Raw genomic sequence first — 1,153,433 nt, 5'->3', positions numbered from 1 at the left:
CCACCAGGCCGGCTAATTTTTTGTATTTTTAGTAGAGACGGGGTTTCACCGTGTTAGCCAGGATGGTCTCGATCTCCTGACCTTGTGATCCACCCGTCTCAGCCTCTCAAAGTGCTGGGATTACAGGCATGAGCCACCGTGCCCGGCCTGTCTAGTACTTCTTAAAGCTCAGTCCTTTCTTTGTATGCAGAGTAAAGCTAAATAGATTATCTGATAAATTCATTTGATGGTAAGATAGTTTCCACCTTTAATTTTTATTTTAATATGATAGGTGCTTTTGAAATTCAAAGGTGAACAAGACACTGATTGCAGCTCTACAGGATCTAGAACCAGCGTTACAAGGGATATAATAATAATAGTAAAAATCCAGGGTTAGGTTTATGATTAAGGGTAGAAAGTCAATGAAAAGGAAAGTGAAAAATAATCAGGAATTTAAACACTAAAATATTTTCATGTATCTAGATTATTCTCGATTCTCTGAAAGTCAGGCGATTCATCTGACATGAAATAAACTAATACTAGTTTTTCTGTGGTTCATGGAAAATACAAGGATGCCTCAAACAAAATATTCTTTCTCTAGAGTCAGAGAAATTTCATACATGGAATCACTGGGGTTTTTTGTTTTGTTTGAAACTAATAAAACAAACTCTGTCTCCCAGGCTGGAGTGCAATAGTGCAATTACAGCCCCATTCCAACTTCTGGGCTCAAATAATCTGCAGGCACACACCACCACGCCCGGCTACTTTTAAAATTTTTTGTAGAGATACGGGTCTCGCTATGTTACCCATGCTGGTCTCAAATTCCTGACCTCAAAAGCTCCTCCCACCTTGCTTTCCAAAATGCTGAGATAACAGTTGTGAGCTACCATACCTGGCCAGGAATCCTTTAATCACTCATAGCATGAACAAAGTCTTCCTTTAACTGAACGCCAATCTACAGCAATTTAAGCAGACTTTGTTTAGTTCTCTGAAGAATTAGAAAATTGCAACTTTTGTTTAAAGTTTTATATTATTAATATCTTAAGTGAGCAGTGGTCTTAAAATTGCAGATATAAGAGAACCAACTTTTACAATTCTGGATAAGCCTTCATCTGTTAAAAAGTAGCTTCAGATGTCACTAGAATATTAAAAAGCCCAATTTAAAAACTGCATAAAATGAAGTGGACCTTTTCCACACATGTAAACTAGAAAAAAAAAAAAAAAAAAAAGGAAGAGTTCGGTTGAAATTCCCAAGTCTGACCGTAGAATCCTCTAGGCAGCTCTTGGATGATCACTAGACCAGGTCTCAGCAATTCCCCTTTAAATTATCCATATAATTGGCTAAACCCACAGATGACTCCTAGAGGTGTAGGAATGCGTGTGAAGCATACATATTTGGTTTTAAAGCTAGGTCTAGAACATTCATGAACTCTATCTTATTTAAAATTTATTAGGAGTCATTCATTAAGATGACATATTTGAATTATTGAACTTATAAACCCGTCACCCAATACTAATGAATACGACCTTACAACTTCCCTTTGCCAAAATACAATTTATGGTTGTCTAAATTATATATCTAAAGGGCTTGATGGATCATTTCATTTCTAAAAATAATTTAAAAATAGATTTTAACAACCTAAAATCTATTTGTGTTGCTTAATATGAATAGCAATTCTGTAAATTGATTTAAGGACATTCTAAAGGTCTATTACTATGGTAACCAAATTCAGAAAACTAACCTCCTGAACACAGTTGTCACAGGATTAAGGCAGGTGGCTGACTAATCTTGACTAGTGCTTTTCTTTCTCATTTTCCCCTGGCTTCTCTGTCAGCTTCTTTGTTTGGTTCTCATAACATTATACATAAAGCAATTATGCAGGCTTTCTTACCCATACATAAGTGCCTAATTCACACAGCACTGTCTGTAGTCCATTCCCATGAGGTTTGCCCAGTGACAGGTCTTTTTTCCTCCTCCCATTATTATACACTGAAAGAAGTACTAAGTGGAAAATACCTCTATATGCAATGTGTTAAAGGCATTTCGCAATTACACCTACGGCACTTTAAGCTCCTCAAAATCTATGCATAATGTTCTTCAGTCAATCAATAACACTGGTTGGAAGACAAGGCAAAATTGTCATATATAATTTTTTTAATGGTCTAGGTTTGAGTAACCCTCATTTATGGCTATTTAAGAAAATATTTTTAATAAAAGGAAGTTTTGAGAGAGATGGCCATCTTTTAAACTTGCTTACATTTCCTAATATGTCAGATCCGTGTATTTATTTTTGCATAACCTTTGTGTTACCCTGACAGCAACATATAATCAACATCTAATTATATTACCTCTATACTTAATCTCCTTGCTTGTCTCTGACATCTTGAGAGGAGAGGCTATGATGTTCCTTTTTTTTTTTTTTTTTTTTGAGATGGAGTCATGCTCTGTTGCCAGGCTGGAGTGCAGTGGCGTGGTCTCGGCTCACTGCAACCTCTGCCTCCTGGGTTGAAGTGATTCTCCTGCCTCAGCCTCTCAAGTAGCTGGGATTACAGGCACGCGCCACCATGCCCGGCTAATTTTTGTATTTTTAGTAGAGATGGGGTTTCACCATGTTGGCCAGGCTGGTCTTGAACTCCTGACGTCGTGATCCGCTCACCTCAGCCTCCCGAAGTGCTGGGATTACAGGCGTGAGCCACTGCGCCCAGCCCCCTTTTTCATTCTTGTAGCAAGAGTGCAATTTTTGGTACATGTGTCAGATAAATATTTCTTACTGGTATGTTGAAGAGGTTCTATAAATAGACTGTACATTTATATTTCCTAAATAATGGGTCTAGTTGAGTCTACACCAGGACATTTGGTTCCTTAGAGGCAATAAGATTTGTGCTCCTAGGCTTTCACATCTGCCTATGAAGGAAAAACTGCTATGGGACTTGCTGTTCTATTGTGAACAACTAGAAAACTGAGCAAAATGCATGAAACAATTGTTGTCAGACATTGGACGACAGGCAGAGCATTTGTTTCCTTTCTCTTGTGATCCGCAAGAGAAAGGAAACAAATGAGACAACCACCCAGCTTTCTGCTTGGAGGCAAAGAGAAGGGACAGTGATATGGTTTGGCTATGTCTCCACTCAAATCTCAACTTGAACTGTATCTCCCAGAATTCCCACCTGTTGTGGGAGGGACCCAGGGGGAGGTAATTGAATCATGGGGGCCGGTCTTTCCCTTGCTATTGTCATTATAATGAATAAGCTTCATGAGATCTGACGGGTTTATTGGAGGTTTCTGCTTTTGCTTCTTCCTCATTCTTCTCTTGCCACTACCAGGTAACAAGTGCCTTTCACTTCCCACCATGATTCTGTGGCCTCCCCAGCCATGTGAACTGTAAGTCCAATTAAACCTCTTTTTCTTCCCAGTTTCAGGCATGTCTTTATCAGCAGCATGAAAACGAACTAATAAAGTAAATTGGTACCTGTAGAGTGGGGCATTGCTGAAAAGATACCTGAAAATGTGGAAGTGACTTTGGAACTGGGTAACAAGCAGAGGTTGGCACAGTTTGGAGGACTCAGAAGAAGACAGGAAAATGTGGGAAAGTCTGGAACTTCCTAGATACTTGTTGAATGGCTTTGACAAAATACTGATAGTGATATGAACAATAAGGTCCAGGCTGAGGTGGTCTCAGATGGAGATGAGGAACTTGTTGGGAACTGGAGCAAAGGTGACTCTTGTTATGTTTTAGCAAAGAGACTGGCAGCATTTTGCCCCTGCCCTAGAGATCTATGGAACTTTGAACTTCAGAGAGATGATTTAGGGTATCTGGCAGAAGAAATTTCTAAGCAGCAAAGCATTCAAAATGTGACTTGGGTGCTGTTGAAAACATTCTGTTTTAAAGGGGAAACAGCATAAAAGTTCAGAAAATGTGCAACCTGACAATGCAGTAGAAATCCATTTTCTGAGGAGAAATTCAAGCCTGCTGCAGAAATTTGCATAAGTAGCAAGGAGCCTAATGTTAATCCCCAAGACCATGGGGAAAATGTCTCCTGGTCATGACAGAGACCTTCACGGCAGCCCCTCCCATCCCAGGCCAGGAGGCCCAGGAGGAAAAAGTGGTTTCGTGGGCTGGGCCCAGGGTCCCCGTGTTGTGTGTAGCCTAGGGACTTGGTACCCTGTGTCCCAGCCACTGCAGCCATGGCTGAAAGGGGCCAATGTAGAGCTCGGGCTGTGGCTTCAGAGGGTGGAAGCCCTGGCTTTGGCAGCTTCCACATCGTGTTGAGCACTGGAAAAAGGCCCAACACCAACACTCTTTAAAGCAATAGAAAAAATAAATTCATCACTCAACAACATAAAATTCACAAAGCCTGGCATCTGAATTGGAAGACTGGCACAGAAACAGGAGATCAATCAATCATCAACAACAGACTAAAAATTGACAGAAATTATGAAATTAGCATACATGGTCTTTAAAATAGCTATTAAAATATTATAAATATGATCAGGGATTTAAAGAAAAATACATATGAAAGGAATGGGTAATATAAAAAGAACCAAACTGGAGGCCGGGCACGGTGGCTCACGCCTGTAATCCCAGCACTTTGGGAGGCTGAGGTGGGTGGATCACGAAGTCAGGAGATGAAGACCATCTTGGCTAACACAGAGAAACCCCGTCTCTACTAAAAAAAAAATACAAAAAATTAGCCGGGAGTGGTGGCGGGCACCTGTAGTCCCAGCTACTGGGGAGGCTGAGGCAGGAGAATGTCGTGAACCCGGGAGGCGGAGCTTGCAGTGAGCCAAGATCGCGCCACTACACTCCAGCCTGGGTGACAGAGCAAGACTCCATCTCAAAAAAAAAAAAGAACCAAACTGAGCTTCAAAAAAGAACCAAACTGAGCTTCAAAAAAGAAAAATACTACATTACTGCTATAAAAATTTCACAGATGATAGCAGATTAGAGGCTACAGGAGAAAAGATAACTAAATTTGGACAAATACCAAGCAAAATTATTCAAAATAAAGCACAGAGAGCAGAGACTAAAAGCAGGAGAACAAGAATCTCAGTGATGTATGGAACAATATCAAGTGGCCTAACATACGGGTAATCAGAGTTCCTGAATTTGTGAGGGGAAGGATGCACTGGATAAAATATTTGAAGAAATAATGGCCCAAAATTTAAGAGGAATGATAAACCTACAGATCCGAGAAACTCAATAAAGCCTAGGTGGGATAAACACAGAAAAGAACATACCAAGACACGTCATAATCATATTCCTCAAAGCCTGAGATAAAGAGAAAAGTCTTAAAAGTAGCCATAGGAAAAAAGATAGAAGCAGGGGAAGAAAGGTAATCAAACACAAACTTTTCTTCAGAAATTATGCAAGCCTTATGGCAATGTCTTATGAAAATTGAATGGTTCCTTTAAAGTGTTGAAAGAAAAAAGTTCTCAACCAAAAACTACATACTCAGCAAAAATATCTTTCAAAACTGGAAGTGAATCAGTGAGGTCAGGAGACAACCCACAGAATGGGAGAAAATATTTCCAAACTATTCATCTGACAAGGGATTAATATTCAGAATATACAAGGAATTCAAATATCTCAACAGCAAAAAACAAATAATCCAATTGAAAAATGAGCAAATAATCGGAATAGATATTTTTAAAAAGAAGACATACAAATGGCCAATAAGTATATGTAAATATGCTCAACCTCTCTAATCATCAGGGAAATGCAAATCAAATCACAATGAGGTATCATCTCACCCCAGTTAGAATGGCTGGTATCAAAAAGACAAAAAATAACAAATACAGGCAGAAATGCAGAGAAAAGGGAACTCTTCTATACTGTTGATGGGAATGTAAATTATTAGTACAGCCATTATGGAGAAAAGTATGGGGGTTTCTCAAAAAAAACTAAAAAAGAGTCACCATATGATCCAGCAATCTCACTACTGGATGTATATCCAAAGGATTAAATCAGTGTCTCAAAGAGATATCTGCACCCCCAAGTTTATGGCAGCACTGTTCACAATAGCCAAGATGTAGAATCAGCTTAAGTGTCCATCAACAGATTAATGGATCAAGAAAATGTGGTAGGGGCTGTGCACAGTGGTTCACACCTGTAATCCCAGCACTTTGGAAGCCTGAGGTGGGTGGATTGTTTGAGCACAGGAGTTTGAGACCAGCCTGGACAACATGGCAAACCCCGTTTCTACAAAAAATAGAAAAATTAGCCAGGCATGGTGGCACATGCCTGTAGTCCCAGCTACTAGGGAGGGTGAGGTGGGAGGATCACTTGAACCTGGGAGACCCAGGCTGCAGTGAACCACGAAGGTGCCGCTGTACTCCACCTGGGAAACAGAATGAGACCCAGTCTCAAAAATAAAAAATTATTGCTTGTAGGAGGCTATCCTTTCCACTGTAGAATGTTCAACAGCATTCCTGGTCTTTATAAACTAGATGCTAGTAGAGACTTCCTCAACCTCTGCCATTGTGACAACCAAAAATGTCTCCAGACATTGCCAAATGTCCCCTGGGTCCAAAATTGCCCCTATTTGAGAAACACTGATTAAAACACTTCAATTAAAAAAGTAAAAAAAGTCATATTGAATGAAAAGCAAGATCCAATTATATTGTATCTACAAAATCCCACTATAAAGACAAACACAGTTTAAAAGTAAAACGATGAAAAAATATACTATGCAACCACTAATCAGGAGGGTGACTTTGTTAGTATTAGACTAAGTAGACTTCAGGACAATAAATATTACCAGAGAGAAAAAAGAGACATTTTAAAATAATTCATAGCAATCCTAAGTATGTATGTACCTCCTAACAGATCCTCAAAATACAAGATGCAAAAATTGACAGAACTAAAAGAAATAGAAAGATCCACAAATACAGTTCAAGGCTACAGCAATCCTCTCTTAGTAACTGATAGAACAAATATGGAAAAAAAATCTATACGGAATAGAAGACTTAAACAATGCTATCAACCAACTTGATCTAATTGATTTTTATAAAACAGTACCCTCAACAACAGCAGAATACACAGGTTTTTAACACACACATGGAAAATTCACCAAGACGGTCCATAGCTAGGCCATAAAACAAAAATACCCATGGGGAAAAGAAATATGAGAACTTAGAAAATATGAAAATGAAGTGAAATAAAATGAATGAAAATGAAAATACAACATGTGGTGTGATGAAAATGGTTTCCTAAAATATATCTACATCCTAATTCCTGAAATTTGTGATATTATCTTATATGGCAATAAAAAGGACTTTATGGATATGATTAGGTTAAGGATCTTGAGATGGGAAGATTATCCTAGATAGCATGGCGGTCCCTAAATGCAATCATATGTATCCTCATGAGGGAGGCACAGGAAGATTTTATCACAGAGAGGTTTGAAAGCTATGTGAAGACAGAACAGAAAGAGAGATTAGAAGATGCTGGCCTAGAAGATTGCAGTGATGTGGCTACAAGCCAAGGAATGCTAGCAGCCACCAAATGCTGACAGAAGCAAGGAACAGATTCTCCCCGAGAGCCTCTGGATGGTGCCAGATCCTGTCAATACCTTGAGTCCATCCCAGAAATACTGATTTCAGACATCTGGCCTCCAGAACTGTGAGGAAATGTTTGTGTTGTTTTGAGCTAAGCCACCAAGTTTGTGGTAATTTGTTATAGCAGCCAGAAGAAACTAATACATAACATATCAAATTTGGAGGATGATGCTAAAACAGTGCTTAGAGGGGAATTTATATTGTTATATACTTATATGAAGTTTATTTTTAAAGGTAAAGGTTTATTCCTACATATACTTTGAAAAGACAAAGAATCTAAAATCAATGATCTAAGTTCTAAGAAGCTAGAAAAAGAAGAGCAAATTAAACTCAAAGTAAATAAAAGAAAGTTTAAACAATAGAGAAAATCAGTGAAACTGAAAACTGGTTCTTCAAAAAGATCGGAGGAATCAATAAATCTCTACTGGACTAATCCTTAAAAAGAAAAAGACACAAATTTCCTAGAGAAATGCAGAGGAGGAGACACTGCTACAGATGCTATGAATAATAAAGGGATAATAAAGAAATACTATAAATTATTTTTTCCAATAAATTCACCAACTTACATGAAATGGACAATTTCCTTGAAAGACACAATTTATCAAAATGGACTTAAGGACAAATGAAAAACCTGAATAACTATATGTCAATTAAGAAATTTATTCATACTTTTAAGATATTTTCACAATCAAAACTGCATTCCAGGTTGATGAAGTCATTGGCAAACTCTATCAAATATTTAAGGAAGGAAAAATACCAGTCCTACAAATACTCGGAAAATAGAAGAGATGGGTACACTTACCAGCTTATATTATGAAGTCAGTATCAACTATACACCAAAACCAGAAAAGAATACTATGTATCAATCTATATGCCAATATCTCTCATAAAAATAGGCACAAAAATGTTTTGCAAAATATTAGCACATTCAACCTAGAAATATATAAAAAAGATAATTCATCATAACCAAATTGAGATTTATCCCCCAAATGCAGTTAAACATTTGAAAATCAATTAATGTATTTTACCGTATTTACAGGATAGAGGATAAAAAGCATTTCATCATCTTAATAGATGCAGAAAAAGCAGCTGACAAAATTCAACACTGATTCATCATTAAAAACAAATGAAAAAACAAAACTATCAGCAAAGTAGGAAAAGAAGGAAACTTCCTCAACATGATAAATGGTATCTATAAAAAACTCTACAAATAATATCATACTTAGTGGTGAATGACTGAACTTGTTTGTTCTCACTGTTCCTCTATAGCATTAAGTAGGTCCTAGCAAATGCAATAAGATATGGAAAAGAATTAAAAGGCAAATAGATTGAAAAGGAATAACTAAAAATGTATTTTTAGTCAACATGATTGAGTACAGAGAAAATTCTAACGAATGATGAAAAAGTTAATAGAATTCATAAGCATATTTAGTAAAGTTATAGGATATAAGGTCCATATACAAAAACCAATTGCATTTTTATATTCTAGCAATGAACAATTGAAAAATAAAATTTAAAATGATTAGTTACAATAACACCCAAAAACATGAAATAACAATTAAATAAAATATGTCCAAGACCTATATGCTGAAAACTCTAAATATTTGCTGAGAAAACTTACAGACAACCTAAAAAAATGGAGAAATATACCATGTTCATAGATTGGAAGACTCAATATTATTAAGATGTAAATTCTCCTCAGATTGGTCTATAGATTGAATGTGATTCCAGTCAGCATTTTGTATAGGAATTGGCAAGCTGATTCTAAAATTTATAACCAAGTGCAGAGTACCTAGAATAGCCAAAACAGTTCTGAAAAAGAACAAACTTGGAAGACTTAAGCTGCCTGACTTCAAGACTTGATATAAATCTATAGTAATCAAGAGAGTATAGTATTGGCATAAGAATAAATACATAGCCAGGCATGGTGGCTCACGCCTGAAATCCCAGCACTTTGGGAGGCCGAGGTGGGCAGATCGCCTGAGGTCAGGAGTTCGAGGCCAGTCTGACCAACATGGAGAAACCCCGTCTCTACTAAAAATACAAAATTAGCTAGGTGTGGTGGCACATGCCTGTAATCCCAGCTACTTGGGAGGCTGAGGCAGGAGACTTGCTTGAACCTGGAGGGCGGAGGTTGCAGTGAGCCAAGATTATGCCATTGCACTGCAGCCTGGGCAACAAGAGTGAAACTCTGTCTCAAAAAAAAAAAAAAGAATAATTATATAGACCAATAGAATGGAAGAGAGAGTTGAGAAATATACCTACATTTACACGGTCAATTGACTTTTGTCAATAGCATGGTAAATCCTGGGGGAAAACAAATGGTGCTGGAACAATTGAATAGTCACATAAATAAACTTGGAATTTTACCTCCACTTATTCAAAAATTTACTTGAAATGGACCATGGTCTTAACATAAGTGCTAAAAAACTATACATCTCTGGATGTAAACATAGAAGAAAATCTTTGCAACCTTGGAGTAGGCAAAATTTCTTAGGACATAAAAAGTATTAACTATAAAAGAAAAAAATATTGATAAATTGAGCATAACAAAATTAAAATCTTCTCTTCAAAAGACACCACTAATAAAATGAAAAGCGAGACATATACTGAAAGAATATATCTGTAATACATAAATATGATAAAGAACTTGTATCCAGATATAAGGAATTCTTAAAATGTAATAATACTAATTAAAAATATAAAACTTTTTAACAGGCAAAAGACTTAAACACTTTCCAAAAGAACATATATGAATGGCTAACAAGTATAGGAAAAGTTGCTCACCATTATTAATCAGCAAAGAAATATAGGCTGGACATGGTAGTTCATGCCTCTAATCCCAGCACTTTGGGAGGCCGAGGCGGGTGGCTCATGAGGTCAAGAGATCAAGATCATCCTGGCCAACATGGTAAAACCCCATCTCTACTAAAGATAGAAAAATTAGCTAGGCCTGGTGGTGTGCAGCTGTAGTCTCAGCTACTCAGGAGGCTGAGGCAGGAGAATTGCTTGAACCTGGGAGGTAGAGGTTGCAGTGAGCCGAGATCGTACCACTGCACTCCAGCCTGGAGAGAGAGTGAGATGCTGTCTCAAAAAAAAAAAAAAAAAAAAAGGCAATACAAATTAAAACCACGAGGAGATTTCAGTACACATTTGTGAGAATCGATAAAATTTAGAAGACTGATAATAGCAAGTGTTGATAAGGATGTGGAGCAACTGGAACTCTCATATATTTCTGATATAATGTAAAATGGTAAAAACCACTTTGGAATACAGTTTGGCAACTTTTTATAAATTTAAATATACACCTGCCATATGACTCACCCACTTCACTCTTAAGTATTAGGTTGGTTGGTGCAAAAGTAATTGCAGTTTTTGCCATTTTTAAAACAGTAATGGCAAAAACTGCAATTACTTTTGCACCAATCTAATGTTTACCCAAGAGAAATGAAAATCTACACTTACATAAAACTTGTAGATAAATATTATTAGCAGCTTTATTCATAATTGTTCCAAATTGAAAACACTATTAGTATCTGTGGTCATCACTGAGTGTACCCTCCAGACATGTTTAGCAGACAGCCTGTAGCTATAGTCTCCTTCTGCCTCAGCTGCAGAGAGTAACCTCTGTAGAGATCATGTCCTTCTCAGGGCAGAAGAGAAAAAAGGAAATCTGTTATACTTGTATTTTTTAGCTCTTAAGTCTCTGAATATGACTAGATGGAATATAAATGACTGTGTAACAGTTGCAAGTCATTTAAGACATTTTTTTTCCTTGCAAGCTAGCTCATGGAAATTTTATAATTTACTCAAAGTTAAACCTCACATAATTGATAGAGGCCAATGATTAAAGCCCTTATTGATATTTCTTGGTGTTCTCCACATTTGTTGGACAGTTCTGTTCTCTTATCTCTATTTATGCAGCTCAAATAATAGTAGGGACTGTCTTTTGGATACAAAGCAGAGACAAAATAAATGTATTGCTGCTGGTTTTTGTTTTTTTTTAAGACGGAGTCTCACTCTCTCACCCAGGCTGGAGTGCAATGGCATGATCTTGGCTCACTGCAACCTCCGACTCCCTGGTTCAAGCTATTCTCCTGCCTCAGCCTCCCAAGTAGCTGGGATTATAGGCATGCACCACCACACACAGCTAATTTTTGTATTTTCAGTAGAGACGGGGTTTCACCATGTTGGCCAGGATGGTCTTGATCTTCTGACCTCGTGATCCACCCGCCTTGGTCTCCCAAAGTGCTGGGATTACAGGCGTGAGCCACCATGCCCGGTCATTGCTGCTCTTTAATAAGCGTTCATAGTGCCATATAATAAGCTTCTCCATGCAGACCCTGGGGAAAGCAGGTGTCTTTCAATCTCCATGTGTTCCTGGGCTCCTGGCCTCACAGCTCCTGTGGCTGTGTAGGGACAAACCAACAGGCTTCAAAGATTTCAGGCCAGGCAGGCAGGTTGGCAGTATCCCCTATCCGTGTACTGAGCATATGGCTGCCTCCAGGGGAGCAGCGTGGGGTGCAAGTGCCATCCTTTACACAACAAATGACATATACTGGCTATAGGAAGGCACAGGATTGCATTTGCCTTTCTAGTAGTGGTGTAGTCTTAAACTAGACATTTAAAACAGTGACTCTGGCTGGGCACGGTGGCTCACGTCTGTAATCTTAACACTTCAGATGGCTGAGGCAGGAGGACCATTTGAGTCCAGGAGCTTGAAACCAGCCTGGGCAACATAGTGAGACCCCATTTCTACAAAAATATTTTAAAAAGTAGCTAGGCATGGTGGCACATGCCTGTAGTCCTATCTACTCAGGAGGCTGAGGTAGGAGGATCACTTGAGCCTAGGAGGTAGAGGCTGCAGTGAGCCACTTCCCTCGAGGCTGGGTGACAGAGCGAGATCCCATCTCAAAACAAACAAAAAATAAAACAGCGACTCTGAGACTTTTAAAAAAATGTTTAATATTTATTTTAAGTTCTGGGGTATATGTGCAGAATGTGCAGATTTGTTATATAAGTAAACGTGTGCCACGGTGGTTTGCTGCACCTATCAACCCATCACTTAGGTATTAAGCCCAGCATGCATTAGCTATTTTTCCTAATGCTCTCCCTACCCACACCCCACGGACTTTCAGACTTTAATGTGCAAGAGAAACAACTAAACAGCTTGAAAAATGCGGGTTCCCTGGCTCCAGCCCCAGAGACTCTGAATTCCATAGATCTGGGCTGGAACCCAGGAATAAGCCCGCTAGAAACTTCTAATATTCATTATTTAGACTCATTGGCTACAGTTTTCTTGGCTAGACTAAAAGAACAGTAAAGTACCTTTGTGCTCCAAGAGTCTATGAACCAATGCTCTATTCTGCAGTACCTACACCAACTTCCTCAGCCCTTCCCCACTATCCGTTTACTTACGTGTCAGACTGTAAGCACAGGCTCAACATTCAAAGGGCATGGAAGAAAGTCTCCTTCTCTCCCCAGCACCCAGTCTCCCAGTTCTGCTCCCTGGTGGCATCTATTACAGGTTCTTACATACTTTTCCAAAGATACTCTATGCATTTACAAAAATAAGTACAGACATATATATATATATATATATATATATATATATATATATATATATTTTCTTCCCACAAATAACACATACAACGTTCTGCACCTAGCTTTTTATTTTTCTTTAGTTAGTATAGGTTGGAAATCGTTTTGTATTAGCACATAAAGATCATTCTCCTTTTTTAAGGAAGCTGGATAGTAAAGGCAGGCGGATTGCCTAAGCTCAGGAGTTTGAGACCGGCCTGGGCAACATGGTGAAACCCCATCTCTACTAAAAATCAAAAAAATTAGCGAGGCTGGTGGCGTGGGTCTGTAGTCTCAGCCACCTGGGAGGCTGAGGCACGAGAATCGCTTGAACCCGGGAGGCAGGAGGCGGGAGGCGGGAGGCAGGAGGCAGGAGGCGGAGTTTGCAGTGAGCCGAGATCCTGCCACTGCATTCCAGACTGGGCGACAGAGCAAGACTCAAAATGTTTTGATTTTTGTTAATCTGGCTGGTGGAAGATGCTACCCTACATATTTGATTTGCAGTTAAGTGAGCCTGAATATCTTTTCGTGTGCCAGGATAGAATTGCATTTATTTTCCTGTGAATTACGTCTTCATATCTGTTGAGATAGTCTTCTTATTTACTTATAAAAGATGGAGTTGACGCTGGCATCAACACACACACACACACACACACACACACACACACACACACAGACACACAACACACAAGTCCCTGTACATAACTTTATTAACCCAGATATGGAATCTTGGCTTAGTTACGTGCTGTGTGACCTTGGGCAAGTTACTTAACCTCTCTAGGCCACAATGTTCAAGTACCTGGGACAGGGTCTGGCTTACCAACATGGTACAGGACGGCACTTTTAAAACCAGGGACTCGACTTGGAAGTGCGAGTCAACAAGGTACAGGACACATTTCTCTCCGGGGAAATCTTGTGTGGGCGCCGCGGCCCGGTAGCAACCAAACGTCGGGAAGAGGCGCCGAAAGGATGCTGGGCCTGGCTCCTTAAAGCCCGGGTTTTCCCTTTTGAGAGCCAAATTGCTAGAAATAAAAATCTAGCAAAGAGGGGGCCACTTTCTGCGGCGAGATACGGCCTCTCGGCCGCTCCTCCAGCTCCCAGGCCGCCTCCCTACTCGACGGTGAGCAGCGCCGCGGCCCGTGCAGCCAGACGCGCGGGGTGCGGCGGGGCCCCGGGGGCCGGGGTGGGGGAGGCGGAGGGTGGGCCCCGCGGTCACGTGAGTCGGGCCAGCTGCTGCGGGGGGCGGCGGGCCCCAGCGCCGGGAGTCTGGGTAGGGGGAAGCGCCCGGCGGCCGCCTCCGCCACTGCAGCTGCAGCCCCCGAGGTCGCCGCAGTAATCCGGCCCCGGCAGCACCCGCACCCTCGGCGGCCGCAGCCTCAGCACCGCAGAGCGGAGAGTGGAGCCCGGAGCCCGCCGCCCCAGGTGAGCCGCGTCTGGGAGCGCAGGGCGTTTGCAGCGCTGCTTTCCCGGCGGTTTCACCCCACCCGCCATCGCCACCTCCTGCGCTTCATCTCCTCCCGCTGTCCCTCCGAACCCGCGGGTAGCGTTACCCCAGGCCGATTCCCGGTGCTGGCCCGGGCGGGCTGGGAGCCTGGGGGCGGTCAGAGGAGAGGTGGCCTCGGCCTGAAGCCGGGGTGACTCGGCTCGGGGACTGCGGGGGTGCAGTGGAGGGATGCCGGCCCCGGGCTCCCGCACCGCAGCCGGGTTCCCCGCGCTGCTCTTCCTGGGTTTCCTTTTCCTGGCAGCCAACCTGCTGCCCGCTGGGATGTGCCTGTGGGCCCCTGGCCTCGCCACCCTGGGGTCTGGGGCGAGCCGGACACCTTCCCCGAGGTGCCGTACCTGCTGCGCGGGCGGGCGCCGCGAACATGGCTGCCCGGAGACGCCCTCCGCCTTCGACCCGGCTCTGCCAGCGCGTCCAACTCGCCCGCGGCCGCTGCACCGTGTCCTGGAGCAGCCCTCCCCGCTAGGCCGACGCGCGCGGGCCGCCGCTGGGTTCTCCGCGGGCCGCGCGTGGGACTTGACACAACTTCCCTCGAGCCGCACCCGGGCGTTCTCCGCGGGGCGCCGGGCGGGGCTGCCGAGAGGCCGGCTTGGTCGGCCTCTGCCTCCTCGGCTCGCTCTTGAGGCGTCGAGTATTTGGCGACCTCACTCGCGAGGGCCGAGAGAAATGTGGTCTGCAAAGCAGGAGGGGCGCTTGAACTTTAGAGAATTGGCGAGAACTCGGATTTGGGAATAAAAATGTCCATGAAAACATCGAAGGAAACTGTTATCTGTTTTGACTCAAAGCTGACCTTGTAGGGTTCTGTTAAATAACGTGGCTTTTCTGGATTTTCTGTCTGATTCTAGCATTCAAGTGCCTTGACTTACGCTTGCGTCCGGCAGCCGGGTGGGGTGGGTGCGTGCGTGTGTGTGTGCGCGCGTGCGCGCGTGTTGTGTTCCCAGCCTGGTTAGAAGATGCATCAGTTGCAGAGGAAACCTATGCTAATTCAAAATGGCAGCATGAAAAATCAGGCCAGGCGGAAGCAGCACAGACCACAACCATCAGCTGCCCCCTGACTTAAGCCTCAGGGAGGGAATTAGTGTGAGTCAAGACTCATCCGGGTACGGAGTAGTGAGTGATTCTTGGAGCTGGCTAGATTTTAGGGTGCTGCAGGGTCCTGGGAGTTGTTAAGTGGGAAGTTTGGAGAGCTGTAATTATTTTTCCTAACTTATCAAAAGATGATACAAAACCTAGTTAAAACTCTACGGTTTTGGTCTGATTTTCTCCAGGCTCAACTAAAGTTGACTCTGTGGCTGCTGATGTCTTTTTGATGCACAACCTGGAGGTCGTTTGATACCTACAAGCTCTTAAAAGAGATGTGTGCACATTGTAAACATCATCCAAGAGCAGTGCACATAACAAATACCAGGTTCTTAGAGCAGGTTTCATTGGAAGAACTGATTTAGCGACACGAAGAAGCACCCAGGCATGAGGAAATGGGAAATTTTTGAAAGGTGACTCATTTTAGAATTTTTTTTTTTTAAACAGCCTTTCTTTCCCTTTTCACTTCCGTGCTGCCAGCCATCTTGTCTTTTGGGAAGGAGATACATGAGGAGGCAAATGCTTCAGGGATAATGGAATAGAGGAGGATGAGCTAAGGTCGGGGGGCAGAGGTGGAGGCAGTCTTAAGGAGCCTGCTGTCAACCCCCTTTTTACAGCAGGAAGGCTGAGGCCAGCGGGGCGAATGGACGCCAAGGTCATATATCTGGCTGTCAACTGGCAGTGAAGACCCAAATCCAGGTCTCATAACTCCCCAGGGTTCCACATGCTACCTTTTAGAGCCTGGGGGAGAAGAGCAAGTCTGTCATTATTAGGAAGTCAAACACTTCGAGCAATGGGAAACCAAACTGTAATATGAATTACAAAGTCTATAGGTGTTTAAAGTCAATGACAACACCTTAATTTCCTAATTCAAGACTTTTAACTTCTTAAGCTGTATCTACCTCATGTTCACATTTTCCAGTGGTGAAACTGTTTCTATAGTTAAGAACCAAAAACATTATTTTAGTAAAGTCTTTGAGGCAAGAAGTACATTTTTTGATTAAAAATTGAGTTGCTTGTGTTTGTGGAGAACCATTAGGCCAGTTTATTTTGAAAACGAACCAAAGTGGGCCATGCATTTCATTTTTTTCGACTGTTTCTAATTTTAAGTAAAAGTAAATAACAAGCCTATTTTAAACATAACTTTGAAGCAGTGAAGACAGGCTTTTCCTATGATTTACATTTGACTTTTCTGAGTCATGAGTCAGTGACCTTAGATCTACTAAAGCAGAGCTAGAAATTGTGCATGGGTTAGTGTGAAGAGGTGGTGAAGATGTGGAAAACGTTTCTTCTGGGCATCTGAACCTTCACAGCCAGTGATGTGCAGAGGGAGAAGGTGGCAGGAGGCAGGGAACAGGGAGAATGTCTTGAGGCAGTGGAGCAGATAGGAGCTAAATATGAATATATATATCGAAGTGAAGACAGATGCTGATGCGACATGTGCCATTTAGAAAACTAACTTGCAGCCGGGCGCGGTGGCTCACGCCTGTAATCCCAGCACTTTGGGAGGCCAAGGCGGGCGGATCACGAGGTCAGGAGATCGACACCATCCTGGCTAACACGGTGAAACCCCGTCTCTACTAAAAATACAAAAAATTAGCCGGGCATGGTGGCACGCGCCTGTAGTCCCAGCTACTTGGGAGGCTGAGGCAGGAGAATCGCTTGAACCCGGGAGGCAGAGGTTGCAGTGAGGCGAGATGGTGCCACTGCACTCCAGCCTGGGCGACAGAGCGAGACTCCGTCTCAAAAAATTAAAAAAATTAGAAAACTAACTTGTATTAGAGGATGAATGTGAAGATATGCCAAAGATATTTAAAATAGCAAGTTGTAAAAATACAGAAATGCATGCAATTTGTGTCTGTTGAAGAATAAGAATACAGATAAACAAAAGTTATTTTTTTTTAAATCCGTTTTCATTAGAGTCTAGATCTGTGCTGTTTCATCTGGTAGCCACCAGCCTCATGTGGCTATTGAGCACTTGAAATGCAGCTAGTTTGTATTGAGATATGCTGAGTGTCAAATATACACACGATTTCAAAAATTTAATATGAAGAAAGAATTTAAAATATCTCATTAATAATTTTATATTGATTTTATATTGAAGTAATATGTTGGATATATTGGGTAAAATATATTACTAAAAATAATTCCATGAGTTTCTCTTTACTTTTAAAAATGTGGCTACTAGAAAATATAAAATTGCAAATATAGCTCGCATCTGTCTTGCTCTCTCTCTCGAGACAGGGCCTCCCTCCATCACCCAGGCTAGAGTGCAGTGGCACGATCTCGGCTCACTGCAACCTCTGCCTCCAGGGTTCAAGCGATTCTCCTGCCTCAACCTCCTGAGTAGCTGGGATTACAGGCGTGCGCCACCACAGCCCGGCTAACTTTTGTATTTTTAGTAGAGACAGGGTTTCACCATATTGGTCGGGCTGGTCTCGAACTCCTGACCTCAGGTGATCTGCCCGCCTCGGCCTCCCAAAGTGCTGGGATTACAGGCATGAGCCACCACGCCCAGCCCTTGGATTATATTTCTAGTGGTTTTTAACAGGAACTGGAGGGTGGCTGAGCTCATAATGCTGTTTGTAGAACTGGGTATGTAAGGAGAAGTTAAAACAGAAACTGTAAAGGGGACAGGATGGACGGAGAAGGGACTACAAGAAGTGAGTGATCAGGGAAACTGTAAAGGGAGAGAAGGAGTATGTGGTGGGCTGGGACTGCTGAGTATGAGACTATGAAGCAGAATAAGCACACTACGTGATGATCCACGACATGGGGACAGTGGAGTGTCAGGGTCTATGGTGGTGGGACTTCAGCTGGGATGGAGAAATGGCATGGCTAACATAACTGCACAGTGCATTGGAAAGTAACTTCCTCATTCTGACACATCTGTGTTCCCATATCGAAATGAGATGAATACATCCCAGTACAGTGAGAGGGCCCTGGGCTGCAAGTTAGGGGACCTGGGACCTAGCTCTGGTCCCACCTCTAATTAGGAGTTTGGCCTTGAGCACACCACTTATCAGTCTCCTTCCTTTTATTTTTATTTTTATTTATTTATTTTTTGAGACAGAGCCTCACTCTGTCGCCCAGGCTGGAGTGTAGTGGCGTGATCTCAGCTCACTGCAACCTCTGTCCCCCGAGGTTCAAGTGATTTCTCCTGCTTTAGTCTCCTGAGTAGCTGGGATTATAGGTGCGCACCACCATGCCTGGCTAATTTTTATATTTTTTAGTAGAGATGGGGTTTCACCGTGTTGGTCAGGCTCGTCTCAAACTCCTGACCTCATGATCCACCTGCCTCAGTCTCCCAAGTGCTGGGATTACAGGTGTGAGCCACTGCGCCCAGCCCAGTCTCCTTCCTTTTAAGATGAGATGAACAAGAGCTGTCTACCAACTTCACTGGTTACGTTTAATCTGTTAGATTTGGCCAAATTACCCAAAGCTACTTTCCCCAGACAAGTCAAGACTAGATATTATCAAATTTTTAAATCTTTGTTCACCTTATATATTTAATTGGCTCCTTATTTTAATTTGTAATTCTTTTTTTTTTTTTTTTTTTTTTTTTTGAGACAGAGTCTAGCTCTGTCGCCCAGACTGGAGTACAGTGGTGCTATCTCGGCTCACTGCAACCTCTGCCCCAGGTTCAAGCGATTCTCCTGTCCCAACCTTCCGAGCAGCTGGGATTACAGGCGTCTGCCACCACGCCCAGCTAATTTTTGTATTTTTAGTAGAGGCGGGGTTTCACCATGTTGGCCAGGCTGGTCTCGAGCTCCTGACCTCAAGACCTCGGCTTCCCAAAGTGCTGGGATTACAGGTGTGAGCCACCATGCCTGGCCCTTTAATTTGTAATTCTCTAATTGTGAGTGAGAGAAATATTTTCTAGTAAATATTTTGGCTATTTATAATTCTTCTTTTAACTGGTGCTTATATATTTTGCATATTTTTCCTTTGGGGTGGTCATCTTTTTCTTATTGGTATGTAAGAGCTCTATATATATTAAGGGAAATTATCTCTTTTTCATGTATGATGCAGATGTATTTCCTAGTTTCTCATTAAAAAAATTTTGCCTCACAAGAAATTTTAAGTTATTTTATAATCGAGTCTATATTTTCCTTGTTGAATTGAGTTTATGTTTTTGCTTGCTAATGTAATTTTAAAAATTTATCCATATGATTTGTATTTTTGTAGTTTTAATTGTAAAAATTTAAAATTCTAAATTATAATAATTTATTTTGGCTTAGGAGTGAATTGGGGATCTCAACAGATTTCTTTTTTTTTTGGAGACAGTCTCACTCTGTCGCCCAGGCTGGAGTGCAGTGGTGCAATCTTGGCTCATTGCAACCTCTACCTCCTGGGTTCAAGCGATTCTTGTGCCTCAGCCTCCCGAGTAGCTTGGATCACAGGTGAGTGCCACCACGCCCGACTGATTTTTGTATTTTTAGTAGAGATAAGGTAATGCCATGCTGGCCAGGCCACTTTTGAACTCGTGGCCTCAAGGGATCGACCCACCTCAGACTTCCAAAGTGCTGGGATTACAGGCATGAGCCACTGCGCCTGGCCAATCTCAACAGATTTCATTCTTCCTTTCCCCATCCTGTTATAGTCAGTTATTCTGACAACACTTATTCATCTCAGTTTCAAATTCAGTCTTCATCATATGCTAATTTCCTACATTATATGGCTATATTTCAGGACTTTCTACTTCTGATTCTATCAGTAACAAACTATCTTAATACTGGAACTTTTTAATATAGTTTAATTCCATGCAAGTCTAGTATTTCCTCATTAATTTTCATTTCTGAAACTTGGCTAATCCCACATATCCTTTGCAGATGGACCTCAAGATCATTTTTTGTCAGATTTTCTCCAAAAGCCCTATTTATATGTTGATAGCTGTCATATTGACTCCACAGATTAATTTAGGGAGGGCTGACTTTTTTACATAACACTGAATCTTTCTAGCAAAGAACAGGAACATTCTCTGTTCTTTAAATCTTCTGCCATGTCACCATAAAGTCTTAAGAGTTTTCTTCATTGAGGATTTGTGCATCTCTCTCTCTAGTAAACTGACATAAAATGGCAGAATCCCTATAAAGAAAACTATAGAACTCTAATGATGAACTTAAAAAAAAAGCTCACACCAAAGAAGAGACACTTCTTGGGCCAGGTGTGATGGCTCACGCCTGTAATCCCAGCACTTTGGGAGGCCGAGGTGGGCGGATCATGAGGTCAGGAGTTCAAGACCAGCCTGGCCAACATGGTGAAACCACGTCTCTACTAAAAATACAAAAATTAGCTGGGCGTGGAGGTGCATGCCTGTAATCCCAGCTACTTGGGAGGCTGAGGCAGGAGAATTGCTTGAACCCGGGAGGTGGAGATTGTGGTGAGCCGAGATCACCATTGCATTCCAGCCTGGGCACAGGGCGAGACTCCGTCTCAAAGAAAAAAAAAAAAAAAAAAAGAGACACTTCTTGCCCTTGATTGAGAAGATAGAGTCAGGGCAGCCTGGTGTTTAAGAGCATTTTGGAGTCTGAATTTTCACTCCACTACTTATTAATTATACAACCCTGGGCAAAGTACTTCACCATTCCTTTTTTTTTTTTTTTTTGAGACAGGGTCTCACTCTGTTTTCCAGGCTGCAGTGCAGTGGCATAGTCATGGGTCACTGGAGCCTTGACCACCCAGGCTCAAGCAGTCCTCTCACCTCAGCCTTCTGAGTAGCTGGGACCACAAGTGTACACCACTACACCTGACTAATTTATTTTTATTTTTTTGTAGAGATAGGGTCTCCCTGGGTTGCCCAGAATGGTCTTAAACTCCTGGACCCAACTGATCCTGCTGCCTCAGCCTCCCAAACTACTGCGATTACAGGCATGGGCTATAGCACCTGGCCACTTCACCATTTGTAGCTTTCATTTTCTCAGCTGTAAAATGGACATAATACCTGTGTGATGGGTTATTGTGAGGATTAAGTGATTACACACACACATATATCTATATGTATGACTTAGCATGTTATTAAGCACATGGTGAATGCTTAATATTCTGACATACAATTTTAGATGTTATGATTGTGATTATTTTAGCTACCCCTGTCAAATGAATCTGTAAATTCAGTATAATTCCAATCACAGACCCAGAGGAACACTGGAAACACTTTGTCAATTTTTTAAAAGTTTGATTTGGGAAACAAACCAATGGAAGAGCCCATAAGTGTGGAAAAGAGTCAGTGGGGGTGAGCTAGAGTATTGCTTGCTTTATGTCAGAGTATATCAGCCACAGGCCTCCAAGACTTTGTGCCTAGCCTGTACTAGTGACAGGCGTGTCCTTTCCCGCCATTCTTTGCCTCCTTTCTACCCTCACTCCCATACCTACCCACAATCTGAGCCTTCTATGGAATGTTCTTCTCAACATCGCTTGGGCATGGTTATGAGGCTCTCATAGGTGGAAGGGATGGCAAAGACCACATACTCTCATTCATGAATTTTTTTGTGATAGGTGAGGTTCTTTATGTCCAAGAAGGTAAGAAGTGATGTATATGTTAGTCATATCTAGCTGTCCTCCCTTCCTCAGAAGCTCCCAGTGTCATCAGGGCCCTCACCCAATCTTGTATGGGGCTGAAGGGAACTGGGTGGAATGTCAGTTCACTCAGTCAGGCTAGTAGATAGAGAACCTGGGGCCTCCCAACTTGAACTTCACCTGAAGCTGGGAGAAGGAGCTTGAGATGGTTCATGATCTCTTCTGTTCTTAATGATTATGTATTTAACCTAAATCTCCAAGTGCTTGATTTACTCCCCTGTCAGCTAGGCATGTTTGAAAGCTCTCATAAACATTTCTGATCAATATCCTAAGTTGGGTTACTACCTTTCTCTCTTGGTTGTGTTCATAGACAGCTCTTCCAAATGATAAAAACCTTGAGATCTTAGCTCTGTTTTCCCTGCAGTTGAACATAGTGCTTGTAGGTGGTTAGGGGCTCAAAATATATGTTAGTAACTCATCTGACTTAAAAATTCTAACTAAAATTATGTAGTGATCAAAAGCTTTCCTGAGTATCTTTTTCACCTCTTTCTTAAGGTAAAGCTTTAGTGTATTTTTTTTTTTTTTATTGCACTTAGCAGTGCCCTAGTGACCTGGAAGAATTAATGAAATGTCTTAAAGTGTTCTTCTTAAGCACTGAAATGATCAGATTTTAGAAAATAATTAAAAGACCAATAAAGCAATATGAGCTTGCTGTAAAGAATTTTAAAACTATATAACTAGATGAAGTAAAATTTAAAGTTTCTATCTCCCTATCCCCATCTTTACTCTCACTCTCAACTCCCAGTTAGATATTAATCCTTCTAGGTCTTTTAAAATCTATCTATCCATCCATCTATGTGCCTATCTTTCTATCTACCTACCTATACTTATATTTACATAAATGTATATGCACGCATATATAGGTATATACATATACATAATCATGTATTCATATATGTGTATATATTCCTTTTTGATAATAAAATGTTTTAAATTTGATAATGATAAAACACAACAAGTAGCTCTAGAATTAATGGACATTATTAATGGACTTTTACAAAGTAGTTTTAAATTCCACTTTGCCAGACATAAAGTAACCCTTTGTTTTTGGACCAGCAAGATTTACATCTTACTACCTTATTTCTTCTTTAGAAAATGAATGTTTGGCTAATTTTTTAGTGATGGAGAGTTAAATGGCTAACGACCATTTTAAGGATGATTGGGAAATTTTTTTTTTAAATCCCAGTTTACAGAGTTAACAAAGTACATATCAAATCACATTAATGGGAAAATATCAGAATACACAATGCACTGTTTTGATGGGAGAGGAAGACAGATGGTGGGAATAGGAAGGTCATAATTCAAAGCAACCTTGCCAAATCAGTGGACACAATGGCAGCAATGTCAAAAATAAGAACAGAAGGAAATGAAAGGACCTGAGATGTGGCTTGCTCAGTACCTCCCTATTTCCCACAGAGAATGCTTTTGGCAGCTCACTACAGCCTGCCTATTTCAAACACATCCTTCATCCTTTATGTCCATCATCATTACATCCCTGTTCTTTATGATCAAGTTAAAGGAACAAACCTTTCTTGAATTTATCTCTATTCCTGACACTCTACATATATTATCTCATGTAATCCTCATAACTGTACACGGTTGACATGGCCCCATTTTACAGATAAGGAGCTTAGTAAGTAGAGGAGCATCACCTGGAATCTGGGTCTATCTGACTTTTTTAAAAAGCCGTAATATAACCTCTTAGAGTGATTATCCTGACTGCATAGGTCTAGCCTGTAGGGATAATCTTATGTAAATAGTTTTCTTCCTTTCTTTATATTTCTATGAAAGAAGGAAAATTGTTTTCCAACCTGCCATGTATAGGAAAACGTCTTTCTTACAGTGAACTTGATCTGACTATATTTTTCTAATTTGGCTAGCATGAGTGAAAATGAATCCTACGTAAGTTATCTGTTCCTTAATGCATTTAAAAAAAATGTATCCAAGAATGGATGCCATTCCATTAATCTCTCCTCTTTCCTTCACTTACAAAATCCCTAAAAGAGTTCTTACATGATAGATGTGCATGAAGACTGCATTTTTAAAAAGTAGGATCATATTTTGAATGCACAACGGGGTGGATAGAGAATCACTGGGTATGGAGGAGTTCTTGTAGGTGGTCCTTGAATTCAAGTGTGTCCCAACACTGAATGGGCACGGCGTAATGAGACATGTATCTACACTATTATTTTTCAACTGTGTAAGGATTCCATTGTCATTGCGTACCTACAGATTCATTAAAGGTGTTACTAAATTCATAACATATATTCATCACATATTTTCCCCAGCAAACTACAATGACTGTTATGTGGAAATGTTCATGAATTTTTTTTTCTTTTTCTTTTTGAGATGGAATCCCACTCTGTCACCTAGGCTGGAGTGCAGTGGCGTGATCTTAGCTCACTGCAACCCCTGCCTCCTGGGTTCAAGCGATTCTCCTGCCTCAGCCTCCTGAGTAGCTGGGATTACAGGCACGTGCCACCACGCCTGGCTAATTTTTGTATTTTTAGTAGAGACAGGGTTTCACCATGTTGGTCAGGCTGGTCTTGAACTCCTGACCTTGTGACCCGCCCGCCTCAGCCTCCCAAAGTGCTGGGATTACAGGCGTGAGCCACCACACCCGGCAGAAAATTTTTGACGTAAAAAAATTGGGAAACATCGTATAAAAATATTTTGCATTATAAATTCTGAAGTGACTTGAAGAATACTTTTGTAAAATGATTAGTTACCTATGAATAAATGTAGGTTTTGAAGCACAACATTCCATTGAACTCTATATTTCCCTAGTTACTAATCTGCCACATGAATCACGACAATAAATTAGACATTTTGCTTTAATTCATATTTCTCATTATGACTGTATCTTGCAAATGAGGCAAAATCAGATGTGGCCAAAAGGTAAAATTAGTTCATTTGCCATGGCTGAGCTATGGGGTTCTCCCAGAGTCTCCGCCCTATTGCAGGGCCATACTTTTTAGCTGCAATTAATTGGATAACAGATTATTTTCATGCAACTCTTTCTTTTCTTTTTTTAAAAAATATTTTCATTACATTCACAACACCATGCGATGTTGTGTATGGGGGGTTAATTCCATTTCTATATGAGGAAACTCTGGCTCAGAGTTAGAGAAGTCAGGATGGCTACTAGGGCCTGGTGTCTCTAAAGTGTGTCATCCTCTTGTACCTATACACATGGGGCTGCAGGGCTAGGAAGGCAGTATCAGTGAGTGCAATTACACAAAGGTGAGGAGAGGTGGCGCTTTCATTGGCCTCTGTGTCAGAGAGTGGAGGCGACAATAGGAAATACAGGCCCTGTTGAGAGGAGCCACTACCCAACTCCAGTCTTGCCATCATGCGGGAATGTGGATTTGGTGTTGCCAGATCTTTGAGTTTTTAGCAGAAGCCAAATATCTGAGTGTCTATAGGAAATCTCTGGATCTTAAAATATTAGCTGCTAATTCAGATTTCTAAAAACACAATCTAATGCAGCACTCTGGGCCAAACCAACCAAATCTGCAGTCTGTCACCCCTGTTCCACACCACGCTGCTGGGAAGTATGTCAGCTGCAGACTGGCACTGAAGACCACAGAGTTAACTGTCAGAAGTAGATATTGCCTTCGAAATTGGAGAAAGAGACTGTTAAACAGCTCTTAAAAGACTTGAAGTGACAATGAAGTAAATCTTCAAAAGGTGAAAGAGCATTTAGACACTTCAAGGAAAGTTTCTGAAGTCTGAACAGATAGACTTTGACAAAGGGACCGCTTTCATCACGTATCCTTCTCTTGTTCTCACAATAATTGAGTCCTTGCTGTGTCCCAAATGGTATTCTGAGCACTTTGTAAGTAGGTATAAGCATTATCTCATTTAAATCTCACTGCAACCCTGGGAAGAATGAACTACCTATCATTATCCCTTTTTTATAAAAGCTTGGAGAAGTGACAGGGCTGAGATTTGAACCCAGGTGGGCTTCAAAGCCTGCTTACTCACTTAATAGCCCATACAGTTATTCTTCCATTACATGGTTCCTCATTCAAGGTATTGAATATTAGGAGCTGGAATTCACTGGCTGTGGAGTCCCAAAGCTTTATGCTCTACTCTCATGAGCTTTCAATGAAACACTTAGTAAAATCTTTCTTTTGGGCAGAGCTTGATGAGTCTGAGCTAATTTATATAGATGACTTTCATCAGCTGGCATTTACATCCCAATTTTTAATTAGCTAATTCCTTTCCCAAACACTTCATTTATTCCTATTTCAATAGAAGGTTTAAAACAGAAAAAATCAATTTATAAATGAGTATCATTTGTCCTGTTTTCAGTTAAGCAGGAATGGCAATCATTTAAAAATGAATTTATTAACGAAGAGTATAATAATTTCTCCTTTGCTTTTCTGGAAGGTGGTAATTCACAGTCGTTGAATGTAAATGTATTCAGTCTGCTCAATAAAGCTGGTAGTGTGGAGAATAGGGAAGTCTAGCCGGACATTTGGGTTTCATTCTTTACGTAAGTAAAGGCAGTTGGTCATAGGTACTTGCAAGACGCTTGATAAACCGATAGCTTATATAGACAGTTATTTTCTTTCTCTTAGGCAGTCAAGGCTTTCTTTTCAATGGGTAAGGTAACTGATGAGGGATACTGTGTGCATCATTGAGATAAAGGTGCAGGGCAGTCTGGCAGTCATGCAGAAAAAACCCTTGCCTTGGCTCAGAGCATTCACGCCTTCAATAACTACTCACTGAACTTGAGGACAAAGACCTTTTCTCCCACACAGCTTCCTCCCTCCTCAGCTACACATTCTGTATGCGGTCTCCTAGTTACGGGAGTACAGTACTGCAGTCCCTCAAGCCTGAACTTGGGCCTCTTGCCACCAGTCAGAGGATGAATGCTGGTACATGCAGCTCCTTTGCAGTAAACTCCAGGGAAGCACTACTATCTTGTTCCCAAGAGGAAGTCATGAATCCTGAAAGAAGTTTGATAAGGAGGACAGTGGTGGTTAGAAACTAAGTTTAGGGATGCTTTATCATAGCCAATGGCACAGTAGCTAAAGCTGGATGGTCTCATATGGTAGCCTCTGGCCACATGTGGCTCTTTAATTTTCTAATTTTTACTTCTAATTGTGGTGAAACGCACATAGCATAAAATTTACCATCTTAACTATTTTTAACTGTAGAGTTCAGAAGTGTTAAGGACATCCATATTGTTGCACAACTGATCTCCAGAGCCTTTTCATCTTGCAAAACTGAAATCTGTACGCAGATTGTAAACAACTCATTCCCTTCTGCCCAGCCCTTGGCAACCACCATTCTACTTTCTATTTCTATGAGTTTTACTATTCTAGATGCCTTATGTAAGTTTTTTCGTGACTGGCTTATATCACTTAGCCTAATATTGGCTGTTTAACTTGAAATTAATTAAAAATTTGGTTCCTTCGTTGAACTAGCCACATTTCAAGTACCAGACAGCCCATCTGGCTGGTGGCTACTGTATTGGATGGTGCAGATAGAGACTATTTCTATCATCTCAGAAAATGCTCCTGGACAGCGTTGGTCTGAAGGAAAACTGGTGGCTCGCACTGAGAGCTGATTGGAGGGGGGACTAGGAGAAAAAGTAGCAGATATTTTTTTATACTCTGCCAACGTGCATAATCTGACTTCTTTTCTCTACCACAAAAATGTACCAGCTACATGATACCTTTACATTTACAACTTCCATCCTTATCCTAAACTCCAGTCTTTAATGTCTCCTCTCCTCCAATAGCATGCAACATTAAACTAATCAGTTGGAAAATAACAGAGAACCTAAATGTATAGTACAAACTACAGATGAATGCACTTTAAAATACTCTTAACAAGGACTTCTTAGGAAATGCCTGTCAGCCTACCCATCTATGGGAGTTAAATTAGAGTGTTTCATTAATTAGAAATGTCAGTGTATTGCTAACCTGGCAAGAATCCTAATGGGTATTTGCCACAAAGAAGCCTTATTCAGCAGACCTGCCCTTTTAGCCTGTTGCTTTTAAGTTTTTTCCTTAAGACTTAAAAGCAAGCATTTTCAGTAAGAAATGTTACATCTCAACATAGTACCTATAGACACTTATATGTGCATGTGTATGGACCTAAACTTAGAGTTTCTTGCATTAGTACTTACCCTTACTGTATGAGATGCATACATGCTTTCTAAAAATGCTTTTCTAAAAAAACTTGTTCCTATCCACTAAATTGATTTCATAAACCACAAAAAGGCCACAACATACAGTTAGGAAAACACTGTTTTGGATACACCCACATCCAGTTTCAGGCATATAGTGTAACACTGAAGCCCCACCCCCATTTCTGGGTCCCCACGGCTCAGAAAGCAGCTTCAGAATTATGCCTCAAAACAAGGAAGTTTTTTAAAAAGCCATCAATTATAGCTTTATTTCTGGACAAACTCTGTTTACTGATTTTAACACCAGTTTAAGTAGAATGTTGTTATGATGGAAAACCCCATCATCAAATGCTTATATTCTACTTTTCAAAGCTGAATATAAATAAGTTTTCTCATGTTCTAAGTTTTTGTATTCGTGTATGTGATTGAGAGTTAATTGAATTTTAGGTTCTTTTTTTTCTTTTTCTTTGTGAAGGAGAATATACATTTCATAACGTTGTATGAGGTTATAAAGGAAAAGGAGAAAAATCTTAAAGCCAGTTTCTTGTGTCATGCATGAATAATTTAACAGTTTTTAAGAATCATGTAGGGCTGAGCACGGTGGCTCATGCCTGTAATCCCAGCACTTTGCGAGGCCAAGGCAGACGGATCACGATGTCAGGAGTTTGAAACCAGCCTGGCCAACACGGTGAAACCCCGTCTCTACTAAAATACAAAAATTAGCTGGGCACGGTGGTATGCGCCTGTAATCCCAGCTACTCAGGAGGCTGAGGTAGGAGAATTGCTTGAACCCAGGAGGTGGAGGTTGCAGTAAGCCAAGATCATGCCACTGTACTCCAGCCTGGGCGACAGAGCAAGACTCCATCTCAAAAAAAGAAAGAAAGAAAGAAAGAAAGAAAGAATCATGCAAACAACTATTTTAAAATGCATGTTTTATGTAATATATAAATGATGTAACTTGTCAGATTTTTTTTCATTTTAGTGTGAATGTCTGGTATGTTACCCAATATTTTGACAAATAATAGGAAGAGAATTGAGTTCCTTTGAATCACTTTCCGAAGGGTTTCATCTCAGGTTCATGAGAGCTCTGGCTTCCAGACTGGCCAGTTTTTCTTTTCCCACGTGGACAACTGTAGGAGGCCAACTCACTATTTGTGTGAAACATAGTAATGAAACATTGTGTGCTCTCTGAGCAACTCTGAATTGGGCAGGTGTAAAAAAGGTAAAAGAAAGTATCAGAGAACAATGCCAAATAAAAAAATTTATCCTAGCTATAACTCATATAAGAATTTGCCACTTTTGAAATTTCAGATGTATTAGGTTATAGAAGCAGAACTAAAATTTTTCTTTAAAATAAAATTCCTAAATTGCTATTCTCTCCTGGGTTTACTTTAAAAATCATTTCTGGGATTATATCAGTAAAAATACTTATAGGAAAGTTGGAAATTAGAGGAAAAGATGAAAAAGCAAAGAATATTTCATTGCTGGGCTCCCACTGTTAATATTTTGAGTACATTTCCTGGGTATTTGGGCATAGTCTTTTTCTACCTATATTTTAAATAAGATAATTTATCTTGCCCCCTCAAATCATTTCTTCATGCAATTAAAAACTCTTCACAAACATATATTTAATGGGTTTATAGTATTCTACCCGATAGATGTAGCAGACATTTTCAGCCAGTTCTCTGATGCTGGACAAGTAACTTTCAGTTTTTTGCCTGTATGAATACCACTATGTGAACACTTATGCATACCCCTTGCCCATATTCCTGATCGTTTCCTTAGGATACGTACATATAAATGAAATTACTTATTCTATTTTCATCATTTCTGTCTGTGGTTTCCTTCCTATCACAGGCAACTTCTTTGATATTGTCTGTATGCAATTTTCAACCTAGAACCTGACTTAAAAGCCTTCAGTGCTTTACTGTGTGTTGTGAAATAGACACTAAAGTACTTGATGTGACCTTCAAGGCTCAATGTGGACCTGCCCATCATATACCTGCCTCTCCAGGCCTCTACCCTACTTTCCCTGTCCTCAGTTGCATCAGCTTTTTAATTTCTTGGCTCCGTTCCTTTTCTCCAGTTGCAGGGCCTTCAGGCCTGCATGTCCTCTCTCTGAAACATTCTCCCTCCATTCACCTGTCTTTTGTGGAATAGAAAGTGAGACCTCTGCTTAGAGGAGGTGGGTGGAGATTTGAAGAAAAGTGAAGGTGTCAAAAATTCATTTAGGAAATAGAGGAACTGGCCAGACAAGTACACAGAGGATCCCAGATAGTAATGAGGGCCACTCTCATGGTGTTTTCAGAGTTAGGATATGAGATTCGCACCAAGAGAAGTGTAATTGGCATCTACAGCTATGATCACCTTTAACTTACGTAATCTAAGTCAGCCTGGTGAGTTCTGTAGCTGCTTCCTAATGTTTGTTTTCTTCAGTCTTCCGGAAGTGTCCCACCTCCTCCTTGCTAATTCAGTTTATATGGATGATAGCACATTTTGTCCTTAGAATAAGAGGACTTCACAAACAAGAACTTCTGAGATCACTGGAAGCCTTAATATGAAAATCTTCATTTCTGGGTTTCTTTGCGACTCTGTATCACTGTCCCGTCCAGTGGAGTTTCTACTAACTACATGTGCCTATTTAAATGAAAATTAATTTAAGTTTTGAATAAAATGGAAAACTGTGCTCCTTCATCAGTCTAACCACACTTCAATAGCTGCCTGAGGCTAGTGGTCACCATATTGAATGGTGGACATACAACATTTCCATCATTGTAGAAAATTCTTTGGGAATTTTCTACAGAAATTTTTCTTTTCAGAAAAGTCATCTCTGAAGCTAGTCAGTGCACACATGGTGATTCAGGAAAAATTAATGGACTGTTAGCCTGGGCTAGTTTGCTCCTAGGTTTGATGCACAGTTTGCTGGTTCATCTAGCTTTTTAATTCTTAAAACAGACTTTGAAATTCTGCTCCCTGCTGGCATTCCCAGTCGTTCACAAAATTTAGTGGAAAAGCCAGCCTCCCTTGGCCCACATACCCCTGGGCTTCTGTTGCCTATATCCTCATCATGATCATGCGACCCAGATTATTTGCTGACTAAGCAGGTGCCTTGGCGGAATAATAGGTGCTTGCCCAAAACCCCATGGGTTTTATTTATATTCTATAGATAAATCTCATAAATGCAAAATTGGTGGATTTCTAGCATTTTTAAGGATCAAATAAAGTAAGGTTCTGCTCCTAGGCAAGACACTAGCTCTTTTGAAATGGCCCAGTGATGGAGAGAGAGGGAGCATATGAGATACTCGAGGCATCACACAAGAGAAATGCATCCTTTCCCCATCTTATCTTCCTCTGGGTCTGTTTCACTTTTATTTGTCTCCAGCAATTCCCCCGATGCCCAGATTCTAGTAGCACTCTATAAAGGCATTTGATTTCATAATTATTCTAGGTCTTTCTTGTGCATACACATTCTTTGTTTATCTCTCTCTACTCCTCCAGTCTGAAGATAAAGCCGTTTTTGTGAAAATGGGAAAGGTTAAGGGGAGAAAGAACTGGAGCCTCTTTATCTTTCTGGCTTTTCTTTCCCAGAGGGAAGGGGTGATATTTTACTGAGCTAGAAGGGAATTATTTTCAGAATTGTGGGGGCTCCCCCATTTCTCTGCACTCTGGGGAGGGGCCTGCCATAAACAATGGAGGGAAGAACTCTGAGTGTGCATGTAGAAATTAACCTGAAGTAGATTGGATATAGAAATAGCAATACAGTCCCATACAAAGAGGTTTCTAAACATAGAATATTGATGACTCTGCAATTTGGTAACTGCTCTAGTTAGGAATGAGGCAAGTAGATTTTGATTGGTTTGCTTAATAGAAAATTTTAGATATTGCTCTATTTTAACAGTCAAAACCCAAATAAAGTTTTTTTGTTTGTTTGTTTGTTTTTGAGACAGGGTCTCACTCTTTGCCCAGGCTGGAGTGCGGTGGCGTGATCTCGGCTCACTGCATCCTCAGCCTCTCCGGGCTCAAATGATCCTCCCTCCTCAGCCTCCCAAGTAGCTGGGACTACAGGTGCATGTCACCACACCCGGCTAGTTTTTGTATTTTTTGTAGAAACAGGGTCTCTCCATGTTGCCCAGGCTGGTCTCAAACTTCCAGGCTCAAGTGATCTGCCTGCCTTGGCCTCCCAAAGTGCTGGGATTACAGGCATGAGCCACCACACCCAGCCAGCAAATAAAGTATCCTATACTTATGCATCCTCCACAGTTTGCAAAATATGTTCTCAAGCATCATTTTATTTGATACTCTGATAAACCTGTGGGCTGGGGCAAAACATTTGCAAAAGGGAAACCTAGGCTCAGAGAGGTAAAGTGACTTAAGCAGGTCACACAACTAGTAGGTGGTGGAGCTGAGTTTTGAATCCCATTCTTGTGCTTTTCTGAAAAGATTGCTTTACTTCTCACTTATATTTCAGACTTGTAAAATAAAACACATGGAAGTTGGATAATTGATGACACAAATACAATAGTTGGTACACTAGATAATGTTTCTTGAGTGCCTGTAATGCCAGGGGTTGGGGAAAGGGCTACTATGGTTGGATGGCATCAGTCCTGCCTTCAGGGAGCTTTCTTTGAAACAGGTAAAGAAATATACAAGCAACATATGTACATTATTTTATAACAAAATGGATGTATTAGTACTTGTGGATGGTGAATAAATGAGACTCCTTTATAGAAGTCTTTATGAAAGAAAGGGTTTTGAATCAGATCCTGAAGGATATGTACAAAGACTAAGGGCAGGGCATTCAAGCCAGGTGCAGAGGCATGGGGGGAGAAAAGAGAGATATTAGAGAGTCAGCTTCAGTATGGTGGACTATTAATAAACAAGAAAAGAACCCTTGTTTATCACTCATTTAAAATCTACTCTGCATAAGACATAGTGTACAGCTGCGGTTACAGCGGTGTGCAAAAGGGAAAGGTCCTTGCTTTCATATTGCTTAGATTTTGCCGGGAGAGACTAAATATTGATTGTTGGTAATAAAATAATCAAACAAGTATTTCAGATTATGATAATTACTTTGAAGGAAAAGGACAGGATTCTATGAGAGTGTATAGTACAGCAACACAAATTAGAGTACTAGAGTGATATTTGAGCTGGTACATGAAAGAGGAGGAGTTAACCAGGCAGATAGTTTTGGTACAGGAAGCAGGGAAGGGAGTGGTGAGGACAAAGGATGGAGCATGTGCAGAGGTCTGGCAGGCACTGGAGGAGCTAGAAAAAGGCCTGTGTGCCGGCACTGTTCGAGTGGAGGGGTGAGTGGTAGAAGATGGGGCTGGGAAGGGGGAACAAACTTGATCATATTTTGGTCTTTATTCCAAGAGCCTTGGGAAACTGCTGAAGTATTTTAAGCAGGAATGGCGTGATCAAATCTTCCTTCTAAAAGGATCACTTTGGCTGCAATGCAGAGAATGTTTTGGAGTGGGGAGTGATAGAGGTTTTGGAGCAACCCCTCAGGAAGTTATTGTAGTGGTCCAGGCTGGAGATGGTGGTGGCTTGGTGCAGGGTGGTGGCAGTGGAGGTGGAGAGGAGTGGGAGGTTTCCATAGAGATTTAGGAGATGGAATGTACAGGACTTGGTGATATATTAGATAATGGAGAAGCAAATGGCAAGGATGGTTACCTTGGCTACCAAGATAAAGAACCTTGAAAAGGGAAGAAGATGAAATCAGCTTCGGATATCAGGCAGGCAGCTGGGTCTGTGGGTCAGAGGCTTAAGCTGAGAACCCAGCTGGAATTAAATGTGTAAGTCATCAGCATGTAACTGACAAGGGAAGCTCTGAGCATGGATGCATTTTCCCAGATAGAAAAGATCATTAAATGAGGAAAGAAGGATGAAGCAGTGAGGATGTGCACTGGCCAGGTAGAACAAGCCAGTCCAGGAGCAGCTGGGGAGGTGGACGGAAAACCAAAAGGTGTTTGAGTGTTATGTCATCGAGGTGGAGTAAAACTACTAAAAACAGCAAAGCAGGGTGTCTGTCAATTGATCTGTAGACCCATTTCCTCATCACACCCCAAATCTGTTATGTGGTGGCTATGCATTTCTGGATCTGAGGCATTTGTGTAGTTAGTATTAAGGTATGTTTATAATTTTATTACTGTGAACAGATTGCAGTGTGTGTATGTGTGGTGTGTGTTTGTGTCTTCTGCCTAGAACAATAACCTCCTTTCCTTTCTCCCACGTCACTGCACTTTTGGCTGCCGCTGTGGTTTGTTGCAAATCTGAGCTCATTTAATCCCACAGAGTATTAAACAATATCTGGTCTCGGTGGCTCTGTCATTCCACTGCAGGCATCCCACCTTCATTTGCCAGCTGGGATCTCTTAATGAGCTAGCTGTGCACGGTTCAATAGTAAAACCCTTTTAGCTGGTGAAATATGTTTGAAGAACTCACTGTTGGAGTGTTCCATGTGAGGCCTGCTTCCACTCTCGCTGGCATTCTCTTTTCAGGATGGCTGCAGCTCCTCCAAGTTACTGTTTTGTTGCCTTCCCTCCACGTGCTAAGGATGGCCTGGTGGTATTTGGGAAAAATTCAGCCCGGCCCAGAGATGAAGTGCAAGAGGTTGTGTATTTCTCGGCTGCTGATCACGAACCAGAGAGCAAGGTTGAGGTAAGCCGTGCATTGCAGTCTCGCGAGTCACACTCTCTTTTCTCTGTCTTTGCCGCCAGCACAACCCTAACTCCTTGCTTGGAAGCTTGCTCACAAGTCAGAGCTGTCATGTCAGTTCTGATTCCTGTTTCCATGCAGGTTTGCTCATAGCCTTGAAAACAAGGTCATGGGAGAGCTCTATGCTCACTGCTATGGCCATTGTTTTATAATTAAGTGAAATATGTACGTAGTTCTGAAATCAAATCTAAAAAACAAGATTTATTCACGGAAGTCTAACTTGTATCCTTGTCCCCTTTACTCCATGATCTTTTCCCCTATAGGTAATCACGTTTTGGAAGATCTTGGTTTATCCTTCCATTTGCAGAATTACACATACATATGTAACAAATCACACACACATGCGTATTCATCCTGGTCCCTTTCCTCCTTTCTTCGATTAACAGCAGCATGCCATATATACTTTTCTCTACTTTGCATTTTTTTCATTTTTATTTTTTTATTTTCTTCAATCGGCTTTCTCAGGTTGAATCTCTACTTTGTATTTTTCAACTCAAAACATATTCTGGAGATCACTCCCTACAGTACATGCAGGTCATAATTCCTCATTTAGAGCTGCATGGTGTTTCATTCTATGGATGTATCATAGTTAACCAGCCCCATATTGCTGCTGGACATTTGGGTTGTTTTCAGTCTATTGCTATTACAAACAGCAGTGAAGTGGATAACAGCCTTATGCATCTGTCATAGTGTCTGGTCTCAGTTTATATATTTTTATCATAATAAAACATTATCCATTAATTCTTATTTCAAATCTTTTAAAAATACTATTTTTGTCAGTATTTCTTTGGGATAGATGCCTAGAAATGAAATTGCTGGGTCACAAGGTAAATAAAAATGTAATTTTATTAAATATTATCAAATTTCCTTCCATAGGTGGTGTACTGTTTTGCATTCCCATCAGCACTGTATGACAATGCCCGTTTCTTCATATTCCCAGAATGTGTTGTCAAACTTTCACGATGGCTATTTTATGTTAATTATACTTTCTGCCATTTTACTAAATTCTTTTATTGGTTGTGTCAGCTTTTATCATTGCTTCTCTTGGGGTTTCCAGGTATATTGTTATATCACTTGCACATAGAGATTGTTTAGTTGTTGTTGTGTCTTTAATTGTTTTCTTGTTTGATTGCTTTGGCTTATAGCTCGGGTTTTATGTTAAGTAGTAGTGGAGATAGTGGGTGTCCTTGGCTCTGCACCTGACCTGAGTGGGGCTGTCTCTAGTGCTTCCCTATTAAGTAAGCTGCTGGTTTTGGGATTGAGATTTATATAGTTTTATGTGCCACTGCACCTGGCTTATGTTAAAAAGTATGCATCAGTCAGGTACAGTGACACATGCCTGTAGTCCCAGCTACCCTGGAGGCTGAGGTGAGAGGATCACATGAGCCCAGGAAGTTGAGACCAGCCTGGACAACATGGTGAGACCCCATCTCTTTAAAAAAAAAAAAAAAGTATACATGAATTTCTATTTTGAGTATTTCTAAAAACAACAACTCAGGAATAGATATTAAATTTTGTTAAGTATCTTTTCAGTAATTATGGAGATAATCACTTATTTATGTGATAAATTGAACCATCTTCGCATTCAGGGCATAACCTTCTTGGTTATGTTTTGTTTATAAGTGTATTTACCTGTGTGTGTTTCTGTGTGTGTGTGTGTTTAGATGGTAGTTTGTTAAAGGATGAAAAATCTGGAGAAAATAAATTAGGGCTAGTAAATGAAGAAGCTCTTTTCACTACATAACCTCTATTCTTTGGTGCTCTGTGCTTCACAAAATAAACTGATTTTTCTGATGATTGTGCTTGGTTTCAAATAGGCATTCATCAATTTATATTTTCTTTTTTTTTTCTTAAATTCTTCCATTACATCCAATGTGTATTTCATTTTCATATCTAAATCTTAAATCACTGGCTCTGTTTCAGTTCTTTAAAAGCAGTAATCAGCACCAAAGAGCAACAGAACTCTATGAGGGGCTGCTTACTTTACATGAATTTAACAAAGGCACTGAAATGAACAGGCAGGTGGGCAGGACTTCACATGGGCTGTCTGGATGGTCCGGTGGCAGACTGTCTCCTACTGGGCTTTCACCAGACCCACTTTCCTCTCTTACTGAGCCACTAACTTAATAAAAGCCCTTGCAACTTTAGTGGGACTTTCCTTTCGTATAGGTGAAGAGGAGTGCTAGGTTCCCTGGTGAGCATGTTAGGTTTTAAATGGGTATTCATCAATGAGTGAATGTCCATGTTATTTGGGTCCAAATGTTTCTCTCTTTTCCTGGAACAGAGTGGTCTCTGTGTGGATAAAGTTTGCTGATTTGAGTTGTTACTGACCTTCCCTGTCTGTCCTCCCTGAACGTTTCTATCTTTTTTTCCCAAAAGACATAAAAACTAAAATAATCTTTGATTTTTACGTGGGCAGATTTAAGTTCTCAAAGGTGGCTGCGCCAAATCCCATCCCACGTGCCCTTCTTCCAGGGTGAAGGGCACTCCTTCCACGAAGAGGGAAAGGTGAGTCTATGCCCTTCACTCTCACTGTGAATCTTTAAGGGCTTGTGATTGCTCTGACCAGTGGAGCATGGTGGAAGTGATGCTATGTGACTTCCAGGGCTGGGCCATAAAAGGATACAGCTTCTCTCTCTCTCTCTGTCTCTCTCTGTGTCTCTGGTTTCTCTCTCTCTCTCTCTCTCGTTCCTCTGTCTCTCAGATGATTCCAGGCCCCAGACACTGGAGTGGAGACACATTATCCCTGCTGTTTGCTGTTCAAATCCATGAGCATTAAAAAAGTTGTTTTACACCACTAAATTTTGGGGTAATTTGTCAAGTAGCCATACTAACTTCAAAAATCACACAAAGCCATTCATAAACATGTCTGAAATAAATATTTCAGAAAAATTTGTTTTCTTTTTTGGAGGATAGGCTACATAATTCTTACTTTACTCTCATGGTTACAATTATTTTAAGGACGAGGCTAGATTCCTTTTGCTAGTTAACCTATGGTATATGATTACTCAGATATATTTAGGTTAAATCCTATCCCCTTCCATACATAAGTATAGTGTGATATATACCATAATTAGCCTCTAAGGCAGCTCTGACCTCTCTTCTGAGTTCCATACCTGTGTTTTGAGCTGCCTCTTTGCGTTCCCACTTGCATATTCTGCAGGTGAAATAACCTCACAGGTAAGAAAGCAAATTCATTTCCCCCAGCTCATATATGTTGCTGTAACAACATATGCATTGTCGGCCATGTAGTTTATACTAGAAGCCCACGGGAAACGTCGACCCTCACTTCCCCCATCCCGAATGCACAGGGACAGCTGTCACTGAGTCCCGCTGCCCCCTCTCTTGTTTGTCCATCTCCTCCCCGCTGCCCCTGACTCGTTCAGACTGAGTCCATCTCTTTTCTGCTACAATCTTCTCATTTGTCCCTGGGTCTCTTTCTCCTGGGTTCTTCTCCCTACAGGGTTACCAGAATTTTCTTCCCAGAACATAGATAGCTCTATCACTCCCTTGCTGAAAAGTGTTTCGTTTTGTTTACAGGATGAGAGTCCAAGCTGATTTGTATGCCATTCAGAACTCTTCCCAACTGGCACCCTGCTCACTTTTCCTTTCTTTTATTCTCTTTCATTCTTTTCCATTTTAAATTGATAGACTATTTTTAGAGCAGTTTTATGTTTACAGAAAAATGAACAGAAGGCACAGAGAGTTCCCAAACAGCCCCTTACCCTGCCCTCTAGTTTCCCCTGCTAGTAACGTCTGGCATCAGTGTGGTACCTTCGCTACAACTGATGAGCCAATATTGACACAGTATATATATATATATATATATATATTTTTTTTTTGTTTGTTTGTTTGTTTTGTTTTGTTTTGTTTTGTTTTTTGAGACAGAGTCTAGCTTTGTCGCCCAGGCTAGAGTGCAGTTGCACAATCTCGGCTCACTGCAACCTCCAGCTCCCGGATTCAAGTGATGCTCTTGCTTCAGCCTCCCAAGTAGCTGGGATTACAGGTGCCCACCATCATGCCTGGCTAATTTTTGTATTTTTAGTAGAAACGGGGTTTCATCATGTTGGCCAGGCTGTCTTGAACTCCTGACCTCAAGTGATCCACCCGCCTCGGCCTCCCAAAGTGCTGGGAGTATGGATGTGAGCCACCGAGCCCGGCCTGATACAGTATTATTAACTAAAGTTCATAGTTTATACTCTGTGTTGGATATCCTGTGGGTATACCTGTATGTATAATGACAAGCCATTGTAGTATCATAGAGAATACTTTTACTACCCTAGCGGTTCTGTGCTCCACCTATTCACCCACCCACCCTAGACCCCAGAAATCACTGATCCTATTGTGTCCATACTTTTGCCTTTCCTAAAATGTCACATAGTTGGAATCATTCAGTGTGTAGCCTTTTCAGATTGGCTTTTTTAAACTTAGTAATGTGCATTTAAGGTTTCTTCCTGTCTTTTCCAAGCTTGATGACACATTTCTTTTTATCACTGAACAATATTCCATTTTCTGGATATACCAGGTTATTTATCCATTCACCCACTGAAGGACATCTTAGTTGATTCTAAAGTTTGGCAGTTATGAACATAGCTGCTATAAATATTTGTGTGCAGTCTTTTGTGTAGACATAAGTTTTTAACTCATTTGGCTAAAGACATTTTAAAATGTAATTTTTCATTTTGAATAGGTAATCATATATTTATGTGCTTCAAAGATTGAATGATATTTAAAAGGTTCACAGTAAGAAGTCTTCCTCCCTTGTCTCCATCCTGTATAACTCTTTTTATTAATTTCATGCATATCCTTCCAGTATTTTATGCAAATCCAAAAAAACTGAATATCAGGCCTTATTTTCTGTTTTTCTGTGTGAATGCAGCACATTATGTACACTACTATTAAACATGATTTTTTAATATATAACTTTGAACTTACAGAAAAGATCTGCACTTTCCTATTTTCACTTTAACATTTTCTAAAGATTTTTCTATAGAGATTGTCCTTATTTTTTTCTTACAGCTACATAGTAATCCATTGTGGAGATGTACCATAGTTCATTTAATTAGTGCTCTATTGGTAGATGCTTGGACTCCTTCCAGTGTTTTGCTAGTCCAGAAAGTGCAGCTGTGGAGAACCTTGTACATAAGTCATTTTGTGCATGTGTAGATATAGCCATTGGATGTACTTCCAAATGTAGCATCATTGGGTCATAGGGTAAAGCTTTTATAAGAATTGACCTTCGTAAGGGTTATACAATTTCCTGCTTACTTTTCTATTCTCACTGTTAGCTCTGCCCTCTCAGCTTGTACTCTAGGCCCCAGCTACACTGAACTGCTTGCCTTTTCTTGAACAAATAACACACTTGCATTTTTCTGTGCTTTTGCTCTTTCTGTCCTTTGCTGAGAAGATCCTTCTTGTCCCCTCCTCTCATCTACTTGGTAGACTCCTGTTTATCCTTCCAGGCCTCAACACCAATATCCACTCCTCCCTTTAGCCTGATACTCCTCTATGCATGTCAATTGAAATTTACAACCACCTGAAACTAGGAGGATGAGTTCTGGCCCAGGAGAGAGGGGTCCTAGGTTCGTGTTTTGCCTCTCCCTTTATAGTGTCTTGGGCCTTTGAGCCTCTCTGAAACTCAGTTTCTTTATTTGCCAGATAATACCCCCTCTGCCTGCATTACAGGCTTTAGTGAGACACACATGAGCTGATGCACGAAAGCACTTTGTAAAGCTTTAAGGAGAACATTGTGAAGAGGGATTTTTTTTTTTTTAAAGAATTGACTAATGTTGAGAATTGCTGTGACTCCGGGTCTCAGTTCCAAAACTATCTTTGGCACATCACATACTACTGAATCTGCTTTTCAAACTTACTCTTACCCCTTTAGTTCCCTTACAGTTACATCTGTCTCCATCTCCTATACTTGTACCAAGTACAGAATGATGGGTTATTTCCATATTTAGGTCTAGGAGCCACAATTACTATCATGTAACTTTTATACAAGCAACTATTAAAATACAGACTTTTTTAAACTATGAAGAGTAAGAACTTTTCATAAAAACCCATCTATTCCTCAGCCATTTCATGACATTTTATGTTATTTTATGTTATTTTATTTTATTTTATTTTATGTTTGAGACAGTCTCACTCTGTCACCCAGGCTGGAGTGCAGTGGCATGATCTCAGCTCACTGCAAACTCTGCCTCCTGGGTTCAAGCAATTCTCCTGCCTCAGCCTCCCAAGTAGCTGGGATTACAGGCATGTGCCACCATAGCCGGCTAATTTTCGTATTTTTGGTAGAGACAGAGTTTCATCATGTTGGCCAGGCTGGTCTCAAAACTCCTGAGCTCAAGTGATCCACCCACCTTGGCTTCCCAAAGTGTTGGGATTACAGGTGTGAGCCACCATGCCTGGCCCATTTCATGACATTTTAAACGTGTGTCCTGAGGTTTCCCTAGAAACCTCATACTTGAGTGTTGAGGTCCCAGGAAATCATTTTCTGAGAATATAACCCTCTATTATATAATTTATTATATAATAATTTAATTATATATAAACAATTATTTAATAATTATATAATTTAATTACATATACATAATCATATTATTTAATAATTATATGTAAATAATTATATTATTTAATAATTACAGTGTTTAATAATTATATGAAACTAATTATATACTAGGTGGTTATATTCTCAGAAAATGATTTCCTGGGACCTCAACACTCTCAAGTATGAGGTTTCTAGGGCAACCTCTGGACACATGCAAAAACCATGGAAAAAGTCGTGTGGACTCCTCATTCATCCACTCACCCACCTGCCAACTGATCCCCCTTTCCAGGTGGTTCTCCCTTCAACTTGTCCACTTAGCCACTCTCCATCTTCTTGTCCGTCAGTCCCATCCAGCCATCATCTCCATATGTCAAGTTCACTGTACTTAAGACTAGAAGAATAAGAAATAAGATCTTCCAGCACAGAGTTCCTCAGTTTCCAAAATTACACTGGATTTTTTCTTTCAGCTGCAGTTTGTGATTGGAACATCCCAATTTTATATTCTTCAGTATTTCCCTTGTGTATTCTGGGCTTTTAACAACATCTCTTTTGGTTGCAGAGTAGGATGGATAAATAGGTATCAATATTTATAATACCTATTGATAAATAGGTATCCTCTCTGAGGATGCATCAGAGAACTCATCTCAACTTTACCCCAAGTCCTGCCCTCCCTCTAGGTAGGCGTGTTGAGGAAGCAGAGGAATAACTTCCTGGATTATGGTGTGTGGATGTGTGTGTGTGTGTATGTGTGTGTGTGTACGCATGCATGCTCATGGATGGTACAGGTCCATTCTTACATGGTTGAACCTTCTATTTAGGAAAAAAAATGGATCCAACATTAGACTACTTTTCCAGAAAAACAGTGGATTTTGGCTAAGGTTTACATTACTTATACTTGGTGTCCAAGAGGCTAATTATGCCAGAATTTACGGAGACAGAATTCTTGATAACAAAGTTAGATTTGACACATAATATTTTTTAAAAGAGTCTTTCTTTGGTAATAAATATTGTCTCCATTATTTCCTTTCTTAAAGTCTTTATAATTTCCTCATTTTTTTTTTAAATTAGCTTAAATTTTTGTCTGTTTTCCACTACATGAAATACCGTATGGATTCACTGTCGTCAATGAGTTTATATAACTTTCATGATTTGGGTGAGGCTTTTGGTAGGTCATTTCCCCTTTCTTTATCATTGAAAATATTTACAAGAAGAATAGAAAATTACCAGTTAATGATGGCTGGTAGCATTGTTAGTAAAATTGTCCAGATGGAGGCTATATTTGTGATGTGTGGGGTGTGTGTATGTTGCAGGAGTCGGGGGAGCTGAATTTTAATTCTGAAAGTTATTTCTTACAATAGGAAAGTACAAGTCATTCTGGAATCAGAGAGAGCTGAGCAAAGCTCCATGACCACTGGACAGATTTCCTCCCTCCCTCCCTCCCTCCCTCCCTCCCTCCCTTCCTTCCTTCCTTCCTTCCCTCCCTCCTCCCTCCCTCCCCCCCCCCCACTTTCTTTCTTTCTTCCTTTCTTTTTTTGTTTTCTTCTAGTCAGCTCCAGAATCAGGAGTCCCCAGTCTTGTATGGAGTCAGAAGTGTCTCCCTCACTTCCAAGAGAACATGGCTTAGCAGAGGGCTTCCTTCCATAATGTCCCCTTTCCCAGATGCATTTCTGATCTCAGACCTTTGCATTGTTCCTCCCCAAAGATCTTATGCTTCAGTGAAATAAAAAACAGTTCTTCTAAAGTGTGGTTGAGGATGTTGCCCTCTGATCTCAGCACCTTCTTTTGTCTTTATTTAAACTTATATGAACCTTAAGAATACATTTCCTAAAACCAGTCAAATAGCAGGCAAGACACTGGGGTAAAAAAATAAAATAAAAACAAACGTGCAGGGCATGGTGGCACACACCTCTAGTCCCAGCTACTTGGGAGGCTAAGAGGGGAGGATCGCTTGAGCCCAGGTGTTGGGAGGACAGCCTAGGCAACATAGTAAGACTCCATCTCTAAAACAAACAAACAAAATACACACATACACACACACACATATATAATTTAAAATAAATAAAAAACCCTCAGTGATAATTATCAATGCTTCTTTAGAGCTACAAATTTTTAAAAGCTAAAAACATCTCTCCAAAGCATCCCATTTTCTTTGCCATCTTCTCCCACCGTAAGAAGTTTGGCTGACTCATCAACTTATCTCACAATGGTTTTTGCTGGTGGTGCCAGGGTTGTGTGCACCATCTTGAGTACAGTACGAAAGGCACAATGGTTGTGTTTCATTAATTGAAACGTCTATTGTGTGAGTGTCTCTGTTTCCCCTTTCATTGGGTCGTATCCAGAAATAGTGTGTGCTGGAATGTGGATGGGGTGAAGTGACGGCATGAAGCTGATCTTTCTTTTCATTTTCGACATAATCTCACAAAATAATGAAGGGCTTGCTCTGCGGAATTGTTTTTGTCTTTGGCTCTAGGGTCTTTTCGAGGCTCATGTTTTCTATCCTCCAACCTAACCTGGCAGGTGGTCCCTGGGAGAGTGGCAAGCTCAGGACAGGCGGATCCTTGGAAACCCCCTGATTAGCACTGGGCAGTGCTGACATTTAGAAGAATGCTTGCCCACACTCCAGCTCTGGGCATTCTTATATTGTTATGTGACTTGGGCACCCAGAAGTCACACTAGCTGACAGATATGTTTTATGAAAGGCTGGGTGGGAGTGGCCATGGGGCAGAAAGACCAATTGCTCATCTCTTTCCACAGTTCACTTTAATAACCAAAGGTGAGACCAGCACCGTCTCTGTAAAGATCCATCTTTTAAGTGGTGAACACTTTCCTTTTTTCTTTTTCTTTTCTAATAGAAATTAAGCTAGAAATTTTGACTTGGGGAACTAAATTGTTTTTGCCGCACTGAAAGAAGATGTCAGGTGCTTTTTGGATATTTGTACCTAGAGAAACCTCTTTTGCTTCCTCAAATCCCACTTCTCTGGCTCATTAATAATGTGGCAGTTGTAAAGGTGGGTGGATTTTATATTTAAAAGTGGCTGTGGAGTTCATGTTCTAGGTGGCTGACTTTACCAAGTTGAGCTAATTAAATTTTGTGTAAGTGATCCTGATTTTGTGAGATCTGCTCCCAAAGTGGGATTTTAAGTAGCCAGTCTATCTACATGAGACAAGTGTGTTTACCCCTCCGCAACCCCACCTGGTTGTGATTAGCCAGATTTAAAACACAATGGAGCAGGTGTGAATGGCTGTCATAGAGGAGCCCTTATGAGGCCCATGCTCTGTGGCCCACGACAAAGATGCAGCAAGGGGCATGTGTTCCAGGCTCAGGGCCTGTGAAGGGATCTGGCTGCCTGGCTTTCGGTCTGGTGCTTAGGAGGGCTGATTGGGCCCATCTGGCTACTTGGGGATCCCCTTCCTTCCTCACCATTCCGAGTTTGGCCTGAAAAACATCAAGTTGGCTGCATATATTTTGAACTCCTGCGAAGACCATCTGGTCTTTTTGATTCAATTGTCAACATTTTTTTAATCAGGCAATCCGTATTAAGCCCTTGTAGTTCTGTGCCTTAATGACATCATGGCAGCTTCCCCACATGGCACAGCAGGGACCTCTCTGGACCATAGAGACCCTTCACATGCCCCTTCCTCTCTTAAGCCCTTAGCTCTGTCTGGAGTACCTTGATGGCTGGCCCATTTTTTAAGGTCAACCCAGATTTCTCCCACGTGATACAGCCTCTAGCGGACCATGCGGATGTGTTTCCTCATTTCTTTGGACTTTTACCTTCTGTGCTCCCTTAGATCTTTGTAATTTCTCCAGCCATCCATTCAGCCACCGATCCAACAAAAGGCTTATTGATGCCTGATATATACCAGACTTGGGGTATGTCAGTGAACTAAATAACAAAGATATCCCCCTTCCCTCTTGGGGCTTACACTCTAGCTGGGGGAGATAGTATATATAAACAGTACATGTAATAAGTCCATCAGTTCTATAGTATTTCAGAAGGGGATAAATGGAATGGAACGGCAAAGAGGAAAAGCAGAGCCGGGCTGGGTGGATCAGAAGGGCAAAGCAGGAGGCAGTGGCACGATGCTTCAGGAATGAAGCAGGCAGGCCTTGGAGACACTGAAGCTGGCCTGGGCTCATAGGAATTTGTGTGCACGCCTTTGCCTTCCCCCCCCCAACCAAAAGGACAGGGCCTGGGCCTCCTCACTGATTTTCTGCTTGCAGCATTTAGCACAAAATGCTTTGCATGTAGTTGGTGTTCTGTAAATAATTGGGGAAATGGAAATGAGTGTGTAAAAATGAATTTGAAGACAAATAAACCATTTCCTAATTTTTACTTTTTTTCTGCCCTTTTAAAAACCTGTATAATAAATCTGTGCTTAAGAAGCTGAGATTCTTTTCCTATTTACTCGTTGTTTTCAAGACAAAAGTTGCCACTGGCACTCAGTGCGGACAGGGGTTTTGGAAAGTGTTGGTCAATGCCTGGACTACTTTTTGACATAGAGTGCAATGTAAAGATGTAAACGTCAACTCCATTTAGAAGAGCACAGAGGAGCAGAGTTTGATTACTGCTCTGGCCAGCTTCGTGCTCTACAAGAATCATTTTTTTTTTTTTAATAAATAACTTTTGGGAACTGCATAGGGGAAAAATCTTGAGTATATTTTATTGTCAGTTTGCCATGAAAAATTCAAGAGTCTCTTGAAAACCTCTGGATATAATTAGCTTTCAGTTTGCAAATATTTATCAAGTAAAATGACATTATCCCAGTGCAGAGCAACACCTTAACATGAATTGTGCAGACCCAAAGTCACCTGACCAGTGAGTGTGTGTGTCACACGGGTTTCAGCTCTTACCTGAGGTTTAGCGATTATGGGAAATCAATACAGAATAGCTTTGTGGGCTGCATTCAGTCAATATAGCTGGGTCTTGAGTTAAAAAAAGGAAGATCTAAGGCTGCTGTTGCTTTCAGCTGCCCGTTTAAAATGTAAATGACTCCTGCAGCTGATAAAATTCTCCCTTGAGAGCTCCAGAGCACTGTGTAACTTAGAGACTTGAATTCAATACAGCGTCCACCACACAAAGGGTGTGTCATAGGCTCGTAGAATGTCAGAGTCAGGAGGCCCCCATGGGGAAGCTAGTTGCAGGTTCCTCTGCCGTGGGTCACAACGTGGGGAGGGGAAAGGGAAGCACAGGAGGGCGAGACTCTGAGGGTTACCCACATCCTGGTCCCGGGCCTCTTCCTCCCTTTGCCTGGACATACTTTGACTGATTTTATTGTGCTTATGATTCTGTGTAAGAGTTCGTGTGAAGAAGGTGTTCTGAGGTTAAAAATACTTGGGAAGAAATAGTTTGACTCAAATTAGCTCCCTCATTTTCCAGGTAAAGCCACTGCAGCCTGGAGAAGGTAAGATGCACCACTAAGTTGTGTGTTCTGCAGTTCTGACAGCAGCTGGAGATGCACCTCCATGGGACCGTTTCCTTCTGTGTCCACCTTACTGTCTTAGTGTGAGGATCAAATGGGACAGGCAGGAAATCCCACAGTGTAATGCAGTAGTTAAATGCAAATGTTATTATCCTTTTCTGTTTTCTACCACTAGAGCAACCATGTAGGTTATCAAACTGTGTTCCAGGAAACCCAAAGGGTCCTTGCAGGGGGACTCAGCGTTCTGCTTTCTTTAGGCAAAGATCTTCCCTTTTACCTGCTTTCTATCTTAGGCTTCTAGGTGAAGTTTCTTTTGAAGGTAGGGCTCGTAAATAGCTGTGTTCAATATTGGTGAATGCTGGCAGCCGCCTGTGCCTGTTGAAATGGGCAGGCTTAGGATGTTCAGGATGATGATTGGCTGAATACCTGGTTCAAGATGATTGCCCTATTACGTGAGCACCAGGAATAGATTGGCATGAGCCACACAGACTGAAACTCACCATGGAGACTTTTGAGCTGCGTTGTGAAGACTTAAAAATCAGAGTATTCCCAAGGCCTTTTATTTTTTGGCTCTGTTTGTAACTAATATGATGGTTCAGTATAAGTACCCAGGCAGAAATGAGGTGGTACCTGACAGGTGATGGCGCTTTCTTTCCTGTGTTTGTTTTTCAGTGCACTTACATTTCAATCGACCAAGTTCCGAGGACCCATGCCATAATGATAAGCAGACCCGCCTGGCTCTGGGGAGCAGAAATGGGAGCCAATGAACATGGAGTGTGCATAGCCAATGAAGCCATCAACACCAGAGAGCCAGCTGCCGAGATAGAAGCCTTGCTGGGGATGGATCTGGTCAGGTACTGCACGGTGATTCTTTGAAACAACTTCCTAGAAAAGGTTGGAAATGGGGACAGGATTTATTTCTCCCTAAACCTTGCATTTTTTAACATAATCCTTCCAAAGATGATGTGTGCCTTTTGATAGAAACTTTAAGATGATGAGATAAATGAGTGGATTACAATGGAATATTACTTAACAATAAAAAAAAATCAAGTGGCTGGGCATGGTGGCTCATGCCTGTAATCCCAGCACTTTGGGAGGCCGAGGCAGGTGGATCACCTGAGGTCAGGAGTTCAAGACCAGCCTGGCCAACATGGTGAAACCCCGTCTCTACGAAAAATACAAAAATTAGCAGAACGTGGTGCTAGGCGCCTATAATCCCAGATACTCAGGAGGCTGAGACAGGAGAATTGCTGGAACCTGGAAGACGGAGGTTGCAGTGAGCCGAGATCATGTCATTGCACTCCAGCTGAGGCGACAACAACGAGTCTCCGTCAAAAACAAACAAACAAAAGAATCAAGTATAGAGACATACTAAAGCATAATGATCTTGAAAGATCATTATGATGATCTTTCTCTGAGAGAGAAGCCAGACACAAAAGGTCACATATTGTGATTCTATTTATATGAAATATACAGAATAGGCAAATCCATAGAGGCAGGAAGTTAGATTAGTGGTTGCCTGGGGTTTGGGTGTGGATGAGAGAATGGGGAGTGATTCCTAATGGGCATGAGCTTTCTTTTGCGGGTGTTGAAAATGTTCTAAACCTTAGATTGTGGTGATGGCTGCACAACTTTGTGAGTATACTAAAAACCACTGAACTGTATAGTTTAAATGGGTGGATTTTATAGTACTTGAAATATATAATATATATATATATAAATATGAAAAATCGTAAACTAGAAAAGAAAAATAGAACAGAGATCACTTCCCTCCTTTCCTCTCTATGTCTCAGTTGTTTTTTCTTCCTTTTTCCCCTCTCCCAGCCACTACACAGCAGAAGGAACCTGCTGTGCGAGCTGGATAGGGCAGGGATCTTTGTCTGTACACTGCTGTGTCATAAGCACTGGGAACTGTGTGCCTGGCCTGTAATGAGTGATCAATAACTGAATTTTGAATGAATGACTAAAGTAGAAGGTAGGCTGGAACAAAGCAACATTCTGAAATGCCTTTTTTTGTCCCTGAAATAGTGAAATGAAATAAAATCATGACGTAGTTGAAAGAAGATTAGGCTGGGAGCTGGAGTTCTTGGCTTTCAGTGTGGATGTACCAAGTTACATCACCTCTCTGGGCCACAGTTTCCTCATTTTTTCAACATGAGGTCTAGATTGGATGACTTCCGAAGAACTCCCAAAGCTAACATCCTAGAAAAAGGAATGGGGTTGGATTTTGGTTTTGTAGGGGGAAGTGGCACATTTAGACAGTGGTCTCGGGAACTCACTCCTCTGCCACCTGATGGAGAGGTCTGCGAGGGACACCCTTTTGGTAGCACAGTGACTTCCTGCCTTCCTTACCTTTCCTTACTGTTCCTCATTCTTGTAAACTCAGGAGGAGCAGCTTCCCTGAGCTGGGGAAAAGGCAGAAAAAGCCAGTTTTTAAAAACCAGTTATATATAGCTAGTTTCCTCTTGATTAGCAAAATGAAATGTATAGAATAACAAGAAGTTTTTTTTTTTTAGCTTATGTTTTGACAGCTCTCCAGTATTTTTTACTGTATTTGCAGTATGAGACTTATAGAACAGGCAAAATTACCATTTTAACAGTTGATTTCTAAGGGACAGTGGAAGAGGATTTTTTGCCTTTCTTCAGAGCACCTGATCTATCTTTTTAAGATTATCAACCAATAAAGCAACAGGAGTTTACTGAATATCTACTTTGTTCTAGACTCTGTGGGTACATGAAGCAGCTCAAAGCTTCAAAGGGATTTTAGTCTGGTTGCAGGAAGAAGAAAATTGAACAATGGAAATTTTAAGAATAATATAAGAAGATAGTAGGAGAGAGGTAACTCAAAGTTATCTGAGATTAGATGCCACGTGAATGGCACAGAATTCCAGGGTGTGGCCTTCAGCAAACACTGCGGGATGTTCACAGATTATCACAGACTGGTCATATTTGGGAATGCTTTGAGGGGCAGGTTCATTTGACCTGAAGCTACAAGGCTGAGGGAGGTAGACACAGAAGATATGTTTGTCACAGACTTGGCATTGTGGTAATTAGCAAGGTCAGGAGTAGATGACAGGGTGAGAGTTTAACCTTCACCATATAACGTTAACTCCATCTTGGGCTAGCCATGTCCAGCTATTGCAGTAAAAAGGGTGTGAAGAGCACTGGTAGATTCTTCAGGGTGGGGATGGAGTCACAGGCATCTGCACCTTAAGTGGATCTTTTGAGTTCATCTTTAAAGCAGCTATGATCAGTTCAGCCAAGCATAGCCAGATTTTGAAGGGTCATTTCATACCAACCAAATCCTAAAAGTAACTCATGCTCCTTACCCAGCATTCTCTCTCTCTCTCTCTCTTTTTTTTTTTAGACAAGTCTTGCTCTGTTTCCTAGGAGTGCAGTGGTATGATCTCGGCTGATTGCAACCTTCACCTCCCGGGTTCAAGCGATTCTCCTGCCTCAGCCTCCTGAGTAGATGGGATTACAGGTGTATGCCACCACACCCAGCTAATTTTTGTATTTTTAGTAGGGACAGGGTTTCACCATGTTGACCAGGCTGGTCTCGAACTTCTGACCTCAAGTGATCCACCTGCCTCAGCCTCTCAGAGTGCTGGGATTACAGGCGTGGACCACCACATCCCGCCCCAGATTTCCTTTTTAATGATTTAATTCTGGTATTAATTTTTAAGAAGCTCTAGATGATATTGATACTACAAGTCGAAAAACCACAGTTTGAGTGGCAAGTTCTAGAGTAGTGGTTCTCAAAGTATGGCTGGTGAACAAGCATTGCCTGGGAACTTGCTAGAAATGTAAATTATCGGTCCCTACTTCACACCCAGGGGCCAGCAACCTGTTTTAACAAGTTCTCCAGCTGGTGCTGATGCATGGTTACGGTGAGAACCGCTGCTCCACAGGAAACTTTCTATCAGTTGGTTGCATTCTCTTAATTTGGGGCTCAGTGCCTCCCTAGGTATTGCTGTGTGAGGAACTACTACTTTCTCTGACCTTGCTTGCACTCTGTGTCTAGTGCCAGTTCCTCCCTGGACAGCTCCTATGAGAGCAGGCTATATCCATTTCACATGCTCTTTCAAGGGCCTGCTAGACTGTGGTTGATTATTCAATGAATACAGTAGTTGCCCCTATACTTATCCTGGTACTTTGCACTTTCCAGCAGCATGTGAAATCCAACCTCAGTTCAAAGAGACATAAGGGAATGACAGTAGCAATGTAATAGGCACTGATTTTAAGATAAAGGTATAATTTGTGTATGTTTCCTAGAGGCTTGTGGGAATGTAAGCATTAGGCAATATTGTTTTTATAATGCGTTTTCAGTGACATTTATCTGAAAGCTAAGCTTCATCTGTTATTTTTGATTCACTGTTCTCTGACCACTAGTCCCTTTCTCCTGAGGAAGAGGCATATAAAAGACACGTACACATTTTTGCATGTTTCATGAAGTTGGTTCCAAGTAATGAGTAGCCAACAGAAGCTAACATAAAAGTGGGAATTTGGCCAGGTGCAGTGGCTCATGCCTGTAATCCCAGTGTCACACAATCCTTACGGTGTTGCTTTTCCAGCCGGAAACCTCTGTGGCTGGTGGCACCTTTGCCTGAGTTTTGGTCGGGCTGCTGGGCTTGTTCCACCACTTGGCCCTGCACACTGTACTCAGCTCACGCTACTGGCCTGGATCCCATGCCTTCCAAGCACAAGCCAGGCACAGAGAGGAAAGGGGTGTGTGAGCAAGCATGGGGTCCAGCCACTGCATACAGCCAGGTGTGCCAGCTGTGGCGGGATGGGCAGCTCTAGGCATTGGCACAGGCACTAGCTCTGTGCGAGGCTGCAGCTGGACCAGGCGTACTGCAAATGGCTTCCACTGCAGTCACCAAGAAACGTGGTGCCTGGAAGCTTGGAAATGCCAGGAACTGCAGAGCCCCAAAGAGAGTGTCACAGCCCTGGCTCAGGGAGCCCCTAGGTCTGGACTCCCCAAAGGGCTGCAGCTCTTCTCTCCTTTTTATCACCTGCAGTGTTGCGAATGGTGGGGGATGGGGGTGTGCTTCAGCACTGTTTGTGTTATAGCTCTTTCAGTCCCACCATTTGGTGGGTCCCAAGCTCTTGTCCCATGTTCAGGAAGAGTGAGGTACATGGACAGCTGGAGAGTGAGCAAGGTGGTGAGGAGCTTCATTGAGTGACAGAACAGCTCTCAGGAGACCCAAAGTGGGTAGCTCCATTCTGCAGGCAGGTCATCCTGACGAGTATCCAGCTCTCAGCAGAGAGGAGACCTGTAGTGGGTAGCTCCCTTCTGCAGGCAGGTCATCCCAACGAGTCAAGGAGGCCCAAACTTGGTAGCTCCTTCCTGCAGCTGGTAGTCCTAACGTCTGTGTGAGTCTGACCGAGTCTGGTGTTTTTATGGGCTCAGAAGGGAGGAAGTGTGTGCTGATCGGGTCATGGGCAAGCCTGGAAAAAGCACCATAAGTTCTCACTCTGGGCTGCGTACTCCACCCGGAACTAGCAGACCAGCCTCCGGGCTTCCGGCCATTCCTGGCTTGAAGGTGGGGTTTCACTGGGGACCTGCTCCTTTCCGCCCAGGAAACTGTCTGCCTCCTGCCATCAACATGCCATCCATGGTGTCCAGGTTTTTCATCTTGGGGGCCACTGGCAGGCCCACACTGAGCTGCCCTCAGCCCTCCCAGCCTCCCTCCTGTGCTCATTGATGCCCAAAGTCTGGAGAAGCCCGAGGTGGCAGGGGGCTGGTGTGTCAGCACCACCCTGAGCATGTGCACACCCAGCCAGGTTGCGATAGCACCTGGGCTCAGCCACAACTTTGCTCTGCACTGGAGCAGGTGCTGGGAGCTGGAAGAGGTCAGGGAGCAGGAAGCAGGTACTTCCCAGCCTGTAGGGGCAAGGGCTTCCTGGGCTCCTGAGAGTGCAGGGATGCCCAGGTCCAGAGCAGCTGCAGCTGTGCCTGGGAGCGTGGGGCTCCCACCCTGCCAACTTGGTAGGGGGTGGGGCTCCCACCAGCCTCGCAAAGCACGCAACCCAGGCCCTGCCTCCCTGTTGCAGCCAGCATCTTCACAGTGGCTCCTCCAGATGGGCCACCACTGCTATCACCACTTTAGGAGGCGAGTCATGAGGATCACTTGAGCCCAGGAGTTCAAGACCAGCCTGGGCAACATGGCAAAAGCCTGTTTCTACAAAACAAATGCAAAATGTAGCTGGTTGCACTGTTGCATGCTTGTAGTCCCAACTACTTGAGAGACTGAGGCGGGAAGATTGCTGAGTCCAGGAGGTCAGGGCTGCAGTGAACCATGATTGCACTACTGCACTCCAGCCTGGGTAACAGATCGAGACCCTGTCTGAAAGAAGGAAAAAAGGGCCTGATGTGATGGGTTATGCCCCATAATCTTAGCACTCTGGGAGGCCGAGGCAGGAGGATTGCTTGAGCCCAGGAGTTGAAGACCAGCCTGGGCAACATGGTAAAACTCTGTATCTACAAAATATACAAAATTAACCCAGTATGGTGGCCCACGCCTGTGCTCCCAGCTACTTGGGAGGCTGAGGTGGGAGGTTTGCTTGAACCCAGGTGGGGAGGTTGCAGTGAGCTGAGATCATGCCACTGCACTCCAGCCTGGGTCACAGAACAAGATCCTGTCTCAAAAAAAAAAAGAGCAAAGGAAAGAAAGGGGAAATTACTTTCTGGATGTTAGGGTGCCCTTTTTTTTCTTTTTTTAGACGGAGTCTTGCTCTGTCACCCAGGCTGGAGTGCAGTGGCACCATCTTGGCTCACTGCAACCTCCGCCTCCTGGGTTCATGCCATTCTCCTGCCTCAACCTTCCGAGTAGCTGGGACTACAGGCACCCGCCACCATGCCCGGCTAATTTTTTGTATTTTTAGTAGAGACAGGATTTCACCATGTTAGCCAGGATGGTCTTGATCTCGTGACCTTGTGATCCGCCTGCCTCAGCCTCCCAAAGTGCTAGGATTACAGGTGTGAGCCACCGCTCCTGGCCTAGGGTGCCACTTATAATCCAAGGTCTGTCAGACATGATAATGCCTCTGGGCCTCAACATGGATGAGAACTATGAAGCGTTTGGAACCTCTTTGTCAGAAGTATGCTGGTAAATGTTTAATAACCAGCCTGGTGGAGGGAAGGGGCAGCGCTGTTTGAGTGCTTTTTCAATTTCCATGGTGTAAATACTCCCACCGTGAGGGGTTTCAAGCTACCAACAGTTTCAGAACTGGCTCAAAAATCCCTAAAATTTAACCATCTGCTCTCCAAGCTGGTAGCAGCTGGCTACAGCAGATTGCTGCATTCTTTCAGTGTTTCTTGCCTCTTCTTCCCTTTGCATAACTACTTTATTCTTTTTTTTCCTGCACGCTGACTTTTGCTACTCCCATTTGTGTTTAACAATGGCACTAAAACCTAGTCAATTCCAGTATTTCAGAACATCTTATAATTCTGGACACATTCCATCAGACCTTCAGCATGTTAAAAATCACAAAAGTCCTTGGCAAAAGGCCAGTGTGAAAATTTGGAAAGGTCTGTAGTTTGTCTTTAGGTTGTTGGTGAATGTGAGGACTCAGGTGATTTAAAAGGAGGTTCAGTCACCATTTGTAGGCGGGAGGAACCTGTGTAATCAGAGTTACTATTTCCTGAACACTGTAGTAAGACATGCTTTGCACATATTATTTCATTTAACTCTCACAGTAACCCAATGAAGTAGGTCTCCTCCCTTTGAGAGGTGAGGACACTGGAGCTTAGGAGGGTTGAAGGAGTTGTCCAAGGCCCCAGAGCTAGAAGGTGGCTAAGCCAGGGATCCCAGGGCCTGCTAACCTCAGAGAGGCCACTCCTGTATGTAGTGGAGCACATTTTACTTCACCTGTCAATGACGCAGGAATTTCGGGACACTGAGAGATGGAGATAAGTCAAAAAGTTTCACACGCTCTTTCCCTGGATCACCTTCACATCCATCACCTGTGTTATCACTCGTCTTAGTCCATTTGGGCTGCTATAACAAACATACCATAGCCTAGGGGGTTTAAACTACACAAATGTATTTTTCACATTCCTAGAGACTGGGAAATCTGAGATCAAGGCACCGGCAGACCCAGTGTCTGGGGAGAGCCTGCTTGCTGGTTTGCAGACGGCCATCTTCCCCTGTATCCTCACATGGCAGAGAACAGAGAAAGAAGACACGTTCTGGTGTCTCTTCTTTTAAGGGCACTAATCCCATCATGGTGCCTCCACCCCTCATGACCTCTTCACCTCCCAAAGGCCCCTTGTACCATACCATCACACTGGGGATGAGGCTTAACATATGAATTTTTGGGGAAACCAGGGGGACAAGCAATCACTTCATAGCATTACCTTCCTGCTTCTAGCCCTCTGGCTGAAGGCTGGGAATTTCCAATTTCCAAAAGGTCCTGACCTCAGAAGGGCCTGGCAGACTGCTTGATTGTGGGGAGGAGGGAAGATTATTTGCACCTGAGTCCTATAAGAATACTAGGCCCACCTTTCTAAGGGGGCTGTGTTGCCTATTTTTATTACTTTTCCCAAGTCAGTGATTATATATCCATGGCAAATCTAGTTTTACCTGATTTGAGATAGAAAAGGACAGGGGTCTCCTAATCCATGGAGGCACAGATGTTGAAAAGATAAGCAGAGTTTCTAAACAAAGGGGCTTTAAGCAGGAGAAGTACAGGTGTGACCCATCTTTCTCAGTGAGATGTGTTAACTTTTCAGGAACGGGCAGGGTGAGCTTGACATACCTGTGAGAAGGTCATGGGCTCCCAAGGAAAGATTTTCCTATAAAACTAGGAATTGAATTCAGGAGCATCTAATTCCCAGGCCCAGAACAAGCTGGACAAAGCACACACTTTGGAAGAATTCGAACTGCCCAGAAGATAGATGTTACAGTGGGACTCTAACCTTGGCCCATTGAGTTTCTTCCCCTTCCCTGTCTTGGTCCTGCCCAGGCAGAGGGGTAGCAGCCAAAGTGAAATTAGGCATGGGGCCAGAGAGCACTGCTCTCTTCTGGAATCACATGAATCTGCCCCATGTAGGAGGTGAGACTGTTGGGAATGGCTTTAACATAGGCCTCTGGATGCCGTGTGACTTGCGGCCCCAGGTCTCTCTGGCATCTCTTCTGCACCCAGTGACATGGGATTCATCTGCATTTCTCAGTTGCAGAGGGCAAGGGTGTAACCCTGGTGTTATTCACAGCCCATGTACTATGGAGCAGTTGGCCCTGTCCTCATGGCATGGTAGGAAGACCAGGTGGGAATAATCAGGTGGGACAAAGGGGATCTCTGACCCACGGTCCTGGCACAAGGGATAGGAGGGTGAAATCAGAATTAGGTCTGTGGATAGTGCTGAGGTCCTGTTGCCAACTCTGCCAGAGGACATCAAAGTCAGCATGGGAGGGCAAGTGCAAGTGTAGGGCCTCAGTGTGGAATGCACACAGGCAGAACATCAGAAGAGTACACTGGAAATCAAAAAAGATAAGTCATAAGCTCCGAAGACAGGGCTGTTACAGCTGGCTGTGTATTCACATGCTCCTAGCACATGTTTGCACGGGCAAGTTGGGGCCCTGCAAAGGCCCTGGGAACAGGATTCTGCCTGGAATGTCTGTGTGAGGCATTGTGACCAGGGGGCTACCAGGGACCTGTGGAAGGGAGGAAGGAGGCCTTCGAGTGTGCACAACGTGGGGTTCTGAGAGGCACTCATAGCACCTTTGTTTGTTCCGGAGCCTCAAGATAAGATGAGTGCCTGCTTCTGTTCCTTCTCTTTGGAGAAGATGACATTGACCAAAGGAAAAGTCAGCTGAATTCAATCTTCTAGTGGGTTTATTCTTTTATCCCTCTCCTAAGGTTTTAGGGTTCAGCTTTGTAAATCACTGCCTTGTAACCGAGTCTTGCTACATAAGCTTAAAATGAGAAATGTCAGATGAATTGTCATGTAATTATTTGACCATAAACATAAGCCTGTTATAAAAATCAGCCTATAGATTAGTTGTATTAGCTTTTCTTCTCCCTGGCAGCACAGTGAAATATCCCTTTAGGAAGCATCAAATTAGATAAATTTGAATAGGTTTTACTTCTCAAGTTGAAAATTCACCAAGAACTGGCTTGTACCACCATTGTAGTAGCACCATTGCCCAGGTTCTAAGACTCCTGTGTTCCTGCCACCTGAATTATAATTTGAATGAACAGATGAATAAATGGACACTTCCTGAGTACATGGCATGTACCTTCCTCTTTCATAACAGCCAGAGAGGGAAGTAGTATTGTTTTCAATCTGCAGATGAGAAAAATCAAGGTTTGGAAAGGTCACATTACTTAAGATCTTAATGCCAGTGAGTAGCAAAGCCATAGCTAGAAGCTGGGTCCATTTATCTCTGAGTCATATGTTTCTCTGCCACAGTATTCTACCTCCAGAAATTTACTGACCACTTTCCTGGTCACAAGCACTAGCACTGCATATTTTCATGGATGTTATCTCATAAACCTACTCTTACAACAACTAAATGATGTGGGCATTCATTTTATAGATGACATAAAACTGAAGTTCAAAATATATAACCTGCCCAAGGTCACACAGAGGGCAGTACTGTGCAAGAGAAAATGAGGAAGAAGCAAAAGCGGGAACCCCTGATAAACCCATCAGATCTTGTGAGTCTTATTCACTATCACGAGAATAGCACAGGAAAGACCGGACCCCCTGATTCAGTTACCTCCTTTTGGGTCCCTCCCACAAGAAGTGAGAATTCTGGGAGATGTAATTTGAGATTTGGGTGGGGACATAGCCAAACCATATCAGTGCACTCTTTAAAGGGTTTATTAATTGGAAAGGCTAGGGGGAGATGGATGTCTCACTTCAAAGGGAATACATATTCTTTTGATGACTGAAGCTGTAAGCCATACCAATAGACGTAGGCTGATAGGCAGGAGGAGAAATATGTAGAAAAGGCTGATTATGTCCCAACCAGCTGCCCATTCCTAATAAGGTCTCTGAGACAGAGACAGGACAACGTCCTCTCTGGACACAGGATAATGTCTGGCATTTGAACACTTCTAATAAGTAAGCAAAATATCTGGTGTAGAATAATAGAGATCAAGGCCAGACTTGGCCTTGATTTCCTTTTGCCCAGGTTAGAGTCAGGAGGGAGTACCTGCCACAGAGAGGTGGTTTTGTAAGGGCTAGAGCTGAGGTGGCCAGCTCTGTGGGAGACACAGTCAGAAGAGGGGAAGACACACAGGTGCCTTCCAAGAGGGAGAAGACACTGGGTTCCTGACTCTCCTGTGTCGAAGGGAAATGACCAAACACAGAAAACACCCCTATGATTTTTTCTTTCTTTCTTTCTTTCTTTTTTTTTTTGAGACAGGGTCTCACTCTGATGCCCAGATTGGAGTGTGGTGGCATGATCATGGCTCACTGCAGCCTCAACCTGCTTGGCTTAAGCGATCGTACCACCTCAGCCTTCCAAGTAGCTGAGACTGCCAGTGTGTCCCGCCATGCCTGGCTAATTAAAAAAAATTTTTTTTGAGGAAGAGGTCTCGCTATGTTGCCTAGGCTGGTCTTGAACTCCTGAGCTCAAGCAATCCTGCCACTCCCAAAGTGCTAGGATTATAGGCATGAACCACTGCACCTGGCCACCCCATATGGTTTTTTAAGCAAACATGTGAGAAGTGTATTCTGAGATACAGTGCAGTTAATCAGTTTGCTTATTGTTCTGCAGACTTAACATGTTTACACATGTTGGCATGCTTCATAACTCGACCTTGCCCAGTCTTTGGTTACTCTAGTAACAATCCTGTGGTATGAAATGACCGAAGTATGGTTCTGGTTTCCTTCCTGCAGGCTTGGTTTAGAAAGAGGGGAAACAGCTAAAGAAGCCTTAGATGTCATTGTCTCCTTGTTGGAAGAACATGGACAAGGTGGGAATTACTATGAAGATGCAAACTCCTGCCACAGCTTCCAAAGTGCATATCTGATTGTGGATCGTGATGAAGCCTGGGTGCTCGAGACCATAGGGAAGTACTGGGCTGCCGAGAAAGTCACAGGTGAGCGGGTGTGGATGATGGAGAGTTCTGAGGACAGGGAAGGCCACAGAGATGGGGTGGCCTGCACGTACAGTGTCAGACCTGGAAGAAAGACGTGCCGTTGCAGGTCCTCTCTGTGTGGGACTGTCATGCTTTGGCATGCCTCTCATTTCTGGGAACTTCCAAGAAGAGAATCTGGAGTCTCCTGAACCTGGAGTGAAGCAGTCTCTTAACATTTCGTATTTTCTGTTTGCTTTCTGAGAAGAACCTGCTTTTGACTACCAGGAATTCCATGACTTAAACCATTACTCTATTAATTGGCCAAGAGAATGGTGACTCTTCTTATGTAATAGGTCAACAAGTCCCTTCACTGGACAGTAGCTCCTTGTCACCCCCAACCCTGTAGATCTTTGTGCTTGGCATGTTCCTCTAAAATAGGAGTTTAGATCTGTGTGAGGACCAGTATATGCCACTCTGGGATTTCTTTGTGAGTGAAGTTCATTTCTCTCACAGTGAGACAGTGTTTCTAGAAGAGCAGAGGACTAGATGATCCACCCAGAAGAATTTAGTGCCCATAAATTTGCTGCTCTGTGGCCCCTGCAGCATCTTGCTTCTAACACAGCCCTGGGGAAGTAAGTGTTAGGGGTGGGAGTGGTAGTTTTGTATCCCCACCTCAGCATCCTCATTTCTGGACAGGATGAGATCCCAGAATGGGTTAAAGGGCTTCGAAGCAAAGTAAGTAGTCCTAAGAGGGAATTTTGGCCCGAGCAGCTCCTTGGGACTGGGTGGTGACCATGTGATGTGTGCACTGCCATTCTTCCCTCCTGTGCTAATGGTGGAGTAGTAGGTCACGACACTTCTCTTTCGTTGAACCTATTCTTGGCCTATGTATTTTTCTTAACTAAATTTACCAGGAAGTCTCTTCCAAGTAATCCAAAATGATGTTGGGGATGAAACTTGTGTGCCATCCCTATCTTAGGGGTGAGTTGAACCAAATTTGACCTGAGTTAGAAGCGGAAGATCTACCACAGTAGACGGGAATCAAGCCTGTTTTCTGTGCACAAAGTTAGTCCAGTGATCAGGGCTTCTCTGGATGATGGGTACGTTGTACTCTATACAAAATTGCCCCAGTGAGGCAGTGAAATCTAGACTGTGGCTTCCTGGCCAAGCTGTATGAAGGCTGTGTCTGTCTGGAGGCGGGGGTGGCCTCTTTCTATCTCAAAAGGGTGTAGAATGGGCTAGTGGTGTCCGTCAGCAATCACGGAGAGTTTCTCCACCTCATATGCCCAGCATGTACCCACCTACCAGTGTGTGTGCCTACTTGCCCAGCTCTTACAGTAGTTCTAGAACTAAGACAGCCAGTGCAGCCCACCAGGTCTCCAACTCTCCTACAATGCAGGAACTTAAAACTCCTTGATAAAAAGCCCTCCTAAGATGAAGTCTTACTATTGAATGCTTCCATCAAGAGTGCTAGTAATCCATGCTTCAAAGCAGTCATATTGCTTTTAAGTTGAACCTAACACTTTTTGATCTATGACTGCGTTTCAAAAGCTGAGCGTCTCTTCAAAATGTAGCTTAAAAAATTACACAAAATGAATGCTTCCATTAGTTAACTAAATATTTAAATAAAAAAGAACCCCAGCCATTTCTTGGACTTATTGATTTCATGTCGTCTGATCCCAGCAGCAGTGTGATGGATTGCAGTAAGATTTAATGCACTCCGTCTCCCAAACGCTAACATTCTTAAAAGCAAATGTCTACTATAAATCTGCCCACTAGGAAACTAATATCTGTAGAGTTGCTTACAAGAGTATTTTTTTAAATAACTTAGTATGAATGATGTCAAAATCACTTGTTTAGGCCAAAACTGGTTTTTATTTTTAATTGTTTATAATTGTACTTTTATGGTCCTCTCTGAAAAGATAAATGACAAAGGACCAATGCCTACCAGCCAGGAATGCTTATTTCAGAAGTGTAAATCAGTGAAGCAAAACATACTGAAAGAACTTAGTCCAGCACTGATCCTGCCTCTAGGAACTGGTTTTCAGGCAATGATGGCTTTCCTGTAGCTTGTAGTTTATGTTCTTTATCTCACTTCATTCTCCAAGAATCCCTGGAAGCAGCAAATAGGAATGGCCCTTTTAAGCTAGCACTGATAACTTCCTAGTGTTTGTGCCCTAGACAGCATCTTGAAGGTGGAAGGCTGAGTTGTCCTGTGTGCATTTGCAGCTCAGGCTTCGAAGAAGACATAGCAAGCCAGCCAGCTGGTAGGAGAGTTTCTGGTCTAAGCCCTCATTCATCAAAGTGAAATGTACTCAGAATGCAGGCATTTCTAATTCTAGATTTATTTAGTCACACTTCTATTTTTATAAGAAAAAATTTCCCATAGATTTTTCAAACACATACACACATGCATGCACACACTTTATCTCACACACTCACAGACACGTGTGCACACACACACCCAGACATATGTATATTCATGAATATATTCAATTATTTTAAAACAATTTGTTGTCATTGCCACTATGATTTTCTAAATGTTGATACCTGAAAAAAAAGTTGAATGAAGTATTCGATTTGTATTTTTTAAAAAAACCATATAGATTTGGCCAAGGAGTAGGGGTGTAAAGTGTTTTTCCAGGTGAAAAGAAATCAGACCAGGGAGGGGGCTTTCTATAGATGCGATAGAGCATTGCTGTAGAGGAACAGCATCTCTATTATAGAGGACTCCCTTATGGATTGCTAAGTCTTGTTAGCTCAGTACCTCTTTCAAAGGACCTGTCCCTTTTTTTGTGTGTAACTAATGAATGCTTGGGGCTTATTTAGCCAAAATGAAGAGCCTTACATATTTCCTGTTGATTATGCTTTTAAGATGGGTTAAGTGACTGTTGCTCATTTAAAATGTGATAATGCCCAGTCAAGACTGGTCAGACCTTTTAGGAGGTCTCCTAGAAAGAGACTCAATGATTGTCTGTTTCTCTCTTCAAAAATTAAATGGATTCCTCCCTGTAGTTAAAGTCATTGTTTCAGGAAAAGGATTCCCTATACATTTCCATTTGTTGATTAAGTCTTTATAAGTATATTTTTAACTTATGGGGCTTTGCACTCTCTGCAGAGGGAGTGAGGTGCATTTGCAATCGGCTTTCGCTCACCACTAAGATGGATGCAGAGCATCCGGAACTCAGGAGTTATGCTCAGAGCCAAGGTTGGTGGACGGGAGAGGGCGAGTTCAATTTTTCCGAAGTCTTTTCTCCAGTTGAGGATCATCTAGACTGCGGTGCTGGCAAAGACAGCTTAGAAAAACAAGAAGGTGAGTTAGTCTCTCCCTCACGATTCTCCTTCTCATACCCTTTCTCTTGCAGCTGTTTCTGAGAACTCGTCTGAACTTAGAAGGGTAAACAAAAAGGAACACAGAATAGCCCTTGTATGTAAAGACCAACTTGTGCTAAAAGTCCCTGATGTGCAGGCAAGAAAACAACTTGTATTTATTTTTACATGGTGCTTCCTCATCCCTGGAGGTTTCCTTCTCCTACCCGTGTTATTCTCCTTTAATCTCTGATGTCATTGTGTTGCCTTTTGTAATACTTACTGCAGCCATCCTCATACATCAGTAATTATATATTTGACTCATCTTTCCCTGCCCCGCTAGCCTGCTGGGACTTGAGGGCAGAGGTGTTGTCTCTTACTCATCTTAGGGTCCCTTTTTGATGCCTGTATAGTTTTTTGTTCCATGGATACTTGATGAGTTGAATTGTTGCCACTCTGTCTGCCAACTAATTACTAACTTATTTTATTTATTTATTTATTTGTTTGTTTATTGAGACAGGGTGTCACTCTGTTGCACAGTCTCGGCTCACTGCAGCCTCCACCTCCTGAACTCAAGCGATCCTCCCTCAGCTGCACCCCTGCTGCCATCCCAATAGCTGGGACTACAAACATATGCCACCATTTATGGCTAATTTTTTTTTTTTGTAGAGACAGGGTCTCATTTTGTTGCCCAGGCTGGTCTGACACTCCTGGGCTCAAGAGATTTGCCTGCCTTGGCCTCCCAAAGTGCTGGGATTACAGGCCTAAGCCACCACACCCAGCCCCTAGTTATTAACTTAAATCAGAATCCATATTTAGGTATATGTGGCGACTAGATAGCTTCTTACTTTTGTGCCTATGTGGAAATCCTTCCAGAAAACCCACAACAGTCATTCTATATTTGTTGGTGATGCTTGTATTTTATAAGGCGAAGTTTTGGATCATTTAGAACAGGGGTCAGCAAACTATGACCTGTTGGCAGCTGCCTGTTTTAAAAACAAAATTTTATTGGACTGTAGCCACACCCATTTATTTATATATTGTTTGGGGCTGCTTTCTCACTATAATGGTAGAGTTGAGCAGGTGCAACAGGAAAGTTTCAATGGAAATTGTATGGCCCATAAATCTAAAATATTTACTGTCAGGCCAGGTGCATGCTTGTAATCACAGTACTTTGGGGAGGCTGAGGCAGAGGATCACTTGAGGCTAGGAGTTCAGTTTAAGACCAGCCTGGGTAACTTAGCAAGACCTCATCTCTCCAAAGAAATAAAATTAGCCAGATGTGGTGATGTGGGCCTATAGTTCCAGCTCTTCAGGGGGCTGAGGTGGGAAGATTTTTTAAGCCCAGGAGTTCAAGGCTGTGGTGAGGTATGATTGCACCACCTCACTCCAGCATGGGTGACAGAGTGAGACCCTGTCTCTTTTTAAAAAAAAACAAAAAAGAAGGAAAATGTTTCCTGACTCTTAATCTAGAACACTTTAGGACTTTTGCTATAGCACTTATGTAATATATTCTGGGTAGGAAGGTAAGAAAATACTCACTTTTAAACAGGAGCTTTTAAAAAAGTCAAAATTTTTTTAATTAAAAAAAAACTAGCTTGGTGAAAGATATTAAATAATGTTGCCAAAACATCAACTCTAAATCTGATAAAGCCTTTAGGTCTAGCTACTAATTTACAGGAAATACAGAGGATAGAGGAACAAATACGCTATTTAATATAATAATTGCCGAGACCAGCTTGGTTGGGGAGACCCTAACCCAGTGGCGCTAGAGGAATTAAAGACACACACACAGAAGTGTAGAGGTGTGGAGTGGGAAATCAGGGGTCTCACAGCCTTCAGAGATGAGAGCCTTGAACATAGATTTACCCATGTATTTACTGACAGCAAGCCAGTGATAAGCATTGTTTCTATAGGTTATAGACTAACTAAAAGTATTCCTTACGGGAAACAAAGGGATGGGCCGAAATAAAGGGATGGGTCTGGCTAGTTATCTGCAGCAGGAGCATGTCCTTAAGACACAGATTGCTCATGCTATTGTTTGTGGTTTAAGAACACCTTTAAGCGGTTTTCCACCCTGGGTGGGCCAGGTGTTCCTTGCCCTGATTCCGTTAAACCCACAACCTTCCAGCATGGGCATCATGGCCATCATGAACATGTCACAGTGCTGCAGAGATTTTGTTTATGGCCAGTTTTGGGGCCAGTTTATGGCCAGATTTCGGGGTCCCTGTTCCCAACAAATAATGCCATGAGGATGCCATCTGCAAAGCTTACACTGTGCGAAACTACAGGAAAGATGACTCTGACAACTAAGATGCAAGCTGAGTGGGTGCGGTGGTTCACGCCCGCAATCCCAGCACTTTGGGAGGCCCATGGAGAGTGGATCACTTGAGGCCAGGAGTTCAAGAGCAGCCTGGTCAACATGGTGAAACCCCATCTCTACCAAAAAAATACAAAAATTAGCTGGGCGTGGTGGTGCATGCCTGTAGTCCCAGCTACCAGGGAGGCTGAGGTGGGCGAATCACTTGAATCTGGGAGGCGGAGGATGCAGTGAGCCAAGATTGCGCCACTGCACTCCAGCCTGGGGGACAGAACGAGACTCCATCTCAAAAAAAAAAGATGCAAGGGGAAAAAACAAGAGGCAGAGACGTTTCCAATTCTCATTGGTTCCAATTCAAATCAATAGGCTCATTTATAAGACAATGAGGAAATCTGAACATTGGACAGTTGAAGCAAACAAGGATTTGTTGTTAATATTTCTAGGTATGACATGTAAGTAGAGATTTATAAAGAGGATGTGAATGTGCCAACAAACCTCTCCGTGTGATGCTTCAATTCCATCGTGGTGAACACAGACTGAAATAGTGTTTTAACAAATTATAACCCAGGGGAAGATGTAGAAATGGGATCTGATGTAATCAAGGATTTGTTTATCCATTTATCTGTGGTCACAGCCAACAGTCCTAATGGCTCTGGATATTCTAAATGCCTCTCTGTGCATATATTTCCCTCCGCAGAGAGGACATTCTCCAAATAGAGTATTGACTCTGACCAGCAAGAGTTTATGGGAGCGAGTTTGGTGGACTGTGCGTAGTAGATTGTATGTACTTTCTTGTGGATATCTATTGAGTTATTGTACTGGTTGAGGTACAGCTAAATGCTGTAACAAAGACACCCCAAATTAACGTAGCTTAAAGAAAATAGTAGGTTATTTCTCTCCCATGTTATAGTTCAGGTATATACGGCCAGTCCAGGGCTGGTTACTGTGACTCAACACAGGAATTCCATTTGTGGTCCGCTTGTTTGCATCTCCTAGTTGGCAGGAAGGGAGAAAATAAAAACAAAAGGCAAACATACCTTGTTTATAGATGTGATGAGGAATTGCACACATTGTTTCTGCTTACCTCCTGTTGATCAACATTTATCACATGGCCACACATGGTCACAAGGGAAGTGGGGAAATAGACTGTAGTTTGGTAGTTACAGTCCCAGATGTAATTTCAGAGTTTTTATTACTAAAAAGAGAATGCAGTGAATGGATTTTAGTTAGTGGCCCGCCACACCACAGTTTTGTGTTATAGCTACTCTTTTTTGTTTGTTTGTTTTTTGAGATGGAGTCTCACTCTGTCGCCCAGGCTGGAGTGCAGCGACGCGATCTCAGCTCACTGCAAACTCTGCCTCCCAGGTTCACGCCATTCTCCTGCCTCAGCTTCCCAAGTAGCTGGGACTACAGGCGCATGCCACCACCCCTGGCTTTTTTTTTTTGTATTTTTAGTAGAGACGGGGTTTCACCGTGTTATCCAGGATGGTCGCGATCTCCTGACCTCGTGATCCGCCCGCCTCGGCCTCCAAAGTGCTGGGGTTACAGGCGTGAGCCACCGCGCCCGGCCTATATCTACTCTTTCCATTTGTCTGTCTTTTGTGTTTTTGCAGAAAGCATCACGGTGCAGACTATGATGAACACCTTACGGGACAAAGCCAGCGGAGTGTGCATAGACTCTGAGTCTTTCCTCACCACAGCCAGTGGAGTGTCTGTCCTGCCACAGAATAGAAGCTTTCCATGCATTCACTACTTCACTGGAACCCCTGATCCTTCCAGGTTTGTCCGAGGCCTGGTCACGTAGGCAGAACATAAGTGCTTCCCTTGAAAGCTCATTCAGCAAGTGCATAGTAAGCGCCTGACCATGTCCTCCCCTTCGATAGCAAAGTCACGTTTTTCAGTCAGCCTCAGTGTGGGCAGTGTAGCACCAAGGGCTTTGATTAAGTGAATTCCTTGGTTTTAGTCACATAGTATTTATGACAGTCAGGGAATCTAGTAGTTCTTTTAAATTTATTAGGTTGGTGCAAAAGTAATTGTGGTGCTTACCATTACTTTTGCACCAACCTAATACCAAATATTTACTGAGTATATATCATGGGCCAAGCATTGTGTGGTACATGAGGGATACAGAAATGAACAAAACACAGCGAGACAGAGAGATGTGGGAATGCTCATGATTTATCAAAACAACCAGTTCCTGTGAGTTAGAGAATAAAACAGTTCGGAGGCAATACAGATTGAAGCAACTTCAAGTGTACTGGCCCCTTCTTTAAGACATTGTGTTTTAGGGGATTGCTTTCTGCCCATGTGCTTCAGCAAAAAGGCAGCATTACACAGGGATGAAGAACGCAGCCTCTAGAATGACCTGCCAGGATTTTGAATCCTACCTTTGCCACGTAGTAGCTGAATAAGTTATTTCACCTCTCTAAGCTTCAGTTTCTGTATTTGTACAATGGGGATAATATCAGCCCCTACCTTTACATGCTTGTTGGGAGGATTAAATGAGATAATCCAAGTCAATACATAGTAGATTTAACGATCATTTATGAAGACGATCTCTGATCTCCCAGGCAGACAGCAGCCCCTCTCCCCAGGAACATTCTGTCATGTATATCAGGAATCATATCATCAGTAGCTTAGAACCAGCCATCCAGTGGTTTCTAAATCTGTTCATTGCTAGAATCACTTGGAGGAGTTTTCAAAAAATACAGGTTCCTTGACTGAAACCTATCGTATCAGAATCTTTGAGGTGGACCTAGGAATCTGTCAGGTAAGTCTGATCCTCAGCCTAGAAGGCTCTAGAAGGCTGCCCATTCCAGTAGGTTCTCTGGTGTTTTTTGGGGTGTTCCATTGGCTGAACATCATTATCAGTGTCTGAAAGTCAGCTTTTAAAGTTTGAATCTGTTTCCAAGGTATTTGCTGGTATTAAATTTCATTCCTTTTGCAGCTGAAAATATTTATTCTCCTTTTACTGTTTCAGGAATATAAGACAGTGATTGCATCTAGCTAGGGACTGGTTCTTAGATGACTCAGAGGAAAAGTGAAGCACCTCTTGTGACACTTTGGCCTCATTTTTTAAACTACTGCCAATATCAATAGATGTTTCTAACCAGATCTGACTGCGGAACTCAGTATTAGCTGTTCTTGGTTTTTCATTCACTCGTTCATTCAACAAACGCTAAGCACCTACTGTGTACCAAATATTGTGTCTGTTGTGTACCATGGATGAAGTGTGTACAAGGAAAGTGGTGGCACAAATGAGATGATGAAGGGGAAAACTTCACAGAGGAAGGAGCTCTTGAGCACTGGGCGTTGTGAGAAGAGTAGGGGTTCTTTAGGTAAAAAGCAGGAACAACAGTCTGGGTGGAGAGGACGGCACATGCAAAGGCAGAGAGGCATGAAACCACATGACCACGGGCTAGAGCCGTGCATCCTCCTATAGGTGATGCTGGTCACTAGGTGACTATTGCTCCTCTACCCCCAGCCCCTCTGTGAAACAAGCCCACCACCCTCCCGTGGCACCCGTCAGCCTTTATCAGTGAGCCTCAACTGCTCTACGCCGCTCCTGGCAGCCTCTCAGGAGGCTCCTCCTGTTTGAATCCAGTTGCTATTCCCTTGATTTTCTCTCCCAGTTCTGAATCTTTGGCTCCATGGCCATACCTTCTACCCACTTTTTATCCCACCAGATTTGGGGCTCCGTCTTCCCTTTGTGTCTGGGCCTCCCTCCTCCTGGACTGTGACCTAGCTTGCTCCCCTAATGCTGGTGGCTCAGTAGCCCCTTGTGAGGATCCTACTGGATGACAGGGGTACATATGGACATTTGGAGTTCTATTTTCAAGTGTCTGGAATGCTCTGCGAAGTATTTGGGCATGGCTTTTTAGGGAACAGGACCCTTTCAAAGAGTGGGTTGAGCTGAACCAACTCCTATTGTCCCTGATGTCTCAGATACTGGCTCTCACTGTGCTCAGGAGACAGGGCCTTGTGAGCCCAGGACACCAACGTAAAGGAACTCCACTTCCTAGGCTGAAGGACATGGCCTAATCCAGTTATAAAAATGGCTGGGCCATAGCCTTCTGATAGTTAAAATGAAAAATTTTAAGTACTTTTAAAAGAAAATTATAAAAGGTTAAGTTAATTTAAAAGACTTTGTATTATAGAAGATTAAGACCCTTCTGGAAGACATTCATTGTTATCTTCCATGGTAAAAGAGCTGCATTTCCTACTGTCACTGTAGAACTGTCATAGGTTGTTATTCTTTCTATTCAACCTTTCAGTTGTTTCTCTGTAACTGGGCTTGCTCGACTTACTGTCTTTTGTCAGCAAGAAACATAATTACCTTTTCTTAGGTTTTTAGGCAAGAAAATTAGGGAGATTTTGGCTTTTGTTAATGCTAAAAATGTTAGAAATCGTTTCATAGTAGCAGACTTGGAAAAGAACAGCACTTTAGTCTTTATCCCTCCCAGTTAATGTTAAAACCAAAAAACGTGATCTTACTGCCGTTTGTTCTGCCTGCCTGAACACTTGTCTGTCCTTTTCTCACCATATTAATTATAGATCTTTTACTTGAAATAACTTGCACTCACATCATCTTTTCCCCTCCCTCCCTCCCTCCTCCTACTATGTGCTAGGTACTATGTAAGGTTGAGAGGTGGAAGGAAATGCTAAAGTCAGAGTTTGAATGCTTGAGGGAGATGCAGAAGTTCTTCCCTTAATTATATTGAGAAGGCAGATTCCATCACATCAACATGTGTGCCACAGTCATTCAAAGAGTGACACTGATTGGCTTTAGTATACTGGTTCTGACTTTTGGAAACCATTTCCTAGGAAGCCAGCACTTGTTAAAGCTTCATTGATGTGAAGAATTGGAGAGGGGAGGAGTAGCGAGGTACCTTAGCATTGTGAGAGAGTGTAAAATTCGGAGTCTTACAGTGTGCTGGAGCCACGGAAAGCTGATTGTGAAGAGAACCTCTCTTCCCAACTCCACATTTGGTGATGTCATTGGCCCCTTGAAATGGGCCACAGTGGGGGTATTTACACTACAGAAATTGGCAAATGCCATAAAACTGAGCTATTTTTTTTAGAGATATAGTTGTTAGACCAGTAAACCACTGAGAGGTCCCCACAGGCAGGAAAATACACAAATAAATACTCAAGATACAGGCCAGGTACGGCCGCTCACGCCTGTAATCCCAGCACTTTGGGAGGTCAAGGTGGGTGGATCGCTTGAGGTCAGGAGTTCCAGACCAGCCTGGCCAACATGGCGAAACCCTGTCTCTACTAAAAAAAATACAAAAATTAGCCAGGCGTGGTGGTGCATGCCTGTAATCCCAGCTACTCTGGAGGCTGAGGCAGGAGAATCACTTGAACCTGGGAGGCAAAGGTTGCAGTGAGCTGAGATTGAGCCACTGCACTCCAGCCTGCATGACAGAGTGAGACTCTGTCTCAAAAAATAAAATAAAATAAATAAGATACAGGATGGGTAAACCAGAAGGGGCAGAGAATGTAGAAGTTCTAGGAAAATAGGGTGTCTGAGCTACTTTAACTACTGGCAGGGTGCTGGAGAGATGCCAGAGACATTCCCCTCTACCCCACCTCCTTACTTGTGTGTCTCTGTGTCTTTTGTTTCCTCCTCTTCTCTCAGTGTACTAATCTTTTTTTTTTTTGAGATGGAATCTCACTCTGTTACCTAGGCTGGAGTGCAGTGGCGTGATCTCGGCTCACTGCAACCTCCACCTCCTGGGTTCCAACGATTCTCCTTCCTCAGCCTCCTGAGTAGTTGGGACTACAGGCACGTGCCACCACACCCGGCTAATTTTTTATTTTTAGTAGAGACGGGGTTTCACCATGTTGGCCAGGCTGGTCTCGAAGTCCTGACCTCAGATGATCTGCCTGCCTCCACCTCCCAAAGTGCTGGGCCAGTGTACTAATCTTGAGAAGTTAAATTGGCTTGGGCAAGATATTACCATCTAGATAATTCAAATGTCAGAAACAGCTTTTTGTTACTGGAGCAAACATTGTGAGCCTTGGTCAGCATGACTCATGCAGCCTTTGGAGCCACGTGGGGCACAGCCTGCACAGATAGACAGAGCCGAAGGCCCTAGGCAACATGGTGCCTACCCCTCCAATTCCCTTCTGAATTCTTCCAACACCAGCTGTCTCCTCTCTCTGTCCTACACGTCTGACTTTTCAAAACCTCCCAGAGCCGCTGAATCCAGCCCACCATCCTTAAGGCTGTTCAGTGCTTCAAAAGTACTGGCTCTCTTTCCCTTTAAAATGGAAACTCCCTTCATGGATTAGTTCTGCTCTCAGCCAGGTATGACTTTAAAAGTTTTTTTTTGTTTGTTTTAATTTTTGTGGGTACATAAAAGGTGTATATGTTTATGGGAGCCAGGTGTGACTTTGACTCTATGATTAAAGTGGCTCACAGTAAAGCTGGAATAAACATAGATGAACCACTCTGAGGGGCACCTGCGTTTTTGAGAGAAACTTGGTATTGCAGGTTTATTTGAGATTGGTTCAAATTTGAGCAGCTTCCTCTGAACAGGGATTTATGTATTGTTCTTTCTGTGCTAACTCTCCTCAGTAGATTTGCCAGGAACTCCAGGTCACAGGAGCAGCCTGGTTTGTTGCTTGGAGAGTTTCTGCATCTTCAGTAAGAGCAGAGCCATGTTTGAGGACAACACTGTTGGCTAGCCACTGATATTAAATTCTAAATTCTAAAGCACGAAAAGTATTTTATTTTTCTGCAGCAGTATAAGGTGTATGGAAAAACTAACAGAAGAATATAAGAGTGAGAGGTAGTGGGGAAAACTGACCTTGCATTTAGATCTGAATTTATGTCTAGATCTGCCACTTAGTAGGAATGTGATTTTGGACAAAGCACTTAGCTTCTGTGAGCCTCAGTCATCTCATATGTAAAATGGGACAGAAATGTTTGCCCTTCTTTGTTCACTGCTGTATCCCTAGTACCTAGAACAGCATCTGGTACTCAGCCAGGGCTCAACACATATTTGCTGAATGAATGAATGAATGAATGAATGAATGAATAAGAGTACCATGAGAATTGAATGCAGATGCTTTGAGAATTATGCTGTGCTATGAAATGTTAGAGATTTTCATGGTAATGTTGCTGTTCTTCCAAAATGAGAAAACAAATGATTGGAAAATAGTTTTTTTTGCATTGGCATGCTGCATCCCTCACAAGGCTTTAGAGGGAAAAATGGACAGATGAGGTAATGGTGTATCCAGTGGAGTATGTTTCTTGGCTCTGCCTCAAATTGTCACTCAAGGCTAAAATTCTGCAGATCTCTGCAATGGAGTTTGGATGCCCACGCTGTGCGTTGTGTCATGGGACTGTGTGCCTCAGCCCTTAGATTTGTCTTCATGAGAGCTGGATGCTGGGGGAGGCTTCCTTTAGTGTTGCTCATGGTCTCATTGATTTAACTGTCCCTCACAAGGTCCCTTTAAAGTAGCTCGGCCAGCTTTGAACCTCCTCATGAACTGGCTGCTGGGCTGTGCCTTGCCATTGGAAGCACTTTGTGCTTTTGGGCCCATCGTCTTGTATTCCTGTCACACCACACCACAGAAGTCTGAGTGACTGGGGCAAATTCCCAACCCAGGGTTTGGTGACTTTTCTGAAGGTTGGTCTGAGAGTCAGCCCTGAGGACAGAGGCAGAATCAGCCTTCTGGAACCTTCTCAGGTGTGTTCTGCATCCAAGCTATCCACGGGACACTCGGGGGCATCCCATGCATGTGATGAAATGGGCCTCATCCTGGTCAGGTGGGCTGGACACGGTTGGGTGTATCTGCTAATTGTAGGTAGTGGAGACAGTTGGGTGTGTCTGTTAATGGGCTTATGTTCATTCAAGTAGCATTTAAGAAGCTACCGTCTGTGGCTCACCTGTGGGAAAATGTCAGAGTATCTCCTTATCTATTTGGAATTCTAAATGTGATTTTCTGTAAAGATTGGTAAGAAATCAAAATGTTTGGGAACCACTGACTTATCCCCATTCCCCTTTTCTGGGTACATAGACACAAATGATGAAACCTGAATTATAGATAATTTCCACATCCTGGTTTAAACAAATATTAATATTAAATTATTATCAGCAATAATTTTTGTTAATATTTTATGTAATTATTATTTTTTAGATAACCTTATTTATTAGTTATATAACTTATTCAATCTCAAAAAAGCTTTTAACCACCTCAATACATTTAGGCTTTATATTTTTTATTAGTTGAGTATACTAAGCTTTGAAAAAATATTTGGAGAGCTTTGGCTGCTTTAGAATATTTTGGGAACCTCCTCATATTTATTATGTATTCTTTTTAAACTAAAATGGATAGATGAGAGGGACAAACTTATGGTATCTCTTCTCTTAGAAAAGCACCAGACACCCTCATTGATTAACCTCTCCATTCCAGTGAGCTTAGGGTGGGTTTAAAGTTACATCACATAGAGCATTCTGAGTTTTTACTATGCGTTTATCCTATATTGAATACAGAAGACCCTGACTGTGGTTAGCATGAGCTTACTGAAGCTGGCATCACAAGTTTACAAGCTTCATGACAGAAATAGAAATAAACGAGTTGTAGAAGCTAGAAGGGACTGTTGAGATCACTGTAGTCAGATGAGAGCCAGAGAGGGAAAACATGGACCCACAGTGGGTCAGACGCAAAGCGGGGACTCACACCCCCGTTCCAAGTCCCAGCCCAGTTCCCTGCCCTGCTCTGTGGGAGGTAGCTCCGCCCAGCGGTGCTGCCAGGCTGTCCTCTTCCCTCACTTCTTGGCATGGCTCTCCTAAGGGGTCCTGTGTCAGAAGAGTCCTGAGATGCGCAGTAAGGGAAGCACTGAGGTTTTAGAAGTGAAATGGCAGGTTTCCTGATGAAGATACTGCTCCCACTTGGGTTTGGAGTGGGCTTTGGAGTGGCATGGGGATTGAATGAAGTAGCATTGCATGGGGCCTGCTCAGTAGGCTCCGCCGGAGGGCATGGTCGCAGTTCCCTTGGCTGCCAGGTGTTGAACCTGCCCCAGTCCCACCGTGAAGCCTACCAGCCCAGGTGGGAGTCTTGGCTCTGCCCAGTTCTGCCCAGCGCAGAGCCCTGGAGCTGAGAAGATGTGAACCGAGCTGACTCTGGGCTGCTGGGTGGGAGCCCTGGACCTGTCTACCACTGAAGGGTCTCTGTGCCAGCGAAAGAGGCTGATGCTGCTGATGTGACGTGCGCTGACTTCCCAGGAAACCCCAAGTGCTGTTTGGCCCTGAAGGGTAGGACGCCTGTCTGTAGTGAGACAGTCCTGCTGTCAGAGCCCAGAGGTAGCCTGGAGACAGCTGGTTGTGGATGGCTAGGCGTGCTCTCTCCTCGCCCTCCTCCTCCCCACTGCTCCATTGCAGCGAGCCCTCCATCTGCAGCCCTTTTGCAGAATCAACTGACTCACCAGTTAAAGAATTCAATTTCATATAGTAAAAATTGGTTTAAACAGTTTTAGGTTTTGCAGTAATTCCTTTTTCATATTCAACAGCCATTCATTCAACACTCAGTAGAGGGGTAGAGCAATCATCTATTTTCAAGGGGCTGTAGGAAGTGGAAGTGTGTGTTCCTTCTGTGCAAGGGTAGCTCCCCTATGTCTTTGTGGGGGGGCTTCTTTTGATGATGGCTGGGGAGGGTAGGTTCTTGGCAGGGCTTGACTTTGAGCAGGTGGGCGCAGCCTGGCATGCCTTGTGCTTCCCAGTGGATCGGAGATGGGCCCAGTCTCCAATTATATTTGCGTCATCTATAGAGAACAGCAGAGTACCTGACACTAGTCCTCAACTAGTACCACTCAGTTCACCAGCTTGGGGTACGAAGGTCTCACTGCTTTTAATACTCAAATTAAATTAGTCTGGGCCCCAATTTTGCATATTGTGATCAGTGTCTTTCTTTTCTTACTGGAGACTCCTGTCCCATGGCAACATCAGGAAGCTAACCTAAGAGGGTACTTCTCATTACTGTTGTGTCTTTAGTAGTGCTCTTCAGACTGGGATATGTTATGAATCCGCAGGGATCTTGTTAACATTGCAGATTCTGATTCAGCAGGACAGGGTGGGGCCTGAGGTTCTGCAGCCGATACTGTTGCTGCAAGTCCGAGGACAAAATTGGGTAGCAAGGGTTATTGGCTCCCAGTCCTTTTCAGGTCATGGCATACCTGAAAATAGTTTTTCTTTGTCTGTTTGTTTGTTTTTGAGACAAAGTCTCGCTCAGTCACCCAGGCCGGAGTGCGATGGCATGATCTTGGCTCACTGCAACCTCTGCCTCCTGGGTTCCAGCGACTCTTCCACCTCAACCTCCTGAGTAGCTGGGATTATAGGAGCACTCCACCACATCCGGCTAATTTTTTTTTATTTTTAGTAGAAACGGGGTTTTACCATGTTGGCCAGGCTGGGCTCGAACTCCTGACCTCAAGTGATCCACCTGCCCCAGCCTCCCAAAATGCTGGGATTACAGGTGTGAGCCACCATACCTTGCCCATACCTGAAAATATTAATACCTGTGTGCCATACTGGCAAGGCTGCCCTGGCTTCCTCAAGCCCCAGATGCCCCAGGGCTGAGGGAATCAACATCCTAGCTCACCTCTAGCCCACTTGAGGTACCCAGGGTGGGCCACAGTGCACCTGTTGAGAGGAGAAAAAAATGTCCAAATCTGACAAATCTGACCTATACATATGGGGCACATATGGGGAGTTCCTTCTCTCCTGCTGTTATTGCAGGTGCTGCCCCATGGTACAGCTGAAAACAGGCACTCCTTGGGACGCAGAGGTGCCCATGCCTGCCAGGAGCAGCCCTCTGATCCAGCAGTGTTTCCTCTGGGTGTGGGGAGGGTAGGATAAGGCTCTCTCCCTGGCGTTACAGTTGGCCATAGTGGCCCCTTACCCTGTTGGCCTGGGATCCCAGGCCACAGCTGTTTATATGCGTGGCTCTTGTGTGTGTGTGTGGGGGTGTGGGTGGGTGGGTGGGGGGGTGATGTATCCTAGACTTGTACAAGTACACACACATGCAGTCATGTGCACAGCCATTTTCCCGAAGATAACATCCATCCTGCCGAGAGAACTGAATTGAAGAGAGCTGGGGGGCATTAGCTACCTGCTGTGCCCTGTGCCAGCTCTCTCACACAACCAGACTTCTGTGTGGTGTGCACCCTCCAAGGCCTCTTCTGTCGTCTTTCTTACTCTGTCCCCTCCTTGGGTCTGTCAGAGATATTCCATGGATTTTTCAATAAGGTAGAACCTCAGAAAAAAACTAAAAATAAACCCAAACCAAAAGGCCCTTCCTTTCCCGGAGGCTGCTTCTCAGACCACGGTATTAAAAAAAAAAAAAAAAAAGGCAAACCTCTCTCGCTCAGCTAGGTGGCTCCTTGCACCCTTTCTCAGAACACTGTTTGCCTCACTTTTTATTGCTAAAAGAGTCCTCTCAAATGGTTCTGAACAAAGGAAGTCTGTTTTGATGTCTCTTTGCTGTAAGTAGAGGAATTTGCAGCTTGTAAATGGCTGCAGTTTTGCTAAAATAGCGACTAAAACATGCAGTTATGTCTCTCTTGGCACTCACCCACCCACCCGTCACCCACACCCACCACCCACCATAAGTTGGCTTGGGAAATGTTTGCTGAATAAAAGGACAGTCTCTGGGTGTTCCCGGGTCCCAGCCTCTGCCTGGCTGAAGTGCCTCTCCTTCCTCTCCAGGTCCATATTCAAGCCTTTCATCTTCGTTGATGACGTAAAACTTGTCCCCAAAACACAGTCTCCCTGTTTTGGGGATGACGACCCTGCCAAAAAGGAGCCTCGGTTCCAGGAGAAACCAGACCGCCGGCATGAGCTGTACAAAGCCCACGAGTGGGCACGTGCCATCATCGAAAGTGACCAGGTGAGCTTGCATGAGGGCCACAGAGGCAGAGGCGGAGGCGGAGGCGGAGGCGGGCAGGCGAGGTCAGCGAGGAAGGAGGCAGGGAAGCAGATGTCAAGCTAGACCCTACCCCCACCCATCCAGTGTGACCAGGCTCCTCCCAGAGGCCAGGTTCCTGGGGCCTTTCCTAGAAGGCTGGTGTCCATTTTCCTGCCCAGGCTCTTGAAACCAAATAAGACAAAGCTTCTCCTTCTCATGTTATTTTGGAACTCAGCAGGCTGAGTATCTTTCTTACATTTACTGTTTACGTAGGAATAATAGGAATATGCAGTACGGTAGGGATAACTGTTATATATTGTGTAAAATTCTTTATTTACTTTTGGGGGTAAAAAGTTGTTATTTGCTGGCAACATTTTATTAAAGATACAATCATATGTTGTTTCAAAAAAGTTCTGGAGTTGGCTGGTGGTGCTGGTTGCACAACATTGTGAATGAGCTTAATGCACTGAACTATACATTTTAAAGTTTTTAAATGGTAAATCTTATGTTATAATACGTATGTTTTACCATAGTACAAACATAGTTTTAGAAAATATTCTCATATTCCTAGGGTTTTTTTTGTTTTTTTTTTTTGTATTTTTAGTAGAGACGGGGTTTCACCCTGTTGGCCAGGCTGGTCTTGAACTCCTGAGCTCAAGCAATCCACCTGCTTCTGCCTCCCAAAGTGCTGGGATTACAAGCATGAGCCACCGCGCCCAGACTCATATTCCTAGTTTTAAAAAAGAAGTCGTAATCCTTCAGAGTGCAGCTCTCCCCAATCCCACACCTTTGGTTAATAAAGTGATAAGTCATCAGTTCAAACAAGAAAACCACCCAAAGCACGTTCCACAGCACCCAGTGTGTCCACAGCAGCCACCCCGATGGACTTTATATAAAATTCAAGCCTGTATTTTGCTGAAGAGAGGAAGAAGGAACGTGCTTGTTAGACACTCATCAGTTTTCCCCAACTATTTATGTAACAACTTTTAATAGGTCCAAACTGGCCTGAAGGGCCCAAAAGGGGGACCTTTTGTGTAAATTGGTGCTGTGGACTGTGTGAGCCTCTTGCATTTGACATGGTGGACTATAGAAAAAGGATATCAAGAGAAAAATCCAAGCAATAAATCCAGATGAATTCAGAAAGCATCTCTGAGAAGGGCTGTCTCACTTTTCTGAGAGCTTGCCCTTCTCTTCCATAGAAGTGACCATTTGCCATGTAAAGGTTGCACAGTTATTTTACATCTCTCCTCCCTGCCAGCCTAAAAAGGCTGCCAGATAATCGGAAGCATGCATGCTGCCACTGCATTCAACTGTGTTTTCTCCAGGGCTGTCCACATTAGTTCCTGATAGTGCTTATGTTCTTGGTGGATGACCGTAAGCCCCAAGTAGATGAAAACTGTCGCTGTGTGGTGTATGGTGTTGTGGATATTTGGTTCATTAGGATGAAGAGGTAGAAAGGGCTGTGTGTTAAGATGAGACTGCTGAGGCTGGTGGGTTTTGAAATTTACAAATGACTCTCAGGTAGAGTCACATGACGCTGCATGAAGCAGTCGTGGGCGGGTGGTGAGAGCAGCTTCTCAGTTCTGGGACTCATGGGGCAAATGAAAGCTTTCACTGTCGTCTGCTATAAATGAGTGAGTCCCATGGAAGAAGTGAACTCACCATCTCAGAAAAAGTGTGAACAGGGGAGAGACATGGCACCTGTTTATTCATTGATCCATTTTTTTTTTTTTTCATTCAATGAACATTTTTTGAGAGTGCCCTCCCAGTCACTGGAGGGTAGAAATGAGCCCGGTTCCCATCCAAGGGGCCACAGCTGCAGAGGCAAGCCAGCACAAGGTGGGAGACAGCGCCCATGGCAGGGGGAACGGTGTGGCACTGTGCGGGGAAGAGGAAAGGCTTTTCAAGGAAGCTGAAGATGGGTGCATGTTGACCAAGCGCTGAGAAAGGGGACGGCCCTCCAGAGGGCAGGGCCACCTGTGCAGGGGCGAGAGAGCAGCAGAGGCTGGAGGGCTGCAGTGAATTCAGTCCAGCTGAGGAGTGGGGAGATGCAGGGGAAGTGGTCTCGGATGTCAGAAGGGCCTTCCCTCAGTGGCACTCTGGGGTCTGGGCTTTGTCCTGAAGGCAGCAGAAAGCTGTGCAGGTGTTCTAAGCCGGGCAGTGACATAATCATACTGGCATTCTAGAACAATCCCTGCGGCAGTCGTGTGTGAAACAGAGTGTGGGGAGGACAGGACCTTGAGCAGGAAGCCAGCTGGCCCCCTAGAGGGTTTCAGTGTCCGCTGCAATGTCCCCTGCTATTTTGCTGACACCTAAAGCAGTCGTGTCTTTCCTCAGGAGCAAGGTCGCAAGCTGAGGAGCACCATGCTGGAGCTGGAGAAGCAAGGCCTGGAAGCCATGGAAGAAATCCTGACCAGCTCCGAGCCACTGGACCCTGCGGAAGTGGGGGACCTTTTCTATGACTGTGTTGACACGGAGATTAAGTTCTTTAAGTGAAGTAAGCGTTCCCTTTCCACTTCTTATTTAAGACTTCCCACCTTACTAAATTACCAGCAAAACAAACCACTCTCCTGTTTGAGTAAAATGAGAAAGTTAATATGTGGCCTCCTTTTCTGAAGCCAGATCAAACTGTTACCTTGTGTTCCACCTTGAATCTCACAGCGTCCCCTTCTGCAATGTAGGTCTCCTTCCTGTGCAGTGTAACATGTATCCCGTTGCCTGTTGTTCGGTTGTGTGACTAATTGTGGATTTTAAGCTGCTATTATTGTATTTCAGTGGCATTGGACACATTAGCCTTTTACAAGAGGACTAGAGTTCATCAAGCCTTGAAAGGCAGGCTTCACAGTGCCGAGTTGGCGGGAAAAGCAAATCCTTTTGAAGTCTTAGTCTTTCCCTCAGTAGCGGTTTCTTTCAGGTTAACAAGAGGCATTTGTGCACACACACAGGGCTCTTGTCTGTGTTGTCAAGGGGACCCTCCCTGGCCTCCCGTGAGTGCATGCCTGTAGTGCACAGTGTCTCTACAGGTGTCTTCTGGGGGACAGAACCAATCGGAAGGAAGAAAGGGACCCCTCTCCAGTCCTGGCTCCTTCCTACATCCTGGGCTCCTGAAGAAGCTGTCTTCCCATTTTCCATGCACTGTGCTTATGTGTGGTGGACTGCAGAGCTGCTTCCACTTACAGGAGAGCTGATAATTTGTTAGCTGGAACCTATTCACTTCCGAGATTCAGACATAGCCATGCTGGTGGCCTTCTGAATCACTGCATGGATGTCCCAGGAGGCAGCTCACCCCACACAGCAGCACAGCCATCACAGGATTCCTTGTGTAGAAATGATTCCCAGTCTAGTTACCAACAGCTAGTCTAGGAGTAATTGAATGGCCCTATGGCACAGTTCCACCCACAGAGCGGTGAATCTCTCAGCCAACGAGGGAAAGAAAAGGAAGAACTCTTGACTATTTAGATTCTAGTTAAATATCTGGAATCCTAGCAGTCACTACATTATCTCAGCAGAGAGACTTTAATTAAACTGATTTGTTTCCAATGTCGGGTTCACTTAAAGGATTTGACTTACCACCAGAGCATAGAAAAGCATGCAAGGAAGACCAGATGGGCTTAGCATTGGGAAGACAGAGGGCAAGGAGGCGATAGATGGATATAGAAGCATTTCTCTGCAGGATACCAGTTCAGGCCCACCCTTCCTGCCAAGGCCATTACATCCCACAAACCCAAATACAAAGCAGCTGACTTTCCTGGATCTTCCCCCCACTCCTCACACCTCACATGTCCCAGGAGCTGCCTTCATTCAGGCGGGTAGCTGCACTGGGCATGGGGTGGTGGTGGGAGCTTACCGCCACCTATTCAAACTCTCAGCCACTCCTGAAATGGGCAGAGATGATGAACAGAAGTGTATGTAAATACAGCAGCTAGTGGGAGAGCACCAGTTGGGCCTAATCCTGCCTCATCATTCTTGGCAGGAATCTGCAAATGGAAACATTGTGAGTATCAGCAATCTGGGAAGTGACAGGGTTAATAACTCCTTCCCAGAAGCTGTATCATGAGATTTTGAGGGGACCCAGCCCCATTACATGGATGTGAACAGTGAGGATCAGAGGTTTTATCAGAAGACATTCTTTTTTTCTACCAACTCTCCAGAGCATGAGTATAGGAGTGCCATGAGCTTTTTGCTCAGCAGTTTTGTAAACTCTGTATATAAAATCATTAACCACACATTGTGGGCGATGGGAAGACGATTTCAGCTGACAGAGTTAATGGCAACCAATAATGGTGGCCTGTAGCTGCTAAGAGCTTCACGCAGGTTTGGCCTGGGCTTTCATTGTTGGTGAATTTAGAGTGTCCTTTTAGGTGGGGCGGCTATTCTAAAAGTGTCTTTCTATCACTGTTAAGGGGGGGGATAGTGAGGTTCGACGATGACGTAGGTAACTCTTCCCTCCCAAGTCCATGTTCCAAGTGGCTATGTAAAGCAAGATGATGCAGAAAGCTGCTCTAAAATTTCACTGAGTGATTTCACCTTCGCCTACTATGAAATGTCTCATCAGACCTGACATGTCTGAGATAACCAAGGTGATTCAGGATTTGATCAAAAGACATCTAGTAAGAATTAATTACACAGAAGCCTCCTTTCATTTCTATGGGCCAAACAAAGGCCATGGATAACCCTACCCGCTTTATGTCATTACCCATTGGGAAACACAATGGCTACTTCTGTTAGGGGACATTGACCTTGGTCAAGCATCTTAAAGAAGGCAACCGTAATTGAGAGCTGTCTTGGCTAATACTCTACACCACAATTGTGATGTCCTAGTCCTACCACTAGAGGGCATGGCACAGCCTGGCAAAAGTTAAAAGGGGCGTGGCAGCTCCCATCAGGTCTGGAGGTGGTCTATAAGCACAGTGGACAGTTGTGCATTGGGATGGGTGGAGAAAGACGAGAAGAGAGCAGAGAATCTGCTGATGTGGCCGCGCTTACTTTCAGTGACTTTATGTACTTATATTAACAGCTGGAAATAGGTTGTTGGGTTTTGAGCAGGCTGTTATAGTGAGGAATGTTCATTTTTAAATGTTCCTAACAGATTTTGCTTTGGAAAAATGCTTGTTACATGAATAATTTGTGGACCAGGGATTGCTTTTCTGAAGGCAGTATAGGGAACATGAATATTCAAGATGAAATACAAAAATTATGTTTAAGGGTCATAGTGTATAAGTAGCTTCCTAGGAAACCCTTTGTGTATCTTTTCAGACTGGGGTGGGGGCTGAGCATGCTTGTGCAGAAAGAAGCCATAGCCAGAAAGGACAGAATCTCTCCCCAACTCCCTTGCCCCATAACCAAACATAAGCTAGCTAGTCTTGTCTAATAGATGGGATTTACTATAGGTGAAGATAGCCCTCATATTCAAGGACAGAAGCTCTGGCAGGAGTAAATTAGCAAAGCAGAAATAGTACCCTTTCATTCTTGGAGGTGCTTTGAAATTTTTGGTAGAATAAAGATATAATCGAAATTATGGAGTTTCCTTAGTGCTCAATAATATAAGACCTGGTGTTATTAGAACGAGTCTTTCTTATAAACTAACAGAGCAGGTATATGCCTGTTAGATCTTAGCTGTGGGGTTCCTTTACTATTGGGTGAATCATTAGGTATAAAAAATAATCATCAACCAGGCAAATTACTTTGCTTCCTAGCTGATGTCATCCCACATTGGTACAGGTGTTATTCAGTACTGGGTGGTTCAGCAGGGAAGCCGGGTGGGACCAGTGTGTCTGTCATGAAACCACTAACTGCATTCCTGACTGAAGAGCCATCTGTCATTTATTGGGGAAGGTCTTCAGTTGAGCTCTCAGCCTTAGGAAGGAAGCACGTGGAGGAGGGACGGAGGAGGGACGGAGGAGGTTCCCCTGCTGGGCATGCTTCGTGGAGGGTCAGGAGCAGCAGGTCATGTGCACATGCCGTTGCAGCACAAGCTTATGCTTCCCGTAGCCGTGGCTTTTCATTCTGCACAGTCCCAGGTCCCAGCTCCCCTCTTATGGTTTCTGTCATAATGTGCTTTATCTGACTGACTCCAAATATCCCGAAATGTCACCTGCAGATTTCTCGTGGGAACCAATATGTACATGTTTGCAATTATGCTGTGAGAGTTTAAATGTGTTAGATGGAAAATGCTGTTGGCAGGGAATAATAATAAAAAAAAAAGAAAATCATTCTGTTTCCTGCGGTGAGAACTGGCCATGTAGTCTTAACGGTCTTTTGTACAAATATCTACAAAGCAGATAATATCCCTATCCAGTGCTTGCCCTTGGAATTGTCTCTAAATGCATCAAGCATACAATAAAAAAACCTGAAATTAACATCCAGTGGAGTGGCCTCTTCTGTTTTGTGTCTCGTGAATAAACGTGGGCCTCAGTCGCAATATAGAAAATGTATGAGAATGGATATATTTTTCTGGCTGGAATCTTTAGAAAACAGTCAGTTCAGCAGTTTCTTGGATCATGTAATGTTCTGTGGATAAATTCAGTCTTTAAATATAAAACCACAACGAAATATCACCTCACACCCGTCAGGATAGCTACTATTGAAAACAAAAACAACAACAACAACAACAACAACAAAAACCACAACCAGAAAATAACAAATGTGGGTGAGGATGTGGAGAAATTGGAACCCTTATGTACTGTTGGTGGGAATGTAAAACAGTGCATCCATTGTGGGAAACAGTATGGAGTTGCTCAAAAAATGAAAAATAGAACTGCTGTATAATCGGGCAATCCCACTTCTGGGTTATACACAAAAGAATTGAAAGTGGGGTCTGGAAGAGAGGTTGCACACCCATGTTCATAGTAGCACTATTCACAATGCTAAAATCTGGAAGCAACTCAAATATCCACAGATGGAAGAATGGAGAAACAAAATGTGTTCTATCCATACAATGGAATATTATTCATCCTTAAAAAGTGGAAGCAGATTCTGACATGCTACATGGATGAACCTTAAGGATGTTATGCTCTGTGAAATCAACCAGTCATGAATATTATATGGTTTCATTTCTATGAGGTACCTAGAGCAGTCAAAATCATACAGACGGAAATTAGAAGGGTGGTTGCTAGGGGCTGGAGGTGGGGGAGAAATTGGGAGTTACTGTTTAATGAGTATAGAGTTTCAGAAAGTTTCGCAAGATAAGTTATGGAGAGAGATGGTGGTGACGGTTGTACAACAATATGAATGTACGCAACACGAATGAATTAAGCACTAAACATGGTAAGGATGGTAGACTTTATGTGTATTTTACCATAGTTATTAGAATGGAAGTCTAGATCATCAGAGTGGCTGGTACTCTGTGCCAGACATCTTGATTCCAAGGCATCAGCAATGCCACAACAGGAGAGGATGCCACTTAGGGAAAAAGCCAGCTCTCTTCACTCCTGTGACCCAGAAATGCCAGCTTGCTTTCCATGACTCTCCACTGTGACAGGTAAAACGCAACTGAATGTCTTGCTCATGAAGATAGGACTTAGTCACCTGCAATGAATGACCTATTTCAAGGTCAGGGTAGATGACTGCTCTGTTTACATGATAAGGAGCTGCTAATTCTGAAATTGTATTCCCAGCTCTCTTTTCATAAACATTGTACCCTCCTGCAAAGCTCTGGGTGACAAAGCCTGTATTCTTTTGCCGGGGCTGCCGTCACAAAGTACCACAAACTGGGCAGCATAACCAGGAGAAATTTCCTGGTTCACAGTTCTGGAGCCCAGACGTCCCAGGAATAAGACATCTGCAGGGTTGGTTCCTTCTGAGGGCTGTGAGAAAGAATGTGTTTCATGTCTCTTGCCCACCTTCTGGTGGCTTGCTGGCAATCTTCAGCACTTTGGGACCCATAGAAGCAGCATCCTGATTATCTCTGCCTTCATCTTCATGTGGCGTTCTCCCTGTGTCTATGTCTGTGTCCAATTTCTTCATTTTATAAGGACACCAGTCATATCGCATCAGGGGCCCACCCTAATCCAGTATGACCTCATCTTAACTAACGATATCTGCAATGGGCCTATTTCTAAATAAGGTCACATTCTGAGGTACTGGGGGTTAGGACTTCAACCTATGGATTTTTGTGGGGACACAATTCGACCCATAACAGAATGGGTGGATGGAGGATGCTGAAGCCTCCCGGGGCACCGTCTGAGAATTTGGAACTTGCTTCTGGAGTCCACGGCCCTTCCCATTAACTTGCTCCCTCTCTAGGAACACGTCTCTCACACTTAACTCCATAAAAGGTGCTGACACTTCTAGCTACTTCACCACGGCCACACTCAATGTGACCTTTGAAGTTCATCATCCACTTTGTAGATTATCTTCGGCCCTTACTTTTTCTTCCCCATTCAGACTGGCCCTTTTGGCCATGAAAGAGCTAATCTGTACCTCCACCAATAAGAGAGCAATAAAATGGCCCCTTAACTAATTCTGATGCAAAGTGTGTAGTAACCAGCTTTGAAATTAGTTTCTAGATGAGATTTATTTCAGGAACATCTATGAATTTTAATGACTGCTCTCTCATTGTTATCCAGCAGCAGAGTTAGTGAAGTGTGGTCTGAGCAGCTCAGCAAATACTGAATGAAGTGCCTGGGATGCAGCCAGCAGAGCCCTGTTTGTGCCCAAGCATGGAATCAGCAAACTGGCTGCTCCCTGGGGTGCAGGGTGTGCATCACTGGCTCCGTTGTGATCCAAGGGTTGAGGGCTTGCCCATGTGTATTACATCATTGAATCTTCACCAATATACACTCGGGTACATTATATGTCCCCTTTTGACAAATGAGGAAGCTGAGGCACAGATTGTAAGAGGCAACTTGTAAGAGGCAAAATGGAGATTCAGATCCTGGTTTGCCTTCTAAGCACTAGCTCTGAGATAGCTTGCCTAGCAGATAAATCTCACCTCCCCTGAACCCTGTTCCCAAAGGTCCACCTTAAAACACTTCAGGGGTATTCAAGATGATTCTGTTCCTACAGGAGGCTTTTTTGAGGGGTTTGCTAAGTTGGGAGTGGGGACTAAGTGCACGTAGAGGGAAGGTTGTTCTATTTCAACACAATTTAGCAGAATTTATAAGCAATACACTGCCCATTCTGTGTTAATCAAACTGAATATAGTGTTATCTACTTTTTAAAAAATGCACCTGAGAAATTTTTTTTTCTTGTTTTTTCCAAATACCAATTAGGCTAATTAGCTCAAGAAAGAAAGGCCCTGTTTCTAACACAGTATGTTACAGCAAGCACTGTATCCATGTAAATATCTATTTTTTTTCTATCATTCTTAGAACTTCAACTTCTCCTGATCCTTAAAAATGTTTGGTTTAGATTGATACTGGTGACCACTGATGGCTTTTAACAAGGAAACGACTGGAAGCATTTCCACTTACTAAAGTTTATTAAGTACAAAGAAATGAATCTGCGGAAAGAGACATCAATAAATATAAAATACACGTGAAACATTGGAGGAGTCACAGACTGCAGTGTCAGTGAGAATATGTGACAATGGCGGGGACTGTGTGACTCAGATGTCTCTAAGTCTGAGTTTACAGTCAAGGGGTTAAACCTTTACAGCGCCCAAGGGACTCAGTGCACCAGCATGAGCTCGAAGGGTTGTGAATTCAGTGACAGGTCTCAAGGGGAGATGGGATGCCACATTCCTGAGATTTCTCCCTAATTGCCCTTTTTGTTTTCTGCTCCTTCCTCCCCTCTGTCCTTTTTTTTTTTTGAGTTAGGGTCTCGCTCTGTTGCCCAGGCTAGAGTGCAGTGGCGCCATCTCAGCTCACTGCAACCTCCACCTCCAGGGTTCAAGCAATTCTTGTGCCTGAACCTCCCAAATTGCTGGGATTACAGGTGTGAGCCACCACGCCTGGCTAATTTTTTGTATTTGAGTAGACAGGGTTTCACCATGTTGGCCAGGCTGGTCTTGAACTCCTAACCTCAAGTAATCCACCCACCTCAGCCTCCCATGCTGGGATTACATGCATGAGCCACTGCTCCTGGCCCGCTCTGTCCTTAAATAGTGTTATTTTAATTTCCATCCCAGCCATAGGAGACACGAATGTCTAAACACCTCATTAGGGCAGGCAGTCTACTCTGAAGGTGGAATTGCCTTTGTCTAGGGTCTTCTTAATCAGGATCATTAAAACTTTTATAATTATTTTACACAACTGTGAGGGCAGTGGAGTGGACACTGTTATAATAATAAATTCTGGCTTTTTGGAAATCTTCCAGAACCAATAAAACAAATTAGTTATGCCCAGAGCTGATGACCTGCAAAAACTTCTACTTATTTAGCTGTTACAGTTTGGGCTTGATTCATTCCCCTGGAGAAGGGAATTTGACCCTGGCTCACTTGCTTCCATCTGGAATGAGAAAGCACAGCACTGCTGCAGGACACCACCTGAGTCTTTACTCCAGACAACAGTGAGGCAGATGCAGTCATGTTTGCCCACACCCTCCTGACCGGCTGCCTTTCTGGATGGCTTGGTCTGGACACGATATACTTCAGGGGTGAATGTGTGCGTGGGTTGTTGCAAAGCAAATTTCTTTTTCGCTGGTTTCCCTCCCCTCCCTGCCTGATTTCCTTTAAAGGGCAGCTATTTTGAGCACAGCCCAGGGATCAGTCTGTTTCCTTCTATTTTTTCTCCTTCCTCTGTCACAGTCTTCCCCGACCAAAGATGGGGAACATCAGGGGTCAGGCAGCAAGAAAAACACACTTCCATTCCCTACAGGATCAAGAAGAGGGAGTGAAGAGCAGGACCAGCCCGGCCTGACCTTTTCCATATTCAGAGTGGCTGAGCTTGCACACATCTCCCCACAGACAGGTGCCCACCACAAGGGAATGAATGTGGAGTTGTCAGGCAAGGTTCTCCTTTAGCTCAGAAGGGAGCTAGGTTTTGCCTGACGGGTGGCTCCAAGGATCCTAAGATGGGGGCAGTGAGGCACTAGGTATTTGTGGCAGGTATTTCACACGATGTTTCGTTCTACACTTTTTCATGTCATATTTTCCATGGAAGTCCACACTCGAAGCAAGGGCAGAAGGGGAGACCTCTGAGATACAATTGGTAGTTTAGCATAATGATGAGTTGTGTATGTTTTTAATCTGTAGGGAAGAAATACCAAAATCTCATAAAGCTGGCTACTGGGATGGGACTGGGAACTTGGAGGGAACAGGAGGAAAGTGACAGAGACTTGGGCACTAGGGACACTGTAAACAGTAGGAGCATTGGCTACTTGGAGGATTATTCAGTTACAAAAGGGGCCCTGTGGTTGGCATCGGAGGGCCAAGCCCACTCTTGCCTTTACTTTGTGATATATTACATTAGGCAGCAAAAAAAAAAAATTCCCTGTACTGCAAAATGGAAGCGAGACATGGCATCTCGTTCCCCGGAGGCTGCGCGGCACTGTCTGGGTGTGGGGGACACACTACTTCCTCTGAGCTGCATCATTGATAAGGCATTATTTGGTTTGATTTTGCAGTTAGTGTGATGAGAATATGAAATTATGCCAATAAGAAGCCGTTGTGGATATTTATAACTTTGGGGCTACCTGCAAACTAAGGACTCTCTACAAACGGTTCAGAATCTAGGAAGGGCCAGCCTGCAAGCATATTCACAGTCATGGAGTGGGCACTAGGTGGAGGGACAGGGCTCTATCTGTGCTGACAGACAAATGCCAAGATGCAATGTAAAAAATGGAAAAATGAGGGGTGTTTTAAAAAATATTACTGAAATAAAAGTCAATTAAAATACTGCTTTAAAGCCCGTGCAAATCACGTATTTACAATAAATAAATTCTCAATTCCAAGCCTGTATGCCAACTGAATTACAGCTTGAGCATGGGGTGGGTGGGGTCTGACATGTTGTTCTGCAACCTGGAACCCCAGGACCTTCGCTTCATCTGTCTTCTCACCGAAGAGTCTTTAGAGATAACTGTGGAAACATAACAGAACATTACCAGGTGGAGTTAGAAGACTCTTGCACATGAAAGCCTTCCTCCTCCACCCCCCCAAACAGGCTGGGCCCCGAAGCTTCTCATTCATGCAACGCTGTCAAGTTTGGGGAGATGCCTATGCAAAGAGCTGATTTTTACCCAAGGGGCTGTGGGTGGAAACCAGATGAAATGGGATATGTAGTTGATGGTATGTGAGGACCTAATACTGTCTTATAAACATTTATAGAACCAATCATCAGCAATTCACTTGACAGGAAGCTCAGAGAAATAAAAAAAATGTGCTGGAGACCCCAAGTTAAGGCAGTGGAAAAGCAAGAAACAGATTTAGGCATTCAGACTTCCAGCCCAGGGCTCCCACCCCATGCACTGACCACTCTAGCCATAAAAAAGAGCAGTCCCTGGGGTATTGTTTGCAATGTCTAGAACCCAGTGATTTCTCTGATTGTTTTGTGTCTCACTGCAGTGAGAATGAATTAAGATGGTATCCAGTGAGATACAAAGATCTTCTTGACTGTGGAATGCCCAAAGGAGACTACAGTCCACTTTGACTAGACTTGCAGGCGGAGATCAAAACCACCAGACTCAGGTGATCTGGGTGCATGCCTGCCGTGAGGCTGGGGACCAGATCCTGCACAGTGTGTGACACGTTGGTAGTGAGGAGGATTCTTGTCCCTGGAGATTCTAACATGCCAGGAAAAGCAGTGAGGCATTATGGAAGAAGCACTGAACAAGAGGTCAGAAGGTCTGGGCATTGTGACATGGGCAAGTTCTTCAAATTCTAGAATGTTTTCTCTTTTATAAAAATGGCATTAAAGGTATCTCTCCAGCTTCCATCACAGGGTTATTAAAAGGATTAGATGATGTAACATATGCAAGCTAACTGAAAAATGTAAAGAGCCATACGAATATGAAGGAACATGATTATGATTATTACTATATTTTCCTGGTCACGGGAATAATATAATCATTGCAGAAAACTTGGAAATTGCATAAATGCCAAAAGAAGAAAGTACAAATCAGCCATAGTCTTCTAGAGTGAATGCCTATTAACATTTTTTCTCCATTTTTATTGTGGTAAAATATAAATAACATAAAATTTACACCAGTAACCTTTTTTTTTCTTTTCTTTTTATTTTTTTGAGACGGAGTTTCACTCTTGTTGCCCAGGCTGGAGTGCAATGGCGTGATCTCAGCTCACCGCAACCTCTGTCCACGGGTTCAAGCACTTCTCTTGCCTCAGCCTCCCGTGTAGCTGGGATTACAGATATGCGCCACCATGCCCGGCTAATTCTGTATTTTTAGTAGAGATGGGGTTTCTCCATGTTGGTCAGGCTGGTCTCGAACTCCCAACCTCAGGTGATCCGACTGCCTTGGCCTCCCAAAGTGCTGGGATTACAGGCATGAGCCACCGCGCCCAGCTGACTAGTAATCATTTTTAAGTGTATAGTTTAGGGGTATTAAATACATTCATAATGTTTTGCAACCAATCATCAGTACCCACTTTTGTTTAACTCTTTTCATCTTGTAAAACTGAGACTCTGTACCCATTAAACAATACCTCTCAATTTTCTTTTTCCCTCTAATCTCTGGCAAGCACCAGTCTACTTGCTGTCTCTACTACCGTAAGTACTTAGGTAAATGGAAGCATATATGGTGTCTGTCTTTTGTGAGTGGCTTATTTCACTTAGAATAATGTTCTCAAAGTTCATCCATGTTGAAGCATATTTTAGAACTTCCTACTTTTTAAGCTGGATAATATTCCACTGTACATGCGTGTATCACATTTCGTTTATCCATTCATCTATCTATGATACTTGAGTTGCTTCTACATTTTATTTTTCCAAGTTCAGGTCAGACAGGTAATGTGCCAAGGTTGTAACAAGGTTCAGAGAGTGGCACATCTCACACATGCACATGAATACTCAATCATCACGCTCATGAACTACAAAAGGATCAAGTTGCTTCTACATTTTAGCTATTGTAAATAATGCTGCTACGAACATGGGTGTACAAATATCTCTTCCAGGCTCTGCTTTAGATTCTTTTGGGTATATACCCAGAAGTGGAAGTGCCAGATCATATGGTAATTCTGTTTTTTTATATTTTGAGGAACTGCCATACTGTTTTCCACAGCAGCTGTACCATTTCACATTCTCACCAACAGTGCATAAGGGTTCCATTTTCTCCACATCTTTGCCACCACTTGTTATTTTGTTTTGTTTTGATAGCAGCCATCTTGATGTGTATGAGGTGGTATCTCATTGTAATTTTGATTTGTATTTCTCTAATGATTAGTGATGCTGAGCAACTTTTCCTATGCTCATTGGCCATTTGTTTATCTTCTTTAGAGAAACGTCTATTCAAGTCCATTGCTCATTTCTAAATTAGGTTGTTTTCTTGTTGAGTTTTATAAGTTCTCTATATATTATGGATATTAATCTCTTATCAGATACACGATATGAAAATACCTCCTCCCATTCTGTGGGTTGCCTTTTCTTTTTTATATTGTCTTTGATATGCAAATTTTAAAGATTTTCATGAAATCCAGTTTGCTTATTTTTTCTTCTGTTGCCTATGCCTTTAGTGTCATATCCAAGAAATCATTGCCAAACCCAGTGTCATGAAGGTTTTGCCCTGTGTTTTCTCCTAAGAGTTTTACAGTTTCGGGTCCTACATTTAGGTCTTCGATTCATTTTGAGTTAATTTTTGTACATGATATTAGAAGGGGTCCAACTTCATTCTTCTATGTGGGGATATCCAGTGTTCCTAGCATCATTTGTTGAAAATACTACCCTTTCCCTATTGAATGGTCTTGGCACCCTTGTTAAAATCATTTGACCATATATGCAAGGGTTTATTTCTTTGTATTCTATTTATTTATTGCTTTTTATTCTATCCCATTGGTCTATATGTCTGTCTTTATACCAGTACCACACTGTTTTGATTATTATAGTTTTGAAATAGGAAGTGTGAGTCCCCTAGATTTATTCTTCTTTTTCAAGATTGTTGTGGCTATCTCAAGGAGTTCCTTGAGATTCCATATGAATTTTAGGATTCTTCTTTTAGGATTCTGGGTTTTTCTATTTCTGAAGAAAATGTCATTGAGATTTTGGTAGGGTTTACACTGAATCTGTAGATTGCTTTGGGTAGTACTGACATCTTAACAATACTGTCTTCTAACCCACGAACATGGGATGTGTTTGCATTTATTTATGTCTTATTTAATTTATTTCAGCCATGTTTTATAGTTTTCATTATCCAAGTCTTTCACCTGCTTGGTTAACTGCTAAGTATTTCATTCTTTTCTATGCTATCATAAATGGAATTGTTTCTGTAATTTTCGTTACAGATTGCTCATTGTTAGTGTGTAGAAATACAACCGTATTTTTGTGTGTTGACTTTGTATCCTGCCACTTTGCTGAATTATTTCTAACAGCTTTTTTTTTGGTGGAATCTTTAGGATTTTCTACATATAACAACATATCATCTGCAAACAGAGATAATTTTACTTCTTGCTTTCCAATTTGGATGCCTTTTATTTCTTTTTCTTGCCCAACTGCTCTGGATAGACTTCCAGTACTATGTTGAATAGAAGCGATGAAAGCAGGCATCCTTGCCTTGTTCTGATCTTAAAGCAAAAGCTTTCAGTCTTTCACCATTGGGCATGTTCACTGTAGATTTTTCATATATGGCTTTTATTATGTTAAGGGAGTTTCCTTCTATTCCTAGTTTATTGAGAATTTTTTTTTTATCATGAAAAGGTGTTCAATTTTGTCAAATGCTTTTTCTGCATCAATTGAGATGATCATGTGTTTTTTTCCCTTCATCCTATTAATGCAATATATTGCATTAACTGATTTTTATATATTGAATAATCTTTGCCATGCAGGAATAAATCCTACTTGGTCATGGTATATAATCCTTTTAATATACTACTGGATTTGATTTGCTAGTATTTTGTTGAGAATTTCTGCATCAGTGTTTATAAGGGATATTGGTCTACAGTTTTCTTGTGTCTTTGTCTGGCTTTGGTATCAGGATAATGCTGGCCTCATAGAATAGATAAAAAGTGTTTCCTCCTCTTCAATTTTTTGGAAAGCTTTTAGAGGGATTGGGTTAGTTCTTTGAACGTTTGGCAGAATTCACCAGTGAAGCCATGAAGCCCAGAGCTCTTCTTTTTTGGGAGATATTTGATTAATGGTTAAATGTCCTTACTAGTTATAAGTCTATTCAGATTTTCTATTTTTTTTTTGTGGGTACATAGTAGGTGTATATATTTATGGGGTACATGAGATGTTTTGATACAGGTATACAATGAGTGATCATCACATCAAGGAAAATCAGGTATCCATCCCCTCAAGCATTTATCTTTGGGTTACAGACAATCCAGTTATACTCTTTGAGTTATTTTAAACTGCACAGTTAAATTATTATTGACTATAGTCACCCTGTTTTGCTATCAAATAGTAGGTCTTATTTATTCTAACTATTTTTTATACCAATTAACCATCCCCAACTCCACTCCCCCACTAGTTTGTAACCATCCTTCTACTCTCTATCTTCTTTTTCGTTTTTTTTTTTTGAGACAGGGTTTCACTCTGTCACCCAGGGTGTAGTGCAGTGGTGCAATCCATAGCTCACTGCAGCCTCAAACTCCTGGGCTCAAGCAATCTTCTCACCTCAGTCTCCCAAGTAGCTAGACTACAGCCACGCACCACCATATCTGGCTAATTTAAAAATTTTTTTGTAGAGACAGGGTTCGCCATGTTGTCTAGGCTGGCTCAGACTCCTGGCCTCAAGCAATTCTCCCACCTTAACCTCCCAAAGAGCTGTGATTACATGTGTGAGCCACCATGCCCAGCCAGATTTTCTATTTCATTGTGATTTAGTCTTGGTAGGTTTTGTGTTTTTAGAAATGTGTCCATTTCATCTAGGTTATCCAACTTTTTGGCATAAAAGTATTTATAATACTCTCTTATAATCCTTTTTATTTAAGTTGGATTAGTAGTAATGTATCCACTTTCATTTCTGATTTTAGCAGTTTGAGTCTTCTCTGTTTTTTCCTTAGTCTATCTAACTAAAGGTTTGTCAGTTTTGTTAATCTTTTCAATAACCAACTTTTGGTTTTATTGATTTTCTGTATTGTTTTTCTGTTCTCTATTTCATTGATCTCTGTTTTAATTTTCTTCATTTCCTTCCTTCTTGCTAGCTTTAGGTTTAGTTTGTTGTTCTTTTTCTAGCTCTTTACATTGTAAAATTAGGTTGCTGATTTGATAACTTTCTTGTTTTTTAATGTAACAATTTATAGCTATAAATCTCCCTCTTAGCACTGCTTTCAGTGTTCCATAAATTTTGGTATGTTGTATGTTCATTTCAATTAATCTCCAAGTGTTTTATAGTTTCCTTTCTGATTTATTCTTTGATCCATTGGTTGTTTAAGAGTGTAGTGTTTAATTTCTATAAATTTGTGAATTTTCCAGTTTTACTTCTGTTCTAGATTTATAATTTTATTCCACTGTGCTAGGAAAGATATTTTGTCTGATATCTATCTTTTTTTTTTTTTTTTTTTGAGATGGAGTTTCACTCTTGTTGCCCAGGCTAGAGTGCAATGGCACAGTCTTGGCTTACTGCAACCTCTGCCTCCTGGGTTCAAGTGATTCTCCCACCTCAGCCTCCCAAGTAGCTGGGACTACACGTGTCCACCACCACCATGGCTGGGTATTTTTTGTATTTTAGCAGAGATGGGTTTTCACCATGTTCCAGGCTGATCTGGAACTCCTGACCTCAGGTGATCCACCCACCTAGGCCTCTCAAAGTACCAGGATTACAGGCATGAGCCACCATGCCTGGCCTGATACCTATCTTTTAAAATCATTTAAGACACTTAATTTGTGGCCTAACAAATGGTCTCTCCTGGAAAATGTCTCATGTGCATTTAAGAAGAATGTATATACTGCTGTTGTTGGGTAGACTGTACTGTATATGTCTGTTATATACAGCTTTTTTGTGTTCTCTATTTCTTTCCTTATCTCCTGTCTGGTTGTTTCACCCATTATTAGGAGTAGGATATTTGATTCTTCAGCTATTATTATAGGTCTATTTCTCACTTTAATTCTGTCAGTTTTGCTTCATGCATTTTGATGGTCTGTTATTAGGTGAACTAATATCTGTAATTATTATGTCTTCTTGCTCTATTGAAACTTGTATTAACATATAATGTCCTTTTTGTTTCTTGTAAACTTTTTGATTTAATGTCTATTTTGCCTGATGTTAGTAGAGCCACCCCTGCTCTCTTTTGATCACAGTAGGAATATCTCTTTCCATCCTTTCACTTTCAACCTATTTGTCTTTATAGCTAAACTGAGTCTCTTGTAAACAGCATACTGTTGGATCAGATTTTTAAAAATCCATTCTGCCAATCTCTGTCTTTTGATTGGAAAGTTTAATCCACTTACATTTGAAGCAATTACTGACAAGGAGGGATTTACTCTGTCATTTTGCTACTTGTTTTCTATATAGCTTTTTTGTACCTCATACCCTTTCTTTTCTGTTTAGTTGACTTTTTTTGTAGTGAAATGTTTAAATTTGTTTCTCATTTCCTTTTGTATATATTCTATAGCTATTTTCTGTGTGGTTACCATGGTGTCTTAGTCTTTTCAGGCTGCTATAACAAAGCATCTTACACTGAGTAATTTATGAAAACAGCAGAAATTTATTTCTTAAATTTGTAGAGGCTGGGAAGTCCAAGATCAAGGCACCAACACATATGGTGTCTTGTGAGGGCTCGCTGTCTGCTAGATGGTGCCTTCAAACTGCATCTTCACATGGTGAAAGGGATGAACAAGCTCCCTTATGCCTATTTTATAAGGGCACTAATCTCATTCATGAGGGCTCTGCCCTCATGGTTTATCACCTCCCCAAAGGCCCAACTTTTTTAATACTGTCACATTAGGGATTAGGTTTTGGCATATGAATTTTGAGGGACACAAACATTCAGGCCATAGCCCATAGGAATTACACTTGACATCCTAAAGTTATAAGACTATAATTTGATTTTATAGTAGCTTAGATTCAATAACATACAAAATATCTGCTTTTTTACAGCTCCATCACCACTCCTTTTAGTTGTTGATGTGAACAAATTACATCTTTATATATTGTGTGCCCCAAAACATAAATTAATAATTCTTTTAAATACACTAGTCTCTTAAATTATGTATAACCCTAAATATATAGTTACAAACCAAAGTTACAATAACACTAGCTTTTAAACTAAAAAATTTAAAAATGTTTTGTCTTTTAAATCATGTAGAAAACAAGAAGTATAGTTACAAACTGTTGTTACAATAATATTAGATTTTATAATTGGCCATATAGTTACCTTTAGTGAGGTCATTGTTTCTTCCTACAGCTTCAAGTTACTGTTTCGTGTCCTTTCATTTGACCCTTTAGGACTCCCTTGGGTATTCTTGCAGGGCAGGTCTAGTGGTAACAAACTCCCTCAGCTTTTGTTTATCTGTGAATATCTTAATTTCTCCCTCACTTTTTAAGAATGGTTTTGCCAGGTAGAAAATTACGGCTTGACAGTTTTTTCTTTTAGCACTTGGAATATATGGGCTCACCACCTTCTGGCCTTCAAAGTTTGGATGATAAATTTACTGATAATCTTACTGAAGATCCCTGGTATGTGATGAGTCACTTCTCTCTTGCTGTTTTCAAGATTTTCTCTTTGCCTTTTGAAAATTTGATTATAGGGTTTCTTTGGTGTGGTTTTTTAGTTCATCTTACTTTACTGAGCATTTTGGATGTTTATATTCAAGCCTTTCATCAAATTTGGGGAGTTTTGAGCTATTATTTCTTCAGAGAGTCTTTTTTACCCTTTTTCTTTCCTTTCTCCTTCTAGAACTCCCACAATAAGCGTGTTAATCTGCTAGATGGTCTCCCACAGATCTCTTAGGCTTTGTTCACTTTTTATTTTTTTTCTTTCTGTTCTTCTGACTCAATAATTTCAGTTGTCCTATCTTCAAGTTTGTTGATTCTTTCATCTGCCTGCTCAAGTCTGCCTTTTATCCCCTCTAGTAAATTTTTCATTTCATTTGTTGTATTTTTCAGCTCCAGAAAATGTTTTTTTCCTCTTTATTGATACTTCCATTTTGTTCATACATCCTTTTCTTGACTTTCTCCACATTTTCCTTTAGTTCTTTGAGCATCTTTAAGACAGTTGTTTTAAAGTCTTTGTCTAGTAGATCTCCCATCAGGTCTTTTTTAAGAGCAGTCTCTATTGATTTGTTTTTTTTCTTCCTTTGAATGGGCCATACTCTCCTGTTTCTTTGTATGATGTGATTTTTGTTGTTGTTGAAAACTCTACATTTTAATCTAATAATGTGGTAACTCTAGATATCAATTCTCTCTCTCCCCCAGGGTTTGCTGGTTTTTCTTATTGTTTTTGTTCATTTTATTTTTTTGATTGTTGTAGGCTGTCTTTGTGCTAAGAATCAGCCTGAGGTGTAATCTTAAGGTCTTCTTGGTCTTTTCTGAGCCTGTGCCTTTCCCTGGGCATATGTGGTCACTTTCTAATTTTCATCATATATGTAGTAGCCTTTGAATGTTCATCTTTAATGTTTGGCTCCCAAATGGGGGAAAAAAAAGAGCAAGGACAGGAGGAACAAAATGGCCACCAGCCCTTGAAATCCCCAGGAGGCCACTTCAGCCAGAGGGAAAGGGATTTACAACAATAAGAGGAGGTGCAACAATGGCTGCCCATCTCTTTATTTGTACCTCTGTGATCAGAAGCAGCAATAAGCAATCAGAGAACAGATTCCCCAGTATCTGAAGGACAGGGTTTTTTTTTTGTGCCCACCTTGGCTCCTGCAAGCTGTGTGCAAGCTGCTCCAGGAACACATGCCCAGTTGCCTGCCATGGGGTGGGGGGTGGAGGATGAGTAGTTACTATTGTACTAAGAGCACAATTTACTGTCCAAGCTTTCCCATGGAAGTTTCAAGCCTTTAATGAACCCCAGAGTTCCAAAATACATGAGACAAATTACATCAGACAGATTCTGCCAATGCAATTGTTGTCCACAGATTCCTGGTGCTTTCTCCTCTGCCATCTTCTCAGAATTCTCTCTACCTGTTAACAATATTGTGTATATTCTTCCTGTCTTTTTTCCTATGTATATATACTTCTTCCTTAACTACAATCATACACACAGTTTTGAACCTGTGATCGTCTAAGAATCGTTACTGCAATTCTTGCATCAGCTGCGGTTAGAAAAGGGGGATACTTATCTGCTAGAGGATGTACTTTTTCCTCTGAGGAACTCATCCTAGCTTCCAGGAACCTAGCCTCTTCCTTCTCAGGTCACTTTCCTTGATGTTCCACACAGTTGCAGAATTGCCTGGTTTAACTGCAAGTGACTCTGTAGTCTGTCACATAGTATTCAGAAATGGGGAGACTATTGTTTGACTGAATACATGTTTTCAAAGAAACAAAGGGCTTTTAAAGATGAGACCCTGTCATGTGCAGGGAACTGTGTCCAGGTTAGGAAATACTTCTGTTCAAGATGCCCTGGGTGAGATTAAAGGTGTTTCTTCAAGGACTGTCTTATCACAAAAGCAGCTGTCTGGCTTGCCTTCTAGTTCTGTTCATTTCTTGTGGGCACTAGTACTTGAATTGTGACTAAATTTGACCAAAATCAATTATAACATTGGTGGGGGAAAAAAAAAACTCCCAAGTGTGCTAAAAGAAACCATGTATTCTACAGATGAGAGAGAATACTGAATTATGTTTTATACATGTTATTCAGTTTTTCTCACAGGCCATCATAACCAAGGAAGAATGGGAAGTGATTGGCATGATTGTTGCAGAATGTCAGAGTTGCTAAACTTGCTTCTATATGTAGTAGTGATTCCAGGGAAGCCCCCTTTTGTCACACTTCAGATTTTGAAATGGTGAGTGTTTCATTCTGGCTTGAAAAAAGGCCCACCAAATGGCTTTCCCTGAGGAAAAGGAGTGTGAGGAAAAATATAAAGCTGTTAAGGAGAAAGCATACCCTTACCATTTCTGTGCCCCCTGAGGAGGATTCCTGGTTTTACATTCAGAGACATGAGGCTTGTGTTACCTGAGAATTTCTGCCTTTGATGTCATCAGAGCTCTGCCCGACTGCCTCCGCTTGGAGCCAGGGACCAGGTGTACGGCCTGAAGGAAAAAAGAACAATCTCATTATCTATTGGCCCAGGGACCGGGTGTGCATGTTTCACAGAGAAACTTTCTCTAAATCAGCACTTAAAACAATGAAATCTTCAGGATCCTGGCCCTAGACTGTCTGTTTCCACCACTCCCATCTTCTATGTCAAAGATCATGGATGCAGAAGAGTCATGTCTAATACTCTGAGAAGAGAACAAATTATTAAGGCCCATCAAATAAATGCATGTTAGAACTTCTTTACCAAAATATACCATCTCCAGGGATGCTCATCCATTATCCACAATGTGCCCAGCAATACCAGGGCTGGCTAAAAAAGTAAAAGATGAGTAACTGCTGACAAATCAGGCCTCCCATCCATGAGGAACCAAATCATTCTCTCAAGTGTGTTGTGCTCAAGTATTACACAAGTTACATATGAATATATTCTTATAGTTAAGAATTCAAAAAATAAAGAAGATAATGGAAAAAAACCTCAAAGTTCCTCTTATCTTCTTGTTCCTCCCCCAATCCCAATTTTCTATCCCAGAGTCACCATGGCTAAAAGTTTGATGTTTATCTCTTCAATTTTTTTTCTTTTTGGTATTTCCATACATACATCTGTATATATACAGATACATGTTTTGGTTGGTCTACCCAAGCTTAAATCCCCATTCTCAGGTGTTCCAGAACTCTCCCTTCAATTGGTTATTCCGAATGGTGTTTCCTCTGTTGCACTGGTAGGACACCTATCTATTCTGTTTCTGTCATGAACTAGGCATTAAATAATCATGTCCCAAAGTCTCCAGAACAATCCAGATTGCTGTGCTATTTAAAAAGCAACAGAAAAGCATGAATGTTCATTATAGACTATTTATAATAGTGAACAATTAATGACCTGTGTTCAACACAGGTTTTTAGGTAACGTAGGGTTCAGTATTACATGATGGAGTACTAAGCACCTTTTTTTTATTATTTTATTTTTCATTTTATTTTATTTTTTAGACAAGGTCTCCCTCTGTCTCCCAGGCTGGAATGCAGTGATATGATCATGACTCACTGCAGCCTCAACCTTCTGGACTCAAGTGATCCTTCCACCTCAGCCTCCTGAGTAGCTGGGATCACAGGTGTGCATCACCACATTCAGCTAACTTTTAAAATTTTTTGTAGAGACAGGGTCTCACTATGTTCCCAGGCTGGTCTCAAACTCCCAGACTCGAGTGATCCTCCCGCCTTTGCCTCCCAAAATTCTGGGATTACAGGCATGAGCTACTGCACCCTGCAGGAAACTGAATATTTACAAAGACTCATTTTGGAGAAATGAATTTGTATAAATAGAATGATCTCAACTATTTTAAAAATTCATTGAGAAATACATAATAATATTCTGAAATGTTTCCTTCTAAGTGGTAGAATCACCATTAAAAAAAAAAACACGCTCTTTTTTGTTTGTTTGTTTTGAGACAGAGTCTTGCCACAGGCTGGAGTGCAGTGGTGCTATCTCAACTCACTGCAACCTCCGCCTCCCAGGTTCAAGCAATTCTGATTCCTCAGCCTCCTGAGTAGCTAGGACTACAGGTGCTTGCCACCATGCCTGGCTAATTTTTTTGATATTTTTAGTAGAGACAAGGTTTCGCCATGTTGGCCAGGCTTATCTCGAACTCCTGGGCTCAAGTGATCCTCCCACCTTGGCCTCCCAAAGTGCTGGGATTATAGGCATGAGCCACCATGCCTGGCCAAAAAACTCCCTTCAGAAATATTTTTTCAACTTTTCTACAACATATATAATATATAAGTCATTATAAAAACCTTTTAAGGTAAGGTACAATTTTTTAAATTGGACTGTCACGTAGAAAGTTCTCTAAAATTTATAACACATTAATCAAATGGGCACTGTAATTTTCATTAAAACTTTTTAATGAGTGCACTTGTTCTAGAATAAAGATATTTTAGAGCAAAATATATAGTAACTGCTAGATTTTTAGCTAGTTTATTAACTGAGCAAAAACTAAAAAAAAAAAAAAAAGAAGAAAACACTAATATACAGCCCCTTGTCTAATTCCATGTGAGAGGGTAGCCTTGGAAATGACTGTTCTTAGATTTAAGAAACTACTGTCCACTACAGAAAGACCTTCTAGGCCAGGGGTCTGCAATCTTGGCTTTATTGACATTTGGGCTGTATAATTCTCTATTGTGGGGGCGGTCCTGTGTGTTGCAGAATGTTTAATAGTATCCCCGGTCTCTACGCACTAGATGCCAGTCGCACACCCCAGCCCCCTGCTTATGGCCACTTGTAACAACCCAAAAATGACTCCAGACATTGCCAAATGTCTCCTGGGAGGCAAAATTTCCCCTGTTTGGGAACCACTAGGCGATAAAATAGGCTTCACCATAGGTTAGCAATTCCCACTGGTTTTCTTTCTTTTTTTTTTTTCTTTGAGACAGGGACTTGCTCTGGAACGCAGTGGCATGATCTCAGCTTACTGCAACCTCTGCCTCGCAGTCTGAAGCAATCCTGTCACCTCAGCCTCCCGAGTAGCTGGGACTACAGGTGCACACCACCACACCTGGCTACTTTTTTATATTTTTGGTAGTAAAAAATGGGGCTTCAAATAGAAAAATAGAAACATGAAACTAGAAACATGGGGTTTTGCCATGTTGGCCAGGATGGTCTCGAACTCCTGAGCTCAAGCGATCCGCCCACCTCAGCCTCCCAAAGTGCTGGGATTAGAGACATGAGCCACTGTACTCAGCCTAAAATTTTTTCAGAGAGAGGATCTCACTGTTGCGCAGGCTAGAGAGGATCTCACTGTTGCCCAGGCACAATCATAGCTCACTGCAGTCTCAAACTCCTGGGCTCAAATGATTCTCCTGCCTGAGCCTCCCCAGCAGCTGAGACTATAGGAGCACACCACCATGCCTGGCTAATTTTTAAAATTTTTCTGTAAAGACAGAGTCTTGCTATGTTGCCCTGGCTGCCAAAAGAAAGCCTTGCATCCATCAGTACTCACTCACCATTCCCTTCTTCCTCTTCTCTCTGGAAACCACTAATCTATTTTCTGTCTCTGTGGATTTGCCTCTTCTGGACATTCCATCTAAATGAAATTATACAACATGTGGCCTTTCGTTTCTGGATTCTTTCACTCACATAATATTTTCAAGGTTTGATATAGTTTGAATATGTGTCCCCACCAAATCTCATGTTGAACTGTAATCCCCAATTTAGAGATAGGGCCTGGTGTGAGGTGTCTGAGTCAAGGGGGCAGATCCCTTATGGCTTGATGCTGTCCTGGAGATAGTGAATTGTTGCAAGATCTGGTTAAGTGTGTGGCACCTCCTCCAAACACTCTCCCTCTTGCTCCGCTCCGTCACGTGACACAAGTGCTCCTTATTCGCCTTCCACCATGACTGGACGCTCCCTGAGCCTTCCCAAGAAGCAAATGCTGGCATTATGCTTCCTGTACAGCCCGCAGAACTGTGAGCCAATTAAACCTCTTTTCTTATAAATTACCCAGTTTCAAGTATTTCTTTATAACAATGTGAGAACAAACTAACACAAGGTTTATCCATGTTGTAGCAATGTATCAGTGCTTCCATCCTATTTCTTGTTGAATCATATTCCATCGTATGGCTACACCACATTTTGCTTCTGTGTTCATCAGTTATTTCCACCTTTTAGCTATTGTGAATAGTGCTGCTATGAATATTTGTGTACAAGTTCTTGTTTGAACACTAGTTTTAAATTCTTTTTAGCCTATACCCAAGAGTGGAATTGATGGGTCATAATGGTAATTATATGTTTCACTTATTGAGGAATCTAATGCATTTTAAAAACATTAGGAAAAAAAAACTAGGCTGTGTGCGGTGGTTCACCCACCCGACACTTTGGGTTGCCAATGTGGGCGGATCACTTGAGGTCAGGAGTTCGAGCCCAGCCTGGCCAACAGGATGAAACCCTGTCTGTACTGAAAATACAAAAATTAGCTGGGTGTGGTGGTGCATGCGCTACTTGGGAGGCTGAGGCAGGAGGATCGGTTGAACCCAGGAGGCAGAGGTTGCAGTGAGCCGAGATCACACCACTGTACTCCAGCCTAGGCAAACGAGTGAGACTGTCTCAAAAAAATGAAACAAAAAAGCAAAAAACAACAACAACAACAACAACAAAAAACAACACACACAAAACACAAAACTAAACAAAGCCATTCAATCAATGGAAGAAAATAGCAAACACCTGCAGAGTGGAGACAGTGATGATGGCTAGTGGAAGAGCTAAGCGTGTGTGCTCGTGTGTCGTGTGTGTGTGTGTGTGTGTCAGAAAGAGAGACAGCAAACAAGCAGGTGGGGGACAGAGGGCACATAGGAGACCACAGTGCATGAGAACACACTCATCTGATGGAATCAACACTGTCTCTCAGACCACGAAGAACTCGTCTTGGGGAGCCAGGTCAACAGTGAACAAGAAGAAAACTGGTAAGGAGAAATGTAATCAGACAGGCATACGCCACATCTGATTCACACTAATATAATTAAAAAGGTTCTGCACTAGGGCTCACAGGGATGACAGGAACATGCATATTTAATTTTGCTGGGAGGCTAGTGGAGTACTTCGTGTCCACCGATGCCACATCAATCTAAAACAGTATCTTAATTTTGAAATTGCACTTGCCCTTTCAAGTTGTACAATGTCAGTTCATTTAATAGGCTCTTTAAAAAACTGCTCTTTGTAAACATCAGGAGATTATTTTTGGTGCACAGACTGCCAGTTGCGCCCTCCTGGCAAGCTGTGTGCAGTGAGGGGGTGTAGCTTTTCTTCTCTTCTTGAGGATGCGAGTGAGCACCATGGGCATAAAATGCAGCTAGCTGTAGATTAGAACTGACTGAATCTGAAGGTTGAGGGACCCCACAGCACATTACTGAGAAAGACTGAAGAGCAGAAAGAGGTTTTTAGGAATCTGTTTTCTGGAATGGTTTAGGGCAGATCAGCAAAACATGACCAGCAGACCAAATCCAGCCCACACCTGTTTTTGTAAATAAAGCTTTATTGGAACACAGCCATGCCAGTTCATTTATGTATTATTTATGGCTGCTGATTGATTTAATAATCAGCAGAATTGAGTAGTTGTAATCGAGACCTGCATTACTTCAAATATGTATTCTCTGGTCCTTTACAGCAAATGTTTGCTGACCTCTGGTTTAGGGTATAGGTTACAATTAAAAGGCCTTCAGGGGCCAGGCGGGTGTAAGGGAAAGCTGTGGGGCTTATGGCATGAACGTGGCCAGTCAGCAAACCCTGCCTCAGGGGAAGGAAAGGAGCCTGAATGAGCCAGTAGCTGGGATTCTGTACATGTGCATTTTCCAAGGGCACAGTTATTTCAATACTGCCAATAAGTATACTGAATTAAATTAAGAAAAACAGTATACATTCTTGATTTACAACTTGGTGACAGTATAATAAAAGGAATTCCTTACTTCCCCCCTCAGCTTTCTGTCTAGGTCACCAAAGTCAAATCCCGTTTATTAAATGCTTGCATGGGCCTGGCTGTCTGGGAGGGACTGAGTTGACCCTGTTCATTGGCAGCTTAAAGCCTCCTGTCACACAGACAGACCTACTTCACGCACCCCGGCCGACATCATAGCCATGTCCTTCATTGTTCTATATTTCCATCTCCAAACTAATGGCCAGCAAATCAAGTTCTTGCCCTTGCCCCACCCTATCAGCCCCAGACCTGTATACCCTGCGCTCCACCTGCCACATGGCATCTCCCCCTTGTAGCCCTTCAGCCACCTCCCCTCACCATAAATGACAGGAATCCCATCACCTCCCCCTGAAACCTCCAGTTCCTTCTTGGTGTCACATCCTCCATCCAGCCCAAGGCAGGCACTCCTGGGACGCTGGCTCCTCCACTTTCCTTGATCCCATCTGCACCTGGTTCTCCAAACCCTGATCACTCTGAGGACCTCCTCCATCCATCCTCCCTTGCACAGACTCTTTTTTTTTGTTGTTTTTTTTTTAGATGGAATTTTGCTCTTGTCACCCAGGCTGGAGGGCAATGGCACGATCTCAGCTCACTGCAACCTCTGCCTCCCAGGTTCAAGCGATCCTCCTGCCTCAGCCTCCCGAGTAGCTGGGATTACAGGCGCCCGCCACCACACCCGGCTAACTTTGTATTTTTAGTAGAGACAGGGTTTCACCATGTTGACCAGGCTGGTCTCAAACTCCTGACCTCAGGTGATCCGCCTGCCTCGGCCTCCCAGCACAGACTCTTATAATAGCTGGCTAACAGGTTCCCTGACCCTGGTCTCTACTTCCTCTGATCAAGCCACTGGTTATCTGTCTCAACCTGCATCTCATCACGTCCATTCTCAGAGTTCACCACGGCCAAATGGAACTGGCCCTGGGTTCAGACAGGTGTGGGTTCAAAATTCCTGGCTCTGGCTTTAATCTGCTGTGAGGCTTTAGGCAAGTCACTTGGCCTTTTCCCTGCCTGGAAACTCTCTGCATTAAGGACAAATGATAAGGTATGCAAAGCACCCAGAACAGTGCCAGGCCTGAATATCCACAGCATCCACCGCGGGGTCCATGACGGCCCTGGAACTGTCGTTTAGTGTTTTCACTGACAGTTCTTCCCTGCTTACAGGTTCAGGCTCCAATGCCTTAGGCAGGACACAGACTGTTAGAAGGCACCCTTGTCTCCTTGTCTCCGTAGGTTCATGTGCAGGCAGCCCCGTGCAGCCTGGCTCCTTCCAGCCCACTCTGAGATCTGGCTGCCTGTTGATGAAGCGGGTCCCTTGGCTCTGCTTTCCTTGTCATGTGGAAAGTCCCGTGAGGCACACTCTGTGACTGTAGGGGGCCAGGCTCAGTTTCCTCAAGTGTGAGTCCCGCTGCCTGAGGGAGTAAAGGAGCCTAATTCTGGGTGCAGTATTAGGAGGCCTGCTGTTGGGGAACCTAAGCTGTGTCCTCCAATAAGAACACAAATACTTAGGTTTTTATCGAGCTGATTCCTGGGCATATTTCACAAGATGGGAAAAGGGGTGTTATATATGGACACACACTCCCAACCTTGCACCTCCGGCAGCCTCTATGGTCTTATCTAGCCAGGCACCTTGGGCTCTGATGTACCACGTGGGACAGATGGTTCCTACGTGCACCCAGCACAATCACACTCTCTCCTGGGTCTGTCCTGTCCTCAGCCTGGATGCCTTCCCAACCACGTGGAACTGTGACCCTCTCTTTCTGGCTTTCAGGCCCCCAGCATCCACCTGCACCCCCTTGGGACTCTAAACAATCACTGATTAAGACACTCTTATGGGGTCTAATTCTCATCTAAGGAGTGTGGTGGGTGCGTGGTGGAGGAGAGCTTGTTTCTTACACTTTGCAGCCTCTGGTGCCTACAGGGTGCCTGCTGTATGACAGGCGGTTCATGTGAGTGTGCTGAACTGAGCAGGGATGGGAGATGGACACAGCACCTGTCTTCCCCCATTGCTGGCCCTTCATGTTCTATTTAACCTTCAGTGGGTGGGATTTCCCTCCATCCTCCTTCATACTGATCCCTTTCTCTCTCTCTCAACTCAGAGCAGTTGGTATTTACATTTTATTAGAAAGGGCACACAGGGTTATATCTCTAAATGTACAGCCACACAGGCCAGCAGAGAGATGTCCCAGCGGACCCAGAGATGAACATCCACCTGAGCACAAGGCAGGCCTGTGTTCCCCCCACCTGAGCACAGGGCAGGCCCACTTTCCCCCGACCAGAGCACAGGGCAGGCCTGTGTTCCCCACACCTGAGCACAGGGCAGGCCCTCGCCCCCTCCACCTGAGCACAGGGCAGGCCCTCGCCCCCTCCACCTGAGCACAGGGCAGGCCTTCGCCCCCTCCATCTGAGCACAGGACAGGCCTGCGCCCCCTCCATCTGAGCACAGGGCAGGCCAGTGTTCCCCCCACCTGAGCACAGGGAAGGCCTGTGTTCGCCACACCTGAGCACAAGGCAGGCCCATGCCCCCTCCACCTGAGCACAGGGCAGGCCCTCGCCCCCTCCACCTGAGAACAGGGCAGGCCCGCGTTTCCCCCACCTGAGCACAGGGAAGGCCTGTGTTCGCCACACCTGAGCACAAGGCAGGCCCGTGCCCCCTCCACCTAAGCACAGGGCAGGCCCGTGCCCCCTCCACCTAAGCACAGGGCAGGCCCTCGCCCCCTCCACCTGAGCACAGGGCAGGCCCACGTCCCCTCCACCTGAGCACAGGGCAGGTCTGCGCCCCCTCCACCTGAGCACAGGGCAGGCCCTCGCCCCCTCCACCTGAGCACAGGGCAGGCCCACGCCCCCTCCATCTGAGCACAGGGCAGGCCTGTGTTCCCCCCACCTGAGCACAGGGAAGGCCTGTGTTCGCCACACCTGAGCACAAGGCAGGCCCGTGCCCCCCTCCACCTGAGCACAGGGCAGGTCCTCGCCCCCTCCACCTGAGCACAGGGCAGGTCCTCGCCCCCTCCACCTGAGCACAGGGCAGGCCCGCGTTTCCCCCACCTGAGCACAGGGCAGGCCCGTTGTTCCCCACACCTGAGCACAAGGCAGGCCCATGCCCCCTCCACCTGAGCACAAGGCAGGCCCGCATTCCCCCCACCTGAGCACAGGGCAGGCCCTCACCCCTTCCACCTGAGCACAGGGCAGGCCCGCGTCCCCTCCACCTGAGCACAGGGCAGGTCCGCGCCCCCTCCACCTGAACACAGGGCAGGCCTGCGCCCCCTCCACCTGAGCACAGGGCCCTGGGTTCCCTCCACCTAAGCACAGGGCAGGTCCACGCCCCCTCCACCTGAGCGCAGGGCAGGCCTGCATTTCCTCTGCTCTGCAGGAAGTTGAGTTCTGCAGAAAGGATTTCACTAAGGTCCCTCTGAAAGAAGACGGGCAAAGAGCCTGGCTCACGATTCCTGGTCTTAGGCTAACCCTGGACACTGATTTTCCATCTGGGTCCACAGAGGTCTGGAATGGGGGCTTACTTAGGGTGTGGGGTGGGAACGCATTTGACACTCACTCTATAATGCTGACTCTGGCTCCTGCCCAATCTGATTGGCCCAGTACCAGACAAGAATTGGCTCTTCCACCTCATCATCTCATTCTCTCTCTCTCTTTTTTTTTTTTTGTGGATACAGAGTCTCACTCTGTCACCAATGCTGGAGTGAAGTGGCACAATCATAGCTCACTGCAGCCTCCAACTCCTGGGCTCAAGCAATCCTCCCACCTCAGGCTCCCAAGAAGCTGGGACTACAGGTGTGCACTACCACACCTGGCTAATATTTTGTAGAAATGGAATCTTGCTATGTTGACAAGGCTGGCCTTAAACTCCTGGCCTCATGTAATCCTCCTGCCTCAGCCTCCCAAAGTGCTGGGGTTACAGGCATGGATCATGCCTGGCTCATCTCTCTACTCTTAAGGCTGAACAGTTAAGCTGGGTTAAATGTCCTGTCTTAAAGTCCGACCACACAATGAAATCAGGAGGAGGGGGGCCCTTACTGGGCTATTATTCTCAACCTTGGCTGTATGTTGGAATGACCTGGCAGCTTTTAAAAATCCTGACACCTTGGTATTCTGATTATGTGGTTTAGATGTAGCCTGGCCTTCAGGATTTGTAAAAGCTCCTTAGGTCATTCTAATATGTTGCCAAGGTTGAGAACCATTGACCTAAGGACATTCTCCATGTCACGATTTGCCAGAGTTCTGAATTACGGGTTTTCAGGTTCTTCCTCAGTGATTGATGCAAAACATCCTATTTTGCTGTTATCTGGGGTGGTTAGTTCCCTTATCAAAAGCCCCAGGGAGGAGAGGGATGAGTGGTAAGTCTAAGTATCCAAATCTGATGCCAAACAGTTACCCTTAGTGTTCTATAAAAATCTCTAAATGAACACTTAGGTATCAGGAGAAATCAATGTCCTGAAAGTTCCAGAACTATGCACAGCACTACATCCTTGCAGTGGTACAGTGAAATCATGACATCATCCTTTAGACAGTCTGTGACCAACTGATGCACAGTGGGCACCTAATTTTGAAGGGTCGGGAAATGCCAGGAGTCTTATCAAGGTGGTACTTACTTCTGGGGATCTTGCTGGGGTAAATCTTCTGGCATGGTTTATATTCATCCGGAGGGGGAAAGTCTTCCACAGAATGGAACGTGAATTTAGACTCAAAGTCATCTGCACACAAGCGAAATGGAAAGAGTTACTCAGGTTACTGTCATGATCCAAGTTTTGATCATTTCCAGGAGCACAGAGATTACTCTGACTGCATCCACCGTTTTCTGTTTGCCTGCTCAGTGCAAGGATTTTAAGAACAGGGCCATTCTCCCTAAGACATCCATTCACCTCTCAAGTTTTACTGGTTGGTTGGGATGGAGGGAAGCAGGGAGAGGGAAATCCAGTCACTCCCTGTCACCCACCTGAACTTACTTCAACCAATAACACCGTAAGGAAGCTGCTAAAGGGGTGGAAGTGGCATGGGGCTCTCCAGGGTCCAGAATCAGAGGTGGGGACCCTGGTGCCAACAAGGAACTGGCAAAGCCCCAGCAGCCTGAAGCACCTGAGAAGCTCCTGGGAGGGTTTTGAGGGGAGGGAGAGGTGGGCAGAATGACTAGGGAATGGAGGAGCATGGCCTGTGTCTAGGGTGGGACCTGAGCTCCACAAAGCAAACAGCTTCTGCTCTGGGATCTGCTGGCAGGAGGGGAGGGCTCCTGTGGCCCTTTCATGGGCTGAGCCCCTGCTTTGTGATCTGGGCCTCTGTCAGACACTAGCCCAGCACACAGAAGGGATCGAAAGATTCCACGGCTTCACATCTGACCCCAGGTGACTTTCCTTCCTACCTCCATACTTGTACTCAAAATGTCCCTCTACCTGGTGAGTCTTCTATGTATCTTTCTCCTTATCCATATCATTCTACTCTTTCAGGCTTATGCATTGATTTCTCCATAGACACACACACACACACACACACACACACACACACACACACACACACGCACACACACACACACACAGTTTAAATGCTGCTTTTCTTCCCTTTCTCTAATCTGAATTAGAAGGCTAGACAGTGGGCCTTGAAACTATGCAGAAAGCCTTGAAAGGAACCCTATTTAACAGAACCTATGGGCTGGTTGGTGCTGGAGTGAGCCCCTGTTCATGAAAGAAGCATGCACCCTGAGATGGCAGCACTGTGGCCAGCAAACTCTCTCTCCAGAGGTTGGGAGAATCACTTTCCTCCTGGCAGCCAAACCGGCAGAGGGTGCAACCCACTTACCAATGATGTGCAGGCTTCCATTTCGCAGTTGACCTCCAGGCTGCTGCGTCGGGGTCCAGGCTGTGGCCTGCTGGCTCTTGCTTGAAAGCTCTGTGGTAGGTGATCTCGCAGGGGGTGCTGGAGGTGGATTTAGCTTTCCCCCACCGGCCCCTTACAGAGAAGATGATGGTGTATTCAGAAACACGGATGGGAATGGTGGATGCTATAACCTTATGTGAGATATTAGGCATTTCCATCTTCCGATGTAATATGATATAGCGAGTAAAAGGGCAACCTCTGGAGTCAACCTGCTTGGCACCGAATTGCAGTTCTCCCATTGGGATAAGTAGCATAGCCTCTTTGTGTTTTAGTTTCCTCATCTGTAAGATGGGAGTAGTAATAGTACACCCACTTCCCAGGGTTACTGAGAAGATTCAATGAGTTGAATTTAAGTTGAGTGGCATGTAGTAAGTCCTCAATAAATGTTAGCTGCTGCAATAATATTAATGATGGTGATAACCTTCATCATCGGGTACAGCCCAAAGCAGGGGAATCACTGGAGAGTGGTAAGAACAGGAAGGGCTGTCTGTAGAAGAGGCCCAGAGGGAGGCTTGAAGAGGGAGCGGTCAGGGGCTTGTTCTGCCCCTGTGTCCCTGCTCACACTGGTTCTCCAGCACTGCAAATGCTTGTTTCTCTTTCCGGTCCACCTAAATCTTACGTGCCCACCAGGGCCTAACTTGAATCCAACCTACTTCCTCCAGCCTTCTCTGATCATGCCTGAGAGGCTCACTATCTCCTTTGCCAATACTTTCCTGTATGGTTCATCTGGCAACCCAAAATCTGCTATCCTGGCACATCAGTGCAGGGGTTCCACTGCTGCTTATTTCTTCAGTGGCACTGCAAACATCCCTTTGCTTCTTGAAATGATGACAATTACATTATTACTATCTGTGCTAAGATGTTCACAACTACTACCTCTGTCCTTTCCCCCCATGTTGGGCTAAAGTAGAAATTGCCCTTATTTTGAACATGGACAAACCAAGTTTCAAATCCAAAGATGCAAAGAAGAAGGCCACATATGAATCCCCATCCTGGCCTGGGGCTCACTACTCTGGAGGAGATGAAGGGGCCCCAGCTGCAGCAGGCATTCTCAGTCATCAGCCGCCATCCTCGTGTCTCATGTCCCTTCAGCATCTGCTCATCTTCCTTTCTTCCTCCCAACTGCCTTCCTCTCCCTTTCTGGTCTTCCCTTTCTGGGCACAACGATCTATGAGGAATTTACTTGCTCCCACATGCAGTAAAAGGACTGCAGCCCCTCTTCTGGGTGAACAGCTGCCCCACTTGTGGTAAGGAAATAATGCTGCTGGAGCTGAAGTTACATGCAAGCCCTTTATGCAGATTTCTCATTTCATATTCCTAATAATCCTATGTGAAAGGTGTTATTAGTAGGCCCATTTGTCAAATAAAAAAAATTCAGTATTAATAAAAAACAAACCCAAGTGGTGTGAGTTTCCACAGGAGTGGGTGAGGAACCCAGGATTTGAACTCATAGCCCTCTGAATCAAAAGCCTTGTTTTTGTTGGCCAGGCATGGTGGCTCACACCTGTAATACCAGCACCTTAGGAGGCTGAGGTGGGCTGATCACTTGAAGTCAGGAGTTCGAGACCAGCCTGGCCAACATGGTGAAACCCTGTCTCTACTAAAAATACAAAAATTAGCCAGGTGTGGTGGTGCACGCCTGTGACCCCAGCTACTCGGAAGGTTGAGGCACAAGAATCACTTGAACCTGGGAGGCGAAGGTTGCAGTGAGCTGAGATCCTGCCACTGCACTCCAGCCTAGATGGCAGAGTGAAACTGTGTCTCAAAAAAAAAAAAAAAAAAAAAGCTTTGTTTTTTTCATCACATCATAAATATTTGAAAATAACAAATATCAGAAGGGGCTTATCAGCCCAAATGCTGGCCCTCATGGTGACCAATCAATTGAAAAGAGAATGATTAAAACCTTACCTCTTGTAATCAAGAGGCTTAAAAATATCTTTGCTCTTTGCACCAGGAATTCCCTTTAAGACACCAATACTTTTAGAAAAATATCAAAAACGTGGATTAAAATTTCTACAAAAGTATTTCTTGTAATATTATCCATAATAACAAAAAATGGAATCAACTTAGATATCTAACATGAGGAATATGGAATATATTGTCATGCTTATAAAGACATTTTAATAATTTGATAAAATTGTTTTTAATATAATATTAAATTAAAAAAGAACACAAAACTGTATGTGAAAAATGGTATTAACCATGTAAACGTGTACATATATTCAGAAAAAAGAATTGAAGAAACCTATCCAAATGGCAGTTTTCATCTCTGGGTGATGTTATTATGGGTGATTGAATTACTTAATTTACTCAGAGACAGCAGCATCTGGCTCTGTCATCCAAGCTGGAGTACAATGGCACAATCATAGCTCACCACAGCCTTGAACACCTAGATTCAAACGATCTTCCTGCCTTAGCCTCCCAAGTAGCTGGGACTATAGCTGTCTGCCACCATGCCCAGCCAATTTTTTATTTTTATTTTCTGTAGAGATGGGGTTTTGCTGTGTTACCCAGGCTGGCCTAGAACTCCTGACCTCAAGCCATCTTCATGCATGGGCCTCCCAAAGCAGTGGGATTACTGGTGTGAGCCATCTGTACCTGGCCAATTTGAATTTCCTTCTATTAGCTCTGCAACAAGCTTGCGTTATTTTTAAGTCAAGAAAATACTTTTAAGAAGCTTTCTGCATCAAAAGATTTTCTAAAAGACAAAGGAATATGTGTGTTGGGGGTGTGCATGTGGATGTGTGTGTTATGAGTGTGCATATGTTTGAGTGTGTCTGCGTGTGTGGATGTGGGTGTGTCTGTGGACGTGTGGAGGTACTTTCCATTCACAGGGGCACTAAAACTGAATGAAGCCTCCTACTAGCGGGATCAAGGAAATCAGCCATGGGGCATGAACACTCAATTCAAATAACCTGTGCTGCATATGTGAAGGAATTATTTTTAATATTTGGCTCAAAATACAGGACCTCAGTTTTCCTGAGTCAGCTGGAGAACCTGCGAAAACTAAGGCAGAGTGGGAATCCAGTTTACTGAGGGCCGGCGAAGATTCTGGCTGGGAGCCAGATAGGAAAACGCGGGCAAATATAAAAGGAGGCCTGGTTCTGGAAACAAGCCACACTCACGCCCCCTCCACCTCAGGGAGGAGATTGGGAGTTGGAAGGATGGTAGTAAGAATAAATAATCCCTCTCAAGCTCACTGTTGCCCTGTTCCAAGCACCTCAAACCTAAGAACTCACTTAATCCTTAACAAGCAGCCCAGGAGGTAACAACTATTGCTATCTATCCCCATTTGACAGATGAATAGAAGGGAGAACAGAGAGGCCAAGTGGTTGCCCAGGGCCACAGAGCTAGTAAGGGCAGGGGATCAAGGCCGGGATCCCTTGCTTACATGCAGCATGATTTTGGGCAAGTCTCTCTGCCTCCCTCACCCCTGGTGTCCATCTCTGAAATGAATACCTCCAACAATAAAGTCCTGTGCAACGACAAGATTTTATTGCACTCCACCAGGGGCACTGGGCCAGGCAGCGCTCCTTACCTGGTCGGCCATGCCTCTTCTTCTGCAGGAACGGCTGGGAGCCCGGAGGGGCAGGCGGGGCGGGCAAGGCCTGCGCACTGGCCTTCTGCGGTGGGGCCTGGAAGCTGGAGGATTTAGGGGGTAGCGGGGGTGGAGTTTCACTGCTGCTATTAACTCCTGGCAAAGTGGGCGCGGGCAAAGAAGCCCTCGGGGAGCACGAAGCATAAGGGGGGAGCGGGGGCGGCGGGGCGGGAGGCTCCTGCACATCTTGCGCGGGGCTGGCGGGCTCCGCTTTGAGCCCCGGATACCCACGAGGTGGGAGCAGAGGGAGCGGGGGCGGGATGGGCGGGAGGTGCAAGGGAGCTAGCTGAGGCTTCACTGCCTTGTCACTAAGAACCGAGGCCGGGGGCAGCGGGGGTGGCGTTGGGGGAGGTGGCGGAGGTGGAGGTGGTGGCGCACAGGGGACGGGGGGTGCAACCACCGGGAGGTTCCCTTTGGTCAGTGGGCCGGGTGGGGACACAAGCGGAGTTTTGATGGGGGAGGAAGAGGGAAGGGGTGGAGGTAAGGGTGGAGGCGGAGGGGGCGGGGCAGGCACGTTGGGGCGAGGCGGGGCTGTCCTGGCAGCGCCATGCGCCTCGGAGGTATTGCCTAGCCTGGGAGAGGCAGGCGGGATAAGCGGGCCGCTGATGGTTTTGTTGGGAAGCCTGGGAGAGGGCGCGCGGGAGCCAGGGCCCTGCCCTGTCTTGCCACCTGGAAGTTTAAGAGATTCTGGGTTAGCTCGGCAATAAAGAAGGAGAAAGCCCCCGCAGGTAGGCGGCACTCAGGACACTCAAGCCTGCCCGCAGTGAGCTGCACTGTAGACCGCTTTTTCTGCACGTGTCCACTGAGAGGCCTCAGGTGCCACAGCTGTCACCCAGAAGGACCAACTGGACCAGATCCAAAGTCCTTGCCAGCATTAATGACAAGCCCAGGTCAGGCCTCCAGCCCTCCTATCCATGCCACCTGTGCTGTCATCTGCCTTGGGCCTCTAGTATCCCAGACAGGGCCAGGACTGCCCGGGTGTCTTTTGCCCTTCCTAATCAAGGCCACACTCACACTCATTCACTGACACCTGCTAGGTCCATCAGCCCTTATGCTCTAATTTGGACCCTCAGGTGTACCAACCAGCACTCCTGGCTAGGGAGGTTTTCTTCATTCCCAGCATTTTGTGAAATTTGACTTTCTTTGTTTCTGTGTTGAGAGCAGAAAATTCATGATTCCCTGAATACATAAGGTAAGACTGGAGGGAGACATTTGCCCTTGACAACCCAGGTCCAATGACCTTGAACCTCACAGTTCTATGACCTCTGGAAGTTCAAAACCTCCTTTCCCAAAGACTTATGCTAATTCCCAAGGGTTTTGGCTTTCTCACCCTATAGATCCTTCATTGCATCTGCCCCAGCTTGAAATTCAATTCCGCTTTTAAATTCAGCAACAACCATTGGCTCTTGATAAGCATTTGCGTTTGGTTTTCATGGAAGACTCAGGTGGAGCACGTCCCCAGGAGGGGCCTCTATACTCCGCACAGCCTTGCACCAATTTGCTACTTCTCACCCTTTTTTCGCTCTGCCTCTCTCTAATAAGAAAAAGTTCCTCTCGTTGTTTACTGCCTCAAAGTTCTGCAATTACTGCTTAGAGATGTCCTTGGAGTATCACTGTCTACTCAGGAGGCAGATTAAAATATTTCTTCCAGATTTAGTGCTCTTTTTATAAGAATTCTGGGGGGTGTTTTCCCCTATATTTTATAATCACCATGACAACTTGTGGACAACACTTGAAAAATGATGTTTTCTCACACCCACTACTTCCTGGGTGCTGCAGCATGGGACCTGCAGCTTTCATTTCAGATTAGAAACCCCAGCATCTGTTGGGGGTTCTGAGATTTGCAGTACTTGAGTCTCCTGTGTGTTTACCCCAATCAGGGGCTAAGCCATACACTTAAAGTACTGGATGTCAAAAGCCAGGCCAATCAAAGCACGGCCTAGCAGAGGTGACTCAGGTGAAGCTAAGTAGGCAAGACCTTGGTATCTGGCTTTCCAAATATGAGTCCCTCTGGCTATAATGTGACAGTCACCTAGACCATAATATTCCAACCACATTATGGAATGGCTGTTCTTAAGGTAGGGTGAGGATGGTATTAGCAGGTGTCAGCTCAGGGATTCCTGCCTAGAAGTTCTCAAACCTTTTTCCATATAATACAGAAAGATGACGAGGAGAACCTAGGCAGCTGCCTAAACAAGGCAGAGCCTACCTACATGCCCAGTGGCTGAATGAAATTGAAAGGGATAATAAAAGTTTACAAAACAGAGCAAAGCCTACCCTTAAATAGCCTATCCAAACCTTTTAAGTAACTGAGGACACCATGTCTCAGAGATTCAAAAACCCTTAAAGTGAGTCAGTTAAAAGTAGGGGATCCTGTGTTGATGAAGCCACCAACCAAATGAGAAATGTGGGCAAACTCATTTTTATCCTAACATGCACAGCAGAAACGAGGGTGGGCATGCCCCTCAGGGAGGAAGGTGAGACTGCAGGGGAGAAGGGCTGACAGTATAAGTGCAGGCAAGTGGAGGAGGCAGGCCTGGGCCGACAGAGAGCTCCGAGGGAGTTGAAGGAAGTAAGGGAGGAGGCTGTCCTTCACAATGGAAACCCGAGCCCTAGAAATCCAAAGAAAACAAAAAGGAGGCCAGGAGGTGGCGGGAAAGGCCAGATTGAGGGCATCAGGGATGCTGTGCCCATAGGAAAGGATTCAGCTTTTAGAACGTGCAGGTTTAGCAAAAGATGAAATATTTCTTCTTCCTCAAATCTGAATGTTTTCCAGAAGACCTTGGAAGTCTCATTACACATTCTATTCAACCCAGAAATAATGTTTACTCATCATATCTTATTGTAATTCTCACTCCCTTGGAGCTGTAAGCCGAGGCTGCATTATGACTCCAGGGTCCCTAGGCACTTTTGCCTTTGTGGGCCTCTTCTCCATTAAAAAAATATTTATATTCATGACTGCATTGGTACAAAGACAAATACATTCTTTGATCCTAAAAGGTCATATGTTTTCTTCTGATTTTAAAAGAAATTTAAATATTTTCATGGGTCCCTAAAAGTACCATGAGCCGATGACACTGTGCTGTGGTCCCTAATGAATGTCAGCCACCACACTACCATTCACACATGCAATTCAGCAAGTATTTACTGAGCACCCGCCATGCGCCAGGCATTTCTATGGCAATGAACAAAACATAGTCCCTGCCTTCACGGAGCTTAGCTTCACATGGATAAGACAGACAATAAACAGATAAACCAGTGAATACATGATATGTCAGGTGGTGCCGAGTAATACAAGAAAAGTAAATTGAGGAAAAGGAGATATGGAATGAAAGGATAGGACTAAACCTTTATATGGGATAATAAGTGAAGACCTCACGGACACTTTGATCAGCTGCCACCTGAGCAGAGACCTGCAGGAAGGGAGAGACTGAGCCACGTGGACACCTGCGGATGAGCCTTTCAGGCCAAGGGAGAGTCGGTGCAAGTGCCCAGTGGCAGCAACATGCTGGTGTGTGAGAGCAGCAACAAGGATAGTGTGAGTGGAGGGGATGGCATGAACCACCAAGAAAGGTAGGCCAGAAGATCAGAGAGGGAGCAAAGGCTCAAGTCCCTTCCTCTGATGAGAAGGGGGCTGCCGGGAAAGTGCTGGGAGCGGGGAGCCACGGCCTGCCTTGCCCTGACATGGTACCCAGTCCATGTGTTTATCTGGTGGCTTTCTCCTTGAGTTTCCATCCTGGAACAGGCATCATTAGTCACTTCCTTATGGACCTCCATCTCTAAAGAGATAAATTCTTGTCTTCCCCATTACAGTGACTCAAACGTCTGACACTTATGTCCCACTGGTGACAAGAAGACCAGTAGGACTCCTGTTGGCTATTTTTGGCTGCTTCCTATGAAAACCTGACTGGGGCCCATTTCTCCCATCTTCTATGAAGAGAAACTGGTGGAAGCCTTCTATTCCAAAGGATATTTGTTTGATAGCACTTGGGAATTTTGAAAAAGAAGAGGACACTGAAGAATATCCACTGTCTTTATTGAGGAAGACCTTGTGCTCTACCTTTCCTGCTAACCCCTCAGCAAAAATGAGGAAATGAACATGGCTCCTGAGAAGGTTCAAGTTGGATCTCAAAATACCCTAGAGTCTTTTTCTTTGCTGGACTTTTATTGGTGAGTGAGGCAGCATAAGCATCCCATAACATTAAACAGTCACAGAAGCCACTGAAAAAGTTAGAAAAGTCGCATGATGGAAGATCTGGTATGAGGAATGTTTGGGCCTTTGTATTTCCTCCTGTATTAATGGTATTCCTGGAGTTTATTCAGCTTGCTGGTTAAAGAGAACAAGAATAGGAAAAACAGGTTTTTTTTTCTCAGAGTAAATTTGTATTTGTTCAATTTTAATGCAATATTTTCAAAACATCTGATGCCCACTGAAACAAAAATCACTGAGGTAGACTGATTACAGACATGGCCTTCATTACCCACTTATGCTTGATTCCATAATCTTTGAAATATGATTTTACAGTTCCTCTCATCAAGAGGCGAAGTCTATTTCCCCATCCTTGTGACTTGTTTTGGCTAAGAGAATGTGGTAGGAAGTGATACTTCTTAGACTTCCAAGTTACATCCTAGTAATACTTCCAAGACTAAGCCTCAAGAGACTTTATTTATACTTCTGTCTTCTCTCTTGGAACCCTGCTGCTGGCATGAAAACAAGGCCCAGACAGCCTGCTGGATACTGAGAGACCACGTGATAGAGGTGAGTCAGGCCAGTGGTTATAGCTGAGGCTCCAGAGGTTGGAAAAATATGAGAAATATAAGATTAGCAAAGCTACCTACACAACCTGCAGTTCTTTATAGATGCAAGAGGGAGCCCAGCCAAGACTACTCTAAGCTGCTAACCCACAGAATTGTAGGCTAAAAAATGATTGCTTAAAGCTTTTAAGTTTTAGGGTGTTTTGTTACACAGCAGTACCTAACTGATATGATGACCGAATCATTACAACTCATGCATTGCTAATGCATCCACAGTGATGTCACTATGAAGTTCTATTACAATTTGGACCTTCTGTCTATATACACTTTGCAGTCTGGGCTACCGTCATGCCATCACTAAGTATTACACACTATTACAAGTCATTTTTAAGCTATTACAATGGAATAATTTAAACAGGATGATGAATTAAAAGATTTCTCAAGAACCATTTTGTACTTTGGAAGTTCCTAGTGCTTAAGGTCCCAAGAACATGATCTTCTACTCTATCATGCCCGTTCAGTAAAACCATGTTGCTTACTGGCATGTGTGGATTGCCCAGATGGTTCCACAAGTTAAGGAGATACAGACCACAAGGGAGCCAGAATGAATTCTTCCTTACCTGCTACATCCCGCTGGCCTGCTGGTCGCAATACAGGAAAGCCACCAGCAAACAGATCTCCCAGGGTGGGAGGTGTGCTCGCGCCTCGTGTGTTTGCAGAACCTCCTCCTTCTTTGTTGGTTCCTTTAGAACCTTTAGAGAGAAGACACAAATAGGCAAGGACTTGAGAGCAGAGCTGAGCAGCCAGGTCTCATTTCAGACCATGGTCTAACACTGGTCTACCACTGCCCTTGACAGCCTTCCCATTCTCCCACTTCCAATGTCATCCTTTCACTCAGCATCCTCCCCAAGCACCCTCTGCCTTGATACCCTGTAGACTCACATGCCCTGTCCACTCCAGTCCTACCAAAGAACTAACCATCTGTGCCCAGCTCCCCTGAAAAGTGACCAAAACAAAGGGACCTGAACACTGCCATTTTGTAGATGCTAACAGAGCAACTGGCAGCACCTTCGAATTAGAAAACCCAAATGTGGTAGGTGTAGAGCTGCTCTTATTTTCAACTTGGCTATGGAGGACTAGACAAAGAAAACCCACAGATTTAATTCAGTCAGTCATTTTAACTTCTTGTCCACAAAGCGCTGACCAGAACAGCAGGCAGGAGGTAAAGCCTGCCATAATTGTGCCCTGGCAGTTTCCTTCCTGTCTCTCCAGCCCTCAAGCCCCCAGCCCCTCGCACCTCTCTGCACCTTTTCATCTATGGAACGGAAAGATCATGAGCCCCTGAGGAAAGGTGTCACTAACTCCAGCCTTCCAGACATGTGTGATTACCAACTACAGAAAACGAGAAGATACTCAGCTTAGACAAGAATTCCTGGCAGAAAATATTTAACAACTTGAAGCTAATATGCACAGAGAAATTAGGGCACAGTGCCCACTGGTGGATGAAAGTGGCCAGATTATTCTGAGTATTAATATTGTACATTACTTACTCATGAGAATGATTAGGAAGTGAGTGTTTCAATGAAATTGATTTACCTGTTAATTAGGCTTAACCAATTCGATCATGGGTTTAACCAGAAACTAATTTTTAATGTACTCAATGTTGAAAATATTTCTCAATGTTGAAAATATTTCTTTAAAAATTTGTCTATCCTTGTGTGTTGACATTTATAATTACAGATAGGAGATATAATTCTATTTTTAGGACTATCTTTAAGAATTACCATCACGCACATCATAGCAAAACATAGGAAGACATAATAATACCTTACATTACAGGGTGAGTATCCCTTATCCAAAATGCTTGGGACCAAAGTATTTCAGATTTTTTTTAAATTTTGAAATATTTACGTATACATAATGCGATATCTTGGGGAATGGGACCCAAGTCTAAACATGAAATGTATTTGTTTCATATGTACCTTTACACATAGCCTGAAGTTAATAAAATATTAATTTCATGCAATATTTTAAAATAATTTTGTGCATAAAACAAAGCTTGCGTTCATGGAGCCATCAGAAAGCAAAGGTGTCACCGTCTCAGCCTCCCATGTGGACAATCTGTGGTTTGTCCATTACCATCATTCCTGACACTGAATTTCTATGCTACCAATAAGCAATCATTTTCCTACACTTCTTCACACATAAGTACTTAGCAGTTAAAAATATGGCATACCGTTAACACAGCAAAAAAATAATGTGTTCAAGGTAACTAAGCAACACAGTAGTATCACCAGAATACCCGGATCAGCTGTTAGACAACGGCAGCAACAAACAAAGGCAGGCTTTCAGTCTCCTGAGATGCTGTGTTTTGATTAAAGGTTACTGGACACTGGATCTCATTGTTTTAGGTGAGAAGAAACATCAGAAACCACTGAGAGACCAGGAAGTAGGTCCTCTAGAGTTGAGGCAGCATTCTGCTAGCTGGCTTTTAAAAATGTTTCCTCCAGAGTCATCTGCTTCATCAACAATGGTTTTTGTCTCAGAAGCCTCTCTCTGATTTTGTAAACTGACATCATTTCTTGTTCTGTTATGAATGTATGCTACTCTTGTCCTTCAGTAAACACATCATACATTTCCACCACGTCACCTGGAGGCACATTTTCTTCAGGGTTAACGTCATCTTCATCATCCACATGAGGCATCATGTCACATTCAAAAAGTTTCAGATTTGGGATTTTTGGATTAGGGATGCTCGATCTGTACTAAAGAGTTATGCATATATTATTTCAACTTTCAACAATCGACCAAGAAAAAAAAAAGGAGCCAGGTATTGTCTCCCCATTTCACAGATGACCAAACATCCTCAAAGAGGCTCCCCGATTTGTCTGGTTGCAGAACCAGAACTCAATGTGGGTCGTCTGACCTGAGCACAGGACTCAATTTACTCTGTCACATTCTAGAAGACAGCAAGCTTCAGTCATATCATCCTCTGAAACAGAATTCTTAATAAATCTTTCTCCTTGTGAAAAGTGAAACAAAAATTTTGCATTTTTTAAAAAGTGAGCCCTTCACTTTCTATCACTGAGTTTGAGGACCATGTTGACACAAGGTGAGTGATCTTTAAATGTTACCCTACAAAGAATACACAAAACGTGGTGTGTCCATACAATTAAATATTCAATGATAAAAGGAGTGAAGTACTGATACATGCTCCAACATCTATGAAGCTTGAAAACATTATGCTAAGTGAAGGAGGCCAGCCACAAAAGGCCATATATTGCATGATTCCATTCTTTGAAATAACAGAATAGGCAAATCCAGAGAGACAGAAAGTAGATTGGGTTGGCAAGGGCCGGGGACTAATGGGGAATGACTTACTAATGGGTATGAGATTTCCTTTAGGGGTGATGTAAATGTTGTGGAACTAGATAGAGGTGATTGTTGCAACAACATTGTGAATATAATAACTGGCACCGATTGAACACTTTAAAATGGTTAAAATGATGAATTTTATATTATGTGTATTTTATCATAATTTTTAAATAGGTGTCCCATTGCAGAGTTGTTCTTTTTAGCATATGAAAAGGATGGAAGTTATGCTCTAAACCATTTGCAGATTTGGAGGGAAAGCTCTGGTTCTCTCGCCCACTTGGCCTGTCCAATGAGCAGGTCTGAGATGGCTCCGTATGCATCCTGGGAAGCAGCTGTGGCCCCAGCCAGGGGTGTCTGGCTGTGCCTCACATGCCTGTCCTGTCTTTGGCTCACAGGAGGCCTGGCCGGGCTGCTCACTTACTCTCGATCTGCGGGGCACTGCGGTCGTTGATCTGCGTGACTTTGCGCAGGCGAGTTCCTTGCTGGATATCAGCCAACAGCGCGCTCCGGCCTTTCGGATCTGCCCTTCGCAAGCTGGAGGTGTCTGTGCTTACCTGTAAGGGAGTAAGAGGGATTTGACTATAATAGCATTTTCAGATAAGCAAAATGTCCTGTCTGCTGTCAGTTTCTCCTCTTGCAGTTCTCTGTCTTCCCCATCCCATTCCCAAGGCTGATCTCAGATTACCTATGGGAGAGACACTTTTGGGTCCTGCTCACACCTCTTTTCCTGGTGACCTAGAAGGGACTCTTTATTTTAGATGACCAAGTCCCAAATGCCTATCTTGTGCACAAGCTCCTGGAGGTCTTAGGGAGCCCTAAATCATAGCCCCTCTTTCCTCTCTCTTACACTCCCCACCCCAGGGCTTCTGTCCTTGAGTACCTGGCCCCTGCTCTCAGGTTTTGAATGATCATCCTGCTTGGTGCCCCAGGTCCCCTCCTGGACCAAATCCTTGACTGATTCCCCACTTGACGATGGGAGTTGTTCCTGTGCCCTGTCATCCCCTGGACTGTTCTCCTGAGCAGGACCGAAGTCTTGCTCAGTCCTTAGGTACTCACATCCTCCTTGCTATTGGGTCCTGGGTGGCTCATGCTGGGCCCATTGTGTCTCTTAAGGGAAGCAGATTCATGCTCTAGGAGCTGGCTTTGAATGGAGGATGGTGGTCTTCATGTGATCATGGAGCAGAGGGGAGAACTGGGGAGCTCAGGGGAAACTGGGACCCATAGAGGTCAGAAAGTTGTGGAGAAAGGGAATGCAGATTACAATGAATGTCTGGTGACTGTCTTCTGTGCCTGGGTGTGTTACATTAGTCCTCACAAGACCTTGTGCGTTTAAAGTGAGTTTGCCCTCATCTTACAGATGAGGAAACTGAGACTAAGAAATCTTCTGTTTGAGGCTGCAGGGCTGGGGTTCAAACCCAGATCAGCTGAATCCCAAAGGCCATGTGCTTTTCACTTTGCAACAATGACTACCAAGGATACATGCTCTTTTATTAGGATAAGTGTCTAATGGACTGCAAGACGCTTCATAAATATATTTGCAGGAAAAAGTTTTGTCCTATTTCTGCAAGTAGCCCTGAGATACAACTGCTTCACTTCAGCTGTAGCTTCAGCTGACATGGTGGAGGTTTCCATGGGTTATTAGAGCCAGGGAACATCAGAAAGAACATTAGGAGATTGGTGGCAAATAAAGGAGGGAAGGGGTTGCCCTGGAAGCCACAGCCAGGAGGATTCTCCACAGTTATAAGGTTCATACCAACCACGTGACCTTAGAAATGGCTGATCATTTCTCAAAGCAAGAAATACTTGTTAGCCCTACTGTACGGGGATACCATGTATCTTTGGGTTTCAGCTTAAATATCACCACTTCAGAGGCCTTTTCTGACCCCAAATCTAAATAAGGCCATTCACTGTTTTCTCTGAGGGTACCATATTCCTTTTTCCTCTGTCACATTTATCATAGGGTATAAGTTTATATTATCATTGTGGAAAATTTCCATTTGTGATTATGAGTTGACCCCAAGGACTCCACATCAGGAAAAAATATTCTGTCTGTTTTGTTCACAAAAATATCCCCGAAGAGTAGAATTGGATGTGGCTCAATAACTACTGTATGAACGAATGAATAAATGACTCGAGTGAGTGAGTGAATGAATGAACTAGACCCAGGGTATCAGAGCTGTCTTTGCTCTTAAGGGCATACGCATGCACCAGGCAGAGAGGCATACACTATAGCGAGTTAAGCCACTGTGCAATGCGCAGCACAGGACTGGGCAGCCATGCTGGTTCCCCAGAGAGGAAGGCCACCAAGAGGCCAGAAATGACCATGTTTTTCAGGCTGAGCAGGCTTCAACGAAGACATGAGACCTTAGGGGATCCCTGGAGTATAAATAGTATTTATAAATCCTTGCTATTGCCATTTTCTGTTTAAAAAAGGACAAACCAGGTTGGCTGACTAGAAACTCATGGGCTCTCTGGTGCCACAGACTAGAAGCAGAGGCAGTCGCGGTTTTGGCTAAAACGTGCTGAGTCCACATTTTCACTGGCAGACTCCACTGTGTGGGTTATGAACCTTATGCAGGTTTTGAAGGGCATAGGCTTCAAAGTCTGATTCTTGCTGCCTGGAAACAAGCTTTTGAACCCCTGAGAGGGACTTATGAATGATGGTCAACAAGAAAGTGGCGAGCAAGGAGCCTCAATCCTGATTCACTGGAGATATTATGTATGTATGTATTTATTTATTTTAGAAAGGCAGGGCATTTACCATACAATATGCTTTTAAAAACCCCATATAAACCATTAATATCATGAGTTCATTTTAAGCTGCAAAATTTTAAGATTTTTAAAGTTTCCTCTCATTTTATTTATAAATAATGAATGACAGAAATAAGGGACCAAAGAAATATCACAACTGTAGCTAAGAGGGTATGAAAATTTTTGTGTGAATTTGGCATTACAACTTCAGGTATGCATTATGGTCAGGGAATTTGGGAAAAAAGCGTGCTTTGTAATTTTCCTTCTAGGTATAAGAAGATAACCCACTGAATTATAATAATATTCACAGCCCAACTCAGAGGAGCCTTGGGGAAGGCAAGGGTGAGAATGGTGCATTCTTTTCTTTAAAAAAGCAACTGGAATGATGAGAAAACCCCATCCCTCACTAGCCCTTGGGGATTGGAGGGGAGGGTCGTCTCATCCAATTTAGACTGTTTATTACCAAAAGGTATCCCCCACTCCTTGACCTCGCCCAGGCCAGGCATTTCAGGTGAGGGCTGTGAAGAACGTTGCATGTCCTTAAAATGATGATTTTAACTTTGGACATGCCTCAATAAGTTCTTGACAATTCCACAGGGCAGATTTGTTAGTAAACATCTTCCAAGTCAGCAGGAGGACATGGCAAGTCACAGTGTGTTTACTTACACGGTGCAGTTCAACCTTGTGGGCTAAATTTAACATTCCCTCTCTGACTTCTCAGCTGTCTTCTGCTCCAGTGTTGGCCCTGATGAGCGCCCCGATGATCTCCCGCTAGAGGGCTCTCTCACCGGATCTTTTTTTTTTTTTTTTTTTTTTTTTTGAGATGGAGTCTCACTCCTGTCGCCCAGGTTGCAGTGCAGTGGCGGCGCGATCTCGGCTTACTGCAAGCTCCGCCTCCCAGGTTCACGCCATTCTCCTGCCTCAGCCTCCCGAGTTGCTGGGACTACAGGCGCCCGCCACCACGCCCGGCTAATTTTTTGTATTTTTTTTAGTAGAGACGGGGTTTTACGGTGTTAGCCAGGATGGTCTCGATCTCCTGACCTTGTGATCCGCCCGCCTCGGCCTCCCAAAGTGCTGGGATTACAGGCGTGAGCCACCGTGCCCGGCCTCACCTGATCTTAATATGGTGTTCGCCAATCCTCTCCTCTCCTGTGTGGCAGGAAGGAATTAACAATTTTGTGGCAAAAGCGACCACATACAGTATATTTAGACTTAATTGGTTTTGCACAAAAGGACATACCCATTTGCACACTGAAGGCCACTTTACACAAAACCAGTCATTTCTCCACTTCATCTGCAATATTTATTAACAATTCAACCATAATTTGCTGTCTTAAAAAACCTCCTGCCACCTCAAGAATTCTTGTTACTGTGGTTACAGGATGCAGAAACAGGAAAGAAAGGATTTTCAAATATTCACTGAACGTTTCATGTTGTGCAAATCCCGATCATGGGCAACGACACTAAAAAGACAGTCAAGGGAGAGAAAGCCATTCCTGGACACTTTTCCCACGGCAAAACTATGCACCAAAAACTAAAAACACAGAAAAAACAAAACAAAACAAAAAAGAAGCCAACAAAACATTACTTCCAAGTTCACTCGTTTTGTCTCATTAACATGGTGCTTGAGTAGTGACAATTTGTTGGGTTTCACATGAAGCTTTTGTTGACTCAGTTCTACAGCAAGCTTCAAAAAAGACGGCCCAGAATCCCCAAAAGATGAACCATCGTAGAATAGACGTTCACCTTAGCTCATCCCCTTGGTTATAAAGGATGCAGACCTGAAGTGTGCCTGTGAGATTAGAAATACAAAAATTGAACAATAGTCTTAACAAAGCCAAGGATGGAATAAAAAAAATATGGAGGGGCCTTTTCTCTCACCTTGATACATTATAAAAGCTTTCGCATGTCCATTTGTCATTCCAACAAATGAGTCAACTGCCTTACAGCATAGGCTGGGGAAGGGAGATGACAGTCCAGCCCAGATCAAAACTTTGACATACACATCTCCTGCTATTTGTCACCCTGTCACCATATGCCATCCTCACCTTTCCAATACTCGTAATTGTGAAAAATACTAATAAAAACCTTAGCTGGTCGATTCTAATCTAGCGGGTCATTTCTCTCAACAAGGGTCCAAACCCTATCGTTTTAATACAATTTCAGCCTTGCAGTCTCCTAAAAGTAGCTTCTCCAATGTGGCCATTGAACCTAAAATTAGTGCACAGGTTTCCAGGCATACAAGCCTGCTGATCACCCCAGCCCTCAGCCTACCCCTGTCTCCTAAAACTTGGGGGCAGACAGGCGTCAGCAGCCAGGGTGTTTGCAGTTCATTACCAAGTCTGAATCCCAAGGACAGCCAGAATGTCAATGTCTCCCTTCTACTGTTGCCATCTTTATGTAGGAGAACACAGAGAACCTGGAATCCAAAAGAGAGACATGAAATATTTGCTTAAAAAACTAACTTTCTCCTGTCAGGTCTGACACAGTGTTCCCTGCACCCCATATGTGCATAAGTCAAGTTGTTCTAGAATGAGGTACATTGAGATCTAACAGTTCCAAGTCTCATTTTTAGAAACCCAAATATCCAATTCCAATCCATGCTCAAAAAGAATGCACCTGCTAACCTTTTCTAAAGCCTGATTCTTTTTTTTTTTTTTTTTTTGGAGATGGGGTGTCACTCTGTTGCCCAGGCTTGAGTGCAGTGGCATGATCTTGGCTCACTGCCACCTCCCCCTCCTGGGTTCAAGCAATTCTTCTGCCTCAGCCTCTGGAGTAGCTGGGATTACAGGTGCACACCACCATGCCCAGCTAATTTTTGTATTGTTAGTGGAGATGGGGTTTCGCCACGTTGGCCAAGGTCTGATATCTTAAACAGTACAGTGTACAGAACTGTGACTGTTACCTGGAGCACAGAGCTGATTCACCCTGTGCCCCTTTGCTTCCTTGGAGGTAAAGCAAAATGAGGGGGTCTTTTGTTGGGGCTATGAGTCTGGTCCTGTTCTTTACACCCATAAAACAAGCATACCCATCAAGGTTATCTCATCCACTTTCATAACTTGGTTACTATCTGCAGCTGTCACATCTTTGCTTAGGGATGTAAAGGTCACCTCATACTCATCCCTTTTCCTTATTCTTAACAGCCAATCCATTGTAAACTCCTGTTGTTTTTCCTGATTTCTCAGAAATCTGTCACCTCTTCTCCATCGCTGCCATGATGCCTTAAACAGGCATTCATCACCTCTGGATTCCCTTACGTGGTTTTCATGTCTCCTTGCCCTCCCCACACAACAGACAGAGTAATCTTTATAAAAGATGTATCATTAATTGTGTCATTCTTTGCTGGATCCATTTGAATTGAATCCTGAGGATTCAAATCCCCTCACGTTGCATAAGGCCCTTAGTGACCAGCCCGGACTTTCCACTCCTTGAGCCTTCCATGCTGGTGCTCACCTCCAGACCTTGGCTTTAGCTGATCTCTGCTCTTTTTACACTTGTCTCTTGGCTGTCTCCCAAGAGGCCTCTTGATCCTGGAAGTCCAGATGAAGATCCCTATCTGTGTTCCTAGAGCAACATGCTTACCCTTAGCAGAGCATCTACTACCCAGATCATGTTATTCCACTCAAAATCTGCAATGGCTTTCCATCTCACCCAGTGGAAGAAAATCAGAGGCCTCATTAGTATTGCCTGCTGAGCTTGCCCAGATTTCCACGGGGTACCATGAGTTTATGTATAAATGCCAGCTTTTTCCTACCCAAACCAGTGTTATCAAGCAGTTCTACTGTGTGCCAATCCCTTCCTAACTACAAACTGCACATCTGGCAATATATTGTAGTACTAATTTTTAGCAACAATGAGAATTTTGATTCCAGTATTAATTCTAAGTCTCTTTAGTAGGGAATAATCAGAAAAATATAAGAATAAATGTTAAGGATGGAAAGAATAGAAAGAAACATGGAGAAAGAGAGATTTGGGACATGTGTAAATTGGGCAGATACAGATGGATTTCAGAGGCAGGGATTAGAGACTCAACTACCCCATAACTAGCAATTCAAAAGGACATTAAACATATAAATGGTGGATCAGACACTAGACAAAAGCATGTCTTTAAATGCATGTGATGGTTACTTTAACTGATAAAAGTAGTTCACAGAAACTGCTGGAAAGAAGGGGCTTGAAAAGATGGTAAATAGAAATCAGTAAAGCGAACCCCTTGAATAGTAATGTAACCCAATATTATTTAAGATTTGAGTGCTAACTCTGTGCTAGGCATGGTGTTAAGAGTGGGGATACAGGTGGGGCGCAGTGGCTCACGCCTGTAATCCCAGCACTTTGGGAGGCCAAGGCGGGCGGATCACCTGAGGTTGGGAGTTCGAGACCAGCCTGACCAACATGGAGAAACCCCATCTCTACTAAAAATACAAAATTAGCCAGGTGTGGTGGCACATGCCTGTAATCCCAGCTACTTGGGAGGCTGAGGCAGGAGAATCTCTTGAACCCAGGAGGCAGAGGTTGCAGTGAGCCAAAATTGCGCCATTGCACTCTAGTCTGGGCAACACGAGTGAAACTCCATCTCAAAAAATGAAAAAAAAAAAAAGAGTGGGGATGAAGTACGGGTAAGATTGCCAGGATGTTGTGCTTGGGGGGTGTATGTACATGTGTTGCATGTGTGCACATTCTCTGCATAATGATGTATCAGTCAGTAATGCACCACACATACGACGGTGGTCCTATAACAGTATAATACCATATTGTTACTGTACCTTTCCTATGTTTAGATATGGTTAGATACACAAATACTTACCACTGCGTTACAGTTGCCGACAGGATTCATTCAGTACAGTAACATGCCATACAGGTTTGTAGCCTAGAGCAACAGGCCATACCACATAACCTAGGTGTGCAGTAGGCTCTACCATCCAGGTTTGTGTGAGTGCACTTTAGGATGTTCACATGATGACAAAATCACCTAACAATGTAGACGCTTCAGAACATATACCCTTTGTTAATCGATGCATCACTGTATATATGTGTGTATATACACACATATGTACATATATTTAATATATTTGTGTGTGTGTGTGTGTGTGTATACATATACTTCTCATTATTTATACTCTAGACCCAGAGCCTCCTAGCTGGTCTCCAAAATTGGACTCTCATCTCTGTTTGAGACAGCCTTCAAATGATCGTTTTTAAAGTGCTAATTGACTCCTCTTCTCAAAATGCTTCAATGGCCCACTAGTCTCTACCGAATCAAGGAATTCAGCCATACTGTCCTAAGATATCTTTCCTTGGCCAGTTGGAGCCTCATTTCAGCTGCTCTGGGTTTATCCCCTGTCTCTTCTTTCCCACTTCCAAGCCTGTGCTCAGCCCACCTCCTCTTCTGGGGATGCCCCACACCCCCTCTGCCATATCTGCCAAACCTTTCATCTCCCCGTGAAGCTCTTGACACCAAATACAGTTTACTTTAGAAAATGTATTTTTTCAACTTTCTCAACTAAACTTTTCCTTGTGTGATCTGCTTTTCCACTGCCAAGGCACATCGTTTTTAATTCTCTACAGCACTGCTCATATCTTGCCCAGTATTATAGCTTCTACATATTGGTCTTGCTTCTTATTTTTGAGCGCAAAAACTAAGCCACTCCACTTTCTCTTACCAGTGAATCCAGCTTAAAACAACTGTGAGCAACCTATCAGTATTTTGTTGACATGAACTCTATAGAAACCTTAGTCCCTGGATCTTCGACTCTGCCTCCCCTGACATTTATCTGCTTCCACAAAGCACGCAGGTGTGGGAAGAGAAGCGGCTGTTTTTTGAGGTCACATTTCAGCCCTGATTCATCCTAATGTCTTCACCCTTTTTATCTTTTGGCCACTGTGTCCCTAGAGATGTGAATTCAATTCCGCACCATTCTCTCCTTTACAATGATGCCAATATTCTCAGGCTTTTAAGACTAAATTTTAAATTACGAGAAAATTTGATCTTCAAACTTAAGTTGGACCTAGAAAGAACAATCTCATGAACTCAAAAAAAAAAAAAAAAAAAAGCTGGGGTGGGGAGGGGGGGCGGGCGGGGGCAGAGCCAGGAGTCAAGGGCATGGCACCAGGAATAACTAATAAATAATACCTAGTTAGAACAGTGTGAGGTTTCATATCTTCTATTTCTTCTAGACAAAAAGTACTATCAAAAAGAAACACGCCCCCGCCTGGCAGATTAATTTGCAAACTAATGAAATAACATTACTGTTGTTATTTCCAACTCACAGTGCTGCTGGCCCTCAGTCTCTGTTAAGGGTTTCTCCCCATTCATCCAGGCTCGAAACCTCAAAGGTCCCTATGGCTCCTTGCTCTCCTTCTCATTTGAAATAACCAATCTTTTACAGAGTCCCGGCTCCTTCTCTCTACTTAGAGTGCACACAGCGGTGACTTTGGCGTTTGGGTAAGGGAATTAACAAGAGGGCTGCAACATGCAATGGGTGACAATGACAATACCAATAATAAAAAGAAATGGGAAGGTATTTGTATGTGCCAGGCACTGTCCCAACTGCTTTGCATGTATTAATTCATTTCAAAGGCCCTGAGCAATTCTATAATGTAGGTACTAGTTATGAGTATTATGTCCAGTCTACAGATGAGGCACAAGGGTGAAGCAGACCATCCACTGCTACCAAGTACAGAGCTGAGCGGTGAGTCCAGGCAAGTTTGGCTTTCTTCATCACAACACAGCCTTTTATACCCAGGAAATATAAGACAGGCCTGAAGCTGGGAGAGCAGAGAGGTCCCACTGCTCTCTGGCTTGAGGCCAGGCTAGATGTTGCCTCACAAGCAGTGTGAGAGCCAGAGCAGGAAGGAGTGGGCAGGAAAGGGGCATCAGAGAAGGAAAAGGGAGGGTGGGTAGAAACAGACAGTGAGTGGAGCGCCGAAGAAGGCTGGGGCCAAAGGAGCTAAGTGCTAGGCTTTTGCCAGAGCCAGAAAGGACGGCCAAGGCTGAATGACAGGCTCTGAGAAGAGCCTGATGAGTGCATTAAATGCCAGCAGCTACCTTGGCAGGGGGACTGAAAGCACTTAAAATGGAAAGTGCACAGAGTAACCCTATGCTGTGTGGCTGATACCCTCAACTGTAAATAAGCTGTACCTGAAACTCCCTTGTCAGGTAACAGAGAACCTCTTATGGACCAGCCCTGCTGGTCCACCTCTCTCTTGTGAGTGTTGGGCCTCTTCTCTCCTTGCTTATCTCCCTATTGGCTGCAGGGCAAAATGCAGGGTCTTTGGCATTTGGCCTCCCTTTGTTGGCTGTAAAATAATAGTGGTTATGAACATTGCTCACATATGAAAGGAGACAAAGGTAACAAAAATAACTAAGCAAGGGAAAATTCCAAAATTTCTAGAAAGTTCAAGATGTTTCCACAGTATTGTCTGTTATAGATGATAATGTAAGTGAATCTAGACTTCCTTTTCTTTTTTTTTGAGACAGAGTCTTGCTCTGTCGCGCAGGCTGGAGAGCAGTGGCGCGACTTTGGTTTACTGCAACCTCCACCTCGCAGGTTCAAGCAATTCTCCTGCCTCAGCCTCCCAAGTAGCTGGGATTACAGGCATGTGCCATCATGCCCGGCTAATTTTTGTATTTTTAGTAGAGACAGGGTTTCACCATGTTGGCCAGGCTGGTCTTGAACTCCTGACCTCAGATGATCCACCTGCCTCGGCCTCCCAAAGTGCTAGGATTACAGACGTGAGCCACCATGCCCAGCCTAGACTTCCTTGTCTTACAGTCAGTTTCTAGGACCTTTGCATGAGAAGTCCAACAGACGCCTCTGGGTCCAGACTTGGATTGAATCCTAGAGAAACAATGACTCACAGCTAGCCCAAGGACAGTCCTGAAAGGGTTGCATTGCTGGATCTAATGGAATTCTCATCCCTTCCAGAACCTTCTTCCAAATCTCTCTGGATTGGGCCCCTAGGTCACCAGACCGGGCTGCTGAGCATATGTGTTCTATAACTGTGTCATCCCTCGGCCTCACTCCAGTTCTAGGCCCTGTCAATGAAGAGTAGAGGCCTTTCCTTCCCTGTCTGCACCCAACAAGTCCTTCTTTGGTTTGCAGTGATCCTCCATACCCCTAGTGTCTCTGTGGTTCATGTTCTCAACATTCTTGGCTCTTCTCTGAGCCACTTCTTCCTGCTAGTTGGGGTGCCAAAAGCGTATTTACCCACTCGTTATTAAGAAGGTAGTGTGGTATAGTAGAAAGAGCTGAGTTCAGGGGTCAGTTCTTCAATTTACTATTCTGTTCTGGCTGTCTGCATTTCAGGAAGCATCTGGGTCCAGTCTGCCAGTGGCCAAGTGTGCTTGGTGGAGTAAGTCACCCCTAAAGACACCCGAGACAGCCCCTCTTTGCAGTTAAAAATGAGGGCTCCAGAGTCCCATCACCTCGGTTGGGATTCTGGGTCCACCATTTATTGGTCGCAAAACTTAGCCAGGTTACTTGACTTTTGAAGCCTCAATTTCCTCATCCATAAAATTTGGAAGAGAGTAATAACTACCACATAAGTTGTAGTGCAGATTAAAGGAGGTAATCCCTATAATGAGCTTAAAACAGGGCTTGGCACCTGGTAATTACTCAATAAATGTTAGCTATTAATATCAGTTCCCCCTAATAATTTTCAGCAGACTCCACCTTTTCCTGTTTTAAAGCTTGCATTCCCTGGAATAAAGCCAGAGATCCAATAAAAAGAAATCCCTGGAAGACAGCTGTGTAGCAGGCCTAGAAAATAGCCAGTTCAAATTAGAAAAGAATGGAACACATTCTGAGCAAGAGAACGTCTAAGAAGCTGGGCGATGCTGGGCATCAAGGGAAGAAAGAATATGTCTCCCTTTCCTCAACCACTACTAAAAATAGAGAATCTGAAATGTGGGAAAAAGAGAAAATTGTCCAAGAAAGACATTGATTCTGAGTAACTTAATAAGAGTAAGAAAGGAGTTATCATATCTTACCCTATTAAAACGTTGAGAGTATTTTGGTCACAAAGAGAGAGAAATGCAATCATACAATCCTATTTGTTTCCATACAGACAGTATTTGTACTTCATAATCCTAAAAGTATTGTCTCTCAGAGATTTTCAACTTTTAGAGACATTTGTAGAGACAAAGCAGGAAACACTTAATATGATTACACAACGGAACGCAAACGTTATCCTTAGCTATGAAGAACTGACAGAGTCCAGCAATATGTAGAAATAATAGTAAACTACCACTAGGTGGGGTTTATTCTGGGAATACAATATAATAAAATCTGGTTCAAAATCAATCAATAAAATCCACCATATTAATAGTCTAAAAAAGAAAAATCACATGATCACATCAATTGATACAGAAAAAGCATCTGACAAAATTCAACATCCATTCATGATAAAAACTCTCAGTAAACTAGGAATAAAAGGGTACTTCAACAACCTGATTTAAAAAAATAAACAAAACTATAGCTGACAATACACTTAGTGGTAAAAAATTTTCTCCCAAGATCAGGAACAAAGCAGGGACATTCACTCTCACCACTCTCACTGACCATCATAATGGAAATTCTAGCAAGCACAATAATATAAGACAAATAAATAAATGGCATAACAGATTGGGAACGAGGAAATAAAAATTGTACCTCTTCTCAGACAACATGATTTTCTATGTAGAAAACTCCTAGAACTGATAAATGAATTTAGTCAGGTCATAAGATACCAGGTCAGTACACAAAACTATATATTGTACCAGCAAAAAACTGGAAATCAAAAATTTAAAAATACCTTAAAATAGCTCCAAGTACAAAGGAAATACTTATGTATAAATCTAACAAAACACGCACAGCATATGGATTCTTAAAATCAAAAAATGCTAATGAAAGAAAGTAGACCTAAATAAATGAAGAGATATGCTATGTTCATGAACTGGATAACTCAACATAGGAAAGATGTCAGTTCTTCCCAGGTTGATCTGTAAATTCAATGCAATTCCAATCAAAATCCCAGTAAGATTTTAAAATAGATATAGACATGCTAACTCTAAAATTTATATGGAAAGGCAAAGAAACTAGAATCATCAAAATGATTTTGCAAAAGAAGAGTAAAGTTGGATAACTCACATTACCTGATTTTAGGACTTCCTGTAAACTACAGTAATCAAGATGGTATGGTCTGGTTATGATAGAGAAATAGAGATTTATGTTCATATGAAAACTTATGTATGAATGTTTAGATCAGCTTTATTCATAATTGCTCAAAACTGAAAACAACCAAAATGTACTTCAGGAGGTGAATAGATTAATAAGCTGAGGACTACTACCCAGCAATGGAATAATAGTGATAATAAAGGAAGAGCAGTGGCTGCCATGGATTATGGGTGGAAGGAAGGTGTGATTACAAATGGGTGGCACGATGGAGTTTTTAGGGGTGATAGAATTGCACTGTGTCCTGATGGTGGTGGTAGTTACATAAATCTATGCATGTGTTGCAATTTACAAAGTTGTTACCCTCCCCTGCAAAAGTCAGTCTTACTATATGTTAATTTCAAAATAAATAAATAAAAACAAACAAAATAAAAAATACAGTTGAGAAAAATTGGGACATGGAAGATAGAAAAGAGATGTAGCAAAAGGGAGAGGCACCACAACCTCATTTCACAAAACAGAGGGTGAAAGAATGCTGTCAAAAGCTGACCAAAAGCAACAGAGGCTTCAGTGTATTATTTAAAGTTACAAAGGTAACCACAAAAGGAAGTAAAAATAGTGCCATAAGGATAAAAAAAATAAGGAGGAAGGTGGGGAGGAAGAGAAGAGGGATGATTCAAGGAAGCTAAATCCTCATCACTCATAGTAGCAAGTCAACAGATGATGTCTCAGTGTGATAAATAAAGAAATAACAGTGTTGGCATATTATTTAGAGATTGCAACTTAAACTCAACACACTGCAATAAGCTTATTATCTCTCTTACACCCTGGCCAAAACAGTGAGCCCCATTAACAGACACAAACTACACTTGCAATGTTGCTCCTTTCACTGCCGACTCTTTGCATAGCTCATTTTTTAACCATGGACACAGAAAAATTTGATATGCCCACTGGGCCACTTGCTCAGTTCTAATTTCTTTTCATTTTCAGGACAGAGATGATAATATATCCCCAGGCCAACAAATGACCAGGCCTTTCCCAGCCCAAGTGACCATCCTTGCCGACTATCCCATGTCTTACTGACCTTTTATCATTTCCTGGCCCTACAGTATCTTTTATCATATGAGAAAGTTTAGACATCCGGAAACAACCAAGTCTGACATTTTCCCTAGGAAAAAGAAGGAGCATCTCCCCCAGCCTCATCTTGAACTCAAGTTGAGTTGTCTAATGGTCTAGTTTGTGTGTGTGTGAGGCCTTCACAGAATAAGGTAAGTGGGCCAGGAGGTGCTGCCAGCAAGGAAGCTAAATGGATGTGTTCTGGGAAGAAAATGCCCCCTGAATTATATGCCTCAGGGGACCCGTGGACACCATGGAGTGCCAGAGTGACCTCCCCTCCCATGTCAGCAACCACGCCAGGGCTTCCCACTACCGCATGGCTGAATTGCTGCAAAACACTTCCAGATAAATCTTCCCCAAATGCCATCAGTCCCTCTTCTGCGTAAGAATGGACAATGGCTCTGTCTGGCTCAAATATATCTTTTCCATGAAGTATGTTCTGAAAACTCTGGTGAATCTTTCTTCATTTACCTGACTTTCCCCAAATAACGATGACAACAACATCAGTGTCCTATGATTGCAAACATTTGCAGCTTATAAGTCTGTCCCTAGATATGATGGCATGTGAGTCTCCCAACAACCCTGAGGGGTAAATGTCAGTTCCTTCATTTTTCACCACATAAGCCCAGTGACCCTGCACGCCAGCCATTCAATCCGTACTTGTTTGACTTTCTTCTTCTATTAAGCACAACCATTCTGGTCTAAGTTCTCTACAAAAACAGACTCAGGCTGCTGCTCTTTAGAGGACAAATATCTATAATAAAGAAACAATAAACAAGCAATATATTAATAAATAAATAAATGGCAAATAGAAGGTAGTATAAACTACTATGCTAACAGGTCACAACAAAGAGAAAACAAAGGAAAGGAGGCAGGAAGGCAGGACTAAGACTGTGCAGTACCCCTGCCACCACCCCTTTGCCCTGTGTATTTAAGAAAAATCTCCCTTGTAAAGTTACATTTCTTTTCCTAGGAAAATATTTGTTATGTCCATATGTTCATGGACAAAAGGTCAAATATAAGCAAATATAGTAAATGAGTGCTTCCATACCATGATTTGCAAGTAAAGTATAAACTCTTCCATTCCCCCCAGAATCACCAAACTGAGGGTATTGCTCCCACTCAAACAAACATTCACTGAGAATCTCCCATGGGCAGGGACAGAGTAGGGGGAAATCCAGACACTTCCATATATTGCTTCCATGGTGAGGCTCAGGAATGAGCTGAAACACCTAGAATCTACTCCATCTACCTCTGGGCTTTGCTGGCATTTATGCGACATAGATAAGTCATTTAAGAATGAGCTTAGTGTGCAGCCCCAGGCCTGCATTTCCAACTGGCTGCTGAACATCTCCATGTAAATATCCCACTAGTACCTCAATCTTAACACATCCAAAACCAAACTCATAATCTCTGCCCCACCCCCACCGCTCCCCACCGTGCACAAACACACTCCTATGCACCTCTTACTCCTATTGTGATACAGAGCTCAATAATATCTTTCAAGTTAACCAGACTTAAAACCAACAATTCCCTGTATCAATAATTTGTCAATTTTACCACCTATCAACCATGCCTCCAAATGTATCTCTGATTCCTACCATCCTTTCTAGTTCTACTACAATTTCTTGTGTTCACTCTCTTTACTTCTCACTCATACCATTTGAACTATGGCTCCAATCTTAGCGATGGGAGTAGATCATCCTCCAGGGGTTATCTTAGTCTGTTTGTGTTGCTATAAAGGAATATCTGAGCCTGGGTAATTTATGAAGAAAAGAGAGGTTTATTTGACTTACAGTCCTGCAGGCTGTGCAAGAAGCATGGCGCAAGCATCTATTTCTGGTGGGGGCTTCAGGCTGATTCCATTTATGGTAGAAGGCAAAGTGGAGCCAGTGTGTCCAGATCACATGGTAAGAGAGGAAGGAAGAGAGACAGGGGGAGGCACCAGGTTCTTTTTAACAACCAGCTTTGGAGGGAACTAATACAGCAAGAACGAACTCATGGGGAGCTGTCCCCATGACCCAACCACCACCCATTAGGCCCCACCTCCAGCACTGGGGATCACATTTCACAATGAGGTTTGGGGAGACAAGTATCCAAACTATAGTAGGTGTATAGGTGGGAGTGGGAAGTTTGAGAGTCATGGATTTAAATGGTCTTCTAATGGGACTCTTGCTTTCAAAACTTTTCCTTACAAACTTTCATGTTGTTTCTCCAATTTAGTTCTCTAGATGCAGATCAGACATCCACAGACTTAAGTCAAAATTCACTAAGCACAGAGTTTAAGGCCTTCCAGAATCTGACCACGGTCCATGTTTCTACCCACCCACACACTATAGATGCCAACCACACATGCCTAGTTCTCCATTCCCTGTCCTGTCCACACAGTTGGTGTCTCAAGGCCAATTCTCAGGCATTCCCTCTACCTGACACAGCCTTCTCCAATTCTGTTTATTGAACTCACACTCAGCTTCCAAGGCCCAGCTATGAAGGCTCTCTCAGGGAGCCCTAAATTAATCTGAGTCAGAATTAATTATTCCCTTCTGTGCATTTCCACTCTTATAAACTTATGTAAAATGGCCATGCATTTTAACAGTTTAACCCAGACAAGCAGATATCAGCTGGGGTTTCCCAAGCCCTTGAGATCGAGAGGAAACTGGCTCAGACCTCCCGCTTGACGCCCTCAGGAAGTACAATGCCTGCCAAAGACTTCTGCAATTTCAGGGGAGCTTGTGTCTCAGGGTCACATTTGCTTCCAGGTTCCTACTTTCATATATCCTGTCTCTGCTGTATTCCTCATGCTCTCAGAAATGCAGCTCAGAACCTTCTGGGATAGTCCCCACACCCAAACAAAACAAAACAAAACAAAGAAACCCCAAAACACTCACATAAAGCATTCCTGATAAGCACAGTAGATGTTATTGAAATGTGGTAGAGAACAGAAAGGCTCTCCCTCCCAAGCATCATCAACACCCTCACACTGAGTACTGGGCATCCCTGGCCCTCAAATGGCCTTTGATCTTCCCAACATGGAATGTCACCTGGTCCAGTGCTCCTTTTGTCCCAAACCTCAAACCAGTGTTCTGGATCTTCTGTCTCAGCTCCCTGCTCAACCGTCTTCTCCCTCTGCCCAGCCTCTTATGCATGGAACGAATTCTTCCCCTTGTCTCATGTGGTGTGGTTTATCCATTCTTACTGCTACCTTGTTCCTGCCCTCAAGTTCCAGCCCTACCTCCATAGTTCATGAAGATGTTTCCCCAAAAACAGCTCCCTCCCTAAGAAGTGCCAACTGCAGACATCCTAGTTTCACATCTTAACATGTATCTGTCTTCTCCAAGTAAGTTCCTTGAGGCAGGAATTATGTCTCAATCAACCCTTCCAGTACTCAGCATAGTGTCTTATACATAATAAGCACTCTTAAAACTTCATTAAAATAAAATAGGTTCTTCAATGTGAAAAATACAGTGGGAGCTGAAAATAGAAATAAGTATTTTTGTCATGAGAATCACAGAAGGGGCCCACTGGTATACTTAAAGTGTGACTCATACAACATACCCTCCTTAATGACACTCTTTGTATATTAATAAAATGGGGCCACCTCAAACTCTCCCTGAAAAATACAGTAGCATCTGTTTAAGTGAATGCCAGCAATTCTAAAAAGGAGCAGAAATAAGTGGAAGGTCACGACAGCTGCAATGAATCAAAATAAAATGTAGGCTCTCATTGTTCTTAATCATCATCGAAAAGTCTTTATGACAACTATGATAGGCAGAGAATTTTGCTTAATGGAACAGACCAACTATCTGAGGAAGTACATTGTAACAGAATAAGGTGGGTGTATTTTTAGTTCACTTCTCTCAACTGTATTTTTGTCTTGCACCTCCTAAAATTAGGCCTGCTGATTGAGGCTATATGTAATGAGAGTGGTGTGGGCTGATGTAACCATTGCTCTGAACCTAAGATATATCTCTATACACTGTCCTTCTTTTGTGCTGATGGGTCTCTGCCTCCTTGATATTTCAGTGAAGTTAACCCACACGCTATGGAAGAGGCTACAGCCTTGTTGAGGGTGGGGTGAGGGGAGAAGCCATTTAAAGACCATGAAGCATCTGGAAGTCACAAGACTCTGAGAAATAGAATATCAATGTAGTTTAACAAACATCATCAACTGCCTTTGATGTGTCAGCTACTATTCTGATCTCTAGTATATTCCATTTCACTTTAAGAACCAAAAATACTTGTACTGGCAGAAAATATGGCTATGTAATATGAGAAAATATGGCTATGTAATATGAGTGTAAGACAATTACCATAAAAACTAATACATAAACATTTTAAAGAAATCACATTAAAATGCCAATAATCTCTGGTACTCAGTCTGTTCATTTTGAGTAACAATAGGTTCATGCTGCAACAACCATGAAAAGGAGGGTTTTAAAGATGATGAATCTTTGAAAAATACAGAATGTAAGTCTTGATGTGCACAGTGGGAGAGGCTGTGCATGTGTGGCAGCAGTGGGTGTACAGGAACTCTCTGTACTTTCTGCTCAGTTTTGCTGTGAACCTAAAACTGCTCTAAAAAAGTCCATTTAAAAATTAAATCACATATACACACAGAGATATATTCAATGTTTACATGGAATAGTTTAAAGAAAATCATACTATTAAAGCTCCACAGTCATCAACGTCCCTGGGAGAAGTCACTGGGTAGGAGGTGGGAGAATGTAGAAACCCCAGGTAACACCAATGACCAACAGCAGCTGGGCCATAGGAAGCAGAGCTCTGAAAAGTGTGTCTTCTCCTTGAATTGGTGGACACCTGCACTGAGCTTTCTGGTTTATTTTGTCAAAAAATAAATCAGACATCTTATAAACCAGAAAAAAAAAATCTGTAGAAGCCAAGTACTATGGAAAGGGTGTAGGAAAACTCTGCGGGAAAATCACTGTCTCAACTTTTTGTGGAATGAGTTGGGGCATAATCTACTAAAAATCAAGAAAAATAAATTCATCAATTTATATTTTCCAAAAGCATCAGGGACATGTTGCCATGATTCTTTTTAAGAGAAACGACTTAGTTTATCTTCTGAAATGCCAGATTATGGGGGAGCAAAGTTTAACTACCCTATGTCACAGGTTGGGGACAAGGTGAGGTGAGGGAGGTGGTTAGGGTGCAAGGTGAGGGAGGTGTGTGAGTTCCCAGCGAGGGCCCCAGCACTGTCTGCTCTGTGCTTCACGCTGGTAAGGAGGGCAGCCATTTTCACCCAATCCCTTAATCACCAAGGTCTCTTATCACTCAGTTCCCCCTCAGCCTACATTCTTTGCTACAATGAATATATATTACTTCATATTATCTCTTCATATGTCTTACCTGAGGGCAGAGACAAATAAGGCTCCACTGATTTGGGTCTCCCATAGCTTAGCATAGTGATTTGCGAAAAAATAGACATTAGAGTAACTTGTGCCTATTGACTGGTGGATTTTGAGATTTGCTAATAAAATATGACAAGAGTGAAAAAATATTTATTCCTTAAACTTTCCATGTTGCCCAGAAGGTTCTTACATGACATGCATTCTACCCCACCAACCTTCTGTCTAAGGGTATCATCCCATTTTCAGTGAAGAGCCATTGATCTGACAAGGTAAAATCAATATAAACAAATAAATAAGAATGACAATAAAATGCAAGTTCTGTTTTTAAAGAGATAGCTAGAAAGTTTTGTTTGGTTTTTCTTTTGAGACAGGGTCTCATTCTGTCACCTAGGCTAGTGTGCAGTGGCAAGATCACAGCTCACAGCAGGCTCAAGCAATCCCGGGCTCAAGCTGTCCTCCTGCTTTAGACTCCTGTGTATCTGAGACAACAGACACCACACCAACATGCTCGGCTAATTTTTTTATTTTTTTATTTTTTGTAGAGATGAGATCTCATTTTGTTGCTCATGCTATTCTCGAACTCCTGGGCTCAAGCAATCCTCCAGCCTTGGCCTCCCAAAGTGCTAGGATTGCAGGTGTGAGACACTGTGCCTGGCCTGAAGATTTTTACTTCTCAGAATTTTAAAGTAAGAAGGAAACTTAAAGTACTTATTAAATATGACCAATATTTAGGAGGAAATACCATAGTTTTTAAGGATAGATTAGGGAGATATACAATAGGGAACAGAATACAAAGGCATGAACAAAGGAAGAAGAAAAGATATGTAAAAAAAACCCCTAAATATATGAATAAAGGTGGGAGATATGTAGGGTGGGGTAGGTTTACAATGGAAAAGGACAGATTAGCAAAGTCTGTGAGGAAGATAGCTATGTGTATGTCTATAGTCCTATCTACATATATACATACATATCTAAGAAACACACAAAAGTCATGTTGAGAGACATAGGGTTGCCAGATAAAATACAGAATTCACAGTTAAATCTGAATTTCAGATAAACAACAAATAATTGATTTAGTGTGAGTTTGCTACACACTTACACTAAAACAATTATATGTCATTTAATTGAAATTCAAGTTTAACAGGGTGTCCTGTACTTTGATTTGCTCACTCTGGCAACAGAGACAAAATAATAAAGGGACAGTAGAGTGAGAAAAAATGGAGACAAAGAAAGGGCAGGAGTGAGATGATTTGTAAAAAGTGAGTTAACATTCACTTCTTGTGGTTTCTTTGGTACATGTTTGCAACTATCAGCCTACGCTAAGACCCCCTGAGGCTAACCCTGGGTCTGCTCGTCCACTCCAGCCATAACTGAGCCCCGTCACTCCAGCAAGAATCAATTAGAACAACAGTGGCCCCCAAAAGGGAGCCAACAGCTGCTGCATGGCATGTGAGAGGGACAATTCGCTTTGTGATTACTGAAAGACTGTCCTATAATGAATGCTGAGACCATCCAAGGTTGCAAGGAATTGACACAATTCTCCATATAAGCTTCTAGAAATAGCAGTTATCTGTCCATTGATTCTAAATGCATTGCTACTGCAGCACACTCAGCAATTTATGTCATTAGAAGCAAAGCCCTAAAAGGCTCCTTCTAATCAGAGATTCTGCATTTTTTTCTAAACAGTAGACAGAACAAGGCAAAACAAAGCAAGTACGACCAAAACAAAACAGCACAGACACTTGGGGGAAAGGATGTGCATCCACATCCATGTATGAGCACGGGGTGAAGATACAAGGTGCAGATTCTGTCCAGGAACGCTGAATTCTGCCTCAAGAAAAATACGTTTACCCCTAAAAGCCTTTCCTCAGGTTAATGGCAGCATCTCAGAAGATGGAAGCTGGGACTTCATAGAGCTGAGGGAGCCTCAGGTGGTTTCTGCACACGCTTGCTAAGAAAGACATCGTGCATTAGTTTGTTAGGGCTGACAACAAAGTACAAAGACTGAGTGGCTTAAACCGCAGACACTTATTTTCTCAGAGTCCTGGAGGTTAGAAGGTCAAGATCAAGGTGTTGGCTGGCTGGTTTTTTCTGAGAGCCTCTCCCCTTGGCTTGTAGATGGCTGTCTTTTCCCTGTGTCTTCACATGGGAAGTGAAGCACTAGCACTTCACTTTATCTTAATTACCTTTTCAAAGGCCCTCTCTCTAAATACATTCTGAGGCACTGGGGGTTAGGATTTCGACATTGGAATTTGGCCAGAGAAACATAATTCAGCCCACAAGAAGCTGAGTCTACGACCGAGTCACAGGCTGCGGAGCCAACACCCATCTCCCTCTACTGGGTGCCTCTGACATTTATCAAAGAAACGTGGTAATTGTGAACAAGCGACCTGGCCCAGGTCACTTCTGCTGCAGGGGAGTCTGTACACTTCAGTGGAAGGGATTTGTCATCTGTTAAACAGGACTCCTCAATTTGGCCCTGACCCATTTTCAGAGTGTGTCAAAGTCAAACAAGTGTTAAATGTAGTCCACCTGTTGGCATATAGTGCTATCCGTAATAAAACATTAATACTGATCATCAGTGGTGGATGCTAATAGTGCATATTAAAATGCCACACTCCATATTTTAGCTTTCAATTTCATCCTACTTGGGATTAAAGAATCGAGCCACAGCTGAAAATATTTTTGAGGGTCTTATAATAGCATTCTATAAATATAGAGAAAATTCTGGGAGAAGTGCATCTTTTGTGCAGCCTTTAAAATTCTTCTTACATTAATGCCACCAGCAGCAGGTGGCTAGGCTGTGTAACATGAGGCTTTGGTGTCACTGGTGAACCTATGGAAGGATGTGCTCTCCTCACTGAGTGCGTATTTCCTGAGCAGCTCCAAAGGCCGGGGGCCTCACTGATTCAAGCTGCTGATGCCAGGAAGGGCAAGGCAAGTGCAATCTCCTTCCTTAGGGAGTTTACCAGTGTGCAGTGAAGGCAGGTGATACATAAATCGTCCAAAGTGTAACGGTGTTTAAACTTCGTGAGATCCCTATCAGACATAAATGCTGCAATGAAATGCGAGCTTTTGTTTTATCGGTTCACATTAATTCCAAAGCCAGGAAAATGGTAGTAGAAGGAAAAAAAGCATCGCTATGCCCAACCACACCACCACCAGTGAACACCTGGATGTTCCTTATTCTCTACTAAGCTCTTTATATGTATTAATTCAATTAGTCTTCACATCAGCCATAATGAGATAGGTAGTATTTTAATAGAGAATGAAACTAGGGCACAGAAGATTTAAGTAATTTGCTCAACCAAGGCCGCAGAACTTCTGGGATGGCAACACAGGAAGTCTGGCTCAGGAATCTTAATCACCATGCTCTAAAAGAGCCTCTAAAAGAAGGGGCCACACCAGCCATGCAGGGCCCCTGTGTGAGAAACACTGTCAGAGAAGGCCATTGCTACTGGCCCTGTTGCTAGTCTCCTAATACTGACTGCCCTGGGGCTTTAGGGGATGCACTGTGGTGGAGGGGACAGAGGGCAGGGGATGGAGTCCTGTGGACTCTGAGCAAGCACTGGAGCTCACTGTGCCTGTTTCTTCCCCTATGAACCTGTCCCTGTGAGAAGCACAGCCCTAGCGGGTGCTGTGGGTCTCCCATGCACACCTGCTCAGCCTATTCCAGAGGATGACTTCATCTCCCCTCTGGGCTAGCTGCCTGTTGGACTCTACCAGGGGAACTCCTAGAGGAGAACGCACACCCCTGCAAGACAGATGGGGAAAGTGCCTGAGAGTCACAAGAGTTGGTGGAACGACTTGAGGCAGGCTCCACACAGTCTCTCCAGGATACAGCAGGGGTGCAGCCCCAGTTCCCCGTACACCCGTTACTGGTTTTCCTCCCTCTTCTATTTCACTTCCTCGCTCTCTTATCAGGGCATCCAGGAATCACCTCCCAAACAAACTACTTGCACCTAAAGCCTTGTCTCAGAATCTACTTTTAGGGGAGCCCAAAATTAGATCTTACCTGTCTCATGAAGGTGTTGAAAGATCCAGTGATATTCTATGGGGAGATGTTTTTTAATTTGTCACACTGCTGACAGCAAAATGTTAGAGGATTACTATTATGAGTAATAACAGGAAGGTATGATTATAATTGCTGTGGAAAAGTCTCCCTGTCAATAAGTGACTTTGGACACACACTCCTTCCTTTTTCTAAACTTGTCCTCCCAACCTGAAACTCAGCCATCACCACTGGGTCTATGTTAGAAATCCTGAGTTCAGGGTAGGGGGCAACTACATTTGGCAGCAAAGAGAACAAGAGGTTTCACAATATGCACCTGTTTCTTGGGGAAGACATACAAGAAGTTCCAGCAGGTTGGGTAGCCCTAGGGCTACTGCTCCAGGTGTCAAAGCAGTGAATCAGGGAACTGAGTGGTAAGATGATTCTTGTTGGTCTTGATTCTCTTGGTGTCTGGCTCTTGTTAAAGCAAGAATAATATGTCCTAATATAGCTGCCATATTTCAGTTCATTTCACCGAAGAACAAGGATGTACACGATTTTGTATTTTAAAGAGTTTTCCTATGAAATCTCATTTTGTTCCTTCTATCCTCCTTAGGAAGCTGATGTGGTGTGGTCATGGCACCCTCTACTTTTGGCCAGCCTCTCCCTGTTTTACACTTGAGAACCCAGCCTTTGAAGAACATGTTTAAAGCTTTAGGCTAGGCATCGTGGCTCATGCCTATGCTTTGGGAGGCCAAGGCAGGAGGATTGCTTGATGCCAGGAGTTTGAAACCAGCCTGGGCAACAAAGCAAGACCTGTCTCTACAAAATAAATAAAAAATAAATTAGCTAGGCATGGTGTTGTGTGCCTGTAGTCTCAGCTATTTGGGAGGCTGAGGCAGGAGGACTGCTTGAGTCCAGTAGCTGGAGGCTGCAGTGAGCCATGATTGTACCACTGTACTGCAGCCTGGGTAACAAAGCAAGACTCCCATCTCAAAAATTAAAAATTAAAAAATTAAAAAAATAAAAACAAGTAAAATTAAAATAAAAAGGTTTAGAGGAGCCTTTCTCTTCAGGCATTGTCTAGCAACACTTTAAATGAAACAAAAGCAACATGAAGCAAGAAAGAAAATCAATAGCACGCTCAAACCTCTCCCTATAGGACTGTCCCCACTGTGGGGCCTGAAGGGTGAAGGGCACAGAAATCCAAGGTTACCCAGAGGGCACTGATGAGGCAGATGTGAAAGAAGCTCAGCTCTCGGGGCACCCGTCCAGTCGGCCCAGCCTGCACCAGCATGCAGCCACGCAGCTGGTCTTGCCAATAGCCCTCACCATCTGTGCCAACAGCAGGAAGGAACGACATTGAACTTCATAAAGTCCACTGAGCCTTCCAGGTCCACTGCTTGACAATTGCTTTTATCTAAGCCAAACAGGCCAAGCCTGGCACTGTCAGTCATGGAAATTTTGTGTGCCTGGAACACAAAAGTATATTGTTACTTTGAATGTAAGTCAATGGTGAGGAGGGAGTGGTCTTGCATGACCCTGGCGAGGAGAAGCAGCCAGGGTTTTTCCCAGATGAGGGTCAGGATTTGATGATTCCATTGAAAAGATTTAGTCAAAAAAAGAAGAGGAGGTGGGCTAAAAAGTGACAACCCCAATAAGGTAAAGAGGAGCTGATGTGTGAACTTGCTTGTGGCCGAGCCAAGGAGAACATCGCAGACACCAGGAAGTGAGCTTCACATTCTGCTCTGCAGAGCCCTGGGGAAAGGGGGGTTCAATCTCCGTCCCCCACCTCCAGTCTCAGCACCCTCCTGAGGGCAGTCTCTCCTGGCACAGAAGCAGAAGGTGACATGGCGGGCAAGGTCGGGCCTGGCAAGAGCATAATATGACACAGGAGGGTTTGCTGTATTTCCAGAGAGGACAGTGCGAAACTCAGTGAGACTGAGCCCCATCCCGAGATGCCGGGGACTGGGGGAGAGGGGACTGCCACTGATATAACTGAACACTTAGTATGTTCCAGGATCTGTGCTGATGCTTTAAAGCATCATTGCAGTGAATTCCTTTACAACCCCATAAAGGTATTATTATTTCCATTTCACAGATGAGGAAAGTGAAGTCCAAAAGAATTGGCCCAGATATCAGAGATGACTAAACTCGGGAGCCAGGTCCACCTGACACACAGGCCTGTGGCCTTTTCTTTCTAGCTCAGGTATCCCTCCAACACATGGGGAAGGTGAGTGTGTGCCAGGTGGGGCATGGTGCTCTCTGGCCCCCTGGAATCATGTTTATTGGTGAGTCTCCATTGTCCCTCTTTCAATCCTCACTTTCTGTAGTGGTTCTCAATGGGGTGAATAGGGGTGGCATGTTCCCCTGTGTGAGTCTGAATCTCTGTGGTGGACTGTGAGGTCTAAAGAAGTCCCCGGGTACCCATGTTGTGACGTCTTGAGAATCACTGAAGGGGCGCTGCCCTGCCCTGTGTAACCACAAAGAACCAGACCTGCTGTGCTCCTCCAGCTCGGGAGAGGCCCTGGAGTTTGGCTCCAAAACCTTCTCTTCCATTCTCCTTCATATTCCTAATTCAAGGCTCCTAAACCTTCTCTTCCATTCTCCTTCAAACTCCTAATTCAAGGCTCCTAAACTTTCTCTTCCGTTTTTCCTTCATACTCCAAAGTCATGGCTCCTGAACTTTCTTCCATTATCCTTTATACTCCAAAGTCAATCTCTCTAATTTTACATCAACCATTGCTTTTGGTTTTTCCTTTTAGGAACTACCTATCAATAAAATTTTACTTTTTTAGAACAAAAACTAGAGGAAGTTATGGGGAACAAGCATGGTGCCTCTTCACGAAATGAAGTTTCACATTCATGGAAAAACATGCTCCTTTTAAATGTAACTATCTGAGCAAGCAAGTATTAGTAAACAGATATGGTTTCTGATGACCCAAAAGGCATATGAATGAGTCTTGAGATATTTTAAATTTCCAATTATTCTTTTATCCCTAAAGACATACCCTTCCCTCTGACAAAAAGCAATTCCCAAAAGCAACCCAGAAGAAAATACAAACGATTGCTCTGATGATGCTAAGTCCTTAAATAACTATTCCACCACGGTCTTAGATTTAATTTTCTAGAAAACTCCATCATCTGACATGTTTCTGTTCTAGAACATACACTGACCTACGCTAAGGTCTAGCACAACCAAAGACCTCTTTTCCCTTTGATTGTCTCTTAATAGTTCAGATGATGGTCTTTAACAAATATGTATATGTAAAGAAATACACACATGTGTATGCACACAAATTTTTTTTAAAGCCGCAACACACACTTTGTATGCTATCTCTATGACCAGAAGCTTTTCTCTTAGAGTTGGCTTTAAGGCTCCTTCCCCCTCACCACCTTCTGAAATTCTTCAACAATACAGTCACGAGAGGCATTTAGTCAGACTAGAGAACACTGAAGGTGAAAATTCTTCCATATCTGGTGTCCTTGGCATCAAGAAGAGTTGCCAACTGGGAACTTTTGATTTAATAATTGCCCCAATGTCCTCTGTGCTTTGTGGGAGAAAACACCAGCTAGTGATAGATGTCCTTGTACCAGGGCAGAGAACAGTAAATGCAACAGTTTCACAAAATATTGTTTGATATCTGGTGTTCCCATTTGGTCTGTGGTTTATTTACATAAAAAGTAGCAAGGAAGATTATGATGGCAAGTCCCACAGCTTCTCTGACATTCCTGTTGCTTGTATCCATTTCCACTCTTAGGAGAAAAGACCCAAACTATTGCATATGTCAACTCAACGATTAGGGCAGGAGAGCTTAAAAACAAAACAACACAATAAAACCTTAACGTTAATCCCTAGAAAAACAGGAGCCAGACTGGGCTAGGCTGGGGTCGAGATAAGGGGAATAAATCAGAGTGACATACAGAATTTCAAGCAGATGACTTATGAACTTTTTTTTTTTAATTAAAAAGCATATAATATTTGATCTCAAATGCCCACCTGAATTAGTGAAAGCATGCTACATAACTCCTTCCTTGGTTCTGCCAAATCACTTATATTTTGCACTAAATGTGAGGTTGTTGATGTCCACTAAAGTTTTTTTACTATGAAAAATTGTTAGCATACGTGATGTGAGTAGTACAATTGAGCCTCCAGGCATCATCATCCAACTTCAACAATTATCAACTCCAGCCCATCTTGTTGTGTCTTTCCACAACCCACGTTCCCCCTCCAAACCCCTGCTTATTAAAAACATATCCAACACTGTACGAAATCACCCACAAATATTTCAGTATATAGCTATAGAACAAAAGAGCTCTTAAAATATAACAAGCATATTATTAAATAAAATTAGCTGTAAAATTATCTACAGTTCCTTTATATAAACCAATATCCCATCAGTGTTCAAATTTCCCTGGGTAGTAGAGTTTTAAATGAATGTTTGGCTCAGGTAGAGAAAGACCAACCCACAGCACTAGAATCTCAGCATCCCAAAGCTGCCACGAGGCCCAAAGAACTTCTTTCTTTGCTTTGGAGAGGGGCTTGGGCTCAGGTGATCCAGAATTCTTGCATGAGTATCATGATTAAACCTTCTAGGGAAACGCATGTCTAGGGAAACGCATGTCCTTCCCTTCCCTCTTGGTCTGCTACTGGTGAAGCTGCTTGTGAAATGACGAACCCACGGCAGCTTAGAAAACAAAGTCCTCTCCAAATGTTTAAAATGTTTGAATGGAGCTGCCATCTCACTGGAGTAGATGCTCAGGATGCCCCCGGATCTTCGTGTATTTGTTGCTAGCTTTAGCAGTTACAGTCCTATAGCTGCACTCATGTGGGTCTAATCTGTGGCTGGTTCCAGGTACCTCCTGCTACACCCGTGGGCCCAAGTCCACTCAACTCAGGAAAAGAGGAGAGAAGACAAACCATTCCACTCCTAAGAATCATGCTGCAGGAGCAAGTACCGGCCCCATGGACTTGGAACCCCAGATGACCTAGAAATGGTAACATCTGCACATTGCTTGGAATTAAAACAATTCCCCAAAATGAAGGCCTCAGAAGCAGCCTCAGAGGCAAAAGTTTATCTCTGACCTTCACCTGACCTCTTGTCGCTCAGTCCCATTCTCCCCCAAGGCTAACCACAGAAACTAGAACCCCTCTTCACCAAGGAGGGTCATAGAAACCAGAGCCCCTTTTCCCCAAAGCCAGCCATAAACCTAAAAATATTACTCTAACTCCCCACCGCCTTCAGTGTAAAAACTGGCCATAAAGAAATTATCTGACCTGTTTTGTTTGATTGTAGGTCATAAGACCTCATTCCAGAGAGGGTCTTGTCCCACACCCAGAAGGAAGGAATGCAGCTCAGGGAGGCCGAAGGAGTCTAGACAGACACACCTTGCTGGGTGTCCCCTGTTCAGTCTATTAGCATCGGATCTATCCTCTTTGTCTAATCATATTTCCACACGGCTGTCAATACTCTGTTCAACCTAAACATAAAATAGATAATTTCCGCTACATCGTTGGGTCTTTATTCTAAAGACTCCCAGGTACACGTTAATAAAATTTATATGCCTTTTCTCCTGTTAATTGGCCTCTTTTCAGTGATTTTTAACAAACCTTCAGAGGGCAAAGGAGAAGCTTTCCCTTGGTCCCATACCACCTATTTTTGGGCTATTTTCAGACTGCTTGCCTGACTTCCCACTTGGATAACCCAGGTTCTCAATTTTGATGTTGGCTTCTAGTGTCTGACCTCCTGCCCTGTACTGACCACAAGGACTTTTGACCTGAACATGTCGGTCCAAGATCGGGTTATTTATCCAGTGGTTTTCCAGTCCCCAAAATGAAAGTAGGTACTATTTACTAAGGAGGCTCTTGGTAAGCAACAGCTGCTACTGCTATCTTATGGGGTCCTCACAATAACTCTATGCCTGCTATACTCCTGTTCAGGGCATTAAAGATGCATTGTGAGCAAAACAGACAAAAACAATCCCTCTATGAAGTTTCCATTCTAGGAGCAATGTACCCTAGGAAGTGGCAATTATTAGTCCCATTCACAAATGAGGAAACTGAGGCTTAGAGTTATTAATTTGCTTGACATCCTATGGCTAGGAAATGGCACAGCTGAAATTCTGCTTCCAAGGTGTATGACTCTAAAATCCACGTTTTGTTTTTAATACACCAGGCTGCACCATTACATGATCCCTACTGAAGCAGACAGCTTAGCACAATGAGTGCTGATTGGACAACTGTGGGACACAAACGTGTTTAAACATGTTTTTACACCCCGTGTTGTTTTTTGATTTTTGTTTTGAGACAGAGTTTTGCCCTTTCTTCCAGGCTGGAGTACAATGGGGTGTGATCTTGGCTCACTGCAACCTCTGCCTCCCAGGTTCAAGCGATTCTCCTGCCTCAGCCTCCCGAGTAGCTGGGATTACAGGCGCACGCCACCATGCCCAGTAAATTCTCGTATTTTTAGTAGAGACGGGGTTTCACCATATTGGCCAGGCTGGTGTTGAACTCCCGACCTCAGGTGATCCACCTGCCTGGGCCTCCCAAAGTGTTGGGATTACAGGCATGAGCCAACGTGCCTGGCCACCATTGTGTTTTAAATACTCTATGTGGTACAGGTGGCATCCTGCTTTAACCAACTTGAAAACACATTCAGACTCCTCTATTGTGAACAGACCTTATTAAAATGGAAATCTATTGCCAGCATGTACAAAGTGGGTACGCTGTGTTCCTTTCTGTGAATTTTTAAAAAATCTTCATGCAAAGCAAAAGGCACAGGGTCTATTCTCTTTGAAAAGAATGAGTTGGAATGAGAAAGGCTGTGCCAAAAGATACTTTATGGCTTTTAAAATAATACCCAAGTATTAAATTTTGCTGTCCCTATATTTGTTACTTCTGATATAACTGCATTTGCTTTATAAAATATTCTTACTAAAATTTAAACGCATTGAGGGTGTTCTTTTTTAATTTTATTTTTTCTTTAAAAAATAACTTTCATATCACAGCCAGGTCCAATGTTGATGGTGTTCTCATACAACACAATGCAGAATGTCGTTCTGGCTTTCAAGGCTTAGGCTCACGGCAAATGGAAAATCGTGGTTGGTTAGCTCATAGTGGGTTTGCCTGGTGAATTACAGTATCTGCACTAAACTCACTAGATCAGGAAGAAAGGCTAGGAACCAAGTGCCTACTATGTCCTTCAGACTGACCTAGGAACAGACTCTCTGTCTTCAGATCTCTCATTAGCTGCTTTGTGACCATTGGCCCCAAGATCCTCCCTCATCCCTCATCCGACTCTGGTCTGTTTAGGAGAGAGCTCACAACATTATCTAGGCACATCTAATGCCTGATATGCAGAGAAGCAAGCTTAGGGATGAAAGGTGACTAATTCAGAGGGCAAGAGGGCTCTTTAAAGATGAGACTTCAGGATCCCGTATTCGGGAAATACTTACTGAAGAGGCAACATATGGTACAAAGTTTTAGTCTAGGAATAAGAAGCCAATTCTATACTCATCTTTCTCACGACCAAGCAGTGACCAATGTCATGCCCTGGTTTCTCTGGATTCAGGTTCTAAACTCTTCAGAGGCAGAGACTTAGTAATGTTGTGTGGCCAAAGCTCAGTTAAATTTGCATGATAGCCTGATCAAGGTTAAGAACACAGTCTGCTGTCACTGAGCTCAAGGGGCAGCCACTGTCCCCACTATGTGCCCCGCAGTGCTAGCAGCAGAGACCCTATCCTTCTGAGCTCATCTGTCATTAGCTGTAAACGAAGACAAAACAAAACCGAGTTCCTTTGCACTGCATCTTCTTTTTTCATGCTGATTCTCTATCAGAATCTCTCTAAACCATGAGTTTTATTCCGAGGACAATGTGCAATATGTTTTGTTTTGTTTTGTTTTTTCCTATTAGAAGGGTGGAAGAACCAAAAAGCAAGTGGGGAAAACAATGGAACCACACAGAAGGAAAAAAAAAGGAAAGAAAACAGCAATCTCAGGAGGCAGCTTGGAGGAAATGTGGAAGCTCTGGCCAAGGTATGGGGAGCCGAATCCATTGACTTCCTGGCTTTTAGATTGAGAGAAGTAGAAGTAATCCTTGAGAAGATCTGCATCGAAGGGCTTTTGGTTTAGCGCTTCAGAGCACAGCCGGGAGCCGTTCGGCCAGAGTCCCAATAATAGCCCTGCCCAGTAAGTGACGTGCCCCCAGTGCCTGAGTTAGCTCATCCTTAAAATGAGAACAACAGTACCTACCTCAAAGGGTTACTGTGAAGAATAACTCAATTACTATGTGCTAGTCCACAGGCCAATGCAAAGGTCATAGTAAATGCTAGATAAGTGTTCATTGCCTAGTCATCAGTACCACTTACTGAACCCATTCACGCAGCTGGAGGCAGTGGGGCACACGGCAGTTAGGCTCAATGGCCAGAAAGGCAGGGGAGGAATCCAGCCTCTACCCATGACTGGCTGTGTGACACTGGGCACGTAAGTAAACTTTCTGTGCCTCAGTTCTCTCATCCTTAAAATGGCACTACCGGTCCCTACCTCACTGCATTGTTGTAAATATTTAGATAATTTAGACAATCCATGTTAAGTGCTTAACACAGTACTTGGGGCACAATAGCTATTTAGTAGATGCCTGTTATTATGAAGCATTATTGTTACAGGATCCAACTCAGCCAATGGGTAAGTGATAATTCATTCCTTTTTAAAAACCTTTTCTTCTAATTATAAAAGAAACAAATGTTCCATGTAGACATCTGAGGAGACGCAGACTCACACAAAAAAGAAAATAAAAATCACCCAACCCTTTTCCACCCCAGATACCCAGTGATGACACGTTTTCCATGTCCTTACAGCCTTTATGTGAGAGTGCATAGGCGAGCCTGTGCACACACAGTTTTGTTTTACGTAATTGGGACTACACTGTCTACATGTATCCTGTTTTTCTCACTTCATGTTACCTGTCCTTTTATCAAACACTCTAGGAAACGTGACTTCCTGGCTGCCAAGCCAGCCCTCCACTGCAGAGATGTGGCGTGTTGGTTTGGCAGCCAGGAAGTCACGTTGCAGAGTCCAGCACCACTAGATGTGGTGCTCAGCATGGGCCACCCCTCCTCACCCCACCTTATGACAGCTTTTCCTCCCTGGGCAGGGCTGGTTCTCTAACCACCAGCAACAACCTGACGTGGGTGGAGTTTTTTTTTCCCTTTTATGACAAGAAAGATTAAAGAAGGAAAGAACAGTTTGGGGAAAGAAGTAAGTGGCTCCAAAGATCCCAGCCTCCCAACGATGGTGACCTTCGCAAGCACAGCAGTGTACAGATGAAAAGACAAACCTGGTGAAGGGAGGAAACGTTCGCTGGCAGTTTTCTAGGAATCGCTAGTTACCCTGGAATCTTAAACTATTTCCAAGGCAAAGAGCCAGAAGATTTGGGTATAACAGAAAGCTCCAGTTAGGAATCATTGCTCCAGAGACAAACCCTAGGGTCACCCTTTGGCATTGTACCCCCTGTCACCTTCCTGCCGTAACCCTCAGCTCACACACCGCCTGCGAGCGGCTTCTGCTCCGGGCTCCTATGAAACTCAACAAAGGCCCTTAACAAGCGCTCGCATGCTTTTGTTGCCAAGTCCTGGGCATTATGAGTCTGTAATCGCTGCCTCCTGCACACCACTGCAAGCCCTCTCCTCTTTGTTCCTGCCACCCCTCCCACCTCGCAGCTGTGAAAAAAGAAACACATTTAAATACCATCCTGAATGGCCCTTTGGAAGTATGAGTGGCAGGTCCTGCCACACCTCTTTCTCTTCCAGACCAAGGCAACCTGCTGCCAACACTAGCTCATTTTTCACTAAAGCCATGTTCCTGCTCCTGGTGTTCACCACCAAAGAAGAGAGGGAAAATCAAGTTTTTAGAATTGCTTAAAGACAAAGGTGTCATTTTGCAAACTGTTAAGCAGCAACCAAATGTCAACTTAATACTATCCTAACAGCTTGGCCTGATGCAAATGCCTTATCCTTATTCCAGTGGCCACTATCAGTTCCTGGTAAGCGTCCCCAGTCCCTCATTAGTGACACTAATCGAAGTACCAGAGTGTCAGGGGAACCTAAGTGAGTGACAGTGTGTAAGAATTTTTAAGCCTTTCATTATTCCAAATGAACCAGCAGACATGCAAATTACCTTTTCCAGAATATGGTGTAATATGCAATTCTACTAAGCACCCTTCCACCTAGCGACCCTCTGCCTCTGCATTTTTTTTTAACAACAGCAAACACAAAATTCCAAAAAAAGCTCTCATGAGACTTCAGAGGGCACTCCATTTTCTCCATTTTCTTTCACAGATTGGCATGTTTTTCTATACTGCATGCACCCCAGCATGTTAAAGACGGTGGGAAAACCTCCCAATATATGTCACAGCTTATATTTCCTACTCGAAAGCCCACTTTGCCGAGGAATCATGCAATCCTTAGACTACAAGGAGAAAAATCATGCCACTGAATTTCCTGAAAGCAAAGACTCTGGCAAACAGGAACGAGGGAGGAAAACAGCTAGGGGTGCGATAAGCTTCTCACTATAATCTCCCTTCAGCATTCTATGAAACATCACTCCCGGAACGGGCAGGCAGAAATATACGGCACCTCAGTGTCTTCCTACTTAGAGCGTTGCTTTTCATGGTAAAAAGTGATTATCAAGCCAGTTTCCCCTTTGTATTTAAATAATAAGACATGGCCTGCCCTAGGTGAACTGTTTCTTCCTTAGGATATTGAAACTTGAATGGCAACATTAAATAATAATGGTATAAAAATCCACATTCTATTTTATAAATAAACACAAATGCTGTAGCCATAAACCCTACTGTCAGGCTTTGCCTGGGCAACCCAACTCCAAAGAATTTCTCAGCTGGTCAGTGACATGTAGGGAGAGTGCACCGCCCATGGTTAGGGACTGTGGCAAGAAAACCAAAATCACAGGCCCCCGAGGGGCTTCTTTGCTCATCTTGGAATCTACCAAGGGGTCAAAGTACAGTTGAAAGCAAAAGTTTGGTAAAATTCTGATGCATTTCAAATATCAAATCCATTCTATTTCCTTTAGATATATTTTTAGGTTACATCTTATAAGTAAAGCAACAGTAATAATTTAATTTTAAGTGGACCAACATACCATGTGGGCAATTTTGACATTGATATTGGATTTTATTTTTTATTTATTATTACTATTTTTTTGAGCCAGGCTGGAGTGCAGTGGTGTGATCTTGGCTCACTGCAACCTCCGCCTCTTGGGTTCAAGCCATTCTCCTGCCTCAGCCTCCTAAGTAGCTGGGATTACAGGTGCTCGCCACCATACCTGGCTAATTTTTGTATTTTTTAGTAGAGATGGGGTTTCACCATGTTGGCCAGGCTGGTCTTGAACTCCTGACCTCAAGTGATCCACCTGCCTTGGCCTCCCAAAGTGCTGGGATTACAGGCTTGAGCCACTGTGCCAGACAATATTGAATTTTAAAGAGATCAGACAAAGGAGCTCAAAAACTGGGGAACCAGAAGCAAGAAAAGAGGGAAAGGAGGTGAAGAGAGCCCGTCTGGCTTTGCTTTAAGCCTGCTCCACAGCTTCAGCAGGCTCCATCAGCCCTTTTCTCCGTTCCACGCTCTTGAAAAAAGAAAAGATGCTCATCAGCGATGGAGATGAGGAGGAGCAAGAAGGGGTGAGGGGAGAGGTAGAAGGCTGAAACTAAAAAACGTTTAGCCTAATTTCCCCCTAACCTACTCCCCAGGTCTTCCAGAGCCGTTGTGAAGTTTGCATTTCGTTACAGAGGATCAGACATATCACACAAAATGATCCCCATCTTACAAAGATTACATATAATAAAACCTGACATGCTGGTCTATGTGCACTGACAAAGGCTCTCTGCTTGACCAGAGAATCCTGACCTTGTAACCAAAATTTAATCAAGCTTCCAAAGCTTCTCCCAGGCCCATCTGTGCACTCCCTTGTAAAATCCAGTTTTGGCAAAACCCCCTGCTACGTCGGTTTAGCAAGAACGACCCCATCTCAATATCTGATCACCCTTGATATCCGATCAGGTGCCTTATCCTTCACCAACCCCCAGGGTATGTCCGATCACCCTGGCTTGTCTTCAGTAAGAATCTTGTTAGCTCCATTCAGCCAGAATCTCCTTTAGCCCTGATGTTTCTTTTTAGTATATTCACTGACCCCCACCCTGCTCCTGGGCTATACATTCCCTCTTGCCCATGTTGTATTCGGAGTTGAGCCCAATCTCTCTCCCCCACTGCAAAATCCTATCCACCTGTTGTGATGGTCCTAAACAAAGTCTTTCTTACCATGCTTTCTACCTTCAAATATACTTTTTTCTTTCACAACGTAGATGTTTAGAGTCCTGAACACTGCTTATAAAAAGTTTTAACTCCATTTCTTAACCCAATTTACATAAATAATTGTTCATTAATTCATGTATTCATTCATTCAGTGAGTTGAGTATGTATTTCGAGCCAGGCATGAGTGACACAAAACATCAAATATAGACCCCAGTCAAATTTTTAAAAAAGTTAAAAACTACTACCTGCTCTGAAGTGGGGGTTTGCAGATATAAAAGATATAAAAGCCAGTAATGTAGGAGGAAGGGACACCTGAGCTGGGATGACTGTGTAGAGCCTTTCCAGGCTCTCAATGGCTATGCAGAGGCCTTAAGTAGGAGACTCCAGGACAGGGGCACAGGAGGAGGTCTCAGAGACAGGCAGGGGCCAGACTATGCAGGATGGAGTGGGCCACAGCTCAACAGGGTCCAGGAAGTTCTGGAGAGGAGAAGCAGAGGATGCGTGCATGCAAGATCTCTGGCTACTGCAGTGGGTGGGTGGTGGGTAGTGGGAATGGGAGGCTGAATGAGCCCAGCTGACTGCGGGACAGGTATTGGCAAACTTCTCTTGGAAGGGGCCAGGCTGTAAATATTTTAGGTATGTGGGCCAAGAGGCAAAAATCTAGAATATAATGTATATACTTATATAACAAAAGAGAAAACAAACTTCCCCAAAATATTTATTGACAGAACTCAGAACATAGTAATAATAATTGAGTAAAATTTTTAAAATTCAAGCCTACTAGGGAGAAGAATGGAATTCTTTGAGGAATAACATTTTGCTTAATTGGTGTTCTGCTGCTGTAGCATAAAAACAGTCATAGACAAATTGCATGAGTGTGGCTGTGCTCCAATAACACTATTTATGGATTGAAACGTGAATTTCGTATACTTTTCATGTGTCATAAAATATTACTTTTCTTTTAATTTTTTCCAGCCATTTGAAAATGTAAAAACCAGTTTTAGCTGGAGGACGATAAAAAACAGGTGGTGAGCTGGCTGTGGCTCAGGGGTCCTGGTTTGCCAGCCTCTGTTGCAGAAGGCCCCACATTCTGCATGTGTCTGATTGCTTGCTCATGAGGTCATTCATTCTGGGCAGATTACCACAGGGCGACGCTCTGTGCGCCTCCTTGTATCCAGCAGAGGCTTGTGATAGGAGGTCATTCCATTACACGTGACAGTAAGTTTGATCCATTTTAAAGAGACACTTTCCCCTTTGCAGTAAGAAGCATCTGTGGGTGATACTTCTGACCCTGAGAACATCTTTTTCCCCCACAACCTTTCACTCAGTGGTTTTAGCTTTCATAGATGATTCTTGTCTGAATCAATCATGACATTGGAAGTTATAAATTAATTCAGATATGATTTTTTTCTCTTTTAACCTTTTAAATTGTCCAGTGCCACAAATAGAAAAGCACATAAAATAATTTTGTACAGTTTAACATATTTCTATAAAGTGATACTGTATGTCATCGCCACCTGTGTCAAGAATTAGAGTCTTGCCAGCACTCTAGAAGCACGCAGGGCCTTTCTGATCCTGAGTCCCCCACTCTCCTCCCAAAGGGTGCCATCTCCTGATTATCCCTTTCTTGCTTTTCCTCATAATTTTACCAGCTTGTCTTGCATTCCTAAACACTGTAGTTTATTTTTTTCTGTTTTGGAGCTTTACATACATGGGATCATACAGCATGTATTCTTTTGTCAGGTGGCTATTCCTCCACGTTGTTGCATGTATTGTTGATTCATTTTCACTGCTGTATAATACTTTATAGCATGACCATAACACACATTTTATCAATCCATTCTGCCATTGATGGACATAGGGGATTGTTTCCAGTTTTGTGCTATTCATGCTGCTACAAATATTCTTAACATGTCTTTTGGGTCATGCAGGCACATACTTCTCTTGGATATCTACCTAGGATGCGCATGTTTAACTGTGGTAGGCGCTGTCAAACGGTTTTCCAAAGGGTTTATATCAATTTACACTCCCACCAGCAGTGTATGAGAGTTTCCATCACTCCACATCCTTGCCAACATTTGTCATTTTCTTCTTTTTAATTCTGATATGATTTTAATGGCTGCTTCATATACCATTTAGAGGATATATAATAAATTATTGAATCTGCTGTCACAAAAAATGTGAGTTGTTTTTTGTTTCTTTCTTTTTGGTTATTATTACAAGTAATACTTTCATTCATCTCCTATAGCTATATATTTCTGTATATCTATGATTAGTTACTTAAATAAAAATTACTTGAAGTGAAGCCATGTCAAGAAAATTACTTGAAGTGAAACTAGGTCCATTTTTTACTGACAAATTGTATCTTAGGGCTTTTCACTAAGTTTTGCTCCCACCAAGACTTATAGGTGCCTAGTTCCTAATACTCCAGCCAACATTTAAAAAGTATCTCACTAGGCTGGGCGCAGTGGCTCACGCCTGTAATCCCAGCACTTTGGGAGGCTGAGGCGGGTGGATCACAAAGTCAGGAGATCAAGACCATCCTGGCTAACACAGTGAAACCCCGTCTCTACTAAAAATAGAGAAAATTAGCCGGGCGTGGTGGCGGGCACCTGTAGTTCCAGCTACTCGGGAGGCTGAGGCAGGAGAATGGCGTGAACCTGGGAGGAGGAGCTTGCAGTGAGCCGAGATAGTGCCACTGCACTCCAGCCTGGGTGAAAAAGCAAGACTCCGTCTCAATAACTAAATAACTAACTAACTAACTAACTAAATAAATAAAAATATCTCACTAAACTGATAGATAAAAATGGTTTCTCATTATTTTAATTTGTTCTTATTAAACTGTAGTGAGGTTAAAATATTTGCATTTCTTCAATCTAATCATATCCTGTGCCCATCTTTGTATTCATCATTTCCATAGTAATCTGTAAGAGCTCTTTATATGCTAAAGACGTTAATTATTTGCCTTTAATATGTATTGTAAGTATACATATTATTTTTCTACATAAATGTAGAAAATATGTTTTAAGAAAATATTAAAATTTACATGATTATTTTACTCCTAAATTGACCTGTTCTTCAGAAAGAGAGAGAGAGAGAGAAATGAAGGAGAGAATTCAAAAAATTTAACCAAATGTACAATTATTTTTATTATGCATTTAAGCATCTTTAAAGAAGAAATTCCCTAATAAAATATTAAATGTTATTGTCAACATTATCAAATTCTCTCTGATTTTTGCTATTTATTACATATATTAAGTAGTTGATTTCATTATGCACAAAATGTGTTTTTCGTTTGTTTGTTTGTTTTTTTGAGACGGAGTCTCACTCTATTGCCCAGGCTGGAGTGCAGTGGCGTGGTCTCGGCTCACCGCAAGCTCCGCCTCCTGGGTTCACACCATTCTTCTGCCTCAGCCTCCCGAGTAGCTGGGGCTACAGGCGCCCACCACCATGCCCAGCTAATTTTTTTGTATTTTTAGTAGAGACGGGGTTTCACCCTGTTAGCCAGGGTGGTCTCCATCTCCTGACCTTGTGATCCACCTGCCTCAGCCTCCCAAAGTGCTGGGATTACAGGTATGAGCCACCATGCTCGGCCAAAATGTGTGTTGTTTCTAATCCATCATTTTATATCTACTTTTCCATATCAGCATAGATGTAAGTTGTTTTTGTTTTTGTTTTTGTTTTGAGACAGAGTCTCACTCTGTCACCCAGGCTGGAGTGCAGTGGTGCGATGTTGGCTCACTGCAACCTCCACCTCCTGGGTTCAAGTAATTCTCCCTGCCACAGCCTCCTGAGTAGCTGGGATTACAGGCACCTGCCACCATGCTCGACTAATTTTTGTATTTTTTAGTAGAGATGGGGTTTCGCCATGTTAGCCAGGCTGGTCTTGAATTCCTGACCTCAGGTGATCTGCCCACCTCGGCCTCCCAAAGTGCTGGGATAACAGGTGTGAGCCACTGTGCCCCCGCCAGATGTAAGTTTTAATTACCACCACTGCATAATGCAATTTTTAATTAACAGTATGACATAACATATTTCATTTAGTTCTCGTAAGCCATTTAAGATCTATTTTTTCGCTAGAATAAATAGCATTGTTGGACATATCCTTGCATAAATTCTTTTTGGCATTTTTAGGGTTAAATTCTTAAATCAGTCTCAAAAATAAAACTACCTGATTACCAGGGGAAAACTATGATACATACACATTTACTGTTTTCTTACAGAGAACACTCCAGAAAGACCTGTTCAACTTTTACTGAGTCCTAGACATTTGTCTGTCACCAGCAATGTTTAAAAAGGATTATTTTCTCAAACCTCCAATAACATGGATTTTGTTCAGTTTATTTATTCTGGCTAAATTTATGGGTACGTCAGTGTTTGCAGTTATTCTAAGTTGCACTTCTTCAGTGCTTGCAAGATCCATATGATAGTTTCATGTGTGTTTACTTACAAACCATCACTTTGTGGCAATGACCTTGAATTTGACTTTGGGTCAAATTCAGCAGTGAAACTTCAATACTTATTCCTATTCTTTGTTTATATTGGTTAGAAAGCTCTCAAATGTAATTTATACTATGTGCTTTCTTTCTACTCTCTTGCAGGGCAAGAGCCAAGTTCCAGGCAGGTCTAAGCCCTTGGCACCTCAGATAGGGTCAGTGTCCAAACTAATGTCACGTGGGGTGACATCTCAGGCATACTCTCACCCTCACCACAGCCTGTGGTCATGCAGCAGGGGCCACAGGCTCTCCCTTCATAGCCAACACTCCTCAGGGCCATGTCATCTGCGCATCTGAGGGAGGGTTGCATCCGGTGGGGAGGATGGCAGGGAGGTTCTGTTCCTGGCTTCTGCTGACTTGGCTTACACCATCCCTAAGCAGCCCTGTCTGTGTGTGCCATACCGTCATCTCGTTCATTTTCCACGGAAAACAGAAGCTGCGGAGCGGATGCGAGACGCCCCTCACTGAAGTGGTGTGAGGAATGGAAAATGAGTGTGAGAAGTGCTCCTGGTTTTCTTTAGAGGAAAAGTTTGCCATAAGCAGTAAGCACTAGCATTTTTCTGAAACCGTGTGTGCGGTGGTGATTTTTGCCCCACAAGGGGACATCTGGCAATATATAGGGCCATTTTTTTACTGCCACAATTGGGGGGTGCTACTGGCATCTAGTGGGTAGAGGCCAGGGATGTTGCTAAACATCCTACAACGCATAGGACAGCCCAAACAACACAAATGATCTCACCCCAAATGTCAGTGGTGCCAAGGCTGAGAATCCCTGTTCCAAAACAAAATGACCACCCTCAGTGGCCCCCTTCTAGACACAAACCAAACTATGAAACCAAGAGAGAACATTCAGCAACACGAACTGAAATAGCCTTGATTCAGTCTTGTGTAGATAGGGAAACTTCATGTAAGGATTTTATATTTCGTTGTGGCATTTCCTATTACACTAGGGGACTGAAGCTCAATCTATCATTATCACCATCCAAATTCCACACTGGAACTTGACTTCACAAGGCCTCATTGGCTGTGCACTTTGGCATGGCCCATTGCGTGAGGTTTCCAGTGAGACAGAAAGTCACTCAGACTCGCGAGCCTGTACCAAGCAGCAGGAATGAGAAGAGAAATGAGGTAGACATCAGTAGACCAATGAGGTGGAGGTGGAAGCTGCCGAAGAATGGGGGAGAGAAATGGCTGAGCCAGGCTGGTTTGGAATCAGACTCTAAAGCTGCCAGATCCAGCTACCTAAGATGCCACCTGCCACAGGGAAGCTAGGCAGTGCTACTTCTGAACATTTAAAACCTTCTGCTCAAGTGTATTCAAGCAGTTTATGCTCCACAGTAAACCAATCAGAAAAAAAGGTCTTACCGGGGGTGCTGATGGTGGGGGAGGGGGAGGAGCCCCCAGAGGCGGGGGAGGTGGAGGCAGAGGAGGTGGGGGTGGCGGTGGCACTGGCATGTGTCACGGTGTTGATGTCTCCTGCTTATGAATGGTCCCAAGAGAGTGGCTTCTGCTCTGAAAAAGAGAAAAAGGATGGCTTTAAACTTGGATTTCTTTACTTACATGCAGGAAATGTGTATCTTGCAGACATGCATATTATAGTCAGCTTGATTCTTTCACTTGTTCATTCATTCACTCATTTGTTCATTCATTTATTCACAGAGTGCCCACTCTGAGGCAAGCCTTGTGCTAAGTGCTGGAGATTGACAAAAGCAGCCAGATTCTAGAGATAATAGGTGTTAAAACTGATAGAATTTAGCTATTTGTGTCTCAGTACAAATATAATATACATATATATGTATATATATATAGCAATCCTTCATTCCATAATAATTTTTCCAGATAACTGACTTCTACCTCTTTAGCATTAAATTTTTAGTTTTATCGTTTTCAATCATTCTGCATAAACTCCCATTTTCCTAAGCAGAGCAAACAGAATGAAATGTAACCTTTTCTGAATGTCACAGGCTCAACATGAACTCATGATGCCAGCCTCGAGCAAGGCTCAGGGCGCTAGTCACTTTCCTGCCTCTTTCTCTCCTGTCAGCTGTTACTTTCCCTGCTATTCCTGTGTCATCATTTCTACCCAGCCATCTGGATGAGGATGGGCCACTCCTCTCCTCTGCCTAGACTTTCTATCTGGTATTTGCTATGCAGGGTGCTTTTTGGCATGATTCTGCCAATATGATTCTGTTTCAAATAGTTAATATTATAGGAGATCTGATCTCTGGATAAATGTGTGGAGCCTGTATGTGTGCATGCATATGTGTGTATGTGGGCATGTGTCTTAGAACCCATAGCAAGGCACACTGCAAGGACTTAAAATCTGTATTAAAGAAAAACCCCATAGTTTACAAGAATTGGAAAAACCTATATGAGAACCTAAAAACAATCAAAGCAGAAACTGAAATAAACCTTACACTTGGGCAGGGGTGATTTTGTATTCCTGCTGTCCCTTTGGTTACTGGAGGACCAGAACAAGGCCTGCCCCTATGTTTTTTCATCTTTAAAATCCTGTGGCATTTATGTTTTTTCATGTTAACATTCTTGTCTCCACAGAGGCCAAAAGCATTTATGCAATGTGATGCTTTCTTGTTAGCATAGTCCACTGAATTTTGCTCACCTAATATGTTAGTTCTTTTTATCTTTTTATAAATGGCAATTATGTGACACACTGATCACACTTATTTCTACAAGAATCTTCTAAGGTCAGGGCTTCAACGCCCTAGCATCCCCATTTTTATAAATAAAGAAAAGGATGTTCAGAGACATTAACTCTTTTGCTCAAAGTCACCTATACTATAACCAGCAGACCTGGGATTGGAACCAAGGCTTAACAGGTTCTAAAGTCCAAGAATATCAGATTTATCATTTTAATGCCTTATAAGTATACAATTCAGTGGCGTTAAGTGCATTCACAATGCTGTGCAACCAGCATCACTATCCATTTCCAAAACTTGTTCATCATCCCAAACAGAAACTCTGTACCCATTAAACAATAACTCCCCACTGTCTCCTCCCCTCAGCCCCCAGTAACCTCTGTTCTACTTTCTGTCTCTATGAATTTGTCTAGTCTAGGTACCTCATATATGTGGAACCATACAATATTTGTCCGTTTGAGTCTGGCTTATTTCATTTAGCATAATGTTTTCAACCTTCATTCATGTTGTAGCATGGATCAGAAATTCATGCTGAATTATTCCATTGTACGTATACACCACATTTAGTTGAGCCATTCATCTATTGATGAGTGCCTGGGTTGCTTTCACCTTTGGGGTGTTGTGAGAAATGCTGCTATGAACATTGGTGTACAAATATCTCTTCAAGACCTTGCTTTTCATTCTTTTCAGCGTATATGCAAGAGTGGAATTGCTGGATCATATGGTACCATCTTTTTTCCCAGTAGGATTAATCTAAAATTATACAAAAATTGAAAATGGCGTAAAATATGTGTGTCAGTGCAACTTTTTTGGGGAAAGAGTCCATGATAGTTTTCCTAAGAGTTCCAAGGAGGTGCATAAGCTGATTGTTGTACACAACTACACTTTTCTTACAAAGTATTTCAGGCTCCTTGAAAGAAGGAGGCTGATCATCACTGTGTTACTGCCTCATTCCTTGATATTAAAACAAGAACAGAAAGACCAAAAAGGAAAATACTCATCAGAGTCCACAGCATAAAACCATAGTAGAATTGAGCAGAGATCTCATGGGGTAGTACGTGTTTCTTTCAGGTAACATCAGTGTTATTTTATTACCAAAACTAAACTAATGGTGCACTAAACTAATACACACAATGACATAGGGTTAGACACAGTTAGCATTTTACGGGCTGATGCTAAGGCAACTTGGATGCAGGCCCACAATTTAGTTGGAACAAGCACAAATTATCAGATATTTGTATTTTAACACTTTCTTTTACAGGAGGCACTGGGTCTATTTTTTATGATCTTTTATTCAGTGGCAAAAATATTTTTAGTCAAAAATTAATAGCAAAGATTAAAGAGTTGGTTGAAGTATTAACAGAACAAGAATACCTAGAGGTCTCATTATATAAGGATCTCATCTTTTAACTAAGACACATGACAAAAGACAGAAATGCTTCCCCTGGTGAAAAACTGGAAAAGGTGGGGAAGAATAACCTTTAAAAACGGAAATACCACTTACCTAAGGGTTTTGTCATTTACCTAAGGAAAAATAACTGTATAAAGAGACTTTAAGGAGAACTGCAGCAGAGCTATTCCTGTAATCCCTCAGCACATGGCTAGACTGCATCTCCCAGTCTCCCTTGCAGCTAGGTGTGACCACGAGACTGAGTTCTGGTCAATGCAATGAAGGTCGAAGTGATGTGCTATTATTTCTGGGCTGGTTCAGAAAGACCTTCTGCCCATGACTTTTCTCTTTCTCCACCCATTGACTGTAGCAAAGGTCCTATGTGTTGGCAGAGCCACAGGATGAAAGGAGGCCGGGTCCCTGACTCACCTGTAAGACTACCTGCCAAACACCTGATTAGACTTTACATATGTGAAAAATAAACTCCCATTGTGTTAAGCCATGAAGATTTTTGAGTTAATTTGTTTTATCCACTAATATTGAACCTATCCAATATAGGAACTAAATAAAATACAGTTGATTCTCACTATTCACTATAGTTATGTTTAGAAAGTTGTCATGAACACAGAGTGTGATGATTACTTTTATGTGTCAACTTAATTGGGCTAAGGGTGGCCCATCTGGCTGGTAGAACATCATTTCTGGGTGTATCTGTAAAGGTGTTTCCAAAACAGGTTAGCATTTGAATCTGTAGACTCAGTAAAGGTCTCCCTCACCATTGTGGGTGGGCGCCATCTAATCCGTTGAGGGCCCAGATAGAACAAGACAACCCATGGCCAACGGCACTATGAGTCATGTCTGAACAAATCTTATCAAACACTTATATTTTCTCCATAAGGCACATCACGGCCTTCTTGGGCTTAAGAATACTAGGCAGCGCTTCAGCACTTTGCTTGGGGCCATTTTAAACTGCAAAACCACCAACAATAAGTACAAAATTTGGAAAAAATGTGGCATTACACAGACTGCGAGAGGGGCACTTGTTTACAGGATGAGAGCTGAAACAAGAAGGCAGAGTGTCCTGTTATTTCAGCTCAGCTGGGAACATGCTCGTCAGTGTTTACGGTTTTTCACCACTTTTCACATGCCTGGGAATGACCACAAAAGCACCGTGAGTACTGATTTTGGAGTTACAAATACACTTTCGTGAGTACACGTAGGTGAATTTGCAAATGTAGAATCTGCAAGTAATAAGGATTGGCTCTATACCTTTTTGACTCTCCCACCCGGTAGGTGCTCAGCACTGCACAGAGGACTTCTAAGACATTTTATGTAATCCTCTCAACAACCGCGTGGTAGACGCTGGTATTTCCATGTAACAAATAACCCAACTTTGCCTCAGAGAAGTATGCAATTTCTACTAAATTTCAGAAAGATCATCAGAGCTGAGTTTAAAGCCCTGGTTTTTCTTATCTAAAACTTCATTTCTTTTTTTTTTTTTTTTTTGAGACAGAGTCTCGCTCTGTCACGCAGGCTGGAGTGCAGCGGCGTGATCTCGGCTCACTGCAACCTCCACCTCCTGGGTTCAAGCGATCCTCCCACCTCAGCCTCCCAAGTAGCTAGGACTACAGGCACACACTGCCACCCCTGGCTGATTTTTGTATTTTTAGTACAGATGGAGTTTTGCCATTAAAACCTCATTTCCACTGCACCACATTACTTTGTTAGCTTGATATGATTCAGGTCAAGTTATATCCCTGCTTCCATTTTGCAAAGATTTAAAAATATTTTTGAGACCATTAAGTGAAAGAAACCCCATAAAGGTGGCTGTAATTCTTCTGCTTGCCCCTCCCTCACCTGAGCGGCCTTGGTTTCCGTCTAGTTTTATCTTTAGGAACCTGGGAATGCTTAGGTGCCACCGAGATGCTGCCTCGCTGAAGTCACGGGAAAGGATTTTTCAAAATCCAGGATTAGAGGATAGTTTTATATGCAGTGTTTGATGGCTGTGAAAGGCTTTTTTTTTCCAGATACAATAATTAAGCAATTATCTAAAGAAGTATTTGTTAAAATCTGACAGTTGAGAATGCTGAGCTCCAGGAAATCAGGGGCTGCACCCAAGAGCTCTTCGAGGCTTTGTGTTCTCTCAACACCTTTAAAAATGTTGTTTTGCTCTGAAGTGTATTTAAAATGTTTAGGATTTAAAAGGCCAGATTCTCAAAGGCTTTTATACTTTCTCCCAATTCATGAACTATCTGAAAAACAGCATCGAAATACACATCCAAGCACCATTAGAGGGTGGTGAGGAAAACAGAACTAACACGCACTTCCACGGGTGGCCCGAATACAGCACCTGGTCTCAGAACCAGACGGCCCCAGGTTCCGCTTCCACCTTTCCCTTTTCCTGGCCGTGTGGCCTTGGTCAGGTCACTTTACCTTACTGGGCCTCCTTTTCTTCATTTGTAAATTAGGAGTGATAATGCTTAATTCTGTTTGTTTTCACTATTAAAACAAACACTGTATATGAAGACACAGTACATGTCCTGACACATACATGGAAGTGACACTTATCATCACCACTACAAATAACTATGTTAAAAGCAGGAGACAGTTCAGGCACGGTGGCTCACGCCTGTAATCCTAGCACTTTGGGAGGCCGAGGCAGGTGGATCACTTGAGGTCAGGAGTTCCAAACCAGCCTGGCCAACATGGTGAAACCCCGTCTCTACTAAAAATACAAAAAAATTAGCCAGGTGTGGTGGCAGGCTCCTGTAATCCCAGCTACTTGGGAGGCTGGCTGAGGTGGGAGAGTGGCTTGAACCTGGGAGGCGGAGGTTGCAGTGAGCCTAGATTGCGCCACTGCACCCCAGCCTGGGCAACAGAGCAAGACTCTGTCTCAAAAAAAAAGCAGGAGTCAGATAAATGCCCCAGGAGAGGTAGAGAGTGCTAAGGGATAGCATCATCCATTCAAACTTGAGGAGGAGGCGCAATAAAGAAACACTTGGTAGAAGTGATCTTATTTTTCACCAGGCAGAGAGGTGACTAGAGGAGTCTGTTCTAGTAAGCAGGAGCAGCAAATAATCAGAGATTTGGAAGTGGGAGAACACAAGCAGCCTGGGAGGCTCTGCATGTGTGGGGGAGAAGAGGAAAAGGCTGCCATGATGGAGGCTCTTCAATGACACTCAGCTATCCTGCAAGCATCTTCCTCCTTGGGCAGGGGTGCTCATCTGTCTTGTGGTTGCCCACCGTCTTTTGAACACTTACCCTATGCTGGAGGAATTTCCCACATTGTGAGTCCCACCTCCTCCAGCCAGAAGTAGGAACTCCTTCCCCAGCATCCCTTGCCAGTAGGGAGCAGGCTGGGACCACCCACTCAGAGGTGGGCTAAATAACAGGTGAAAGAGCGCAGGCGGAACACGGCTACAGGACATGGACCTGGGTCTGCAGTGGGAGCCCCTCTCAGCATGGGTTGGGTGATATTCCATGGGAATACGAGCCCAGTATTGGCCAGAACCCCCTACTTCCCTCTTCCAAAAGCCCCATATCTATCTAGATTTTTGCGCGAAGTTCAATTTTGAAATCTGGGTATGTAATTTAAAAAACATTTTTAAAAGCCAGTGGGCCACAGAGCACGTCTGCAGGTCGCACAGGACCTGCACTGCAACCTCTTTAGCGGGAGCTATTCCAGGGTGAGGTTACGGGCGCCCTACTTGATCCCTTTCTTTCCCTACAAGTTCAGCCTGTCTGTACTCATTCAGAAGTGATGTGGACTGGGCTTGCCTCTCTTTTAATAAAAAATTATATATGTCTGTGTTCCAACCACACTTTGTGAGTTATTTCAGAAAGAAAGAACTCATGGTAAGTAATTTTACACACTAGTTGCTCTCGTCAAACTCTTTTTTTTCTCCAAGAGTAGTCTGTGAGAGTACAGCTGTTCACACACAGGAAGTGTGCTTACGTTTTTAAATATAAGCAAGAAAGATTACTGCCACCGTCTGACAAAAGCATGTGGGCTGGGTGCAGTGGCTCATACCTGTAATCCCAGCACTTTGGGAGGCCGACATGGGTAGATAGCTTGAGCCCAGGAGTTCAAGATCAGCCTGGGCAACATGGCAAAATCCCATCTCTACAAAAAATACAAAAAAAATTAGCCAAGTGTGGTGGTGCACACCTGTAGTCCCAGCTACTCAGGAGGCTGAGGTGGGAAGATCACCTGAGCCTGGGGAAGTCAAGACTGCAGTAAGCTGTGATTGTACCACTACACTCCAGCCTGGGCGACAGAGTGAGACCCCACCTCAAAACAATAATAGTAAAATAACACACTTGACTAGGAATCTGCAAATAAGGTACTCTGTGCAATCCTAACTTTGTATGTTTTGACACTGTTCCTCTTTCAAAGAAACACATCCCTTGTTTCTTTGGCTATAAAATGGGGCAGAGGGAGGAGAATAATGATTTCTCACTTCTGAACGAATGAAGGCTAATAAACCCCATGACGCAATATATATCTCACATTATGATCTCAGTAGGGTCCTGCCACCTCTAAGCGTCCATCATTCATCTATTAAAGGTACCTTGTGGCCAGGAGATAGCAGCCCACAAGCCCGCGTGCAAACAAGAAACAAATAAAGGGGTTCTCAACATAAATGTAGTAAAGTTTCTAAGGCTATAAGTAAAATAATAAAAGAATTTTATTTTTAAACTTCTCTCCAGGTGATGATGAGAATGTTTTATGATGGTCACTTTCTGTTGTCACTTTCTTGTCATTTAATGAGCAAATTCTCTGTTCACATCTCTCTCCTTGGACTTCCAACCCATGAGACTGTCCTCTTTTTGGCCAAATGGAAGTTGCTACTCTCACTCTTCTCAATGATATAAAAAATCTGTAAATATTTAGCTTTTGTGGGGAGGTGGGGCATGTTGGCCTGAGTAAGCAGAGAAGCCAGGAACAGGATTGGGGGAAATCTGATGAAAAAATCACTGAGCATGTATTTGTGCTCTAGATAACAGTGAAGCAAATTAGCCCTGACACAGCCCTTACTATGTGTCAGGCACTGTTCTTAGAGTGTTTCATATATTAGCCCTTTTTTAAGCACCATGACACCCCAATGAGATAGATACCATTATTATCTCCATTCTCCAGATGAGGCAATTGAAGGATGGAGAGGTCAAGAAACTTGCCCAAGGTCACACAGTGTCATTAGTGGAGGAGTTGGTACTCAAACCCAGAGTGTCAGGCTCCAGAGGCCAGGCTCTTAAGCACCATACTAAGTAAGGTCACTTGTATACAAATGACTTTCACGGTTTTTGTGATAGCTGCATACCTCCTAAACTCATATTTATTTAACATTTACTATAAATCAAGTCATGCTTTCAGTCAAATAAGTTTATGTTGGAAAAGAAACTTTATTATCATCAATGGAAAACCAATACCGCTTGGTTTATAATAATGGAAAGTAATACTAAGAATAAATGGAAGGTAATAATAAGAATAAACACAGGATCTCAGGAAGAATAAACACTTGGAAGGTAATAAAAAGGAGGAAAGTAATAATAAGAATAAACACAGCCATTATTTTAAAATGTTTATATACTCTCTAAACTCATCTCCAGTTTCCCTAGCAATACCTAAACCAGGCTTTGGGGAACAGTGATCTAGGGTGGTATTTACCAAACTCCAGTGGAGGGTGAGTCACCGGAGATCTTGTTAAAATGCGGATTCTGATTCAGCTGATTCAGTAGGTCGGAGTTGGGGCCTGGGATTCTGCATTTCTAACAAGCTTCTGCGTAAGGCCGACACTGTGGATCTGGGGCCACACTGAGCAGCTCTCCAATGTGGAAGGCTGTAAGAAAGGCACCGTCTCCACACAGACCTACTGAAGCAGAATCTCTGAGAGCATCTTATCTACAGGGGAGTTTTATGCTCGCTAAAGTTTGAAGAACCCTGCTCTGGAACATCTAGGATGATGAAAGCATTCTGTCTCCCGTAGAGTCAGAAGTTGTGGCCTCTGCTGAAAAGGCTCATTTTCATGAAGATTCATTTAATTTCAGCAGGCTGGGTCCATGCAAATGCTACTGTACTTGGAATTGAATATGACATACAAAGTGAAAGGGAAACCATTGCTCTCACACAGGCGATATGAACGACTTCTGACACCTGAGAAACACCAGCCCAGACATCGGCTCCAGAAACTGAACTGGCTCAGCCCTAACTGGGTATTAAAGTTAATTATCTGCTGAAGTGCTGAAAGGATTAATGTGGGTTTATCTATGTGAATTCTAAAATGGAAACATACTTTAACCACATCTAATATGAAACCTACCATGTACACATACTAAGATGAGCTCATAAATTGGTTTTCTTTTATAGGACTCTTATTGAAATGCAAATTTGTTCCCAGATCATTCATTGAATTCACTCTAATTTTTGAACAGTATTTGGTGAAAGGAAAAAATGAAGATATTAATAATATTTATCACTGACTCAGGCATTTAAATTAGGGCTGAGTTCCATAAAAATTGTTATATGTGTGGTTCCCAAGGGTGAAAGGAGAAAATATTGATTTCCTGTCTTTCTTCTCTTTCATCCTTGAATTAATTAAGAACTGGATTTATTAAAAATACATGATATTAATCACACATTCACGAGTAAGCTGCATTTTATATAACAGTTATACTTCTAAAATAGGGTATCTCTAAGTTTTGGAAAATCAAGGTAAACCTTAAGCATAAAAAAGGAGCTTAATTTTTTTTTCCTTCAACTTTTATTTTAATTTCTGGGGTACACGTGCAGGGTGTGCAGGTTTGTTACATAGGAAAACACATACCATGGTGGTTTGCTGCACTGATCAACCCATCATCTAGGTATTAAGCCCAGCATGCATTAGCTAAAGGGAGTTTATTATTCAATGGAAACTTACAATTAATATCATAAAATAATGAGACATTTTACAAAATGAATGACCACCTCTTTAATTTATGTTATGATGCTAGATTTTATACAAATGGTGTTTTTTGCTTTCTTAAGGCTAAGGTGGTAACTTTTCACGTTGTACGTACTCCAAAAATGCTACTATTCCAAAAATCATTGAGGAAATAATGTGCAGATGGGAGGTAGTATTGGGTACAAGAAGAAACAAATCCTTTCTTTCCAGGTTTTGGGTGCGACTTTAGGTTAGTTTAAGTGCTTTAACCTTATTCCTACTGTTCCAGGATAAGCAGATTCTGACGCCCTGGCTCCCTCATCCAGTTTGAAGTTAGGCTAAAACCTCAAACAGCCTGCAGCAAGGAGCCTCCCTCATCTCAGCTACCAGGCAGATTCCTTCCTGAGGCAGCCAGCACATCACTGACAGCCAAGTCTCACAAATCGACTACAGGTGTCACCTATCAGCGTCCATGACATCACTCTCAGGTTTAACATGTACTCCTCTCTGGGCTACTTACTATGAAGTCAAACTCCACATCTCATCCTCCACTGTGTTCTGGGCCTCCTCCATTTTACCCACATCACACTGTTGACATTTTCTTATATCCTTTTTTTTCTTTTTTTTTTTTAAAAAATACATCTCTAAGTCTGCCCATGGTATTCAGGCTGCAGGTCAGGGCCTTCACCATCTGGAAAATACCTGTTAACCTGCAAAACTGTGTTCAGGTGCCAGCTTCTCTGCATTGGCTTTCTTCTCCCTTTGGGAGGGCTAACTGCCCCTATAGCACTTTGCACTTTGGTCACACTTCTACTATGGTACTGAGCACTCTGGCAATTTTCTTCTTCTTTTTCATTTTCGTTTTGTTTTGTTTGAGATGGAGTCTCGCTCTGTCACCCAGGCTAGAGTGCAGTGGCATGATCTCAGCTCACTGCAAGCTCTGCCCCACCAGGGCCAACCAATTCTCATGCCTCAGCATCCGTAATAGCTGGGATCACAGGGATGGGCCACCATGCCCGGACCTATTTTCCTTTTATATGTCTCTGTGTCTCCCTTCACTGGACCATGGGCTCCTCAAAGGTTCAAAGATAGGGACTATGTCTTTGGGATACTGGTATTGCCAAAGCCAAAAGTAATGCCGAATGCCAAATACCACTGCCTTGGTGTATTAGTCTGTTCTCGCGTTGCTATAAAGAAATACCTGAAACTGAGAAATTTATAAAGAAAAGAGGTTTAATTGGCTCACAGTTCTGCAGGCTGTGCAGGAAGCATAACGGCATCTGCTTCTGGGGAGGCCTCAGGGAACGTTTACTCATGGCAGAAGGCAAAGTGGGAACAGTGTCTTAAATGGCAGAAGCAGGACTGGGGTGGGGTGCCACACACTTTTAAACAATCAGATCTCGTGAGAACTCACTCAACATCACAAGAGCAACGATGAGGGGATGGCGCTAAACCAATAATGAGAAACCGCCCACGATCCAATCACCCGCCACCAGGCCCCACCTCCAACATTGGGGATTACAGTTCGACATGAGATTTGGGCAGGGATACAAATCCAAACCATATCAGTTGGTATCAAGATATTTTTGTATCAAGGCAATGGCATATAAACAAGGAATCAGGCTCCCGCAAAAGATGGAGACAAACCTTGTTAACAGAACATTGAGAAAGTTATATGTGAATCTAGAAATGAGATATCATCTTAATGATTATTAAAGAAAAATATTGCAAACTAGAAAAGGGAAGAGAACTGTCAAAGTTTCTGTCCAATGGTAGACCTCATTATCAGCGTGGGAATAAAATATATTCTGAATGTTGGGTTCTCCCAGGAGACGGAGGTTGCAGTGAGCCGAAATCATGCCACCGCACTCCAGCCTGGGTGACAGAGTGAGACTCCATCTAAAAAAAAAAAATGAATGTTGGGTTCTCAAAGCTTACAGTGCACACTAGAAAAGCCTTCTCTGGCATGACAAAAAGCAAGGCAATCAAAGAGAAATCATTTGATAGCTGGGAAAACTGGTCTCTAGTTCTGGCTTTAATTCCCATCTATTTGTTCAAGAAAAAGGTAGAATGTTTCTTCTTTCCTAAGTTGTATAAATATGAGGAGCAAAGGAGTACTGCTTTGAGATAAATAATAAAGAAATTTAAAATTGCATATGATCCTGTCCAAAAAACAAAGTTTTTCCAAATGTAATTTTTTAAAGTAAGGATATGGTGGCTTCTTGGAAATGGAAGTGGTCTTACTAAACGGCAGCAGAGAGGAGGCAGCTTGCTTTTAGATTTTTAGATTAAAAAACTCACTTTTCAAAATAAAGTTCAAGAAGGTCTTCCGGTTTTAAGATGGTAAAAATATCTGTTTCTTCCTTTTCTTGGAAATCGTCTCAAGATGATAAAGAAAAAGAAAATTTTCTTTGGTAAAACTATATCTCCGTAACTCTGCACTTTAATGAATGAGACAGGACGGTTCATTGCCCAGGATGATCTGACACGGGGTGTGGATATGCTGTAGAGGATACATTTGTGGCTGTAAGCCTCAGACAAAGCCTGCAGAGCCCTGCTCTCCAAAGTGGGAAACACTAGCTCCTTGGCGAAGAAAACCCATCAACTCTTGTTTAGAATAATGGAAAAGGGTGTGTAGGATGGCAGCAGAACTGATCTTAGACCCTAGACCCACCAGGGAGCAGAGAAGATGGCAAAGGCAAGGCATTTCTGTAGGGACATTCTAGGAATGAGGTAGGCCAAGAAGACAGTGAATCTCGGGCAGCCTCAAAGCTACCCACCTCTATCGGCTGGGGAAAGGAGGGTCCAAAATTATTTGCAGGCACAGATGCAAATGTGCATTTCAATGAGTCTTATAACACACATACTTCTCTCTCTCTGTGTCATAAGGAGTTCCTCCCTAAGCCAAAAAGAATTCTTGCTGGTCTAGAACTTGCCATGGTCATTTCCTCAAGTAAATCTGAAAATAGTTGGTCCAAGAAGAGTTGATCTCATTTTAAGATGAATAATGAAAAAGAGAACCAGTATAAGATCTATACCAAAAAAAAAAAAAAAAACTAAGAAAAAAGTAAGGAAAGGAATAGGAAAAGAACGATGATAAGTAAAGAACATTTATTAGAAAAAATACTCCTGTAAAGCAGATAAACACTGTGACAAGACAAACAATTATTAACTCAAAGGATTTAATGAAATAACCCTTTAAAACAAGGAATCAAAGAAAAGAGATAAGGACTCTGAGAATATCTAGCAAAATAATAGAGGATGAAAAATATCATGGCAGAAGTAAAAGAGAAAAATGAAGAACACACTAGAAGAAGCCCAAAGAAAACAGGTATTGTTGAAAACACACTGAGTACCATGGAGGATTGAGAAAAATGAGCAGAATGAAATGTAAATGGACAAAGAATTTGAAAGGATTAGAGAGAAACTGCTAGATATGGAAGACAAATGAAAAAGATAACTGGTTTTCCTGAGTAAAAGACATAAACAAATGGAAGAGCACAAATATTCAAACACATAATATGAAGCATATAATTTAAGAAAGCTTTTCAAAAGGAAGATTTAATTCTATACATTTAAAGGTACAAGGCAAGTCACAGTGGCTTATGCCTGTAATCCCCATACTTTGGGAGGCCAAGGCGAGAGAATCACTTGCACCAGGAGTTCATGAGCCTGGAAACATAGGGAGACCCTGTCTCTAGAGAAAAATTAAAAAATTAGCTGGGCATGGTGGCGTGTGCCTTGTCCCAGCTACTTGGGAGGCTGAGATGGGAGGATTGCTTGAGGCTAGAAGGTGGAGGCTGCAGTAAGCCGTGATCAAACCATAGCACTCCAGCCTGGGTGACAGAGTGAGATTCTGTCTCAAAAATAAATAAATAAATTTATTAATAAATAAAATAAAAGGTCTGTGATATCCAAAGGAAAATCATATACTTTTGGAGACATATTAGCCATGCCATCATATCCCAGAGAAACAATGTGTGACCTAAAAGTTTATATCCAGCCAAACTGTCATTGTAGTAAGAAGGCAAGTGGCAAATGTTTTTAAACATGCAAAATGTGTGTTTCTTGAATTTGTATTGAAGATACCACTGTAGGAAAAATGTCAGCTAATCAAGAGTTGAGGAGAGAAAGTGGGGACAAAGAAATGGCAGTAAGTATTGAATTAACTGCTGAATCAAGACTGAAACAGCTATGGAAATACGCTATCGGAAAGGAATGGAACTACTATTAATCATGGCAAAATGGAAAAATGTAACTTGCAAAAGTTATCAGGTAAAAAGGAAGATAAAGTGGGAGATATATGCATGTTGATTCCTTAGCTATTATACTCAAGCATAATACCTTTAAAGTTAATAAATCAAAATATCTTTAAAGAGAATAAATCATGTCTGTTTCTCACAGGAGTATAAGTCAGGTATATTGAAAGGTTTAGTTTTGGAAAAACTAAAAAAAAGTCATTATACCAACTAGAATTGAATGGTGGAAAGGAGGTTTGGAAAGGGATAGAGGGGAGGTGGGAAGAAGTGGATATTCAGTATCATTTCTGTTGGCGAATCAGTGGATACTCTCTAAATTAAAAGAAACAACAACAGAGAATTATTATCATTATAAAGGGGATTGCTAGAAGAACTAAAGATAGGACACATCTCCCAAATGAATTACATGGGCACAAAGTAAGGAAAAAAACAGATCATGTAAAAAAGCAAATTAAGCAATAAAAAATAGAAAACAGAACACATAACAAAAATAATAACAAACACATCTGCCATATCAATACACATAAATAGGCAGAGCTCACATATTAAAAGAAAAAGCCCTCAAACTGGACCAAATTCAACTATATACTGTGTAAAAGATACACACCTGATTTGAAACAGAGAAAATTAAAATCACCATAAAAACCATTAAACAAGGCAAAGAAAGATTCTTTATAATGGTAAAGGGAATAATATACAAAGTTTGAGTTAGCAGCCATGAATATCTATGTTCCAAATAGCAGTAACAAAATTAATAAAGCAAAGCTATAGGATATTATTCAAGGAAAGGAAGGCAAATCTATATTCGGATCAAGACTTTTATGGGTTCTCTCTCTGTCCTTATCATATTCAGTGGATCAAAAAAGTAAGGTTTTAAAATATATAAATAAAATAATTGCAAGGTAGGGGGAAATATATGACTATACATTCTAAATATAGAAGACACATATTAAAGTGTCCCTAAACTAGCCACAGAAGGGACTATATATTAGCTGTAAATAGTGCAAAGAAAATCTCAACAAATTCTAAAACGTAGAAACAGAACAGACAATATTTTCTGTTCACAATCCTATCAAATGACAAAAATACAAAGAAAACTTTAAAATTCTATCACTCAGAAACTTTTAAACTTTATTTAACAGATCTTGGAACAAAAAGATATGAAAACCAAACTTAATGTGTACTGAGAAAATAAGGATAATGAAAACATTGCATATCAGAACCTATGGAATGCAGGTAATGAAAAATTCAGAGCAAAAATCATAGCTGTAAGTAAATATATTTATAAAACAAGGAATAAAAAACTCTCAAGAAACATGAGTAACAATAATATGAACCTAAAGGAAGCAGAAGGGGAGGAATTAACATTTATTTGTGAATTTTTGAAACCAGATATTTAGGAATTAGGAAAAAGATAAATGTTTAAATGAATATATCTAAAAGCTTAGTCTCTGAAAAACAAAAAACAATAAAATAAGTAACCATCTTACCTTAACCAAATGAGGGGAGGGAGAAAGAGAAAGCACAGATAAATAAAACAATAGACATAAATAAACAAGAGACAGGGAAAATAATGATAGATAGAGAAGACATTAAAAGATTTTGCTGAAATCTAGGTAAAGAAATCTGAAAACTTGAATTGAAACAGACAACCATTATGAAGAGTTGAATATGAAAACATGAGTTAATCAAGTGACCAAGACAAGAGAGAACATCTAAACAGAAGAAATAGTGAAAGTTGTCAAAGATCCACCACCAAGAAGTGTGAAAGATAGATGGCTGAATTCTGCCCAACCTCTAAGAAGCAGTTAATTACCACTTAGCAGTCAGATCCAAACCTGAGAAAGAATAGAACAAATAAAAAAGAAAACTACTGACCAATCTCATTTATGAATATGGAGGAAGAAAATAATAAGCATAAATGAACAGAATTCAGCAACACACTAAAAATAATACACGCCAACCAAGTAGGGTTTAAATGCAAAGATGTTTTAATGCTAGAAAACCTACTGATATGACTCACTATAGCAGGGGCATAAAACAGGAAAATCATACAATCATCTCCATAGCTGCCTCTAAATATCTATAACATAACTCCAAATACATTATGGCAAATGGAGAAAGACTAAACAAATTCCAATTAAAGTCAGGAACAAGACAAGCATGTCCACTATTGTCACTACTAGTTATCATTATCGTAGAGCTAGTAGTCAATTCAATTAGATAAAAGAAAGAACTAAACTGTATAATAGTTGAAAAGAAGGAGGCTCAATTATCATGTTTTCCCCCCAAATAATATAGCAATATATATGGAAAACCTAAGAGACTCCACAGAAAAATTATTTTAATTTTAATTTATATAATTAAATTAAATAAGTATACATATTATATATAACATAATTTTAATTTATATAATTAAATCAAATAATTTAATTATTTTAATTATTTTTATTTTTTATTTTAATTTTTTTTTTGAGACGGAGTCTCACTCTGTCTCCCAGGTTGGAGTGCAGTGGTGTGATCTCAGCTCATTGCAACCTCCATCTCCCAGGTTCAAGCGATTCTCCTACTTCAGCCTCCCGAGTAGCTGGTACTACAGGCGTGTGCCACCACCCCAGTTAATTTTTGTATATTTAGTAGAGATGGGGTTTCACCATGTTGACCAGGCTGGTCTTGAACTCCTGACCTCAGGTGATCCACCCCACCTCGGCCTCCCAAAGTGCTGGGATTACAGGCTTGAGCCACTGCGCCTGGCCGGAAAATTATTTTAATTAATAAGATAATTTAAAAAGGTAGCTCTTCCAAACCAATAAACTCCAAAAAGTATCCCTGTATATAAACAATAACTGCCAGAAAGTATTGTGAAGAAATAATTGTGTTCACAATAGCAACTTTAAAAAAGTATAACTAAGCATAAACTTAACAAAATATGCAAAGACATGAAATAAAACTTCAAAATATTACTGAGAAACAGTGAAGAGGTGGAAAAACACACTTTAGTCTTGGGTAGGAAGACTAAATATCATACAAAAGTTGATTTTTCTCTGTATTAATGTATAAATTTAAGGTGATCATAATGAAAATACTAACTTGTTTGCTTTTTATAACTACTCAAGGTGATTTCAAAGTTTACATGGAAAAATAAAATCATTGGATAATAAACAAATAATAAAGCCATATTCATTAAAACCATTTGATATTGCTATATGGAGAATCAGTAATAGTAATAGACCTGAGAGCCTGGAAATTGACCTAGGTATTTTTGGAAATTTTCGTTATTACTTTAAAAAAAGAAAGACATTGGATATCAGTGGGGAAAAGATAAGTTATTCAACAAAAAGTATTGAGTAAATTGGGTAGTAATCTGGAAAAAAATTAAGTTAGCTAACAATGTAAGGATCTCATGCCTTACATTAAATTGCAAGGAATCAAATTTTTAATTTCTAAAAAAGGAAATTATAATCATACTAAAAATATGAGAGAATTTTAAAAATCTACAAGTCAGAAAGACCTTTCTAAAATGTATAGAAGAAAAGGTTTCTGCAAAGCAATAAATACATATCTATATACATAAAACCACATTAAATAAAGCCCAGTCATACTACAAATTGCAGGGAAATTACATTAAAATAAGTCATATTATAAACTGGGGGAAATTACAGTAAAATAAAAATTATAGTAAAATGGCTGTTTTATCTTCTCTATAAGGTGTTCCTACGATAAAAATCAATAACCTGATAGAAAATACACAAATAGGCCTAAACAGTTCACACATAAGGAAACATAAATGGCAATTAAACACATTCAAAGACCCTCAATGTTATTCCTAATGAGAAAATGCAAGTCAAAACCACAATCACATACCATTTTCACCTATCAAATTGGCAAAGATAAAAAGTTTGATATGTATGTGTTGGAGAGAGTGCAGGGAATCAGACAACTATTGGTAGGAATATAAATTTGTACAACTTCTGTGAAGGGTAATGGGAAAATGTAGCAACATTTAAAAATTCACATTGCAATTCTAGGAATTTATCTTACTGATCCTTCTCACGTGTGAGAAATAATTTGTACAGTGACAAAACTTCCAGCATTTGTTTTAATAGGAAAAGGCTGGAAATAGTGTATATACCTGTCAACTGAAAACTAATTATGAAATTATGGTTCATACATTATACTGACACACTAGCTAGCTGTCACAAAGAATATGGCAGCCCTATATGTATGAACCTGGAATGATCTCCACATTGTGTTATGTGAAAAAAGCAGGCAGCAGAAAATGTATATAGAATGAGTTTGCAGCTGGGCATGGCAGCTCACGCCTGTAATCCCAGCACTTTGGAAAGCAGGGGCAGGATTACTTGAGGCCTAACATTCAAAACCAGCCTGGGCAATAAAGCAGGTCCCTATCTCTACTAAAAAATAAAATAAAATAAAATAAAAATAAAAATTAGCTGGTGTACCTGTAGTCCCAGCTACTCAGGAGGCTGAGGCTTGAGCTCAGGAGATGGAGGCTGCAGTGAGCCATGATCAGGCAGGCCACTGCACTCCAGCTGGGCAACAGAGAGAGACTCTGTCTCTAAAAAAATGATGATGATGATGATGATGATAATAATAATAATAATAAAAGAACGAGTATGCCTTTTCTCTGGAAGAATGCATAACTAGTTGGTCTGAGGATAGAGTACAGGAAATATTTTACAGTGAACATCCTTTTTACACTTTTTGAAGTGTCACGTGCATTATTACTTATTCAAAAAATTAATAAGCAAAAGTTCAGGATTACCACCTCAGAGAAACACTTTATTTGGGACAACTGTGAAGAAGTATTTTTAAAAGTATTTTGAACTATCTGAATTAGGAGATCTCTTTACACCTCAAAGGCAAATACAAATAAAGAAAGAAAAAGATTAAAATGGTCTTGAAGATTTCGTCCAAATGAGCAGCTGCTGGAGCCCTCGAGAGTAGGACTCAGCACTGAGGGTGGGATTTGCTGTGCTGGCCTTGCACACAGACTTCCTGGGACAGCTGAAATCACCACCACAGCCATCCACAAGTTAGAGGCGACTGACCAGGTGCACTAGGAAAATAGGCAAGAGCAGAATAAAATAATTCTCCCCAAACCAGTCATAACCCCTACAGTTTAATTCTTCTGTTATCACACGGTTAACACACAACAAGGAATGGTTTTAAGACATGATGCTCTATTAGGCATGGATCATTTGTAAGTTGGTTCCAGCTGTAGCCGACCCTGTCATTTATTACCTGTGAGAACACAAGCATGCTGGTGAGAAGGTGCACATGTCTGAAATAACACGTGGGGGCTCTGTTCCCCTAGCCACAAAATACTGCATCCCTAGATCCTACGGACAGGTATCTTGGCTCATCTTTTTTAGACATATGTAATTCATACGGATACTGTCAAAATGAGTGCAGATCAAACACCATCCCTTAAAACTCACTGAGCATCCATGCATGCCAGGAAGGACAACAAAGGGCATAAACCCAGGCTACCATTTAGCCTTCCTTCTATGTCCGCAGGCAAATTTCTAACCTCAAGACATACACATTTGGGTGAAAACCAGAACAACAGCAACAAAGAGTAGAGCAAAAGCTTTTAAAATGTGGGGAAAGTGAATTTGAAACTCAGGAAAAATGGTTGCTTGCTTGTCTTGTCTTACTGTTTTTTTTTTCTTTTGTCTCCTCTGACTGTGTATTTCCAAATAGCCTGTCTTCAAGCTTGCTAAGCTTCTCTTTTTCTAGGTAGCTGTCTTACCTATTTCTGACGCTACTTTATTTTTTCTCTGAATCCCTGGAGAGAAGCATGACTGAAACAAAAATGTTTCATTGAAACGTTTAAACGAGTGTTAGAATAAACGGAAGCTTTAAGGGACATTGGAGACTTAAAATCAATTCCTGTTGTTAAAAGGAAGAAGAAAGTACACTTTTGGTTGTTTTCCTTGGTTCTACCATGTGAGGGGAAAATGTCCCCTCCTCTAATAGGGCGGTAATAACTTACATCAGCCACATAGGAAAGGGGCCAGTTTCATTTTTGACTACAACTTTATTCCCTGGGCAGTCATGGTTGGTGTTTCAATACTGATGTACATGGTTGGGAGGGTGCTCTGTTAAACAGCTCACTGAGAAAAACAATAGTTCACATGTACTGAGCATATTCCCTACACTAGCAATTCTGATTGTCACTTACATAACTATCTCTCATCCCCCAAAACAACTCTTCACAACGGATGTTATCATCCCCATTTCACAGATGAGGAAATGAAGGCTCAAAGACATAAGGTAATCACCCAAGATCAAATAGCTAGGATGTGACAAAATCAGATCCAACCCAAGTGAATTTGATCCCAAGCCTGTGTGCTTTCCACGACTCCCCCAGCCTTCGACAAGCACATCAGTCTCTGCACAGTCCATGCAATGCAGCAAATATGTACTGAGCTTCTTCTATCTGTTAGACACTAAGCTAGCCATGCAACGAAACTATAAACACGAGTAGCAGGTAATCAATAAATGTCTGATGGATAAATAAATCCATAGCTACATGGTTCCTGCCCACAAATGATAGCTTGTAACACTTACTGAAGGTTACTATGTGCCAGGCACTTTTGTAGAAGGCAGAAAAGGAAGGGAAAAAAAGAAGTAATAATAAAGCACAGGGTATACAAGAAAACACAAAATAAGTTCCAATATATGAGTAATCATAATAACTGTAAGCAGGTTATTAAATTCATTTTGGGAGGTGGAGGCGGACAGATCGCTTGCCTAGGAGTTCGAGACCAGCCTGGCCAACATGGCAAAACCCCATCTCTACTAAAAATACAAAAATTAGCTGGGTGTCATGGCACGCGCCTGTAGTCCCAGCTACCTGGGAGGCTAAGGCAGGAGAATCACCTGTGCCTGGGTGGTCGAGGCTGCAGTGAGCTGGGATAGCACCACTGGACTCCAGTCTGGGTGACAGAGTGAAACCCTGTCTCAAAAAAAAAAAAAAATTCTCTTACCAAAAAGGCCACATATTGTAAGATTTCGTTTATAGGAAATATCTATAGAAATAAAAAACAGATTAGTGGTTGTCAAGGATTGAGGGGAGGGAGATGAGAAGCGACTATTAACGGGTTTCTTCTTGGGGTGATGAAAATGTCTGGAATTAAATAATGGCAATGGTTGCACAACTGTGAAAATTCTAAAAACCACTGAAATTGTGTATTTTAAAAAGCTGAATCTTATGGTATGTGAATTATAGCTCAATAAAACTGATTTTTAAGAAAAAAACTGCTGTAGCATTATTCATATCAGGAAAAAAGAATCCAGGGCAAAAAATATGAATAGAAATATAAAATAGTTTGGAAGCATACATGAAAATTTACTTAATTGTGCCATAAGTTATGGACAAGTAAAGTGTCAGAAAGAAATGTCTGAGCCAGGCCTTCCATGACTGAAGCAGGGGCGGGTATGAGCAGAGTCCTGCCCTGTGTGAGTGTATGGGTGCTGTGGCTTGGGGGTTGTGGCAGGAAGCTCACAATGCTAGGCTGTCAAGAGCTGGGCTTTTGGACCTTATTTTGTAGGTTTTTAAAGAGAGGAAAGATGTTGTTAGACATCTGTGTTCTAAAAACAGCACCGTGGGACTATGTGTGGAAACTGAATTGTAGGGAGAGGAAGGAGCAAACAGGTATATCAATTTGGGGACCCACATGAGTAAGGATGGGTATTTATTTAAATCAGAATAATGGCAATGGGATAGAGCCAAGGAGGAAATCGGATTGGATGCCTGGGATGGGGAAGAAGAAAGAGCCTGGTGTGACCCCTTGGGTCCTTGGTGGTCAAGACAATGGAGTGTTAAACGAGACGGAGGAGAGAGTGGGAAGCGGTGGTCAATGAGCAGAGAGAACAGATTTTAATTCGAAACATTTTGAGTTTGAGGTGCTTTTGGCAAATGGAAATTCAGATCTGAAATTTAGAGAAGAAGCAAGGCTGACAATAGCGATTTAGGAATCTTCACACAGGCAGTTGGGTGCATTTCATTCTCTAACACTAATTCCATGAAGATCTAGAAGAGTACGACATTTAAAATTACTGAGTCACCTTCTGTAATTTCTAATTAAGTCAGACACATGGCTAATAATGGAAGTCAGTCAGGTGGCTGACACTGCTAGCTGCCTACTCAATAACCATTCCCTCTTCTTCCTCACAGCAGAAGCCCTAATTTGAGTGATGGGGTTGCAATTTACCCAGCTAAAAATATTTGATTTATCAGACTCTAATATATTTAGAACAACGCTGTGACACTGTTCTGGCCAGTGAGATGCAGGTGGAAGTCCTAGGGAGTGCATCACTTGCTGAATAAAAAGGTAAAACCTCACTAATAGAAGGACGTTAATTCCTTTATCTATTTGCACCTTCCTTGTCTTCTTGCCTAGACTGCAGATGGAAGCCTAGAGATACTGCAGCCATATCGTCATCATGAGGCAACCAGATTTAGGATGAAGTCCTATAGGCTAAGTGTGGTGAAGCAGGAAGATGGATGGATACTGGTCTCAGCTCCTGCACAGGCCCCAGACTGCCCTTCTTAGGAGTCTAATTCCACAAGACAAATAAACAAATCCATTTAAGCCAGATTCGGGTGTGTGCACTGGTTTGGTTTTGTTTACTTTGGCAGCTGCTACAATTCACATCTGGATATATATACGGGAGTGGGGAGCTTAAAAGACATGAGCACTATTATTTCAATAATAAAAAATGTTTAAAAAATAAAATATTTATGCTTTCTAGCACTGGATTTTTCTTTTTCCAAATAGGTAATAAAAATTTTCAGCTAAAGGGAAATTATGGACTGCTGGTATTAAGAAAATTCATAAATACATAATCATCTGTTAATGAGTACATGTGCACAATGACACCCTTTGGACTTTTCCTGGATGAGGTAAACTGATTTGGCTCATTTAAATGGCTTCAGCCAGAGCCAAAGTTCTTAAAGATGAGATTGTTCACTACCTGACTCTCATAAGAATTACAGTCTTTGGAAGGAAGGCTCTGGCTCTTCCAGGCACTCAGTAAGCATAGCTAAGAATACAGAATGTCCCTGAACCACAGCATTTTGGCCCTGCAAAGAGCTTTTACTGAGCTGTGTGGGATTATGTCTCCGGAACTGCAGTCAATAAAGTTCTAGGAAACACTTACTTTTGCCTTCTACCACAGCACTTCCATTGTCTTTATGGCAGGGATGATGTTGAAGACTTAGGTCTCTATGGCAACAGTGAGTGCATTGAAGACCTGCCAGGAGAAAGTTATCCCAGGTTTCAGGACCGGGAAAAGCTGTGTAACCGATCTGTTTTTATCTCATGGTCACTGTGGATCAGGTAACTATTTATGTTTTCTTTTTTGTTTTGGCTGCTGGGAAGCTCTGGCAAATTTTTACTCCCACCTCTGGAAACTATCCACAACTTATGATCTATTCTGGTTCTGTAAATTACCTCTGATTTTATCTCACTTTCTAACCCGTGTGTTCCCTTTACCTCAGTTTCATTATCTATTAATTTTATGTTGTTTGCTATCTATTTTTGTAAACTCCTTGAACACTTTATGGAACACGGAACATTTAAGGCAAACAATTTTTAAAAGCATCAGATCATCATCATCATCATCATCATCATAATAATGGCTAATTGACTGAACATTGCTATGAATGAGGCACTGTCCTAAGTACCAAATCTATCTTATGGCCGGGCAAGGCAGATCATGTCTGTAATCCCAGCACTTTGGGAGGCTGAGGCAGGAGGATCGCTTAAATCCAAGAGTTCGAGACCAGCCTGGGCAGTATAGTCAGATCCTGTCTCTACAAAATATAAAAAAAAAATTAGCCGGGCATGGTGGCATGTGCCTGTAGTTCCAATTCCTCAGGAGGCTGAGGTGGGAGGATCACTTGAGCGTGGGAGTTGGAGGCAGTAGTGAGCTGTGATCAAACCACTGCACTCCAGCTTGGGCAACAAAGCAAGACCCTATCAAAAAACAAAAAAAACAAAACAAAACAAAAAAAAGAATAAATCTATCTTATTAGCCTTAAACATGAGATAAATACTATTATTATCCTCATTTTGTAGATGAGAAAACCAAAACACAGAGAGGTTAAGTAATTTGTCCAAGATCATACAGCAAATAAATGATGCATGTAAGATTCATGCAAAATAGTCCAGGGATTCTGACTTACATAAGTTATACAAAAGAATAAATAATTTTTTAAAGAAGCAGAGGCTTTTTGATTTTATCGGCTGAGCCCTAAAGGAGATACCTATTGGAAATCTCATCCATACAGTTATGCCTGATGGAGCCATATTAACAAAAGGGAATTAGACAGTGAAAGTTAAAACAACAGATAAAATACAACAAATAATTGTCTTTTGATCTTGGAACATACTTCCAGATATTCATTCATTCATTCATTCACTCACACAATTACTGATTCCTCCACTTACACAGTCCTTTAATTCATTCAACAACCTTTAGGGAGTACCCCTCACTTGCCAGGCATGGGGCAGGTGCTGTGCTGGGAATGGAGATGAACACAATTCCTGCCTTCCAGGAGCTCAGGTGCAATAAGAGAGAGTCAGGTAGGTTGGGGACACCTTGGGATTATGAGCAGGCTGATAAAAGACCACAGCAGGGTGCAACATGATCATTCTAAGAGTAAGTCAGCCTTCGGCTTCTGTCTCCCCTTTGATAAAGGAGTATGAAGAATCAGCTCCCTATAGGGCTGCTGTAGTGATGTCCTACATATAAAGCTCTTAGCCTAGCCCCGGGCAGGGCTAGCCAGTCATTAGCTCTTAAGGAACAGTGGATGGCAACCTGGGCACCTTGCTCAGACACACACGTGCACTCACACAGACACACATCCTCAGAAACTCAAGCACTGAGACTGGCTACTGCCTCCTCCTAGCTAACCAAGAGCTGACTCTCACAGTCCATGCGCAGGCCTGGCACTCTCTCCTGGATGCCACCATCCTAGATGCGGTGTTAGCTGGAAAACACCACCCACATAGGATGAACATTCCTTCAAGATGCACTTGAAAATCTTCCTCCACAGTGCCTGGCCCACATAATGCCCGCTGGGCATTTTTGTCACATTTACTCTGCTTTAGTTTACCTCCTTGGCACTTGAACACCGCAGTTCACTACACAATTCCCCTGCTGCATAATGGTCGGGTTCCCTCTTGAACAGGTCTAAGGAAAGACGCAGCTAGAATTGCAAAAGGGGAGTTTCAAGTGCACTACTGGCTGAAGCCAGTGAGAAAACACGTGTGCTGCCCCTGCCCAGCATCGGCTGGGGAAAGGCATGCCTCTTCGGTTTTGTACAGTGGCTAAATAAAAAGCAATTAATCACTTTCTCACCAACCCTAACTCATATTTAATAGTTCCCCTCGAAGTTTGTTTTGTCATGCTGTCGGCAAAGTCAGTCAAACATTACGATTCTTTTCTAAATATTCCAGCAGCCAGATGGCAGAAGCACCACTGTGACAAGGCAAACTTGCCTAAAGATAACTTTGTGATGCAGAACCATGCTCGATGGCACTGGGCTGAGGGGACTCGCCCAGAGCTATTTCTAAATTGCTCCCCTTAACCCACGTTCTTTACACCAAAACTTCCTAAGACAAACATTCAACTCTGCAACTTGAAACTGGTGGTAAAACAAAGACGTTTCTACCTCTTTAAGTTCGGAATATTAGGCAGAAATATAAAATCACCAGAAGACCACACATCAGGACAAAGTTCTTAGGATTTCTCCGTAGATTTAAGGCTACTGTACCCTAATGTTTCAAATATTTCTGCACTAAAGTTCACATATATTAAATATTTATAACACATTTGCTAGAAAACACATTTCCTTCCTTTTGCTGAGTTATTTGTGTAGGTTTCTTTTTTAAAAAACTTCAACATTAATAAACATATTTATAAATTCTAGAATGTAAAAAAGTTGACTGCCACCCTGGTGAAAATTCTGTTTCCCTCTACTGTTAATCACATTTTGTTTTCTCGGATCTTTCCTAGGTTATATTCTTTATTCTTTGTGTATGTGTTGGAGCGACTGCAAACTCGCAACCTGTACTATATGGTTTTGGAACAATAAGTCTCCTAAAAAGAGCGTTGCCAGGCTAGACCAGCTGGCTTTCCCCTGTTCTTATAACTGTATGTTCTTAGACACACACACACACACACACACACACACACACACACACTTCCTCCATTCCTTCTGCTGCTGGGTAACTGCAGTCTGTGACACAATGTCACACTCACAATTACGTGAAAACAGAGACTCCTAAAAGGAACAAAAAGGGGGCAATGGCAGGAAGCCAGCCTACAAGTGTCTGTCATCCTGACCGCTCTGCCCCGATTCAGGTGGCCACAAATTGCCTGTTGAAGGTTGCCTGTCTAGAATTTGAAGTCTGTGTGCCCAGGCTGTTACCCTGAGTAAGTAATTTAACCTCTGTGACCTTTTATTTTCTCATCTGTAAAAAAGGCACAATAACAATATCTCTGTTAAAGAATTGCTGCGAATCACAGGAGGTGATGCACATAAAGGCATCTGCAGTGTATGTTTCATTTCCAGTTACTTCTTAACTTTCTTTTGCCCCTCCTCGCTACTTCTTTTCTGATTTGGTTTTTGTGGTTTTTAAATGTATCTTTGAAATGCATTAGCTGGAAAACTGCAGCAATCTGTGTGTTACCACAATGAGTGGACTTTAGCATCACATTTTTATTTACTTTTTCACTGAGGTAGAATTTACATAAGTGCACAAGTCTCAAGGGTATAACTTCAGTAATTCTTAGGTCAAGGTGAGACGCATTTCTAGCATCCCAGAAGCCTCCCTCATGTCCTGTCCACGTATTGACCTGGAGTTTATCTCCTTGCAAGGCCCAAAAACAACCTCTCCTCTGACCTTTTTCGTAATGACAAAGTTAAAAAAAATTAAAGGGAGGCAGGAGTCCCAGTGATAACTATTAATGCTGGCCACAAGAAGTGCACTCCCAGTCCTCCCTCTGAAGTGAGAAAAGATTCTGGAAAGGAGGAGGCGGAGGGGCACAAACCTTCTAAATCACACTGGTCATGCCAAACAAGGCGCTCATTTACAGCCAAGGACCCGAGGCACAGAGGCGAAAAGACAGCCTAACTTCCTGCTACAGAGTAACTTTCCTCCCCAATACAGCCAGTTACAAAGCGCCCTGAGTGTCAGGGATTGGCCACACTGTCCCAGGGCGCATGGAACCGCTCTCCTGGCCTTTCCCTGCAGAAACTTCTTTCCAGAGGGAGGCGCACACACGGTCCCCACGCCGCCCCGGCGCCCGCCACGGGCACACCCACGCGGCTGGCACGCCACCCTCCAAAGGCGCTGTTCCTGAGAGCCGGTGCCTGCCTGCCCACGGGGCCCGGGCCGCGCTCCTCCAGTCCAGGGCGGCCGGGTGCCCGCCGTCCCCGCCACCTTCAGAAAGCGCGTGTCAGGGGCTGGGGGAAATCTGCTCTGCCACCTACCTACCCACCACCTAATCCTCCAAAGGACCCTAAACCCATTTGTGGCCAAATGTACATTGCTGGAACACAGTCTGACTACTGACCCCAGGGGCTTGGAGATGAGCACGGGAGGGGCGTCCAGAGACCTGCGCTCTGTCCCCATGAGCTGTGTGACCTTGGACAAGTCACTTCACATCTCTGGAGTTGGCTTCCTCACTAGGGGGCTCCTTCTGTATTCCCCAAGCCACCTCCGGCTCTGCAATTTCCTAGCTCTCTTTTACTCCGCCCCAGCCCTTCCCGCGACAGCCCCCTCCCCAGCGAGACCCCAGCCTTTTGTTCCGGGGGCGAAGCGGAGAAGAGAGAGCGTCGCGAAGGACCAGGCCGAGGCGGCCTCGGTGCCAGGGGCTGCTCACCGGAGAGTCCAGTCCGGAGAAGTCACCAAGCAACCCCGTGGTGACCTCGCTCCCCACCCCGCGGTTTGTTTCCGCCCGGCCCGGCTCGGCCGGGGCGCGTGGCAGGGTGCGGGTGGGGGGCGTGAGCGCCGCGCGGCATATCGACAACCTCCTGGGCCCGGGGCTGCAGCCCGGCGGGGGTTCCCTGGCCCTCCCACGCGCTCAGGATTTCTGTCCCGGGCCGGGCCACTCTGCTCCGGGACCGACGAGGGCGGCCGCCGCTACACCGCCCGTTCATTCCACCCTCGGGCACCGACCCGCACCCGCGCGGGAAGCCGCTACCTGCAGGTGGCGGAGCCGGGGTCTGGACTGGACTCGAGCTCCGGCCGACGTCTCCGCCGCCGCCGCCTCTGGCTCCGGGCTCCGTCCCGCAGCGCCCGTGCTCCAAGCGGCGCCGCTACCGCCGAGCTGCGCTCGGTGCGCCGGGCTCGCTCCCCGGCCACCGGCTCTGGTGCTGCCGGGACGCGGAGGCGGGGCCGCCGCCCCCACCTGCTCGCAGGCTCCTGCCTGGGAGCCGCCGCCGCCCCGCGGCAGGGACACGGCCCCGGCGGGCGGGGTCGCTCTGGGACCCTGGAGGCGGGTCCCAAGTCGGCGGGCGCGCCTCCCGGGTACAGAGTCCCAAGTCTCAGCTGCGGAGAGACTGAGGCCTAAGGCTGGAATTCCCCAAATAGGAGCTGTTGCGCGGGCGACGCACGGCCCAGCACAGCTACTCTGGGGACACGCCACTCCTTGAATTTATTCCAAAATGTTGAGCCCTTACTAAGCTCCAGGTGGTGTCATAAGCGATGGGGACGAGAGAACAAGATTACCTCTTGCCCTCGTGGAGTTCACAGTCTAGAAAAGGAAAGCGACCAATGGGCGATTACAGCACAACCAAGAGGAGGCAGAGGCCTCCTGAGCCGGCTCCCAGAGGGGGCACCTGATCTAGACTTGGGGTGGGGAGTAGGTCAGGGAGGGCTTCTTGAGGAGCTGACGTCGACGAGAAAAACTGAAGACTGAGTGTGAATTAGCCAGGTGATGAGAGAATTATCCGGGTAGCCTGGGGAGGTAGATTGATGTCCCAGGTAGAGCAGAAGGGAGGAGAAAGCAGACTGAAAACTGAAATAGGGCCGGGCGCGGTGGCTCAAGCCTGGAATCCCAGGACTTTGGGAGGCTGAGGTGGGCGGATCACTTGAGGTCAGGAGTTACTAGCCTGGCCAACATGGTGAAGCCCTGTCTCTACCAAAAAATACAAAAGTTAGCCGGGTGTGGTGGCGCTCTCTAGTCCTAGCTACTCGGGAGGCTGAGGTGGAAGGATCGCTTGAACCCAGGAGGCAAAAGTTGCGATGAACCACTGCACTCCAGCCTGGGCGATAGAGTGAGACCCTGTCTCAAAAAACCAAACCAAACCAAACGAAGAAACAAACAAAAACAAACCTGAAATAAGCTTGAAGAACGGAAAACCTTGCTTCTGTCACATTTCTTGTTCGGGCCCTTGGAGGATGCAGAAAGTTTGTGTCCGAGGCTGAATGCATTGCTGTAGGTGCTGAGATCATTGGGTGAGGATTCTGTATTTCCCATGTCCTGGGCATTCCTGCTAGTGGAGGAGCTAAGCGGGTACTCGGGGACTGTTCACTCAGCCTCGGTGTTTGAGTATCTGCCGTGAGCCAGACACTCTGCAGGGCCTCAGGGCGAGGTGTCTAACTCTAAAGTTGCTGCTGGTCTGGAATAGAGGAGAAACCTGCGCTCAGCGCTGTGCTGAGTCTTGTGTGAAATGTTGGGGACCCAGGTGAGGGAGCAGTCAATGCCAGCAGGGAAGATCTCACACGTGGATTGCAGCCTGTATTCAGGTTCAAGTTCTGTAGTGGCTGCTGTCAAAGTATGTTCCCCAAGCAGCCCTTAGCTGATCTCTTAATTACTCATGTTTGTAGCTGGGCGATGTGTCGGCTTATGTTTATAGCAAGGATTAATAATACACTTTTGATGTCTTTCACTCCAGTGTCGTGAAGAACATGGTTTTCTCTTTTGATTTAGGTGAAGAAGGGTCTATGTGTAGTGAGTGGAAGCTGATGAGGCACTTGCTTTCCACCTGTTTGTCCTGAGTTCCTCTTGCCCTTTCCTCCTTTAGAATCATAATAGATGACCACAGGTATGGAACCTGAAGAACAGTTCTCCAACATAAAATTCATAAGCCCTCTTACATGGGTGATTGTTACTAAAACAAAAACAAAACAAAACCCAAAACCCCAAAACATGACCCAGCCACTCTCCTTCTCTGGACCTCCAGTGCTCAAGCTGACTAAATACATAACCACTACTATTCTAATTCAAAAAGGAAGAAAAGTCAAACTATTAGAGAAGACATTGCCATGGGCCTAGAGAGTTCCCATCAGATCTCCTGAGCAGCCCAAGCATGAGCCAGTTGGATGGAAAGCCTGTTATTTATCTCAAGAGATGCTGGATTGGATCAAAGAATTTGTTTTTTAAAATGCCTGGTTGTAGGGATGGGGAGGTGGTGAGTGAGGAATCAATTTGGACATTTGGGGCTGAAAGCTTCAAGAGGCATTTCATTCAGGTGCCCAGTGTTTTCTATCCATGTGAAGTAACAATACCATTAGCATCTTGTTCCTACGGACATTAGAGAGGGATTCATTTCCACCTAGCTCCACTAAAACAAATTGACTTCAAGAAGGCACTAGCTATTCCTGGTAGATGGTACTTGTTCAGTGGCAGACACTGTGAATTGTCTTCCCAATTATCAATCTATTCTCCACTTCTTCCTTAGTGACAGAACCCAGGATTATGATTGATCCAAGACGACCATGACAATCCCCTTCCTGATTTCCCGGTCTTTCTTACAGCTAAGGAAGTCATTGACCCAGTTCTAGCCAATGAGTTGAAAGAAGGGTCTGGTCGGGGAGCCTCTGAAAAATTTTTTCTGGTTCTGTCTTTCCTTTCCCCTCTTTTCTTTTTTCTTTCTTTTTTTTTTTTTAGACAGAGTTTTGCTCCTGTTGCCCAGGCTGGAGTACAATGGCACCATCTTGGCTCGCTGCAACCTCCGCCTACAGGGTTCAAGAGATTCTCCTGCCTCAGCCTCCTGAGTAGCTGGGATTACAGGCACCTGCCACCATGCCCAGGTAATTTTTGTATTTTTAGTAGAGGCGGGGTTTCACCATGTTGTCCAGGCTGGTCTTGAACTCCTGACCTCAGGTGATCTGCCCACCTTGGCTTCCCAAAGTGTTGGGATTATAGGCGTGAGCCACCGCGCCCAGCCCATTTCCCACCTTCTTTATGATTTGAATGCAAATGAAATGCCTAGTAATGCTACAACCAGACTGCAATCAAGAGCCAAAGACTGTGAGGCCAAAAGGTCAATATAATTGGGACAACACACTGGAAAATAGAGTCAGTGTGGTATCGCTGGGCACTTGAGCCAAAGTGTGCAACTGTCCACCTCTGGATGGACTATATCCTATGTGAGAAAAATAACCCATGTTTGTTTCAGCCTCTGAGAATTAGTTTTCTAATTTCACAGCCAAATGTATTCCTAACTTATACTATGACCTGGTAAAGAGCAAAAATCTCCTCTTTTCTTCTTATCACTCACCAAGTGTCTGCAATAGCTCACCTTTCACACCTTCCACTTGCAAACATATATTTATATCTGTTCTGTAACTTCTTGAGCTCTTCAGGAGAAAGGCACTACAGAAATATTAAGAGTTTTGTACACATGTGCTCACTTCAATCTCTCAAATATGTCCAGATCAGCTATTTTCTGGTGATACTGCACTGGTGCTAGGGGTGCAAAGATGAATTCACAGCCCTGCCCCCAGGGAGCCAACAGCTTAGTAGAGAACACAGCTTGTGAAGAGAATATTGCAATTTTGGGTAGGAGAGGAGCTTGTGCTGTAGAGAGAGCTGATACAGGAGAAGAAATGATGAACTATCTGTAGAAAAGGAGGGAGCCTGTGAGACCTGAGTTGGGCATCCATTAATGAATGGAGTTTCTCCTGTCAGAAAGTGGGGAAGGGAGGTCTTCCTTCCAAACCTGACCCACTCTGTTGCCCATCCCCCAACGCCCCCCACCCCCCGCCATCTAGTTGGACCACCCAGAAATTTTGTAAAGCTACTTTTCCCCCCATCAACCCTCCTTGAGGTTGAGCCTGTTGAATCTGTCCAATTTTGCCCATCTGTACCACCACCTGAGACTAGAGCCCATCATCACCTCTCTCCAGGACTTTCCCAGGAAACTGTTAGCTTTTCCCCTCTGTAATCATATGCCACTTCTCTCTTCTAAAGCATTCTCCCCAGTGTGGCCGGGGAGAGCATCTTGAAACCCAAAGCTGATCTTATCAATTCCCATTATCTGTAGTTCAATGAATTCTCATTGCTCTGATGATAAAACCAAGATCCCGAGCTTTGTCTGAAGGCCCTCATGACCTGGCCTGACCCACTCTCCAACGCACCTTTCTCAGTCCTCCCCTCCATCTATGTCCTCCAGCCATGTTGCCCTGCTTTCAGATCCTTCGACAGCAATATTCCTTCGCGTCACAGGCTTTTTGAATGTGCTCTTCCCTCTTTGTGAAGAAGACCCCAAGTGTCAATTCCTCTCCATCTTTCAGATCTCAACTAAACCTTGCCACAACTTATCTGAATCTCAGCTAGGTCACCCTCTTCTATAAGGTCTCAAAACCTCATGTACCTTTCTTTTGTGCATTTATTACAGTTGTAATGATGACAATATCTGTTTAATGATGTAACATTTGTCCTCCAGACTAGACTGTGGTATTCATGACCTCAGGAACCATCTCTGTCACCTTTGCATCCTTATCTCACAGCACAGAGACTAGCACATAGTAGGTACTCAATACACATTTGTTGAGTTCTGAAAGAAATGAATAAATTAGGGTTGGGGACTGGAGCTACATATCTGAGGGTTTGTAACATTTCTCAAAAAAAGTTTATATCAACTTTACTAAGGGATAATGTCATACAATAAAATGAGCTCCTTTTAAGTGAACAGTTTAATGAATGCTGACAAATGTTTACTCTGATATAACCACCACCTTTATCAAGGTATAGACTATTCCATCTCCAAGAAAGTTATCTTATCCCCCTTTGCAGTCAGTCCCTATGCCCAGCCCCATGCAACTGAAATGAGAGAGCTCCCTGACCCCCTTGTGGGATGTGAGGCAGGGGTGTGGCTCATTTGTTTGGCCACTGCATGCTCAAACCTCTTATGGGATGGGGAGCAGATGGGCAGGTGCAGGAGCCAGGGCAAGTGCTTTTGGGCTCTGGGCCCATAGTAGCATCTAGGGGTGGATGCCTGTGACTCCTAAAGCCCCAGTGGGCATATTACAGTGCTCTTTTAGCTCTGCTGTCTGCAGATGGCCTAAGTGTTAACCAGCTCAGTACCCTTTTGGTACCCAGGTTTTTGCCCAGCATCGAGGAAGAATCAGGTCACGTGGACAAATTGAGGGACAGTAAATGCGGGGTATTTTATTGCTGGATGGAAGTGGCTCTTGGTGGGATGGATGGAGCTGGAAAGGGAATGGAGTGTGAAGATGATCAACCATGGAGTTTGGCCGTCCTGCAGCTGATCTCCTCTCTGACTGTCCCCAGCTGAACTCCTCTCGATGGTCAGACCCTCCTCTTATCTCCTTTGCTGCTCTGCTCTGCCGCTCTTTTGCTCCTCTGCTCTTTTGCTCCTCTGCTCTTTTGCTCATGGAGCCTGGGGTTTGGGGTTTATATGGGTACAGGATAGAATGATGTGGCAGGCCAAAAGGCAACATTTGAGCACAAAACCAGGAATGTCTATTCCCATTTAGGGCCGCAGGTTTCCAGGCTTGAGGGTGGGGCCTTTGCTGGGGAACTGCCCTCTTTTATCCAGTACCTCCCTGCCTCCTGTCAGTATCACAACCACGGAGCTATTACTGTGGATTAGTTTTGTCTTTTCTGGAGCTTTGTGTACTAGAATCATACATGAAGAACTATTTTGTCCTGACTTCTTTCACTCAGCCTATGTGATTCACCCATGAGTTATGTGTTATATGTAGTTTATTCCTTTTTACTGCTGATTGGTATTTCATTGTATGGATATGCCAGTATTTGTTTAATCCATTTACCTTTTGGTGGACACTTGGTTTGTTTCTAGTTTTTTTTGATATTACAAATGAAGGTGCTTTGAATATTTGTGTACAAGTCCTTTTGCAGATAAATGCTTTTATTTCTCCATGGTAAATACTTAGGAATATAGTTTTAAGAATCATTAACATTTAAAACAAAGATAAAACCTTAGAACCACACTGAGATACTACTTCACACCCACTAAGATGGCCATAATTTTTGAAAGTGTTGGCGAGGATGTGGAGAAGTTGGAATCCTCATACATTACTGGGGAGAATATAAAATGGTACAGCTGCTGTGGAAAATAGTTTGGCAGTTCCTCAAAAAGTTAAACATAGAACTTCCACAGGACCCAGAAATTCCACTCCTAGGCATGTACCCAAAAGATTTGAACACAGGAATTTAAATAAAAACTTGTATATGAATGTTCATAGTAACACTACTCGTAATAGCCAAAAGATGAACACAATCCAAATTTCCATCAACAGGTGACTGGATAAACAAAATGGGATATATCCGTACAATGGAATATTATTCAGCAATGAAAAAAATGAAGTACTGATACATGCCACAGCACGGATGAACCTTGAAAATATGCTAACTGAAAGAAACAGACACAAAAGACCACATATTATGTAATTCTATGTATATGAAATATACAGAATAGGGAAATTCATAGAGACAGAAAGCAGATTGCTGGTTGCCAGGGAAAGAAAGATGGGGAGGGATTGCTTAATGGCTACAGGATTTCTATTGAGGGGGATAAAAATGTTCTGGAACCAGATAATGGCTATATTTGCACAAAGTTGTGAATGTATGCAATGCCACTGAACTGTACACTTAAACATGGTTTAAAGATGAAGTTTGAGACCAGGTGCTGTGGCTCATGTCTGTAATCCAAGCACTTGAGGAGACCAAAGAAGGAAGATTTCTTGAGGCCAGGGGTTCAAGACCAGCCTGGGCAACATATCGAGACCCATTCTCTAGAAAAGAAAATTAGCCAGGCATAGTGGCATGTGCCTGCAGTCCCAGCTACTCAGGAGGCTGAGGTGGAAGGATCGTTTGAATGGGGGCATTTGAGGCTGCAGTGAGCTATGACGGCACAGCTGTACTCCAGCTCGGGCAACAGAACAAGACTTCATCTTTCAAAAAATAATAGTTAGGCTGGGTATGGCGGCTCACGCCTGTTAATCCCAGCACTTTGGGAGGCCAAGGCAGCAGGATTGCTTGAGCCTGGGAGTTTGAGACCAGCCTGGACAATATAGTGAGATCTTGTCTCTACAAATTTTTTTTTTTTAATTAGCCAAGTGTGATACAAGTGTGTATAGCAGCATGCCTGTAGTCCCAAGTGCTTTGAAGGCTGAGGTGGGAGGATTGTTTGAGCCTGGAAAGTGGAGGTTGCAGTGAGCTGAGATCACACCACTGCACTCCAGCCTGGGTGACAGAGCAAGACCTTGTCTCAAAAATAAATACATAAATAAATTTTATGTTATGTATATTTTACCACAATAATTCTAAAAGATAAAGCCTTAGAGGGGTGTGAGAGGCTGGGGCAGTGTTTCCCACCCTCTGTAAAAGCTATTCCTTCATGCACTACAACTGAGGGTGGGCATGTCTGTCAGCTCAAATGTAGCCCTGAGCCTTCTGTGCAAGTCTCTGTGCAGAAAGGAAGCTCCATCTTGCCATGAGAAAAAGTTAAGAGGCATGGCACTCCATCACTTAACATCAGGCCAGGGCCGTGCAGATTCCTGGGTTGAGAAACTTGACTTCACAAGAACAGTACATAAAAGAGAGCAGGAAGTTCTATTCAAACACCCACACTGTGCCAAAAGGCAACCAGGGTGGCGATAGTTCAATATAGCTGTGGATGCATTTTAATCCCATCAGGCTGCCTCCAAAATTTCTCCTGCTCCAAAATGTGTTGCAAACACAAAAAGGCTGAGATCTACTTTCTTCATTTTTTGGAGTGAGAAGAGAGGATAGTCAAGGCGTGTGGAGAACACAGGGCTTTACTGAACAGGCAGAGAAAGAGGAAACAATCCACAGGGCAGGTGGGAGAGAGGGGCAAGAGAGAGAGGAAAGAGCCCGGGAGAGTGAGGACACAGAAACCAAGGGGAGAGAAGACATGGCTGGTAGTGTCAGGCTACACGGAAATCACATTCAGCGGCCAAAACACGTGACAAAGGGAAGTCATCAGTGACCTTGGTATTTGCAAGGTCAGTGCAGTAGGCCACGCAGAAGGCTGATCTTACTGGGCTGAGATATGGGAAGTACCTGAGGAAGTAGAGACCACACTTCGAGTGTATTTTTCAAAAACCTTGACCTAGAAGAGAAACAGAGAGACACGGCCATGTCTAGAAGAGGAGCAAGAATCTAGAGAAAGTCGAGACTCTAACATGTTGTAGGGTAAGAAAAAAAGATCCAAGAGAGAAAAAAGTTTCAAGATTTAGGAAAGCAAGAGAATTGTAAATGGAGCAAGGAATTCTCTGAAATTCCTTCTTAAACCTGTTCTTTGAGAAACTGAGAAGAGATTTGCTAAAGAATATTTTACAATATTTTTAAGACCTTTGATCCTTCTAAGTAAATAACATAAAGTAGTATAGAAAGCCTGGATCTTGGAGACAAAAGACATAGATCCAAGCTGGTTTGTCTATATCCACATTGCCAACTGGCTGTGTGATTTTCATCTTTCAGTAGTTTGTCAGATCCTTAAATCTTAGTTGTTTGAGGTGCAAGGCAGGTGCAGTCATTTCTGCTGTGCCTCAAAATCACTATCAGAATACCTAGAGGTGAATTCTATGAAATTCTTTAAAGTGCAAACACTGCATTTTACTATGAAGGGCCACAGAAATAAAAGAAACTACCTGTTTTACCGTATCGTATTTTTAATTAATCTGCACTCCAAAAACACCTACTGAAAAATAATTATTATTTAAAATAAGGACTGTAACTGCCAACTCTTCTCACCTTGCAACCTCCAGCCTGTTATTTTAGAGTACTTCCCTTTGTCTACACAAGGGCCACCTTTTTGCACACTGTGAATACAAAGGACTGTCACTGCAATGTAGGAACAAGGGGTGGTGCGCCTCCTGAGGCCACTCCCTACTTCTCTCCAAGCCTGTTGCACTGCTAAGATTGCTTTTCTTCACCAGTCTTCTCTTGTCTCTTCCTTGCCAATATGGTCCATTATTCACAAGGCAAACTCTGCTCTCAGCTTCGTGGTGGAAATGGCCATTTGGTTTACAGTAATTGACAGTTTTGTAAGGGCTTTCCCCTCCATTGTCATAACGATCATCATCACAAGTGGAGGCCTTAGTCACTCTATTTGAGATGATGAAATGGGGGCTTAGAAGTGAATGGGCTAACAGTCCCAGGGCTGGTGAGGAGCAGAGCTGTGAATGGAGGTGAATCCTACTGTCTTGCCACCATGCCGCAGGATGGTCATCTCACTGCCAGCACAGGGCTTGTTGCAAGGCACCTTTATTGAATGTGTGACTGGACAAATGACTCATGAACATTTCAGCTTAGTCGTGCCCCCTGCACCCTCCATCCTGGTAAGAGCTATCCTGTCCTAATGGAAGCTCTTTTTAGAGGATTCTGTCCTCTTTCTGGCTTGTTTGTGGTAATAGCACTGACACTCACTGATTCTCTCAAGTGAGGAACCTGGGTCATCCTAGTCTTCTCCTTGATTTCTACCACCACCGTCTGATCCATCACAAAACCATTGACCTTCTGCCTCCCAGACACCTTTCCCTGTTGGCCCCTGGAGCCACTGCTTTAGCTCAGGCCTGGTCTATTGCTGTCATCTGCAACATGATGTTATGGGCTCCAATGCTGTGTTCCCTCCTCCTAACTCTTCTCCACCCTGCAGCCATAATAATCTTTCTAAAGCAAAATTTTAATCATCTAACTCACCTGTTTAGAATTCCTCAACCACTCTCTTTTGAGCTTAAGATAAAGCCTAAGTAACTTAGTATCATCTACAAAGACCCCCAAGATTGGCTTCATCTCATCTTCTGACTCTGCCTCCCCACAACCACACTGTGCTGCTGCTGTCCTAGAGGGCTTGGAGCCCCTCACATTCACCTGACTCTGCCTTCCTCAAAGCCACTTCTTGTCCTGGTATACCTTTTCCCTCCTTATTTCCCGGTGAACATCTTATCCTTCAGTATCAACACTCACCTATTCTGAGAAAGCTTTCTGAACCCTCAAGGAAGACCAGGGCTCCATTTCTCAATATTTAACATCCTCATCCCCTTTGTTCTTAAGCACTTAGAGCATGACATTGTAACTGTCTATTTGTCTATATCCTTAAGGGCAGAAATGGTGCCATTGTCCCAGTACCACCAGCACTGAACAAAATAGGCTTCACATAATAAGTCAGCACTCAATAAATCTTGAATTGATGAATAAGTTAATGACAGAGTATCTAATCCTCTTTTTCTTGCCTGTCCAGGGAAAATTCTGCACCAGAAAGACTACAGCTTAGTGGTGATAAGTCAACAAAAGTGGATGCTTTACTTCTCTCCTGGTGAGAAAGGACTCTAGCTTCAACCTCATGGTGTGAAGTCACAGAGCCCTTTAGAACAGAATGATAGAATAAGAAAGCAAACAGTTTTTGAGCAATCCTGACTTGGCTCTCTTTGTAGCTTTGCTTTTTTTTTTTTTTTTAAATAGTGGGGCAAACTTCTGAACAATCATCACAGACATTTCAAATATGAAAACAAAAAGTAGTTCAAGGCCAAGTAGACATGCTTTAAAATTTTTTGCCATTTTGGGCTATCTGTGCTCATACTCCCTAAATAGAGTCACATTGTTTACAGGGATGATCAAGGATAGTTTGTTCTCAAAAGTCCTGGAGTTCTGCACATTAGGATAACACGACGTGGCATGTGACATGGTGATAAATTGCCACTTACTGGCAACGAGGAACAGTGATGACTTCTGTATCTAGTCAACCAGGTGACATAGCCGGGCCTTGGTCAGTCAATTCTCAAAAAAGAGAGACTCATCTTCCACCCACATCTAGAGGGTAACAAGTTCAAATACAAGATAGCCATGTTTCCCTGTCATTAAAGAGATTATTTCTTTTTATTTTTCAATGCTGGCATTTCTTGACCACAGAAAGGTTGAAGAAAGACATTGTGTCATGCAGAAAAAAAAGAATAGCATGCTTGTCTGATGGCATTGCCTACCAGTTTTCTATAGCTTAGTAAGAATAAAAGACTGGGTCTTGAAAACACTTGAGAAGAGATGATCATAAATCAAAGTACACCTTAATCAGCTTAACGTATTAATCCTTCTTCTTGGCTATTCAAGAGAAATAGTCAGGAAGCACTTAGTGAAAATAGGGGAAGGCATGAGCCTGGAAAAGCTTGCTGACGAATGAAACACGAGCCGGATTATTTTACCAAAGGGCACGTGATCCAACTCAGAAAAAAAAAATGCGTATAATTTTAGTGTGCAACTCCCATATATCTCCACACAGCCAAAATCTGCATTATAATATAGAAGATGTAAACGGGCAGGAAATATACTTGCAAGTTCCTTAAGGACCATAAAGAACTGCTCATTGTCTTGGAGAGGAAAGGAACTGGAGGGGTGGGGGTGCCAGAGGCGTTTGAACCAGAGCAACTCCATCTTGAATAGGAGCTGGTTAAAGTAAGGCTGAGACCTACTGGGCTGCATTCCCAGATAGTTAGGCATTCTAAGTCACAGGATGAGATAGGAGGTTGGCACAAGATACAGGCCATAAAGCTGGCCCAAACCCACCAAAACCAAGATGGCGACGAGAGTAAACTCTGGTTGTCCTCACTGCTACACTCCCACCAGTGCCATGACAGTTTACGAATGCCATGGCAACATCAGGAAATTACCCTATATGGTCTAAAAAGGGGAAGCATGAATAATCCACCCATTGTTTAGCATATAATCAAGAAATAACCATAAAAATGGGCAACCAGCAGCCCATGGGGCTGCTCTGTCTATGGAGTAGCCATTCTTTATTCCTTTACTTTCTTAATAAACTTGCTTTCACTTTACTCTGTGGACTTGCCCTAATTTCTTTCTTGCCTGAGACCCAAGAACCCTCTCTTGGGGTCTGGACTGGGACCGCTTTCTGGTAAGAGGGGGAAGCTACCATCTCAGAGTAATAATAATAATAGCTAATATTTATTAAACATTTTCTACCTGTGCTTACCAGTGCCTATAGGCACTGCTCTAAGCACTTTACTTGTGTCAATTCACTTCATTCTTACAATAACAATTAATCTTACTTTCTGGCCTCTGCTCTTAGCCACACTATCTCTGAGACCAGAACTTGGTGGGATCTTCCAGGTGTGGGCAAACAATTGCACTATGACAACTCCATTAACAAGCCCCCTTTCCTTCTTTTGATTTAAATAGAAAACAGAAAAAAGTTTTATTCAAGGTTCCTTTTATTTTGCTTTTAATGCTAAAGGAATATATTGTCCTTGGTTCCCTGTTGAGATAATTTGGAAAATACAGAAAATTACCAAGAATAAAATTACAAATCACTCACAATTCTTCTACAGCACAAATAACCACAGATAATACTTCAATGCATTTCTCTGAAACACATGAACACAGACCCATCTATATGACGTATGTATACACCCATGTTCTGCTTTTTTCACTTAACATCATATCATGAGCAAGTTTCCTTGTCATTACACAGTTCAGTGGAAAGAGTGAAGGGACCCAGGAAGCTGAAGGTTTGTTGTATGGTTCACTACTCCTTTGATGGTTCGACCTGGGAGCGACATTACTTTTGAGGGCACCTTGATTTCAAAATCTAGTGTTTATTTGTTGTTAGATTGAGGGCTAGCACCCACTTGTGAATGGAAAGTCTGCATCTGTAAAATAAAATGACATTTCACTAGAGGTCAAATCACAAGGAAGCAAAGAGGGGATGGGCACGCAGCTCAGTTATAGCAGAATTGAATTCGCCCTGCTCTTTCTCTTGACTGAGGGACAGCACTGAACCCCAGCTGAGCAGTGGAATGTAGGAGGAAGGCTTGATGTAGCTCTTGTTTTGCTCACCTCTGTTATCTACACTTTAAAGGCCCATTAACTGCCTTTCAGTTGCTATCTAAAGGAGACGGAAGCTTCTTAGGGCTCCTCAATCAACTCCTCTTTCAGAGAAAGAATGAAAGGGAACACCTGGGTACTTTGACACATATAAAATAACAGTGCATACATGCTGTCCTGTCTTTGTCAGCCCAGTAAAATGCTTTTTTGAGTAGCTGGATTTCCTAGTGACAAACTTACACAAGGAGTTTTCAAATAATACTTATCTTGGGAGAAATATTATGTTAGCTGTCTCTTTCCTTGATTCAGTTTGACAGATTCCTTCCCTCTACAATTTATCTCATTAATGCATTTTGCGTTAATTTTTTTTTTTTAATCAACAGTTAAACTAGATTTCTAAGGACCCAGGAATTTAGCAGTCTGGTGCTTGGTAAACCATTCCAGTGGATCTTTTGTTCTAAAGTCTTCAAATTGAATCAGTGAAACATGGACAGAAATACTATCTGTGTGTGTGTGTGTGTGTGTGTGTGTGGTACCTGCTGCCTTCCTAAGATAAAATGTCATTTCTTATAGGTGCTAAGATTGAGATAGATAGACCTTGAGCACAGAAACCTTGATTTCTAGAATTCACAGGACTAGTTGATAGAGTTATTGAATCGCAGATAAAGATAAGATTAATCCAGATCAATCTATTAATTTATTTCTTCTACTGTTTTATTTCTTTAATTCCAATGAAAGATGCCACTGAAGTAGTTTGGATAATTTAGTGAAGGAACGACAGGATTGTTTTCATTTTTCAAAAATGTATTTTTTATTTTTTATTTTTGAGACAGAGTCTCACTCTCACCCGGGCTGGAGTGCAGTGGTGAGATCACGGCTCACGACAGCCTTGACCTCTTGGGCTCGAGCAATCCTCCTACCTCAGCTTTCCGATTAGCTGGGACTACAGGCTCACCATGTCTGGCTAATTTAAAATATTTTTTTCATAGAGACAATATATTCCTTTAGTGGACTACATAGCCCGGGCTGGTCTCAAAACTCCGGGGTTCAAGCCATCCTCCAGCCTTGGCCTTCTAAATTATTGGGATTACAGGGATGAGCCACCATTTAAAAACTGATTTTTAAAATATCAAAGATAATGCACCTATTTTAACCATAGTGCTAAAATTCTTATATGAAAAACACAATTTCCTTGCTTCGGTTCCCCCTTCCTCTTCTGCTGAGGCAACTTTCATGCGCGTCCATGTGAAGAGACCACCAAACAGGCTTTGTGTGAGCAACATGGCTGGTTATTTCACCTGGGTGCAGGCGGGCTGAGTCTGAAAAAAGAGTCAGCAAAGGGTGGTAGATTATCATTAGTTCTTATAGGTTTTGGGATAGGCGGTGAAGTTGTTTTGCGGGCAGGGGTGGATCTCACAAAGTACATTCTCAAGGGTGGGGAGAATTACAAAGTACATTGATCAGTTAGGGTGGGGCAGAAACAAATCACAATGGTGGAATGTCATCAGTTAAGGGTATTTTTACTTCTTTTTGTGGATCTTCAGTTACTTCAGGCCATCTGGATGTATACGTGCAAGTCACAGGGGATGCAATGGCTTGGCTTGGGCTCAGAGGCCTGACATTCCTGCCTTCTTTTATTAATAAGAAAAATAAAACAAAATAGTGTTGAAGTGTTGGGGCGGCGAAAATTTTTGGGGGGTGGTATGGAGAGAGAATGGGCGATGTTTCTCAGGGCTGCTTCAAGCAGGATTAGGGGCAGCGTGGGAACCTAGAGTGGGAGAGATTAAGCTGAAGGGAGGTCTTGTGGTAAGGGGTGATATTGTGGGGATGTTAGAAGAAACATTTGTCATATAGAATGATTGGTGATGTTAGAAGAAACATTTGTCGTATGGAATGATTGGTGATGGCCTGCATACAGTTTTGGATGAAATGAGAAACTAAACGGAAGATACAAGGTCCGAATAAAAGAAGGAGAAAAATGGGTATTAAAGGACTAAGAATTGGGAGGACCCAGGACATCCAATTAGAGAGTGCCTAAGGGGGTTCAGCATAATTACTTGCTTGGTTGGCAAGTTTTTGGGCTCTATCCTTGAGTTTTTTTATGTTGTCATACACCAAGCCAGATTGATTTAGGTAAAAACAACACTCTTCACTTAAGAATATGCAGAGTCCTCCTTTTTCAGCAGTAAGTCAAGGCCTCGGCGGTTTTGGAGGACAACTGCAGCTAAAGAGTCAACTTGGGCCTGGAGGACTGATAAAGTTTGTGATATGTCTGTGTTGCTAGCAGAGAAGTCATTAGACAGGCTACAGAAGGTCGTAACAGAGGTTGAAATGCCTACTATTCCAGTACCGAGAGCAATAGTGGAGGCAGAAAGCCCTAAACCGACCATCAAGGGAATTAGTGGAACAACTCTTCTTTGTCGTGTCGGTGTCATGAGGGGAACAGGAAGCTCTTTGTTCCTATTTGCAAATTGTATTTTGGGGGTAAGGAAGACTAGTGTGCATGTGCCTGTCCAATTAGCAGGTAGACACATGTAGGTAGAGGATCCACAGAGGAAGAAAAGACCTTGTGCGAGGCAAAACTGGAGATGTAAAGTAAAAAGATGAGAAGGAGAGCTGAAAGGGGTATCTTGTACCTAGAGTCCTAGGGATCCAGCTAGGGCGGCAGCCGTCAGAGGTTGTAATGAGGACTGATTGGGGTAACTGCTTAGAGGGGGAGGTTCGATTTTCATGGTGTATGAGAAAACGTTGAGTATCTACGAGCAACCTTTCACTGTTATTTTCGGGGCTGGGTATAAGTAAACAAGAAGAGGGCCTGGGAGGAGAGTCTGATGAGCAAGGGGAAGGTAGCCAAGGATGGAGTGAAATACAGGGTAAGTGTCTTCCTAAGCAATAATTACTGCTAATGTTTTTAAGTTTGTCAGTATTGATAGAGGGCTTGTCTGTAACATGGAGCGGGAAGGCTCCAATTGTTTCAGTAATGTGTGTAGTTGGGCTTCGGAGATGAGGAGTACATGAACACTGAGAAGGTGAAAGATTACCTAAGGGAATTCCAATGGGTCTTTGCCGAGAAATACATAAAGGAGTGGCCACAGGAATAGTAGTTTGTGTTGTGAGAGGTCTGAATATGGGGGGAGTAGAGTTAATATAAGGAGAAAGGTTTTTTAAATAAGTGCAAAGGAGGGCGGCAGCTTGCTGATGTGAAATGTCTGGGGAAGTCTTGCTGGACCTGTCTAGAAAGTAAATGAGTTCTTCAGGAGGGTAAAGGTGAGGGCTGTTAAAGGAAGTTCAGAGGTATAGGGAGACGGGAGATGTTGCCCAGTCTGCCTGTAAGGCGGGGACAGCTGTGTAGGCACTGGAAGAAAGGGAAATGCAAAGCCAGCAGTTGTTCACTAAGGAGGGATTAGAAGTGGCTAGGAGAGAATGGGTAAGGTTGATAGTGTGGTGGAGATAGCTGGGGAGAGGTAGAGGGTGGCATAAGAATGGGAATGAGAATAAGAGTGAGTATAAAAGTAAAGAATAGAACTTCATCAGGGTGGAAGTATTGGAGGGTGCCTTGCCAGAAAGATCATCTATCCACTCTAAGAGGGAGTTAAGAGTGGCAGTTTGGGGATAGCACCAAGAGATATCAGCTGTGATGGCTTGAAGAAACAGTGTAAACTGGTGGTGTAAATAAGAGTAGGGCATTTATAAGTAGTTGAGAATGGAGAATAGGAGTACGACCAGACAGAAGATAGTAGGGATGACTAGTTTTTTAGGACTCGGCCTCAGTGGTGGGGGTGACTTCGTAAAGCCCTGTTGCAAAAAGTAGGGTAAGGACGAACAGACCTAATAGAATGAAGGGATGTATTAGGCTCATAAGGGTTATTACTGTTCTTCAGAAATAAGAGTGAGTTTAAGGGAAGTAGGGGAGAGTACTTGCGACTTCCAGGAGGAAGAGGAGGGATTAGGCTGGCTGTCCTATGGACACAGCTTTATTCTGGAACGGTGAACCTAGTGGGGAGGATCCTGCAGGCGGACGGCAGTCGGGGTACTATAGATGACGAAGTAGGGGAGAGTACTTGCGACTTCCAGGAGGAAGAGGAGGGATTAGGCTGGCTGTCCTATGGACACAGCTTTATTCTGGAACGGTGAACCTAGTGGGGAGGATCCTGCAGGCGGACGGCAGTCGGGGTACTATAGATGACGAAGTAGGGTCCGGTCCATCGAGGTTGTAGAGTTTGAGGGGTCAGATTCTTAACAAGAACTGATCGTCCAGCTAGGGTGTCTTCATATGGCTGGGGATCTGGAGTAGGCAAGAGAAAATTAGCAGCCTGTCTAGCCTGCTGGAGGACTGGAAGATAGTCGCCTAGAGGGCTGGTGTCTGGGACGAGGTTGGGGCCAAGCAAGAAAGTGCGTCCATATAAAAGTTCAAACGGACTGTACCCTGTAGCATCTCGAGGACAGGCTCTAATTCTGAGAAGAGCAAGAGGTAAAAGTACTGTCCAATCCTTTTTAAGTTGGAGACTGAGCTTGGTGAGGTGTACCTTTAAAAGACCATTAGTCTGTTCTACCTTTCCTGAAGATTGAGGATGATAGGGATATGAAGGTTCCACTAAATACCAAGAGCCTGAGAAACTGCTTGGGTGATTTGACTAGTAAAGGCTGGTCTGTTATCAGACTGTATAGAGGTGGGAAGGCTAAACTGAGGAATTATGTCTGACAGAAGGGAAGAAATGTCTGCGGTGGCCTTCTCAGACCCTGTAGGAAAGGCCTCTACCTATCTAGTGAAAGTGTCTACTTACACTAAGAGGTATTTTAGTTATCTGACTCAGGGCATGTTGAGTGAAGCTAATTTGCCAGTCCTGGGTGGGGGCAAATCTTCAAGCTTGATGTGTAGGGAAGGGAGGGGGCCTGAATAATCCCTGAGAAGTAGTAGAATAGCAGATGGAACACTGAGAAGTTATTTCCTTGAGGATAGATTTCCACGATGGAAAGGAAATGAGAAGTTCTAAGAGGCGGGCTAGTGGCTTGTATTATAGCATAGCCTGCCTTTGCTGGTGAGTGGCGATTAGGCCTGGTGGAACTGCCATCAATAAATCAAGCATGATCAGGGTGAGGAACAGGAAAGAAGGAAATATGGGGAAATGGGGTGAACATCAGGTGGATCAGAGAGATGCAGTCATGAGGGTCAGGTGTGGTATCTGGAATAATGTGGGAGGCTGGATTGAAGTCTGGGCTAGGAACAATGGTAATTGTGGGACTTAACGAAGAGTGAGTACAGCTGAAGGAGTCAGGGAGCAGAGAGTATATGTGTCAGGTGTGAGGAAGAAAATAGATTTTGGAAATTATGAGAGCTGTAGAGAGTGAGTTGAGCATAGTTTGTGATTTTTAGGGCCTCTAAAACTATTAAAGCAGTGGCAGCCACTGCCTGCAGACATGAGGGCTAGGCTAAAACAGTAAGGTCAAGTTGTTTGGACAGAAAGGTTACAGGGTGCGGTCCTGGCTCTTGTGTAAGAATTCTGACCGCACTAACCATGGCTAGGAAGGAAAGGAGCTGTTGTTTTGTAAGGGATTGAGGTTTGGGAGATTAATCAGACACGATCAGCAGGGAGAGCACGTGTGTTTTTATGATAATTATGCCGAGATAGGTAACAGATGAGGATGAAATTTGGGCTTGACTGAAGTAATGGGGGCTGTCTGTGAAGCCTTGCAGCAATACAGCCCAGGTAATTTGCTGAGCCTAATGGGTGTCAGGGTCAGTCTAAGTGAAAGCAAAGAGACGCTGGGACGAGGGGTGCAGGGGAATAGTGAAAAAAGCATCTTTAAGATCAAGAACGGAATAGTGAGTTGTGGAGGAAGGTATTGAGGACAAAAGAGTGTACGGGTTGGGCACCACAGGATGGATGGCGAAATAATTTTGTTGATAAGGCGCAGATCCTGAACTAATCTGTAAGACTTGTCCAGTTTTTGGACAGGTAAAATGGGGGAATTTTAAGGAGAGTTTATAGGTTTTAGAAGGCCATGCTGTAGCAGGCGAGTGATAACAGGCTTTAATCCTTTTAAAGCATGCTGTGGGATGGGATATTGGCGTTGAGCGGGGTAAGGGTGATTAGGTTTTAATGGGATGGTAACGGGCATGTGATCGGTTGCCAGGGAAGGAGTAGAGATGTCCCATACTTGTGGGTTAAGGTGGGGGGATACGAGAGGAAGACGCGAAGGAGGCTTTGGGTTGGGGAGAAGGGCAGCAATGAGATGTAGCTGTAGTCCAGGAATAGTCAGGGAAGCAGATAATTTGGTTAAAATATCTTGGCCTAATAAGGGAACTGGGCAGGTGGGGATAACTAAAAAGCAGTGCATAAAAGAGTGTTGTCCAAGTTGGCACCAGAGTGGGGGAGTTTTCAGGGGTTTAGAAGCCTGGCTGTCAATACTCACAACAGTTATGGAGGCAAGGGAAACAGGCCCTTGAAAAGTAGGCAACGTGGAGTGCGTAGTCCCCGTTTCGATTAAACAGGGGATGGACTTACCCTCCACTGTGAGAGTTACCCAAAGCTCGGTGTCCGTGATGGTCTATGGAGCTTCCAAGGCGATCGGGCAGCGTCAGTCTTCAGCTGCTAAGCTGAGAAGGAGTCAGAGAGCCTTGGGCCAGAGTTCCAGGGGCTCTGGGAGTGGCTGCCAGGTGAGTTGAACAGTCCGATTTCCAGTGGGATCCCGCACAGATGGGACACGGCTTAGGAGGAATCCTGGGCTGCAGGCATTTCTTGGCCTGGTGGTCAGATTTCTGGCACTTGTAGCAAGCTCCTGGGGGAGCAGGTTCTGGAGGAACGCCTGGCTGCTGTGGTTCAGGTGTTTGGAAGTGCTTGTGTGCTGGAGATGTGGCTGGGGTTTGTCTCACAGTGGAGGCAAGGAATTGCAACTTTTTTCTATTATTGTACACCTTGAAGGGGAGGTTAATTAAATCCTGTTGTGGGGTTTGAGGGTCAGAATTTAATTTTTGGAGTTTTATTTAATGTCGGGAGCAGATTGGGTAATAAAATGTATTTTGAGAATAAGACGGCCTTTTGACCTTTTAGGGTCTAGGGCTGTAAAGCGTCTCAAGGTTGCTGCCAAACAAGTCATGAACTGGGCTGGATTTTTATATTTGGTGAAAAAGAGCCTAAACGCTATCTGATTTGGGATAAAGAAAAAAGAGCATTAACTTTGACTATGCCTTTAGCTCCAGCCACCTTTTTAAGAATAAATTGCTGGGCAGGTGGGGGAGGGCTAGTCACGGAACGAAACTGTAAGCCAGACCCGGTGTGAGGAGGGGAGGTGATAGGATTATAGGGTGGAGGAGTGGAGGCTGAGGAAGAATTGGGACCTAGCTCGGCCTGGCAAGGAGGGGAGAGGTCAGATGGGTCTGTAGAAAAGGAAGATTAGAAAGACTCAGTGACGCTTGGGGTTGGGACTGAGGGGAAGGAAGATTTAGGACGAGTTGCACTGGGCACAGAGACTAGGAAGGGACTGATGTGTAAAAGAATGCCTGGACGTCAGGCACCTCAGACCGTTTGCCTATTTTACGACAAGAATTATTTAGATCTTGCAGGATGGAAAAATTCAAAGTGCCATTTTCTGGCTATTTGGAACTACTGTCGAGTTTGTATTGGGGTCAAGCGGCATTGCAGAAGAAAATAAGGCATTTAGGTTTTAGGTCAGGTGTGAGTTGAAGAGGTTTTAAGTTCTTGAGAACACAGGCTAAGGGAGAAGAAGGAGGAATGTAGGAAGGTTGCCCATAGTGAAGGAGGCAAACCCAGAGAAAAGAGAGCGTAGAGACATGGAGGGAAGGGGTTTGGGGGTTCTTACCCTCCAGAAAAGTGGGAAAGGGGTTGGGGCATGGACATAAGGGATTGAGGTGCAGAGATGCAAGGTTGGGGTACTTGCCCCTCCCCCAGAAAAGTGGGACTTGCTGCTAAGGGTGAAGGAGAAGGGGTTGGGGGGTTCTTGCCTCTGCCCCAGAAAATCAGAGAAAGGGTAGAGACATGGAGAGAAGTGGCTGGGGTACTTGCCCCTCCCCCAGAAAAGCGGGACTTGCCGCTAAGGGTGAAGGACCAAGGTAGGTGTCCCTGCGTGGTCTGACACCGCTGAAACGTGGGTGAATGATCAGAGAGGTGTCCCTGCAATGATTAAACACCAAGGGAAGGCTGCCTTCCCAGTCCGTGACTGGCGCTGGAGTTTTGGGTCCACAGATAAAATGTGTCTCCTTTGTCTCTACCAGAAAATGAAAGGAATTGAAATCAAGAGAAGGGAGAGATTGAAGTGTGGCGCCAAGATTGAAAGGAGAAAGAGGTTGAGGGATAGTGAGGGAGGTTGGAGAAGAGAGTAAAAAGAGGCCACTTACCGGATTTGGAATTGGTGAGATGTTTCTTGGGCTGGTCGGTCTGAGGACCTGAGGTCGTAGGTGGATCTTTCTCACAGAGCAAAGAGCAGGAGGACAGGGGATTGATCTCCCAAGGGAGGTCCCCCGATCCGAATCACGGCACCAAATTTAATGCGCGTCCATGTGAAGAGACCACCAAACAGGCTTTGTGTGAGCAACATGGCTGTTTATTTCACCTGGGTGCAGGCGGGCTGAGTCCGAAAAGAGAGTCAGCAAAGGGTGGTGGATTATCATTAGTTCTTATAGGTTTTGGGATAGGCGGTGAAGTTAAGAGCAATGTTTTGCGGGCAGGGGTGGATCTCACAAAGTACATTCTCAAGGGTGGGGAGAATTACAAAGTACATTGATCAGTTAGGGTGGGGCAGAAACAAATCACAATGGTGGAATGTCATCAGTTAAGGCTATTTTTACTTCTTTTGTGGATCTTCAGTTACTTCAGGCCATCTGGATATATACGTGCAAGTCACAGGGGATGCAATGGCTTGGCTTGGGCTCAGAGGCCTGACAGCAACCACTCTCTATTTTTCTTTTTTTTCTTTTGTTGTCTGCATCTATGTGTTTATAAATATGCATAAACTTCTATTTCTCAATCGTTTCTCAAACGTTTTAGACGTTATCATCTAACTTGTATCATGGTAAACGAAGATTTGCTTCTGTAATTGCTTAAATGTTTTTTTTTTTATTTTTGAGACAGGATCTTGCTCTATCACCCAGGTTGGAGTGCAGTGGTGTTATCATAGCTCACCGTAACCTTGAATTCCTGCACTCAAGCGATCCTCCCACTTCATCTTCCCAAGTAGTTAGGACACACGTGGGTGCACACCACGACAGCTATTTTTTTTTTTTTTTTTTTTTGAGACAGAGTCTCGCTCTGTTGCCCAGGCTGGAGAGCAGTGGTGTGATCTTGACTCACTGCAACCTCCGCCTCCCAGGTTCAAGCAATTCTCCTGCTTCAGCCTCCAGAGTAGCTGGGACTACAAGTGCACACCACCACACCCAGGTAATTTTTGTATTTTTAGTAAGATGGGGTTTCATCATATTGGTCAGGCTGGTCTTGAACTCCTGACCTCATGATCTGCCTGCCTCGGCCTCCCAAAGTGCTGGGATTACAGGTGTGAGCCACTGTGCCTGGCCAGCTGGCTAATTTTTTTAACTTTTTGTAGAGATGAGGTTTCACTATTTTGCTCAGGCTGGTCTCAAACTCCTGGGCTCAAGAGATCCTCCTGCCCTGGCCCCTCAAAGCATTGTGATTATAGGTGTGAGCCGCTGCTCCCTGGCTTATAATTGGTTCATTTATTTAAATTGGCTTAGTTTTATTTGGATCTATTGCTAAATTTTCTTCCACCCCTAGTTTTACAGTGTAAATTTCAAATAATCTATCCATTATTTTCTCCTACTCTAAACTGGGCTGGCTGCTCCCTAGGCCTGCTAAACAGCTGCCATCCTGGTGGAATGGGAAGTTTCCTTATCCCTCTGGCAGAACTTGTGACAGGGCGTGGCTCTCTTCTTTGGTGCCCCCCTGCTCAAACCCCTATGGGGAGCATGCAGACAGGCAGGTCATGGGAAGCATGGTCTCCAACTCCATGGCAGTGTCTAGGGTTGAGTGTTTACAACTCCTGAAGCCCCAGTGGGCATGTGTTAACAGTGTGCTCTTTCAGTTTTGCCGTCCACAGGCAGCTTGTGTTAATCAGCTCAATTAGACCCTCTGTCTTATTGCAAGGACAGAGGGCTTTCTGTGTCCTGGGTTCTTGCCCTAGTGTACTGGAAAGCCCACATGTGGGCTTGGAGGATGGGTACAAGGTTTTATTGACTTTTATTGTCCTTTACTGGTGGAAGTAGCTCTTGGTGAGATGGATGGGGAGGCTAAAAGGGGGATGGAGTGGGAAGGTGGTCTTCCCTGGAATCAGGCCGCCCAGAGCCCAGACTTTCCTCCAACCACCCCCCACTGAATTCCATGTCGCCTGCCATCGATGGCCTCCAAGTGTCTGCTGGTGCCTGTTGGTGTGCTCTTCTGCTCCTCTGCTCATCCAGCTGCTTGTGTCTATGCCTGTTACTGTCTTGAGTTTGTATAGACACAGGATGGGGGGCGTGGCAGGTCACAGTAGTCTTTGAAAATGCAACATTTGGGCACAAAAACTGGAGTGCCTGCTCTCACTTAGGTCAGTGGGCACAAGCCCGATGGTGGAGTCCTCGCTAGGGACCCTGCCCTTCTCTACCCAGCACTTCCCTGTCTCCCTCCCATATCACTGGGAATTCCTTCATCCTTCCTCCCATGTTGGCTCCACTGTTTCCTAAATTCCACATTCTCTTTTTTCTTAGTTTCTTCCCAAGAACATTTTTCAACAGTTGAGAATCTCTATAAACTTGATTATTCATTTTTCCAGGTATAGAACTCATGTTCCTGAGAATTTTTTTTTTTTTTTTTTTTTTTTTGAGACTGAGTCTCGCTCTGTCCCCCAGGCTGGTGTGCAGTGGTGCAATCTCAGCTCACTGCAAGCTCTGCCTCCCGGGTTCACGCCATTCTCTTGCCTCAGCCTCCCGAGTAGCTGGGACTACAGGTGCCCATCACCACGCCCGGCTAATTTTTTGTATTTTTAGTAGAGACAGGGTTTCACTGTGTTAGCCAGGATGGTCTTGATCTCCTAACCTTGTGATCCACCCGCCTCGGCCTCCCAAAGTGCTGGGATTACAGGTGTGAGCCACAGCACCTGGCCGTTCCTGAGAATTTTAACTGTGCTGTTCCACTATCTTCTAGTTCCCAGGGGTGCTGCTGAGAGTCCCTTGCCATCCTTAGCCCTGATCCACTGTTTGTGAACTTAGCCTGGATCTTCTCTTTGTGTCCAATAATCTGAAATCTTATAAGGATGGGCCTTGGTGGGATCCTTTCTCATTCATTATGCTTGATCCTTGGCAGTCCATCCATCTGGAAATATATTTTCCTTATATGAATTCTGAGTAATTTCCTCCTGTCCATTTTCTCTAGTCACTCTCCACAGACTTCCTGTTAACCAGAAATGGGACCCTGTAATAAAGACTGCTATTGCCTACCTAAATATATTTATATCCTCCCTTTCTTCCTTAGTAGGAAAACACTTATTAGTTGGCTGTGGTAAAGTACCCAGATAAAAGAATACATTTCCCAGACTCCTTTGCAGCTAGAGGGAACCAGATTACTGTTCTGGCCAATAAGACATCAGTGGAGGTATTGGTATAGGATTTCTTGGAAAATTGCTTTTGGCACTGACCTGGCCAGCTGTCCCTCTGTCCTGCCTGGCTTCCTCTTTCCTCATACTGGAATGCAGACAGGATGGCCAGAGCTCCAGCATCCTTTAGACTATGATGTGAATTTGAGGATAGAAGCCACATGCTGAAAAAGGCAGAATAAAAAGATAGAGGCAATCTCTCTGGAGCTGCCATATTAACCTTAGCTTGCCTATCTCCATTTAAGAGAGAATAAATCCTTGTGCATTTAAGCCACTATTATCTTTGGTTTTCTGTTGTATGTACCCAAACCTAAGCTTTCTGACACAGACCTCCTAGACTGATACTCTAATTTTAATATTGTTGGCTGAGCGCAGTGGCTTATTCCTGTAATCCCAGCACTTTGGGAGTTTGAGGCAGGAGGATCACTTGAGCCCAGGAAATTGAAAGCAGCCTGGGCAACATAGTGAGACCCTATCTCTACAAATAATAAAAAAAAATTAGCTGGGCGTGGTGGTACATGCCTGTAACCCCAGCTACTTGGGAGGCTGAGGTGAGAGGATTGCTGAAGCCTGGGAGGTTGAGACTGCAGTGAGACATGATTGTGCTACTGCACTCCAGCTTAGGTGACAGCAGGGTGAGACCCTGTCTCAAAAATAAAAATATTAATAGTTTTAACATTGTTTTCTCTGATTTGCTTTTTGGTGAACTTTCTTGGACTCTTACTTGACATTTTCTTCTTTGGTTTGGCTTTCAGTTTTATAATTTTCCAGGGTTCTTTGTTTTGTGATTGCTCTTATCTCATAGATACAATATCTTCTCTTACCACTGTTTTTTGTTTATGGAGAAGTTTTCTATTTCCAGCACTGTTTCTGGCCTCCAAGTTCCTTATTGTTATTTGCTTGTATCTCTGTTTTGCATGTTAGAAGCTTTCCCCAAATACCAGGTAATCTTTCATTGCCAATTATATTGAAAAAGCCCATTCTCCGGTTGGAAGCTCCATGTCCCTGCATGAGCCTTGTTGATTGGTAGGCTCCTAGCGGGGATCAGGAAGTTGACAGTCCTTTACTGGATAATCCCCTGATGTCAACATTTGAAGATGTTTTTCGCTAAGTCTATTGAGTTTTTCCAGAGAAGAATCTTCTAACCTCCCATGGGAGTATAGTCAACCTGATTGTGGAAATTCTGGGATCTGAGCAGGAGAGTGATACCTTACTGTTAAGTATGCAGATTTATAATCCTGCAATTTTCAGTCCCTCACTCTCTCCTCACCCCTCCATGGGGCCTGTTGTCCCAGTGCTAAAATTTCTCTGGTTGACTTCTTGGTTACTAAAAAACAAAAAGTAACAAAATTAGATATTGTTTACTGCACTCTCTTGACTTGGCTCTGAAAGTTAGTGAACAATGATTTAACATGAAATTTCTAGAATGCACTTGGTAGGTAGAATGTGAACAGGTTTTCTCTCCCCACCCAAAGATATAAATAAGCCATAAAATAAAGAAATTGGGACAAAGACCCATAGCAAAAGGCATGTGTGCCATCTCTCCATCTGCCATTGGCACATGCCAGATGGGCTGCAGGGAGTTGCCTTCTTTCTTCTTCCATATAACTATAGGCTCAGCAATTCCCTTGCTGCTTCCTTTGTGGGTTAAGAGAGAAGGATGGAGAAACCAAAGTTCTAGTTCTCACATTTCATGTGTGTAATGCTACTGATGTTTGCAATTGTAGTCAGCTTTCCATTATATTTGCCAATGAAAGTAGGTCATGGCATAGTGATACTCAGGTCACAGAAATGTGAACTGAGGAGAAATGACATGATGACAATAGTAAGAATAGCTGGCCAGGCATGGTGGTTCATGCCTGTAATCTTAGCACTTTGGGAGACCAAGACAGGAGGATCATTTAAGGCCAGGAGTTTGAGACCAGCCTGAGCAACTTAGTGAGACCTGTCTGTACAAAAAATAAAATAATTAGCTGGGTGTAATGGCTGTGTGCCTGTAGTCTTGGCTACTTGGGAGACTAGGGTGGGAGGATTACTTGAGCCCAGGAGTTCAAGGATGCAGTGAGCTATGATTGTGCCTGGGCAGCAGAGAGAGACCTTCTGTCTAAAAAAAAAAAAAAAAATACTAGCTAATTGCTTGATACTATATACACATTACTTATTTAATTAGTACAGCAATACTATGAAGTATACACTATTATAATTATCCCTGTTTGTCAAGTGACAAAAATGAGGTGCAAAGGGCTTAAGTAACTTGCTCAAAACCATACTGTGGACAGTGGAAGATCTGGGATTTAAAAAAAAGTCTGTCTACACTCGCTGCACAAAGGCTCTGTAATGTGTTTTATTCTCATTCATTTTGTTCTTTTTTAATCATGTGTCAGACATTAAAAATCTGTTGTATGTTTTTCTAGATTTCTTATCCATATGCTAATATTTATATTTTTGAAATTGGGATATAATTTTATCTTAGTTATGTTTTAAAGTAAAATAACGATGTTTTATAATAACTACCCAGAAATTCATTCATTTGTGAAATATCAATAGATCACCCTCTTTGTGCAGGGAACTGTGCTAGTCTCTGGGTAGGATAAACCCCATGGTATTCCTTCTCTCTTAGTCTTTAAATTTAGTAGTTTGCAGACACGCATTCTACCTGTTAAGGAATGAAACTATCAAGATACTAGCTTGAAATTTTTTAAAGTGGCTTAAAAGCATCTCTCATTAAAGAATTTTCAAACAAGCTGAAGACCCTATCTGACTGAGCCCATGTAATAGAGAGTCACATGTAGAATTAAATGTCAAAGCCTAAACTTTGGTCTCTGTCTTAATTTGCAGTACTGCCATGAACCTTGTTTTTCTCATGTAGAAAATAGGGATAATAAGATAATAGGAAAGCTAGCCTCTGTACAGTTACGATAAAGAAATGAGAGAATACACATGAATCATAAGTGAAATGCATTGCAGAACCATATCGTCTTGGTGTTAATTAGATAATTGAATTAGTGCAATGAGAAAATTCTAAGCAGTTGAGGAGGCAACAGCTAATTAACCAAACAAATAATCCACTTCTCCTTTTTTAAAAAAGCACAAGTACTTGCTTAGGATTGGAACTGCTGGGCTTCCATCTTGATAATATAGTTATGGTTGCTTGGTGGGGTATAGATTTGCAAATAATTCAAAAACCATGTAAGCTTGGGTGCTTTAGTAGGTTGAACTCAATTAATCCAAGAATCTTCTCTATTCCTTCCTCACCCATCCTCCAGCATCAAGTTTTACTTGGTTGAGGTAACTGTGGCAAGTAAAAATTTGCAAAGTTGCTAGACTGTTGCTGGGTTTTGAATTCACTGATGGGTAGGAGGATATGGCATGGAATCCAGTAAATAGTCAGGATTTCTCTTTATCTATCCTTTTAAGGAAACAGGGCAGGAGAAAAGATCTTTGGAGCAATCCAAAATCTTCAGGATTGGCTATTGGGCAGCACTCTGGTGATTTCAGCACAAATGAATCAGAGACATTATTGCAATTATCCATAAATTGCACTTAATTTAAAGCTTGATGAACAAAAATGATTATGTCAGGTTTTATATAACTCCGAAGACAAGACTGAGGGAGGGAAAAGCAAATAGAAGCACTAGTCAAGCTCAGAACATTAACTTATTGCCTTCTATCAAGGATTTTTCTCCTTGGAATTACTGGGGAGAAAAACTGGGAGAAAGAGAGAGGCAGAGGATGGAAATCTGTATTGTGTCCCTATATGAATTTGAAAAAGAAAATGTTCCCTAGAGACTGAGCTTCAAATGCTGCCCAATTTGACATTTATCAATTCTCCTGGGACATCTACTGCACTATCTGGGAATAAAAAGTGTATTCTAGAATACTTTTATGAACCCCTAAGATCACAAATACTTGCTGGCACCATGATGTGTAAGGAAACAATAAGTCAAGAAGTCTAACCTTCCTCTTTCTTCCTGGGTATCTCATTATCCTCCCTCTGAACACCTTAGCCAAGGCTCCCAGCTCTGACATCCATTTTTATTTTGCTACTGTTGCTGTTTGGCAGCCCTCAGAAGATGGAATCATGGTTCATTTTTGGTTTGAGTAATGACAGGTTTCGCCATTTCTCACCACACATTTCCAGGAGTTTTTAAAGAAATTGTAGCAGGTTAAATAACCATGGGCAGGCACCTTAAAGCACTTGTGTTGGCAGCTGCTCTTTTTCCAGCTTAGAAAGTGAACAGTTCTCTCTCTCCCCTTCACAAGAGCATTTGAGAATATCTTCTATATGGTCAGGTAATGTCAAATTTAAAAAAAAAATCCCTAGAAGAGGTGATGAGAGAGAATCCATCTTTGCTCTAAAATTGAAAGTTTTTCAGATTTAATAAACTTAAACACAAGGTAAAAATCTCATTAGTCCATAAAAAAATCTCTTCCTCTTCTCTTTAAGAAGGGATTGAGGTTGCCCAGGGAATGATCCCTAATCCTGGCCTAAGGAAGCCCCATCCCCACAAAGCAGGCTCTGCATCTGCCTCAAATTTCCACAATATCCTCAGAAAGAATTTTGAAAGCTCTCCCTGGGACTGTTTTACTGGGTGGGACTAGGGAAAACCATAGGTTTTGGAATCTTAAACCCTGAGTTCATGTCCTGGCTGCCACCTACCTGAGGTGGGATCTCAGGCAAGTAACTTAGCCATTGGGTAAGTTTCCTTTGTTCTTATCTGGATGTCTGGGCTTGATGACAGTACTAATACCCAGGTATTTCATAAAGCTGAGTGTGAAGCACAGTAACATTTACGAGGACACTTGCGTATAGCAGGTGCCCAATTAATTGTTGTTACCTCATTTAACTGCCCACTCAACATCTCCATGGGATGTTTCATAAGCATCTCAAACACAGCATGATCTAAAGGGAACTCTTAGTTCCCAAGTCCTACCCCCTTCCACCAGGCCCTCCCCAAAGTGATCCACCTTAGTCCTCTCCATCCTAGCAAATGGAGCTGCCAGCCCACCAGAATGATTTTGACTCCTCTTTCTCTTAACCCCTATAATGAATCAAAATCAAGCCCTGTTAGTTCTGTCTTCACAACTTACCGCTATCCCACCACTTTTTCTGCTGTTTACCACCCTGGTCTGAGCCACCATCTTCTTTTGCCTGGATTACTGCAATAGCCTCCCAACTGGTCTCTCTACCTCCACTTTTAACCTCTGTACAGTCCATTCTTTACACAGCTGCAAAGTGGTCTTTTTAAAAGGTAAATCAGATCAAGTCACCTGCCTGAGTAAAACCCTCCAATGCCTTCCAAACTTTCCTCCACAGCTCACAAGACCCTACACATTCCTGCCTCTCTGACTTCATGTCTTACTTCCTGGCTTATTATGCCCAACTCACTGCCGTACTTGAGGCTTGCTTGCATCTCAGGGCATTTGCACGTGCTGTTCCCAGCCTGGAACACTCTCTGTCAGATCTTTGTGTGGTTGGTTCATACTTATTATTCAGGACTCTGCTCAATTATTTCCTTCTCAAAGAAGTTTTTCTGACTTCCAATCTGTAGTCACTAGGGTCATTCTCTAGTTACTATCTGTAATTCTTTTTAATTTTTTCATGGTACTTATTATCTGAAATAATAATAATAAAAAAACCCAAACAACCAAATGCTCCTACTTCACTATCCAAAGGCTCAAATTTTAGCCAAAATAGGGCAAGCTGCCATCTGCCCTTCCCAGCAGTATGGTGGGATAGGAAGAACTGGGGCAGTAGAGTCAGATAGGCCTGGGTTTCATCTTGGTCTACCTTTTCCTTAATCTCTTTGAACTCAGTGCCCTAATCTATAAACAGAGATGCTAAGAGCTACTTCATAGGGCTGTCTGAGGAGCCAAGGAACTAGTATATTCAAAACAGCTCAATCCTTGATGCATGGAAGCTGCTTAATACATATTAGTTTCCCTTGACCTCATGATAATAATGGAGGCATCTGCTAGGAATGCTTTTGGCTGCAAGTAACAGAAAACAAAATAGACAGGCTTAAACTATTAGAGGTTAATTTTTCTCACATAACAAGTCCAGAGATGGGATGTTGCCTGCTGATTGAACAGCTCAACAACATTAGGGCTGATGTCTCTGCATTTCTCTTGATTGTTCCCTTTTGGTCACATGGTGATTACTATAGCTCTGGTATCACATTTGTGTTCCAGGAAGGAAGAATGAGGACAAGAGAAAAGTAAAGGTAAAAGGGCAAGGAGCCAGGACAAGCAGGCTTTTTCCTTCCCATCAAGAAAGCAGCCATTTCCTCTGAGGCTCTACCTGGCAGATTCTGCATACATCTCAGTGGCAGAACTGGGGCACATGCCATCCCTAGACCCATCACAGGTCGGGGGAATGAGATTGCTGTTCCAGGCAGAGATGCATTGCTTGGTATTCCCTGGAGAAAAATAAAGGTGGTGCATTGAGAGGAGGAATAGGGTGGTGGTAGGGGGAAATGAATACTGAGTAGATGATAAATGGTGTTTGTCACAAGGGTAGAGCCCATCTATATAATTCTGGTTAGAACAAAGGAAAACAGGAAACTTCCGCTTGGCACTGCAAGTTCCAAATGTTGATGGAGACGAGCAGAGTTTAGGAGATTTAAAAATTACTGATATATTTCCTAGAAATGGTCTTGCATACAAATCTGTCCTTCCTGCAATTGCTTGAATTAGATACATGGAAGTATTTAGGAGTCTCAATGTCAGGATCTGCTCAGGAAAATAATCCACATGAACATTAATGTACTATGTACTAAATCTAGGAAAAATTGAAATTAGCCTGTATTTATTTATTTTTAAAAATTGATTAATTAATTTTTTTTGAGACAGAGTCTCACTCTGTCACCGAGGCTGGAGTGCAGTGGTGTGATCTTGGCTCACTGCAACCTCCACCTCCTGGGTTCAAGTGATTCTTCTGCCTCAGCCTCCGAGGTAGCTGGGATTGCAGGTGCATGCAAACATGCCCAGCTAATTTTCATATTTTTAGTAGAGATGGTATTTCACCATGTTGGCCAGGCTGGTCTCGAACTCCTGACCTCAGGTGATCCACCCACTTTGGCCTCCCAAAGTACTGGGATTACAGTCATGAGCCACTGCGCCAGGCCAATTAGCCTGTATTTAAAAATTTACTTTCGGCCGGGTGCGGTGGCTCATGCCTGTAATTCTAGCACTTTGGGAGGCCGAGGCAGGTGGATCACGAGGTCAGGAGATCGAGACCATCCTGGCTAACATGGTGAAACCCCATCTCTACTAAAAATACAAAAAATTAGCTGGGCGTGGTGGTGGGCACCTGTAGTCCCAGCTTCTCGGAAGGCTGAGGCAGGAGAATGACATGAACCTGGGAGGTGGAGCTTGCAGTGAGCCAAGATCGTGCCACTGCACTCCAGCCTGGGTGACAGCGAGACTCTGTCTCAAACAACAAAAAAAAAATTTGCTTTCAAAAACTGTGTCTCTAACTCCAAGCACAGAACATGTTCATAGGCTGTGAAAAGAGGCTGTGATCCAATATTCCCAAATTGTCCTTGGCAAATGATACCATTGGCTGAATGAAGAATTCACGGAACTGTGAGCACTGGTAGGTTGTAAAGACCTCAGCAGGAGGGCTGGGTGTCAGGAACCGAAGGAGAAATCAGGCACTTAGAAGCACAATAAGATGACCAAATGATGGGCGTGAAGAAGGATCAAGGATAGTTTACTAAATAAGATGATAATCATGAGCATTCATGTTTAAGAAAGAAAAATTATACTTAAAGACTACATTTCAGTCTACAGTAATCCTGAGTATCTTTTGACAAAGAACCCGTATCAATATGGGAAGAGGCTGCTTAGGCATGCGTTTTGCAGCAATGGGAAGTAAATCCATTCACCTGCTTGTCCATTTCTTTGTTTATCCCCCCAAAAGTAAAAAAAAAGAAAAAAAAATTGTTGGAAACTGGAGGAGTTGGTGGGGGAGTGTGGCTGAAGCAGATCAATGGCTCCAAACCCAGAGATCTAAACTCAAGAGAAAAGAAGAAAAAAAAATACAACAAGGAGAGAAGGACTAAACAAAGACAAGCTGACATCTCCAAGTGCACCAACCAGTAGCTAAGGATGACTTCAAGTGAGCTCAAGTGTAAGACAGACTTGATATTCACCTTCTCAACCATGGCTCACTTAAAAAAAATACTCCCTACTATCCTGGTCATTGCAGGCTGCCATAACAGAATACTACAGATTGGGTGACTTAAACAACAAACATTTATTTTTTCACAATTCTGTGGGCTGGGAAGTCCTAGATCAGCTGATTCAGTGTCTGATGAGGGCCCTCTTCCAGGTTTGCAGATAGCTGTCTTCTGGCTGTATCCTCACAGGACCAAGAGACAAATCATCTCTCTTGGGTCTTTTCTTATAAGGGCACTAACTCCATTCATGGGTGCTCCACTCTCTTGACCTAATCATCTCCCAAAGGCCTAACTTCCTAATACCATCACATTGGGCATTAGGTTTCAACATATAAATTTGGGGAAGATAAAACATTCAGTCTGTAACACCTACTATTAGGAGCTTTCTTCTCTTTCAGCACTCTCCATCTTCACAGGGATCGCACATAAAGATGTTCAAAGAAATTTACATTCCCACCAGGAGCATGTGGGGGCTCCAGTTGTCTGCATTCTCTCCCACTGTTGGCACTGTCAATCTTCTTCATTGTAGCCATTCTGGTGGGTGAGTAGTGGTATCTCATTGTGATTTAACTTTCATTTCCCTGATGACTGATGGTTTTGAGCAACTCTCTTCATGCACACATTGACCATTTGGATATTGTCTTTTGTGAAGTGTCTGTTCAAGTCTTTTTTTTTTTTTTGAGACTGAGTCTCATTCTGTTGCCCAGGCTGGAGTGCAGTGGCACACTCTCAGCTCACTGCAACCTCCACTTCCACCTGAAGCAATTCTCCCTGCCTCAGCCTCCCGAGTAGCTGGGATTGCAGACATATGTCACCATGCCCAAGTAATTTTTGTATATTTAGTAGAGATGGAGTTTCACCATGTTGGCCAGGGTGGACTCGAACTCCTGACCTCAGGCGATCCATCCTCCTCGGCCTCTCAAAGTGCTGGGATTACAGACATAAGCCACCGTGCCCGGCCCCCTGTTCCAGTCTTTTGAACATTTAAAATTTTATTTTTATCTGTTAAAACAATTTAAAGGAGTCTTTCATACTATTTATTTATTAGATATGTGTATTGCAAATATCTTTTCTCCCAGTTCGGAGTGCAGTGGCATGATCTCGGTTCACTGCCACCTTCGCCTCCCAGGTTCAAGCAATTCTCCTGCGTTAGCCTCCTGAGTAACTGGGATTACAGACATGTGCCACCACCCCCGTCTAATTTTTTGTATTTTTAGTAGAGATGGGGTTTCACCATGTTGACCAGGCTGGTCTCAAACTCCTGACCTCAAGTGACCCACCCACCCCAGCCTCCCAGAGTGCTGGGGATTAGAGGCGTGAGCCACCGCACCCAGTCTTAACTCTCTTAATGGTGTCTTTTGATGGACAGAAGGTTCTTCATACTAAAAAAAGTTTATCAATTTTTTTCTTTTATGGTTAGCTCTTTTCATGGTCTGTTTAAGAAACTTTTGCTTACCCCAAGGTCATTGCTATGACCTTGCAATGACCATTGCAATGAAGGGTTTCTGTTCCTTCAAAATTCATGTTGAAACTTAATTCCCAATGCAACAGTATTAGTAAGTGTGGCCTTTTGGAGGCAATTGAGTCACGAGGACTCTGCCTTCATGAATGGGATTAGGTGTCCTTATAAAAGGACTTGACAGAGGGAGTTTGCACCTCTTGCCTTTCTGTCCCTCTGCCATGTGAGGATACAGCATTTATCTCCTCCATCCGATTCAGCAACAGGGCCCCAACTTGGGAGCAGAGACTAGGCCCTTACTTGACAATCAAAGCTACTGGTACATTGATCTTGGACTCTCAGCCTCTAAAACTGTGAGAAATAAATGTCAGTTCTTATAAATTACCCACTCCATGGCATTTTGTTATAGCAGCACAAACAGACTAAGATAGTGATAAAAATCTCTCTTCTATATTCTTTTAGAAGCCTGATTAGTTTTGTTTTCACACTTAGATCTATGATGTCTGAAAATAACTTTTTCTCATGTAATCATCACAACTTCTCTTTCTAGTAAAACCTGTCAAATGCTTTAAAATATTTTGAATCTTTTAATTCAAAGATGTACAGTGTCACTTTTTTTTTTTTTTTTTTTTTTGAGACGGAGTCTCGCTCTGTCACCAGGCTGGAGTGCAGTGGTACAATCTTGGCTCTCTGCAACTTCTGCCTTCAGGGTTCAAGTGATTCTCCTGCCTCAGCCTCCTGAGTAGCTGGGACTACAGGCATGCATCACCATGCTTGGCTACTTTTTGTATTTCTAGTAGAGACAGGGTTTCACCATATTGACCAGGCTGGTCTCAAACTCCTGACCTCGAGATCCACCTGCCTCGGCCTCCCAAAGTGCTAGGATTACAGGCGTGAGCCACTGCGCCTGGCCAGTGTCATTTTCAAGTTGAGATTTGAAGGGAGGCTATATGCTATTTATTTCATCTTGGCAGAGTTTCAGAAGTGCTCTAGGCAAGTTTCAAGGCTCTCACTAATGCACAGACAGCATCCTTCCTGCATTTCCACTCACAGTTTGAGGTCAGAACATGTTCACAGAAGCACCAGAAGCAGAGGGTAATGGAGATAAACAGCCAGTCATTATGCTCTTTGAAGCTCTGACCTTCCAATTTAAAGTAGTTTTAAAAGCCTTTCAATGTAGAAATACAATTGTCCTTAGGTTGCATTTTTTACCAAGGACTTCAAATAGCGCTTTTAAGCAAATCTCTCTGGGCTTCTTCAGCTTTTTGAGGCTCCAGAGGCCAGTGTAACCACAAGTGTGTTTTTTTCTGGCATATTGTGGAAGGTGTACTGCTCTGCCTCAGCTCACCCAGACCCTGTTGAGTGAGGCAGTGACCTTGCTGAGTGGGGCAGTGACCCTGCTGTCAAGTGGCCAGCAGCCATTGAATAAATGGGCAAAGAGGGCAAGGCTCCTCTTAATTTGGATTAAAACACATAGACATCTCTTATTCTGAGTAAGAATTACCACTTCTAGAAGTCCCTCTGCATCCCAAATCAGAGTGATACATTCCTCTACTATCGATTGCATGTCTGCTTCCTGGCAGGTACCTTCATGTACTTTGCTGCATTTAATCCTTGGTGCAAGCCCACAAGGTGGGTATCACTACTTCAGAGAGGTTAAGCAAGGTGCCCAAATTCATGTCCTAGCAATGGCAGATCTGGGGTGTGAATCCAGACCTAACTTTACACCAAATGTCCTCTGCACCTCTCACTTCTAGACAATTTCTTGAGCATGGCTCTTTTATGCTTCTATTGTGTGGATGCTTTTAAGTCTAGGGTCCGTTTTTCATGCCCTTGGGAAAACTGTGAACCCTGAACTTTTAAGGAGTCTGTGTTTTCTTGTGTGATTGTGTGCACAGAGGCCTTCCTTTTCCTCAGATTCAGATTTCCGAAAGGTTCCATGAATTGAAAAGTTTCAGAGTCACAGTGCTGGATGGTGATGAAGGAGAAACCCTGAGGTGGCCTTGCTCGCTGCCAGGCGTGGGCAGCCCACCTGGAGGTGGTGGGAACATTGGATGCAGCCTTGAGCTCTCAGTCTTTATCAGTGGGACACTCCTCCTGTTCCTGCTGTGTGGGGGCCCCGGAGGCTTCCCTGGGGCTCTGCTAACATCCCTCAACTTCAATAATACGCTTTCTTTTCTCTTGTGATTATAGGGAAGAATAATGATGCTCATAATAAATAATTAAGGGCCTTTGTAAATAAAACATAAAGTACAGAATGTTCTTCCAAGCTTTTTTCTGATTCTCTTCCCACGTGTTTCCTCTTATTGTGATACACGCATCCCACAACAGTGTGCAGTCTTCAGACTGGCTAGAAATTGTGTGCAGACATTATTGTAATTACAGAATCTCTGGGTAGCAAGAAACACATGCTACAGTTATTTAACAGGGAGCACCATGACAAGAACTGTAGTAAAGATTACTCCACTGAAGCTGGTATGGGTCAGAGGGAGAGGAAAAAGAAGGAGGGAGGGAGACAACATGAGGGGAAGATGTGAGCAAGCAGAAGGAGAAGGCATGAAGCACAATTGGGATTGCAGATTTTTTGCAAGTGAGAGGGTTTCCATAGGTGTATTGGGTGATCCAGGAGGGGACCTATCTAGGGGGAAGCCTCATAATTGTGTATCACCTGGCAGAAGGAAAAAGAGCTGGCATCTGTTATGCCAAGTTAGGCATGATGTTAAGTTTGCTCAAAGTTTGGTCCATGAACTAACAGCATTGGCATCACCTGGCAGCTTGTTTGAAATGCAGACACTCGGGCCCGACTCAGAAGTCCTAAATCATAATCTCCAAGTGATCCACATGTATATTCAAGTTTGAGACTCACTGAACCAGCAGACACCCAGACACCCACGCAGAGGGGCTGGTAATGGTGGTTACAGTGAGACATTAGTGGAAGAAGCCAGAAACCAAAATGATTGGACAGATGTTGTTGACAGGCAAATAAAGGTTTCTGTAGGGGGTGGAAATGGTTCCATCAAACTCTGGAGGTTTTATTAATCTATGTTTCCAGAATATCTTAAAGATTTTACCTCTGTAAAGGAGTTTATATTTAAGTCTTTAATCTACCTTGAGTTGATTTTCATGTATGGTGTGAAGAAGGAGTCCAGTTTCAATCTTCTGCCTATGGCTAGCCGGTTATCCCAGCATCATTTATTGAACAGGGAGTTCTTTCTCCATTGCTTGTTTTTGTCAGCTTTGTGGAAGATCAGATGGTTGTAGGCATGCAGCCTTATTTCTCAGCTTTCTGTTCTGTTATGTTGGTCCATGTGTCTGTTTTTGTACCAGGATCATGGTTTGGGGCCATGCCGTACATATCTATGGTGTATATGCACCTCATTTTCTTTTTTTTTTTTTTTTTTGAGACAGAATTTCACTCTTGTTGCCCAGTCTGGAGTGCAGTGGCATGATCTCAGCTCAGCTCAGGATCTCCGACTCCTGGGTTCAAGCGATTCTGCTGCTTCAGCCTCCCGAGTAGCTGGGATTACAGGCGCCCACCACCATGCCTGGCTAATTTTTTGTATTTTTAGTAGAGACGAGGTTTCACCATGTTGGCCAGGCTGGTCTCGAACTCCTGACCTCAGGTGATCCACCTGCCTTGGCCTCCCAAAGTTCTGGGATTACAGGCATGAGCCACTGTGCCCAGCCAGTACCGCGTTTTGTTTATCCAATCTACCATTGATGGGCATTTAGGTTGAGTCCATATCTTTGCTACTGTGAATCCTGCTGCAGTGACCATATGTGTGCATTTATCTTTATGGTAGAAATATTTATATTCCTTTGGGTAAATACCAGTAATGGGATTGCTGGGTCGAATGGTGGTTCTATTTTTAGCTCTTTGAGAAATCGCCACATTGCTTTCCACAGTGACTGAACTAATTTACATTCCCACCAACAGTGTATAAGCATTCCCTTTTCTCCGCAACCTCGCCAGCATCTGTTATTTTTTGACTCTTTAATAATAGTCATTCTAACTCGTGGTAGATGGTGTCTCATCGTGGTTTTGATTTACATTTCTCTGGTAATCAGTGATGTTGAGCTTTTTCTTCATATGTTTGTTGGCCACATGAATGTCTTTTTTCGAAAACTGTCTGTTCATGTCCTTTGCCCACTTTTTAATGGAGTTGTTTTTCTCTCTTGTAAATTTGTTTAAGTTCTTTATAGCTTTTGGATATTAGAACTTTGTCAGAAGCATAGTTTGCAAATATTTGATCCCATTCTGTAGGTTGTCTGTTTAATGTGTTGATAGTTTCTTTTGCTGTGCAGAAGCTCTCAAGTTTAATTAGATCTAATTTGTTAATTTGTACTTTTGTTGCAATTGCTTTCCGAGTCTTCACCGTGAAACTTTTGCCTGTTCCTATGTCTTGAACAGTATTACATAGGTTGTCTTCCAGGGTTTTTATAAATTTGGGTTTTACATTTAAGTCTTTAATATAGTTTGTTTTGTTTTGTTTTGTTTTTGAGACAGAGTCTTGCCCTGTTGCACAGGCTGGAGTGCAATGGCACAATCTCGGCTAACTGCGACCTCCCCACCCAGGATCAAGCAATTCTTCTGTCTCAGCCTCCCAAGTAGCTGGGATTATAGGTGCCCGCCAAAACTCTCAGCTAATTTTTTATATTTTTAGTAGAGATGGGGTTTTGCCATGTTGGCCAGGCTGGTCTCAAACTCCTGACCTCAGGTGATCTGCCCACCTGGGCCTACCAAAGTGCTGGGATTACAGGTGTGAGCCACCGCACCTGGCCTTTAACCTATCTTGAGTTGATTTTTGTGTATGGTGTAAGAAAGGGGTCCAGTTTCAATCTTCTGCATATGACTAGCCAGTTATCCCAGCACCATTTATTGAATAGGGAGTCCTTTCCCCATTGCTTGTTTTTGTCAGCTTTGTCTAAGATCAGATGGTTGTGGGTGTGCAGCCTTATTTCTGGGCTCTCTATTCTGTTCCATTGGTCTATGTGTCTATTTTTGTACCAGGATCATGCTGCTTTGGTTACTATAACCCTGTAGTATAGTTTGAAGTCAGGTAATGTGATGCTTCCAGCTTTGTTCTTTTGTTCTTCCAGCTTTTGTTCTGAGGATTGCCTTGGCCATTTGGGCTTTTTTTTGGTTCCACATGAATTTTAAAATAGTATTTTCTAGTTCTACAAAGGATGTTATTAGTAGTTTGATAGGGATAACACAATGAATCTGTAAATTGCTTTGGGCAGCATGGCCATTTTAATGATATTGATTCATCCTATCCATGAACATGAAATGCTTTTCCATTTGTTTGTGTCATCTCTGATTTCTCTGAAGAGTGTTTTGTAATTCTCATTGTAGAGATATTTCACCTCCCTGGTTTGCTGTATTCCTAGGTATTTTATTCTTTTTGTGGCAATTGTGAATGAGATTCCATTCCTGATTTGTCTCTCAGCTTGGCTTTTGTTGGTGTATAGGAATGCTAGCAATATTTTGTACATTAATTTTGTATCCTGAAACTTTGCTGAAGTTGTTTATCAGCTGACGGAGCTTTTGGGCTGAGATTATGAGGTTTTCTGGATATAGGATCATGTCATCTGCAAACAGAGATAGTTTGACTTCCTCTCTATTTGGATGCCCTTATTTCTTTCTCTTGCCTGATTGCTCTGGCCAGGACTTCCAATACTATGTCGGATAGGAGTGGTGAAAGAGGGCATCCTTGTCTTGTGCCAGTTTTAAGGGGAAGGCTTCTAGCTTTTGCCTGTTCAGTATGATGTTGGCTGTGGGTCTGTCATAGATGGCTCATATTATTTTGAGGTATATTCCTTCAATACTTAGTTTATTGAGGGTTTTTAACATGAAGGGATGTTGAATTTTATCAAAAGCCTTTTCTGCATCTATTGAGATAATCATGTGGTTTTTGTCTTTAGTTCTGTTTACGTGATGAATCACATTTATTGATTTGAGTATGTTGAACCAACCTTGCATCCCAGGGATGAAGCCTACTTGATTGTGGTGTATCAGCTTTTTGATGTGCTGCCGGATTCAGTTTGCAAGTATTTTGTTGAGCTTTGTCCCAGACACAAGAGATAGTATGGGAAAGTCGGGTATTCCAATGAGCTGGAGGTGAGGAGGAGAAGGGGTAGGTGACAAAGGCTGAATGTGCAGGGATATTGAGTGTATATGTAAGTTCAGAGTTCAGAGGTTATTGACTAGATCCATTTGGCCAGGGTGTGATTTCCTGTGTCAAAGGGGTCGGAGATCAAGTTGTGTATGTAAGATAGGTAGTAGAATGAGGTCAGGGTGTGAAAGCACTTTACTTCTGGATTGAAGAGTATGGACTCTGTTCAGTGTGAATTATGGATTACTTACACACATGATAAAAGCAAAGTTTAATGAGTCTAAAACATTAAGGTAGTACATCAAAGTGTGTAGGAATAGTATACAGGTTTAAATCCCAGTCCTGCCACTTATCGGCTGGGTGATCTTAGGCAAGTGATTTCAACTCTTTAGGCTTTAGGGCCCTCATCTGTGAAACAGCGACAACAACAGCACCTCCATCAGAGGCTGGTTGTAAGGAAAATAAAGTTTACATATATGATGTCTTAGAATTGTTCCTGGAGTTGTTAGTTCCAACAGTTATTATTATTGTATACCTGGTTTCAGAAAGTAGACTTAAGATGGGGAAAGTAGAAATAGGGTTAACAGTTTCCAAGTTTCAGAGAAAGTCAGATTAAGTTGGGAAGAGAGTGGAGGCAGTAATTGTTGGAACTTGCCTCAGTACAAAAACAGCTGATTTCATCCCTGTGTAAGCAGCTCTCCTGTTTACCAAGGGCACTAATAATAACCGGCCCTTGCATCTGTTCTTCATATCACCCTGCCACCCCTCCAGCTCACAGAGTGCTGTCCCACGCATATCTCCTCTTCCTCCTCCTTTTTCCCTGCTCCAGGCATGGGGTCAGGTCAAGCACACACTGAACAGGTGGGTGGTAGGGTAAGCAGGAAAGTATGTGTCCCCACTCCAGGGGTCAAAGGAAGTCTTGGCTCTGCCTGGGTCCCTGAGACTGCAGGCATTTCACTCACCTGCTGTGACCAGCTGTGTCAGTAGAGGAGAGTATCACGGGTTGGCATCAGCCCTCCCTGGCACTGACCTGCCCTGGAGGCTCGCCTGTATCCTACCTCCTACAGCTCTCACTCTTGAATTTATGGGGATTTAAAGGGATTGACAACTTTTCCAAAGTTGTTGGCTCTGGGACATTTAACTGGTGGCTTTATTAGTTTGAGGATAAGGCATGTAGCTCAAAAAATTTACCTCCTTCCTTCCCTCCATTGTACTAAGTAGAATGGGTTAACAAGCACCTCTTTTATTTTTATTTTTTATTTTTTAATTATTATTATACTTTAAGTTTTTGGGTACATGTGCACAACGTGCAGCCTTGTTACATATGTATACATGTGCCATGTTGGTGTGCTGCACCCATGAACTCGTCATTTAGCATTAGGTATATCTCCCAATGCTATCCCTCCCCCGCCACCCCACCCCACAACAGTCCCTGGTGTGTGATGTTCCCCTTCCTGTGTCCATGTGTTCTCATTGTTCAATTCCCACCTATGAGTGAAAACATGCGGAACAAGCACCTCTTTTAAAATGGGAATATCTCTTGAAAGTAAATGTTAAACTTAGAAATAACTTACCCTTTATTATGAATTACTATAACTGAGTAATTTCCTATCTGCCATCAACAACATTAAGGGAAGAGCAATATTGTTGGATGGGTGTGGATGCCAGAAAGAACAACAGGATGATTTTGTAGAGTAAGGAACTTACTGCAGGGTTAGGAGGAGAGTGGGGGGTCCTGAATGGAGCCAAGAAGTCAAAGGGCTTTAGGCAGAGGGGAAGAATGTTAAAGGGAAGGCAGCAGAAGGAGGGATATAGGTCACAAAGTGAAACGGAATGGTCCCAGTGGAAGTCTTCTTGACTATGGAACTAAGTCAATAGTGGATGGAAACAACTACCTGAACGTAATTGCAAATAATCTCCTGGGATACTTTAGGCATTTATGGCATAAACAGACAATGCTTTTTTGCAGAATAAACTCAAGGTATCTCACTGGAGACCCATAGCCCTCCCCAGCTGAGTGGAGCCAAACTTTATGCTTACCCTCCTTCACTTCCCTGAATGAGCTTTCTGCTCCAGTCAGAATGTTCTACCTCCACCCTGTGGGCAGACCCCCTTCCTGCGCTGGGAGTGCCCTATTCCTTCCTCTTTGCCCAGTTACACCTGCTCATACTTCAAGCCCAGCAAAAGTTCTGTCTCCCATAAAGTCATTCCTAATGCACGGCCACAGTGAACTTCCTTCCAATAATCTTGCTTATTATTGGAACTGGGTGGGTTTTTTTTGTTTTTTGTTTTTTGTTTTTTTTTTTTTGGCATTTGCTGCCTTATTCATTTACCATTTATTTTTTGAAAGAGAGTGACTTTTTACATTAAAAATTAATATATGCTCTGCTAATCACAGAAAATGTGGAAAATACAAAAAGCCAGAAAGCAGAAATTAAATCACTCAGGAACCATTAAAATTCTAGTATTCTTCCTTCCTGCTGTTTTTCTCTTTATACATTTCTTCTTCACTTAGTTAATATTATGGACATATATAAATTGTATGTTCTGATTTTTGTAAAAATAACATTCATTTTTAATAAAAAATGGTCATTTGAAAACACAGAAAAGTGGGAAAAAACCCTCAAATCTCCCAGATTTCCAATATCTAGAAATAATTGCTTCATACATTTTGATATATTTCTTCGTAGTCTTTTTCTCATATATTTTTACATGGTCAAGGTCATATTGTCAAGATCATGCTGCATGTATTTTAAATTCTAGTTAACCCAGAAGTATTAACAGATCCAGATGCTATGAAGAAAGATCTGGTGAAAGGTAATATTTGTCCCTGGATGGTTTACTAAATTTTCCAAAATTAAAGACTCTATGATCATTTAAAATAAGTTTTGAAGATGCAAAATATCATTATTCAAATTGCTCAGCCATAAAAATGTCCATTATGTTGTTCTGTGTAATTCTGCTTCTATAAAGGGAAAAAAAGACTTTTTGTTAAGTATTTCTTCTGGCATAGTGTTCCAATCAAGTGAAAACTTAGCCATTGTTAGCAAGTCCTGGAAGAACAGCAGTAGTTATTGTTTTAAATAGTCATCAAACAAGTCAAGACATTCCATCTGATTTGTTGGGTGGAGACTGGTTCAAGAAACACGTATCCTTATACCGAGAAAGGGAGAAAGGAATATGACTAGTTAATTAAAATGACACAAGGTCAAACTTTGTCCCGAGACCTCAGGATCTATCTGGAAATACATAATTCAAAGAGATTCCTGAAGTTGGGGTGCAAACTGAATAAGAAGAGACCTTATCCTTTTGAACTACAATTTTCCCTTTCTTGCTATACTAACTTTCATTAATCGTTGATTTGGTTAGAGTATCTTCAAATAATTTTTTTCCAAAAAATCTACAGTAGAGGTTTCTCATGAGTAGTTGAGCATCTATTCATTCAAAATATCTATTGAAGTCACCATATGGTGACTTTATCTTTACTCCTTCGACCTGAGAATACTTAAAGGGTGCAATACTACTTTTAGGCAATATATGCTCCACCTTAACATGGAATGTGGAAGCAAGAGGCCTCAAAATAACCCAATTATTTTTTGTTTTTGAGACAGGGTCTCACTCTGTCACCCAGGCTGGAGTGCAGTGGCACAATCATGGCTCACTGCAGCCTCAAACTCCCAGGCTTGGGTGATCCTCCCACCTCAGCCTTTTGAGTAGCTGGAACTACAGGCATGTGCCAAGCCTGGCTAATTTTTTGGTATTTTTTGTAGATATGGGATTTCGCCATGGCTTCCAGACTGATCTCAGACTCCTGGGCTCAAGCAATCTGCCCACCTTGGCCTCCCAAAGTGCTGGGATTATAGGCGCGAGCCACTGTGCCCAGCCCCAATTTTTTTATTTTATTTTATTAATATTATTTTTAATCCATGACAGTAAAAACAGAGACATAAAGGGATTGTATTAGTCAAGGTTTTTCAGAGAAACAGAATCTCTCTCTCTCTCTCTCTCTCTATATATATATATATATATACACATATACACTATATATAGTATATAATATATATGCTATACATATTATATACATATATATTTATATATATATATAAAAAAGTAGTATTGCACCCTTTAAGTATTCTCAGGTCGAAGGAGTAAAGATAAGGTCACCATATGATGACTTCAATAAATATTTTGAATGAATAGATGCTCAACTACTCAGAAGAGAAATCTCTACTGTAGATTTTTTGGAAAAAAAATTATTTGAAGATACTCTAACCAAATCAACGATTAATGAAAGTTAGTATAGCAAGAAAGGTATATATATATATATATATATATAATATATATCTACCTTATAATATATTATATATATAGTATATATAATATATATAGTATACTATATATATAGTATTAACAGATCCTGATGTTATGAAGAAAGATCTAGAGAAAAGTAACATTTGTCTCTGGATGGTTTACTAAATTTTCCCAATTTAAAGACTCTATGATCATTTAATATAAGTTTTGAAGATGCAAAATATCATTATTCAGAGAGAGAGAGAGAGATTATTATGATAGATTGGCTCCTGAGATAATGGAAGCTGTGAAGTCCCATAATCTGCCATCTACAAACTGGAGGCCCAAGAAAGCCAGTGGTGTCATTTGTAGTTTGAGTCAAAACCTGAAGGGATAAGGGTCAGGTGAGAAAATAGTATAAATCCTGGTTCAAGTCTGAAGGCCGGAGAACCACGAGCACCAACGTCTGGGAGCAGGAGAAGATGGATATCCCAGCTCGAGCAGACAGCGAAGTTACTTTTTGTCATACTCAGGCCCTCAATGGATGGGATGATGCCCACTTGTGTTGGTGAGGGAGATCTTATCTTCTTTACTCAGTCTAAAGATTAAAATGCCATTCTCTTGTGGAAACACCCTCACAGATACACCCATAAATGTTTACCAGCTATCTGGGCATCCCTAGCCCAGTCAAATGAACACACACAATTAACCATCCTGGAGATATTCTGCACCAGCCATTGTTGCTGTCTTCTGGGGCTGAGTTCAAGCTCCAAAGCATCCCTCTGGACAGATTTTGTCTTATTCAAACTTAAGGAGGACTAGAGCTAGACCCTGTTTCCCAACTGCCTCAGAAAGCTTTTTAGGCTTATGCCATGGTAAATGAATCCCTCTGTCAGGATTCAGGACTAATATTACTTTTAGTTGAGAGCCCTGGGTCACAATTTGTATGGATGTTTGCCTATTTGATTGGACTACACTTGTGGATTTCTTTGTCAGACTACATGGATTGGACTTTTTTTTTTTTTTTTTTTTTTGAGACAGGGTCTCATTCTGTTGCCCAGACTGGAGTGCAGTAACACTGTCTTTGCTCACTACAGCCTCAACCTCCCGGGCTCAAGTGATGTGCCCACCTCAGCCTCCAGATTAGCTGGGACTACAGGTATACAAAATAACATCTGGCTAATTTTTTTGTTTTTTTGTTTTTTTGTTTTTTTTTTTTGTAGAGATGGGGTCTTTTCATGTTGCCCAGGCTAGACTTGAACTCCTGAACTCAAGCCATCTGCCCACCTTAGCCTTCTAAAGTGCTGACATTACAGGCGTGTGTCGCTGAGCCCGGCTGGACATTGTAAAATATCAGCCCAATGAAGGGGCACAGATGCCAAATGAACACCCACATTTTTTTTTGCTACTGCAAAAGCTATAAAGTTACACTCCTAGGAGTTACCTGGTTTTACTGTGCTAGAAAAGGTTTTTCTGTTGAAGTAGAATTACATACCAGGAGAGGTTAAATGTAGGCAAAGATTAAATGCCCATTATCTACCGATTCAACAGTACAGTTTGGCTGGTCAAAAAAGCTGGAGGTAGGGACTGGGCTTGATGCCTGACTGTGGATAACAAGGACTAAATGAAGAGGTGGTTGTATAATAGTTACTGAACTGATTGAGGCTACTATCTACACTTGGTATGTTACTCTAGGTCTGCTATTGCCTCTTCTTCCTGATTCTTTAAGAAGTAGTTCAAGAGCACTTTGCTTTTGCTTAACATGACATGTAGTACCTCTTTATTATTCTGTTGCAGGGATATTTGAACTCACTAGAAATAGGGTCTTGATCCCTAGCACAATGGGAACAGCTCATTGAGATTCAAGTATTTTATTAAATTTATGACATCTTAATCATGGCTCCAACTAAGAAAGTGGCTTTTACTATCCTTCATGCTGACCAGACAATGCTATTCACAGTCAGCTGGGCCTTGAATCAGAAGAGAGTCAACAGCCCCACTTCCCAAATGTCTTTCTTGAAGGGTACTTGGGCAGCAGTCCAAAGAGCTACTTTACAACTGCCAAAGACACATTGCTAACCTTATAGCTATAAGCTACAAAGAAAGACCCCTAACGCTTAGTTTGCCTCTTTGGATACAGTGAATCACACACATACATTTTATCAAAGCACTTGTGATACTTCACTGGACAACCAGGCGGATTTAAACACCTCCCCCACCCCCACCCTCTAGTAAGAAGCCTTGGAAGCTGTCTAGGGTACAGTAACACAATCTCTGGCCTTAGGCCCCTTATCCCCTTCAGACCCTGAGAAGTTACATGTATTCATGACTGATTGCCTTGGTTCATTCCATCCTGCTGCAACAGAATACCTAAGACTGGGTAGTTTACAAAGGAAGGAAATGTATTGGCTTACAGTTGTGGAGGTTGGAAACTCCAAGATTGAGGGGCTGACATCTAGTGAGGGCCTTCATCACATAGAGGAAGGTGAGAGGGCAAGAGGGGTCGAGAGGTCAAGAGGTCGAGAGAGAGAAGAGAACTGAACTCTTTCTTTTGTAACAAGCCTACTCCTTCAATAACAAACCCACTTCCATGATAACAGCATTAATCCATCCATGAGGGCAGAGCCCTCATGGCCTAATAACCCCTCATTAGGCTTCAACTCCTAAAAATGTTGCATAAGGGTTAAGTTTCCAACACATGCTTTTTGGAGAACATATTTAAACCATAGTGCTGATCTCATAGATTATTGAAAATTTTTGGCAATGAGATTCTGTTAGTATTTTTCGATCTTTACATTTTTGCACTTTGAGACTTCCTTCCATTGCTGAATATTTCAACCCTGTTTCTGAGCTCTAACAGGGAGAGATTGTCTCACTAAAGAAAAAATGTGACACTCTAACCTAACAACCCACCTCACTCTCTCTGAACCAAAGACCTTTGAGGTGGGAAAATGCCAAGAAAACTCCCATGAAATGGAAATGGTACATCCAATTGCAGGCCAAATCTGGCCCTCAAGTCCTGAGCAAAATTCATGAGCAAGTGGCTGTTCACATCTGGTGGCTTATAGGAAGAATCCATTGAGTGTGTTAGGGCCCTTGTGTCTCTATACCTAACCACTTTCCTTCTTTTTTCATCCCCACCTTGACTCCAGTAGGTGGCTGGGAAGGTTAGCCTGGGTTGGGAACAACTTCATGGACATAAATTTGGATGATTTCTGCCCTGTGAAGTCATTTCATGGTAATTGCCACAAAGCAGGTGACTGGCATTTTTGTGTGTGTTGACTTTTCAATGCTTCTTACATGTTCTTCTATGATGGGGATGTGGTTGTGGCATTAGGCCTATGTAGCAGGTTCCCTCTTCTCTGTAGTAGACCCTCCTTGGTCTGTGAAGGTAGCCTGGTGGCCTTTGGTGGCAGAATGATGACTTCACGTCTGCACATAGCTTTTGCTGAGGGAAAAGGAGGGATGGTTTGGATCAACTCAGAGTTGTATTGGGTGTGGGTGGAGCTGAAGGTATCAATTACCTTTCTTCCATTCCATTCCAGATACAAGTAGGGAATAAAGAACAGCCTTCTTTGGGGGACTCAGGCAATGGCCTATTGTGTAAACTTAGTGTCACCCTTAACTTGAACCGGAGGCGGGGGATTTTATTAATATTCTGCTCTCTCAGACAATGGTACAGGAGTAGCTTTCATCTAGCAGTGGTGCAACTACTTCCCTTGGTTCCACACAACCATATTCCTATCTTCTGCCCAGATGATGCCACTGGCAACTTGATACAGAAAGTCACCTTAAACCAGACTCAGATTGGCACCATGTGACCCCAGGACTGATTTTTCTGCAAGGCAAGCAGGCCCTTCCTTGCTTTTTCCTTGGACCTAATACTGCCTGTTCCCTGGGAGTTATACGTGACCCTTGACAAGGACCCAAGCCCTGATAGCAGCAGCAACGTCTTAGCCTCTGGTGCCAATGGCAACAATTCTCTGAGGAAGACAAGGACACGGTTTTAGCCATTTTACCCAAGTTTTCCTCCCAAAGGCCTGATACAACATCTTCCAGTCACCCAAGGGAGATATTGCCAATAAGACAGTTAAGCCTCTTAATTTTAAGAGACTAGCTTTGACTCCAGAGTTTAGTTTTGTTACTTAAACACTAGCTCTGAATTATTTGCTGGTTAGCCAGTGTGTATATATATAGTGGTCACCACCTTCCATTGCTTCTAGATTAATATATTTGGCCCAAAGTCTGGCCTTATTTGTAGTACTGCAGGGCCAGTCAAATGGTTGCAAACTCCCTCAGGCTGATCCTTGGGATTTTTTCCCTCCTGGATTGACCTGGGATCCATGACCAAACACTCTGGGAGGCCCTACAGGCCTTCACAAAGAACTTTTACTTGTGTTTTCCCTGTTTATGAAACTGTCTCATTTGGTGATGTCAACAAATGCTGAAATCTCCACTGAAAATTTCATGTTTCTGCCCCGAATGGGCAGGCTTATGTTTCATGGGTCTCCAGGGTCACTGGGTGGATTGTTGGAGAGAGGCGAGCAGGGCTGTTTGTTGAATGACCCCAAGAGCTCAGGCTGACTGATAGTGGGAACACTGGGATGCTAACTCAGTTGCCCTTGGAACTGGTGACCCTTCTTCTACCAGCCTGAATCTAACTTCTCACAAGGTTGCCAGGCACTGAATGCCTGAGTTTGCAGATACTTCCCTGCAGGGGTGCCTGTGCGTTCAAACTGCTTGGTGCTTATGCCCCAATAGTTTATTCTTTACCTTCAAGGTTTTTCTCATATTTGCATTATAAGAAGATGAAGAAGCAGAGAGGCAGAGTTCCTCCTTTGGGCCATAAGTGTGCTGTGTGGTCCGCAATATTGCTTCTCTGCATGGGATGATGAGGGAATGTGTGGGGAGGGGCAGACTGATGCCCTTTCCGCTGGCCATGTAAGTGTCCCCCAAGAACCCCTGTTCCGTTGCCCGCACCACAGGATACTTGGTATTTGGCTTTGTCCACCTTGCCACAATATCCTTTCCTTTATTTCATGGTACCTTTATAGGCCTGATTTTTTTCCCTTCTACCCATCTTTAAACATTCTCTGCTTAAGTCCCAGAATTTAGCAGAGATGCTTTTTTTTTTTTAAAAAAACAGTGTCTTGCTCTGTTGCCCAGGCTGGAGTGCAGTGGTGCAGTCTCAGCTCACTGCAACCTCTGCCTCCTGGGTTCAATCGATTCTCATGTCTCAGCCTCCTGAGTAGCTGGGACTACAGGTGCATGTCACCACACCCAGCTTGCTTGCTTATTTATTTATTTGATGTAGAGATGGGGTTTCACCATGTTGGCCAGGCCGGTCAACTCCTGACTTCAAGTGATCCTCCCTCCTCGGTCTCCCAAAGTGCTGGGATTACAGGTGTGAGCCACTGCCCCCAGCCCATGTATTTTTTTATGTATATTTTTTCTGTCCTGAGGAGAGATCCCCTACCTTCACTGCCTGGTTCTCTACTGGAGTCCATGAAATACGTAATACTCCTGCCTCGAATCCTGATTCCTCCTGATCATCTCACAGCTTGAATGTCATGCCAGTGTTGGTCTTCCCTCCTTTTTCTGCTGTTTGTTTGTTCTTTTGGAATTGCAATCTTAAGTGCATTTACAGACAGTGCTGCAGTGGGGGAAATGTGAATGGCACTCTCATCAATACCAAAGGCACCCAGGAGAGACAGCTGCCTAGTTCCCATGGGGTTCCTGACCCTGTCTCTCTGGTTCTTTGAGCAGAGGAGAAACATCTTTCAGGTGGACTGGCTTTGCTGTTTTATGCTGTAAAGTATAAGAAGACAAATAAGTACTTTTCTAAATATAGCTTCACTGTTATTTTCTGTGACTGGAGAATCACATTCTGGAAATTTTTGGTTTTCCTTGTGTTACAAGTTTCCACCTTTTTCTGCATCTTCATAGGCATTTTAACTGGAAGTTAAGAGAGACTTTCTCAGGGACTGCCATCCTGACAGCTATGAAAAAGGAGATGTCCTGTTTCCAGCTCTTCATGTGCACGTTTGATTTGCCAGCTTATACTGGAAACTGTTCAAGGGAGGGGACCATTGCTTCGTTGAATCTCTTGCACAGAATAGGTGTGTAATATACATTGAGTGATTAATTAATTGGCTATTTATTGGCCATTTTTTTGTGATGGATTATGTTTTTCTAGAAGCTTTTCTAGTAAATCTGTAGCCTAGGTGCAGTGAAGAAAACATAAAGGCAGACTTTAGAACTGAGAGCGATCCCCTCTCAGTTCACCCTTCAGTCTTCAGATAAATTTTTACTATAATTAGCTGAACAATAAAAAAAATTCCTAGTGAAATCTGGCTTTTCCTGTTTGTTTCCTACATAAATCTTGACTCAAACATCACATTATTATAAGTTCCAGAGCAATGTCCTATTCCCCAGTCCCTGGAAATATTCATATAATAAATATCCCTAACTATTCAACTCTAGAATTTAGAAAAATCTTGTTCCAAAAGCACATGGAGTATCTGTGCTCCAGAGTGAAAGAATTATGACATGTCCATATTAATTCACTGTGACTCAACTGATTATCATGTAGGATTATGTTCTGTTTAGGCAGCTCATTTAAACTTGTTTAACTTTTAGAGAGCTAGCTTAACTTCTGTTCCTCAATCAGGAGTAGTTCTAAGTTCTATTTCAATGTTGGTTATTCCAGAGCTGTCAGAAAAATAGATGTTTTATGGTCTAAAAATAAATATAATAAGTTCCCTTCTTCAAAAATGGCAGAACAGATTTTATACAACTGTTCCACCAAATTTACTGCATGACACCGGGTTTGGAAAGTCTCTGCAACCAGAATAAAACCATGGAAACTTTGGGGTTGGAAAACAAGGGAAAGAATGGAAAGTACTTCATTTCCTTCCTTGTGCGAAGAAAGATAACATTAGCTCGGTGTGCTGGCCAAGAGGTGTGCAAATGTATACAGTGTTTCTGCAATCCACGTTGGACCACCACCACCATAAACAACAAAACCCCAAAACAAAAACAAAAAAAATCCCCCACAACCCTCAGGAATGCAAAGACAATTTGTTTGCAAAGTTTTCCTTGGCATTTCCCCAAATTTATCAAGAATGACCTCTATTAGTAGCCAGACTCTGTTACTTATTATCACCATTTAAATCATTAGACCAGTGTTTCCTAAAGAACATTCCAGGAATTACTAGCTCTTAAAGATAGATGTTACTGGCTGGGCACAGTGGCTCACACCTGTAATCCCAACATTTTGGGAGGTCACGGCGGGCAGATCATTTGAGGCCAGGAGTTGGAGAGCAGCCGGGCTAATATGGCAAAACCGTGTCTCTACTAAAATTACAAAAAGTAGCTGAGCATGGTGGCATGTGCCTGTGGTCCCAGCTACTCGGGAGGCTGAGGCGGGAGAATCACTTGAACCTGGGAGGTGGAGGTTGCAGTAAGCAGAGATTGCGCCGCTGCACTCCAGCCTGGGCAATAGAGCAAGACTCTATCACACACACACACACACACACACACAAAAGATAGATATTATTTAAAGAAAAGCTTTCAAGGTAAAAGAAGTTCAAGAAATACTGACTTAAACATGACTTTACAGGTTTATTGATTTCAGGACCCCCCCAATGTGCTGCTATGCAATGCAAATATCTAAAAGTGAGATATGCAATGTAGTCTGGGGACTCCATTTTCCAGCAATATAGTGAACCAGCATCTTAAAAAGAAAATCATCTTCACAAAACACCTCAGAAACTTTGGACAAAATACAGAATTGTATATACGTGCTTGAGCAAAATTAGAGGAATCTTCATGGGAAAAAACAAAGAAGAAAAAACTGGACCAGTAAGGTAGTTATGCTTCTGCCTGTCTAGTGGCAGGCAGGTTAAATAGGTCTAATCTCTCTGATTTGCAAGCCCACATTTTTCAAGAAGAGGGTTATAATAATAAACTCTATATGTGTAGTGCTTTTTAAATTTACAAAGTACTTATCACTAACGTTAGGAAAGTGGCAATCAGGACATAACTTTACCTGGAATGCAGATGTCCTGCCCCTGCTCCTTCACATGATGTTATTTATGTATGCAAAACACATAAATGTAAATGGCACAGGAGAAGAATAAACATCTACTGGTTTTGCCAGGCCAGCATTTGTTTCTTCTTCCTTCTGTTAAAACCTCCCAGTTTTGCTTTGGGGAGCTGTCCTTTTGAATATAGTGTTGTTGGAACGGTCAATCATAGTGCTGAGGGGCAGTCATAGGAGCCAAGTAGAACCTCTTACCATGGGTTTGAATCTTGGAAGCAGGATCTCAAAGTGGGGAAAGGCAACATCTTTAAGCTGTTGCATCCTTGATTCTTATGGGCACCTTGGTTCTTATCTTTTCTGAGGTTACTGCATTTCATTGGATTCTGTGATCCAACCCATATGCTTTCTTTAGTTTTATTTCCTCAACTTAGCCAGAGTTTGTTTCTGTTGCTTGCAACCAAAGATCTCTAACAGGTTAAAGTTATATCTATACAAATGTAGATGATGATGATTATTATATATTGGTGTGAGCCACTGAATTTTTTCCTATTTGTCTTACATTTTACAGAGTGATAGTATGTGAAAAACGTCTCACAGGGTCAGGATTAGGGTGAGTCAGGGTGGTGTCTAGGGTGCAAAACTGAAGGAGGTGTATACTCTCGGATTCTTGCAAGAGCAGAAGTGGTACTTAGGGTCAGTTTTTTCTTAAGGGCCTGAGAGAAGCACTTACCTCTGCATTAAAGTGAGCCAATCCTACAATGTATGCATTATAAGCAAGTAAAAGGTTTGGAAATCCCCCATGAAGTATCCTTACCTCCACTGCCTGTTCAGAGATTGCCCCTTGGAGAGGGAGGAGCAGATATTATTCCAAAGAGACTTTTGATATGAGGGTCTTCGGAATTTCTTTTTAAAGTTTCATATATTCATTGAGAATGGCTTTAAGGGGAGTGGGTCTCAACTCTGGCCACCCAGTAGAGTCATCCAAAGAAATCTTACAAAACATCCAAAGCTTTGGTCCCATCCTTCAGAAAATTGAATCCATGTGGTCTGGGGAGGACCCGGTGGATCATCTCCCCAGGTGATGATCTCACATGCAGATGGAGTTGAGAACCAGTGCTGTAAGTGTACTGCATCATCTACATTTCCTGGAAGCTCTGAACTAGGCCCATAGCAGAAGCCTGGAGCCATAGGGTCGGGGCAGCTGAAGAGTTACTTCCATATCATAGGATAGAATTAAAAATCTAATTCCTCTCTTGCCAGATGTATGACTTGAGTCAATTACTTAGATTCCTTTTCTGTACAGTAAGGATAATGATGTTATCAAAACTAACAGTATTGGCTGGGCATGGCGGCTCACGCCTATAATCCCAATACTTTGGGAGGCCAAGGTGGGAGGACAGCTTGAGGCCATGAGTTTGAGAGCAGCCTGGAAAACATAGTGAGACCCCATCTCTATAAAAAAGTTAGCCATGTGTGGTGGCACATGCCTGTAGTTCCAGCTACTTGGGAGGCTAATGTGGGAGGATCACTTGAGCCTGGAAGGTACAGGCTGCAGTGAGCTACTCCATTCTAGCCTGAGTGACAGAGCAAGGCCCTGCCTCAAAAAACAAAACAAAACAAAACAAAACCAAAAATCTTACAGAGACACTGTCCCAAAAAACAAACAAAAACCCCAAAAACCTACAGTATTGTTGTAGGGATTAAGTGAGGTGACATGTGCAAAGCACGTAGCGCAGTACCCAGCATGTTAAAAAATGCCAGCCTTCAGTGTCATCACAGGTACCCCTAGGATTAAGTTAGGCTAGGCACCCACTCCCTGACAAGACACAGAGGTTCTCATGCATTTCTGGCCACTTATGAAGTAGAGGGTGTTCCTTTAACCAGGTACCACTGAGATGTGCAGAACTCTGTGGCTGCAGACCCTGAGTGTCAGTGTGCATTGTTTCCTGATAGGTACGAAGGCTTTTCCTGGGGTAGCAGCCCCAAAAGCAGAGCACCTTCTGACCTGGGAGTCTGGCACAGTTCCAGCCACCCAGCTCTGTAGAGTTGAGGGAGAGAGGGCCAGTGGGGCTACTTATGCTTCTTTCTAGCTGCTCCCTGGGCTGTGGGGCAGCCTTCCTCCCTTGGTTTCACTTTCTTAATTTCAGTCTCTAAGGCTCAGCCTTGAAACTCCAAAGAATACTGAGGAAACTCTAACCCCTGTCGAAAATTTTGCACAGGGGAAGGGAGCTGAGGAAGTCACAGAAATTCATGGGGGTGCCAGGCCCACACATACCTGCCTGTGGGGCTGAGTGGATTGGCAATGACAATGCTGACAGCTGACATTTACTGAGTACGTGCTATGTTCCAGATGCTGCGTCTCCGTTTCTCAGGTGAAGAATCTAAGTTTCAGGGCCTCATCCAAAACCATACAGCTAATAAGCAGTAGAGTTGGGATCTAAGCCCAGGGAATTTTACTCTAGAACTCACAGTATTAACCACAGTGCTCCCTTGGCTTATATTTCTAAGGCACATGCTGTAACCACTTTTTTTTTGTTTTTGTTTTTGAGATGGGGTCTCCCTCTGACACCCAAGCTGGAGTGCAGTGGCGTGATCTTGGCTCACTGCAACCTCCGCCTCCCAGATTCAAGGGATTCTCCTGCCTCAGCCTCCCGAGTAGCTGGGATTACAGGCACGTGCCACCACGCCTGGATAATTTTTTGTATTTTTTAGTAGAGACGGGGTTTCCCTATGTTGCCCAGGCTGATCTGGAACTCCTGACCTCAGGTGATCCGCCCGCCTTGGCCTCCTAAAGTGCTAGGATTACAGGTGTGAGCCACCGTGCCCTGCCTATAAGCATTCTTTTTTAAGGAGGTGTGGTATATGGCACTACCCTGGATCTGTAGTCAGGATTTGAAGAGGGGAGAACAGACCAGTATAATTCTTCAGTGTTTGCTTGTGAAGAAGGCACCATGCATTGTGGTTGGTAGTGGTGACTGGAGAGAGAGATAGGAGGGGCACAGGCAGCAAGGTCCCTGCTTAAAGACAGTTATCTAGTTTGGAGAAACTTAGCTGGATAGTCAGTTTTTACATGCATTTGGCAAGCACTTATCATACACTGTAAAGAGGCAATATGTCTAGCTTGTTAGAGGGTGGGCTCTGGAGTCAGACTCCTGGCTTTGAACCCCAACTTCCCTGCCATTTTCAAATGACACTGGAGAAGTCGCAAAACCTATTTCTGTCTCAGATTCCTCCCCAGTAAAAGTGGGATATTAATAGTACCTCCTTTGGCTTGATATGAAAATTCAATGAGTTGATATATGCAGAACATCTTAGTACAGTGACTAGCTTAGAGTAAATCTTCAGTAATTGTAAACTGTGATTATACTATGTTTTTGGCACTGAAGCCACGTAATGGTGAGTAAGACAGTGCCTGACCTCAAGAAGCTCAGAGTCTAGTACTGGAGAGAGGTAAACAAATACTTGCAAAGTGTGTGGTGTGAGAGAGGTGTGACAGGTGGGTGGGAGCCTGCAGCAGGCACATCTGACCCATCCTAGGTGTGTATGGTGCAGAGAAGTTAGCCTAGGCTTTCTAGGGGTACTGATGTCTGGGCTGAGTCTTGCAGGGCAGGGAGCTAGTCAGGGGGAGCTGTAGTGATCCAGCTAGGGGCTGAGCAGAAGCTGAAAGTGAACAGCTCACATCTGTAGGGTTGCCAGATTTAGCAACGGAAAGTACAGGATGCCCTATTAAATATGAATTTCAGATAATGAACAACTTTTAAGAATAAGTATGTGTCATGCAATATTTTTAGTAAAAGTATGTCCCAAATATTGTATAACCACACACATTATTCATTGTTTATCTGAAATTCAAATTTCACTGGGCATCCTATGAAAAGTCTGGCAATTTTACCTTTCCACATTTAGGAAGGTGCAGTATGTTTCAGAGTAGCTGGAGTGATGCAGGGAGGAAAGGCAGAGTGGGCGGGATGGGGCTCAGAGGCATGCAGGAGGCAGTTTGTAAAAGACCTATGCTATGTTAAGGGATTTGGATTTTATCCTGAAATTAACAATGAGCCCCCGGAGAGCTTTAACCACAAGGACATGAAACCACGGAGACAGCAGTGTCAGGTACGATGAAATGAGTGTTAGTTTCTATGGTCGAATAGCAAATTACTCCAAATTTAGAGTCTTAAACAGTAAACATTTATTATCTCCTAGTTTCTGTGGCTCAGGAATTCAGAGGCAACTTAGCTGGGTGGTTCTGGCTGAGGTTTCTCATGAGGTCGTAGACAAGATGGTGACCAGAGTGGCAGTTATCTAAAGGATTCACTGGAGCTGGAGAATTTGCTTCTAGGGTGACTCACTCTGATGGTTGGGAAGGCACTGCTGGCTGTCAGCAGGAGAGCTCAGTTCCTTGTCACAGGGACCCACCACAGGACAACTTGAGCCTCCTCACAACATGACAACTGGCTTAGTGATCCGAGACAGCAAAGTGACCTTAACTTTGGAAGTCACATGCCACCTTGTCATTGCCATATATCCCAGTGATAACACAGCTCAGCCCCGCTCAATGCAGGAGGGTCCTACACAAGGACGTACACACAAGGAGGTGGGGATCATGGGGTTATCTTGGAGGCTGGTTTTCTGGGATGGGAGGCTTACATGGTGATGCCTGTGACCTTGGAGGTGGAGGAGAATGATGGGCGTACAGAGGAGTGAAGAAAGGCTGGGAGGAATAGAGATGTGGGAGAGGAGGGGAGGGAAAGAAAAAAAAAAACAGGAGGAAGGGGTGTTGGAGCAGAATGTAGTCTGTCCGCAGCAAAGGGCATCACCAAAGCCATTCTAGGAGGAATTAGATCCACCTCCTTCTCTCCTGGGCATGCTCCAAAGATGGTTGTGACCTCCAGAGAGGACCCCAAAAGAAAGCACAAAAACTAGACAGTGGGAGGGCACTACCCAAAAGCCCTATGTTTCTGAGCAAAATATTGAACGTTTCTATGGTGAAATAGGAAGTTAATATGCTTAGAAAGAAAAAAGTGGTAATGATTCAAGGAAATATAATCACACACAATTTCAGTTTTAATGGACATGGGAGGAGCCATAAAAGTAATCTATCTATCATCTATCAATTATCTATCTATCTATCTATCTATCTATATCAACTATCATCTATGTATCTACCCATCTATCAATCATCTATCATCTATCGATTACCTATCTATATCAACTATCATCAATATATCTATCATCTATCAATCATCTATTACCTATCAATTATCTATCTATATCACCTATCATCTATACATCTATCCATCTATCAACCGTCTAATTATCTATCATCTATCAATTATGTCTATATCAACTATCATCTATACATCTATCCATCAACCATCTAATTATCTATCATCTATTAATTATCTATCTATATCAACTGTCATCTATATATCTATCCATATATCAATCATCTATCTATTATCTATCAATTATCTGTCATCTATCATCTCTCATCTGTCATATCTATCATCTGTCTCTATCATCTATCTTCTATCTATCTACCTATCTATTTATCATCTATCTAATCTGTCATCTATTTTTTAAAGGGCCATAAACTTGTTAACATATATATATACACAGGCATTTTAACAAGTGTTTTCCTTGGAGAAGTGAGGATAGAAACTAACCCGTAGGAAGAGTGCCCTCTGCTGCTACTTATTCAAAATAGCTCCTCTGTCTGGCCATAACAAGGAAAACATCCTAAAAGGTTCTTTGCCTTCTGGCTGCTGTCTATAACAAAAAATTAATAACTAACATCTTTACCTCTTAAAATACCTTTAAGATTTCTTTTCTGTTTTGTAGACAGCCGTGTTGCTACATTTTTCATTTGGTTTTATTCTTTCCATGGTTAACTGTAAAGCAAACATAACTAAGAAACAGACATTGGATACGTATGCAGTACACAGAAAGCATTTCTTCCAAACTCTTAACTAAATAAAGTAAATCCTTTTCTAGGTGCACAAATCCATAGGTCAGAGGTCAAAATTACCCCACCAGGAATAGCTCATCACTGTAGGCTGGAGGAAATGGCTTTATTTACTCCAGAGCACCCAGGAAAATGTACTGACCTTTACAACCAGCTCTGCTTGCTATTCCAGGGGAAAGCAGGAAGGGAGGGGCGGAAGGACAGACCCATAAATGTTCTATGACAATTACTTGGCAGCACCGTTTCAAAGAAATAACGGAAGCCTTTACTTGGCATTCTGTACTAAGCAGTGCATGGAAATGGGTTGGTTCCAGCTCTGGACTGCCCACCCACACCTGGCCCCTCTGGGCATACTAAACACAGACAGGAGTGACACCACTACCCCAGGTGTTAGCCTGGAAACTTCCCTCCCTCCCATGCATCATCCTTGCTTTCATCTCTGTAGTTGACAGATTCTCTGGGTCTGTTGTGTGGACTTTGGGATCAGCTTCTGAGCCCTTGCCCTTCTCTGAAACATCACTTTTGGCTCACTCTTTAACTCAGGACTCTGCAGGGCCCCTGATTCTGAAATACTTGCAACTTCAGGGAGAAGACACTCCCTTGGCCAGCTTCATCCCAGCCTCTAGCTGAGGAAAGAGGATTGGACATGCTACATTTTTGGGCAAGGTATTTATCTTCTCCAAACCTGTTTCCTCATCTGTAAAATGCAAATGATAAAATAACTCACATCATCAAGCTTTTGTGAGAATTATAACTGATAAAGGATAAATGCCGATTATTATAACATAGCAATAAATGTCGATTATTATAAAATAGTAATAAAACAAGTATTATGGAATATTATTAAAGTTTTCTTTTTCTTTCTTTTTTTTTTTTTTGAAACAGAGTTTTGCTCTTGTTGCTCAGGCTGTAGTGCAATGGCACGATCTCGGCTCCCTGCAACTTCTGCCTCCCGGGTTCAAGCCATTCTCCTACCTCAGCCTCCCAAGTAGCTGGGATTACAGGCACCCGCCACCACGCACAGCTGATTTTTTGTATTTTTAGTAGAGATGGGGTTTCACCATGTTGGCCAGGCTGGTCTTCAGCTCCTGACCTCAGGTGATCTGCCCACCTCGGCCTCCCAAAGTGCTGGGATTACAGGCGTGAGCCACCGTGCCCGGCCCTGGTTAGAGGACAAATATTAATATATGGGTATCTAGTGGCTGCGACCAGGCCAGAAAGAGGAAGTTTAAAAAATCAAGGGAAGGAGTTTTGTCCATAAGTTAAGTTTAAAAATACATAACATTAAGTCTGGAGATAAATAGACCAAATACTAACAATGTTTATCTTTGGCTTTTTTGTTTTATTTTCAGCTTTAAGTTTTTATTTTTTGTGGATACATAAGGGGTGTATATATTTATGGGTTACATGAGATATTTTCATACAGGTATGCAATGTGTAATAATCAGATCAAGGTAAATAGGACATCCATCACCTAAAGTGTTTATCCTTTGTCTTACAAACAATTCAGTTATACTGTTTTATTTTAAAATGTAAAATTACATTATTTTTGACTATAGTCACCCTGTTGTGCTATCAAATATTAGGTCTTATTCATTATTACTGTTTTTTTTTTTTTTTTTTTTGAGATAGCCTCACTCTTGTCACCCAGGCTGGAATGCAATGGTGTGATCCCGGCTCACTGCAACCTCCATCTCCCGGGCTCAAGCGATTCTCCTCCCTTAGTATCCTGAGTAGCTGGGATGACAGGCACATGCCAGCATGCCCAGCTAATTTTTGTATTTTTAGTAGAGACAGGCGTTTCACCACGTTGGCCAGGCTGGTCTCAAACTCCTGGCTTCAAGTGATCCTCCTGCCTCAGCCTCCCAAAGTGCTGCGATTACAGGTGTGAGCCACCATACCTGGCACTATTTTTTATACCCATTAACCATGTCCACTTCCCCCTAATACCCAACTACCCTTCCCAGCCTGTGGTAACCACCATTCTACTCTCTGCCTCTGTGAGTTCAATTGTTTTAATTTTTAGCTCCCACAAAAAAATGAGAACATGCAAAGTTTTTCTTTCTGTGCTTGGCTTATTTCACTTAACATAATAAACTCCAATTCCACAACAATGGTTATCTTTGAGGGGGGAATTTATAGGTGATGACTTTTTTTTCTTCTCCTATTTTTCAAATTTTCTCTAATGAGTACTTTTTTAATACTTTTTAAATAAAAAATACGAAATTTTGTTGTTAAAAAGCCATCATTTGTTCTTTTCACTGACTAATACAATTAATACATGATTTTATTCTCAATCTAAAGCTTACAAGCCAGAGGTAAGGCTAAAACCCCTCATGGACACACACACAAACACGACTGCTGCCACACCAAACGCAGTCACTTCCCAGAGGTAGTCATGATATTAATTTTGTGCCGACCCTTCTAGATATTTTTCTATCCACTTATGTGTTACTGGCTCATTGATCAAGGACAATTTGTGACATGATTAAACACGCTTTATTTTTCTTCCCATCGTCTCTTCAGAAGTTGTGGTGGGGGGTAATCATCTCTTGCCACTAGATGAAAAATAGGGCCATTCTAGAGGCTCTCTGGTAAGTCATAGGTGATGGACACTTCCACATTTTCTTCCTTGTGAGACAAAGGGTCCATTTGGAAATTTTGAATATCCAATGTAAGGTACACAAGAAACCGTCCTATGGCAAAGGGGAAAAACCTGAGCCTAAATATGATCAAAACTATAGATCAGTGGTTTTCAACGTTGGTTGCATACTGGGATCATCTGAGGTAGTTTAAAAAATTCCTGTGTCTCAGTTCCCCCCCAGAGTCTCTGGTATAATTGCTCTTGGATTTGCCTGGGCTTCAGGGATATTTATTTATTTATTTATTTATTTATTTATTTATTTATTTATTTAATTTTTTTGAGACCCAGTCTCACTCTTGCCCAGGCTGGAGTACAGAGGCGTGATCCCAGCTCACTGCAACCTCTGCCTCCCGGGTTCAAGTGATTCTCCTGCCTCAGCTTCCTGAGTAGCTGGGACTACAGGCACCCACCAACACACCTGGCTAATTTTTGTGTTTTTAGTAGAGTTGGGGTTCCACCATGTTGGCCAGGCTGGTCTCGAACTCCTGACAGCAGGTGATCCGCCCGCCTCGGCCTCCCGACATGCTAGGATTACAGGTGTGAGCCACCGTGCCCAGCCGGCTTCAGGGTTTTCAAGAGCTCCTCAGATAATTATAGTGGGCTACCTTTGAGAATCACTGCTCTGGATTTAACATCCAATTTATAGAAAATACATGGGAAAGCATAGAAGAACAGCATGGAGTGCAATAAGCAATAGCCACACTGGGACACGCTATAGGACAAACACTCAGTTTCTTTATAAAAAGTTGTAAGAAAAAAAGATGAGGAGGAGAGAGGAACCTACCGGTTAAAAGTGACTTACAAGAAATTACTAATTGCAATGTGTGAAGAGGTCTTTTTGGATCTTCAGGTGAACAAAGAAAACATATGAGAAGTTTTACACATCAAACAGGAATATTTGAACATTCAGTAGATATTTGATGTTAAGGGATTGTTTTTAATTTTGAGGCTACAATAATGTGGGGTTTTTTTAATTTTTGTTTTTTAAACTTTTATTTTAGGCTCATGGGTACATGTGCAGGTTTGTTATACAGGTAAACTCGTGTTATGGGGGTTTGTTGTACAGACTGTTTTATCACCCAGGTACTAAGCCTAGTACCCAGTGGTAATTTTTTTCTGCTCCTCTCCCTCCTCCCTACCTGAGGCCTCGGGTAGGCCTCGGTGTCTGTTGTTGTTTTATTTTTAAAACAGTTTTTCTCTTTCAGAGACATGTTGAAATAACTGAATGAAATATCTCCAGATTATATATCTGGGATTTACGTGAAAAGAAGCCTATGAGAGGGAGGAGTGGGTGAGGGTGTAGATTAAAAAAAAATGATTGGCCGTGAGTTGATAATTGTTGGAGCTGGGCAATGGGTACGTAGGGAACTCGGTATTCTATTTCCTCTATTTTTGTATGCTTAAACGTTTCCAAAATAAGTTTTTCTGGAATGCTTAGTCCAAGATATTAATTAACAATTTAGTGCTTAAAGACAGAACATCTTTTTCCTGCTACAGAGTGCAGTTCTTGGCTGTCTGCTTTTGGGGAGACAGCTGTGACCATCTGTTCTGCTCCTTGCCCATCCCCACCGCCTCTCCCTTGCTGAGCGTTGCTTCCCAAGGCCAAGGCCAGAGGGCGGAGGAGACATGAGGGTATTAGACCATTAGACAGCTCTCATCTACTGGATGGCCTTGGGCTCCCACCCTGGCTGGTTTTACAGCTGGCTTTGGTCACTTTGCTTGTCTTATGCATCAATTCTGTTCTCACAAAAGACTTTTTTTTTTTTTTTTTTTTTTTTTTTAACAGAGTCTCGCTCTGTTGCCCAGGCTGGAGTGCAGTAACATGATCTCAGCTCACTGCAGCCTCTGCCTCCCAGGTTCAAGCAATTCTTCTGCCTCAGCCTCCTCAGTAGCTGGAATTACAGGCGCCTGCCACCATGCCTAGATAATTTTTTGTATTTTTAGTAGAGATGGGGTTCACCATGTTGGCCAGGCTGGTCTCGAACTCCTGACCTCAGGTGATCCGCCCGCCTTGGCCTCTCAAAATGCTGGGATTACAGGCATGAGCCACTGTGCGCAGCCCCAAAAGACATGTTGAGGTTCTAACCCCAGTACCTGTGAATGTGCCTTTATTTAGAGAAGAGGTCTTTGCAGATGTAATCAAGATGAGGTCAGACTGGGTGTGGTGGCTCACACCTGTAATCCCATCACTTTGGGAGGCTGAGGCGGGCAGATCATTTGAGGTAAGGAGTTTGAGACCAGCCAGACCAACATGGTGAAACCCCATCTCTACTAAAAATTCAAAAATTACCCCAGTGTGATGGTGTGAGCCTGTAATCCCGACTACTTGGGAGGCTGAGGCAGGAGAATCGCTTGAACCTGAGAGGCAGAGGTTGCGGTGAGCTGAGATGGTGCCACTGCACTCGAATGAGGTCATACTGGAATACGATGGGCCCTAAATCCGATGACTGGTATCCTTACAAGCAGAGAAATTTGAGAACACAGAGGAGACAACAGGTGAAATAAAGCCATGTGAAGACAGAGGCAGGGCTTGCATAAGCCAAGGAATGCCAAGGTTGGCAACCAAAGGAGTTAGAAGCAAGGAAAGATTATTCCCTAGAGACTTTAAATTCCCTAGAGAGCATGGCTCTGCTGACACCTTGATTTTGAACTTTGAGTCTGTAGAACTGTGAGACAAGTTTCTGTTGTTTTAAACCACCCAGTTTGTGGTACTTTCTTACAGTAGCCCTAAGAAACGAATAGACTCGATCCAGACCTTCCCAGCTCTAGGGATGTCTCTTCTGCTGCACACTGTGTTATTTGGTCCCCAGGAATGCCAGCTCCAACTGCAGCTCCCAGGAGCCCAAGCAACACATACTCCTGCAATTGGGGTCCCTCACCTTTGCCGCTGGGTCCACTTGGGCAGAACTTTGCATTCCTCTGCCCTTAGTGGTTCAAAGAGTTTGAGAGGGTACACTCTGGTACTAGAGAAAATCTGAAGCAATTCACCTAGTTGGATGAAAAGGGACTTACGTACCCTTGATTTATTAAAATTCATTGTTCTTTTATATACATTTCTCTTTAAAACTCTGAAATGAACATTTGTTCATGCAGTATGACATGATTGAATAATTTATATGACAAGCTTAATAAGGCTGACATTCAATGAACAGAAAAGTAATTTACCTTTTAGTAATCAGAAAAACTTTCAATCCATTTTTATCTTATTTTTAAGTGTCTGTTATTAAAGCTTGTGATTTTTATTAATGTAAATAAGCCAAAGGGTGATTGTTTTTGACACACGGCATTGTGCCATAGTGTAATGGGTAGTTTCCTTCTCAGTTAACCTTCAATACTCTGTACACACTATTCTGAAATACTGGCATCTTCGAGCCTGGCATCTTCGAGCAGGACGCTACATAAGGGAGGGTTAGCTGCATTGCAAGGGTCTTCCACATCCCAGATTTCAAGCATACTGCAACCAGGCCTGAAAAAACACAAATATATCCATATTAGAAATGTATTCCTGTCTAGAGAAAATAGATACATAACACACATCTAGATTTTCAGAGACAAATTTATTTAATGTTAAATATTTTAAAGCGTCATTTCAAAAAACATAATTTCAATGTTTAGAAATTTAAAAAATAGAATGAAATTAAGTATGTTGCCTTTTCACATCTCATTTAACCAAATGAAAGACATATCCTAATAATAAAGCTTCAATATACATTCATAAATACGTATTTAAAAGCTCACTTTCAAGATGAAACAAACATAAATATACTTTCCAAGTGCCATCACCATCTAAACATAAGGCCCATTTGTAGTAAAATAAGACAAATTAAAACCTAATCGAATTCCTGATGAATTTCACATTTTTTAGCACAAACTGCCTTGGATTAGCATGAAATCATCCAAGCAGGGACAGGAGACTCTTATGGCAATTTGTTTTCTTCAATGCTTTCCCATTTTGGGTGGCTCTATGACTGGGCTAAATGAGACACTCTCCTCCCTAGAGAGTAATCCTGCATGGCAGTCATTAAAGGGAAGGAGTCAGACAAAATTGATTTCTAATTTTTTAACATCTATATTGAAGTATAAGTTATACACAATAAAATTTCACCTATTTTATGTGTAAAGTTTGCCAGGTATGGGCAAATGTGTATAGATGTGTAAGCACTACCACAATCGTAATACAGAAAATTTCCATCACTCCCACAAGTTCCCTGTGCCCTTTTGCAATCTACCGCCTTCCCCAAACATGGCCTCAGGCAACTACTGTGTTTTCTGCACTATAGTTTTCTTTTTCTAGGATTTCATATAAATATATTATGTAGTCTTTTCATTTTTGGCTTCTTTACCATAGCATGTTTTTGATACTCATATCTGAGCTGTAGTTCCTACAACTTCTGTTGTGGTTCAGTAGTTCCTTCCTTTTTGTTGCTAAATAATATTTCATTGTATATAGAGAACACAATTTGCTTATCCATTTGCAAGTTAATGAACATTTGAGATGTTTTGAGTTTTTGGTGACCATGAACAATGCCACTATAAACATTCATGGACAAGGCTTTTTGTGGACATATGTTATCATTTATCTTAGGGAAACACCTAGGAGTGGAATTGCTGGGTTGCATGGTTATGTATGATTAAATGTGGATTTATCTTTATAAGCAAGTTCAAAACTGTTTTCCAGAGTAGATGCACCATTTTTCATTTCCACCAACAATGCATGAGAGTTTAAGTTGTATCAGTTTTTGTAATTTTAATAATTATAGTATGGTTATGGATGATTCAAAATATCTTCTTTGGTGGAATGTCTATTCAAATATTTTGCCAAATTTTGTGTTGTTTCTTATTGAGGTGTGAGAGTTCTTTGTATATTCTGGGTAAAAGTCTGCCAGATTTTTTTAGCAGATGTATTAAGGCATAACTGTTCAATAATTACTCAATAAGCTGTACATATTTAGTATCCACTTTGATACATATTAACATATGTATACACCTGTAAAACAGCAGCCACAATAAAAATCATGAACATATCCATTTCTCCCAAAAGTTTACTTCTGCCTGCTTGTAATCCTAATTATTGCATGCTTTCTTTTTTGTCTGGCTTCTTGTCCTCAGTAGAATTATTTTGAGATCCATCCATATTGATGTTCAATAGTTTGTTCATTTTTATTAGTGACTAGTATTTACATTGTTTGGATATTCTAGTAGTGTGTTTATACATTCATCTGTTGATAAATAAGTGGGTTGTTTCCAGTTTGGGGCTATTACAGAAAATAAGGTGCTATGAACATTTGTGTACAATTACTGGGATGGATATATGCTTTCTTTTATCTTAATAAATATAGTAGTTGTATGTTTAACTTTTTATAAAATTGCTAAACTGTCTTGCAGAGTGGTTGTACCATATTACTTTTGCACCACTGGTGTATGAGAGTTCTAAGTACTCCATAGTGTCAGCAACACTTGGCATGATCATTTTTTTTTTCAATTATAGCTATTTTATTGTTTAGCGATATCTCACTGTAATTTGCATTTGCATTTCACAAATCACTAGTAACATCAAGCATCTTTTTGTGTGATTATTTGCCATCTGTCCTTTTGTCTTTTTTTTTTTTTTTTTTCTTTTTTGAGACAAGGTCTTGCTCTGTCGCCGAGTGGAGTGCAATGGCACCATCTCGGCTCACTGCAACCTCCGTCTCCTGGGTTCAGGCGATTATCCTGCCTCAGCCTCCTGAGTAGCTGCGATTATATGCGCCCACCATCATGCCTGACTAACTTTTTGCATTTTTAGTAGAGGCGGGGTTTCGCCATGTTGGCCAGGCTGATCTTGAACTACTGACCTCAGGTGATCCACCCGCCTCAGCCTCCCAAAATCCTGAGATTACAGGTGTGAGCCACCCACTGTACCCAGCCTATTTTGTCCATTTCTAATTGGGTTGTTTTATTATTATTGGGTTTTGAGAGTTCTTTATACATCTAGAGAAAGTCCTTTATCAGACATAGGCTTTGAAAATATTTTCTCCCAGACTGGTTTATCTTTTAATTCCTCCTAACACTGTTTATAAAAAAGCAGAGGTTTACAGTTATGAAGTCCTATTTATCAATATGTTCTCCTGTGGATCATGATTATGTTACTGTATCTGAGAAATCTTAGCGTAATCCAAGGTTACAATAATTTTCTTCCATATTTTCTTCTAGAAATTTTATATTCTTGGATTCTTAGTAGCAAGTTACCTTCTACTCCTAGTTTGCTGAGGGTTTTTAATCAGTTATGGATACTGAATTGTGTCAAATACTTTTTCCTGAACGTACTGAGAGGATGATGCGCGATGATGCGGTCTTTCTTTTTCAGTTTGTTACTATGGTGAATTCACCTGATTGGTTTTCAAATAGTGAAACAACTTTGCATTCCTGGGATAAACTCCATTTGCACATTATGTATTGTCTTTAATATATTGCTGGATTCATTTGTTGCAATTTTACTTAAAAATTTCACATATGTGTTCATGATAAATTTTGATTGGTTGTTTCCTTTTACTGTAATGTTTCTCTCATGTTGGTATCAGGATAATGCTGACCTCACAGAACCAGTTGGGAAGTAATCCCTCCTTTTGAATTTTCTGGAATAGTTTGTAGAACTGGAATTATTTCCAGTGAAGATATCTGTCTTAAAGTTTTCTTTGTGACAATTCTTTTTACTACAAGTATAATTTTATTAATAGATATAAGGTCATTCATAATAAGGTAATAGATATAAGATTTTCTGTTTCTTAAGTGAGCTTTGGTTTTGGATCTTTCAAAGAACTTGTCCATTTTATCTATTTTGTCCTACTTAGTGCAGTAAAGTTGTTCCTAAAACTCCCTCATTATCCTTTTCATTTCTTCAGATTCCTGTAATGATAAAATCTTTCTTATTCCTGATATTAGTAATTTCTGTCTTCAATCTTTTAGTTTGGGTAGAAGTTAATCAATTTTATTAATCTTCTCAAGAATCGGTGTTTGGTTTTATTGACTTTTCCCTGTTTTGGGGGGAAATTCACACTGATTTTGATTATAATCTTTATGCTTTCTTTTCTTCTCCTTACTTTGGAGTTTACTTGTTCTTTTTTTCTAGTTGCTTAAGGTGAAGCTGAGTGACTGATATGAGGCCTTTCTTCTTTTTCTATTATAGGCATTCAACATAAAAACAAATCTCTCTACTGCTGTATCTGCATCCCAAATAGCGGGATGGTGTTCTTATTTTCCCTTAGGTCAAAATACATTGAAACTAACCCTCCTTTTGTTTCTTCTTGACCATGGATTATCTGAAAGTGTATTACTTAGTTTCTAAACATTTGAGGGAATTTCCATATAGAATTCTGTTACTGATTTCTAATTTAATTTCATTGTAGTCAGATATTGTACTTTACATGATCTAAAGTATTTTAAATGTGTCAATACTTGTTTTGTGGCCTAGAAAATGGTCTTTTTTGATAGTCTGCGTGTGCTTGAATGTCTATTTTGCTGTTCTAGGGTGGTGTGTACTATAAATGTCAATTAGGTCATATTGGCTGATGGCGTTAGTCTTCTGTATTCTTGCTAAATTTCTTTTTATTCTACAAATTATTTAGAGAAGGCTATTAAAATTTCTAACTATACTGTAGATTTGTCTATTTTTTCGTAAAGTTCTATCAGTCGTGCTTCATATATTTGAAGCTGTTATGTAAGTGCATAAATGTTCAGAGTTGCTACATCCTCTTGAAATATAGATCCCTTCTTCATTTAAAAATCCTTGTTTAACCTTGATAATATTCTTAGCATTCAAATGTACTTTGATGTTATTACAGCCACACCAGCTTTCACTGACTAGTAGTAGCATCACATGTCCTTTTCCTATCTGTTAACTTTTAACCTCTTTGTTTCTTTATATTTAAATACATTTCTTGAAAGTAGCCTATAGTAGGGTCTTGCTTTGCTATGCAATCTGACAATTCTTGCTTTTCATTTGTGGTGTTTAGAGCTATATTCATTTCCTATTGCTGCTATAACAGATTACCATAAACAGTTGCTTAAAGCAACATGTATTTATTCCCTTTCAAATTTTGGAGCTCATAAGTCTAAAATCACGGTATTGGCAGGGCTCCAATCCTTCAGGAGGCTCTAGAAGAAAATCCACTTCCTTGCCTTTTCCAGCCCTAGAAGCTGGCCTCCTTCTTTGGCTTGTGGCCTTATATCACTCCAACTTCTGCTTCTACCATCACATCGCCTTTTTGATCTCTTACTCTTTTGCCTCCTCCTTATAAAGACTTTGTGATTACATTTGTCCTACCTGGATAATAAGGATAATCTCCACATCTCATGAGCATTAACTTAATCACATTTGCAAATTTTCTTTTTCCATGTGAGTAACGTAATTCACAATTTCTGCGAATTAGGACACAGCCATCGTGGGCGGCTCATTATTCAGCCTACCACAAGTCCATTTACACTTAATGTGATAATTGATACGGTTAGATTTAAGTCTGTCATCTTGGTGTTTTCTCTTTGTTCCACCTGATCTTTGTCTCCCTTTTCCACTTCTTCTGCCTTATTTTGGATTGAGTGATTTTTATAATTCCATTTTAATCTTGTTTGTTGCCTTTTGGGTTCTGTCAATTTTTGCTTCATATGTTTTGATATTCTAAGTTCATATGCACTCAAATTATTGTATCTTTCTCCTGTACTGAACTATTGTGCCTTATAAAACATAGTCGTTTCTAGTAATATTCTTTGTCTTAACATCTATCTTATCTGATATTTATACATTTTTCACTTCAGCTTTCTAATGTTTACTCACATGCTATCTTTTCCATTCTTTTTCCTTCAGCCAATATACATATTTAAAATGCACCACTTGCAGGCAGCCCATAGATAGGTTTTGCTCTTGTATTCAGTTTGCCAATCTCCGCCTTTTGTTAGGAAGAATTTAGTCCTCTTTCACTTTGAAATTACTGATATGGTTTGATATAGGCTTGCTATTGTGCTCTTTTTAAAAAAAATTTTTTTATTTCAAGACATTTGGAGATCCACATTAAGTGAGAGATAATACAAGTAGCTCTTGTACAGTCTTTAGACAGTGTCCTCCGCCATGGTAACATCTTGAACATTTGTATAATATCACAGCCAGATAATTCACATTGATAGAATGGTGATAGCATTTCCATCACCACAGAGATCCCTTGTACAGCCACACATACTATACTCCCCCCACATTCCCACCCCACCCTAACCCCTCACAACCACAAATCATCCATATCTATAATTTTGTCATTTGAAGACAGTTATACAAATGGAATCATACAGTATGTAACCTTTGGGGATTGTCTTTTCTTCATTCAAACAATTCTCTGGAGATTCATGCAGGATCTTGAGTGTATCAATAGTTTGATTCTATTGCTGAGCAGTATTCCATGGTATGAATAGATCACTATTATTTAACCATTCACCTTGCGAAAAACATCTGGGTTGTTTCAGGTTTAGGCTATTACAAATAAAGCTACTATAGACATTTTTCTACAGAATTTTGTGTGAACACAACTTTTCACCTGTCTGCGAAAAAATGCCCAATACAATTGCTGGGTCTTAAGTTGGTTATATGTTTAGGTGTTTTCCCCTTTTATTTTTAGTTGGCAAGTAATACTTGTACATATTTAGGGAGTATAGAGTGATATTTCAATGCATAATTACAATGTGTAATAATCAAATCAGGGTAATTAGGATATCCATCACCTCAAATGTTTACCACCTGTTTGTGCTGAGAACATTCAGAATCCTCTGTTCTGGCTTTCTTGACATATACGATAAGTTACTGTTAACTAATATTCACTCTACAGTGCCAGAGAACACTAGAACTTATTCCTTCTATTTATCTGTAGTTTTGTATCTCTTAACTAACCTCTCCTTATCTTCTTCTCCTCCCTACCCTTCCCTCTCAGCCTCTAATTACCACAATTCTGCTCTACTTCTATGAGCTACTTCTTTGAGCTTCCACGAGTGACAACATGCACTATTCATCCTTCTGTGGCTGACTTATTTCACTTAATGTATCCAGGCTCATCCATGTCTAGGCTTGCCATTATGCTCTTTTTTTCCCCACTGTTTTATTTATTTTTTGAGTGGTTTTGATAGGGATGACAACAAGCATCTTTAACATATCATGATTTACTTACCATTTAAATTGGGTTATTTCTAGTAAATCATACATTTCCATTTACTCAATTTTTGTGCTATTGTCATGTATATTTAATTTCTGTCATAAAGTAAAAAATATAATGGTATCACCTTTGCCTTAAATAATGTCTTTTAAAGCTTTTCAGAGAAGAAAAATGTATAGTGATTAATATCCACATATTTACCATTTCCAGCGCATTTCAGTATTTCTTGTATATCTGAGTTACCATCTGGCATCATTTCTCATCAGCTGACAGAACTTCTTGTCCATCCTGAAGTATAAATCTGTTACCATCAAATTATCTTAGATTTTGTTGATCTGAAAAATGTATTTTTGGCCTCCATTTTAAAAAGATAATTTCATTAAATATAGAATTCTTGATTTTTCATCTTCAGCACTTTGAATTATCATTCCAGTGTCTGTTAATTTCCACTATTTATGTTGAGAAGTCAGATGTTTATATAGCATATCATTTTTTCTCTTATTTTCAAGATTTTCTCTTAATCTTTGATTTTACCGTTTTGACTATAATGTGCCTTGCTGTGGTTTTCTTTGGGCTTCACCCAGTTGGATTTGTTGAGCTTAGCAGATCTCTAAGTTAGCAGCTTTTATCAAACTTGAGAAATTTTTGGACAACATTTCTTCAATGTTGTCCATGAACATGGACAGAAAAGAACATTTCTCTGTCATGTTCTTTTTTTCATTACATCTAATACTAAAATTATGCATGTGTTGAACTACTTAATGTTATGTAGGTCTGTGACTTTGGTTATTTTTCAACCTTTTTGGTTCCTGTTCTTTTGATTAACTATTCTCTCTTGATCTATCTTCAAATTCACTGAATTTTCTGTTCAAATGTTCTGTTTACATCTCAAAATTGTTGAGCATATTTAAATAATTTTCATTTCATTTATTATACTTCTCAGCTCTAGAATTCCCATGGGGGCTGGAGTGTTTCTATTTCTGCTGAGATTCCATATCTCTTCACTCATGGATACCATGTTTTCTTTTAATTCGTTGAATATATTTTTCTTAAGCCTTTGAATGTATTTGTAATAGTGGCTTTGCAGTCTTTGGCTGCTAAATCCAACATCTGGACCTACTTGTATCGGTTTCTATTAACTTATTTTTTTCAGAGTGTTGGTCATACTTTCTCATTTTAGTTTGCATCTCTGAAACTTTTTGCACATTGTAAATGATATACTGAAGTGACTGTAGAACCTGTTTTGTTCTTCTGATTGCCAATGTTTCATTCTAGGAGACAATTAATGTGCCTGAATTTCCTGTCATGTGCAGCAGCTAATATCTCTGCTTACGAGTCTAAACAAAGGACTCAAAAGATCCATTACCCATCTTAGAATTTTATGATTTTTAGAGATTCAAAATTCAGAAATTAAAAAATTTTAATTAGGAAGTTTTTCTTATGTCATTTTGGTTTTTGTCACTTTCAAGTCTTACAAATCCAATATAATTCAGCTGTATAATACAGAATGCCAATATCTCACTTTGTTGTGAATTCAAATCCATATTTCAGATATCTAATAAAAATTTTCATAAATATTTCAAAAATTATGAAAAAAACTAAGTAGAAGATGTTAAATTGAAAAATCAGGATATTAAAATATACTATAATGTTTGGAATTAAATTCTACTTCATTGATAGTATAATTTTACTTCTCTAGATGAAATAATTTAAACTAAGATACTGGGATAATATTTTAATGAATTTAAATTAAAATTTCTTAAAGAATCAGGACTACTGTAATAAAGTGAAACATTCGTTGCTTAAAAATATACCATATCAGATAGCATAGGGTTAATACTCACTTAGTTCTCGCAACACACCATGCCTCTTCTAAAACACAATAATTCACATGTAACTCCAACAATTTATCTCTTACTTCTTTGGCAGATTTTCGACCATATGTAGAATAAACTATTTTTGTCTGGGCCCTTTAAATTTAAACAATAGTTTAAAAGATTTTAAAATGAATGATAATAGAATAGACTAAAAAAATCGTACTAGCAAATTGAAATCTCAGTACTCACTGGATGGAACACTGACATACATGACTCAAAACAGCATCAACTATCTTGGGGATGGCAGTTTCCACATTCCTACTTATATTTTGAATGTAATAAAACTTACAGCAATTTTAATTTTGCATATACTGCTCATTAGTATATAAAATAGTCTAAAGCTGTACTGGGAGCAGAGAACAGCTTAGGATATAAAATTTTCTTCTCATAATTCACAAAGTTTTCAGAGAATATATTCTGACAGAGACTGAATGTAGTGAAAACACATCTTTCAATGCTTAATTTCATCTAAAGAAGCTCTGACAAATACATGAATTGAAATTGAGTGTATCAAGTAGAACACTTAGACAATGGGCATCCAGGGTGTCAGAAGAGGTAGGAAAAGCACCTTCACAGAATCTTGAGAAATGGGGATGGTCACCAAAATATGGTACAATAGGTGATTTGACCGTAGTGGGAGTTCTTACAAAATCCTGACAAACTATCACTTATGCATTGGATGTTGCTTAGAATTTCAAGCATATGGGATGCTCAGTCACCACAGTGGTTTCCATGCCAGTTCACCACAGTAGAACAGAGAGAGCATCAGGTACATTTCTAAGGTGTCTGACTCCAAGCCCTGGCTCCTAGACAGCAGACCTAAAACTTTTAAATAATTTAAACATTTGCCTCTTAACAATAGGCCAAAAATCCACTTTTAAAAATGATTACCCTGAAAATTACTAGAATAACCAAAATAATTTTTTAAACCAGCCATTTAAGGAAAGCAAAACTTTTAGACATCAATGGAAACTAGAGTTCTCATAATCGGCTAGCAAAAATACTCTAAATTTTCATGAAAGCACGTAGTGTATAATAGCAACTTTCATGTACTTTTTCTACCTGTCACAAAAAGCTAGTCATTGGCCACCAGTAAGATCTAGAAATCATTTCTTAAATCAGAGTGGGGCTTGTGGTGTAGAGCAGGGGTTGGCAAACCACGGCTGCGAGTAAAATCCATCCTACCTACTCTTTCAACTACCTAGTAGTTTTACTGGAATACACACACACATCATAAATATGTGACACATTTGTCACTTTGGGAAAAACTGGCTTTTGCATTCTTCAGTTTTTAGAGGTCTGCTTGCTCCAGAGGCAACAGGTACGTATTGTCATTTCTGGATGGTTATTGTCAATTTTTTTTTTTAACTTCCAGCATGAAAATGAGGACGAGTTTGTGTGTGTCTATGCGTGTGTGTGTGTCTGTGTGTGTGTAAAAATTTCCCCAATTCCTAAGAATTGGGAGTCACCAAGTGAGTCTTGATGAAATACTCATCGGCCGCCAACCTCAAGTCTGCATCTTCGTAATGTGGATGATTCACAATGGGATGAAGTGTAGACAGCTTCACGCTTGCCATTGTAGGCATGGCACTGCGAAGACAGCATCTGAAAAAAAAAAAAGGCTCTCTTCTTCAATGAAATGTTTTAAAGAAAATCAGAAGTTAAACTTACCTCTAATATGTAAACCCGAATTAAGAAGGATGACGCCTATTTACAAGACCATGGACCTCACTCTTCTATTGACTCAGTAGTTATTCATTGTCTACTATAATAATAGCTGACTTTTGTTAAATGCTATCTTGGTGCTAGAAATTGTGCTCCATATTTTAACAAGAATTAAATAATTTTCACAATTCTAAGAGGTGGGTCCTCTGTTCTTACTTTGTAGAATCTACAAACCGAGCATGTGAGGGGTCTGGGTTGTACACATTAGAATCTAATGCCTGATGATCTGAGGTGGAACAATTTCATCCAGAAACCACCCCCCATCCCCCAGTTCTGTGGAAAAAAAGGTCTTCCAAGAAACAGGTCCCTGGTGCCAAAAAGGTTGCAGACTGCTGTTGTAGATGATGAAGAGACACAGCCAAGTTAAGTGACTTGCCCAAGACTGCACAGCTAGGAAGTTCCAGAGCCTGCCCTCTTAGCTGCTTCACTAAAGCTTCCTGCTATGCTAGAGCACCATGCTAACAGCAGGACTACAGACACACATGAAACAAAAAGAATGTAAAATGTCACATCTGTTCCAAGAATGTGAAATGCCAGGAGCTGAGAGACTGCTATGAAGGGCAAGTCTCATGGGACATTTTTTCCAATGACTTTTGTAGCTGGTGAACTGTGGTCCTGTGGATGTGCCATAAAAAAAGGAAAACATTGTTTTCTTCCCGCAGATCATCTTTAATTAAGTTCTCAGAGTTACCATTTGACTTGACACCATTTATACATGCCATGAAATCATTTCACTACTTGCTGCTAGTACTTTTTGGTGTAATGACATGTATAAACTTGGTCATAACTAGAGATACATCAAAATCTACTATCTGGCTTCCATTTCATCTCTTGAAGCACCAGAAGACCAAATGCTTACTTCCTGGTACTTTTGTATAAAAAACAATTACATAATTGTGAAGGTTATCATTTTTAATCAGCACAATAAAATCAGTAACAAAGACAAGACATATTCAGATCTACTGTAAAAAACTGTATGTTGGAGAGGAGGTGGAGCATGATGACCAAGTAGAAACCTCCACTGTTCATCCTCCCCTCAGGAACACCAAATTTGATAATGATCTACACAAAAAGCACCTTCATAAGAACCAAAAATCAGCTTAGGTACCAGCTTGGCCACAGTGGGGAGCAGCACCAAGCAGGCTCTTGTGGTCCCCGATTCCAGGCCTTGGCTCTTGGGTGGCATTTCTGGACCTGCCCTGGGCTGGAAGAGAGCCCACTGCCCTGAAGGGTGAGTCCCAGGCCTGGCAGCACTCACCACAAGCTGACTGAAGAGCCCCTGGGCCTTAAGTGAATGTTGGCAGTAGCCATGCAGTACCTCCCATGGGCCTGTGGTAGTGGTGGAAATGGAGAGAGACCCCTCTGCCTGGGGAAAGGGGAAGGAAGGGTGGGAAGGACTTTGGTGGTTTCAGCACCAGCTCAGCTGCAGTAGAATAGAGCATTAGGTAGATTTCTAAGGTGTCTCACTCCGGGCCCTGGCTCCTGGACAGCAGCATCTCTGGACCTGACTATGACCTGGGGAATCTTGCCACCCTGAAGGGAAGGTCACCAGCCTGGTTTGCTTTGCCACCTGCTGACTGTTGAGCCCTACACCTTGAGCAAACATAGGTGGTGGCCAGGCAGTAGTTACAATGAGCTTTGGGCAAGACCCAGTGCTGTGCTAGCTTCAGGTCTGACCCAACACATTCCCACTAGTGGTGGCCACAGAGATGCTTATGTCACCCCACCCCCAGCTCCAGGCAGCTTAGCACAGAGAAAGAGAGAGAGAGAGACTCCATACGGGAGAGAGTAGGGAAAGAGAACAAGAGTTTCTGCCTGCTAATCCTGAGAATTCTGGATTTTATCCAAGACCACCAAGGTAGTAACTCTAAGAGTCTGTAATAGCTTCAGCGTTACTGGGCATGGGATGTCTCCTAGTGCAGATACAGCTGCAGCAACCAGAAACTTAGATCACAACACCAAAGTCCCTTTGAATACCTGGAAAGCCTTTCCAACAAGGATGGGTACAAACAAGCCCAGACTGCAAAAACTATAATAAATACCTAACTCTCCAATGCCCAGACACTGACAAACATCCACAAGCATCAAGACCATTCAGGAAAACATGACCTCACCAAACAAAATAAATAAGGCACTAGAGGGCCAATCCTGGAGTGGCAGAGATAGGTGGCCTTTCAGACAGAGAATTCAAAATAGCTGTGCTGAGGAAACTCAAAGAAATTCAAGATAACACAGAGAAGGAATTGGTAATCCTATCAGATAAAGTTAACAAATACACTGAAATAATTAAAAAGAATCAAGCAGAAATTCTGGAGTGAAAAATGCAACTGTCATACTGAAGAATGTATCAGTCTCTTAATAGCAGAATTGATCAAGCAGAAGAAAGAATTAGTGAGCTTGAAGACAAGGAGTTAGACAGAGAGATAGCAGTAGGAAGTTTATTCAAAAGTATAACAGAATTTCTCAAAGCTAGAGAAAATATCAATATTCAAGAACAAGAAGGTTCTAGAACACCAAGCAGATTTAACCCAAAGGCTAACTCAAGTCATTTAATATCAAACTCCCAAAGGTCAAGGATAAAGAAAGGATCCTAAAAGCAGCAAGAGAAAAGAAACAAATAACATACAATGGAGATCTAATAGATCTGGCAGCAGACTTTTCAGTGAAAACCTTACAGGCCAGGAGAGCATGCCATGACATATTTAAAGTGAAGGCAAAAACCTTTTACCTGAGAGTAGTGTATCCAGAGAAAATGTCCTTCAAACCTAAAGGAGAAGACTTTCTCAGACAAACAAAACTGTGAAATTTGATCAACACCAGACCTATCCTACAAGAAATGCTAAAGGAATTTCTTCAATCTGAAATAAAAGGACATTAATGAGGAAGAAATAATCGGAAGGTACAAAACTCACTGGTAATAGCAAGTACACAGAGAAACACAGAATATTATAGCAGTGTCATTATGGTATATGAACTACTTATATATGACAGGTAGAAAGACAAAAAGATGAACCAATAAAAAATAACTACAATAACTTTTCAAGAGACAGAGAGTACAATAAGATATAAATAGAAACAACAAAAAGGTAAAAAGTGGGAAGATGAAGTTAAAGTTTAGAATTTTTATTAGCTTTCTTCCTTTGGCTTATTTGTTTGTTTATGCAATCAGTGTTGTCATCAGTTTAAAATAATGGGTTATAAGATATTATTTGCAAGCCTCATGGTAACCTCAAGTATAAAAACATACAATGGATATACAAAAAATAAAAAGCAATAAGTTAAAACACACCACCAGAGAAAATCACCTTCAATGAAAGAAAAAGAGGAAGGAAGAGAAGACCACAAAACAATGAGAAAACAAATAACGAAATGGCAGGGGTAAGTCTGTAACAATAATAACACTGAATGTAAATGGACTAAACTTTCCAATCAAAAGACAAAGAGTGGCTGAATAAGAAAACAAAACCCTAAGAATCTGTTACCTACAAGAAACACACTTTACTTGTAAAGGCAAATATAGACAGAAAACAAAGGGATGGAAAATTATATTCCATGCCGAGGGAAACCATAAAAGAGCAGGAATAGCCATACTTATATCAGACACAATAGATTACAAGACAAAAACGATAAAAAGAGACAAAGAAGGTCATTATAATAATGATAAAGGGGGTTAATTCAGCAAGGGTATATAACAATTGTAAATATATATACACCCAATACCGGAGCACACAGATACATAAAGCAAATATTATCAGAGCTAAAGAGAGAGACAGAGAGAGACAGATCCCAATACAATAATAGCCTGAGACTTCAACACCCCACCTTCAGCAGTGGACAGGTCATCTAGACAGAAAATCAACAAAGAAACACTGAACTTAATCTGCACTATAGATCAAAAGGACCTAATAGATACTTACAGAACATTTCACCCAACAGCTACAGAATACACATCCTTCTCCTCAGCACATGGATCATTCCTCAAGAATAGACCACAAAACAAGGACAGGCCACAAAACAAGTCTTAAAACATTTTTTAAAAATTGAAACAATATCATGTATCTTCTCTGACCACAATGGAAAAAAAAGAAATCAGTAGCAAAAGGAATTTTGGAAACCCTACAAACATAGAAATTAAAGAATATGCTCCTGAATGACCAGTGGGTTAATAAAGAAATTAAGAAGGAAATTGAAAATGTTCTGGAAACAAATGATAATAAAAACACAACATATCAAAACCTATGGGATACAGCGAAAGCAGTATTAAGAGGGAAGTCTATAGCTATAAGTGCCTACAACAAAAAAGAAGAAAAACGTCAAATTAACAACCCAATGATGCATCTTAAAAAACTAGAAAAGGGCAAACAAAACCCAAAGTTAGTAGGAGAAATGAAATAATAAAGATCAGAGCAGAAATAAGTGAAATTGCAATGAAGAAAACAATATAAAAGATCAACCGGTTTTCTGAAAAGATAAAATTAACAAACCTTTAGCCAGACTAAGAAAAAAAGACAGAAGGCCCAAATAAATAAAATCAGAGATAAAAAAAGGAGACATTACAACCATATCGCAGAAATTAAAGGATCATTAGAGACTACCATGAGCAACTGTATGCCAATAAATTGGAAAACCTAGGAATGGATAAATCCCTAGATACACAAAACCTACCAAGATTGAACTATATAGAAATCCAAAACCTGAACAGACCAATCACAGGTAATGAGATCAAATCTCTAATGAAAAGTCTCTCAGCAAAGAAAAGCCCAGGACCTGATGGCTTCACTGCTGAATTTTATCAAACATTTAAAGAGAACTAATATCAATCCCACTCTAACGATTCCATGAAATAGAGGAGGAGGGAATACTTCCAAACCCGTTGTATGAGACCAATATCACTTTAATGCCAAAACCGTACAAAGACCCATCAAAAGAAAACTACGGGCCAAAATCTCTGATTAATGTTAACGCAAAAATCCTCAACAAAATACTAGCAAACTGAATTCAATAAAATATTAAAAAGATTATTCATCATGACCAAATAGGATTTATCTCAGGGACACAAAGATGGTTCAACACAGCAAATCAACATGATATGTCATATCAACACAATGAAAGGGAATAAATCATATGATCATCTCATCTCTATGGATGCAGAAAAATCATTTCATAAAATTCAACATCCTTTCATGATAAAAAACCTTAAAAAAACTGGGTATAGAAGGAATATTAATGAACACAATAGAAACCATATACAGCAAACGCACAGCTAGTATCATACTGAGTGAGGAAACACTGAAAGCCTTTCTTCTAAGATCTGGGACATGACAAGGATGCTCACTTTTTACCACATTATTCAACATAGTACTGGAAATCCTAGCTAGAGAAATCAGACAAGAGAAAGAAATAAAGGGCATCCAAATTTGAAAGGAAGACGTCAAATTATCATTGTTTGCAGATGATACGATCTTATATTTAGAAAAACCTAAAGTCTCCACCAAAAAAAAAACTATTAGAACTGATAAATTCAGTAATGGTGTAGGACACAAAATCATACAAAAATCATTAACATTTCTATATGCCAACAGAGAACAATCTGAAAAAGAAAATTTAAAAAGTAATTCCATTTACAATAGCCACACATAAAATTAAATATCTAGAAATTAACCAAAGAAATGAAAGATCTCTAGAATGAAAGCTATACAAAACTGGAGAAAGAAATTGAAGAAGACACAAAAAATGGAAAGCTATTCTACGTTCAAGCATTGGAAGAATCAATATTGCTAAAATGTCCATATTATTCAAAGCAATCTACAGATTCAATGCAATTCCCATCAAACTACTAATGATATTCCTCACAGAAATAGAAAAAACAATCTTTAATTATATGAAAACACAAAAGACCTAGAATAGCCAAAGCTACCCTGAGCAAGAAGAACAAAACTGAAGGAATCACAATACCTGACTTCAATTATACTACAAAAGTACAGTAACCAAAACATCACAGTATTGCCATAAAAACAGACACACAGACCAGTGGAACAGAATGGAGAACCCAGAAAGAAATCCATACATCTACAGTAAACTCATTTTTCACAGCAGTCTCAAAAACATACATTGGGGAAAGGGCAATCTCTTCAATAAATGGTGCTGGGAAAACTGGATATCCCTATGTGGAAGAATGAATCTACACCCCTATCTCTTGCCATATACAAAACTCAAATCCAGATGGATTAAAGACTTAAATCTAAGACCTCAAACTCTGAAATTACTACAAGAAAACTTTGGGGAAATCCTCCAGGACTTTGGATTGGGCAAAGATTTCTCGAGTAAATACCTGGGAAGCACAGGCAACCAAAGCAAAAATGAACAAAAGGGATGACATCAAGTATAAAAACTTCTGCACAGTAAAGGAAACAATCAGCATGGAGTATGGGGTTCATGGAAATTCTCTCTACTGTCTTCACAATTTTTCTATAAATCTAAAACTATTCTATAAAGTAGAAGTCACAAAATAAAATCAAATATTCTACTTACAAATATAAAATATAACTTGAAAACTACTATTAGGTACTATGCTCACTATCTGGGTACAATATATCCATGTAACAAGCTTGTACATGTGCCCCCTGCATCTAAAATAAAAGTTGAACACTAAAAAACATGTCATTTGAGATCATATTTCCCTCAGAAGGAAATTTTCATCACAATTTACTTCTTGGGTCCTATAGCAATTTACTTATGTGTGACTGATATGATACATTTTGCTGGCATCTGCTTATGCTAGTGACATTACTAACACCATCCAAAAATGTTATACAATAAATAGTTTTAACAATAAGTTTAGAAAAAAATTCATAAATATTCAGAAACACAAATAATTATACCCCCTCTGAAAGTTAAAAAAGAGAGAAAAAGAAAAGCCTGACCAACATGGTGAAACCCCCTCTCCACAAAAAAAAAATACAAAAATTACCTGGGCATGGTGATGCACACCTGTAGTCCCAGCTGCTTGGCAGAGCTGAGATGAGATGATCGCTTGAGCCCAGGATGTCCAGGCAGCAGTGAGCAGAGATCATGCCACTGCACTCCAGCCTGGGTGACAGAGCAAGACTCTGTCAAAAGAAAGAAAGAAAAGAAAAGAGAAAAGAAAGGCAAGGCAAGGCAAGACAGAGAGAGAGAAGGAAGGAAGGCAGGAAGGAAGGGAGGGAGTGGGGGAGGAATTCCAAAAATAAATCTTTAGCTTACTGATTTTAAATTCTAATGATAAATTATAATTTATCAATTTAAACTTCGAGTTAGTTCACAAATATAAATATCTCCAAAACAAGTCCAAATACATATAAGAAATCTGTAAGAATAATATTTTTAAGAAAACATCTGTTTGGTTCATATCTCCTGTCTTAATCATAATGCTAAAGTTTAATGCATATTCATTTGAAAAATTAATGTTACAGTAAGTTGTTTAATAATTGAATACAGTATGTTTTAAAAATGATGATATAATTACCTTAGATAAGTGTTTGTAGCTAAAACACACGAAATATCACGAACAGTCTGTGAATAGAATCAAATCAATGAAACTTTTCTAAGGAATACTGCAATATTTAAAATGCTCTGATTCATTAATGTAAACACTCCGCCAAAGAAAGAAGTATTTTTTAATGTTTAAGGGAGTCCTCAGTAACAGGACGATCATACTATATATGCCTTCCTTTTCTCCTTCCAAGAAGTAACTTCACATCATTGAAAACTAAATGACCATCAGAAGTATCCTTGGGGTGAAAAATAAGCCACAATAGGACAAATAAAGACTGAGGGGTTTATAAGAAAGCAGCAAGGAAGGAGTGAAACTTGGCTGGCTGCAGGGATGAGAGAGGGAGAGAGACAGAGAGAGAGTTGTGTGTGTGTGTGTATGAAACTTGGCCGACTAGAGGGATTTGTGTGTGTGTGTGTGTGTGTGTGTATGAAACTTGGCTGGCTGCAGGGATTAGTGTGTGTGTGTGTGTGTGCGCGCACATTTGTGTATGTGTGTATGAAACTTGGCTAGCTGCAAGGATGTTTGTATGTGTGTGTGCGTGTGCATGTGTGTATGAAACTTGGTTCGCTGCAGGGATGTGTGTGTGTGTGTGTGTGTGTGTGTGTGTACGTACATGCCCCTGCTAGTGCACATGCATAGTTCAGGTTGTGGTGTGTTTGGAGACTAGTAATGTATTTATAAGTCTTGGATCTTAATTTTTTAAAATACAGCAGTTGTGGATCTAGCTATCAGTTTCTCCCACATTGGCTGACTCTCCACTGAATAGTTAATTCATGCATTGGCCCCTCTAAGTGGAGCCTTATAAGGATAACTCGACATTTTGCCTTGATGGAAAAGAAACAGGCCAGTAGAGAAAATCTTCATTCTAGGCCAGCATGGGCCGAAAGAATGCAGGGCAGTAAACCTGCTCACATTTTACTCATGTCTCCTGGTTTCCTTTATCCTGACCCTTTCCACGTGGTCCCCAGGGAACTGGATCAAGGGTGAAACAACAGAGATGTCGAGGGAGATGCCTTTCTCACTCTTAAATTATTCACATCTCTGTGTAAACAAAGGAGTGAGAAGTGTGGCAACTAAAACTACATAGAGAAGATATGCAATTTGACCGTAAATACAGAAAACTCCTTTCAACAAGAACACAACTGGTATGGTGGTAGGGAAATCGCATTATTGTTATCTGCTTAAAAGTATACAATAAATACATACTGGCTTAAGACTTGATAGCTTGTAAATAATATAAATAAAGATAGCTCAAGACTGCTAAAAAAAAAAAATAAACCCACTGTCTTTAACCATGCTTTTAGAATAACTCTACCCAGACCAACAAAACCTGCCAGTGGTATTTTAAGGATTGTTTCTTTTATTGAGATATTATTTTCTTCTGTCATGAAAACAGTGAACATGTAGAAAAATATTTTTTAATTAGCTATACAGAATTCTTGTACACAAGCCCACTCAAAATAGATCAAGACTTCACTGTGCTTTATATTTGAAAGATACTAATGTAGTTGTCACTGGACTTTTCTTTCATAGCACCTATAAAAATTTTAATTCTTTAGACATTTGTGTGATTATTTGCTTCATGTTTGCACCCCCACCCTCAATAATCCAGGACTGTAAGTTCCAAGACAGGAGTGGCTACGTTTTATTTGTCTGGGTGTACCTACAATGTTAATGTAGTCCTTGATACACAGTTGGTGACTGGTATATATCTTTTGAAAGAAAAAATAAGAATACCTTTTATCATGGCTTTTTATAAAAAGATCGATAAAGATCTAAATAAAAAGCAAACTTTTAGAGAGAGAAAGAGTTCATCCTAAAAATAACATGGAATTCTGAGCAATTTGCATTATTATAGTCCTTATATTGATGCCAAAAACAAATAATAATTTGTTTAAAAATACCTTTTTAAAGATAAAACATGTAATCACCATAACAACTGGAAGCAATAATGTCTTTGTGTATCTCAGCGGAGTCTGAAATATACCAAATTATTCAAAATAGTTACTTACGATTTTTACATTAAATTAGTAAACATCTATGTCAAACTAAGTGCCATGATAACATTCCTTAAAAGTAAAAGGTAAAATTTGTCATCAGCAGAATATATATTTATTGTCTTCCATGCCTTAATGAAATAATTAAAATTATAAAAAGTATTCCAAAAATTTAATGAAAAATTTATTATTTTAATAAAACTAGAATTGCTATATCTATTATGTTTTTCTTTTTTTATTTACATAATGCTAAGTTTTAAAATGTGTGTTTACCGATCCCTGGGTCCTACATTGTAACTTTCTGTACTACACAGCTCCATTATTTTCATTAGTGAAACTAGAGCTAAAAAGAAAGCTAACCAAAGTTAATGACTAAAACTATGAATAAGTACAGAAATAACATTGGCTAACTAATTCTGATGACCTGTTATTGTGATGATAAGGAGTAATTTACCAGGTAACTAAATTATACATTTCTTAAAAGCAAGAAACCAGTTCATTTTCCTCTTTGTCGTGCTATAGCAAACTGCCTCATGGATAACTATAGTCAATAATAGTTTTTGAATGAATGGATGATTGGTTGGATGGATAAGAGAAGAATGTAAAATTTTATTACTTACCACTAATTCAGAATTCATAATAATTACACAAGGAATAATCAATCCAGTAGCAACTTTGTTATGTTCCATGAAAAAAATTAAGCTACAAATAGAGGAAAGCCCTGGATTGAGAGTTCTAGAATCCATTAGAATCCATGTCCTGATCTTGGCTTGTGTGTGCTTTAGGCAAATCTCTTTAAGTTTTTCTTTATCTGCAAATGAAAGAACTATACGGCATGGTCTCTAAGAGCCCTTCCTGATCTTGTGTTCCATGATTCTACAAAGAGGCCAATTTTTTTTTCTTTTTTTTTTTTTTCGATAGAGTCTCACTCTGTCGCCCAGGCTGGAGGGCATTGGTGCGATCTCAGCTCACTGCATCTCCGCCTCCAGGGTTCAAGCAATTCTCCTGTCTCAGCCTCCTACTCAGGCTGGGACTACAGGTATGCACCAACATGCCTGGCTAATTTTTGTATTTTTAGTAGAGATGGGGTTACCACCATGTTGGCCAGGCTGGTCTCAAACTCCTGACCTCATGTGATCCACCCGCCTCGGCCTCCAAAAGTGCTGGGATTACAGGGATGAACCACCACACACAGCCTATGTTTTAAAGCTTTATAGCATGAACTTTTTAAAAAGAATAATACCTTGCATTTGTATAATTAAAAATGAATTTTTATATGTTCATTAAAACTCATCAGTAGCATACCTTTCTTGGTAACACCTTGTTAAAAATGTTATAATATTTGGGGTGTTAACTGTAATAAAACTGAATTTCTTAAAAACAGAAACAAGAATTTAGACTTTTTCCTGAATGGTCCCATACTTCCAAGTGGCCTAGATTATTAAAAGTAGTTGATTGGTAATAATAATTATTATGGGTCATATAGTATGTTAAACACTCTTCTCAGATTATCTCATTTAACCATCATCAATAACTCTGTAAAATATGAGACTATCTTTTTTTTATTTTACAGACAAAAAAACGAGGAAGGTGGATTAGCAAGTTACAGTAAAAAAAATAAAATAAGTTGACTGTTTCTGAGTAAAAATTTTGAGTTTCAGATTAAAAAAAACTAGAGCAAAAACTTATAGTAGTAGAGAAGGAAAAAAGAAACATTCATACCGCTTTTTCCATGAAGTCAAATTTGGGAGCACAGGTGTATATTAAAGTATCAAATTCTGTATACCTTAAGATTCTGGCCGCTATAAGATCACTCAGGCAAATCTGGGAGAAAATAAAGTAAAATGAATTAAAATTACACAAATGATTATAGCCTATAGCCAGTAATACTTTATTGATGTAAGAATAACAAAGTTTATAGAGCAGATAAATCCAATGTATTTAGACATCCCTCTAAGAAAACAAAAAACTACAGTGAACCAAATATACGACGTGCTGACTTCTCAAGATAACTGAAAATTAAGAGAAATATCATGAAAAATGAAAAGTAGAAAGAAGTCAGAAAAAAATAAAGAGAAGATGATAAAGAGTGAGCTAAAATCAATATCTGCTGAGAAGAAACCATCATGTAGTTAATTACATTTTATAATAAGACAATTTATCATGAAAAACTATTTTACTTAACCTCTTTCAACATACATTGTAGGTCATAAGCTTTCTGTGCATTGTCAATTTCACAAAGCCTCACAGACTGATTACAATATTTGGGTATTTCTTGATATTTTACAGACATATATTCAAACCACTGAATATGAGATCTGATCCTCATAAGAATTACAACAATTATACATACCACTTTGATCTTTGACTTAGCTATTTGATCTCCAAGGCTAAAAATAGATACCAACAACCAAATCCAATGCAGAACTTCTATTTTTCTACTGATTATTTACAACCTGCTCTTGGTGAGACAATTATTTTTCCACAGCATCCTCAGAAGGCCAGAAAAAGGAAAATATTTGGCAAGTAAACTCTTAATTCAAATTATTTGATAGGGACAGAAATTATCTTATAACAAGTTTGATGATTATAAGTGGTTTTCATTCAATTATTTTTCCTAATCTACCAGTACTCAAGGATAATTTAGAGTTGCAATTTATTTTTCTAATTTAGAGTAGGCCTGGTGACTAACAGTAATTTAACCAAACCACTATAATTTCAGGTCTTCCTCATAACTGTCACATAAAGGAAGTCACTCAGGACTACCAATGAAGTGTGTTTGTATTTTTTTTTTTTTTTTTTAAGATTTGTAGGGCAGACATGGTGGTTCACACCTATAATCCCCGCACTTTGGGAGGCCAAGGCAGGCGGATCACTTGAGGTCAGGAGTTTGAGACCAGGCTGGCCAACATGCTGGAATCCCATCTCTACTAATAATACAAAAATTAGCCAGGCGTGGTGGCACGTGCCTATAATCTCAGCTACTCAGGAAGCTGAGGCATGAGAATTGCTTGAACCCAGGAGGTGGAGGTTGCTGTGACCCGAGATTGGCCACTGCACTCCAGCCTGGGTGACAGAGTGAGACTGTGTTTCAAAAAAAATAATAATTTGTAAAGAGCTGGGGGTCAATGTGAAGTAAGTGTGAAGTAAGGCAAGAAACATAATCATGAACAAACTTAACAGACACATAAATAACTTAGAAGCTCTAAATAAACTTTATCATAACACATATACAATAAAGTTAAAAACAATAAAAAGGAAAGGAGAATGGGGAAGTGTGTCAGACATACCAGAGAACAGCAGCAACAAATAAACTAATAAACCACCATGCAAAGCTAGCAATAAATGGCAAACGCTTACATTTAGAAATTTTATTTAATATAAACACATATGTTATATTGCATAGAGATAGCATTTGACCTTTTAGAGAAGTAATACTATAACCCCTTGTCAAAGTACATAATTTCAGCATCAAACAGGGCCCTAATTGGATAGCATTAAATGAGGTAAATTTCAAAATTGATTATTGTATGATATACTCATGTATGCTTATTTCTAAACAGAAAGTGCTAGAAATAAAAAGTAGATTCATGCATTGTTTTCTATTCCCTAAACCAGTTAGTTAAGCAGGGACTTAGGCCTTGAAGAGGGCTACTCTTTAAGACATTAACAAACAGAAATACCACATGAGAGATAAATGCTCTGCATGTATTTCCTAGAAAATGAAAAGATCAAAATTTTTTAACATTCTCTTTTTATATAACGAGAAAGGCCTTAAAACATCAAATCATACATTGATTTTAGTCCATAGTTATAAATAAATAAAACAATACTGAGATTTTAAGAGCTCTGTATTTTCAAAGCTGAGGACAGCCTCCCATATGTTAATATCTGCAATAAATGGATAATTTATGATGTAAACAACTAATTATTTGTATTTTAACTGAAATATAAACAACTACTTAACAAACTTTTTAAAAGTTAGTTAAAATAAAAAATAAAGTTTTTTTTTTTTCCTAAAAGTCCAAGTCAGCCTTCACGAATATTCTTTCTTTTTAGTGGGTTGCAATGATCACTGAACTGCAAGACTTTATTATTGACTCTGCCAATAACTCATCTAGAGACCTTAAAGAAGGCACTTAACCTCTGTGAAATGAGATAAGAATAGATGGTTTCAAAGTTTTCATTCAACTACATGTTTATAAGAACTTTTATGTTTTAACTAAAAAGTACTTACGTGGTCTGAAACGCCTAAGATTTTAGATGTCAGAAATTTCAAAATGATTGTTCCACACCACCAGGCACTACCTTGAATTAGCTAGAAAATAAAATAGAAGTCCAGTATTTAAAACTACAAATCACCCAGTTAAAGTATTCAATTATATCTATAAATGACATAGAAAAATTTTAATTATGTGAGGTATAAACGGTGAGGTTTTTTAAAAAAGTTCCTTTAGAAAATCTTGTTTAAAAGCAAAGAATTAAAACTGATGACACTGGTATAAAATATATGGCAACACTAGAATTCTACATATCCTAAATCTTTTTTTTTTTTTGTCTTAAGGAGTGAAAAGGTTAATAGGCAAGAAAGAAAGAAGGAAGAAGAAAACAGCTCCCCGTACAGAGACAGAGGGAGGGGGGATTTGAACAAAGAGAAAACCCTGTGTGCGTCAGAAAAGTGGCTGCTCATACATATCCTAATCTGAAGGAAGTTTTAAAAGGTTACTTCTTTTTTATTTCTGTTAAGGGAGTGTTTATGGGTTTGTTTCCAAATATTATTTCTCAGCTGAAAATCCATTTTTCAAAACACTACCTTAAAAGTTCTTCTACCACTCCTGTGGAAATATATGCGCCTATCTTCAAGAAATAACAGTTTGAAATGTGAAAACTTAAGGTTTCCTTTAAGAAACAGGAATATGAACTAGAACTGGCAATGAGGCTTCTGTTTTGTTGTTGTTGTTGTTGTTTATTTTTTGACTAGCCTTGATTAAAAAGGGAACAATTGTGTACTTCTGGTTAGCCTGGGGAAAGTTAAGCAACCTAAATTCAAATCTCTGCATATATCAACCAACAAGTAGAACAATACAATCACATATATGGAAAAAAGGTAATAGCACAAACTTCAAATTACCTATGAATCGAAAAGGAAGCAACGAATCTATAGAGTTATACCTCAAGTCCCTGACCTAAGCCTTTGCAGAGAATGAGGGGAGACCCATGAAAGGATAAAGAAGAAAAGGAAAGGCAGGGGTCAAAATTGGAACTAAAATAACCCAAGAAAGAGACAAGTCTATCATATGTGTAAAAAGAGCCCTGGGAGATTGGTAAATGGGAGTACAGAGCAGGGCCTAACAGTGACTAGAGACAAAAACACTGATGTTAGAAAGGCATCATTTCTGGAAAGAAAGGAGGATAAAAAGGGGAGTGCAAGAAGGAAAAAGTATCCAGCAGGAAAAATGAGAACCCAAACCAAAAGACTATCCATCACTACTGCCATCAAGCACAAAAAAAGAAAAAAGTTATTCATTGGAAAAAAAATCACACTATGCTACATTTTCAGAAGAGGTTTGCACTTGGACTAGAAAACACAAAATAATTAATAGATGAAAAAATGCCTATATAAATATCCAAAGCTTCTTTAAGAAGATAACAAACATGAAAGTCAAATATTTCAGCTAATGAAATCCACACCACTGAACGATAAAATCTCACAAAGCAAAAGAAAATTATGCAGAATTAAAAGTTGAATTAAATATCCTCAAACGAGCATTCAGAAATATTAAAAAAGCAATTTAAACAAGAAATTCAAAAACCAAGAACAGAAATGGGGAAAAAATCAGAAAGAAATAAAGAGTTTATTAGACATAGAAAGGGAATGGAAGAAAAGGAGAATATTATCAGAAATAAAAACGAAATCACAAGATGATTAAAAGAAAAGAAACTCAAATAAGTTAATGAAGGAATTGAAGTAAAGGCACTAAAACAACGACGAAGAATGAAAATGATACCAGAGAAAGAAGTGAGAAGTATCAGAGAAAGTGGTAGAAATGGAAGAAAGGCACATAATTATAACTGGAGTGCCTGAAAAAGAAAACCACAGCAATGAATCAAAACTAGTGTTTAAATTATAATCCAAGAAAACTTTCCAGAAATAAAAGAAGACCTGAATCGGGATTTGGAAAGGATCCAGGGGGTACTGGAAAAAAATTAATCTGGTATGGTAAACTAACTCAAGACATCTTTCAGTAGAACTATGAAAAATGAAGAAAAATTTCTCAGAGCCTCCAGGCACAAAAGTCACATAATTTATAAGGGACAGAAGAATTTGGCTAGCATCAGACTTGCTAAAAGAAACATACAAACCAAAGCAGTGGGGTAGACGCATTTTTAAGAAACTTTAAAAAGTGAGAACCAAGGATTTTATATCTAGCCAATCTGTCATTCAAGTATAATTGTTATAAAAAAGGTTTCAAATATGCAATAATTGAGGAAATAATAGTAACCTTCTTAAATACAAAAAGTTTTAAAGAGAATCATATACAGAAACAAAGCAAATATAGTCAAATACACATAAAACTTACAACAAAGGTTTTCACATTATCTCACAAAGCAAAGACAGACTCAACTTATGCTACACAGGGAAGACAAATAAAAACAGATTCAGAAAGGTGAAAAATAGAATGATGGCATCAGCATGGGAGGCAAATACCATTTCCATATGGAGACTAAGGAAGACATTTAAAGCAAGCATAAGAAGCAAATTCATGGCCTCAAAAGCTTTATCAATAAAAATGAAAGAGCAAAAATAAATGAATTAAATCCTTGACTTAAAAATCTAAATAAAGAATCACGAAATAAAGTGGAAAAAGTACACAAAGGGAAATACTCATGAGAAGAATAGTCTATTATATCAACCCCTCTGTGTATCTGTTTTGCTGTTTTATATTTCTTCCCTATATTCTAGGATTCTTTCTTTCATTTCCTTTTTGTTTTCAGAAGTTTTTAAATTTTAAGTTCAGGGGTACATGTGCAGGATGTGCATGTTTGTTACAAAGGTAAACGTGTGTCATGGTGGTTTCCTGCACCTATCAACCCATTACCTAGGTATTAAGCCCAGCATGCATTAGCTATTTTTCCTGATGCTCTCCCTCCCCACACCCTCCCCTGACAAGCCCCAGTGTGTGTTGTTCCCCTCCCTGTGTCCATCTGTTCTCACTGTTCAGCTCCCACTTATAAGTGAGAGCATGTAGTGTTTGGTTTTCTGTTCCTGCATTAGTTTGCTGAGGATAATGGCTTCCAGCTCCATCCATGTCCCTGCCAAGGACATGATCTCATTTCTTTTATTACTGCATAATATTCCATGGTGTATATGTACCACATTTTCTTTATCCAGTCTATCATTCATGGGCATTTGGGTTGATTCCACACTATCAAAAAAGAGCTCATATAGCCAAGACAATCCTAAGCAAAAAGAACAAAGCTGGAGGCCTCAGGCTACCTGACTTCAAACTATATTACAAGGCTACAATAACCAAAACAGCATGGTCCTGGTACAAAAACAGGCACATAGACCAATGGAACAGAATAGAGAATTCAGAAATAAAACCACATATCTACAACCATCTGGTCTTCAACAAACCTGACAAAAGAACTTCAGTTAACCATTCTTTAAGGTTCTCTGCTAGCCACAAACTATCTTAATTTTCCTTGATTGGAGAATGTCTATTTCCCCTTCCTTCCTAAACGAAACATCCACTGGATATGTAATTCATCTTGACAAATGTTCTGCCACAACCTTCTGGCTTCCTTACTTTCACATGAGAAGTCTGCTACAATTTAAGTCAGTTTTGCCCTGTAGGTGATGTGTCATTTCTCCGTACCTGCTTTCAAGATTTTTTTCTTTTAGTTTTAAAAGTTAACTCATAATGTATCTTGGCATGGATTTCTCTGGGTTTGTCTTACTTGGGAATGGCTCAGGGTCTTCACTCTGCAGGTGTGTCTTTCACCAAATTTAGGATGTGTTTAGCAATTACTTCTTAAAATACTATTCAGCCCCACTCTCTTTTTCCATTCCTTCTGAAATTTTGATGATACAAATATTAGATCTTTTGTTACTACACCATAGGTCCCGGAGGCTCTGTCCTTTTTCCTGTGATTTTCTCTCAATTTAGATTGGGAGATTTCTATTGTTCTATCTTCAAGAGCACTGACTGCTTCCTCGGTAATATTCACTCCACTACCAAGTCCATTTACTGAATTTTAATTTCAGTTATTGTATTTTTCAGTTCTGTAATCACCAAATTGTTCTTTAAAAAAAAAGGACAATTATTTGGTGACATTTTATAGCCTTTTCATTTGCTTCCAGAGTATTTAAAACTGCTCATTGAAGTGTTTTTATGATGACTGCTTTAAAACCCTTGTCACATAATCCCCACATCCTATTCATCTCAGTGTTGACATCTGTTGACTGTTTTTTCTCATTCAAGTTGTTATTTTCTTCATTCTTGCTATGATGAGTGGTTTTTCTACTGTGTCCAGTACATTTTTTATATTATGTTAGAGACTGTGGATCCTATTTTAAATTTCTATTTCAGCAGACAGTCACTTTGTTTTTAGGTTTATCATGCAAGTCCTGGCCTACTTCTGTGTGCTATAGTTACAATGACAGTTTAGTTTTCAGAGTCTTTGCAGTGCTAGTGCTATTCTGGTCAGCTTGATTCATCTGGTGCCCTTGTGGTCCATCTCTGCCCCAAATCATGCTGCCGATGCAGGAAGAATGTACTTCCCATGTCCTGTTGCCATGAGGTGGAGGGTGAGAGACACCAGGATTGTGGGGTAGGAGGTCGGCAGAGAGCAGAGGGCTCTTTCCTGGGCTGCCTAGTCCAGGCAGGGCACCTGTTAGATCCCCGCTGCTGCTACCTGCATGGGCAGCCTCCCTGGAGGGAATAGTAGATACCAGACCCACAGCATGGAGAGTATTTCCCCGGACCCTCTTTCTGAGTGTCTTCTGCCACTGGATGGAGTTTCAGGAGATGGCAGCCTGTGGTGTTTTTCTGTGAGTTCTGAGGTACCTAACTAGTCTGCCTTTCTATAGCATTGGGCTGGGATTGGAGCTACAGTTATGAAATCATGATTTCATACACATACACACGTGTGCACATACGTGCAGTGAAAGGGCCTAGAAACAAGGACACACTGGTAGTAATGAGTGCACATACCACTCAGGTCTTGGTTTCCAAATACCATTCTCCTCTAAAAGGAACCAGGGCTCCTTGGAAAAAATGGCTGATTCCAAGGCTAGCACAAGGAAAATCAAGAAAAGCCTGGAGCATTATAAATTTATAAAGACATGTCAAAAAGACATCCAGCATAGGAACATTCAAAACGGCTAGGCCTGGAACTGATATTTGTGTATAACATACAGTTTTTCTCATATAGATAGACTATTCCAGTATCATTTAGTGAAAAGTGACCTGCAAGACAATCTTGCTGAAATTGCTTTGAATCTGAACATCAACTGGGGAGAACTGCATTACATGAACCTTCATACACATAAATGTGTTTTATTTTTCTATTTGTCTTAGAATTATTAAAATAAATTTTCATACAAATACTATATGTATTTTGTTAGATTCATTCAGATCCTATGCATTTTTCTTCCTAATACATAAGGCATATTTTTAAAAAATATGTTTTCTGTTTGTTGCCAAAGAATAGAAATGCAATTGATTTTTGAATATTAAACTTATATCTAGCCATGGTATTGAATTCTTCTAATTCCTAATAATTTGTCAATTATTTTATTCTTTCTAGGTAAATATTGATACTATAATAAATTTTCCTTCTGTTTCTTTCCTTTTCCTATTATTTAGTTTTCTTGAATTACTAGGCTAGTTTGGACTTTAATAAAACGTGAAAAAGCACATTATCTTTATCGTGATTTTAAACAGAACACTCTAAATACTTTATTATCGGTAAGACTAATGACTGCTGAAGAATTTTACGGGGTTGAGAAAACTGTTATTTCTACTGTGTTACATGTTTTCATTATACATGGGTGTTCAATTTTATCAATTTTATTTTCTGCATCTAATGGGATGATCATAAGATTTTTTCTCTTTTAATCTGTTAGTGTGATAACTTACATTTTTGGATTTTCCAGAAACATCTTTGGATTCCTAGAATAAGCCAGATTTATCACAAGTGGATTATCTTTATCACATATATGGCTGTTCTTGAGTTACTAATCTTTTATACTTTTGTGTGTAAGGAATGTTTTTAATCTAGGTGAAATTTTGAATCTATGCTCACAAGTAAGAATATCCTTTCTCAAACTATCCTTATCTGGCCTTAGTACTGAGCTTTAGATTATCTTGGAGGTTCCATCTCCCTTCTTGTAATGATTCTTATGCCTCATGGCACACACAAAGTTCCCCTTCGTAAATTTCATATGCGCTCAATTCGATAATTATCTTGCCACCAAAAACTGGAGTCTCCCATTAAACAGTGAATTTGCTTCTATTGATGTTAAACTCTAAAATGAATCACTTAGATCCAAAAATACCTTGTTCAGGTTGTGTGTAATAAATACTTACCTTTGCCAAAGATATACAGAGCTAAAAACAGAAAATAATACCTAGGGAGGCTTAAAAAACATGTAAGCTGAACATTTGGTTAAATCTCAACTTTTCTCTCCTTAGATTTTTTGTTTCTTTGATATTCTTGAATTTAAAACTTACTCAATTCATGTTCTTTCCAGTCTACTACTGAAAATATTGTTGAAAATGAAGACAGTAAATTTTCCTTTGAGTGCAGCCTTGGCAGAATTTTTTTGAAGTTTATGGACACCTTCTGTTTACTGTCATTTTTCAATAGTTTGCAAATGAAATTCTGACCTTCTTTTGAGTTGAGTTATTAAATTGCTCAATTTTTCTGAAGTGAAAGAATTATATATTACAAGTGTAATGTCGACATGTGAATTTCTACAAAGTCTGCATGCCTAAGGACAGGTGGCCTGGGTAAAGAGTCAAATTGGTAGAACCAATAAAGAATAACAAAAAGACAAAAAAAGCATCATGTCATTCATTCAACAACTTAGTGGACAAATCTTTCTGTATTTTCACCACCTAAAGGATGGGAGAATGCCTCCAACAAGGAGAAAATAGCAACTCCTTTCATTTTGTTCTCTTGTATTGTGGGTAGGAACCTACCTCCTCAACTTGTAACATTTCCAGATTTATCCTCTCAATATATAACATGAAAACATACAGTTCATTTCTTCTGTCACCCAGGGTGGAGTGCAGTGGGGTGATCATGGCTCACTGTAACCTTCCTGGGCTCAAGCAATCCTCCCACCTCAGCCTCCTGAGTAGTTGGGATCACAGGCTCATGCCACCATGCCCAACTAGTTTTTCTATTTTTTGTAGAGACAGGGTTTTGCCATGTTGCCCAGGCTGATCTCAAACTCCTGGGCTGAAGCCCTCTGTCCATGTTGGCCTCCCAAAGTGCTGTGATTACAGGCGTGAACCACTGTGTGTGGCCCAGGGTTTATTTTTTAATAGAAGTACATCACAGACCAGAGAAAAAGAATATCATCTGTCTCATATTAAGAGAATTTAAGAGTTGCACTACCTGCCTAATAACTTATATTACTAGGAAACCATGGAGGTAATACGGGCCATCCATCTGCATATTTGGGAAGAAGCCAAACAAAGATTAGGTAGTGGCTGAGTTCAAATTAGAAGGGGCTGGGAGACTGTAAGGAAAATGTTAAAAGGACAAAAGTAATAGAGTCTAAAGTTGGAAGCAGAAGGAAAGAGAGATAGACGATGGATAGATGCAGAGGAAAAAAAGGAGAAAGGTGGAAAGAAACTACAAACCTGAGTTATGTTGAAGGAAAGTTTAACTGAAACTTTATATATATATATATATTTCTTCCTCATTGAAACATGGTAATGTTTCACCCAAAGTAACTAAAATCAATCAGAATGAAACTTCAGCTTCTGTCCAAGTTTGTATAACAGAAACCACATTTACTTTCTCACCCTAAAAAACTAAAATACCAAGCCAAATAGATTATAGAGACAGCTATGAAGAATTATATGCCAACAAATTAGATAATTTATAAGAAATAAATTTCTAGAAACATACAACCTACCAAGAGTAAATTATGAAAACACAAAAAAACTCAACAGACCTGTAACTAATAAATCAGTAATAAAAATTTTCTCAACAAAAGAAAACCTCAAACCAGATGGCTTCACTGGAGAATTCTATGAAACATTTAAATAAGAATTCACACCAATCCTTCTCAAGCTCTTCCAAAAAACTGAAGAGAACACTTCTATACACATTTTATGAGGCCAGCATTACTCTGATACCAAATCCAGAAAAAGATACTACAAGAAAACTACAGGCCAGTATCTCTGATGAATATAGCAAAAACAAAACAAAACAAAACAAAACAAAACAAATATTTCTATTAAAAATGAGCAAAGGACTTGAATAAACATTTCCCCAAAGAATAAATACAAATGTCCAACAGGTATTTAAAATGATGTTCAACATCACTTATCATCAGGGAAATGCAAATCAAAACCACAATGAGATACCACCTCAAACCTGTTAGGATGGCCATTATAAAACAAAACAAACCAAAACTAAACCAGAAGTAACAAGTCTTGGCAAAAATGTAGAAAAATTGGAATGCTTATGTACTGTTGGTGGGAATATAAAATACTGCAGCCAAAGGGCACACCAGGTAGTCTACACAGCAGAGTTTGCTTCAGAGTGCAGCAATATTAGCCACAAACTAACCACTACTTTAATTCCAGCTAACAGATCTTAAAAGCAAGACCCGAAAAGATCAGCCTATGTTCAAGCAACTTAACTGCATCACAGAAAAAAGCTCAAGAGTATCTATAGGAATAAGAAAATATCCAGCAGCTAAGAAGGTAAAATTCACAAAGCCTGGCATCCAAGTAAACATTTCCAAGCATGTAAACACTCAAGAAAACATAACCTCTATATGAAGAGAAGAAACAATTAATTGAAACTGACACAGATGACAGAATTAGCAGGGGGAGGCACTGGGGCAGTTACTGTAACTGTATTACACATGGTGAAGAAGTGGTAACAGAGAGAGAACAAGTTAACTAGAGACAAAAAATACTTCAAAGATACAAAATGAACTTTTAGATATGAAAACTACAATGACTTAAATGAGAAATACACTGGATGTGATTAACAACAGGTTAGATACTGCAGAAAAACAACCAGTGAACTCCTGAAGACACAGCAATAGTAACTATCCAAAATTAAATAAAGAACAAAAATAAACATAGGCTCCATGAACCACTGAACATTTTCAAGCAACCCAATATGCATTTAATGAGAGTCCCTAAATGAAAGTGAGCTGGGGAGGCAGAAAAATATTTGAAGAAATAATAGCCAAAATTTTTCCAAATTTGATAAAAATTGTAAACCTAAAGATCTAATGATCTAGGATTCATTTCAATGAATCCTAAATACAAGAAACATGAAGAAAGCTATAGTAAGGCACATTATATAAACAAACTGCTCAAAATCAGTGGTAAACAGAAAATCTTATCTCTAGCTGGGAACAGCTAGAGAAGTAACATATTATTTACAGACGAAAGCATAGGGATGTCAACAGATTTCATAAGAAAAAAATGCAAACAAGACAAGTCAAGCAGCATCTTTTAAATTCTTTTCATTTTATTTTATTTTATTATTATTATACTTTAAGTTTTAGGGTACATGTGCACAATGTGCAGGTTAGTTACATATATATACATGTGCCATGCTGGTGTGCTGTACCCATTAACTCGTCATGTAGCATTAGGTATATCTCCCAATGCTATCCCTCCCCCCTCCCCCCACCCCACAACAGTCCCCAGAGTGTGATGTTCCCCTTCCTGTGTCCATGTGTTCTCATTGTTCAATTCCCACCTATGAGTGAGTACATGCAGTGTTTGGGTTTTTGTCCTTGCGATAGTTTATTGAGAATGATGATTTCCAATTTCATCCATGTCCCTACAAAGGATATGAACTCATAATTTTTTATGGCTGCATAGTATTTCATGGTGTATATGTGCCACATTTTCTTAATCCAGTCTATCATTGTTGGACATTTGGGTTGGTTCCAAGTCTTTGCTATTGTGAATAGTGCCGCAGTAAACATACGTGTGCATGTGTCTTTATAGCAGCATGATTTATAGTCCTTTGGGTATATACCCAGTAATAGGATGGCTGGGTCAAATGGTATTTCTAGTTCTAGATCTCTGAGGAATTGCCACACTGACTTCCACAATGGTTGAACTAGTTTACAGTCCCACCAACAGTGTAAAAGTGTTCCTATTTCTCCACATCCTCTCCAGCACCTGTTGTTTCCTGACTTTTTAATGATTGCCATTCTAACTGGTGTGAGATGGTATCTCATAAAGAAAATTGCTGTTAACCTGCAATTCTACACCCAGGAAACATACCTTTCAAAAATGAAGGCAAAATAAAGACTTCATGACCAGGTGATTTGCACTAAAAGAAATGTTAAAGGAGGTCTTACAGACAGCAGGAATACAGTAGGTCAATCTGGCTGTACACAAGTAAAGGGCACTGAAAATTGTAACTACGGGGTAAATATATAACATTTTAAAAGTTTTAAATATTTTTAAAAGGTAATTTACTGTTTAAATAAAAACAAAAATTTATTGAGATTTCTATATCATATGTTTAAGTAAAATGTATGACAATAACATGAAATAAATTTAAAAATGCACTTTATCAAAATATGTGGGATGCTGATAAAGCAGTACTTTGAGAAAAGTTTATAGCACTAAACACCTGTGTTTAAAAAAAAAAAAAAGAAACAAGAAAGGTCTCAAGTCAATGACTTTGCTTTATACCTTTTTAAAAAAAAACCTAGAAAAAAAGGAGATCAAAACCCAAAGTAAGCAGAAGAAATGAGGTAATAAAGATCGAGTAGAAATCAATGAAACAGAAAACAAAAACAATAGAGCAAATCAATGAAACCAAAAGTTGGTTCCTTGAGAAAATTAATAAAATTGATATACCTCTAACCAGACTGATCAGAAAAAAAAAAATAGAACACAAACATCTAATACCAGGAATGAAAGAGGAACTATCACTACAGATACTATAGATACATAAAGAAAGAAAATATTATGCCTTTGACATCATAAATAAAATTTTAAAATTCCTTGAAAGATACAACCAAAGTTCACTCAAGAGGAAATGGATAACACAAATAGCCTTATATCTTATTAATGAAATGGAACGAAGCTTTACTAACTTTTTATGTTTTTAAGGAAGCTATGTTTGGGACCTAAGCCAAAAACAAAATTGCAAGAACATAAAATTTCAGTTAGAGTGTCATATTCAGGCAAAATGCTAAAAATCTCATGTCTGAGAAAGAAAAGGCAGTTTTAAAAGTAATAATAACTAAAACATAAAAACAAAAGTTTTAGACAGTAAAACACATATACAGTCTAGCTGAAAGTATAATCTGTTATAATATGACATGTATAATATACATTTCCAGTTTTCCTTCTGGATATCACCAATACCATATGTATTAAATATTACCAAAGAGGAGGTACCCTATAAAACAGAATCACTTCGATTTTATAAACTCTGAGAACCTATCTTAATATTTGACTTACATAAATTAAAAATGTTACCATGTTCAGATAACTGATCTTCTGAAATTTGCTTGGTTTAATGTAACCCACAACATACATGGGAAATAATGACACTATCTGAAATAATATAAAAAAGCAAAAGTGAAAAAATATAGAAAACTAACACTTTACTATTCACAGGCAAAATAAATATAACAGGAGGGCTACAGTTCTAATAATGGTAAGCAAAGGAATTTGAACCAACCTTCCCACTAAGAACTAGAATGGCTAGGAAAAATATAAATATATAAATAAAAATATTTTAAAAATATGTATAAAAGCCACAGATTATTAACAAAGCAAATGAGGAATTTAAAAGATAGATGGCAATCTATACCAATGAGCATGACATTTTGGGCCACTTTTCTCCCAGAGGTATCTGCCAATTTCAACAGAGGCAGATACCTGCCAGCTGAGAGGCAGTTGGGAGACCAACAAGCTAGGCAGGCATTTCAGCAGATTCAGCAGTCAGAGTGCACCAAGAAGGGTGCTTTAGTTTGGAGTTTCAAAAGGCCATACTATAATAGTGAACCAGAAATCAAGCAGCCCTGAGAAAGACTGAAACCCATCTGCGGATCATCTCAATCTGATTGTATGAAGGTGGTTCAAGATTTATTAGTGCTTTTTACTCGCCTCTCCAATTTTTCATGTATAATGTCCAGCACCAAATCAAAAATAACCCAGCATACATGGAGATAAGACACTATCACTAACACAATAGAAATAGATCCACAAAAGATTTAGATCAGGGATTAGCACATTTGTTATATAAAAGGCCAGATAATAAATATGTTATGCTTTGTTGGTCACACACAGTCTCTTGTATATTCTTTTTCTATTTTTGTTCTATAACCCTTTAAATATATAAAAACTATTCTTAGCTTGGAGATCACTCAAACACTTATCTGGCATAATCAGATATGTCTTTAGTTTTGCTTCAAATGTTCAAGGAAGTAACTGATAGGATTGAAAATTCCAGAGCACAGAAGTCATAAAAAAAAAATTGGGCCAGGCATGGTGGCTCACGCCTATAATCCCAGCATTTTGGGAGGCCAAGATAGGAGGACTGCTTGAACCCAGGAGTTCAAGAGCAGCCTGAGCAAGATGGTGATACCTCATCTCTACAAAAAATTAAAAAATTAGCCAGGTGTGGTGGCGCAATGAACTAATTTTAACCTTAATCTATGAAAAACACAATTAAGAATAAAATTTTAAAGTACTCCCAGAAAATAACAAATAACATTGAATTATTCCTCTGTAAGCATGAAATGCACACATACAAACAAAACAATATACATTAGTAAAGAAAAATAAAAGCCTAGTATATATGCAGAGAATGGCTAGAAAATCATCACAGCAATATCAAACTTACCCAATAGCTGCTGCTTCTTTTTTTTTTTTTTTTAACTGAGTCTCGCTCTGTCACCTAGGCTGGAGTGCAGTGGTGCGATCTTGGTTTACTGCAACCTCCGCCTCCCCCTGGGTTCAAGCAATTCTCTGCCTCAGCCTCCCGAGTAGCTGAGATTACAGGCACCCGCCACCATGCCCGGCTAATTTTTTTGTATTTTTAGTAAAGACAGGGTTTCACCATCTTGGCCAGGCTGGTCTTGAACTCCTGACCTTGTGATCCACCCGCCTCAGCCTCCCAAAGTGCAAGAATTACAGGCGTGAGCCATTGAGCCTGACCCCAAAGAGCTCCTTAGTTTCATCAGTACCACTGGATTAATAAATTTGCTTGCAATGAAGTGATGCTCGTTAAAAATCTATTCTACTCTGTTGGCATGTGCAAATAATGAAAACCATAGAAAAATGTCCGTGTTATAACCTGAAAGGGGACAACTTTCATGAAGTAAAACAGAGGGAATACTTTAAACATGCAGCACCAATTGAGCTGGGGTTATAATTTCGTTCTTTGTAGGCTATTGGCAGCATGAGACTTCTTGGCAGAATTTCTCACTTCCAATATAGAATATTATTATTATCATCAGTATTTGTTATGCAGGCAGGAGCTCTGATGGAAAATCTTAGTATCATGAAATTTCATCAAAATTCTCCATTTACTCTCTGCTTCCCCAATTCAGTTTCTTGGTACTAGTTATGTAGCTGCTTTAGAAACAGGATATGGGCTCAGCTCACTTAAGAAATGATGAGCTTTATGATTAAAGCTCACAGAAATGGTGCCAGGAAAAATTCTGCTCCACAGACAAAACAGCCAACATTTAGCTGGATTAGCAGCAGAACGTCCTGCTGTGAAGAGTAGGATTGGCCCTTAGCATACTGTGTAGCTTGGCACCCAGAATGATTCCCAGGACAAAAGGAAAATCTATAGGTAGATATATACAGATATTATCTCAAACACCAAAAATAACATTTGTGAATAAAAATAATAGAAAAACTCTTTCACATGTTGAGCCTTAAAATCTGTCAAACTAATCAATACAGTAAAAGAATGTGGAATTATATTATTTCATAAAAATCATACCTTTAAGTAAACTTTATTCCCTATTTTGAAAATCTTTTAGGGCATAAATGTAACCATATTTAAAAATTTCTATGGAAACAACCAAGTACATCTTGCATTCAATTTAATTAATATATGCAAAGGAATATAAATCATTCTATTACAAAGATACATGCACCCATGTGTTCACTGCAGCACCATTCATAATAGCAAAGACATGGAATTAACCCAAATGCCTATCAGTGATAGACTGGATAAAGAAAAAGTGGTACATATACACCATGGAATATTACACAGCCATAAAAAGGAATGAGATCAGGTCCTTTGCAGGGACATGGATGGAGCTGGAGGCCATTATCCTCAGCAACAGGAACAGAAAACCAAACACCACATGTTCTCACTTATAAGTGGTTGCTGAACAATGAGAATACATGGACACAGGGAGGGGAACAACACACACTGGGGCCTGTCGGGGGATGGGGTGGGGAGAACATTAGGAAAAATAGCTAATGCATGCTGGGCTTAATACCTAGGTGATGGGTTGATAGGTGCAAAAACCACCATGGCATACATTTACCTACATAACAAAGCTGTACATCCTGCACATGTACCCCAGAACTTAAAATAAAAATAAAAATTAATTTAAAAAATCATCTTACCTGTGTAAAAAGTATAAACTGAGCAAATTGCCAGGGAAGCATAAAAGCAACATTGGAAAGACAGAGTGCAATGAAGGGCCTTCTATCATTGCTCGAGGTCCTTAATGGAGAGAAGTGATACCAATAAGTTTCACCCTAAAAATAGTCTGTCACTGAAAAGAAAGACTACTTGCAAAATGATAAAATCTAAATTATTCCATTACCTTTACTATAATGCAACAAAATATAGTTAACTTTTTAAAGTATACTAAAAAGAAATTGCAATATTTCATGGCTTGCATGAAGCAATCAAAATTAGAGTTTTAAAAATAACATTGTACCAAAAAAGAGCCTGCATCGCCAAGTCAATCCTAAGCCAAAAGAACAAAGCTGGAGGCATCACGCTACCTGACTTCAAACTATATACAAGGCTACAGTAACCAAAACAGCATGGTACTGGTACCAAAACAGAGATATAGATCAATGGAACAGAACAGAGCCCTCAGAAATAACGCCACATATCTACAACTATCTGATCTTTGACAAACCTGAGAAAAACAAGCAATGGGGAAAGGATTCCCTATTTAATAAATGGTGCTGGGAAAACTGGCTAGCCATATGTACAAAGCTGAAACTGGATCCCTTCCTTACATCTTATACAAAAAGTAATTCAAGATGGATTAAAGACTTGAACATTAGACCCAAAACCATAAAAACCCTAGAAGAAAACCTAGGCATTACCATTCAGGACACAGGCATGGGCAAGGACTTCATGTCCAAAACACCAAAAGCAATGGCAACAAAAGACAAAATTGACAAATGGGATCCAATTAAACTAAAGAGCTTCTGCACAGCAAAAGAAACTACCATCAGAGTGAACAGGCAACCTACAAAATGGGAGAAAATTTTCGCAACCTACTCATCTGACAAATGGCTAATATCCAGAATCTACAATGAACTCAAACAAATTTACAAGAAAAAAACAAACAACCCCATCAAAAAGTGGGCGAAGGATATTAACAGACACTTCTCAAAAGAAGACATTTATGCAGCCAAAAAACACATGAAAAAATGCTCACCATCACTGGCCATCAGAGAAATGCAAATCAAAACCACAATGAGATACCATCTCACACCAGTTAGAATGGCAATCATTAAAAAGTCAGGAAACAACAGGTGCTGGAGAGGATGTGGAGAAATAGGAACACTTTTACACTGTTGGTGGGACTGTAAACTAGTTCAACCATTGTGGAAGTCAGTGTGGCGATTCCTCAGGGATCTAGAACTAGAAATACCATTTGACCCAGCCATCCCATTACTGGGTATATACCCAAAGGACTATAAATCATGCTGCTATAAAGACACATGCACACGTATGTTTACTGCGGCACTATTCACAATAGCAAAGACTTGGAACCAACCCAAATGTCCAACAATGATAGACTGGATTAAGAAAATGTGGCACATATACACCATGGAATACTATGCAGCCATAAAAAATGATGAGTTCATGTCCTTTGTAGGGACATGGATGAAAATGGAAATCATCATTCTCAATAAACTGTCGCAAGGACAAAAAACCAAACACCACATGTTCTCACTCATAGATAGGAATTGAACAATGAGAACACATGGACACAGGAAGGGGAACATCACACTCTGGGGACTGTTGTGGGGTGGGGGGAGTGGGGAGGGATAGCATTAGGAGATATACCTAATGCTACATGACGAGTTAATGGGTGCAGCACACCAGCATGGCACATGTATATATATGTAACTAACCTGCACATTGTGCACATGTACCCTAAAACTTAAAAGTATAATAATAATAAAAAAATAAAAAATAAAAATGTTACTGTTACATGAAAAAAAATAACATTGTAATTTACCATTAAATATTCTAAATACAAAAGCTCGTTTTCCTCTACATCTGCATGACATTAGAAATTTAATACTCCAGCAAGGAGGTCACAAAATAGGACACGGCGCTGCCCCTGCACACCTCAACATGCTTCTCGTGTATGTGTAGCAACAACTTTTATATACCACCACTTTTCTGTTTCAAAAAACATTGAAGAGAAATGTAAGTGCTGACAAAGTAATAAGTTAACAACTATGGGAAAAATTAAAGGAAAAAGAATCTTAAAAAATTAAAAAATCATTCTAGAATTCAGCTGAAGCATGTGGAAGTTTAAATTGTCCATTCTGCATTACTGAGATGTATTGGGAACCAATACCTTTTACCACAGAGAATTATAGTAACTTTTGGATAAGAAAAAAGAAACACAAACATTTTACCTAAATAATAAAACTGTAACTGCTCCTTTTATAAATGCTGTATTGGATTTTGATGAATCTTTGTATAATCGTATATAAATTTTCAAAAACAAAATTCTAAATGTTCATATTGTTTATTGTTATCATAAAATACTCATTATGTACTTTGTAATCTTACATTTTTCAAACAAAAATTAGTTCTGACTAAAATACAGAGTATAGCACATGCACTCAATGATACAACCCTAAATGTTCTCATTAAGACATTTTATTCCATGAAAGCCCTGACTGACCAGACTGATATCACCTCAAAAAAATAAAAATAACCCACCTTCCTAGGAATTAAACTGAGAATGAATAGCAAGGGGTGATGAAGAATGGTCAGCTTCCATCACCTAATCTTTGAGAGAAGGCAAAGTGTAGAGCAAAGATACAGAAATCTGAATGAGGAGGAGGTTCCTAAATCCAAATTCAACCCCAGAATATACTTGTCAGGTTGGTAAGAAATCAGAAGTTAGCCTGCTCCATTCTCAAGGTTTGTGCCACTCCAGTACACTACTATTTACCACTCCTCAATTAGCTTTATCTGAGTGCCACAAATATTTGCATGGACGTGTGCAGTGTTCTGTGGTTAAAGAGATAAATATGGCATGGTCCCTGTTTCCAGTGGTATTTTTAAATACATATAATTGGCTGGGCACAGTGGCTCACGCCTGTAATCCCAGCACTTTGGGAGGCCGAAGCGGGCGGATCACTTGAAGTCAGGAGTTCAAGACCAGCCTGGACAACATGGCAAAACCCTGCCTCTACCAAAAATACAAAAACTAGCTGGGGGTGGTGGTGTGCACCTGTAATCCCAGCTACTTGGGAGGCTGAGGCAGGAGAATCGCTTGAACCCGGGAAGCAGAGGTTGCAGTGAGCCGATCATGCCACTGCACTCCAGCCTGGGTGACAGAGCAAGACTTCATCTCCAAAGAAAGAAAGAAAGAAAAATTTGTGTATGTGTGGATGATTCATAAATTTACTGTTTTAAAAAACAAGGAAGAAAAACAAATGATTTTTATATAAGGCAGAATCTGCCAGGGACTAGTAGGTGAAGAATGGGGTCCTCTGGGAGTTTGGAGGAGATAGTGATCATTATTTCATTCAGTGAGAGTTCCCATTAGTATTCTATCAAATCTATTTCTCTGATAAGGCTATTTATACTATTCTACCACATAAGGTTTTTTTGGTTCATTTCTCAGACCTCTTATATATCTAAAATGCTTATAAATGTAATCCCTACAAAAAAAGTGTATCCAAAAAAAAAGTTTGAAATGAAACTGGTTGTCCTGTTAGAAACATTGGTTGTTCAGAAATGCTTCATAAATATGTGAATATATGTATTCTTTATCCATCTAACTCCGCATTTCCCAAATTCGTTTGCACACAGAACACTTTTTTCATGGCACATTCATCAAAACCACAGGTTAGAAAACAATGTCAGAGTACCTAAACCTTGAAGAGAAAATGTAATTGTTTCTCAAAAACTTCTGAATCTTGGCAAACTATATACAAACACATATCTTTTGGTTTATTAAAATATAATGTAGTTATCTAAAACCTGTAGCCTACACTCTTAAATGGAGAGCAATTTTTACGTAGCAATTTTGAATTATTTTCTTAACTCTATACTCAATTTACTTTTAAAATAACTAAAAAATGGTCAATTTGGTAACTGCAACTTCATAGGTTGAAGTATATATATATAATATATATATTTACATATTTTTTTTTAGAGGGAGTCTCGCTCTGTTGCCCACGCTGGAGTGTAGTGGCACAAATCTTGGCTCACTGCAACCTCTGCCTCCCAGGTTCAAGCAATTCTCCTGCCTCAGCCTCCCAAGTAGCTGGGATTACAGATGCACACCACCATGCCTGGCTAACTTTTGTATTTTAGTAGAGACAAGGTTTCACCATGTTGGCCAGGCTGGTCTCGAACTCCTGACCTCAAGTGATCCGCCCACCTCAGCCTCCCAAAGTGCTGAACTGAAGCATATTTTAAGACACTTAAATTATAATTTATTTGCCTTTGTTTTATAAATCGAAGTTACCTGAGAATCAAAGTTAAAATATACATCTGAAGTACAAGGAATGGATAGGAAAAACTTTCACGGAGAGGTGGTGTCCACATCACACGGGTGACCTGAAATCAACAAAATGCCCACTTTACATCATGTTTACTACAACAAACATATTTAAAAACCAGGGGTGAGTTTGTTTTAGTAATTTCAATACTAGGCTCACTAGATCCCATTTCTGAGTGTCTGGCATAGCTTCTCAGTTTTTGAAGCTCTCTTAACGCATGAGGCCATTAAGTAGAGAGCAATTAACTACCATGTCCAGAAACCAGCAACAGATATATCAGACCGAGCAAAATGAAACCCAAGGGACAAACAAGATTGTACGTATAAGAGTTGTGAGAATTCTGGGACTGACCAACTAGATCCATAGTCCAGCCCTGCAGTATGATCCTGGCATATGATCCTGGCATCCCAGGCTTTGGGATATATGCATGCCGAGACAAACACCTAAACAAATGTCACCTAGGTCATTCGCAAGCACCATGAGAGTTTCTACGTAACAAGTATGAACGAATATAAATACACACTTTGAATAGCTAAGATTGCCTCAGATTTTGTAAAATGTACCTTTAAAAAGGTTAAGTATATATTTTAAAAACAACTAGAAGTATTTGGGAACTACAAATGTGATGCATGTAACGAAAGTATTAAATTTTCATGCAAACTTTAAAATTACTTCTAAGACATATGGGTCAGAGTATTAGAAAAATTTTCCATCAAAAATTCTGAAATTCTAGAAAGAATGTGAACTCTTATTACTTTGCAAGAGTCTTAAAAGTTCTTGCTCCTCTTCCAAGATACCAAAATTGTAAATGTTGGGAGAGGAATTATGATACATAAAAGAAAGTCAGCTTATACCAACAGTTGTCTGGCACACTCAAAGAAAAAGCTTTGTCTTTAAATCAGCACATTGTTGAATGTCAATGCATTTGTTTGCTTTAAAATAATATATATGGCTTTTATGTATAATTTTTATGATTCCTTTATCTAACTGATTTTTAAAAATTAACCCAACAGCAATGGATAAAAGTACTTCTACCCCGGCCGGGCGTGGTGGCTCACACCTGTAATCCCCAGTACTTTGGGAGGCCAAGGCGGGTGGATCACGAGGTCAGGAGTTCGAGACCAGCCTGGCCAACATGGTGAAACCCCATCTCTACTAAAAACACAAAAATTTAGCTGAGCATGGTGGCACATGCCTGTAATCCCAGCTACTCAGGAGGCTGAGGCAGGAGAACTGCTTGAACCCGGGAGGCAGAGGTTGCAGTGAGCCAAGATCACGCCACGGCACTCCAGCCTGGGCGGCAGAGCAAGACTCCATCTTGAAAAAAAAAATACTTCTACCCTATGAAACCTGTGTCATAACATATTAAATATTTTGCTCCCAAGAGCTAGGAGTCAGAATCTCTCTCTTTTTCATTGCCATATCCTCAGCATCTAACAGAGTATGGACATGGTATATACCAATATTTTGTTGAATGTATCCATCATATTTGAAATAAGCTTCTATGAGCTCTTTTTTAGGTGGACTATGTTTCATTGGGCTGAATTAGCAAGTTAATGTCTATTTTGAATTCAGCATTTTGCATTACTGAACAGACAGCATGATGTAACAGAAAGAAGTGAGGGAGCAGGTGGCAGTGTCTTAACTGTGTCCCTGCTGTCAGGCCTCAGGCCTCTTTCATTGTTGTTAAGGGGAGTGCAATGCATACAAAGTTTCAGTTAGGCAAGATAAATAAGTTCTAGAGATCTGCTATACAACATTGTGTTAACACTGTATTGTACACTTACAAATCTGTTAAGAGGGCAGATCTCATGTTACTTATTCTTACCACAATAAAAAAGTTGAATATATATGTTATACATATAAAATATATAAAAGTTTTTATAAAATATAATTATAATTTTATAATTAATAAAATATAAATTAATATATATGTGAGGTTTTAGAGGCAGACAGACATAGAATGGGAAATCCAGCTTCATCATGTAGTAAATGTGGAATGTGGATAAGTAACTTAATTTTCTCTAAATTTAAATTTCATAACTTGTATGGTGAGGCTACCACCACCCACAAAAAAAGTTTAGTGGGAATAAATCAGATAATGTGCATGACGTGATTCAACTCAACAAGTACAGTATTTCCTTTTCTCTACAGAATATATGTATATGTATATATTTACTAAAAATAAGGCAAGAGATTTCATGTTTGAAATTCTAGCTATTTAAACATTTTGATCAGCATGATTAAAATATCAACTTATAACACGAGGGTCTTTAAAATATTGTGAAGTCATAAGTAGTATACAATTATATATTGTTTCAATGAGTATATTTCTTTGTTCCTCTATAACCCCTTCTATTTCTTAAAAATTGCTTTCTAGAAAACAAACCTCTCCATGGTTGAAAAAGCAGCACAGTACTGTAATAAGACCTCCTAGTTGAGTCCCACTGTAAAAAATAATAACAGAGTATACAATCAAAATTCATGTAAAATAGTGAGTTTTTCACAAAATTACCTCAGAATTTTAAACCATAGTTTAAATCATATTTAAAACATAATAGTACTAAACCATACCCATGTGGTTGATGTTTAAATCCTGAATGTACAATCCTAAAAAGTGTACATATAAATTAATCTCAATTTTATAATTTATCATAGCTAAAATACTTTCTAAATAAAATACATAAGGTGTGAACATAAATTTTTTTTGAGATGGGGTCTTGCTCTGTCGCCCAGGATGGAGTGCAGTGGCGAAATCTCGACTCACTGCAACCTCCGCCTCCTGGGTTCCAAAGATTCTCCTGCCTCAGGTTCCCGAGGAGCTGGGATTACAGGCGTGTGCCACTATGCCCGGCTAATTTTTTTACTTTTAGTAGAGATGGGGATTCACCATGTTGGCCAAACTGGTCTCAAACTCCTGACCCCGTGATCCACTCACCTCGGCCTCCCAAAGTGCTGGGATTACAGGCGTGAGCCACCGCGCCCCACCGCATAAAGTAATTTTTAAGAAACAGGCTAGCACTTTAGAGTCTAGATCACATCCTTTGAATAACCTGAATAAAGGCAACTTTTTATTTTTGAAATTGGATTTAAGGGATTGAGAGATGAAGACAAGATTCAAACAGTTTCATGTAGCATTAACTTAGAACTGTCTAAACTACTGCAAATATTCTTTACTTGAGTCCCAGAGAAGCAATAATGCAGAATACAAAAATCAGATGAAAGATAAAAACCATTTCTTTTGTTGTTGTCTTTTTGTTTTTTTGTTTGTTTGAGAAGGAGTCTCGCTCTGTCACGCAGGCTGGAGTGCAGTGGAGCGATCTCGGCTCACTGCAACCTCTGCCTCCCCAGTTCAAGCCGATTCTTCTGCCTCAGCCTCCCGAGTAGCTGGGATTACAGGCGCCTGCCACCATGCCCGGCTAATTTTTTTTTTTGTATTTTTACTAGAGATGGGGTTTCACCATGTTAGCCAGGATGGTCTCGATCTCCTGACCTCATGATCCGCCCGCCTCGGCCTCCCAAAGTGCTTGGATTACAGGCGTGAGCCACTGTGCCTGGCCCAAAAACACAACTTTTTAAAAAAAAATAGAACATTTTTAAACCTGCCTAAACAATCTCAAAGCAATCCTTTTCCCTCAAAGTACTTTAATGAGCTTATATTTTTCTACACGGCATATAGAAAAGTGCATAAAATTTCTAGATTATAGAACTACTGTAAAGGGAACGTCCATGTAGTCACCATATAATTAACTGAAATAGAGAAATGATTATACTCAGTCTTCACTTGCCAGCCTCCAAGATAAGAATCAGCTACTGACCTGATTTTTGAGATTATCAACATAACTCTTTCTATACACATATCAAACTATGATTTACTTTAATCTGTTTTTAAACAACATACAAATGGAAGAATGCAGTATTTTTTTAAATTTTGTACCTGGATTCACTCATTCAAAATTATATTTGTAAGATTCAACCATGTTGTGTGTAGCTGCATAGTTCATTCATTCTCATTATTGTATACTGTTCCACCATGTTAATAAACCAAAATGTATTCATTTCTCTGTTAATGGATATTTGGGTTCTTTCCAGTTTGAAGCTATTGCAAATAATGCTACCATATTATTATATGTACTTCCTGGTACACATGTGCAATACTTTTTTGGGAATATATATGTTAAATCAGAATTGCTGAGTTATAAGGTATCTATACCTTCAACTTTACCAGATAATATACACTGTTTACCAAAATAGTTGTACCAATTTATATGTCCACCTGTGGTGGATGAAAGCTCCTTTATCAATCTATTAGATGTGAGTTGGTATTTCACTGTGGTTTGAATTTATATTTTCTTTATGACAAATGATGGTGGTCAACTTTACATATGTTTATTGACCATTTGGTATTCTTCTGGGAAATATCAGTTCATAAACATTTTGTCCATTTTTCTATCAAGTTGTCTTTCTTCTTTGTCTTTATCTTCCCACTCTAATATAAACTTCACAAGGACAGAGACTTCTCTTCTGTATTCCAAGCACCTAGAACAGTGCTCCTGGTCACAACAGGCTTTCAATAAATATTTATCAAATTAATGAATGGAATTTCTGGATAGTAGGTGGGGCATACACTTTGTAAATATCTTCACTCACTTTCAGGTTTTTTTAATCCTACAGTTCTTTTGAAGTAAAATTGACAAACTCATCAAATTTATCAGTTTCTCTTCATGGCTGGATTTTTGTATCTTGTTTATCATTTCTTATTCCAAGTGATTTTTCTATATTATATGCTGAACACTTTTATAAGTCTGTCTTTCATATTTAAGTGTTTAATCCAGCTTGGAGTATTATTTATATAGTTCCAAGTTCTCTTTGTTCCATATGATCTCCCAATCATTCCACGACTATTTTTTAAAATGCCTGTCCTTACCCACCAATCTGCAATACCCGCTCTTCCATATATCAAATGCCTTTAAATGTACATTTCTGCTTCTGGGCTGCACTCTATTTCGGTTATCTATTTGTCTATTCCTGTGCCAATATCACAGCATCTTTTTACATTAGCTTTATAATATAGCAACAGTTGATAGTGCAAATCCTCCTTTTTCAAGAATACCTTGACTGTATTTGGCCCTTTGCATTTCTGAGTAACTTTTAAATCAGCTCATCAAAGTCAACAAAAAATATGTTGGAATTTTGACTGGTAGAGCATTGAATTCACAAATCTTTTTAATATCAAGTCTTCAATCAATCAATGTGGAATATCTCTCCACTTAGATTTTCCTAGACATATCTCAGGAATGTTTTAATCATTTTCCCATAGCTGTCATATATATTTTTTGTTGGATTTATTCTGAGGAACGTCATGCTTTTAATGCTATTCTAAACAGCATCCTTTCAAAATTTCATTTTCTATTTGACCCTAAAGTATAAAATTTATAATTTTGAATTTTAATATTAACGTTTACATCTAGTAACATTGTATATTTTATTGCAAATATTGTGTCCATAAACTTGTAAAATTTTTCTAGATATACGATGTAATCTACTTTTAAGAACACATTTCTTTTTTTTCAAGTTTTCCAATCCTTACACTTATTACTAATTTTCTTTTTACGTACCATGCTGGATAGTATCCCTGGTACAACACTGACTATGTCACTAGTTTTCATTGATTCTATGCTAGTCTTTTTTATGCTGAAAACTTCCTAAAACAAAGAGTGTGTATATTTACTAATCTCTATATTGACATAAGCCCTATGAAAACTCAACAAATATTTGTTGAAAGAGTAAAGCTATTAATTTTAATTTTAATTTTAAATGTTTTACACGACAAGAATAACATTGTAAAGAAATCTGATGATTCAGCTAGGAATATGTTCCACTGAAAGAAACAGAAAACCTAACAAAAGTAGCTTACACAATATGGATGTTGTTTACTATATCATTCAACAAGAAAATGAAAGATAAGTACCTGTTGGCATTGGTTCAGCAGCAGAAGGATGGTAGGCCAGATATATCTGCTATTTTTATGGCCTTTCCCTTATGGTCACAAGATGACCACTACAGCTCTGGGCATGACATCCTAGTGTAATAAAAGCAGGAAGAAACAGAGAAGGGGCAGCTAAGTCTGTCCTTTGTGAGAAAGGCAGATACTTTCCTAGATGTAACCAAAACTGACTTCACTTTAGTTTTCATTGACAAAAACTCGCTGATTTGGCTATCTCAGGGAGCAATTAAGTGTGGGAGCAAAACACATGACCGTTGAAATTAATTTCAACTTATCACCTGAGACCGGTCTCACTGCTTCTTCATCGTGGTACTCTTATCAACATAGGCAGGCTAGTAAATGTAAGTGCCTGCCACATGTGATACAGTTTTTCCTACTGCTTTCTTAATTTCATCCTTAGAGAATACAATTAGAAATAAGCTGCTGTTACTGCTAACCAAAGATCTCCTCCAATGTTTTATTAATTTTACACATGAACTAGGAGATATTCCATTAAAGCCTTTGTTAGGAAATCTTAATTAGTCAAAAAAAATCCTTAAGGGATAAAAGGGATGCCTTTGAGATAGAATTTTAGTGACATCTCCAGTTGCTGGTTACATGATATTGGTTAAGCTTCTGAAAAAATCAAATAAATCCACAAACTTTCCTGATATGAATCTAATCTCGTTAATTTTCCTTTTCATTCAATCAAAAAATATCAGCCAGTCTGTATAAGCCCACTGAAAGGTCTCTTAATTCAGTAGTAGTTTTACCTCAGGTATGCTCCATACACGAAGAACAATCCCATCATTAGTCCATTTAAAATAAAGACTACACCAACATAAAAGCAAGCAGGATCTCCCAATCCTTTGAAAAGATACAGATAATCAGTGTTTAATGAATATATGACTCAAAAGCAATTGGGCATAATTATCTCAGTGCTTTGCAATCAAGAGCTTATGAATTTGCTGAAAGCATTTGCTTTCCAGATTGCCGCTGTGTTTAATTCTTTACCCTTATAAGAGTTTGTGTGTGTGTGTGTGTGTATGCAAACACATATATGTATGTGTGTATATATGTGTGTATGCAAACACATATATGTATGTGTGTATATATGTGTGTATATATACACACACACATATGTAAGCTCACCCTTAATGAGGTATTATATAGTTACACTTTATACTTTTTATAATTGCATTTGTATTTTCATCTAATGAATTACTATTATACTGTAATGATTTGTTGGGGATTCACATTTATTTAGGTGATGCTGCTAGTGTTCAGTGTCTGGAACTGTCTGTAGAACCACTTAATGAATACAAAAGAAAATCCATTGCATTATTTTTATCTTTTGCTAGGCTCTAGGAAGAGTTAAGATATGGTTTTGACTTCAGGGTACAGCTTTAGTCTATAGGAAATGATCCAGTCATTTGATCCATTATTATGTATAGCTAGAATCTTAGTATATTCCATATAGAAGATCGTGCATGTGTGTGGCAATATGTAATTTACAATCATCCCACATTTTTCTCAGAACAAGTTTATGATATTAGCTGATATAAAAATACTTTTCTTATGATTAAGAAAACAGAACATAGAATATTCAACTTGTCAAAGGTTATTTCACTTTAACTGGCTGCAGCCAAGGTCTGAAGGCTGGCCTTCTGATTCCCCCTGCCTCTCTGGTCACTCCTTTCAATCAGTTCCAGTAATTTCTCTTGTTTTATGTACCACTCTTTAATACTGGACCACCTTAGGCTCTGTCATATGCTCCCTTCATTTCTCCATCTGCACATTCTCCATAAAGAAATTCTTCCACATCCATGGCTCCAATGATCTATATACAGATGACTCCAACTCTACATTTAATCCAGAACTTTCTCCTTATTCTTATACCCAGATAGCCACTTGATGTCCCCACTCTGAGGTCTCTCGATACCTCAAATTCATGCATACACAATGAAACATAACAATACAAACCTGCTGCTGTTCAAATGTTTCCTACCATTCAAAGGAGCTCAGTTACTTAAGCTAGAAACCAAACTGTTTCACATGATTCTTCACTCACCTTCCCCTCTCTTACCAAACAATTACCAAGTCTTGTCCATTCTACTTCCAAAATCTCTCTCAAACCCACATTATCCACATTATCTTTCCTGCATATCCACATTATCTTTCCTGCAATCACTTGCTGAGAATATAATAGTCTCCTACCTGGCCTCCCTGAACCTATTTTTGTCCCTTTACTAATATTCTTTCCATACCATTGATTAAATAATGTTTTAAAATGAAACTCTTGTTAAAATTCTTCAATGGATAAAGTATAAAATCCTTCACCAGTGCACGCCTTTCATGATCTGATCCTTGCTTATATTCCCAGCACTATTTCACATCATTTTTCTTCTCCATCGCTTCCAGCAATTCTAGCCTTCTTTCAGTTCTCTCTTGCTTCAGGATATTTGAATATGTTATTCCCTATTCTTAAAATACTTATCCTCTTACTCCTAATGTCGGTAATCTTATTTTCTTATTTGTAGTATCCCTCACAGTTGTAACTGCTAACAGCCCCCTTACAGCATAAACTCTATGAGGGTAAGGCCCCATGTCTAGCTGGTTCATCTCTGTGTCCCAAGTGCCAAACACTAACTTATCACTTATTGGGAATGTAATTAATACCATATTTAGGTGATCATTTTCACCACTCAGACAGGGTCACACCTTCTAGCTGATTGAATCATTGCAAAGTATCTCATTTTATGAGGCATTTTCTCCAATCCTTTACATCGTACACAAAAAAGTATAATTGCCCCTCAAACATCCTCATCAATTCTATTTTTACTGAGGGAATCAGTAAAAAGCGTAAGGAAAAGAGATTTAGTTTATATTCCAAGAGTTGAATGTTGTTACAAACAAGTCTAAAAATTTATTCATAAAATATAATAAGTCATGTTGTTAAGAATTTGAAGAAATGCAGAAAAAACAACAGTGTTAGTGTTATAAAAAGAGATACATGTGGCTCTCAACAAGAGTCTCAAGGGACAGCACCATATTTGAATTAAAAAAGTGCTGAAATGCAAACATCTTAAATGGAAGTGACCACTATGTATCCTGGAAAGCTGTTGGATAACTCCAAAAGTGGTTCTTTGACAAAGAAACCAATGTAGAAGATAAATAGGAAGAGTTTTATTAATACTACTCATGGACTATGAGCATATATGAAAAAGTAATGTTTCTAAATCAATCTATTATTGCATATCCGATTTTTAAATATGTATGCATAACTAAATTTATACATTAGCTATTACAAATAGATATTTGACTGTTTAATCTATCCTCAAAATTTATATATTGAAGCTACCCCAAAAAACATCTTTCTGTATCTTCGCATTCTGAAATAGAAGACTAACTTATAGTCAAGATTGCCTTACAATGGGATATGTTAATACTCAAATTCCAAAATTTATACTCAAATTTGTAAGTACACAGCCTTCTCAGAAAACCACTTTAAAATGTAAAATACTCATTGAGGTGAGCCAGTTCTAATTTTTTTAAATCAACAACAGTATTTTACAATAATTCTTAAAAGTGAATCATAATATTATTAAATGTTTATGAATGTTTACAAATGACAGCATTTTTGGAAGAAACATGCCTTCACAGCTTTGAACTTCATTAAGAGGTTCTATTCTGGTGACATTCCAGCAGGTCTTAGTTTCTAGTCCAAATAAATTCATTATTCCCATGGATGTGTGATACCAGGAGGCTATGATTACGTTTAAAAAGATAAAAACAAAGAGATAATGGAGGAAAATATATTCTCTTTATAATAATAATCTTTCCAAAATACCATTTTGTGATGGTTGCCTTAGACATTATAAATTCTGACAAATTTATTTACATCATTTCACTTAGGAATCAGTCACTTCAAAATTATACATTATGCCTCTATATAGAAAAATATTATATATGTGATAACCAATTCTGTAATATAAATAATAGTAAGTCAATATAAAAGTATATAATTAAAATATGGTGATTAATAGAAAAATACAAAGATTTATAGAAACATTTCATAATTCACTTCATTTAGATCCTTGAATTTATTCCTTCATAAAATATATAAAATATATTATAAAAACTGGAACAGAATGGAATAATAGCACCTGTACTCATTACAATTTTAACCAAGCAGAAGATTTAATTGACCAATTGTTTCCAAACTGCAAGCTATTTTTAAAAGTTCAAAGACAAAGAAAAAATAACAACAGAAAAAAATTTCCAACAGAATGTTCATGTCTCAGAGGTTTTTTAAAAATAACACTATACATTCTGGGAAACTAATGTGAAATCACTGGGGGGAAAATGTCAAAAAATAAAGAGTTGAAAAGAGAAAGCAAGCACCTCTTAGAGCTAACCATTTTTAATATTTTGGTGATTAGTGCGGTGGCTCACGCCTGTAATCCCAGCACTTTGGGAGGCCAAGGCGGGCGGATCATGAGGTCAGGAGTTCGAGACCAGCCTGGCCAACATAGTGAAACCCCATCTCTACTAAAAATACAAAAATTAGCTGGGCGTGGTGGCAGGCGCCTGTGATGCCAGCTACTCAGGAGGTTGAGGCAGGAGAATCACTTGAAATCGGAAGGCAGAGGCTGGAAATCGGAAGGCAGAGGCTGCAGTGAGCCAAGATCACAGGACTGCACTCTGGCTGGGCGACAAGAGCGAAACTCCATCTCAAAAAAAAAAGTTGGTGATTATCTTTCCAGTCCTCCCCCTAGGCATTTAAAGCATGAAATTAGAGTTACTCAATACTACCTAATGAGATCATATTATCAATGTTAATGTAATATACATCACTAAACATCAGAAACATCTTTCCTCGTCTCAGAAGTGTAGTTTTATTATGCAGGTTGACATAGTAGGAAAAGCATAGCTTTGATGTCAGAATTGAACTCAAACTCTGACTCTACAAGTTATAGTTTCCATGGTCTCAAGTAATCCTTCAACGGCTGTCAATCACTTCACCTCTCAAATAAGTTTAATAACAACCATTCTACAAGAGAAGTGAGATAAGCGCTCACATATACAGTCGTATATGTCCTGTATGTCCTAAGTATAGTGCTGGCATATAGTATGCAGTGAATGCTTTTACCTTTTTAAAACATTCTGTTCTAAACTTACATTTTCATTTGTAAATGAGAAATTAATCCCCTGTGAAATTAATCTCGCAGGGGGAGCGAAGCGACGGTTGCCGGGAAGCGCGGGCCACTCCTCCCTCCCTCCCTCCCTCCCATTCTTCGTCCTCCCCTCGCGCGCCACCCGTTTTTCCTCTTTCTCCGTTAATAACGGCTGGGTGGCTGGGGGAGGAGGGAAGGTGGCTCCGGCGGAGTCTGGGCGGGCGCCTCCCACTCAGCCGCCAGTCGCCGTGGGAGCCGGAGGATGGCGGCGGTAGCAGCGGCCGCTGGAGAGGAGGCGGTGCGGCGGCCCGGGGCGCCAAGCGCGGCGGCAGAAAGCGGCAGCGGCCCGTCATGGCGCACCAGAGCCGAAACCAGCGGCAGTCGCACCGCCACCTGAGTCGCCCCTTCCTGCTGGAGCCAGCGAGGGGTGCCTGCAGCCGGGACACCTTCCTCTCCGCGTCTCCTCGTCTCCCGCGCCCGCGTCAGGCCGCCAGCCTTGCCCACCGCCCCGAGAAAAGCTCGCCGGGCGGCGGCCCTGGACGTGCGGGGGCCGCTCTGGGCCGGCCGCGGCGCCTCGGCCCTGCCCTCTAGCTCCCGCGTTCGCTTCTGCCCTCTTGGCTCTCGGGGCACAGCGCGCGGCCCGGTCCGGAGCAGGGCGGACATGAACGCCAAGCAGAGCGGCCTGGCCGCCGCTAACGGCGCACGCGCGCGTACTCAGCTCGGATCTACCTTCCAGTAGCAGCGGAGTGGCCAATGGGACCGGGACCAGGGCCGGGGGCTGGGGGCCGCCGCCGCGGGGAGGTTCCCGGCCCAGGTGCCCAGCGTTCACCAGCCCCGCGGCGCCGCGGCGGCCCCGCAGCTGTTTCCTCGGGGGGGCGTGGCGTCGGGGGCCCGCGGGGCGCAGTCCTCCTTCAGCATCCCGAACAGCAGCAGCGGCCCGTAGGACTCGCAGGACTCGGTGCACAGCAGCCCTGAGGATGGCGGCGGCGGCGGCCGGTACCCCCGGCGGGCCGCGCCTGGTGATCGGCTCCTTACCAGCTCACCTCTCACCGCGCATGTTTGGAGGTACGGACCCCTCTCCACGCGCCCGCGCTCGGTCCTCCCGCGGCTGCACGTGGGCCGTGGCCGCCGGCTATTTTTACCCTTCTTCTTTTCTCCTTCGGCCGGGGCGCGGGGGGCTGCTTCCCGGCCCAGCCCGCGCCGGTCTCCATCCTGGGAAGAAACCCGGCACGTAACACCTGCGGTGTCGCTGCCGCGTAGACACGTGGTTTTGTTTTTAAACATCGTGAGCACTCACACCTCAGCGGGTACTCAGTAGAGATAGTCTATTTTCCAGTGAGTTGACTGGAGCAAATGTTGTTTTACAGCAAACCCACGAAACAGCCCTTGTGGTTGTGGGTTTTAGTACCAGGAAGTCAGGAGGAGACGGTTCCTAAGTGTAGTTCTATCTGGGGACTCGAGTGGGGAACAATTTTTAAAAGCCAAAAGTCAAAGGGTCTCAAATGAACTCTGAGTTACCATCTTTGGACCGACTTTTAATATAAAGCTGTAATCCTTAAATCTGTGTCAGTAGTCCCACCTACTATGTCACTTTAATTGCATGAATGCGTTAATGAAAAGTTTGTTTTCAAACCTCACTGAACTGCTACTTAAGATCACAGTTAATGTGAGTCCTGCTTAATTTGGAAAGCATTTAAAAAATGGAAAAGTTTCTTAGGGAAGTAAAAATTTTGCAACTGCCTACAAGGTACAGTAATTGGCTAGGTTCTTTTGAAGAGCAGTGTTGACTAGAGTTAAGGAAAAGTCAGTTGTGAAAAATGGACATTTTTAATAGCAAAATGATGTGCTTTACTGTAGAAACAGGAGGAAGGGTGCATTATCCTGGGGAAAATGAATTCGTCTTCAGTTATGTTTTATGCTGCTCTACTTTATTGCAAAACGCTAATATTAAATGAATCAAGACCACCTCCTCTTCCCGCTTTATGAAAATAAATAGAAGTATAGAAGATAAGCATTCCCATTTCATCGCATTATGTATCTGATACTAGAAGAATTCGCAGCTGAGCACAGATGAGCAACGAAAACACCATCCCCTACATTTTTGTGCCTCTTTTACTTACACATTTGTAAACGTAGGAACTTTGAGTGGAGACTTAGTAAAGTGGAATACGTAGTAATTTATCTGTTGTGATGTTCTGTGCTATCAGCACACACGCCAGCATAAATTAAAAATAGGAATGTCATGTTTAGTTTTTCCCATCTTTTTAGTAACGCTTTGTACATTCAATATGGAACGACGCTTGACTTTTAATTAGCTACCTTGTTTTAAAGTAATTTTTGCTTCTTAAAAATATTCATCCCTCTTAAAATTGGGCCATTTTTAAAAGTCATTTGCTTTTGAGTAAAAGAACTCCACTGGTGTCTTTAAAGTGATTTGATCACAACTAACCCAGCAGTTGAAGTTGCTGTAGTCCACACTGAAGAATATAAAAGGCAGTTTCTGAGAATTGGTGATTAGTGCGAAAATGAAGGGCAAACTGGTTTTTAATATTTATCTTTATCTTTTTAAAGTGAAAATTTGCATTTAGCAGTTATCAAAAGATGAATATTTGTTTGCTAAAGAAGGGTCAATAGGAAAAGCCTTGTCAAGTTAATATTTATTTAATATGCTGGTTTTTAAAAAGTCATTTTCTAAGAGCTGATAATTCCCTTTGAGAAACATTATAGTTCTATGGGTTTATTTTGTTAAGTAAATGCATTCTATTCAGAGCAAGAGACAGTTGAGCCCCATGCTATTCCTAGTAAGTAAGTAAAAATACCTAGTTGCTTAAAGTTGGAGATAAAGCATTTATCTTTTTTCTTATCTAAGTTCTAGATTTGTGCACTCATTATAGTTCTTTTAGTGCTGTTGGGGTTGGGTGACCGGGGCCTAGTAGTACAGTGACACTTTCTGAGGAACTTATAGCAGCCTTTCTCACCCGGCTTTCTGGAGAGAATTGTGCCGTAGTGTGCAATGAATTTTAACTTTCAGCACCAGTGCATTTAGGACGGTTTTAGTTATGTGTCATTCTTGGAACAATTGAGAAAAGTCACTGAAATAATTTCCTGTGTTTGGTGATTCAGATGAGGAACCTCAGTTGAGAATTGCTGGAAAGGGATCAGAGAAATTACCTGTTCTTATTATATGACAGGATCAGATGAAAGTGCCACATCCTGAAATCTCTGTTGAGGCAGGGAGATGGAATACACTTATGTAAAAACCCATCTTAGTGGCATTGCCTTACTGAGATTTTTACCTATATTTTAGTGGACGGGTTATTAGGAAAACAATAGAAGCATGTTTCTCATCATCTTGAGATTTAGGGAGCTAGATGAAGAATCTTAAAAAAGTTAGACTTGACTGTAGTTCACATTTACTTAATTTTTTAGTATCTATGATAGCATTGTGTTTATTCAGTTACAAATTGTATAAATGGTTATATACAAATAACTCCATCTGAAAATTGATAAAAGGATTATTTCAGAATTAATGGAAAGTTCATATTGTTTTTTGTAAAACTGTTGTTTTAATTGTTGTTTATATTATTAACGTCTCCTAATAAGAAAATGTGGTACTAATAAGATTCAAAATTATTCTCTTGTGAGCTCTCATGTAATTTATAGAAAATGGAAAACAGTCCCCCCCTTTTATTTTTAACACTTAAGAGTCTAGCAAGTGGAATTGTTAGTAGTTCCCTCATAATGAATTGCCACATTGAACGAGGAAGTTTTCTGTGTTGGTTTTATGTTTTGCTGTCATTTGGACATCTATTTTGGCTATATACACTCATATTCTCTCTAGAGAACTGGAAGAAAAATGCCTAATCCAGATATTTCAGTGTGTAGAAATTTCCTAGAATTGAGTTGCCAGACATCAGAATGTGATTATGTTTAGGAGTTTTTAGGTGAAGTAAATCTTGTGCTTGTTATTCTTTCCAGAGTGGGGAGTGTTAAAGTGAACAGACGCTTTCTTGACTACTGCTAGTGTTGTCCATCACCTTTGTTTTAAAAAAGGTCTTAAGGGTATTTCCTAATATTTAAAAATCTTGATGGTATTTTAGGGTTTGTTTGGCTTTAATTTACGTCTACGTTTTTTTTTCCACTGTCAAGTAGCTGTTGTTCATAAGAGCATAATATGAGTGGTAAAATAGCCTTTAATGATGCAGCAAGGATGGGGTAGATGAATTGGGCTATAGAAATATACCAATACATGGAGATTATTTCCAGAGACATCGTGTGGACTTCTATAATGTATCCTTGAGTCCAGAAGTGAAAATGTAAAATGACTTAATCTAAGACAACCAGTGGTGCTGGGTTGCTTTTGGCCTCCTGATTTTCTTGAGCTTTTTAGGGTGTGGCTTGCTCATGAGTAGTTCAGTAGTCTGATTGTAATTCAGGTGCCTTGTTACTTGTGAAACATGTTTTCTTATATTGAAGGAGTGTGGGTTATCTCTTAAAACTGAATATGTTGAATAAGACCTGTATTTCTAGGACGATTTCTCTTAATTTTTAAGCAGATGTGAAGTTTTATGCTGTTAGGTGGTCTTCATCAATTAACCATTATGGAATTGGTCTCAGTTATCACTTCTTACCAATATCAAGTGCCAAAATGTTTGAATTTGGGATACTGTAATTAATCTACTTCCTATTCCTGAATGTTATTTTGTGCCATTGAAGGCTTTTATGGGGAGTGGCCAAAGAGGAATGTTTGCCTCTTTCTAAGAAAAATGAGCCTTCTAACCACAACCCCTGCCACTCCTGAAGTAATAAGAATTTTGGTGGTTATTGTTTCTCACTTGTAATTTCATACCTTCGTGTTACATGTTTTGCTGTGTGTAAGTGTGGCCTGTGTCATGGAAGTTTCTGCTTTGGGGAATTTTTGGAACTATTCTTGACTGCAAGGTGGGGAGGATTGGTGAGTTGCACAGGGCATCACCTGATCTGAGAGCAGGGTGACCTAAGAACCTGGTATTTTGATGCTTTGCTGGCTGGTGCAGTGCCTGAGGGAGTAAGAGCCCTGCTGTTGTAAGATAGTGTCTTACTCCCTCAGGCACATCTCCAGCAAGTCTCTTGCTCTCCTCCAATTTGATCGCTTTGCCTGGTGACCAGTAAGTAAGTTCTTCTGATTACCAAATATCATTAATGAGATATCAACTTTTAGACTATTTATTATTATTTGGGTTTTAAGGAGAATTGCCCTAATATTAAACTTATTACATGTACTAAGTATTATGTACAATTGGGTATACTGGCAAATGTGTTGAAAGAGAGTGTAGGAACTGCTTTATGTAGCAGATTACTTCCTAAGTTTTACCTTATGTAAATATTCTTAAGAACTATTGTTTATTTGAAATGTTAGTCTGTGTTTTAATTTTGCATATACATGACATTTATTTGTTTAGAAATTGGACAAAACATAGACGTTTTTGTGAACAAAGAGTTCAGAAATACCTTAGGTTCTGATTTTATTCATTTTCTTTTTTTTTAAATTTTATTCATGTTCTAAGCTGCTTGTTCACAAATAACTACAAATTTAGCTGTTCTAAGCAACACATTTATTACCTCGCAACTTCTATGGGTCAAGAGGCTGGGCACAACTTAGCTGTGTCCTCTGTAAGACTGCAGTCAAAGTGTTGGCCAGGGCTGGGTTGTTATCTAGAGACTCAACTGGGGAAAGGTCTGCCCCCAGACTTCCTTGGGTTATTGGCTGAATTTATTTCCTTGTGTCTGTTAGGTTCAGAGCAGATTGCTTCTTCAAAGTCAGCAAAGGAAGAGAGTCTATCAAAGGTGAACTGGTGCTATGTTCTTACATAATCGTGTACATGTAATCACATACAACCCATTGCCTTTGCTGTATTTCATTGATTAGAAGCAAGTCATAGGTCCAGTTCACGTGCAAGGGGAGGGAATTATACAAAGGTTTAAACGCCAGGAAGTGTAGGAATCAAGAATAGTCACATCAGTTCTGTCTGCCACATGGATTATAGACTTACATTGACAGCTGAACATGCAACTTTTTTTTTAAACTCAGTTTTTATTTACTTTTAAAAAGTTGTACTAATGCATATGGTAAGTATAGTATTAATAAACATGAATTGAGCCCCTTTTAGGGGCTGGGCATTGTAGATATTCAGGGTTCAAATGTGGGGCTTCTTCATGCACTGCTCAACTCTCCATTGAATTTGAGAGATGGATATGTGTGATCATTATACAGTGCAACAAATTCAGTAATAGAACTGTTAACAAAATGCTTCGTGAAGTATCTTTGTCTAGGCTAGTCAAAAAATGCTTCACAGAGGAGGATACATTTGAACTGTAGTTTGAAGGATTTAGAAGTTTTATGGAGAGAGGGCACTGTAGACTAAAGAAAAATCCACAAAAGCTTGGGTTTTGATAGGGCATACTGAAAAGTTAAATATGTCTGGACTGTAGGGTGCATAGAGGAATGATGAGAACCCGAAGCTAGAAAAATAGAAAGTGGAGCCAGTTGAAGGATTTTATAGTGCTGTAGGTTTGTTTTATCTAATGAAGTTTGAAAGCAGGGGGAGTATCATGATTAGGCCATTGGGCACAATTAACATTCGTAGTTTACATGGATGGCAACCTTCTCTAGTGGTGCAGACTTCAGGCTGTATGCAGCAACCCTGATCAGGATTCAGTTCTTAAGGAGGACAGTGTGATAGCAGGAGGATAAGTTAGGATTCTTTTAGAATGTAACTGATAGAAGATAACGTTGAAAGGATAGAAGATAACGTTGAAAAGATGGCATTGGTGAGGGAGAAGAAAAGTTAGATTTGATTGAGATTTCTAAGGTAGAACTGATAGAATTGAGAACCTGGGTACATAGTGATGTCTTTACCAGTATTAAAGATGAAAAGAACAAGTTTTAGGAAATGATAATGAGTTCCTTTTAGGCCTGTTAAATTTGAGTGGCTATCGGATTTCCATCTGGATAGAAGTATCCTTTAAGTGGCTGGAAACATGAGTCTCTAATTCGGGATATTACAAAAAACTGAGAAATCAATTTGCAGGATATAAATGATTCCAGAAAGTGGATAAGATTACAAAGGGATGAATATAGATTGACGAAGGACAAGGATGGAATCCAGAGGAGCAAGTATTTTAAGAGACAGGCAGAGGAAGAGGCCAGCAGTTAGAATTCAACCAGAGGGAAATGAAGTTTTTTAAAACCTTTTTTAAATTATAAAAATAATACCTGTTCACTAGAGAAAAACTAACATACAGAAAAGCAGTGGCTCACGCCTGTAATCCCAGCACTTTGGGAGGCCGAGGCGGGTGGATCATGAGGTCAGGAGATCTAGACCATCCTGGCTAACACGGTGAAACCCCATCTCTACTAAAAATACAAAAAAGTGGCCAGGCGTGGTGATGGGCGCCTGTAGTCCCAGCTACTCCAGAGGCTGAGGCAGGAGAATGGCATGAACCTGGGAGGCGGAGCTTGCAGTAAGCGGAGATCGCGCCACTGCACTCCAGCCTGACCCACAGAGTGAGACTCCGTCTCAAAAAAAAAAATCGCAAATCGCTTGTAATCTTACCACTAGAAATAACCAGAAAAAAGTGTTAATGTCTTTTATATATGTATTTGTTTTAGACACAAAATTTGGAACATTCATTTTTATATTGTTTTGATTTTAACCTTTCTGATGTTCTAATACAAAGTTTTAAAGCTACACATTTTCCTCCAAGAATTGCTTTACCTGAATCCCACTGATTTTGAAGGGTTCTTGTTAACATTCAGTGAAAAATGTATTTTAATTTCCCATATGATTTCTTCTTGATCCATGGGTTACATATTCTTTGATAACGTGCTCTTTCCATTTCCACCAGTTTCTAACATCACATTAAAATTTTTTATAACATGATTTTTAATTATTACCCAGTATTCCAAAAATCACTCAAATATTTAATGAGGACCCGCTTTTCCGGACACTATTCTGGGGATACTGCAGTGAAGAAATAAGATAAAAATCCCTGCTTCTAGGGGCCTTTTTATTCTATTTGGGAGAGATAGTAAACAAACAAGTAAAATACATAGTGTGTTAGGGCATTGAGTGTAATGGAAAAAAATGGAGTGCAAAGGCTGATAGAGATTCTGGGGTGGAGGCCTATCTATAGTTGCTATTTTAAATCGGGTTTTAAGGATGACCTCACTGACAAGGTGACAATTCAAGCAGAAAGTGAAGGAGCAAGTCATGAGGATCTCTGGGGGAAAAACATATTCAGGCACAGGGAGCAGTAACTGTAAAAGCCCTGAGTCATGAGTGTATCTGATATGTAGGTTTACTACAGCTGGAGTGCAGAGGGCTGTAGAAGATGAGAGCATAGTGGGGTGGCATGAGGTTGGGACAGAGTCATAAACTGCCTCATAACCACTGACCTGTGGTTTGCGGCTTTTGTTTTAAAGAGGGATGGGGAGACACTGGAGTATTTTTGTGCAGAGGATAGACATAATCTGACTTGGGTTTTAAAGTATTACTCTGGCTATTGTGTGAGGTGGCAAGAATCAGCAAGGAGGCAAAAATCCAGATGAAAGATAATAGTGGCTTGGACTAGGGTGGCAGTGCTGGAGGTGCTAAGCAGTGGCCAGATTCTGGATATCCCGTGTTTTGAAGATAGAGCCACCTGGATTAGATGTGGAGGTATGAGAGAAAATGGAGAGTCTAGGATTTATTTGGTTGTTCCTTATAGCTGAACATTTCGTTTGTTTGGTACAGTTATAATAAAATACTGTTGCCGTGAACACCTTGGTAAGCAAATTTTTACAGTTTTTTTTTTTTTGGATGGAGTCTCGCTCTGTCGCCCAGGCTAGAGTGCAGTAGTGCGATCTTGACTCACTGCAACCTCTGCCTCCCAGGTTCAAGCGATTCTTGTGCCTCAGCCTCCCAAGTAGCTGTGATTACAGGTGTGCACCACCATGCCTGGCTACTTTTTGTATTTTTAGTAGAGACTGGGTTTCGCCATGTTGGCCAGGCTAGTCTCAAACTCTTGGCCTCAAGTGATTCGCCCACCTCAGCCTCCCAAAGTGCTGGGATTACAGGCGTGAGTGCCCGGCCAGTTTTTAGAAATTTATCAGCAACATGGGATTGCCAGAAACAAAGATATGCTTTTCTTCAAGGCATTTGATCTTTATTGCCAAATTGCTCATTAGAAATGGAAACAGCTTCTAGCAAGGTATAATGTTTAGGACTATGTAAAATTTTTTAACCAATAAAAGCTTGTGAGGTTTTTGATATTTATGAGTGCAGATTGGTAGATATATTTCGAGTAATATCACCTGTCAGAGTCATTATTTCATTCAGGGCTCTTTTTTTTAGCAACGAAAAGATTTAGTGTGTCAGAAAATTATAGGTATATTCAGTCATTTGAATTTCATAAGTTCTGACCATGTGGAATATCCTAATTTTTGCTTGAATTGTGATTAGTGTGTAATAGTTCTTTAATTTACCTATTTATATATGAGCTGAGGAAAAAAAAAGAACAAAGAAGCCATATATACATAATGGGTTATTTATTATGTGTAATATGTTTCAGAGAGCCAGTGCTCAATTGAACAATAAATTTTTCTATTTTTGTTGGTTTTTAATTTTTTTCTACTGTTACCTCTATTCTGTTCTTTCTTATTTTGTAAAGTTAATTTTGTTCTTTCTCCTAGCTTCTTAGTTCTTTTATTTTTTATTTATCATTTTTTAATGATAAAAGCGTTTAAGGCTGTGTTTACTTGTCGTTACATGTAGTCACTTCCCATAGCTTTGGATACTTACCATTTTCATTGTCATTGAGTACACATTTTTTATCTTTTAAAAGTCAGTTCTATCGAGGAATAATCATGTTAACTGCATTTTGATATTTTCTTTTACTTGAAAGTTATTTTAAAGTGTGGCTTTATTGTGGTTATCCTTACTACTACCCTATCGTTACTTCTAGTGTTAATTTAGAAATATTGCACCGTGGCTCGGCACTGTGGCTCACGCCCGTAATCCCAGCACTTTGCGAGGCCGAGGTGGGTGGATCATCTGAGGTCAGGAGTTCGAGGCCAGCCTGGCCAACATGGTGAAACCCCATCTCTACTAAAAATACAAAAATCAGCCAGGCATGGTGGCAGGTGCCTGTAATCCCAGCTTATTAGGGGGTACTGAGACGGGAGAGTTGCTTGAACCCGGGAGGCAGAGGTTGCAGTGAGCCGAGATCGCACCACTGTACTCCAGCCTGGGTGACAGAGCAAGACCCCGTCTCAAAAAATATAAAAGTATTGCATCATGGTCAGAGAATCTGAAGTCTTTCGGTTGTAAAGGATAGAAGCATAACTCAAAATAGCATTAGGTGGAAACACTATATATTGTTTCAAATTATTGAAAAGGATCCTAGGGTAACTTAGAGAATTGAAGGAACAAATGCAGGAACCAAGTCCCCTGGAGCTGAAATTTAGACAGGGAGAGAGGGAGAGAGGGAGAGAGGGAGAGAGGGAGAGGGAGAGAGAGAGAGAGAGAGAGAGAGAGAGAGAGAGAGAGAGAGAGAGAGAGAGGGAGTCTTGTGAGAGAGAGAGAGAGAGAGAGAGAGTCTTTGTGTCTGTGTGTGTCTGGGATTACAGGTGTCAGCCACTGCCCCCAGGCCCCAGTATGGGCCTTCTTTAAGCTGGGGCCTTGAAACTCTCTGTACTTCCAACTACATGCAGTCTTACAGGCCTGAAAGGAGTACCTTTCTCTACCTCCAGCAGAAAGGACTCAGATTAGCTCAGTTTGAGTTCTGCGTCTGTCCATAAATTAATGAAAGCAGAGATGGGATGCACTTTATGTCCAGGCTGTATTCTGTTATTGTGGGGAAGAGTTTAAGTCTTCAAGTCATGTTTCTTGGGCTGACCTTAAGCAAGTTTCTTAGTTCCTCTGTACCCCCATTTTCTCATCTCTAGAATCAGGCCAGGTGCATTGGCTTGCACCTGTAACCCCAGCACTCTGGGAGGCCCAGGGGGGCGATTGCTTGAGCTCAGGAATTTGAGGTCAGCCTGGGCAACATGGTGAAACCCAGGTTCTAGCAAAAATACGAAAATTAGCCAGGTGTGGTGGTGCATGCTTGTAGTCCCAGCTACTCCAGAGGCTGAAGCAGGAGGATCACTTGAACCCAGGAGGCTGAGGTTGCGGTTAGCCAGGATTGCACCACTGCACTCCAGCCTGGGCGACGGAATGAGACTCTGTCTCAAAACAAAACAAAAACCTGCTTTTGTAGTATTATGAGGGTTAAAGTAGTCTACATACTTCATACCTTTATGCTTTTAACTATTGAAGGAACCTCTTCAATGAATGAAAAAATTAAAACATCCAAGATTTATGCCGCACTTCCAGTCTCACCCTCCTCAGAATGACCATGTGCTTTACTCTGATACCGTATTCCTTTCTCTTCCCAACTGATCAGACTTTGCAAAAACAATCCACTTTTCATTATTTTTATAATGTATCTTTCTTATATTTACAAAATTCTCCCCTGAATATTTGAATTGAGTTTTTCAGCACATTTACTATGCCAAACACATGGTAAAAACTTTGTAAATATTGAATGCTTCCCAAAATGTATTTGATAACTACATTATTATGTTTTAAGATGATTATTATCAGAATTATTGCTGTGTTTAAATTATGTAAAAAAAAATGTATTGCTCTAGAAGGAAGTGGTAGGCTATGTTTTTATTTGTATAATGTAAATATAGGTAAATTAATTTTTGAACCAAATAGGTATAATGTAGATTATACAAATGGAGACAGTTATAAAATTGCCTTAGAAGTAAAATTATACTGTGCTTATAGCTCTTTTATAACCATTTGAATGTGTTACAAAGTGTTATCAATGTGAGTGTGTTTTGTGGGCGGTTGGAGATGGTTGGAAGGATGGTTGATAATGTATGTCAGTGTTTTCATTAAGTGTGTGCTGCTGCTTCAGGGCAGAGGCTGAAAAACTGATTTTTTTTAGTTACATGATTTACTACATCTCAGGCAACCTGGATGACTTGGCATTTACTAAAGCAATTCACTGCTTTGCTGGTGCTTCAGCACCCTTCAGTCTGACAGCCCTGAAGTCTTGATTTGTAATTCTCCATATTTCCTGTCTATCATAGCACTTCTTCAAAAACAGCATATCTGGTCACCTTGAAATGTCAGTTCCTTAATAACTCCTTTTGTCCACTCTTCCTCCACCTTACCATACACAGAGTTCTTTGGAGGATTGCCATTAGTTTCTTTGAAACAGAATAACTAAAATTAAGAATATTTAATATTATTGGCCACTTTAAGTGTCTTTATAAATATTGAACTAATACAGTTACTTTCATATAGTAATTTATGTGTTAGGAAAGTTACTTCATAAGCACTATCTCTTTTGAGTCTATGTCATAAGAAGTCAGTGGTAGAGTAGATAATTTGTTCAGCTATTATCTGGAGATGAGACTCAGAAGTTAGATCAACCACTTGTAGTATTTTAAGTGTGAGTTATTCTGTATTTTAGTTGTGAAGTGTACAGAATCTAATTAGCTTTTAATATTTCAGAGTCCTTTTCACACTTCGCTGCTTTTCTTTTCCTGTACAATTTTGTGTTTTCTCTTTTGTCTTTTAAAAATTTGTTAGTTAAAAAAAACTGTTTAGTTTTACAACCCTCCCTCATTTGTATAAATCTCCTCTCAGATTATTCATATAATGAGTATTGCCTGAATTTCATTTTCTTGTTAAAGTCTCTTTTGAGACCCTCTGACCTACCCTGTTCTGAAATGATTATCCTATGAGATCCCTCTTTGTTCATCATCATCTTGGAAATTGTATTTGCCTGCCTCTCTCTTATGTTCAGTTTCCTGGTTCCTTGAATTTATGTGTCTTCTTTCTTGATGTTCTCCATTGTTTTTAGCTGATATAATCTCGTAGTTCCTACTGAGAAAGAATATGTGTAAGGTAAAATTTTTTTGAGGCTTCCATTCCTGAAAATATTTTATTTCTGCCCTCATTTTTGATTAGTACTTTGACTTGATATAGAATTCTAGGTTGAAGTTATTTTCCCTGAGAATTTAAAATGTGTTGCCTTGTTGCCTTCTGGCTTCTAGTGTTGCTGTTGAGCACATAGATGTCATTATGGTTTTTGATCCTTTGTATGAAAATTTCATTATTACATGCCTTGGGAGGGAACTGTTTTCATTCATTGTGCAGCATATTTGGTAGGCTCTTTGAGTCAGGTGCTTTCTGTGATTTTTTTTTTGCCATTTGTTTCTTTGATGATTTAGATGTTGTACACCTAGAGTAATCCTTTGCTTTTTCTTTTTTCTCTTCATTTTTTTTATGTCTTTGGTTTTTGTTCTTTTTTTCTTTTGAGGGATTTATTTATTTATTTAAACACAAGGTCTCGAGGCTCTGTCACCCAGGTTGGAGTGTAGTTGTGTGATCCTAGCTCACTGCAGCCTTGAACTCCTGGGCTCAAGTGATCCTCCTGCCTCAGCCTCTTGAGTAGTTGGGATTACAGGTGCATACCACCATGCCCAGATAGGGACTTTTAAAAATGTGATCTTATAACTCTTTTGTCAGTTTTTATTTGTTTCTGTAATTTTAATTTTTAACTTAATTTTTAATGTTTTTTAAAATTTCTGAGGTCTTTAAAAAATAATGTTTTTTTCATATATTCCATTTTTGTTTTGTGGGTATAATATCTTTTTCTAAGAATATTACTGATACATATTTACATGTGCATCTGTTTGTGTATAAGTGTATATATGTATGTGTATGTATATATATGTATGTATATGCTTTGTTCCCTTTCCTGATGACTCAGTTTCTTCCCACTTGCTTTTTCTGTTTGTTTGGCTTCATTCTTTTGTTAGATATTTTCTTTAAATGTTTGGTGATCTTTGGCTAACTCCTGATACTTTTAAAGTGGGGGGCACTAAAAAGCAAATTGGAAGCTCTCTGTGCATGTAGTGTCCTCTGTCTGGGTCATTTTCTTAGGAATATTACTGTCTTTTCTCTTGGGCTGGTCATATTTTCCAGAAATGGCTTTTCTTGCCTGGAAGACACAATCGTTTCTGCTAGTGGTCTAGGAGCAGAGTAAGAATAAGATTGAGAGTCTTAATACTCAAAGTGATACTTTCATTTAATCTCCGTATTTAGTATCAATACAGGACCTCTGCCTTCAGCTATTCCTGTTGTCTGCAAGTCTAGAAACTTTTCCCTCTCCTAATAACAAACTTGTAGTAGAGTGCCAGGGTTGGGGTTGCTTAGCTGCTGCAAGTCAGGGAGGACAACCGGGAGATCTCACAGCTTCTTACACAGACTGGCGATGAATCTTTCTCTTTTAGGCCTGCCTTCACCCCTGCTTCCAGGGATATCTTGTGCTTGCCAATTCTTGTGCCTGCTGTAAATCAGTTTGCTTCTCTGCTTTCCTAGTTCTGCAGTGAAAATTATTACTCATTAATTTTCTTTCCAGAGTCTAAAGGTACTGCTTTTTATTTAGTCTTCTTGATTTTTTTATAGGCGTATTCCCTTTAAAAATTACATTTTTATCATTTTAGTAGGATGTTTGGACTGAGCGGACACTAATGAATGTGTACAACTAGTTATCTTTACTTGGGAGTTTTCTTTTTTTAACTGCAGAAGAAATAAGAATTCACTCCTATAAAAATTTAGATGATGCCCCTGGGCGTGGTGGCTCACGCCTGTAATCCCAGCACTTTGGGAGGCCGAGGCGGGTGGATCACCTCAGCTCGGGAGTTTGAGACCAGCCGGACTAACATGGTGAAACCCTGTCTCTACAAAAATTAGCCGGGCGTAGTGATGCATGCCTGTAATTTCCAGCGACTCGGGAGGCTGAGGCAGGAGAATTGCTTGAACCCAGGAGGCGTAGGTTGCAGTGAGCTGAAATCGCACCATGGCACTCCAGCCTGGGCAACAAGAGCGAAACTATGTCTCAAAAAAAAAAAAAAAAAATTCAGATGATGCAAAAAAAGTGAAAGTCACTTTCAGTCCCCTGGTATGAACATGTTCAACTAGTCCTCTAAGGAATCTAATGGTTTTCAAGCTTTTTTTTTCTTTTTTTTTTTTTGAGATGGAGTCTCACTCTGTTGCCCAGGCTAGAGTGCAGTGGCACCATCTCGGCTTACTGCAACCTGTCTCCTGGGTTCAAGCAATTCTCCTGTCTCAGCCCCCCAAGTGGCTGAGCTTACAGGTGTGTACCACCGTGCTTGGCTAATTTTTGTATTTTTAGTAGAGACGGGGTTTTACCATGTTGGCCATGCTGGTCCCGAACTCCTGACCTCAGGTGATCTGCCTGCCTTGGCCTCCCAAAGTGCTGGAATAAAGGAACTGTGTATTAACGTGTTAACAATTCATAACTGCACTTTTTATGACATTTTGAAAATCTATGTATAGTTACAGAACAATGGGTTTTGTTAAACTGTATCACATTTATACTTGCAGAAATTATTTCATCATTATTAGTAGGAATTTTATTGGTTCAATAAAATTGGCAAAACTGAAAAAAATAGAAATTTATATCTTACAATTCTGGAGTCTAAGAATTCGGGAGTCCAAGAAAGTCCAAGATCAAGGCGCTAGCAGATTTAGTGTCTGGTGAAGACTGCTCTCCACTTCCAAGATGGTGCCTTGATGTTGCATCTTCTGAAGGAGAGGAACACTGTGTCCTCACATGGCAGATAGTAGGAGAGTAAGAGAGCTTTAGTCTCACTCATGAGGGAGGAGTCCTCATGGCCTACTCACTCACCTCTTGCAGGTCCCATCTCTTAATACTATCACATTGGCCATTAAGTTTCAACACCTGAATTTTGGAGGGGACACATTCAAACCATAGCAGTGCCCATTGGCATTTCTGGATTGCCAGCCTCTTTAACTCCAAGTCTGAGAAAATGAGGCACAAAGAGAGCCCATGGAACTCATAACCATGTTATTCTTTGGGTCTCAAGTCTGTCTTCTCTCTACTTTTCAGAGTCTTCTTATGTTTGATTTGTGTATAACTCAAAGGGTTTTCAGTTGTACTTCAAGGGAGTAATCAGGAAAAGTACATCCACTCCGTCTTCTCAATAGCAAACATTTGTATTACTTAAATATTTATATATTGTATAGGCAAGAGAGAAGGCAGTGCTGTGAGGGAAATGTATGGCACTAAAATGAATATGTTAGAAAAGAGGAAAAAAATCAATAAGCGTCCAGTTAGGAACCTAGGAAAAAAAGAGCAAAATAAACTGAAAGCCAGTAGAATCAAGGAAATAATAAAGAGTAGAAATCAATGAAATTGAAAATAGAAAAATAATAGAGAAAGCTGTATTAGTCTTTTTTACATTGCTATAAAGAAATACCGAGGACTGGGTAGTTTAGAAAGAAAAGAGGTTTATTTTTGCTCATGGTTCTGCAAACCGTACAAGAAGCATGCATGGTACCAGCATCTGCTTCTGGTGAAGACCTTAAGAAGCTTATAATCACGGTGGAAGGCGAAGGGGGAGCAAACAAGAGAGAGAAAGGTTCCAGTGGGGAGGGGGCAGGTCAAGACAGAGGGAGCAAGAGAGAGATGAGTGAGGTCCCAGATTCTCTTAACAATCAGATCTCACATAAACTTACAGAGGGAGAACTCCCTTATTACTGTGGGGCGGGAACCACGTCATTCATGAGAGTTCCACCCCCATGACCCAAACACCTCCCACTAGATCCCAGCTGCAACACTAGAGATCACTTTTCAACATGAGATTTGGAGGGAACAAATATCTAACTATATGAAAAGCCAAGGGAAAAAAGGAGCTGGTTCTTCAAAAAGGTCAATAAAGTTGACAAACCTCTAGCAAGACTGACAAAGAAAGAGAAGACACGAATTATCCATATCCATGTCAGTGAAACAGGGGCTATCACTGCAGACTCTGCATACATCAAAAAGATAATAAGGGAATACTGTAAACAACTGTACACACTTAAATTTGTCAATTTAGATGGAATATACCAATTCCTTGAAAAACTGAAACTATTGCCGTAAATAAAATCAATATAAAATAGATCATTTAAATATTTCTATAACTATTGAGAACTTGAATTCAAATGTAGAAATTCTTCAAAAAGAAATCCCTAGACCCAGGTATTTTCACTAGAGACTTCTGCTAGAAGTTTAAGAAATCATTAACATCAATTCTATACAATCTCTTCTGGAAAAGAGAAGAGGAAACACTTCCCAATTCTTTACCTCAAACTAGTATTACCTTGATACTAAAACCAACAAAGTACCAACAGTATCAAAACAAAGTAAACTTCAGACTAATATCCCTTGCGAATATAAACACAAAATTCCCAAACAAAATTGCAAAAATAGATTTCAATAATATATTAATTATATACCATGACCAAATGAGGTTTTCTTCCAGGGATGCAAGGCTGTTTCAATATTCAAATACATCATATTACACGTTAACAGGCAAAATAAGAAAAATCACATAATCATATAAATTGGTACAGAATAAAAAATTTGAAAGAATTCAATACCCATTCATGGTAAGAACTCTCAGAAAAAAAAAGAAATAAAAGGGAGATTTTCTCAACTGTGTAAAAATCACGTGCAAAGAACTTGTGGCTAACATTATGCTTAATGATTAAATACTGATGCTTTCTCCTAAGGCTGACAACAAGGCATGTATGTTCACATTCACCACTTATTAAACACAGTGCTAAAAGTTTTAGTGCAAAAGGCAAATAATGGAAATAAAAAGCATACAGATTAAAAAGTAAGAAATAAAACTGTCCCTATTTGCCCATGCCAGAACTATGTAAAAAATCCCAGCAAATCTAAAACAACAACAAAAAGATAACCACAACAAAACTCCTAGAACAAGTGAGTTCAGCAAAGTTGCGTGATAAAAGATAAACATAAAAAAAGTATTTTATGTGCTAATGATGGACACCAAAATTAAAATTATAATTCTATGACATGAAAAACTTAAATGTATATCTAGCAAAATACATATAAAACTTAGATGATCAAAACTATACAATGCTGATGAAAGGAATCAAAGGTGATCTAAATAAATGAAGAGATATACCATGTTCCTAAACTGGAAGATTCAGTAAAGATGTCAGTTCTTCCAAAATTGATTTACAAATTTAATGCAGTTCTTATCAAAGTCCCAACAAGATTTTTGTAGATATAGCATGTTGTAAAATATATATGAAAAGGCAAAAAAGAAAAAAAGAACCTAGCCAAACCAATTTTGGAAAAGAATAAAGTAGGAGGAATCAGGCTACTTGCTTCTAAGACTTACTACATAGATGCGTTAATTAAGACTACTGGCCAGACACAGTGGCTCACACCTGTAATCCCAGCACTTTGGGAGGCTGATGTGGGCGGATCACTTGAGGGCAGGTGTTCAAGACCACATTGGCCAACATGGTGAAACCCAATTTCTACTAAAAATAAAAAAGTAGCTGGGCGTGGTGGCATGTGCCTGTAATCCCAGCTACTCAGGTGGCTGAGGCATGAGAATTGTTTGAACCCAGGAGACAGAGGCTGCAGTGTGCTGAGATCATGCCACTGCACTCCAACCTGGGCAACAGAGTGAGACTCAGTCTAAACAACAACAACAACAAAAAAAACCTATATGGTATTGGCAGAGGGGTAGATGCATAAATCAGTGGAAGAGAACAGAGAACCCAGAAATAGACCCATACAAAATATGTCCAATTGACATATCTGGCAGAGGCACAAAAGCAATTCAGTGAAGGAAAGAAAGGAAAGATCCACTTTCAACAAATGGTGCTGGAGTAATGAACATCCATATGCAAACAAACAAACAAACAGAATCTTGACCTAAATTTCATTCAAAATGGATCAGTTAGATATAAAATGCAAAACTCTTAACCTTTACAAAAAATACAGGAGAAAATCTTTATCTCTAGGGCTAGGCAAAGAATCCTTAGACTTGACACCAAAAGTACAATCAATAGGAGAAAAATGGACATACTGGACTTCATAAAAATTTTAAAATTTTTCTATGCAAAAGACCCTGTTTAAGAGAATGAAAAGGCAAGCTACAGAGTGGGAAAATATATTTGCAAGCCATATATATGAAAAGTAATTAGCATCTATAATATATTAAGAACACCCTAAGATCCAAAATTCATAAAACAAACAATTCAAATAGAAATGGAGCAAAATACATAAAGACACGTTTCACATACGGACGGCAAATAAGCACAAAAAGGTGTACATCATCATTAGCCAACAGGGAAATGTAAATTAAAACCATAATGATATATCACTACATATGTGTAAGAATGAGTAACATAAAAGTGACAAACCAAATGCAGGTGAGGATACAGATAAACCTAATTTTGGTTGTGCTTAGGTTGTATCCATTGACTACTGAGTATGTAGCACAAGGAAATTTGCATAGTTTCATTCATTCAACAAATATGATATTGAATCAACTCCATATTCCAGGAAGTAGGCACCTGGGATACAGCTAGGAAATACATAATGGGCACGGGAAAACAGTAGAAAACAAGGTCATTCGCTGAGAGTGAAAGGGGGAGAGGAGGTTTGGGATAACTGGAGAGAGAAGATATGAAACAGGAGTCAAGGGGTTAGCAAAAGTAAGGCTCAAGAACTAAATCAGGATCTGTGGCCTATTTTTGTATCAGTAATGTGGAAAGGACAGTGTTTTCCCCCAGCTTTCCCCCAGCAGTTTAAGCTAAGAGAGTTTAAGACTTATAGGGGAGATAAGGAAGAGAGGGGTGGGTGGGTTTCATGCCTTTCTCTAAGTGGCTGCTGTTCTCCCGGGCTTTACCATGGAGGATGCTTTCTGAGCACTCTTGCTAATCTTTTGTCAGCACCTTATGAGCTCTGTGTAAAAATGTCTGTAAGCAATTGCAAATTCCCTTGCTAACCCACACTAGGCGTTTACCGACTGACTGGTGAACAATTTGAGCTGAGTTCTTTACCATTGTGTCTAGTGGCATGACCCGTATAATTAAATGCTTGTTTCTGTTCTCCTTGCACATGGTTTTTCTTTTTAATTTATTTTGGGTTATTTGATTGTCCTGTGACTTCAGCTACCTGACTGCTTCAGGAAAAGTTGTCAATTTGAAGACTGTCTGGCTTTTGTTGTTGTTGCTGCTGACATTGCTGGAAGGCCATGAGCAGTGTTCTTTTTGGCTTTCTACATCCAAGGGAAAGCTGACCCAACATGATTAAATCCAACTCTCCATTTTCTCCGTGTTTATACTTGGGAATCTGCTTATAGCTGGAGAAACACAATTCTGTTGGCTGGTTTTGTTCTCAGTTCAAGACCATCAACCTCAAATGAAGCCCTTGGTGCTGCCCAAGAAACTCACATTATATCCCTAGTCTATTCATTCTCCTAGACAAGAGGTCAGCAAGCTTTTCCTATAGAGAGCCAGACGATAAGTATTTTAGGCTTTGTGAGATAGTCTCTGTCTCATACTCTTTAATGTGTTTACATTTACCCCCAGGTTTGTATATGCATGTTTGGTTTGTTTATCTATTCATTCATGCATTTGTTTGGTATTTATCCTTTTTTCTGTTCTCTGAGTTTCTTGGATCTGGTTTGGTATCTGTCACTAATTTTGGAAAATTTTCAGTCATTTATTTTTCAAATGTTTATTCTTCCTCATCCTTTCCTCTCCCACTGGGATTCTAATTATGCATATATTAGAATATTTGATAGGGTGTCACAGCTCTTAGATGCTCTTATCGTTTCCTTCCTCCACTTATTTTTCTCTTTGCATTCCTATTGACCTATATTCATACTCACTGATTATTTCTTCTGCTGTGCTGTGTCTGCTGATGTGCCCATCTAAGGCATTTTTTACTTCTTGTTTTTATTTCCAACATTTCCCTTCGATTCTTATAGTGTCCAACTCTCTGCTAAAAATATCTATCTGATCTTGCGTATCATCTGTCTTTTCCATTTGGGTGTTTAAAATATTAATCATAGTTACTTAAATCTCCTGTCCAGTTGTTCCAGTATCTGTATCTTCTTTGGGTCTGGATGATGATTGCTCTGTCTCTTCGGACTGTGCTTTTTCTTACCTTTAGGTATGCCTCATAATTTTTGCTGAAAGTTAGACATGTTGTAGAAGACAGTAGACATAGAGGTCAGTATTTTTATGCTTGAAAATAAGAACATCTTTCTTACTGTTAGGTCTTTATTGTAGGTATTTGTGTTAATCTAGTTAGGGTGGGCTGGATTTGAAGTTTGTAATTGCTGTAGTTACCAAAGCTGGAGTTTGTTGCCGCTATGGACACTAGCGATTTCAAATTCCTCTAGTGGTACCCTGTTTTGAACTTGGTTTTGGGTTGTCCTTTGCGCTGCTCCCTAGAAAGAAAACGCCTTGCAAAACTCACTCAGTCACATTCCACTGTGATTTTTACCAAAGGCTTGTTAATGTAATGGGTGAAGAGTGGCAGGTTTTCTGATGTTCCAATTAAGCCTCAATCTTAGACAGGTACTGTGAATTTGGGACTTGGGGGCTGTACCCTTCATAAGTGTTCCCTTCTCAAGGAATATGATTGTTTTTTAACATTTAGGTTTTTTTTTCTTTTTTCCTGCCTGTTCTCTTTCACCAGCTTCACTGGATACCCACCAGTGTCCTCAGACAATGGGTTTGATACCGTTCTCCCTGAAGATCATGGCTTTCTTTTCCTTAGGAGAGATTTCACAACTTGGGTGTGAGCAGAGTCTGAGCAATGACTGCTTTTCCTGTCCCCTAGCCAGCACCATAGGGAAAGCTTTCTCTAAATGCTTCCCCAATCTTCCCTGACAGAGCCTGCTCGCCTTCACATTTCATGCCAGCTCACACTAAGCCTGTAGCAATTCATTAAAAATTTCTGGTTTAATCTTTGTACCAGCTTATACGGCATTCAAAAGCATCTATCTCAGTCAAGCAGTTCCTATTCCAGAATGCTCAGTTCCTGTTGCTTTCTGCAGGCACCTGTCCTTGAAATTTTGCGTTGGTTGTCCTCTGACCTCAGTTGTCTGAAGGGTTCAAAAAAGGTGTTATCTTGCAGTTTGTCCAGCTATTTTCCTTGTTGTAGGAATGAGAGTGTCATCATTCCAGCACTCTTCATCACCAAACTGACACCTGAAGCCTCCAGAAGCTAAATATATAAAGAATTAAGAGTTCTTTATATATTAGGTTTATTAGCCCTTTATCTGTGAGGTATATTACAAATATTTTCTCCTGACCGGGCATGGTGGCTCAAGCCTATAATCCCGGCACTTTGGGAGGCGGAGGCAGGGGGATCACTGGAGGCCAGGAGTTTGAGACCAGCCTGGCTAACATGGTGAAACCCTGTTTCTACTAAAAATACAAAAATTAGCCAGGCATGGTGGTACGCATCTGTAATCCCAGGTATTCGGAGGCTGAGGCTGGAGAATCGTGTGAACCTGGGAGGCGGAGGCTGCAGGGAGCCGAGATCACGCCACTGCACTTCAGCCTGGGCAATGAAGTGAGACTCTGTCTCAAAACAAACAAACAAAAAGAAACCAAACAAATATCTTCTCCCAGTGTATCAACTGTCTTTCGATTTTGTTTATTTATTTTCTTTTTTAAACTCTGCCTGGTTTTCCCTTTCCCATAGAAACCCCAATAAAAGCGATGGCCTAGGCTTTACCCTCAGTCCTGCTTCCGCCTGACCAAACTGTATCTCTCCTGTGGCTCTGTGTGATGTGACTTGTCCTCTTCTCCAAGGAAGTATTAGTCATAAATTCTTCTTTCAGCGGCACTGATCTATCTGTGTCATCACTCAGTCAACCGCATAAATTAAGACCTAGGCACAGAACAACTCTGTTTCTATTTCTATAAAATTCTAGAAAATGCAAACTAAACCATAATGACAGAGAATATTAGTGGTTTCCTAGGAATGGGATGTGGGCAGAGAGAGATGAAGGAAGGAGGCATTACCAAGGAGCACAGGGAAACTTCGGGATGAGGGATGTGCTCATTATCTTGACTGGTGATGGTTTTACAGGTGGGCCAAAACTAATCAAACTTTACACTTCATCTATATGACCAGCTATCATATGTCAATTATACCTCAATAAAGCTGTTTAAAAACATTTGGGGTATATCTACTGGAAAGTAAAACTTTTTAATTATAGACTCTATCATCACGTGCGTAGAAAAATCCAAAGGATTCTACAGACAAGCTACTAGAACCGCTGACTGCATCAAGATGCAGGTACAAAGTTAATATTCAAAATCAACTATATTTCTATACAAGAGCAACAAAAAATGGAAAAATAAAAAATTTTTAAATAATACCATTTATAATAAAAGAGTACTGGGGAAGACCGTACATTGAAAAATACAAAACATTGCTGAGACTAATTAAAAATAATCAACAAAATGGAGATCTATACCATGATCGTGGATTAGAAAACTCAGTATCATAGAGATGTCAGTTCTTCCCAAATGCATGTACAAGTCCAACATAATCCCAACCAAAATCCCAGCAGGTTTTTTTTTGAGAAATTAATAAGCTGACCCTAACATTTAGATAGAAATGCAATTTTAAAAAGGAAAAACAAAGTTGGAGAACTATCTACAGTCAAGATTTATTGTAAAGCTACAGTAATCAAGACTGTGGTACTGGCATAATTATAGATCAAGAGAATAATAGAGTCCAGAAACAGATTCACACATAGTGTGGTCAATCAATTTTCAACGAACGTACCGAGAAAATTAATTCAATGGGGGAAAAGACAGTTACCACAATGGAGCATTTTTTGGCATTCTGAAAATGTTTTGTAACTCAATTGTGGTGATGGATATATAGCTTCATACATTTGTCAAAACTCAGAGAATGGTACACTCAAAACTGGCACATTTTATTACATGTAAGTCATACCTCAAAAAAGCTGATTTGGTGACAAAGATTTATATATGTTGTTGATAGAAGAAAAAATCCAAATGCTTATTAAACATGGTAATATATTTATTCCCATAAATAATAAGGGAAGAACAAATTAAAACAAAAAAGCATATCACAGCCATCATAAGAGTAAAAATCACAGGGTCTGACAATTCAAAATCTAATAAGGATATGAGAAAATTCTAGACAGCAGTGTGAACTGCTACATTTGCTTCAGACAGCAATTTAGCAATATCTGGTAAAGCTGAAAAAGCACACACTCTGTAACAGCAATTCCACTTTTAGGTATATATCCTAGACAAAATATTGCACATATACAGAAGGAAACCATACGAAAGTGTACATTTTAGATTACATTGCTTGTAATTGAAAAATTGGAAATCATGTATTAAGGTGGGGAAATACATAAACTTTAGAATTCATAAAATGGTTAAAATTAAAGAAATATATATATACAGAAAGTTCAAAAATACAGTTTTGAAGAAAAAATCCTACAGTGATACATACAGTATGAGATCATTTATATGGACTTAAAGCACATAATAAAACAATCTGAAAACAGAGATTGGATGGATACACACACCAAATTTTAATAAAGGTATAAGTTGGACTAGAAGCAGAACAAAGGTGATTTTAACTGTATTTATAATATTTTAATTATTTTAAAATAGCTGATGCAAAAATGACAAAGATTAGCATTTATTTATTCTAGATGGTTGATCACACATATTTGAATATTATTTTCTAAGTCTGTAGTTTTAAGCATTTCAAAATCTAAAGAATAATTTTTAAAAGCTATAAAAATATGAATAAAGGACTAGAAATCAGTAACTTTTAATTAATAATCTGGATTCTGGGACAACTTTAAACTCAACAGTAGTATTTACCATGGTGTCAAATTTAGCATTTATCTTGAGTTCACAAACTTCAGTTCACTAATTTTGTCTCTGTTTTTCAAATTTCTAGCGTTTACAGACTACTGTAACAACCATACTCTTTTAGGCTAAGTGTTGGAAGATAGTAATAGATTTCTGGCTGAAAAAGAAGTCTTGCTTTACTAACGTAACTCCAAGATCACTATTCAAGCCCATCATGCTCACTGTCCCTTCACGCGGTCATCGTGCCCACCTACAAGTTCTCCAAAGCCAAAAGCCCATCCCCATTTAGAACCGTTTTGGCTCCCATGACTCTCTTTTCCATTTGGCTTGTCTATTACCCTGGCCATTATTTACACACTAAGGTTCATTCTTTGAGTTCATGCGAGAACAGTTTCTGGGGTCTTTAAATTTTAAGAGAAGAACTTATGATAGTCTGCTCACCTATAAGGATACACACAATTAATAAACCTGAAAGGTCCCCTCCCTTTCTTTTTTAACAAGATTGTGCTTACTATTTATATCTGATAAAAAGGATCACTCTACAAATATTATTTGTCTCAAATTATGACTCACCTCTGGATAAAGATGGAAGCGTTTTACTGTATTAATTACAAGAGGATATTCAGTAAGCCTGTCATTCATAATCATCCACAGTCCTTCCAAAAATGAAGATGCTTCAATATTGTTCTTGAAGTAGGAATAATAAAGTCCCTTTTTTTTAAAAAAGGCACATATTGTCAATGTAATTAAAACTTTAAAATATTTATTTTAATCAATTCTTTAGTACATTTTTTTCTGAAAAAAAGGTCAATAATAATAAGACTTCCTAATTACTCCTTGCTATGTTGCATTCTTGGACTTTAAAAAGCACGTATTTTCAGGTGATCACTGTACTATTCTTTCAAATTGTCTATAGGTTTTCAAACTAAAGAGTTGGAGGTATGGTCCAACGATTTAAAGAGTTTATCTAATATTGTCTTAAAGTGTGTAGACAGTACATGTTTAATTTTATCAAATCTGGGTTTTATCCCCCGCATTTGAGATGCTTGAAGGTTGACCTCTGATTAATTCTGTCATAAACAGGGATGCCTTCATGCCTCTGTACAACTTTGCATATAGAAAATTACTTCTTTTTTTCCCATGCTCTTAGGAAATAAAATATAATGACCATAAGCATCATGGGCAAGGAATCCAATGCTTCTAGCTTACTTCATAGCTCCATCTAATCCTCTGAACAAAGTGAAAGCTCAATGTCGATTGACTATTGTTGCTTACAAATGCTATGTACTAAAAAGCAGATTATTTTAGTGTCTTACACTTCAGCATGTAAAATGAAGTCTTCATTAGGATAGTAGAAGTGCTGTTGAGTTAAAATTCATGGATTAATCTCAAGGATCTAGAACTAGAAATACCATTTGACCCAGCCATCCCATTACTGGGTACATACCCAAAGGATTATAAATCATGCTGCTATAAAGACACATGTACACGTATGTTTATTGCATCACTAGTCACAGTAGCAAAGACTTGGAACCAACCCAAATGTCCATCAATGATAGACTGGATTAAGAAAATGTGGCACATATACACCATGGAATACTATGCAGCCATAAAAAAGGATGAGTTCATGTCCTTTGTAGGGACATGGATGAAGCTGGAAACCATCATTCTCAGTAAACTATCGCAAGGACAAAAAACCAAACACCGCATGTTCTCACTCATAGCTGGGAATTGAACAATGAGAACACTTGGACACAGGAAGGGGAACATCACACACCGGGGCCTGTCATGGGGTGGGGGGAGGGGGAAGGGATAGCATTAGGAGATATACCTAATGTAAATGACGAGTTAATGGATGCAGCACACCAACATGGCGCATGTATACATATGTAACAAACCTGCATGTTGTGCATATGTACCCTAGAACTTAAAAGTATAATTAAAAAAAAAATTCGTGGATTAACAACAGCATGTTGTGTCTTATTTTCCCATCAATTTCTTGTTTTCACTCCTAAAATCTAAAAGCAAAAAAGGGCCACATTGTTTAAAATGCACTCTCCCTAAAAAATGCTATATGCTATAAACATATCTGCCTCATCCAACACGAGTAACTACTAAATTAAAGGTTTGTTTTAGCTGGTGTCTGAAAGGCCATTACCTCATAGTTGATTGGCAAAATATGAATTCATAAAGAATTTTCCTTTCTGCTTAGGAGGATAACAAAGCAATACAACAATTAAAGGGTATCTAATATGCAAATGTCTATATGTAAGGAAATATTAAATATATAAATAAGTTACTAATAACAGCTATTGTTTTGTGTTAAGTATACTGCTATGTGTTGCCATTCATTATCTCCCTTCATTTTCCCTAAACCCCTCTAAGGTTGGCATTATTTCTGTTGAGCAGATGAGATTACTGAGAATCCGAGAGGTGACCTGACTAGCCATGATACAATAAAGCACAGAACTGCTATTAGAATCCAGCAATCTGTCACCAAAGTCCAGACTCTGCCACAGTTACACTCTTTATTTAATACTATTTTATATTCTGTCTTTGGAAATACCTTTAAAATGTTCAAATGTCATACATATGTTAATGTATCCAATGCTTTGAAACTTCATAGGGGCAATATAGGGATGAAAATTAAAAAGCAGTGACTGAGGGGCCTGGCATAGGCAAAATCATAGAGACAGAAAATAGAGCTGGGTGTGATTAGTGTTTAGTGGGTGGAGTTTCTGTTTGGGATAGCAAAAAAAGTTCTGGATGTGGACAGTGGTAATAGTTGCAAGACAATACGAATGTACTTAATGTCACTAAATTGTACGCTTAAATGATAAACGTATTGAAATTTTTATCTAAATTTTACCATAATTTAAACAAAAAGCAATGGCTAGAGTGAGGAGAGCCAGTTTCAATGCTTCACTAGGCCCCCGACCAGCTGCGAGCAGATCTGGAAGATGGACGGTTGTGGTGTCTTCTAAATGTAAAACTGCAATTTTGGCATTCGCTATCCCACTTACTCCCCACAATAATTATGTGAGATGTGTACGGCAGAGAACTCCATTTTAAAGATTAAGTATCGAAAAACAGAAAATTATTTAAAAATTATATATCAAAAGTTATCTCTTAAAAGAGATTATCTTGAAATCAAAAGAGAGCCAAATAATAATCATCATCAGTAAAAGACCCAGGTAAAACATGGGATCTCCCAACTGTAGCCAAAGAGAAAGCAATTTCTGATAACATCTCATTTCATTCCCCTTTATCACTTCTTCAGTGCTTTCTTTGTCCTCCTTCCTCAGCTATTATAATTCATCTTTATTATCTTAAAAAGAAGTCTGCATTAGGAAAGGGTGAGAGACAATGGAATAAGTAACAGAAAAATAATCTCAAACACTTTACTATTTAAATAATAAACCTAGGTTATAGCTTACAAAACAGTGCAGTTCACCAAAAGCTGGTTTCAATTCCTAATACATTTCTACCTCATAGTCTCACTATTCTTAAACCACGGATTAATTCGTTAGAAGAAGAAATCTAACCATTTCAGTGGGAGAAGTCATCTAAGTCATCTCTGGTTCCAAAGATGAGAGGTGAAATGACAATCATTTTCAAAAAGTGTTACTAAATGTAACCTAGAAGAAAAATGAAGTATCATATTACAGTGAGAACAAGTTTCAAAACCAACACTAAAATAAGCGATAAGCAAAGTAAGAAAGCCATGAAAAAGAAAATAATAAATTGTTATAATATTGTTTTTATAATTTGCTTACTAACTTGTATGTTTTTAGGCATTTATAATGCAGTATGGCACACACCTGAAATTCCTTAACTCAGTGGTTTTTAAACTTAATTGTTGCCCGGTGCGTTGGCTCATGCCTGTAATCGCAGCACTTTGGGAGCCCAAGGCGGGCAGATCACTTGAGGTGAGGAGTTCGAGACCAGCCTGGCCAACATGGTGAAACCCCCGTCTCTACTAAAAATACAAAAATTAGCCAGCCATGGTAGTGCATGTCTGTAATCCTGGCTGCTAGGGAGGTTGAGGCAGGAGAATTGCTTGAACCCAGGGGGCAGAGGTTGAAGTGAGCAGAGATCATGCCACTGCACTCCAGCCTGGGCGAAAGAGTGAGACTCTGTCTCAAAAAAAGAAAAGAAAAGAAAAAAAAAAACCCTAATTATATATCTAAAATTCTCGTGGCTTTTTTCACGCTCCCTTCCGTCCCAGGCCTCTAAATCAGAACAGAGGCAGGTTATTGTTTGTTTTTTAAGTTTCAAGTGATTCTAATGTACCGGCCTTGGGAAATACCTCCATAACTGTTGAAAAGGGTTCCGAATATAATTTTAAATAAAATTACTTTAGATCAAAGCAGACTTACAATAAGTATAATATCACATAAGGGATCAACTTTCAAGTGCCAAAGAATACAGGTGTGTACCTGAAGACCTTTTAGTAGTGAAACTCAACAGCTGTCGGCAGTGAAGAAAGGAGCATATGTGATAAACAAAATTAGCTGTGGTCAACAATTATGCTATAGCTAAGTTATGTAGTCAGTACTTTCCAGTGAAGTTGAAAATAAAGCAAAGTTCCATATATTAACCCTGTTTTCCACTAACTGTTCTTTACAGGTAGGTCATATGCCAGGGTACCAAAAACTGCAGGAATATTCCCTACCATTGCAGCCTCAGTTCTAATATCAAAATCTCCCTGCAGACTAAATGTCTAGAGCAGCACTGTGTCAACAGAACATAGGGGCAGATCTCATACCTCCCAAGGGTAGAAATCGCTGAGCACAGGTAAAAATAAAATATTCCAGAGGGAAATATTATTTTACAAATTTTTATAAACACTTTTGTAAAATAATGTACACAGGCTTGCACACTGAAAGGCTGAAAGCCATTTAATTCTGTATAACCACTGCAGAATCTTTGTCTTCTTTTTTACCTGATTTCCAATTGGCAGGTGTTACTAACATTTTATGACCAAAGTTTTTTTTTTTTTTTTTTTTTTGGGGGACGGAGTCTTGCTCTGTTACCCAGGCTGGAGTGCAGTGGCGCGATCTGGGCTCACTGCAGGCTCCGCCTCCCAGGTTCACGCCATTCTCCTGCCTCAGCCCCTGAGTAGCTGGGACTACAGATGCCCGCCACCACACCCAGCTAATTTTTTGTATTTTTAGTAGGGACAGGGTTTCACCGTGTTAGCCAGGATGGTCTCGATCTCCTAACCTTGTGATCCGCCCGCCTTGGCCTCCCAAAGTGCTGGGATTACAGGCGTGAGTCACCGCGCCTAGCCATCACCAAAGTTATTTCACTGGCTGGGTGTGGTGGCTCATACCGGTAATCCCAACACTTTGGGAGGCCGAGGCACGTGGATCATTTGAGGCCAGGAGTTTGACACCAGCCTGGCCAACATGGTGAAACCTCATCTCCACTAAAAATACAACAAATTGGCTGGGTGTGGTGGTGCACACCTGTAATTCCAGCTATTCAGAAGGCTGAGGCATGAGAATCACTTGAGCCTGGGAGGCAGTGAGTCAAGGTTGTGCCACTGCACTCCAGCCTGAGAGACAGAGCAAGACTGTCTCAAAAAAAAAGTTATTTCACTAACAACATATAATTACCATAAAATAAAGGAGGGTTTTAAATGAACTACACATGCAAAATACACTAGAAAAGCTAGATATTTAAAGAAACGTGTAGTGAATTATTTGGTAAAGCAAAACTATTTTAATTCACAAGTTACTATTCCCCTAATGCATCTATTTTGTAAATGCTGCTTCACATATGAGGTTTGTAAAAAAGCAAAGTATACGTATAAATTGGTGCACATAAAGATGTTCTACAAATATAGCCAGAAGTTATTGTTTTACTGTATGCAAAGAGTGATGGCAATTTTTAATTCAAATGTTTTTAAATATTTCAAACTGAAACTAAATCTTACCAATGTAAAATTGCCATAAAGACGGCTGGAATAAAGAAAAAAAGAAAAGTTATTAAAAGCTGCTTTATTATAAAATACCATTAAAACAAGTATTTCAAATGTATTATTTTACATGTCTAGAAAAGATAGCACACAAAGCAAGATGGCCAGCTAATCCTGTCTCTATGAACATAGGAAAAAATCCAGGACACAAAGCAAATTCTGAACAGAGCTTACCTGTCTGCAGCGGGGCTTGACAAGCAAAGGGAGAGACTTGAGAGAGTTTTTTTACTTCAGGTAATTGATAAGAGTGATGGAATTATAGAAGATTGTGACCTTTTTTTTTTAGTATTATTTTCTGTTCCTTTATATGAAATTTTTTAAAGAAGTAAATATATGCAGTATGCTTCAGCTAATTCTAACCAAGAGGAGCCACTCTAGATCAGTTTTTCTAGCATTCATCAGAAGATAAATGCAGGCAATCACTTCCTCAGCGGCACATCTAAAAGCCCCATTGTGCAACTCAACCCTTGATGAATTGCAAGCTCTTTGCAAGTGCCCAGACCTAGGAGCTACTAGATGGCCTAGGAAACTAATCTGGAGTCACCTGTGCCAGCGCCCCATGTATACGTAAGACTTCACCAGGGAGCTGGGAGACACTGCTCTGGGTATGGAGCTTTTACAGGAGCTGCAAATGCAGCCTGTGCCCCTGTTTGGTTGGGGAATTGCTTGTTTTCAAGGATACCATGGAGCTGGGGAGAGAAGAGTGGGGAATAGAACAAGTTAAAGCACCACAAACTTTGCTGTTCTTATAGAGGTTCAGCAGCTTTTCTTGAATTAACGCCCTTTAGATTGTTGTAAACCTTTGGTTAATTTCCAAAGTTTTGAAGAAAATGATTTTGATAATTTTCCAAGTATTTTCATTGTCGTCATGGAGGAGGGCATGTCCTTGGCTATTCCAGAAGTCCCACCTCCCTTCTGAGATCTTATAATGGTATTTCTTATGGTTATCCCAAATATACTTGGCAAGTCGTCTTATAAACCACCAATAATAGCCTCTTAAAAATTCAAAAATTACTCCACTTGGCTAACAAAATAAATGCAAATTAATTCAATAATTATTGAAGAAATTAAATTTTTAAAAATTAAAAAGTTGCAATGTTGAAATTCTCAACCAGGCTTATCCAGATCTTTTCCTATGTTACTAACTGTCCTGGGCTTATCTTAAATACTGCTCAGAAGATTTACTTGTTTTATACCAGGATAGGCAAAGTATGGCCCATGGTGTGTTTTTGGACTGTCTGCAAGCACGGTTGCTATAATTTTTAAAAGGTTGAAGAATTTAAAAGGTTCTAAAGATGCTCATTAACTGTTTATTAGGCTTCATTAATTTTAAAATATACAGAGACTATCCTATTCAACTTTATTTGTATCCTATTTCTAATTCTCCTAACAACTGTATACACTGGCAAAAACTCTTCAGATGATATATAAGGAAAAGGTCAAATATACTTCCAAATTCATCCAGCTTTCCAAAGATGCTCAGAATCTTTCTGTGTCTCTCACTCCCTCCCTTAACCCACATACCACATCTGAAAAAAAATGATATGGTGTAACGATGCCAGTATTCTAAATGCTTGAAGGGCTTATCACATGCCCTTTCCAAGCTGTGAAGAAGCATGTCCCCTGGACCCCGGCATCCTATCAGTCTCACCTCTGAAGGTGACAACAGCCTCATACTTCACTGCAACAAAGACCATTAGACGCCAGCACTCCCGACTTCTTTTATCTCCACTTTAACATTTCTCCATATAGTAATCCTCACTTTTCTACTCCCTGCCATCTCAGAAAAGGGATTCCCTCTCCTCTTTTCCACAGTTAGCTTCTCAAATTTGTGCCTTTAATTCTACCCCTCCCAAATATTCCAAGACTTGCTCCACTAATTATTTCCTCTCTTGGAATCTTAATCCCATCCTCTTCCCTTGATCCTTCCCCTCAGCCTTTAAAACTCCTAGACCTTAAAACACTCTCTGCGATCTGACAGCCCTTCAAACCAATATACTCCCCATCTCTCTCTCTCCCCTGGTTCAATGGCAAGATCTTTGGCCAACTTCCTTCTACTAAGTTCCCGTAAGTTTTTTTTTTAAATGACCAACAACCTTTTAGTTATCACAATTCTTTTGTGTCTTTCTGTAGCATTTGGGTAGATTCTTGGATCTCTTCCCCTGTCATCTTTCATCACACCAACTTTCCCAGTTCTATTTCTGTGACTACTCTGATTTTATCTGGTTTTTCCTTTTCCTCTCATCTCTTAAAACCAAAAGTTTTCCCCAAGTATCTGTCCTTTGCTGACTTTTTTCTCTTGGCAGTTTCACTCATTCTTAAAGTTTTGGTGCTCACGTCTACAGAGATAACTCCCATATCCTTCATTCCTGAACTTTCTCCCTTCCCAGGCTCCTCTTCTACCAGGCCACCCATCCAGTCCTGTCAAATATCTCCATCAGCTCTCACCTATCCTCTCCTCTCCATGTCTGCTGTGGCTACCCTCGTGAAGACTATTATTGCCTGGATTCTAGTGCTAGTTTTCCAATTATTCTTTCTGCTCCCTTTCTCAGTCTCTCTTACACACTGCTGCCAAGTTAATCTCTGAAGCTCACTTCTGATCATGTCACTCTATTTAAAAATCATTTGGTGTCAATATTGGGAATGTACTATATGCCACTAAACTGTTCACTTTAAAAGGATTAATTTTATGTTACGTGATTTCATCTCATTAAAAAAAATTTTTTTAAAGAAAAGAATTAACGCCTTCCTACAGATGGAGTTCAAATGACTTACACCTAACCTTGAATTAGACTCTCCAAGGCTGGTCTCAACCAACCTTCTCAACTTATTTCCTGCTACTTCTTTCTCATGCCCTTCATTTCAGCCTACTTGGCTTTCATGTTTTCTGCCTCCTATGACTTTGATCATGCTGTTCTATCAGCCTCTGACACTTATTGATCTCAGCTCCACATATCCAAATATAAGCCTTTTGTCACAATTTGAATCTCACCTTTTCCTAAAAGTCTTCCCTGATCTCATTTCCCATTTCCCATCCTAAAGCATTTGTTCACACTTCTGAACTCCCATAACACTCACGATAGTCACGCATTATTTCACCAAACCCTAGGGTTCCTTCAATGCACGAGATGTTGGTGCACTGGAGCTTGTGTTGGGGATGGCAGTACAGCTTGGTTTCCAGGACCACGTTGATTCTGGATGGGGGATGTGTTCACTGGCATAATTAGATATCTGATAAAATCCAAGTCTGAACCTCCATCATTCCTCAAGTACTGTTAACACTTCAAGTGTGGGGACACATTCTACTTTGACATCAACAGTCAACTTACAGTGAGAAAATTACAATAATTGACATTAAGAGACATTTATCTATGACAGTTTATATCAGCAGCCAGTCTGACTTAGGGCCAGGCTCAAAACTGATTCTATACCAACAGTAACAACATTTAAGCTCCCTCTTATGGTACAGAAAATGAAGCGAATGAGGGAAAGGGAATGGGGGGAAGAAAAACCCTTCAAGTGCATAAGTAAGGAAATCTCCCAATTGTAGGCACTGAAGCTCCACAGCAAGATGGAAGTCAATCGGGCAATATATATCTACTTTGGCCCTATTTCCATTATAAATGTTCTCAACTAATTTTTTTTTACTCCATTTTATTCTGCTTTCAGGTGCTGAGAAACATAATGTCTGTTCCCCAAGAGCCAGCTAATCATTTTTACTAAGTATGATAATTGGCTGCCCTGATTCAGATAACATATCCTTATTGTGACATACGGGTGACTATTGTCAGAAAACCCTGAAAATGTTTTAAAACAAGAACTAATGGGGCTTGGCGATTCTTGCCACGCTTTTCCAGAGCTCGGACCTTGCTATTATTTGCTACTAGGCACCCACAAACCCTTGCTTGTTAAACTGATCTCCTTCAAGACTCAAGAAGAGCGCCATGCGGCTCCCTCCTAGGGCTCTCCTGACCTTTCCTCACCAATGCCGAGAGTGGTCCTGCTGGAGAACCGACACGCCTGCAGTTCGTGCACCTTTTCCCGGAGCTGCACCAGGAAATTATGGATCAACTGGAAGCAGCCAAGAAGAAGGGTCTTGGCGATCACATCCAGCTATTTAGCCATCTCAGACTGCGGACCTCCGTGCGCCCCCTGGCAGGTTCCCTCCGCCTAGGGTCGAAAGCTGCAGAGGCAGCCCCAACTCTTCCACCTCTTCCTCCATCTCTGGCTCCCAGGCTTGGGAGGCCCCGCGCCACCGCTTCAACTGGCTGGGGTGGGAAGATTGAAACAGCTCTTGAGACTCTGCTTTTGCGCTTACTGCTCGTTTGCCCGACTATTTTCTCATAGTCCCTGTTCCAGTCAATTTCTGGCACAGCCCAGCTTGAAACTGCTCTTGAGCCTCCGATTTTGAGCTTACTCCTGGTTTGCCCGACTATTTTCTCATAGTCCGTGTTCCGGTCAGTTTCCGGCACAGCCCAGCTTGAAACAGCTCTTGAGCCTCCCCTTTTGAGCTTACTCCTCCTTTGCCTGACTCTTTTCTCATAGTCCCTGTTCTGGTCAATTTCCGGCACAGCCCGGCTTGAAATGGCTCTTGAGCCTACGCTTTTGAGCTTACTTCTCATTTGCCCGACTATTTTCTCATAGTTCCTGTTCCGGTCAATTTCCAGCGCAGCCCAGCTGAGTTGGGCGAGGTCTGGAAAGGCCTGACTCGCCTCTCGGCCTCAATGACTTGTACCCGCTGCTTTTGCAGACCTCCCGGTCTTCATGGCAACTGTGAAATGTGGGGTGGGGGCGTAGGGTTGAAGCCATTCGCGCGGGTAGTCCCTGCATGTCCCCTCATGTGCTCCCCAGTGCGCACAGCACCCCAGCCTCCGCGCTTCTGGAAGCAGCCCAGAAGGGTCTTGGCGATCACGTCCAGCTGTAAGCCATTTCGCGGTCTCAGATTGCGGACCTCCGAACGCCCCCTGGCAGGTTCCCTCCACCTAGGGTCGAAAGCTGCAAAGGCAGCCCCAACTCTTCCACCACCTCCTCCATCTCCGGCTCCTGGGCTTGGGAGGCCCCGCGCCACTGCTTCGACTGGCTGGGGCGGGAAGGTTGAAATGGCTCTTGAGACTCCACTTTTGAGCTTACTCCTCCTTTGCTCGACTATTTTCTCATAGTCCCTATTCCAATCAATTTCTGGTGCAGCCCAGCTTGAAATGGTTCTTGAGCCTCCCCTTTTGAGCTGACTCCTCGATTGCTCAACTATTTTCTCATAGTCCCTGTTCCGGTCAATTTCCGTCGCAGCCCAGCCCAGTCCGGCGAGGTCTGGAAAGGCCTGACTCGCCTCGCAGCCTGAATGACTTGTACCCACCGCCGATGCGGACCTCCCCGTCCTCTTGGCGACTGTGGGGTGGGGGGCATGCGGTTGAAGCCGTTCACGCGGGCAGTCCCTGCATGTCCCCCCACGTGCTCCCCAGTGCACGCAGCACCCCCGCCTCCACGCTTCCCTGAGCGTGCAGCCTTTGGTGAGGGCAGCCCCACGCACAGCCCCCCACACCCTCCCCAGCGCCTGCAGCCCCTGGTGCACGCAGTCCCCAAGCCCGCACGTGCAGCCCCCACCTTGCGCACAGCTCCACGTACAGCCCCTCACACGTTCCCAGCCCCAGTGGCGCAGAACCCGTCACTACTCGCTCTTCACGCGCTTCACTGGGCGTAGCCCCCACAGCGCGCAGCTCAATGCAGCCTCTCCGCGTGCTCCGCAGGGCCTTCAGCCTCTTCTTAACTTCTTTTGCCAGGCCCACACATACCTGCTTGTGGCCTGCGTGGATTGGCAATGACATTGGTGACAGCTGACATTTACTGAGTACGTGCTATGGTCCAGATGCTGCGTTTCCATTCTCCGATGAAGAGTCTTAAGTCTCAGGGCCTCATGCAAAACCATACAGCTATTAAGCAGTAGAGTTGGGATCTAAGCCCAGGGAATTTTACTCTAGAACTCGCAGTATTAACCACAGTGCTCTCTTGGCTTATATTTCTAAGGCACATGCTGTAACCACTTTTTTTTTTTTTTTTTTGAGATGGGGTCTCACTCTGACACCCAAGCTGGGGTGCAGTGGCGCGATCTCGGCTCACTGCAACCTTCGCCTCCCAGATTCAAGGGATTCTCCTGCCTCAGGCTCCTGAGTAGCTAGGATTACAGGCACATGCTACCATGCCCGTATAATTTTTTGTATTTTTAGTAGAGACGGGGTTTCGCCATGTTGCCCAGGCTGGTCTCAAACACCTGACCTCAGGTGATCCGCCCACCTCGGCCTCCCAAAGTGCTGGGATTACAGGTGTAAGCCGCCACGCCCTGCCTATAACCATTCTTTTTTTAGGGAGGTGTGGTATATGGTGCTACCCTGTATCTGTAGTCAGGATTTGAAGAAGGGAGAAGGTATTTGCTTGTGAAGAAGGCACCATGCATTGTGCTCTGTAGTGGTGACTGGAGAGAGAGCTGGGAGGGGCACAGGCAGCAAGGTCCCTACTTAAAGACAGTTATCTAGTTTGGAGAAACTTAGCTGGATAGTCAGTTCTTACATGCATTTGGCAAGCACTTATCATACACTGTAAAGAGGCAATATGTCTAGCTTGTTAGAGGGTGGGCTGTGGAGTCAGACTCCTGGCTTTGAACCCCAACTTCCCTGCCATTTTCAAATGACACTGGAGAAGTCGCAAAACCTATTTCTGTCTCAGATTCCTCCCCAGTAAAAGTGGGATATTAATTGTACCTCCTTTGGCTTGATATGAAAATTCAATGAGTTGATATATGCAGAACATCTTAGAACAGCGACTAGCTTAGAGTAAATCTTCAGTAATTGTAAACTGTGAATATACTATGTTTTTGGCACTGAAGACACGTCGTGGTAAGACAGTGCCTGACCTCAAGAAGCTCAGAGTCTAGTACTGGAGACAGGTGAACAAATACTTGCAAAGCGTGTGGTGTGAGCGAGGTGTGACAGGTGGGCGGGAGCCTGCACTAGGCACATCTGACCCATCCTAGGTGTGTATGGTGCAGAGAAGTTAACCTAGGCTTTCTAGGGGCACTGATGTCTGGGCCGAGTCTTGTAGGGCAGGGAGTTAGTCAAGGGGAGCTGTAGTGATCCAGCTGGGGCTGAGCAGGAGCTGAAAGTGAACAGCTCACATCTGTAGGGTTGCCAGATTTAGCAATGGAAAGTACAGGATGCCCTATTAAATGTGAATTTCAGATAAAATAATAACTTTTAAGAATATGTGTCATGCAATATTTTTAGTATAAGTATGTCCCAAATATTGTATAACCACACACATTATTCGTTGTTTATCTGAAATTCAAATTTCACTGGGCATCCTATGAAAAGTCTGTCAATTTTATCTGTCCGCACTTAGGAAGGTGCAGTATGTTTCAGAGTAGCTGGAGTGATGCAGAGAGGAAAGGCAGAGTGGGCCGGATGGGGCTGAGAGGCACACAGGAGGCAGTTTGTAAAAGACCTATGCTATGTTAAGGGATTTGGATTTTATCCTGAAATTAATGATGAGCCCTTGGAGAGCTTTAACCACAGGGATGTGAAACCACAGAGACAGCAGTGTCGGGCACGAAGAAATGAGTGTCACTTTCTATGGCCGAATAGCAAATTACTCCAAATTTAAAGTCTTAAACAGTAAACATTATCTCCCAGTTTCTGTGGCTCAGGAATTCAGAGGCAACTTAGCTGGGTGGTTCTGGCTGAGGTTTCTCATGAGATCGTACATAAGATGGTGACCAGAGTGGCAGTTATCTAAAGGATGTACTGAAGGTGGAGAATTTGTTTCTAGGGTGACTCACTCTGATGGTTGGGAAGGCACTGCTGGCTGTCAGCAGGAGAGCTCAGTTCCTTGCTACAGGACCCCCCATAGGACCACTTGAGCCTCCTCACAACATGACAGCTGGCTTAGTAATCCAAGACAGCAAAGTGACATTAACTTTGGAAGTCACATGCCACCTTGTCATTGCCATATATCCCAGTGCTAACACAGCTCAGCCCTGCTCAGTGCAGGAGGGTCCTACACAAGGACGTACACACAAGGAGGTTGGGATCATGGGGTTATCTTGGAGGCTGGTTTTCTGGGATGGGAGGCTTACATGGTGATGCCTGTGACCTTGGAGGTGGAGGAGAATGATGGGCGTACAGAGGAGTGAAGAAAGGCTGGGAGGAATAGAGATGTGGGAGAGGAGGTGAGGCAAAGAAAAAAGAAAGGAGGAAGGGGTGTTGGAGCAGATTGTAGTTGATCCACAGCAAAGAGCATCACCAAAGCCATTCCAGGAGGAACTAGATCCACCACTTCCTCTGCTGGGCATGCTCCAAAAATGGTTGTGGCCTCCAGAGAGGACTCCAAAAGAAAGCACAAAAACTAGACAGTGGGAGGGCATACCCAAAAGCCCTGAGTTTCTGAAAAAATATTGAAAGTTTCTATGGTGAAATAGGAAGTTAATGTGCTTAGGAAGAAGAAAGTGGTAATGATTCAAGGAAACATAATCACACACGGTTTTAGTTTTAATGGACATGGGAGGAGCCATAAAAGTAGTCTATCTATCATCAGTTACGTATCTAATGAACTGTCTATCTGGGATACCCTATCCTGTTTTAATCTGAGTGACTCTCTCTCAGCTGAGAGAGCTGGACAGACTCCATTTTAGCTTCTTCACTTGCAGTCCCCTTATCCCCCTCCCTTAAGGGAATAACTAGTGCAAGCTGACTCCAAGCACATCCAGGAATGCACTTACTGATAAGATATTGAGGCAAGCTGTACCAGCAGCTCCTGGGGACATGCTCAGTGGATGGTACCCAAGCCCCTGCATTTATCTCTTTGTGATAGTTTAAGCCCCAGCACCTGGAACTGTGTATTTTTCTGTAACTATCTCTGTAACCATTAATTTTTTTTAACTTTTTGCCTGTTCTGCTTCTGTAAAAATTGCTTCAGCTAGGCTCCCCCTGCCCTATTTAGACCACGGTATAAAAAGAAATCTATCCCCTTCTTCGGGGCTGAGAGAATTTTGAGCTCTAGCCATCTCTAGGTCACTGGCAATAAAAGAACTCCTGAATTAGTCTCAGAGTGTGGCATTTCTCTATAACTTGCTTGGTTACAACATTTGGAGGCCCCAGTGAGATCTGCCAGTGGGTGAAGACCGGACTCGCTCTGGGCTCCCCTGGACAGACGGTGGGCTTATAGAAGAGGCACCCCCTGAAGACGTTCCAGGGCCCTGTAGGCCACTGTCTTCTGGAGGGGAACGGATTGACTGCCGTTGTGCCCGGCCAAATTCAACTCCTGAGTCCTCAATCTCTGGTCCCAGGAAGGTAAGTCAGATCTGACTCTGTCCTTCTGGGAGGGAAATGGCCCTGACGAGGGTCCTCCCTCAGACTCTGTCCATATTCCAGGATGCTGGAGGACAGAGTCCTGGTTTCTGTCATGTTTCTCTGTTAAGCCTCTCTCTCTCTCTCTCTCTCTCTATACACATATATGTGTGTATATATATACATATGTATGTATATATACACATATGTGTGTATATAGAGAGACTTCTCTCTATATATGTGTGTATATAGAGAGACTTCTCTCTATATATGTGTGTATATAGAGAGACTTCTCTCTATATATGTGTGTATATAGAGAGACTTCTCTCTATATATGTGTGTATATAGAGAGACTTCTCTCTATATATGTGTGTATATAGAGAGACTTCTCTATATATATGTGTGTATATAGAGAGAGAGAGACTTAACAGAGAAGCATATATATATACATATATATGTGTGTATATATGTATGTGTGTGTGTATATATATATTCTCCTTCTCTTGTTCAGGTCTCTAGGAGACCTCCGTTTTAGAACGAGTATATATATATATATGTAAAAATTGTAATAAACTCTGTGTGAGTGAATGAGTGAATGTGGAGTTCAAGGGCTTGCGCTTGAATTTCCAGTTTGTAGCTCCACGTTGTAAGCTACGGAGTTCGAGTGGGCACTCACCTGCGGTTCCATGGGGACCTCATAAGGCTTAAGGCAGCATGGGGCATAGCTCGATCCAAGACGGGGGTTTATACCGGCCTGCCAATGCCAAGAAGAGCCTAAGTCCCCGCAAGGGGAGCAGCGAGGCGGGCCTCTGACTGATCCCATCACGGGACCCCCTCCCCTTGTCTGTCTATAAAAATTGTCATACTTGTTTATATACCCTAGTGTCTATTGTCCTGTTTGGTGTCTGTCTAAATTTTGTATGTCCGGTTGCCGATACTGCCCACGACAACTGGGCAAGGACTTCTTCAAGGTCCTCAGTACAGATTTGATATCTCAGGAGGTCAAATCTCTCATCAGTCGTTTGCACTGGCCATCCCAGTCCTGCCTTTTCTGTCAGACACAAATCAGGTGTTGTTATGGGGAGGGGTGTGGAAGACATTCACCCATTTGGGATTTCTGGCACAATAAAGATTGCTGGCATTTACATTGCCATACTCCACACCCCGATGACTGGACCATCTCCTCCTTAGACCAGTGGTGGATTCAAAATAGCCACCCTGCAGACCTCCTTGCTCACCTTTTCTGTCATACCATAACTTTTCCCGTGCCCTTAAATAAGGCACTGTGCAGAGAAACCTGTGCCTATACTGCTTTACTCCATCTGGACTCTTATTCTATCCCTCCGTGGCTACTCTCTTACCTTAGGAAAGATCCGAGTGGCCCCTTTCCTCCTCATCCCCATCCCTTACCCCGTACATCTCCTTTTCCTGTGTCACAGCAAGTCCAGCGCCTCCAAGACTTGGCTCTGCTCTCCGTCCTAAAACCCTTAAAAGAAAGGGCTGAGTTTGAACTTTCTGCCTTTGAGTCGTGGAGACACCACAGATATTTGGGCTGTAAGTCAAGAAGAGAGGGGGGGGTCCTTGAGGAGGCAGATCTTATGTGGCAAGAAGCATTAGCTATAGCTGTTTTCCTACTTCTTCTAGCTATAATACTTCTGTTCTTCCGATACTACAGCCTCCCAGGCTGTGAATATCTCTGTCCGTGCTGGGTTTAATATTTCTGCTGAAACCTTGTTAATTGCCTCCAGAATGGGAAACTCTTCTTCCCTGCCCCGTAGAGATTGGAGCCCTCTCCAATGTATGTTACAATGTACTTCTCTCTGGGCTTCTCAGAGGATTACGGAGTCCACCTTAAAAAAGGCAAACTCCAGACACTCTGTGAAGTAGATTGGCCACAATTTGGAACCGGGTGGCCCCCCAGAAGGGTCACTGAACCCCACAACTGTCCAGGCTGTGTGGCAGGTCGTTGCTGAAACTCCTGACACCCCAATCAGTTTCCCTACATTGATCAATGGCTAGAGTTGGTCCGGAGCCCTCCTCCATGGCTCCGCTCATGTGCCATTCATGACCCCACCTCCGAGGTCCTTTGAGCCAGACCGCACTTTTGCCCAAACCCTCAGCTCCCTCGGCTCCTCCTGTACTGCCTCCTTCTGAAGAAGAGGAAAGTTTTCTCTTCTTCAGAAGAGGACAGTTGTAGGTCCACTGTCCTACAACCCTCCTGCTTCCCCAGAATCTTCCCTTGTCTCCTCGACTACATCCCCTGTGGCCTCTCCGCCTATAGCCACCCGATTGCAGCCTCGGCCGGAGGCAGTGGCCCCCCTCCTCCTGTTGAGAAATGCCCAAATCCCTCTGGAGAGTGAGCGCGCTGCTCCATTTTTAGTTTATGTCCCCTTCTCTACTTCTGACCTGTATAATTGGAAGGCTCATAATCCCCCCTTCTCTGAAAAGCCCCAGGTCTTGACTTCACTGATGGAGTCCGTGCTCTGGACTCACTGGCCCACCAGGAATGACTGTCAGCAACTCCTTTTAACACTTTTCACCTCTGAAGAGAGGGACCGTATCCGAAGAGAGGCCAGAAAGTATTTCCTCACATCAGCCGGTAGACCAGAGGAGGAAGCCCAGGACCTCCTTGAGGAGGCTTTTCCCTCTACCTGGCCTGATTGGGATCCAAATTCCTCAGGTGGGAAGACAGCTTTGGATGATTTTCACCAGTATCTCCTTGCGGGTATCAAGGGAGCCACTGGAAAACCCATGAATCTGTCCAAGACAAATGAAGTTGTCCAGTGGCCTGATGAGTCACCAGGAGCGTTTCTAGAACGCCTCCCAGAGGCCCATCGGACTTACACCCCTTTTGACCCTGCGGCTCCCAAGAATAGCTGTGCTATTGATTTGGCATTTATGACTCAGGCAGCCCCTGATATTAAAAGAAAATTACAAAAGCTGGAAGGATTTGCTGGAATGAACACCAGCCAACTCTTAGAAATAGCCCAGAAAGTTTATGACAATCAAGAGTTTGAAAAGCAAGAACAGGCAGCCCAGGTAGCTGAAAGAGCTGCTGACAAAGCATCAAAAAGACAGGCAAAAATCTTAGTAGCCACCATCCATGGGGGGCAAGAAGAAAGGGCCCCCATCACAAAACACTGGCCAGGGGACCCCAGGTCCCCACCAGAAAGGCCAAAAAGGTGAGTGGGCTCCCCTACGAGGAAACCAGTGCATGTATTGCAAACAGATTGGACACTGGAAAAAGAAATGCCCATTAAAACCAGAAGAAAAAACAGAAAAGAAAAAGATCCTCATCCTCCCCACTGTGGAGGAATCTGATGATTGACGGGCCTGGGGCTCCCTCTCCCTTGGCCCCCAGGAGCCCATGGTGACCGTCACAGTTGGGGGCCAGCCTGTACACTTCCTAATTGACACCAGGGTGGAACAGTCAGTACTGCAAACACCCTTGGGCAGTGTCTCTAATAAAAAGGTGGCTGTGCAAGGGGCTACTGAAGCTATTCAGGAATATCCTGTCACCCACTCACGAGAGGTGAGTTTGGGACAGAAAAGAGTAACCCACTCATTTCTTGTGGTCCCAGAGTGCCCCTTCCCCCTCCTCGGACAAGACCTGCTTCATAAGCTGAAGGCATCCATCTCCTTCTCGGCCCAATAAGCTCACCTCACGTTAGGGGACCCAACACCCCCTACCGCCCAGCTCCTGCTAACCACCCCTCTGTTGGAGGAGTATCTCTTAGTTTCACCCTCACAACCACTGGAGAATAAAACCAATCCTCTCCTACTGGATTTACAGACCCTCTTTCCTCACGTCTGGGCCGAGTCAAACTGCCCAGGACTGGCAAAGCACCATCTGCCAGTAGTTGTAAAACTCCTGGCCACTGCCCTGCCAGTCCAGGTAAAACAATATCCTATGAGTCAGCAGGCTAGAGAGGGAATCAGTCCCCATATTCATTGACTATTACAAGCTGGTATACTCATACCATGTCAGTCCACCTGAAATACTCTATTTTTGCCAGTCCAGAAACCTGGAACAAATGATTACCAGCCAGTACAGGACTTGCGGGAAGTTAACAAGCAGACAGTCACCGTCCATCCAACTGTCCCTAACCCTTATACTTTACTCAGCCTGCTTCCACCAGAACATACAGTATACAGTGTCCTTGACTTAAAGGATGCTTTCTTTGCTATCCCTCTGGCCCCCAAAAGCCAACCTATCTTTGCTTTTGAATGGACAGATCCTGGCTCAGGAGACACCACCTAATTAACCTGGACTCAGTTACCCCAGGGTTTTAAAAATTCCCCCACCCTTTTTGAGGAAACCCTCCAACAAGATCTTATACCATTCCGAGCCAGTCACCCTAACTGCAGTCTCCTCCAGTACATGGACGACCTGTTATTGGCTACTGAAACTACTGACAGCTGCCTGCAACACACTAGGGACCTACTTTACCTCCTTCAGGAACTTGGGTATTGGGTCTCAGCCAAGAAGGCCTAGCTTTGTCTTCCCAGAGTTTCCTACTTAGGGTACGAGATAAACAAAGGAAAAAGGGCACTCACTAGTGCTCAAAAGGAAGCCATCCTGTGGATCCCCACTCCCACCACCAAGAGACAGGTATGTGAATTCCTGGGGGCCGTGGGATACTGTCGTTTATGGATATTGGGGTTTGCAGAAATTGCCAAGCCACTGTATTCCGCTACTGGAGGAAATGGCCCACTAGTTTGGACTGACAAAGAAGAACAGGCTTTTCAAAATTTAAAGATGGCATTAACTGAGGCCCCTGCTCTTGCCCTCCCAAATATCTCAAAACCATTTCACCTTTTTGTTCATGAGAGCCAGGGATTTGCTAAAGGGGTACTTACTCAGACTTTGGGACCATGGTGATGCCCAGTGGCCTATATATGTCTGAAAGACTGGACCCTGTGGCCTCTGGGTGGCCAAGTTGTCTATGAGCCGTAGGGGCAACAGCAAGCCTGGTCCAGGAGGCTGATAAACTTACTCTGGGCCAGAATTTAACCCTTACAGCTCCTCATGCCATAGAGACTTTGCTACGAAGTGCTTCTGGCAAATGGATGTTGCATGCTCGCATCCTACAATATCAGAGTTTACTGTTAGATCAGTCTTGTTTAACTTTCTCTCCCACAAGGTGTTTAAATCCAGCTACCTTGCTCCCTGATCCAGACCTTACCACACCTGTCCATGACTGCCAAGAACTGTTAGAGACTACAGAAACTGGCTGACCTGATCTCCAAGATATGCCTCTAAAGGAGGCGGATGCCACTGTGTTTACAGACAGTAGCAGCTTCCTTGAACAGGGAGTATGAAAGGCTGGTGCAGACGTTACTATGGAGACAGATATACTGCAGGCCCAGGCACTGCCGGCAGGTACCTTGGCACAGAAGGCTGAATTGGTCACCCTCACTCTCCGATGGGGTAAGGACAGATGTATTGACATCTACACTGACAGCAGGTATTCTTTTGCTACTGTACATGTACACGGAGCCATCTATCAAGAGCGAGGGCTACTCACCTCAGCAGGAAAGACTGTTAAAAACAAAGAAGAAATTTTGGCCCTGCTTGAAGCTGTTTGGCTTCTTCAGCAGGTGGCTGTAATTCACTGCAAGGGACATCAAAGAGAAGACTCAGCCGTTGTCTGTGGTAACCAAAGAACAGACTCTGCAGCTGGAGAGTCAGCTCGGCTCCCGGTCATGCCTTTGACCCTGCTGCCTGCTGTGTCCTTTCCTCAACCTGACTTACCAGACCACCCAGAATACTCCCCAGAGGAAGAAAAACAAGCTTTGCATCTTCAGGCCAGTAAAAATCAGGAAGGTTGGCAGATTCTTCCTGAGTCCAGAATCTTCATGCCCCAAACCCTCAGGAAAACTTTAATCAGTCGTCTGCATTCTACCACCCATTTGGGAGGAGTAAAACTGGCCCAGGTTCTAAGGAGCCATTTCAAGATCCCCCACCTTCAGGTCTTAACTAACCAAGCAGCTAGCTCTCCAGTGTACTGCTTGTGGTCAGGTAAATGCCAAACAAGGTCCCAAGCCCAGCCCAGGCCACCTCCTCCAGGAAGGCTTGCCAGGAGAAAGGTGGGAAGTTGACTTTACAGAAATGAAACCACAGCAGGCAGAGTATAAATACCTCCTAGTGCTAGTAGACACCTTTTCAGGATGGACTGAGGCATTTGCCACCAAAAACGAAACTGCCACCACGGCAGTTAGGCTTTTACTCAATGAAATCATCCCTCGACCTGGGCTGCCTGTTGCCATAGGGTCTGATAATGGACCAGCCTTCACCTCGTCCATAGCTCAGTTGGTTAGCAAGGCATTAAACATTCAATGGAAACTCCATTGTGCCTATCCTTCACCTCGTCCATAGCTCAGTTGGTTAGCAAGGCATTAAACATTCAATGGAAACTCCATTGTGCCTATCGACCCCAGAGCTCTGGACAGGTAGAACACATGAGCTGCACCCTAAAAAGTACTCTTACTAAGTTAATCCTAGAGACCGGTGAGAATTAGGTAAAGCTCCTTCCTTCAGCCCTTCTTAGAGTAAGATGCACCCCATATTGGGCTGGGGTTTCACCTTTTGAAATCATGTATGGAAGGGCTCCGCCTATCTTGCCTAAGCTAAGGGATACCCATTTAGCAGAAATCTCACAAGCTAATTTGTTACAGTACTTGCAGTCTCTCCAACAGGTACGAGTCATCATCCAGCCACTTGTCTGGGGAGCACACTCTAATCCAGCTCCTGACCAGAGTGAGCCCTGCCACTTTTTCCAGCCGGGTGACCTGGTGTATGTTAAAAAGTTCCAGAAAGAAGGACTCACTCCTGCCTTGAAAGGACCGCATACTGTCATCCTCACCATGCCAATGGCTCTAAAGGTGGATGGCATTCCTGCTTGGATTCATCACTCTCGCATCAAAAAGGCCAACAGAGCCCAGCAGGAAACTTGGGTCCCCAAGCCTGGGCCAGGCCCTTTAAAACTGTGCCTAAGTTGAGTGAAGCCATCAAATTAATTCTTTTTATTTACCTCTTTTGTTTGTTTCTGCCTATTATGCCTTCTGCTCCATCCTACTCTTTTCTCCTCACTTCTTTCACGACAGGACATGTGTTTGCAGAAACTACTTGGAAGGCAGGAACCTCAAAGGAAGTCTCTCTTGCAGTCGATTTATGTGCTTTGTTCCCAGAGCCTGTCTGTACCCACGAAGAACAATGCAACCTGCCGGTCATGGGAGTGGGAAATGTCAACCTTGCTGCAGGATGCGGACACACAGGAAGCCAGACTGGATGTGGGAGCTCTAGAGGTGCAGAAAAAGGACTCCAGAGCGTTGACTTTTACCTGTGTCCTGGAAATCACCCTGACTTTAGCTGTCGAGATTCTTACCAGTTTTTCTGCCCTCACTGGTCGTGTGTAACCCTAGCCATTTTCCCTAGAGGATCAACCCGGTCCTCAACCCTCTCCATAACTCGCACTTCCCATCCTAGACCGTGAACTATGGGAAATTGTAACCCTCTTACTATAACTGTCCGTAACCCTGGTTCAGCTCAATGGTACTATGGCATGTCATGGGGATTAAGACTTTGTATCTCAGGATTTGATGTTGGAACTATGTTCACCATTCAGAAAAAGGTCCTGGTCCCATGGAGCCCTCCTAAGCCAATCGGACCTTTAACTGATTTAGGTGACCCTATGTTCCAAAGACACCCAGACAGGGTCGATTTAACTGTCCCGCTGCCCCTCCTTGTTCCCAGATCTCAGTTACGACATCTCCAACCCAGCCTGATGTCCATTCTGGATGGGGTGCATCACCTCCTTAATCTCACCCAGACTAAATTAGCCCAGGATTGTTGGTTGTGCCTAAAGGCCAAACCCCCACGTTATGTTGGATTAGGAGTAGAAGCCATGATTAAAATTGACCCTGTTTCTTGTCGTATATGCCCCCATGCCCTTACACTAGGAGATGTGTCAGGGAACGCCTCCTGTCGAATTAGCACCAGGTATAACTTATCTGCTTCTCCCTTTCAGGCTACCTGTAATCAGTCTCTACTTACTTCCTTAAACACCTCAATCTCCTACCAGGCACCCAACAATACCTGGCTGGCCTACACTTCAGGCTCACTCATTGCATCAATGGGACTGAACCTGGACCTCTCCTGTGCATGTTAGTTCATATACTGCCCCAAGTTTATGTGTACAGCGGGTCAGAAGGGTGACTTCTCATCGCTCCCCCTGAATTACATTCCAGGTTTCGCAGAGCTGCCCCACTCTTCATACCCCTTCTGGCCAGCCTTAGCATAGCTGGATCAGCAGCCATTGGCACGGCTGCCCTGGTTCAGGGAGAAACTGGACTAATGTCCCTGTCTCAGCAAGTAGATGCTGATTTAAGCAATCTCCAGTCAGCCATAAATATGCTACATACCCAGGTAGAGTCTCTAGCTGAAGTAGTACTTCAAAACCCCCGAGGCCTAGATCTGCTATTTCTCTCCCAAGGAGGGTTATGCGCAGCTCTAGGAGAGAGTTGTTGTTTCTGTGCCAATCAGTCTGGGGTCATAAAGGATACTCTCCAAAAAGTTCGAGAAAATCTAGATAGACGCTAACAGGAATTGGAAAATAACACCCCTGGTAGCAAAACATGTTTAACTGGAATCTATGGCTAACTACTCTAATCACTGGATTGCCGGGACACCTTCTCCTCCTCTTGTTAGGTTTAGTCTTCGAGCGTTGTATATTAAATTGGTTTCTTAACTTTATAAAGCAGTGCATAGCTTCTGTCAAACTTACGTATCTTAAAACCCAATATAACTCCCTTGTTGTGACTGAAGAATCAATGATTTGATTACCCAAAACATGAGTGGGGAATGTGATACCCTACCCTGTTTTAACCTGCCCCAAGTTTACGTGTACAGCGGGTCAGAAGGGTGACTTCTGACCCTTCTGCTCAGAGTGACTCTCTCTCAGCTGAGAGAGCTGGACAGACTCCATTTTAGCTTCTTCACTTGCAGTCCCCTTATCCCCCTCCCTTAAGGGAATAACTAGTGCAAGCTGACTCCAAGCACATCCAGGAATGCACTTACTGATAAGATATTGAGGCAAGCTGTACCAGCAGCTCCTGGGGACATGCTCAGTGGATGGTACCCAAGCCCCTGCATTTATCTCTTTGTGATAGTTTAAGCCCCAGCACCTGGAACTGTGTATTTTTCTGTAACTATCTCTGTAACCATTAATTTTTTTTAACTTTTTGCCTGTTCTGCTTCTGTAAAAATTGCTTCAAGTAGGCTGCCCCTCCCCTATTTAGACCACGGTATAAAAAGAAATCTATCCCTTTCTTCGGGGCCAAGAGAATTTTGAGCTCTAGCCATCTCTCGGTCGCCGGCAATAAAAGGACTCCTGAATTAGCCTCAGAGTGTGGCGTTTCTCTATAACTCCCTCGGTTACAACATATCATCTATATATCTATCAATCATCTATCAATTACATATCTGTATCAACTATCATCAATATATCCATCTATCAATCATCTATTTATCAATTATCTATATCAACTGTCATCTATATATCTATCCCTCTATCAATCATCTAATTACCTATCATCTATCAATTATCTATATCAACTATCATCTATATATCCATCTATCAACCATCTATCATCAATTATCTATATCAACTATCATCTATGTATCTACCCATATATCAATAATCTACCTAATTATCATCTATCAATTATCTATCTATGTCAACTATCATCTATCATCTCTCATCATATCTATATATCATCTCTCTTCTATCTATCTATCTATTATCTATCTAATCTGTCATCTATTTTTTAAAGGGCCATAAACTTGTTAACATATATATATACACAGGCATTTTAAACAAGTGTTTTCCTTGGAGAAGTGAGGATAGAAACTAACCTGTAGGAAGAGTGCCCTCTGCTGCCACTTGTTCAAAATAGCTCTTCTGTCTGGCCATACCAAGGAAAATATCCTAAAAGGTTCTTTGCCTTCTGGCTGCTGTCTGTAACAAAAAATAAGTAGCATCTTTGCCTCTTAAAATATCTTTACGATTTCTTTTCTGTTTTGTAGACAGCCATGTTGCTACGTTTTTCCATTTGGTTTTATTCTTTCCATGGTAACTGTAAAGCAAACATAACTAAGAAACAGACGTTGGATACTTATGCAGTACACAGAAAGCATTTCTTCCAAACTCTTAACTAAATAAAGTAAATCCTTTTCTAGGTGCACAAATCCATAGGTGAGAGGTCAATATTACCCAACCAGGAATAGCTCATCATTGTGGGCAGGAGGAAATGGCTTTATTTACTCCAGAGCACCCAGGAAAAGGTGCTGAACTTTACAACCAGCTCTGCTTGCTATTCTAGGGGAAAGCAGGGAGGGGCGGAAGGACAGACCCATAAATGTTCTATGACAATTACTTGGCAGCACCATTTCACAGAAATAACGGAAGCCTTTACTTGGCATTCTGTACTAAGCAGTGCATGGAAATGGGTTGGTTCCAGCTCTGGACTGCCCACCCACACCTGGCCCCTCTGGGCATACTAAACACAGACAGGAGTGACACCACTACCCCAGGTGTTAGCCTGGAAACTTCCCTCCCTTTCATGCATCATCCTTGCTTTCATCTCTGTAGTTGACAGATTTTCTGGGTCTGTTGTGTGGATTCCAGGATCAGCTTCTGAGCCCTTGCCCTTCTCTGAAACATCACTTTTGGCTCACTCTTTAACTCAGGACTCTGCAGGGCTCCTGATTCTGCAATACTTGCAACTTCAGGGAAAAGACACTCCCTTGGCCAGCTTCATCCCAGCCTCTATCTGGGGAAAGAGGATTGGACATGCTACATTTTTGGGCAAGGTGTTTATTTTCTCCAAACCTGTTTCCTCATCTGTAAAATGGGAATGATAAAAGAACTCACATTATCAAGCTTTTGTGAGAATTACAACTAATAAAGGATAAATGTCGATTATTATAGTAATAAAATAAGTATTATGGAATATTATTGAAGTTTCTTTCTTTCTTTCTTTCTTTCTTTCTTTCTTTCTTTTTGAGACAGAGTTTCGCTCTTGTTGCTCAGGCTATAGTGCAATGGCGTGATCTCAGCTCCCTGCAGCCTTTGCCTCCTCGGTTCAAGCCATTCTCCTGCCTCAGCCTCCCAAGTAGCTGGGATTACAGGCACCCGCCACCACACACAGCTGATTTTTTGTATTTTTAGTAGAGATGGGGTTTCACCATGTTGGCCAGGCTGGTCTTGAACTCCTGACCTCAGGTGATCTGCCCGCCTCGGCCTCCCAAAGTGCTGGGATTACAGGCATGAGCCACTGCGCCCAGCCCTGGACAGAGGACAAATATTAATATATGGGTATCTAGTGCCTGCGACCAGGCCAGAGAGAGGAAGTTTAAAAAATCAAGGGTAGGAGTTTTGTCCCTAAGTTTAAAAATACAAAACATTAAGACTGGAGATAAATAGACCAAATACTAACAATGGTTATCTTTGGCTTTTTTGTTTTATTTTCAGCTTTAAGTTTTTCTTTTTATTTTTTGTGGATACATAATGGATGAATATATTTATGGGTTACATGAGATATTTTCATACAGGCATGCGACATGTAATAATCATATCAAGGTAAATAGGACATCCATCACCTAAAGTATTTATCCTTTGTCTTACAAACAATTCAATTATACCATTTTATTTTAAAATGTAAAATTAAATTATTTTTAACTATAGTCACCTTGTTGTGCTATCAAATGTTAGGTCTTATCATTATTTCTAACTTTTTTTTTTTTTTGAGACAGCCTCACCCTGTCACCCAGGCTGCAGTGCAGTGGCGTGATCTTGGCTCACTGCAACCTCCGCCTCCCAGGCTCAAGCATTTCTCCTGCCTTAGTATCCCAAGTAGCTGGGATGACAGGCACATGCCAGCATGCCCGGCTGATTTTTGTATTTTTAGTAGAGACAGGGGTTTCACCACGTTGGCCAGGCTGGTCTTGAACTCCTGGCTTGTAGTGATCCACCTGCCTCAGCCTCCCAAAGTGCTGGGATTACAGGTGTGAGCCACCACACCTGGCACTACTTTTTGTACCCATTAACCATGTCCACTTCCCCCCAATACCCAACTACCCTTCCCAGCTTATGGTAACCACCATTCTACTCTCTGTCTCTGTGAGTTCAATTGTTTTAATTTTTAGCTCCCACAAAAAAATGAGAACATGCAAAGTTTTTCTTTCTGTGCTTGGCTTATATCACTTACCATAATAAACTCCAATTCAACAACGATGCTTATCTTTGAGTGAGGAATTTATAGGTGATGACTTTTTTTTTCTTCTCCTATTTTTCAAATTTTCTGTAATGAGTACTTTTTAAATAGAAAATACGAAATTTTGTTGTTAAAAAGCCATCATTTGTTCTTTCTTTTCACTGACTAATACAATTAATACATGATTTTATTCTCAATCTGAAGCTTACAAGCCAGAGGTAAGGCTAAAACCCCTCATGGACACACACACAAACACGACTGCTGCCACACCAAACGCAGTCACTTCCCAGAGGTAGTCATGATATTAATTTTGTGCCGACCCTTCTAGATATTTTTCTATCCACTTATGTGTTACTGGCTCATTGATCAAGGACAATTTGTGACATGATTAAACACGCTTTATTTTTCTTCCCATCGTCTCTTCAGAAGTTGTGGTGGGGGGTAATCATCTCTTGCCACTAGATGAAAAACAGGGCCATTCTAGAGGCTCTCTGGTAAGTCATAGGTGATGGACACTTCCACATTTTCTTCCTTGTGAGACAAAGGGTCCATTTGGAAATTTTGAATATCCAATGTAAGGTACACAAGAAACCGTCCTATGGCAAAGGGGAAAAACCTGAGCCTAAATATGATCAAAACTATAGATCAGTGGTTTTCAACGTTGGTTGCATACTGGGATCATCTGAGGTAGTTTAAAAAATTCCTGTGTCTCAGTCCCCCCCCACCAAGTCTCTGGTATAATTGCTCTTGGATTTGCCAGGGCTTCAGGGATATTTATTTATTTATTTATTTATTTATTTATTTATTTATTTTATTTTTTTGAGACCCAGTCTCACTCTGTTGCCCAGGCTGGAGTACAGAGGCGTGATCCCAGCTCACTGCAACCTCTGCCTCCCGGGTTCAAGTGATTCTCCTGCCTCAGCCTCCTGAGTAGCTGGGACTACAAGCACCCACCAACACACCTGGCTAATTTTTGTGTTTTTAGTAGAGTTGGGGTTCCACCATGTTGGCCAGGCTGGTCTCGAACTCCTGACATCAGGTGATCCGCCTGCCTCGGCCTCCTGAAGTGCTGGGATTACAGGTGTGAGCCACCGTGCCCGGCCGGCTTCAGGGTTTTTAAGAGCTCCCCAGATAATTATAGTGAGCTACCTTTGAGAATCACTGCTCTGGATTTAACACCCAATTTGTAGAAAATACAGGAGAAAGGATAGAAGAACAGCATGGAGTGCAATAAGCAATAGCCACACTGGGACACGCTATAGGACAAACACTCAGTTTCTTTTTTTTTTTTTATTTTTGAGACGGAGTCTCACTCTGTAGCTATGGCTGGAGTGCAGTGGCGCGATCTGGGCTCACTGCAAGCTCCGCCTCCCGGATTCACTCCGTTCTCCTGCCTCAGCTTCCCGAGCAGCTGGGACTACAGGCGCGCGCCACCACGCCCGGCTAATTTTTTGCATTTTTGGTAGAGACAGGGTTTCACCGTGTTAGCCAGGATGGTCTCGATCTCCTGACCTCGTGATCCGCCTGCCTCAGCCTCCCAAAGTGCTGGGATTACAGGCGTGAGCCACCGCGCCCGGCAACGTTCAATTTCTTTAGAAAAAGTTGTAAGAAAAAAAGATGAGGAAGAGAGAGGAAACTACGGGTTAAAAGCAACTTACAAGAAATTACTAATTGCAATGTGTAAAGAGATCTTTTTGGATCTTCAGGTGAACAAAGAAAACATGTGAAAAGTTTTACACATCAAACAGGAATATGTGAACATTCAGTAGATATTTGCTATTAAGGGATTGTTTTTAATTTTGAGGCTACGATAATGTTGTGGGTTTTTTTTTAATTTTTTTTTTTTTAACTTTTAGGCTCATGGGTACATGTGCAGGTTTGTTATACAGGTAAACTCGTGTTATGGGGGTTTGTTGTACAGACTGTTTTATCACCCAGGTACTAAGCCTAGTACCCAATAGTTATTTTTTTCTGCTCCTCTCCCTCCTCCCTACCTGAGGCCTCGTGTAGGCCTCAGTGTCTGTTGTTGTTTTATTTTTAAAACAGTTTTTTTCTTTCAGAGGCATGTTGAAATAACTGAATGAAATATCTCCAGATTATATATCTGAGATTTACGTGAAAAGAAGCCTATGAGAGGGAGGAGTGGGTGAGGGTGTAGATTAAAAAAAAAGATTGGCCATGAGTTGATAATTGTTGAAGCTGGGCAATGGGTACATAGGGAACTCGTTATTCTATTTCCTCTATTTTTGTATGCTTAAACGTTTCCAAAATAAGAAGTTTTTTTAGAATGCTCAGTCCAAGATATTAATTAACAATTTAGTGCTTATTTAAAGATAGAACATCTTTTTCCCACTACAGAGTACAGTCCTTGGCTGTCTGCTTTTGGGGAGACAGGTGTGACCATCTGTTCTGCTCCTTGCCCATCCCCACCGCCTCTCCCTTGCTGAGCGTTGCTTCCCAAGACGAAGGCCAGAGGACAGAGGAGACATGAGGGTATTAGACCATTAGACAGCTCTCATCTACTGGGTAGCCTTGGGCTCCCACCCTGGCTGGTTTTACAGCTGGCTTTTCCTGGGTTTGGTCACTTTGCTTGTGTTATGGATCAATTCTGTTCTCCCAAAAGCCCTTTTTTTTTTTTTTTTTTTTGACAGAGTCTCACTCTGTTGCCCAGGCTGGAGTGCAGTAGCATGATCTCAGCTCACTGCAACCTCTGCCTCCCAGGTTCAAGTGATTCTTCTGCCTCAGCCTCCTGAGTAGCTGGAATTACAGGCACCCACCACCATGCCTGGATAATTTTTTGTATTTTTGGTAGAGACGGGGTTCACCATGTTGGCCAGGCTGGTCTCGAACTCCTGATGTCAGGTGATCCACCTGCCTTGGCCTCTCAAAATGCTGGGATTATAAGCGTGAGCCACTGCACGCAGCCCCAAAAGACATGTTGAGCTCCTAGCCCCAGTACCTGTGAATGTGCCTTTATTTAAAGAAGAGGTCTTTGCAGATGTAATCAAATTAAGATGAGTTCAGACTGGGTGTGGTGGCTCACACCTGTAATCCCATCACTTTGGGAGGCTGAGGCGGGCAGATCATTTGAGGTAAGGAGTTTGAAACCAGTCAGACCAACATGGTGAAACCCCATCTCTACTAAAAATTCAAAAATTACCCCAGTGTGATGGTGTGAGCCTGTAATCCCGGCTACTTGGGAGGCTGAGGCAGGAGAATCGCTTGAACCTGAGAGGCGGAGGTTGCGGTGAGCCGAGATGGTGCCACTGCACTCAAATGAGGTCATACTGGATGACAATGGGCCCTAAATCCGATGACTGGTATCCTTACAAGCAGAGAAATTTGAGAACACAGAGGAGACACAGGTGAATAAAGCCATGTGAAGACAGAGGCAGGGCTTGCATAAGCCAAGGAATGCCAAGGTTGGCAACCAAAGGAGTTAGAAGCAAGGAAAGATTATTCCCTAGAGACTTTAAATTCCCTAGAGAGCATGGCTCTGCTGACACCTTGATTTTGAACTTTGAGTCTGTAGAACTGTGAGACAAGTTTCTGTTGTTTTAAACCACCCAGTTTGTGGTACTTTCTTACAGTTGCCCTAAGAAACAAATAGACTCGATCCAGACCTTCCCAGCTCTGGGGATGTCTCTTCTGCTGCACACTGTGTTATTTGGTCCTCAGGGATGCCAGCTCCAACTGTGACTCCCAGGAGCCCAAGCAACACACACTCCGGCAATTGGGGTCCCTCACCTTTGCCTCTGGGTCCACTTGGGCAGGACTTGAGCGCCTCTCTCTCCCACATGCCTATCGCAGCCCAAGGGAAACCCTCACCCATCCCTGACTTCGCCCACGCAGAAAGAGGTGGCTTTGCTCAGTGCAGTAGCACTTTCTGGCTCCCACAGAAAGCACTTAGTTGGCCCCTTTCCTCTGTTTAGATTTCCTGGGCATGAGCCAGGAAAACCCCCCTTTTATATACCTGGTTTTCACTCTCTTTACACTTGAGTGTGAATAACAGAAATTTCCCTTCCCCTGGAAGTCTCCCCTCTCATCTCTCTGACCTTTTTTCTTTTTTTTTTGTTTGTTTTTTGTTTTTTTTGTTTGTTTGTTTTTGTTTTGAGATGGACTTTTGATCTTGTTGCCCAGGCTGGAGTGCAATGATGTGATCTCGGCTCACTGCAACCTCCGCCTCCCGGGTTCAAGCAATTCTCCTGTCTCAGCCTCCTGAGTAGCTGGGATTACAGGTGCCTGCCACCATGCCCAGCTAATTTTTTTAATTTTAGTAGAGACGGGGTTTCACTATGTTGCCCAGGCTGGCCTTGAACTCCTGACCTCAGGTGATCTGCCTGTCTCTGCCTCCCAAAGTGCTGGGATTACAAGCGTGAGCCACTGCACCAGGCCACTCTGATCTTTTCATATCCCAGGTCTATCTGAGGTGTGCGAGAGCCTAGGAATCGGTGCTGAGCATTTCCTTTGTAAATTATTCACACGGGGTTGCCTCATAATCACTCTAGTAACTAAATTACGTGTCCCTAGAACTCGGTTAATTGTTTTGTGGGTTGTTCTCCTTTTTTGGGTTGTAAATAACATCATATCATATATACTAAAACTAACTTTTAAATCCTACAGTATGTCCTAAAGATCCTTCAATGCTTCAATGACAGTACATATCATCTTCTCTTATTCTTTTTTTTTTTTTTTTTTTGCGGTGAGGTCTCACTCTGTTGCCCGGGCTGGAGTGCACTGGTGGGATCACAGCTCACTGTAGCCTCAAAACCCCGGGCTCAAGCGATTCTCTCACCTCAGCCTACCAAGTAGCTGGGACTACAGACGCACACCACTACACCCAACTAGTTTTTATTTTATTTTATTGTTTGTAGAGACAGGGTCTCACTGTCCTGGCCTCAAGCAGTCCTCCCACCTTGACCTCCCAAAGTGCTGCGATTGCAGGTGCGAGCCACTATGCCTGGCCCTGTTTTCACATTTTAAAATTCTGCCAAATGCTCTCTAACATGGGTACCTCACCTTATATTCTCTCCCATTGGTAACCTGTTAGAGTGTTCTTTTCCTCTAGTCTCACAACTCAAGGTGTTCTTCTACTTCTCAATGTAATGTTCCAAATTGTAGTGAACTCATATCAACTAACTCGCTAGAGTGCCTACTGATGAATTTCTTCACCTTGATATTATCAGCTGATACTCAGTAGTCATTGCCTCTTCATTTTAGTGCACCTTCCAGTATGGCAGAAATTGGAAAGCTTTACAACACATGAACAAACTATATTTTGATACTTTCCTGCAGGTAAGGTTCTGGATGCAAATTAGGTCCTGCCAATGAGATGCTTCATTGGAAACTGGAAGGTAGAAATGAGGTTGCAGCATTTTTCTCTTGCTCTCTTTACTGTTTTCTGATGTCAGATACAGCCAGAGGATGGAGTTCCTCACACATCCCCGAAGTGGTCTGGTGTCCAGTCTCTCCAGATTTGTGGGTGGTAAGGGGCGTTTGCTGTGGTGCCAGTGATTCCCAGATACCAGCTACTTGATCTTGGATCTTATTTGCACTAGCATTACCTTGGACGATGATCTCGGACTCAGTCATTCCAGGGGCAATCTCTTGATATTCAAGCTCCCTGGTTGGGACAGTTGTAATAGCTTCTCTGGTGAAACAGTTCTGCAGTGTTCTGGGCATAGTTCCTGGAAACCTAGCCTACAGCCTAGTTCTGCCAAGTTTATAAACATCCAATTCCCTGTATTAAATCCCATTCTGCATAAAATCCCTAGGGTTGTATATGCTTCCTGCAATTGAACCCTAACTGATACAGGCTTGCTATATGGCTTCTAATTTTACTTCTCAATTATAGGCAATGGCCCTGCTTAGCCATAATTGATGGCCTCGGCTCCCTTGTTGGTAGACCAGGAAGAGAAAGTCTTGGTATTCAGCAGAATGGATTTCCACAAAAAAGTATTTAGCTGAACCTCAGGTACTGGAACTAACAGATGAAAGAGACAATCTTGTGTTGTGAGTAAAGAGAACTCCAGGCTTAAATTCTGTATCCCATGTTCTGTTTGTGACTGTGTCCCTTACCAGCAAAATGACCTTCATTAAATCCCTTACTATGTCTGGGACTGAGTCTCCTTGACTTTAAAATAAGGGGTTCCAGGCTGGGCACAGTAGATCACACCTGCAATCTCAGTGTTTTGAAAGGCTGAAACAGGTGGATCGCTTGAGGTCAGGAGTTCGAAGCTACAGTGAGCTATGATCTCGCCACTGCACTCCAGCCTGGGAAACAGAGCAAGACTCTGTCTCTAAAAAATAAACTAAAATAAAATAAGGGATTTCAGATGACTTTTAAGGTCAATTTTAGCTCAAAGATTCTATGGTCCTATGAAATCATTATTACAAACCTAAGCATAAAATGGTTAAATGTTAAATAATGTCATGGTTCATTAAACCCTAAAACCCTGGCAAATGACAGGTCTGCTCCTCTTCCTCCTTGCTTTGCCAGTCCGTCTTGAGGCGTTAAGGTTTCTCCTGTTCTGTCTGCTTGCTTTTGTTCCATCTTCCATGAATAGTAAATTGACATAAAATTGCAGTTCCGGAGAAGTAGAGGTGTTGCTATGGAAACAGCCTTGATTCATTGATGTAAACATTAAGCTGTGGATGCTTATTCCTGAGGTGCTGGCAAAAAGAAAAAAACACAAAATAAATATTATAGTAAGAATGACATTTTGTTTTCAGAGAAGGTGGACCACACTCTAAAGGCTTGCTCTGAAGGTATATGTAGCACATTCTTACCAGGATTCAGATCTACCCCAGGTGTAATGATGCTCCCTGACTCACAGTGTCTGATGTGATGCAGGAAGACTGAAATGTGGTATTAGTCCGGTCCCCCTGCACTTGTATTACAAGGAAATCCCAGAACTCATCATGATGGACATAAAATAAAAATACCTCCGCTTTAGGCTGATTGGTTGTGGCTCAAAATTGTCCCCTTTTGGGGCTTAATGAAATTTCATTTTTTCCCTCCAAACTGAATATCTCATTTACTTTCAGAAAGAAAATTTCCTAATTTTGGCCCTTTCTTTTTTCTTTGGGTGGGAGTGTTTAAAACTGTTTGTTTTTTAAACAAACATTGTGCATTCCTATAATTAAAATCATTTTAAACACAAAAAAATAATGGCACTCTGACTAAATGGCATTTAGTAGCCAGCAGGACACCTTGGGCCAGGTTGGTTTTACTCTAGATTTCATTGTCATCCCACCCCACTTCTTCCTTCACCAACATGCAAGCTCTTTTCCTGCCATGACAGCCAGATAGGCAGAGGGGAGAGGCAGGTGCGGCCCTCATCATCAGTGGTTCTCAATTCCTTGATGTGAACAGGACAGCACAGGCATTAAGCTTGATCTAGCCTCTTTGCATTGTACAAAGTTAAACAGCTAAGCAAAGTAAAATACGAAGGCAATACCTGTGGAATGCATACCGCACGTTGGCGTGCTTGCCTCATTGCAATTTGCCTGCTTGTTTCTATTTTGTCGTTTCTTTAGAAGGCAGCAGATTTTTCTCTTGCGTTTCTGTATTCTTCAATTTCAACTTACTGAATTTCTTGATCTCAGCCACGTCAGGTTTGTCAGGCATAGAGGAAGTGGAGTGAGGCACGAGAGTAAATGGAATCTTGGCCTTTTCTATTTCCCTCTCTCCCTTCCCCTTCCTCTTCTCCTTCCCCTTTCCCTCCCCTTCCCTCCCTCCCTCCCTTCCTTCTTTCCTTCTTCCTCTCTCCTTCCCTCCCTCCCACCCTTCTTCCTTCCTTCCTTTTCCTTCCTTCCTCTCTCTCTTCTTTCTTTCTTTTGTTCCTTAGCTTTATTGAAGTATAATGTATATACAATAAAATCCACTCACTTTAAGAGTACTGTTTGGTGAATTTTGATGATTGTATGCAGTATTTAACCTCCACCAACATCAAGAAACAGAACGGTTTCATCATCCTAAAAAGAACCCTCTTGTCCCTTTGCAATTGATACCCTTCACCCTCATCCCTAGTCCCAGATAACCACATATCTGATTTCTGTCACTATGGTTTTACCTTTAGTAGAATTTCATGTAAATGGAATTACACAGTATGTAATCTTCGTGTTTCACTTCTTTCACTTAAAATTAATGTCTTTGATATTCATCCATATTGTATAAATGATTTCATTCTTTTTTCTTGCTATATGATATTCTGTAATATGGATACACCACAATTTGTTTATTCACTCACCAGTTGATAGAAATTTGGCTTGTTAGCAGTTTTTGGCTATTGTAAATAATGCTGCTACATACAAGTCTTTGTATGGGCATGTGTGTTGTTTCTCTTGAGTAACTACCTTGAAGTTGGATTGTTGGGTTGTATGGTAAGTGCATAAAGTTTCATAACTGTCTAAGAATCTGCCATGCTGTTTCCAAAGTGGCTGTACCAATTTGCATTCCCACCTGCAATGTATGAGGGTTCCAGTTGCTTCACAGCCTTGCCAACACTGCGTATGTTCTCCCAATTTCTGTACTAATTTCTTGGTGGACTAGCACCAATCTGTAGACCATACTTCATGCAGGACTACTCCAACCCATTCATAGGAATATGTCCACGGTCCTAAATATCATGGAATAAAGAACTAGGCATTCTGGTTATTGCTGACCAGAACAACATGTTCTAATGCAATACTCCCCCCAGCTCAAGAAAATAAATATAATACAAGTTTAGCTTTGTAGTGTTTTTATGGATTCTACTTCAATAAACACTGGGGTATACATCTGTTTGAAAAGCACTTTGAGTTTTCTTTCTTAAATAATAGAAAAGAAATGTAATATCTATTTTTAAAAAATGAATACAAATCTAGCTCTGACATACCTTGTGCCATTGATAGCATGTCCATTGGCATCGTTTCTGGCCTCTTTAGCAGTGCCTGGATTGAGCTTGGTTGAGCCAGCCTATAATGGGTAGACACACAGCCAGGCTCAGGAGCAGAGGCAGTGACACATGTATTGGATGGGGTGGATGGAGTCAAGGAGATGCATCTTAAGCTAGAGTAGGAAAAAAAGACCAAGTTGAACACTAATTAGGAGCCATGGAGAATGGAACATATTGCCGGAGGGAATAGCTGCAGCAACTTTTCTAACTCAGGTAAGTTTCTCAAAATTTGGTGATAGGAAGGAAGAAAAACCGTTGATCTGAGATGTCAGGATAGCCTGTTAGCTTTTCAATTTTCTGCCCCTTTAGAGACACACTTGAGTCACTGCACAGCCAGATGAATAAAGTGCCACACAATTATGTGTGTAGATTAAAATCTGGATGCAACAGCCCCAAGGGCAGGTTGACTCAGCTGCTTATTTGTGACTAGAGAGCACATTAGAATAGAATATTCAGAAATGCACAAAACACACTTATCTCTAATCACTTATAGATAGATGGTAGGTTGGATCTGAGTGGGGTTATTTTGCTGAATGGTACAGAAGAAGTTCTATTGAAAGATTAATTCTGCTGGGCGTGTTGGCTCACACCTGTAATGCTAGACTTGGGGAGGCCGAGGCGGGTGGATCACCTGAGGTCAGGAGTTTGAGACCAGCCTGGCCAACATGGTGAAACCCCATCTCTACTAAAAATACAAAAATTAGCCAGCAGGTGCCTGTAATCCCAGCTACTCGGGAGGCAGAGGCAGGAGAATCAGTTGATCCCAGGAGGCAGAGGTTGCAGTGAGCCGAGATCGCACCATTGCACTCCAATAGCGAGACTCTGTCTCCAAAAAAAAAAAAAAAAAAAAAAAGATTATTTCACTAAGGAGAAATTGCACTATACTCTGAATAAAAGTAGTCATAAGGTGTGGGAGATCCTGTTGAAATAACACTGCCACCTTGCTAGTGGGTTTTTTTCAGCAACATATTCTGGAATGGGATACAGTTATTGCAGACACATGAAGACCTGCATTAGAACAGGACACACATTTTTTCACAAAAAAATAAGTTTTGGGGAAGTTTATGTTGAAGAGTTATTTTGGATAAGACAGGGCTACAAAAAGTAAAGTATTATCATTTAGAATTTTGAAACTCTTCTCTTTTCCCCTTCGGTATAATTAGCTTTAAGTGCATTTACAGTGGCTACAATAATTAAAATATACTTATCTTTTTTGGGAGGCCGAGGCCGGTGGATCAGTTGAGGTCAGGAGTTTGAGACCAGCCTGACCAACATGGTGAAACCCCGCCTCTACTAAAAATACAAAAATTAGCCAGGTATGGTGGCAGATACTTGTAGTCCCAGCTACTCGGAAAGGGCTGAGGCAGGAGAATCGCTTGAACTCGGGAGGCAGAGGTTGCAGTCAGCCGAGATCGTGCCATTGCACTACAGCCTGGGCAACAGAGGGAGACACTGTCTCAAAAAAAAAAAAAAAGGACTTATCTTTAAGGCATAAAATACCAGTTAAAAATATCCAAGTTTATGAATAGGGAAGCAAAGCATTGTCAGATGCTTTATATAGTTTATATACATTAAAATTTATTGTATACTCATTGCATCAGCAAGTATGAGGTCTTCTCTAAAGGACTGATTTAAATGTAGTAAATCATTTAAGTATGAAAGTAATTAGTGGACATCTGGGTTACAGGGGCTGGGCTGCTAGGCAGAAAGATGCCTGACTCACCTCCCTGCTCCTCAACATGCATGCTTTCCAAAATGATTCATGAAAGCCTTTCATAGAATCGGCTGCCAATTGCAACTGCCCAGGCAGGAAACATATTAGTCAACTATCTGTCACATACCAGGAGAAGTGTTATTAGCTTGTGTCTAAGGGGCTCCTGTCCCAGGTTGAAGAAGAGGTTTCCATGTATCCCGAGACCCCAGAGATTTGGAGCCTTCGTTGTTGAGCGACTGTCGGTTATCTCTCCACTGCACAGGGACAGCTCTAGGAGGTAGCCCTGGTTGTTTCACCCCAAATTAATACCTGCCTCTCTGCTTCTGCTACAGGGCTGCAACGGACTGCAATGCACTGCAATGCACTTGGAGGAGGACGGGGCAGGAGCTCACTGCAGCCAGGAACAGGAAGGTAATACAGGTGCAAAACCAGGAAAGGTGTGGGGACTAGTTGTCGCCAGAGGTTTTAGTTTTTCTAGATGCTTTTTCTAACAGTCAATGAACTATAAACTGCTTCAAATTATTCTTGAAAAACCCTCTAACTGGCCCAACAATTAGGTACCAGGCCTTAGTAGATATAATAATTTAGTATCTTAATAGGTGGTTAGCCATTTGGGAGAAAATAATTTAGATCTTCATCCCATATCATACATCAATATAAATTCCAAACGAACTAAAGAATTAGATGTAAATGATTAAGCTATAAAATAAGGAAGAATAAGTAGCTGACTGGGTTTGGGATGGGGAAAGGACTTTTCAGGCATACAAATCAATACAATATTACAAAAGAAAAATTTGTAATAGATTTGGCTGCATAAAACATTTATTACATCCGTATATATATATTTTAAAACCACAACCAACAGAATAAAAATAAAGAATATAAAAATGAGTAAATATTTATAAATATTTGTAGAAGTGAGTTCATGGCCTTATTATAGAAAGATTCCCTTCCCTCAATTTAAATTTAAATTAACAAAGCCTAGGAAAACATAATTCATAAATTTAATATTTTATGAAAATAGCAAATAACATTAAGATGTCCACCCTCTCTAGGAACTAAAAAAATCTAAATGAAAACAAGATTGTTTCTTTTTAATTATCAAAGAGCAATGATATTTTTAGAACAATAATACACAAATATAACTAGATAAAGACCCTGTAGTTATTAGGTAGGGAAATTTGGCCATATTTCTTTAAATTTATTTTACTTTAGTAAATTTTTATCTAAATCCTAATGAACTAGTCAAACATTCAAGAATTTATATATAAAATATTCATTCATTAATTTATCAAAAGTTTGAAATGACCCAAACGCCCAACATAAGAGAAATCGTATATAAACTACAGCACAGACACATATAAAATAGTTTTTAACTATTTATTTTTAATTTAATTATTTAATTTTAAATTTCTGTTTTTAAATGTTAATAGTTATTTGAAATGATCATTAAATGATGTGAGCAATGTTCAGTGCACTTTGTGGAGCATCATAAATACTTTATTTCACAATGAAAAGAGTTCCTTATGTTTTTGATAATAAAATTAGAATGTAAAAGTAAAATTTAAAAAGTAATACAGAAAACTCAAAGGAAAAAGTAAAAATTAACCAAAACATCATCTCTAAGTGATAAAAGATGTTAAATTATTGAATAGTCTTTTGTATAGTTTTCTGTGCATATTTGTAGACACACAATCTCATGTACAAATTTACAAAGTATTATTTTTATGAACTAGAGCATACTTATCCTGAATTTAACTAATTTCCTTTCCTTCAAGATATTTATTTATATCTTTTAATGTGAAAATTATACATCCTCATCATCATTTGTAATGACTGCACAGTATTCTATTGTATATTTGTTCTAAAATTCAGTTAACTAGCTTTCCATTGATGGATATATTTAATAAGTAAACAGGACCAGGGCAATGCAGCTGGACAGAGAGCTCAGTTTTAAGAGAGAGAGTCTCTGTTCCCCTGCTAATCTCTTTTCTAAAGCTGCAAATGCAACGACAATCTTGTTTGTAGCTAATAAGCTCTAAGCACACAAGGACCAGGCACGCAAACATGTTCCATACCACCTGTGCAAGACATTGTCTGACCCCATCAACTGTAAGCTCCTGGCAACCCTTTAAGAAACAGGATTCAAGCTGCAAGGGTGAGGGGAGTCTTGATCCTTTGGGAAGCTGAGTTTTTCTGGTTCCAGTCCACCCATTCCAGGCAACCTGAGCACATAGTCATTGACTAAATAATCCTGCCCATCCCTCTCCCCAAGAACATTGTCCTGAAGACTCACTCAGAGGAAGATCACACCTCTAATAAAAACCTGCTTTTGGAAAAATTTAAAATGTTAGCTACTGAAAGGCACTCCTGGGGCTAGAGGGGGAGCTTGTCTTGTTTCTTCCTTTTCAATCTGGTGTTACTTTCCAATAAACTCATTGGTCTATTCCATGGGCTTGGCTCAGCCTTCCTTGCAAATTACTTCCTGCAAAATCCTACTTTGCGTATTCGAAGCTTATTCTTAACTCTTCCCTGTTGCGCTTCTGCTATGACAATCCTAATTCTTCCCAGTCCCTGCCCACAATTCCTACCTAACTAGGGAAAACGTGGCATAATGCAGAAACACACAAAGCAAACCACGTGAATATTTTCCAAAATGTTTTTCTTATGGCATCCACACTTAAGTTCACATCCTTCAAAAAATAAATTTGTAACATGTTTTTAAGCGATTGGTATTGTTAACACCAAGTATGAGATCCCATTTTCAGAGGTGTTTGAACCACAGCAACTCCATCTTGAATAAGGGCTGGGTAAAAATGATGCTGAGACCTACTGGGCTGTATTCCCAGATGGTTAAGACATTCTAAGTCACAGGATGACACAGGAGTTCGGCACAACATACAGGTCATAAAGAGCTTGCTGATGAAACAGGGTGCAGTAAAGAAGCCAGCTAAAACCCACCCAAACCAAGATGGCGACAAGAGTGATCTCTGGTCGTCCTCACTGCTACACTCCCACCAGTGCCATGACAGTTTACGAATGCCATGGCAACATCAGAAAGTTACCCTATATGGTCTGAAAAGGGGAGGCATGAATAATCCACCCCTTGTTTAGCATATCATCAAGAAATAACCATAAAAATGGGCAACCAGCAGCCCTTGGGGCTGCTCTGTCTGTGGAGTAGCCATTCTTTTATTGTTTTACTTTCCTAATAAACTGGCTTTCACTTTACTCTGTGGACTTGCCCTGACTTCTTTCTTGCGTGAGATCCAAGAATCCTCTCTTGGGATCTGGATTGAGACCCCTTTCCAGTAACACAGCTACACCCTGCTTTAAAAATTGTAATGGCGTCTCAAGGCCAACAGTGTAAGGGACTAAGCTCTTATCCTGTGTGGTATAAAAGACTTCATAATCTGACCCAGGTACCTCTCTTTCCTCGTTTTCCACCATCCCTTATTATGTTCGCTGTGGAAAACAGTTACGGTAACTAACTTGTCATCGTTTCCCTCAAATGGCTAATGGTATTTTATCACTCTGTGACTCAGCTCAGATTTCTGCTTTTCCCTAGGGCTTCTTAATGCTACTGGCTCATCAGAATCACCTGGTGACATTTTTAAAATGTTTACTTGTTTATATTTCAAAATTTTTAAAATTTTGAAATTGTTTTAGATTTACAAAAGAGTTGTAAAGATAGCACATAGAGTTCCTGTCTATTCTTCTTTAGCTTCCCCTAATGTTAACATTTTAACTTAACTGTGGTACATTTATCAAAACTAAGAAATCGGCATTGGCATTTTACTAACTAAACTATAGACTTCCTTTGGATTCTGCCAGTTTTTCCAACAATGTCCTTTGTTCAAAGATCCAAACTAGGAAATCATATTTGTATTTACTTGACATGTCTCCTTAGACTTCTTCAATCTGCGAAAAATTCTGTTTTTTTCCTTGTTTTTCAAGACCTTGGCACTTTGAAAGAGCATTATTCAGGTATTTTGTAGAATGTCCCTCAGGTATGTCTGATATTTTCTTATGATCAAGTTGAGGTCATGGATTTGGAGGAAGAATACCACAGAGGTATGTGCCCTTCTCCCTGCATCCTATCGGGGGCACGTGATATCACCAGGAGTTTTCACTGGTCATATTAACCTTGATCACTTGGTCAAGGTGGTTTCTGCCAGGTTTCTCTAGTGCAAAGTTAGGTTTTTCCCTTTCCATACGTATTAGTCAACAAATCACTAAGTTCAGCCCACACTCAACGGCAATGGAATGAAGTCTCACGTTTTGGAGGAAGAAGTGTCTATCTACAGAAATAACTGTGACATGTGTTAAAACTACCACAGTAACTGAAAATATCATGAACGAGATACTTTGAGGCTATGCAACTCTCTTGTTTTTCTTTAAAGTTTTGCCCACAAATTTTAATATTTAATATGTTAATTATTATACTGGTGTTCTAAAGATGATTTCTTTATTTCCCCCATTTCTTCTACATTCATTAATTGGAATTCCTTCTGTATTTTTACTACACAGTTCTATGGGTTTTGACAAACTCATATAGTCATGAACCCATCACCACAGTCAAGATGTAGAATATTTCCATTGTCCCTAAATGTTCCCTCAAGTCCCTTTGTAGCAACCTTATCTATTTGCTGTCTATATAGTCTTACTTTTTCAGAATATCATCTAAATGGAATCATATGTTACATAGCCTTTGAGTCTGGCTTCTTTCATTCAGCATAATGCATGAGAGTCATCCAAGTTGCTGCATATATCAATAGTTTGTTCATATTTAGCAAAGTAGTATTCCATGTATAGATACAGTTTTTTTTAAAAAAAACTATTCTCCAATGGATGCACATTTGGGTTGTTTCCAGTTTTTGGCAATAACACATAATGATACTATAAATATTCACAGGTGTGTTTTCATTTGAACATAAATTTCCTCTTTTTTGGACAAATAGCACTTGCTTAGGATTGCTGGGTATGAGAGTCATAATGGCCCCCCAAGATGTCTACATTTTAATTTTCTAATTGCCAAGACCCGTGAAGATGTTACCTTACATGGCAAAGGGGAATTGGGTTTGAGGATGGAATTAAGGTAGCTAATTAGCTGACCTTAAACTAGGGAGATTACCCTGGATTATTTGGTGGGCCCAATTTAATCACATGGGTCCTTCCTTAAAAGCACAGAAGTCCGAGGGATACAATGAGATGTTGCTAGGTTATATCATGAGTTAATTTTCTTACATTTCTGGAAGTCAGAATCCTAAAATCAAGGTGTTGGCAAGGCTCCATTCCTTCTTCAGGCTGCAGAGGAGAACCTGTTTTCTTGCTTTTTCCAGCTTCTACAGGTGCCCACATTCCTTGGGCTGTGGCCTCTTCCTCCATCATCAAAACGCATCATCACTCCAACCTCTGTTCCATAGCCATTGCCTTCCCTCTACCTGCCTCCATCATCCCATTGCCTTCTGTCTTCGACTCTAAGGTTCCCTGTGGTCACATTGAGCCCACCAAGATAATGCAGGATAATCTCATCTCAGGATCCTTAACTTATCTGCATAGTCCCTTTTACCACAGAAGATAATGTGTTCACAGGTTTCAGAGGTTACAACGTGGGCATTTTAGAGGGCCATTGTTCAGTCTAACACAACAGCATTAAAAAAAAAAAGTAAAAACCAAAAAAGCACAGACTATTAGGATAATCGTCTCATTCTGGTTTGCCTGAAACTTTTGAGTTTTTAGCATTGGAAGTCTTGCATCCCTCAGTCCTGGGCACAGTAATGGTTGCTCACCCTACCTGGTAGACACAATAAATGTTTAATAAAATGAACAAATAAACAGCAAATAGATCATGAACTTGCTAACCTAGAAAGAATCTTAGCATGTCATTTTGGATAGCACTTTCTGCTTTCACTAGGTAAATGTTAACATTACCAAAGATTCTCCACCAGTCATATCGATTCATTATCTGAGGCCTGAGGAATCCCAGAATAGGGAGAAGGGATTTCAGGTTATTTGGAGCAAAAAGGACATGCATTTCCCTTGTTCCTCTGGTGGCACAAATGTATTAGACCCAGGCAACTTCATCTTTGACATGAAAGGGAGTGGTTTGAGAATATAATTTTTTAAATATGAGACCTAAAACACATGTTTGAGGGTTGAAGAAAGTGAAAAAAGTACATAAGAGGAATGTAGGCTTCTGGCACAGCCTAGGGTTTCCTTTGAGGACGATAACCTTAGAAGTCTGGACCTCAGTTTCCTCATCTGTTATATGGGGTTAGGCCTGCCCATCCTTAACTCACAGAGTTGCCGAGAAGAACAAATGAGATCCCACATTAAAAGCACTCTGACAGGGGAGAGAGCCTGGAGTGAGATAATTTGCCTCTTTTTGCCTCAGTTTTCCAACCCATCAGTGACGTTTCATTCATTCAACAGATATTTATTGAGCATCTTCTATGTGCCAGCATTCATTTTGCACTAGAATACAGCAGTGAATAAAACACAAAATCCCTGTTCTTCCAACAGTTATATTCTGGGACTGGAGACAAATAAGTATATATTGGGATGATAAGTGCTAAGAATAAGAATTAAAAGAATAAACTGGGAAGAAAGACAGTCAATGGGAGAGTGTGTGTTTGTTTGTTTGTTTGGTTTGTTTTTTGTTTTTGAGACAGAGTCTTGCCCTGTTGATGAGGCTAGAGTGCAGTGGCACAATCCTGGCTCGCTGTAACCTCTACCTCCTAGGATCAAGAGATTCTCCTGCCTCAGCCTCCCAAGTAGCTGGGATTACAGGCATGTGCCACCATGCCTAGCCAATTTTTGTATTTTTAATAGAAATGTGATTTCATCACGTTGGCCAGGCTGGTCTCTAACTCCTGACCTCAAGTTATCTGCCTGCCTCAGCCTCCCAAAGTGCTGAGATTACAGGTGTGAGCCACTGTGCCAGGTTGGGAGAGTGTTATTTTAAAGAAGGTAGTCAGGGAAGGTGACATTTGAGTAGAGACTTCAGTGAAATGAGGGCAAGAACCATGAAGATGTCTGGGACAAGAGAGTTTCAGACAGAGGGAAGGGCAAAGTGTATGCAAAGCCCCTGTGGCAGGGAGTAGTTGTATTCAAGAAGCGGTAAGAAGGCCTGGGTCGCTGACGCACCAAGTGAAGAAGGATGCAGGTGACGAAATCAGAGAGGAAGACAGAGGTAGGGCAATGGTGATGGTTGCATAGGCTGTGGAAAGAAGGACTTTGAATTTTAACTCAGCCACATGAAAGTCTACCAGAAGATTCTGAGCAGAGGAGAAATATGATTTAACTTTCCTTTTAAAAGGATCGCTCCAGCTGATATCAGAAGATAGACATCAAGGACAAAGGCAGGAGCAAAGAGATAGTTGGGAGCCTCTTGCAGTAATGTTAGGGTGGAGGTGGTGGTGGTGAAAGTGGTTGCATTCCGGTTGTATTTTGGAGATACAGAGAACTTTCTGATTGATTGGATGTGGGCAGGGATGCCAGATAAAATAAAGCACCTGTTTTTTACTTTTATTTGATAAATCTGACAACCCTAGGTGTGGGGACAGAGAAGAGAGGAATCAAGAATGACTCCCATGTTTTCAGCCTGAATAAACGGAAGAATGGGGTTTCCCTTGTTAGAGAGGGAGACAATTTAGTGATGAGGGGGTGTAGTTCAAGGGCTTAATTTTAGACATGTTAAGTTTGAGATCCACTTGATAATCGTAGATGACATTTGAGGCCACAAGACCGGATGAGATCCCCTAGAAAGTGAGTATAATTACCAAAGAGAAGAGGCTCAGGAGTCTGCCAGTGTTCAGAGGAAACAGCCAAGGAGATGGAACTCACAGGCTTTCATTCATACAGCTGTTGAGCAGTAAATGAATAAATACATGTAAAGTACTTACAACGAGCACGTAGGAACCATTTAATCAATGGGAACCAGCCCTGCTTCTTTCCTTTTCTCTTTCTTTATTTCATTTTTTAAGGTTTTGAGTGAGAAATAAAGCAGTGCATAATTACAAGATTTGCTAATTTAACAAACACATTGAGCATCTACTGTCTGCTAAGTACTGTGCTGGGTACTGGGGAAATGGCCATGACAAAATGGACAAAATTATCTGCCCCCATGGAACTTACATTCTAGGAGACAGGAGACAGACAATCAACAAGATAATAAGTCAATTACGTGGTATAGCAGGTGGAGATGAGAACTGCAGCTGCAAACAGAGTGCTGGGGCAGCGGGTAAGGAGGAACCATTTTAAATCTGATGTTCCTGAGAGGAACTGCTGAGATGCAAAGGTGAGGGAGAAGATCACATGGAGGACTAGAATTCCCGGCTGGGGGAACAGCAAGTGCAAAGGCCCTGGGGTGGAGGCCTGCCTGGGCTGTCCAAGGTAGAGCAAGTAGGAGAGTGACTTGATTAGGGATAGTGGAGGGGAAGAGCAGCAGGCAATGGGGTCAGAGTGATAGCCATGTGGATCCTGTGTGGCCTTGTAGGCATTGTCATGACTTTGGCTTTTACTCCCAGGGAGATAGGAGCCAGTGAAGGCTGACTGACCTTTACCCAATTCTCATTTTATAAGAATTTTTGTTGGCCGGGCACGGTGGCTCACGCCTGTAGTCCCAGCACTTTGAGAGGCTGAGGTGGGCGGATCACTTGAGGTCAGGAGTTCGAGATGAGCCTGGCCAACATGGTGAACCCCATCTCTACAAAAAAAAAAATGAGTCAGGCATGGTGCCTGTAATCCCAGCTACTTAGGAGACTGAGGCAGGAGAATCACTTGAACCCAGGAGGCAGAGTTTGCAGTGAGCCAAGATCGCGCCACTGCACTCCAGCCAGATCAACAGTGAGACGCTGCAGAAAAAAAAAAAAAAGAATTTTTGTCATCTGCCAAACTTATTTGTGAGAAAACACTAAAAGCAGAAAGAATGCTAGATATATTCAAGGTCACTAAAAGCAAACACTGGAGAACAATTTGGAATGACTCAGCATTAGGAATTTAAAAATTCATTCATTTCTTCATTCAACAGGCATTTATTGCCCAGGAAACAAAAACAGGTCTTACAACATTGTCTAAGAAAAGTAACTGGCACCAAGATTAAATGCTTAATATTTATGTGACAATTATAATGCTATGCCCTGGATTAATGTCAACTTACAGAAATACTGCCCAAATAGGAATTCCAGAGTTCAATTTACAGATGAGGAAACTGAGGCCAGAAATAATAGACAACTTCCTCGAGATCAATGGTGGAGAAAGTGGTGCTAGTGTCCCCACGGCCACAGAGGGATCTATAGACCACCAAATACCTCTCTTTCTTTTTGTACCTCCATTAGCACCTGATACAGTGCTGGGTAAAATAATATGGCGGAACTAAAAAAGTACAGGCAGATTCCCACAATGTTCTGCTACTAAGAGAAAAGCTCATGAGAATAGGCTATACCCTCCCTTCTTCCCTTTGTATCCAAATGCAGAAAGTGGTCTCTGCGGGAATTCAACCCCATTGTCATTGCTCCACTGACCCATTCAGCTGCCTGGGTCTGTGCAACTCAAGGTGTGTCCCACTCAGCTGCCAATATTATGGAAAAGCTGCTCAGCCTGGGACAAGGGATTTAACTCCCTGGCCTCATGTTTTGTATCCTGAAAATGAGAAGCTTAAAATGAATACATGATCTCTGAGGATCTTTTCAGCTTGGAAATGTTAGGATTCTGATGAGATAGTTGCTTGAGATTTAGTGCACAAAAGAGAAAGAGGTGAAAAACAATTGGCTCTTCTCTGTTTTCACATTATTTGCTGTGTGGCTAAAGCTGGTACCTGAAATGTAAATATTCTATGTCTCCTGACCCTTTAAAAAAATCTCTCTCTCTCTCTTCTTTAACCTCTCTCCTTTTTAATGTCTTTTGTTTTCTCTGATTCACAGTCAACTTTGGATTTCTATTAAACTTTTAAAAGGCTTGAGCCAACCTTTCTTGTAAATTGTGGTGGCCAGGGGGCAGCGTGGGAAGAAAGAAGAGAAAAGTTCTTGTTTCCACATGAATCACCATGGAGCAGCATCTGTCCTCAATTTTGGCAAAGCAAATTAAAGGGGAAAAGAGTTCTTATTCACTGGGAGAAAACAGAGACAGCAAAGCCCAGAAGCTTCTCTTTGGTCAGCCTCTCAATTGTATTTCCCCCTCTTTGCTGTCCTCCCAAGGGCTAGACATCCAACACTCCTACCGAGGTTCTCATGACATTGACAGTTTAGCTGGAAACCCAGGACCCACTCCTACTTTCCTGTGGGATTTCTCACTGCCTTCCCATGAACTGTCCATCCTGCAGCCCATGAGGGCGTGTCAGACCCAGAGAGAATAAGAGAAGGCCATGCAGCAGATGCCAGGCAACATGTCTGCTCCCAGTGGCCCCCAGTGGCTAGGCTTGGCCAGCCAGGCTGTGAAATCAGAGACAGCCCAGCCCTCCAGAGCACAGAGACTCCCGGCCACTCTGACTTCATTATCATGCAACTAGGGCACCGGGGCCTTGCCAGGGGCTGCTGCAAGCAAGTTTGCTCAGGGAGACAGCTGGAAAGATGGATACCATGGGCTTCTTTGTTCTCTTTGTTTCTTTTCATTTTGTCTTCTTTCTCAGCATCTCTTTCTGTCTTTTTTCCCTTCCTCACTTTCTCTTATCTTCCTTTTTCTCTGCATTTCCCCTTCTCTTTCTTCCTCCAACCTATGACTCTCTCACTTCTCTCCCTCCACATTTTCCCCATCTCTCCCTTCTCTCTCTATTCCCTCTTCCCTTTCTCTTTCTTTCTCTCTCTTACCTTTTCCTTACATGGAGGGTTTACCAAAGAGTTGCTCAAGGATTTATTAATCAGCTGCTGATGCACCAGGTGATCAGGTGGATGAACCCATCTCAATGAATTTTCAACATGGACACTTAGCAATCATTGCCTGGAAGATTGAAGGAGGTGCAAAACATTTTCTTGATGTTTGTTCCTGCAAAAAACATTAAAAATAATAACTCAGCTGAACTCATGAGTCAACTGAATTACTGTCTTTGGGTTTTCTCTCTGTCATTGTCTGTCTCTCTCTATTAATCTTTTTCTCTCAACTTCTCTGTCTCTCATACCCTAGTGAGAAATTAGAGAGCGTCATTTCAAGTGTCAGTTAATCTGAAGTGAAGCATTATGGGATTATTAATAAACCAGGACTGAATTTCACTGAGATTTAGAAGGAGGAAGTTACCCAGTAACCTCCATTTCATTACATATCAAAGTGTTTTCTACTTTGGTAGAAGAGAAGTGACCTCTCTCTTCACTCAGGTAGGGAGTCCCAGAAAACCAGAGCCCCAGTGAAGTCCAACTAGAAGGAATTTTTCACACGACCAACAGATAAATTTTCTTTCCAAGTAAAGTCAAGTGCTGGGTCCAGGGTGCTAGGCTATCAACACAAGCACAATGAGGAAGACTTCTCTTCCCCTCATAGCAGGAAAGAGGACAGCCATAAATATGTCCTGTGGGGTCTAGCAGGGCCCCTGTGAGGCTAGATGTGAGAAAGAACCCTTTCTGTGCCTCCCAGGGCCTGGTTGGCAGCTGCGCAGAAGGCTACTTCTCCTCAGGGCCACAGAGAGACGGGCCCTGAGGCAAAAGCCTTTGAGAGACCTTCCTGGCAACCTGGAAGTTCACAGAATCCATTCTTAACCTCTTTCTTACACTCAGGCCAGGCCTCTGGCCCAGTGATTCTCACATTTAGTTCAAAGACCACTAGACTCCACCTGTACATCTGGGTGAGGGTCTTCTGAGGGAACTTCTGGTTTTGTTTATGTGGATTTACACAAGAGTCTTCTGTTGTCTAAGTTTAATAAACTTCAATGCTATTTCATCTAAAGCAGCCTATCTTTTTTTGGTTATTTTTTGGTAAATGTTGACATTTAATTGACTTCAATAATCTCAAAAACCACAATGGTGGAGGTGGTATTTTCTTTTCACTGTTGATGGAAAAAAGAGCTGAACACAGCTGGGTGCAGTGGCTCATACCTGTAATCTCAGCCCTTTGGGAGGCCAAGGCAGGTGGATCACCTGAGGTCAGGAGTTCAAGACCAGCCTGACCAAGATGGCAGAACCCCGTCTCTACTAAAAATACAAAAAATTAGCTGGGCGTGGTGGCGGGCACCTGTAATCCCAGCTACTCAGGAGCGTGAGGCAGGAGAATTGCTTGAATCTGGGAGGCAGAGGTTGCAGTGAGCCAACATCATGCCACCGCACTCCAGCCTGGGCAATAGAGTGAGACTCAGTCTCTCCAAAAAAAAAAAAAAAAAAAAGAGCTGAACACGATTCTGGGACCGGAAATGTCAACACTCTTTCCACTTAAAAAATGAAGTATTAGGGAGATACTGTATTTATTATAAACAGATGTGGATCTTATACATTCTGTCAATTTTAACTGTGGAAATAGAAGTCTATCTATCTAAAACATGCACTACTGTCCAACTTTAAATTTATGAAACCTTTCTCTTACATCATTTCTGAACATCTTGGCATCTACTCAAAATCATGAGAAAGTATTACGCCTACTAAATTCTGGTGTCCAAATTGTACAAACTGCATCTCTGTAGCTTTCTAGTTTCCTTCGTGTGTGTTGTGGAAAGAGTACTATTAATAGCTTTGGAGCAAGGGTTAGAATCCCAGTCCCACTCATTATTTCATCCCTCGGTGCCTCACTCCAGGGAGATTACAATATGTGAGGATTCAACAAGATCATGACAAAGCACTTTTCAGGGCACAGGGACTGCCATGCCATGGAAGAACAATATATTTACAAAACCAAACATTACCTTCCTCTGTGCGTTCGATGACCTGGGCTGCAGACCTTACTCTAGCAAACCGCTAGGTGGCACTAATTTGGGGACTCCTTCCTTTGCCGCCTAAAAGCATCCTGGAATTTACCACCATTCCGTCTCCTCAACGCTTGCCTAAGTGTTGGTGACTCAATCTGTGGATTCCACTCCTATTGGCTTAAGCCCAGTCATTTTGGGATGAATAATTGGCACTGCCATTACTCTAGCAACAAGGCACACATTCCATCTAGACCTGCAGGATAAGTAATACGGAATGTAGTCCGTGGAAAGAGACAGGTACAAAGAAGAGGAAAGAGACAAGGAGAGTGAAAGACAAGCAAAAAAGGAAGGATCCCTCCGAAGAGAGAGACTGAGTGATGGTCAGAGAAGGACAGAATAAAAGCATGATGGGGAAAAGAAAAGGGGAAGTGGGTTAATATTCAACTAAAAAAGGAGGGCTTTATTTTAATTTCTCATGCTAAGGAGCAAACAAACAAAAACACTGAAAGAGAGACTGCCTTTCCTTTGCAAACCAAGAGGCTTTGAGGGCTGTGTCCACAGAGCAGGTGAAGGCACCGGCTGCCCAGCTTGTGAATGCCAGAGATAAACAAACCACACCCAGTTGCCTTTCAACTATCCAAGATACCGTCTCCTCCCTGCGTTGCGGAGGTCGGATGACTGAGAACACAGCCTAGGGTCACTAAAAGGTCTGGAGTATGAGGGAAGGTACCCGTCCTTATTGTTCTTCACTCTGAAAATGCTGAGGCAGAAGCGATTCATGGGACATGAGAACTTTTTAGGCTCAAGGTTAATTCTTCAAGATAGTGAGCTGTCTCTGGGAAGATACAGACCAAGGATAGGACTGCCTGTTAGGATTCTAGGGGAGGAAGCGTGCCCTGAACCGAGCAAGAGGGTCTCCCAGACCGTCAGGGTCCTTTCTGAAGCCACCTTGTTTCCTATAAATATAAAAAACAGGCCCAGCTGTGACAAGCTTCCTGGCTGTCTTTACCCACACCCCATTCACTTGGTGGTCTGAACTCGGGGCTGCAGGTAGGTACAGGAAGAAGAGGCTGTGGCCACTTAAGGTACGAAATAAACATTCCTGCCTTTTAAGCCAACACCTGCAGATTTCACCTCCTCAGTACTGGGGTGGAGAGGAGAGGTTAGGCATTCGCTGCATGGGCCACAGAGGGCAAAAACTGAAAAGAAGTCAATCTTCTGAGAACTTGCCACTTTGAGAATATGATACCCTTGCAACCACCTAACTAAATGTCTGCAATTAACTCAGTCTAAAAGCATGAAGTACTGTATTCTCCTGAGATTGGGGGAAAATATGCCTCACTGTACCAGTGCCTGAATAATCAAAGTGCTCCTTTCGTTCCCCATTATTCTCCCCTTTCTATTGATGTTGTTTTCGTGTGTATTCATTGTCTCAAAAGCCTGATAACTCATTGTTTTAGAATGTTTGTTAAGGAGCCAGAAGCTAGACAGTCTGGGTCTGAATATTAACCTTGCGGCCTTGGGTAACTGACAATCTCTCCTAACTTCAGTTCCTTCATCTGTTACGTGGAGCCAAGTTAGGTACGTACCTCAGAGAGCACCTGTATAAAAGAGGTGAGATCACATAAAGAGCTTAGTCCAGGGCCTGACACCATGCTATTAGTGATACAATTATGATACAAAAGACTTCTTTTGCATTTCTGCAATAATTCAGGCGGAGCCTGGCCCACGGACATGTGAATTAGTTTGTGTGCTTTCTTGCAGAGGTCAATTTACTACTAGTTTTGAAGAGCAATTTGCAAAGCCAAGATGAGAAATTGTTTAGTGTGATAAAGACTGACTCAAGACCTACAAAAAGTGCTGAGTGAGTTGGAAGCTGAAGCACACACAAGAAAAGAAACAACTGCCAGCTCATGGTCACAGTCACCAGCAAAGCCCGAGGCATGCAAGTTTGCTTTACAGTTGCCCTATGCTGAGTAGCCAACCTCTCCAAGAAAAGTTACTCAGCAGGAACTCTGATACCACCATATCACAGTAGCCTGGGACGAATTGAAAAGATCTCACACAGATTGCCAGTCAGGTAATTCTTCGAAGAAAATGACCAAACTTTAAGTCCATTTTTGCACTAGTTCCCACATTAAAATATAATCTCATTTTAGAAGGCTTTAGATGATGCTTTATAAGTTGATTTGGAAACGGAGTTCATGTTTCATCTTCTGGTCCAACCGAAGACAACTCCAGAAAATACTTGCTGGTGGCCAACCTCCAGTTGGTTCTCGCTCTTTCAAACTTATTGAAGATATTCCCCACGCTGTCGAGACAGCAGAACCCATTTTATTTTTAGTGCGCAGAAATTCTTTCACTGTCAAAATGTTTCATGGACACCAGCATGATGTGTGGTTTGTAGTTTTCCAGCGATTCTGGTTCTCTTGACAGAACCACTTCTTTCCCCTGTGTTAGCATGGGTCCTTTGAGGGAGCAGGACCCATGAAACTGGGCAAAGCCAATCACCAATCCTATTCCTCTGGTCACAATGATTGACTCAGAGATGGCCAAATGACCTGTTCGTAACCACGGAGACAGAATGAGACTTTGCTGAGAAGCCTGGAAAAGAGTCAGGCTGCCTTCTGCTGTCCAGGTGATAGAGTTGAGAGCTGGAAGCTTCTGCAGCCTCTCTCTAAACCTAGAAAAGAGCTGCTCTGTGGAAGCTGAGCTGAGAGACGGAGAAAGTTCCCAGTGCATCACTAGAGCCATGTCTTTCCCTAGACTTTTCATTTAAATGAAATAATCACCTTTTCATGTGTGAATCCAGTTTGAGTTGGGGTTTCTACCACTTGCCACTATGATATCAACACCTGCCACACAGGATTGTTGTGTAGATGTAATAAGAAATGAAAGAATCCACAAGGAAACAACTAGCACAGCGCCTGGTTTAGGGATGTGCTATGAGCCCCACCCATCTGTGCCAGCAGCGGCAGCCCAGGAGCGGTCTCACTAGGATGTGAGCTAGGATGCTCAAGGAAAAGCACCAAGCTAGGTCTGAAGGTCTGAAGGTTTGGGAAGGACATAGAGACCTGCAGAAGAGGAGAAAAAAGGGATGGGAGTTTCAGGCATGAATGTATAACACACACTTGGGGTACACTGAATAGACAGACCAATGAATAGAATGAGGACTCATGGACAGGAAAATGGTCAACCAGCTGGCCAGGCCGAGGTCTGGATTACTGCAGATCTAGGGTGCAGCTAAAGAGCTTGGACTTTTCCTGTAAGACACAGAGAAATATTGCTGCCTGACTTGACCTGACATATCAGCATTAATCTGACACTTCCCTGGCTGCACTCAATGACTTGTCAGAGAGGACATTTCCGAGGCTCCTGCAGTGATGAAGGCCAGACATAGCCCAGGCCTGACCCAGAGAGAGGGCAGTGGATGGAGGGAGAGGCCAGCCTTGGTGCAAATGCTGTGTTCTCACACTGTGCACGTAGTTCGGCTCATGACCTCTTCTGTGCAGGGGATGAAATACTAGCCTTGAAACACCAGATCCCTTATTAGCCTTTGTCCCTGGGCAAGAAGAATGGAGATTCCAGGGCATTTGCTTTGTTTGGCTTGTTGAGTGATTATCAGTTTTCTGTTTCTGTTCTCTCACCACACCCTCTGACTCACCCTGTGTGCTATAGGCGTGGACTTCTTTTCAGAGCTTTATAGCAAATTTCTTTTTCTTCTGCAAATATCTCTTTTTAAATAATGCATTCAACATAATTATAAAAACACTCTTCTGAGGTGAAAAATTCTCCACATATGCAGATAAGAAGGGCTTATTTTGAAAAGAAGTCCAAAGCTAGGAACATAAAGGCAAGTGTTTTGAATTATAAGAATTGATATGGTTAATTTCATGTGTCAACTTGGGTGGGCCATAGTACCTGGATCTTTGGTCAAACATCACAGGTGTTTCTAGGCAGGTATTTTTTGGATGGGACTCTGAGTAAAGCAGATTACCATCCATAATGTGGCTGTACCTTATCCAGTCAGTTGAAGGCCTTAAGAAAAAAGATTGACCTCCTGCTAAAAGGAGAGAATTTTGTCAGCAGACTGCTTTTGGATTTAAGCTACAGCTCTTCTCTGGGCCTTCTGCCTGCCAGTTCACGCTGCAGAATTTGGACTTAACAGCTGCCATGCTCATGTAAACCAATTCTTTAAAATAAATCTCTTTATCCCTGCATATTTATACACACACATACATGCTATTGATTCTGTTTCTCTGGAAATCCCTAATACAAGGATAAATTTTTAAAAATTCCTACAAGCATTTTGGTTGGGAAATCAATGACTCAAACAGCCCTACCCCCACCAAAAAGTAGGAATAACAGAATATAGAGTTCTCTTTGCCATCCTTAATTGTGATTTTTGCTTTCTTTTTGACACTTGTTATGTAAGAGATTTTTGTCAATTTCCAAGAATAGCTTTTCAAATTTAAAATTTATTTCTTTATTTATAATTTTCTAGTATTAGAGAATGTAGACTGTATGCTTTCTGCTTTATGAAAATTTTAAGAATTTTTCTTATGGACTCATAGAAGTCTCACTGTTACCACAATTTTTGTAATGTCTCATAAATATTTGAATGAATAGTATATTCTCTCTTTGTAGGGTAGGGACTTTGATAGGATAGAAAATTCTATACATCTACTAGATTATTGAAATACTCAATAACCTTTTTTTATTTGTCTAGTAAACTGTCAGATATGGAAAGTGATATAGTGAAATAACCTCCATAATAGTCATCCTCTGATTTCTCATGCATATGAACTATTTGGCTTTATACATGTTGATACTGTATAAAGATACAGATAAAGTATATATAGATAAAGATTCTTGGATACAGGGGCATATTTTTCTGTAATATAATATAATTTAATAATGTTAATATGACCCTACTTCATATTTTTTTACATTGAATTAGATCTTGTTTAGAATTAATATAACCTCCTCCATGTAGTTAACTTTGTTCTCTAAAAAATTTTGCTTTGCTTTCTTCTGTTTCATTTTGTTTCAAGCCTCTTATAAGCAGTAACTGTGATTGCATTTTAAAAGTCTTTGTTATTTAACTCTCAGACTTTAATCCATTTATACTTATTCTTGCAATTAGTGTGATTAGTTTTATTTCTTTTTTATGCTTTCTGTTATTTAGACTTCTTTATTCTTTATGGTTGTTTTTCTATATAAACTATATTTTGTTTGTTTTTAATATAAAAATTAACATTTAAAAATTATAGTAGTTTTAGCAATATTATTTAATCCATAGTTTTTTGAATCATTAATTCCATTTGAAATGATATTTTTGACACCGTCTCTATGGAGACACACCATTTTGTAACTTTCTACTTCACTATACCTTCTCCTTCATGTTTTCTGTGTTTATATGATCGGCCTCTCACCCCAAGCCACTGTGTACGTGTGCCTTGTGTTCCAACCCCAGGAGTGCCCTTGGGATGCTTTCCACTCCTGTTCTCCATCTACTCCATCAGTGGGCTCTCATAGCACCTCTTACTTTCCTTCATAGCATTTATCACAGTTTTTAAAAATTACACATCCATTTGATTAATACGTATATACCCTATGAGGGCAGATACCATGTCTGGATTGCTTACCATGGTAACTCCAGCTCTAGGCAGAGTAGCAGGCACATCAGACAACAAATTAATAATTGTTGGGTTCATGAATAAAGAAATGAGTGAATAACTGCTTATGGAAGCATAAATTGGCCAACATCCTGAAAAACTACACAGCACAATGTATCAGGAGACTTAAAGATTGCATATTTCTGCCCACAAAATCATACTCTTAGGAGTCTGTCACGGCGAAATCATCAGAAACAGGCACAATGATTTGTATATAGTTGTTTATGAAAATGTTTTAAAAATCATTATTTCTTTTTTTGTATGCTTTCAAAAGTAATCATGCTCACTATAAAACATTCAAATAGGGCCCTGCATGGTGGTTCACGCCTGTAATCCCAGTGCTTTGGGAGGCCAAGGTGGGAAGATTGCTTGGGTCCAGGAGTCCAAGACCAGCTTGAGTAATGTAGCAAGATCCTGTCTCTACAAATTTTTTTTTTAACTTAGTGAAACCTGGCGGCACACACCTGTAGTTCTAGCTACTTGGGAGGCTGAAGCAGGAGGATCACTTAAGCCCAGGAGCTCCAGGCTGCAGTGAGCTATGATTATGCCACTGTACTCCAGCCTGGGCAACAAAGAGACACCCTGTCTCAAAAACAAACAAACAAAAAGCATTCAAATAGTACATCAATATAAAATGTAAAAAGCAAAATTATATTATCATATTCAAGATATAACTATTATTAATTGATTGGTATAATTTTCTCCAAATAGTTTTCCTTGTATATATTAACATTATTATAAGAATTTTTATAGTAGTTTTTTCCAAAAATGGGATTTTAGAAACATATTTAATCTTCCTTAATGATTCAAAATGACACTATTTGCCTCTCAAATATATTCCTAAATACATATAAATCCATTTCAGTATACCATGATATATTTCCCCCAAACTTTGTACTGCTCTACGCTCTCAGCCAAGGAGATCAACAGAGCAGGTTCAATTGTTCACTCTTGGCCAATGAGGGTTTGTGCTCCCTACTGCAACTGCTTTCAGCCAGTGAAATCTCCATAGGTCTATCAGAATTGTTCCATAAGATATGTAATTTACATTCCTGTGACTTCTCTTTCTTTAATTACTTTTAAATTCTGGCAGAAAGTGTACCTTTCTATTGACTAGCAAAGGGTTTATGGGTGATTGTGCTGCACCTGGCCCAAAGAAATAGATGATAATCGTGCTGGATGTTGGAAATGTTATGAACATTCAAGGTACTTTAATGTAAATGGTAGGGGAAACAGAGGATAGAGATTAACAGACAATTAGTGATTGTGGAAATTCTTTGACATTATGAAGAGCATCATAAACAACACGTTAGCTTGGAAGGATGGACCTATAATTATATAAGCTGTAGCTGAAATCATGCCATGATTTCATGGAATTTAAGGAGCAGGAAAAAGCAACTGCTCATGTAGAATGTAAAAACTGCAGCTCCTTCAAGGCAGGGCTATAACAACTTGTATAAGCAGCTTACTCAGCCAGAGCCACATTTCCAGGAACTAATCAGTTCCCCATATTAAATGGAGTATATGTGTACAGTACAAAGTATCTGTATTATCCTTTTAATTTTTAACTTTATAATATATCAATATATTCTGGACATCTTTCCATGTTAGAATGTGGATATTCTATCTAATTGTTTCTAAAGACTCCATAATATTCCTTTGTATTAGTTTACCATAGTTTATCAGATTCCCTATAAATGGACATTTGGGTTGTTTCTAATTTTCTATATTAGAAACAATACTGCAATTGCCATATTAATATACACTTCTATCTAGTTTTTGAGACCGGTTTTCCATGTCCTCACCAACATGAGGAATCATCAAATGTTTTAAAGATTTTGTAACTTACAAGCGAAAATAATGATTTTTCTTGTTTAATTTGCTTTTCTTCAATATTAATACATTTGCGCTTGTAGGACATTTATGATTCAAATTCTATGAGCTCCTCATTCATGTTATCTGCCCATGTTTCTTGTGGGTATATTTATACCACTAAGAACTTGGAAATAACCTATATGTTTAATCAATTTCATACAATAAAATATTATGTAGTCATTATAAATTATATTTTCGAAGAATCTTTAATGATGGAAAGATTCACTATATGATAACTGAAAGAGCCTGTTGGGGTTGGGGGCTAGGGGAGGGATAGCATTAGGAGAAATACCTAATGTAGATGATGGGTTGATGGGTGCAGCAAACCACCATGGCACCTGTATACCTATGTAACAAACTTGCATGTTCTGTACATGTACTACAGAACTTAAAGTATAATAAAAAAAGAAAGAAAAACAGAATATAAAATTACATGTCATATATCATGCTGGTTTTGTTTTTTAAAAAGGCATAGAAAAAATGCCTGGAAGAAAATGCACAAATATATTAATGGGAGATTAAATTTGGGAGATGAAATTATAGGTAATTTCAAAACTTTATTCATTAATTTTAATATTTTTCCAAAACTACTACAAAGCCTATTTACTTATATTATCAGAAAGCACAAAATGCTCTAGTTTTACAGTTATGGCTGACCTCGAACTTGTACTGTTCTGTTCTGCAAGAGCTCTGGTGCTCAGGACCAAAGGTTTCTCATCCCAGTGGCCCCTTAAGTATGGGTGGAACCATGTAAAATAATGGGGCGAGTAGAAGGAGGCAACTAGTCATCCACATAAAGCCCAAATATGGTCCACACTGCACCGCTGGACCATGAGAGTCCTCTGATGGCCACTGACCAAGAAAAACAAAATCAAGTTTTGAGTTGTATGAAGTTGATTAAACATATAGGTTATTTCCAAGTTTTTAGTAATATAAATATACCCACAAGAAACATGGGCAAATAACATGAATCAGGAACTCATAGAATTTGAACCAAAAAATGTCCTACAAGTCCAAATGTATTAATATTGAAGAACTGCAAATTAAATAAGAAAAATCATTATTTTCATTTGTAAGTTATAAAAGCTTTAAAACATCTTATGATTCCTTCTGTTGGTGAGGACATGGCAAAACAGTCTCAAAAACTAGATAGAAGTGTATATTACTATGGCAATTGCAGTGATCTTCGTAATGTAGAAAATTAGAAACAACCCAAATGTTGATTAATAGGCGATCTGATAAATTATGGTTTTGTTTATCTTGATTTGAGTTTTTGTACTTGTGGAAAATGTGTAGTTGCAAGGATTTTCTTTGTTATGTAAGACTTCAGTTATGTGCAACAGGTAACCTCCTAAATAAATTAAGGTTTATTACAATTTGGTGTTTATAAATAAAAGTGGACTTATTTTTAGGGCAACCCAGGTTTCCCCACATTTTCCAGCCTTTCAAGTCCAACTCAAGCGCTCCAGCCCTCACCTCATACCATCTTCATAAGCACTTCCAGTTATTTCCCAGCTGCTCTTACTTTGCTCAGCTGCTCCAGCTTCCAGTTGGTTACCTTCGGTGGTCTTGCAGCTGAACATCTCTCTCCCCAGCCCCTTCCTAAGCCCCCAGGGATCGCTAAGCATGGCTGCTAATGTAGTAAACATGACTGAAGATTGGAGCTTGCATGGGGCTTCAAGTGCAGAAAAGGAAAGCATGAGACTGTCATGGACACTGCCTCTCCCTGGCGGCTGGCCGGCCTTTTTGCAAACTGTTGGCTCCCTGCAGTCCAGTTTCTATTCCCATCTTCACTCCTCACTGATCCTTGGGATTCCAGCAAATTGGGCGAGCATTCTTTGTGAGCATCATTCTATCTTGAGGTGACTGTAGTTTCTGATTGAAACTTTTGCTTTTGATTGATATGTTAATGTTTAGTTTGTTGTAGATGCTGTAGTTCACTCAATAATGGGAGGTAGTAAAATTTTTGTCAGTGACATTTGGGGTCTATCATATGCCTATATGTAGATTTTTGAGACATATGTGTAGTGTTTCATGTAAGAATCATCTAATCCTCTATTGTTAGAGTACTTGGATATATGCACAGTTGTTCCCATTCCTATTTGTTTATACAAAACACTCCATTGTTTTCATTGAATTCCTTTCCAGAACAGCGCAGAAGTAGATGGGTTAAATTGGTGGGGATCTTTCACAAAGTCTAACAAGTGTGAGAGATATGGGTGTGGAGACAGTGATATTAAAACTATTTAGCAATTGGTAAACATAGGAGCCAATTAACTGGAAGGGCTCTGAATGTTAAGATAAAGGCAGGTCCTCGAGACCCCTTTTGGGGCAGATACTGTCTCTCTAGTTGCTGGATCCTGGGGAATAACGGGATGTAGTGGGGTTCACACTGGCTGTTTACCAACCAGTATGGAAATATCTTAGCATTTTAGCAGCCAATAAAATCATACCAGTGCATACCCACTAAGTGTCAGTCCTGAATGTAGAGCTACAGAATTATAGAATCTCTGACATGGAAGATACCAGAAGTCATCTAAATAATCCTTCCAAAGGTGAGCTTCTCAAGAGCAAAGACCACAGTGCTTCTATGGGGACTGCTTACCTCCCCCCCCCACCCAGATGCTCTGTGACTGATGAGTGATTCAATGAGGGAATGAACCAACCCTCACTGCTGCATACATGACAAGTTGTCACCTGGCATTTCCTGATCATCTCAAGTGATAGCAAGTTCATTATCATGCAGCGCTGCTGCTGATTTTGTTTGTGGATCCTTCTTATTTCTCTATAGGACTGTATGACTTCGAATACTTTTAATCTTCTTTTATTTTCTGATAAGTATTTATAGCAAATGACTGGCTCTCTGTCTCAATGTATCTCCACATGTTGGAATATTTAATATATGCTAGCATATGTCTATTATATATATTGTTCTGATTTCTGCCTTTTTTCAGGCAACCTCCTCTTCATATCACAACTTCTCAGCCTCAAAATGTTCTATTCTTTGTGCTTTAGCAATGGCTGATAAGGAATCAATAGCAGGGAGGCAGTGATATGAATGCAAAAAAAGTGAAGACAGAGAGAAGGGGCCTAGACAAGCACCGAGCCCTCCTTCCCTTGACCTTAAGCTAAGATCAGCTTTTCTATAGAGCAATTTATGTGGACCTTGAACACCAGAGCTCTGCAGAGGGTGGGGAGCAATCAGTGTCCTGGAACTGCTGATGGCTTTGACAGCCTGGAGTGATTAGCACACAACCATGCTTGAAGAGAGTGCTATTTGTCCTGCTAATGGACCAAGCACATCAAAAAGGGTCTACAGAGAAGGCAGCCAGGCTGTATTTTCAAATCAACATACCAGCATCTAGTGTAACTGTGGGAGGTGTTTATTTTTTTTAGATTGCCCTTGAATCCCTTTTGGGGATGAATTTGATATGAGGATGAGTATGATTATTATTGTCCTTATTAATGATAATCAGAATAAAATACAAAGCACTTAATAAACATTTTTACTTTGCACAACACTGTGAGGTAAGCATTATTATTCTCATTTTACAGATGAAGATCACGCAGAAAATCAGCAGAGCTAGGCAATAAGTCGATCTAAAGTCTACATGCCCATCCCTCTTCCCATGGATTCACGCCAAGTGACACGGAAAGCCACCGCCAGCTCCTGAGAAGGGCAGGACTGTAGGCTCGCATTCTTCCCGATGCCAGAAAGGTAGAGGAGGTTTGGAGTTTTTTATTTCCTTCTACTTTAAAAAATAGGAAGCTTAGCATTTTCTCATTTCAACCATATCGAAAAGAAATAGGGGCTTTGAGGGGCTCAAGAAAAGGTGCAGTTCTAAGAATCTGCAAGTAAGAAGAATGGCCACTTTACAGCTGTCTAACCACCCAAAGCATGCAGGGATATCTAAATGTTCAACCTGTTAGGTAGGGATAACGTGCTCTTGTTACGTTTTAGAAATGACACTGTGGCTGCAAACAGTCACGACTGCCAACAACACTGGCCCAAACTTATTTGGTCATCAGAGAAATGCCACATGAATGCATATATGCATATATGTATGCATATAGTACTTGTGTTCAGTCAATCCTCCTTATTCATGGAGTCCATATTTGCAAATTTACTGACTTATTAAAATTTATTCCAATTCCATACTTAGGATACTTTGGTAGTCACAGACGTATGCAGAGTAGTGAAAAATTCAAATCACCTCACGGGCACATAGGTTCCCAGGCAAGGTTATGCCTTCTTGTTTCAGCTCTCATACTATAAACAAGTGTCCTTTTCCGCTATTTAGTGCCATGTTACTCCCATTTTGTGCCTTTTGTAGTGATTTTGCTGTTTCAAATGGCCCCCAAGCATAGTGCTGAAGTGCCAGCTAGCATTCCTAAGAACAAGAAGGTTATGATGTACCCTACAGAGAAAATCCATGTTAGATAAGCTTCATTCAAGCATGTGTTATAGTTAGTGCCGTTGGCCATGAGTTCAATGTTAATGAATCAATAATACATGTTAAGTATGGTGACTTTAAACAGAAACACACATAAAACAAAGTTATGTACTGTTCAGTTGACAAATGTTGTGACAAGAGGCACATCGGGGCTGGGTGCTGTGGCTCATGCTTGTAATCCCAGCACTTTGAGAGGCCAAGGCAGGTGGATCACCTGAGGTCAGGAGTTCAAGACCAGCCTGGCCAACATGGCGAAATCCCCTCTACTAAAAAATACAAAAATTAGATGAGCATGGTGGCGGGCACCTATAATCCCAGCTACTGGGGAGGCCGAGGCAGGGAGAATTGCTTGAACCCAGGAAGCGGAGGTTGCAGTGAGCCAAGATTGCACCATTGCACTCCAGCCTGGGTAACAGAATGGGACTCCATCTTAAAAAAAAAAAAAAAGAGGCACACGGGAACCTAACCTCTATTTCCCCTGGGAGCAATGGTTCAGTATTTACTATTAAGTGAATCAGTGAATTAGTAATTCAGTAAAATAGTGACTTTGAAAAACATAACTACTGTGACTAACAAGAACCAACTGTATGTTTATATGTATAGTATGAGTGTGTATACATATATGTGTGTGTATTTGTGCAATGCCTTATCTAATTCACTGAGGCCCTGAAAACAATTCTATATTATTCAGTGATAAATGATACCTGGAGAAAGCTACTATCATTCAATATCAAGTGCATTTTTCTTCATTAGAGCTTAAAGTTCCTATAATTGAACTTTTCTTCACTAGCAATATTTTTGAACAGTAATAATTTGATTGCATCAACATGAAAATGTTACTTAACTAATTCTTGGAAGAGTGGGAGTATGTAGGCTAGAATAGTTTGTGAATGTTACTGCAAAATATTTACTTGGAATATGACTACATTCCAAGCAACATTTTCACTCCAGAAATCTGTCTAAGAGTTTGTTATCTAGTTAATAAATGGACTTTTGAACATCATGTCCTGTCCAAATCTCCTTGGTCACGTACCTTTAAGCAACTTAGCAATACCATTAAACACCAACTCAAACTGACTGAGTCAGACCCTCTGAAAGACTAATGCTACCTTTGCTAGGGAGGCCAAACATGAATCCTCCCAAACCTACTCCCTTCCCTGCTACCATGTGAGGGTGGAACAAGACACTTGTTAGTTTCATGTAATCTTGTTCTAGCAGTTCCAGCAGCTTTCTGGCATCTTCCTATTCTCCATGTTTGCCCAACTCCACAGTTTCAACATGTCTTGAATCTGGGATAGAAATCGACTATGAAGAAGCAATAAAAAATAATACAAAGTTGTCATTTCTTATTTGATCATCTTCATAATTCCATTATTTTATGAAAAGCAGCATGTGTTGTCTAAAGAACCCTTGACTGGGAAACAGTATCATTTTCATCTATGATGTTAATTAACTGTTACTAGGCAAATGACTCAAGTAGGCCTGGATATTCTTATCTGTAAAGGTTGAGGTTGGATAGAGTATAATTTTTAAAAAATATTTTTATTTCAATAGCTTTAGGGGTACAAGTGGTTTTTTATTAGATGGATAAGTTGTATAGTGGTGAAGTGTGGGCTTTTAGTGTACTCATCACCCAAACAGTACGTAGTGTACCCAACAGGTGATTTTTTTTTAATCCCTAACTCCCTCTCATCCTCCCCACTTCTGAGTCTTCAGTGTATATACCACTCTGTCTGCCTTTGCATACCCATAGCTTAGCTCCCACTTATAAGTGAGAACATGAGGTATTTGGTTTTCCAGTCCTTAGTTACTTCACTTAGGATTATGGCCTCCAGTTCCATCCAAGTTGTTGCAAAAGACATTATTTTTTCTTTTTCATGGCTGAGTAGTATTCCATGGTGTACACACACACACACACACACACACGTATATACACACATGCTACATTTTCTTTATGCCAAATTATTCTTTAGAGTCCATTTCAGGTGAAAAAATTCTAGATTCTATGCTTCTACCTGGACTACTTGGGATAATCTTGGGATTTTCCCAGGTCCTCTTGACATTCAGAAGACTTCTAATATGCTGTAGACCCTGCAAAATTTCTAAAACAATATAATACACATCTTATTGGATTTGGCAATAGTCTCATCCAGTACTGTTTGGCTGAAGAATATGTTAGTTTTTCTCCACGTCATCCTTAGACATCTTAGGTATTGATAATCTGTTAATTCATGCATTCAGTGAATATCATTGAGCCCCTATTATGGTTTAGGCACTTCACAAAAAAGACAAGGTCCCTATCCTTAAGCAACACCAAGATATGTGGGTGCGCTGAGTTCGATAATAATTTGGTACTCAAAGTAGATGAATAGTTTGATATCCTGTGAAATTATAGTCTTTAATATGCTCGACATTTTTTAAAAAAGAGAAAGATCAGCACCAAAGAGAAATTTTTTTATGTAACTCAAAGATATAGAGCTAAGTTTTATTTTATCCGCTATATGAGGAATTGTGTGTGACAGTCTGAGTTAATTGACATCGTATTTTTTGGATTTATCCTAGAATTGGTTTTAGAGATCATTGAAAACTGCCTCCCTGTCAAGCAGCTACCCCTGGCCTCTCCCTATTTGCCTGTCCTGGTGGTTATAGCCTTTTATTTTCCCTTTCAGTAATATTCAAGCAAAAGATATCAGAAAGTATTTATTAAATAGCTTACTATGATAATTTTTGCCCTTGGTGCCTAAATATTGATTTTATTCTTTTTGCAATTTGTATAAGCTCTTCAACACCTTTTTTTTTTTCTCCCTCCCCCAAGACGGAGTTTTGCTCTTGTGGCCCAGGCTGGAGTACAATGGCGGATCTCTCAGCTCACTGCAACCTCCGCCTCCTGAGTTCAGGCGATTCTCCTGCCTCAGCCTCCGGAGTAGCTGGGATTAGAGGCACCCACCATCACGCCCGTCTAGTTTTTGCGTTTTTAGCATAGACGGGGTTTCACCATGTTGGTCAGGCTGGTCTCGAACTCCTGACCTCAGGTGATCCATCTGCCCCAGCCTCCCAAAGTGCTGGGATCACAGGCATGAGCCACCAACGACAGGCCAACACTTTAATGATAAAAGATGAAAATAAGCTATTAGCTTAATTAACTTTGTGATATTTCTGTGTTCCAACTTAGCTAAAGTCATTTCATATCTGTTATATTCTGTCCTGACTAAATTTTGTTTTTTGGAGAGGGCAAAATCTTCTAGACACACAATCTGCTATATAAAGAATTATGTAATTCTTTTCATTAGATTTTATACCATTTCCTATATAAATCAATGTTTGACAAAGCAAATCATATTTTCCCATTAGCTTACATTATAATGGTAAAGCATTTTTGTTTACTTATACATTGATCTACAATTTGGGGCCTCATTATCCTCATTTTGGAGCCTTTTCCATAATTTATCCTCTGCACCTGCAAACACTATGATAATTCCAAATCTAAGACTATTTTTGGTGAATCTTTTTTGAGTTAAAGAGTGTTTTGGTAATAAAAAATAATTTCTGTCCCTAAGTGATCTGTTTTGTACATTCAGATTTTTCTTACAGTTTGTTAATTTAGGGGCATTCCTATAAATATTATAGATTTAATAAGTAATGTTTCCTGGGAGTCTTGAACTATAGAAGTTATGATTTTACAATAAAAATATTTTAAACATTTAGGATGCCAGGTGTGGAAGAACAAGACCCCACATCTGCATAATCTTGCTTCTTGGAATCAAGTAAAATAAAAATTTTCTTAATATTCAACACGTTATTCTTTTCTTACAAAATAAAATAAATACATTTTGTATAGAAATAGTGCTCCTTATAACTTATTTTTGTCATTTAGTTTGCTGACCTATGGAGTTCACTGTGAACCCAAAATCTACAGTCCCTCCTTAGATCTACCTAAACAGAAGGAAAATTAATATTTCCTTCCAGATTTTAATCCCCCAAAGAAAGAAAATTATTTGTCTAAAGTATATTTCTAGAGCTAGTCTAAAGAAAGTAAGATTTTGCTAAACAATTTAGCTGATTTTTTCTGTCTCAGAAAGTTAAGATTTTAAATCAAAAGTCACTTAGTGTGATCTTGCATTATCTTAAAACTCAATTATAATTAACTTGCTTTTCTAAAGAAGAGAGAGCTAGTGTTAAAATGAGACCTTTGCCATTTAATGCTGTGTTCAAGTGTAAGTTAGAGAATTAGAAAAGATAAGGATCCCTATTGCAAGCTATTCATCAACTAAGAATGTATCTGTTCTTGAGATTGTTAAGGTGTGGTTGAAGTTAAATGATTTGCTCACAGAAAGAAATTTTTAAATACATATGGTAATCTTTGACCTTTACTATACTGCGTCAACTGAGTACAAGAGTAACTTCCCTTCACTTTTTTTTTCTCCTCAAGGTAAGCATCAGATAATCTGGGAAGAAAATATCATTCAGAAGTTCATGTATACATGTGGATGGTAAATATATTATATTTTTGCTTTTTTTTACTTGTTATCTTATGATGATAAGTTATCAAAGAGAAGTAGCTGCATTTCACTTTGAGTTTGATTGCATGCTCAGAAATATAAATTTTGATGAAGAAAATGAGGAAGATATTAAATAATAAAAACTACTATTTATTGCTGTCAACTAGATATCATGCTTAGCATTTTATGTAAACCATGAATGTATTCAATTACAATGATGGTGATGATAATCACGATGATAATAACTAACATTTGTTAGGCAACCATTATGTGCCCAGATGTGCTGGGCACCTGAGATACAACAGTGAGGAGATGGGACATGGGCCCCGACCTTGTGGAGCTTCAGACTAGTGGTGAAGTGTAGACAAATCGACAGTTATGTAATGTAATGAGGCAGTGATGAGAGAAGTATAGGGTGCTGTAAAAGCATGTTGGGATGATGTCCAGCTCTTACTGGGGCGGAAGGACAAGGTGTGTATTACAAAAGGCTTCCTGGATGAATGGATATCAAAATAGAGCTAAAAGGATGAGTTGGCCTTACAAAGGGCAAGAGTATTCTCAGAAGAGGAGTGAGCATGAAGAAACATCTAGAAGGTAGAAATAGTGTGGCATTTTTAAAGGACTGAAAACTTTTCAATGTGGTAGGAACAGAGAGTGCAAACATGAGAATAATGAGACACAAGCTTGGAAGGAAAGTTGGGGCTGCTCACGAAAGTCACATGTGAGGAGCTGAAACTTGGGATCAGAGATCATAGTGTCATGGTCAGATATAGAGCTTAGAAAGATTACACACTGCTACCGTGCACATAAAGGCTGGGAGGGGGCAAGATTGGTGGCAAAAAAGTAAGTTAGTAAACTTAGAGTCATTTGGCAGAAAACAAAAACAAAAGGATAATCTTACACTAGAGGAGACACCATGGAAATGGATAACAAATGATTTGATTCAAGTGACTTTTAGGATGTAGACTTGCTAGGACTTGATATTAATCAAATGTGGGGGTGAGGAAGATGGAGGGAAAAAGATATGTGGCTTGGGTTCCTGGGGAGAAGAAATTGGCATTTAATGAAATTTGGAGCAGAGGAAGAGGAACAGGTTTGAGGGTGAGGAAAAATAGAGCATTTCGTTTTGATGTGCTGAGTGTTAGGTGGCCATTGGATGATTAAGTATACCCAGAGTTTATTCGTGAGGAAACCAAAACTTAAGGGGCTTAATAACTTGATCAAAGTCTCACAGCCAGGATTTGAGACCAGGTAATCTGGCTCTAGATTTCCTGCTCTTATAGACTACACTATACTGCTCCTTAAATTTCTGAGCAGACTTCTCTCCAAAGACAAGATCTCAAAGATCTGTTTTCTCTCAATACCTCTTCTTATCTGATCTTGTAGGACAATGTCAGGATTCTGGATTCTAATACAGCTGTGCTACTAACTACTTGACCCTGGGCAAATCGTTACCCTTTCAGGTCACTGTCTCTAAAAGAAAGGAGTTGGAATAGGTCAGTATTTCTCAAAGGGGCTTTGGGAGTAGGACTGGAAGGAGATTAGAAAGAGGTGAGCATGAGCAAATGGGGTTTATTCCAAGAATGCAAGGTTTGTTCAACATTCAAAAATTAGTCAATGTGGGCTACACTGAAAAAAACCACATGATCATATCAATAGATGCAGAAAAATCATTTGACAAATTCAATATGCACTTATGTTGAAAACTTTCGAAAAACTAGGAACAGAAGGGAACTTTCTTAATGTGATAAAAGGCACCTGTTAAACTTACAGCTAAATCATATACAATGGTGAAGATTGAACATTTTTGCTTTAAGATTGGAACAAGTTTCAAGATTAGAATAAGATTTTCATCACTCCTATTTAAGAGAATACAAGAAGCCCTAGTCAGTTCAATAAGGCAAGGAAAAGAAATAGAAGATATACAGATAAGAAAGGAAGTAATAAAACTGTCACTATTTGCAGACAATATGGTTTTCTACATGGAAAGTTCAAGTAATGCACCAAAGAAAAAAAATCTCCTAGAGCTAATAAGTGAATTCAACAAAGTCACAGGCTACAAGATCAATATTAAAAAAAAATCACATTTCTATATACTATTAATGAAAAATTGGAGGTTGAAATAAAAAGTACCATTTATAATAACTCCAAAAATAAAATACTTAGGTATAAATATCACAGAATACTTACAGAATCTGCATGTTGGAATACCGTTGAATAAACTCGAAGAACTACATGAGAAATATATTGTACTCATGCAATAGAAGACCAAACATTGTTAAAATGTTAATTCTCCCCAAATTGATAACTTTATTACAATCCCAATAAAAATCCCAGCAGAATTCTCTTTAGTTATTGACAAAATGATTCTAAAATTGTTATGGAAAGTCAAAGAAACTAGAATAGACAAAATAATTTGAAAAAGAAAAATGAAGCTGGGAGATTCATACTGCCTAACTTAAGACTTATGATAAAGACACAGTGATCAAGATAGTGTGGCATTTGCAAAATGATAGACACAGAATTGAGTCTAGAAGTAGACCTATACAAATGTGTCCAATTTATTTTTTGACAAAGGTGCAAAGGTAATTCAATGGAGGAAGCATAGGTTTTTCAACAAATGGTGATAAAACAACTGAATATACATATAAAAAATTAATCTATACTTTTTACTATATACAAAAATTAAATTAAAATAGTGCGTAGATCTAAGGGTACAATATAACATTTAAAAACTGTTGGAAGAAAATGTAAGAGAACATCTTCAAAATCCTGAGTTTTGCAAAGAGTTTTTAGACATGACATCTAAAGTCTAATACATTTAAAAAATGCTAAATTGGAATTCACAAAATTAAAAACCTTTGCTCCATAAAAGACACTGTGAAGAAAACAAAATGCAAGCTAAAGACTGGGAGAAAATATCTGCAAATCGTTCTTCTGACAAAAGAATACCTAGACTATACAAGGAACTTTGAAAATTCAGCAAGAAAACAAACTCTAAAACAATGGACAAAAGACTTAGACACTTTACCAAGGAAGACATATGGATAGTAAGTAAGCACACAAAAAGATGCTCAACATTATTAATCACTATGGAAATGTGAATTAAAGTCACACTGAGATACTTTTATGTATCTCTTAAAATGGTTAATACAAAAACAAAACTGACAATATCGAGTACTGGCAAAGACCTCTCATACATTAGTGGTGGAAACACAATATAGTAATGCCACTCTGGAAAATAGTTTGGCATTTTTAAATAAATTTAAACATACCCTTGTCCTACATATTTACCATAGAGAAATGAAAATTTAGGTTCACCAAAAACGGGTATTCAAGAAATTGTAGCAGCACCATTCATAACTGCAAACACCTGGAAACAACCCAAATATTGCTCACTGGGCAGATGGATAAACAAGCAGTGGTACATCCATTAAATGAAATATTACTCAACAACAAAAAGGAAGAAACTAGTGATACTCTTGACAAAACTGATGGATTATGCTAATCAATGCATTATCATAAGTGAAAGAAACGAGGCTCAAAATGCTACAGACTGTAGGATTTCATTTATATGGCATTCTGCAGGAAAGAACCCTGTAGGGATAAAAGTAATATCAGTGGATCAGTGGTTACTAAGACTTACAGGTGGGGGAGGATTTGATTAAAAGGGACCACTTGGAAGAAATTTTTGGAGAGAGGGGATCATCTGGTCTCCTGATTGGGGTGATTGTTATACCAGTCTATGAATTTGTCCAAACTCATAAAACTGTACACTACAAGGGATTTTTATCATATTAAAATTTAAAATATTTACAAAAATAATGGAAGATCACAAAATGGGAGATTCTTTAAAAAGGCTTAAAAATCCTCTCTGAAAAAATGATCAAAAATGCCTAGATGAAAACCCAGGGAATTTTTCAAAAAGTGGGTGAGAAATTTGTGAACAATGATGAGGTCAATGGGCAGAGGATGGCACTTAGGTTCCATACATGTTGTTCACAGCAAAACCAAACCAAACCAAAACCAAAACAAAAACAAACAAAACAGTCAACTGCCCTTGCTCCAGCAGCCCTTGCGTCCTTTAGAGGAGCATTCCTTCCAGTGACCACTAGAGGCAGCACAGAGAAGCTTAAAGCCCCCACTTAAGCCCAGAAGATAATCCCCAAAATGATTACAGTCTCCTGACCTCTGCCTTTGGAAATTTTTCTGAGGGCACACTTGGCAGTTCTGGGCCGCTTCCTCTGTTTAACTTACTTGGGTTGTGGGTGGCAGATAGAGCAGAGTGATGTGACAGCAGAAGCATTCCAAGTGGGTGCTTGAGGTGGCAAGTTTCGGGTATCTGCCTGAGCCCAGGAGACCCCGCATTGGCGAGTGGCCCGGGTCCCCTGGCTTCTCTTTAGGGTGACTGATGGGATGTGGAGCGGAACTTTCTGGGTGAGCAAGACCCTCTGCTCAGGCTTCTTCCCCTCTCACTGGCGCCTGCAGATTGGAAAGCAGAACGTGGGATGGGACAGGAAGTCAGAACAGCACAAAAATGAACTTGCTTAGTGTGGCAGGTGCATGGGGGGCTGGGGGAGGCTGAGGGAAAGAGGGAAGAGAGGCTGTGTGTGGACCGATGAGGACAAAGAGAAGGTCAAAGGGTCTGAGCAGACAGCAACCCATTTTTACCTCATTGCTCGTTTTTGTTTCATTTTTTTCTTCCTCTCTTCTTTCTTCTCCTGTCTTTACATTCTCTACCCCACTCCAATCCCACCTTTTCCCTCTTCTCTTATGCTTTCTGTACATCCTTCCTTCCTCTCCTCCTCTCACAACAGTCAGCAGAGTAACGTGTATTCACTTGATGTGATAGGGAGGGACCACAGGAGCTAAGGATGATGTATTTGTTTCCTGTGGCTGCCAAAACAAATGATCATTAACTGGTGGCTTAAAAAAACACAGTTTATTTGCACAGTTCTGGAGGCCAAAAGTCTAAAATCAAGGTGTTGGCAGGGCCATGCTGCCTCTGGAGGATACAAGGGAACAGCCTTCCTTGCCTCTTTCAGGCACTGGGGACCAGGTGCTCTTGGGGCTCTGGCTCCTAACTCCAGTCTCTGCCCTTCCTCTTCACCTGGTCTTTGCCCCTTTGCTGTTTCTGTATTTCCTCAGCAGTGGCAATTAGTTGACTGAGTGTATGTGAATGATTATCCAGGACCCACCTAGGTAATCCAGGATAATCTCAAGATCCTTAACTTAATTATAACTGCAAAAACCTTTTTCCCAAATAAGGTCTTATTCACAGGTTCTGGAGGTTAGGACATATATTTTTTAGGTCCATTCCATCCACTACAGGTGAGATCCCAGTCTCCAGGTAACATTCAGTTCTTCTGTTCTCCCTCATTCAGTAAGCCAAAGAAGTAAACATAATTCACTGGTCCTGTACTTAGGGAACTAAAATCTGGTTGGATATCCATAATAAATCCTTTAAAACACACACACACGCACACAAAATCCCCAAAATCATATCATGAGAGTTGAAGAATATAATAATGCAATAATGTCATAACATAAATGTGATTAAAAAGCAATCTAGTTGGATAAATAAGACTAGCATATGTCTCATAATTAGAGACCAATTAAACCAATAACATGGTCAAAAACACACAAAGAATATCAACAGAGTTCACATAAAAAGATATAGAAATGTTCCAAGAGATGCTGAAGCTCACCTATAATAGAAATGCAAATTAAAACTACTCAAGATGTATACCATTTTTTACCTATTAAGTAGTTAAAATCCAAAAGTTTGATAAGACTCTCTTTGGCAAGGGTGTGAGGAAACAGCTCTTTCGTACATTGCTTGTGAGTGCTGTAAATGAGTACAACCCTTATAGATACAATGTGACAATATCAATAAAATTTATCTATAAAAATCTGTGGGCCAGGCACAGTGGCTAACGCCTATAATCCCAGCACTTTGGGAGGCCGAGGCAGCCAGGTCACTTGAGCCCAGGAGTTTGAGAACAGTCTGGGTTGTGAAGTAGAGATAGTGAAACCCCATTTCTACTAAAAATAGTAGAGGTACAGAGGTGTTGGTGGTGTAGTGGTTAGCATAGCTGCCTTCCAAAAAGGACAAAAAGTAGCCAGAAATGCTGGTATGCACCTGTAGTCCCAGCTACTTGGGAGGCTGATTTGGGAGGATCGATTGAGCCTGAGAGGTTGAGACTGCAGTGAGCCATGATCATGCCACTGCACTCCAGCCTGGGTGACAGAGCAAGACTCTGTCTCAAAAACAAAACAAAACAAAACAAAACTGTGAAATCTATACTCTTTGACCTAGGATGCCTTCTTCTAGAATTTAATTTTACAGATAAACTTATCAGTTGCAAAATCTATGTTCAAATTATTCTATCTAGCATTGCCTTAAAGAGCAGAATATTGGAAATAAACCAAAGATTTTACAATAGGAGGCTGGGGTTATGCCTGTTAGTGAAGGCAGAGAGCTCCATGGGCTGGAGTACAAGGGAAGTCTTATGGGAATGATGAGTCCCAGGGCTCAAGCTTCCCCTTCATTGTCCTTGTCTGTCACTCTTCTCAAACAGCAATCATCTTCCAACCCAGTTGTGTGTCTCTACACCCTTGATCTATTCCTGACCTCAGCTTCTACAACAACCTTCAGCATATCATGGAAAGATTGAGAAACTCTCTCTGAGGTCTATTGCTAAGGAACATATTGAAACACATGCCCACTCTTTCCCAGAGGCTATCCCCATCAGGCTGATATAAACATGCAAGCCCCAAATCCATCACAGCCAATAAAGCTATTCACTGCTCACAAGGGTCTGCATAAACAAACATGCAGTTACTTGGTAAGTCTCAGTGGTGACCTTCTGGCATTTGGCATCAAAGAGCCTGATAAACCCTGAGTCTGTATCCTTAAGAGGAAATATAGGTAAATGCTTGCACATATACACACTCACACATTCAAATACACACATTCACAACACACTCACTCTAAAGTCCATTAGGAATCAATTTGTCAGAAAAAGCCTCATCATAAATTGCCCCATTTCAATGTCTTTGTGTTTCCAGACTCTGAGTTGATCATTTTTGGAGCAGAATTAGAGGCTAATGAAAACAAAACAGAACAAAACCATCCAGGAGCAGTGGGTCATGCCTGTGATCCCAGCACTTTGGGAGGCCAAGGTGGGCAGATCACTTTGAAGCCAGGAGTTCAAGACCAGCCTGACCAACATGGCGAAACCCCAGCTCTACTAAAAATACAAAAATTAACCAGGCGTGGTGGTGGTGACCTGTGGTCCTAGTTACTCAAGAGGCTGAGGCATGAGAATTATTTGAACCCCGGGAGGCAGAGGTTGCAGTAAGCTGAGGTTGTGCCACTGCACTCCAGCCAGATGACAGAGCGAGACCTTATCTCAAGAAAACACAAACAACAACAACAACAACAACAACAACAACAAAACCCTCCAGAAATCCACAAAGGATTTGAATTCAGAAGACTCAACTTTTTAGGACTTACTAGCCATGAAACCTTGAGTAATCACTTAATTTCTTGGAGATTCCATATTTCATCAAAAACCTGCAGAGAAAAGTAGTATCTGCCAAATAAGTTAGATTCTGCTTTTTGACAAACCACCCCCCAAACTTAGTGGCTTAAAATGCCACCAATTAATTTTTTTGCACAATTCTGCAAATCACCGATTTGGAGAGGGCTCAACTGGATGGTTCTGGTCTCATCTAGGCTCTCTCAAGCATCTTCAATGAGTGCCCAGGTTGGTTGGTGGCCAACTAGTCTCAGGTGGCCTCAGAGGGACAGCTGGTCTTGGCTTCATGTGGTCTCTCTCTTCCAGTGGGCTAGCCCAGACCCATCTAAAGTTGGAGGTAGGGTCCGAAGAGAGAGTGGAGGCTGACAAGACCCTTTGAAGTCTGGATTTGGTGTTATAAACAGCATTGCATCATCCCAAAATTCCTATATTGAAGCTTTAACCCCCAAAGTGGCTGTATTTGGATATAGGGCCTATAAGAAGATAATAAAGGTAAAATGAAGTCATAAAAATGGGGCCTTGATCCGATAGAACTAGTGGCCTTATAAGAAGAGGAAAAGTCGTCAGGGATCTCTCTCTCAGCACACACAGAGAGGAAAGACCACACGAGGACACAGTGAGAAGGCAGCCATCTTCAAACCAGGAAGAGAGGTCTTACTAGAAATCAGCAATAATGGCACCTTGAATTTGGACTTCTAGCCTCTAGAACTGTGAGAAAATAAATGTCTGTTGTTTAAGCCACCCAGTCTGTGATATTTTGTTTTGGCAGCTCGAGCAGACTAATAAACTTGGAGTTGGCATAATATCACTTCTACAACATCTATTAGCCATAGCAAGTCATGAGACTAGCCCCACAGACAAAAGCTTAAGAAATAGACTCCACCTCTTGATGGAAGGAACTGCAAAGTGATGTAACAAAGGGGTGTGGATTTAGGAATAATCATCAAACACGCCTGCCACAAACTTCTTGTATGGATCACATAAATCATGGGTATGAGAGTGCTTTCTAAATTGTAAAGCCCTATAGATTGTCAGCTATGATCAGCATTCTGGCCTCCTTGGCAGCAGTTGTGACTACTTCTCAGCTACTAGGCCAGGTGGAGTGGATTGTAGATGCTTCTGCATGGCACGTGTTCCTCAGGGAGTTTTTGTAAGTTGTTGCCTAATGAATGAAGTCCTCTAATTCTTGTTATTAACCAGAGAGGTAGTTATGATTAGGACAGTGTATTAGTCTATTTTCACACTGCTATAAAGAACTGCCCAAAACTGGGTAATTTATAAAGGATAGAGGTTTAATTAACTCACAGTTCAGCATGGCTGGGGATGCCTCAGGAAACTTATAATCATGGCAGAAGGCAAACGGGAAGCAAGGCACCTTCTTCACAAGGTGGTAGGAAGGCCAATGAATGCAGGAGGAAATACCAAACACTTCGCCCCCATGATCCAATTACCTCCACCTGGTCTCTCCCTTGACATATGTGGATTATGGGGATTATAATTCAAGATGAGATTTGGGTGGGGACACAAAGTCTAACCATATCATTCCATGGCCCCTCCCAAATCTCATGTTCCTTTCACATTTCAAAACCAGTCATGCTTTCTCAACAGTCCACCAAAGTCTTAATTCATTCCAACATTAACCCAGAAGTCCAAGTCCAAAGTCTCATCTGAGACGAGGCAAATCCCTTCTGCCTAGGAGGCTGTAAAATCAAAAGTAAGTTAGTTACTTCCAAGATAAAATTGGGGTACAGGCATTGGGTAAATACACCCATTTCAAATGGGAGAAATTGCCCAAAATGAAGGGGATACAGGCCCCATGCAAGTCTGAAATCCAGCAGGGTAGTCAAATCTTAAAGCTCTGAAATAATCTCCTTTGACTCCATGTCTCACATCCAGGTCATACTGATGCAAGAGGTGGGTTGCCATGGCCTTGGGCAGCTCTGCCCCTGTGTCTTTACAGGGTACAGTCCCCCTCCTAGCTGCTTTCATGGGCTGGAATTGAGTGTCTGCAGCTTTTCTAGGTGTATGGTGCAAACTGTCAGTGGATTTACCATTCTGGAGCCTGGAGGGCAGTGGCCCTCTTCTCACAGCTCCACTAGGCAGTGCCACAGTGGGGACTCTGTGTGGGGCCTCTGACCCCATATTTTCCTTTCACAATGCCCTAGCAGAGGTTCTCCATGAGGGCTCCACCCCTGCAGCAAACTTCTGCCTGGGCATCCAGGCATTTCCATACATCCTCTGAAATCACCAAACCTCAATTCTTGACTTCTGTGAAACTGCAGGCCCACCACCACGTGTAAGCTGCCAAGGATTGGCGCCTGCACCCTCTGAAGCAATGGCCTGAGTTGTATTTTGGCCCCTTTTAGCCATGCCTGGGACACAGGGCACCAAGTCCTGAGACTGCACAAAGCAGCAAGGCCTTGGGCCCAGCTCACAAAATCATTTTCCCCTCCTAGGCCTCTGGGCCTGTGATGGGAGGGGCTGCCATGAAGCCTCTGACATGCCCTGGAGACATTTTTCCCATTGCCTTGGCAATTAACATTTGGCTCCTTGTTACTTATGCAAATTTCTGCAGCCAGCTTGAATTTCTTCTCAGAAAATGGGTTTTTCTTTTCTATCACATCAGCAGGCTGCAAAATTTCCAAACTTTTATGCTCTGCTTCCCTTTTAAACATAAGTTCCATTTCCAAACCATCTCTTTGTGAATGCATAAAACTGAATGCTTTTAAGAGCACCCAAGTCACCATTTGAATGCTTTGCTGCTTAGAAATTTCGTCTTCCAGATACCCTAAGTTATCTGTCTCAAGTTCAAAGTTCCACAGATCTCTAGGGCAGGGGCAAAATGTCACCATTCTCTTTGTGAAAGCCTAGCAAGAGTCATCTTTATTCCAGTTCCTAAGAAGTTCCTCATCTCCATCTGAGACCACCTTAGCTTGGACTTCATTTTTCGTATCACTATCAGCATTTGGTCAAAGCCATTCAACAAATCTCTAGGAAGTTCCAAACTTTCCCACATCTTCCTGTCTTCTTCTGAGCCCTTCAAACTGTTCCAACCTCTGCCTGCCTGTTACCCAGTTCCAAAGTCACTTCCACATTTTCAGGTATCTTTATACCAGTACCCCACTATACTGGTACCAATTTACTGTATTAGTCCATTTTCACACTGCTATAAACAACTGCCCTGAACTGGGTAATTTATAAAGGAAAGAGGTTTAATTGACTCACAGTTCAGCATGGCTGGGGATGCCTCAGGAAACTTATAATCATGGCAAAAGGCAAAAAGAAAGCAAGGCACCTTCTTTACAAGATGGCAGGAAGGAGAATGAATGCAGGAGGAACTACCAAACACTTATAAAACCATCAGATCTCATGAGAACTCACTCATTATCACAAGAATAGCATGGGGGAAACTGTCCCCATGATCCAATTACCTCCACCTGGTCTCTCCCTTGACATGTGGGTATTATGGGGATTATGGGGATTTAATTCAAGATGAGATTTGGGTGGGGACAAAAAGCCTAACCATATCAGACAGCAAGCTTGCATTTTTGTAGCTAGAAAATACTAAAAATAAATATTTCAATGAGTATCTCACTCAATGAGTTTGAGAACAGGAAGTCTGATGGTGCGATGAATAGAAGAAAGGAAGGATGCAAATCAGATTGGATTTAGTGAACTTGTCATCCACACTTACCATTTCCCTGAGAGACTGAGGGGAAAAGCAGGCTGCTGACTAAGGGGCGATCTGTGGCTACAGCCTTGGACTTTTTCCCATTGAAAGAGCTTCCCATGGGTCCTAAATCTGTGCCTAGGTTCACAAGCGTTCCTCTGCAATAGAGTGATCGCCAGAGGAAGAGAACATTGTCATTCCCTGATTATCTCCTGTCCTCACACAGAACTTACAAGCAGAACTCTCATTGATAATCATTATAAAGAGAGGTAATGCTGTAGGAACAGATAGATTGGCCAATTAGTGCCTCCGTCCCAACTGAGAACAAGTTAACTTGCACAGCACAGCACATTTCAGAATTCTCCCACTGCGGAGGCTAGACATGGCCTCTGGCTTTGGGATGGAAGAAACTTGTCCCCAGGAAGTGAATCTGTATGCCTTGAGAACTCAAAGAGGTTGAGAAGATGAGAGGGTAAGGAATGGGGCTTGCAGAAGAGAAAAATCCTAGTTTGGCATGCCTCTAGGATCTCTAGGGAGAATGTCCCACCCCATCTAGTGCTGCTTCAGACTCTGTGACTGCTTTTGAACTCTAAAAACTTGATGAGTTAAGAGGCAGAGCATCACGCTCTGATGGTCTCCTACCTGTTGGCTCAGATACGTGTTGGCCCAGAAGCAAAGAGGGTGAGTTGCTCAGGATGTGAAACATCTTTAATGCCTCCAGGTAAATAACACTATCTGAGATGTAATTAATTAACCAAAATATCTTGAAAGGCTCCTGAATGATCCAACACCAGTCTCTAAACTATTATTGTTCTTACTACACTATATTGCAGGGCAAACTTAAGATCCTATTTTCTTTCTGCACCTACAGTATAATTCATTGCCTAGGACCTAATAGGCACATTGAATAACTGAAAGAATTAATAAACTCAATACATATTTGATGAATACATAAATAAATGAGTATTTCTTTATATGCCATTCATTTATATGAATGACATAGCCAGGGCTTAAGCTTATGAAGTATGTGAAGCAGTAACAACATCTCTGTCTTCATTTTTGGCTCCAAGGCCCTCATACAAAGGCCTGTGTGTACTATGTACTTAATAAGTAATTGTTGAATTGCACTGAAATTATAAAGCCTGGAAATTAAATATTACAATACAAAAATGAAGTGTTCCCACAATTAAAGAAGGCCATGGGTAAAATTCTACCCTTAACTCCTAAGAAGCCCTAGCTCTGTGTCCCTGTATACTGAAAAGAACTGACTTCTTCCCTCGAAATTGTCTCTGGTTCCTGTAGTCTTGGCTATACTAGAGTCGGCAGTGGCCACAGCTTCCCTTTTCTGATTATATCCAACAAGGGAGTGTGTGGGATGCCATAGCACTTCCTTTCAGAACTCTCATGCCTTTTGAAACCCTCATTAGGCTACATCTCCTGCTCTGTGGTTGCCTAGGCTCCCCTGCCTCAACCTCTCCCTGTAATTCCTGAGAACTGTCCTTATTATAAAAGAAACTTAGAATACATCCCAGGGTGAAGATGTGAGTAGCTGCCTTCAATCAAAACACACTCTTCAGCAAACTCAGCTTGAGAGAGACTTTCTGCAACAGATGGTAGGCCAAGGCTCTAGGCTTTAAAATGCCCCCAGGGACCTGCCAAGGAGCCACCTGAGGCCTGTCTTAATTTCTCACCATCATTGCCTCTGTGAAGCCATCCCAACAAAAAGTTCCCACCCACTGTACAGAAGTGAAGAGCTTGAGTAAACCGTGTGGATTGTGAGAATGAAACTGCTTCCTTGTCTTTCTTCTGTTTCTAGGATAAGAAATGCAGGGAGAATGGTGATTCTCAGGTCTTTAGAGATTTTATTGTTGAGAAAGTGGTGTTCTTGTAAGTACCCTAAGCGATGCCTAGATATTGCTGAAACTCACCATTGCATTTCCCCATAAAGCCAATTGCCTCTTCATTTCTCTATTTCACCACCTCCTTGGAAATCTGGGAACACTTTAAATTCATTCACTAAACAATCTCAGGCTCAGGATTCATTCTTGGACATAAAGATGACAACATAGAGTCCCACTATCCTTTTTTGTCATCTCAGGGACTGAATGTATAGTCCCCTCTTTTCCTCCATCTCCTAGACCTTCTCCTGTGTCAACTGTCCTTGATTTTTTGGAACAAAGACATAATCACAGTTTTCTAAAAAGCAGACTTCTTGAGATTCCTAGGAAGTGGATCCTCCAAATTCTAGATAGTTTTTAAAGGAAAACATTGAAATAGCTCCTTCAGACCAACTTCAACCCATTCGAGAGTAAGAATTTAAACAGCTGTATTATTGAGGACTTTTAGACTGTGTCATTCGTCTTTGAGAGATATGCTTTTATGTGCACTTAGGTCATGCAAACACCATGAAGTGGTGTTATCACATCCATTTACTAACAAGGGAAACAGAATCAGAGAGGCTAGTTAACTCCACTCAAGTTCTGTTTATATATGGTTGCTCAAGCAGCTGAAGTGTCCTGAAAATCACAGGAAGTCTGTGAAGAAAGAGCATATCTCAAGAGGTTCATCAAGCTCCTGAGCTCTTGGAAAACCTAAACCCCCGGAGGGTTTCTAAGTGGTGGAAGGAACGTGTTGTAAGACCTGGAGGTAGAAGAGAGATGGTGATCAATGAACTGAAATGAGCCTACTTTCACTTGAATGGAGAGTGTTTGGAGAGATGGCAGGGAGAGAGAAAGAGAGAGAGCGAGAGAGACAGAGCTGGAGAGAAACGGGCAGAGGCTGGACCAAGTAGGGCCCTTCAAGAACTTTAAATGATCTTGAATTTTATTTTGAGGGGATTGTCTCATAAGAGTGTGTTAAATAGAAGAAAGAGATGTCATAAAACTGATGCAGCCTGGTCCTCCCCATACTGTATTAACCTAGTGGTATTTCCTATGATATTTTTATCCATGAAGCTAAAAGCATTTAATGATTAGTGCTTTAGGACCTACTGGTATACAGTAACCAGCAACTTTTGCTGGTGGGGCACCATGGCAACTTGTCAACCAATCAGTGGGTCATGGCCGAGTCACTTCCAATAAGGTTTGAGGGGTTGGAGAGAAAAGGGGTTATTCTTTGAGCACTCTGTCTCAGTTCTAGGGGTAGTAGCTGCTCATTGGCATGAACAATATATTCTTTAGGGTTCCCTTTACTTCTTAGCAATCAATCTTTGCTATGTGTAATAGTTCTTTATATTAAATATACTCTGTTCAAATTACTATATGGCTTCTCTGTCCCGATTGGACTCTGACTGATTGACAACCCCCAGACATTTCTCTACCTGCCAGACATAACCTGCTTCCCCAGAGGAGAAAAGATTGTGGCCCTGCTAAGAGCTACATGCTAGCTGCTTGTTCTATCTGAAGGGTCCACTTCCTTGTAGATTAACCAGGAGTTCATGAAAGTTCATAAAGAATGAACATTGCCCCCTGAATTTTCCTGAGCTCCATGACTAAAACGGCAGAGAGACATGAGATCATATTTATATACTATAGTTCCTGCTGGGGGATAACACAGGCTTATAGATGTGTCTCAACAGGGTGATCAGATCTGCTTGGGAGAAGGAGGCCCATAGCAGTTAAATAGAAAGAGATTCTTGAGTCTTGAAGGCTATTGAGGATTTGCCAGGCAGGTGGTGGGGAAAGAATATGCCCAACAGAGGCAACAGGATTGACAGATATTTGCAGACATGGCAAAGCACAACCATGCATCAGGGGTTGTCTGTCATGTGGAATAGCTGGACATGGCGAAGGGGTTTGACCTTATCCTGCAGGATTTCAAACAGAGTATGGAGAAGAGTGAAGAAACAATTGTCTTCGGGCCTCTGTGCCTGGAGGGAATGAATTCTTGACCTAGGAAAACATCATTGGGAATGGAAAAATTGAGTTTAAACAGAGTAGACAATCAGGTGGGTTGACAGAATTTTGGACCCTTAAGAGCTAGTTATGAGGAACAAATGAAGTAATAGACACGAAAGCACACTTTTTGATGCTAATCGACTATAATAAGATATTTCTTCCACAATTTGATTCTGAAAATGAATAATGAGGCTTCATGTTCCTAGATAGCAGGATTACCCCCAATCATTAGGCCAAATGGCAGTACAGTGGTGGTGGCATCCATAACACAGTTTATACTTCTCAGTCTTCCCTCCCATCGCCCCACTTAACAATCAGTACTGGACAGCTGGTGCCTTTTGTTTTCAAAGTGAACAATGAACATTTTATGAGTTTACTTTTACAGTGAGTTGCTCAGAATAGGAGAATACTAAATCAGAGTTTTAGAGCAGGAATATAAACTAATTCCCCTATTTTACAGAAGAGTAGACTAACACCCCATCAACTAAGATTTATGTAAGAGCAAGTCAGAGAGAAGACTATATTCAGGTGTCTTGAAAACTGCAGTTTTCTGCTGCTATCCTTGCAGGGTATCAATCAAGGGGCATGCTTACTGACTGGCTACTAGAAAGAAATGCCTAATTCAGGATACTCATAACTCAAGGAAAATTCCTTATTCCTTTTTTTTTTTTTTTTTTTTGAGACAGAGTGTTGCTCTTGTCACCCAGGCTGGGGTGCAATGGCACGATCTTGGCTCACTGCAACCTCCGCTTCCCGGGTTCAAGCGATTCTCCTGCCTCAGCCTCCTGAGTAGCTGGGATTACAGGTATGTGCTACCATGCCCAACTAATTTTCATATTATTAGTAGAGACGGGGTTTTACCATGTTAGCCAGGCTGGTCTCGAACTCCTGACCTCAGGTGATCCACCCGCCTTGGCCTCCCAAAGTGCTGGGATTACAGGCATCAGCCACTGTGCCCGGCCACAGGAAAATACCTTCTTAAATGTCAGAGGGAGGTCCAGCATTGGTCCCATAATCCCTACTTAACCAGCAGGTGAATCTGTGTCTGGTTCTTCTTAGGGTTAGGGATCTTCAGTTTCTTTAAACTGAATCTTCCCGATTTTAGGGCCAGAAATTTTTATTTCCTGTGTAAACAGTCTTGTTCCACACCTCAGAAACAAAGACACTCCATTCATGGATCTCATTATTGTAGAAGATTATGCCAACAACTTTGACATAATTATGAGTCTATCATTTCATCATCTGTAGTACAATTTTGTTTGAAAGCACAGCTGATTTCCTTGCTTTGAATTCCCAGAAGGACTGCTTTTATTCCACTGTCCATCTTATTTATCATGGTTGACAGCTATTGCCATTTCTAAATAAATGGTCAACTGTCTTTTTCTAAGGCAAGGTCTATTTAGTTTCCTTACATCCTATCTGCTTAGTGGTCATATTCTCTCACCATGAACACTATTCATCCCATGTTCCAAATCTGCATGGTCTTCTTCTAACAAAGTGATTGGCAACACACTGTGCCTGCAGGAGTCCGGGAAGGCTCACGGGCTTCCTAGCAGCCCCTTTTCTGTATCCCTGAGCCTCATGGGAATGCATGTGCAATGCCTTGGAGGCAGGGTAAGAATGGGGTCAGGGAGTACAGAGAACAGGTGAGAAGAAACATGCTGCAATGGGACAGCCAGCCCATCAGTGACAAACTTTGCTGCGGGTTCCACACTTGTTTCTAGTCTACGATATTTGTTTTTTGTTTTGTTTTGTTTTTTATTTTTGAGAAGGGTCTTGCTCTGTCGCCCAGGCTGGAATGCAGTGGCGCAATCTCGGCTCACTGCAGCCTCGACCTCTGGGGCTCAAGCAATTCTCCCACCTTAGTCTCCCAAAGTGCTAAGATTACAGGTGTGAGCCATCACACCTAGCTTTAGTCTATGGTATTTACATGTTGACATCCAAATGTATAAAATATCTCTGGTCCCACTTTTTACTTGTCATGGAGGTAAACATGAATTTATCTCAACAAACAATCTCCCACATTTATGTTATAATGAAACCCTCTAAAAATAAAATAGACTTGAAAAAATCCATTTTCCTTACTATATCATGCTAGCTTTTTGTGTGCTTGTTTCTAGTCGATTGACACTTCTCAGCTGGGGAAAAAGAATATTCTTTCTCTCTTTTTTCATAAAACGTCTCTTGGGGTCACTGAATATGTGTCCTTTCACTTATTTCTTTCAAGTTTACCTTTCATTTGAAATTCTGTCTGCTCATTTTTAGTATTTGCTTCTTTCAAGGCACCCAAATATTCTTCTGCGCATCTCAGGAAAAGCACTATTTTTGACAAAGCTTTTAGCCAATCCTCATTAGGTTTCTATTTCCCTTCTAAGGACTTGGCAGGACTAGAATTGCTGAGTTCACATAATGTTTCGAAGCAGAAAAAATATTTCCAGGTGTTATACTAAAGCAGAACATCCTAATTGCATATGTAAAGTCGGGTTTGTGCTTTTGAAATGCAAGTCAGAATGTGCTGAACAATAGAAGTACAGACACAAAGGGACGTTCAGGTGTCCTGTAATATGAGTCACTGCCCAGCCACCGATTTTGCAAGGAGAGTCACTGGGGCAAAAACTACCCTTTGTGTATAATTATCGTGGTTACAAAAGTATGTAGCAAATACACTGCTATAGTTTTGTTCCTTTTTTTCCCATATCTTTGGAAGTATGGTGTTAAAATTTCTGATATGGCTTCCAAATTTGTGAGTGAAATTTCATTTGTAAGATAATTTAAAGAAAAGTTTCTGACTGCAAATTTAATTCAGCATTTTTTTTTACTATAAATTATCTCAAGGTTAAAAAAAATTAAATCTGTATATACTATTAGAATGTAATTAAACATCTGTAAAGCACATAAATCCCAGCAAGACACGTCGTCAAATTCTCTCATCTTCCTTATGCTCTTTCTATCCCACCAATTTTGCTTGGTTTCTGATTTCACTGAGTTGGGATTAAATCAGTGTATTCCTCCCACTGCATAATTTAGGACTGCTTTAAAACGATGTAATTACAAACCTCAATGGCAGATTGTGAATTGCATTCACTGTCATAACTGCATTAGTATGGTTTTAAATTCTTTCAGAACAGTGGGGTAAAGATGTCATGTTAATATGGTAATAAGTTCCATTGCTCTACTATATGTCTGCTATTGATTATCTGCAGCAATTGTAGATTTGGATGGGATCCAAAATTAGACACAGAACCTTGAAACTTGCCAATGTTTTGTTCATCTACAGTAATTTTAAAGAAAAAAGTTCTTTAAAACAATAAAACTGGATGAAAGGGTTAGTATAGGATTTTAAACTTATGTAATTGCAGACTTAATTTTATAAATAGGTACAGTCCTGATCTATCGGTCTTCCTGAAGGAGGGAGAGAACATTTTGGGTAGTTACCTACTCTAATTTTGATTACTTTCTATGGAGTGAAATTAAAATACTTTTTGAAGGTTTTCCAAAGCCTTATTTGACAACATTTTCTATATTCACTCCCGTTGCTCTGCCAACCCCCAATCCTGTCCCTTATCATGAATTATTTTTTCATGCCAAGTCTCAATTCCCTCTTCTTTTTCTGAATCTAGGGATGGTAGGCCCATTTAAACTGAATGTAGTCTGCCTCATCCAGGAAGCCCACCTGGATGAGATTTTGGTCACATACTTTCCAGTTTTACGAATACAATGAAAATGTCTTTTCATGCTTAAAAAATCCTCTCACATACTTTCTTTTAATTTAAGGTGTTCATAACCTCTAGATAAACACTTTCCTTTAGTGTAAGGCCTTTGGTATGTGGAAACTCATGTATCAAAATTAGCTGTATTATTCTGCTGGCACCAAAGCTTGATTCATTAATTTAAATTCATTTCAGCCATCTTCATCAAATTTCTTTGTTAAATTTCTTTTAACAATCGACATGTTTTGCTACTTTATAAATTACTAATTTGAGAGAAACAAAAAAAAGCTTGTCTACATATACAAATCGAGAAGCTATAATTAAGTTCCTGCTTGTCATTATCTACAAAGATATACACTTTGATCAATATAATTTTCCTGCCATGCATTTCTGGGTGTTTATAAATGAACTGAATTGTGGTGGGAAAAGATCCCAGTGCCTCTTAACGACTACAATAACTCTCTTGTAATTTTCTCAAAGCAAATGGTATTCGTTTACTCTTTTTCTTGAAGTTCACAATAAAAGGGAAGTTTTTTGTTAAGAATCTTCAGGTTGTTAGATCTAAAGGGTCTGAAACTAGATAAATGCATACTTTAAGGAAATAAGCTTTTAAAGCAAAGGGGTGGGGAAAATACCCCCACCTCTTTAGCTGCGCAGAGTTCAGTCTTTTTTTTTTTTTTTTTTTTTTTGAGATGGAGTCTCCTTCAGATGCCCAGGCTGGAGTGCAGTGGCACGATCTCTGCTCACTGCAACTTCTGTCTCCCAGGTTCAAGCAATTCTCCTGTCTCAGCCTCCCGAGTAGCTGGGACTACAGGTGCCTGCCACCACGCCCGGCTAATTTTTGTATTTTTAGTAGCGACAGGATTTCACCTTGTTGGTCAGGCTGGTCTTGAACTCCTGACCTCAGGTGATCCACCTTCCTAGGCCTCCCAAAGTGCTGGCATTACAGACATCAGCCACCGTACCTGGCCTTGTTTTTTAATTTTAGACAATCGTTAGTAAGTTTAACAATGGATACTGAAAAGCATGTATTACTAGCATTGTAACTTACTGTAGTCTATGAAAATGCACTGAAGTAAAAGGTGAGTTTAGGAATAATGAATTGGCACCTCTCTCCCTTCCTCGAATTTGGCTGATAAATAGGGATATCTGGCTAACAAGTTCCAGTCCAGGTGTTGCTGGTTTCCAGAAATGTTCTCTTCCCTGCAGCTTTCCACTAGTCACTGTTATGTTGTGTGGCAAATGATTAACTCTCACCTCGGACTTTGCATGCCTGCTTTCAAGTATGATGGGATTCAGTCTTGGAATGGAAAAAATACAAAAGTCACCTTAAGTCTTACAGTGCAAGGGTTTTAATAGTCCACACTAAAATAGGCTGTACAGTTTTGTAGTTTAACATTAAAAGCAATCCTGCCTTATTTTAAAATGCTTCTACTTAAGAATGCTTCTTCCTCCCCCACTCCTTCACTTAAGGTATAAGTCTACCCTTAAAGTGCATTTCTCAGGCATTAAAAACAGCACTGTGATTTGCTTTCCACAGAGTCCTAAATAACAGCCACCTTCTTCATTTGAGAGGCTACAGAGTTCAAGCTGAGCTGTGACAGGAGCCAGGGGGCCAGGGCCCCAGAATAGCTTTTTGAAAAAAAATAATTATGCCACCCTCCTCCGCGGCAGGTATCTTCTCTTACCACAAATAAATATTTAATGCATCCTTGGAGTCATGAAATATTGAGAACCCAACTGACACTTCAATTTCCAGAAAAATAAAATCATGAAGGCATTGTGTAAATATTCTGAATTTGGTGGAATGAGACAACACGTAAGGGGGCGGGCCTGAAGTCTCGGGTTCGGAACTGGGGGTTTGGGGTAGTGCTGGGTAGGCAGTCCTGGAGCGCGCAGGCTATTGGGGCTATTGCTTGTCCTCGTGGGGGTCACCAGGAAAGCCTGCCTCCTCCGGGGACCTGCCCGCCTCCGGGAGCAGCGTGGCGCGCACTTTCCTCTTCTCCTTAAAGCGGCCGGAGCGCGAGATCTTCAAATTGCGGCGGCTGCTGCCGGATTTGTCCCCGTATAACTTGTCTGGTTTGGGGGGCTCGCCGGCGCCCCCGAGGAGATTGGGGTGCTGGTTCTCCCGGGAGCTGCTGGTCCAGTCCGGGCTGGGCGGCGCAGGTGGCGTGGGCTCCCCGGGAGCGGGCTGGGCGGGAGGCTGCACCCCCACTGCGGCTTCCTTGCTTTTCTTTCTGCTGTTGGTGAGCGATTTCCACCAGGGGCCCGAGCTGCCAGCACCGCCGCTGTCGGCCATGGCCGGAGGGCCTAGGGGCTCCCGGCACCCAGATGGAAGGGCCAAAGCGGCCCCTTTCTCCACGTGGTCTCCGGCCGTTCACTCCACCCCTTCCCCGGCTTGCCACACGTGGGCTGCGGGGTGGATGCTGAGGCAGCGGCCTGTGCTGGGGAAGAAAACAAAACTTGGTTACTGGGTTGGTTGAAGTCACGTGCCCCCCCAGTCCCATTTCCTCCCTTATGCTGTCTGGCACCGGATCGGCTAGGGTCGGAGCGACCCAATCCCGTAGCCACGTAGCCCACATTAGCATTAGACGCCACTGCGCCCCATAGGGTGCTGGCGGAAGTGTCTTCCAGGGCACCATCACCTGGTCTCTAGGCTGAGCCTTGAACTCTTTGGCTTCAACCTTTGCCTTTCCTTCAGGGGAAGTGCAGTGCAGTGGTCAGCGTGCCCGGGGGACCCAAGGGACGTTCCCACCCCTCTGGATCAACCCGTCTCTAGAGGGAAAATGACCGCCCTGTCCTCACTGCTTGACTGTAGATGGACGCCAAAAGGTGACCCATCCAACCCAGGGCGGCCTCCCTTTGGATAAGCACCTGGGAGGAGGGCGCTGGGAACCAAGTGCATCCTCTCTACAGGTGAACGGTATTAATTAGTCCATGGTCAAACAGTCACGAAATTTCCCTCCAAGATTTGCCCCCATCGACTTTCGTCCCAGGAGCCTTTTCGATGAGATACTTGGGAGAATTTATATCCCAGTAGGAGAGAAGGACAAGCTTATGATATTTGTTTTGGTTCTTTTAGATTCTGCTTTTGACCACTTCTGCCTTGTGACTTTCAAAGAAGCATGTCTAGACTTAACTTCCCTTGAAAACCGCCATCCTAATTCTTCCTTTTACTCCCCAGAGCCCAATCTTGCGTCTGTTTGAAGTCACCCCCGGCTGACGGTTGAGATGAAGCCAAGTATCAAATGGCCTCTTCCCTTAGTTTTGTATTAAAATATGCACCGAGTCTGTACGACGCAACTCAATTCTGCAGAATTTCAGTTACAAAGTAAAGGCTTCTCTTCTTTTCCTTGTGCAATTCCCTCCTCCCAAGGAGAAAGAACGCAACAAGGAACTCCGAAACAATGTGCTTCTTCCCCAAGCTTCTAAGACCCCCCCCCTCTGCAGAGCGAAAGGCCGCTTCTGAGCACTTAGGTGCGGGTACAGCAAGCGAGACTCCCAGCCCACTTTCTGTGCGGGGTCTCTTGGGCGCTGCCACCAGCAACGCGCAGGATTCGCCTGCGCCGCGGCTCACTTCCAGGTTTCCGCTCGGCTCCTTCCCAGCCCACGCGCCGGGCGCTCCTGGGATTGGCGATCGCGCTGGAGAGGGAAACTTCGGCGGTGTTTGTTGTAGGAGGTTCTCCTCCCGGAACCGCCAGGGAGAGGAAGTCTGATCGCCTACGGGAGGCGGCGGGGCGGCCTCGGCTGCGCCCCGAAACCGCAACACCGGCTCCTCCCCAGGATGCCCTGAGGACACACTCGGGCAGCGACTTGAAAACAATACAAGAAAAAACGGCCAAAAGTTCTTTCGGTACAAAAGGCACACACGCCCTCAGGCACAATTAGCAACTGCGTCTGCAAACATCCCATTCCCTCCTACTTTGCAGATCGGAAAAGCAACCCGTACCCCCAAGTCATTTACTAACAGTGGTGGTAAGATGTCCTGATGCTGCTTCCTCTCCTCTAACCTACATTTTCTTCTTCACAATCATCAACTTTGTGAGCACGGAAGGGCTTTGTACGAATTGCGCAAGGAAAAGATGGCAAATTACTCAAAAGTACAGAAAACGGAGTCCTGGAGCGTCCGTGGTTTTCAGCCTCTCTTAGGGCTCCGGGAGGCGGGTACCTGGGAGGTACCAGGCAGCACCCCAGGGTGACCCCCGGGGCCAGGCTCTGTCTCGGCGGACGCCGAACCACCCCCAGTCGCTCACCTGCTCGGGCTTAACAGGACCCGGAGGCCTCGCGCGGTGAACGCGGCCGAGAGCACGAAGGGGGCGCGCTCGGGTCAACCTGGAAGCCGGGGCTCGAGTCCCTGGGCTCGGACTTGGAGAGATCAGGCTTCTGGAAAGTGTACAGGTCGGAATTCCCGCAGCCCAGCTAAATCAAGTGCTGCTGCTGGTCTCCTCTGGCACCTCCAATTTCTGCGCGCTGCGGCGGAAGCCCGGGGTTCGCAGCGCAGTCTGTTCTGGTCGGAGGGGGCGGCGGCGAGGGGCCGCCAGACTCGCTGCCAGGGTGGAAGGTCCAGGCCGGCTTTCCGGGCTAGTAGTGTTTCATTCGCCGGCGCGTCCCTCTTCCCTGCTAGCACCGCCTGGGAGCCGGCTGAGAGATGGGACCCTGGCTGTTCACTCCGGCGCATCGAACTTGCCTACGCGTCCGTAGGAACGCAAAAAAGACATCTGCCCACCTGCTGGTTATTTGCCAAGTGATTCGGGAAACCAGAACCCTGGGGCAGCTGGGGGAGAAAAGAAAATAACCCAGGAGGCGGTCACCGCTGCCACAGGTGCAGGTAGGAACTTCGCGTTCCCACCCTCCAGGGGAGGAGATTGGATCAGGCGCCAGCCTTGAGGTGTCTGATTGGAGAAAAGCTGTGCAGTGCCGCTCCCCCGACCGACTCCTTCAGAAGAAACGGCGGAGACCTGAGACCGGGAGGCTGAGGCTGTAGGTGGGCTCCGCTGGGTAAAAGTTGCCGCAGCAGCTGTCCCTTGGCCCCATCCCGATTTATTTTTCCCCCTTGCTTTCCGGGTCCCGGGATCCCAAGTTTTGTAACTAACGGGAGCGAATCCACACCCGAGCAAAATGTTTGCGAGTTTCAGGCGCCCTTAGTTGAAAGGCTGTAACGTAATTAACAAGTCCGCTGTTTGCCAGCCAGGCGCCGTTGCAGGCGCTTTCTGTGGATTGTCATTTATTTCTCACAGCAACCCTAGGAGGTAGGTATTGTTATTATTATTATTCTCACTCGACAGGCGAGGAAACCCTAGCACGGGAAAATGGTTGCTCAGGGTTGCCTGTCTGGTACGTGGCAGAGCAGGGTTGGAACCCAGGGGGCCTGACTCTAGCTTCTGCGGTCTTAACCACCACAACCTGCCAGTCTGAGACTCTTAACACGACTCAGTGAGGATGTGAATTTCCTTCTTTCAGGCCTGGAAGTCCATGGACAGCCACCCAACGAGGGCAGTGTAAATCCAGCCCTGAGCCACTGCAGGAAGTGAATCGGGGATTGCACTCCTGGTCACATAAGAGTACTTTTTTTTTTTTTTTTTTGAGACGGAGTCTCGCTCAGTCGCCGAGGCTGGACTGCAGTGGCGCGATCTCGGCTCACGGCAAGCTCCGCTTCCCGGGTTCACGCCATTCTCCTGCCTCAGCCTCCCGAGTAGCTGGGACTACAGGCGCCCACCACTGCGCCCGGCTAATTTTTTGTATTTTCAGTAGAGACGGGGTTCCCCGTGTTAGCCAGGATGGTCTCGATCTTCTGACCTCGTGATACGCCCGTCTCGGCCTCCCTCCCAAAGTGCCGGGATTACAGGCGTGAGCCACAGCGCCCGGCCAAGAGTACTTTTTATTCATTTGACATAAAGATACTGGCACAGGGCATTTTCACTAATGAAGGCAGAGGTGCAGCTTGCTTCATCTTCCAGGATGCTCTTGTTTCAAAAAACGATTTTGATGTTCCTTGAGCTCATATGCAAGCATAACTCCCCTGAAGGACTGGGTGTGGAGCAACTGAGCATCTCTGTTGTGAAAACTTTTTGCAGTATAAAAGCAGTGAAAGACAGCCGGGCAAGATGGCTCAAGCCTGTAACCCTAGCGCTTTGGAGGCCGAGGCGGGTGGATCACATGAGACCAGCCTGGCCAACATGACAAAACCTTGTCTCTACTTAAAAATAATAATAAAAAACAGGGTGGGTGTAGTGGTGCACGCCTGTATTCCCAGCTACTGGGGAGGCTGAGGCACAAGAATCACTTGAACCTGGGAGGTGGAGGTGGCAGTGAGCCGAGATCCGGCCACTGCACTCCAGCCTGGGTGACAGAGTGAGACTCTGTCTGTAAAAAAAAAAAAAAAAAAAAAGTAGTGAAAGACATACGGCCTAACTCAAATAATTTGCAATATAGAATTAGTAGAAAAAATTTTTAGAGAGTATTTCAATTTGTGAAAGATAAAAATATGAATATATGATTTACTTTTTAGTTTGGGATTCTTTGAATGTTTATGATATGCACAGCACGGGGTATTTGGAAGTCATGCATTTTCATATATTTCTCGGGATTACTTTTAGAGCATAAACTTTCAATCACAGAACCAGGATTGAACAAAGGCAGGCCACCAACTTTGAGGGGAGAATGGGATAATTCATCATAGTGCCATTACTTTACAGATGAAATTGAATCATGGAAGAATGCCTTTATCTGAGGAGTCATCACCACTAGGGAGCCATAGAGCTGGGTTTTTACATTGTTTGTTGAGCATATGGGTGAAAATAAAAAATTCAGGAAAAGAAAATAAGTTCTGCCAACTGGCTCCTCAAGTGTGATTTTAACAAAAGGGTCAACATTTTACTAATAAACCTCTACTAACTGCTGAAATTAACAAAAAAAATTGATTATTTTGCATGCCCTTTCTCATTTATATTCAGCAACTTTGAACTTAATAACAACATCTTACAAATAACCCTTGTGTACGGGGAGGACATTGAAGGAGAGACATGAAAACTGAGGAGAGATTAGCTGAGACGCAGAGTGGGTGAGCATTTCAGATGGAGGAAATAGCGTGTGAACAACTTGGAGGTGTGAAGAAATTGAGGTTTCTTGAGAGGCAAAGAGCAGGCGCGTGTGATCTGAGTGAGGAGACGGAGCTGAAGCTGGAGAGGTGGGTGTGACCAGAACATTCAGGACCACAATCCACTAAAGAGGAAGAACATGGTAAGATTCGCAGTTAAATGTTGTGCAGTGGTGTATAAAGAATGAATGGGGCTGGGCGCGGTGGCTCATGCCTGTAATCTCAGCACTTTGGGAGGCCGAGGCAGGTGAATCACGAGGTCAAGAGATTGAGACCATCCTAGCCAACATGGTGAAACTCTGTCTCTACTAAAAATACAAAAATTAGCTGGGTGTGGTGGCGTCCTTCTGTAGTCCCAGCTACTCAGGAGGCTGAGGCAGGAGAATCGCTTGAACCCGGGAGGTGGAGGTTGCAGTGAGCCGAGATCGCGCCACTGCACTCCAAGCCTGGTGACAGAGTGAGGCTCCATCTCAAAAAAGAATGGGCCAGGCGCAGCAGCTCACATCTGTAATCCCAGCACTTTGGGAGGCTGAAGTGGGAGGATTGCTTGAGCCCAGGTATTTGAGACCCACCTGGGCAACATGGGGAAACCCCCATCTCTACAAAAAAACAGAAGAAATTAGCTAGGTGTTGTGGTGTGAGCCCGTAGTCCCAGCTGCTTGGGTGGTGAGGTGGAAGGATCACTTGGGCCCAGGAGTTCCAGGCTGCAGTGAGCTATGATTGCACCACTGCACTCCAGCCTGGGCAACAGAGAAAGACTTAAAAAAAAAAAGTGGATGGTAGAGGGGACAAAATGGGGCAATCAGGATACCAGTTAGGAACTGTTGGGAGACTTTAGGTGGGATATTCTGAAGCCTGGAGTACAGTGGTGGGAGTTGATTTGGTGGGGGATGAAGATAATTAGGTGGATGCAACAGGAATGTTGGAGATAGAATCAACAGGGCACTATTTCATTTAATTCCTACAAATAAGGAGATTGAGTTTGACTAGAAGCTGAGAAGGGAAATACTTTCACAGCCTTCCCTGTGACTAGGAGTGGCCATAGTGATTCAGTTTTGGCCTATGGGGCTGTAAGGAAGACTTCTGGAAATGCTTCTTTTCCAGATAAAGGACAGAACCTCCTGAGAGAACATCTTTTGCCACACCCTTGATGCTTGCATTTAAGCACAGCATGAGGATGTGACGTCTGGTGTGGCAGCAGCCAGTGAGGCAGCAGGGATGGGAATAGGAGACGTCATGCTAAGGATGATGGCATGGGATTGTGGAAGTGTCTAGGTCCTCGATTACACCATCCATTCCCTGAAGGAACCCTGGAACCACCTACCTGTGGACTTTTAGTTCAGTGAGATCGTACATATCCCTGTGGTTTAACCACAGATTTAAACACAGTTTTCTGTTACTTGTAGCCAAACCCATTCCTACCTGGTAAGGACTATTTTAGTTAGAGGAAGAGACGATATTGTCCAAAAGGGAAAAAAGCTAATATTGCCACATTTTTTTGGACTAATATGAAAAGTTCTTCCCAGAAGGAGGATTTAGTGAAATGTTAAAGTGATGGGCAAGTTTTTAGAGGCAGAGAATCCATCTGTAAAATTTTGAGTTAAGGGAATGGGTAGATAAAACATATGTATAGTGCATGGATAAGTAAACTGGGGGTAAGACCAAAAGCTGAGGTTCATCAGATTATCTGAGATATCAATGTAATTTGACTTTTAAAGACAGTGTTAAACAATTAAGACTTATTTTTCTCCATTTTTGCATCTAGAACTGTTTTAATCTCTCCCCACCAAGACACACACACACACACACACACACACACACACACAAATGGTTAGTATTACAAGTATAGTTGTGTTCTGTAACTATTGATCTGGGAATCATATTGTTTGGTTCTATAAGGAGGACATGGTCTGGCCCTACAGCTCTGTATTGTTAAGCTAGACATCTTACATGATAGATGCATTTAAAAGTTGATTCATCTATTTAGTTAATAGTAGATGACTTTTAATGTTACAATATTGACATATGCTTTAACTGGACAATGCTTACATTTCTTAATTTATCTTGTCATTATTTTTCAAAAATGCATTGATGATTTGGGTGAGGACACATTTTTTCTTTTTCTTTTAAAAAATTAGCACCAGGCTTGGTGGCTCATGCCTGTAATCCCAGCACTTAGGGAGGCCGAGGCAGGCAGATCACCTGAGGTCGGAAGTTCAGGACCAGCCTGACCAACATGGAGAAACCCTGTCTCTACTAAAAATACAAAATTAGCTGGGTGTGGTGGTGCATGCCTGTAATCCCAGCTACTTGGGAGGCTGAGGCAGGAGAATCACTTGAACCTGGGAGGCGGAGGTTGTGGTGAGCCAAGATCACGCCATTGCATGCCAGCCTGGGCAACAAGAGAAAAACTCCGTCTCAAAAAAAAAATTGCTTCTTTTAAAAAATTAAATTGAACCTTTAAGTGCAATAAATATTTATACTCAAAGACAATAGAGAAGGAATTATTAGAGGGCAAGCATTGCACTAGCAATTAAAATCAGATTTTTACAGGTTAACATGGCATCTGCTCTCTTAGCAAATCTGGCATTGAATGGTAGGTTGAGAAATGTATTATCTTCCTTTGAAGCATCTGTATTGGGAACTAGGCAAAGAGAAAAACAAGATGAGAAATTTAAAGAAATATAGAAATCTAGCTAATCAAAATGAAGAAAATAAGAATCACCTATGTTCTTTTCATTCAGGGATGAGCCTGGTTAATGTTTTGGTGTTAGTCCTTTTGAGCTTTTTGCCACTTGTTTTCATGTTTACTCTTTTCATTTTTTCCTTTCCCTCCCTTTCTTCATTCCTTTTTTCTATGGACTCCTCCAGCTTTTGGAAATTACGCATGTATCTCTCCTTTCCTTTTTCTTTATAGTCATCAATGTATGAGTACTTTACGATTTCTTTTCTTCTTTCTGTGTATATGCATCAGTGTTGTGGATTTAGAGAGTGGGGATTTTACCCATGCATGAAATTGGAATCCACTTTTTACAGCATCTCATCCTGTACCTTGTCAGGTTAACACACATGCACATCTAGAAGTTCAAAAATTATAGTCACAAAACATTACTAATTATTTCAGTTCTACACATTTTCCCTGAGTACTACTTGACCTAAGCAAGGCTGACTTCTTTGCCCAATGCCACCTTTCTCTGCAATTCATCAACACCAGCTGACTCTTCCTGACCCCACTCCTAGTCCCTGTGTCTCACGAGCCCTTTCCCTGAATCATAGGTCTGCAAGTCATCAGCCTCCCTGTTCACCCGTCTTAACAAATGGTCATCCAATGTCTGTGTGATCAGTGCTGGGAATGAGGAACTCACTATCTGCTGAGTCAGCTGTCCCACAGGCGAGCACTGGGAGATATCTGTTGGTGCCTCTTTCTTAGAGTAACAGCCCTCCTTGCCCTCCTCCCCCTTCTCCATAGGAACCTATTGATATTTTTATTCTCCCTTTGTTAGTCCAACTCTCAGATGTGTCTTCTACACTTGCTGTCTCCATTTTCTCACCCAAACTCCAATCTGGCATCTGTACCCCTCTCCTTCTAACATGGTTTCTCTAGGGTCCCCGGGCTTATAGGACATTTATCAGTCCTCATCTTTTTGACCTATCTGCAACATCAACACTGCTGGCTCTTCCTGAAAACATTCACCGTTCTGTCTTTTCTTCTTTTTCTCTCTGGCTGCTGCTTTGTCTCCTTTCCCAGTCTATCCTCTCCTTTCCTGTCATACTATGAATAAAGCTAAGCTTTGGAGCTGTTACCATGAGACAGATACCATGGTAGGTGCTCTCCATGTATTATATAATCCTCCTAGCATCCATCCGCTATTTTACAGAGGATGTCAGTGGTACTCAGAGAGGGCAAAACAGCCTGCGGTTAGTAGAGCCAGGATCCAAAATCAGGCAACCTGACTCCAGAGCTCAAGCTTCTTAACACTTCAGGATGTTAGAGTTCTTGAGGTTCAGTCCTGAGTCCTTTTCTGGTCATCGTTGCTATGCCCATGGCTTCAGGTGTTATTTCTGTGAAGATGACTTTTGAATTTATATCTTTAGCTTGGGCTTCTCTGAATTCCAGGTCTAAGTATTTAACTAGTTCTTTGACATTTCTGTTTGACTGTCTTAAAGGCACATCAAGCTAAATAAGTGTAAAATAGGATGTCCCAACATTGTCTCCTCTTCTGCTACCTGCCCTTATTGCAGGTCTAAGTGACTGGTACCACATCTAGCCAGTAATGCAAACCAGAAACTAAGGTGTCTGTCTTGTCCATTTGGGCTGTTATAGCAAAATACCAAACACTGGCTGGTTTACCAACAATAGAAATTTTTTTCTCACAGTTCTGGAGGCTGGGAATTAAGGTACCGCCAGATTTGGTGTCGGGTGAAGACCCATGTTCTGATTCATAGACGGCTGTCTTCTTGCTTTGTCTTCACAAAGTGAAAAGGGTGAGGGAGCTCTTTAGGTTCTCCTTTATGAGGATACTAATCCCATTCATGAAGGCTCAGCTTTCATGATCTAATCCCCTCCCAAAGGCCTCGCCTCTAAATACCATTGCATTGGGGATTAAGTTTCAACATAGGAACTTTGGGTGGACATAACCGTTCAGTCTATAGCAGTGTCCTTCTTGGTTTCTCCCTCTGCGGAGTCTCACATCCAGTGTGTCCTAAAGCCTGTCAACTCTCTTTCTTGAATGCCTCTTGCATCCAACTACCACCCTCCATTTCCGTTGCTTCTCTGTAATCTAAACTATCATCTCTCAGTTGCAACCACAAAAACAACCTAACTTGAAACCCTCTGTCCACTTTTGCCCTGCTTCATCCTGTATCTTATGGTACCCAGAGTAACAATTTAACCTTATCTCCCTGCTTATAACCCCACAACAGTGCCCCCTTGCATGTGGGATAAGAAGTGACATCACTCATAAAGTCCTATATAATTATGTATGACCTATATAACCTAATTCTTCAGCCCCACCTCAATCCTCTCTTCCCCTCCAGCCACAGTGACCTCTGTCACCCTCAGTGAAACATTCCTTGACAATCCCCTCACCCCCAATGAAACCATATGGTACTTCCATAGCATAATTATTTAATGAAGATTGCTGTTCTTTATTCAGTGGTTTACATTTATTCTATTTTTGCTGTTTATTCCTTCTTGTATCTCGTAGTTTCTATCTGAGAATACTTCTCTCTGAAATACATCCTTTAGATTTTCTTTAAGTGAGGATTGGCTGGTGGTGAGCTCTTTTTAGCTGCTGTCTGATATTTTGTCCTAATACTGATATGATATTTTTGTTGTGTATAGAATTTTAGGTTGGCAGTTATTTTCTTTTAGTACATTGAATATACATTATTTCACTGTCTTTAGGCTTACATTATTTCTGCTGAGAGGTCAGCTGTCAATTTGTCCCTCTTTTGAAGGTGACTGGTACTTTCTTTTTTCCCTCTGCTGCTATTAAGATATTTTTTCTCCTTGCCTTAGGTTTTCTTTAGTATCACTGTAATGTGTCTAAGTATGGATTTCTTTTTATTTTTATACCGTTTGGGATTATATGCTGCTTTTTTTCTCTTCAGAATTTAAGACTTTATTTCCCTCTTCAATTTAAAGTAGAAGTACATTATAGTGTAGATCAGTTTCTTTTGCATAATTACGCATTTCAAGAATCTTCCACTTCTTTATACTTTCTTTAAAAAAAAAAGAGAGACAGGTGTCTTGCTGTGTTGCCCAGCTGGTCTTGAACTCCTGTCCTCAAGCAATCTTCCCACCTTGGCCTCTCAAAGTGTTGGGATTACAGGAATGAGCTACTGTACCTGGTCTGCTTTTTAATATTTTTCATGTTTTTAAAAATACATATGTTGCAATTAAGATTAAGTTTGGCTATTAAAGAGTGACTTAAGAGAGTAGGTCATTTCTCTCTCATGTTAAAGAAGGCCAGAGGTAAGCAGTGGCAATTTCTTTTCTGCCTCAGCAGCAGCAGTAGTCACGGGTTTAGAATGACATTGACACTCACAGGACCCAATAAGCCTTGTGGCATCCAATTTGACACCCTGTTCATTTAACTTTGCAAGATACAGAACAAGAAACAGCACAACAACATGGCAGCATGAGGCTTATTTCAGCAGAAGGCTTTACTCCAGCCTGCCAAGTGTCAGCTCAGGTATAAGGAAACAAGATCATCCGGTGGGTGCAGAAGCCACCTGGCTTGGAAGCTTCATGCTCCATGAGAACTAATACCTGTTGAGATAGCCCATGACTGTAATTTCCAGGAATCTTTGCAATGAGGAACACTACGCTTAAGGAATCTCAAAACTCATGTTTTTCAATGGGCACTTATAGTACGTGTCATAGTCTTCTTGGTCCAGATACAGTTTACCAATAAGGGATCATCTTTAATCATGAAGATGATCCAGTATTGCCTAGTATCACAGTTGACATTCCATTATTACCTTGCCTAGTAGGCTTCCAGAGAAATGATGATGAAAGGCAAAGTCATTTTACCAGGGAAGAGAAAGGGTTTTGTTAACCCTTTACTCAGAGCAGTCCAGGGCAGTCTCACATAATCTGGACCCAATCTTCTCTCCTGCTGCTCTGCCACTCAAGGGTTTATTTCCAGGGTTGCTTTGAAGTCCAAGAATCCTGCTGGAGTTCTAGCCACCACATCCATGTTTTAGCAGAAAGAAAGAGAAAATGAGCCTACCTACTTCCTCTTATGCCTTTAAGTTTAAGGAAACTTTCTGGAAGCATCACTCAACACCTCTTATTTTTTTCTTGAGACAGGGTCTCACTCTGTTGCCCAGGCTGGAGTGCAGTGGTGCAATCACAGCTCACTGCAGCCTCAACCTCCCACGCTCAAACAATCCTCCTACTTTAGCCTCCAGAATAGCTGGAACTACAGGTGTGCCCCATTATGCCTGGCTAATTTTTGTATTTTTTGTAGAGACAGGGTTTCGCCATGTTCCCTAGGCTGGTCTTGAACTTCTGAGCTCAAGTGTTCTGCTCATCTTGACCTCCCAAACTGTTGAGATTACAGGTGTGAGCCACCAGGCCTGGCCCAACACTTCTAATTCCATGTCAATGGCCAGAACTTAGTCATATGGCCACATGAATCTATGGGGAAAGTGGGCACATTGCTAGTCTGAATAAGTTCTGGGATTCTGTTACCAAAAAAAACAGGGAGAACAGATAATTGAGTCAGGCAGTTAGCAGTCTCTCCTATACATATATATGGTGGGAACAATAGCTTCTTATTAAATGCTGACATTAGGCTAGGCAAAGTGGCTCAAGCTTGTAATCCCAGAGCTTTGGGAGGTTAAGGTGGGAGGATTGCTTGAGGCCAGGAGTTCAAGACTAGCTTGGGCAACATAGTAAGACCCTGTCTCTACAAAAAAAAAAAAAATAATAAATAAATAAAAAAAAAAAGAAAGAAAAAATTAGCTGGCATGATGGCATGCACTTGTACTTCCCAGCTACTCGAGAGGCCAAAGCAGGGAGATTGCTTGAATCCAAGAGTTCAGGCTTCAGTGAGCTATGATGGCACCGCTGCACTCCAGCCTAGGTGACACAGTGAGACCATGTCTCAAAAAAAAAAAAAAAATGCTGGTATGGTTTGGCTGTGTCCCCACCCAAATCTCATCTTGAATTTTAGCTCCTATAATCCCCACATGTGGTGGGAGGGACCTGGTGGGAGGTAATTGAATTATAGAGTGGGTTTTTCCTGTGCTGTTCTTATGATTGTGAATAAGCCTCATGAGATCTGATGGTTTTGTAAAGGGCAGTTCATCTGCACATGGTCTCTTGCCTGCTGCCATGGAAGATATGCTTTTGTTCCTCCTTCACCTTCCATCATGATTGTGAGGCCTCCCCAGTCATGTGGAACTGTGAGTCCGTTATACCTCTTTTTCTTTATAAATTACCCAGTCTCAGGTATGTCTTTATTCGTAGTGTGAGAATGGACTAATACAAAAGCTGAGACTAAAAAAGTCATATAAAACCTGGGAAGATATATGTGCTTATGATTTGAAAATGCTTTTTATCAAGGTAAGTTGTTTTCCAATTAAATACAAGATTTTTTGAAGAAAAAAATTCCTCCTCCAGAGCATTAGTTCTCTAACCCGTTAAAATAGTTACATCTCCATCAATTGTGAGATGTGATTAATGTGAGGTGTGTTTTAACTATTAATTTCACCTAGGCTAAACTAGGTGAAATTGCTGTTTTTTGTAGTCAGATACAAATATTGACAATTTAATACAGCTCAACCTATAATACAGTACCTATATTTGTGAATAATTTACTTAAAAACACAAATTATCACAGATTTAGGTTACTGCCCTAATAAAATCAAGATTACAGTTGAATTCCAGCAATCTTGCTCAAGTGAAAAAAGAGTGGATTGACAGCTGGAATATTAGGAATTGTACCTTTATCTTTAAGCACTTCAAAATTCATTTTCTGTTTCTAGATAAAATACATATTATAGTAGACTGAAAAATGGTCTCCCAAAAGATTTCCATGCCCCAGTCCCTAGTTTTATGCCTGTATATGTTATAAATTACACAGCAAAAGAGACTTTGCAGATGGAATTAAGGTTATAGACCTTAAAATAGAGAAATTATTCAAGTGGGCCCAATGTAATCATAATCAAATGGACCTTTAAAAGTGGAATAGAAGACAAAAGAGTAGGTCAGAGAGAGGTATGATGAGGAAGTAACAGGAAAGGGGACATGACCCACCATTGCTAGTTCTGAAGAAAAGGAGACCATGAGCCAAGAAATGCGGGCAGCCTCTGGAAGCTAGAAATGGCTCTCCGCTGGCAGACAGCAAGGAAACGAGACTTTGATTCTTCAACTGTAAATAATTGAATTCTGCCAACAACTGAATAAGCAAGGAAATGGATTTATGGCCCCCTAACCTGCCCCCAGCCTCCATAAAGGAATGCAGTCCTGCCAGCATCTTGAATTTAGCTCAGTTAAGACCAGTGTCAGATTTCCGACCTACAAAACTATGATGATACATTCTGTTGTTTTCAGCCACGGAGTTTGTGGTCATTTGTAACAGCTACAATAGAAAACTTATGTACTTACCTTAGTAAAACGTTGAATTTAAAGGACTCATCAGAGAACTGTCCCTAAAGTCATTTAAGCTGAATTTTAAAAAATTCAATTCATGTCTGGTCCTGAGTGATTCTGGTAAAATAAGCTGTGATGTGACTGGATATGTGTGTATAGCCAACAAAACACAATAAAATAGTGAACAGCTGAAAGCTATACAGCTGGATATCTTTATATAAGAACACCAGAAAGCTCATAATGCGTTATTATGAGAAACATTTCATTAGGAGTGACTTCTAAGGCAGCATCTTAAGTTTCTATAAACACAGAAACTTCTGTCTCAGAAGGGATGTCATGAGGAGGACCAGAATCCTCTATGTCCACTTGCAGCGGCTTCTCCTGTTCACAACTCAGGTTTGAACTGTCTTTCATTTGAACCTTCCTTCCAATTCCAAAGGTTTATCTGAGGCCAAAGCTATCACTTCTTCATCTTCATTTTTATGTAGAAAGCTACAAATCATGTTGGGTCTAGAGGAGAAATCCTTATCCTTGATTTACAGCCATTCCACCTCACCTGTTTTCTCCTCCTTCCTTCTCTGTCAGAAGAGTTCTTGTCATGCTGACATCTTCCCTGTATGGCACTTGTATTTTAGCACTGTGTACTCCTTGCCCTCTCTATCCACATGTTCAACATTTTCTTCAAATGTGACACACGTCCCAAGAGTGTCTTCAGACTCCCCAGCCAAGACATAGCTGTCCACTTGCAGAAAGGGCCTCTTGGTGTCAGTTCTCAAAATTTTGCATTTATTTTCACATTTCCAGAGAAAGTCTGAATCAATAATTCCTGATAATTCCATGAGAACCAACTGTTCTCCCTCCTCCTTCATCCTCTTCTCCATCCTCTGGATTCTGTTCCTCTGCTACTGCCATGGTCCCACAGCTCTGGATTATAGGCTTCTTATTTCAGTTTTAGAAAATTTTCAACTATTATCTCTTCAAACATACTCTCTGCCCCATTCTATTCTTTATTTTTATTTTTTATTTTTTGTCTTTTTTGAGACAGAGTCTCACTCTTTCACCCAGGCTGGAGTGTAGTGGCGCGATCACGGCTTACTGCAGCCTCGACCTCCTGGGCTTAGTCGATCTTCCCACCTCAGCCTCCTGAGTAGCTGGGACTACAGGCACAAGGCGCCAAACCTGGCTAATTTGTTGTACTTTCTGTAGAGACAGGGTTTTGCCATGTTGCCCAGGCTGTTCTTGATCCCCTTGGGCCAAGCAGTCTGCTAGCCTTGGTCTCCCAGAGTGCTGGGATTACAGGCGTGAGACACCCAGCCTGGCCCTCTTTCTTTTCCTTTTCTGGAATCCCAATTAGACATTTGTTACACCTTCTCAGTCTCCCCTACCATGCTTCTTAACCTACTCTTTTTTATTTTTTGCCTTCTTTGATGCATTCTAGAGAATTCTTTCTGATCTATGTGACAGTTCATGAATTCTGTCTTCTGTTGCATCTAAACATCTGTTAAATTCCTTCATTAATGTATACATTTTAACTTTTTCTTTTCTAAATGTTCTATCTAGTCTTATTTCAAATATGTTAGGACGGTATACTTTTCTATTCCTTGAAGATATTTTTAAACTTGTATTTTTAAACTTTAAACATACTGAACAGTTATTTTATAATCTTTGGCTGATAAATTAAAAAATCTGAAGTCTTTGAAGGCGTTTCTTTGGTCTTTTTTTTTTTTTTTCCTGCCAGTTTCCACTCATAGGGTCTTGTTTCTTGATATTCTTAGATACTATTTTGTGTTCCTCATTCTACTTTAAAAATTATTTTTGGAAAATGTAAGGCCTAAGACAAAGGTGACTTACTCTAGAAAGGATTTTCAAGAGGTTAGGGGAGTTACCAGACATGAACACTGAGTTCGTGGCTTGAGGTTTCTTGGACAAAACAACTGATCCATAGGAGCACTGCTAGCCCGTAGTCACACCCTCCCAGGGATCGGTCCATTCATTCTTCCCTCCTCTACAACCTCCAGATCTTTTTTGTGCCAAAGTAACTTAACTGTCTGTGCAGTCTTGTGGGTGGATATGGGTATGGTTTACTTCTGGTTTGCCTATACCCTGATTTAGGAGAATCTCCTATTAATCTATTTTTGGTTAACCTTGGGTTTAATTGGTCGTTTTTGCTCCAGGGACTGTCAAAACTGGAGTTGTTTCTGTGCCCAGTTCTCAGCAGGAGAATTCATCCAAATAACCTAGCCTGCCACTGATAGAAATGAGTGTTTTAATTCTGTTGTAAATGGTTTGCTTGGTGTTTGTCCCATTGACTATAATTTTCTTATTTATTTGTTATGAGACTCCCTCACTAGAAAGTGAGTTTCATTTTTAATGATCATTTACATGATGTTTCCTATGTATCAGGTACAGCTCCATGATAAACTGTAAACATAAAACATAATGTAAACATTATCTCATTTAATGTTCCTAAAAGCCCTCTGAAACAGACACTATTATAATAGGTGAGGAAACTGAGACATCAAGAACTTACTTTATGTTCCTAAGGCCACACAGCTGGGAAGCTTAAAGGACCAGCGTTTGACCCCAGAAAGACTGGCTTCCAAGTCCCGGGACCTAACTAATCACTGTGCTGTGTGTTTCTCCATGAGTGCTAAGACATCTCACTGATGAATCTTTAGCACCTGGTGTGGCACCCAGCAATAATGGTTTTCAGTATTGTTGAATGAGTTACCATAGAATGCATACAAATCAATGCTTCATTGATTATAACACTACTGACTTGTAAAAGCAAATGTAATAAAAATGGCAAAGAATACAATTCCAATTTGTCATTACTTGTAATAATAGCTTGATTTTCTTTAATTCTGAAATGTGAGTACAACATGTAAACCAAAGTATCTGATACATTTTTGTTTTGTTACCACATTGGAAGAATATTATATTGTAATGCCTTTGAAGGAGATAAAGTTGGGTGATAGGATACAGATGGGACAGAATAATGACCTATCAGAGAATGGCTGCTGAGATTTTCTTAAATATTGTACTTAGGGAATAAATGAACGACTTGGAGGGCATGAAATCCTCGAATAAGGCTTCACAACGTGTCCATACTCTCTTAGAAAACAAAGATAATTCAACTTTGTTATTTGTTAGAAAATCATTGATGTGAGTAGAAGTCACGTGTTACCCTCCAAGGCAATGTTCTCTAGCTGATCACCTGGTTCCAGGTCAAAGCTGGGGTAGCCTAGCTCCTTTAGAAGGTGACCTGCTACCTGCTGTTGTTAATATCCCTTTTCAAAGCACTGATTTGGTTATGCTCCATTTGCCAGGTCTTATTTTCTCTCTTGTGGTTTGTCAGTGTGTCAGCACATTACGTCACAGGTGCCCAGGTAGAAGGTAGATATCTGATGGAAGGGTAACATGATGCAGGAAGTGAATCTTTTGGTTTCCTAACCTGTATCAAGGCCAATGTCAGATGGACATAGTTGGCAGGACTTAAAACATGGCTGCTTTCCTAAGTCACAGGCTGTCGGGAGGCTCAGCAAAGTTTTGGGAGCTCATCTTTGCTCAGTGCTACCACAGGTGAATCTCATACTGTGCACTCTCACTTAGCATCAGGCTCATGCATTTGGTGTAACTGTGCTTACCTAGAGAGAGGAGCTGCTTTAGCTGCACTGATAGACCTTTTATTGTAACAGTACATTTTGAATTTTTACGATGGGCTTCCCACTTTTAATGGCCAGAGCTACCATAAGAGATAGGAACTACCAGTCCTACAGTTTTATCTGTGAAAGTTGAAGCAATTTGTTTACGGTTAAAGGACCAGAAGAGGTGGAGTTATGTTGGTTAGGTTTGTGTTACTCTGCCCCTGATATGGTGTTCTTCTAATATGGATATTCAAATCTCATGCTGGCATTTAGTTACTCACCACATTAATAAACATTTGTTAGTATGAAGGCTATTACATCAAAAGAAATAGTAGTATTTTTAAAATTCTAGTAGATCATTGTCTTCTAAGTTTCTTACTGAAAATAATGCTAAGTCATATGTGGCTGCTTAAGTATTAAGCCCTATGGAATCATAGGGCACTCAAAACAAAGCTCAAATTAACTCTAGGAATTGTAATTACATACTTTTTTTGTGAAAAGACTCGATGGTTGGTTTGAATTACTAGCTGTGTGGCTTTGGGAAAACTACTTAATATCTTTAGGCTCTGGTTTCCTTATCTGTAAAGTGGGTATGATACCATCTCCTTTTCTGAGTGGTTGCCAGAATTAAAGTACACAATGCATTTATTAAAGTTCCTAGCACGGTACCTGACACATAATAAGCACCAGTAAATGTCCATTTCTCTTTGACTAATGTCTTTCATTGGCTGTGTGGGAAAAGTACGCGAACAAACTCTATACATCAATCCATTCTAAGTGCTTTTTGGAAGTAATGGTAGAAAGTCTCACAGAACACTGTCATTATTGTAGTTTGGGGCCAGTTCCTCCCCGACTCCCAATAACATAACGTTAAAATTTACTGTAGAATATTTAATATACAACAACTTGCTATGAATCTGTTTTCAGCAACACAACAATTAAATCAAGCAGAAGTTTTCTGTATGTGATTCCAGAATGCTCTTTATCCTTTCAGCACTAACATTGCATTACCTGTAGCTAAAGGAGGAAGTGTGCTCAGTTGAGCTTGAAAGCAGTGGTACAAGAAAAGGATTAGCAAATTGCACGACAAAGTCCTTAGAAGTAAGGTCACCACCAGACTGTAGCTGGGGCACAAGCCAGGGAATATGTTTAATATGTGCTGCTCCATTAGTTCCCGAAATCTTAAAACATAACCTGCCTCAGTGAATCACAGCAGAAGGAGGAAAGCAACAGGAGCATCATGTCTCTGCTTTTTCAGACAACATAGCACTGATTTATTTTCAAAAATTTTTTAAAATTAAAGTAACTTATGTACATAAGTTTAAAAGTCAAATGTTATTGAAGGGCTTGGAGCAAATTATGGGGGTTTCTCCTCATCCTTTCCCTCAGTCCTCTTCTGCCATTACTTCCAACAATCTTAGCTTTTTATTTCTGGCATTTACGCATCTCCGTATTTCTAAATTACATGTGTGTCATGCTTTCTTTTGATTTATCAATATGAGCCATTCTGTAAACATTCTATAATGATATTTAAGAGTTTAGTTTTATCATACCACCACGACTTCTGCCTCCCTTCTCCCGTATTCCCACTAGAGAATATATTACAACGTTTGCGTAATTGACTATTCCATGTTTATAATATTGTGCCCATGCAAATATTGCTTAGGCTAAGCACTGTAGTGTGTAGATGTATATTTACATTCTTTTTGTCTTTTTCTGAAGTTAATGATGTCTTTTTTTTTCCTTTCAGTTTGCTGGTCTTTGTCCCTATTTCTACCCTTTTCACACCTTACAATGGCTTCTTCATGCTCTTTTTCTTTTCTTTTCTTTTTTTTTCTACAAGTTCAATCACATCAATAATATACATGCTGCATTTTGGTTTTCTTAGAAGCATCACCCCCAAACACCTCTCTCTGGCCTGCTGCACAGCCTCCTCCTGGGAATTCATTGAGTTGGGTTCTTTATTTCCTGGATTTTGAGTGTTGCTTGGTGGGCTTGCTTGTTCTGGTGGAGACTGTCATCAGATGACGCAGCAGCAGAAGACGCGGTGGGGGCATCTTCAGTGTCTGTCTCTAGTCACACAGTGACTGGTCTGGACTGTTCGCCCTCCATGCTTAATACACAGCTACCCTCCTGGGATCTCCTTTTACCCTCATTCTCAAGAGTCCCTTTGTTTCCTCCCCGATCCTGAGTTTCTTTCTTTGTTTCTCACATCTCATGCCTTCCTGGCTTACTCCCTCTGTTATACTCTCTGTCTTGGTTTCTGGTTCATTCTCTCGGATTTACCTCTTCAGTAAAGGTTCATCTTCTGTTTAATTGGTTCATTCGGTATTTCATTTCACTGGCTTTTGAAAAAATTATACTCATTTTCAACTTCTGTTTTATGTTTTTATTCTTTTGTTATAGTTTCTATTCTTTGGTTTGTCTCTTTAACCATTTTGAATGTATTTATCTTACAATATTTTAGATTATTGTTCATATACCTTCACTTAGTTGATGGCTAATTCTACTGTATCTACTTACTATATTTACTGTTACCTGCTTTTACTTGCTCATTTTTAAATTTATTTTTTAGTTGATTTACATTTTTTTATTTTTAACTTTTGTGGGTACATAGTAGGTATATATATTTATGGGGTACATGAGATGTTTTGATACAGGCATGCAATATGTAATAATCACATCATGGAGAATGGGGTGATCCCCTCAAGCATTTATTTTATGTGTTACAAATAATCCAATTATATTCTTTTACTTATTTTTAAATATACAATCAAGTTATTGACTATAGTCACCTTGTTGTGTTGTCAAATAGCAGGTCTTACTCTTTCTAACTATTTTTTTGTGCCCATTAACCATCCTCACCCCCCACCTACCCTACCCCTCCCGTCCTCTGGCAATCTGCCTCTCTCTATGAATTCAATTAATTTGATTTTTAGATCCCACAAATAAATGAGAACATGTGATGTTTGTCTTTCTGTGCCTGGCTTGTTTTATTTAACATAATGCCTTCCATTTCCATCCATGTTGTTGCAAACGACTGGATCTCATTCTTTTTTATGGCCCAGTAGCACTCCATTGTGTATAAGTACCACATTTTCTTTATCCATTCATCATGGGTGCTTAGGTTGCTTCCAAATCTTGGCTGTTGTGAACAGTGCTGCAATAAACATGGGAGTGCAGAATATCTCTTCAATATACTGATTTCCTTTCTTTTGGGTATATAACGAGCAGTGGGATTGCTGGATCATATGGTAGCTCAACTTTTAGTTCTTTGAGGAGCTTCCAAACTGTTCTCCATAGTGATTATACTAATTTACATTTCCACCAACAGTGTACAAGAGTTCCCTTTTCTCCACATCCTTGCCAGAATTTGTTATTGCCTGCCTTTGGGATAAAAATCATTTTAACTGGGGTGAAATAATATCTCATTGTAGTTTTCATTTGCATTTCTCTGATGATCAATGACGTTGAGCACCTTTTCATATACCTGTTTGCCACTTGTATGTCTTCTTTTGAAAAACATCTATTCAAATCTTTTGCCCATTTTTTGATTAGATTATTAGATTTTTTATAGAATTGTTTCAGCTCTTTTTTTTAGAGTTGTTTGAGCTCTGGTTATTAATTCCTTGTCAGATGGGTAGTTTGCAAATATTTTCTCCCATTCTGTGGGTTGTCTCTTCACTTCGTTTATAGTTTCCTTTGCTGTGCAGACATTTTAAAAAACTTGATGTGATCCCATTTGTCCATTTTTGCCTTGGTTGCCTGTGCTTGTGGGGTAATACTCAAGAAATTTTTGCCCAGACCAATGTCCTGGAGATTTTTCCCAATGTTTTCTCGTAGTAGTTGCATAGTTTGAGGTCTTACATTCAAGTCTTTAATCCATTTTGATTTGATTTTTGTATATGGCTAGAGATAGGGATCTAGTTTCATGCTTCTGCATATAGTTACCCAGTTTTCCTAGCACCATTTATTGAAGATACTATCTTTTCCACAGTGTATGTTCTTGTCACTTTACTGTTCACTGTAGGTGTAAGTTCACTGTAGGTGTATGCACTGTAGGTGTATGTACTGTTCACTGTAGGTGTAAGTTCACTGTAGGTGTATGCATTTGTTTCTGGGTTCTCTATTTTGTTCAATTGGTCTATGTGTCTGTTTTTATGCCAGTACCGTGCTGTTTTGGTGACCATAGCTCTGTAGTATAATTTGAAGTCAGGTAATGTGATTCCTCCGGTTTTGTTTTTTGTTTTTGCTTAGGGTAGCTTTGGGTATTCTGGGTCTTTTGTGGTTCCATATAAATTTTAAGACTTTTCAATTTCTGTGAAGAATGTCATTGTTATTTTGATAGGGATTGCATTGAATCTGTAGATTGCTTTGGGTAGTATGAACATTTAAACAACATTGATTCCTAGAAGATGGAATATCTTTCCATGTTTTGGTGTTCTCTTTACTTTTTTTCATCAGTGTTTTATAGTGTTCATTATAAAGATTTTTCACTTCTTTGGTTAATTCCTAAGTATTTCATTTTATTTGTGGCTATTGTAAATTGGATTACTTTTTTTTATTTCTTTTTCAGATTGTTCACTGGTGGCATATAGAAATGCTAATGATTTTTGTATGTTGATTTTGTATCCTGCAACTTTACTGAATTTATCAGTTCTAATAGTTTTTTTATGGAGTCTTTAGGTTTTTCCAAATATAAGACCATATCATCTGAAAGCAAGGATAATTTGACTTCTTCCTTTCCAATTCCATGCTCTTTATTCATTTCTTTTGTCTGATTGCTCTATCTAGGACTTCCAGTACTATGTTGAATGACAGTAGTGAAAGTGGGCATCCTTGTCATGTTTCAAATCGTAAAGACTTCCAGTTTTTCCCCATTCAGTATGATACTATCTGTAGGTCTGTCATATATGGTTTATATTATGTTGAGGCATGTTCTTTCTATACACAAGTTTTATGAGGGCTTCTTTTTTTTAATCATGAAGGGATGCTGAATTTTATCAAATGCTGTACCAGAATCAATTGAAATGATCATATGGTTTTTGTCCTTCATTCTGTTGATATGATGTATTGCATTGATTGATTTGCATATGTTGAACTATCCTTGCATCCCAGGGATAAATCCCACTTGATCCTGATGAATAATCTTTTTATGTATTGTTGAATTCAATTTGCTAGTATTTTGTTGAGGATTTTTGCATCAATATTCATAAGAGATATTGGTTTCTAGTTGTTTTTTTTTTCTGTGTGTCTGGTTTTGCTATCAGGGTAATACTGACCTCATTGAATGTATTTGGAAGTATTCCTTCCCCCTTCGTTTTTTGGAATAGTTTGAGTAAGATTGGTATTAGTTCTTTAAATGTTTGGTAGAATTCAACAGTGGAGCCATTGGGTCCCGGGCTTTTCTTTACTGGGAGACTTTTTACTACAGCTTCGATCTCATTACTTGTTATTGGTCTGTTCAGGTTTTGGATTTCTTCCTGGTTCAATCTCGGCAGGTTGTACATGTCTGGGAATTTGTCCATTTCTTCTGGATTTTCCAATTTATTGGCAAATTAGCCAATACATTTGTTGTTCCAATTTATTGTTCATAGTAGCCACTGATGATCCTTTGAATTTCTGTAGTATCAGTTGTCTCATTTTTTGTCTCTGATTTCATTTTTTTGAATCTTCTCTCTTTTTTCCTTAATTAGTCTGGCTAAAGTTTTGTCAATCTTGTTTTATTTTTCAAGAAACCAATTTTTTGTTTCCTTGATCTTCTGTGTTGTTTCTTCATTTCAATTTCATTTATTTCTTCTCTAATCTTTATTATTTCTTTTCTTCTACTTATTTTGGGTTTTGTTTGCTCTTGCTTTTCTAAATCTTTTTTAATTTGAAAAGGAGAGGAGACTTTATTTCTTAATAAAGCGTCACAGCCTGCGAGATGCTTTTCTAGTTCTTCAAGATGCATTGTTGGCTTGTTTATTTGAAGTTTTTCTTCTTTTTTGATGTAGGCACTTATAGCTATAAATTTTCCTCTTAGTACGGCTTTTACTGTATCCCACAGGTTCTGATATGTTGTGTTTTCATTATTTATTTCAAGAAATTTTTCAATTTCCTTTTTAATTTCTTTAATGACCCACTGGTCATTCACGAACATATTGTTTAATTTCCATGTATTTGTACAGTTTCCAAAATTTCTCTTGTTACTGATTTCTAGTTTTATTCCACTGTGGTCAGAGAAGATACTTGATATTATTTCAATGTTTTTGATGTTTTAAGACTTATTTTGTGACCTAACATATGATTTATCTTTGAGATTGATCCATGTACTGAGGAAAAGAAAATGTATTCAGCCATTGGATGAAATGTTCTGTAGATATCTATTAGATCCATTTGGTCTATGGTGCAGACTGAGTTAAATATTTCCCTGTTGATATTCTGTCTGGAAGATCTGTCCAATGCTCCAAATGGTGTATAGAAGTCTCCAGTTATTACTGTATTAGAGTCTCTCTCTCTTTCTCTTTAGCTGTAGTAATATTTGCTTTATATATCTGGGTGCTCCAGTGTTGAATGCATATACATTTAAAATTGTTATATCCTTTTGATAAGTTGACCCCTTTATCATTATATAGTGACCTTCTTTGTCTCTTATAGTTTTTGTCTTGAAATCCATTTTGTCTAATATAAGTGTGGCTACTCCTGTTCTTTTTTGCTTTCCATTGGCATGGAATATCTCTTTTCATCCCTTTATTTTCAGTCTATATGTGTCTTTATAGGTGAAATGTGTTTTTTTGTGGGCAACAGATAAATGGGTCTTGTCTTTTTTAGATCCATTCAGCCACTCTATGTCTTTTGATTGGAGAATGTAATCCTTTTACATTCAATATTATTATTGATAAATGAGGACTTATTTCTGCCATTTTGTGATTTGTTTTCTGGTTGTTTTGTGATCTTCTTGTCTTCCTTTAGTGAAGGTGATCTTCTCTGGTGATATGGCTTAGTTTATTGCTTTTTGTTTTTTGTGTATCTGTTACATGTATTTTAGTTTGAAGTTACCATGAGGATTGCAAATACTATCTTATAGCTCATTATTTTAACAAATAATTTGTTTATACAAACACACTCATTATTTGTTTGTATAAACAAATAAGCAATAAGAAAACTAATAAAAACTTTATACCTTAACTTTGGTGCCCCACTTTTAACATTTTATTGTTTCTATTTATACCTTATTGTACTATGTCTTGAAAAGCTGTTGTAGTTATTATTTTTGATTGGTTCATCATTTAGTCTCTCTACTTAGCTTAAGAGTAGTTTACTCACTGCAGTTAGTGTTACAGTGTTCTGTGTTTTTCTGTGTACTTGCTATTAGCGGTGGATTTTGTACCTTCAGGTAATTACTTATTGCTCATTAATGTCCTTTTCTTTATGATTGAAGTACTCCCTTTAGCATTTCTTGTAGGACAGGTCTGGTGTTGATGAAATCCTTCAGCTTTTGTTTGTTAGGGAAGTCTTTATTTCTCCTTCATGTTTTAAGGATATATATAGATTATATATATATGTTATATATATATTATATATATGTTATATATATGTTATATATGTTATATATATGTTATATATGTTATATATATGTTATATATGTTATATATATGTTATATATGTTATATATATGTTATATATGTTTTATATATATGTTATATATGTTTTATATATATGTTATATATGTTTTATATATATGTTATATGTGTGATATATATGTTATATATATGTGTGATATATATGTTATATATATGTGTGATATATATGTTATATATATGTGTGATATATATGTTATATATATGTGTGATATATATGTTATATATGTGTGATATATATGTTATATATATGTGTGATATATGTGTGTGATATATATGTTATATATGTGTGTGATATATGTGATATATGTGTGATATATGTGTTATATATATGTGTTATATATGTGTTATATATATTTATATATATGTGTTATATATATGTTATATATATGTGTTATATATATGTTATATATATGTGTTATATATATGTTATGTATATGTGTTATATATATGTTATATATGTGTTATATATATGCTATATATATGCTATGTTATATATATGTTATATATATGTTGTTATATATATGTTATATATATGTTATATATATATAATTATTTTTTTTACCAGATATACAATTCTAGGGTAAAACTTTTTTTGCCTTCATCACTTTAAATATGTTATGCCACTCTGTCCTGGCCTGTAAGGTTTCCACTGAAAAGTCTGCTGCTGGACATATTGGACTTGATTGTGTGTCACTTGTTTCTTTTCTCTTGCCTCTTTTTGGATCCTTTCTACATATTTGATCTTTAGGCATTTGACTATTAAGTGCTTTGAGGTTGTCTTCTTTGGGTTAAATCTGCTTGGTGTTCTATAACCTTCTCGTACTTGGATATTGGTATTTTTCTCTAGGTTTGGAAAGTTACCTGTTAAAATTCCTTTGAGAAAACATTCCATCCCTATCTTTTTCTCTACATCCTCTTTGAGGCCAATAACTCTTAGATTTACCCTTGTGAGGCTATTTTCTAGATCCTGTAGGCATGCTTCATTGTTTTCTTATCTTCTTTTGTCTCCTCTGATGTGTATTTTCAAATAGCCTGTCTTCAAGCTCATTAATTCTTTCTTTTGTTTGATCATTCCTGCTATTAAAAGAATCTGATGCATTCTTCAATATGCCAATTGCATTTTCAGCTGCAGAATTTCTGCTTGATTCTTTTGAGTCTTTGTTAAATTCATCAAATAGAATTCTGAATTCTTTCTCTGTGTTATCTTAAATTTCTTTGAGTTTCCTCAACACAGCTATTTTGAATACTCTCTCTCTGAAAGATCACATATCTCTGTTTCTCCATGATTGGTCCCTGATGCCTTATTTAGTTCATTTGGTGAGGTTTCCTGGGCTGTCTTGATGCTTATAGATGTTCATCTGTGTCTAGGCATTGAAGATTTAGGTATCTGTTACAGTCTTTGCCTTGTGAGTTTTGTACCCATCCTTCTTGTGAAAGCTTTATAGATATTCTAAAGGACTTGGGTGTGGTGATCTAACTGCATCTTCTTTAGGGGGCACCCCAAGCCCGGTAATGCTGTGGTTCTTGCAGACTTGTACAGGTACTGCCTTGATGATCTTGGATAAGATCTGCAAGAATTATCTGGATTACTAGGCAGAGACTCTTCTTCTCTTCCCTTACTTTCTCCCAAACAAATGGAGTCTCTCTGTTCTGAGCCACCTGAAGCTGGGGGTGGAGTGACACAAGCATCCCTGTGGCCACCACCACTATGACTGTGCCGGGTCAGACTTGAAGTCAGCACAGCACTGGGTCTCACCCAAGGCCTGCTGTAACTACTTTCTGACTATTGCCTAAGTTTGCTCAAGGCCCTGGGGCTCTACAGTCAGCAGTTGGCAAAGCCAGGCCTGTGCCCTTCCCTTTAGGGTGGTGAGTTCCCCTAGGCCCCTGGGCAGGTCCTGAGGTGCAATCTGGGAATCAGAGACTAGAGTCAAAAACCTTAGAAGTCTACCTGGTGTTTTATTGTAGTGTGGCTGAGCTGGCACCCAAACCACAAGATGCAGTCCTGCTCACTCCTCCCTCCCCTTTCCAAAGACAGAGGAGACTTAGCCCGTGGCCACTGCCACCACAGGCCCATGGGGAGTACAGCCAGACTACCGCTGATGTTCCTTTAAGGTCCAAGGGCTCTTCATTCAGCTTGTGGTGAATGCTGCCTGGCCTGGGACTCACCCTTCAGGGCAGTGGGCTCCCCTCTGGCCGAGAGCAGGTCCAGAAATGCCATCCAAGAGCCAAATTCTGGAACTGGGGACCCCAGCAGCCTGGAGAGTATGCCTGTGACCAAGCTGGGACCTAAGTTGCAAGACAAGGTCCCCTTTGCTTTTGAGACAAGCAGAAGGAGTCTCACCCCATAGCCACCCCAAGCAGGAGTCTCACCCCATAACCACCACATCTGGGAATGTGCTGAGTCTCACCTGAAGCCAGTAAGTCTCAGAGTGTCACCCAAGGCCCTTGAGATAGTTCCTGGGTATTGCTGCTTGTTACTCAGGGCCCAGGAGCTCTTCAGTTAGAAGGTGATGAATGCTGCCAGTACTGTGTCCTGCCTTTCAAGGCAGCATGTTCCCTTCTGGCCCAGGGTGTGTCTAGAAAAGTCATCCATAAGCTAGAGCCTGGAATGGAGGCCTCATGACTCTGACTAGTGCCCTATTCTGCTGTGGCTGAGCTGGTATCCGAGATTTAAGACAAAGTCTTCCCCACTCCTCACTCCTCTCCTCAAATGGAAGTAAGGGAGCCGTGTGCTCTGCAGCCTGGGGTTAGGGGAGGGGTGATGCCCGCACTCCCTTAGTTGCTCCAGCTGCTGTCTCAGCAGGTCTCTTACCCCATACCCAGTCTACTGGCTCTGGGCCCAGATCAGCACTAGGACTCGCCTAAAAGTTGCAGTCCTTGTGGCCTAGACTGCCTTTCACATGTATTTAGAGCCCCAGAGCACTGCTAGCCTGTGGTGATGAGATCTGTGGGAACTCAAGTTCCAACTGCTAAGATTGGTGATTCCCCTCTGGCTAGAGCTGGTTTAAATGCTCCCTCTGTGGGCAGGCATCAGCTGAGGTTTTCCTTTCTGCTATAAAGGGGCAGCAGTGAGTTCAATGTCTCACAGTTGCTGCATTCTCCCTCTTCTAGCACACAGAAATGCTCTCCGCACCACACCGCTGCTGCCAGGGAGGGATGGTATTGGCGATTCAAGACTTTTTCCTACCTGTTCAGTGCCTCTTTCAGCAATACAGAGTTAAAGCCAGGTACTGTGAGTGCTCGCCTGATTTTTGGTTCTTATAGCGTGTGTGTGTCGGGGGGCGGGGGGTAGAGAGTTGTTAAATTGGTGTTGTTTCATGGTGGTGAGGGTGCAATTGGTGGAGGCTTCTATTGTGCCATCTTGGTCTGCTTCCTCTTGCTCATTTTAGATCTTTTAATCAGTTGTGATTTTTTCACTGTGAGCTTATCTTCAGAGGGGCTAAGTTTTTCCCATGAGAGAGTTGCATGGTCTGTATTAGTGCGTATCCTTCCTCTGCCAGCACCCAGAATATCAGTCCAGGACTAATTCTTGTGTTAGCTTCTCTACTTGGGCTTTCTCCTACAAAATGGGCAGTATAAATTAGGACTTCAAAGCTGCGTAAGTTCTTGGTTTGATTTTATATGGAGAAAGAATTTTTAAAAAAAATCCACCAGTACTCTTTTCGTCAAAGGGCTACAGTTTCCTGGTCTTTATTTACCTAGGTGGCAGTTCTTTTAGAAGATCCTGGCTTTATGCAGTGGTTTCAGTTCCATGTTCATACTTTGTACAGACCTAAATTTCATCTCCTGTTAAAAACTAAGCTCTTAGTTGTGAATTGGGTCAAAACTGCCCCATGCCCCACCATGGTTGCTCCTGCAGAGTCGGCTTAATCACCTCCCATACTGGATTTCAGTTCTGTCTGGGATACTGGGATTCACTTTCTTTCTTATGAAATTAACTGTGCAGTTAGTTTTTAAATTATATTTTGTTCAACATTTTTAGATATTGGTAATAGGAGAATTTTTATGTTTCACTGTTTTTACTTTCTTCATTCAACAACTATTTTTTGAGCACCTGTAGGCATCAGTCACTGAGATGTATCAATGAATGAAAAAGACAAAAACTTTGCCCTCATGGCGTTTACATTCCTGTAGTGAATTATGGCAGTTACAGATAATAAATAAAAATAAATAAAATACTTATTAGGTAGTAAGTGCTGTGCAGAAAAATAAGCAGGGGATTAGAGTGTATATGGGAGGTATTACATATATATGTAGGGGGTATTACAGTTTAACAATTTTTAACAGATTTGAAAAGAAAAGAAAATACAAAGATTACAGTAGAAATTAATGAAATGGAAAACAAAGTAGAAGCAATTAAACGAAAAGCTCAGTATTGTAAAAAAATAAATAAAATTGTAAACCTGTAGGACTAGCAAAGATAAAAAAGATAGGAATTACCAACATCAGGAATAAAACAAGGGCTGTATACAGATACTGAGGCTCTTAAAAGGATAATAAAAAAGGGAATACTATGTACAGTTCAACCTACATAAATTCTGTAACTTAGATGAGATGGATCAATTCCTTGGAAAGCACAAACTCTGAAACTCACCATATATGAAAGATATACTCTGAATAGTCCTATAGCTATTAGAGAAATGAAATCCATAATTAACTTCCAAAAAGAAATCAGACTCAGTTTTACTGTTGAATTCTACTGCACATTTAAAGAAAAATTAACACTAATTCTATACGACCTCTTTCAACAAATAGAAGAAGAAATGATTCCCAATTCATTTATCAGTCAGCATTACCCTAATACCAAAACCAGACAAGGACATGCCAAAAAAAAAAAAGGAAAAGAAAGAAAAACTAGAGACCAATTTTTTTAGATATGGAACTGTCTCAACAAACTATTAGCAAGTCCACTCCAGCAATATGTAAAAGGAATTATACATAAACACTATGTGGGTTTTATTCCAGGAAAGCAAAGTTGACTCAATATCTGAAAATCAATGTAATTTGCCAAAATAATGAGCTAAAGAAGAAAAATCACATGATTTCAATTGATGCAGAAAAAGCATTTGACAAATTTAACACCCATTTGTAATAAAAATCCTCAGCTAATGAGGAATAAAGGAGAACAGCATCTATGAAAAACCTACAGCTAACATTCTTAATTATGAAATACTAAACACATTCCCCTAAGAATGAGAACAAGGCAAGAATGTTCAGTCTTACCATTCTTATTCAACATGATACTGAAAGTTCAAGCCAGTACAATAAGGCTAGAAAAGGAAATAAAAGGCACACAGATTGGAAAAGAATAAATAAAACTCCCCATTTGCGGATGACATGACTGTCTGCATTAAAAACACCACAAAAATGCTCATAAAAATGTGAATCCAGCAAAGTTGCAGGATCCAAGATCAGCACACAAAAATTATCCAAATTTCTATGTACTAGCAACAATCGTGTGGATCCACAGTTATGTAGAAACAGAAGTTAAAACAACACCATATACAATCACTCCCTCTACTCCCTGACTGAAAAAAGAGAAATGTTAGGTATAAATCTAGCAAAACATGCAAAGAACCTCTATGCTGAAAATTATAAAACACTACTGAAAGAAATAATGAAGATCTAAATAAATGGAGAGACATACTGTGTTCATGGATTGAAAGACTCAGTATAGTAAGGTGGTTAGTTCTTCCTAAACTGTTAAACCTATATTAAAATACACTTTTAACAGATTTTTAAAATCAAAAACAATTCCAACAATTTTTTTGTAGATATAGACAAGGTTATTCTAAAATTTATGTGGTTAGGCAAAAAAAATTCTGTAATAGCTATGACAATTTTGAAAAAGAAGAATCAAGTGGGAAGAATCACTCTAGCTGATGGTAAGACTTACTATATAACTAGAGTAATTAAGACAGTAAAGAATGGACACTTAAGTCAATGGAACAGAAAAAGAGAACCCAGAAATAGACCAAAACAAATATGACCAATTAATTTTTGGCAAAGATGCAAAAGTACTTCATTGAAGGAAGGACAGTTGATTCAACAGGTGGTCTTGAGACAACTGGACACATATAGGCAGAAAATGAGCCTTGACCTAAACATTATACAATATAACATCAATTTATGCATTTATAATAGATCATAGACATAAGTGTAAAATGTATAACAGAAAAGCTTTGAGAATAAAATAGGAAGCTCTTGTGGACCTAGAGCTAGGCAGAGTTCTTAGACACGACTAAGTGCGACCCATAAAAGAAAAAAAATTCTAAGTTTGACTTCATCAAAATTAAGAAAAATTTTAGTCTGAAAAAGACTCTAAGAAGATGGAAAGACAGGCTACTGACCAGGAGAAAATATTTGCAAACCTCATGTTTGACAAATGCCTTCTATCTGGAATATACAAAGAATTCTCAAAGCTCAGCAGTGAAAAAATAAATAATCCAAGTATAAAATGTGCAAAAGATATGAACAGACATTTTACTAAAGTAAAAAGACAGATGGCAAGCACATGAAAAGATGTTCTTGTATCACTAAATCAGCAGTGAACTGAAAATTAGAACTACAGTGAGATAGCAATGTTCTCTGATCAGAACGGCTACAATAAAAAAATAGTGTCAACACGGAATGCTGCTGAGGGTGAGCAGAGGCTTGATCATTCACATATTGCTGGTGGGAGGGTAGAATGGCACAGTGGCTTGGGAAAAGTTGTCCATTTCTTAAACTGAACTTGCAAATATAACCCAGCAACTGCGCTTGCAGACATTGATCCTAAAGAGATTGATATGGTTTGTGTCCGTGTCCCCGTGCAAATCTCACGTTAAATTGTAATCCCCAGTGTTGGAGGTGGGGTCTGGTGGGAGGCGATTGGATTCTGAGAGTCCACTAAAGGGATTTCTCCTTTGGTGCTGTTCTTGTGATAGTGAGTTATCGCAAGATCTGGCTTTTATATATATATATACTTTAAGTTCTAGGGTACATGTGCACAACGTGCAGGTTTGTTACTTAGGTATACATGTGCCATGTTGGTTTGCTGCACCCATTAACTCATCATTTATGTTAGGTATTTCTCCTAATGCTCTCTCTCCCCCTGCCCCCCACCCCATGACAGGCCCCCATGTGTGATGTTCCCTGCCCTGTGTCCACGTGTTCTCATTGTTCGGTTCCTACCTATGAGTGAGAACATGTGGTGTTTGGTATTCTGTCCTTGTGATAGTTTGCTGAGAATGATGGTTTCCAGCTTCATCCATGTCCCGGCAAAGGACATGAACTCATCCTTTTTTATGGCTGCATAGTATTCCATGGTGTATATGTGCCACATTTTCTTAATCCAGCCTATCACTGATGAACATTTGGGTTGGTTCCAAGTTTTTGCTATTGTGAATAGTGCTGCAGTAAACATACGTGTGCATGTGTCTTTACAGTAGCATGATTTATAATCCTTTGGGTATATACCCAGTAATGGGATCGCTGGGTCAAATGGTATTTCTAGTTGTAGATCCTTGAGGAATTGCCACACTGTCTTCCACAATAGTTGAACTAGTTTACACTCCCACCAGCAGTGTAAAAGTGTTCCTATTTCTCCACATCCTCTCCAGCATCTGTTGTTTCCTGACTTTTTAATGATCACTATTCTAACCAGAGTGAGGTGGTATCTCATTGTGGTTTTGATTTGCATTTCTCTGATGACCAGTGATGATGGGCATTTTTTCATGTGTCTGTTGGCTGCATAAATGTCTTCTTTTGAGAAGTGTCTGTTCACATCCTTTGCCCACTTTTTGATGGGGTTGTTTGTTTTTTTCTTGTAAATTTGTTTGAGTTCTTTGTAGATTCTGGAATTAGCCCTTTGTCAGATGGGTAGATTGCAAAAATTTTCTCCTATTCTGTAGGTTGCCTGTTCACTCTGATGGTAGTTTCTTTTGCTGTGCAGAAGCTCTTTAGTTTAATTAGATCCCATTTGTCTATTTTGGCTTTTGTTGCCATTGCTTTTGGTGTTTTAGTCATGAAGTCCTTGCCCATTCCTATCTCCTGAATGGTATTGCCTAGGTTTTTTTCTAGGGTTTTTATGGTTTTAGGTCTAACATTTAAGTCTTAATCCATCTTGAATTAATTTTTGTATGAGGTGTAAGGAAGGGATCCAGTTTCAGATTTCTACATATGACTAGCCAGTTTTCCCAGCACCATTTATTAAATAGGGAATCCTTTCCCCATTTCTTGTTTTTGTCAGGTTTGTCAAAGATCAGATGGTTGTAGATGTATGGTGTTATTTCTAAGGGCTCTGTTCTGTTCCATTGGTCTATCTCTCTGTTTTGGTACCAGTACCATGCTGTTTTGGTTACTGTAGCCTTGCAGTATAGCTTGAAGTCAGGTAGTGTGATGCCTCCAGCTTTGTTCTTTTGGCTTAGGATTGTCTTGGCAATGCAGGCTCTTTTTTGGTTCCATGTGCACTTTAGTTTTTTCCAATTCTGTGAAGAAAGTCATTGGTAGCTTGATGGGGTTGGCATTGAATCTATAAATTACCTTGGGCAGTATGGCCATTTTCATGAGACTGATTCTTCCTACCCATGAGCATGGAATGTTCTTCCATTTGTTTGTGTCCTCTTTTATTTTGTTGAGCAGTGGTTTGTAGTTCTCCTTGAAGAGGTCCTTCACGTCCCTTGTTAGTTGGATTCCTAGGTATTTTATTCTCTTTGTAGCAATTGTGAATAGGAGTTCACTCATGATTTTGCTCTCTGTTTGTCTGTTATTGGTGTATAGGAATGCTTGTGATTTTTGCACATTGATTTTGTATCCTGAGACTTTGCTGAAGTTGCTTATCAGCTTAAGGAGATTTTGGGCTGAGACAATGGGGTTTTCTAAATATACAATCATGTCATCTGCAAACAGGGACAATTTGGCTTCCTCTTTTCCTAATTGAATACCCTTTATTTCTTTCTCTTGCCTGATTGCCCTGGCCAGAACTTCCAACACTATGTTGAATAGGAGTGGTGAGAGAGGGCATCCCTGTCTTGTGCCAGTTTTCAAAGGGAATGCTTCCAGTTTTTGCCCATTCAGTATGATATTGGCTGTGGGTTTGTCATAAATAGCTCTTATTATTTTGAGATACGTTCTATCAATACCTAGTTTATTAAGAGTTTTTAGCATGAATGGCTGCTTAATTTTGTTGAAGGCCTTTTCTGCATCTATTGAGATAATCATGTGGTTTTTGTCATTGGTTCTGTTTATGTGATGGATTACATTTATTGATTTGCGTATGTTGAACCAGCCTTGCATCCCAGGGATGAAGCCGACTTGATCGTAGTGGATAAGCTTTTTGATGTGCTGCTGGATTCGGTTTGCCAGTATTTTATTGAGGATTTTCGCTTCAATGTTCATCAGAGATATTGGTCTAAAATTCTCTTTTTTTGTTGTGTCTCTGCCAGGCTTTGGTATCAGGATGATGCTGGCCTTATAAAATGAGTTAGGGAGGATTCCCTCTTTTTCTATTGATTGGGATAGTTTCAGAAGGAATGGTACCAGCTCCTCTTTGTACCTCTGGTAGAATTAGGCTGTGAATCTGTCTGGTCCTGGACTTTTTTTGATTGGTAGGCTATTAATTATTGCCTCAATTTCAGAGCCTGTTATTGGTCTATTCAGGGATTCAGCTTCTTCCTGGTTTAGTCTTGGGAGAGTGTATGTGTCCAGGACTTTATCCATTTCTTCTAGATTTTCTAGTTTATTTGCGTAGAGGTGTTTGTAGTATTCTCTGATGGTAGTTTGTATTTTTGTGGGATCGGTGGTGATATCCCCTTTATCATTTTTTATTGCGTCTATTTAATTCTTCTCTTTTTTCTTCTTTATTAGTCTTGTTAGTGGTCTATCAATTTTGTTGATCTTTTCAAAAAACCAGCTCCTGGATTTATTGATTTTTTTAGAGTTTTTTGTGTCTGTATCTCCTTCAGTTCTGCTCTGATCTTAGTTATTTCTTGCCTTCTGCTAGCTTTTGAATGTGTTTGCTCTTGCTTCTCTAGTTCTTTTAATTGTGATGTTAGGGTGTCAGTTTTGGACCTTTCCTGCTTTCTCTTGTGGGCATTTAGTGCTATAAATTTCCCTCTACACACTGCTTTGAATGTGTCCCAGAGATTCTGGTATGTTGTGTGTTTCTTCTCATTGGTTTCAAAGAACATCTTTATTTCTGCCTTCATTTCATTATGTACCCAGTAGTCATTCAGGAGCAGGTTGTTCAGTTTCCATGTAGTTGTGTGGTTTTGAGTCAGTTTCTTAATCCTGAGTTCTAATTTGATTGCACTGTGGTCTGAGAGACAGTTTGTTGCGATTTCTGTTCTTTTATATTTTCTAAGGATTGCTTTACTTCCAACTATGTGGTCAATTTTGGAATAAGTGAGATGTGGTGCTGAGAAGAATGTATATTCTGTTGATTTGGGGTGGTGAGCTCTGTAGATGTCTATTAGGTCTGCTTGGTTGCAGAGCTGAGTTCAGGTCCTGGATATCCTCGTTAACCTTCTGTCTCATTGATCTGTCTAATATTGACAGTGGGGTGTTAAAGTCTCCCTTTATTATTACGTGGGAGTCTAAGTTTCTTTGTAGGTCTCTAAGGACTTGCTTTATGAATCTGGGTGCTGCTGTATTAGGTGCATATATATTTAGGATAGTTAGCTCTTGTTGAATTGATCCCTTTACCATTATGTAATGACCTTCTTTGTCTGTTTTGATCTTTGTTGGTTTAAAATCTGTTTTATCAGAGACTAGGGTTGCAACCCCTGCTTCTTTTTTGCTTTCCATTTGCTTGGTAGATCTTCCTCCATCCCTTTATTTTGAGCCTATGTGTGTCTCTGCACGTGAGATGTGTCTCCTGAATACAGCGCACTAATGGATCTTGACTCTATCCAATTTGCCAGTCTGTGTCTTTTAATTGGGCATTTAGCCCATTTACATTTAAGATTAATATTGTTATGTGTGAATTTGATCCTGTCATTATGATGTTAGCTGGTTATTTTGCCCATTAGTTGATGCAGTTTCTTCCTAGCATTGACAGTCTTTACAGTTTGGCATGTTTTTGCAGTGGCTGATACTGGTTGTTCCTTTCCATGCTTAATGCTTCCTTCAGGAGCTCTTGTGAGGCAGGCCTGCTGGTGACAAAATCTCTCAGCATTTGCTTGTCTGTAAGGGATTTTATTTCTCCTTCACTTATGAAGCTTAGTTTGGCTGGATATGAAATTCTGGGTTGAAAATTCTTTTCTTTAAGCATGTTTACTGAGAATGATGATTTCCAATTTCATCCATGTCCCTACAAAGGGCATGAACTCATCATTTTTATGGCTGCATAATATTCCATGGTGTATATGTGCCACATTTTCTTAATCCAGTCTATCATTGTTGGACATTTGGGTTAGTTCCAAGTCTTTGCTATTGCACTCATAGATGGGAATTGAACAATGAGAACACATGGACACAGGAAGGGGAACATCACACTCTGGGGACTGTTGTTGGGTAGGGGGAGGGGGGAGGGATAGCATTAGGAGATATACCTAATGCTAAATGACGAGTTAATGGGTGCAGCACCCCAGCATGGCACATGTATACATATGTAACTAACCTGCACATTGTGCACATGTACCCTAAAACTTAAAGTATAATAATAATTAAAAAAAAAGAAAAATATAGAAAAAAAAAAGAATGTTGAATATTGGCCCCCACTCTCTTCTGGCTTGTAGAGTTTCTACTGAGAGATCTGCTGTTAGTCTGATGGGCTTCTCTTTGTGGGTAACCCGACCTTTCTCTCTGGCTGTCCTTAACACGTTTTCCTTCATTTCAACCTTGGCGAATCTGACAATTATGTGTCTTGGGGTTGCTCTTCTCGAGGAGTATCTTTGTGGTGGTCTCTGTCTTTCCTGAGTTTGAATGTTGGCCTGCCTTGCTAGGTTGGGGAAGTTTGCCTGGATAATATCCCGAAGAGTGTTTTCCAACTTAGCTCCATTCTCCCCATCACTTTCAGGTACACCAATCAAACCTAGATTTGGTCTTTTCACATAGTCCCATATTTCTTGGAGGCTTTGTTCATTTCTTTTTACTCTGTTTTCTCTAAACTTCTCCTCTAGCTTTATTTGATTAATTTGATCTTCAATCACTGATACCCTTTCTTCCATTTGATTGAATCGGCTATTGAAGCTTGTGCATATGTCATGTAGTTCTCGTGCCATGGTTTTCAGCTCCATTAGGTCATTTAAGGTCTTTTCTACACTGTTTATTCTAGTTAGCCATTTGTCTAATCTTTTTTCAAGGTTTTTAGCTTCCTTGCAATGGGTTCGAACATCCTTCTTTAGCTCAGAGAAGTTTGTTATTATCGATCTTCTGAAACCTACTTCTGTCAGCTCATCAAAGTCACTCCCCGTCCAGCTTTGTTCTGTTGCTGGCGAGGAGCTGAGATCTTTTGGAGGAGAAGAGGCACTCTGGTTTTTAGAATTTTCAGCTTTTCTGCTCTGGTTTCTCCCCATCTTCATGGTTTTATCTACCTTTGGTCTTTGATGCTGGTGACCTACAGATGGGATTTTGGTGTAGATGTCCTTTTTGTTGATGTTCATGCTATTCGTGTCTGTTTGTTAGTTTTCCTTCTAAGAGTCAGGTCCCTCAGCTGCAGGTCTGCTCAAATGTCATGCTGGGAGAACCACTTTCTTCAGAGCTGTCAGACAGGGACGTTTAAGTCTGTAGAAGTTTCTGCTGCCTTTTGTTCAGCTATGCCCTGCCCCCAGAGGTTGGGTCTACAGAGGCAGCAGGCCTTGCAGAGCTGCGATGAGCTGCGCCCAGGTGAAGCTTCCCTGGCTGCTTTGTTTACCTACTCAAGCCTCAGCAATGGTGGACGCCCCTCCCCCTGCCAGGGTGCTGCCTCGCAGGTTGATCTCAGACTGCTGCACTAGCAGTGAGCAAGGCTCCATGGGTGTGGGACCCGCCAAGCCAGGCACAGGATATTATCTCCTGGTGTGCCATTTGCTAAGACCATTGGAAAAGCGCAGTATTTGGGTGGGAATGTCCCCATTTTCCAGGTACAGTCTGTCATGGCTTCCCTTGGCTAGGAAAGGGAAATCCTGCATCTCGTGCGTTTCCTGGGTGAGGTGATGCCCCGCCCTGCTTTGGCTTGCCCTCCGTGGGCTGAACCCACTATCCAACCAGTCCCAGTGAGAACCAGGTACCTCCATTGGAAATGCAGAAATCAGTGTCTTCTGCGTTGATCACACTGGGAGCTGCAGTCCGGAGCTGTTCCTATTCGGCCATCTTGGAACGAAGGAGGAAAAGATCTGGCTTTTTAAAAGTGTATAGCACCTCTCCTCCTTTCTCCACCTCCTGCTCTGGCTGAGTAAGACATGCCTGTTTCCCCTTTGCCTTCTGCCATGATTGTAAGTTTCCTGAGGCCTTCCCAGCCATGCTTTCTGTACAGCCTGTGGAACCGTGAGCCAATTAAACCTCTTTTCTTTATAAATTACCCAATCTCAGGTATTTCTTTATAGCAGTGTGAGAACAGATTAATACAGAGATGCACACACAAACCTGTACATGAATGTTCATAGTCCCTTTATTCATTATATCCCCAAACTGGAAACAATCCAGAGGTCCTTCAGTGAAGGGATGATGAAACAAACTGTCATATTGCCATCCTGGGAAGTACGTCTCAGCAATAAAAAAGGAACAGACTCTAGATGCAAGCCACAGCTTGACTGAATATCCAGAAAATTATGCTGAGTGAAAAAGAGCCAGTCTCGAGAGGTTTCATAGTGTTTGAATCTGTTTATATAACATTCTCAAAATGACAAAGTTGTACATCTGGAGAACAGATGTTAGTGGTTGCTAGGGGACAGGGTTGGGGAGCACATCAGTGGGTGGATATGAATACAAAGGGGGAGCAGGAAGGAGTGCTGTTGTTGTGATAGATTTTATATGCATAGGATCTGGATTTCCTAGGAGCATCCCTCCTAGAGAACCCATCTCTGGTCAGGATTCAGGTTGGCTCCATGAGGAAGCACTCATGACCCTAAGGCTGACCTTTGGTGACGCCATGCTTCTTGGATCATGGCTCATGACCCCAGCAATCGACTCACCTGTGATAATCAGTGCCACATTGAGGCTAGAGTGCAGTGGCACAATCATAGCTCACTGCATCATCAAACTCCTGGACTCAAGTGATCCTCCCACCTCAGCCCCCTGAGTAGCTGGGACTACAGGTGTGCACTACCATGCCTGACTTATTTTATTTTTATTTTTTTTGTAGAGATGGGGTCTTGCTGTTGCCCAGGCTGGTCTCTAACTCCTGGGCTCAAGCGATCCTCCTGCCTTGGCCTCCTCCTAAAGCACTGAGATTGGAGGTGTGAGCCAGAATGCCTGGACAGATTATATCTTGATTGTGGTAGTAGATGAATAAATCTATACATTTGATGAAATTGCATAAAACTACACACACACACACACACACACACACACACACACACACACGTGGGTATAGGTTTAAGGCCTTGTGAAAACTGAGTAAGGTCTATAGTCTTGTGAACTGGTCAATTTCCTGGTGTTGATAATGTACTGTAATTATGCAAAATGTCACCACTGGGGAAGCAGGGTGAAGGTTACTCTGGACTCTGTACTATTTTTCCAAGTTTGAATTATTTCAAACGATGAAGTTAAAAAAACTCCAAACAAACCCCAGTGGAATAAACAGAATTGTCTAGTGATGACTCCAGGGGTCCCTCTCTTTCTCATATTGGGGGGGACTGTGCTTGGACTCAGCTTCTCACTGGATCAGGAGCCTCTAAGAATTATAAGTGCTGGGCAAGCTGGCATTTTGTAGAACTTTCCTTGAGCATGTGGCAACCAAGCTTAGAATACTTGGCACCTGGGTCTAAAATTTGTATTTCTCTCCTGCAGAGCCACTCTCACCTTTGCCTTATAAAAAGGAGAGCAACCCAGGGAAGGTCCATGTCCTGCAGCCAACTCCAATGGTGTATCCATCTGGGCCTCTGCCTAGGATGCGTCTCTACTGGGTATGCAGAGAAGGAGACCCTGTTTTTGCTGATCCCTTTCACTATGAGTTCTAGCCTGCACTGGGTGATGCATGTTGCTGTGTGTCCAAGCTTTAGTTCCACAGACCTGAAGAGGGAAAGAGAAGTAGCCACTCAGATAAACGGTGAAAGAATGTTCCAGGCAAGAGGAACAGCAATGGCCAACTCCCCCAGGACTCGAGTGTGCCTTGCATGTTGAAGGAGCAGCAAAAGGGCCTGAGCAAGTCTGGAATACAGTGAGCCGAGGCCATAGTAGTATGAGAGGTGGTGGGGGGAATTTATGGAGATCTAGAGAAGTCACGTACATAGGCCTGGGGCATCCACTGTAAAGACATTGACTTATTCTGAGTAAGATGGGAAACCAGTGGAGAGTTTTAGGCATAGCAGTGACATTTATGATAGCTTTTAACAGGATCCCTCTACTCGCTGTGCTGGGATAGACTCTTAGAGGTGGGATGTGGGGTTGGAGAGAGGCAAGGGCAGAAGCAAGGAGCTGAGTTAGGAGGCTGTTACAGGTGTCCAGTGAGAGACAGTGGTGACTTGGACCAGAGTAGTGGCAGTGGAGATGGGGCAAGTGGTAAGATTGTGAAGATATTCTGAAGTAAAGCCAAGAAGCTTTGCTGATGCTTTGCATATAGTGTGCAAGAGAAGGGAAGGAGTCAGAGATACCTGACTCATGCCCAGAAGGGTTAAAGGTAAAGGGCTACCCAACACTAGTAGGGTGAGTAGAGAGGGCTGCGGTGGAGTGAGCTGCCCTCTACCAATGGTGTGGTAGAGGTGTATGCATTACTGTGGGCCGAGTGGAACCTGGTGATTGCTTAGATGTGAAAGGGACCCAATCTAGGTCCAGCAACTCTAGCAGAGAAAGATGTTGGTGGTGGTAGGCAAGGGTCATGTTTTTTGGAAGCCAGCGTTGTGAAGATGGTTTCATGAAGCCCGTAGGAGAAGGCAGTGCTGTGTGAGGCAACCACAGGTGGGAGATCTCCAGGGCAACAAACAAGCAGACAGAAGGAGCCTGGGTCCCTGATGAGTATGCAGCTGCCATATCAGACCAACACCACCCACCTGGATTTGATATGAGCGAGATGTCAACTTCCATTTTATCTATTGCAATTTGGGTTTTTCTGCCATTTCCAGCTGAACCTAATTCTAATTTACCAATTTTATTAAAGTTGTTTCAGAGAAAAGAACAATAGAGAAAGCTATACAACTCCTCTTATGAGAGAAAAAATGGAATAGATGCTATTCAGAGACAGTTATAGGCCATTTTCCCATGTGTAGCTTGATGTAAATTCTAAAAAATGAAAGAAAGGAAGATGAAAAGAAAGGAAGAGAAAGAAAGGAAGAACACGCTAGATATTAAAGCAGCGTATTAAAAAAATACTACATGTGACCAGGTTAAAAATTTCCTAGGAGCACAATGGTGGCTTAACATTAAGAAATCTATTTATGTAACATACCAGCTTAACAGGGTAAAAGAGAAAATAGGACCTAAAGATCATCTTAAGAGACTTCAGGAAAAAAACCATTTAATCAAACACCACCCATGTGTGCTTTTTAAAAAGATTCTTTCTTTAGAACTAGAAGGGAACTTTCTTTGGTGGGTAACAGAATCACCTGAGAAGCTTGGTAAAAATACAAAGGTCCAGGCCCTTTCTTTTTTCAACAAACCTGGCATCTGTGTTCTTTTTAGTTCTTGAAGTGATTCTGACATACACCATGTTTGAGAATCATTCGTGTAAAGATTACAACAAACATCACGTTTAATGGTGAAACTTTAGCTATATTCGCATTAAAGTCAGAAACAAGGTGAGGATGGCTGCTTTCTTCTCTAGCGGTCCTAGCCACTATATTAAGAAGAGAAGAAATAAAAAGTATGAGAATTGGTTCCGTATGAATTTTAGGATTTTTAAAAATTTCTGTGAAGAATGTCACTGGTATTCTGATAGGGATTGCATAGAATCTGTAGATTGCTTTAAGCAGTATGGTCATTTTAACAATATTAATTTTTCTAATTCATGACCATGAGATGTATTGCCATTTGTTTGTATCCTCTTGGATTTATTTCATCAGTGTTTTGTATCTTTCCTTGTAGAGATCTTCTCCCTCCTTGGTTAAATTTATTTCTATGTATTTTACTTTTTTGTAGCTATCGTAAATAGAATTTTCTTCTTGATTTCTTTTTTAGCTAGTTTGTCTTGTGTATAGAAAGGCTACTGATTTTTATAAGTTAATTTGTATCCTGCAACATTACTGAATTTACTTATCAGTTCTAAGAGATTTTTGGTAGAGTGTTTAGGTTTTACAGTGCACAAGATCATGTCATCCACAGAGACATTTTGACTTCCTCCACTCCAGTTCGTATGCCTTTTCTTTCTCTTGCCCATGGCTCTGGATAGGACTGCCAGTACTGTATTGAATAAGAGTGGTGAGAGTGGGCATCTTGTCTTGTTCCAGGTCTTAGAGAAAAAGCTTTCCACTTTCCCCCATTGAGTATGTTGTTAGCTGTAAATCCGTCATCTCTGACCTTTATTGTGTTGAAGTACTTCCTTTTTATTGAGAGTTTTCATCATGAAGGAATGTTGAATTTTATCAGATGCTTTTTCTGCATTTATTGAGGTGATCGTATGGTTTTTGTCCTTTCTGTTGATGTGATGTACCATATTTATTAATTTGTGTTTGTTGAACCACCCTTGCATCCCTAGGATAAATCCCACTTGATCATGATGTATTATCTTTTTTATGTGTTGTTGGATTCTGTTTGCTAGTATTTCGTTGAAGATTTTTGCATCTATGCTCATCAGGGATATTGGCCTATAAATTTTTTGTTGTGTCCTTGTCTGGTTTTGTTATCACGGTTATGCTGGTCTTATAGAATGAGTTAGGGAGAATTCCCTCCTCTTCAACTTTTTTGGAACAGTTTGAGAAGATTTTTTATTCTTTTTAAAAATCTTGGTAGAATTCAGCAGTGAAGTCATGTGGTCCTGGGCTTTTATTTGTTGGGACAATTTCTATTACTGATTCAATCTCATTACTTGTTATTGGTCTATTCAGGTTTTCTGTTTCTTCTTGGTTCACTCTTCATAGGTTGTATTGTCTAGGATTTTTCCCACTTCTTCTAGCTTTTCAAATTTATTGGTATATAGTTGTTCATAATCATCTCTAATGATCCTTGTATTTTTGTGGTATCCATTGTGACATCTCCTTTTTCATTTCTGATTTTATTTATTTGTGTCTTCTCTCTTTTTTCTTTTTTAGTCTAGCTAATAGTTTGTTGATTTCATTTATCTTTTCAAGAAACCAACTTTTTGTTTCATTGATCTTTTGTATTTTTTTAGTCTCAATGCCATTTATTTATCCTCTGATCATTATTAGTTCTTTCCTTCTACTAATTTTGGGTTCACTTTGTTCTTGTTTGCTAGTTCCTTGAGATGTGTAATTTAGATTATTTATTTGAAGTCTTTCTACTTTTTTTGATGTAGTTATTTATTGCTATAAACTTGCCTCTTAATACTGCTTTTGCTGTGTCCCATAGGTTTTGGTATATTGTATTTCTATTTGTTTCAAGAAATTTTTAAATTTCCTTCCCAATTTCTTAACCCATTGGTTGCTCAGGAGCATGTTTAATTTTCACATATTTGTATAGTTTCAAATGTTTCTCTTGTTATTGAGTTCTAATTTTATTCTGTTGTCATCAGATATTTGATCTGATTTCAACTTTTAAAAATTTATTGAGACTCCTTTTGTGTCCTAACTTATGGTCAGTCCTACAGAATGTTTCATGTGCTGATAAAAGGAATGTGTATTCTGCAGTTGTTGGATGAAATGTTCTTAGGTCCATTTGTTCTGTGATGCAGTTTAATTCCGATGTTTCTTTGCCAATTTTCTGCCTAGCTTATCTGTGCAGTGCTGAGAGTGGGGTGTTGAAGTCCCCAGCTATTATTATATTGGGGTCTTTCTCTCCTTTTAGATCTAATAATATTTGCTTTATATGCCTGGGTGCTCCAGTATTGGGTGTATATATACTTCAATTGTTATATTTCTTGCCGAATTGATCCCTTTATTATTATATAATATCCTTTTTTGCTTTTTTAATAGCTTTTGGCTTAAAGTCTATTTTATCTAAGTATAGCTACTCCTGCTCACTTTTGGTTTCTGTTTGTGTATAATATATTTTCCCATCCCTTCACTTTCAGTCTATGTGTGTCTTTACAGGTGTATTTCTTATAGGCAGCATATATTTGGGTCTTGTTTTTTAATCCATTCAGTTACTCTAGATCTTTTATTTGGGGAATAGCTAAAGTAATTCTGAGTGAAAAGAACAAAGCTGGTGGTATCACACTACCAGACTTAAAAATATACTACAAAGCTATAGTAATCAAAATAGCATGGTACTGGCATAAAAGACACATAGACCAACAGAACAGAACAGAGAACCCAGAGATTAATGGACATATCTATAGCAAACTGATTTTTGACAAAGGTGCTGAGAACATTCCTTGGGGGAAGAATAGTATCTCCAACAAATGGTGCTGGTAAAACTGGATATCCATATACAGATGAATGAAACTAGACCCCCACCTCTTGCCATATACAAAATTAACTCGAACTAGATTAAAGACCTAAATGTAAGATCCAAAACTATGAAACTACTAGAAGAAAACATGGGGAAATTCTTCAGGATATTGTTCTGGGAAATATTTTATGAGTAAGACATCAAAAGCACAGGCAACAAAAACAAAAACAAATGGGATTATGTCCATTAAAAAGCTTCTGTACAGCAAAGGAAACAGTCAACGAGTGTATGGCAACCTACAGAATGGGAGAAAATATTTGTAAACTGTTCATCCAACAGGGGATTAATATCCAGAATATATAAGGAACCCTAACATCTCAACAGCAAAGAGATATTTTGATACAGGCATGCAATGTGAAATAAGCACATCATAGAGAATGGGGTATCCATTCCCTCAGGTATTTATCCTTTGAGTTACAATCCAATTACATTCTTTAAGTTATTTAAAAATATACAATTAAGTTATTGACTATAATCATGCTATTGTGCTATCCAATAGTAGGTCTTATTCATTCTTTCTTTTTTTGGTACCCATTAACTATCCCTACCTCTCCAGTCCCCCAGTACCCTTCCCAGCTTCTGGTAACCATCGTTCTACTCTCTGTGTCCATGAGTTCAATTGATTTGATTTTTAGATCCCACAAAAAAGTGAGACCATGTGGTTTGTCTTTCTGTGCCTGGCTTATTTTACTTAATACGATGATCTTCAGTTCCATCCATGTTGTTTCAAATGACTGGATCTCATTCTTTTTTATGACTGAATAATATTCCACTGTGTGTATGTACCACATTTTCTTTATCAATTCATCGTTGATGGGCAATTAGGTTGCTTCCAAATATTAGCTATTGTCAACTTTACTGAATATATCAGTTCTAATAGATTTCTTGTGGAGTCTTTAGGTTTTTCCAAATATAAGATCATATCATCAACAAATAAAGATAATTTGACTTCTTCCTTTTCAATTTGGATGCCCTTTATTTCCTTCTCTTGTTTGATTGCTCTAGCTGGGACTTCTAGTACTATGTTGAATAACAATGGTGACAGTGGGCATCCCCGTTGTGTTCCAGATCTTAGAGGAAAGGCTTTTAGTTTTTCCCCATTCAGTGTGATACTAGCTGTGGGTCTGTTGATCAGTATATTTTGTACGTATTGAAACATCACTATGTACCCCATAAATATGTACAATTAGTATGGGTCAGTTAAAAATATAAAATATTTAACAAGTATGAGAATTGGAAAGGGACAAAGTTGTCCATATTTGCAGGCAATATGATTATACAAAAAGCCCAAGAAGATTATTTAGAACTAATAGAGTTCAGCAAGGTTGTTAGAGAGAAGATTTATATAAATAAGCAGTGTTCCTAATATTTGTAATAACCCATTATAAAGCATATGAGAAACAATCTATTCACAATAGCAACACAAACTATAAAGTATCTAGGAATAAATATTATAAAATATGGGCATACACTTTGTGTAGAAAATTATAAAATCTTATTGAAGGGCATAAACACCCAAATTAAAGGAGAGCTGTATTATATTTGTGAAGGGAGATGTCTATTCTTTGTAAAAATAGAAATCAAATGCCATTCTTATCAAAATCTGAGTAGGTTTTGTTAGGATGTCACGATAGGAAAGACTAGACTAGGTGGTCCTAGAATTCATATGTGAGAGTGAAACATAAGAACGAAGACAATTTTGAAGAAGAGGAACAAGAATGGGAATAAGATCTTAATACTTATTATAAAGTAATAAAAATTAAAAGACAGTGTAGCATTGGTACAGAGCTAGATAAAATGACAGATCAGAAAATAGAGTCCAGAAACAGACCTATGCAATTAAAGAAATTCCATTATGACAAATTAGGAGACCCCTCTCCCTTTGGGAGGAAGGATGGTCTATTCTAGAGCTCCGCAATAGAAATACAATGTATTTGTATTTCTACATATTTGTAACTTAAAATTTTCCAGTAGCCACATTTCAAAATGTAAAAAGAAACAGGTGAAATAAATTTTAATAATATATTTTAACACCAAATATGCAGAATATTATTTAAACATGTAATCAGTATTAAATTGTTGACATATTCTGTACCAAGTCTCAGCATGTATTCCTCTTGTTGCCCAGGCTGGAGTGCAATGGCACGATCTCGGCTCACCACAACCTCCGCCTCCTGGGTTCAAGTGATTCTCCTGCCTCAGCCTCCTGAGTAGCTGGGATTACAGGCATGTGCCACCACACCTGGCTAATTTTGTATTTTTAGTAGAGACGGGGTTTCTCCATGTTGGTCAGGCTGGTCTCGAACTCCTGACCTCAGGTGATCCACCTGCCTTGGCCTTCCAAAGTGTTGGGATTACAGGCATGGGCCACAACTCTGTCTCAAAAAAAAAAAAAAAAAAAAAAAAAGAAAATCCAGCATGTATTATACACACAGTACATCTGGATTTGGACAAGTCACATTTCAAGTGCTCAAAAGCTTACATGTGACTAGTAGTTACAGTATTGGATAGCACAGCTCTGTTCAATAAATTGCACTAAGATAATTTATTGAACAGAGCTGCACTAAGATAGTTTGGTATTCACATGGAAAAAAATAGATTCCTACCTTTTGCACCAAAATTTCAGACATCAATGTGAAAAGCATAACTTGAATATTTTTACAAAAAATATAAAAAAATACCTTTATGGTTTAAGGGTCAGGATAAGAAACATAAAGCATAAACTCTAAAAAAATTGATCCTTTATATTGGGAGAAGATATATACAATGCACATGATTGATCAAGAAACAGTTTGGAATTTATAAAGAACTCCAACAAATCAGTAGATGTAGAGAAAAAACTCAGTAGAGAAATGGTAAAAGTTATGAATAGCCAGTTCATAGAAGAGACAGTTAAGTGGCCATTAAACCAGAAAAGATGCTCAACTTTAGTGGTAATCAAAGAAATGCAAATTAAAACAAAAAGATGTCATTTTATGCCAACAGAGCAGCAAAATATTTAAGTCGGGTAATGCCAAGTGTTCATAAGGATACAAAGAGACAGGAACTCTCAAACACTGCTGATGAGAGTATAAATTGGCACAGTCACTTTGGGGAGCATCTAGCAAAGCTTTTGATATGCATTCCTCACAGTCTAGCAATTCCAATCTAGCACATGCAGAATTCAACAAAAACATTCATGGAAATGCTGTTTTCAATAGAAAAGAAGGAAACTGAATACCTAATAGTAGCAGAGGGATAAATTACTTAGTAAAATATTTTAGGACAGCTAAAATGAATGAAGTAGGTCTATGAGTATCAACATGGATACATTTCAAAAACATATGGAGAATTAAAAATAATTTGTAGAATGTTAATATAGAGTATGATACCATTTCTATAAAACATGGCATAGATTGAATATACACAGTAAGAATATAAAAAGTGCCAAGGAATGAGGAAGAATAAATGGGATCAAGTCCTTTATTCTGATTTTTAAAATTGTTTTAATGCCATGCAAGTATGACAGATGTGAAGATTTTAAAGAGCTGAGTGGCAGAGGGATTGGCATGTTCATCAGGGACCTTGGCCATGAGCAACAGATCACATGCTAGCTGGTTTAAGCAGAAGGGATTTGTCACAGTGCATTAGGTAGCAAACTGAATCTTGAGGATAATTTGGATTTGTTGACAGATAGCATTCAAAGCCAGAGTGAATGTGATTGGCTAGGGAGAAAGTAGGGTGAGAAGCAGCCTTGGAGGATGCATCAGGGACTTGCATGTTTGGGCAGAGGAGCCTGAGCAGAGGATGCGGGACAGGATGTACCGAGGGGTGTGAGGGTTTGTGAAGGAGCCTCCACACCTCCTGCATGTCATCTGGCCTCAGTGATAGACCTGTGAGGTTGGTGAGTGGGGCCTTGATCTGTGGCTGAGCCAGGTCTTGTGGCTCTAAAGCCAGTGCTCCACAGGAACACTTGATCTGCATCCACAGGAACACTGGCTTTAGAGCCACAAGACCTGGCTCAGCCACAGATCAAGGCTATTAACATTTGGAACTAGGCCTCCTTAACTCACCCTTCAGCATGTTCTTTCTGCACACTCACTGTTGTCCATCGTTTGGAGCTGTGGCTAACGTCTGAACTCTTTCCACCATATCACTCTGCATGGGACAGGTGTGGCTTCACTTCCAAAGTTCATTGGGTAGTAATAGTTACCATTCATGAAACTCTCTCATTTGCTAGACAGCCGTAAGTGATGGTGCCTTATCACTGTGAAGAAGGGATACTAATGGTTAAGCATTCTCAAACATTTCCCCAAGTTGTTGCATATTTTAGAAAAGCATTTGCTTACCTACTTTGTTCTCCAAATATGCTGAGTGCTGTCCACAGAGTACCTTAAGCCTCCATGGAATAGGAACTGGTATTAGTTCATTTTAATGACAAGAAAACTGAGACTGAAAAAGCAAATTAACTTTCCATAAGTCACACTATTAGAAAGAGATGGAGCTATGATTTAACCGGAGGCTGTCTGGACCCAGCACCTGACCTCCTCGTGTCTACATTGCACTAGATTCTAGCCAAATCTACCATTATCTGTGTAACCTGCAATTGAACTAGAGACTTAGATCTTCAGATTCTTCAAACTGAATTATTTTGAAGCTTAATCATTCCTTCTGGGGAAAAGGAGAAAGAACATGCTGAAGAGCGAGTTAAGGAGAAAGTCAAGGAGAAAGCTTCAATAACCAAAGAGTTCAGATGTTAGCCACAGCTCCAAACGACAGACAGGAGTTAGTGTGCATTTTCAGAATCTGCTTCTCGAACTATTCCCCTCCACTACCACACAAAAATGGGACATTTGAGTGCAGTATTTGTAGAAGGAACAAGCCATTAATTTATAAAAGTTTGGGGTTGGCTACTGTGTGCTAGCACAGTGCTGGGTAAGGATTGGGTAGGATGGTGAGCAAAGCAGATCGGATTCCAGTCCTCATGAAGCTTATAGTTTAGACAGTGTTACATTAGAGACAGAGTTGGTAATATGGTTATAGGGGTGGGACCCATGGAGATCTTGGTCATGATGGGAGGAGTGTATGGGTGGGGAAAGTTCTCTACCACTTCTGAGAATCTCAACAACCTTCACAGTGCTGCAAAGCCCCTTTCTTTGCTAATGAGTCCTAGTTCATTTCAGGTATCCAAACACCTTGAGTAAGTTGGATCCAACCCCAGGTCAGGTGTAAGTCCTGATTGCTCAATCAATGGAATTACCTGAAAGACTTGTTAAAAAAAAAAAAAAAAAAGAAAGAAAAAGAAAAAGATCGCAAAATGCTTCCCCTGGATTCAGTGAGTCAGGCAAGAGAATTTGCCTTTTTAACAAGTCCCAGTTCATGCTGTTGCTGATCAAGGGATCTCATGTTGTGAACCACTGATCTAAACTAATCCTGGTGATCTCATTCCGCTTGCTAGTGACTGGTTTAGCCACATGTGTGCAATGCAGTTCTGGCCAATGAAAGGGATTGTATGGTGGGGAATGTCATTCAGGACCCCTATTAACTTCAGTAGGGATGGCACCAGGTTCAAGAGGCCAAAGAAGAACCAGAGCCAGTAAATAAGACAGAGTGTTATTAGCGGGAAACTTATATACAGAGCAGTCCAGTGGCAGCAGGCTGGACAGGAGGACCACATGGTCTAGCGGTGGCAGGCTGGACAGGAGAAGCACATGGTCCAGTGACAGCAGGCTGGACAGGAGGACTACATGTTCTAGCGGTGGCAGGCTGGGCAGGAGAACCGCTGCCGCTTGTAAAAAGCATGCAGTTTATAGAGCATTTTCACTTAGCACCCTTCCCCTAACAACCTCCAGCTGGCAACCTTCATTGAACTCAAAGGGTCTTGATCCATAGGACAGGGCAGGGGCTCAGATGTTCCTCACAGATGAGAAAGTAATCTCCAGGTTTGCCACTCCCAGTTCCTCGAAAGTCCAAATACACATTCAGGCGTGTCTGCCACACAGCATCATTCTCAGGGTATGCTTAAGTAATTGCTGTCATGTGTCGCTGTCTACTATACAGGGGACTTCTAGGAAAGTTTTCCTCACTGTTAAATGGGACACACAAGAAGAGAAAGGCATTGACTTGGTGGTCTTTGTAGCCTCCTTATAACTATGTGAGCCAAACCCAAGGGGAAATAACAATAAGCCTAGGATGGTGGAGCAGAGAGAAAGACAGCACCGACCTTGGAAATGGCCCTGATGGCTGGTACCCCCTACATTGTGTGTCTGGAGACAAATATGTAGTACCCATTCCCCTTAAGAGTCCAAAACCCTTAACATGATCAGTTTCCTCTCTCTAGCCAGACTAACTTTATTGTTTAATTCTTCCAGTGTGATAAGCCTTTTCCTTGCCTCCAAATATTCAGTGTTTAGCTCATTAATAAATGCTTGATACATACTGGTTAAAAGTTAATGTTATATTTTTAAAATAAAAGACTGATTATACACTGGATATTGATAAACTTGGGAATTTATAAACTGAGTTGGGTTTTCACAGGAGCCAGGACAGCCCAGGCAATCCTTCACCTATATGGTATGTTTCTTTCTGATGCTCTCTTCACTGTCCTTCCCTTAACCTTCTCTCTTCCTCTCTCTTCCCTTCTAGGCTGTTATCCTTGACATCTGCAGCAGCCCTTCCAAGCTGTGGAGACCAGGTCATCTGGAATGCCCATTTATGTCAATGGAAGAAAGAAAAAGGGGTCTCCTCCCATCCTCACCACTGCATTCTCCCACCAACCCTGCTCCTATCCCACTTCCCACAACTCAGTTGTTGACAATTGAACAGTGGGTTTCTGGAAACAGTGCTGCCTCCTTGATGGTCTAACAACCAGAGTTATTCTAACAGCAGGAATTTCAAGCCAGGTAAGGGGAGCCATGTCAGGCTGCCAGATGGTGGGGAAGACAGGTGTGGGTGAGCTGGCTTCAGACTAAAGGAAGAGGGGATCAAGTGTTGGGATCACATTTGAGAAAAGGAGTCAAGTGAACTTCACTACCCATTATAGAGGCCTGTTATATCCTTTAGTGCTATTTGGACTTGGATTGAACCTGTGACAAATCCTTTTCTTATGCTTCTTCCATCCCTGCTTCCATGTTATATCCTTTCCCCTTCTAAAATGGTAATAATGAGAAATAACTATTACTAATTACCCTAGAACATAAATTTCATTTAAGATGTCACAATCAGATTATCACCTTCAGTTTTTCAGAGCCGCAAACTTCCCATGGTTACATGCAGGTAGTACTAAATGGACGGATCTGGGATCAAACTCAGGGCTTTCTGACTTTAAAATTCTTGTTCTGCTACCCTCCAAGTGGCCTAGGGTGATTTGCCCTAAACGGTTCACCTCTGTATGATGATGCATCCATGCAGTGGGGCTTATGGAAAGTGAATGTGGAGCCTCAGGGCCTTAATCTTGAAGCAGGCTCTCTAGAAGGAAGCTTGCAGAAGGAGTGGGGACTCGATGAGATGCTGTTTTCTCATTGTGTTTCAGTGATGACTGAAAATTTGTTGCCAACATCTATCTGGAAACAAACAATGTTTTGATGATCCACCACCCCACCCCTCCAAACCACTTTCTTGCACATACTCCAGAATAATAGACAGAAGAATTTAATACATGTGATGCTTTGCCTTCCATTTACACTATCATAAATTACAAAGTATTGTTCACTTCACAAAATAAAACCATTTCCAGATAATTTTTTGACAGTATCAAGAAGTACATAAACTACAACAAACAAATCTGTACAGTTGGGAGGAGGGATAATAGCAGGGAAGAGGTCAAACCTCCCTGTGCCAATGGAGTCCATCTGCATAGCCCCTGGGACTGTCCAGGTCAAGTCACACAATGATGCTCCACGTAAAATAGTCATTCTCTTCTGCTCACTCCAAAGCAAGACTGGTGAGTTTACACAAATCATCTCAATCAAAGGAAAAGACATTGCAGTTGGATTTTTTAAAAATCTAGATTTACAGTTTTTGATGTTTTAAATATTTCACCTATGTTACAAAATATAGAAATCTTGGTGTGAAAGGCTCATGCTAAGATAAATATAACCAAGTGAATGGAACTGTAGTAATAAAATCATATTATCCACACAGAGCTACTTTTGTCAAGGAGGAACAAATATTTGGTAAAAACCAACCTTATTCTCACTTTAAAAAATAGGTTTGTAAAACAAGAATGAAAAACATTGACAATTATTCTGCAGATTCGCTTTTCACCAATACAGAAATGTGGCAAAAATACAATTTGATATTAACAGATGAATTCAGAGGACTTGGCCGGGAAGAAAAGAGGGAAAGTGCTAACTTTTTACACAGACCAGATACATCCAGTGTTCTCAAATAATTTCAGGTAAAATGACCGCATTCTGTATCTTCTGGGATACATACTCATGATACGAAGATACATACTCATGATACGAAAAGACTATCATGATACGAAAAGACTATGACCAATTCCAAAGCATACTTTGGGAATTTACAAAATTTGTATGAATAGAAAGTTTGTGGACATTTCAGACCATCCTACAATTGCTATAAATATATACCATACAATAGAAGAATGCCAATGCTTAAGAGCAAAAACTGTCAAAAGCAGGAACACAAGGGGCAGGTGAAATTTCATTGAAAAGCACTGAGGAGGACAGAGGTATGTCAAGATAATACTGCATTTGTGGTCAACTTTTTCAGGGTGTCACAGCAAAATGAGGGACAAGGTACACAGGGTAATAACCAATGCACTGCATTGAGTTCTATTTGCTAAAAATAACATTCTTGTGGGTAAAATAAAAATACATTTTACGATATAGGTTTCATTTAACATTTAACAGAATTGTCTTCTTTTTGTAAGTGGAAAATGTATAGCTGTATCAATTTTGTAAGTGGAAAATGTATAACTGTATCAAGTACCTGTATGAATTAAGTTCCCTTTTATTACCAATAAGACTGAAGTTTAAAGGTCTACATTGTTTTTTAATAAATTAAAGATGTATTAATCACTCTTCCAGCAAACCAGACATACATAGGAGGCACAGCAAAAGACCCAAGGTGAGGGGCTTCCCTCACCTTCACCCTTGTTCTCACGTGGAGGTGGCGCATGTCTATGAGACACAGTACCCCACTCAGTGATCCTCTGCAGTCCAGCAAATTCTAGCACTTGCTTGGAAAACAAATCAAGTGGTAAGAAATGTTTTTATTCCTTTTGCTTTGTCAACTTGGATGGGGCTGGGGCCATTCAGCTCATTTCCCTGATGGATTAGAATAAAACGTCTTCGTTTTCTATTAAAATCTGCACAATCAGCTTTTGGTACCGCATATCATGCAGGGTGGTAAGGGTGCTGTCCTCAGGGGGCCTCATCAGAGTGGGCCCAAACACGATCCCCAGATTTTCTGCATTCATGAAATTGTCTTTTTCATTCATAGTAACCCTGCAAAACAAAACAAACATATAGAACAGAGACATTATGGAGACTTGAGATTGATTTTATGTATTGATTATGTATGTAAGTCCCAAGAACATCTCTGGTTCAGGAAACTGCAAGAAAAAATTGGGGATCAGAATAGCAGAAAGGTATTTTTGGAAGGGTAATTTACTGATTTTTCGTTTTAAATTGTTGACATTGCCTTCGCCGGTGGGAATGAATTACTTATGTGAATCTGGCAGGAACACAATTTTTAAAATTAGAAAATTAGTCCTCCTTATTAAGTAAATGTGGAACTATCATTTAAGGAATACTGGTTTGTAGGGGCAGCAGATTCTGAGGCTGGCCCATGGTCCTTTCATAGGCCTTATATAGAAGGCTTTTTTTTCCCTCTTGTGGCTTCCTGCTGGTCTGTATGCTGGAGAGTGGGAAGGGAAGGGCAGGATCCCTCTCTGCTGGGAGGACCGGTGCCAGAGGAGAAAGGTTATGTGTAGAATGGGCTGTCATGAATTTAGGAAGAGCCAGGCCGTTATCATGGGGTGGGGGAATGGCTGGAATGTCGCCAAACTGGAAGGCAGTTGGACATTATTTCTAGTTCCCACAGGATGAGGTCTACAGCAGTTGAAATTAAAAATCATTTCGACATCCAGATAAGAACTGCAGAGCCTTTAAGAATAAAATTCAAACTGCAAAGTTGGTTTAACACCTTCCTCATGGAATAAAATTACAATCTCCCAGAGTTTTGTTTTCACAAATTTAAGTTTTAGAATGTTCATAATAGATGTAAAAGGGAGTGGGTTCTCCAAAAAAGAGCAAAATATAATTAAAATGTGTTTAGGTTGTGCGTAAAAAGCCATCCCTTTCTATTTCCTTATAACTCATTAGGATTAGCCATTGAGTATTATTTTAAGGTCAACCCAGTTTGTGTCATGTACATGCCACAAAGCTAAGAAGAAGGTTGGAAAGAGGACATTTCTCACCATCAAAGTGCCCACAGTTTCCTCTTAAGTCAGGCACTACGCCTGACCAAACAAGATGGCTGGCAAACCCACTATGATAAAGATACAGTATTATTGGCATTTAAGGTTCAGCTGAAAGGTGTCAGCATTTTTCTGGTAGTGGTACTTTGCCTTCCACACTGTAACAACTGGATATTGATCACAATAAATATTTTACAGCTAATTGAAAGCCAGATGTGATACCCATAGTTTATTATCTAAAAATTACTTGTACTCCTAAATTCAATAAATTAATCAGAATGGGAATATTCTGAGCTAAATGTTACCATCACCCTGAATCTGAGCAACAATATTGTATGTCTAATAAGGTAGAAAAATAAAAACCTCAATACCTACTGTTTATACAGTCCTCAGTTTGCTTCTTTTCACATACTAAGTAGATCTGTAAACTGGTCAATGTAGACAATTTTTGGTTCATTTTATCAAAGAATGGGCTGCTGCCAAGTATCTTTCAAAAACACAGAGGCACACAGATGTGCCCTGATCCCTCCAATGTTATAACACCAATTCATCGACCTCATTACACATGTGCAGTGAAAGAGAGAGACACAAGGTTTAGAGAGAATAGTGTCACCAGAGGTTCTAGTGTCCCATAAACATCCAGACGTCTCCATCTCGGTCTCCCACACACTCACACAGACAGCTGTGTGTGTGGCAGGTACTCTCTGAGATGGACCTCAGTGATCCATGCCTCCTGGAATTCATACCCTGCATCCCTTCCCCTTAAAGTATGGGATGGACTTGATTTGCTTCTAGCAGATAAAACATGGTAAAAGCAATAGGATGTCACTTCTGAGATTAGGTTACAAAAAGACTGTCTTTCATATTGGGTGCTCTTGCTTTTTTGTTCTGAGAGAAGCCTGTTGGCTTTTTGTGAGCTGCCTATGGAGAAATGCGCATGGCAAGGAACTGAGGGTTGCCTCCAGCAAACTATTGGTGAGGGAGTGAGGCCTTCAGTCCAACAGCCTTTAAGGAACTGAATCCTGCCAACAACCATGAGTGGGCTTGGAGATGGATGCTACCACCATCAAGCCTTCAGGAGTGAATTTTTTTTTTTCTTGAGACAAAGTCTCATTCTGTTGCCCAGGATGGAGTACAGTGGTGCCGTCTTGGCTCACTGCAGCCTTCGTCTCCCAGGTTCAAGCAATTCTCCTGTCTCAGCCTCCCAAGTAGCTGGGATTACAGGCCCATCAAGCCTTCAGATAAGACTGCAGCCTCATTACAGACCTTGAACTGGAGGCAGCCAGCTGAGTCACACCTGGATTCCTGACCCTTAGAAACTATGAGATAATAAATGTTTACAGTTTTAAGCCACTAAGTTTCGGGAGCAATTTGTTACTCAATGAGAGAGAATTCACACATCCAGAAAAATAAGAGATCAGGCTGGGAATGTGCTCTCCCAGGAGGCAGGCAGGCTCAGGAGCCTGGAAAGGGGCAAGCAACAGGGGGATGAACAGGACACAGAGTACAGGGCTTGTGTCAGATGAAGATGCAGACACGGAGGCAGAGTAGTTAAAGGCTGTACATCAGCCTGCCTGGGATCCTGCCTTCACCTCTTCAAATCAGCTGTGTAACCTCCCCAAGTGTCAGCAATCTCACAAGTGACACAAGGCCCCTAATGGCGCCCCTTTCTTTCTTTCTTTTTTTTTTTGAGATGGAGTCTCGCTCTGTTGCCCAGGCTGGAGTGCAGTGGCACGATCTCGGCTCACTGCCAGCTCTGCCTCCTGGGTTCAACCATCCTCCTGCCTCAGCCTCCCGAGTGGCTGGAACTACAGGCGGCTGCCACCACGCCCAGCTAATTTTTTTGTATTTTTAGTAGAGACAGGGTTTCACCGTGTTAGCCAGGGTGGTCTCAATCTCCTGACCTCGTGATCCGCCCACCTCGGCCTCCCAAAGTGCTGGGATTACGGGCGTGAGCCACCACGGTGGCGCCCCTTTCATAGGGATGATACACTGAAAGTGCCTGGAGTGGTTCCTGGCACAGTGAAACTCCAGCAGTTATGGCTGGGGCTGGAGGCTCGTTCCCCTCAGTGGGCTGGGGAGGAATGCCATCCACTTTTCCTCATGCATTAACCGCTCTAGGAGCAGAGCAGGCTTTGTGCACGAGACATGAGCTTACTTTTTGAGGTGGATCATTAGGTACCGGAGGGTTTCATAGTGGGCAGGAGGCAGCAGCATCAGCACTTCATGGACGGCTTCCAGCCTCTCATCTGCATTGGAGATTTCTGTGAAGTTCATGCATGATGGGCATTAGTTCAGAGTGTGGCATTCAAGTTTTCAGAGAAGTAACAAGAAGTTTTTGTTTTAGCCAGAAGTGGGGAAGGATTCTAATAAATTCATGCAATCCAAGCACTGTTTCACTTAATCAATTTGTTGGTGTCCTGTGTCATTCAGGAAAGAGTTTGAGGCTGAGCACCACATGCTTATTGAATGTCCTCTGGGTGGCCAGAGGCTGGACACTGTCCTTGCCCTCCATGAATCTGTAAACCAGCAGAATGCTTACAGTCAGGGAGCATATGTGCAGACTATGCTTTGCCTTCTTCTGAACACTAGATTTGCTAGAAATATCCCTCTCACAAGTTTTAATTTAAACTGCACCACATACGGTAGTATTGCCTTGCAGTTGTCTAATGAATCTTTCCCTGGCAGACTTCTACAACCTAATACATTTTACAAGGCAAGGATATTGGTAATGAGCCACCCAACCCAGCCTGCACTCATGGCACTTTTCACCGTGGTGTTGGCATACTTAACCCCGGTGCACAGCCCAGGTTAGGAAGTGGAGACTGGACACATTAACAATGGGAGGAAGAGTACATGCTTCTGGCTTTTGGGTCTCTGATAGGTACTGGCAGCTACTCAAAGAAAACCCTCCTGCTATTCCTCCTGGAGTAGAGGATATCTAGATGCTAGAACCTTCTTTGCCAGGACCACTAGGGCCCTGGAAGGAGGGAATAGTCTTACCGGGGTCAGGTCCTCAGCTCATCTGAAAAGTGCATCTCACACTGATCCCAGCCTGCCTCTGTGTCTCCCCATCAGGCATCTCATTACTATATTTAACAGCATACCTAAACTTTTCAACCTTTAAAGGTTTTTTTTTTTAATAAAAACAACAACAACAAGCAAAAACTTCCTCAAAGTGAGCTTGACTTCTGTGTCATGTGTCTCAGCATCTGAATCTACCTTTGGTCACTTTTGCCTCTTCCTGGGCAAAGTGTAGCCCCTTCCCCTAGACCTGCCCCCTTTTCACTGTATTCCTCTCTCCCTCAGCAGTGGGCCCAAGTGCCAAACACTGAATGAGCAACCCCGGGCTGATGGAAAGCAAATCCTGATGTCCCATTCCTGGACGCATGAGCTCAGCTCTCTAAGCCTTGCTTTTCTTCTCTGTAAAATGGGATTATAATATTTGCCACATGGGGTACATGAGAGAATTAAACTGGTGAGACGTTGTAGTATACTGCTTGACACAGTGTATTCTGGCCTTCTATTCATTTTGAACAGCATCAATAGACAAAACTTGCTTGTGACTTTAACTGATTAGGAATGAAATTCTGCCTAACAGATAAAAGTAGTTAATCTAGACCAAGCTTGTCTAACCCGCAGCCTATGGGCCGCACATGCCCAGGACAGCTTTGAATATGGCCCAGCACAAATTTTTAAACCTTAAAACATTATAAGATTTTAAAATAATTTATTTTAAAAATTATTTAAAATTATCATTAAAGCTATCATTAATGTTAGTATATTTTATGTGTGGCCCAGGACAATCATTCGTCTTCCAATGTGGTCCAGGGAAGACAAAAGATTGGATACCCATGATCTAGTCAGTCCTCACTGAAGACTTTTTTTTCTGCTACAGAAATATTCATGCTTTCAACATATAATAGGCCTGACTGTGTTGGTTCCCAGCATACAAGGAACAATGTGGACAGAACTGCCTGACACATACATCAGCCCACAGAGTTCTTAGAACTGGTTCAACTCAGCTGTTGAACTATGCCTGGTCATCTATTTATTGTTGTGCCCTCACTTGATAAGACAGGCACAAATGCAATAATTTAAACAGTTCTGAGTTTTAATTATCTGAAGGTCAAAAGCACTGTACTTAAAAATTTGGTATAAATAAAAAATTAATTTGAAGTACTTACTTGCTGCATCTATAAATTTGGAATAGGTATCGTATGTGATGACAGGGATGGGTAAGTCTCTGAAATACAGTTTAAGGGCTCCAGTGATGATGTTTATGTCTGGATAGACATTGGCAGATATATCGGCCTTTTCACCATCTGAAAAACAATCAGTGATCCAAGTCCTAATTAGGACCTTATTTCACCAAGGCATGTACAGAAAGAAAAAAAAAATACAACGATGATTGCTCCCTGACAAGTCTCAGCTAACTCTTTTGGCTTCTAGTAACAGTGAAGTGTAGGAGGCAACAGAAAGGAGTTTGGTGAGAGGGAGGTAGGGTCTGAGGGTTTGTGCAGGCAAACGGGTGATAAAACAAACTTCAAACAGTGATTTGGGTCCCAGCCCCTGGTAATTTGCTAAATAGAAATTTAGCACAATAATTTGTATTACAGACACTAAGGTTCATAATAAAATGACAATCTAATCTGAAACAAGAGAACATCAAGAAGCTCTAATACATCTCCACTAGTGTTTTTTAGACTTGGATTTGGAAGTCACGTTCACAAAATGATTGTTGAATAGTTTCAGTTCTTATTGTTGCTTTCAGGCTCACTGAAGGGTTTGTTTGTTTGTTTTTAACTTGATCCTTCCTCCCTGATCCCCTAGGACTTTAATCTGGGAAACTTTACCCTTTCCTCTTGGATATGTGATGTTATATTTCTTATCATTCTTTTTTGTGTGTGAGAGACAGAATCTCACTCTGTAGCCCAGGGTGGAGTGCAGTGGTGCAATCTTGGTTCACTGCAACCTCCACCTCCCAGGTTCAAGCAATTCTCATGCCTCAGCCTCCTGAGTAGCTGGGATTCCAGGGACGTGCCACCATGCCTGGCAAATTTTTGTATTTTTAGTAGAGAGGGGGTTTCACTATGTTGGCCAGGATGGTCTCAAACTCCTACCTCAAGTGATCCACCTGTCTCGGCCTCCCAAAATGCTGGGATTACAGGTGTGAGCCACCGCGCCTGGCCTATTTTGACAGTTATTTCACTTCAGCACTTTAAATATATTATGCTAATGTATCTGGTATTTATTGTTGGTCCAAAATTATTTCTTTGTAGGCAGTACAAAGGATCAGCACAGAAGTTTTGACCTGCTCCGTTTCCAACCCCCAAAGCGCTGGGATTCTAGGCCTAGCCACCGTGCCTGGCCTATATTTCTTACCATTTCTAACAATAGTTTCAAGACATTTTTTGACTTTTGGTTTTACCGTTAGGAAATACCAGTCCAATTTGTCACAGACTATGACATTTTTTAGATAAAAATGTTTTAATCATATAGGAATTCTTAATATCTTTTGCATAAAGAATTAAAAGAATAAATGCCTCAGCAAATTTGGTTCTGAAGATAAAAAAAGCTGCCGATGTACAGAAAACAGTAAAAGCATAGAAGATATGCCATGTTGATTTCATTATTTACATATTTAGCAAACAGTTATTGAGAATCTGTCATGTGCCAAGCAACATTAAGCCTTGATGAACCATGGAAAAGAGATACTCTCTGCCAACCAACAGTTCTAGTTAGACTGACTGACATGCAACTCAACAATGACAAGGAAATAGGAAGATTGCTATGCTGAAGAAGTGTGGAGAATGTGGGGGGATGTGGAAAAAGGAAGTGGAGCTCTGAGGTTAGCTTGGGGTAGTCAGCGAGGCTTCCTCAAGGAGGAAAGGCTTGAGCTGACCCCTGATTACAGGTGTTTGCCAGGCAGAGAGGTGAATAAATTTCAGATAGACAGGACAATGTGAGCCAAGGCACTTCTGCATGGCAACAAATAGGGTGTATTTCAGGATTGCTGGAGTGTGCAGTATAGTAGGGAGGAGGAACTGGAGAGAAGTCTAAAGAGAGAGGGAGGGCTACCTCACCGATTTCACATACCACACTACAAAGTAGAGGCTCTATCCAGTAGGCTCTATCCAGTAGGGGTTCCATGTCTTGACTGGCTGTACCAGAATTATTTGGATTGCTTATTAAAAATACAGATTCTTGGGCTTATCCAGCTTTCTGAATGAGTCTTCAAGTTGGGTCCCAGTGACCCATATTTTTAACAGGATCCCTAGGATGGCCATGATATCTGACTTAAGAGATAGTATGTTCTAGAGAATATACACCAGAGTTATAAAGAACAAAAGCAGTTCCCTTCTACATGTCCACTGCCTTCCCCTACATTAGTGCTGGGGGTGCCCTCCCATCCCTATGATCCCTTCTTTGGAGCTTTGAGAGAATGAGAAGAATGGGATTCTGAGACAGGGGATGCAGATGGGTACTCCAATGCCATGTGGATTGTCTGCCCATTGACAGTGATCACTTGTCAATGGCTGTGAAGGAAACACTTCACCCAGTGAGGCAGAAACATGAGATTTGTAAGCCATTATTCCTCCGTTTGTTGAAGAACAACTCTTAGTAGTTCTGAAACCCCATTTCTACTATGATTAAAACCTAGTTCCAATTGAGAAGGGTGTTAGGATGTCAGATGGCATTCAAGAAAGTACAAGCTTACCTCTGTCAAATGCCATTTTGACATCTTCAATGTGTTCAGTGAACCCAGAGACTCTGTAAAGGCCTTCCGATTTTAATCCTGTTAGAGAGAGAGAGAGACTGACTTTAGCTTCTTGAAATATCTAAAAAAAAAAAAAAGACTAATTTCACGTCTACACTACATGCTATCAGAAAATGAGCAAACATAGACAGTGATTTTATTTATCACACACTGTTGCATCAGAACTTGGACTTGTCTGTCTCAATTTCCCAGGCAAGTCTGTTCTCATTTGCCCATGTAGCAGTGGAGATCTCAATGGCAATCCAGTCTTCATCCTTCCCTGCTTTGCAAAGAGAACTGATATTTAAGATTCTCAAGGACCGTTCCCTTACTTCCTTTCCTTTGTTCATGAGCTTGATGGACATGAATTTCGTCATCGTAGGAAGCAACCTGGCTTTCTTCCTAGCATCATCTTTATTAATTTTTGTGGGTACACAGTAGGTGTATATATTTATGGGGTATATGAGATATTTTGATACAGGCATAAGATGTGTAATAATCACAGCAGCGTAAATGGGGTACCTAGCATCATCTTAATCCATGTGCTATATTGTATGTAGCACTGTACTAGATACACACGTGTATGTATGTGGGTATCTAATCTGTATTACTCCGATTGTATTGGAAAAAATTAGACTATTACAGCCTTTCATGTTTACTTGTAAATAAGACTATGTTAACTGTTTAATTAAAAACGATTACTTGTTATACTTTTAGACAACTGATTATACAAACAGATGCAGGAAAATAAAGTTTTGGTTATTGCTTCTGGAAATTGGATCACTGCAAATTTAGGCTAAGAAAAAAAGACATGGTTTCTGTCCCTGGAGCTTATTGATTTGTTAAGATATGTCCTAAAAATGAGTCAGTTCCCAAAAGTATGAGCAGGGATAAAGGACCGGGTTTCAGACTTTGTTTGTCACAAACTAGCTGCTATCAAAACTATAGCTACAGTAAAAATGAGCAAACAAATAGCCTCTGCTGCTGCCGCCATATATTCTGCCAAACTCTTGATAACTCACATATTCTCCTGTTTTTTCATTTGGAAAACACTTATGGAGTATGTATTATCTGCCATATATAAGGGTCTTCATTAGGTATGCATCAGAGACAACAAATACGTGGCGTAAATCACGAATACTTCCCCTCATCCCTCCTGTGACCATGACAGATACTCTTAGTTGATCTCAGCCCTTTTTCCCACTGAGCCCTATTTAGCCTCAGAATTCATCTCAGTTCCAATTGTTCAGGTGACCACTACGGATCAACTGGAGTTGCCACACAAGACGAAACCTGTGGGTCATCCTGTTCTAAGATGTTGGTGCATATGAGCACATCTCATTCCAGTTGGAACATGCACTGCCACAGAGGCACAGACCCAGTGGATTATGGGAGCCCCTAGCAGTGAACAATGAACCCTGCCTGTTGATGGATGAATCAAAGTTCTGGCCTCTGGTGAGGCTCTCTTTCTGGCTCATAGATGGCCACCTTCTCTCACACGTCCTTTCCTTGGTATATGTGCATGGAGAGAGAGAGAGCGAGCTTGCTCTTTGGTGTCTCTTCTCATAAGGACATTAGTCATAATGTTTAGGGTCCCTCCCTCAGGACCTCATTTAGCCTTAATTACTTCTTTGGAGACCTCCGTCTCCAAAGACAATCACACTGGAGATTAGGGCTTCAATATGTAAATTTGGTGGGGCAGGGGACACAAACATTCAGCCATAAGATTCACTGAGTCACTTTCAAAGAAATCCAGGTTTTCAAGGAACGTAGAAAAATCCATGCTTTTGTTCTCACTCATAAGTGGGAGTTGAACAGTGAGAACACATGGACACAGGGAGGGGAACACCACACACCGGGGCCTGTTGGGGGGTCAAGGGGAAGGAGAGCATTAGGACAAATACCTAATGCATACAGGGCCTAAGACTTAGATGACAGGTTGATAGGTGCAGCAAATCACCATGGCACATGTATACCTATGTAACAAACCTGCACATTCTGCACATGTATCCCAGAATTAAAAAAAAAAAAAATCTATGCCTTATACTATATGCCAAGTTGTATGGTTTGGATTATAATTAAATGGGGGTAATTTTCCTGACTTTAGCCCATGCTTCACTGAGCAAAGCATCACCCTGTATTACGAGATGCTTTTTTAAGAAGCTAATCTTTGAAGGAAATGACAAAGGATGGTTAGAGTTTGCCAGAGTAGCAGAAGTTGCCAGCTATCCTTCCAATATTGGTTCTCCCATTCTTCTGTTGTAATGGAACCTTTGATTTTTAGAACAATATCCATTGCAGTGGCCATTAAACTCTGGCCCATGTGAGAGCAGAAGTGACATTTATAGCTTCTGTGGCCTTGAAGGAACAGAGCATGCTCTTTTCCACTTTCTGTTAAGTGAAATGCAGATGAGACGGTGGTGGCCAACTGCGATTGTGCACGCAGGATAGCACTCAAGCAGGACAGAGCAACAAGCTGCAGTGCCTGGGTTCCTGCCACGGGGGAACAGACTATTCCTGGACTGCTCCTGGGTACCTGGACTATTACTGGGGAAAGAAATAGATTTCTATCTTGTCAAAGGCACTGTTACTCAGGGTCTCTGTGACAGCATTGAGATGTACAGGCTACATAATATAGTTAGACAGATTTGGAGGTGGAGGTATGGGTGTGGGTCATTCCAAGAAAAGGCAAAATTAACACAGATTGAGTTCAGTAGATTGGACATTGTACTAGGTCCATTTATGTATCAAGTCACTTTAATCCTCACCAACCACCTTATGAGGTACAGTTGATTCCATCCATATTATAGATGAAGAAACAGATATGCAAATGTAGTAAGCAACCTGCCCAAGGTCATACTACAGCCAGTAAGAGACAGGGCTGAGAATTTAACTTCAAATCCTTGATCTTTTCACTCTGCCACATCATGCAGAGACAAATGAACATAAAAGAACATTTGGAGAACAATAAGGAATGTTTTATGGATGGAAGACAGGGAAAAGTGTTGGTAGTGGTGGCCCCACAGCTGGGAATGCGGGTGTCATACAAATTTCTCCCAGTGCATTCTCTGGCTCTGCTTGCATGCTTAGGCCCCTAATACCTGCCTGGGGCTCTAATCCCTGTGCTGTGACTCTTTTGGCATCAATTCCTAATTTGTGCTACTCTATCTCGCTCTTGTACTAGGCAAACTTAGTGCAGTGCCCCCTATTCTTAAATGTTAGACATGTCAGTAATTATCATGCCTGAATTATCAGTTGTCTTTGGTAAGGATCACAATGGGAGGACCCCAGCTTCTTCAGAAAAGCCCTGATTGCAGGCTCTGGAGAGGCCGATAATCTGACCCCAAACTGCAGGGCCCAGGGCCACTTGTCCCAACCACTCATCCAGAGGCAGGGAATCCCTCCTTTCCTCTTACCCAGTTTAGCCACTGGATTAATATGTTCACCAGATCCCAAAGCACTCATTAAGCTCTGTCAGCCACAGTGGTGAAAAGATAGAAGGCATTTCTTACACTCTGGGATTAAATTAGCAAGCTCTCAGGGAACAAGCTCTCGTCTTTAGTTGTGCTTTGGAAAAAATGGGGTAGCTGACCAATGAATATATATGTATAAAATATATTAAGCCAATTAGGACACAATAATGGATAGCCAGTATAACAGAATATGATACATGGCAAAAGTGGTTTAAGCCTTATAGAAAGGCTCTATACATGGCCAAATCACCCACATTATATCCGGCAACTTCAGTGAACATTTTGATACTGAACAGTGGCCAAAGCACAAATAAAGGAAAAGTGACTCACGTCCAACATAAAGAACATTTTTTGAAATGTTTCTATCTTCCTTGTTTCCTTTATTTTTCATTGCATAGACCTTTTAAATCTTTGAACTCTCCTCTTCGAAAAAAACAATGAATATTAGGAGCACATTTTTATATGGTAGGAGATGTATGTGTTGCTCAACAATTTCTTATTTAACCGAAGCACCTTTTTTTTCAAAGCTCCAATTCAAGCCTCACCTCTGCCATAACCCTTCTCATTGTCCTTAAATAGGATTAAAACATTTTGCTTTGTGACTCCATGGTACCCTGAACACGGCCATCCACAATGTTTATTTATTTGCTCCCCTGATTGCCCACTCTAAAGTATGAATTTCTTCCATGCCTCAGCCTCTCAAGTAGCTGGAACTACAGGTGTGCACCACCACACCTGGCTACTTTTTCAAAAGAATTTTGTAGGATGGGGTCTCACTATGTTGCCCATGCTGGTCTTGAACTCCTGGGCTCAGGCAATTGTCTGGCCTCAGCTTCCAAAAAGTGTTGGGATTACAGGCGTTAGCCACTGCACCCAGCTGAAGTATGAATTTCTTGAAGGTGAGAATGGTGACCTTTATTACCTCAATGCCTACCATATAATAAATGTTCAGTAAACATTTTTTGAATGCATATATGCATGGTTTATATATACAATGGAAATTGATATAGCTGGTTGGATTGAGTCTACCTGTGAGAGAGAGAGAGTGTATGTGTGCGAACACATGCGTAGGTCATTCTCCCAACAACAGTAGTAGAGCAACTCTGTTTCCTTGACAACAGTAAAAACAAACAATAAAAATAAAATCACTATACTACTATAATAGGAAGTATTTTCCAAACCTCTTGCTTCAATTTCCCGAATGCATATGTCTACCACCATGGGTCTCTGAGTGTTGTGAGCCTTCACAAGTGTTGTGAGGTCACAACAGTACACTTTCTTGATCCTCTTGAGATCAGGTTGGCAGTCATTGGGAACGTGCTTGGAACACTGTTTGTGTACGTTCAATCCACAGTCTGTAAACAAAGAAGCCACATTAGCCTAGCCCAGCCCTTTTGTCAAAGCACAACACAAATTATATGTTGTCAAAAATAAAAATATCACCACCCAAGGGTTTGACATATTTCTCTGGAACATCTATCCCGTTTCTAGGACTCTCTACAGGATAAATACGAGTATCATCTCTAATCACTAAACCCTTATATGACTCCATTTTTCTCATTAAGCCTTCTCTGTTGCTGGACCTTAAGAACAGAACATCTGAGACAGCTTAGGTAATTGATCAGGTTTTTTTGTATATGTTTTCCTGTTTCAGGCTGGAACCCTTTGGGTCCACAAGCAGGTTTTTGGGTTTGGATTCCCAGACAGTCCTGGCTTATAAAGGGCACCTAGGGTTTGTTCCAGGCTCTTTAAGCTCTTGATGCTCCTTGTGTGGGAGGCAGAGTTACTTTTTCCGCAGGACTCTCTAATCTTTGCTTTGAGAAGCCCATGACCATTGGTATCCTCTTCCCCTTTCCTGGAAGGTTGCCCCATAGTTTCCAATCCCTTCCTCCTTGGGCAGTTTGGGTAGGCCGCTTTCCTTTCTACGTGCCTTATTTTGACACCTGTGAGTGGAAATAATGCCTAACTATATACACCAGTAGGAGTACTTGAGAGTTTATAACAATGCCATGTAATGTAATGTGATGATTATTTATAAAGTTCATATGAAAATCCAAAGCTGAAAAGGGTGCTTTTAAAGTTCAATGAAAACATGAAGAGCCTGTTAGCAGTCAATATCCACTGATGGAATTTCTCTGATGATAAAAAGGCACAGTTGGCCGGGCGCGGTGGCTCACGCCTGTAATCCCAGCACTTTGGGAGGCCGAGGCAGGTGGGCGGATTGCCTGAGGCCAGGAGTTTGAGACCAGCCAACATGGTGAAACCCTGTCTCTACTAAAAATACAAAATTAGCTGGGCATGGTGGTGGACCCTGGTAATCCCAGCTACTCAGGAGGCTGAGGCAGGAGAATCACTTGTACCCAGGAGGCAGAGGTTGCAGTAAGCTGAGATTGTGCCACTGCACTCCAGCCTGGTGACAGAGGGAGACTCTGTCTCCAAAAAAATAAAAAAGGCAGCATAGTCTACATTCTGCTACATTCTGAAAGAGAAAAATTCAATGCTGAAGTTGTTCAAAGTTGATGTGCTGTCTACTCAAAGTATCTTCTAATACTGTTTTCCTAGGCACAAAGAATAACACACATGTGCACACACGATAAGGAATATTGTAGTCATCTGCTTTATAAAATAGCACTTAAGCACACCAAGAACTTGAGAGGATCTAAACTTTTGTAAAATCAGTGGTAATTTCTAAGTGATTTTCATGTAATTTTTATTGGCTGAGTTCTCTGTCTGCCTCCTTCCAAAATAAAAAAAAAAACAGTTCTAATTCATCTTTATCAACATGAGAAATTCAACAAAGCTCAAGTGACTTCAATAATATTTTGACACATCTATCTAGTGAATGTAAATTTTGGCTAACTGCGCTAAATAGAGTTGGCTGGGTTTCTTGTTGAATCCTCTTTTATAGAAGATCATAATAGCACCTACCTCCTGGCATTAGCCATGAGGCTCAAATAAAAGTTAATAAAGTGTTTAGCATAGTGTCTGAAATATAGTTAAGTACTGTATACTTGTTAGGTCAAATAAAATAAATAGCAAATATGGTGATTAAAAAATGTAAGTATATCTGCCCAGCTATTCTTAAGTGATTTCATTAGGAATTCTTAGTATGTCTTACAAACTTCATTTAAATTTTTTTGTTAAATTCTGATAAATTTATCATTTTAACCATTTCTAAGTGTATGGTTTGGTGGCATTAAGGACATTCACACTGTTATGCAACCACTACCACTGGCCATCTCCAGAACTTTTTTCATCTTCCAAAGCTGAAACTCTGTACCCATTAAACAATATAACTCCCGATCTACCCATCCCCTGTAACTACCATTCAACTTTCTACCTCTTGGAATTGCTGCCCTAGGTACCACATATAAAAGGAATCATCCATGTTCATTTAAGACCTAAAGCAACAATGTGTTTATGTAGAGTTTAATACTGATATTTTATTAAAATTAAGATGTTCTATAACAAATGTAAAAATGCTCCATTTTTTACAAAGCAGTAGAAATCCATATTCTACAAATAAAGTCCAGTGCATTCTAAAAATACGTAAAAGATGTAATATATGGAAAGCTGAGAGGCAATGATGGTTCTTCCTAACCTTTCATGATCAGTTTTCAGCCTCCCTGCTGCCAAGAGGAAATATAAGGCCAAAAAGTAGCCATTGGAAAATACTAACAATATGGCCTCAGAAAATGTCTTATTTTAAAAAAACAAAACCAGAAAAAACCCCACAAAAACACTTTTATCCCAGAGAAAGTTGAAAAGTTGCTGTTCACAGCTAATATGAAGCCCAGAGTTTTGTTCTCATAATATTGACTTTGGACCAATTTCTTGCTGAAATTGGATAATACCAGCAATTAGGGATATTTTTGATAGGTACAATAGGGACAGGCCAAATTAATGACCACTGAGTAATTCAGATATTCTACCCCTTTGCTCAGTGGCTGAGCTGGGAGATACGTTGTGGGTCCTGGCAAGTCAGTCTTTAGTGTTAAACAGAGTTTCTGAATATTTATGGAGAAGCTGCTTCTGAGCTATGTTGACCACCCCTTAAACATAGACCTGCAATGGGGGAGGTGGAACTACTTGAACCATCCAGGTATCAACACCGGTGATCGGTGTATTTACACAATGGAAGCTAGAAGCCTCTTCCAGGCAGAGAGGAGGACTTAGGGTTACAGGATGCTGTGAGCCAAAATGGGAAAGATCACCTTAATTAGTGTCATTACCTTATTGTATTCTAAATGCTCCTAAGATTTTTAAAAATCATATCCTAGCAAGGAAGAAGTCAGTCATGGTGTTGGTAGAAACCTGATCAATATCAGAGGAGGCTGGTCTTGCTCCCAGCCACAAGTGTTTGCCAGAAAAACCATGGCAACATGAATTAGGAAACCCAGTTACACATTAATTTGTATCATTTATCATTGTGTTAGGTGTACCTTAATAAGATGTATGCTGTTAGCAATAGGTGTATACCTCCAATTCCAGATGGAAAATCACCCAGGCTTTCAAACTACTTTGAAAATATGTGATATCAAATCAAGGTGCATGGTTTCACTGCTAATCTGATGACAAAGAGATACTGAGCATGAACTCTGGAATCTGGCTCCCACTGAATCAATATTCTATTCCTTGCTGCGTAGCCAAGGGCAAATAACAAGCCTCTGTGTCTTTTTTTTTTTTTTTTAATGGAGGATAATTGCATCTCCCCCAAGGTCTGTTGGTGAGGCTAATGACATGATAAATAGAGATTAACTGGTGCCTGGTATGTGGTAAATATTCACCAGCACTATTACTATTTTTATGTCTTACCTTTTGTAGTAAGATGGGGTAGGAAAAAGTATGGCTTTTCTAGCTATGCAGTTCCATTTGAATTGATTTTTTTTTTTTTTTTTTACGGACTACTGCCTATTGTAAGAGGCAGGTAGGTGTTTAAGGAAATGTACTTTTTGTTTTTTTTTCTTTTCTTGCATAAACATGAGATATTCTTTTTCATTCCTGCAAACACTTGAAATAGTTTCCCCATTAAGCACAGACAGGCCTTGAACCCTGCAGAAAGCTAGACTTTTGAGCTAATCTGAGCACATTTCCCAGCTCTGGAGAGACATCCTCCAGCTCAGCACAGTGGCATTTTATATAATTGGAAAAGAAGAAAGTTCTGTGTCTACCTGAGCACCGGACCCCTTGGGCGATGAGCCCCCACATGAAATTGGCACAATATTCACACCAGTGTGGGCCTCGGAACGTGTGGACCTGTGATCCAAAAAGAAGAAAAATGTCAGAAAGTTCAGAGTCATTTAAAGGCAGGTAGCCTCAGACATGTCAATGAAGATCGGCAGGAGCGATCCCCCACTGGGCTTTTCCTTCCAGTAAAGCAGTTGCAAACAGATCCTGAGAAAACAGAGATGTGTTTTGATCTTTGAAAATCCTTCATCGATCCACCATGCCCCAGGACAGAGTCAGAAAGGAGCGTGGAGAAACAGGTTATAGGCCATGCCATCAGCTAAGGAGTAAGACTCTGACCACCCACAACAAGGCACTGTGTGGACAAACCCAAGATAGCCCAAGCTGGTCGCTATAACCTGCATTTAGCTCAGCAAGTTCTGGAAGGCAGAACTCAATTACTGTGTCCTTTTGACTGAAGTTTTCCCATCTCTACACTATCCAGGCAGGTATAAATAAGACATGATTATGGGATAATTAAAAGGTTCCAAGTCTTTGAGCTACTTCCAAAAAAGGCATTTCAAAAAGTAAAGGAGTTGGCTAAACATGCAGGCAACCAATAAGGCCTGTGGAATTGCTTTCCCCAGAGATAGTTTCCATATTCAGTAGGACTTGGTGTGGCCTTCAGGTAAGTAAGCTGAAAATCTTTCCTGGTTGACTAAAGTGCTGGTCTCATTGATTGATGCTCCCAGCCAGTTGTTAAATATTCTGAATATCACAAAGTAAGGATGGTCTTATCTCTGATTATTGAGGCATAGGTCCTCCTGTATTAAATTATGATTTAAAATGAAAACAAAACAAAGCAAAAATACTGGCATCAAAGAGCTTTAAGAAGCAAATGTGGCCATGGTCAATCTAAAATGACCACAGGCAGTCTATCGGGGGCATACAAATGTGCACGAAAGTGTCCCAAATTTTTACAAAGTTAAAATATTATAAAGCATTACAGAAGGCCTTTCAAAGTCATAAACCTCTATTAACAAAAGAAATGCAGACAATTTTTTTTTTTTTTTTTTTTACAAACTGCTTTTATTTAACAAAAAAGCAGGATGATGAGTGTGGTCACAATTTGGAAAGGTGTTCATCCGAGTTCTACTTAAGAAAAAAAGAGCCTCAGTTTGAGTTCTTTATTCATACATGTTAGTAATTGGGTGTACATAAAGAGGCAAACAAAATGGATCTGGATCTCTTCTAAGGAAACTGATGAGTAAAAGCAGAGAAAGAAGATAAGCTAGTTAATAAATAAAAAAGAGCAACTTATGACTCTGTAATAAAGCGAACTTATAGTAGTCTTTCTGGTATTTCAGTTTATCACATGCAAACTGCCTATTATATAGTTCCTGCTTTGAAAATGATGCCAAAAATTTCTCAACATTTTTCTAGGGAATGACCCTAAGAAATGACAAAGCATTTTTTAACAGGAATGCAGAGAATTCATCCCAGAAGGATTTACAGGGCCAAATGTCATAATTCACTTAGAGGCCTACCAAGATTGAATGCAGTACTAAAAGAGTTCCTCAGTAAAGTATCCTATCTAAAGTTGGACATTTTCTAAATTCAGCAATCATACATTTCTTAATATTTTACTAGAAATGCTCTTAATTATGGCAGCAAAGTCAATTGTTAATCTGCTGTGAAGATCAATTAAATATAATAAAATAATATGTAAAATGCAACTCCGGAAAAAAAAAAAGTATAAAAAGGGCTACAGAAGAAAAAAAGATGAGGCTGCTACTAGAGAGACCAAGTGGGGCCCAACCTTATCCAGAATGGTCAGGAAAGCCTCTTTTGGAAGGTGACCAGATGGAAAAGAAGAGCCAGTTCTCTTCCACAGGGAAAGAGAAAGGGACAGAGATCATTCCCAGCAGAAGGAATATATGGAGGCCTTGCAGGAGCAAAAGAACTTGGTGTGGTGAAGGAACTAGATGGCCAGGGTGGCCAGAACACCAAAAGTTGGGGGGAGAGGAATTGGAATGAAGTTGAAGGTAGGATAGGAAAAGTTACACAGGGCCTTAAAGGCTTTATTCATGAGTGTGGATTTTGTTTCAATCTAAGTACAGTAGGAAGTTCTTGGAGGACTTCACATGGATTTTTAAAAAAGATTATTCTGACAACTGTGTTGAAAATGAATGAGAGGGTGTTAATAGTGGAATAGATATGAAAACTATGTTGTAGTCTAGTTGAACAATGATAGAGCCTAACACCTGGATGCTGGCAGTGGAGATGGAAAGTGGAAGAATTTGAGGTATATTTTGAAGATAGAATTTATAGGACCTGATAGTAGAAGAAGTGTGGGCCTTTGAGGGAGAGAGGAGTCAAGAATGACTCTGAGATTCTAGCTTAGGAACTAGGTAAATGATGATACCATTTGCTGAGATGGGAAAGACACTCTTCTGGGGAGAAAGTGAAGAATTCCATTTTAGATGGGTTAGGGTTAAATGCTGCTATGATATCCAAGTGTTAGTGTCAAGCAGGAACTTATAGTTTGAGAGCTCAGAGGAGGAGCAAAGACCAGAGGTATAAATTTCACCATCTATGATGAATAGATGATATTTAAAATTGTGTGAATGAATAAAAAGTATGGTCATGCATCACTTAATGATGGAGCTACATTCTGAGAAAAGCATCCTTGGGTGATTTCATCACTGAGGGGGATCATCATAGAGCGTACTTGCACAAACCTAGATGGTAGGGCCTACTACACATCTGGGGTATATGGTATAGCCTATTGCTCCTAGGCTACAGACCTCTACAGCATGTCACTTTACTAAATACTGTAGGCAACTGTAACATAACAGTAAGTATTTATGTACCTGAACATATCTGAACATAGAAAAGGTACAGTAAAAATACAGTATAAAGGATAAAAAATGGTACAGTTACATAGGGAAGCTCCATTATAATCTTATGGGTTCACCATGATATATGTGGTTCATTGTTGACCTAAATATTGTTATATAGCACATGACTATATTAAAGGTAGGGAGCAGAAAACAAAAGAGAGCTCATCCCCAAGCACTCAGTGTTCAAACATTTAGAGAAAACCAACAAAGTGTTCCAGAAGCCAAGAGGTGAAGAATGTTTCAGGGAATGAATGGTCAATTATGTTGAATGCTGGTAAGAGGTTCAATGAAATAAGTACTAAATATTGACTCAGATACATGGAAGTCATTAGCAACCTTAGCAACAGCAATCTCTTTGGATGGCTGAGGGTAGAAGTAAGACTCAACTGAACTGAAGAAGGTAAGGAAGTAGAGAAATATGTGGGTACCTCCTCTATCAGGAAGGCTGGCTATGATGTTCAACAGAGATAGAGGATAGCTCAAGGGAGATGTGGAATCAAGGAAGGACTTTTTTAAAAGATGGTAAACACCAAGGCAAGTTGACTTGTTGATGAACTTGATACAATAGGTAAGAGACTGGAAATGCAGAAGAGAGAAAAGATAAGCAAAGGAGTGATGATCCTCAGAAGCTGAGAAATGATGGAGTTTAGGGTATCTGTGGAAGCAATATATATTTAAGGAGAAGAACAGTTGAGATCTTTCCAGAATTCGTAGTGAGACACAAAAATCTTCAGATTAAAAAAAAGCTAAATGAGACTCAAACCAGATAAATAAAAATAATCTGTATCTATGCCGATTATACTGAAATTGCAGAATACCAAAAGACAAAGCAAAATCCTAAAACAACAACAACAACAAAAACCAAAACAGGTTATCTTTGAAAGGAGAGAAATAGGTAAAAATAGACTTTTCTTCAGCAGGAAGACATGAATAGATTATTGAATAATTTCATCAAAGTGCTCTGACAAAAATACTTCCAACCTAACTTTTATACCCAGCTAACTATCATCTAAGAGCAAGGGTGAAATAAAGATATTTTCAGACAAATGTCAAGAGTTTCCAATCACAGTCCTCACTTGAAGAAATACTAAAGGATATACTTCAGTGAGAAGCAAATTGAATCTAGGAGGAACGATTTCCAGAAGCAGTGGTGAGCAAGAAAACGAGTAAATGTGGGTCAATCTAATCATGCCCTATTTGCATACAACAATAACAAGATGACTAACTGTAGGGGACTTAAACATGGGGTAAAAAAATGACATGGAAGTTTGAAGGGGATGAAGAAGTCTAAAGTTCTCTTAATTTGGGAAATGTAAGAAGAGCTACTAATTAACTGAAGAATATTTGAAGTCAATTATGCATGTATTAAATTTTTGATAATTTAAAAAAGGGTGGGATGAAATCCATTAGTCAAAAAGAATATATGGCTGGGTGTGGTAGCTCATGCCTGTAATCCCAGTGCTTTGGGAGGTCAAGGTAGGAGGATCACTTGAGGCCAGGTAGAGACCAGCCTGGGCAACATAGTGAGACTCCATCTCTAAAAAGAGTTTGCAATTTAGCTGGGCATAGTAGCACATGCCTGTAGTCCTAGCCACTCAGGAGACTGACATGGGAGGATGGCTTGAGCCCAGGTGTCCAGGGCTAAAATGAGCTATGATGGCACCACTGTACTCCAACCTGGACAACAGACTGAGATTGTCTCTCTCTCTCTCACACACACAAATACATAAGGGAAAAAGAAATATAGGTTTAATTAAACCAATAAAAAGCAGGGAAGGAGAAAAAAGATGCAATAGAAAAGTACAGTGATTATAGAAAAAATCCTTATACAAACTCTAATCAGAATAAGTGGCTCTAATTCATCACAAAAAAAGATTTTTAGATAACATTTTAAAAATCCTTTCAAGAAACACAACTAAAACATAACATGAGAGAAATGTAAGAAAGAAAGACATATCCAGCAAACTAGCCAATAGAAACCCAAAATAGAGCAAATATATATATTTGCATTATTAGTGATAGAGATAATAGCGATTTATTTTTACCAGAAGGATATAATTTTGAGCTTTTATATGACAATATGGTCTCAAAAATATAAAGCGAAATTGAAAGACTTACAAAGATAAATTGACAAATCCACAATCATAATGATTTTGACATCTTTCACAGAAACTAGTAGATCAAATAGCTAAAGTTGATCTATGAATACAAAAGGGATCTCATATCCAGCAATTCAAAGAACACACACACTTTTCAAAACCACTTGGAATATTCATATCAATTGACCACAAATTAAGCTTCAACATATACAAAAAACTGATACCATACATACCATATTCTGAATATAATACAATAACATTTCAAATAGAGAGCCAAAGCCCAGTATGTTTGGTACAGTACATTTGGTACCAGTAGTATACATTGGAAAGACAAGAAACCAAATCACACATATATGGATACTTGGTATATCTCAGAAGTGGCATTACAAATTAATGGGGGAAGGATGTCAGACAGATGAATTATATCCTATTTTCATCTTATTTCCACCTTTCCAGCAACTCATTATTCACTCGTTTGTTTGATATTTACATGCTGATTGCCTGCTTTGAACTTGGCCCTGTACTAGTCCTTGGATATACAAAGTCGAAATAGATCAGAGGAATAAGAACTGCCTGCACTCAAGGATCTCATTATCTACAACAATAAACAGGCAATTATGTGTCAGGTGATACAGCAGAACATGTAGGAGATCCTATGGTAGTATAATGGAGAGAATAATAAATTCTTCCTAGAAGTCTGCGGAAGGGGATATTGAACTGGGCTTTGAAGGATGGATAGGAATTCACCAGCCTGGGAAAGATTGAGCAGGTGGGGAAGTGATGGTGTTGACTGGGGAGCAGATGACTTGAGGAAGACATTTACAGAAGAGGAAACAGCATATCCAAAGGCCAATGAAGGTGGGCTTAGGTTTTGAAAGGCATTCTTTTCTAGCAAATGGTGTTTAAAAAAAAAGGAATGACATCACATTGGTCTCTGAAACATCTTGAGTGGAAGAAATAACCTCATCTTAAATATCCCTATATCTTGGGGTAAACATGAAAATGCAATATTTAGAAATTAAGTGAGTGGCTACATGTTTACTAAACATGGACAGAATGCATATTGACAAAATATAAACTGGACTATTGTTTCAGGAAAAACAGGATAGGCTAATCACAGATTTTCTAAAATTTCACTTTTTTTGCCAATATTTTTAAAAATAATTGAGCACATCAGGATTGCATTTTAATGCTTATTATCACTGTCCATATTTACCAACATCCTTTCCCAACAAGTATCCCTACTGCCTTTGATCTCTTTTGTCCAGCCAAATAAATGCATAGACATCTCGAAGAGCAAGTAACACCCAGTGTCCCCACACAGTCCCAAAAAAACAAAACAAAATGAGAATAGAGCGAGGATGTAAAGTTAAACATTATTTTAGGCCCATTGCCTACTTTCCTTTTTGGTGATGGGCCATTGTTTATTTTCATGACCAATATATTGTTCAATTTTCTTTTGGATCCACAAGGACAATCTCTAGACAGAAGGCTACATGTAAATGCTGAGGGCATGCTCTGAGCCCATTTTATTTGGCTTCTACTTATTATGTCTACTCTTTCATTGAAATACACCATATCTTAAAATTCACTGGTCAGCTTTTTCCATTTTCTGAAGTTCATTGATTTGCAAGAATATCTTTTTAGAGAAAGAACATTTTGAAAACTTTAGGGCAGTAACTAAAATATTCTAGACAGGAAGAAAATACTCCAGACAGGAAGAATGTCTGTCCAAGACTATTATACTAGGCACGGTCTGCCTGGAATTCAAAAACCACACCAAACAAAAAAGATGATATTACACGAGATAAGGTATGTTTGACAAATAGCCCAGGAATGGCTACTTTGTAAAAACAAGAGCAAGAAGAGTCATCCAGAAAGATCTCAGGCATTTAGTAAGTATCCCTCAACATAGCTCTTTCTAAATGAACAGGATGTTATTTGTCTCATATCTGCTGAATCTGGAAGGCAGTATTCTCTGGTGGTTTTATACCAGATATGTTTTGATGGGTCAATGTAGACACCACCCAGATGTATTAATATCAGCTCAGCCTGGGATCTAAACTGTAAGAAGGAAAAGTACTGTTAATACATGCTGCAGTTGAGAATTTTTGCTTTTTCTTACCAGTATACATCATGATTTCTTAGCCTTGGCACTACTGATTAACATTTTGGGCTGGAAAATTCTTTGTTGTGGGGGTTTGCCTCGTACATTGTAGGATGTTTAGCAGCATCCCTGGCCTCCACCCACTAAATGCCAGTAGCACTCCCAGCTGGGACAAATCACAAATATCTGTAGGCATTGACAAATGTCCCCCAGGGGTCAGGGGGAGGTGGGGGGGTGAAGTTTCCTTTATTGAGAAGCAGTGGTATACATGGAAACCTTATTGCCTCAATTTGTCATTTTATTATTCATATTAAAAATCAGAATTTTATTCTTTTGCTTTGAAAAGGAATTTTTGGGTCAGAGGCAGTTTGTTTGTTTGTTTGTTGAGCTACTTTATGTTCACAGAAGAGAGAGCTAAAGTCCCTTCCAGCTACATGTGGCTGGGTTCTGGAGGTCTAGTCTAGTGTTTGCCCAGGGTTAACTGAGAGGCTGGAGGGCAGGCAGCCTATCCTGCGTCACCCAGGTCAGCAGCACAGTCAAGGCTTCCAGATCTCTGCCAAGGACTTTTCCTATAATTTACTGTATTTCCCACAACCATGTGACATTCATCTCATATGAAAAATTAGGTTAAACTTTGAACTCTCCCCTTTTGCAAGACCAGATGAAGTCCTAACCTTGAAGTGACCCTTTTCAGATGTACAAAAACACAGCAGAGGTGAATCAATCTATGACAGAGACTCTGAGTTCCCTCTGAAAGGCTGGCCAAGGAGATGGGGCAGGAGAGCTGAGTTTCTCAAACCGGGCACCACAGATCCCTGGACTTCTCATTAGCAGCTGCCCTAGTTTAAGATAGGATTGCATTTCTAAAATATTGTCTCAAAGCTTTCTGGGAATCTCCCCATTGCATAAAGTAAGATGTCCTCATGCTACTTAACTTTGGTCAGGTTTATGAGCACATCGACACCCACATCCTTTTGACACTTCCCTGCTCAAAAACCTCAAGTGGCTCCCCATTGCCAGTAGTGAGGTTTCTCAGTCTCAGCACTACTGGCATTTAGGGCTGCATAACTCTTTGTTGTGGTGGCCTGTCCTGGACGTTTAGTAGCACACCTGGCCTCTACTGGATGCCTCTGGAGGAAGGAGAGGGAGAACGAGAGACAGAGGAAGAAAGAGATAATGAAAGTAGGGAGGGAAAGGAAGGAGGGAGGGGGAGAGAAAGAGGGAGGGAGTTAGAAGGAGAAAAAGAAGAAAGGAGGGAGGGAAGGAGGAAAGGAGGGAGGGAAGGAGGAAAAGAGGGAGAAACTGGCTCCAGGTATACTCCCAGTTCCTGTTTCCACCCGTCCCTGAGTTCTGAGTATTCCCTGGAGGCTTTATGAGACCATCCTGTATAATAGTCTATTTAGCTTAAGATAGTTTCCAGGGGTTATATTACTTGAAAACAAGGAGTTTGTAATCATTATAATGTGGAGCAGGCTGAATTAGGAGGTAGACAAAAACAACTCCTCTTCATAGCACTCTGGGAGCAGAAACTTTTTTTTAATAAAGCCATATATTTCCAAACCTGTTTATTCCAGTCTCACTTTGAGTCCCTCATTTTATATTTAAGGTGATGAGTTTTGCCTTTGTTTTGAATTTTCTTTCCAGACTTGTTTCTGGCAAAACATCCTTTTCTGATTATTAACTTAAAACAAACAAACAAACAAACAAAAAAACAAAACAAGCCCCCAACCATTCTGAAGCCAATTTCTGCCTGTGTCAATTTGCAGGTGCAATATCCAGCCATCCCTGTTCTCCAGGCACAGAAGTAGCATCAGATGGACAGAAAAGGGTGATAGACACCTGGGAGCTTGATAAGAAGGCAAGGCAGACAAAATGCTGGGAATGACACGAAGGGCTGACACACTTTTATGAGGTCAAGGGGGAAGAGGAAGAGAGAGGGGCTTGCATGCGGGAAGCAAAAAGTCTTCTTCCAAAGCAAATGACCACTAGGCTGAGAAGAATGCAAAAATGAATGAAAGGCCTAGAAATCATCAAGGAGGCTCAAATCCAAACTGGGAGGTGGTGGTGCTGCCACGTCCTGGACAGGTGTTTTAGTGGGAGCGTGGGGACATATTCTAAGCTTCTTGAACTTCTAGTCCTGGCCTCCAGGATAGCACGGGGTGAGGGTTGCATGTTGAGAAGGAGCATGCTACAAGAGCACACGCGATGGGGTGTGCCATGGGAACGGGGTGCTCCTGGTGCATGCTCAGTCTGTCAGCAGAGCAGAGGACATATAAGAGTAAGTAGGGCAACCATTTCCCCTATGTCCTGATGGGATGCTTTTGAAAGGCGCCACACAGGACAGCTGTAGTGAACTGGAACAGATCCCTCCTCCCCTTTACCCGCCCGCTCCCATGGATCAGACACGGGGTAGCACTGCACAGTCACCATCCCTGGCAAATGGGGATTGAGAGCTGGCCCGACACATCCTGATAGGGCCTCCATCTCTCCTGCGCCATCTGATGACCCTGGCAAGGGCCCACTCCGTGGAAGGACTCTAGTACAATGAACACAAGTGCATACAACACACAAGCCGCACAAGAGGGCAAACTGCAGGGCAGGGAGTGAGGAGAGGGCTCCGAAAGCTCAACTGTAGGGAGATACGGTCCCCTGCTTTCTGCCAACGTGAATGAACAGCTTGTGGGCCAGGACCTGTTCTAGACACTGAGGTTTCTGCAGTCAATAAAACAGACAAAAATCCCCACTCCACGAACCCTCTCTACCCACCCCCTCCTATCGGGAGTCTCCCTCTGGTAAGGGAAAGGCAGGCAAACAGACACATAAATATGTACGATGTCAGCTGGTGATCAGCGCTAGGGAGAAAAGGGAAGCCGGTACAGGCTGGGCAGGAGGTGGAAGGGGGGTGGAAAGGGAGTGGGGAACACACAGTGAGGGGGATTAGAACTTTCTGGGCCTCTGCTCTCCATCCATATTCCATATCAGGAAGAAGGAAGGGTATCCTGGAAGTGCATGGGGGTGGGAGAGAATTTGGTAGGAAAGAGTGATGCAGATCCCCATGCAGACTGGAGAGGCTGGGAACAGGAGCAGCAGGCTGAGTGGGGGAAGGGTCTGCTCAGGAGACTCTGATGATTCCAGGGCCCAGGAATCATCATCTTTCCACCATCTGGCCCACCCCAACGGATGATTTAAATGTGATGGACTCCTTTCTGTCCCCGAGGTCTCTCCCCTGCACCTTATTCGCTCCTGGCACGTTTCTGACTCCAAGTTTTCACTCCTGTTGTTTGCATAGCCCGGGTGCTCTTTCTTTCCCCTGTATAACCATCCTTGATCTATTTATCTACTTGGGCTTCAGCCAACTTTCCACCTACCCACGAGGATTCTTGGTTAAGGCTGAGGGAACAACCACACTGCCTCTTACACGGGATCCCCAGCACCAGGGAGCCCCCTCCTCTTTGAATGCTCACAGAAGCTTGTCTTTTACTCCCGTTTTTTTATACATCACCACAGGGTCAGCTTCAGGGCACATGTGACCTGTGCAGTTGCACAGAGCCCTGTCCTTAGCATGGTTTAATGTGCTGCTGTCACAGTTTTGAAAGTCTCAATAATTTTTTTTAACAAGAACCTCACATTTTCATTGTATACTAGGTCTCACACATTACCTGCCCAGTCCTGCATAATCAATCACACATATTAGTGTGAACTAATAGCTACATCATACATTTGATTATAAAGTATAACATATACTCTGACTATGAACCAGCTACAGCAAATAGACACTTTCAACTTACTACTAAAAATGGAAGCTCACCAGCTATTTTAAAGTTTTTTGGTGCCTCTTTTAATGAAGAAATGCTTGGTAAAGATAAGAGACAAAGAATAACTAAGTTTCACCACTTTCTATCAGAGCAATGAAGCATTGATAAGAAAAACCCATGAAAACTTTTCTTTAAAGATGTTAAAATCAATAGCCATGGAAATTAGCAGTTGTGTCTGGACCAAGGGGTTGACACTTAGGAGCAATTAGATTACATCTAAAGACCTTTTTTCATGGACATAAAAATCTTTAATGAAACTGTAAACTTTAACATTACTGACAATGCATCCTTTAGGGTGAGGCTAGAGATCCTTCCTATTGAGGGTTCCTGAAAATGTCAATTACAGTTCCTATAACGGGTTGCATTGTATATCCCCCGAAAGGTATGCTTCACTCCTAACCCTGGGTCACTGTGCATATGACCTTATTTGGAAATAGGGCCTTTGAAGATATAATTAAGATGACATCATACTGGATTAGTATGGGCCCTAAATCCCATGGCTGGCAACCTTGTAAGAAGATGACAGATATACAGAGACACACAGAGAAGGCTATATGAAGATGGAGGCAGAGATTAGAGTGGTGTGTCTACAAGACAAAGAACGCCAAGGACTGCCGCAACCACAAGAAGCTAGGAGAGAGCTGCAGGGCAGTTTCTCTTTCAGAGCCTCCAGAAGGACCCAACACTGCCCATACCTTGATTTCAGACTTCCCAGCCTTCAAATCCATGAGCAAATAAATCTGTGTTGTTTTAAGCCACCAAGTTTGTGGTCATTTGTTATGACAGCTTTAGTAGAAAGTACTTTTTAAAAGCTGGGAGAAAAATGTGTGAAATCTAAATCTAAATCATCTAAGTCATCCATTTACTTTTTAAACAAACGAGGGGTATAAACCAGCATTGGCTACAGGATGGAATACATTCAAGGAAATAACCACCGTCAGGCTTTATTTCATTTTCTCTTACATATAATTAATGAGAGAAGAAGAAAGAGATGGTAGAAAAGAGACAAAAGAAAAAAAGGCACGAAGAAGAGAGGGTAGAAAATAAAAAACTGAAAAAGCTAGATACAAAAATACAAGTGAGAGGCACAAAAAGATAATAATAGATGCTAACATCAAATGAATACTTACTAGGTGCCAGAGACCACGATAAGTGACTCGCATGTATTCTTTAAACCTCACAACACTCCCATTTTATAGATGAGGGAACTGAGGCAGAGAGAGCTGAGCTCTTTGGAAGAACATGGTGTGGCCAGGAGTACTACATGGGCTAAAGCTACCTCAGCACTGTGCTAAGTGTGGGGAGGAAGCCGAGCAAGCCGACTGCCGGGCCTCTGGGGTTGGCTGGCCTGAAGATTTTCAGAGCTCAGCCATAAGGTATTATTAGGGTGGACCATTCAAAAGAGAGCTGTTCCAGTTACAGCAGAGTGCCTCCTAAAATCAACTAGATAAACAGAGATGCAGTTATAAAATGAGCTAAATAACCGAGTGGTTTTTCTCTTCACAAACAGTTTTCATTTTAGAGAGGAGTCTGTTAATTTCACCATTCCTCCAACAAATACGTCTCAGTGCCTAGTAGGTACAAGTAACCCTAGGAAATCCAGGCTTTAAATAAGCAAAGATTGCATCAGCACACAGTGTTGAAAAGTATACAATTATTGCATGCGATGAGGCGCAACTGTCCTTTGGTTCCCAAAGCTTTTGTTCTCAGAGCCGAATTTTACTTTGCTTAGACAAGCTTTGTTTGAGAAGCAAAGGCAGTGACTGTGAGCTTTCTGAGAGAATAGAGCGCAAGGTCCCAACTTAGGGAATGTTGGGGGTTTCTATTCATTCCTCTTGACAAAGTTCCTGGGCAGAGCAAAGGAAAGGGCTTTTTACCTGGGGTAATAGTTCTGACTAAGGCAAACAATCGTGTTATGGGGTAAGAAGACAAACTCTACTGGCAAATTTGAATGTCAGGTAGGAGGCCTCTAGAAAAAAGTGCAGACAGCACCTAGCAAAGCCTATTATCTGATGAGCATGAAAATGTGATTATTTGTTCTTTTTATTGATTGCTTACTATATGCTATGCACATAGTAGCCTCAAATATTAACCCGAATTACAAATCAAGAAGGCTTCTGAATAAAGCCCATTAGAAGTTAATGTAAATAAAAAGCTAATGTAAAATTAAGGTCTGAAACACAAATTCTAAGCAGATGGCAGGCACCTAGGATAAGAATTTTCTTCCTTTGGTTCAGTTCAGTGGCTCGTCCCTAAAAACCTGCCACTGTATTTATAGCCTGAGCCTGCTTTTTGAATGTTCTTCCAAAAACCATGTAAAGTTTCCACCTAGAGTTAGTTGCGGGTGAGGAGTGGGGAGATTGAGGGTGGAAAGGGCAAGGAAGGACAAAGGGGATGCCTCATCTGGCCCCTGCCACTCATTCTTAAGGACAGTGGCACCAACAGTACCATTGAATGCCACAATCAACTGTCACAGCTACTTGGGGTCTGCTAAGTTTCAAAGATGTCTGTTTAAAACACGGAAGAGAAACGCTCCTGTCTGGCTTGTGTACTCCTCTTGAACAACTTCTCTATTTTGTGCCTTTTCTTCTTTCAAGAGCTGTTAACAGTGAATAGCTTTTGAGTTTTTAAACAAATATTAAAAGAGCTGCTGGCATTTTCCAGTGATAAGTAATATATTGTGTTAGCAACAGTACTACTTAAAAAATAAGATTTAATTATCTTTTAGTTTTAAAATGTCTTAAGATTAATTTTCCATTCAGGGATCTAACATTAAAAGGACTGAAATTAGTTTTGAAAATATCAACTATGTATATTTGTGTGTTTTTAACACAAGCTCAGACACAGAATATACATGGACAAGCTACTCCATGCAAACATATTATAGTATGGCATAACTCCAATTTCTTAAAGCCAAATGAATTGGAATTTTCAAGAGGAAGAAAAAGAATTTACAAGTCCATGAAGATCCATCCTCTCATCACTAGTAGTGTATCCACAGGATGCAAAAAAATCAAGGATTTCTGCTAAAAATCAAAAAAACACTTTCTTAAGGCCAAAAAAAATTAATGAGGATAAAAATGGAAAACAGAGTTAAAAAAAAACAAAAAACGGGAGGCATTTAATGCTCCAAATTAGATCTGTCAATATTCAGTGATGGGAGAAATATGAAAAGCTTTGGCATAGAAGAGGACCTATGCAATGCAATTCTTCACCCTAATGCTAAGTATGTAGGGCTGTATAATTCCATTCCTCAGTTCAATTATAGCATGCAAATGCCTGAGCTGCTGGCTTTCTAAAAACAGATGCAGGGAAACAGACCAAACTAACACCAATGTATATTTAATAGATGAATATTTGTCCTCAGAAAGGATCGGAAAGCAACAGAATAAAATCAGTTTCCCTCGTCACCTCTGACAAAAGGGTTATCTAATTCCAAGAGTCACTTGGGTTACTGACCCTAAAGGAAACAATAATTTTTTTTAAAAGAAGGCAATTCACATTTTGCTTCTCCTGCCTATTGTTTTTTTCCTGGATCCTCCATCTCCACTCTCCCCAACTTTCAAACTGCCAGCTCACTTTTTGGGGTGAAGCCTCTAACTCTGACCTGTCTCTCCTCCCCTCAACTGCAATTCAAGCTAGACAATTTGGCATCAGCATCCCTTTCCAGCCCTTCTTGGAAAACACTTGGGCAAAGGAAACAGGCCATAATTTTCTGATGGCAGGCCCCTTCTACAAGTACCAGTCTGAAACGAAGATAGCGGTCTTTCCAGTTTATAAATTCACTTGGGAAATTCCACTTAACCCCTCACCAGGTTTCCAGATCTTTTTGTTTGGTCTGGTGAGCAGGATAAAGGCTGTGACCAAGGGTGCCCCCCCTGCTAGCCGTACCCGGAGCACAAATAAAAGCTTCTGGATGGCATCTCCTGTCATTATTTGATTTCACAGCTGTCTACGCATAAAGGAAAGGAGTTAGCATCACTGAAAACAAAAGACAAAACACAAAACGAGAAACAGGCAACTGTTTTCCCTTGCTCGGAGACAGCAATATTCTTTACTGAGTGGAAAAGTACTGCTCAGCTCTCAGCAGAACATCTCTGACTGAGAGAGACTGGGCATGCTCTGTGTTTATTTCACTGGACATGGGAACGTGAAGTGGCAATGGGCCCAATTCTCCAAAACTAAGTCAACATCCAGATAAGGTGTTTCCAGGCATAAGCACTGAGCAGACTGCTTTCTGAGGTCTCCAGTTTGAACTGATAGAAAGCACAGGTGTTAAGCTTATAGCTAAATGTGGAAAGCAAAGGAATTCATTGTCTCTTGACTTTACAGTCGGAAACTATACACTGTACCTTTCCACCTGCCCTTTTGTAACAGAAGAAGGAATGCAGAGGCTTGCTTACCTTAAAGTTGTGTGTCTTCTCATAATTGAAGTGGTTGTCGTTGTGTGTGAGGGCAGCCCTTCGAACCAGGGAGGAGATCTGTGAATAGGCAAAGAGTTTGAGAGGGGGCCAAAGAAAGCCGCCTTTGACACCCACCTTCACCCCCAAGGCTACGGCCAGCAGTTCTTGGCGTTTCCTGCCCTGCTTAGACTTCCGAACCACAGCACACTTTTTCTCATTTTCCAGCCACAGTTCTTCAGAGAACATAGTGCCTGGTTCCCAGCTCTTTCTAGTTTGCTTTGCAGAGCCCAGGAAGCCCTGTGCTGTCAGGATTTTCGAACCGCAGCTAATGTTAGGCGGCAGATTTGAGGCAGCTGGGTCCTGTCTGCAGCAGCCTCCGGCATGTGACCTGAAAGGCCCAGTTTGAGTGATGGAGGGGGCCCGGCTTCTGAATAAGGATGGGCCTGTTTTGTGCTATTTCTTAAGGCCGACGTGTGCCTGGAACAATAGCAAACATTCATGTGCACAGCAACCCCCAGAAGCGGTAACCAGTCAGCCACTGAGGATTCAGGGAGGCAGGGGCCGGCAGCCTGCTTTCTCCTGCCACAGCACATTGCAAAGGAGAGGTCTCTCCTCCTTATTAGCACATTTCACACTCAAACACACCAGCGCACACACCCCCCAGCCAGCTCTAATGTTCAAAGTCTGAGGCTGCATCCAGTTAATCTGGGGCTCTGAACCCCATCCTGGGCTGAACTTCAACAGATTAAACCTTTAAACCCTGATGACTGTTAAATCTTATAGGGGTTAAGCCTATGTCTCTTTATTAAAAATCTGCCTTAGCACTTGAAAGCTTAATTTTTATTCTTATGCATGCATTACATCGGAACAGTCTGAGCACCAAATGGGATATCAGAGGAGAGCAAAGCTTTTCCACTCTGAGTTCTGCAAAGTTGCAGAATAAGAGGCAGGATGTCTTGCCTCAGGACACTCCCCGGTCTCTCCTGTCCTTCCTGCACGAACAAACTCTGCTCAAACCCACACAGACAAGACAATATTCCTTACCTAAAATCAAAACATCATAGTTGCTTTTCTTTTAAATAAAACATCTTCAATGTTCATTCTGTTAGTGCCCAAGCCTATGAAAATGGCTTCCTTCCTCTTAAAAGCATCATCTGTTTGATGGTCTCCCATGACCCTAATTCTTTGATCCTAGGTCTCCCCATGAAAAGAAGTAGGGAAATCCTGATGTCTTGGGAGTACTCCTGACTCATTGGTGAAGATTAATGCAGCTAATGCCAGACAGTAAAATTAATGCTTTAGGAACTAGAAAACAAGATCTAGATAACTGGGCCTTTATGTAGATGGGCAGTCCTGTCCTCTACTCAAACAAGGGCCCCATGCTGCAGTCCCTCCAAGCAGCCTTGTGAAGAGTAACCAAAGATCACTCCTTCCCATGTGTAATTCTTTATTCCTGGTAAACACCATGATTTTAACTTGGTTCAAAAAGTTCATCCTCCCATTTCATCCTCTCATTACCTTCAATAATAACACCCAATTCTTATGTTAAGCTATTGAGCACAATAATTTACGCTGTGTCAGAGGACGTTAGAATGTGTCAAAGGCACTTAACTCATTTAATCCGCAGCATATGGGTGTGAGGAGCAAGATTTTTATTCCCAATTCTTTTGGATGAAGAGATCAAGGCACTGAGAGGTAAAGCAATTTGCCCAAGGACATGCAGCCTAGTTTAAGTGGCAGAACCAGGGCTAGAACACAAAGCACCTGTGTCCAGCGCCCATGCTCCTCAACACTGTGTCCTGCTGCCTCGGTACACCCATGTGCTGCCTCATCCTGCCATCAGTCCTGACAAATGCTTTATCTCAGATACTGGTTGAGTCTGGCCTCTCCCTACCTTTCTTTCCCCACATAACTCAGACCCTTGTTATCTCTCCAGTCCACCTTACACATCGCTCTACAACAATCTTCCTAATCCACCCATGCTTCTCCATAGCTTAACTGTGTCCTGGCATTGCTGGTTTTTCATGAGCTGATCCTAATGTACCCAGCTCATCCTATTTCCCTATACTCCCCTCCACAAATCCTACAACATCTCTTCCGTGACATACTTAACTGCTAACCTTGGTAGCTTGCTCTGTTCTTTAGAATATTCTAGCATCCTTTCAACATATCTACATTTTCACCAACATTTACATTCTAATTCTAATGCTACCCTTTCCAAAAGGACTTCCCCAGACTCCCCACTGAAGGCCAACTGTGTCCTCTGAAATCCCATAGTGTTTTATCCACATTTTTCTGATTGCACTTGTCACTTTCTGTCTTGTATTATAGTGACTATAACAGCTCTTATCCCTGCCACACTGAGAACTCACTGTGACATGCTCTATGCTTAATTCGCTTTTGTTTCCCCCTACAAAAGTGTCTAATAAGAGTCCTTGCCACAGTAGACACTGAATAAATATAAGTTGCTAGAAAGCACGTGTACATATAGGAAGCCAGGGTTGTGGAAGAAGGTGTGCAAAGAGGACTGCATGGTGTGGGGTCTCCAGTCCCTCCTGTGACCACCCATCCACTGCCTCAGCTTCCAAAGACAAGGTTCCCTCCAGGGGTCTACCCTCTTAATGGGCTTCACCAGGCTCCTTGGCCCTTCTTCCCACTGTCCAATTCTGAAGGACAACTGTTATGGCAGGCGTTAAGTGAAGGCTTGGCATACCTTTGCAGGGCTTCCCATCCTTAGTCTACAGGTAAAAAGATGGAGAGAAGCAAAAAGGGTCCTTTCCCAACCTTCACTGCTAGCAAAGCGAGAGAGACCTTTTGATGGTAAGCCATTTGTGTAAGGGCAAATTCTGTGATGTGGACTGGACTAATGACATGAATATACCGTTTTTAGAATCTGATCAAGTAACTATTTACATGGAAAGTGGCCAAAAGAATCTCCTCCTTTTGGTCTATGGATGGTTGAATACAATGAAATTTAATATTTTTTCATGTCTGTGCTTGTATGTATAACAAGTAATTTTTATTTCCATTTGTGACAGTGATTTCTTTTTCAGCTATTGATTCAATAGAATTTACCCAAACACAAGACACATTCAGACAAGTGAAGGAACCAACACTATTCCCTTAGGATGCTTCTTTACAGGGGACTAGAAGTGTTAGCCTTTGAGCGAGCATTACTGTAAGCAGTGTGGGTGACCTCAGATCACCCTCTTATTAAGGGAAAACTGATTACAGTAATCTCTTGGTGAAAACTTCTCTCTGAAATAACCCCATCACACAGAGCTCTTTTTTATCTCAGCTCCTCGAGGACAGCTCCTTGCCTTCTTTTATGTGCTCCGTAATGTCTAATATAGTGTTCTGTATACACAAGGGACATTTAATACATTTGCTGACCGTCTTCTTCTAATGAAAATTTCTACCTGACCTATTTTAATATATACATTCATGAGATGAAGCACATTTCCCTACACGCTCTGTTTGAACCAGGGATTCTCACTGGAACGAATGGTCTTTTGGGCCAGATAATCTTTTGTTGTGGGAGGCTGTCCTGTACGTTGCAGGATGTTCAGTGGCATTCTTTGCCTGTATTCACTAGATGCCAGTAGAGCCCCTCCCCCTAAGTATGTAATAAAAAATGTCTCCAGACATGGCCAAATATTCCCTGGGAAGCAACGCTGTCTCCAGTTGAGAATACTGGGCTAAATTAATAACACAAATATTAATATTTATATCATGCTTACTATGTGCCAAGTGTTATACTCAGCGCTTTGCATATATATGTGTTTTTTTTTTTTAATTTTTATTGGTGTTTTTTTTTTTTTGAGACGGACTCTCGCTCTGTCATCCAGGCTGGAGTGCAATGGCGCGATCTCGGCTCACTGCAACCTCTGCCTCCCGGGTTCAAGTGATTCTCTTGCGTCAGACTCCCAAGTACCTGGGACTATAGGCACGTGCCACTGTGCCTGGCAAATTTTTGTATTTTTAGTAGAGATGGGGTTTCACCATGTTGGCCAGGCTGGTTTCAAACTCCTGACCTCAGGTGATCCACCCATCTTGTTCTCCCAAAGTGCTAGGATTACAAGTGTGAGCCATGGCACCCGGCCCACTTTGCATATTTTGACTCATTTAAGATTTAAAACCCTACGAGGTAGGTACTGTTATAATTACCCTTATTTTACAGATGAGGAAATGGAAGCTGAGAGTTTAAGTGACTTGCCCATGGCCACATAGCTGGTAAGTGGTAGAACATAGGCACAACTAACTGAGCCTATCTTTCCTCAAAGCCCCGAAGAACAAGTGTCTTTCCTTGTACTACACCTAACATAAAATTTACCATTTTAACCATTTAAAAATGTAAAATCCAATGGCATTTAATGCATTTACTATGTTCTGCAACAATCACCACTACCTAGTTCCAGAACATTTCATCACCCCAAAATGAAACCCTGTACCCATCAGTACCACTGCTCATTCTCTTCTCCTCCCAACCTCTGGCAAACACCAATCTGCTTTCTGTCTCTATGAATTTGCCTATTCTGGATATTTTGTATAAAGGGAATCATACAATATATGGGTTTTGATATCTGGCTGCTTCTTTTTTCTTTAGATATTTCACTTAGCATGTTTCAAGGTGCATTTATGCTGTGGCATGTATCAGTACTTCATTCCTTTTTGTTGCTGAATAACAATCCATTGTATGGATATACCACACTTCATTTCCATTTATCAGTTGATGGACATTTAGACTGTTTTCACCTTTTGGCTAATTGTGAACCATGCTACTAAGAATATCGTCATACAAGTTTTGTTTGAACGCTTGTTTTCAATTCTTTTGGGTATACACTAAACCTATGCTTTTAAATATTGTTTAAACAGTCTCTCATCCCCATAATACTTACATTAAAAAATATGCAGTGGTTGAATGCTTGAATTACTCTCTTCCCCATTATAGTCTGTCAACGACTAGCAGGTCTGGTGTTCCCTGAACTAGTTTTTAAATAGGAGACTTTAGTTCTCCCTGAGCCCACTGTGAAAGCAGGTACTACTTAAGATACTTCTGGAAGTAGGTGGGGCTATAAATAAATGGTGACATAAGCTCACCACTTCCTTTTTTCTTCTTTTTTTGATGAATAAAGGTTGGGATTCTATTTTCTAAGCCCTCTCACTGTTCTTCTTTCTCTCTACAATTAGGATCCTGGATCCAAAAAGGAATCAAGTAACGAGAAGGCAATGAGAGGTTGTCAGATACAGACAAGGAGGAAAGGGTGGGTCAATGGGCAGGAAGACCTGGGAAAATGGAGCCCTTTTGGGTGTCTGTGGACATACAAAGTGCCCAGGAAAGGAATGGTAGAAGAAAGACGAATACCCCTCTCACTACACTGGCTCTAATAATCTAGCATCATAAGCCCAGAAGGGACCTTAGAGGTTCATCTAAGCAATGGCTCCTCCTCCACCTGGCTTCAGTCAGGACCACCTCTCAGCTTCTAGGGAGCACAACATTGTGCTTTATCAGTACCAATTTCTAGAGAAGGTGATTTGCCACCAATCCACAACCTTTCCACAAACTTCAAGTAAATTCCAGTGCTACATTTTAAGGAGGGCTCTTTGAAAATGTCATCATTGGTCCCTGTATGTCTCCCTGTATTCCAACCACAGTGTCTGTGCTGCCGATAGCTCTACAGTTCTGTTTACTGAGTCTGAATCTTCCTTAGGTATTGACTGCCCGAGCTATACTCCTATTCCAAACACTGTCCTGCTGTTGCAGCCTTCTCTGCTTCATGGCAAAGCATGAAATGAAAATCAATATTACGAATGACGATGAGGGTGTGGTGAGGAGAGTTCTTTAATATCCCACTGGTGTTTGTGTGAACTGGCCTGTGTCTGGAAAAAAAAAGTTGGAGATGGATCAAAAGCCTGGAAAAGTTCATGTGCATTGATCCAATTATTCTATTTCTAGGATTCTCTTGAAAAGGTCTTCAGACTAAGATCTAGATAGATGGATAGATATAGAGATACAGATATTCATCAAAACAATATCAAGAAATGTGAAAAAGCCTAAACAGTCAATATAGGGGAAAAGTTAAATAAATTATGGCATAAAATGTAATAGGGTATTATGTAGACATTAACAAAGACAATTAAAAGAACATTTAATGATGAGAAGATTTGCCTCTGGTATAATGTTAGGTGAGAAGTAGGCTCCTGAGCCATGTATAGTATAATTCCCAGATTTGTAAGTAGGTATGCACAGAAAATATCAGAAGAAAACACACCAAAATATATTCAAAATACATTCACTCAAACTGCTGAAGATAAGCAACAGTTACTTCTGGGTGGAAAAATTTTAACTGACATTTATTTTCTTCTATATTCTTTGCATATTTTTTTGAGTTTCCTACAATGACTATGTTCTTATTCCATTATATAAAAATGATTTTTAAAGTATATTATAAAACTCTTATTAGATTTAGTGTGCATGGATGATAAATTCTTAACCATTGAGATTGTCTAATCCCTCCTCCACCTTTTACAGGGGAAGAGACCAAGGGCCAGAGAGGTTCCACAATTACCTCTTATCACAGAGCTATTCTACAACTAAATCTGGAAGCAGATCCAGACTCCAGCTTCTCCTGCCTTACACCTGCAGGCATCAGAACCCCCAGAGGCCTTGTTAAAACATATGGAGCCCCAGAGTTTCTGGTTCAGTCAGTATGAGATCAGGCCAGAGAATCTGCATTTCTGATTGGTACACAGGTGATGGTGATGTTGCTCGTCTCGGGACCACACTTTGAGGACCCCAATTTTATCTTTCCACTGAACCTGTGGGTCGCAGCCTTGCCTGATAATTAGAACACACACACACACACACACACACACACACACACACACACACACACACACACACAAACACCCCATGCTCAAGCTCTACCTCTGCCCAATTAAATCCAAATTTCTAGAGATGGGGGCCGGGCTGTAAAAATCCTCCAGGGGATTGTAACGTGCTCTTAGAATTGAGACTGACCACACGATCTCAAGTGCTTCAGTTCAAGGGGATTGCCAGAAAAGATGAAAGTATGAACGTAGTCAGTGCTATTGACTAAATCCCCTCCAAAGGAATTAACGTTGTTTCAAACACAAAATGTGATCATGTTTCTGCTCATGCTCACCCCACACCCACCTCCCATCATGCCACTTAAAACCTCCAAAGACGATTTAAGGCAAAGGCAAAAATCCATACCATGCCCTGCAGGGGCTTGTGGGGTCTGGCCCCTGCCACCTTTCCAGCATCGCTTGCCACCACTTTCTTCCTGCTACCCTGAGAATGTATACACACACCTGGATGTATATTAGTATGATTTTAAAATTATGACCTAGGGCCCTCACTAGCCTGCTAGCCTTATGAAACAGGCCCAGGATCAGGTCTCCTGAGGTTCTTTCCATGGAAATCCCTGGCACCACATGTGTGGCAGATTGGGGGTGCTGGCTGCCCACAGCCCACTGACACAAAGACTCATTCCTCCTCTCTGTTCCTAGAGGAATTTTACAAACATCTAAAGCGGAAAAATTATTTTTAACCTACCTATAAAAGAAGAGTTCTATTAACTCTTCTCTGGTGACTACCATGATGCCAACATTGGCTTGACATTCAGGAAAGTTTTGTTGCAGGAAAAAAAAACATGCCCATTTTTCAGCAGCTCTCTGTCTTCCTTTCCTTCCATCAGAAATGATTTCGACTTTTATGAAGAGTTAGCATGCTCTTTTTTTTCCCTTGGCCCATTGGCTCATTCCCTGAACATATGTCTGGGGTACTGGTGTTGGGTGATGACCCTGGGTGTCCCGTTATTTCCCCAAAGCCACAAAATGTTAAATCCTGCCCAGATCCAGGAACACGCAGCAAAATGCTGCAGCCGTTTGTACAGCCCTGGATGGTGTGGGAAATCTACACTTTCCTTTGTTTTCACGCTCTGTGGGTCACACTAAAATACTTTTAATGTTGGTTGGTGGTATACTAAGGGTATGCCTACTACCTATTTCTGTGTCTAATGTGTGTGTGTGTGTGTGTGTATTTTGTTTTGAAAAGCTTCTATGGGGATTTTGAGGGGACTGGTGGATAAGGAGGTGCGGTGATGTCCACTCTGGTTTTTTGCTATGGCATTGTGGATCTGGTTCTCTATTCCTTTTGGGAAGAGAAAAAACTAGAAATGCTAAGTGAAATAAGCTCCAATTGCCGAATGATAATCAAAGGGGTGGTTATCTTTTATCAGCCCAGCCTGCTTGATCCTATGTACTTTGAACCCTCTCGCATACTGCCAAATGAATCATCCTTGCCTTTCCTAAGAATTGCCCTGTTTGTTATATTCTTTGTTTATGGTTTTCAGTCCTGAAAGAGGAGGAAGACAACAAAGACATATAACTAAACGCAAACACATTGCCATGGCGCCAAAGAAATGAGAAAGATCAGGGTGGGACCTGCTGTCTTTCCTGCAATTGGGCTAGTTCAAGCTGTATAGTCCTGGTTTTATTTGAGGCCATTTAAGCATCAGGTGTCAACGATTAACCTGGCTCAGTCCTAAAACTGCTGCTGACCTCCAAACCTGCTGCCTTCTGATCCGAGACAAGGTTCCTTGTCTCTGATGACACACCATGCCCAGCTGCCACGCCGATTATTCTCCAGGGACAGATGGCTACTCTCGATGTGAGAGACACACAAAAGTGCCGAAGGAACAGTTTTACTGCCCCTCCTAGAATGCAATTCGCTTCATTCAAAACAGTCACCGTTCACCCAACCTGAAAGGCCTGTATGTGCGCTGAAATGGACCAAAGTACCTTGTTTAGCAGCAAATAAATAACCTGATGCTTCTTGGGTTGGTTGATCGTGCAATGCTACAGTTGCTGTCCTTCCCACATGATACCACCAGCTGTTCTGCTGAGACTGATGTCAAAAATTGTGGCTAATTTCTGATGTTTCTCACAGACTTTTTAGATATAGAAATAAAAGATACTCCACCTCATAGAGGAAGGCTTTGTGTTGCATTAAGGATCTCGCGCATTTCAACACGTCATTGTTATTATTTGCTTTTTTGTTTTGTTTTGTATGCAGTTTTTGAGAGAGTCAATATTAACAATAACATGTTTTACCATCAGAGTGTAATAATCCATTTCCTTAAATACGAACTTTAAAAGTCTTAGTCCAATTTCTCAAATGCTAAACTTTAGAAAGTATGGTAGGGTTATTCTTGAGAGAATGGAACATTTGTTAAATCAAACTCCTTAAAACTTTTGTAAAACTAAGATCCAAGTAAATAGTGTAAAACCTAAGGGAGAAGCAGCTATTACGAAGTTCCCAGCTACTATCTTCCTTCTTGCCCTAGATGACTTTCTTCTCATATTTCATATTCATTTGCTTTTCTCTGTATTTTCCTTGCTGATATATGACGCAACTCCCCACTTCTGGCCAAAGAAGTAAGTGCCCCAAATGACTGACATGTGGGTTTTCCTACAAAAGTCAAGACACTCAATTTCTAGCTTATGGCATCAAACTGCAATATTGATGTTGGGTGTCTTTCTCAAACTCCGCTCACTCAGGGGAGCCTGGGAAATCCCTGCGAAAGGCCAGACATTTGCCAAATTGCATTTTCTTGTCCACTACTTTCTTGTCCGAATTATGGCAATTTGCAAAGCAGCACTACAGAATGTACCAAACATAGCCTCTAGCTACTCCTTTACCAGGTTCTGTGGTCAGAAGTTGGAGTAAGGTGCACCTTTATCTACAGAAAAAAAACCCAAATTAACTGGTTGTTTTCTCCATGTGAACTGCCCCATGTTAAAAACAACCAAGATACCTATGAAACAGGTTTTCAAAATTTCACAAATAAAAATATCTCCAATCCCTACTGTGCTTTTTACAGTGAACAATCACCCAAACAAAATAGTCCTTGGCGCCACTCACAGCTGTGCAGCTGATACTGCTCAATATAGTTCTTGGGGATATTTAAGAATGCAGTAGTCCTGAAACATGGATGTTGACACATTCCAAAGATAATCTAAGTTTATTTCTGGTCTCCTGTGTGAGTGCTGGCTGGGATTTCCAAAATCTACAATTGGTCCTTGTATTTGTGTTTGGGAAGACTAGCTCTACCAAGCGTAGGACCGTGTTGTCCCTTCCCAAATGGAATGTCAGAGTGTGTGTGATTGATGCAGACACCTCTCAAGCCACTCTCTGCTCTGGAAAAGAGACTGTCATGCTAATGAACAAGTATAAATATTCCAGGGGAAGACAGTTCAGTCTGAAATGACCACATGCAATTTGGCCTATGCTGTATTTTAATGCAATACAATTATTCTTGGATATGTTGCAAACATAGCTCCTTCCTTCCTTCCCTCCCTCTCACCCTCCCTTCCTTCTTTCCTTGCTTCCTTCCTTTCTCTCTTCCTTCCTTATTTCAGCAAATAATTATTGAGCATCTATTATTTATCAGGCACTGTATTAGGCCAGTGAGATAGAACAGGGAACAACCACTCTAAGAGAGTAGACAACAAACAAAACTAAGAAGTACATTATATATTCTTTTAAAAAGTGTTGAGAACCATGAAGAAAAACAAAGCAAGAACAAGGATAGGAAGTGAGAGGGAGGTTACAACTTAAATCAAGGTGGTCAGAAAAGGTCTCATGAGAAGGTGACATTTGGAAATTTGGGCAAATACGGGCTGGAGGTGATAGGTGAGCCGTGCTGACATCTGGAGGAAGAACATTCCAGGCAGAGGGTACAGCATATGCAAGGCCATGAGATAGGAGCAAGCATGGTAGGCTCAAGAAATAGCAAAGATCAGGAACAGCTAGAGTGGTAGGTGCTAGAAGGTGAGGTAAGGGACCTAGGGCCTTCTGGGAAGGAATGGGACTCCCACTTTCACTCTGAGTGATGTGAGCAGCCACTGCAGAGTATTGAACAGGGCTGTGGTATCATCTGAATGACTTTACAAAAGCATTGCTCTGCCTGCTGTGTTGATGACTGTAGGGGGGCTAAAGTACATGCAGGAACACCAGCTAAAGGCTATGGCAGAAATTCAGCTAAAGGATAGACAGTGGCTTGGATGAGGGTGGGAGCAGTGGAGTGATAAGGAATGGCCAGAATCTGGATATTGTTTCAAGGTAAAGTCTACAGGATTAGCTGACAGGTTGGATGTGAAGTGCACATGAAAGAAAAAATTCCAGGTAATGGTGCAGTTTTGGGCATGAGCAACTAGACAGATGAAGTTTCCATTAAATGAGATGAAGAAGACTCCAGGAGGAGCAAGAGTGAAGGAGAAGGCCAGCTGCTCCATTTTGGGTATAGGAACATTGAGGCAGTTGGACTTACAAGCCTGAGGTTCCTGAAGAGACAGATGCCAGAAATCTACTTTGGGTAGATGGATTTTAGAGGGAGAGAGTTAGTGCAGATAGAGAAGAGCAGAGACCCCCAGGACTAGGTTCTGGGACCCTCCAACCATTAAGGGGTCAGAAAATTGAGAACTAGTCACAAAGACAAGGAACGCTAACGCTCACAGGACAGGTATGATGGGGAGTGAGAAAGGACCACAGGGGTTAGCAATATGAAAGTAAGCGATCACCTTGACAGGAGCAGTTTCCAGCAGCAGTCGGGGGAATCTGATTGCACGTGTTTTAAGAATGGGAGAAGAGCACTTGGATCAGAGACTACTGTACAGCCAGTGCTGGGAGTACCGGGGAGCCAAGCACTGCAGTAAAAAGAGTAGGAACAGGTGGGATCCAGAGAGTTGGCTTGTTTCTCCTTTTAAGAAAGAAAGAAAGCTACTGAGATTTCCCTTGTCCATCACAAAACCACACCCCACATAATAAAGAGTCTGACTCCATTTTTATTGTTTGACTGCTTACTGATTGCAAGTCAAGAACAAGGCCAGTGCACTCCCTCCCTTGGTGTTGGTGGAAGTTCAAACCATGCAACCCCTGCTGGCATGAGAACGCTTACCCAGCTCCGCCTCCTAACCACCACAGAACGCTGAGCCAGTCCCAGGTCTCTCAAGCCATTTTATGGACCTGCCTGGGGGTCAGTCCTGCTTCCCCCAGAAAGTCACATCATGTGAACAATAAAACTTTGTACATCCTTTTGGTGGGAGTATGGCATCATCAATCTCAACACCAAACAAAATTTTGGGTAGTCGGGGGGGGTCCGTTTGGTTTCTGTGAAGATGTCATGGCGGCCCATTGGAGCTGAAAATCCCGAGATATGACCTATAATGACCTATACCTCCTCCTACTCCCCGACATGTTATCAATTCTCAGAACCCAAGACCCATGCTGCAAAGACATGATATTCTTTTGTGAAGAAGCAGCACACATGCTCCCTACCACTTAAAACATAGTGGTAGTTTCTAAATCTTATTAGAATCGTATCAGCAACAAAATAGAAAAAAAAGAAAAAACCTAACAATTATTGAGCTCACGTTGTGCCAGGCAGGTTAACCATTTTCTCATTTATCTGCACAACCATCCTATGCCACTGGTATTATTACCCTCATTTCAGATATGAGGAAGCTGAGCTTAAGAGACTTCTCACTATGCAAGCTTGCACAGCTAATAACTAGGAATTGAACCCAGAGCAAGCTACTTCCAGAGTTCATTCTCTTAAACTTCATGTGATTCTGCCTCCACTTATCTGTCTCCCACTAGGGTGTAATATCCTAAGAACCCTGGACTTCATTTTCTAATCTCTTTGGTACCAAGAAACATAAAAAGCACTTAGCAAAGGTTTATGGATAAATGCGTGTGTCTGCAAACCTCCTGCTGATTTGCCCAGGTTCTCACAGCCAGTTAGTTGTAGAGTCAGGACAAAAAGTCAGGTCCTTGAACTAGCTTGAACCAAGCTCTTTCCCCTATGCAACAACAGATCTGATCCATATCCATGCTCTCCCACATTGCACAAGTTAAACAACATGCCCTACCCCACCCGCTACACACAAACACGCATATCAAACACAGGCAGGAAATTGCCAGACAGTGTACTTTGTTAAAATCATCTTAGGAAGTAATTTGGCCATGTGGATAAAGAGTTTCAAAATATTAATATCCTTTAAGATTCAGTAACTCAATTTCTAAGAATCTATCCTGAGGAGATGGTTTATAGCAACATGATTTCTAATGTGAAAAATGGAATATATTGTGCACGCTCTAACATTAGGAAATAGCTACGTACATATGACACTCATGCAACAATAAAAATGATGCTTGTGAAGAGTGTACAATAATATGGCTTTAATATGCTTCAGAAAAAAATGTAGAATACAAAATGATAACTATACTACGCTTACAGGCATATTTAAAAAATCCCAGGGCAGAGAAAATCATTGTAAGGAAACAGACCAATGTCTACCGTTTTTTATCTTTTAAAACTTCTTTAATTATATTACATTTATAAATGGTATGAGAAAAAAAGAAAAACTTTGCCACAGAAAAACCAAATATTTTTTCCCAGTTTTGTTTTGTATTTGAACTAGGAGAAAATGTTTCCCCTAGGGAAAAAATTAGGCAAGTTTCAAACAAAACTAGAAACTGAATAGATCTAAAGTATCAGAGTCTTTTGTGATCTAGATCTCACAGCTGGGATACATTTGCAGAAACTCTCAGATGTGCAAAACAAGTGGTTAAGTAACTTTATTGGAAATGAAAATTCTTAATCTAGCAGGTATTAAGGAAGGATTCACTTTCTGTGGGACTTAAACTAAGCCATTTTAGGGCCTCTATTGATAGAAATGAAAATCATTCCAAAATGCAAGAGAGATCACTATGACATGTACAAACATGATTTAGGTTAAATCCCTGAAGAAATTTTCATCTTTAGCCAAGAGAACTAAAAGTTTTAAAATAAAAATACTGTATCATGCTGCTCTAATCATATATATTATTATTTGAAAGGCCAGGGGATAAAAGAATAATGAATATTATCATGTTCATATAACATAGATTCGCTCCAAATAAATTTATCTAGACCCAGAAAATTACATCTCAATATGTAGAGTATAGCTATGATAATTTTAGCTTTGGTAACCAATCTTTCTTTCTTTCCTTCCTTCCTTCCTCTCTTCCTCTCTCTCTTTCTCTCTTTATTTTGACAATTTCACTCTGTCTCCCAGGCTGGAGTGCAGTGGCGCAAACTTGGCTTACTGCAACCTCTGCCTCTTGGGTTCAAGCGATTCTTGTGCCTCAGCCTCCTGAGTGGCTGGGATTACAGGTGCACCCCCAACACCTTGCTAATTTTCATATTTTTAATAGAGACGGGGTTTCACCATGTTGGCCAGGCTGGTCTCGAACTCTTGACCTCAAGTGATCTGCCCACCTGAGCCTCCCAAAGTGCTGGGATCACAGGCGTGAGCCACTGCACTCGGCCTGTAATATTTCAATAATGGTTTTGAATGGAGGAGATTCCATTTTACATAACCCAAAAGTTTTCTAGTTTAATTTTTGTTTACTTCAGTCTTATAATAACATGGCTCCATTTAAAATTTTTTATCAATAATGGAAGGTTTCCAGCCATCTCCTGAAGAGTTGTGTAAGAAGTCGGCACTGTAATTGGCCATGTGCAATTTGAGTTGCAAATGCAGTGTGCTTATCAAACCTGTGGTCATAGAAATGGCAATTAACTCTAAAAATGGTGACAAGTTTTTGTTTGCTAAGAATTTCTTGTTAGGAAGACTCTGGAGCTAAGCTGTCCAGGTTAACATTCCTGCTTCCACCCTTCACAACTGGGTGACCTTGTGCCAAGTTATTTAACCTCTTTGTGCCTCATGTCCTCAATGTGAGATGTGTATTGTAATAGCAGGTTCCTCAGAGGATGAAAAGTGCAATTTAAGTTGTACGTCGGATATTGCTCAGATCTACAGCTGGCACCATTTTATATAGGTGTGTGCATGTGTAATTTAATGAATAAACTTTCATGATTATGCAGATGATGTTTTCAAAGTAAAGCATAATCTTAAGAAGGTGTTGACATTTGAGTTTAGCTAAGACTACATTTCCTTCATTTAATACAATAAGAAATCCCTCTCTGACCTGCCACAATTCCTAAACATAAAATCATTTTAATTTGATCAGAATCACTAGAAAGCTAAGATGAAGCTGGAAGGATTTTAATCACAAATGGCAGTTCTTCAGAGGCACTTGGCAGAATAAACATGAAGTTGCATGAAAGATGTGTAAATGCAGGCTGTGTCCTGAAATATTCTGATGATATCAGAAGGAAAAAAGGCAAGAAGGGGATGTGTTTTAGGATGTGAATTTATAAAAACAAACAGAATGAAGGATTAGGTTGTAGCTTAGATTGGTTCTGGGGATGAAAACACGGCTGGCGGCTTTGATCCTGGGCTCCATCTGGCATTGCACTCAGGAAAGAGCCTCCCATACTCCTGGAGAATGTGGGAAACAACAGCAGGGCAGCCTGTGAACGTCTCCATGGGCTCAAAACCTTCACATTCAGCTTCCTCACCTTGCACATGTAACTGGGTGCTGGAAGCAGATGGAGCTCCCTGTTCCTGTGATGCAGCAGGCTTCTTTGAGAGTTATGAAGCAGAGGACACATTTCTAAGCACAAACCATCAGCTACATTCAGGAGTCACCTGGCCAACCTGGGTGTATCATGAGTAGCCATTTTCAAAGGCAGTCACACCAAATCCAACCCTGATGCTTTAGACTACACCTAGTTCCAATGGTTCTTAGACTACTCATAGGACACTAAGCATATTTTATGCAAATCCACTTTTTTTTAATAAGCTTCAGGATACATGTGCAGAATGTGCAGGTTTGTGACATAGGTAAACGTGTGCCATGGTGGTTTGCTGCACCTATCAACCTTTACGCAGACCCACTTCTATATCATCCAGTCCGGTTTCAAATTCATGTTCCTTAAAATATTAGTTGCTCGGTGATTAAATACAATTCAAAAAGTCAACATATATCACTTCCTTGGAGGATTACAGGCATGTCACTGTTTTAGAACAACCAGCATTTTCCAAACTATTTGCAAGGCCAATGAATACCTACCAGTACTAATGTCCGGGAAACTAATACTTGATACCTCAGGATTGTTGTGTTGATTGAAACAGGCAATACACATAGTTTCTAGTGCCCAAAACAAAATAAGGGCTCAATAAAGGTCCGCTATGATTATGATTAATCGTAACTATGCTTTAAATAAGCTTAGCTAGCCATCCTGCTGTACCCTGAACAATGCACACATAAGAAGACTGGTGTTGGTCCTGTCAACAAGTCCTGGGTGACACTGTGGGGAGTGGAAAAGGTTGTTATGTATCCTTTTTCTTCTGTGAGGTGAGTCATTCAGGGCCAGTGGAGGGGACAATGCCAGTCAAAGTAAGCACAGGATTACTGGCCACACCCGATGGCATAAGGTACAATTCAGCCATGTCGGTTCCAGGCAGGCAGGCAGGGCAAGAGGCACCACTGCTGGGCACTCAGTTCCACATCTATACACCAGCAGAGCTTGGACACATCTCTGGTTCTCGTGGGCCCCTCAGAGCTGCTATGATGTCTTGCTAGTCAGAGCCCAGGGTGTCATCTGAATCCCAGCATTCCACATTGTGACCTGTTTAACTCCCTGGTGCCAGCGAGTCTAAAGTCCCAAGATTTCCAGGCCCTCAGCCAAAGTGTTAATATCCACCCACCTTATTTTCTAAAGCCATCTGATGGATAAGAAACCATCTCTTTAAACAGTCCTTTACCCCCAAATGACATCTTAAACAATCTGAGTCCACAGGAAACTGCCCTTTTACCCATAGCCCTGAGCACTTCCAGAAAACTGTTGCGCTCTGGTAAAAGCACAAAAGCCAAGACCCTAAGGAGAAAGAGTGTCTGTGGGGTGGGTGGAAGCATGGTGGCTATCACTGCTTTGGGCATACTTGTGTGGTTGCAGGTGGTTACTCTGTGGTCAACTGCTTTGCCTTGGTTTCCTTACATGGGCTCTGTTGCTCCATTAGGAAAGTTCACTGCCGCTGGTTTAGCTGGTAGCCAAGGGTTCCTCTCAAAATTGGCATAATCCAAGAGAAGCATTAAATTCAGAAAAAGAAGGAAGCATCTTCTTGCCACAATGTTGCCAGCACATTCTAGGTGTATTGGGAGGCTGGGGACCTGGTTCTTCCCTCACAAAAAGAAATGATAGGTATTAATGAAAATGATGCTCAAAGGGCAATGAAATAAGGTGAGATTTCCTCGTGTTGGAATTCTAGGGCTCAGTTTCTAAAAACGGGATGTGGGGTTTTCTAAACAGCTGTAAAACTCTTTTACATTCCTCTGTTCAAGGTGGAGTGGGGAGGTAGGTCTCTTCCTTGGGAACCTGGATAAACTTGTAACTTACTTCAACTAATGTGGGGTGGGAGGAGGGGGGAGGGATAGCATTAGGAGATATACCTAATGCTAAATGACGAGTTAATGGGTGCAGCACACCAACATGGCACATGTATACATATGTAACAAACCTGCACGTTGTGCACATATACCCTAAAACTTAAAGTATAATAATTTAAAAAAAAGAATATGACAGAGGAAATGCTATGTGATGCCTGAGGCTGGGTCATAAAAGGCAATGAAGCTTCTTCCTTGTCCACTGGCATCTTTGCATTGGAGCCATGAGCTGTTATGTAAAAAGTTCAACTATCCCAAGGCTGCCATGTTTGGGGGAAGCATAAGCTGCATGGAGAGGCCTCATGCAGGCACTCTGATTGACAATCTAGCTAACATCAGTGTGTGAGAGTCTTCCCAGCTCAGGTGCCAAATGTGTGAATGAAGGAGATGCCCAATGATTCCAGCCCCCAGATGTTGAGTTCCCCTCAAGACTTCGAGTCTTCTCAGATGAAGCCTCAGACAGCGTGAAGCAGAAGCAAGCCATCCCTGCTGTACTCTGTTCTAATTTCTGACCCAACAGAACATGCAACCATAAGACAATGGATATTTTATACTACTAAGCTTTGAGGCGGCTTGTCATTCAGCAATAGTGTCCAAAGCAGGTTTTGGTGATATGGTCTGTAGCAGCCCTTTCCACTCCTGAAGTGAAAAAGCTAACGTCCTTGAGGACCAAGCACATATGTTTGTTCAGGTTTATGCGAACTCATCAAGTTTTTAAAAAAGAATTAATGCTCAGCAGTGTTATATATGACACTAAGTTTTATGCAGAATGCATTTGTATTTTGGCTTCCTGCACAAACAAAATGCGTGTGAAACAATGACTATATTTTTTCTATTATGAGAAAAACACCGTTCCAAGTACAATATTAAAATATGTTAAATGAATGGGAATTTATAGACACAAATGTTTCAGTGTATATGACAAAAAAGGTATTTTTTATGACAGAAATATACAGTTACAATTTATTATATGTATGTATGAGACACTGCTGTAGGCACTTTGCATCCTCTCTCTTCCTTCCATCCATCCATCCATCCATCCATCCATCCGTCCATCCAATGAACCAACAAACCAGTCAGACAATCAAGCAACATTAAGTGGACAATTCCTATGTGTCAGGTTCTGTATTAGGCTCTGGGCATCCAAAGTGAAATAATACCTAACCTCTGTTCTCATTTAAGGTAGTTCATAGACTAGAAGAAGTGTTGGCAGCCTAGGAAGTCTGACATCTCTAAAGCTTTGCTGTTCATCATTACTGTGCTTCACACATGAAACATGAAGGCCCCTTCCTCTAGGCCTATTTTTTAGTCTTTGGCTATTCTCCAGATCCCGAGAATATAAACATTTATTGCCTGAAAATAAACAAGTCTTCTGCTCAGTATATAGCTTAAATTTTGAGTTTGTATGTGTACAAAATCCCAGTAAGTTGGGACCATTACTCTAACAACTTGGACCTTCCTAGAATACAGTCCATCTCATCTGATATCATCCTTCTTTGTTCACGTGGTTAACTCCTAGTCACCCCTCCATCCTCCCCTGGGTCTCCCACTCTTTCTTTTGGCTCTATTCACCCTAAGTTCTACATGGTGGTGTCTGTCTTGCTAATCACTGTATTCCTGTCTTTAGCACACTGCCTGGCTGTGTAGCATACATTACATGTTTCTAAATGAATAGAGAAATGAGTAAACTAAGGGCATGTCCTTGAGAAATATATACTTGATTGGCTGCTCAAAACATGTGGTTTCCCTGCCATTTATTACTTTGGCCAGGAATACAGACGAAGGAGAATGGCTTCAGTTACCCTACATGAGAACAGAATTGATGATAACCATTTATTCTACACAGCACAAAGTAGAAAAAATCATTATTGTGATGTGGAACAACATCGTGAGACAAGACCAATTACTATTTCTTTTAAGCATCTATCTAAGCAACCCTCTCATCTTACAGATGAGGAAACTGAGGCCCAGAGAAGCGGGTGGTTTGTCTAAAGTCCCCAAACAAATTGGTAGCAAAGGAGTTGCCTCAGAACAAGGCTTCCAGAATCCCGATCCGCTGTTCTGCTTCCCTGTGCCTATGCAGCCAAGGACAGGGCTCTGTTCCCTCCACTAGCAGCCATTTGCTTCCCTCCGATACCAAGAGATGGCTCTGTCCAAAGAAGCCACACCTGGAAAGATTCTGGACTCTAAGAATTACTGATGCTCTAATGAAAGGTCCTGAAGCCAAATCAGAGCCCCTCAGATCTTTGCCTCTTCCAACACTTCCCTCATGACCTCTGGCCTTTTAAAACCATCCTCTCTTGGCACCTGTGAAACATCCTTTGTCCGAGGAACATCTATGAATTAGAAAGCCACAGAACATAAAGACCAGACAGTTTGTATTTACACCTCAAGACAGCGCTTTGCCTTTAGAAGGGTACCCTCTTAGAAGCTCCCTGCTGGCTAAGCCAGATAATACATAGGGAGGCATGAATCCAGGGCATGGCAAGTAGTAGGTGCTCAATAAATGTTGGATGGGTCTGAATTTGCCCCCAAATTTCTACTGTTACAAAAGGGTGATGGGTTTGCCCTTGCCCTCTGAAAGTGGAGCCTGTGGCAAGCTCTATTTGAGGGTGGGTGGGGCATGGGCCCTAGGAATTATCTGGCCAATAATGCAGTGGTTCCCTAATTTTATTCCACATTAGAATTGCTCAGGGGGCTTTAAAAATCCAGAAGTCTACTTGGTACACCAGATCAATTAAATCAGAATGTCTGGGGGTGAAAGCCAGATAGCAATATTTTAATCTGGTGATTCAATGTACATATGCTAAGGGGAATTTGCTTTAGAAGAACATAACGATCAGAACTGAGTTTGTGGCTGCCACCTTGGAAAGGGGCAGCCACGCCTGACTTGCCTGAGTGGCAGAGGGGGAGGAAGAGAACGTCTATTGTATTCTATTGTCTTGATGCCTCCTCCCCGTCCTGCTCCTCTTTCCTCTTCTCTGCCTCTTCTTGTGGTTGCCTGGTTTCTAATGGTAACGATAGACAAGCTTTTCGGGCTTCTTCTACCACTTGTGGGTTTGCTGGAGTCATGTTCTTGCTTTCTTAGATACCTGAGCCTGCCATGCAGGGAGGAGAGGGGGAGACAAGGAGCCCTGCTAGGGTGCAGGCTGATGTCACACCTCGCCTGCAGTGAAGGTGGCTGTCGTAACAGAGGCCCCCGCCTGCTGCTATGGGCTATCTGTGAGGCTGGGTCAGCTCCTGGAATTCCTGCTTGACCTCAAAAGAGAATTATCTGTTCCTTCCCCACCCTGGACAATGAAACAGATGTTGTATTGCATCTTGAGGCAACTGTGGGCTCTCCACCTGACCCACGGAGGTTTTATCTCATGAACAACCTGCAGGGGAGGCGAGCTCAGAAAGTCTCATCCGAACTAGGGAGAAGGCCCAGCCGGCATGACCTTACCCTGATTCCTCCAGGGCTGCATCCACCTTTCAACAGTAAAAGGAAAATTCCAAATGACATGGGGAAAACAAAGGACAGGGAGGAATAGTGAGAGAAAGCGAATTAGTGGCAAAGGAGAAAGAAGTAAGGATGAAAACACAGGAGGGAAGAAACATGACAGTTTTTCCAAAATCCTACAAGTCTTTGGAAAGACACATGAGAATTTTAAAAAGTTAAACCGTGTGAACTTGAGCCTTTCATAGCCTTCCGAGCGGGAGAATCTGACCCCTGACCCACCGCGTTCCTGGCGAGGTGTACTGCATAGGACAGAATACCAAAGGATTCCTGAGAAAATCTGAAACTACATAAAAGGGAACCAGGAACTGGTCCCTGCTAGTTTAGTGTAACTTAATTCAAAACCAGGGAAACTTCTTTGTGAAAGGATCACTGTCAAATTCAAGGCAACAGAGTTCTTAACTGGTTGAATTTCATCTTCTGGGCATTGCATCTGTCCGCTCCTGAATTCTGATATTCCATCACACCATGGGATCATTACAGAAAGGACTTTGCAGATGAGACAGGTAAAGGGAAAGGCCAAAGCCAAATGTGGTATCTTCTTTGGTGGGTCTGCTCTACTAAAGCACGCTTTTACATAGCCAAGAGAATGTGGGAAACTAAGACGCTTGATAGAGGACGTTTGGATAATACTTTAGTTTGATTGAACAGTCATATGCTTATTACATACACACTTGGTGTCTTGACTGCTGCAACCTTGGCCAAGTAATCTGATGTATTTGGGCCCTCACTTTCCTCACTTCTAAAGTGAGGACTTAGCTAGGACCACTTTCCATCTTCAAATGTTCCACACACATTAACTCCAGGCACTAGGAATACATTTGCCCTTGAGAAGTAAAAAGTTGGGGGCAGGGGTGAGACACATAAACAGATAATTATATAATATTGGAGAACAGAGGTAGGTCAGCTAACATGAGAATTCTACATCTATTTGTGATGCATGGGGTGTGTGTGTGTGTGTGTGTGCACAGCTATGCTCCTTATACAAACAGCTACTGTCTCATTCCCTTAGGAAACCAATGATCTAGTTGTGTAACTTGTCTCATAGTTTAGAGATTCAAATAGAGTCAGCATATCCCACTAGTTTTAGAATCTGTCCCATCTGAAAATAGGGACCTAGGCTTCAATTATACAACATATCCCCCTAACCACACCTATGAAAACAGCTCACTGTATCTGCATTCCATTGGGAAAGTTTTAAATTAAGCAGGAATGAAAAACTATAACACTGTCTTTTGTGACATACAATAACAGGGGCATGGAGTTCAAAAGTTAACAAGGATTTATGACTATAATGCATGAAAGCTGTTTTTAAAAACAGGGGAATTGAAACTGTAGTATTACTATGATTTATTTGTAAATTTCAGAGACAGTAACATGTAAGAACTTAAAAATATGTGCTAATTCCTAAACAGAGGCCACTGAGTCATGGGTAAGCATGGCATTAAAATCACTCCAGCACTGAGTGAGAGATTTGGTCCCCAGTACAGCTGCACAATTCATCAACGTCAGGGCATCTTGTTCCCCAGTGATCCAGCTGACTTCCCACGCACTGAAATGGAAGCGCACACTGCCATGTCAGGACGTTTAAGCACTTCAAAGCTGCCCCTTTCAACACTCGGTTTCTCCTCATAATTACTTCTTGCGTTTCCCTCCTGATACTCATTTAAATGCTAAATAAAGGGAGAGAGTTCTCCAAGGCCAGAGACTTGCTGTTGAAACCTGGAGCAACCTCAGAGTGAAATTAAAATCAATTATACCCCATGTGGGTATAATTATAGTAACTTAATGAGTAGGAATATACAATGACTGTCTTCTGGGAAACAAACATACTTTGTTATGTGAGTGAGTGTGACAGGTACTGCTCAGCACTCAGACTGTTTCCAGAATCTCGTTCTCAGATTCATCAAATGGGGCTTGCAGAGGCACGGGGAGCTCTGAGACGGCCTGGGGGCTGATGACAATGCAAGGAACATCGTCTCCCTTTCCAAGGAGGTCACGACCCTATTATCACTCAGCGAGAGCACAGACGTGACTCTCTGTGCAGAGAATGTGGCAGGTTCAAGGATGTGTGTGGCTTGACTAAAGGACATGGTGCTGTCACTGCTGAGGCCAGCAGAGGAGGTACAGCCTGAAGGAAGCCTGAGGTCATCCAGGACCTGCTCTGATGGTGGCACTGGTTGTGGTCACTTTGTTGGGGGCCTCACGTTCCCGAGCTGCAGGCCATCGCCCGTGCTAGCTCCCTGCATGTCTATTCCACAGCTCAGAATGACTAGCATTAAAAATATTCAGGAGGTGCATCCTTAATAAGCTGAATATTTGTCCAGAATATTCTGGAAAAAGAGGCATACCAGTGTGCCTCTGTGTGACTGCGGCCTGAGTGAGTTGAGAAGGATTCTGGGCTGCAGATGGGGAAGATGAAGGGCAATATCCCCAGGATCTTCCAGCTCCTGGTGCTTTCTGGAGACAAAGTGCAGGCTGCAGCGTGCCCTCCCCAGCCCAGGAGGCAGCCACCAGGGCCTGAGTCTGCACGCTCCCTATGCCCTAAATGCCTGCATTCCTAGAACCCTCCTAGTCGGAGACCAGTGCTTCTCAAAAGTGTCCTCAGATCACCTGAATCAGAATATCACCTGGAGTGCCGGTGAAAACACAGACTTCTGGGCCCCACCTCAGATCTAGACATCAGAATGGCGAGAAGAGGGGTGTTGGCGGCGGTGGGGGGGGGGGGGCGGGTGGTGGCAGGGGCAGGAATCTGCATTTTGAACGAGTATGCCTTGGGGACATTCATGCACTGTGAGCTTGAGACTTAAACCCTGGAGCTCATACAGTCATTTATGGAGCATGAATGGGCACAGGGGAACTTCACTTTCCCAGAGAATTTGCTCTCGATCCAGAATGGTTCTTCTTCTCTCCCCCTCTCTCTCTTTCTTCACCATGGGCTGGGCCAGGCCACATGAAGGCAGCTAATAACGTCTAACACACAGAGCAAATCTCACTTCAAGAAGCAAACATTTGGTCTAGTTGAGGAGATAGACATCTGAACAAATAATCACAAAACCCTCTGTGAAACAGGCTGTAGTAAAGGCAGGTTCAAAGTGTTCCAGGGGCAGGGTAAAAGAAGCAATACGTTCAGAGGAGCAGATGGGAGGTACTCCAAGGTCAAGGTCAGAAACATCTTCAAAGAAGTGGCATTGAGATGAGCCTTGAAGGAAGGGCAAGCATTTGTCAGACTGAGAAAGAAGTCTGCGACATATTTAGGGACAAGTCTGGCTTGGCCCCCAAACAGTCAATATTATGATAGAGTTATTATTATTATTGGTTTTGACTCCACCCTCAGACCTGCAGAATGAACTCATTCCCCCAAGGACTCTTCTTGGCTACTCCAAAGTTTAGTTGAGATTGGAAAATGCTTAGTGGTCTTGCTGTGAGCACATGGCTGCTGTTGTTGTTCTTAATGCGGGGTGAGCTGAGGAGTGGGGCTGCGAAAGGCCGGGCCACCACACGGCCAGAGGAGCCCATGAAAACAGGTTCCCACGTGGGCTGGGGGTAAACCACGGTCCTCAGACAAGGTTTCAGGTTATCCTCTGTTCTCCCCAGGGAGAAATGCATTGTTTGAATCCAATAGCTATCAAATAGCCCATGATACCCCTCCCCAACCTCTGGTGCCTGCCACTTGTTCACCACAGGCATGGCTTAGCTGAATGTTTTGACCTTTTAAAAATAATACTTGTAAGATGGATATCTGAAAATGGGCTAGGAACAATGGTACCCATTCAAAAACTGGAATCCCACAGTTCCTGCAGTGGTGGGGAAAGCCACACAAAGACACTAAATAGGAAGTCAGGAAACCGGGGTTCTGGTTCCAGTTCTGCCACCTGGGTGGCAGCTAGGTGACTCTGGGTACATCTGTTACCTTTCAGGGTGTCCTCAACTGTGCCGCGACTAGATGATCTCTAAGGCCTCATCTAGCTTTAAATGTATCATTCTATTGGATTATTTTTCAAAGCTGTAGCATCTGATTGACACTCTTATTATGATTACTAATCCTGCATCACCAGCAAACTAGGGAATTGTACAAGGCAATCTTGGAACACCATGAGGACAGTCATTACCTTGCTGCTTATTATACTGTCAACCCATAGTACATTTTTAGTGGTGTGCTGGAATTGGCTCAAAATGTGTGCATTTCTTCTCAGCTAATTAAGTAACATTACATCCGTAGCCTGGAATCAGCCATGGTGGGAGAACAGGATTGCTCACCTGCCTACCCCTGCCCTGAAGGGAAGACATTCCTGGCTGTTGAATGTCAGCAGCATTAGCAGCACACCACAGGTTATGATGCCTCTAAAAGGATCCATAAAATTGATTTTTAGAAATCAAATCATATTTTAAGGGGTTGTTTACAATATAATTTTAATAATTTTTAAAAGCAGTCTAGTTTAAAAATGCACTAAGGTGTTTTTTAAAAAGTCAGAACTGTTGACACATACTTTAGATACAGTAAAATTGACTCATTTTAAGCATGTGTTTCTGTGAGTTTTGAGAAATGCACATAGTCACGTAGCCATGGTAGGACTGCACTTCCTTGTTCCATCTGAAGTTAGGATGGCCACGTGGCTTTTTTTGGCCAATGAAATGGAAATAGTGATAGGTGTCATTTTTGGGCAGAAGCAGCAGGGTCACAGAAAGAGGAGGGCACTGGGCAAAGATCACAGTCATCCTGCACTGGGCATGTCACATGGGTAAGAAATAAATGTTTGATGCTTTGCCACTGACATCTGGGGGTTGTTACTGCAGCCTAACCTGGCCCATCCTCACTGGGACACTCATGATTGTGGATTAGTTGGCTAAAATGAGATGCAAATACAAAACCTAACTCTTTTAACATACTATTCAGGGCCCTTCACATACAAAAAATCTCAAACTCCATCTCCAGTTTTATTTCCAGACCTTCCCTCCTGGTATTGTAGCCATACTGGGTATTTGAAATTCCCTGAATATGTAACAGCAATAATGACTAGCACTACTAACATTTATTGAGCACCTAGTATGTGCCACACACTGCTCTAAACACTTCACACATATTCTCAGCTGAAGTCCCACATCTCTGCTCCCCTGTGTTCTCTACCTAGCATGCCCTTCTCCCCTTTCTTTGCCCTAAAATATTCTACTTATCCTTTATGATCCAGTTCAAATGTCATCTTCGTTTTGAAGTGTCCTAATAAAATTGGTTGTGGCACCATTAAGCTCTCAGAGCATTTTGTGCAAAATTTACATTATGCAATTATGATTTGTCTACTGCTGTGGAGTCCACCTACCCTGTCCCCACCACTAGAGTTCGCACCCACTGGGGCATTTATATGAGGTGGAGATTTTGGGCCGCGATGGAAGGTGGGAGACTACAAGTCAGGACGAAAGGATGAGTAAAGGCAGCATTTTAGGACGCACAAGGTTTCCACATCAATCGCAGAAAAGCAGGTACAAAGCTGGCTAGAGGAATCAACTGTGACAGCGTTTTAGTCCAAAGGACCCGAGTGAATCTTTTAAAATGGAATCCTCTTATTATAGCTCATTAGTGGATGGATTTAGATTTAGCCTGGGTAGGCCTTGATCTCTCTATCAAATCCAAACCACCCACTAATAAACCCTGGCATGATCTAGTTAGGTTTCAATGTTGGGGGTAGTATGAGTGGTCCCTGCTTCCAGAATTTAATGATGCTTCTTTGGTACAAGCAGGATTGTCTGAAAATGAGCCCAGATGTTCACCCTGAATTATCAGGTTGAAATGCTATGGCGTGGGGGGGGGGGGTCCTAACTCTCTCTCAAAGCTGGAGAGGCTCCTCTTCCCATGGGACAAGTGGTGTCCTCCTCCAGGGTAACAACTTTAGTCCCAAGGTCCCCAGGTGCTGTGCACTTGCCTTCCCAGACAATTCCTGTAAACAGCTGACACTCAAATCCAGGCTGCCTGGTGCCAAAGTAGTTTCATTATCTCCCCACTAACAAAAGTGCTCTCCCACTTGCCCTACAAAAAAGGAGATTATGGGGGTGGGAGTGGGACTGGGGAGGGTATGTTCCTCCCTGGACCACAAATCCATCCAGCAGAGTGCAGCGGCCTCAGCAGGCCCTTCTATCTTATCTGGCTGACCCTGACGTCAGTTTCTTTTCCTCAGTAAAGCCTGTTCCAAGGTCTAACCCATATTGTGAGATGCTGTGGAATTTATCCACTGGCAGATAGCAGGTGGCAACTTAGAATGAACTCATCACGCAAAACAATTCCCCCCAAAAAGCTGAAGAATCAGTGTCAACAACCAGCTAGCATTTTATAGTCTGCAAAGCACTTTAAGAAATATAAATTTGTCAGACCCTCAAAAGTCATGTGAAAGAGACAGTTTTATTTTTATAGGTAAGGAAAGTCAGGCTGAGGAAGCACAAGCACTGCATGAGGTCCCACAGGGAAGAAGCAGCGGAGTCGGGATGAGAACTGAGCTTCTCTGATTTCTCCTCACTTGCTACCATGCCACACTGCTCTTGCTCTCCGGAACAGAATGAATGAGACCACCATCTACTCTTTCACTCTTCCTATAAAATGTTTCATGCTATTGACAATTCAGCTTTATATCAAATTACACTTACGCAGTAGAGCATGCACCAGCCAACCATGGCGAGTCTTGCAGAGAATGGGGAAATGTAATTCTTCCTTAACAGAGACTGAGCAAATAAAGAACACTTTTAGAAAAATCTAAGAACAAGTGTCAATGGGGTAGGTTTCTGTGTGCCACCTGATCTGGCTGATGAAAATCCAGTGACCACAGAGGCACGCAGAGGCAAAGGAAGCAGGAGAATACTGTACTGCAGGTGTCTGCAGGAATATTACAGGCATACTGCAGGTGTACTACAGGATGAGACTTGGGTGAGGAAAGTGAGCTGCAATTTTTAAGGGGTACTCATTCTCAGGTGCCGGCTCTGCCTTCACACACCCCCAAGAGTAAGGGCCTCCTTAACTTTTGCGCTCTAGACCCTTCCCTTCCTTCACCCGAGGCCCAGCCTGGCGATATTGTGTCCTCGCCCAGGAGATGATGGTCTGTCAGATCCTGAGGTGCAATAATGAAGGCTGTGTCTCCAGAATGACAGCAGAAGCAAACTAGAAATAAAATGAAGTTGGATCCAAACTGCCTTGCTTGCACAGTCCCAACTATATAATTTGTAGGGGTCTATGCAAAATAAAACTGCACGTTCTCTTTTGAAAATTATTAAGAACTTCAAGAAGGCAACAGCAGGGCATTAAATCAAGTGTGGCCTGTCTCAGTGCAAGGCCACACACACATGAAACCTGCCCAGGACCCTAAGGACCCTGCTGTCCTCCATGGGTGGTGTGGCGGTCATGATGAGCTTCCTTCTTTAGCCTGATTTAGGCCTGTGGGCATGCGCCAGGTTGCCTAGGAGACCACCTCTAGGAGGTCCATGAGATGTCACATCAGTGGCTACTAAAAAAGCACTGGAATGGGATTCAGAAGACACAAGCCCTGGGTTTGGGCCTGTCTCGGATGCTAACTAGATTGTAAGATGGGGGGCCAATCACAGAATGCCTTCACACCCTATTTCCTTGGTGGGATTGGCTTGTAGCTTCGAACCTCCAGGTCATGGACTCTCAGGGGCTCATGATTATTACATGTGGTTGGAGAATTCTCTATATTTGGAATAAATACAGCTTCCTAAAATTATTTCTTCTTTGCATATATGACCATTTTAAAAGGTAATATATTGTGATTAATTAATAAATTTGTAATTAATTACAAATTTATTTTAAAAACTGTTGAATTTACAACAGCTCTTTATCAACTATGTCATTTTTTTCAATCAGTGGATTAAAAGAAAGCAGTAAGAAGTAGTTTCTGAAGACCTCTGTACTTCTGTACCCATTTCGCCATGGACTGGTAACAAATGGCTCTCAAACAGGCAGCTGTCTGTGCACCACGCTTAATCGTAGTATCCATCCAGGGTCCTAATGCCATCACAAGCTGACAATTCACACGGAACTTTACCTGCCTTGATATCATTTATGTATTGAGTTGCTCTTTTCTGAGCATGTTCCATGTTCTGGGCACTGTTCTCAGCATCATAATAGACAAAAATCTCTTCCAACCCCAGTCCAGTAACTTGTATTATTTACCATCTGTTCTTACTCGTGTGGCTAAAGCAAAAGTTAATGTGGTGGTGGTGGGGGTGCGTTGTTGTTTCTCTCTCTTTCTTACTTATTATGGTATAAGAAGTAATGAGGCCAGGTGTGACGGCTCACGCCTGTAATCCCAGCACTTTGGGAGGCCGAGGTGGGTAGATCACGAGTTCAGGAGTTCAAGATCAGCCTGGCCAAGATGGTGAAACCCTGTCTCTACTAAAAATAAAAAAATTAGCCGGGCGTGATGGTGGGGGCCTGTAATCCCAGCTACTCGGGAGGCTGAGGCAGAGAACTGCTTGAACCTGGGAGGCGGAGGTTGCAGTGAGCCAAGATTACACCACCGCACACCAGCCTGGCAACAGGGCAAGACTCCATCTCAAAAAAAAAAAGAAGTAATGAAGTAATGTACCTACCATTCATCTGATGAATACATCTGTATTAGTTTTCTGTGGCTGCTATAACAAATTACTACAAGTTTGGTGGCTTAAAACAAAGCAAACTTATTCTCATACAGTTCTAGAGGCCAGAGGTGTGAAATGAATTTTTTGGGCTGCAATCGAGGGCTGTGCTCCCTCTGGAGCTAGGAGAGAATCTGTTCCAGGCCTCCTCCAGCTTCTGTGGGCTTCCTGCATGCCTGGCCTTGTGGCTGCACCACCCCAGGATCTTCAAATCCTTCTCTGCTCCACTTCCCCCGGACTTCTCCTCTGTGACTGTCTATGAAATCTCCTTCTGCCTCTCCCTTAAAAAGAGACGGGTGCTGGTATTTAGGGTCCACATAGATTATCCAAGATTCTTCTTCATCTCAAGATTCTTAATGTAATCACATCTGCATAAACCTTTTTGCCAAGGTAAGGTCACAGTTATTGGCTCCAGGGATTAGGATCTGATATCTTTGGAGGCCATTATTCTGCCTTACACAAAATCCTTAAAAACAAACTCATTCTTGCTACCTTCCTTTAGTGTTAATTTGAGCTTCCTCTGCTTGGATTATGCTTAGTGAGGAGACTGATGATTCATGCTCACATGCAAACAAAAGTGTGCACTGCAAACAGAAGAAGCTAACCTTTCTGTTTGCCTTCACGAGATTCTTCAACTGATGTGAAATACACACCCTGAATTTCTTAAACCTGTACTGCATCCCCTAGGGAAGATCCTGGAAGCCACTTCACGGAACTCAGAGTGAAATACTGACTAACCACAAATTAAGCTTGGCCTGTGATCGTTTTTTCTGGAAATAGAGAAAAGAAAGTGATATAAACATTCTCCAAGAGTGGTTTGCTTTAGAACAGAGTAAACACCAAGTTACCACCCAGCTCAGTTTGTCTTTGCTCTTAGGGCTTGGCCTTGGCCTAAATTACTTCACATGCCTTGAACATCTGTACCCCTGCCTTCTGTAGCAGGGCCTTTACCTGAGCCCAGTGTCTGTTCATCAATGCCCAACCACTATAATGTCAATCACAGCCCACATTTATTTGAGTTAACTATAAGCCAGGCACTGTGCTCAACATACTACAGAACTCCATAAATGATTCTGAATGAATGTAAATAATCTTATTCATTTCCTAGCTCAAGGATCAGCAACTGTAAAGTACCAACAGTAAATACTTTACGATTTGTAGCCCATATAGTCTCTGTCCTCTCTGGACCACTCAACTCTGTCATTGTAGTACGAACTTTCCCATATTTTATATTTCAATGAATGGATGTGGCTGTATTCCAATAATACTTTATTTACAAAATAATGCCTATTTACCTCTGTTCTGGGCCTGCAGGACAGATTCTGACTTATTAGTCTCCCACCATAAGAATCTGAATGATTTCTATTGATTTAAGGACAACTTCAGATTTGCTTTCTATTATTACCTCTTCAAACCAGGTTTCCTGACACGTAGATTATTTTTTTTCAGACACTCGCCTTAATTCCAACACACCTTAATTATTTAGAGCCTCCCATTTTTCCTGCAATTCCTAAGTTGTTCTGCTTTTTCCCTTGTGTGAAATAATAAGGAAACACTTCACTCTGGGTTTATTCTGCTAAGCTTAACTTGCCGGCAAAAAACTTAATGCCAGCAAAAAACTTAATGCAAAGTTATCAAGTCTCTCTTGTAGTATGAAGCTCCTATGGCTGAATTTGAGCAGTAATGTCCATGAGCTGACTTGGTAACTTGTAAATCAGAAATGCTGGGTTTGATGAAGGGCGAGGTAGCACCATTTTTTACAGTGAATTAAATTCCGCACACATTTAGTATGGACCATGCCCTGTACTGGATGCCAGGACTGGTTTCTGTCCTCAAGGAGTTTACAGTCAGGTTGGGGATAACAGAAGCTAACAAACAATTATAAAACAGAGCAATAACTGCTAAGGTGGGGGAGATATAGTGTGCTCTGGGGCACAAAGCCTTCCCCAAGTCCCCAAAACAAGTGATGACTCCTCTGAGACTTTAAGGATGAGAAGGAGATAGCCAAACGGTGAGAAAAAGCCCAGGAGAATATTTCAGGCAAAGGGAATAGAATTTGCAAAGACTTGGAGGTGAGTTACAGGGTGATCTATTACAGAAATGAAAGTTCATTATGGCTAGAAAGAAGAAAGTAAGGGAAGTGGGTAGTGATCTATGAGGCGGGATCTTACAGGATGTATTAGGAGACTGGGTCACATCTAAAAGCTTGGGGTGGGGTAGCTGGTGAAGAATGACTTTAAGCAGGGAAGTGACATGCTGGGATGTATAAACTAGAAGTAAAAACTAAAGAAAGAATTAGGAGAAAGCTGCTGTGTGTTTCTTCAAGTGGAGTTTAGAAGTCTTCAGATGACTAGGTCAAGATCATTTCCAACGACTAAGAAATCAATGGACCCACTTTGAGCATGATGTTGTGAAGTTCTGGGAATATCAGAAGCTATTAATGTTCTAAAAGAAAAAAAAACCCAGAAAGTTTCAAAAATAAGGAAAGAGGTATCAAAATCCCATTCTTTAATAAAATAAGGTATTGCGTACCTGTAAGTGGAAAGACTAGATACAGAAAACTCAGAACTTGGAAATTAACACTGTACATCAAAGGGCCATATCCCTGAAATATAAAGCTGCTTAGTCAGAATAAAGGTCATTAACCACCAGCTCATGTAAATGGGGGAGGTTTCTGCAATTTCCTGCTTCCAGTGATTTTCAAACAAACTTGCCAAATAGAATTGCCAAGCTTTTAAAAATACGGATGCTTGGGCCTCATCCCAGACTATCTAAACCAGAACCTTTGAAGATGGAAATTTCTATTGTTTTGCAAAGTTCTCCCAGTGATTCTAATATGCACCCAGGGTTGTTACTGTTTGTTAATAGATCAGTTTTATTGGGGTTATGACTGACATACAATAAATAGCACATATTTTAAGTGCACAACTTGAAATGTTTTCACTTGTCACTCATATCACATATCATGTATCTATATACCTGGAAAACTACCACCACATTCAAGAAAATTAACATATCCCTCTCACCAAAAACTGTCCTTGTGCTCCTTTGAAACCCCTCCCTCCTACCACTGGTTTTGAGCTACCTGATTATGATGTGCTGGGTGGGTATAGATTTTAGAGCCTGGGGCTTGCTAAGATTCTTGGATCTCTGGGTTTACAGCTTTCATCAAATTTAGAAAATTTCAGGCCATTATTTCTTCATATATTTTTGTGTCCTCCCTTTCTCTCTCATCTGTGTGGGGACTCCAGTTAGACATATATCAGACTGTCTGAAGTTGTCCCACAGCTCACTGATGATGTTTTTGTTTTTAAAAAAATTCCTGGATAGTTTCTATTTCTGTCTTTAATCTCTCTAATGTTTTCTTCTGCAATTTCTAGTCTGCTATGAGTCACATGCAGTGTACTTTACATTTTAGGCGTTAGAATTTTCATTTCTAAAGGTTTGATTTGGATCTTTTTTATATGGTCCATGTCTCAACATAACTTTTTGACCATAAGCAATACAGTTATAATGCCCATTTAAGCACCTTTGTCTGCTCATTGTAGCATCTCTGTTAGTTCTGGATTGACTAGTCTCCTCATAGATGATGGTTTTCTGCCTCTTCCCCCATCTGTAATTTTTCATTAGTTGACTGACATTCTGAATTTTACCTTGCCAGGGGCTGGGTATGTTTGTATTCCTATAAATGTTCTTCAACTTTGCTTTTGGATGCAGTTAGTTACTTGGAAACAGTTTGACCCTTTTGTGTCTTGCTTTTGTGATTTGCCGGGCGGATCTGGAGCTGGGCTCAGATAGGGCTAAGTGTGGCCCACTCCTGAGATGGAGGCATCCTGAGTACTCTCCCAAGGCCCCATGAATGATAAGACTTTCCACTCCAGCTGGTGGAGAAAACCACTATTTCTGACCCAGTATGAATGTCAACACTGTTTCCTCTAATCCTTTGTGTGGTTCTTTTCCCAGCCTCGCTAGTTTTGTTACATGCATGCACTAATACGGCTGAATTTGCTGCACTGATATCTGTTGAATACTCCAGGGAGACCCCTAACAGTAACCCAGATCTCCATTTCTCTCTTTGGGCAGTTCTCTCATCTTCCTTACTGGGTCGTGTGAACTCTAGCTGCTGGACCCACAGCAACTCAAAGTCCCCTGGGCCCTGCCTGAGTTCTCCCTCCCTGCATCTGCCTGGACATTCTCTCAGGGCAGTCAGCTGGGGCAATCGCAGAGCTAACCTAATTTGTTTGAGACTCTCAGGGATCACTGTTTTGTTGTCTGATGTCCAGTTTCTGAAACACTTTTGAGATATAGATACATATAGGGATCTAAGGCATATAGTAGGGACCTAAGGCAGGGCAATCTTAGGTCCCTACTGCTCTATCTTGGCAGGAGTTAGTCTAAAAAGGTGATTCTTTTTTGCTGTTCTTTTGTTTGTTTTTTAAATTTCAATAGTTTTCTGGAGAACAGGTGGTGTTTAGTTACATGGATAAATACTTTAGTGGTGACTTCTGAGATTTTGGTGCACCTGTAACCCGAGCAGTGTACACTAATGTGTAGTCTTTTATCAACACTTGGGTGTACACTGAAATCACCAGGGCAGCTGTAAAAACTACTATTGTTTCTGTTCCCTACCCAGAGTTTCTGATGTAATTGGTCTAGGGTATAGCCTTGGCATCAGGGTTTTTAGAAGCTCCCAGATGATGCTCATGTGCCTCCAAGGCTGAGAACCATTGAGCTAGATGTTCGCCTTTCAAGAGAGCTGCACGTGTAGCCACTTCCAGCTCCATAGTAAGGCAAGAATCTTGGGGGCCCTTGCAAGCTTGGAATTCTGTAATTGGAGACCTAAATTTCTTTGCCTTTGGTACTACCATGATGACTAAACTGAATCTGATCTCACCCATTTGATGATTGATTTATTTAATTTGTTAGAAAATGCTATAGAATTTCATCAAATTTACTCTAGCTCCTTGGGACTCAATAAATATTTACTGTTTGGTAACAGTAAATATTTAACAAGAAACAAAAAACAAGAACCCCCAACAAAAAGCAAACCTGGGTTGATTATAGCAGTGATTACAAACGGCAACAAAAACAATAATGGGTTAAACATCTAAACTTAAAAAAAAAAAAGGTCCTTTTGCAGACCAGTTTTACTGACGGCTCTCACAACAGTGCAGGATTTATTATGCTAGTCATTTACTGCTTAATTGGTTACAGCTAATTAAGAGTACTATTATGCTTTAAGGACATAATACAGAGCTGGATTTTGCATAATTTATGCAAATCATGGTAATAAAAAATCTACATGTACCAACACATTTTTGGTGGCCAGATGAATTCATTTCATGATTTCCCAGAGTCTGGCAATGGAAATGTATTAACTGAGTTCAGAGACTCCCTCCATTAACAGGAGACATGAGTTTGGGATGAGATAGGCCTGTTTGGGGTATTTGTTCCCTTAAGTCTGGCTAGGAGGTAGGGTTCTCAGTGTTCCCAATAAGAATCTAGCTGGGACTCTCACTTATTCTGTGGGTCTGGGCTCCACACTAGTCTACTTACATGTACTGGTGGGATTTCTCCAGAATTGACACTAACTTTCTGCTCCAGAAGAAAGCGTGGAGGAGAATGACTAACCAAACACACCAGCTGGGACCAACAGACTAAGATGGGAGAGAATTTTGCATAGCCTCTGTCTCTATCTCTTCGCTCTGCTCAGATCTCTAGGCTTCAGATCCAGAATAAACCTCTCTTTTCTTCTATTCAAGATTCTTCCCCTTTCTTGTAATCCTCCTAAAGTGTCTTCAAAGGTATCCAAACCATTGAATGCCTGCTAGAAACTAACAACCCCCAAAATGTATGAGGCAGATCTGGTACCATATATCCTATTTGGTTCAAGGTTGAGGGTGGGCAAACTGTGCAAGAGTAGTGTGGTAAGTTGTCTGCATAGATGGCTACTAAAAATTCCTCTCATCTCTGGATATGCAAGCCACTCCTCCCATTGAGAGGTGGAATCTAGTTTCTTTGTCTTTGAATCTGGACCAGTCCTGTGATTGGCATTAGCCAAAAAGATATGGCAGAAAAGATGTTATAAAACTTCAGAGCTTAGGCCTGCAGAGGCCTTGAGTCACTTTGTAGAGAAGTTGAACTGCTGCTGGAAACAGAAGTCACGTGGAGAGAGAATGAGGCACTGAGGATGACAGACTCTGAAGGGAGGCAGGCCCAGCCAGCCTCCAGCCATTTCAGCTACAATAGCTCAGGTGCCAAGTAGGTAAGTGAGGTCATTGATATTCCTTGGGCCCAGCTGAAATGCCCCAGACAAAACCATGTGGAACAGAGATGAGCCATCTCTGAAAGCCCTGGCCAACGTGCAGAATCATCAGCAAATGCTTCTTGGTGTTTAAAGTCACTACATTTTGGGGTAATTTGTTATGCAGCCATAGATAACTGAAATGAGTGGGAAATAGGATTTTCTGGTGTTAGTTACAAAGGGTTAAATAGAATTTTTTATTCTGAAATATAAAAAAGGTATGCATATATAGACTTCAAATATTTACACTGTTAATCCATTTATTTGTTTGTTACAGGGACTCAAGTTTCAAAGACTATATTACTTTTTCCATCAGCATAAATAAAATTTATAATGGTGATTTCTTTCACAATTCTAAACTACTGGAAGCTTGGAAAGTTGCTCTATAAGCAAAAACCATGGGTGAGTATCTTAGATAAAGCAAAACTTAGAGAAGCCTTATGTGGGAACCATAATATAATGGTAGACACTTCCTCAGGTATTTCCTGCCTTTTCCTGAATTCTTGTTCTAACAAGTTCTTGTCTAGTTCTTATTAGGCTTGACCATATGACCTGCTTTGGGTAATAAAATGTGAGTGGAGGGAACATTAGTCAATACTGAGTGGGAGCAGGGAGAGCCTTTGTCTCACACCTCTGCCATCTCTCTCACCCCCCTGCCATCTCTCTCTCACCCCCTCCTCTTTCCTGAGGCCAGCACGTCTCAGATAAGGGCTGCTCCTTCGGCCTAGGTCCTGGAATGATGATAACACAAAAAAGACATGCAGCCAACCCATGAAAAGCATGTGAGAAATAAATCTTTATTTGCCATGTAAGGCACTGAGACGTTGAGGTTGTTTGTAAACACAGAAGAGTAGAACCTATGATGACAGATGTGTGCCTGTGTGTATATACACACACACACATAGTCATGTATTGCTTAATGACAGAGATACGTTCTGAGAAATGCATCATTAGGTGATTCTGTCATTGTGTGAACATCATCAGATGTACTTACACAAATCTAGTGTACTTACACAAACCTAGATGGCAGAGCCTACTATGTACCCAGGCTATGCTGTCATATATGTGATCTGTTGTTGACCAACTTCAGTACTTCTCAGCTTATACATCCAAATGGGCAAGACAACCTCTGCTCTGATTCAGTTCTATTTCAGTTAGAAATTCAATGAAATTGAAAGCGATGGGGATTAAGTGGAGAAAATCACAGAAATGGAATAAATAAGGAAAAACCTAGGCAGCATTCAGGTATTAATCGCTGAAAAAATAAATGGCTGTTTTAAAACGACCTCGTATGTATGCAGTATCAGTGACAATATTGTTTACTTTAGCAGTAGTTAGGAGAATGGTTGTGGATACATGCCCAGTATAAATTGACATGAGAACACAGACACAATATATGCATATGACACTCTTGCATGTGGGAAAATGAAATAGTTTAATGGCAGAAATCCACCAGGTCAGGCTGTGTGCACACTGAAACCTGGCTGTGGGTATTGGGAATTAGAAGTAAATACCCTGAACTCTCAGAGTGGGATGGTTCAGTTATCAACAGACGATTCTGTTGTTATTTATACAGTCTGGAACTGAAAGAGCCCTTCAAATAACACTAAGCAGAGATAGCAACAACAAATAGAGCCAATCCACCTTCGCAATAAAAGCCCTGGTGTCCATGCAGATCAGGGTGAGCTCAATCAACCCTGCACAGAGCAGCCTAATCCTATTTGGTTGGCACATGTCTACCCTCCCTCCCACATACACCACTATAGCTTTTAGGCCACTGTAACCTGAGATGCACCCATTTGAGTCATGAGAATCTGACTTGATGGGGAGTTACAACTAATACCCTTCCTGTGGCTTCTGAGCCACTTCTTTCCTTTCTTTCCAGATTTTTAAATTTGAGATGAAATTCCCATAACATCAAATGAACCATTTTAAAGTATACAATTCAAAGTTCATGCATGTTGTAGCATGTATCGGAATTTCATTCTTTTTACAGCCAAATAATATTCAACTGTATGTATATACCACCGTTTGTTTATCCAAGCATGTGTTGATGGACATTTGGCAGGTTTCTATCTTTTGGCTACCATGGGTAGTTCTGTTATGAATATTTGTATACAAGTGTTGTTTCAGTACCTGTCTTCAATTATCTGGGTTATACACCTAGATATGGAATTTATGAGTTATATGGTATTCTACTTTTAACTTTGTAAGGAACTGCTAGACTGTTTTCCACAGAGGCTGCACCAATTTACACTTCCACCAGCAATGTATGAAGGTTCTGATTTCTCCACATCCTCACCAATACTTATTTTCCTTTTTTTAAAAAAAAAATTATAGCCATCCTAGGGTGTGTGAGGTAATATCAATGCGGTTTTGATTGCATTTCCCTAATGACTAATAATGTTGGACATGTTTTCATGTGCTTATTGGCCATTTGTATATTTTCTTTAGAAAAATATCGATTGAAGTTTCTTGCCTATTTTTTCATTAGATTGTCTTTTGGTTGTTGAAATGTAACAGCCTTATCAGATATATGATTTTCAAGTATCTTACTCCATTTTGTAGGTTCTCTGTTCACTTTCTGACAATATCCTTTGATGTACAAAAGTTTTAATTTTGATCAAATTCAATTTTCTATGTTTCTTTCTTGCTCTTGCTTTTGGCATCATATTTAAGAATCCATTGCCACATCCAAGGTGATGAAGACTTGCCATTTGTTTTCTTCAAAGAAATGTTTTCTTTTAAGGTCTTCACTCCAATATTAGGTTGTTGATCCATTTTGAGTTAGTTCATGTAGATGGTGTGAGGTAGCCCAACTCCATTATTTTGTATGAGGATCTCCAGTTGTCCCAGCACTATGTAATTGAGAGATTATTCATTCTTTCTCCCACTGAATGCTCTTGGCATCCCTGTCAAAAATCAATTGGACATGGATTTCAACCAAAAAAAAGTGAAATTTATTTCTTCTATTTAACTGAGGCTTTGTGTACTTTGATTATCACCTCCCCTTGCTAAGAGAGTAAATCTCAAATGTTCTCATTATAGAAAATATCAAATATTAGGTGATGGATAGGTTAATTAGCTTAATCTAATCATTTCACATTGTATTAAAAAAACATAACATCACTTTGTACCTCATAAATATATACAACTATAATTTGTCAATAAATAATAAAAAACAAAAAATAAGTTCTAGTATCTTTCAAGTCAAAAAATGGAGAAATATGAAATAAAAACTTCTACCAAAAAATCAATTGGCCACAGATGTATGGGCTTTCTTCATATTTTGATGACGGGTTTGGATATCACACACCTTGAAAGCAGATTAGCAGTCCTTTGCACTGCATTTTCTCAAACTCCTTTTCCTCTCTGTGCATTCTTTTTTTTTTTTTTTTTTTTTTTTGAGACGGAGTCTCATTGTGTTGCCCAGGCTGGAGTGTAGTGGCACGATCTCAGCTCACAGCAGCCTCTGCCTCCTGGGTTCAAGAGATTCTCCTGCGTCCCAAATAGCTGGGATTACAGGCATGTGCCACCACGCTTGGCTAATTTTTGTATTTTTAGTTGAGATGGGGTTTCGCTATGTTGGTCAGGCTTGTCTCGAACCCCTGATCTCAGGTGATCCACCCGCCTCGGCCTCCTAAAGTGCTAAGATTACAGCTGTGAGCTACCACGCCCAGCCTCTGTGCACTCTTTAATTGTTGTATAGTGATGATAACCATTGTGCATTCAAGCCCTCTAACATATATTATTTTCACTGATTACTGTTACTTTTACTTTTGCCATTGGCTAAAGACTGAATTGCACAAACATTTTGTATCCTATAAATGCTATGTTTGTGAGGTTGTCTTAGGTATATACTACATTTTAGCCACAAAAGAGCATATTTAATGCAGATAAACTACCATGCTATAATCAGTGAGGGGGATGAACCTTGCTAGAATTTGTTGTTTTTCAGAATTTGGAGTTGTGTTCAATGTGTACATAAATTCTTATTTCTAAACATACTGTACTAGGAGTCTCGCTTTCTTTAAAAGATAGTTCTGACAAAATGATTTCTTGTCACCAGTATGTGGTTTACAGTCAGACTTCAAGCCTGGTTCAAGTCCCAGCTCCTTCTCTTACTAGGTGGAATCTGAACCAGTTAATTAACCTTCACAAGCCTCGGTTTGCCTGTCTGTAAAATGGAGATAATAACTCCACAGAGTTGTGAGAACCTAATGAGATAATGTGCATGGAAATACTTTATAAAGTGCTAGACAAGTGTGAGTTACCATTAGTGTGGCTTTAATTCAACATCCACAGTGGTTGTTTTACATTATACTTAGGTCATTTATTCAATCAAGAAATATTTCTGACTATGTCCCAAGAACCATTCTGGACCATAGGCTCAAAGCTGTGAATAAGAGACACAGGAACCTCACTCATCTACTGAGCAGAAGCAGGACATAAGCCAGCAAGCAAATCACTGAGGATGATGATGTCAGACAGCAGAGGGTCATATGAGGGATGTGGATGAAGAGGGCCTGAGTGAGGATGGTCAGCTGAAGAAGACCTTCTTAGAGGGGCGACACTGGAGCCAACACCTGAAGGACAAGAAAAAGCAAGAATGGAAAGATCTTGTGGGGAAGAAGACCCCAGGCAGAGAAAACCAGACATGCAAAGCCACTCTAAGGTGAGAATGAACATGGCAGAGTCAAGGAACAGGAAGAAGCCAGTTAAATTCAGTTCAACAATTTTACTGAATGGTTGTTATATACCAGGCAAAGTTCCATCCTAAGTACTCAGAATACCAGGCTGAAAAAGATTAAGTCCCTGTCACTATATGTCCAGTTTGGCTTCTGGTTTTCTATTCCAATGGCACCCACATATGTGTAAATATTCATGATGACAATATCATGACACAAGACTGTTTAGTTCTGTACAACTAGGGAAGTCTCCTTTTTGTCCTCTGAAAACCAATACAGGCAAAACCTCCTTAATAGGCCTGGTATATAGCAGACTCTCAAGAAACAGTAGGTTTTGTAGGATGAATAATAGGTTAATGAGGCAAATGTCACATTCATTAGCCCTCTGATAGATATGAGGTAAATAGGCATCTCTGGTTATAGACTAGTCAGTGAATCAGTGAAACTAAGATAATAGGAAAACAGTATCAGTGCCTCTCCAACGTTTGAAGAGGAATTCAAAATAATATTGTGAATAGTTCTAAACAATTGCTTCTACAATGTACAACTGTCTGTTTCTAATATTACTCTCAACAAAGGTTGTTTAATCAACCAGTAATGGCTATCTAAAACAGAATGTTCCAAAGGGAGATACAAAATATGAAGGGATATTTCCTGAAAACAAAATAAAACAGGACAAAAATCACATGATCTCATGATATAAGAGGAGAGGAAAGAGGTTCCCCAAACAGTGCAAAGTAGGTAAAGTTACATTGGCTATCCATCTTAATATGAGTGCAAATGTGTAAAATAGATATCTGAAATTTAATCTAAGGAAATAGTTGAACATTTGCAAAGATTTAGCTACAAGGATGTTCATTGCAGAGTTGTTTCTAACATGGAAAAAAAAAAGAATGAACTTAAACATCTAACCATAGAAGGTAGTTAAATTAGTTACAGCGCATCCATCCAATGAATTGCTACGCAGCCATTAAAAATGATTTTGTTAAAGGTTATTTGGTGATCTAGAAACATGTTCAGAACAAATTGCTAAGAAAGAAAAAAAAACAGCCTTTGAGTTGCCAAATAATAAGATTCTAGGGTTACTTTATGGTTAAGATTTAAGTAGAACTGCATGAATCTCTTGAATCTGCATAGTGTTTATTTCAATAGGTAAAAAATTGAAATGGTTCTCTAGCTACTTCTGGGTGTTGGAGGCTGGTGTGGGGTATGCCCCCTTGGGAACTGCTTCCTGCTTTGGCTAGAGTTGCACGCTGCTCTGTGTCTTACCCCTTCATTGACTGTCCTTTTTCTGCCCACCAGTATCCATGACAGACATCACCATTATCCCCATATTTTCCACTCTCACATCTACATGTGTTGCAGATTTTACTAGACTAAGAGATAAGGGTGAGGTAAGACCAGGAGGGACAGCTTCGTTAAAGTATCATCTAGAAATCCACTCAAAATTATATGTTAGACACCTGGGTTCTTAAAGCTCTTCAGCCATTCTCATTGACCTTGACACCCCAGTGAAGCTCTAGCCTCTTGCTCTGACCCCTCAGGGCTCCATGTATATATGTTTCTATATTTAACTTAAATATAAATGATATAATAGCTTTTTATTTTATTCCTTTCTTTTTCAGACTATGCTCTGAAGGCTTTTTCTTTCGAAATAATCTATATAGGTATTTTTTTTTCCCTAAGCAAAGAGTTATCTACCCAGGAGAGAAATTATGCTAAGCCTCTTAGCAGGAAGAAGCTGCTTTTGGATTCTTAAGGTTTTTGGCCTATTATGGTTTTAGATATCTTAAATGCTGAGAAGATATGCACCAGCATATGGCCTTGGAAATCTCTACTAGGTCAGGTACAGATGCTCAACAAATGTTTTCTTAAATCTTTATTGTCTAATTTGTGTACAATGAAGATGTAATATTTAAATGACTTTTGTAAGAATATGGCAATAAAATATTGAAAAATTTAAAATTTAAAGATACAACAAATATATATTTACATAGATGTAGACATTGGCAGGAAATAATATCTCTGGTGGATTTTAAAAACCTTTATTATCTTTTTTGCTTATCTGTATCCTCTACTTATTATTCAGTGAGCATATTATGTAACAGTAAGATCAAAGAGTAAATTTTATTATTATTATTAATTTTAATAAGAAGCAATAAACTAATATTAAAGTATAGCTTAAAAAAAAGGTTAGGATTGATTGGAATATAAAAGTTTAAGACCCGGGGAATTCTGTGAATGTGTATTGTAAGCCCAATACTTAGGAACCTATTTCACTGAATGTACACTGGAAGTTATTTATTCAAATATCATCCCAATTAAGAGAGAATCAGAAGTATCAGAAATTTGTTGGTTTATATTCACACGATTGGTTAATAACTTAGGGGACAAACGGTGTGGTCTATAGTCTGTCTTTAGAGAATTCAAATACTTTTTTGGGGGGTGTCACCAGGCACAATCCTTGAAAGTGCATGAGACCAAATGCCATTAAGAATCAGAATGCAGGGCTGCCTCTCTTTAGTCCAGGGTCAGGGTGCCCTTCACATAGCCAAGCTGGGGACAACGGGGACTGAAATGAAACTCCAAGGTCAAAACTATACCTTAACAAATGCCTGTTGAGCACCTATAAGTTGGCAGCTTTTTTCCCATCAATATTCAAGCGTAATATTCAAATAATCAGTATTCAAGCATAATAGTCAATATTCAAATATAAGCATAGGTATATAAAAGCCAATTTACCTACTTTAAAAAATGTGGATAGGTACTGGAGTCCTTGACATGCTCCCTAGTCTTACTGGTCAAAGTGTGGTCTCTGGATCAGCAGCCCAGCATCCCTGGGAGCTGCTGAGAGATGCAGAATCTTGAACCCCAGCCCAGTCCCACCCAATCAGAATATGCCCTTTCAGGAGATCCCCAGGGCTGGAGGGAATTCAAAGGTTTGGGTGTGCCTCTCTAGTATTCTATGGTCTCCAACTTGAGGCGTCACTCCAGGGCTTGCCATGCATGCCGCATGCTGCATTTGTGTTTACAGGGCAGATGTTGCATCTTTAGGGCAAGCGAAATCTAGTGAGAGAAGACTGCTTCATTCCACACCTTAGTTAAAATTCTGGGCCGATTATCTCCTAGAATCCAACTTTCACCCCTTCTCATGATCCAAAACATGAAAAAAGAAAGAAAAAAAAAAAGGAGGCTCTTCTGATAGGATTTAGAGAAGTGTGCATAATTTTTTTTCTCAGCTTAATGATTTATTTGGCTGCTGCTGGCAGGTTTATCCACTCCAGCTTGAAGAAAAGTGCTTTTTCTGAATTCCTAGACTGGTGGTTCTTAACCTACGGCCTGTATCAGAGTTACCTGGAGGGCTTATTAAAATTTAGTCATGTACCGCATAATGACTGGTCAATGACAGACCATATACCATGGTGGTCCCATAAGATTATAATATTATAATTTTAACTGTACCTTGACTGTGTCTAGATATATTTAGATACACAATACTCACCATTGTGTTATAGTTGCCCCCAGAATTCAGTACAGTACCATGCTGCACAGGTTTGTAGCCTAGGAGCAATAGGCCACACCATACAGCCAAGGTATGTAGTGGGCTCTACCACCTACTTTGTGTAAGTACATTCTATGGTGTTTGCATGATGACAAAATCACCTAATGACACACTTCTCAGAATGTATCCCTGTCATTAAGTGACATGTGACCCCCACAGTATCTGACTCAGAAAGTCTGAGCTGGGACCCAAGTATTTGCATTTCTAACAGTTCCCCCAGGTGATGCAGAAGCTGTTGGTCTCTAGTCCAGAGCCCAAGCTTTGGAAATCACTCTCCTCTCCTAAACCATTCACTTTTGGTTTCTCTCATTTGGCTCTTAAAACATAATTGATGAACAGATGGATATGTTTACTGGCTTCTATTTTTCATTCTCTCATTATGATCTGGTTGGTTTTTTTGTTTGTTTGCTTATTTTTGTTTCTTTTTTGAGACAGGGTCTCGCTCTGTTGCCCAGGCTGGAGTGCAGTGGTGCAATCTTGGCTCACTGAAGCCTTGACTTTCCGGGCTTAAGCTATCCTCCTAACTCAGCTCCTGAGTAGCTGGAACTACAGGTGCATGCCACCATGCCTGGCTAATTTTTTGTATTTCTTGTAGAGATGAGGTTTTGCCATGTTGCCCAGGCTGGTCTCAAACTCCTGTCCTCAAGCTATCTGCCTGCCGTGGCCTTCCAAATTGCTAGGATTACAGGCATGAGACACTGTGCTGGCCTGTTAATATCTTTTCCAAATACTGTACATGACAAGTTTCTGAGGGAAAGAACTATGTCTTTAGACCTGTGGTGACCTTCTCCAAAAGATATATTCAACCCCAGTACCTGCGACTATGGCCTTATTTGGAAATAGGATCTTGGCAGATGTAATAAAGTTAAGATGAGGTCATATTGGATTAAGATAGGCCCTAATCCAATGACAGGATTCCTTATAGGGAAAGAGGAATTTGTACACAGAGACCCACAAAGAAAATGCCATGTGACAATGGAGGCAGAGATTGGAATGAGGTAGTCAAGGACTGCTGGCAACCACCGGAAACTAGGAAGAGGCCAGAGAAGATCCTCCCCTAGAGCCTTCAGAGAGAGCAGGCCCAGAAAATACCTTGACTTCTGACTTACCACCTCCAGAATTGAGAAGAAAAAAAAAAAAGGTCTGTTGTTCTAAGGCATCCAGTTCATGGTATCTGCTATAGCAGCCTGATGAAACTGACAAGGGGCCTTTACATTTCTCATGGCAGAGAACATGGGTTACAGACACTCCTAGCTCTCTGGGATGCAGACGAGTTATAATCAGAACCACATTAGCAGCATCTAGCTGACTAGTGTGGTGATGTGGGGCAAAGAGTGCAGATACTTACAAAAGAAAGTGAAACTGCATAGGCTTTCCCGGTGAGGTTCAAAACCCCCACCACCTAATCTATCTTAGCGCACTTTTCATTTTACCAAGGAAAAGAGTACAAATTAGGAGAGGAAGAAAAGATGGCCAAGAGGGAAGATCCTCAGAGGTTGGTGCACATCCAGGACACACTACCGGTTTATCTCTTTCAGTTGTGGTTAACAGAGAACTGTAAGGTAGATTCCTTCCTTCCTTCCTCCCTCCCTCCTTCCTTTCTTCCCTTCTTCCCTCCCTCCCTTCCTCCCCCTCTCCCTTCCTTCCTTTTTTTTTTTTTTTTTGGATGGAGTCTTTCTCTGTCACCCAGGCTGGAGTGCAGTGGCATGATCTTGGCTCATTGCAACCACCGTCTCCTGGGTTCAAGCAATCCTCCTGCCTCAGCCTCCCGACTAGCAGGGATTACAGGCATGTGCCACCACACCCAACTAACTTTTTTGTATTTTTAGTAGAGACGGGGTTTCGCCATGTTGTCCAGGCTGGTCTCGAACTCCTGACCTCAGGTGATCCACCCGCCTTGGCCTCCCAAAGTGCCGGGATTACAGACGTGAGTCACTGCACCCGGCCCTGTAAGGTTCTTTCTAGATCAGGCAACTCTACATCTAGGTTTGTCCACACAACGCTTCTGGTTTATTCCTGTACGTCTCATTTCACTCTAAAAAATCTATATCCATTAAATAGTCACTGTAATATAAATAATCACTTATGGTCAAGACAAGGAAAATACACTGGTACTTCCTACTCCGTGACCTTGGCTCTTGCCAACTCCCTTCAGCCCAGTCCTTCCCAGTTCTACACATCTTTCAAATCCCATTTCACTCACAAGATTTTCCTTGACCCCAAAGGTCCTTCTTGGGTTTCCGGACCTTATCACAATAGAACATAAAGCAACTATGACTTTGTATTCTATTTCTTTGTGTACACATCACTTTTTGCCAAAGTGTAACAAAAATATCTCCCCCCACGGCATGTAGCACTGTGCATTTGGCATTATAGGGTCATGATAAGTGTCTGCAGACTTAAACACTGAATGAAAGAAATAGCCCTAAATAAAGCACTCCTGCCACTAAGAGCTGATCCCTCTGATGGAAAAACTATATCCGTGCAAGAATTCTTTTTGGTAACCATTTTCTGGAATGTCTTTTTATACACTAGGAGTTACAGAGCTGTCGCCAACAGAGGAATGCCGGAGCTACAGCCTCCCAGTTGTCAGCTCTGGTTCCACACAAACCTTTTTCTTCTGGTTGCAGCAGACAAATTATAGCTCCAGAGAAAAACATAATTATATTCCAAAAGGCCAGGGACAGCTGCTGAAAATACCCTAACGATGAACAAAACAACAACGAGAGATAAACCAGGATTACCCATGATGCATAGCTAGTCCAAAATAATCCAGGGATCATTATAAAATGATTTTACATCTGTTGTCCTCTGTTCTTCAGTCTAAAACTATTAAATACAGGTCTGCCAGGTACAGCGAAATGGATCACATTTCCATATGTATTTACTAATGATGTTGATTCCTTCCAGCACATACCCACACTTCCATTGTACTTATGGCTTAGTAGGCGAGTACAGTATAGATTCCTGAGTTAGGATCCTTTAATTGGCCAACCTTGAAAAGCTCCATTTCTTTCTGGGTTGCCCTGATCAGCAAACTTGGAGACAAATTATGGGGAGAAGGAAGTGGGTAGAGTTCATAGCTGACAGCAGGAAGAGAATAGCAACAATACTAGACTAGAAAAGGTATTAGCCTTGGGCTATCCCTTGTGGGAACTTGGAGCCCTGAAGAATGCCAATAGCCTATTGGGACATCACTGTATTATAGCAAGACATATCATTCATGCTTCTGGGTCAGGATGTTATGACTGAATGTTTCACCGTAGGAATAGCTATGGAATTTCACAGTGAGACACACCGTCAAAAGGCAGCGTATCAAAGGAACCAGGGAAAACCGGTTCACGACTCTTAGACCCCACACTCACACTGGCAGTGAAAAAAAACAGGGAAGGTGGTTGAACACTAGGAAAGGATTCATAAGGAGATTCTTTTGATCCACTCAGCTGTGAGTCCCAAACCCCTACATCCTGCAGAAATGGAGGGCACTTAACCGAAGTTGAAGCTACCTGAGCCATCTTAGGGTGAGATCCCAAGGCTGTCAGCCCGCAGGGTGAGATGAGAGGACCCTGTCTGGAAAGCAACAGCATTTCCACCTAACTGAGCATTTCTCAAAATCAGGCCATCAGGACCATCTGGAAGGTTAAGGGACTTGAAAAGAGAGTTCTTTGTTGGAAAAGCAGGGGCTGACGGGAGTGTGGCCACTGGAGAATCTGTGCATTGCTAAGGTGGCCCTGTGGCCCTCCTCCCTGATTGCCCAATACAGGTGTTAGATGGTCTCAGTTCATGACTGTTGGCCTGGTGAAATCATGACTACCCCTGCCCCATTCACTCCCACTTTCACTGTCCGGTTTAGCAGACAGTTTAGAAGAAGTTATATCGCCACTTATGTATTTCTTCTGTTGCAAGAACTGCAGTCAGAGGGGTCTAGTGGACCAACCTTCTAAGAACCCACAAACGTGCCCACCATGCCCAGTAAGTGTGAAGCCTTCTTAGGATGGTCTCGGTCAAGGAAGAACTCTCCCCACTCTTTGCATCCCTACGCTACGGGCAGTGAGCTAGGGAACAAGGGTGAAATACGAGGGAAGAAGCTGATCTCATCCCTTGCCAGGCAGCAGGCACCCTCCCGAAGTTAGCCGTGGCTGAGGGAGGACAGATTTAACTCCATAATCCAGTTTGGATTTTCTAGTATTATTCAGGACTAAGAATTCCGATTGTCAAAATAAGCCTGTGTTTTGAGATTGAAAGTGATGGTAAGGACTTCTATTAGCTACAAGTGGCCAGAAAAGTCAGGGGGCATGACAGAGCATTTATCCCAGGAGCAGGGGCAAAACTTCCCTAAATGTAAGGGTTTTAATTGGACAGTTGCACTTTGATCATATTCTATGAGTCGTGGGTGTTCCCTATACCAGGTACGCTTACTGGTTAGGCTTGGGGGCAGATTCTCTGCCCCCCAGCTACTCTCTCTTTCTTACTCGCCAACAGGACCCTGACTAGGCTTAGGCAGCAACATGCAAGGATCCCAGGAATTGACTAAGAACAGTCCAAGCCAATTATGGCTCCTTGTTCACTTTGTCAATGACTGGCTTACAGGAGGGCATGGGACAGAGCAGGGGTCCGTGAGGGAAAGTCTGCTGGGGAGAGGCTTTCTCCTGTAAAAGGAGGGATGGAGAAGTCCCTTTTTTTTTTTTTTTGCTATCATCTTTCTTACCCTCTGCTTAGGACATTGTCACGTGATGCCTCTGTTAAGTTAAGCTTGGCCTAAAACTGCCTTCATACATATTTTAAGTTTGGCCTAAAGGTGTCTCATCTCCATACATAGTGAATGGTAACCTACTCTGATGCGTAAACAGACTTTTTGATGTGTAAACTACTCTCGTAGCTGAGCTTTAGCCAACCACATGTGGCCAGTTGTTTAAAGCAGACTCAAAAAAGGCCACAGCCCAGCTGTAACCAATCCAGCTGTTTCCGCACCTCACTTCCATTTTCTGTGCAACACTTTCTTTTTGCTGTCCATAAATGTTATCTGATCACGTGGCAGCCCCAAGTCACTCAGAACCTATTCTGGTTCTAGGGACTGCCTGATTCTAGAATCATTCTTTGCTCAACTAAACTCCATTAAATTTAATTTGTCTAAAGCTTTTAACACCTGTGATGGAACAGCAATCTTCCTGTGCACTTGTTGACCAAATCAAGGCGGTAGGCCATGTAGTGAGGCTGGCAGAGGGGCAATGAAAAGAGCCTGGGTCCATGACAAAACCATCAGCTCCAACGCATCCTGAAACCACCATATCTTGGCCTTTCTGTTCAGGAAACAACAAATGCCCTGCACAGTTTAAATCTTTTAGCCAGACTCTGTTACTCAACAAAGATTTGCTACCTTTAAACTCTAAGAAAATATGAAGCAATATATCCTATGCAAAGCGTGTTTCTTTCTAAGTACAGTAGAAATGGCCTCCTAAAGGGGAGCATCCTAAAGTGGATTTACCTTTTCTCCTTGGAACAGCGTGCTTCTATTCTTTACAGAGGTCTTATACTGCCAATTAATTACAACACAAACAGCATATGAAATCGAAGATATAGCTACGAAGCTTAAATAGCTATATGCTAATTACGCAAGGTTCCTATATATAATAAAGTCCATATAAAGCACAAAAGTACACCATATTGTTAGATACATTTCCAAATTTATATGTAATATAAACATCTAAAATTAATCTAGTCACAACAAATATAAAAATCAAATTTCTACCTTATAATTTTATCTAAGTCTGTACTAGGACCCACTCAAGTCCTGCTCTCAAAGCTTTAGTATAAAACTCAATCACATTTTCCAGGGAACTGAACCTTGAACACATATTCCAGGGAACTGAACCTTGAAGTATGGGTGTGTGTGTGTGTCTGTGTGTGTGTGTAACTCATGCTTTGTTCCAAAAAGTGTAAGATGGGCAACCTGTGTGTTGCTTGTCAAAGGTCATCAATTTCTCAACTTATAAAGTAGATTTTATATAATTGGTATCAGATATCAAAGCGGACCAAAAACAAAACAAACAAAAGAGTCTCTAAATTTAGCTCCCACCATCTCTTACTGTTAGTTTCAAAGGAGATCAGAAATGTTTATAGACTATTTCACTCTTACTGCAATACCACCTGATTCTAAAAAGACTGATATCTCTTCTTTTACTTACTTGGTTAAATGCATAGCTATTTCAGATAAGTGTCTGCCAACTTCCAAATGACTAGGGCAAAAACTAGGCTCATTCTAGAATTTTCTGAAGTGGTCTGAGTATATGAAACCAAATGTTATTGCTCTTGGAGAACACTAAACAAGATACTTGTGATATGCATAGGGCAAGAGGCAATAAACCCTTGAAAACAGTCAACTACTGTAAAGATTGGGAGGTGGTGACCCATCCATTTCTGCTTTCTCTTGAGCAGTAGCCAGTTACAGTCCCCACTCAACGAAAATGCGAGTGGAAATGATGTGCTACTTCCAGGACTGGCCCATAGAAACCTCCCCAGTGCGGCCCAGAGAGACTCATTTTCCAGCTGACCAGAAAAGCCTCTCAGGATTTACATCTTTGCATCTCCAACTCTGGTCTCAGAACCTCTTTATATTCTTTATTTAGGACCCCAAAAAGCTTTTGCTTCTGTGGGTTGCATCTGTTTATACTTACAAAGAAAACTTCAGAATATTAATACATTAAAAACACAAAAATATAAATTTTATAGGCCCTACATGCTAATATAAGTAGTTTTTACATAAAAATTAACCATATTGTCTCAAACAAAAAAATGACAAAAGTAGCATTATGTCACGTTTTTGCAAATCTCTTTGTTATCTAACTTGATAGAAGACAGTTGGATTCTCACATCTGGTCCTATATTTCACTTGTTGTGTTGGTTGAAGAATATGAAAAAAAATCCAGGCTTTTGCAGAGACACAGTTGGAAAAGGAGGGCCTTGTGGAAATGGTCTGAATTTGAAATGGTCCCAGGGAACCCACAGTTCTTGGATCTACTTTGAGAGCCAGTGATTTAGAGAGAGAGCCATAGGATGTTAGGAGTCTGGGTTCTTAACCACAAACAATGCAACCCAACCAGAAACATCCCCACTGGACCATGATGCAAGTGGGAAATGACCTTTGACTGCATTAAGCCACTAAGATTTGGGAATGTATGTGTTATAGCATCTGGCATTATTCTAATTAAAATGCTTACTCATGTGGTGGTAACCCTGTGCCAGGTCTGTTTAAGCACTCTACTAACTCATTCACTCCTCTCAACAATCCTGCCAAGTTGTTGCTATCATAGTCCCCATTTTAGAGATGATGAAACTGAGGCAGAGAGAGATTAAGTGAATATCCAAAGTCACACAACTAGTAAACGAGTCTAGCTAGCTCCAGAGTTTGTGCTCCCAAGTGCTCCCAATTACTTTGCCATGCTGCCTATAACCTTACTCAAATATTTCTCATCACCATCTTGCACCACCTATTCCAAACATGTCACATAAACATGAATAAAAAATGGCCAGATGCGGAGGTTCAAACCTATAATCCCAGCACTTGGGGAGGCTGAGGCAGGTGGATCATGAGGTCAAGAGATCGAGACCAACCTGGCCAACACGGTGAAACCCTGTCTCTACTAAAAATACAAAAATTATCTGGGCATGGTGGTGCATGCCTGTAGTCCCAGCTACTCAGGAGGCTTAGGCAGGAGAATTGCTTGAACCCAGGAGGCAGTGGTTTCAGTGAGACAAGATCATGCCACTGCACTCCAGCCTGGCAAAAGAGTGAGACTCCATCTCAAAAAAAAAAAAAAAAAAAGAATAAAAAATATACACTTGAACTAATAGCTCGCTTGCTCAACAGATACATGAGTAGCAACCAGTTCGGATGGGAGTTGGTAGGGGATAAACAGGAGAAATGCAGTTACCAAAGACTATGGAAGCGAGGTAGCAGAGTGGACAGAGGATGTGGTAGGCAGAATTTCAGATGCCCCCTATGACCTTTGACACCTAAAGTTACTCCCGATTATGCCACGTGACATCATGCTACATGATTATGTTATATGGTAAAAGGGATTCTGCAGATGTAATCAGTCGACCTAAAGACAGGGAGGTGATCTAGGTGGATAATCATGAATCCTTTATTATTTATTTATTTTGAGACAGTCTTACTCTATCACCCAGGCTAGCAGTGCAGTGGCACAATCTCAGCTCACTGCAACCTCTGCCTCCCAGGTTGAAGAGATTGTTGTGCCTCAGCCTCCCACGTAACTGGGATTACTGCATGTGCACCATACCCAACTAATATTTGTATTTTTAGTAGAGAAACAGCTTCCCCATGTTGGCCAGGCTGGTCTCGAACTCCCGACCTCAAGTGATCCACCCACCTTGGCTTCCCAAAGTGCTGGGATTATAGGCAGGAGCCACTGCACCCAGCCAGATAATCATGAATCCTTTACAAGCAGAGAGTTTTCTCCAGCTGTGGGCAGAAGGAGAAGTCAGAGAGATTAAGAGTGTGAAAAAGACTTGACACTGGCAGATGGACGTGATGACGGAGGGACCATGTGAGAAGGAAGATGGGAGCCACCGGGAGCAATGGCCAGTCCCCAGCGGACAGCCAGCAAGGAAGTAAGGAGCTCAAATCTACAAACTCAAGGAAATGAATCCAGCCAATAACTTGCATGAGATTGGAAGTGCATTCCTCCCCAGAGCACTCAGATAAGAGTCCGCCTGGTCCATGCCTAATTGGGCCTTGTGATACTCTGAGTGGAGAACCTGGCTGAGTCTGCTGCACTTCGGACCTACAGAACTGAGTGAACATCTGAGTGCTGTTTTAACCTGTTAAGTTTATGGTAATTTGTTACACAGCAATAGAAAACTAGTAGTGAAGGTAACTCCAGAGAGACTGGATATGTCTCATGTCATTTTTTAAGCAAGAATGACTTTGCTAGGGTTAAAGGTCATGGAAGGAATCTAGGGGCAGTTGTCACTACTTCAAGCAACTAATGGCAAATAACCCTAAATGCCAGCAAGTTCTCCTATACAAACAAAAATAAATACGTAAAAGAAACTCAAATCACACATTTCCTTATAAATATTTCCACTTTACCACTGGCAACTTTAAACTACTAGTCCATAATTGTTTATTATTATTAACCATATAAAAGGTAAGATATTTCTGAAGGCAACATTTTTGATGCAAAAATCCCAGTGTCCTACAATCCATTAACCTCTCTTGCAGTCCACTCTTTTTTTTTTTGAGACAGAGTCTCGCTATCGCCCAGGCTGGAGTGCAGTGGCAGGATCTCGGCTCACTGCAGCCTCCACCTCCCGAGCTCAAACAATTCTCCTGCTTCAGCCTCCAGAGTAGCTGGGATTACAGGCATGCCTCACCATGCCCAGCTAATTTTTTTATTTTTAGTAGAGACCAGGTTTCACCATGTTGGCCAGGCTGGTCTTGAACTCCTGACCTCATAATCCACCCGCCTTGGCCTCCCAAAGTGCCGGGATTACAGGCGTGAGCTACCACACCCGGCCCACAGTCCACTCTTAAAAAGAAGTTCTGGATAAGTCCCAAGAGTTAAATACCACATTCATGCACACACCCTGTAAGATATGTACAGCAAACTTTCAGGGTTTTAATTGTTTTATATCAGTACAAATTAATTTATTTCAAGGGAGACATATACATGTATTTCAAAGTAAATTATATCAATATAATAATTTATTTTTATATACAGTATTGATCTTCCCTTAAAAAAATCATAGCCTACTTACAATATGATAAGAAGTAGAAAAAATAAGATTAAACCAGGGGAAAAGTCAGAACACCTACCCGAATACCCCACTTCTGCTACAGTTAGGTCTAAAGTTCCTAGAAGCTAAAGAAGATTCTTAGGATCCATAAGATAAGTGGAAACCAGCTTCTGAGAAGAATTTTTCTCAGGACTCTTGGAGAAGTCTCTTTTATGGACTGTATTCCTCAGTACAGGCTAGGTCATGCTGCAGGGTCAAAAGATCCCAAAACCTGAGTTTCTCGTATCTACCAAGATCTACATCTCACTCATGCTCCATGTGCTCTGTTCCTCAGCTGGGGGTCTGCTCCGTGTCTCCTCCCTCCAGGACTCAGCTGGCAGCACCCACCATCTTGGATGCTGCTGGTTGCAGTAGTGGGAGGAGAAGACAGCTCTGGGCATCTTGCACAGGCAGACAATGTGCTCATCTGGAAATGTACATCATCTCCTTTCATACTTTACTGGTCTGAAGTGCCATATGGCCTCACCCAACCGCAAGGGGGCTGGGTCTTGCATACTATCATTGCTAGAGGGACAGCGAACGAGTGAGATCTCTCAATCAACACCAATGGCTGTCATAGAGATGGTTGTTAAGGGTGTGAAACAGTCCACATCACAATCAACAGTGTGTGAGTCACCAACATCCACTGCTTGTCAAATCTCTTGATACAGGTGCAAAGCACCAAGCCGAAGCTTGGTCAGGTAAATACTATAGTAGGTGGGGCCAGAATCACAAGCCCCAGGATGCAGCTTTGTCAGCCTTGATTAATGTAAAGACAAAATCCTCCAGGAATAGGCCTCCAGGGGCCAGAGGGTAAAGGAGGTGAGGAAGGGTGGCTGTCTGACCAGACTGTGCTGAACTGCAAAGCACCTGCCCCATCTGAAGGCACTGGGGTGGACGAGGCAGTACTTACTCTGGTTAAATTGGTTGCCGTATGAGGCTGTGAACTTTGGCCTAACAGATTTTTTTTAAAAAAGAGAAACTAGAAATCCAAATGTTTGTAAAATCTCCAAAATTAAAAATATTTTTAAAAACAATGTACGAACCAGTCAAAACATGTCTGTCAGCCAGATGTGGCCTGTGCATTGCCAATTCATGGAGAAAGTCTAAGTTGCTGACTATTTAGAGAGTCAACAGTTGTAACAATTGACTGAGCAGAAGGTAGTGCTGATGTTCCCTTGGGGGAGGCCACCGAAAGTGGGATCTCACCTAACTCCGACAGGGGAAATGAAAGCAAATGCCATCTTGTTTGTGGTCCTCATATTGAAATCACTGCTGAATATGTCCTGGTTTAATAGGGACCAAATTCCTATTTAAAAAAAAAAACTGGGGAGATCAAGGGTCTTCCCTATGTGTTTCTCTACTACGTCCCCGGCATCTTGAACAAACCCATAAATGGAAGGTACTCACTCAATAAAGATATGTTAAAGCAATGTGGGAGATGGCATGGAACTAATTTAAAACCTATTTCTGTAGAACATGTCTGACGGCCTTTATTTCACCCAGGGACACCAAAAAATAACTTCTTCTTTAGGACTTTCTGGACAACTCTAATTCACTTACTTTGAATAATACTTCAGTGCTAAACAATGGAACTCTACTATAGTGGGTTTTCCGCCCTATAAACAAACAATTTCTATAGTGGCAAATTAGGCAACCTCATGTTGTCCCCAAGTAGCCCACCATGAGTGGGAGGCAGAGGAATGGTCCTTCCCTTGCAGCTATGAGTGGCAAGGACGTGGCACTGAGAGGTAGCCGCCAGGTAAGACCTGGCATTTGAACCAAAAAGGATGCAGCTACAAATGGGGCATGGACCACAAACCAGCCTGCGACCAGGATATGGGATGTTTCAATGGATTCTGGCACAGAGAGATGACAACTCCTGAAGTGTCCCATGGAAAGGAGATGTAAGCCCAGGGGGAAGTGGGGAGAGGGAATCCCTGAACTGGCTGAATTTACTCTAAATTGACAAAGACTATGATATTGCCATTAGGCAGAATGGAAGCTTGAGATGGAAATTAAAATGAATTAAAAAGAAAATAAAGTGGCTACTTTCCACTTCCAGTTTTAGCCTGAGATTTCGTCCTTCCTGGAGAACCGTTGCTGGCCAGGTTTTCTGGGAAGCAGATTCCAAGGCCAGTGGCATGCACAGGATGCAAGATTGGGCAGGGGGAGGTATGGCAAGGCAGTATCAACAAAAACCCCAGCTGACCCCAGGGAATTCTGAAGTGTGGCTCGTCCTTCAGACTTGTCCCAAATTGCAGCAAAGAAGCTGAGTTTTTATACCCTCAGGTTACGCAGTCATTGGATGTGGGCTTTGGACAACACAGCTTCCTTCACCTGGGGGCGTCTGCCTGCAGCCTGCCCAGCTGCTGGGGGAATGAGCCTTCAGTCCTGCGGGGTGCAGGGGCAGTGCATTCCAGCACCCACTGATTGTCAGGGGAGACAAGTCTGGCCATCACTGGGCTGGGACATAAGCATGAAATAAACGTCCCCGTCATTTCCTTCTTTTCTCCACCCTGGGTGCTAACATTCTATGAATCTGGGAATTGAAAGCATTTCCTTGGTGTTCCTAATTCAGTTGAAATCTTTTCTATAGCAATTTATATAACGCTTCGATAGGCAAGGTTTGGTACGAACAGGCCAAAGTCAAAAGCAGCCTGAAGAAGGAAGTAGAATTAACAAGTCAAGTATGTAAAAAGAGCTGTAACAGTGTAAGTTACGAAGCACACCCCTAAACATGGAAGCTTTTTCTCTGTTTTTCATTTGCATTTGCCCCACTTCTCCCAAAGTGTGTTTCTCAGAACATTAGTTTGAGAGATGTCCAGCACTGAAAGCTTTCCATGGGCAGATAAAAGTGGGAACCACTCAGCCTCCAGCCCCTCTGGGAGATTTCTGGGGTAAGCTAGCCCACCGAGAAGTCCTATGAAAAAGAAACCTGGTTAGCTTTGTAAGATGCAAATTTATCTGACCGCAGGTAATAGCCCTGACATCTCGTAGAAATACCACATGATTCCAAAGAGTTTATTTATGTAAAGCAAGCAGTTTACTAATTTGTTTTGCTTTTCTAAGTAAATACTCCTTTTTCAAAACATCAGCAACTGCTTCTCTAAGTATACACATATATTTAATTTGTGAAGGAAAATCTCAGCTATGGCTACTTTGCTCAGAGAGTGGCCAGGGAGAGAGGCCGTCTATTAGATCTGGAAAATGACTTTAAAATTTGACCTTGATCATGCAGGAAACATCACAGTCAGAGACTTCATTTTTTAACCATGACTCTGGAACTACCTTAAAAACTAGTAGTATACCAGTGGCTGGAATTGATAGCACACCTGGTGGGTGCCGGCTGCTGCACCTGTGTGTATTTGACATATATCAGGTCACTCAAAGGGCTGCTTAAAGCTCAGGCTGAAAGAGGTTCCACGCCCAACCTTCCATCATTCTTTTAAAAAAGATCCATTATAATAAAAAGTGCTAAAGTCATCCTTAAAACTAACACATGTGACCCGGAAGAGAAAGTCATTAAAAAAATCCTCACTTGGAAAACTAACACAAATACGTGAATTCTGACCGTGTATACTTGCTAATTTAAACACAGTACAGATATTTCAAAGGAGAATGCTACACATTTTTCTATTATAGTAGGGAATTTTATGTCCCTATGTGGCATAAAAATATACCCATATTCGGTGATTCCCATGTTAATAGTCACCAAATATGTGACTGGAAATTCTGTGCATAGCTTGCCTGACAGCATTTCAGTAGAAAACGCTGTCTGCTTTCTTTAAGTCCCTTAAATCTTCCCCTCTGAAAGAGAAAATCACAATATATATGGGCTGGTGTTCAAATAGCTTTTTAATGTGGCCATGGCAAGGATGGGGGTGCTCTCATACAAACCATCGGCCAGCACCTTCCTGTGTGACTTACACTCACAGGCATGTGGTTGCCTTCATGGACATTCACGTACATTCTATCTCAGACGTTTATGAGCCCTTCTCTCACTTTCTCCTCAAACAGCTATTCTTAATTTTCAGCTCACCTTCTCTGAGCTAGAATGTTCCTGCCAAAAGAAGTCATTGGATGAATCCCTTTGGAGATGAATAAAGCAGGAGGAAGTGCAGGCATCAAGAAGCTTTGGTTGTCCCAATAGTCACTTCTCTTATCTGTGGTTAGGGCGGCAGGTGCAAGACTACTTGAAACCCAATCATTTTTAGCCAGTAGCCTCACATTCCTCTGTGCACATAACTTTTTACCAGCTCTGCCTTGAGTTTTACTTCCTTCCAGAGCCGTTTCCCTGAGGACACTTCTGACAGGCACTAAAGTAGCCCAAAGGCAGGAAATGGGGGGTAATTTTTAATGTGGGGAGTCTGCCCTTGGGCAGGCTGAAGATCTGAACAGTCCCAGTGCGGCTGACTCTCAGACAGGCTGGCTTCAGATCAACCTCTGGTGCTGGGCAAGAGAAATGAACTTGAGTTGACCTTCATTGAAAGTACAAGAAAGGTGTTGGTACCATCTGCTTCTCTAGGTTGAGTTTTTCTTTCTAAATTTAATTGTGGTTTAAAAACCCATATAGCCGGGCATGGTGGCTCACGCCTGTAATCCTAGCACTTCGGGAGGCTGAGCCGGGTGGATTACCTGAGCTCAAGATCAGCCTGGCCAACATGGCGAAACCCCGTCTCTACCAAAAATACCAAAATTAGGTGGTGGGTGCCTATAATCCTAACTACTCAGGAGGCTGAGGCAGAAGAATCGCTTGAACCTGGGGGGCAGGGGTTGCAGTGAGCCAAGATGGCACTACTGTACCCCAGCCTGGGCAAAAGAGCAAAACTCCATCTCAAAAAAAAAAAAAAAAAGAAAGAAAAAGAAAGAAAAGAAAAAAAACAACCCATATAATCTAAAATTTATCATCTTAACTGTTTCAAGTGTACAGTTCAGTAATGTTAAGCATACTCACATTGTTGTACAATTGATTTCCAGAACTTCTTCATCTTGCAAAACTAAAACTTGTTGAACAATTCCCCATTTCCTTCTCCCCTCAGCCCTTGACAACCATTCTGCATTTCACATTCTGTTGCTGTGAATATGACTGTTTTAGATACCTCATATTAAGACAGTATTTGTCTTAGTATAAACAAATATTCTTAGACAGAATACGTCTGACATATTTCACTTAGCATAATGTCCTCGAAGTTCATCCATGTTACAGCACAGGACAGGGTTTCCTTCCTTTTGAAAGCTAAAGTATGTTCCACTGCATGTCTATACCACATTTTCTTTATTCATTCATCCATCCATAGACACTTGAGTTGCTTCTACCTCTTGGCTATTGAGAATAATACTGTTATGAACACGGGTATACAAATTTCTCTTTCAGATCCTGCTTTCAATTCTTTTGGCTATATACCCAGAAGTGGAATTGTTAGATCATATGGTGATTCTATTTTTGTTTCTTTGAAGAACTGCCATATTGTTTTCCATAGCAGCTGCACCATTCTACATTCTCAGCAGCAATGCACAAGGCTTCCAATTTCTCCACATCCACACCAACACTTGTTACTTTTTTTTTTTAATTGTAGCTATCCTAATAGGTGTGAGATAATTTTTTTTTTTTTTTTTTTTTTTGAGATGGAGTCTCACTCTGTCACCTGGGCTGGAGTGCAGTGGCATGATCTTGGCTCACTGCAACCTCTGCCTCCTGGGTTTGAGCAATTCTTCTGCCTCGGCCTCCCGAATAGCTGGGATTACAGGTGCGTGCCACCATGCCTGGCTAATTTTTGTATTTTTAGTAGAGACGGGGTTTCACCATGTTGGCCAGGCTGGTCTGGAACTCCTGGCCTCCCAAAGTGCTGGAATTACAGGCATGAGTCACTGCACCCGGCCGGTGTGAGATAATATTTCCTCGTGGTTTTCATTTGCATTTCCTTAATGATTAATGATGTAGAGCATCTTTTCATATGCTTGTTGGCCATCTGAGTATCATCTTTGGACAAATGTCAAGTCCTTTGCCCATTTTTAAATTGGGTTATTTACTTTTGTTGTTGTTGTTGTTGTTGAGTTGTAGGAGTTTTTAAAAGTACATTATGGATATTAAACCCTTATTAGATATATGATTTGCAATATTTTGTCCCATTCCATAAGTTGCCTTTTCACTTTGTTGATTGCATCCTTTGACACATAGAAAATTTTAAGTTTGATATTATCCTTTTTGTCTATATGTGCTTTTGTTGCCTGTGCTCTTGGTGTCACATCCAAGAAATCACTGCCAGCCCCAATGTCATGAAGCCTTCCCCTATATTTTCTTCTAGGAGTTCTATAATTTTAGGTCTTATGTGTAGGTAGTTAATAAATTTAATGTTAGTGTATTTGGTGTAAAGTAAGAGTCCAAATTCATTCTTTTGCATGTGAATATCCAGTATTCCCAATACCTCTAGACTGAGTTTTAATCTGGTAGTAGATTCAGAACACTGTGCTAGGTGTAAATTGGTGGTGATTATTTCTAACTATCTAACTAACAATTAAACAAAGCCTTGAGGTGCCTACCCCAGAAAGTTGACTCTAAGTTTGCTAGAAACTTTATACACAGGCACACCCAAGACTGGCCTAACAGTTGTCAGTTCTTGGAAAATTTAAAAAAAGAACTGCCACCATGTGCCCACTGCATACTGGTAAGCTGAGAAGTCATCCTGACTGGCCCTTCAAAATCCAGAATTTCAGTTCGTCGGAATCCCTTTTATGGGCTTATTAATGAATATTCATGTTGCTGAGTTTCGCCAAGCACGAGGCTAGACTGGCAGAGCTACCAGATATATAGAGTGCTAATTGACACATCCTGTGGTTGTCAAATTTGTTTAAAAATACTTGCATTTTAAACACTTAAATTAGGCACGCCAAGGAAAAAAGCACCATCCTGGCAGGTCTGGTAGTTCCATGTTCCAAAATCGAGGGAGGAGACCACAAGTCCTGGTCTTTCCACCTCCCACCAATGAATCTTAGTAAGCTTAGCCCCTGGACAGAGGGAAACTGAGGGAAGTAGCAGCTAGGCTGTGGCCCAGAACACAATACTCAACGGGGTGTATGCTTTCGCTAAGCCCAGAGGGCAATCAGATAAGCCATGCTTCCAGATTTAAAAACAAAACAAAAAAAGAATTCATTTTCTGGACATCCACTCCTAACATATGAGCTTGTGTTTGCTGGGCTCAGCTAACTATGGAATTAGGATTTCTTTAAAGCATCCCAATAAAGGCACCTACCACTCCCCAGTCAAATAGTAATTTCTGGATCTCACAACTCTCCTGCAAGCCCCTCAGCAACTTTTCTGAAAATGCCAAGGACTCCATGTTTGGCATCATGCCCCCTCCCCGCGCTTCCTCGAGAGGTTTCCGCAGCTTCTGTTCCTGCTCCCTACTTGGGTGTCTGCCTGGTGTGGCTTACATTTACTTAGTTAGCTCCACTTCCACTCCAAAACATCCCATCTGAGGGAAAATGCATGAAACATACCAACGTGAGAACTTCCACGAAAGGACAAACTGTCTGCCTCTGAAGTCTGTCCGACGTGGAGGCTCATTTTGTCTTGGAAATAGCACCGTTCAAAACCAACGAGGCGCTCCAGCAATCCTTCATCTCTCCACTTGGCTCAGCGGACTGTATGGATTTCTGGCACCTGAGTTATCTGCCAAGTGGGTGTGCTATTCTACAGATTCTTCAGAAGCGACTCTCCAGCCTCACATGTGCTTGTCCTAGGAGCTGCCATCTTCAAGCCAGGCCCCTAGCATGTGTCTTCACTATGAAGCTCTGAAGCACATGCTCAAGTTCCAAGGTTCTCTCAGGCAGGGGCCTCTCCGTGGCACCATCTACAATACCTTACTAGTATTTTTGCCTTAATTTGTTTTAAAGAGGGCCTTCCAGAGCATATAAACTGCAAGCTTAGTATCCACTCCTAGTGGACTGTATTCTAAAACTTGCAAACTGTGTTATTCTTACCAGGATTCATATACCTTCGTATTAAATAGATATTAGTTTGAACCACATGAAATTGCCTTATTTTTGCAAATCAAAAACTTATCAGGTATCGACAGTGGCATTACGGTTCAACCTAAATAACTTCTAGGTTTTCTGCCTAATGGATCTTTCTCTACTTTTGGCTAACACGGTGAAACCCCGTCTCTACTAAAAATACAAAAAATTAGCCGGGCGTGGTGGCGGGCGCCTGTAGTCCTAGCTACTCGGGAGGCTGAGGCAGGAGAATGGCGTGAACCCAGGAGGCGGAGCTTGCAGTGAGCGGAGATCGCGCCACTGCACTCCAGCCTGGGGGACAGAGCGAGACTCTGTCTCAAAAACAAAAACAAAAACAAAAAAGGGTTACAATAAAAAATGTCACAAAGACAATGAGCAACCTGGGAAAATTCCTTCCTTCCTCCCTCTCTCTTCCTTTTCCTTTTTTCTTCCTTCCTTTTCTCAATAAATGTTGATGAAGTGCCTTGGAAATACAAAAGCCCATTTGCTGCAGCAAGTCCTGCGGGGTCACAGAACTGAGTGAGGCGCAGCTCAGGACTGCGAGCAGCTGGGGCCCTGGCAGGGGAGCCAGCAGGAGAGGACGCGCTGCAGAGGTAGCCTGTATTTCGAAGAAGGTGCAGGTGAGATGCTACCCGGCGGCATGCAAAGGAAGGGAAGGAGGCTTAGGAGGGCTCAGCCACACAGCCACTGGCCCTGAAGCCCACGCTCTAACCACTGTGCAGCACCTCCCCTGCAGGGGAGATGACTGCAGGGGCCAGCGAGGAGCTCCACAATGGGAGGAAATGTCGCATCAAAGCAATCACTATTTAGAGAACGCCTAAGGTGCAGTTTGCTTATATTCTATGAGAGTCAGTATAAAAATGCTGGAAATATACATATACACGCATACATACATATGTATATGATTACAGATTACATCTAATTAATCACTGTCATTTAGCCTTACTTCTCCAGTTGCCTTATATACTTAACTGTGCTACTCCACTGCCCGGACCAGCGGTTTCAAACTGTGGTTCCTGGACCAGCAACATCGGCTGTCTCCTGGGAAGCTGGGCCGCTGGTCACACCTACTGTACTAGGAACGATGGGAGAGGGCCTGGAACCCTGTGCACTAACAAACCTTCTACAGGATTCTCATGTACGCTAAAATTTGAGAACTACTGGACTTGAGCCAACATGATTAGCAGCCTCAACACTGCTGCCCTTTTTCACCCCATTTTAAAGTGTATGCTCTGAGTTGGAAGAAAACCTTTGCTCTCTTAAGTAATAACATTTCCATTTCAATATCCTTTAAACTATTTAATTAGTAGATAACTTTTTCATAGGTTCTAAAGGTTAAGATTGTGAAGTTCAGGTTAATGAGTATTTTTTATTTTATGATAAAATTCAACAGAGATAATATTTGAAGTCCACAGCTTTTCTAAGAAAGGCATATACTACAGTTCTGTCTTTGCAGGTAGCGGCAGAATGAAGAAAGAATGCAAACACGTTAATTTATTCATCAAACACTTATTCCAAGTATATGTTTAAGGAAAATGGCAGAGGGCTTTGCAGAATAGAAGGTTATGTCTTGAACACAGAAGCCCTGTAGGTTAACGCAGCTCTGCGGGGCCCCATTTATCCGACCCCGTGGAATAATGGGTTTCCTGCTTCCTCCCACTCTTCTCCCCAAACCCAGTAAAACTTAACAAAAAACAATTTAACCAACTTAGGCCTTCAACATTTACAAGTCTAAGATGACAATTAGCTTTGGTAATAGTGTCATCATTTAAAAATGGAAAAGGCGGGCTTTTAAAATTTTGCCTACAGCAACTGGGTTTTGAAAGCAAAAATGCAGATGCCTCAATGTTACTGCATTGATGTCCCAGAGCCCCAGTCTCTGTCTCCAGCCCATCCTCTACCCTGCCACCAATGTATCCTTCTAAAAATCACACTGCAGGCAGCTCCTTAAGCCATTTGGGCATAAATCCACACTTTGGAGACTACTTTATGTGGCCCTTCCCAAGCCCGCCCATCTCCAGCCTCCCCTCTCCAACCTGGCCATCTCCCTCCTCGGAGCCTTCCCCTCCACCAACTGTGCCCCAAGGCTGGCCCAACTACTCCCTTCCTTAGAAGGGCCTTCTCTGCCAGGCATGGCCTGTTTTGTTTTTGTTTTTGTTTTTTTTTTAGGACTCCATTTGGGCTCTTCTGGCTATAGGAAACAGAAACTCCACCCAAAATAGCATAGAACAAAAAGAAAGAGAAATGTACCAGCACAGAAAACCAAGGTGGGAACTCCCCACTTGAGCCTCTCCAGAATGAAGCTCTTGGTTTAACACATTCTCCATCTCTAGCATCAGCTTTCTTCCATGGCTTCATTCTTTGATGTCTGACTCCCCAAGTGCCAGCCGGGTGGCCCCTGTCGCTCCATGTTTATGTTCTGTGCCTTAGCAAGTCCAGGCAGAAAGAGTCCACTTCTTTCTTAATTCTTCCAGCAAAGACCCTGGAGCTGCCTTACTGAACCTATGTCACTGGCCCATCCCGAGCTAGTCGTTGTAAGTGCAATTGGCAGCACTGTGTTTCACACAGATTAGGGGCTCAATGAATATTTAATTATTATTAATTATTAATAGTTAAGCATGAATGAATTAATGAAAGAACGCGCCGCTGGGGTGTGCTCAGTGCAATGAGAACTGTATCTAAGCTACAGAGAGGCAGCCAACTGAAGGTATAACCAAGGCAGGCTTGTGTAGGTCAGGGAAGACTGCAGGGAAGGATATGCCCAGGATTGGTCCACAAAGCATGGCAGGAGTTCCCCAAGTCAGGACAGGAGCCTGGGGAAGACAAGGGGGAGGGACATGGCAAAGAACTGGAAGATGCTGTGTAAAGGCTGAGAGGCATTACACTGGCTGTTGGGCTCAGAAAACTTGAATTGCTCCGTTTTGCCGGCCTCTTGGACACAGCTAGGGAGAGGGAGCAGCTGAGGTGAAGCGACGTGTGCATGCGTGTGTTGGGTGACAGGGCGACAAGAAAAAGGTCAGAAAAGGCCTTGCATGCCACACTGGGGTCAGGCGGTGGTCAATCTCAGGTGACCAGGAGCTCTTGAAGAGGCTTTCCTTCAAGCCAGGACAGCTGGCGGCAGGGTTTCAGCTCCCCTGCCCACTGGGTGGTCATGAAGAAGTTCCTTCCACCCCTCCAATTCCCAACTCTCAGAGCCATTGTGAGGACGGAAGAAGGTGACAAACTGAAAGCCACCCCTATAGCACGTGGTATGTGGTCAACACCCCATGCGTGCTAGCACTTCTTCCTTTCCTTGTGAGTAGGTTGATTTTTACACTGAACTTACTGGAGGGGAAAAAAAATCCAATACATTAAAATCTCCATGTATATCATTTTACAATCCCAGAGTTCGGGGGTGTTTCAAAGCTACACTGAGAGAGAGCTGGGTCAGGCATCACTTCCTAACCTTCAGGAGGGTAACATCAGTTTCAGTTTCCTCTCATCTGAACTGACTCCATCATGACTGGAAGAAGTGAGACACATGCTTGTGTCTGAAGACTCACATTTCAGACTTATCACCTTGCGATATAGTAAAGGTATACAGAGCTTTATAGTATTGCCCAATCCTTTTCAAATTCATATAGCTCAAGGCTAAAAATGCACAGAGAGATTGTTCTCTTAGAAATTACAGAGGCAGGCATGTGTGTAATGAACACATCTCTTCTCGAGGAATTCCCTCAGCCACACCTATTTCTTCATAAGAACAAATCAGTCCAGAGCAGAAGACGATTAGAGTCAAGCCGCAAGGACACTGAGTACCGATATTGGGAAGAGGAAAATAATTCCTAATATAATGCTTTGTTTAGAAGCTTTAAAATGAGACACACAGCAAATCTGCTCACTGTGTCAATGTGGTCCAGTGGAAAGTACGGCCTGTTCAAAGTCAGACGAGCCACCTTCTAGCAACTGGCTGTTCGTGAAATGACCCGCAAGTCACAAGTTCTACGACCCTGGGCAAATCGCCTGGCTTTCCTAAGCCCCGGGTTTCTTGTTTCTTTGTTGGAAGAGGAGGAACAATGAAGTTAAGTGTTGTCATGAAGCAGAATGAAATAAGGTAGTTTATGATAGATTAAAAACAATGATATGCTTAATACATGTAATGTTCTTTCTAGGGGGAGTAATTGTAACTTTCCTAAAATCATTTGGGATTAAACATAATAAAAGTCCCTTATATCACGAATTGTTTTACATGGAATTTATATGTACTGTGGTAAAATATAACTGCTTTTACTCTGTTAAAGGTGTGTTGGGAAACGCATAGCCCACAGTTCTGTGTCTTACTTCTAATCCTCAACTTGGGTATTAAAGTGTCTCTTGCAAATGACAGTGATTTGACTTTTTAAATAATTTTTTAAACCAATGAGTCACTTGAGAACAATCAAAGTTGCATGTGTAAACTTTAACTTTCTCTTCTGATACTTGGACTTCATTAAGTTCATAAATTGGGACTTAGGAACAAAGTGAAATATTAACTTTGCGGGAACTTCAAAGTGATTGTGTATAAGGAGAGAGAAAACCAAGAGGGACATTTATAAACTATCATCATAAGACCCGGCCAGACATTTTTTTTATTGCAAAATGAGTAATGCCAGTTCTGCAACCTGGTCCAGAGGCCATGAAAACGAACCAATGTAGCCCTGACAGTTTCATTCCCATTAACGGCAATGGGAATTATTCAGGGAACAAAATCCTTCTTCTTCCCACAGTTGATCCAGGACCCCACACACCCACCCCTACAAATTCTTATAGGCCAAGCCTTTAATTCTGAGAGACTACAAATGGAACTTTGACCTTTCCTTCCTCAGAGTCTACAGGTTCCCAACTGCTCATCTGTTGTACCAATGATCTGAGAGATACCCCTTCCAACAGAGGGCTCTCGTGGCCACATCCAATGCTGCAAAAGGGGCCATGTTTCATCCCATTCTGTTAAAAAAGTTTCCTGGAAATATCACAAGTTGCTGAGAATCTGGTTTACCAGGTTCATTAAGACTCTTTAGTGTCCTGGCACAGTGGCTCACACCTGTAATCCCAGCACTTTGGGAAGCCAAGGTGGGCAGATCACGAGGTCAAGAGATTGAGACCACTGTGGCCAACATGGTGAAACCCGTCTCTACTAAAAATACAAAAATTAGCTGGGCGTGGTGGTGTGAGCCCGTAGTCTCAGCTACTTGGGAGGCTGAGGTAGAAGAATCACTTGAACCCGGGAGATGAAGGTTGCAGTGAGCCAAGATGGCACCACTGCACTCCAGCTTGGAAACAGAGGGAGACTCCGTCTCCAAAAAAAAAAAAAAAAAAGACTCTTTAGCAGAGCGCCTTAATCTTACTGAAATGCATTTAACTGTAAGAGGTCTACATATATATATGTTTTGGAGCCAGGAGGTAAAGGATGACGGCTGCATTCCAGCAGTGGCTTCTGGGTTATTTCCCATGTCTGCCTGGTAAACAAGATGCTACATTCCTACCCATTTCAGTAAACACTAGAGGTCCCCTTTTTCTGATTTAACACCACCATTTTAAAGAAGGGTAGTGTGGATTATTGGATTAAAATTAAAATGAACCTGAACTTGAATAGCTAAGCTTCCTCAATAATGGTGACAAGTAAGGTGAGTGGGAATGAAGGACAGCAGAAGTGGCAGGGAGCTGACAGGTGGGTTCCAGTTCTTGTGGGGATGATAGCAGCTGCCGACTTAAATGCAGCACCAACATCTGCTTACCCAGCTCAAAGGCAAGGCAGGAATGAACTGCCAGCAGAACTGGAACATCCAGAGACGGGGGCGGGCTGAAGGGCAGCTCCGCGAGAAGCTCAGATCAGGCCTCAGGACTCAGCTTCTCTCCCCCAATCTCCAGGCTTTACTTTCTCCAGGCTCCATTCTCAGGCTCTATCGGGTGGCGGGAAGGATTCAGCAGCCCAGGCTCTACTTCCTGCCTAATTGAGCCAAGCAGAAAGAGGGTGAAAGGCCTGGCTCCTGGAACTCACAGTAAAAGTCTGTTGTCTTCCCGTGGCTCTGACTTGACCACATGGTCACCCTTGAACCAACCACCCTAGCCAGGGACACGGGGTCCTTCGGCTTGGCCTTGAATCACAAATCCACCTCTGGGATTAGTGGGCAGATATGACTCCACCAGAAGCTCCTACACTGAGGTGGCTCTGGGTGGCAAAAATGACAGCTACTCACTCTGGGGGTGGAATGGGGAGACTGCCACATCCTGATGAAATAGACACAAAGATGGTAGCTGGAGAAGCCCAGGAGAGGTAACAAAGAGGGTGATACCCAGTACGAGGCCAAAGAAGGAAAATAATGGGCTCTGCTAAAATTGTGTTTCCTCCTTCCAACCCTCCTTGTTCAATGTCACTTTGAGCTTTGAGTCTTGGTATTTCCTCTGTATGGGGAAGAGAATGAGACCCAGTCGGTGGCTCCTCATTGGCCATATATATCAGAATTGCACCTGCAAAACTGTTTCCTGATGACACAGGCCCTAGGCTTGTGTTGAAGTCTAAATTTAGGTTTGTGTACTTGGTGTGTAGTTGATGTTAAATAGTGATATACAGGTGTTTGGAGATAGAGAAATGTTTATTTGATTTGATTAAAGTGAGAAGGTGGGAAGGCAAGATTTTAAAAATTTGTTTTAGTAAAAAGTAGAAATGGGGAATTTTTAATGTGGCTAGGGAGTAAGGGAGCGAGAGTTTAGGGATTTGAGGAGGAAAGTCTGTGTTTTTAAAGTTTTAGGTAATATTTTAAATAACTAGAGCATTATATGTAACAGTCATTCTTTTTTTTTTTTTTTTTTTTTTTTTTTTGAGACGGAGTCTCGCTTTGTCACCCAGGCTGGAGTGCAGTGGCGCAATCTCTGTAACAGTCATTCTTTAAAAACTTCTCAAATTTATAAATCAAAAGTTCAACTTTTACTATGTCTCACTACTTTCAACTTTTTCTCCCCTTACAAAGGTCTAAAATAATAACACTCTCCTTCAACTTTTTCATCAACTCCTATAACTTTTTCCCTCCAGTTTCTTCAAAAACAAAAATACAAAAAAATACAAACTCCCCTAATTAGAAAAACAAATCAAAAAAGTCAAGTATAATCTCACATCCCATACTCAACAAAATACCCAATTTAGGCGAGGGGCTAAGACTCCTCAAACAAGAGTCTCTATTTCAACGCTTACCAATTAAAAAACTAAGTGCCAATAGATGACCCACAGACATAATGCAAATATACTCTCCATTTCTCACCTCAAACCTGTTTAATTAAAAAAAAAACCTTTAATCAAGAGAACCCTAAATACTTATCCAAGTTATTGTCTTATCTTTTTAACATATCATCCCATCTAGACTAATAAACAAACATTAATATTTTACTCACAGCCAAAAACCACCATATAATTACTAAAAAGACAAAATAGCTCCTCAATTTCACCTTAAAAATAAAAGTAATCACCCTAAATCTACCAACACTGTTCCTACGATTAAGCCAAACTAAAATATAAACAAGACACTACCCTGTTTTAAACATGATAAAAATTATCTTCCAGAATAAATTATTTAAAAGTCCCACGATTAAAAAGCCTCAATGAAATTCAAAACATTCAACAACCCCAGAGGGATCCCTAAAATTAAAACTCATATAGACTCAGCCTGTTGTCCCCCCACCGCCTAGTAAGAGCCACTGGGAAGAGCTCTGAGGTCGTGCTCAGGGCAGGCGCTTGGTGGGTCAGGTCCAGAAGAATGCCTCCTCATCATAGCCTGCCCAGTCCCCATAGGTGTACAGCAGTCCCAGGTGACAGCATCATTTACCTCCTGCAGTCAAAGGTGATAAAAGTGGTGGGACAATTCCTCTCAAACACCACTCTGGAGATGTCAAAATATAAACATCTTGAAAAGCTGGGCTCTTCATCAAACTGTGGCCCACCAATGTTTGGGGATCCCCAAGATCCCTTTAGAGAGTCCATGATGTCAAAACTGATTTTATTACAGTAATTGCCTTCTGTGACTGACATTGCAACTAACCTTTAAGAAACTACCACTTGTTGAATTGTGGTCTAGTATATATTTTAAAGCCCACATTTACCTGAAAAGGCTATAAGAACACTCCTCTTTTTTCCAACTACACATCTGTGTGAGGCCAGACTTCTTCCTATACTTCAAATAAAACAATATATCCCAGGTTGAATGCAGGAGCAGATGTGAGAAGCCAGCTATCTTCTTTTAAGCCAGACACTAAAGAGATTTACAAAAATGTAAAAACAATGCCAATATTCTCATCACTTTTTTATTTGGAAAACAGTGCTATTTTTCACGAAAATATGTTATTCATACTAACACATAATAGGTTTATTACTATTATGTTGAAAGAATTAATAAATATTTTAGATTTTTCTGTTTTACTTTCTAATACCGTAAATATCAAGATTTAACCCACATAAACAGAAGCTCTTTGGGGTCCTCAGTGACTTTAAAGAGTATAGAGGGGTCCTGAGGCCGAGAAGTTTGAGCACTTTTGGACTAGAATTAGATTCCTGGGATGATTTTTACAAGTCCTAGGCCCGCAGAGCTGCCCACGTGCTTATGCAGAGAAGGAGCACAGGCTACAGAACAGATACCCCCAAGCCATTGTGCAGCCTGATCTGTGCTATAAAACTTGAGGAAAGTGGGATGATTCAATGGATTCACTGCTGAAAAATTTGTTCTTGCACATTTTCACATCCGTTAGGTTTGGTCCTTTGTGTCATCAGCATGTAACTCTCCTTTCAGCCACAAGATGGCACTATTTGCATAGAAAATACTTTCTCGGGAGCCGCGTCTCTAAATTAGCTGTTTCCTAGAGAGATTTTGGATGGGGACAAGGAGGGTTTGGCGTTTGGCCCATCATATCCCTCCATATGCTGAATGTATTAGGATGACTTTCCTCTTCCGTTCCTCTTTGAAAACACCGATATTGAGGAACTGGTAAAAAGAGATTCTTTCTAATATCCACCCAAAGAAACCACTAGCTGACCCCTAAGAGAGGGACTAACTTTTCCTTGCCCCTTCATTAAATTCTTTAATCCCACTTCAGTTAATTGTTTCCCATCATTTATATTTCAGGCAATAATCTCGGGAAAGGAGTCATGGAAACGGAGCAAAGCCAAACCCTGAACCAGCACAGGTAACTGTAGCCACCAGAGTTAACTGTGTGAAGAATGTTTCCCCAGAGGACTTCTCACGTGTTGTGTAAAAGTAGACAAAGAAGGCTAGGGTCTAATTTACAACATAAAAGAGCCTCAGGAATATAAGAGGCATGGGAAGAAGTGAGACAGGTGTCCTTGAAAGAAAATGCTCCAAAATGTCTGATCACCTTTACTCTCTTGTCTCCCCTTCCATCTAACCCAGGTTCTCAAGCCCTGCACTTGACAATCACCTGAGGAGCCAAAAGAGACCGACAGGTGCCTTTCACCAGTGAAGACTTTGATTCCATAGGCAGGTGGGGTCAAACATGGGCATTTTTTATATATTTTTTTGATTTAATTTTTTTTTTTTTTTTGATACAGAGTCTCACTCCGTCGTCCAGGCTGGAGTGCAGTGGTGCGATCTGGGCTCACTACAACCTCCGCTTTCTGAGTTCGGGTGATTCTCCTGTCTCAGCCTCCAGAGTAGCTGGGATTACAGGCATGTGCCACAGTGCCTGGCTAATTTTTTTGTATTTTTAGTAGAGATGGGGTTTCACCATGTTGGCCAGGCTGGTCTTGAACTCCTGACCTCAAGTGATCCACCAGCCTCCGCCACCCAAAGTGCTGGGATTACAGGCATGAGCCACCAAGCCCGGCCATGGGCATTTTTTTAAAAGCTCCCAGAGTGAGTCCAACCTTCAGCCAGTTTGAGAACCACCAAGCCAACCAAATCAGCAATTGCTCAGACTGAGTGATAAATCCCAAATCATTAGGGAATCCTGGTTTAAAACAATGCTTGGCAAAACCCAGTCTCGTGAGTGGATGTAATCTAAGTTAAATCCACTCTCACTGCATCCTATCCCACCCCATTTTATGACTGCGCGTGCAAGGGCAGGAAGTCGGCTGGTCAGCGTCATCAGGGTACCGGTCACCTACTATAATAGCTAAGTTATGCTCATCTTCATTTACCCTTGAATCCTGAGAAAAGACTGGGTATGTCAGTTACATGTTATTTCCAAAGAACCTCCTGCAGAGAAAATCTACAGGTTCTTTAGACCCTGTAATGCAAGCGATCTTTTCCAGCTCCATAATGCTTTCTGCATTAACAATTCAGGTTCTTTCTTTGGCAAATGAATGCACGCCTCTGCTTGGTGAAGGACAATGGGTAACACTATGTTTGAATCTACTGTCCTGAATGAAGTCACCAAGCCTCTCCACCCCCTAGGACCAAGACCCCCTCCACAGTGGCACAGTTGTGGATCCCATCCAAAAAAAAGGCCTCAACAATCTTAACTCTAAGATAGCTGCTAAAAAGCATCCTTTTCTATCCAAGCCTCCTTGGTGTCACTGAAATACTTTCTATGCTATTGAGCCGGGTGCCTCAGTTTCCTGTCCTGCAAAACAGAAGGGTTGCATGAGATAGATGGTCTCCACGATTCCCCTGCTCCTCCAGACTCCTGCTGCTCCTGATGCTACAAGGAGTTGGTGGCCAGATCTTAGCCCAGTGAAGGAAGGAGCACGTGCTAAGAGAAGGTGCGGGAGATGCTGAGGCACCCTCTTGGTGAATTTGAGACACGCTGTTCCTTAGGGTGATTTTGGGGCAATGTGTTACATTTTAAAAGTCACCCATCCATTTTTCATTCAATCAGTGCTTGCTTCACCGAGTGAGGTGCGGGGCGTTAGAATTAGGAAGTAGGCTGAGGAGTAGCCTCTGCCTCCCACTGATCCATCTCTGGGGAAAGAGAGAGACATAGAAACCATAGATTTTTAAATGCAGGTGGGAATCAGAACTGCCTAAAGCTTAAAACACACATTGGCGGAGGGCACCCCAGAGTCCCCCACACAGTGGCTCCCGGGAACGTGCATTTCTAACCAGCCTCCCAGCTGATGTTGATGCTGCTGGTTCCCGAGGGCCACGCTTTGAGAACCACTGATCAAAACAATGACACTGGACACAGGGTGATGAACTCTCATAAAGGTGGTGTGCAGCATGCCAGGGCGGGGAGGAGAGGGGAGGCTGAGTGTGGCAGGTTCAATAGTAGAAAAGGACAGCTGCACTGGACTCCACAGGCTGCCAGGGATGCCCATGGCACCCACCTAGCTCTCCAGCATGCCTGGCCCGGAATTGGGGAGAATGTTAACAGCTCACAGGTACCCCTCAACCAAGAGGGGACAGGAGGTGATGCGTTAAACACTCCCACTTCAATTCCTCTTAGAAGCAGTTCTACCCGGCTCCTGAGAAGGTGATCAGCTCCACAACGTGCATATACCAGCCTCTCTCCTCCTCTATTTACCTGCCCAGCTTCTCCTCCTCTCCCTGGGATGCCTTTCCAAATTCCCCATCTGTACCAAACCCCAGTCTCAGGCTTTGCTTCTCCAAGGGGCCCAGGCTTAAACAGGCTGCAAATTTCCTGTAAGGAATTTGAACTCTGTCCTGGAGAAAAAGCAAATAAGAGCTGTTGCAGAATTACAGCAACAACAATAACACTGTGATGAGCACAGAGTCACCACGGGGACACGAGCCATGAGATGTGAGCATGGCACTGGGGAGAACCACTCGGGACAGGCTCAACCTTGTATGAAGACTTCTGCCAGTAAGCGAGGGCTGGACATTCACTCCTTGGCCTGGCCACGGCCTCTGTTCAAGCACATTGCAGGGAATCATTCCTAGGCAAAGATACCGGGACAGGCCAGCAGATCACATGATGGAAACAGTGAAATAACCAATGAAAGGACCACCTTGGATATAAATGTGGGCAGCTGGGAAGGAAGAAAATAATTTAGAAAGAAAAAACAAACAAACAAAAAAAACGTTTAGTGGGAGACAAGAGGGGAGAGGTTGTTCTCTGATGAAACAGTTCATCTGTAAAGGACAACCCAGTAAGGTTGGAAGGCCTTCAGTCCAGAAAAGGTAACTTTGGTTTTGCAGGAAGAAAGTAGAAACCAAAGAGGGCTTCGGTGCCTGCCCTAAGAAAGCAAGAAGACTCTGGGAGTTGGTTTGGCAGCAGTTTGAGAAAGGCGTGGTGATGGTGGGGTGGTTAATGGGAGGAGAGCTGGGGAGGGTCCCAGAGGGCACAGCTGAGGGGTCTGTGTGTCAGGGGAGGCAATGCCAGGAAGGAAGGAAGCAGCAGCCAATCCACTGCCAGGGGCAGACACACTGCACTGTAGTTAATGATGTGCGCCCTGTGCTATCATTACGCTCTCCCAGCTCCAACCTTTAGTAAAACTCTGCTAAACACAGACTCTTCGTTAAAGACCCCATGGAGAAATGAAAGTGTCCTATCCGCATCGGGTTGAGCTGAGAAGAAACAGCCTGGGTGCAGAGTGTTGGAACTGCCGTGTGTGTGTGTGTGTGTGTGTTTGTGTGTGTGTGTGTTTGTGTGTGTGTGTGTGAACTGCCGTGTGTGTGTGTGTGTGTGTGTGTGTGTGTGTGTGTGTGTTTTGAGATAAGCACTCCATACAGAGAATGTTTCTTTATTCAGGGTATGCTTTAACGTATCTGAATTTAAGACACAGCGCATTATTTTCTCTTATTTAAATTTTTAAATAGGGCACTGCATTGATCACGGTTTAAAATTCCAAGAGTATGAAAGAGTAGCAGGGAGAAATCTCCTTCCACACTGTACCCCTCAGACACCCACTTCCCTTCTTCAAAGGCAATCAGTGATACTGGCTCTTGCATCCTTCAAGGGATATTTATGACTTTGCGTGAAAAAAATATATGCCAAAGCTTTTTTTGGCTGGATGCGGTGGCTCGTACCTGTAATCCCAGCTACTTGGGAGGCTGAGATGGGAGGATCGCTTGAGCCCACGAGTTTGAGACCAGCCTGGGCAATAAAGTGAGATCCTCTCTTTAAAAAATAATAAATACATACAATTTTAAAATAAAAATCAATAAAAATATTTTTTTCTACTAGTTTACTCAAATAATACCATACTCCACACACCACACTGCCAGGTACTTTTCCATATAATGATTCCAAGTGCCCATTCCATATCAGCCCATATGAGGGTTCTCATTCATTCTTTTCCTGGGGTTGTGTGATATTCCTTAACATGGATGTACCATAATCCATTTAAGCAGTCTCAAATTGATGGACATTAAGGTCATTTTTCTAATTTTTGCTGCTATAATGAACAGTGAAACGAATAAGCTGGTATAATATATTCTTAAATGTGCTTTTATTATATTGAGGGCATGGATGATTTTTTCCCCACTAAAACATAGATGCAATTTAATATGACAAACCATATTTATTGAATAAAAATGTGCTGTCAAAAACACTGTTGTCATATGCATTGGATTCGTAGGGTATACTTTTTAAGAAAATACTAGTTATTATAGCTCGTAATAGCAGTTTTCTGCTTACATGATCTGTTTTCAGAAACAGATCATGTAAATACTGAGTACTTTTAGCATCACTTGCCTCAGGATGGCCAAAACCAAGGGTGTTCGCTCAAAGCACTAAAGGCAGTGAGCACAGAATGAGGCACAACTGCTCAGTTGATTTAAGAAGCTTTGAGCGTGGAATCAGGAAGCCTGGGTCTGATTCCTCACCTTGCCACTGTGAGCGTTTCAATAAGATGGAGATGGTGATTCCTGCCCTACGGACCTGGCAAAGTGGTTCTGAGGATAAAATGGGAAATTAGTTCACATATGTGAAATGTGTTTAACACTAAATGTCTGAGCTCATGTTAAATCTCCTGTTATTCCTTTGTTGCTTACAGTGATGTGAAGGTCAGTAGATAATCCATCTATGGAATAAGTTCTGAAATGCGTTTCATAGAAGAAATGACACTGGATGTGACCATTTTAATTAGATGCACCGAATGGTGGCCCACATACATCATAATGTTTTTAAATCCAACTAAATAAAGAATCAGTGGGGAGACGGATCACTATTGGCTAACCATCACAACTTTTTTTTTTTTCTGCCTTCCTCCCTGCCTCTCCATCTCATCTACGGTTATTAAAATCAAGTTTACTGCTAACAATCATGACTGGAGAGAAATCTGGAAGCCACTCAAATCTGACGGAGTAGGTAATCTCTTTTTGCCAATTATTACTGCGTTAGTATTCTTGGATACACAGGTAACATCGTCTCTCTGGATTCATTTGGAAATGATCAATAAAACAAATGAGAAAACGAAATTTAAGTACCTGGAAACTGAAATGCTGGTGTGTCTGGAATTGAGAAATATTAGGAAACCTGCTCATTTCACTCATTAAAACCTTCAAGACACGCCCTTACCAAAGCAAACAGGTACCCTCCCCCCACCCACTCTTCTCAGTGAAGCCATTCAAGTTTCCGGTCCGTCTTTTCTAGTCACTGACTCCATGGCAATGGGCCACTGACTGCCCTTAAGGGAAACAGAATCTCTGGCAAGGCTGAGACTTTTAATAATTCCACTTGTCAATATAGGTCAGAGAGAAACAGATGGATTCGTACCAAGTAACTTAACAAACTACTAACAAAATGAGTAGCCCCAGCAAGTGACCAGGCCCAGTGTCCCTTGGAACAACCAAACATCACATCATTAGTGTCCAAGAAAATCCACACCACCAACACCTGTCCATCAAACTGCTCAGAGAGTTGGGGTGTCTTCCTGCAATATTTTCTTGATTTACCGTTTCCCAAAAAGGTAAATGTATATTGGGTGGCTCATTCAAAGTGATTATTAATTGGATTATTAATTTCCTCCACAATTTATTTTTGACAAATACAAAAATATCTGCACAAGAGGGCATATTTTGAGGTACAAGTTTCCTGATAGGAATATTGTCCAGAAATACCAGTTTCTGTTGACCAAACTTCCCTCTCAGGGAAGGACAAGAATCTAGAAATATCACTTTCAATACCCAGGATCTCAAGTCAGCCCTAACACAGAAGAGACACTCCTCCTGCTCTCCTCTTTTCCTTGAGCTGTTCTAGTGTGCATCCTGCAGTTTGTAACAGATTGCCTTTTTGGTGACTTTGTTCTCTGATTCAGAAATATAAACACTGCTTCAGAGATTTATTTTACAATTCATCTTCTGATTTGTCATGGCTGGGAAGGTCGGCTTTCATATTTTCTATTCTAAATTACTTTGGAACAGATTTTGCAAACAGATTAAGGAATCGCTTTTGTCTGGACCGGAACAAACTCTGAAAGTTGGGACTCCAGTCCTCTCTCTCTTTTGTTAAAATGTAAACAATCAGAAACCCCACAATTTCCCAAAGCAATTATTTGGAAAAGAATAAACAGGTGCTTTGGAGACACTGGAGTTATAAAAAGAAAATGGCAAATTATATTTTCATGGGCCCAGCTGCTGCACTGATGTGATTCTGTGGAAGGTTCTCCTAGGATCTGAAGCTCAATCAGCAAATCAGTTGACATCATCCCTGTCTCCACCAACGGGACCACGGTGCCACCCCGCCCTCCTCCCTCTCAGGGCTTTCTGATGAAGCCCCTCTGCCAATGCCAGTCCCGAATCCATCAGCCCGAGGCTCCTTTGCTTCCCATTGACACTGGACGACGGGAGGCCCGTTCCGGTTTAACTAGGATTAGTGACCACTGGAAGGAGCAGTGTGGCGGGGCTGTAGCTCCTATCCACTTATTTCTATCTGTCCCAGCCCTAGTGTGCCTGACAAGCCAGGCTCAGCACACACTCTGCAGGGGCTGATTGGCGTGGCTGGCTGTCACTTTCTTTCAGTGGGAAACAGATAGGACCAGGCAAAGCAGATGGTCCCTCAAGGGGCACATCCCAAAAATCTGCTAGCAAACTCTGGTGGTGCCTTTCAAACAAACAGCAACTTACTGGAGAGGAAAATCAGATCTCCCTGGCCGCCTCCTGCCACAATCTACCCCCCGCCTGCAGACTTGCCCACTTAGGAGTTTTTTAATCCTTGGTGAGGCATAATAACTTTGGGGCAAAGGACAGCTTGTCTTTCTACTTCCCAGAGATAGCCACGTTCCCATATCTGTCAGTGGAATGCTACGATATCTGTCAGTGAAACCCGTTATCTAAGTAAGACCACCTTCAAGAGACCTGACCTGTGGATCATGGGCAGTCACCCAGTCCTAAGAGAAGCAAATACAAATACCACGTATTTGGCTGGCTGGGTGGAACTAAAGATGGAGCCAGTGACACCTCAAATGGCGAATGAAAACATGTTTCATCATAACACATTAATGGAGGTTTGTTTTTTTTCTTTCAAACTCCAAATAAACCCACAAATGACTTGGTAGAAGTCCTGGGTCTGACTGTATGGATTTGAACAAATCATCAAACATTTCTGGGCTTCATCTGTAAAATGAGGGGGCTGAGCTAGAAGATTTTTTTTTTTTTTTTTTGAGACGGAGTCTCGCTCTGTTGCCCAGACTGGAGTGCAGTGGCACAATCTTGGCTCACTGCAAGCTCCCCGTCCCGGGTTCACGCCATTCTCCTGCCTCAGCCTCCCAAGTAACTGGGACTACAGGCGCCCGCCACCACGCCCGGCTAATTTTTTGTATTTTTTGTACAGACGGGGTTTCACCGTGTTAGCCAGGATGGTCTCTATCTCCTGACCTCGTGATCCACCTGCCTCGGCCTCCCAAAGAGATTACAGGCATGAGCCACCACGCCCGGCCTGAGCTAGAAGATTTCTAAGGTCCCTTTGGCCCTAACATTCTAGAGTTCTTCGGGTGGGGGTGGGTCTCCTCCAACATTTCAGCAAATTGCACCTATAGTTAACCCGCCTGTTGATGCGGCATGGGTTAAAACGAAAGAGGCTGCTTCCATCACACACAGCTCACCTTTTCCACCGCCGTGTGTTCTTCATGTGTGACGTTTGTTTTTCTTGGTTCATTTTTAGACCTGCTCAGCCTTCTGGATACTTTTTCTCTGAGTAGGGTGGCATATCCAATGTGTTCATAGATGGGGTTAGTTGTCATTTTTGAAATGTACTCGGCAGCTTTTGTTTCTATGTACAGTGTTATCAAGCCATCTGTCACCAGATCGTGAATCGACTCAAACCTCTTCTCACCCACAAAGTGTTTCCCGTCGTGGAAGAGCCTGTAGTTTAAGGTCTGGTTTCCAAACCTGCCCGTGAGAGAATGAGGGATTACAACCACGTTAGAAATAAGCACAGTGTGGAATGATAACAATAGCAGCTAACGTTTTTTGAATACTTAGTGTATCCCAGGCACAGGGCTAAGCACTTGATGTGATTTTGTTCCCCCTAATGATCATAGATACCCTTTGAGACAGTATAACGGTTATGCCTGTTTTATTGCAAAGGCAACTGGTGCTTGAAGAGATGGCGGTTCCTGCTTGAGTTTATATGACTGGAACGAGGCAGACAGAGGTGGGGCTTAACCCCAGGCCATCACATGGAGTCATTTGATCCTAGAAATCACTAAGGTCATTGTCAGTATCCTTCTCATTTGTAAGGGTCAGAGGGTAATGCCTGATTTACAACTATGTTACTTATAAACTTACTTAACGGGAACCAGCTCTCCTCTATACCTGTCAATTACCTCTGCAAGGGATGCCCTGTCCTGGTCCTGATGCCCCCTTGTTAACGCATCTTTACCACCTCCAGCAGAGCACCCCATGCCTTCCGCCCTAGTTGGTGCAGCAGAAGGGAAGCAATAAGGTGTGCTAAACTCCCTGCTGGAGCTGTTGCCAGTGTCCCCACAATCTAACCTAGAGGTTTCCTCCTCTCTGGGCCCTGACCTTCCACCTACAGCCCCTGCTTGACTCCGCACTAGAACTGCCAGCTTCTGCTACTGAAGTGCTGGGAAGATAGGAAAGTATTTTGCACACCTAGAGCGCGTGATATAATAGCTTTTTAAGTTCGTCCTCATAATTACATTATTTAAGATATGCTGTAGACATGTTACAACTTGGAAAGTGTCATTGCACAGCCATAATAGGGAGATGGTGCATGGAACACACCATTGTGGGCCTGGGAAGGGCTTCCATGGACACCATTCCCTCTATGGAGAGAGGGCTTTCCAATTCCGAAGAGTTCACAAACGAACTTTTGGAAGACAATTCAGTTCTGAAATTGGATACCTTCCCCAAAATGTATAGGGCTACAGCGAGGATCAAATGACAGAAAATATTTGATCAAGGTTTGAAAAGTGCCATAAATGTGCTGTCTTTCTTATGTTGTGACGTTTAATACTTGTGATTTTGTGGTAAAGGCTCAGTAGAGTCTGTTCTACTGGCTCATTGGCCTGAAGAGTCATGACTGCCCTCACGACAGGTTCCTGGGGTCAACAAGGTGAACCCTGAGAGAACCCCATGAGCAAATGCAGGTCTTGTGAGGTCTGCACATGCAAGGCCAGGTGAAGGAGCCCTTCCTTCAACATGGGCTGCTGGGAGCTGAGGCAAAGACGCTGCAGCCTCGGCCAGCTAGATGGTGCAGGCAGAGGTGGCTGTAGAAACACTAACTTTCCAGATGGTTCTCCAGTTTACTGGGTGTCCGTGATCAGAGTCCCAGTGTCCACACCTACTGATAGCATCTGTGGCTGAGGAAATGTAAACAAACTCTGATATACTGCTGGTGCTTCGGAAACAAGTGAAGATATCAAGTAAGGAGTAGGGAGGGGTAATTGTTTATGGTAGTGGGTTTCTGTGTGGGATGATGAGAAAGTTCTGGAAATGAATATGGAGATGTTTGTACAACATTAAGAATGTACTTAATGCCACTGAATTTTACTTAAAAATTTTAAAAGGAGGCCAGGTGCAGTGGCTCCTGACTGGAATCCCAGAACTTTGGGAGGCTGAGACAGGCGGATGGCTTGAGCCCAGGAGTTCAAGACCAGCCCGGGCAACATGGTGAGACCCCATTCTCTACAAAAAAAAAAAAAAAAATTAGCCAGTCATGGTGGTGTGTGCCTGTGGTCCCAGCTACTCAGGAGGCTAAGGTGGGAGGCACTTGAGCCTGGAAGGCAGAGGCTGCAGTAAGCCACGATTGTGCCACTGCACTCCAGCCTGGGTGAGAGAGTGGGACCCCCCTCTCATAACATAAACATGGGGAAAATGATGAATTTTGTGTTATGTATACTCTGCTACAATTCTTAAAAATGGGCAAACATCAGTGAAGCCACTTGTTCAGCAATGAAAACAAGGAATGAAATGCGCCTCACCTGAGAGCCAGCGTGTAGCATCCTGGTTGCCGCTGGCTTTCTCTAAGGATGTAGGCACCCTCCACGCCTCCAAGAAGCTCATCCGCCTGCTCCCGAGAGATGATCCCGTGAAACCTGAAGGTACAAGACCATCAATGCTCTGAACAGACCACATACAGAATAAGGACCACAAAGAACTAGCCTTAAAAGGATGGTGGGGGCACCCAGAATCAACAGCCCCCCAACTGAGTGAAGAGGGGGGTGACTGCTGCCCATCTTAAGTGACTTGGAACCATCCCTCACATGCTCCAAACACAAGTATTCAAGCAGGCAAACAAAAGGAAGGATGCCCAGTCCACCTGGCTTTCTGCTATTGTCTTTGCTTTCAAGTTGAAAATGAAAGTTGAAACAAAAGGCCAGGTTACTCAACCACTGCCCCCGCTTTTTTTTAACCATGGGAAATAACAGAAGAGCAATTACCAATTTAGCTCTCAGCTCAGAGAACTATGTGTTATCCTAATTGCAAGTGGACATTTCTTGATTAGCAACCTGCTTGCTTCAGGTGCAGGGTGGTGTTAATTTTAGAGGCTCATTTTCTGGAAAGAGGTAGCTATCATCAACATTCTTCCAGTTATTTACATTTGGAGAGCAATAGCTCATGGGTATTTTAGAAAATGTACCTATTTTTCTTTTTTAAAGATAAATTTATCTTCTCTACCATTTTAAAACCCATATGCATGCATGTGGAAAATGTGGCATATCCGGGAGGGTTGTGTGCTGGCCCATGATCACTCTGACGTGGAGGCAGTTGTCTGAGGCCCAGAGAGTGGACAGTGACTCCACAGAGGAATAGGGAGAGGTAGGAGTTGGGTCAGGAACCAGCCCACGTTCCCTGTTGCCTTTAAGTAAATACAGCTGCTCCTCCCACAGGACTGGAGATTTGATCAACCAGTATTTCATGGAAAGTGGGGCAAGCTGGGTTGGGGAATGAGGCAGTCCCAAGGGACTCCAAGCTTCTGGGAAAGGAGTAACACCTTTCTAGGATTATCCAACCTTGGAGAACTTTGGATAATAAATCAGAGAATAAATTTTCTGGACAGAGAAAAACACCTTTACTTTCTTGAAGTGGAGGAAAGGGAAGTCAGCTAGACAAATTTTGTTTTGTTTTGTATTTTCCTCAGGAATGCAAAGATTAAGTTAGAGTACAAATGCAGAAGGATAACATTTTTAAAAGTGCCTATCACAATATTTATTTCCTAATTCCCTCTATCCTTAAAAAGTAGACCTTCCAAGCTGAAGCTTCTGTCCAAGGAAAGTGAGGTCAGAAGCAGCCTGTGGCTTTGTGTTTCAAAATCGCTTCTTAAAGGTGTACGGCAGTGATGGCCTGGAAGAAAAAGGCTTTCTGGCTTCCCAAATTTTGATTTTAAATCTCAACAGCTGATGCCTGGAGGTCTTGGAGCAATGCTCTTCTGAGTGAGGATGAACGTTCTGTGAATCCCCGGTTCTGGTGGGAGGGACTGAGGCAGAGCCCAGTCTCAGGGGGTCTAACTGGCCCTGCATAGCAGGTGTGGATTGGAACCGGGAGGCCAGTTTATTGGGGCCTGGAGCAGAGGTGTTGGAGCTTTGATAGTGAGGCCACTGGACCTAGGAACTTTGTGGAGGAGCCTCCTGTGCGGCCTGAGCCAGGTTGGAGAGGATGGGACAGATGGCCTGGGCAAAGAGCCCTGGGGGCAGCCTTGCGGATGGGTTGGCGGGTGGGTTGGCAGTGAGTGTGGGGGTGGGTGTGGGGGGAGGGACATGCAGCAGGAGAGTGGGAGGGGCAGACAGCATTGCCAATATTCCCACACATAAGTAGAAAAGACAAAAGCTGGGATGTCGAAGACACAGCCTGTGGGCCAGAGTAACAATAGCAGGACAGGGCACGCAGAGGGACCTGCCCCAGGTCACTCCAGGAGAAGGGACAGGAAAAGGGGTAGTCTCTAAACAAGGCAGTTAACCCAAAAGCAGCTAGATTTTTTTTTTTTTTTTTGGAGAGAGTCTCACTCTGTAGCCTAAGCTGGAGTGCAGTGGCGCGATCTCAGCTCGCTCACTGCAACCTCCGCCTCCCAGGCTCAAGCAATGCTCCTGCCTCAGCCTCTCGAGTAGCTGGGACTACAGGCACACGCCACCATGCCCGGCAAATTTTTTGTATTTCAGTAGAGATGCGGGGGGGGGGGGGGGGGGGGGGGGGGGCCGGTCTCACCATGTTGCCCGGGGTGGTCTCGAACTCATGAACTCAGGCGATCAACCCGCCTCGGTCTCCCAAAGTGCTGGGATTACAGGTGTGAGCCACTGTGCCCAGTCAAAAGCAGCTAAGTCTTATGTTTCTTTTTTAATTCTTGATTTTGAGTATGCATACATTTTCTATTTTTATTTTTAATTGATACATAATTATTGTACATATTTATGGGGAACATGTGATATTTTGATACATAAATACAATGTATAATGATCAAATCAGGGTAATCAGGATGCCTGTCACCTCAAGCATTTATTGTTTACGTTAGGAATATTCGAAAGCCTCTCTTAGCTATTTTGGAATATACAATAAATTGTTTTAACTATAGTCACCTTACTGTGCTACTGAACACTAGAACTTAAGTTTTAATTCACTTGAATTGGCAAGTTTAAGTGATTGACCGCGTCAAACAGTGTCAATAACTAAATTAAATTCAATCATTCAAAAGAAGAAAATGACAATTTTGTGCACCTGAAGACCCAGTCTGTGGCTTGTCATCCCCTTTATGCATGGTTTTTAAAAGTCCAAATATCTCCAACCTATAATATCTAATATATTAGTATGACTGCAACTTGGTAAGAAAAAAGCAAGCATGCACAAAGACCAGAAGGAGATGAAGAGAAAGGGTTAGCAATGATTCTCTTTCACGGTGGAACTATGGGTATTTTCCCTCTTCTATTTGCCTTTATTTTCTAATTTTCCAAGTTAATTGGTATGAATTTATTAATTTTTTTTTGGTACAAGGTCTCACTCTGTTGCCCAGGCTGGAGTGCAATGGTTCAATTGACCTCCTGGGCTCAAGTGTTCCTCCCACCTCCCACCTGTGGTCCTGAGTACCTGGGACCATAGGCATGTGCCACCATGCCTAGGTAATATTTGTATTTCTTGTAGAGATGAGGTCTTCCCATGTTGCCCAGGCTGCTCTTAATCTCCTGAGCACAAGTGATCTGCCTTCCCTGGCCTCCCAAAGTGCTGGGACTACAGGTGTGAGCCACTGTGCCCAGCCATAATTTATTTTTAAAAACAAAAGTAATACCTGTGCACAGCAGAAAATTCCAATTTCAAAAGTTGAAGGTATAAAAGAACTAAAAATGCAAAATTCCTCTCTCCCTAAAGGTATCCATTGTCAATAGTTTCTTGTGATTCCTTCTAGGAATAAATGTGTATGTGCGTTTCCCGAATGAAGCAGGTATTACTTTTTAAGTGGAAGAAAAAAAACACCCTTCGTTTTTTAAAAAATAAAGGGAAACACAGAATCTGAAGGTTTTAGGCTAATTACCATCTAATAAAAGATGTTCCTTTTGGTAGTTAAGAAAATACTTCCTTAGTCTCAAGACTCTCATATGTTTTACATGAATTGGGGGTAAGAAGATGAGAATTAAAAAGTTATTTGACAAAACTTTTCTGCAAAAAGAAAATGCATAATAAACAGCTCCTTTTAGAATTCATATGCAAAAGTGTATATGGTAGGTTTTCATTTTCTTCTATTTTTTTAAATTGTGCTATCTTCAAGAAAAAAACAAATAAGCATACTGAGGAAAAAAAGCCATACTACAACATAGATTAGACAGTAGGGACATGGGGTAGAGAGGAGCGGAGGCCAGTGCCCCCAGGCAGGCATTCCAGAGGTGCTGGTCAAATTCCCAGGGTGTTGCAAGGAAGGTTCTGAAATGCAGCTGTGGCAATTAGGAAGGTGCACTGGGCTGGGACCACTAAGAGGGTCATTAATCATAAAGATGAGGCTCTGACGGGTAAGGGAATAAGACGAAGGTTTGAGATTGGCTGTGAGAGCTTGGAAGGTAGACTCGAAAGAGACGTTGCCTCACAACGCCTCCAGGTTGGACTTGGGAAGAAAAGTGATTGATGCATCTCCTCTCCCCTGGCCTATTCTGCCTGCCCTCTGTGATGTGCTGTACACACCATAGGCTTAGACTGTGAATTATTTTTATGGTCATGCGTATTTGCTGGGCAGTAGGTTTTGGAAAAAGTGAAACAAAACAAGAGTTGAAATTAAGAGAAAAATGGAAAGGGGAGTATTAAGGCAATTTGGCTAATACACCCAAGCCAAGAGATATCATCATTTGGGTTTTATGAGACTGCAGGGAAGTGGGATGCCTGTCCTGACCACTGCACCGAGATACACGAAAGTCAGGAACTCACATACAATGTACCATCTTGGACACACCAAACGTTTCTATTGTGTTGAGGTAGAAAGTGAAATGAAACACTAACAGAGAGCCTCCATTATGAAAAATGCTGCCTTTCATTTCAAGTACTTGCCAGGCACTCAGTAGCTCTTTTGTGGAGGGAAAAGTAGCGCAAAATGCTCTACCTCCCACATTAATGGAAACCAAGCACTTGACTACTATAAAAAATATTAATTCAAAGGAGTCTGATTGCATTTATTCTTATCATTAAACTCTTGCACAATAGACATATGACCATATATTAGAAAATTTGTAATATTTAAATGACACATTAAATGACTACTTATTAAATTATTAAAACAAAGAATAGTATAATACATACTCTCTTCCATAATACTTTGGTCTGTTTTCCACCTATATTAAAAAGAAAAAAAAATTAATAATGCATTTGAATTCAAATCAGCTAGATAAAAATGCTATTCAAATAAACAGAACTAGGGTCCTGGTAGTAATTTTATTACAGATTGTATCCTCCAAATCAGAGATCCATGAAGCTATGGAGTTATAATCAGCACATTCCAGTATCAGGTAGGAATGACCTAGAATCAATCATTAGGCTCATTTCCCACCCAAACCCAATCATCCAATAAGAGAATTTTCAACAAAAACAAAGCGATGCTTATTTTAGTATTAAGGAACTTGTAAGGATATTATAAGCCTTCATCCTGAAGGATAAAACAACTACTCTGTCATGAATAAAACATAAGCATTTATTTTACTCTGTGCCTAATTGTTTTTATTATGTATTTATAATTAAAACAACGAGTCTACCTGGATTAAAAAATAAAGCAGACTTAACTTGATCATGTTCTAAATAAAATCAATATTTTAACATTCTTATTTTTTCAATATGTGGCTAATGAGCTGAAATTCATTTGACACCAGAGGTGCAGGCTACAGGGGACAAGATTTATGACTTGACTAAAACACAAACATTCCAGAAAGGATCTTTCAATCACAGCTTTAGCCTTGATTGAAAAATCACATCTGATTTTTCTCACATACATGATCATCTGCTTTCATAAGAGCTTTGTTTTCACATGTTTATGATGTTGGAGTTGGTGAGAAAGTGACATGATTTCTCATGCTCGGCCTTTGTTCTTCTCTCCTAACTCCAGGGACACTCAAAACATTGTAGAGCCACATTAAGTTATGAGTTTTTATGAATGGGTATATGTATGACAGCAAGTTTATGTTTATTCACTGTTGTAGGATATGAGCTTGGCAGCTGTTTTATTCACAGTCATTTCTTCCTAGAGTCAAATGGACAGTTATCACAGCAGGGCTCAGAGACAGGCACAGTAGCAGGATTTCATGATATGGGGCAGTTTCCTGGCCTAGCTCCATCCTCCAAAGGATGCAGATCTGAATAGGTAACAGGACACTGGGAGCTAGGGGAAAAGGCTCAGAAAGGCGGAGCTGGGGCTTTGGGGACCACACTCACAATGCTGCCTAGGACAAGCCTCGCTGGTACAAAACTTATCATCTAGACACTTCTAAATATGTGTTCACTCTTCTGTGCATTTTACACCTGAGAATTACTCAACCAAGCAGGACATCCATAACTTAATCTTCAAGGTTCAAAGCCTGCTCGGTGTCATTTGTGAAGGAAGATTTAAATAATATCATTAATAGAAGCAGAAAGTGTGTAAAAAGGCACCTGGTTATCTGATATCCTTTCTATAAATGATGTGTGCCATTATTCTACAGGCTGGTACGCTTTTTAATATCATTCGTTTGGCTTTCAAAGTTCTTTTTTAGTTTTATAATATTATAGATATGTGACTGTAAAACCAACATGCCAGAGAAGAAATTTAGAACTAGAAAAGCCAATGAAAGTCGACGATATATAATGGCAAAATCTCCATTCTTTGAGAGGCGATATTCCAAAATTTGAAGTGATTCTCTATATATGAGGACAATTTTTAAATTTCCATCTTTTTGGCTGAACCGTAGCACAAGTTTGCAAAATCTGGGTGTACCTCTCAACCCTATTCCCTTCCTGTATCTTCTTATTTCCCTAAAAGAGAAAGAGTTACTAATCTAACTTCCCAGATGAGCCACATGGTAACACTACTAACTCTTGGCATGCAGGTAAACAGTTAATAAATGCTGAATTTAATTGATTCTTAACAAGACAACAAATTGCTTTCAGTTCATCAACCAATCATAAAAATACACAGCACCCTTATGTTCTGGGCCCTATGCTCAGGCCAGCCATGTGCATGAAGTAATGACCTTGCAGGTGCAGAGAGGAAAGGTATGAGGCGCTCAGGGGTGTTCTGCACTTGCAGCAGAGGGAAACACTTAAGGAGAAATCTAACATAGACCCCCAAAGAGGGAAGCTGATATTTAGGGTGCCTTGAAAGATGCCAGATAAGATTCTGCCCAGAAGAGAGTTTGATCCAATTGAGGGACAAATCTTCTGAAAATGAAAACCACTAGAAAATAAAAGAAGAGCCCTGAATTGTGTGGGACAGGCATGGAAGAGGGCCATGGAATATGTCCCAAATATTGCATGAGATATATACTAATACATGATTCCTTGTATATCTGAAATTTAAATTTAATTAGGCATCCTGGTCCCTCCTTCCCTCTCTCCCTTCCTCTCTTCTCCCCTCCCTTCCTCCCTTCTACCCTTCCTTCCCCTCTTCTCCCCTCCCTTCCTCCCTTCTACCCTCCCTTCCCCTCCCCTCCCCTCTTCCCCCTCCCCTCTTCCCCCTCCCCTCCCTTCCTCTTCCCTTCCCTTCCTACCTCCCTCCCTCTCTCCTTTTCTCCCTCTCTTCCCCACTCTCTCCTTCTTTCCTAAATCTGGCAACCCTATGTAGGGGATAGGAAAGACGGAAGTAAGAGAGAGTAAAGATAGAGGACGTGGTTGGCCATCTGATCACTGCTTCTACTGGTTGAGGGCCATTTTGGTAGCAATCCAATCTCTCCTTCCTTTTTTGTCCCTGAAGCTCTTAAAGAAAATATATGTGTCCTTGTCAATGTCAAAGAGAGAGAGAGAGGCTGGGATCAAAAAAACAAAATCCTCTTCTTTTTATAAACTTTTTACTCACAGGAGTCTAAACACAGTCTCTATTTCTATACTTCACTAAGCTTTAAACCAGTCAAGAGCTTAATGTTTAAGTTAAATGATGCTATACAAATCATACAACGTCTACATTTCTTCAAGGTGGATAATACTGGATCCTCAGATCCAGACAGAATAGGTGGCTGGGGGCTAGGGCTCCCAGGGACAAAGGTCTGCCAAGAGACTAAGAACCTCCATGCTGTGCCCCCGGCAGTGCCTTAGAGAAGCCTGACTCACTCCCTGGGCAAGGCTCCGTGTTGGCCATCAATGGAAACCAGGACCCACCTGTGAAACTGAATTTAATTAAAGAAACTGTAATTCTCAATTTCTGCTTCCAATTGTATGAGATTCTCTTCAGTAGGTGTGAAGGCGACAGGATAGTTGATAAATAAAAAGTAAGGCAACTCAGAAATTCTTCTTGCATTCTCATTGAAAACTATGTTTGTTAAAATCAGGCAACTTAATAAAAAAATTTAGGCAGTCACATGGATTCAGAAAGGAATGGAAAATGCAATATATCATGACAAGAATGAAGATTGGTTCTGGAGCTTCCCTGCCACTGTGACTATCCTAGGACAGCAGCTGCAGCTGGTCAATCCATCACCTGGTGAACCTGGCGTTTGTGAATATGACTGACAGCTGTCGGATCGGCCATGTCTGCTCTTGGGATTTAGTGCTCTGACTCCAAGAAGTGAAAGCAGCTCATTCTTTTTAAGAGAAAGAAAATATGTAGTCGTGTTAGATGGATTACTAGTTCTTCTAATACTGGGTCCTTAGGTGATCCAGCTGGCTCAAAAAGGAACACCTCTCTTTACAGAGGGAGAGCACCAAGTAGGAGGTCATTGAGTGAGAAAACACATGAAATGGGTCCTTCCCAAGGCACAGACGGTTTCACTGTATATGGTGTGACCATGCAGAATGGTGGCTGATTCTTTTTTTTTTTTTTTTTTGTGAGACAGAGTCTCGCTCTGTCGCCCAGGCTGGAGTGCAGTGGCGCGATCTCGGCTCACTACAACCTCCACCTCCCGGATTCAAATGATTCTCCTGTCTCAGCCTCCTGAGTAGCTGGGATTACAGGCGCACACCACCGTGCCTGGCTAATTTTTGTATTTTAGTAGAGACAGGGGTTTCACCATGTTGCCCAGGCTGGTCTCGAACTCCTGAGCTCAGGCAATCTGCCCAACTCAGCCTCCCAAAGTGCTAGGATTACAGGCGTGAGCCACTGTGCCTGGTTGGCTGATTCTTTTTAAAAATAAAACTGAACATTTTATTCTAAATAAGCATCATCTACAAGAGAATAGTCACCCAAAGGAGGCACAATACATGCCACTTATATCCCTGTTGACCAGAACATTTTTGGAATTTCTCTTTTGGAACTACCTTAATATATACCACCCTTTCTTGTGAATATCCTTAAAGGTACACTTCTCAAAGTGTGGACTGGTCATTCAAAACAGAAACTTCAAGTTGCTTGTTGAAGACTGCAGACAGCATCCCCATCTCGAACCAGCTGAACCAAAATTACTGAGGGTAGAGGTATGACGTGTAATTTAATCAAGCCCCCTAGATGATTTTAAAGCATATACTAAAGTCAGAATCACTGTATGTAGAAATATACATACATTTATTTTTTTGAGAATGGATTTGAGAGTGCATGTTATTTCAGCAAACCGGCATAAATTATTTGGAGCCAAGACCAGTAAGTAAACGGGGTGAGTGATCAAACTAGGAAAAACATTTGAGACAAAAACGAGGCATGATCATAAGAGAATAAGATTTTCACTATGACTTGCTCTGAAGGAATTTTAGAAGAGACGTTCCCAACACGCTCTGAGCAATGGGAATTTTAGAAGAGACGTTCCCGACACGCTCTGAGCAATGGGAATTTTAGAAGAGACGTTCCCGACACGCTCTGAGCAATGGGAATTTTAGAAGAGACGTTCCCGACACGCTCTGAGCAATGGGAATTTTAGAAGAGACGTTCCCGACACGCTCTGAGCAATGGGAACTTGGCAGAAATGAAAGCAGAGCTTCCCAAGGTGACTGATGGGAAGGGACCAGGCCCATGTAACAGATGTGTTAAAATAACATCTATGTTATGACTTCATAGTTACATCTCAAGTATAATTAAATTGTTAGCACTGTGACTACTGGAGATGGGCTCAGTCCTGTCCCTACTATCCACAGTCCACACACCGTGCTCCTATATATATGAGGCCATGCGCATGTTATGTTTTCAGCCCAACGGTCTCATCATCCTATGTTCATCCTCTGCACTCATCAAACCAAATGAGGCCATAAGTGTGTGCCCTCTAATATGTCTATCATTTGTACGTGGTCTTATTTTAAGATCCTGAATTATCTTTCAAATGAGCCAGATCACATGTGGGTTAAGACGGCAGGCTCTGGACTCAAACTGCCTAGGTTTGAGGCCAGATCTGTGGGAATTTAAGCAAGTTACCTATTTCTGTACTCCTCAGTTTTCTTATCTTTAAAATGAGAATGATAATAAAAGTACCTGCCTCATGGGGTTGTTGTAAGAGCTAAATGAATAAATATGTGTAATATGCTTGCAACAGTGCCTGGCGCAGACAGCCAGTCAGTTGCTATGAGCTATCACCGGGATCCTAAGAAGGTCTCCTCTGTATAGAAGGAAGGGTTAGGCCCATCCCTTGCTGTGTTCTTAGAGCTCCTTTTACGTGTCTCCATTAGAAAACTTATCTCACCATATTTTAAATATTTATTTGACATTTTTTTCCTAACTGTTCTGTGGAGCAGCAATTTTGTCTTCATCATTCACCTGTTTCCAGGATTTCTCCCAATGTCTGTCACAGAGTAAATGCAGCTACCCCTTGTTATCTGAGTCTCACCCATTCCTAAAAAATGTATAGGGCAGCAAAGCTTCAAACAGCAAGAGCCTATATTCCATTACTTTACACAGAAAAAAAAATTCATTTTTACAGAATGCAAAAATATCCATTTTCCAAATATTACTAAAATGCTCCTAAATAATTACCTGACAATCTAATAGCAATCTTTTCACAATATAAAACATTTAAAAAACAATTGCCTAATTGTTTAACACTTAATGCAGTAATGAGTAGGTATATTTGTGTGCAGTCTACAGCTGAATAAATAGGAATTTCATTAGCCTTCTACACTGAGCATGTATTATTATAAAAATAAATAATGCAGTGATATTACCAAAGATTCGAAAGTTACTATCTAATTGGACCTGAGTTGGTAGTGCTCCTAGGGTCCTGGCCTAAACAAATACTGAAGGGCTAAACCCTCAGGGAAAAGGTAGGGAAATTACAGATATAATGTGCTATATGTTTAAACAGGATCAGGAGAACACAGATATGAGAGAAGCCCACCCTTTGTCTTTCAGCACCCTGCTACTCAGAGTGTGATCATGGGGCCAGCAGTATTGGCATCATCTTGGAATTTGCTAGAAATGTGGGATCTGCAATTCTAAGGGGATTCATAGATACATTAAAGTTTGAGAAGCTGCCACACATGAGAGAATGTGTCATAGCTGGTTTCTAATTGGGAATGGCTTTTAGCAAGTCCCGATAGCAAATATTCAAATAGTGAGTATTCGGAAAACAAGAGTGTCTGTCCTCATTACATGTTTGCAGAATGAGACACAGAATATGCATGTGGACCCTTGCTCATCAATCCAGTTACTGTGGGACTCTGAGTAGGTTATTACACTCCTTTGCATCTCATTTTTCTCAATTTTCAGTAAAACTGGAGTTATAAAAATGAGCTATTTTAATAAGGCTGTTTCACAGATTAGATGAGATACCACATGTGAGACTTGGACCATCGTGGCAATAGGTTCTCATTTATTGAGTGGCTACTCTGTGCCAGGCACAGTCCTGAAGGTTTCTCTCCTTTTCTCATTTAAGTCTCTAAACAATGCTCCAAGGTAAGTGAGTGCTGTTATTTTAAAGAGAACCACTAAATAGCGTGAGGTCACAGAGCTAGTTAAGTGGCTGAGCCTAGACAGGGACCACCCCTAAGTACTGCGCTTCACTCCTTCTCCAGTAGATACTAATCAGCGCTAATGCCTCTGTTGGCTCTCAAAATTTACAGTTTGACTAAATACATTAGATTATCTGAATGGTCTTCAGTTTTCTTTGCTAGGACTCGAGACCTTAAAATCTCTCTTGAATGAACTGAATTCCATCAATGAATTGGCAAATGTGAACTTCGGAAAAATTTGCCTAGGATGGAGTGACATTTGGGGTCTCTCAAATATTTCCCTGTGATTTGGATTCACGTGTATTCCCAAACTACCTGGTTTATTTCCCAATATATTTTTCAATTTTAAGTAAGACTTCTCAGTATTTTGCCAAGCTCCAAAGAACAGTAGGGTGACAGCTGCACAGTGAGAGACAGAAAGCATAATCCTTAAATGAGTTTGCTTTATAGTCAGATTATCATTGCCTAGATAAACACAAGTTCCTTTATGTTCAACACAAAGACATTTACAGAATATTGTGAGTCCTCTGTAAACAAGGTTTCCAATTATTGAAAGAACAAAGCTTTTGTAATCCCTCCGCAGCTGGTATATGTTAAGTTTTTACTTAATAGAAATAATTTAAAAACCCGACTTAGCAGCCTCCTACACAGGGCAGCTAGATTGCTGGATTTTCTGAGAGATGGATCAAGTAGGGGAGAAAAGGCTTTTGATGGGGGGATTTGTGCTGGTGATACTGGGGCAATTTCATCCACAAAAAATAAATATAGATAATTCCTTTTTAATTAGAAATCAAAGATTCCCCCACTGAAAAGGAGAGAAAGAAAATGCAAGTACTGAAATTTACACTCTTGTAGTCAAAGTGCAGAGCATAGAATGAAAATTGAGCAGACTCTAAAATCTCCCATTTCTTTCCATTTAGAATCTAAGGCCTAATTTTTTCCTCATGGCATTTCTTTAACACTTCTGGAAATCGAATAGGGCACTGACGAGGTGAATTCCTTCCTGTATTGATTAGAATGTACTATAAATGTACACTGGTCAGTCTTTCTGTAATAAATCTCCTTAAAAGGTGACCAATCGCTTTGCTAAGTTCTGTACATACACACAAGTTGGATACTTTAGCAACCTGATCAAAACATTCTGTGAACTTACAGATGCACACAAGTAGATCAGCTTAGGGGTGCTCGAGACAAAAGCAGTTCCCAATCATTTGGTTTATTTTCTGGCTTCACTTCTGCCCCCAAAATTTTCCAGAAATTATGATTATCAGTGATAATATTAGAGCAAACAAACATAAAATATTTTCTTTAGGCCAGTGGTTCTCAACTGGGAGGGGAGGTGATTCTGCTCCTCAAGGGACATTTGTCAAAGTCTGAGGAAATCTCGTCACATTATTCTCTGCTCAAAATTCCTCACTGGTTCCCCAATGCCACGTGGTCAAACCTACACAACTCAGCGGGACCTTCCCAGATCACCCTACTTAAAAGTGGGACCTCCTGTCCTTAGCACACCCCGTCCCTCTTCTTTGGCTTATTTTTTGCCTCATGACAGTTTTGACTGTCAGGACTCGGGGGAGGGTATTCCTGGCCTCTAGTGGATAGAATCCAGGGATGTTAATAAACATCACACAGTACATGTGACAACCCCCTACAACAAACAATTATCCCTCTAAAAGGTCAATAGTGCCAAGGTCAATAAACCCTGCTTTAGACTGGAAGAACTTTGAATTGTTAAGTATTCCCAAGGAAGAATATTAGAAACATTTTTTTTTAGCCAAAAATGCAAATAAGCAACAAAAACTTTAAATACATTAAGTAAAATGGAGTAAAAGGAAGGTAGAAAGAAATATTTGCTTTTGATAATGCTGATAATTTATAAAGGTAGCTTTTAAGAAAAAACAGTACTGGTGAGAGACCTCCAACTACTTAAGGAAATATATCAGATGAATACAAAATGGAACAGACTAAAATGTCAGTAAGATTAATAAGGGAACCTCCTCCCTCCCTGGAAAAATTTTAAACGAGGTTAAACTACAAAAAACACTAAAGAAGAAATTTATTTCTTGGGAGTGATCAGCCATGCTATGCATACATGTAAATTAATGTTGAATTCTTTACTGCTATGGGACTCCACACCTCACAGCATGTAGCTTTGAAATTTTGCCCTGATTGCTGGGTTGGAAACAAAACTTCCACCACTCACAGCTTTCCCAGGTCACAGAAGATTTCTCAGGAAGGAGTGGCTAAAGCACTGTCTAATGGCTGTCCAGTATGGGGCTCAGAGAAGTCATGTTTTCTCAGGGTTCATTACATAAGCACTACACACAATAAGTATTAATATCATAACAGAGGAAGGCAAATTGACAAAATTATTTATATTTATATTTTAAAAGTAATGGAAGGGCAACTACACCCAGACACACTCATACAAATACCCATGACTCGTGCATTGAGCCCTTTTGCTACTGGTTCTGATCTTCACCCAGTTCAGTCCTATTGACCTTGACCCAGAACTCCACTAAGGGGAGGGCCAGGAGGAGCAGAGGAGGAGCCAACATTTAACAAGTGCCTTCAGCGTGGGTATTTCAGGTCTCCCAACAAGCAAGTCACATGGAGACTGTCATTCCCATTTTGCAGTCGGGAAAAAGAAGGCCTGTATGGTTAACATTACTTGAAGATCATGCAGAGGCAGGGAGATGAGATCCAAACCAAGGTCTAATTGACTCCAAAGCCCATAATCTTCTCCTACACCAAAAGGAAGGGAAATTGCCCAAGGATAACAGATATAATGTACTTATAGAGAACACTGACTCTGCTGTTACAGATGGGTTGATAAGAAAATTGTTAAAACCCTAAAACATGGCCATTCTGGAGACCTGGGTAGACTGATCGGTACTCATCACACTCATCACACCTAATGGCTCAGCCTCCTTTGCTCTTCACCCCTGTGAATGCTACCACCCAGCGTATCAACCACTCAATGCCCAAGCTAGAAATCATAATCTCTGACTCCTCCCTCTTCCCAACCCCACTTGCAATCTGCCACGAAGTCTTCTTCATTGTATGCAATTCCTTAATTGCTCTTAAAACGGTCCCTTTCTCTCCAAGTCCACTGGGCTATCTACTCATCTAGACCACAAAAGTAGTCTTTTTACTGGTCTCCCTATATCCTTTTATCACCTTCCAATCTGTCATTCACACTTAAGTCAGAAAATGCAAGTCTTGTCGCATTGCTCTCAGCTTAGAATTCTTCACTGTTTCCCCACTGCTGCATGGTCAAACATACACAACTCAGTCGGACCTTCCCAGACCACCCTCCTTAAAAGTGGTAACTCCCCTCCTTGGCATACTCCATCCTTCTTTTCTGGAATATTTTTTCCCCATGACATTTCTCATCATCTGATATACTATATATTTTACTTGTGTGTTATGATGATCAATTTTATGTGTCAACTTGTGGGGGCCATGGGATTCCCAGATATCTGACAAACATTATTTCTGGTTGTGTCTGGGACGGTGTTTCTCCAAGAGATTAGCCTTTGACTCAATGACTGAGTAAAGAAGATGGCCCTCCCCAGTGTGGGTCAGTACTATCCTGTCCATTGAGGGCCTGAATAAAACAAAGAGGCAGAGGAAGGTTGTATTCATGCTCTCTCTTCCTGACTGCTAGAGCAGGAACACCGATCTTCTCCTGCCCTTGGTATTCTTGGTTCTTAGACCTTCAGACCCAGACTGGAATCAACACCATCAGCTCGAGAGCTCTCAGGCCTTCCAACTACACCACCTGCAACACACACATACGCACACACACACACATACACACACATACAATTGGTGCTATTTCTCTGAAGAACTCTGATGAATACATTTTTTTGCCAATATCTTCCATTCAAATGGAAACTATATAAGGGCAAAGATTACTGTGCTTTGCTTACTGCTATATCTCTAGAGTCTAAAACAGTCCTGGCCCTTCCCAAGTGCTCAATACGTATTTACTGGATGAACACATGAATAGCATCTAGGATCTTCCCTGGATGGTCCTTGCTTGTGTGTCCAGAATATGTTCTTACTGACACACATGCTCTTGCCCCATGACATCCTCACCCCTCAGTTCTTCATGTTCCTTATACATAGCTTCTGTAGTTTCTGAAGCACACCCTCGGCTGCTCATACTTCTAGGATATTATTTGGTGGGGTTATGTCCTCTGCCTGGAATTCTAATATTTGTTCTTCAGTCCCTCTATGCCTTAGCCTGGCAAAATCTCACTGATTTAATTGAAAAGTAAGAGCTGAAATGCTGCCATCTTGGGGAAGTCTCCTGCCTCTGAACTTTATAAAAGGCCTGAGTTAGGGCCATGGCGATCTTACTGGGATTGGGATTGTTGGCTTTTATGCGCTCTCGATGTGAGCTCCTTGAGGGAAGGGCTCCTGTTTCTTCACCTCTGTTGTCCCAGCATATTGCTCACGGTGTTCGCAGAGCTCAGCCTCACGGCATAACACAATAAGTGAAAGGCAGGTTTGCTTATGCTCCCAGATCCCTTTCAAAAGGGGTATCCATGGAAAAACTGGCACTGGTGGTAGCTCACACCTTGATGCTTTATGCTTCCAAGCTACGGGACAAAACTTGTTCCCCTGTCTGCTTTCTGAATCTCCAGAGTGAAGACTGAAGACCACAGGCAACAACTGTGACTTCGAGCCAGTGATTCTGCTAATCGAAGTCCCTCACATTCTTTAGATGGTGAACATGTGAACCAACATAAGCCACCCAGATGCTCTGCCCCTGGAATTTGAGACTTGAGTAGAAACCATTAAATGAAACTGTTAAGAGTTGATTCACATGCATGGCAGAGCCTAATAACAACAATAATCATTAATAGTTATTGAGAACTTATGTACCAGGCATTGTTCTAAGCACTTTCTTTACATATATCAACCCTGTCGATCCTCATGATTACCCAAGAGGTAAGATCAGTTATATCCATTTCCAGAGGACTAACTGAGGCACAGAGAAGCAAGGTGCGAAGGGCACGTTGGACTACCCTGGAACTCTGACGCTAACCATCACCTCTTACTGCCCAAGGTCTGTCAGTTTTGCTTCAAATCCTTCCTCAAGCCCTCTGACCAGCTTTTCTTTCCATCCAGGGAATTTCCTCATATCCTTCTAACCACAGTTGGTCCGCCCTCCTAGGCCCTGCCTTTTTTTTTTTTTTTTTTTTTGCTAAATTTAGTGAGAATAGACTTTTATTGCTTACAATAGAATTCTAAGTGATATTTCCATTAAATCAAAATCTCCAGGGCTGGAGCCAGGGTGTCTGTAAGGTTTGCCAGGCTCCACAGGTGATTCTGACTCACACCCAGGACTGAGAACTATGACTTTGGGAAGCAGTTCCAAAACCCTGAGAGAATAAATATTATCCTAGAAGCTTAGGACACCTTCGCAGCACCTTCCCATTGATTTTGATCCATTCTCACAGTGGGCTTCCAGGAACACCCAAAAGCCCAGCCATGAGTGGCACTCCTCTATCCAGCCCTTCTTCCCAGCAGCTCACTTTCACCCACTCTTCTTTGCTACATCTTCTTTGGCACCGTGATTCCTTGGCTCCATATGTTGGCTCTCAAAATCTGCCTTAGGCCCTCCTTGTTTGCACAACCCAATTAGGCATACTTTTCTGGCACTAGCCTGGCACTCTGTTGGCTAGAGTTTTTTGTACTCATCTTTGGCATCCTGGAGCCACAGGTCCAGGTGAAATGAATGTTTTCTCCCATCAAGCCAGATCCCCAGGAGGCCATGTTGGCTGGGCTGGCTGGCTGACCTCCCAACCAGGGCCAGAGAATCAAACGTGATGGGCTGACTTGTCCACACTTCTGATCGACCAAACAGGGATTTTACTTTAAAATAAGAAATACCGTAAAGGAGACTCAAAATCCAGGATTTAATCATGAAGATAAATTTTATCTTCACATCTAATCTTATGTTCCTCCAGCTTCCAATTACGCATCTTCCTTTCTTTTGGTGTGCAAATGAGAATCTGAGAATATTCTCTACAGAATAAGGTTTCCATTATTAAAGCCATCTCTGTGCCACTAGATTGCCTGTTCTTCCTCAAACTAAATAATCCTTGTGCCTTTGACCTTTTCTAATAGGTCCCAATTTCCAATCCTTAATTCATCTTCATTATTCTCCTCCAAACTCTCTTTAAATTCTCCACATACCTTTTAAGCCCAAAGAGCTTGAAGTACCCAACAGAATCGAATCAAATCAAGGGAAAACTAATGCTGCTGTTAAATTTCTAGAGGAAAAAAGATTGGGTGAGTATACTCATTTAATTCCTCACTCTTGTTAGTAAATTCCTTCCAGCAAAGCTTAATGGTATTTGGGTTAAGTGGTACTATACGTACTTTGGAAAAGGCAAAGTGTCTATCATTCTTAGTTTTCTCCCAGAAGTTACTTTTTTCTCTCTCTCCTAGAAATGTAAGAGTATTAAGTATTCAAAGTGATGGATAAAATTAACCTACCTAAAGAAAAAGAAAGGAGAACAGAATCTGGGAGATGGTAGAAATTCAAGGCTTGTCTGTTTTTGCATTATAGCTCCCTAAGGAGCCTTTTTAGACAGGTTTTCTCTCAATCACCTCCCCACAAAGGAATTTTAGTATTACATATAGACTGTATATCTGTTTATGTTCTATATAGGTATTTGTGCTTTATACATATAAATAGTAAGGGGTTTTTTTGGTAAGAACCAAATTTCTCCACTTTAGGGGTGATATTGCCCCCTTTGAGAACTCATTGTCCACTGATAACGTCATGACCTTCAGAATGCTTTTACATATATTCTCCCACCAGGAGGGTGGAATTGTATCTTTGCCTTCTTCTTATAGACAAGGAAGCTGCAGTTCAGAGTGATTAACTAATTTGCCCACAGTCCTGCCCAGGGATAGCAGCAGATTCAGAGTTAAAACCCAATTCCTGATATCAGGGCCAGCACTCATTGCTCTATATTGTAATGATTACATAAAATCCAGAAGCCTGTTCTCTATTAATTTTTTTTACAAATTACCTACTTTAGCATTTCTGAAGCAAGCACTCCTCCCAAAATAATTCCCAACATGGTAATAAATAAAAGAGTAGAAGTGCCTTATTAATGTTTGTCCTTGCTTTCAACTATGCTTTTTCAGAAAAGTTCTCTATTCCACATTAAAAATTCTTGAGCATGGCTTACAGTGTTTTCGACAGCTCTCATGCCAAGTCATCCTCCCGCCTGTCAGGGCTGTGCACCCAAGAGAATGTCTTTGTTCCATGGGCCAGAGCACATCCTGCCACTCTTCTCACACAGTCTTCATTTTTTCTTCTTGACGTTTTATAATGAAAATTTTCATACATACAGAAAAGTTGAAAGACTTTTACAGTAAACACCCATATACACATCATCTAAGTTCTACAGCATTTTTACTATTCTTGCTTTACAGCATATATATAATTTTTCATTCCTCTATCCATCCATCAATCCAACTTTTAAAAAATAGACTTCAGAGTTAACTGCAGATGTAGCATTCTTTCCTCAAAGGCATTGGCATACAAATTATTAATCAGAATTCAAGAACATATAGGAGGCTAAGACCAGCTTTGTTCCTGAAATTAAAGTCAGTTTAGCTTCCATGTTCAGATGTTGCTACCAAATAAACAGATCCCACGCACCCCTTTAACTTCCCGCTGATGGAGTGCTGTGCCACCTTTGCTAACAGGCTTCCATCTCTTGAAGTGGAGAAAGTGACCATCAGAAAGCAGGTCAAAGAACACCTGCTTCTTGTAACTGCTTTGGCCTCTTTCATTAATTTATGCATGTTAAACATGAAGGCCAAATCATCTCTCAACATGGCTTGGGATCAAATTCATCCTAAATTCCAAGGCTGAAACTCCTTTTTTTTCCACTAACATTTATGTAGTACTTGGGAGATGGTAGAAATTAAAGACCAATGCTTCTGATAAATAAATGTCAGGCACTGTTCTAAGTGCTTTATGTATATTAACCCACTCTTTTTCTTTTTCTTTCTTTCGAGACGGAGTCTCGCTCTGTCTCCAGGCTGGAGTGCAGTGGCGCGATCTCGGCTCACTGCAACCTCCGCCTCCTGGGTTCAAGCGATTCTCCTGCCTCAGCCTCCTGAGTAGCTGGGACTACAGGCATGTGCCACCACACCCAGCTAATTTTTCATATTTTCAATAAAGATGGGGTTTCCCCATGTTGGCCAGAATGGTCTCGATCTCCTAACCTCATGATCTGCCTGCCTCGGCCTCCCAAAGTGCTGTGATTACAGGCATGAGCCACTGCGCGTGGCCTAACTCACTCTTTAAAGTTACTTTTAGTGTAAGACCAGGGGTCGGCAAACTTTTCTCTAGCAAGGGCTATAAAGTAAATATCTTAGGTTTGGGATCATATAGTTTCTGTCTCAAGTACTCAGCTCTGCCATGGTAGCATGAAAGCAGCCACAGATAATATATAACAGAATGAGTACTGCTGTGTTCTAATAAAACTTTATTTACCAAAACAGTCTCCAGGATATAGCTGACCAACGCCTATGCTAGACTAAAAAGCACGAGAGTCCATTCTTCAAAAACCAGTTTCAGGACCTCTTATTCTTAGCTCAAAACACAGAGCTTGCCAATGCCTCAAAGGCCTTTTTATTTAATGGTGGGTCAAATCATTCCTTGTTCATGCTCTTTCATCTTTTAATGCACTGGGAGGAGAGAATCATTAATTTTTAAGCTACGGTATACTGATGCCAACTTAAGAAATCACAATGAACTGAGGTAGAAAATGGCTGAATTACATTTTTAAGCAACTGAGACTAATGAAACACTAAGGAGTCAGAGCTGCATCCTTGAATTGAAAGGTGTTGATGAAGCATCATTAAGCCTGGTCTTTGAGAAGCCATGGAACCCTGAGAACCATGACAGTGCAAAAGGACAACCAGAGTAGTGTAATTACAGACTTGGTAGAAATACCCAGGGAGATCCAAGAACATTCATCAAACAATCGATGTGTAATTACCTAGAAGGACGCAAGGTGCTGGATGGCAACCAAATATGCCTTTGTTGGGCTGTGCCAAGGCTATTTAATTTCTTTCCACAGAAGATGAGGAAATGACACTGGCGATGTAAATAAGGAGGAAGAAAAAGATACCATCGTTGAAGCAGAGCTTGCTATTCCGTCCAACAAGACAGAGACATGGTGTACTTAGAGCTAATGGCAAGTGAGACTGTGATTTGCTAAAGGACATAGCCAAAGAAGATCATTACCAATGGCTCAGTCAGCATCAGCCAGATGCCAGGCGAGTGGTAGACTGAGGCAAGGAGGTGGGCCTGGGAAACCACCTGCTCTGGACTGGCTTTTATTAGCAAATTCGTTATCTAAAATCCTGAATTGAGAAATGCTCATTAAGCACACAGAGGATGGACTGAGTGAAGAAACTAGCATCTTGGAAAACAAATGCAATTAAAGCATTTCTGACATACGATAATGAATTTAGTATTTTCATTAACGCAAGAGGCCATTAAAACCAGGAGGAAATCTAGCAAGGATTCATGCATAGCCACAGGTAAGGAAAACACCTAAAAGATCCCAAAAGAGCTGGAATTCATAATAGTATATGCTGAATATGAATGAACATGAATCATCATATTAAGACTGAATTCGAGGCGGGGCGTGGTCGCTCACGCCTGTGATCCCAGCATTCTGGGAGGCTGAGGCAGATGGATCACCTGATGTAAGGAGTTTGAGACCAGCCTGGCCAATATGGTGAAACCCCGTCTCTACTAAAAATACAAAAATTAGCCAGGCATGGTGGCAGATGCCTGTAATCCCAGCTACTAGGGAGGCTGAGGCAGGGGGCTTGAAACTGGGAGGCGGAGGTTGCAGTGAGCCGAGATCATGCTACTACACTCCAGCCTGGGCAACAGAGTGAGACTCTGTCTCAAATAAACAAACAAAATAAAACAAAACAAACAAGCAAACAAAAAAACCTGAATTTGAAATAGCTTTGTTAATTAGTAACACAAACATAACATTAGAAGTATAATACCAGAAAATGGAGGGTAGAGGGAGGAGATCAGGCTTCATCAAGTACTGATCCCACCCTTACAAGCAGGATTCACATTTGGTCTCTGCAACATAAAAGAGTATAGGAAAGTTAGAAATAGCAAAGAAGAAAGACAAAATATTTTTAAAGGGTGGAAAATAACATCTAGGAGGAAGTACATCTGGGAAAAATAAGGAAGGCTATGGGTGCCTACACTGAAATCCGTGAATAGTCTAGCACAAGTGCTGAGCAAATAGCAAGCATTACCAGGAGGCAAAAGCATCTTGAGTCTTCTATCCTAAGGGATTAGGGAGGAAGGATGAAATAGAAAGCAGAGAGAAGCAAGAACAGTCCTTAGAACAGTAGTTCTCACACCCAAGGCGGCATCAGAATCCCCTGAAGCGCTTGCTAAAACACAGATTGCTGGGCCCCATCTCCAGGGTTTGTAATTCAGGTGTGGGATGGGCCACAGAACCTGCATTTCTCACCTGTTCCCAGCTGATGCTGGGATCACACTCTGTGACTCACTGGATTAGAAGCCCAGCCATCAATATGAACTGTCTGGGTTGGAATCTGGCCTTTGCCCCTCTTGTGCTTCCTGTCTCATTTCCTCCTGTGTAAAGTGAGAGGGATAACAAGCCCCATGGGATTGTGGTGGGCATAGCATCCATAAAACTCTGAAGCCGGTGCTCAGGGCACAGGAAGTACTCCATATGTGATAGCTGTCATTTCTATTAAAAGACTGACAACAAGTAAATAATTAGGTAATATCATTCAGCATAGTCATATTAAAATTGAGGCTGTCTGAGATTGCATCATCCACATTTTTTCCAATGGAAAGCAGAATCAAGGTCAGAAATCTACGTCCAAGCCTCTCAATGCTTGGTTGGACAGGCCACACGCCAGTAGGAGACATGGCTTATCTGGAGCAAAGTATAACCTGCCTTTATCAGCATTATTTCTCAGTTACAGTTTAACCAGGTGAGCAAAATGTGAAGCATGTCTTTAAATCCTCACTATAGCTCCAGCATTATGCACCTGCTCCTTTTCCTGGATAACCCTGGTTACACCCCAAAACTTGTGGGGCCTGACCTCTGAGTCACAGAGCAGACTTAATATGGGGCTGCTGTAGGTAGCAACTCCTATGGAGGTGTGACATTTGCTCTGTGTTTGGATGAGTAAGGTTGGTGTTACAAAAGCCAGTACCTCCGCATAACCATTGTGTCTCAGTTTGGATCCACACTCTCACTACCACCACCACCTGAGATCAATAAGTAATGGGATCTTGGGTTCCAGCTGTCATAGGCTAGAGGAGGATGGCAGAACACATGTTGTAACACACGATGCTATCAGTTCTTTTTTTCTAAAACAATGAACAATACCACATAGTATTCCAACTCTACTAATTAAGGGAATATACCTTTTCAAGTGAGATGTTAAGAAATAAAAATCAGCCGGGTGCGGTGGCTCACGCCTATAATCCCAGCACTTTGGGAGGCTGAGGCGGGCGGATCACTTGAGGTCAGGAGTTCAAGATCAGTCCAGCCAACATGGTGAAACCCTGTCTCTACTAAAAATACAAAAATTAGCTGGGCGTGATGGGCACCTGTAATCCCAGCTACTCGGGAGGCTGAGGCAGGAGAATGGCTTGAACCCAGGAGGTGGAGGTTGCAGTGAGCCAAGATCATGCCATTGCACTCCAGCCTGGGCCACAGAGCAAGACTCCGTCAAAAAAAAAAAAAAAAAAAAAAGGGCCGGGCACGGTGGCTCATGCTTGTAATCCCAGCATTTTGGGAGGCTGAGGCGGGTGGATCACCTGAGGTCAGGAGTTCAAGACCCGCCTGCAAATATGGAGAAACCCCATCTCTACTAAAAATACAAAAAAATTAGCTGGGTGTGGTGGCACACGCCTGTAATCCCAGCTACTAGGGAGGCTGAGGCAGAAGAATCGCTTGAACCTGGGAGGCAGAGGTTGCGGTGAGCCAAGATCGCGCCATTGCACTCCAGCCTGGGCCAACGAGAGCGAAACTCCGTCAAAAAAAAAAAAAAGAGAGAGAAAGGGAGGGAGGGAGGGAGGGAGGGAGGGAGGGAGGAAGGAAGGAAGGAAGGAAGGAAGGAAGGAAGGAAGGAAGGAAGGAAGGAAGGAAGGAAGGGAGGGAATAAAGAAATAAAAATCACCCAGAGAGACTGAAGAATCTTCTCCGGAAACTTTGCCTATTATCAATCACTGTTTAATTTCCCATTTACTTTCCTCATTCTACTTTTGCCTCATCTTATGTCTTGGCATATGTACTGTTCTCTGGTGGCCCTCTCCAGCTCACCTCACCTGCTCCCCTTGGCTCTGAACTCCATAACAGCTTGGTCTCAACAGCCCTTACCCAAGTGCTTATGACCTCACCTTGGAAATGTCTAAATATGTTCTAGGTGCATACTTGTGGGGGTCTGTATTATTTTAGAAGAAGTTCAAAGTATTCCAAAGAGAGTGAATTTGGAGGCAGGGGGAGTATGCATTTTGGTAGATTACAGTACTTGTCAATAAAAAAGAAAGTTTTTTGTTTTTTAAAAAAAGCAGAAAACATTTGGTTCTATCTTTAGGGAAAAAAATTCATATGTCAAAATTTTATTTCTAACATTGGTTTTACTAGATTTTTCCCCTGTACTACATCAGGTCTAAACCCAAAGCAAGTCCAGTTCAGAAGAAAACTGAATCAAGAAAAAGACCTGACAGCATCAGTGAGTGAGATGACAGCCTGGAGGAATAATGATGGGAAAGTCCTTCATTCTTGATTGTGTCGGCATTAAGGGGGAAAAAAAGAGACAAGCAGAGAAAGTCTAGGATGAAAAGAATAGGAATAGTTTTTATGCAAGGGAAGAAATAGCCTTCTGATTACTACACATAAAGCCAATTAAAAGGTAATGAGATTGATTTTTGTTTGTGGCTTGTAGAATCAATCTCATTACTTTAAGACATACCTTGTCGAGATGTCTTAAATCAGTAGAGTTTTCACGTTCCCCCAAATGCACTTTGTTTTAAAACATTTATTTCAATAAATAAAAGAAAAGGGGAAGAACTGTGGAATGGTAGAAAATCCCTTAGAGTTCACTTAAAATCTGTGATTCAAAATGTACTGAGTTAGTTGAAAATGATATGGTCAATCAATATGGCTTGTTAAGATCTTCCAGACATGCCTAAGACAAGATAAATGTCCTCGAGCTACAAGATCGTGAAGTCTAGATATGATTAATATCTAGACTTTAATTAATATTTAAAAAGCATAATGAAGAAATGGAATGCTTTCGAAGGTTTACAGGAACAGTTTTTAGAACTAAAGATAGAAAAGAGTAAAATCAGTAGATATTTAGAACACCAAAAACTAGGGAAAACTGCATAAAAGAGGGTAGGAATACTTAAAGCAGTGTTTAAAAAATGAATACAATTCACTGGAAGGTAAAATAAGGTAGTGAGATACTACTCCAACTTAAGATTGGCCACTGCCGGCCGGGCGTGGTGGCTGATGCCCATAATCCCAGCACTTTGGAAGGCTGAGGCAGGCAGATCACCTGAGGTTGGGAATTCAAGACCAACCTGGCCAATATGGTAAAAGCCTGTGTCTACTTAAAAAAAAAAATGAGCCAGGTGCAGTGGGGTACACCTGTAATCCCTGCCACTCAGGAGGCTGAGGTAGGAGAATCGCTTGAACTTGGGAAGCAGAGGTTGCGGTGAGTCAAGATCGCGCCACTGCACTCCAGCTCGGGGGCGACAAAGCAAGACTCCACCTCAGAAAAAAAAAAAAGATTGGCCACTGCCATCAGTACTTGGTCTAACTTCTGACCATCAAGAAAAAAGCTGATTCTGATCATGAATGCTAGAAATCTCTACCATCCATTTTTGCATTAAAAACGTTTTCCAAAATAGACTATTCCATAGCAAGAAGGAAATGAAGCTATATAAAATGCAGAACAACTTGAAATAATAGTATGCCATTGTATTTCCCTTTTTTGAAATTGCTTTTTATAATCCCATATTCACTATAGCGATTTCAAAAAAGACAAATGACACCAAATCATTTACAGTCACAAAAGAACTTCTGCTTATTTAGTGTAGGCTTGAGGTAATTTTAGGGCAACTTGACTTTCAATGAGTCACACAAGTAAATCTTGCCATTCTGGCCTTTTGGAGAGGCCAAGAAGAAACTTGGATTAGTCCAGGAAAAAATTTTAGTCTGTGTTTAAGTTAGTACCTTAACAACTGCCAAAAGTCTAGCTCACTATCCTAATAACAGCATTGAGTAAATCTGATATGCTATTAGTAATAGTTTGAGAATCTCAAATTCCTTATGCTAGCAATCGCTATCCTTTTTTTTCATCATTTTGAAACTTACTGATTTATTTACTGATTCCCCACTGTTGCTTGGCTATGCTCACTGCTAAGGATATACCTATGATTAAGACTGATGAAGTCTCTGGAGGTTGTATTCTCCTGGAGAGGCATATACAAGCAACAATCAAATATGTTAAGAAAGTGTATCAGAGAGTATATAAAGTGCCACAGATACAATAAACAAGGCGATATGACAGAGACGCTCCAAGGGTTGGGGAGGTGCTACTTTTTTATGGAGTTTAGGAAGGGCCTCTTATTATGTGAAATTTGACCTGAAACCTAGATGTGCAGAGAACCTGGGTCTGAGAATTTCAGGCAAAGGGCAAGTGCAAAGGCCCAGTGATAGCAACAGTGCTTTTTTCTTTTTCTTTCTTTTTTTTTAATGAATGGGAATAGAATCTAGTGGGGCTAAAAGGCAGTGCACTTGGAGAAGAATGGTACAGACAGGGCAGTGACAGACACAGGAGGCAAACTATGGCTCATAGGCACGGCAAGAAATTTGTTACTAAAAGTAACAGAAAGCTATTGAAGGGTCTAATTTATATTTAACGATGATGATTTGGGCTCCTGTCTGGTGACTGGAGTGTGTATGTGTGTGTGTATATGTGAGCTGCAGGGAAGCTGCAAGGAGTGGAAGCAGGGAGATCAGGTGGGAGGCTCCTTACCTGCAATGAAATCCAGGCAAGAAATGACAATGGCCCAAACCACACAACATTCATGGGGATAGAGTATAGTGGACAATGCGAGATATATCTGGAGATAGACTTGATGCTAAGAATGGAGGAGAAAGGGGTGAGGGTAGGGAAGGGAGAAGTACAGGTTTCTGAAGTTAGGTGTCATCCAATGGAGCGGGGCCTAGTTCTATTCTGAACATGAGGCTGGTGGTGGCCTGTGAGACAGGTGGTGGCCTGAGGAGGTCCAGTGGACAGGTGGATAGAGGTATCTGGAGCCCTGGGTAGAGGTCTTGGCTAGAAAACAAATTTGAGAGTCAACATTCCACACAGTTTGTGACAGACAACCCAGGCACACATTTGGTAACTAATAAATGCTTATGATGTGACTGACTGATAGTTGATGGAAAAAGCAGTGAGAATTCTACATATGGGAAGATGTTTTGCATCTGTTGGCATGGAGTGTTCAGGAAGTGCCAGCAGAGCATCAGGTGCTGCGGCTGCCCAATAAATATTAATTTGCAGTAGTAAAGCTTCAAGAAAGCAATGAACTGTTACTTCAGGACCTGATCCTGCCTGGCTTAATTGGCGCCAGAGCTGTTGTTCAGCTGCTTGTACCTTCTGTTCCTCATCCTCGGTATATTTTTTCCTGGTGGCTTAATTCCTGACCTGGGCATCTTGCTTTCTTCTTGATCACTGCCTCTTACCCTTACATTCAGAGTATACTGTCATCACTTCGACTCTGTCCTTAATGACCAGTTCAGAGCCTGTTCTTCACAGGTTTCTGACTCTGCCATGAATCATGAACATTAACTGAGTGCCCATTGTGCAGCAGGCACTGTATTGGACACTTGACCCACATATGCCATTTATAGCAACCCTGCAAAGTAGATGCTTATCCGTGGGTTAGGCCTTAATCTCCCTGAGAGAGTAAGTGGTTGGCTCTGTGTTAGGTAGCTAGAAAGTGGTGGAGCAAGAAGACAAAACAAGTCCAAGCTGACTTTGCAGCTGAGCTCCCTGCTTTCCTGGATTTGCTAAGTATGTGGATTTTGCCTGCTGAATCAGTCCGTACCCTTGACTCACCCAGCTCTGCAGCAAAGTCTACTAAGTAGTTGGTATCTGTTGATAACCACCATGTATCAAGGCAGACTGGCCTACGTCTATACCTTAGAGGGACACTGTTCCACATCTCTCTAATTGCACACTTTGCTTGGTGCTCTAATGTGGGTATTTATCATGTTGAACTGGCAGGTCCTAACCTGGGAGAGGCCCATAGCCCAGGAAAGTATGAGTCATCAGAGAAACAATGAGTCCAGAGATTGAGTATACTGGAGCTACCACGCTAGGGACCAGGGAAGAGTAGCTGGGAGGAGATAGATTGAAGACCAAGAAAAAGGGCCCAGAGCTGCGTAGAAGAGGAAGATGCGGGCTCTTAGCTAAGGGATGAGATGTAATAGGAAAATGTACGTAGAAAAACTTATAACTCATTGTTTAAAATAAACAGCCTTTACAGCTTTATGTAAATATGTAAATAAAGCTTCAATCTCCCTGGCCACAAACTCACACAGAAAGGCTTTCTGTCTTCATTAGGCATGTCTCCCAAGCATGCAAGTGTGTTACAAGACAACAAGACGTATGACTAAGCACCGTCCGTAGTAGGGGAAAACTGTTCCACTATCATGCAAGAGAAAGTGGCGCCTTCACTTGCAGGAGGCCAACTCCTGGGAGGCTTGGGAATTTAGGCAGGAACTATCTGCAGTTAACATCACACTGGAGGACAAACTAGAGAACAAAGGGAGCTGAAGCTACTCCTGCAGACACTTATCTGAGCAGCACCTGTTCTTCCAGCAAACTTGACCTGTTACTATCTGACACCTGCCTGGCTAGATGGGCCCCATGCTGCCTGATGAGGAAAGGGAGCTGATGAATCTCCATTTCACATTAGGTTTCGTGGCAGAAATGGGATATGGAATTCTAGAGGAAAGCAAGCATCAACCAATGTCACTTACTAATATATCAAATTGGTAAGGTCAAAAGGCAAAGAGCATGGTTTAACAGTCAGACAAGGGGGAAACAAGAGACATGGGCACCATATTCTTTAGTCACAGCAGATGGTGATGGCACTGCAACAGCAAACAGACATGCAGTGGACCCTCAGCCCGCTGGATGGTTGAAGAGTTTCAGTGGAACTCTAGGAAGAGTTTGTAAGAGGATAATCCGAATCGCCTACCTCCACTGCTAACACTCCACCTGCCTTAAGGGCAACTGACATGGTTCCAAGGATTTTGAGAAACCGAGAGGTTTTTTTTCTCTCTCTCTCTCTTTTTCTGTCTCTTTCACACGCACACACATATACAGGGACAAAATCTTAAATATATATTTAATTACATCATACTTTTGTTGTCTTTTATTATGATATTCAAAATGCCAATAGCCAAGTTCTTTGCTATGTTCCCCACAACAAGGCCAGAGCTGAAATACAGTAGGCTCTCCATATATATTTACAGAATAAACAGATAAATGAATGACTATTTACTATCTGTTTGCATTTCAAGTTCTGGTGCCTGATCTTGCCCAGTGTCTTTTTATTAATGCCCCTAGATAGAGTCTTTAGCTGTATTCTAATTTTACAAATTTTTTTTTTCATTGAGACATTTAAACTCCTCTACCTCGTTATACATGGCAATAATTTTTCTGATGGAGAAACACTCAGTAAAAAGCAGGAGTGAAGGAAATTTTAGCAACTTGTGTCTTAATTCACACTGAGAACACCCTTATTTAGTGCATCTCATTCAAAAATTTATATTTACCTATTTTTCTCTCATTTGAAAAAATATTGAATATTATTGGATTTGATTATTGAATAACAAATAATATATTATTGAATATATTATTTGAATATATTGACCGCAGAGTTAGTGACAGGACAAGATCAGAGTACCAAATAAATGGAACTCATCCTGGATTTTTCCTTAAGCACCAGATATTTCCTCCTCTCCAGCCACATGCCGAGGATGAGAAAGTCTACTGTGTACTAAAATTGAGATGACTTGATAAATTTCATTGCCCTTCAACAGATGTAAAATTTTATGTAGAAAAATGTATTAAACCATGATAACTTGGCTCTGAGTATGGGTATGCAGGTACTTAAGTCTTTGAAACAGGTTCAAAACCAGATCCAAAAAGTACTAATGTTCAAGAGTGAATCTCAAGAGTGTTGGAATTGGAGGCTTTCCCCCTTGATAAGGCATGCATGGCACTTTAAAAGCTATCCACGGCTCTATATTTAATCCCATTAATAACAAAAATAAGCAAGGACCCATGGGCCTTTGATTTGAAGGATATTAAGTATGCTATTAAAGAAACTGATCAGAATAAAAAGAAAATAGAGCCTTAGTCCTGCCTTTCAAATCTTGCTGGCATCCCACACAATCAGAGAACTTATTAGTGAACTAAGGAAAGTTAGAATTAAAACCACATCACTTTTTTGTAAGGCTTTATTATTTTAAAATGTCATGTAAATATGACAAAGCATAAAGATTTACTAAATATGGGCATTGAAAGTACCCAGAGGTTTATTATTCCCTGTACTTTCTCTACTGTAAGCATTTCATAATAAAAAATGCTAAAAGAATCAAAAGGATATTAACAAAGAAAACATCCAGAATACACGTTTTTTGGTGTTTACAAAGGTTGTTTAATTTGTCTCGGCAATGGTTAAAAATATGAGACATCTGAGTCCAAGTTGGTTTGTCAGTATTTTAAATAATGTCTGATGTCAAAATATAGATTATGAAGATGTTAAATTTTTTGACACTCTAACAAATGTTAATAGAAATCAACTCCCAGGAAACCTGAAATCCCTCCACTCTCTACATAGTGCTGACAATTCATCATATTTAACAAGGTGTATTGGAAATAGCTGAGTACTGACCTCCCGAGGACAAATGATTCTCTTGGGACGAGGTGCCTCTTGCTGTAACTGATATACTGCCAAAAAAAAGAGAGAGAGAGAGAAATAATTAGAATTAAAATACTGCAACACATATCAACATGCCTTCAAATATTTCCACCTAAGTACATCTCAAGGATTGTAAATATAAAAAAACAAGAGAATACAGGCACATTTTTTAGACTGGAAAAAGTCAGATTATTTATATGGAAAGTAGTCACTGTGAATATAAACTTGCAAAATTGATTTTTTTATTCTTATAAGGTCAATTTAGTTTCATAATTGTTACTGGCATTGTTCATTTTATGGCTTTCTTGGAAGACCAAATATGGCTAAAATTCTTTTGACTATTTTAAAGATGAAATTCTACTTGTGAGTACCTGAGTAGTAAGATCATATAATAGGATTCCTGAATTTAAATGCCGATGTCTCTTGACATACCAGGAAAAGAACTGGCATTTTAAGAGGAGTGTGATTCTCTGAGATGTTAGCTATGGACAAAGACATAACTGATTCTGTGAGTGAATGAAACACCAAGCCATTTCTCTCTCTTTTCTCCCTCCATTTTTCCCCTGTCTATCACACTGCAAATTCTCATCCATTTGATGACTTCCCATCCATTGTCATTCCTCTTTCCTAGGCCCTTTCTCATCTTAAATAATAATAACTCCTTCCTAACCTAATTTAAAGACAGACTTTCAGGCTTAGGCAAAGAGGAAGGCAGGTCATTGTATATAAAGCAATCTATCAGACAATTATTTGTGATTTTTCAGAATATAATGAGTGATTTTTCTGCTGCTCAGCTAGTCTGTTTATTTCTGCTAAAGGGAAAAGCTATCCTAAGCAGGTACCTTTGGATTCTACTTCTGTGAAAATACAGGTTGAAAAAAAAGTTGATGTTATCTTCAGAATCCTGAAGAGGAAAGAATTAATTTTAAATGGAATAAATCTACAAAAAGTTAAAAAGACTAGATCTGATAAAGTCTTTCTAGAAAATGTAATAAGATAAGCAAAACTTTCTGATCTATTTTTAGGTCTAAAAATAAAAAATGTAATTGAAGGGTAGGTGATCATATGGAAACACAGATAAAAATGATGGAATATATTTTGCAATTATGGCTCCCCAATGTCTTTGGCTGAATGTGGTTATTTTCTTACCTAATTAGTGTAGACTACCTGGTTTTAGCACAGAGAAGGAGCTATCTAACCCTTTATACATTTGGAAATGTACCACATTTCTAAGTATAGGTCACCCACACTAATGTGTCACCTAAAGATGACTGTGGTCATCTGTGAAAGGAAAACAGAGTTCACCACAACCCTTTAGCTCAGAAGGACACTAAAAATGACAGATAAAAAGAAGGCTTCTACACACCTGCCTCCCTGTAGAGGAAGAGCCTTCAGGTCCCAATGAACCAATACATGGAAAGTGGGACTAGTGGGAGGAAAGATGAATGGCCTTGCACATAAGATCATCAACCAATTGGCACATATTGTTCACCTTGTGCTATCTCTTTCCATTGGCTTCCATGGCACCACCCTCCTGGTCTTCATCCTTTGATCCTGGCTGCCTCTTTCCTATGCATGTTGCTGCGCCTCCTCCTCCTCCTCCACCTGTCCACTGACCATAGGAGAGGCCCAAGGCTTACCTTAGACCCTCTTCAGGTCGCATTCTCTTTCTTCTCCCTAGGGAATCTCCTCCACCCCTAACACTTCATTTATCTCCTACACACAAAGGCTCCCACATCTCTGCTCAGAACCCTCCTCTAAGCTCCAGGATGTATATCTTACTTCTTATAGATTCCTCCTGATTTTCTCAAAAGAAAAGGGACCTCAACTTCAACACGTCAAAAGTTGAACTCAGGATCTTTTCCTCCAAATCTAGGCTTCTGGGAATTCTGAGATCAGTGAAGGAGCCATTATTCATCCTATTTCTCTAGACACCAGCATCCTAGAAGTTGTTCATCACACCTCAGATGGTCAGTTCATCGACAGACCTGTCACGTTTGCTTTGTAACATCTCCAAAGTCTGTTGACTCCTCTTCATCACTATCATTAACACCCTACTCCAAGTTCTGGACTCTTCCCACCCTGCAGCCTGTTTTTTCCCTGGTGGCTAGAGTGACTGTTTTAAAATATCAATCAGACCATGTCACTCCCCTGCTTAAAAGCCTTACATGGCCTCACATTGCTCTCAGAGGAAGATCAAATGCTCTAAATGCTTTTGCCTGTCTCCTTCTACAGTGTTACCATGTGTCATGCTCTCTGCTCAGCCAAGTTGGTTTCCTCCCCTTTCCCTAAATACACAGTGCTCCCTTCAACCTCAGGGCCTTTGCATATGCTATTCCTTCTGTCTATGACATCTTCCTCTCCTCCTTCTCTACCTCTTGTTATCTGCCCCTTATCATCATGTCCTTAGTTCAAATATCAACTTTATGAAGGAGTCTTTCTTGACATCTCTCACACCAGATCCAAAGACATCACCCTAGTCTATGCTCTTACAATCCCCTGTACTTTCCTTTATATAACTTATCAACAACTAGTTGATAGTTGTTGTTAAGTTCTGTATTTATTGTATTGTATTATTACAGAATAAATAGTTCTGTATTTATTGATGTGAGTTCCAAAAACAATGATCTCTCCCCGCATGTTGTAAGTCCTGCCACGAACGAAGGGATCATGTTTGTTTTTGCTTTGTCTTGTATCTCCAGGTTTTGTTGAGGTGCTATGGATATAAATATAAATAAAACCACAGCCTCTACTTTCAAGAACCCTATCAGCTTTAGTGAGAGGCCCAAATGTTTTTATGAAATAGTACAGTAAGTACAGGGCTGGCAGGGAACATCTTTTCAAGGCTTGGTTTACCAATCTCTGTTAGAAGGAAATAGTTAAATTAACTATGGTACGTCTTCCGATGGATACCATGCCCCTGTAATAAGGACAGAGAAAGCTCTCTATGCACTGACCTGGATCAATACTCTTGACATTCTGTTAAGCAAAAAGAGCACTGTAAAATACACAGACACACACACAACCATAAATACATAGAGTACGCATTCATTTTAAGAAAGGGAGTAAAATAATAATGCATATTCAGTTTTGTTTACATCTGTATAAAGAAACTCTGGAAGGAACAAGGAAGTAATAAAAGCATTTACCTTCAGGGAATAAAAAGAAAGACAAGAACAGGAATGGGACAAAGATTCCTCAGTGCATACTTTATGTTGTTTTGAGTTTTGAATCATATGTATTGCTTATTCAAAAGAAAAAGAAAAAGCTATAAGAGATAAAGTCAGAGAAGGCTTCTTTTAATACATGAGGAAGAGTTGGCCAAAGACAGAGAAACAGTTGTGGACATTCCTCTGGCTACCCCAGTATAGCTCGTGCCCTCCTTAATCACCAGGGAGGCTGCATGGAATTCCTTTATTCCTCTGGAATCACCCCCAAAACTACTAAGCTGCTTTTTAGCAGGATGTTACTGTTAATGAGCATGCAATGGCCATCTCCTAAAATCACAGAGGAATTGCAGAATTCACACTCAGAGAATCCTGCCCACTCTTCTCTTCCCATTGTCAATGCCTCTTGAAGCCAACAGTGATATATGGTTGAAATGGCTTTGTGAATACCATTGTTAATGGAGGTGGCAAAGGATGCATACCTGTTATAAAAGAGAAGCATTTTTAGCTAAGTGCTCTTTTGCAATTCTTACAAGCAAATATGTGAGCATCTGCTATATGCCAGATACCACAGTCAGCGTTATGTGGAGGCTTTGAGGATGAATGGAGAGTCTGGGAGAAGAGAAGGGCACCAGCATACCAAGTGCCTGCCATGTGTCAGGAATAACATGTATTGAATCTTCTTAAGAAACCAGAAAAAATAACTTTGTGTCATTATCATTCTGGATAGGGGATGAGGAAACAGTGCAGAGAAGTTAAATATTTGCTCCAGGACATAGAGCTAAAATACATCCTTTTGATTCCAAAGCCCCTGGTTTGTTTGTTGGTTTAATTTTTTTTAAGAGATGGGGTCTCACTACGTTGCCCAGGCTGGAATCAAACTCCTGGGTTCAAACAATCCTCCTGCCTCCACCTCCCAAGTAGCTGCGAATACAGGCGGGTGCCATCAACCCTGCTTCCCTGGTTTATATCTCCCATGCCTCAGGGCTTTTGCAGTTACTGTTCCTTCTACGTGGATTACTCATTCCCAAGATATCCACCTGGCTCGCTCTCTCCCTTCATTCAAGTATCTGCTTAAATCTCACCTTATCAGGGAGGCCTTCCCTGCCTTGCCTGTATAAAATTCCACCCTATCCCTCTGTTCTCTTATATAGTTTTAAGTTTCTTCACAGCACTCATCATCATTAACACAATTAATAAACAAGACATAAATATTATGTTTATTTATTTTGTGTACCATCTCCCTTGATTAAAATGTAAGCTCTTTGAGGGCAGGGATGTTGTTCTGTGCACTGCAGAATCCCCAGCATCTAGAACTGTGCTTGGCACATAGTAGATGGTGGTGGTGGTGGTGGTGGTGTTGTTTGAGATGGAGGCTCACTCTGTTGCCCAGGCTAGAGTGCAGTGGCACAATCTCGGCTCACTGCAACCTCCACCTCCTGGATTCAAGCAATTCTCCTGCTTCAGCCTCCCGAGTAGCTGGGACTATAGGCACGCATCACCATGCCTGGCTAATTTTTGTATTTTTGTAGAGACAGTGTTTCACCATACTGGTCAGGCTGGTCTCGAACTCCCGACCTCAAGTGATCCACCTGCCTCGGCCTCCCAAAGCACTGGGATTAGAGGCGTGAGCCACCATGCTCAGCTTTGTAGTACATGTTTAATGCATATGTGTCCCTTTATTCCTCTTGAATCATCCCAATACTACTAAGCTGCTTTTTAGCAGAATGTTACTGACAGTGTGTGTGTAACAGGAGTCAAAGCGGCCATCTCCTAGGATCACAGAGTTCCAGATCTAAGAAGGACTATAGAATCCACAGCGAGAGAATCCTGTTCACTTTTCTCTTCCCATTATTAATGCCTCTTGAAACCAACAGTGATATATGGGAAGTGTGGCTCAAATGGCTTTGTGAACACATTTTTAATTATTTGGTGAATGAACAGACTGTATCTAATGGCCCATGGGTCACAATCTGTGCCTTCGAGGAGACGCCAGTGATGGGGGACATGCATGGAGACACAAAACCAAGGTGGGCCAAGTACTTTAATAGGGGAAGAGGAGGAAGCTATTCAATATACTCAAGTGGTCAGAACAACTTTCCAAGGGAAGAGGCAGGGAGCTCTCCTGAAGGATTAGAAGGGTTCTGCAGGTAGAGAAGAGAAAGAGTTACAGATAGAGGAAAGAGGAACTGCAGGGAAAGGAAATGATGAGCTGACTGGTCAGCAAGAGGCCAGTGTGGCTGCTGAGCCAGGGCGTGGGATGTGTGAGAAGGCCATGTGGGGCTGGACCTTGAATGACATGCTGGGGACCATCGCTGTCCTCCTGTCTGTAACAAAGAGACAGTCACATGTTTGAGCAGGAGCCATGATCTACTATGTTTTAAAATATTGGTAATAGGGATAAGGTTATTCAGAAGAATAAATGCTGCCCTTTTCTGGGCACCGACCATGTGCCAGGCATATTATATGCATCTTCTCACTTCATCTTCCCAAAAAGCTTCCAAGGTAACTGTTATTCCCCTCACTAATAAGGTAGCGGGGTTGCCTGCCAGCTTTGAAGATGCTCAAGGTCACACAGATCATAGGATGAAATGAAGATTCATTGCCTTGATTTCCAAAACCCAAAGGCTGTAGTTTTCAGCCTCAGCCAGTGGTTGCCTAACTAGATGGTGGAGAGGTCCCATGAGGAGCTGCTCATATTAGAATCTCCTAGGAGTTATAAAATAATACAGATTCCTAGACTCCATCTCTGGCAATGCTTACTCTCCCAGTCCGGCCAGGGGCCCCCAGATCTGTTCTTTTTAAAGCTCTTCAAGAGACTCATGCATATCCAGGAGTAGGAGCCACTGTCCTTTGCCTTGCTGAAAGAGGGATCAGACATGGGGAACACTGGAGACAAGGAAGCAAGAGAGAACAGTGTTTTACTGGTACACAGATGAGGTTGTGAAAGTGTGAGTTAAGATAACACTGGTGCAAATGCAAATGAGAAGGTGAGTTGATGGCCTCAGAGATTCAAAAGAGAATCGACAAGACTGGTTTACAAAGCGACCCTGAGTGGCTGAGAGATTGAGATGCTACTATACAAATAAATGATGCAGGTGATGGAACATTTCTGGACAGTTCCTCTCCTATGTCAACAGGCTAAATCCCATAGCTGCATTCTCTAGGGACCCTCTGAGCTTTAGCAAAGAAAAATTTGGTAATTCACCAATCTCACAACCAACAAAGAACAATCCCAGCCAGGGGCGACTTGGAGGAGGGAAGAGGGAAGGCAAACCCCAGAAGCGAGGAACTGCCACCTCTCTCTCCTGGCCCCTCGGCAGCAGACATCATTATTTGATGACTTATTTCTCAATGAGCAGGTCTCAGAATCTGCAAAACCCTGTTCTACGCTGTTCCAAACAACAGAAGTTGGCAAGTAGGCACAGAAGCCTATTTGCCATCTGGGTTACCTGGCTGGCTATAAAGGTAATGAGATGACAATCAATTACCATGGCAACCATATAAAAATAAGGCCCAATCTCCTCTCTTAGCTTCAAATGAGAGCCTGCCCATCATTTTCAAGGTTAGCTATAGCATCCATGAAAAAAATCTCTGAGGCAGAGTTGAATATAACAGAAATTTATCGCATAATCTGAAAACGTTGCTTCTTGAATTTTCCTTGTTCAACAAACACATTTCACAAGTCACATGCAATAATGTATGTCAATTCTTGGGTGGTCTGTGAGCTGAGAGGTGACGTGATGGAATTACTTCTGCAGCAATGTCCCAAATATGTGCCAGGAATTCCCAGCCCCGGGCCCTCTGCCGCACACCAGAGAATTCTTAGCACCAGAGTAAGCTGTTTGGCAGGGGTGGCAGCCACTGGGGAACACGGGGGTGGAGCTCCCTAACTCCCCAAGAAACCCAAAGCAGATTAAGAAATTGTGAGCTCACTGACAGACTGTTTTACTTTTTCTTCAGTAAGAAAACTTGACTCACTCTGGGAACAGAATCAGACGGCTAATGGGTGAAAGCCCACAGCCTGGGTGGCCTTGAAGCCCAGGCCAGCCCCATCAGCTCCTAAGAGATCCTGCAGGGATGGCTTCTAACAGTCTACTTCTTTCTAAGGAGGGTATATGGACCCAGGAGCTGAATCCAGCCACTTGGCCATGACACTGAGCCAGTATGACCCTGCTCACTGCTCATGTCTTCCCGATTTTCATGGGAAAACCTTATGAGCAGGGAATTGTACGTGCTTTAGATGTCTTCCTTGGCTCAATCCCACCCTCCAGCCTGCCATGGGAAGGCCTTGCCTTCCTAACAGAATGTCAATTTTTTTTTTTTTTTTGAGACGGGGTTTTGCACTTGTTGCCCAGGCTGCAGTGCAATGGCATGATCTCGGCTAACCACAACCTCTGCCTCCTGGCTTCAAGGATTCTCCTGCCTCAGCCTCCCGAGAAGCTGGGATTACAGCCATGCACCACCATGCCAGGCTAATTTTGTATTTTCAGTAGAGACGGGGTTTCTCCATATTGGTCAGGCTGGTCTCGAACTCCCAACCGCAGGTGATCTGCCTGCCTCGGCCTCCCAAAGTGCTGGGATTACAGGCGTGAGCCACTGCACCCAGCCAGAATGTCGAGTCTTAATGGGGATTTAATTATCTTGTCTAATGGCACTGTGAAAAACCTCTAGGAGGAGATGACAGTTGCCCACACTGAGGGGTTTCAGGCATAAGTATGTATAAGAGAAACCTGTGGGGTTTGATAAATTGCAGATCGCCCCCCACTTTTCTGATCCAGAGATCTGGGGTAAGGCTGAGGAATAATTATCATAAATATCCTCCCCAAGGGATTCCGATGCAGGGATTCTGTAGATCAGGGTTTTGAGGCTCTAAACTTCAAATCTGTAAAACAGGCACAAGCTATGCCTGCGTGACCTGCTGCCCAGGGGAGCCTCCAGGGAGAGCTGTCAGCCACTGCATCTGCTGCCTAATTGGCACTTGGCCTCTTAAGAAAGAAAATCTTTCAGAGCATAACCATGGTGGTTGGCTTTTGAACTTGCCTGCTCGAGGTATAAAGTTCATACAGTTCTGGCTTAAAGTTTAGAATGTAGCTTTATTATTATTTTTAAGTGAACTTGAAAGTAGCTCTTCTTTTAGAGCATTGAAACCAAAGCTTTCTCAGTGACGTCATCAATGTTTCTTGTGTTCAGTCTTGAGAGTTAAGAATTAGCTGCAGATGTATGATACTTTGGGACAAGATTATTTTATGGAAACAGCTCAGTAAGCCATGAAGCTAGTTTCTAAGAAAAGGAAAGGAACAGAGAGGGCAGGGACTTAAAGGCCATCCCGTGGCATCACCGTTCCTTGAGTCAACAGCCGACCTTATCCATCTTTGTGGCCCAACTCCAAGCACAGTGCCTGGCTTAAGGCAGAGACTTAATATTCATTTGTTGAATGAAGGAGTGACTAAATTAATGAACACTATAATTTATATAAAATATTGAGAGAGCTGATTTCTTACGCTTCTAAATTTCTTAGCCAGATATTTATGGTTGCCTTCCCAGCATCCATTTTCATCTTCCTCCTTCCAATATTACTCCAAATTTTCCAATCATGTTATACAGGGTTATATGGGGTTGATCCTTTCCTGAATTCCAGTAGTGAGTCCTGATTGGTTTAGGGCAGTCAGCACATCCCTGACCACAGTGATAGAGTCAGGAATGGGTAACCCAGGTCAATTAAGACTGAGACTCAATTCTGAGACTTTGTTAGATGTGTCAAGAAAGTAGACTGTCCCTTTGCCTGTTGCTTTTGGATAAGGAAGCACAGCCCTGATATTGTTGATAGTTACAGGGGGATCCCAAGGGAAGAACATAGTAAGAGTAGAGTGAAATCTAGGAAAGCGGAGCCAAGAAAAGAAGAAATATACACTGGATTTTGGTAATGTCATTTGAGTTGCTGGAACAGTCACGTCTGAAGCCAATGCCTCTGCACTTTTGGCTTAAGTCAATCAATGTGATTGAGAGTCGTATTCTGTTGCTTGCAGCCAAGAATAAAACGTAGAAACCGCTTCTTAAAATCAATCATTAGGATGGGCGCGGTGGCTCACTCCTGTAATCCCAGCACTTTGGGAGGCCGAGGCGGGCAGATCACGAGGTCAGGAGATCGAGACCATCCTGGCTAACACGGTGAAACCCTGTCTCTACTAAAAATACAAAAAAAATTAGCCGGGTGCAGTGGCGGGTGCCTCTAGTCCCAGCTACTCGGGAGGCTGAGGCAGGAGAATGGCGTGAACTCGGGAGGCGGAGCTTGCAGTGAGCCGAGATAGCACCACCACAGTCCGGCCTGGGTGAAAAAGCGAGACTCCGTCTCAAAAAAGAAAATAAATAAATAAATAAATCATCATTAGAAATTGACTAATTTTCTTTTATTTTTAAATTAAAATTTTTTTTAGAGGCAGGGTCTCGCTGTTGCACAGTCTGGAGTGCAATGGTGTGATCGTAGCTCCCTACAGCCTCAAACTCCTGGGCTCAAGTGATGCTCCCACCTTAGCCTTTTCGAGTAGCTAGGACTACAAGGCATGCCACCATGCCTGGTTAAGACAAATTTTCTTGTAGGAATAATGCCATAATTGGGGCTAGTGCTTCATAACAAGAATCTGACATTAAATAAGTCAAATTTATGGCCAAAAAACGTCAATGAAAACAAGGACATAGCTACTTACTTGTCTAATCATTGCAAATAATAAATTTTTAAACCAAGTCCTATGCTATGGCAAAAATATATTGTCTCTAGTAAATATATGAGAGAATTGATAGTACCGAAAATTGCTAGAGTTTAAAAAAGCGTGTGATGGAAGAATATGGAATCCATACATGATATAATGAGTTAGACATCAGAATCTAAAATTAACCTCTCAAAGGATAATTTGTGAACATTTCAAAGAGAAAGGCTTGGTAATTTCTGGGGTTCAGAACGGGTTTACCAAGTTTATTTAAAATAAAACAAATTCAATATTCTGATAGCTTTGTTGGACTTTCATATCAAGAAATGATATCATTTTAGCATATTTGGATTTTTTAAAAAGCATCTCATGAAGGCCCTCAGATTCCTTCTCCTAGTCATCCTTCAAGACCCACACGCAAATTTGACCTCTTCTATAGTCTTCTTTCCCAGGAGATAGAGTAGCATTTTGTTACCAGAATTCATTTGCATTTTAAGTTTATTGGTTTACATCTGTCTCCTTGATGAGATTGTACATTGGAGGGAAGTATAAGCCACATTTTATTCATTGTTGATTTCTAACACTTATTCTCTGACATTTAGAATGTATTTGCTGAAAGATTAAACAAATGGATATTCTTGGGAATAAGATGGAGTAGCACGAGCTCGATAATTCATACGTGGTCTAACACCCAAACTCAAATAATTCATGGATCCAGGATGACCGAAAGAGAGTTCTTCCTCACTGGTGGTCTGTAGGGCTGTGGTCAACATGTTTTTGACGCCGTGGATGGCATACTCCCTTCACTTTTGGAGAGCTACATCACTAGATGCTCTCAAATAGAGCCTGGATGACTATTAGTTGGATATAATAAAGAGGAACTTTTGCAAGTAAAGTTTTATGATTATAGAGCAAATTTTTAAAACACACAACTTGGTTATATCCAAAAATCAAACTTAAAACTAATACAGAAGGGTTAAAATTGATACTGTTAAATTTAAGTAGCAAGGATTTTCCAGCTTCCTCAAGACATAGAAGTACTTTTAAGAGATGTTATTGGGTGGCCCAGGGTCTCTTAGAAGAAGGCAAAATGAATTTGAGCCAGTGCCATCTTTTCGCTTCAGCAAAGCTTTCGGTGGTGGCATTCTCTCAACAAATATTTATTGGGTCGTTAATGTACGCAAGGCCATGTGCGAGCCAGCGTGCAAAGCACAGTAAGTCATGGAACACCCAATGCCTCTCACTACAGATATTCTGTTGATTTACTGTCAGAGCTCTTCACACTCCATTAGGAAACAAACAAACAAAAACATCCAATTACTAAGTCATTAGCACGGCCTTTCAAAGTAGAAGATCGGAATACAGAGCATTAGATTGGAAGGGCCCTTAGAGACCCAGCACAGCCCCTTTATTTCACAGATGGAAGAACAGACTTATGTAACGAAGAACAAGGTGCCTCTGTATGTGCTGACAAGGAGAGATAAAAACCAGATGTTTGTGAAGTGAAACAAGCAAGCTGAAGGACACAGCATAAAGCCATTTTTACACAACAACAACAAAAATGCCTAACATGAAGCATGCACTTTTAAACAATCAGAAGGATCTGCCTCCCCAAATTCACAGAGCTCAGCTACTGGGAAAGGAGAGAGTGGACTGGAATATGAGGTGGGGAATTTGTGGATGTTGGGAAATTTTTACTCTCAGTTTTATGTATTTCCCTAATATCTGTCTTTTATGTAGCTTTGTATTGCTTTTGTAACAAATACGTACATACATATTTATATATGTGTGTGTGTGGCTGTGTGTATATATTATATATCCATATATAATATGTGTATATATGTGTGTGTGTATACATGCACATAGGTATATATAAGATTCTGAATAGAATGGACAAGTCTTGGACACGTGCAGGCTGTGGGTTCCACTCAGAATGCTACCCCACTAATTTTTGTGAAAACTTCACCAAGTTACTTAGCCTCCCTGAGCCATGGTTTCCTTACATGTGAAATGAGATAATAACAGTCTCCATAGGCCTGGTGTGGTGGCTGATGCCTGTAATCCCAGCAATTTCGGAGGCCGAGGTTAGTGGATTGCCTGAGCTCAGGAGTTCAAGACCACTCTGGGCAACATGGCAAAACCCATCTCTAATAAAAATACAAAAAATTATCTGGGTGTGATGGCGCCTTTAACAGTCCCAGGTACTTGGGAGGCTGAGGGGGCAGGATCACCTGAGCCCGGGAGGTGGAGGTTGCAGTGAGCTGAGATTGCGCCACTGCACGCCAGCCTGGGTGACAGAGCGAGACCCTGTCTCAAAAAAAAAAAAAAAAAATAGTCCCATCTGTGAGAGCTGTGGTAAGAATTCAGGACTTGGCTGCTTGGTGCGGTGGCCAGCACAGGGCAGGTTCTTGATGGGGAGTGGTAACCCTGGCAGCTTTGTTAGGAATGCTAACGATGACAGCAGAAGCGCAGCCTGAGCCAGGGCCTGCGTCCCCTGGCTCTGGACACAGTGGGCTCCTCCTACCACAGTCCTGCCCTCTCTCACTGGGGAGTTCCTGAGTCAAGCATATAGTACTAAGAAAAGAGGAGACAAGGCTTAGGCGATGACAGCCACCTGCCTTCACGAGGGGAGCTAGGCGGGTAACTGATGATCAGGCAGGATCTGTTTTTAAGAGTCACCCTTGGTGACCAAACATGTTCTTCGCTATCTGTTCATTTTTCAGCATTGATGTCATATGATATTTTATCCTTAGAATGATTGGCCAAAAACATAATCCACAGAAGTCAACACATTTGCCCTTGCCGATCAACTGTGTAAAAAAATAAATAAAAGTGGCCGGGCGCGGTGGCTCATGCCTGTAATCCCAGCACTTTGGGAGGCCGAGGCAGGCGGATCATCTGAGGTCGGGAGTTCGAGACCATCCTGACCAACATGGAGAAACCTCGTCTCTACTAAAAATACAAAAAAATTAGCCGGGCATGGTGGCGCATGCCTGTAATCTCAGCTACTTGGGAGGCTGAGGCAGGAGAATCGCTTGAACCCAGGAGATGGAGGTTGCGGTGAGCCAAGATTGCGCCATTTCACTCCAGCCTGGGCGACAAGAGCGAAACTTGGTCTCAATAAATAAATAATAAATAAATAAATAAATAAAAATAAAGCCCCAAACTGAAAGGCAGAGAGTCAGAAAGTCCACCCCTCTTTTCTAAGCATTTTTGAAATGGGCCACAGCTGGTTCTTGGAGGCCTTGGTAAGAGGAGGGGGCTCCGTTAATCCTCTCTGACTAATCTTTTTCCTCAGTGGAAAGAAAGATTTGGGTTTTCAGTGCTGTGAGGTGGGAACACTTGTGTGCACTACATCGCTGGCAACAATTGTTCAGAAAGGCTGGCCTGCTAACGACTTCTGGGGAGATTTTCATTTCAGGTACTCACAGTATGATTTCCATATCGGAGGCTGGTATTCTTCAGCATCTAGAATGAAAAAAAAAAAGAAATCCATCATCAGCCTGAATGTCAAGCTGTCAACATGTGTCTTCTCTGGAGGAACAACAGTCTGTCCACAGTACTTGCATGCGGGTCTCAGGGGGACTCTCTTCTCATTTAGGGAGCAGTTCCAGACACAGGGGAGGGGATGTGCATGGAAACCTTGTGGACTCAGCACCGCTTTCTTCAGCTCATGTACTGTGGCAGATCAATTGCTTAACAATTTTCATAAAGCCCAGTAAATCAAAAAAGATTCTTAAAGCAATTAACTTGATTATACCCTCTAGTAATCCTTTCAAATGGTATTTACTTAACTTGGCATAGTAAACATATAATTTATCTCACAGTTTCCAATCAGACCTTTAGCCCATTTATTAAGACGTGAGGGCAAGACGCAAAGCGGCAAGTATGTAGTATTAAATCTGCAGAGCTGTGCAACTCAACCAACTGAACTCCTAAAATCCTCGATCTGACAGCAGAGACACTGATGATTCCATTGGAATTGCATTATTTCTTTGAATTAACTCCAACGTGTGACTTAGAAAATTTCCAGAAACCTCTGAGCAATCAGAAATGTCAGACTGACAGAGTTACAACAAAGTGGAGAGGCTGAAATTGTTATTCATCCATCTAGGAAACAGACAATGAGAGAAAACCTGCTTGTTCAGTCAACTCAACCATCCCAACGCTGACAGCTGAATTTATAATTCTGATGCAGTTATTAGAGTCGTCCTGCACTCACAGCTATAAGGCCTTGGGAAAACACGGTCTAACTCAAATAGGAGAAAAAAATCCTTTTTTCCAAACTACAGAACGTTGATGTGAGGGAACCTTGAGAGTTCTCTAGTTCAGCACCTTTAGATATGGAAACTCTGTTCTCATCATCCTCTACCGCTGGTGCACCACAGAGCCTGCCCTTAGACTACCCTCGTCCTTGTGTTCCTGTCCTGTTAAACTTTTCTTTCTTTTTTTTTTCAGACGGAGTCTCGTTCTGTTACCCAGGCTGCTCACTGCAACCTTCGCATCCTGGGTTCAAGCGATTCTCTTGCCTCAGTCTCCCGAGTAGCTGGATTACAGGTGTGCGCCACCACACCCAGCCAAATTTTTATATTTTTGGTTGAGACGGCATTTCGCCATGTTGGCCAGGCTCATCTTGAACTCCTGACCTCAAGTGACCCACCCACCTTGGCCTCCCAAAGTGCTAGGATTACAGGCGTGAGCCACTGCGCCTGGCTCTGTTAGACTTTTCTGAACTCATTCATGAAGAAAGGTGGTTTGAGGATGTTTTTCCACCTGAGAAACAAATATGCTCTTTATAAATAAAAACTAACTCAAGGGTGGTTTTCTTCCCCAAATCATACTCACTTGTGCAGCTTAAATGGAATTCTTTCACAATTATTACCTTGCTCTCTGGGGCCCACTGTATCACAGGGCTCAACTAAATGCCTCCCATGCTCATTTCACACAAACAAATCTGTACTGTTAGGCTTGAATTGTCAAGAACCTACAGAGGGATAGTCAGCCACCTAGGCACACACACAGTCAGTGCATTATTGATGGTTTACCATGTTATTCAAACTGGGTTTTGCTAAATCAATGTATTCATGAACTCTGAATATTTTTGTCAAAGTAAGAGAACAGTGTCTTATAATAGTGAGGCTTTAACCCAAACAACCAATTAATTTCATCCCATAGGTGACATAAATCAATTTCAATGGGTTAACATGAGTATTAGTTTATAAAGAGCATTCAAATAAAATAAGCAAGTTGCTGAGTTTACAAAACAAATTCTAGTCCCATCCATACAATGCCACCTCCATACAAATGCCCGGCATTTCTGATGTTTTTGTTTTTTGCTTTTTTTTGTTTTTTGTTTGTTTGTTTTTTGAGACAGAGTCCCACTCTATCACCCAGGCTGAAGTGCAGTGGCATGATCTTGGCTCACTGCAACCTCTGCCTCCTAGGTTCAGGCAATTCTCCTGCCTCAGCCTCCCAAGTAGCTAGGATTACAGGCGTGTGCCACCACACCCAGCTAATTTTTGTATTTTTTAATAGAGATGGAGTTTCACCGCGTTGGCCAGGCTGGTCTTGAATTCCTGACCTCAAGTGATCCATCCGCCTCAGCCTCTCAAAGTGCTGGGATTATAGGCATGAGCCACCGTGCCCCGGCCCTCTATGTTAAAATGTTGAAGGCATCTTCAAAAATATTTTTTCAAAGATAAATAGAGACACACACACACACACACACACACACACACACGACAGACTAAACACAAATGCAAATCCCTGAGATGCCACCTACTCAAAGCTGTAATGTCTTCTTATTTTGGATGAGGTTTACTCTATGAGGCAAGCACAACCTCCAGACCAAGAAGTGGTCAAGCAAGTTCAGTATCTAGAGCACCGCCTTCTATATACTCGGGGAAGGTCTCAAGACAGAAGATGAAGTTCCCCTTTCTGCAGGTCTTTAGTATAGTCCAGATGCTCCACTTGGATCTGCTAAGGTCTTCTTACCTAAAGTCAGAAGTTCAGCTAAGGTGACCTCTCACTGTCCACTTCAGTCTTATTGTTCTGTGGAAACCCTAGAGTTTTGTTTCATCTGAAACACTGGCCCCTAAGTTAACACTCCTTTAGGCTGTGGGCTACGTAAACAACCCAGTCTGTTCCAGATGCTCCTTGTTGGCAACATAACCTAGAGGAAGAAGTCTGCCTGCAGAGACTGGAGATCACAACACTTCCTGGTGTAAAATCCTCCAAGGTCTTCCCTGCACATGGAATAAAATCCAAGCATCCTACTGTGGCCCATGGGTCCTGCATCATCGGGAGCCTGCCCACCTCTCTGACTCCACCGTAGACATTTTTCCCTTTTTTCACTTATCATCCAACTACGCTGGCTTTCTCTCTGTTCCTAAAACAAGCCAAGCTCTTTCGAGTCCTTGACCTTTGCTCTGATGGACTCTGCAGGTAAAATGCCCTCCAACAGATCGCTGCATGGCTCACTGGCTCCATCGCATAGGGCTCAGCTTGATGTCATCACTCAGGGGCTTTACCTGTCAGGTTCCTGTAAAGTGGCCTTCCCCCTACGCCAGTCACTCTCCTCACAGAGAGCTGATTTTTCTTCATGGCACTATTACCCTCTGAAATTATTTATTGATTTGTTGGTTTGTTATGACTGGTCTCATCCTCTACTAGCCAAACTCCATAAAAGCAAGAATTTTGCTTCATTCACTTCTGCGTCACCAGCCTTTAGATGGGTGCCTGACGTGTAACAGGCATTCACAACAAAACAAAACAAATGTATTAAATGAATGAATGAACTCTCAGGGTCCAAATCCTATCTCTGACAACTAACGGTTAAATAATTCAAAGGAGGTTATCTAGCTTCTTTTTTAAAGAACCTCTCAATGTTCATCTTTGTAAAACAGAAAAAATAAAAGTACCTATCTCATAATCTATCTCTTAGGGGCACTGTGGGAATTTTTTTTTTTTTTTTTGAGATGGAGTCTTGCTCCGTTGCCCAGGCTAGAGTGCAGTGGTGCAATCTCAGCTCATCGCAACCTCCGCCTCCCAGGTTCAAGTGATTCTCCTGCCTCAGCCTCTCGAGTAGCTGGGATTGCAAGTGCCCATCACTGCAACCGGCTAACTTTTGTATTTTTAGTAGAGATGGGGTTTCATCATCTTGACCAGGCTTGTCTCAAACTCCTGACCTCGTGATTCACCCACCTCGGCCTCTCAAAGTGCTGGGATTACAGGCGTGAGCCACCTCACCCGGCCGCATTGTGGGAATTAAATGAGACAATGCATATGAAATTCTTGGGACAACGTCCGGTCAATAGCAAGTTCTCAGCAGAGCCCCACTAATGTCATTAATGAGTTGTTGTTATTGTTACATCACCCTGCCCTGATTCTTCCCAGGTGAGCCCGTGCTGTTGTCTTCTCTCTCTTGACTGCAGCCAATGTCTGTCTCTATTCTTGCCCCCAGATCTGGAGCCTGTCATTAAGTTCCAGGGCTGTTGTCATGGAAGGTTTTTCTTTCCCATAAAAGAATTCAAAGTGAGGGGCCATTTGTCATGCTTCAGTGGAACAACTATAATTACCTTGGCCTTAGAAATATGTTTCACAAACCACTAAAGCACACTGTCAGGAGGCCTTGGTCAAGCGTCAGAGCACAAAACATTTTTAATATGTTGAAACTAATCTTTAGTGCCTCCAACTCTGCCCCACCAACACACACAAATATTTGCCCTAATTTCAAACAATACTTTTCAAAATCAACTTGCGTCTTGGATAGCCTGACACTTAAAAAAAAAATAGGTTTTCAAGGTTATTTAGTTCACTTTGTCATTTGGCAAATGAGGAAAATGAAATGCAGAATGATTAAGTGGTTTCCTCAAGGTCATAAAACAAGTTAGAGGCAGAGGTGAGAGCTTTGTCTTCTAGACCTCTGACACATCATTCATCCTTGCCAGGCAGTCCCCCCTAATTTACATATATTGAAATCAAGAAAACAAAACTATTATATATGTTACTTGAATTCTTGTGAGGCCTAAAAGAAAAAATAAAATAAAGAAAGAAAATTAGTGGTGTGAAAAATTGTCATTAAGCCAAATGGTGGAACATATTCCATCTGCGCACACACACCCATTGCATAAAGTCCGGGAGATACAAGGTACACTGGAAATACTGACAAGATGAAGCATAATGTCTTTTGGAAATGTATTAGTTTGTTAAACATTTTGAAGAAATAACGAAAGGGGAGGAAGTAGAACAAGAAACCCCATATTAATAAAAAAAATTATCCTTGAACGCAGAAGACAGTTATATATTTTTAGAAAGGAACAATGAATTATAAAGATCAAAGAGGCTTAGAAAGCATATTGCTTAAAAACTTTGACTAATATGTATCTAACCTTTAAAAAATGTGTCAACCTTTTGACTCAGCAATTCTATTCATGGGAATCTAGCCTAAGGTGTAATTGAACACATGTACAAAGATATAGATGAACAAGATGTTCATCGCTCTGCTGTGTGTAAGAGTAAACCTAAAAGCACAGAAAGAAGGGAGTGGTGAAATAATTATCATAGATTTAGTCATGAAAATGAGAGTTTGTGGTTGAGAGCATAGCCTCCGGAACTAGATTGCTTAGGTTTAAAACCCAGCTCTGTCACCTACTAGCTGTGTGACCTTAAGCAAGTTATCTTCTCTGTATCTCAGTTTTTAAAATCTATACAATGAGAGTAATAATATCACCCAACATACAGCACTGTCATGAGCACTGGATGGGTTAATATTTATAATGCTTAATCTGTAAACAAAAAATCACAAATATGTTTCACTTCATGAAAGCCATGTGTAGGAGAAAGCTAAAAAAGAAGAGACTAACAGAACAACAACAACAAAAGAGAGATTACTCCAGATAAAGAGTGCCATAAGAAAATTTCCTACTGAAGGATGGACGTAAGATAAATTAGGAGAAAAAATAACATACAATGTGTAGTCTCATGCCTGGCATATAGTAAATGCTAAACTTGCTGTTATTATCTACATTTAATGATAAGAAACTACTTATGCTACATTGTTAAGTATTAACAAATCAGGTTATAAAATAATTTATTAAACATAATCTCATTTTTAAGAAAAGGTAAATATTCATATACATAGAAATTATCAAGGAGGCAATAAACCCAATTATTAAGGTTTGCTATACCTGATAGTAAAAATACTTGTGATTTCTATTTTCTTCTTCTGCTTACTTGTATTTTACAATTTTCTGTACATATTGCTTATATAAAAATTAAAAATAATGAGAAATAAATTTGTAGGAGTGCTAGTTTTTTTTAAAAGTACACTGACTAAATAAATCACCACCTCAAAAATAAAGTAGATATAAAAAGACCCAACAAAAATAACTGTTGTAATAACACATACAGCATGTACAGTATTTGTGCAGGAAGAGCTAGGAGTGAGACAAAAGACAGTTATTTCTGCTGCAAAAGGTCATGTCCGATTCCCTTGGCCCTCTTTTAAAAATTCTGTGAAACAAATATCAACGAGCAATTCTAAGCAGGCTGGGAAACAGGTGTCTCCTCTCATGAAAGGATGGGGAAGGAGGGGGAAGATACAGATGCTTAGAAAATGATCAAAACCTTTAAAAAATGGGTAATAAGACTGTTGAAATAATCCATAAAGAATCTGAACATGTTAAGAAAAGAAAAGAAGAGGAAAGAAAAGCGGGTTAAACGGGCCTGGAAGTGCAGGTTAAAACTTGAAAGCCACCTTAAGAAAACCTTATGTGCTAAAGTTTTAACTAAACCGCAAAAAGATGATGCTGCTGTTCTGGTCTTTGAGGGAAAACAAATAATTCTGGGATTAGCCTACAGAAAGCTCCTCCATGTCTGAGAAAGACTAGGGAACAATCGGGCCAATAGGGAATAGGTGGCATAAAAGCTCATCTTTCTGGTTCAAGAGCACAGCAAAAATAAAGTAATACCTCTGTTGTTTTTACTGAACTTTAAAGTAATACACCATTGCTGAAAAACAGAAAAAGTCCAATAATTTAAACACGTACACTGTAGAAAGTTCCCAACCTGACGGGGAAAAAAAAGCACCATTAAGAGATTTGTGAATCCTTCCAGATTTTGTTCTGTGAATAGCTAGAATAAAAATTTACAAAAATGGTTTCATACCATACATACTGTTCTGCAATTTGCTGTTTGAATTTCATGATATTGCTTTAGCATCTATCCATGTCAGTACACATAGATCTATGTTATTTTCTTTTTATAACTGTGGCTTGGACTTCCATTACATGAGTATAGCAAAATATACTTAATTCATTTATGTAATAATTTCTAATTGATGGACATTTAGACTATTTTCCACTTTGGGCTATGATATGGTTTCGGTCTGCGTCAATTCAAGTTTCATCTTGAAAACTGTAATCCTTACGCGTTGAGGGAGGGACCCCGGTAGGAGGTGATTGGATCATGGGGGTGGTTTCCCCCATGCTGTTCTGATGATAGTGAGTGAGTTTTCACGAGATTTGATGGCTTAAAAGTGGCACTTCTTTCTTTGCTCTCTCTCTCCCTTGCCACCTTGTGAAGAAGGTGCCTGCTTCCCTTCCGCTTTCCACCATGATTGTAAGTTTCCTGAGGCCTCCCAAGCCATGCAGATCTGTGAGTCAATTACACCTCTTTCCTTTATAAATTACCCAGTCTCAGGCATTCTTTATAGCAGTGTGGAAATGGACTGATACAGTCTACTATAAACAATGCCACACTGATACAGGTGCAGTATAGATTCGGGGAAGTTGAACTGCTGGGTGAAGGGTCTCTGTATTTTTCATTTTAAAAGGTCATTTTATTGTAAAATGGCCTTCAAAATAAGTTAGGTCAATTGAAACTCTCAGCAACGGGTACAAGAATGCCCATTTCCCCACACCCTCCCTCACCAACACTGGGCTGTTATCAATATGCTCTTAATTTTTGATGCCTTAAGACTCAGTTAGAAAACTCACAGATGAGACTAAGTATGCATTTGCAGGGAAGCAAATGGAGACACAGAACGCTCCTGGAAGTGAACCTGTGGAAACATATGGCCATGGAGTGCAGGGAACATACGCGAATCCACACATTTGGATGGCCGCAGCTGGAAGGCTGTATTCTTCCAGGCATTTTTAGCTCCAGAAATATGTTGATTTGATGGAATCACCTGAGGAGCAAGTGTAAAGGAATTTGGAGACTGATTAATGAAGAAAAATTAAAGAACACATGTGCTCCACTTGGCTAAGTGACAACTGAAGAGGAAATACCTGCAAACATCCGGGAGAGCCAGATTCCTTCACTCGGCTCAGTGGAGGATGACTCGACTCATAGAAAAACACAGGCAGAGGCTTTGGAAAATGAGAGGAGCCAAAGTTTCACTGATGTAGAGAATGATCTATCAAGGAAGTTGAAGATGACCTATTTTTAAAGAACATTTCAAATAAAGCTGTGTATATGGCATCATTTAAGAAACAGAGAGGGGAAGGACTGGGTTTCTCCCTCTGCCATCCCTCTCCCAGAAAAGCCAGATCTGTGCTGTCACTTTTGATTTACTGATGCATACATTTGTAAATGGGCTGCAGTAGGCTTTTTCCAGGGAAGTTGGGTGAAAACAGGTTTTTCAGTCAAGCATGGAACAGCCTCACGATGAGATGACAGTTCAGAATTTGTTGGGTGATTAGCTTAATGGGCCCAGAATGGGTTGGGATCCAAATGAAAGCAAACAACAACAGCAGGAGTGGGATGTTGTGTCTGTGCACATGCTGCAATATGTCTTTGATACATACATTATGCCCATGCTTGGGGTCCTCAGCAGCACGTCCTCACGGACAGAGTGTACAGCCTGTAGCTATGATCTTGTCAGGCCAGCACGGCCAAATGGTGCCAGGCCTGAGCTGCAAGACTACCTGGAGGTCATCCTAACTGCTGCAAAACACCCAGATCTGAAGGCTGTTAGAGAGCTTGCTTGCTAATGCTTGTCCCCTGCGCAGGTTCCCTGCACTCCCCTGAGAAATTAGACATCCATGTATTCTCTTTGGAAACTCTGCTTGGGTAACGGATGAAGGCCTGCTGTCAGTCTGACTATGAAACTCATATCACGGATTTTTCTAACTGTTTGAGTCCCACTCGCAGAGAATAGTTAGTAAGACAAATTCCAGGAATTATTGCTGGACCCTGAGGCTGGGCCCCAAAAACAAGGGAAGTAAGTGACTTTCTGAAGATGATGAAGCCATGGAGGGCCTTGGGCTGGAGCCTGTGGTCACTAGAGGGCACCGGGGCCACATGGAGCTTCTGTCTTGAGCTACTTATTCTGTCCACAGAGGCATGATGAGATTCTCCCATTCAACAGGTACTTATTGGATAAATGCAACGAGCCAGTCCTTGGGCACAATACGGTGAACAGGTAGAGAGGCCTTACGAAACTCTGCACGATCTGGCCCCCGGTCAGCTCCCCCTGGTCATGGCATTTGTCTCTCCTCTTGCCCTTTAGCCCTCAACCACTCTGGCTTTTCTTTTGCTCCTCGAACACACCAAGACCATACCAGTCTTAGGGATGTCACGCAGTCTCTTCCCTCTTGCGTGCACACTGCTGGCTTCCTTATCATGGGATCTCAGCGTAAATGCTCTGGCTCCTCAGAGACATCCTCCTGGACCCACCAACCTACAGCATTTCCCCAGATACTCTCTTCAATTCTTTGTAGAGCCTTTTCACCATCCGAAACGTTTTGCTGTGTGGTTATATATTTCTTTGTTTAAGTTTTGTCTTCCCATGCTAGACAGATAGCACTGTGAGAGTAGGAACCTATTTATCTTGTCCTCCAATGTGTGGGTCAGCCTTAGCCTGTTGGGTACTTTTTGTGAATTAGAAAAAGCTGTCTTTTTCAGGCAGGTGTACAGCTTGGCAATTAGACAGCACCTGTGTGTGGAGAAGACGTTTCCTCTGAGGGACAGAGCCCCAAGCCAGAGCATGTGGCCTGGAGAGGGGAGCCCAGGCTGTGTTCAGCCCCCACTTGCCCTCTCAGCTAGGCACAAATGGCACAACTGAAGTGGCCATGACTGCTGTATCCCAGGACACAGCAGGTGCTCAAAGTGGTGGACAAGTAAAAGACAGAAACTCAAACCTTGCATTCTTTTGAGGGTCCCAAACAAATAACAAGGCAACTGTAACATAGCAAGAGGATGCATACAAGGAGCATTGATGGTGGTAGGACTCCTCAGCCTTTGGAAGGCTGCATGGGGCAGGGGCAGTCAGGCTCTTCCCACACCTTGACGGATCACCTCTGCCTTGAGTAGCCCTGTCCAGGGTCCTTCAAGAGCAGTCTCAGAGGAGTGAAACCTAACAGCAAGGCCTAAAGTCCCCAAAGACAAAGAGAAGAGTAAGTTCTGTGACCACAGCACATGGAGCCCAGTCAAGCAGATAGGCTATTGCCTGGACATCTACTGCAGAAGCCCACAGTAAGGAGTGTCTATGTGGATGGATGGGCTCTTGGAGGATACACAAGCTGAGGTGTGGCCTGCAGGAACCAGAGGCAAGACAGGACATGGCACTGAGAGCCAGAAGTGTCTCAGCTTGCTGGCTGAAACAGGCTCTGTTGTGTCTGGGTGGGTGGCCAGAGGGTGTTTTGGAGGGGTGAGGGATTATATTAAAGAAGTAAGTAGGGGCCAGATAATTAAGCGTTTTACAACCATGCTAAGGACTTACCTCCTCTAAAGGGCAGGGAAAATGCAAGCGGGGATAATACAGAGTCCAGATTGTATTTGAGAAGGATCATTGCAGTTGAGAGTGAAAGTGGACTGGAGGATGAGAAGATGGGAGAAAGAGAAGAGGCAGTGAGACCAATCAAGGGACTGTCCAGTAACCGAGGAAGGTGACATTAATGATCTGAACTTGAATGGTGGCAGTGGAGACGGAGAAAATGGGATGGACTTGAAGGACATGGAGAAGACAGAATCTACAGGCCTTGATGACAAGCTGGACATGGACAGGGAAGGAAAGGAGGGAACATGACTTCTGGCTTGGGCAGAGGAAGATGAATGGTTTTTGGCTTAAGCATCTGGATGGGTAGTGATGCCATTCACAGAAAGGGGCAGACCAGAGGAGAAGCAGGCCTGGCAGACGGCAAGGCTCTCAGCTTTTGCTGCTGGAAAGCGATGGCTGAGGAATGGCCAAGTGAACATCTCTAAGAGACCTGCAGTTCAGAAAAGAGGCCTGGACTGGAGATCCAGGAATGGAAACCCCAGCATACATATGGCAGCTGTAGCCACTAAAGTAGATGACATGACACAGGGGGAACATGAGAGTGGGGGAGGGAAGCCTTTGACAGAGCCCCTGAGGAGCACCAGCACTGAAGGGATGAGAAGAAGAGGGAAAGAGGCAGAGACCAGAGCGATAGGAGAGAAACCCCAAGATGGGGCGACATGAAAGGCAAAGCACAAGACATTTAAAAAGCGGGAAGTGGTTAACAGAAGCAGCAGCTGCTCCAGTGAGATACACATGGAGAGAGCTGTTGCTGCAGCAACATGGGGGTTTCTGATGACCTTGCAATGGGGTATGGGTGGAAGCCACAGGCAAGTGATGTGAAGGTCAAGTAGAAATTGAGAAAATAGAGCTTGTAAGAGGGAGGTTTGATGGAGAAATGAAAGCAAATGGTGGCAATACAGGGAGACAAGGGGTTGAGGGGGGAAAAAAAAGACACAGGTGCTTCAATTTGGTTATCATCGTCATTACCTTTGCCAAACCACTGGCCATGTCCCTGATCTCCCTCTCTCCCAAGGCACTCTCCCTGCTTGCTGGTACAAAATGCAGATTTATCACAGCCAGCTGGAGATGCTTTCCTGGTGGACAATTTCCTCTTTTATTATTCACACACTTCCTCCCCTGCTTTCTTTGGAGACAACCTCACCACCACTACTTCTATTCAACCTAGAGGCCTGTCTCTCCTCCCCAGACATTTGCCTTCCAGTAGCTCCCTGCCTCTTTACAAATTATTTTCATCAAAGGAATGTTTTCCTGGCCTTCCTCCAGAAGAAGCCCTTTTGGGTATTCATTTATTCGTCCAACAAATATTTACCCAGAGCTTACGCCCTAACTGGCACAAAATAGTGCACTAGACATGGGTGCGGATATAAAGGCAAGATGCAGAATCTAACCACAGGAATCAGTTAGGAGAAGAAATAAGACATCAACTTATTCATTCATTCAATGAGCACTAACTGACTGCCTGCTGGGTATCCGGCCCCTGGCCACATGTACATATCACCATAACACAAGGTAGAAAGCAGAGTGTTATAAGGGCAAGATCAGACCTAAAGTGCTGCTGGAATGGAGGGAGAAGATTATTTTACTCAGTTATTTCTTAATAGTTATTCTTTTATTCATCTCCTTCCTGAAGAGGTTAGCTCTTAGACAAGGAGAAAATTTAGATATATCCCCAGTCAGCTCTCCACTCTTTCCATTTAGAAGAGCCAGCATTTTCTCCTACTATAATGATATATTTTTTGGTGCATCTTGAGTTCACTGTGGGCATTTGTGTCTCTTCAGATATATGATGGTTGTGGCAATGACAGACAAACCTCTCATTAAAGCAACCCAAAGATCATGGCCCTGGCATTGTTATTACTGGCAAGCCAAGAAATATTTTTTTGGCCATAGTATATTCGGAGTCAAGTAGTCCTGAAGCAGAGATGGAAGAGAAGCTGGGGTCTTCCACTAAAAGTGGAAAGGAATTTTTAAGTGCCTGGTTATTCCAGATTCTGGGATAGCCCCCTTCCATACATTATCTGGGATCTTTATAACTTTCCTGAATAATCTCTCCATCCATTCATCTGTTCGTCCATCCATCTAACCATCCAGCCACCCAGCCATCCCCTCATCCATCTACCCATTCATTCTTTCAGCAAATACTTATGTGCCAGGCACTGTACCACAGGATAAAGATATAGCTGTGACCAAGGCAGGTCCAGTCACTGCTTTCAAGGTGCCTTCAGTCCAGCAACAAAGGCAAATGAACATCAAACAAGTGATTGTTAAGAAACTACAAAAAGCGTTCTGAAAGACAAAGTTCAGGGTGCCCAGGAAGCATGGAGCAGAGGTCCCTGAAGGTATGTTTTTACCTCTTAGAAATGAGGGAACTAAAAGAGATTATAGTCACTTTCCCAAGGCCACATGCTTGGTGAAAAGGTAGAATTCAAATCCAGATCTGTTTGGCTCTGGAGTCCATTGATTTTTCTCCCTATGACCCTAGTCCCATAGGGGGAATCAGCAGTACAGAAGCTAAAGTGAAATTTTCAGTTCTTTCTCATGTCTGGTCTGCTTCAATGATAGAACATGGTTTGAACATTGTAGAAAACAGCACTAGAGAATTAGAAAAAACTCATGACATTATTTAATTTTCTGCCACCTTTTAGAACAAATAAAGTAAAATCTCACTAACTGAGATGCCCCCCTCCCTCTCTCCCTCCCATACTTCTCTCCTCCCTCCCTCTTTCTGTCCCTCCCTGTTCTTCCTCAAGGATCCTCTGCATATCAGGTACTACCTGCAACTCTTCCCCAGATTTCATGGTCAATAGAGATACTATTGATCTCTATTCATAGAGATAGAGTGCTCAGTGCTGGCCTGGCAACAAATGGGCTCTCTGATCTAGCACAGTCATTTCTCGCAATGGCACCATCCATAACAATTGGTGCGGTTAATATAATTGTAGTAATTCATATCAAGAATGGGCATGTCAGCAGCCAGTCACTCTGGCCCATGCTTGCCACATCCTTGTTTGTCTTACAGGCTGAAATCAGAGCCCGCTGCAGTGGAACTGGACTGTCAGAGGGCTACCGACTGTACCTCCACACGTGAAGGAGGGAGCTCTAGAGAGGGGAAGGATGAGAACAAGGCAGAAAACCGTGCTCTTGTCAATAACCAAAAAGAACCTGAAAGATGACAGTGGGTTTCTTGCCCCAGCTCCACTCTCAGTTCTGGGTGATTCTGGGCTACTCCCTCAACCTTGACTCACATGGGCCTCGGTTTTCCCATCTGTGAATATAGAGACGGGGCTAGACACTCAGTAAGCGCTCTCCTGGTGGGAAGCTCCAGGACGCCTTCAATTCTCAGTCACCTAGCAGCTGCATTCTCCTACCCAGACCCTGTGATTGAAGCTGTTTGACGTGATTCAAAAGTTCTAAGGCAGCATGTGGGTGCCAGCAGTTGTGGTGAAGCCATTCTTCCTTCCTTAAGGAAACAAGCGCACCCTTTATGTGCCAGGGAATTATCTACATGTCCCATATATGTGCTGAGAATTAGTCTAAATGAGGACATGCTTTATGCCAAAACACACTCCTGGCCTGTGAGGGAAACTCAGCAGGTGAACTCCTGTCCTCTATCTTGTCCTATATTTTCTCCCTGGGAAGGTGGGAGCAATTTGTCTCTTGGCTTTGTGCCAGCCCGTAGGAGCACTGTCCAGTTGGTATACAGTTGCCTTCCTGGTGGTCTAGCTCTGCAGCACCTGGAGGACAGTTAAACCTGCTTAATTTGGGGGCTCAGTGGTTAGCAAGCACACCTGGCTAATAGCCTTCCTGCCTGACCTTACTAATGAAAGTGCCACTTCAGCCTGAACCTGCTCTGCAATGTTTGATTTGTTTGTTCAGAACAGGGCTGCTAAATATTGAGGCCCCCCAAGCAACCCGCCACAGAAGGCAGTGTGCATTTTCCTGATGAGATCTTCCCCCAAAAGATCTCTGAATATAAAAACTTTTCATAACATAAAGGAAATGGTCAGATATTTACTCATAACACTTAATTCAAATAGGTATATATACCTGAATTCATTAATTCAGTTATTTGTACAAATTAAAACTCATGTTTAAAATAATACACAAATTTAGAAATATTGCTTTCTTCAACTCAATTTCATGGAACAACTTTAATTTTTCTACATGTATATTTGAGCTTCAAATGGTTTTTAGTCATCTAAGACATTTTTTCCCACAGCACATCATGCTTGTTTGTTCCTTGATCTTTTGAAAGAAAAAAAATTGTAAAGTCCCTGTCCAATGCTGCCACTGGACAGTTTATCCACTCACAGTCACACTTTCACATTATATAAGAGCAGCTGGCTTTTATTCATCTTGAAGGTGGTCTCCACAACATAGCCTTATTATATTGCTATATTGGCATATATATTATTATATATGGTATTGTTATTATTATTATTATTTTTGAGATGGAGTTTCATTCTTGTCACCCAGGCTGGAGTGCAGTGGTGCAATCTTGGCTCACTGCAACCTCCACCTCCCTTGTTCAAGTGATTCTCCTGCCTTAGCCTCCCAAGTAGCTGGGATTGCAGGCACGTGCCACCATGCCTGGCTGATTTTTGTATTTTTAGTAGAGACAGGGTTTCACCATGTTGGCCAGGCTGGTCTTGAACTCCTGACCTCAGGTGATCCACACGCCTCAGCCTCCCAAAATGCTGGGATTATAGGCGTGAGCCACCGTGCCCTGCTAGCATTGTTATAATATGGCTAACAAAAAACAATATTGTTATATTGCTTTTTAAAGATATCTTTTAAAATCTGCTGTGGAATACTATGAAGGCACAAAAAGGAATGAGGTGGCTAATATCGAAAGCTCTCCAAGATGTTCAATTTTAAAAATGAGGCATAGCTCGGGGTTTCAGTGCATGAAACAGGTCTGGAAGAGGCTGCTAAGGGCTGAGGTTGTGTCTGTCTGCAGAGGAGATCTGGGTGGCCAAGGGTCAGGAGAGGTAGGGAGATTTGGTTTTCACTTATATCCTTTTACGTAATTTACATTAAAAAAAGTATAGCAAACTTTTTAAAAGGTTGTTTACAATTACATTTAGCACTTGTTTAAATATACCTAGGTTAAATTTCTTAGCTTCCTTTTTTAAAAATGATTCCATGAAGTGACCACTACAAAGGTCCAAAACTATCCCTGATTAACATCATTTCAAGTCTACTGTGACTTTTCCAGAATGTAATTGAGGGTTCAAAATAAATTAACTGAGTAATCCAATAGTATGACAGGCTTTGTATAAAATAAAATCTAAGATAACATTCCTTTTGTGAAAGATAATTTTGACAGATATCATGTAGATATCTTAGCCTTTATTAATAGTCTTTCATTACGTTGTTAGATGTTTTGTATGCAGTGTCTTATTTAATACTCATAACCAGGGCTGGGTGCAGTGGCTCATGCCTGTAATCTCAGCACTTTGTGAGGCTGAGAGAGGGGGATAACTGGAGGTCAAAAGTTCAAGACCAGCCTGGCCAACATGGTGAAACCCTGTCTCTACTAAAAGATACAAAAATTAGCCAGGCATGGTGGCACTAGCCTGCAATCCCAGCTACTCAGGAGGCTGAGGCATGAGAATTGCTTGAACCTGGGAGATGGAGGTTGCAATGAGCTGAGATCGCATCACTGCACTCCAGCCTGGGTAACAGAGCAAGACTCTGTGGCAAAACAAACAAACAAACAAATAAAAAACTCACAACCAGCTTATAAAACAGGTATTATTAGTCCCATTGTACAGGCAAATAAACAGAGGAATAGTGAGGTCGCCCAGAATCACATAAATAATCACATATATTAATCATATAGTGAAGCTGAATATTCAAATCTAGCATTGTCTGGATCTGAAAAGCATACTTTTCTTCATTACAAAATTCTGTCTATCATACTGGACACTGCAATGTCCTAGGACTGCACATATATTATCACACTTCATTTCCAAACAGCACTATGAGGTGGGTACTCTTATCCCATCTTACAGACTTGGAATCTGAAGCCCACAGAGGATGGTGCCTTGCCCAAAGTTGGCCAACTCATTTGTATCCCATAAGAATAAATTATGGCCAGTAACATGTATACCCAGTAGTCATCTTGGGAAGACTGACCTACCATATTTTATCATAGCAATCAAACTCATTTATGTCACAACATTCAAGCTGTTAACTTCAGTCTCTCTGCAAGTATATTAAGCCTGCCTTCATCTATTTCCAACCTAAACCTTACCCCTTACTGTAAGACCAGTAAAAATAGATGGGGCCCAGTCAGGCTGTCTAGTTGGCTCTGATTCTTGAAGCCTCCTGAGACTGGGAGCCTCCAGTTTTCCTTTCCTTCTGGGTTTTGGTGTTCTGTGGTTTCTTATCACTTGCTTTAAAAATAACTTCTTTCAGGGAAAATATTTCTAAAGATCACATGCGCTGCATTAGCAACACTTCAGACACCCCATCAACCACACCACTGAGCAACAAACAGCACAGGAAGCGTGTCTGTGATGTACAGGAAGAAGCAAGAGTAAGGACCCAACAGCCGAAACAATCCCTCACAACCTGCAAGATGCTAACTGAAAGCTCCACATTAAGCTCTGCATTAGCATGCATTTATCACTTCCATGCCAAATGCCTGAACAAATGTATGCAGGAAGGAAAGCTTTCCTGTCACCCCATGGCAGCCTGGGTGACAGCATCAGTAGGTCTATGATTAAAGGGTTAAGAGTAAGGCAAACAACAAGTGGTCCCAATGATTTCCGCAAGAGAAAGTATTCACATTACATAACAGTGAGAAGAATAGACCCCCTCTCCGCGCTCTGCTGTTATCTGAGTGTTGCATGTCTTCATAGAGTTGGGGACAGCTGTACTGCGTGCTGGCAGCAGTCATATCCTCTTGCTGTTTGCACAGTGGGACATTTGTCTTCCTAATCGCAGCATGTGAAAGTTCCTACTTCCACTACCAGAGTCTGAAACTAAAATTAAAACAAACCTTTCCTTAATAGTTAGCTCCTGTCTGAAGCTGTTTGTACTGGTACCCTCTGTTTATCTATTTTCAGCAGCACGGTCATAAGGAGGAACTGTATATTTACACACCTGTGCCTTTATAAAAGATCATTTGTTCATGTTCTCCTCTGTCCATTTAACAAACATTTACCCATCACTCTATTCCTGATCCCAAGTTAGGCACTGGGTACACAAAGATGACAAAGTCCTTTCCATGGAGCAGCACCCAATCCTAGAGGGGAAGCAAGTAGAGGGGAGTGTATGAAGGAGTGCATGCAAGGGTGGTGGGTACCGGAAGACAGGAGCCAGGTTCCTGGCAGGGGCGAGTGGGAAGCTAACGAGGAAGACCTCACAGAGGAGATGACATTGGAGCTGGGCAGTGACGGATGAGTAGGAGTTTGCCAGGCCCTGTGCCAGGGAGGGAGAGACAGGTGGAGATAAAAGGGTTGGAATGTTGTTTTCACTTCAAGCATTCTGAGAAGCAAGGAGACTTTCTGGTTTGCATGTTAAGCTTTTTTTTTTTTTTTTTTTTTTTTTGAGACAGAATCTTGCTCTGTTACTCAGGCTGGAGTACAGTGGCACAATCATGGTTCATTGTAAACTCAGACTCCTGGGCTATAGAGATCCTCCTGCCTCAGACTCTGGAGTAGCAAGGACTACAGGTGTGCAGTACTATGCTTAGCTAATTAAAATTTTTTTTTTGTAGAGACAGGGTCTCACTATGTTGCAGGTTGGACTTGAACTCCTGGTCTCTAACTCCTGGGCTGAAGAAATCCTTCCACCTTGGCCTCCAGAAATCCTTCCACCTTGGCCTCCCAAGAAGCTAAGACTACAAATGCATGCTACCACACCCAGCTAATTTTTAAATTTTTTTGTAGAGACAGAGTCTTACTGTGTTGCTCAGGCTGCACTTGAACTCCTGGGCTCAAGTGATCCTCACCCTTGACTCCCGAAGTGCTGGGATTACAGGTGTGGGTCACCGTGCCCAGCATCAATGGCGTGTTTTCTCACAATGGATAGTTAACCATTTTTATTGGGAGTCAGTTCCTCAACAAAAGCCATCTTTCAGTACCTGTCTTACATAGCCAAATACTGGAGGGTCAGGCAATCTTTCAAAGCTGACAGATTTCAGGCTTGCAATCTGTCAGAGGGCAACGAGAGGGCCACAAGGGAGATTCTCCAGGAGGAATCTGCTGTCCCACCTTCTCTTGTAGGCAAACGGCCCATTAGCTCTTGCTGCTCATGGAAAAACTCCCATCACGACTGTCCCCAGTGAGTATCTTCTGGCTTCTGGTAGAATGAAGAGGTGTGAGTCCCACTGCAAAGCTACCCCACTGGAGCTGTCTGTGTGTCCCCTAGGTTTTCCCTGGCAGCTTTACTCTCCTCAGCACCAAAGCAGAGCCGAATGCTTGTACACACCAGGTGCTCAATAAATGTTTGTTTGCTCAACCCACTGGGTGACCACTATTAAAGTGGAGGAAGAAAACTAAGATTCTCTTTAGGAATGTCTGCACAGCCATCGGTACTGCTTTTACAGTGCACAGTGCAACTGAGGCAAATCATCTCCACTGTTCACAATGTTGACAGGACTAGTCAGGCACAAGCTGGCAGATCTGATTAAAGAGGAAAAGAACAACCGAGTTTATTGTAAGTCTCCTTTCTCGCCAGGATTTGCAGAGTGCCTTACCTGACACATGCAGGCTCTAGTACAGACTACCAACTAGTATGGTGAGGATCTGGCTGTCAAAACTCAAAAACTAGAAAAGGAAAAAGCAAAGAAAACAGCCAGAAATGACTAGATTTGGGTTCCCCAAATAACATACTGAAAGGTCCTTTATCCTCAGTGTTTGTGTCTGCTGAAGAAGCACTTACTGAGAGCTTCCTATGTCCACAGCTTCATGCCCTCTATGGTAGGAAGTGGGTGCTCCTCTCTGGGCCTTATCAGACCATTTATACTAACTAGTAGTAATGTCTGAGATCAAGAGACTGAGCCTCCAGCAAGGGCTGTTTTTAGGTTTTCATATGCAACCTTTGGCTTTTCAGGAATTGGTTCTATTTTCAGAATTAATCTGTTATATTGCAATAGGCATTTCTACTGGGCCCAGCACCATGACAGAGAATGCATGAGTGACTCCATATTGTTCCACTCCCGTAAGCACCACCACACTAAATAGATGGCTCCAGAAAGAAGGCATGCTCTGTTCTTGACCACCACTGAAATGTTTACTGATGATTTTAGATGCCTTTTTAAGAGATGTCTTTTATGTCACCAATATTTTCAAAACTATTATATTCAACCTATTCAAAAGGTATCCACTGATTAAGATAACTTATCTCTCAACACGTAGGAAATGAATCATTCCGGGTGTCAATAGTGTCTTAGAAACAATGCAAACACTAAGTATACAAATACACTCCTGCACATCTTCCTGTCCGCACATGGAGGGGTATTTCTGCATTTGACCTTCCTACTCCACTCTAGTCCTTTGACCCTAGCCGTTACACTTAGGGGACAGAGTCATGACAAGCATGAAACTTCCTTTTTTGTTGTTGTTGTTTGTTTGTTTGTTTGAGACAGGGTCTGGCTCTGTCGCCCAGGCTGGAGTGCAGTGGTGCAATCACAGCTCACTGCAGCCTTGAACTCCTGAGCTCAAGTGATTCCCTGACTTCAGCCGCCTAAGTAGCTAGAACCACAGGTGCACACCACCGCACCTGGCTAATTTTTAGAACTCTTTGTAGAGATGGGGTCTTACCATGTTGCCCAGGCTGGTCTTGAACTCCTGGGCTCAAGCGGTCCACCCACCTTGGGCTTCCAAATTGCTGGGATTACCATGCCTGGCTGAAACTTCTAAAACCATAGAATTCCACACAGAATTACATTAAGACTGCTTCTAATTTTTCACCTTTGTGGCTTTGTGATGTCAAATTGCCATGACTTGATATGCCAACATTTTCTACACTAATCATGTAGGGTAAAATAGTCACTATGAAATTGAATTTAGGCTCCCAGCACTTTGGGAGGCCAAGGCGAGTGGATCACTTGAGGTCAGAAGTTTGAGACCAGTCTGGCCAACATGAAGAAACCCTGTCTCTACTAAAAATACAAACTTTAGCTGGGCATGGTGGTGAGTGCCTGTAATCCCAGCTACTCGGGAGGCTGAGGCAGGAGAATCACTTGAACCGGGAGGCAGAGGTTGCAGTGAGCCGAGATCGCGCCACTGCACTCCAGCCTGGGCAATGGAGGGAGACTCAGTATCAAAAAAAAAAAAAAAAAGAAATTGAATTTATCATTTGGCTTTTGAAATGTATTTAATCTTTTCTTATAGCAAGGTGGTCAAATCCATTGACTGTCAAAAGCCAGGTAATCTTCAAAATGTCCAGAACTGCAGGACTCCATGCACACAGCACTGCGCATTTTCTATCATCTACCCTTTTCTCACCAGCTCACACACACTCATCTGGTCCCTGACTCTCGGCCATTACTGCTGAAAATCCAGAACTCACCACTATGAAAGATACTGCTTCCGGCAGCCACTGGTTTATGGGTGGGTTGGGGTGAGGGTGGAGCATAAATTGGAAAACCAGAAAGAAGTCTCCAGCTGGAGAAGAAATCAGCCAGGAAAGCGCTAGTGGTAGGAATAGACCATGTTCAATATGAAACCGTGCCATGATTTCCTGAATTTAGAGCAGCATTCTGCCCCTAATTCCCAAGTCTGCTAGAGCATTATGTTCATCCAACCTGCTTCCAGTTTTTATTTTTAAAACTATACAAATAGAACGGGCTAACTTAAAGCAATCAATTTCATCTGTAGTTCTTTTTTGGATCCTTTTTCCTCAAGAGACCCCAATTTCTTCCTGAAATGCTCTTAGCTGCATGTACCTCTCCCACTCACTGTGTCATCTCCTCTCCAAAGCATGGTCATTTTCTGAGAACAAGACTCTGAGCAGGGCTCTGAGACATCTTTCAACAGCAGCCCCGGCATGAAGCTCTAGCGGCTGTTGGCTCAGAAAAGGGCAGGTCAGGGTATGGTGGCATAGTCCTCCACTGACGCCTGGTGTGGGACAGCCGTGGAGGATGGGATACAGAACTAGATGTGCCTCCCCTGTTCCCATGCTGCTCTGTACACCCCAGCCCAGCTCTGTTCTGCTGGGAACCTAGCATCCTTCACTTACTCTCTACTTCCTACTTCCCAGCTCCACAGACTACCACTGTCAGAGACAGAAGCATGCCTCTCCCTGAGCTGTGAGAAGGGAGAGTGGGTGGGCGCTTCTCAGCCCACTACAGCCCATGTTTCCTTTGAATGAACATGAATACCGCATGCCCTTATCCTCACCTCCTTTCTGACTCCCTGTGCAGAGAGGACATCTTCCTAGACAGGATCCCAAAGCCAAGATCGAGCCGTCGTCTCTGTAGAGTACAGAAGCTCCTCAACTTATGATGGGGTTATGTCCACATAACCCCATCATAAGTTGAAAGTATCATCAGTCAAAAATGCATTTAGTAAACCTAACCTACCAAACACCATTTAGCTTGCCTTAAACGTGCTCAGAGCACTTAACATTAGCCTACAGTGGGGCAAAATCATCTCACACAAAGCCTACTTTATAATGAAGTATTGAATACTTTACACAGATGGACATTTTGTAGACATGATGGGATGTGAAAACATAAAATATGCTATCCAAAAATCACTTGGCAACACAGTACACTGTGGAGGATGGGCTGTTTACCCTGGAGACCGTGTGGCTGACGGGGAACTGTGGCTTACTGCCACTGCCCAGCATTGCGAGAGAGCATTTTAGGCCATATCACCAGCCTGGGAAAAGATCAAAATTCAAAATTCATAGTATGGTTCCTACTGAATGCATTCCGCTTTTGCATCCTCATAGAGTCAAAAAATTGTAAGTTGAACCTGGTTAGTCAGGGATCGTCTGTATTAGCAGCTAGCAGCTGTATTTAGAGTGCTCTGTTCCAGGCTAAGTACTTTACAATTATCTTTTCATTTCAGCCTCCCAAGAACCCCACAGGGTAGGCACGATCATTGTCCCTACTTTAAAAGAGAGCAAACAGAGCTTCAGAGAGAAAATTGCCCCAGAAAGCCCAGCTGGTAAGGGGCCAAGCTTGGGTGGAGCTTGGACAGTCTCGCGCCACTGCGGGAGTTCTCAACCACTGCTCCATGAGGCTGTTTATTTTCTCCTTTGGATGGATATAAATCATATTAGAATATTGGTCTTTTTTCTTTCAGATCACACAAGCCAAATCTTCACCCAAATTATACTTCTTTTTTTTTGAGACAGAGTCTCGCTCTGTTGCCCAGGCTGGAGTGCCGTGGCGCAATCCTGGCTCACTGCAATCTCCACCTTCCGGATTCAAGCAATTCTCCTGCCTCAGCCTCCTGAGTAGCTGGGATTACAGGCACGTGCCATGTTGGTCAGGCTGGTCTCAAACTCCTGACCTCGTGATCCACCCACCTCGGCCTCCCAAAGTGCTGGGATTACAGGCGTGAGCCACCACACCTGGCCCCAAATTGTATTTCTTAGGGGAACATTGCACTTGCGTTCTTTTAACCACCCTCTGCACTCCTTCCCTCTCCCAGTCAATCCAATGAAAAATCACTGTTCATAATCTCCCGATTTTGAAGGGAAGAACTGATTCTCTGACAAGGGGTAGTATCTGCTTCTCCCAGGGGTCTCTTCCATGCCAGGGTGTTGACCTCTACCAACCACACTACTTCAATTCCGTTTCCTCTGGCTTCAGGTTCAGTCAATGGAAGGCAGGGGCAGGAAAGAGGGGGTGACGGGAGAGATGCCAGAGGTACTGCTCTCTTCCTGCTCCAGTGCTGCAGTTCAGGCAGCAGACTGGACCCCCTACGGCCCCCACTGTCCCAGTTCCTCTTCTGTGGCTCTAGCTGTCCCCAGGCTCCAGTAACACGAGTCCCTCTTGTTGCCCCCTCCAGACCCAGGGTTGGGAATGGCTTCCCACTCTTAGCCACTCCCAGATGCTTCAGACTCTCTTAGTTCTCTCGATCCGCCGACACCTCTGTCAGTAGACCCTCCATTAACTGCTCTTCAATATCCCAGCTGAGTGTGCCTTCTGTCCCCACAGGGCCTTGACAGATGTCCTCCGTCACCCCCTAGACCATAGCAAAGGCTAAGACAAGACCTGAGTGTGACTAAGATAATTTATTTTTTGTAGTGATCTGACTTGCTTTTTATAAATTGGAGTCATATACGTTGCCCAAAAGGAGAGGGAACTTGGACATCCTTCTACATTTTCCATAACTCTGTCTCTGTTCCACATGGCAGTGTAGGGAGAATTTCAGGCCCACAGGCAAATTCACTCCCCACTGCGATGTTTAAATGGGTTAAATTTAGAGTATGAATAAACACTGATCCTTGCTACGTACTACCTAATTTCACATCTGTAATAAACTTCCCATGCTATACCATACACCTTTAAATGGACTCACTGTATGCAAGGGGACTTTCGTCTGAGCCTCTACTTTTTCTAAAAATAAAAGCAATAACACCACCAACACTCTCCCCTTTCCTTTTCTGTGATGTATTCTGAGCACAAGCAAGGCCTCAAAGTTAAGGGGTTGTTTTCCCTTTCTTCATATAATACGCCTGCACAAAGCTGCAATTATGGGATTTCTAAGAATTTCAATGATATGTTCTTGATGCTAAATTATTACTTTGTTTTTCTAAAACACACACTTATACACAACATCCAAGAACATGAATTTGTCTCTGGAAGGTCAATCAGAGGCCAAATTTACTTTCAAAAGACAAGTTTCAGCAAGGCCACCTTCATGAATTCTTCATTAATTGCAATAAATAAAAACCATCTAAGCGGGGGACTCTCTTTTTCTTACGTTGTCCAACTGTGTAAGGTTCTCAGAGTGGTAACAATTCCCAACTGTACTCACACAGAAATGACCCAATCTGACCCTGTGCACTGGGATGAAGGTCAACGGTGCAATATCGTAATCATCTTATACACCCAGAGCCCAGTAGGAAAGCACTTTACTACGAACCACTATGTTGAATGAGGCCACTGTTATTTTACAAAAGAGACTGGGAAACATAATACATTTCAAGATGACTTTAGGATATTAACATACACTGAGGTGGAACACATTATTTCAATAAGAAATGGGTTACATCAGTAAATGTGATTAAATACATAAAATCCTATTACAACAACCTGACCAGCTGTTGACCTAGGTACTTTGAGAAATAGGGAAATATAGAAGATGATTCTTACCTTCAAGGAGTTTATAGTCTGGCCAGGTTAGAGCATAAAAAGAGAATTAACAAGCACATGAAAATAGGTACTGAAAGGTGAGATATGAATAGTCCAGACAGTGAGAGCTCTGGGAGTTCAGAAAAGTGAGAAACCACAGAAAACTGTCATCTAGATTCCTCAAGAAAAATATTTCTTCTCTGAAAAGCAACAGTTCCTGGTTTAAGAGTTATAAGAGGAAACTTTAAACGACCTAATTCAAACATGTTTTCTTTATTGTAGAGATTTGCCGACTAAACAATATAATATTAAAACGCTTTAGGATCATCCAAACAAGGATAAAAATGCACTTATTTCTTAATCCGTTTCTGCAGTTTACAGACACACTATACATTAATTATTACTGAACTGGCAGGAAGTACACACGACTCGAGAATAGCTGGCTTTCAGAGAGTGAGGGCGGTGAAATTATATTCTTTCCTCACCACTTTTCTATTGATCTTCTTACAGCAATTTCAGAAATGCTGCAAACAAATAATTTACATCTGATAAGAAAAGACAGGCCCAGAGAAGATAGGTGATCAAAAAATGAGAAAAATCTCTGGTTGGCCCATGTTCTATTATGAAGGGCACACTGTTCCAATTGCTGACTTCTTTTTTTTTTTTTGCCTCATCTGAAGGTTTAAAGCTAGTGTGGAAGGTAAGGAGGAGTTAAACTCTTCCTGTCTGTTTGCTGTCAACACTCATAATTTGCCAGCCATACTACTATTTCATTTCACTGTAGTGCATAGCAAATCGTGATCAAGCTCAGTAGAAACAGAAGCCATTCTTGGGTTGGGCCAATGATCTTCAAAGTGCAGAGGAGGGAGTCTCTTTTTCCTCCTCCTTTTCCCTTCCAGTCTATCTGCTGTCCCATTCATTTTGACTTACTTGGAATTGAAAAAGCAACATTTTTCAGTCTGCAATGAATAACCCCAGACAGTTGTGAAACTGCTAAAAGGATTCCATGTGGCCCTTTTAAGTATCAGCATGATTCTTCAGGTAGTTCATAATCAGTTAATGGTGCCCCAAATGATTTTTAGCTGTCCTAAGCACCATGACTGTTTTCTGAAGAATTTAGAGATGTTTCTTCAGAAATGACAGCAGTTATTGCAAAACTTTTCTTTTCATCAACAGATGGTGGAATTTCTTTTTTTAACTTCCAATTATGAAAACATGTCTCGACTTGTTATTTTAGGCTATTGTAAGCGTTTGACCTCCAGCATAAGGTACAAGGAGAAACCGTGTTTACCTGAGACTCGATTTATAAATTAGTATGTTGATTCAGGGTCTGGATTAGCCTTTTTCTGCTGTTTCTTTTTTTTTTTTTTTTAATTCAGCAATACTGTGTAATTTAAAATGTCAGGAAATGGTAATAAAAGAGTGAAGGTTTTTTTCCTGCCTAGTAATTATGCTTGAGTATTAAAGTTATAATATACAAAATAAAAACTATGGTTATTTAGCATTTAAAAATTTTTTCTTCACACCATACTGTTGGTATAAAAGCTTCTTTTATACACGTTTCTTTGATTATCTATCCACATGTGCATTCTCTATATAAATTCAGCCCAAGTTAAACTCTCAAAAGAAATGCTTTTGTTATACCTTCATCTCCGTCTTTTTTGGCCATTCATTGGCTTGAGACTAAGGGGAAAGAAAAAAAGACTTTGAACTAGAGTAAAATGAACTAGCCTGTACTCTTGTAAATCTAATCTAAAATGAGTGTGTACATTGGACAAGCAGTCTTGTCTAAAAAAGGAAGTGTTTGCCTAAGTTGAATAAAGAATGACCATGTAGAAAATATGATTCAGACTTCTCGGATTCCAGATCCAAGGAGGAGGATCACTGTTACAAGGCCGAGCAGAAATGAAGACGCTGCCCAGGATGAACTCTCTTTAAAGATTCACAGGCTGGAGTCTCAAAGAACAAGCATCTTCATGGACACTAACTACCTCTGTGCCTATGGAGTATCTCAGCTTTCTGTTCAAAACATCTATAGAATCCATGTCTGACAATCAAACATTATGCTTTGGAGAGGTTATTTTCTCTGAAGGTGCTGATTTTTTAAACTTTTTTTGTCTTAACCATTTTCTCTGGAAGGTTGAAAGAAGCACAGAGAAACAACATTCCGGCTACAAAATGAATAAAAAATAAGTGCAAATACCAAACTGTTAAATTAACTTTAAACTTTACGATTCAAGGAAGAAATTTTAAATGTGTCAAGTTGTAGGCAGCATTTAAGGCCATACACTGGTTATTATCCTATAGCATTTATACGGCGCTCTAGGCTCCAGATGCTTCACAACCACTAATTACACATTTCTCTGGCTATCCCAATATGGGAGCACCGCATCATTAACCACGTTTTACAGGCAAAGAATCAGGACTTAAGTGACGGGCCTCAGGTTACAGACTAAACAGAAGGTAAAAAGAAGGAATCGGATACTTAGAGTCTCCAGTCCAAGCAGACATCTTGTTTAGGCTTATCTTAAAAATGGAAAAGAATTAAATATTGCTCCAGATATAAAATATTTTATCTCAACAGTGAGAAAACTAGAAGCTTCGGCACTCTCCAGAAGCAAAACCGAAGTCCCTGAAGCTGATCCACAGCAATGGTCCTCAAGTGTTAGCAGACATCAGAGTCCCCTGTAGGGATTAGCAAAACACAAACTCCTGAGCCTTATCTCCAACTTTTCTGGTTCAGACAGTCTGGGATGGGGCCTGAGAATTTGCATGTTTAAAAAGTTCCCAAGGGATGCTTATGTCAGTGGTCTGGGGAGCTCACTTCTGTGAAACCGACCTTCTACTTCACATCAAAGCCCTTTATCATACACCTCAGGATCATCGCTCTCTCCAGCATTATCTCCACACTGGTGCTTCCCTTCCTGTTGGCTTTGCTTTCCAGCTTCCTCATCCCTGACTCAAGTCAGATGTCCTATAGGCAGAAATGAGGCCATGTAGCAAGGTGATTAATAGCCTTGGTTCTCAGATATATCAGGTTGCCTCCATTCTTCTGAAGTTTAAGTACTTCCATTGCTATACTTGTAAAATGGGATAGAATAACATCTATCCTATAGGATTAATTTAAGAGTTAATTGAGGTAACCCATTAAAGCACTGGATACCTAGCATGGAATAAGAGCTCATTCATAATTATTATTATCAGTACATATTCATCCAACAAGCATTTGTGGAACACCTACTATACTCTATGAAGGATCGTGGAGGTAGAATGACAAGTCTGATCCCTGCTCTCAAGGAGCTCAATATCTAATTTTTGAGCTAGATGGGGTCCTCAGAGTCATCTATGATATTACACTACATGGACACTACAAAGATAAGCCCATTAGTAGGAAAAGACAAAACAAACCAAATAAGACAAAGCAACAACAAAAACCTTTCTTCAAATGAAAGCTTAGGCAGAAGACCAATAGGTAAGTATGGAGCTGCTCTGGGTGAACAGGGACAAGGGAGGACAGGATGTCTCTCCACATCTCCATCCTGCCTCTCCCCAGGCTTCCATGGAATGCAGCTCTTTAGAAAATCAAACAATTGGCCAGTCGCATTGGCTGACACCTGTAATCCCAACACTTTGGGAAGCCAAGGCAGGCGGATCGCAAGGTCAGGAGATCAAGACCAGCCTGGCCAACATGGTGAAATCCCGTCTCTACTAAAAATACAAAAATTAGCTGGGCATGGTGGCACTCGCCTGTAGTCCCAGCTACTCGGGAGGCTGAGGCAGGAGAATCGCTTTAACCCAGGAAGCGGAGGTTGCAGTGATTCGAGATTGCGCCACTGCACTCCAGCCTGGCGACAAAGTGAGACTCCGTCTAAAAAAAAAAAAAAAAAAAAAAAAAAAAAATCAAACAATCATTTCTCTAAAATCGATGAAGCTAAGACCCAAAGAGGTGACGTGACTTGCATATAGGACACACAGCCAACTATAGTGGTAAAGATGGGATAAGATTAGGAGAAAGTATCTTAGAATCACGTGCTGGGAATGACCTTACAGATGATTTAAAGTTGATCCAATGTTCTCATGTTATAGAGAAGGACACAGAGGTCTCAGAGTCTATTTAGAAGCAGATCATGAAAATATGGTCCAGTTTTCCTAACTCCTAATTCAAGTTTTTTTCAGCTACATCTCTTCTCACTTCAGTTCCTGCAAACATACTCCAAGATGGAGCATTTCCCCTAAAGAAAACGGCGGCTCTTCACCATTCAGTGGTGCCAGGTACAGTGTCCTGGGAAGGAAACATTTTTCAGACCAGCCGTAAGTGAGCAATTCAGGGTGTTTTCCTTTAAAAGCCACACCCACTCCTGCAACTGCATAGGCTGAGTTAGCAGCTTTGCAAAGATATTAGCACCTCACTGGTTGTATTATGTTTCAAAGTATAACCCTTCTCAGAGGTACTCCCATTTTAATAAGATTCACTTAAAGACTGAAAGTAACATTTGAAAGAACTTTGTGAGGCTCAGAACCAGGAGAACATCAAAGAAGGCCTGAGACAACTGGCTGCCTTTCATAGTACGGTGCTGATGGAGGTCAAAAAGAACACTCAATTCCTTTTCCAGCTGCCATTGGCTTTCCTGCTAAGGAGGAGTGCCTTTGGATTGCCAAGGACAAAACAAAGAAAGCAGACCCCAAGGCGTGATGAATGGGTAGGACGAAAACATCTACTGCTCCAAATGAATTCAAATCTCACATCTGGGCAAACTGTGTCATGGGCTTAGAGGAAAATCAAATGACATGGCCAACCTGCTGGGAGAGTCTGTTGAGGAAGACATGATCCATCAGAGCGGGACAGAATCAAGGAATTAGGCAAATGCCTACAATTTTTAAAAGGGAGAAAGGGAGAATTCTCAAAGGTACAGGTGGCTCAGCTAGAAATTGATCCCAGAAATAATAATGGATAGACTGTAAAGGGAGTCAAAAATGGTGGTGCCCTAAGAGCCAACCCAATCCACAAACCTGAGAGACCAGAGAAAATGAAGCAGACAAGGGGGACTTCAGCAAAGCATTTTAGACACAGAGACAGGTAGCTCAATAACTTGATGATTGACAATTACAGAGTTACAAAGGGCATGCATTAGTTGATAGGAAAGTATTTCTTGTTCTTATCCCAGGGAATATTTAATCAAAAGCAGGGAGCATTCTTATCAAAACTATCCATGTACAGTGGATCAAATTAAACTTCCCTATATTTACAAGAAATAAATCCTTTACTCTTTCTAGAATAAATGCCCAGAAGCTTGGATTACCACCTGCAGGGGGTGGTTAATATATTAGACAGCAAAATGTGGATTTAAAAAGACCTGAATAGCTTGGCACCAAATTCAATAAAATTTTCGGTTGAGAGATAGATGTAACTTTCTGTCAAAAATTAAAAAAAAAAAAAGTCACAGCTGATGTTAGAAGACACGATCTAGCAGGGGTACATATGGTACAGATGCAGAGACTGTCAACAGTGTCACTCTAATAGTAATGAAATGGCTTTGCAAAAATTCTATCAGTGAGAAAAATTGTAACAGCTGAACTAACCCAACCCCTATCTTGCCTTTCCCTAAATTATTCCTGGGCTTTTGGGCCAAGCGGACTTTGAGAGACATTTAGGCTATGGTTTAAACGATAAAAGGTCTCCCTCAAAATTCAATCACTTTTATAAAGCTAATGGGAGGCCATCAGGCTGTGTGGAGGAGAGATGCATGAGTGCTGCTAAGGTGCAGGTGTAAACGATTATCAGCCATGATTCCAGAAGTTGTAAGATAGGCAACTTCAACTACTCCTGCAAATAGCATCACTATTGTAGAACCTAAGATGGGCCTTTTGAGATATCTTTTCAAGTGTTTTGAATGTCTTGACACTTATGGCTCCAATGGACCCACCAACCCCACTCCTGTGCCCGCCCCCCACCTCCCAAAAGTGATTCAACCCACAGGAAGACAGCTTCAACCCCCTATAATTCTTTTTTTTTTGGTTTGGTTTTGTTTTTTTGAGACGGAGTCTCGCTCTGTCGCCCAGGCTGGAGTGCAGTGGCACAATCTCTGCTCTCTGCAAGCTCCACCTCCCAGGTTCAGGCCATTCTCCTGCCTCAGCCTCCCCAGTAGCTGGGACCACAGGCGCCTGCCACCATGCCCGGCTAATTTTTTTGTATTTTTAGTAGAAACGGGGTTTCACCATGTTAGCCAGAATGGTCTTGATCTCCTGACCTCGTGATCCGCCTGCCTCGGCCTCCCAAAGTGCTGGAATTACAGGCGTGAGCCACCGCGCCCGGCCTCAACCCCCTATAATTTAATCTCTGCCCCAACCAATCAGCAGCAAGCCCAGCCACCCCCACCCTTTCCCCTAAACTGCCTTTGAAAAACCCCTAACTCAGGAAGTTTGATGAGATGATTTAAGTATGAACTCCATCTCCCACGTGGCGAGGCGGCCTCATGTCTATTAAGCACTTTATTTACTACAATGCTGTGGTCTTTCTTTACGTAGCAGGCAGGAAGAACCCCTCAGGCTGTTCCAGCAAAGTATGACAAAGCTACCAAAAACTCTATAATCTTAGGCTGTGGTAGCAGAATAATGAGGTGGCCATCTGCTTTGGTCAGACTACCTGGAGTGTAGTTCTGGGATTGGAATACGTCTGGAGGAAAGGATTCAAAACAGCATCATGTAAGACACAGCTGAAGAAAGTTGAGTGAGCAATGTCTCTGAGTGAGCAGGGTGTCCATCTTCAAACATCTGAAAGGCCAGATGTTGATGTGCTCTGCGAAGTCCAAGGCTGCAGAGAAAGAGAACCAGTGCCAATACAAGGAAGCACTTTCTTTTTTTGTGGGGGGGAACGGGGGGACGGATTCTCACTCTGTGGCCAGGCTGGAGTGCAGTGGCACGATCTTGGCTCAACTGCAACCTCCACCTCCCAGGTTCAAGCATTTCTCCTGCCTCAGCCTCCCAAGTAGCTGAGACTACAGGTGCATGCCATCACACCCAGCTAATTTTTGTATTTTTAGTAGAGATGGAGTTTCAACATGTTGGCCAGGATGGTCTCGATCTCTTGACCTCGTGATCCTTGGCCTCCCGAAGTGCTGGGATTATAGGCATGAGCCACCACACCCAGCCACAAGGAAGCACATTCTAGTGGTCTCCAAAAGTTGCTTCAGGAGGTAGGTCGTTCCCCATTACAAGAAGCTGTTAGGCATGGCTACACAGTGCTTCCCAAATCGAGGCGTGTCTATCCTCTAACTCTAGGCCGTCCCTGACTAGGAATAGTGTTGACCAGACTATATTTGCAGTAAATAATTCCTTTGTGGAATAAAGACCTAGGACTTCATATGACCAGCTGAAAGAGCTGCTTCTATGAGCCACAGAACCGTATTGAAATCCTAATAAAGTCAGTGTAATGATATGTTGGCATTATAGAGAGCTTTCATCTATGGAGCTCAGGGCATTTTCACACCAATTATTGCTTTTTATCTTCACAATACTCCTACTAGGTGAGGAGGAGGAGGAGTAGGAAGAGGAGGAGGAGAAAGAGAAGTTTTATTTTGCCCATTTTGTAGCTGGAGAAGCTTGGGGAGATTTGGCAAAGGCTGTTCCATCATCACAGGGGTGTGGGGTTTGGAATTTGTAACCTGGTTCTTTACCAATCTCTATTGTCATGGGTTAAAGCCACATCCCACCTTTCTGCAGGACACTGCCCCTGCTACAAAGCATTTGAAAGCAACCATAATCAAGGACTAGGAAACGATGTGAGAAAAGCCATTTGGCCCCTAGGAGTGGTGACTGACAAGCAAAGCCAGTTTGAATAGCCCTTTACCTCATATTACTTCATTTTCCTCAATTATCTGAGGGGTTGATAATTCTCTGGGATGGGAAGCAGATCCAAAATGGCTTTTAACAACACATGAAAATATCCAAGGGCTAAGAGCACTCTATTTTATGTTTCTATTATGGTATTTAACACAGTATGCCTTAAATTAGATTGGCAAATGTCTCTCTGACTAATCCATAAGATCTGCAAAGGAGGTGTTAAACCTTCCTTGTCTGTCAGAAGGTATAGAAAAGTGGGTTTGGCTGGGCGCGGTGGCTCATGCCTGTATCCCAGCACTTTGGGAGGCTGAGGCGGGCGGATCACATGAGGTCAGGAGTTCGAGACCAGCCTGACCAACATGGAGAAACCCCGTCTCTACTAAAAATACAAAATTAGCTTGGTGTAGTGGTGCATGCCTGTAATCCCAGCTACTCGGGAGGCTGAGGCAGGAGAATTACTTGAACCCGGGAGGTGGAGGTTGTGGTGAGCCGCGATTGTGCCATTGCACTCCAGCCTGGGCAAGAAGAGCGAAACTCCATCTCAAAAAAAAAAAAAAAAAGAAAGAAAGAAAGAAAAGAAAAGACGGTTCAAGCACTGTCCCTGAAATTAGACTGCTAGAGTTCAAATCCCAGCTCTACTACTTATAAGCTGGGTGACCTTGGGCAAGTGGGTCACCTGCTCTGCGCCTGGTTTCCTCATCTATAAAACAAGGATCATACAGGTATATCCTCCCTCAGAGGATGGCTGTAAGGAATAGATCAGCTTACCTATTAGTGCCCGGTCCCTGGCATGTGCGTTCCATGTGAGTCTCCATTTTCACTCTGTAGACTGCTGAGCACAGCAAGCTCTTAGCATGGTGGCTGAAACAAATCTATTCTCTACTCACCTGCAATAAGATCTTGGGTTGTCTGCACAAGAGGGACAATATTAGAAAAGCATGTATAAATGAAATGCACAGATAACCCAGAATCTTAATTTCTGAAAAAATTTTCAACTATTTTCTGTAATGAAGCTTTGCAACCAGAACTGCTAACAATCTGTAAGCATCTTCCCTAGACCGTTTTGTAAAATAAATAGTGAGGTTTTAAAGCGATCTCATTCTCAAGGAAGTTTTAAAAGAAGCCACTTTAGAATGTCCCATGAGGGAGAAATTTACCAATTGCTCCTAGTATTGGACCTCATTTTAAGTGATTCAGATTCTGGTGCCTGAGAACAAATCGAGATGGGACCCATGTGGTCTCTATGCCTGCAGCAGATTCACCTTTGCAAACAGGATATGAGGTGAAAGGAAGAAAGAACATGTGAGAAGACTGGAAAGAACGGACCAGGTGACCACCACCTGACAGAAAAAGATGTTCCCTCATCCTGGAAGGAGTGCCAGGAGAAAGAGAAAGAAAGCATGCAAGGACAGAACCCCAGGGAAATAGGCATCTAGTGTGGGTGACGAGACAGTTTGATAACAAGATTTGGGAACAGTCATTAATATTACTATTCCAATTAGCATCTGGGATCCAACTAGCTGTTAGATGTGAGTGAGGAATGATGCCATATCCTAGAAATTGCTCTGCTGTTTTTGATGTTTCTTTCATATTTACTCAGCTTTCTCTCTTTCCATAAAGAGAATTTTTTATAATAAAGTTGCAGAAAATGTGTGATCACAAATCTGTGGGGAGGCCATCAAAAAGCCACCTTGGCAAACCTTTGCAAGGATGCCCTTGTTATTCAGACCTGCAGGGCTCTGTCAACCTGATTAGCACCCCCCTGCAGGGGGTGAGGGGGTGACAAATGGATATCTTCCCTTGAGACAGAGACTGCAAAAATTAGAAGCCACAGTTTGGTGGCTCTGGGACCGAATTCTCCTGTGTCTCAAGTTCATGTTGTCACTCGGCATGGTGGTTAAGAGCTCTGCTCTGGTCTGACAGATGACATGTGGTTCTAATCTAGTTCTGCCACTTTCTGGTTTTGACCCTGGGGAAATGCTTTCACTTCTCTAAACCTCTGTCGCTTCCTCTTTAATAGAGAAATCTATTGGACCCACTCCTCAGGGAGACTGGAAGGATTCAGGGAGCTGATGTAAGTGCTGAGCAGAGTTCCTCACTGAATATTGATGACCAGCATCCTACTCATCAATTCCCCACTTTACACATATTTTTCTCTAGTAAAGAGTCACGAAAATGCAGAAATAACCAAAAGCCAGGGCCAGTGAGGTCGGGGAGGGGAAGGGGCACAAAGGCACTGGTCACGACAATACTGGCTCGTTCACTGTGAAAAAGCTAGATGTGACGAAGGGCTTGGTGCCACTCGGTTCCAGAGTAAACAAATGCCCAGATGAGCCACGGCCCTGTAAGAGAATCCCAACACTGCAATATTGTGAACAGACAGCCTCAGGCACCCATGGGAGTGAAGAGAAATGCTGGAAATAAAGTAGCTTTGTGGAAATGGAGGCCAACTCGGGAGTGCTAATCTGACAGCGAAATCTCATGCTAACCTAGTGTTACCTTTTATCAAAAGAGCTCCTGGACCCTTTGACCTTATATCAAATATAAATCAACAATTTTGGCAGCTGCATTGTATCTGAACGGTGTCCACAGGATGTTAAATTAAAGGACATCTGGGAAAGCACCATGCACCATGCCTGGCACCAGAGAATACAAAGCACACTTTGGTGCTAGTATAAAAATAAGGTGATAGTTGACTTTCTGCACCAATCATGAAGGTGCTGAGCTGATTTGCACCCACAACTTTTTTTTCCTCCTCCTCCCCTCAACATGTAGAAATCACTCAACCTCAACTCGCTTGGAGCCTAGTACTTAAAGCGATCTGTGTTATTTTTGTTAACAAAGACGTGCTGAGAACTGATGCTTGAATCTTTTTCTTTTTGTGATGATTCCATCAAAATGTTTCATGCAGGAAGACCTTTACAAAACTCCCAAGAAGTACATAAGAGTTTATGGTAGAAAATGGCTTTTAAATGTGCAAATTTCACACACATAGTTGCATGTTTATGCACAAAACCATGTCCTACAGAAGCATCCCGTTTCTCCCTTAGTTCCCGTCTTGGCCTCTGCCCTGTGTCTGAGGGGAGGGGCTGCCTCCCAACTGGACAAAGAGTGGAGAACAAGTCAGCTTGCGGTGTGCACTACTCTGGGGCTTGTATTAAGGAAACTGGAGCTTCCAGGAGCTATAAGCACCTCTGCACAGCCCTGCCAGCTATAAGAGTCAAGCTAAACAAATTTACAAGGAAATCACATTTTTCCTTTCTATTTCATGGGAAGATGAGATTCTTCTCTATTGTTAGGCCCAAACTATAATGTTCCTTGCAGCTTTCATTTAAAGGTAATAGCTATTTGGTACTGTGCAGAATCTGTTAATTTAGGATTATAAATTAGATACAAGGTGGTTCACTGAACTAGTACAAGTTTCTTGGCTTAATCAATTTGCAAATGCCAAGGTAAAAAAAAAAAAAAATCAAATAACTGCAGCAAAAGTTACCAGGAAAAAAATGACTGTGACTGGCTCAGGGAGCTACCTGAGGTACAATAAGAGCCTGTGAAGAAGTGTCTCTTTTAGGGCTCTGACCTTGCCCTTGTCTCTTCTCACTCTACATCCTCCCAGGACAGGCTCATCAGCCACCTCAGGCCTGGATGAATTCCACATGGCTTCTCCATTCCAGACCTCTCTAGAACCCTCTGGGAAAGGAGTTGACAAACTTCCTGTAAAGGGCTGGAGAGAAAATATTTTAGGCTTTGTGGGCCACCTAGTCTCTGTCGCACCTATTCAACTCTGTCCTTATTGTGTGGAAGTAGCTAGAGACAATATGTAAGCCAATTAATTTGGCTGGGTTCCAATAAAACTTTATTTGCAAAAACAAGTGGAGGCCAGGAGTTGGTCTGTGCAGCCATAGTTTACTGATCCTTGCCCCAAGATCCAACTGCCTACTAGACATTTCCACCTGAAAAATTCCACAGCTGCCTCAAAACCCAACATTTCAAGGCTAGACATATTCTCTTTAACCCCTAGTCTTCTGTAAACACAGCAACACTCATGTACCCAGGGCTAACACTGGGGCATCATCTACATTCTCCACCCTGGCATCCCACAGTCAAGTACCACACATCTGTTTTTTGTTTGTTTTTGTTTTTTTGAGACAGGGTCTCATTCTGCTGCCTAGGCTGGAGTGCAGTGGCACTATCTTGGCTTACTGCAACCTCTGCCTCCTGGGCTCAAGCCATCCTCCCTCCTCAGCCTCCCGCGTAACATGTACAAACACACCACCACACTGGGCTAATGTTTGTATGTTTTGTAGAGACAGGCCTTCTCCATGTTGTTCAGACTGGTCTCGAATTCCTGAGCTCAAGTGATCCACCCGCCTCAGCCTCATATCTCATATGTCCCACTTCAATTATATGTTCCCTGAGTGCAGGGACCATGTCTTACCTATGTTTCTAATGATCTCTCCCTCCTATTGTCTAGTTTAATGTCTGGCATACAAAAGAGGTGCTAAAAACGTTTGATGAATGAATGAATGAACTGTTTTAGCAACTCTGGGGCAGTGCTTCTGAAACTTCGATATGCATGTATATCACCTGGAGACTTTGCTAAATGTAGATTCTGATTCAGCAGGTCTGGGCAGGGCCTGAAATCCTGCATCTCTATTAAGTCCCCAGGATACTGAATGCTTTTGGTCCATGGACCACACTTTGCACATCGAGGATCTGGGAAATATCCTTCGGTCCCAAAGTGCCTAAACACAAAGAGATTCTTCCCCAATTCTGACGCATATGTTGATTTTTTTTCCACAGTCATCATTACTTGTACCAATTTAAAACTCCAGAGAAATTAATAAAATAGTTTATGGCATCAAGTGACTTTTAAATTTGCAGAGTTTACACATATTTCCATTTCTGTGCCTTGGACTATTTGCTGCTTCAATTACTTCCTCCTTCCCTATCTACTTCTATCCCTTGGTGCCCACTTAATTTAATTTAAACATAACTGTGCTCATTATCTGTGTAGCAGTCCTTCTACAGATGCTCTGCCAATGCAAGACTTCCTTATCAAGATGTGTTACTTATCATGATTGTGCAAAATGTCTTAAGCAAATTATTATTGTTCAGAAATTCAAAAGGACAATTTGTTTTCCCAGAACTCTAGTACAATGACTAAATCGAAACCTATTTTCAAGCTACCTACACCCCTTTTTGTAGCAATAAAACATTTTTTTTTATCAGCAGAGCAAATAATTGCTTACAGACTTCCAGGGACCACATGATTCCCCCACTACCACACACCCTCCAAAAAAGGAGACTATACCAAGGTTATCTGGACAGACTCCATACTCTAGAAAGCTGAGCTATTTCTTTGGCAAATTAGAAGTATAATCCCAACATTGTGGCAAAAAAAAAAAAAAAAAAATCACACATCTTTGTACGAATTCAGTAAATGTTGATGTCACATTGGGGGCAGCAGCTCTAGCTACATTCAACTCTACCTGAAAACTGGCTTTTAGTATAAGCCATGGATCCATAACACATAGGCTAGTTTACAACAAGTAATTTCAGCATTTTTGGATAATTACATTCCCTCCGACAATTTCTAAGGAACCTGCATGATACTGAATTGTGTCAGAAAATAGGTGCTACAGTGAATATGTGATTCTAATCAGGCTTTTTTACTACGGAATTATAGTAAAATGCACTATAATCAACTCATATAAATTGCTCTGTGCCTATACTTATCTCTAATGAAGGGAAGCAAATTGCCTTACCTGAAATTATAAAGAAAATGATTACAAAGGTATGGAAGTTTATAGGCATCTTATAAGACCTGATTTTATTATGCATTATATAGATGGCAAAAAATTCCTATTTATCCAGAATCTAAATGACCAGGAAGCTCAAATAAAATGTGTTTCATGGGAATTTGTTTTTATGTGCTGAATTGCAAGATCCTGAAGGGTCTTTAAGATCATCAAAGAAACATTAATGCTCACAGAACTTTAGAGCTGTAAGAGGTGTGGAGTTCACATGGCCCAACCTGTCCATTTGACAGCTGCGTGCTGAGCCCAGGGGAGAGCTTGGCTTGCCCAATGAATTTGTGACAAAGCGAGACCTAGATTTCAGTTTCCCTCATACCCCACAAATGGTCTTTGTGCTCTACTAGGTGAATGGTATTAAATACCACAGTCTTTTGTGTATTCTAATTCTTAGAAATTTCCTAATTTATGCATGGTCCACCCTTGCTAAAATTTCAACATACACCACGATATCTTAGAGCTCCCTTCCCACTTAATCTTCTCTCTTAGCATTTTCACAATTTAAAAAAATCATCTGTATTCCCCATTAGCAGGCAAGATTCCTAAGGACAAGTAACTTTTTTTCTTTTATTCACTGCTGTATCACCTAGAACAGTACCCAGCACAAAGTGAGAGGTTGAGAAATAGTTGTTGAATGAAAAAAAAAATGAATCGTTTACAATAATCCTCAAACCTATCACTGCATTATCAGAATACCCCATTTTTTATGTCATCTATTTGACACTTTTCCAGAACTTCTGATGTGCCAGGCATTTTACAAGGCTGAGGTGAACCACAGAGTAATAGGCTTATTTTATTCATTCAGGGAGCTTAATTTAAGGTGATCCTATTATTGTAACCTAATGCAATGTCATCTCTTATCAGCTTAATTCTGCAGACTGTAGCTATGTATTACTCCCTGAAGGAATTATTTTCACCTTCAACCTGAAGTTAGGACTCATGATTCAGCAATCTGCTTTCTGGGATCATACAAGGGAAACTGCAATCTTTGTGCTAGCTTGCCAAAGCTGAGAAAGATGGAGCAGATCAAAATAAGCAGGATTTGCCAGGCAATTTTGACATATTCTTCCTCTCACATATAACCATCACAAAGTAATGCATTTCATAATGAGAAGATCCTTGCACTAGAAGCATACATAGTATCACATGTCTCATCTTCTTGTTTCTCAGGTAATCCACAAAACAGAAATAAATACATCGCTTTCCCAGAAATATGAAAAAAATAATAATTTCATAAGAATTCAGGATATTATACAATATTTTCATAATTGAATACTAAATTACAGTAAGGTTAACTCTTCTACATTGAGGATGCTGATATTTTACAGTGGAATTAGTTCTGAGGGATTTGGTGGCACTTGGAATTCTCTTGCCCACATAAACCCAAGATGTCGTTTTAATCAAGTGGCAGCTTGATTAAATATAACAATTATATATATATAAAACAAATATATAATCAAATATAAATAAACGGCTTATAAGACGCTAGAAAAATAAACAGCAGTAAAGGCTCAATTATTCACCCTTCAGTGGAAATGCAAGTAATTTTTTAAAAACTGTTTCCATTTCACTTTGGATCCCTACCTATCCTCCTCAGTTCATCTTAAATGGTCATCTTGAATGCTCTGCCTCCCTGCTCAGTGAACTCTCACTTCTTGGTATTTTCAGTGAATTAATACCTTCTTTGAATATTTTTGTTGGTGGTGGTGATGTTACTTTCTAATTCCTCTTCCAGGTTAAAATAGTTTTACACTTAATTTTATTTTTCATTGTGACAAAATACACACATCAAATTTATCATCTTAACTTTGAAGTGTACAGTTCAGTAGCGTTAGGTACATTGACATGGTTGTGAGACCAATCTTTAGAACTCTCCTCATCCTGCAAAACTGCAACAATGCCAATTAAACAACCAATCTCCATTCCTCCCTCACTCCAGCCTCTGAAAACCACCATTCCACCTCCTCTATTTGTGAATTTGACTACTCTAGGTACTTCATATAAGTGGAATCATATTGTTTGTTGTGACTGTCTTATTTTACTTAGCAAAACGGCCTCAAGGTTCATCCATGTTGTGGCATGTATTAGAATATCCTTCCTTTTAAGGCTGAATGACATTCTATTGTATGTAGAATCCATATTTTGTTTGTTCAGTGGACACTGGGATTACTTCCACTTTTTGACTATTGTGAATAATGCTACTGTAGCATGGTGTACAAATATCTCTTGGAAATTTTGCCTTTAATTATTTTGGATAAGTACCCAGAAGTGGAATTTCTGCATCATATGGTCCCATGCTAATATCAACGTTACTGTATATACTGACAAGCACTAAGGATGGGAGATTTAAAAAGAGGCCACCAGGAATACACTGGGCAGAATGGCTCTAATCAAATAGGAATGGCACTCCCTAGACAGAGGCTGAGAGCCTGTGACTCCAAGGAGCTCTTGCATTGTGTACAATCTCTAAAAACAACGAATGCTCGTAGTAAGTTATTTCCATAAACCACCTTAAGACCCCCATCTCTGCTGTAGAGGAGATAAAGGGTATGAACACGAAGAGCCAGAGGGGAGAAGAAGGAGAAAACAAGAATCAAGGTATCAATGAGTCTCTTAGAGGAATTTTCCCAAGTGGACCATTGTAGGAATGAATGTTTTCGGGTTTAGGAAGCTTAATCTTTGCTTCCAGGGTTGGTCAAATACTGTAACTCTAAAGACAGCATTTCTGTAAATGAGATGCTTTCCTAGAGTGTGGCCCACCTTGGCAGGCAACAGAGAGCTCAGCAGAGGACTGTAGGGAGTGTGGGGCCTCGGGTAGGGCCAGGGCTGCTTCTGCATTTTTCTGAGAGTGAGCTGACACCTCTGGGAACTCAATCAGGAAGATCATCTGCCTCACCTGCTCTGTGAAGATGTTCTCATTACTCCAGAGTTCCTCTATTTCAGGGGAATCCTCCCAGTTTGGGTTCATAGGGCCTTGACTATTTCTCCCCCAGTCCTCCTTAAAATGTGACCATTTGTTCCTGGGGAAAAACCTGAATGCAGGCATTAACCCAGGAATTCCACTTATCTCTGGAAGGCTGAGGAGGACTAGGGCTGAGGGAAAAGCTTGGTTTTGGCATTGGGCGGGTCATGGGTGACTTGTGAGCTGGTTCAGTGAGGCTGGAAATCTACCAAAGAATTAAAGAATTGAGTGGACTGACAGGGATAGAGGAATACTGACAATATGTTTGGAAGAGAGTCTGATAAAAAAGAATACATGTAAAAGATAAAGTTCTGGAAATATGAGTTGTATGATTACCCAAGATTCAGGGAAACTACTGATAAATGCAGAGGCTTCCTATGGTCACACCATAGCCATCAGAATTCAATGTAGGGTCTAAGGAAAGAGTGCTTTGCATTCATGGAGACTGGAGTGTGGGGAGGCAAAAATGAAGAAATAGCATATTCTGGTGGTACATTTTAAGCTAGTATTTTGCAAGTATAATAGGTTATTTCTATTCCTGTAAGACTCCATTTGTTTTAAAATAATGCCATTATTTGGGAATAGTCTGAGTTTCTTAATACCTCAATTTCATCTTAATAAGTGACACCCTAGAAAAATGTATTCTTCAAGCAGGAGAAGCAAATTTTTTTCAGAGCTCCACTCTCTCTATGGCAGTAAGCAACATGTTGAAGAACATGTTCTTCTGCACGCTCATTATTATTTAGGTCACTTAGACTATTAATCCTTTTGAATCTCTGCTGTGTTACAATAAATCAGAAATCACATCGACATTGTGAGGTTGGGTTGCTCTGACCTCTATAATAAAGTTAGCTTCCTTTCCCTTCTTCTGCCCCCAGACAAAATCTATGGCATGTGGTGACACACACTTTGGTCAGATTAATTCCTCTCCATTTTACCTACAGTTTGAAAGAGAAAATCACATTGTGCTTGATGAGTTTTGATCAACTGTTCAAAAAAACATATTTGGCAAGGTTCAGGGGAATGGAAATTAAGAAGCAAGGGAGGGAGAGAATGAGGTAGGAAGAAGCAGGAGGGATTGAGATGGTTTCTCAAGAGAACAGGTGGAGCAAAGCAGAAAAAAGTGGAAAAGATAAGCAAGAAAGAAGAGCATGAAGAAATGAGAAATGTATTGCCATTTCAAAAAACTGTTTCAAACCATTGAGAAGCATCAGGCAGTCATGATTCGACCACTGACAGCTCGCTTATATGTGACCAGTTACAGAGCTCTGATATGACAAATGAAGGATTTGTATTAATTTCCAGTACTGTAGTTGCCTCAAATCATACCCAAAATTTAAAAGAAGAGAATTATAATGTAATCTAGAGAAGCATGGATACAGGAGTAAAAATGTCATCTAAATATTGCCTGAATCATTTACCTAACTTGCCCTTGACATGTTCTTCTAGAATCTAAGTCACCCCCTCCTCCATTATTGAGGGCAAGACTCTTGATCTGTTTTCTTGCTTATTTATTTCAGGTGGGTGCTTAAAACAATGCCTGACACATAGCAGATGCTGAGTAAATACTCATTGCCTAAATAGCCATTCAATCAGTGTTTATTATGAGATTCCTACATGCCAGCCCCTGGGCTTGGCACCAAAAAAATACAGATAAATTTAACACATGATCCCCCTCTACAATGTGGTAGGGGAAGAGAGACAAGTGAAAGACCTTAGAAATATGAGAAGCAGCAGCACATATATATGCTCAGCATAGAGATGCTGGAGCCACATTGCCTGTGTTTGAACCTGAATCTTATTAGTCCCTATCTGCGATGTCTTTGCAAGTTGCTTAGCCTCTTTGTGCCTCAGTTTTCTCATCCATGGAATGGGGCTATGATCCTCACAGGGATACAGCCAGGATACAGGAGAAATATAAAGTACCTGGCACAAAGTAAGTGTCAGGAAGCGCAGTAGAGATTAAAAGGTTCTGTGAGAGGATTCAGAACAAAGAGTGAGGCATAAAGAAGGATCAGTTCTGGAGACAGAAGTGGGGACTGCCAGGAAAGACTCCAAGAGAACAGGTGGCCCTTGAACCTCTTAAGATGGATCACATTTGCCAGGTTGTCGGTGACTGGAAGGACAATGGAACGGTGTAAGTGAAAGCCAGGAGGCAGGCAGTCCCATCAACAGGTGACAAAGACAGGGACAGGGAGAATTTGATGGAGGGACTGGATACAAGAGATGCTAACAAGGCTGAATCTACAATGAATCTACAAGGCTTGGGGGCTTATTAAGTGTGCAGTAGGAAGGGAAAACGTCTGTACTGAGGACAGACAGAAAAGCAGGTTATGGGGCTTTTTAAATTGCACATTAATGACTTGTTTTGTTGTTTAAGAATTCTTTCAATAGTTTTCTTTTTAATAAACAAGTAATTATTTGGAGAATTTAGTCAATGTCATAAACTGAATGCTTGCATCCCCCTAAAATTCTTATGTTGAAATCCTAACCTCCAATGTGATGGTGTCAGAAGGAGGGGCTTTTGGGAGATGATTAGGTCATGAGGGTGGCGCCCCCAGAAATGGGATTAGTGCCATCGTAGAAGGGACTCTGGAGAACCACCTTCCTCCTCCCACCATGTGAGGACACAGTGAGGACACAGGCCCTGTTTATGAATCAGGAAATGGGCTTTCAGCAGACACCAAACCTGTAAGAAACAAATTTCTGTTGTTTATAAGCCACCCACTCTGTGATGTTTTTGTTATAGCAGCCCAAATGAACTAAGACAGTCATTTAATTTTTAAAATACCATTTTAGAATTTTATATCACCTTTCAAAATAAATATGTATTAAATACAGAAAATTTGGGAACTACTGTTGGGCACTAATAATAAAATAACAATCACTCATAATCCCATTTACTGAAATAAGCACTCTGTTTCAATCTTTATCTTTTCCACTTCAATCTTTATCTTTTCCATTGTTTATATTTGTATACATTTTAATTGCAAATATGGGATCATATGGTATCTACTGTTTTGCAGCTTAATTTTTAAAAATTAAACATGAATGTGATTATATTCATTCAATATTCTACATGTTCAATTTTAATGGCTTCAAGTATTCCACTCTATGGATGTATCATAATTTATTTTTATCTCCTCCCTTATGTGAATGTATAAGTTGTTTCCAGTTTTTTTTCTATTACTGAACATTCCTGTTGATACATCTTTGCCCACATACTTGATTTTAGTGTTCATTTTAATGTATTTTATCCGTGTAACCATGTTGAAGTAAGGGAAAGTAAGTTAAATACACAATGTAGTTTATTGTACTCTTCACAAGAATTAATCCAGCCACAGCTTCTTGGTCCCCCCCACCTAGGAAATGCCATGTGCCTGCCCCATGAGAGACAGAACAAGGTGGGAGAGGCCCATTTGAGGCAGGCAGTCCTGCCTGGCCAGTGCTTCCAGGGAACAGGCACTTGGGCCCCTTCAGCAGCATTCCCCAGACCCTGGACAACCTGGATCCATGTAACAGCCACAGCAGGGCCCACAAGCCCGCGAGGTCTCCACCCTCACCTGCAGGAGATGAGGCAGCAACCAGCCTGTGTGGCAAAGTGGCCCAGCACCTCCCTTGGAGCCCTACTCAGAAAATGGGAGGAGAAGCACATTTGGTGGCAAGGCCAGAACCTATTCCCATCAGCTCCTTGATCTTCGTGAATCAACAGAAGAAAACACAAACTCCCGAAGTTACGCAACTGGATTTGATTATGCACCATTTATTTCCTTGGGTTAGGCATTCCACTTCTCAGACTGCCACATGCCACTAGCTCATGCTAAGCCAGAAAGGACAATGACAATGGGAAAGAAAAGGAGAAGCAAAATTAGAAAACTCCTTCATCTGAGGTGGCATGCTCCCACCACCGGGGGCCACTGTGAATATATTAATAGGAACAGGTGGTAGGAGGAGAGGAGCCAAATGGTTTGTCCTCTGTAAGTGGAGAAGGGAAGGGTGGGGGAAGAGTTAGGATGGTATCTGAAAGGGTCTACACTTTCTCAGAAATACAAGAGCAGAATTAATCAACCCAAATAAGGAGAGCACTGCTACTCTCAGGCTGCTCATCTGGAAGACTGGACTCAAATTCTACAACCCAAAGAGCAGTGACTTTCCAAACACTTTTTGAACCGTAGGCCAAAGTCCTTTATTTCTAAAAACAAAAACAAAAAAAAAGCTTTTGGCTGCTTCTTGAAATTTATTCTTGTAAAAGACTATGACCTATTTATTCTGTCCTTGCTATAATAGTGGATACCCTCTAGACAAGGTCTATGCTTTCCATTCATTCACTTGTTGGGTCATTCATTCATCATCCATTCATCACATATTAATAACTATTCTTGGTGGGTAATCTACTCTGTGCAAGATGTTGCATTGCCAGGTCTGTGCACATAGTAGTGAGCAAAACAGACATGTTCCTATCCTCACACCCTTCTGGTCTTGGAGAGGAACACAATTAACAAAGAAGCAAATAAATTATTGAGTATAAAGTGCAATGGAGGAACTAAATAAGGTGTTTTCATAGAGGCTAATGAGACAGATCTGCTTAGCACGGTTATAAGAGGCACCTCTGAGGAAGGGCAGAACAGGGCTATCATCCACCCAACTACTGAATTTTCCTCCTGGGCACACAGGAAGACTACATGCCCAGCCCTTCACATCCAGGTGAGGCCATATGGAATGTGGCCCAGGTGATGTTGTTCATTCCAGGCCCAGCCTACACAATCCTCCACGCATTCCTTGCTCCTCAGCAGGTGACTGCAGAGATCCTGCTAAGGATTCCGAGAAGGCACCGGGGGGAAAGAGAGGTCACAAGCTGGAATGGCTGGTGGCTGTGTGGAACAAAGCAGAATCCCAATTCCTATCCCTAATAACACACACACACACACCCCAACCACCTTGCACTGTGACGTGAGGGACACGTGCTTTATTGTTTTAAACCATTAGGATACTGGGTTGTAAGTGATAGCACTTAGACTCTTCTGACTAACAGAGGAGGAAGGGTTAAGCTAAGGCCTAAAAGATGGGAAGAAGCTGGTTCTTGGAAGATCTGGAATAAGGGTATTCAAGGCAGAGGAAACAGCATGAGTCAAGGGCCCACGGCAGGAAGTCTGAGGAATGGAAAGACAGCTGGAGGAGTGGGAGCTGAGAGAGTGCAGCGTAACATAAGGTAAGGCTAGAAAGACAGGAAGGAGAGAAAAAGCAGGAGCTTGTAGACAACAATTAGAGTTTGGATTTATTCTACATTCTACACACTTTTCCAACTCCTTTGACATAGTTATTTGTATGCCAAGATACCCAGTAGACACTATTAGCTGATTTATTTAAAATGACCAAAAATCTAGAAAGATGCAGTGCTAAATGCATTAGTTTTCTACTGCTGCTTTAATAGATTAGCACAAACTCAGTGGCTTAAAAAAACAAGAATTTAATATCTTAAGTTATGGAAGTCAAAAATTCAAAATCGCTCTCATTAGGCTCAAATCAAGGTGTTTTCTGGGCTGGGTTCTTTCTGAGCAACATCACCTGGGCCACATTCCACATGGCCCCAATTGGATGTGAAGGGCTGGGCGTGCAGACTTCCTGTGTGCCCGGGAGGCAAATTCAACAGCTGGGTGGAGACGCTAAGGAAGAATCTGTTTTGTCCACCTTCCTTGACTCCTGGTCCCCTCCTCTCCTTTTCAAAACCCAGCAGCAGAGCATCCTTCAATGACTCTCTGACTCTCACACTCTACTTTGCCTTAAATGGGTTCTTGTGATTACACTTGGCCCACTCAGATAATCCAGGGTAATTTGCCCATCTCAATCAAGGTCACCTGGTTAGCAATCTTACTTCATCTGAAATCTTAATTCCCACTTGACATGGAACAACATATTCACAGGGTCCAGACATCAGAACGGAGACATGTTTGCAGGGACCATTATTCGGTTCACCACAGTAGGAATACCATTACTTGTAAATTGATGTTGACTAATCATACTCACCAACCTTGTAACTCATAGACTCCTTTTATTCTTTCCCTTCAAACTGGATGATTTGAAAGTTGTGATCTCCAAAACAAACTGAACTTATTATGTAGTTACTGATAGATAATTATTCCATTAGCTTTTTTATTAGGCTTTTAAAAATGTATAAAAGAGGCTGCAGACCCCTAAAAACATCTGAAGTGATTGTAAGTTGGGAACCATTAGATTTACAGACAACTGAGCTTCTCAAATCTCAGTTCCCTTGGTCTGCTTAAATGATTTAGCTGAAGGTGAATCAGCGAACACTGATAGGATATATCCAGGCACATCTCTTTCCTGCTGTCCCCAAAATGGGAGATTAGGGATGCCCTCTTGAAAATGTCACCATAAGAAAATCATACTCTTAAGAGGAAGGAGGCTTGGACATTACCAGTCACATCTTAAATGCTGAGGGCTAATTATTCCACATGCTTCACACCACTGGATGGAAACACTCATTATTGTGTTAGAGGACAGGAATCTGGCAACTCTGCAGAATGCAAATCACCCAAAGCCATTCCACTCAAGCTGGCCTGATTAAGTTTGCTGTCAGCCCTCAAGGATGCTAACAAAGCTACTGGGACGGGAGGGAGTTCACCGCAATTCTTACGTACTGATTACACTGGATTAAGTGATTTGCTACATTTAAATAATAAACAATACACTTGAAAAATCACCTTGGACGCAAGATTCCCTGGACATTTGTTCCTGGGGATGAATGTGTCACGGGGCAAGGATATAACAGTTCATTCAGCATGTGCTCTATCGCCTTGGGCTTTAACACCCAGGGTCCCCCTTTCCTGCCACAGCCCCTCCTCTCAGTTTATACTCATCTTCTGACCAATCAGCACTCTTTTAAGTGACACCTCACAAAGGAATTTTGCCTTCCCATCACATCTCTTCTACATTTGCTGCTTTGTGAATCCTCTATTATTTATTAAACAAGCAACTCAATCAGTGCGTTCCTCCTTTCTTTTGCATGATGCCAGTGCCTCCATTTTCAGAGATACCAATAATTAACTTCCTAGCAAATGCTTACCTTGACTGCAGTTTTTAATCTTCAGATACCCTCCCAGGAAACTGATAAGGCAATAGAATGCTTTCAAGTCTGCTTCTTAAGACACAACCAGTTTAGGCACCAAAGATTTATTGACTTACACTGTGCGCTATTGAGTAAATCAATGAATAATCACATACCAGCTTCCATAACAAATCCTAAATAGGCCCTAACTTATGACGGGACAGAAAGCAAATTATGGTATTGGGAACATCCTGAGATACCTGTCTGATAATGATTGTGCATTTGGCCCACAATCTTCACTGCTTCTCCTTTAGCTATACCATTCGAGCAGAGCTAGAAGTGAGCATGCTAGATATGAAACACAGAAATCTAATATACTAATAAAGATTCAAGGAAGCATGTGTCTAAGTTTGGATGGGGAAAAGGAGAGGGAAAGAGGAAGGGGTTGGAGGGGTAGAAATAGGAGAGAAAGAGAGAAAGGAAAAGGAGGAGGAGGAGGAGAAAGATGAGGAGGAAGGAACGGGAGGATGGAGAGGAGGAGAAGGGAGGAGAGGGAAGAAAGATTTACATATAAAATAGATGCACATTCTTTTTCAGAAGAGTAAAATTTGGGCCCAAAGAGTTAGCTTCTGCGCAGCCAGTGTGGCTTTCTACACAAGTAAACCTTATCAGGCTTTTCATTCTGTGCAATGCCAATCAAATAGCTAACTCTACAATTGCTTTGATTACTAGTCTCTAAAAATTATCCAGCTATTGACCCAACTTTCCATTTTATCACGCTTAAGAGTTAACAAATGCAAATTTTCTTCCAAATTACAAGCTTTGTAATAAATAACGATAAGTATCAAAACTAAAAAAAAAATTGATCTTTATCATAGAAGAGACTATCCCTGTTAGAATGCTGGGTGCTGAATATTTTATGATTTAGAGCATGTAGAATATGGACAGCAGGTGAAGGGATGTTTTCTCCATGCCATTTCTTTTATTCATACGTAATGGGGTTGCCTGACATAGTAAGAGCTTTAAAAAAACATTGTTGGATAAGGATCTTTTATACCTCTTTGAAACCTTATAAACACTCTTCTTTTTCTGGAATGATTCATGGGGTCCTCAGAAAAACACCCCTTTCCCCGGCAACAATCACTGGGAATTTCCTGGCCTGCCTGTCGTATCCTCTGTGCAGGCAAACGCTGGCTGTTTAGAGCTCCTTCCTTGGCCACTGGAAATCTGGAGGCTCACCCTCCCTTCAGTGTCACTTTCCCCTCCAAGTAGCTCTCCAGGACAGGATCTAAGTTGAACCCATGCCAACTGACCTTGGGGCCTGGCTCACATCTGGTTCACGGGAAACAGACGTATCCTCCGCCCTGACAATTTCTAGATACCCAGTCATCCCCTAAGGCCACAATCTCAGAGCAACCTGCCCTTTAGATTTTTCAGAGTGAGTCAGGTCCCAGTCTATTGTGTCCTCCAAAATGCAGATGACACTTATTTAAACCATTCAAGAGGTCCAGTTGAAGCCTCTCTCTCTGGGCCTGGGGCAAGAGGCTGGCCTCCCCCTGTATCTTCCTTTCTGGAGAGGGCGAGATTTAGAACATAGCACACAGTTTGCTCCAATATTCTACATGGGCAAGGGCTTAAGAGTCACAAAACCAGTTCGTATGCAAATCTTTGTACTCCTGAAAGGGGGTCTTGGACCAAATTCTTAAATGGCACATTTAATGTATTGGGTACCCAGGCAAAACCTGGATTAAAACAGTTCCATTTAACATAGTGTTATATAAGAATACCCCATTTTATCCTAAAATATGAAATGCTAGAGTTCCAAAGCAGATTCATTAGGACAGTTATGGTTCACTTGGTTACATTTTACATTGTTTCATGGTGTTTAGTTATGAGGTATCATCTCTCTCTACAATTACAATTTGGCTAAGCCTCTCTGAATATGTTTATTTGCTCTTCAGTCATTTTTGGTTTCTTAACTCTCAGCTACGTCTCGCACCATATAAATCTCCTGGGGATGCCAAGGATTAGGCTTCAGCAATCTGCAAATTGGGTTGGCTCTGTTCTGCCTCTAATTTATGTCCTCTACACTTCTTGTACTTCTACTAAACCGTGGGGTTGAAACATTCGAATTAGGATATTGTTAAGTACTAACTCCAGTGGCTTTTTGTGTGTTTTTCATTTTGTCCCTCTACCCAGTGACCCTGACCTATTCAATCAGCCAAAGACACTGCTTTTGTTACTTTTTTTTTTTTCTTGAGATGATGTCTCACTCTGTCGCCCAGGCTGGAGTGCAGTGGCACGATCTCGGCTCACTGCAACCTCCGCCTCCTGGGTTCGAGCCATTCTCGTGCCTCAGCCTCCCGAGTAGCTGAGATCACAGGCGCATGCCACCACACCTGGCTAATGTTTGCATTTTTAATAGAGATGGGGTTTCACCACATTGGCCAGGCTGGCCTCAAACTCCTGACCTCAGGTGATCTGCCAGCCTCAGCCTTCCAAAGTGCTGGGATTACAAGCGTGAGCCACCATGCCTGGCCTGCTTTCATGACTTCAGAAAGAAGGAAAGAAACACAAAAGCAGAAAACTAAGAAATGGATTATCTTCTGCTTCGAAGTCTTGAGCCCTGGCATGATTTGGAAGGATAGGTGTTAAGTGATCCAAGGCTCTGAAGAAAGTCCTATAGGCTGGGGGAAGCTAGTGAATGGATGGAGGTGGTGGAAGGGTATTAGACACTGGGGAGTCCCTACAAGGGCCCTAAACTCCACCCACCTCCAGGCAGATCCTGAGAGGAGTGAATAATAACCTCCCAGGTGGAACTGGGAAATAAGAGGGAAGGGGGCACGGCACTTGCCTGTGCTGGTAGAGGCGGGGAGGACAGGGAGGTGTCAGGGTGGATACGTCTGCTTGGTGTGCCTGCGCCAATGACTGAGACAACCCAGGTGGGTCCTAGTGCCCCAGCACATCACAAGAACAGGTGAATGATTCCCACGGGCCCCAAAGGCGGCGCATCAATGGGAATAAGGCTTATGCAGCCTGCCAAGTTTCCTTCTGGAAAGAAGGATGATCCATATGCATCAAGTGTATCATGAAAATAACTTAGAGAGAGCCAGACTTTAAGCTGTCTTGCTGTGGGGAACGTGGGCCAGCACAGCAATGACTAGGGGGATGAATGACTGGGGACAGGGAAACAGACGCCAGCATCAACGCACAATGGCAAGGCATAGACAGCCTGTTGCCCCTGATGCGAGGTACTGAGTCAGATCCCTGGAACCTAGATGGACCTGGAAGATGGGCGGGACTGGGATCTGTCACTCTAAGCTGAATACTATTTAATCACATGTGTATACGTGTGTATAATGGAACAGTGCTTAGCTTGAAAGAGGAATGAAATTCTGACTTGTGCTACGACATGCTAAACTCTGAAGACATATGCCAAATGAAATAAGCCAAGCACGAAAAGCATATGATTCTACTTATATGAGGTATGTGGAGTAGTCAGTTCAAATACAGAAAGTAGAATAATGGCTGCCAGGTTCTGGAAGGGGGAGAAGAATAGAGAGTTATTGTTTAATGGGTACAGAGTTTCAGTTTGGGAAGAAGAAAAGGCTCTGGAGCTGGACGGTGGTGATGGCCACATAACACTGCGAATGGCCATCAAACTGTACACTTAAAAATGGTTAAAATGGGGCTAGACACAGTGGCTTACATCTGTAATCCCAGCACTTTCAAAGGATCGCTTGAGCCCAAGAGTTTGAGACCAGCCTGGGTAATATAGTGAGACCCTATTTCTAAAAAAAAAAAAAAAAAAAAAAAAAGAATTAAAATTTAGCTGGGTGTGATGGCACATGCCTGTATTCCTAGCTACTCAGGAGGCTGACGTGGGAGGATCGCTTGAGCTCAGGAGTTTGCAGCTGTAGTAAACTGAAATCACTGCACTCCACGCTGGGCAACATAGTGAGACTCTGGAAGAAGAAGAAAGAAGAAATACGAAGAAAGAAGGAGGAGGAAGGAGAAGAAGGAAGAAGAAGAGGAAGAAGAAGAGGAGGAGGAAGAAGAGGAAGAAGCAGCAGCAGAAGCAGAAGCAGCAGCAGAAGCAGAAGTAGCTGCAGCAGTAGCGGTGGCGGCAGCTAAAATGATAACATTTATGTTATGTATATTTGACCACAATTTTTAAAATTACGCTCTGCTAAACTGTAGCTCTAGAGATCACTCTGTTAGAAAGGGACAGCCACGGGTCAATGCAAAAGGCTGAGTGTCCTTACCCTTGGAGTTCTCCAGCCTGTGACATTAGGTCCTGCCTTAGGGCTCCTCTGGCTTTGCCCATGTTCCTCAAGGGGAAGTGCATCTCACAAATTTCAGTGCCACAGGTAGACAGGATGGTGTTTTGCCTCCTATCCCCAAAGTGGCCAGCTTCAGTCTAGCTAGGGCTGCAGATGGCTTCGATGAAGATAGTGGAAATATATGTTTAAGTTGGGATTTCTGTAAATTTTTTTCCTAGACCAAAAAACTCAAACATGGACCTATTTGAAGAGAAAGGGGGAGGAAATCTACCACCATGATAACAAGCACTTCCTTCTGTACAATGTGTTAAAACTCAAAGAGTGCTCTCATTTTAGTGCAATTTTTTGAGATTACGTAGGGTGAGTAGTATAATTCATATGCCATAGATGAGATGAGATGAGGCAGAGCGATGTTAAGAAACTTGCTAAGGTCGCCCAGCCAAGCAAGAGCATGAACAAAGACTTCAGCCCAAGTGCCTGGAGTCCAGATCTGCAACTCTCTACAATGTAGCAGGTTCTCCCTTCAGAAAAGGATAAGAGGTATCCTGAGTGGGCTTGGATCATCCAGCGTTCAGGACACAACAGAAAGGCCAGGAGCATCTGGGATCCTCTTTTAGGGCAAAGCAGTCTACCTGGTGCTGCACTTAGATTCCAGATGAATCCAAAAAACTGTGTGTGTGTGTGTGTGTGTGTGTGTGTGTGTGTGTGTGTGTGTGTGTGTGTGTGTGTGTGTGTACCTGTTTGAGGCCCTGCTTTCAAATATTTTGGGTGGCAAAGAGTAATTTTTAAAAGCATTCTATAGGCCGGGCGCGGTGGCTCACGCCTGTAATCCCAGCACTTTGGGAGGCCGAGGTGGGCGGATCACGAGGTCAGGAGATCGAGACCACGGTGAAACCCCATCTCTACTAAAAATACAAAAAATTAGCCGGGCGCAGTGGCGGGCGCCTGTAGTCCCAGCTACTCGGGAGGCTGAGGCAGGAGAATGGCGTGAATCCGGGAGGCGGAGCTTGCAGTGAGACGAGATTGCACCACTGCACTCCAGCCTGGGCGACAGAGCGAGACTCCATCTCAAAAAAAAAAAAAAAAAAAAGCATTCTATAGAAGAAAGTAGGAACTGCTAGAAAAACATAAAATAATTAAATTTACCTCATTTAAGGATGCATGAGGGAAGCTATTGTTAGGGTTTCCTGAGCTGACATTATAAAAGCTTTTCTTATCACAAGCTTTTTAAGAAAAAATGACAAAGGACTTTCTGGACTCTGTGTTTATTAGGGGACTATACAAATGACAGTATTCAAAACAATTGACAAATTTTAAACTTGTCATTTATATGTTTAATAAAACCTTACAGCTTTAATTCTCAAAATTAACTAAAAGAAAATGAAAAGATACTCATTCAATTTCTGAGAATTTTCATCTTATGGTTATTTCATACATATAAAAATAAACACATTTTAAAAATATTGCACATGGTAACATGTAGCTCCAAGGAATATCATGTTTTACGAGATAAGCTCATTCCTTTCCTGTGTTTCATCAAATGCCTACAAATAAATCACATCTTCAATGGGGGTGAAGACTAGGCATACTTGCTGCTTAAAGAATTCCTGAAAAAAGGGGCTTTTGGAAAAGATTTCTTTTGTTATTCAAATAATCACCTGCTAATTTATCTGCTTCATTAATTCAGAATTTCATGTTCTGGTGTTTTTTGAAACAAGGAAACTTTTCAAGTCTGAACACTGAATCACCACTTTTTTTTAGCTTTACAAATTTGACCCACCATATCATATTGTTGACTCCAAGTATTACGCTGCATCTTTGGCTATTTTGAGCACAATTAAAAGTAGAAAATAGCATCACTCAAAATTGGGAAGAAATATAAAAGGGCAATGTTTTCCCAAGATTGTCCATTCAGAAGCCAGTGTCAAAGGCCCAGGAAGGCATTCCTGCCCTAATGAACTACCTGACCCTTGCCCCACCCTCCTCTCCCTAGCTCACTTTTGTTTCTCATATGTCACTAATGGCCAAGTCCTGTCTCTTCTTTCAGGGTCTTTCTTGCCTCACCCTCACCTCCTATTTTTTCTGAAATGCCCTGAAGGCTTCAACACCTCATTTGGTCTATTGCATCTGGTTCCCTCATCCTACACTCTGCTTACCATTGCTTCTGCTAGAAATTCCACATTCCTTAGCTTGACATGTAAGACGTTCCATAATCTGGAAGCTCCTGCTAGCTGGCTTCCTGCCTCACAGATTGAATCCCAGGTTCCACCCCGGAACAGAAGAGGCCAGGCTCCTCCCCACTGCAAAGGGAAAAACATCCCATGGCTCCAGCCCGTGCTCCCATCTTTCTTCCTAGTCTAATCTGCACTCAGTACCCTGGGCCCCTCTGGGTTCCTGCCTCCAGTTTTTTACTCTATGTTATTTTCTCTGTTTGGAATCCCATTTCCCCATCCCCATGGCCCATCCCCAAGTTGCTTCATCCTCCAGGTCTTCCCCGATTCTCCTTCTTGGGAACTTATGCTTTTATCTGCACTCTCATGGACAGTTGTCTACTTGTTTCTTAAAATGCTTTCTACATCATCAGTTATTTGTGCTTCTAGCTCAGTATTCCATGCCTTCTACTTAATAGAAGCTCAATGGAAATACAGGAATTATGGGACAACAAGCAATATTAGTAACCTCATTTCATAATTGCATTACTCTTATAAGTTAGAGTTTTGAGTCATGTGCATTAATAATAATAATACATTACATCCATGTTGTGCTTTCCAGAACTATTATCTATTATCTCAAGACCCCTGACAAAGGTGACATCCCCATCCTTATTTGATGTATGAGCACAATGAAGCAAAGAGCTAGCAAGCAGCAGAGGCAGTGTTGCTGGATACAGTGAGCAAAAATTTCTGAAAGTACTAGAACAGAAAACACTCCTCAAAATGAAGCTCAACCTGACTGCAAATCCTTTGTTAAGGTCTCCCAGACAGCACTGCCTATGGGGTCAGGAATGTGTTGATTTAGGTGCCCCATGATGAACACACATGATAAACAAGATTTCAGTGAAACCAGACAGTACATTATCTTATGACAACAGAAATCACCACGGATCAGTACTGGTTATGTTCCTTAGTAAGACAGCCAAGTAGAAAGGGGTGCCCGGAGAAACTCCGACCGGCCTGCGCAGTGGGAGCACGGGGTGGAACCATAGGATGTTTGGTCCCTTTGTAGTGGTGGGGAGCCTGGCCTCTTCTGTTTCAGGGTGGAACCTGGGATTCAATCTGTGAGGCAGGAAGCCAGCTAGCAGGACTCTCGCTCTGCGGAGAATCCCTGCTTCCCCTTTTTTCCCTATAAATTCAATTTTGCTCACCCTTCAAAGTATCTGAGAAAAAATAAGAGGCCTTGGTAAAAATAGTTATCCTTGCTGCACTTTATGCAAATAATCAGGCCCAGTATAAAACTAAAGTCTATTTTGCAAACAACTTAGTCCTATCATAATTTTTTTTTAACAAAAATGAGGACTGGAGAAAGAGAGAAATTATGTTTCAAAACTTATCATACATTTGTCATTAAATTCTAAACTCATTAGTAGTTTTTAAGTTTTTGCCTACATTTTTAAACTAACCTGCTTGTTCCTGTAAACCAACCAGCAATTTCCAGCTGCAGCTCAGAAGGAACAAAAGGGATGAGGCATTTAAAAACCTGGATCGATATTCTAGTTCTAAGCAATTCTCCTGCAAATCCTGCCAGGTGATGGGGATAAATAGGATGCCCATTACTCGGAGGTTTCCTTTTTGGGAAAATGAAAGCAAGGGAGCTAACCAAAGCCAAGCACCATGCACCCAAATCTCAGCAAGGATTACTGTAGCCACCAGTTACCTGGGCATGTCACAAGACATCCTTTTCTATCCCTTGTTGGAGAAGGACTAAGTTCCACAGCTTCACCTTAGCATTCGGCTTATAAGGAGTCCAAGCAACCCCCCGAAACACATTTTTGTCCCAAACTTAATTCCAAGCTTCGGGCCAAAGCCCTGGTCGCGGGGGAGGGGGGACGGGGGAAACTGGAGCTAAGAAATCCAAAGGCAAACAGTAACCTAGGTTAACAGAGCACAGGTGAGCATGGCTAATTCCTGCTGATTAAGCCAAGCCTCTTGTTTCATAAATAAGGGTGGTCTACTATCTATGGCATAAATGAGGTCTAGGGAACTCCAAGGCTACTAACAGTAGTGGGGATAGAAACATAAGTGAGAGCAAATAATTCTTATGCTTTAGGCCCCCCTGCTTCATAGGTGAAAGCCGCTTTGGCACCCATGGGTAGTGCCTGCCAAAGTCACCAAGGCCTCGGGGATGCAAGGATGGAAGAGGGAAAGAGATGCTCTTCCTTCTCTCCCTCACGTACCCCAGGTATTTGATAGCAAAGAAGGGAACTAGGGACTCCTGCTCTCCTCTTTCTAGACGGGTAGCCATTCATCTTCAGTCTGTACCCCTTTCAAATGCATCCTGAACCCCTGGGACTCCTTTAAAAAACACCTTCTTTTTTCCTCTCTCCTCCCCTGTCCTCTCTTCACAGATAGGTAATTGTGTCTCTGTTTAATGGGTCATTCCCCTCGGGTGCATCCTCCAAACTGGGAAAGGTTAATTTCCCAAGCCTTAAACTAGTTGGCTTAGGACTGGGCTCGGTGGGGAGGGAACCCAGAAGCCCAACATGCTGGCAAAAGGGTAACGTTTTTGTACCAGCCGGGCTTTTGGCCGCCCTCTCTCTGTGCAAACTGCTAAAAGGCCTCGGGATTTTTGAGCTGTCCTTACCCTCCCTCCCCCGACCTTGTTTCCTTTTAATACATGTTTTCTAATAACCTGGTTTGTCTCTTCTCAACTTCAGGCCATCAAACTCCAAATGATCACGCAACCAGAGCCTCAGCTGATGGCCCCTTCTTCCGGGGATCCTCAGATCAGTCTTTGAGGGAGCTCTGACTGCCGTTTCCCCAAAACAGCGCCCCCTGTCAGCAGGAGGCTAAGATGGGTCTGCATCCTTATCCTTTCTAACTGCAGTCAGATGGACTTCTTCAGAGGGGGGAATGAGACAGCCAGGTGTAAAGGGGTCCCCAGAACACTAGGAGAATGGGGGGTGAGGCCACAGAATTTAGTGCCCTTTGCAGGGGGGAGGAGTCTGGGCCCTCCTGTTCCAGGGTGGAACCTGGGATTCAATCTGTGAGGTGGGAAACCGACTAGCAGGAGTCTTGCTCCGCTGAGGGTCCCTGTTTCCCCTTTTTTTCCTTTTCACCCAATAAATTCCATTTTTCTCACTCTTCAAAGTGTCTTTGAGCCTAATATTTCATGGCCTTGTAACAAGAACCCTGTCTTTACCTGAACTAAGAAGAAAGTCCTACAACGTTAGGACAGATCCCCTTCTTAATCCAGAGGAGCCATTAACAGAGCATCCTCCTGGACGTGCCCAGCTCCCAAATGCAAATCTCCCCTCCAGCCAGGATCCTGTCATAGAGGTAAGTTTGTGCATGAATTCAGGTTACAGGCAAAGTGTTCACCCCTAAGAAGTCACTCTGTACCTCTGCAAGACAATTCATAGTAAGTTCATTAAACATCTGGCTGTAGTTATGCCCCTGAGGACTGCTAAATAGATTTAGAGCACTTTATCTCTTCTGTCCCTCATTTTTTCAATGGAGTACACATAAGCTATTAGAAAGAAGCACTTTTAAAAAGTATTCAATGAAAGGAAACCCTGCCCTATAACATGCAAATACCTTCAAGGCCAAAGCTAACTGAGTCTGTTTGTTAGGCAAATGAAGCTAACTGAGTCTGTTAGGGAAATGCTCTCTTGAAGGTACCCTTCCTTTTCTCTGGAGTATCTGACATCTCTCTATTGTTTTACTCCACAGCACTCAGAAACTACAAGTCATTTACCCAGTATCATTGAGAATCCTTACAAATACAGCATTTTAGCACACGCTTCAATAAAACACATTAGATATAGCTAGAATTTTTAAAAGGTGATTACGGCTGGGCGTGGTGGCTCACGCCTGTAATCCCAGCACTTTGGGAGGCCAAGGCAGGTGGATCACCTGAGGTCAGGAGTTCGAGACCAGCCTGGCCAAAATGGCAAAACCCCATCTCTACTAAAAATACACAAAATTAGCTGGGCTTGGTGGTGGGCGCCTGTAATCCCAGCTACTTGGGAGGCTGAGGCAGGAGAATTTCTTGAACCTGGGAGGTGGAGGTTGCAGTGAGCAGAGATCACGCCACTGCACTCCAGCCTGGGCGACAGAGAGAGACTCTGTCTAAAAAAAAAAAAAAAAAAAAAATGGTGATTACACATGGACAGACCTTTCTCTTTTTAGAGTAATCCTGGCCTAGGGCTTCGCAGCTACAATACATATTTATTCAACATGGACAAGCCTGTGGTGCCCACAGACAGCTCAGCTGCCAAGATTGCACCAACTCTCCTTCCTCTGGGACCCAATGCCCAACATCTCAGGCATCAGTGAAGCCTCCCACAAGACCCTTTGCCAATTTGCCTAATCCCCTCTGCTGGCAAAGGCAGTAATGCCACAGAGGCCAGATCTGCATTAGTCAAAAACTTGCTTATCAGGGGCTCACTTAGAGCCCCCAAAAGCACTTGCCTGCTCTTACTAACAAATATTATGAAAAGAAGTAAGTAGGCTCAACAGACAAGTCTCACTGGGATTTGACCATGCTACCAGATGAAAACATTGGTAGAAAACACCTCAATAACCATAAAGCGATTTCCTCACAGTTTTAACTCTCTCGTCTTTTTTAATTTTTTTTTTTTTTTAATAGATGGGTGGGCTTGAACTCCTGGGCTTAAGTGATCCACTTGCCTCGGCCTCCCAAAGTGCTGAGATTACAGGCGTGAGCCACCATGCCTGGCCCTGATTTTTTTTTTTAAAGGGGTTGTTTCCATTTCATTACAATTCTGAGTGCCTTTAGTGTCCAAGGCATTTTCTAGGTGCTGAAAATACCAAAAAAGTATGATATAATCTTGCCCTCAATGGGTTTATAATCTGTGTGTGTGTGTGTGTGTGTGTGTGTGTGTGTGTGTGTGTGTGTGTGTGTTCACAGCTAAACTGAGGGATACAGTCGGCCCTTCGTATCCCTGGGTTCCACATCTGTGGATTCAACCAACCACAAATCAAAAATATTTGAAAAAAATGGATGGTTCCGTCTGTACTGAACATGTACAGACTTTTTCCTTGTCATTATTCCCTAAACAATACAGAGTAACAACTATTTACATAGCATTTACATTGTATTTGATATTATAAGTAGTCTAGAGATGATTTACGGTTTATGGGAAAATGTGTGTAGGTAATATGCAAATACTATGCTATTTTATACAAGGGACTTGAGCATCCATGGATCTTGGTATCTGTGGGGGGTCCAGGGAACCAATCCTGCAAAGATACAGAGGATGACTGCCCTGTGGCTTGCTTTTTTTTTTTTTTTTTTTTTTTTTTTTTTGAGACAGTCTCGCTCTGTCGCCCAGGCTGGAGTGCAGTGGCGCGATCTCGGCTCACTGCAAGCTCCGCCTCCCGGGTTCACGCCATTCTCCTGCCTCAGCCTCCCGCGTAGCTGGGACTACAGGCGCCCGCCACCACGCCCGGCTAATTTTTTGTACTTTTTAGTAGAGATGGGGTTTCACTGTGTTAGCCAGGATGGTCTCGATCTCCTGACCTCGTGATCCGCCCGCCTCGGCCTCCCAAAGTGCTGGGATTACAGGCGTAAGCCACCGCGCCCGGCCGCTTGTTCTAAGGAGCATAGCACACAGCGGGAGTCCATGAGGACTGCAAGGGTCTGGGAAGGCTTCACACACAAGTCTGCATTTTTGCTGGGCCTTGAAGGGAATGGAATTTCAGCAAGCATAAATAGAGAAGGAATTTTTGAAGACAAAAACATACGTGAGAACAGGCAGGGAGGGGATGGTGCTGTGTGCACTCAATGTGCTGACACGTGTGGGGAAAATAAAGTGGTGACCTGTGACATTTCTACCTGTACAGTAGGCCTCAAAGACAGAAAGCAGGGATTTGCTGCATTTTGAGCAGAGTCTCTCAGGTCTACACTTATAATGCCTCTGAATCAAACGTGCTGACTTAAGATCTCAGCTGCTTCTCTCTGATTCTGTCCTTGTCTTTCAACGCGGCACAAAAATGGTATCTTCTTGCGGTTACAAGGCAGGCACTAAGGACATATGCCCAATTTACAGTTCTGAGAAAGTGTTTCCGTGGATACAGAAAGGCTGGCAAAATAAGAAAGGCATGCCACCTTCCAAATATTTGTTGTTTTTGTCCCCAAACACCCCTGTTTTTCCCAAATCATGTAACTGTAAGAAAATTATAAATCTTTTAAATCCCTGTACAAAGACTCCCGAAAGTATTTCTCCAAGTACCCTACTAGCAGTCTCGTGAATATTCATTCATTCATTCAACTAATATTTATTATGCACCTATCACATACTAGGCACTGTTCCAGGTGCCGGAGATACAACAGAGAACACAACAGATAAAAATTCCCACCCTCAGGCCGGGCGCCGTGGCTCACGCCTGTAATCCCAGCACTTTGGGAGGCCGAGGCGGGCAGATCACGAGGTCAGTAGATCAAGACCATCCTGGCTAACACGGTGAAACCCCGTCTCTACTAAAAACACTAAAAATTAGCTGGGCGTGGTGGCGGGCGCCTGTAGTCCCAGCTACTCGGGAGGCTGAGGCAGGAGAACGGCGTGAACCCGGGAGGCGGAGCTTGCCGTGAGCCGAGATCGCGCCACTGCACTCCAGCCTGGGCGACACAGCGAGACTCCGTCTCAAAAAAAATAAAAATAAAAAATTCCCACCCTCGTGGAGCTTATATGCACAGAGACTGACAATAAATGAAATACATACATAAAACAGATAGTGAGCGAGACAATGAGATGTGCTAGGGGAAAACAGTGTGGGAAAGGAGCGCAGGTAGCACCTGTGCCTTTCAAGTACGTGCTTGAATGAAGAGAGGGACGGAGAGCCATGCAGACAGCTAGGAAGAGCACATTCGAAGCAGAAGGCACAGCAAGTTCGGAGGCCCTGAAACACACCCAACCTGGTTGCGGGAACTGCAAGGCAGCCTGTGTGTCTGGAGCTGAGTGAGGGAAGGAGAGAGGAGCGCGATGTAAAGACAGAGAAGTAACAGTGACCAGAAGTCTGAGGGAGGAGAGCGCAGTTTGTGGAAGCCAGAAGAGCACCTTCAAGGTGGAAGAAGTGATCAACATTCGCAAGCGTGGCTGAAAAGCCAAATAAGGCAAGGACTGAGAGTGGACCTTGGAGTTAATATGGGTTGGCGGCGAGGGGGGGTGGGCATTAGCTGCCCTCAGAAGAAGGGTGTAGGTAGAGTGATGGGTCAAAGCCCGATAGTCCTTAATTCAGGGGAAAATTGACGATGCAGGAGGGAGAAGGGGCCATTGTCAGCAGGGCCAAGGGGACAAGGTGGGAGGGAAAAGGATTTAATGGACCAGTGAATGGGGCCCTTAGGCAGCAGCAGGGACAATCACCTTCAGAAACAGCAGGGAAGGCAGAGCATCTGGGCCTTGAGATTGGTAGCTGCAAACGAGTGCTGCCAATCCAGACTCTCTCCTGACAGCTCTGTCTTTGCAATGGAAGCGGGGAGTGGGGCATGTGGCAGGTGAGGAAGATGAGGCTCAGCATGCAGAGGCTGGCTCTGAGTGCAAAGACGGAGGAGTGACATCATCTGACTTACATTTTGGAAGCTCTCTCGGGCTTCTGGGTTCAGAATAGACTGAAGAGAGGCAAGAGTGGAAACAGCCAGTTAAGAGGTTATTGTAATCCGTGACAGATATATTTTTTTCCCCAAGACTAGGGTGGTGACAACAAAAGTAGAAAAATAATCAGATTCTGAACATATTTTGAATACAGATAAAGGTGGAAGAGTCAATGAAATGCAGGGTGTTTTACTTTTCCCCCCAAACCAATACAACAAAACCAAGAGATGTTATTACAGCATTGAAACAAAAATCAGTAACATTTCAGTCGCTTTTACTGACAACGATCCAGTTTTTAACTAGCAAATATTCCAGAACTGTGGCGGTATCAATAAGTGATGCCAGTGAATACATAAAAATCTGTTGGCATTGCAAAGCATTATAGAAGCGGAAGCTGTAGTTAAAAGCAAGGCATCTGTGTCTGTTCTAATATGCCAATTGGCAGGGGTGAATCAATAAATCACAGAAGTAGTGTAGAAAAATATTTCAAGCCTTCCAAGATCAAAGAATAGATTGTAAAATATTAACTTGATGTCCTTTTAACTATTTTTTCTCAATATTTATTAGTGTTTGACCTCCCTTGAAACCTGAGTTCCATTATAAGCTCTTTTGGTAAATGGATTGAAAGGTTGTCTCGGAGCACTCCAGCTTCCCTAAGTATTTTCTATTCTCCAGTGAAATACTATTAGTCTGCATTTTATAGTAATGCTCCTCAGCATATCAAAAACATGCACCTCTGTTCAACACAGAGAAGAATTAAGGGTGCTGGCCTGTCTCTCACTCCATCCTCTGCCTCCCATAACTAAATGTATGCAGATACTGCTACAGATAAAGTGTGGATATACAAATTTGCACGTCATGGTAAAAGTGTCATAAAATCCTCCGCCCCAGTAGTTCATAAGGCCTACTTTAAACATATTGAATTAAATATTTAGGGCTTGCAACAGCCAAAATACACGAGGAGCCAAGTCCTTCTCTTTGTATTTATAGCAGGCAGTAATACAAACAAAACTTCCGAGAGTAAAGGGCAGAAGTCCTTCCTGCTCTTTCCCTATCTCAGGTTTAGTGTGGAAAACATTCGGTGCTAACTTTTGCTACACAGATACTCTGTGCCATCCTAAAGGGTATACAGGATAGATACATGTAAGAATCGTGGCAGTTTTTGATCAAACAATTCAACTTCTAGGATTTAATACTTAAAAAAAAATAAGGATGTGCAAAGCTTTAGCCACAAGAATGTTCATTGCAGCATGGTTTATTAGAAAGAAAAACTGGGATCAACCTAAATATGTAACAATAGTTGACTGGTTAAAAAAAAGAAAGTTCCATCCATGCAACTGAACTATGCATAGCCATTAAAATAATGTCAAATACTTAAAGATATGAAATATGTCCATGGTAGATTTTGAAATTTAATGGGAACAGTCTGACCACATTTAAAAACAAAATACATATTTACATGTATATATGTACATAAAAGGCAATTAGAAGCATTACCTTTGTTACAGTAGGGAGTCAGGCAGACACAAGCAGGGCAGGAGAGCACCCCTCCACCACCAACCGGGAATGTCAGGAGACCATCAGGTGATGGTCAGGCAGTTGTTAATCTGTCTCTCTTAAATAATAATTGGTTGCAGCCGGTACCAGGGAAAGGCTGTCTCCCAATAGATAGAAAACACCTGAAACTGGTGATCAGCTGCTTCTCAGTAAGATCTTAGAAGTTGGGTGAGTGGGCCCAAGCATGTGCACTAAGAGGCAAAATGGTGGAATTTAACTGGTATATGACCTTCCTCTAGAAACACTCCGCTGGTAAGGGAAAAGCACTGCAAGTGAGCATGCGTACAACTCCAGTAAACACACTGCACCTGTGGCCCCTCCCAAGTGCTGGCGGGACACTGTGCATGCAAACAACCCACCCCCAGGGAAGAATAAGGGAAGAAGAGATGCAACCCTCGGAAAGCATGCCAACATATAAACCCCAAGTCGAAGGTCTAACCACACGCTTGAATCTTTCAAGTTGCCTGCTTGGCCCTCCTCTGAGTGTCCTTTACTTCCTTTTGTTCCTGTTCTAACATTTTTTAATAAATTTTCACTCTCGCTCTAAAACTTGCCTTGGTCTCTCACTGTGCCTTATGCCCCTTGGTTGAATTTTTTCTTCTGAGGAGGCCAGAACTGAAGTTGCTGCAGACCCAAATGGATTTGCCACCATTAACACTTCTAAATGTAGAATTTGCAGGCAGGTCATCCATTTTGCTTATCTATACTTTGTTCTAATTTGTCCATAAATATCATCTTATTACTTGTGTAATTGGCAAAGTACCAGTAAAACTTACTAAACATTATTCATGGTGGCACACAAGTCTCACGGGAATACTGCCTGGCCAAACAAAACCCCTGTTGCTCCTGACCTTGCTGGCTTTCTAGATATGTGGCTGTGTGTGAATCTAAGCCGTAAGATGGCCCAGAGATGGTCTTCTTCCGTGAATCTCTGATAGTCTGCTCAGCAATCAGGCTGACTATATTCTTCAGATATCAAATGGAAAGAAATGGGAACAGCAGCAGAGATTCGCTATCCACAGAACCACAAGGAACAGAGCGATAAACAAGCTTCAGGCGGGATGTGCCACAGTGCTGGGTTCCTTTGCATAAAAGCAAAAGGGACTGTTCAGAGACAAAATATAGCCAGAACATCTGTTGTTAGGGAATAAAGGTAGGCAGAGGCGAAGAGCAAAGGCCCAGAAAAAGAACATGAATGCAGCATGTTTGGTCAAACGGTCCTTGTGCTTTAAAACAGTGCAGTTAGGGAAATGCCAGGTAATTTCAGGAACAAGGCCCAAGCAATTTACAAAGATTCCTTTAAATTAGGAGTGAAGTCCCTAAAGATCCAAATTCTAATACCTTGAACTTCAAACAAACTGCTTTAAAAGCAACACTAAAACCTTCAAATGCAAAGTAGATTAAGTGCATGCTCCATCTGTAAGAGCTTACTTACCACAAACTCAATTACTTGTTTCAAAATGAGATACAGGTTGGTTTGAATTTACTGATAGGCTTGTCCTGATAACTAAGAATGACAGCTGTAAGGGGAGAAAGCTTCAGTTCTCTTTTTTGGTAACATTTAAAGTCAAACTTCCGGGTAAATGCATATGTAAGTAGCCATGCTTTGCAAAGCAAAACAGTGCCGCGTGGATAGGCAAAGTCAACACCCTATTGACTTTTATCTCTCGTGCCATCTATTTCAATGTAGGAAGTGCTGGGGCATATTTGTCTTTGAAAATAGTCAAGTTCCCCATCCCCCACATCTACCTCCACCCCGCAGGATAATGCTTGTTCCAAAGAAGTATTTTCTTTCTGCCATCACCCTCTGTTCAGTTCTAGAATTTGCTCTTATCCAATGTTTGCCTGTTTTCCAGTTCTGAGCAGAGGGCAAAGCATGTGTGCCTCCCTCTCCCGTCGGCTTACTCATGCCTAACCCGTAGTCCTGCTGGCCTTTGGGACGCTGCCAGCATCCCCCTCTCGGAGACATCTGTTGCCTTGCTTCAACCAAGAAGCCTCCCAAGCACGTGACGGGGCCATGCAGAATTAGAGAGTGCCACCTCCAACAAGAGGCGTATGTCCATCTTGCCTCTCCCTTGTCATTTCCTCCTCTAGCCTCAGCCTCAACAAGTGGCCGAGCCTCACACAAGCTGTCAGGGACAGATGCTACGTGAAAAGAGGAAATTGGACTCAAAGATGCTACAGCTTTTTTAATTAAGTCCAACCTACAAGCCAAATAGCGAGGCATGAAATGAATACTTACTTGCAAATAAGCACCACGTTTCTCAAAAACAAATGCGTTGGTTCGGGTTGGTAGGCACCTCCTTAGCTTTCTCAAAAATTGTATTGTTCCTCATTCAATGCCTCAGATAGTTTCACCTCGGCAGTGGGAAGTGCATTTTGTGCTGGAACCTGGGCATCCTAAGTTTCCTTTTGTGATTTTCTTCCTCCGCCATCCCAGGGCTAGTTGAGTTGGCACGATGAAGCGTGTCCACACACAGCCAAATGCTCAATCTCATCTATTTCTCCCTTGCCCCTCTCACTTCTGCAAACCCCCTGAGTGCCCACTACATGCCAGGCCTGGCTTTCCATTCTAAGAAAAAGGAAGACTAACACTGTTGTGGCTTCTGTCTTCCCAGCCCCCTGAACTGGTTCTACTTATTTGCTTTGTCTCCATTTCTTTGTCTCCATTGTCTCTAGTTTACTATTTGTTTTCAATTCTGGTTCCTTATTGTTCCTCTCTGCATGCTGCCTGCTAATTAAAGCTGACTAGAGCCACTGCTGCTATTCTCAGCTGAAACAGCCAAGCCCCTTGATTATTAAGACAGTGAGGACTCAGGAAGACCACATGGATTTTTGAGACAGAAGAAAATGGGGGAAAAAAAAGAGTAAACAAATCCCTTTGGATATAGAAAGAAAAGAGATGGGAGTAACCCTAAAATATACACCACAAATTCTAAGGAATCACAAAACGCAGATGAGTCTCATTAACAGCTACATTTTTCTAATTTCTTTTCCATCATTTCACAACCACAGAGAAAATTAAACATGTTATTTACGATGCTTAAGAAAGCTCTTACACACTTCAAAATTAATAAGGAAGGAACCTCAGCTATCGCATCCTGCCTGTTTTACAGACTGGGAAACCAGCGAGAATTGACTTGTCCAAGGCCACACAGCCAAGCAGTTGCTGAACCCAGTGGAGATTCCCAGGTTTTCTTACTTGCTCCCTATTCCCACACACAGCTCCAGCCAACTACCCACCTTCCCCATTCACTGTGTTTTTAAATTTTTATTTATGTCTAATATACTAATATATTTATTTTTCTTTTTCATATTTTATTTTTTCATATTGTCATTTTAAATATTGCATGAATTGGAAATAAAGGACATAAAGTATATGCTTGTTATGAAAATCTAATTGCAGTGTTCTGAGGTTCCTTAAATAATTGTGACATGCAGTATTTTTTAAAGACATGCTGAAGACCAAATTTCAAATAAATGCAAGCAAGAAGAGAGGAAGAAGAAGGAAATTAGCCAGTTCCAAGACCTTGCTCATTGCTGGACAATAATCAAGAAAGGAATATCTAAGTTTGGATTATTTCTATCTTAGGGTCATTAAGGAAGACAAAATTGAAACCTGAATATGAATTTGATTTCACTGAGTCTACTAGTTAGGACTCTTTGGGTTAAGTGACAACAAACACAACCCAAACGGACTATCAGCAAAAGAAAATTTATTGTTCTTAGAGCTGAAAAAAATCAAGGGGTGGGTCTCATTTTAGTCATGTCTTGGCATAGGGCTCAAATGATGACTAACACTCGTATAGTACATACCAAATGCTGGGTGCTTTTCTCAGCATTTCACATGACTCACCTGACCCTCACGACAACTCCATAAGTAGGTATCATAACAATTCCCACTTCACAAATGAGTAAACTGAGGCACAGAGACTAATCTGGATAGAGTGACCACATTTGTAAGTGGCAGAACAATTCAAACCCAAGAAATCTGGCTGAGTCTAGAATGTAGTCACTTCCTCCTCATGCCCCCAGAGTTCAGTTTGGCTCCATCTCCCATCTCCACTTTCTCTGTGTTAGTGCCATCCTCTTTCAGATCCCCACTTCCTGGGGGCAAGGTGGCTCAGATGGCTTGAGCCTCAAAACCTGAAAAGTTCAGTGAAGAAGACCAAGCGTATTTTTGCCAGGAGACTCAGCAAAAGTCTCTCTGCCCTCTTGGTGCCTTGAATCCAACAAGGGAGAATATAAGGTTCTGATTGGCCAGACCTAAGCTGCATACCCGTATAAAGTAGAGCGTAGAGGGGACTCCACCAGAAACAAATGAACTAAAAATACAGGAGAAGAAAAGAGGGGGATAGTTATTAGAGATGGTAAATGAATACTAGGTGAATGCTGCACTGTCAAATTTAACCACAACTAAAACACTTCTTTTTCAATGATCAAACAGAAGCTCTTCGTCTTCAGGTAGCATAGGTATCCTATAAGACCCAGGGCAACTTTCATGTTTATATAAATGAGTGTGAATAAAGGAGAAAGGTATATGAAAAAATAAACCAAGACAGGCTTGTGATATATTTATAATCACAGACTATCTCCACCAAGCCCACTCATATGGGCTTTATGGTCTCTCTAAAGGAATTGTGGAATCACAGCATCTCCACTTTAGGGTGGATCTGGGAACTCATCCATCCCAAGATGCCACATGGAGCAGAGGCTGTCCCCAGTGCTGTCAAGAACAATGACCCCACTTTACAAAGCAAGTCTTATTTTTCCCTTTACCCTCTGCTTTAATATAAGGTGTGGCTGGTAGAGAAAGGGCGAAATGAGAGGAAGAAAGGGTGAGGCTGCAGAAGACGCTGGCTTCGCCCCTGCCCCACGGAAACCTCAGAGGTAAACACAGCCTTGTCCCTTCATCTCCCTCCCCGTCCCATCCCCACATGCAGACCCCACCTTTCCCTGCACCCCTCCCACCTATGCAACTTGTCCTGACTTTTACACTGGAGCCCTACCCTATTTCTTATGATAAGATACCCCAAAAAGATTCCTCCTCTGACATAAAGATGAGGCCTGCCACAATCATTTAGGTACTCCAAGGTTCACTGGTATCCTCTAAGTAGTCTTTACCTTTTCCCAAGGGAATCTGAGTAAGAAAAAAAAAAAAAAGATGAGAGAGAATGGAATCATGCGGAGCGGGGGGGAATGGTGTTTATCTAAGGAGGAGCAAACGATAAAAGGGTGGGTATGAGGCACATCCTGGAAAAGAGGCTCCTACGTGTTTGTGGGCATGCAGGAGGAGCTCTAGTGACCTCCTGGCTTGGGAAGGCAGAGAAATGGACTTAATGCCTGTACTTGGCGGCCAGGAAATAGTTCATTATATTTCTGGTGGTACCTTTATGAGTTGGATCACTGCCATTAGATGATACAAGTAGTTGGATTTGTAAGTTTTTGAAGGACCCAAACACTGGGAATAGTCATCAATATGGTGCTAGAGGGCTCTGACCTCAGCCCTGTCTGGTTCCAAAATTCTGTCAATAACTCCGATGAGGATATTTATGGCATATTTGTCCAATTGAGAGTTGAGGTGATGCTAGGGAGAAGAGCAATATTGTTGGATGACATAATCAGGATCATCCAAGATATGCACCAGATCCCTGATGAGACACAATGGTGATGAATGTGAAGCCTGTATTCAGGTTAAAATAAACACACCTAAGTACATGTTGGTGAAGACATACCCTAGCAACCACATATGTGAAAAGGGAATTTTGATTGACTCTGCGTGTGGTATGAGTCAGCACTGCATTGTGGTTGCGAAAAAGCAAATGTGGTCTAACGCTGCATTCATGGAAACAGAATATTTAGACTGTGGCTTATGCTAGGCTTGCCGTATTTTATGTGAAGCAGACCACACCAAAAATTTTGTGCTTAGTTCCTGACCTGACTCTAAGAGAAACACAGGCAAACAGTAGGAGAGAAGGGACTGGCAGCTCCTATGTGGTCATGGAGATGTTTTGTCTGGAAAATAGAAGGCTTCCATGAAACGTGAGAACTGTCTTTAATGAGTGATGCATTGTCCTATGGAAAAAGAGTTCCATTTGTTCTGTGTATCACCTATGGCTGGACCTGGACCAATAGTGGGAATTACGGTGAGCCAGATTTCAATGCCACAGAAGACTTTCCAAAGGAACAAGGTGTCAGGATGTTGTAGAGGGAAATGTAAAGATGAGTTGTTGGATCAGATCAGTGGTTCTCAAACTGTGTTCCCCAGAGATTCCTCAAGGAGAGGAGTGCAAAGAACAGAAGCGGCTCACACACCCCACAGCAAGTAGAGCAGCTCCCCCAGTCTGCCTGCACAGTGGCCATCTGCTGCAAAGGAAAAGTTTGATTAAACAATTGGGCTAGATCAAAGTTCCCCATTCAACCCTGAAGTTCCAGGATTTAGTGATTTTTGAGATGACGTCTCTGAAGAGGCTGCCTGGAGAAGGGAGGATGCATGTGAGCTCTGCAGCCAGAATCATGAGGTTCAGATCCTTGTGCATTCATCTGTTATTGCTACAGAACAAATTAACACAAACTTAGCAGCTTAAAACGACACCCACTCACTAGCTCACAGTTGCTGTGGGTCAGAAGTCCAGGTGTGGCTTAGCTGGGTCCTCTGCGCCGGGCTTCCCAGGTTGAAATCGTGGAGTCAGCTAGACCGTGTTCCTTTCTTGAGCTCAGGATTCTCCTCTCAACTCATGTGGTTGTTAGCAGTATTCATTTCACTGAGGCTGATGACTGAGGTCCCCATTTCCTTGCTAGTTGTTGGCCAGGGACCACTCTGAGCAACCTTAAGCCTATTCTCAGGTTCTGGCCACGTGGCCCCTTCCCATAGGCTGTTCACAACAGGCTGTTTGGTTCTTCAGGGTCAGCAGAAGAATCTGGAGCTTCAATTCTCTTTCTTTAGGGAAAACCTGGAGCCTCTTTTAAAGAGCTTGCCTAGGCCAAATGTGGTGGCTCATGCCTGTAATCCCAGCACTTTGGGAGGTCGAGGCAGGCAGATCACCTGAGGTCAGGAGTTTGAGACCAGCCTGGCCAACATGGTGAAACCCCATCTCTACTAAAAAACAAAAATTATCCAAGCATGGTGGTGCACACCTGTAATCCCAGCTACTTGGGAGGCTGAGGCATGAGAATCGCTTGAACCCGGAAGGTGGAGGTTGTAGTGAGGGGAGATCGCACCACTGCACTTCAGCCTGGGACAGAGCCAGACTCCGTCTCAAAAACTAAAAATAAAATAAATAAAAATACAAAAATTAGCTAGGCGTGGTGACGCATGTCTGTAGTCCCAGCTACAGACGTGGAGGGAGGCTGAGACAGGAGAATCGCTTGAACCTGGGAGGCAGAGGTTGCAGTGAGCCACTCCAGAGAGAGACTGTGTCTCAAAAAAAAAAAAAAAAAAAAGAGCTTGGCTGGGCACGGTGGCTCCTGCCTGTAATCCCAACATTTTGGGAGGCAGAGGCAGGCGGATCACGAGGTCAGGAGTTCAAGACCAGCTTGGCTAACATAGGGAAACCCCATCTCTACTAAAAATACAAAAATTAGGCAGGCATGGTGGTGCATGCCTTTAGTCTCAGCTACTCGGGAGGCTGAGGCTGGAGAATTGCTTGAACTCGGGAGGTGGAGGTTGTGGTGAGCCAAGATTGTGCCACTGCAGTCCAGCCTGGGCAACAGAGCAAGACTCCATCTCAATAAAAATGACAATAAAAATAAAAATATAAATATAAAGAGCTTGCATATTTAGGTCAGGCCCATCCCGGACGTCTCCCTTTTGATTAACCCAAAATCAACTGATTAGGGACCTTACTTATTATCTGCAAATATCTCTTTATCCTTGCTGTATAATGTAACCTAATAAAGAGAGTGAAATCCCATCATTTTTACTAGTCCTGTCCACATGGAAGGGGAGAGGATTCTACAGATTGTGTATACCAACCGAGGGGAAACTTGGGGGCAGACCATCTTAGAATTCTGCCAATCAAACCTAGCTTTTCCGCTCAGTGCTTCTGGCCTTGGGTGAGCTGCTCAGTTACGTCCCCTGTCTAGTGGGGAAAATGATTTCTCAAGGGGTTGCTACAGCAGCTAAATAAGTTAATACACAAAGCACTCAGAACAGTCACCTGCCACCAGGTAAGCACGTAAGGAAAGCTCTAAGGTACTGTTATGCAGGAATACACGGTATTCCCAGGACTGACTGACTCCAGTGGAGGTCAGACATCGACGCACTCTCAGGCAGAAGCAGCATGAGGGGGTCAGATAACACAGCTTCCAGGAGAGGTGGCTTCTCTTTTCTCTCCTACTGGCCAGCTGTCCTCTTTGCTGCCACTTTTGCTATTTGGCTTTCACTTCCTCTGCCACTCGGGCCATCCACCACCTGCTGATATTGTTCCTTTTCTCCGTGTTTTCATTTTCTTCTTTTTCTCCAATCTTTTTCATCTTTCTCTGTTGCTTGTTTCATGATTCCTATTTTTTACACTGGAAGATTTATCATTATCAGCTATTGCCAGCAAATAAGATTATGTCTTTCTCTGTCACGTGATCTTCATGACATTCGTTCTTGTTAGTATTCATTGCTCACAGGCTCTTAAAATATTTTTTAAAGCTTATATTTGGTATTGCTTCAGATGACTAAAGGTATTAAATTTATTTTCCCTTTAGGTAAAAATTCTCCTTTACTGAACAGATACATCAGAAAATAATGTTTTATCTTTCAAAACAATTCAGCATTGGAATTTGCTTTTAATAGAAAAATCCACCAGTACAGTTAAAACATTATTTATTTTATAACAATTATTTTTCAAAAACAATTTTCAGGAATGCTTCTATAGTGCAAAGTGAATCATCCCTGGTTTGCAATTTAGTTTGTCAATGTAACATATAATGAGCCACTAGCAAAAGGAAAAAGGAAAGCTATTTCAGTCTGCGAAAGTCCATGTAGACAGCCAACAGCTGTAGCTGTAAGCAGTATTTAAAAACATGACACATTTCAGCACTGTACCCTGCACATAGTGGGCACTCAGTGGAAACTTCTGGAGTTAAATTGAGATGTGTCAGTCACAATCTGTTGAACTGAACTGAGGAGCTATCTCAATAAGAGACAACCATGAATCCCTGTCATTCTTTCTTTCACCTAATACCAAACTCCAATGTGAAACAGAATTTACAACACAAACAGAAGAACCAGTAGCAATGAACACAGCTTGTATGGACAAATGAGCTGACATGCATTATCAGCTACATCTTCACTGCTTGTCGAAAACCAGGTGAGGTCATAGTTCCCATCCCGGCCTGTTCTATCACGCCACTGCCGAGTCAACACAACTGTCTCTATGTTATTTATGGAGGAGGCGGGAGGGAGTCCTGAGTGTTCCCACCACCCAGTGCCGAGGCAGCAGAAGCTGTCAGCTGACACCCTCTGACGCACCGCATACTCAGGCACTACATGAGATGTGTTACAGGAGCCCCACAGCCATCTGTACTTCAGGGAGATGAGGACAAGGAGGCATCTCCCGTGTCAAAACAACCCCTGATAAATATCTTTTAGGGGAAAATGGCTGGACAGGGCTGTACGGTGTCTCCCCTGACATGTAACCATCACTTCTCCCAGCAGCAGGTAGAAGAGCTACTGTGTAGGGAGAGAGGGGGATAAGGATCCTTTGGTTATGTTGACCCATTTTCCAGCTCATGAAGTTGTTTTAAACATATTATTTCATGTGATCCTCACAGCCACGGGAGACCTTGCCAATAGGAGGGTAACTTGGAGCCACTATGGACAGAAATTTGGCAACAAGCATCAAAATTACAAATACACATTCTCCTTGATGCAGCAATTCCATTCCTAGGGATTTATCCTATAGATATACTCACATGTGTGTGAAATGAGGCAGCACTCTTTACAAGAGCAGAATATTGAAAACAACCTAAGTGTCCCTAAATAAGGGGTTCCTTAAGTAAAAATGGTGCTGTATCCTTCCATGGATAATTTTCAGTATGCGAAGAAAGCAAGGCACAGAATAGTGAATAGTAGGTTATCATTTCTGCAAAACAAAAAAGAGGAAAAAAAAGAATATGTGCACACACAGTGCTAGCTTGTACATGCAAAAAATACCCTTTTAAGGGTGCACAAGAAAATGGTATCTCTGAGAAAGGAACTGGCAGATTGAGAACAGAGCACAAGGGGGACTTTTCACTATTTACCATTTTATGAATTTTGAGTTTCATAACATCTAAATCTATTGCTTATTCATACGCTTAATTTTCAAAAGCATATGAGGTGGGTCAGTGCATTTTATCATACAATGTATATAATAGTGTTTATAAGCTGTCAGCCTCCTGAGTAGCTGAGATTACAGGCATGCGCCACCATGCCCAGCTAATTTTTGTATTTTTAGTAGAGATGGGGTTTCCATGTTGGCCAGACCTGGTCTCGAACTCCTGACCTCAGGTGATCCACCTGCCTCAGCCTCCCAAAGTGCTGGGATTATAGGCATGAGCACCCATGCCTGGCCCCTACAGATACTTTAGTTATGTGTTCCTATCACTCATTGGTTTTTGAATGAAGAACTCAAGGCTGAGGAAGGTAGGCGACTTGCACACAATCACACAATTGGCAGGCTTTCCAGGCTATTTTCATGTTCCAAGTTTATGGCTGAACATCTGCCTTCTCTGTTCAGCTGTAAGCAACAAAGCCTAGGAACCACTTCTACACCCAGTGCCTTGTAGAGTGTCTTGTACTTAGTAGGTCTGTTTACCTGTAATCCTCTCTCTTAGGTTTCCTGTCTCACATTACCCACAGCCTAATGGGTAACTCCAACTGTAAGTTCCTCAGATGCCCAAAACCAACAAGCCCCCAAACTCAAGCCATTAACTTTCCTGTCCCTCTAAAACACTGCTCCTCTTCCCTATTTTTATTTATTTATTTATTTATTTATTTATTTATTTATTTATTTATTTATTGAGACGGAGCCTCGCTCTGTCACCCACGCTGGAGTGCAGTGGTGTGATCTCAGCTCACTGCAACCTCTGCCTCCTGGGTTCAAGCAATTCTCCTGCCTCAGCCTCCCGAGTAGCTGGGACTACAGGCGCCCGCCACCACGCCCAGCTAATTTTTGTATTTTTAGTAGAGACGGGGTTTTGCCCTGTTGGCCAGGCTGGTCTCAAACTCATGACCTCAGGTGATCCACCCGCCTCAGCCTCCCAAAGTGCTGGGATTACAGGTGTGAGCCACCGCGCACGGCCTCCTCTTCCCTATTTTTAATCATAAAGAACACCTCCTCACTGGCCTTCATCATCCCATCAACTCTGTCTCTTAAGTGTAATCACACCTTCCAGTTGTCATCCATTCTAGCTTCCACTTTCTCACCTAGGGGCCTCTTGATTTTGACAACAGCCTCTTACTAGGACCCCTGCTTCTTTTCTTACCCACCACCCTAATTCAGACCCCCACTGCTGCTAGAATCATTTTGCTAAAACAGACTTGATTGCATTTCTCTTTTACTTAAGATCTTTCTTTTGATCTGCATCACCCACAGAAGTTGGGACCTCTAGACTGGTTTCCAAATCCATCTTCCAGATTCAACTTGCACAACTCCCCTCGCCATGAACCACACACTCCAGGCCCACATCACACCCTGCTCCTGCCTTAGACACACTGGTCCCTAACCCAAAAATGCCTTTCCTCCTGTTTTCCAACTGGGGAGCCCCATTCCCTGAGTTCCCTGACACCTCAGCCTTTCACTCCAGCCTCTCATACCCACAAGAGCCATGTGTATGTACCGCTATTACAGCACCTCTGAAACCTTGTAGTTAAGTGTTTCTATGAAGGTCTTTCTCTAGTGAAGGTATTCCCAACATGTGGAACAAATTCAGGTCTCCATAAATGTTTGTTGAACAAATGCATTCCAATGTCTAAACAACTAACGTGACACTTTGTGCATATGAACTGTTAATATCTAAAGTGCCACCTATAGTAATAGTTTTCCTTCAATCCAATATGTTTGTAGTATCCCTATTAAGAAGGACAGCTGCCGCGTGAGGGATGATAAGGAAAGCATACTCTGATTTCTATATTTTTGGGGGGTTGGAGCATAATTCCAATAACCAGAGAAATTCAGTTGCCCTTTTGACATTGTAAATAATTTCCAGTTGCCCTTTCAACTCTGTAAATAATCACAACTTACAATTTTGGGAATACTGCATTAATATTCCATAAAAGAAAACTGATGTGCTGAATCCCTTGGGTAAAAACGATGCTGCCACTCAAGCTACAAGCATGGCTATGGAAGGTCCATTGCAGAGAGAAGGAAGCAGGACCCTGAGTGAAGGTGGGGATTGGGGGGGACAGCTGGACCTCCCTGGGGACTTCCTCTGGAGGCAGACAGGCCTTGGGGGAGGCAGCAAGGGGAGGCATGTTCATGAAGGGCAGTCTTCTTTATCAAACAGGTGGCAGCCTCACGGGTCTAGCTAATCCTTCTAATTACAGAGGAGCTGGCTGCCAGCCAAGACCAAGGAGGCCAATTTTAACTCCTTATGGGGGAGGGCTAGCAAGTCAGACAAGACCCCCGCCAAACAGGTGGCGGTTCATGGCCGGATTTCCAACTCAGCAGGGCACTGGGGCCCTTGGCAAAATAGAGGCCATCATAGAAGTTCAGTCACAGAAACTGGGCCAACCCTGCGGAGCCTGCAGCCAGGTCGTGGTTTGGACGGTATGGGGTGCCCAGGGCTCTCCCAAGACGCCACAGATACCAGCCCTAGAGAAGCAAGATGAATTCTAATCTCACTGGCAATGGGATAGAACCTACTAATGAGCTGCCTGACTTGATCAGTCATTGGCAAACTGTGGCTCATGGGCCAATTTTGGGCAGCCACCTGGTTTTTTTTTTGTAAATAAAGTTTTGCTGGAACACAGCCATGCTCATTCATTTACGTATCTTCTATGGCTGCTTTTGCTCTACGAAGGCAGAGTCGAGTAGTTGAGACAGAGACCATATGGTCTGCAAAGCCTAAAATATGTATTGTCTGCCCTTTACAGAAAAAGTTGGCGAAACCCTGGTCTAGTAAATACCCAGGCTGCACCTCAGATCAATTGAAATCAGAATCTCTGGTGGCAAGACCCAGGCATAAGTACTTTTTAAAGCTCCTCAGTTGATTTCAATGTGCAGTCAAGGTTGCAAACCACTGCTCCAGCCTGATGCAGTGACTCCAAGGGGCAGCTGAAAAAGTCAGTAAGTTTCCGCCTGGGCTGAATACGTCACAGACAAGGTGGTTCAGCACTTGGGCTCTGGGGAAACACAGGCCTGATCTGTATCTTCACTCTACCACATACTCGCTATATGACTGCACACACTCAACCCCTCTACACCTCAGTTTCTCCGCCTGTAAAATGGGGATAATAACAACACCTAACTTACAAGGTCATTGAGGGGCTGAAGGGGAGAATGTGTGTGGAGCTCTGGCATTGTGACTGGAAAACAACTACACTCAATAAATGGGAGCTAAAAGAGGTAGTGGGGGAGAGTTGGGCTGAGAGGCTGATGCCATCATGGTTTAGAGCAGCTGAAAAAACTGCAGAAACTCTCAGGCCTGGCACATGTGGTGTTAGAAACTGCCTTGAAGACGCTGCTGGGAAAAGCCATAGTATGTGTGCAATGACTTTACAGCCAACAGGTGTGGGCAGGCTGGTGTACGGTTCAGGACAGCTCAAAAGACACTCCACTGCTAAACTCTGCCCACTTCTCCCCATGCTTGAAAGGGTTCCCTGTTCTGGGCCCTAGCTGACATTCTAGAATACAACTGTAGCTCCTGGTGAATGCTTGTTAGAGACTTTGATACTGAACCCTGAACCCTACTGCTTGGATCACATACCGGGGCTGTGGAGCATTTGTGGGTACCTGATACCTGCTTTGCAGATGCCTCCTGCCTGCCTACCTTTGTCCTGCCTTCATGCCAGTATGGGCTTGACATCAGCCTGCCAAACTTGTAGCCAGGTAACACATGGTGGACTCTGGTTGGCTATACACAGAGGACTGTTCCCTTGGGCAGACAATCTGGCCCCTAGAGATGCTCCAGTGATATCCATGCCTTGACCATTCAATTACAAAGTGAAAGGCATGCTGCAAAATTTTGGGGGCTCCTTGCTCAGTTAATGATCTGCATCTGGGGTGGCGGGGAGGGTCCCTACATTTCACAGACACAGGACTGGGTCTTGTTCAAAGTGAGTGACCTCTCTGCTGTCTGGTGTAAAGATGAGTGTCCCCTTAAATGCATGATCAGTGAAGTGTTCTTATGAATCCTGGCAACATGTGGTAACCCACTAAATCAAGAAATGGTGAGCCACAACCTTCATCAGCTGAGCCAGGGGCATGGCTGTTTGCAGTTGTCCAGCCCTTCTTGCATATTCATTTAAGGCTTGTGTTAGAACAAGATCAAGCAGAAAATCCTGGCCAATACCACCTTGAATTTAAACAATGCATCTGTAAGGAAGAGAGGCTTAGCACCATACCAGTCCTCTACCTGTGGGGTCCTGCACCTAAAACTGGCATCATATATAATGATCTAAAATAGCTGGGGGTCAAGCCACAATTTTAGGGCCAGCGCCTCAACACAAATGGAAAATCCAGGAAGCAGCTAGTGGGAGGATCTAATTATAATGCTAATCATGACGTCTATTTACTGGGAGCTTACAAAGTGCCAAGTGATTTATTTACATGCAATTTCTTATTTAATCTTTACAATCATCCTATGAAGACTTGGAGAATTCAGTACTTGTGCAACCACATAGTTTTTAAGTGGCGGAACTGAGATTCCAATTCAGGTGTCTCTGACCCTAAAGCTCCCAGGAGCCCCCACTTAATACCATAAGCTGTACAGCCTTGGCAGAGAGAGCCAGTGATGCCTGCCATGGAATCATCCTGCTCCAGCAAACTGCCTTGGACAGAGACAGGGAAATAATATCCAGGCCCCATGGGACAGCCTCCAGTCAACCTGAGAAAAACTGCATCCCTCCACACCCTGGAAAGTTCTGCCTCACTCCCAGGGTTCTTCCCCTGGGTTACAGCCTCTACACCTCTTTTCTACATTCTCAGGTTCCCTTCAGAAACTCCATGTGGATTTCTTTCCCAGCCCCTCCTTACACTGTCCTACTCAGGTGCTACTTGGAAAGCTCTTAGTCTTGCATCTGATCTCTCCCATCTCAAGTCAATGATTTACTCATTAAAGAAACAACCACTTCCTTCCCCCAAATACTAATGAAAAACTATCGTGCGTTTTTTTTTTTTTTTAATTTTAGATTCGGGGGAACATGTGCAGGTTTGTCACACGGGCATATTGGGTAATGCTGGGGTTTGGGCTTCTAGTGAACCTATCACCCAAATAGCGACCATAGTACCCAACAGGTATCACATCTTTTACCTTACCAAAAAAGCACAAAAAATCTAATTCTGTCACCTGCGGAGCACAACATTGCAACCTACTGAACTCAAACTGGGATGTAATCCCTTTCCACCTCCCTCTGGACCAACAGCCCTGCTACTGCACTGGTGAAGGACACCAACTCCGGAACCAGACTGCCTGGGCTCAGTCCTAGCCCAGCCATGCGCAACCTGAGTGACCCTGAGAGACCCTGAGAGACCTCACTTTCCTCCTCTGCGAAACGGGAATAATAATAGTACCTCCTTCAAAGGGCTGTGGTGAGAAGTGAGACCGTATATTACATACCGAGTACTTAGCTCAGTGCTGGCACAAGATAAACACTCCACAAATATTAGCAATTGTTCTTACTAGTTGTGATTATATTGCTATTCTTGCCCTGGTTATTATATATTCATTTATTTTTAAATTACTGCCCTGCTTTCAAAACGGTGCAGATAATCATAGAGTCTTACACGTGGGAAAACACTCAGGTACAAAGTTAAAGGGTTCTCTTGACTTGTCCTCAAAATATAGTGCAGTACTTTTAATGGTACTTGACATTTTCTCCAAGACTTGACCATATATTCTCTAACTTAATTCCCATGCCAACCTGGAAAATCCTACTTTGCAGATGAGAAAACCAAGTTTCAGAGACACCAATAATATTACAATAATGTCTGATATCTATTTTGTACTTTTTAAATATTATACACTATTTTAAGAAACTTATATGTATACTACCTTTTCATTCTCAAAACAGCCCTATGAGACTAAGATTATTGCTATACCCATTTTACAAGTGAGGAAACTGAGATCCAGAGAGGTTAAGTAACCACCAAGATCACAGGGTGCAGAGAGAGAATGCTGGCTTTCTAATTCCCTAGTGTGTGGCTTGCACGCTACAGTTAGGTTTAGGAGGGGACAAAGAGAGACCAGACCCAGGGCCCTGCTATGGTGGCATAGTCATCACCCTCCCCAACACCCTCCTCCCACACCCTTTCCTCTGCGCTGGGTGATCTCTGACTCTCCTCACTGTAACACTCCATGATTGTAAATGAATCTACAGACACCATCCTTCCGCCAGCTCTGGAGAGATCAGAGCACTGATGCAGGTAGTTTTCCTAAAGGACAAAGAACAAAGCTGAATATTTTCCTAGCCACATTAAAAATGATATTCCTGTGTTAGAATAACATCAAAATGTGTTGTGTTTTGTTTGTTTTAATAGCTTCTCTTTGATCTGCACTTTGGCCGCAGACTCACTGGCTGTACCCACTGTCATTCTCTCCAGCGGGCATAGACTGGCGCTGAGTGAAACTAGCCCACAATCCTTGTAAATCACTGCTTTCCATTCATGCTCATTTCGCTAATGCCACCGCTCAGCCACTGTCTTGATTAATGCAGGAAAAAGGAGGTTACAATTAAGTGAGATGATTTTGCACCCAGGAAATAGCAGATGAGTTGGATAAACTGCAGTTATTGGTGAGTAAAGAAGCAGATTTAAGCTGCCCTTGGGTACTGGAAACAGGAAGCTCAGAGACACCTTGGAGCAACTGCTCCTCTCTTACAAAGCCTTTGGTAATTGTGAAGAGGAAAAACGTATGTGTTGTGCAGAGGAAGTGGAGCACATGCAATTTGAGATTCAGATGCTGAAAAGCAGGGAAAGGAGCCTGTCTCATGCTCTGGATTATCCTGTTGCCAAGTCCATGAGCAAGAACTTGGCCAGCCTGTCCAGTAGGACATTCAACATCAATCTTATTCTAGCTGTCTCGGGGATGCTTTCCCGAATGTTCGTAAGCACTATTCAAATGCCAAAAGCCATGAAAAGGATTATTTGCTTGGGACACCATGCCCATTTTCTGCTAATGCAGAAATGTCATCATACAAGATGGCCACATATTAAACACAGAGAGAGGCAAGTTTTGGGGAGTGTGCACCTAGGGAAGCAGTTCTCAAAGCATGGTCTAGGGAACCCTGCAAGTCCTTGAGGCCTTTTTACAGGGGATCTGAGATATTGAGACATTATTTAACTTGTTCACTCTTATTCTCTCTCAAACACACAGTAGAGTTTTTCAGAAAGTGCATGACATGACATGGCAACAGACTGAATGTAGAAGCAGATATGAAATCCAACCACCTCCCATTAATTCAGACACTAAACAGAGCTGCAGTAAAGTAAAACAATGACACTATTTTGGAAAATATTTTTCAATAATAAGAATTTATGAAAAAGACAAGAGGCAACAAATGTTGGCAACAACAGGGAGAAAAGGAAAACCTAGTATACTGTTGGGGGGAATGTAGACTGGTACAGTCATGGATAACAGTACAGAGAGTCCTACAGAAATTAAAGTTGGAATGATCATAGGACCCAGTGATCCCTCTTCTGGGCATATACTCAGAAGAGACAAGCTCATCACTTCAAAAAGATAGCTGCACTCCCATGTTCACCGTGGCATTATTCACAATAGCCAAGATATGGATACAAACTAAATGCCCACTGATGAACGAACCAATAAAGAAAATGTGGTGTATATATATATATATATATATATATATGCATGATGGAATATTATTCAGCCTTAGAAAAGGAGATCCTTCCATTTGCCACATCATGGATGGACCAAGAAGACATTATGTACAGTGAAGTAAGCCAGACAAAGAAAGAAAAATATTGCATGATCTCACTTATATGTGGAATTTAAAAAGCTCAAATACACAGAGATAGAGAATGAAACAATGATTACCATGAGTAGGTGGTAAAGGGTGGGGGAGAGAAAACGGAAAGATGTAGGTCAAAGGATACAAAACAGCAAATATGTAGGATGAACAAGCCTAGAAATCTAATGTACACCGTGAGGACTACAGTTAATAAAATTGTATTATATTAGGGATTTTTGTTGAACAAGTAAATTTTCTTTTTTAAGCCAGTCACATTTAGATTTTTAGCTGCTCTTTCCATACACAAGAAATGTAATTCTGTGAGATGCTAGGTATGTTAATTTGCTTTACTATTGTAACCATTTTACTGTCTATATATCCTATAATATCATGTTGTAAACCTCAAATATACACAATAAAATTTGTTTTTAAAAATGTGTGTTGGCACATAATAAGCATATGGTTTGAAGTAAATTGACAAATTATTTTTTAAATTTCTGAGTTTTAATTTCTAATACGGCAAATATTGACTGATATAAAATATTTTGGCACCTCAATTATTCTTAAGAGAATAAAGATGTCCTGAGCCCCAAAAATCTGAAAACCACGTAGAAGAATGTGGCAATTTTCTTTTTAACCCAGTGGAAGCCTTCCTTTCTCCTCCAGCCCCATAGTCAAGCATCTAAGGGCTTCAGATTCACCCATTTTCTTGGTCTTGGGCACAGGTTCTTTCTTTAGTAGCCTCATTGCCTGCCTTGCCCCAAATCTATATGACCGAATTGTATTTATTCTGCTCATGGCTTTGGTCCAGGAGGTTCAAAATAGTTTATTCTCCCTGGCAAGGCAGAGAGAATGAATGGCTTTCCTTAGCCCCTCAGCTCTCAACGAGGCATTGTCCAGTGCAATGAGAACTGTCATTTCCGCCTGGACCATCAATCAATGAAGACAGATGCACTTCTGTAGGCTGACTGCGGGAGGGAGGTGAGTTTAGACCTGGGAAGTGAGACGCTATCCTGAGCCTGGGCTACAGAGACCGTGGCGAACTCCGTGTCTGTCACGGGGCAGGAGAACGGCCCATCAGTCAGTTGGCAGCATGTTACAAATCAAGCATCCCCTCCATGTCTGAAAGTCACGGCAACACCAAAGCCACAGGAAGAGCCACATTCTCTGCAGGTTCCACGGACCTTGGAAGCCCTCCTTGCAAACAAAGCTGGAGCCCTTTCTCCATGTCTCTCCTGCAATCACAGTGAAATAGTGATTTCACCTATAAAGAACTACTGTGTGGATTTCATCTATAAAGAACCAGTGAGCCCCCGCTACATGCTGTATGAAGTGTTGGTGGGGAGGAGAAGTGCAAAGGTGAACAAAAAATGCTCCCCCGCTGCCCTCCAGGAGCTGCTCAAAAGCAGCAAAATGATCAGACTCCAGTTTCAACTCATGTCTCTTACTTGGCCTGCTTTTCAGAGGCAATGAGAATGTTTGATGAGAAAAGGCAAGGCCACCAAAGAAAGCAGAAAAATGAAAACCCTAAATAATTCACAACACTGGATAACCAATGTCTGAAACAGAATCGATTCTGCACAAGAAGTCACTCTCTGTTTCTTCCTTATAAGTGTTATTTCTTAACCTCAATTTTCAACCTGAACAGCAAGCACCTGATTTCCTACCAAACTGAAAATTGTCCTGTGTTTCCTGGATGGGCTCAGGTTCCCAGGCAGGATTCACCAGAGGGGCTCTTAGGAGGCACCCAGCCAAACAGACACCCAGCCCAGAGGGCGTCTGAGAAACGGAAAGGGACTGGGAACGTTTTTGAATTGCAAAATGCTTCATCTTTAGAGGACACTCCAGAAACATGAAGTTTTGTGTTAAAAAGGCTGCCAGTGAAAATACATTTAATCATTACCTGTTTATCTAACACAACCAGGAGCAAACAACCAGAGGGTTTTCACTAGATGCAGACAATGACCAGGGCCTTGAACTTGTCTCTGGACTGTTGGAGTTAGGCAGGGACCTACCACAGCCAAAGTTAAATCACGCTTGATGCTTAAAGACCACGAAGGTGACTAAAAGAGGGAGTTGGTGACACAACTCCACCCCTTTCAGTCCACTTCCTCTCACTTCCTCCACCCCCACCTCAAGGTTAATCGTTTCTGTTTGGCAGAGTTTTGAATCCTGGGAACTGTCTCACTTTAAGCCTCTTCTAATCTTTTACAAAGATTATCAAGATAATGTAGTTCCACATCTCTGGCACTAGGAACATCAAAAGCCCATTAATTAATTATATGCTTTTAAGGATTATCTGCATGGAAAATATGAGAATTATAAATGCAAATACATATTACAAAATCACTATTCCTATCAGAAAAAAAAAGCCATCTTTTTCTCTTGGTCATGAATTCCTTTCTCCCGCCTTCCCTTGCTCTCTCTTTCTCTCTCTCCAGTGCCTTATCTCTCTCTTCTTAATCAGTAACCACAATTGCATTCTATGATTTCTAGCCCTCTGCTATACTCAAACATTAAAAAATGACTCAACAAACTTTTAGATCATTTTTTATTTTATTATTATTTTTTGAGACAGAGTCTTGCTCTGTTGCCCAAGGCTGGAGTGCAGTGACATGATCTTGACTCAATACAACCTCCACCTCCCAAGTTCAAGTGATTCTCGTGCCTCAACCTCCTAAGTAGCTGGGATTACAAGTGCGCACCACCAGGCCTGGTTAATTTTTTTTTTTTTTGTATTTTTAGTAGAGATGGGGTTTCACCATGTGGGCCAGGCTGGTCTTGAACTCCTGGCCTCAAATGATCCACCCATCTCAGCTTCCCAAAGTACTGGGATTATAGGTGTGAGCCACCGCGTTCGACCTAGATCATTTTTTAAATGTCAAAATTGAAAATCATGAATGCAGCTCCTTCATTTAAAATGCAGCCTAAAGGGAAGTGCATGAGCTTTTCTAGAAGAGCATGCTGGGTTCAGAATCCAGGTTCAACTGTGTGGACTGAAACAATAAGACTACCAGCGAGCAAGGTTATCATGAAGATAAAATAAAATAACACCTGTGAAACATTTAGCTCAATGCCTGGCATGGAGAAAGTGTTCAACAATTGACAGCTATTATTATTATCAGGAAGCATTTATGATTTAGGTCACAAGTCAGAAAAGGCAGAGAATGAGAAGGACAAAGATCATACATAGCAGGAAGTGTTTCTTAATTCATCTGTGCCTTCTACTTAAATTGGTTTTACAGTGGATAAAGCACTTACATTAATTTCTCCAATCCCCAGAAGCAGGTAGGTAGATAGGACAGGTGATATTATTTCATCTGATGAACCAGAAAATGAGGGAGGGTCAGAAGCCTATTAGAATGATTTGAGGGGAAGGTTTCACGGTCATTAACTGGAAAAGCTGAGACTATGATGGGAGCCACACCGTTCCCAGCCCCTGGAAGGGGACTGTTTTCTCTGTTTGCCTGACATCCTCAGTCCTTTTGATTTATGATCCTTCCTCATCTTATGAAGTGGTTGCTAAAGAATTTAAGATTAAAATGCTAAAGTTCCTCTTACATTGCTGGTGGGAATGTAAATTAGTACAGCCACTATGGAAAACAGCATGAAGTTTCCTCAAAAAACTAAAAATAGAACTACCATATGATCCAGCAATCCCACTGCTGGGTATTTATCCAAAAGAAAGGAAATCAGTATATTGAAGAGATATCTGCACTAACAAGTTCATTGGAAGACTATTCACAACAGCCAAGATATGGAGTCAACCTAAGTGTCCATCAACAGGTGCATGGATAAAGAAAATGTGGTACACGTACACAATGGAATATTATTTAGCCACAAAAAAGAATAAAATATTTTCATTCCCAACAAAATGAATGGAACTGGAAGATATTATGCTAAGTCAAATAAGCCAAACACAAAAAGACAAATACTGCATGTTCTCACTCATATGTGGGAGCTAAAAAAAAGTTGAACTCATGGCGATAGAGAGTAGAATGATGGTTGCCAGAGGCTGGCAGAGTAGTGGGGAGAGGGGAATAAAGAGAGGTTCACGGGCACAAAAATACAGTTAGATAAGATCTAGTGTTCAGTAGCACAATAGAGTGACTATAACTAACAATAATTTATTGCCTATTTCAAAATAACTAGAAGAGTGGAATTGAAATATTCCTAACACAAAGTAATGAGAAATGTTTAAGGTAATGAATATCCCAATTACCTTGATTTGATCATTACACATTATATGCTTGTATCAAAATATCACATGTTCCCCACAAAATATATGCAACTATTATGTATCCATAAACATTTTTTTAAATTAAAATGCTAAAGTCAATGCAATAAAAAGCGAATCTCTGATTATCTGACCGTGGCCCATTTGAGTGAATCAAGGTGTTTCCTCTCACCTATCAGGTGGAAGCAACAGACTCCCTTCCTTTCCTGAAACAGTGCACCTGCTTTAGGGGGTGACGCTGCTGAGGATGGGTGTTGGGGAGAGGGCTGTGCCTCGTGCAGGGCCTTGGCTCCCAGCAGCCCAGCTGTTGTGTTGCCTTCTGTGGCTCCAGCTCCATTTAGCACAGATCATTACAAGCTGGCAGCTGTCAATTATCCAAGCCAGACAGACTCCCCATGGCATTCCACATCTGGAAAAGCCTTCCCCGGGAATTGGTGCAGAAGCATCCGTGCATTTCCATCTCTATTTATTATCTTCAAATCTCCCCGGAGATTATTATCCTCCAAATGCAAAGATCAAGAGAAGTTGAAAATGCACACAGTACTTTTTACCTTAAAAAAAACTCTAGCCAATCCTAATACTCAACAAGGTTATTTTTCAAATGGTATGAAATTGAAGGACACTGTGTGTGTGTGTGTGTGTGTGTGTGTGTGTGTGTGTGTGTGTGTGTGTGTGTGTTCTGGTGAAGCCATGAATGAAGGACATTTTTTAAAAACCATTAGAAATGGCTGATAAACTAACAATTTACACTTCCTCCTATGTTATCAAAAATGGATGACATTTTTTAACCCACCACATATACTAAATATGGACAATTTGTTCCCACACCCTTAGTTTCAGGGGTTTCACTAAACAAATAAAATAAAGATACTCAAAAGGACTTCTGTCCTAACACATATATAGGAAAAATATGCTGGGTACAGGAAGTAAAAGGTTTCAGTACAAAATATTCAGTCTCCTCAGTGGAAAAGAACCTTCCATAACACAGATCAATAACAGGCTGCTTCCTGTTTACTCTGCTTAACTGGGGACTTTACTATAAAACCTGATTACTGTTATTAGCAAGAAGCTGATTTGGCTGCTCTAAGGAGAGTCATCCAAATTAAAGATCCCCCAAGTCACAGCTTGAATGATCCTAGCTCATGTACACAGAAAGCTCTAGAGCCTCTCCTTGTCCATCGGGAGGACTCTGTCTTGAAGAATGGCCTGATTCAACTTAAATTGTTCATCTAGGCAGCAAATAACAGATTCCCACAACAGGGACACATTGACATTCCAATCAATGGAAAACTGGAGAAAATTCGAAAGGGTATTAGTGCCTTGTTCTGGGTTTTAGAATTCACTCCATCAAGCTCTTCTCTGTGGAAAAGTAGGTGGCCTTTTGTATGCTTTAATAAACCACAGAAAAATACGCACCTAGGCCGGGCATGGTGACTCACGCCTGTACTCCCAGCACTTTGGGAGACCAAGGTGGGAGGGTCACTTGAGGTCAGAGTTCGAGACCAGCCTGGCTAACATGGTGAAACCCTGTCTCTACTAAAAATACAAAAATTAGCCAGGTGTGGTGGCAGGCAACTGTAATCCCACCTACTTGGGAGGCTGAGGTAGGAGAATCACTTGAACCCAGGAGACAGAGGTTGCAGTGAGCCAAGATCACACCACTGCACTCCAGCCTGGGCAACAGAGGGAGACTCTATCTCAAAAAAATTAAAAAAAAAAAAAAAAGAAATATGCACTTAGTGCCTAATGTACACAGGGCGCTGAGTTGTCCCATGAAGATACAGCATTGTGCATTGGATGACATGCCTGCTGGGGAGAATGCAGGAGAGGTCACAAGGCACTCCAGGCAAATGCCCACGGAGTAAAAAGTTCTAAGAGCTACTACAGCAGAGGGGTGGGTGGGGCTTGCGGCAGGTAAAAAAGCATCAAAGGGAAAGGAGGGATTGGACCCATATTGATTCTTTCCATTAAAAGACTTCAGACACAAAGTGTCCTTGGCTTCTCACCTTGAGGAGGGAGAAGGGCCAATTGCACTTCATCTGTGCTCTTCCAAAAGAGGAGACAGAGGCCCAGCCTAGGTTTCTGGCTAGGTTTCTCGACTAGAAGAGGTGGAGGCTTCCTGGAAGGAGGTCTGGACCTAGTTTGGATAGGAAGGGATGGCAGGAAGGAGAAAGGTAGGCAGTGCTCAGAACCTATCTGCCACTCCTGTGGAAAATGCACTACAGTGGAAAGAATCAGGGAGTGGACCTGAGTTTCAAAATCCTGCTCCACTTTCCCTGGCTGGATGACCCTGGGTAAATCATAGTCCTTTCCAAATCTCAGTTCCCTCGACTGTAAAATGGGGTCATGCCTGCCATGATAGGGGGCCTGTTAACATTAAATAATGCATTTAAAACTTGAAACACAATCTCTTGCTTATAAATGATCAATAAATGCTAGATCCCACCTGAATTTCCTCACACCATCTTGCGACACACTAGAATAACAATTACAAGGACCACAGCCTCGTAATTGACCGACAAAAGCTGTTGTTGGTCTCTCTGGCAGACAAGATGGTTAGTTTGTGGTTTAGGAAATATATTCTTCCTATTAGAAGGTAATACCATCTCCTGTTTCATGTCTTATTGGATCACCCATTCCTTAGACCCTTTGTCGGTGTTGACGGAATGAAGAAGAGGGAGGAGGGAGGAGTTACAGAAGAAAGAAGTATTTATCAAGCCTTTACTCTCTGGACCAGGCCCCCTGGTGAATGCCTAGTGAGGGAGGCCTAATGGTGTTCCAGTTTCCTAGGAAACTCTTCTTGGTGCCCTCATACTGGAAGTATGTGGTTTGTTTTGGGGAACACACACACATTTTACACACATCTTTGACAGTCATTTGGGCAGGATGTCTCGCTGCCAATGGCAGGACAAATATCTAAGTTGGATCTTTTTTGGGGGGAAGATGGGGTCTTGCTACTTTGCTCAGGCCTTGAACTTTTGATCCTCTCACATCAGCCTACTGAGTAGCTGAGACTACAGGCACAAGTCACAGTGCTCAGCTTACTGTACTGGGTCTTTTTGAGGTGAATCTTCACTCATGTGACAGTCAAATTTTTACCTTTTAAAACAGACTTCATGGGCCTTTTCGTTGTTGTTACACTCATCCATCAAGACAGAGGATGCTCTCTGTACTACAGTAGCCGACATCAACAGCCTTTCCTCCTCAGCTGTCACTCACCAACCAGGCCCAAGGATTCTCCTCCCTACATGCCAGCCCACTGCTTTCCTAGACTAGAGAGAGAGCCCTCTTCTCTCATGTCTCTCTCAAGCCTGCCTCCTGCCTCCAAGAAAGTAAAGAACTTTATTTGGGGAGTGACAAAGGCAGGTACATCCATGCTAACCACAGAAAGTTTCTATTTCAGTCATTCTGTCTTCACTCCAGGAGTCCCTATTGTCTACCCACATCTCTCAAGCAATTTACAAAGCTCTGTTAATTCATTCACAGCCTGCTCAGCTTCAGGGGCCTTAAGGAGGCAGAAGTCAAACTCAAAAGAGCACGAGGCTTCCAGAGGTTTCATGAGAGTGGGTTTGGCCAGTCTAAGTCTAGTAGAGCAAGTGGAAGTTGTGCCCTGTTCTTTGGCAACAGATCAGATAGCAAATCCAATGAGTAATCAGAGAGTAAGGAAGCCAGGCGGGAAACCAAGAGCATGCTGAGGAAATGGGGAGACTGCACAGTCAGGAGGCAACTTGGAGCTTTCTGGAAACTTGATGTTGCTTCTAGAGTCAGGAGAAGTTGAAGGAACAGGGGCAGCATTGTGGACTGTGCTGGGAAATAGCCAGAGACACCACAGAAGGGCAGCCCATGATGCCGTCCCTATTCCTTCAAAGTCTCTAGACTCTAAAAGCACGTCCCCCATTTACTCAACATCAAGTTTCCCAAAGGCTCCACAATAGCTACTTTCTACACTCCTGATTTCACTATGATTTCAGAGAAATGGTTAGTTCTGAGATCATTTCCCAATAGACTAAATTTTTGCTAAGAAATAACAGATCTCCTTTAAAAAGGCTAATGATTTACTCTACCTAACTTTTTTTTTTTTTTTTTGCTTTTAACAGTCAATTGACTTTTTTAATTTTTAAATTCTTATTTTAAATTGTGGTAAAATACATGTAACATAAATTTTACCATCTTCACGATTTATTTTATTTTAAGTTCTGGGGTACATGTGCGGGATGTGCAGGTTTATTACATAGGTAAACGTGTGCCACGGTGGTTTGCTGCACCTATCAACCCATCATCACCTAGGTATTAAGCCTGACATATATTAGCTGGTTTTCCTGATGCCCTCCCTCCCCCTGCACCCCCATCTTCACCATTTTCAAGTATACAGTCAGTGGCATTAATCACATTCACACTGTTGTAAAACCATCACCACCATCCATCTTCAGAATTGTTTCTCTTTTGCAAAACTGAAAGTCTACACCCATTAAAATCTAGTTTCTTTTTAGTAAGGAAGGTTCACTTTAATCGACAAAAGTAAGAGAAACAATTAGTTAAAGAAGAAAAGGATTAGAGAATTGAATGAAGTCAACACAAAGAAAACAATTATATTTAATCTATTCTCTCTACTGATTTCAAAGAAAGATCTTTATCATCTAAATTGACACTCTAATCCTGATATAATTTAACTCTCTTTAATGCACTCTCTTTAGTTTAGCCTAGTATAGAGAAATAGTTTAAAGTATTAACCACAAGGGTTACTTTTGTAAGTGACACAAAGCAAGGTTAACACTTTCTTTGATATGTGTTAAGAACAGCTATGTGTATTTGTGATATGAAATATTCTACATGATGCTAATTCCAAATACCTGAAGTTTTCCTTCTAAGTATCTTATCAAACTAGTACTGTGATACACAGAAGAGATCTTCTGTGCAGTTAGATAGAAAGTTGTTTTTTTGGTTGTTGTTTGTTTTTTAAGGCTGAGTCTGGCTCTGTCACCCAGGCTGGAATACAGTGGCACGATCTTGGCTCACTGCAACCTCTGCCTTCCAGATTCAAGCGATTCTCCTGCCTCAGCCTCCCGAGTAGCTGGGATTACAGGCTCACGCCACCACGCCTGGCTAATTTTTGTATGTTTTGTAGAGATGAAGTTTCACCATGTTGGCCAGGCTGGTCTTGAACTCCTGACCTCAAGTGATCTGCCTGCCTCGGCCTCCCAAAGTGCTTGGATTACAGGTGTGACCCACCACGCCTGGTGCACCTCTTACTTTATTGCTCTTTAAAATAATCTAATTTTAAAAGGTTTGTGTATAACGATATCTAACATACAATTTTGTGAGGGCAGAGCCCATATATAACCACTAAACTGTGCAGATTTCCTTCCTTTTTAAAGTCATTCCATTAGGTGACCTCTATGAGCATCCAATGCTGGTATTCATTTGAAGTAATTTCAGTAATGTGTTCTGCCCAAATATTTTCTTTGGTTCAAAGAAGTGAACTATAGTTCTAGTTAAGGCAAAAGACCTTTGTAAGGATTCCAGTATAAGGCAAAGTCCTAAATTCTGAGGGATAATGTTTTCAAGAGAAAATAAATTATTGTACATTTGGATAGATACTCCAGACAACATGTGTGGGCTAGAGAAATACTTGTGGTCCTTAGGGTGGTAAGCAGGAGCTCAAGGTTCTAAGAAGGAACACCTGAGACAGGGCCCTGCTGGGGGAAATCCCAGCGTCCTAGCAGGGGAGGTGAAGATAACTGCCAACTGCTCTCAATGGGTTTGGAGATGAAGTGGAAGGTACTAGCAGACATGGAAATGACAGAGCTTGGCCAAGTTAGGGAGGCAATGGATACAGTGCAAACACCAACCCCCTCCGCCGGTCATTAAGTAGGCTGCGTGGCCTCAAGCAAGTTACTAACCTCTCTGAGCCTCCATGTCCTTCCCCATTCTGTAAAAGAGTTGTTTGGAGAATAATAGGAGATAATATATAAAACACAAGAAAAAGTAAATAGCTAGCTGGATAGAGAATTCCTGAAGACACTTGATGAAGGATATCTATTATGACTGAAAAGTAGGTGGGGGGGTATCATTATCACCTTCAGAGTTTCTCTTTGAATAGGTCATTCCCAAATCTGCATTAAAAAATCATGTTCTAATTTCCCCATCAAAAGGGTCAAAGTATATTAGAAAGAAAATACAATACAATTGCAAAGTGGCTTATGAATTGGGGATTATTTCTAAATGACATTCTCAAAGAGCTGTGAATTACATTTGTCAGAATGAGATGAAACGTGATGAGGGCAACAAAGGATTTGTTTCCTCTGCTATTGGGAGAAACTACCACAGACACCACCAAATAAAACAGGTCCAGTGTCCAGAATTAGCAGGCTGGAAAATCACACTGCTGAATAAAATATTCACCTGAAAAATGTACTCCAAAATCGTGAAGGCTAAGGGTAGTAAGAGGAAACACTGAGCTATGGAGTCAGAAAATAGCTGACCCATAAGGAAGCTTCTTATAAGGGATCCTGGCTGGCAGAGCTACATCCAGGGCTGGAAGGTGGAAGCCCTGGGCACTTTTTCTGCACCTTTCCCTCGCCCCACCATGGCCACCCCTTCTCCAGATTCCCCCCTCCTCACTGCAGTGGACCTTCACTCAGTGGCCCAAAAAGCTTTCTGAAGCACACCTCTGATGCTCCTCTCCAGAAGGTTACCCAGTTCCACAAATGAAAATACTGCCAATGAGAGATGACAAAATTAATCACACTGTACTCTACTTTACAAAGAATTTTATAAAATACAGTACCTAATATTTTATTTTTTAATGGATAATGCACTGACATGACTCAAATCCAAAGTTAGATAGAAGATCCGGGTGCGGTGGCTCACACCTGTAATCCCAGCACTTTGGGAGGCCAAGATGGGCAGATCACCTGAGGTCAGGGGTTCAAGACCAGCCTGGCCAACATGGTGAAACCCCGTCTCTACAAAAATACAAAAATTAGCCGGGCATGATGGTGGGTGCCTGTAATTCCAGCTACTTGGGAGGCTGAGGCAGGAGAATCGCTTGACCCTGGGACACAGAGGTTGCAGTGAGCCAAGATCGCACCACTGCACTCCAAGCTGGGCAACAGAGCAAGACTCCATCTCAAAAGAAAAAAAAATTAGATAGAAGTATCTACATAGAAAAGTCTGACCTCCACTCCGGCCTCTAGGGGTAATCATTTTTCATTAGTTTCCATCTATATTTCCACTGTTTTCCTTCCAGCTATACTAAGGTATAACTGACAAATACAAATTCCATATATTCAAGATGTATGATGTGACAATTTGATATATGTATACATAGTGAAATTATTACCACAACCAAATTAATTAACACATCCTCACCACACTTTGTTTCCATTGCTGTGTGTGTGGTGGGAGAGTGAGGCCACTTAAGATCTACTCTTTTGGCAAATTTCAAGTATACAATACAGTATTAATTATAGTCACCATGCTATATGTTAGGTCCCCAGAATTTATTTATCTTATAACTGAAGTTTGTACCAACTTCTTTTTGCAAATAGTACCAATATAAAAGATGTGTATACATATGACGTATGTATATATATTATATAGTGAATATATAATGAATATACACACACACATTCTTACCACACCCTATTTTACACAAAAAGGAGCACCCAATATCCAATCTTCTTGCACCTTGCTCTCTTCTCTATATCCTACAGATCTCTCCACACTCACACATAGAGATCTTCCTTCTTCTTTGGTTTTGGGTTTTGTTTGTATGTTTGTTTGTTTGGGTTTTTTTTTTTTTTTTTGAGACAAGGTCTCAGTCCATCACCCAGGCTGGAGGGCAGTGGCACAATCTTGGCTCACTACAGCCTTGAACTTCAGGCTCAAGTAATTCTCCCACCTCAGCCTCCTGAGTAGCTAGGACTACAGGGGCACACCCCCATGTCCAGCTAATTTTTGTATTTTTTGCAGAGTTGCAGTTTCACCATGTTACCCAGGCTGGTCTCAAACGCCTGGGTTCAAGTGATCTGCATGCCTCGGCCTCCCAAAGTGTTCGGATTACAGGCATGAGCCACTGCACCTGGTCCATTCTTTTTTTTTTTTTTTAAGCGACATAGTACTCCACTATGTGCTACACCACAGTCTATATTCTACTAGTTCCCTATTGCTGGACATTTGGTGTTTACAACCTTTTGGGATTACAATAATGGCACAGGCAATAACCTAATACATATGCTATTTCACACTTGTAAAGATAGAAAGATGGAAGTGGGATTGCATGTGTACTTCTGTTAGATGATGCCAAATTCCTCTTTGCAGAGGTTGTACAGTTCTAAGTTCTACACACTCATCAGTAAAATAAAGTTCTGATTTCTCTTTTGAAAGTTTTGCTCATTTTATGTTTTTATCTCTGTTATTTTGTGGGTCTCACGCTTTTGTAGCAGGCATATTTATAGAAGGAATAATCAGAAGCTGTGTCCTCACTACTTCAAAAGAATAAAAACACTTCATTTCACCACTCAGAAGTGTCAAATTAGTAGTACAGATAGCAAGTGCACAACTTTGGAGGAGCTAGACATTCTGGGAGATGAAATAGACTTAGACTTTATGGAAGAAAAGGGAATTAACAGGCCCTGGAGAAAACAGAAGATGAGGCGAGCAGAGAAACACTTCCAGATTCCAAACCAGAAATAGTCAGAAAGTGAGCCAAGAAGGATGAGCAAATTGACTGGACCAAACAAAATATTGTGTAGACTCTTGAGCACAAAGCTTAGAAGTGTAGTTTGAGGCCTGATTGTAGAAAACCTTAAATTCCATAAGGGATCATCTAATCTTTAAGACTTAGGCTATACAAAGGGTATCCAGATGTCCTGGTTTTCCCAGGATAATCCTGGTTTATCCCTGTTGCTCTAGCATCTCCTTCACTCTCAAGAGACCCAGTTTGGATGACAATTACATAGTTGGTTGTCCTAGCTATAGGGACCACCAAAAATCTGTGGGCAAGAGAGAGAGATGAAAGTAGTATTTCATCAAGATAAACCTGAGGGGCTGGGCGCAATGGCTCACACCTGTAATCCCAATACTTTGGGAGGCCAAGGCAGGAGGATCACTTGACCCCAGGTGTTTGAGACTAACCTGGGCAACACGGCAAGACCCTATCTCTAGAAAAAAAAAATTAGCCAGGGGTGGTGGCACGTGCCTGTAGTCCCAGCTACTCTGGAGGCTAAGGTGGGAGGATCACTGGGGCCCAAGAGGTCGAAGCTGCAGTGAGCTGAGATCACACCACTGCACTCCAGCCTGAGTGACAGAGTGAGACCCCATCTCAAAAACAAAAACAAAAGCAGATAAATCTGCATACTTGAGTATACAGAATGGATAAAAGAAGAGAGGCTGGAAATAGGGAGAGCAGGATATCGCCAGGCCGAGTAGCAGGAGGAAGGACAGAAGGCCTGACTCTGCTTCAACTAGTTTAGAGCAGGGTCATTTGTCTAACCTCTCTGAAGCTGCCATTTCCTCATGTGTAAAAAGAAGACAATGGATTGGATGCAAGAACATCTTTTCAGTTATAATTCTCCAGGGCCCAAGAGATTAGAGCTGTAACCTAGGTGCTGGGATATGTGGAGGAGTGGAAAGGAGAAAAGATGAAGGGATGGTGGAGGAGAGGGAGCAGTCAGAACAGTTGTGCCCAAGGAACAGGGACAGCAGAGTTGCTGACACTGGCATATGGAAGAAGTGAAGACCACCAAACTGCTGTGAGATACTCCCTGGGCTTGGTTTTTTTAATACATGTGCTGTATTGAGATGACCGCAGGCCACTGAAGTGGCGATTGAAAGACACATATAGGGCACAGTGGTGTGACCAAGCCAAATGGAAACCAGGGCTAGGATGGACCACACTTAGAGCCATCTGGCAAATGGCCTCAGTGAGGATTGGTGGTCACTCACGGTACTCAGGTGTGGTCAAGGAAGATGGTGGCCAAGACAATGGGTGAGTAAACCTATTTTCTGGTGGAGGCGTCTGAATTTCAGACCAGGCAGCCTGGGAAAGCAGGGCAGGTTTTTAACAGTAAGCCTAGTTGACAGCCCCAGTCTTAATTGCCAAATGCTCTGAAGGAAATCTATTGCCTTACTCGGGATGTATTTAAAGAAAACTCATGCTACCCAGATGGCCTGGGCTCCAAGAAAGTATCACATACATTGCTTTGGGTTTGTTTTCCCCAATGACAAAAGGAATTTTCAGCCAGAACTCCTTGCTAATACAAGGTCTTTGGTTAACAGAGGGCCCTGTAGGTAGGTTTGGATCGTGGTGGGGGGCGATCAGTTCCTCCTCAAATACTATAGAATTGGCTCCCTGGACTGCCTAAGTTCCTCTAGGTTCCCTACCCTGGAGCCCACATGGACAGCTTTCAGAAGATCATCGAGATCACCTGTGCCAGACCAGCCTGATATAGCCATAATTTACCTTGACTAGAAATTGAACTTTAAGTCCTTGAACAAATGATCCATGAGCACCAGCTTCTGGCAGAATATACTGGGGAATGAAAAGATCCACCCAGCTTCCACCACTTCTTTGTAATGAGATCAGAAATGAACAATTAAATCACCTATAGGCAAGCTGCACTGCATACACCCAAAAATCACAAGGTAAAGGTTAAAATATTGTACTTGTGTTAAAATTGAAATAACAAAAAATGCCTGTTGCTCTTCTTTCGAATGTTCACATACAAACGTTTTCTTATCAAGAAAGAACACTTGAAATCGATAAACATTAAAACTATGTGAGAATGAGTCATTACACTCCAGCTTTATTGGAGATAAAGTGCTCTCATACTGTCACATGATTCAGTGATTCTGAAATAGACTGAGAAGTTATCTGGGGCTTGAGGGCATATGTCTCATTCATTCACCCAAAAACACCTGGCACACCCATGGCATTTAAATCAAGTTTATGACATGGCAGCCTCTCACTGGGTCTAGAGCTGACCACAACCTAAAGGTGAAAGCTCACTGTAACATCACACCTAATTGTTAGCATGAAATGAATGAAAAGAAAGAAAAAAGGCATGTGTTACAAGTCAAATCACTCTTGTCTGAGAAATGTCTGCTCTGGCTCTCAGGAACTTAAATACCAAAGGAAAGGTAAATTGGATTAAGTTACATTTGGAAGAGCATTCCAGTAAGAGGCTTGGTAACTTCTGATTGCATTTAATAGCATTAAACTGAATCAGTTCCTAGATAATGGCTTTTGCATACTGCAAGTTGCATTGATAGATTCTGTCCTTACAGAAGGTATACCTGTGTAAAGGACTAAGATGAAATCAGCCTGCAAAGAGAGAAATGATGTCAGTAAACCAGTCCAATTCTCCACAACTGCCTATAAAAAACGATATATAAAAGATGAGAAGGGAGACATCAATCATGGCTGTTTGTTTGTTTTTATAAAAAACCCATTCTGAACTTGAGTCACCCAGCTTGCCGTCTTGGCTGTCTGCAAGGTCAGTTCCAGCTAATTGCCCAGTTGTCCCATTGCCTGTATCACACAGTCTATAAAACACAAACCTAGATTGAAAAGAAAGACAAGAGAAAAAGAAAACCCCCAACTAATATATATATACATATTTTTTTAAGAGATCACTCAGCTTCTTCCTCTGACCTCATGGCTGGAAGGTTCTAACAAAGGCTTCTCAGTGTGGAAGGTGTTCCGTCTCCTCCTTGCCTCATGATTATTCCTTCCCACGCCCTAAGATTTAGGACTGGCTGGGGGTCACATGTGCCAGGCCACAGGAGCCCTGCCTTTGCCATCCTGACTCTGCCGGGATGGGGCTGGCTGGGCTCTGAAGTGAGCTTGATGGCCTTCCCTGGAGCCACATGCCTGTCTGAAACTGAGTACCTGAGACAGTGACCAGGCAAAGGGAAATGCAGAAGCAGGTCTCCCTCTGCACACAATCCACCGGGCATATCCAGGGAAAATTACTTCCACCCCTCTCCTCTTCTGCCCCTCTCTATGACCATCAGTAACCCACTGTCCATTCCTGGGTGCCTGTCTGGCAGGCTCCTGGGGTAAATGGACCTGAACTCTTTACTGTGTTCCCCTGGTCTTCCAGTACCTCCTCCCAGTGGTCTCACCACTTTATGACCTGCATGCTCTCTTGGTAGGACAATTGCATGCCGTTGCTCAGAATGACTTCTGTGCTAGACACGGTGTTGCTAGTTGAGCACTCTGACCAATCTCCTTTTAGCAAACCTGCTTGAACTACAGAAACTGGAAAGCTAAAAACTACATTTCCCAGACTCCCTTGCACAACAAGTCTAAATGTGACCCGGGCTCTGAGGAGCAGACACATTTACATGACATTTGAAAGGAGACGGTGCCAAGCAGTGGCTGTACAGAGAGATTGGCCCCTCCTAGAGACCTAGTATGTGTGATTTTTCTGGGGCAGCTCTCAGAGAGTCTCATGTCCAGTCCCCGGTAACCAATGCTGGGTGTGAGTGGTGGTGCCAAGGGAGTTACTACTAGAGCAGTCCTGGTTCTCTAAGGTTCCTAAAACCCTGTCATAAGTCATTTTCTGCTTAAACTCCTTAGAGTGGCTTCTGTTGTCTGCAACTAACAACATTAATCAAAACAACTTCTTACCTTATACCTTAGGTTTTTTAATCCTTAATGTAGTATCTCCTCCTCATTGTTACAGAAAGTGCTTGAGATACGTGCCTCAAATTTCACTTGAGAAATGGCAAGTCTCAGTTACTTTGAATATGTTTTATATCAGCTTTATAGACTAGCATTAGCACTAGTCTCCTCCATTAATTCACTTAACAAAGATCTATTAAAGGGGTACTGTGTACCAGGTACTGAGATGACCATGGTACACATATAAGACACAGTTCCTGCCTTCATAGAGCTTATCATCTAGTAGAAAAAGAATAGCGGCTGGGTGTGGTGGCTCACGCCTGTAATCCCAGCACTTTGGGAGGCCAAGGCAGATGGATCACGAGGTCAGGAGTTCGAAACCAGCCTGACCAACAAGGTGAAAACCCGTCTCTACTAAAAATACAAAAATCAGCTGGGCGCAGTGGCGCGGGCCTGTAATCTCAACTACTCAGGAGGCTGAGGCAGGAGAATCGCTTGAACCTGGGAGGCAGAGGTTGCAGTGAGCCGAGATCATGCCACTGCACTCTAGCCTGGGCGACAGAGCAAGACTCTGTCTCGAAAAGAAAAAAAAAAAAATAGCTACATTTATTTAGCATCTACTCCTACCAAACAGTACAACTGACACTTTAAATATTTAACTCATATAATTATCAAAATAACAGACACCATCATCCTTATTTTACAGTTGAAGGAACTAAGGTTCAGAGAGGATAAATAGCTTGCCCATGACCAGAATTTTATACCTAGTAAGGGATAAAACTGAATTTAAATTCACATAGTTGACTCTAAAAGCTGCCTCCAATATAAACTGTCAATGCTTTGAGGGTAGGAAATCTATTAAGTTCATCTTTGAATCCTATAGTTGGAAGGCTCATCTAGCCCAATCTCCCACCTATTCCAGAGTCCCTTTTATAGCAGATGCTGCTAGTTTCCTACCCCAAATCCATAATTCCCTGCTTCCTCACAAACAGAATGCCTAGTTTGTTCAGAGCACCACTGAATCCAGCTAAAAACCAAATTTCCCAGACTCTCACATTTATTAGTGGTCATGTGACCCAGTTCTGTTCAATAAGAATTCAGTTGAATGTGCTGAGGATTTCTGGAAAAGTTTTTGCTTTGTCAACATGAGCCACCTCTTCCTCCTTGACACTTCTTTCTGCTGGAATGAGCAAGTGAGGCTGTAGGTAGGGCAGCCATCTTCGGGCAGCATGGATGAATGCCACATATAAGGATGACAGGCCGGAAGACAGAAGAAGCCTGGGTCCCTGATGGCATCAGGAGGCTTCTACACCAGCCTTGAAGACACAACTCAGCACATCTTATTACATGAAAACTTTCTTGGGAATCCCTATTTGATGAAGCCCCTATAGTTGAGTTGCTGTTACACGGACTGAAACTCAGTCTCTAACTGATACACTGTCTTCAACACTCTGGATGACTAAGAATCGACTTATATCTTTCCCGTGATGGGAAACTGTCCCATGAAAAGCCACTTACATGTTTGGATGGTCCTGTAGAAAATATTTTTTCTTCTCCTTAAACTGAAATCTCACTCTCTATAAGATGCATAAGAATGCAATTTTAGACAAACAGCAAATAAATACCATCTGTGCATGTACCAAGTACTTACAGACTATCTCATGTAATCCTGTATAATTGGCCGGGCGCAGTGGCTTGCGCCTGTAATCCCAGCACTTTGGGAGGCCGAAGCTGGCAGATCATGAGGTCAGGAGTTTGAGACCATCCTGGCTAACACAGTGAAACTCCATCTCTACTGAAAATACATAAAATTCACTGGGCATGGTGGCGGGTGCCTGTAGTCCCAGCTACTCGGGAGGCTGAGGCAGAAGAATCTCGTGAACCTGGAAGGTGGAGGTTGCACTGAGCTGAGATGGCACCACTGCACTCCGGCCTGGGCAACAAAGCAAGACTGTCTAAAAAAAAAAAAAAAAAAAAAAAAGTCCTGTATAATCTTATGTGGTAGGTTTTATTATGCCCAATTTGCATAATGAGATCACAAGATCACATTCTAAGGTTCTGGATGGACATAAATTTGGGGGGACATTATTCAACTTGCCACTGTGGCAAAATTTTTACCTAAACCTCAGTTTCTCTCCTAACCCAGAGCCTTTCTATTGCTGTTTGTGGGTTAATGATAATGAATTTGGTCTATTTAAGTATATACAGCATGTATAAGATTTTTGAGATGGATATAAAATTTAAAGCACCTTCAAAAACCACTGTCACCCTTATTTTACATGTTTGAATCTCTAAAATAAGTGCCATGCATCAAGCCCTATCTTCAATTACATATAATTACGTTCTATTTTTGTGATGAATACCTTACTAGTTCCAAATCTGGCTTCGTTTTCACAGTTGAAAGTAAACACTCACAGTTTACATGTACTGACATATTTCTCTTCATTTCAATCTCAGAACACTATGTTGAGGAAAGAGTGAAATCTCTGTTTATCAAATATTACTAATATGTCTGAATTATCTTATTCTCTCTGAAATTCTGCATAAGTGTTAGTTACATGAAGTTACCTTGAAAACACTGCCTCGCATTTATTCAGTACTCACCATGTTCGGTGCTTTATATATATCTCATCCCTATAACAACACTAAAAAGTAATCTTATTAGAAGGCAGGTATTTTATTTATTTTATTTTATGTTATTTTATTTTATTTTTTTTCAGACAGAATCTTGCTCTGTTGCCCAGGCTGAAATGCAGTGGCATGATCACGTCTCACTAAAGTCTTGACCTCCCAGGCTCAAGAGATCCTCCCACCTCAGCCTCCTAAGTAGGTGGGACAACAGGCACATGTCACCACAACCAGCTAACTTTTGTATTTTCTTGTAGAGACAGGATTTTGCAGTGTTGCCCAGGCTGATCTCGAACTGCTGGGCTCAAGCGATCCACCAGCCTTGGCCCCTCAAAGGGCTGGAATTGCAGGCCTGAGCCACATGCCTGGTCTGGTATTTTATTTTAAATCATAATCCCTTGCAAAACATCCTGCATGGTAGATACATAACAAATGTTTACTGATTAACTTTAGTATTTCTATTCAATTTTGCCATCCTTGCCCATAATTAATAAGTGATCAAAATATTACTAAATTGTAAAGAAGTTCAGGCAAGCTGGGCGCAGTGGCTCATGCCTGTAATCCCACCACTTTGGGAGGCTGAGGCGGGTGGATCACCTGAAGTCAGGAGTTCGAGACCAGCCTGGCTAACACGGTGAAAGCTCGTCTCTAGTAAAAATACAAAAATTAGCCTGGCATGGTGGCGGGTGCCTGTAATCCCAGCTGCTTGAGAGGCTGAGGCAGGAGAATTGCTTGAACCCTGGAAGCAGAGGTTGCAGTGAGCCGAGATTGTGCCACTGTACTCCAGCCTGGGTGACAGAGGAAGACTCTGCCTCAAAAAAAAAAAAAAGAAGAAGTTCACGTAAAAAAAGGGAAGAGTCTTCTTACTAGGTGTGGTGCTCCATGTACATTATTACACATCAACAAGTAGGAAGCAACTTAAGGTTTAACCGGAAATCAGAGTTCCTAGTCTAAAATAGTCTAATTATTTGTAAAGTACTATATTATTTAAGGAGTCATGCTATAATTCATGAAAGTCTCATGTCTTCCGTACCTTCCTACATCAGACACCTCTGTTGCTGTTGCCTGATTCTGTGAGACATGCACTCCTTACATGGGTGAAGCATAACTAGGTTAATCTCCTATCTGTAACATTTCAGGATAAAAGGAATTTTAACTCTGTTACAGAATTATCAAAGAAGAACCCTTTGGTCATTTAAGGATTAGAAAGAAAGCACTTCTGATCCAATGAATCTCCTATCTAATTTTGGTAATGGCTATATAATTTCATTTCTGCAATGCAGATAAAAGGATATTTTTAAATGGGAATATATTGATAAAGGTGGTGCTGTAAAAGCCACAAATGGCGAATTCCTGCTCTCTTTCTTTCATCCCAGGGACTGCCATGACATTATGCCTGTTAATAGAAATCTGAGCTAACTGATGTCTCTGGTAGTGAACAGAAGCAAATATAACAGACAACATAGTTGCAGATGAACAATAAAATCACGTCTTGTGCTAAATACGGTTAAGTCGGTAAGGTTTTGGCAATGCAGATATATTCAGAAGCCTTAGACTCTCTTCACCAGGCAAGAGAGTAGAAGAAAAGGTAATTCTTATATATGGTTTTACAACTAAAATTGCCACTTGTTTAAATTCACATTTTGAAATTTTTAAAGAATGGAATTGGTTATTGGTATTCATGTCGCTACCATTCCTGAAAAATCTTTCCTATTTTTTCCTTATAGATGTAAACTATCACAAAAGTAAATGTAATATCTGTATTTTTTGACGATTTATTCCATAATATCTTTCACATTGGAGTGGCTATTAAGCTTAAGTTGCTTTCCTGGAAGCTGCAAGATACACGTGGATGAATACATTCTCTACACTCCAATAACCTGTAATCCAGCAGGAAAAAGACAAATGGCTTAGAGCAGAAAGGCCGCAGGACAACCTAGGGGGTTGTGATGGTTAGGTGTCAACTTGCCTGGTTAAAGAACGCTTAGAAAAGAAACCTAGTAAAGCATTATTTTGGGAGTGTCTGTGAAGGTGTTTCTAGAGGATGTTGTCATGTGAGTCTGAGTGGGTTAGGTGGGGATGATGGGCCCTCCATGTGGGCAGGCACCATCCAACCAGCTGGGGGTCTGGAAAGAACAAAAACAGAGAAAAGGCGAATGTGTCCATCTGTCTGCTGGAGCTGGGACACACTCTTCCTCTCCCGTCCTTGAACAACAAGCCCAGGCTCCCTGGCTTTTGGACTCCGGAACTTACACCAGCAGCCCCGCCGGTTCTCAGGCCTTTGGCCTCAAACTGAGAGTTATGCCATCGGCATCCCTGGCTCTGAGGCCTTTGGACTTGGACTGAGCCACGCTACCAGCATGCCAGAGTCTCCAGCTTGCAGATGGGCTGTCATGGGGCTTCTCGGCCTCTATAACCACAAGAGCCAATCCCCCAAATAAATCACCTCTCCTGACTCTATATCTATCCAGCTAGCTAGCTATCATATTGAGTCTGTCTCTCTAGAGAACCCTGACCAAAACAGGGGCAAAAGAAGAACTTGTTTTTGACTACTGGAATCACAGAACTCCTCAAGAGGAAGTAACAACTGATCTGGAACAAGAAGAACAGATAGGCCTGGTGATGAGAGAGGGCACACAGGGTACAGGAATGGCATGACAGAGACACAGGATTCTAAGCCCGGCTCATCTCCAGAGTCACATGGCCAGAGCTTAAAACATGAAGTATTCAGGTTCCAGCACCCAACTTACTGGTGTGTGTCTCTCAAAGTAGAGCCTGAGAATTGTATGTTTCGTTTCCCCAGTAGATGCTGCTGAGGGTTCAGGTTTGAAGCACTGGGAAAAAAGTAAGAATCTACAGGAAATATTCAGAGCACAAGAGAGGCAGAGAAGACTGTCTGAGGCCTTGAAATGCCAGGCTTAAGAGGGAGGGAACCACCAGAGCTCTGTGGATAGTGAGATGACATGATCAGAACTGTGTTTTGGGGAATGACACCTGGCAGTGGCCCAAAGGCAGACCTGATGAGGAGACTCCAGGCAGGGAATTCATCAGCAGGTTGATCCGGGTGAGACGCAGGGCCCAAACTAACGTCACAACAGCAGAAGTTAAGAGGAAGAACTGAAAGCTGCAGACAACAGGGTGGGAGACTTGGTTAATGAGCTGGAGGCAGACTAGGGTTGCAGGTTGGCAAGGGAGCAGGCTGAAGGCAGGTCTGACTGCAAGAACCAGTGTCCCATGTGGCTTCCAGTCTAGAGCTCAGGTCTCTGGTCCGATAGCACATGTCACTTCTTCCTGATATTGCCACCAGCTGCTAGGACCACTGCCTGCTATAGTACTTTCTCTCCAGACGCTCTGGCCCACACTTTCAACTGCCTGGCCAGACTTGTTCCCATCACCTGCAACACAGTCAGATCACATCTAATGTCTGTGCTTCGCTGCAAGGGACAGGGCCTACTTTCCAAGCCCCAGACGCCCTCCAGCCCTCCTCAAACCCACTGCCAGCTGGTTGGTCTCTGAGCTCTGCTCTTACAGACATGGTGGACTGGCCTACTCAGGCATCATTGCCTGAACAAGGCAGAGAAAGCACATGGTTTCACATGCAATGATGCTGTTTCTCTAAAAATGATGACTCAACTAAAATCAAAAACAGTATAAACACTGACCACCTGAGGATAAAGAGCAGAGAGGATTTGGGGGTTGCGTGATTGTTGTTTTGCTTTGTTGTGTTTTTAATTGGAAAGCAAAGCCATGGAAAGAGAAAGCTGGCAGAGGAAATAACAGAACAGCTCCTTTCCCAGTGGATCAGGCGGTGATACCACCAAGGTCAAGGCTGGCTGTGAAAGGGCAGGGTTCATGAGGCACCATCGGGGCGGTGAGGCTTTTTTGCGTATTTTGTTTTGTTTTCTGTCACCCAGGAGCTGACAATCTTTGCAAGGGGAAAGAACAAATAAATTCTGGCCCCTTCTTAGCCACTGCACAGACAGTAAACAATGCTGGGGCACTGAGGCAGTCTCTGGCAAGCTGAGCTCAGGAAGCAGGTCAAGGAGGGCTGTGGGCAGAAGGCTGGGGGAAGCATGTGGCCCTGGGGCAAATGGGCACCTGATTCTGTGGAGGGTGTGGGCAGCCACTTCCCTGAGTGCCGGAGAGGGGTGAAAGGAGGCAGCCAGGTCTGTGTGACACATGTGGCAGGGAGGAAATGTCTGTTCTGGCAACCTTGGGTCACTGTGTGATCACATAAACATCAGTAATATTTGAAACAGAAATCCAAAATTTGTGATTCTTACTATGCCTCTGATCTCAGTCCCCAAGCTCAGATGCCAAACCGCTCTCCCTACTCTTACCTCTGCACTTGCTGTTCCCTCTACCTGGAGTGCCCTCCTATCCCACCTTCTCAGCCTGATGAAATCCCATCCATCTTTCAAATCCAGGCAAAGATGCCAACACTTCCGTGAAATACTCTGACACTCCCAGGCTCAACAGACCCTACAGCCTCCTCTGATCTCATACAATACAAGGTACACACCTCCATTATGACCCCCACATGATGCATGCCACTCTACACTGCTATGGACTGAGTGTTTGTGTATCTGCCAAATCCTAACCCCCAAGGTAATAGTATTAGGAGGCGGGGCCCTTGTAAGATGTTTAGTTCATGAGGGCTGGCCCTTCATTACAGGATTAGTGCCTATAAAAGCAGCCCCAGAGAGCTCCCTCATCCCTTCCACCATGTGCGGGCACAGTGAAAAGGCACCATCTATGAGGAAGAAGGCTCTCATCAGACACTAAATCTGCAGGTGCCCTGATCCTGGCCTTCCCGGCCTCCAGAACTGTGAGAAGTAAATTTCTGTTGTTTATAAGCCACCTAGTTTAGGGTATTCTGTTATAGCAGTCTGAATGGATTAAGACACGTACTTAAGTTATGTGAGCTACCTTTCAGCCATGGATGTGCCTTGTTTACCTTTGACTCCATAGCACCTGCAAGCAGGTGCTCAATGGCCCCTGTGAGCCATATGGATCACACTTCAAACTCATCACTTACTAACAGAAAAATCAATGAATAGAAACTATGCCAATAATGGCTTTACTTTGACCCTTCCCTCCTTGGAAACAAGGAGGGAAGAAGTTCTGATGGTCTTCCAGAAGACTATTCTGGTTTAGCAACCACCAGCAAATAAGTCCCTCTGAGACTGTCCACTCCACATCAGTGCCCACCTACCCCCAACCCTCCCAGCCACGTGGACCAGGACCAGGAAAGAGACAAGAGATCTCTGGGAACCTCTCTGGTTCTGCCTGAGACAAGAAGTAATTCTCTCCAGGCAGCATAAATCCTACAGGTTGATGTCATCATGGGTGTTGCCACAGCCTCTTTTAGAAAGCAGGGGAAAGTTGCTTTACACTAGGGGTCTTCCTCTTGGTAACACAACTTCCTTGGTATGTTACCAAGACTTTGCCAAGTGCTCTACGGATGTTTGCTGAATGAAACAAAATTCCCTCATCACATTTTATTAGATATCTTACCTCACCCTTAGAGCCTTCCTAATGGAAAAGAAGATGAAGTTGGCATTAATGCATTCATTTTGCCTATGTGCACAGAGCCCCCCCTTATCAGGAGCCCAGCAGCAAAGGCTTCGACAAGGAGATATCCAAGATGTATTTGAAGCATGGGAAGCATTTCCACAAGCTGAGAGGTGTGGAAGAGAAGTGTTCCAAGTGGCCTGAAGAGCGGAGTAAAGGCGTGGAAATGTGAAAGTCGTGAGTGTGTGCACAGGGTGCTGCTAGTCCTTGTCGTACAGTCCCCACCAGGGAGGCAATGTCAGTCCTGTAATTAGCTCAGGTTCTCAAGCCAGGCATCCATGTACTGGCTGTGTGGCTTTGGGCAAATCCCTTAAATTCTGTGGGCTACATCTTTGTTATTGGTAAAATAGTGATGATAATACCTTGCAGAGTTGTTCTAGGAATGCATAATGCACGTAAAGGGTGTGGTTAAAAATGCATAAAATAAATGGAAAATATTATCATTATCATTCTTATGTTATAAGCTCCTTGAAAACAGACTATTTCTTACTCTTACTTGTCCCCACTGAAGTACCTACCACCTTGTTTTGCCCAAATTCAAAAGATACTAAGTATGTGCTGACTTAAATGTATCTTCTTGCCACTTTAATTCTATCATTGTTCCTTGGTTTCTGTTTTCCTCTTTAAAGAAATGTTCACTACCTTTTGTTAGCCTGATTAGACATTGAAGAGAGTCCATGGACACTGGATGCTTGAAACACAGATCCTATCCACCTTGAATTTACAGATTAGTTAAGGACCGCTTGAAAAATCCACAGTCAACTGTAATAAATAGTAAAGTAATAAAGTTCCCATAAAGAAGAAATTCTATGAGGTGCAGAGTCTTAATAAAAAATAGGTAGGATTTTAATAAGCAGAGAAGAGGGAAAGACAGAAGGCATTGCGGGTAGAGACCTTACTGAAGAAATCAATACAGGAAAGTGTGTGGCATGTTCAAGAAACCATAGGTAATCTGGCCTGGCCAGTATGAATAAGAAATTGAAGACACGGCCCGAAAAGTAGTGTAAGGTCAGACTGAGAGAGAACTAAAGACCAAGATGAAGATTCAGTACTTATCTCATGAACAATGGACAGCCACAAGTGATGGGGCCTGGGATCACAGAGTTTGAGGTCTAGAAGGTTTATATAGAGGGAGAGTTCACGCCTCCTTAAAAGACCAGGAAACCAAAGCAAGGGAATTTAACTTGCTCAATGTTACACTGGTCATTACTGCAGAATTGGGATGAAAACCCCAGTTTCCTGATTACCAGTCAAGATCTGTAAGCTCCATACCAGGGAGATGACAATATATGGTGTTCACGTAGTACCAGGGAGATGACAACATATGGTGCGCACGTACACCACTTCCTTCTTCCTTACCCAAGGCAGACATTTCTAATCGATTGGGGTTCCTTCCTGGTGGTGCAGGTCCAGCCTCACCATCCTCAATGCAGAGCTTCAGTATCTGCCGATAGTCGGCGCTGCCCCTAGAGGTGAAACCTATCAGCCTTGAAGCCCTCACCTTGCTGCCTTAACACAAAAATGCTTGCTTTGAAATTCCCACAGAGAATAGCAGAAATGACTGAGGGAGGACTCAGTCACTTACAAGAGTAACTTGGTTGGTGCATCCCTCTGTGTGGGAGGTGAATTGTACGCTTCATGGTCTTAGACATTCTGTCACCAGCCAATGAGAGGGGTTACCCAGGGCCACCTCTATCTGTTCTCTATACCACTTTGTCTGCTCATCAAAATTACAACTGAAAAGCAGAAGGGGAAATCCCAGACTCGGAAATGACAGCCCGAGAGCATCAATAAGTAAACACATCACTTAAGATAATGATGAGGAAAGGGGAAAGTGGGTGTGGGGAAAGAAAATAATGCATTAACCCACAGACTTAAAACTAAGCACCATTCAATGTTTCCTTTTTAGTTTAGAAACCACTAAATAAAAATGAAGAAAAAAATCAGGAAGTTCCCTCCTTAGTGTTAACAATAGAACAATCCAGTGTGCTGTTACAGGGGCAACTTCTTTTTAAAAAGAGAGGCACTGAATGTTCAGATCGGCAAGATCTTGACTGGTAGTTTGACTTGAGCGCACTTTGACATCTAAAAATAGAGTTGTGATGGAGATCAACTGTAATTAACTTCAGACTTATTTAAATTATGTATTCAACATTGAAAGGATATACTGGCAAGAACGCTAAAACGAATGTGGGAATTTTGGATTCTCTTTCCCTCTGTAGCCTTGAGGCTTGGTGAAACTCTCCTTGTCTGTCTCTTCTAATTTGTCCCACCCCAACCAGTGATGAGCACCTACCTGCAAATATTTTGCAAAAAAACTTCTGGAGTATTTTAAGATCCTTCTCATTCAAAATCTGTACAACGCACACAAAGTAAAATTATAATAAACTATGATAAACTCCCTACTTTATAATAAACTGGTAGATTAAAATCCGAATGTAAAAATAGGCAAATGAAGATATTGTCATATAAACGGTTTTATTCATTTCCCCAAAGGACTTCCCATAGAATCCCCTTGGAAAAAAGAGTGCATGCAGTTTAGCTGATTCAACTTAGAAAACTCTGACTGGTCTACAATTTTTCAGGATTACACTTGTGACCCAAAGTGAAGGGCATCTATATTCAGTGGACTATGATGGTCTCAAATTGGGTGGAAAATGCCAGGAATAGAATTGTTCTATGAAAAATGAGACATAAAAACAAAAGAAGTCACATATTTTTAAAAGGTTGCTTTTTTTGTTATTGGAGTTTTCCCATAACATTAAAAAAATTGAAAAAATTGAGTCCCATTTTCTGAAAAGTAAAATTCTCCCCATGCCATATTTACATCTTAGTAATTAACTGATTAGATTAAAATAGATTGCTAATAGAACTAAGCCAGCTCACAGAAAACACAAAATATGTCCATTAAAAATTTTCACAAATATCTCCCTCAGTGATATTTATTTGTATGCTTGCTTGTCAATTATATAAATAATTAAGGTATTAATAAAATTAATCTGTTTCCCTGCACATGAAAATATTTTTTAACATGTGTGGAAAGTTTAAAGCTCATTTCCAGAAAAAAAAAAAGTTGTCATGAAATAAAAAGACAAGCATTCACCCTGAGAATCACAATTACTACTTTCCTCATAGAAATGTCATCTGAATCTTTCACTTTTCTTCCTGTCCTTTTCTTTTTTTTCAGAAGGAAAGTCAGTTCTGTATATTTTTCCAGACTATAAAGTATCTCACTTCAGGATTTTAGCATTTAAACTTGTACCCTTCTTTATCTAAGTTTGCTCTTAATTAATGTAAATAAGCATCAAAGAGAAATTGCAATACTTTCTGAATATAATTGGCATTGGCATGGTATTCTATTTAGAGCCTATCCACCTGAACCCAGTTCTAGAAAGAAAAAAAAATGTGTAAAAAACTGAGAGGCCCATTCTGCAAGCAAACGGCTGATGCCTTAAAGATGCTGCCATTGGCTGAAGGATTTCATATAAACAGAGTGTTGACATCACAGCCAGCAGTATGCAGAGGGCAGCCACAGTTAATGTGCAGCTCCCATTGCCCTTTGAATTAAGGTGGGGTCTCTGGTGATTGGCACTTTTAATTTTTACTCTCAACAACGCCAGAGAGATAGTTTTATACAGACACAGCAGCACAGTCTCTGGTTGCTGGAGGTTTGCTATCTGCCTTCCAAAGCCTTCGGTGAGGATTGTGACATGGTAGAAATAGATATATGTCCTTTAGAGGCAGCCTGCCTAGGTTCCATGCCTGTTTCTGTCACTTATAAGCTACATGACATTTGGGCAAGTCGCTTAACTACAAAGAGAAATAGATGAGTTACACAACCATAGGATGGTTGTGAGAATTAAATGAGTTCTACAAATGCACCTGTGTATAGAGCCCTTGGGACAATGCCTTGCACATGGTAAACACCACGGAAGTGTCTGATAGTACTATTATGTTCCATATCTTATATGCATAGCATGAGATCTCTAGGTAATTAATGAAGATTACATCAAACTTTCTTCTTAAGTTGCCTAGGTGGATGGTGGCTCTCCTCCTGGCATAAATTTTGGGAGAAGAAAGGAGATTTTTGTTTATTTGTTTATTTACCTCTCAAACTAAAATTATGTTTGCCACTCAGCCCTCTAGTTTGCCACTAGCCCATCTAGCAGATGGGAAACTGTGAGGCCGTCTTTCCTCCTCCTGGCAAGTTCCTTCAGGACCTACTACCTGGCACTCTCTCCTACCCTCTCTCCCTCCCCTCCTGCCCAGCTTTGCCCTTTCCTTCACCCTTTAAGGAAAAGTGTGACTGTCACTAAGACTACAGAGTTCCTGAACTGCCCCCATGTTCTAGAAGGTTTCCCCCCATGGTCTGCCTGGTAGGCTCCTTTTCATTTTCCAAAACTTGGCTCAGCTACCACTGAGACAGCCAGGCGGGAGAGGGTCCCCAGAGAATCTCTAACCAGCCTGTGCACTGGGAGGAATGCACACTGGGGTGGAACCTTGAGAAGTTTGCACAGTTTGCATTGGGGAGGAGCCTGGCCCCCCCTCTTTCTATGTGGAAACTGAGATTCCAAAGTCCAGGTGGGAAGCACTCTAGCAGGGACTCTGGCCTAGTGAGAGACCCTGTTTCCCCCCTTTTCTTCCTTTTCACCCAATAAAACCCTGTTTTAGTCACCATTCAAATTGTCTGCGAGCCTGAATTTTCATGGCCATGGGACAAAGAACCCCGTCTCTGACTGAACTAAGAAAAAGTCTAGGCCAGGCACTGTGTCTCACACCTGTAATCTCAGCACTTTGGGAGGCCGAGGCGGGAGGATCACTTGAGGTCAGGAGGTCAAGATCAGCCTGGCCAACATGGTAAAACCCTGTTTCTACTAAAAATACAAAAATTAGCTGGGTGTGGTAGCATGCATCTGTAATCCCAGCTGTGCAGGAGGCTGAGGTGGGAGAATCACTTAAACCTGGCAGGTGGAGGTTGCAGTGAGCTGAGACTGCCTCACCGCACTCCAGGCTGGGTAACACAGTGAGACTAGAAGAAGAAAGAAGGAAGAAGAAGGAAGAAGAAAAAGAAGAAAGAAGAAGACGAAGACGAAGACGAAGACGACGACGATGAAGAAGAAGAAGAAGAAGAAGAAGAAGAAGAAGAAGAAGAAGAAGAAGAAGAAGAAGAAAGAAAAAGTCCTGCAACACCACTGCAACACCACACCTTGTTTGACAGCCCTCCCACTCCCCACCGCCCCCCACCCTCATCTTTGGTCTGTGGCATTGCTGGCCTGTGGTTCTTTTCATGATGCTATGATTTATTTCTTTTCATATTTGTCTCCTCCAAGAGGCTGTGAATCTCATAGGAGTAGATGGCATTTTATCTTTTTTCTGTACACACAGCACATAGTAAAATAACTGGTCCCTAGCAGGTATTCAATAAATAATTGTTGAAAAAATATATAGTTTCTTCTACCTGCCCAAGACTAGCTTTCTGCCTCAGACTGTCATTCAGCTATGATTTTGCAATCTTTTTCACCATCAAGCATTTAAGACAGATATCAGATGTGCTGATTCAATAGCTCCTACCTGTCTCACCTAAGAGATGGAGTCAATACTCATTCTGCTTTTGAAGTGAGATACAACACTGGAGGGAAGGGATGAAGGGGAAAAGGGACCAAATGCTCTTCAAATAGTTCCCGGGGAAGGCACCTCATCCTCCTTTTCAGATAAGCAGGTCCTTGGGGGCCAGGCTCAGGGGACAGTGTACCCCAGGAGCCTTCCTAGGGTGCGGTGGTTCATGGCCTCAGCCTGCACTAGGGAAGCCCAAGGTGGATACCTCAATTGGCTCCATCCAAGGGCCAAACGCCAAAGCCAGCCAGTCAGCCCATTCAGTGGGATCATCACTGGTAAAAGGGTGGCTGCCTGAGGGCTGGATCTGGCCCCAGATATATTTTGTTTGGCTCACAGGGTCTTGAAAAAATGTTTGAGTTAGTTGCCAATGTCTAAAAATTAGCAGATTATGCATTTTTTTAAAAAAAATTCTAGATTTCTAGCTTAACTAGAAGAACGGGCAACAATGGGTCCCTCTCCCTGATAGAAGCGCTTTGTGGGAGGGGACCAGTGCTGCCCTCTTTAGGTGGGGCATGTGCTCTGCAGTTGCCCAAACTCCCCACCTCACTGAATTACTTCAACTCTCTGAGCACTATGCAGAGGAGTTTGCAACTCCCAGGCCAGGCTCAGCAAGACAATCCAAGCACTGAGGCCAGGACATGTGATCTGGAGGAATCAGATCAGAATGTGGGAAGAAGCCCTGAACCAATGGGACAAGAGCTTTTTGTAAGAACTTCGAGACTTAGGCCAAGGTAGGGAGGTGATACGAAAGGTAGGGTTGAATGAAGGCTAGAATTAATGTGACAGATTTTTTAGAAAGTGTGACAGTGGATGGCTTGTTGAGGGGTGTGTGTGTGTAAAATTTCATATCTCCAGCCAGCACGTCTTTTCTGAATTCCAGATCTGTTTATCCAACTGCCTATTTGACACGTCTAATGGGCATATCAAACTGAACATGTCCCAGTAGAACTATAGATGATTTCCGCAAACCTGCTTCTCCTAACATCTTTTCCATCTCAGTTAATGGCACCTCTATTCATTCTTCAGTTGCTCAGGTCAACAACTTTAAGATTATTCCTGATTCCACATGCTTTCACCCCCATGTCCAGACAGTCAGCAAATCCTGTTCTAGCTCTACCTTCAAACCCCTCAAAATTCAAGCATATGTCACTCCCACTGCCATCACTCTGGCCTGAGCAATCATCTCCCTTTGAGATTATTGGAACAGTCCCCTAAATGCTGCACCTAACTCTGCCCATGCCTCCTGTAGTCCCTTCTCCATACAGAGGCCAGACCGATCATATGAAAATAAAAGTCAGGTCACATCATTGCCAGTTCAGCTGCTTCCAGTGATGTCCCATGCACTCAGAGTGACAGAGCCTCTGCTGTGACCTACACGATCTCCTAAGATCTATGAACCACCCTCTCCTCACACACGCCAGCTTCCTTCTGACTACTGCCCCGCCTTGCTCATTTTCTCCAGCCACTCTGGCTCTCTTGCTGTTCTTTGAACACTCCAGGCATGTTCCCACCTCAGGGTCTTTGTCCTGGCTCTTCCCCTACCTAGTATGTTCTTTCCCCAGATATCCACTAACCAGTCCCCTCATCTAATTTAGGCTTTGCTAAAAGTCCCCACCTTGGGAAGGCCCTCCCTGATCATCCTATCTCAAATTCAGCCCTTCTTAATACTTTATATCCTCATATTTGCCCCATTTTTTCTTCCCTAAATTGTACCTATTTTTGTTGTTGTTGTAACTCTCAGCTAGAATATAAGCTCCTTAAAGACAATCCTCAATACGTTTATGTGTCTTGTTAACTACCATACCCTCGGTGCCTAGAAGAATCCATGGCACATAGCTCATGATCAATATATGTTAAATAAATGAATAAATACATATTATTTCTGTAAGCTATTTTTAAAGATCATACTTACATATGATCATTCCCCATGCAAAAGTATTTAGTGGTCTGCCTGATGACATGAAATTAGGGGATAATACACATAATAGACCTGAAGTTTTAATTTCATAAAGAATACATATGGGCGGGTGCGGTGGCTCACGCCTGTAATCCCAGCACTTTGGGAGGCCAAGGCAGGCGGATCCTGAGGTGAGGAGATCAAGACCATCCTGGCTAACACAGTGAAACCCCATCTTTACTAAAAATACAAAAATATTAGCCAGGCGTGGTGGCACACGCCTGTAGTCCCAGCTACTCGGGAGGCTGAGGCAGGCAAATCGCTTGAACCCGGGAGGTGGAGGTTGCAGTGAGCTAAGATCGTACCACTGCACTCCAGCCTGGGTGACAGAGTGACACTCTTTCTAAAAAAAAAAAAAAGAGAGAATACATATTAAAGTATGAGTGTGTGACACAGATTCAGATGATGGAGTGACAGAGACTTGCAGGACCACATAACACAATGCTGTGCCGTGCAGCAGGAAAGACAGTTCTGCTCCTTTTAAACCTCCTGGCCCCTTGGAAGCACGTACAAAGGATGACACCATGGCTAGAATTTTTCATGTGCAAGAGCTGTCCACTCTGCACCAAGCATTATTCAACCCCTCCTTTGTCCACTGGTCTGCTATATGCATCTCTCATTTATCTGGCTTTGGAACTTCTGTTTGTCTGGCTCTGAGGCCTCCAGCTCTATTGCCTAATCTCCTGGCTCAGAGCTCATCTCCTGCCTCCAGGCTCAACCCTGCAACCTCCTTTCCTGTCTGCTTTAGCCTAGAGGTTAGATGTTGGACAGAAAGGAACCCAGGAAAGTTTCTGGCAAAGGCACTTACTCCATTGAGATGCTTTAAATTTTTTCCTTTCTCTTTTCCATCAGACTTTTGAAGTTATCTGGAAAAAAAAATCAAGTTTTGTGATGACTTCTAACTAAGAAGACATAAAACTGAAATCTTCAGAATAGCTTTAGACAAACACGTGTTGAAAAGGTATGTCATATTCCTCCAAAAATATGCGGTGTGAAGCACACTTTAAAAGGCATGGGATGAGGAGTTACTGAAACAGTCAGGAATCTGATGAGGAATTTACAGACCTGCAAAGGCAAGGCACAGAGCCTGGAAATCTAACACTTTCCACCAACTTTTCCCACTGAGCCAAGTGTGAGATAAGACACTGCTAATTCTAATCACATTGAAATATTTTCTATCTCGTACATTATAATGGAAAATGCAAAAGGGCCATCTTGGAGTTATAAAGGTTTGTGTAGCTCCAAAAACTAGGTGGAGCTTAGGTATCGGTTGGCAGGCTGTTAGCAAAGAAAGCACTTCAGCTGTTTTGGTACTGTCATCCTTGGCACCTTGGGGTAGGCAGAATAATGGCCCTAAAGATGTCCATGTCCTCTTCCCTGGAACCTCTGAATACCTTACATTACACAGCAAGGGGGACTCTGCAGCTGTGATGAAGGATTTTGAGTTGGATGATTATCTTGAATTACCAGGGTGAGCCTAATGTAATCACAAGAGGCTTTATAAAAGGGAGGCAGGAGTCAAGAGAAGTAATGAGAGAAGCAGAGGTGAGGGTGATGTGGGGCCATGAGCCAAGGAATATGGTCAGCCTTTAGAAGCTGGAAAAGGCAAGGAAATTGATTCTCCCTTAGAGCCCCTAGAAGGAACCCATTTGCCAACCCATTTGAGAACTCTGACCTTACATAAGTGCAAGCTGGTAACTTTGTATTATGTTAGCTATTAGATTTGAGATAATTTGTTATAGCAGCAACAAGAAACAATACATGTCTCTGATCTCACTCCCACGTTCAGTCCTTCAGCAAATCTAGTTGGAGAACGTCCTAGGTCTTCTAGGGTCCAGGCTAAGGGAGAAGATATTGAAGTTGTGTGTGAAATCACAACTCATGTAGTAGTAGCTCTTCACTGACTGCACAGGAGCAACCTTGCAAACGGCCACGGCAAGTTCCATGCAGAGGGCTGCAAGAAATGCCAGACACACTAGGACAACCAATGTATTTACTGAGTCACAAAGATGGGCTTCAAACCAGGCCTGGGATGATCTCACTGTCAATTACTCTATAGGGGAACTTGTAACAATAGTCAGGATCCACTATTGGAGAAATCCAAGAGACAAGTGAGGGTATTACTCACTGGCCTCAGTATACACTTATCATGCCTTTTATCTTCTCACAGAAATTCTACTCTTCCCCTCAGGCTCTCCGTGTACTTCTAAACTCCTTTCTCCTCCAGGGAAGCTTATTTTCAAGGCAAGATCTGATAAACCTATTTGCTAGAAAGTAAACAATGGCTGCAACATTTAAACCATACCTCCAGAGGGTATCTGCTTTTTATTTTTTCCTGTCCAACTTTTATTTTAGGTTCAGGGGATACATGCACAGGTTTGTTCCGCGGTAAATTGTGTGTCGTGGGGGTTTGGTGTACAGATTATTTTGTCACCCATGTAATGAGCATAGTACCCAATAGGTAGTTTTTGAATCCTCATCCTCCTCCCACCCTCCACCTTCAAGCCGGCCCAGTGCCTGTTGTTCCCTTCTTTGTGTCTATGTGTATGCAGTGTTTAGCTCCCACTTATAAGTGAGAACATGCGGTATTTGGTTGTCAGTTCCTGTATGAATTTACTTAAGATAACGGCCTCCAGCTCCATCCATGTTGCTGCAAAGGACATGATTTCATTCTTTTTTATGGCTACATAGTATTCCACGGTGCACATGTACTACATTTTCTTTATCCAGTTTGCTGCTGATGGACATCTACGTTGATTCCATGTCTTTGCTATTGTGAATAGTACTGTGATGAATATGTGCTTGCATGTGTCTTTATGGTAGAATGATTTATATTTTTGGGGGTATATATCCAGGAATAGGGTTGCTTGGTTAAATGGTAGTTCTGTTTTATTAGTAAGTTCTTTGAGAAATCTTCAAAGTGCTTTCCACAGTAGTTGAACTCATTTACACTCCCATCAGCAGTTTATGTGTTCCCTTTTCTTCATACCTCACAACCATCTCGTTTTTTTGACTTTTTAATAACAGCCATTCTGACTGCTGTGAGATGGTATCTCATTGTGGTTTTGATTTATATTTCTCTAATGGTTTGTGATGTTGAGCATTTCTTCATACGCTTGTTGGCTGTGTGTATGTCTTCTTTTGAGAAGTGTCTGCTCATGTCCTTTGCCCATTTTTTTAAATGGGGTTGTTTGGTTTTTTTGCTTGTTTGTTTAAGTTCCATAGATTCTGGATACTAGGCCTTTGTCGGATGCATGGGTATTTGCTTTTTAACAAAGATCAGAATAAGACTATAAGTGCCTTGAGGACTAAAACTACATCCAGGTTCTCTATCATTGGCATCTCTCGTCCCTAATACCATGCCTGGAACTAAGTTGGCCTTAGATCAATACTTACTAAATGAATTAATAAAACTGTACCAGTAGACAGCATACCCCCTCCTATGCCATCTTCTCTAAATGTGAGCACTTCCTGATACAGAGATAAAAACCTGTTTTCGTGACAGCTCTAAAACAAATGAGACCTTGGGAAAAGGCTTATTAAAAATAACCATCATGCTAATGTTACTTTAGCTTTCAAATCACTTTTTAGAACACCAACTTAATTACTCTAATGATGCAAAATCTTTCTTAAAAGTGGTGAGTACAGAGGGCTCATGTGACTTGGGACATGACATTGCCACAGTAGATGAGAAATGGAAAATAAAATTTTAAAGTTTCAATTTGACTGAACAACAAGGGGTACAGATCTCTAAATTACCACGTAGCTTTGATGAGCATTCACAAAGCCTTCATTTACTTAGAACTTCAAAGCATAAGATCGCTCTGTCCAGAAAGTTCCTATGCTCACCATTAAAACCTCACCACTGACTGAGCCTTTAAAAATCCCATGCAAACTTAAGAGTTATAACCTGGGGCCAATGGAGGGCTTCAGTGAGGTTTATGGGCCCCATTAAATTTTATGATTTTGTGCACTGAATTATTTTAAAAGAATGTGTCTGATCAAGGAAGGTTTAGAACCTGCTGCTTTAAGAAATGGTACCAGACATTACGTCATTACCATAATGAAAATCTGCCCTTTTTTAGTGTCATGATCTCAAACAACTAATCTTTTCATTCACTCAGTTGGTCACTATATCAGTTTCTTATTGCTGCAGTAACAAATTACCATATACTTGGTGGCTTAAAATAACACAAACTTATTATACAACAGTTCTGGAGGTCTGAAGTCTGAAATCGTTCAAGGTAAAATCAAGGTGTTGGCAGGGCTGCATTCTAGGGAAAAGAGAATCCATTTCTTGGCCTTTTCCAGCTTCTACAGGCTGCCAGCAGTCCTGGGCTGGTGGTCTCCTTGCATCTTCAAGGCCAGCAATGGCCCGTTGAGTCTTTCTCACTTTGCATTTTTCTGAAACTGACCCTTCTGTCTCCCTCTTTCACATTTAAAGGACGCTTGTGAATATATCAGACCCACAGGAAGATCCAGGATAATCTCCTTAATCTCAAGACCAGCTGAGAGAAACCTTAAGCCCATCTCCAACCTTAATTCCCACTAGCCACACAACCTAACATAGTTACAGGTTCCAAGTGGAAGTCGACGTCTTGGGTGGGAGTGCATTTTTCTACCTACCACGGTTACTTCACACCTGTTTTGAGCACCCACTTCTAGTATGAGGTTTTGTAAGAGATTTTGAGGATAAACTTTCTGATGTGGTCCTCACTTTTCAGGTGACAACAATAAAAGATGAAGACAATAGCTGCCATTGTGGAGCATTTGCTGTGTGCCACTCCATTCTAGGCATATTACATGACTTAACTAATTTAATCATAAAACAGCCTAGGAGTTAGGTGATATGATTATCACTATTATAGAGAAAAGGAAATGAGGCACAAAGAAGCTGTGTTTCCTGCCCAGGTCATATAACTAGTTTGGTGGCAAGGTGCAGTTTAAACACAGGCACTCAGACACTGGTACCTGAGCTCTGAACCTGTACTAGTTTGTTCTCTAGTATGACACTGAGAAAACTCAAAGCAAGAGGGGGCTTTAATTAAGTAAACAAAAGTAATATAAATCGTTGAAATAATGTAAATTTTCAAGCTAAATAAGGACAATGGAAATTAAGTCATAACAAGGATGTTAAAAAGGTTGGACCATAATATGTACACATGAGGACAATTCAATAAAAATAATCAATGGATAGTCATTGTCACCACTGTCCGTTTAAAATAACGTCTGTCACAAAAATAACTGAAGTTTTCACAGGGAGTATAAATAACCGTTAGAAAGAAGCCTGCAAAATTTAATGGTACCCTGCATTCAACGAGCATTCAACAACTCTAAAATATGTGAGTGCACACCGATGGGATACATGATCAGCTCAGATGGAAAGGAATGACCTCAACCAAGCCCCAACACTGTGAAAAAGACGCACCGCTATTCTTGGATGGAAATAAATATATCAGCTCACTCATCGTGTTTTCAAGTTTGAAGCTACCAGAATGAAATTAAATCTGCAAAATTCAAAGATGACTGCTTCTTAGACATGGAAATAGTATCTGTTGAATATAACTCTACAGGAAAAAGAAAAAGGAGAGCTAGAGAATATTGTTTCTCAAAGGAAGAAAGCAGCTGTGACTCCAGGAGAGTAATTTACTGAGGCTTCCTGGCTGTAGACATAAAAGGATGAGAAGAAATCTGACAAGATGAAAATAAGAGCTGGCCACTAAACTAGAGAAAAGGTTAGGAAAGTACAATGGATTTTTTAAAAATAGCTTTGAAAGGAAGACTGAAAGAAAGAGTAAGAAAAGAGAAATTTTTATTTTAAAGTCTCATTTCACTCTAATTCTGACTATAAAAAAAAATGACAGCAGGGTCCTGAATCTATTGTCTCCTAATGAAGTCCTCATAAAACGTCCTAGGTTTACAAGTCTGTTTACAAATCCAAAGAGGAATTTCCTCTCTGGCCTTTCTCAACCATAGCCCAGGGTCTCAGTAGTCAAAGTGTGCCCTTTCTGCTCCTAACACAATCACCAGGAATTCTACGATTCAGAAACAAAGACACTGGAGGGAAAAGTTGTTGCTGTTTGTGTAAGGAAAAGCGGTTTACCCTTCAAGTGATTGACCAGTTCTGTAATATTATTAGAAATAAAAATAAATACTTAAACTGCAACAATCTGCAGACACTCAATTAGTAAGATGATCTGTTCAGGTAGGAATCATGATCACATGTGATGATAAGGATGAACAACAAGCAACATACAACCAAAAAAGGAAACACCCTGTTTAACTAAAAATATGGAATGTTCAAGAAGCAGCTTGTATTTCCCTTATACACTGTAACCAATAATTTAAAGTGCTAATGATAGTATCAGAGCTATAATTTGGTCCCAAAAGAAACATCTAAAAGGCTAAAATAAATAAGTTGGAAAACATCCACCCCCAAAAGTGCAGTACTAATTTTTTTTTCATATTTCCACAGCAGTGCCCCTATGCAATCTTTGGGCTTTGCTGAGGACAATATGTTACCATTAAGGAGATATCTCTTTGTTGCTGTTGCTTAATAGCTCAGAGCATCAGACGAGGGGAAATAAATGGCACAGCACACAAGGTGGGGATGGGCTGCCCATGCATAATGCGGTAAAGACAGATATGTAGATAATACTGTCCTTTTATACAAAAATGATGCCATTGAACATCCTCCTCCTCCAAAACACACACCTTTTCTCCTACCGGTGATGAATTTTTGCTCATTTCACCGCACTCTCCCAGTTCTTCTGCTAACACATAACCTGTTTGCTGTGGCTGCAGAGTACCGTGGCAGTATTTAAACAGTGGACCAAGTACCCAGGTCACACTGGCTCCTTGTGCAACTTTGAGCCGAAAGTAAGCCAGCAGATACACAGTGATGTACAGAATATTTTTCCCCAAAGCAAGCACAGTACTGGGTCAGACACATGCCATATAGCTCATTGGAACTGTTTCGTGTCCTCCTGCCAGGCTCATCACAATGCAGTCTGTTATGCTGGAAAAAAGGTTTATGAATCCCTGGCTGTGTGATCACAGACCAGACAAGAAACCTTGCTGTACCACATCTGCAAAACGGGCCTAATACAAATGCTCGCTGGCACCATAAGGTATTTTAAGATGCAAACTGATTATACACCTGGATGCACTTTATAATAGGTAAATATTAGAGTACGATGTGTAGACCTGAGTAAATAAAGAATTGTCACTACAGGAAATGAAAAAGGTTTTGTAGATAAGACACAAAAAAAATTTCAAGATTTGGGAATGTTAAACAGGGATGGATATTTTGTGGAGAAAAAAAGAGAAAAATCAGACCATTTGATCATCTTTAAATATGTAAAAATCTTTCATTGAGCAGCTGAAATAAAAACAATTGAATTAAAGATTTGTTTTTATTTTTAAGAAAGAGGAGGCCTGGCATGGTGGCTCACGCCTGTAATCCCAGCACTTTGAGAGGCTGAAGCAGGCAGATCACTTAAGGACAAGAGTTCGAGACCAGCCTGGCCAACATGGTGAAACTCCGTCTCTACTAAAAGTACAAAATTTAGCCGGGCGTGGTGGCACATGCCTGTAGTCCCAGCTACTCGGGAGGCTGAGGCATGAGAATCACTTGAGCCCAGGAGGCACAGGCTGCAGTGAGCTGAGATCACGCCACTGCACTCCAGCCTGGGAGACAGAGCGAGACTCTGTCTCAATAAAAAAGAAGGAGGAATTGGGTTTACAGTATTTTATAAAAGATTTAGGTAAGTTATTTTTACAACGAATTTTTGTTTAGTAAGACAATACCATGTGCGTCCCTAGAAATCTTAACTAGGCAAACACTTTTCTGAGGCAACAAAATACAAGCATTCCAGAAAACAGCCAAATGATCTTAGATAGCCTTCTAAATCAAATTTGGCAATTTTTTCTCTAAAGGGCCAGACAGTGAATACTTTACACTTTCCAGGCCACACAGTCACTATCACAAGTATTCATCTCTGCTAGGGTAGTGGGAAAGCAGCCATCGACAATACCTAAACAAATGGGCATGGCTGGATTCCAATAAAACTTATTTATTTATTTATTTATTTATTTTTGAGACAGGGTCTCCCTCTGTCTCCCAGGCTGGAGTGCAGTGGTGTGATCTCAGCTCACTGCAGCCTTGACCTCCTGGACTTGAGCAATCCACCCACCTCAGCTTCCCAAGTATCTGATACCACAGGCACATGCCACCATGCCCAGCTAATTTTTGTACTTTTGTAGAGATGGGGTCTCCCCATGTTGCCCAGGCTGGTCTTGAACCCCTGGGCTCAAACAATCTTCCCGCCCTCTAGAAGAGTTAATATTACAGGCATGAGCCACCACGCCCAGCCCCAGTGAAACTTTATTTACAACAAAAGGTGTCAGGCTGGATTTGGCTGGTAGGCCTTCGTTTTCCAATTCTTCATCTAAAGGTTCTTTCCAGTCCTAGGATTCTAATCTGCAAAACACAGCTGTAGCAAATGGTGATAAACCAAATGAAAATGAAAAACACCAGTATACTACTGAATCTGAATGGTATGTCACTGGAGCCAGTGACATTCTTTCTATCTAGATCTTGGGAATATAATTAGTAAATCTTCGTAATCAGCTCATTAGAATAATACATCATCAGTGATTTTTTTTTCCTTTTTAGCAAAACATAAAAATGTTTACATATGTTTATAGCTGTGATATCCAGACTTTGTAATCCAAGTGTATAATATTACAATCTGGTGCACTAGGAAGCATATGCCATCTGCTCAGCTTCTTCATCCTGCCTGCCAATGGGAAGTATTTTTAGATAAGGTAAAGACATGTGTGGGTAGACACTACCTTTGTCCTTTTTCTAGCTGCTACTCTTTTGTCACTCTTTTATCTCATCCTTGTTCTTCACCCCACCCCACTCTTTCAAAGCACATTGAAACAACACCCTTCTTGCAAGAAGGAGGTCAAGAGCGGGGAGGAACTGGTCAGTCCAGGTGAGGGGGCCACAGCTGGGCAAACCACTCCAGAGAGCTTTCAGGGTGAAAGCTGGCAATCGAGTCCATCCCTGAATCCATGGACCAGAAAGGAGAGCATGTCACTCTGCTCAGAAATCAGGCCCGACTGGAGCAGAGCGGGAGCAAAAGGAAGAGTGGGTGTGAAAGCAGAGCTCAGGAAGGAGGGCGGTGCAGCACCAGAAGCCCATTTTTTTGGCACCCTGCCCCAGGGCATGTGGGTGGATTGGCCTACTTGAAACTTTGGGGTCAAAGGAGACAAACAGCCCCTCTTACTACTGTGCCTGCAGCCAAAGCACCTTGGACTTTGATCACATCAAATTCTCTGCCCTTGATGTATTTATTTCCCAATATTGCCCAATGAGGTTTTGTGTTTTGTTTATTTGTTTTGTCTAAGAAGTGAAAGGAATCACATATTGCTGGTCTAGTCATTTTAAAGATGTAATACACACACATATATGTTTATGATGCATATTCATATTACACATTCACATATAAATATGTGTATATGTATACAGTCATGTGTGGCTTAACTCACAGGGTATGTTCTGAAAAATTCATTGTGAGGGGAGTTCATGTTGTGCGAACATCATAGCGTGTGCTTACACAAACCTAGACAGCGTATGCTGGAGCCTATTGCTCCTAGGCTACAAACCTGTACAGCATGGTACTATACTGAATACTGTAGGCAATTACAGCACAATGGAAAGTATTTGTGTATCTAAACGTGGGAAAGGTATAGTAAAAATACTGCATTATAATCTTACAGAACCACTGTGGTATATGCAGTCTGTCGATGACGGAAACATCACGGTGTGGCACATGACTCTCTCTCTGTCTCTCTCTCTCCACATACACACAAACACACACACACACGTGTGTGTGTATATATATATATTAGTGTGTGTACAGGTTTTTTTTAAGGTAGCTTCTATGTTAATTAGAAGCAATGACTTGTAGATATCTGGATTTTAAGGTAACTTGATATCATGTTTAGAACTCAGAAAATATATAGGGCTGAGAATTTGTCATGCAATCTGAAGCCTTTAACTTAACAATAAGCTTGTTGGACGCCAGCATCCACGAATGAAGGAAGATTTTTCAATCTTGATTTATTAATGGGAAACCCAGGCTAAAACAACGAAAGAGTGAAATTCTTTTGAACTTGGACTACAGATACTTGGTGTGTATCACTTGGGTTGTTTCTATTCCAAGTGACAGATGACAGAAGCACCAATTCCAATTGGCTTAAGCTAAAGAGGGGAGGGAAAAGTGCTGAGGAAGTCAAAAGGTCAGGAATAGAACTTCAACCACTACTGGACTCAGGTTCCAAAAAGGAAAATCAGAATTCAGTTCTCCATCTCTCAGCTCTGCCTCCACAGGTGTGTGATCTATCTTGGGTCCCAGGCAGGTGACAGCAAAATGACTACGGTTCAAATCCAGCAAGCAAAAGCTAGAGCAATGGCCAATAATTCCAATGAGGTCATCTTCCCTTTCTGGCCCAATCCCTGAGGTTCTGGGCAAAGCTGGTCATGAGCCACCTCAGGAAGCTGCAGACCTATATGGACTTACGATAAAGTGGGCACCATAAGAAAATTAGGGGCTTTTACCATGAGAAGGAGTAGTTCTAGACAGCAGACAAACCTTTAACAGGAACTCAGTACGTCCATCCCTCTAGAACAAGGAACAATTTAATGATGTACAGGATGCTGCTGCCAGAAAGGAGATCACTGAGTTGGGAAAGTAACTCTAAGTCAGAAAAATATGAAAATGGAATCTGGATAGTTTAATGTAGGCTGCAGTGCCCAGCAAGGCATGGAGACATCTTCTCAAGAAGCTGCCTGCTGCCAGCGGGGTGCACCACTGTTACAGTGGGAGCTATTGGGAAAACAAGATCCACAAACTCTGCTGAAACACATAGTCTGCAGTAATGCTAGACTAGACACTGAAGTAGAATAGGCCTAGAATAGTCTAACAAAATGACAGCATCATGTCCCATATTGCCATAGGTCTAATGTCTTGAGGTCAGGGACCATTTATGACACCCTCATGTGCACAGCAGTGACAGGAACTGTGTGTGTGTATTCATTACAACTCCATTCTAAAAACACGAATGCCTCCTACCTATGTCACAGTGTTGGCAGCCTTTTTCATTCTCCATTTTGTAGATAGGACACTTAAGGACTAGGTGAAGGACACTCATTTCAGGGGAAAACAAAGACCAAAATAAGTTATCAAAAAACCTTACAATAAAAGTATCTTCATTATGTTAATTATTTGGGGCATACATGGAAGACATTAAGAGCAAAATTAGGATCACCAGGATAATTCCAGAGGAAATTCGAAAAGTCATAGCACAGGCAAATTGATACAAATTTGACTCTGATTGTATAAATGGATTTTGATTTTGATTTTTTTATATTGAGTGAGTGTTCCACTCCCTACGTTGCTATATATGTAACAGCATATGACATTTTAGCCATGCTCTTAAAATACACAGACTCAAACTGATGCTGGTGGTTACTGTGCACTGAAAATAAATAGGATAAAGCTCTGTGAAGTTTCCAAGATGGAACTAAGACAGTAACTGTCTTCATGGCAGGAAATATTGTTTATTTTTCTATTTAAAAAAAATTAGATGTGCTGTTTTTCAGCTGACTATAAAAAATCAGTGATTCTTGTTTGTGTTTCATGCTGCTGCACTCTGTGGGCTGGGCTATCCCCAGTATTACCTAGTTTACATCATGGAAGTTTTCAAAAAGTCTAAATACTTAAGGACTTTTGTTCATTTTTCCCCACTCATAATAATAGATTTCTGAAAGATCATTTTAAAATGTTAAATTTCCCTTCATTTTTCAAAGTATTTGTAACACTACAGGCAATCAATTGAGAAAAGACAGCTCATTGTTCTGTGTTTTTTCCCCACAGAGAATTTATGTCTCAAAAGATATTTTTTAAGAAAGGTTATTTAATACGTCTCCCTTGCCAGCCCAGAAATTGTTATAAATTCAAAATTCATTCTTGTACAATGTTCTTAATTATAAGATAAGTAATCTTTCTGTGTTAGTTTAATTCTATCCTATTTATCTTCTCAAGTAGAATGACACATTGCAAATACCATTTGGGGAGTTTTATTAATAAACGCCTAATCCCATGGCTTGTAGGACATGTCTCAGAATAATGTTTTAACTACAGTAATGCTCAGTGACTAACACCCTTTCAATAGTAACTGTCCCCTCAACGTGAGGCAAGGCATCTTTTCCAGTGTGATTAGTGGTGATTCCTCAAAAAAGGGTCTCAAAGCGCTCACAGCAGGTGATTAGCTCCAGTCTCCTTGCACCTTCATAACGTAGCAAGGATTATCAGCTTTGCTCTACTTCTGGATTAGGTTTTCCATATCCTGTAAAACCAGGATAGGAAACGAAGAGCGATGCTAAACTACAGCACTAATGTCCTATACAATCAAACTCAGTTTTGCAAAACAAATATTTGGAGATAATGCTCTAAACATGCATATACACATCTCTGTTGAAATGGATAGTCAGAAGGCGCTCAGGCACACACATTTGCACACAGTTTTTCATATATTGGTTTTGGTGGGCTGATCTGGGAACTTCACCACTGTATATGATATTGTTTGCTATTGTTTCTTTTAGAGCCCATACATATATATGAGCCCAAACAACTACTCTATAATAAAGTTTGCAGATTTGGTAGCAACAAATCTTTCCAGGCTAATTCTCTATGTCCAGGTACAACACAACAATGTTATGATTAGGCCATGCTTTCCTCCTCTTGATTTAGACAAATTATGGATTAATTTAAATTATTCATGAAGTATTTGATGACAATCAGGAGAAAAAATTACATTCATATTCTATCTGTTTTAAATCTATAAGGAGTTTGAAAAGGGCTCCATTTCAGATCTCTGGCTTTAGCAATTGCCTGCAACTAAAAGCAATCTTGCTGTGATTGAAAATGGAGGTGTCAACTCAGGCAGGCTACAAATTGCCAACACAGGGAACAGTCATTTTAGATTACTTCCAAAGCCCAGATAAATTCTCCTGAATGGAAATCTGCCTTTATCCTTATTTTCTCTCTCCAGAGATGATATGTGTTTTACTCATTATGAATCATTCTCTCCATTCCTTTCTACTAAGGTAAAGAACAATCAGAAAAATACAGACAGCACTATGCTGGGCTCTGTTTATGGCATAAGGCATATAACAAATAAGATTAACTTGTGATTTAACATATTAAAAAATATAACATGTTTGAATAGCACTTTAGCAACTATAAGATTATTTTAAATATAGAAATGAAAACATGGTGGAAAATTCTTTAACTTTAAATCCCTATATGGATTAGCTGTTATAGGCCATTTCAATTGTTCCTCACAATAATCTCTTTGGTAAACAGAGAAGATATAACCTTCCATAATTTCTGCAGATATTTAAAACTGAGACAAAGATATTAAGTGACTAGGGTCACACAGTTAGTAATGGCAGAAATGGCCCCTGAACCTTTAGCTTCTGAATTTCTCTCCTGTAATCTTTCCTTAAACCAAGCAGGATTTAGAAATAAGCTCTGAGCATTCAACACACATAGAAAAAAATGTTTGTACTGTGAAGTTCCTTCTCACTATAACTTAATGTTACTTAGTTATGAATATAACTTAACTAAAATTTAACAGTATCTGACCATGGCCTAAAAGTCTATCCTTTTCAGTTATATTTACTGTGTTTACACAGAGTATCACTTATCACAAACTGTTTCATAATTTTTCATAATTGGAACATTTCTGGAGGAAAAAGGAACTACATTAATGATTAATAAGTAAGGGCTTCTTAATTTGGACAGCAGTCCCACCTAATTGTTCGTGTTTCAGAAGTAGCCCTTAGAATGTTCCAATTTTAGAACATCAGCTGTGACAGTCCTTCCCGCCATGTTCATTTGCTGCTGCTACTCCTGCAGTGTTTTCAACAGTCTGGCCCACCTTTCCCTTGATGAAAGGCTTCCTGTTCTTGAAATAGAAAATATTTGAATTTTACTGCCTACAGGGTTTTAGAGAGCCAAGTCAAAAGAATTTTAAGAGTTTTAAGTCAATAAGAAATGGTGCATGGGTATGGTGTCAATACATCACAACTAAAATTTTTGTTCACTGCTGGTGGAATGGCAAACTAGGGAAAGCACTTTAGAAACCTGTTGAGCAGTATTGTGTAAAGCTGAATATATTATATGTACCTCATGACCTAGCAATTCCATGTGTATATAACAGAAATCTGTGCATATGTGCATATATAAGAATATTCATAGCAATATTTTTTGTAATAATCCCAACTTGGAAGCAACCCAAGAGTCCATCAATCACAGAATTACCAAGTGTATACAATTAAATTTATAGAAATTGGAATCCCCTACAGCAATAAAAAAAGAATGAACCACAGGTAGACATAATATATAGATAAATCTCAATATATGAATGTTGAGTAAAATAACCCAAATATGAAAGTGTACATAAGTAAATCTTATATGATTCCATGCATATAAAATTCAAAAACAGGCAAAATTAATTTACAGCTATGAAGTCAGCATAGTGATTAATATGGGGAGTGGTGATAATTAGTGTTTCATTGGAAGACCTGAGTATATTAGCTACATCTACCTGGATGGTATGAGAAGGCTGTGGACACAAGGCAAGACTAAATGAGAGGGGTTTGGGATGCCACTGCCAAAAATTGGAAGAAGACCTGATCATATAGGGGACAGAGTGGACAGAGTGAATTATTTTCTCCAAGTCACCAAAAATCTGCGATAATAGCTTGACATTGTCAGTCTTTTACATGTTAGCAATTCTGGTGGGTGGGTGGTGATATATCATTGTTATTTTTATTTGCATTTCTCTCATGACTAATAGTGTTGAGCATCTTTTTATGTTTACAGTAAACTGCGATATTCTCTTCTCTGAAAGCTTTTTCAAGTATTTTGCCCAAATTTTAATTGGGTTGAGTGTACTTTTCCAACTGCTGTGTAAGATTCTTGACATATTCTGGATACAAGTACTTTGTCAGATATGCATATATCTGTAACCATTACTACTGAACTCTATTCTATTCCTTTGCTCTATTCATGTATCCTTGAGCCAATATCATACTATCTTAATTATTGCAGCTTTATAATAAGTCTTAATATCTAACAACATAAGTTCTCCATGTTTTTCCTTCTTTAGTTAGTATTGCTTCAGTTATTCTTGGTGCTTTGTATTTCCACTTAAATTTTCGAACCAGCCTGGTAATTTTCACAAAAATTAACTGATTTTTATCGGGATTGCACTGAATCTATTAATCAAATTAGGGGAAACTGTATCTTTACAATCCTCTAATCCAGGCACATGATTATATCACTCCATTTATTTAAATAATCTTCAGTTTTTCTCAATATATTTTGCAGTTTTCATTGTAAAGGTTTTGAACATCTCTCATTAGATTTATTGTTTCTTATTTCTGAGTTCTCTATTCCATTCCATTGCTCTGTGTGTCTGTTTATGTACCAGTACCATGCTGTTTTGGTTACTGTTAGCCTTGTGGTATAGTTTGAAGTCAGGTAGCATGATGCCTCCCACTTTGTTCTTTTTGCTTAGGATTGTCTTGGCTATTCAGGCTCTTTTTTGGCTCCATATTAATTTTTAAATTTTTTTTCTAATTCTGTGAAGAAAGTCAATGGTAGCTTAATGGGAATAGCATTGAATCTATAAATTACTTTGGGCAGTATGGTCATTTTCACGATATTGATTCTTGCTATCCATGAGCATGTAATCTTTTTCCATTTGTTTGTGTCCTCTCTGATTTCCTTGAGCAGTGGTTTGTAGTTCTCCTTGAAGAGGTCCTTCACTTCCCTTGTTAGCTGTATTCCTAGGTATTTTATTCTTTTTGTAGCAATTGTGAATGGGAGATCCTTCATGATTTGGCTCTCTGTTTGCCTGTTATTTGTGTATAGAAATGCAAGCAATTTTTGCACATTGATTTTAAAGATCTAGAAGCAGAAATACCATTTGACCCAGCAATTCCATTACTGGGTATATGTCCAAAAGAATATAAATCATTCTATGATAAAGATACATGCATGTGTATGTTCACTGCAGCACTATTCACAACAGCAAAGACATGGAATCAACCCAAATGCCCATCAATGATAGACTGGATAAAGAAAATGTGGTATATATACACCATGGAATACTATGCAGCCATAAAAAGGAATGAGATCATGTCCTCTGCAGGGACATGAATGGAGCTGGAAGCTGTTTTCCTCAGCAAACGAATGCAGGAACAGAAAACCAAACATCCCATGTTCTCACTTTTAAATAGGAGCTGAACAATGAGAACACATGGCCATATGCGGGGAACAACACACTGGGGTCTGTTGGGGGTTGAGGAAGGGAGAGCATCAGGAAGAACAGCTAACGAATACTGGGCTTAATACCTAGGTGGTGGGTTGATCTGTGCAGCAAACCACCATGGCACACATTTACCTATGTAACAAACCTGCACATCCTACACATACATCCCGGAACTTAAAACAAAAGTTGAAGGAAAAAAAAGATTTACTACTAGGTACTTGATTTTTTAACGTTACTATAAATTATGGTTTAAAATTTCATTTTTGAATTATTTATTGCTAGTATAAAGAGACTTGATTTTTTTTACACTGACCTTGCATCCAGCATTCTTGTTAAAGTCACATTATTTTCAATAATTTTATATTTTCTATGTATATAATTACATCATTTGTGGAAAACAGTTTACTTCATTCTTTTCAACCTTCATGACAATTTTTTCTCGGCTTATTGCATTGGCTAGAATTGCCAATTGGTAATCTTTTCTTGTTCCCAAACTCGGAGAAATCATTTATTACTTTATCATTAAGTATGCAGTTATATAACATCAAAGAAATTCCCTTCTATTAGTTTGTTGAGAATTTTTATTATAACCAAGTGCGGAATCAAATTAGTCTTCTCTACTGAAATAATTACATAATTTTCCTCTTTGATTCTTTTAATGAGGCTTTGATTGCTTTTTAAATGTTAAATCAACCATGGATTCCTGGAATAAATCCCATCTGATCATGACATATTCTTTTACATATCCCTGAACTTGATTTGCTAATCAAATATTTTAAGATTCATGAAAGATACTGGGTGGTGATTTTCTTTACTAGTAAGTTCTTGTCAGACTTAGGTTAGGCTGATTTCACACATGATTTAAGAAATGTTTTATCTTTTTCTATTTTCTATAAGAGTTTGTGTAACACTGGTATTATTTCTTCCATAAACATTTGGAAGAATTTATTACTAAAGCAATATTGGTCTGAAATTAAATTTAGGGGAAGGCATTTAATTGTCGCTTCAATTTAAATAATAAATTTAGGATTTTTCAGATTTTAAATTTCTTCTTATGTCTGTTTTGGTAAGTTGTGTCTTTAAAGAAAGTTGTCGATTTTCTCTAAGTTGTCAAATTTATTGACATAAAATTGATCATAGTATCTTATTATCTTTTTGATCTCTATGACATATAGTGGTGATCCCCTTGTTTTTTTCTGAAATTCATTGTATTTTCTCTTCTTTTTTCCCTGATTGGTTTGCTAGAGATGTATCAATTATATTAATCTTGTCAAAAAAAGCCCCAGTTGTTTTTGTTAATTTTCAAATATTATATATCGTTTCCTACTTCTATAATTTCTGCTTATTTTTGCTTTTTCTCTCTCTCTCTCTCTCTCTTTTTTTTTTTTTTTAAGACAGGGTCTCCCTCTGTGGCCCAGGCTGGAGTACAGTGGCATGATCTTGGCTCACTGCAACCTCTGCCTCCCCGGTTCAAGCAATTACCATCTTTGGGTTTAATTTGCCGATTATTTTCTAGTTTCTGGAGTTGGAGGTTTGAATCATTTATTTTCAACTTTTCCTTTTTTTTAAATTTTTTTTATTTTTTTGAGACAGAGTCTTGCTCTGTCACCCAGGCTGAGGTGCAATGGTGCAATCTCAGCTCACTGCAACCTCCGCCTCCTGGGTTCAAGTGATTCTCCTGCCTCAGCCTCCCGAGTAGCTGGGACTATAGGCGTGTGCCACCACGCCCAGCTAATTTTTTGTATTTTTAGTAGAGACAGGGTTTCACTGTGTTAGCCAGGATGGTCTCCATCTCCTGACCTGGTGATCCGCCCACCTCGGCCTCCTAAAGTGCTGGGATTACGGGCATGAGCCACCGCGCCCAGCCAACTTCCTTTTATCGTTAACAAATACCCCTCTTTATCTCTCATGATAATTTTTACATTAAAGTCTACTTTGCCTGATATTAGTATGGTTATAGCTTTCTTTTAGTTAATTTATGCATGGCATATATATTTCTAACATTTTACTTTCAATCTTTCTCAGTCTACATAGTATATCTTAAATTTTAAACTTAGTAAAGTATCTTAAAACCTACTGGATTTAAACTTACTACAATTGGTTATCTGTATCCAGTCTGGGAATCTTTTAATAGGAATGTTGAAACCACTTATATTTGATACATTTACTGATATAGTTTCTTATAAGCCTACCATCTTAATTTGTTTTCCATTTATCACACCTATTCTTTGTTCCTGTATTTCTTCTTTTCACTTTCTTTTTAGTCATTCAAGTGTTTTTAAAAATATTTTTTCTCCCTTATTAGCATTTTAATTGAGCTTCTTGTATTATTATTTTAATGATTACCCTAAAGATTGTAAAATACACCTTTGATTTATTTCAGTCCTTTTTAAATTAGTAATTTTAACCTTTCCTAAAAACATTTCTAAGCAGCTTCCTACACAGTGGTGGGAAACGGTGAGTGTTTCTTTCATTACCTTGACTACACATGAGTATAATTTGGTCTTAGCTCTAGGAGAGTCGACTTTTTCAGGTCTGAATGTGGCCTGGGCCACTGTGGTTTCAAAACCCATTCCTCGTGATTCAGGATTTATAATAAGCACTGGATCAGTCTCTGACAGAGCCTGCCCACATTTAAAACAGCCTAAACTTCTTGTCTGTACTAGAACCTTTTCTTTTCTTTCTATTTTTTTTTTAAATTATATTATTATTATACTTTAAGTTTTAGGGTACATGTGCACAACATGCAGGTTTGTTACATATGTATACATGTGCCATGTTGGTGTGCTGCACCCATTAACTCATCATTTAGCATTAGGTATATCTCCTAATGCTATCCCTCCCCCCTCCCCCCACCCCACAACAGTCCCTGGTGTGTGATGTTCCCCTTCCTGTGTCCATGTGTTCTCATTGTTCAATTCCCACCTATGAGTGAGAACATGCGGTGTTTGGTTTTTTGTCCTTGTGATAGTTTGCTGAGAATGATGGTTTCCAGTTTCATCCATGTCCCTACAAAGGACATGAACTCATCATTTTTTATGCCTGCATAGTATTCCATGGTGTATATATGCCACATTTTCTTAATCCAGTCTATCGTTGTTGGACATTTACGTTGGTTCCAAGTCTTTGCTATTGTGAATAGCGCCGCTATAAACATACGTGTGCATGTGTCTTTATAGCAGCATGATTTATAATCTTTTGGGTATATACCCAGTAACGGGATGGCTGGGTCAAATGGTATTTCCAGTTCTAGATCCCTGAGGAATCGCCACACTGACTTCCACAATGGTTGAACTAGTTTACAGTCCAAACGCTTATCTTACTAGGATATAACCTTTTAACACAGATATTGTATGATTCCACCACTCCACATGCATACCTTCACGAGGCATGACTTTGGCTGTCTGGTATTTATGGTTACAGGTAAGAAGGAAAGAGAGTCATGCTGGCGAGCGAGGGGGTGGAAGGTCAGGGTTGGGAGACGGGTGGGAGGGGACATCACAATCCCTAATGAGACTAACATCACCCAGGGCCCTTTAGAGCTCTGTAATTAGTTCCAATTCATTGTTTCCTTTTAAGTGTCTTTTTTTTCTTAAATGTAAGATGAAAAGGGTTAAAACTACAGACTAAAACTAGTTTTATTAATATCTGAACTCTACCAGTCAATTTCATGTTTTAAGCAAAAGTGAATGTCTTCTGATTGCAATGCTAGCTCATCAGGATGATAAGCCATCTAGGGAATCCTGGTTAAACTGCTCTACTCTCAGTTCCTTCAAATCCAGGAAGAGACATACATGTCTTTGCACATAAGCATTAGTTCACATTCAGATTAAACTATTGCCTTCCAACCTGCTGCCCAAGGGATGATGCTGAGATGGCAAATTATCAGATACGTATCTTTTATTCAGATATCCTTAGGAGCATGTGCACATTCTAAAGGAAATCACTTTTATTTGCTCCGAGCTATTAAAGGAAGAACTAGAATGAAAAACAGTAAACCCAAAGGACTTCAGGGCCTTAAAGACATCCTATAACCTATATCCCAACTAAATATTTGTATTCATATAAAAAGCGCTGTTAGGATTCTTTCATCATGAAGATTAATTTTCTATTTTAATTAGAAATATTTGATACGTCATAACTTTCAGGACATTTTCAGCTAACAAAAGTGCCAAGTGCTTGTATTAAATATTTCCACAATGGCCCTCCCAGTCTACACATTTTAACGCAGGTCATGATTTTATGGTCTCTTTTCCATTCAAACTGAAAGACTGATAAAGAGTCCTTGAGTAGTCTCCAGATAGGCTGCTGAAGCTAAGGAATGTCCCGCATGCATTTAGTTAGTTAAAAACATGCTGAGTCTTACATAATTACTGTGTTGAAGCAATGGCAGTGGTAGAGCAATAGGTCAGATAACTACTGTGGTTTACTCATTGCAAGGCACAGCCTGAGATAATATAAAAATAATTATATGCACCAACCAGATTTTCCAAACTGCTTATTTCGTTTTCTAGGTCAGTATAGCTGGTCAAATCCCTCTGAAAGTTAAGTTTTCCAGCTGACCACAAACGGTTAGTTCACTTACATTATTTCTGTAAAATGCTGCATATATTTAGCTGTTCAAAGGACTATGATATTTATTCTGACTCTCTGGAAGTTTTTCCTCCTAATAAGTACTGTTAGTACACTGGGGAGAAAGAGCAGATCAAAAGCCGTGCTCCTGTAAAAGCTTAACACCATCTTCATTACCATGTAGTTAAAACCTCAGGTACATACAAATAAGTTCCAAACTGCTTAAGACTGAATCCATCCACGCATTTCATAAGTATAGCCAGTTAATTTCCCCTTCATTCTGATTCATCTGAGCCTCAATAATCTGCACTAAAAAATTGCCATGGTATTATTTTACCTTCACAGAAGAAAAGTTGATAAATCAATTGGTCCTTGTGATTTCCAGGCTAGATCAGCGGTTTCCACTACCTTAAATTTAAAGCATCCATTATCTGAAACCAACACAGACCTGAACCAGCTCACTGAGAGGCTGGGGAGAGAGAAGAGCTCAGCCTCAAGGAGGCAAGAAGCAGGAAGAAGGGCAGGGGCCAAAACCTTGGCGGAATGATAAGCTAAAAAGTGACAAAGAAAGAAATGTAATTTGATAACAGATCTTATTTGAACATTTCCACAAAGTGATAATAGACAGTTTTAGGAAATATGGCCAGTGGGTTTCAAAATGGGCACACTTGCCCATTAGGAAGAGACAGCACTTGATACAGTTTTTGGCAAGCTTCCAACCTTGTCAATTATCTCAATCCTAGTGCAGTCTTCAATCCTGGTGGGATTTCCACCTACCCAAGCGTCCTCTACCAATTTCCCCAACCCTAATTGTCTTTTCCTTCCTCCCAGATATACTGCAGAGTCTCCATGTCTCTGGAAATTAATCACTATTTGAGAGATTAATTGGAATTTCCAGGCTATTAATTGTAATTTCCTCTTCCTCTGGCTTTTTTAATTTTGAGGAAAATCTACAAGGACTCTTTCAGCAACTAAAATGTATACTAAAAACAAAGAAGTTCCAGCCTCTCCCAACAATAGCTGCTTCTCGGCCATTTCTACTCGACAGCTTGCCAGTCATTACACCTGGAGAATTACTTAGGCTTAGTTACAAACCCCACCTGGGGATTTTAAGAAATTGGCTTACATAATAAGATTAATTATATACAACTATTTAAATGTTAAATGATATCATTTCCACTCTTTAAAAGAACGCGTTCATATTCAGAATCAGTCACTTAAGGAAGAGGAGTGCATAATTTAAAACCAAAAGAAAAGATAGTAGCTAATGTTTTGTCCCATAGGTTATGGTCCTTGGAACATTTTCTTTCCCTGAGAAATTGAATCTGCCGTATTACACAGACATACACTTATGTGCAACATCCCACAAAGACATACACATACACTCACATATACTCACACACTAAAGACCTAACTTCCAAGCAGAAGCAAATCCTTGCCCTGGAATGACATAGCAACAAGTACTTTTAATTCCTATTGAACCAGAAGTAAATGATTCCTGGCACAGAACATAAAATTGTAACTCAGATAGAAGAAAACACCTTAGGAAACAGACTTAGATGAGTGTGCTGATTTTAAAAAATGCTTTCCTGGTATTAAGGAGTTACAACTACAGTTCTGGCTAAATAAGACCCTTAATGGGGACCTCTGGGAGGCCTCCCAAGACTGTGACATTTACAGAAGTCGAAAGAATGAGAAGTTGGGAGTGCCTCAAATAGCTAGGACCACATACTCTGGGAAAAATGGACAGCGAATGCAGAGGACGGCCTCAGGCTTCTTTTCTGTCTAGGGGCTGTACCTGTGCCACTGTAAGAATCCCCATGCAGAACTTCTGCTGGCATCTATGAAAGGGCACAAAAATCTCAGACTGGGTAATAATTTAAGGGAAGAGTTTGAACTAAAATATTTAATTGTTAATGACTTCACAAGTTCTGCAGAGTTTCACAGAGTCCAGATTCACTCTCAAACTTTGGACTGTGAACTCCTTTACAGTGAAGTTCATGTCTCCATTTACTCAGTCATTCATCCAAAAAAAAGTTTCCAAGAAGTTCTGGTGTGGCAGTGTCTCCGCTAGTAGCTGGTGACCCAAGGGCCCCTCCCTTCCTGGAGTGACAGTCCACTGAGAACAGACCGAATAAAGAGTTACAAAGGGACTGCTACCTATCTATTTATGTCCTCAAAGCCAAGCATGGTGGCTGGCATCCACCCTGCACTCACGTTTTATGAAAGAGAGATGAGAAAGAGGAAAGAGAAACAATGAGAAAAATAAGGTTCAGGATATTGCCATCTCCCTGCCAAGTTTCATAGATAAAATATTTGGGTAATTAAGTAAGAGGCATTCAATGGTGGATTCTTACATAACATATATTCAAGTGTAAAAATATGTGCCTACCTCCGTCTGAAATTAGGACTATTAATCATCTTCAGAAATGACGAAGTTTTCAGTAACGTAGCCCCTATCGATTAGTTTCTGGCCAATAAACTGTTGGTGAAGATTAGGAAAGACACCACAAGAAGATGAGCATTACAGTATTGACTGAGGATAATAAATTCATGGAATAGAAGGAATTCTGTAAGAGTTGAGATTAACTTGAAGCCTCCTGTCAAAGCGTCAATACTGATCCACAAAGGCATCCATCCTGGTAGAAACGAGGTTTCCCAGAAAAGTCAGATTTTAATGAGGTTATAACATATGGATAAAAGGGAATGACGGGCCAGAGGACTAGGGAGAGGGTACTCCAGCTCCCGCATAGGAAAAGAGGTAAAACATTAACAAAATGTGAGGGCTGCTGCTGGGTGCCAGTAACCATGCTAATTCACCGGGGTGGTACCGTGATGACTAAGACCTAGGGCCTTACTCCAGGTGTTTACCGATAATTACTCAAGAGCCACAGAAAAAGAGGCCATATTTGAGCATAAACGGAAGTCTAAAAAGGGAAATCGGATCGAATTGACTCATTTCTGGAGATGAGAAAGTATTTCTTTACCAGGGGGCTTTAGCAGCATCCAGAAACACCATCTTTGGAATCAGGAAGGAGAAAGCGTGACCACGGCTTCATTTCATTAAGGTCACTTGTGTTTCCCTTCTGAGACTAATGAATAAAGACACTGCTGATCAGACTAAAAAGCGCAATTATTGCTTGTGTGAATGTATGCACAAAGATTACAGTAATGCAGTATTCTTTTTTTTTAATGTTTAAGCTGTATTTTTACTCATTGAAACACTAGGTGAAATCAGGGTAAAATCAACTAAAGGAAAAATAGTTGTTTCATTCATTTGTACTTAAACCAACTAAAGGAGTACTAATGTCATTATGATGCAGTAAATACAAGACGTCCTTCTACAAAGATTAGCATAACCAAAAGATTAGGGGATATAGTAAAACAGAACCAAAAAGGGTGAGGAAATCAATGAAGTATATTACAGCTTAACCCTTTACCTCAATAGTTTTTAAAAAATAAGTAAAGCCTCCCAATCCCAAAAAATAGGAATATACCTTCATCACACAAATTTGTACTTGTATTTCTTATTCTTGAGGTTAGATTCTAAACCCTGAAGATATTCAAACTAGTATTAGATCTACTTATCTATAGCCAGAGACAGCTTCTATCATGTTGTCCTTAGTAGCCAAGGTTATTAAAATGTCTTTTCTCCAGGAAGATCCAATAGGAAATAAAGAAAGAAACCTCTCTGATTAGGCTCCAACCATACTGTACCCTCCATCAAATTGACTGGATAGGCATAATGGAAGCCAGAACACGTGGTTTCCATACAAGAAAAATCCTATCAGGGAGGGGAGGAGGGGAGAGGAAGGATTCAGCCACTACCCAGAGTGAAACTGAGTAATATCAATTTCACTCATCTTCACACATCTTCAGGTTGTGTGTTCGTGGAGTAGTTTAGGAATAAATCCATGGTTTGTGGAGTACTAAAATACCTAGTCATTTGCTTATTACATTAAGGCCTTCCCCAGCAGCTTCCAAGGCAGCCTCCAAGTCACTGGCAGGTGAATTTGGCTGGAACTGCATGCAGGACTGCAGAGATTCCTCTCCACAGTTATAGAAGGGACTGTTCCAGGCCTGATTGTTCCAGGACTGGGTGCACCAGGTCTGAGTGTTCCAGGAGTGGTTGCTTCAGGACTAGATGTTCTGGGTCTGGTTGCTCCAGGATGAATTGTTCCAGGTCTGGTTGCTCCACATCGGAAGGTTCCCAGTCAGGTTCATCAGTCATCCCTGGTGGCAGGAAGAGTAGTGGCTGGGGTAGGTAGGTGCTGAGGCCTTCCGAGTCACACCATTGCTATTCTTCGGCCAGTTGTTTTTCTGCCACCTCTTAGATTTCATTCTCTGGTTCTAGAACCAGGTCTTCACCTGCTTGTAGCTGAGGTTCCAGATATTGGAGAGTTCTTGCATCTGCTGGAGGCTGAGGTATTTCTGTCTCTGAAATCTATCATTGAGTACACACAGCTGGGTGGAAGAAAACACAGTTCTGGTCTTCTGTTTCTTGACTGGGACCTTGCCTCCCTTTTTTGGGGCACTATTCTCTGCAGCAATGGGTTGTTTGCCTTTGGGACTGGTGGAAGAATCAGGGCTGTCCTGAATAAGCAGATCCACGGAGGAAGAAGAGGAGAGACAGTCTCCGTGTGAGGCATCTCAGCAGAAGACATTTGCAAGGATGGATGGTTTTCTTCAGGCCCACAAATCACAGCCATAGGTGAAGATTCTTTACAGTCGCATGCTTCGAAGCAAGGCAAGCTTTGCAGACAAGCCAGATCCACACTCATGTTAGTATTGAGGAAGAGGAGGAAAAAATTTAAGAGGTGGACTGGAAAAAAGGTTAAGGCAGCTTTAAGACTTTTCTGGAAGATGTTAGAGAAATATGACTTCCAGAAGCAAAAGTATCAAGAAGTTGGGATGAAGTGAGTTGCCTCCACAATAACAGGAGGTAACTAGCTCAGTCCAGCCCAGCATTCTTTTTTTAAAAAAGAGTTCCTATCTTTTAGAGATACCATCTGAAATATTTACAGATGACATGATGCCAAGCCTGGGATTTGCTTCAAAATAATCCTGGGTATGGGATGGAGTGAAAGTGAAACCAGGCTATGATGCGATCATTGTTGAAGTTGGATGGTAAGAGGTTCGTTACAGCTTTCTCTTTACTTTAAATATATTTGAAATATTCTTTATAAAAAGTTATTAAAATATGCATTTGTAATAAAAGCCTACTGTAGGGAAAGATGAAACTTTTAAATGATCATTCAATAAAATAGTGCTATGCAGTGTAGCAAGTTAAAAAAATTAACAAAATCTCCTTGAACATTATTATTAAATAGTACTATGGGCCTATAGGGTGTTCTGTATACCACAACCACGCCTTGAGCAGGCTAATTGAATCTGCTACATCTTTGGAGTTCTAGACCAATTTCTAATCTGTTTTCCAAAGTGCCCGTCACCACTCTAGAGTGGATTCTGAAATCAACTTGTGGGCCCTGATAGTTTTTAGATAAATGAAGAGAAATACAATAGAAAAGACAGTCTCAGAGCACATCATATATAACAGGATGAACTCTCTTTGTGGAACTTCTGTTTCTGCGTGTGTGTGTGTGTGTGTGTGTGTGTCTGTGTGTGTGTGTGTGTGTGTGTGTGTATGCCCACATGCAGCATTTGTGTTTAGTCTAATCTCAACATAATAGCCAGAATGGATCTGTTAAAACCTCAGTCAGGGCCGGGCACGGTGGCTCACGCCTGTAATCCCAGTACTTTGGGAGGCTGAGGCAGGCGGATCACGAGGCCAGGAGATCGAGACCATCCCAGCTAACATGGTGAAACCCCATCTCTACTAAAAAAAAAAAAAATACAAAAAATTAGCCGGGCGTGGTGGCGGGCGCCTGTAGTCCCAGCTCCTCAGGAGGCTGAGGCAGGAGAATGGCGTGAACCCGGGAGGCGGAGCTAGCAGTGAGCCGAGATCGCGCCACTGCACTCCAGCCTGGGCAACAGAGTGAGACTCCGTCTCAAAAAAAAAAAAACAAAACACCTAAGTCAGATCATGCCACTGTCTTCTAGAACCCTCCAGGGACAACCTATCTCAGTGTAAAAGCCAAAGTCCTTAGGGTGGCCTATAAGGCCCTCCATGATCTGCCTCCTCCTCCCTGCCAGTCCTATTTACCCCTTTCTTACTCTACTGGCCTTGTTTCTGTTCCTGGAACACACCAGCTACACTTTCGCATTGGGACTCTGCAGCTGCGGTTCCTTCTGTCTGGAATGTACTTTCTCCAAATATCTGCATGGCTGGCTCCCTCACCATCAGGTGTCACCTTCTCAGTAAAGCCTTCTCTGACCACTAAACTTAACACTCAGACCCCTTACCCCCAGCATTTCCTGTCTCCCTTCCTGCTTTATTTTTCTCCATAGAACTTATCACCCTCTAATATACCATATAAATTAATAATTAGATATAATTATATATATAAGATACACATTTATATATACAAATTATATATAGTTCCTTTGGTTTACTGTCTGTCTGTATTTAGAAATTCCACAAGGTCCAGAACGTTTGTCTGTTTTGTTCATTGCAGTATCTCTAAAATCTGGAACATGGTAAATAATAAGAACATATGGAATGAAGTATGGTTGTGTGCACGGTGTGTGTGTGGGGTGTGTGTGTGCCTGTGTGTGTACGTGCTGGGTTTCATAGCGCAGGTCACATTCCAAAAGGCTTGTATGATACCGCCTTGGAGCATACTTGGACTACCTCTGGGCTTACTAAGAGTGAAGACTGAAAAGCAAGTACGGTACAGACACCCAACAGTCCTCATGTCTTACAGGCTGGGTGCCTGGAACAAATGATGCCACTGGTAATTGCTATTTGAAATATGTGTATATGTGAGTGTAACTGATTTACACACAAGAGGGTTGTTCCCTTGGGGGACCACCAAGGCACCATAAATTGGCAAGAGGAAACAGGCAGATCAGAAAAATCATAAAATTTTTAAGACCCTCAGAGATGATCTGGGCCAAACTAATAATTCTACACATGAGCATCAAAGTCACAAAATGATAACGTAATTTGCCCCCGGACACACAAAAAGTAAATGCTGAGAAAGAACTACCATAGACTTAGGTCACATGACCCCTCATCCAGTGATCTTTACACACCCTGGCCCATCATAAAAATGAAAAACAGCAATCTGCTCTCCAGAACCCTCTCCCTGTTCCCTTTTCCTTGGGAATAACCTGAAATTATTTCTCCAATTAGGCACCAATACATTTATTCCACTGGACTTGACCGTTTGTAGGAATCTCTGTTTTAAAAACAAAGAACTGCTAATGATCACTATTTCTCATAAATGAAAGCCTTAAAAATTCCCTCCCATAGCAAGCGGCAGTGGGCTGAATCATCTACTATTATTCCCTGCCTTTCTAATAATATAGTTCCAACTTACATCAGGTGCAGGGATGTTAAAGCCTGTCAAGAATCAAAACCTTCAACCCTCACTGTCCTACTTCTCATTAGAGCTAAAGACTCTATCCAGTTTTAAATTAATGGATTTATATTTTTTTCATAACCATAAAACAAAGTGCTTCAAACCATAAAGCACTAACAAGTGAAAACAACATATGAGTTGTCAGTCATCTTAATGTAGTAGGTTAGCAGAACATTTTTTTCAGGGAGTGATATTATTACTAAGTGAATAGTTGCACTAATTGCTTGGTTCTCAACTAAGACTATAATAAGCTTTTTGACTATGAGAGGCCATGCATCTTGGAATTCTCAGTGTTTTGTTGGTGGCCTTAGAGACTCTAAGGGCTGCGGACATTCATGACATAATTTGTGGCGGATGTTCTTGGTTCCCTCTTCCCCCTTAACAGAACCCTGTTCTGTTCAGGCCTCCTCACCCCTTCAGGAGAGGCTGGACCATCTGCACTCCAGGAAGGGGGTCACAACTGGACTAAGTACATCCAGGGAATCCCATTCCCTTGCCAGTGATTGGTTCACACCTAAGCATATGACAAAGCTGTAGCCAATGAGGCAAGGGGAACTTTGCTGGGGGGGTGGGGCAGGTGTGTCTGAGAAAGTCTTTCTTATCTTCCACAGGGTCAGGAGGAAGAGATTTCCCCTTCTCTGTTTCAGATATGATCCCAGGGGACTGCTATTGTCATCTTGACCCTGTAAAGACAGTGAGGCTGAGGACAAGGCCCCCCGACCAAGAGGGCAGCGCTGAGAGAAGGAGACAGAGCCAGATACTGCAGTGTCTACAACCACGGTACCTCAGCACTTTGTTTTAGAGTTTTCTGTATTTGCGGTGAAAAGTCCTAATCCTTACAATAATTGAATCCTGGAATGGTCTGGTCAGGATGTAAGGAGGTGTGAATGTGTTATATGTGTTGGTGTTAGCATGAGAAAAGTTTGAGTGAACAGCAGGTCCCAGGAACAGTGAGTCTTTTGTTAGAGATGGCTTAGCCTGTGACATTAGAAAGCAGGAGGAGCAAAGTCTAAAATCTGAGATGTCAGGGGAACCGCAGAGGCCAGCGCAAGGCACAATACCATCCCCACGTGTGCTGCTGTCATAGGGTGCCCAGGGTGGCCAGATTTCACCTGAGGGAGGACACAGAACAACAGAGTCACTGTAGCCCGTACCCACTTCCTCTAGGGGTTGCCAGGAAAACACTCTGAATGAGACCTTAAGGAAGAAGTTCTAGTACTTGCTTTGTCTTCACACTCCCGTGAAGGGGCATTTATTTGTATTTTGTGGGGGTGCCTGTCTCAGGTGTCCTATGGGAAAAAGGAGGAAAGGCCATGAACAACTTGAAGGGGAGCCAGCCATCCTATACATTCACGCAGGCCATTGGATACTGAAGCCTGCCCAAAAGTGGCTACCCAGGGACTCAGTTCCCCAAAGACGTCTGTCTTTAGCTTCATTAATTCCATGACAGGGCCAATCTTCCTCCAACTAACAGAAAGTTTATCTACCTAGAGGAGTCTCTATACTTGGGAGGAAGAAGAGGACTTTTGCAACAACCTGGCACTCAAAACCAGCAAGTATTAAAAAATGTTCATTGACTAGGTTCCTTATAGTGAACAATACATGGTTCTAGAAAATTTACTATTTATAATCACTCATATTTTCCATGTGATCTGATCAAATGCATTTTTTCTTTACTTGTGTGGGGTAAAAGTAAATACTGTCAGAACCTCTGTGACAGCTACAAGCGTGTAAAATTTAAGTCTTTCTAACAAAGTCTTTATAGTACAATACCGTGATCTGTTGTGATCAAAGGGTGTCGGTTCTTTGATTAGAAACAACAAAAGAGCCAGCAGATGATATCCTTGGAAACGTCAGTACAAGCATCCATCTAAGTGGGGGCATATGGAGGCAGCCACAGACACATCACTGTGCGAATAATACTCAGGAGCATCAGGCACACAGTAGGGAAACTTGCTTCCTGGATGACTCACACTCTACTTCGAGGCCATAGAGTTGTGGCCAGAGTTTAAAAAGCTGGATAAAAAGCTAATTAACTAGTCATAAGAAATGCACTAATTGCTTTGTCCAGCATTAGCAGAGGAGACCTACTGCTCTCCCTCATTCTTCAGTGAGAAGGAGGGTGCCATGGCCTTTTGGGGATACTGGGGAAGGGAGGCATTTATCTAGTGGAGGCTGAGCTAACCAGCCCTAGAGAGCAAGTCTCTATGGAACTATCTGAGAAGGTCAGGGGCTGGCTGCAGAAAAAGATGAATGTGGAAATGAAAAGGGGAAGAGAAGGGGCACCCCCATGTGTTGAGCAAGTTATCAGTGAATATGGATTGAAATGCCTCCCATCTGATTGCAAGCATCCTGTCCAGGAAGGACTTAACCTATGGGTTTGTATTTTCCGTTTGCTCACCTTATGACTGATTCACCTTCTCTTTCTTACAATATCAATTTCTATGCTTTCTTAAAGTAATGGCTTTATTGAGCTATAAATCGCACGCCCTACAATTTACCTGTTTAAAAGCAAACAATTCAATGACTTTTAGTTTATTCACAGATGTGTAACTATTAAGTATTACCACAATCAAATTTAGAACAATTTCATTACCACAAAAAGAACTCATACCTATTAGCAGTCACTCCCCATTTCACTCCAAACCTCTCAGCCGCAGGGGACAACTCATCTACTTTCTGTCTCTAGGATTTGCCTATCTTGAGTGTTCCATATGCGTGGAATCATATAGGATGCGGTCTTTCACTTCTTTCACTTAACATACTGTTTTCCAGGCTCATCCCTGGTGTAGCATGTATACAGCATCGCTTTTTGAGAATCTCCCTGTGGCTCTCCATGTTGAACTCTAGCTTTACTACTTATGTTTCTTCAGTGTTCACTATTCACTCCTGAAATGTGCTTGTGAACCACAAATCAAGGTAAAAAGTCCTGATTCAGATAAATTCACGTGATTCTGCTCAGAGTCTCCTGTTGCAAGTACGTGCAAATAAGTTAAAAAAAAATTCTAGGCCAGGCGCGGTGGCTCACACTTGTAATCCCAGCACTCTGGGAGGCTGATGCAGGTGGATCACGAGGTCAGGAGTTTGAGACCAGCCTGGCCAACATGGTGAAACCTTGTCTCTACTAAAAATACAAAAATTAGCTGGGTGTGGTGGCATGCACCTGTAATCCCAGCTACTCAGGAGGCTGAGGCAGGAGAAATCCTTGAACCCAGGAAGCGGAGGGTGCAGTGAGCCGAGATCATGCCACTGCACTCCAGCCTGGGCGATAGAGTTTTTTCCATCTTGGGGGAAAAAAATTTTTTTCTAAAAGTTACTGGAGGCCTGTGACTAATGTGAACCGGTGACAGGGTCCTTGCAGAACTGATTTACAAGCAAGAGATAAAGGAGGGGAGGGGCTACAGTTGCACTCCTATGACAGTTACTGAGTGCTTGTACATGCCAGACACTATGCTAGGCACTGGAGATCCAGCAGTGAACAAAACAAAAATAGCTGCCCTTGTGAAGCCGGTATTTTAGTGATACATGATAAAATTATTTTAAAAAGAAAAGCAAGGGAATAACGTGAAAATTCAGAGTAGTGGTTACCTTTGGAAGGAGGGAATGAAATATGATGGGGAAGGAAAGAGAGAGGAATACAGAGGAAGACACAAGGCTAGGTAATGTTCCTAAATTGGGTAGTGGCTTTCCTAATAATTATGTGGCTACGCTATTACTGATTTTTTTGTATATATTGCATCTTACGTAAAATGTGTATAATTTTTTTTTACATAATAAAGAACCATTCCTCTAGATGGGAAAGTATAAACAGTGGTGTTCCTTGGATTGACTGAGCTAATTGAAAATGTTGGGACTGCAGGATGCATACTGGAGCTTTATACAGAGTAGAGAAACTCTAAGTTGGCACGATTACACTCCAAGGATTTGAAAGGCTGATGAAGAAAAGCAAGGTAAGGTATTTAGGAGAAACTTTTCCAGTTACCTTAGAAGATCACGAGTTCTGAGTGGTCACTTACCACTCAGGAGAGGAACCTGTGGTGCATCTTATTAGAATATGAGCTTTATGAGATCAGGGATTTTTAGGTTTTGTTCACAAATTTTCAAGTTTTTTCACAGCCATTCACACATTCGATTCTAACAACTAGTATTATTAGCCCATTTTACGGATAAGAAAATAGAAACTCTGAGAGCTATTTGGTGCTGGTGTTTGGACCAGATCCCCAGCTTCCTAGAGCTCATAACACAATGCCACCCTTGGACTGTGTGGTTCCAATGAACCCACATTAATTCATGAAACCCAAAAATGGATGCTAAAAATAAGTTTCAGAGAGTTAAATTTAAAGCAATAGGAAGAAACACCAATTCGCTCTATAGGTAGAAAATGGCTGAAACTCATTCCTGTAAGAAGGAGCACAAGCTGAAACTACAGATGGATTCAGACATGTTTACATTAACTCCTGAATGACAGATTTACACTCAGCTATTTATGAAAAGTAAGATGTCTGCAGGGCATTTCCTCCCTGAAAGGCTGTTGTGCATTTTTACAAAATACCCTTACTGCTATTACTTTAGAATGCGGAACCAAATAAGTACTGTGGCAATTACTATGTTCTTAACCCAGATGACATCGTTTAACTCAAAATCATGTCTTACATGTGTAATTGCCTAGGATTTGCTGTGATTCTATTTCTAATCTTAATCTGATATTAATTATTTCAGGAGAGTTTACAAAGCTTCTGTCAATTGCTTTTTCCGCTGAAGAATTCATATTCCGAAAAAAGGCATGTGGATTAGTTTGGCTGCTTAAAGCAAGCATAGGACTCGGGCTCTCCTGAGACCAAAGTTCAACCCTAGGGCATATTAACATCACATAGAACAAAAACTTCTGTGCCCTGGTCACCGGGAGTACCTTCAACCCTAGGCATTGATCATGAGGCAGATCCAGAGAGGATATTTGGGCTAGAGCTAACCAGGCCCCCAACCAGAAATTAACAACTCAAAGAGTACCTACTGAAAGAGAATAGTGCTCTCTGTGTATATGAAAATCAGCAAAAATAGTATTATTTACCAAATAAGTATGGTTTACTGGATCTCACTGTCTCTGAGGACAAGCACTGTAAAACAAAATGGTTATTTTTTTGTAATAAAGAGAATTTGAATGAGCAACTTAAATCAATATTAGGCAGCCAAATTATGTGTATTAATATCTACACATCATTAACATAATCCCAAGTGAATTATTTCATTACTAAAAGTAATGCTAGAACTGACTTTTCATTTCCCTTGATATTAACTTATATAGGATATAAATTTGACTGGAAATAATTGTTTGGAACCTAATCCACTTCCGCTTTCTGTGTATACATATATACACACACATACAGACATACAGATATGTGTGGATGTGTATGTAAACCCACATACTTATCCATGGCAGGACATCATGGTACAAAGGCTATGAGGCAAGAGTTTTCTACACACACACACACACACACACAGAGAGAAAAACGTGTGCTTTGTTTCCTCAGCTTCTCTTTCCAACTTCATAGCATTGCAGGCTTTCTTTGGAAGGAGGCGTGTACATAAATCTAACAAAAATACATGAAGTCTAGAATTAAACTGAAGCCCAAACAAAACAAAACACAAAATCTGTCTAAACAAGAATCTGACAAATGTCCCAACCTGTTCCTCTTTATAGAACTTCACTTGAAAATCACTATAAAGATTCAGAAAAATTAAGGACATCTCTCAATGTCTGGGACTAAAACCAAACAGGGACCTGAGAATCAGGGCTGAGTTGCCTTGGTAAGTTTCTGCCTTGGTGAATGGAGGATAAGTAGACAGGGCTACAGGAGCCACTGAGCAGTGCATCAGCAGGTTTTGTATGGCAGATTCTGCGATCAAGGTTAGAACATTCTCACTGGAGTCATCCAGACCACAGCTGTCCAATACAAATATAATGTAAGCCACGCATGTAATTTCAAATATTCTAGTAGTTACCTTAAACACATTTTTAAAAAACAGGTAAAATTAATTTTGTAAATATATTACATTTAGCTTAATAGATCCTTTTTTTTTTTTTTTTTGAGATGGAGTTTCACTCATGTTGCCCAGGCTGGAATGCAATGGCGCAATCTCTGCTCACTACAACCTCTGCCTCCCGGATTCAAGCGATTCTTGTGCCTCAGCCTCCTGAATAGCTGGGATTACAGGTATGCGCCACCATGCCCAGCTACTTTTTGTATTTTTAGTAGAGACCAGGTTTCACCATGATGGTCAGGCTGATCTCAAACTCCTGACCTCAGGTGATCCACCCGCCTCGGCCTCCCAAAGTGCTGGGATTACAGGCGTGAGCCACCGTGCCAGGCCTAGATCCAAAATATTATCACCTAAACATATATTCAATATTTCAAAGGTTATGAGTCAGATATTTTATGCTTTTTGGCTTTGTACTAACCATTTGAACTCTAGTGTGAATTTTACACTTGTAGCACATCTCAATTCAGACTAGCCGTGTTTCAAGGGCTCAGTAACCACATGTGGCTGTCACACTGGACTGTGCAGGTCTAGGTCTTGAGAATCAGGCCCTTAGAGGTCAATGGCAGACCCCAGCCTCTGACAGATGCTGCAGGAGATCTACTGCGACAACCACGCTCCCTGCTTCCCATTTCTTTGCTGTCCCAACACAGTCTCTTGGACTTATTCCATGGAAGCAACATCATGTAAGAAAAAGCATTTTACATTACTAATATGGCATTATGTGAAGTAATAAGGAAGCGCTAGGTTTCACTTCCTTGAAAAGGACAACACCCAGCCAGTACTGACGGTGCAGAGGGCAATGATGGGGCCCAATAAAATCCAGGAACTGGGCCTCCGATGAGAAAAGAATTGCATAAGGTTATCACCCAAGTGCTTCTGTGATTCATATTGCCCTAAATCAATGATCTAAGTTATGTCAATAAATAATAAGCCACCATGTCACAGTCTTGTGGTTATTATAGTTTCTGAATCCAATGGCCTCATCATTCACCTCTTTCTTGACAGTTAACTTGACACTTTAAAGACACCTTCCACCTTCCCATTTTGTTGCACTTGAGGATGGTAACAGAAGTTCAAGGAGAACTGTTTCCTTTTCTTAGAAACTGTCATATTCCTGCATCTTATTTGCATGCATTTCCCCCCAATTAAATGTGCTGAAAATTCCAAAAGCTAACTTTATTTTCTAAAAACCAATGCATTTGCTTTGCCCTGATGTGGACTTTTTGTAGAAGTAAAAATCCTTCTAGCTAGCTGCTGATGGCCAGGTTGGTAGAAAATCTCTTTTAAATAACACGGCTTGTATATGCCACTAGCAACCTCAGTCCACACATTCACAGTTTTCCTTATGATGTCTTTAAAGGAGATTCAATGGTAAGATCCAAACTTGTTTTGAACATGGGCACTTTTTCCTCTTTGAGGGTGAAATCAGAACTCACTGTGGGTTTATGTGAAAAAGAAATTGATTTGCCATTAGGGAAACAACAAACCACTTTTTAAATAAAGCTTGAATCATAACTCAGGACTACAGAGTTTATAAACATTTTGAATTACCCTCCCCAATATCATCCTCCAGCTGTCATTCCACAGTTTCCCTCAGGGTCATAAAGAAATTACTTTTTTAAAAAGTCAGTTTGCAAAATTAGTGAAAGATAACCTAAACAGCACAAGCAGCACACACAGCAATGGGAGAGCTCTGGATCAGATTTTCTCTTTTTAGCTTGTTGATTTTACATTAGTTTTGTCTCTCTCTTAGAGAATTTCCTGTAAAAAATGATAAAAATGTTTTGTGTCTGTGTAGTCCAATATGGTAGCCACTGGCCATGTGTGCTATTGAGCACTAGAAAGGTGCCTAGGGTAACTGAGGAACTGAATATTTTTACATTTAAATTTAAATAGCCACATGTGACTAATGGTTACCATACTGGACAACACAGCTATACACAGGGCAGACCTAAGCCACTTAAATCTTTGTGCCTTTATGGGTACAACAGCCTGAGGATCTGAGGCCCATTTAAAATATTAAGCACTTTACGACTTCTTTTTTGAAAGTACTAAGTAATTAAATAGAGCAGCCTCTATGAGGCCAGAGAGAAAAAAAAAAAAGTCTACAAAAAATTCTCTAAGGATGATGCTACTCTTTAGGATGAGCCAGGAAGTGGGTGGAGGGAGCATTAATGTCACAGGAGCTTGGGTCCTAGATGACAGTTCCAGCTCTAGCTCTGCTGTCAAGTAACTCAGTGGCATGAGACAGTTTCTGAGTTCCGTGGGCTCTGGTTTTCTTATACAGTGTTGGAATCTGTGAAACAACTACCAAGGTTCCTCCTTGCTCTCAGTCTAGTCAGTCCAGCTCTTATTTCTTAGGAGATTAAAACTATTGGTTGATTTAAAATAATACTTTACACTGCAGTACAAACAGGCTGAGGTTGAGTGATTTTGACAGGCCAAACTGTTGAAGCAAAGGAATGCTAAAATTAGTCCAAACTATAGAGACTATATTCAGATTAGTCTCACAAAGGTGTACGATTAATTATAAATGAGGAGAAAGGCAGGTTATTTGCACAAACAGCTAGTGGCTGGCCCTCCCAGAATGCACAGCTGAAAGGTTAGTGGCCAGTTGATGATACGCTCATCCCAATTCTTCAGCTTCAGGCCCCAGAGGACAGCCACCTAGGTTCCATTGCAGAGCACCCTACCTATAGGGCCGGCCCATCTCTGACTGCCGTTTCCTCTAGCCATGGAGACTTTAAATAAACCTCTGCATTTGTTTGTAGCTTGGAGACACATCATTGTGTTCTGTCACACCAACCAGCCTGCACCAGAGACACAGGTATCCATCTTGACCCCCTAACCTGAATCCATGTGAGAGACAGAATACCAGCTTCCTTCCCCATGGGCCAAAGGGAAGGAAAAGCAGGAAGGTGCCTAGAGGATTTGCAAACTATGAACAGTAAAGAAAACCAAATGTGGGATTGATGAAAACATCTCTAAATAGAAATCTGACCAACAACAGATGAGAGAAGAAAAAGAGACAAAAGAAGTGGGGGGGGAAGGGGGGAGGGGGGAAGGGGGGAAGGGAGGGAAGGAAAGAAGGAAGGAAGGAAAGAAGGAAAGAAGGAGAAGAAGGTGGATAGAGGGAGGGAGGAGGGAAGGTAGGGAGGGAAGAAAAGAGGGAGGGCGAGGGGAAGAATGGAGAAAGGAAGGAAAGAAGAGAGGGAAGGAGGGGGAAAAAGCCATTTTGTTTTGAAAATTAAATGACATATTTCAGAAGCCATGAAATGAGAATACATACATTCATAAAAGATAAATGATTGGTGGGTGATAGGGGATGCTATTAATCATATGTCTGTCTATCACTAGGTTCATGTCTTTTTCTCTGTATTTGCCTTGACAGGAATCTTGATCTTCTGGCAGAAAACTCTTCCAAAACATTCCTATGTGACACTGCTCATGTATAGGTGTTCCAAACCGAATGTCCAGTTATTTCCACCATTGTGCAAAAATGGGAGACCCTGCCGAGCAGCAGATGGCCCTCAGCAGGGCTGACACTCAGGCCAGGCCCCAGGTGGCAGCTCTCAGAACACACTGTCCAGCTAAACCCTGCACAGACTGGCCGTGGAAAATACCTGGTGTTCACATTCCCCAAAAGTTGGGCAAATGACAGGGTCACCCAGTGCACTTCATGGGGTCAGTGGGGAGAACCAGCATTTCAGCACAAGTTCACAAATCACTGGGTCCCCCTTGTCAAACACTGCAAATATGTAGCATGCTAAGAAAAATCTCCTTACCTCTCAGACTCTGTATCACTCGGTTCATCTGAGTTGCTACAATGGACAATAAAATCTAATAAGTTAAAATGAGGTATGGAATGCTCAGGAGAAAAACAACAAGGACTAGAACTCCTCATCTGAGTAAATAATTTCTCTCACAGGGTTAATTTTAGCTTTGCAAGTTTTTTATTTGAGATTATATTTTAAATCATAATTTGTGCATGTGTGATTTAAAATAAAAAAGGCAATCAAGTCTTTCTGCCAGTCTAGGTGATGTGAAATTTAATTATCGAGCAGTTATCATTAAAATAAACGCAAAGCAATTTTTTAGACATAATTGAATATTCCAGAAGAAAATTTCTGAAAAATCCAAAGGTCCAAAAGAAAACTTCTCAGTGAGAATGTCTGTTTCAGTAAGATACCCTGTTTTGTAGTATTGGATGCAGAGAATTTCTAGTTAGACATACATAAGTCTTTCCAGAATTACTATAGTTCAGTTTTGCCACCTGCGTCTAGAAATATGGAAGACTTATCTACGTTACTGGTTATGACTCCCCAATAATGAGTAATGAAAATTCCTATTTATCATTTCTACATCAACATCAGTGTGATAGCAGAAAACAGCATGATTTACCTGGCCCACATTACTGTTGTATAGAATTTAAAGAAATAAATACCTCAATCCATTCAGGAATGTTCTTTTCCCAATTAAGGTTTTGAAGACTGCACCTAATACTGACTTTTTATCTTTTTCTGTTTGCATTTTAATTTTAAAACTCTGTGTCAACTTTATTTTGATAATACAGTGGGTTTATGTTTCCAAATCTTAACTTCTTATCCCCAGGGTTCCTTTAATATTTAATGTTTTACCCTTTTCAGTTACTGAGAACATCTCATATCTTCTTTATTTATTGATTTGCTTGGGTTGATTTTTTTCTTGACTGTGAAATTATCCATTTGGCAATCATATTGCTAATATGCAAAAAGTTCTTATTTTAATTATACAAGCAAATGTAACCCATGATTATTAAGAAGACTGTTTTGCAAATTGGCCGTTGTTTATCTCAGAATATAACCAAGAACCACAGGCTAAATTAAAAGCTTAAGAATAAGAACTTTTTTTTATTTTTGCAATTTAAAATAATAAAGGTAATCAAAGCTTCCTGCCAATCTAGGTGATTGTGAAATTTAATTACCAGTAGTTATTAAAACAAAGGTAAAGCAATTTCTTTTACACATAATTGAATATTCCAGAAGAAAATTCATGAAGAGTTCTCAGAAAATGTATTTTTAAATTAATTGTAACCTGATTATTTCATTTGTTATGTCTCAGTTGGTACCATAGAATAAATGACACATTTGGGCGATGTAGTTCAACAGCAGCTAGTGAGAGCAAATTCTCAGGAAAATCAGGCAACTTTGACCTTAATGCTGAGCAAATTATTAGATCTTTACTCTGCAAACACAAACATACCTAAATCTCCTGCAGCTATTCCTCTATGAGAGGTATAACCCATGTTGACTTCACCTCTGTCTACGCTGGATGCTACAGAATTAACTGTTCCTTTTTCACTGCTCAATTGCCCAAATGTCCTACGGCTTCCAGAGCTGTTCCATCAAACCCACTGCTACCTGAACAGAAAGAAAACCTCCTACATCAGCAGCAGCAATGAGTGAGCTGGCAGCTCTGTGCATGATGCTGCTTATGGGCCTGCAAGCATAACTTTCCCAAGAAAGAAAGTCAAAATAAGGCCATGAACTTACCCATCTCCAGGCCTTTACCTAAGCTCTTCTCTCTTCCTGAAATGTCTTTTTCTCCGTCTGTTTTCCGGAAAAATTCTACTCAGCTTTCAAGGCCCAACTCATATGACATTTCCACTGACCCCTCTAATTTGACTAAGTCAATTCCTCTCCTCTGCACCCTTCTCCACAGAATTTGTTTTATCAAACTGGAATAGAGGTTGCTGTTTGCATGTTTGTCTTGGCTGCTGGATGATAAGGGAAAAGGATCTTGACTCATCTTTCCATGCCAAACACTCAGGGCTATGCCTGAAACCTGGAAAACACTCGCGTGCTTATTTAATGAAGCCCAAAATTCAGGATCAAATTTAACATGTGATGAAAGAAGTGGATTGTGTGTTGGATTCATGTCTGCACCTAAATTCTGAGCCCGTGAATGCCTTCTTTTTCATTCCTCAAAGAAGTAAAATTTATTCACATTAAGCATTTATTAAATGCTAGGCCCTGTGCTAAATACTCCACATACATTATCTCATTCAATCCCCAAGACACTCTACGAAGTAGGTCTTATCATCAGTATCAGCCTCATTTACAAAAGAGGAAATTGAGGCTTGGAGAAGTTAAGTAACTCACTCCAAGATACCCAGCCGGTCGGTGATGAAGCCAGAATTAAAAGACAATACTTCCAGAACTTCAGAGCTAGAGGGAATCCTACAATTATCTTTCCCCCTTAGCCTTCTTGAAGCTGAGGTTTATAACTTACTGCCTGGCACATAGTAGGCCCTTGAAAATAGTGATTAATACATTGACGGAGTGCCCTAATTTCTCAGATTCTGGCCTTCCCCTGAGAGAGCCCAGCTGCCACCACAAATAGACTCTATTCTTTCTGCCCAACACCTCTCACAGGTGTGAATTGCTTGTGTCATCTGAATTATTCATGATCCACACAATGGTAAGTGTGCTTTAAAAGAGAACTACAATGCTGTATTTTTCAAGACAAAGTGCCTGATTAATTGGGGAATTAGGCAGTATAAACTCATGGGCTAGGCTGATTCATGCCAAACAATACATCCATGCCCACTTTTTGAATTTCAGTTTTCACATAATTTCCCATTTTCCCTTAGGATTAAAAATAGGGGTAAATAAAGCAGGAAAAAGAACTATCATGGGCATCTCTAACCTATCTGAAAGCAATTACCATCATCTAAATCTCATACTGTGTTGTTTCAAACCAACGTATTCTTCCGAAGGCTGACTTAGGATTTTCAATCAGGTTTCTTAAGCTACATCAAGATTTGGAAATTCAGATGCCACAGCAGCTGTAATTCATGCCACCAGTAAATCATGTGACACCACCAGCTCCTTGTCCTTTCTCCTTTCGTCTTTTCTTTTGCCCCACCAGTTCATTTTCTAGTGGGCAGTTTTCTGAGAGGGATAACCATATGCTAATAGAAAGCCAACACCACTGTATTTTAAATTCAATGTTAGTCAACCAAAATGAATTGAAAAACAGCAGCAGTGGTTTGAGGGTACTAAAAATAAACTGTAGCATTTGCTGAGTTCTCAGAATTAAAACCACGGCGGTCAACTTGTTGCTGCTCTTAGTAAGATATGACTTCTGCCCCATTGGCTGCTACTACTAGAAACTTGAACTATATCACACACCTAACAACAACGTGTTTTCAATTAGTTGGCAGTGATCGAGAAAGGAAGTGCCATTTCCCAGGAACTAAATCTGCCAAGAAAGATAACAGATGGCTTTCAAGTGATCACCTTGTGCCACATCACAATTGCACCTTAGTCAAATTCACCTTGCCTTTATGATTTAGTGAGTTACACATCTAAAGCTGTGGTTGCCTTTTTGCCCTGCTTGCTATCCAATGCCTCCAAAAAGGTGTTTCTTCCTTTGAGTTTAATTCGTGAATAATAATAAAAACAGCCCAATGGGACTTAATACAATATTAATATATTGAAGCACTTCCATTAGGACTTCATGACCTTCTTGACCCTTAAATACTGTATACTACCCTAAATGTCTTACCAGCTATCCCTTTGGGTTTGTCATTAAAGTTTTCAACGACCAGAGAGGTACAGGAATTCTACCTAATGCATCATTCTGATTAGAAACCTGTCATACTCAGAAACCAGTGGGTCTGCCTCTATTGATTCCTACTCCTTCAGATTCATTAGCAATTTTTTTCTCTTCAATTAGACCCGATGATCAACCATAGAAAAGCTGAAAGACTTCCCTTTGCTCAACCATACTTAAAAGGAAAAAAAATGCATGCCTTGCTAGTGAAATTACAGCCACTATTATCAGAAAATCTCTAAGGAGTCTCTCTCTCTCTCTCTCTCTCACACACACACACACACACACATACACACACACTTGTAAATGTGCCAAGAGTCAGAGGATGGGCTCGACCTCTCTTCCCCTAACCCACTTCAATCAGGATCAGAAAGATACATCCCTTCATTTGCTGCTGTCTAAAACCCATGCCCAAGCGAGTGTCTCCATAGAGCTAATTTCTGAAACAAACAAAGAAAATCAAGTCTGCGAGGAGCGAGGGTTTGCTCCCCTCTGCTCCGGATTTGGGTGTCCAGGGTAGCGGGCGCGGCACGGCAAACAGGTCGGGGCGCTCTGCTTCACCCCAACCTTCTCCGCCCCGTCAGCCCCCGCTCCAGCTGCGCCAGAAAGTGCGAGCTTGCCCGCTCCTTTCGCTTTTCGCTCGCTGCACTCCAAGCCCCGGAACACCCGCGTCCGCACACTAAGGGCACCACCGCTCTCCCACCTCTGCGCTGTCAGATGTCAGGCGCGGAGGTGCTCTGGGCACCGAGGTGCTGGCGAACCAAACAAGTATCACCCCGGACGCCTGCCCCCACTCCGAGAGAGCGGGCGGGATGGCCACAGGTAGGCTCTGTCCATCCCAGGGTGCAGGGCGAGGGCAGGGGGGCGAGACCCGGCGCGGCAGCAGCGCCCGACGGGCGGAAACTCACCGGAGGACACCGACGAGCCGGACAGGCTGGAGTTGCTGGACGCTGCCATCTCCGCGCGCCCCTCGCGTCGCTGCTCGCTCAGCCCCGGTGCGGACGCCGCCGCCGCTGCCCTCGCCCGGCCGCTCGCAGCCTCCGCGGCCCCCAGCCCATGGCAAAGTCCTGGGGACGCGCAGAAAGCACCAGCCTCCGGACTCTGCCTGCACTTCCTGCTCCACCAGATGACGCGCTGCCGCCGCCGCTATTTATTTGTGGTTTCCGTCCCGCTCCGCGCCTTTGCACGCTTTTCTCCGGGTGTCAGGGGATAGGTGGGAGCGGAGGGAGGCCGAGGGGCAGCCTCGGCCCCTCTGCCGTCCGCGCTCCCCTGTGCGCGGCTGGGACCAGGGCGTCCTGGCAGCTCCGAGCTGCCCCGCCAGCTCCCGCACCCTCTCCTGGGCTCCCACCTCTCCCGCCGCACTTCGAGTAGACCGGGCAGAGGCGGCGGGAGACGGACAGACAGAGCGACCTCCCCCTTCTCCCTCCGCCCCAACTCCGCTCGCGCACACACAAAGGAAGAAGAGGAGACGCGGTCGCTCGGGGGGTGGTTCGGCTGCTGCGAGCTTGACAGCTCCCGCCACTGGGGCTGGAGGGGGAGGCTGCGGACTGCTGGACAGGGGGAGGCGGGACGGGGGACCGGGTCCCCGGGGTGCTGGGGAGGCCGGCGCCGGGCGCGGGGCGAGCGCGGCTGCCGCGCGCAGCGCTGCTCCTAGGATTTGAAGGGGATGGGGAGGGAGGGTGTGGGGGAAGGTGGTGGGGCTCACCGCGCCCCGCCGGGCTCTCGAGCAGCGAGACAGTGGGGGTGGGGGATCCAGAGGGCGAAGGCGGGATCACTAGGGCCACTGTGCTAGGCAGAAGGGAACCTGGGATGACAGAGCCACTATGGAGCGCTCCTTCCACTCCTCTCCAAATTGTCCTTTGTTGCTCTGGAGCTGACGGTCCCTGCCCTGCAAGAAGGTGCGTTTCCTAAAACACCCGGGAAGCCAACCCAGCTACACTTAAGTAACCCAGCCACGGACAGTGCCCGACGCGTCCGTGGGCCTCTGAGGTTGGCCTTCAAAGAAATAGAGCCGTCCAAACGTGTCATCAGGCCCACACAAAGCCGGTGTCAAAGAGAAAGAGGTTCTCCGTGCCTTGCAAAAAAAGATTCTCACAAAAGACTTAAGACTTGGCAGCAGGTCCGACTATGCCGTTTCAGGCTAGGAACTGCTCAGGTGTGTGAGAGAAAGAGACTCGAGCACAAGGTGTGTCCCTTCCCCCGTATTTAAACCTAAATTAATTTCACTGGGAGGAAATACCATGCAGATTTTTTTAAGTCTGTTTCACGCTCCCAGCGGGCTAATCGGTTCTTTCAATCCTAAAGCAACAGAAAACTGTGAAATTTGAAGAGAAATTGTTAGATCAAAGGAAAAAGCAAACATTAAAGGAATGAAAGTACTCTCATTATATAGCAAAAATGGAAAGTGTTCACATTGGGGTAGTTCAACTTTTTAAAACATGGTTAAAAGAACATAGTCAATTTAAAAATTATCAGGAGTGACACAGAACAGCAGCTAGGCCCTGGGGATCCACGTCAACCAAGCACCTAACACACAGTGAATAATGAATGTTAAATAATCACAGTACGCACCCACGTCACATTTTCTAGTTGATTAGAACTTTAAAAAAAAAAATCCCTCCAGGATACTATCCCAGTGTGTCTTCTCATTAAGGTCCATTTTTTAAAAATACACCTTGCTAAACTGTTAAAGGAGTGTGAGCACTCTTGAGTCACGTGGGACTGCGTCTTCCTACCCCTCAACTGTATGGACCTTGAAACAGCCCTGGCTGGTCTAAGGAGACCCAAGCGCCCCCATTTTCCCAGCCCCCTACCACTATCCTTCATTTTGTGGACTGCACGAAATGATGCAGTTCCTAATCTGGAGGCTTCAGGGACACGTGACCCATCACACACTTGGCTTGTTGATCAGATCAGAAGGAACTTAACTGTTTCCCCAGAGTTCTTCTGATAGAAAACAGCACTTACTTGTTTGACTAGTAATCTATGTATCCCCCCAGATCTTTAGACAGTGGACTATCTGACTTGGCTGTCGCCCGGTAGAATTTTACCATCTGGGCTTCGAAGACAACTGGGTTCAAACTCTGGTTCTGTCACTTAGCTGAGAACTTGAGTAAATTACTTAGACCTACTGAGCCTCAGTTTCTACGCCTGCCACAAAAATCTGATAACACAGGATGCTGTGAAGATTAAATAAGATGCTATGTGGAAAGCTACAGTGTACCTGGCATGAAGTTTGTGTTCCAAAGTGATTGTAAGTTGCTCACTTTAAGGAAGGAATGTATAGTTTGAAAAATTTTTGCTTTCTTCATTGCATCTGGAGATAACTCATCAACTGGGACCTGTTCTACTAGGGGGAAATGTCTTATCTTCAATCTATGGCTTATATTTCTTGTCCCAAATTGTGCAATAGGGTAACAGGTTTCAGTATTCATCTCTGAAATTTCACAAAAAGGACAACAGATTCTGTTTCTGCAGTTTGGATACTCATATTTCCCTTCATAGAGTTTTAACTGGAGAAAGTAAAGCATGGCTCTGTGAGGCAGATTATTTTTATTGTCCTAAATTGACAGATGAAGGGATGGGGGTATTTGCTGTGAAGGCACCACCTGAAGGCCCTGTGCTGACAGAAGTAGAAAAAAGCTGAGACTCATGTTTTCCTGGATCCTGGGGCCAGAAGAGGGATACAAGGCCAACAAACACGCTTGCTGAACAGAGATGTGCTGATGGGGGAGGCCCAGTCTGTCGGTGTGATATGAGCTATAACTTTGACACCCATTATTTTGAATACCAAACAGAAAGCTCCAGGTTCAGAACTAAAATCTGAAAGTTGATTGATCATCTGGATTGATAAAGCCATAACCAATGGAGAAAACTCAACATGAATAATCATTCACTATCATCCTTCTTAGATTCAGGAGCCTGAAGGCTGGCTGCTCCTTGCAAAAATGTTTAGTATCAGTAAGTTATCAGGACATGCTGGAAATAAAATGCTAACATCCCTCTTTGGTAGACTCAGGGACCTGTTTGTGGACCTTCTAAAGTATTTCTCCAAATGAAACAATGAAAAAGTTATCATCTATTTTATTCATTTATGTGTTGCCTTAATTCTAGGTAATACCTATTTGCCAGTGGAAAGGAGAATATTGGTGCTACAGAAATCTTAAGTGTTTGGAAAGTAGAATTTTAAAAGACATTTCTGCCTTTTTTCTTCAAATATTAAAAGACTTATGGGATAAAAGGAGTCTTGTGGATAATGTGGGCTTCTTAAGAATAAAAATTATCATTTTGTTTTAACTTAGCTTTCACCTGGCATTCAAAGCCTTCCAAACTTACCTTTCCAATCTAATCTCTGTTCCCCCCCTTTCACAAAGGCAAACCTCTTTCATGGTGGCCTATGCCCTTTGGGCTAGCAGCACTGGATTCTGCCATTCCTTCCTGCTTCCCATCCTACATACCAAAAGGGTTCAACCAGAATGCACCTTCTCTGGGAAGTTTTCCCTGATTCCCAAGGCAGAAAATAACTCTTCTTCTGTTGGATTTCTGTAGTCCATCTACTGTACCTCTCAATGGGCAGATCTCATGCTCTGTCTTATTTTAATGGTACTTTTGGTATATATTTCATTTCCTTAGTCCATTAATAGTGGGCTTGGCCTGGTGGCTCATGCCTATAATCCCAGTGACTCAGTAAGTTGAGGTGGGAGGATCCCTTGAGGCCAGGAGTTTGAGACCATCCTGGGCAACATGAGACCTCATCTCTAAAAACATAAAAAATAAATTAGCCAGGTGTTGTAGTTAACCTGTAGTCCTAGCTACTTGGGAGGCTGAGGGGGGAGAATTGCTTGAGTCCAGAAGTTCAAGGATGCAGTGAGCTCTGTTGATGCCACTGCACCGCAGCCTGGGAGACAGAGGCCCTGTCTCAGAAAAAAAAAAAAAAGCATGGTGGGGGCAGGATCCTTGTTTGCCCAGCCCCTGTATTGTCTACCATACTTTGCATACAATAGGTGCTCAGTGGATGTTGTTCAATTGTTTACTCATTGAGTAAATGAGCAAATTAAGGACATCTGTAAATGGTTCTCTTGTATGCCAGTTCCTTTCCACGTTAGTAGCTGTGACCACTGAGCTACAAGACAATGAGTAACACATCTGCAGCAAAAGAAAGAACTTGACGGTCATGTAAGGATACTACCTTTGCTGTGAACAAAAAAGACTGAAACGGTGAAACATAAGAATAAAATCTTGGTGGAGTAAATATTTGCAATCCCCACCCCACCCTCCTTCGCCGGCTGTTACGACTCACATGATTTATTGTTTGCAGGGTAGCTCTTATGATGGTGTAATTTGTTTATTTTGTTTCACCATTCTTTTGAAGTTTAAAAGCAGACAAGAAAGCACTGCAGGGTGAACGTGGCTGTCATAGCAGGAGCTGTGCTCCCTCACTGCAGGCATTCTGGGGTGTTTCTTAGTGAAGGTCATTCCCTTTCCTTGTGCTAAACACAGAATGAAATACTGTATTCCTTACTTTCAAGATTAATCCAGTGGTGGGCATTCACAGGAGAATAGCAGGGCTATTCGTCAACTAGCTTTAAATATTTTATGGCAAATACTCTACCGTACCCTGAAAGTGGTCCTTTTGCCATCAATTTCTCAACATCAAAATGCTCTTTTGCTGTAGTGAGAAATATTTCGCTCTGTAGTTTAAGCCTTATTTCAAATACAAAGACACCTAGTCCTGAGAAAGAGAACGCATTGGCTCTTCTGAGGCAGGCGTCACTAGGGGCAGGAGCCGAGAAACCCGCTGTTTGCTCAGGAGGTGCACAGACGGCCCAGGATGGGTTAATGAGCAGGCAGCTCAGACGCCGCAGGTAGCGGCCCTGCCTCTGAACAAAGAGGAGTCCACACCTGGGGTGCAGACAAAGGGAGGCCGCCTCTGCTACCCAATTCCCAGTTCACATCGCCTGCTGCTGGGGACCCCTAGTGGCGGCACACGACGCAGGCACAGGTATTCCTGCATCGTCTTTCTCACTGAGCTGCAGCGGGGCTCAGGGGTATATTGCCTGGAGTATCCTATTTGGCCACTTAGCTTGGGCGGATCAGATCGGCACATGCAGACACTTAAGGCGTGCCATCCGCTGCAGTCTCTTTGACTGGAAAGACAGAGAGGGAGAAGGGGAGTGTGGGGGGTGGGGGGCCGAGAGAGAGTTTTTCTTTCTGTTTGAAGAGAAAAACAGGATAGCATTCAGAAACTCATTGAATATGTTTTCTTCTGCGTGTTGCACCTTCTGGCTTTGTTCCCTGACATTTTAGGTTACAAACATCTTTTCTGTCTTCAATGTCCTAAGAGAAATCTAGGATAAACTAAAGTGAAGCCAGCTGTAAGCCTGCTCTGGGCAAAAGCAGGGAGTGAGTTTGTTTTTCGTGTCTTCTGCGGGGGTTCCTATGGCTTTATGCTCTTTTTCTATGAAAATTTGCTTTCATAACGATATCCAATATATTCATTCTCTACTACCTGTTCATTTATTCAAGCATTCATTAATTCACTCAGTCATGTTGACTAAACACTCATTATGTGCCACGGAGTATACGAGGCCTGGGGAATAAAGATATGAGAGAAACTGGCTGGGCGCGGTGGCTCACACCTGTAATCCCAGCCCTTTGGGAGGCTGAGGTTGGGCAGATCATTTGAGGTCAGGAGTTCGAGACCAGCCTGGCCAACATGGTGAAACCCCGTCTCTACTAAAAATATAAAAATTAGCCAGGCGTGATGGTGTGCGCCTGTAATGTCAGCTACTCGGGAGGCTGAGACAGGAGAATTGCTTGAACCCGGGAGGCAGAGGTTGCAGTGAGCTGAGATTGTGCCACTGTACTCCAGTTTGGGCAACAGAGCAAGATTCTGTCTCAAAAAAAAAAAAAAAAAAAAAGGTATGAGGAAAACTATATCCTTGCTGTGGGGGATCCTACAAAACAACCTTGGCTCCTTCCTATGACATTTACATTTCAACTGGGACAAATTTTTAAAATAGCTATAGAAATGATTTCTGTTTGGGAATTATAGCTATTATCCATGCTGGTGACGACTTTCTTTTCAGCAGTTTTGTTGTTGTTGTTGTTTTTAACAAAACGTCCAAAATCAAGCCTCAAAGACTATTTCTAGACAGCTGGCATTTTCTTATCCACAGTTTTAGCTTGTCAGCCCAGGGAACCGAGCAGATCCTGTACTCTGAATGTCCTCTGCCTTCACTCCCCAAGAAAATCTGAATCAATATTTTCATTTCTTTCCCTGTAGCAGCTATACGTTCAATAACAAAACAGAAATCCTCTTTTTTTAAAAAAAAAAAAAAAAAGGGAGAGTAAATGGTCATTGAAGGAAAGCTAACAGACACAATATCTGAGCCAATCTTCTTATACAGAAAACATATTTTGGCCTTTTAAAATATTCCAGATTGTCTGTAAAACAAAGCATGAAAAAATGATTCTAGGAAAGTTTAATATGTATTTATGGAGTCAAAAAGACCTGGGCTTCAATCCTAGCTTGTCATTTATTAGCTGTGTGACCCTGAGCAAATTATTTAATCTTATATTCTTGGTCTCTAAAATGGGTTAATAATCCCTATTTACAGACTTTGTGATGATGGAATGAAGTGATAGATGTAATATAGTGTCTAAAGCATAGAAGTCCAGTTAGGAATTCTAGGTGGCCTCTGTTCCTTAGAGCAAAGTATAGTGTGCTCACATCTGCTTTTCTGGAGTAATCTGTGAGAATTAAGGTCTGATGCAAAAGTAATTTTCATCTCTCCCTACCACCCCCCTGTTACATCACCTCTATGCGAGTATGTTAAGACATATGAGCCAGGCCTGGGCTTTGAAGATAAATCTGAGTTCAAATCCTAATTTAGCTACAGATACCTTGGTGATCTTGGACAAATAACCTTTCACATTCACAGTCTCCTCATCAGGTAAAATGGAGATAATAATATACCTCATATTTATGTAAATGAATGTATGCCCAACAATAATGTTATTAGCACTCAATTATATTCTGCACAGCAGGTAGTTTTTAACTGTGTATTAATTCATGGGGACAGAGTGGATGTTGACAATATATCAGGATCTTTTTTTATTTTTTATTTTTATTTTTTGAGAGGGAGTCTTGCTCTTGTTGCCCAGGCTGGAGTGCAATGGTGCAATCTCGGCTCATTGCAACCTCTGCCTCCCTGGTTCAAGCGATTCTCCTGCCTCAGCCTCCCGAGTAGCTGGGATTACAGGTGGGATTACACCACAACACCCAGCTAATTTTTGTATTTTTAGTATAGACGGGGTTTCTCCATGTTGGCTAGGCTGGTCTCAAACTCCTGACCTCAGGTGATCCGCCCACCTCGGCCTCCCAAACTGCTGGGATTACAGGCGTGAGCCACCGTGCCTGGCCATACATCAGAATCTTTAGGAAGTGGCATGTATAATATAACAGAGTACACTCAAGTGCTCTCTTTCTCTCTCTTTGTCACACACACACACACAGACACACAAACACACACACCACTAGATGATAATGTCTTACATCTGGACATTTTCCCACCCAGTCCCATTGGGTGAGAAACCTGGTGGAATTTCAAAGTAGATTTCAATAAAAGTATAGACAGATTACTTAAGCTCTCTGCCAAATTTGGCCCCATAAGATAAAGGAGTGGAAACCAACATTTGATGACCACTACTACTGCTGCAGGTATTATGACCACTCTCACCATGCTTTCTGCCATTAGTGATATAGAAAAGTCACTCTCCTTAAGTAATCATTTCCTATGTGCCAGGATCATGCTAAACACTTTGTATACATTATCATATACCCATAACAATCCTGAAGTGAGAATTGTTATCCTCATTTTCCATTTGGAGAAACTGAGGCTAGAAAACTTATATAATATCTTAATTAAAATGCTCAACAACTCCAGCTGTAGATATTATCATCCCTGCTCTTTTTGGTTAAGAAAACAAAAAACTTAGGGTAAGTAATTTATCAAGGTTACAGGCATTAATTTGAACCCACCTTTGGCTGATTCATTCCAATACACACTAAAAAAAAAATTACCCTTTAGTTTTCACTTGAAATTTCAGCCTGCTGTTATGGTGTTTTCCTGTTTGAGACTTTAGTCAGTTGAGAAGTCTTTAAAATACATGTTCTTTGCTTGAATACTCATGTTTTTATTTTTATTTTTCCTTCCTTCTCTCCCTCTCCCTCCCTCCCTTCCTGCCTCTCTTCCTTCCTTCCTCCCTTTCTTTCTTTCCTTTCCTTTCATCTCTGTCACGCAGGCTGCAATACAGTGACGCAATCACAGCTCACTGCTACAGCCTCTACCTCCTGGGCTTAATCCATCCTCCCTCCTCAGCCTCCCAAGCAGCTGGGACTACAGGCACATGGCTGCTTTTTAAAATTTTTAGTGGAGACAGGGTTTTGCAATGTTGTCCAGGCTTGTCTCAGACTCCTGGGCCCAAGTAATCTATCCACCCTGGCCTCCCAAAGTGCTGGTACAGGCGTGAGCCAACACGCATGGCCTACTTATGTTTTTCAATTTGAACCTATGATGATACTGTCATTTTTTTTTTTTGCCTAAAACATAAACTTTGAGGCAGCCCAGGCTCCGGGGAACTCATAGGACTTGTACTCCTGACCCCAAGGGCCCTGGCAAGGACAGGCACAGTATAGGGAGACTAAGAAGTCATTTGCCTGAGTGCAGGGATTTCAAGGGATCAAAATTATTCCCTGATCAAAACCTCCATCCTGTTCAACTTCCAGTTGCTCAGAGTTCCATAGTTAGAACTTTTACTTCTTAAACTTACTCAAACAATACAGTGAGCATCTGCCATAATTTGATCACCTCTGGGGAACTGAAGGAATTAAATAACGATTTTCACATGGGCGAGTTTCCCTATCCCTAAAAGCTAAATTTCATTCCAAGGAGGGACCAACACATAGGACAGGGCTGTGCAACCTTTAATATGTCTACATATTGGTCTTGCTAAAATGCAGATTCACATCCAGGGGCAGGCCCCTGAATTTCCAACAAGCTTGGAGGTGATGTGAATAATTTTGAATAATAAAGGTTCTAGGGCGATGGTTTGCAACTCGGGGTATATATGAGAATCACTCAGAAGGCTTTTAGAAATCCCAATGCCGAGATCATGCTCCAGAATAAACAAATCAGAATCTGAGGGTGGCAGAAGGTAGAAACCAAATATCAGCCTTTTTTTTTTAATTCCCAGGTGATTTTGATATGCTGCTAAGGTTTGATAAGAGAAATGAGATTCAGAGAACAGATTATATTGTTGAAGAGCTTGACTGGAAATGGTAAGAGCTAATGTTGCTCCATGTTTTTGCCGGGATTGTCTCTGGTCATGAAGGAAAGAGAGGGAATCAAATTCTTATCAAGAGCGTGTAACCACAGACATCATGATATGAGAAAATAGAATAAAATCTAACATTAGCATGACATTTTCTCAGTCAATGTGGGGCAATTCTTCAAATTTTGGTCCATGTTATGATCTTTAAAATATACTTCTCAATGAATAAGCATGAACAATAGGCACTTACTTTAGGGTCACTCCCACAAGAACAGCCAGCTGTCAGTGAGGCAGATGTTTTCCAGCAAATCCACTCTATCATTTCTCAATCATAAAGAAGATTAGAAATGGGATTTTCAGTTCAGATGGGGTTGAAAGGTGATGTTTATGCCTGAAAATACTTCACATCACAGCCAGAAAAATTGGTTTGGAGAAAAAATATCTCACAACTTCTTATGTGTTCTGAATATATGAAAATAAAACCCTCAGCTTGGACAGAAAGAGGTGGTATCACAGACAAATGCACTTACCATCCACTCTCAATGGTGGCAGCAACAGAGAGGCGAAAGTATTTTAGCTGACTCTTTATACCCAGAGATTTTTGTCCTTATCCACATAAACTCCCATTCCTCAGGGCTGGCATTGAAAGGGTGAAAAATTAAGTCAACCACAATGTTTACAGTGGTTAACTCAGGTGTGATGCTTAATTTTATGCGTCAACTTGATTGGGCTGTGGGGTGCCCAGGTATGTGGTCAAACATTATTTCTGGGTGTTTCTGTGAGTCTTTGAATGAAGTTAACATTTAAATCAGAACACTGAGTAACACAGATTTTCCCCCAGTATGTAGATGGGCCCCATCACATCAGTTGAAGGCCTGGAGAAAACAGAAAGGCTGACCCTCCATTGAGAGTAAGAGAAAACTCTCGTGATGATGGCCTTTGGACTGATCATCAGCTGTTTTCCTGCCTTCAGATTCAAACTGAAACATTGGCTCTTCCTGGGGTTCCAGCCTGGTGTCTTGACAGGAACTATACCATCAGCTCTCCTGGGTCTCTTACATGCCAGGTCATCCTGCAGATCTGGGACTCACTCCGTAATCAGTGAGCCAATTGCATATACTAAATCTCTCCTATCTGTATATCTCATATAGTCATATATTTTCTCATATAAATATATATATGAGATACATAGATGTATGAGATATGAGATATACCATATATAATATTCCTAAATATATATATCATATATATCCACTATATATCTTATATGTAGATTGTATATGTATATCTCCTATATATATTTCTTCTATAAATATCTCTTTTATCTCTCTCTCTCTCTCTCTCTCTCTCTCTCTATCTATCTATCATCTATCTGTATCTTCTGTACAGTTAGTAGTCCTTTGGTACCCATGGGAGATTGGATCCAGAACCCCCACTCAGATATCAAAATCTGCATATGCCCAAGTGTCTTATATAAAATAGTGTAGTATTTGCAGATAACCTATGCATAGCCTCCTGTATACTTTGAATCATCTCTAGATTACTTACAATACCTATACTATGTAAATGCTATGTAACTCGTTGTTATGCCCCATTGTTTTTATTTGTATCATTTTTAATTGTTGTTTGTAATTTTTATTGTTTTTTCTAACATTTTTGGTTGGTTGAATGCATGGGTGTGGAATCTACAAATATAGAGAGCTGACTGCATATGTATCTCCTATTAATCTATATCTAATCTACATATATCATAAATCCTATACATATATCTTCTATATATCTCTCTCTTATTGGTTCTCTTTCTCTAGAGAATGCCACCAATTCAGCACTTAAAATATTCTGGGCCAGGTGTGGTGGCTCACACCTGTAATCCTAGTACTTTGGGAGGCCAAGACCGGCAGACCACTTGAGGCCAGAATTTGAGACCAGCCTGGCCAACATGGTGAAACCCTGTCTCTACTAAAAATACAAAAGTTAGCCAGGTGTGGTGGCACACACTTGTAAACCCAGCTACTTGGGAGGCTGAGGCAAGAGAATTGTTTGAACCCAAGAGACAAAAGTTGCAGTGAGCCGAGATCATGCCACCTCACTCCAGCCTGGGCAACAGAGCAAGACCCTGTCTCAAAAAAAAAAAAAGGCTAGGCACGGTGGCTCACACCTATAATCCCAGCACTTTGGGAGGCCAAGGCAGGCAGATCACCTGAGATCGGGAGTTCGAGACCAGCCTGACCAACATGGAGAAACCCTGTCTCTACTGAAAATACAAAATTAGCCAGTCAGGTTGGCATATGCCTGTAACCCCAGCTACTCAGGAGGCTGAGGCAGGAGAATCGCTTGAACCTGGGAGGCGGAGGTTACAATGAGCCAAGATTGTGCCGTTGCACTCCAGCCTAGGCAACAAAAGCGAAACTCCGTTTCAAAAAAAAAAAAAAAAAAAAGTCTGCTATGTTTTCCAGTTGCCTTTGTACCTGTCTCATATAATGGGAAGATTCTGGAGGGCAGCAATGGTGCTTTGCTGTTTTCATATATCCCTTCTTTAACCCAAGAATCTTTCCTGTAATAGAATTTCAAAAGTGTAGAATCCAGCTGAGTGTTTATCTTTGTTCTGGATTCTCAAGCCATTTAAAGGCAGCAGGCTGTCATGATTTTCCACACAAAAGGGCAGAAACGGGATTAACACAATAGGATGCTGTCTCTACTCTCATCTACCCTGTCCAAGGAATTTAATTTCCTATAAGCCTACCTCCAATTCTCCTTGGGACAGTTATATTTAAGAACCTTAATGCTTCAGACCCTCTTTTGACATTAAATCTTTGTCTGCTGAATGCTAACAATCTTGAGGGACATTGGGTTTACTCAATTTGTATTTTTAGACATGAGTGTATGTAATTGTGTAGACAAAGTATTTGAACGTTGAATTGATATTTTAAAGTTTTGATCCAAATGTGTGATATTGGATAAAAATACTCTAGGAGGTTTAACGTGGGTAATACAGACTAAACTTGTCACGTAGTTAAACAGGATGATCTGGCAGGACTTATGAAAATGTCTGAAGAATATTACAACTTTCTACGTTTTCTTTTTGATCTGGGTCCCCATAGCCCTATTCTGCTACACTCTATGTGTCATATCACAATGAGGAGCTTTTGCTTTTTACTGCTGCTTATGATCTTATTTCATTATTGGTAGGTGGAACACTATCAGATTAATACAACTCTTTTAAGGCATTGAATAGAAAGATTCCACCACTGCTAACCTTCCTCTGCGCTCCTATTTTTCAAACTCTATCATTACCTTCTCTTCTGTAGAGCATCCTGTCACCATCTTATAATAGAAGTTCAGTTCATTTGCATATGCATTTGCAGGTTTTCATTAAGAGGAAGACGGCAGAGTGATTAATGAGTGTTAGTTCTCATTTTGCAAAAGGAATATTGTCTTTTTAAAAAATATTCCATCTTTCAGAGCACTGAAAGAAATAGTTATAATTTAAGTAAGAAAAAGTCATTTATAGCATTTATGTTATTTAAGATGTTTTGCTTATAAAGTAATCCATGCTTTCTGTAGACATGTTAGAGGCAAAAAAGAGACAAGTAAAACAAAAAAGAAATCATCCATATTCCCTCCACCATGAATAAATACTTTGGTACTTTCCCCCCCCCTTAGGAATTAGCAGTTTAGCAGCTTGATTTTTGCAGTTTACATTACCTAGCAATATGAACATTCATGTGGAAAAAAATTGTTAGGACCTATATAAAAAAGTGTCTATTTTGGAATGTTAAGATCATTAGTGTCTACTTTATTTAGTTTTTCTAGATTGTGTAATTTTTAAAATGAATACATTTTACTTTTCTAGTTGGAGGCCATAATAAAGCTACTTTCCTTTTGGAATGAACTTGTACGATTATTTCCTATGTCATTATAGATTCCTAATGTGACTTTTAATGGCAATATAAAATTCCTTTCTATTAATCTACAATAATTCATGTTGTCATTCCTCCATTGATTGAAATTTAGGTTGTTTCACAGTTTTTGGCTTTTTTTTGAATTACTCTTGGACAAACATCCTTACACATAAATCTATATGTGCCTTTCTGTTTATTTTCTTAGGCTTGATTGCTGTAAGTTGAACACGTCAGTGGCACGGGCACCAGCTGCACAACCCTAGGAGCCACCAAACACAGTGTATTCTGTATAAATGTTGCTGCCAGGAGCCCCAGTTCAAACTACAATGTGAGTAATGCCTGCTGGAGTAGAGCAATAGCTGAAGCCTTGGTCAAAAGCTATGAAAATGTTTAAAGCACTAGATAAAAATTGCCAAGCTGCCTTCTGGAAAAATTGTCTGAATTTATATTCATTCCAGAACTCACCACATATATCATGACTGAGAATTAGAATATATTTTAAAACACAAATTCCCTAGGAAAAAATGGCCTCCCATTGCTGTATTCATTTGTATCTAACTGATTACTAGGGAGATTAACTTTTTGCTTATGTCTACTAGTCATTTGTATTTCTTCTTTTGCAAACTGCCTATTCATATCTTTTGGCAAAATAATAGTAAGTACTGAGTACCAGTAATTGGTACCAAGAGTTGTTTATGTATGATCTTACGTACTCTTTTCAATTACACTGCAAGCAGTCATGCTTATTATCTCCGTATTACAAATTAGAACTCCAAGAGGTATACGGATGATACGAGTCTTGTCCAACATCACACAGAACGTGACAGGGCCTGGATTTGAACCCAGCTCTAACTCCAGAGCCTGAGCTCTTAATCACTGGACTCTAGTGCCCCTTAATTAGTGCGTTAGTGTTCTTCTTATTAGTTTGTAATAACTCTTTACATAGTAATTATAATAACTTTTAACTGGTCAAATTTGTGGCAAAGGTATTTTTATTGGCTCATAATTTGCCTTAATTTGATTTATACAGATTTAAGTCATTTTTATATCAATTTAGATGACTTTTTTTTTTTTGAGATGGAGTCTCGCTCTGTTGCTCTGTCGCTCTGTTGCTCTGTCGCCCAGTGCAGTGGCGCGATCTTGGCTCACTGCAACCTCCGCCTTCTAGGTTCAAGTGATTCTCCTGCCTCAGCCTCCTGAGTAGCTGGGACTACAGGCATGTGCCACCACGCCTGGCTAATTTTTTGTATTTTTAGTAGAGATAGGGTTTCACCGTGTTAGTCAGGATGGTCTCAATCTGTCCTGACCTTGTGATCTGCCCGCCTCAGCTTCCTAAATTGCTGGGATTACAGGCGTGAGCCACCACACCCGGCCTAGATGTCACTATTGGTACGTTATCACATTTTAAAAATATTCTAAATTTGATTCACAATATTATTAAAATGTTTGATGTGAAATATTTTCCTTTCTAATAAAAAAAACTATTGGGGAACAGATTGACTTCGGAATATTAAGAATGAAACACATGTACGCATAATATGTGAATATTTGGAAATGAAATAACCTACATCATTGATGAAAGGACATCTTATTTCTCATTGATATTTCCACTGTCTGCAGGGAAATATAATCATTTGAAAATACAAGACAAATAGCAAAAGATCAATAGAATGCTTAGCAATGTAAGTTATCTTAATGCTTTCAAAATAAGACAGTGACCAGATTTTTTGTTTGTAATACTTAAGTTGATTTGCTTGCAATAATAAATAAATCCTCACATGCACTAATTCAGTTTTGCAAAGCATAAGAAAACAAATGAACATCATAAATGCTATATAGCCCCTCCACAAATGTCCAGTTCTTACCCGTGTTTTGCATTGATATAAAATAGAATAGCTATTAAGTATTTTGTAATTTGAGAAATAAAAAACCTGGTAATTATTGATGGTTTCTCTACTTAGAAAAAGGAGAATATTTATTTACATATATCAGAGTAATTCTATTTGGCAAAGGATATAATCATTTGTGTTACTAACATCTGCCTTGTTCTTGCTTATGAAGGAGACTTAGGACAAGTGTCAGAATCTTTCCTTCTCACTCCTGAAGAATTTGTGTTGAGTCTGGGTTCCTGGGTTTTCTAGCATCTGAGAGTGGTCAAAAAATTCTCAGACTGCAAAACTTCAGCCTGAGTTTCTGTGCAGAGCATTCCGGAGTCTTTTCTTCAACAAGGCTGACTGAAGAAGGCTGACACTGTGTGGGAAGGAAGGCAGAACTGATCTAGCAAAGAGTGAAGGGAGCACTCTTCCTCATGACTTGGAGTGGGATGGGGTGGTTCTTAAGGATGGCATCCCATGCCCACTCTTATGCAGTGCTGTGTGAGGGGATGGAGCCTTCTGAAGGGTTCTCCCAAGATGGCAGCATGGCCTAACACAAATAAGCCTTATGCCCAAGCTTGGCAAAAAGAAAATGGAGGGGCTGTTTTCAAAGGGTCCATGAGGACTGTAAGTGTGTCAGCACGATATTGGAGGATCACCTCCTGTTTTCTGACACCAAGAGAGATGCTGGGTCCCCTATAATCCTAAGGAGACAGGAGACCTCAAAACCATGACTGAGGAGGTGCAAATGCTGGTTAGCTCTGGTAGCTGGGGTCCTGCCTGGACTATAATGTCCCTTAACTGGTGTGTTAGTGTTCTTTTTATTAGTTTGTAATAACTCTTTACATAGTAGTTAACCTTTGATTGTTCAAATTTGTGGCAAACCCATTTTTATTGGCTGATTATTTGCCTTAATTTGATATATCATAGGAATTTAAGTCATTTTTCATATGAATGCAGATGGCTAATTCCACTCCAAGTTGTGAAATTAATTAATAAATGCCAGTCATTCAACAAACAATAACTGAGCCCCTACTATGATCCAGGCATAGGTATAGACCCTGAGAATATAACAATAAACAAAGTCCCTGCCCTCAAGAGGCACAGACAATGAACTGCTTTTTTTAAAAAGATAACTTCAAATGCTGAAAAATGTGTTCAGATGAACATAAAACAGCATGTCAGGCAACGTCTCTTGGAGGATGTGACATTTCAGCAGAGACTTGATCTTACAGGTCTGGAGGAGGGAACAGCAGATTTAAAGGGCTGAGTCAGACACGAGGTGGGCATGTTAGAGGAACAGGAAAGGCGGCCAGTGGAGCTGGTGTCAAAGGAATGAAACCGCACGCAGAGGAAGACCAGGTCAGAGGCTGAGTAGATGTCAGATCCTAGCAGCCACGTGGGTCATAGTGGAGATTTTCTGTTTATTTCTAGACACAATGGGAAGCCACAGAAGCTTTTAGGAAGGGGATAACATGTTCTGATTCATACTGAAAAGATCACTTTGGCAGCTATGGAAAAGGATAGTAAGAAAAGCAGGGTGCAGGGTGGCTATGTGACTATTCCAGTGGTTTCAAAGAAAGGCTGATGGTATGGACAGAGGATAGTAGCAGTGGAGATGGCAAGACACCATCAGACTTAGGGTAGAATCTGACAACACTTGCTGATGATGGAATGTGAGGCATGAGATAAACAATCATCAAGGTGACTCCTAGGTTTTTAGCTGAGCAGTTAAATGGTTGGTGGTGCCACTTGCTGTGATGGTGAAGGCCTGGGGAGGGGGAACTTTGTGTGGGGATGGAACCGAGGGTTGTGTTTGGGACATGTGAAGTTTGAGGCACCTATGAAATGTCTAAGGAGATGTCAAGTAGCAAGGTTGGGAGAGAGGTCTGGGTTGGAAAAAAAGATTTTGGTTATAAAGTGAATGAATGAAAGAACAGATAGATAGGTGGGAGCATAATGAGATGGGTAGGTGTTTAGAAGGAAAGAGGGTTGGGGTATAGATGGTAAAGTGGATGGATGGATGGATGACTGCACAGATGAATGGATGGACAGATAGACAGATAAATAGGTAGATATTAATAGATGGACAGATAGATAAACAGATGGAAGAAGGAAAAGAGAGAGAGAAAAAATGAGGGGACAGAGGAAAAGCCAGTAAATTAAAAAAAAAAAAAAGTGAGGGGGCCAAGCACGGTGGGTCACTCCTGTAATCCCAGCACTGTGGGAGGCCAAGGCAGGCAGATGACTTGAGGTCAGGAGTTTGAGACCAGGCTGGCCAACATGGTGAAACCCCATCTCTACTAAAAATACAAAAATTAGCCCAGCATTGTGGTGTGCACCTGTAATCCCAGCTACTCAGGAGACTGTGGCAGGAGAATTGCTTGAACCCGGGAGGCAGAGGTTGCAGTGAGCAGAGATAGCACCACTGCACTCCAGCCTGGATGACAGAGTGAGACTCTGTCTCAAAACAAAACAAAACAAAACAAAACAAAACAAAAAAAGAAAGAAAAAAGAAAAAGAAAAAGATCTCCTATATAGGTATAAATTACTTTAAGCAATCTGAAGATTAGAAAGGAATAAGTTTCCCAGTGAATAAATTTTTTAGTGTCTCTGTGCTAGAAGACAATGTTCACTAAACTAAAAATATTTTCTCTTAAGGAGATAACTATTTTATATTTGCCTCTTCCGTCTATATTTTCTCCCCTCTCTTTCTTGCTTTCTTTTGTATTAAATGATTTTTTTTCATTCCCATTTTCTCTGTATTTATTTGGAAGTTATAAACACTGTTTCTATTCATTTAGAAGTTAACCTAGGCATTTTAACATATAAGCTAACGAAGCCTAATGTTTATCCATATTCTTACCATTCTGACCAATGATCAAAGAGCGCGAGGTTGCTTTCCCTTTCCTTCCTGGCTTCCTATTTATATGCTCTTCCTTCTAGTATTTCAGCTCAATCTCGTTTTTTAAACACCAGAAGTTAGCCATTATTTGTTGTTTTATACTGTCAACGTTAATTTAGGTTTAAACAGAAGTTTCCCATTTTCTTGGCTCAAAATTCTTTCTTGTATATTAGATCTTCCTTCTGTATTCTTTTTTCTTCCTAAAAAATACCCTTTTAAAGCTTCTTTGTAAGGGTGTCTTAGTAGTAATCCCTTTCAATTTTTGTCTATAAATGTCTTTCCTTTGTCTTTCCTTTGGAATCAAAGTTAGATTTGTATAGGATTCAAGCTGACAGTTAATTTCCTTCAGCAATTTGAAGAGACATACTGCTAATGAAGACATATCCATTGTGTTCTGACATGTTTTCCTGCCAATAAGAAGTCCACTATTAATCTAGTTATTATTTCTTTTTGGCATTTTTTTTTCTTTTTCCTCTCTGTTTGGGGGAATCTGAAGCTTTCCTGCAGTGTATCTAAATGTGACTTTATTTTTATTTATCCTGCTCAGGACCTATTGGCCTTCTTGACTTCTCTTCTGGATCTTTGTAGTCAGAATAAATAAATAGTCATGGTCTTTTTTTTCTTTTATCTGTTTTTTTTTTCTTGAGACGGAGTCTCACTCTGTCGCCTAGGCTGGAGTGCAGTGGTGCGATCTTGGCTCACTGCAAGCTCCACCTCCCAGGTTCACACCATTCTCCTGCCTCAGCCTCCCGAGTAGCTGGGACTACAGGCGCCCACCACCATGCCTGGCTAATTTTTTGTATTTTTAGTAGAGACGGGGTTTCACCGTGTTAGTCAGGATGGTCTTGATCTCCTGACCTTGTGATCTGCCCGCCTCGGCCTCCCAAAGTGCTGGGATTACAGGCATGAGCCACCGCGCCCGTCTGGTCTTTTTTTCAATTATGGAAAATAGTCATGATCTCTTTGAATATTGCCTAATCTGTCCTAAAATGTCAGTGAATTACACATGTTAGACTTTCTCACTCAATACTTCCTAACCCTTCTTTCATATTTTTCACTGTTTTTTTGTTTTGTTTTTTCCCTGTGCTCTGCTTGGGTAACTTATCTTCTACTACTCTCCTTCCCATTGGCTATCAATCAATTTATCTGTGTTAGTCTGTTCTCATGCTGCTAATAAAGACATACTCAAGGTTGGTAATCTACAAAGATAAGAGGAAAAATTGACTCACAGTTTCATACGGCTGGGGCGGCCTCACAATCATGGTGGAAGAGCAAGGAATGTCTTACATGGCGGCAGGCAAGAGAGAATGAGAGCCAAGTGAAAGGGGAAATGCCTTATAAAATCATCAGCTCTCAGCCAGGCATGGTGGCTCATACCTGTAATCCCAGCACTTTGGGAGGCCGAGGCGGGCAGAAAACCTGAAGTCTGGAGTTTGAGACCAGCCTTGCCCATATGGTGAAACCCCCTCTCTACTGAAAATACAAAAAATTAGTCAGGCGTGGTGGCATGCGCCTGTAATCCCAGCTACTGAGGGGGCTGAGGCAGGAGAATCACTTGAACCCAGGAGTCAGAGACTGCAGTGAGCAGAGATCGTGCCACTACACTCCAGCATGGGTGACAGAGAGAGGCCCCGTCTCAAAAAAAAAAAGAAAAAGAAAAAGAAATCATCACATCTCATGAGACTTATTCACTGCCATGAGAACAGTATGGGGGAAGCACTCCAAAGATTGAATCATCTCCCACTGGGTCCCTCCCACAACATATGGGAATTATGGGAGCTACAATTCAAGATGAGATTTGGGTGGGGACACAGCCAAACCATATCATTATCTAATCTGCTTATCAACTGAGATGAATACAATTTTTATATTTTTCATTTATAGAATTTTGTTTATTTTGTGTCTCTCTTCTAGCTTCTTGTTCCTGTATCTCTCTAAAAATTCTTTTTTTTTTTTTTTTTAGATGGAGTTTTGCTCTTTTTTGCCCAGGCTGGAGTGCAATGGCACAATCTTGGCTCACTGCAACCTCCACCTCTTGGGTTCAAGCAACGCTTCTGCCTCAGCCTCCCAAGTAGCTGGGATTACAGGTGTGTGCCACCGTGCCCAGCTAATTTTGTATCTTTAGCATAGACGGGGTTTCACCATGTTGGCCAGGCTGATCTCGAACTCCTGACCTCAGGTGATCCACCCAAGTCGGCCTCCCAAAGTGCTGGATTACAGGCGTGAGTCACTGCACCTGGACTCTCAAAATTGTTTAATCATTGTGTTGGGTATTTTCTTTCTGCCCCTTCCAAATCCACTCTCTACCATGTTCCATCCGCTTTGTGCCCCCATGGCTAATCAGCTGAGCAACCTGTCCCTTGTCTGGACAGATTCCTGTCCCTCTGGGGGGAGAAGCAGACCTTGGCTATGTACTGGTGTAGCCTCCAGGCCTCGAAAAGCTTTACTGTCTCTACTCAGGGACTGATGGCTTTTGCTTCTATCCTTTCCCCAGAAGCAGGTATGTGCCTGCATACCAAAATATGGAAAGAAGGGATTGCTGGCCCCCCTCCAGAGGCAGAGGGCTTTGCTTCTCAAGGGCTTGCTGCTTCTTCCTGACAGCTTAATTAAGGCTTTTGCTCCCATGAGAGGAGCATCAAGGTGTGGGGGCAGCCACCTCCTCCTGCATCCTGTGCCACCAAACGGGGGGTCTCTCCAGCCTTTTGCCCTGTCCTAGTCTTCCTCAAGAGCACCCCCTCTTCCCCATGGAGACTATGAAGAGAAGCTTGGGAGTGTGTGTGAACTCCGCTTGTGTCTGGGCCTCTCAGTTATTCTAAATTAATATAAGATATGAGTGCATACTCAGTCTTTAGAAATTCTTTTTTTTTTTTTTGAGTCAGTCTCCCTCTGTCACCCAGGCTGGAGTGCAGTGGTGTGATCTCAGCTCACTGCAGCCTCCACCTCCCAGGTCCAAGTAATTCTAGTGCCTCAGCCCCCCAAGTAAGATGGAATTACATGGGATTATAGGCATGAACCACCACACTCGACTAATTTTTTTTTTTTTTTTTTGGTAGAGACAGGGTTTCACCATGTTGGACAGGCTGGGCACCTGACCTCAAGTGATCTGCCTGCCTCAGCCTGCCAAAGTAAGGAATTCATTATTTTTTAAAAAATATTTCTTCTTACTCACTCCATGGCAACCACCCCCTCCTTCCTCCCATACTCTGCCAAAGGTGCAACAATTTCATATCCTGCCTCTCATTAGAGATGCTTTTTATCCTTTGAAGTTTACTTTCCTGGTTGCCTTGTGACCTCAAGTCTCTGATGAGTTTAAGGAAAGAAAGTTATAATATTGTACACTGCTCATCATTTTCTTGTTGTTAGGATGGGGGTGACATTCTCTCGTAGCTTTCTATATTCCAAGCAGGAGCAGAAATCCTCATGTGTTATTAATAGCACCACCTTTCACTTCATAATCACTGTGGGCTGGAGGATAAATTATATGGCTGCAGAAAGTTAGGCCCCCACTGGAGGCTACCAGCACCTGGCAGATGCATTCAGGGCAATGCCAACTACAGGGCTTTTTTTTCTCTGGGTTCCTGCTTAGCTTTCTGGCCTTAGAAGATTTCCTTGACTTTCCTATAAGCTTAGGTGTGCATTTTTAAAAATGTTTTTTTAAAAACTATCTCATCCAGCTTTTTTTTTTTTTTTCTGATACAGAGTCTTGCTCTGTCGCCCAGGCTGGAGTACAGTGGTGCAATCTCAGCTTACTGCAACCTCTGCCTCCTGGGTTCAAGCGATTCTCCTTCCCCAGGCTCCTGAGTGGCTGGGATTACAGGCACCCACCACCATGCCCAGCTAATTTTTGTATTTTTAGTAGAAACAGGTTTTCGCCATACTGGCCACGCTGGTCTCAAACTCCTAACCTCAGGTGATCCACCCACCTCGGCCTCCCAAAACGCTGGTGAGCCACCACACTCGGCCTTATCCAGCATTTTTAAGTGGCAGAAAAGCTTCTCCAGATATCTAGTGAGTCATATAGCTGGAAACAGAAGTTGAAAAAAAAAGTTTTATAATATTAAAATGTTAAGGTTTTACTTCTTTCCCAATTAACATTAATGATTCTTGAAATCGTTGGTCAGATGACTGTATGTCAAAAAGCAATGGTTAATATGAAATTAATATTTAAAAAAAGGAATCTGTTAATGTCAAAGATGGACTTTACTAAGCTTTTCTTAAATACTCTAAAAATTCAATTTATCTGGAGGGTGTTAACATGAATAATTTAAAATTCATTTCCCAACTGCAAGGGAAATCAAATTGATTCCAATGGTTTTCCTGAATCTGAAGGCTTGGTTATTTTTAATAATTTTTTTGGATGATAAATGGGTGGCAACATGATGATAGATGAGACAGAGATTATTGTTATAGCATATTAAGAAAACTTTAGACACTGATACTATCATAACCAAGGGTGAGCCTAGGTGTAGAAGTCACAATGTTCCTGAAGCAGAATGTTGATCAACTGGATGCGACCAATCAACCAACAGAAATCAGCTGTGATGCCCACAGCAACCATGCTTTCAAGAACTCAGTGGGCCGGATGCTGGAGAGTAGGTGGTGCTGTTTTAATGATTTACAGTAAGATGCCCCATTAAAGGACTGAATCATTGCAGGAATCCCCCCACATATGGAAATCTAGATACTTCCTGGGTTCCTTCTAGGTGGCAATGTAATCCAAGCATATAAACGTGATACTGCTGACCCTACATCTGATTTGGCCCATCTGGCTGACTAGGGGGCTGTCTCCACCATTCCATGAGTTTTTTCTCCTGTGTACCACCCACTGCACCCTACATTGTGCACTCTGTTGAGGAGGACAATTACTTCAGATACAGCTGGATTGTTCTTTAAAGTCAAACATATGGGAATTGGGGGCTTCCCTCCAAATCAGCTCTTAAGTCCATTTGTAAGAACTATATGTGAGGGCATGCTTGAAAGCTTCAGCTACAACAACTTCATTTCTTAAAAAGTGATGGATTCAATAATATTAGATGGATTTGATAGGCATGTATTATATTATGGAAAAATGAAAATGCATTCTCTGGAGACACATTGGTAGATTTCTAAATTATGTCATATGCTTGGATTTAGCCCGCAACAACTGCTATACTCTGAATTGTTCATCTCCGGACAAGTATTTAGTTTGTGGAATTTGATTTAATAGTGCCCCTTAAGGTATTAGAGTTTGTCTTTCCGGTCCACGTTAAAAGTCTCTGACCTTAAACTCTGTACAAAGAAGGCCCCTCAAAGAAAGTTCGGGGCTGAATTGAGGAGGATTCTGGGTAGAATCCTCTCCGTCTGGGATCCCCACCCTACTAGTTTACTTGAGGTGTGGCGCTCCTTCTAACAAGTTCAGCTTGAAGACTCTGAACTGGCTAATGCTGTAGTTTATTCCATTACATATGTATTATGTTGGTTTGTATCCCCACAGAATCACCAAGCCCAGTTTACAGGTTGTTCTTCTTTATAGACCTGTGAAATCCCCTGGGTGCTCCAAAGAGCTTTGGGGTTTCTGGGAATGTGGCACAAAGAATACAGTAGGACGGGTATTAGGTGATGTCTGCGCTGTTCCTTCATGTGAAAGAGCAGTGCGTATGTAAGCAATGTTAGGGCTCCGCAGGCAAGAGTCAGAACTGGGGGGAAACTGGCAGTTCATTATGTCCAGCACCTTCCATCTCAATTGACATATCTCATAAAGTCTTTTTTTAATAAATCAGCTGAGTCATAGAGCAGTGTAAGTGATATGGTTTGGCTGTGTCCCCACACTAATCTCATCTTGAATTCCCACATGTTGTGGGAGGGACCCCGTGGGAGGTAATTGAAGCATGGGGGCAGGTCTTTCCCATGTTTTTCTCGTGATAGTGAGTAAGTCTCACGAGATCTGATAGTTGCTATAAGGGGAAGTTTTCCTGCGCAAGCTCTCTTTTTACCTGCAGCCATCCACATAAGATGTGACTTGCTCCTCCTCGCCTTCCGCCATGATTGTGAGGCCCCCCCACCAGCCATATGGAACTATAAGTCCAATTAAACCTCTTTCTTTTGTAAATTGCCCAGTCTCGAGTATGTCTTTATCAGCAGTGTGAAAACAGACTAATACAGTAAGTCATTTTTGCCTGAGATTAGATATTACAGAAAGTCACACGGAAGTGTTCCATGAAGTTTAGAAATAAAAATTCTAGAAGACATACATTTGTCATGTAATGGTTGATTTTTCTTCAAAATATTCAGTGAATGTACAAAACCCATTTTAAACTAAGGACATGTACAAATTACTTAAATTCGTCCCCAGATGAACAATTGGAGAAAATATGAATAATGGGGGAAAATCTAACATGTGCAGTATTCAAAATTAATTAAAGAAAGGGCAAATCTTTGGCATCAAATGGAACAATGTTTTACTAGAGGTATGCATAAAAGGAACACTGACATGAAGGAAAGCATATTAAAATCTTGTGTTTGAAGATTCACTGTTCCCTAGAGGTGCTCTAGTAATTAAGATTAGCAAGAAATTTGTCAGATATTAAAACAAAAGAAGAGTTTCATCAGTATCACCAGCAATCTATTGTTAAACATAAAGTAGCCAAGGAAGCACCTTAGGACCAGGTTTAAGAGCTCAGGAAATCCCCCTCCACCCCATAGGATTCCTGGCAGTTTACCTCCAGAGAATGGGCTTCTGCTAGAAGTCTGGGAGCACTGGATTAGTCAAGAAGGCCAAATACAAGGATCAAAAGGACACCACAGCTGGGCATGGTACTCACACCTGTAACTCCAGTGCTTTAGGAGGCAGAGGCAGGAGGATCACTTGAGCCCAGGGGTTCAAGGCTGCAATGAGCTATGATGGCGCCACTGCACCCCAGCCCGAGCAACAGAGCAGCAACCTGTATATACATATATATATATATATACACACACACATATACACACACGTATATATATATACGTGTATATATATATACATCTTATCCCTGCCAGGTAGCCATGGAATAAGGATGTGAAGGTCTATAGGCACACCAGCTCTGACTGAGCAAACAGCGGTCAGAAGGGAGGAAGAAGCTTTTCTGGATCAAATGTGTCAAGCAGGCCCTGAGAAGAAAAGACAGAGCAGCACATGATGGCAGCCATACATAGGACATGAAAAGGCAGAAGCCAAAGAAGAATAGGTAGAAAAAGCCAGTGGTCCTGTTTTGGTCTTTTCAGTTACTCTTCAGTACACTGTCAGCTACTTAATCTCCCTTTCCTCTTGTTTAAGTGAAAGATAATATAACAATAACAAAACAGTTGTATTTATTTTTAACATAACATTATTGTATATAAACATTTACATAAAAACAAAATAGGACAAATCACTAATGGTAAGTTTTTAAAAATAATTAAAATGGTGTGTTTAGAGGGGTATGAAAATGGAATTGTTAAACTCTAAAAGAGCACACTGTACATGAATGCCTTAGAGGAAGCAACTCAATAGGATGATATATTTTAAGAGATTGAATAATAGAATGTTCTTCCCAGAATCTTCTACAATGGTAATATCAGCATAGTGCATTTATTCGTAGTACAACCACATATTTTGAGTTACATGCCTTTCAAAAACAGTACTGAATATACAATGCATAGACCACCTAGAATAAGTATGAAAGAAAGAAAACTGAAATGAATAAAATGGAGAAAATTCCATGTTTTATTCTATGTGAGATAAATGTCTTATATATCCATTAGAATTGCCTATGAAAATCAAACCACAATTTGAATCCATTTTCCTCATGATATTCTAATAACTAGCACTTTCATTTTCATCAAATAGAATTTATTATACATTTACTTTTGAATCACATTGGGCTGGGTATTATTTAAAACATGGCGAATAGAAATAGTTCATATCTCTTAGAAGCTTATAGATTAAATGGATAGTGGTAAACACGCACATGTAAAAATCCTGCACACATAATACATACTTAGTAGTACATGTCTAAACAACATGAATACATGCTAAACTAAATTACTTCTAGTGCTTTTAGCATAATATAATGGAAAAATAGTTTTTAAGTGTGTTTAGCCATCTGATTAGCTGAGACACAAACTCTCCCTGGAAGCCTACAGCTGAGGTTTGAGGGGGAAGAAGGAAAGCTTTCAGCCTATACCGGTTGGGGGATTGGAACAGAGACCCTCACATAACACCGGACCTCCAAATTGCAAAGAGTTCTTACCTTTAGAGATACATAGATGAAACTATAGGATGTCTGGCATTTTCTTCAAAATAATCCAGGGGTGGGAGGAATGGGTAGAGATTACATATGCAAAAAAGATTGACTATGAGTCCATAATTATAGAAGCTGGGTATGGCTACATGGAGGCTTATTAGAATATTCTATTTTGTATGCTTGAAATTTTCTAAGATAAAAAGTTTTATTTAAGAACCATTAAAAGAAAAACCAAAAATTGTGTAATGGAATTGAAACAAAGCTGACACAAGATGAGAATCCAAAATGTCTAAAGAACTTCTAGAAATCAATAAGAGAAAGACAAAGAGACCCATTGAAAGATGGTTTAAATAAACAAATAAACCGGCATTTTATGAAATAAAAAAATGCCCAGACAAAACGTCAGAAGATGTGCAGTCTCATTAGTAAGCAGGAAAAAGCAAATTAAAACCACAATGAGATATTCTGTATGTTATGATATGCTAGGTAATATTGTTGCCACCAACACCCAAGAATCATACCAACAAAATTTTACTTCTCACTCACACAAATGTCCAGTTTAGGTCATCTGGGAACTGTGGTCAGTCATCTGTTCATTATGATCACTCATGTTCCCAGGGTCACACAACAGTTACCTCCGATGTTGTAGGCCTCCTTGTCAGAGGGAAGGAAAGCATGGAGGTTTTTGCATCAGTAAGTAATTGCTCCAGCCAGGAGCTGACAGACATTCCTTCATAATTCAGTACAAGTCAAACTCACTCATAACAAGGATTTAGGAAGTGCAATTCCTTCTACTATGTGCTTGGAAGCAGAGAAAACTGGAAATGATTAGGGAAAACAAATGACTTTCATAGACGCCAGTTTTTTTCTATCAGATTGGCAAAACTATATAGTCTGACAAAACCAAATATTGGTGAAGATGTAGAGCAATAAAAACACTTACACACTTTTGACTGAAGAGTAAATTGGTACCACTACTTTAAAAAACAATTTAGTGTTATTTAGCAAAGTTGAAAATTCATATAGTCTTCGACTCAGCAATACCACTCTAAGATACATACTTTAGAAATACTTTTGCATATGTGCACCAAAGACATATTCAAATATAGTCATAGAAGCACTGTTTGTACCAGCGAATCAAACAAGCAAAAAGAAAAACTGGAAATAGCTCTCATGTCCGCAGATAGTAGATAATTTTTTGAATATTCATTTAATGAAATACCATTTGGGATAGAATATGAATGAACAGATATATGTTCATCTGGTTGAATTTCAGAAACATATTGAATGAAGAAAGTAAGCCTAGAATTATTGTATTTGACAAAGGTCTAAAAAAGTTAAAATTAATATATTATTTTAGGATTACATACCTAAGCAAAAATAAATAATTAAAAGTTAGTTTAACACAAAATTCAAGAGAGTGTACCTTTGAGTACACTTTGAGTGTATCAAGGTAGGGATGTTACCAGGGACAGATTTAAGGTATTGATAATATTCTTTTTGTCAAGTTGTTTGGAGTTGTAAACATTGTTCACTTTGTTATTATTCTTTAACTTGTACATATATAATATATGTACTCTATGCATGCAAAAAAGCATAGAAATATATCTTATATTGTGGAGAAAAATCAGTCAATGGAAACAGAACAAAAATGACACAGATAGTAGAACTAGTAGTCAAGGACATTAAAAGAACTATTATAAATATGTTTCAAATGTTCAAGAAGGTACAGGAAATAGAAAAACAAAAAATAGAGAATATCATTGGAATAAAAAACTGGTTTTTTAAGATCAGTGAGTGATAAACCTTTAGCTGGATTCATCAAGAAAAAATAGAAATGATACAAATTATTAATTATAGAAATGAGAGAGAGGATACCAATACAGTTGTAGATACTAAAAGTATAAGAAAATATTACAACCAACTTTTTTGCCATAATATTTGACAACTTAGATAAAATGGACAAATTCTTTGAAAGAAACCACTTGCCAGAGATCACTCAAGAAGACATAGATTACCTGGATAGCTCAATAGCTATTAAAGTTATTAAAGGCTTCTAACTATAAAGCTATTATAGTTAGAAACCTCCCCATAAAACAAACAAACGAACAAACAAACAAAAACCCAGAAAACACATCAAGCCAAGATGGCTTCTCTGGTTAATTCTACCAGACACTTAAATCAGAAAGAATATCGATTCTACACAAAACTTCAAGAAAATCAAAGAGGATAAAACACTTTGCTATCCATGTTGGGCGCAGTGGCTCATGCCTCTAATCCCAGCATTCTGAGAGGTTGAGATGGGAGGATTGAGGCCAGGAGTTTGAGACTAGCCTGGTCAACACAGTGAGACCCCACCTCTACAAAAACAAAAACAAAAAAAAACTGGATGTGGTGGCACACACCTGTGGTCCTAGCTACTTGGGAGGGTGAGGCAGGAGGGTCACTTGAGCCCAGGAAATCAAGGCTACAGTGAGCTGATATTGCACCACTGCACTCCAGCCTAGGCATAGAGTGAGACTCTGTCTCAAAACAAACAAACAGACAAACAAAAACCCACTTTGCAACTCAATCTATGAAGACAGCATTACCTTGATACAAAAACCAAAGATATTACAAGAAAATAAAATCTACAAATCATGTCCCCTGTGAACATAGTGACAAACACTGTTTATAAATTTTACCAAATAAAAGGTTTATCTCAAGAATGCAAGGTTGGTTTAACATTTGAAAATCAACCCATGTAATTCACCATATGAATACACTTAAAAAGAAACACCATATGGTCACCTCAATATATGCAGAAAAGCATATGACAAAAATTCAACATCTATTCATGATGAAAAAATTTAAAAAAGAAAAGAAGAAAATTCAACCACATAAAGGGCAGCTATGAAAAGCCTACAGTTAACACCTCACCTAATGGTGAAAGACTGAATGCTTTTCATTTAAGAACAGTGCAAGTATATCCATTCTATCACTTCTATTCGTCATTGTAACAAAGATTATGGCAAATGTATTAATGAAAGAAAAAGAAATAACAAAGGCATACAGGTTAAAAAGAAAGGCATAAAGCAGTCTCTATTAACAGACAACATGACTGTGGAAAATTCTTTGAACCAGTATAGGTGATTTAAAAAAAATCTAAGAAACCTACACACACAAAAATATTGGAACTATTCAGTGAGTTTAGCAAGGTTAAAGGATAAAGAGTAATATATAAAAATCAGTTTTGTTTCTATACAGTAGTAAAGATCAATCCAAAATTGCAATAAAAATACCATTTAAAATAGCAGAAAATATGAACTTAAGTATTGGTTTGAAGAAAACTTATGCAAGACCTTTATATCAAAAACCATAAAACATTGTTGAGATAATTGAAAAGATGAGATATACATGCCCATAAATCAAAAACTATATTATTTAGATATCTATTCTCCCCACATTGATCTTTAGATTAAATGCAATGCCAATAAAAATATCAGCAGGCTTGTTTTTTAGAAATTGACAAACTGATTCTAAAATTTATATGGAAGTTCAAAAGATGTAGAATAGTCAAAAACATTTGAAAAAGAATAAAGTTGTAGAACTCACACTATACACTTGAGTTTATATTTAGGGTTTATCATGGAGCTATGGTAATCAAGACAGTGTGGTATTGTCATAATGATAGATACACAAAGATCAATGGAACACTCTAGAAAGTTTAGAAACAGACCTACACATATATATCAGTTGACCTCTTTCAAAGGGAAACTGGGTGAAGAAATAATAATCTTTGTTTTTTGTTTTTTGTTTTTTTTGAGACAGGTCTTGCTCTGTCACCCAGGTTGGAGTGCAGTGGTGAGATCTCGGCTCACTGCAACCTCCGCCTCCCAGGTTCAAGTGATTCTCCTGCCTCAGCCACCAGGGATGCTGGGATTACAGGCATATGCCACCACGCCTGGCTAATTTTTGTATTTTTAGTAGAGATGGGGTTTCACCATGTTGCTCAGGCTGGTCTCTTCTGAGTTCAAACGATCTGCCCGCCTCAGCCCCCCGAAGTGCTGGAATTATAGGTGTTAGCCACTGTGCCTGGCCAAAATTGAACACTTTTGCTCTTCAAAAAAATGAAAATGAAATGAAAAAAAGGAAATGAAAAGGCAAGCCAAAATCTGGGCAAAATTATCTGCAAAATATATATTTTATGAAGGATTTGCATTTTATATAAAATAAACCCTTACAACTTAATAAGAAGAGAAACAGCCTAATTAAAATAATGTGCAAAAATCAAATAGACATTTTACAAAAAAGAAACTGTACAAACAGGAAATAAGCACATAAAAAGATGCTGGACATCATTAGTCATTAGGAAAATTCAAGTTTAAATCACGGTGAGTTGACACCTAGCATGATGGCAATAATCAAAAAGACACAATAAATGTTGGGAAGGATATGGAAAAACTAAAACTCTGATGCACTGCTGGTGGGAATGGAAAATGGCATAACACTTTTGAGAACAATTTTATAGCTTGAAAAGTTAAACATTCTCTACTATATGTGTCAACCTAGGTATTTACCCAAGAGAAATGAAAGCATATGTCCACATAAGGACTTGTCCACGAATGTTAACAGCAGCTTTATTTGTAATAGTCAAAAGCTGGGAACAGCCCAGGTGTCCTTGAACAAGTAAATGGACAAATATATTTCAGTCCAATTCAGCAATGAATTCAGCAATGAAAGGCAGTGAACTATTGATATGCACAACATAGATGAATCTTAAAGTAACTACACAGAGTGAAAGATACCAATTAATATAATTGTATTTATTTAAAAATTTTAAAAATGCAAGTTAATCTATAGTGATGGAAAGCTGATCAGCAATTGCCTGGTGACAGAGATGGCAGGAGGGAGGAAACTTTTGGGGGTAACGAGAATGTTTGTTATCTTGTGATGATGGGTTTCATGGGTTCATACATAGCTGAAACTGATCAAATTGTATACTTTATATTTAGCTTATTGTATGCCAGTTATACCTTAATAAGATTGTAAAAAAAAAACATGGATATTGTCCCTTAGGTAATAATTGCTCATATGCATATGCCCATTAACATATGTGTCAATTTTCAGGGTACCATATTCTTTGCTTAGAGCAGGAAATAGAAATATAATATGAATCACATATGTAATTTTAAATTATCTAAAAGACATATTTTAAAACATTTTTAAGGGTGACAATAATTTTAATAATATATTTCACTTAATTCAATATATTTTAGAGTATTTTAATCAATATAAAAACTATAAGCAAAGTATTTTACAATGTTTTTCATACTAAGTCTTCAAAATCCAGTATATACTTTACACTTGTAGCACGTCTTAGATTTAATAACATTTACAATGGAGAAACAGATTCATATATCAAACATGCTTAAAAATTTTCCCATAATAGAATCGAGTATCTTTTTTTAATTTTTAATTTTGAAATAATTACAGACTCATAAGGAGTAAAAGTAGTATAAACAGATCCCATGACTCCATTAACCCATGGTAATGTTTTACATAACTATAGTTCATTATCAAAACAAGGATATTGATTGGTACAATTAACTACACCTCATGCATATTTCACTGTTATTTATATGTATTCAAATATTTTATCTGTCTCTGTGTATATTTCTATAACGTTTTATCACATGTACAGAATTGTTTAAGCACAATCACAACCAACATACAGGACTGTTCCATCACACAAATGATCTCCTAGTGCTGCTCTGTTATAGTTAGGCTCTCCCTCCTCTTCCCTAACCTTTGGCAGCCATTTCGTTTATCTGTTTTCTCTGCAACTTTGTCATTTTAAGAATGTTGTGTAAATGAGATCATACAATGTGTAATCCTTCGAGACTGGCTTTTGTCACTCGTCATAATGTTCTTTTTTTTTGAGATGGAGTTTCACTCTTGTTGCCCAGGCTGGAGTGCAATGGCACGATCTCGGCTCACTGCAACTTCCGCCTTCTGGGTTCAAGTGATTCTCCTGCCTCAGCCTCCCAAGTAGTTGGGATTACAGGCATGCGCCACCATGCCCAGCAAATTTTGTATTTTTAGTAGAGATGGGGTTTCTCCATGTTGGTCAGACTGGTCTTGAACTCCCGACCTCAAGTGATCTGCCCGCTTTGGCCTCCCAAAGTGCTGGGATTACAGGCGTGAGCCACCAAGCCTGGCCATCAAAATGTTCTTAAGATCCACCCTAGCTGTTTCATGTATCAGTAGTTTGTTTCTTTTTTATTGCTGAATAGTATTCTACTATATGGTTGTGTGTTCAACTATTCACCTTTTGAAGAGCATTTGGGTCATTTCCAGTTTTTGGCTATTACACATACATTTGTGAACAGTTTTTGTGTGAATATAAGTTTTTACCTGCCTAGGATAAATGCCCAGAGGTACTGTTGTTCAGTTGTACAGTAAATGTGTGTTTAACTTTTTAAGAAACTGCCAGATGCCCAGAGTGGCTGTACTGTTTAACATTGCCACCAGCGATGTCTGAGAGATCCAGTTTCCCTGCATCCATGCCAGTGTTTGGTATTATTAGCATTTTTTATTTTAGCTATTCTAATAGGTTTATAAGTGATCTGTCTTGGTGATTTTAACTTACATTCCCCTGATGGCTAGTGATGCTGAGTATCTTTCATGTGCTTATTTGCCAACTGTCTATCTCCTTTAGTGAAATGTCTGTTCAACTCTTTGGCCCATTTAAAAATCAGATTGTTTTCTCACTGTTGACTTTAGAGAACTCTTTATATATTCTATAGATGAATCTTTTACATATGATTTGCAAATATTTTCTTCCAGTTGGTGGCTCATCGTTTTCATCTTCTTAACAGGGTCTTTCACAAAGCAAAAGTTTTTAATTTTCAAGTATCTATTTTTAAATTCAAATGGATTTAAATTAAAAATTCAGTGAAAAGGCCAGTCTACCCATCATGGTTACCTACTGAATAGCAGAGGCTTAGAGAATACATGGAATTTGGTTAGGGATCATTCCAGGTCTGGGATCGCAATAACCAGGACCAGCAGCATGAATGGGTATGAAAAGTTAAAGTGAATAGGCAGACCCAACTGGCAAAAATGTGGGGTTCGAGATAAGCAGAGGGGGTCCAGCTGGAAAGGGAAGTTGGGTGTAGATTGTGAAAGTTGCTGCATGCTAAGAAAACTGTTGAAATCTTATCTGGCAGGCTCAGTGAAATCCTTAGGTTTTCCTGACCAGGAGAAAGATGTGCTATAGGGAGTGTTTTAGGAAGATTCACTTGGTAACGGGGTTCAAAGTGGACTGGAAAAAGAGTAACCATGCTGTCCTTCCTTTGCTTCAGTTTCCCTGCACAAACCCTCATGTGCTAAGACATGAGCCTGGTCAAGGCTAATGTTGAAAACATTTCAGTTTTTCCCCTAACCTTGAGCACCTTCCTCTATCTTGCTCATCATAGATAAGGTAGAACGAAGGGGTTTAAGATAATATCTGGTAAGAAGTCAGGTAGCTTCTAGGTATTATACAGAAAATAAGTTTATAGAGTTGAAAAGAAGGGTGAGAAATTAAAGTTTAAAAAAGCAGGAAAAACTCAATCAGAGGAAAGACTCAAGAAAATGACACTTGTTCTTAATATTATCTCAGGGGTGACAGATATTTATAAACAAAATTAATCTGTAGCTTTTCACATTAATCAAAAAATGGAAAAGACTATCAACCTAGTGTCAATGATTAATAGATATTATCATTTGAATGTGATAAATAAGTCAAGAGGTAGACTGGTCTCAGGGTGGGTTTGTTAGATCAACGTCATTAAGAGCCCAGGCTCTTTTAGCCCTTCCTCTCTGCCTCAGTGCATATGTGGTTTTTCCTCATGGTCACAAGATGGCTACCACAGCACCAGGCATCATCACGTTTTCACAACACACCACCCAAATTAGGAGTCAAGGTGCTGGGGTTAGGGCTGAAGATTGTGGTACTTCCCCTACCTTCTGACAGGGAGAAAAATCTTTCCCAAGCCCTCCATTAGAATTCTCATTATATTTCACTGACAAGGACTGGATTACACACCCACTTGTAGACCACTCAGTGGCAAAGGGAAAAGGGGTAGCCATGACTGACTAGGGTCAAACATGACTCAACTCCTGGGTACATTACTGCCCAAACTAAAAGGAGATACCAAACAGGAAGGGGAATGACATGGATAAGCCAGTAACGTTGTCAGCCACATGCAGGAACAGGAAAATTGATGGGAGAATATCAGGGAATCAGATAAGTTTTATGAAACATTAGTCTAATAGGTTCCAGAATGTACTGCTCATGTCTGTCACCATGAACATCTGGCACCAACTTCACACACTGTGGGTGGCCAGTACATATTTTAGGTCAACTGACTCTAGAAAGTAGCAAATTGAGTAAGATTTAAACATGTAGAAATATTATGAGGGCCAGGAAACCATGTTGATCTTAGGAAAGTGAGCTTTCTTTATCAGAGAGCCAGAAGGACACAATGTTTAACTTTTAGTGAGGCAAGATAATAATGAAGATTGGCTCTCCACAACACTGTGTGCTGATGGACAGGACACATCTAGTCAGAAGATGACCACCAACCAGAAAATGATGTGCACCCATGGGCACACAAAGGATGCCATTTGGGGACAATTAATGACTTCCTTCCACAAATACTTAAGCATTATTTTATGTCAGGCACTGTTCTAGGCACTTGCATTACACTAGTTAAGACAAATCACAATAATTTCCTGTTTTCATGGCTTATTTTCTAGCATAAGAATGAGTGAATTACACAGTAAGTCAGCAGGTGATAGGTACTTTGAAGAAGAGATAGGACAGAGTAAAAGGGATCAGTAATCCAAGGATGTGTGCTGTGAGGTAGGTTAAATAGGGGGGTCAGGGTAGATCTCGCTGAGAAGGTGACATTTGAGCAAAATGTCCTCTGCAGGAAGCGGGGAAGGAGGAGGCATAAGACTTGTGTGGGAAGAGGTTTTCTCGAATTAGCCACCCCATTTCATCACTCTACATAGGAGAACTACAGTGATAACACATACATGTTACATAATAAAACACATTTGAAATGCTTTACTTCTTAAAAATAATAGGTTTTCATTCATCTGAAGCAACTTTCAAGGCAGATAGTTTTCCAATACTACCATCCAAAACATTATTCTGGTATAGAATAATTCATCCCACCTTTAAGACCATGAAGGCTCTGTGATGCCAGGATGCTGTAGGCATTTGGGTTTCAACCCTTATTCTGCCTCTAACCAGCTGTGGATAGTGGAAAACCACGTGACCTCTTCTGTGCTCAGTTTCCTCTTCTGCAAGTGGAAGAAGCTGAATAATTTTCAAGGTCCATCTCAGGTCTAAACTTCTGTGACTCCCAGATAAAGAAATCTGCTTGCAGGAGTCTGCACAATGCTTTCTCACTGGCTCTGGGAGGGCTCCTTGTGCTGTGTAGCCCATTAGGAAAACACTGAAGAGCCATGTAATGACTTAATGGGCTTTAAAATGGGTGGCTAGGTTTTAATTTTCTCTGATAGCAGATTCCCTGAGGGAAAGTGTACTTTACAGTGGATAATAACTACATAGGATATTTCGATTGCCGCAGGGTATCTTATTTGGAAATCAGTTTTCAGTTACATTCCTCTAGTAATTTTTACTATCAGAACAAAATAAAAGCCCCCAAAGGAATGTTTATACAGAGCTGAAATGTGTTGGAATGTCAGAAGTATCTCTCTAAGAGTTAAGCATCTGTAAATATTTAAAAATAGGGTGAAATCACAAATACTGCTACTACTAATCTCTTTCACATTTGATTAGAGTCCAAAAAGAACAAGCAAAATCTCCAGGAACACTTTTATATTAAACTGTTAACTCTACAGCCATGTCTAATGACTCAAATTATAAAAGAAAGTTGGGTGAAATGCATAATTCACTTCTTCAGGCATACAGTCAGCTCTGCACATGTGAAAACAGATCTCGTAGAGGATGTTGAAGGAAATATTTTCCTCTCTGGTAAACTTAAGTATCAATATTATCACATAAAGACTAGGCTACACAATAAAATAAAGTGAGCCATTCTGCCTGAATTTTCAGGATTCAGCTATCCCCACTCTTACCCACACACATCATAGCTTTACACATTCCTCTAGTTTTCTTTGGTTATGGATCAGACATCATGTTACATGTTTTAGTCACATCATCTGATTTAATCTGCTCTACAGCAATAAAAAGTAGCAATTGTTTGCTCTATTATAGGATGGTGGAAACTGAGGTCCTAAGAAAATATGTGTGTGCTATAAACTGCTTTTCCTTCAAATGGCAAAGAACACTGAAGGAAGATAGTCCTTGATTGTAGACATTCATTCATTCAGGAACTCATGCTCTTCTTAATATACTCAACTCTAAGGAAACCTTCCTACCAATACAGCCCACTCCCCTCTTCTTAACCAGTGTTCAGTGGAGATGGAAATTTGGAGGAGTGATGAGCTCATTGTGTCTTTTTTCTCCTTTATTTGATTACCTCCCTGCCATCTTGCCTTTTCTGGGCTAAATGATAACACTTCCTTCCGTTTCTCTTTGGAACCATTTTCAAAAAACATCTCTTTAGGAGTGGAATCACAAATGAGAAACAGTATTTTCATAAGGAAGAGTAAAACGAAAGGACTGCCAGAGCATTTTTACATTAGCACATGACATTTCTAATAATCTACATAGAAGGATTTTTTTTTCAGCATCCTCCTAAGTGCCTCTTTGAAACCTCTGTGACATATGAGATAGCTACTGACTAATTTGTTCTGGCAGAAAAATGAGTTTAGTGTTATTGAAAATATGTTTTCTATCACCAGATCTTGTTCAGGTCATTGAGTGGCTTTTCACTGGTGAAGGGGAGTAGGATTTATCTCCAATGAAACATTATGGAGAGGAGAGAAATAACATTTGACCTATCCCAACATTAGCAAAATGCAAATCATAGTCAATTTTCCATAGGGTGATATTTTCATACTTTGGATTTTTGTAGTTGTGCATCAGTCTGAACATTTTAAAGCAAGGTGAATGAAGGGTCCATGAAAGAGACTGTGAATAAGCCACTGTGCAAAGCTAACTTTAAACAGTTTCCAGCTTAGTGACTGAGATAACGCCATTTCTCTAGAGAAGTTCTAAATATAGAGGAATAATGGATAGCAGTTTACCACAAGCTATGTAGTGCCCTAAACCAGCAGGGGCTGGGCATTGAGTGGAGGAGGATTGCAATTTTGAGGTTGATTAAAAATGCAGTACTGACAGGTTCCAATGGGTGTAGCAGGGTGGGGGAGGGGTCGCATCTCATTCTTTTTTTCCTCCCCACTCAGAGGTGTTGGTAGCTGCAGTGTAAACTGCTGATGTGGGTGATTAGGATGTTAAGTGGGAGAAAAGACAGCTCTTCATTATTCTTTTGGAAATAAAGAGGGATAAAATTCAGCAATCATCAAGCCTTTTCATTTCCCTACAATTTGTCGGTGCAGCTAGGAGGCTGGCTTCCTTTCCACAGATGAGATTACTTCCTGCTGACACCAAGTGGGGGTAGGGTGGACCAATGTGTGAAAAAGAAAATTGAGCTTGAAGGGTAGCTTTTGTTTTGATGTTTGTTAGATGTCTTTTCTTGTGTTAAAATTAGATGTATCACCTACTGGCAGCCACAGGATTTTCATGTTGAGAATGCAAGGTAGATTTTGCTAGATAAATCTCCAGGTGCGTACTCCAACTGTCAGTTTTGATAAAGAATTATGACTTCTTGGACTTTTTCTTTAGCTATGCAGAAGCTAAAAATCTGATAATTTAGCATAATGCTTGTGTAAGCTGTGCTGGAGAGTAATACATAGTCGCTTTCATACTAACATAAAGCTCCTTGGTCAAAATTACACCAATAATGCATATTTAATTAGCATTTATAGATATCTAAAGAGGAAAAAAAAAAAACCCACAAAGTTTCCCTCACAGATGACCTTTATCGGGGATGCCTTAGCTGAGTTCCTTCAGATGCCTCAGGGCAAAATTTCAGCCCCAATAAAAGGAGATGACATATGGCTGGTTATTTCACAAGATCGCCATCTTTAGATTGAATTTAACTTTTTTTTCCTCAGAGCTAGAGCTTTATGGAGTTTTCGGGTTTTGGAGGTAGCTTGATGGTACAGTGCCTCAGATTTATAATTTCTAATTAAAATGTGTCCTTCATATCAATTTTAGAGAAGTACCAAGCTTAATCTGTGGCATTTAATCATTGAAATTTGTTTTGACATTTTTGAAACACGGATCCCAATACTGAGATGTAATTACTTTGCAACAGATTTGCAAGGAAAGCAACAGGCCACAGAAGAACTTCTAAACACAGGCAAAACCAGACGAGTCCAGTGGGGGAATGGAAGATAGACCTGAATGTCAAAAAAACTCAAAAGTAAATACATGGTTTTCCAGTTTTCTCTGTCTGAGGGCTCACCTTGCACACATTAACTCTTCCCTCTCTCACCATGCTTCGCCGGTTTATCCCTCAGCACTCTTTTGATTTAAGGGGAGAAAACCAAGATTAAATGTAAAAGTAAGTTTTCTCACTAACAGCCCAAGGGGCACAGCTGGCTAGGCTGTGCAAGAGCACGTGGCCGTCTCTAGATCTATCGGCTCAGGGCCTATTTCCCAGCTCACAGACCCTGACAGGACGCTCCGATGTGGTCTGAAGGACAGAGGGCATTTAGAAATGTCCTCGCCTTTCCAGGTGTCCTGAGGCCTAGAAAAAAAAAAATCCATCACAAGGATGAGATTTGTCAACAGGACCCCTCCAGCCAGCCTACCCTCCTGGCTCCCGATGAGGGAGGACTGTCCACGGTTGACCTTGCTAAAGGACAGGATTTAAAAACACGGAAGCAGGGCGATGATTGGAAGAATCCAAAGCTTGTATTCCAAGCTTCAGATTGGAGTGGAGGCAGCTAGACAAAGAGGTGAGAAAAATGGCAGTTTTGGTGTCAGAGAGACCTATGCTTGAATTCCAGTTCTGACACTCAGTAGCTCTTTGATCTTGGACACATGTTTGAACATCTCTATCCTTCTGTTACATCCATTAGAAAATGGAGAATATAACATCTACCTTTTAGGGTTACAGTGAGGGCTGAATGACATCATGTGTGATACACTTAGCATGACTTTGGCTGACAGTAAGGATTTAATACCTTTTAATTTCTTTCTTTTCTCTCAGCCTTGTCTTTCCTCTTAGCATTGGAAAGAGTTCTATTTATTTATTTTTGATAATGGCTTTTTAACTTATGTTGTTAAAATGTATTTGTTTTCCCTGAAATGGTGCAACCCAAGTTTAGATAATAATAATACTTCTTTATTTTCATTTATTTATTTTTTTGAGATGGAGTGATATGGTTTGGCTGTGTCCCCACCCAAATCTCATCTTGAATTCCCACGTGTTGTGGGAGGGACCTGGTGGGAGGTAACTGAATCATGGGGGCAGGTCCTGTGCTGTTCTCCTGACAGTGAATAAGTCTCACGAGATCTGATGGTTTTAAAGAGGGGAGTTTCCCTACACAAGCACCCTTCTCTTTGCCTGCCACCATCCATGTAAGATGTGACTTGCTCCTCCTTGTCTTCCACCATGATTGTGAGACTTCCCCAGCCACATGGAACTGTAAGTACAATTAAACATCTTTCATTTGTAAATTGCCCAGTCTTGAGTATGTCTTTATCAGCAGTGTGAAAATGGACTAATACACAGAGTCTCACTCTGTCGCCCAGGCTGGAGTGCAGTGGTGTAATCTTGGTTCACTGCAACCTCTGCCTTCCGGGTTCTAGAGATTCTCCTGCCTCAGTCTCCCAAGTAGCTGGGACCACAGGTGCGTGCCACCACACCTGGCTAATTTTTTTTATTTTTAGTAGAGATGAAGTTTCACCATGTTGGCCAGGCTGGTCTCAAACTCCTGACCTCAAGAAATCTGCCTGCCTCGGCCTCCCAAAGTGCTGGGATTACAGGCATGAGTCATCGTGCCCAGCCTAATAATAATACTTCTTTAAATATCGATCAGGTGTGAACTGTTTCATGACATCTAGAGTATAAGAAGTGTCATCTCTTTTTATGTTTTTGAAAAAGAATCCAGTTTGAGCTCACACCTGCTGAGTTTGGCAGGAACATCCAAAATCTACAGGTGAAGGGAGGCAAAGAGAAGGAATGGGGAAGCCCCACCCATTTAGATCATACAGACATGCTAGAGGCTGATTCAGTGCATACGAATGGAGAGGGGCCTGATCTCCAGCATTTACACTGCTGTTGCCCTTATTGTTCCTTCACTAACTCAGAGCTGCTGGCTGGGGCCCCTCCTCTGTCTGCTGGCATCCTGTTCCACAGATTCTGCAATGAGAAGCCCACCACCCTCCTCCCCAGGGGCAACTGTCAGAATAAATGAGGCTGTGATGTGGTGACAAACAGGTCCTAGATATTAGTTCAGTTGACTCTCGAGAAATGCAGAGGTTAGGGCTGTCAACCCCCTATGCAGTCAAAAATCCACATATAACTTTTGACTTCTCCAAAACTTAACTACTAATAGCCTACTGTTGACCAGAAAGAAGCCTTATTATAACATAACAATTAATATATTTTGTATGGTATACATATTATATACTATATTGTTACAAGAAAGTAAGCTAGAGAAAAGAAAATGTTACTAAGAAAATCATAAGGGAGGCCAGGTGCGGTGGCTCATGCCTGTAATCCCAGCACTTAGAGAGGCCGAGGCAGGTAGATCACTTGAGGCCAAGAGTTCAAGACCAGCCTGGCCAACATGGTGAAACCCTGTCTCTACTAAAAATACAAAAATTATCTGGGTGTGGTGGCACACACCTGTAATCCCAGCCACTCGGGAGGCTGAGGCATGAGAATTGCTTGAACCTGAGAGGCGGAGGTTGCAGTGAGCCAAGATCATACCACTGCACTTCAGCCTGGGCAAAAGTGAGTGAGACTCTGTCTAAAAGAAAAGAAAATTATAAGAGAGAGAAAATGTGTTTACTCTTCATTAAGTGGAAGTGGATCACCATAAAGGTCTTCATCCTCATTGTCTTCGCATTGAATAGGCTGAAGAGGAGAAGAAGGAAGAAGAGGGGTTGGTCCTGATGTCTCAGGGGTGGCAAAACCAGAAAAGGTAGAGAGGTGGGAGAGAAGGTGGACACACTCAGTGTCACTTTTCTAGAAAAAAATCCGTGTATAAGTGGACTTGTGTAGTTGAAACACATGCGTTCAAGGGTCAGCTGTAGTTTAAATCAACAGATGTTTATTTTTTTCCAAGCCTGCCTCTTTCTTTGGAGGCTTGGGGCAAGAGTACACACGGAGGCCCACATACCATATGTCTAGATATGTAACACTTATAAACCAGGGAACAAACTGTTAAATGAAATATACCCTCTTACCTTGAAAGATATACCTTGATAGCAACCTAGAAAATCAATTTGAGTTTATAATTCTGAGACTTCCTGAAGTTCTGTGCTAGAACATGGTGGTGTAGAGTGCTACCTCTACACCTGTCCTTCTCCTGGACATCCTTCCCTGTGCATCCCAGCTCTGTAAGCATGGCCTTTGGCCACCCCTCAGATAGAGGATGACTCCAAGGAAGAGTGGCATGCAGGCTCTGGAAGCAAGCTTGTGGACATTTGGGCAAGGAATTCTGAGGTCCTTGTTATTCAGACCATGGAGGAGAATTTGCAAATATGGAATCCACGAATAACAAGGATCGAGTGTATTTTGTTTTGCTTGCCTGTTTCTTGTCAAAATTTACTGAGAGAAACTTAACAATGGGGTGCACCGAAAGAGACAAAATGGCGTTAACTCTTCCAACCGTCTCAGAGCAAAGGAGCCCAGAATTTAACAGCTCTGTGTCAGGTCACTTTTCTACTGAGAAGGAGAAGGGATAATTCCTTTTTTCTTTTTGTTGATAGATCTCTGGGTGGGGTGGATGGGAACAAACTAAGCCCAGGCAATTTATATCACATTAGTGATCATGGTGTCACATGTGGCATAAGACAGGCACTGTATCATTTAGCTAGTGCATTCAGACTCCTTGGCTCAGTAAAGGTGGATAGAGTGGGTAAGTTGTTATGACTTCCATTTTCAAATGAGGAAAGCAAGAAAGATTTAGCCAGGAACTGAGAATAGAGAACGAAGAGACCTGGGGACTGGCTTTCTGGCACCTTTTCTCTTTCTCACTGCTTGGTGCTCCTAGGTGTAGCTGTCTCAGAATCAAGGGGGAATCCTTTAAATCCATAGCAGTTAACCCAGCAAGAAGTTCTGAGCAGTCTAGCCTGAGCTGCCACGCATAAAAAGCAACATAAGGTTTTATGCAATTGCTTGAGCTTTCCTACCAAGAAATACCTTTTGCCCATTTTACTTGTATTCCTTTATTTGGTGATATGACCTAGTTCTTGAAGTTCTGGAAAACCCTTCAGAGGCTATAGAGTCACTTTTCTAGATAACCCACTTTGGATCATGCAACTCTTCATAGGCACAATATGAGTAAGCAGAGCACCTGCACTAACCACTATTTCCATTCGAAGAAAATAAAATAAAACCTAAACAAGAGAAAAAGAGGAGACTCCAAATACTACTTCACCTAAGGGAGTTTGTTTACCGTCTGTCTGTCCTTCGCAAATGTCTTTCCTTCAACCAGTGAATGACCTGCTTGCTATGGGCCAGACATTGTGTTGATGGCTATACATACAATTTCGTCAGATCCTCAGATCAGCCTTGTAGGGTTGGTGGTGTTCTCTTCCCATACATGAGAAGGCTAAAGCTTAGAGAGGTTAATTAACACAGCAAAGGTCACACAGCTAATGAGTGGCTGAGCTGGGATTCAGATCCCGTCGGTCTACTCCTAAGGCCATGCCCTTAATCAGATACTATCCTGAGCACACTGGCAGGTTCATCATAATATCAATATATACCTCGCAGGGCTGATGTGAAAATTAAAAGAGATGATATATATAAAAAGTGTTGGGCAAACCATAAAATCCTTACAAAGTTTCACTGTGATTATTTCTCTTGGTTTTACACAGGGCTTGCTCAGCTGTCCTTAGTGGCCATGTCTATATTAATCTCATAATTTATCCTTAAATCACCGAAGTCTTATTTGCCTGGCTTTTTCCATAGCCGAAGGGAAACTGAAAATATGCCTTTTGTAAGAAAGCCTTAACACCTGCTGCTAAAGGGCGCTAAACCATCTGGATCGTCAAAGGAGTATAGGCTCACTTACAAAAGACGTAGATTAATTTGGACATTGTTTCCCTACATAAACCAGGCATAAGGAGGCAAGCAACCCAGGGAAGGATAATCATGCTAAGAGTGGAAGCACTTATTAGAAATAATTACCATGTAATTATCCACAACTTCCCTGGAGTCTGTAGCCTGTGGCTAGTCTTAGGAGGTGCCCCTTCCTTACCAAGTACAAGGAGACTGAAGCACTTCAATAAGTTGATCAGGGCATGTGTCTGTGTCTTATAGCTTGGTTACCGCCACCTGGGCCTACTTCTCACTTAATGAAGCCTTCAATGCTTATAGCTAAGGTGCAGAACAGCTGTAGACTTTCTTCAGCTGGATCCACCACCCACCCCTCCCTTTTTTAATAGCACAGTGTTGTTTTGCAAGTGTGTGGGTGTGACACATCTGGCTTCTTTCCTTAAGAAAAGTGTTTATTGAACAATTAATTGTGGTGCATGGGGGTTGTGACATTTCTCTTTTCGCTGTGCCTCTGAGCTGTGTTTCCAGGCTACCAGGTGGCCCCACTGAAGATCAGTAACAACACTGAAAAGGAACAATGGCTATAGAAGCCTTGACAAGTGCAGGGAGAGACCTAGACACTTCCAAGAGGGGCATGATTGCCTACAAGGTTAATCAGTTCCCCTTGTTTCCATTGCAGCTCCACATTTATCTTGGTGGCAGCAGCTGCAAATGTAAAATCAGATCTACAGACTTAGACAATTGGAATTGTATTTACCTGATCAAGATGTGTAAATGATCTATTCTCTGTGTCTTCTTAACTGGAATTTAAGGAGTTCAGCAAAGCTCCTGCTATAGGTCAGTGAGAAGCACGCTTTTGTGTGGTGTCCAGATACAATTTAGTTGTCTTGGATAGACAGTTGGAAAGAACTGCAGTCACAGCCTAGAATCTTGATTGTCATGATCACCATTATTATTGTTATAGCTGCCATTTATTGAGCCTTTATATATGACAAGCACTTTATATGTACTACTATCTTATTTCTTCCTCTTGATAATACCGCAAGATAGCTAATAGTATTTTTTATCATGTACAGATGAGAAAACTGAGATTAAGTAACTTGCTTATGGTCATTAGGTGCAAGGTTCTAGATTCAAACTGAGTCTGACCCATGCTCTGAACCACTAGGGCTTAACAAACCCAAACCTCACTAGAATATGCAGGTGCAGAGAACACAAGGGCTTGTGATCGACCTGACAGTTTTAAATCTTTGTTTTCAGGAAAGCCAATCAAAGGAGGCTTAACGAATCTCTTTGCAAACTGATTTGTTGGTCAACCTTTGATTATTCTCAATACAAGAGGAGGGCTAAAAATATCTATTGCAGCAGTGAAGTGGCCTTATTTTGAAAATGAGTCTTCGTAGAAGTAATCAAGCTAAAATGAGGTCATTAGAGTGGACCCTAATCCAATGTCATTGGTGTCCTCATAAATAGGTGAAATTGGGACACAGAGACAGACACATGGAGGGGAGACACTGTGAAAAGACACAGAGAGAAAGCCCTGGAAGGCTGAAGCAGAGATTGGGTTGATGCTGCCACAAGCCAAGGAACACCTGGGGCTACCAGAACCTAGAAGAAGCGAGGAAGGATCCTTCCCCTCCAGGTTTCAGAGGGAACCTGGCCCTGCTGGCACTTTAATTTCAGACTTGTAACCTCCAGAACTATGAGACAATAAATTTCTACTGTTAATAGCTGCTCAGTTACAACCTCCCTGGAAAGCACATACTCCTGTCCTATGGTTCTATTCTGTTCTGTACTGTTTTGTTCTATTTTATTCTGTTTCATTAAGAAAATGGATTTCCAGGCTGGGCACGGTGGCTTACACCTGTAATCCCAGCACTTTGGGAGGCCAAAGCAGGTGGATAACTTGAGGTCAGGAGTTCGAGACCAGCATGGCCAATATGGTGAAACCCCGTGTCTACTACAAATACAAAAAATTAGCTGGCCGTGGTGGGGGGTGCTTGTAGTCCCAGCTTACTCGGGGGGCTGAAGCAGGGAATCGCTTGAACCCGGGAGGTGGAGGTTGCAGTGAGCTGAGATTGCGACATTGCAGTCCGGCCTGGGCGGCACAGTTAAGACTCTGTCTCAAAAAAAAAAAAAAAAAAGGGAAACAGACTTCCCAATCTACTAATTTTGAACAACATCAGTCTCTAGAGCTCAGCATTCTTGCCCTTTCCAAGCTGGCTCCAGTCTAATCTTCTAACCTCAGTATTAGTTAAGCCCCGAACCACCCTGAACACGCCTGGTGTCGCACAGTTCATCTGTCCGAGAGCACAGCATCAACCTGAGTGCAGGTGGCCTGCTCATTGCCTGTGCTGCCACCTTTCCCCTCAGTGGCTATTCATTTTTTAATGTCCAGCTTCAAGTCACCTCCTCTGACAGGATTCCCCTGGCTCTTCGGGCAGAGTCATTTGGTCCCTGTCCTCTGTCCCCCCCCCCCCCACACACTTTACCAGCCCCAATTACAACTCTTATATTGTATGATGGGATCAATCTGTGTGTCCCCTTCATCTCCCTCCCCACAACTAAACTTCAAGTTCCCTAAAGAAGACTATCTTTTTTCTTGTTTTTTCTTTTTAATCAAGTGTCTAGCACAGAACCTGACACACGACAAATCCGAATACAGGGTCCCCCAAAAAGGTCAGTGCAGTTTTAAGCTTTAATAACTTCTTAAGTCGAAATGCTACAAACTTACAAAACTCATTTGAACGTTTACTTCTTTTGACTCTGTTTTAATTATTTTAATAAATGTAATTTTCTCTTCTGGTTAATGTATGCCATATTTCACTCAGGGGAACTGAAACAAAAATTAAAGTTAAAACGTGTTATTCAACATTCACAGAGATAAACAGTGTTAAATGAACTTTCAAATGGTGTTCTTATAAGTTGCAGCATTTATAGCGTTGAGGTTACTAAAACTGCAGGAAGACTTTTGGGACACCCTGTTTTTGAATAAATATGCTTACAGTATGGCTCATTCTGTGTTTACTGTAAAATTCAGTTTAGTTTTTAAGTGGTTCCATGTGGGCACAGGTATTCTTTGGCCAGTAGTTGTCCTTATACTTAGACCCAAGGAGCCCTTGCCCAGGGCCCACACTTTAGAAGGCAAATTCCAAATTCCCTCCCCAAATGGCACTGAGCCTGCTTCAGGGTTCTGCACACCAGCAGCAGTGTTATCTGCTAATGTCTATACTCCCATGGGCAAACATTGCTGACTCTGGTGTTCATACTCTTGTGCCCAAGAGGTGGCTGGGGGACAGCTGCTTCTGGGAAGCTGGACTGAGCTTCCACCAATGGACTAGAGCCCTGTGGGAAGAGAGGAGGTGGCTGCAAACCAGGAACTGGAAATCGCCTCTCCCTGCACCATCATATTTAAGTGCAGATCATCCAAAGTTTCAATCTGGCCTTTCATGTCAATTCCCAAGGTATATTTGTCTAGGTAGGAAGGTAGAACTTATTGTACTTAATCATTTGTTAACTTTGTTTATAACTTTTAAATATTTAGGTATCTGGCCTACAGATCTCTGTTTGTACTTTTGCCCTGGGTCCTGCAAATATTAAAAGTGGGCTGATTTTGGCCTTAAAAAAATTATTTTCCCACAAACAGATTTTTCTCCGTAAAGAGCTAGGTGGGTAGGAAGTACTTCCATATGGAAGGTATGATAGCAAAGAATGACTGCAGTCACTGAGCACATACTCTGTGCTGGGTGATTTACACATAGTTTTTCAGTGAGTCCTCACAACAACCCAATAAAGTAGGTACTTAGGAGAAAACAGATATTCAGTGACATTAGTTTGTTCCAGCTAATAAAACTAGTGCTTTAGTTAGCCGTAGTTGCATAACAAACTACGCGAAACTGAAAGTGGCTTAAAACAATTTTTCCCCCTGACTGTCGGGTTGGCTGGGCTGCTCTACTGCGGGTTTCCCTGGGCTCACTCCTGCAGCTAGCTGTGAGGAGATGGAGGTTGGCCCGGGACAGTGCAGAAGATTCCCCGTGGCCTCTCCCACTTGTCTGGCAGTTGACGCTGCTGTTGCTGATAATGATGACCCTCCTTTATTTTGTGTTATCTACTTGCCATTGCAACCTCCTTGCCTTTTTTAGTTCTTGCTCCTGTACTGTCTGGCTCAATGCCCAGCACCTGGTGGTGGCTAATAATATGCACTCAGGTCACTTACAAGCAATGTGACCCTGGACGGGTTACTTAACCTCACTTAGTTTGTGTCCCCCACTTGCAAAATGGGTATAATGGTACAGAACACATCAGGTGGCTCTGAGACTCCAGCGCAGTGATTCAGGAGAGTGCTTGGCAGGACAGTGGCACTTGGTGCGAGCTTACTGCTAGTGCAGCTGGAATGTAGACCATCAGCGAACGTGTGTTGCCTTTTTAAACAGTGGGAATCAAACACCACTCGCTTTCCAAATGTAAATCCTGGGCTTGCAAGTAAGTCCTAGAGTGCAGAAATAATTTCAAAATACAGGGTTGAAATTTTAAGATAGCAACTTTTAAAAACTGGCAGACAAAATCAAAATAAAACAAAGGGACAAACCAACCTGAATGGCACCCCGCCGATGCTCTTCATTAATTTTTAAGATTCCACCCTGGGGCTGCTTGCTTCTTCCAGCATGGGAAGCGCTGACTTGGTGCGGCCAGGTTTCTGGGACCAGGAGGTTGGGACACGACGACGTACCTTTTGCCCTGTGGGTCTGGGTCATGTGAGCCTAGAGGAGCGCTTAAAGGCTCGAGTTCTGCAGGGTCCTCGTGACTGGGTGGGGCTGCCTCACTTCTGCCTGACTTGGGAAGCGCTGCAAGGACAACCGGCTGGGGTCCTTGCGCGCCGCGGCTCAGGGAGGAGCACCGACTGCGCCGCGTAAGTGCTGCCTGCCGTGTGTGGGTCGTGCCAGCTCAGCGGGACAGGTCCTCGCCTCGGTCCCTCGGACTTAGGGAGCGCGGGGCAGGTAGTCTCAAAAGCCCTCAGCACCAACAGGGGAGAAAGCACCGTAGGGTGAGACTGGAGTGGGGTGGTCGTGGCCGAGTCAAAGTTTTCAAATTGGAGCACTGGGGATGTACTGCGTGCGCCCAGCCGAGGGAATACTCTTGAAGTTTCCTGGCACAACTGTCGCACCCGGGGTTCTTCCAGGCTAGAAGGCGTCTCCTACTCCAGGAGCTCCTCCGGGGAAGTACGAAGCTGTGGGGTCCTCTACCGCTCTTAGCGCGGGAGGGTGGCGGGTGCAGGACACTTTCCCTTACTCCCTCAACGCGTGTTTTGGGGATGTATTGATTTCGTGGGTGCTCAGAAGCAAGAGAAGCGGAAAATACCTTCTATTTTGAACGTGCCCAAAGCAGGGAAACTTGACTTCAGCCTAGGAACGCATAGGAAGACTTTTATTCTTGGAATGTAGGATTAGCAGAAACCAAGGGCACAGGAGATAGGTGGAAGCAGCTCCCTGCGAAGTGATACAGAAACAAAAGGACTTTGGAATATTTATGGATTTAAATCCCAGTTCTGGCCTTGGCTAGTTAGTGACCTCGGGCAAATTATTTAAGCCTACTAAACCCCAGTCTTTCCATCTGAAAGATGGAGATAATAAGTTTTTCTTTTTAAAGAATTGTTTTATTGGAAATAGAAATGACATATAGAAAATGCCTCCCTAGCACGGGACTTGGCTTTTCAGCTAAGTGTAATTTTCCTTATCAGTTATGATTGATGATGAAGTCTATGGTGAAGACAGAACAAAATAATGTTTAAAACTCTGGCCATATAATGACTGTGGCTATGCATGACCCGTGTGCAGTCACCTCTGAGCCCCCCACCTTCACTGCAACCCCAGTGGGTCCCAGGCAAGGTGCTTGGGTTTTGGAGCTGGACAATTCTGTGCAATTCTTGGTTCCGGTATCCACTACTTGGATGACATCAGGGACGTAACTTATCTTCCACAGCCTCAGTTTTGGCATCAGTAAATGAAAAAGGAGCCCCTCAGTACTTGCCTTTCCCTTCCCCGGCTAAATGTACAACTCATTTTTTTTCCATTCTTTGCTTTGGGATGAGTAAGAACAAAGATGTAAGCAGAATAAAAAGTCCATTGAGAATACATTTTATTAGCTTGGTAAATAACGTTTAAGAAAGTTGTCCAAAAGGAGAATTGGAGCACTTTTGGAAAAGTACACTGCACCGGCTTTGTTGGCATATGAAAGTCTGCATGGTCGTCAAGACCGTTTGGCTAACTGGGCATTCTAGATGTGTACCTCATGCTAGTCTAAGTACAGGGGCAACCCTTTATAATGTAGTGTCATTGTTCTTAACAAGATGTTGTTTTATTAATCTTTTATAGGAGGTGATTGTTTGGGAGGGGCAATTGATCCCCCAATTTATATAAATCCAGTTTATAAATCACTTTATAGTGGGATTCTCCTAGCCTGAGAAATAGGTGGGTTTTGACTGACAGTTTGAATGACTTAGAAGAGTGTTAAGAAAGTCCACTGGGCTTACCAGTTCACTCCCCACAAAAAATAAAAACAAGAAGCAAATAATACAACAGAATTTTAAAAATGAATTTGTTTTTGTTTTGGGAAGCATCTAGTTTGTCAGAGGAAACACTGAGTGTTGAATACTACCCTGGGATGCACAGAACTAAGGCAATGAGAGGGGAGGAACTCAGTTGTTGTCCCAGGTATCATCAGATATCTGTTTATTAGCACCCAAATACTCAAGGTAAATAGGTAATGACCCATTCTTTCTTTTTTTGAGACAAGAGTCCCACTTTGTCACCCAAGCTGGAGTGGCACCATCTCTGCTCACTGCAACCTCCATCTCCCGGGTTCAAGGGATTCTCGTGCCTCAGCCTCCTGAGTAGCTGGAATTACAGGTGTACACCACCATGCCCGGCTAATTTTTGTATCTTTGGTAGAGATGGGGTTTTGCCATGTTGCCCGGGCTGGTCTCGAACTCCTGACCTCAAGTGATCCTCCCACCTCGGCCTTCCAAAGTGCTGGGATTACAGGCATGAGCCACTGTGCCTGGCCAGTGACCCCTTCTTAATAGGAAGTATGGTTCACTAAAGAGCAAACATGATTGTTTTAGTTTAACATTTCCGATGGCTTTATAATGTGAGATTTTCATTGACTGAACTAAGAACATTTAAAAGAAGTAGGCAAGCTTCTCAGAATTAGAAAGATACCTCTAGAACAATGACTCATTAATGTCTATATTGACTTGGGAGAGAGGTAAGCTGGGCAAAAAGCTAAGAACTGTACTTTCCTGGTAAAAACAGTAGTGGAGTTTGAACTTTTATACTATATTTGCAAGCTCAAAGATGTAAGCCTTAATAGACAGTTCACAAGACAGCTGTTACAGCGTATCTGAACTGAAACCAGGGTATTGAGATTGCTCTCCCTTAAGAGATATTAGAGGTATAACCTTGAACATGAAATCACATGCTTTCATTGCTTTAACTCAGACCCTGGGGTGCAGGACAGGGTGGTGGTAGTGAAAGAGGGGGAAGGACTGTGTCCTTAGATCTTGGAGCCTGAAAAAGCAAATTCTTAGCAGCTTATCTTTCCAATACAGTTGGAACTTACCTCCTACCTTTTTCTCTCTAGTCTGATTGTAGTTATTGGTTGTCTTTAAATTGCTTAGAATTGTTTACAGGCCAAAATATTTACTTTGAACCCTAAAGGTAAGCTCTTCCTCCTTTCCTTTTTGGGACTCTGTATCCCATTACCCCTCTTTCAAAAAGATAGTGCCACATATCTTTTTGTACTGTATGATTCTTGGGAGAGAATGTAACCCAGGTCCCAAGCGATTCATTTTCTCATTTATTTATTCATTTAACTAATTTTTTCCCAGTGTTTGATTATGAAAAGGTTTAAACTTTCAGAAAAGTCAAAAGAATTTTGCAATCTAGAATCTACCTAGATTCTATTATTGATTAGAAGCCAGGGTATTGATTTCAATTGATTAATCAACTGGCATTGATTAGTTCCTACTGTTTGCCTGGAGGTTTGCTCAGCAAAGCTGTAAAAACATAAAAGGCAGGGTAGGGTTAGGGAACAAGGAGAGTTTTGATTTGGCGGAGCATAGGCTAAGAGTTTGTGAAGGAATCATGTAACTTTGGTTTGAAAAGTTATATTGGAGTTGTATGATGGAGGACATTAAATTTCATCGTAGAAAGTTTATACTTTATCCTGGTTGCAGGTGGGAGCCATTGAAGGCATGGGAGGAATGGAGTGCCTTGTGTTTTAGAAAGCTCATTGCAGCATCAGTGTTGGGCTAAATTGGAGGGAAAAGGACCGGAAGTCTGAGAGATGTGTTAGGAAGCTTTGTTAATGTCTCAGGGCAAGTAAGGGTTGAACTGTGGATAGAATGGAGAAAAAAGGAAGTAGAATAGCACTTGGTGACAGATTTGACTTGAGGACTTCTGGTTTTAGAACTCAGGCATCTGCAATTATAAGGGAGCATCATTAAGAATCTGGAAGTCGCTTGGCATGGTGGCTCATGCTTGTAATCCCAGCACTTTGGGAGGCTGAGGCGGGCAGATCACCTGAGGTCAGGAGTTTGAGACCAGCCTGGCCAACATGGTGAAACCCTGTGTCTACTAAAAATACAAAAATTAACCAGGCATGGTGGTGCATGCCTGTAATCCCAGCTACTCAGGAGGCTGAGGCGGGAGAATTGCTGCAACCCGGCAGCAGAGGCTCCGGTGAACCGAGATTGCACCACTACACTCCAGCCTGGGCAACAGAGCAAGACTGTGTCTCAAAAAAAAAAAAAAAAAAAAAAAATATCTGGAAGTCATAGAAGGAGGAAGTTTGAGGAGAATGATGATGTCCTGTTATAGAGTCAGTGGGTTTGAGGGGCTGATTGGTTATCCTTTTGGAGGTGACAGCTGACAGTGGTGATACTGTCCTAAAATGCCCAATAGCAATGTCAGGACTGAACAAACATTTGGACTAGTGATTAATACTCAAGGGGTGGTTGAATGGGAATGTACGGAAGGAGAAAAAAGGATAAGATCTTGAAGAAAATCTGAATATATGGAGTCCTTGGAGCAAAAAATAAATACAGGTGTTCAATGATCTGTTAGTATTTTAATGCCTGTTTATCTACAGTGTTATTATAGCTGCAGTTCTCCTTAATAATTGACCACAGTTCCTAACTAAAAGACCATATCTGCACTAGTAAAGTGAAGTAAGTCCTTTTCCCATTCTGGGAAGTTCAGGGGGTAAGGTGAGGCAGAGGAAAGAAGAAGAGAAAGTTAAATAATTTTTTTTATCTAGGACTTTTAAAGCATACAACGCTTTTTCCAGGTAACCCACTTCCAGATCAGAAGCCAGGTAATTTAATGAACTTGTCTATCTTTTCACAAGGCAACAGCTACTTTTTTTTTTTTTGAGACGGTGTCTCACTCTGTTGCCCAGGCTGGAGTGCGGTGGCATAATCTCAGCTCACTGCAACCTCTGCCTCCTGGGTTCAAGTGATTCTCCGAGTGCCTCAGCCTCCTGAGTAGCTGGGACTACAGGCATGTACCCCCACGCCTGGCTAATTTTTATATGTTTAGTAGAGACAGGGTTTTACCACGTTGGCTAGGATGGTCTCCATCTCCTGACCTCATGATCCACCTGCCTCAGCTTCCCAAAGTGCTGGGATTACAGGCGTGAGCCACAACGCCCGGCCAAGGTACAGAGTTTTTAAGTGGCAGAAGCCACATTTGAAGCTGTGAAGGCATACTTTGTTTTTTTATTTTTTATTTTTATTTTTTGAAATGGAGTTTCACCCTGTCGCCCAGGCTGGAGTGCAGTGGGGCGATCTTGGCTCACTGCAACCTCCGCCTCCTGGGTTCAAGCGATTCTCTTGCCTCACCTTCCCGAGTAGCTGGGACTATAGGCATGTGCCACCATGCTTAGCTAAGTTTTGTATTTTTAGTAGAGACGGGGTTTCACTATGTTGGCCAGGCTGGTCTCCAACTCCTGACCTCATGATCCGCCCACCTCAGCCTCCCAAATTGTTGGGATTACAGGCATCAGCCACCGTGCCCGGTCTGAGGGCATACTTTAAATCTTTCATGCTATTCCCACCGGACTGCATTGCCTTCCTATATGCTACTGACTGTATGCTAGGCACTGTGTTAGGCGTTTGCACATGTAGGCTCCTTACTGTGACCCCTCTGTTTTGAGAAGGTGATCAGCAGGGAAGCTCAAAGCACATTGCACAATTGGTTATTGCACAATTGGCAGGATGTCTGCCCTCTGATTGTGCCTTGTTTTCACCCAACTTCTTGAACTCTACAGGAAGGGCCAGCCTCTCTCAGAAATGCCAGCCCCTAAAGCTGGTACAAAGGTCATGCAACCTTCCTGCTTCCCTGAGTTCAACAATCACTTCATTCATTCTCCTTAAGATCATACCTAAAATCCTGGCTTATTTAAGGGTGAAGTGGAGAAAAGCTCTATTTTCACTTACGCATTTGTTTTACTCCATCAATCTTCTGCCTTCCCTCATTGTCCTACAGTTGTGCCTGTCTAAGGTCACTTTTTGCTTTTTTCTTATTTTCCTTCCCTGGTGAGTCTTTGGAGAGAGGGTGCGATAGAATGTGTAGCCTGGAGCAAGATTACCCCCAGTTGACTATGGAAGCCATGAGAATTGTGCTGCTTCCTCAATGCTTTTTTCTCAAAGTTAGAAGTAGCAAGTTGTTTAGTGAATAATAGGATTTGCATTGTGAATGGGGTCTTCCTCCAGTGAGGACTTTACTAAGTGCAGTGTTTATTTGTAGTGGGGCACAGAACTGCATTCCTCATGCTTTATGACAGTATTTAGGGTTTACTGGTTTTCATGCATGTCTCTCTTTGCTAGAATGAGGGCTCCTTGAAGGTAGATACTGTCCCCTTTTCATCTTTAACTACTCCGCAAGTTTTAGCAAAGTGTCTCACCCTTTACTGTATGGTTAGAAAATCTCTGAAGAGTTGAGTTCTGTTAAAGGAGAGAAAACTATTTGTATAGAAGAGTGTGGGTAGAAGCCTGTTTGTTTGTTTGTTTGTTTGATTTGAGACAGGGTCTTGCCACATTGCGTAGGCTGGTCTTGAACTCCTAGGCTCAAATAATCCTCCTGCCTCGGCCTCCTAAAGTGCCGGGATTACAAGTGTGAGCCACTGTGTCCAGCCGAGGCCTGCATGTTTGAATGGATCAAGAAATGTGATTGTTTAGTGCTGAGGGAGGGTAGGTAGGTTGCAGGGAAAGGCCTGGCTAGGGAAAAGCTCATATGCCTCTAAGTCAAGCAACAAGAAATGTAGAACGTGAAATAAAGATGAAGCCATTCTGAGTCATGCAGACCCTGGGAAATATCTCCTTGTATTTGACAAAAGGGGAAATGGCAGGCATAGCTAATTCTGAAGATGAAAAATGTTCCTGCCTGGGTTACTTGATGAAGAATATTATTAGCAATCAGCAAGTCAAGTGGAAATAATTTGTTTTGTTTTGTTTTCTCCCCTTCTAACTATTGGCATGTTGGTAGAATTAACTTGGCTGGCAGGAGAATGAACCGCCTGTGTCGCTGGGACACAGGAGATTTCTGAGCTGGCAGACTGCACACTCCATGTAAAACCATGACTCTTTCCACCATTCTTGTGTACACGTGTGCCTGAACATTGGTGTCTGCAAAATCTGAGACGTCTGTTTCAGAGAAAAATTGCTGGAAGCCACTGATTTAGAATTTTGATAGGATTTTTTAAAAATCCGTGCTTAAAAAACATGTAATTTAATCAGTGTTGTAGCCCCCCCATCCCCCCACCCCCACCCCGCAGAATAGCCTTTCTTAGGTTTCTTAGGTTGTCTTACGAACCTAAGAAATGTGTAGGTTCAGGGCCCCTAGAGCAGATGTGGAAGTTCTTTCATTAAGGTAGCCTGCGTGAATCATCCCTGTGACTCAAAGCCTGAAGCAGTTTTAGACTGATCTCCTTGGCTGCATTTTTAGAATCTTAGACATTCCAAGCTGAAAGGGATTTGGGGAATTATATAGTCCATCTAATCTCCAGAATTTACAAATGAAGGAACTGAAGTCCAAGGGGAGAAGTGAATTGGCTTGCCCAAGGATATACCTGTCGGCGAAGTGAAGGCTGGAACTTTTGACCTTGTACATTCAGGAATTGTGGCAGAGCCTTTCCTGCTCGTCTTAGGATGTAATGTACTATAGAGAGCCCGCAGCCATCCTCTATGGTCTGGCTTTATTGTCTCTTTTCTCTCTATTTTTTAGTCTCCTTCTACCTTTTCTCAGCATACCTTTCAAGTGGGATGGAAGTTGAAACCCACTCAGCAGAGAATATGAGAAATACATGTGTAATGACACAAAGTTAGGTGTGTTAGCATTATGTGCAGCAAAGGAGGACACGTACCCAAAAGTTGGGAGAAGTGGGAAGAGGCCTCTGAAATATTTGGCCTTGTGTTGAATGAGTCAAAGGAGGGATCAGGGAAGAGGTACCTGCTGGATTAGCTGCTGCCAAGTGCCCATGGCAGCTCAGGAACTTAGACTCTCAGCAGTGTCTGTTCAGGAGATGGGAGGGACAAAGCGCTATCATTGGTAAGAATACAGCAGTTGCTCAGAAAAAAGGACTGTCCATCATACTGCAGCTGCAGAGTGGCCTTGGGTATATAGAAACATTGTTAATGTTCTGTTGGGAGCATCTTAGACTGATTAGCAGCAGAGCTGATTTTCACTCCCAGGGATCTGGGTCTCTCTCTTTCTCGGTTAATGGCACCACCATCCACCCACCCAGCCATCTAAGTCACATCTGGGATCATCCTAGATTCTTTGTTCTATTTCAACTCTAATATATAATCACAAGTTTCTTCCAGTTTTACTTTCTTCTTCTTCTTCTTCTTCTTATTATTATTATTTGGAGATGGAGTCTCGCGCTTTTGCCCAGGCTGGAGTGCAGCAGCGTGGTCTTGGCTCACTGCAACCTCCGCCTCCGGTGTTCAAGTGATCCTCCTGCCTCAGCCTCCTGAATAGCTGGGATTACAGGCACATACCACCAAGGCTGGCTAATTTTTGTGTTTTTTTGTAGAGACAGGGTTTTGTCATGTTGGCCAGGCTGGTCTGGAACTCCTGACCTCAGGTGATCTACCCACCTTGGCCTCCCAAAGTGCTGGGATTACAGGCGTGAGCCACTGCTCCCAGTCAACCTTCTAATTATTTTTAAGTCTGCCCTCTCCATGCTATTATTACTAGTTTCCTGCCCTAGTTCAAACTCCTGTCATCTTTATTCTAGATTATTGTGAAACATATTAACTGGCCTTCCTGCCTGCTGTCTTTCTGGCTTACGTCCATCCTTACATTGATGTCCGTAGTACTCTTTTCAAATTATCAAGCCCTTCAGTAGTTCCTAGTCACTAGAGGATAAAGATTCTTAGCATATCTAGAAAACTCTCCCTGATCAGCTCTCTACTGACTTCTCTAGATTCCATCCTATTTCTCCACTTCCTACTTATGCTTTTCTCCTGCCTCTGTATTGGTTATCTATTGCTGCATAACAAATTTTTAAATGCTATAAATTCCATGACCTCCCAAAATAGTGATATAGGCGTTAAGAAGAGATTATTTTGGCAGATAGTGAGAGTACAGGAGTCCTTGGTAAGGTTTTCCTTTTAATGAAAAGCAGACCCCAAATCATTTTCTTTTCTAACAAAGAGCAGCCTGCCTATAAAATCGAGCTACACACATAGACAAGTAAGCTGGAAGGTTGCACAGGTGAATGCTGGCAGTTGTGCCAGTAGGAAAAGGCTACCTGGGCTAGGCATGTTCAAAATGGCAGCTCCGTCTTCCCTTTTCCTTTCCAACCATGTGTACAGTAGGGAACAGACAGTAATGCTGGCCAAGTGGAAAGCCCATTTGCTTAATAAGGTTAGGGTGAGGTGCCCAGCTTCCCTGCATGCTATGTAAATGTCACACCTGGTCCAGCCAATCTGTGGTCCAATCTGTGTCTATATAAATCAGACACCACCTCCTCAAGCCTGTCTATAAAATCCGGTGCACTCCACGGAGGGCCAGATTTCCCATTCAGATGCCCCTCTCTTGCAAGAGAGAGGTGTTCTCCTTTCTCTTTCTTTTGCCTACTAAACCTCTGCTCCTAAACTCACTCCTTGTGCATGTCCATGTCCTTAATCTTGGCATGAGATGGCGAACCCCAGGTATTTACCCCAGACAGTGATGCCACCTCAATAGGAGAGACAGCAGCACATGAGGGAAGTATAGAGGGATTCATTTAATTAGGAGTTAAAGTCAAGGTTGGAAACTGGTTTGGAGGTTTGCAGTAGTCCAGGCAAGTCACAATAAAGAACTGGATTAGGCCATGAGAGTAGATTTAGAGAGGTGAAGGTGAATTTGAAAAACATCTAGGAGATTCAGTTGGTGATTGATTGGCTGTGGGAATGCAGGGCCAGAGAAAAATGGATAAATCAAGAATACATCCTGGATTTCTGGCTTTAGTACTTGAGTTGATGGGAGTATTTCCAACCAAGATGAAAAATAGGGAAGTAAGGACAGGTTTAGGGAAGGAGATAATAAGTTTAGTTTTTGAGTTCTTCTTAACTGCTTTTGATTTTTGTCAATATAATAAAAGTAATGTTACAATTCTCATGATAAAAAATTTTAGTCTTCTTCTCCCCGCCTCCCCATCCTTCTCTTATCTCTGAGACCTCCTCTCATACTTTTACCTGTCTGTTCTAGCCTTTAATTCCAAATTTCCGAGTAATCTGCCTAATCTATTTCTTGATTTATTGGTTTTAGGGTTACACCTTTTATTTGAGGTATTTTCTATTGACTTATTCAACAAGGTGAGAATTCACCACTTTTACGTACCTTACCTCCTGACTTTCCTACCCTCCAACCTGTCCAAATGGTGATATAATTTTCTCTTTTGCTAAGTCAATATCTAATATTTACCTTATTATGTAAATATGCTCACTGCTGAGCCAAGTAGTATACTATAATTGCAATCCATGTCTTGTACAGTTTTATTTTCTTCATCAACTTAAAAATTGCCTCTTTGGATTGTTCTGTTTCTCTATCACTCTTATAACTTCTGTCCAAACTTGCTGACAGAACTGTAATATCCTTATTGATATGATTTTTTATAAAAACTCATGCAGTAGTCAGTTATAGATGTATTTCTTCCTTGAGGACATCTCATGTGGATCCCCCTCTGTCTTACTGCTCCAATATGCACTGGTTGCTCTTTAAATATAACTGTTATTCTGTGATTTCACTTCCCCTCTTCAGTCCTAGTTCCCCTGTTAGTGGGCTCCCATGTCTTCCTCTTTCTTGGTTTACATCCTTGCTTTGGTGGACCACATTTGCCAGTAGCTTTCTGAGAAGTGGTATATGAGAAACACTAAAAAAAAAAAAAAAAACTGGCTGGTTCCCAAGCTGTATATGAGGTGAAAAAAATTAAATTAAAAATAAAAATAAAAATCTAGCTGGGTGTGGTAGCTCACATCTGTAATAGCAGCACTCTGGGAGGCTAAGGCGGGATGATTGCTTGAGCCCACAAGCTAGAAGCTGAAGTGAGCTGTGATTGCAGCATTGTACTGCCACTGCAGCCTGGGTGACAGAGTGAGACCCTATCTCTAAAAATAATAAATAAAAATAAATAAATAACTCTTATGTATTTCTGAATATTTATTTATTCTCATGATTGATATAGGCTGGGCGTGGTGGCTCACACCTCTAATCCAAGCACTTTGGGAGGCTGAGGTGGGTGGATCACGAAGTCAGGAGTTCGAGACCAGCCTGATCAACATGGTGAAACCCCGTCTCTACTAAAAATACAAAAAAATTAGTTAGGCGTGGTGGCGTGCACCTGTAATCCCAGCTACTCAGGAGGCTGAGGCAGGAGAATAGCTTTAACCTGGGAGGTGGAGGTTGCAGTGAGCCAAGATCGCACCACTGCACTCCAGCCTGGGTGACAGAGCAAGACTCCGTCTCAAAAAAAAAAAAAAAAAATCTAATACAATTTTGGCTTTTGATTCTTTTTATGTGATACCATTCTCTTTCTCTCTTCTTCTCTGGAAAGTTTCTAATAGTCACTTTACTTCTGAAATGTGTTCTTCATCTTTTCATTTCTTGATCTGGGAACTTGATGGTTCCTTTAAATCTGAAAAATCATATCTATACCTCTGCAGATATTTTCGCAGTATTTCTTTGATAATTTCTTACCCTGATTTTTTTTTTTTTTTTTTTTTTTTTTTTTTTTTTTTTTTTGGAGGCAAGGTCTCTCTCTGTCATCTAGGCTGGAGTGCAGTGGTGCGATCATGGCTCACTGGAGCCTTGACCTCCTGGGGCCCAAGTGATCCTCCCACTTCAGCTCCCTAAGTAGCTGGGATCACAGGTGTGTGCCACCATGTCTGGCTAATTTTTTAAACCTTTTTTGTAGAAATGAAATTTCATTATGTTGCCCAGGCTGGTCTCGAACTCCTGGGCTGGAGCTATCCTTCTGCCTTGGTCTCCCAAGGTTCTGGGATTACAGGTATGAGCCACCTGATCTCCCCTGAATTTTATCTGCCATCTTTTTCTGGAACTCCCATTAGTCAGATATTGGTCTTCTGGAACCAATCTTCTAATTTCCTTATCTTTTTTCTTCCTATTTTTTAAAGTTCTATTATCTTTCAATTATATTTTCTGTGAGATTTCTATAACTTAATTGCACTGTCCTTTTATCAAATTCTTAAGATTTCTCAAGATTGTGTTTTTAATTTTCAGAAGCATGTTCTTGTATTTTATTCTGTTGTTTAATGGATGCAATATCTTCTCTTATCTCCTTAAAGACATTTTGGTTTTTGGAGAGTTATTCTGCTTCATACATTGCTATTTCTTGTGAGTTTTTATTTTTGTGCAGTTTCTTTTGGATTTTTTACCAAGTTGGAGGCTTTGCTCAAATACCCAATGGTTCCTTGAAGTCTATTTACATATTAAGTGTGAGAAACTAAATTGCTGGTTGGACACTGTGTTGAAGGGATTTGTCAGCAGTTCACTGGCTCCCTGCAGTTGATTGGTGGATTCAACACGCTTCATTAGAGGATCCTACATGTCATTATGTGTAGGTTCTTTCTCTAAGAGAATGCAGTTGTTGCAAAGAAGAATCCTTCAGTCTCCTGCAGAGGCTGAAGAATGAAGGTATAGAGTCCTTACTGCCCACATTCTTTCTGCTGAGTGTTCAAGGGGCTGGGGTCTGTCAGTGTGTAGAATTTCTGAGTTTTCAGTAGGGTATCTCTTCCCTAACTTTCACTGTTTCTTATATTCCCAAGTCTAGAGTGTCTCTACTGAAAATGTCCAAATAATGAATTTGCTGCAGAATAAGGCTCTCACCTCTCTTTTAGACTGAGGAGGGACTTGAGGATCTAAATGCTGTTATAGACTCATGCCAATTCCTCCATTTTCAGCCCCATACTTTACTTTTGCCTTCTGCAGTAACCAGTACTTACCATTTTTGACCCTTTCTGTAGTTGTATGGTTTGAATTAGCTTGTTTCTCATTTATATTCTGCCTTCATTCTCTGCAAACTATCTGTTCACTTTCCATCTAACAACAAAAATTTGATCTGCCCCATTTACTGTTATCTCTTCTATTTTCTTGGGTATTGGGATTTATAAGTTTAAAAAATGTCTTTACTCTCATTTTAGAGAGGTTTCATGAGGGGACAGAAATAAACAAATGTTTCTGATTCACCACGTTTCAGCAGGATTAAATGCCATTTTGACATGTTGAGTTTCATATACCCATGGGGCATCAGGTAAAAATGTTAGGCAGGCAGTTGGATAGATGAGGCAGAAGCTTTTGAGAGGCACTCTCATTTTGAGTGGTGTCCACAGAAAGTGCTGGTTAAAGTGATGAGACCACTCTTTAGTGTGTGGAAGTGTGATAAGCTGTGGACCAAGGATAGAATCCTAGAAGAATTTTAGAAGATCTGTGAAAACACAAATTACAGAAGGCAAGGCATCGATAAATTTACCAAAGGGGCACTGTCAGCATGTCAGAAAAGTCAATAAAGATAAAGACAGATTTTTCTTTTGAATTTAGAAATATGGAGATTATTAATGATTTTAGCAAGATGATATGCACAGAAGTCAGAATACATTAAGTAAGAAAGAAAACAGCGTTTTTTTGTTTTGTTTTTTTTTTGCCTTCAGAAACTGCTGACAGAAGCAATAATAGAGGGTGTTCAGTGGCTTATGAAGCAGATGAACCAGCCTGTAGGCTTTTTCTGTTGTCTGCACCTTGGATACTATACGTAGTGGATTTTCAAATACCTAATGAGGGAATGCATGCAGTGACTTTGTTGCCCTTGCATTAGCTGTGTGAAGACATTTTGGCTGGTTTGATCTGAGAGGTCATTTCTCATCCTCCACTTTCTCTTTTCAGGGTTGGTGTGAGCAAGCCAGACTGTATGGGGCTTTAAATTCTGGGTATGACTGATGAAGCTGAAACTATTAACCATGTCTTTCTTCAATTGTATATATGATGAAATTTTGCAGGATAATAGAGAGAGTGGAGTGTAGGGGTTACACTAGAATAAAACCTAAATTCCATTTTTGAGGCCTCTGAGGGAGCCCAAAACACAGCACTTTGTCTTTCTTTCCTGAGTTCTGAAAAAATTGAGAAATAAGACAGAAGAGCAAGGCAGGAGGACGGTGAAACATCAGCTTGATTAACGAGGGAGGCTGGGCTGGAATGGCACTTTTCCTTTTGGGCAAATGGGTTTCCTATGACTGATGCCTGGCTGAGCAGACTTGCCCAGCAATCCTCAGATTCACACAGGGTGGAGAGAGAAAAGCACCGCTTCATGTGGGGATGGAGAGTGAGGTGAGCCCAACATGACCAGTTTATCCAAATGTACCCATAAGGTGAACCTTTCTGCCTGACACCCTATCCCTACGAAGGGAACAAGGCAGCAGCAAGGGGCCAGCAGTGTTACAGTGTTGGACTTCCTGGACATTGATAGAGATATCCAGAGCTGGGAAGAAGCAGTGCCCTAAAATACAGGTTGGCTTTCAATACCCAGCACGAGCCTATACCTGATCCTGCTTCGAACCACTCTGACCATCGCTCACCTGGCCCCCACCATGGGCTTCCATCTGCATTGTTTTCTGTTAATGGCCTTTGTAGTCACTGTTCTCCTGCCAGGAACTCTCTTCTTCCTAGACACTGTCTCATGCCCTCAGATCTGCTCAGATGTCCCCTACTCAGGGGGGCCTTCCCTGACCACCTATCTCAAATAGTGCCACTGCTTGACCCCTTTCCTCTCTATTCCATTTATCCTGCTTTGATTTTCTTAAAAGCTCTCGCCTATCTCTCTTCCTCAGTTCATGAAGGCAGATGCTGCCTGTTTTATTCATTGTATGAGCTAAGGATATATTTATTCAGTGAATGAGTGGATGGTCCAGTCAACTTGGAGTCCGTTCCAGCTCAGCTGCTGCCTGGAGTATTATCACTTGCAAAGTGGCCCAGTCAGCATGGGCCTCTATTGAAGTGCTACACTAACTCCTTTCAAGAGTGGAGGTGGGCCAAGGCACAGTGGCTCATGCCTGTAATTCCAGCATTTTGGGAGGCCAAGGCAGGCGAATCACTTGAGCCCAGGAGCTCGAGACCAGCCTGGCCAACATGGCGAAATTCCATTTCTACAAAAAGTACAAAAATTAGCTGGGTGTGGTGGCATGCACCGGTGGTCCCAGCTACTCTGGAGGATGAGGTGGGAGGATCATTTATGCCTCAGGAGGCGGAAATTGCTGTGAGCCAAGATTGTGGGTGACAGAGTGAGACCGTGTCTCAAAAAAACAAAACAAAACAAAACAAAAACAAAGAGTGGAGGTGAAGCTTGAATGAGACAACATATGGAAAAGAGCTGAGAGATGTACTAGAATCATGGAAGCGAGTCCTATAGAGTGGTTACTGCTACAAATAGTAGTCGCTCTTTTAGAATCAGGGAGAAGTTTCTTGTCACTTCAGGGAGTGGTGGTTAAACTGATGACATTGCCACATTTACTAGGATTATCCTCATATTAAATGTTCTCATTCATTGTTCCCAATCTTAGCCTTGTATTTGCCACCCTGTGTATCCTAATGTTTTTATCTGAAAATTCTAATTATAGTAGGCAATAGAAAGGAGGCAATTCTTTTTTTTTTTAATTTTGTTTATTTTTATTTTTTGAGACGGAGTCTCACTCTGTTGCCCAGGCTGGAGTGCAGTGATGCGATCTCGGCTCACTGCAAGCTCCGCCTCCCGGGTTCACACCATTCAAAAGGAGGCAATTCTAAAGAAGAACAGAGCTACACTGACTTGAGCAAAACTAACAAAAATTTCTTAGTGGAAGACACTGACTTTGCCATGAGATTTTAATGTCCTAAAGAGTAGAGAGCTTCACTTACCCCAAAAAGTAATTTTTGAAACTGAAAGAAGTACACTAGAAATCCATTATGAAGCAATCTGTGGACCTGTGATTTTCACTTCTTTACAGATAAATATGCCTTTCAATCATCTGCAATTTCAGTACCTATAAATCCTGCAAATGGACAAAACAATTCAGTTTATTCAGAATTCCGTTTTTATCAACAGTTGCATTGAGGCAGATTTTGTTATATTCTGTCGTTTATATCGTGGTATATGGAAAATACGTGGACTTTGACATCACCTAGATATGGCTTCAGGTTCCAGCTTTGCAACTCAATAGCTGAGGGGGCATGAGAAAATTATTTAACCTGGGACTGAGTTTACTCATATGGATATGTCTTATATAAAGCTCTGGCCTTAGGGCTTGTCTAAGAATAGTGTCACAGTCAAGAAAAGGTGTGCTGTCTGTTAGTGAACGGCTATGAGATGTTCTGTAACAAGGGAGCCCATTTAATTGTATTTAACCCAGACTTTCCCAAATGTTTTTCCTTATAAAATCTGTTAATATAGACAGATAAAATCTGTCTATATTATAAAATCTGTTAATATAATACAGAATTGGTATTCCATAAAGGACCCTGTGGGAAATCCTGGCTTGCATAATGCCAGACATATTTGATGTAAGAAATCAATTTTGCTTCCCTTTTCCAGCTTAGTGTTGGCCAGTCAGAATTTTCACTGGACGCCTACCAGGCAACTTAAAGTAGAACTCTTGGGGTTTTGTGCCTTCACACCCTCCATCCCAACTCCTTCCATAGTCTTCCTGATCTCCAATCATGGCCCCACTATTCATGTATTAGTTTCCTAGGGATGCTGTAACAAAACACCACCATCTGGGTAACTGAACAGAAATTTATCATCTCACAGTTCTGAATGCTAGAGTCCAAAATTAATGTGTCAGCAGGACCATGCTCCTCCTGAAACCTGTAGGCTACGATCTTCCCTGCGTCTTCTAGCTGTTGATGTTTACCAGCAATCCTGGGCTTCTTGGCTTGTAGATACATCACTTAGTGTCTGCCTCTTCGTCACATGGCATTCTCCTCTAAAGTTCCCTCCTCTTATTATAAGGACACGAGTTATATTGGATGAAAGCCCTGCCCTAATCCAACTCCAGCATAATCTCATTGTAGCTAATTATTAGGTTGGTGTAAAGTTACTTTTAATTAAAAGTAGTGTGGCTCACGCCTGTAATCCCAGCACTTTGGGAGGCCGAGGTGGGCAGATCACAAGGTCAGGAGATCGAGACCATCCTGGCCAACATGGTGAAACCCCACCTCTACTAAAATGCAAAAAATTACCCGGGAGTGGTAGCACACACCTGTAGCCCCAGCTACTTGGGAGGCTGAGGCAGGGGAATTGCTTGAACCCGGGAGGCAGAGGTTGCATGAGCTGCGATCGTGCCACTGCACTCCACCCTGGCGACCGAGCGAGACTCGTCTCAAAAAAAAAAAAAAAGTAATAGCAAAAACCACGATTACTTTTGCATCAACCTTACTACGTCTGCAAAGACCCTATTTTCAAATAAGGTCATATTCTGAGGTACTAGGAGATAGAACTTCAAAATATCTTCAGCTCAGCACATAACAATTCATGCAGTTACTCTGGGCAGAAAACAGGTGCCATCCTTGTACTTCTTTTCTTTCCCTCAGCCATTATGTCTGGTCTATGAGCAAATATTCGTGGATCTGCCTTCACAATGTAGCTGACCATTTCTCATTACCTCCCCTGCTACTCCTTGACCCCAGCCTTTGTCATATCTCCTGGGTTATAACAATGGCCTCTTATTAGGTATCCTGGCTCCATCCTGATTCTCCTTAAGCCTACTTGTTAGATAGCAACCAGAGCAATCATGTCACAGTGTAAATCAGATGATATTCCTCCCTTGCTCTAAACTCTCCAGTGGTCTCCCATTATCATTAGAATAAAATGCTAACACAGATGAAGGAAGATAAGACTCTGGGAGCTCTGCTTTATCTGTCTCTCCAGCCTCATTGTGTACCACTCCCTCCCCTATTGACTGTGCCCACCAACCCACAGTAAGCACCTTGTTTGCACTGCAGCGCTTTTGTACTGTTTCCTCAAGGCTGGCTCCCTCTCAGTCTCAGATCATCTACCCAGAGATGTGTTTCCCACTCATTGTTAGCTGAAACACTTGCACCCCATCTGGCAGAGAGCAGAGAAAGTTTTTTTCTTTTTAAAAAATTTTTTTTTTTTTTTTTTTGAGACAGAGTCTTACTCTGTTGCCCAGGCTGGAGTGCAGTGGTGCAATCTCAGCTCATGCAACCTCCACCTCCTGGGTTCAAGCGATTCCCCTGCCTCAACCTCATGAGTAGCTGGGATTACAGGCATGTGCCACCATGCCTGGCTAATTTTTGTATTTTTAATAGAGACAGGGTTTCACCGTGTTGGCCAGGCTGATCTTAAACTCTTGACCTCAAGCGATCTGCCTGCCTTGGCCTCCCAAAGTGCTGGGATTACAGGCATAAGCCATCATGCCGGGCCCAGAGAGAGTTTTGTCACCACTCATGAAGCGAAGCACTCAGGAAACAAAAGGAGAGGAACAGGAATGAGATAGCTGTCCCTGGGAGGGAAAGGATCGATAACTAATGGGTATCCCCAAATCAGATTTACATGAGTCACAATCCAAACAAATGATTTTCTTCTGCTAATCTGAATTTGGAAAGGAAATCCCTACCTAGAAGAAGAGATCCGAGAGAGCTGATCTTGGTTTAAAAAAAAAAAAAAAACAAAACTTTTACTTTTTGTTGTTTTTTTATTGGTTGTCCCAGGATCTCATCTGCAGGTTCTGGAACTAGTGGGGTGTCACAGCCACCCCATGTTGGCTGCCAGAAACTGTAAGGGGAGAAAAAGAATATCTTTTCCTCATCCATCACAAGGTTCATGTCTGAGCCCCTATAACAAATAAAAAGAAAAAAAAAACAGATTAAATGGGAAAAGTATAAAAGTTGTATTTAATGTAAGTTTTCAGTGACACAGAAACCTTCAGAAAATGAAGCCCCAAGGACCCAGGGAAAACCATGTGTGTTTAGGGACAGTTGTGCAGAAGTGTAATTGGAGGACAAAAGAGTGTGATCTAATAGTAATAAACTGGGGAACTCAGCGAGGCCTATTTGTTCAGATTCTTTTCAGCCTCGGTGTGACATTCCTTCCCTCTGGGTATAGGGCAGGACCCCTCTGGAATGAGGGTCTTATGACCTACTTTCAGGGGAAGTAGGTCAGAGAATTCTTTCATGGCCAGCTCTCAGGAGAAAAAGGTGGGAAAAGGTCAGAGAGCAGCCTTCCTGCTTCTGCTGTTTTTTCAATTTCCTGCTGTTTAAAATACTCACTGTGCCAAGGTGCCATTATTTTGGGGTATCATGTTGTGAGCCCCGACACCTCAGTTCCTTGCTTTACCACTTACTAACTGTGAACCTGAGCAAATCGCTTAGATTCTCTGAGGATCAGTATCTCGTCTATAAAATGAGATGACAAGGTAAGGTTTTTTGTAACCCTTACCTTCCTGGTTAGAAATAAAAAATATAAAGCAATCAGCACAGTTTTTTGTACACAGTAAGTGTTCAGTAATTGGTAGCTATTAACTGGTATCATTATCATGATGGTGCCTTTAGTCACAGGCATGGCCCTTCTATTTCAAAACTGTTGAAGAACATGTTGGGATAATGTTTACATTTTACTTTCCACCACATGCCCACTTAAATTTCCCTTCTGGTTGGAGTGGGATTTCAAGGTAAAGCTCTAGACTGTAGTGTCAGATTATATTATTTTCTCCTCTTCCTGATTTTTCTCATTCTCTCCCTGCCACACACCTCTAGTTTCCTTTTCCTGCACATCCAAGGATATGGTGGCAGAGGTAGGGATGACTAATTCGTTAGAGAGATTAGACATCACTGTCTGATGCCAGAGAGGAACCTGTGAAAAGGAGATAGGCGTGTCTCAGTGCCACTTCAGCAAAAGGTTGCCCTTTACCTTGCATGCCATGACTGTGTCCTCCCTGGGAAAAGAGTACTTCAAGAGTGTTGTCCAGGGTGTCAACATAGTGAGACTCTGTCCCTTAAATAAATAAATAAATAAACTCCTGGGCTCAAGGGATCCTCCCGCCTTGGCCTCCCAAAGTGCCAGGATTACAGGCATGAGCCAATGTGCCGGGCAATAACTATTTTAATTGCAGCTACAATGGTTATTATATGAAAGATATGTATCCTTTGATTGGAGTAATCGATAGTGTAAAGTGGGGAAGTGGAAACGAGTGAAGGGGAGAATATAAGGCTGGTTTAAATACCTGCTCTTTGTTTGTTTGTCCTCATCCTGCAGGTTTTGTTTTTGATTCTTTTTTCTTTGGCAAAACACACACCTCCAGTGGCATTTGCAGGTTTCTTTTCTTGAGGTCTTGCAAATCTGATTATGCTACTGGTTGATCAGGTAGGGGAGAACTGGCCAGGATTTTCCCTTTTTGTCTCTTCTGAATGTCAGGTCGATTGGAATTGGAGTGTGAGCTAATGGAAAATAGCATCTAGCTCATTTTACCAATAATGAAGATGAGCCCAGTATGTGCAGGTAAATGTTTAACAATTGGCAGTCTGAGAAAAAGAAGGCCTGATTTCTGGTGTTTGCTGGTTACTGTGGTATAAATACTCCTACCATAGTTGATTTCAAGCTACCAACGAGATTACTGAACACATAGTTGGAAAAAGATGCCCAGAAGCAAATCATCATATGTGTAATCTGTCTACCACACAGATACAAAAAATATAACTCTAGATCACAGATAATAGTAAAATGTAGTAAAATCATTAGGAAATGATAAGTTTTGAGTACTTTGAACATGTGTTTTAAAATGTAACTTCTTCAATAACAGTTTAATTGTTAATGGTGGCTCTGTTGAACAACTGACTCTCAACATTCCTGAAAATTTAACCATCAGCTCTCTTGCGCTGGCTTGAGCACATCAGGTGGGACCCAGAGAAGTTACTGTCTTACCAAGGTCCTCGGATGAGTCATGGCAGGACCTGGGTTATTACAGAGTTGTTTCTAAAAACCAGACTACTCTAGACAGATTTACTTATCAACGTTTCTTTTTATTCATTTGTTTATTTATTTACTCCATCCTTTAACAATCCATAAAAGGGATTTAGGACTATTACAGGCTGTTATTATCTATTGAGACAGTAAGAGTCAGAATATTTGAATATATCTGGAATAAAGGTGGGAGAGTAGGCCGGGGGCGGTGGCTCACGCCTGTAATCCCAGCACTTTGAGAGGCCGAGGCGGGTGGATCACCTGAGATCAGGAACCTGAGGTCAGCCTGGCCAATGTGGTGAAACCCCGCGTCTACTAAAAATACAAAAATTAGCTAGGTGTAGTGGTGGGTGCCTGTAATCCCAGCTACACGGGGGGCTGAGGCAAGAGAATCGCTTGAACCGAGGAGGCGGAGGTTGTAGTGAGCTGAGATCGCACCACTGCACTCCAGTCTGGGTGACAGAGCGAGACTCTGTCTCAAAAAAAAAAAAAAAAAAGATTGGACAGTGGAAAGCAGATGAGATTTAGAGCCATAAGTAAATTCTGGCTTTGAGTCTTGGCCTTGTCATCTTGATCAAGTCAGTTACTCCCTGGTAAAAGTTTTCTAATCTGAAGATGAAGGAACTGGACCACATGAACATTTAATATCTTGTAGGTCTAAAATATGGTTCCTTATTTAGATTCATCAATTCAATAATATTTGCTTAGTACCAACTATATGCACTCTCATTATGAACTGTACTCCAGGCAGAATGAAATACAGATATGATAATAAATATTATTATAATAGCATCTCACATTTATGCAGAGCCTTCTGATTTGCCGAAGAGAAAATTTACTTTGAGTCTCTGGGATTCTGTGACTTTAGGAGATCAGGACATATCTTAACAGAATGTTAGAGAAAGAAGAAGCTATTCTAGAAGTACAAATAGAACCTTATTCCTAGGAAACAGAAGAGGTCATACCCAGGTAGTAATAAGGAAAAAGGAATAAGCACTTTTTCTGCCATGTCTAGCAGTTGCTTCACTTTGTTTTTTTAAAAAAGCAACAAAATTACTTTTTTTCTGAGTATAAAATTTTTGTAGAAAATTTAGAAATTAAGAAGTATTAAATAAGGAAAAAACCATATATCCAATCTAATATCCTGCTTTTCTTTACCTAATAATATTTTATTATATTTTTCAAAACATTCTTAGTAGAATCATTTTAATTGCTGTATGTATAATAATTTTATCTTTTTGGTATATAGTAACTTATCTGATGTCTTACTGTTGGAAATTTTATTTATTGACAATTTTTATTATTCTAAAGAAGACTGTGCATAAATAGCTTTGTTCCATATCAAAAATCATACATTGGACACATGATTTTCAACTTTAATATTTAAGGTTTAGTAAGACAATTTTAGCAAATTATATACTTTTGACCTTTAGAGTCTTTGATTCTGTTGATATGGTTTTGTATTTCCCCAGATGTTATTCTGTTTCTAAACATTTATTAAGAAGAACATTTTGTTTGAATTCTTCAATATGATATGTTTGAACTGGAAATAGCACCACTGTTTTCATATTATTTCAAGTAGGTATGATAAAGTGTAGGGTTAACAGTTTTCTTTTTCACCTTTCTGTGGGAGATATCCTCTGTCTAGTATAAGATTTGTTGGTTTAGAAATTGCTCAATAAATGTTCAATAAATAAAAGGACTCATGCTAATTTAGGATAAGCAAAAACATATGAGAGGGTGTTTAAAAAACCCACTTCTCCATTTATGATAATAGCTTTCATTCTCATAAGGAGAGATAACAGCTAAGCACAGTTCAGGAATTCTGACTGTTGAATGAGAACTGTAAAATGAAGTATGTCGGTGCTTTAATTCACTTGCATGGGAAACCATGACTCAGATAGTTATTTGATTAAATGTTAATGAGATCTACTAAATTGACCCAATTCTTACTTTTATGTATTAGATTTATATCAATTAAAACAGGACCAGTTTTACCTGTTTTCCTTTTTTAACATCTTTGAGTCAACATCTGCTTACAAGGGAAGTGCTGTAACTACCCTGGTTATTTAAATATTAATGGCTTCCATTAAAGGGAGCTAGGGATTGGCAGCAGGAAGATTGAGAAATTAGATGGCATGATTGGTTTCTTGTTTCTGTCCCCAGGAAAAAAAAAAAAAACCTCTTACTGGAAGAGCTTCTTCCATTATTTTTTTTTAATATTGCATATATATATATATATATATATATTTTTTTTTCTGAACCAGTTAGAGAGTAAGATTGTTGATTTCGGGCATCCCTTGAAAGTAGCTGTGCTATAAAAGCATCAGTGTAAACAAGTTCATGTAATTTAAAAAAATGTTTTCACAGTGCCATAGAGGTCATTACCCTGGGGCTTCTTGGGAACCTAATTTCAGTTGCTAAATTCATTTTGTTCTTTATTATAGTCAGTAATAGGCAAAAGCATTTTTTAGCTCCATCCTGGATTTGGTTGGCCTTATTTACATTAAGTGTGGGGAATTCTAGTAAGTTAACCCTGAGAGACATGACAAGGGTTATATATTCAATCACATTATAATTATAAACCTTTATCTTACTGGGGAAATGTGCCTGAAAAGCTTTTAAAATTTGCTATAACCAATATTTTCATGTTATGCCAAATTGGGTTGTAATAAGCATGTCGTTAAAAGATTTTTACACGTTTTGTATTTTTAAGATGTTCTAATGGCTTGGCATTTTAAAGCACTGAACAAAAGCAGGCATTATATTTGCATAATTGTATATCTCTTTTTGCATCCAGAAATGTGAATGTGTGGAGTACCCTTTCATTTCATGTATTTGATTTAGAATTTACAGCTAAGAACATAGATCGTGCTTAAATAGCAGGAGTGCAGAGTCATGTAACGGCCCTGGTGTGCTTGTCATAATTCCCTACTTAGCAAGGTCAGGATTAGGGTGAGACAAGAGAGGCACTACCTCAGGTGTAAAACTTAAGAAAGTGTCAAAAAAAATTCAAGACTAGTAATATTTTAATGTAATAGTTAAAAAACTGTATAATACAGAGAAAAATTAATGATAATAAAAATGGTCAACATTTTAGATCAAGATGAGATCTGACCCTGCATCTGTACCTCCCTCGCTTCTCCCTAGTCCTGGCCTTGAGTGGAGTCAAGTCCTGGTTTCTCTTCTTTCATGTCCTTGCATGAGACACTCTTTTGATTCAAGTTTTCCTTACCTGAATTTGGTGACAATAATCCTCACTTTCCTGGTGACAAGGATTTTTTCCTTGGCCAAATTTTAGTCAGGCTTCTGAATCTTCTGCTAGGCCTGTTTGTGCACTTCCTTGTAAAATCCAGTTTTAGCAAAGGACACTGGCTAAGTCGTTTTACCAAGAACCAGCAACATCAACATCCGATCGCCTCAATGTCTGACCAGGTTTCTCATCCTGCACAATCCCCCAGGTGATGTCTGATCATCCTAGCCTGTCTTCAGTGAGAATCCTGTTAGGTTTAGCTAGATCCACCTTACCCCAATGCTTCCTTTGAGTAATTTTCCATCCACTGACCCCCACACTGCTCCTTGGCTATAAATTCCCACTGGCCCGTGCTGCATTTGGAGTTGAGCCCAATCTCTCTTCCTTGCTGCAAGACTGTTGACTGCAAGGTCCCTGTGCCTGTCATTATCCTGATAAAGTCTTTGTCTCCATGCTTTAACAAATACCATTCAGTCATTTTTCTGTAACACTGGTGGAATTAGGAGATTCAAATCATCTACAAATACATGGGAAAGCCCACTATAAATATAATTTACATATTGATGTTCAAGTAAATAATTATACAGTTTTATGCCATTATTATTATAATCTCAGATGAATATTCTAAGCAAACATCAGATCTGAAGATCTTTGGAAAGCTTTGTGCTAATGGTTTGGGGCCTAATGTCTTTAATTTACTTATCAGCTAGCAATAAGGGGAGGAACCTAAGGGTAGTTGTAGGACCCTCCCCCCTTTCTTTCTTCCTTCCTGTTTTTGTTTTTGTTGTTGTTGTTCTTTGATACAAACTGGGGCTTTATAAGAGATAGAGAACATAACCAGAAATCCATTGCTTCTTTGAAATTTCCCTGAAAGGTGTGCATGGATGCCTGAGGTCTCACCTTTGCTTAAGCTGTTTCCACCCACCCATGATGCCTTTCCCATTTCTCCCACCTGTCTGAGAACCATTCACCTTTTATCCATATCCAACTTGGATAAGGCCTTTCTATGATCTTTCGGCCTGAAATGTGCTCTCAATCCTCTGCCCTTCTGTGGTGGCATAATGGTTTCTACCACCCATTTATGGTCAGTTACAGAGTTCTTGTTGTTCTGAGTCTTTATCTAATCCTCCATTGAATTTACTTTCCAAACTGCATTTTAAAAAATGTCAATGGTTCACTCCTATAATCCCAGCACTTTGGGAGGCTGAGGTGGGAGGATTGCTTGAGCTCAGGAGGTCAAGGCAGCAGTGAGCCGTGACTGTGCTACTGTACTCTAGCTTGAGCAACAGAGCAAGACTCTGTTTAAAAAAAAAAAAATCAGTAATTGAAAAATTACTGACATTGTAAATCCCTTGAAGAGTCTCCCATTAGCCTTTGAATTTAAGAGTGAGCAGGGATTGGGTGTGCTTATTTATGGTGCTATCCAAGGTCCTTGCAGAGGGCCTTTACACACAATATTTTTTTTAAGTGAATAAATGAATTTCTTGCATGTAAAAGGGCCAGGTAAATATTTACTCTTATGATTCATTTTTGGAATGCTGTTTTTATCCTAGACCCTGAGAGATGGTTGGTGCCATGTGGAAGGTGATTGTTTTGCTGGTCCTGTTGATGCCTGGCCCCTGTGATGGGCTGTTTCGCTCCCTATACAGAAGTGTTTCCATGCCACCTGAGGGAGACTCAGGACAGCCATTATTTCTCACCCCTTACATTGAAGCTGGGAAGATCCAAAAAGGTAAGTAAGTTTAATTAAATCAGAAAACCACTGGCATGAGTTCAACAGTTTCTCTTTTTTTTTTTTTTTTTTTTTTTGAGACGAAGTCTCGCCTGTCACTAGGCTGGAGGGCAGTGGTGCGATCTCAGCTCACTGCAACCTCTGCCTCCCGGGTTCAAGCAATTCTCCTGCCTCAGCCTCCCAAGTAGCTGGGATTATAGGCACAAGCCACCATGCCCAGATAATTTTTGTATTTTTAGTAGAGAGGGGGTTTCACCATGTTGGCCAGGATGGTCTCGATCTCTTGACCTCGTGATTCGCCCACCTGAGCCTCCCAAAGTGCTGGGATTACAGCTGTGAGCCACCGCACCTGGCCAATAGTTTTTCTTAAAACAAGTAACCCATAGGATGCAAAATATATTTCAGTATTTTTACTCAGTTGTTTTATTTCAAATATATATATATATATTGTTTGTTTGTTTGAGACAGAGTCTTGCTCTGTTGCCCAAGCTGGAGTGCGGTGGCGCGATCTCTGCTCACTGCAACCTCTGCCTCCTGGGCTCAAGCGATTCTCCTGCTTCAGCCTCCTGAGTAGCTGGGATTACAGGTGCCCACCACCATGCCTGGCTAATTTTTGTATTTTTAGTAGAGATGGGGTTTCACCATGTTGGCCAGGCTAGTTTTGAACTCCTAACCTTTGGTGATCCGCCCTCCTCAGCCTTCAAAAGTGCTGGGATTATAGGCATGAGCCACCGTACCCGGCCTATGTCAAATATTAATGACTTGATGTCATATGTTGTCTGAGTTTTTAGCTAAAATGAGAATTAGCCAGGGTTGAATTACCTGCGTGGTTGAGTTGCAGCATTTTATTTATAAGACTAGTAGAGTGCCTGTCCCCCAGTGGTCACTTAATGCTAATACTATCTTTAAAACTTACTATGAGTCAATCACTGGTTCCAAGCTTTCTGCATGAACTTATTTAAACATCTCAACATCCCTGGGAGGTGGACCCATTTTACACATGTGAAACCAAGGCAGAAAGAGATTGAGCTACTAGCCAGAGTTCATGCAGATATCAGCTGGTGTGTAGGCTTCATACTCAGACAGCCTCACTGCAGCCTCCCTGCTGTGCCCCGTTATCCAGCAAGTCTGGGCCTTAGTTTTCTCATTAAGATAAGATGTAGCTTTAACAACTTACCCAACTTGCAGAGATGTTATGAAAATCCAATGAAATAAGGCACGTGAAAATTTTTTGTACTCTATAAATTGTTCTCCAAATATGAGTGTTTGCAAATGGCTTTATTTAGAGATTGCGGGTTTTTCTATTGTTATTACTAATAGGAAAAAAGGTATCACTTAGTGTTATCAGAGACTAAAATTTATGACCTACATCTGCTCTTTTTTTTTTTTTTTCGAGACAGAATCTTGCTCTGTCGCCAGGCTGGAGTGCAGTGGTGCAGCCTCGGCTCACTGCACTCTCCACCTCCTGCGTTCAAGCGATTCTCCTGCCTCAGCCTCCTGAGTAGCTGGAACTACAGGCATGCGCTACCATGCCCGGCTAATTTTTATATTTTTAGTAGAGATGGGGTTTTGCCTTGTTGGCCAAGCTTGTCTCAAACTCCTGACCTCAAGTCATCCGCCTGCCTCGGCCTCGCAAAGTGCTGGGATTATAGGCGTGAGCCACCGCCCCCAGCCCTGTATCTGCTCTTAATGCTTCTTTGTGCTTAATCACTGTGCGAGTAAATGATTTCAACTTTCTGGACTTCAGTAGGTTCCTGAGCTATAAAACAGTAGACAGGTAGCTATTCTGAGGAGCTGTTTGCAAAGAGCAGCAGAAAAATGGGGTAGTGGCTGGAGGGAGCACTGGGGTCCAGGAAGGGTCTTTAACAGAATAGGAGAGAATGTTTGTTTGCTGATGGAAATGATGAGTGGGGAATTGGTTTGGTTTGGGGAACCATTGTTGGAGACTGTGTTTAAGAAGGTGAGAGACAGGGATCTGGCACACAGGGGCCCCAAGGTTGTCCCTTGTCACAGGTGGGAAGGCAGAGATGGTGCCTGTGAAGCTGGCAGGTTGGCAGATGTGATGGGAATGAAGAAGAACACTGGAAATTTTAGACAAATGGTCATTTTAAAGATCAAAAGCAAATCTAAATACTCTATAAAGAAGTTTAAAATAAAGCAAATTTTATTCGTTCAAAGTATTCTCACAGCCAATAGGATGTCATTGTTTTTTGGTTTTCGTTTTACACGAAGACATTCTTGTATTTTAAGGGTATGTGTAAGTGCTGTTCATATGTCTTTTTCTGTAATACACATTGGCTTCAAGTTTCACTGTCTCTTTTCTAAGGAGAGATGAAAAACTTTGATAATGTATTTAGTGTATTTTAAAAAGGACTGATTTTTACCTCACAAGAGAAGTCATGGGAAGATGGCTGCCCCACCGTATGGGCTGATACCATTAAGATGCTTGTGAAGAGGCAAAGTGTCGTTAACTCAAACCCTCCAAATTGGATTACATGCACGTATTTCAGCTTCCTTAACAAGTGGATTCTGATGGCTTAGATTTATGTTCATTAACAGTGAATCAAAGCAAACCATTTAATGTAGGGATGAAAAGGAGATAAGTAATTGTTATAACCAAATTCTACCAATCCACATATGAGGAAATTGAGACTGAAATACTTTACCCGAGTTGCCCAACGGGATGTGTGCAATAGAGTTGGGTAGCAGAGATGGGTTTAGGACCCAAATCTTCTGACTTCTGCTCTGTGATTTGCCTACTATAATTTAGTTCTGTTTGTTTCAGAAGCTTCTAAAGTGTTCTTCTAAAGTGACCAGATGCATACACACAAAACAATTAAGGAATTAGGCAGTGCATACTAAAGTACTAAAGTATTACATTTAAAGTAAGTGCACTGGAGATTCGGAGGAGGAACCTATCCCTGTCGGTTGGCATAATCGAGGGAGAAAATACTAGAGCTGTCGTAGTTGTAAAAATAATAAGTAGCTAACATTTAGTCATTATATCCCTAGTACCTAGCATATACCTATACATAATAGGTGTGTATAAATATGTATGGAATTTAAATTTGGGTACCAACCATGTGCCAGGCATTGTGCTTTACATCCATTAGCTCATTTAGTTCTCAGAGCAACCCTAATGAAGAATCCATAAGCGTTGTTCCCATTTTACAAATGAGAACGCTGAGGCCCGGAGAAATCAAATATCTTGCCTAGGGCCATAAAACTAGTAAGTGGCAGAGCTTGAATTAAAACCTATACTGGCCAACCCCAGGGCCCATGGTATGAACCACTATGCTATATGAGCAGCTCTGAATTAAACCCTATACTGGCCAACCCCAGAGCCCATGATATGAACCACTATGCTGTTATGACCAGCTCTGGACTTCAGAGTGTCGGGTAAGATTTACGTAAATAGCGAAAGGTCTGTGCGTACCAAATGAGAGAAACAGCTTAAACAAAGGCATTAAGTGAAAGTGACCATGGTGTTTCTGTATCATACATCTGGTGGAACCAAGTAAAAAGAATACAGAGAAATCCATCTGAGAGACTACTGACATCCCTCCTGTTCTTGTCTTTCTTGCCTATGAGCATTTCTCAGTTATGGGTATTAGCAGCAGCCAAGAAAGATTCCAAGGGAGGTAGTTTTATCTTCCACCCTCCCATGTCAAGATTGGTAGATCTTCATCTGATGATTGACAACATTTAAAATATTAAATCTGTGTATAATATCACTTCCTGAAGTTATGTTACACAGTCAAATTCTTTGAACAGAATTTTAAGTGGCTGATTCAAAATCTGGTACATCTGGGTATTCAAATGTAGCCCTGACAACATAATTAAGGATAATTTTATTCATCCGCTTTGCTGAAAGTTCAGGAAGCTCTGGACAGATGGTCAGCTCACTCCCCTAAATCCCTTTTGTTTATCGAGTCTGTCAAAACCCTAGGAATGTGAGTCTTATTATTGCAATGGAACATTTTCGAGATAAACAGTAGCTCACAAAAAAACAAGGGAAATTTTTATTTTTTAAATCCTCAATTAGCTGGCTTAGTTTTATGTAATTGTAATTGCATGTTTACTTTCTCTGAAGCTAGAATAAATCTTTACTCCCTGAAACAAAATGAATGTAGGAGGCACATTTTAGCTTGTTTATAAACACTGCATTTTCACACTTTAAAGACTATTTTACTGGTAGGTCCTAATTTATTGTTACTTATGATCTGGTAATGTCTGTCCACACTGGTGATAACTTGAGTGTTTGTGAATCTGACATGCATGCTGATTAGCTGGTTCAAGCCCTTTCTTGGTCACATTCCAATGTTTTTGAAAGTGTTAATATCACAAACACTGGTTGCAGCAGTAAAAAACAAGGAGGAAGTAAAATCACTTCAAAGAAACCTTTTCCTTTTTAAAACTGTTCGAAACATTTGTACTGTGAGTCATGGTGCCGGAAAGATAGAAACTCCACCATCTTGGGAGTTTGTTTTCCACATTCCATTAATAGAAGGATGCACAGGACATTTGAAAATATAAAAAGTCATTTTAGTTGATGACATTTTTAATTATTTTACTGGGATTTAGTTAGTGGAAATTTAAAATTTGAAACAGGGCAAAACTTTTTTTATGGGCTCGAGAAAAGTTCTAAATTTCTTAAGATCTTTTAGCAAGGTCTGCCTTAGGAGGTTTTTGTAGAAATAAGCTAATCTTAGTGCATTGTCAGTAGGGCTTGTTTTAGTTCATTCATTTATTGACTTGTTCATCCATTCATTTGTTAACATTCATTCATTAAAAAGTATTTATTGAATGTCTTAGGTGTGTAAATCAGCATGCTGAGTCCCAAGGTATGCAAAGTTAAATAAGACAAATTCCCCACTTTCCAACCTCCTGACCTAGGAGGGAAGTTCTGAAATATACTCAAGTAAAAGGTAGTAGAGAAGCTACTTTGGCATCCTCGGGAAGGGAGGGATGTGTGAACATCTGAATCATTTGAGAGCAGTCCGTGGACCCTGTGTGGTGCTGGTCTTGGGAGAGATAGATTGATTCAATCATCCTCTCCTCTGTTCCATTCCCTCCAGCTCCTTTCTATTATATATTTTCTTTTTTTCTCATTATACTTTGACCTTTCTCATTTTTCTGTGTCATCTTTCTCGAATCCTCTTCTTCCCATTTACCTCTCTGTGGTCCACATCTCACTCATTTCCAGTCCACAGTTTTTACTTCTCTACTCTGCTTTTTTTTTTGGGAGGCGGGGGGTGGTATCTATTTGATTTTTAGAAGATTAATAGTTTTGCTAAAAATATTTCAAAAGCATTTTAAAGGCTACCCAGCCCTGGGGGGGTGATCTTTCTCTGGGCTAATTAAGAGTGGAAGTGAAGAAGGGGAGAAGAAAAACGACAGATGGTGGGAAGAGTGGGAGGGGAGGAGTGGCAAAAACCACTTTCCCCAAACACCTCCCTTTTCTTTCTCGTAAGATCCTCACCTCTCTCTCTTTTTCTCTGGCTTTTTTTCTGATGGAGGAGGGATAGACCTCATTGGGAACAGAATGTGAAGACCTGCAGAGGTTGCATTAAGCAATCTTCCCTGGGAGAACCAGGCTGAGCTAGAGAAAGGAAATTCTTCTAGACTTCACTTGGAGTGGCCAAAGGCTAATGATAACTTTCCCTTCCAATTGACTGAACCCGTATTTTATGTGCAGTGCTAGGCTAAGGGTTCATATGCATTTTTGTTGTTTGATCCTCACAGAAAGCCCAGGGTAGCGGAATCAGTATTTATATTTTGCATAAAAGGAAAGAGGCTCAGAGAGATGGAGCAACTTGCTGGGGAGTCCTAATCTAGTTAGGATTCCAAACCCAGGTCTGTCAGGCTAGGAAACCCATGCTCTTCTATTGTGCTAGCCTAACAGGACCCTCAAGGACCACCTGTTGAGACCTTTCTTTTGTCCCCATGACCTCCTCTGCTCAGAGGTGCTCCCTGTTCCTAGTCAGCGGGTGCATTTCACAGACAGCAACAGTAGTTCTGCTCCCTACCTGCCAGCTTCTTTCTATAGGTTTTACATGTGGAGGCTCTTTTAATCCAGGTGGCCCACAGGCAGTACATCTTCCATAGAGGAGAAACTGAAGAACAGGGAGGTTAAATGCCTGTATGGTGGGTCACCAGCTGGTCTATAGGAGCACTAGGATCAGCAAAGGAACTGTGTGGTCTAGATGAGAGGTTTTCCTTTTGAGAGGCATGCCTATATATATGTTTTTTTTTTTGAGACAGGGTCTCGCTGTGTTATCCAGGCTGGAGTGCAGTGGCATGATCATGGCTCACTGCAGCCTTGACCTCCTGGGCTCAAGTGATCCTCCCACCTCAGCCTCCCGAGTTGCTGGGACTACAAGCACTGCCACCATGCTCAGCTAAGAGGCATGCCTCTTGTAAAAGAGGAGCTAGTGGTCCCAAAACAGCAGTGTGCTGGGAAAAGTTTAGCAACCAGCCCTTGCAGTCAGGACCCTGACTTGTAGCATCTATTCCCTTGAGTGTTAATATTGTCACCTTGGCTTATTTTATCCTATCAATGTTGTCTGTGAATGCTGAGCTGGGAAAAGATGCTAACAATTAGCCTTCCAGAGCCTAAGGGCTCCACCTACCGTCAAAGCCATCTTTAGTTGATGGCATGTGAGGAGTCAAGCTTCCTGACCTACTAACCAGTCTCCAACTTAATATGGCTCAGACTTACATCGCTTTTCTTGAGTGACTGGTCCCTACTGGGGACACATTCTTTGTCACCACTAAAGGATTCTTCTCCTTCACCCAAACTTTCCCTTTTACTTTGCCACCACGTTCTGCTGTTTTCTGTTCCTTTGCTACTCCCTTCCTGACCACTACTTCCCTTCCCACTCCTTGCCACCTGCACCTTCTGACTCACTCTAGTTGAAAGCCCTGGGGGAAGGAACAAACTCTGCAGCCTGACTGCTGTGTTTAATCCCAGCTCTCCTCTACTAGCTGGCAAGTCACTTAACCTCTCTGTGCTTCAGCTTTCTTATTTGTAAAGTGGGAATGAGAATTATACTTCCCACATCATGTAAAGCCCTGGTATTGTGGCCTTGTAAATGTCAGCTCCTAGTAGCATTCTTTACTCCTGGGCATCCTTGGCTGTCTAAGCATCCCCAATTACTCCTTCCCTGTGCCTGTCCCAGTGGTGCCATAAGAAAGCCAGGACCCCTGGCCCCCACAACTGCCCCATTGTCCTATTTGGCTCCCCCTGAGTAGCCATGAGGTCACCCCCAGTCTCCCCACTGTCCACCACTGTGCACCTCTCCCCACTGTCCACAGCCACCCACACTCCCATATGCCTCAGCCCACTCCTCTTAGTAGATGTGACAGGCTTTTTGCCTTCATGAAAACAAGAGCATGAAGGACACAGGCCTTCTCGGGGCGAGGCCGAGAGCTGATTCACCACATTGTTACTCTTGCACCCCACTGTTTCGGGTCAGGTTACTTTATCCTGCTCCTTTCCATGTGGCCCAAGGTCATCACCTTGGTTTATGCAAGGTGTGATGATAGGAGATTTTATTTTCTTCTTTTTAAAATTACTTAAAAAAAACCTTATTACAGCTTATAAAATATATTTGGGCACCCCTCCCCAAAGGCTTAAAACTTTCACATATCCTTGGCTAAATTGTGAATGTGGACTATGTGGGATTGGCCAGGGGTAGGCTGGAATTTGCTGAAGGAACTACCTGTCATACCAGTTCCCTTTTAGCTTATCTAATCACTCCATTTCATCCAGACTGAGATAGATGGCTCACATTTTTGTTGTTATTGTTTTCTGTAATCCTTGGGTAAATTTTTTTTTTCCCCCACTAGGAAGAGAATTGAGTTTGGTCAGTCCTTTCCCAGGACTGAACATGAAGAGTTATGCTGGCTTCCTCACCGTGAATAAGACTTACAACAGCAACCTCTTCTTCTGGTTCTTCCCAGCTCAGGTAGGTGCCCAACAGAAAGAACACCAGTGTTCAAGAGCTGGCTTGCCGTTTGAGGGTAGAAATGTTAGCCTACCGAGCTACAGGTCTTTAAAAAAAAATCTCATAGATTTTTTCTAAAAATAAGATTTTTGTTTTTCTAAAAATAAGCAAATCTGCGTGGTATTCCTATTTATGGGCAGGAAACAAATGTTTTCTGCGGGAGTGGGAAGTGTCCAACTTCTAAATTTCTTGCAGCCTTATTTGGAGTGTTAATACTACCACCTTCTTCCTGCCACAGTCTTCTTCCTATCATTTTGTTGTGTTTTTGTTCTAAAAATACTTAGGGCAGGGATGGGTCGGGGGAGCCCAAGGAGGATAGGAAGTAGGGAGATTCCTGAAGTGAACAGGTAATGCGTGGCTAAGTATGTTTATATCTAGTCAGCCATGGCCTTGTATAGCTGCGCTGTCTGTGGACTCCTTCATGCACTCAGTACCCACTTACTGAGCATATTCTGTTCTGTGGGGGCCACAGAGGAGACAGAACTGAACTCAGACTCTATGGATCTTTAGAAGATTGGGAGGATTGCCGATCTAGGAAGGCTTCTGGCAGGAAAGGCCATCACTTTCCCAAATCTCTATAGACAGAGGTGGGTATGTTTTTCTACTTCACCAATCCTATGTAGTTCACCTCTAGATTATGCCATTCTTCTGTATGAACAAGACACTTTTAGCTTAGGGGTGCTGTTGCGGGTATTGCTAGAAGCGCTGAGATGCAAATCTTATTCCACTGCAGAGTAATTTTCTATTTCATCCTCCAAATTGGATTTGTTTTACAGGCTAGAGAAAGCAAAGCAAAAGCTATCCCTATGGAGGGTGTTATTTATATTTTCATGTGATTTGCATATAGCTGGGTTGCATCTGTAGTAACTGAGTAAATTGCTTAGTCCAGGGTAGTTTTCAAGTTACGTTGTTTCTCCTGGTACTATTGAGTTATATTTTCTTGACTTTTCTTTCCTGCTTTCTCAACTACATGGCCTCTGACATAGTTCACCCCAAAGCAACCTGTGGTGGGATGTGGTCAGGTTGGGGCATGTAAGAAATGGTGAAGAATTCCAGATCCTTTGTCGTTGGGCTCACAGTAGCCGTCAGCCTGTCGTCTTTTCTGGAAGGCTTTCTTGGCCCCTAGAGAGGGCTTCTTATTTCTTCGTCAGTGTTGTGTTGAGTGAGGCAAGTGAGATGCCTAGAGCGTGCAATGCAAGGAGACACTCATCCTGAGGGTCATACAAGTGCAAGGTCAGCACTGGAGCCTGAGCACCCTCCAGTCTCTTGCTTGGTGCCTCCCATAGGTAGAGCCCAACTGGGAGCAAGGTGGAGTCGGGTGATCTAGCCTATAGGGGTCTGCCTAACAGGGCACAGAGCGGGATGGAGGAGAGTGATAATGGGCCTTCCCAGTCTCTTAAACTTTATGCCTTTCAGAAATATTCTGTATGTGTGCATTTTTTATATCATATCTATTGATGTCATTGAATGCAGTCATTTATCTGCAGTAACTTCTTTATATTAGTTTTCTCTTGCTGCTATAACAAATTGCCACAAACTTAGTGTCTTAAAACAGCACACATTTTATTTCACAATTCTGCAGATCAGAAGTCTGACACAGGTCTCCCTGGGCTGAAATCAAGGACCAGTAGGGTTGTGGTACTTCTGGAGGCTCGAAGGGAGAATCTCTTTTCTTGCCTCTTGCAGTGTCTAGAGGCTGCTCGCGTTCCTTGGCTTAGGGTCCCTTCCTCCAGCTTCAAAGCCTGCAAAGGCAGCCTGAGTCCTTCTCACATCACATAATCTCCATGGTCATGTTTCCTTCTCAGACTCTTGTCTTCTACCTCTGTCTTCTAAAAGGACGCTTACGATGACATTTGGGCCACCTGGATAATCCAGGATAATCTCCCTATTTTAAGGCCAGTTGGTTAGCAACTTTAATTCCATCTGCAACCTGAATTCTCTTTTGCCCTCTAACCTAACATATTCCAGGAATTAAGACACTAACATCTTTAGGGAGTTATTATTCTGCACAAAATGGATACTTGAACATTTGCCTAGATTATTGAGTCTCAATATGTTTTCTCTCAGGGATTCTCACATGTTATTGCATACAAGAATTCTCTGACTTCCCCCAGAGATTCTGACTTGTAAATTGGCAGAAGCCGGCAGGTTGCAGAATTACCAAGTGAACCATGCTCTGTGAAACCACTCCAGCCTATGGGCCACTACCCTCTGCCTGAAGCTCCTGGCTGAAAAGTGACCAACACGCCTTTTACCAGAAAGAAATGCCTACAGCAGCCAAACCCAGACAGAGGTGATGTGTTTCCCATGTTGAGGGTTGAAATGAGGCGAGTGAAGAGACCAGTGCAGCCTGTGGAGGTCGGCTTCCCTAATCCAGCTTGCGGATTCTCTAAGAACTGTTAGGACTGCTTCCCCATCTTCTTTCCGCTCTAGTCCTCCTCCCCCACTCTAGCTGGAGAACCCCAATTCCTTACTTTCCCTTCTGCTTTGTTACTTGTTTTTGACACCAGTCAGTTCCTTGTTACCCTCTGAATGTTGAGTCTTCTTTGGTAATGATCCAGATTTGTAAAAACAGGAACTAAGGGTGAGAGAAGAGATCAGATGGAAACAAAGCAAAAACCCAGTTTTTTTCTTTCTCAGGTTGCCTCTGGGCAGGTGAACAGCTATGTCTAGAATGTAGGTGGTGCTTTGGCACCGTAAACCTGTTCAGGAAAGGAATTTAGTTTGCATGCTCTACTGGTTGCCAGACTGAAGTCTGAAAACCTCCGTCATTAAACAATGACTGGACTGTTGGTTTTTGCTTTTTCCCCTTAATTAAATGAAAACCTAGCTGTGCATCCCCTGACCAGGTTATGTTCTTTTGAGTCCAGTACTGTAGCCATAAACACAACCTAAGATGATCCCAGGAGACACAATGGGAAAGAATGTCTTTAAGTGTACATGCTGTTCTAGTGAAAGTGATAGATGAAGCTTCGGGAGAAGAGGGGCAGAGATGAAAAAACGATACCCACAGATGGGTACCACCATGTGGCAGCCAAGCTAGATTTTTCCAAGAACCTCTTACCAGGAAAGCCCACATGCAGAGCCAGATATCTGAGGCTTCTGGCTATAAATTATGGAGTCACACCAGTTTGGGTGAAGGAGATAAAGCAGGTGTGACAAGAAGCAGCAGTGGTCACTGAGACACATTTGGCAGAGATATTAGTTCATTGTCTGTCATAGGGAAGCAGCTGATGTTGTCACCAGGGGAGAAATGACCCCTTTAAAAAACTGAAGGTAGAGGAAATAAGAGATCCAGGAAGGATGGCACACTTGTCATATCCTCTGAGTATTTTTTGGGGGGATGCTGTTTCTTAAATTAGTTTTGTTTTCCTGTTATTGCTGTGAGACTGCCCTGTTATTGTATACAAATCAGTGCAGAATAAATTCCAGAACTTGAAATTGGTGTGCAGTGGGAATACAACCTGCAAGAGAAAGGAGTAGGCATTTTGCATGGGATAGAAAGTATAAGGAAACTAGCAGAAATGTAGCAGTTATAGCTGCTGGTAATTGAACACTGACTATGTGCTAGGCACTGTGCATTTTCTTATCTAATCCTTACCTGAACCCCATGAGGAAGGAATTGTTATCCTCATTTTATAGATGAAGAGATTAAATAATCAGCCCCAAGTTACTCAACTAGAAATTGGCAGAACTGGAATATAAAATTAGGCCTCTGATGTGGAAATCCTTGATCTTGGCTGTCATGTGTTAGATCCAGAGAAAACGAGTCATGGAAGGCACTTGAGTATAGTGGCCAAGACTACAGTCTCTTCGGTAAGTCAGGCTTGGATAGAAATCTTGGCTTCGCTACTTATGCTAAAGGTGACCTTGGGGAATTTCTTAGTGTCTCTGAGCACTGGTTTCCTCATTTTAAAATGGGGATCAAAATACCTACTTGGCAATGGTTTTGAGACAGAAGAGATAATAAGGGAAAGCATTAGAGTGGCACCTAAAACATAGTAACTATAGTTGCTATTGTCATTATTTCATTATGATTATGATTATTATGGTTATTATTACTTTTAAAATTATTAACACAAATAATGTCAAGAACTAAACCAGTCACAATTTGAGAGGTTACAGATGACAGCAAATAGAGGGAAATTGTAAATTAGAAGGACCTGAACCCCAGCCATCAAGGTGGATTAATTGCTACCAGGTCAGGAAATTACTAAGTGAAATTGGGATTTTTCGCACTGAAGAAGATAAAAAGGACATAGAGATTATTACTCTTTAAAGTCAGCATCCTTCTCATCGGAAAAAAAATAGCTAGTATTGGACTTTGCCTTATAGGTGTAGGAACATAGATAATTCATTGGACACATTTAGCCAAAACCTGCAGATCAGTTACCTCAAATGCCATGGAGCCAAAACCTGGGGCATTTAGAGTCAGGCCTAGGCCCCTTCACGGAGGACCCCACCTTGATCCTCAGGCCAAGAGGAAAGGCCCAGATTCCTGGATTTGAGAATCTAGTGTCTATGAAAGATCAGGATTATACTGGTGAGGCCCGTGAGGTGCTGGGGCAACCTACAAGAAGGGCTCCCTCTCAGGATCCTGCAGGCTGGGCCCTGCTGAATCAGATACTGGGATGATCAGATAGCACAATCAGCATTCAATTGGAGAGAAAATGAACCACTCTAATGCTCCTGGTCCAAAACAAAAGGCGTTCTCTCTGGCAGTAGAAGAGCATGTCCCAGAGGTGCCTGGAAGCCAACAGAACAGCCTATCCTGGGGGTGAAGGCATGGAATCAGGCCCCACCATACTTCAGCATGGTGCCATGTACACTCCCTCATCTGCACATCTGAACTTCTCCAGTAACACAGTTAATGTGGAAGAGGACAGGAATTCCCAAATGTGCTACTGCTCATCAGAAATACCTGGGGAGCTTTGGAAATATGATAGATCTCCCAGCTCATTGTCTAGCTGCACCCAGCAGAGATTCTGATTCTGCAGATCTGGAGAGGGCCCAGGGATTAGTGTTTGTAATGTGCTCCACAGTGGTCCCAGTGCAGCGAGTCAATGGGCTGGAATTTGGCAAAAGGGAACTAGAGGTTTGGATACAGGGATTCTAATTCCAAGTCTGCGATTCCCGGCTATTAAACTTGGGAGATGGCATTCGTATTCTCTGGGCCTCAGTTCTCTCATTTAGAAATAAAGATGTTAAACCTAGTGGATTGCTAAGGCTCCATCCCAGCATTACATTCTGTGGTTCTATAGTTAAGTATAAAAATATCCAATAACTCCAAATCAGGATGTGGATTGAATGAAGGAGCCCTTGAACGTGTGGCCTGTGTGGTAGCCAGCCTTCAGGCTAGTTCCCAGTGCTCTTCATTCATCCCTTGGTGTATGTGCCCTTGGGCAATCCCCTCCCATGCTGAATCAAGGCTGGCTTTGTGACCAACATGCTAGCAGAAATGATGATGTTTGACTTCCACAGCTACATTATAAAGGGCAATATTACTTGTGCCTTGGTCTCTTGAATCTTTCATTCTGAGGAAAGGATGCCATGTTGGGAGGACACTCAGCCCCATGGCTGAGCCTCTGTGGAGAGGAAGTGAGGCCTCCACCCTCTGGTGGGTACCAACCTTGGAAGAGGTTCATCTAGTACCAGTCAATCCTTCTGATGACTGCAGCTCTGGCTGATTCCTTGACCACAGTTTCATGAGAGACCCTGAGCCAGAACGGCCCAGCCAGACACCCTCAAATTTCTGACTCACAGGAATCCCGAGAGATCAAAAATTATTATTGTTGTCTTAAGCCATTAAGTTTTGGAGAGATGTTGTGCAGCATTAGATAACTAACATAGCTCCTTGTCTTGTACTTTTAGGCTGTGGCTGTGATATCTTGTGACAACTAGCATATACTCCCTGCCTGGGGGAAGGATGAGGACATAAGGAGTGGGGATTACTATGCGAACTACTTTTAATTTTTGTTTTTTTTGCCTCTCAGCTCCAATTCTACCCTCTTCCCTGTTCTGCCATAGTAGAGCTCTCAGCATTTCTCCTTTGCAGCAAGCACAATATTAAGCTTTGTCAGTAGAGGGTGCTGGAGAGACATTGCAGGAGGAATTTGTCTTCTCTTTCTGTTCCTATGTCCTGCCTTTGGCTTTTTCTTGGCCCCACTGCCTAGTCTGTCAGCAGTGTGTTGAGGTGGGGGATGGGGACATCCAGTGGCACTCTGCCTTAGCTATGCACCCAGACCACCAAGACTCTTAGCAAGATGATATCCCTGGCTCTGTCCAGGTGATCACCTGGCTGTGGCCCTCCCAGTATGAACACCATATACCCTAGGCCTTGGCGGTGAGCAGGCTCCCGACAGCCCTGCTCTCTCTGCAGCCCTCTCACTAGCCTTGGCCATTTGCACCCCAGAGGGTTGTTCCCTCTTCCCTCCCAGTGTGGACACCGTGTGCTCCAGGCTGTGTGCAACGTTTCAGGCAAGCAGGCTCCCAGCCTCCTGAGTCTCTCTGTGTCCACCTGCCAGTCACAGCCCACCTGTTCCTACTTACCCAAGGATGGTTGACCAGCTTTGGACCAGGGTACTCAGTGAACTTCTCAGCTACTCAGAAGGCTGCAACTATACCTTCTCCAACGAGGTCTGGACAGCAGCCTTGGGAAGGGTCCCCTCCCTACCTTATGGGCTTGTCCATCTGTGAGCACTCCCCCTAGCCCAGGGCATTCTTTGGAATTCTCTTTGTATATGTATGTTTAGTTCCCTGTAATAATGAATACTTCTAGATATTAACATTTCCTTGTTCCTTAGTGGACATAGGAAGCCTACCCAGCATTCTGGTCTTTGGCCAACACTGAGGATGTGGCTGTGGGAGAACAGGCCCCTCTGGTGTTTCATCTTCACTTTTGCCCAAGGGTGTCTGTGATACCCATGGCTGGCTGGGGCCAGAGTAAACACTGGAACTTGTAACAGAATTAAAGGTGAATGTTTCCAGGTAAAAAAATAAATTAAATAAAAAATTAAAATGACTCTGTGGTTTTTGACTTCTGATTGGGCCTTAACTGATGCAGGTACCATTCTAAATCTTTCTCCAGCCCTGAGACACCAAGGGCTGGACATGTGGTCTGGCCTAAGGAACGAGTAATAGAAAAGCCTCGGGAGGAAAGGCAGCCAGTCTTTCTGTCTCAGCCCTATTCTGTCTGAGACCACAGGATTCCCTCATCTGTGCTTCATTCTTCTCCCTTGGCAGATCAACATGCTTTGCTTCTCCAGGCACTCAGCCAAGTATGGCCAACCTTTCATTTCCAAGTTTACCTGTCCTTGCATCATGTAGCCAGCAGAGATTAACTAGCACCCATGGCTGCCACAGTCTGGATCACGTCTTCTTCCTTGGTCCAGTCAGCTGAGACTGAAGGTGCTGGGTATTAGCCATGATATAAACATGGCTAGCAGGCTAGCCATGGATGAATGGAGACTCATTTCTTAGAGAAGGGGACATGGGCTGGACAGATTTATTAAAATATATCTCAAAATGTATCTAACACAGGTGGATACAAATCCACCAGCAGTGCAACAAAGATTTGGAGATCACAGATAATTGTCTTCTTCAAACTGACTCTATTTAATCTTCTCTTTGCTACGTACTTAATGGCATCAGAGATATAGAAGAATAGAGGGTGTCAGAGACAAAATAAAAAGAAAGTAGCTAAAGATGATGTTATAGATCACCACCCATAGGTATATTTGAACACTCTGCAGAAACTTTTGCATGCCTGATTTCCTTTGTGGAAATGAAATAACATACAGAGAAAGTAACTAACTTTTGCATCAAGAAGGGAAAGTAAGGTGTCTTCTCCATACCTCCCTGCATCCGCCCACTTCCCTATTCCTTATAAAGTATAACTTTCTGGCAGGAGGCACAAAGAGAATAGCCATAACTATCTCATGAAGGAATGAGCCAGGTAGAAAGGTTAGGAAGGAGAAAGTTAGGATTCTAATGGGGTGTAAGCTGGTACAAATCAATGAGACAAGCCAAAACTTGATGAGAGTCAGGAGCTTCGGAATGATGCAAGAAGGCCTCAAAACAAAAAAAGATTTTGAGGCTGGGTGCAGTGGCTCACGCCTATAATCCCAGTACGTTGGGAGGCCAAAGCAGGTGGATCACTTGAGGTCAGAAGTTCGAGACCAGCCTGGCCAACATGGTGCAACCCCATCTCTAATAAAAATACAAAAATTAGCCGGGGGCTGTGGCAGGTGCCTGTAATCCCAGCCACTCCAGAGGCTGAGGCAGGAGAATTGCTTGCACCGGGAAGGTGGAGGTTGCAGTGAGCCAAGTCGTGCCATTGCACTCCAGCCTGGGTAACAAGAGTGAGACTCCATCTCAAAAACAAAAAACAAGAAAGATTTTGAAAAAATTAATTTTCTGTATGATGGTGCCATGGCAGCAATCATAGTAAAGGAAGATTTAGTGAGCAGTCAACACCAACCACTTGAAATAAAATTTCTTTGAAAAACATGAATGTCTTTAGCAACTTGTGTGTATGTGTTGAGTGTGTGTGTGTAGAATTAAAATGTTATGTACCTATTTAACAATTCTAGTCACAAAATTAATTGCTTTAAATAAAAAGCTCTGCCTTGATTAATACCATTAGTGTAGCAGCTAAAGTATTAGCTGAACTGGGATCTGTATGGCAAAATGGGAGTCCATTTAAACATACTTGTGGGAATTTAAAGACATTTACTTGGGGTACTAATGACTTCAATTAAGGTAGAACACATTACTTAAACCAAGCAAATGATCAGCCTCTGCATATAGAAGTGTGAAGAGGGCCTTAATTAATTTACTAATTGCACTTCTCATCTTAAGCAGTGCCATTGATTTGGATCTGTTAGTGGTTCAGTTGCTGTTTTCTCTAACCAAGCGTGGCATTCCTTATTGGAGATAGGAAGAAAGGGGTGGCTAGGGATATGTAACCAGTCCTGAAGATTGGCAGATGCCTGTCTACTTGAAGTGACTTTCCAGTCCAAAATGTTGCCCTAACACTTGTTGAGATTCCTAAAATTTCCTAGGGTCACTCCAATAAAGTCCTCTTATAAAATACAATCGTGAGGCTGGGTGTGGTGGCTCGTGCCTGTAATCCCAGCACTTTGGGAGGTCAAGGCAGGCAGATCATGAGGTTAAGAGTTCGAGACCAGCCTGACCAACATGGTGAACCCCATCTCTACTAAAAATACAAAAAAAAAAATAGCTGGGCATGGTGGTGCACACCTCTAATCCCAGCTACTCAGGAGGCTGAGGCAGGATAATCACTTGAACCTGGGAGGTGGAGGTTGCAGTGAGCTGAGATCACGCTATTGCACTCCAGCATGGGCGACAGAGCAAGACTCCATCTCAAAAAAAAAAAAAAAGACAACAATTATGTTTCTTAAAAGTACTGAAATTGGCAAGTTTTTAGCACCCCCCCCAATATATTAACTTACTGTTTCAGTGATATGCATATGGTCTGAGCAGAAGGTTATCTCTATTCTCTCTTTCTCTCTGATGCAAAGGAGGGCCTGGGGGATAAGGGCTGATGGAGGATGAGGGTGGAAAGGAAGACTCAGGGCAAAGGTGATGCTGTCCAGGGAGGGTATATCAATCTGGGGAACAATAGGGCAGACAGGATTTAGTACTAGTTTTGTTTCAATGAGTTTCACTTTCTTTGAATGACATTCCATTAAGACATGGAGTAGATTTTTCATCATCATTGTGAATAAGCAATGGAATTTGCTAATGTGAGAAATTGTGAAATTCCTTTTTGTAGAGATTCTGGCAGAATAGATAACTTCTCTCTTTCTGGGCTGTTCCTTCTGGAAGAAACCCTGAGGAAAGAGTGTCCAGGTTCATGGGTTGGTCACCAGGGGTCGCCAGAAGAATCGAAAGGGCTTCTGAGGCAAAGCCATAGTTGCTTCTTGTGCTCCAATAAAGGGCCCAGGTTTGTGGGACCCGCGGGCCGACCCTCTTCTGTTGCTAGGGAGACTTCTCACTTAAGTATTTAGGATTCCTTTTTTCTTTCTTTAATATTTAGAACTTTTTTGTCCGTTCCCTTTTAATCATCAGTTCTTGCTGCAGGACTCTGACCTTTAAGTCATTAGTAGAGGTTTTATTTTCTTCTTAAATATGTAGTATGAGGGGATTACTCATATTTTAAATCTCAGCTCAAATGTTACCCTACCACCAGAGGCCTTCTTTAAGTACTTAATCTAGTGTCTCTCCATTCCTCTTTCATATCACTCATTTATTTAGTTACTTGTTTACTGTCTTCCCACACCAGCAGAAAAATCATCAGAGCTGACACTTAAATAGATGTGCCAGGCACTGTTCTTAGTGCTGTGCATATATCAACTCTAAAACTGCATGAAAACCTTAGGAGATAGACATTGATACTATCCATGTTTTCAATCAGAGGATGCTGAAACACAGAGGAGTTAAGTAACTTGCCCAAGGTCACAGAGCTATAAAATAGCATAGCTAGAATTCAAACCTTGGCATTCTGGCTCCAGAATCCATGCTCGTAACTATAAAGTATTCTGCCTGCTCATGGGTAGGAGTTGGTCTGCATTCACAGCCTTAGACAATCCCTGTGAGTAGTTGGCGTTGTATGTTAAATGAATTAATACATTGTGGTAAATTCGTAGAGTGCATACTGTTGAGCAAAATAATGGTATGTATTGATATAAAGAGATCTTCACAACATATTGTTAAGTGAATACAGCATATATATATATAGTATAGCCTGGTTCTATTTTTGGAAAAAAATGTGTGTATGTATATTGCATATATAACAGCTACAGGATATGTCTATATGTGTATGTGTAGAGGAGGACCATAGAGAAAAATCTGGAAGGGTAAACATAAGCATCTCCATGATCATCTCTAGGAAGTAGAATTTGTCGGGGAAGAGGGGCTGTTAAAAATACCTTCATTGGAAAAAAAAAAAAAACCTTTAGTTAACAGTAAGTACTGTTTTTATAATAGAAAAAGTTTTAAGAAAAATTTTAAAGCTTTTTTTTGTTTTGAGACGGAGTCTCGCTCTGTCGCCCAGGCTGGAGTGCAGTGGCGCTATTTTGGCTCACTTCAAGCTCCGCCTCCCGGGTTCACACTATTCTTCTGCCTCAGCCTCCCAAGTAACTGGGACTACAGGCGCCTGCCACCACGCCCAGCTAATTTTTTGTATTTAGAGATGGGGTTTCACCGTGTTAGCGAGGATGGTTTCGATCTCCTGACCTCGTGATCCACCCGCCTCAGCCTCCCAAAGTGCTGGGATTATAGGCATGAGCCACCGTGCCCAGCCACATTTTAAAGCTTTTGAAAAAAATAAATGCATTAATTGTCTTGCTTCATACACTCTTGAATTACAACTTCAATATGATAAATGTTTTTAAATTCCTGAATTTTGTAATGCTGTAAATGAACTAAAGTGGTCATTTCTTCATTCGGTCTTAAGTATTGCAATGTGGTTTTGTTCAGGAAGTCTTTTATTCTTTCCAAAGTTGAGAGTTGGCTAAAGGCTGCATTCTCACAATTGACAGCTGAATATATCACCCTAAGGATTGTCACATAATAACCTCATGCCATTACTATGGACATAATTAATATTATACTGCATATCATGACATTTGTTGCCATATTATATTACAAAAGTCTGCATGCTGTGACACAACTGATTCTTGGGGTTTTGGCATTGAACACATATACCTTTATTTTCCAGATCTGACTTTTACGTTTTATTACAGATAAGGGTGACATTAGTTCACAGGTTGGTTGGCCCATCAAAGTAGAAAGATGTATGTGTGGGCTTTTCTTTAAAAACAGGCTTCTTCCAAGGTTGTTGAGCCTCATTCACCTCCTCCAGGAAAGTAAATCAGGAGCAAGGTCAGCTGAGGCTGGAGGTGTGTACACAGATCTTGTTATTTAAGCATTCCAAGAATGCAGTGTCCTGTGCTTCAAAGTTGCATAATAAAGATGTTTGGCACTGAGGTGTTTGACTTGACTTTGTAGTGTGGGCTCTCAGGGTCAGGCTATTTTTCTGAGTCCAGAGGTCCGGTTCATTGTGCCAGGTCACAGGAAGGGACATGGAAGGCCAAGGGAGGATAGGGTGGAGGATAGGGGAGGACAGGCTGGAGACCAGAGGCCTGAGATATTTAGAGGGCAAACTCTCCATCCACCTTCAGACCCTCAGCGCCGCCTGCACATTAGAACCACCTGGGAGCTTTTGAGAACGACTGATGAGGCCTCCTCCCCACAGACCAATGGAATTGGAATCTCTGGGATTTGGGCCTAGGCAGTAGTATAAAAATACTACTCTCCAAAAGAGAAAAGCTCTCCAAAATATTTTAATGAGCACATTGCAGCTTCTGGGAGTTCACATGTAGTTTAGGAAGGAAGTGGGGCTGGATATCCGCTGGAATCAGTTGGACTCGCAGCATCTCACACTCCCTGGGAGGCTGGGAAGAGCAGGGACTACCTTCCACCCAGATCCCATTGTTTTTCCACCTCTCATATGTGTAATTTGCTCCTACTGCTGAGTGAATACAAGTGGAAGGCAGTACTGGTGAGTGGATCTGAGAGGAGATAAAAATCACTTATTTAAACAAAACACAGTTAGCTCCACAGGCAGGTTGGGGCAGAGCTGGTTATTTTTATTCAGCACATTAGAGTTTACAACATCATTTCATGTACATTTGCTCCTCAGAGCCTTCAAGCAATCCTGTGAGGCAGGCATTATGGTCATTTGACAGATGAGGAAACTGAGGGCCAGGATGGCACAGCTGTTATGTGGCCAACTGGAACCACAGCCTGTCTGGCTCCCAATTCCAGGGCTCGCTCTGCTTCCAAGCAGCAGCTTAAAAAGGCTGTCATTGATTTTCATTTTTTCTGCTTTGACTTATTATTATTATTATTTGAGACAGAATCTTGTTCTGTTGCCCAGGCTGAAGTGTAGTGGCATGATCTCGGCTCACTGCAACATCTGCCTCCCAGGTTCAGGTGATTCTCCTGCCTCAGCCTCTAAAGTAGCTAGGGTTACAGGCATCTGCCACCCTGCCCAGCTAATTTTTGTATTTTTAGTAGAGATGCAGTTTCACCATATTGGCCAGGCTGGTCTCGAACTCCTGACCTCAGGTGATCTTGCTGTCTCGGCCTCCCAAAGTGCTGGGATCATAGGCATGCGCCACCGTACCCAGCCTCTGCTTTGACTTATAAAACAAAACCCTCATTCTGTTGACTTGTTCATAGACATTTGAACACTTGAGGCAGGGGGAATAGCTAGTAAAACTGATCAGGGAAGTTGTGGGCTACAGGAGCGAGAATAAAACCACCACACGGCCCACTTTCCTATTCTGTCATTTACAGATAGATTGTGTTCAAGCCATCTACAAATTCCTCGTGATTATCTATTATAGCAATAGCTAATATTTGGAGAACACATACTATACAGCTGAGGTTTATGAAAAGGAATTCATTTAATCCTCCCAGCAAGCATACAGTGTAGCTACTATTATTGATCTTTTTTTAATTTTTATTTTATTTATTATTATTATTTTTTTTTTGAGACGGAGTTTCGCTCTTGTTGCCCAGGCTGGAGTGCAATGGCGCAATCTTGGCTCACCGCAATGTCCGCCTCCTGGGTTTAAGTGATTCTCCTGCCTTAGCCTCCCAAGTAGCTGGTATTACAGACGCGTGCCACCAGGCCCAGCTAATTTTTTTTGTATTTTTAGTAGAGATGGGGTTTCTCCATGTTGGTCAGGCTGGTCTCAAACTCTTGACCTCTGGTGATCCGCCCGCCTCGACCTCCCAAAGTGCTGGGATTACAGGCACGAGCCACTGTGCCTGGCCTATTGATCCCGTTTTTATAGGTGGGGAAACTGAGATCCAGAGAGCTTAGGCAACTTGCCAAAAGTTACACACTGGTGGGTAGTAAAGCCTAGATTTGAATCCAAACAGTTTGGGGCAAGAGCTTCCATGCTTATTTGTTATATAATACTGCGCTGACCCCTGGAGCTTCAGGCTGCTCATCAGAGGCCCCAGTCGGACTCTTGGCTTCTACCATTTCTACCTGTTTCCTTAGTTATAATAATCATTTATATTTATTGTGCTTTTATCATACATTAGGCCTTGTTCGAAGGGCTTTAATTATGTTGCTTAATTTGTTAACGCTCAAGAATGAGCCCGAGAGGTGGCGCCTCGTAGGAGGGGTGTGCCCCAGCTCATGGCCATTCTTACCAGCACCTATCTTGTAGCAGGTCCCCCTGGGCCCCTTTCCAAAGCCGTGAAGGACTCTATCAGGCTCTTGGTGACTGGGAAAGTTCCTCTATGCCCTCTGTGGCCATGGTTAGAACTCTGCTTAGCTCTTCCTGCAGGTCTTGGCGGTGGCATCCCAATCACCTTCTCTTGAGTCAGTCTTGCCTTCTGCCTCAGCCTTCTCCCGCCATCCAGGTCAATGGAACGCATCCACTCAGACCTTCCAACAACACCTTGATTTGTCTGTATAGCCAGGCCAAGTCAGAGGTGGCGGGATTTTATTCTGGGCTGAAGCCAGGGGATCCTTGCTGACTAACCATCCAACGAGCCATGCCATCATGCAAGGGCCCACTGTTAGGTCCTGCTAGAAGCCAAGCAGGGGAGCCAAGTAGAGCTTTTTCAGGTGGTTCTGGGGGATTCTCCTGGCGACTGTGCCTTCCTCCCTTTCTAGGTCTGTTCTGGTGAGAGGGTTTCCCTTGTCATTTCCCTCGTGCACAGCTCTGCTGTCTGGCTCTGCTCTTGGCTGGATCCTTCTCAGCTTTCAGGGCTCAGGGCAGCGCTCAGACCTCATTGAAGCCTTCGCTAATCACCTTCTCCTTTTCAGCCTCCAATGACTCTTAAATCACCCATATTTCCTTTTCACACTCTCCAATCATTGTCTTTATTTATTTATTTATTTGAGACAGAGTTTCACTCTTGTTGCCCAGGCTTGAGTACAGTGGTGCTATCTCAGCTCACTGCAACCTCTGCCTCCCTGGTTCAAGGGATTCTCCTGCCTCAGCCTCCCAAGTAGCTGGGATTACAGGTACCCGCCACCACGCCCAGCTAATTTTTTGTATTTTTAGTGGAGATGGGGTTTTGCCATGTTGGTCAGGCTAGTCTTGAAGTCCCGAACTAAGGTGATCCACCCGTCTTGGCCTCCCAAAGTGCTGGGATTACAGGCGTGAGTCACCGCGCCCAGCCTTGTCTTTATTTCTTATTTACTGCCTATATTGCCCATGCAATTCTAAGTTCCAAGAGGACATGCGTTTTCTTCTTCACTCAATGTTCTGTGTACCTAGCTCCCGGCACTATGCCTGGCCCATAATGGGTGCTCAATAAATACACATTGAATGAAATAGTTGAAAAGGTCTCTGTCATTGAAGGTGATGGTATTGACACTACGGCCAGTAGCTCATTTTCAACATCACCGCCCTGCCAATACCCTTTTCTAGTTTATGTCTCCCACGTCTCCTAAATAAATCTGTACCTTGTTCAGGGTTTTGTCATTGTTATTTGCGTTGGCTAAAGGCCCCTGGGGCTGTCTGCTCCTCCTCATTTTTCCACCATGTTGAATGACGTTGTCCTGGTCCCTATGGACACGTTCTTTTTTTTTTTTTTTTTTTTTTTTTTGAGACAGAGTCTCGCTCTGTCACCCAGGCTGGAGTGCAGTGGTGCAATCTTGGCTCACTGCAACCTCCGTCTCCAGGGTTTGAGCGAGTCTCCTGTCTCTGCCTCCCAAGTAGCTCGGATTACAGGCATGTGCCACCACGCCTGGCTAACTTTTTGTATTTTTAGTAGAGACAGGGTTTCACCATGTTGGCCAGGCTGGTCTTGAACTCCTGACCTCAGGTGATCTGCCTGCCTCAGCCTCCCAAAGTGCTGGGATTACAGGCGTGAGCCACCGCGACCAGCTGTGAACATGTTCTTAGTGAGTAAAATCAGAAAGGCGTTTGGGCTCTCAGTGCAGAAGGGAAAGTGTCACTGAGAATGGATTCTTTGTTGTGCCTCTGTTGGGAATATGTGTGTTAAATGGAAGAGTCCCAAATTTTAGTTTAAACAGCTAAAAATATATAACCATGCCCCAGGCAGTATGCTAGACGTCTGGCAGCATGCACAAGCCAAGCATCTACATTTAAGGAGCTTTCTGTCTCTTGTTGGGAAAAGACTTGACTGCATGATAAGAAGACACCAGCATACGAGGCACAGCCTCATTCAAAGAACCAAAGATGATCAGTACTTTGCTTATAGTGGAGAGTGGTTACTGAGGTCTGGGGAGGTTTTGTGGGATTTAGTCACAGCCCTGTAACACAGAGAGGATTTGGGTAAGTTTACTTGTGTGTGTTCTGTAGCCTTGAGTGAGTGTTCTGTGTGGTCACTGGTTTTACTGTTTCCTCTAGATACAGCCAGAAGATGCCCCAGTAGTTCTCTGGCTACAGGGTGGGCCGGGAGGTTCATCCATGTTTGGACTCTTTGTGGAACATGGGCCTTATGTTGTCACAAGTAACATGACCTGTAAGTATCCCTTGCACTGTATTTCCTGTAGAGTCTTTCATCTGAGCCTCATATCTGCTCCAAAACTAATTTAGAGTAAACACTGAACCACTATGAATAGCTTAACCGTTCCAGATTATCAAAACACAACTTTCTGGCAATGTCCATCCGAGAAGGAGGAGCCTTGGGGTGAGTGTCCTGACTGGGCTGCTTTCTCCCTTGAAATTTGGGTGAAAAGTTCTAATCCGCTTTCTTGCAGTCTGCTGCTGACTCAAGCATTCTGGGTTTGCAAAACAGTTGGTATTTATTACTATTTGGGACAGCTCTTTGCAGTGGACTAATGGGTGGAATTATATTCTTAATTACTCACATGAACTAAACACTTTATGGTTCAGTCGCACTCATTGTCTGATAACTTGGAAGCAAGACGCTATTCCCGGTGGGGGCTGAGGCGGAGGAAGGATAAAGAAAGAGCAACATCTGGCTGTCACTAAGTTTACCTTCATCTCATTTTGTTTTTTTTTTTTTTAATTTTGTTTACTTCCCCTGGGTCAGAATTTGGAGTGTGAGCCAGTTTGTGACTCAGTATAAAGGCTTATGTGCCAGTTTTGTTGAAGTAGTTCTGTTCAAGAGATGGAGCATTAAGGATGATTGATTTAATTGGACATATGGATATTATTGCGGAGGTGGTTGGTGGGTGTTTTTTTATGAACCAGCTTTGTTCCAAGCTTTTGTTGGGTTTTGTTTCCAAGCTTTATCTCAGGTGTAGAAACGCTCTGGGCTGGGGGAAAGTAAAGGAGGGGAGTGGGGAGGGTAAAGGTGCAGGTGCCTGTTCCCCACCATAAGAGTGTGCAGCGCTGTTAGAGGGTACGCCAACAGCTCATGAGGACCGTGGGGTGTGTTGGGCTTCTGACCACCATGAGGCCTCGGTGGAATGCTTGTCCACGACTCTATCTCACCCCTCTTCTTTGTTTTCACAGTGCGTGACAGAGACTTCCCCTGGACCACAACGCTCTCTATGCTTTACATTGACAATCCAGTAAGTCCGGGATGACCCTGTGAGCTGTCAGTGCTGGCGTCTCCTGTCTTTTATTTTTTCCTTTTTATTAAGTACATTTAAAAAATAGATTTCGTTTTTCCTTTTCAAAATAGAATTTAATCTGTAAAATTAAAACCATTTTGAGATTTAGTTTTTCTGTTAACATGTATAATCATATCGGAGTTTGGTAATTTTCCTTGCTGCCTTCTCTCATTTCCTCTTTTTTCTATTGAGATGGAGTCTCGCTCTGTCGCCCAGGCTGGCAGCTCACTGCAACCTCCACCTCCCCGGTTCAACCCGGTTCTCCTGCCTCAGCCTCCCAAGTAGCTGGGATTACAGGCGTGTGCCACCACACCTGGCTGATTTTTGTATTTTTAGTAGAGTTGGGAGTATGGGGTGGGGGTGTTCACCATGTTAGCCAGTGTGGTCTCAAACTCCTGACCTCAGGTGATCCACCTGCCTTGGCCTCCCAAAATGATAGGATTACAGGTGTGAGCCACCACGCCTGGCCCATTTCCTTATTTTTAATCCTATGAGATGTCCTGTTCACTGAATTAGATAACCCAGGAGGAGGAATTCATTTCTTTTCACTAACAGTTTGGGTTCCCTATATCACGGATTATTATATAGTGTCAGAACTTGTAATCTTTCACAATCATCTAATCTTTCACATAGAGTTATAGATATAAAAAGTCAAAATGGGTCTCCACTTTTTTTTTTTTAATTTTTATTTTTTTGAGATGAATCTCGCTCTGTCACCCAGACTGGAGTGCAGTTGCACCATCTCAGCTCACTGCAACTTCCACTTCCCAGGTTGAAGCAATTCTCCTGCCTCAGCCTCCTGAATAGCTGGGATTACAGACTTGTGCCACCATGCCTGGCTAACTTTTGTATTTTTAGTAGAGAAGGGATTTCACCATGTTGGCCAGGCTGGTCTTGAACTCCTGACCTCAAGTGATCCGCCCACCTCAGCCTCCCAAAGTGCTGGGATTATAGGCGTGAGCTACCGCTCCTGGCCTCCTTCACTTGTTAAGACAAGCAACATGCTTCATCTCTGGACAAAAAGTGATACTCTCCTTGGGGAGGTCTTCTGATATTGGTTCTATTAAGGTGCAAAATAAGAGAGAAACTTAGGGTCAGCTTCTACAGATTTGGAGTATCTTTGCCTTCTTAACTAAAATCTTTAACTTCTCTCACTTTTCAGATGGTCCAAAAGAACACAAATAAAAGGGGAAAAAAATGTCAACATGCTCTTTCCCCTACCTCGTTTTGTCAGCCTTCCATTTTCCTCATCCATAACTGTGTATTTAAGTAAAAGATGAATTAAACATCCTTGGGTGTTTGGAAAACAAAAACACAAAAATCTTTATACCACATAGGGAGTGCATTCCTTATGCAAATTGTTGACATAAAAATAGTAGCTGCTTCTTTTGAATTTGCAGTTCAGTTGTCTGTGAACTTCTAGGTTCTAATAAGAAAATATTAGTTTAAAATTAGTCTTAATTATGTTAAAACTCCTTACCTACTGAAGATGAAATGGCTTAATGGCCATATTTCTTGCAAATAAAGACAAGAAGGGGGAGGAGGAGGAGGAGGAAGAAGAGGAAGACAATGTACAACTACCTTTTTCTCCAGCCTAGAGAGTTTCTTTCTTTTTTTTTTTTTTTTTTTGGAGATGGAGTCTCGCTTGGTCACCCAGGCTGGAATGCAGCGGCATGATCTCAGCTCACTGCAATCTCCACCTCCTGGGCTCAGGTGATTCTTATGCCTCAGCCTCCTGAGTAGCTGGGATTACAGGCGCCTGCCATCATGCCCGGCTAATTTTCGTATTTTTAGTAGAAATGGGGTTTCGCCGGGCTGGTCTCAAACTCCTGACCTCAGGTGTTCCACCCGCCTCGGCCTCCCAAAGTGCTGGGATTACAGAAGTGAGCCACGGCACCAACCAAGAGTTTCTTCTTGGCAGGACAGAGCCATGCGCTCTCCAGGTTTCAGAGAGGAGACAACTTTGGATCTTTTGATATTGTAGCAGGGGATGGAAAAGATGAATCCTTCTTCCTTAAATCAACATCTGGCAGGGTCTCCACTGAGGCACAGGACAGCTCAGCCACTGACCCCAGGGCAAAGCTCTGTGTTGCTGTTTTATTTGGGCTTTAGGGGGTGGAGAGAATAGGTGGCACCCAGCATCCTCCTGGGAGGAGGGCTAAAGGCATAGGGGGGCAACGGCAAAAATCTGAAATCTGAGCTTGGCCTTTGGAACAAGGTCACCTTCCAGTGTGGGACCTCTCTGCAGGTCTCTAAGGCATGTATTTCTCTGTGTTTATACCTGCGTGTTTATTTCTCCTGCAGGTGGGCACAGGCTTCAGTTTTACTGATGATACCCACGGATATGCAGTCAATGAGGACGATGTAGCACGGGATTTATACAGGTAAAATGCTCCTGCTTTCTCTTGGCCTTCCTAAGACCAAACATTTTTCTATCTCAATAGGAAAATTATTCTAGTGTTGGAATTTTTATTGACTGAGCCTTATAGTCCAATTCCTGAAGATAATTTAAGGATATTTTCACATCCACACACACAGAGCAGAATTTTTCAATTAAAGATTATTTTTTAAACCTTTCAACCAGACATCTGAAAGGTTTCTACTTGTTTTCCAAATTTGTATTTAACTTTGCATTTGCAAGGAGACAACATCTTTTCAGATATTTGTTTGTTTCTCAGGATTCTTCTTTTCGTGGCTTTTGGATGCAATTTTTTACTTTTTGCTTCTATTTCATGACTTTTCCAGGCTGAAAACTTAGCTTGTTAGTCTCTAGTATTCTCTCTTCTTCTTATGAAAGTTTTGTTTTGCTTAAAAAAAAAAAAAAAAAGGAAAAATGTAAAGTTGTAAGTCTGGCCAAACAGTGTCCATATAATTTCTCCCTTTCTTTTTTCACTCATATTAATCATTGCTATTTTTAGCATTTTTAAAAAAGCAAGTGACCTTTCTTATTTGGTCAGATTTTTCCAGTCTACAAATTATTACTAGAGACCAAGTCCTAGATTCTTTCTGGTCACTAGGGCACCACTTTATGTATTATAATAATTTACTAAAAGAACCCTAGTGGCCAGAAGGAGTTAACTGGCTCCCTACCCCCACACCTCCACCAAGCACTCTGTTAATTACTACCAATCCCCAAAGCGAAAGTGCATCTAATAGGAGTCAGAGTTTGCTGATCTCTGACAAAAGCTTTCCGTTTTACTTTTCTTTCTCTCTGAGGCAGATAGGTGGCCGGGGGGAGAGAAGAAAGAACTACTTCCAAGCCCCTTTCCCAAAGATCTCTCCCTCTGCCCACCCAGAAAAGAATATGGCTGTTGTCTTCTCCACTTTTGTTTTTCACATGTTCCATGATTCGATCACTTCTATTCAGTTTCTAGGGGGATGCCCAGGGCCCCACACTTCTGCTTCCACATACAGTGGGGTCCTAGGGACATATTTGCCAAGATGCTGACGGGATGTTCCCCCCAGCACCTCCTCCCCTTCCCTCCACAGACGTAACGGACGGCAGTCCTCCTCACAGGCTTCTTCAGAGCCAGGGCCAGGGCTCTCTTGGCACTGTGTGCTCTCTTTCTTCAGATTAGAAACCTACTCCCCGCCCCCACCTCCCATCCCTCTTTGGTTTAAATCCAAACAAGCTCAGTGGTTAACTAGCAAACACCCTGAGGGCAGAGGTTCTGTATTGAAGAGATGCATCGGGCCCCCTCTAAGACAGAGCATCACTGCCAAGCCGTTTCTGTCTTTCCTTCCCCTCCCCCAAAGACAGTTACAGCTTCCAGTTGCCCCTCCATATGGGGATGTCGACTGCTGACATGTGGTCCATCTCCTCTTTCCTGACATGTAAAGGGAACCTATTTCAAAGCATCCATTGTTTATAGCTGTTGTAGTTCTTTTTGCTTCGGGCTCTTAGAACTGGAAAATAGCTAATCAAGGGTGGTGCAGAAAACTGATTTCAGCTGTTTCCTTTATAGTTTACACTATTCATTTCCCTTTGTGACCACATTCTTCTCTCCAGCTCTCCAGATGGGTGTTTGGAATAAGAGGGTCGCTTCGAAACCTGCAAATGGGCTACTACAGGTTTAAAGAGTGGAGCTTTCATTTTCTCCCTTTGAAAACCAACTTTCTTTTTTCAGAAAATCTCATTCTTTTTGACTATTAATAGTGCATGGCTGTAAGGAGACATTTACCGTTCACAGTTTTGCTGCTTTTGTGTTTGGAAATAAAACTTTTTCATGAACAAGATGTTAAAATACTCTCCCTCTTTTCTTATTTGGAATATGCTATTTAGTCACAATGCCTCTCTGGTTTAAAACAAATTATGAAATGTATTAACTTTGATTTGGAGTACACTAGCTGGTGCCAATCTCCTTCTGCCATTGTTTACCAATTGCCTATTATGTGCCAGCTGCTGTTCTTGGTGCTGGTGAGACAGTAGTAAGCAGTCCTCAAAGCCCCTGCCCTCCTGGTGCTCAGTCTAGTGGTGGACCTATAGTTATTTTCTTAGCAGCCAAATGGAAGTGCTGCTATAGTTTTCTCCTACATGTTGGTTTGCAATGGGAAATGATATGTAGTGTTGCTAAACACAGCTTCATAGCAATGCAGCTAGGAAGCAGTCTTCCTATATTAAATGAGAAAACTCTGTGTCCTGTGCCAGGTGGAGAGGATCATGACTCAGCCTTGCTAGATGTAGAGTGAATGCAGAAGAGGCTCCCTTCACGGGCTCCAACAGAGCAGCACTGCCAGGATTCCTGTTGCTGAGCTTGTATCGGTCCAGTGCAAGGCAGATGAGCCCCAAAGTGGGGCTTAGCCTGTGAGGGGTTTTGGCTTTGCCCAGGAAAGAATTCAAGGGTGGCCAGGTGTGGTGGCTCACACCTGTAATCCCAGCACTTTGGGAGGCCGAGGCAGGCAGATCACCTGAGGTCAGGAGTTCCAGACCAGCCTGACCAACATGGAGAAACCCCATCTCTACCAAAAATAGAAAAATTAGCTGGGCTTGGTGGTGCATGCCTGTAACCCCAGCTACTTGGGAGGCTGAGGCAGGAGAATCACTTGAACCTGGGAGGCAGAGGTTGTGGTGAGCCGAGATCACACCATTGCACTCCAGCCTGGGCAACAAGAGCGAAACTCCATCTCAATTAAAAAAAAAAAAAAAAAAAAAAAGAATTCAATGGTGAGATGGAGGTAGAAGAAAATAGCTTTATTGAAGGGGCAGTGTTACAGCTCCGTGTCTGCTCCTGCAGGGCTACCGCCTAGTCCGAGTAGCAGCTTAGGGCAATTTTGCAGTTGTATTTAAACCCACTTTTAATTACATGCAGATTAAGGGTTGGTTCATGCAGAATTTTCTAGGGAATGGATAGTAGCTTTTGAGTCTTTGGGTCATTGCCATGGAAAGGGGTGGTAACGCCTGGGTGTTGCCATCACAATGGTAAACTGACATGGCCCACTGATAGGCATGTCTTATGGAAAGCTGCTTCCGCCCAGGCCCTGTCTTAGCTAGTCCTCAATTTGATCCAGTGTCCAAGCCCTACCTTTGTAGTTGAGTCCCACCTCTTACCTCAAGTCCACTGCCAGTGACTGTAGGTACACTTTGCTTGGCTTTTGTTGGCATGGAACTTTTGCTTAGATTATCTGAAACTGAATTATCCTGAATGTTGCTTGTGTTTATGATTATGCTTCTGACTCCATTAGAACTGACCAGATTCCAGTGCTGTCTTTGGGTCTATAATGCATGATCATGTCCACTCACCTTTTCTGCCCTGCATCCACCCAATCTCTGTTTAAAAACTTATCTGAGGAATAATTTTCTCCTAGTCATTCTTCCTTGCAATCTGTTTCTCTTTTTGGTCCTTTAAGGTACCTTTCTGCGAGCAGAGAGCCCTTAACTAAAATTCCGTTTATGAGACAAGTCCTTCGCACAATGCCAGCAAGGTGGCCAAATGGAATCACCAAGAAGAAGCATGCTTCTTGTGCCATGTAGCTCTTGTACCTGAATAAATGCATGGAGTGTGCACTTGTGAACACACATGCTTATGTATTATTATTATTATTATTGAGGCGGAGTCTCACTATGTCGCCAGGCTGGAGTGCAGTGGCGTGATCTCGGCTCACTGCCACCTCTGCCTCCCAGGTTCAAGCAATTCTCCTGCCTCAGCCTCCTGAGTAGCTGGGACTACAGGCGCCCACCACCACAACCAGATAATTTTTGTATTTTTAGTAGAAATGGGGTTTCACCATGTTGGCCAGAATGGTCTCAATCTCTTGACCTCGTGATCTGTCCGCCTCGGCCTCCCACAGGTGTGAGCCACCGCGCCCGGCCACTTATGTATTATATATATGTTTAGCAGATCTGCTTCTAAAATTTGTAATTTCATGTGGGCTTGATTCTAGATTCTATTTTCTAGAAAACGCTCACCATGTAATAAGAAGAGTTCTTGACTAAAATACAGTTAAATTAGCAAATGGCATATGTAAATCTAATTTACTAAATTTACTTCTTTCATTCTTCACTCTCTTTTAAGAAACGGGAGTGCTACCACGCTACCAAGTGCTTGCTTAAAAAAAATAGCCAGTTTTTTGGCTGTGAAATAAAAACTGTGAAATTGAAACTCGATGATAACTTCCTCAAGTGGAACTTGAGCTGGAGAATCCTGCCATTTTCGAGATAGAAGTAACCTGGGACATTATCTCCGACCAAGATTATCAGATAAAACACAAAATACCCAGTTAAATTTGAATTTCAGATAAACAACAAATAAAATTTTAATGTAAGTATATTCCATGCAATATTTGGGACATACTTATACTAAGCCATTATTTGTTATCTGAAATTCAAAATTAAGCCATGTCTTATGTTTTCATTTGCTAAATCCAGCAACCCTAATGACTCTCCAGCAAATACTACAAGGAAATAAGCTTTAAGCTAAAGCCAAAGGCTTAATTGAGATTTACTATGCTAAATTATCTACTGCCATTCCTACAAGCAGGAAGAGAGAAAAGGAAGTAGATTTTAGCCTGAAGGTTGGAGAGGGAAGGGTGGAGAATGAATGCCTATTTTTATCTGCACTCTAAAGCCAGCTTATTGCCAGCACAAACATAGAAGCTATAAAATGCGGCTTCTCAGATTTAGTTGCTACAAAGGCCACTATAAATAATGAATACAGAAATACACCGAAACTCTACAGTAGTGTTTCATGGTGAATTTTTATGCAGCCTTTGAAAATTAAATATAGCTAGGATCATGGTGATTGTAATGACCCAATTTTGCCTCTTTGTAACCCTTGAACTTCGCCATCCTCCTGGGTTTTCAGAGCCTCCTTGCCTTTCATCTTCCCTGGATGGTTCATGGCTTTTAGTCTCTCAGCAGGAAACTGGGCCAACAACCTCCCCTAGCTTCGCAGGCACTGCAATCTGGGTCAAAACACTCATAGAGCTACTGAGTTTCACAAGTTTTTGTTTTCCTTTTTTTGAAATATTTTGTTCAGGTAAAGAATCATTTAAAAATCCACTATCTTCTTGCTTATTATGAAATCACTCCTTGAGTCTGTTAAAATCTATTTCATCACTGAAGTGGCTATTGGCATTTTTTTTTTTTTTTTTTTTTTGAGACAGAGTCTTACTCTGTTGCCCAGGCTGGAGTGCAATGGCGCAATCTCAGCTCACTGCAACCTCAGCCTCCCTGGTTGAAGTGATTCTTCTGTCTCAGCCTCCTGAGTAGCTGGGACTACAGGCATGCACCACCATGCCTGGCTAATTTTTGTATTTTTAGTAGAGATGGGGTTTCGCTATGTTGGCTAGGCTGGTCTCGAACTCCTGACCTCGTTATCCGCCCACCTTAGCCTCCCAAAGTCCTGGTATTATAGGCGTGAGCCACCGCCCTGGCCGGCTGTTAGCATTCTTTAGTAAATGTGTTTTTCTTTTTTTTAGCCCAGAGCCTACTGTACATTTATTTCAATATCTGTGGCCATTTGCTGTTTTTCTTTTAAATTATAGTCATCTTACAGTTTTTCTGTTCTTTGGTTATTAAAATGTGACATTCTTGGAGCTCCATCAGAAATGTTCAGAGTCCCCCACAGCAGGAGTTGGTAAGCAACTAAGATTTCCCTTACTTCACCACAAACCCGGGCTAATGGGATCATAAAGTTTGCAGAACTACCTCCAAGAATTGCTACGTAACATGTGAAACCTGTATTATTTGCTCAAGGTGCCCTGAACAGTTAGATGATCCAAACTGGTAAATCAGTAATTTGGAAACATGCCCAGAGTATTGATGTCCACTTGTCCAAACTTCTTATTATCACAAAGTAAGCCCACATGTATTGTGTAAATAAAATGTCCTACAGGAGCTCATAGCAGAGTGGTATCTTATTTCAAGTGTGAAACCTATTGCTAAAGAGTTAGATTTGATATCCTAGCATGAAGAGATCCTGAATCATTTTTCTGATTAATTTGTGTTGTTCTTGTTCTTCTTTTTGCAGTGCACTAATTCAGTTTTTCCAGATATTTCCCGAATATAAAAATAATGACTTTTATGTCACTGGGGAGGTAAGTAGAAGTCACGTTTCCTTGTGTGCTTCAAACATCACCGGAACTGACATATATTATGAGTGTAGTTTGTTCATTTAAAATCTATATATGTATATACATGTACACATACATATCAATATTGATTCAGCCTTTATTCAAAATTCTCCCAATTATCAAAATGCCCTTCATAATTTTTTTTTTTTTTTTTAGTTGGAGTTTTGCTCTTGTTGCCAAGGGCTGGAGTGCAGTGGCGCAATCTCGGCTCACTGCAACCTGCACCTCCCAGGTTCAAGCAATTCTCCTGCCTCAGCCTCCTGAGTAGCTGAGATTACAGGCGCCTGCCACCACGCATGGCTAATTTTTGTATTTTTAGTAGAGATGGGGTTTCACCATGTTGGCCAGGCTGGTCTTGAACTCCTGACCTCATGATCTGCCCACCTCGGCCTCCCAAAGTGCTGGGATTACAGGCATGAGCCACCACGCCCAGCCCTTTCATAACATTTTTTAAATCCCAGGGCCCAATGCATGCTCACGTATTACCATGGGTGCACTAGGTAGGCTCAGTCACCTGCCTTGTTTGTTGTCATCATTCATGATGATGATTTGAAGAGTCCAGGCCAGGTGCTTTGTAGAATGTCCCGTATTCTGAATTTGTCTGATTTTTTTCCTCAGTGCTTAGGTTATGTCAAAACATTTGAGCAAGATCATTACATAGATGGTATGTACTTTCTGGTGTGTCACATCAGGAGGCACATAAAGTCAGTTTGTCCCACTGTTGGTGATGCTAAACTGGATCACTGCGTCAAGGTGGTGTCTGCCAGATCTTGCCATTGTGAAGGCACCTGTTTATGTTTGTAATTAATTAATAATTCAAGACCATTCAAACACTGTTTCCTCAAAAAATGCCATCCAGTAGTTTTAGCATCCACTGATCTCTGTCTGGATCAGTTATTACACTGGGGGTGATAAAATGGTGATTTTTGTAATGTATCTTTCTGTGGATATCACCTGGCATTCTTCCATAGGGAAGATTTTTCCCTTTTCCTCCTATTACTTACTTTTAAAAATAGTACTGTGGATTCACAGATTGTTATTTCTATTTGATCTGTTAAAATTTGTTTTATTGTTTTTGATGCTTACATTGCTTTAAATTTGGTCACTGGGAACCCCTTCAGTTGGCTCCTGTGCCCTTTTGACCGGTCCCCATTAGCCTCCAAGCATGTCCTTGCTTTTTGACACAAAGGTATGTTCCAGAAGCATCTTGTACTTCTTGTACTTTCCCTGCCCTAGCCTTGGAATCAGTCAGTTCTTCACAGAATGCTGTTTCTTTTTCCTGGGGAATGGCATTTAAAAAGCAAGTGCTAAGCACTAAGTGGCCCATTGCTGCTGGGATGTCATTGCTTTTAGACTGTCTGTGGGCAGAGCTAGGAAACAAAATGACTTCATACTGATACCCATAATTCTAATTCCATACCACAAGGTTCTCTTCTCTTTTCTCTGTTCTGTATTTGTTTACCCCTTCTCCCACATTGAGGGCTGTGGTTCCTAATGGAATCAGTGTGTTTCCTCTTTTGATTGCTTTTACAATATGCCCAAAATGGTTTCAGAATTACTACATGAGTACCATTACCAACAAGAAACATCAAAATTACTTTTAATATTTTTTGCTGCAATGATTTTTATCCTTAAATTGTATCTCACTACACACCTATAATCAAAGTACTGTGTTTAAAAGTTAAAAGAATTCTATTTTTTAAGGGAGATTATGTTAAAATTTAATACACAGTTACATTCATTTGTCTATGTTGGTTTCAGTTTTAGGGTTTGCTTTTTTCGTCCTTTTTAAGATTATTTTAAAAATGTGTACCAGCCAATCATTTGAGAACACAGGTGCAGTTCTAGGTGCTAGGAATATAATGGTGACTAACACTGAAAAACAACAAAAAATCCATGCCCTACATTCTAGAGAGGTAGGCAGTGATAACTAAAATATGTGCTAGGTACCACCATCAGGCAGTGACAAGTGTCATGAAAGAGATGCAGTAGGGCAAGGGCTGGAGAGTGAAGGAGGTGCTATTTTGGATAAGATTGTCCGACAAGGAGATAATGAGCAGAACCCTGAATGATGTGGTGGGGTAATTTCTGCAGTATCTGTAAGAAGAGCTTTCCTGGCAGAAGGAACAATGAATGCAAAGACTCTCCAGTGGGGACAGGCTTGGCAGGTTCAAGGAAAAGCACAGAGCTGCCGTGGTAGGAGCTGAGCAGAAAGAGGCCGGTGGATCCTGCAGGGCCCGGCTGCCTGTGGCAGAGTTTGGACTTTAACGGTAATGGGAAACCATTGAGGGTCCAGTGTTCACTGAAAGAACATTTAGAATTGAATTCAACTGAGCACAGATATATTGAGTATCTGCTATGTTTGAGGCACTGGACAAATATTAGGAATTCAGTGATTTATGAGATATTGACTCTGCCCTAAATCTGAAGGTCGAATAATTACAATACAGATGAAAGGCACAATTAGAGAAATATTATCTCTGATCCACGAGTCTTGAAAAAAGAAAAAAAAAGTTAAGGAAAAAATTAGAGAAGTAACTGTAAAGACTAATAGCCCCAGGAAAGGTACCAGTAGCTACCTCAGTGTGGGATCCTCAGGAAAGGCCAAGGAGGTGACAATTAAACCGGGTTTTGAAGGATAAATAAGGGTGTGTTAGTTAAGGCTCTTGGTTGCAAGTGACAGAAACCCTATTTAAAGCAGCTTTAGTGAAACAGGGCATTGATTGATTTAACGTCAGGTGTGGCTGGACCTGGGTGCCCTTACTTTGTCATCAGGATTCTGCCTGTCATTCTTTCCTGATCTATGTACTTGGCTTTGTACTTTTCTGGTTTCATTCTCAGCCAAGTTCTTTTCATGTGGTACTCCTGCTTCTCCATCCATCCCAGGGCAGGTATAGCCTATCCATTCAACTTCCCTTTCCCAGTAATTCCAGCCCTCCAGATTCATGAATCTCAGATGATCCACTTGGATCCCATGCCTATCCTAGAACCACCAGCTGGACCCAGGTGGTTGGAATATACAAATTGGCCAGAATGGTGCCTGAGGCCCACTCCACACCCTGGGAGGGTAGGGACCAGGATGGGGGGCCCTCACACTCCGAACCATAAGGCCTGAGAGTGGGAAATGAGTGGTCTCCAGAGGAAGATCCAAGTGATGATGCCAGAGGAAGGGCTGTAAAGATGCTGGCAAGCACATCTGCAATGTCCACTTTCAGGGAGGGAAAGAGAAAAATGGTCCGAGTTTTTCCATGGGAATGGCAAGTAACTGGAACTAGCAACTTCTTCTCTCTTTCTTCTCTTTATAAGCTATTTGGAAGGGATGTTCTGACTGATTAGCATACTACACTTTAGGTTTTTTTAAGCCAGTTATGCAGTCAGGACGACTTAGAACCTCTCCTGGTAATTTCTGCCTGTTCCTTGTCTTTTAACCAATTTCAGAGCCAGGTTAGGGAAGTGAATAGGAAGTGACACTCCCATTATTTGGCAACAACCCTGGAAAATGCCCATTCTCCACCTCCCACAGAAGAGTGATCTACTTCGTGTGTAATGCCTTGTCTTGGAAATAATGTGGTGATGTTGTTAACCATGATGTTGATGTTGATACAAACCATGATGTTTGGCAAAGCTGCCAAATCCCAGATGAAAAATTTGACTTGGTTATTTCACATCTGCCTTGTGGTTTTATGCATATAATTTCCTAATGTGTGTAGAAAAGGACAGTTTTCTTTTTACCTTCCTTGCTGCCAGGATGAATACTTTTAAGGAAACCTGTGCCTTCTGAGTGGTGAAGGAAGATGTGAGGTAGAGATGCCATTGTCAGGAGGTATCATCCTCCCCGAACTACATGGGATACGTTCAGTCTGGGGGCACTGCTCTTTCCAGAAGAAAAAACACTAAATAATGATGCCTTGATGGTTTATTATGAATATTAGAATATTATGAATATTTATTCAGTCTAGTTTGTCCCATCTGGGTTGTCTTCTGTTTTAAGGCCATGTGGCAGAAAAGAGAAGTGGAAGGCATTCTGGATTAATCATTAGGAGACCTGGGATTCAGGGCTGGCTTTGCTCCTCCCTGGATGATTTCGGGAAAGTCTTTCAGCCTCCCTGGGCCTCTGCTTTTCATTTAACAATCAGATGAGTTGTTAAATTAGATCACTTCCAGGGATATTTTGCTTTACTAGAAAGTTCAAATTCAGATATCTAGACTCACTCTTTAAGCATCTGTATGTAATTGCAGTTTTAACATAATACCTACCCATTTTCCCTCTCGCTGCTGCCACCACACACACAAAAAAATTGTTCTAGATTTTTCAAGAAAGAAAATTCCTTTCTCTTCTAAACTCTTAATTTTCTCACACTCTTAGGAAAGCTGAATAGTGCTGCTGAGTTTGTAGAGCCATCTTCAAAAAATAAATGCACAAATTCAGAAATGGTTTTCTGCTTTTCAATGTAAATGCACCAGACCTAAATATCTTCACATTTGTGTGCTATGAATGACAGGAGCCTGATGCTCAAGGGGTCTGGAGCAGCTGTTCAGAACCTTGATTTGGTGTAAAGCAGTCTGGAAATAATAATAGTACCTACTGCATAGGGTTGTTTTGAGCATTTAATTAGATAACCCTCCTCAGATATTAGCATAGTGACTGGCTGTGGTGAGTACCCAACACATGATGACTATTATTACCATTCATGCTGAAAAGCTGGGCTAATATATTATGACTCTCAAGCATACAGCCTAATGCCTGTAGACAAGAGCTGAAGTGTTAATAGAAGCTCCGCTAACTCGTTGCTGGGATATGGCATTTCCCCCTCTACTCTGTGTCTATTATTTTGAAATCATTTTTAAAAGCAATAGTTACTTTGTCTAAAAAAAAAAATGGAGCTTAGCAGTTGACATGAGAAGTTGTGCTTGTTTTTTATATGGACAGCAGCAAAATGTGTCAGGACCCACCCCAGGCTCCCTGCCTCACCGTGTGGACGATGGTGTGGCCACACCAGAGAAAGTGGCGTGGGCCTGCCCTCAGTGCAAAGGAAAGGGGAGAAGCTGCTTTGTCTTCTTCCTCCTTCTCTTCATTTCCACCCAGAACACCAACTGGAATTAATTTTCTCTAAAAAGAGACAAATGTGTCTGTAAATCACCCTCCTCAAGGCATGAAAAAAACATACTTCAAAAAGAGAAACAAGCTGTGTTTAATTCCCATAATTAACTTTCTTTATAAGTGTTATCCTTTCTGAGCCAGTAACTATTAGTGAGAATGCCCTTGTTCTTGAGGCACAGACACATTTAGCATCCTCTCAGTTGTACGTGAGCCCAGGTAGAAGTTAAAGCAAAACAGCCCTCACGGGAAGGCAGGCAGGTGACAGGATCAGGGGGGCCGCCCATTGTTCTCTGAGCCTGTGGCTTTATGTGCCGCTCAAGGGAAAGAGTCAGTGCATGTGGGAGGTTGTGGCAGTGGATGGGAACACTTCCAAACTAGCAGGGCATGTGGTTAAAACAGGACATCTCTTCTCCATCAACAAAAACGGGCAGACTCTCTTTATAAACAGTTTTGCAACCATAATTTATTTGAGAACCCAATAGAGACAAAACTTTGAAGCTATTTAAAAATGAATTAGGGAGCTTAATGGGACACTTTATCTTCATCTGCATGGGTGAAGTCTCTGTTGGAAGTACAGTGTCTGACAACCTTTATTGAAATCATCATGGCCCATTGGGTTAGGTGGCAAGCTCCCAGTATGCGAGAACCATGTTTGTTTTTTATTCAATACTAAGCACAGTGCTTAATGAATATTATAGAATGGAGTTCATGCATGGCTGCCTTAAGATAAAATAAAAATATTGATATTTCTTTCCTGCATCTTTTCACCTACTTTTTTTTTTTTTTTTTTTTGAGACGAAGTGTCACTTTGATGCCTAAGCTGGAGTGCAGCATTGCCATCTCAGCTCACTGCACCCTCCAATTCCCGGGTTCAAGTGATTCTCCTGCCTCAGCCTCCCGAGTAGCTGGGATTACAGGCACGTGCCACCATGCCCGCCTAATTTTTGTATTTTTAGTAGAGATGGGGTTTCACTATGTTGGACAGGCTGGCCTTGAACTCCTGACTGGGTGAACCGCCCATCTCAGTCTCCCAAAGTGCTGAGATTACAGGTGTAAGCCACTGCGCCCAGCCCCTTTCTTTTTTTAAAATTTTTATTTTAGGTTTGGGGGTACATGTGAAGGTTTGTTACATAGACAAACACGTGTCATAGGGGTTTGTTGTACATATTATTACATCACCCAGGTATTAAGCTCAGTACCCAATAGTGATCTTTTCTGCTCCTCTCGCCTCCCTTTCATTGCCCTTCTCTCCCTGTACTATGTCCCAGGCCCTGGGGACTCTCCTTTGGCCTCCGTTGTTTTCCAGGGCCATCTTCCCACCTCAGCCATCCTCTCCTCAGTCTATTGTGCACAGCTTCTATTTCTCCATGCTTCTTCCATCTGTATCATGATTGTTCTGTTTCTGTCCCCCATTCTGACTTGTTATCAGCTCATTGTTCCATAGAAAGGATCTGATAAATTAAACCCAATAGGGTGGACTCTCAACATGTTTGCATTTGAGTAGAGAGCAGAGCCTACCTGATGGGTAGATATTTGTAATAGGGTAATTTCAAGCACTGACATGCAAACAGAGGGGTGGCAACCAAGGTGGGGTGGGAGAGCGATTCTAGAAGTAGGCCTATAATAATTAGCATTCTATGTAAGCCTGTACCATCATCCGGTTAGCCTGGGCTTGGGATCATGTAATTTGATGGCTAGAAGTGATACTTCAAGAACATCTAGTTCACCAATTTTATCTGTAGATTTTACTAGAGAATATTTATTGAGAATGGACTGTATGGTAGACATCATGCTAAGCACTGTTTTATGCATTACCTCGTTTAATCCTAACAGCTGCCTTATGAAATAGGTGCTATGATTATTCTTCCCATTTTACAGGTGAGGTGACCGAGGCTTAGAGAGGTTAGGTATGCCTTACCAAGGTCACCCATCCAGAAAGTGGAGGAGCCAGCATTGGAACCTAAGCAATCAGACTCCAGAGCCTGAAGATGGTGGTGAAGAAATGAGCTAGTGGTGCAGCCTTGTTCACCAAAATGCTTGTTCACCAAACTGGGTGCTCTCACCTTGAACTTGCACTGTCTCTAGGACCTGCTTCAGATTCACTTTGTGTAGAAGGGAGTCAAACATCCCCTTCCATATTTTATGCTGAATCTCTAAGGTTATCAACCTTACACAAACAGAAAAGAAGTTCTCTAGCTTCTTGAATGTCTCTGTCTTTCTGGCCAAGACTGTTTTAATCATAAAGACTTGGCTTTGATCATTAAGTTTTATAGAGTAAGGGGAAGTTTCAAGTGATATAAGGACTTGAAGTCTTTGGAATGCAATTATTTCTCAAGGCTTGGAACTTGCTGAATTTTATTAGATAGCATTCAAGCTGTTTTAACTCTTGAACCTATGACAAATCTCTATTTTCAGTTATGTTCATCTGCACTTGCCAATATTTTCTTTTTGAATTGAAAATGGATTTGTGACTATTTAATGAGTTTAATATTACAAAAATCAAGGTTTAAGCTGCAACCGAAGAACTGAACAAGGGCATATGGAAATGTTTGCAAGTTGGATCTCTGGCTTTTGGACAGCATATCCAAATCAAATCAATACATATATACTGAGGTTGCACGGAAAAGAATATGAGTAAATCAGAAGTCATTATAAGCTTTGTTGGAAATGAATTACCATGCTGGAGCAGGCAGCATAGAGACATAAATAGTACCTGATTAGATGAGATGTTTAGGTGGAGAATGAGAGATGCTAAGTTACATCTATTATGCAGCTTCATCCTTCTGAATTGTATCTACAGTGAGCAAACAAAGATTCAGTTTGTCGACTGCGGCCCAGTGTGTTCAGACTCTTTATTTAAAAGTCAAATTAACTGTAGTCTCCATTTTAAACAAAAGGGTTTATTCATCTCATTGAGTCACCTGGCTTCACGAAGCTGGATTTCTCCAAATTGGCACTGAACTCAGAGTAGGTGGGAAAAGGATGCATCTTGTTCACCTATGCCTGTCGATGATGGCTTTTTCTTTTTTAAGGAGTATCTTCTCAATAGAAAATAAGAATATATCATTTGGGAAGCAGCATGTGTTTTTGCATAAGTTTATGTGACTAAAAATTGGCTATAGATCGAAATGTTTTTGCTATATGTCTATGCCTGTAGATTTTGCAAGTTTCTTTTTAAGCCCATATTAAAAAAGAAGTAGATGCTTTGATAAAGTCATATTCTTGTTGGAAGGCTCTTTTTTTTAATTGCAGCAGTATGGTCTTGAAATTAGATGACGCATGGTCTAGAAATGTCTAGGAAGTTATAGCGATTACCACAACACTGAAATTCCAGCTTTCCTCATTCATTAATTTTCTAAACTGGCCATTTTAAGGCCACACTTCTCTCTTCAGAGAAAATAATGGTACTGAGGAAGTAAGATTCTACCCTAGGCTAGATGAAGCCAAGGTAGGTCGCCCTAGTCTAGTCTTGCCCTCATGGTGCCCATTACACCGAGGTTTTCACCAGGTTTTGTGGCTTTCCTGGGGTGTTCAGTGTGTGTATAAAGTTCTCTGTGAGGCATTGAAGCTGTCTTCTTCCCTCTGGTCTTCTCCCATAAATGGGTGGCAGCTCTGTTGTAGTCTGTGCCTGGGATGAGCTGGAGAACAAGGGAATGATATGACTGATTCCAGAAGGGCAGTGTGCCTTGATTCCTTCTGGGGATACAAAGGAGCTCTCACCAGCCCAGTAGTGAATTCTTCAAAGAAGGATTTTTTTTAGTTCTGTGTAGCTGGGGAGAGTGGGGTTCAAGCAGGGCAGGGAGCTTAGAATGACCCTCAGGGTCCTCAGTGTACCATTGCTGAAGTTGACAACTCCCTCTTTCCACCTGCCAGGCAAAGGATAGGAACTAAGGCCTGTGGATGGTGAAACTTTGTGTCTAAGTTTAGCTGTGTCTCATTTCAAAAGCCATTGCTCGTTATCACTGACAAAGTTCTGAATTTTTTCACCATGAAATGTGTACCTAGAAGCAAGGCAGAGAATGAGTGTATAAGTGTATCTATTTTTTTTCTACTAAACTTCAGAGAAATGTAGTCAACTGAGAGTAGCTTAAACAATAGTAACTGCTACCATATGTGAAATTTCTGTAAGAGGACATTGTTTCCATTTTAATATTATTCTCTGACACTATTTGTTTTCCTCTGGAGGAGCTGATTGAAGCTGGACTTTAGCTATGAAATCTTTTTCCCTTCCTTGAAAGTAACCAAATGGCAGGTTACAGTAAGTAGGCTGTGAATGTTGTTGAAACATATAAGAAAAGAGAGATTCACGCAAAAGACACAATTACAGGTTTTCTCTACATCCAATTTCATTGTGTTTTTACACATCTGGATAATTAACCAAACATTGCATTCTCTCTATTTTTACAAGTACAACGTGCTCCTCACGGGATTTCCATTAGGCTGGGAAAAAAAAATCGCAAACCAAGATTCAAAACTACTATTCAACTATGATGTTGAGGCCTTTTTCTCTCCTGGGAGAAATAAAAGATTGAGAGCTGAATTCTGAGATCCTTCTGATGTAGTAGGAGAATTGGAAGTTTATAGCCTCTTTAAGCTCCAGCAAATACAAGCATGTACAAACACACCCTAATACCTCTGGTCCTTCTTGTTGGAGGTGAGCTCGAAATATGGTCACCATGGGAAAAATTAACCAAGTAAGAGCAGTGCTGGAAATCGCAGCTTGAAGCTCCTTTAATTATTAGAAAGGAATAATAAGGGCACCCTAAAAATTCTGATGTGTTGAGTGCTAACCTAGTTTGAATTCTGTTAGATGTGTTATGTTTATCTGGCTGAGTTTCTCATTCGAAGGTCACTGCCAAATCCTAAAATAATATGTGTTCAGTTAGTTTCTGGCCACACTTTTCCTCTTTCTTTTTAAAATTGCTTTGGTATTGCTCTGAGCTTTTATGAGACCAGGGTCTGATCCCATGTTAGGTTAGTGTTAATTCACAGACTTCAGGGGCTTCATTGACCAGCTGCTGCCCACACTGGCGAACACCATGGGGAGGTCAGAGAAGCCACGGGACCAAGAGTTCTGGTTGTTGTTGCTGTTTTCATTAGAACTCAGAACAAAAGAAGCAATAGTTCATAAAATTACAGAATCACTGTTATAAGCCTAAGGGACCATTTAGTTGATTTCTAATCCATAAGGCAGTCACACCTAAATTCTTCTCCTGAAATATGGGGTTCTATAAAATATATACAGGAAAAGGCAAATGAGGTAAAATAAAACACACTTGATTTATTACCTGGTTGTCTTTTGAAGTACTTAATGGCGGTCAGAGAATCATTAAATTGAGAAATAAATGATTCAAGAAGAATAAATGAGTCTGATCTTGCCAAAAAAAAAAAAAAAACTATCTCAACAAGGAGAGCGAAAATAACTGAAATTTTATTACAATGTTTCAGTGTCTGTTTTCCATAAAAATAATTCTATAATTGTCTTCTCTGTGACAGCCTGAGTCACTCAACCAATGGAATGATTAATGAAAAAGGCAATGACGGATTTGTCACACTGACACAAAGCAAGGAAGTGTGATAGTCATTAGCAAATTAAAAAAAAAAAGTAAAGATCATCACTGTGAGGTTGGCAGATGTGGACTGAATATTGAAGAATTTCATTTTGGATATGGTTATAGTACTACTCATCTGTTTTGTTTTTCATAAATGATCAGCTTAGCAAGCTTGGAGTAGATAAACCCAAGATGTAGTTCCACCTTGGGGGACCTCAGACCCGTGGTGTATTCCAGGACCATTGACTGTCAGTGATGGCTTTTTTTTTTTTTTTTAAGGAGTATCTTCTCAATAGAAAAGATTTCATTGACTGAAATGCAATTAGATATGACAAAGGGGAGCTGCAGAGACAGCCAAGCCAGGGTAGAATTCCAGCCAGGCATGTGAATGAAATGCACGGGCCCTTGTTTTCATCACTGTAAAATATTGGAAAACAATGTTTATCTTAAATTGGCTTAAAGTAGGTGAGGTAGCCTGGCTCATAGTAATGCTCAAAAACTGAGTGGGTGTTCCTTCTTAATTGTCTGCCTGGATATATCCCAGATACCCAGATACACATGATGGTCACTGGGGGAAAGTGCCATAAAAATGCAGATGTTTCAGCCTACGTTTGTCATGACTACCTACCTAGCAACTTAAAGTACGTGCCCTTCCATGTCAGAAAGGTTCAAGAGAGATGTTTTATTACCAGGTCTTATAACAAGAAAATTGGAGTGATAATATCACCGGAAGATAAACTTTTTAGCATTTGTACCAATTTCTGATAGGGGAAAAGTATTTAGAAGTAATGCCAGATAAGTCGTTCATTTATCAAGTATGTTTTTTTTTTTACCTACTTTGTGCTAGGCAATGTATACATTATAGAAATTCTAATCTAAGAAATTGTAAACTTTGCTCTATCATGTGTCAGTCATGGTTTCCATAATATAGTTTTGAAAGAAATTGTGACCTTTATGAGGGCAAGTTTTGTGCTTTATTCATTTTTGTGTCTCCTCAAGTATCTAGTATAATGCCTGTATTAGTTCATTTTCACGCTGCCGTAAAGATACTACAAGAGAGAGAGAGAGAGAGAGAGAGCATGGGCAGGGGAAACTGGCTCTTTTAAAACCATCAGCTCTCGTGAGAACTCCCTCACTATCATGAGAATAGCATGGGGGAAACTGTCCCCATGATCCAATCACCTCCCACCAGATCCCTTCCTCAACACATAAGGATTACAATTGGAGATGAGATTTGGTTGGGGACACAGAGGCAAACCATGTCAATGCCTTTGACAGAAGAATTGCCCAATAAACTATCATTGAATAAAGACTATATAACAATACATTTTTACCAGTAAAATGGTTACTCAGGGAAATGTGCTTTTTTGTCATTTTACAGAAATTGTATTTGATAAATGTTCACTTATTGTCACTAACAAGAGAATGTAGCACAGTTAGACAACAAACCAAATTTCAGACATATGAACACACCTTTATATTACACAAGGAAGCTAAAATGTACTTACAAGTATGAATGGATAAATTGCTTTGATTCAATACTTTACCTAAATAATTATTATTGCACAAGAGAGCTGTATCAATGAGGAGATCTTGGATAAATTACATAAATGACATTGTTTTATCATTGCTTGGAAGGAGTTTAGGTTTTGGAGTCGGTCAGCTCAGGTGTAATTCTGGCTCTACAACTTAACCTCTCTGAGCCTCAGTGTCCTCATCTTGAAATGGGAGTAATGATTATCTTCAGCATATGATTATGGTGTGGATAAAATAAGAGCTTTCAGGGGTTCCCAGCCTTTGAACTACAGACCCCTGGAGGGCCTTGGAGATGCTGTGAAGGGTCTGTGAACTCACAGGTATCCACATAATGTCTCTAGTCTGTTTTGAACATAGATGCATTGCTCTTTTTCAGATGTCTGTAGATTCATTTTAAGATTCATTCATTCAACAACTATTTATTGAGCACTAACAAATACACACATCAGTCATAGTGGACTCAAGTAAACAAAACAGACAAATGTCCCTGTATTCACGAATCTTATATTCTAGTATGGGTAGGAGAATAACAGTATATAAGATAAGTAAGTAAAAGTTTGTTGGAGAATGATAAGTATTAAGGAAATACTTAGGAAAGAAAAAATATAGGACATTGAGGGAATTTGCCATATGGGGGCCTGTGAGAAGAGCATTCCAGGTGGAGGGAATGGCTGGTCCAAAGGCCTGGCAGACATGTGCCTGGTATGTGCAAGGAATAGCATGGAACCCAATGGGCTGGAAAGGAATGAGCGAGAGGGTAGCAGGGGTTGAGGGTAGAGAAGGGAACAGATCATGTCAGCCCTTATGCCTTTGCTTTTGGGAAGATGGGAAGTCATTAAAGGATAAGGGCAAAAGAAGGAGGCCAATGAGGAGTCTACTGCAGTCATCCAGGCCAGAGATGATGTGATGGAGAAGGGGTTGTGAGAAGACATTGGACTCTGGACAGATTTTGTTAGAATAGGTAGAGCTGACAAGCCTGGCTGATTGACTTCTGTGGAATACGAGAGAAAGAGAGATACAACGAATGACACCAAGATTGTTGGCCTGAGCAGCGGAGAAACAGAATTAACATGAGTTGAAAGGGAGGCTGCCTCAGGGTTGGGGATTGGGAGCTTTATTTTGAACATGTGCAGTTTAATATTAGACATACAAGTGGAGATATCAAGAAGGCAACTTTTGATGGAAAGAATGCGAAATGCAAAATTATTTGAAAAATATTGCTGAGTCAATAGTAGCTCTTCCAGCACAGTCTTAAAGTAGAACTGTTACCATGTTTGTTAGGGGAAATATATCTACAAAATATTCTGACCTGGAAAAAGGACCTTGTGCTGGAAAAGTTTGGAAATAGAGATGAGTTCAAGTGAAAATTTTAGTGGCCAATAAATATTATTTTCCTTTTCTGCTTCTCCTATTCCTTTAGTACATGTTGATTTCAAAATTTGCAGCATTATCAGATTTTGAAATCTTAATTTTAAACTTGAGACTTTTTTCCCTCTAATCTTTGAATAGAGCTTTCTGGTAAGAGATGCCTAACACATGGCAGAATTGTGTTCTCCCAAGTTATTTTATTTTGGAAGGAAATTAGAATGTTCACTTATTACATGTTCACTTGTGATTTTTTGTGCATCGAACCTGTGCATGTCATGTGGTGCTATTTGAGACGACAAAAGAATTGGAAGACAGAGGTTTTTGCTATTATGGAATCTATAATGTGGGGTTAAGAAACAGATGGTATACCTCATGTGTAAAGATTGCTCCTTCATTGTTATTTTAATTAGCTTAAGTACATTTAATTTTACTAGCATCCATTTGTGATTGACCATTTCAACATCTGTCCTTCTCAGTCTTATGCAGGGAAATATGTGCCAGCCATTGCACACCTCATCCATTCCCTCAACCCTGTGAGAGAGGTGAAGATCAACCTGAAAGGAATTGCTATTGGAGATGGATATTCTGATCCCGAATCAGTAGGTTTCTCCTTCTGACTTTCTATTTTGTCTCTTAGGGGGATTAAATGCCTTTTTATCAGATGGAAGGCTCCTCTTAGAGGTCTAACTTGATAAGGGAAACACCAGTTGACTTTATGACTTAAATCTCCTAATTTTTACCAAATGTTTCAACGTATCAATTTACTTTGTCAGCTTACATTGGCTGTCAGTGCAAATGTGTGTGTGTTTGTATTGTGTTGTGTTCTGTTGTGTGTGTTGTGGGGTGTATATGTGTGTGCATGTAATTATCCTACTTGGCTAACCAGCACAAGATTAACAATTACAAAGGATTATTTCACCAAGCAAATGGGCTTCCTTAAGGTCTCTTTCTCTCCCTTTGTCACATTGACGTGTGTCTTTTTTGTCCTCAGATTATAGGGGGCTATGCAGAATTCCTGTACCAAATTGGCTTGTTGGATGAGAAGCAAAAAAAGTACTTCCAGAAGCAGTGCCATGAATGCATAGAACACATCAGGAAGCAGAACTGGTTTGAGGCCTTTGAAGTGAGTTCTGGGGGCCCTGTGCTGCCCTTGAGCAATTAAAACCATCTGGGGAGGGAGGGCGGGTGAGCAGGAACACCTTGGTGCTCAGGCATTTTTTTGTTAAGAAGGTATATCTGTTATTCCATTGGAGATCGGGAGGCAAGTTGAGTGGCCTCATAATGAAGAAAAGGACTGTCTGTGTTCCTTTGAATTTACTTTGGCTATATTTTAAGCCTGAGATCATCTTGGAGTGTTTATCTAACTGTGTCTTTCATTAACCGTTTTGATTTCTTTAAATGCTGTGGAGGCCCTCAAGGCAGACTCTATCATATGGAAATCAGAAGAAAGGCAACCCAGGAAGTAGAGGCATATGCTTCACCATCTGCTCTAAACCATGTAGAAGAGTTTTATATCCACAAACAGGGTTTCAGCTGGGAGAAATGACCACAGTGTGTAACAGATGACATGTGACACACGTGTCAGGAACAAAGATTATAAAGTGTAGTAATTTGAAACTCTTACAAAGGGCCATTGGTATTTGTGCATATCCTTACATTGCTCCCCTAAAATTAAACTTGAGAATCAATAATTACGTTCTTCACTCTTTTCTTTCTCAGTTATTTAAAATGTAAGAATATACTAAATATTAGGATACAGGAAGTTGGGTTTTTTTTTGTTTTTTTTTGCCAATGCAGACAGAGCCATGTGTAAACAATCTCCCTGAGGGGCTTTTTGCCATATTTACTATAGAGCCATCATGTTTGACATAGTAGTAAATGAGGCAAGGTCTGAATTTCGAAGGCTTTAATTTGTTTGTTATTAGACACATATTCTGTAACAGTATATCTAATGTCGTTATTGTTATTAAAGCAGAAATCTGATATTAAGTCTTAAGGGCATTGCAGATCAGCCAGTTCAGATCAAAATAGGAGACATGCAACCTTGGAGAAAAGGGTAGAGGATAATACAAAGTTATTTTTCATTTTACAAGTAGGGTGTTGGGACACTATCAGAAATCCCCCAAGGCAGTGACCGCCCTTGCCGTGAATTCTGATAGCAGCTAGCTGTGCAAATGGATGGAGCAAAGGGAGTCCAGAGCCATCCTACAGAGCTCCACCAGGCTCTCCTTTCTCTGCGTCAGGACACTAAATGTGGCTGCAAAGTGTGGATTCAGAATTTCTTATGCAGTTGTAAACACAAAGGAAGAGGGGTCTCCTGGGGCACATGTAGGATCATGCTTCCACTTGCAATGATAGTATTTTCAAGGCTTTCTGCTGTGGTAGTCACAGTGGAGATAAAGGAGTGAAACTTCAGTATTTAGAATTAATACCAAATTTTATGTGGCATGAGACCAATTTGCAATTGAAACATTTGATATGTTTTTAAAGAAGCACACAGGATAAAGCAATGTCAAGAGCAAGAGCATTTGAGAGGCCCATATTTAGAAAAAAAGCAGAGATGACTGGTACATAATGCAGCAGGCTAAACACCTACAGGATTAGTGAAGCTGTAGAAAAGTTCAGGTATGTTGTGTATTCAGAGATATTGAGAACATGACCCACGAGGTGAGAATCTCTCCCAAACCGGATACGTCAGAAACCGGAACCCCAAGCAGGTAAAACGTTTGAAGGCTTGGAATGTCTTTTTGACCATTGGTCCCATATCTTGAGTGATGAATTAAAACAAGACCTTTGCTTTTTCAAGGAAAATAGATAAAATGATACTTAGGACAGTAAACAACTTGTGGTTGAAATGTGTTTCAGTGACTGCAAAGGAAGACTCCAACAAATCCAGGGGAATATAAATGTCAGAATCCAAGCCTAAAATGATAAAGCCTGTTTGACGCTCTGATCCTTTAAAATGATTTGATTAATCAAAGAGTAGTAACTCAGAGCTGGAGAGTACTCTGGAGATAGGTCATCTACTGTCCCTATGCATTTACATGCACACACACACACACACACACACACGCACACACATTTACTGGTGAGTGGAGAGGATGCCGAGCCCCAGAGGATAGCAATGAATTGCCGAAAGATACACAAATAGATTGTGGCAGGCCAAGGACTGGAATTGCTTCCCCCATTTCCACCACAGTATTTCTCCTATGGTAATTTTCAGGCATTCTATAAAAATCCCGGATCGTCTTAGATATTCTGCAAGATGCGAAATGACTGATCCTCTGTCCAGTATTACCTCCCTTTCCATGATGATTTTCTGAATCACAAAGTTCTTAATTTCACAGGTCTTGACCACCCATGTTATTTTTTTACAACAACTGACTTTTTCTTTTTCTTTTTTTTTTTTTGAGACGGAGTCTCGCTCTCTTGCCCAGGCTGGAGTGCAGTGGCAAGATCTCGGCTCACTGCAACCTCCACCTCCCAGGTTCAAGTGATTCTCCTGCCTCAGCCTCCCGAGTAGCTGGGATTACAGGCACTCGCCACCACGAATGGCTAATTTTTCTTATTTTTAGTAGAGATGGGGTTTCACCATGTTGGCTGGGCTGGTCTCAAACTCCTGACCTCAAGTGATCCGCCCGCCTCGGTCTTCCAAAGTGCTGGGATTACAGCTGTGAGCCACTGTGCCTGGCCAACAAATGACTTTTAACTCTTTCTAAAAGCAAAGTTATTCTTCAAGGTTGACTTTATATTCCCATTGGTGTTGAAGATAATTTCTAACAATGAGTTCCAAAAATGATGTGTGCATTCAGAATGACCCTGGCCTATGGTGCCCCATCTGGGTGAACAAATTAGAAAAAGACACCTCGGCCGGGTGCAGTGGCTCACGCCTGTAATCCCAGCACTTTGGGAGGCCGAGGCGGGCGGATCACGAGGTCAGGAGATCGAGACCATGGTGAAACCCCGTCTCTACTAAAAATACAGAAAAGTTAGCCGGGCGTAGTGGCGGGCGCCTGTAGTCCCAGCTACTTGGGAGGCTGAGGCAGGAGAATGGCGTGAACCTGGGAGGCGGAGCTTGCAGTGAGCCAAGATCGCGCCACTGCACTCCAGCCTGGGTGACAGAGCAAGACTCCTCAAAAAAAAAAAAAAAAAAGAAAAAAAAGAGAAAAAGACACCTCCTCTGTGGTGATGCAGTCCTGTGGGTTCAGGACGGGGCAGGCAGATGCCTCCATTGTGTGAGGATAAGAGGTGGCCACTTCTCCAGATGCAGCCCTGAGCCAGGCTCTCCAGCTCAGCAAGCAGAACTTTGGCTGGTTCCCTGTCCCTTTGCACCCCTTAGCCACAGGCATCGCATGGAGCTGCACAACCAGATGTAGGGCCCTGAGCAATAGTAGCATTGGTAGAGAATACTTACTACCACCTCCACCCACACCGCCTTCTATGGTGATAACCCTTTTCATTCTTGGCCTCTAGCCCCATGGCAGTAGGAACTTGAATAAGTTCTTTCATGTTTGAAAAAGAATATGAATACAGGCCGGGGGCGGTGGCTTACACCTGTAATCCCAGCACTTTAGGAGGCCGAGGCGGGCGGATCACAAGGTCAGGAGTTCGAGACCAGCCTGATCAACATGGTGAAACCCCGTCTCTATTAAAAATACAAAAAAAAAAAAAAAAATTAGCCGGGCATGGTGGCAGGCACCTTTAATCTCAGGTACTCGGGAGGCTGAGGCAGGAGAACTGCTTGAATCCGGGAGGCAGAAGTTGCAGTGAGCTGAGATCTCGCCACTGCACTCCAACCTGGGCGACAGTGCGAGACTCCATCTCAAAAAAAAAAAAAAAGAATATGAATATAATAATTAGTCTATTTCTCAAGCATTGAAACATGGCCAGAGGGAATTGGCAAGTAGGAAACATTGCAGGCTGACTGCTGGGAGCCAGTGTGTGCGTGGTTGAGTGTGCAGGCTCAGGAGTCGTGGCCTAATCATCTCACCTCTGACATTATTAGTGAGATGTCCTCGGCAAGTTGCTTAAACTTATGTGTCTCAGTTTTCTCACCCATAAAATTAGAATAATAATACCTTATCTGATAAGAGACCTAAATTTGTACTTGATAGATTGTTTTTAACATGTGCTGACTTCATGTCTTTGAATTCTTTTGTAAGAACTCCTTACAACTTAATATCGTCATCAACAACCCCCCTCCATGTCTTCAACCTCTTCTGTGACTATTTTCTTCTCTTCATCTTCTTGCTTTGCCAGAAACCTGGCTCTCCCCTGATGCTGCAGTCCCTGTGGTCCTCTTGAGTGGGGGCTGTTCTCTCTCTTAGCTTGTCTGTATCACTTGGTTCATAGGTGGAGTAGGTGTCTTCCTTGCTCATCATGTGACTTTCAGATCATATTCCCTGCCTCCTCCTAAAGCATTGAGCTTTGACTCTCCTGTCCTCAGACAGGGCCTCTGACCACTTCCAACTGTGTCTGTCTACCAACCCCTGGTTACTCCCTCTCATTTGAATAGCTGAGCTCCTTCCTCCCTGTCACTCTCTGCAGCATTATTCTTGTCATAATTCCTGGTAACTGCAGGATCCACATTGACGATCCTTTTGGGACCTGGTCCTTGGTGCCTCAGCCTCCTCTTTTTCAATGATCTTGTTCTCCTCATCTTAGCTGCTGATTCTCATACCCTAAAAAGCTGGCAGCTGATCCACAATCACACATTCAAACATCTTTCTCCAGCTACCACCTCCTGTCCTGAATCTCTTCTGCTAATGTACCGATCTTACAGCCCTGCAACCTCACTACCTTTCAATCCATTGATCCTCCTGCCTCCCACTATCTCTAACCCCCTCAAGTCTCCATTTCTCTAATTACCTGTCTTCAACCCAGGGTCAGTCATTCCATACATTTCCAAGCCCAAAGCTCTTTTGCATTTCTTCCAACTCCTTTGGCTGAACCACAGCCCTGGCTCAATCTGCCTCTCTGTCAGGCTGTGCTTGTCTCCACACAGCTGACAATGGCTGGAGGAAAGCATGCAACCATGCTGATTGCTCTCCCCCTCAGCTGGTGACTGGGTTTTTTAATGTCAGCCCAAAGATAACTTCCACCAGCTCCAGGAACCTGCATCTGCACCATATCCTGCGTCTTCTCTCCATGTCATCTGGTGAGCAGTTCATGATCCATGTTAAGGCACCCTTCCCACAAGGCTTACTCCCATAGGCAAGGCCTTTGAGCTCACTGTGTCCTCTGCCTGGAACCTTCCTTCCCCTAGATGTCTGCGTGGCTCTATTCCTCTCATCTAATATGTCTTTACTCAAATGCCACCTTCTAAGTGAGGTCCTCTGTGACCTCCTCTCTACATTGTCCCATACACACATGCACACACATGACACTTCCTACTCCTGTTTAGTTTTCTCCTTGTCATTCCCTAACATACTCAAGAGTTTATCACTGTCTACCATATGATGTAATTTACTTAGAAATGCTTGTTGTCCCCCCCCAGAATAAAAGCTTCATGGGGGAGGACCATTGGTCTGTTTCGTTGATGGCCATTTCTCCAGTGCCATGACAGTGTCTAGCACAGAGAATATGCACAATAAGTGGGCACTGGATGAAACAATAAAGGAATGAAAAAGTTGTTGAATAAATGAAATGACAAATGTCTGTACATTTTTATCCACACTGATGTTTTCTTTCTTTCTTTCTCCCTCTCTCCCAACCTAGATACTGGATAAACTACTAGATGGCGACTTAACAAGTGATCCTTCTTACTTCCAGAATGTTACAGGATGTAGTAATTACTATAACTTTTTGCGGTGCACGGTAATGACATTTTAAAAACCATAATAATGTTTGCTTAAAACTTTTGGCAAAACTGAACTTCCTTTGATTTGGGAAATATTATAGATGACTTTATACTAGACCAACATGTCCAAACTGTACCGCGTGATGTGGTCTACTAACCCATACGATCTTTTCCTCATCAGTGTTGTATACATTATAATCTGACCACTGAGAATGTGTGATATTTCAGATAACTCCAAACAACTTCTGATTAACATGATTTCCCCCAAGTAGAGCTCGTTATAGAGGCTCTTTTGTGAAGGACACAGGCTGGGATTGGAGTTCTGGGTCTCAGGTCCCAGAGCTTCAAGTCTGTTTACGAGTCTCTTGAAAATGCCCACATTCTTTGTTCTGTACTTAAGACGCTTGGATAATCAAAACTGCCAAAGCCTTAATGAAAATATTTGCTTTGTCTTACTTTTAACTTAAGATGTTTAATGCATTTAGTATGGCCCTCACTTCAAGCCTTCTGGAATATTTCTCAAAGTATTCAAGTAGTTTGTTTCATAAAAGTAGGCTAAAGTTGGTATCTTTTGTGTAGAATTAGTCAAACAGAAGGAGCCAAAGTAGGTGTTTGAATTTGTATAATCTTTGTCTAATGCTTATGACAATGCATTCTGTTTTTAAAATTGCCTGATTTATGAACTAGTTTGTAAATAAAGTATAACATTAGTTTCAGTGGAATTCGCCAATGCTGCAGTTTTGGATTTAGATTCTACTAAGAGAAAAACATGTGGTAGACAAGACAGACACAAAATTTGTGATGATATCTTTTTTTCTTTACAACAATATATTCACAGTTAGTAAAAATTGTTGATGAAGCACAAAGTTGTCAAACTCAAACTTTAACAGTTTTTTTAATCCTTGTGTAACTGTTTTTTTTTAAAGCATTTACTCCGTTCTTTCAGTATAATGATTATTACAGAGACTTTATTGCAGTTTTTTTTTAATAAGCTTCATGGATGACTTTTCTTCTGTCTTGTGTCCTTCATAAAGTATCATCTCTTTTCACATTTGACGTATTTTCCCCTTTATTATACTCAATCCAATTTTGTGTGTGTGTGGTTTTTTTTTATTTTTTAATTTTATTATTATTATACTTTAAGTTTTAGGGTACATGTGCACAACGTGCAGGTTTGTTACATATGTATACACATGGACACAGGATGGGGAACATCACACACCGGGGACTGTTGTGGGGTGGGGGTAGGGGGGAGGGATAGCATTAGGAGATATACCTGATGCTAAATGACGAGTTAATAAGTGCAGCACACCAACATGGCACATGTATACATGTGTGTGGTTTTAATAAACAGCAGAACACAGAAAAGAAATTCTTAGCTTTAAATCCAGCACACCACCAACCTGGCCCTTGTGATCCATTTGACCTTCTTTCCAAAGAGCCACCAACAAGGAGTGAATTGATTTTGATAATCTCACCTCTTTTGTTTTCTCTCTCTTTGCCTCTAGTGGGGTTGCTAATGGGAGTCACAGATTGCAAAAGATTAGTTTCTGCAAAGGAAAATCCTGTATTTGCAAATTGGGTATTTTAAGAGTATCACGTCATTCAGATTTCTAATTAGTAAAAAGATTCCACCTAAATTATCTCAAAACCTCCGAGTTAAAATTTCAAGAATGGCGACAAGTTAATAGTCCCGTCACGTTTCTCCATGTTGTATGTTATGAGAAATTCACAGCTTTTCCTAACATACTGTTCCTGCTACCAATCATGTTCTCTATGTCTTTCCGATGCCCCCTTCTGCCAGGAACCTGAGGATCAGCTTTACTATGTGAAATTTTTGTCACTCCCAGAGGTGAGACAAGCCATCCACGTGGGGAATCAGACTTTTAATGATGGAACTATAGTTGAAAAGTACTTGCGAGAAGATACAGTACAGTCAGTTAAGCCATGGTTAACTGAAATCATGAATAATTATAAGGTAAGAGAGCTACTTCAGTTACTATTTTAGGAACTTTCAGATTACCCAGAGCAGAAGTGATTTGTAATTTGAGTCCTGCCTTTTTTTTTTTTTTTAACTTTTATGATGTGTCATTAGCATAAATAACAGCCCCTTCTTTGTTTGATTCCAATTCAAAGTTTTATATTGTTCCTTTTAATTTAACCACTTTTGCCGTCGTGGTGGCTTATACCTGTAATCCCAGTCCTTTGGGAGCCTGAGGCGGGTGGATCACCTGAGGTCAAGATTTTGAGACCAGCCTGGCCAACATGGTGAAACCTCCTCTCTACTAAAAAATACAAAAACTAGCTGGACATGGTGGCGGGTGCCTGTAATCCCAGCTACTTGGGAGGTTGAGGTGTGAGAATCACTTGAACCCGGGAGGCAGAGGTTGCAGTGAGCCAAGATCGCAACATTGCACTCCAGCCTGGGCAACAGAGCAAAAACTCTGTCTCAAAAAAATAAAAATAAAATAAAATAAAATAATTTAACCACTTTCCCCTGATTATTCCTTAAAATGAAATTCCCTTTGGCACACACCACTTCTCATCCTTTCTTGAGAAAGGAAGAGTTGCAGAGCAAAAAAGATGACTGGCCGTGTGTAAGAGCCAGATTTCTCTTATGTGTTACTTTGTTACAAGAATCCCAATGACGTCAGGGATAAATGAAATCAACTGGTTATTCTGAAAATGCATTTTGCCTAATGATTGTATTCATTCACTTTACCCAATCACAGTGTTTTGAGTCTCTCCTTAGGGTGTGAGGTTGAAATGATGAATGAGAAAGGGTCCCTGTTTGGAAGTAGGTCAAGTCAAGCCATTGTGCTGTCTGGTTGAAATGCTCTGCCTTTGCTGCCAGTGGAGGTGCCAGTGGAGAGTGAGGTCACAGAAAAGGAGCCCTGGAGGTTCAGGCAAAGAAGACATGGGCCCTGGAACTCCCACTGGGAAGGAGGACACCAAGAGCAAATGACATGGGGAAAGTCAGCCTGTGTATTATTTCTTTCCTGGTACTACACTCTCAGCTCCTCTTCTGGTCCTCCAGTGCTGTTAGCCTTTGCCCAAGGGTTCATCTCTGGGGCAACTCCGAAGGATGCCTGTACTGATGACTGGGGAGACCACCACTGAGTGATCCACTTCCTCCCTATATCCTGTTTTGAATGAACAAAAAACAGGGCAGTCGGCAGCCCATAGGATTTTTGTATGAATTAGAATAAAGGCATCCTCTCCTCAAGATACTTTATTTCGAGCTTTCAGAAATTGTCCTGATATACTGCCTTAGTTAAAACCAGACTCTTTACTGCCATTTGCTGGCATGCTGAATATTCATTTCTACAATGTGTATATTAGGAATGGTGTCTCTTAGTATTGTTCAGTGCACAATCTGCAATACTATCCAGGCAGGCCCTGGCCAATGCACCCTAACTAGACTGTGGTTTAGAATATGCCAGACCTAGGAGGCCCATTTCCGGGTCCTGCTTCTAGTACAGTGTTGGACATGTAACCATTGTTGAAAATAGTTTAAGACCAATTATATGCCAAGTCTACAAACCCATTATAAACCTGCAAAACTTGATGAAATACTTACTTTCTTGGAAAGAAAGAGTCTAACTAGGTCAGGCCAGCATTTCAGCCATCCTTGTGTTTGGTTTTCTTGGGGACATGTGGTGGCCCTTAGTGCTTGCTGCTTCAAGACTTCTCAGAGGACCTCCAGAAGGCACTGCTGTTTGTCTTCTCCTCTGAGCTCTCAGAACGCGTTGTCTTTACCCCCATGGGTGTACACGGCACACTCTAATGTGCAGACTCTCAGTCTGACACCCATACCACCACCAGCCTGGAGCAGATGTCAGGAATGAATGAATGATTAGTGCTATATCAAAAATATATCTATAAACCTGTCCATAATCCATTAGGTGCTTATTATCCACAAATCTATTAAACCAAAAAGAGGTTAGCATTCATGTCTGAAAGATGATGTTCTGTAATGTGATGTTAAGGAATGGAACGAGTGAATTTTTTTGAGAGGAGAGCAGATAAGTTTGATATGTGTTATTTGCGCCCTTGGGAGATATATTTTCTCACTGTACACACTTTTTTTTTTTTTTTTTTTGAGATAGAGTTTTGCTCTTGTTGCCCAGCTGGAGTGCAATGGTGTGACTGGCTCACTGCAACCTCCACCTCCTGGGTTCAAGCAGTTCTCCTGCCTCAGCCTCCCAAGTAGCTGGGATTATAAGCATGTGCCACCATGCCCAGCTAATTTTGTATTTTTAATAGAGATGAGTTTTCTCCGTGTTGGTCAGATTGGTCTCAAACTTCTGACCTCAGGTGATCTGCCCACCTCGGCCTCCCAAAGTGCTGGGATTGCAGGCATGAACCACTGCACCTGGCCTCACTGTACAAATTTAACTAGAATATGATTCCTTTCTCAGCCATGTGAGGATAGGGTGGGACAAACAGCTTACCTGATGACATAAACTCTCCTTATGTTTTGACTGATAAAGGAGAATATATTGATTAGAGGTGATCCTGCATTTTGATATTTAAACATCTCTGTCCCTCTTGCCCATGTATCCTAAACTTACCACTATGAATTCCAATACAATCAGAATCCAGTATTTTCTAAACTTTTCTTTTCTTTTTTGAGACAGAGTTTCACTCTGTTGCCCAGGCTGGAATGCAGTGGCACGATCTCGGCTCACTGCAACCTCCACATCCCGGGTTCAAGTGATTCTCCTGCCTCAGCCTCCTGAGTAGCTGAGATTACAGGCACATGCCACCATGCCTGGCTAATTTTTTTTTCCGTATTTTTAGTAGAGACAGGGTTTCACCATGTTGCCCAGGCTGATTTCAAACTCCTGACCTCAGGTGATCCACCCGCCTCGGCCTCCCAAAGTGCTGGGATTACAGGTGTGAGCCACCGTGTCTGGCATAAACTTTTCAACTCTGAATCGGTTGCCAGAAAAAGAAAAGAGTTTAGTGGTATAGATAAACCATATTTCCATAAAGAAACAGAACAAAATATGCCATCAATCTAATGCAGACCAAAAAGTGGCTGCTGCTAAAACAGACAGCATGTTCACTCACGCAGCCGGCAAAGCGCCCAGGATAGTGATTATCTTTGGCTTGTCTGTTAATGATGTTGAACCTCAGTGTTCAGAACGGGAATCAGAACAACCTAGGTTGGCTTAAAACATTAGTACCATTAAAGTCATATTTATGTAAGACTCGGTACTAATTTGTCATAGAAAATAGCATGCCTGTTTCTATTCATAGGAACTAGAGGTCTTTTTCCAGTACTGGGTTCGTTTTAGCCAATGTGGAGCATCTCTGATGGTTGAAGGAAGACCTTCCTGGGTTTCTGGAATTACGTGTTCATGTAGTTTCTGTATAAAAATTAGCTTCTCTGTAAACTACGTTAGTTTCTATGTAAGCTACATGAAAACATAATCCTTTTCTTACAGTGATATACAGGAGATGCATACTCAAAAGTCATTTTCCTTTCAGTAATTTCAGATGTTTGGGTGGTAAATTGAAATATCGTATTGGCAGTTTCAAAAATAACTAGAAAGAGAAACAATCTGTTGGGCTATTTGAATTCTTTATGACTGAATGAAGTCAAAACATGATCAGGACTTTTAGGAGTTAGCTGGTTAATAGAGTATGGTGGTTATGAACATGTTCTTAAGTTGCATATCTTGAGTTTGAGCTCTGGTTACACCAGTCACTGGCTATGCTCCTTTGGGAGAGGAAACTTAAACTCTGCACTTTGGCTTCCTTGTCTATAAAACAGGAATAAAAACAGTATTTATGTGTGAGTTTCTGTGAGGTTTAAATGAGATTATATATGTAAACACACTTAGAAGAGTGCCTGATGGTTAGAAGGTGTTTATTTTTATATATATATATAAGCTATTACCAAAAATGTTCAACAAATTTTGGGAAAGTCTTTAAGATCTTGCTACATTCAAAAGTTATACAAGAAACCCTGGAAAACACAAAAATAAAAAAGAATGGACAGGCTTCCAGTTTCCATTCCAGTGTGTAAGGAGCTTAGAAGTCTCCACTCCATTGTAACAACAGTAAAAAGCCAAACAAACTGAAATACAATCAAGAACTGTTTTTAGATTTGTCGAAACTGAGGTCACAGGGCAAATTGCTGCCCTCCAAAATTAGAGAGAGAGATGAATATAGGGAGTCAAAACTTAACAGGAGCAAACCTGTAAGTAGAACCCTCCATGGAAACAAATGCTGAGGAAGGAAAACCTGAACAGTAATTGGTAAATTACTAGAGGCTCCATAGGGACAACTCTGAGAGTTTAAAACACCATGGGCGGGGAGAGGACTCAGCCAAAGGTCATTTGTAAATGACCTTTATTATGTTGAGGGACTTTTCTTGTCTACCCAGACTGTTGAGCGTTTTTATCAAGAAAGGATGTTGGATTTTGTTGAATACTTTTTGTGTCAATTGAGATGATCATGTGGTTTTGTCTTTCAGTCTGTGATGTGTCACTTTGATTAACGTACCTATGTTAAACCAGTCTTGCATGCTAACGGTAAATCCCACTTGATCATGCTGTAGAATCTTTTTGGTGTATTGTTGAATTTGGATTGCTAATATTTTATCGATAATTTTTGCATGAATATCAGAGTTACAGCCTTGCAGTTTTCTTTTTTCTTATGATACCTTTGCCTGGCTTAGGAATCAAGATAGTACTTGCCAAAAAATCTATGATTAATATGCTAAGGATTTTAATGGAAAAAGTAGACAACCTGCAAGAACAGATGGATATTGAAAATAGAGATATGGAGATTATAAGAATCAAAAGGAACTGTTAGAGATCAAAAACACTGTAACAGAGATAAAGAATGTCTTTGGTGGGCTCACTAGTAGACTGGACACAGCTGAGCTAAGAGTAGCATGAGGATGTAATAAATAAAAGCTTCCAAAACTGAAAAGTAAAGAGAACAAAGACTTAAAAAATTTTTTTTGAATAGCCTTAACTGTGGGACAACTACAAAAGATGTAACATACACATAAAGGGAATACCAGAACAAGAAGAAAGAGAAGGAAATGGAAGCAATATTTAAAGCAATAATGATTGCAGACTTTCCCAGATTAATGTAAAACATCAAACCACAGATTCCAGAAGCTCAGAAAACATGGAGTCAGATAAATGTCAAAATAAAATAATCAAGAAAAGGAGGCAAGTCATATGGAAGCTTCTAAAAAATCAAAGATAAAGAAAAAAAGTCTCAAAAGAAGCCAAAGGGGAGAAAAACCTTACCTATAGAGAAGCAAAGGTAAGAATTACATCTAGGTTCTCCTCAGAAATCATGCCAACAAGAAGAGAATGGAGTGAAATATTTAAAGTGTTGAGAGAATAAAACCCACCAACTTAGAATTCTGCACCCTGCAAAAGTATTCCTCAAAAGTGAAAGAGAAATAAAGACTTTCTCAGACAAACAAAAATTGAGGGAATTTGTTGCTAGTAGACCTGCTTTGTAAGAAATGTTAAAGTAAGTTTTCAAAGAGAAGATAAGTGATATAGGTCAGAAACTCACATCTATATAAAGAGAAGAAGAGCATTGGATAATGATTAAATGAAGGTGACATAATTATTTATGTAGAAAATCCAGAATAATCAACAAAAAAGCCTCTTGGAATTAATAAGTGATTAATCATAACAAGGTTGCAGGATATAAGTTAATATAGGAAAGTTAATCACTTTCCTATGTACTCCCAATAAACAAGTGAAATTTGAAATTAAAACACAGGACTATTTACATTAGCACCCTTCAAAAATGAAATACTTAGATATAAATACAACAAAATATGTATAAGATCTATATTAGGAAAACTGCAAAACTCTGATAAAAGACATCAAGAACAACTAATAGTTGGAGAAATATTTTGTGTACATGGATATGAAGACTCAATATTGTCAAGATGTCAGTTCTTCCCAACTTGATCCATAGATTCAATACAATCCCGATCAAAATCTCAGTAACATTTTGTAGATAAGGATAAATTGTTCTAAAGTTTCTATGGAGAGGCAAAAGACACGGAATAACCAACACAACATTGAACAAGAGGAATAAAGTCAGAAGATTGACATTACCCAACTTCAAGACTTACCATAAAGCTACAATAATTAAGATATTATTTATTGTAATAATTAAGTATGGCATTGGCAAAAGAATAGGCAAATAGGTTGATGGACTAGAATAGAGAGCCCAGAAATATACCCACATAAATATAGTCAACCGATCTTTGATAAAGGAGCAAAGGTTATACAATGTAGCAAAGATCGTCTTTACAACAAATGGTGCAGGAACAAATGGATATATCCACATAAAAAACAAAATAATGAAATAGACACAGATCTTACACCCCTCACAAAAATGTTCTCTGAATGGATTATAGACCTAAAGGTAAAACATAAAACTATAACACTTGTAGACATTAACTTAGGAGAAAATCTAAATGACCTTGGGTATGGTGTTGATGTTTCAGATACAATGCTAAAGGAACAATCCATGAAAAGAAATAATTGAGAAGCTGGACATCATTAAAATTAATAACTTCTACTTTACCAAAAATAATGTCAAGTAAATGAGAAGATAAGCCACAGACTGGGAGAAAATATTTGCAAAAGACACATCCGATAATGGACTGTTAACCAAAATATATTTTTAAAAACCCTTATAGCTCAACAATAAGAAAATGAACAACCCAGTTTAGAAATGGGAAAAAGACCTGGGCACCTCACCAGTGAAAATATACAGATGGTAAGTAAACATATGAAAAGATGTTGGCTGGGTGCCAGTGGCTCATGTCTATAATCCCAGCACTCCAGGAGGCCAAGGTGAGAGGATCACCCAGGAGTTTGAAACCAGCTTGGACAACATAGAGAGACCCTGTCTCTACAAAATAAAAATAATTAATTAATTAATTAGCTGGATGTGGTGGTGTGCACCTGTAGTCATGGCTACGTGAGAGGCTGAGGTGGGAGGATCACTTGACCCCAAGAGTTCAAGGTTGCAGCAAGTCATGACTATGCCACCGTACTCTAGCTTAGGCAACAGAGTGAGACCCTGTCTCAAAAAAAAAAAAAAAAAAAAGAAAAGGAAAAGATGTTCAACATCATATGTCATTAGGGTATTACAAATTAAAGCCATGAGATACCACTTCCAGACCTATTGGAATAGCCAAAATCCAAAATACTGACAACACTAAATGCTTACAAGGATGTGGAGCAATAGGAACTCTCATTCTGGTGGGAATGCAAAATGATACAGCCACCTTGGAAGACAGTTTGAAAATTTCTTACAAAATTTAATATACTCTTACCATACCATTCAGCAGCCATTCTCTTTGGTATTTACCCAAATGAACTGTAAGCTTGTGTCCACACAAAAATCTGCACAGGGCTATTTATAACAGCTTTATTCATAATTGCCAAAACTTGGAAACAACCAAGATATTCTTCAGTAGGTGAATGAATAAACTAGTCCAGACAATGAAATTTTATTCAGTGCTAAAAACAAACGAGCTATCAAGCCATGAAAAGACATGTAGAAAACTTAAATGCATATTTCTGGGTGAAAGAAGCCAATCTGAAAAGGCTACGTACTGTATGATCCCAACTATATGACATTCTCTAAAAGGCAAAACTATGGAGACTGAAAAGATCAGTCGTTGCCAGGAGTTGGGGGAGAGAGGGATCAATAGGCAGAGCACAGAGGATTTTTAGGGCAATGAAACTATTCTGTGTGATACTTCAGTGGTGGATACAAGATGTTATGCATTTGTCAAAACCCATGGACCGTATAACACCAACAGTGAGTTCTAATGTGAACTGTGGACTTTAGGTGATTTGATGATGTTTCAGTGTAGCTTTGTTAGTGTAACAAATACATCGCTGTGGTGAGGGATATTGATAGTGGAGGAGGTTGTATGGGAGAGGGCATAAGGGGTTCATGGAAACTGTACTTTACACTCAATTTTGCTATGAACCTAAAACTGCTCTGAAACACAAAATTTACTAATTTATTAATTTACCTTTTTTTAAGTTAATTGTCTTCCTAGTAAAGGGGATAGATACTAGTATATTTGATAATGGGTAGATTCAATTCCTACATCCAGCAGACTGGTAAAGTAGACTCTGTGAAGGAAAATACAATTAAAATACAACTGAATTCAGGATAAATGACAACAAACATAATTGTAATGTCTTTAATAAAATAAAAGTGGATCTGAAAACAAAAACAACACCAGAAAAACAAAAGGCAGAGAAGGGAATTCTGTGGAGCAAGAGCAATAAGGCAGGGTGGCCCTGAGAACCAGTGTCCTCAGTGCTGCAACTGGCAGCTGGGCTGTGGGCCCAAGTAAAGTGACACTGCTGACCTGAGAGCCCAGCACCAGGGCTGGGACATGTGGAGGGCTCAAACTGGTCCCACATTGCTAGGAACTCTGGCAACTAGCAGAAGCAAATATACTTAACTTAGTGGTAGGGCCGGGCACGGTGGCTCATGTCTGTAATCTCAGTGCTTTGGGAGGCTGAGGTGGGCACATGACCTGAGGTCAGGAGTTCAAGACCAGCCTGGCCAACATGGTGAAACCCCATCTCTACTAAAAAAGTAAAAAATTAGCCAGGTATGGTGGCAGGCGCCTGTAATCCCAGCTACTTGGGAGGCTGAAGCAGAAGAATTGCTTGAACCTAGGAAGCAGAGGTTGCAGTGAGCCGAGATTGCACCACTGCACTCCAGTTTGGGTGACAGAGTGAGACTCCCTCTCAAAATAAATAAATAAATAAATGAAAAGAAAATAGAGGTGTTTATAGTCTCTCAGATTTTTCAAAAATGTAAAGCCGTTTTCAACAAAAATGTAAGCTTGTAATCAAAAGTCACCTAACACAAAAGTAAACAGTGAATAAACAGAAACAAATATAAGAGAGAAAGATAGCCAAGGCACTTTCAGATATAGGACATATGAGAGACAAAACAACTATGTATGAAATATTTGAAGGCATAAAAATGGAGTTACAAAACAAGCAATAAATGAGAAACTAATAAATATGGCTAGGCAAATTTGAAAGAGAACAAATTGTAATCATTAAAAATGAATGATACAGTTGTTGAATTTAAAACTCAGTGCATGGGTTAAAGAGTAGATTAGACAGTGCTGAAGATAAATTTAATGAATCAGAAGATAGATCTGAAGAAATTACCAAAATGGAACACAGGAAGAAAAGATAAAAAGTTTGAAGGGAGATTAAGAGGCATTAAGAAGAGAATACTGTATGTCTAAGCAGAGTCAGAGAGGGTAAGAACAGAAAGAATGAAAAAAAGCCATTTTTAAGAAACAGTGGCTGAAAATTTGCCATATCTGATAAAGGTTATGAATGCACAGACACATGTACTGAAGCACATATACAATAAGCAGTGGGAGAGAGAAAATAATATTTTAGGTGGTTTTAATGAAATTGAATAATAGCAAAAAGCAAAGAGAATGTTTTAAAAGTCCGGAAGGAAAAGGCAGGCCGTCTACAAAAGGAGGACAATCAGACTGACAGACTTGTCAATGACAGCAATGGAAGGCATAATATCTTCAAAGTGCTAAAATGAGATAACAATCTAGAACTACATTTTAAGTAAAATGGTAGAATAAAAGTATTTTCAGATTTAACAAAAAAATTATTTCAAGTGCATTTAGAATCAACAGATTTTCACTAAAGGAGCTTCTGAAGAATATATTTAGGAAAAATAAATTACTCCAGAATTATTCCAGGAAGAAAATGTGAGCTACAAGAAGAAATACTAACTATAGAAATTGATAGAAATAATATTTTATCAATGTTAATGTTCTGGTTTTGATCATTGTACAATGGTTGTGTAAAATGTTAACATTTGTGAAGGCTATGTAAAGGGTATACTATTTATTTAACAGATTTTGTTTGTTTTGTTTTGTTTTGTTTTGTGACAGGATCTTGCTCTATTACCTAGGCTGGAGTACAGTGGTGTGGTCATATCTTACTGTCTCAAACTCCTAGGCTCAAGCTCTCCTCCAGCCTCAGTCCCCCAAGTAGCTGGGACTATAGGCGTGTGCTGGCTAATGTTGGTTTTTCTTTTTCTTTTTTCTTCCTTTCTTTCTTTCTTTCTTTTTTTTTTTTTTTTTTGTGCAAACAGAGTTTTGTTCTATTGCCCAGGCTGGTCTCAAACTCCTGGCCTCAAGCAATCCTCCCACCTCAGCCTTCCAAAGTGCTGGGATTACAGGTGTGAGCCATTGCAGCCAGCCTCTGTAGCAGATTTACTGAGATATAATTTACATACCACAGAATTCACTCATTTCAAATGTACAAGTTAGTGGTTTTTGCAACTGCAATTTTCTCTGCAGCCATCACCACTATCTAATTTCTGAACATCTTCATCACATCTGAAAGAAAAAAGAAAAAAATCCCCTATTCATTAGCAATGATTTCCACTTCCTCTTCCAGCCCCTGGCAACCACTAATCTACTTTCTGTCTGTATGGATTTGCCTATTTTGGATATTTCATATAAATGAAATTGTGCAGTATATGGTCTTTTGTGACTGTTTCTTTCACTTTGTATGTTTTCAGGATTCATACATGTTATAGCATGTTCATTCTTTTTACTGCAAAATAATATTCCTATGTATGGTTATACCACATTCTATTCATCCATTCATCTATTGATGGACATTTGGCATGTTTCCACTTTGTGATTATTGTGAAAAATGTTGCTATGAATATTCATGTACAGTGTTGGTGTGAACATATGTTTTCCATTCTCTTGGGTAGATAGATACCTAAGAGTGGAATTACTGGGTCATATGTTAACTCTATATTTAACATTTTGAAGTTCCAATTTCTCCACATCCTTGTCAGCACTTGTTATTGTCTGACATTTTGATTCTAGCCATCCTAGTGATTTAAAGTGCTATCTCATTGGGCTTTGATTGGCATTTCCCTAATGATGAACGATGAACATCTTGCTATGTGATTTTTATTTTTCATTTTTATGTTTTTTGGAGAAATGCATATCCAAATACTTTGCCTATTAATTGGGTTGCTAATTAATTGGGTTATTTGTTTTTTATTATTGAGGTGTTAAGAATTTTTTTGTTTGTTTGTTTGTTTGAGATGGAGACTTGCTCTGTCGCCCAGGCTGCAGTGCAGTGGCATGATCCTGGCTCACTGCAACCTCCACCTCCCGGGTTCAAGCAATTCTCCTACCTCAGCCTCCTGAATAGCTGGGATTACAGGTACATGTCACCACACCTGGATAATTTTTTATATTTTTAGTAGAGACAGGGTTTCACTGTGTGAGCCAGGATGGTCTGGATGTCCTGACCTCATGATCCGCCCGCCTCAACCTCCCAAAGTGCTGGGATTACAGGCGTGAGCCACCGTGCCCAGCCTGAGAGTTCTTTATATATTCTGAATACAAGTCCCTTATCAGATATGATTTTTTTCCTATTCTCTGGGTTGTCTTTTTATTTTCTTGATGTTGCCCATCAAAGTCCAAAAGTTTTAATTTTGATAAAATCCAATTTGTGTTTTCTTTCATCATTTATGCTTTTGGTTTGGTTTTTTTTTTTTTTGGAACTGAATCTTCATTTCATTTTAGTCAAGTTAAAAATAGGTTTAAAAACTAATACTTGAGTTGGTTATTGGAAAACATCCAAGTATTCACAATTTGGGTGTGTGAATCTACTTTTTTTTTTCTGTCTCTATTTTATAAAATTTTTTTCCCCATAGGTTATTGGGGTACAGTTAGTATTTGGTTACATGAGTAAGTTCTTTAGTGGTGATTTGTGAGATTTTGGTGCACCCATCACCCAAGCAGTATACAACACACCCTGTTTGTAGTATTTTATCCCTTACCGCCCTCCCATCTTCCCCCAAAGTCCACTGTATCATTCTTATGCCTTTGCGTCCTCGTAGCTTAGTTCCCACATATCAGTGAGAACATATGATGTCTGATTTTCCGTTCCTGAGTTACTTCGCTTGATAGTCTCCAATCTCATCCAGGTCACTGCAAATGCCGTTAATTCATTCCTTTTTATGGTTGAGTAGTATTCATATATATATATTCATATATATATGTGGAATATATATATATATATTTATATTTATATATACCACAGTTTCTTTATCCACTCGTTGGTTGATGGGCATTTGGGTTGGTTTTGGTTCCACGATTTTGCAGTTGCGAGTTGTGCTGCTATAAACCTGTGTGCAAGTATCTTTTTCATATAATGACTTCTTTTCCTCTGGACAGATACCCAGTAGTGGGATTGCTGATCAAATGGTAGTTCTACTTTTAGTTCTTTAGGAAACCACACTGTTTTCCATAGTGGCTGTACTAGTTTACATTCCCACCAGCAGTGTAGAAGTGTTCCCTGATCACCGACCGCATCCACGCTAACATCTACTGTTTTTTGATTTTTTGATTATGGCCATCCTTGCAGGAGTGAGGTGGTATCACGTGGTGGTTTTAATTTGCATTTCCATAATCATTAGTGATGTTGAGCGTTTTTTCATATATTTGTTGGCCATTTGTATATCTTCTTTTGAGAATTGTCTATTCATGTCCTTAGCCCACTTTTTGATGGGATTGTTTGTTTTTTACTTACTGATTTGTTTGTTTGTTGTAGATTCTGGATATTAGTCCTTTGTCAGATGTATAGATTGTGAAGATTTTCTCCCACTCTGTGGGTTGTCTGTTTACTCTGCAGACTGTTCCTTTTGCCGTGCAAAAGCTCTTTTGTTTAATTAAGTCCCAGCTATTAATCTTTGTTTTTATTGCATTTGCTTTTGGGTTCTTGGTCACTAAATCTTGCCTAAGCCAATGTCTAGAAGGGTTTTTCCAATGTTATCTTCTAGAATTTTTATAGTTTCAGATTTTAGATTTAAGTCCTTAATCAATCTTGAGTTAATTTTTATATAAGGTGAGAGATGAGGATCCAGTTTCATTCTCCTGCATGTGGCTAGCCAATTATCCCAGCACCATTTGTTGAAAAGGGTGTCCTTTCCCCACTTTATGTTTTTATTTGCTTTGTCAAAGATCAATTGGCTGTTAGTATTTGGATTTGTTTCTGGGTTCTCTATTCTGTTCCATCAGTCTATGTGCCTATTTTTATACCAGTACCACGCTGTTTTGGTGACTGTGGCCTTATAGTATAGTTTGAAATCAGGTAGTGTGATGCCTCCAGATTTGTTTTTTTTGCTTAGTCTCACTTTGGCTTTGTGGGCTTTTTTTGTTGTTGTTCCATATGAATTTTTGAATTGGTTTTTTGAATTCTGTGAAGAATGATGGTGGTATTTTGATGAGGATTGCATTGAATTTGTAGATTGTTTTTGGCAATATGGTCATTTTCACAATGTTGATTCTACCCATCCATAAGTATGGGATGTGTTTCTATTTGTCTTGTTTATTTGTATTTATGATTTCTTTCAGCAGTGTTTTGTAGTTTTCCTTAACATTTTGAAGAACTGCCAAAGTGTTTATTGCAAAGTATCTGGGCCATTTTACAATTCCACCAAAATGGATGAGTTCCAATTTCTCCAGGTCTTTTGCCTCCTTGGTTAGGTGTATTCCCAAGTATTTTATTTTCTTTTTGCAGCTGTTGTAAAAGGGGTTGAGTTCTTGATTTGATTCTCTTGTTGGTCACTGCGTATAGAAGAGCTACTGATTTGTGTACATTAATCTTGTATCCAGAAGCTTTGTCGAATTATTTTATCAGTTCTAGGAGCTTTCTGGAGGGGTCTTCAGTGTTTTTGAGGTAAACTATCATAACATCAGCAAACAGTGGCAGTTTGACTTCCTCTTTACTGATTTGGATGCCCTTTATTTCTTTCTCTTGTCTGATTGATCTGGCTAGGACTTCCAGTACTATGTTGAAGAGGAGTGGTGAGAATGGGCATCCTTGTCTTGTTCCAGTTCTCAGAGGGAATGTTTTCAACTTTTCCCTATTCAGTATTATGTTGGCTGTTGGCTTTTATTACATTGAGGTATGTCCCTTGTATGCCAATTTTGCTGAGAGTTTTAATCATAAAGGGATGCTGGATTTGTTGAATGCTTTTTCTGCATCTATTGAGATGATCATGTGATTTTTGTTTTTAATTCTGTTTATGTGGTGTATCACATTTATTGATTTGTGTATGTTAAACCATCCCTGCATCCCTGGTATGAAACCCACTTGATCACGTAATGGATTATCTTTTTGATATGTTGTTGGATTCAGTTACCTAGTATTTTGTTAAGGATTTTAGTGTCTATGTTCATCAGGTATATCAGTCTGTAGTTTTCTCTTCTGGTTATGTCCTTTCCTGGTTTTGGTATTAGGGTGATGCTGGTTTCCTAGAATGGATTAGAGAGGTTTCCCTCTTTCTCTATGTTGTGGAATAGTATTAAAAGGATTGGTATCAATTCTTCTTTGAATGTCTGGCAGAATTCTGCGTAAATCTATCTGGTTCTGGACTTTTTTTTCGTTGGTAATTTTTTAATTACCATTTCAATCTCGCTGCTTGTTATTGGTCTGTTCAGGGTATCTAATTCTTCCTGATTTAAGCTAGGAGGATTGTATTTTTCCAGGATTTTATCCATCTCTTCTAGGTTTTCTAGTTTATGTGTGTAAAGGTGTTCATAGTAGCCTTGAATGATCTTTTATATTTCAGTGGTGTTGGTTGTAATATCTCCCGTTTTGTTTCTTAATGAGGTTATTTGGATTTTCTCTCTTCTTGTTAATCTTGCTAATGGTCTATCAATTTCGTTTATCTTTTCAAAGAACCAGCTCTTTGTTTCATTTATCTTTTGCATTTTTTCTTGTTTCAATTTCATTTATTTCTGTTCTGATCTTGGTTATTGCCTTTCTTCTGCTAGGTTTGGGTTTGGGTTTGGTTTGTTCTTGTTTCTCTAGTTCCTTGAGGTTTGACTTTAGGATATCAGTTTGTGCTCTTTCAGTCTTTTTGATGTAGGCGTTTACGGCTATAAACTTTCCTCTTAGCACCGCCTTTGCCATATCCCAGAGGTTTTGATAGGTTGTGTCATTATTGTCGTTCAGCTTGAAGAATTTTTAAATTTCCGTCTTGATTTCATTTTTGACCCAATGATCATTCAGGAGCAGGTTATTTAATTTGCATGCATTCACATGGTTTCGAAGGTTCCTTTTGGAGTTGATTTCCAGTTTTATCCCACTGTGGTCTGAGAGAGTGCTTGATATAATTTCAATTTTCTTAAATTTATTGAGGCTCATTTTGTGGCCTGTCATTTGGTCTATCTTGGAGAAAGTTCCATGTGCTGTTGAATAGAATGTGTATTCTTTGGTTGTTGGATGAAATGTTCTGTATGTATCTGTTAAGTCCATTTTTTCCAAGGTATAGTTTAAATCCATTGCTTCTTTGTTGCCTTTCTCTCTTGATGACCTGTCTAGTGCTGTCAGTGGAGTACTGAAATCCCCCACTATTAATGTGTTGCTCTCTGTCTCATTTCTTAGGTCTATTAGTAATTGTTTTATAAATTTGGGAGCTCCACTGTTAGGTGCATATGTGTTTAGGCCTTTGACCGTTATATAATGTCCTTCTTTGTCTCTTTTAACTGCGGTTGCTTTAAGTTTGTTTTGTCTGGTATAAGAATAGCTATTCCTGCTCACTTTTGGTGTCCCTTTGCATGAAATGCCTTTTTCCACCCCTTTACTTTATGTGAGTCCTTATGTGTTAGGTGAGTCTCCTGAAGGCAGCAGATGGTTGGTGAGTTCTTATCCATTTTGCAGTTCTGTATCTTTTAAGTGGAGCACTTAGGCCATTTGCATTCAATGTTACTATTGAGATATGAGGTACCATTGCATTCATCGTGCTATTTGTTGCCTATGTACCTTGTTTTTTTTGCCTTTTATTTTTGCCTTTTAAATTGTATTTTTGTTGTATAGGTCCTGAGTGATTTATGCTTTAAAAAGGTTCTGTTTTGATGTGTTTCCAGGATTTGTTTCAAGATTTAGAGCTCCTTTTAGCAGTTCTTGTACTGGTGGCTTGGTAGTTGTGAATTCTGTCAGCATCTGTCTGAAAAAGACTGAATCTTTCCTTCATATATGATGCTTAGTTTCACTGGATACAAAATTCTTGGCTGATAATTTTTTTGTTTGAGGAGGCTGAAGATAGGGCCCCAATCCCTTGTAGCTTGTGTGGTTTCTGCCGAGAAATCTGCTGTTAACCTGATAGGTTTTCCTTTATAGGTTACCTGGTACTTTTGTCTCACAGCTCTTAAGATTCTTTCTTTCGTCTTAACTTTGGATAACCTGATTGGACAATGTGCCTAGGTGATGATCTTTTTGTGATAAATTTCCTAGGTGTTCTTTGTGCTTCTTGTATTTGGATGTCTAGGTCTCTAGCAAGGCCAGGGAAGTTTTCCTTGATTATTCCCCCAAATCTGTTTTCCAAACTTTTCGATTTGTCTGCTTTCTCAGGAACACCGATTATTCTTAGGTTTGGTCATTCAACATAATCCCAGACTTCTTGGAGGCTTTATTCATATTTTCTTATTTTTTTAAAATTTATCTTTGCTGGACTGGGTTAATTCGAAGTCCTTGTCATCAAGCTCTGAATTTCTTTTTTCTATTTGTTCAGTTCTATTGCTGAGACTTTTGAGAGTATTTTGCATTTCTGTAAGTGTGTCCAATGTTTCCCAAAGTTTTGATGTTTTTTCTTTATGCAGTCTATTTCCCTTGACTTCTTGTATCGTTTTTTGGATTTCCTTGCATTGGGCCTTGCCTTTCTCTGGTGCCTCCCTGATTAGCTTAATAACTAACCTTCTGAATCCTTTTTCAGGTAAATCAGGAATTTCTTCTTGGTTTGAATCCACTTCTGGTGAGCTAGTGTGATTTTGGGGGGGTGTTAAAGAGCCTTGTTTTGTCACTTTACCAGAGTTGGTTTTCTGGTTCCTTCTCATTTGGGTAGTCTCTGTCAGAAGGTCTAGGCCTGAAGGCTGTTGTTCAGATTCTTTTGTCCTGCTGGGTGGGGGTGTTCCCTTGATGTGGTACTCTCTCCTTTTTCCTATAGATGTGGCTTCCTGTGAGCTGAGCTGCAGTGATTGTTATCTCTCTTCTGGGTCTAGCCACCCAGCATGGCTCCCAGGCTCTGGGCTGGTACTGGGGGTTGTCTGCACAGAGTCCTGTGATGTGAACCGTCTATGGGCCTCTCAGCCATGGATACCAGCACCTGTTCTGGGGGAGGTAGCAGGGGGGTGAAATGAACTCTGTGAGGGTTCTTAGCTTTGGTGGTTTAATGTTCTATTTTCTTGCTGGTTGGCCTCCTGCCAGGAGGTGCCGCTTTCCAGAGAGCATCAGCTGTGGTAGTATGGAGAGGAACCAACGATGGGCGGGGCCCTAGAACTCCCAAGAGCATATGCTCTTTGTCTTCAGCTACGAGGGTGGGTAGGGAAGGCCCATCAGGTTGGGGCAAGGCTGGGCGAGTCTGAGCTCAGACTCTTCTTGGGCAGATCTTGCTGCGGCTGAGTATTTGGGGTGTCTCCTGGGTCCTGCAGGAGCTGTCCACTTCTTCAGAGGGCCTGTGGGTCCTCTCAGGATTCTTGGTTTGTTCTTGCAGTCATTCTGGAGCTAAAATTCATGATGCGAGCCTCCGCACACTGCTGTCTGTCCGAGTCAGCACTGCAGTCTCTATTTTATAAAATCTTAATACAGATCAAGTGTTTCTGAGGAAAATGTAGCATCCAAATTGAAATATAAAAGTGTAAAATACAGGATTTTAAAAACTTGGTATAAAAAAAGAATGTAAGGTATCTCACTAATCATTTTTATGTTGGTTACATGTTGAAATTAGAATCTTTTGAAGACATTGGGTTAAATAAAATGTAGTTTTGAAATGAATGTCACCCTTTCTTTTTACTCTTTTTTTTTTTTTTTGAGACGGAGTCTTGCTCTGTCACCCGTGCTGGAGTGCAGTGGTGCAATCTCGGCTCACTGCAACCTCCACCTCCCGGGTTCAAGCCATTCTCCTGCCTCAGACTCCTGAGGAGCTGGGACTACAGGCACATGCCACCATGCCCAGCTAATTTTTGTATTTTTAGCAGAGATGGGGTTTCACCATGTTGGCCAGGATGGTCTCGATCTCCTGACTTTGTGATCCACCTGCCTCGGCCTCCCAAAGTGCTGGGATTACAGGCATGAGCCACCATACTCGGCCCCTTTTTACTTTTCTAATGTGGTTACTAGTAAATTTTAAAATTCCTATTGACTTGATAAATCTACTGGAAAGGATCACTTAAGCTTTTGATGTCATACACAATAAACCATTGCCTAACCCAAGGGAACAAAGATTTAGTCCTTTGTTTTCTTCCAAGAGTTCTGTAGTTTTCACATTTACTTTTCATCAATAAAAATTAATAAACTTAGCTAGATGCAACAACATGAAGACTCTTAGAAACATAGTGTTCAGTGAACAAGGCATGTCACTGACTACAAATAGAAGAAAGCACAAAAGCAAACAAAAATAAATCATTTATTATTTTGAGATACAAACACATATTGTAAAACTTTTTTCAAACATTCTATATCTAAACTCCAGGATAGTGAATATCTCTGTCCAGGAGATAGAAAGTTGGGACTGGGACAGGGAAGAAGTACATTGGGTAGATTCAATAGTATTGGTAGCATAGAAGTTTTTAAGGTGGATGGTGCATTTGTGGGGTATCTGTTTATTATTAAGCTCCCTAACTTACAGATATGTAGGCTAGGAAATAATAGTAAGTTTGTATGTTTGTTTGTTTGTTTGTTTGTTTGTTTTGAGACAGGCGTTGCTCTGTTGCCCAGGCTGGAGTGCAGTGGTGTGATCTCAACTCACTGCAGCCTCCGCCTCCCAGGTTAAAGTGATTCTTGTGTGTCAACCTCCCTAGTAGCTGACTACGGGCATGTGCCACCACACCCAACTAAGTTTTGTATTTTCAGTAGACACAGGGTTTCACCATGCTGCCCAGGATGGTCTCAAACTCCTGACCTCAAGTGATCCGCCCACCTTGGCCTTCCAAAGTGCTGGGATTACATGTGTGAGCCACCACGCCTGGCCAATAATATTTTAAAGGAGGCAACTATGATTAATGCTCTGCAGAGAGTTAATTAACCATGTGAGGATTTGGTCTGCTTAGTATGGCAATGCCTTTAAAGTCTCTCAGCACACTACAAAGAAGTAGGAGGCATTATGGTGGAGACAAAGTCACTGATCTACTCTCATGGGGAGTCCCATCAGTTTTCCTCATGGACAGAAAATGATGACACAATCCAAAATAGCAGGTAACTAAAATCATCTTTTCTACCTGGCTCTACCTGCCCATTGGTGAGCAGCTGATTTACCTTGCAGGTCATATTCTGTTACATTTCCCTGATGGTAGCATTGAAGTGCATTCAGTGTCAGAAGCCTCACTGCTTGGAACTTAAAATTTCCCTTTTACTCCCTAATCTGTAAAATGCTATCTCACGGACAATAAGCATTATGAGGGCAGCTGTGTTACCTGTCTTGTTCACCACTGTATACCCAGGGCCTAGCACAGTGGCAGGTACATAGTAGACTCTCAGTAACCTGTAAGAAATGAAAAAATAATTTTTATAGGAACAAAAAAGGTTTCATGGTGAATAAGTGTTGCTTAATACATTTGACTTTATTTAATCTTCCCTTTTCCAACCATTCTGAAACTGCATGGTTTCTAATGCAAATGGCTCCCTTTGCATTAGAAACACCTGGGGTGCTCTAACAACACCTAATCAGGCCCACTCCACCAAAGATTCTGATTTAGCTACCTACTATAGCAACCAGCACATAGTAGTATGCAATAAAGTTGGAAAGAAGGAAGGGAAGGAAAAGAAAGGATGGAATGACAGAAGGAAGACAAATGGCTTGTTCATTTGTACTATAAACCACCTTTACAATAAACGTATATTCAATTATAAGTGCAAATAATCCACCACCTCAAGTACCATTGATTATATCATGTATATTCCTTAGTCCTTAGTCTTAATCAGCAGCATTAAAAAAATGCGAATGCACTCTCATACATTGATTGTAAGATGTATCCTCATTTTAAAAATAATTAAACATGGTGATGAAAGGATAGGGTATCTCTAGAATCTAGGAAATGCAACCCGCAGTCTCCAGGAGCTTTGGCTTTGAAATCTCTGCTCTTTGTAGAGGTCCCCTGTTCCCGTATTCCTTGTGATATAGGATTTACATTGTTATTGTTTTTCTTGAAGATTCTGAAAGTGTTTTCAACCCCCTTTTCTCTGTCTGGTTATAGTTCCTGCCTTGCTTAAAAAAAAAAAATCATTTGTGCTGTATTTTCAAAGACCGTGTGTGTATGTGTGTGTGTGTGTGTGTGTGTGTGTGTGTGTGTGTGTGCGCGCGCACGTGCGCACGTGCATGTGTGTGTCCTTGAATTTGAGGTTGTTTGTGTTTCTAAGTGGTCTGGAAGGACACTGCAGTTTTAAGAGGAACCATCTGCAAATGCCAATTCTTACTTGCACTTGTGCTTTTGAAGGTTAAGTTGCCTTTGGGTAGGGCTTAATATGCTGTATTTAAAAGTTTACCTGGTTGGGCGTGGTGGCTCATGCCTGTAATCCCAGTACTTGGGGAGTCCGAGGCTGGCAGATCACAAGGTCAGGAGTTTGAGACCAGCCTGGCCAATATGGTGAAACCTGTGTCTACTAAAAATACAAAAAAATTAGCCGGATGTGGTGGTGCATGCCTTTAATCTCAGCTACTTGGGAGGTTGAGGCAGGAGAATTGCTTGAACCCGGGAGGTGGAAGTTGCAGTGAGCCGAGATCACGCCACTGCACTCCAGCTTGGGTGACAGAACAAGACTCCATCTCAAAAAAAAAAAAAAAGGTTCATCTAGTCAGGAAATGGTAAATATAAAGTTACATTTCCCTGTCACTTATCATTCTACAGCTCATTAAATTTCACCTAATTGCGTCTTCAGAATTCAGGATGTTAGTGTTTCTCAGCTTCACTACCAGACTGAAATCTTAACACCCAGGTCATTAGAGTTCTATTTACTTATCCCAGGCTATCAAAAGATCTTCCTTTAGGAATGGCGAGTTCCTGAGTAATAAATGTGACTTAGAAGTTTGAAAGGTAAATATTCCAGAAAATCTAACTCATTTTGTTAGTCATTCTAATTGCTTGTGGCATTTTCCATCATAACATTTTTTGATGGCAAAATGTTGATGGTAATCGTGGCCAGGAAACTAGATTTGATAAATGTCTAGCATATCAAGAAAAATTTAACACTTAAATGAGGCTAATTCTTTAACTGTTAGTTGGACTTTAAGCTTCTGTCAAACCATGATGGGAAAAGTCTGACTGTGTTGACTGTGAGCTTTATGTGATTTCCCCCTAGCCCTTTGAAGACAATGAAGAGAATGCCAGTATCATTTCACAAAAACTTCTGGGAGGAGGAAGTAGCTCCCAGTGAAGCATGACTTCTGCAGAGAAGGAAGCTAACTCTAGGACATTTATTTTATGTAACTATAGTCTACAGATAAGCAACTGCCACATTATAGGCAGATAAAAATAGTGTACATTCGAAAACCAATTTATACTGCAGAGTTCCTTGTGAGTTCATTTTATCTGTATCCGTTATAATCCAAATGCAAGAGTAGCATTAATTTTTTTAATGAGGCATACTTCTGGGCTTTTTTGATTTTTAAGCATTTCAGAGAATAAAGGGAAAAGAGAATACCTATAAATTATGAAATTGATTTCGATTCACCTAAACTTGCCATGCTTTCAACATCTTCTCTTGTTCATACTTTATGTTAGATGAAATGTTCACATGATAACCCGTGTGTGTTTGTATTTTCTCTTCATTCTTTCATTAAGCCATTTAATAATATATTCTTCCCCATGAAATGGTTTAAGTTGTTTTTCTTGGTGCACACCACCATCATGTCATAAAGGCTTTATTTTGTTGTTGTTTGAAAGTGTCTCATGCTTAAAACATTAGAAAGTATACTTGTGGTTGTGGCTCCAGGAAATGTAGAATTTAATCTAGAGTTACTTAAACATGGCATGGTGAGAGTGGTTCAGAGAGAAAGATAATAAATGACAATACCATTTGCTATGCAGAGTCCAGAGATCTAAAACCCAGTAAGCTAAGAAATGTATATTTAAATTCAGTTGCTATGAAACCCAACTGTTATGAAACACAGGCGATTACATCAGTTGACTTCACTTTGAAAAGACAAATCAAGAAAGGGTGGAGAGAGTATTCTTTTCTGGATACAATTAGTAGTATCTGTTGTACAATAAATGTCACATGCTGTAGTGGCTACTCCATCTTTATTCCTCATGTCATAGTGTAACAGGAGATGTAAAAAGTCGATGTAGATGTTTTAAAAGACTGGGCCACTGGGAATCACTGGGAATCCAAAGCAGTGTGTGCCCACCACCATCTAATAAAGTGTGAGAGGATATAGGAAAGGTTTAATTTTTTAATTTAAAACAAAAGGAAATAAAATAAGCTTTGCTGACTCTTTTTATTATTATTTTTTTGAGACAGAGTCTCACTCTGTCACCCAGGTTGGAGTGCAGTGGCATAATCTCAGCTCACTGCAACCTCCACCTCCCGGGTTCAAGTGATTTTCATGCCTCAGCCTCCCAAGTACCTAGGATTACCGGTGCCTGCCACCATACCTGGTTAATTTTTGTATTTTTAGTAAAGATGGGATTTTGCCATGTTGGCCAGGCTGGTCTTGAACTCCTGACTTCAGGTCTTGAACTCCTGCCTCGGCCTCCCAAACTGCTGGGACTAGAGGGATGAGCCACCATGCCCAGCCTCATGTATAATGTACAGATTGGTCCTAGGGGGCTGATTTGGTCTGTATGTCACGGTCACACATCAGATGGTCTAGAGCCAGAATGGAAAGCCAATGCTTTTGTCTTTGTTTTTCCATCATCATCATCATCATCATCATCATCATGATTTGAGTCTGTTTGCCATACAGTCTGACTCCAGGCCCCATGCTCTTTCCACTCCAGCTTCCTCTTCTTTCGTGTGTGAGTGGATGACTTAATTCTGTGGCAGTTGACCGTGGTCTGTTATCAAAAAGAGAAAGCCACATTGTCACACTTCCCACTGCCAACAGAAGCCCCAGTCATATGTTCTGGGCTCTTCCTAGGGCTTTTTCATTGGATTTGCCTGGTCTATGTTGTAGAAGTTGTCTAACCACCCACACTCCTGCCATGAGTCAATCTGTGCCATCTACTTTCTTATGACTGTTATTATTATCATTGTTCCCAAGTCTTGTCTTTGGGTAATGATCAACGCAACAGCACAAAAGCAGAAACTTTTTGCTCTGGGCAGAAGCTCCTGATGCCCTCCTTCTTGATTTCTGGCTTTCCCCTCTACTCTTTTCACTCCGAAGATTCTTGTCTGTTTCTTCAGCCTCCTGACAGTCCCCATATTTGTTACAGTGATTTGCACATTCCTTCTAAGCCTGTTTGACATTCTCTGGAAAGAAAAGGGAAAAGGATGCTTTAGTTTCCCAACAGGGGAGAGTTGTGTTTTTGGAAGAAAAACACCACCAAAAAACCTAATTGCAAGGTAATGGGGTGGCTTTGATGAATAGAACCATTGAGAGCATGGGGCAGAAAGTCTTGCACCTGACTGATACCAGGTTTTCCTGTCTAGATAAAAACATAAAGAACACAGAGCACAGACTTTAAAAAAAAAAAAAAAGGTAAAGAAAAGTAAGCTGTGTAACCAGGTACTTGCCTTCTTTTATGAGGAGATCAACCTGGTTGGAAACCTTCCACTAACTTTGCTATCTACCAGGGAGGGGGAGTGGGGATTGATAACAACAGGTGGGAATTAGACTCCTGGCAGTAGCTTTTCTGGTTCTTTGGATGTGTGCCTACTACTGTCGCTCTCAGTCCTCTTCTCAGAGAAAGGCAAAGTAACCTTTACTCAAACTGGAATTTTCTGAAGCTGGAAGGCAAGTTTGTTATGGGAGGAGAGAATGCCAATGGGTCAGCCAGAATCCAAGGAGGGCTGCACTTTGCGGAGTGCTCTGCTCCCTGACCATGCTAGGGCCTCCCCGTCCACTGTCCATATTCGTTTTGAGAGCTTCTGAGCATCTCTAGGTTAATGCTTTTTGTAGGCTGCTTAGCATTTCTCCTGTGATGAGGCTGTCCTGCTCTCTGCTGGCATTCGGGACCACTTTAGCTGGGAAGGATCATTTCCTTCCCATTAGTGAAAGGGAGCACAGCTTTCCTGTTTTATTTTTTCCCTCTCTTCATAATCCTTAGTGTATTCACTCAATTACTAGTGGTACTATTATTTTTTGTTTTTTGTTTTGTTGTTTTGTTTTGTTTTAGAGACAGGGTCTCGCTGTTGCCCAGGCTAGAGTGCAGTGTCATAATCATAGCTCACTGCAACCTCAACCTCCTGGGTTCAAAAGACCCTCTCACCTCAGCCTCCCAAGTAGCTGGGACTACAGGAACATGCTGATGTGCTTGGCTAATTTTTTAACTTTTTTGTAGAGAGAGGGTATTGCTGTGTTGCCCAGACTGGTCTCAAGCTCCTGGCCTCAAGTGATCCTCCTACCTCAGCTTCCCACAGTGCTAGGATTAAAGGTGTGAGCCATGGCACCTGGCCCATTACTATTATATTTTGAACTTAAGTGACAGTGGTAATGTTGGGGAGCGGAGAGCTGGCAGGGCAAGCCAGTAGCAAGCAGGTTTTCCCATAGTTCCTGTCTACTCCCGTGTAATGATAGATATTATGGGAGTATCTGCTGCTCCTCCTCCACATGGACATAGTTTCCAATTTCCTTAATCCAGCTTCATGAACCGCAGACCGCTCCTCCGAGAGTGGCTGTCCTTGGAAGTTACTTACTTCTGTTACTTCGCAGCTATTGACAGAGAGACCAATTTTCTTTCCAGTATATACCAAACCCAAGGTATAGCAGTGCTGTCCAATAGAAATATAATGCAGGGGAGATATGTGCATTTAAATTTTCTAGAAGGCACATGAAAACTATAAAAGAAACAGGTGAAATCAATTTTAACAATATATTGTCCTTAACGCTATATATATAATGTCATCATATTAACTTTTAATTGATACTAAGAAATTATTGAAATATTTTGCATTCTTTTCTTTGTACTGAGTCTTCAGAATCCTGTGTGTATCTTAGACTCACATAACAATTTTGACTAGCCACATTTTAAGTGCTTATAATACACTTTATTGAAGAATGTAGGTCGATACCATAGATTTAACTGTCTATAAATTCAAGCATTACTGTCTATAAATTAAAGCATTTTTTCTTTGCTCTTGCAGGGCCGTTTCTTATTGGTTGGGTTGTATGCAAATGTGTGTTTGTTAATCAAATATATTTAATGATGTGGAGAAAGAAAGAAATTGGCTCCCTGACCCACCTCCTAGTAGGGTAATAACTTTGTCAAGCACATTGCAGTCTTTGGAGATGACCCTTAGGTGTGACCTTGAAGCTGACCTTCTGACAGGCAGGGGTACATTCCTCCTCTGGAGAGATTTGTCTGTGGGAGTGGGTGAGCTTGCTCCTGGGACAGTCAGTTTATTAAAATTCAGTTATTGGGCCAGGCGCGGTGGCTCATGCCTGTAATCCCAGCACTTTGGGAGGCCAAGGCGGGTGGATCACTTGAGGTCAGGTGTTCAAGACCAGCCTGGGAAACATGGTGAAACCTTGTCTCTACCAAAAAATACAAAAATTAGCCAGGTGTAAACCCGGGAGGCAGAAGTTGCAGTGAGCCAAGATCGCACCACTGCACTCCAGCCTAGATGACAGAGCAAGACCCTGTCTCAAAAAAAAAAAAAAAAAAAAAAAAATCCAGTTATTGATCATGGTCAGAGGAGATTCTTGAGAGGCAAGGGGATCAGAAAGCGGCCATGAGAGCAGACCCTGAAACAAGAAGCAGAGTAAAGGACTGACTAGAAGGGGCCCCAGGACTTTTATATTCAAGCAAGAGGACAAGAATTATTCTGGATCATTCTTAAAAGTCGTTTAAGTGTGCTGTTCTAGGTAGGGAGCTTTTTTCCAAAGATCATTGCATCAGAATGATGGCTTTCTGGATCCTTTTCAAGTTGGCTTTGTTGTTCCCCACTAAAAGCAGCAAAATAATTTAGAGTTAAGGTGCAAGAAAGCAGGAATAATTTTTTTTGGCCCAAAGACATTATTTATATAATCGCTGGACACTGACTCAAACTTGCTGTTCCACTTCCATTCTTCTTTATTCATCTTGACAAAACCAGCTGGTAGAGGGATGGGAGGCACATGGGGCTGTTTATTCTCAGTTCACTTACTCTCTTGTCTTCCCTTTTCCTTAAAACGTGAAAGCAAAATATGTCTCTTTTTAAGAACAACTTGGTTGCAGAAATGACTACTGTTTCATTCAATTTTTCTACCAGTCTTCTTCAAGCAGGCCTTGGGGACTCAGGCCTCCTGAGTATTACATCCCTAAGACTCTGCACAATTACCAAGAAGAAGTATGGCCAACAGTGAGAGTGATGGACAGCTGAGGTCAATGCATTGTCCATGGACAGATAACAAGTCTGCCCCCAGTCAGGGACATTTCTTAAATGTTATACTCCTCAGCTGAATTAAAGTTTTCTTCTGCAGCTGAGCTTTTGGGAAACCCATGGGAATTATTGTTTGCTGAGCTGGATAATAGTGAAATTAATTCTTTTCTGCTTAGGGGGAAGGCACTGGTGGGACATGCTAATTGCTTCAGTCCAAAAGAACTCCTGGCCACATTAGAGTTTGTAATAGAAGAATGATAAGTAAAGCAGCCAGAAGAGGAAGTTTGGAGGGCTGATTTCAGGAGTTTCATTGATTTAGCATCTGTAGGGAAAATTCCCTTAAAAAAGAATTTTTTTTTTTTGGATCAGTGAACAGGAGAACGTTCAAAACTAAGACAGATAGAGGCCAACTGGGAATGCTGTGCAGCCTGGAATAGCTTAGGCTGCTGTTCAATCATTTCCCCAAACAGGAAACCACAGAATGTTAGAGATTAAGGTCACTAGATCATTGGGAAAAAAGCATAACTTTGTCTGCAAAGTATTATGATATATTGTAAATGGACCAGAATATAAGCATAAATCTTTCGTCTAAAAATGCAACAACAAAAATCCATCCTTCTCACAAAAGCACAATTTGCTTTCCTGTTGTGCTGAGATACCAAAGCCTCCTTCTGTGGTATTTCTGTAATTTTCCTAATAAGTAAGGGCTGTAAGCAGGGAATAAAGAGAAAAGTTTTGTGTTCTCTGTCAGTAACATGTGTGCTTTTTTTTTTTTTAACCACAACAAAAAATGGATAAAGTTTAGAACAGTAAGTGGACCTCACATGATTTATTTTCAGTCTTAGCCTTTCATGCTAGCAACAATGAAAATAAACTAAAATGCACACTTATATACATTTCTGTCTCTAATCTCTCAGGCTGTATTAAAAGCACAGAGTTCTTTTTTCACCTCTGATTATCATCATGGCACCGCCTGACTTAAATTTTAAGTAAAAATCTGTGCTTATAGAGTGTGGAATCTTTCTAGGTGTCTGTAAAAGTACTCTTCTGCAGGTATCTTTGGCTAAAACGGTTGCTTTATATCTGCCTTAAATTATTTACCCCTCAGAGGCATACTCTATTTAAAATAAGGGTTAATTCTCATCTGATTCTGTTCATTAGGTCTTTACTAGGAAAAGGTTTTCTTGCTGAGAGAGTTAAACTCATGAATAAACTGCTGATTTATGTGCATCTAGAACCTGAAATTCAATTTATGATTTGAATTGTTAAAAGGACTAGCATTTTAGAAAGGTTTAAGTGAAACTGACTTTTCTTGGCCTCTCTTCTAAGGAAAACTTAAAGAATGAAAGCATAAATTTCCCTTTCCTTTTCTGATTATTCACTGCTTTGAAAAGTTAAAAAAAAATCTGAAGCATTTGGAAGACAGGGGTCACAGCTTTCCATACCTGTTCCCATGGTACTTAGTCCTTAGTCTCTCCATAAACGTGTCTGTTGAATAGGCAGAGATCTCATATGAGTAAACTAAAAAACAAACAAAACACACTACATACACAAGTGAGCATGCCCTCTTCTCCAACTCAGACAAAAGGCCACTTCCCTTCCATTTCAGATGGAGGGAACACTTAACCACCTGCAAATCCAGGAAGGAAGTGAAATAAACGGATAGTGTTGGATTGAGACCTACTGAGCTTTCTTTTTTACCCATGACAGAGGTATGGATACAGAGAATATTTTTCTCTTCTAAGAAAAACAGTAGCATAAGCATTGAATAAATGCCAACCACCCTGTGCCTGTGTGTGTGAGGATACCAGGGCACGGGTGGGGGTGTGCCTCAGGGTTACAGCTCCGCAAAGTGTTAGCTCATTGTGGCTGAGAGGAAATACAGGCCCAGCATGGTCAGATCTCCTAATATTTAAATGCTGACTGTCTTAGTTCAGGCTGCTGTAACATAGTAACATAGACTAAGGGCTTAAAAACAAGAAAAAATGGTTTCTTACAGTTCTGGAAGCTGGAAATCTGAGATGAAATTACCAGCATGATCGGTTCTGGTGAGGATCTTCTCCTGGGTTGCAGACTACTGACCTCTTTTTGTATCCTCACATGGTGGAAAGAGTAATAGAGAGCTCTCTGAGGTCTCTTTTGTAGGGGCACTAATTCCATTCATGAGGGCTCTGCTCTTATCCCCTAATCACCCTCCAAAGGCCCCATCTCCTAACACCATCACTTTGGCTGTTAGGTTTTCCACATTTGAGTTTTGGGAGGATACAAACATTTGGTCCATAACACTGGCATCTAAATGGAAAAACAGTTACAACAACACCATTTGGACTAACCAAATGCATCTGCATGCTGAATGCAAGCCTCACACAGCCAACTTAAGACCTCTGCACTCCAGTATAGGAATTTATTTTTTAGTTTATCCTCGATAAAGAGCAATAAAAACATTGGTAAAACCTGCTCTTCAAGTTATAGGAAATCTTTAGGTTTGGTATCCTATTTGCCCTCCTGACAGCTGTGGGATGTAGCTATTTCCACTTTTTAGAGGAGAAAATTAAAGCTCAGAGTGAGTAGATGACATATCCAAGATCACTCAGTGAGCACAGGTCTTGCGGGGCTGAGGCAGGGCCAGAGGTCAAGACTTCTGTCTGAAAGTGTCGGCTACTTTTATAAGCTTCTGCTGTTAGTTCTGTCCAGTCAGTGGCGTGCCTGGTGCAGTTATTTATGGAGTTCTAACTCCTCCATCCTAAGTCACAATTCTAATCCATAGGTAACATTTCATTTGGAAATTGTTGTACCATTGTGTACTTTATCATGCTTCACATGCATCGTGTTTCATAAATACTCCCGATTCATATGTGCTTTTCTTTTCTTTTCTTTTTTTTTTTTTTTTTGAGATGGAGTCTCACTCTGTCACCCAGGCTGGAGTGCAGTGGTGCGTTCGCAGCTCACTGCAAGCTCCGCCTCCCAGGTTCACTCCATTCTCCTGCCTCAGCCTCCCAAGTAGCTAGGACTACAGGCGCCCACCACCACGCCTGGCTAATTTTTTTTTTTTTTTGTATTTATTTTAGTAGAGACGGGGTTTCACCGTGTTAGCCAGGATGGTCTCCATCTCCTGACCTTGTGATCCGCCCACCTCGGCCTCCCAAAGTGCTGGGATTATAGGCATGAGCCACCGCGCCTGGCCACTTTTCTTATACCCATTGTACAGATGAAGAAACTGAGCTCTAGGTGGGCTAACTCAATTAAGATAATACTGCCAGTTAGTGGCAGGGGTCAGATTCAAACCCAGCCATAGAGTTTATGCACATAACTATAAACATATATCCTTAATGTCAAAGAGTCACACTTTAGGTTTGCCACTTGCTTGTGGAATTACAAATATAGAATAAAGCACCTGTTCAATGTGTTCTTATGGAGGTTAGTGACCTTAGTAGTGAGGCAATGTGGAAGAGCACTTAGAAGCACACAGTTTGGGCTCAGGTCGATCTGAACTTGAATTTCAGTCACCTGTTGGGGGATCATGGTACACTGACTTACCTCCTTACACCTCTGCCTCCTTGTGCCTAAAATGGGATAAATAACACCTGCCTTCTGAGAATGCTGTAAAATGCTTAGCACAGTTCCTGGAACATAATAAGAAAAACAACAAGAGAGTCTTATTATTACTCAAAAACTTCCTTTTAAAAGCCATAGTCTTTACCACACTTTTCTAGCATTTAAGTGTGGGGGAATTCCATGTGATTTTGAATTCCAGGCTTCAGAATTAGAAGTTCCTTTAAAAGAGTAATACATGAATTTATGGCTCTAACTTTCAAGAAAAGACTGAGATGCTGTGGCCAATGCATGCAAAATTAGTAGTCAAGGGTGTGTTATTATTTAGAGAGCTTGAATATATATAGAGTTCAGGTTCATCCTGGCTGGATTTCTTCCTACAGTCGGCCTTTTTCTGAAAGAGTGAGATTGACACCAAGTATTTGACACAGAAAGACCATCCCTATATTCTGAAGGTTTATTTAGAAGAAGTGCTGTGTCGAGTCTCTCCAATCATTATCAGATGATCAACTTGTTTGAGAAGGAGGAGGACCTAATACTCACTGACCTCTTATTCTGTGTCAGGCACTGTGCTGGGAACTTTGTGTACATGGCCTCATTAGTTCTCGTTACAATTCTGTATAGTTCGTAGCATCCTCATGTCCAGAAAAGGGGCTGAAGCTCTTGGAAGTTCACCCACATGTCTACGAGTTCCAGTTATGGTGTGTTGGCATGCACTGCACTGGTCTGAAGGTGTATGAGTTTGGATTTCATGGTTTCAGTGACAGAAATAACTCTGCTTACTTGAAGCATGAACGGAATTGATTGGAAGACAGGATAGGTCTTAGAATTCATGGAAAAACTGAAGAAGTGGGATGAAGAAAGCAGATTGGGGAAAATTCTAGGGATCTAGGAAGCAAAACTAATGAGTAGACTTGTCAATGAACTCTGTGTCCTCTGCCCATGATTCCAATTTCAGGGAAAGAGCATTTGAGTGCCTTTACTTAGGTAATGTGCTCATCCTTTGCCAGAGGAGGCAGGACACTATGATTGACAACTCCCACCAGGGCTGTATCCACTGAAGGTGTGGGTGACCCAAAGTACAGTTTCCAGGAGAAGGGAGAGTGGACCTGGGCTTGCAAAAGCAGCAGATGATCACTATACAGCACCACATGAAACCATTAAAGAGCAGAATCCATACCCTGTAATTGTCCATCGGTTTTATGGGGTACCAGGCACTGTGCAAGGCCTGGGGATGTAGCACGCACTCGGGGAGCTCCTGTTTTTAAGGCACTGCTAGTATTTCACAGCGGTTTAGCAAGGCCACTCCCCACCAACTGTGAGTAATGCCCTCACACACATCCTGTCCATAGAGCCAAAGTGAGAGGTGACTAAGAGATGTCACCAGGGCCGGACAAACAGAGCAAGATTGTTTCTGAACCGGAGATGTGAACTGTGTCTCATATGCAACTAACTCTCAGTTTCCAGCAGCTTTTGGTAGCACTAAATGGTTAGCTGCAGGGAGTCAATAAATGCTTGTTGGTTTGAAGGAACTTTAGCTCTTTTCTTAAGGAAAAATTTTAGATAGAAGGGTGGAAGTCGGGATCTAGGACTCATTCTGTTGCCTCACGGTATCACAGTTTCCGTAACAGTCAAGTGGAGGTGGACAGTGGAACACTTCTGTTCCTGACCTTGTGAAGCAGTCAGTACAAGAATAAAGCTCTATGTACATGAAAGCAGGTTGAAAAGCAAGAAAGAATTAATAATAATAAAAATGCTTTTCTCATCTCTGCCTTTTGACAAAGAGGAAGAAAAAAGATGCTTGTGGTCCAAGTCACCAAATGCCATCTCTTGTAAAGGCTTGAATTCTGGAATGAGTTTTTAAAGACTGTCTATGAACTAAAATTAAGCTTTTTACCTAGTTGTCATGAAAAAAAAATGAGAGCTGGTATGGTAGTATTTGAATTCTTACAAATTATTTCTCCAAAAGACTCATCTTTTGCCAAACTGAGGTGTCCAACCTCATAGCATTATTGTTCTTTTTTTTTTTTTCCATTATAAAAGCATTCTAGGCTGGGTGCAGTGGCTCATGCCTGTAATCCCAGCACTTTAGGAGGCAGGTAGATCACTTGAGCCCAGAAGTTTGAGAGCAGCCTTGGCAACATGGTGATACCCTGTCTCTACCAAAAATACAAAAAAATAGCCAGTCTCATAACCTGGTCTCTAAATTAATTAATTAATTAAACTTTTTTAAGAATTATTTTGTAAAAAACGATGAGAACACATGGACACATGGGGGGAACAACACATACTGGGGCCTGTCAGGAGGGTGCAGGGGGAGGGAGGTAATGGATGCTGGGCTTAATACCTAGGTGATTAGATGATCTGTACAGCAAACCACCATGGCACACATTTACCTATGTAACAAACCTGCACATATACCCCTGAACTTAAAAGTTGAAGAAAAATAAATCAATAAATAAAAAAGCATTCTATGGCCAGGTGCGGTGGCTCATACCTGTAATCCCAGCATTTTGGGAAGGAAGCTGAGGTGGGCAGATTGCTTGAGCCCAGGAGTTCAAGACCAGCCTGGGCAACATGGCGAAACCCCGTCTCTACAAAATATACAAAAAAATTAGCTGGGTGTAGTGGCGTGCACCTGTAGTCCCAGCTACTCGGGAGGCTGAGATGGGAGGATGGCTTGAGTCCAGGAGTTGGAGGTTGCAGTGAGCCAAGATTGTGCCATTGCACTCCAGCTTAGGGGAACATAGGGAGACTGTCTCTTAAAAAAAAATTTAAAGAAAAGGATTGTAACCACATTTGCCAAAAACAAAACAAAACAGAAACCTAGAAGATAGCCAATCTAAAATAAATCAACCATAGCTCAAATAACTGTATTTTGATTTGTTCTTTCCCCAGGTTTGAAGCATTTTTAAATATGTGATAATTAGAGTACAAACAAGTGAAGTCTCAGTTTTTCATTGATTTTTTTCATAAGATAAGCATTTTTCTGTGACATTGCATAACCATCAATTTCACTAAGCTAAGCAGCCAGCCCTCTAAGGACTAAAAGAAGTCTCTAAAAGCAGTGGCTTTGCTCCCTTACCAGAGGCCTACAGCTGACCAGAAAGGAAAGTGAGGAAATGCATGTTCAGGGCGCTGCCTAGTACGTCGCTGGAGACCAACTCCAACCAGCTCTTTCCTTGTTCCTTGTTTTGTTCCAATCACTATTGACAAGGGAAGTGTAGCTAAAAGCTGCATTCATCTCTGTCTCCTCCCTTCTGTCTTTAGACCTTGTTGCTTAAAATACCAGCAAGCCTCAGGGGTAGGTTTGCTCCAGAGTGTCCCAGTTTTAGCACTGAATGTCTTGCTGGGCAACTCCTGTCCAGGGCAAACTGGGACAGTTGGTCACCCTACCGGGGGAGAAGTGGGATGAGTGTGTAGACATATGTGGCCAACCTGTCCTTGTCAGAGCTAAGTTGCTGCCTGGAACTTTTCTATCAGGATGTGGGTAGCCAGCGTGTGCCCTTGGGCTTCAGGACCACCCCTATGCCATGCCCACCTGCTTCTCATGCTCAGTCACTGCGTCCTAGGCTATCTCATCCACTCACCCAGCCTAGAGGCACCTAACTGGGATATTCCTACAGGGGCTCCTGAGAGTAAATGTGACATTTAGGTGAAAATAAGAGCTCTGGAATTCTTATATTTAATGCTGGCCTGCCTTTGAAATCACTTCTCATGATCATTATTCTGATTTCTTTTTTGTTGCATTTGCCTTATGTGCCCTTCAGAAATACAAAATGGTTTCCTTGCTTTGCAAAGGAAGGATTTCCATTTGTACCCAAAAGTAGACCTTCTACACATTGCCTGTGTGAGATTGTGCAATTCAGCTCTTCACTGTTTCTTGGTCCAGAGAGTTGGTGCTCTTGTTATGATAAGTCTTGACTAACAAGATAAGTCTTGACTAACAACTCAGGGATGGTCCTCCTTCCATGTCAGTTCAACATGTAATATAATGCTGTACATATAAATGTGTTTTTGCTGTAACATGGGGACTTGCTATTGTCCCTTAAGGATGAAAAAAACATCACATTGATTTCAAAATATAGTAATGATTGTCAGTAAAGAAAGCTGTGGGAGACACATGAGAGATGCAAGCTGCCTGTAGTGGCCATGGAGAGTAAAACTAAATGGATGCACTATGAATTTGCTGATTGATCAGCATCTTTTACACTGAATTCTAGAAGAAGAATCACTTTATGCTTGATGATCGTTGCTAATCAGCTATAATCAGGTCTTCGTAGAATGGTGAAGTAATTAAGTCTTGTTCACTGGTACTAATCATATATAATTGTTTCCATACTGTTGGCCAAAACAACTATAGGAGGTTTTGCAGAGGCCGTGAGTACTCAAGGTCTTTGAGGTAATTTCTCTATATAAACAATGCAAATATTTTATTACCGGAGTTCAGTTGAATTTTTTTAACAGGCTTTAAATCTATCAGGATTTTCCTGTGGGTTTCTTCTTAGGAGAGTGGGGGTGGTGATGGTGACTGAGTAACATGAAAGGCCCCATGTTCCTGCAGTGGGGGCCCAGGGCTCTTTCATCTTAGTCTGACTGCTGTCCCACTGCTGCTTGAGGATTTGGAGTGTGTAAAAGTCCTGGGCTTTTTAATTATGTTTGAGCCTTTTAAGAAGCCCGCACCATAAAGGGAAAGACGGAAACTTATGCAGTGAAATATTTTATATCCAATTTGAGGATTCAACCAAAGGTCTCCACTCGGGCCAAATCAGAGCCTTCAAATAGATCAAAGGTAGCATGGAGTTGAGGCCGACCTCTTTGTTGGAGGTGGAGTGGCAATACTTTATGATAATTAATATGTTAGTTGCATAAAAGTAGCATAAGAGTAGAAAAAAAGGAGAGTATATTACTCAGATTTCCACCATCTAAATATTAACATTTTTCAAACTTTGTATTCCATATATGTGAATATGTACATTGATTTTTATAGTTATAATTGTGATATACATTATACTTGACTTTCTGCTTTCATACTTAACATTATGTGATAAGCATTTCCCACATTGCATCATGGTTCAATGAAACATTTTAAATGGTGTTATAATAGCCTATAGAATTCTTACACTGTTGTGCATTTACCTACTCAATTATAGGACTTCTGGATTGTGTTTGAGTTTTTCATTATAAGACTCAATGAATATATATAATTTTTAAAAATTTCTTTGGACCTGTTTTCCTAGAATATATTCTACAAGTTGAAATTACTGGGACAAGGAATTTCAACATTTTTAAGTTTGGGGGCAGAAAATTGGCTACTGATTTTCTGAAAAGAAGAGCCATTTTATACTGTCCCCATTAGTTCTACAACTTTATCAGAATTGGGAATTATCTGAATTCTTTTTTCAAGCAAATTGAAAATTGTTTTAGGATTAATGAAAAGAGTTACCTCAGTGTTGTTTTTCCTATGATAACCATCAGTTTGACACATACAAAAAATTGTATTCTAGGAAGAAAGAACATTCCTCACTGTTGACAAGCAGCTATCATATTTTTAAAAAGGAAGTTTTGCAAGTGGCGTGGCAGGCATAGTTGCTTCCAATAAGAAACAAATTTGAGGCACCTGAATCTCTCTGTCTGCTGCTGCAAAAAAATTATACTTGCTACTGAAATCAGTGTAGGAGAGGAGAACAATATGGATTAGCAATACCCAAGAGAAAGCTCAGCTTGCCAGCGACTGCACTGCCTGAAGTTGAAGTTAATGAAATGCAGGCTTCATGAAAATCCTAGGGGGTAGTATTCCTTAGTTCCACTAAAATGTAACCACAGTCTTCCTTCTTAACATAGCCATAAATCCAAGTAAAACCTGTATATATGTATCACTGAGTAATACAACACAAATGTTTTTGCAACCAAGAGAGGCCTTTATGCAGATTACTATGAAGAATGCAGTGGTAGAGACAAGGCTTGAGTTTATTTCAGATTGTTGTTGTTTATGGCTAACTAGAAGAAAATCTCAGAGAGATTCATGTCTCTTTTTCTCTCTCGCTGGCTCACTATTTATACCTAGCTCGATTCATGAGCTTCACCTCCTGAATCTTGCATTTGCTGATGGCTTGATTTCATTTCAGGTTCTGATCTACAATGGCCAACTGGACATCATCGTGGCAGCTGCCCTGACAGAGCGCTCCTTGATGGGCATGGACTGGAAAGGATCCCAGGAATACAAGAAGGCAGAAAAAAAAGTTTGGAAGATCTTTAAATCTGACAATGAAGTGGCTGGTTACATCCGGCAAGTGGGTGACTTCCATCAGGTAGGAAGATGCTTGGGAGCAGGCAGGTTGTGGGAATGGGAGAGCGGGATTGAAAATAAAGCCTGAATAGCAATGAGACATGGCCGACCTTAAGCAAAGCCATACAACAGCCAGTGTGTGTCTTCTGTGGCCCTACTTTCCACAGAGAAGAGTGGTCTGAGTTCAGACATACATAGGACTAAATATAAAACCAGACAAAAGTTTAGGCATTGTTCAAGAGGTAAGGAGACAATTCATTAAAAAGACAGTGCTCAGTCCAAAGAGGCAAATCATTAATGAGAGAATTGCAGTCTATTTGGGGAGAGAACTTGGCAAATTATAAAAGGAAGTTTCAACACAATCTCCTCTGGCAAATGTATGATCACATTTTTATATTACACGTGGAGCCTCAGGACAAAATCTCTCTAGCTGACACCCTAGTGCAACTTCCACTACGGGGTCAGATGTTACTCTCATCATCTTCCTTTCTTGTAATGTCCTCTTCAAGTGTTGGAATCGTGGTTATACTGGCCTCATAAAATAAGTTGGGAAGTGTTTCCTCTTTCTGTTGTTGGAAACGGTATCTTTAAGTGTTAGGAGAATTCACTGGTGAAGCCATCTGGGCTTGGAGATTTGTTTGAGGGAAGGGTTTTGTTGTTGTCAATATGTAAATGTACATCTTTATAGAATACATGTAATATTTTGATACATGTATTTAATGTTAATGACCAAATCAGGGTATTTAGGATATCCATCACCTCAAACATGTATCATTTCATTATATTGGGAACATTTCAAATCTCTTCTAGCTATTTTGAAATGTACAATATATCGTTCTTAACTATAGTCATCCTACTGTGCTATTGAACACTAGAATTTATTCCTTCTATCTAACTGTCTGCACCCGTTAACCAATCTCTCTTCGTCTTCCCACCCATCCCCACTTCCCAGCCTCTGGTAACTATCATTCTATTCTCTACCTCCATGAAATTAACTTCTTACGCTCCCACATATGAGTGAGAACATACGATATTTGTCTTTCTTTGCCTGGCTTATTTCCTTTAACATAACGACTTCCAGTTCCATCCATGTCACTGCAAGTGATAGGATTTCATTCTTTTTTATGGCTTAGTAATATTCCATTGTGTATATATGCCACATTTTTAAAATCCATTCATCTGTTGATGGACACTTAGGGTGATTCCGTGTCATGGCTATTGTGAATAGTACTATAATAAACATGGGGTGCAGATATTCCTTTAATATACTGATTTCTTTTCCTTTAGAAAAATATCAAGTAGTGGAATTGCTGCAGCATATGGTAATTCTATTTGTAGTTTTTTTTAGAAACCTCCATATTGTTTTCTATAATGGCTGTACTAATTTACATTCCTACCAATAGTGTATGAGTTCATTTTCTCTGCATCCTCATCAGCATCTGTTATTTTTTGTCTTTTTGGTAATAGCCATTATAACTCCAATGAGATGATACCTCATTGTGGTTTTAATTTGCGTTTCCCTGATGATTAGTGATGTTGAGATTTTTCCATATACCTGTTGGGCACCTGTATGTCTTCTTTTGAGAAATGTCTATTAAGATCCTTTTCTCACTTTTTTTTTTTTTTGAGACAGAGTCTTGCTCTGTTGCCCAGGCTGGAGTGCCACGGTGGGGTCTCTCGGCTCACTGCAAGCTCCACCACCCCGGTTCGCGCCATTCTCCTGCCTCAGCCTTCCGAGTAGCTGGGACTACAGGCGCCTGCCACCACACCCGGCTAAGTTTTTGTATTTTTAGTAGAGATGGGGTTTCACCGCATTAGCCAGGATGGTCTAAATCTCCTGACCACGTGATCTGCCCACCTCGGCCTCCCCAAGTGCTGGGATTACAGGCTTGAGCCACCGCGCCTGGCCCTTTTCTCACTTTTTAATGGTATTATTTATGGTTTGTGCTCTTCAGTTGCTTGAGTTGCTTGTATATTCTGGATATTAGTCTTTGGTCAGATGGATAGTTGGCAGATATTTTCTCCTATTCTACAGGTTGTCTCTTCACTCTATTGATTGTTCCCTTTGCCGTGAAGAAACTTTTTAGTTTAATGTAGACCCATTTGTCTGTTTATGGTTTTATCACCTATGCTTTTGGGGTCTTAGCCATAAAAGCTTTACCTACACCAGTGTCCTAAAGTGTTTCCCCTGTTTTCTTCTAGTGGTTTTATCATTTTGAGTCTTATGTTTAAGTCTTTAATCCATTTTGAGCTTATTTTACATGGATATGGTGAGAGATAGGGGTTTAGTTTTTGAGCTTATTCTACGTGTATATGGTGAGAGATAGGGGTTTAGTTTCATTCTTCTGCATATGGATCCCAGTTTACCCAGCACCATTCATTGAAGAGGGTGTCCTTTCCCCAGTGTATGTTCTTGTCAGCTTTGTCAGAGATTATTTGGCTATAAATACGTGGATTTATTTCTGGGTTTACTATTCTGTGCCATTGGTCTATGTGCCTGTTTTTGTACTAATACCTTGCTGTTTTGGTTGTTATTGCTTTGTAGTATATTTTGAAATCAGGTAGTGTGATGCCTCCAGCTTTGTTCTTTTTGCTCAGTATTGCTTTCACTATTTGGGGTCTTTTGTGGTCCATGTGAATTTTAGAACTTTTTTTTTATTTCTGTGACAAATGCCATTGGTATTTTAATAGTTATGCATTGAACCTGTAGATTGCTTTATTCAGTATGATCATTTTAACAATATTAATTTTTCCAGTCCATGAGCATGAGATAGCTTCCATTTGTTTGTGTCCTCTTCAACTTCTTACATCAGCATTTTATAGTTTTCCTTGTAGAGATCTTTCACCTCCTTGATTAAATCTATTTTAAGGTTATTTATTTCTTCTGTAGCTATTGTAAATGGGATTGCTTTCTTGATTTCTTTTTTAGCTAGTTCATTATTAGTGTATAGAAATGCTAGTGAGTTTTGTATGTTGATTTTGTATCCTACAACTTTACTGAATTCATTTATCAGTTCTAAAATTTTTTTGGTGGAGTCTTTAGTTTTTTCTGTATAAAAGATCGTGTCAGCTGCAAAGAGAAACAGTTTGACTTGCTCTTTTTCAGTATGAATGCCTTTTGTTTCTTTTTCTTACCCAGTTGCTCTGGCTAGGACTTCTGGTACTATGTTGAATAGGAGTGGTGAAAGGGGACATTCTTGTCTTGTTCCAATTCTTAGAGGAAATGCTTTCAGCTTTTCCCTATTCAGTATGATGATGTTTGTTGTATATGGCCTTTATTATGTTGTGGTATGTTCCTTCTATGCCTGATTTGTTGACAGTGTTTAACTGTCCAACAAATGTTGGACAGTGTTTAACATGTCCAACAACATGAAGGGATGTTGGATTTTATCAGATGTTTTTCTTAATCTATTGAGATGAACTTACAGTTTTTGTCTTTCATTCTGTTGATGTGATGTATCATGTTTATTGATTTGCATATGTTGAACCATCCTTGCATTTCTGGGATAAATTCCACTTGATTATGATGTATTATCTTTTTGATGTGTTGTTGGATTCTGTTTGCTAGTATTTTGTTGAGGATTTTTACATCTATATTCATTAGGGAGATGGGCCTGTAGTTTTCTTCTTGTGTGTGTCCTTGTCTGGTTTTGGTACCAGGATGATAGCCTTGTAGAATGAATTAGAAAGAATTGCCTCCTCTTTAATTTTAAAGAATTAGTTTGAGAAAAGTTTGTGTTAGCTCTTTCATATAAGTTTGGTAGAATTTGGCAGAAAAGTCATCCAGTCTAGACTTTCCTTTGTTGGGAGAATTTTTATTACTGATTCAATCTCATTATTCTTTATTGGTCTGTTCAAGTTTTCTATATCTTCCTGGTTCAATCTTGGTAGGCTGTATATGTCCAGGAATTTATCCATTCCCCTAGGTTTTCCAGTTTGTTAGGCTAAAGTTGTCCCTGATAGTCTCTGATGATCCTTTGTATTTGTGTGGTATCAATTGTAATGTCTCCTTTTCCATTTCTGATTTTATTTATTTGGGTTTTCTCTCTCTCTTTCTTGATTAGTATAGCCTAGTCTAGTTTATTGATTTTATTTATCTTTTTTAAAAACAGGCTTTTTTATTTCATTGATCCTTTGTATTTCTTTTTAGTTTCTATTCCATTTAGTTCTGCTCTGATTGTTATTATTCCTTTGTTCTAATTTTGGGTTTAGAACAAAAGATAATGGGTTTGGTTTGTTCTTGCTTTTCTAGTTTTTTAAAGATGCATCTTTAGGTTGTATATTTAAACACTTTCTACTTTTTTGATGTAGGTATTTATTACTATAAACTTCCATCTTAGCACTACTTTTGCTGTATCCTATAGGTTTTGGTATTTTGCGTTTCCATTTTCATTTGTTTCAAGAAATGTTTAAATTTTCTTCTTGATTTCTTAATTGATTCAATGGTCATTCAAGAGCATGTTTTTAATTTTCATGTATTTGTACAGTTTCCAAAGTTTTCCTTGGTATTGATTTCTAGTTTAATTCCATTGTAGTCTTAGAATATACTTGATATGATTCTGATTATTTTACATTTGTTGAGACTTGTTTAATGGCATAACAAATGATCTGTCCTAGAGAATGTTTCCTGTGCTGATGAGAAAAAAATGCATTATGTAGCAGTTGGATAACATGTTCTGTAAATGTCTGTTAGTTCCATTTTGTGTAAAGTGCAGTTTAAATCTGACGTTTCTTTCTTTTCTGTCTAAATTATGGCCAATTCTGAGACTGTTTGTTGAAGTCCTCAACTATGATTGTATTGGAGCCTATCTCTCCCTTTAGATCCAGTACTATTTGCTTTATATATTTGGGTGCTCCAGTGTTGGCTGCATATATTTAATATAATTGGGATGGTTATATCCTCTTGCTAAATTGAAAACTTTTTTTTACAATTTTTATCTTGAAATCTGTTTTATCTAAGTACAGCTACTCCTTCTCACTTTTGGTTTCTGTTTACATGGAATATAATTGTTTATTCCTTTACTTTCAGTCTGTATGTGTCTTTGCAGCTGATGTGAGTTTCTTGCAGGTAGCTGATATGGTTTGGATGTTTGTCCCCTCCAAGTCTTAAGTTGAAATGTGATTCCCAATATTGGAGATGGGGCCTGATGGGAGGTGATTGTGTGATGGGGAAGATTCCTCATGAATGGCTTTGCACCAGTCCCTTGGTGATAAGTGAGTTTTCACTCAGTTCATGTGAGACCTGGTATTTAACAGAGTCTGGGACCTCCTCCATCTCTCTCTCTTGTTCCTGCTTTTGTCATGTGAAACACATGCACCCACTTTGCCTTCTGCCATAATTGTAAGCTTCCTGAAGCCCTCATCAGAAGCTGAGCAAATGTTGGTGCCATACTTGTATAGCCTACAGAATTGTAAGCCAATTAAACCTCTTTCCTTTATAAATTACCCAGCCTCAGGTATGTTTTTATGATGCTGCAGAATGGCCTAACACAGTAGCATATAGTTAGATCATATTTTATTTTTATCCGTTCAGCCGGTTTATGTCTTTTATGTGGGGAATTTAATCCATTTACATTCAAAGTTATTATTGATAGGTGAGAACTTATTTCTGCCATTTTGTTCATTGTTTTCTGGTTGTTTTATATATCCTTTGTTCCGTTCTTCCTCTTTTATTGCTTATCATTGTGGTTTGATGGTTTTCTGTAGTGGTAACATTTGAATCTTTTCTCTTTCTCATTTATGAGAAGCCAGTGAGTTTATACTTTCATGTTTTCTTGATGGTAGGTATCGTCTTTTCACTTCCAGTTATAGGACTGCCTTAAGCATTTCTTGTAGGGCCAGTCCAATGGTAATGAATGTCCTCAGTTTTTGCTTGTCTGGGAAAGACTTTCTTTTTCCTTCTTTTTTGAAGGATGGCTTTGTGGGTATAGTAATCTTGGTTGTCAGTTTTGTTCTTTCAGCACTTTGAATACACCATCTCATTTTCTCGTGGCTTATAAGTTTCTGCTGAGAAAACTGTTAGTCTGATGGGGATTCCCTTATATGTGCCTTGACAATTTTCTCTTGCTAATTTTAGAATTCTTTGTCTTTGACTTTTGACTGTATAACTATAATATGCCCTGGAGAAGACATTTTTGGATTGAATCCATTTGGAGATTTTTGAGCTTCCTGTTCTAGATGCCTATATCTCTTGCAAGACTTTGGAAGTTTTGGGCTATAATGTCATTAAGTAAGCTTTCTATGCCTTTGCTTACCTCTTCTTCTTCTGGAACACCCAAAATGTGAATATTTGGTTGCCTGCTTTATGGTGTTCCATATGTCATGTAGGCTTTCTTTGTTCTTTATTAAACTTTATATATATGTACTTTTTTGTCTGAGTTATTTCAAAAGACATTTCTTCTAGTTCAAAAAGTATTCTGCTTGATCTCTATTATTGAAGCTCTTGATTATATTTTTTTGTTTCATTCATTGAATTCTTCAGTTACAGGATTTCTGATTGGTTCTTCTTTATGTATCAGTCTCTGATGAATTTCTCATTCTGATTATGAACTGTTTTTCTGATTTCCTTCTATTATTTATCTGTGTTATCTTGTATCTCGCTAAGCTTCTTTAATAACACTATTATGAAATCTTTCCCAGATATGTCATAGATTTATTTTTCATTGAAATCTGTCACTAGGGAATTATTGTTTTTTTACACATATCACATTTCCTTGCTTTTTCATGTTTGTTTGTTTTTACATTGATATCTGTGAATCTGGTGTAACAGTCCCTTCTTCTGATTTTTTGAATTGACTTTTGTAGGAAAGATGTTTTCCAATAGATGTGTCTGTAGGGTTGGTTGTGTAGGGCACTTTGGTTTTGATTTTGGGTGGGCACAGTAATGTAGTCTTCAGATGACTTCTTCAGCTATAATCAGTGTCAGTGGTACCTTTGAGTTCCTCAGTGGGTTAGGCTGTGGTTTTTAGTAGACACTGTAGTGAGGTTTTGCTATGGATTGGGACACCAGGTGGGCCAGTTCTTTGGCACCAGTATGCTGTTTCTTGGGTTCCCAGGTGGCATACATGGAAACTGGTAGAAGCAGGTCTGAGTGGGCTGGTCCTTGGGCCTTCATATTATTTGGCTGAGTCCCTACCCAAATCTCATCCTGAGTTGTAGCTCCCATAATTCCCACATGTCATGGAAGGGACCTGGTGGGAGGTAATTGAATCATGGGAGCAGGTCTTTCCTGTGCTGTTCTCGTGATAGTGAGTAAGTCTCGTGAGATCTGATGGTTTTATAAAAGGAGTTCCTCCACACAAGCTCTCTTGCCTGCTGCCCTATAAAATGGGCCTTTGCTTCTCCATTGCCTTCCATCATGTGTGTGAGCCCCCCCGCCACAGCCATGTGGAACTGTGAGCCCATTAAACCTCTTTCCTTTATAAATTACCCAGTCTCAAGTATGTCTTTATTAGCAGCATGAGAACAGACTAATACAAGCTTCCAGGTGACTTGCTAAAGTGCTGGCAGTGGCAGCAGTAGGCCAGGCTGGCAAGTGGATCACTGAACTCCTGGTCAGTGTGCATGGCATCACCAATGGCGATAGCAGCAGTGGGCACTAGCACTGATGGCAGCAAACTTGGTGGGCCAGTCCCCCAGCCCCAAGGTGGTACATATACAGGTGAGTGCTCGTGGAGGTGATGGCAACAGGCTGGGAGTGGACATCCTCAGGTCCCTGGAAGGAATGCATGGGCTCCAGCATTGGCGGGAAAGGTGTATTGATCTCTAGGCCTCTGGATAATGTGCATATGCACTGGCAGGCTGGGGAGGCCTGTCCTTAGCACCCCCAGGTGTGGATGTGCAGGGCAGGCATATTCCCAGGCCTCTGGACAATGCCCACAGGCACTGGTGAGGGTGGGGCCAGGTGAGCTGGAGCTGTCCTCAGGCCCCTTAATGGTGTGTGCATACAAAGGCTGTGGCAGGCAGGGCTGATCAATTCCCAGGCCCCCAGACAACATGCACAGGCACTGGCAACCTGTGTGGGCCCATTTTCAGCTCCGTAGAAGGCATGTATGCATGCCAGTGGCAGTGGGTGGGGTAGGTCAATCCCTAGACTCCTGGATAATGTTCATGGGCACAGGTGAAGGCAGTGCAGAGGCAGGCCTATGCTTAGGCCTCTAGACGGCATATATGGGTGATGCGTGTGGCAGTGTGTGTGGTTGATCAATCCCTAGGCCCTCAAATGGCACACTAGCATGCCAGTTGTAGTAGCAATGGGTATCTTTAGGCACTTTGATGATGTATGTGGGCACCAGTGGCAGTGGGGGTGGTAGGTCGACCTCCTGGTTCCCAGATGATGCGTGTGGGCACTGGTGGTGGTGGCAGACAGGCAGACCTGTTTTTAGGTCTCCTGGTGGCAAGCAGACCAGGTTGCCAGGTTGATCTCCAGGACCTTGGATGGTGCCCTTGGGCCAAGAGGCAGGCTAGATGGGCCTGTCCTCAGGTCCTTGGACAGTGCCTGGGTGAGCCAGTTCCCAGGCCCCGTTAAGATATGTGCAGGTGTGCAGCCACCCTGCTGCTGGGGGGTAAGGATTTGCTGTCAGTGGCAACAGCCCCAGGCAGGCAGCTCTCAGGCTCTGGAGAGTACATGCTTTGGCTCCCTTTGTCCCTAGGGCAGCCTCCCCAGTGTGTTTCACTACCCATTCCTTGGGGCGTAAGACATTGCATGAGCTAAAGTTTTGGGGACGCATCTGCACTGCTGGCTCCAGCCAGTATCGTGATGCTGTAAACCTTTGAGTAGATGTAGGGGGGTGTCTGCAGGGGTTCAGGGATGTAGATATGTAGTGGGTATTGGGCCCCAAAGGTGTGATGCAGTCTGGTGGGGGCCGGCCTCTCAAAATGGCACCATGCCGTAGCTGCTTGAATCTCAGGGGATGTGTGGGACCCAGTGTGAACATCTTCTGTAGAACAATGTCATTACATGGACTCCAGGCATCTCTTTATACTAGTCTCAGGGCTTGTGAGGGCTGAGGGGCTCTCCTGTGGCTAAAATTATAGGAGTCTGTGGTGGGAATATGGACTGCTGACTGCTGAGAATCTCTCATTTACCTTTTACCCACAGTGGGAGTTTCCCCTGGCTCTGAGTTGATCTTGGCTGGGTTAGCTGCTTCACTTCCCTTTCCTTCTATGCCTCAGAAGTTCCTAGTCACTTTCCTGCTGAATTCCATTGTTTTCTTTAGATGTTCTATTTGACATCTAATTATCTATTTGCCATTCTGGTCCTTCTTTGTGAAGGAGGTGACAGCCAGGTGCCTCAGGCAGCCATCTTGAAGCCCCTCCAACGGAGGGTTTTCAATTGCAGATTCAATTTCTAAAGTAGATATGGGATTACTTACCTTTTCTGTTTCTTCATGTGTCAGTTTTCATAGGCTGTAATTTTTTTTTCAGGAATTTGTCTATTTTATCCAAAATTTCAGACTCATTGACATAAAGTTGCTTTATAACATCATCTTTTTTTTTTTCTTGAGACAGAATCCCACTCTGTCTGCCAGGCATGATCTTGGCTCACTACAACCTCTGCCTTCTAGGACATGAGGTCATATCTCAGCCTCCCAAGTAGCTGGGACTACAGGCATGTACCACCACACCTGGCTAATTTATTTGTATTTTTAGTAGAGACAGGGTTTCACCTTGTTGGCCGGGCTGTTCTCGAACTCCTGACCTCAAGTGATCCACCCACCTTGGCCTCCCAAAGTGCTGGGATTACAGGTATGAGCCACCATGCTCGGCCTGTAACATCATCTTAATATGATTTAATGTTTCTTAAGATCTCTGGTGTTTTTAGTAATTAGCGTCTCTCTTGCCTGAGGTTTAACAATTTTATTCTTTTCAAAGAACCAATTTTTATCTTCATTTTTCTTGATTATATTTTTGCTTTCTCTTATATTAATTTGTGCTTTATCCTTATTATCTTCCTGCTATTCTTTTCATTGTGTGTGACTTACTATTGTTTTTTTAAAAACAACATGAATTTTTAGCCTTTATTTCTAAAATATGCATCCAATGGGAGAAATAAATTCCTGTTGTTTAAGCCATCCACTATGGTATCCTCATAGGACTGTTGAGAGGGTTTGGATAAGTTAATAAGCTTAGAGCAATTCCTGGCTCATAGTAAATTTTGCTATTTTTATTTTTATTATTATTACCCTGGATTGCTTACAAGAGTATATATAACAAAGAAAAAATTATAAATAGTAATAGTCAAGATTCAGGAAAATATGTTTATTGAAAGTCAACATATAAGGGAAAGTTGGAATATTAATATTCAGGCCATTAAGGGCATATTTGAATGTTGAGCTGCCAGGGAGTGGTGGACATGTTACCTCCCCCCATCTGCTACACTACTTTGTGATGAACATCTCACCAGGCACACACAGGATCTCCTCAAGATTATTTGATGGCTGCCTCCACCACCTGTTATTTTATATCCCCTGAACCAGCCTTGTGAAATGCTCCCAGGCCTGGCATCCCACATGTGTCCTGCTTGGCTCTTTGCATAAAACGTCCAGCTTGGGAGGCCAGATTGCTGCTTCAGGGCAACATGTCCTACAGAGGTGGTAAAAGGAATTGGCCGCCAGTCAGAAACTGGTGGCAAATATCACACTCAACCCGCTGACTCTTCTTGTGAATGCAAAACACATTTAGAGACGAAATGGTCCTCCTCTGGCTGCCAAAAAAACAAGTAACAAAAGAAGCAAGGCCCACATATGTTTGTGATAGTGAGTGTTTTACCACGCAGCAAGGGATCTGCATTTTGTATAGGTGATTTTAAAATGTTGGCAAAGATCCTTCCCCCTTAGTGCCTCGGCATTGGTTTGGGGTGGTTTGTGGAGACGAGGGTTATGAGGAGGGAAAAGCACTCCCGTGTGAACAAAGGCATTCTCTGTGAGGCTTGGATCTAAGAATACTGTCCAAGTGTCAAGCGTCTGATAATGAAGAAAACGGACCTTAGCCATGGACTTGCTTTTCAGCATTAGACACACAAAACAGAAGCATGAGTATGTGTCTGCCAAAAAAGCAACCTCATTCTCTGCCAAACACTACAGCTCTTAATTTAAAAAATTGAAACCAAAGTAGACTTGTCTCTGGATGGTTACCTAAAATGTCCACTTAAAGAAATGACAGCTCTCCTAGGGGAGCAGTACAGTACCGAGAGAGGGAGCAATTTTCCCTGTGTATTCACATCAAGCCATGCCCAGAGAAATCAAACACAGCTCCCACCAGCCTTCAGAGATCCGATGAAGAGCGAGTGCTTCTTGTTCCTCCTTGTTGGCTCTGACCTAGAAGGTAATAAGTCTTTGGTATTGGTGCCATTTTAAGGATTGGACACTGCCCTGTTATATAATCCGAGCAGCAGACTTTCTGAGCTTCTGTCAAATTTAGAAGTTGTCTGTCAAATGCAAGGTCTGGACTAACTTATTTCTAAGATATCACCTAACAAAGATCTGAAATATCTATATTTCATTAATGCCCAGAGGGGCTCAGTTAGCCAGCAATGCAATGTGGAATAGTGTAGTGACTTTCAGCAAATGTCATAATGCTCTCTATGCTTACATAGATATGTAAATAAATAAATAAATATATATATATATCTCTCTCCATATACCTATCTCTAGCCACTGAGATAGAAATATACACAAAATGTAAATCTCAGGCTACATGATAACCAAAGTCATGGGTAGCCTCTGCACTGGCATTGACCATAAATCCTTACTAGTGTTATCTCTGGGTCCCAGAAGTTGAGTCCTCTTTCTCCTTGTCTGTTGACAACCCATGGCCATCGCTCTCAAGGCCACCCTTTTGGGATCTTTCTGTGCCTTTCTCCAAATATCAAAGTTGCTGTTCATTATCTGAGTTGATATTGTCACTGCATTTGAAATGTAGGACATTTTATTCTTAACATGCCAGCCCTAAGGAAGTTTCGACTCCACATTAAGAAATTTAAAACTTTGGCCGGGCAGGGTTGCTGACGCCTGTAATCCGAGCACTTTGGGAGGCTGAGGTGGGTGGATCACTTGAGGCCAGGAGTTCGAGACCAGCCTGGCCAACATGGTGAAACTTCATCTCTACTAAAGATACAAAAATTAGCCAGGCATGGTGGCACACGCCTGTAATCCCAGCTACTCGGGAGTCAGAGGTATGAGAATCGCTTGAACTTGGGAGGTAGAGGTTGCAGTGAGCTGAGATCGCGCCACTGCACTCCAGACTGGGCAACAGAGTGAGACCCTGTCTCAAAAAAAAAAAAAAAAAAAGATTAAAAATTTTAATCAGAATAATAGCCATACTGACAAATTGCTTTAAGATTTTTTTTTTTAGAATAAATGTCATTAAGCTGAATGTCCTGGAGAAAGAAAACACTTCTGTTTTTTTCATCTTTATTTTATTGAAAATATCTTTATTGACACAAATTATTTTTCATATAAACATTGAAAAAATGTTGAGTCATTGAGCAGTTTTCATTTTTACCGAATCTTACTGGGTGTAGCTTCTATAATCATGAGTTTTGCATGATCTCCAACAGGCTGATTTTCCTGATTGCAATTTGAGCCCTTACTATTTTTATTTTATGTTTTCACTGTCAATATCAATTCCATTTTCTTCCAAAACTACAAGATGGATTATCTCGGCTAGGTTGTATTTAATGGCTGGAATGAATTTTAGGTCTCATTTTCCAGGGAAGGGAAACTGAAACCTAGAGGTTAAGTGACTTCCCTGAAGTATCTTACCCATTTCATGTCTGAGCTGAGGTTAGAGTCTTGGCTTACAGCCCAGAGATTCTCTACTTCACAAGCATATCCACTACTGGAATAATGGAATCACAGCAGTATGCTGGTACAGTTAAAATTGGAGCCTATATGCATGCCTACCATAATTAAAGCAGGGCCGAGAAATAATGTATTTCACATCTAGTGTTAGCTCTGAATCCACACCCAAGGTGACCACCTCCTATAGACAGAGAGAAGATTGGGGTTTTTTGTTTCATTCTGTTTTGTTTTTTGAGAGGGAGTCCTGCTGTGTTGCCCAGGCTGGAATGCAGTGGCATGATCTTGGCTTACTGCAACCTCCACCTCCCAGGTGCAAGCAATTCTCCTGTCTCAGCCTCCCAAGTAGCTGGGATTACAGACACACGCCATCATGCCCAGCTAATTTTGTATTTTTAGTGGAGATGGGGTTTCACCGTGTTGGCCAGGCTGGTCTCAAACTCCTGACATCAAGTGATCCACCTGCCTCGGCCTCCCAAAGTGCTGGGATTACAGGCGTGAGCCACCACGCCCAGCCGATTGGGTTTTTTACAAAGGCACTAAGATTTGGTGGTGAGGCCAGGTTCATATAATGTCAAGAAAAGTTATGGCTTTATCGGGGAACTTGTGATATTAAAAGAATGCATGCTGAAATTGGCCAAAATGAGCAGAGAGAATATGGTGGGCAGTGTCATGGATAAGAGAATACGGGGCAGGGCACAGGGCAGAGTGCATAGTCTGGCTCATAGCCTGCAGCTTGGAGAGTGAGAGGTGGGAGAGAAACCAGAATGGGAACATTGGGCCTGGATAGTAGACAAGGAGTGTGTGTTCCATTGTTTAAGCAGTGGGGAGCCATCAGAGGTTTGAAAGCACATTTTAAAAGCTGTTCTTTGGGAAGTTTATAATGGTAACTTTAGGATGAATTCAGGGTGAGGAAACTCTAGAAATAGGAAGTCATATAAGGAGCTTTATTGGAAGAAGATTCTCCATCTATTTAATACGTCCACCTTCTTGATATTGGTTTGGAAGTCCTGAAATAGAGGTCGTGGGGAATAAGGTTTGGAATGTCCAAGCTGTGAGGACTGATTCCCTGTTTGAGAGATGGTGTTTACTGTGTGTCCCCACCAACTTAAGATCCCTGCATGCTGGTGTCCCTGGCACTTCCTCAATGGCCCCAGTAGGCATCCTCAGCCCCCTAAAGCACAAGCCCTGCACCAAGACTTGCACCTTGACCTTGACCTGGGTTTAGTATATGGAGCCCTCAGGCCCATGGTCTGCCACACTGTGCTCAGGGGCTTCTCCCAAAATGTCCTGGTTTCCAACAGGAATCAGACCTTCAGCTAGAGGTTACATCTAGGGAAACCAAAGGGAAGGAGCACGCCACCCCGAAGCTTGACTGTTCTGGAAAGCCCTCACCAATTGGAGGGGGTCTATGACATGAGAAGAAGGTGGAGTTAGACAAACCTAGTTTAAACTTTCATTTTGCCACTTGCCAGCTGTGGGCTGGTTACTGGTCCTGGAAACTTTTTTTTTTTTTTTGATATGGAGTCTCACTCTGCCATCCAGGCTGGAGTGCAGTGGCATGATCTTGGCTCACTGTAACCTCCACCTCCTGGGTTCAAGCGATTCTCCTGCCTCAGCCTCCCAAGTAGCTGGGATTACAGGTCCCCACCACCACATCTGGCTGATTTTTGTGTTTTTAGTAGAGACAGGGTTTCACCATATTGGCCAAGCTGGTCTTGAACTCCTGACCTCAGGTGATCCACCTGCCTTGGCCTCCCAAAGTTCTGGAATTACAGGCATGAGCCACCATGCTGGAAACTCTTGAGTGAGAACAGTTACTTCATAGAGGTGATGGGAAGGTCAAAAGAGATGATAAGGATGGCGACCGATGATTCCGCATCTGTGAGCCCTCAGGCCATGGTCTACCACACACTTTTTTAATCCACGATTTTGTGGAATCACAGTAGCTATCCTATAAACTATGTCATGTTATTTACTAACTCATAACTGAAGAAACAGAAGCTTCACCTGAAAAACTTGCTTAAGGCTTTGAACAGTAATAGTATCTGAGATTTGAAAATTCAAATTCTGGCCTTTCCACCACCCCACAGTGTCTTTAAGTACCTGTGAGGGGAGTGCAGTGGGAAAGGATGAACTGTAGCCAGATCTAGGCTACATGCCCTGCTGTATTAGTCTGTTCTTGTACTGCTATAAGGAAATACCTGAGGCGGTAATTTCTAAGAAAAGAGGTTTAATTGGCTCACGGTTCTGCAGGCTGTACGGGAAGCATGACGGCATCTCCTTCTGAAGAGGCCTCAGGGAGTTTTACTTATGGCAGAGGGCAAAGCTGGAGCAGACGAGAGCGAGCGGGGAAGATGCCACACACCTTTAAACCTTTAGATGACAAGATCTCATGAGAACTCACTCACTATTGCCAGGACAGCACCAAGGTAGACATGGTGGGGACAGCACCATTCATGAGAAATCTGCCCCATGATCCAATCACCTCCCACCAGGCCCCACCTCCAAATTGGGGATTACCATTAGACAAGCAATTAGGGTGGGGACACAGATCCAAACCATACTGCTGCCCTTGGGGTATGTGGTGATGGTGGCAAGGCGGTGGTGTGGTGGTGGTGGATCTCAGAATATTTGGCAGCACATGCTAACCACCATAGAATACTTGTTCCCTAAAGGAAAGAAGAGTTCTTAAAAGGAGGAGGATGGAGGAGGCATGGTTCATCTGCAGAAAGCAGTAACGACCATAGCTTCCTAATTGTGCTTTTCTAAAACTCACATTAACTTTTGTTTGTTTCTTGACTACACACAACTAGAATATGGAGGAAAGAATGACTATAGTCCTTCGAGTGGACGACCAGGCTAGGATTTGAACATTTTCACAGATAGTCCACAGAAGGAATGACAGACAGCTAGCCACCTGCCTTTCTTGGAATTACTGCTGACAATTCATTTTTTGTGTGTTTTATTAAGAATTTTAAACAGCTGAGGAAGCATTATGAATTGTTTCTGAAGGAACAGTTCCAGAAAGGTCTTCAGCAGGTCCTTGATAACACTGACATGGTCAGAGGAAGCAACAAGCAAAAAAATGTCACTTTTGCATTTGACTAGATGAGAGGGAAAGAGAAGTTTTCAAAAACATATTGAATGGAGGAAAATAACTGTTAAATAGGCTTAAGGCAATGATAATCAAATATAGTTAATTCCCTGGAAAAATGTTTTAGCTTTGGCTGGGCATGGTGGCTCACAACTGTAATCTCAACACTTTGGGAGGTTGAGGTGGGAGGATCGCTTGAGCCCAGGAGTTCAAGACTAGCCTGGGTGGGCAAGATAGTAAGACTCTGTCCCTACAAAAAAAAAATTAAAAGAATTAACCAGGTGTGGTGGTGCAGGCCTGTAGTCCCAGCTACTTGGGAAGCTGAGATGGGAGGATCACTTGAGCCCAGGAGGTCGAGGCTGCAGTGAGCTATGTTCACGCCACTGCACCCCAGCCTGGGCGTCCGAGTAAGACCCTGTCTCAAACAAAACAAAACAAAACAAAAAGCTTTGGCTTTGTTAAGGAAATCAGCAAACAGAGTCTTCATCTCCCCCACCAGCAGTCGCCTTCCACAATGATGGATGTCCTCTTTCATGGGTTCTTTGTCTCTATCTTCCAGACAGGGGCAAAGTTCCTCTGTCCATTTATGGAAGTCTGACTGTGGGCAGAAAACCAGAACACAGTAATCAAACCACACCCCACCTCCCAGCCAGAGAGCTTCTCTGAAGTCACAGGTTAGGTCCTCCAAAAGCAGGCACTGAGGCAAAGTTTGGGGTGCAAATAGTTTGTTAGAGACCAACACCTGTGGAAGGAAGGGTATAGGAGCAAGACTGGACCAAGGGAGAAATAAAACTGTGATACAGGCCAGACAAACCGGGCAGGGAACTCTTGGGAGCACATTTGCTATCAGAGTGTCCCACACTGGGCCAAAATAGTGAGGCCTTTTATGCCCAGCTCATTCACTCACCAAATTTGGGCTGCCCCAAGAAGGTCATCATCTTGGGAAAGGCAGCTCTTTGCAGCTGAGGCAGACCCTGAAGGAGCTGACAGCTGGGGGCTGTCTGCTGAATGCACTCCCTGCAGTGGAGCAGCAAGTACATCCTTGAAGAGAGGTCCAGTGGGGTGCATCTCTATGTCTACCACAAAGGCCACCCAGATAATGTACTTGCTAGCTCTCATGGATTTGGGGGCAGGGAGTTGGGAACAGCAGGAGCTGGTGGTTTGCCTAATATGGGAACTTGGTCTTTCTTTGTTGGCATGACATAAAATTTTGACTAAGCTCTCAGTGTAATTATGTCTTATATCTGCCTTAGAAAGATGGATCAGGCCTTGGTTTTTAACTCATATCAAAATTCCAAGATAGGCAAGATGGATCTTTCAGGAAAAGGATTAAAGAATCATCAGAAAATATTTCCTTTTTCAGTTATTTATCATGGAATAATAAATCACTCCAAAACTTAGTGGCTTCAAACAATTTATTATTTCTCACAAATTATGTGGATTGAGTGAACTCAGCTGGGTGGGTCTGATTCAGATGGGGTAGGCTGAGGTCACATGTGCAGCTGCATTCAGCTGGGAGTTTGGCTAAAGCTGGGACATCCAAGATGATCTCCTCTCCTCCAGTGCTCTCTCCATACCACCTCTAATCATGTAGTGTCCTGGCCTGGACTTTTCCACAATACAGCAGGCTGGTGTTCCAAATGGAAAAGCAGAAGATGCCAGTCCTTTTAAGGCCTGTACTCAAAAGTCCCAGAATATTATTTCCATTTCATTCTCTCCTGGTCAATGCAAAACACAGAGCAAAGCAGATTCCTTTTGGTGGGAAGAATGGCAAAGAATCTGGAGCCATTTTTAATCTACTCCTTTGCCCTAAACCAATGTGTCTCAACCTTTGCAGATACAGATTTCCATACCTGCTCTCTAGATATCCTGATTTTATTGGTCTGGGGTGGAATCTGGGCATTGGTATTGAAGCTTCAAAGAGGTTTCTAATATGTAGCCAGTTTGGGAACCCTAAACTATGATGTCTTTTGTCCCTCTATTGATAATGACATGGCTTCCATCTGGCAGGAACCCCCATGTGGCATATGTTTGGAGAAACTTTCATTCTGATTCCTGAAGTATGTTCTAAATCCATTTTTACTTACAAGCTAACCAGAAATTTGAGAACACAGTTTTACTCTTTACACATCAGCCATTGACCTGAAGCATTGTGTCTGTCTTCCAGTCAGTAGTATCAACTGGTATGGCACTGGTTCTCTGAAATCATCAGCCAAAACCTTAATCTAAATTGTAGACTTCAATCCCTGCCATGCACTGCAGGTTTACAAGTGGTCTTTGTTCTATTTAATTATTGATAGATCACTGGCAATTTAGACTTGTAAGAAAACTCTTTTATTTGTTTAAAAGCATTAGTTTCCTTTTCCCAGCAGTTTTGTGCTGTACTGAAACATCGTGGTCCTGGTGTGCAGTGCTCTTAGATAGTAGTGTGTCTGTGTTGCCTTTCAACAAAGAAAAAACTGCCAAGCACTGTCTGCTTTAAACATCATCCAGAGTGATGGTTTGCAGCAAAGATGTCCACTAGCCACAGTGAATTTTTTTTCTGGATAATAGATTCATACAATTCCATGTCAAAGCAAAGAAAAAAAAAGTGCAACATTTTAGACTGTGAAGTCTTATTGTAAGTAAGCTCAGTATTTCCATTAGTTAGTCATTAGGTTATTTAATAAGGATTCTTAACCTGCAGTAAGGGTCTGTGGTTAGGATTCAAGGAGTTGTCAGTGAACTTGGAAGGGAAAAAACTGCATCTTTATTTTCTCTAACCTCTAACTGAAATAGCATTTCCTTTCATTATGAATTGTGAAATTTCACATTTCCTTCCATTATAAATGTAGGCAACAAATCACAGTGGCACAGCAGTACCTTTGACTTTTGTCACCAATAGAAAGCAGAGACATTCTCATACCAAATACCACATACACTGTTATAGATATGTTGAAAACCTTTTATCCTTATTACTAAAATTAAAATTATAGTAGTTTTCAGGCCCTCTGGTTTCTCCTACTGAATGTGCTAATATACAAGTATGTATGTGCTATCTCACAATTTTTTTTTTACTGTTTTGATGATTTCAGTGGAATGTTTCATTTGCAGTCCTAGCAAAGCCTAGGATTTGATTGTAATTCACTGTATATTATCTATGTATATGTGTGGATGCATATGCACTCTGTATTATTTGTGTATGTATTTATTTTAAGGCAGGGTCTTGCCCTGTCACCTAGGCTGAAGTGCTGTGGCACCATCATGGCTCACTTTAGCCTTGAACTCCCAGGCTCAACACATCCTCCCACCTCAGCATCTCAGGTATCTGGGACCATAGGCACATGATACCACACCTGACTAATTTTTGTGTTTTCTTGTAGAGATGGGGTCTTGCCATGCTGTTCAGCCTGGTTTCAAACTCCTGAGCTCAAGTGATCCTCTTGCCTATGAGCCGCCATGCCCAGCCAGCATGCATTTAGAAACATTATTGTGAGAAGGTAGTCCATAGGCTGCACCAGACAGTCATAGGAGACTGTAGCACAGAAACAGATTAAGAACCCATGCATTAGGCTATTTGAATTGTTGAAAATAATTTATAGATTCTCCCCAGCCCAAATCACCTATCACTTTTGGTGATACCAGACAGACTTTATGAGCTAAACTATCAAGTAGGCTTGAATTTTGTTTCTAGTTGATTACACTGGCAATTCTAACTACTTTGGTTACCATATTCAAGTGACATTATAGTATAGGGATTAAGAGAATGGATACTGTGTTAGACTTGGAATAGATCCCTGCTCTACCATGTACCAGCTGTATGACCTTGGGCAAGTTACTTAACCTCTCCAAGAACCCCCCCACCTGTGAAATGGGGATAATATTATCACCTACCACTCTCACAGGAGGGTTCATTATTAGGATCAATTGAGATAATGCTTATAAATTACTTGACCCTCTCTCTACCTGGCACCTAATAAGCATAAAATAAATGTTGGTTTCTATTGCCATTAGGGAGCTCTCTTAGCATTAATCTATTTTCACAGGGCAAAAAGCTCTTGCTCTGTTCATAGAGTCCTTAAGAGACATTTTGTATTAAAGTTTCAGATGATGAAATTAGTTCAATATTGTCTGTCAGATAGGCCTGAAACTACCACAGCTGTATCCAGTTTTAACTTGACTTTAACAAAGAGAATGTCTTGTCAAAAGGTAGTAGTAGCAGAGAGGGATGGGGCAGTGTTGGACATTTTGCTATATGACAGCCTAATAGGAAATAAAAGTGGCTGAATTGAGTAATGAGTTGTTTCTAAAGCATTGAGTCCCTTCTAGTTTAACAGTAATTTGAAACATCCCTGTTGACAACAAACGAGGCGCATCCAGCCTTTTTTTTTCTTTTTCTCCTGTTTGTACTGAGCTTCTAACATACGGAAGACAGGAAATATAGGAGCCTACATTTAGAGAGTAAAAAACTATCAAAACAAAACAAAAAAAAAATTGGCAACTTATTGCTCTTCTGCTGTCCAGCATGGAGATGTGGGTATTTATTTTTGTTCCTAATATTTATTTTTTTATACAGCAACCAGAGTCCCAAGGTTTAGATTCTGGCACCGGCTCTGTCATCTTAGAGCTGCTTGCCAGAGGGGGACTTCCCACTTCTGACTTTGTTTCAGTTCAATTGCTTCTCCAGGCCTTCCCCCCATACTGTTTTTCAGACATGGGGCCAATCTCATCATCTCTGTGTAGGGGAGAAGAAAAAAGCACAGCAGAGAACATGTTAAATTTCCTAAAGATTCATTTTTGCAAGGATGGAAGCATCAGCAGGTGGTTTTTCTTTTCTTCTTTTAAATTTAAAATTGAATACATACCAAAGAATATTTACAATGCTGTCTAAGATAAAACAGTGATAAATGAACAGTTTTGTACTCATCAGCCGTTTTAAAAAATACAACATTGCCCTTCCTAATTACCCCTGGAGGTAGACTACTGTCCTGAATTTTGCTTTTACCATCCCCTTTCTTTTTTCTTTGTTAATAGTTTTACTGCAGACATACATATCCATATATAATATTTTACTTTTCATGTTTAATTTTATAGAAAAGGAATTATTCTGTATGTATTTTGCAAAAACATACTTTTGCTATTCAACGCTGTATGTGAGATTCACCCATGTTGATATGCTCAATTGTGTCTTATTCTTTTTCACTGCTGCATAGTATTCCATCTTATAAGTATTATTCACCCATTCCACTGCTGATGGACATTTGGGTTGTTTTCAGTATTTTGCTTCTACAGATAGTGCTGCTATGGACATTTTTGCACATATCTCCTTGTGTCTGTGTCAGCCTCACTAGATAATGTCAAACTGTTTTCCAAATTGATTATTCTTGCCAGTAAAGTATAAGAGTTCTGATTATTCCATGATCTGAGCAAACACTTGGACTTGCCTCTAGTTCTTTCACCTGAGCTTGTTAAATTAAAGGAAGGCTTACTGTCCTTTCTCATGTCTAAAAGTCGTGGTTTGTATTCTCTTTCCATAGCTGTCTCCTGTCTTTTTTTTTTTTTTTTTGAATGCCATCAAATTGAAGGACTCTGGCATACACACACACAGCGAAGGCAGAGTGGACATTTCACATCCAAGTCCGGGTGGTTATGTAGGTTCGTTTTTCTTCTGGGTGTCCTGTGCTGAGGTTGGCTAGCAAACTATCCAGCTCAAAAAAAAAATCAGAAAGTTATTCCCTTAGCACCTTTTCAATTCAACTCTGCCAACAGTGGCTCAGTAAGAAGCAGCAAGTAAATAAAATCAACAGATTTCAGCTTATGCCTTGGGCTCGCCAGCAATCCCCAGACCACAGGGAGAAAATGAATCTTTTTCTCACAAAATTCCTCTCACTCCCATCACTTTTCCATTGAAACAACAAGGCAGAGAAGTTACTTTATTGACTTGCTTTCCTGTGAGTCTTACCAGAAAATGAAGAATAATAGTAATTGGCAAATACTACCCACCCAGTTCCTTAGCTAGCACTTCTCACATCTGCTTTATGATATCCTTGCTGGCCTGATTTTATTCATTTCCTAGTGCTTGGCATAGAAACCACAAGAACTAGCAAAAAAGAAAAACACTGCATTTATATAAACCAATAAAACTAGTGAATATTTTGTGGACATTAAAAGAAACATGAGGGCTATCCCACATTATAAATTTCAAAATGCAAGTTTTTGCCTTGTGGTATTTTAAAAGTTATAAGATGCTATTCAGGAACACTCTGAATAACTGTTTTAAATTGTTGTTGTTTAAACTTTTTTTCCTTTTCCAATATCCCACTTGCCTAGTCTTAACTAGTCTCCTTCCTCACCAATCTGCCTTTCTGTGCTTTTTCCAAAATGCAAGTTTAATTGTGGTTGTTTTCCTTGTTTAAAACTACTCACTAACTCTGATACCTGCAGGATAAAGTCCTAACTCTACCTGGATTAATGAAAAGATTTGATCTGGCCTCTGTTTCCTTTCCCAACCTTAACTCTTACCCTCTCCCTCCTTTGCAATTAAAATGTTGAAAAACAAAATACCATATCATCCCCCAAACATGCACCCAGAAATTCACATGGGATTGTCTCCTCTTGCCTTGTAAGGCCCTTTGTACTCCTCTGACACACCTGGAAAACTCCCTTTTGCCTTTCATTCTTGGCAATCTTGGTATGCTTGATCCTTCCCCACATTACCTCCTTCTTGGCAACTCTATCCATCTACGTACATCTTCTATTGTATGTACTACACTGGGGTTTCACACTTCAACTCTTTAATTGCCTTCCTCCTCTACTCGATGCTGAGTTCCTTGAGGACAGGAATAATTTATTTTAAAAATATTCATTTATTTTTGTAGCATACCCCTTAGCACAGTTCGTGGCACTGAGTAAATGTTCAGTGAATTAAAATCAAATCGGCCTCCACCTCATTCCCATGCCCCTCTCCTTTGCCTCTGACTGTGTGTGTGTGTGTGTGTATGTTTTAATACTACATCTCTCAAGGAGTGTCATGATTGTTCACCAATTGTACACACCAAAGTGTCTTGGAGGAAACAGAGTAGACATGCTGAGATAATGAACAGTTCAAAACAATTCCCTTCAAACTAAAGACTACACTGTTTATGTCAGCTAAAGACTATTTCCTTTCTGTGTTGCATGGGAGAAAAAATGAGAAATATTCTGGGACACAAATTTATAAAAGGAGTTGTAGAAATTTCATTACCTCAGTGCTGACTAGAGCATCCTCTCCTTTAAAAATAATTGAATTCCTGGTTTTTGTTTTTTTCCCTTCTCTTAAAAACCACACAGCTTGCTTCCTGAAGACAAAGGAAATAATAAACAATAGCAACTCCCAATTTGACTCTGATTATTTGCCAAGAGTCTTCTTAGTTCATGTGGTTCTATTTCATTAGAGAGGACCAATTAGCATAAGAAGAATGCTTCTAAATTAAGCTACCCAAATATGCACTTAGTTAGTACTCTGGGAGCTAATTTATTGTATTATTTAAAATATAAATTGGCTAGCAAATCTATTTATTGAGGTATAACAGCTAGGCAACAATGCATAACTTTCTCTTGGCTGTTGAGTGGTTTTTAATCATCTATTGAAATTTAACAGAGAACCATTTCATTAAATGGAAAGCGGATAAATACTGAGAAGTCTGTATTTTAGAGTATTATCCACACATGGAGAATGATATTTGAGGAACAAAGAGGGAATTAGGATTTGCTTTTTAAACAGTAAGTTTTTGTTGTTTCAATTTGAAGTGTAACCAAAGACTCACAAAATCACTTGTGGGGATGTTAAACAAAGCAAGAAATAAACAAATAAGGCAGAAGATGGAGTAGGGTAGAGAAATAGAGGGATGGAAAAAATTGTGTTAAGATAGTGCTACATTGTCAATTAGACTAATGCAGTATTTTTGCCTTGTACAGTTTTGGGGTTGGCGGTAAAAACCATGTACCTTGTTTTATTTTAACAAATGGCATCATGAAAATATGCTATTTGGCATGCTCTGTATTCTAAATTCCCAGAACCTAGAGACATTTAGGGGTTCTGGGGTCCCCTTAGGCTGTGAGTCAAGAACATAGTTGAATCCAGATACCCTGTCCAGTCTGGAGTTGTCCTAAACAGATCAGCTCTGGAGCATCTCATGGTGCTCAGATATAAATGGAAGAGTCTTGTAGATGTTGTACCATGGTCTTGAAATTCTATCATTGTCACTTATACTAGAACTCAGTGAGGGTAGGCAGAAATGGAAACAAGTGACAGGCCTTTCTCACCTTTCTGCAAATTTTTGAAATTTGGCTCATCTGATTTCCAGAGCCAAGGTTTCAAAGAAGTTTTAGACCTTGTAATTTACGATAGGTGGATGTTCCTTAGGTTCACGTTGGAAAGAAGAAGAATGTCAGAATGTTTCCTCTTTCCCCAGGACAGCCAAAATGTCAGAGAACCAGGAGTCTGAGGGTAAACTGAAGAGAGAGGGCACTAACTTGTAGTATTTGCCAATTTCCATAGTGTAAATACTCTCACGCAGCCAATTTCAAGCTACCAACTTCACACCACAAAACATGGAGTTGGGCAGCAATGTGCACAATTGGTTCTCCTGATCCAGTGAGGGAGTGCCCACACACTGCCGCTAGAACTATCTTGCATTGCTGTCTGCAGGAAGTAAATCTTTAGCAGGTTAGCCGGCTCTTGTTTCCATGGTACACAGAAGATGATGAGTCAGGATCTCAGTCCTTGCAGCACTCCTGGCGAGAGCATTTACTGCTATAACCTCTGCCCCTTCCTCCCCCACTCTTATTCTCTCTTCCAGAAGAAAACTACAAATGTAGATCATAAAGCTAGATATTGAGTAAGTATAAATAATGAACTGGATTGTGCTTTTTATCCTCTTGTGGATATCAAATATAAAAACTGGACAGGGAAGGAGAGAATGAGGATGGGAAATCTTGATTACTTTTTAATTGCATCAAATCCTGTGTGGTAAAGTGGGTTCCTAAAAGGGGAAAAAGACAGAACAGTTTTTTGCCATTCTGCTACGACAAGTAAGGTCTTGCTTTCCTGGCATTTCTGTGTAGGAAGAAGAAGAGGGTGTTTGGCATTGCATGTGGTGAAAGGGGAGAGAGGGTGGAGGGAAAGAATGGGATGGATCATGGCATTGGCAGGGATAAAACTCACTGTAGACACAGTTAAGTTGAGTGCAATGACAGAGGTTTGCTTTCACATTCAAGCTGCTTCATTAATTTCATTGGGGCCTTTTCCAAGGAAAGGGAGGATTCATAAAAGGGAAATCAAAGAAGCCTGGAAAAGAAACATTTCCCCTTCTGAAGACTGTATTATAATCCTTTTTTCTGAAAAAGTACAGTAATGAATGTTATATTTATTAGTGTTGTAATTTCTCCTCTTACTCCACTTCTTCAAGGGAAAAAAAATATTCTGTTCGTCATAAAAACTCTGATAATAGTAGTAGAGTGACCACTGGTTGAGTCCTTATTATCTTTATAATACGCTGGCACATGGTACAAACTTAAGACATATTTGTAATGGGCCAGGCGCGATGGGTAATCCCAGCACTTTGGGGGGCCGAGGCAGGAGGATCCCTTGAGCCCAGGAGTTTGAGACCAGCCTGGGGAACATGGTGAAACCCCGTTTCTACTGAAAATACAAAAAATTAGCCGGATGTAGTGGCGTATGCCTGTAGTCCCAGCTACTCGGGAGGCTGAGGCACAAGAATCACTTGAACTCAGCAAGCAGAGGCTGCAGGGAGCCAAGATCACATCACTGCACTCCAGCCTGGGCCACAGAGTGAGACCCTGTCTCAAAAAAAAAAAAAAGAAAGAAAAGAAAAAAAGGACATATTTGTAGACCAGATGCCCTGCATCATTTTATAAGTATTGTCTCTGAATCCTTACAAAAAGTTAAATAAAGCAACCATTCCAGATTGTCTGACCCTTTTTTACTTTTAGCACTCAAAGCCCTATGTTCCCAGAAACCTCTTGGTCCTAGGCACAATGCGACAAGTGGTCACCCAAATTCTTATCCCCATTTTACAAATGAGAAAATAGAGATAGTTAAGTCATTATGCCAAAGTCACAGAACTGGGCTCAAACCCAGAGCTGCCAAATCCCAAGTCCATGCTCTTAACCATCAGGCCAAATGGCTTCCTATTATTCCTGTACTCTGCTTTTAGATTTTCATTAACTATACTGACCAAAGAAAGAGAAAGCTTCAACTTCAATAATTCATCCCAACCTTGCTGAAATTAACACAGAAATTCTTGGAGTTAATATAGAGAAAAATTTCCATGACTTTTTTTTTAATAGACACGTTCAAAGCACGTCTTACTGATCTGGTGAAATAAGGCTAACAGATTTGACTGAAAGGTCTTCAACTCTCAGGTGTTCATTCTGTATCTCTCTAAAAGGAAAGAACATATTATTGGATCACAAGATTTCTTCTCATTTGAGTACCCTGATTGTCAGAAGTCTGTTTCTCATATCATGCAGTAATGCCCCTTCCACTTACTCTCATCCTTTTATTCAATCTATTATTTGGAAGTCATACTGCCCTCCCCTTTTACCACTATTAACTTGATAATAGTAGATTATTTTATCTATCCTTTATGTTTTTGTAGAGATTATGACATATATCCTGATTTAAGAAAGTCAGCTTTGAGTCAATACATTTACCATTGTCCAGATATAAAAGTGTACCTTACAACAGGGGCCCCCAATCCCTCGGTCACAGACTGGTAACTGTTTGTGGCCTTTTAGGAAGCAGGCCACACAGCAGGAGATGAGTGCAGGCAAGCATTACTGTCTGAGCTCCGCCTCCTGTCAAATCAGTGGCAGCATTAGATTCTTATAGGAGGGGAACCCTATTGTGAACTGCGCATGTGAGGGATCTAGCTGTGCGCTTCTCATGAGAATCTAATGCCTGATGATCTGAAGTGGAACAGTGTCATCCCCAAACCATCCCCCACTCCCCAACCCTGTGCATGGAAAAACCGTCTCCCACAAAATTGGTCCCTGGTGTCAAAAAGGTTGGGGACTGCTGCCTTACAACACTTTAACTCACTTTACACCCTTTTTATGCAAGTACTGACTTTTGAAAAACTTCTACATAGTTCAAACTCCAGAAGACGTTATTAATTATTGATACTCCTTACTTGTGTTCACATATGTAAATTCTCAGTTGCTGTTCATTCTCCTCTGCATTTTCATGTTTCCATTATGGATAATTTTCCTTCTGTCTGAAGAACAGTCTTTCATACTTCTTTTAGTGCAGGTCTGCTGACAAAAACCTTTTCCAATTTTTTGTTTCCTTGAAAATATCTTTACAAGGTCTTCATTTCTATACAAGTTCTAGGTTGGCAGATATTTTATTTAAGAACTTTCAAGATATTATTTCACTGTCTTCCAGCTTTCATTGTTTCTGTTGAATAGTCAGTTTTCTTGCTGCTTTGAAGGTACTGAAAGTACTGTTTCCTTTTCTGTGACAGCTTTTAAGATTTTCTCTGTCTTTGCTTTTAGCAAAATGCTATTCTCTGGGGTGTGTGTGTGTGTGTGTGTGTGTGCGCACATACACATACTATAGTGTAATATACTATTACTAATATACTATTATGTGTACTATGATGTGGTTAGTTTGCTTTGTGTTTATTCTATCTAGGATTCATAGAGCTTCTCAAAACTGGCTTGGTAACTTTTGTCAATTTTGGAAATTTTTCAGTCAATATCTCTGAATGTTACTATTTGTTTCTTTTGTCCCATTTCTTCCTTATCATTTTATCCTAAAATCCCAGTTAAACATAAGTTAAATGTTTCATGGTTTCATGTCTTTTCTTCTTCTTTTTTTTTTTTTGAATTTTCATACCTTTATTCTCCATGCTTCAGTCTGGATATCCTCTACTGACCTAACTTCCAGTTCATATAGTGTTTCTTCTACATGCCTAATCTATTGCTAAAACATCGATCGAGTTCTTAATTTCAATGAACAATGAATAACTTTTTAGTTAAAGAACTTCCATTTGATTCTCTTGTATATATTCTAATTATCTTGTGAATTATTTTTCTATACCTAACATCTTGCATATTTTGTTCACAGTTACTTTAAAATGTGTACCTGGTAACTCTAATATCTGGATCATTTGTGGTCTCTTTCTGTTATCTTTTTTTCTCCTTAAATTTTAGTCATTGCTCTTGTTCTTTGTCATGCCTATTAAATTTTATTAAATGTTGAAGAAAATGTACAAAAAATATATGAAGAAAAATGTTAGTTTTCTTCCAAAAGGATTTAATTTTTTCTAGAAGGCATACAGAGTAGAGGCATATCACCTTGATAAAGTCTGGGATTGAGATGATTGATTCAGTGTTTGATTTCAAGGTTTGTGAGGACTAACCTGTTTCTGGTTTCTTATTACTTCCAAGGCATTGTCTTTCACGGATCTGATGGAAAGCCTGCAGTGCTTACCAGTGCTGTCCCTCCTTGACAGGCTTGCAACTCCAATTTTTTGTTGTTGTTGTTGTTTCTTTTGGGGTTTTCTTTGTTTTTGTTTTTTGGTCTCTCAAGCACCGTAAGACTAATGAGCTTTTCATTCTCTTATCTGCCGCTTTTGACTTGGCGTCTTGGTCAGAGAAGCTTAAAAATTGGTGAATTTCCCAAAGGGAAAAGCAGCACAAAATGTTAGGCTCACTTCCTTGTGATTCCCTTTTCTCTACGATCATGGCCTCTCTCAAAGCTTGGTTGCTCTCTGATACCTTTAAACAGCTTATTTTCTTTTTAATTCAGCTTCTATTGTTTTCTGTGGAATAAGGTTGGTTTGATACATGCTATTGTGTCACAGTCAGAAGTGGAGTCCTAAATTACAAACAGTATTGTTGCAACTGATTAAGATGGTGTACATAGGAAGCCCCTTGGGGATGTTGTAAAGGAGCACCAAAAGTTTTAACTGCTCTAGAATATGTACCATTATGATGGCTACATGTGGGTCTCCTGAAGCACCTAGAAGCTCCTTTTCTCCTTCTATTCAATAACCATTTGCTACACCAGAGGTGTACAGTGGGAGACCTCAAGAATCGTTTCCCTGAGTGCTGTTGAAGCAACTCCCAGCCTTGATCTCTGCTCTGTTTTTTCATTCTTTCGAAAGTGACTTATTGCATTCTTTGTTAGGAAGTGTCTGCTAACAAGCTTTGGCTTGTTTTTTATTCTCGTTCCCAAGTACCTTTTCAATATATTTTTATTTGAATGCTATTTACGTTATTTCTACTTATAGTTAGTGTCTGAAAGCAAACTAAAAGATAAGATTTAGTAAATGTGGAATGGAATAAAAGTAGTGAAAAGAACTTACATGTAAATCAGAAACCACAACAAGCAGATTCTCTTGAGGGTATGCATCATTCTATACTGGAAAGCAGAAACAATAAACCAATCCTACGTATTCTGCCTGCCAAACTTGCAGCTCCCATGTGGCTCTTTTCTCTTTCCTGGTGAGTAGCACCACCTTTGCAAATCTGCCCATGTCAGAAGCCTGAAATGGGGAGGATGTGTTGGGGATGGGTAGAGAAAGTCTCACTTAACCTTTATATCGGGTTAATCACTGATTTTATTGGTTCCATCTTACTACCCTCTTCTCCTTCCCCTTCTACCCATCCCTCCCATGAGCCCACATCCTCTCACCTGATTTGGTAGTCTCCTAATTTGCCTCCTTGTGCCAGTATGACTCCCTTCCAAATTAGCCTTCTCCTTAGACATTAAGTCATTTTTCTACATTGCAAACATAAGCATGTCACTACCCTACTTAAAACCCTCTAGGACATATCCAGAATAGGCAAGTCTATAGAGACAGAAAGCAGATTAATGGTTGCCAGGGGCTGATGGGGAGAGGAGGAGTGGGAAGTGATTACTGATGTATATGGGTTTCCTTTGGGGTGGTGAAAATATTCTGCAACAACATAGTGTGAATATACTAAATGCTACTGAATGATATGCTTTAAAATGGTTAAAGTGGTAATTTTATGTTAAGTGTATTTTACCACAATTGCTTTTAAAGCCCGATAGGATAAGGTCCACTCATCCCAGCATGTCACTTGGGGCATCACATGGTCCCACTAGCGTTTGCCTGTTCATCTGTCTCTTCTGTTTCCCTCTATTCCTGCATGAATGGGACCACATACAGACTGCTGCATGCGCCCGCAGCTTCACAGCCCCTGCATTTCCACGCAGAATTTCCTTTGTCTGCAGTGATCCCTCTGCTGCACGTGCCCACAGTTTCACCCCCGCTGCATTTCCATGCCTCCTGCATTTCCACGCACAGTTTCCTCTGTCTGTGATGATCCCTGTGCTGCACGTGCCTGCAGCTTCACGGCCCCAGCATTTCCACACACAGTTTCCTCTGTCTGCGGTGATCCCTCCACCCCCACCCCACCCACCCACCACTCTCCGTCCAGTGATCTCCTTCAAGACCCCCAAGAAGCTTCCCCTGACACATCTACATCCACAAGCCCACTGTGAACTTCCCTCTCTTTTCTGTCATCTAAACAGGCACAACTGGGAAACCTTTACTGGCAGGTGTTTGTTTCTAGTTCCAGGGAGAATTATATCGTTTTCTAAAAAATAAAGTGGAATGAAGCTTTAAAGTGTTTGTATAACCCTGTTGAAATTCATGACACATTTGTGACCCCCTGGAACATCTGGAACACATGAAGTTAGAGGCTGCAGCTCTAGTGTGGAGGCACCCAAAATAGACAGTTCTATTCAGGGAGCCCTGAGATTAATCTTGTCACATTTAAATATGTAATTACAGCCCCAACACATTTTGTTACTCACCTCTAAAAGCTGCCAAGTGGTCTGTTATCTTTGATTTGTGAATGGTGAGTGGCTTGATTATAAACAACAGAGTGGTTTATTTTTCCACACTCAAAAATATATTTATTTTTGAAGTTAATATCAGTAAAATGCTGTATGTGAATCTGCTTAAGAATATGCTTTGTTTGGGAATTTTGTGGCATGTGAAACAACTTTGTCCCTTAACAAGCTTTCTTTTCCCCCAATATTAATGACACAATTTACAATGCCATTAGGGTCATTACACATGGCAGCTCAGAAATTGGACCAGGGTCAGGTAGGTCACTGAGAGGAAGAGTAAGAACACCTGACCCCTTCAGCTCTCCTTCACCACTTGATAATCATGGACAGGGAAGGTGTGTGTGAGTGCACATGTGCGTGAGTAAATACCAGGAGAGCGGATACCCAGGAAGTGAGGTCATGAGTAGGTATTAAACAAATTTCTACTTGTATTCATGAGTAGGTGTTAATCAAATTACCTTGATGTAAACAGAGAATTCCCTGGTTTGCCACAGAGTAGAAAAAAATTCTCAACAGTGGTTTTCAACAAGCAGTTGGAACAACAGCATCAGCATTGCTTTGGAATTGTTAGATATGCAAATTCTTAGGCCCTGCCCTGGACCTTCAGAATTGGAAAGTCTGGAGGTGATGCCTCACGATCTCTTTTAATGAGCTCAGGTATTTTTATGCACGTTCAAATTTGAGAGCCATTGTTTTGTTTTTTTGTTTGTTTTTGAGGTGGAGTCTCACTCTGTCGCCCAGGCTGGAGTGCAGTGGTGCCATCTTAGCTCACTGCCACCTCTGCCTCCCAGGTTCAAGTGATTCTCCTGCTTCAGCCTCCCCAGTAGTTGGGATTACAGGCGTGCATCACCATGCCTGGCTAATTTTTTTTTTTTAATTTTTAGTAGAGATGGGGTTTCACCATGTTGGCCAGGCTCTTTCAAACTCCTGACCTCAAATGATCCACCCACCTCAGCCTCCCAAAGTGTTGGGATTACAGGCATGAGCCACTGCACCCAGCCAAGAACCATTGTTTTAAACAACCTTTTTAAACCAAGGTTTTTTATGAAAATGTAGGAACACCATGTTCTAGGGTAGTTTAGGTTCATATAAGCATATATACATATATATTTATTTATATTTAGAGATGGGATCTCCTTTTGTTGCCCAGGCTGGAGTGCAGTGGCTCAATCAGCTCACTGTAGCCTCAAACTCCTGCACTCAAGCAATCCTCCTGATCTCAAGCAATCCTCCTGATATAGGCATTTTGATTCTGGATTTTCAATATAGATAAGTGTTGGAAGAATAATGAAAATGACCAATATTTACTGAAGACCATCCCAGGCCGGGCACTGTGCTAAGTATTCCAGGGACATTATTCCACTAACTCCTCACACAACTCACAACTACCCCACGAGGTAATACTTGTTTGCCAATTGTAAAGTAAAGGAACCTGAGGCTCAGTGAGGTTAAGTTCCTTGCCCAAGGTCACACAACGTGCAGTGCCTCTTGCCATGCTCCTGCACTCTGACTTCTGAGCCCAGGCTGTGAAGCACTGTGCTATCCTTTGTTTATCCTTTGTTAGCTGCAGCACTGGTTCTGGGGGCAGGATGACCTTTAGCTCTTGGGTATTCAATTTATTGCTGTTCCGGACCATTGCTGCCAAACTCATTTCCAGCTGAAGCAGCTGGGTTTTGTCACACATATGACTTTGTTAAGTGTCCTCAGCTGAGCTGAAGCTGCACAGAAATCACTCATCAGATTCCTGCCAGGGCCAAAGATATGGATGAAAATCTGCAGGAAGAAATGTCTAGCCTGGGATTGCGGGGCGGCAAAAGTTTCCCTCTGGAGTCCTGTGAAGGGGTTCTTGTCACACATGTTTACTTTCAGTTTGTGATGAAAAGTGGGCATGTTGGGTTTCCAGTTGCAAGCTTCTACACAAATGGTAGATGGGTTTCGCGGTCATTGCAGTGAGGCACAAATGACCATTGATCAACTGCAGCAAAACACGAAAGTTTCACATTTGCATGTGAAAGAGTTAAGTCTGGTCCCACATCTGCAAATGGGATCTGCCTCCCTCACTGTAATATGTGAAATACAAAAATACAGAAAATTATGTTTATATCTGCAATATTTTTTTCATCAATAAACCTCAGAGGGCTATTGAGAGGTGAATAAAAATGTTCCGTGACTAAGCCACAAATTTCAGTTCAAAGATAAGGAATGATTGAGTAGAGGGTTTGATTAAAAACACCACACCGGTGTTTGCATCAGAAGTCAGGGTTCTAGCTAATTATCTCACTTAACAATTCTGTGACTTGGACAAGCCACTGAATAATTCCAAATAGCTCAGTCATCTCAATGCTCATGTGAATGGTGCTCCCTGTAGTTGTTCAGTGCACAGCTTGTATAGCTGCGAGCTGCAAGGTAAATATCATCTAATAGTGTTAATCCTACTTACTGCACGTCAAGGTTGTAAGATGGAGGGTGTTGGGATATAGGGGCAGATTTTCAATATAATAAATGTACTATCCAAATATACTTTTTCTGCCTCAGTTTACTTCAGATTGAGACAAGTAGAAGAACCCAGCCTCTTAGGAAGGGCCTTGTGAAAGTGACCTTTAATTGCTGATCGTGATTCTGCAGCTAGAAGTTACTGAAAGTGATGTCCTTTTTGCATACGTTTATTCACTTCATGCACTGGTACCTCCTGTCCATTCTCCACATATGGAACAAGACATCTCAGGCCAGGCTGACCTCTCCTGCATGTAACTTCCCAACAAACACTCAGTGTCAGTCCTTGCCCTTTTGGCATTGAATCACGACAGCTTCCCGTTTCCCTCTACTTGGAATATTAGCTGACACTAGAGGCTTAACGAGTACAGAGACCAGTCCCCTTTTGTTGATTTGATCTCATCATTAGAGATGTTTTAGGAATGCTTTATATCACCCAACAAGGGCTTGGGTTACGTAGGTGTATGCATTTGTCAGAACTGGTGAGTCTACACTTAAGACTAGCGCATTTCATTGTATCTTAACTTGACTCAAAAGAAGAAAATCTGTAAACACATATTGAACTCTGATGAATAATGTGATGCTGAAGTGTGTGGGGGAAGTGCACTACATGCCCATTTTACTTTGAGATGTGTCAAAAATATAAGATGGATTAATGGATGGGTGTGGGATGCATAGAGGCACCCTTATGTGAGAAAGCAAGTAAAGTGAAAGTTCATGACTCAAAATCGTCACTATATGAATTGTTTTCGAATTTACTATGTTTTAAAATGTTTTATAATCCAATATTAGAAAAAAAAAAGAATGTTCTAACTCTATGCTGCTCAAAACATGACTTTCTTTTATTTCAAGTGTCAAGTTTTTTGTTTGTTTGTTTGTTTTTTTAAGAGATGGAGTCTCATTCTGTCACCCAGGCTGGAGTGCAGTGCATGTGGCATGATCCTAGCTCACTGCAGACTCCAACTCCTGGGTTCAGGTCATCTTCCTGCCTCAGTCAAGGATGTTTTTGGTTTTTTTATTTTTTTGAGAACCAAAATTTCCCCTTCATTACTGATAAAGGCTAAAATGGAAGGTATGGCTCAGTGTGAGGGACAGTTGGGCTGGCTAACTGAAGGGTGGAATTAAGTAGACAATCCACCCCATTGCAGGCAGACCTGACATACCCCAGAAGTAGTGGGCTGGAGGTGGGCCTCACCAGGTAACACTTGCAGTGCAGCACTCTCAACTGCGGGGAGCAGGCAGATCACTCTCTAGAGGAAAAAGACAAGGAATAATTTTCAATTTTTACACTCATGAGAAAAGAACACAACTTTGCGTAAAATTAACTAAGCTTTAAAACTTTTCTACCTTAACATGCCTGTTACTAAAGCCATCAACAGCCAGATAGGCAGCTTGTCCAAAGGCAAGCATTGGGAGAATATGTTCTGTATTTCATGTGAGTTTTAAATAGAGTTTAATCTGAATGAAAACTTTCCATGTGTTTAGAATATCCATTTCTCTAAATTTCCATTCTTTTACTTTTTCTTTTTAAGGTAATTATTCGAGGTGGAGGACATATTTTACCCTATGACCAGCCTCTGAGAGCTTTTGACATGATTAATCGATTCATTTATGGAAAAGGATGGGATCCTTATGTTGGATAAACTACCTTCCCAAAAGAGAACATCAGAGGTTTTCATTGCTGAAAAGAAAATCGTAAAAACAGAAAATGTCATAGGAATAAAAAAATTATCTTTTCATATCTGCAAGATTTTTTTCATCGATAAAAATTATCCTTGAAACAAGTGAGCTTTTGTTTTTGGGGGGAGATGTTTATTACAAAATTAACATGAGTACATGAATAAGAATTACATTATTTAACTTAAAGGATGAAAGGTATGGATGATGTGACACTGAGACAAGATGTATAAATGAAATTTTAGGGTCTTGAATAGGAATTTTTAATTTCTTCTAAGAGTAAGTGAAAAGTGCAGTTGTAACAAACAAAGCTGTAACATCTTTTTCTGCCAATAACAGAAGTTTGGCATGCCATGAAGGTGTTTGGAAATATTATTGGATAAGAATAGCTCAATTATCCCAAATAAATGGATGAAGCTATAATAGTTTTGGGGAAAAGAGTCTCAAATATATAAAGTCTTAGAACAAAAGAATTCTTTGAAATAAAAATATTATATATAAAAGTAATGATGAATCAATTCTTGATAAGCAGATGCTCTTATGCAGAGAACAAACTTAATCTTTGCCTTTTCGTTTTCTTTTTCCTTCTTTGAGTTTGAGGTGTACACACTTCTGAAACAGCCTGCAGGCTACATTAGTTATAAGAGCCATTTTAATTTGGGCTTCAAATCCTCTACTTCTTTTCCCCAAATAAAGAACAACCTAATTTTGTATCATTGTTAGAATATCAAAAAAGATAAGCTGGCATCAATGTATACATTTATAAATATACATTCATTAGCAGTTTTCTAACTAAAATGTCACATCCTGGCACATCTTTTGGATTTATGCATCATGTGCTCACATCTCTTTGAAATTCTACAAGACGTGTGGATTTTTCCACATCACTTCCTTCTCGTATTACCCATCTATGAACTGGCTCACTGGAGAATTAAATTTAAAAAGTCAAAGCCTGTTCTTGCGGCAAATAGTTTATGGAGTTTATTCTTGTAATTTCTCATTTTGTGCCTGATTACATTCAGGTTTGTGATCTTCCTTTTTAAATTGTTCATTGTACCCATGTCCTAGAAGTCATTAAATCAAATATTCTGATCAAAAGCAGATTTTAATTATTGCAGAGAATAAACTGGGGCAGGGTAGGACGCAAGAAGTTTTTCATGTAGCCCCATCTGCAAGTTAAATTAGGTGTATTTAATCTCATAACTATGTACTGGAAAGGGCACTGACTGGCTGGGAGACCTGGGTTTAGTTTCATATGGATCACACATGCACTGGACGTTTTAGGAGAAGTCACTTCACCATACCAGCCTCCCAAAAACTCAAGGAAGGTAGCCAGAAGAGGAGACTTCTGAGGTTCTTTTGGGTTCACATGTCACTAGAGTAGTACCTATTTACAAGGGTACTATGAGATGATCCAGTTTATCCTCATTATTCAAGAATTCCATGTTTGCAAATGGAGTCTACTTGCTAAAAAATGTATTTGTAACCCCAATATCAATACACTTGCTCTTTTGAGGTCATGTACAGAGTGGCAAAAAAATTCAGTTGCCCAGCATATACATTCCCAGCTGGGGTCAAACAAGGAGACGCTCTGCCTTCTTGTTTCAGCTTTCATACTGTAAAAAATCATCTTTTTTTTTTTTTTCTTATTAAGACGGAGTCTCGCTCTGTTGCCCAGGCTGGAGTGCAGTGGTGTGATCTCGGCTCACGGCAACCTCTGCTTCCCGGATTGAAGCAGTTCTCTTGCCTCAGCCTCGCAAGTAGCTGGGATTACAGGTGCGCGCCACCAAGCCCAGCTAATTTTTATATTTTTGTAGAGATGGGGTTTTGCCATGTTGGTCAGGCTGGTCTTGAACTCCTGATCTCAGGTGATACTGCCACCTTGGCCTCCCAAAGTGCTGGGATTACACGTGTGAACCACCACACCCAGCCCAATTGTCCTTTTCTAAGTCTGTTTAGTGCCACATTTTTTTCGCATTTTTGTGCTTTTTTTGTGGCTGATTTTGCTGTTTAAAATGGCCTCAAGCACAGTGCTGAAGTACTGACTAGTGTGCAAGAAGACTGTGAAGCGACTTACAGAGAAAATACAAGCAGGTATTTTGTTTTTTTCAGGCATGAGTTAAAGTGCTGTTGGCCCTGAGTTCCACGTTAATGAATCAACATTTTAAAGGTGACTAAGAAACACACTTAAGGTTATGTATTGATCAGTTGACAAGAATGTTGTGACCCACAAGCTTGAAGGAACCTAGACCTGTATTTTCCTTAGAAGCAATGGTTCAGAATTTGCTAATTCTGTCTGCATAGACGTTATAGAACATAGCTACAGTGGATAAAGAGAATTGATATCTTTCCAGAGCACTTAGCATAGGGAATAGCACAGGATAATAGCTCAATACATGGCAATTGTAGATGTTTTCATTTTTATCATCACCCTGACCCAGGTACTAGGCCAGTGGGGAGCGCTGAGGTGGCGGTGGGAGCAGAAGTTGCCAGACCTTCCAGGGGCAACCCTAGCCAACTCATTTGAGGATACAGTTCTATGAAGATTGAATCTGGCAAGTATTTTACTTTAGAAGAAGAAAGGAAAAGATTGAATCTGGCAAGTATTTTACTTTAGAAGAAAGGGAAACTAAAGAAAAACTAGTTTTTGGATTTAAATGTAGAGAGTCCTTTGTGTAGACTCTCCAAGTACAGTGCATGCCCTCCATAGATGTTCAAGACAATCCGTTACAGTACAAGGAGAAAATACTAGAATGTCTGTCTATATTTGCTTCCTTTCAAAATGAGAACACAATTAGGCTTTCCTAGTATGTAATGCTGGATTCTCATGATGCCCTCCCTCAGTTCAGACATGAGACAGTCAGATGTCTTATGTGACTGCAATTGCTGTAGGTAGACAACATCTGCAAAGAGGGAGAGGCACATGGAGGAGGTCCACCGAAGCATCTTCTCACGGTCCTGCGTCTAGGAGCGTATTGCCAATAATTGCAACTGACATTCATATAGGATGTTATCAATATGATTAGTTTCATAAAAACAAAGCCTTTCAAAGAGTAGGATGATTATAACACTGCAATTTGATGGCCAATGGTCCAGGGGGCCTCCTGTACCACACCGCTTATCTCATGGTAGTGCATTTAAAGGAGCTGTGGAACCTGAGGTTGAGTCCTGGATCCTTTCTTTGACAAAAAGACAAGCACTGCAGACGTGCTGTCATGGCAAGTGGCGATTGTTAGTATGTCGCCTAGCAGATACGTTTTTTAAAGTAAACACACAATCCATCTTTTCAAGGTAGAAGTGATATTTTCACTTAGTGAAATTAATTAGTGAGAAAGTTAACTTCTTTTCAAAAGAAATTGAATCGATGGCAAGAGCCTTTTGAAAACAGATGTTTGGAAATGTTCCCATCTTACTATATGCACATTACAAAAACAAAACTAAAAAACCCTTAAAAGCAAAGAAAATTTCAACAATTGTCTTTGTGTAATAGATGAGACTGAAAAATGAGTTTTGGGAATTAGTGAAGCTCATCTGGTGAGGCATTTCTTCTATTGGACCTACATACCTCTGTTAAGTGTCTTTTTCAGCTCTGATGGACTTTGAAACCAAGCATTAAAATAAACTGTATGTATAGCCAGACGTTTGAACGACTATATCACAAAAGGGTAAGACTTTTTGAAAATGACAAGGCATATTCAACACATTGGTCCTATCGAAGATATTAACAATAATATTTTAGAAAGCATTTTTTACCATTAAAAATCAAATACAATTTTTAAAAATTAAGTATTTAAAATTTATCTTTATTTTATCCTTTTGCAGTTTCCACTTTGATTAAAATTTCATAATGTAAATATTGTTAGTACAGTAGTGGCATGATTATATACTTTATAAATGAAATAATTTTATATATGATATATTTATAATGTAACATTTATAATATATAACATATAAATCTAATTCTTATAATTATATATTATGTTATATAATTATATATTATATATAATTATATAACATTTATAATGTATAAATATATTATTTTTATATATCTATATATAAATAAATATATAGCAATATATTTATAATCTATTATATATAATTATTTATAGAGTATAATCATGCCACTGCTGTATTAATATTTACATTATGAAATTTTAATCAAAGTGGAATATATTATATATTAAATATATATTATATATATGTATCTTCAGTAATTTTTTAATGATAAAGTTGACAGCAAAAAGATTTGGAGACCACTGTTTGAGATGACAGAAAGTCTAAAAGTAGCCTTAAACGTTGTTCCAATTTCGTTATGTTATTAAAAAAACGCAAGGCATCTAACAATATATGATGCTTTCTTTTATATGAAAGAAAGAAAAGGAAGACACACACACGCACACACACCCCTGAGTTTCCACAGCTAATGGCAGAGCCCATCAGGAATCAAAGTGGGTCTCTGTTCAACCCCATCCTCTTCCCATCAGGCACCCTGCTCCGGATCCCTCAGCTCTTCTCGCCTATCAGTGGGTAGGCATTAGGGTCTGTACTGCCATTATTAGGGCTTTACTTTGAAAGTGGTGTAAACCAGACCCTTGGAAACTTTTTGATGCAGTATCCGCTCTGGAGACCCAAGAGGGGCTAATGTAAATTTGAATTGTGATTCTCTGGAAAGTACTAAGAGCTTTGATTTAATTATTGATTGATGTGAAGTTCCCAAGTTATCTTTTCTAATGCCACCAACAATATGACAGGTAAGACCAGAAACCAAGGGCTAAGATCTTGTGGTGAGCTGCTTGACTTAAACTCTGATTTCCTGAGGAAAGTCTGGCGTTCCCTTTGTTTCTTCTTGTGAATAACAGCGCCCCCCGCCCCGCCAACTCTTACTGCTAATGATATATGGGCCTGGGCTGTGTCCATTTTGTGCCATGTAAGCCTCTGGCTCTAAGCTCAGAAACCATTTCATTCTCCATGCTGGGCCCCTGAGGGGTTGACCTCTGGTGGTCAGGGCCAGCTGCAGAGATGACTGGGAGTCGCCTGTTCAACTCCACCATCACACAGGAAGTGTGTGCCCTGGGGTGAAATATAGCTACCTGCACAGATGTGTTTACTTTTTCTTGCATATTGTAGCAGTTATTGTTATTAAAATTCTGAAGATTTAAAAAACATTCAGAAAACCAACCTGAAACGGATTGATTTTGTTGCCCCTAAGACACCGAGCCTAGGAATTAAAAGCAGACTGCTGTGATTTATATCTGCTCAAACCCAAGAAAAGACATCTGCTCAATCATTTTAAAGGGATTTTTGGCAACTTCAGGAGTATGATGCTGGCCGTCTGCATTCCCCTGGGTGCTGTGTGTGTCAGGACAGCAAGCCAGGGCTGCGGCTGCTGCTCACACAGATTCATAAGAAACTTCACTGCGTCTAGCGAGGTCTTTTGGGCAAATGTTAATCTTCTTAAATCTTTAATTTTCAAATTGCAAAAGAAAGAGCTGTTCATTGCAAAAAACTCAAAAGCTTCCTCTCACCAATCCCACACCACAGCCAGTGGCAGCCACTGAAAACTCATCTCATGCTGAGGAGCGAGGGTGGGCCACCTTGAACTCAGTGTCATCAGGACTGCACCCAATGGGGGACAGACAATTGCCCACCACCAAACAAAACAAAACAAAACAAACCCAGGGCATTGTCACTAGAAGAAAGGGAGCCTGGATGTTGCGCAGCCAGGAGCCAGAAAACATCCACCATATGCAGATCTTAAAGCTCAGTAAAAACATTAAAGCCAGTTTCTACATTTTGACATGCAGTGGGAATACACACTGGTAATTTCCCTAATTTCCCAATGAATGTTCACAATCAAAATTCACATGTACACCTAGTAATGTTTGATGATACTTTAAATTTTCATACATGAGTCAAAGGGAGCAAAAGAAGTGCCTGAGAGACCTGCGAGTACGCAGGGATGTTGTGTGATAAGAATAGGAAAATCTAGACACTCAGCACCAGGAACAGAAATTGCCCCAGACTCCTGGCTCAGTCATGCTTCCATCTTACAGCAGGATGTGCCATGTTAATCTTCTTGAAGACGTGCCCTGGGTGCTGAAGATATGAGGACAAATCTATGCTCTGCCGCTGAGATGCTCTAAATGGGGACAGATGCTTATGAAGGGAAGGCTGGTGACCACTGCATAAATAATCCCAGTGTGCCACCTACTTTAATAGATGAAGGTCCGAAGTGCTTTGAGAACAGAGGACAGAGGATGACTAATTACTCCAAACCAAGGAGTGGGGGTGAGACTGGAGACCTTCCAGGGGAAGAGAGTATCACTGGTACAGGCCTGAGCATCAGCATTACTGTGCTGGAGCCTGCTAAGCCTCCAAACACGCCAGTATCTGCCTTCTCTCCTCTTATTTTTGTCTTCCATCCCATGATGATTTAATTATTTTGTTGCAAAATCTGAATTTGCAAATGACTGCCCTAAACTTCTGTCATGGGAGAGTAGAAGGACTGATTCCCTTATTACACTGATTGGAAGAAACTCCTAATGGCCATGCTTTAGTTTTTCCATCTTGTCTCTGTAGAGCCAGGAAAGATCTAGAAGGCCGTCTCCCTGCAAGCCCATCCATCAAGTGGCCTTGGTGGTGTGTGAAATGGCATCTCCTTACTAAAATCCTCACACGTTGCACCATAACATGCCAGAACATGCTGTCATTGACCAATTTCCCATCTCCCCTGGGAAGAGAAACATTCTTTAAGGAGGACATTTTGAAATGGCTCCATAGTGTGACTCACTGGAGGACAATGCCAAAGGCTTTGGGGCAAAAATAAACAAAAGTTAAAAAAAAAAAAAAAGTAGATTCTATCAAAAAAGGGTTGGAGTGATGTTGCCCTGGAAAATGGAAGCTGATCTTGGACTGGATGAAGGGTGGATTTTGTTTGCTCCAATGAGGTAGTTTCTTCAGGGTAAAATTCCACTAGAATGTGTCTTCCTTGTTAGGGCAGAGGAAAAGGAATCTCTAATCAGTCACGGTTCCCTTAAATGAGCTCCTCTGTCCCCGAAAAATGTTAATATTTGTTAGGCTAGAGCCTCAGAACAATTCCTTAAGAGTTCTAGTTTCTTAAGGAATGAGAAATGCAATTCTGTTTTGGCCTCATAAGTAAACCAAGGTCCATGTGGATTTGCTTCTAGATCACATTCTTCCCTCACTGGACAGTCAGAAGAGAAAGGTGCACCATCCCGGGAAGCATGCGATTCTGGGCCCCGGTTCCAAATTTTCTGCCATTTCCTACCCTTCAGTGGAATGTTTTTCTCTTCTTGGGCTGGATTAGAGTAAAAAAAAGAGTTGATAGTCACATATTCAATGTAGAAGCATTAAAGGAAGAGAAAAACAATTCAGTAATCCTGTGTGATTAGGACATACTCAGTTATGTAAACTGAAACCAGGTGGCTTAAAACTACCAGTGCCAACAACTCCAATGGAGTTGTCTTTTAGTAAAGAAAATGCTAGTAAGGCTAAGAATGCAGAGAGGTTTCTGTTATTCTCCCCTACTTCTCACTCCAAACAAATCCTTAGATCCCCAACAGCAGGTACCATAAAATGAAAACAGAGATGAGAATATAGAGAGACAAGGAAGGTGTGGGAAGCCTTGGAAAAGACCAAAAGGAGGTGAAATGGGATGAGTTCTTGAACCACCAGCAGCAACGTTTGGTACCACCCCAGAAAGTGAGATGAATGTTAAGCTTGCCCCTTTCTCCCTAGCCCCAGGTGCAGGTGTAACCCCCACCTTTGAAGCCCAAGGTGCTGCTGGTCTTTGTGATGAGCCATTTCTCCCCCTCTGCCCAAAGCCACCAAGTGAAGAAAACAACTTGGCATTTGGAGTAGACAGCAGGTGATGACAAGCGTCTCTGGGGACAGAAGTTCGACACCGGGAAACATACCATGAGAGCTGGCAATGACTGGTTGCTACGTTTTCATGTGTACCATGCTGAGGGATACTAGCATCTTGATAAATTTACAAAACAGATAAATTGCTAATAAATGGCATAGCAATAAGAAAGAGAGAACTATCTACCAGAAATCAGAGAGTATAAAACATAATACATGCCTCAAACTAGATATGCGATTTAAAGGCTATTTCTTCTCACACCTGCCTGGACAGATTTTATTAAATCACCATAAAAGGATTCTGTATTTATGGGAGAGAACACTTGAGGTTGTACAGGTCTACACATTTGCTCCTCAGTAATTGACACCTTTTTTGTTCACTGGTGCAGCTGTTTCAAACCATGTCCACTCTCAAACTCCAAGATGACACAGTGTGGCTTCCCTTATCTCAGCGAATGGCCTTGTCTCCTACCTTACTGAGAAGATCAAAGCAACCAACACCATATCCCTCAATTTTCCTCTTTTACCACCACATACTCCCACAGCATCATGACCCTGTTCTCTTCCTATCACAGGGAAAGTCCTGCCTTCTCTTCTGAGCTCCCTGCCCACAGCTCCAGCTGTCCTGATGGAAACTCAGATTCAACATGACCAGCCTGCTCATCCTCCCGCAAACCAGCAGCTTCCCTTCGTTTTCCCTGGTCTGCGAGAACATCCACATCCTTACCATCAACAGCTTTCTCTTGTCCTTCTTTTACATTCACCCAGTGGCCAAAGTCTGTTTACTCTACTTCAGCAGTATCTTTTGCAGCTCGTTCCTCCTTTTCCTTCCAGTTTCTAGATGATTGCACAACCTACTGAAAGGTCTCCCTGCTCTAGTCTTTCAACAGTCCCAGCCATTAATCCATCCTAGACAGCGTTGCTATTTCATTTTCTAACACAGCAGTCTAATCAACTCACTCTCTGACTCAATGGCTGCCAACTACTTAAGTTGATGTCAAAACACCCTGGGCTCTGAAGGCCTGCCACAAACTGACTCCAGCCTACTTTTTTTGGTTTATTTTCTCACTGTTCAAATGTGTCTAGTCAGATGAGATTATTTACCTTCATGCAAACACCACCTCTATTTTCTTTCTGCTCCTGCCTTTCTGTTCGGCGTGCTCTGTCAAATAAAATCCCGCCCAGCCTTCGAGACCCAGCTCAAAAGCATAAGAGAGCCAGTAAGCCTCCCTCCTTCCCTGTTCTCTTTACCCACTCCCTGCTTATAATCATGTTCTTCTGTGCATTCTCTGTCTCACTCCAAGAAAGCACATTTCTGCCTTTAGTCAGAGTTACTGACGTTTTCCTTCTTCATTCCCCTTTTGAGCAGGTATAGCTGACCCCGTGTCCTTGCTTTAGGGAGGTGAGCAGCAGGATGAGATGCAGAAGGACCCTGGGAGCATTTCTGGCTTTTGTCTTCTAAAAAGTCAGAGTCCAAGGGGAGGATTGGGTTTGAGGAAACAGAATGGCTTGGAAAAACAGGCAAGAATTGTCAGACTAAAAGGTAATTCCCCTAGCTGAGGCAAGGAGCAAGTTCGGCAGGTTCTTCCTGGCAGGGGCCAGGTCTGGGCCAGAGCCGGGAGAGGATGAGCTTCCAGTTGGAGGAGCTGGGGAGCGGGGGCCACAGGTACTGAGGTTTTCAGCCTTGCCCAGAAGCAGCAGAAGGCCGCCAGGCACGAAGGGACTTTGGGGACAGGCACAATGTGATGGCCTGATTGGCAGAGGACCCTCTGAAATTTTCCACTCTGCCAGCAGAGTGGGAATTCATAATTTTAAAAATATCATTGTAGAAAATAGAAACCACATTTCTTATCACCTGCATTTGTGGATCGGGATTCATTCTCTATATATTCAAGTACACATAATACAACTTTTCCCCTTGAGGAAGAGCACCTGACTTCAAGTCAACAAGACTTAGCATGCCACTGTTCTGCGTCGTGGAGATACAGCAATGAGCAGGATTAAAGACCCTTCCTCAAAGACAGTGCATTCCCGTGAGAGGTCAGTGTTCAACATGCATACATATCTACATGCATACAGAAAGACATATTGCTAAGTGCTATAATGAAAATCTCAGCAGGGTAAGGAGAGTAAAGCCTGATGGGAGGTGAGAGTGTGATCCACGGAGGGGCCAGGAAAGTCCTTCCTGACAGCTGATGTCTGAGCAGGGCTGGAGTGAAGGGCAGCCATGAATCTCACTTGTATTGGGCAGAGTCCATGACCGGCACTGAGGACCAGCAAGGGGCCCAGGCCCTGAGAAGAGAAGCTCAGCCACCCCAGGGAGAGCTTGGTGATTTCAGTGCCATAGAAGGTGGCAGCTCAAGGTAAAGCCTTGGGACTTGCTTCCTTTGCTTCCCCAGCAGAGTGCCAGGCACACAGAATGTGCTTATAAAATACTGACTGAAAAAGGGAGGGACCAAATGTGGATATTTATTCCACACTGAGAAGTAAGACATAACACATAAAAATATAAATAAATACACAGAACATAAAAATGGCCAAAATTCCCATAGCCCAGATATAACCACAGTATTATTATTCCTCTAGTCTTTTATTGTTTGCAGATTCTATTTTTTCCACACCGGAGACAATACCATGTCCTGTTGTCTTCATTTAATCATACTGCAACTTTTAATGTCATCCTTTAACTCACTGAAATTCAGTTTCTCTCTAACTGGCTCCAACAACTGGGGCAAAGAGGTCATGAGGCAATTGACTCTTTCAAGGGTCACAGAGGGTGCTCAGTAGCCCTGAATTTTATAGAAAGGGAGACCCGTGGGCCACCAAATCCTTTGAAGACCAATATCCTGTGGCGGTGTGCTGGCCCACACGACCCCTCCTGGCCCCTGGCTGCAGGTGCCAGAGTCTGGTCTCTGGCCCAGGAACATCCTTGCTTCACAATTCTCAGGGATTTGCCATCATTAGCAAGATGGTGCCTGTGAGATTTTCCTCTCTCTGTTTGGGGTTGAAGTATTGGAACATTTCCTAGAGAGGCATTTTGTTCCTCTCAGGCCTCTGCTTTTACTGCTAGTGGCCGCCCCCAGCTGTTCCTAATTCTCTCTCTGGATGAATGACTCAGCTTGATTCAATGTCTACAACTTGTGGCTTCTTAAAGGAGCCAGACCATTTTGTAAAACAATGAAACAGAGCTCAAACCAAGTAAAATTACCTAAGAGTACAGCCATAAATTAAAATACATAAAATGTATTTATTTTCAATGTCCAAGATTACAACTCTTTGACTATGAAAATAAACATGTGCCTGGGTTTTAAAAAAAAAATCAGAAAGAACTTAATAGAAATCAGACAGCAAGTCTACACTCTTCTCTGATGCAGCCTCCTATTGTTCCATCTGCTTTGGGCATAGCTCTTTCTGGAGAAGCTGTAGGACCTGTTCTGAGGTGTCCTCTTAGCCCCAGGAGAAGTGGAAGGGGCATGTTGACAGCCAAAAGGGAGGGCTCTGTTAAGTGTTCTTGGAGTAGATGCAAATTTTACAGGTGAACCAACATTCTTAAGGTCTGAAGATGTCTTTGGCTGTGTTAGATTTGCTTTTGCCCATAAGCAACAAATGCATTTATTCAAGACTTGTATTACCGGAAGGAAAACAAACCTAAGCCAGGACAAAATTAATGGGAAATATAAGGGAAAAAAACAAACTCCATAATCACCACCAACAAACAACCCACAGTTTGGTGGAGATGATTAGCATCAGATGGAGAATGGCGCCCAGGTGCCCAGGTGGGAGGATGTCCAAAGACAAAAGCAGCTGCGTCTCAGCTGGCACCACCCAGAACATCTAAACCACTTGCAAAGACAGAAGTACTTCCTTCCACCCTCCCTCTCTCTCCTCCTCCTGCTTCTTCTGTTCTTCTTTCCTCTTTCCCTGGAGCAATGGGGATGTTCTAGGTTGGAACTTTCCCGAATGAGAGGGTCCCGTGTGATGGGGCTGAAGATAGAAACTGAGGGATGCGTGGGTGGGATTGTAGGATGGTAGTCATCTAGGAATATAGACATGATTTCTTATCACTCTCCCCACACACTGGATTTCAAACTAAGACTTCCCTGCCTGAGATAATAAAAGGTGCATTCAGCTGCCTCTATGGCTGTCTTATAATCAGTTCATAAGGAGTTGATGGGTGCTTTGAGCTTAACCAGACCTGCATATAACCTCAAGTCTAATTCTATCATGTGGCTTCTAATGCCATCATATGGAGCCTCTGGCAACAAGGCCATTTTCCAGTTGTTAATATCTTCTCCCTTCCATGCTCATCCTGCCAGAATCATTTACAGCTCTGTTTCTGAATCTACCCAGAAAAGATATATTTTTTTCTTTGGCAACATGGTATCCAGAGAACAACACTTTCCTAGAACAAATGGATATAAAAGTTCTGTTCATTGCAATCAGCACAGTAGCAAAGACCTTCAGAGGTCTTGGTGTCACAGAAATTCTTGGATAGTATTTTTAACTTATAATTTTTATTACATTGGCAACTACACCCATTTAATGAAGAAAACTAGTTTGTTTTTCATATTAACAATTCATTAATGTTTTAGTTCATTCCAGAAAGCCTTAAGAAAAGCTACGAGGACAGGTACTTTTGTCTGTTTTATTCTGTCCTGTGTTCACAGCTCCTAGTGGAGCACCTGACACTTCGTAAATGTTCATTCATATTTATTGTTGAATGAACTGAGGTATTTTCTAATGGGAAATTGTGAGTTTGGTCATCTTTTCAATTTCATGGTATTTTATGTGAAATAGAATTGTTTATCCACCTTTAAGTTAAGGGAAGTTTTGACCTAGTTTTGCTCTTTAGAGGCAATGAGACCATTACAAATAGATTTTTTTAAAAATCTAGCTTAATTTAAACTCATAAACTACAATAAGGTATTTAGAAAGTCAACCCTTTCTTCCAGTACGAATACAAATTCTATTTTGTGTCATGGCAGGACTGGAATATTTCTCTGTTGGTTACAAGCTGAGACCTGCCAGCAATAACAAACTGATGGTTCCCGCTACATTATGCCCGAGAAAAGGATTCTGGTAGAAGAGATGTAATTCAAATTAGATATGTTAAGATGAAATCTTCTCAACTCTTTTCATCTGTGGATAAACAAACCAAAAGCGAATGTCTAATTCTGAAAAATACTCCATATTGTTTTCTTCGTAATAACTCAACTACTTAAGCCAGTGGTTGAGGAGTTGAAAAAATATAAAATTTCAACCTCTGCTTTTCACAGTTAGAAAAAAGCTGATTTAATAGCTTAGAACTCCAACAACCGTTGGCCAAATCCCACATGAAGCTGTGCAGTGATTCTTAAGTGGCTTTTTAAAAGACTCTCTCATTTATAATGAAAATATAAACTAAAATCCAGACTGCCATATGTAATCTTTTCCCAGAGAGAAAAGCTTGCTCCAAATTTGTTGACGGCTAAAGAGAAAGCCAGTGAGACTCCCAGCAGTAAAACTGGGCCAGGATGAAAGAGGTAGAACTGAATCCTTTGACCAAAATTCAGATGGAGACCTATGTGTTTACTGGGATTTCTATGAACCTGAACATAGGGAATATGTACCAGCAAGAGGTAAGACTAATTTGCGATCATGTCAAATCTGGAGCTTCTAATAGTTCAGTCTTGCACTTCACAACTTGCATGTGGAATTCCAGTGAAAAGAAAAGCAATATGCATTAAGAAATCTCCAATGTGCCATTGAGGATTTAGGGATGAAATTTCCATGTTCTGCCTGTTTTGATAGTTTTAAAAACCAGTTTTTGTTAACGGTGTATCTGATCTAGCTGTGAACTTACCTGTGAATGCGACTATCTAGAAAATTAGCAAATCAGCTACCATTTATCTTAGGTAATGCTGTTTCGTGTAGTAAATGATCAGTATAAACTATTTTTGTTCAATATTACAGTGAATATAAATGTTATATATAATCAATATAACATATAAGTACTAAAACCTTTTCCTTTACGTGCCTTCTTTCTTTTTTCCACTGAGTACTTTGAAAAACAACTCTTGCACATCTTCTAGGATTCAGCCCCACGAACAGGAAATGTGATTTAACAGCATTTAAGCTTCTGAGAGTTAAATGAATCTGGCTATTGATTGCTTACCAGCATTAGGTGGGTTATTAGAAATGTATTCTGTTTATTTGGCTGGCAATGGGATTGACAGTATAACAGCACTACCACCAAAAGCAGCTTTGGTTTTAATCTCTAGAACTTTTGTACCAAAGCAGCTTGGATTTGCCAGGGATTTGTGTTTTAAAGGGATTATGTTAAAGATTATTAAAGTTGAACCCTCAAGGGACAAGGCTGGATATTCATGCTAGAAATACAACTCTGTATCTCTACCGGCCAAGTCACTTCTGAATGTTTGAGGATTCCTGTCACACTCTAAGTTGCTATGAAAGTGTAGACTGGCTAAAGAAAAATCTTCCTTAGGAAAAGGCTGATTGGGAGTTGGCAAGGCAACTATAAACAGGACCCAGCCTTTCCCATTTTAGAACATTCAACGAGTCTAAGAGCTGGAAATGGAATGGTAGAATCATCTGAATACCTAAAAGTTAAGAAGATAGCAAAAGTGCACTTCATTAATTAAAGAAGATAAAATCAAGAAACAGAGTTGGGGGGTGGAGCTAGCAAAGAGCTAAAGAGGCCTTCATTCTGTGGTCAGTGGAAGCAGTGTCAGATGGGTGAGACGGCCTGAGGCAGCCTCACGGGGCTGAGGGCATTGAACAGGTCCAGGCAGTCCTCCAACCCTAAGCTGGACCAAAGGGACTGGCTGCACAGGCTGAATAAGAGGCACTGCCCACAAATCAATTAAAATATTTCATAATTAAGAAAAAAGCATTTCTAAAGCACAGTGCCCCATGAAAGGAATTTGGAATAAGCCCAGTAATAAAACAAACTGGACCTCTATTTGAGCTACTATCCTATGTGGAAGTGCTGGCTGTGTCATGAGCTCCCTCCTCAAGAGAAAACCTAAGACCTATGCAGGGCTCTTCCTAGACTGCCAGTAGGATGACACATTCAGGTGACATGAATCACAGAGGAGGGAGGTACTACCAACCCCCCTCCCAACATGACACATTTACATATTCAAAAGATGACAAAAAATCAAGCTCTGAGTGCTTGCAATTCATTTGGAAGAGATAAGGCTAGGACATAGCCGAACAATACTTCAAAATACTTATTAAGCAATAAATAACCAGCTGCAGTTGAACGCTCTCTAGATTCCACAGTCTAGTTTAATCCTATTTCAGCCATTTAGATTCCTGCATAAGAGCTCTGGCGCATAAAATTCCAAGTGGGGTAAGACACAAAAATTTCCAAATATATGCCTTGATAATACTTTCCTGAAATGGAAATGTACTTACTACTCTTATTGATTAAAAGAGCAGATTGAGAGCAGTCTAAATATCCATTATTGGGTCTTCTCATATAAATATGATGTATTCCTGTTTTTTTTTGTTTGTTTGATTGGGTTTTTTTTGTTTTTTGTTTTTTTTTTTTTGACTAGAGAATGAGGAAGCTCACTATGGACTGATATGGAAGGAACTATGTATCATTCAGTGCTCAAACACAAAAGTAGAAACCACTCTATATATCTCAAGCAGAGTAGGATGGAACACAGGAAATTGGTTAAAAACTACTGGAAGGACTGAGGAGCAAAAAAAGAAGGGGCTCTTACCCAAAGAGGCTGGGAAGCTGCCACTGGCCCTTGGCTGAATCCTGTCAGGGATATTCAGTGTTGATCTTTCTGAAACTATCCCCGGATTGCTGGAGCCCAGAGCACAGGCAGTCCAGGCCAGCTGGGGAAAATGGCTAATCTCCTCCTCCCACACTGGAACCTAGCACCAGCGCCTCCCATGAAACCAGCTGGATGAGTGAGTCTGGGAAAGAGGATGGAGGATTATCCAGAAGGGTGGACTTGGACTTAAGAGTCAAGAGACACAATCCAGCACATCCACCCTTTTGCTACTCAGCATCCACACATTCCATTGTACGCACCCTACAGCAACATCACACTTCTTCCTCACAGAATGCAACTTTATTCCTCACACAGATGAACACAAGTTCACTCTCTCCCTAAAACAGATAATTCAGAGTAAAACACTGTAAGATAGTGGCCTCAGCCACTGTATTCATCCCAGGGTGATGTTAAATTTTTTCCTTTCAGACACCATTGCACCTTTTATAATGGATGTTCTACAACCTAAAGGCTAAGTTGTAAAATTAACCACCAACACTCAGTGTTATGCAGAGTAAACAAAGAAGAAAATGTGCGTAGCTGCTACAGGTTTTGTTTTGGTGACTGGTAACAAAACTAGTTGACTGATGATGATAATAGTTAAATAATAATTGAGAATGAACTTCTTCCAACGTCCATTCCATCTTCCTTTTACCTTCAGCCAGCACCTGAAGTTAGTTGTCTGGGGTTCTTTTCTTGGCAAGATTATTGAAACCTTCATTTCTGAAGGGTCTAAGTCTTTAGCTGTCCTGCAGGTTGCAATATTATTCCAGTAACTTTTACTCTTGGACATGGAAGTGCTAAGAGGCACCCAGGAGAATTTCCGGGGCTTCAGACATAGTCCTCTCTGCCACCATTGTGTGTCACGGCAACCCAATTACTCCCTGGTAATAATTCTGATCAGTCACCCCAGCCAGAAAAGTAACCCTCTTCTTTGCCTGTCCATTTAGTGGCAGAAGAAACTTGAAATGGGCAGACAGAAGTATCAAATTCCAGTTCAGTGGAACATTATTGTTTCCCCTAGAGGAAGCATTCTCTCCTAGGAATCAAGACCTTTAAACCAGCTGATCTATGTTTTGTAGAAGGAGGGCAAATATTCTGTGAGTGATATTCAGGATGTGATAGTGAGAGTAGCCACTCTCATTTTTACCCCTTGACTCCCAGGTCTGTGTATCCTGACTATGAGAGACACAGCATCACTCATTTGCTGATTCAAAGCATAATCTACGTGCAGTAAGAAAGCCACCTAGACTGCAGGCAGTTATGTTCCAGATGGTACCATTTTTGAAACTTCAGTTATCTATTTCTAAATTTTGTAATGATAACTACCTTTGGGTGCTGGAGTACATGGTAATCCAGTAAGTCCCATGGGCATGATACCAATGCTGTACTACTTTTGCTGTAAAATTAGTTCTTTGGTCACAAGCAAAGAACTTCTTTGGTCATAATCATCATGCTATTAAATAAGGCTCTGTGTTAAGTTCACAGATGGTGGTACTGATAAACCCACTGCAGGCAGTGAATGCACAGCATATTTAGAAATAGTGTCCCAGCCTGGGCAACATAGCGAGACCCTGTGTGTACAAAAAAAATTTTTTTTAAAAAGAGCTGGGCACGGTGGTGAGTGCCTGCAGTCCTAGCTACTTGGGAGGCTGTGGCAGGAGGATCACTTGAGCCCAGGAGTTCAAGGTTATAGTGAGCTATGATTGCACCACTGCACTCCAGCCTGGGTGACAGAGTGAGACCCTGTCTCTATTTAAAAAGAAAGAAAGAAAAAATAAATAGTGTCTATTCTAGAGGACAAAATCATGTCCTTCATAATAGAAGTTCCATGCAATAATCTGATGGCTGACTGGTCCCCCTGGGGAATGACTCCACATCAGAGACTCAGAGATGGTAGAGCCCCTGTCAGCAAGTTAGTCATTTATCAGTGACAGGAGCCAGACCAGTTTGGTGAGGGGAAGTCCACATTGTTGAACTCATGTCTGGCTTCTCTCCCTGCCACAATGGCCACGCTCTTCATGAGCCTATTAAGCAAGCCTCGGGGTTGCTGGGAATGGGCTGACTGACATCCACAGAACATGCCATCCTGTCAGTGGACTGCTGACAGCCTCATCAGTGGATGCCCTCTAATGAGAATTCATATGTGATAGTGCCCATAGGGAAAGTTCCATCTGCAAACCTTTTTCCTAGACTTCCTTGTCACCAGTATGCTAATAAAACCATTAATGACCCATAAATTGGTATATATCTCTACTTCTGGCCATCTCTCCCTCCAGATAACATGCTCAGTCTTTGGTCCTGAGAGAGCTCCTCTTACCATGTTCCTGATTTGGGCTGCAATGCTTCAGCAGTCCACATCTACCTGGTGCCTCCAAACTGCAAGGGACCATCTGCGAACCAGGCCCAAATGTTTTCTTAGTCTGTCAACAGTCAATCCTAAGAGGTCACAGATGTGGACTGATGGTGAATTAAAATGGCAGCAAGAGTAGATGCTATGGAAGTCACAGCCACTTGCTCTTGAAACTTACTTGTGCCTGAAGGACCTGCTCAAACCGAACCTGGTATATACTATTTCACTACTTACACCTGATGATGGATTTCTGCCATGCATGCCTAACCTTATGGCTCAGAGGACTGGTGTATTAGTTGTCTGAGTTTCCTGAGTAATAAATTACCCCAAAACTTCACAACATGCATTTATCATCTTACATTGTTTCTGAGGGTCAGGAATCTGGGAACAGCACAGTTGGGAGAATCTGGCTGAGGGTCTCTCACGAGGCTGCAGTCCAGTTGTTAGCCAGTACTGTAGTCACCTTAAAGCTTAACTAGACCTGCTGTAGCCCAATGATTCTCACCTTAAAGCTTAACTAGACATGCTGTAGCCCAATGGTTCTCAAATAGGGGTGATTTTGCACCCCAGAAAATATTTGGCAACGTCTGCAGACATTTTCAGTTCTCAAAACTATGGGGAGTGATGCTACTAACATCTGGTAGGTGGAGGCCAGGCATGCTATTAAACATCCTGCAATGCACAGGACCGCCCCACAGCAAAGAATTGCCTGTCCCGTAAATGTCAATAGTGCCAAGATTGAGAAACCCTGCTCTCTCTTGAGCCCTTTTTTGCACTGGTCTCTAGACAAAACTTGCAGCCTAGTAGGTAACTCAAAACATTGCTCTGAACAATAGACTCTAAAAGTGTTTATGTTACCTCAAAAATAAAAAGACCCACAGAATATTATAGCTCTTCTTCGTGATAGGTGGTACAAAGTACAGTAATTTGTCTTTCACTTTGGAGAGGAAATGCCAATATTCTCCAGACCACACTGGACCCCTAGAATCTTCACCAAAGCAATAGGCCTTTGATTTTTCTTGGGGATCATCTCCCACCCTCTGGCATACATTTGTCTTATTAAGGCATGTATGATATTTGCTCCTTGCTGCTCATCATGTCAATTACACATCAGCAGGATGTTCTGCAGGATACCAAGATGGTCCAAACTCCTGCAGACTAGTTCTCGTCAGAGAGCAGGAGAGGTAACGCAGGCCTGAGGTAAGATAGGGAGGTGTTTTGCCATTCCTCCAGCTGGTTGAGAGCAAGCTTCTTCTGGTGATATTTGCTAATTTGGTATTGGGGGAAAAAAGCATCCACCAGATTCGTAGCTGCATATGAAATGCCAAGAGCTCTGCTGTGTTATCCAATAAAAGAGACTACATCTGGTCTAGTAACTTGTTAATGTTGTAAGAATTCACAGTCATTCTCCAATAACCATCTTCCTTCTGTACATGCCAGACAGAGGAGCTAAATGAGGACACAGTAGAACAACTCTTGTACTGTTCAAATGTTAGATAGAAGTACTAATCTCTGTCATTTCCCCAGGGATAAGGTACTGCTTTCAGTTTACTCTTACACAGGAAGGGGAAATCCCAAGAAGCTTTCACTTGGCCCTGCCTACCATACTAATACTCACCACACAAGACAGAAAATCCATATGCAGATGGGCTCTTTTTGTTTCTGAGATGACAACTCCATTCAGGAATGGGAAGATAACCACGCCGCAGGTGAAGAGACCCATTGGAATCCAATGAAGCAGCCACAGGTCCAAATTTCATTTACTACCTGATTACCAATAAGTGTACCCCCTCCAATAGGTCAGAGGCATTTTGGGTCTCTAGAGATTAGCATAGACTCAGAACCAATGTCCAGAAATCTACCAAAAGCCTGGATATTCCCCCTTCCTCAGTACACAGTTACCCTAGTGAATGGCTGCATGTCTTTTGGGGAAGACTGAAAGGAAGATTTATGCTAGATACTTATAGCAATGTTATAGGGTCCTTCCTCAAACTTCCCAATCCTCTCCTTCATCTAAACTTTAGAGTTCTCAAGCCTTAGCATGCATCAGAATCAGCTGAAGTGAAGATTGCTAGGACCCACCTCCTAAGTTCTTGTGTCAGTGGGTTTGGGGCAGGGTCTGATAATGTGCATTTCTAACAAAGTCCCAGGTGATGCTGTTGCTGCAACTTCTTGGCCACGGTTTGAAAATCGGCAATCTAAGGATTTCTGTTTTAGAACTGACTCAGGTCTGGAATGTAGATGAGAGGCAATGACTCTCCATTGAACAGCTCAGGTTTCTATTCACTAGACCTAGAGATTTTCTGATTATATAAATCAGATAATTCTTAGTAGACTGCCCGTCTAGTTTGTCCTAGGGCCACTATGAATAGTGAGCCAATAGCAAAGGTCTCTGTATGCTACGACGTTCCGCTTGCTGCTCCATTATGACCATTATGGCAACTGTGCCCACCTCGCTCCTGGATAAGAGCTGCCACCTGGTTCTGCCCCTCCAGGAACCCATCATCCATTAAAATCATGAAGTCTTTTAATGAAGAGGTCTTCTCTCAGTGGGGTCTCTTAAGAAGCCCCAACAAGACAGTTGGCTTGAAACATGTGCCAACTCTGGAGAAACCTGACCACATTAATGCCAATCAAGAAAGAGCTTTTCTGCTCTTACCACTCTATCTCCCTACATTCCCTGCATCCTGGAAGGGCCAGAAACTGTGGCGTGCCTGAGTTTCATCCAGGCAATGAAAAAGAAATATCTCAAGGATTGGATTTTAAAAGATATTGGGGGCCAGGTGCGGTGGCTCACGCCTGTAATCCCAGCATTTTGGGAGGCCGAGGTGGGACGATCACATGAGTTCAGGAGTTCGAGACCAGCCTGGCCAACATGGCAAAACCCTATCTTTACTAAAATACAAACATTAGCCAGGCATGGTGGCATGTGCCTATAGTCCCAGCTACTCGGGAGGCTGAGGCAGGAAAATCACTTGAACCCAGGAGGCGGAGGCTGCAGTGAGCCAAGATGGTGCCACTGCACTCCAGCCTGGATGACAGAGTGAGACTCTGTCTCAAAAAAAAAAAAAAAGATATTGGGAAGCACAAATAAGGTTGCTTTATAATTGAACCCTCTAAGACCTGTTTGTTCAATGAACCAGTAATAATGGCAAATGGTGTGAAAACATATGGAGATGGTTGTATCTCCATAGAGAAGGCAGACTACAAAACAGCATGTTCTCAGACACAGCCACAGTTTCCCAGATCCCCAAGGGACCATGGAGAAAGGCAGCTGTGGATGGTCCTACCATGAGCTGTGAGGATTCTGCCATGGCCCAAGAAGCAACTCATGGGTTTTAATACCCACCTGGCCCTCTCTCACACCTGATTACTCTGAAGAGTCTGCAAATGTGCCTACCCACTCTCTGGGTGCAAAACTACCTCAAGGCATTTCTGAGTGTTAAATAAAAGACCAAGCAAAGTGAAAGGCAATTTCATGGAGCAACCCCCAGGAGGTCCGGACTTTAGGCTGTCTGAGTTCAATCCTGAATGTCCCCATTTGTTGGAGAGCCTATCAATTCCTCTCTTTAGTGAATAAAATGAGCTATTTAAATATATACACAAGTCTGTTTCTGGATTCTGCTCTACACGGGCACCAGGACAGTAAAAAGGCTACTGGGACCACAGCAATGTGAGCAAGAAGGGTAACAGAAGGTGAGATCAGAGAGGGATGTTCTGTGTGTGTGGGTTGGGGGGATATCACATACAACCTTTAAATGCTCAATGAGATGGAAGCCACTGTAGGGGGTTGATCAGAGGGGTGACATGACTTGATGAGTATTAACAGAATCGCACAGCTGCTGTGTTGTTCTACGGAGAACAGATGGTGGGGGCAAGAGTAGAAGCAGGAGAGTGTGGAAATAATCCAAAGCAGAGAGGGCAGCTGCCTGTACTAGGGTGTTGGAGATGAAAGTGATGCGAAGTGGTCAGAATCTGGATATCTTCTGAGGGTAGAACCAATGAGACTTCCTAATGGCCTGGAGTGTGAACAAAAGAGTGAGGTCAAGAATGAGTGTAAGGGTTTTTGTCTGAGTAAATAGAAGGATGGAATGACTGTTGCCTAACGTGGGGAAGAGTATGGGAGGAGCAGGTTTTAGGGACAAGACCAAATTTTAGACATGTTTAATTTGAGATATCTCTATGGTATTTGAGTACAGACGTCAAGTAGGTAGCACAAGACACAAGCCTTGTGTTTAAGACAGACACCAAGGCCATGGACAATTTGGGTGTCTTTAGGGTAGAAACAGTATTTAATGCCATGTGACTACAGTAGATCACTGATGGAGGGAGCACAGAAGGGACAAGGTCCAAAGACTGGGTCCTGGGCACACCAACATCAAGACATCATGGATACAGGAACAAATCAGCAACAGAGAGTTGGGAGCAGCTAAGGTCAGAAGAGGGGGTGGTATCATCAAAGCCAAGTGAAGACAGTGGTCCAAGAAGAATGGATCAGCTCTATCAAAGGCTGCTCAAGCAGAGTAAGACGAAGGCCAAGTACTCACCACTAGATATAGCAACAGTCATCAGTGACTTGCTAAGAGCAGTTTTGGTAAAGTAGCAAGGCTGAAAATCCTAACTGGAGAATACTTGAGAGGATGAAAAGAAAAATGAAGACATGGAGTTTATACATCATTTTTCTAGAAGTTTTGATGCAAAAGGGAGCACACAAATGGGGCAGTAGTTGAAAGGGCAAGTGAAGTCCATTAAGGAATTATTCTTTCCAGATGTGAGAAATGACATGTTTGTGCTCTGATTAGAATGATCCAGTAGAGAAAGGGAGACATTGATGAGAGAAAGGAGAAAGGAGAGAATCATTCAAGCAATGTATGGGTGCCCACCAGGCAAACAACACTCTCAAACACTGCTGGGTACTGGCTCAAAAACTGTATACTGGCTCAAGCTTTTTGAAGGGAAATTGGGCATAATATGTAAAAATGATAGATGCACATATTCTTTGGCATAGCAGTTTTATTTTCGATATTCTATTCTGCACTGAAATGCAAAGACATATCTACATGTTATTTATTACAACATCACTTATTACAAGATTGTAAAAACCGGGAAAAACATTTAAATGTATATTGATAGCAATGGTTGAATCCATACTTGGAATATTACATAGCATTGAAAATAAGGTGATCTACATGTGCTGATATGGAAGCATCTCCAAAATTACTCAAGTAAAAAATATCGAGGTAGAGAAGACTACATGGTATACTTCCACCTGTGGGGGAAAAACTGGAATAAAGTAATATATAAAGTTATATAGAAAACATAGATTTTTACATGTGCATAAAACATTTCTGAGAGAACTCATACTTCCATTGAATATCTTTTTCCAATGTTTCCATTTATTTTAAGAAATTCATTTATATTTCATTAAAAATTAATGAAATCATAAAAAAGTATTTACTAAAAATAAAAAAAGTAAATTTAATAATTTTGGCTGTACACTATTTTATTAATGTAAATGTTCTTACATAGTGTTTAAGGGAGAAATACCACTATCTTCTAGTGTTGTTTTAGAAGGTAATGAAAAAAGACACCCAATAAATCTTTTTAAATAAATTTTTACTGAACCAGTAACCAGCAAGGTCTTTATTCAATAATTTGCAATTTTGGAATATAAGTTCTGTCTGTATACCGAATGTAAAAGGTTTTGGGTTTCAAAGTGTATTTCTGTTGGGCACACTACATGCATTCAATAAAAACTTATTTGGTTAAATCTGATCACTAATTAGATGAATGTCAACCCCATCCATTTGGGAAATAGAATTTAAATACGAAACATTATCGAGGCTCCCTTTTTTTAAAAGGTGAATTTGTTTCTGTGTATACATATATGTGTGCTTAATAAAGATTAGCTTCTTTTTATTTTCAGCCTATTGGACAGAATATAACAATGCTATGAGCTAAACGAGAAAGCCATTTTGATATAATTTAGCAAACTATTTAATCATATTAACAAGTGAGAAGCTATGAATTAAGGGTGGAAAGGAAAATGAGAAGGAGAAGACCAATTTCCAGAAGCAGAAATTATCCCTGAGGCTGGAGTTTAAATGTGTAGCTATACGGAATTAAGAGGGTATTTTAAATATAAAGGTTTTAGAAATTAATAGTTCTTAAAAATAAAGAACTATACCCATTAGGTAACTCTAATTGGGTATAGATGGGAAAACGGAAGGTGGAAATTAATAATTTTTAGTGTCTGTCAGCTAGGAATCTTTTATTTAGTACTTCATGAGCAACACTGACAACCATATTGATGATCTTGATGGATGACAAGACCTTGAATTTCTTTCTAAAGCATCAAGACTACATGTTTTTCAATATTTCTAGTATTAAGCATACTTACTGTAATAATTTTTTAAACTAGCATTATATGCTACATAATATTATCATATGTAACAATACTGATTTCTCACCATAAGAATTTTTTTAAATTTAATTTTATTTTTTGAGACAGAGTCTCACGTAAGAATATTTTAAGCATTAGGGTGTCTCTGCTATTTAAGCACACATGTTTTTCCTTTCCCCGGTTTACTGAATTATTTATTAGCTACAGAGTATTCATGCTCTGTGCTAAGAGCCACTTCTTTTCCCTTCTGCAACTAGAGTGCAAGTACATATTCTATTTCATTATCAATTTTAAAACCTACCTGAAGCTAAGGAAGTAATTATTCATAGGGATGGAATTGCTGGGGTGGGAGTACATTTTTAAAAACATTAGGACTTGTTTTTAATACTGGGTGTATTTGCTGCTTTTTTTTGTTTGCTAATAGACAATAATATATAGGCAATGCATAAAATCTTCACACTAAGGTACAATTATTTGTAGTCAAGATCCACACAATGACAGGCTTCCAAGACTAAAAAGGCTAAAACTTGGTTTGCTGATAAAAGGTTCATCCATTTCAACTCAAACAAAAAATGATTGATGAAGCATTTGCACACCTGTCTGGGAGACTATGCAAGATGCTGTAGACAAGTATTTTTCAAACTTTATCGCACATACAAACCATCTGGGGGTCTTGTTAAAATACAGAGTTGAATTCACAGATCTGGGGTGGACCAAGACATTCTGCATTTCTAACATGGAAATCCCGATGCTGCTGGTCCACAGACCCCACCTTCAATACTGTAATCCTGGCTGCATATTATGGGGAAACTTAAACTGTGCAAACCAGGAAGACAGCCCTCACCAGAACCTGACCACTCTAGCATGATGAATTCAGACTTTCCAGTCTCCAGAACTGTGAGAAAATAAATCTCTTTTGTTTAAGCTACCCAGTCTATAGTATTTTGTATGGCAGCCAGAGCCAACTAACATACCAGGTGATTCTAATAATACACAGCCTCGGTCGACAACCATTGTTGTGAAGGGCATTGAGATGGCATAATCATAACTCTGTTTTAGGACATTTACTTATTAGGGAAGCTAAGACCTTGGCCTTAAAAAGTCACATGTAGTTGAGTGTAAGACTGCTAGAGCATTAAAAGATTCAGAATGAGACAGCAGCCAGGGTTAGACTAATAAGAAAAGTGGACTGTGTCACTGCTTAACGAGTTTGTTAAGGGCTCCATTTTAGAAAATTAAAGGCATAATTTAAATTATACAATTAAAAGGCTTCACAGGTATTAATTATTCAGTTTTGACCATTCTATACAGGTATGTAATTAGCACCCTAAAAAAGATACGGACCATTGCCATCAACCCAGAAAGTTCTGTAGTATCCTGTCCAGCCAATTCCCACCATTCCCAGAGGCAATCACTGTCTTGATTTCTATCACCACAGATGAGCATTGTTTCAGAACCTCACTTAAATGGAATCACACAGGAAGTGCTCACATAATCTGAGCTTCAGTAATGGTGGGCACTAGATGGCATGTGTCTTCTTATGTAACTTCAAATGAAACATATGACAGTGCCCAAGATGTATTCTAGACTAAATGTATTAACATAAACCAACCAAACTCTCAGATCTAAATCACAATTTATAGGAAGTACAGAGAACAGAGGAACAAGCTATGTTGGACAGCATGGGGAAGCAATCAGACAAGTACTGTGAAGAAAAATTAGTAGATGAAAAGAAGAACAATTTTAGATTTTAAAATATCTAAGCACTACACAAACCAGATATAATGGATGATCCTGATCTAAATCCTGATTTGGGCAGCCAGCTTTGGGGAGACATTTGGGAGAGAATTAGGGTAATTTGAATATAATCTAGGTATTAGATGCAATAAAATTTTATTAACAGGGAAAGAGAAATACTACAAGGAAATAGGCAATTTACAACATTATGATCTCATTTCAGTTTTTCATTTTTTTAAAAAAATGATGGGTATGTGTATAAAAAGATCTAGGCCAGGCGCAGTGGCTCATGCCTGTAATCTCAGCCCTTTGGAGACCGAGATGGGTGGATCACCTGAAGTCAGGAGTTCAAGACCAGCCTGACCAACATGGTGAAACCCCCTCACTACTAAAAATACAAAAATTAGCTGGGCATGGTGGCGTGTGCCTGTAGTCCCAGCTACTCAGGCTGAGACAGGAGAACTGCTTGAACCCGGGAGGCAGAAGTCATACCACTGCACTCCAGTTTGGGTGACAGAGTGAGACTCTATCTCAAAAAAATAAAAATAAAAAGATCTAGAAATACATAAATTAAAAGGTTAACAGTTATAATCACTAGTTGGTGTGTACATTAGTTTTCTAGTCTGGTGTGTACATTAGTTTCTATAGTCTGCCATAACAAACTTCCAAAATTTTGGTGGCTTCTAGCAAAACAAATTTATGATCTTACAGTTCTATAGGTCAGAAGTCCAAACTGGGTCTCATGGAACTAAAATCAAGGTATTGGCAGGATTGCATTTCTTTCCGGAGGCTTGGGAGAAAATCAATTTCCTTTCCTTTTCCAGCTTTTAGGGGCTGCTGGCATTCCTTGGCTCCCCCTCCTCCATTTTCAAAACTAGCAATGGCTGGCCAGTCTTTCCCACATTACATCACCCTGAACTTCTCTGCCTTCCTCTTCTACTTTTAAGGACCCTGGTGATTACACTGAGCCCATCCCATACTCTAAGATAATCTCCCTATTTTAAAGTCAACTGTTTACCAACCTTAATTCCATTGGCAACCCTAATTCCTCTTTGCCATGTAACCTAAACATATGTATAGGTTCTGGGGGTTAGGATGTAAGTATCTTTGAGGGACCAGTGTCCAGCCTACCAGGGTGGGAAAAAAATGTTTTATGTTCTTGCTGGTTATCTTTATTTTGTGACTTTCTACAATGCACATACACTGCTTCTGTAATAAAAAGCTAATCTTCATTTAAAAATAAATATAATGGTGGAGGAGAAAGAAATACAATAAGTGGTAATATTGTGGAGATCATGAATACACACCTACAGTAGGAATGAAGAAAACAAACTTAATTATATGTGAGAATAGGTATTGGTGAGGTGGAAAATTGCCACTGAAAGAATCATATTTAAAAATGCTACAGTTCAAACGGTATGTATGAATGGGCAGATGATTTATTCTGGAAAATGTTAAGTATCAAACAGTGACTCTAGCTATGACAAGGACACTGTGATAAAAGATTCCTGTGAAAAGTATGCATAAAAATTTTCAGAAAATATTAGTTCAAGTCCCAGCATTGTCATCACTTACCAGCTGTGTGACCTTATGCCAGTTACTTAATCTCTCTTTGCTTTGATAGCATTATCTATAGATGGGACTAACTGTATTTTCCTCAGGGGTCCTTGAGGGATTAAATGATTTAATACTGGTAGAGGGCTTCGAACTGTGCCTGGCACATGATCAACCCTCTGTAAACGCTAGTCATTAACGGTTATTACTCTGGCAGGTGTTTGTAGCCACCTGTTTCAGATGGAAAACCACTCTGGAACTTTAGTTAAGCTGCTGCTTACATGCCATCACTCAGGGAATAATGAGAGTCACCTGCTGATTATCCATGAGGTTCTTAAACCCAACGATACTAGCTCAATTAGCTAGTATCAGTAGCTAATTAAGAATTTCAATAGTGAAACTATAGAAATTCTTCCCAAATGGCTAAGTTTCCAGGAAACACCCCTTCCATGTTAGCCTGGTGACTAAATAATACTTCTGAAGAGTCAACAGTTATTTAGCCCAGATCGTTAACGTGCCAAACGGTGCTTTCAACTATGGGGTTCTAACACCTATATCCTGATGGAAAGAAACGTCTAATAATTTGCTAGTTTGAGTGACAGCTTGGGGACAAAGCAAAGAAGCTTTCCAGAACTGTGAGAGACTGGAGACAACTTCAGTAAATATTATCCTGCTCACTGTGGATTAATGTTAAACCGGCTGGATACCACGAGTTGTTGAATTGGTCAAGCACAACGTGGAAAAGCACCTTCCATTGTAGAATGTGACAATTTTATGTAAAACACTGTATTATATTCAAAGAACTGTATCATCAACAAATTTCAATGAATTCAAAATGTTCCTTTGAAGAAATGCAGTCAATTCCTTACTGTTTAAAGCTAGAAGGGCTCTTTGAAAACATGTAACCCAGTGTTCCTCAAACTAGGTCAACAGTTCTATCTCCCATCCCCCATTTCTTTCTTTGTTTTCTGTAAGATTTCTCAAAGCTTTGTATGTGCTATTGCGCAATGTGAATCTCCAAGACTTAGACATGGTATTGAGGGCCAGTCTGACTACTGGCTCCTTTCCTTTACATGTAATCTTTTCATAACTCAAGGGCCACTAATGATGACAAGAACCTTCTGGGCAAACATTGATGTATCATCATGGACATTACATCAGACAGCAAGAAACTAATGTCCAGCACCGTCAAGTGATTTGCCCTGTGAGCTCAATGACTGCAGAGCTGGCCCAGAATCCAGGCCTGTCTATGCAGCTATCCAGAGAGGACCTGTGGGCCGAAGATGTGTGCTCTGGGTCCAGGTGGCCTGGAGAAGGGCTATGAAACCATAATAAGATGGAAACAGAATGTACAAGGAAAGACAGTAAAGCCAGTTACCTGGGAATGTGGCTTCCTCCTCCTTGTTTTTTGCGCAACCTAACATTTATTAAAGACCTACAGTTTCAGAAAAGACCCTATGTTGGATGTTACAGAGAACACTACGAAACTGTGCAAAAGACTTGATTCTGCCCTCAAGGACCTCAGATTCTCATTGAAAAAACACACATGAGGTTGAAATGTTGGCAACGTTGATTCTATGTTCATACCATTTGTTGTGTTCTAAGCAGTTTCACATACATTTTACAAAACTCTTACATTGGGCACGTATGATTTCTCCCTTTTTATACATGGGAAAATGAGCAACTGATCAGGGAGACTGTGATGTGGCTCAAGGGCAAGAAACACAGCAAGTGGACCCCACATACACCACATGGGTAGTTTATGACAAGCATTGGATTTTTTTAAAAAATGACATCTGCAAATGCCTCTGGGGTTTTACACTGTATACAATAAATTGTCTGACTAACCAAGGTTATTTCTAGTACCAAGATAGATGTTTAAAAAATGTTTCTAAGAAAGACATTTGTAATGAAGCAGGACATGGCAGGGCATGGCAGGGCAATGGAGAAAGCAAGAGTTGATATGAATGGCATCATACACATTTTTTACCAAAGATTTTTAGCTACAAAAACAAACATTCACTGTAAAAAAATTTTGATTGTAGAGAAAAATAAAATGAAGAAAAAATATCTGCAGTCTCACCAACCAAAGAAAAGCAGTGTTCAGCAAACTCTTATCCTCCAAATTTCTAAAGCCATGAACGCTATGAAACCTGATCACTTACGTTAAGCTTTTGAACATTCTTCAGTTCCAAACATCTAAGTGGTAACAACACATTTTCCTTTTTCAATCTACAACATATTACAGCAGACAAAGAGAAAGATGATGGAAGCATTCATGTTTGAGGTTTCTCAATTACATTTTGGATATGAAGTAGGGATGAATGGGGGGCTGGGAGTGTCATTATGGATCTATTAGCATTCTACCAACAGAAATATTTGATCCTGCCTACAGCAAGGACTCCAGTGCTATGTGTGGAGGCTTTGATCTTGCATCCCACTCCAGCATATGGTGTTACTAAGCATAATCAAAGTGCAAATCTTCATAGAAAATTACAGAGACTGAAAAGGGGATGGATGCTTCCTTCCTCTCATTTCCTCTCCTGCCATGTTCCTGGTTTTAAGTAAAAGAAGATTTGGCCTTTTGATGAAATCTGCAAACACTTTTAGGGTATTTACACTGTATAGAGTCAATTATTTAACTGTCCAAGATTGTTTTCATTACTGAGACTGACAGAACGTTTCTTGCCAGGATAAAGCCCCAGTTTTCGGAGCATGGGTCTAAAGCTGCCTCCCTTATTTGGGCCCTATACAGTGACATTAGAATAAGGAGACATCTGCAGCTCTGGGGGAGGGGAGGAAGGACCCATGCACCATCCAGGTTTGGATAATAAATATTTGAAAATTTACAGGATGAGTTGCTAATCGTTTTTGTTGTTGTTGTTTTGTTTTGTTTTTTTGAGATGGAGTCTCGCTCTGTCTCCCAGGCTGGAGTGCAACGGTGTGATCTCGTCTCACTGCAACCTCCACTTCCTGGGTTCAAGCGATTCTCCTGCCTCAGCCTCCCGAGGAGTGGGATTACAGGCGCCCGCCACCACGCCCAGCTAATTTTTTTGTATTTTTAGTAGAGACAGGGTTTTGCCATGTTGGTCAGGCTGGTCTCAAACTCCTAACCTCAGGTGATCCATCCCCCTCGGCCTCCCAAAGTGCTGGGATTACAGGCATGAGCCACCGCGCCCGGCCGAATTGCTTATCTTTTAAGCTGATACTCGTCAAAAGAGATAGAGGTGACCTCCTACAAACAGTTTTAAGCCATTAATTATAACAATTCAGATCAAGTTGTGAAACAATAGAACTTTTAAAGAATTAAATTCCCTTTGAGTATATGTCAGCTCCCTGAAGACAGTGGGATACCATTTCTGATTTATAAATTGAAAATAAAACTCACGCTTTTGTCAAAGTTAATCATCTTCACCCTCTCATCAACGTGCTATTGTTGAGTATGAATGACAGTGATGAACTTGGGCCCAGAGACGTAGGCCCCAGGCAAGTTTACAATTTGGAAGCATTTGGATACAAGAAGCCTCTGTGTGTTGTTTCTCATGGTTACTGATTATTGTGCCCAAGCTTTATGCAAATTGTTTTAAATAACATCATTACCAAGAAAAAAAGTGTTACATCTAAAGCACCATTCAGAAATTTGAATCAAGTACAGGTGAGTCCACCTGAAGCTGCTGGACACTGGCACAGCAGGGCTGGTTGTTCCTGGCTGCTGTCTTTCCTGACCAGTCAGTGCCCAAACCTGACTAGCCAGTGCCCTTGCTGTACCAGTTGTTAAATATTTTGAATATCACACAGAACTGGCCCCACTGGTTGTACATACAGGCAGATATCAATGGGGAGCCTGCTGAGGCTCATCTGTTTCTGTCGTGGTCTGCACTCTCCCATTACAGTGGTGGATCATTCCAGAAGTTAGCTAACCTCTCTAGCTCTTAGCATCCTCTCCTCCAAACTGGGGATATGAATAATCCTCACCTAATTCTCTCCTGAGATTTAGATGGATGTTAAAACCAGATATTAGACAGGAAAACTTATTAAAATTTAAAAAATAATTTTGAAGAAATACATAGTATTTGTATACCATTTAGAAAATAACAAAAAGTAGAATGAAAACATGTATTTTCTCGCCACCTAAAGATGGTAACTGTTAACATTTTTGTTTCTTTTCCTTATCTTTACTAAAACTTTGACAATTCAACAACAGTTGCTGAGCACCACAAAAATGAAATCAAACAAGGCTATTGCCCTTCCAGTTTGGTGGGGATATAAATGGCTAAATAAATGTTATTAGTGTCATGTGGAGAAGGCCCAATAAAAGAATAGTGGCAAGTGGTATCATAAAATACAATTACCGTTCTGGTTCCCAGACAGGACAAATATTTCAGTACTTAAGAGATACATTTGTACCTACAGCATCTCCTAAGGCTACTGACTCAAATTCATTTTAAGGGAAGACAACATTATATTACTGCTATAAAATTTCAGTTACATGTAAACAAACTCCATACCGTAACCATAAACAACATTTGGATCTGCCTTACTCCCTAAGTCATTATACTCATTCCACATCTGCCTTGCCCTTTTGGCTTGCCAGAAGTGCCTACAGTTCACTGTAGTTCTTGTAGATCCACAGTCTGTTTATATGTTGGTTTCAAACAATCAGGTTTCTTTGAACTGATGGATAAGGATTTTCCTTGGACATAAAAATCCAGAGTGTTGGAACAGTCACTTTGTAAATGGCCTGAGACACATACACATGTTCGCTTTCCACAGAGGTTTTTGTTCTTCCTTATTTTCCTCTCGAAAAATAATTGCTATTACAGCATATTATTCTCATTGTATTACCCTAAGATGGTACTATCCTTCCGGATTATTGGCTTTTGTACATTCATCATCCCAGCCATGCTGAGCTCTCTGAAGGCACCGGCTTTGTCTTATTCCTTTTTCTATCATCAGCCTCCCAGCAAAGGAGATGCTGAAATGTCTCAGTAAGCCCTTACAAATTCTAGTTTAGCAGTTCCTAAGCTTGGGTCTTCACCAGGCAATACCTGGTAACGTGCTAAATAAAATCTCTAGGCTCTATTCTGAAGGTTCCAAATCTGATTTTCTGGGGGTGGGGCTAGGATCCTATATTTTTAAAGAGCTCTCTGTAAAATGAAGACAATAATCATTTCTACCTCACCAGGTAGTTATGGAAGTAAATGAGTTATTTTATGTAGAGTGCTTAGATCACTGCCTGGCCCTCACTAAGCACTACATAAGTGCCAGTTATTATTATATTATTATTGTTGTTACATGATCAGCCAGTCATAAATAGGTGTTTTGAAGCACTGTCTATTGGTTTTCTCAAACTTGAGTGTGCATAAAAATCATCTGGTAAGCTTACAAATGCAGATGCCACAGCTTTGCTGCCCAGAGATTCTGATTTAATAAGGCTCGTACCTAGCCAGGGACCTGCACTCCTGTATTTCCCAGGAAATGGAGAATTGGTGGATATTCTGTAAACCAGTGGGTATCTCATTCACATCCCTGATCCCGAGGAAAATAAACTTGTCTCTCAGGCTGGGGCTAAGATGCAGCTCATAGAGAGAAAGACAACTTTGGGGGGCATTTGATAATATGCCAGCTAATCACTGGGGAGTCTCCTGTTTCCTACTTCGTCTGTGTCAGGGGCCATACTGCCTGTCTGGGTTTGGCTCCCATGAGGGGAGGAAACTGCTACCATTCCTGCAGGCTGCCTGAGTAAGCTCCAGGATGCTGCTCCAGCAGAACTGGGCTAGCTCCACCTCCTCCCACCCCCTGCAGCCAGACCTCTCCTCCCCCTTACCCATCCCGCACTAGGGCACTGCCTGACCAACTCCTGCCAGCTCCAGGAGCTGCTGAAGACACGGCCTGGAATCCTTCATACCTCTGTAGCTGAAGTTCAAGGGAACCACAGGTTGCTTGGGAAGACACAGGTGCATAACCGTGGCAAGCCTGAGAAGATTCCATGCCTGGGCAAGACCCCTGAGAGCCCTTACACCACATGTATGTGCCATGGACCCAACCCAAACGCATTTGTGCTTCTGACCTCTGAAACTACCCTGCAGTGCACTTGAGATTTAAAGTGCAAGCTTTCCAAAAGTGAAATGACAAAGCTCTTGTCTTCTCTCATGAATGGCATTCCTTCCTGGATTTCCAGTCGTGATTATGCAAATTATACACTTAAGTGTAACCAATACTTGAATCTCCTGGAACCTGATCAAGTGGGGATCCATCCATTAACAAAGACATTACATAGTTGAGAGACATTCATTTACCTAGAGACAATAGTGTCCTTGCTTTTACTAAAAAGTATTGCTTTTTATAGAAAATTAAGCACAGCCTATGTTATAATAAAGTAGAACTTACATTTCTAAAAACCGCTTTCCGGCCAGGCGTGGTAGCTCACACCTATAATCCTGGCACCTTGGGAGGCCGAGGGGGGTGGATCACCTGAGGCTTGAGACCAGCCTGACTAACATGGTGAAGCTCTGTCTCTACCAAAAATACAAAAATTAGCTAGGTGTGGTGGTGCACGCCTGTAATTCCAGCTACTCAGGAGGCTTGAGGCAGGAGAATTGCTTGAACCTGGGAGGCAGAGATTGCAGTGAGGAAAAAACAAAACAAAATAAAAAACCCACTTTCCTTCAAACTCCTGATTTTTTTCTTCTTGTACTTTCTAAAATCAAAGTACATTTACTTTCTCCCCTCCAAAAATAGCTGACATAGACAGGCCTGTGTTCAAAATTTGAGAAGCCCAGGATTAGAGTGTGAAAGGTCACTCACTGGCCCACGGCTGTCCTTCCCAGCTCTGGCTCCTGCATTATGAGGGGTCTTCTGGGGGCCTGCCAGTGGAAACTCCAGCCTACATCTCCAGATTCTTTTTTGCATAGCTGCCCCCTTGGTCTTCCCTTTGCCCTAGGAGTACACACACTTGTGGCATGATTGGCCACTGGGAAAACAGATGTGAAGACAGCCTATATATACTTAGGCAGTTACACAGGGAATTCCACGGTCTAGAGAACTCTGAGTAGGAAGCGGGGTATGGGTGTGCACATCTCCTTCGAGGCCTGAAATCCTGCTCTTATTGGAAGGTGCACAACCAGAGGAGGACTGGAACACAGCCCTGTAAAGCACAAGGTCCACAGACAGCGCCCACATTGGCCTGGTTGAGGGAGATGCATTCACAGTATCTACAAGATGCCTATGTACATGGTATAGCTGAATGCCTCAGTCTGGATGCTCTATCCACACATCTCACACCTATTGCTGTCACAGATTTCAAGGACCTAGAAGGCAAGAACTAGGAAGACAACATTTTTTTTGTATAGCACCTACTTTGTTTATTTAGGCAGAGATTCCTCTTGAGGTTGTAGTGCAAATATGATTACATCAGCTACCTGCTGAAATCCTTAAAGGGGAATAAAGGAATATTTATTTCAAGTCACTGTATAAGCTAGGGTGTATGATACTGTTAAAGAATAAGTTAATAAAGCTCACCCTAAATATGCAGACAGAAGATGTGGAGGTTTCTAAATCCCTCCTTGCATGTGTCCCCAGGCTTCTCCTCCTTGAGCGTCTGCTCACCTTCCTCTAGGTAATACCACTCACCCCTCAAACTCAGCACAGGTTTCCCCTCTTCGAGACGCCTTCCTCACACTCTCAGGCCAGGTGCTGCTCCTCAGGACTATCGCAGCTCCACCCCTCAGCGCTCATCTCCTGGAATTATCATTGACTCACCTCCTTGCAAAGCCAAGGTCCCTGCTCACCCACGAAGTCACCACTGACTACCCTGCTAACGATCTCATCTTTCTCTAAATTCAGAACTTCCCTCTATCACTTGACTATATTAATTGCTAAATGGGGCAATTACTGTGAAACATAGAATTATTAAAAATCATTTGTCACCCTGTGTGGTGTGGCTCATACCTGTAATCCTAGCATTTTGGGAGGCCAAGGTGGGAGGATCGCTTGAGACCAGGAGTTCGATGCCAGCCTGGCAACATGGCAAAACTCCCTCTTTATAAAAAAAACAAAAATTAGCTGGTCATTGTGACAAGGGCCTGTTAGTCCCAGCTATTAGGGAAGCTGAGGTGGGCAGATCACTTGAGCCCTGGAGGTCATGGCTGCATTGAACGGAGATTATGCCACTGCACTCCAGCCTGGGCAACAGAGTGAGATCCCATCTCAAAAAAAATCATTTTTGTTTTTGCAGTGTTCTCTATTACTGCCTTATATTATTATCTAACCTTTCAATGCATTCATTGCCCTTCCCACTAGATTGTCATTGTCTTCAGGTGAGGATCTGTATCTTTCCTTTAATTTTCCACATTGTTGCAGAGTACGTCCTCAAAACTTACGTTTTCTCAACACCTTGGATAGGGGAAGGGCCCTTATCTTTTAGCAAGATGGTTTACATAAATAAACAATAATTAACAATTAACAACTCCTCCTTGTGTATTCTCATTCTCAGCAGGGGCTGATCCCAAAGGAGCCGTTGATTAAATGCTCCATTCCCTAGAGATAATAAATAATAATGCTTCCCCAACTGAGCCAGGCCTGAACATTTTTGGGCCTAAAGACTTTGAAGATGACTGCAAGTCCAGGCGTAAGGCAGGAGGGCCCTGCAAGGAGCGTTTACCTTAGGATCTGTGAAGGTTATTATGTATGTGCACACGAGCAGAGCCTACCCCAGGGGCTCTATTACTGTAGGAGAGTTAATGGGACTGAATCACCAAAATGTGGCAGAGACACTTTCATATTGGCAGAATCAGTTCTGTGATTTCTTCATGTTCCAGCCCACAGCAGGATGGAGTAAATACTCCCTTCAGACACCTAAAAGGGGGTGGTGCCTCTCCTCAGCTACTAGTCCAACGACGTCAAAACCCAAGCAGCAACTGTCAGACTGGGTTCACCTACCCTCTTCTGATGGCCTTCTGCAGGCAACCTTGTGCTCCCCCAAACTTCCTGTAGAATGCTGGCGGACTCCGTGCTGCCCAAACTTCTCGCAGGCTGGCACCTGGAAGAGCAAGTGACTTAACAAAGAGGAAGGCCAGGCGCGCTCCCACTGCTCAGAAGCGGCTGGTGTACTCGTCTAAAATAAAAAGGTCTCTGTCTGCAAATCCCGTTTGCTAGCCCGGTAATCCTCCCCCGCCCCCGGCCTAGCGTGTCCGACCCGTACAGCTGTTTTTAATCCCTACTTTTCTCACTTGGCATCCCGGGCCCGGGCTGACCAGACGCGGAGCCACTTAGTGTTTCCTCCTCCCCCTGCCGGGGTCTGTCCTCCCTCCGCCGTCTCCTCTTTCTCCGCCTGCGTCCCCGCGGGCAGAGTGTGGGAAGAACGAATTTCCGCCCCGTTTGCTCTCCACTCGCAGACTTGGGTCCCTTCCGGACGCAGCCCGCGTGCTCCCCGAGCTATTGCACTGGAGCCGCCCTCCCCGTCCGGGACCGCGAGCGAGAAGGTGCCGTCTGCGGGGGCCGAGCAGCCGGGGCTCTGCTGCCAAGACGCGCCCCGAGAAGCTCTTGGAACGGCTCCCGCCTGCAGCTGGGGAATCCACTCGGCTGGGAGAATCCGCGCCAGGGAATCCAGCTCTCCGGACTCAGCTGCAAACAAAAAGCGCCGGGTCTTGCTCCCTCCCCCCGCCCGCCGACGCGCACCCGGAGAGACAGTTTTATACAGAAATGCAACAAGTAGTACCCGGGGTCTGCAGAGCGCCCCGCGCCGCCTGACTTGGCCGGGCGAAGCCCGCCTGCAGAGACCCGGGCCGGCCTCCGGACAAAGGACGGAGGAGGGGCTGGACGGCGCTGCGAAGTCCGAAAGAGGACATTTAGCGACTCTGGCCAGGCTAAGGGGAATGCAGAGGAGACACAGAGCCGGCGGGCCAAGAGGACGATCCGGCCGCTGCACGCAGGGCGGGAGGCGATGGAGGCTGCCCGTGCCTTGCGCCTCCTGCTCGTGGTGTGCGGCTGCCTCGCGCTCCCGCCGCTGGCCGAGCCCGTGTGCCCGGAGCGCTGCGATTGCCAGCATCCCCAGCATCTCCTGTGCACCAACAGGGGGCTCCGCGTAGTGCCCAAGACCAGCTCGCTGCCGAGCCCCCACGACGTGCTCACCTACAGCCTTGGCGGCAACTTCATAACCAACATCACGGCCTTCGACTTCCACCGTCTGGGGCAGCTCAGACGGCTGGACCTGCAGTACAACCAGATCCGCTCTCTGCACCCCAAGACCTTCGAGAAGCTCTCGCGGCTGGAAGAGCTGTACCTGGGGAACAACCTCTTGCAGGCGCTCGCCCCGGGCACGCTGGCCCCGCTGCGCAAGCTGCGCATCCTCTACGCCAACGGGAACGAGATCAGCCGCCTAAGCCGCGGCTCCTTCGAGGGCTTGGAGAGTCTAGTCAAGCTGCGGCTGGACGGGAACGCCCTGGGGGCGCTGCCGGACGCGGTCTTCGCCCCCTTAAGCAACCTGCTCTACCTACATCTGGAGTCCAACCGGATCCGCTTTCTGGGCAAAAACGCCTTCGCCCAGCTAGGCAAGCTGCGCTTCCTCAACCTCTCTGCCAACGAGCTACAGCCCTCCCTGCGCCACGCGGCCACCTTCGCACCGCTGCGCTCCCTCTCCTCCCTCATCCTCTCGGCCAACAGCCTGCAGCACCTCGGGCCGCGCATCTTCCAGCACCTGCCACGTCTCGGCCTGCTCTCGCTCAGGGGCAACCAGCTCACGCACCTCGCGTCTGAGGCCTTTTGGGGCTTGGAGGCCCTGCGCGAGCTGCGCCTGGAGGGTAATCGGCTGAGCCAGCTGCCAACTGCGCTGCTGGAGCCTCTGCACAGCCTGGAGGCGCTGGACCTGAGCGGCAATGAGCTGTCCGCCCTGCACCCGGCCACCTTCGGCCACCTGGGCCGGCTGCGCGAGCTCAGCCTGCGCAACAACGCGCTCAGCGCCCTATCCGGGGACATCTTCGCCGCCAGCCCAGCCCTTTATCGGCTGGATCTAGACGGCAACGGCTGGACCTGCGACTGCCGGCTGCGAGGCCTGAAGCGCTGGATGGGCGACTGGCACTCGCAGGGCCGGCTCCTCACTGTCTTCGTGCAGTGTCGCCACCCCCCGGCCCTGCGAGGCAAATACCTGGATTACCTGGATGACCAGCAGCTGCAAAATGGATCCTGCGCGGATCCCTCGCCCTCAGCTTCCCTGACCGCTGACCGCAGGCGGCAGCCCCTACCCACGGCCGCAGGGGAGGAGATGACGCCACTTGCAGGTCTCGCGGAGGAGCTGCCGCCGCAGCCGCAGCTCCAGCAGCAGGGGCGATTTCTAGCTGGGGTGGCCTGGGATGGGGCCGCCAGGGAGCTGGTAGGCAACCGCAGCGCCCTAAGGCTGAGTCGGCGGGGCCCGGGCCTCCAGCAGCCCAGCCCCTCCGTCGCTGCCGCCGCGGGCCCGGCTCCACAGTCCCTAGACCTGCACGAGAAGCCCCAGCGGGGCCGTCCGACTCGGGCAGATCCCGCCCTCGCGGAGCCCACCCCAACGGACTCTCCTGGCTCTGCGCCATCGCCCGCCGGCGACCCCTGGCAGCGAGCGACGAAGCATCGTCTGGGCACGGAGCACCAGGAGCGTGCCGCCCAGTCCGACGGTGGGGCCGGGCTGCCGCCGCTGGTGTCCGACCCATGCGACTTCAACAAGTTCATTCTGTGCAACCTGACGGTGGAGGCGGTGGGCGCAGACAGCGCCTCGGTGCGCTGGGCCGTGCGCGAGCACCGCAGTCCCCGGCCGCTGGGCGGCGCGCGCTTCCGCCTGCTCTTTGACCGCTTTGGCCAGCAGCCCAAGTTCCACCGCTTCGTCTACCTGCCTGAGAGCAGCGACTCGGCCACGCTGCGCGAGCTGCGCGGGGACACCCCCTACCTGGTGTGCGTGGAGGGCGTGCTTGGGGGCCGTGTCTGCCCTGTGGCTCCCCGGGACCACTGCGCGGGGCTGGTCACCCTACCGGAGGCCGGGAGCCGGGGCGGCGTCGACTACCAGCTGCTGACCTTGGCCCTGCTGACGGTCAACGCGCTGCTGGTGCTCCTGGCCTTGGCGGCCTGGGCGTCTCGCTGGCTGCGGAGGAAACTGCGGGCTAGGCGGAAGGGCGGGGCCCCGGTCCACGTTCGGCACATGTACTCCACCCGACGGCCCCTGCGCTCCATGGGCACCGGCGTGTCCGCCGACTTCTCGGGATTCCAGTCGCACCGGCCACGCACCACCGTGTGCGCGCTCAGTGAGGCGGACCTCATCGAATTCCCCTGCGACCGCTTCATGGACAGTGCGGGCGGCGGCGCGGGCGGCAGCCTGAGACGGGAGGACCATCTCCTGCAGCGATTTGCCGACTAGGTCCAGTGCATGTAGAGACCATCTCATTGGCCCTAAGGAGCCGCCTCTCCGTGAGGCCCACCGGCCCACCTCAGGGGAAGTGCCGTTTTGTGCACTTGCCAGAGAGGCCAGTGGGGACAGAGGGCCAATTCGGGCACCATCCCCCAATTCCCAATACTCGAGAAGTAAATGGATAGTACTTGGTGGTCAGAGCCAGAGTAGGGGACAAATGGATGGTGGGATGCTGAGGTCGGAGGCTTCGCTTGGAGGCTTTGACACAGCTATGCAAATGGCTTTTGTAGCACTGCAATGCAGAAGCCAGGCTTTGGGGGTAGAAAGGGGGTGCTTGTGCCCCCAACATGGCCAGAAATATTTGGGTGCATGCTTTTTGTTTGCTCAGTGTCAAACAGAGAAGTTTTATTTCTATTTAAGGCAGGAACTTATTACCATTACAAAGGAGGCTTGGCCAGGGACTCCACTGGTTTGGTGATCTCTGCCAAGAAGGGGGATGTAAACAGTTGGTAAAGTTTAACACACCCGCCAAGGAACTCGTTTATGTTGGCTGATAGAGCATTCAGGATACCTTAAAGTTTAATAAGAGACGCATTTTTTTTTTTTCAAAAATGTGAAAAGCTCTGACATTTAACGAACTGACCAATAGACTCAAGGACTGTTTTAGTTGGACTGGGCCATTTTATTATGTTCCTTTTAATATTAACAGTACAAGAGCGCTTGCTGACTTCGAGGATAACTAAGATTACATACTTTCTCAGGAGAAGGCTGCATGCAAGACTTCTCTGTCAGGGTTGCTCCTGTGGCTTTTTTAATTTTATTTTTTTAAACCTATATATGGAAAAGGAAATTTCAATGCCAGATTTGATAAAAGAATGTGATGTATATGTAGCTGATGACCCACTGGGGAACACCAGCGTTCCAGTTCACTTACCACATCTGTGACAGTGTGTTTAGACTGGAATAAATGTGATGCGGTACTTCTTATGTTTTTATCAGTGACATGGTTGACTGTGCCCTAATTCTCTTGAGTTGCAGTTAAGCAATGAAGGTAATTTCCTAATAGGGAAGCAAAAGGTGATTGTCAATTGATAGTTTAATGTTTGACCACATTAGTGTCTTTATATGAAATAGTAGAGGGGAAGAAATTATAGAAAACAAATGTGAAAAAAAATACACCAGTGGGTATCTGTTCTACTAAAACCAGAAGATTGTTATGAGTACTTAAACCTCACTGTGAAATAATGATATATTTTGCAATTAATCCCTCCCCAACTGAGTGTCTTACTGTGTTATTAAATCTTATCTTTTAGTTAATAGTTGCAGTATTTCTTTTAAATGTTTTTGTTTTAAACTTAGGGGTAGGATCCTTTATTTGTTCAGTTGTTTCCAACTATTTGGGATACTTTCATTCCCTGCTATTTATGAAGTACATGTTTATCACTAAGTGTAGTGGTTTGGTTTACATTAATAATTTTATGTGTGGTCTAAAAATGCAGTCACTAAGAGAATGTACACTGTGGTTATGGTCACAGTGGTTATGGATTTATTGGCAGTGGAGTACCATGGAGGTCACTGCAATGGTGCTAAGGCTGACAGTGGAATCTTCTGTTTAGGGCCTTAAGCCCCTGAGGGTCCTGGTGACTCAGGGAATCCATTACAGCCCCAGGTCTTTCACCCCAGTTCACTCCTTTTATGTTTGGCCTAGATTGACCCATGCCTGCCCTCTTCTCAACAGCTGAGTAGGGAACCAGCCATCTGAATGAGCTGATCGTTGTTTATGTTCAAATGAGTAAATGTCCAGACCACTTAAAACTACAGCTGCTTTTCTGGCAGTCTCGTCTGCGGGGCCAAAACTTAATAAACCACAGGAAATAGACTGTCATTCTTAGTTTGCTGCCAGGGCTTATTTTAGATTCAGAGCATACTGGTACATGAGAGCGGTAGTGTTGTTTGCTCTTATTTTCAACCAGTGAGCTATCTGGCACCTTTGGTGCTCCTGGCTTTTTTCAATCATAGCACTATTGCATCTCTTAGCTATTTCTTTTGCCCAGCAGGGTAATATTGAGTCCCATTGCAAGTATGGACAAGGCCTCTGGTTCTCCTCACCACCCACCTTTTCAGCCATAGAACATCACTGAAAATGCCTAATGCCTGGATCTGTGTTCTACTTTAGTTTCACTGGGAAGTCTTTCAGTGGGAGATGAATAAATGTTATACATTGTTATGTTCAGTTATGTCAATAAACCCACTAATAGAGATAATTTGTTGGAGTTTCCAAATATTTTATACACTTTCATAATGACACAATGCAGTTTCCATTTATGGAAATGAAACATAAGCTTGATGTCTTTCTGTCCTTTTTAATGTTTTTTATTTCCATTTTCATAGGTGAGTATGGACTTTATTTTTAAGAAAAGGATGTGTGATGTTATGTGCAAAGAAACAATGAAATGGCTCTAAAAGCACATGGTCAGCCACAGCATGAAAGTGCTGTTGGACACCAGTGACATCAAGGTGCAGGTGATCGGGTCTCAGCAGGCATTGCCTGTTTAAAGGAAACTGATGAAAAGTCAAGCCCTTTGGCTGTCATGGTCAAAAATATGAAGGAATTATCTTGAGCTGGAAGTAATTTTTGATTTTTGCCACTACACAGCTTATGAAAAGATAACATTCCTAACGAAAAAAGAATAAACTTGGTATGAGTTAGGAGTATTCAGTGAAAGAGCCACTGGCCAGTCTGTAATGTTGTGGGACCTTCAGGTCAACCAATGGGATTACTGCTTCCATAATGCAGGGGATTTTGCAGGGCTACCAGGTAATAAATAATTAGCATGTGATCAGAACACCTTCACTAAATTGTCACACACCTGATTGTCACCAAAACTACAGCAACATATATGAAACCATTAAAAGAGAGAACTGGATTGCCTGTTATTTGTGTTTAACCACTCCCTCCTGTTCTTATAAGACTGGAAGGTAAATGGTGATGAAGCATATTAGTGCTAGAAGTTTATTCCCAATTCCAGACCATGGCCTAGTATCAATATTGTCACCATCCTCAGAAAGTATAGCATCATGAAAGTTGGGAATGATGGTAAGGAAGTGATGAAGGCACTTAGTCATTAGAGGGTTGCATTCATTCTTTTTACCTAATCTCTACCTCAGCTTCCTCATCAGTTAAAATGAGCAGCCTAAGAATCCTGATTGCATAGTGCTATTGTGAGGCATAAATGGGTAAGTAGCACTCAACAACACCAGCTACACCACAGATGTTCAGTAAATATGAGATGTAGCAGTGGTAGTAGTATTCTTTACACAGGGCAACAAATTGTTTGATTAAGAAGTTTCAGGGACAAGGCATTTCTGCTTAAGCCATAACCAATCAGAGGATTCAGGTAACGGAATTATGGTAACCCTTCTCCTCCTCTTTTTCTAGTTAATTGAAACATTTGTGTAATTCTTTTGAAAAGTGTCTGTGCATGTCCTTTGCCCACTTTTTAATGGGGTTGTTTGTTTTTCTCTTGTAAATTTAAGTTCCTTACAGATGCTTTGTCAGATGCACAGTTTGCAAATATTTTCTCCCATTCAATGGTAGCTTGTCTGTTGACTCTGTTGATAGTTTCTTTTGCTGCTGTACAGCAGCTCTTAAGTTTAATTAGATCCCACTTATCAATTTTTGCTTTTGTTGCCGTTGTTTTTGGTGTCTTTGTCATGAAATCTGTGCCCACGCCTATGTATGGGATGGTATTGCTTAGGTTATCTTCCAGCATTTTATAGTTTTGGGTTTTACATCTCAGTCTTCAATCCATCTTGAGTAGATTTTTATGTATGGCATAAGGAAGGGGTCCAGTTTCAATCTTCTGCATATGGCTAGCTGGTTATCCCAGCACCATTTATTGAATAGGGAGTCTTTCCCCCCTTGCTTGTTTTTGTCAGCTTTGTCAAAGATCAGATAGTTGTAGATGTGCAGCCTTATTTCTTAGCTCTCTATTCCGTTCCATTAGTCTATGTGCCCATTTTTGTACCAGTGCCATGCTGTTTTGGTTGCTGTAGCCTTGCATAGTGCAAAGTCGGGTAACGTGATGCCTCCAGCTTGGTTCTTTTTGCTTAGGATTGCCTTGGCAATTTGCCTTCCCATTAACTTATAGATAGTATCTTCAAGTGTCCCTTTACTTAGTTTACCTAAAACAATACTTTGCATGCACAAATACTTTTTTTCCTAGGGATTTCAAGTCACTTCATCCTTTTCAGTCATGTGGCAAATAGTATTCTTTTCATTTTGCATGGGGAGACTGAGGTATTTGGAGATTATGCTTAACTATTTTAATTACTGAAATAATTAGGAAAGAACATATAGTTTCCTGAAACCTACTTGCTTTATCTTAGGGCAGAGTATCTAAATATTCCATTACAACTGTTGGAAAGATTTTTAAGTTACAGGTGGTGAGATTTCTAATTGACACAGAACTGTGAGTGGCTTTATAACTTGGCTGTGAAATGGTATCAGATGCTAGAGGGAAATAAATTGTCATGCCCCAGTATTTCAAGCAACAGCATCTTTCAACTATGTAAATCCACAAAATTTCTTTCAAACTAATCAAAGCTTTATAATGCTAGCTCTGTGCCATAGTTAATGCCGACAGGACAGCCCTGTTCCATATTAAGACCAGCTGTGGCCATGTAGCAGGCTTCAGTTTACCAAATTACAGTTTTTTTTGGTTAAGTAATTCTTACCCCACAGCTGATTTCACACTCGGCTCTTAGTATATGGGTACTGAAGTGTGTGGAAACACACTTTGAATGGTGGCCTCCATCCTCTTATTCCATTCTCTCCTAACTCTTGTGTCCTTCTAAGGATCGTTACTTTAGGAAATTAAAATAATTACAAATTAAAACAAATACCCATATTAGCACCACTCAGTAATAGTTAACATTTTGTAATGTTTGTTTTCAGCCTTAAATGTCTCTATTGACAAATACCTTTGGTTTCCTTCTCCACACCTTGTCCTCAAAGCCAACTACCATTGTGACTTGGATGTGTTTCCTTCTAGTCCATGTTGAAATGCAGTTGATTCTTTTATTCACAGTTAAGTCACCACAAACACTGGATTCGTGAATGCTGAACCATTGCTCCTAGGGGAAATACAGCACTGGGTTCCTGCAAGCCTCTGGTCACATTTTCATCAATCAATATGTAACCTTAATTTACGTGTGTTTCTATTTAAAGACACCTTATGTGGTATATATTGTTGGCTAGATGTGGTAACTCACGCCTATAATCCCAGCACTTTGGGAGGCTGAGGCAAGAGGATTGCTTGAGCCTAGGAGTCTGAGACCAGCCTGGCAATATCGTGAGATCCCATCTCTATAAAGAATAAAAAATTAGCCGTGCATGGTGGCATGTGCTTGTAATCCTAGCTACCCAGGAGGCTGAGGTGGGAGAATCGTTCGAGCCTGGGAGGTTGAGACTGCAGTGAAGTATGATGGTGCCACTGCACTCCAGCCTGGGTGACAGAGTGAGACCCTCTCTCTCTCTCTCTCACATGTGTGTGTGTGTGTGTGTGTGTGCACGCGTGCGTAGTTGGTTCACTGACACTGAGCTCAGCCAACAGCACTATGACTCATGCCTGAATGGAGCTTATCTAACATGCATATTTTCTCCATAAGACACAGCTTCCTGCGCTTGGGAAGCTAACAGCACTTCGGCACTATGCTTGGGGAACCCTTTAAACAGCAAAGTCACCAGCAAAAAGCACAAAAATGGGGAAAACGTGGCATTAAATAGACTAGGAAAAGGACTCTTGTTAACAGCATGAGAGCTGAAACAAAAAGGCAGAACATCACCTTGTTCAGCCTCAGCTGGGAACCTGAATGGCAGCTCAGATTTTTCGCTGCCCTGAGCATGTCAGCGAATGACCATGACAGTGCTATGGAGTGTTGATTCTAGGGTCACAAACAAATTTTGGTGAGAAAATGAATTCACAAATACATAATCCGAGACTCAGGAAGGTCAGCTGTACTTTTTTTTGTTTTTTTTTTTGAGACGGTGTCTCGCTCTCGCCCAGGCTGGAGTGCAGTGGCACGATCTCGGCTCACTGCAAGCTCAGTCTCCCAGGTTCATGCCATTCTCCCGCCTCAGCCTCCCAAGCAGCTGGGACCACAGGCGCCCGCCACTGCGCCCGGCTAATTTTTTGTATTTTTTAGTAGAGACGGGGTTCACCGTGATCTTGGTCTCCTGACCTCGTGATCTGCCCGCCTCGGCCTCCCAAAGTGCTGGGATTACAGGCATGAGACACTGCGCCCCGCCGGTCAGCTGTACTTTTTATCCTCCCAGCTTCTTCTCCTGTGCCCCTTACCCCTATTCCTTTTCTTTTTTATTTTTCTTTTTGAGATGGAATCTTGCTCTGTCACCCAGGCTGGAGTGCAGTGGTGCCATCTCGCTCATTGCAACCTCCGCCTCCCAGGTTCAAGCAATTTTCCTGCCTCAGCCTCCCGAGTAGCTGGGATTACAGGCGTGCGCTACCATGCCCGGCCAATTTTTGTATTTTTAGTAGAGACAGGGTTTCACCCTGTTGGTCAGGCTGGTCTCGAACTCCTGACCTCAGGTGATCCGCCTGCCATGGCCTCCCAAAGTGTTGGGATTACAGGCGTGAGCCACTGCAACCGGCCGCCTTTTCTAGATGGCATAAATTACCTTTTTTTTTTTTTTTAAACCCCCGTGAGTAATCTTGTCTTTTAAATTGGTAACCACACCTACTTTGGGATTGTTTGATATTTTCTAGTGATGCTCCTATGAGTTTTGTTCCCTTGCTACGTGTGCACAATTTTTAAAAAATTAATACTTTTTTTTTTTTTTTTGGAGACAGGGTCTCGCTCTGCCACCCAGGCTGGAGTGCAATGGTGTGATCTCGGCTCACTGCAACTTCCGCCTCTCGGGTTCAAGCGATTCTTCTGCCTCAGCCTCCCAAGTAGCTGGGATTACAGGCGTGTGCACAGTTATTATTTCTTCTTTGGGGGTGCTTACCACACATTAAAAATGCAGCTACTCTTGTGTCCTTTCTCCCCTCTGCCCACTTACCATTCCCCATTTGTCAGGAAGGGCTCCACAGATGAGAACGGCTAAGTATATCCCCTGACCGCCATCTGGCCCGGGCTCACCCTTCAGAAGGTGTCAGTCCCTGTATCCCTTTTATTTGGAAAGGCTCTTTGACATTCTTTTACTCTATGGCATTCTTTTATTTGCCAAGGAAAAGGGTGACCGGCTCTGAGAAGAACGTAGTTTGCTTCTTGGAAGCTCTTATTTATGTACATTTACTGACTTCACACTCATTATTTGGTGAAATGGTTTTTTTTTTTTTTCTATTTCTTTTTTAACTTCTGAAAACACACACACACACACGGCTTTTTGTTGTTTGTTGTTTTTGCTTTACACATAATTTGACTAAGGCTGTTCTCCTTCCTCCTCTTCGTTAGTATCACAATTATTTCTACTTTCTGTGTCTCGTTTGGATCTTCTAAAAAACACATAATTTTAAACTTACCAAAAGAGCTGCAAGAATATTTCAGGAAACTTCTGTATACCCTTGGGCCAGCTTTCCTAATTGTTAATATTTGCCCTGTTTGCTTTCTCATTCTCTCTGTCAACTACTTAAGAATAAACTACAGACATTATAGGTTTTTTTTTTTACGACTAAATATTTCAGTTGTATTTCTGAAGAATAGGACATTGTCTTACATAACCACAGTACAATTATCAAGATCAGAAAATTTAACCCTGATAAAATGCCATTATCCAATCCACAATCCATATTCAAATCTATCAACTGTCCTAATAACATTCTTTTTAGCTGTTGCCTCCTGGTGCAATCTAGGATCATGCATTAGCTGTCATGTAGCCTCTCTTTCCATTTTCTTTGCTTTGATTTTCTTCTTTCCTAAAGTAAGGTATATTGAGGTGTAGTTTACATACAGTAAAATTTACCCCTTTTGAATGTATAGTTCCATCAGTTTTCACAAATGCATGCAATCATTTAGCCAGCACCATAATCAAGATATAGACCATTTCCTTTACCACAAACAGTTCATTTGTGCTCCTTTTAGTCAATGCCCTTTCCCATAAATTCAATCCCTGGTGATCTCAGATTTAATTTCTCTCCCTATGGTTTTTCCTTTTCTAGAGTGGCATATACATGGAATCATACAGTATGTAACATTTTGTGTCTGGCTTTTTGAGTAGTATTCCATTGCCTGAACATACCCCACATTGTTTATTCATTCACTGGTTCAAATTGGTTTTAAAAATAGATCCATACCTTATGGTGTGAGATATGGATCAAGCAAGCAAGCAAGATTAATGTTTTTTTGTTTTGGTTTTATTTTTTCCATATGAATATATAGTCATCCAGTACATTTTGTTATATATAAAAGATAACAACCAATTTTTCAGCATTGAATGACCTCTGCAACTTTGTTGAAAACAATCAGTTGGCCCTATATGTGTGTCTATTTCTTGAAACTCTATTCTGATCCACTGATTCATATGTCTATTCTTGGTTCAGTACCAAATTGTCTTGATTACATAGGCAGTCTTGAAATCAGGTAGCATAAGTTCTCCAAATTTATTCTTCTTTATCAAAGTTGATTTTGGCCAGTTAGCTTTTTGATTCTCCATATAAATTTTATAATTGGCTTGTTATTGCCTGAAGAAAAATGTCTGGTGGGATTGTGATTTTGATAGTATCTTAGTCCATTCAGGCTGCTGTAACAAACTACCATCAACTGAGTGGCTTGCAAACAACAGAATTTTATTTCTCACAGTTCTAGGGGCTGGAGATCCCAAGAGCAAGGCTTGGGCAGATTCAATGTCTGGTAAGGGCCTGCTTCCTAGCAGACAGCTGTCATCTTGTTCTAACCTCACATGGTGGACAAACCAAAGGAGCTCTCTGGGGCCTCTTTTTATAAGGGTACTAACCCCATTCATGAGGGCTCTCTCTTCATCATCTAATCACCTCCCAAAGGCCCCACCTCCTAAAATAGCATCACCTTAGTGGTTAGGATTTCAAGGTATAAATTTGGGGAGGGAGGAGGCACAAACATTTAGACCGAGGTAGATTGCATTAAATCTATAAATGAATTGGGAAAGAATTGACATCTTAACTGACTCTTGATCTGTGAATGCAGTGTGTTTTTCAATTTATTTAGTTCTTTGTAATTTATCTGATAAATGTCTTAAAGTGTTCAGCCAACAAATCTTAAATAAAATATTGTTAGCTCTATAAGTATTTCATGATTTTGATGTTATATAATAACATCGAAAGTATGCATGGCACTTTTAGAAAATTTCAGTTTCCAATTGAACATTTTCTAGTCTATAGAAATAAGTTGGATTTTATACATTGACCATTAAACTTAGTTCTTGTAGTTTTTTGGTACATTCTTTTGAATATTTCATGCATATAATCACATTATCTGTGATAAAGATAATTTTATTTTTTCATTCCCGTTGGTATGCCCTTTATAAATTTTTCTTGCCTTATTGCACTGGTTAAAAACAGCAACAACTCGGGAGGCTGGGGCAGGAGAATCGCTTGAACCCGGGAGGCAGAGGCTGCAGTGAGCCAAGATCACCCCACTGCACTTCAGCCTGGACAACAGAGCAAGACTCCATCTCAAAAAAACAAACAAAAAACCAAAAAAACAGTAACACACTGTTTAATAGCAGTAGTAAGAGAAGGCTTCCTTGCCTCACTGCTAATCTTAGGAATAAAGCATTCAATCTTTCACATTAAGTATGATGTCAGCTCAGTGTTTTCATGATGCCTTTCATCAGATCGAGGAAGTTATAATTTGCTGAGAAGGGATGTTAAATGTTGCCAGTTGCTTTTTCTGCACTATTGAAATGACAGTGTGACTTTTCCTCTTTGATCTGTTGATATGGTGAAAATTACATTGATTGATTTTTGAGTTTTGAACCGACCTTGCAACCAAGTGGGACAAATCCCACCTAGTTATGATATATTATCATTTTTATATATTATTGGTTTCAAATTCTTCACATTTTATTAAGGATTTTTGTATTTATGTTCATAATGGATTTGTCTCTAGTTTTCCTTTTTTTTTGTAATGTCTGTTTTTGGTTTTGGTTTCAGAGTAATGTTGGCCTCATAAAGTAAGTTGAGAACTGTTTCTTCCAATTCTATTTTCTGGAAGAGCTTCTATAGAACTGGTATTATTTCTTTTCTAAATGTTGATAGGTTTGCCAGTGAAGGCTTCTTTGCTTGAAGTTTTCTTTGTAGAAAGGTTTTTTTCCCCATGAATTAAATTTATTTAATGGATTTAGGATTCTTCAGCTTATCTAATATTCTTGGATGAACTTTAGTAATATGTGGCTTTCAAAGAATTTGTTCATCTCGTCTAAGCTATCAAATTTATTGGCATAAAGCTTATTGGAATATTTTCTTCTTATTATTTTTAATATTAGTAGAATCTATAGTAATGTTCCCCACTTCCATTCCTGATACTGGAAATTTGTATCTTCTCTCTTATCAGCCTTGGTAAAGAGTTATCAATTTTATTGTGTCACATACAGATTTGTTTGTCAAATAACATGTCCGTAACCTTTAAAAACTGTTTCTTTTTTAGCCGCATTTATTGTGTATAGTAAAAAAGAATTTTTTTTTATTTGACAGGCTATGTTTTTTGAGACTTTGTACACATGGACAGGTATTCTTAAATTTGTGTAATCTTTAGGCTAATATATACAAATTAGCACCCAGAAATACGTTTTCTTTATACTTAGCTCTTCTCTTTCCTCAACATTATGTAAAACATGGGGGGAAACCCTTTCCAAATAAAATTAATATGAGACTCCTTTTATAATGAACAGCTCTATAAATCAGATTACATTTAGGTAACATCTAAGAAAGTTCCAGTGAAAGAGAGTAAATAATTGTGTCTGCTTTAGAGCCCTGTGGTTGAGGCTTTTGGTGTCAACTTCAGAACATTATCAATCCTGGTATCATGATTTCCCACTTAGACATCTTTCTGAATATTGCATTTGCTTGGAAAGGAACCCTGTGCTCTTTTTGGCAGCATATATACTAAAATTGGAATGATACAGAGAAGATTAGAAAGGAATCCTGTCTTGCAAAAAAAGCAATAACTGTCTATTGTGCACATTAAATTTTAAACAAGTGCTCGATCTGAAACCAAAATTGGTTGGAGAAGAGGAGCACAATGGATTAGAGATATGGTAGAACTCTTATTTTGTGGAATAATTCATAGATGCTCCTCTCCTGGCAAGGATTGTGGCAAACTTAATACTATACAATCACCACCAGGTCTCAAAATTGTAGATAGACAAATAAATAGCTCATTGTTTAAAAGAAAATAAAAATGCTTCATTTTAATATTGCCTACATTAAAGATATTACTGACTTACAATATGGCAAATCTTATAGAAGGGAGAAGCTGTATTTGAGATTTTTATCTTGGTTTTATACATGTATTAAGAAACCTGTAATCCTAGCACTTTGGGAGGCTGACATGGGAGTATCGCTTGAGGCCAGGAGTTTGAGACTAGCCTGGGCAATATAGGGAGATCCCGTCTCTACAAAAAATTAAAAAACAATGATTAGCCGAGCATGGTGGCACATGCCAGTAGTCCCAGCTACTCAGGAGGCCGAGGCGGGAGGATTGCTTGTGCCTGGGAGGTTAGAGGTTGCAGTGCAGAGAGCTGTGATCACACCACTGCACTCCAGCCTGGGCAACAGAGCCAGACCATCTCTGTCTCTCTCTCTCTCTCTCTATATATATATATATACACACACACATACATATATATACATGCATATGTACACATGTATTATTTAATTTATGTAAGACTCATTAAGCATAAACTACTTTGAGGCATAGGGTATTTTGTTTATTTAATTTAGCAGACCTTTATAAGCATGTATTTTGTGTCAGGCATGATTTTAAGAGCTATTCCTACACTAATTCATTCAGTCCTCCTACTATCTACCCTTTGAGGTAGGTACTTTTACTTTCTCAGATGACAGAGGAGAGGAGGAGGAGACAGAGGCACAGAGAAGTTACGTGTCTTGACGGAGGTCCCTGAGTGGGGAGCTGTTGGAGCTGGATTTGAAGTGACACTGGCTGGCTCCAGAGTCCTTGTTGTCAATCCCGATAACTTTTGTCACCTCATGGGTACATAAGATGACTTATAAAAGTCAAGGGATTGTTCTTAGGGTGCATGGTGAAGATTTTTTCCCTCCCGTGTAATGCTAAAACCCATGCTTTAGTTCTAACCAATTTGGCCTTTTTTTCCCCCACCTATTTCTCTCAATTTACGTAACACATGTATGGAGTGCTATCCAGTGTTACATTATTTATACTTAAATATTTAATGAAGGACGTGCAGTTCATCTTGCAGCCATAAATACTTCACTCTGTCTTGACATGTAGGGTTAGTTCTTTCCACCGGTTTGTGAGCTCCCTAAGGACAATCATTCTATCTTGTATTTCTCTTTGTGTCTCCACAGGGCCTGGCTGGCTTTGAATAGAATTCCTGGATACCTGCTTATTGATGAGTGTTGCAAGGCAGCTGTTCAGTCCTCTCCCACTGAGACACACATGCCAGACACTGTTCATAAAAGTGATATTCATTCATGTGTTGGGGGCAAGTCATTTACTAGCTGTAATTTCACCCAAATATACGTTTATATAGTCATGGTTAAAAATTGACAGATACTGTAAGACAGTACATTCGACTGGGAAGCACAGTACTTTTTCTATCTTTAATGTAGAAATACAGTTTTCAAAAATGAGCATTTGGATAATTTAGTACAGATTTCTCCCCTTAGTGCACTATTTGTAGATTTCATATTGCATATAATAAATCTGGGATTATGTCTTATTTATGTCCTATCACCTAGCATGGTGCATTTCACGTAGTAGGTTCTCAATAAATGCCAGTAGAATTTTTAAAACCTTGGTAAAGCATTAGTCCTCTTAAAAAGGGAGTGACAGTAGGAGAAATTTTTCATCAAAGATCTTTGGAACTACTGAGTCTGAGTTTTTGCTTTATAGGACATGGAACAAGATATTGTTGCATGCACACTGATGACTTATTTTTCACCTCGTCCCCATTCTTGAGTAACTTCTTCCCCCACAAAATCATGACTGAGACAAAAAAAAATCCAAGGCATAGCAATAATTTATGAATTTCTTTCTGCACCAGAAAGACATAAGACAAGTGTTTTTGTGAGATAAGGAACATTTCAGCAACACTGTGAGGCATGAATTAAGGTATAGGCAACTGGTCCCACCAGGCGAATGATTATCTGCAGTTGCCAGAGTGAGCTGTCTCAATGGCTGATGAAGCTGCTGACCTTGACATATTTATCATCATTACTCCAGGGGACAGACACCAATATCTCTATTCTTGTGCATACATAGCCAGAAAAGGAGGCACAGTCCAGTGGAAAAGAATGTATGTGTATAGATGTGTGGTGTTTGTGTGTCTGTGTGTGAGAGAGACAGAGAGTGAGAGAGAGAGAAAGACAGAGTATTTGGTTCTTACATCTTCCTTCCTCTTTTAACTTTTTTCTATTTTTACTGAAAAGGGAAAATGGCATTAGGCTCTCCTCTAAAAGATCAGATTCACAATAGCTCCTCAGTCTGCAAGACTTCAAGGGGCATAGTTTTTCCTTATAAGGGAGCCGACTAAGGCTGCAAAAAATAGACGATCTGTGTTATCATCTCTCCGGCTAAGATTGCCGGATTGCCATCTGATTAGAGGAGGCCAGAGTGAGGGATGTGACCCTGGATAATGCTGGTGCTGTGTCCTCCCCTCACCCCAGGATGGTGCTGATTGCTTTCTGGCCTGGAGTTTGAAATCTGTTCCACTGTCCCACGCCTCTGGCCTGGCTTTCCGTGTTTTGCTGGCATTCTTAGGTGTCCCTTGGCTTGTGGGTACATCACCCTGATCTCTGCCTTCATCTTCACTTGGTGTCCTACTGGTGGGACTATCTGTGCCTAAATTTCCCCTTTTTATAAGGACACCAGTCACATTAGATTAGGGGCCCACCTCATTCCAATATGACCTCATCTTAACGAATGATATCCACAACAACACTATTTCCAAATAAGACCGCATTCTAAGCTACTGGGGGCTAAGACTTCAACATACAAATTGTAGGGGAGACACAATTTAACACATAGCAGCATCCAATCCATTGATGGTGATTCACTTGGGAGCTTTTTCTTCATTATGAATTTAACAAGAAAGAGGCAGGAAAACGCAGAGGAAATGGTGGAACAGTCAATCTTTTCTGACAAAGGATCTGGATGTGGAAACACGAGGCCTGGGGAATGGAGCGTAGGCCTCATACTCATTCATCAGAACAGTCACCTACTGTCAGAGGACCCTGAGGGTATCTGAGTTGAAATATGACGTATGGGTCAAAGAGCGCCTAAGGCTCCAAAGCTTTTTGCAGACTCCCAGTGGCATGTGAATTTTAGCTGCCCAGGCAAAATTACTCGAAGTCTTTGGCCTTATGCCTTTAGAAATCTGAAGGTGCTCACCTAAGAGGCCTGCCTTCTCTCCTGTGTTCTCGAATGTGGAGGGGTACTGCTTGGGAAGGAGCAGCTCCTTTGTAAGCGTCCGGTCTTCTCAGCCACTTGACTTCCTAATAGTACCGTGTTTTAAAAATAAATTTCCTATTTCCTTAACAAATATCAAAATAGAATGAAATTCAGCCAAGACTGGGTGCCGGGAGCTTTGTTAGACCCTTGTATGTCTAATCTCAGTTCTCACAGAAGCCAACAGTATGCCTATTTCCATTTCCAGATGAAGCCGCAAGGCTCGGCTTTCAGTGACTTGCCCCAGGGGCTCAGAGGAGGTGAGCGACAGCCCAATCCTATGCACTCTGTATTTGGGTGTCAATTTTTGAAGGACGCAGATTGCTTTTTAAAAAATCTTAAATATCACATTGAGATAAGAATTCATTTTACCCTGTTGAGCCTCTCATGTAAAATGAGGAGTCTGGATTTAGATGATCTCTATGTGCCTGTGCAGCCCGAAAATGCATCTGAAATTATGATTTTTATTTTCCTGTTTTGGATGTAAGAAGGAGAGGATGTAGGCTGTCCATCTGCTTTTTTTTTTTTTTTACGATGGAATTTTTAACATCTCATCATGGAATTTCCTGGATCTCAACCAAGTATGCACATCCCCGTCTCCCAGAAGCTCATCTATTTTTGACTGCAATAGAATTAGAAGCTGGTCATTTGGGTGGCAATCCCTTTGCAGGGGTATTTTTATTTTCTCTTCTTCAAAAATATATTTCTTTTCTCTTCTTCAAATATCCTTGTGCTCCTATTGCTTCCACAGATGTTCAGAGCTGGCCACACACAGCCTCATTTGCACTTGGCTGACAGGCAGTAGCCTATTGCACTGGCCAGAGAAACACTACACCTTTCTTTGCTGAGACCGGATTCTGCTCTGGGCACCTCTCCTGTGGAGCAAAGGGGGCCAACCAACAGGCTTTGACTGATTTATTTCAGGAAGACTCGCTTGTTGATGGATATGGTAATCATGCCAGTAAAATTCAATTACTGTATCCCTGAGGACCGTAGCAAGCAATAATAAATTAGGGAACATGAGCTTTGGAGTATCTGAACTGAAATTATAATGGGAATATTGAAAAACAAACAAACAAAAATCCAAAGCATTCATTTATAGATGCTGCAGTTTTCCCCACCAAAAATTAGTTCAATAATAGATGCTGCAGTTTTCCCCACCAAAAATTAGTTCAATAATAGATGCTGCAGTTTTCCCCACCAAAAATTAGTTCATCAACTAACCCTTTGTTCTTGTCATAAAAGAATATGCGTTAGACACAGCCAAGAACATTTTATCTTAATTACTTAGTATTGTTGTAGCTCCCAGAGCACCCATGCCTTCTGGGTAATGGTACACAGGGAGGAAGCAGCCGTCTGGAAGGGCCTCCCAAGGCCACCGCACTAATCCATGCTGGGCTCACACACACTCGCTGCTCATGGCCTTGGGTTTCAGGTTGCCATCCAGGGCTGAGGTTTGAATGGAAGTTGTCATCTCAGAAGGTCTGCCTAGCACTGAACCACTGACATCCATCAGGAATGTCAAGTCACGCATTGTCTCATTAACTTGAGCCAGCTTTCCTGCTATCAGATCCTTTTTCATTCCTGGCCTTTCCACCCTGTCTTTCTTCCTTTGTGTAACAGTTTATGGCTTCTCCTGTTTGTGCCTTCAGCCCGTGAGTTGTGCATGCGTCTCCTCCATGCCATAAGTAGAACTTGCAGAATTAGCTGACATTTCTTGTCCAACATAAATTTTAAGTGCTTGAAGGGATAAAGAACATTCAGGCAGTCTTGTTATATCTGCAGACTCTATGGTCTATCCCCAGATAATTTTGAAGTTACAATGGTTTGTCATGAATGTCTTCCTTCACTTTATCTTCTTTCTCACCTGGATCCCAACATTCAAGTAGATAACACAGAACTGATAGCCAGGGGAGATATGAAGAAGATGACAGAGGACCTAAAAATATTTTCTGAATCAGTAACAGTAATTTTCCACCAGTAATAAATATCTTTTGGGGTATCCACTAAGACCAAACCTGTTTCTTGGAAAATTGCTACCCTTCTACCCACAAGTACATGAAGGACTGTAAGCCTGGAACATACTTAGTTTACGTGGCCAGATGGAAATGGCCAAATCCTGACCCAGGCTGGGCACCATAGAATTTTTCTCCCAGAAGCTGAAACATTATCCAGTTAATTGGTTTGCTAGAGTTTGGAGATGGCAGGTCTCTGGAGTTTGGGGCCATTATTTTTAGCTATATGAACAGTGCCACGTGCACAGGAAAGGGAGAGGGTGGTTTTGTAATGAAGCAGAAGTGTCAAGAGAAGCAGAGAAAAGAGATGGTCCAGACATGGGCAAGTCACTGCCTTGGTTCTGATGACTGTCACATTCCGCTTCTAGAATGTTTGGGAGGCCGGCGGCACTCCATTGCCTACTCTTAGGTTTTCCCAGTAAATTCTCTTTTTTTTGCTTTGGTTGGTCTGTCTCAATAGGAAGTTTTGCTATTTGTTTGTTTTCTTTTTTTTTTAACTGGCAAAAGAGACTTGAGATGTTATAATACCATCTAACACTTTCTTGGACTCGGATGGCATTTGAGGACAGGGGCAGGAAGGGCTCTGGCATGATGCTTTGAACAGTAGTAGTGTAGTCATGGTAGTAGGTCCCACCAGCTCTGTGTTAAATGGGTGGTTAGAGTAGGCCTGGCAGTGAGGGTGGCCTTGCTGGAGAGGGTTACTGTCCTTTGGTAGAGGAACATCCCCCATTTCACCCTCTGTCCCTGCTCCCATCCTGGTGTACACTCTCTCTGTAAGCCCTTGTCCCCAGCACTGCACCTCAGGCCTCAAACCTTCATTACCTCTTCACTATTTTGCCTTTTAGCCAATGCCTCTACCATGCCCATCTTCCTAGGACCTTAAACATTTCTCTAAGATGTTCACAAATGATAAAAAATTATAAATTATTTCATTTGGGCAAGGGAACTGACAATTCATGGCAGCATACTTTAGGACTTGCCAAGATTAGGGGTGATTCTTTCCATTACAATGAGATGGAAGCTTCAGGACATCAAGAGACAAAAAGCAGCCAGAGGAGCTTACTGTCCCTTTATTTCCCATGAAACACAATGCTGCGCGGTGCTCATATTGTGCCCGCACTGCTTCCTGTGCTTCGCCAAAGCAGGGATTTCATCCAGCATCCCAGCTGTTCTGGAGCCTGTGCTGGGGTGGCTGGCTGGGAACTGGGGACACAGAAGGGTGTTGCTTTCATGCCACAGTCGTGCTTGGGCCCTCTGCACAGGCAATCAGTGACTCCCTCAGGGCAGAAGGCTGTGGGAATGTCCAGTCTGACTCTGTCCTCATTTGGCCCATGTCCACTATCAGAAAATGAACGAGCAAATACAACCTCCAAATAAAGGGGGACTTGCAGAGGAGATTGTAGTTCCCACTCCCTTGATGTTAGCTATCTTCTGGAAAAAGGGCATGAGACTTAGTGTAACTTGTTTAAGAACCATGGTCACAATTTATTAGCCTCTTCTGTTCTCCTTAGAGGGGAAAAATCGTATATAAGGTGTTGAGGTCAACTATTACACAAACCCAAGTGTGCCCAGCCCTGTACTAGGCATCTTGCAGCACTTTATTTAGATGTCATAGTGGTCCGACAGGAAGACATTATTACTACTAGTTTTCTAGCAAGTTATGTAACATGCTGAAATAATCACCCGCCTGGTAAGTAATTGACATGGAATGTGGACCTGAGTTTAGCTGGTGCCTAAAACTATGCTAATTCCACTGCAGTGTAATTCGGTATTTCTTAGAGCTTGTCTGATAGGACACTCAGGGTGAGGTGAGCACTTGTTAAAAATCTGATCCTGGGTCGTGTTGCAGATCTGACATTAGAATCTTTTAGAAATGGGTACAAGAATTTGCTCCAGGTGAATCTCATCAGGCAAGTTAGATAAATGCTGCTGTAAAGGCTTTTTTTAAATAAAAAAACAAAAAAAACACAGTAATTCTTAGTGAGGTGTGCACTAAGAAAGTCTTTTTTCTTTTTCATTAACTTTTTATTTTGGAATAACTTTAGATTTGCACATAAGTTGCAAAAATAATACAATTTCCATATACTTCCTCTCACCTAATTTCCCCTAATGTTAACCTCTTAAAAAACCGTGGTACATTTGTCACAACATCAACAAATTACTATTAACTTCACTCCAGACTTTATTCAGCTTCCACCTATATTTACCCTAAAGCCCATTTACTGTCCCAGGATCCAATCCAGGGTACCACAGTGTGTTTAGCAGAGATACTTTTGGTAGTATATATGTTCTGAACTAAAGCTAATCGTGAGTATATCTTACAGCACAGCAATTGCATTCGTGTATGTATTTGTAGCAAATGGCATGTATGAAAATGTTTACGGCAGCAGCCTCCAATGCAGGTAAAACCTAGACACAGCCCATCCATAGCAGAATAGATAAATAAAATGTATATTCATGCAATGGAATATTGTCTAGAGACAAGAAGGAATAAACTATTGCTACTTATAGTAATGAGGATGAATCTTGCAAACACGATGTTGTGGACATGATGCAATGCAAGAAAGAGCACACACTCTAGGCTTCCACTTACAAAAAATTAAGACAGGCAAAACTAAACTATGCTATTTGAAGTCAGAGTACCTTTGGGAGGGGTGGTGACTGAGACGGGCAAGAGATTTTGGAGTGCCGGAATGTTCTATTTCTTGAGCTGGATGCTCGTGCCATAGGTGCGTTCACTTTGTGAAAATTCATCAAACTGTGCGCTTCAATATTTGTGCACTTTTCTGTATATATTTTATTCTTCTTTAAAATTCATTAAACACAGACCGAAGTGTTTCTATGGAAAAGCAGCACGGTGGGTTTGGGACAGCAGCTTTCATTTATATCTGAAAACAAATTAGCTTGATGCAGCAAATTGGATACAAATGACTGTGCAGTCACCCTGCACTAGGAAACAAGCATGGCTTCCTGGCTAATTAACAGACGCCGGGGCATCCTCCTCCACTCAGAAATGTTCATTGCCATGTGCTTTTAGGGTAGGGTGTGATTTTTACAATAAAGAGGTTTTCCAGCTGGTGGTGTGACATCCATCCTTCCTCGTGGAGTGAGGCTATGCTGCTGGGACACATGGAGAGACATGCTGTCCCCAGGCATGAGGAGCAGCCTTTCATGTGCATAGGTGACTGCCAGAAGCAGGGTGCAGGCCGCCCTTCTTGTCCTGGTTAGAGCTGTGACATCAGGTAGGACATATCACCAAGGACTGGGCATAGTAAGTAGGTAGTCAGATCAAACATCACCTCATAACCCCTCCCTGTCCCAACAGTCTCTGTCACCACTATCCTCTCTCCCTCTGCCTGCCCCACCCCCAGCCAGCCTTACACAGCAGCAGCTTCTCCAACCACTAGTTCCACTATCTCTGTTTTCAAATCCCACCCCGGCCCCAACTCCTTCTCACTTAGAGCCCTCTTGTGTCTTTTCTGAAATTTTCCAGTTGTTTCCCAATGATTCCTTCTACCTGCCTGCTATCTAGAGGTATAAAAGTGGTCCTTTCAAAAACTGAAATGTGCTTGTTTGGATTCTGGGATTAAACTCCATTATCTCCATAACTGTGAAGACAAAGCTTGCCCCCTTGTACTAGCTATGGTCTGGATGTGTCTCCCAAATTCATATGTTGAAACTTAACTGCCAATATGATAGTTTTAAGAGGTGGGGTCTTTAGGAGGTGCAGAGCCCTCATGAATGGGATTAGCAACCTTATAAAAGAGTTTGAAGGGAGCTCCCAGGACATTTTTGCCCTTCTGTCATGTGAGGACACAGCAATTGAGGCACCAGCTTGGATTCAGAGAGCAGCCCTCATCAGACACCAACCTGCTGGTGTTTTGACTTTGGACTTCCCAGCCCCCAGAAGTGTGAGAAACAAGTTTCTATTATTTATAAATTACCCAGTCTCAGTTATTTGGTTATAGTAGTACAAATGAACTAAGATACTACTCAGGTCCTATATGCTCTTTCTGGAATGTTCTCCCCTTAGCCACCAACAAGGCTTGTTCTCTTGCCTCCTATAGAACATGTTTCAAATGTTTAAACTAAAATGCAACCTCCTTATGCCCCTCCTCATGGGTGTATTTTGCCTTAGTCGTTGTCATATAATATATGCTGTGCTTCACCTGTCTTCTCTGTTTTTTTCCTTCAACTTCAGGACCTTGTTCCACTCTGTGCCAGTGGAATTTCTGCAAAGGCAGGGATTTTTCTCTATCCCAGTTGCTCTCACACTGCCTGGCACATGGTAGGGGCTCAATGTGTTGAATGCACTATGGAATGAATCTGAGCTTGGCTTACGTCTCCAGGTTTATCTTCCGCTATATCCCTACAAACTCACTGTGCCCCAGTCCCATTGATCCATGAAGTTCCACATCACTCCCCCACAAGGCAGTGCATGCAGTTCCTTCCTCCCGCAATACCTGTCTCCCCTTTCTACACATGCCAAGCTTGTCTTCATCCTCCGGATTCCACTGGAGCTTCAGCAACTCCATAATGCCTTCCCATGGTGACACACAGTGCATGGACCATGCTAAATGCTACTGGCTTGTTCAGGCCTCAGCCTTCCCCAGAGACATTAAGCAACCCCAGGGCCGGACAGGGCCATTGTGTCTTTTCCCCCAGCCTGGTTCTTTAGATGTGTGATGAGAGAATACATAAATGGCATCCCTAAAGACATACAGGCAGTTAGTGGCAAGGAACACATTGGTTTCCAGATATGCTGGTCTTCCATTCATGGTACATTACTTGTTATTTCCGTTAGAGAACTCCTTTGAGAAGACATTCTCACCTTCCTGAAACTCACATTCCTCAAATTCCTTACATTAATCAAAATGTCATGTGATTAATTACTTTTCATGAAGTGGCTCCTACTGCATAGATAGATTTTAGGCATGAAGATTTCTGTGAGATTTTGAGATGTTTTGAAATTACTCAAGCAAAAGAAAGATATCCTGGGCAAGCTGGAGGTTACTGTAACCTCCAACCTTTTAGCTGGAAGTCTGAAATTCTCCCCTACTTTCTTTCCTGGATGGGCGGAGCTTTATCAAGGCTTTCTTATTCATTTGAAATTGTCTTCTCTCAGGGGCTCAGTCAACAGTGGCTTTGGAGAACTGAGCTCTTTTTCTGGCTTATCTCCAGGCCCTTCGAGGGCTGGTGCCTGCACACACCTTCTACAGGCAGCCTAAATGCTAAGGTGGAGGTTGAACTTAGGTCATGAGGTCTTTTCATTTTCTATCTTCCTTGTTGGTCCTGGCATCTCCTCAGCACAGGGACCAGGTAACAACTAAGGGGAAAGCATTCAGATTAGCGCATGCCCATCGCGGCACAAACCCAACCAGATTAGGCAGGGCCCAAAGTCTCCCCCTTCTTCACTCCTCCCCGGCAGTCTGAGGCTCATTTTCCCTTCCTGCTTGTTTTCACCGGTTGCTAAGCAGCGTGTAACATGCTGGCAGGGCTTGCGGCGGCCTCTCTTCTCCCAGCAGGCTCTTTGGATTAACCCCGTGTGGAAAAATGGAGTTTCAAAACAGGGGGCTGTGTCACAGTCCAGAGAAGCCAGATCCAGACTTGATAACAAGCCACACCTTGCTTTGAGGGGCAGGGATTCGAATGGGCCCCAGCTCCAAGGCCACTGGCACTTGAGTTTGAGTTCTGGCCCCACCCCTTGGTAACTGAGTGACTTCTAGGAAGTGACTGACCCTCTCCAACTAAGTCTTGGTTTTCTCATCTGTGAAAGGGGTTAGACCAGGTGTGGTGGCTCATGCCTGTAATCCCAGCACTTTGGGAGGCAGAATCAGGTGGATCACCTGAGGTCAGGAGTTCGAGACCAGCCTGACCAACATGGTGAAACCCGTCTCTACTAAATACAAAAAATTAGTTGGGTGTGGTGGTGCATGCCTGTAATCCCAGCTCCTTGGGAGGCTGAGGCAGGAGAATTGCTTGAACCCGGGAGACAGAGGTTGTAGTGAGCCGAGGTGGTGCCATTACACTCCAGCCTGGTTAACAAGAATGAAACTCTGTCTCAAAAAAAAAAAAAATTAAAACAAAAACAAAAAAGAAAGGGGATAATAGTGCAATTTCTGCATATGTTGTTCTGAGGATTAAATGAGAAGTATGAAAAGTGCCCAGCACAGAGTACATTACGTGGTGAGAACCCAGAACTCACGGTGTGTTAGCTGCCGGTCATGCGATTTTCACAGCACTGCCGTGTCTATCATCTGCCTCCACATCACTGCAAGTCACCTGGCTAAGGTAACTGTTGATATTTCTATGTTAAAGACGGAAAACACAGGCACAGAGAGGCAAGGGGGCTTGCTCAAAGCCAAACAGCTGAAGTAGTGTTGGAGTCAGGTTCCCTAATAACTTGTTTTGTGTTTTTCCTTCTTTGTCACAGCACCCCAGATATATCTAAGTCTCAAGATTCCTTCCATCCAGACTTTTCTTTGAGGAAGAGAAATTAATTGGAGGCAAGCGAGTCTGTGCACCTTGCTTCCCACTTTGAAACAGTATAACTTTTGATCATTACTAAATCATCCCCAAGATGAAAACTATGTGTGCATCCATTGTCTGTCTAGCATAATGGGAATGAACAAATAACACGAACTTCACGTGAGACTATGAGGACCGGACAAGGAAAAATTGGCCTTGAAGTACGTGGTATGAAATCACGCTTCCAATCTGTAGAGTGACAGGGCTGTAGGAAAGCTGAGCTTCATAAAATCAAAGATAGTGAGAGTTTGTCATACCACCCAGGGAAAAGTGGGTAATTTTAAGTCTTTTTCTCTGGACTCCTAATGATTCTAATTATACTGCTTCTGCTTTTTAGAGTCAGTTAATTCAGCTGGTTGCCAAAAAGGCAGCAAATTTGATCCTTGAAACTACAATTTCACTTTGTTCTGTTATAGCCCTGGGCTGCACTTTACCCTAGCCTGGTCCAGGTCTCTTGGGAAACCTGGTGAGAGAAGGTGGGGAGTGACTTTCCACTCTTTTGTAAAATCAACTCTAAGACTATAAGCACTAGGTGGCATTTGAGTATCACTTTCAAACATTTTTGTTATGTCCTGGACTATTGTGTAGTTAATATTTTCTTTAAATTCACTCATTTATAATCTTAAAAGTTTTAAAATATGTACTAGTCGGGATAGTCTAGGCTTTGTTGCAGTAACAAATAAACGCTGATATTGCAAAGGCTCAACACAACAAAGGTTTGGTTTTCCATATGAACAAAAGCTCAACATCACTGATCATTAGGGAAATGCAAATCAAAACTACAATGAGATACCATGGTGACTGTTCAAAAGTCGAGAAACAATAGATGCTGGCAAGGCTGTGGAGAAATAGGAATGCTTTTACACTGTTGGTGGGAGTGTAAATTAGTTCAACCATTGTGGAAGACGGTGTTGCGATTCCTCAGGGATCTAGAACCAGAAATACCATTTGACCCAGCAATCCCATTTCTTGGTATATACCCAAAGGAATATAGATCATTCTACTAGAAAGACACATGCACATGTATGTTTATTGCAGCACTATTTACAATAGCAAAGACTTGGAACCAACCCAAATGCCCATCAATGATAGACTGGATAAAGAAAATATGGTACATATACGCCATGGAATACTATGCAGCCATAAAGAGGAATGAGATCATGTCCTTTGCAAGGACATGGATGAAGCTGGAAGCCATCATTCTCAGCAAACTAACACAGGAACAGAAAACCAAACACCACATGTTCTCACTCATAAGTGGGAGGTGAACAATGAGAACACATGGACACGGGGAGGGGAACATCACACACTGGGGCCTGTCGGGGGATAGGGGGATGAAGGGAGGGAGAACATTAGGACAAACAGCGAATGCATCCGGGCTTAAAACCTAGATGATGGGCTGATAGATGCAGCAAACCACCATGGTCCATGTATACCTATGTAACAAACCCACACATTGTGCACGTGTATCCTGGAACTTAAGGTAAAATAAAATAAACTAAAATACAAAAGGTTTAGTTTTCATTCATGTGAAATCCAATGCAAGTCAGATGACTTTCCAGGGCAGCTTTTCTTGGAGACAGATGGCAATGCCTAGATCCATGCTCACTCAATTGTATAATGCCACCATCTCAAAATGTGACCTCCAGGGCCACTGATGCAGAGGAAGAATGACTGGAGGGCTGTGCACCTGCTCGTCAATGCCTTAGACCAGAGGTTATATAGGTTTCCACCCCATTTCATTGGTGAAGACCAGTCACATGACCCTCCCTCTAAGTGCAAAGGGGCTGGAAGTGGAGGGGCACACCAGGGGTATTTGCTGAGCACAATTGCCTTACCCAGAGATGGGAAATGAAGACTGATGTTACCACTTGCTGTGCAGAAGAGATGGTCATAAAGAGATGTATTGAGAACAAATGTGTTAAATTCTAGGTAGAAATTTTTATCTGCTAAACATTCTCGGCTTTCAGCCTTAGGTGTATTTAGTTTGTCCAAAAGATGTTGATAGGAGAGAGAGAGAGAGAGAGCGATTAAGACATATTACCACCAGAGACTTTCTCCCTGAAGAAATCAGAAATGTTGGCCAGACACGGTGGCTCATGCCTGTAATCCCAGCACTTTGGGAGGCCGAGGTGGGCAGATAACCTGAGGTCAGGAGTTCAAGACCAGCCTGGCCAACATGGTGAAACCCCATCTCTACTAAAGATACAAAAATTAGCCAGGCGTGGTGGCGGGCACCTGTAATCCTAGCTACTCGGGGGGCTGAGGCAGGAGAATCGCTTGAACCCTGGAGGCGGAGGTTGCAGTGAGCCGAGATTGCGCCACTGCATTCCAGCCTGGGCAACAAGAGCGAAACTCCGTCTAAAAAAAAAAAAAAAAAGAAATCAGAAATGTTGAAGGATCATTGGGTAAGGAATAACTTTCTCATTACATGATTCAACGTTGTTTTACACCTTGTCCATGTCCTATATAAAATCAATCTCTTTCCACCTAAAATCATCTCAGCCATGGTCCACATGCCACGCTCTGGGAAAATGCTGCCCTACTGGGCCTGCGCCCATGACTTGCAATCTGCTTCCTGTGGTGGTGACTGTGGTGTCACCATCCAAAGCAGTAGCAAACATTTATGAAGACTGACTGTGCACCTGGCACTGTGCCTGGGCTGCTGAGGACAGAGTTGACAACAAACGTCCTGCCTTTAAGATTTCATAGAATGGTTGGGCGCGGTGGCTCACGCCTGTAACCCCAGCACTTTGGGAGGCTGAGGTGCATGGATCACCTGAGGTCAGGAGTTCGAGACCAGCCTGACCAACATGGAGAAACCCCGTTTCTACTAAAAATACAAAAAATTAGCCGGGCGTGGTGGCACATGCCTGTAATCCCAGCTACTAGGGAGGCTGAGGCAGGAGAATTGCTTGAACCCGGGAGGCGGAGGTTTGCAGTGAGCTGAGATAGTGTCATTGCACTCCAGCCTGGGCAACAAGAAAGACACTCCATCTCAAAAAAAAAAAAAAATTCATAGAACGAGAAGAAAAATAAACTTGTAGTTACAACACAGTGTAAGAAACACATCTAGGTAACTATAAGGTGCTAATGGGGTGAGTATCTGAGGAGTGACCCTTGAAGGGCAGCAGATTTTTCGAGAAAAATTCTGTAATAACATAGTTGTGTAGTGTTCACTCTTTGATGTTACTTCCTCTAAATTTTTCCTTCAGTGGTATTAGTGGTATTCTATTCAAGGTGAAGTCCAGTCTACTGGTAGAAGAATTAAAAACCCAGCTAATATTTTCTAGGTACTTTGAATTGAGTGTCCCTTGAGGCATCAAATATTCTCAGAGGGCAAATGATAAGCCACACGACACCATTGCAGGATATGGGGAAGCGGATTGCAAGTCACAGAGAAGGTTAATAACAGTGTCAGATCAGTACCATGGTTATTGATTGAAGCAACTCAATGTAGGCCAAAAGGAGTGAGCTGTGGTGTTGACCGGCAGGTTCCGGTCCTGCTTCCCTACTGTACACCATTGACTCTGTGCTCGAGTTGCCTTCTTAGTAAAATTACAGGACTGGGCCAGATGTGGCTCTTGCACTATGGATGTTCTCAGATGCAAAAGAAGCTCTCTTCCTCAAGCCCCTACCTGTAGATGAATGACCGTGGAATCCTGGCATTGTAAGTTTAGCTTCAGCCATCCCATCAGTTGTTATTCTGGTGCATTTAGGTTGGATTTTTAGGTGTTGGGGGAAATAGTATGAATCTCATCACCATCGTTTTCATTTATTTATATCTTATTTAGTACTACTATGTGCCAGGCACTGTTCCAAGTACTTTTCCAATATTAATTAATTTAATCTGTACAATGATGGGTACTGTTATCACGCCCATTTTAGAGGGGGGGCAACTGAGGTTCGAGGAGGTTAAATAACTCGCTCAAGATCAGCTGTCTAGGGAGGGGCAAAACAGGATTCAGTTTCAGGCAGGCTGGGTCTTGAATTTGTGATCACCACCCTGTACTGTCTCTGGACAGAATAATTGAATAATAATAAGACAAAGATGAAGTATGCAGTAAAGACACATTAAAATAAGATTTTTAAAAAAAATTAAATGTGATAAGACAAGGACAGAGGTGGCACATGCCTTTGGGCTAAGTCCTTTAGAAGGGAAACAAAGAATGAATCATGTACTATGGGAGAAAGAGAAGACAATGCCTATGCCCTTATGGGCCTACCAGGCTTTCTACCTATGAGCTCATTTGCTCCTTACAAGACCCCAGGAGGTAGGTGTCATTATCATCACCATTTTACAGAGGAGGCTGAAAGACTTGTTTAAGATCACACAACTAGTAAGTGGAGGAAGCCAGGTCCCTGACTAAAGTGCCCAGAGGCTCCCTTAAGGGCGGGCTGGGGAATCCACATCAGAAGGCTCTGCGAGTCCAGGTCCTAGTGGGCAGATGCCTTGCAGTAAATGGGTCTCTGTGCTGCAGGAATCTGAAAGACCGGCTTACCTGCGGCAACACATTTCAATCACATGGAGCAGGTCTACTTAGGGGAAAGATGCACAATGCATACATAGGAGATGCCTGTCAACACTGAGAAGAGCTGAAGCGCTGAGGACTGAACCACACCCTCACTGGATGGAAATGCATCTACAAGCTGTGCACTCATGTTTGACTAGGGTTCCACAACCTTGGCACTATGAACATCTGCGGGGGATGATTCTTTGTTATTAGACGTTGTCCTATGCATTGTAGGATGTTGAGTGACATCCCTGGCCTCTACCCACTAGGTGCTAGTATCTATGTAGTATCTATGTCCACCCCATCCCCCAAGCTGTGACAAACACAAATCTCTCCAGACAAGGCCAAATGTTCCTTGGGAGGCAAACTCCCCCTCTCCCCCCCGGCCCCCGGTTAAGAACCACTACTTTGATCTTATACTCTGGGCTTATGAACGGTGAAAGCTTCCAGAAACTACCCTGTTCTGATGTCGAGGAGTTCAATATTCCCTAAAACTCCTCCCAACTCTCAGAAACTAAGAGAGAGAGAGAAAAAAAATGATGGGTTAGCTTCTGCAGTGCAGATACTTTGCCATTCAGTTAAGTGTGTATATTTGAGGGGTGTATGGATATGGAGAACAGGGATTGGAAAGCCTACTCACCACACTTCTTCACAATACCTCTATTTCATTCTATCTATATGCTTATTATTTCAGCTCTTCTCATGCGCGATCAAATTCTTATTTTGCATCATATTGCCCTCTAGCGGTCACTTCTCTTTGTAGCACACGGAAGAGAGGCACCAATACAAATCGCTTTTTAAGAATGAAACCCAGGAGGGAACTGGCTGGGGGAAGTGGACGTGGTTCCACGAGCCGGGTAACTTCTGGCTTCGCGGATTGTGAGCAGCCGGTTTCTCCTCCGAGCCGCGCCTTTTTCCTTCCCAAGCCCCACCCTTCCTCCTGCGAGCCCTCACCTCCACGTTCCAGCACCCAGTGGCACTTTGCTTCTCCCGCCGGGATACCGGACCTCTTCTTTGCAGAGAGAATTCAAAGCTACTTCCATGTTAAACAGAAAGAGCATCCTGTGGGTAGAAACATCCGACGAGGAGCGTTTTCCGAATGCCGGGAAGGGAGTTGCTACGTGAAAAATAGACATGATGCACTGAAAAAAATATAGATGATTTGTTGTTCCTCTCGGTTCTCAGCCGGACCTCAAAAACAACCCCAGGATTTTTTTCCTCCAAAGTGGAGCCAGCTACTTTACAAGTGCTCCCCTTCTTTCTCCTTGCCCATCCCCAGACCATTTAGTTAACCTCAGTGGGACAGGAACCGTCCTACAAATGCATGTGTTTGTCATCTTAAGAGCTTTGGTAAGCCTACTTAAATTTCAGACAGCTAGAGACTGTCATAATGGCTTTCTTCTGTCGATATGTGACATTGTGTAATTAGTAACCCTATAAGGCCTTTGAGGATAGCTTTTTCTTTTAAAAATGGAAACCCAGAGAATTAAGACAAAGAAAGCTACTCTGTGGAGTTAAACGTCATCTTCAAGGAGGAAATTTTTAAAAGTACCTCTACATCTACACGTGGGCTTCAATTATATGTTTAACTGTCTCCAAGGTACAGCACCCAGACGTCAAACCACTCAAGCCTGGATGGTGAATTTATGATAGAGGTTGACTTTTTTGTAAAATAAGTTTTCTGTTTCCACAAAATAAAATTGTATTTAGGGGTATAAGCGCCAGAATTTCTTTTAGCAATTAATCAAAATGAATGACCGAAAAGTTTAATTCTAGATTAGAGCTATTAAATTACTTCCGAGCTATGAATGCAGTTTTGATTTTAGGCCATATCAATCCAGGACAACACAGAACAATGAGCCTGGAGGGTCAGATACTGTGAAGAGCAAATTTGCAGAAGGCTTTTGGGTCGGCAACAGTTGGGTTTCCTTAAGATTTATAGGCTTCATAGGATAAACACACACTTCTTTATTTCTGCTCTATATGAACACTCAGCAGATGAAGTTCCACTAACCGCTTTCCCCTGCCCCCACATTTAAAAAGCTTTCTCCTTCTCTTTTCTTTTCTATCTCTGTGAATGGCTTAAACAGCAGCCTGTGCTTTAGAACCATAAAGCGTGCATAAATGTTTCATAAAAAGAAATAGAAAAAATAGAAATCTCCAGTGTGAATATTTGTTTATAAGATTATTTAACCCCTTTTACTTTATCACCTTACTTGCTCTGACCCTGAGACCCTAGAATGATGTGGGCCTGAACCCTAATCCTCGGGTGATCAATACTACCTAAAAACAAAGGTGATGTCTATGGAGGGGCACAAAACAAGGTTTCCCATAGGAGGACTTGCCAGTCTGATCAGTATAACTAGTGAACCCAGATAGTGTAGGTCCAGGAAGTTGGTGTGACGCCAAGCTCCCCACCCTCAGAGGGCTCTGGTGTTCCCCCCTGAGGACTCGCATCCCATTTATAGCTCTGTAGATGTAAGCAGCCAAGATGATTTGGGGGAACTTCTGTGTGACAAAGGAGACAAGAGGCTGTGGAAACCTTCCGTAACAAGTGGTTGAATTGTTTAAGGGATTTTCAAAACCCTCTAACTGGAGAAGCAGGATGAAGGCGAAAGAATACATGACTGATCATTGCTGGCTAACATAATCAGGTGATTTGTGTTAACAATATGCCACAAAATCCCAGGAACAAAGTCTAGGTCCTGTCTTTAGCCATGTCGTGTCCACGGCAATGTGGACCTTTTATCTGATTATTGGATGGTCCACTGAAGCCATCTTTAGGAAGTTAGAACCTTCATGAGAGAAGACGAGATTCAGTCTATGTGGAAGGGTGTTTTTTTTGTTTTTTGTTTTTTTTTTTTAAAGAGGCGCTTGTAATGGTGGTGACTTTCCTTCCTTAACATTAAATGAATTACTAACTCTACATATAATCTTGTGCATTTCTGTCCTTCTTCCCTTCCTTCTTCCTCCCCTCCCTCTCCTTTTGCAGGAAAACTATATTTCAGGACTATGCCCAGCAATGATGGCTTCAAGATCACAATAAATTGTTTAGCTTTTTGGGGGATGAGAGGCAAAATGTTTAACCACTGGAAAAAGGCACAGGCAGGGGAGATCCTGATTTTGTGAAGCCCAAAGCTCATATGATTTCTTTTAAAAAGAATATACAATTACAAATACAAAATTAGGCAGGAAAGTGAACATTTCTTTAGAATGAAAAATGATATCACAAAAAATTATTGGAGACTTGTAAGTTTAGATCCTTTTTCTCATGAAGATCTCTTTAGGCAATTTACCAAAAATGGCCAATTAGAAATGCTTTCTGATTGCAGTGCAGCTTCCTCTCTTCTGGAAAACTCGATGACTCCTCACAGAACTCACAGAGGCCTGTGAGGAAGAAGGGCCTCAGGCTTCAGCTTCACTCGCTTCTCAGGAGTTTGCGTCTGGTCTCAGGTGCCACCTATTTAGAGTGGCCAGCAGCTGATAGTGGTTTATAAACATACAGGTAGGTCCTGGCCATCATAGCGTCAGGGTCCGGGAAGCAAGCAGGGCAGCTCATGGACGAGGAGAGCAGTTTGGGTGTGCAAGACAAGGTCTGGATTCAAGTCCTGCTCAGTACTTACCAGGTGGGTAAACTTGAGGTACTTTACTTCCTTCTTGGAACCTCTTTTTTTTTTTTTTTAATCTTTTCTGTAGAACAAAGGTAATTAAAAGAGATCGGGTTGGGTGCGGTGGCTTACTCCTGTAATCCCAGCACTTTGGGAGGCCAAGGCAGGGGGGATCACTTGAGTCCAGGAGCTCAGGACTAGCCTGGGCAACATGGTGAGACCCTGTATCTACAAAAAAACAAAAACCAAAAACCAAAAAACAAAACAAAAAACCCACAAAAATTAGCCGGTAGTCCCAGCTACTAGGGAGACTGACATGGGAGGATTGCTTGAGCCTGGGAGGTAGAGGTTGCAGTGAGCCAAAACCGTGCCACTGCACTCTAGCCTGGGCAACAGAGCAAGAACCTATCTCAATAAATAAATAAATAAGAAATCACGTATATAAAGCACACAGCAAAGCATAGGATAAACACGCAATAAGCCTTTATCTGAGAGTGAAATGTATTTTAAAGTTTGATACTGAAAGTTATGTGTGTGTCTCTTTGCATTTGTCTCATCCCTTCCCTTCCCTTCACTGTTGACTACAAGAGACATTGGAAATCATTGAAAAATCCATTCCCTAGTTAATGTTCCCCGGCTTGCCTTTTATACTATCTGTCGGATCCAATCCATCATGTATGTAATCATATTTTACATTGGCTGCTCTATGAATAAGAAATGAGTGGAGGGTGTTTTGTTTTCTGCCTCTTCCCTATCATGAGGGACTAGGTACAGGATGCAGATTTCAGCTCTACAGCTGAAGGGCGCAGATAGTAAATCATTTTACATGCCTAGGATGGAAGACAAGCTCCTTGGGGATTCTGTGATGGTGGTGGAAGAGGGGCCTTCTTCCTGATCAGCACTTTGGGTGCCAGCCTGCTCTGGTCAATGGGAAAGAATGGAAACCTTAGAATTCAACCATATCTGCCTGGGCCTGGGGTGGGATGAACTAAAAAACCAGAGCCTCAAGGTGGCTTGGGTAAAGTGCCTACTGGAATTTACACTTTCTCACAAGCATCAGAAAGATGTTAGGACACAAAAAACTCTTTTGTGCAGCAGAAGATTTTGCAATCTTTGGGTGCCAGGAAAGGTTTCAGTGTCCTTAGCTGTAAAATAGAGATCAAAGCCCCCTTGCTTGCTTCACTGGATCATCTGGAGAACAAAATATAAGCATGAAAGTGAAAACACCTCGCACATCTAGGGAAAGCTTGCAGTATTGCTATTAAAAGTGGTAGCATAAATTAACAGCATGAAGCATTTATGTATCATTTCTCCAACAACCCACTTTTCAGCAATGATTTCCTCACATTTGCATTTTGGTGCTGTTTTGTTGTTTAGATACGAATTAATGCTAAATGTTAAACTCTACTGGATTCTCTCATTCAAATTGGAGTAACACAGGGAAGGCAATTCTTGTATTCATGGTCTGTTTTCAGGGGGCCATGGTGTCCTGCAAAGTGCTAAAGCCTTTCTCAAGTATGATGAAACAGCGCCACCGTGTGGTCTCGAGGCTTACCATCATTCACTCATTTGCCTTTGGATTTTTACGGAGCATTGGTCAATAAGCATCAGAATATGTGTAAATGCATATTGAAATAATGGAAATTGAGGTAAATTTGGTGGAATCCTCCCATAGCTGTATTTGTGAGCACTTATTAGAGAAAGTATCCATTCATCATTGGCATGGACATGCTTGAATAAGGTTTGTGAGTGACAACAAGCTTAATATTGTCCGAAAGTCTATCTTTGCGATGGTGGTAACTAAAAAAATGCATTTTTCCAGAATATCTCCCTCCATTCTCTGATGAAAAAGTCTATATAATGTGTGTATTTCATGAAATGCATTTTATTGTATGCGGAGGGGGAGAGAGAGAGGTATATAAGGCAACATATATTTAACAGAAAATAAGAATGAAAAATTGTAAAAAGTCTTCTTGGCTAGGGCCACTCATTTATCCTGAAGTTAATCAAGCAACCAAGACCAAAGCACTTTGGGGAGCGGCGTGGTAACTATGCATTGGACTGTTACTAAATAGATGAGCCTTTGCCAGGAAATATTTGTTAGGGTTAATAGCACAGCAAGGAATGGTTCTCTTCTTTTTAAAATGGCTTATGAATGACAATAACAATAATAACTTACTGTGTTTATTTAGCTAGGCACTGTCTGAAGCACTTTGCCTGCATTGTTCCGTATATTAATTGGAGAGGAGTTCAGTAATGGCCATTTTAAAAATATAATCTAATTTTAAAAAATGCTAGCCAATGTAAGCAGACACACATTCGAGATAAGAGCTAAGCCGGTGTCATTGGCGCTGGACTCAATAGCTCTGAATGCGCTGGGTGGTTGATTCCCTCTGGTGGCCATTCTGGGAATTTACAGATGTAATGCAAATGTCACACAGTACTATAAAAATCACAAGCACTGGAATACATATTGGTGAATGCAGTCCTGTCCAGGGAACATGAAGCCACTGGGATGTGACTGTTAGAGTATGACCATCTTTGTTCTCATTACATTCCTGTTGTAGATGAAAGAGAGAGTAAGTGAATGATCCACTGATGTGCTAGGATTCAATATGGAATGTGGACAGGAGCATACAAAATGATGGGCGTTAATAAGGGGCTAACATGCCACTCTCTGTTTTCCCCTTCAGCTCTGAAATCAAATGGGAGAAAACATTGAAAATGTTAAATAACCGAACGGGTAAATAAATTGTGTTGTATCCACTGGATCCATTTGAAATAGAAAGCTTCTTTTTATAATATACATTACATCAATGCTCAAGCATTTGTATGTATCTATACATAGAAAAGATCTAGAAGGATAGATACCAAGTTGCTAACAATCGTAACCTCTGGGGATTAAGGTGAGGACAGGGCAAGAGGATGAAGACTTTTGTCTTTTACTTTATCATTCATTTATTAACACAAACTTGTATTTCTTTTATAATGAAACAATCAAAGTAAACAAAGTATAAGAACCAAATATATGCCCCTCTGAAACGTAATATGCCCTGAAAATGTGATAAGTGGGTTAGGGAAATGTTGTAATTTATCTTACAATTTGGAACTTCACAATATATAGCTTTAAATATTAGCAATCATAGAGCCCCTCTAAAACAGAGTACTCTAAAAGTTTTAGTAGAATTTGTATTAATTCCCTGATATTTTTCTTGCTTCTGAACTTATGAAATGGAGGAGCTTACTTGACCACAGATCTAAAATATTTTCATTACTTGCCGAGGAGTGTGTGAGCCACCAGTTAAGGCAAGAAATTTGGAATTCTGCTTCCAAGTTCCAATTTAGCTATTCCTTTATTTGTTGATCTTATTTAAAAAAATGTCTTTTCCTGCAAAGCCAATCCAAAAAGGCACATAGTATTTTGTACACCACAATTATTAAAAATCACTCTGATTCCATGTATGTATATTAGAACTTTGAATCAAAACATTTAAGGTGGTTTTGGAAATCTATATCTAATATTAAAAAATGATATAAAATAGACATTGGTTTTGGGGTGCGGGATAAGGAAAAGGGAGGAAAGGAAAGTGTAGGGACATGAAATGGGGCCAGACGTGAGATGAGTCCACAAAATACACTAATGAAAATGAAGTTCTGCAAAACTTTTGGTAAGGGTGAATCATAGATTTGGTTTGCAGTTTACTAGCAATTCAAAGAAACAGGGTAAGCTCCAGGAGTCGCAGGCCCACAAGGCATAGATGAGTCGATTGTTAAGGAGGAACAACAGCTACTGGGCTACTAAGACAAGAAAAAATTGTCTCCTGCTTGACTGGGTTCTAGTTAAAAATAAGATGGTGTTCATCAATTGCAGAGGGAGACGCAGGAGAAGGAGATGGGATCCAAATCCTGGCAGGCTCCTTACTCCTGGGTTGGAGGAAAGACAGCTGTCCCCAGTCCCTCAAAAATTTTTATTTTCCATTTTTAGTAGCCTGCCTTTCCCATCTACCCTGACCCCAACCTGAACTTCATCCTTTCCTCAGTGGGCCCTGAAACGTTCCCCAGTTCTTCTTTATCAGACTAAGCTCAATGAAATGGATTTACTAGACTTTTTCATATTTATGTGCGAGTGATTAATAATAGATTCTGCCCCTGCCCCCCTTAGGGCATGGGCATTTATTTTTTGTTCTCTTAGAATGGCAGCTGGGCAGGTGGTCTCAGTATACGTTTGTTATAACAATGGTTACATTTCACTTGGCAACATCATTTATCATCTCCTGTGACTTTTCACTGTATTTACAAATTCCCCTTTGGCTGTAGAGATCACAAGTGAACTCTAACAGATTAAATTATGGCAACTTTATTTACTGCATCCTGGGTACTATCTTCCATATATTTTATTCTAGAATTGTTTATTTTCCTACAGCCATTGCTCACTGAAATTCAGGGTAGGGTCTACTGTGACCCCGTCATCTTTTAAATCAGTCTTTAAACAAGGCCATTCATTCCCAATGGCTGTTTGTGTCATTTCCCCTATCCGCCCGCCTGCTTTAGTGTTCTTCATTTAGCATCCAAGTTCACACATAAAAAACACATTGTGCAATGACCGACTGTGATGGCCTGACCCGGGGCAATAAATGGACTATTCATCTCACCAACGTCTTGGCCTCAGAAGGAGACTTGAAAGAAAAATAAACAAAGTTGTAAGTTTGTGTAGGTGGAAACTTCCAGATTTCCTTTCCCAGACAGCACAAGAAAATTAGGCCAAATGCCCATAAAAACGTAGGCTCTGACATTCTTTGATTCTGCACAGTTTTCCTATACATAGGACGGGAACGTGGTGTGAGCCCATCAAGCGTCTTACACTAGGTAATGGATGGGCCTATTCTAAGACTGGAGATTCTTGTTAGGGCCAGTGTTCCTGCTAATTAACTTGGGTCATGAGTGGACAATGAAGGTCTCAAAGCAACAAAATTTACAGAGTGGGCACTCATGGACCAAGGTCAGTGATGGCCTTGGGGAGGAACTGACACAGCGAGGAGCTTGGAAACCTTCTCCTTCCACTTTGGCCTACCCGATGCTGCGGCATATCTGCCATGCTGTCTCATTCCAAGTGTTCTGTGAACAATAAGAACACATCATCACTTCCCCTCTAGGAGGGTCCATGTATGGGACCTGCCATCAAGTAGCAAGTAACTGGTTGATTTACCAGGAACAGAGCCATATTAGTTTACAGGTTTTCTTACAAAGGAAGTGGCAAGAGTGCAATTGGCCTTAGTGAGGAGGGGGGATTCATGCTGTTGTAGGCTATGCCTCTGCTGGTGTGAATTATTATGTATCTACATCTGGATTGTTCTTCAGCTGGTCTATGCTCAACATGCACCTACCAATATGTTTTTGATAAATATTTTCTCTTACAAATATTTTGCTTAATATCAGTGGATGCTAGTTTGTTTGAGGCATAGGGGTTTGTAACTGATTACCTGTATGGCGGATTAATCTGTTGTCAATACAGAAAACCATTCTTTGATTCATGCAGTATTTCAGACTGAATTGCCTCTTTTGATATTATGATATCAGAATATCAGATTATGATTGCTACCTCTGCTTACTTTTAGTTTGCATTTGCTTGAAAACACAGTCTAAAATTTGCTTTGAATTTTTAACAAGTTTACAGTGAAGTGTGACAAACATACAGAAATGAGAATAAATAGCTTGATGAATATTCCATAGCGAACACTCCAAGGTAACCAGTTTCTGGAGCAAGAAATGGAACCAGCACCCCAGAAGGCCTCTTCCCCAGTCCCCCTCCCAGGCACAGTTCCACACCAAAAATAAACACTAACCTCATTTCTAACACTATAGACTAGTTTTGCATTTTGGTACCTGATATAAATGAAATCACACAGCCTGTACTTTAACTTCTTTCATTCATCATTATGCTTATGATATTCATTCAGTGCTCGCATGTAAAAATAGCACACAAATTCTCATTCCTGAATAGAAATACATTTTATTGAATATACCATGATTTATCCATTTTGCTGGTAATGCACGTGTGGATTGTTTCTGGTTTTTGGCAATTGTGTAGTGCTGCCTTGTACATTCTTAAACCTATCTTTCATGCATATATGTATTTTTTGGCTTGGTAGAAAACTGGATTGGAGTTGCTGGGTAATTGGCTATGGTAATATTCAGAGTAGATAGTGCCGAAGAGTTTTCTAGAGTAGTTGTAACAATCTCACTCCCAGCACCAGTGGATTAGAGCTTCGGTTGTCCCACAGCGCTTGGTATTGCCAATCCTTTTACTTTCAGTCATCCTAGTGGAAATGCAGTGGTAACCCATTGTAGTTTCAGTTGGAATTTCCTTAATGTATAATGATATTTAAACACTTTTTCGATTGGCAAATGTTTATTTGCCAGTTGAACATTCTCTTACATGAAGTGATTGTTTGAGTCCTTTTAATTTGCAGAAATTCTTTATCCATCATGTAAGTTTTTTGTGAATATGCATATTGCAAAATATCTTCTCCCACTCTGTGGTCTGTCTTTTCACTCTCTTAACGGTGTCTTATAACGAATAGAAGTTCTTAATTTTAATATACGATTATTTTTTCACCTTTATGATTAGTGCTTTTTTGCAACCTGTTTAAGAAATCTTTGCGGCTGGGCGAGGTGACTCACGCCTGTAATCACAGCACTTTCGGAGGCCGAGGTGGGCGGATCACGAGGTCAGCAGATCGAGACCATCCTGGTTAACACGGTGAAACCCCGTCTCTACTAAAAATACAAAAAAAAATAGTTAGGCGTGGTGGCGGGTGCCTGTAGTCCCAGCTACTCGGGAGGCCAAGGCGGAGAATGGCGTGAACCCGGGAGGCGGAGCTTGCAGTGAGCCGAGATCGTGTCACTGCACTCCAGCCTGGGCAACAGAGCAAGACTCCGTCTCAAAAAAAAAAAAAAAAAAAAAAAAAAAGAAATCTTTGCCTACCCCAAGATGATGAAGATACTCTCCGAACACTTTTTTTTTTTCAAGTAGTAGCTTTATTGTCTCTCATACTTATATTCCTCAGTTATCAGTAATTATTTTTGTGAATGGTGAGATGAGGGATGAGGGGATTATGGGAGCTTCTCTCCACCTTCCCTTATGGCTATACAAATTAACCTAGCACCATTTATTGAAAAATATATACTTTCCGTATTGTACTGTAGTATTACCTTTGTCATAAGTCAAGCAACTGTAAAAGTGTGCTTCTCAATACTCTGTTGTGTTTCCTGGTCGATTTGTTTATTCTTGGACTATTGCTGTACTCTCTTATTTGTCTATAATTTATTTTTAACTTTTCTTTGTCTTTTTTCTTTAGACATGTCCCTTATTAGCAGCATATAACTAGATGTAAACGTTCTAAATCCAGTTTAAAAATTATCATCTTTTTGGCTGGGCATCGTGGCTCATGCCTGTAATTCCAGCACTTTGGGAGGCCGAGGGAGGCAGATCTTGAGGTCAGGAGTTCGAGACCAGCCTGGCCAACATGGTGAAACCCCATCTCTACTAAAAATACAAAAATTAGCTGGGCGTGGTGGGGCATGTCTGTAATCCCAGCTACTTGGAAGGCTGAGGCAGGAGAATTGCTTGAACCCGAGAGTCAGAGGTTGCAGTGAGATAAGATCACGCCACTGCACTCCAGCCTGGGCAACAGAGGAAGACTCCGTCTCAGAAAAAAAAAAAAAAAAAAAAAAAGAAAGAAAGAAAGAAAAAAGAAAAAAATAATCTTTTTAAAAAGGGATTTTGGATTTTTTAAGGTAACTATAGCTGACATGAGTGTTTCAAGATAGCTAGAAAAGCGGATCTTGAATGTTATCAGCATAAAGAAATGGTAAGGTTTGAGGCAATGGACATACCAGCTACCCTGATTTGATCATTATACAGCATACGCAAGTATTGAAACACCCCCCTGTACCCCATAAACATGTACAATTATTACATGTTCGTTATAAACAACACTTTTTAAAAGGGGGATTTTTCTAAGGCATTTGTATTTTTTGTTATGGTTGATGTGTTTGGCTTATTTTTATGTTTCCTGTTTTGACTTATTTCATGTTTCTTTTCATTGCTTTATTTTTAAAACATCAAAACCCTAAATAACTCTAACTCTTAAAATTGGTAAGTTGACAGGTATTAATTAGCTTCTTTTCAGTCACCTCTTTGGTGTCAGTTCTGCTGCAGCTGCCTTGTGTTTTTTCTCAGAGTCCCAGAGCTTTAGAGGTCGAATCTTATTTTCTGCTTCCACAGCTACCACCTCTTATGGGCTTCATCGTTTTTGCCTCTCTCCTGATCCTCCAAGATATTTACCCACCTCCTTGATTTTTGTCCTAAAGCATCACTTTTGCTCTTAACCATTTTACTGTCGATTTCACTTTTTTGTTATTGGAATTTTAGCTTTCTAGTGTTTTGCTGAGTCTCAGCCTCTGAGCCAAGAGTGAGACCAGAAGAGACCATCAGGGAGGAATAAAGCCTGTTTCTGCCTTGTTTGGTTTTGGCCTGGCAGGTGTGTTTTGTGTTGCTAGCAAACCCTCTGGGCTTTACTGCCCTTCAGTTTTCAGTCCAGCCCCGTATTAGTAGAAGTTAATGAAAAATCTTCTGAGACTGTGGTAATAAAGTGACTGTGAGTCTAAGTTTTTGATACTATGAGATTTCATATTTTCTTAGAAGTGGGCAGATTTTAGAAAAGCATTGAGGGAGGTCCCCTCTGAAATCGCTAACAGTTATAGGTACTAGAATATCTTCTTCCACTATTATATAATCAGCTTTCTAATGTACTTTTACACAAACATATTTTTAAGTAATAACAAAAACTATCAATATAGAGACTTCATGTTTTAGCAATCTTTCAATCTTGTTTTCTTATGAATTCTTTATAAACTATCCAATGCCATTCACTCACCTTTTTAATAGGCTTTTTAATAAGCCAGAGTGTTGTATCTTCTGCTAGCAGTCTGACCTTGTATAATTCACTTACTCACTGGTGATTTGGGTTAACTCGATCCAGATAATGAGGTAATTACATTAAACTGATTTCTAAGATTTCTTAAAATAAAAAATTCCACACTTTTCTAAAACATCATACAAAATTGTGCTTGGGTTTAAAATTATACCCAAATTGGTCTCAAAACAAGCCAGCTTACAGAAATCACAGTTCTTGGCACTAATAAGCTGTCTTCCTTAGCAATTTCTTTTCATTAACCAGAAACTGCTGGCATTGTTCATAACCAAAATATGTCTGATCTGCTACTTCTCACTGGTTAGGATGGTAAAATGAACGCATCAGCACCAGATACACTTATCTATAAGACCTTTGCAATTGCCACTTCACCGACTTCTGCTGAGAACAGTGCATGGCGAACATATTAACCCACTCCTGGGGGACAAACAGGATCTTGCAGTGGGGAGGTAAGAGGAATCTTTAAAATTCTCTGAAGAGATAAAAGATAATAAAGAGATATTAATGATGCTAGAAACATGAAGTTATGATCTATACATATATGATCTCTTTCATGTACATACATTTCATATTGTTTTCCCTGCTATTCTACCCAAAAAGGAAAACATTTCTTTTTTTGCACCATATATATATATACATATATATATGTGTGTATATATATATATACATATATATATGTGTGTATATATATACATATATGTGTGTATATATATACACACATATATATGTGTGTATATATATATACATATATGTATATATATGTGTATATATATGTGTATATATATGTATATATATGTGTATATATATGTATATATGTGTATATATATGTGTATATATATGTGTATATATATGTGTATATATATGTGTATATATATGTGTATATATATGTGTATATATATGTGTATATATATGTGTATATATATGTGTATATATATGTGTATATATATATATACACACACACACATAAACACACACATTTTTAAATTTGTAGTTGTGGTAAAATACACAGAATGTAAAATTTACGAGACTAACCATTTCTTTTTTTTTCCGAGACAGAGTCTTGCTCTGTTGTTCAGGCTGGAGTGCAGTAGCATGATCTTGGCTTACTGCAACTTCTGCCTCCCAGGTTCAAGCAATTCTCTTGCCTCAGCCTCCCGAGTAGCTGGGATTACAGGCGGCCGCCACCATGCCCAGCTAATTTTTGTATTTTTGTAGAGATCGGGTTTCACCATGTTGGCCAGGCTGGTCTCGAACTCCTGACCTTGTGATACTCCCACCTCGGCCTCCCAAAGTGCTGGGATTACAGGCGTGAGCCACTGCGCCCGGCCAAGATTAACCATTTCTAAGGGTACAGTTCAGTGGTGTTAAATACGTCCACATGGTTATGCAACCATCACCACCATCCATCTTTATCACTCTTTACACTTTGCAAAACTGAAACTCTGTTTCCATTAAATAACCCCCCATTCTTCCCTCCCACCAGCCCCTGGCAACCACCATTCTACTTCCTATCTCTATGAATGTGGCTAGTCTCAGTACCTATATAAGCAGGATCAGAAAGTCTTTGTCTTTTTGTGACTGGCTTATTTCTCTTAGCATAACGTTCTTGAGGTTCATCCATGTCGTAGCTTTTAAGGTTGAATATTCTATTGTGTGTATAGACCACATTTTGTTTATCCATTCATCCATTGATAGATATTAGGGTTACTTCTACCTCTTGGCTATTGTGAATAACGCTGGTATGAACATGGGTGCACAAATACTTCTTTGAGATCCTTCTTTCAGTTCTTTGGGATAGCTACTCAAAAGTGGAATTGTGAGCCCATGTGATACATCTTTTTAGCATTTTTTGAAGGACTTCCCTACTATTTTTCATAGTTGCTGTTGCATTTTATATTCCCACCAACAATGCACACATTTTTAAAAATAGCACTAGTTATTTTCTGGTTTTGTTTTCTTTTTGAAGTAATATTATTATTTATTCATACATTTTTTGTTTCAATAGCTCTTGAAGTACGAGTGGTTTTGGTGTCATGGATGAATAGCATAATGGTAAAGTCTGAGGTTTTAGTGCATCAGTCACCTGAGTAGTGTACCTTGGACCCAATATGTCGTTTTTTTATCCCTCACTATCTCTCCCACCCTCCCCACTTCTGAGTCTTCCACGTCCACTCTATCACTCTGTGTGCCTTTAGTTCTTCATAGCTTAGTTCCCACTTATAAGTGAGAACATGGAGTATTTGGTTTTCTGTTCCTGAGCTAATTCACTTAGGATAATGGCCTCAGCTCCATCCAAGTTGTGCAGAAGATATTATTTTATTCTTTTTTATGGCTGAGTAGTATTCCATGGTGTGTATATATATATATGTATATATATGTGTGTATATATGTATGTGTGTGTATATATATATGTATATATGTGTGTGTATATATGTGTGTGTGTATATATGTGTATATATGTATATGTGTGTGTATATGTATGTATGTATGTATGTGTGTGTGTGTGTGTGTATATATATATATATATAAAATCCCAGATACATGGGAGGCTGAGGCAGGAGAATTGCTTGAACCCGGGAGGTGGAGGTTGCAGTGAGCTGAGATCATATCACTGCATTCCAACCTGGGCTACAGAGTGGAACTCCTTCTCAGAAAAAACAAAAATAATAAAATAAAATAAAATGAATAATAAAATGAAATAATTTTAAATGTTAAAGAAAAGTTTTGCTGAAGATTTCAAAGTGTCACCTCCAAAAAGTTTTTCAGAGTTCACAATGGGAATGATTTTAGCATCAAAGACATTGTTTCCAGCCTGTAAAACACCATTTTTACCCACAACGAAGCTAAGTTTAATCCTCAGGAAAGTAGGGTTAGCACAGACCTGTGGTGTTTTAGTACCAGAGATTCTTGGAAATGACCTGTGAGATTTATAAAAAGCTTCCACCAGTGAATTTAGAGAGAGGCAAAATGAAATGTGTCCAACACCCTGCCCTGTCTGCATTTGTGTTGCAATGAAAAGGCCTTTAAATGAAAGCAGGTGTTGCTCTGGAGCTAGGTGAGACAGTGTTCATAAAATACACATTTATCTACTTGAAGGGTGCAGGGCATATGACCATTTACATCAAAGGCAGTGTTGGGGTACCTGGAGATCCTCAGCCAGGCTACACAGACACCCACAGGCCAGGATAGTTTTAAAACCAAAAAAAAAGTTGGTGAGAAAAAGTTTCAAACAAGAGGCCTCTGTTTTGAGGTGTTTTTTTCTTTTTGCAAATAAGAAATTTAGGCAATTTGAAATAAGAATAGAAAAAAGTAGCTACAAAGAAAAAAAAGTAGCTACAAAGAATAACATGTATTTACAATCTGTCAAGAGTTATCACTTTGTGAGCAAAACATTGTCCAGACTTTTTATTAAGGGGGTCTTACACATTATCTAGTCTAACCCCTTTATTTCACACTTATTCTGGTCACAAACATTGATTCAGGCCTACTATGCACCATGCAAAAGAGAAAATTGAGGCCAGAGGAGTTAAGTGGTTTTTCCAACATCAGGCAGGATCTAATAGTTATCTATGTAGGTAACAAATTACTCAAAAATATAGCAGCCTAAAACAACACACTTATTATTTCACAGTTTCTGTTGGGGAGGAATCTAGGCACAGCTTAGTTAGGTCTTGGCTTCAAGGTCTTGTCACATCCCTGAAATCAATGTATTAGCCAGGGATGGGATCTCATCTGAAGGCTCAAATGGGGAAGAGTCTGCTTTTGAGCTTATTTATGTAGTTGTTGGCAGAATTCTTATCTTTGAATGTTGATGAATTCAGGCCTTCAGTTTCTTGCTGAATATTGGGTTGAGGTATCTCAACAGTTTGTTTCATCTAACCCAGTAAGACAGTAAGTGTGCTGTCAAAATGAAAACCATCTTTTATAACCTAATCATGAAGCGACACTCCCCCCCATCACTTTTGCCATATTCACCTGGTTAGGTAAGACAAGTCACTTGGTCCAGCCAACACTCAACAGGAGGGGATTCTATAAGGTCACAAACACCAGGAGGTCGGCATCACTGAGGGCTGCCTTAGAAGTTTGTCTACTACACAGAGAAAATGGCAGGACTTAAAAAATACTACTTTGTGTTCTCTGTGCTATAGGAAACAGACTTCAGGTACATAATAGGAAAATGAGTTTTTTTTTCATTTTTCGAGCCATGTGGAGTGGTATCTGGAGAGAAATTCAGTCAATTTTCTTCAATATAATTAAATCAAAATTAAATTAATAATTTAATTTTCTTAATATCCCACCAATTGCTTAGTAGTTTAAGGAGGTAATCGAAAAGGCTTTCCATATACCAGTCATAATCCAAGGGGCCATTTCTTCTCACTCCCTACATTAATCTACTTCTATTAGGGTAACCATATAATGTATCATCCAAACCAGGGCACTTTGGGATGTGGAAGTAGGTACTATTAGTATTTACTTCAGAAACTATAGGAGTAATCCATGGTCATCTCTGGTAAACCTGGTCAAAGAGCCACCCTACTTATAGCCACAATGGAAAGCAATCCTGAGCCAACTTGGAAGTTCAAAGCTTGAGGGATGAGGAAAAAAACAGAGGCTTGAAATCAACCCTGACCATTGGTGAGGTTATAGGTCTGCAGCCAGATAACCCTGCCATCCTATATGCCAGCTGGTTTCTCTGTGAGCCTTTTCTTGCAATCAAGCACCTCTGGAAGCCATGAAAGAGTCTTAAAGCTCTTTTATCACTTCCCTATGGTCACTTCTCATTTCTCTCCCTGTTGATTTCATGAACAAATATGGGGTGCACCATGCCTCTTTCAGAGTTTTGTGATAGCTTTATTGTTCTTGAGCCCTTTTGTTTCAATTTTAATATTTCAAAATACAGTCATGCAGGTTATATGGGCAAGTTTGCCCACTGTTGATGTTTGAACAAGGGAGTTATTTTTTTGTTAAACATTGGCACCATGTTTTCAACGGAAAACATTACTCCAGGATTTCAAATGCTTATTTATCAATGAAAACCTGAAATACCACGGTCTATTAGTTGTGCATTCCTCTTCCTCTTTTAACACTCATTCTACACACTTCCAAACTAAGCACATAGCAGGTATTCACAGAACTACTTGATTAATTAAAGGCAGTGAGCATTTGAAAGTATTTGTTAAAGCTCATGGAAATACTAACTGCCTGCAAAGGAAGCATTTATTTGATAAAAATATCTGTTGAAACAAATACTTTCTTTGAGAAACAAAGCTGGCAAAACATTTACTTTGTTTGAATCCATGTACTTACTACTTTAAATAGAGTTTTAAAACATGAAAATCATTTCTGTATGTACACGGCATCAATTAAAAGTGAGGTCTAGCAAAATCTCTCCTATAAGACTTTTAGGCTGGGTGTGGTAGCTCATGCCTGTAATCCCAGCACTTTGGGAGGCTGAGGCTGGTGGATCACATGAGGCCAGGAGTTTGAGACCAGCCTGGCTAACATGGTGAAACCCCATCTCTACTAAAAATACAAAAATTAGCCGGGCATGTTAGTACCTGCCTGTAATCCTAGCTACTCGGGAGGCTGAGGCAGGAGAATCTATTGGACCCAGAAGGCAGAGGTTGCAGTGAGCTGAGACTGCGCCACTGCACTCCAGCATGGGTGACAGAGCAAGACTCTGTCTCAAAACAAAAAGCAACAAACAAAACCAAAAAACAAAAGACTTTCTAAGAGTGAAGTACAGTCAGCCCTCTGTATCTGTGTGTTTCACATTCGTGGACTCAACCAACCATGGATTGAAAACATTTGGAAAAAAAACTGCATCTGTACTGAATATGTACAGACTTTTTTGGTCATTATTCCCTCAACAGTATAGTATAACAACTATTTTTTTTTAACAAGAGAAAACCAAACATGTTTATTATCATGTGGAGTGCACATCACGTGCAAGAAATCTCAATGAAAAGTAACTCAAAGCAGTGGCTTAGTATTTTACAATATAATATCTAGGTTTTTTTGGTATAACAACTATTTATATAGCCTTTACATTGTATTAGATATTATAAGTGATATAGAATAATATAAGTCATATAGAGATGATTTAAAATATATTGGAGGATTCCATAGGCTATATGCAAATATTATGCCATTTCGTATCAGGAACTTGGGCATCCAGGGATTTGGGTACCTGCAGGAGGTGCTGGAACCAAACACCAGAGGGACAGCTGCATACACATGACTGAGCTGTCCTCCGATGACATGTTCCAGAACAGCATGTCCATGTCTTAGCTGTCCACCGAGGCCTCTTCCTTGTTTTCCATCCAGTCAACTGTGGTAATCTTCACAGTTCCGTTTTCCCATCTCTCTGCACTTTTTCTTTACAACAAAAAGAATTCCATATTATGTCTGATAAAATATTTCAAACTTTGTAAAAAGGCATATAATCAAATACATATAACACTACCACTCCCCAGAGGCAACTATGGTTTAAAATTTTAAAAAAACGAGTATTACTTTGATTGACAAATCATAATTGTATATATTTATGGGACACAGTGTGATGTTTTGATATATGTACATAATGTGAAATGATTAAGTCAAGCTAATTAACATATCCATCACCTCAATTACCTATCAATTTTTATGGTGAGACATTTGAAATGTACTATCTTAGTTATTACACAGTACACTATTATGGATTATAATCACCCTGCTGTGCAATAGCTCTCAGAGCCTATTCCTCCTGTCTATCTGAAACTTTCTATCTTTTGATCAGAAATTACTGTTCCCTCCCTCCCCACCCCCTTCCCTCAGTCTCTGGTAACCATCATTCTACTCTCGACTTCTATGAGTTCAACTTTTGTAGATTCTACATATAAGTGAGATCATGCAGTATTTGTCTTTCTATGTCTGGCTTATTTCATTTGGCATAATGTTCTCCAGATTCATCCATGTTGCAAATGACAGGATTTTCACTCTCTTTTAAGGCTGAATAGTATTCCATTGTGTATATATACCTTATTTTCTTTATCCATTTATTTGTTAATGGACATTTAGTTTGATTCCATATTTTGGCCATTGTGAGTAATGCTGCAATGAACCTAAAAGTGAACATTTTTTTCCCCTGACATATTGACGTTAGTAGTTCTTTTGAATATATACCCAGAAGTGGGACTAATGATTCATGTGATAGTTCCATTTTTAGGTTTCTGAGGAATCTCCATACCATTTTTTATAATAACAAATTTAAATTCCCACCACCAGTATATAAGAGTTTCCTTTTCTCTCCATCTTTGCTAACACCTGCTTTTTCTTTCTTTCGCTCTTTTTTTTTTTTTTTTTTGACACAGGGTCTGTCTCTGTCACCTAGGCTGGAGTGTAGTGGTGTGATTTCAACTCACTGCAGCCTCCGCCTCTCGGGTTCAAGGGATTCTCGTACCTCAGCCTCCCAAGCAGCTGGGATGACAGGCGCCCACCACCATGCCTGGCTAATTTTTGTATTTTTAGTAGAGATGGGGTTTCACTATGTTGACCAGGCTGGTGTTGAACTCTTGGCCTCAAGTGATCCTCCTGCCTTGGCCTCCAAAAGTGCTGGGATTACAGGCATGAGTCACTGTGCCTGGCCAGTTTTTTTCCTTTTTGATAAAAGCTGTACTATACTAATAGGTGTGAGGCAACATTTCATGGTAGTTTTTTTTTTTTTTTTTTTTTTTGAGACAAAGTCTCACTCTGTCACCTAGTCTGGAGTGCAGTGGCTCGATCTCAGCTCGTGGCAACCTCTGCCACCCAGGTTCAAATGATTCTCCTGCCTCAGCCTCCTGAGTAGCTGGGATTATAGGTATGTGCCACCATGCCTGGTTAATTTTTGTGTTTTTAGTAGAGATGGGGTTTCACCATGTTGGTCAGGGTGTTCTTGAACTCCTGACCTCTTGATCCACCCACCTCGGCCTCCCAAAGTGCTGGGATTACAGGTGTGAGCCACCGCGCCCGGCCTCCTTGTAGTTTTAATTTGCATTTCCCTAATGCTTAGTGATGCTGAGATTTTTTTCATGTGCCTTTGGCCGTTTGTATGCCTTCTTTTGAGAAATGTCTATTCAGAACTTTTCCCCATTTAAAAAAATCAGATTATTTGTTTCCTTGCTATTGAGTTGTTTTAGTTCCTTATATATTTCAGATATCAAGACTTTAACAGATGTATGGTTTGGAAATATTTTCTCCCACTCTGTGGGTTGTCTCTTCACTTTTTTTTTTTTTTTTTTTTTGAGATGGAGTCTTGTTCTGTTGCCCAGGCTGGAGTGCAGTGGCGCGATCTCGGCTCACTGCAAGCTCCGCCTCCTGGGTTCACACCATTCTCCTGCCTCAGCCTCCCGAGTAGCTGGGGCTACAGGCACCTGCCACTACGCCGCGCTAATTTTTTTTGTATTTTTAGTAGAGATGGGTTTCACCGTGTTAGCCAGGATGGTCTCAATCTCCTGACCTCGTGATCAGCCATCTCGGCCTCCCAAAGTGCTGGCATTACAGGCGTGAGCCACCGCGCCCGGCCCTCTTCACTTTTTTATTGTTTCCTTTGAGGTGCAGAAGCTTTTTAGTTTGATGCTGTCCTATTCGTCTATTTTTGGTTTTGTTGCCTGTGCTTTCAGGATCATATCCAAAGAAATCTGTTTCACAGTCCAATGTTGTGGAGCTTTTCTCTTATGTTTTCTCCTAGTAGTTTTACAGTTTCAGGTCTTATATTTAAGTCTTCAGCTATTTTGAGTTGGTTTTCATACATGATGTGAGACAAGGGGCTAATTTCATTCTTCTGCATGTGAATATCCAGCTTTTCCAACACCATTTATTGAAGAGACTGTCCTTTCCCCACTGTGTGTTCTTGGGACCTTTGTCAAAAATCAATTGACTGTAAATGTGTGGGTTTATTTCTGGGCTCTCTAGCCTGTGCCATTAGCTGACGTATCTGTTTTTACAGAGGCAACCATTATCAACAATTTCTTATGTAGCCTTCCTGAATTTTTCTATGTATATACAAGCATTTAAACATTTATATATATATATTTCTTTTTTCTTTCTTTCTTTTATTCTTTTGTTCTTATTTACACAGAAGGGAGAATGCTATCATACTTAAAAAAAATACTCTTAACAGTATAGTTGGAAGATCTTTCCATATCAATGCTTGCTGTTGGTCTCCCTCTGTTTAGCAATGCTCCAAGTATTCCACTAACGGGTGTACTATATTTAACATGGCCAGTCCTAAGCCCTTAGATTGTTTTCTGTTACTAAAAACTTGCTGTTGTGTACATCATTTACCTCTGCGTATGAGTACAAGTATATTCATTTGTAAATCTCTGGAAGTAAAATTGCCAGGTCAAAAAATATGTACTTTTTTATTGTGCTAAATATTGTTAAGCTGAGTCCATTTTCACCCAAGATATCTCCAAACACAGAACCAACTTACACTTCCATCTGCAGAGAATACACATCTTATTTCGCTACTTAACTTGTGTGTCATCAAACTAGCTCCTCAGTTTCCTAGGTGACAAGCTTTCCTTTTTTTCTGAGTTGATTTTCTGGAATTATGACTGTGGCCAAGTGTGTTTTCATATATTTGTACTCCATTTAGATTTCATTTTTCTGGGAACTACATGTTTTCATGCAGTTAATACTTGCCCATTTTTCTATTAGACTCTTGTTTCTCCACTACCCACCCCCTACAATCTGAAAAGTTCCGCTAGCTTTGAGTTGTGCGTTTATATAGATATATACCAAATCCTGGATCAAGGGTTCTTAGGAACAATCTAACCACCATAATGTTCTTATATACGGTTTTTACTACCCTTTAGCTGTTATGGCTCTGGGCTTTAAAAAATACCCAAGGTCTGTCTTTTACAGAATGGATTTCAATTTTTAACATCAGCGCTTAGGAAGGCCTCTCTCCCATCTTTCCTTAATGAAGTGCGTGTGCTCAGCACGGCACACAGCTTTCTGGTTCTATGAAGGCATTAACTCGGGTCCTGGTTTTCATTGGTTCTCTCTGCATTGCTGTCAAATACTGTGATGATAATAAAAATAATTCTGTGCTTCACTTTGAAGTGTTAAAGTTGGGAGTCACTTGGAGAGGCTGATTTTTATCTGGCCAATGTGGTGCGGGTTTATGAAACTGGGATGTGGGGGTTTGTCTTGATCTAGCTAATGCGACTCTTCAGAGAGGCTATGTAAATAGAAAATATTTATCCATTCTTTTGATTTATATATTTTCTTAAAGGTCATGATTTACATTCCGGTTCTCTATCTCTCCTTATGTTGCTTTCTGAGAAATGCAAAACCCGTGGGGAGAGAGAACTGTATTTCAGGATCTGGCTTTTGGGAGATTTTCAAATGTAATTCCCATTAGTATCTTTGGAGGCGGGGCTGCCCAGTCCTTCCTAAGCCGGCCAAATGCCTGTAGGGTAATGGATTATCTTCCTCTCAGCAGACTCCATGGGAGATATTCTCAATGGTTTATGCATTCTGGCTGGAAAATGCTCCCTGCAGACATGAGGGGAAAATTCTTCCTGTGTTCCCCAACAGAGGTCCGCTGGGATTGCATCTGGCTCACAAAGTGTAAACCCCGTGTACTGTAAAGAGAAGATCAAGGGCAGCGTTGGCACTAAGTGGTTGTTCAAAAGGTTCCAACTGCTATAAGTTTTCAAAAACAGAGAGTGAGTGCTTGTTGCTTTAGCCTCAGGGAATACTTGAAGAAGGTGTCTTTAAACACCTCCTCAAAATGCCCAGATTTTAGCAGGAAGAAAGAAGACCATAGTGGGAACAAAGCTATTGGTTTCACTTTTGGCTAAGAAAATAGAAAGGCAGGAAAAAACAAAACAAAACAAAACAAAACAAATCTTCCGGAGCAAGCTTTTATGATCCTCTGTGCAGAAGATATTTTCAAATTGAAAGCCAAACAATGGGGAACCAAAAAATTATTTGGTACTCAAAAATACTTCCTTGACATAGAATCACATTGTGCTAGAGTTTAGGTGTCTGTAACATTTTTTGTGATGAAGCAACTGGTAAGCTTAGTAAATGAATAATGTGCTTTTGGAAAATCAGCAAGAAAATCTTTGAGAGCAATCCAAAGAAACAAAAGAGCTTTCTAAAAAAATCTCTGGGGTGGAGTTGTTTCTGTATCTCAAATCTTGGATCAGGAATATTGGAAGATTGATACTATTACTCAGTGTGCATTAACCAATGTAACTTTATCACGTAATGTTTTTCTGGTTGTTCTACAGAGCTTAAAGGACAAAAGGTTAGCAAACTCTTAAATTACTGGTCACATTAAGCTTTTGTTTTGTGATCCTTAGGCTCAGGGGAGGCCTACAATTGGGGTTTGAGTTGATAAAAGGCAGATTCAGGGAATTATTTATTTTGCTTATTTTTTTTCCATCTGGGCTTCCACATTAATTGAATGGATTCATTTGGTGCCATTTTCCTTCCCTTTAGAATTTTGGTCATGAAAATTAAGAATCATAATTCTAATATCTCACACAGTCGGTGAGTAATGGCAGAATGCTTTATGGCTCTGACCTTTCTAGTTTTCTAAGTTTTGATTTGCTGAGTTCTTTCCTCTTCTTTCTTGCAGTTTACTTATTATGATTATTAATGAGGAAGCAGAAAAATGGCCATTCAGTCAAACTTTAGGGAATGGAACATAATAAACGGTCTCTGTCTGGGATCTAACATTTGCCCCTAAATACAGTAATTATTAGGTTGCCTGATGATGTGCTGAATTTTACAAGGCTCTTATTAGGGAAAGAAAAAGAACATAATAAATCCACTAATGTGGGTAATGACTGGTATGGAAATTGAAAATGGTTCAAAATTAACCCACTCTTTTTTCCCATCTTCTAAATGCTCCCTGGGTCTTGGTATTATTCATGATATAAGTATGCTTGTTTTTCTCTCATTTTGACTAGTCCTACATTGCCAAGAATCTCCAGAATTATTTGCAATTAAGTGCTGTCTGGTTTTACACAGGCATTGCCAACAAATTGAACAGAATCTGATAAAGAAATAACAAACCTACATTAGTAGATTGATACACAAACGGCCTGTAAAGCCTTTGTGTCTTACCTATTGTTAGTTCCCTCACACACTGAGCAGTGGGAACAGGGAGGCTTACGGTAAGTGGGAGCTCTTAGTGTCGCCACTAGATACTCAATGATGCCTGCCGAAGGGTTGCTTAGCTTAGTTTTCTCTTTGGGCTTTCCCACTTTTGTGTGATAAAAGGCAATCTTAGAGTAAATGCAGGACTTTTGATGTGCCTTTTAAAGAAGCCAAAAGACAATGGGTAAAGTGGGGTGTGATGAAGATTGTTCAGGGAGACTATGAAGGAATGTGTTCTATTCTGTAGCTTAAAAAATGTCGGAGGCCTGAGTCTTCACTATTTGCGACGCTATTGTCTGACTTCCAGCTTGCATAAAACACTGCATTTATAAAATACATTTTTTGTAATACATTGGATGCCTTTCTAAAATGTAGTTATTTGTTGAGGATAAAATTGAAAAAAATGAAGTGTGATTGAAAAGAGACTTTGATGTCACCCCAAATCTCTCTTCCTTCTATTTAAACACCTTCTATTGGTGTTTAAATTTTTTTAAAAGCTTAATTGAAATAAAGATATGACTCTACTAGGAGCAAATTCCAGCTCTACACAACAAAATAAAAATAAAAAACAAGTATTTAAAATAAATAGAAAAGTATGTCTATTCAACAAACGGTTTGGGATTTATTGGGATAAATTGACTCACTATTCAGAAGACAATAAAGCTAGTCTCCCACTTGATACCATGTACTTAAGTAGATTCCAGATGGCTTAAAATGTTAAACATTGAAAAGAAATCCAAAGAACTATCAGAAAAAAATACAGGCATTTTTTTCTTAAACCATAACCTGAGGCAGAGAAGACCTTAATAAGCAAGATACAAAACTCAACAAAACAAAACAAAAAGCCTCTGTGTGATACCATAAATAAAATTTAAAAATCATGTAACAAACTGGAAGGAAATAGTTATGTAATAGACAAATGATTAATTTTCAAATCTATAAAGTGTGCCTATTAATGAATAACAAATTATCAAGAAACCATCAGAATAATATACACAGGAAACAAATAGTTCATTCACACTAGAAATACTATAATGGTCAATCAACTTAAGAATTCTGCGCCTCATTTCATTAGTCATCAGGTAAAATAATGAAATACCGCGTATTACCTATCATTGGTAAAGATGGAAAGGACTTATGTGTCCAGCATTGTTAAATATGAACAAAATAATACTAATGAGGCCTTTTTGAAAGGTAGTTTTACGATCTCTGTCAAAATTAAAAGTTAATGATATGTTTCGAGATTCCTCTTCTAGTAACATTGCCTAGTGAAATATTCACACGTGTGCACAAAGATGTATGTGCAAGGCTGTGCGAAGCTGTTCACCAAAGTGGTCTATGTAAGTGTAAAACACTGGGGTACCAGTTTGCTAGGGCTTCTGTGATGACAGAGTGCGTGGCGTAAGCCCCAGAACTTTATTTCCTCACAGTTCTGGAGGCTAGAAGTCCAAGAATAAGGTGTTGGCAGAGTTGGTTTCCTTCTGAGGTCTCTCTCCTTGGCTTGTAGATGGCTGACTTCTCTCTCTGTCTTCACATGGTCTTTCCTCTGTGTGTTTCTGTGTCTGAATCTCCTCTACTTACAAGGATATTGGTCATATTGGATTAGGGTTCACCCCAATGACCTTATTTAACCTTGATTGACTCTTTAAAGACTATGTATCCAAATAAGGCCACATTCTGAGGTTTGGAGGGGTTAGGACTCAACATGTGAATTGTGAGGGATGGGACACAATGTAGCCTGTAGCATATGAAAACACACTTAATGTAAAATAGGAAGTGACTATGGTTCATTCAGGCTATATACTAGTATATAGTCATTAATAAGAATGAAGTAGACCAATGTAGGATTTTCAAAATATTAAGTGAAAAAAGAGTCACAGTGTATAGGTGTATAGTATGATTCCATTAATATAAATAGAAGAAGAAGAGAAATGAATTTGAGTATTTATTAGTGTATATTTTGAGAGAAAGAGAGAATTGGAGGGGTGAACACCAAAATGTTGGGAGTGGTTGCTTTGGGGAAGAGGTGGAAATGGGGTCAGGGTGGAGGGAAGGGTAGCGGATAAAGGGTGTTTTTTTTTTTTTCTCGGCATACTCATATTTGCTTGGATATTTTACCATGGGAATACAATTTTAACTTAGAAAATGACATGTACACATACACAAAAGGAAATTTCAAGTTTTGTGTTCGACAAAAGAAAACTTATAACTATTTAACTTATTAGATGTTTTAAAAATTCCATTCTCTACAGAGTTGAGAGCCGCCCTAATTCAGTTTCTCTGCTCTCTGCTGTTTGCTTTCATGGGGAATGTGGATCAGTGCTCTAATCAACTAGCAGAATGACTTTAAAGGACAAAATGCCAAAGAGAAGCCAGAGAAGGCTTCACTGGGGCATCACTGAGGAAGGTGGTGGGGAAAGAGCTAGCTTGCTAGCAGGGCAAGGCCCTGATGAGAGCATGGCAATTGCTGTCTTTCTGGTTACTCTCCACCTGCCCCTGGCCTGGGATCCCAAGAGCTGTCAGAGAGGGGATTGGGGGCAGCAGCTGGCCCTGAGCTAAATCTTCAGAACTGGCTGGGGATTAAGCCCCACCTGTTGGGAAGCTCTGAACTGGAGCTCAGCAGGAAGTTATACTGGTGAACAGGGAGACAAAGAGTGGCAAAACTTCAATCCCTATCCTCTGTAGTCTGAATGTTTCTTGTCGCTCTCAAAACCTTAGATCTAAATATGACACTCAGTCATTATCACACATACCATAGTTTAAGTAAGAGCAAGTATAAGTGATTGGTTTGTTCAACTGAATGTGGCTTCGAAGGCGCACTCCAAAAAGTTTTCCTCTCATATACAGTATACTGTATACTCTCTTCTTACCACAGGGAGAAGAGTTGGGAAGACAAGCTCTGGGTGTCATAATGTGAAGATTCTTGGGAGATAAGTCAATTTGCAACCCAATATTTTTTAAAAAAGTGTCATGGTGGATAAATGTGTCAGGATTGTGGAGCTTTCAAAGAAAGTGGGCTTTCAACGATGACTTCTGGGGCATGGCAGGCTGGGGAAATCAGAGAGGTGGCCAGGAGTTACAGTGAAATAATCAGAAAGAGGGAGATTGTTTCTGGTAAAAGAAAATCCAGAACAAAGGCTCAGTTATGAGAGTGTGGACTAGTGAGAAGGGCTTGCACAAAGAAAGCTGGAAGGTGCTCACTGGGGAGGAATGGAGTTGCTGATAGAAAGTGCTTTGTTCTTTTTCTGCCCCTTTTCCTCCATATGAAAGTATCAGACATGATACTGGTCACCCACCTTAAAAGCACGGTGAAAATTCATGGATTCAATCTCGAATGTACTGTAAAATATTAATGCCCTTATTTACATTTATTGCTGTTTTCATTTTATGATGATTATTAGAATTTTCCCTAATTTCATGGAGCAATACGGCAGCCACCACTTCTATAGACTCATGGGGAGAAAAGTCTGCTTTGCCAGGTGCCCTTGATGTTATCCAGCATGGACGAGGGGCCACATCCTAAAAGGAGGGGCTTTCAGAAACAGATGAAGTGAAAAGACCAACCCAGATTTTCCATTTGTAAACTCTTCTCAAAATAACAAGAAATGGAAATGAAAAGATGTACTAAAAGTAAATGTCTCCTAGGTAAATCGCATGACCTATTCCCAAACCCAATCATATTCTGTAAGAGAAATTACCCAGCTTTACTCTAATATAATCTCATTCAGTATCCCATTCACCCCATTCAGGCAGCATTCATATGCAATAGAGCATTAATTAGAATAGATTATGCTTAACTAATGAACAGACACATTTAGAGTATTACTAAGGTAAATCTGGTCCCGGGCCATCTTTCTTTCTTTTCAAAAAACGTTTATTGAAGTATAATATGCATATTGTGCGGTGCACAAATCTTAATAAACTCAATGGACTTTTAACAAAGTGGATGCATCTATGTCACCACCACTCAGATCAAGATACAGACCATTCTTATCTCCTAAGGGGGCTTGATCATGTTTCTTTCTTTTTCTTTTTTTTTTTTTTAAATGGAGTCTCACTCTGTCGCCCAGGCTGGAGTGCAGTGTTGTAATCTCAGTTCACTGCAACCTCCATCTCCTGGGTTCAAGCGATTCTCCTGCCTCAGACTCCTGAGTAGCTGGGACTACAGGCATGTGCCACCATGCCTGGCTAATTTTTTGTATTTTTAGTAGAGATGGGGTTTCACCGTGTTAGCCAGGATGGTCTTGATCTCCTGACCTTGTGATCTGCCCGCCTGGGCCTCCCAAAGTGCTGGGATTACAGGCGTGAGCCACTGCGCCCGGCCTTGATCATGTTTCTTTTCTAGGCGTTTTCTCTTAAAGGTAACCATGATTCTGACTTCTACCATCATGATTAATCTTGCCTGATTCAGAATTTTCTTAATCATATAGTTATGGGCTTTTGCATCTGATTCCTTCATTCAGCACCACATCTGTGAGGGTCATTCATGTTGTTATGTGAGGTCATAGTTCATTCTTTTTTGATAATTCTATAGCATTCCATTGTGTGACTATACAAGCCAATATTTCTATCCATTCTATTGTTGATATGCAGTTAGGTTTGTTTCTGCCTTTGGGATCGGACTGTTCTAATCTGTGATGTACATGTCTCTTGATGAAGATATGTAGACATTTCTGTTGGGTGCAAATGTAGGAGTGGAATTTCTGGGTCATCAGGTGTATGTGTGTAAGCTTTAGTGGATATTGCCAAAAAATTTTTCCAAAGTGGTTGTACCAATTTGTACTCCATTCACAGAATGTGAGAACTCTACCTCCTTGCCAACATGAGGTATTATCATCCTATTTAAAACAATAGCTTAGTAGGTGTGTAGCATCTTCTTGGAGCTTGAATTTGTATTTTGCTGATGGCTAATGATGTTGAGCACCTTTTTGTATGCTTATTGGCCATTTGGGTATTTTCTTTTGGGGTTTGGGCAATAATTTCAAAGGACACAACACTGAATGCCGAAATCCCATATGCTGAAATCCCAAAAGATCAAAATTCCTAAAGTCTAAAATTTCAAAAATCAGAATCCCAAAAGACCAAAACCTTGAAAATATAATTCTGGAAAAAATAATTATAAAAAAATTTTTCATAACACATTTATTTACATTTACAAAAGGGGATTTGTTTAAGAAACCAAAAACAACAGAATACTTCATAGGCCACTTTACATAATAAAATAGATAATAATAACATACATATTTTTGCAAATGTAAACAGGTATACTAATGGCAGTCACACAGGTGTAAAAATTATGAGCAGGTAAACCATATTTGTAAAGAAATAGGTCAACAAGCAAAATGTACAGGCATACCTCATTTTATTGCACCTCACTTTATTGTGTTTCACAAATATTTGTGTTTTTTACAAATTGAAGGATTGCAGCAAACCTGCATCTAGCAAATCTGCCAGCACCATTTTTCCAACAGCATGTGCTCATTTCATCTGTTTGTGTCACAATTTGGTAATTCTCACAGTACTTCAAACTTTTTACTCCTATGATATCTCTTATGGTAATCTGTGATCTTTGATGTTATTGTAATTGTTGTGCGGCATCACGAACCACACCCATATAAGATGGTGAACATAGTCTATAGATGTTGTGTGTGTTCTGATTGCTCCACCAACCAGGTGTTCCCGCAACTCTCTCCCTCTCCTCAGGCCTCCCTATTTACTAGGATATAACAATATTAAAATTAGGGCTGATCTATACCCCTACAATGGCCTCTAAGTGTTCAAGTGAATGGAAGAATTGCACATCTCTCACTTTCGACCAGAAGCTTGAAATTATTAAGCTTGATGAGGAAGGTGGCATGCCAAAAGCTGAGACAGGCTGAAAGCTAGGCCTCCTGGGCCAAACACTTAGCTAAGTTGTGACTGTAGAGGAATAGTTCTTGAAGAAAATTAAAAATGCTACTTTAGTGAACACATGAATAATAAGAAAGTAAAATAGGCTTATTGCTAACATGGAGAAAGTTTGAGTGGTTTGGATAGAAGATCAAACCAGCTACAACATTCCTTGAAGCCAAAGTCTAATCCAGAGCAAGGCCCTAACTCTTTTGGAATCTATGAAGGCTGAGAGAGGTAAGGAAGCTGCAGAAGAAACATATGAAGCTAGTAGATGTTGTTCCATGAGGTTTAAATAAGGAAGTGGTCTCTATAACATAAAACACAAGGTGAAACAGCAAGCGTTGATGGAGAAGCTGGAGCAAGTTATCCAGAAGCTCTAGCTAAGACAATTGATGGAGGTGACTACACTAAACAACAGACTTTCATAGTAGATGAAACAGCCTTCTGTTGGAAAAAGATGCCATCTAAGACTTCCATAGCTAGAGAGGAGAAATCAATGCCTGACTTCAAAGCTTCAAAGGACAGTCTGACTCTCTTGTTAGGGGCTAATGCAGCTGGTGAATTTAAATGGAAGCCAGTGCTCATTTATGATTCTGAAAATGCTAGAGCCCTTAAGAATTATGCTAAATCTACTCTGCCTGTGCTCTATAAATGGAACTATACCTGGATGATAGCACATCTGTTTTCAGCATGGTTTACTGAATATTTTAAGCCCACTGTTGAGACCTATTGCTCTGATCAAAATATTCCTTTCAAAATATTACTACTCACCCAAGAGCTATCATCCAAGAGTTCTGATGGAGATCTACAAGGAGGTTAATATTTTCATGCCTGTTAAAACAACATCCATTCTGCCTCCCATGGATCAAGGAGTCATTTTGACTTAAGTCTTACTTAAATACATTTTGTAAGGCTATAGCTGCCGTGGATAATGATTCTTTTGATGAATTTGGGAAAAGTCAATTGGAAACCTTCTGGAAAGCATTCACCAGGCTGGGCGCAGTGGCTCACACCTGTAATCCCAGCACTTTGCCAGGCCAAGGTGGGCGGATCACCTGAGGTCATGAGTTTGAGACCAGCTTGGCCAACACGGCAAAACCCTGTCTCTACTAAAAATGCAAAAATTAGCTGGGTGTGGTGGTGGGCGCCTGTAATCCCAGCTACTCAGAAGGTTGAGCCTGGAGATTTGCTTGAACCCACAAGGCAGAGGTTACAGTGAGCCAAGATGGCGCCATTGCACTCCAGCCTGGGCGACAAGAGCGAAACTCTGTCTCAAGGAAAAAAAAAAAAAAAAGATTCATCATTGTTGGTGCCATTAAGAACATTTATGAGTCAAAAGAGGAGGCCAGAATATCAATAATGATAGAAGTTTGGAAGTTGATTCCAATCTTCATGGACAACTTTGAGCGATTCAAGACTTCAGTGAGGGAAGTCGCTGCAGATGTTACAGAAATAGCAAGAGAACTAAAATTAGAAGTAGCGCCTAAAGATGTGATTAAATTGCTGTAATCTTAGATAAAATTTGAAGGGATGAGGAGATACTTCTTATAAGTGAGAAAAGAAAGTGATTTTTTGAGATGGAATTTACTCCTGGTGCAAATTCTGTGGACATTGTTGAAGTGACACCAAAGGATTTAAAATATTACATAAACTTAGTTGATAAAGCAAGGTTTGAGAAGATTGACTCCAATTTGGAAAGAAGTCCTACCGTGGATCAAATGGTATCAAAAAGTATAATATGCTACAGAGAAATCTGCCATGAAAGGAAGAGTCAATTGCTGCGGCCAACTTCATTGTTGTCTTATTTTTAGAAATTGCCACAGTAATTCCAGCCTTCAGCAATCAACACTCTGATCAGTCAGCAACCATCCACATCAAAGCAAGACCCTCCACCAGCAAAGATTATAACTTGCAGAAGGCTCAGATGATCATTGGCATTTTTAAACAATTAAGAAATTTTAAATTAAGGTATGTACACTTTTTAAAGACAATGCTATTGCACACTTAGACTACAATATAGTGTAAACATAAATTTTATATGCACTGGGGAACCAAAAAGTTTGTATAACTTGTTTTATTTTGGTGGCCTGAGACTGTACCCATGATATCTCCAAGGTATGCCTGTATAGATGCATATCATTATGGTTGGTAATTGTGTGCATCGAGTTTATAACGCAGTCATTTGAAATACCATGATGTAAGTCTTTTGATGAGATAGATAAAAAACTATGATGGGTCACCCCTGCATGTGCAGTTGCCCAAGTTTGGAAGATCTCAAGAAATTTTATCTTTCGCAAATACAGATGTACAAAAGGACATCTCTTCATTTGTCGAGGAAGTTTCAACATTCTTATGTTTGTGCACGCAGTGCTTATGCACAAAATCAACATGATCATGCACTTTTACGGAGCCAAATTTGCAAAAAACACATAAAACAAATGAGAACTCTCTACAGGTCTTAACACAATGTATACCTCTAATACTGGAAATGATGTGAAGACGAAATGCATAGTATAGTGAATTGACCCTATGTGTGAAGGGGCAGAAGTCCTACACAGTTGAGTAACTTGGAATGAGAGGTTTTTTTTGTCTTTTTCGCCTGAGTTTTCACTTCTTTTGTGATCTTCAAAACAGTCACTGCACTTGTATTTAGAGAGTGGATGTGGTCTACACATTTTCTAAATATATGCTGTCCATTTGAAAGTTTGATTATGGCTCAGCTGTTACAATTAAGCAATTTCTGCTTTTGCAGTACCAATAATAATTAGCTTTAACAGCTTTGCCCTTCCCCATTAAGGAGCTTCATATGCTTAATTTATAAGAGCCTTTTTGCAAGGGAAAATTTCACAGATCTCTTCCATTGTGTTGGAAGAAATAAAGTGAGAAGGAATTGTATTTACTTTTTCCAACACCAAATTTGTATTAGTCACTGTTCTCTAGAGAGACAGAACTAATAAGATATCTATTTATCTACATAAACATATGATGCAATTATGGTGGCGGAGAAGTGCCATGACAGGCCACTCTCCAAAAGCTGGAGACCTGTGGGATCCCGCTGGTAGGGTGGCTATGTCCAAATCTGAAGGCCTCAAAACCAGGGAAGCGGATGGTGTAACTCTCAGCCTGAGGCTAACAGCCTTGGGACCTGCAGGGACTGCTGATGTAAGTTCTCGAGTCCAAAAGCCAGCTATCCTGGAGTTCTGATGTATAAGGCAGCAGAGGAAAAGTTGGTCCCAGCTCACAGAAAAAGACCCATTTTGCTTTCTGCATTTGCTTTCTCTGGACTCCCAGCCAATCAAATGTGGCCTCCAACAGTGAGGCCAATCTTCCCCTCCTAGACAATCAGACTCATAGACTAATCTCCTCTGGACACACCCTCACAGACGCACCCAAAACAACACTTTACCAGGTTTCTGGGTTTTCGTTAATCCAGGCAAGTTGACACAATTAAAGTTTGAGAGTCTAGAAATTGTGCATATCTCAACCAAAATAATTGTATAGAAAACCACACCTAGACACATCAAAGTAAAACTGCTGAAAAGCAAAGAGAAAGTTTACAATAAATTAGGATGAAGAAAACAATAAAAGTAAAAGCCAAAATCAATGAGATAAATATTCAAAAGTGGAAATTGACAAAGCCTAAAGTTAATTTTTAAAAATATTAGTGAAATTATAAAAACTTCAGAATTGCTTTGGCTATTTGGGGTCTATTATGGTTCCACATAAATTTTAGGATTATTTTTTCTGTTTCTATGAGGAATGCCATTGGGATTTTGATAGGGATTGCACTGAATTTTACATATTGCTCTAAGCCGTATGTTCATTTTAACAATATTCTTGCAATCCACAAGATTGGTATCTTTCCATTTATTTGTGTCCCCTTCAATTTCTTTCATCAGTGTTTCATAGTTTACAGTGTATACATCTTTCACTTCCTTGGTTATATTTATCCCTAAGCATTTTATTTTATTTTATTTTGATGCTATTGTAAATGAGATTATTTTCTTGATTTCTTTTCAGCTAGGCTGTTATTTGTGTCTAGGAATGTCATGGACTTTTGTACATTAATTTTGTATCCTGTAACCTTATTGAATTTATTTATTAGATGTAACAGTTTTCTGCTGGAGTCTTCGGGGTAGTCCACATTTAGAATCATGTTATTTGCAAACAGAGATAATTTTATTTCTTTATTTCTGATTTAGATACCTTTTATTTCTTTTTCTTGTCTCGTTGTTGTTTTATCAATTTTTCATTGATATATAATAATTGCACATATTTATGTGGTATATATGATAATTTGATACATACATACAATGTATAATGAGCAAATCAGGGTAATTAGGATATCCATCACCTCAAACATTTATCATTTCTTTGTATTGGGAACATTCCAAATCTTTTCTTCTAGCTATTTTGTAATAGAGAACAAATTGTTGCTAACTATGATCATTCTATTGAACAGTATAATTTATTCTTTATATATGTAACTGTATTTTTATACCCTTTAACCAACCTTTCCTTTTTCCTCTCCTTCCCCTGAACCCATCGTTCCCAGCCTCTGGTAACAATCAGAATCTGGTAACTTTCTATTTCTAACTAATTTTAGACTCTCAGAAAAGTTTGCTTTCAACCTTTAGAACATCAACTTTTTAGCTCCCACACATGAGTGAGAACGTGTGATATTTGTCTTTCCATGCCTGGCTTATTTTATTTAACATAACGACATCTCGTTCCATCCATGTTGCTGCAAATAACAGGATTTCACTCTTTTTTATGTCTGAATGCTTTTTCATTGTGTGTGTGTGTGTGTATGTGTATATGTGTATATATGTATATATATGTATATATATTTTTCGATTTGATTTTTGTATATGGAGAGAGATACAGATCAAGTTTCATTGTTCTGCATATGCATATCCAGTTTTTCCAGCACCATGTATTGAAGAGATTGTCCTTTCTGCAATGTATTTTCTTGGCACTTTTGTAAAAAATCAGTTGGCTCTAAGTGTGTGGATTTATTTCTGGGTTCTCTATTGTGTCCCATTGGTCTATGTGTCTGTTTTTATGTCAGAACCATGCTGTTTTGGTTACTATAGCTCTAGTATATTTTGAGGTCAAGTAGTTACAGCTTTGTAACTTTTGCTTTAGCAAAAGTAACTTTGTAACTTTACTTTGCAAAGTTACTTTGTAACTTTGCTTTAGCAAAAGTAACTTTGTAACTTTAGCAAAAATCTTTGTAACTTTGTAAGTTACAAAGATACTTACAGCTTTGTTCCTTTCGCTTTAGCTATTAGAGGTCTTTTGTGGTTCCACAGGATAGGATGTAGCAGCAGTTCAGCTCAGGAATTGTGGGCCACCAGGCAGAGGTGGTTCAGTGGTGACAAAGCCTGAGGGATGAAGGGGTGCAGTGACTACTGGCCCCCAGAATGCGACACATTCCAGCAGTGGCTCTGGTTTCAAGGTAGCTCAGTGCAGTGTCAGTGTGGGCCATGGGGATTCAAGGCACAGTGTCAGCTCCTACTCTGAGTGGTCAAGGCATGCAGCAGTATGGATTCTGGACAGCTCCTGCAGCTGGACATAGCACCTGTGAATACTGCAGGAGTCCCCAGTAGTGAAGACTGTAGTTGTTCAAGGTGGTGATGGGGATTGTCAGGGTCCTTCTGTTTTCTTTTTCCCTGCAGGGAAGTCCCTCCTGGTTCCAAGCTGATCTCGACTGCGGGATGGGTGGCAGAGGCAAGGTGTTTCCTTTTGTTCTCTATGTGACCATACTGGGTTTTTGTGCTCTACCGGTTCTGCTATTTCTTTGATGTGCTCTGGCACTCTCCTTTAGGTATTTTCATCGATGTGTGGTTGTTTGTTAGTTTGGCTGTTTGTCAGGGAGATAAGTGTTAGGGATTTCTAATTGGCCATCTTGTTCTGCCTCCTCTATTTAAGCTTTTAAGAATATATTCTACTTGTTTGGTTTAATTTTCACATTTTCATGAGAATATTAATGGTAATAGACATTTTAAGGTCTTTGCCTGATGACCTCCGTATCAGGATCCCTGTGATTGTATTTTTGCTTTACATTATTGGTCATTTGTTTCTACTTCTTGGCATACCTATTAATTTTTTTTAACTTTCTATTTCTAACTAATTTTAGACTCTCATAAAAGTTTCAAATATAGTATAAAGAGTTTCATTAAGACATTCTTCTATATGAAAGAGATGTTATTTCTCCCCATTTATTTATTTGGTTGCTTATTTATAGCATTATAGGTTTATGGATATTTATTTTATTTCATGGGTTGCAGTCCAACATTATCGTTATTTATTTTGGCCCTCCGATCATTCCAGCTTTGGTTATGAGGAGCCCCTTTAAGCTGGCTCTTTTGTCCTCTTGACAAAACCCGTTACGTTTTTAGCACTTTTATTACAGGAGCTATTAAGAAATTATTTTAGGCATATAGGGTAAAACAGTCCTCAGTAAGGCTTTTTCTTTTAATAAAAAAGCCACCCCCAAAAACATTTTTTTTCCAACAGAAAGCAGCTTGAAAAACCATACCAACAAGCATTGGTATGCAAATGCTGGTGGCTAGAAAACAAGTCTACCCAATATGGAGGTTACCGCCCTCTTCTCCTTGTCATAATGTGTGCCAGGTATCATGGCTGCCTCCAGATAAAACCACACGTGCAGGACATCATGGTGACCTGTATTTGCATATTAAGAGACTAGGGCGGGAGGGCCAGGTTTTTCCTGGGCTACATGAATGACATACCTGGTCAAACCAATCCCCTGGACCCTATGCAAATCAGACACCGTTTCCTCCAGCCTCCCAGTATAACCGACTGCTTTCCACCGCCCTTGGGGTTTTCAGTCTGGAGTCCCCCTCCCTCTACTAAAAATACAAAAAATTAGCCGGGCGTGGTGGCAGGCACCTGTAATCCCAGCTACTAGGGAGGCTGAAGCACGGGAATCGCTTGAATCTGGGAGGCGGAGGTTGAGGTGAGCAAAGATCACCCACTGCACTTCAGCCTGGGTAACAGAGCAAGACTCTGTCTCAAAGGGAAAAAAAAAAGAAACTAAGATCTGAGTGCTAGATGGGTTTGTTGCTTCTAGGCCCTCTTAGCAATGAGAGGTAAGAAATATATCTGTGCATACTTACACATACACTAACATCCATTTTATTTCTCTATCTGTATAGACTCTCAAAACATGAATTTGCATTGAAACCTCAGATTCCAGTCCAGCAGCAAAGGTTCATTTTAGCCTTCTACTTTCCTTACTTGTCACTTCTTTGACGGTGAGAAACTTGGTTTTCATTATCTACTTATTTTTTCAGTCCTAGTACATGCATAAACTAATTTCAGAGTGGTTAACCCGGGCTTCTATAAGAAACAAATTTACCAACTAGGCTACAGCATTTGTGTATAGTTCTTTTTGTCTTTAGTACCAATCAAAAATCTTGTTGTCCAAAGTTACTTAGGTTGTTTTTTTCTCTCTCTGTCACCCGGGCTGATGTGCGGTGGCACAATCATGGCTCAATGTAACCTGAACCTCCCAGGCTCAAGTGATCCCCCTGCCTGGGCCTCCTAAGTAGCTGGGACTATAGGCGTGAGCCACTACACCTGGCCAACAAGTTAGTTCTTTTCTTCCTTACTCCCTTCAGTGTAGTTATGTTCTTTGTTTACAATATAGGTAAGTTAATGTAGTATTGCTTGTACTCCATCTTGGGTTCCCTTCACAACCTGGTTGGTTTGAATTGTTTATTTCTTTGAATGCGTGTAACATTACTATGGTTGTAGGAGTGGGATCTATACAAAAAGATATACTCAAAAGTGTTACTCCTTCCTCACCCCATTTTAACCTCTCCCATTCCTTTCTTCTATCTATTCCTTTCCCACCTACCTGCTGTAGTTCTTGGTTTATCTGTCACCTACCTGCTATAGTTCTTGGTTTATCTTTCCTGTGTTTCTTTTGTGTAAGTGATCAGAAATGCGTCTTTTCTTATACCTTCTTCTCTGCGCAGTAGGTAACATGGCATTCATTACCTTTTGTACTTGCTTTTTTTTTTTTGAGACAGAGTCTCATTCTGTTGCCAGGCTAGAGTACAGTGATGTGATCTCAGCTCGCTGCAACCTCCACCTCCCAGGTTCAAGCAATTCTCCTGCCTCAGCCTCCTGAGTAGCTGGGACTACAGGTGTGTGCCACCATGCCCAGCTAATTTTTGTATTTTTAGTAGAGACGGAGTTTCACCATGTTGGCCAGGATGGTCTCGATCTCTTGACCTCGTGATCCACCTGCCTGGGCCTCCCAAAGTGCTGGGATTACAGGCTGCACTTGCTTTTTACGCTTAGCCTGGTATCTTGAAGATCACTTCATATCAATTAATAGAGACCTTCCTTTTTTTCATTTTCTTCTATCTTTTTGTTTCTTTTTACAGCTACATAGTATATCATTGTGTGGAAGTATCACAGTTTATTCAGCCACTCTCCAAAGTATGACTTTCAGGTTGTTTCTAATCTATTGCAATTTCACAGAATGCTACAGTGAATAACTCTGAATATGTATTTTTGTATTGTGAGATGTGTATCTTCAGTGTAGATTCCTAGAAGTCAGATTACTGTCTTAAAAAGTAAGTGCATGCAGAGTTTTGTTAGGTATTTCCAAATTCCCTTCCAGAAAGATTGTGCCAGTTTGTATTCCCATCAGCAGTGTGTGAGAGTACCTGTTTCCTCACAGCTTTGCCAACAAAATGTATTGTCAGGCTTTCTAAGTTTTGCTAATCAGTTGTTGAGAAATGGTATTAATGAATAATTAACATTTTACATATGTTTTGGAACCATTTTACTATGTCTTTATGAATAGTTTATGCCTTTTTCCATTTTTCTATTACATTTTGCTTCCCAACCTAAATGCTCATCAACCAAAGAGTGGATAAAGAAAATGTCGTATATATACACCATGGAATACTACTCAGCCTTAAACTGGAATGAAATAATGACCTTCACAGCAACTTGGATGGAGCTGGAGGCCATTATTCTAAGTGAAGTAACTCAGGAATACCAAACATTGTATGTTCTCACTTATAAGTGGGAGCTAAACTATGAGGATCCAAAGGCATAAAAATGATATAATGGACTTTGGGGACTCAGGGGAAAGGTGGGAGGTGGTGAATGATAAGACACTACAAATTGGGTATAGTGTACACCTCTTGGGTGATGAGTGTACCAAAATCTCAGAAATTACCACTAAAGAACTTATCCATGGAACCAAAAACCACCTGTACCCCCCAAAACTACTGAAATAAAAATAATTTTTTTTTGTTTCCTTGGCCCTCAATTTTTAAGCATTCTGTAGCCCTTTATCTGTGAGATATGTTGCAAATATTTTTTCCCAGTTTGTCAGTTACCTTTTGGCTTTTTAAATTGGTATTTTGTTTGTTTTTTGTCATAAAAACCTTTTTATTTGTCAAAAGTTACTTTTTATCTCTTTTTCATTGCCTCTGGATTTTGAGTCATAGTTAGCAAGGTTTTTTCCTACATTAAGATTAAAGAATAATTCAAGTACTTTATGTTTTCACTTTTTTTCTTTATATCCCTGAAGTGTTTGGAGTCTATTCTTATGTATACTCTGAGATATGGATCTCATTTTATGTTTTTCCGAATGTCTACTCAATTGTCTAACATCATTTATTTTTAAACATCTTTACTCCAGTGGTTTCAAATGCCATCCTCATCGTATACTACTTTTTCTTATATGAGTCTTTCTCTGAATTTTCTACTCTGCCTCACTGGCCATGTGCCTTTGCCATGTTGTTTTAATTATAGAGGCTTTATAGTATGTTTTAATGTCCACTACTTATAAGTATTCTTTTCCCACATCTCCTGGCTGTTTCAACATATTTGTTTTTCCATATAAAAGCAAATATGGTCATGTTCTTTGTTTATAATACAGGTAAGTTAATTTGTTATTTCTTCTACTCTATCTTGAGTTTGGTGTCACCTTTAACTCCATAAAATAGCTTGTTGGTGCTTTTATTGGCATCACATTTCATGTGTAAATTATCTTAGGGAAAATTCACATCTTTTATAATATTAAACTATCCTGCCTAAGAACAGAAAATGTCTTTCTATTTGTTCAAATCTACTTTTTTTGTCTTTCAGGAGTGTATTAAAATTTTCCTTATACATATTTTACACACTTCTTTTTAAGCTTATTTCCAAATATTTTATCTTTTTGGTAACTATTGTAAATGAGGTGTTCTCTACCATCATGTCTTCTAACTTTTCATTGTTTGTGGATATGAAAGCTATTGATTTTTTCTGTCATTTTAATATCCTGCTAGCTTACTCAATGTTTTATTGTTTGAGTTAGTTTCATCATTGATTCTGTTAGGTTTTGCTAGAATACTGTTATAGCATCTTCAAATAGAGAACATTTTACTTTAGCTTTATCCATTCTTAGGCCTTGATTGATTTCCTTTACCTGATTACTTTCACTCATAACTCTAGTACAGTGTTGGATAGTAGAAGAGATAGTGGTCATCCTTGCCTTGTTCTTTATCTTAGTGAAAATGCCTGTTAATGTTTTATTAAATATGAAAAATTATATCGAGTATGAAAAATTATAGAGAATCTGAATAGTTATTTTCCTGAATTTGGAAATTAATTTTCTTCTAATGGGTAAATAACAAATGAAAAAATCACTCTTTGATCTAGTTGGGACTGTCAATTTCTCAAGGTGTATCACTGTTCAAGCTTTCAGGTAAAAATCATTGAAGACTTGTTTTTGTAGGTTTTGGGCCCCCGTTTTTTTTTATCTTTGCAGGACTATAAAACTGTCAAAATCTCTACCACTTAATTGATACTTTTGGTTTAGTTTCACAAATCTCACCTTATACATGTGCATTTTGGGAATCAGCAAGTACCGTGAGTGGAAATTAATGCAGAATCTTAAGGTATCCTAAGAGTACTTTTCCCCCGTATCTTAGCATCATGGGGTATCCTCTGACACCTTCAAGCAGCTGGATTTTTTTTCTCTTTGTATTCTATCCAGCTTTGATGGTGTCCTCAGCAGGACAGATGGTCTGATACCAGGTACTCCATTGAGCTGGAAGCGGAAGTTATCTTCAGGTCATATTTCTCAAGTGAATGTTATTTCCTGGTGAATTCTGAAGACCCACTAAGACTAGATTTTGAAGATAATTGAGTGCTCACATTGGGATTTATGTGTTTTTACTGAAACTGATTACCACACTGGCGTGCAAGAAATGCCATTGCCTCAGGCCATTGATATTGGAAATCTGAATAGCTATGCCCTAGTAGATTTTGGTTTTAGCAGATACCACTTTGAAGTTATTGTACATCTTCCCTGGTTATAATGCTCAGATTAGAAATCTTAAATATTTTCAGCTCTCCACTCTCCCTCACTTTTCTTATTAGGTGAGTTGCAAAAACCTACTGATTTTTGCCTCTTCTGTAACTCTTCTCTGTCCTTCACTTTCCATTCTCAATGATAGTGCCCAGATTCAGACCCTATTGTCCTTTTCCTGGACTACTTTCATAGCCACTGTCTGCTCTTCCAGCCTCTCATTTGAAATACCCATCTCCCTTCTAATCTATACTGTATGTTGCTAACAAAGGTGGTCAACCTAATAAATAGTTCAGAGTATGAAAATCCCCTCAGAAACCTCTCCACTGCTTAATGAGGGAAGTCCATCATTATCTGATCTCACATTATAATCTCCTCCACAACTTCTCCCATTCATTATCCCATGAATCTCTTATCCAGTTATTCTGTCCTTGAACATGCCACACAATAGCTCACCTTTGTGCTTTGGCTCATGTTGTTTTCTTTGATGAAAACATCCTTTTAAAATCTTCAAATTTTTGAAACCCTACTCATTCTTAAAAATCCTGCAGAAGTTCCAGAAGCTCCTTGAAATCTTCCCTAGTCCTTCTAGCCAGAATTAATTGTTCCTTCTTTTGTATTCCCATAGCATTGCTTGTAATAATATTTAGCACTCGCCTTGTATAATACGGAGTTAACATATATTGAGTACTTACTGTATGTTATGCTAGAGAATGAGCTAAGCTCTTGACAAACGTTATCTCATCCATTCCTCTATATTCAGTGAGAAAAGGACTAAGAACTATTGTTATCTTCATACATAGAGGGGGAATTTAGAGTGATTTATATGTCTTTTTTACATAATAAAAACTCATTCAAAGTATAGAACTTATCTGATAAATTAATACCTACTATTCCAGTGCCTTCTACAAAGTAGACTCTTGCTAAATAAATTCTGTTGAAACAAAGAGGCTCTTAATTGGATGACCTCCCATTGGCCCGAAAGTCTTATTATCCATAAGAGGTTCATTCACTCCCTTCAGGAAACTAAGTCAGGTAACATTTATTGAACTCTTACTATGTTACCATTTATATATTTCACATAATCTTGACCAAAGGTTCTGTTATGTTTCCCATATTACAGGTGAGGAAACTAAGGTTTTAAGGAAGTTAAGCGACCCTCCTATGACCACACAACTAGTAAGTGTTAGAGCCCAAACTGGACTTAATGCTTTTTGTCTCCAGAACTAGATCTCTTAACCATTATGTTATACTGTCTTATAGAGCTAATGGTAATTGTGATTGATTTCAAATTGGATGTGTGAGGTATATTTGTCTTTTCAAATTTATCTTCACTTTTTTCCTAGAGACATAGCTTCCCAGCTAGAGACTAAATTTCCTGACAATCTTTGCAGTTAGGTATACCTATGTGGCAAAGACTTTTTTGCCAATGAAATGTAAGCTTCAGAGATGTGAACGATTTTCACATTACTTGTCAGAAAGAAAATTATTTGCCTTGTTTTTCGTCTCTTTCTCAAGAGTTTAAAACCAGGCAAAGCAATAAGTCATTTTTGATCTTTTAAATAAAGACAACATTTTAGGAATGACATATTAGCAAAATGAAATAAATCTAAGTCCCTCGACAGTTTTGTGGAGTAGAACTGCCCACTATCTATGTATGTGAAAGATAAATAAAATTCAATCTTATTTAAGCCACTATATTTGGTGGTGGCGGGGAGCTAGGGGAGTTTCTGTTATAGCAGCTTAGCCTTTATTAACCTAATACACCATTTATTTCAAATTGATGCTAAGGATGCTTTTCTGGAGACAACTGGAAGCTTCTCATCACCATATTCTCAGAATAGAGACAGGTATGAACCAAACAGTTACTTACGAACATATCAGCAGCAAACCAAGCATCAATGAATAAATTACAATACTAATGACACAGTTAAAATGTTTTCTCTTCATGCTTTATGATCGCCAGTTTGAATCTCTTTCCACTGTACACTTCATTTATGTAACCAATATACTATAATAGCTTACAATCAAGCCACAGGATGTTAATATTTTTCTACAGCTAATATACGGCAAACACTGAGAATTTAATGGAATAACCAGCTGGGTGACATTGAATATATTCTTCTCAGTTCACTAGATGCACACAGAGGGGAAGAGCACTACCCAATCAGGGGATTACAAATGGGAAGACACCTGGCCAGATGATAATGAAGGGAGATAATACTCTCCCTTCTCCCAGTCTGGAGAAGTGGAGTAGGCACCAGAGGACTATTCAAATACTGAAGTGTCCAAGTATGAGAACTGTCCAAGTGAAAAATCATCTTTATTCTATATGTGCCATGAGCCAAGGTGGGACTTTGTTTGAAAGGCTAAAAACATTTGGGTTAGCAAAAAATCCAGGTTAAGAATGAGAGAATGAAAGGTGAGAGCAAGAAGAAAGGAAGGAAGGAGGGAAGAAGGAAAGGAAGGAAGGAAGGAGGAAAAGGAAGGACGGAAAGGGAGAAGAAAGAAAGGGAGGGAGGGAACGCAAGGAGGGGGAGAAGGAAGGAAAGAAGAAAGAAGTGGAGAGGAGAGAAAGTATTTAGGAAAAGAAAACACTACACAAGCTGGATAGGTAGGTTAATTTATATTCCTTCCTTTGGCGCCTCCCTCGGCAGATGTATGACACACCCAAAGGAAGTCTGAGCAGGGGCTCAATGACACAAGAACCACACCTCATCTCAAGGTCCTTCCAGCTTCTGGCAAGGCTTTCTGTGAACTTGACACTTATGCAGAGTTTTGTTCCTGAGGCAGGCACCTCCCTTGTATATGCAGGAAAAAGCCAGAGGTGACTTAGAAGCAACTTGGCTCCGAGGTCTAACTGGAGGGATTTTATATTTTCCAGTGGTCTGTTTGCCATGCCACCATCTATGCCATGGTAGCTAAACCCTGGGTGAGTTAGGGACTCCCATGTAAATTTTCTGCTAGTCCATCAAGTAGAGCCGGAGGTAGATAAGGCTATCCATAGACTTCCCCATGGCAAGTGCAGCCAGGGGTCCATCTTATGGTAGAATATGGGGGCCAAGCCCTCATAAATATCCTTCAGGAATCTCCATATATATTCTGGTTTCCTAGTGAAGTCCATCATTACAACCTTCACTCCTTCCTGAAGAACTCAGCCTTTTCACTTTATATACAAGTTTTTTCCCCACAGAACTTCGGTGAGTGGTCCCTGGCATGGGATTTTTTAGCTACAGCATTCTTAATGATGAATTTGCAATAATTTATGCTGATGGTTCAGGAATGAGAATGTAAACTTCCATAGCGCAGTGTTTCCTGGAAAGACTCTCTTCCAGTAAATATGAAGTCTAACATGAACTCATATATCACAGCTAAATGTTTTCTGGTTTGAATAATTTGTACTTTCAAAAGCATCACTGATAAAATGTTAAAGAGATACATTTAAACATTATTTAACAAACCAATCTCAGGAGTTTGTTTAGAAGACTATGAGAGATAATAGAAGGATATACCATTTACAAGCTATTAGGAGAACAAATGAGATAATTAAAAATATCTGATTAAGCTGAAAAGATAGGAAAACACAAAAGAACAAATAATAGGTGGGACATGTAGAAAACAAATGGCAAGATGGCAAATTCAAACTCAAACATATTGGTAATTATATTCAATGTAATTGAATGAAAAACTCCAAATGAAAGGTAACTTTGTTTGTTAATAAATAACAAAACATTGGTCAGGTGTGGTGGCTCATGCCTGTAGTCCCAGCACTTTGGGAGGCCCAGGCAGGTGGATTGCTTGAGCCCAGGAGTTCAAGACCATCCTAGGCAACAAGGCGAAACCCTTTCTCTACAAAAAATACAAAAAAATAGCTGAGCATGGTGGCCTGCGCCTGAAGTCCCAGCTACTCCTGAGGCTGTGGTAGGATCGCCTGAGCCTGGGAAGTTGAGGCTGCAGTGAGCCAAGATTGTGCCCCTGCTCTCCAGCCTGGGCAACAGGAGTGAGACCCTGACTCCAAAAAAACAAAAACAAAACAAAAAAACAAAAAAACGTGAATATGCCACTCACACGAGACTTACCTTAGATATGAAGAAAATAGAAAAATTAAAAATAAAAAGGTGGAAAAACATATACAATGCACACATTAAGATAAGGAAAACTAAGATAGTTATTCTGATGAAAAATGGACTTCAACACGAGATAGTACTAGAGATAAAGAGGAACATTTTATAAGGACAAAGATCTAGCAAATTCAATCCTGAATTTGTGTGAAATAAATAACATAGGCTTACACTGTAGAAAGAGAAAAAATTGGCTGGGTGTGGTGGCTTATGCCTGTAATCCCAGCACTTTGGGAGGTTAAGGCAGGTGGATCACAAGGTCAGGAGTTTGAGACCAGCCTGGCCAATATGGTGAAACTCCAACTCTACTAAAAATATAAAAATTAGCCAGGTGTGGTAGCAGGCACCTGTAGTCCCAGCTACTCGGGAGGCTGAGGCAGGAGAATTGCTTGAATCCAGGAGGTGGAAGTTTCAGTAAGCTGAGATCGCTCTGCTGTACTCCAGCCTGGGCGACAGAGTAAAACTCTGTCTCCAAAAAAAAAAAAAAAAAAAAAAAGGAAAAAAATTAATAGAACTGAAAAATAGAAATAGCTATATCTACAATCATAGGTGTAAATTTTAACAAATCCCTTTCAGTAACTGATAGGCGGAAAGAAAAGCATGGGCCCACCTCTTCCATAAAAATAGATTTCCAAAATCCTCAGCAAAATATCAGAAAATGATTCTTTGTGATCACTTTGGGTTTCTTCTGGGAATACAAGACCAGTATTTGAAAAACTATGTAATTCTTCACATTATCAGAATAAAGAAGAACACCCAAATGATCATCTCAATAGCTGCAGAAAAAGTATTAGATAGAATAAGCCCCCATTCTTGATAAAAATTGTTAGCAAACGAGGAATGGAAGGAAACTTTGCAAATTTAATTAAGTGTATCTCCAAAAAAAATCTAACTCCAACTCAGTGTAGAAATATTGAAAACTTTGGCTGGGCGCGGTGGCTCATGCCTGTAATCCCAGCACTTTGGGAAGCCGAGCTGGGTGGATCACCTGAGGTTGGGAGTTCGAGACCAGCCTGACCAACATGGAGAAACCCTGTCTCTACTAAAAATACAAAATTAGCCAGACATGGTGGTACATACCTGTAATCTTAGCTACTCAGGAGGCTGAGGCAGGAGAATCGTTTGAACCCAGAGGTAGAGAAAAAAGAAAAAAGAAATATTGAAAGCTTTCTCTGTGAGACTGCAGATGAAACAAGGACATCTGCTGTCACTGCTCTGTTCAACGTTGTACTGGGGAGGTCCAACCATGTACAAGGCAGAGTCTGCTGGAGCACTCAGAAGCGGTGGAATCTCAGGAAAGCATTGGCCCTTTGAATGAAGGAGCCTCAAATCCAGCAGCCTCTTCCTAGAGAGGTCTGTGGTCTCAACAGAGTTGCACTTAGAACCAACAAGCATGAGAAGGAGCCTTAGAGAATCTTTGATAATATCTAGGGTTGACAAGAAGCTTTGGGGACTCCTGAATGACCAGGAGTGAGAAGGGTGAGAAAATCACATCTCAGAGAGCTGAGAACATTCCTGAAGAACCTTAGTGGGTGTGAGAGGCATATAAATATTGAAGTACAATTATGCACAGTATTGATGCTTCCTCAACTTTTAAGAACTATTTTTGTTTATTCTGTGAGATGTCCGGGCTTTCGTTGTACTCTACAGAGCAATGAATAATTTTTTAGTATTAGTACATCCTGAATATTGCATGGGATGTACTTATACTAAACAGCTGTTTCTTTGCAATTTATTTACCTGGGCATCGTGTATTTTATTTGCTAACTCTTGCAACTCTATTGATACAAGAATTATAAATAATATTGAAGAATTTTGATTATTATACAACTGCCATCACTTATCAGTTGCATTTGCATTTATATCTATAAATACAGATCTAAAAATGTAAACATTATACTTATTTTCTTTTGGTAAAATTTCCTTCTAATTTATTGTGGCCAATGTGTCCCTAAATGCAGAGTTTGTGTTACTCGTAGACTGTTGAGTGGAGAGATTTTCCTAGGTTGCAGGGCACCAAGAAAAGTGTGATCTGAAAGGATATTTTACAAGTGGAGAGGGAAGAGAGTTTATGGGTGCTCTGGGAACCTGGGTAGAGAAGAGGGGAAGCTGGGAAACTGGGAGCACCCAACAAGCTTTAGAGAATGGATTTTGAGCTACTCTTAATTTGCAATCACAGCAAAAATCAAACTTCCTTTATTTGCCTTTGCCCCCTGCTGGAGCTCATTAATTGTGATTGCTTTTGTCCACCTCAGCAAACACTAAAAGTGCTGTTCTATAGACACACCTTTTTCCTGCTCTAGCCAAAATTACTGAAAAAATCATCCCCTATGATTTTAACACTTACATTTGTTATGGAAGAGGCTGTGGTTTCAATTCTGCTTTCTTTTCATTACATCACTTCTCTTGCCTGAATATATTTCCTGCCTGTATTTCAATTTTCTTATCTTATCCATTTTATCCTTACTAACTATTGATTCCCTCTCTTGAACCATATTCATGTTCCCTCTAGTAGATAGTGATTTTTAAATATACATTGCCAATCTTTTCAACTTTAATATTTTTCACTAGCCAATTTTCAAAGTTCTTTAAAATATGCATTTCTATAGATATACATTTAACATGCCCAGGGCTACTTTTTATGCACTCTACCATGTACCCGACTGGACTGAGCATTATGTGTACTATATTCTCTTTCTGCACCTTCATAGAGAATATAAAACTCCATTCATAAACATGACTTACAATACATCCCGGGCACAACATTTAAGATTATTTGGTTTGTATGAATATATCTCTACTGAGGAAGTCCAAATAAACAGCCTGAGGAGTCAATGTCACCACTGAAAAGAATTTATTCAACATTCACTGCACGGAAAATGCTCAGAAGATTTGTGTTGTTTATACAGAATGAATTATAAAATGTGTGGTCCATAGAGAGCCGAGAGAGTTTATAGCAGAGTTCCTAGGACCCCCCCGAGAAAGCTTCCAGTTCATCCAGGCACCTTGTCCTAGCTTTATAAACATGAAGTTCTATATAAATAATACTGAAGAAATGCAAGACATGTTAGCATTAAAGACCCTTCAGAATAAGCACAGAAGTTAACATTTTCATGGGCCTTTATTTTCTAATGGAGCAGAAAGTGTTGATCATTTTTTGCAAAATAGCTGATGTCTTGAAGCAAAAGCAGAAAACCAAATCACTACCTTCATCTGAATCACTGAGAAGTCTGAATTATCTGTGTTTTAAAGCAACAGTTCAATGACCTGATAATAGGGTATAAGCAACAGCTAAAGTAACTCGTGTGTATTTCCAATGGCAGCTACCTTAGACCAGTCGTAAGGGGCAGAAGTTAGATAATAGATATCATTTGTAAATAAACAGTGGACCTAAACCCTTAACATCTTTTTATCTCTCATTCTCTTAATTAGAATGTTTGAACCTCATTCTTTCTCTCAAAATCTAGTTGTAGCCCAGTTACCAGGAGAGCTACCAGATATCAAGACTTATTATAAAGCCAGAGTAATTGTGATGGTGTGGTTTTGGTGCAGGGAAAGACACACTGATCAATGCAACAGCATAGAGGGCCCAGCAATATCTCACACACGAGGCAATCTGATATGAGGAAGAGGTGGCATTGCAGATGACTAAGGAGGTGAGTGAGTGAGAGTGTCTCTCTCATTAAATATGTTGATTGAGATAATGGGCTATCTACATGGGGAAAAAAATGAATCCCTGCTTCACATGATAGGCAAAAAAAAAAAAAAAAAAAAAAATCCCCAATAGATTGCACAAAGCAAAACTTCAAGACTTTTCGGAGACAAAGAGAATATCTTTATAAACTTGAGGAAGGAATAGATCCCTTAAAGAAGACACACACACATACAAAGAAAAGTTTGATACGTTTGACTGCTTCAAGGCTGAGCATTTCTGTTTACCAAAGGTCACTCAAAAAGGAGTGGAAAGGTAAAGCCACTCAATGGGACAAGATATTCATATCACGCATAATTGGCAAGAGATTAATATTCAGTATTAGTAGCAGACTATGATAAGTTGATAAGAAAGAAACTAACAGAAATTAGAAAATAAGCAAAAGAAATAAATAGTTCACTGAAGAGGAAACATACATGGTGAATTAAACTGTGAAAAGATGCTCAACCTTATCAGTTATCAGGGAAATACAAATGAAAACTATAATGGGATTTGTTTTATATCTTCTTGATTGGCAAACATTTAGAATTTTGGTAGTACACAGTGTTGATGAAACTGTGGTTCAGCAAAAACTCTCATCCGCTGCTAGTGGCTTTATAAACTGATACAACCACTATGGAATAAAATTTCAAGCAATAGTTGAAAACCTTATAACTCAGAAACTCCACTCTGAATTACATAGTCCAGAGAAACTCTTGGTCACTGTGTTCCTGGAGACACATAGAAGTTCGCTCAGAACAAAATTGTTCATTATAGCAAACACAGAACAGCCTAAATGTTTATGGAGAAGAGAAGAAATACATACACTATGGTGTATTTCTAATAAAGCACATACTGGAGCAGTGAAAGTGAATGAAACTCAGCAGCTCCCAAACCACGAAAGAATTTCAGGAACATAATGATGACAAGGTGCCACGATATGCCATGACAGCACTTCTATAAAACTCAAATACGAGGAAAACTAGGCAACACATTGTTCAAGGCTATGTACATACAGGATGTAATATTTTTAAAAAACAGCAAGAGAGTAAGTGCAACATTATCATAGTAGTTTTCTTCAGGAAGGAGGCGGAGCATACCAGTAAATGTAATATAGTGGTTTAAGTTGAGTGACGAGGTCACAAGCTCATTTTATAATATTTTCAAAGTTTATATATGCTATATATATTCTCTTTCATGTATCAAATATTTCATTCATTCATTATCACCATCATCGGAGTCATCAAGGACTCTTGTAAGTTTCAGAGTTTTTTTTTTTTTTTTTTTTTTTTTTTGAGACAGAGTCTTGCTCTGTCACCCAGGCTGGAATGCAGTGGCACGAACTTGGCTCACTGCAACCGTCCACCCCCTGGCTTCAAGCAGTTCTTTTGCCTCAGTCTCCCTAGTAACTGGGATTACAGGTGTGCACTACCACACCCAGCTAATTTTCATATTTTTAGTAGAGACAGGGTTTCGCCATGTTGGCCAGGCTGGTCTCGCATTCCCTACCTCAAGTGATCCGCCCACCTTGGCCTCCGAAACGGCTGGGATTACAGGTGTGAGCCACTGCGCCCGGCCAGTTTCAGAGATATTATTCCAACTTCCTTAACCTTTGGAGATCTAGGCCACGAGAGCTTCACAGAAAGGTTAGCCTCCTTTCATTCATTTTCTCAGAGGACTCCTTTCAGGGTCTATTTACTAAACCCTCCTCCTCTCTCTGCTCATTTTGCCAGTTTTCTGCTCTTCACTCTTCTCTAACCATTCCCCTGGATCCTTGGCCCAGACAGCCCTCTCAGGCTCAGGGATTCTTATGCACACACAAGCAAGTGGGCCATATCTAGTCTCCTACAACTTAAACCTCGATTCAAACCTTAAGTCCTGCTGGCCTGGGAGGGGTGATTGAAGAGCAGCACCCAAGTGTGGCAGCCTGAGATCCATAGAAGCATTAACAGAGAGGCCAGGTGAATAATTCTGATGCTTGAACCAAAGGACTTGACCACTTACTAATTCATTTAGCTAATCCTTAGAGCTATATTCCTAGAGTACATACCTTATTTAGCCTAAGCTTGGGCAGATTCTGAAAATAAGTTGGGATAAGATGAATAAAAGTTTATTGTCATATAATGCATTATCTGAACTTGAATTCATAGTGCCAAGGCTCTGTGGATTATTTAAACAGCATAGAGTAAATTTTTATTGCATATTCCCATGATGAATTTTACACATGGGTCGTGGTAGATTGAATAATGGCTTCGATTTCTTCTCCCTTTCTTGTATGCACAGTTTTTGCCATGTTACTTTGCAGATTTCTCCTCTAGAGGTATACATCCCTGCCCTTTGATTTGGGTCCAGGCATGTGACTTGCTTTGGCCAATGAATATTGCAGGTGTGACACAAATGGAGGCATCACAGATATGCCACTGGTCCCAGTGGCTGGTCTCAGACAAATGAGAGCTCTACAGAGCAGACCTAATTTGGATCTGCAGCCTGAAGTCAAACACAAATGAGATCAGCAAAGCTATCCCAGCCAACCTGCAGATGCATTAGACTGAATACATGCTTGTTATTGTATCCCACTGAGTTTTGGGTGGTTGACACAGCATTGTTTTGACACCAGGTAACTGATACCCTGGTGTAAGAATTACCACAGCTTTTCAAGGGACATCAAGTATTACAGGGACTGCTCGGCAGTAATGACAGTTTTCAGCAACACATCATTATCCTCTCTTATCACCATCATTATTAGGAAAGTGTCAAGGGTACAAACTTTTGGTCAAAGGGTGCAGACTTTCAATTATAAGATGAATAAGTTATAGAGATCAAATGTACAGCCTGGTAATTAGAGATAATATTATAATAGTGTTTTGTTTACTTAAAATTTGCTAAGAGAGTAGATCTTAAGTATTCTCACCAAATACTTATGAGGCACAGAAAAGGTAACTAGATGAGGTTATGGATAGGCTTGACTGTGGTAATCATCTCACAACATATACATATATCGACTGTGTCTACCTCTTGGGGCATTGGGGTATTCCCAATGCTTATTACCATACTAAAGGATCTGAGAAGTCCCACAATAAAGACAGCTTTTAATTTCTTTAATCTGGTTTAACTTTGAAATCCTTTGATTTGTAGAAAACTGTTCAATATCTCACGGGACCCACATCACTTGGGACATGCTAGTGTGCAGCCGTTGAACAATGAATTTCAAATGTGGCTTAGTGTCAGCAACATAGTCAAATGCCCTCCATTGCAGGGGCCTTTGCCAGGTTCTAAAACATTTCCTTTCTAGCAACAATAAAATATCACTGCCCTTTTCTCATTTTCTGCTTGTGTGATAATAATTAGCAAAGTCTTACCTTAACTCTCCAATTTTAAGCATTAAAACCTTTGGATAACTTCTCAAATGTAAGACAGAACTTGATCCATTTAAAAGTGGGAGATTAAAATTGAGATTATATTGCCCACAGAATCACCAGTTTTTCATTATTTTTTCATGTCTATGTACACTGTTCCAAAAATGAAAACATCTCTGAGCTCTTGCCAAAGAACCAAATTCACATTTTCATCTGCCTGCTGAACAGTTTTACTAGCATCTGAAATTCAAAATGCACCTGTCATTAAATGAAACTATCCTTCCTAATTTATTCAGTGGGGTTAAGACAATACCACTCTCACCGGGACCCCAGTGGAAATCCCAGAGTTATTTGTTCTTTTTCATGTCATTCTGTCTCCCTAATCCCGAGCGTTGCTGGGTCTTACAGATTTTACCCCTGTTCTATCCTTCATATCAGTCACCTCTTTTTACTTCTGTTATGATACTCAGGATCAGGAGGTGGCAAACTCTTTATGGAAAGGGCCAGATCGCAGATGTTTTGGGTTTTGTGGGGCCGTATGGTCTTGATTGCAACCACTCATCTCTGCCATTGTAGCTTGAAAGTAGCCACGGATGAAATCTAAATGAATGGGTACGGTTAAGTTCCAGTAAAATTTTATTTACAAAAAAAAAAACCCCAGGCTAACTGAATTTGCCAACCACTGCTCTAGGTCACCCCTCTTTATCTCCACAACTAGAAGTTATGTTTGTTTAGGGATTTATAGGTGCGTGTGTGCGTGTGTGTGTGTGAGTGTGAGTGTGTATGTGTGTTAATGCTTTGCAAACTCCCACACATTGCACACTATAAATATTATCTTAGTTGGCAGAGAAAGAAAGTGAGATTTGGAGGAATTAAGTGACTTCCCAAAATCTCTCAGAGGAAGTGGCAGAGCCAGGATTCAAACCTGTTTTCTGCCTGAAAGCCTAACGCTCTGACAATGGAAATTATCTGGACCACTGTCTCCTCCATGGCCTCCTGGACTTTTGCTTCCATCCTCATTATTCAGCCTCATAGTATGACCACACCATTTTTCCAAGGCACAGCCTGCTTCATGTGATGCCTCTGCTTAAAGCCTTCAGTGGATCTTGATTTCTCCACTGTGTACAGACTCATCTAGTCTTCAAGACCTTCCACAGAACAGTAGAAATTGCTTTTCTGAAAATAACTACCTGGCTGTTGTGTTGAAATCCTACTTTGTACCCAAGGCCTACTTTATGCAGCACCTTTACTGTGAATAATTTTCTACCCAACTATCATGAGTTGAGTTCTCATGGAAGCAATCTCTGAACTAAAGTTTCACACTCAGGAATGCCCTTGGCTCAACACCTGTGGAAGAGAGAAGAAGAAAGCAGGAGCTACAATGAACCACAGATGCAGATGTCACATGGGGAGATCTGGAGCTGGAGTGGTCCTTAAGAAGTGTCCCGAGTGAGCCTAGGTCATCAAGCCTTTTACTTCTGTATCAGTCAGGGCTGTGGGCTTCTCAAGAAGGGGCATGACCTTGGACAAGGTGGCTCTCTGCAGATGGGACATTCCCTGAAGGGGCTGACAGCTAAAGGTCATATGCCCCAAGCACTCCCTGCAGCTGGGATGGGCACTTTACTGAAAGGGGATTATCACAGCATCTACCATATCAATCATATGTTGGATTTCTTTATAATCCCTTGATTCAACATTTCTTACACAATTTCCTATAATCTACTTTGTATTACAGTTTTATATATACTTGCATTTCTATATTTCCATAACTCTATATCCCTTCTTTGGGAGCTCCCTCAAGGATGTGGTATAGAAAAATCATGGACTTGAGTCAGATATACCTGGGGTAACTGTCGGCTTTACCTCTTACTAGCTGTGTGAGCTTGGGCAAACCCCTTAACCTGACTGGGCTTCTGTTTCCTGATGTGGAAATCATAGTACCTATTTCACAGAGTTGCCTTGAGAATAGCAGGAAATGACAAATAGGAAATGCTTGGTTTCATAGGAATGCTTGATAAATATTAGTTTTCTTTTTCTTGAGGGAAGAGACTCATTTTGGTGTCCTCTGGAGCAATTGTCATAGCGTTATAAACATAAATAACACTTGATACATCTTTGTTGAATTAAATCTTTGAAAGCTTCTTTAAATTCATTCTGACTACTGGTATGAATTCCTCATGCATAAAGGGCATATCCATATTGGAGCTAACCTAGAGACTTTGGAAAGAGGAAGAAGTGAAAGAGAGTGAGAGATGGGGGTTAGGAGAGGGAAAGTAAAGGATCTTTTAAAATTTCTTTGTTTGTGTGGGCCTGAGTGTCTGTATATACATGAGACTATTGGGACCACTGAGTAAACACTTCATGAGTGTCTCTTGTTGAAAATCCATCACTTAAGAACTACAGGACAGCAACAGTCAAAAAAAATTAACCAGGGTCTTTATTCTCATAGTTGGCAGTGCTAATGACAGTTCTGGCCCTTTCCTTGAGGCTGTAATCTCTTTTGCAGCAAACAGCAGTAAATGTCAACTCTGAAAGCCACCCAGTTTGACAACAAATGATTTAAGCACTAAGGGTGACAAGAAGACTATATTTTATGGAGCCATTGGGCTGGCTTTGAGGACTTCCTTGCTGGCATTTTATATCAGATGGGCAAAAATGCCTAGAGTAGCAGATGGGGAGTGTCAGCCTGGGAGGTTTCTTTCTTGCTGTTTTTTTTCTTTCTTTTTTCTTTTTTAACTCTCAGCTTGCAATAAAGGGTAGAAACTGGAGCTGATTTGTTACTTTAAAAAAAGAAGAATTTTGGAAATTCTCACGCTCTGTATTAAGTGTAAATTGGTTATTCCAGAGAATGATACCATCTTAGTCTCAATTAGAAGCTAATCATGCATCTTAGATGTTATTACTTGTAAATTTCCAAGAAACCTCTGAGGTTGGAAGCAATATCTTTATTTATCTGGAAATTCATTATTATTTCAGTGGAATATTGTCAACTGAATTTTTTCAAAAGACAAAGCTTACTAACATGCGATGGCTCTTATCACTGTTGTTGCCTTGAATGCAAAGCCACAGCAGGCTATGGTCTTCACAAAGGTGCCCAGCCAGGGAGGTGAATGGGCATTGAATCAAGTCTATGTTCAGGAATGAAGCTCTGACTGCATCCAACACAACGAGGCCTCCTTTTCTAAAACCTCAAATGCTTCATGGAGGGCAAATAATTTTCATAATTCAATTTCTCTTTATTATGCATAAGAGTTCAGAAAAGCTCAAAGAAAGATTGATGCCCCATCGGGAGGAGAAGAGGAGGGAAGTAAGTGTAGTAATATAAGGCCAACACAAGGGATTCCTGTGGTATTGGAACTGTTCTGTATCTTGACTGTAGGGATCATATACAAGTCTACACATATGATAAAATTGCTTGAAGCTTAATACACACACATGCACAAATGAGTACAAATAAAATGAGAAATCTGAGTAAGATTGATGTAGTGTATCGATGTCAATAATCTGGCTGAGGGATTTTCCTATAGCTTTTCTAAGATACTACCATTGGAGGTAACTGGGTACAGGTCACATGGGGTCTCAATTATTTCTTACAACTGCATGTGAATCTACAATTACCTCAAAATTAAAAAGTTTAATTAAAAAAACAGATGCTCCAGGCCAGGTGTGGTGGCTCAGGCTGGGTGCAGTGGCTCACGCCTGCAATCCCAGCACTTTGGGAGGCTGAGGTGGGAGGATCACTTGAGGCCAGTAGTTCAAGACCAGCCTGGCCAACATGGTGAAACACTGTCTCTACTAAAAGCACAAAAATTAGCTGGGCGTGGTGGTGCACACCTGTAGTTCTAGCTATTCAGGAGGTTGAGGCACAAGAATCGCTTGAACCCAGGAGATGGAGGTTGCAGTGAGCTGAGATCGCATCACTGCACTCCAGCCAAAAAAAAAAAAAAAAAAGAAAAAGAAAAAAAAAGAGTTCCAGACTTCACAACAAACCATCCCTTTTACAGGGTGGTCCTCTTCCTATTTATGACAAAGCTTCAACTTTCTCAGCTAGTGAGAAAAGATGAACGGCTTATCCTATTTTATTAACAATAACACAACTTGGCCAGGACCAGAGGGAAATGATTCTTAATCACTGTCTGTGTGCATTATAACCACCTTATCAAGAAGATTTTTCCCATTGACATTTAAGAGAGAATATAAATATGGGTGTGTATGTTTTAAGTAAGTCCCAAGAGGCAGAAGCTTGAGATCACAAATCTTCAGAAGTGTTTTAATAGTCTGTCAAACTCAGCTGACAATGTTTTATCAGTTATGGAAGCTATTTCCATAATGATAAAATTAATGGTTTAGAAAGAGATGAAGAATTTCTTTGACCTCTAAGCACAAAAGACATCCCAGGGGTTGTGCAGATAAATCAAACTCAGTGTTCCCTGTGTTAATGAAGAGAATCCATTTCAAGAGTGTACTTCTGTTCCAGAGACATCGTTAGCAGGGGAAGGAAATAACAAAGTACAGGGAAAGTTCCAGGGTGTCAGATAAAAGGCAGCCCAGATTAAGAAAATATTAAATGCTAACTAAAATGCAATCAAACATCACCGAAAACACAAACCACACTGTGGGGATGGCAGGGATTCTGGTTTTCATGCTGTCTGTATTTTCAGTTTGAATAAAGGATTTCAGGGGCAGAGAGACATTTCCTGGGGAGAGTATTTTCATCTCCCCTTTCTTCACTCTTTCACAATTCCACATTCAGCCCATTTTATTTTTCCTGGAAAAATAAAACTATAGGCACACGGACAATGGGCCCTTCTGAAAGCTCATCAAGGAACCCGTTTTTAGATGCTATTAGTGCACCAGTCGCTTTCCCTATTCGCTTCTTAATTCTGCCTCTTTTTCTTCCATGCCTGTTGTCTCTTTCAGATTTATTTAGTAGTGTTCCACCCATGCTGGAGGAAACTTAAGGATGGGTGCTTTTATCCTTTAAGTAGCTTTAAAGTCAAATAAATGAATACACATTACATGAATCTGATGTATAATAACACTTTTTATTTTCCTAAGCTATTTCAGAGAGGGGTGATATCCCTCACACAGAAAGCACTAAATTTCCTTATGCTTCTGTAGTAAAACTGATGGTTTCATTGATTATGGTTAATACTAGCTATGCACTGGGCCAGTGAGTTTCTCTAGATCAACCGGACACAGAGCCTTTCATACATAAACCTCGTGAGACAGGGCCGACAGCTGTAAGAGGCAAAAGGCAGATGAGTCTTCCCCATTGTCAATATGAGAATTACAGAGAACTTAAATTTTAATCTTTGAAGGAAATGTTTCTTTATTAAGTGGGAATGCAGTCATGTATTGCTTAACGTTGGGGCTATGTTCTCAGAAATGAATCAGGTGATTACCATTGTTTGAACACCGTAGAATGTACTTACACAAACCTAGATGATGTAGTCTGCTACACACCTAGGCTGTAGGGTATATATAGCCTGTTGCTCCTAGGCTACATACCTGTACAGCATGGTACTGTACTGAATACTGGAGGTGATTGTAACACAATGGGAAATATTTGTGTATCTAAGCATAGCTAAATATAGAAAAAGTACAGTTAAAAAAATGGTGCAAAAGACAAAAACTGGTACACGTGTATAAGGCACTTTTCATGAATGGGTTTGCAGAACTGGAAGTGCCCTAGGTTACTCAGTGAGTGAGTGGTGAGTGAATGTGAGGGCCCAGAACATTGCTATACACTACCACAGGCTTTATAAACACTGTACACTTAGGCTACATTCAATTTATTTAAAAATTGTCTTTAATGATTTAGTTATTATAACTTTTCTACATTATAAACTTAACTTTTTAAACTTTTTGACTCTTTTGTTATAATACATAGCTTAGAACACAAACATACTGTACAGCTGTACAAAAATATTTTCTTTATATCCTCGTGCTATAGGCTTCTCTCTATTAGTTTTTTTTAAACTTTTTAAACTTTTTTGTTAACAACGAACAAATGCACACATGAGCCTAGGCCCACCCAGGGTCAGGATCATGGTCACCAGCTCCTTTGTCATCTTACGTGGTTTGTCGTCGACTGAGACGTCATCATTCAGCCCACGACTGTAGCAGGGTTCAACAGTTTGGTTCCGGATCATTCAGTTTGGTCTCCTGATCTTGGTCAGAAAGAACTCAACAGGGCTATTTTGTGAATAAGCTTTATTCTTTTGGAGACTTTGACCAGAAATCATTTATATTCATACCATGTAATTTGTCCTTTATCTAGCAAATTGGTGTTTTGGATTAAGATCTTCGAGGACACAGACCATTTATCTTCGTATCTTTTACAAAAACCTATCCCAGTGTATGCATGGTAACTGCCTGAATTTCCACCTGTGTGTTCGTGTTTTTCTCTCACGCTGTCTCTTCCTGCTCCACACACCCATTGCGACCCTCCAGTGGATTCCCCTTGCTCTTCAGCTCTCAGGATAATGGCTAAAGTCATCAGCACAGCTGTTGAGGCCCTGTGTGATCTCTCTTACCTCCTTTTGCAGCCACCCTGACCCCCATCAACTCCCCAGCCCCATGGAAAGGGCAAATCACGTCCTCGTGGAAGTCTTCCCTGATCTCTTTGAGCAGCTCATCCCCCAATGAAAGGTACTCAGAGCACATGCACCTTTCCTGGCAGCCCCATTACATGGCAATTTTACATCTGTTTGTGAGCATTAAAATTTAGTTCCTGGCCCCCTCACTAGACAGTAACTTTCCTGGTGGCAGAGATTGATTTTATTTTCTTGCTTTGCCATTAAATCCCCAGCACCTAACATCATGCCTAGCACATAGTGAGTGTCCAATAAATGTTTGTTAAATGGATGCATGAAAACATGACACAAAGATATCTTATTGTTGGCCAGGTCTGGAAGTGAGGCGTGGGGGAGAAAAATCATAGAAGTGAGTATGGGCAAAGCAGAGAGATGGGGACTGCGTGGCATATCTAATTACTCTACATAACAAGGAAAGAGCATGAAATTACATCCCAAACGCAAGAGAATTGCACAATGCAAATTCAACCCACGTGGAGATTCAGGGACAATGTCTCAGTTAATTCATTTTACAAAATATTTCTTAAGCACCTACTAGGAAATGTGCTCAGTGGTAGAGGCACTGTGATAAACAAAACAGCCTAAGTTCCTGCTTAAGGGGGATTGAGTTTTATATTTGCAAATAAATATTTAATCTATAAATTGGGGTAGACCTACAGAGAAAAATTAAGTAGGATGAGAGGAAGAGCATATTGAAGGTACTATTTTAGATAGGGTAGTCAAGGAAGGCCTCTTGCTAAGGTAACATGGGGCAGAGACCTGAATGAGGGCAGTGGGGAGCCTTGTGGATCCTGGGACGACAGTGTTCAGGGCTGAAGGAAGAGCGATTTCAAAGGCTTGGAGGCAGCGATGTGCTTGGTAGAGGAGCAGGTGGAGAGGAATGCCTTCTTCAGATATGGGGTTGTTCATGTTAGCACTCTCTATCAGTCTCTCCTTCTTCCTTCATTAGATGAGTTCTCTTATGCCTGGTCAGGAAAGGCTCTGCTCCTGTAAGCTATGAGGAGTCCTTGTATCCCATGTAAAAGTGCCCAGCAAACAGGAGCTGTGGGGGACCTTGCAGCTGATTCTGTCTTGACCTTTACTTATTAGTCATCTACTTTTCCCCAGACTGTTCTCATCTCACCCTTTATGCCTGACTGCCAGCTCTGCCCCTGCCTTCTCTTGACTGTGACCCTCACTTAGGGCTGTTAGGTTGACCTGACCTGAGAGCAGGTTCACCGTGGCGCAGACTCTGCTCTTCAGGGTGCCTCCTTAGACTTTGTTGGGTTCGTGGGGCACAACCGGCATGGGTTAGCCATTAGCAATCCTTGCCAAGGGGCTCTCTGATAGACTTACAGTGTTAGCCCTCCAGAAATTTCAATGTCAAAAATACTGGGTAATTTTGAAATTCTCAAACCCAAAGGCTTGCCTTTTAAATGGATGCAGAAGAGATTTCCATACAGAGGAGGGGGCTGCCTCTGCTTAGCATACTTAAGCCACATCCCTGACATGGTCTCCATGTGATTAGAACATTGAGCTGACTAACAATGTCATTAACGGTCCTGTTATCTCCTGGGAGAGGGAATTCACAGTGATGATGGCTCCCTGGGTCTTTTCTGGATGATAGGCCTGTAGAAAAGGGCGTGGAAGATGAACATCAGCACCCTCTCCCTCAGAAGTATACAGTAATGCTCAGTGACGGCTTGGAATCTCACTGGCCAAGTTCTGTCTTTCCTCTGGAATGCGATGAATGTTTGCATTTTTCTTAGGAAGACACTGTTAATCTCAAGAGACATAAAATAACATGCAGTTCCATGGTAGTTTAGCTTTTAAGAAATGCAAGGAATCATTTCTAAGCGGTGGTGGAAAGGATTGTAACAATGGCAGAGATGGAGAAAGTTATGAAGCCACTGTTCTTTATGATTGCTCTAACATGCTGTTAAAATAAACTCAAATATTGTAACAAAGAGAAATAATACTGCCTCCTTCAAAACTTGGATAGAACAGAAGGAATTCCTTTATACCCCTAAGGGTTTTTACAAGATCCAGTTTACAAGCATCAGCTATTAAATTACAGTCAAGAGCTTAGTTTCCAGATATACATAGGCTGCAAGTGTGCAATTGAGAAGAACAATGGAATTTTCTTGTGGTCTTTCTGCTAGCAATGGTATGTCTTCCATGATTAGAATCATTAGATTATTGGTAGAAAGGACCTCTTTTGACACATTTGTTCCAGCAAATAGTTGGTTACTTGAACAATAATTTCTATTATAAGACTTACTAACACATCAAACCAATATTGAGTAAGCCTTGGTAAATGATACCTTACCCTGGCATCTACTCCTTTGTTCATGTATCTAATTTGTCCTATTTATAGTGTTGAGAGATGAAGGACTTTTAACAGGATCTTTATCTGCTGATTAACTCAAGGCAATGGTGAATATCAGTCACTACATATACTCTTTCTGATACTTATGCAAACACAGAGAGAAAGTATTCTGGGAATTTAAATAATAAAAGTTCCACACTTATGCGTTCAGTTGATGATTAATATATAAAATGAATATAAATAAGAAATCAAAGTGTAGATGGGTTGAACTTTGTGGTGGGCATGTCCTCATTTCTGCTTGCCCTTTTCTATCTGCACTCTCATTTCCTTCAAGGAAAACAGATCTCAGTGGTAGCCTCCTAGCAGATCTGTGGTATGAGAATGCATTTGGCTAAGTTGGCCAGAAAATGTTTCTTTAGCTTTTAACCAAGGATCCTAACTGATGTATACTTTATGAAGAACAAGGAAAAGCAGTAAATCAATAGACTGGGCGCAGTGGCTGACGCCTGTAATCCCAGCACTTTGGGAGGCCAAAGGGGGTGGATCACCTGAGGTCAGGAGTTTGAGACCAGCCTGGCCAACATGGTGAAATACTGTCTCTACTAAAAATACAAAAATTAGCTGGGTATGGTGGTGGGCATCTATAATCCCAGCTATTCGGGAGGCTGAGGCAGGAGAATCTCTAGAACCTGGGAGGCGGAGGTTACAGTGAGCTGAGATGGCGCCATTGCACTTCAGCCTGGGCAACAAGAGCAAAACTCCATCTCAAGAAAAAAAAAAAAAAAGAAGAAGTAAGTAAAGAGTGATCAGAATTTAAGATATACTTAATAACTATGACCTGACGAAAAACTAAAAAATTAATTCTGCTCTGTATTCCCCAAGTTGATCTAGTGGGAAAGGAACTTTCCACTGAGGCAAATTCTATTCAGGCACGTAATTATCTTTCCCTCTACAATGACATTTTCTTTAGTTTCCTCCCTGTAAATAGCAGATAGGAAAAGAACATATTTTAACATCAACGAACATGGTGGAAATAAATGGGTTAATGTTTGTGCTTCATCTTAAATGTCTTGGATAGAAAGTGCTCTGTTAGAACAGCGGGTTATGATTACTGACTGCTCACTGGGGATGAGGAGGAGAAAAATCAATAGTCATAACTTCCCTGGTCAATAGTGTTTTCTAAATCCCTATGTAGTCTGACCTGAGTTATTTCACTTTTTAAAACTGAGAGTCGTGAACAAAAAAATTAGCATAAAATAGCATGTTTCTAATATTTTAAAAGACTACTTCCTATTTATTCTCCTCTGTTGTCTTTTCATTCAAGCCCTGTGTGTGCAGCCTGTCGCTGACAAGGAGAGTGAGTCTTTGGGTCCTTTCTGTATCATCGGCATCAGTATGGAGGCTGAATGGGCTGGAACCAGGCAGATCCAGCAGTGTGGGGAATGGCTGGTTCCCTCCCAACCCAAGCACACTTAGTTTGCCACTAGAACACCTCCCCGTGGGCTACTGAGATAATGAGCCATTTCCTCCTAGTGTTATTTATTTCAGATCTATGCAATGTTAGATGTAAACAGTCCTTGCGAGACCCTTTGGTTTAATCCTGTCACATTTTGGAAAAGAAAGCAGAAGCCAAAGAGAGGTAGAATCTAGTCTAAAATAACATGACTAGTTTGGGCATAGAAGAGAAGACTGGAGTTTTATTTCTAGACATGACTTTTAGCCTTTAATGGGAACCACTGAATCTGTCCCACAGAAGTAAGTTTGAAGCATGCTGTAGTGGTCAGTGCTTTATCTAGTGAAACCAGACATTGGTTTTATATTGCAGGCAACACTGTCCCGTAGAGCTTTCTGTCACAGTGGGAATAGTCCATCTCAGCACCATCCATGTGGCCAACGGGCACCTAAATGTGACGAGTGTGACTGCGGAACCGAATTTTCTTCAACTTTGTATTGTACAAGTGCAGAAAGCCCTGTGCACCCTTCACCCGGCTTTTCCTGATGTGAACATCTTACAGAACCCACTCAAATGAAGACATGAACCTTGGCACAGTGCTATTAACTAACCCACAAAATTTATTCAGGTGTCATCAGTTTTTCCACTACTGTCATTTTTTTTCTGTTCCAGGATCCAATCCAGGACCCCACATTGCATGTGATCATCATGTCTTCTTAGTCTCAAAGAACTGAATATTTAATTGGACTTCATTGTAATTTAAGCAGCTGCCAGTGGCTAGTGGCTATTAAACAGGCAGTGTGGCAGAAGTAGACAAACCCCTTCACATCCATTGCCTCCATGAATGCCAATGGTAACCCAATAAGGAGGCATCGTTACTTCCAAGCTGCAGGGGAGGAAAGTGAGGCCCAGCCGGGTGGTGACTCACTCCTGTCACGTCACCAGCGAGCAGCAAAGTGGTTGAAAGCATCCAGGGTTTTCTGACCGTCAGCTGCATGCATTTTCTACTTTGCCACAGCTGCCTTCCCGAAGTGACACATGTGACTTAGAACTCACAGGAGACACTGCTGTAACATTTATTACTAAGATATGTGGAAAAATCTATATGTCTTAGGACATCTTTTAAAAAGCAAACAGCCCTCTGGAGTGGAAAAGGTCTCACTATTCTGGAAGAGCAGCTCCTCCTCTCCCTGCCCTCTGGATCGATGTTGGATCCAAGACCCCAGTCTTGGGACCTCTTCTGTATTTACACTCTCTTCCTAAGTGATCTCATTCAGTTCTGTGGCTTTAAATAACGTTTATAAACTGATGGGCCCCAAATTTATATCTCTAGGCCTAACCTTGCCCTGAAACTCCACCTGCTTCCCTCCTATAGTCATGTGAGTGTCTACCAGGCATTGCAAACTTAGAATTCTTGATACTGTACCCGCTCCAATGCCCCAGCACAGGCTTCTCCAAGCCTTGCCGTCTCTGTAAATGGTACCACTACTATCTGTTACTCAAGCTGAAAACCTGGAAGTCAGTCTCAATGTCTTTCTCTCTTGTTCTCACTTGCAACATCCAAACCATCTGCAAGTGCTATTTCTCCAAAATATAGCCATGATCAATCACCGCTTCAAGCCCCATTTTTCTCACCTGGGCTACTGCCACAACTTTCTGCTAATCAGTCCCCAATTAAATCTTGTAACTTCTCTCCTTAAAATCATCGAATGGCTTCCCATTGCCCTTAAAATAAAATCCAACCACCTTGTGATGGCTCAAAAGACTTGAAGTGATCCCCATCTAGGTCTCTTTGTTCTCTTTATTCTCCATGTACGGCATTTCAGCCAATTCAGATTTTTGTCAAATTGAAAAGTCAAACCCACCCAGTTCGAACTTGTCCACCTCAGGGCTTTGCAACTTCTGTTCTCTCTGTCTAGAAGCCCCACCTCCAGATCTTTGCATCACTGGTTTCTATTAATAGGGTCTCAGCTTAACTGTCAGCTTTTCCTGGAGATCTTCTCTCACTGCCCTCACTCTGTACCACCTTGTTTCCTTAGTAACACTTACTTGCTTGTTGAAATTATCTTACGTGTTCTTTTTGTTTCTGTGGTTATCCTAGCTAGAATGTCAGCTCCATGAGACCCAGGGCCTTGTCACTCTTGGGCACTGGATGTCCAGCACCTGGAAATGTTTGGTACATTGTAGAAGCTCAATAAATATTGTTGAAGAAATGAATAAAAGAGGGCTCCCCTGCTAATATTTATGTGTTGGGTCCCCAGTTGTAATGAAAATTCATTTCTATTGCCCGCTCAGTGATTTTCTGAGTGGCATTCCAGGGGGAGAACATTGCTGGATCGGTCTCTCTGGTGATATTAAGAAAATGGTCAGCCACAGCTCGGTGGGCCTCACAGTCACGTAGATAACAGAATGACACACCAGAAATTACAGCCAGTGTATTAGGCAGGCTAGGCGAGACGAGGCTGCAGTAACAAATACATGCAAAACCGCAGTGGCTTAATATGACAAAAGCTTTTATTCACACTAACTCCATGGCAGGCTGGGTCACTTTCTAGTGTATCTCTTCTCCATGTGGCAAGTCAACAATGGGGACAGCTTAGATATTATGATGGTGTCATCAATATGAGTGGCTTCCTGGTATCATCACAGCAGGGGAAGAGAGAGTTGGCCATTCACACTCCAGCTTCTAAGTACTTTGGCCCAGAAGCAACGTAACACTATTTCTGATCACTGCCCATTGGCCAAGATTCGCCATGAGATCTTGAGACATTGCAAGGGATCTTGCAAAATGAAGGATTAAATGAATATTTGATGAGTAGAAAACGTCTCTGCCATAGTTTACCCTTGAACACACATGAGACAACTAATACCTCTCCAGGGTAATGATCTAAAGTTCCGTCTGGTTATTTCATCTAGCTTGAAGTCCAGGATGTCTAGGTGATGAGTCCATCAGGACACGATGAGGCTTACTGTGGTCCTGAGACCTGTGCGCTAAAATGATGTTATCTTTCCTCCCCATATACACCCAGCATACAATGGTGGTGCAGGAAAAAAACATGCTCCCTTTTGGCAAAGAGAAGATTGTGGGACACACAGCAGTCTCTGGTCAATACCAAGGTCCAGGGTTTTCCATGGTCTTTGTTTCCAACCTCTAGAAGTTTCTTCCTTTTTTATTATTCCATTTGGTCAAATATAAAGTGAGTGTGAGGGAATGTGCCCTTCTAGAGAGCTGTGTGGCTTTCTCAGATCATCTCCTGCTTGCAGAATATTAGGGCCCAAGGTCATTTTAAGTCTCAAATAGTCTCTTTCAAACCAAGAGCAGTTTTCTCATCTATCTGCTTCCAGTCAATTCTATGCATCAGCAAAATGACCCTCCACTGTTCTTTTAGAGAAATGACCTAATCTTTATTTCCTTGCTTTCTTACCTCCAAGACTCTCAATGTCTCAAGTTAACAGTGCTGTCTGCTTGGTGGGAAAACTATCCCTTTCGGAGGATTTTAACATGAGTCTTTCAACCCAACAGAAAGGTTTTCTTGGACACCACACCATCCGTCTGATTTTTGTCCTGGGTTTATTTGTGTCTTTATTGCTCAGATGTTTTCTTAGTACTATTAGGAATCAAGAAGTGGTCCATTGACCAATTTTGATGAGGTCTTGAATTTCTGGAACGTATTTTCTTTGTTTTCTACTTGCAAAACAGCCATTTCTGTCTCAAGCTTATCTGCTTCTCCTAACATCTTGCCACACATAGTCCATGGCAACTTCTTTTCCCTGAAGCAGTAGGCTCACTACTCCTGCGACCTCCTACACCATGGTTTCCTATATTATGGCAGGCCACAGACTGCATAGTATGGATTACGATTTTTGCAAAATTTGACATTAATCTCCTCCCTGTCCATTACCTAACCACTGAGACAGTGCCGCATATTTCAAGTTTGAGTTTTTTTTGACATGGCAGCATCCCTGGATTAGGTGATCTCCAAGATCCCTTCAAACCATAGTGTTCTATGATTCTAAAATGATGCATTTGGCTTCTCCCACAGTAGAATCCTGTTGCTCAAACAATATTGTTGAAAGTGTGTGAATTATACCCATACAGAAATCAGTACTCAGAGTAAATATTGATGTGTATTTTCCTCCTTTGCTTGCTTTAAAAGAACAGAAGGAGATAAAAGAGGCAGCAGTGTAAAACACATGAAAACCTAAAATGAGATAAATCACACATGCTGTTACCACCTCTGGATAACCACTGCTAAATTTGATGTATGTGCTTCCAGTATTTGTTCTAAGCATGGCTATATAAAGGTATATACATATATTTTTTAATTAACATGGAATTAAATTATTCACCCTATAAAAAGCAGTAGTATAACTTTGGTTGTTAAGTCTTCCATATTTTTGGTGTAATGGTACTGTGTTGATCCAGTAAAAGAAGAAAGACATTCAGGGAAAAAGCTATCTGGTGTGAGAAGGCAGGGAGGAACAGAAGCTAAGGAGGATTGGGGAGGAGTAATTTCTATGGCCAAAGAGGGTGTGGTGGGCACAGGCAAGAGTGATTCCACCTTTCTGAGTCTCTGGCAGCCGCAGAGGAAGGAGTTAATGGCAAGTGTCAGCAAATGACCCCAAACAGAAGCAGGGTTGACAGCTAAAGCCTCAGGTCTTAGCACTGGGAAGGTCAGGCTTCAGCCACTTTCTTCAAGAGTATTTGAAATTCTCATCATCCTGGGCTTTGTAAGAGAGACAGTCTAGTTAGGGCACGGGATCATGGTCACGGTGGGAACCGGTGGGGCTTTAGGAAAAGCAGGGCCCAGGGGCTATTTGTCTTCACAGCCAAAGTTCTCAGAATGCTGGGTGAGGAAGGCAGTTGTGCCTCTCCAGGGGCAGTCAAGGTAGATTAAGGAGACTGACTCAGCAGAAAAAAAATTAAAAAAGATCTTTTTGAATCCTTCCTCTACCAATAATGAGCTATTTGACAACTTTGGGCAAGTTACCTGATTGCTATGATTGTTACTTTCTTCATCTGTAAAATAGAAATAATAAAAATACTGAGGTTGTGGTGTGAAATCAAGATGGTGAACATAACTAGCGTGCCTGTGATGGTTAATACTGAGTGTCAACTTGACTGGATTGAAGGATACAAAGTATTGATCCTGGGTGTGTCTGTGAAACTGTTGCCAAAGAAGATTGACATTTGAGTCAGTGGGCTGGGAAAGGCAGACCCACCCTTAATCTGGGTGGGCACAATCTAATCAGCTGCCAGCACAGCTAGAATATAAGCAGGCAGAAAAATGTGAAAAGAGAGATTGGCCTATTCTCCCAGCCTACATCTTTCTCCTGTGGTGGATGCTTCCTGCCCTTGAACATCGGACTTCAAGTTCTTCAGCTTTGGGACTCAGACTGGCTCTCCTTGCTCTTCAGCCTGCAGACAGCCTATTGTGGGACCTTGTGATCATGTGAGTTAATACTCAATAAACTCATATATTGTATTCTAATGTGGTGAAGAATGGTTCTCAGGAACAGTGAATGACTTTGAATTTATTCACTCATGCAGTTTTTCAACAAATGTTTACTCAGTCCTTTTGTGTGCCAAGTAATCTGGCAAGTTCTGGCATTCAGAGATGAGCAAGAGAGAAAGTTTTCTTGAGGAGCTGGTGCCCAAGTGCAAGAGCTTCGGCAAGAAAATCAGCTACACATTTGGGCAGCAGTACCTTCAATGAAAGATGGATCACATAGGGATCTCACCTATTTTTATCATGGAGAATTTCTTTTAAAAAGATGTACTGAGCACTTTGGGAGGCAGAGACAGGAGGATTGCTTGAGCCCAGGAGTTTGAGACCAGCCTGGGCAATATAGTGAGACCTCATCTCTACAAAAAAGAAAAAATAAAAATTAGCCAAGTATGGTGGCAAGCACCTGCAGTCCCAGCTACTTGAGAGGCTGAGGTGAGAGGATTGTTTGAGCCAGGGAGGTTGAGGCTGAAGTGAGCCATGATCACACCACTGCACTCCAGCCTGGGCAACAGAGCAAGACCCTATCTTAGAAAAAAAAAGAGGTACTGAAATTAATACCATAAAATTTTGTTCAGTTTGGGTGGTAGGTATGTGAGCATTTGTTATTTTGTTATATTTACGTATGTTTGAAATATCTTATTAAATAAGAAAATGCTACATTGTGCCAAGAGCAATGGTAGGGATTAGCTTAGGATATGAAAGGAACAAAGAGAAATCCACCTGCCAGCTAGCCCAGAAAGAGTGTGGGAAGCAGTGGAGAGAGTCAAAGAAAGCTTTCAAGAAACCACTGACACTTTAAAAAATGTCTTTAGTTTTAATTGACAAAGACGAATTGTATATATTCGTACAATGGGGTACAGTGTGATGCTATGATACATGTATATATCATGAAATGATTAAATCAGGATGTCACTCCACATATTTATCTTTTCTTTGTGGCAAGAACATTTAAAATCTACTTCAATTTTTTAGCAATTTTGAAATGTGCAATACATTATTGTGAGCTACAGTCACCATGCTGTGCAGTAGATCACCAGAGCTTATTTCTCCTGTCTAACTGGACTTTGTACCTTTTGACTATCATCTTCCCCTTCCTTCTCCACCCCCACACCCAGTCTCTGACAACCACCGTTCTACTTTCTACTTTTGTGAGTTCAACATTTTTAGATTGTACGTATAAGTGAGATTTTGCAGTATTTGTGTTTTTGCACCTGGCTTATTTCGCTTAGCATAACGTCGTCCAGGTTCATCCATGCTGTTGCAAATGACAGAAAATATGGTGTACATATATAATGGAATACTATTCAGTCTTAAGGAATTTTTGTCATTGACATTTCTTTTAAAGTAGGGAGATATCACGGGGGGGGGATTTGCATTTTAGGAAGATGAATGAGAGAGAATAGCGATATGGAGGCAGAGAGACCAACAGAAGACCATTTGCCCCAAGAAAAGATTTGTGAAGGCCTAAACCCATGTGGGGATCAGAGGGAGGAGCAGGGACTAGAGGTACTCTTCAGAGAACCCTTACATCTTGGGTTCTAGTTGGATGTGAGAGCTAAGCAAGAGGAAATCTGGAATGCCTCTGAAATTTCTGTCGTGGGCTCTTGGGAGAATGCAGTTTCTGGCATTGTTAATTCAGCTCGTGTTTTCCAGACGATTAAGAGGTTAGAGGCAGGAGAAAGAAGACGATGAGGTTCCTTAACAAAGTGTTACCTTTGTGGTTCTTATGGTACGCCCAAGTGTCCACACAAAGAGAACAATGGATTCAGGAGAGAGGTCCACGCTAGAGATAAGGACTTGGAGGTCAGCAGAGGTCTGTTCATCTCTCGAGGAGGGAGAATAGATAGGAATAGGGTCAGGAAGGTGGCCAATACAGGGCCTTGAACACACCTACTTTAAAATCTGGAGGAGTGGGGGTGAGAAGGAAATCCTTCTAAAGAGGGCTGAAAAGAAACAAACAAGACAAACAGGAGATAAAATCCAGACAGAGTTGTGACTGAGCCCAAGGGACGGTGTGAATCTCCAGGAGAAAATAGCCCAAGAGGTAAAAATTCATGGAGAAGCCAACAGAATATCCATGAAAGTTATCCACTTAATATAGCAAGCCATTTGCAGGCCAATGATAATTACAAAAGCCATTTCAGGACACCAGATTGTAGAGGGTGGACTTGTAGCATGGTAGGTGTTCATCAAACATTTGTTGGATTGAATTACACAGGGTTACTGCCATCCTGGAACAGGCCTTGATGCTCAGGGAAGGGGTAGATGTTAGAGAAGGAATACGGTCTTTATTGGACATTCCAATTTGGTCTAGGACCAGTAGCCCTGGATCAATCTAGAGAGAAGGCTTCTTCTTCCCAGCCTGTTGAGTCTTTGCCAACATTTTACTGCTCTGATCCATTATCAGTGTGTCACCCCTTTGCCATGCATAGAAACAGTAAGTGCAAAGAAAATGCACTGTGGGGGTGGATGACTCAGGAGGTTTGGCAATGGATAAACAGCATTTTACCTTTAGTGGTGATAGATAGAGGGCCCGCAAGGCAAAGACTGCTGTCTGCTTCTCCTCACTGGCGTCCTCCTCTTGCTGTATTTTTGTGTAGCTCCAAGCATGCCACAAGTACCCACAACAAACCATTAATTAAAGCTGGTTTCTGGTCTAGGTTTAAAAACTCCAAAGTTGTCACATGGAGGGGCGTGAGTGTGTGTCAGAGGGAGAGAGAAAGAGAGAGAGCTTCACTAACCTTTATAGCCACTGCCTCTCTTATTCACCCATCTAACTTAGCAGCAGGCACTGAAGCCCAAATCGAAGAAGAAACCCAGTGTGCTCTGTCCTTGGAGGCATCTCCAGAGTACAGTGTCTTGTGCCTGCCACTGCTAGACATTCAGAGAATACTGACTGACAGATAGGAGGGATGAGGTGGCATCTTCTGGCACTCTGAATTTCCTTCATACTTTTTCTGATTTGGATTGTGTGGGTTGTACCAGCTAGTGTTCAACCTCAGACACAGAACCAATATATCCATTCAGAGATGTCTTACTAGGAATTGGCTTATGCTGGCTGGGCGCGGTGGCTCACGCCTGTAATCCCAGCACTTTGGGAGGCCGAGGGGGGTGGATCATGAGGTCAGGAGATCGAGACCATCCTGGCTAACACGGTGAAACCCCGTCTCTACTAAAAATACAAAAAAAAATAGCCGGGCGTGGTGGCAGGCGCCTGTAGTCCCAGCTACTTGGGAGGCTGAGGCAGGAGAATGGCGTGAACCTGGGAGGCGGAGCTTGCAATGAGCCAAGATCGTGCCATTGCACTCCAGCCTGGGTGACAGAGCAAGACTCCGTCTCAAAAAAAAAAAAAAAAAAAAAAAAAAAAAAAAAAAAAAAATTGGCTTATGCTGTTGTGGGAGCTGCCTAAGCACATCCAAAGTCCACAGGACAGGGAGTCAGGAGGGGAAGCTAAAAAGCAGAGTGGAGCTCTGGGCATGGCTGCGCTGTTGTTCATGGATGTGACCTCCTCTCTGTCTCTGTCTCTCTCTGGGGAGTCTTGGCTGTGCTTTGAGGGCTTCCAACTGATTAGGCCAGACCCACCCAAGTTATCCAGTATAACCTCCTTTACTTAAAGTGAACTGATTAGTGATTTGAATGACATCATCAAACCCTTTCACAGTAACAGCTAGATTAGTGTCTGGTGAATCAATGGGAACTTTAGCTTAGCCAAGTTGACATATCAAAAAAGCCATCACATGGGGTTAAGAATAATGTTAGAGATCCTGTGGATAGGTAAAGAATAGGGTGTGTGTGTTTGTGTGCATGTGGGTGTGTTTACGCGTGCGCGCGTGTGTAAGGAGGGAGGAAGAGGGAGTTGGAAGTCTTGGGACCCTCCTTTCTCTTCCCTTTGAAGTCTCACAAAAGTCTGTCGGGGGAAGATAATTGGCGTCTAACACCTTGTCCAGGGAAACCATGCCCTGAGGTTCTGCAACCCCGACACGCTGATGGAAGAACCATGTTTGCTGGCAGAGCCCCTGGTCCAGTGCTTTCGATAGGAGGCACCCACCCCGCCGGCAGGGCTGCTCCACAGTGTTGTGCGGCATGGCGCCTGGCGCCGGATGATTTCCCCACGGCGGCGCCAGAGGGCGCCCGAACTGAGGATTCGGCCCAGGACTCCCGGAGGAGACCTGCAGGTGCGGCGACGCCCAGGACTCCCGCACGCCCCGCGGCCCCGGCACGGGCACCGCACCTTCCCTGGCTACCAAGGCTACCTCCTTCACGTGCACATTTCAGGGATGGGCAGGCCGACTCCTGGGAGCAAGGAGCTTGTCTTTGTAAAGGGCGGGAGGGGGTGGCTGCTGCGGAGGGAGGCGGCAGCCTCAGGGCCCGGGAGGCTCCGTGCCTTTCTAGTCCATGCTCTCGGCTCCTCCCTCTTACTCTCAGACCCAGGGTCAACTTTTCTTGGGGCTTGGACTTTCGGAAGGCTCGCTGTCCCAGGAGGGAGTACGGCCCCGGCATGCGCTCCCCGACTTGGCCACCGCCTCCCTGAAATCCTCCCGTGGGTGCGCAGCGTGCCCGAGACTCAGGCGAGGTGCCCCCCTCTGCGCGCTCCACACCCGGGCTGCTGCGGAGTGCAGCGGGATCTGCGCTACCCTGCCACTTAACCGCCCCTCGCAGAAGACCCTGCCCCCTAAAAAGTCAGGGCCCAAGGCAAAGAAGCAGGTCTTTTGCGTAGTTTTTGTTTTGTTTCAATCAGGAGCTTAAAAAGGATGTATACTAATGTCACCCTTCTCTCCGTTAAACGTTCAGAATCTTAATGCAATGCTTTTTAAAAGCAATACAAATTTTGAGGGAAAGAAAAATCACTAGAGGACTTTATGGTTAAAGGTTTTAATGCAATGGTAGTATTACAAAAATAACTGGCATAGTTTTTTTTTTTTTTTGCAATTCTCAAAGGTGGTGGTGAACAAGGACAAAACAGATCAGACAGTTGGAAATGATAAAGAAAGGCTTCTGCGCTCATAATTTTCACTCAACGTACTCATAATTTGCACAATTGGAACAGTTAAACACTCAGTGAGACTGAGCAATAAACACATTTCTCACTCAAACATAGCAGAGGTCAGGGAAGGAAGCCCGTGTTCTTCTTTTCTTGTCTGATGTAGGCATCTCCCTGGCCACAGCTTATTTGTGTGGTTTTGGAAAACTCTGACAGAAATGAGTGTCTGGGAGGCTTCTCAGTTGTCAAGAAGCTTCTTATATTTCCTAAAGAAACTCAACCTAGATTCATTAAGCCAAGTCACAGAGCAAAGAGGATTAAATATTTTTCTAAGGCTGCAACTAATCCTGAAACTTAAATATAGTGGGGGAGGGGAATCTGACATATGAAAGGTCTGTGATATTTTTATGGAAAATGTATAGAGATGTTGTGTTTAAATATCCTCAGATGAGGAAAAATGGATTTTTTTTTGTTTTTTCAAAACAAAAACCAAATGATTTTCATCCACCTATTCCCAGACCTCTCCTTATATACTTCAATTAAGTATCCTAACGTCTTTTTTTTTGAGTCATTTAGGAAAATACTTATATGTCAGTGAAAGCAGGGAGATCCTTTGAAAGATCTTGCTAATGTATGTTAGAGTAAGGCCAGCTCTTGTATTTATGATGGTTTTTCTTTTTCATCGAAATTGTAGGCTCACATTAAGGATTTTCCCTCCCTTTATAAACATCGGCACAGTGCCGTAACTTCCTTTATTTGCAATCAGTTATCCCATGGTTAACAAAGAACTTTTTTAGAGAAAAATGTGGCCTAATGAAATTCAGTAATTCTTTATATACAGAAAAAAGGATCTTTTATATGCATTTTTATATGCATTAAATATGTAAGCATGGTGTGTACCTGGTAAAGTTGATTTCTGCTGACGATGTAACGCAGGTAAATCAACATAGGGTCTCTAGCACATTATAGGGTACACTTTATTGGGTTTTACCTTCAGGTAAAGACTTCTATTAAGAATATACAAGTGCCTGTATACCTAACCTGCCTTGTTTTCCACAGGGCTGTATACATAATCTCTTTTTAAAAATTTGTTTAATCAAAGCTTGCTATATTGAATACATTTAATTGGAATCCAGTGGTTAAAGAATATAAAAATTTACTGCTGTAGAAAAGTTTTGATTAGTGCTTTCCATTAGTGAGTGTTGTTGAGTAAACCCTCTAACAGCATATTTGAGTTCAGACAAGAACTGACTTAGCAAAACAGGTGATGCTTTCAACTGTACAAATATATTATTTCCCATAAATATTCCTAATGAAAGAGGTGGTCTGTTTCAGAGGAAGTAACTGCAATGACGACTTTTAAATAATCGGAAAAAAAGTTCCCAACCTTGATAAATATGTGCACAGGGACTGAAAGGGTGAATTATTAGGTGAGGAAAGGTAGAGTCTAGAAATCCTGCCCCATGTATGTTATAGAGTAAGCTGCACAAAAGCATGGCAGATAGCATCTGTGAGCCAATGCCATTTTCCTGCATCAAGATCTTTCCCTTTCTTCTTGCATCAAAAAAGTGAATTCAAATACAAAGAAAGGATGTTTTACCCTACTGAAATGTTGCAGGCAGAAGAAAGTTTGTGCTTTTTCTTTTTTTTACAAAAAAAAGAAAAAGAAAAAATATGTTTGAACAAAATTAAAATACAAGAAGGTTCAATTCTCAGAATTTAACAATTAATTTTCATTCAGTGCTTAGCTATCAACTACAGACTTTATTAGTTAGCAACAAAAGCAAAGATGCAGGTTTAAAAGGGAACTTTGGTTCCCCTTTTCCCATTTATGATTCTCCAATTCAGGAAGGGCTACATTTCTTTTTAACTGTGTGTTTAAATCTGGAATCAAGATGGGAGTAGTTAAACCACCGGCTGTGTCATGAAGTAACAAGTCAGGGTTCTGTGTCTCAAATGACAAACGTCTGACTTCACCTATTGCATGGAAAAGCCCCATGTACTGGAGTCAGAGGTCTGAATCTAGATTTTTCAACTATAGAATTCCAGCCCATTTTTAGAGGGAGCTAAGAGCTGTGAATATCTTCATGCACATGAAGTGTGTGCGTGTGTGTGTGAAGGCGACACAAGTGGGCAGGGCAGTAGAAGAAAGGGAGAGGAATTGGGGATGCAGAAAGCCTCTGCTTTGGAATATTACATGTTTTCCTTTTCTGTTATTCACAATGAATTTAAAGAATATTTTATAGAGAAGTAAATCCCCCCTTCTTTTTCAAAATTAGTGACAGTTGTAGGTGACTATTTTGTTCTGCCATTGTTCAGATGTAGTGTATGAACAATGTCAGGGATGTAATGTATGACCGACTTTTGTGTATGATACCCACTTATAGATTGAAAACTGGAAAAGTTCAGAGAGAAATTTGTGTACACACAATTGTTCTTTCTCTTTCAATATCACCACTGTTGGCTGACAATGAAAATGTGAAGAACATCTCATTTTATGTTACATCCCAATGTTCTGTCTTTGCAAAAGCAATACCTCAATATAATGGTTGGAATTCAATGACAGTGGCAAACAATGCTACTTACAATGCTATGTATGAAAAGAATGTTATACCATAACAGTACATTGCAGAGAAATGACATTTCATGTTAGAATTGTTTGATTTGATTGTGGTGAAAAGAAAAATGCTAATGTACTAAAATAAACTTGTAAGCAGTCAAAAAAGCAAAATATGTAAAAGCATCTGATTTTTCAGATGAAATATATTTGATTACTACTCATCTAACATTCTACTACCAGTTTAAATAATTTTATTAATTAAATCTAAAATTATACAACATGTTAATCTTGTAGACTAAAAGGGGAAGGAATAATTGAAAGCCTGAATATTATAGAGTGAAGTTGAATTACTTTTAGGTATGAGAAGAGCCCTTTTCACGGTGTTACTTCCAAGTGGGTTTGACTATTGATAACGTCCATTTGTAAGTAGCCTCATTTGCATATAAGCCGTGTATATTATGTCATTCAATAATAATAATTTTAAAACTTCTTTTATTATGCACCCGTGAGGTACCTGGCTCTGCCCAGAGTGGATTTACACAAGGAATAAGAAGGATCCAGCTTGTTCCCTAGAAGGCACAGTCAGATGTCTTAGAAAAATTAAACAAGTCACTATGGAATCCAGTGTACTTGTTGTTTAATAAATGTTTCTTATTTACTAACATTCAAAACATAATCTCCACTCAGTCCCAAGAGACTTTTTACAAATTCTGAATTTGTGTGGTTTTAATTAATAAAATGTTTCTCTAGCATTTCCAAAAAACTGTTTAGGTTGAGAGTTTTAAAACATCCTGGATATATGATCATTCACTCTTTATTGCCACTCTATATCTTGAACATATCTTTATCACCTATACCAATTTTTCTATACACTCTTCCCCTGTAAAAGTGTCTGTGAGGACAGAGATCTTTCTGGCTATCTCAGAACCTTCTGTTTTGAATGAAAGAAGAAGCCAACACATTTAGAAATGTGTAAAAAATCCACATTAAAAATATTTTAATTGAAAATATTGTTCTTTTAATACAAAGTAATGGATATTCTGAATTAAAATGAAAGTCATACCATAAAGAAAATGATAAAGAATAAAACAAACAACCCAAAACTCAGGAATGGGGAGTGCTTACATGTTAGCATTTTGATATATATTTTTGTCTGGACATTTTTCTATGGATATATGCACACCTTTTACAACCCAAAATATGCATTTATATTATACAGTCTAAACTACTTTTTCACTTAACAATGTGTCAGGAGCATATTTTAATATGAATAAATACAGAATCTTCATGACCATTTTAAAAGACTTGAGAACATTTGATTTGATTGTGGTGAAAAGAAAATGTATACATATCAAAATTAATTTAATCAACTTTCTATAATTGTCCATTTGTACTGTTTCGGGGGGGTTGTTTGGTTTTGTTTGTTTTTATTTGGTTATGCCATCATAATTTACAAACAGTGGTGAAGAGTGCTTTCTCTCTCTCCAGCAAAGACCAGTTTTAAAAACTCCATGCACGCACTCAAGAACCCATTTTTCATTATGTCATTATTCTGCTGCACTAGAGTGTTTCACATCTTCTCCCTGAGCAGTATAGTTTTAAAGTAAATTTGGTTTCTTTAGCCAATGTTTGGAGTGGCAGGAAAAGAAATTATGGAATACATGGATTCTGCCTGCATGACTTATAAGTTTGGGAATAAGACATTCTGCCAGTAGAGACAGCAAATCACTCCACAAAAAGGCGCCCAACAATCGGAAAGTCTTGACTAAAGCGAAGGTCTCTAGAAAGCCACATATTGCTATGAAAAAATCGACTTCTAAAATCAATTACCTTGTAATGCAGGCAGCAATGACAGTCTAAGAAAAAACCTATTTGTAAAATACTTCAATTCTTCGTTTGGAAACGATAGGTGAAAGAAATACGGAACTTTAAAAAATGATGGTTAGGCCGGGCGCGGTGGTTCACGCCTGTAATCCCAGCACTTTGGGAGGCCGCTGTGGGCGGATCACGAGGTCAGGAGATCGAGACCATCCTGGCTAACACGGTGAAACCCCGTCTCTACTAAAAATACACACACACACACACACACAAATTAGCTGGGCATGGTGGCAGGCGCCTGTAGTCCCAGCTACTCAGGAGGCTGAGGCAGGAGAATGGCGTGAACCCGGGAGGCGGAGCTTGCAGTGAGCTGACATCCTGCCACTGCACTCCAGCCTGGGTGACAGAGCCAGACTCCGTTAAAAAAAAAAAAAAAAAAAAAAAGATGGTTATTTTGTATATGTTGAAATTACAAAATTATGGCTTAGAAAGGTCAAGAAGAAAAATGGCTAGAACATTTCACTGACTGCCTGTATTCTTTATCACAACCCAAGGGGCCTTGAAGGAGTGACAAAGCTGCTTGCCTCCGTGCTACCCTTTGTGGTCATTTTAGAACACAGGAGTTGTGATTTTTCAGTAGCATCTCCATTGTCATTTACCTATGGCTGCTAGAACAAGAGAAGGATATTTTCTAGAATGCTATGAAGTCAAAAGCACCCAAGACCCCCTCCCTGGGACATATGCACTAAGGAGGGCACGAAATAAAACAGGGCTGTCTAACCAAAGCTCTGTCCAGCGTGCACAGAAAGTTCTAGAAAGAACAAGAATACTTCTGAGTGTCGCTGGTTGAAGATGCATCTAGGGTGATTCCAATCCTATTATGGAATTCTCTGATTTCACTGATATCTCCAGTTTTAGTCTGGACTAAAATCCTGGGTCCTAAATGAAGACCTAGTCCTGTGTGGGGTGGGATGCCCTGTGCCTCCCTGCCTTCTCCCCGCCATCGTCTCCCACCAGGAGGGCCGCAGTAAGTCGGGCCACATTTGGCTTGCTGTCACAGCGAGGATGACCACAGCCCAGGGCGGCCTGAACAACATCTTCCTCTGTCATATTTTGATAGTTCCCTACTGTTTTCCTAACACAGATGAGGCCGGGTGAGCCTCTGCAGGGAAGTTACTGTTTCTTTCCTGAGATGCTCAGCTAGGCCAGGGCGGGGAGCAGGGAGGGCCCGGCTGAAATCCTGGCGCGAGCCTGAGTGGACCCCACCTAAAAGCTGACAGAACACACGGTCCCGGCCCAAGCTGTTCCGCAGATGTAACCGGTTGCCTCCCAGCTCCAGCTGATGCAGCTTAGTGGATGAAATGGCATCTTTCCCTGAGGAACTTCCATTCCTGAAATTTCACTCAGGAGGTGGGCTGCATGTGATAACCGTGCAGAATAAAGACGGCCTTTCACACCCACTCCTTGGCTGACGTCGGAAACGGGAGACAGACCCATGGTGAAGGAAACCTGTGCAGAGAAGACCCCTGGGCGGGCACATCCCCTTGTTGGTGGTGACACTCTCTGCCCCCGCGGAGCTTGGTGGCTGGCGTGGGAGCCTGGCCACATGTCCCAGGGCGTTTGGGGATGAACTGAAGCAGGCGTCTGGAGCTGCTGGTCTAGGTATTTATTATTTCATGGAATTACTGCTGAGTGACAAGGGCTCCTTGCGTCCTAGCAGACTGGCATCCATGGAGCATATTTTTAACGTGAATTGCAAAAGAAATAACAAAAAATATGAAATGGCTAATTAGCCATTTCACGAAAGTCCTGCCTGATGACAAGTTTCCTGGTCAGTCTCACCATTTGCTTATTTCCAAGTGGGATGAAATCAGAGCCCATGAATCCCGGACTCAGCTGGGGCTGGGAATGGAGGGGGCAGGGAAAGACGGAATAAGGCTGAACTATTCAGTCTACCTTAATACATTTATAATGTATTGGGTGAGTTAACTGCTTTTTGGAAAGCTCTGGGGGACACCTCAGTGTTTGGTAGAATGGGGACTCTTAGTCACATAGCACGTGATTCTAGCCTAGTCTCCTCTAAGACACTACAATGGGACATGACTTTGCTCTCTGGGAGACTTCAAAAGCCTTCAAAGCAGGTAATCACGCTCTTGACATCGGATGAAGACCTAAGTCTATTAATCTGTGCAGGAGTATGCCTTTGGAGTTAATACTTTTGGAGATAAAAAATGAACAAAAAATGTTTCCTCCATTATATGACAAGCTAACACTTAAATAACTTCTTATTTAGAGGTGGGGGCACAAAGAAGACAACACACTGGTAGCTTCCACAGATTCCATGCAAGATCTTTCACCCATGAGGAAGGAATATTATGAATTGCATTAGTGTTTATCTTTGACCTACATGAAAGAAGAAGATCAGTCCCAGAAGGACAGTCAAGCACACACCAAGTAGAAGGGAATACAAAGGGACTCAGATTTCTCTTTTATCTTAATATGTATGGGCTAACAGGCTAACATCCTAAGTCATGTTAAGAATCTATTTCCCTTAGCATTATATATCCATCTTAGGATCTTGGTGTTTTGGTGAATGTTTCACTGCACAAAATATCCCAAAATGTAGTAGCTTAAGCCAGCCATTTTATTCTGCTCACTATTTTGTGGGTCAGGAATTCAGGAAGGGCTTGGCTGGGCAGTTCATCTTTGATCCATATGACATCAGCTCAGGCTTTGGGGACCAGAGGCTCCCTTCCAAGATGGCTTCTCCACTTACACGTCTGGTACCTCTGTGCTCCTTGGCATCTTTCTCTCTCTCTCTCTCTGTGTGTCTCCCTCCCTCCCCATCCCCTTCCTCCCTTCCCACATGGCATCTCATCCTTCAGGACCTTTACATGTGGCTTGGCTGGCTCCTAAGAGGCAGGAAGCGGAAGAAGCCAGGCCAGCTAAAGGCTATGCCCAGAACAATGAGTGCTGATTCCACTGAATTCTGTTGGTGAACACAGCCACATGGCCCGCCCACATTCCAGGGCTGTGGACCTATAGACTCCTCCTCTTACTGGGACACAGCAGAAAGATACGTGGGATGAGATGTATTGTTGTAGTCACTTTTAGAAACTATCATCTGTCACAGGAAGAAACAAAAACCTAAAAGCTATGCTTAAGAAAGTTTTTATTGTTGTTAGGACATCATCTATAAAGTGTTCATTTAACGCTCTGATAGCAAAGGTTGCATTTCTGTCATAAATTCCACTTCCTCTGTGCCCATTGGGAACCTCCATGAGCGTCCCCTCTGCTCAAGCACCCACTCTTCCCTGAAGCTCACCAGACCATCAGTCACCCTTGCTCTCGGCCTCCAACCCTGGGCTCACCTCTCAGACACCACTTGTCTAACATTCCCTGTGCACTCTTACTGCTGGATTGTGAGTCAAGGCAATAATTGTGTCTTTGTCTTATTTGTCTGCATAACTTTTAAGTGAGTTTTCTTAAAGCTCAGTTCACTTACATTAACTGACTTAATGAATGAATAAATGTTAGCCTGATTCCAGGAGCTTGGCTCAATAGTTTCAATCATGTTGGTTCAGATAAGTGAGTATAAACTGAAAAAGGAAGACTGGTGTGTGGGTGGGAGTGTTTTAGTCTCCAGAAGTGGCAGAGAGAACCTGGATTTTCAGATGCAAAGTAGGGATAAGCAAGTCATCAAGTCAGGGAGAGCCAGCTTTAGCTCTCCCTTTTCCACTGCCATCATCTTATGACTTTGGCTCCCTGGAGACAGTTCCTACACCAACATGGCTGCAGGTCAGGGTGGCCTTGGAAGGACTCCTTCTGTTGTTCAGACCACTGGTATGTGCAGATACACACATGCATGCCTATCTGTCTATTTATCTATATCTGTCTACCTAGAGAGAAAGAGAGAGGGAGAAAGAGAAGGCACTGAAAACATGGCTTTTATAGTAATATTATTATTGATCAACATTACAGCCTTGTTGTAGGGAAGTTAAAGACTAGAATTACTCTAATACTTCTCAAATCTAGGACATATTATAGTGCATTTTACATATATAATTTTCTTCAAATACATTTCACCAATAAACAAAAAACCTGAGAAGGCCGAGAAGGCTTTTTTCTACTTGCATGGGGGGTGAAATGAATCCACATCTCCTTCATCTGATAATACCACTGATAAGAGAATTGAAGAGCTGCAAATAGCAGCTAACCAGCTTGTTTATCTCCATAAAATATGATTTAATTAAACATTCTTTTCAGCAGCTTGTCCCAATCAAAGAATTAGGACTTCTCTGGCTGCCAATTACAGCCTCTCAGGAGGAAATTATCTGGAAGAAAGATAATTTTCTCCACCTTGAACTGGGAGTCAGGGAAAATATGAAAATAAATATTTTTGGTTTTATGTTTAGCAATTTTAAAACTTCATATTTAGCTCTGCAGTGTCTATTTTTTCCTTTAGGCCAAATGTCATTTTTGCTCAGAACATTTCAAGGTAGTTTTCTGGCATTTTAATTGCGTTTCTGTAGTTTATCACCTTTGAGCTTTGCCTACTGTCCAGAATGGTTTATTTGTTACACCGAGGAAAATGTAGACAAAAGTTTGTGTTTGCCTAGTTGGGAAGCAGATTAGAATGCCCAGGTAAAAAGGGTAAGTTAGTGATCTGCTCTCAGCAGAAAGTCCTGCAGCTGGGGGCAGTGAGGTCACCAGAGGCTCTAATCCTACAGGAGACTTAGAAAACCCCTCCCAAATTCAGCACCATTTAACGTGCTTATCTGATAAAATTTGTTAGCACCAAAGCTATCAGGCATGAGGTCGGGAAATGACTGATTTGGGGTAAGGGGACCCACTGAATCAAAGGGATGGTGGCACCATTCAGAATGAATGCAAATCGGGGAGCCCAGTGTGACCTCCTGAAGGAGCACAGACATGTGGTTTTGGGCTGGAGAACTCTCTGAACCCCTGGATGAATGGCTCTCCCAAGGCAAAGTCAGTGAGAGATGGCCAAGAGCTGCACTGTGCGTTTCAATCCACGTGTGCTTTTTCAGGGAGATTGCAAGTTACATATTCATCGCATGTCTATTATACGAACTGCCTGAAGGAGTTATATGAGAAAAGTGAAGGCATAGCCTGTGCATTGTTAGGCAAAATATTCTTGCATGTGGGTATAAGAGCCCTTACATAGGATTTTTATATTTTCATTTTATGTGGGGGCCAACTGTGTGTACGTACATACCAGATAGGTGATAGTTAAAGGTGATACATTGATAGACAGATACTAGGCAGATAGATAGTAGGCAGATAGATTGTGTATATTTCTGACATTATTATGGAAGTTAATGGCATATATTCAGACACATTTCTGAGCCTTTTCTCAGAGCCAAGCTCTGTACTAAGTTCTAAGTTCCATATGGGGTTATAGAAATGAGTAGGCTACAATACCGATCCCACAGATGCTATAGCTTCATGGGAGAGAGAGACAAACACATAAATATTGATATGAAGTATATTTTGATAATGCTATGATAAAGACACAGCTGAAGCACTGTGAAAGTAGCCGGATAGATAACACTCTAATTGGCAATTTTTGGAAAGGCTTTGTGAAAGAACAGGCAGAGGGCCTGGGCTTGGAGAATGCAGGAGCTTGGCAGACAGAAATCAGGGTAGAGGATCAGTGGAGGGATTCCTGGAAGAGGGAAGTGTATGAACAAAGTCATCCCTGGAGAAGATACAGGTCTTGCATGGGAAAAGGCATCACTGGGATGGTGAGGGCAGAATGTAGGGGGAAGAGGCTGTAGATGATGGAGGAAGATGGAGGAAAAAGGTAGATTATGGTGATTCCACAGAATCACATCTGGATGCTCTAAATTACTGAATCTGGGCTTTGCTTGGTAGACACAGAGGAGCCACTGAAGGTGTCTAAGGGTGGGAGTGTGTTGTGTGTGTGGGCAGGTGTGTGCTTGAGTGTGTGTGTGTACACAAGCATGTGTGGTGAGTGTGTGTATTTGTGTGAAATGTCAAAGAGAGAGAAAGATAGATGGGGTGGAGGGAGAGGGAGACAGAGAGAGAGAGAGAGAGAGAGAAGAGATATGTGCTTTAAATAACTACTGGGATGGCAGTTTGGTAGTTACAGGGACATGAATGGAAGCAGGGCAGGCTAGGTAGGGCATTGCAGTCATTCAGCTCAGAGCTAATGAGAGCCTACAAAAAGGAAGTGGACACAGTAAAGGGGAGGCAGGTTTAAGTTTTATTATGAAGCAAACTTGCTAGGGTTTGCTAACTAATTAGAACAGGGGGTGAAAGCATGGGAAATATGAATAGGGGCTCTGAAACACCAAACTGGCATAGTCTTGTCATGCCTGAGGTGGGGAATGAGAAGAAGGAACAAGTTTGCATATCCAAGTATTCATTCATTAATTGGATTAATGGCAAATCTTTGGCAAATGATTATGGAGCATGCTGCAGGCACTGAACTGGGGACTGAGATATAAGGACTAGGGCAGATATGGTGCTCCAGGGGCTTGGAGCAGGATGTCATAAGAGTAATTAGGTTCCAAGTTACAGATTTGGGAGTTGTTCTTCTAGAAGTGATCCATGAATCCAGGGGACTAGATGGTTCATTAGGGAGGAAGTTCTTTGGCAATCTGTGGGAAGAAGGTTGTGGAGTCCTGATAAGATAAATAAGTAGCAATGTGGAAGGGCCCCAGTTGTGGGAGGGCCCCAAGTGGGAAAGAATAATGAGCAATTGTTCTGAGGGATGGCTAATCACAAACCCACAGGCACAAGAACCTTCTTCCTAGGGCACAATGACCTTGTTCCCCACAAGCCCCCTTCAGCATGATCCTATAAAACTTCTCCCCAGCCCCTGCCTCTGCAGACAGCCCCTTCTCTGCTGTGCTGCCCATTGCAACCTTGCAATGTATTTTCATAGTTTAATAAATCTGTCTTTCTTTACCTACAGATGTCTTGGTACATTCCTTTACTGCCTCAGCCACTGGGCCCAGATAGTAGCTACCTGTGACAAAGATCTCATGAAGTTATTTGATCCCCTCATTCTCAATGCTTAATTTAGCATGACTTAGTAAGTCTCTTTCTTTGCTTCCTTCCCTTTCTTCCCTTCCTTGCCTCCCTTCCCTCCCTTCCCTCCCTTCCCCTCCTCCCTTCCCTGCCTTCCCTGCCTTTCCTCCCTTCCCTCCCTTCCCTCCCTTCCCTCCCTTCCCCTTCCCTTTCCCCTTCCCCTTCTTCTTCTCCTTCTCCTTCTCCTTCTCTTCCTTCCTTCCTTCCCTCCCTCCCAGAAAAAGAGCACTAAGAAAGAGTGATTGTTTCAGGGATTCTCCCCATTAAGGAGAAATGCATTTCTGTGCATGCATGCATGCACACGCGTGTGTGTACACATACCTATGTATAGCCATTTGTTTCCTGAAAGATATTTGAAGTAAGCTAAAGCATCTTAGCCTTGCAAGAACACCTGTTCTTTACCTTTTCCTATGATTTTAATGTTTCATGCACAAATATTTTAATTTTTCTTAAGTGGAATTCACCTAGATGCAACTTTTCTTGAACCTAGTTCGAGTAATAAGAGACAATCACATTGAAGAATTGCTTTTCAAGAAGCACATTGTGGTGTTTGGGCTCTGAGGTTGTGGTAGTCCACACCTTCATAATCTCTTCTCCCCAACAGCACCATGACCACTGCTGCATTTTTCTCCCAGTCCTTAGAGACTGACCTGCTCAGGTTCATTAATGGTTGGACTTTCCTTGGTATTTGCTTACATAGCAATATCAGGACACATGTCTTTAATATTTTATCAGGGTTAAAGGGTAGTTTTCCTAGCATGGCATTGTGTGGCCTACAGAACAAACTAGGAGGGAGAAAGAAGGCTCTTGGCTTGTAATAAACAACATGACTTTAATATACATTCTGATATTAAACATTTGATTAACTTGATAACGAGACTGCAGGTGGGTATTAAGATGTTGGTTTTTGCCTTATCATAAAGACAGCTATTAAAGAATAGTGTACTTTACTTAAGTGCATCTCCCTTAGCTGGTGTAATGGACTCCTGAACGTAAAAGTCACATAGTCCTGACCTGTGTCTATGCTGCCTGCTTGTTCTGGAGAACCGGGCACGGTCTAATTGTTTGATTTGGCTGTTTGCATATGAAAGTGGAGTTCAAATGCTTCTTATAAGTGAATACTTGGAAGGGGAGTGGAAATGTATCCATTAGCTAAAAGAGCTGAATGCACTATAGGATGTAGAAGAGCCACTCTATTTGATTATTTAGTGTTTTGTAACCTGAAACTGTAAGTTAACAAGAATAAAATGAAATGACCCAGGAGCAGAACATTCTTTTAAACCTGCAAATGAGAGAAGCAACACCACTTGTGGCTACTCTGAGAAATGGCCAGGATCCCTTTAGATATTTTCTAGTTGGCTAACTGATTCTAAAACACTGTCTGTCTGCTTGGGAGACATTATCTTATAAACAAATATTTCACTGTTTCCTACCAATTAAAGGCACTCCGGGAAACAAGTACTTCTACCTAAATCTTTAAACAATCGAATGTCTTAAGGCTTGCCTTTGAGTAGGCTGGCTCTTAGGATGGGAACCATGATCCTAGCTGGAAACATTTGCAGTATGTTCTAGTTTTTTCTATGAAAGCTCTTTGGCTCCCTTGCTGTTTGTCTTCTTGATGGTTATATTAAATTAACAATGTTTAAAGGAGTTTTCAAATTTGAGTCTCCTGGGGAGCTTGTGAAGACACAGCTTGCTTGCCTCATTCCTAGAGTTTCTGGTTTAAAGAGTCTGAGGAAGGGCATGTAATTTTGCATTTCTTACAGGTTCCCAGGTGATGCAGCTGCTGTTGGTCCCAGGACCACACTTGGAGAGTCACTAAATTCAGTGATTTCTGAGATCCCTCCCATAGGTGCCCCCAGCAGTCCAATGAATTTAATGGAAGCTTTTCTGTCATGATAATTGATCAACTAAAAAAAAAAAAAAAAAAAAAAGAAAGAAAAGAAGCCTCCTTTGATTTCTGTTATCCAGAAAACTAGCTAATCTCTACCAGAAAGTAGACTTTTTACAACAATCTTAGAATCTTAGGTGTATTTAATTAGAGTAAGTGGTAGAGAAATGCAACCTGAAATGTTGGATTCTTTTAGGGAAAGGTGAATTGACTGTTGAAATTTCTATTTACGAGTTTTGTTTATCAATGGAATGAGTTGCTACTTTATAAAAAATTTAAAGTAAGCATTCAACATGTAAAATATTTCTCCCTGATGGAGACCAGAGGCATAAGTTAGGGCCAAGCAGTGTTACTGGGTAAAAAGAAGGTCTGAGGCAAATGTTGAAGACAGGAGTCAAAAAGGAGCAGAGAAAGGCTGAATTAGAACTAATAGTAGATACTGCCTACCACATAGTTTTTTCTAGGAAAGCTCCTTGGCTACCTTGCTGTTCGTCTTCTTGATGGGTTATATTAAATTAGCAATGTTAAAAGAAGGAGACTGTAGAAGCAGTATGTTTATGAGTGGATGAAACATGTACCGCATCAGTGAATATCTGTGGTCTTCTTAGGCCCTTCGGTCCTGTTTCTACTACGTCCTTTGTATAATTAAGGTTTCCAAACCAAGGCCACCTGATGGAGAAACTCAAAAGGATATCAAACTTGAAAGTGCTCATAGATGACCTGGGTTCTTATTAAAATGCAGATTCTGGTACATTACGTCTGGAGCAGGGCCTGAGACTCTGCATGGCTAACCAGCTCCTAGGTGATGCCAGTGAGGCTGCTCCATGACCACCAGGGCCATCTTCATGGGCATGCACCAGTGCAGTTGTGCAGAATTGGGTCCTAAACCATCACATTAATTTCTTCTGATCATTGCTTTATCCTCTTATCTTACAGCCATGACATCAAATATTTGGTTGGCTTGTGTAACTGCTGCCACATACTAAGCTAGGGGTTTTATGTTTCTCTCCCCTTGATCTAAGTGATCCTGACACTTGCTAGTTTGTAGCTGGAGATTATTTAGCAAAAGCTCTGCTTTGCTGTATTTCAGATCTCTCTCTGAGACAGGCTTCTTTCTCCTGTGCTAAATTGTTAGTTTGTTTTCATTTTTCAAATAAATCTCATTAACTGAGTTTTGGGTTTTGAAGTCAACTGTAGTTTTCTGAACCTTCCCCTTGCCTCTGGGCCATGAAGATGATTAGGAAAAAGCAGGCAGTGACCCCCATGGCTGCCTCCGAATCACCACTGTGTCAGGGATAAGTAGCTCCCAGCCCAAGGAATGGATGATATCTGGTGGTACTTTTCACATGAATATGTCAGCTGCCTTCATTTGTATAATTTCAATTCTTTTCAATGCCAGATGCATATTCAATCCCAGTGAGCTGCTGAGCGGGCAGTCTAATAAATTTTCATTGAGCATCTTCTGTATTTAAGGCACTCATAGGATACTAAACTAGGTTATCAAGTTGGTCATAATCCAGCAGAAAAACTTGGATGGAAGGGAAATTTATTTAGGTGAAGACTGACAGAGTGTTCTACAGAGTGGTGATTCAACAAGTAAGGAAATGATGCTGGTGTATTGACAATAGCCTTGCAGGAATCAGGAGTACAGATAAGTGTCTTCTTCCTGATCCTTTCTGAATCCCTTCAGCTTGGGTTTTCAGCATCCACGTTAGCCAAAGACAGATCTGGCTACTTCCATGAAATTGTCGACTTTTTTGAACTTTTCCTACAGTCAACATACTCAGTGATTATGTTTTGTAGCTAACATGGGGGGAAGCCCGAGTTTCTTAATCTGCAGGCTTTTCCTCACTGTTGCAAAACAAACATTTTCTAAGCACTGCACTGGCATTCATGTAACGTCTCATAGGCATCTCATGAGATATGTATTGTTTTCCTGATTTTACAAATGCAGTAACTGAGGCTTTGAGAGGTTAATTTGCAGATTAAACAGCCAATGATAGAACCAGCATTTAGGCCTGGAAGTGCTGACTTCAGGTCCATTATACTTTCTACTGACTCGTGGGATTTGTGCATTTAAAGAATGTTCCTTAATGTATTGTTCATTTCCAATTTTCATTTTTATTGTTCCTAATGAATTTGCACCCTACTTTGCTGTTTGGAAGAACTTTAAAATTGTTTAGAAAATGAATAAAACTAAGTGGCTTTGGGAGATTGTTTTTGGAAACTCTCTAATTTGAATCTAAATATTTTAATCTTTTATTAGTTAATGCTATTTGATTTAATCAAGAACTGGCCAGGTGCAATGGAGTTAAGTACCATCATTCCATCATTAATGCTTAGTGCACAGAGCTTGGATTTAGACTATTGTTGTAGTAAATGGGCCTCCCATTTCAAAGTTCCCAGGATTTGAGAGGCAGGCTGCTTACCCAAATAGACAAACTAGGCCATGTGATTTGGATAATATTGGGAGATTTTTATTTCAATGAATTAAAAAATCAATCCGCAGCCAGTTTTAATTTACTTGAGGTTTAGTTAAATGTCATTTTATTTCCCCTTTCTGTTTTATTTTAAAAGACAATATTCTTATTTTGTTTTTATGAACTCAATTTGGAAAGCAATAATACGTTTAATTCCTGGGGCCAATAGACAAAACAAAACAAAACAAAACATTGACCTAGAAATCAGGAGGCCTGGTGTCCAGTTTCAATTGTGTGACCTTGACTGAGTCATTTAACCACACTGGGCCTCTGATTCCTCACGGTAGAAGGAGAAATTTGAACTAGCTGCTCTCTGAAGCTTCCTTCCAGTTTTAAATCTGACTTTGCTATTATTGCTTATTTATACTAGAAAAAAGCATGAAAGTAAATGTTTTTCCCTATCTTCTGCATTACTCAAACTAGGTTAACTGCTATTAAAAACAAAACAAACAAAAACCTTAATGGATTAACAAAATGGAAGTTAACTTCTTGCTTCTACAAACTCCAACATGTTGGTCAGCTCTCTTGGGCATCCCTCCTACATGCAGTGACTCAGGGATCCAGGCACCTTTCATCTGGTGCTCCTTTGTCCTTCTGTGGGTCCTCTGAATCCTCTGCAAAATCCTTGTCAGGGGAGTGACGTGAGTCTGGGGCATCTTGCAGAGGTGTTAGGGGCCAGAGCACACTCCATTGGCTATAACATGTCATGTGATGCCACCTGGATATGGTGGGCTTAGGAAACATAATCCATCTGTGATTGCCCAGAAGGAAGACAAAAAGGTTTGCATAGCATGGTCTCATCTACAGTTCATTAATTCAACAAATACTTATTGAGGGCTACTCTATACCATTTCACTGTAGCTGGCACTGGAGTATGGCAACCTACTCTCTTCCTATGGATCTAAATTCTAGTGGGGGAAATCATGTGGCTAGTGTGTATGTGTATATGAATGTGTATATGTACATGAATATGTATGTATGTAATCTATTTCTAAAATATCTATATGAACT

General features: G+C 41.4%; 8 protein-coding genes, 3 long non-coding RNA genes, 1 other non-coding gene and 2 pseudogenes across 36 annotated transcripts; 4 read left to right on the top strand and 10 right to left on the bottom strand.

Moving 5' to 3' along the window:
• The first annotated feature begins 14,037 nt into the window (after positions 1-14,037).
• On the top strand, positions 14,038-83,056 carry SCRN1 (secernin 1). Of its 5 annotated transcripts, none has more exons than XM_055347264.1 (9): positions 14,038-14,237; positions 19,986-20,101; positions 34,923-35,082; positions 47,789-47,970; positions 58,971-59,173; positions 62,271-62,465; positions 66,395-66,560; positions 76,499-76,679; positions 79,035-83,056. In XM_055347264.1, the coding sequence occupies exons 3-9, from the start codon at positions 34,924-34,926 to the stop codon at positions 79,191-79,193; spliced, it is 1,245 nt and encodes a 414-aa protein (XP_055203239.1). In that variant the 5' UTR covers positions 14,038-14,237; positions 19,986-20,101; position 34,923; the 3' UTR covers positions 79,194-83,056. The 5 variants fall into 5 exon arrangements, with proteins under 5 accessions (XP_055203239.1, XP_018886594.1, XP_063564509.1 ...); XM_063708439.1 differs by lacking the exon at positions 14,038-14,237 and adding an exon at positions 14,321-14,539 and having other exon boundaries at positions 19,982-20,101; XM_019031049.4 differs by lacking the exon at positions 19,986-20,101 and having other exon boundaries at positions 14,114-14,237.
• A 3,043-nt stretch (positions 83,057-86,099) lies between these two features.
• Positions 86,100-192,109, bottom strand: WIPF3 (WAS/WASL interacting protein family member 3). Of its 5 annotated transcripts, none has more exons than XM_055347260.2 (9): positions 191,613-192,109; positions 163,505-163,646; positions 122,363-122,495; positions 119,187-119,318; positions 113,752-114,480; positions 110,136-110,285; positions 108,938-109,039; positions 98,797-98,873; positions 86,100-88,654 (listed from the first exon to the last, which is right to left on the bottom strand). In XM_055347260.2, exons 2-9 carry the CDS (start codon positions 163,592-163,594, stop codon positions 88,631-88,633), a joined length of 1,437 nt encoding a protein of 478 aa, XP_055203235.1. In that variant the 5' UTR covers positions 163,595-163,646; positions 191,613-192,109; the 3' UTR covers positions 86,100-88,630. The 5 variants fall into 5 exon arrangements, with proteins under 5 accessions (XP_055203235.1, XP_055203234.1, XP_055203236.1 ...); XM_055347259.2 differs by having other exon boundaries at positions 163,505-163,651; positions 191,613-192,106; XM_055347261.2 differs by lacking the exon at positions 191,613-192,109 and adding an exon at positions 191,292-191,422 and having other exon boundaries at positions 163,505-163,651.
• LOC115935495 (small nucleolar RNA U13) lies at positions 90,526-90,630 on the bottom strand. The gene has a single exon (XR_004071117.1). It is a non-coding gene; the product is annotated as a small nucleolar RNA U13 (small nucleolar RNA).
• Positions 192,110-255,773: 63,664 nt separating the features above from the next.
• Positions 255,774-311,749, bottom strand: LOC115935345 (probable C-mannosyltransferase DPY19L2). The gene is given in 13 exon segments (XM_063708049.1): positions 255,774-256,147; positions 256,149-256,247; positions 264,792-264,917; positions 266,331-266,429; positions 274,054-274,100; positions 275,988-276,059; positions 277,803-277,904; positions 280,318-280,398; positions 294,920-295,019; positions 299,269-299,360; positions 301,692-301,749; positions 311,195-311,374; positions 311,466-311,749. Coding segments are annotated over 13 exon segments (1,389 nt in total). The 3' UTR covers positions 255,774-256,098.
• Positions 311,750-370,283: 58,534 nt separating this feature from the next.
• On the bottom strand, positions 370,284-370,618 carry LOC109027682 (thymosin beta-4-like). Its single transcript, XM_055347258.1, has one exon. It carries the CDS (start codon positions 370,523-370,525, stop codon positions 370,415-370,417), a length of 111 nt encoding a protein of 36 aa, XP_055203233.1. The 5' UTR covers positions 370,526-370,618; the 3' UTR covers positions 370,284-370,414.
• A 52,415-nt stretch (positions 370,619-423,033) lies between these two features.
• On the bottom strand, positions 423,034-426,548 carry PRR15 (proline rich 15). Of its 6 annotated transcripts, none has more exons than XM_004045238.5 (2): positions 424,572-426,548; positions 423,034-424,141 (listed from the first exon to the last, which is right to left on the bottom strand). In XM_004045238.5, exon 2 carries the CDS (start codon positions 423,994-423,996, stop codon positions 423,607-423,609), a length of 390 nt encoding a protein of 129 aa, XP_004045286.1. In that variant the 5' UTR covers positions 423,997-424,141; positions 424,572-426,548; the 3' UTR covers positions 423,034-423,606. The 6 variants fall into 6 exon arrangements, with proteins under 6 accessions (XP_004045286.1, XP_055203232.1, XP_004045285.1 ...); XM_055347257.2 differs by having other exon boundaries at positions 423,034-424,136; positions 425,951-426,544; XM_004045237.4 differs by having other exon boundaries at positions 425,951-426,523.
• On the top strand, positions 425,916-479,595 carry LOC134758909 (uncharacterized). Of its 4 annotated transcripts, none has more exons than XR_010134632.1 (3): positions 425,916-426,525; positions 475,416-475,672; positions 477,824-479,595. It is a non-coding gene; the product is annotated as an uncharacterized lncRNA (long non-coding RNA). The 4 variants fall into 4 exon arrangements; XR_010134631.1 differs by lacking the exon at positions 425,916-426,525 and adding an exon at positions 426,567-426,681; XR_010134633.1 differs by lacking the exon at positions 425,916-426,525 and adding an exon at positions 426,611-426,946.
• LOC101132940 (general transcription factor 3C polypeptide 6-like) lies at positions 438,191-438,811 on the bottom strand (annotated as a pseudogene).
• CHN2 (chimerin 2) lies at positions 476,405-793,293 on the bottom strand. Of its 6 annotated transcripts, XM_055347250.2 has the most exons (14): positions 792,775-793,293; positions 697,432-697,470; positions 635,090-635,128; positions 621,760-621,815; positions 595,959-595,990; positions 591,173-591,286; positions 588,830-589,115; positions 509,944-510,021; positions 494,622-494,706; positions 490,632-490,805; positions 485,939-486,016; positions 483,405-483,542; positions 481,376-481,481; positions 476,405-478,243 (listed from the first exon to the last, which is right to left on the bottom strand). In XM_055347250.2, exons 1-14 carry the CDS (start codon positions 792,821-792,823, stop codon positions 478,072-478,074), a joined length of 1,446 nt encoding a protein of 481 aa, XP_055203225.1. In that variant the 5' UTR covers positions 792,824-793,293; the 3' UTR covers positions 476,405-478,071. The 6 variants fall into 6 exon arrangements, with proteins under 6 accessions (XP_055203225.1, XP_018886686.1, XP_055203226.1 ...); XM_019031141.4 differs by lacking the exon at positions 697,432-697,470; XM_055347251.1 differs by lacking the exons at positions 697,432-697,470; positions 792,775-793,293 and adding an exon at positions 789,802-791,985.
• Positions 757,971-780,742, bottom strand: LOC129523733 (homeobox protein NANOG-like; annotated as a pseudogene).
• Positions 792,313-995,885, top strand: CPVL (carboxypeptidase vitellogenic like). Of its 4 annotated transcripts, XM_019031138.4 has the most exons (14): positions 792,313-792,688; positions 806,309-806,431; positions 866,705-866,883; positions 874,735-874,853; positions 891,326-891,440; positions 892,400-892,458; positions 894,805-894,884; positions 900,969-901,035; positions 915,105-915,227; positions 915,620-915,751; positions 921,346-921,444; positions 923,232-923,405; positions 959,688-959,870; positions 994,643-995,885. In XM_019031138.4, the coding sequence occupies exons 3-14, from the start codon at positions 866,715-866,717 to the stop codon at positions 994,751-994,753; spliced, it is 1,431 nt and encodes a 476-aa protein (XP_018886683.1). In that variant the 5' UTR covers positions 792,313-792,688; positions 806,309-806,431; positions 866,705-866,714; the 3' UTR covers positions 994,754-995,885. The 4 variants fall into 4 exon arrangements, with proteins under 4 accessions (XP_018886683.1, XP_004045281.1, XP_030868545.1 ...); XM_004045233.5 differs by lacking the exons at positions 792,313-792,688; positions 806,309-806,431 and adding an exon at positions 841,045-841,301; XM_031012685.3 differs by lacking the exons at positions 792,313-792,688; positions 806,309-806,431 and adding an exon at positions 841,193-841,389.
• On the bottom strand, positions 859,627-862,799 carry LOC109027772 (uncharacterized). Its single transcript, XR_004070921.3, has 3 exons — positions 862,697-862,799; positions 861,162-861,375; positions 859,627-859,774 (listed from the first exon to the last, which is right to left on the bottom strand). It is a non-coding gene; the product is annotated as an uncharacterized lncRNA (long non-coding RNA).
• Positions 989,107-1,003,715, bottom strand: LOC129523735 (uncharacterized). Its single transcript, XR_010134635.1, has 3 exons — positions 1,003,399-1,003,715; positions 994,306-994,360; positions 989,107-989,280 (listed from the first exon to the last, which is right to left on the bottom strand). It is a non-coding gene; the product is annotated as an uncharacterized lncRNA (long non-coding RNA).
• A 28,030-nt stretch (positions 1,003,716-1,031,745) lies between these two features.
• TRIL (TLR4 interactor with leucine rich repeats) lies at positions 1,031,746-1,037,145 on the top strand. Its single transcript, XM_004045232.4, has one exon. It carries the CDS (start codon positions 1,032,455-1,032,457, stop codon positions 1,034,888-1,034,890), a length of 2,436 nt encoding a protein of 811 aa, XP_004045280.1. The 5' UTR covers positions 1,031,746-1,032,454; the 3' UTR covers positions 1,034,891-1,037,145.
• Positions 1,037,146-1,153,433: the final 116,288 nt, after the last annotated feature.

Source organism: Gorilla gorilla, chromosome 6, assembly GCF_029281585.2.
Source record: "Gorilla gorilla gorilla isolate KB3781 chromosome 6, NHGRI_mGorGor1-v2.1_pri, whole genome shotgun sequence".
In the NCBI taxonomy this organism is placed as follows: domain Eukaryota; kingdom Metazoa; phylum Chordata; class Mammalia; order Primates; family Hominidae; genus Gorilla; species Gorilla gorilla.
The sequence above is the reverse complement of the archived record's forward strand: the minus strand, read 5'-3'. Positions and strand labels throughout refer to the sequence as shown.

What these genes read in the sequence shown, in the direction of transcription:
- PRR15 (XM_004045238.5), bottom strand. Translation starts at nt 423,996, where the DNA reads ATGGCCGACAGCGGCGGTGCTGGCAGCTCGGGCCCCTGGTGGAAATCG.
- LOC109027682 (XM_055347258.1), bottom strand. Translation starts at nt 370,525, where the DNA reads ATGCCTGACAAACCTGACGTGGCTGAGATCAAGAAATTCAGTAAGTTG.
- SCRN1 (XM_019031047.4), top strand. Translation starts at nt 33,577, where the DNA reads ATGAAAGAGGAGGAGTTAACCAGGCAGATAGTTTTGGTACAGGAAGCA. An exon ending in GGCACTGTTCGAGTGGAGGG is followed by an intron (nt 33,729 to 34,922) that starts GTGAGTGGTAGA and finishes TTCTCTTTTCAG; the next exon opens with GATGGCTGCAGCTCCTCCAA. An exon ending in AACCAGAGAGCAAGGTTGAG is followed by an intron (nt 35,083 to 47,788) that starts GTAAGCCGTGCA and finishes TTTGTTTTTCAG; the next exon opens with TGCACTTACATTTCAATCGA.
- WIPF3 (XM_055347260.2), bottom strand. Translation starts at nt 163,594, where the DNA reads ATGCCAGTGCCACCGCCACCCCCACCTCCTCTGCCTCCACCTCCCCCG. An exon ending in CCCCACCATCAGCACCCCCG is followed by an intron (nt 122,496 to 163,504) that starts GTAAGACCTTTT and finishes ACTCCCTTACAG; the next exon opens with GTAAGCACAGACACCTCCAG. An exon ending in TGGAAGCCTGCACATCATTG is followed by an intron (nt 109,040 to 110,135) that starts GTAAGTGGGTTG and finishes GCTTGTGTGCAG; the next exon opens with ATGACTTTGAGTCTAAATTC.
- CHN2 (XM_055347250.2), bottom strand. Translation starts at nt 792,823, where the DNA reads ATGGCAGCGTCCAGCAACTCCAGCCTGTCCGGCTCGTCGGTGTCCTCC. An exon ending in CCCGAGAGAGCTTCCAAAAT is followed by an intron (nt 635,129 to 697,431) that starts GTAAGTCAGATG and finishes TTTTCATTCTAG; the next exon opens with ATGCTGAAGAATACCAGCCT. An exon ending in TCCGATATGGAAATCATACT is followed by an intron (nt 621,816 to 635,089) that starts GTGAGTACCTGA and finishes TTTTTTTGGCAG; the next exon opens with TATATCAGTTACAGCAAGAG.
- CPVL (XM_019031138.4), top strand. Translation starts at nt 866,715, where the DNA reads ATGGTTGGTGCCATGTGGAAGGTGATTGTTTTGCTGGTCCTGTTGATG. An exon ending in TGCTTTACATTGACAATCCA is followed by an intron (nt 892,459 to 894,804) that starts GTAAGTCCGGGA and finishes TTTCTCCTGCAG; the next exon opens with GTGGGCACAGGCTTCAGTTT. An exon ending in ACTGGTTTGAGGCCTTTGAA is followed by an intron (nt 915,752 to 921,345) that starts GTGAGTTCTGGG and finishes CTCCCAACCTAG; the next exon opens with ATACTGGATAAACTACTAGA.
- TRIL (XM_004045232.4), top strand. Translation starts at nt 1,032,455, where the DNA reads ATGGAGGCTGCCCGTGCCTTGCGCCTCCTGCTCGTGGTGTGCGGCTGC.